This window comes from Acinonyx jubatus, chromosome E4, assembly GCF_027475565.1.
Source record: "Acinonyx jubatus isolate Ajub_Pintada_27869175 chromosome E4, VMU_Ajub_asm_v1.0, whole genome shotgun sequence".
NCBI lineage: Eukaryota > Metazoa > Chordata > Mammalia > Carnivora > Felidae > Acinonyx > Acinonyx jubatus.
The window spans coordinates 64,098,814-65,252,246 of record NC_069395.1 but is presented as its reverse complement, the minus strand read 5'-3'; the positions used below and the strand labels follow the sequence as shown (position 1 = coordinate 65,252,246).

At 42.9% G+C, this 1,153,433-nt stretch overlaps 6 protein-coding genes, 7 long non-coding RNA genes and 2 other non-coding genes across 29 annotated transcripts; 8 read left to right on the top strand and 7 right to left on the bottom strand.

Moving 5' to 3' along the window:
• Positions 1 to 6,220: 6,220 nt before the first annotated feature.
• Positions 6,221 to 11,919, bottom strand: LOC106968640 (uncharacterized). The gene is made up of 4 exons (XR_008293131.1): positions 11,410 to 11,919; positions 10,619 to 11,184; positions 9,919 to 9,989; positions 6,221 to 7,733 (listed from the first exon to the last, which is right to left on the bottom strand). It is a non-coding gene; the product is annotated as an uncharacterized LOC106968640 (long non-coding RNA).
• Positions 11,920 to 69,446: 57,527 nt separating this feature from the next.
• LOC128313071 (uncharacterized) lies at positions 69,447 to 71,059 on the bottom strand. Its single transcript, XR_008293235.1, has 2 exons — positions 70,587 to 71,059; positions 69,447 to 69,908 (listed from the first exon to the last, which is right to left on the bottom strand). It is a non-coding gene; the product is annotated as an uncharacterized LOC128313071 (long non-coding RNA).
• A 367-nt stretch (positions 71,060 to 71,426) lies between these two features.
• On the top strand, positions 71,427 to 150,191 carry AHCTF1 (AT-hook containing transcription factor 1). Of its 7 annotated transcripts, none has more exons than XM_027046313.2 (37): positions 71,433 to 71,558; positions 74,484 to 74,583; positions 83,449 to 83,573; positions 85,382 to 85,635; positions 89,764 to 89,941; positions 94,981 to 95,188; positions 96,807 to 96,923; positions 101,663 to 101,747; positions 103,300 to 103,438; positions 104,813 to 104,945; positions 105,032 to 105,213; positions 105,871 to 105,932; positions 106,797 to 106,925; positions 110,208 to 110,298; positions 111,565 to 111,654; positions 113,871 to 114,011; positions 114,639 to 114,743; positions 115,629 to 115,722; positions 117,074 to 117,197; positions 117,335 to 117,391; positions 118,204 to 118,350; positions 118,895 to 119,082; positions 123,281 to 123,425; positions 123,502 to 123,633; positions 124,543 to 124,693; positions 125,185 to 125,335; positions 125,911 to 126,009; positions 128,471 to 128,663; positions 130,988 to 131,191; positions 131,823 to 132,237; positions 133,538 to 133,661; positions 135,572 to 135,657; positions 138,341 to 138,549; positions 140,288 to 142,280; positions 146,801 to 146,934; positions 148,820 to 148,902; positions 149,727 to 150,191. In XM_027046313.2, exons 3-37 carry the CDS (start codon positions 83,456 to 83,458, stop codon positions 149,914 to 149,916), a joined length of 6,951 nt encoding a protein of 2,316 aa, XP_026902114.2. In that variant the 5' UTR covers positions 71,433 to 71,558; positions 74,484 to 74,583; positions 83,449 to 83,455; the 3' UTR covers positions 149,917 to 150,191. The 7 variants fall into 7 exon arrangements, 6 of the variants coding, with proteins under 6 accessions (XP_026902113.2, XP_026902114.2, XP_026902115.2 ...); XM_027046314.2 differs by having other exon boundaries at positions 103,300 to 103,450; positions 106,815 to 106,925; XM_027046311.2 differs by having other exon boundaries at positions 103,300 to 103,450.
• Positions 150,192 to 217,166: 66,975 nt separating this feature from the next.
• LOC128313070 (kinesin-like protein KIF28P) lies at positions 217,167 to 217,793 on the top strand. The gene has a single exon (XM_053209470.1). The coding sequence runs from the start codon at positions 217,290 to 217,292 to the stop codon at positions 217,659 to 217,661; it is 372 nt and encodes a 123-aa protein (XP_053065445.1). The 5' UTR covers positions 217,167 to 217,289; the 3' UTR covers positions 217,662 to 217,793.
• Positions 217,794 to 229,063: 11,270 nt separating this feature from the next.
• On the bottom strand, positions 229,064 to 268,040 carry SCCPDH (saccharopine dehydrogenase (putative)). Its single transcript, XM_027046478.2, has 12 exons — positions 267,704 to 268,040; positions 265,237 to 265,349; positions 257,217 to 257,297; positions 255,469 to 255,598; positions 250,689 to 250,738; positions 239,216 to 239,346; positions 238,496 to 238,613; positions 237,625 to 237,744; positions 237,470 to 237,526; positions 232,298 to 232,409; positions 231,208 to 231,289; positions 229,064 to 229,689 (listed from the first exon to the last, which is right to left on the bottom strand). Exons 1-12 carry the CDS (start codon positions 267,891 to 267,893, stop codon positions 229,584 to 229,586), a joined length of 1,290 nt encoding a protein of 429 aa, XP_026902279.1. The 5' UTR covers positions 267,894 to 268,040; the 3' UTR covers positions 229,064 to 229,583.
• Positions 254,312 to 254,415, bottom strand: LOC113595690 (U6 spliceosomal RNA). The gene has a single exon (XR_003416261.2). It is a non-coding gene; the product is annotated as a U6 spliceosomal RNA (small nuclear RNA).
• A 44,000-nt stretch (positions 268,041 to 312,040) lies between the features above and the next one.
• CNST (consortin, connexin sorting protein) lies at positions 312,041 to 427,206 on the bottom strand. 2 transcript variants are annotated; one of them, XM_027046245.2, is made up of 12 exons: positions 427,066 to 427,206; positions 384,420 to 384,848; positions 357,276 to 357,326; positions 354,721 to 354,926; positions 346,965 to 346,995; positions 345,026 to 345,112; positions 344,452 to 344,566; positions 341,808 to 341,829; positions 341,538 to 341,634; positions 331,753 to 332,600; positions 318,344 to 318,479; positions 312,041 to 314,812 (listed from the first exon to the last, which is right to left on the bottom strand). In XM_027046245.2, exons 2-12 carry the CDS (start codon positions 384,796 to 384,798, stop codon positions 314,607 to 314,609), a joined length of 2,178 nt encoding a protein of 725 aa, XP_026902046.1. In that variant the 5' UTR covers positions 384,799 to 384,848; positions 427,066 to 427,206; the 3' UTR covers positions 312,041 to 314,606. The 2 variants fall into 2 exon arrangements, with proteins under 2 accessions (XP_026902046.1, XP_026902048.1); XM_027046247.2 differs by lacking the exon at positions 357,276 to 357,326.
• On the top strand, positions 337,334 to 343,015 carry LOC128313029 (uncharacterized). The gene is made up of 2 exons (XR_008293136.1): positions 337,334 to 337,536; positions 338,727 to 343,015. It is a non-coding gene; the product is annotated as an uncharacterized LOC128313029 (long non-coding RNA).
• A 213-nt stretch (positions 427,207 to 427,419) lies between the features above and the next one.
• TFB2M (transcription factor B2, mitochondrial) lies at positions 427,420 to 443,773 on the top strand. 3 transcript variants are annotated; one of them, XM_015064988.3, is made up of 8 exons: positions 427,420 to 427,878; positions 428,685 to 428,773; positions 432,511 to 432,664; positions 432,970 to 433,118; positions 436,222 to 436,308; positions 438,537 to 438,599; positions 441,163 to 441,326; positions 443,373 to 443,773. In XM_015064988.3, exons 1-8 carry the CDS (start codon positions 427,584 to 427,586, stop codon positions 443,545 to 443,547), a joined length of 1,176 nt encoding a protein of 391 aa, XP_014920474.2. In that variant the 5' UTR covers positions 427,420 to 427,583; the 3' UTR covers positions 443,548 to 443,773. The 3 variants fall into 3 exon arrangements, with proteins under 3 accessions (XP_014920474.2, XP_026902051.1, XP_053065253.1); XM_027046250.2 differs by having other exon boundaries at positions 427,429 to 427,878; positions 441,283 to 441,326; XM_053209278.1 differs by lacking the exon at positions 441,163 to 441,326 and having other exon boundaries at positions 427,429 to 427,878; positions 438,463 to 438,599.
• Positions 443,774 to 450,954: 7,181 nt separating this feature from the next.
• On the top strand, positions 450,955 to 1,133,558 carry SMYD3 (SET and MYND domain containing 3). Of its 6 annotated transcripts, XM_053209273.1 has the most exons (13): positions 450,956 to 451,214; positions 610,051 to 610,114; positions 630,278 to 630,385; positions 631,908 to 631,965; positions 634,154 to 634,290; positions 810,429 to 810,521; positions 977,642 to 977,709; positions 978,951 to 979,053; positions 988,717 to 988,827; positions 1,028,026 to 1,028,113; positions 1,032,966 to 1,033,140; positions 1,117,659 to 1,117,767; positions 1,129,246 to 1,133,558. In XM_053209273.1, the coding sequence occupies exons 1-13, from the start codon at positions 451,051 to 451,053 to the stop codon at positions 1,129,345 to 1,129,347; spliced, it is 1,380 nt and encodes a 459-aa protein (XP_053065248.1). In that variant the 5' UTR covers positions 450,956 to 451,050; the 3' UTR covers positions 1,129,348 to 1,133,558. The 6 variants fall into 6 exon arrangements, with proteins under 6 accessions (XP_053065249.1, XP_053065248.1, XP_053065250.1 ...); XM_053209274.1 differs by lacking the exon at positions 630,278 to 630,385 and having other exon boundaries at positions 450,955 to 451,214; XM_027046248.2 differs by lacking the exon at positions 810,429 to 810,521 and having other exon boundaries at positions 450,957 to 451,214.
• LOC128313028 (uncharacterized) lies at positions 451,221 to 489,202 on the top strand. Its single transcript, XR_008293135.1, has 2 exons — positions 451,221 to 451,889; positions 488,715 to 489,202. It is a non-coding gene; the product is annotated as an uncharacterized LOC128313028 (long non-coding RNA).
• Positions 499,644 to 523,793, bottom strand: LOC128313026 (uncharacterized). The gene is made up of 3 exons (XR_008293133.1): positions 523,406 to 523,793; positions 505,971 to 506,220; positions 499,644 to 501,150 (listed from the first exon to the last, which is right to left on the bottom strand). It is a non-coding gene; the product is annotated as an uncharacterized LOC128313026 (long non-coding RNA).
• On the top strand, positions 502,951 to 514,743 carry LOC128313025 (uncharacterized). The gene is made up of 2 exons (XR_008293132.1): positions 502,951 to 506,801; positions 507,019 to 514,743. It is a non-coding gene; the product is annotated as an uncharacterized LOC128313025 (long non-coding RNA).
• Positions 692,307 to 697,892, top strand: LOC128313027 (uncharacterized). Its single transcript, XR_008293134.1, has 2 exons — positions 692,307 to 696,010; positions 696,054 to 697,892. It is a non-coding gene; the product is annotated as an uncharacterized LOC128313027 (long non-coding RNA).
• On the bottom strand, positions 1,026,086 to 1,026,190 carry LOC113595698 (U6 spliceosomal RNA). The gene has a single exon (XR_003416267.2). It is a non-coding gene; the product is annotated as a U6 spliceosomal RNA (small nuclear RNA).
• Positions 1,133,559 to 1,153,433: the final 19,875 nt, after the last annotated feature.

Genomic DNA, 1,153,433 nt, shown 5'->3' with positions numbered 1-1,153,433 from the left:
TTCAGCGTGCCCTCCCCTTCTGGCCATACACATTCCCACGCTCCTCCTGAGTACAACTGAGGCAGAGAGGTCTGCTCACCGTCAAGATCAAGTAAAAATGGCCTCGGCCCCTGCCCTCTTCCTGGGAACAGTGCGTTCGGTTGCAGTGGCTGCTGTGTGATGTGGCAGATTACACGGACCACGTCCCTACTGTCTTCCGCTCTGTCTCAGGTCACATGTCATACGCTGCATGCCTTGGAACAAGACACAGGAAGTCACAGGACCAATTATTGTGTAGTGGTGTCTCTCGAAGACAGCTCCCCCCCAGTACAATAACCATTGATTCCGTTATTTCCCGTGTCTTGTTCTTACGTATGTGACACGTGACACATAACACGTCACTATAATATACCTTATATTTGTTGTTTGCTGAGCAAATCTTCTCCAAGCTGAGGTTAGGTAGAACGTTTCCCGTGTTCTATCTGAATTAAAATGTGTTCCAAGTTAGACTAATCCGTGATACGACAACTGAGTTATGACTCCACCCCAGCCGGCGATTACTGTTCCACCGAGGTGTCCGTGTCCAGTCACCGTCATTGTGGGGACCCGCAGTCTGGGGTCTCACCCACTGTCCGTGGGCCAGCACGCGTCTGTGCGCTCAGTCTTAGGAAACTTCCCTGAGAAGACCAGGTTTAGAAACGCTTGGGGGGCTCAGTCAGAGGGTTAAGCATCCGACTTCGGCTCAGGTCGTGATCTCGCGGTTCGTGGGTTCGAGCCCCGCGTCGGGCTCTGTGCGGACAGCTCAGAGCCTGGAGCCTGCTTTGGATTCTGTGTCTCCCTCTCTCTCTGCCCCTCCCTAGGTGTGCTCTGTCTCTATCTCTCAAAAATAAATAAAATGTTTAAAAAAAAATAAAAAAATAATGAAACAAGGGATACCAGGCTTACAGCCCCAGGGAGGACGTGGCAATTCCAAGTTCTGATCCAGACTCTTCCTCCAGCTTGCTGTGTGGCCTCCCGCGAGTCATATTTCCTCGGTTGTTTCTACATTTCCACATGGAAACAGTGCCTGTTAGGTTCTCAGGGGCATCGTGACACAGGGCAAAGCGCTGGTCACCATGAGGACCGACCACAGGACCACAAGCATCAGACCCCCTCAGTAGCTCTGACCTGCCGCGAGACACGAAACGAGGCAATACCAGAAAGCCCAGCACGAATTCGGCCAAAACCAAAGGCGTGTTGTTGTTACAGAGAAAAAGGAACAGTGTCTGATTTTAACATTCACACATTCCAAACCACAGTCTTCTAAGCCTGTCTCCTGCAGCCAAGCCAGTTGGTGGGAGTCAGGTCTGGAGGAAAGTTTCCAGAAAGCGGATTTTGGCAAGGGTTGCCTTCAAACCTGCAGAGACTACAGTTCAGTTCTGTTGGCTTTTTTTTTTTTTTTTTAAAGAACATTTTCATTCCTTTTTGCCACAGCATTTCACGGGCTGTGTTTACTTTTCCTTTTCAGGGTATAGTATATGGATTTTTCAAAGTCGGATGAGAGGAACGGACACATTTCTTTCCTTTTTTTTTTTCTTTCCTTCCTTACCCAATTCTTCCAACTTGTAGGCGGGGCCAGAGTCTAAGATTGTATTTTAGATAATTGTTTATATATATATATATATATATATATATATATAATCATTAAATGGCTCCAGAGCAAAAACTGAGGTACTAAAGTCCCCTTTATGACTGCTTTGAAAAGAGGCTAACACATGCGGGGTAAAATGGAAAATTATTAAGTACGGCCAGGGACAAGTGGCCCATGTGGCCCCGAGACCAGGCAAGTGGAGCGGGCAGCGGGTGTGCCTCAGAGAGCTTCGCAGACCAAAATCAACCACTACAAGTGCACTGGTTTTAGAGGAACGTCCAAGAAAATTGCCTTTCTTCCACTCACAACGTGTCATTACAGAAAAATAGAAGCCCGTGCATTCCAATCTGATTTTCATTTAACTCTGAAAGCCTGTAAACTTTGCTATGAGGTGAGGGGCTGATTCAGAGCTCCAGAATCCTTTCGGTGCCAAAGACACTATTTTAAAGTGGCTATTCCTTTGGGTCTCTCGGTGTTATTCCACCGGGGTCATGGAATAAGTGGGGCTCTGTCTGCTGAGAACTCCCGGTCCTGGTAAACAAGAACTGAGATGCCTCGTGGCCAAGGCAGCAGCCTTGCATTTTAAAGGTTAGGAGTTCAAATCTCGTGGGTTTGCACTTGAGTTAAAGTATGCACGTGTGGCTGGAGAAGTAATAACATTGCACCATGAAACCTGGCCTACCCACAGCTGAGTTCTGGCTACAATTAATTAAACAAATACTTCCGATGGAATCCCTTACCTCTTAGATCCTGAACAAAGGGTCCACATCCCAGAAAGCGCAGGAAAGCTTTCTTTTCCAAGCTTCCTGTCCCCCCACAGGGGGTAGACACCTGAATTCCACCATACAGGCTAGAGTTCATACCTGACGCATTTAACAATTTTTGAGATACCGATAGCCCCAGGCTTCCTTTCCCCTCTTTATTTTCTTTTCTCCTGATTTTCCAGGGACAGAATAATTTGCAGATTTAAAGGCATGCTCTTTGCCCTGATGACCCATTGGAAATAGACCCCCATTGGAAGAAAATATAACCCTGTATCAGGGCCTATAATTGTACTGGTCCAACCTTCATAATATCTTGTTTTGCATAGAATTTTGCTATTTATATAGCACTTTACATATATGATCTCCTTTTAGTTATTTATTTATTTATTTTTAAATGTCTATTGTTGAGAGAGACAGAGACAGAATGCGAGTGGGTTAGGGGCAGAGAGAGAGGGAGACAGAATCGGAGGCAGGCTCCAGGCTCCGAGCTGTCAGCACAGAGCCCGACGCGGGGCTTGAACTCACGAGCCGCGAGATCGTGACCTGAGCCGAGGTCGGATGCTCAACGCTGAGCCACCCAGGCGCCCCAATCTCCTTTTATTTATTTATTTATTTAACATAAATATTGTGCCCAAATAAATAAATAAATAAATATGGTGCCCATGTTGCAGACAAAAGAAGTGAGATCCGCTCCAGCCCAGACCTTTGCAGTGCTAAATGTTTTCATCGTCACAGTGCAAGAGCCCCTATTAGCCAAAAACTGCTATGGAATTACATTCATATTCCAGATTTCGTGGCTGGTTCCGCCATATTGAGCTACATTTGGTGATGCTCCTGCCGTCACGGAAAGAAACATATCCTGAAGCTCCCCGCAGATGCTGAACATTTAAAGAGTACCAACAGCTGAACAGACTTAATTAAATCATCTGCTACCCCATTCCCTCCCGTCCACCCACAAATAAAGAGAAGTAACGTTTTTATGCGCCCTTGCTCCACGAAATGCCTGAAATTAGAATGATCCCAGGACCGGGGCCTGAACTTGCCTCCACAGGAAGTTCTGTTTTTTAAATTCGGACTCTGGTCACTTTCTTTTCCATTGTTCTTATTGCCAATGGGACTTTGGGCAAGTAATTCTCGGGAAAGCTATCTGTGTATATACAAGATGAAGACAATAATGGTACCTGCTCCCTACCTACCTGGCAAAAGTGTTGGGAAAGCAACCAGCTAACGTCTATTGTGCTCTTGGAATGCCTGCAGAGAAAGATAAGGTCTACGTGCAAGGGCGTGATTATATCGAGTCAGCACGACACCCTTGTCTCTGTTCTGTATGCGTGGCTGTCGCCTAAGACACTATGGAACAGAATTTGGCTCTCACGTTTGATGTTCTAAGGACAGGAGGATGTGACACTACATTTTCTGAAGAGCCAGAGTTGGGAAGGTAAGACATCCTCTTATTTATTTATTTATTTATTTTATTGTTTTAATTTATGTCCAAGTTACTTAGCATATCGTGCAACAATGATTCCAGGAGTAGATTCCTTAGTGCCCCTGACCCATTTCGCCCATCGCCCCTCCTATAACCCCTCCAGTAACCCTGTTTATTCTCCATATTTAAGTCTCTTATGTTTTGCTCCCCTATCTGTTTTTATGTTATTTTTGCTTCCCTTCCCTTGTGTTCATCTTTTCTGTGTCTTAAAGTCCTCATATGAGTGAAGTCATAGGGTTTTTGTCTTTCTCTGACTGACCTATTTCGCTTAGCATAATGCCCTCTGGTTCCATCCACCAAGTTGCAAATGGCAAGATTTCATTCTTTTTGGTTGCTGAGTAATACTCACAAGTACTCCTCCGGTTCTTCATCAGTCACGTGACTCCACTTCCAGAAAGGGTCAGGATGCTGTGGCGAGGGGTGACCTGTAAAGCAGAGAAAACGTGCCCATTTCTACTGGGGGGCTGCCCAAACTGGAAAGCCCGAATGTTGGATTTCTATGGTCAGGCTTCTAGAAAGTCTATGCCTGTCAGGTTTACCCCCAGAGCAGTGTCCCACCCCATGCCTAGCAGGACCACGCCAGATGACCCCCCCACACACACACCACCATTCGAATCTGTTTATTTTTTATTTTATTTTAATTTTTTTAACATTTATTTTTGAGAGAGAGAGAGAGAGAGACAGAGACAGAGCATGAGTGGGGGAGGGGCAGAGAGAGAGGGAGACACAGAATCCCAAGCAGGCTCCGGCTCCAGGCTCCGAGCCGTCAGCACAGAGCCCAACGTGGGGCTCGAACTCACGAACCTCGAGATTATGACCTGAACCGAAACTGGACGCTTAACCGAATGAGCCACCCAGGCGCCCCTTGAGAACCTTACCTCGATCTCATCAGTGAAGTCCTATTTTGCCACACAAGGTAATATATGCCATCTTTAGGGGAGAAAGAAATGGGCAAGACGATGGGAGAGAAATTTTCCGGAGCCTCCACTGCACGCTAAATAATTCCCAGACACTCTTCATGACCGGAGTGTGGTATCTCTTGTCACCGTTTTACAGGTGAGAAAATCAAGGCCCAGAGAGGCCAAGCTACTTGTCCGCCACATCCCAGCAAGTAAATTGTAGAGACAGCAAGCAGACATGAATCTGTCTGATTTCAAAGCCCTCGTCCTGGCCACCCCACCAACATTCCTCACATTCCATTAACACTCTGACACTTTGTAAAGGGGAAGCAATTCTGACAGACCCCGCTCTGAGAAACAGCTGACTTGAAAACACTAAAAGCTTTAGTCGATGAACACATACATGTAAACATTCTCAAGTTCTCCCCCAAATCCTGGGACCATATGGATGAGAAGCATCAGGAGGAACCCAGTATGTTCCCTCTTGAGAACGCGACTTTCAAGGACCCTAATACTAGGACCCAACCACGTGGCTCTACTTAGGAAAAGGCCTTAATGAAACAAAGCATTTCCTACTGGTAAGATTTTAACACTAACCCTCTCTTAGTGTTATGGGTGTAAGTTAACGATTTCCACTGAAGAGATGCTTCGGGAACGTCGGCCACGCGGAAGTGAACGGCTATGGCTTTTTCTGAGCTTCCTCTAAATGAAAGTTTACCTGGATGTCCCACAAAAGCTTGGGAGATGGAAAATGTCACCCTCGTCTTGGCCCAGGCTAACGGCTCTGGTAACATTGAAGCATAATGCTTATCACGCAATTGCTTGATTACAATGACTTATGTGCCCGGCACTGCGGTGAGCACTTTCCATGAGTTAACGTGTTTAATACCCAGGAAAATCCTATGAGGCAGGTCGTAGTCTCCCCTTCCTTTAACAAATGAGAAAACTAAGCCACAGAAAGGTTAGGGAATTTCTTAAAGTCCCACAACTGGTAAAATGTGCGGAGCTGGGATGAAACACAAGTCACCTGACTATAGACACCATCTTTCTTTTTTAATTTTATTTTTTTAATTTACATCCAGGTTAGTTAGCATGTAATACAACAATGATTTCAGGAATAGATTCCTTAATGCCCCTGACCCATTTAGCCCATTCCGCCTCTCACAACCCCTCTCGTAACCCTCTATTTGTTCTCCGTATTTAAGAGTCTCTTATGCTTTGTCCCCCTCCCTGTTTTTATATGATTTTTGCTTCCCTTCCCTGTATTCATCTGTTCTGTGTCTTAAAGTCCTCATATGAGTGAAGTCATATGATATTTGTCTTTCTCTGACTAATTTCGCGTAGCATAATACCCTCCAGTTCCATCTACGTAGTTGCAAATGGCAAGATTTCATTCTTTTTGATTGCCGAGTAATACTCCATTGTGTGTGTGTGTGTGTGTGTGTGTGTGTGTGTGTATATATATACCACATCTTCTTTATCCATTCATCCATTGATGGACATTTGGGCTCTTTCCAGACTTTGGCTCTTGTCAATAGTGCTGCTATAAACATTAGGGTGCATGTGCCCCTTTGAAATAGCACCCCTGTATCCCTTGGATAAATATTTAGTAGTGCAATTGCTGGGTTGTAGGGTAGTTCTATTTTTAATTTTTGAGGAATCTCCATACTGTTTTCCAGAGTGGCTGCACCAGCTTGCATTCCCACCAACAGTGCAAAAGAGATCCTCTTTCTCCGCATCCTCGCCAACATCTGTTGTTGCCTGAGTTGTTCATGTTAGCCATTCTGACAGGTGTGAGGTGGCATCTCACTGTGGTTTTGATTTGTATTTCCCTGATGATGAGTGATGTGGAGCATTTTTTCATGTGTCAGTTGGCCATCTGGATGTCTTCTTTGGAGAAGTGTCTATTCATGTCTTTTGCCCATTTCTTCACTGGATTATTTTTTTTAACGTTTATTTATTATTATTGAGAGACAGAGACAGAGCATGAACATGGGAGGGGCAGAGAGAGGAGGAGACAGAGAATCCGAAGCAGGGTCCAGGCTCTGAGCTGTCAGCACAGAGCCCAACACGAGGCCAAAACTCACAAACTGCAAGATCATGACCTGAACCAAAGTCGGATGCCCAATTGACTGAGCCACCCAGGCGCCCCGACACCATCTTTTAACAGAACTGAGGACAAAGATGTTCGCTCTGGGCCTAAACCAGTTTCCTGGGCCCTGGCCCCATCCTTCCTGGTCTAGGGCAGATGCTATATCAGACTCTTCTTTGAGACCTTCTACTCACTGTCCAGTCACCTAAGGACACATCCAAAGGTGAAAGAACATTATCCATGCACCAGATACTGGAAATTGCAGTCTGCTTTACTGAACCCCTGTTCCCAACAGCCTCTACAGTGAAGGGAACCATGGAACATCCCCCCGCCCCCCCCCCCCCCACTGTCTCCGCTGCAGTCCTCAGTCTACTCCTTTGTGAACTTTTTCCTTCAAAGATTTCCTTGGAGAAATGTTGGGGTTACAGAAAAGGCATCACGTGACTTATCTCAACCTTTCCAGGAATGGATGGACCTCCAATCCCAAGAGACCCCTTGAGTTCTTAAACGTTTCTTCACGTTAGATGTTCTTACAACTGATTGTTAAATCTTGTAGATGGCAGTGGGACTCAGTACCAGGTGATAGAGCACCTGCCCGTAACTACACTGTCTAAGGTATGGCGTGTCCTCTCTTTCTAGAAGAAATCTAGAAAGAGATCTTCTAGGAAGATTAAGATCCCACTTTCAAATGGGCAAGAACTCATGTTACCCAAGGCAATGAACTTGGTTTGTTTTCTTCTTTGCATTTCTGGGAAGTATTTTCTTGTTCCACATCTGACTGGAGAGTGTGATTGCGTGAGTTGGAAACCCCTTCTCTGTGGGTATGTTGACAGTGCTCAGAAGGTCCCATCAGCAATGGAAACTGTGCAAGGGTCCGGACACTCTAGAAGCAAAAGAGAAGCAATTCACTGTGGAAAATCATAATAATATAGACTTTCTATGTAAAGTCAACTTCCTGAGGCTCTCACACTATACCTCCCTTACTCTGAGATGAACATATCTGTATTAGTTCCAGAACAAAGAGATTTTTCTCATTTTTTAATCACTGCTTTCCAATTAACACTCCTTAGATTCCAAACTCTGCTGTGATCAAGCCAAGCAGTTTCTGCCTATATGGCCGGGGTTTGGGGCTGTGCCTGCCATCCAAGAATCTGACAGCAGCCATGACCACCTTGACTCTCTCCCTGGACCTCGTCTTTCGGTCTCTGGACTCGACCCCCATGTTTGGAAGCTTGCACGCAGAAAGAGCTATCCCCAAATGAGGAAGTCAATGAAAGACCCACGTTCACATTGTCCACTCCTTTCCCATTCCCTGCACCTGTAGGGCTCTTCTCCAAGGTCATATCAACCTATTTAATCAGCTTCCCTAACCTGTACGTTCTTCAGAGAAAAAAAGCAATCCTTCCAATGCTTTATTATTCCTTCATTTCTTTTGGTCAGCCCCCTATGGACGATCCACGTGGCCCAACGGAGGAGCACACAACTAGCCTTGCCATCAGATGGGATTCTGCATTTGCCTTCTGGTTCTTCTGGAAAATGGTAATTCTTATTTTATTATTCAGTGTGGTTTTTACTGAGAGGTCAGTTCTTCTTGAGGGGCAGTGATCGAGAGATTTGGTGGAAGCTTGCCCATCTTAGGAATCCGGTTGAAAGAAGACCACGCATTCATTACACAACGCCAGGGGGGTGAGCTCACTTCTGAACATGGCTGGCCCGATCTGGCCTGTCTCTCCAAGCTCCTAGCAGCCCCTTTACAGAATACCTAAATGTCATGCATGTTGGTCATTCTGGCTACCCAACCTTTAAACAACCTTCCCATTTGGGGGGGAAGGCCAAAGGAGAGAAGAGGTGGGTCTCCTCTCCCTACTTTAGAAGCCAAAGAGGGCAGAGTTTCTATCTTTGCCCCAGCAACTAGGGAACCATCCTGGGCTTGGCCAATCAGAGGCCCCCTTTGGGGACATGATGTGGTGGATTTTTGTCCAGCAGCACGATGATAGGTGTTTGGGGTGACCGAGCCCCAAACTGCTGTCCGGCAATGACACCACCAGTGACAGAATCCTAAGCAGACCATCCTGTGTGAAGACCTTGGCTGTGCCTTGCCTCCCGTGATCTCATTCATTTCCCATCACCTGGTTCTCTAGCCCTCTCACTGATTCTGCAAACTGCACAGTAGTCTTCTCGTAAATTTGCCTCCTGCTCAGGTCAACCAGAAGAGATCTTCATTGGTTACAGCCAAGAATCTCAACTGGCATGCCAACCCTTCCTTCATGGACATGTGACCCTGTAACAACTTAGGATAGTGGGCTTGATGGGGCCGGTTCCTGTTCTCAGGTTGACTCTCCCACCAAGTGTGAACAGTTTAACTTTCTCGCAAATCTGAAGGGGCTGTATATACTCCAAGGACAGACCCCAGAGCCTGGCAGACAAGGGCTATGGGACCCCAAGGACACTGGGAGAAGTAACCGGAAGGAGGAGATGTATCTGTTGGCTTCTCTGCTGATAGGTAGTTGTGTTCATTAAGAACGAGTGCAAAGAAACTTGGATATTAATTCTTCTTTAAAAGATAAAGTTTAGGGGCGCCTGGGTGACTCAGTCAGTTAAGTGTCCGACTCTTGATCTTAGCTCAGGTTGATCTCATGGTTGTGAGATCAGGCTCCACGTCAGGCTCTGCACCGAGCGTGGATCCTGGTTGGGATTGTCTCTCCCTCTCTCTCTGCCCTTCCCCCCTCCCTCAAAATAAATGAATGAACTTCCAAAAAGAAAGAAGTAAAGTTTACTTTGTTTCTCACCCCCAATACAGAAGTAATTCATGCTCATTGTGGAAGATACAGGCGAGAAGAAAAAAAGAAGAAAAAAATCGCCTCTCCTTCTACCGGCCACCAATAGCCACTAATGAAATTTCGGTGTGTTTCTTTCTAATATGTTTACCATGAAAACCTCTCCGTAGCTACGCTCATCCTGGTCTATTGCCTGCTAAAATTCTGGAAAGGCCAGAAATATTTCCATTACATGCTGATATCTGTCTCTCGAATATCCCCAGGTGCTAAACAAAAGACAGTAAATACTACCTTTTGGCTGAAAGGAGCATTTCCCAAAATGTGTCCCGTGAAACACTGATTCCTTCATTCATTATCAGCTCCTGTAGACATAATACAAAAAGAGGTTTTCTTAAATTTTTTAAATGTTTATTTACTTTTGAGAGAGAGAAAAACAGAGTGTGAGCGGGGGAGGGGCAGAGAGAGAGGGAGACACAGAATCTGAAACAGGCTCCAGGCCGTGAGCTGTCAGCACAGAGCCCGACGCAGGGCTCGAACTCACGAACCATGAGATCACCACCTGAGCCCAAGTCGGACGCTCACCCGACTGAGCCACCCAGGCGCCCCTTAAAAGAGTTTTTCTTGATCAGAAAAGTTTGGGAAATACTGAGTTGAAGTTGAACACGTTTCTTTATTGCGTGAACCTTCAGAGCTCTCAACACATCAGAGCGCCCTGTGACTCTCAAAGACATTGAGAGCATTGTCCCAGCATCCTGAGCATAGAAATCCCCTTTGAAAATCTTTTTCTCTGGACCAGTGTTCTGGGGAGTGCTGACCCAGAAAACTTAGACCCTCAGATCATTTTACCTTCCTCCCACATCATCAGTGGATTACCCATTCAGAGTCAGTAGGGGGAAAGGAGAATATATCTCAGATATATAAAAGTGGAATTTGGAAAATAAATAGCAGGACGGGGCCTAGGAACTAATCGCTCCTTTGCTGATTTATTTACCTGTAAGGACGTGTCCAAGGGAACGAGGTTTACAGACAAGCGTCACAATTCATGCCCGAGAGCCCGAAGACCAGAGCCACGCTTGCATTCTAAGCGAGCCATCTCATCTGGAGACATGTTGCTGCGTAAATGACTTTATCCATGTTTAGGTGGAAAGTCCAATTAACTTACTAGAAGCCTGCATTACCAGACTAAGGAGATTAACTTCCTGTTACTCAGTATCATTTTAGTACTTTCCCCCTCCCCTAAGACAGGACAGTTCCATATGGCCGAAAAGAATTTTTTTTTTTTTTAAATAACGCTCACTAGGACAAAGGAGAAAACAGAAACACACAGAAGTACGAGAAAAGCAGGACATCCTCACTGGAACACAGCACGCGGACAGGAGAACCTTCGGGCAGAAATCTGGTGCCTGCCCCGTCCCTTTCCCAGCCGTACTCACGTCTGGTCAGACTCCACGTGGAGTCTGCCAGAGCATCTGGGGGTTCGGCCTCAGAAGAGGAATGCAAACACGGCTTCTTCCATTAAGCCAACGAGTCTGAATGCCCATTGGACAGATGCAGAAACTGAGGAGAACAAGAAGTTTTAAAAAAGCTTTAAAAAGCTTAAAAGCGGGTGATGTCTCCTAACACACACTTTGTGTACCACCTTGGGGTCTGCCCTGTGAACTTGCTTTGTGCCAGAAACCCGGCTGCGAGACCCCTGTGATGCTCCTGAGCTCGGTGTCTGTCTTTTTGGGGACAAACCTAAGTGTTTAGGAAAGTCTGGGAATTACCAGGGTTCAAAAGTACCTTCTTTCTGTGAAGGAGCCCCTAGGATATGCTGGAGAAGCTTCTGGATTTTCAGCCGGAGATCTTCCCCCTGCTTCTGTTTCCGCAGACCCCCCCGTCCCTGAGCCGGACAGTGAGAGCTCCGGGTGGCCCTCCGGAGGGAAGTGGAGTCTGAGAAAGTCCAAGCTGGAAAGGACCTTAAATGATCATCGTGGCGAGCCCAACCCCCTGCGTTTACAGATCCAAACACACGGAGCCCGGAACCCACCAGAATTCGAGAGTGAGTGTGCTCCCCCCTCCCTTCTTCTATTTGTGTGTGATTTTCCCAGGGCAGCCGGCCAAAGCATCTACATCAGTAATGTCTGGGGGATTTACGAGGCCACGCGATCCGCCGGGTTTCTACGCAGACCTAAACAGGAAACCCACACAAGGAAATGCTCTTTGTGTTGACAGGCCGAATTCCCAGGATGCTTTCGCCTGAGTGGCCTGGCTGGGACGAAACAAGGGCTTGGCCCAACAAACGCCCTTAGATCTGGTGGCAGGGGTGCCTCCCCACCCCACCCCCACCTCGGCCACCCGCCCCCCCACCCCCAGGCCTGTGCTCGTTTAATGAGAACAGGATTTGCCTCTCTCAGACCTCGACTTAGGGTTGCTCCAAGGTCGGGGCGCCTGGGTGGCCCAGTCGGTTAAGCGTCCGACTGCGGCTCGGGCCACGATCTTGCGGTTCGTGAGTTCGAGCCCCGCATCGGGCTCTGTGCTGACGGCTCGGGGCCCGGAGCCTGCTTCGGATTCTGTGTCTCCCTCTCTCTGCCCCTCCCCGGCTCACACTCTGTCTCTCTCACGAAAATACATAAAAACATTAAAAAACAAAAAAAAGGTGGCTCCCAGGTCTCGATGCTGAATAGGGGTCCGTCGCTCCCGAGACACCCACCCGTCGGCTCTCTGTTGAGTTCAAGGCTTTGCCTGTCCTCACCTGCGTGAAATCAGTTAACCTGGGGAAGTCAGGCGTCCCGCTCACGCCCATCCTAGTCTTTCTGCCTGTTGCTTTTTGTCCCAGAAGATGCCTTAGGGCCAAAAAATTACTGGCATTTCCCAGCCAAGGGACAGCCAGATGCCTCTGGGTCCCTCTGAGTCATCACGTGTGTCACCCGGCTCTGTCCTCCTTTGCTGCACCCCCAGCCCAGAGTCCTGCCACATCTCGACTCCCCACATCGTCGGTCCATCTGCCCTTGTGTCTAGCCATTCCGGCCCACGTTGGCGTTTCTAATTCTTTTCAGCTCCCCACGGGCGATTCAAAACTTAAGAGACTGTTGCTCGGGGCTGGACAGGAAGGAAGCATGTAGCTGGTTCGCAGAACAGAACAGTGGTGCTGGTGACCTGTTCCCCTCCTCAGGCGTCCCCTCGGGCTGACACCAAAAATAGACTCTGTTCTCTTTGGTTGCCCCCTACGTCCCCCCCGGGAAAGAAGACACAGGCTTCTGGGGAGCCCACACTATTATGGGGACTGACTATCTTTCAGGAATTACCAGATGTTGGGAGAGGATGAAGTGTCATTTCCTCTAACAAATAGTCTGGGCATCTGTGCATTTCCTTCTGAGCCAGCTTTTTAGGAGAACGTGATGTGGTGATGACGAAGGACAAATCACTCCGGCTTCCACTCTTGGGTACTGTGGGGGGGGGGGGGCGGGGGGAGCTCGCCAAACCCTTTGGTTCCAATTCTCCATTAAGAAACTGTTTGTGGGGGCGCCTGAGTGACTCAGTTGGTTAAGCACGCGACTCTTGGTTTCAGTCCAGGTCATGATCTCACAGTTCACAACTTCGAGCCCCGCATAGGGCTCTGTGCTGACAGCACGAAGCCTGCTTGGGATTCTCTCTCTCTCCCCCTCTCTCTGCTTCTCTCCAGCTCAAGCTCTCCCTCAACGTAAATAAACATAAAAAAAATAATTTAAAAAAAAAAGAAAAGGAACTGTTTCTGTCCTCTGCATGCATAGGTGACACCACAAGGGGACAGCACAGGTAGTGGTTAAAGGCAAGGGCTCTAGACACAAGATAAAGGCGCTAAGGGAAACGCACAAGGAACCAAGAATGCTGGGAGGAGAGTTGGAGTAATGAAATTGTCCATCCATCCCCCACATCGGTGGTCTCTGTGGTGGACAGGCATAGGCCGCCTTACTGGGAAACTTGTCCCCCACACGGCCAGCCCTACTGAGTCTGAAACTCTGGGGATGAAGCACCCTCTTCTGAGCCTTCCAGCTCGTTCTGACGGACCCTCACGCTTGAGAATCCCTGACGCGTCTAGATGCGCATTAGGGGTTGCTCAGAAGGCAGGAGAGAAAAGATGGTTACCCAAGAAAATGCTTCAGCAACGCTGCAGAGGTGAGATTTATAGGTGAGGCTATCTTGGAAAGAAAAGGATCCCAGAACTAGAAATGAAGTGACTGCAAAGAAAATAGTTAAAGAGGGGCGCCTGGGGGGCTCAGTCGGTTAAACGTCTGACTTTGGCTCTCACCGTTCCCAAGTTCAAGCCCCGCGTTGGGCTCTGTGCTGACAGCTCAGAGCCTGGAGCCTGTTTCAGATTCTGTGTCTCCCTCTGGCGCTCTGTCCCTTCCCTGCTTATGCTCAGTCTCTGTCTCTCAAAAATAATAAAGTAAACATTAAAAAAAGAAAAAGTTAAAGATCTAACCGTCCCTTGTTGCTTATACTGGACCAATTTGTAGCCCTTCTAGAATATGGTTTAATGGCTAAAAGTATATTCATGGAATACTTTTCAGTTTAAAATTCTTCTAGTGTTTATTTATTTATTTTTGAGAGAGAGAGAGAGAGAGAGACAGAGACAGAGCACGAGCAGGGGAGGAGCAGAGAGAGAGAGGGAGACACAGAATCTGAAGCAGGCTCCAGGCTCTGAGCTGTCAGCACAGAGCCGACGCGGGGCTCGAACCCACAGACTGTGAGATCATGACCTGAACCGAACCGGCTGAACCACCCAGGCACCCCATAATATTTTTCAGTTTACATAAAATGTACAATGTGGGCCCAATTATGTAAAATGTATGTGGGTATCCATTGATACGTAGGGAAAATGTTAGAAAATTACCCATCAAAATGTTAACAGTGATCATTTTCCGGTGATGGATTCTGGATCCTTTTTATTTTATCCCGTAAGCTTTTCTGTGTATGCTCCCAACTTTCCCATAATAAATACGTATTTTTATAACCAAACCTTTTTTTTTTTTTCTCCCAATAAAGCAACGAGTTTGTTGGGTCAAAACAGTCCTTTAGACAAATCTGCATGGCCCTCTGCAGAGGCTAGCTCTCCAAGAATTTATGTCACACGATAATCAGCACCACCTGTTACGCTGGTGCTAAAACAGGGCCTGAAGAGACTGTGAAACTCATCAGCTCCAGTTCAAACCCGAGCAGCAGGGAGAGCCCACCCGAGGCACCTGCCGCTCCCGCCTCCAGGCGCCTGGGAGTGCAGATCCCGGTGCTGGGTGGTTCTCAGCATGGGGGGGTGGGGGGTGGGGGGCGGCGCTGCCCCTCTCTGCCCGGGGCTTTGTTCACTAGCCGGGTGCCTCTCAGTTTTGACACCCCAGATTTCCAAGCGGGGATAAGCTTGGGGCAAACACAGAACAAAACAAAAACACAGAAAGAGCCCTTAAAAGCCTAGAAAGGAAGAAAGGACAATGGAACGTGATGTAAGGGCCGCTGAACAGCCAGTGACTCAGCGCTTCTGTGCCATCAACACCAGCTGCAGCCCCGGGGTGGCCGAGGTGGCAGCTCACAGAAGAGCCACACACACACACACACACACACACAAACACACTGTGCAAACACCCCACTGCCTGGAGCGAAGCAAAAACTCCAGCTTGTGCTGCAGACATCTCTGCGGCCGCCACCCTGGCAGAATGTTTAAGGACGGTCCCCGTTAATTCAGCTTCCTATTAATACCTTTTATCATGACTCTTTCCCTAAGGAGCTGGACACGTGTCTCGGGGGGCAGATTCCCCAAACGGGAGCCGGTGTCTGCCTGCGAGGAGGGCTGTGTCTCACTCTGCCTCTGAAACGTCACAGGATGAAATTTGGTTAGTGGGGAAGATTGCCCTCTTCCCCCCCCCCCCCCCCCACCGTTGGCCTCTCGGGGAGGCTGGGCTGGGAGGGGGGACGAGGGAGGGTGTGTGCTCAGTTCTCACCCTTTGTGAGTCCGGGGAAAGGGCCACAAGAAGACTCGCACAGACTCAGGATGGGAGTGGGATCTGTCCCAGGGAATTTTGACTCGGGCGATAACTCTGTCTGGAAATGTATCATTTTATTAAAAGTTGCATTTTTAAGCCAGGCCTTCACCACGGTTCAGAGTGGGTTGAAGGAACCCCTCCCACGGCTGGGGCTGGTCCCCACTCCTGCCAGACGCCTGGGCTGCCACGGGGCCCGCCCCGCGGAACTCAGCACAGTGGGCTGGTCCCCGCCGCTCCCATTAACCACCGAATCCCCGGTCCACCAGCTCCTCTCTTCTTGTCCCTCTTCTTGTCCCCTGCTGCTCCTTCAACATGGATTCCCCAGGGGAAGCTCTTTCCTGCCCTCACGTGAAAACCCGCATGAGTTCCAGAAAGTCTCTGCTCCCTCCGAAGTATGAGATCATTCCCTGGATGGACGTTCGGATCACAAAACACAGTCTTCTTTCAGAAACTGGGTGTCTGGGCCAAGTATCCAGCACGTCAACGTTGTAATAGTCACCCCAAAGTGGGGCTTCCCAGCACTTCCTGAGCCCAGGGCGCCCGGAAGGAGCAGAGGTCAGCGGATGGCAGGCTCTTAACAGGCCCTCTAAGGACGTGCGTGGCGAGACATTTGAAGGGACTCTCCTTCCTGGGTCTGTCTGTTTGCTTGTTTTTGTCTCATTTAGGCTCCCGATGCCATCCTCGGGCTGTGGGCTGCTCTCCCCACACAGAACCTCCCTCCTACGTTTCCCTCATCCCCTCACCTCTCAGGCCAACCGTTGGATCGAATTTAGAATGTCTCCCGGCCTGCCGTCTCCCTCCTGGGCCCACGCAGGCTGGACCCTGCGCTCCGTGGGCTGCACGTCTTTCTCAAATGCAGCCCCTACTTTCTCTTTCTCTGCCTCTTCCCCCTGCTAAGGCCACTGGAGCTTTCTCAGCAGGTCCCCAGATGCAGGTGCCCGAGTAGATCTTCTCTCGCAAGATGTGATGATAAGGAGCTAATAGCCCGCCCCAGGGAGGGCGGTACAATTGTAACTTTCCTCCCAAAGCCCCCTCTCCTTTTTCTTGATCCTTCTATAGCCCTTCATGGAGGAAGGTTTTCAGGGGCTGTGAAAACCAGTTTCCGGATATTTCCTTTGAAGGTCTGCCTGTGGTCTGTGTGACAATCCACCTGCCTCCAGCGAATGTAGTATTCAGCCAGCACCTGTGTGAACACCTGCAAGTTGTCCTGTACAGAATGGGAATAAAACGATGTGCCCCGCTAAGCCTGCCAGTCTGAGTACATGGCCCTTAGACGAAAGCGGTGTTGACCTCCACCTATTAACGGTGCTATGAACCCAGTTTGTTTTTAGTTTCTCATAATTTTGAGGCCAGAAACCCTTATCCTATCCTACACAGTGTGGAAAACCCCTCCATATTTTTAAATTTGCATTTTTAAATAGAAGCTATAGTTTGTAACTCCTTTTTTGTTCACTAAAGAAACTTTTCTGGCAATTCCTTTTTTTTAAAATTAATTTATTTAAATTATTTAAATTTTGAGAGAGAGAGCAGGAGCAGGGAAGGGGCAGAGAGAGAGAGAGGGAGAAAGAGAATCCCAAGCAGGGTCTGCTCTGTCGGGACAGAGCCCGACGCGGGGCTCGATCTCACCAACCATGAGATCGTGACCTGAGCTGAGATCAAGAGTCAGCTGCTTACCTGACTGAGTCACCCAGGTGCCCTTATTGTTTGTAGTTCTTTTTTTTACGTGTTTATTTGTTTATTTATTTTTGAGAGAGAGCGCGTGCGGGTGAGCGAGGTGCAGAGAGAGCGCGGAGCCCAGAGGGGGCTTGAGCTCACCCACCGTGGGCCCCGAACTCACAAACCATGAGATCGTGACCTGAGCCAAAGTCGGATGCCCAACCGACGGAGCCCCCCAGACGCCCCTAGTTTGTAAGTCTTAATATTCAATAATAGATATCATTACACCCTAAAAAACTACTATCTGATCTCCTCGCCTCCCAGAAATGTCAGGATTTGGACAAGACCAGAGGCCAAGCTGTGGTGATGGGCTCACCTTCGCGGGTGTGCTGGAGTCCGTGTGCACGTGTTCCCAGCTCCCAAGTTCTGGAATGTCACACTGGTAGCTGGAAATTGGCCACGGACAGAGTATTTCCCCTACGGAAACGAGCCGATGCTGCCAGTCAGATCTTCCTCCCCCTTCCCCACCCAAAGCTGATTTTTGAACACTCACCAACATACCACTGCATGAAATTATCATGCAATAAATGTCACGTGGCTCGGTATGGCCACGTGACGTGACTGGAAGATAAGACTCTGGGTAGAACCATGATAAAGAACAGAGCAGAAGAACAGAGACTTCTCACACAGGAGCATGCCTGAAAGTGGGCCCAGGGGCACCTGGGTGGCTCAGTCGGTTGAGCTTCCGACTTCGGCTCAGGTCACGATCTCACCGTCTGTGAGTTCGAGCCCCGCGTCGGGCTCTGTGCTGACGGCTCAGAGCCTGGAGCCTGCTTTGGATTCTGTGTCTCCCTCTCTCTCTGACCCTCCCCCACTCATGCTCTGTCTCTCTGTCTCAAAAATAAAATAAAACATTAAAATGGTAAATACGTTAAAAAAAAAAAAAAAGAAAGTGGGCCCAAAGACTGGCCCAAGGGAAGGACAATGGGTTCTCAGGGCCCGAGGAAGCACCTGTTTTCTGGGAAAAGTAATTTCCTAACAGAGGAGGGAGAGGAATGGGTGTGTGCTCCTCAGAGCGAGAACTCAGGCTGGGAGGTCTCGAGGGACCCACAGTGGCCCCATTTTTCAGGCCTACACGCGTCTCAGCTCCCACAGGTCTTTGCCGGTGTCAGAAGCAGGGACGGCCACTCCAGCCCCACACGTGGCCTCTGTGGCCCCTCAGCTGTGCTCAACCCTCTGGCCTTTGAAGGCAGCAGAGTCTAGGATAGTGAAGGCGGCTCCACGAGGAGGGAACAGAGCGGGCATCAGTAGCCATCTGCGATGGCGGAAGCTTCCTGGGAGATGGTGGAGCCAGGTGAGCCTTGGCGTCTGCCCTCCACACGCAGGCGGTCTGGGTGTTTGCTCATCTGGCTTGACGTCTTAGCCCAGGGTGGTGAGGATGGGCCAGGCTCGGAGCACGGGGACAGGGGTGGTGAGTGCCCTGGACTCAGGGTATGAACGGCCAGCTCCTGACTGTGACAGTTATGGTGCTCCCTGGAATGGCCGAGGAACAGAGGACAGCCTGTCACTAAACGGTGACACAGGCTGTGGCGGTGACCCAATGAGTGAGCGGTTTGGCAGGTCCCTGACAGAGCATTAGCGTGCTGGGGGGACAAGACCATACGGATGGATGGCCTGTGCGGATCCGCACCCCCGAGGCCCATCGGAGAATCCATCTGTCACCTTGATTGCTAAGGCAGGAAAACGCTGATGCATCGGATCTGGTCCGTTTTCTGTATTTCTGCAGAATTTGTGTTCTTCTTGGACTTACTATCTTTACAGAAACTAGGTCTAATTGGATGGGGTTTTTTGTTTGTTTTCTACCAGCTATGTATAGACCCGTTAACTTCTAATACCGTTAGAGAGTCTCAATTATATGAGAAATTAAGCCAACCGTGCCATTCTTAAAAATGCTTAAATTTCCACGTAAGTCGCCTTGACTTGGTTTTCTCTTGTCTTCTCGGGGCACAGAGTCCCTGACAATGACACCTTATTGCTTACGGCAGAAGACAGGGAGACACAGGGCAGCAGGACTCAAAACTGAGGAGGGGCAGAGCCTGAAAGGAGCCGTTCCTTCCTTTCTGGTCACATACTACAGAGGAAAGAAGTTGCCAAACATTAGATATGTTCGTATTTACTTATTTATTTATTTGTTTGTTTAGTTATTTATTATTTTTTTCAGTTAAAGGGTCAGAGGGGGAGAGAGAGAGATAGAGAGAGAGAATCCCAAGCAGGCTCCCTGCTCAGCATGGAGCCCGACGCGGGGCGCGATCCCATGACCCTGGGATCACGACCTGAGCCTTAATCAAGTGTCGGACGCTCAACCCACCGAGCCCCCCCAGACGCCCCTTTGGGTGCTTTATAAATATCAACTAAGGAGAGTACAGCCATGAGGAAGGGGAAACTAAATTCCAGTGGAAAGATGAGCATTTGGTTTGAATGTCGGATACGCAACAGCTTTGTCAGGGAGTAGTGATAAAGTATATATTTTGACACCCGAATTTTGAAAAGCAGGGAAGCCCAAAGCTGTCGTAAGGAGTCTCAGAGCAATGCCTCCAACCCCAACCAGGCATTCTTAGACTGTAAATGGTCATTATTCCAGATCTGGAGGTAACACGACTAAGTTCACAACGTCAGACTCCACTTTGACTTTCCATTGAATCCTACTCAGGACAGAGGTCTCTGGCCCCAATCCAGCCTGTTGGGGCTGACGAGGATTCTACTAGACCAACTTATAGCCTCTCTGAGCTTATTTGAATGGGTGGAGAAAGAGACCAAGACTGGGCGTCAGCCCCCAAATTGTCATATCTGTTACTATACTACCATCTAATGGCAAGGTGTGTTAAAACAAACACCACCTAGTCTAGGGACCACTGGCTTAAAATTGCTTTCCATGGCAAAGAGTTACAATGTATCTCCCTGTCCCTCCAGATAAGCCAGCAAATGGTCCCCCTAACTCACAGAAATTGGCCCTGGTACAGAGAAGGTAATGAAGCCTCCAATCTGACTCCGAGAAAAGATTGTGTAAGCATCAGTGAGGTCAGAAAGATTTCTAAAACACTCCCACAGGGGTGCAAGGTAAGCAAGAACTATTTTAAGACAGTTGTTGTTTAAACTGTCCTATAGATGAGAATTTCAGAATAACAGAAGGAGCCATAGGATACAATACGTTTATCAGGAATTATTATCTCACAGAGGAGGCTAATAAACGTAACCCTATGCAGAAACTCTCCACTGCTCTAAAAATAAAGTCCCACTGCACAAATCAAGTTTCGTTGCTATATAAGAAAACAATGATATATCACCAGCCCTCTGCCCTCTGCTCCTGTTCGTCAAGATTTCAGATCACTAAAATTTTCCTCCCGGTGCTAAACGTTGGAAGTGGAGATTGTTTGGGGGAAATGTTCTCAGCAATGAAAATAAAGACTGCCTCTTCCCCTCCCCCATGCCGTCCCTCGTCTCCAAACACACAGGACATGCAGATCAAGGATTTTTCCACTTCCTGAGCAGTTCTGTTAGTGTCACCAATAACCCAACACTCAATCACATCAGAAGGCAGCTGGAGCCCCAAGAACTCCTGGGTACAACTAGTGGGTCCACCGTGCATGGAGGTTTGCTGTGGAACCCCCAAGACTCCATGGGGCTGAAGGCTGGCGTTGATCGATGACAACAGACACTCGGTCAACTTGAGGGGGACGAAGTGCCATGGGATTGGGATACCCTGAACTAGGGCTCAGACACCAGTTACACCGTGCAATTTTGAGAAATACCATTACTAGACTGACGACAACCTAGTAACGCGAATTGCGAGTTGACTTCCAACCAGAGAAGGGGGCAGGGGTCACCATTAGACCAGAGAAAATACTCTCTGGGTTGAGATCCACACTGATGTGCCCCTTCCCCAGCTTTTGGAGCACAGAGTGGTAGAAAGGTGTGCTTTTAGGTTATAAGCATTCCTAGGAGCACAGAACGGTTCAAAACTCCCACGTGTCCTCCCCTCCTGCCTTTCTCTCACCCCAGGACACGGGCAAGACAAAACCAGCAGGCACGCCTTATGAATCAGCGATTTCCTTTCTTTCGATTTAAATTTTTTTTATATTTATTTATTATTTTGAGAGAGAGAGACAGAGACAGAGCGTGAGCAGGAGAGGGGCAGAGAGAGAGGGAGACACAGAATCCGAGGCAGGCTCCAGGCTCCGAGCTGTCAGCACAGAGCCCGACGCGAGGCTCGAACTCACGAACCGCGAGATCATGACCTGAGCTGACGTCGGACACTTAACCGACTGAGCCACCCAGGCACCCCTAAATCAGCAATTTCCTACCTGTTGACCCCAACCAGAAGCTTCACCTAGGAGCTTATTAGAAATGCAGATTCTCCAGCTGGAGCCTAGTCCTACTGAACAGCAAACTCCGGGGTGAGCACAGAAGTCTGTTTTAACAGATGCCGCGGGTGACTGTGGTGCAGCCGTGGGCTTTGAGAAACACTGACGCAAGAGGCACACCGGGCCCAGTTTGGTGGTTAACAGACGGCAAACGAGGCTGTGGCCAAGTCTAGTTAGAGCTTGAAGCTCTGGAATCCACACTTTGGCCCTGTGTCCGAGCTCCTCGGGCCGAGCAATGTGCCATCTTGGTCCACTCCATTCTGGCAGCTTCCGCAGGGTCTGTCCGCCTCTGACATAAGCAGGCTTATTCTGCCTGGGAACGGGCCCAGAGCCACGGGAGCAAAACTAGTCGCCCTCGGTGGAGTTCAGCAGAGAGGTCCCCTGGGACACTATATCTCCCTTTTGTTTTTTAATCTTTAGAACCAGTGATTTGCTTCCAGGTCCAGCAAGAATGGTTGGCAAGCACTGTTGTTAGGTGGGAGGACTGGCCCTGAACACGGAGATCTCTTTTGTGCCCAGGAGGAAACGGTGAGGTCCCGCTAACGGCTCAGGAACTGAGATAGCAGCTGGCCTACCAAGGTCCCCTCGGGAAGAGGACAGAGAGCAATGTATTTGAGGGGTTCTTTTTTTTCTGGCAAAGTTACAAAAACGTCCAAATAATACTTTAAAACCCATATTCCCACCCTGGAATTAATAACTATTAACGTTGTGGGGCGCCTGGGTGGCTCAGTCGGTTAAGCATCAGGTCATGATCTCACGGTTCGTGAATTCGAGCCCCGCGTCGGGCTCTGTGCTGACAGCTTGGAACCTGGAGCCTGCTTCGGATTCTGTGTCTCCTTCTTTCTCTGTCCTCCCCTGCTCCCGCTCTGTTCCTCTCTCTCTCGAGAATAAATAAGCATTTAAAAAATTAGTAAAATTGTGCCAGATTAAGAGCCTTTTTTTTTTTTAATGTTTACTTATTTTTTGAGAGAGAGAGAGAGACAGAGCACGAGTGGGGGAAGAACAAAGAAAGAGGGAGACACAGAATCGGGAGCAAGCTCCCGGCTCTGAGCTGTCAGCGCAGAGCCCAACACGGGGCTCGAACTCACTACCCTTGAGATCATGACCTGAGCCAAAGTCGGATGCTTAACTGACAGAGCCACCCAGGCGCCCCTAAAAGGCTGTTTTTTGAAGTTGTGAAGTTACAACATATAAGCTGGGTGAGCACAGAGCAGCCAGAATAATTTTTAACAAAGAACCTTCTTTTATCAGAAAACATTTCGACTATGAGGTTTCCACATAGCTGCTAATAATAACTTGTAAATTTGCCTAGCTGGAGGCTGGAGAGTTGGAATTTACCAATAACAAAGAGCAGAAAAATAGCTGAAGAGGAAGCCAGCTCTTTTCCTTGGGAATAAACACAACCTGCTTTCGAACAACCCTCCCCTTGCCTCTGAAGAGAGCAGGAAAGAAGTCGGGCTAGTCCAAGAGAAATCAGGCTACAGATCATTAAAGCCTAAGGCTTCTCCACCCCTGATTGTGGAGTTGGAGCCAAATGCAGGAAGCTCTAAGAGACAACTGCCACCAATGGCACACCCCTCCCTAGCTGACCTTAAACTATGTTTGGTGTCACCCAGCAAAGCCAGGAGACCGTGAAAAGGTGTGCTGAAGTCATGAGCCACTAGTCCTTGTCCCCAAGGGTGGGGAGAGGGTGAAGGTGAGAAGGCTGGAGGGCTGGTCACCAAAGAGGACGAAGCCATGTGGGCTGAACTGGCCAAGGAGCAGGTGGGAAGGGCCACCACCCTCACTCTAACCCAGTTTCCCAGCCACCATGGCTGCCCCTGGAGCAACATTCAGAAGCTCCGAAAAGAAATCACCCGCGGCACTGAGGACCTGCCTTCTGTTCTTCGATAAACTCATTCCACCCCTAAGGGGGGAAAAATACGTATTAAAATCCTCATCTTCCCACTTAACCTCACCTGAGAAACTCATGCCTGCTTAGACAAGCCCATCTCCCCAGTAGGCAGAACAAAGGTGGGAGACAGGGTCAGGGGAGTTGTTTGGTCTGTGCGAGAGGGCGGGGGTGCCTGGGCCAGATCCCCGCTGGATGCATCCCCTTTGTGCACGTATTGGTAAAATGAATATACTCAGGACGCCTGGGGGGCTCAGTCGGCTAAGCGTCCGACTCTTGGTCTCAGGTCATGATCTCGCAGTTTCATGAGTTCAAGCCCCTCATCAGGCTCTGTGCTGACAGTGTGGAGCCTAATTGGGCTTCTCTCTCCCTCCCTCTCTCTCTGCCCCTCCCTCCCTCACGCTGTCTCTGTCTCCCTCAGAATAAAGAAATAAACTTCAAAAAGAAAAAGAAAAAAGAAACGAACGTACGCATTGGAGAATTTAGTAAGTTAAGCATGCGGCTCTCGGCGCCGCCCCCCCCCCCCCACAGGTGCACAGCTCTGTTTCTTTTTTTTTTTTTTTTCCAACGTTTATTTTTTTATTTTTGGGACAGAGACAGAGCATGAACGGGGGAGGGGCAGAGAGAGAGGGAGACACAGAATCGGAAACAGGCTCCAGGTTCTGATCCATCAGCCCAGAGCCTGACGCGGGGCTCGAACTCACGGACCGCGATATCATGACCTGGCTGAAGTCGGACGCTTAACCGACTGCACCACCCAGGCACCCCACACAGCTCTGTTTCTATCAGCCGGTGCCCCACTCGTCGGAGAGACACTATGCGCCATCCCCGTCACAGGCCTTACGACGACCACCAACCCCCCACCCACCCGCCACACACGCTGCTTCCCAGATCCCTCAGCACCTCTTCAGAGGCCGTGGAAGCCTGTTGGCCGCTGTCAGCGCATGGTGTCGAGGAAGCCTGCGGAAACGTTCAGGCCCATCGAAAGCCAATAACAAGAAATGGGCTTTTCACCTGGTTTCCTGTGGAAAAAATAATACCGAGGGGGAGAAGGGGGAGAAGGGGGAGGGTAGGATCCGTGTGTGGGTGGATGTGAACACTCTGTCCTTGTCTCTTTCAGCCGATAAACACGCGCGGTACCCACGATGCGCAAAGCTCTGGGCGAGATTCTGGTGACAAACGTGAGACACAGCCCCCCGACCTCCAGGAGCTCATGATCCAGGGTGGGGGGCGGGAATCACACATACAAACTCGAAAATCGTATCATAAGTTTCTGTGATAAAGGCTCATTCATCGCGTCAACAAAGATTTATTGTGCACAATGTGCCAGCCGCAAGTATGAACAAATAATTTTGAGAGCACAGAGGCCAAATATAACTCCCCTTTGCCTTTCAAACAAGAGCCGCCATGCATACGCTCTTTGGGGCAGGGTCCTTCTCTCCGTACGACCCTCCCCGCTGGCGTTCAATAAATGCTGCTCTCCAAGGATGCATCGCCTGTCCTCCGATCCACTAGACGATTTCCGCCCAATCTTTCTTTGCTATTCACTCATCAGTTGGATACACGCGCAGGGAGCACCTACCGTATGCTGGGATCGGGATGTTGGGGGCCGGCCAAGCTCAGTGGGGACAGAAGCAAATCACACACACCGTGTGGCCGGCACGCATTCCGGAGCGTGGGATCCCCGGAAAGGGTGCAGGGGGGAAGCCCGTCCCCAGCCTGGGGCTGGAGGGGAAGGCTTTCTGGAGCGAAGCCCGAAGCGAGCCTCAGAGGAGGAGGTTGCGTGTGACAGATGGACAGCACTGCAGGCGGAGAGGGCAGCTCGGGAGAGAGGGCAGCTCGGGAGAGAGAGCAGAGACGCCGCGCAATCCAGCACCTTGACCCCGGCGGTGCCACAACCTTGATCTTGTCCGAGCTGTTTGGAGTCCGGCAAGCTCCCAGGAGCCAATCCCATTCTCGAGAGGGTGGTGTTGCCACCCGAATGCCGGCTTCTTAAGCCAGAGTGGCTCTGTCTGGCGGGCCATATGTCCACGTGGGCTTTGGAATCGGGATAGACGCAGAAGGATTCTGAGTGAGCGTGAAATCGGAGGAAGCTGCAAAGCCAGTGATCTTGTCATCGACTTAGGGCAGCTGCCGTGTCTGCCTGGCCACCGCCTCCCTCCCCTCCCTGGAGAGCCACGTTTCCAGGCGCTGCACTTTTCTCTGCTCCCTCAGCCCCCATAGCCCGGACCCCCATCCTAATCTGGGTTCCACCCCCTGCAGCTGCTTCACGGAGGCCACGCGTCCCCCTGGTCGCTGGCATCTCTGCAGCTTCTGAGCCTGAGACCTGTTCTCCTGCCCCCACAACCATACACCACTCCTTCCTGGCTCCCCTCCTATGAGTCTGGCTGCTACTCCCCAGGCCCCTTTCCATCAGTTTCTCTGCCAATCGGGCAACAGATTCTTGTCCTCTCCGTTCCCTGTCCAGCTGAGATCACAGATTCGGTCACCACTTGTAGGGCCGAAGAATTCCCAAATCCCTATCTATGGCTCAAATGCCTTTTATCCCCCCAGTGTGGCAAAATACATTTCACCTAAATTTACCATCAGAACCATTTTCGGGCTTTTCTTAAGTGTACATTTCAGCGGCATGAAGCGCATTTGCCCTGTGGTGCAAACATCACCGCCATCTGTCTCCAGAACTCTTCCCTCTTGCAAAATCGGAACTCTGTATCTGTTGAACAATAACCCCGCCGCCCCCTGCCTGTCCTCCTTCCCCCGGATCCTGGCAACCGCTGTTCTAATTTCTGTCTCTGTGAGTTTGACACCTCATGTTAAGTGGAACCACATAGTGTGGGTCCTTTGGTGACGTGTTTATTTCACTCAGCATGATGCCCCCTGGGTTCATCTATGTTGTAGCAGGGCGGCAGAATTTCCTTCCTTTTCAAGGCTGAGCTGTGTACATATACCAATAGACGTGCTGCATTTTGTGGATCCGTTCGTCCGTCCACGGCCACTTGAGTTGCTTCCACTTGTAGGCTATTTGAACAGTACCGCTATGAATATGAGGGTACACATATCTTTCCAAGACCCTGTTTTCAATTCCTTGGGAGAAACACCCAGCAGTGGAACTGCTGCATCATATGATAATTCTGGGTTTTTTTGAAATGTTTATTTAGTTTTGAGAGAGAGAGAGAGAGAGAGCGCGCAAGCAGGGGAGGGGCAGAGCGAGAGGGAGAGAGAACCCCAGGCTGGCTCCGCACTGTCAGTGCAGAGCCCGACACGGGGCTTGATCCCTCGAATCGTGACACCATGACCTGAGCCGAAATCAAGAGCCAGAATCAAGAGTCGCTTAACCGACCAAGCCACCCGTGTGATAATTTCATTTTTAACTTTTTGAGAACCCGCCACACGGCTTTCCACCGTTTCGCATTCCCACCAATAGTGCGCAAAAGTCTCAACCTCTCCAATCCTTGCTAACACTTGGCACTTTCTGGTTTTTTGAAATTAGCCACCCTCAAGGGTGAGGGAGTCTCATCCCTTCTGTCCAGTCTAGAGTTGCACGACCAGCTGCCCACCGGACATTTCCATCTGAAGATGCCAAGGAACCTTGAACTCAACTGGTCCAAACCACCAAACCGCATACCCGTTGGAGTTTCCTGTGTTAGCAAACCACCGCCATCCGTCCAGGTGCCAGGGCGGATGCTGGACGGCACTCTTGAGCAACCCGAGCCCCTTGGTATGTCGTGACCCCTCCCTGACCTCCCCCTCGGTCCTAACACTGTCAGCTGAGTTCGGGCCGGGGCTACCTCCTGGCCTCCTGCCCCATTCCCTCTGACTTCCTGTTCCCGCGCCAGCCGGAGGCATCTCTCTCTTTTTAGGCTTCATGCCCAGCGTGGAGCCCAACGCGGGGCTTCAACTCACAGGATTCTGAAATCAAGACCTGAGTTGAGATCAAGAGTCAGACGCTTAACCAACTGAGCCCCCGCAGGTGCCCCCAGAGCTAAGTCTTTAAAATGTCGGTATGATCCCATCCTCCCCTGTTTAAAATCCTTCCGGGGGTGGGGGGGCCGCCCAGAGTCTTCAGGATAAAGACCGAAGTTGTTAGAGTGACCAGATCCATAAATCCACAGCCTGGCCCTTTCTGATCTGGTCAGATGTCATCTCTGATCACTTCCCAGCTTTGTCCTTTGAGCGACCAGCAGTGGCTCAAACGCGCTACAACGGCAACTCCTCTCACCAGGAATCCTTATCTGGAACATCCTCCCCTCTGCAGCTTCCTCTGTGCCACCTTCTCCGGGCCCCTGGCTCCTCCAGCTGCTCACCTCTATCACAGCACTGACCACACTGCCCCGTCCCCGAGCCGGAGGGCACTTTTAGGTTCCGGACCATGATTTCTTCATCTCGGGATCCCCCGTGTCTAGCACAGAGCTTGGCACATGCAAACACCATCTGGGCAACCAAAGCGGGCTTCCTGGATAGAGCTGACCCTTAACACGAGGCAACGAGCAGAGGAGATGCAGGTGGCCGGGTACAGACCTACACCCCTGAGAAACGCAGGTTGTGCGGGTGGCTGGAATGCGTGTCGTACAAAGAGCGGCAGAGACCAGGCCGGGCACGTTTGCCAATGGACTCTCGGCAGAAACACCATCAGGCCGTCCTGGCCAGGGCTATTACGTAAGACCAATTAGGGGTGACCCAGGAGCACCAGCAGTCCAACCTAAGGAGCAAACGGCTGATGACAGATGAATGCATCACCGTCCCAGAGTACACACACCTGAGTCACGGGGTGGCTCAGCCGTCCCCCAAGTGGGTCTTTGTCATGCGTTCGTTGGATTGAACTGACAAGAAGCATTAACACACAAAAAAACAGATCGATACCGCTGATAAAATATCTCATATACATTAAACAGTAATAAGGTAATATTAATAAGGTTATGCAACGAGATTGTGGCACTTTGGGCATCCATCAGAGGCTGAGGGAGATCCGTGTGCGGTCTGGGGATAACGAGTCTCCTGAAACTGGGAACCACTCTCTGACGATTGAGGTCAGAAGAGACAAGGAACAGAAGCAGGAGGTGTGGGGGCAAGAGAGGAGAGGTTGAAAGGGGTCAGACCATGAGCGTCTGGCAGAGAAGTTCACCAGTGGGGATGGGGACTCTGACTGTTTCTCCTACACGGTGAAGCCCTTCCCTCAGCGTTCCGTCGGTGACAAAGGCTCTCAACAACAGGGGACGGAGTCCTGGATGTCACATGTGGCCACAGACCTCTATGCTAGTCCGTAGAAACGAATCCCCAGCGTCGGGTAAGATGGTCTGGCTTCTGGCCTTTGTTCCTCCTGTCGCCAGGGCGCGGGGGGCAAGAGCCCCTGGCTGGGGGTCCCGGACACCGGGTTTGGCCACTGGCTGTTCACAAAGTCAAAGGCAGAGTGATGGATGGTGGGGACACAGGAAAGGAATTTATTCCAATGAGGCCACCACTGGGAAGACTAGCGTCTCAAAGGCCGTCTCCAAAGCGCTGAAAATACGTCCAGGTTCACGTAAGGCGAGTGTGGGACAAAGGTCGGTGGGCCCACGCAGGTGGGCAGCGAAGGTCAGGTGGATCGTTGCCTTGGGGTCAGGAGCGCGGGCTCCTGCGGCTCAGGGCGGTCCCCATGGCGCGACGGGGGTACTTTTGGTTCCCATGGGGGTTGCTTGGCCTGTCGGGTGCTCGCCTGAGTTAAGACAGAAGCTGGAAAGAAGAACGCAATCAGTTAGAAAGTACAGACTGAGGTCAAAACGGAGGTGGTTACAATCCCTTCCCTCCTGGCACTGTGTCCCCTAAATTGACCTTCAGCTTCTTGCGTCCCTCACTAGGTCATCGTTCACCTGCCTCAACCCCCTTCCCACCACCACCAAGTCCGCTCTTTCCTTACCCGGGGAGGCGGGGGCAGTCCTGTTGCTCACATCTTCCGGGGAAGGCCTTGAGCCTTGCAGAACGAGGCTGGCCCTCTCCGGCCACGCTCACCCTAACCCCCCGTGCCTAGACCCGAACCCACCTTCTGACTCAGGCGAGGGGCTCCCCGCATAGGCGTTGCCCATCGCCCCCTGACCTGACCGGGAAGGCTCGCACGGACACGGTCCGGATGCCCAGGTCCCGCCCGGAAGGCCGGGAAGGGGGACAACCAAGCCTGGTAAAACCACGGGCAGCCAGAAATAAAGAGGCTGTAACCACGCAGCTACTGGGCAGCCCCAGGCCTTGGAAGCCACACCCTCCACGGAGGCAGCTCAGAAAGGCTGGGGACTGAGGTCTTTTCTGGGAATTGGGACCCTGAGGGGAAACCGGCCACAGGGAGTCAAAAGGCTGCGGGTGGAGGGGGGGGCGGGGTTCAGGTCCCTGAAAAAGAAGTGGCCCGCTCCTTTTTCGTGTGCTGCCACCTACTGGTGGCTTTCACGACTGCAGAGCCGCACGGCCTGGAGCGGTGATGCACCAAGGTTGTCTCACATACCCGGATGTGGGCACAAGAGAAGGTCCCCGACCTGGATGAGATGGCAGTTCTGGGTGGCGGGGACAGTCACAGGTGGTTTGTTGTAGGTGCGAGCGACAGAGGGACGCACGCCCGCCAGAATCCCGGGGTTGCTGTCCATCTGCGCTCCCTTATCAAGTCCTCCAAGGACAAAACACTCTCTAGATCCCCCCCGCTTCTCCCCACTTCATCCAAATCTCCCTTTGCCCTGCCCTCCTGCCTAAATATTCGCTTTTTTTTAATTTAAGTTTTTAAAATGTTTACTTATTTTTGAGGGAGAGAGAGAAAGAGAGAGCCAGAGACACAGAATCCGAGGCAGGCTCCAGGCTCCGAGCTGTCAGCACAGAGCCCCACACGGGGCTCGAACTCATGAGCTGCGAGATCATGACCTGAGCGGAAGTCAGACGCTTAACCTACTGAGCCACCCAGGCGCCCCTAGATGTTCACTTTCTTTCCCTCAATGCTCTTCCCTCAGTCATCCACTGCAGCCTGCTTAAAATCAGCTAGGATTGTATGCTTGCTCTGAGAATCCATACCAAGCTCCCTCCCATGACCGAGGGCCCAGGACGGTGCGGTGACCTCCGAAGACAGACAGGTGACCTCCCCCGTCCGCCTTTTGCATTCTGGTCACCCTGCAGATGGCACTGGAACATTACCTCTTTAGAGAAACTGGCCCCCACCTGCAGGTAACATGGCCTCCTGCTGTCTGCTCTAGCATGTACATTTCCCTTCTGGCAAATATCACGGTTTCATTGCATACGTGTGCGAGAGGCCCCGTGTGTCCTCCCCTCAAGCCTGCAAGTGCAACGCGGTACCACCAGCGCCTCCCATGGTACCTGCCAGTTAGTAAATGCTGAATAAATATTTATGGGATGCATTTGAACGGGCCTGTGGACTTCTTACATGGGAGGAGGGAATGATTTGGCTAACTCCGGTGGCATCCCCCTCCCCCGAGGCTTCCTGTAAGACCCAACATTGTTCCATCCAGAATGGATGGTCCCCAGGGTGGGTGACTGGTGGAGGGAGGGTGAGACCCAGGGGCGTGACAGTAGGGAAAGGTAGTGGAGACAGACTATTAAAGTCAGAAGGCCTCTGGACTGATTACCCCTAAAGTATGTGAAGCGCACGCATAACTTTCTCTGGGCCTCAGAGTGAATGATGCCGTGTACACATTGAGGGGAGGGTCCTGGGCACCTACTGGGCAACATACCCTGGGGCTCTGGCTGGTTAGATTCATTCATTCTGCAACCTTTACTGAATTCCTGTCGTCCAGGAGGTTATACCCGCTGTGGCCTCCAGAGGGCACCCTGGAGGCGCTTCTGGGCCGCTTGCCCCGTGCTCAGGGGCTGATGGACTTCCAGGGTCAGTGGAACCGGATGTGTTTATGAAGCAGGCTGGGTTGGGGAGTGTGGGAGAGTTTCCCGGGTGTGGTTTCTGCGGTAGTGGGGTGGGGTCGATTAGCCACATAGTTGGCGAAACATAGAGACAAAGGCCCTCGCGGGGCCATTTGTCTAATTGCCCGGCATCTATTTCCCTTCCACTGGAGGTAGCACCCCAGCTTTTTTAAGTTTATTTATTTTGAGAGAGACAGAGACAGTGCAAGCAGGAGAGGGGCAGAGGGAGAGGGAGAGAATCCCAAGGGGGCTCCACACCGCTGACCCAGAGCCAGACACGGGGCTCGAACCCATGAAACTGAGAGATCGTGACTTGAGCCAAAATCAAGAGTGGGCCCCCCAACCGACTGAGCCACCCAGGCGCCCCAGCACCCCAGCTGCTGTTTGTGGAGTTGAGCTTCTCGCCCTGTGTGCCCTCTGGGTGGGACAGTAAATCAAAGGACTTTTCCACGAGCCAAGAGGTGGACCCATGAGCCAGACAGGGCCACTCAGACTCTCCTGACACTGTGAATTTTGGACAGACCCGTGCATCCTCAGAGATCACTCTGAGCGCACACCCATCTCCCCAGTAACTCTCCAACGGAACAGTTGACCAGTTGCCGTTGGCTCCTATCCCATTTTAAGACTGGATCTCCAGCCTCCTGTCGTCTCTGTGAGCTACCTGAACGCCCTTGAACCAAGGTCTCCATTTGTTGGGTTAGCTAGAGTTGGTTCGTTGCTTACAACCAAGGAACCGTGACACATCATCATCTCGTTCCTAACTTTTGTTTGGCCAACTACAGATGGTGGGCAGTCTAGTACAAGGCGTGGAGGGTGGCTGCCCATGGATGGGGTGGCTGGGAGCTCCCGAAATATACGCCATCATAGTGCTTGGGGGCTAACCAGGTTGGCGCTAGTCAGTAAGGCTAGAGGGGATGGCCTGGAAGTTAAGTTCACTCTCTGGCTGAAGGTATCTCCTCCCGGTGGGAATGAGCCAGGAAGGGGGAACATGAGAGCAAGTCCCCCTCCTCTGATGGAGAAATCATTCATTCTCAACCACCAGGAGGTGGTGGGTACTTGGCAGTGCTGGGGACAGGAGTCTGAAGCAGACAAAAATTAGGAGTCCTCGAAGAAACGGCTCTCCCTGTATAGGGAGCGGGGGTGGTGGGTGATAACGCTAAGCTCTTGACATGCTCCTTCCTGAGAGGTGGATGGGGAAGGGCTTAGGAGTCACAGGGGGAATTGGCTGTATCCATTTCCAGCCAGGTGGCCCTGGGTCTTCTGGAAGCCTGCTCTGTCCAATCAAAGGTAGCTTCACAATGTGCTGGGTCCATAAATGCAGGACCCTCCCCTTCCCTCTCCTCCTACCAGCCCTTGGGGCTCCAGCAGCCCGTGGGACCTGGCCCTGGGGCCGAGGCCCGGGGACCAGGGTCCGGAAGCAGGCTCATCCTGTCCTCTGCAGTTGGCCAAGGCCGGGGAGCTGGGGCTGGTGCAGCAGGGCCCTGAGAAGGTGTGTTTCAGGGATCTCAGCTGTAGCAACAGAAACCGGTTATAGGAGGTCACAGTGGGAAACAAATGTGCTCAGGGGATGACCCTTGAGCAGCTCGGAGAGTAGATAGGACGGGAAAGGACAGACGTGGAGGAGACAGGAGAGGTGACGGAAGGGCCCTGCTGGTGCCGCCCCCGTGACACACTGGACACCACAGCCGACTCGGTGACGCTGCAGCTGGGGGTGGCCGTCATCTTGTCACAACCAGGAAGGACCCCTTGCTTCGCTGTCTCACGAACTTCAAATCCCGGCCCTAGGGTGTGCTGCAGATTGGCTGGGTCTAAAAGAGAAAACCAGACGTCCAGGATGACCCCCTCCCACCTCCATTCTATCGCATTCTTCAACTTTTCATTTACCATTGGAATTCCCTCCTACACGTGTTTAAAAGAAGAAATCTTGACCGCCCTCTGTCCTGGAGGCTGTGGCACCCATCCAGATGCCCCTGTCAGCGGCTGAGGGCCCATGGCTAACGGTCCACGGCTGCTCTGTGGCCTCCCCTGGCCTGGGGTGTGCCCCTGCCTGAAGGAAAGTTATTAACCCTCTTCCCCCAGGAGGAAGGGGTGGCTCCCACCACTGATGACAAGGACGGGGGTCCAAAAGTGGGCTCGGACCTCAAGACAGCTTACGTCCCAGAACCCTCCTCCATCAGCCTTTACCCGAGACCACACCTTCACCTGAGTTAGACCTTCCCCGAGACCTTATCTTCACCCGAGTTAGACCGTCCCTGATTCACACACTTCACCTGAGTTAGACCTTCCCTGAGACCCTGCCTCCGCCTGAATTAGAACTCACCTGAGCCCTTCCACCTGAGTTAGATGTACCTGAAACCCTCCCCCCCATCTTCCTCCTGGTTGGACCTTACCTGAGACACTAACTTCACCTGAATTAGACCTTACCTGACACCTATCTTCACCTGAGTTGGAATTTACCTGAGACCGCACCCTTCATCTGAGGTAGACATTACCTGAGACCACACGCTCTGCCTGACTTAGACTACACCTGAGATCCCATCGTCACCTGCGTTATACCTTACCTGAACCCTATCTTGACATGAATTAGACCTCACCTGAGACCCTACCTTCACCTCAGACCTTACCTGAGACCACACCCTTCACCTGACTTAGACTTTGCCTACAATCGCATTCTTTACCTGAGTTAGACTTTACTAAGATACTACCTCCACCTAAGTTAGACATTACCTGAGATTACATTTCTCACCTGACTTAGGCTTCACCTAAGATCTCACTCATTCTTCACCTCACTTAGACTTTACATGAGACCACGCCCTTCACCTGACTTAGATTTACCTAAGATCACATTCTTCACCTCAGTTAGACATACCTGAGGTCCTATCTTTACCAAAGTTAGACCGTACCTGAGATCGCATGTTCACCTGACTTACACCTTGCCTGAGACCCCAATGTCACCTGAGTGAGACCTTAGCTGGGACCCTACCTTCACCTGAGTTGGCCCTTATCTGAGACCCTACCTTCACCTGAGTTAGATGTTACTTGAGACCATACCCTTCACTTGAGTTAGAGCCTACCTGAGACTACACTCTTCACCTAAGTTAAGCTGTGCCTGAGACCCCGTTTCACCTGAGGTAGACCTATCTGAGTCAAGTCTGTACTTGAAACTACATTCTTCGACTTACATTCTTAGACCTTAGATCCCAACTTCACCTGATGTAGACCCTACCTGAGACCCCATCTTTACCTGAGTTAGACCTTGCCTGAGAACACACTCTTCACCTGAGTTAGACTTTACCTGACGTCACACTCTTTACATGACTTAGACTTTATCTAAGATCACATTCTTCACCTGAGTCAGACCTTACCTGAGACCACCCCATAACCTCACTTAGACTTTACCTATGATCGCATTCATCACCTGAGTTAGACTTTACCTGAGATCCTATCTTCATCTGTATTATACTTTACCTAAGATCGCATTTTTTCATCTGAGTTAGACCTTACCTGAGACTCCATCTTGACCTGAGTTATACCTGACCTGAGACCCACATCTCAGAAGGCTTGGAAAAGTGGATGAAGACAGGGAAGTCAAAGGGTCCATTTTGGATTACATGGCATTTTAATATGCCCATTAGACAAGCACATGGAGGGGCTGAGCAGGTAGTTTGATATGAGTTAGATTTTGGAGCTTAGGAGAAATGGCTGGATGCTAGCCTGGGTGACATGACTGGGCAGAAGAGGTCCCGGGGCTCAGAGCTGGTGACAATGTCTGATCCAGGCAGAACACTGAGGGAAGCCCCTGTGCTTGATTTCTGGAATATTTTTATTATAATATAAAATATATTATACATTATATATACATTATATATACATTATATACATTATATATGTGTATATATATGTATTTATATATAATGTATAATACATAGTTTATACAATCCTGGCAGAGTAGTAGGAGAACCCTAAGCTTGCTTCACCCCTCAAATCCAGCTAGGTAAATATCAAGTCATTCTGAACACCCAAGAAACTGATCTGAGGACTGGCAGAACAAACTCCACAACCAGAGGGAGAGAAGAGGCCACACTGTGGAAGGTAGGAGGTGCAGAGAAATGGGTTGTGGGTGCTGTGGAAGGGAGGAAGCCCTAGTCATGGAGAGAGGGGAGTACACAGGGCTATACACAGGGAAAACACTTCCCCAAAGCCATTGACTGAGAAAATGAGAGGGGCTGATTATCATGAGTTTTTCAACCAGCAGGGCTCAAAGTCTGGTGTTTTATTTACTTATTTATTTTTAAATTTTGTAATTTTTATTTATTTTTGAGAGAGAGAGAGAGAGAGAGAGAGTGCTAGCAGGGGAGGAACAGAGAGAGAAGGAGACACAGAATCTGAAGCTGGTTCAAGGCTCCTAGCTGTCAACACAGAGTCCAACATGGGCCTCAAACTGAAAGATCATGACCTTAGCTGAAGTCAGATGCTCAACTGACTAAGCCACCCAGGCGCCCCTTAAAGACTGGAGTTTTAGAGGTCCACAATGCAGTTGGTGTGGAGATTGGAAATTGCTGCAGTGCTCCTGTGGAGGAGGGTGGAGGCCCAGGAGCAGACAGGATCTGAAGATCTCCCAGGAAGCATGGTGAGAGATGTTTCCCTGTTCTTGGAGTGCTTTGGGAGAGGTGGAACTGCCTCTCAGGGGACAGAAGAACCAGTGGGCGCCATTGCGCCGCCCTGCCCCTTAGCATCAGTGCAGAGACACCTGTTGAGGGTGGCTAACCTGGACACCGGTTTTTTTCTGTGCTTTATCCAAGCCCCACACTCCTGGTTCAACTGTCCTTCTGGGACAAACCTTCACCAGTCCCAGGATGGTGAGACCCTCCCCCAGAGGACCCGGGTCCCAGTCATAGCATATCCCTGAAGTTTGGAGTTTTGAAACTCAGCAGGCCTGGCTGGAATAAAACATAGGTGCACTGTGCTGCCAGGCAGGAAGATAGCCCAGACACAGACAAGGTGAAGGTAGGGATCTGAGGGACACCTGGAACACGCAAGAGGAGAATGTTTGCTCTTCTGTGAGGGCTTCCTGAACAGTGGCAGCCATGAACTCCCCTCTCCCAGGACAAGGGAGATGGCTGGCGCCATTTTTCTCCCCCACTCCTCAGCATAAACTACCTTCAGTAAGCAGCCCAGTACCAACAATGGCGGTCTAAACCACTTACACCAAGCCCCAGCCCCCTGTGCTCTGCAAGTGCTGCTTTTCTCAGGCAAGTGTGCCTGAGAACGAGAGCACCAGGCCCCTCCCCCTGAAGACCAGCACAAACCCCACCACACAAACCATGCCTACTGACCAGAGTGCTGCAAAGCTTCAGCTCTAGTGGAAACAGCATCAGGTCTCTTTTCACAAGCAGACCAGAGCGCACCCTAGTTAAAACTCACCACACTCTGGCCAAGGTCCAAACACTCCCCACTACAGGCAAGGAGAAATTCTGCAGAGGACTGATTTGAGAGAAAGAGCAGCCAAAACACAGCAGTGGAGTGCACACAGCATACACCAGAGACACTTCCTCAAGTGCCAGGCCTTGGACAGTATATGACCTCTTCTTAAGATAGCCATTACTCTCAGGAACAGGAACAACAGGACTTTCCTAACACAGAGAAGAAGACAGAGACCTAAGACAAAATGCCAAGATGGAGGAATTCATCCCCAAAAAAAGAGCAAGAAAAGGTCATGGACAGGGATCTGATCGAAACAGATATAAGTAATATGCCTGATCCAAAAATTAAAACAATCTCAAGGATACTAGCCAGGCTTGAGAAAAGCATAGGAGACACCAGGGCGTCCTTTATCCCAGAGATAAAAGGCCTAAAAATTAGTCAGGCCAAAATAAAAAATGCTACAACTGAATTGTGAAACCAACTGGATGTAATGACCACAAGGATGGGAGAAGCAGAGGAATGAATCAGTGATATAGAAGATAAAATTACAGAAATAATGAAGCTGAAAAGAAGAGGGAAAGAAAAATATTGGATCATGAATATAGATTTAGGGACCTCAGTGACTCCATAAAGTATAACATTCGTATCACAGGAGTCTCAGAAGAAGAGAGAGAAAAGGGGAGGAAGGTTTATTTGAGGAAATTATAGCCAAAAACTTACCTAAACTGTGGAAGGAAACAGATATCCAAATCCAGGAGGCATAGAGAATTCCGATCATAATCAACAAAAGTGGGCCAACGCCAAGACATATTATGGTAAAAGTTGCAAAATATAGATAAAGAAAAAATCCTAAAAGCAGCAAGAGAAAAGAAGTCCCTAACTTACAAGGGAAAACAAATAAGGGTAGCAGCAGATTTCTCCACAGAAACTTGGCAGACCAGAAGGAAGTGGCATACTATATTCAACGTGCTGAGTGGAAAAAAATATGCAGCCAAGAGTACTCTATCCAGCAAGACTGTCACTCAGAATAGAAGGAAAGATAAAGAATTTCCCAGACAAACAAAAACTAAAGGAGTTTGTGACCACAAAACTAGCCCTACAAGAAACATTAAAGGGGACTCTTTTGAGTAAGAAAGAAAGACCAAAAGTGACAAAGACCAGAAGGGAACAGAGAAGCCTCCAGCAATAATGACAAAAAAAGTAATACAATGGCACTAAATTCATATTTATCAATAATTAGTCTGAATGTAAAAGGACTAAATATTCCAATCAAAAGACATGTAGTGTCAGAATGGATTAAAAAAAATGAGACACACCTAAATGCTGCCTACAGGAGACTCATTTTAGAGCTAAAGACACTGGCAGATTGAAAGTGAGGGGATGGAGAAAAATTTATCATGCTACTGGACATCAAAAGAAAGCCAGAATAGCCATACTTATATCAGATGAACTAGATTTTAAAACAAAGACTGTAACAAGAGATGAAGAAGGGCATTATATCATAATTAAGGGGTCTATCCACCAAGAAGATCTAACAATTATAGCTATTTATGCTCCCAACTTGATAGCACCCTAATACATAAATCAATTAATCACAAACATAAAGAAACACATTGATAATAATACAATAATAGTAGGGGACTTTCACACCCCACTTACAACAATGGACAGATCATCTGAGCAGAAAATCAACAAGGAAACAATGGCTTTGAATGACACACTGGACCAGACAGACTTAACAGATATATCCAGAACATTTCATCCTAAAGCAGCAGAGGGGCTCCTGGGTGGCTCAGCTGATTAAGCATCTGACATCAGCACAGGTCATGGTCTCACAGTTCATGAGTTCAAGGCCTGCATTGGGCCCTCTACTCTCAGCACAGAGCCCAATTCAGATCCTCTGTCACCCTGTCTCTCTGCCTCTCCCCCGTGTGTGCTCACCTCTCTCTCTCTCTCTCTGAAAAGTAATCATTAAAAAAAAGAAAAAAGAAAAAAAAAAGCAGCAGAATACATATTCTTCTCAAGTGCACGTGGAACATTCTCCAGAATAAATCACATACTGGGTCACAAATCAGCCCTCCACAAGTAGAAAAAGATAGAGATCACACCATGCATATTTTCAGACCACAACACTGTGAAACTTGAAATCAACCATGAGAAAAATTTTGGAAAGACCACAAATACTGGGGGTTAAAGAACATCCTACTGAAGAATGAAAGGGTTAACCAAGAAATTAAAAAGAAAATTAAAAAATACACGGAAGCCAATGAAATGAAAACACGCGACAGTCCAAAACCGTTGAGATGCAGCAAAGGCAGTCATAAGACAGAAGTATATAGCAATCCTTCCTAAAGAAGGAAGAAAGCTCTCAAATACACAACCTAACCTTACACCTAAAGAAGCTGAAAACAGGACAGCACAGCAAATAAAGCCCAAAAACCAGCAGAAGAAGGGCAATAATAAAGATTAGAACAGAAATCAATGATACTGAAATTAAAAAACAAACAAACATAGAACAGATCAAAGAAACTAGGATCTGGTTCCTTGACAGAATTAACAAAATTGATAAATCCCCAGTCAGATTTATCAGAAAGAGAAAGGAAATGACCCGAATAAATAAAATCACAAATGGAAGAGGAGAGACCATAACCAACACATCAGAGATACAAACAATAATAATAGAATATTATGAGCGGGGGGGTCTGGGTGGCTTATTCAGATAAGCGTCTGACTTTGGCTCAAGTCATGATCTCGCAGTTTGTGAGTTCGAGCCCCGTGTCGGGCTCTCTGCTGACAGCTCGGAGCTTGGAGCCTGCTTCAGAGACTGTGTCTCCCTCTCTCTCTGCCCCTCTCCTGCTTGCACTCTATCTCTCTCAAAAATAAATAAACATGGAAAAAATTAAAAGAATATTATGAGCAATTATATGCCAACAAACTGGGAAACCTGGAAGAAATGGATAAATTCCTAGAATCACATAAACTACCAAAACTGAAACAGGAAGAAATACAAAATTTGATCAGACTCATAACCAATAAAGAAATTGAATCAGTAATCAAAAATCTCCCAACAAGCAAGAGTCCAGGGCTAGATGGCTTTTCAGGGGAATTCTACCATACATTTTAAAAAGAGTTAATGCTTATTTTTTGAAGCTATTCCAAAAAATAGAAATGGAAGGAAAACTTCCAAACTCACTCTCTGAGGCTAACATTACCTTGATTCCAAAACCAAAGACCCCACTAAAAAGAATTACAGACTGATTTCCCCTGATGACCATGGATGCAAAAATTCTCAACGAGATACTAGCAAATGAAAGCCAACAATACATTAATAGAATTATTTACCACGATTAAGTGGGATTTATTCCTGGGCTGCAGGGGTGCTTCAATATCCACAAATCAATCAGTGTAATACACCACATTAATAAAGAAAGCACAAGAACCACATGATCCTCTCAATAGATGCAGAAAAAGCACTGGACAAAATAGAGCATCATTTCTTGACAAAACCCCTCAAGAACATAGGGATAGAGGGAACACACCTCAACATCATGAAGGCTATATACGAAAGACCCACAGCTAGTCTTATCAATTGGAAAAACCGAGAGCTTTCCCCCCGTAAGGTCAGGAACACGGCAGGGATGTTCACTCTCACCACTGCTGTTCAACATAATACTGGAAGTCCTAGCCTCAGCAATCAGACAACAAAAAGAAATAAAGGGCATACAAATTGGCAAGGGAGAAGTCGAACTTTCACTCTTAACAGGTGACATGGTACTCTATATGGAAAACTCGAAAGACTCCACCAAAAAACTGCTAGAACTGAAACACGAATTCAGCAAAATCACAGGATATAAAATCAACGTGCAGAAATCGGTTGCATTTCTCTACACCAATAGTGAGGCAGCAGAAAGAAGAATTTACCCCATTTACAACGGCACCAAAAACCATAGGATAGGAATAAACCTAGCCAAAGTAGTAAAAGATCTGTACACTGAAAACTATAGAAAACTTATCAAAGAAATTGAAAAAGGCATAAAGAAATGAAAAAACATTCCATGCTCATGGATTGGAAGAACAAGCATTGTTAAAAATGTCTATACTACATTCTACGCGTTTAACGCAATCCTCATCAAAACACCACCAGCATTTTTCACAGAGCTAGAACAAGCAATCCGAAAATTTCTGTGTAACCACGGAAGACCCTAAATACCCAAAGCAATCCTTAAAAAGAAAAGCAAAGTTGGAGGCATCACAATTCTGGACTTCAGGCTATATTATTAAGCTGTAGTCATCAAGACAGTATGGTAGTGGCACAAAAACAGACACATAGATCAATGGAACAGAAAAGAAAACCCAGAAATAGACCCACAACTATATGGCCAGCTAATCTTTGACAAAGTAGGAAAGAATATCCAATGGAAAAAAGGTAGTCTTTTCAGCAAACAGTGTTGGGAGAACTGGACAGCAACATGCAGAAGAACAAAACTGGACCATATTCTTACACCATACACAAAAATAAATTCACAATGGATTAAAGGTCTAAATGTGAACCAGGAAACCATCAAAATCCTGAAGGAGAACACAGGCAGTAACCTCTGTGACCTTGGCCTGAGCAACTTCTTACTAGACACGTTGCTGGAGGCAAGGGAAACAAAACTAAAAATGAACTATTGGGACTTCATCAAGATAAAAAGCTTCTGCACAGCAAAGGGAACAATCAACGAAACCAAAAAGCAGCCTAAGAAATCAGAGAAAAGATTTGCAAATAATATATGTGACAAAAGGTTAGTATCCAAAATCTATAAAGAACTTATCAAACTCAACACCCAAAAACCAAATAATCCGGTTAAAAAATGAGCAGAAGTCATGAATAGGCATTTCTCCAAAGAAGACATCCAGATGGCCAACAGATACGCGAAAAGATGCTCAACATCACTCATCATCAGGGAAATACAAATCAAAACTACAATAAGATATCACCTCACACCTCTGAGAATGGCTAAAATTAACAGCACAGGAAGTTGACAGGGACAACACAGGTGTTGACAAGGATGTGGAGAAAGGGAAACCTTGTACTCTTGGTGGGAATGCAAAGTGGTGCAGTCACTCTGGAAAACAGTATGGAGGTTCCTCAAAAAGTCAAAAATAGAACTACCCTATGATTCATTAATTGCACTACCAGGTGTTTACCTAAAGGATACGAAAATACTGATTCAAAGGGACACATGCACCCCAATGCTTATAGCAGAATTATCAACAATAGCCAAATTACAGAAAGGGCCAAACTGTCCATCGACCAATGAATGGATAAGGAAAATGTGGTATATACATACAATGGAATATCACTCAGCCATCAAAAAGAATGAAATCTTGCCATTTGCAATGACATGGATGGAGCTAGAGTATATTATGCTAAGCAAAGTAAGTTAGTCAGAGAAAGGCAAATACCATACGATTTCAGTCATGTGGAATTTGAGAAACAAAACAGATTAACGTTGGGGGGGGGAGGCAAACCATAAAACAGACTCTTAACTATAGAGAACAAACTGAAGGTTGATGGAGGGAGGTGGGGGGGGATGGGCTGGATGGGAGATGGGTATTAAGGAGGGCATTGTTGTGATGAGCACTGAGTATTTTATGTAAGTGATGAATCACTGAATTCTACTCCTGAAACCAATATTACACTCTAGGCTAACTGGAATTTAAATAAAATCTTGAAACAAAACAATACAAAACAATAAAATAGTTTTGAGGAAATTTCAGTGGGTCTACATTTCCATGCAACCCAATGAGTTTAAACCACAATTTTTTCTGTTACACCACTTGGTTCGGGCCACAGAGCACAGGGCTAGCACATGGGTCACTGTGAAAAGGCAAAACTGTGAGGTCTAGGCATGTATCGAGCTTAGAGTTTGGCTTACTTGAGATAATCGTAGATTGAGTAGGGAAATGAGTTGCCTACTTGTATGTGAGACCGTCACTCCTAAATACTATCTTGTAACCACACTATTGATAGGTAGTCTTGGAAGTTATACTCCCAAGCACTGTCTGAAGTGCCTAGCATGTAGTAATTGTTCAATATGTAAATTTTGAAAGAATGAGAATTATTTTATGGTGCTGATTAAGAACAGATCCCGATACTTTAGTTAGAAGTAGGCCACTTGACTGACTAAAAATCTAATGCACCAAGAAGGGCCAAGGGAATGTTTGTAGCAGAGCACACACGATTTTAGAGAATAGTTCTGAGTCCATTACAGCACAGCACAAACAGGTAGCTGAAGTCCAAAGTCTCATGCCATGAAACATGGTCACGATAACTTTTGCTCGGAATTTTTTTAAGTGAGCATTAACCAATGCCCCCAAACAACCATTACGAGGTCTCAATAAAGTAGCCATAGAGTGTCTACCGCCAAGAAAATCAGTTGGCTGTATCTAACTGGATGAATTTCTAGACTCTGTTTCCTTGGTCTGTATATGTTATCCTGTACCAGTACCATGCTGTTTTCATGAGTATAGCTTTGTATACGGAATATTAAAGTCTGTTTTGTTGGTCAGCTCTTTGCAGATGGGGTTGGTCTTTGTTTGTTTTATTTGTTTGGTTGGTTTTTTGTTTGTTTTAGGCCTTTCCAGTAGGGCTAATTCAGCCCTTCTACTGAGACAGTGACCCTTCGGGGGTCTTTACTCAGAACCCCGGGTGTTCAAAAGGGCCTTCCACCCTGCAGGCTAAGAACTCAGGTTTCCCAGACCGTATCTCAGCTTTGGGAACTTTCAGCCTATAGATTCCCACCAGTTCTTTCCAGGCTCTAGGGTGTTTCACCCTTACACACCCAGATTGGTACCCAGGCAAAGTCTCAAGGGGATCCTTATTTCGGGAGCACTTTTTTTTTTCCAATTCACCTGCTTTCTTTATTATTTTTTATTTTTTTTTAACGTTTATTTATTTTTGAGAGAGAGAGAGAGACAGAGCATGAACGGGGGAGGGTCAGAGAGAGGGAGACACAGAATCTGAAACAGGCTCCAGGCTCTGAGCTGTCAGCACAGAGCCTGACGCGGGGCTCGAACTCACGGACCGCGAGATCATGACCTGGGCTGAAGTCGGATGCTTAACCGACTGAGCCACCCAGGCGCCCCTCACCTGCTTTCTTTAAAATTTTTTTTTTTAATATTTATTTATTTTTGAGAGAGAGAGAGAGAGAGAGAGAGAGAGAGAGAGAGAGAGAGAGAGAGAATGAATCAGGGAGGGGCAGAGGGAGAGGGAGACACAGAATCCAAAGCAGGCTCCAGGCTCTAAGCTATCAGCACAGAGCCTGATGTGAGGCTCGAACCCACAAACCGTGAGATCACGGCCTGAGCAGAAATTGGATGCTTAACCAACTGAGCCACCCAGGCGCCCCTTGGGAGCACTTTCTTTACGTAGCTTCTTCCTCTTCAATATGCTGTCCCACAAACTGCAAATCGCCTTACCGCCATCCCCCGACCCCCAATCTTTGCCTCTTCATTTCAGCAATGTCTCTTTGATTCTGCTTGGGCTCCCATTCCCTGCCCAGCGGTGTAAAAATCGCCTCCAGGCAGAAAGGTGGGGTGAAGTAGGGCTCACCTCCTTTGTTTCCATCACCTCAGGGACCACATGCTCCGTGGCCGCGTGTCCCCGTATCTGAGCACAGTCACTTTACATATTTTGTCCTTGTCTTCTGGTTCTTTGTGCCAGAAGAGCAAGTTCTACTTCGATGACTCCTTTGCTGCCCGAACAGAAGTGACTGGTTTGCTTTCTAGTCCAAGTCAACACATGCTCGATGTAAAGCATCTGTGTTCCGAGGGTCGTTTTGTGTGCCAAGGGCCACGACAGCATAAAAAAAAAGAAAAACGAAAACAAACAACATCCCCAGAGTTACAGGAGATGCCAAGTGCACCTTCTGAGTGAGGAGAGAGGCCGGGAAGGCTTTCAGAAGATGCCGGATGGAGTGTTCAAGCATCTCAAACTTTCCAAGGCCGAATCAGTCTCCTGATCTTCTCCCCAAAACCTACTCCTCCAGGCCTTCCCTGCCTTCCTTAGTTCCTGGCAGCCCCGTCCTTAGAGCTGCTCAGACCAAAAGCCTGGACACCATCCTTGTCACCTTTCTTTCTCTTTTACCCCCCATCCGGTTCCCCTTCAAATCCCATCACACCCGCCTTTAAGCTGCATCCAGAGTGTACCTGGTCCCGTCGCCTCTGCTACTACCGCCCGGGTCTACACCGCTTCTGTCCTCGGAAGCGGGAAGTTTGTTATTCCACTTTGCTCATTGTCCACCCCCTCCCATCACCACCATCCACACCTCTCCGAGGTTAAGTCCTACAAGGGGGGGGGGGGGAACTCCTGACTGGGAGGCATCCAAAATAGTACGTGGCCGAGGTAAGCCTCAGTAAATGTTCCGTGGATAGATGAATGCTGAAGCAGTGGGAGAGGGGAGGTAGTTAGTAGGTGATGGCCATTGCAGGGTGAGGGGAAGGCGTGGATGATCCCTGAAGGGGGCGAGTCTGTGATATGATCTGGAAACTGAAATTAGATGGATGGAGCTGGGATGAAGGGCACGTGGGGATGGGGCCAGGCAGCAGGGCAGTGTGCTGTAGGGGTGGGGGTGTTGAACTTCAGCTTGAAGCAGCAGGGCTGTCACTGAAAGTTTCTAGACTGGGGTGGGTGACAAGGTGGGGAGTGAAATCTGAGCATACCAGGAATGTGGTGGAAGACGTCAGCTTGGAGTGGAGAGTCTGGACACAAGGAGACAAGGTTCCAAGCTCAGCAGCTCTGGTGATGAATGATGAAGACCTGAATTAAATCAGTGGCAGAGGTGGGATTTTGCAGGGAAGATGGGGGTGGGGTAGGAGGTCTCTAGGCTCATCTCCTTCCATGAACATGACTAGATAACTGTCAAATCATTCTAACTATCCCAGAAATTGATCCTAAGACTGGCTGAACAAACTCCACAACTAAAGTCGGAGAGGAGGCCACATCGAAGAGGGTACAAAGTGTGGAGACACGGTTTGGGGGAGAAACAGATCGTGGCTGCTGTGATACCATGGTACCATGGGAACCATGGTCTTGGAAAGGGCCTGAGACAGACTGGCACACAGGGGAGCTGACAGGGAAAATGAACCCCCATAGAAATTGGCTCGGAAAGTGAGAGGGGCTATATTTCCTGAGTTCTTGTAACCAACGGGGGGCTTCAAGCCTAGAGTTTTAAAGGTCAGCGTGTTTGGTTTGGGGAGAGCTTATAGGACATTGGGGATACTCTTGGAGAGAAAGCAGGCAAGCAGCCTGCAGATATACAGCATGGAAACAGCAATCTGAAGAGCACCTGGGGCACACAGTGAGGAGTTTATTCATTCATCTTGGCGCATAGCCCAGAGAGGCAGCATTCACAGAGAGATCTCTCCAGGAACAGAGGAACTGGCCGGCACCATCCTCCTCCCCTGACCCTCAGCATGAGCACAAGGCCACCTTCGAGAACCCGGGCGCATGGACCCGCCCTACCTTGCTTACACCGAGTCCCCTCCCCCACACTCTGATGGAACCGCCCCCTCCAGTCGTGTTTGCCTCAGTCCCGGTGCGGTGGGCCCCACCCCCAGAAGACCATCCCAAACCCCTGCCAGCACCATGACTCCCTACCCAGGAGTTTTGTGAGGCCTCGGTTCTAGTGGCAGCAGCGACTGGTCTCATTTCAGAAGCAGACCAGAGCACACCTCGTTAAAACACGCCGCCATCACACCAGGGACCAAACACTGCCCACAGCAGGCAGAGACAGCCTCCGCAGATGACTGACCTGAAGGATAAAGCAAGCAGGACAAGACAGTAAAGCACACTCAGTGCACATTGGAGACAGTCCCAGAAGTGTCAGGCCCCGGAGAACAGGGGACCCTACGCTACAGGGCACTACAGGACCTCTTCTTCATAAGGCCATTACCCCCAAGAACAGGAAATGTAGCTGACTTTCCTAACACACAGAAACAGGCACTGAGACTTAGACAAGATGAGAAGAAAGAGGAATTTGTCCCAAATGAAAGAACAGGACAAGGCAAAGCCAGAGATCTAAGCAAAACAGATACAAATAACATGTCTGATGGGGAATTTAAAACATTGATCATAAGGATACTCACTGGACTTGAGACAAGAGTGGAAGATATGAAGGAGACCCTTAATGTAGAGATAAGGAATAACATGGCAGAGATAAGGGGCTCAATAAACAAAATGAGAAATACACCTGATGGAATGAACACCAGGCCAGAAGAAGCAGAGGAACAAATTAATGGCCTAGAGAACAGGGTAATGGAAAGTAATCAAGCTGAACAAACAGGAGGGAAAAAAAGGGGTGCCTGGGTGGTGGCTCAGTCCATTAAGCATCGGCTTTTGGTTTTGGCTCAGGTCATGATCCCATGGTTCATGGGTTTGAGCCCCATACTGGGCTCTGCGGTGACAATGTGGGGTCTGCTTGGGATTCTCTCTTTCTCAATCTCTTTCTGCCCCTCCCCAGCTCACACTCTCTCTCAAAACAAATAAACTTTAAAAAAAGGCAAAATACAGTGATGAAGAAAAAATGTTAAAAGCAGCAAGACAAAAGAAGGCAGTTACCTACAAAGGAAACCCCATAAGTCTACCAATGGACTTTTCAGCAGAAAGTTCCAAACCAGAAGGGAGTGACATGACATATTCAATGTGCTGAATGGGAACAACCCGCAGCCAAGAATACTCTATCCAGCAAGGCTGTCATTCAGCATAGAAGGAGAGATAAAGAGTTTCCCAGACAAACCAACAAAAACTAAAGGAGTTCATGACCACTAAACCAGCCCTGTAAGAAATATTAAAGAGGACTCTTTGAGTGGAAAGAAAAGACCAAAAATGACGGTATGAAGGTAGCAAACACAAGAGCAGTAAAAATGAATATTTCTGCCAAAAATCAGCCAAGGAACTCACAAAATAAAAAGATGCAAAATATGACACCATATACCTAAAACATGGAGGAGAGAGGAGTAATGAATGGGTTCAAACTTGAGCGACTATCAATTTAATATCAACTGCTATATGCAGAAGAGGTTATACACACACCTAATGGTAACCATATATCAAAACCAACTAACAAATATGCAAAGAATAAAGAGAAATAAATCCAAATTTATTAGTAAAGAAAATGAGCAAGCCATCAAAGAGAGAAAGACTAGAAAGGATCAGAAGAAATCTTCAGAAACAACCACAAAACAAGTAATAAAATGGCAATAAATACATATCTATCAATAATTACTTTGATAGGCACCTGGCTGGCCCAGTCGGTACAGCATGTGACTCTTGATCTCAGAGATGTAAGTTTGAGCCCCACTTTGGGTGAGAGGTTACTTAAAAATGAAATCTTTTTTAAAAATAATAATTACTTTTAATGTAAATAGACTAAAAGCTCCAATCAAAAGACATAAGGTGTCAGAACAGATAAAAAGAAAAAACCAAGACCCATCTATATGCTGCCCACGAGAGACTCATTTCAGACCTAAAGACACCTGCAGATTGAAAGTGAGGGGATGGAGGGGCTCCTGAGTGGCTCAATTAGGCGTCCAACTCTTGATTTCGGTTCAGGTCATAATCTCATGGTTGTGAGATGAAACTCCACATGGGAATCCATGCTAGGTGTGGAGCCTGCTTGAGATCCTCTCTCTCCCTCTGCCCCACCCTGCTCACTCATGCATTCACTCATTTTCTCTTAGAAGAAAGAAAGAAAGAAGTGAGATGGAGAAACATCTATCATGCAAATACATATCAAAAGAAAGCTGGAATAGCAATACTTTTATTAGACAAGCTGGACTTTGAAACAAAGACACTAACAAGAGACAAAAGAAGGACACTATATAATAACAAAGGGGACAGTCCAACAAGAAAATATAACAATTGTAAATATTTTTGCACCCAACATAGTAGCACCCAAGTATATGAAACAATTAATAACAAACATAAAGAAACTAATTGATAATAATAGAGTAATAGTAGGGGACTTTATACCCCACTTACATCAATGGGCTGATGGTCTAAAGAGAAAATCAACAAGGAAACAATGACTTTGAATGACACACTGGACCAGATGAATTTAACAGATATATTCAGAACATTCCACCCTACAGCAACAGAATATACATTCTTTTAATGTTTATTTATTTTTGAGAGAGAGAGAGAGAGAGAGAGAGAGAGTAGGGAAGGGGAAGAAAGAGAGGGAGACACAGAATCTGAAGCAGGCTCCAGGTTCTGGGCTATCAGCAGAGAGTGGGGCTCAAACTCACCAGCCGTAAGATCATGACCTGAGCTGAAGCCAGACACTTAACCGACTGAGCCACCCAGGCGCCCCAGAATACACATTCTTTTAAAGTGTACATGGGACATTCTCCATAAAATATTACATTTTAGGCCACAAAACAAGCCTCAACAAATTCAAGAGGATCGAAATCATACCATGCAACCTTTCTGACCACAGTGCTATGAAACTGGAAGTCAACCACAAGAAAAAAATTGGAAAGAGGGCGAATACATGGAGGTTAAATAACATGTTACTAAAAACCATGAATGAGTCAACCAGGAAATAAAGGAGAAATCAAAAAGCATATGGAAACAAATGAAAATGAAAACACAACTGTCCAAAACCTTTGGGATGCAGCAAAAGCTGTTCTAAGAGGGTGGCTCAGTCGGTTCAATGTCTGACCTCTGCTCAGGTCATGATCTCATGGTTTGTGAGTTTGAGCCTCGCATCGGGCTCTGTGCTGACAGCTCAGAGCCTAGAACCTGGTTCAGATTCTGTGTCTCCCTCTCTCTCTGCCTCTCCCCACCCCAGTCCCCACCCCCCGCAAAAAAAAAAAAAAATTAAAAAAAAAATTTTTAAATAAATAAATAAGGGAAATTTATAGCAATACAGGCCCACCTCAAAAAGCCAATCAGTGGCAGAGGCCCTGAAAGGAAAGGGAAGGATTCGAATGGTATTTAGGAAGTGAGGCCTTCAGGACTTGGTAAACAAGTTGGAGTGAGATGGGGCAGAGGAAGAGTCTAGGATGACCACCAGATTTCTAACTCAGGTGACTTGAGGGGTGGTAGTACCATTTGCCAAATACAGATGTAAAGTGGTCACATGGCATCACTAATCCTCCTCCTGCTCCTAGGTCACCAGGGCCTGGGATGGTGAGCCCCACGCCCAAACCACTCATCTGTATTCACCATAGGTGGACACGCGGCTGGAGGCAAGAAGTCTGAGCTGAGCACCACTAACTGCAGGCTTTCTTCTGTTATGAAAGACCAAGCCCATACTATAGATATTGCTTTAATTTGTTAGACAGGGATTTGTGGCTCCTGGCCCCACCCCAACTGCCCTATGAAGTAACCGGAGAGGGAAATGATGCATGGGTTTCCTTAAAGGGAAGTTTAGATTTGTCTAAGGTTACAAGGGTACAGACAAGAGGGATCCTTGCACCACAGTATGCCAGGACAAGAAATACTTATGCACAGCACAGGATTAGACTCTAAACTAAGCTCCCATGCCCTGAGGTATTCCTCTGTCTTCCTGTGCAGATCTTTCCCTTAATTGAGTGGTAAAGTGAGCAAGAAGATGCTTTGCTGAGTCAACCTGGAAGTCAATGGTCACAGTGCTCAGCTCACCTTTGCCACCAAGTCTGAGCTGTCTGACTGTCCCACCCAGGCTGGGACTGGCTGTCTTTTCCAGGCTGCTGGATGAGGGGCCCAAGGGCAGCACCCAAGAAGAGAGTCCAAAGCGTCTTTCATCTATCAGAGGGACCAGGGCGATGGGTGAAGGCTGGGTCAGAAGCAAAGGGACTCTAAGCAAAGTCAGGTGTGTGTGGCATGGGGTGGGGGGTTGAGTCAACTTAGGAGGGGAGAAAGGAAGCATGCTGGAAAGATTCCCTGAGGGTCTGGAAAAGAGACGCAGAACCTGCCAGTGAGCATGGAGAGAGCTGTTAGAGCGACTCACTTGAATACAAGCAGCTTATAGAGCAATGACCTTACGTTTTATGGAACGGAAGAGGTGTAGAGTGGCAATAATGGGCAGTAGGATATAAAAGCATGCCCCATAGGAAGGTAGAACTCGTTTATTTAAAAAGCTTTTATTGAATACTCACGTGCATGTAAAACAATAGATAGCAACACAAGATCGCCGCATTAACGGATTCCAGGATTCGCCAGGATTAACGGATTCGCCAGATTCCAGGCTGGCACAGTTGGAGGTGGCTTTTAGCACATGGATAACTTCTCACGGAGGGTTCTGTCTAATTACAAGAATGACAGGTATATAATTTCTTCTTTAATGATGCTGTTAAAGGTGGCAATTTTGAGTTAAGTACATACTCTGTAAGAGTTTCACCCCACATTTTGAAGTTGATACTTTTTCTTCACCATTAATTGACCCTACTGCGAGTTCCAATAAGCGAATCAAGTCAAGAAGTTCACCTTCATGATGTTTTTTAAAGGATAAATGAAATAAAAACATTTGAGCTCAAGAGATCTTTATAGATCCTTTTTCTTTTGCAGGTACTTGTACCGTTTGGATGATAGTTAGCTTCCTTGAACTACTGAGAACTGACCTGAATTAGGGGACAGACGTGAAGACAATGGCTTGTCCTGCATGGCCAAACAGTTCTTGTATAGCCTTAATACTCCAAATGGAAATAAATTGCACTCTGGGGTTTTTATATGTATGTGAAACACAGGTGTTATTCTGTGTCATTGCACAGCACCAATCTATCTTTGCTCTTACACGTATGACAAGTAACACTGAAGAAGTATTAAGCCACTGCAAAAACCTCTCTTTCAATAGATAGAGACAGAGACAGAGAGACAGAGAGAGAGATTGGTCTTTTACCAAACAGTAATGGTAGTGCCTTGCTCGCGTACAGCCAAATGCATCTGGGTCACAGAAATTTTGAGGTGGCAGGTTTGTTCTCTCTAAATAGATTAGTGTTTCAGACAAAACCACAGTTCCCCTTTTGCCGATATGTTTACACTTTCTTTATCTGACAGAAAAGAGGAAGTATTACAATATGGTGACGTCTCCTTAAATAACGACATGGCGAAATGTGTGACTCTGATAGGAAAAGTAAACAATTATGAATTCTTCATGCAATTTCTTTTTTCTTTAAGTTTATGCATTTATTTTGAGAGAGAGAGAGAGAGAGAGAGAGTGAGGGTCAGAGAGAGAGGGAGAGAGAGAGAGAGAGAATCCAGCGGGCTCTGCACTGACAGTGAAGGTCTCGACGCGGGGCTCAAACTCACAAACCATGAGATCATGACCTGAGCTGAAATCAAGAGTCTGACGCTCAACTGACTCAGCCTCCAGGGCGCCTCTCTTCATGCAATTTTTTGAACTTTTGTTTTGTTGGAGGAAGCAGTAAGACTTTTCAAAACTGGGCTTCTCAACGCAGCTCAAGTTTGTTTCAAAGAGCACATTTGTGAGGTACGTAATCTGATAGATTTACAGGGATTGGCTGGAGGCGAAACTATTTCTTTCACGAGGACAACAACCTACCAAAAATATCTAACCGTAGATTTGAAAGTTAATACAGTTGTCATAGAGTGAATGGGTCCAAAATCCTGAAGGGCACCTACTGTGTGCTGCACACAGTTCCAGAAGACACAGCAGTGAACTCAGGAGCTTATATTCCAGACAGACCCTAGAAAAAAGCAAGCCTGGAAAAGTTAGCAGTGCTATGTAAATATAGGGGATTGTCACTTTAGCTCAAACGACTGGAGCAAATCTTGAAAAAAAAAACTTTTATTCAGAAGAAAATGGATTTGGGTTAAAATTAAACCATTTCTGGGGTGCCTGGGTGGCTCAGTCAGCTAAGCGTCCGGCTTCGGCTCAGGTCATGATCTCGCGGTTCACGAGTTCAAGCCCCATGTCGGGCTCTGTGCTGACAGCTCGGAACCTGAAGCCTGCTTCCCTCTCTCTCTGCCCTTTGCCTGCTCACACTGTCTCTCTCGCTGTCTCAAAAATAAATAAACACTAAAAAAAAAAAAGTCAATTTAAAGAAATAAAAAAATTAAATTAAATTAAACCGTTCCTGTTCCTTCTAGGGTGTCTGGCAAGATCAGCAAGGAGATCAGCAATGCTGAGCAGAGGGACAATTCTGGAGTTAGAGTACACCAAGCATTGTGTAAAGAGGTTCTTCGCTTCTAATTAAATAAAATTACATGTATGCATTTTGTCACTTAATACTGGCTAGTTTTGGCATTCTCAGTTATTGTCTTTCTAACTATTTAGTAAGCGAGGAGCCCACATCACAACAGAGACGGTGAGGCTCACAGGGGTCAGGGTTCCTCGAGGTCATCTGATCCAGGCTCTGCACTCTGACAGATGATCTCATCAGTGACCCTTGCCGAGGGATTTGCTTGACCATGAGGCTCTAGATACACTTGGTTTCTATGCACAGAAGCCCAATTCCGAAGTCCTGCAATTAGATAAGATTGTCGGAATCTTCTCTTCCCAGGATCTATGTTCCTCATCTTCCAGTTACGTGAATTTTTCTGACTGTCCCATGACGGCTGAACCGGGAGGGTAACCTCGGGGTGACGGTGACTGCCAGTCTGGAGATGGGTCTTACGCCACCAGAAGGGTGGGCAGACTTCTCCGGCAAGATGGGCTGAATGTAAACAAAGTTGAGTGTTAGATCATTTTGGAGCCTTTCCCCTGGAACAGCTGACGACAGGCATTGCCTGTTTCTGCCTTTGGCTTAAGCTGCCAGACCATGTGGTGGGGGAGCGTGCACCATATTGGGGGATTTCATTCTCCCTGTTTAACGGTTCTTAATGCTGTTGGCTCTCAGGGAAATTCAGGACAAGTTCCTTCTGTGGCTTCAGGGTTAGCCTGGTTGGCAAGGGAGTCTGTCTGGCTGAGCACAAACTGAAGCCATTTGTTCGTTTGTGTGCTAGTAACCTTGTATTCAGGCACAGTTGTTCTAAGGATGGCAAAATGGAGGACTTCAGAATTTCTCATAACGTTGAATGGCTCTCCTCTTGGGACTCCTTAGGGTCTTAGCGGAGTCCCGTGTGCCACACTTACCCCCAGTTTTAGGCTTCTTTGTTTTTATCAGTGAGGATACTATGCAGGTTTTCTTAAAATGCACAATCAGCTTCTAGATCCAAACTTACAATTTTTGATGGCCTTCCAGAATTTGTGAATGAATAGAACAGCAGTTAACCATGTCACTCACATTAACCCATTTACATCTACTGGAATCTGCCAACGTTCTCTTATACTCCTGTCCAACGGAGGCCTGGCATGTGAGCATATGATGAGGAAACATTTAGTACAGCAGAGCAAAGCCAGTACTGAACCAAGATTCCAGGAATGTGATAAAACCTGGCTATTGGGGACTGCGGGTCTTCCAGTGGGGACATGCCCCTTCTTGTACGGCCCAGGCCTGGCCAGATCCTTTCGTTGGGTTTCCTTCAGCATGGCTGAGAAAGGCAGTACTTTCCAAAAAAGAAGTTACTGAATACTGGGGGGAGGGGAGGAGCGGGGAAGGTGAATTACACACAGAGAATATCGTAATATCATTTATCCAATGATTCATTCAAAAAATATTCAGGGGCACCTGGGTGGCTCAGTCGGTTAAGCATCCAACTTTTGATTTTGGCTCAGGTCATGATCTCACCATTCATGGGTTCAAGCCCCACGTCGAGCTCTGTGCTGACAGCTCAGAGCCTGCTTGGGATTCTCTCTCTCCTTCTCTTGCTGCCCCTCCCCTGCCCTCTCTCTCTCTCTCTCAAAATAAATAAACTTAAAAAAATATTCATCAAGAATCTAGTATACACTGAAGTCACAAATGGTGAATGACACTTTAAAGAGAGCTTGAGTCCCCACCACCAGCCCCTTAAGCTTATAGTTTTTAATACCCTTTGCTGATTTAAAAGACAAAAACTGGGACACCTGGGTGGCTCAGTCGGTTGAGCGTCCAGCTTCAGCTTGGGTCATGATCTCAGGGTCTGTGAGTTCAAGCTCCACGTCGGGCTCTGTGCTGACAGCTCAGAGCCTGGAGCCTGATTCAGATTCTGTGTCTCCCTCTCTCTCTGCCCCTCCCCTGCTCTGTCTCTGTCTCTGTCCCTCTCTCTCAAAAATAAATAAACATTAAAAATTTTTTTTAAAATATAAAAACTATGTGCAAAATACAGGGAGACACAAAAAAACAATTTTTTTTACAATCACCCGTGTATAATTACAGGGGGGCACAAAAGAACCCTTGAAAAATATTCCTTGTGGTCCCTGTTCTTGTGGAGTTTCTGTTCTAGTTGTAGAAGCTGTTCTTGGGAAGTTAGACAGGAAACAAATAAAGGTGACGTGTGTCGGCTGGTGCCATGAAGACAGGGCAGGTAAGAGGACGGAGGGAGGGAGGGTGAACGGAGGGAGGGACGGAGGGAGGCGGGGTTGGGGGGTGGGTCAGGGAACACCTCCCTAAGAAGGCCCGCCAACTTCATTCTATCTCTTTCTAGTCCCAAAGGGCTGGCTCAATTTTGCAACACCTCGCTTCCCAGGCTCAAGCATCCCCAAGCGATGGACCCACTTCATGGAGGCTGGCTTTGCAGACAACTTGGATTCCTACAGCAAAGGGCTGGCTCTTCTCTTCGATTGACTGGATACTTGCTTGTTGGTTCTACTTTCCGGTCTAGGAGCCTGTATTATGCCCACAAACTGAAACTTACTCTCTCCCCATCATGGAGGCTAGACGTCCAAAATCAGCGTGTCACAAACAGCATCATGCCTGTTCTGAAGCCTTCTGTAGAAGATCCTCCCTTGTCTCTTCCAGCTTCTCGTGGCTCCAGCAGTCATTCCAGTCTCTGCCTCTGTCTTCACGTGGACATCTTCCCTCCATGTCAATGTCTCTTCTCTTCCTAAAGGACACCAGTCATGTTGATTAAGGGTCCATCCTACTACAGTATGACAAGGAATTATATCTTCAATGACCCTTTTTCCAAATAGGGTCACACTCTCAAGTACTGGGGTTAGGACTTCACCACAGCTTAAAAAAAATTTTTTTTTATAATTTAAGTACAGTTGACATACAACGTTCCATTGGTTTTTGCACAACATGGTGGCTCAAGAATTCTTTTGTTTTTTTCTTATGAAGGCTCCATGCCCAATGTGAGACTAGAACTCCCAACCCTGAGATCAAGAGTTGGACACTCAACCAACTGAGCCACCCAGGTGCCACTGTGACTCAGCACTCTATACATCACTCAGTGCTCACACAAGAAGTATAGTCACTATCTGTCGCCATCCAACATTAGTGCAAGGCTTTGACTATATCCCCTATGCTGTGCTTTTCATCTCCATGACTTATTGATTTTATAGCTGGAAGTTTATACCTCTTAATCCCCTTCACCCATTTCGCCCATCCAAACCCTCCCCTGGGGCAACCACCAGAGTCTGTTTATGAGTCTTTTTCTCTTTTTGCTTGTTTGTTTTGTTTTTTAGAGTCCACATATAAGTGAAATCATATGTTATTTGTCTTTCTCTGACTGACTTATTTCACTTAGCATGATACCTTCTAGGTCCATCCATGTTGTTGCAAATGGCAAGAGTTCATTCCTTTTTATGGCTGAGTAGTATTCCACTGGGTGTGTGTATATACAGCACGTTTTTATCCATTCATTTACTGATGGCCACTTGAGTTGCTTCCCAATCTTGGCCATTGTAAATAATGCTGCAATGAACATGGGGGTGTGAGTTGTAGAAGTTCTTTATATATTTTGAATATTAACCCATTATCAGATAAATCATTTGCAAATATCTCCTCTCTCACGTTCAGTAGGTTGCCTTTTCATTTTGTTAGTGGCTTCCTTTGTTTTGCAAAAACTTTTTACTTTCGTGCAGCCCTTACAATTTATTTTTGCTTTTGTTTCCCTTGCCTGAGGACATATATCTCAAGTATGTTGCTAAGGCTGATGTCCAAGAGATAATGCCTGTTTTCTTCTAGGAGTCTCGTGGTTTCACGTCTCACATTCACATCTTCAATCGATTTTGAATTCACTTTTGTAAATGGTGTAGGAAAGCAGTCCAGTGCCATTCTTTGGCATGTGGCTGTCCAGGTTTCTGCACACCATTTGTTGAAGAGACCACCTTTTCCCCTTTGTATACTCCTGCCTCATTTGTCATGGATGAGTTAACCATATATGCATGTGTTTATGTCTGGGCTCTCTGTCCTGTTCCATTGATCTGTATCAACGTATCTTTCAGGGAGGACACAATTCAACCAAAAACAGAGACCAAGGATGCAGCCCTTGTTTTCTTCCCAAAACAAGTGACTGGGTCAGGAGTGACTGACATCGTGATAAATGAGCACACACACTGAGAATTTCTTTGTGCCTCCATAGGAGGCTGGTTGTACGGCAAGCCTTTGTGTGGGAAGCACGATATTCCTATAATCTGAGTAACACCATTCGGTCATGGGAGAACAATGAAGGTCAAACTCTTGGTTTATTACTAACTACGTGTTGATTGGTAGTATACAAGGGAATGTCGATCTGAAGAAACTAGAGACTTCTTGTTTCATTTTCTTAAATTTATAGTGATCGTAAGAATAACTAAACACTTCCTGAGCACGTTAGGGGCCAAGTACAGCTGACCCTGGAGCAACGTGTGGGTTAGGAGACGAACCTTCTACAATAGTCGAAAATCCACGTGTAACTTTCGACTCCCCCCAGACTCAACTACAAATAGACTACTCATGACCAGAAGCCTTACTGATGACGTATATAGCCGATTAACACATATGTTGTATGTTATACCTATTTTTTCCCATATTCTTACAATAATACTAGAGAAAAGCAAATGTTTTTAAGAAAATAATAAGAGAAAATACATGTACTATACTGTGGTACATTTATTTTTATTTTTATTTATTTATTTATTTATTTATTCATTTATTATTATTTTTTTTTAATATGTGAAATTTATTGTCAAATTGGTTTCCATTGTGGTACATTTATTTTTAAAAATCTGCATATAAGTGGACACGTGCAGTTCACACCCAAGTTCAAGGGACGACTGTACTATTCCAAAGTGTTTTATACAGGTTAAGCATTTCATTTCCCAGAGAGCACTATGGCATAAAGCTACCGTCTTTTTGTATATTGCAAACGAGGAAACAGAGGCATGAGTGGTTATGTAACTTGCTCCAAGCTGTGTGGGGCAATAAAACGTAGACAACTTTGCAAATCCTTATAACTTTTTCCTGCTTCTGTACCAGAAGCATTATTTTAATTTTTTTTAATGTTTATTTATTTTTGAGAGAGAGAGAGAGAGAGAGCGAGCATGAGTGGGGGAGGGGCAGAGAGAGAGGGAGACACAGAATTGGAAGCAGGCTCCAGCTCTGAGGTGTCAGCACAGAGCCGGACATGGGGCTCGAACTCACGAACCTCAAGATCATGAGCCGAAGTCGGACACTTAGCAGACTGAGCCACCCAGGTGCCCCATATAGGGTTGTGTATAATCACAAAGGGTAACAAATCTGAACCTCTTCGGTAATTATTTTTAAACCACTCAGGACAGGGGTCCATCTTAGGTATATATACATTCATTCTCCTGATTGTAAGCAAACACCAGTTAATAAAATTAAGCAAAAGCAGGAGGTGACTAGATAAAGGTGGTGAGCGCAGAGCCTTTCACGTTGCATTATGTGAACATCTCATTCGTTCACCTGGATTCCAGTAACTGAAACCTGGTCTGTGACTTTAGCACAATAACTTAAATTTTTTTTTTTTTTTTTGTAAATGGAGAACACAGCCACTTAACAATAAAACACAAATGCCCTCCCTTCTTGTGGCATGAGATAAAGAAACATGACTTACATGATAAATTTTAAAGCTGAATTGCTTCGGCTCATACGTTTATCTGTCATAAAATGTACTGTCTCTATATTTATGTTAAGAGGCACGTACACGGTTGTTACTGCTTACAAATGATTGCGGTATATAATAGAGCAGTAATCGGTCTTTTCCATGACTTTGCAATTTGGAAAAGGTATCAGCAGTCACACTGACCACATACTCAATGTCAAGAAGGCAGGCAGAGGTGAAGGACCTTTGAGGAGGGAGGGATCAGTCACTCTGGAGACATGTAAGAATAAGAACATTCAGGGAGCGCCTGTGTGGCTCAGTTGGTTAAGTGTCCCACTCTTGGTCAGGTCATGACTCACGGCTCGTGAGATCGAGCCCTGTGCCGGGCCCTGCGCTAATAGCCTAGAACCTGCTTGGGATTCTCTCTCTCCTTCTCTCTCGGCCCCTCCCCGAGCTCATGCTCACTCTTTTCTCTAAATAAATAAATAAATAAATAAATAAATAAATAAATAAATAAATAAAAGAAGGAGAACATTCAGCTCAGTCAGAAAGGAAAGCCCATAGTTCAAGGGAGAGAGCTTTACCGAAGACAGTCATCTCACGCTTCCAGCACGGCCATATTGAGCCAGCCAAAGTTCAAGTTCACCTGCTTCTGGCAGCATTAAGTTAGAGAAAAACACCACAATAATGGTAGGCCGATTTTCATTCTTACGAGCAGTGTCCTTCCACTTTGTTCCTATCTTGGACTGTTTTTTTCTTTCTTGAGTTCCGGAGTTACTGTCACCTTTGGAAAACTTCTACGTGTGGTTGTTCCTCTGAATATTGCGCTACTGTTCATGAAAGCATCTACAAAGCCAGTCAAAACGAAGGAGGAAAACTAGCATTTATTAGACCCCTCTGACGTGTTTGGCACTATTCTGAGTGTGTTACTCAGGCTGTGAATTTTAGGCCCCAATAACAACTCGGTGTGTGTGTGGGGGGGGGGGGGGCCCTATTATCATCCCAGTGTCCAGATGAAGGAGTAGATGATGAGAAAGAGACGCTCTGGGGTCTGCAGAGTCGTGAGGTGAATGGCAGTTTGTAAATCCTCGGCCTCTCCGTTCTCTTCCCCTCTGTGAGCCTGTCGCTGCATTACCCTTGCTAGAAAATTCTGCTGTCAGTGCTAAGCTACAATAATAACAGAATAAAATAACACAACAGACAACTAGGCATTGTACTCCTGGCATGGATCATCATTTTTTTAAATCAATTCTTTGAATTTTATTTAATTAATGAATTTATGTTTTTATTATTGTTTTTAAGTTTTTATTTTGATAGAGACAGAGCATGAGCGGGGGAGGGGCAGAGAGAGAGGGAGACAGAGGATCCCAAGTGGGCTCCGTACTGTCAGCACAGAGCCTGACGCAGGGCTGAGATCACGACCCGAGCCGAAATCAAGCCTTGGATGCATAACTGTCTGAGCCGTCCAGGCACCCCTAATCATGGATCATCATTAAGTGTACCCCTAGAATAGCAGCTCTAACAGCCTCCGCGGTGTGTTCTCTGTCCCGTTCCTTGCCACAGTTTGACAGTAAATATGTTACACTAGAACAGGTGCTTTTGTGAAGGAGCTGTTCGAATTTTAGAAGAGTACATAGTAATTCGTGGAAGAGAGAGCAAGATATCCCCCAAGAAGATAAAGGAAATCAAATTGCCCCCTTTGAGGCTCAGTCTGTTAAGTGTCTGACTTCAGCTCAGGTCATGATCTCATGGTTCGTGAGTTCGAGCCCCGCATCAGGCTCCATGCTGACAGCGTGGAGCCTGCTTGGGATTCTTTCTCTCACCCTCTCTCTCTCATGCTCCCCCACTCATGCTCACACTCTCTCTCTCTCAAAAATAAGTTAATTAACTATTAAAAATATTTTAAAAAAATAAAAAAATTGTTCTTTCAGTGCGCCTGGGTGGCTCCGTCGGTTAAGGTCTTCCTTATCCGGCTTCGGCTCAGCTCATGATCTCATGGTCTGTGAGTTCGAGCCCCACGTCGGGCTCTATGCTGACAGCTCAGAGTCCAAAGCCTGCGTCCGATTCTGTGTCTCCCTCTCTCTCTGCCCCCTCCCTCACTTGCACTCTGTCTCTCTCTCTCTCAAAAATAAACATTAAACATATTTTTTAAAATTATCCTTTGAATGACAAAGGAATGAAATTCACCCATGTCATGGGTAGACTTGACCATCGGTGCGAGTGAACTGAGAGACCGTGCATCGAGAAGTTGCAAACACCCATGTATCGCTTGCAGTGACCCGGAAGCAATCTCAAGAGAGCCAGCTTGGTTGTAGTTTCACCAACAAAAACCCAGTCTGCTGTGCTGGGCCCTGCCTGGACTGACCTTGCGCTCCAATTGGCAGCCGTGAACCTTTTCTCCCTGGGAAAGGAATTCAGGGACCGGGAGCCAGCAGTGTTTGTCTCGCCCAGACTGTCCTGTTGTGAGGCAACTGTGAGCCATCAGGCGCCTCAGGCTCGGATGAAATCTCTCTCCAAACAATTCCCGCCCTTCAAACTTCGACTTAGTGTTCATCAAGCAGTCTTTTGGTCATTCCATTTCCCAGATACCTCAGCCTCGGAAAAGGGGGTGCTCTGGATAGGAGTCACAGGAATCCTAGCAAAAGCAAGGAAACGTCCAGGACTGTAAGTCAATACATTAGAATTGAGGTTTGTGTCTATAAACTTTTTACGAATGTGCTTCCTATAAGTCAGTCTCCTGGAGACGGATGAGCGCTGGGGTCCTGGCACGGCTCAGTTTCTGGACTAAGACTAGAGCCAGGTTCGCGGTGCTGTCACCCTGAGCGTGTCTGAGGGGCTGCCGGCCAGATGCCTTTGCTCTCAACGCTCTTCTTTCCAACCTTCAAAAACAAGCGCAATGGTTGGCCACGTAAATGTCAGGAAACAAGTAAAAAGTCCGAGAAGGTAAGCAAACTTCTCAGAAGGCTAAAAGTGAATCTGATGGCACACGGCTTGAGAGAATAATAGGAACCACATAATTCAGAGAAGTGACAAAGAGGGGGGTGCCTGGGTGGCTCAGTCGGTGGAGCGTCCGACTTCGGCTCAGGTCATGATCTCACGGTTCATGAGTTCGAGCCCCGCGTCGGGCTCCGTGCGGACAGCTCAGAGCCTGGAGCCTGCTTTGGATTCTGTGTCTCCCTCTCTCTCTGCCCCTCCCCCGTTTGTGCTCTGTCTCTCTCTCTCTCTGTCTCTCTCTCCAAAATAAATAAACATTAAAAAAAAAGTATTCAGAAGACAGCGTCAGAGAGATGTTGTAACGCACAGCCTGAACACCTTTGGGTTTCAAGGCGGCCGGCTTCTCGACCAGTGCGAATAGCACCATTGCTCATTCGCGCCCCTTATCTGGAGAGTCCCTTCCATTAATTTGCTGCAAACACATGAGATAATGGCAGCAATTATGGGGGAAGGTATTTTTTATTCAGGTTCATGAATCTGGATACGCTTTGTTTCTCTTTCATATCGCAACTGTGTTTTGTTTCCTGTCTAATCACCCATGTTGATGTTTTAAAGTGGCCAGGAGAATAGGTTTTCTTTATTCTGCTCGCAGTTGTGTCATAAAGGGTAATTAATTCCCTTCAGGTTGAAGTGGATGGGACACAGGAACTCAGGAACCCCGCAGGCTGTTTAGGTTTGCCAACACCAGATGTCACTTTGAGCAAAAATCCCATTGAAACACGCTGGACTAGGTCATTTCGAAGGGCCCCCTGACTCTGGTAATCTGTGATTTATATATGAAATTATATAGTAGATGGGTTAACATTAAAAAATCAATGACTAGCTGGGGCACCTGGGTGGCTCAGTCGGGTAAGCGTCCGAAGCTCAGTTTCGGCTCGGGTTGTGATCTCATGGTTTCGTGAGTTCGAGCCCGGCATCGGGCTCTGCGCTGACAGTGCAGAGCCTGCTTGGGGTTCTCTCTCCCTCTCTCTCTACCCCTTCCCTACTCACACTGTCTCTGTCTCTCTCAAAATAAATAAACTTAAAAAAAAAATCAACGACTAGCAGCTTAAAAGAAAAATCTTACTGCAATGACGGACCGTAGCCTGATATTCACGTAGAACAATGCATCCAAAATGATAGAGAAACATGTTCCGTGCTATCACTCATTATTCTTATCTACCCAGCTTAAATAAGTCATCTGATGTCCAACAAAACATAGGCAATAGCAAACACTTGGTAGAAGTTTGAAGTTTACTACATATTTTTACACATAGTCCTCACAACAGATGGAGAAACTGAGGCTTGGACAGTCTGAGGTCTTTTTGCACAGATGCTCTGATACCAAAGGTAGTCCAGTCATCAGGATTCACATGTACATCTGCTTCCTGTGAATTCAGTGCTTTTGTGTTTCAACACGCCGCTTCCCAAAGTGTTTCACACATTTGAGGAAAGTCTCAGAATACCACCTTCAACCACATGCTGTAGATACCTGCCCTCCCTTGTGTGTGCATTGAGGCTGGTCTAGAGTAGGATATGACTTGGGCTGACCTGGCCTGTGGGCCTGATGGTCTGGGGGGACTTGAAGGATGACCTAAAGTTGGGAGTTCCAGATCTCCTCTTCTGCAGGAGGCTGACAACATGCAGGTTTGAAGTCTGCCAGCAAAAATAGCAAAGGAAAGAAAGGATTCTAATTAAATACCGTTAACAAAGCCAGTGGGTTCTTAAGGACCCTGCCTGCAACTGTCATTGAATGGCTTATGGAGATTTATTCTACGTAACAGATGGTTTCCAGTTCAGCTGGACTCACACCCAAGTCGGCCAAGGTTGGTTTCCGTGCATCTCTTTGTCCTTCGTGGTTCTGCCTCATGACTCCACCCAAGTCTTATGGTGTCAGTAATTACTTCTTTGAAACCTTCATGGTCTATATTTATTATTTTGGGGTGGGGAGGGGGAGAAATCTGCATGATGTTTAAACTGAGAGACTCTTGATTTTCCAATCTTTGGGTTTTTTAAATGTATTATTTTTAATTTTTTTTATGTTTATTTATTTTTGAGAGAAAGAGACAGAGAGAGACAGAGTGTGAGCAGGGGAGGGGCAGAGAGAGAGGAAGACACAGAATCTGAAGCAGGCTCCGGGCTCTGAGCTGTCAGCACAGAGCCCAACTCGGGACTTGAACTCACAAACCATGAGATCATGCCCTGAGCTGAAGTCGGATGCTTAACTGGCTGAGCCACCCAGGCACCCTTCCAATCTCTGAACACTAACTCAAAAAGACAGAATCTTGGGGGTGCCTGGGTGGCTCAGTCGGTTAAGCAACCAACTCTTGATTTCTGCTAGGGTCATGATCTCACAGTTTGTGAGTTCGAGCCCTGCGTCAGGCTCTGTGCTGACAGCGTGGAGCCTGCTTGGGATTCTATCTCCCTTTCCCTCTGCCCCTCCACCCCCTCAAAAATAAATAAATAAACATTAAAAAATATTTTTTAAAAATTAAAAAGACAGGGATTCTTACACCATGGCTCTGCTGGGTCTCTCCTCGCCCTCTTCTTTTTAGAGTTAAGGTTTCCACTGTCTACCCTGCCGAGGAGACAGCTACCAGCTTTATTTACTAAACATTTTTCAAGTGTTTGTTTCCCGAAAGTTGCCCCACTGAAGAGGCAACACATGCTTGTCTTAGATGGGATTGAAAAAGCCAACGAGTGTTGTGCACGTCCCCCAGAAAACGTAAAAACCTCCCAACCATACAAAAACATAAGTGCTGTGGGAACGGTGTAGGGTAAGGGGGTGTTTTCTATTTGTACTTTAACCAAAGTCGTCGACTATATTTAACACCTGAAATTCGCCAAGTGTATTAAACCTTCATGTCCACCACCTGTGGCAAAGGTAAGGAAGGGTAGTCATCTAACTTTAAAATTACACCCTTTAAAATAAGAGAATGTAGAATCGTACAAACAAAAGAAATCTGAGAGATTTCTATTATTCAAAAACAGCCAAACATAAAAGTGGCAGGCCTTCCTTAAAAGTGCCTTTTGCCCACCTGGTGGGAAATGAGTCTGTGATCCAACCCATTCTTTTGGCTTGACCAAAACCAGAATGGGAAGCTAGAATATTCCCACGACTGGCTAGGGCACTGAGTGTTCATTATAATTATCAGTAAGATATTTGAGAAAGAGTTGTAGCTCTCTTTGATTTGAAAGGAGGTTTTATAAAAAAAAAAAATATTTCAAACAAAAGTTAATTTTTCCTTTCATTCTGTTCTCCTGATTGCATTGCTGAAGGACACAGGTACTGGTCTTATCAAGCTTTGTATCCCCAGTGCCTTGAGTAACAACCAGCCTATTGAAAACACTCAAATAATATTTGCTGGAATGAAGAAATGAATGAACGAATGACAGAGAACAGGAACAAAACTATACTGAAAAATTCGATTTGACAATTATGATTTAGAATCTTAAGGATGTGGGGCGCCTGGGTGGCTCAGTCGGTTAAGCCTCCGACTTGGTTTCGGCTCCGGTCATGATCTCACAGTTTGTGAGTTTAAGGCCCACATTAGACTGTGTGCTACCAGTCCAGAGCCTGCTTGGGATTCTCTCCCCCCCCCCGCCCCCCCCCCCCCGCCCCCGGTCTCTGCCCCTCCCCCACTCACACTCTCTGTCTCTCTCAAAATAAATAAATACACGTAAAAAAAAATTTCTGTGTTGTTTTCTTCACTAAGCAGGAATTATGTGGTCTACTAATAAATAATTCACTTCTGAACCCTAAAGGTCTTCTACGTTGAAACTTATCTTCAGGAGGAGACTGCCTTAGGCTATGCTGAACTTTATTCTGGACATTCCATTGAGGCTCTATACATAGGGCATCCTCGTGAGCATCTTGCTCTGATTTTCCCAGACACTTCATGGTGAAAAACTGATACCATGTCACCTACACCTTTCTCCAATCAAATCCAACAAGTCTCCCTGGAGTTTATTAAAAAACCAGACAGAGGACCCCAGGAGGAGTAGAAGAAGCAAAAGGGAAAACAAATCCACAGTTTTTCCATCCAAACCGTGCAGAGATATTGTTTTGACTAACGATTTAAAACACTGCAAAAACTGAAAGTATCATGCAAATGCCACGGTTGTTAAAGGACACGTGCGCCCAACGGGATTAAAATACGTTTATGAGAAAGAGAGGCTGAGGATCTAATGAACCAGGCACGAAGCAATTGCTAAAACGGTGACCTATTCCCTCAGTGGAATATCAGATTTGGCCGTGCTCATTTCCATGACTTCTCAGCTCTGCAGAGCCGACTTCTCTGAGCTGGGTTTCCTTAGAGGCCGGGAGCTTCAGACAAGTGAGGGATCTGTGACTTCAGAGCAGTATTTGCAACACCACTGACTAAAAGCAGCTTGTTAACTATTACGTGCCCTCTGGAATCTGGTATAACAGCGCTCTAAGGCAAACGCGAGTCTTGAAAAGGCAAAGGTTGAAAACAAAAATGCAGTGATATGTGTGTGGCAGAATTTCAAGATCTGTCATTAATGGTGTTTGGTCGGGGGTGTGGGGGGGGGGATTAAGGAACAGAGAAATCAGAACCTTGATAGTTTCAGTTAAAATGTATAGATTTGGGGGCACCTGGGGGGCTCAGTCGTTGAGTGGCCGACTTCAGCTCAGGTCATGATCTTGCGGTTTGTGGGTTCAAGCCCTGCATTGGGCTCTGTGCTGACAGCTCGGAGCCTGGAGCCTGCTTCCGATTCTGTGGCTCCCTCTCTCTCTGCCCCTCTCCCACTCATGCTCTGTTTCTCTTGCTCTCAAAAATAAATAAACATAAAAAAATTCTTCTTAAATGCATAGATTTTAAGAAGTAATATTGGGAGAGGAGAATGTGAAAGAAAGGGAGAGGCAGAAAGTGAAATAATTTTTAAGAAGAGATTAATTATGGTACCATGTTTATGACAAATACTATCATTGTTTAGAGAAAGAAAGAAAATATGTGGCTTTTTTGGGTATCACTCATTTAAAACATTTTTCAGGTGCATAAACACTATTTTAATGACAGAAATATATTACTTTTCTTCTTTAAAAACTGTAGATTTGATTTAATGACTTTTTTATTTTTTTTAGTGTTTATTTTTGAGAAAGAGAGAGCGTGAGCAGGGGAAGAGCAGAGAGAGAGGGAGACAGAATCTGAAGCAGGTTCCAGGCCCCGAGGTGTCAGCACAGAGCCCGACGTGGGGCTCGAACTCACCAACCATGAGATCAGGACCTGAGCCCAAGTTGGAGGCTTAATCGAATGAGCCACACAGGCGCCCCTGATGGGGAGTGGGAGGGTGGGTGATGGGCATTGAGGAGGGCACCTGTTGGGATGAGCACTGGGTGTTGTACGGAAACCAATTTGACAATAAATTTCATATAAAAAAAAATAATAATATCTTTTTTTATAAGGAAAACAAATAAAATCCATCTCAAAGTATTTGTGGAAAATCATTTGACCATCCGTTTCCCCATCTATAAAATGAGTTGTTTGGCCTAACTATCTCTAGGGTCCTTTTTAATCTAATATTGCATATTTTGCTTCGAATGGTGAAATTGATAAAGACATACTAATTCACTAAACAATTATCTTATTTACATGTTGGCATTATACCATCTCTGGAGATGTCACGGGGAGCAAGAAAAATAAGATTCTTCACTCACCAAGCTGATTGTCAATTGGAGAAATCCAGGCTGGTTACTGCTGGTTATAACCCATAATCTCTACAAAAATGATGAAAATGTAACTGTTCAGGGCAAATGATCGCCTCTCTTTCAGCCTGGCAAGCTCCACTCGTTGTTGTTAAAGTAGCAAAGCTCCCTGCCCCCACCCATTTCTTTGTAAAACAAACCAAAATCTAAATCACAATACTTCAACGAGATTCTAAAAGTCCCTGAAATCAGATGGTCGTTGGTGGCTCCCAGGATGCTGGGCTGGTATTGAAATATTGCATTTTAAATAAAACATTCCAAATGGAAGCGGGAGGGGCCATGTCATTATCATTTTCTAGGCTTTCTACCGAAAGAAACCCCCTGAAAAAAACAAAAAACCAACCTGTTGACCATTACAGGTAAAGAGGGAATGAAGTTCTGAGTCGGGCACATACTTCTCCTTAATCTCTGCAACAGCCCCGCAAAGGAAGTGAGCAACATCATCCTTTCTCTCCAGATGAGAAAACAGGCTCAGAGAGCGAAGAAATTCAGTTAAAGTCATGTTGCCAGAAAGTAGTGAAAAGGATTAAAAACCCAAGTTTTTCCAGCTCCAAATGACCATAGTCTTTTCACTACACAATGCTTCCTCCAATAAGGGAAAGCTTTGAAGCCGCCTTTACTAAGGTCCATTCTGGGGAACACTAATGAGGCAGGATGATCCAGGAGGGAGCTTAGATGGAATCCACGGTCACGTAACTCCGGGCAATGCCAAGCACATTAAAGGCGGTAAAATATTACATGAAGGAAATGTGTGATTTTGTTTAATCAACTTTTCCCCAAACTCATTTGACTACCAAGCCCAGATTGTTTTTTCCATTTAATACACCTTGTTTGAGGAAAGCATCCTCGAGACTTTTGACTGGAAAGCTGGGGCTTTTGGTGAATGTGCCAAGCTCTGCCTCTAGGCTTCTTCCCAGCCTGCTCTTAACCTGCAGGTTAACCTCCAGCCCAGCCATCCCTGCTGCAGACTGGCATCCCCCATGGCCACATCCTTCTATCCTGGCCGTTTCTCCCATCTAATGGCATTTTGTGAAAATACGAGTTTTTCATAAACATTCATTAATATAGATTTGAGTCAACCGGGAGATTGTTGTAGGAGGAAACCAAGGACCTCCCTTCAGTCAACAGGTTTTCACTCTGATTCCAACCCAAAGTTTCACGCATCTTCCTAGTTTACTACTCACCCCCTTCATTATTCTACATTTTTAAAGTCCTAATTTAGCTTTACACCTCCGACAAGGTGAAACTACCAGTCAATAAAATAAGAAATAACCATGAAAAAAAATACACATTAATAGTTCTTGAATCTAACAAATAATTTGGCATATGCTTAGTTCAATGAAAAGAGGGAAAAGGATTGAATGAGAGCTTTGAAGTGAAAATTCTGTTTTCAAATGAAATTAAAATAAACAACTAGCAGGTATAAGGGAAGCACTTAAAAAAATGTATAAGATTGGGACACCCGGATGCCTCAGTTGGTTGAGCAATCGACTCTTGATTTAGGCTCAGATCATGATGTCACCGTTCATGGGTTCGAGCCCCTGATAGGGTTCCTCACTGTCAGCTCAGAGCCTGCTTGGGACTCTCTCCCTCTCTCTCTGCCCCTCCCCCCCCCCCATAAACTTTAAAAAAGTAAGCCATCTCTCAAAAATAAATAAACATTAAAAAAATGTAAGGTACATTCTGCTTTCATGGTAGCTGGGTGACAGGGGTGGTGGATGGATGGACAGAGTTGGAGGCAGATAGGGAAACAGACATAAAATAATACAATTAGCATATTTTCAGTGCCAGTTCTTAATAATTCATGTGGGCTGACCCTGAAGGGAGACTCAGCCTAGGGAGAGAGAAAAAGGGACGAGGGAGAGAGAAAAAAGGCTCGAGCTGGGCCCTGAAGGATATTGAGGTTTAGACAGGCGGAGAGGCTAGGGGACAGTGAAAGGCAAAGATACGTTTGGGGGAGAGTCGATATGGGATTTGTCAAGCCCACTGGCCAAGAAAGAATTCTTGAGACACTTCACAGCGAGGAAAGATGTTTTTATTATGGCACGGGGAGAAGATCCGTGGGCAGAGTCGCGTTGTGACTGTCAGGAGTGACGGATCATACAGGGTTTTCTACCCTATGGAGGTGGAGGTGACTAGGGCTCCAGGAGATTGAGTCCAAGGTTCCTGGAGGTCTGTTATTAAGATTGTGTTTTCCTTGTAAATCATTAAGACTGTAGCGGAGTTTCAAGCCCTACATGACTGTGATCTTTATCGGTTGACCATTCGTTCTTCCTTTGCTTCGTTCTTAGCGGTTACTGGTACTTGAGGAATCCCCCCTCAAGGGGGGTGGGTTGTGCAGTGTCAGGGCCCGCTTTGCCCTCAGTTTGCCTTTTGCCCCCATCAGAGTGAAGAAAGGATCCTCACAGCTACAGAGGGAAATCAGGCAGGACAGGTAGGGTTGGTTCAGATTTTAGATAGCCATACAGAAACCATCCTGCTGGTAAGGACGGAAGGAAAGGTTAAAATCTGACTTAGGAAGTCCATTAAACTGCATAGTAAGTACCAAGAGATAGATTTTTGAACTTTACAACTGGCAGGGCCCTTAGAGAAAAGCTAACAGATGTCTGTGTAACCCATTAGTCAATCCTCTAATCCAGTCCCCCTTACTCTACACATCTGATAACTGAAGCCCAGAGAGGTCACTCGATTTTCCTAACGTCACAAAGCTTCGGGAGCAGGAAACCAGAATCTAGAACTCCTGTCTTCCGACTACCAAGACGTTTAGTAGTTATGAATGTAGGTGCCAAAGAAAGGAAGTGTAGGACAGGGGCAAGGCCCTGACACAGGCACATTTGCCAAAGGGGTGGTTTCTGTTTGAAAAAGTCTGTTTAAAATAATTAAGACAAACAACCAAAGACCCCTTTTAACTGCTCCGCCACAACTTAGCCCAGCACCTTTGCAAACAAATACGTGATGTTCAGAGGCTGCTGTCAGTAAAGACACCAAAATTACAGAAAAAAGGAAATCATATTTCCACAAGGCAGCATATCTCAAAAGACATACGGGAAAGAGTAACAGAAAAGGATAAACTTTCCTGATTAAAAAAAGCGGCCTGCTAGGATCTTCCCTTTACCCCACGTTATGATCCTTTTATTGTTTACGATTAGGGACATACTAGGCATCTAATCGCTTGAAACGTGTTTGGGCACGAAAACCACCACAAGCTGAGGCGCCTCCCATGGGGGAAAGACGGTCACGCGGCCGCTAGCAAGCGGGGCCACCTGCTAACGTGGCGACGACTCTCCCGCCACAGCGGCGCTCCTTCCCCCCGCCCGCGGGGCGGCGAGGAGGGCGGGTCCCGGCCGGCGCCGCGGACCGCGGGCAAAAAGACTACCACTCCCGACTCCGCGCGGGCCCGCGCGCCCGGCCGCCGCAGGCGTGTGGCGCGCAAGGCATGGCGGGACTCGTAGTTTCCATACACACACCCTCCGCCCCCGCCTCGACCCCCGACCCCGTCAGAGCTTCGGAGGCGGGGAGATCCTGTTTTATGTAAATGCCCGGCCCTTCCCCAGCGGGCTTCCCTTTCCTCCCTTACCCTCCCCCCACCTCCTCCTCCGAGAGTTTGAAAATTCCCGCGGAGCAGGCGCCGAGGCCTCTACACTCGCGAGAACTCAGGCCTCCGCGCCGCCATCTCCTTCCCCCGCCGCCCTCCCTCCGCGCCCCGCGCCCCGGCACCCCGCCCCTGCCCCCTGCCCCCCCCAACCCGGGTCCCGCCCCGCCCCTCCCCTCTCCTCCCGGGTATATAGGACTCGGTCGGTCGGCCCAGGGTAATGCTCAGAACAGGGCTGGCGGCGTCAGCGTCGGGGACGCCGAGTCGCGGGGAGGAGGACCCGGAACCGCCGCGGCGTTTGAGTCGCTGAACGGCGCGCCGGCCTGCAGCCGGCGGAGGCGCCCGCAGGGCTGTGGGGCTGCCGCGGCCGGCGAGGTCGCGGGCGGAGGCTGGAGGTTCGGTGCGGCGGCGGCGGCGGCGAGCGCGCCCTGCCCGTGGCGGCGGCCGTGTCTCCCGGGAGATGCTGTGACGGCCCCGCGCGGGAGGAGCTCGCGCCCGGCCTCGCGCCCCCTGCACTCGGCCGTCCACCCTGCGCAGGTAGGGGAAGGGCGGGAGGGGCCGGGCCGGCGCGCGAGGGCGGGTCCGCGCGGCCTGGGCCGCAGGGCCGCGGGCCTCCCCGCGCGCGGCCGGGGCGGCGGCCGGCGGGCGGACGCGGTTGGCGGCGGGGGGCGGTGCGTTCCGGGTCGGGGGGGGGGGCCTCCGGCAGCGGGTTACATAACCACCTCCCGGCAGAGCGGCAGCACATGGCGGCGGAGAGGCGTTGCGGGGTCCACCCCCCACGACTTCCCCGCCGGCGTCCCGCCCGCGCCGTTCTCCGGAGCGGTGGAGACCTTGGCCGGCCTGTCCCCGGCCGGGCCTGCGGGGCCGTGGGGCCGCTCCTGCGCCGGCGTGCGCTCCACATGCTCCTGGGCCTGGCTCGGGTGAGTGGGGGCGCGGGGAGTGGAAAAGTGCGGCGTGGAACCGCAGGACGTGTTGGAGCGGCTGTTAATCTGCCTTCCGTGTCCCCCCTGCCAACCTGAGGACCGTCACTTTGTTACTAGTTGACTTCTGCGGGGCGGTGGGGGCGGCGGTGTGTGTGCTCAGCGCCAACGGGGTCCATGCTCGCTGTTACCTTTTTTCAAATTGGCAGTTTGAGAAGTGTTTGGAGGAACCCGGGTCCTTTAGGATAAAACCCAGGTTTCTCGGAAACTCTGAACTTCAGTTGATTCTCAAAATATCCTAAAGAACCAGCAGATTTTAAGAAGCTCTCGTGAGCTTTGACTGTCTGGGTCAGCGACCGGGGGATGTCAAGCCCAGCTCAAGTTAATGCCCGCGGGATGCTCTAAGTGCGTTAAACGCCACCGGAGAAGTCTGCGTTCTCTCCATCCTGTAATTTTTGACCCCTTTTTTTCCCCCACAGCCTACTACCGAAGTGTTCCCAGGTCGCAAGACAGCAATAATTAAAATACACTTAAAAAATATTGTTCTTGGGGGATAGACTCCTCTTGATTAAAGAGGAAATAAACATTGTCTTCTGACCATGAAGATGTTCAGGGACTCCTCATGTTTCTTGAGAAGGAAGACTGACTTCCCCAGGTTAGGTCAGCGGTCTCTAGAGTCTGCGTCTGTTCTGTCCAGACTCAACTGTGCTTCAGCTCTTCCAGAAAGCTCCCCCACTGCTGGGCCCATTTTCTTGGAAATGTACTTCTTGCTCTTTTGCTTGGAGCCTTGGGCGCGTACCTGCTTTCTTTCAAGTTCTCAAATTTCACACCTTCCTCAGCTTAAATGCCATCTTTTCTAGTGACTTTTTCATTTCCCCTTCTCCCACATCATTTATCTTCTCTTGTAGCATGTATTTGTGTCTAATATTCTGTCCTTGATTATGTGTCTCCTAGAACGCAACTCTTTGAGGTCAGGAAGCGGGTCATCTCTCTGCCCTTGCATTCCCTTCCCAGCACAACTTTTTAAAAGTGCTTGGAGCTTCAAAAATGTTTGAGTTAACTTTGAAAGAGCAGCCACTACAAGGCTGGGGATTCCAGAGTCCACTGGCAGCTTCTATGTGCATCATAATTCTTAGTCTTTACTGAAAAGAGCCAAAAAAAAGTAAAAATGCATACAAAATGTTCTGTAGATGTTTGTTCAGTATATGTTACACTAGAATTACTGAATTATTTGGTGGAATTCAGCTGCTTTCGAGCATATGTATGTTTTCTACAGAACTGATTTGTGGTATTCTGTTGCTAATAAAATCTTTCCTAGTAATTTTGTGAATTTTGTTTTGCTTCTTAATGTGGAGACAGCATGTGTTTAAAAATACTTAAAAATAAGTTGGATCCAGTACTGGAACCCAATTTTGAGCCTTTTCTTTTTAAAGTCTTTTTTTTTTTTTTTAAGTTTATTTTTATTTTGAGAGAGACAGAGACAGTGCAGGTGGGGGAGGGGCAGAGAGGGAGGCAGAGAATCCCAAGCGGGCTCAGCGCTGAGAGTGCAGGGCTCAAACGCACAAAACCATGAGATCATGACCTGAGCCGAAACCAAGAGCTGGACGCTTAACCGACTGACCCACGCAGGTGCCCCGTGAGCTTTTTCTTTTTAATAGACTTTATTTTTTAGAGCTGTTCTGCTCACAGCAGAATTGAGTGGTAGGTACAGGGAGTTCCGGTACACTTTCCCCCATTAGCAACATCCCCCGCTAGCGTAGAACACTTGTTACCGTTGATGAACCCACATAGACACGTCATTGTCACCCAAGTCCATTGTTTGTATTAGGGTTCACTCTTGGTGGTGTGTGTTCTGTGGGTTTGGGACAGATGCATAATGACATAGATCCACCATGCTAGGATCATTCAGAGTAGTTTTTACTGTACTAGAAATTCTGTGTGCTCTGCCTCGTCCTCCTTCGCTCACTGCTAACCCCTGGCGACCACTGTTTTTTTTTTTTTTTTTACCGTCTCCATAGTTTTGCTTTTTCCAGAATTGTCATGTAGTTGGAATCATGCAGTGCAGTATGAGCCCTTTCAGGTTGCCTTTTTTCACTTAGTAAGAATTCATTTGAATTTCCTCCATGTCCTTTCATGGCTTGGTAGCTCATTTCTTTTTCCAAGTTTTATTTGTTTGGTTTTTAAGTAATCTCTGTGCCCAGTGCAGGGCTCCCAACTCAGGACCCTGAGATCAAGAGTTGCATGCTCTACTAACCGAGCCAGCAAGGCACCGCACTCATTTCTTTTTAGCACTGAACAAATTCCATTGTCTAGATGTTCCACCATTTAGTCAACCCTTCCTTCATTCTGAAGGACACTCAAAAGGACACCTTAGTCCTTAGTCCTCATACCTGTGAGGAAAGCTGTTTTAACACCTTTTGTGTCGTCTCTTGTGTGGACATAAGTTTTCACCTCCTTTGAGTAAATACCAAGAAGTATGATGGCTGGATTGTATGGTAAGAATATGTTTAGTTCTGAAAGAAACTGCCAAATTATCTTCCAGAGTGGCCGTTTCCACCAGCGGTGAAGGAGAGTTCCCGTTGCTCCACACCCTCACCAGCATTTGGTGGTGTCAGTGTTCCGGATTTGGGCCATTCTAAAAGGTGTGCGGTGGTATCTCATTGTTTCAATACGCATTTCTCTGATGACATATGCTATGGAGCTTCTTTTCATGTGTTTATTTGCTATCCATGTATCTTCATTAGTGAAGTGTCTGGTAAGGTCTTTGGCCTTTTTAAAAAAATCTTTCTTGTAAGGTTTATTTATTTTTGAGAGAGAGCGAGTGAGTGCGCACAGGCGAGCAGGGGAGGGGTAGAGAGAGGGAGACACGGAATCTGAACAGGCTCCAGGCTCTGAGCTGGCAGCACAGAGCTCTGCGGGGCTCGAACTCACAAACAGATCAGGACCTGAGCTGAAGTCAGACGCTTAACTGAGCCACAGGCGCCTCTGGCCATTTTTCTAATTGGGTTGTTTTCCTGTTGGTTTTTCAGAATATTGAGTTTTTAAAAATTGATTTTATTGTTCAACATGTCTATTTCTGTTCCCTGCTAGTATCTGGCTGTCCTAACTCACCGTGTTTTAGATCTGTTAGTTGCAAGGCATTGTGACTGTCTGGAATTCACAGGAACAAGATATGCTTTTTGACTTGTAGGAATTCATATGATAATGGGGAAGACCGGCAAACATAAGTAATGAATTTCAAAAATAATATTTATGATTGCTTACCTAAAGGTGGAAAGGAGCGAGCTCAGAGATTCGATTAAGTGGGAAAGGATGGGTCTATTCAGACCACGCTGGGAATTTAGCGTTTGAGTGGTGGACAGGGTCTTGGCAGATGGAGATGGAAAGGGTACAGCATAAAAGAGGGAAAGTACAAGGCTGTAGCAAACTGATGATGGTTTGGGGAGGCAACACTAAAGATAGTCTGGGACTGCCAGGTTGTAGAGGACTTTCATTGCCTGAGGCTGTCGGTTTTTTTTTTTTTATTAAAAAAAAATTTTTTTTTAATCTTTATTTATTTTTGAGAGACAGAGTGTGAGTAGGGGAGAAGCAGAGAGAGAGGGAGACACAGAATGCGAAGCAGGCTCTAGGCTCCAAGCTGTTAGCACAGAGCTGGATGCGGGGCTCGAACTCACGAACTGTGAGGTCATGACCTGAGCCCAAGTCTGACGCTCAGCTGCCTGAGCCATCCAGGAGCCTCGAGGCTGTTGGTTTTTGTATACGTAGTAGGGAATCATTGGAGGGTTTGGAGAACGGAGTGACATAACCCATCTGTGCTTTATCAAGAAGATGAACAATATCTTTAGCTCATTGGCAGCCAGCACCACATCATGCTCTGCCTACCTGGCCCTTGAGAAGGTGTTTAAACTTTCAAAATTCCCTTTCAGAGGCTGCCAGTGCTGGCATGTCACGAAGGCCGGGATTCTACTTAATCTTGTACGATACTGAGCTTGGCGGCTGAATGTGTATTTGTGAACATGCATGTCTATATGGGATGTTCTTTCTAATCGTATAATTTTTAGAAGTTCTCTTCACTGTGCTTAAAACGTTAAAGTTCACACTGTAAATTTGGGATTCGAAAGGGCTTGCTTGAAACCAGTTTTTCCCCTGTAGATTCAAAGGCTAACTTGTAAATTTGAACAACTTTCTCTTTCATTCACTGAACACCTTTTCGAACTCCTTCACGTCGGGCACTATGATAAGCTAAGAGTTGGAGAGAGAAGTATTCACCTTTTCTAGAAGCTTGGGTGTGACATGAAGACCGTATAGAAGTGCAGCATTGCATGCACCAGTGAGTGGTAGAACTTGCACTTAAAGCCATTCTAATTCAAAGTTCCTGCCTTTTCTGGTACTCTGCATGGAACCTGTGATTATCGTTCACCTTGCTACTTCTCCTTGAGAAGCACCTTGAGAGCTTTGAGAAATTCTTTTTACTCTTGACATAGGCATCAGTGTAGGGTGGAAGTTTGAGAACCCTGCCCTAATTCCGGACTAAAGGCTTAAATTCCTGTAGGTAGGTAGAAGCTAAGTGTAATTAACTTGCAAGACCAAGAAGTGGATTTTAATTGTTACCTTAATCCTGAGAAACAATTGAATAAAGAGGGGACATGGTGAGATGAAGATAAAAAAAGACTTAGGAGGAAGCTAGGATTTCAGCATTTCATTTTTGTGCATTTTAGCATATGGTAAGCACTTAGTCTTGGTTGAATGAATTAAGGAATAGATTCAGAATCGATAAACTGATTATCCCTTGAGTGTGGGGGTTAAATAGGATCACTAAAGAAGTTAGCACCTTCAAGAATTCAAAGTTCCAGAGTCTTCACATTTAATTTCTAAGTTTCTAAGGATAGCACTAACCTAACATTGTTATACTGTTAACCTTTTGTGGAAATTTCTGGGCCGTAGGACAGATCTACAGTGTATTTGGGATTGCTGTAAAGGAGCACCTGTTGGGTGTGCTTGGATGTATGGTGTTGAAGTGGCTGTAGGCTGTCTTGTTACCAGCCTGAGTTGAAAGGCGTTTGGTTAGAGCAAAAGTGTCAGAGCTTTGGAGAAGTATGGCTGCACCCTGGATGTACCTTTACAGAAATCTGTCCGCATTATGCACTTGTGACTGGGCCCAGCAGAGAGAACATCACAGATCAATTTGGGAGAAGTACTTTTACAGAAAAGCTGGACCGCGAGTGTGCCTGAGAACCGGCGTGGCAGGCCTCTCCCCGTGAAGACCAACACAACCTCACCACCCCCACCCCCTCACCCCCTCACGCTCCACCCCCATGTGCCACGTCTACTGACAAGAGTGTTACAAAGCTTCAGCTCTAGTGGAAACAGCATCAGGTCTCTTCTCGCAGGCAGACCAGAGTGGACCCTAGTTGAAACTCACCACACTGTGGCCAAGGTCCAAACACTCCCCACTCAGGCAAGGAGAAATTCTGCAGAGGACTGATTTGAGAGAAAGAGCAGCCAAAACACAGCAGCGGAGTGCACACAGCATACACCAGAGACGCTTCCTGAAGTGCCAGGCCTTAGATAGTATATAACCTCTTCTTAGGATAGGCATTACTCTAAGGAGCGGTGTGTTAGGCTTTCCTAACACAGAGAAGAAGACAGAGCCCTAAGACAAAATGTCAAGATGGAGGAATTCATCTCAAAAGAAAGCAAGAAAAGGTCATGGCCAGGGATCTGATCGAAACAGATACAAGTAATATGCCTGATCCAGAATTTAAAACAATCTCAAGGATACTAGCTGGGCTTGAGAAAAGCATAGGAGACACCAGGGAGTCCCTTACCCCAGAGATAAAAGGTGTAAAAACTAGTCAGGCTGAAATAAAAAATACTGTAACAAAGATGTGAAACCAATTGGATGTGATGGAAGAAGATGAAGAATGAATCGGTGATACAGAAGATACAATTATGGAAAGTAAGCTGAAAAGAAGAGGGAAAGAAAAAATATTGGATCACGAGTGTAGACTTAGGGAACTCAGTGACTCCATAAAGTATAATAACATTCGTATCATAGAAGTCTCAGAAGAATACAGGGAAAAGGGGGCAAAGGTTTATTTGAAGAAATCATTGCTGAAAACTTAAAGTAATCTGGAGAAGGAAATATATCCAAATCCAGGGGAGGCACAGAGAACTCCCAATAAGATCAACAAAAGCAGGTCAACAATAAGACATACCACAGTTAAATTTGCACAATGAGATAAAGAAAAAAATTTATTTTTGTCATAAGTGAAATAGTTCTGTCTCTGGTCTCTCACTTTTGTTAATCTATTTCTTTATGTTGGTAGTTTTTGTTTGTTTGTTTGTTTGTTTTTTGTTGTTTTTTTTAATTCTTAGCAACCAGCTTTTGATTTCACTTCTTTTTCTTTTTATTATGATTTTTCTGTTTCATTAAATTCAACTCTTTTATTCCTTCTGCTGATGCTGGATTTAATTTGTTCCTATTTGTCTGGTTTCTAAAGGTGGAAGCTTAGGTTACTGATCTGAGATCTTACAGAGGTTTGGTGCTATCACTTTCCCTCTAAGTACTGCTTTATACTGCATCACACAAATTTTGATACGTCATGTTTTCATTTTCATTCAGTTCAAAGTACTTTCATTTCCCATTTGATCTCTTTGATCCATGGCTCATTTAGAAGTGTGTTATTTAGTATCCAGATATTTGTAAATTTTCCAGATGTTTTACTGCTTTTTAGTTTTCCTTGTGAGCAGAGGAAAGGCTTTGTATGATTTGAATCCTTTTAAATTTGAGATTTTATGGCTCAGGATATAGTCTATCTTGGTAAGTCATTTGTGTGCGTTTGAAAAGAGTGTGTAGTCTTTTGTTCTTGGGTAGAATCATCTATAAAAATCAATCAGGTTGGCCAGATGTGTTTAGGTCTTTTGTGTCCTTACTGCTCTTCTGTTTAGTTGTTCTATCACTTGTGGAGAGAGAGACGTGATGAAATCTCCAATTACAGCTGTGGGTTTTTATGTTTCTCCTTTCAGCTCCTAGTTTTTGCCTTATTTATTTTGAAGCTCTATTATTCAATATAAATGTTCAGGATTGTTAATGTTCACTTGGTTAGTTAAGCACTTTATCATAATGAAATGAACCTTTTTATCCCTGGTAATATTCTTTGCTCTGAATTCTACTTCGATATTCATATGGCTGTTCTACCCTTTTTTTTTTTTAATCAGTGTTAGCATGATCTAGCTTCCATTTTTACTTTCAACCTAGCTAGCCTTTTTACTTAAACTCTTGCTTTTAAAAAAAAAATCCAATCTGACAGTCTGCTTTTTAATTGGATCGTTAAAGTCATTTCATTAATGTGGATGTAACATGGTTAGGTTTAAATCTACCATCTTCCAATTTTTTTTTTGTCCCATCTGTTCTTTCATTTTCCCTCTTTTTGTGCCATCTGTTGGATTAAGTTTTGATGGTGATATTTTATCTCTTTCATTGGTAAATTAGCGATATAGTTCAGTGCGTGTGTGTGTTCAGTGGTTGTTCAAGGGTTTACTGTGTACATCTTTAAATTATTGCCGTCTACCTTCAAACAGCATTAGAGCATTTAACATACAGTATGAGAACTTTGTAACTGTGCTTCTATTTCTCCTCTCAAAGCCTTGTGTTATTGTCATTTAACTTGTAAATATGTTATCAATTACATATGTTACTGTCATTTTTGCTTCAAATAGATAATTGTCTTCTAAGGAGATAATTGCCAGTTTTTGGTGGTCTGTATTCTTTTGTGTAGATCTAGATTTCCATTTGGTATCATTTTCTTTCGTCCTGAAGGAATTTCTTTAACTAAATTCCTTGTAGTGCAGATCTACTTTATTTTACCTTTTTTTTTAAAAAATGTATTTTCAAGTTAGCTAACATACAGTGTAGTCTTGGCTTCAGGAATAGATGCCGGTGATTCATCACTTGCATATAACACCCAGTGCTCATCTCAACAAGTGCCTTCCTTAATGCCCATCACCCTTCCCCTCCCACCCCCATCAACCCTCATTTTGTTTTCTGTATTTAAGTGATGTTTTCACTGGATGTAGAATTCTAGCCTGACAGCTTTTTTTTTCAGTTCCATTGTTTTCTTTCAGTTATTGTTCCGTTGTCTTCTGGCTTGCATCATTTTCCACAAGAAGTCTCCTGTCATTATTACCTATTTCCTCTTTGCAGTGTGACACTTGTAAGATTTTGTCTCTTGATGAGGATGTATTGTGGGGGGGGAGTTTCTTCGTGTTTCTGGTGCTTGAGGTTTAGCGACCTTTTTGATGGTGGGTTTATAGTTTTCATCAAATTTGGAAAATGTTGGCCAATAGTTTTGAAATATGCCTATTCTCTCTTTTTGGAGATTGCTTTTGCATATATTAGGGTACTTAATGTTGTCCCACAGCCCACTGATGCTCTGTTCTTGCCCTTTCTGCCCCAGCCTTTTTTCTCTTGGTGCTTCATTTTAGATCATTTCTATTGTGGATGTTTACATTCAGTAATACTTTCTGTGTCTGTCTATGAATCTCTTTCAGCATATTTCTCATCTCTAGAAGTTTGACTTAGTCTTTTTAAATATCTTCTGAGTCTGAGTCTTTCCTTGATGTGCTTATGCTTTCCTGTGTCTTCTTGGACATGGGGATTATAGCTAGAATAACTGATTTTGAGTCCTCATGTAATTCCAACTTCTGTGTCATTTCCTGGTCTGTTTCTATTGGTTAGGGTCCCCCCCCCCCGCCCCGCGCCTTATTATAGGTCATATTTTCCCACTTCTTTTGCATGCCTGACAATTTTTGACTGGATGCCAGATACTGTGAATTTCACTTTCTTGAGTACTGAATATTTTTTTGCATTCCTTTATATATTCTTGAGGCTTCCTTGTTCTAGGGTGCAGCTTAGTTATTTGGAAACAGTTTGATTCTTTTGAGGCTTGCTTTTGTTTATACAGGACCAGAATGAGTATTAGACAAGGGCTAATTTTATCCCCCACCCCCACCCCCACTGAAGCAATCAACACCGTTCCAAGTACTCTACTCAGTCCTCATATATTATAAGGCTTTTCCATTCTGGAGCTTTCCTGGCCTTCTGTAAGCTTTACGGACTGTTTCCCTTCTGTTTTTCCAGTGATCCATTCCTTGGCCTCTGGTGGTTTCCTTACATGCTTACGCTGATCATATAAAGATTCAGGGAACCCACTGCAGATATCTGCATCTCTTTGCATCTCAGATCTTTTATCGGATCACCATTCGACCTGAAGCCTTCTATAGATAATCTTTTCAAACTCTTGTTAAGGGAGAGTTTATTTGTGGTGAACTCTGTTTTTCTAAAAACGTGTTTCATATCTAATGATAACTTCAGTGATCTATAATTATATGTTGACCGCTATTTTTGCTTAGAATTTTGAAGATATTCCAGACTTCTGGCTTTCACTGTTGTTGAAAAGTCATTTCTTTTTATATATTCTCTATAGGATTCACTGGTCCTCCTGATTCCAAAGAATTGGTGTGTCCAAGTCTGGGAAGTATCTTTCAGAATATTGCTTCTACCTTATCATTTAATGTTATATTCTGAGGGATTTGGAATAAACATATGTTGGCCCTTCTCCCTCTCTTGTCTCTAACTTTTTAAGACTTTATTTTTAAGTAATCTCTATACCCAACTGGGGGCTCAAACTCCCAGTCCCAAGATCAGGAGTTGGATGCTTCACCGACTGAGCCAGCCAGGCGCCCGTCTTGGCTATAACTTCCAACTGCTCATTTCTTTTTTTCTGTCTTAGGTTCTGCAAGAGTTTTGGGGCTCTCTTTCTCTTTCTAGTATGCCATGTTACGTATTTTTTGGTTTGGTTTTTGTTGACTTTAGGTACAAAAGGACTATTTGCTGAGTGGATATGAAAAAGAATATTTGTAAGTTACAAAGAATCTTGGTGCAGTGAATACGTGTCTGCTCACCGTGGGGTTTTAGAGAAAGAACGTTACTTTGGAGTCCTTGCGTTCCCGTCCCTTTCCCTCTTAAACTACTGTTGGGTTTTTGTGTTTATGGTTTCCTTGTTTTTTTCATAGTTTTGCTATACATGTTTGTATTCTTAGGTATTATTTTGCTTAGTTTCACAACCTTTTTAACTCTATGTAAATGTAATCATTCTGCGTATATTTTCTCCTTTTATTGTTTAGTGTCGTACTCTGGCGTTTTTCCATCTTGTTGCGTATGCCACAGTTCTTATAACTCCATTGAGGTTTTTTCTCCATTGAGTTCTCAATTTTACTTAATTTTTTATTCCATAAGTTCTCTAATTTTTGTCAAATCCGCTTGACCACTTTTCGTTATTTTTGTGAAGTTTCTTCCTCATTAGCAAGCTAGAACTTTGATTTCTTTAAACCTGTTAAACGTAATTTCTGTTCTCTGATCGTTTTCAACATCTGAAGCTGATTCTGCTGGCTGTTGATCATGGTATCCTTGTTACAGTTTGTTATTTGACTGTGAGCTCATTTTCTTGGAATTTCATCTTTGAGAACTCTTTGAGATTCTGGAGACTGTTTGGTGGTTTCTGTGGATTGTGTGGAGCATTACCAACCTGAGAAAAATTTATAAGAAATCCTTCCCTGGGTGTTTTCAGATAACATAGCTTGAATTCTGGCCACCAATTTGTGTGAAGGGAAATTTTCTGAATAGAGACTCACAGTCATGGTCAAAATGGGCAGCATTTTTGCTCCCGTCTTGCACACTGGGTGCTTTTCTCGCTGGCCTTGGTGCCGATGATACAGCCTATGGAGTTCAGTGTGGGGGCTCTTCTTAGCTTGCCTTGGCTCTGCCAGCCCTTGGCTTTACCTTCTGCCTCCGTGGATCTCAAGAGTCTCAGAAGAAGATCACAGTCACCGGCAGTGGATTTGGTAGCTAATTTCCAAAATTCCTGCTGTCTCTTCGTGTTTGACGTTGCCGATTTCATTCAACCACAAGTGGTATTTTAACCATTATTTTTGGTCGTTGACAATAGAAGGGTCATTCCAGGAATCTACTCTTCTATACGTTGGAAGTGAAAGATAATTTTCAGTTTTTTTTCTATCCAGTTAAAGATCTGTCCCAAACTCAATCCCTGAGATTATTGTGTATTTGGACTCTTTTTGTGGACTTTCTCCCCCTTTCCTATAGCAGTAGTTTTTGTAAAATACATCAGTTTTTCCTGTTTGCGTGTGAAGTGTTCTTTCAGAGTAAGTCAGGCAATAAGATTAATTGCACAGAACCAGGCTTCAAACAGTCTGGGGAATCATGTATATCCTTAGGCCATCTGGCTTAATAAATCTTTACTCCTAAAGCCGTTGGGAAACATTTTATTAGGAGGGAGTACCTCAGACCCAGAAGCACATAAAATGTGTCTTATGATCAGATTTTAGTTTTAGTTTATTTACTCTCGTGTGGTGGCTGTTTGTTTTTTTCTTCTGGCTTAGGCATATTGTAGTACGAATATAATGTTATCTTTTACAAATACTTACAGTGAAAGCATGCGCGGCCTAACAGCACAGGTGACGGCTCTCCTGCGCTTGCCAGAGGTGACCGTGCAAGCCTTTGCGGAAGATGGAGTGACGTCAGAATGTGTGCTTCATGGCAAGCTCACTCCAGGTAAAATAACGTTACTGAAAATTTACTGATGTGATTGATTTGTAAGAGAATAATAAGCACGTATTGTAATTTCCTTTAACGTGGAGAAAACCGCGACACCCAGTTGTAGTCGTCTTGCATAAACATCTAGCAGCTACAGCTGCATGTGTAGTAACACCCGAATACTCGAGAACACATTTCCGGTGAACCTTGGGTGGGTTTTTCCTTATTAAAAATGCTGTGCGTTTTTTATCTCTACACTACATATATACTATATCTTTTAGTATTGAATGTTTAATATTGACTGTTCATATTTAGAAGGCAGAAATAATACACAGCTGTTATTTCTTTATAATCAGTAAGTTTTATTGGTGATGAATTTGGATTAGAATCTGAATAGTCTTATGAGTAGAAAAATCTGATTGTAGGGCCCCGAGTAATATCCAGAAGTCTTACTTATTAATTCCGTTAACTTGAATAAGATCTTAATAGATAGTTTTGGTCATATAATAGAGCAGAAAACCATACCAGAGTAGCCATCAAATTGTGGATTTCAGTCTAGTGAAAGATGCTGCAGGCGCCTTTTCTGAAAATGAATTTCACAGCCATCCATCCTGGCGGGTAGACAGTAAAACATATGGGTCACGTGGCTATTTACAGTGCTACCCTCTTGAATATTGACAGTAGTGACGGTACTTACTGTCGCGCCAGGCACTGTAACAACTTCAACTGAGGTATTAGACTCTTCTAAGTAGACACTCTTCTGTGCAACTAAGAATCCAATAGGTTAAGTCACCTGCTCCCAGTTGTGCAGATAGCAAGTGGTGAAAATTATCTCTGAATCCATGTGTTCTGGGTCCCCATTGTGCCACGCTATTTCCTTAAACCGTGGAGGCTCCCGTAGCTGTAACCTGGTTTATCCAGCTGTGTACTTGGATGCGTGGTAGACCTCACAGATTTAAAAGTTACCATTGACCCAGCTGCTCAAGGGAAAATTCGAGTCTGTTCTTGATTCTTGTTTTACTTCCTCCCCATGTCTTCATCAGCAAGCACAGCCTTTTAGTCCTGTCTCTAAGATGAATCTCTAGTCAGTCCATTTTTCTTCATTCACGGTCGCCGACCAGGCATAGGGTGTCGTCTCCGCACCTGTGTCCTGTGCTCCTTCTTGTCCCTTTTCTGCTTAGCAGCGAGGGTAACATTTGAAAACAGAAATCAGATAGGTTAAAAAGCTCCTATTACTTTACATTGTGTACATGATAAGATCCAAACATGGCTGGTGAGGGGTTCAGAAGGGCTTCTGGCATTTCCTGTTGTTATACTAGTTATGTCTTGTCTTCTCAGTTAGATTTTGAACTCTTCGGGGATAGACTCATGGGTTACGTTTTATGAGCCTCGGAGCGCCTCGTTTAACTCTTGAGGTATAACGTATTGAAAGTGTGAGCTGTGGAGTTAGGCTTGTGATCCACTTCTGGCCGCGGTATTTGTAGCCATCTGGCTGGGGACAGGTTAGTTAACCGTGTGAAAGTTCAGTTGCTTTTTCTCTGTATTGGGGTGTGACAAGGACTAAATGAGATGGTCTGTTTTAGCATATAGCATGGTGCCTTTACCCAAATGTTTACTTTATTATTGAGATAATAGTTGTCTAATATATTTTACTAATCTTTGGACCACTGTGTTCTATAAATGGTTAGATTTCACTTTAGAGATAATGCGTCAAGTTACACATAATGAGCTACGTGTCACATGTGTAAAACATCTAACTTCTGTCTAGTTATGCGGTGTACATCGAAATAAGCTATGTTTTTGCTGTTTTCTTCTTCTTCTTCTAGGGAGAAACGCACTTGCTTGCCTGGCTTGTGGTCCACAGCTTGAGGTAGTAAACTTTCTCACAGGAGCACGGCTGTCTGCATATCGATTCAATGGAGTGAGTCAGCAGCCTCCTGTCGTCCTGGCTATGAAGGAGTTCTCCTGGCAGAAGAGAACCGGGTTGTTAATCGGACTAGAGGAAGCAGAAGGGAGTGTTCTCTGCCTTTATGACCTTGGTGTGTCCAGAGTGGTTAAAGCCGTTGTTCTTCCTGGAAGGGTAGGTACTGTTTTTTGTTTTTAATAATTTTTTTTTAACGCTAGTTTATTATTGAGAGACAGAGCACAATCATAGGAGGGGCAGAGAGAGGGGGAGACACACAGTCCAAAGCAGGCTCCAGGCTCTGAGCTGTCAGCACAGAGCCTAGTGCGGGGCTCGAGTTCACAAACCGTGAGATCATGACCTGAGCCGAAGTCAGACGCTTAACCGACAGCCACCCAGGCGCCCCGGGTAGGTACTGCTTAAGATTCGTGAGCATTCTGCTTTCAGAACTAAGCCCCTGCTGGTCACACAGGTGTGTTTGCTTTGTGAAAATTCATTGAGCTATACATTTTTATAATTCATTTACTTTTGTGGAATCGTTGTTTTTCATTAAAAGTTCAAAATACAGAGGTTAAAGGCAGTATGTTATCGAAAGAACATTAAGTTCTTGGGGCGCCTGGGGGGCTCAGTTGGTGGGGCATCCGACTTCGCCTCAGGTCATGATCTCACAGTTCGTGGGTTCGAGCCCCGTGTCGGGCTCTGTGCTGACAGCTCAGAGTGTGAAGCCTGCTTTGGATTCTGTCTCCCTCGCTCTGCCCTTCTCCTGCTCATGTTCTGCCTCTCTCTCAAAAATAAATAAATATTAAAAAAAAAATTTAGGGGCGCCTGGGTGGCTCAGTCGGTTGAGCGTCCGACTTCAGCTCAGGTCATGATCTCGCAGTCCGTGAGTTCGAGCCCCGCGTCGGGCTCTGTGCTGACAGCTCAGAGCCTGGAGCCTGTTTCAGATTCTGTGTCTCCCTCTCTCTCTGATCCTCCCCCGTTCATGCTCTGTCTCTCTCTGTCTCAAAAATAAATGTTTAAAAAAAAAAAAAATTTAATAATGCTGTGGACTAGATGTCTAGATTATCATGGAGCCATTCAATAATTTATGCAATTACTTCACGCAATAAAACAAACATTTATAATAATATAAATTCCAACATTTGAGGTATTCTTTTAAATTTCCCCTGACTAAATATGTCATTCATTTACTTTTTTATCAATAATAAAAATTAAATAAATATATATAAAATTGATATATATATCAAATTGATATGTAATTGATATATATTGATATAAATTGATATAAAATTGATATAAAAATTGATATATATCAATAATAAAAATTAAATAAAAATTAAATTTCTCTACAAAAAAAAATTTAAGAAAGAACGTTAAGTTCTTTCGATAACAAGTAACAAATAGAACTTTTTATACTTGGTTAGAAAATTGCAAAGTGAAAATAGGGATGACCTAGTTGTTCTGATGCTCTTTTGTATGAAGAGGGTCATCTGTGTCTTGTCGTCTTCACTTGTGTTTTACGAGGACACTGGAAGTTTATATTAAAATATTCATTACTATAGTGTTTTTTTGGTTTGTTTTTTCTTTTTAATTTGAGACTGCAGCCTTGGAGCAGTAGGGGAAATATGTCTTCACTGTTGTTTAAGAGTTGAATGTTTGTTGTTTTTTTAAGAGTCAAATGATATTTAAATAATGGATTCATTTAAAAAAATTTTGGGGGGGCACCTGGGTGGCCCAATTGGTTAAGCGTCCGACTTTGGCTCAGGTCATGATCTCACGGTTTGTGAGTTCGAGCCCTGCCTCGGGCTCTGTGCTGACAGCTCGGAGCCTGGAGCCTGCTTGGGATTCTGGGTCTCCCTCTCTCTCTCTCTGCCCCTCCTTTGCTTACGCACTCTCGCACTGTCTGTCTCTCTGTCTCGAATAAATACTAAAAGAAAAATAAAAATAAATTTTTTTTAACATTTATTCATTTTTGACAGAATGTAAGCAGGGGAGGGGCAGAGAGAGGGAGACACAGACTCCAAAGCAGGCTCCAGGCTCCGAGCTGTCAACACAGTGCCCTAGGCGGGGCTCGAACTCACAGACAGGGAGATCGTGACCTGAGCCGAAGTCAGTCCCTTAACTGAGTGACCCAGGCGCCCCTAGAATAGAATTTTTAAAGTTAAAAGGGAGGTAAATGTCAAAATACTATGTTTTCACAGTTTGAGGAAACTGATTCAATGGGCAGTGTTGGGGTCTGAAGTGGTCATAGCCTGGTATCTTAAATGTACTTACTTGCCAGTGTTGATTTTAAAGTCAGAATTAATTTAGCAGTTTATTGAGTGCTTACTGTCAATCAAGCTGTGTCCTAAATTTTGGAGATAAATAGATAAATAGAACTTGGTCTATGCCATTGAAAAAGCTAGTCATCTAGTGGGAAAAGACAGGTAATGAGATTACAGCCTAAATCCAGTAACTATTTTGTTTGATAAACTCAAGCACACGGAACATGGAAACACCTGGATGATTTCTGCTTATAGAGGTTGGACATTTTAGGCAAAGAGACCAGCATGTAAAAAGTCCTAGTATGTGGAACATTTAGGAACTGGGCTTATTTAGAATGGCTGCAGGAGGGGACAGAGGAGGTGGGGTCTAGGAATGGTGAGGGTTGAGAGAGGGAATGGACGTGTTGCAGTTAGTGATCTCCACCTGAAGTCTTTGGTGAAGTCATTTTAAGTGCAAAGCAGAACTCTAGTATCAAAAGCTCATTGGATCGGAGTAGTTCACGTAGCTGATGATAAGGAACCGGACAGGGAAATGACCGTGGACGTGACGAGGACGGAACAGAAGTAGAGTACACTCAGGAGGTAACACGGACCGGCCCTGCCGATCACTTGGATGAGAGCACTTGAGAAGGAACAAGCAGTGGGTAGGTTCCTGGTGGCTCCCTTGCGTGGATGCTTGGTGTCCCATAGAAGAGGGAATACAGAAGGGAAAGATTGGGAGGGGAGTGATAGATACCTTCAGAAGAATTTGGTCAACTAGTTGATTTGGGGCCAGGGCACAGTATCGCCTCTTAAATTTGTTTGCTTTTAAGTGTCTCATTTTAAAATTAATTAAGGTACCACTATCAGTTAATTCACATGGTATTTGTATGAGGAATGCAAACTGAGTTGGATTTCTTGACCATTCTGAGAGGATTGAAGAGACTGGGCTTTAGTATTTGTCGACATTACTACCAGAAGTTAGACCAGAAAGACAATCCGTGAAATCACAGCTTTCAGAGTTAGAAACTCTGTAGAATGTTCTGTATACCAATGAAATATAGACAGCCAGGCTTTTTCTGTAATAATAAGTTACAGCCTGAAACAGACTTTTTACTCTGACATGAATGCATAACCCATTGATAGTAAATTTCCTCTTTTCTTTCTAGGACATTCATCAGCGTTACAATAGAAATCACTAAGTACTCAATTTTCATATGTCATACCCAATTTTTGTGAATTAATAGGAAACTGAAAGGAAGTGAACTAGCAAATAAAATACAGACTATTAGGTACAGACGTTTAAAATTTGACCATGAGGGGCACCTGGGCGGCTCAGTCGAGTGTCTGACTTCGGCTCAGGTCATGATCTCACGGTTCGTGCGTTCGAGCCCTGCTCGCTCAGAGTCTGGAGTCTGCTTCAGATTCTGTGTCCCTCTCTCACTCTGTCCCTCCCCTGCTTATGTTCTATCTCTTCTCTCTCTCTCAAGAATAAATAAACATTAAAAAATGTTTAAAAAAATGAATAAAAATAAAGGTTAGACCTCTTCAGGCTTTAAGGCATAAACAGGACTTTTATTTTTAAAGAGTAAACCCGTAAATTTTTCTTGAATGATTTCTTTTTACTCTTCCTCAGGAGAACAGGCTATATGATGAAGGAGTGGCTGGTTGATAGTTTTAAAGAGAAAAATCTAGGTTTGAGTTTAAATAACCCAAGTTAAACTTTCTAGGCTTCAGGGTGCTTCATCTTTAACAGGTACACTTATGTATAATCCAATATCCAGGGTTACCGTGAGTGTTACGTGAACCAGTTAGTACAAGGCCTGGCGTGTAAGTTTTCATAAACGTCGACTATTATTCCAGCTGCACATTTTATATGGTGAAATGATGGTGTCATTTCTATTGTACCTGAAGTTTTCATTATGTTACTCAGATCCACAAGTCAAATACAAATTTATAATTCTCTGTTAGAAAATGTTTAAATCTATTATAGCTAGTAACCTGCTCCAACCTCCAAATTTTTCTGTTGTTTCATTGTATTTTTTCACTTTCTGCTTCCAAGGTAACTGCCATCGAGCCTGTTATTAACCACGGTGGAGCCAGCGCGAGCACTCAGCATTTGCACCCCAGCCTGCGGTGGCTCTTTGGTGTGGCGGCCGTGGTGACAGACGTCGGACGGGTCCTCCTCATTGACTTGTGTTTGGATGACTCGTGCGGCCAGAATGAAGTGGATGCGTCAGGTAATTATTTGGAACCTCGGACTGAGCGCCTGCATATTCTGATGCAACGGACCGGTTTTCCTTTTTCTTTTTTGTTTTTAATGTTTATTTACTTTTGAGAGAGAGAGAGAGGGACAGGGTGCCAGCGGGGGAGGTGCAGAGAGAGAAGGAGACACAGAATACAAGGCAGGCTCCAGGCTCCGAGCTGCCAGCACAGAACCCGACGCAGGGCTTGAACCCATGAACCGCGAGATTAGGACCTGAGCCGAAGTCGGAAGCTTCGGACCCAGGCACCCCTCACGGACCAGTTTTTCTTAAACAGTGAAAAATATTTATATAGAAGCTTCTGTGTACCTTTGTTTCTTTTACGGCTTGGACCTATTGTATTAGTGTTTTGGGGCACTGTGGAGACTTTTGCGTGAGTTACTCTGTTTATTGGTGAGGTACTAAAGTAGGTCTTGAAAGAGATTGAGATCCAGATTTGCCTTAGATACACGCTTGAACAATAGGTGTTATTACGTATACACCAGGAGGAGGGCTGAAGGTATAGAATCTTGATTGTTATCAGACAGTATAAAATTATCCAGTGTGTCGGATCTAGCACACTGTTTTTGGCACACTGATTACGTGTCTGCGGTAAGACCAAGGCAGAAATAAAGTGATATAATAGGAAATAACACGGTAATTGAAGGTTTTCTTTCACAGAATGACATCCTAAAATAGAATTAATGCTACTCAGATTTTTAAAAAGTGAGGAGAGACAATTGTTCTCCTTTAATACTAATGTTTTTATTTTATAAATCTCTCCTTTATCAAGTGCTTTCAGTTTTTTTATTTTTTTATTTTTTTAATGTTTATTTTTGAGAGAGGAAGAGAGACAAAGCATGAGTGGGGAAGGGGCAGAGAGAGAGAGACACAGAATCCAAAGCAGGCACCAGGCTCTGGGATGAGAGCAGAGAGCCTGATGCGGGGCTCAAACCCACAAACCGTGAGATCATGACCTGAACCGAAGTTGGACGCTTGACCGACCGAGCCACCCAGGCACCCCTCTTTGTCTTTTTTTCTGGGGCTTTTATAAGATTGGTTTATGCAGGGAGGAGAGCTAACCTAAAAGCCTTTAAAAAATGTATGTATTATAAAGCTTCAGGAAAGGACCATTTAATCTTGAGAACATTCTTGATTTTTAAAGCAATCCTATATTAGGGCAGATCTCTATCTATGGATCAGCTAAGAAAGATACAAACGATCATTTTTTTTTTTTAACTTTTTTTAATGTTTTATTTATTTTTCTGAGAGAGAGAGAGCATGAGGCGGTGAGGGGCAGAGTGAGTGAAGGACATAGAATCCAAAGCAGGCTCCAGGCTCTGAACTGTCAGCACAGCGCCCAATGCAAGGATCAAACCCACAAGCCGCGAGATCATGACCTGAGCCGAAGTCAGATGCTTAACCGACTCAGCCACCCAGGCGCCCCGAGGTCTAATCTTCTTTAAGGACTTACTACTACAAATGATCATTGTTTTATCCCAATTTATAATGAGCATAACTAATAAAAATTGTTAGTGTGTAGTAAAACTGATTGTAACTGCAAGTAGTAAGAATTATATTTAACTAGAAACTTAAAAGCCAAATCAGATTTCTGAACAACATTTAAAATTTTACCAATTTATGTAATATGACTTAAAAATACTTGATTTGGCAGAAATAATGGCTACATGTACACTTAAAAAAAATAATCCTGGGGGTGCCTGGGTGGCTCGGTTGGTTAAGCGTCCATCTTCAGCTCAGGTCATGATCTCATGGTTCATGAGTTCAAGCCCCACATCGGGCTCTGTGCTGACAGCTCAGAGCTTGGAGCCTGCTTCAGATTCTCTCTCTCTCTCTCTCTCTCTCTCTCTCTCTCTCTCTTTCTCTCTCTTTCTCTCTCTGTGCCCCTACCCTGCTTGTACTCTGTGTCTCTCTCTCAAAAATAAATAAACATTAAAAAATTTAAAAACCTCACAATGATAAAAACTGTATCTGTAATTTTGATATGTACAAAGATCTGATAAACTCTGGGTAAAGCTAATGAAAAGAATTGACTCGCAGAAATCATAGTAACTGAAAGTGAATTTATAGAATATTAGAAATGCTTAAACTGCTCTTTACAGAAAATTGGTAGAGAAGTTAAATGGTCTTGATGGGGTTTTGTTTCAGAGTTTTGTAGATAACATCCTTCTAGATGTGAGGCAAATCAATATGATTGTATTCATAATTAAAGCTCTCCTCAGACCAAAATAGTAAAGGTAGAACATCCTTTATTTCAGAAGTCCACAACCAGTAGTGGAATTCAGGGCAAGGATAGTTTTTGGGTTTTTTTTTTTTTTTTCCCAACGTTTATTCATTTTTGGGACAGAGAGAGACAGAGCATGAACGGGGGAAGGGCAGAGAGAGAGGGAGACACAGAATCGGAAGCAGGCTCCAGCTCTGAGCCATCAGCCCAGAGCCCGACGCGGGGCTCGAACTCACAGACCGCGAGACCGTGACCTGGCTGAAGTCGGACGCTTAACCGACTGCGCCACCCAGGCGCCCCAAGGATAGTTTTTATAATGGAATTCTTTGGATCGTGATCAGAGATCGGAATCATTTCTCAGTTACAAGAATTATAAAGCCATTGAATAAAAAATTGGTGTTTAATGCAAAATTGGTTTTTTTGCTTATAAAAGATAAATAGTTACGATTATAACTATTTGGACTTCATTGTATACACGTAACATAGAAAATGAAATTCCTGATGTTCATTATACTATAAATACTGTTTTATAATATTTTCAACCTTAATGGTATTGTACATCTTTCCACATCAGTACAGTAGAGTCTATCTTACTCTCTTAAGAGTAAGTTTACATTATTCCATTGTATGAGCTATTTATTTTGGCAAAATTTAGTCACTTGCTCTTTGGAAAAATAATCAGAAGTGGAAGGGATCAGGAGAGTAATCGTTCAAGTACATGATTTTTCCCCTCTTCATAACAACAGCATTGAGGGAATCTGCCCTTGCACAAGGGTTATGTCACTACATGGGCCTGAGTATTTTTCCTTTTTATGAAAGATTTCAGACATCTTCTGGTAGATAGAAGAATATAAGAATTTCCACGTCCATCAACCTAAATTCAAGTTTGATTTCAGAACTTACCATGAGTGTCTTTTTTACTTTTCCTTCTCCCCCACCTTTGCTTCTGAATTAATTTAAAGCAGATAATGGCTGTTTCACTATATAGTCACAATGCCATTACCAGTCCAGACTACATTCATAATAACTCCTTGGTGTAGTCTAGTAACTAATCCGTAAGTCAGATTGCTATGATGGCCTCTAGGGCAACTTTTTGCATTTGTATTGTTTGAGTCTGGATCTAAACAAGGTCCACGCATCACATGTGAGTTACGTCCCATATCTCCTTGAACATAGAGTGGTCCTCCCTCTCGCCTCTCCTTTTCTATTTGTAGTACCACTGCCTTGCTGAAGAAGTTAATCTGGTAGAATGCCCCACATTTTTGAATTATCGGAGTGTTTACACATGTCATTTACATTTTGCATTTTCTGCGAACATAAGTTAGCTCTGACTAGAGTCAGATGTGACATCTGGCAGGGATTCCTCAGAAGTGCTGGGTGTTTCATACTGTGTCCCATCAGGAGGCACGTCGTGTCTCGTTTCACCTTTAGTGATCAGTAGGTCCAGGGGATGACCGCATGATTCTCCTTGGTAGAGTTTCCCCTCAACCTTTGTACTGGTGATTCTCAACCAGGGGTGACGTTTGCCCTCTAGGGGATCTTTGATGATGTCTCAGGACATTTTTGGTTGTTGCTCCTGGAGGGAGATGGTGTTAGTGACATCTGCTAGACAGAGGCCTGGGATGCAGTTTACCATCCCACAACGCATAGGACCGTTCCTCAGCAAAGACTGATCTGATCCCGAGCGTCAGTAGAGCCAGTCTTGAAAACCCTACTTAAATTCATTGTTTCATCCATCTATAGAGCGTGTTCTGTTTTGTTTTGTTTTAATTTCTTAATGTTTATTTTTGAGAGAGAAACAGAGTGCAAGCTGGGGAGGAGCAGAGAGAGACAAGGAGACACAGAAACCGAAGCAGGCTCCAGGCTCTGAGCTGTCAGCACAGAGCCTGACGTGGGATTTGAACTCACAGGACTGCGAGATCACGACCTGAGCCGAAGTCGGACGCTCAGCCGACTGAGCCACCCAGGCAGCCCTCATCCATGGAGATTGTTACCTCAATCTCTTCATTCATTAGGGAATACAAAAATGATGATTTTGAAATTCTGTTAATCTAAGGAAGAAGTTTCTCATTAACTAGGGCTGTTTGTTTACCCTGAGATAGTTTGTACAGAAAAGGCAGGATAAATGCTTACTATTTCTTTAAGTACTCATTTTCAGAGTAAGGAGCTGGTACCCAGGGACTTGAAATGGTTTATAGTAAGGTCTTTTGTAGGTGAGCAGGATAGGAACTCATGAGGTTTTATGAGTGTGTGTTTACTTAATGTGTTTCGTTCATTCATTTTCATTGTTTTTTTGATGTTCAAAATGTTATTTTTTACTAATGAAAGCCCCTTCGTTTAGTCTGACAAATCCCCTTTAGACTATGATAGCTTCCTGTTTCCGGCACGAGATGAACTAGGCTCATCTTACGTATTTCCTGCCCCAGACCTGGAACCGGCCACTGCTCCAAAGGGAATATTTAGGTTCTTAGTTCTAAATTTAAATAAACCATCAGCTTTGTTTCTGATTAGTAAGGAAATCGTTTAATACTTTAAAAAGAAGAGCATACTTTTGAGAATATTTGAAAACGTACCATGAGATTTTTAAAAAAAATTACACAACTAAATGTATTTTGAAAATCGTAGCGTTTGAACAGATACAGGTGGCCGTCGTATAGTTCAGCCTGCTTTGTCATCGTGGATCTTGTCGTAATTGACCACAGTGGTCTTCAGCTGAAGTTTGCCTAGCAGGTAACCCGTTCGCTTTTGTGCTCTTTACAATTTGTTAATCTTACTCCCTTTGTGTCTCCAGACCTTGAAGTCGTCACCGGCATCCCAGCTGAGGTGCCGCACATCAGAGAGACCGTGATGCGGGCAGGGCGCCATCTGGGCCTCCAGCTCGCAAGCCCGTCCGGGACAGCTGCATCGGCGCTCTGTTACATCGGCAGGACTAACCAGCTGGCCGTGGGCTTTTCCGATGGCTATCTAGCTCTGTGGAATATGAAAAGCATGAAAAGAGAGTAAGTACAACTTTTTTTCTCGTTTGTTCATTGGTAGCTGCTTTCTGAATATAGCTTGTACTCAGGTATTACTATTTTAAAATTAGCATAAAGAGAAAAAGTAGGATAGGTGACCAGTTGAGTGTGAATAATTCCTTACTGCATGAAATCACAGCTTGATATAAAGGAATGACTTAGCACGTGAATTTAGGTCGAGTCTTTTGGTGTATATTTAAAAGGCATTTCAGTTATTGTGTGCCATTTGCTAGTAAAACACCACTCTGTAAAGGTAAGCGATATATTTACGGAGTACAAATTCTGTCCAGAGTACTTTCCTTATAACCACACGTGTAAAGCTAATGGTAGAAGGTCTTGGTTGATGGAAAAACAGAGACTTTTTTAAAATCAACGTTAAAAGATACCATGTTTTGAAATTTTTATCCTGTTTAAATTTCCCTCGATTGTATCGATACTTTTTAAATTGGTATTTTTGGCGTTCAGATTGCTGAAGGCACATGCCTGGCTCAGGCAGGAGGGCATGCGGCTCTTAATCTTGAGGTTGTGAGTTTGAGCCCCACGTTGGGTGTGGAGATTATGTAAAAAAAAAAAAATTCATAAAAAGTCCTTAAAATGCTGTGGAATTGACCCTTTATTGAGGGAAGTAGCCCTTTACTGAGGAAGGTAGCAAATAGGCATTACAGACTTCTAGTCTCTATACAGAGTTAAGCGGATGCCCATTTTTCTCCCAAGTTGTTAATTTGATATTTCTTCATTTTTTTTCAAGGCCTATTGGAATATTTTCTTGAGTAATTTATCTTGCCAAAAAGTCAACAGTAGTCACTCTTCCAAACTTTCTGTTTCATTATTCTCACCAAGAAATTGGTACCTACCAGGCTCGTCTTGGTAATCAGTGTATACCCTATGCCACGTTTGAAGCGGACGAGAAAAGAGAGGAGGAAACTAACGAGGTTCTCTCATCTCAAACCAGGCCCTTTGCTCACTGTTGCGTTCTTTGATAATATCAGAGAATGACAAGCCCTTGAAGTAACTTCCGTCCTTGCACCTCCTCAGAGCCCTTTCTTTTGGTTTGGGTTTTGCAAGGTACCCATGATGAGGTGGTGGTGCTGTCGCCTGGTGGCCCCCTCGGGAAGGCCACCTTGGCTCTCTGCGCGGAGAACCTTTTCCCAGCTCTTGTCTTTGAATTGCTCCCGAGAGCCTGGAGGACCGGCCTCTCCGGCTCTTCCCCAGCGCCGGCCAGCCTCTCGGGGCTGATTTCTAGGTGCTTTACGGGAGCCCCTCGGGCTCTCGCCGCTCCGGTGTCGCGATGGGGAAACTGGCCCGGGGCGAGCAGCCGAGGTGACGCGCTGTGTCGGGGTTTCAGCGCCCACGGCTGCCTCCCCGGGGAGCAGCACATGGTGGCACTCGCGGGGCTGGAAGGTGCCCTCGTAGTGGTTTTAGCCCTTCCAGCGCCGCGCCCACGGTCGGCCGTGACCTGGTACGCCCTGTGTATCTTTGAAGATGAGACGATTGTGTGAACGGCAGTTGCTCTAACCCGAGATTGTCCCAAGACCCCTGATTCTTTCTTCAGGAAACCACCAGTTAGCAGTATGACGCAGACCACTTTTTGTGCCTGTTGTAGGTACTACACTCAGTTGGAAGGTGGACGAGTTCCCGTGTACGCGCTTACTTTTCAAGAGCCGGAGAACGACCCTCGTAATTGCTGTTACCTGTGGGCTGTTCAGTCTACACAGGACAGGTAAGCGTGAGACGTGTTTTTAAAAACATTTGCCAGCGATGCGGCAGCAGTTAATTTCTATTGGAAAGTTTCGTAGTACGTTGTCTCCGTTCGGTGCAAACGACATAGTTCAGTGGATTAGCAAGTGGTGGTTGAAATGATCTTGAAGGTGAGGGGATTGTTTCCACGTGGTTGAGTGAGTTCTGAGGTGGCGGTAAGGACACTGTGCTCGTCTGTCTGCCTGCCATACCCGGGAGTGAGCCAGTGCGCTGAGTAGGCGACGGCCTCGCCGCCTTACACCGGGGTTTGCGGCCTCCCGTGTTCTCGTGTCCCACCATCTTTCTCTGTTGTGTGTGCCTCTTTTTTATCGACCCCGACTCTGTTCTCTGGTCCTCCTGTTTGCCTGGCCCAGTGTACTCCTAGCATTCATTTGGTTAGTTTTCACTCTGTCACAGGGTCTAACTTTGTCCCAAGTATAGCTCGCGAGAAACCTTGCAGCTGAATTCCATCCGTTCAGCTTGCTCATTTCCAGGGTTAGAGTGGCAGAAGTATTGATTTCTTCGTCTTTTTCCTTGATGTTTCATTCCTTCTTGATCGATGAAACAGTCAAGCTTGTGGGATAAAGCCCATGACGGTGGTGACCCGTTGTTCCCGGTACTTTCTCCCAAGTCCATCCCACCTTGGGCTCTAGGTACCTGAATTGGGGTCTCTTGGGGTTTTTGTATTAGACGTCCCCACTTTGTGGTTTTGTCTTACCTTCTTACTCTGTGGTAAGTGATGGAAACGAAGAATTGATTTGCCACTTTTGTAATTTGTCCATCCTGAAAAAATAGTGAAATGAAAATACAGAGACTGCTATTGGGCTCTCCCTCACGGGATCCGGTCCGTGTTTCCATCCGTCTGAGTGCAGTGGGGGCGGCACCAGTTTGATGGGTTCACAGTCTTCTGGGCTGTTCAAGCAGGGCTCTGGGGGATGGGGAATGCAAGGGGACTTTCATCTAAATGATTGTTGTATTTATTTTTCCTCCTAGGATTGCCTCTTAGGATGAGTTTGGTTATTATTCTTTAAAAATTTTTTTAACATTCATTTTTGGGAGAGAAAGAGAGAGCATGAGTGAGTGGGGAGGGGCCGAGAGAGAGGGAGACACAGAATCCGAAGCAGGCTCCAGGCTCTGAGCTGTCAGCACAGAGCCCGACGCGGGGCTCGAATTCACAGACCAAGAGATCATGATCCAAGCTGAAGTTGGATGCTTAACCAACTGAGCCACCCAGGCACCCTGACTTATTATTCTTTATGTGGATTTTTTTATTTTGCTTTTTCTAAATTTCCCACACTAAGGTCTAGAGTGTTTTCCTCTTATTTTGGAACTTGGTGAATAAGTCTGCGTTCTTTTTTACCATACCACTCTTGATTCTTGTAGTATTGTCAGTAGGTGATGGCCACTCTGTTCTTATAATCAGGAAGCTGTGTGAATATTCTCTGCTCCTGATTTTCTTGTGTAAAATCCTCATGAACTGTATGCACTTCCCTGAGTCCTTTTTTGACGTAGTTTTCAGACCTCTATAGTTGACTCTTCGACTCATCCCCACCCCGCCCCCACTGTCAAAAATCCACCTCTAACTTTTGACTCCCCCAGAACTACACTACTAATAGCTTACTGTTGACCAGAAGCCTTACTGATAATATCAGCAGTCAATTAGCACATATTTTGTGTGTTATATGTGTTACATACTGTATTCTGGTACCAATGTCTAATTTTTGGCTTAATTTTTCCAGTATACCTATGCTGTGTGGTTCATCTACGTTTTTTTCAAATTGTCACAGATCTCCAAAAAATCTCCCTTTGTATTTATTGAAAACAATCTGTGTGCAGATTGAAAACAATCTGTGTGCAATCTGCACAGTTCAAACCCATGTTGTTGGACGGTCAACTGCATTTGCACTTGAAGCACAAATGAATCACAGTTTAAAATGTGGGCAGAATATACTGTTTTCTGTTTCTCTTAGAGTGATGCCCTGCATTTACTTACCTTGATTACCCACAACACACTGAGTAACACATGGGAATAACTCTCTAGTGACTTTTAAACCACTGTCTAGTAGTCTGTTCCTTTAATAGGACAGGGTTAATTTATTTGGTAATTTGGGTTATTTGTTCCTACATGATTTACTTTGCATTTGTCAGTATTACTGATGTGAGATATTTTTGAGAATGGTATTTTTGTGGTCTTCTGGTCTTTGACTTAATCGGTCGTGGGCCTGAGAATCTGGTGAAGGCTGTCATATATATTCGTATGTGTGTGTGATATGACTTAAAGCAGGATTCCTGACCTGAGGTCTGTGGGGAGACAAAGAGCAGTCTGTGAGCTCCCATTGTAAACAGGATTATTTACATTTGTTTATTCGTGTATGAGTATTACATACACTCTGTGTGTAGAGGTGTTGTTTGTACGTGTGTGATTTGTGTACGTATACGTGTATCATTTATATGTGTGTACATGTGTGTCTTTTTTATGTATTGTTCACATACACATATAAACAGATGGAAATAATCTTGTTTACAACTCATGGGAGCTCATAGACTGCTCGTCGTCTCCCCGCAGACCTCAGGTCAGGAATCCTGCTTTAAGCCATTCTTAGGCTACTCTCTCACTTTACGAAGGTGTGTGATTAATTTAACAAAGGCTCTTCTTCCATCCCCTGGTCATGGACTTTACCAGCATCTTACTGGTATTATAAGTAGGTGAAAATAATACAAATTTAGATTGAAAGTCTAAATCAGAAGGACAGATGGTATGGTCCTTCCTTTTTGCCCCCAGAGTGAGTACTTAAACAGGGTAAAAAAGGGAAGAGAAGCATCACTGTGGAGTGACTGTGCCACCACGGGATGACACGGGCGTAGGTCTTAGCTGTTGCCACAGAGCTCATCGATTATGATAAAAGCCACGTTAATTTTGTAATATGGAAAATTGAATGGAAAAACTGTCTGGTGTCCCTTTAATGGTGGTTGTATCCAGTTTATCCTGTTTAGTATTTGGTCTTTTCGAGGTTATTTGTCTTTGTTTCATGTCCACGTGTTTATTCATTCAACATAATTATCGAGCATTTACTATGTGCTGGTGACAGTTGGAGATATGTAGCGATGCGTAACCAATAAATGTCTGTTCTTGTAGATGTTATATTTCATTGAGTATATTTCGTAAGTATATGAGTGCACATATTTAACATAATTTCAGGTAGTGATGTTAAATACAGAAAAATAAAGCTGGGAGAGGAGATACAGAATGTGTGTGATGTAGGGAACTGCTAGTTCAGATTGTGTAGTTAGGGAGATGTGGACGAAGTCGGTTGGGACAGGGAGGGAGGAGAGCCATGGGAAGATCTGGGGGAAAGATTGCAAAGGCCTTAGAAAAACGTCACAAGGAAAAGCAACAAGACCAGGAAAGGGTAGAACGCAGAGCCGTCACGGGCGAGGTCAGAAAAGTAGAACTGGTCTCTAAAGGGCCATGGAGGTCAGGATAATGTGACTATTTCAGTTTGGTCTGGCTGTACCAGACCAATGAAATCTCTTTCTGGTGGTACGGTCTATCCAAGCATTAGTAGTTTTTCAAAACTCCTCTGGCGATTCTAATAATAAGCAACCAAGGTAGAGAACCACTAGCCCAGAGTGAGACTAGGTAGAGAAAAGAAGAAGCTGGGAAGCCTTCTGCCCTCAGAGATGATTGAAGGTTGGGAAGCAGGGGGCAGAACCGCCGGCAGAGGACTACGGGTAGTGTAGTGTGGGGACCATCAAGACAGTGTGGTATCCTTGGAAGCCAGGTAAAGCAGGCGTTCTAAGAAAGACGGGCCTGAGAGAAGAAGAATTCAAATTCAGACAGTATGAAAGTCTGTGCTCTTAACATTTACCGCATGCTGTACTTGAGCAGTGCACAGCTGGTTCGGTATCTGCTTTATGTCCGTACCGTGTAGCCCTCCTGCTGTGGTACAGGGCAACCCTGTCATTTCAGCCAGAAGCCTCCCAGGATGGAGGGAGAGACCAGGAAGGAGGAGCAGAGGATGTGCTGTCCCGTGCCGAGGGCTTTCTGTGGTTGCCGTGGGACAGTTCTGTTTACATCTGTTGCCTGGAACTTGGGCCTCCTGCACCCAGCCGCAAAGGAGGCTGGGAAATGTGGCATATTTTAGGCAGCCATGTGCCTAACGAACACTTCCCTATGAAAGAAGGGCAGAGGGAATGTTGACCCAACAGCTGTAGTCTCCGCCACGTAAGGGGTCACCTAAAGTTTGCAAATCACATCAGTTTGAGCTAATTAGAATTAGTTAAAAATAAAAATCAGGGGTGCCTGGGTCGTTCAGTCAGTTAAGCGTCCCACTTAGGCTCAGGTCATGATCTTGCGGTTCGTGAGTTCGAGCCGCACGTCGGGCTCTGTGCTGACAGCTCGGAGCCCGGAGCCTGTTTCAGATTCTGTGTCTCCCTCTCTTCTCTCTGCTCTGCTCTCCGCCACTCGCTCTATCCTCCTCCGCTCACGCTCTGTCTCTCTCAAAAGTAAATAAAAGATTTAAAAAATTTTTTTCTAATAAAAATAAAAATCAGTTATTGTTTCAGAGTACTGCATTTTGTGAAAACGACCAAGTAAAAGTAAGTTCTTCACATTGACCTTAGTTTTGTCACGTGCAGCGTTGCATACTGGACAGTAAGAGATGCTTAATGTATGAATGTGATATTTAGCGTTTCTTCTCAGTTAATCTCTGTTTCTTTCAGTGAAGGGGACGTTTTGAGTTTACACCTGCTTCAGCTGGCCTTTGGTGATAGAAAGTGTTTGGCATCGGGACAAATCTTGTATGAGGTAAATGGTACTGGGGATACGGGTTCGTTATTACCATTTTGTCACTGTTTTGCCTTTTTTAGTCTTTGTCTAAAGATATTAACATATTGAAAAGTTTTTCTTCTATTCAAGTGAATAACGTATTCATAATATAACAGAAAGAGTGTTAGAGTAGAGATCACAAGACTAGCTGTTTTACCCGGGTAGCACTCTTAACTTGCCCAGGTATCGTTGTCCTCTAAAATGAGATTAGACAAGACTCATCTTGTGACCTAATTGGTACCAGAGAAAAACAGCTCCACCTTGTTGCACTAATACCAAAGCAGTAAGCCATGAGGTGACTTTATAAACGGTCTCAGGGTGCCGGCCTGGCTCAATTAGTAGAGCACGCGACTCTTGATCTCGGGGTTGTGAGTTCAGGCCCCACGTTGGGTGTAAAGATTACCTAAAAATGAAACCTTAAAAAAATAAATTAAAAATTTTTTAAATGTTTATTTTGGAGAGAGAGAGCAAGCGAGGAGGGGACGGGGGTGGAGAGAGAGGGGGACAGAGGATCCAAAGTGGGCTCTGCGCTGGTAGCAGCCAGCCCGATGCAGGGCTCGAACTCACAGACCGTGAGATCGTGACCTGCAGTTGGACGCTCAACTGACTCGGCCACCCGGGCGCCCCAAAATGAAAAACAAATTTTTTTTTTAAACGGTCTTGCCACTTAACAATTGTAAACGCGGGTAAACGCATTGGACTTTCAGATGACTGTTTTTCTAGCTGAGTTCTAGAGGAGGAAGTGCCGTGCTGCTGACGGCAGTGTGGTCGGCCCTCACGTTCCTTTCTGCGGAACAGGCTTTCTTAACCTCGTGTCTGAGGATACGTGGACAGGCTTTAAAGAATCCACGACGTCTCTGAATTCTGTGTGACATTTTTGTCATCAGTGGATGTTTCTGGGGAGAAAGTCTCATAGCTTTTGTTAGATTCTTACAGAGATTGATGGGCAAACACAAAGTGAAGAGCTGCTGCTCTAGAGCTAGAATTGCACTGAGAACACAGGAACAGGTTTGCCGGCCTGGAGCGTGTCTGTGTGTAATTTCGATGGTTAGTCCAGTTTACGCTGCAGCCAAAGTACGGGGCTCCCACGTTTGATAACGGCTTTACATTTGTTGGTGACTATTTTCGAGACACTAAATTTAGCCTCGTGTGTTGTGTGCTATGTAAAATTCCAGAGCCCTGTTCAGTGATTTGTTCTCTTTATTCTTTAACTTTTTGTCTTTCCTTTGTATCGTGTGAAAAATGTTTAAATTTGGAGAACGTTTATTTTTTAAAGTTTATTCTGAGAAAGGGTGGGAGGGGCAGAGAGAGAGGGAGAAAGAGAGAATCCCAAGCAGACTCCGTACTGCCAGCACAGAGCCTGATGTGGGGCTTGAACTCACAGACCGTGAGATCATGACCTGAGCCAAACCAAGAGTCGGCTGCTTAACTGACCGAACCACCCAGGCGTCCCAGATTGGGAGAATTCTTAACTTTTGAATGACTTTTTGCCTAGAATTCTATTAAGATTTGCGTACGTTTTATCTTTCAGGGGCTAGAGTACTGTGAAGAGAGATACACACTGGACCTCACGGGTGGCATGTTTCCTTTGAGGGGACAGACTAGTAATACCAAGCTGTTGGGCTGCCAGAGTATAGAGAAATTTCGATATCATGGCGACAGAGAGGAAGGCATGAGTGAAGGTCAGTTAAAAAGTGCTCTTAATATATATCATGTGCAATGCCTGATTTTAAGATTTATCTTGACGTAAGATTTATGACAGTTACTGCTTTTTAGAGTTCATACTCCTGGCAGTTAACAAATTGAGATACTAATTATGGAAATTTATTTAGGTCTGTCTGAGCTCCTAGGTATTTCTTACTCTCCACATTGCCGTACGGAACTCAAGAATGGAGTAGATTCGGAGACCCTTAATGAAGGAGCCTTGTATTTTCGTCCACCTCTCTCTAAAGGGACAAAAATGGCCTCTGGTTTTGACCAGAATGAAGAGGCTGTGAATAATGCTTCCCTCTGTGTATTTTTGAGACCTGCCTTGGATGCCTTTAATTTTTCTGTTTCCTTTCGTGTCCTCCCTTCTTCCTGGTAAACGAGCCTTGCTTAGTCACGGTTGCAGAGAGTTTAGAATCCAGCGCGGATTCGGATCCCAGCGGTGTCACTACTTGTGACCTTTGACAAATTATGTAACATTTCTGAGCCTCCCTCTCCCCATCCGTGAGTGGAATAATACAGTTGTACGTTCTGCAGCAGGCAGTCGGGAGGATTGAGTGGGACCGTGGGAGGGGTTCGTGCAGTCCCGGGAATTGCACTAGGGCCGTATTTGTGTCGGCGGTCTTACTGGGGTTCATCCTCAGGGACACTTCATCCGTCCTGAGCGTGTCTTCTGTTCTTGTCCCACGTCTGTAGGTGGTCCAGTCATCACATCGAGCTACAAATGCCCCAGGCAGAGCTCTCCACCTCTTCTCACTGCCCCCGCCCCTCTTCCGCTTTGTTTCCTGTTTGTTGGGTCTCAGACATTTGCTTCTTTCTCTCCTGTTGTTTTCTCTCACTTTGTTTCTGACTTTCCATCCCACAGCCACGCCACCATCCAAGTCCTTGTCTTTCCTCCCTTTACCATACAGCTGGCTCAGTCCTTCTCAGCTAGAATTCCTCTGAGGAATTAAGCCCAGCGCCTAGGCCGCCCGTCGTGGCTATTGAGATTCTCTGGTACTAACTGTGTTCCGTTGTTGGGACAATACTCCTCCAAGTCATTTTCTGTTTTCTACCTCCACTGCATCAAAGTTGCCAAAGCGTTAAGTGAGAATGAGCCAGGATAGAACTTTTCTGATGCGTACTTTTTAATAAGATCTTCTTGAAATAGGAAAACAGTTAAGGTACAAGTGAATGTCACTCTCCTTACAGAATGAACGATAGAAGTGTGCTCTGATATATCAAATAGCAGTTGAGACTCCTTAATTTGTGAGAAAACGTTGCTGAAATTTTATTCGGGGTAATTTTACCTTGCAATGATTTATTTCATTTTTTAAAACTACGTGCTTTTCTTTCAGCGCTGTCTCCTGACACCAGTGTTTCAGTCTTTACCTGGCAGGTGAATGTATACGGACAAGGGAAGCCTTCTGTGTACCTGGGGCTTTTTGACATAAATCGTTGGTATCATGCGCAAATGCCAGACTCGCTAAGGTATGATTTCTCTCTCTTTTTCTCCTTCTCGTATTTGTATGTGTAGCCGCTCGGTGACTTCATGATTTTGTAAAATTTTCTTGTAGATCAGGAGAGTATCTGCATAGTTGCTCCTATTTTGCATTGTGGTCACTGGATTCTGTCGTGAGTAAGGCTTCCCCACACTACATCTTGGATGTGCTGGTGCACGAGAGAAGCTTGAGTCGAGGAGTGCCTCCCTCGTTCCCACCTCCTGAGCAGTTTTTTAGCCCAAGTACTTACAATTTTGGTATGTGTTTCCTTAACGTGACCTTTCAAGAAAAATCACACGTGTCTGCGTGTTGGCGCAAAATACGTATATGTATAGTATGCGTGTGCATGTACATACGGTACATATACAGTGTGTGGTATGCATGTGTACGTAATTACCTGCTCATGTCTCATTACCGATAGTTAATATATGGGCAGCTGAGGAAATTCATTTGATACGTACATGAGAAATTTAATACTTAGATGTTATATAAAGAAAGTATCACTATTTTGAATTTGTTAGAAAAGATAACTGTTACTTATGGTGCAGCTTGGTATCTTGCCAGGATAAGAGAATTATTTTATTTATTTATTTTTTAAAGTTTATTTATTTTGTGAGAGTATGTGTATGCAGTCACGGGAGGGGCAGAGAGAGAGAGAGAGAGAATACCAGGCAGGCTCCGTGCTGCTAAGAGCCCAACGTGGCCCACGGACCGCGAGATCATGACCGGAGCCGAAATCAAGAGTCGGACACCTAACCAACTGAGCCACCCGGGCGCCCCGTTTTTAAATTTATTATATACAATGATCTTGATAACCTTGCCTACCAGCCTCTTGTTAGGGTAAATTTTGTTGTATTAGTGCCATCTAAAAATCTAATATGTGAGCGGATATTTTGTCATCTTTTTCTTTTTAGATGCCACTTGTTTATTAAACTCAGGAATTGTTCGTATAACTTGTAACGGCTTTCACAAGGAGGTAGGTGGCAACTAATGCTGTGGACAGGGTGTCTTACCGGGCTAAAGTCAGGTCGTGGATGTCAGCTGCATTTAGTGTTAATTGTATAAACTGTTGTTTCGGCTCAAGTGGAAGGTCCCGCTAGGTTTGTGATGTTGGCAGCCAGTGCCGTCAGTTACCGACAGCCTGTTCTGGCAATATGCCAGAAGAGGGTTGGGCTGTTTTTGGCAGCTTTGTGTGGATGTCGGCTGCTTGAACCTGAAGGAGAATAGCGAAGTAGGTCAGTGCCTTAACCACATCCCTTTTTGTCCGTCCTCTTAATTCTCCTCTTTCTCCTCAGGAAGCTTATGAATAAAGGAAGTAACGCAAAGAAGGTACCTAGGACGGTGCCTGGCAGAGTGGGCGATGACTGATGTTGAAAAATACTTTTCTGGGGAAACACAAAATGGCAGATTTTTAAATGGATAATCGGCTAGATGTGCATGAATGCCGTATTTATACTTGATATTAGATCCTTTCACGTCAGATCAGGAGGAACAAACTGCCAGGGGCAGTGAGGGGGCCTGGGCGGGGGGGTGTTCATTTAGATCTGTCACCAAGTCTGTCAGCTTTAGGGAAGGAGTAGGGTTATCTTTCATAAAAAGAAAAAGCGACCTACAATGCCCTCATCAGTAATACTATTTATAACTAATGAGCATTGGTTTAGCTTAAGAACCTTATAAACCCTGTTCCTTGGCAGAAGTGTAAAAATGGAGTCTTTTGCAATTTCCATTCAGCATCTTTTATTCAGAATATTAAGTGTAAAGTAAGGTGATTAGCTTATTAATTATTCTTAAATTTGGTTAAGTTGTGTATTTTTTGATGTTTATTAATCGATCTTTCCAGACTTTGACTTTTTTAAAGAAATCAGGACCGTCCCTCAGTGAATTCATACCTGATGGTTATAATCGATGTCTTCTGGCTGGCCTTCTGTCACCGAGACTTGTTGATATTCAGCCTTCCAACTTAACTCAGGTGAGGTGGTTGCTGACTCTTGTTTACTTTGGGTCATAGATTATTAGCTTCTATTGTAATAAAAGTCTACTAGATCATTTCTGCGAAGGTAGGTTAGGTGATGTGACGCTCACTCCGCGTGATCAGTAGCTGTGGTCTTGGGTGTGGCTTACGTCACATACTCCCAGGACTCAATAGCCGTAACTCGGCCCCGGGTTCACTTAGCTCTATGGGAGGATATGGGACAGGAGGCACCCCATGGCGGCCTCAGGCTTGTCCTGAGTGGAAGCTGTTAAAACAGACTGGGGGCCATTTTCTGGCCCCTGTGAGAACAGCACTGGTGCAAGAGCGTGAGACCAGGCGAGTCAGGGATTGAAACTGCCTTTCCCTGCCAAATGCTTCAGCTTGGTGATAGCAGAGAGCCAACTGTTCGTCGTCCTCAAGGACTTGGGTGCTCTAAGTGCTCCATTTAACCCTTTTACTTTAGGAAACTTCATACTGATTATTTTTTTTCTAATTACATACTGTCAAATTAAGGCAATATCTTAAAACTTTGACATGAGAGGGGGTGCCTGGGGGGTTCAGTCGGTTAAGCGTCCGACATCGGCTCAGGTCATGATCTCACAGTCTGTGATTTCGAGCCCCGTGTCATGCTCTGTGCTGACAGCTCGGAGCCTGGAGCCTGCTTCGGATTCTGTGTGTGTCTCTCTCTCTCTGCCCCTCCCCCACTTGAGCTCCTGTCTTTCTCTCAAAAGTAAACATTAAAAAAAAATTAAAAAAAAAAAACAAAAACTTTGACATGAGAAAAAATTACCTATAATTCAGCCATGTGGACAAAACAGCATTTAGTGTTTTCTATGATTATTTTAAACCTGGTACTCATTTGGGTATTTTTTCCCCAATTATATAAATAATACGTGAATAATTTGAATTTAGAAAATTGGCTAAAGTGCATAGAGGCACATAAATATTGACATTTTGTTGACCATTCCTAGAATAGGCCAGATGACACTGTATTCTTCAGTGATGCATACGTAGAGGTAAAACAAAAAGAAAAGCAAGAAAATGATTCCTTCAGAAGGCAGGGGAGCGGTAGTGGTCACCGTGGGAGATGGTAGGGGGAGGTGGGACTTGCTTCTGATCAGGGAGGAGGAGAGGGAGGTTTCCAGGGGGCTGGCAGTCGCCTCCGTCTAGACCCGGGTCATGGTCTGGGTCATCATCTGTTTGTTTGTGTATATGGTTATGAGGACTTTTTAACTTGTAGCCTTTTTTTCGTATACCTCTTTACATATCCTTTAGTATACATGCAGTACATGAATTGCATGATGTGTATGCAATTTCATATTATTGGCTGATCATTAGTTACATATTTATAGGTTTTACCATTTTTTACTGGGCTGTCTATAGAAATTCTTTATGAAATACACATTTACCCTTTTTGTCAGAAATTTTACAGGTATTTCCCCTGCTGTTTTCTTCTCGATTGTCTTACAGTGTCTTTTGCTACATACAAATTAATATTTTTGTGGTCAAATGTATTTTATAGCTCTGGCTTAAAAAAAAATCTTCCTAACACTTCAAATGTCTCTTTAACATTTAAAGCTTTAATTCATCTTTGTGTATCAAATCACAAAGATAAGATTTTTTTCTTTTTTCCCAGATGATGTTTAGTCTAGCTGTCCTATACCACTTATGAAACAGAACACAGAATGTCCTTTTCCCATGCTACTGAAATACCACATTTATTTGATTTCCTATGTCTGCATGTACTGGGTTTTGTTTCTGGGTTTTAATTTTGTCCTATTCATTTCATTTATTTCTATGCCATTTTAATATACTGCTTTAATATTTGCTAATGCAGCCCTTTTTTTTCTGTAATTTTTGGTCAGTTCATAGGCAGTTTTTTGTATTAGTTATAAGATGATTTTATCCAGTACCTCCATTGGAATTCTTTTTGGAAATTTATTATATTCGCATACTAAATTTAGAGAGAATTGACATCTTTATCAGATCCAAGTCTAAATGGTGCATCTTCCCATTTATCCACGGTTTGTTTTACATCTATGAGCAAGAGTTTATGGTTATTTTCCTACGGACTTCTTTCTGTTTTCATCCGTAAGTGTTCTCTAGTTTTGCTCATTGTGAGTAGAACCTTTTTCCTATATTCATTGCCAAATGGTTGTTGCTAGCACATAAAAATGCAATTGACTTTTGTGTCTTCACTTAATAACTACTTAACTGAATTAGAATCTCTTAGATTTTCAAGGTACGCAGTCGGCAGCAAATCTAGACTCCATTTCTTTTCCCACTCTTGTTTGTTTTCTCATGCTTGGTAGAACCTCCACAGACTGGAAAAATAATGGTACCAGCAGACATTCTTGTTTTGTCCCTGATTGTAACGTAAATGCTTTAGTGAGTCTCCTTTTAGAATTGTGCTTTTCTTCATTTGGGGGAACCTTTATCATATCGTAGCCCCCTGTATTCCTGTGTGACTCATCTGTTTATTCATGCAATTCATTGTTAAAAGAATGGATGAATGAAATTCATCGAGTTCTTTGATATTAAACGTGACTTACGATATTTTAAGTAACACATTTATTGAGACATAACTCCTATACTTTACGTCACCTGTTTAAAGTGGCTAATTTAGTGGTTTTGAATAAATTCCTGGAATTGTGCGCCCGGCCCCACATTCGGTTTTAGAACATTTTTCTCGCCTGCACAAAAACCCCCCCATACTGTTTCCTTGCCCTCCGTCCCCCAGCCTTTGATAACCGTTGATCTGCTTTCTGTCTTTGCAGACTTGCTTATTCTAGAAACTTCACATTTGTATGAATTTCAGGTTCACTCTGTGGTAGCAGACACCAGTACTTCGTCCTGTTTGATGTCTGTACAGGATTGTGCCACGTTTTGTCCATCCGTTCTTTAGTCGGTGGGCATTTGGCTTGTTTTCAGTGTGGGACTATGACGAGTAACACGTTGTGTACACTTTTGGTGTGGGTGTGCGTCTTCATTTCTCTTGGGTGTGAAATTGCCGGGTCGCGAGGTGACTCCGTATTTACGACTGTTTCCCCAAGTGGCTTTTACCGTGTTACATCCCTGCCACTGGTGTGCGAGGATGGTAGTTAGTTCACGTCACCAGCTGTGTGTTCTTGTCTGGCTTTTTGTTTAGAGCCACCTAGTGAGTTAGGAGTTTTTAAGCCTTTATCCGTTTGTATTATTGAACTTGCTATCTCTGAGTCTGCGGTCAGTGGTCCTTTATCTTCATTTCTTCTTTTTCTTCTTTTAACGTGTGTGGTTTAGGAAGAACAGTTAGAAGCTATACTGTCAGCAGCAATCCATACGAGTTCGCTGGGACTTTTGACTGGATGTATCAAAAAGTGGATAGCAGAAGGTAAGATTTCAGTTTTTAACAAATAGAAAATTACTTTTGTATTTTAAAATTTTTAAATTATTCAGTTTGGGGAGGGGTGAAGCTTTATTTTGAGATAATTGCACATTGACATTGTAGCTTTAAGACATTATGTAGAGGTCCCGTGTACCCTTTCAGCACCACCTTCCCCCGGCAGGGTCTGGGAGACCTCTGGTACAGCACCTCAGTCAGGACCCCCACGTTGCCCTTTTCATAGCCTCGCCTGCCTCCCCCGATCCCCACCCCTAACCCCTGGCAGCCACCAATCTCTTCTCTACTTCCATAATTTTGTCATTTCAAAAATGTTCATGGGGCGCCTGGGTGGCTCAGTCGGTGAAGTGTCTGACTTTGGCTCAGGTTATGATCTCACGGTTTGTGAGTTCTAGCCCCGCATTGGGCTCTGTGCGGACAGCTCGGAGCCTGGAGCCTGCTTCGGATTATTTGTCTCCCTTTTCTGTCTCCCCACTCGCGTACTCTCTCTCTCAAAAATAAACATTTTTTAAAAAGTTCATAAATGTAATTATATAGTACATAATCTTTGGGATTGACTCTTTCACTCAGCAAAAGTCTCTGGAAATTTCTTCCCAGTTGCGTGTATCCCCCTTTTTACAAGCATATACTCCGCATACACATTATTTTTGTTCTGAATCATTTGAGAATAAGTTGAGGGCATCATGTTTCTTTACTTGGGAGTAACATTTCAGTATTATTTCCAGAAACAAGAACTTTGATTACCAAACCACTTTGTACTTCTGAAAATCAGGAACACCTTGATACGTGCGCTTATCTGATCTCCAGACCTTACTGGGATCTTGTCAGTCATGTCAGTCACATCCTTTGTAGCATTTATAGGGGTAGGGAATCCAGAATGTACTCTGTGTTTAGGTTTTGTGTCTTTTTGATTTCTCTTTATCTTGTATAATTAATTCCTAGGCCTTTATCTTTGAAGAAAAGACTTTGACTTCTTTAAGAAATATAAGCCTGTTATTTCGTAGACAGCCGCCCAACGTACATTTGTTCATCTTTCCCCAGGATTAGATTCAGGCGCGCCTGTTTCGCAGCAGCACTCCATAAATTGACGCGCTCCTAGCCGTTTCACGAGGGTGTGGCGCCACTTTGTCTCTGTTACTGTTGAACTTAACCCTGCCCGCTTGGTCAGGGTGGCTGCTCTCTTTTCCCACGGAAGTTACTAGTTCTTTGTTTGTAATTAATAATTCTTTATCTTTTCCGTTGATGTTTGCAAATAAGAACAACCAAATTCTGCTGCTAATCTGCGCTTTGTGCTCGAATGGACGTGGAATAAAGTGATTTTCACAAAAGAGGAATTGGACAGACTATGTAAGTATTACATTAAAAAATTAACCTTGGTTTATGTGTTAAGTACCTGACAACTTTTCATCAGTTTGAAGTTGTGAACTTTTTAAAGAACTGTCTGAAGAAAAGTATTTCTTTTTAAATTGGGGTGACAATTACTGTTTTTGTTTGATTTTTAGAGATTTTTTTGTGGGGGGGGCGCCTGGGTGGCTCAGTCAGTTGAGCTTCCAACTCTTGATTTCGGCTCAGGTCACGATCCCAGGGTTGTGGGTTCGAGCCCCGTGGCAGGCTCCACACTGACCATGGAGCCTGCTTAGGATTCTCTCTCTGTCTCCTCTGCTCCCTCCCCCACTTGCACTCTCTCTCCCTAAAACAAAACTGTTTTGAAAATTAAAAAAAAGCTCTTATTTTTAATTTCCACACCCAACGTGGGGCTCAATCTCACAACCTCCAGATCAAGAGTCACACGCTTGCCCCAACCATGTCGGGCTCTGTGCCGTCAGCTCGGAGCCTGGAGTCTGCTTGGGATTCTGTGTCTCCCTCTCTCTCTCTCTCTCTCTCTCTCTCTCTGCCCCTCCCCCACTCACACTCTGTCTCTGTCAAAAAATGAATAAACGTTAAAAAAGAAAAAGAGAGGGTCACACACTCCACCACCACTGCGCCAGCCAGGTACCCTGACAAAATTCTTTTTTGAGCAAGATTTTGCAACAGATTGTCAAACTGGCAGCATGTTAGTATGTGTACAGTACCAAGTTTCAGGATTATATCTTATTTTTGATCTTACAAGATTAATTTATAAAACATGCTGATGATGGAGTTAGAATATGCCAGGTAACTTCAGAAGCTCCTCTGTTTTTTCATTTTCCATGTAAATATATTTATGACTATAAAAAGGCTGAATAGGAGGGCAAAGACCTTCTCTGTCTTCTACGAGCAGATGTTTTTATCAGTCATTCAAAGTCCTTTTTCTTAACAGTTTTGCGTATTCACTGTACATTGAGTTGTGAGGTGTCCTGTGAATATCAAACGCTATACCTAATTAGTGCAAAAATAATGGAATAATGTGATTGCCCTGTATATGAAAGTAAAATTTAAGTTTTAGATGTATATGTCTTTGTTATTTGTATCATCGTGTTAGTGATGAATGAACAAATGGACTTCTTAAGTAAATTGCTCTTCGTAGAAGATTTTTAAGTTTTTTAGGAAGACGTGAGGTTCTATAGTATTTTTAGGGCATACTTAATGAAATAACCAACATGAAATAATTTTAAATATTTTGGCAATCACTTAGTATAGTCGAAGTGAGGGACAAACACTGGATAATCCAGAGTCAGGGTAAAAATGTACTTTTTTTGAAAGGAAAATATTTTTAGAACTCGTTATGGTTATGTAATTCATGTAAAAAAATTTCAAATCAGTTCACAAATTGTAAGCCTTCATTATACTTAGAGTATAATGTGGTGCCTCAGGCTTGAACTTGGTAACTCAGCCGTTATTGCTGCCTTCAACTTCCGTTATTGGTTTAATGGGTTGTTTTTTTTTTTTTAAACCTAATGTAATTAAAATACAAAGCATAATATTTTAAACATCGGAAGTAGAGCGTATCATTTGAGGAAGGGTTTCTGCTTAAGATACTTGTTGCGTGGTTAGTCACCCATGAAATATTAACGAGATTAAATTTTATCTAAAAGATGTGACCAGTCGCAACTAAAATACCCATTTTTTCCCCAAAAAATGAATTTATAAACTCCATCTTGAGTTTGAAATGAAAAGACAGCCAAATCTACAACGAATTGTAACAAGCGTGCAATTTATCGTCATAAGTCTTCATCTGAGGCTCCAGTTTGCTGTCTCGCTTCTGAAGACTGGAGGTGGAAGGAGTGCTCTTACAAAATACTAGTCACAAAACAACGCTGTATGTAAAAGATCTGCTGTAAAGGACTTACTTGAAGGAGAAGTGTTTAATGAACTAACTTCCAGTGAATCTGAAGTTGACTCTAGATCGCCTTCCCCTCTTCACATATTGCTTATTACCCCGTTCTGCCTCTTAAAAAAAATAGTAATTTGGATTTGTCTCTTCTGGGGTTCTTGAGGTCGTGTGCCGTTTCAACCTTGTGTTTGGCAAATCTCACAATGTATAGACTAAGTCTGTGGCCGATATGAGTTTGAGAAACCTTGCATTTGCGATTTTAATTCATACTTATTGTGTCAAAACGCATCTTGTATTTTATCCTTGGAAGGTACACCATTATTTGATGGCTCGTGTCGCTTCATCGATTCGCAAACCATACAGTCCCTCCAGCAGTGCCGTTTGCTTCTTAGCAACCTTAATTCGGTCTTAAACTGTTTCACGAGAGAGGCCCAAGACATCACCGAGAGAGGTGTGCGCTTTATCTTTTGTAAATGAATTTTTATTTCAATTTTACTTCTTGGCTTCGAGAAAGAATAAACCTCCGTGTCCTAAGATACATCATTGTGCAGAGGCTCTTGTTTTGTAACGAAAACTACAGAATGTTATTCGATGTGCCGTGAGCTCCTGCTTAAATAAGCTTGGGAAATTTGGGTTAAACTTTCTGATTGTTGAGGCAGAGTACATACTGACGGTAGAGTTTCGAATTCTTATTCTTTTTTATTCACAGAGGTCATTGTAAATTTTTTGTCTCCGTTTGCCATTTAAACAAAACACGCAGTTTCATTTAAAGGCCTGGTTTGAGCAGCCTATGTTAATATTACTGTACTAGTTTGTATTAATGTCTAAATTTGGCTTCTGAAACTAGGTAGATGGAAGCATAGCTAAGGTGGAGGCCTTTCCCTAAAATGTCTGCTTAGTAAGTTACTTATTTTAGCATTTTGGAGATTACTTGTTCAAGCGAAGTGTGTTCAGAAATACACATATACTGTTAAAAGTCTCCGAATCATTAGTTTTTGAGAACCGTCGAGTGTCTTGATTTTTCGTTTGTGATTGACAAATTGCAAGTTGCACATCTGGTGTTCGACCTCCCCCGCAGGCCTTCTGGACCTCCACAGGAAGTGCCTGGTCACCCGGCTCATCTGCCGGTACACACAAGTGGTGCTTTGGTTCTGCCGCTCCGGGCTGCTACCAGAGGGCTTAGGTAAAAGATTTACATAACCCGTGGATGGGCGTGGACGCGGTCTTAAATCCTTGTAACTTGTTTGTTCTGGGGTTTCAGATTTCCTTTCTCCCACCACCTCACTTACGTTTTCTCCTGTTCTCACCTCCGAACGTTCTTCCTCACTTTGTGTCTGGAGAGCCTCGCCCCGTGCCGTTCCCAGGCGTCCACACACTATTTATTGGGCTGAATGACACGAAACTTGGCTTCCGAAAAAGGGTCCAGCGATATCACCAGCTCTGTTTAGATCCATTCACCCGTGGGTTTTCTATTCTAATTTGCTGATGTTTTTCTCCTTAAGAGTTCTTTTAATATGGTTATTAACCAGTATTATTTGCCATCTGTTCAATGTCTCCTTTTAGCTAATAATTTATGCCAGTACCAAGAATTTGAGGATTTGACTTTTGCCATGTTTGTCTAGAGCACTTCCAAAGCCTCTAACTTCTTGCACGTCTGGGGCACACGTTAGATTCTGTTTAGAAGTGCTTCTGTCCTGTGCGTAATTGCTTTGATCTTACCCTTTCTTTATGCTCTTTGATTTTTACTTAAATAGTCGCCGTTGCTGGCTTTCAGATGATCATTTGTGATTAAGGGAGTAGAATCATTTTCTGGAATGGCTTTTCCAGAGTTTTAAGCCAGCACCCTTGTTTTTTCAGACTGTCACGAGAGACTCTGTTTTCTCATTTGTGTATCTGCTAATTTACTTACTTCATTTAAGTAAATTTATTACTTAAATTGAGGAAACCTTCAGATTAAACAACATCATATGATTTTAGTAAAACGTTAATATGTGTAACCTTGAGTATCGTTGGGAAGTTTTGGAAATCTTACCAGCCTCCCCCACCCCCCCCCCCAACCAATATTTAGATGATGCCGTGCACCTGCCCCGCTTATGCTACAACTACCCCGTCATCCAGAACTACTACACCAGCCGTCGACAGAAGTGTGAGCGTCTGTCCAGGTACAGTATATCCGGAACCTTCCAGAACATTTTAAGAATCACTTTCGTAAGAAGTCTCCCTACCTCAGAACAGAATTCGTCGCGCTACAAAAGCTGAAATCGTGGAATTCTTAAGTATGGTGACAGGATTTGTTGCCAGCCTTATTATTTTAGTTGTAATGTTTGCTTGTCTGCCTTGACCTAAGGGTTACCACCTTTACTCTATAACTCAGTATTTCCTAATTTAAAGTAGTTCCCACAATTGGTTTATCAGAGGAGATTCTATAGTGTAAGCGTGTATTTTTCCTGAGAATTCGTATTCAGGAAAAGACTAGAAGCTCCGAGTCCTCAAAACATAAAACATACCACCAGTTAGGCATGTTACGTTATTTCCACTAACAGCTGTGGTTGGACACTTCACCCACTTTTTTCTGTTTTTCTTATTTCCTTTATTTCTTTTGAAAACACGTGACTGTTTGCCTCATTGGTTCCTTTGAAATAAAGAAGTAGAAGTACTAGAAGCAAGAGCAGTGAGTGAGCCTTGGTTCTGCCTCTGGACTTAGAGCGCCTTCTCCCTTGGGCCAGAGCAGCTTCGTGGTAGCATAGCCCGCAGCACTGACCGCGCTGGCTCACGCAGGCACAGGCGCAAGGTCACGGTCGCCCAGAGATCAGTGCCTTTGGTGCGTGGCAAGTGTGGAGTCTGGTGCTTAAGAACTAATCTCGGAGACGAGCGCGGACTTGGGAGACTTACTAGGCATATCTGAAAATTCTGGATCTGTTATTGCTAAGAGTGTGTGTCCCTGAGCGGATTTGCTAAGCTTTCTGGTCCTGTTTGTCACAAAGTTACGCAGTCAGTATGGCTGCAGACTGAGCAGCTGCCCGCCCCCAGGAGCAGTGTTCTTCGAGGAGGAGGCAGGCACTGTGTCTGCCTCTCGCCTCGTAGGTGCACAGCGAGGCAGTGGTGAAGAGATCGCTGGGGCCAGAACCCCCTGGGTGATGAAACTGAGGGCCTGGCTCTTTGACCCTGAACTGCAGCACGTTTTCACCAATGGGCTGCCATGCTCTCTCGGGCTGTAAAACCCAGAATCGCTTCAGGCACCTGGCGGGCGGGACCCGGTTCTCCTCCAGACCTGACCTTCACACACTGGCTTGTTGGTGCCCCAGCCAGAGGCGTCTTCAGGGTCTAGCTGGTTCTTGATGACTAGAGCTCACCTGGTGCTAAACGGGGCCCTGTTGTCGACTCTCTGGATTGTTGGGATCGTGATGCTTATTGTTCTGATAATACTAAGTAATTATTTAGATAAAACTAAATTATTTAGGTAATACTAAATAAGTTAATACTAAATAATCGTGAATGTTGCCCTTCTTGCAGAGGGAAGTGGAATCCTGATTACTTGATGATTGACGGAATGGTTTCTCAGTTAGGAGATGGCGTGGAGAAGCTGTGGAAACGGGATGAAGGAGGCACAGGAAAATACCCCCCCACCAGTCTACACGTAAGTGCCCGACAACAGAGTTGGGGGGAGGGTGGTCGTGCTTAGCCCTATATTTCACACCTGGCACAGGCTCGGGAAACCAAGGAGCCTGAGTGAACGAATATATAAAGCACACCGGATGTTTTATCCTTTTGTAGGCACTGCTGGACATATACCTCCTAGACGACGTTACCGAAGCGAGCAAACACGCTGTCGTATCCTTTAAGCGCTGTCAAGTAATTCACGCGTTACCCGAATCCTCAGATTTGAGAGTGGTGGGAACCTCGCGCATCTAAAACCAGTCTCCAGTTCACATCTGAAACTTCTCTAAAGGAAGGTTTCCTAACCCGGGGTCCGTTGGTTGGGTTCAGAGGGTCCGTCGCGGACCTGAAACCATGCAGAACTGTGTTTGGTGTTCAGTTTTCTAGGGATAGCGTCCACAGTTCTCCTCGACTGGACCATGTGTCCCAGACGTTCCCAGCGTTAGAACAACGGCTCCAAAACATGGCCGGCCAGATGCTCTTTCTTAGTGAGGTCAACTTCTGTGTTCAGTACGAATACATGAGAAGTTAGCTTAATATTACCTTAGGTATTGGCTGGCTTGGAGCCCGGTGGTCTTTGCAGTAATATTTTTGTGCTAACGTCAGTTTCTTTATCTAAAAATGTGTAGTTCCATTCGTGATTTATAACAGAGATGATGCGCTTGCTTAAGCTGCTGGGTTTTGCTGCCTAACTGGAATTTTGTCTGTGGCTCTGCTTCTTCAGTTTGCCTGTAAGCCACTGGCTTCCTTAAGCAAGTGTGCTTAGTTCATCTCCTTCGTGGTGGTACTTGCTTTTGAGAATGAGTGAGGTCGGTTGTAGGACTGGCTAGGCCCACGTTTCATGAAACTACCACGGTTGGTTATCCGTCCGGGCTTTCCGAATGCCAGACGCAGCCCCTTCGAGCCTCTTTGCTGTTGCTGCCTAACACAATTAGACGTGTGGGAGTTTTCTTCTTGTTTATTGCCCTTAATCCTCTTTTTTAAAGACCATTTATTTGTTACTCGATATCATGTATTCCTTCCCCAACAAAACAGATGCTTGCATCGAATCATTTCCGACCGCCTTTGCCATTTCTTGGGGCCAGGTCAAACTTATCCAAGGGTTTTGGCTGATAGATCATAATGACTATGGGGTAAGTCTGTTCACTTAGAATGTCAACGTTCGTAAACTATTAGGATTTTAGAAAGAAATACATAGCTGGATTAAATGGGATGTTACAGATACGATACAGTCTGCTTTTAGAGGTAATTTAAGGACTCCGTTCAATCAGTGCCTTTACCAAGCACTATTTATCCAGTGAGGATACAAAGATAAAACAGTTTCAACCCCAGGTTCCGTACTATCCAAAGAAGGAAAGAAATAATAAGCGATTGCTAGTAGTGCAAATACGGAGCATTGTTCTGTCACAGATACACTAGGTGTGTTGCTGTAGGAGGCAGAGTTCGGCATTGATGCGTGACGGTGGTGGTGGAAAGTTTTTTATAATAGCTTAAATGAGGCCTCAAAAGAATGAAGCTTTTACTTAAAACACACCATGTGTTCAAGTAGACCTTTACAGGTTGCATTTAAACTGCTTTTTGTGGCTGTAGCGTCGCCTGTCTTTGTAAAGGTCGGCTACCTTGTCTAAATGCAGCGCGTCATGTTTGTATTTAGCGACTCTCATGCCCTCTTTGCAGAGCGGCTTGGACCTTCTGTTTCACCCAAGTACTGCAAAACCTGTGTCGTGGCAGCATTCAAAGATTATTCAAGCCTTCATGAGCCAGGGTGAGCACAGACAAGCCCTCAGGTACATTCAGACCATGAAGCCGACGGTGTCCAGCGGCGATGACGTCATCCTTCACCTCACTGTTCTGCTTTCTAACAGGTGAGTCCGCATTTTGAAACCGCAGTCAGACTCTGGATTATACGTCAGTAAATCAGCGGTATATAATCTCGCTTTGGTCGCATCACGTCATATTCATTCTTAGGGTTCTTCATCTCTTGGCATTAGGAAGAAATGTGCAAAAACCTTTTGTCATAGGAAAGGATGAATAAGGAGTAACGGGAAACAAAGCTGAGGTTTAAAGTTCCATCTGTTGCCAGGGCATCTGGGTGGCTCACTCAGGTCATGATCTCACGGTGCTCCATGTCGAGCTCGCCACTGTCAGTGCGGAGCCTGCTGGGGATTCTCTCTCTCCCTCGCTCTCTGCCCCTCCCCCACTCACACGCATGTGCTCTCTCACACTTGAAAAAATACTTGATTAAAAAAATTATATCTGGGGGCGCCTGGGTGGCGCAGTCGGTTAAGCGTCCGACTTCAGCCAGGTCACGATCTCGCGGTCCGTGAGTTCGAGCCCCGCGTCAGGCTCTGGGCTGATGGCTCAGAGCCTGGAGCCTGTTTCCGATTCTGTGTCTCCCTCTCTCTCCGCCCCTCCCCTGTTCATGCTCTGTCTCTCTCTGTCCCAAAAATAAGTGTTGAAAAAAAAAAATTAAAAAAAAAAATTATATCTGTTGCTAACTGGCTGTATTGGCAGTCGGCCACATGGACGGTTGGGGTTTGAGTAGCTGAAGAGGGGCCAAAAATAGAGAGGAAGGATGAAGTCATCCTGAGTTGTAAAATCAGGTTGGGTAATCTTACATACTTGAACCAGATTTGAGCACGTGATATCTTTGCATTGCCTCTTGCCTTTGCCTTATTTTAACGTTCTCTAATCAGTGTGGTATTTGCCGTTTATATTACAGCAATATATGTATATGTTGCTGCAGTTATTTGATCTGTCACATTTGTAACAACAACAAGTTAAATGGCATGATTGGAAATACAACGATCTCATTATTGGGTTTCCTTGTTAACCAAAGTAGTTGGGGAAGTTGCTGGGAGCTAATGTTTCTTACTTGGTTGTAACTGTTTTACACAACTCTTTTTTTTATTTTCCAGTTCTATCGATTGGCCGCTTTTATATTTTTAGAAAATGGTCACTTTACTCACCACAAATTGTCCTTAATGAACCAAACACCACTTCAGTGCCAGCACTCTGGAAGTTAATGTTTTCTTTGTTCTCTTGGGTTAAACGATGCATCTCTGAGAGGGTTGAATCTCTGCATCTCAGATAGAAGACAAGTTCTGTAGTGTAATCGTGGGTTGGTTAGACAGGTAGAAACTGCCAGTGTCCTCAAAAGTAATGAATTAGGAAGTACTTGTTGAAATGAAATAATTTGGGTTGGCCAGAAGCATTTGGCTGGCTGAATAAATGTGCAGTGAACATTAGAACAAAAAGAAAGGGTTGCCTGGGAGCTCAGTTGGTTAAGCGTCAGGCTTTGGCTCAGGTCGTGATCCCACGATTTTGTGGGTTCGAACCCCACAGTGGGCTCCGTGCTGACAGCTCAGAGCCTGGAGCCTGCTTCGGAATCTGTGTCTCACTCTCTCTCTCTGCCCCTCCCCTGCTTGTACTCTCTCTCTCAAAAGTAAACTTTAAAAAAATTTTTTTAAAAAAGAAAAAAATTTTAAAAAGCTAACGGTGATAAATGTTTATTCAATAAATGGGTTCATTATGTGCTGACAAGTGCTTTTCAAAAGGTGGGGGGAGGGCTTAAGTAGGGGTGGGAAGAAATATGTGTTTGCTTGTGTGTGTCCAGAACTTCTTAGGAAGGATACCTGAGAAATTGTTAGTGATGATTGGGCACCAAGAAGCAGCTTAGGAGGCTGGGAGTCCACCGTGTATCCTTTTGAAGCTTGTCAAAGCATGTAAGTATCTTACTGTTGAAAAGCAAAAAGCCGCATATTCTCATGACCCTCCCTCCACGTGGCTTCGAGCTGCAGGGATACAGGCTCCCCACGTGCCCTCACTCTCCTCCGCAGTCTTACCGACGAGTTTGGCCTTCACTGTGACAGGCTGTTTCAGGAGCTTTCCCTTCCCCCGGAACCTTGTAGCAGTCCTGTCACTGTAGCAGTGAAGGGGGCCGCTCCAGGCTTCTTTTGGGCAGCGTGGACCCATTGAACACCCCCCACCCCCTTTAAAAATACAAGTGGCCTACTATACGTCTTTCTGCAACATACTTTTATCACCTAGGTCATTGGGAACTTATTTCAGAATAGTACAAAAAGAGCTTCCTTATTTTTGTTGTATAGTAATTCGGTGTGATGGACCAGTACTTCTTTAATTTCCTCCCCTTAGTGAACATTTACGTGTTTTGCCATTTTAAACATTGCTACGAGTAACTGCACGTTTTGCACAAGCACAGATGCAGCTCATAAGGTGTAAAATCCTGCAAGTGGGATTGCTTGGTGAAAGGACATTTGCAGTTATAATTTTGGGAGATGTGGCACACTGCCCTCCATGAGGGTTAGGCCGCTTGACCCCGCGTCACCTTACCCTGTGTCCTTTAGTTGGATGAAGTTTTAAGAAAATTATTTGCTTGATAGTCATATTCCTGTGTCCTTGCCATGTTTTTATTCTGCCCGCCTTCCCCCACTCCAGTCCTGAAAGCTGCCAGCCCCTCCAAAAATTCCAAGTGCTAGATTAATTACTGTCAGATTTAGTGCGGATCTTTCAAGACGTTTTGTTATCTTAGTAAGTATGAAGTAAGTCTGTAAGTGTTTATAGGCTTTGTTCATTGGTTAGTTTTTTTAAATAATTAATGTTCATACTGTTGTAAGCTTGCTTTTTTTTTTTTTTTTTTTTAACTTAACAGTATATCATGGGAAACACTGCTTATCCAATGGTCTTACTGCCCGTGGAAGGACAGCCTCATGGCCCCCACATGATGTCCAAAACTGCCTAGTTGAACCCGTGTTCTCTAATCAGATCTTGCTTTATCAGTCAGTCACAATATTTTTTTACTGAGTGAAGCAAGCCCATCACCGGCCCATAAACACTGTTCCATGGTCCCACTGCTCTCATGCTGGGTGTCTGTTCCACGGGAGCCGGCTTTTTTCTGCCACACCACACTACTCTTCTTCTGTCCAGACCACATTAGCTTATGTCTTCTGACTCCTGTGTACTTACTTAGCTTTTCTATTTTACACGTAAGTAATGGTCCAGAACAGCATCACGTGAAGCCTTCTCGTTGATATTAGCAAACTTCGTTATGTAATGATAAGTTTTTTTTTTTATTAACTTGTTTTATTTTTTATTTTTTAAAATTTACGTCCAAATTAGTTAGCATATTGTGCAGCAGTGATTTCAGGAGTAGATTCCTTAGTGCCCCTTACCCATTTAGCCCATCCCCCTCCCACTACCCCTCCCGTAACCCGGTTTGTTCTCCATATTTATGAGTCTCTTCTGTTTTGTCCCCCTTCCTGTTTTTATATTTTTTTTTGTTTCCCTTCCCTTACGTTCATCTGTTTCGTCTCTTGAAGTCCTCATATGAGTGAAGTCTTACGATTTTTGTTTTTCTCTGACTACTTTCACTTAGCATAATACCCTCCAGTTCCATCCACGTAGTTGCAAATGGCAAGATTTCACTCATTTTGATTGCCGAGTAAAACTCCATTGTATATATATCCCACCTCTTCTTTATCCTCATCCATCGATGGACATTTGGGCTCTTTCCATCCTTTGGCTGTTGTCGATAGTGCTGCTATCTAAACATGGGGGTGCATGTGTCCCTTTGAAACAGCACACCTGTATCCCATGGAGAAATGCCCAGTAGTGCAATTGCTGGGTCACAGGGTAGTTCTATTTTTAGTTTTTTGAGGAACCTCCATACTGTTTTCCAGAGTGGCTGCACCAGCTTGCATTCCCTTCTTTTTTTTTTTTTTTTTTATGAGAGACCAGGAGAGCGAGCAGGGGAGAGGCAGAGAGGGGGGAGAGAATCCCAAGCAGGCTCTCTGCTGTCAGTGCAGTGCCCATTGCAGGGCTCAAGCTCACGAACAGGGAGATCATGCCCGGAGCTGAAACCAAGAATCTGACTCTTTACCGACTCGGCCACCCAGGTGCCCACGATGATGAGTATTTCATAAAAGCTTAAAGTACTTGTAAATTATATACACAGAGCGTGATGAGGTTCTGTGGGTGGAGCGCTTATTTTGAATACCTCAAACAGCTTTTCTAACACGGAATCGTGCTGAACGCCGGTTTCAGGTACGTGGTGGAGGCCTGGACTTTCCTGCGGCAGCACTCCGCCGGCCTCAACGTGGAGGAGCTCCTCAGGCACGCGTACGAGGTCTGCCAGGACGCGGGCCTGATGGAGGATTTGCTGCAGCTGCCTTTCACCGACACAGAGCAGGTGATGACCCCCAGCAGCAGCTCGGCAGAAGTTCCGGATATGCTGGCGGCTCACGACTGTGTTTGGTTCTTCCTAGGAGTGCTTGGTGAGATTTTTGCAGTCCAGCACCAGTGTCCGAAATCAGGAGTTCCTTCTAGTTCACTACCTGCAGCGTGCCAATTACGCCTCTGCCCTGAGGCTGAACCAAACTCTGAAGGCCAATCTCACGGTATGGTTCAACTTGTTTCATTATGGGGGACAAGAGAAGAAGGAAAACTGGTGATTTTGTTGTATAAGAGTTTGTACTTTGGGGGCGCCTGCGTGGCTCAGTCAGTGAAGCGTCCGACTTGGGCTCAGGTCACGGTCTCGCGGTTCGTGAGTTCGAGCCCCGCGTGGGACTCTGTGCTGACAGCCTGGAGCCTGCTTCGGATTCTGTGTCTCCCACTCTGTCTGCTCCTCCCCCGCCCACACTCTGTCCCTCTCTGTCTCTCAAAAATGAATAAATGTTAAAAAACAACAGAGTTTATACTTTGGTAACCACTGGGGTTTTTATATAACCTTGAGCTTGGAGAATTCCTCTTGTTACTTCTGTAGCAGATTGGGAGCGGGGAATTAGTATTTACCTGATTCTCTCATTAGTACGTCATTTCTCTTTGGCTAACTACCCACACTTCTTGCGAGACTAACCACCCCACTCGGAGAATAGGAGGCAGGGGTGGAGGGGCAGTAGGAGTTAACACCGTGCAAAGAGCATGGGCCTTAGGGGTCCGATTGATTCTTCTTTGTGCTCTGTGCTTGAAACACATTCTCTGAGCCTTGGTTCCTTACCTGTAAAATGTCGAGGTCTCTTCGTGGGGATGCGCAGAGGTGTGTCTGAAGGGACATGGTGCCTGACCCACGTAGACCCTTGGTGAATGATAACCATTGTTTTAGTAGTTGTGAAGGATCGAGGCCAGTGGACAGGGACTGCTAATGCAGTTAGGTGTATGTCAGAGGTCCTGGGTTGGGAAGAATGGATATGAAGGGAGGACGAAGATACTCTTAGGTATGCAGAATTTATTTTAAATGCTAAATACGTAAACGTAACGCTTAATGTTTTTGAATATTAAATTTTTACCAATTACGGCATATTCAATAGAATGATCGGGATCCTCTTTTGCGGGAGAGATCAGAGGTTCGGAATGCTATAATAGACCAATATGGGAAAGTCCTTCCTAAAATCCAGCGAAAATTAGCCTTTGAACAAGCCAAGCCTTACCATCTGTCCACATCACCAGTTCTTCAAGAAGGTAAGATTTCATTGAAAACTATCAGAAAGTATCGGGTGAGAAAGGATATCAAATGATTACCTTCTGAACCATTGTTAGCTTCTGTTTAGCTCACTTTTGCTTTGATTCGTTACAGTAGTTTTTTGTTTGTTTGTTTGTTTGTTTGTTTTTTACTGGCCACTCGAGCTGCCCCCCCTGCTCCCCGTCCCCCAACATAAAAGTTTTCTTGGAAGTTTGTATAGTTTATTTAGCAGTGTAGTACAGAGTAAAAGAACTCGTTTTATTTCATTTGGACACTCCTGTCCAACTTTTAGAGAACATGTTGGATAATATTTTTACTGCCTCCTAAAAGCCTAAGTTGTTGAATCTCGCTGCATATATGTTGTTAAACTAAGTATAACCCTGAACTACTCTTCTCTCATGACCCCTGTTTTCCAGTCACTCTTTCATTATTAGTCTAGTAAAATCCTGGCATCAGAGATGAAATTGACCTTGCGTTCTTTGTTTCACAGTTTCTAGACCCAAACCATTATCGACTGTCACAAAGCAGACCGCAACAGGGACTGTGTTAACAAGATCTACCTTCATCAGTAGCGTGTTGTCTAAAATTGGAGAGGTTTGGGCAAACAGCGACCCTAAAGACGGCACATCAGCCTGCAGCAGGTACTCTCTCCTCACACCCCGTGACAGCCTGGCTTCTTGTTAATCCTCCCTGGATGTCAGAAGCTGTCATCAGCAGTCCAGCCTTAGCGTTTATTAGTGTGTTTAAAAAGGAGAAACTTGTATGTTGACTATTTTTATTGCAAGAAGAATTCTTTTTGTCTTTAAATTTAAAGGCATTTATATTTATTATTATTTGTAACTGAACGGAAACGTACAGAGTAAAAAGCGAAAGCCCTCCTTTCCTATCTAATCCCTTCTTGGTTTTTTTTTTAGTTTATTTATTTTGAGACAGAATGCGTGCAAGCATGGGAAGAGAGAGAATGTGTGCAAGCGTGGGAGGGGCAGAGAGAGAGGGAGAGAGAGAATCCCAGGCAGGCTCCGCGCTGTCAGCACAGAGCCCGACGCGGAGCTCTGTCCCATGAACCGTGAGGTCATGACCTGAGCCAAAATCAAGAGTCGAATGCTCAACCGACTGAGCCACCCAGGAGCCCCTAATCGTACCTTCTTAAAGCATATTTTAATGTAATACTCTTCGTAATACATAATCCAAAGTTAAATTTTTATTTTCTTTGTAGTCCTAAAACAGAAGGACCATCTCCTTCTCTCCCACATGCAAAAATGCCTGAGGCATTTGTTGGAACACCAATTTTAAAAACGTCACAAAAAGTTTCTAGGTAAGACTTAACTGAATCATTTTTAAGTCACAATGTTAGACAATAATTGCACTGTAATTTTTAATTAACTTTAAAAGTTTACATGATTTTAAATTCTTGAATGAGTTTTTGTGCATGCTTCTAGTTTTTTTCTAACTTGGTAGGTTGTGTAGTAATTTTAGGAAACTTTACACCAGCTGCTAGCCTACTTAGAAATTTTGCTGAATGACATCAGACTGCTTAAAGAAGCAAACTTTGTTTTATTACAATCATGAGCTAAGTAAACTGTTAACTTGCTTTCTTTAATATAAGTTCCTGGTTGACTGATCTGTGACTCAAAATCGTTTTTATAATTTGTGACTAATTCGGTTGGCTCATCGAAACTTTCTCCTGTATAGCAGAGCCCACTAAAATGCCTTACGTGGCTTCAGATGCAATAATATTTGTACATCTTCACCTGTGGTATTAGGAAAGTAAATAGTTAAGTTGAAGTTTTGCATCCAAGATGAAATTGCGATTGTATTTCATTGAAAATGTTGGATTGTTGGAAAAAGTATTCATATCCTCAAGAGTGGAGAACAAACAGGTGTCTCTTAATGTTTGGTTCTTTGTCTTTAATACACCATGCTCATGATTGTTGTAAATTTCTGATCGTTTACATTTTATCAAGAACAGAATTACATTATTTTAGGAGAATAAAATGATCTGAATTTAAGGTACTCAGAAGAAGTTAGTAATTTACAAACGGGGCCTAAGCTATTTATAATAAAGTGGGCATATTTTCAAAGCTTGACCAGGGTTTTCTGTTTTGGGGGGTTAGATTTAATTAGGTGGAGGTGGTGTTCTTTTAATTACCGGGAAGGTTATCTCAAATAAAAGTCATTATTATTGTCATTCTGTTTTCCTATCAGTAGTTCCACTTTTTCCCCCACAAGTCAACTTTTTCTCAGCCCCTTTGTACTTTAATAGATCTGGGGTTCAAGAAGGGAGCAGTAATAAAGGTTTTCAGACTCATGACTAATGGCCTAACGACCTAAAGAAAAAGAAGTATTGAGACTCCTTCAAAGCTATGATTAACTCAAAAGGAAGAAAGTCAATTGAGGTGTGAATACTTATTTTTATAGAAACCATTCCATTCCCTAATTCTGTGTTTCAAACTGGTTTGCATTAGTGGGTAGTGAGTAAATTTAACGGATTGTGACTAGCATTTCTTTCAACGAAACAGAAGAGGTCATATCAGTGGGCACTGCATATGGCGAGGCTAAGTGTTAGTCTGTGTAATTTATGTTTTGTGTGTGTGTGACCTGAAATGCATTACTTATTTGTATCATGGTAAAAAATTGTGGAAATCCTAAGAACTACATTTTTAAAGAAAATATCATAATCAAAAAATGCTTTTTCTTGATAACTGTTTTAGTAGAATTTCAATATATTTGGTCTTACACTTATTAGTATAAGAATTTTGTGTTTACTCAGTAGGTAACTTTGTTGCACAGGCTGTGTTTTTGAGAATCATTCATAAACAGGCACCTCGAACATAAATATTGACACAGTGCAAAGGCACGTAGCAAAAGATCTATGGGGGATAGTTCAGCATAAAAGTGAGCAAACAGTTTACAAATAAAGATTTTGAATACAAATGAGGCAGAGAAGGAAGAGAAGAATTAGGAGAGGCAAGAAAATGTCTAGTGGCCTGACTGGGTATTTTTGATTTGGTGGAAATCTCAAGGCTGTGCTTATTAGTAAGCATTATTTATTAAGCTAATACTTCCGAATCCAACGAATGTTTCCCACTGGGTAACAGGTTGGGTCTTAAAGCCCCATCTGTGAACTATGTTCATCTACCATCACATCATGAAAGTCTCACTTGAATGTAGAGGACAGAAGGGCAAGGACGGGGGTGGGTAATTCCTGGGCACCAGACAGGCACTACCTTTCCGGTTCTTCTCAGCTGAACCAGAGAGTCATTTGGGGGAATGTTTTCTTTTTATTGCTACAAAATATAACCATCAAATAGACTGTTGACAAGGAAATTGGGGAAAGAGTGGCTTATGCAAATAAATGGTCTATCAGAATTTGTAACCTGAATTTTCACTTTTGAATTTAAAGTCTTTATCTGTAAATTAAGTTTTTAAGCTGTTGGGACTATGCGTGCTTAATACAAATTCTTGGTGAGATTAGCGTTATCATTTGTATAAACTATGTCCAGGACATCACAGAAAATGATTCAGCAGAATCTTGAGATTCCATTTTGTCACTGCCCTCATTAATTTGAAAAAATAAGGTTTTTGTGTGTGTTGGTGATCATTCTTACGTTGCAATAAAAACCAAAAAGGTCAAGCAAACCAGTGTTCATTATGTAGGTCATATGTAGAGAAAAGGAATTTTTACGTGTTCGTAAAAATGAATTCTAGCAAACGGATCTGTCTACAAGTTAGTTATCCGGATCTTTCTGTGTACTGTGTGTGTGCTGTGATTACAGACCGCCGGATTCGGTCGTTCATCCCGTGCCCCAGCCGTCTCAGCATTTGGGATTTATTCAGCAAACCCCCCCAAGGTCTCCTTTATACCGAGCGTCCAGTTCATTGCCAGTAAGGTCACAACAGAAAGGATCGAGTCAGAGCTCTCCCAGGACTTCGGAATTCCGTGTACTTGAAACTCCCTTTGTAGTGAAGGTGAGTGTTAGGTACCTCGCATTTGCGGGGAAGCTGGGAAGCTTTCACCTTCCAAGTAGAAGGGAGAAGGAAGCTGTTTATAACTGGTATCTCTGGGTAATTGACAGCTTTAAATCTTTTGGGGGGAGTTACCTTTCCAAACTGTTTATTATATTTTTACATCTTAAACAGACTTTTACTAAATTTACCTTGTGCGCTTAATTGAGGTTAACAATTAAATTGTTGTTCCGAGAGTAACGCAAGTCTCTGGTTATTACAAGTTGAAACCTGTAAGTTAAAACCTCTGGAAAAAGGTTTCACGTTGTTGGGTTTGCTCCCCCCCCACCCCCGCCCCCTCCACTCCTTCTCTGCTACTGTTTGCTCTTTTTCCTTATATCAGATGCTTTTAGTTCTTAGGTTTGTTTTTATTTATTTACATTCTCTCCTTTGGTGAAACTGTAAATTGTTACTCCTTGGTAGCAGCATATCTGCCTTGAATTCCTTTTCCCCCACATCTCTGTTAAGTCATGAGTTGGGAAACCACAACAGTAGACCTGCGGTGGCAGGGAACGGGCACCTGCTTCCGTCCCGCTGTCACAGTGGTCAGCTGTGTGCTGGCACCTAGCCCATCATCCTGCCGAGTCCCACAGGCTCCCTGCCGTTGTTTTTGTCAGTTGTTTCTGGATATTCCACACTGAGAGTAAAGCCAGGGGATTCTTAAGTTTCAAAGTGAATAAAATAGTTCAATAAATGCCAGTCCAAAAATAGTTATTAAAAGCACTTGAAAAGAAGGTGGATAAGTTAATTAAGTTCCTGACATTTAATCTGTAGGATACTGTGATTCTTGTTTTCTTCCTTCCTTCCTTCCTTCCTTCCTTCCTTCCTTTCTTTCTTTCTTTCTCTCTTTTCCTTTTCTTTTTTCTTTTCTTTCAATGTTTATTCTGGGAGAGAGAGAGCGTGCACACACGAAGTGGGTGAGTGGGGTGGGTGGGGGTGGCAGAAGGAGGGAAGAGAGAGAATCTTAAGCAGGCTCCACGTGGAGCCCCCCTCGGGACAAACCTGAGACCATGATCTGAGCCAAAATCAAGATTCCAATGCTCAACTGAGCCACTCAGGTGGCGCCCCCCCCCCTTTTTTCCCTTAAACTTGTTTTTGTTACTTTGTTTTTATCCATTAAAAAAATCACATTTTGGGGCACCCGGGTGGCTCAGTTGGTTAAGTGTCTGACTTCGGCTCAGGTCACGATCTCATGGCTCATTAGCTCAAGCCCTGCGTTGGGCTCTGTGCTGACAGTTCAGAGCCTGGAGCCTGCTTCAGATTCTGTCTCTTTCTCTCTGTCCCTCCTCCACTCATGCTCTCTCTCTCTCTCTTGCTCTCTCTCTCGCTCTCTCAAATATAAACATTAAAAAAATTTTTGTTAAAAATCACATTCCATATTCTATCATGTAGTTATTTTGTGCCTGCTACCAAAAATAATCTAGGAAAAAAAATCTATGTAATAATTGAAATCTGATGGAATTTAGTAATCTAATGGGATACAACAGTTTGCTAGTCCTTTAGAGGAGAAGTTAAGTGAAGGAATTATTTCTGCTAAACAGTTTGTGCTAATTATTTTTATTGATTATAGTAAATCCTCAGAGGATTCTCAGAAGTAATCAGTTACTGTTGGATTCATGTGATGAAATTATATTTTTTGTGAAACAGTCTTAAAGTCAGGCTCATCTGTATTAACTTGCTGTAATTAAACCTAGTTCTTTTCATTGCATGCTATCATTTCTCTTCGCCTAGCTAATGCTTTGTAAGCAACCATTAAATAATTTATCTCTACACTGTATTTTTGTTTTTAAGTTTATTTATTTTGAGAGAGAGCGAGCACGTGCATGCAGGGGAGGGGCAGAGAAGGAAGGAGAGAGAGAGAAAGGGAGCGGGAGTAGAGAGAGAATCCCAAGCAGGCTCCACTCCGTCAGCGTAGAGCCTGATATGGGGCTTGAACTCACAGACCGTGAGATCGTGACCTGAGCCGGAATCAAGAGTCGGACACCTAATCGACTGAACCAGCCAGGCACCCCTACACTGTATTTTTTAAGTGGAACTTCAACTGGGAATAACCAAGGCCTTTAGAATGATTGTGGATGCAGTTTTATGTCTTGTAGCCTTATGTATAGAAACCTCTGAGTAGAATTTTGTATTTTCTTCCCAGTAATCCATAATAAAAGTTTTTATTGATGTGTTTATTGGAGATGAGCATATATAGCCACTGCTGTGACTTGGTTGACCCTGTCTGTCCTTCTGTAAGTGTCTTTTACAAACACTAACGGTGCAATCCCATTTGTTCCTTGTCACAGAAAGCTAAAACTCTGGCCATGTCAGTCGCTTCCTCTGGATTTGCCGAGTTCACTCCTCAGTCCATCCTAAGGTCTGGTCTTCGAACATCACCTTTACCGTCTCCGTCTCTGTCGCCTGGAAGGTCCCTTTCCCCTCCTCTGCGACTTAAAGAAACTAGAATTTCATTCATGGAAGAAGGCGTGGCCACAAAACGGACTGCTGAAGTAAGCCTGTTAATAGTTGGAACAAAAAAGACTTAATAAGAATATATTAGCTTTTACAAGTAAAACGATAAATCCATTTAAATAATACCACTCCAGAGTTTTGTATGCACTCTCGCAGAGTGTCATGAAATCAGAAAACATTGGTTCAGAAAGAAACTCATGGTATTGGCCGAGCCAAACCCATCATTTACAAGTGAAGAAAATACAGCCCAGAAGCACCAAGTAAATTGCCTAGAACCAAATAGCTATTTGGTGGCAGAAACCTCCTAATTCTTAGTCCATGTTTTGTTTCTTACCTTATTCATCCTCTCTCTTACTGAGACCTTAATTGGTTGTTTAGGCGGGTATGTTGTCAGACTTCCACTGTGGTTGATAGGACACCATTTGGTAGCAGTGGGCCATCTTGCCTCCTGTGTTTATACTGGTCTTTTGGAAAAACTGCCTCGTTACCAGTTAGGGAAACATTCACAGCCACGTATCTGTATCTGGAAAGATGGATTTAGAGCGAGTGTTGACTGAGGAGAGAATCTAGACAAATACCAGAATTGGAGAGCGTGGAGAGCTGAGACTCGACTGCGACTTCTTTTTACTAGTCAATATTTTCTTTTTTCCAAAACCTCTTACTTGACAGGGGGCAGACGAGAGCAGAATAAGACTATCTTTTACGTCACCTTTCCATAAATGTGGAGTTCCGGCAGAAAACAGACGGCTGAAGAGCGAAGACAGGACAGCAGCCTTTTCCCCGAATAGTCCCGAAAAGGACCATCAAGAAATGGACGTGAGACCGGAGGACACGGCCTCACAGAGTTTGGAGAAACTGGACACGAGCAAAGAAAGTAGCGGTACCTCAACCAGGTCGGACCAGACCACCTTGGAGTACCAGGACGCGCCATCCCCAGGAGACTTGGAAGATCTTTTTGTGGCCTCAAAGCCAGTGAGCCCTCCCACAGAATTAATTGCTAATTTGACTGAACAGACAGAGAAGGACAGTGATCCAGACGTTCTTGAATCAGAAATAACTCCTCCAGACCTGGAGAAACAAACGGGTAAGAACTCATTTCCCGATATTCACAAGATTTGTAATAGAATTCTTCCATTGTAAGAAAAGCATCGGGATTGAACAGTCATATGATCACAGCGGACTAGCTTGTAGGCACAATGCGCGCAGGTGACGTCAGGCCCTCTTACGGCTCTGAGAAGTAACAATACGAACTTTGCAGACTAGATTGGTACGGTTTTTAACTTGTCCAGCACCCTCAACTTTCTAGAAAGCTGCTCAGAAACCAGGTCGTTCGTTCGTGCTCTTCACTGTCCCCACTGCCAAAATCATCTCTGGGCGATCAAAACAAATCTCCAAGGGCCCATGAATTTATAGCTTTATGTTTATCCATCGGAAAGATTTTTGAGCCCCTAACGCATGTGCAGCAGGTGGGCTCTTTCTGTGTGGGCTCATTGCTGAGAGTCAGATAGTGAGTGAGGCAGACATGGCCTTGCCCGTCGGTAACTTAGAGCCTAGTGGACTATAGATAAACGAACACTTAGACTGTTGTTTGATACATGCTATCGTAGGCGGCATGGAAGGGGCCGGGGGAGAGAGGAGAGAGACTTGGCTTAAGATTGCATCAGAAATTTAGCCCATTTTTGTATGTTTCGACCCCCTGCGCATTTAAAGGTAACTCCTGACTTTAAAACTGTTAATCTAAATACTTCTATAGAAATCTGTGTCCTAGTGGTTTCTTTGGGGCTCTGATGTCTGTTTCCCAAACACAGGCATTGGCAATTGCTCTAAGGGCCTAGGGCTGTCCCCGTGAATAGCATCTGTCACTTTGGATGTGCTCGGTTCCACTAAAATATCTGAATGATGAAACATGAAGATGTTCATGGCAGTATCTTCATCAATGATTCCCGAAAAGATCAGGCAGTCTCAAATAGAAACTTCTGTTCTCATGGGGGATCATGAGGCACAAACTGTAGAGTAAAACTGACTACATTTGAATCTCGGCTCCTTACTAGGCCTGGGATAAGATGTGACTGCATGCCTTTGTTTCTTTGTCTGTGAAATGGGGGGACAGTTCGACCACTTTGACTGTTGAGGACTAAGTGCGTCGATCTGTGTACAACACTTGCATGTTAAGCCAGAAGTGAGAGGTGTGGATTAAAGGGGCTCTTGGACTGGGCTCAGAGAACTCGAAGGATCTGTGGCATTCTGATGCCGGGGAGTAAACCTAACGGTATAAAAAAGCGGAGCCACCAAACGTGTTCGAAAGTAATCGTCCAGGAAGGACTGTGAGGAATCGCTAAACATTTGGCATAAATCATTGTAAGTGTTCGCCGTGTGATTTCCAGGCCCTTTGGAAGAGGCGGAAGCACAGGACCTCTTAGTCGCAGAGGCGGAAGTTTCCGAGTTCAGTCACCTGAGCCCCGTTCAAGGAGTCGAAGCTTCCCTCAGTGTACCAGCGGCCCACGAAGGGTAAGTTAGTGGAGAGAAGTTCCCGTGTTAAGAAAGTGTAATAAAACGGTGAACCGGTTGTTTAATATTCGTGCGTAGATGAGCTTTTATTTTAGATCTTGGACATTCCCATTTCAGTAACGGTTTCTGTTAGGAAGGACATTCTTTGGGTCCAGTGTGTGCTACTTGGGTAGTTACCGTGAATCCTAGAATGAGACTCCACATTTCCTGAATTTATGAAGTCATGATGAATTGAGGCAGATCTCCTCTTACATGCTTTGGTGATCCCATTTTTGTTGAGGACCAGAGTTGCATTTCCAGCCGTGCGTTCCTCCACACCCTCCCATTTCTGGTGGCTTCAGGCCGATGAGGTGCGTCTGCTGTAGCACAGGATGGAGTGTAGGAGAGGCAGTGCTGTTTTTGCCATCCTGTGAATCCGAGACTCCGCCGGCCGAGTTTCTGGTTTTGAATGACTGCCTGAACCACCGTGCCCCCCCACCAGTTTTATTCGGCGTTTGCACATTTGGGCGGCGTTCCTAGGTGGTGTCGGGGAGGGTGGGGCAGTGTCCTAGATGGTGTTGGGCAGTGGTGCTCAGTGTGCTCCAACAGACTGACGCCGGTTCCCGGTCAGTTCACGGTCTGCGACAAGACAGACAGGCAGCTTGTATGAGAATATCGGTCAGTGCACCACGTCCCTTCTTGGACGTCACCGAACTGACCAGTGAAGTGATTGACCTGGCAGAAGCTCTTCATCGGGTCGCAAGGCGGACACCTCGCACATCAGGACCCTGAGCAACACTGTTACAGAGGAAACAGAAAAGTGGCAGCTTTGATCTCGAAGTCGTAAGGGTGAATTAGCGTGCACACAGTGTGATCATGTCATGCTGTCCATGGTTCATCGCCCTGTCGGGCCTGCTGGAGTTCACAGAGCACCCACGAAAACCAGTATCATGAAGGTCGCGTCTCCTGCGTGACCTCAGTTGCGTGCTGCCCTTCCGAGAAGAGAGATCCTGATTAGCTGGAATCTTTGCCAGGCTTTCATAGAAAAATGGGAGGACGTAAGATGAAAGGATTGTCTAGATTGTCTTATTGTCTCATTCTCATGTTTCTTGAGTTTTAATGAAAATATTTATTGCAGTGGGTTAAATGGTTAATTACAAAAGTTACGAAGCAAAGCGCAGTCACGTGACAAGAAACTTTGTGGTCACCGTGGGTAATAATCTGGGCGGATAGTCCCCATCATGACAAGCTGTGTCCTTTTTAAATATAAATTTATCAGCCGCTGGTTCTTGGTTAGCTTAACGTTGTGAGATGAGTCTCAAAAATACACCTATGAAATAAATATATATAATATTCCAAATGCATGCTTTTTCTTGCATTTATTTTTTAATTTTATTTGTCCCCTCTTACAAAGGCAGCATGCTTTAGTTGGGTTTGGGGGAAAGGCCAGCTCAGCATAGGAAGGGATCACCGTCCCCATATTTGCAGAACTTAACTTTCATCAAGTGATACAGGTCCCATCGGTCTCCCACTGTTTTATCATCCTCTTTTTAGATGACACTAAAACACCGAAACTGACTTTACTGAGTATATAGGAGATACTCCATAATACCTGGTAGACTTATTTAAGGATGTGCCCACAGTAATTTAAAAACTGGCATAAGTGTAAGTTTATATTGATCGGCATGCCACTGTTGCCAACAGAGTAAAATATTAGAAAACAGGAATACCGAATCCAGCACTGCTTGTTTCTGAATTCACCTACAAATTTTACAGTGTTCTTCAAAATGAACTTGGGTGGTTCATTCATAATGAAAATCTCAGTTTTCGTTACCAAAATGACATGTGGCAGAGGGAGCAGGATTATTAACACAGGTAAGAGCAGGTGGGGGCCTTCATACACGCTCACGGACGTACTTCTGTTTCTAAAGGAAAATCGTCGCCCTGAAATCCCGGGTACCAGTTCTAGACGAAGGGGTAGTGTCTGTCGCGGCCTGTTCCTCTACACTCAGAGCAGGTAACAGTACACGTGTATATTTTCTTGCCTTCAGAATTCTTTTTAGTGTTTTAGGAGTGTTCTGTTCCTAGAACAAAGGAATCTGTTATCTAGATTTTCTTATCACAGTTCTTCCTTTTTGGTCAGATTCCGTAGCTAAGGGAAGTGAGTCTCTCTGAAGGCATTCTGTGGTCTGCCAGCAGAAGTCTTAGAATGGTTTTTGTGGACATACTTTCCTTCAGAACATCAAAGAGAGGAAATTAAGTTCTCAATCCCCAGCCAGACTGCATATCTGCTTTTTGATCTCCTGGGACTGAGGTGTCTACACAGGGCAACTTCTGGTTTTGTGTTTGTAATAAGGCCAAAATTGGCTTTTTACTATTAGAAAACAATCACAAACAACTGCATTTACTCTAGGGAAGTTAACGAATATATAGACTTCATTTGATTTTTTTTTTTTTTAACCCAATGACTTTTTTTTTTTTTTTTTTAAGTGCCTCCTCTTAGACCCTGGTTGTATAGAGATGAGAGAGGAACATTTTCCTCAGCTTCCAGCTGGGTTTGGGGAAAGCAGGCATCTTGAACTTAGCATTTTGCGTGATCACCTAACAGTACTATGTTATGATGTTGCTGCTGACTCTGGAGCCCATGCTCCATACCTATAATACTGCCTGCCCGTCTCATTATGAATAGGGATTAGGACAGACTTGAATAAACTTGTTTTTTTCCCCTCATTAAGAATGTAATACGTCTTCTTTTAAGTTTATTTTTGAGAGAGAGTGGGGGAGGGGCAGAGAGAGAGGGAATCCCAAGCAGGCTCCACACTGTCAGTGCAGAACCTGATATGGGACTCGATCCCACCATCCACGAGATCATGACCTGAGCTGAAACCAAGAGTCTGTCCCTTAACCAACCGAGCCCCCCCCCCAGGTGCCCCTAGGATGTAATATACTTTTATTGTAAAATAATGAGGAGAGCACAGCCAAGTAAAGTAGAAATCCCCATAACCTGGATATCTACTTTAAGGACCCATTATTGGCAATTTAAAGTATCTTTCCTGGATTTGTGTGTGTGTGCATATTTTCCTGCGTATGTGGGAAGAGAAGGTAAATGTGGAGGCTTTGCTTGGACTCATAACCTAGTTCCGCACTTAATATGTAAAGGCTATGGGCTGTACCTCCCATTGCTTTGTCTATAAAATATTTATACCTTTAAGTGTTAATAAAAGCTCAATTAAAAAATGAAGGCTCAATAAATGTTGTCTATAATTATAAAACATCACCAGTTTATTACCAAAACAACTTTTTTTTTTCAGTTAGCACTAAACTTCTGACTTTTTCCTATGTCATTAATATAGATAACCCTGTCCTTTTTAATAGTCGTGGTCGTGTTCCCTTGTATGGATGTTCTTGGTGGGCTTAACTCGTGCTTATTGATGAACATTCGGGCTGATCGCCATTTCTGTTTTGCCATTTCATTTCTGCCTTGAATTTTTTTGTGTGTCCATATCTTGGCACATTTTGTGTCAGTATTTCTCTTCAGTAGTTCCAAACCATGAGCTTCCCAGGCAGGTCAAGGATTATGCACAGATTTCTAGGATTTTCTCCAGGCAAGGTTATTCGCGCTTTCACACACCTACAGTTGGAAGGTAAAGTGCATGCTTCCCCCATTCCTCTGCCGGATGGACAGGTGACAGCTGCCTTCATTTCGTTTTATAAGCTGTCTTTGCGTCTTTGGGGTACTGCTGGCCCCATTATCTATTAAAAGTGTGAAAATAGTTTTTGTTTTTTTTCTTTAAACCTTTTTATTGATTTTTGTTAAATTCTAAAGGTTTTTAAGTTAGACACCCCCCCACCCCGCCCACCTGCCGCAAAGTGTTTGGGATTTTGTGTCATTCACAAACTCAAGTGGCATATAAATAACTATGAGTGCTAGTAAGTCTTTGGCAAAGATAAAGAGGATTTTTGGTTTGTTTTGTTTAGATGAGCTGTCGCCCTCCCTCAACTCCCCTCTAGCTTTTCTAAGTGGTAGAGTGTATTTGTGGTCATTTGGATGCTTTCTGCCAAAAGAGATCTAGTCTTTTTCCAGCGAGATAAAGCCCTGATTGCATGTCCCTCGCGTCATTCTGTAACCGCTCGGCGGGGATAGCTGGTTGCCACTAGTCACCTGATGAAGTTTCCAGGCTAATTGAATGGAGAACAAACATCTGAGCCCCTCAGAGCAGTCGTGTTCATACTGAAGTTTCAGAGTAAGAGCAAGAATTCTATCCAAGTTGAAAAGAACCCGGGCAGGGGCACCTGGGTGGTTCACTCGGTTGAGCGTCCGACTTCAGCTCAGGTCGTGATCTCACAGTTCCTGGGTTCCAGCCCCACGTCAGGCTGTGTGCTGACAGCTCGGAGCCTGGAACCTGCTTCGGATTCTGTGTCTCCCTCTCTCTCTGCCCCTCCCCACTCCCGCTGTCAAAGCAAGTATGTGTTGTTTAAACCGAATGGATACCGAAGAGATGGGATTCACATGTAAACCCTCACTGGCTTTTCCTGTCAGATGTCAGAAGCCATGTGGCAATATGTCTGGTTTTCAAGGAAACAGTCTCCAGTGCAACACGGCCCTAACCTTTCTGTGGCTTCTCACTTAGTGTGGTGTGTATCTTTCTGGTTTTCTTTCCGCCTAAAACCTGGAGGATTAACTCTCGTTTGTCTTTCAGCTGCGTCTGACGTCCATGGTGACACTGGGGACCTGGGGCTTGTTGCCTCTGAAAGTCCCGTTACCTCTGGTCATAAGTCTGACCAAGAAATAGCACTGACCTTAAAAGAAGATCATGAAGTAGCAGCCGATGTGCTGAAAGCAAGTGTTGACTTTCCAGAAGAAAAGCCTCCTGTCTCTGACGGTCCTCTGGATACTCAAGGAATTCATGTAAAAACATTAATTTTTTTACTTGTTAGTTGTGGTTTAGTTAAGTTTCAAACCGTAGTTTAAACCTAATGTATACGTTTACCTGACTGCTATCTAAAAGCCTCTTTATAATAACGTGCGTGAAAAAAAAAGTGTGACTGTTTTGTGGAATATAAAAGAATAAATCCTTTAAGTGAGAAATTGTTTTTCATGAAAACCAAAAGGCTATGTGAAGTCACAATTTTAACAATTTAAATTAAAAAAAAGATTTTTTTTTAATGTTTATTTTTGAGAAAGAGAGTACGAGCGTGGGAGGGGCACAGAGACACAGAATCTGAAGCAGGCTCCAGGCTGCGAGCTGTCAGCACAGAGCCTGACGTGGGGCTCGAACTCATGAGCCATTGACATCATGTCCTGAGCCAAAGTCGGACGCTCAACCGACTGAGCCACCCAGGCACCCCTAACAGTTTAATTTTTGCTTAGTATCTGGTTCAAATGAAAGGTCTTTTAGCCATGAGAAAACAGACCCTGGCTACTCCAGAGACAAGCATGGCATCAAAACTACTCAGAGCCTATATTTGAAAATAATTGAATACAGTTAAATAGAACTCTTTCCCCCATGCATACTTGTAGGAGAATGATAACCAATTGGCTGGGGTTTAACCTCTATACCCTTGAGAAAGGATTTTCTTTTTTTTTTTGGTATTTAATACGACTTGCTTTCTAAAAATTCCGTCACGTTTCTTTTACAATCAATGGGCAACCTTTGTACGATAAATGAATTTAAGATAAAGCAAAAACACCTCTAATTTATAGAAATGTGACTGGGTCGTATTTGGGAAGTTTCTTAACTCACAATAGTGTGGTGCTTATCCGTATTCGTATTCGTGAGTATTCTCACTGTAACATAGGTGGCCATAGTTCCCATTCTTTCAGCTGGGAAGCTAATAAAACTGTGGGTGTGGTGTGAGTGGGAGCCCGCATCTCTGGGTACTTGCAGTCTCTCCTCGCTGAATGTTTGGGGAGTGGGAAAATGTCATTGTCTAGGTGGGTGGGAATGTTCTACCTTCTTGGTCAGGAGATCTCTCTGTTACTTTCTACCTCCTCCTTTTTCTCCCCTTCCCTTACCAAAAGGTAAATGCAAGGACCATTCCTTCTTCCACCAAACCCTTGCAAGAGAGGTACTGAACTTGAAAGCCTTAGGAATTTCATGGTTTATGCAGCCCCAGCAAAGGCAAGAGGATTGAGTCTAGCCCAAGGGAGCTTATGTAGGTGAACTCTTCTTCAACCTTATGGGGATCATGCTGTTTAGAAAAAGTGTGGCTAGTTAGGTAATGTGGGGATTCCCATTAAAATGCGATTTGGGGGTTGTTTCTCTCTGGTTAATTTTTTTTTCCTTGGGTGAGAACAGAATAAGTCCTTTAAATTCTTCTCACAGCTGTTGTTAGCATCGTGATAATTTTCAAGGTTTTATAAAGACTGTCTTTTTTTAGCTAGGGAAATGTGGGATTTCTATTTTAATTCCATTCAGAATCTCAGAATCTTTTTTTGTCTAGTTATTTTGACTGAGTAATAATGTCTGATGGCTTAAATGGACGTTTTATAAAATAAACCCATAAGCATAGGCCAGATTAAATGTAGTTTATGTTTAACAGCTCATAAACCAAGGGTGAGATGATTATTTAAAACCTTTGTGCTTTAGCTTCAAATAAATGTGTGAAAATCCTTTAACCCTTCTCTTATCTTTAATTCATTTTAGGTGATTGAACATGAAAAGCTTGGAGTTCAAGATTCGGGACACGAGGCTAATGATCTTTCATTTAATGAGTTGTATCCCTCAGGGGCCCTTAAGCTCCAGTATAACTTTGATACCATTGAGCGGCAGTTCTGTGACTTGCCTGATAAAGACTCCGCTGAGTGTGACGTTGCCGAAGTAGATGGGGAACTTTTTGGGGCGCAGAGCAACTTTACCTTGATACTGGAAGGTGAAGAAGGAGAGTTTGAGACAGGTGATTCTGCCGCATCTAACGTGTTAGCTACAGCAGCGAACATGGCAGCGGAAGAAAAACCCGCATGCGGCGGGGAGAATGATGGTCGCGGACACGCCGCAGATTTCGTGTCTGTCACCGCGAGTGACCGGGAGTCCCAGAAGCTGGAGACGTTACCATATGTGCCTGAACCCATTAAAGTAGCCATTGCAGAAAATTTATTAGATGTGATTAAAGACACAAGAAGTAAAGAAATTACTTCAGATACAGTGGAACCACCGTCCATTCACGACAACTTACCTTTAATAAGCCAGAAGGTAATGTGTCCCGGCAAGGTAGTCAGATCTACGCTGAAGACTGTGCAGGAAACCAGTACACTGACCGTAAGCGTGAGCCAGACGCATGACATGATTTCCTCTAGAACGCGCACGAGAGGACAGCGCGTCCAAAACCTGAGTGTCAGACCAGCTCAGCAGGAGGAGTCCGCGGATGTCGCCACCCCTGGCACCCCGGGGCTTTCGGGCGGGAGGAGAGCGAGGAGAACGAAGGACCTCTCTGGGGCTTCCGAAAGTGCCTGTTCTGACGTCAGAGGAGTGTCTCCGAACCAGCAAGTACCCCAAAATTCTGTTACTCCTCGGAGAGGACGGAAAAGAAAAGATCACCAAGACACTTCAGAAAGTGATCATCCTATGGCACGGGAGCCACCGGCCACTCCGGGTGGCTCACGCGGGAGGTTGAAATCCTCTCCGCTGCTGGAGCCAGCAGCTGAGGAAGTTAAGCTTTCATCTGTCACCAAAAAGACCCCTAGAAGAATTAAAAAAGCGGTGGAGAATGACGACAGTGTTGAAATGGTAGATCTAGGCGTAAAAGTTAGTAAAGCAGCACGTTCTGGCGGAAGCACCAGAAAACTGAGAAGTGCTAAACTAGGGGCTTCTGAAACCACGGGATATAAGCAAGATGGAGAAAGTAAGCTTTCACCTGTTACAAAAAAGACTCCTAGAGGCATTAAAAAAGCAGTAGAAAATGCCGACAGTGTTGAAATGGCCGATAAAGATGTAAAAGTCAGTAAAGGAGCACGTTCTGGCGGAAGCACCAGAAAACTGAGAAGTGCTAACGTCGGCTCTTCCAGAAGTGTAGGATACAAACCAGATCCCATGTGCATTGAAGAGGCACCGCCTGTTCAGCACAACAGCAGGGCCAAAAAGAGAGAAGTCAGCACACCGGATGTTCCGGAAGACTGCCAACGTGACACATCCCAGCTGGCTCTTGAAACCGAATCGGATCTGCCTAGGAAACGGGGTAGGCCGAGAAAAAAACCACCTGAAGACGTGGGATCTAAGGCCACTAAGGAAGTGAGGAGTCCCAAGAAGACGCAGACTCCCAGCCGCCAAAGGAGGTCCGCCAGGAGCACCCCAGCCAGAGGTGGCAAGGCTGACGCCGGGAAGCCAGCTTTAGAAAAGTCCGTTTCCGTGCCAGCGGAGGAACTCGCCACGGTGACCAGTGCAAAGAGGAAGCTTACAAAAAGGACCGAAAATCAAAGCCAGACACGTGCATTACGCTTAACATCGGAAAAATGCACGGGCGAAGACCCAAAGGAATCAGGTGACCCAGAAGCCAAAGTGCCCGCCGCGGTGGCCGTGACCCAGTCCACGCGTGGCAGGAGGACTAGGGCCAGCAAGGCCGTCTCACTGCTGGACCCTTCGGAACCAGAAACGGAGTTTGTCTTTTCTCCTCCTGTGTCAAAGGCTCCAAGGAAAGAGAAAGGTACTTTTACTTGTGTTCAAAGCACAGTTTTCATCTCACACAACGTCTTCTATTTTCAGCACAGTTCAAGACTGTAATTGGTTATTTCTCCTGAAAATGATTAGTAGTTATAGAGAAGTCCTCCCTGTTCCAAAGAAGAAAACAGTCTTGATCTTTTAATAGTAAAATTTAAAGATTTTCTATTTCAAGGTTTATCTTAGATTCAAGGCCTTTCTGGTCCAGTAGGACGCTTTAAATCCTATAATGCACTTGTCATGGGTTTTATCTTTTAGAATAGTATCCTCTCGTCATTCTGCCGTCAGTGACTTAATTTCTCCCCCCATAGAATCAGCATGTTTCATCTAAGTGCAGCCGTGTTTGGCTCGTGACCCAGCTGATATCTGCAAACTCAGATTGTTTGGAGGGAGGGGAAGGAAGGAGTGGTAACATTTTGTCATTTAGGACGCAGATTACCTAAATGCGTGCTCCCGGTAGCCCCTCCCCTCCCAGTTGGCTCGGCTGCCTGTCCAGCCTGCCTCATGAGGCACTGTTGGGTTGGTACAGGGCACACCTTCCCAAAGGGGTGATGAGAACCTCTTACTATTTAGGTCTAAAGCACAGGTCTACATAGAATAACAAAGAGATTACGATGTCTCCGTGCTGTTAAGATTTGGAGGGGGATTTTTCAGTAAAGCGGGGAATCAAGAAAAAGGATCTAAAAGGTGCTGTGGCCCGACAGACCTGGTGCGGGAGTTCTTTGCAAATGTGATAGAAGCAGTTGTTTACCTAAGGTTTAAGATGTTAATTTCAGCAAAGCAGCTCAGGGACTTGTGAGTGAAGTAGGTGACTGTGTTGTTGTATTTATTTAAACCTTTTCATACAAACGCAGTGAGGAACGACCCATATTGTTAGACGCCTCCTGACTCGAGGAAGGCCCCGGGGAGATAAGCCATTTAAAAGTCTGCAAACTGAAATTTTCTATATTCAGCATTCACTGCACAAGCACTTCTTTAATTTCCATATTTATGCAGTAATCCATTATATTAACATAGCTTGAGCCCAGGAAAGGGTGCTTGTCCTCATTTTTTAAAAATAATTTGAGGGGTGCCTGGGTGGCTGTCTCTGTTAAGCGATCGACTCTTGACTTTGGCTCAGGTCACGATCTCATGGTTCGTGAGATCGAGCCCCGCATTTGGCTCTCAGCTGACAGCATGGAGCCTGCTTGGGATTTTCTCTCTCTCTCTCTCTCTCTCTCTCTCTCTCTCTCTCTCTCTCTGTCTGTCTCAAAATAAAGAAACTTAAAAAAATAAAATAAAAATAATTTGTGGTTGGGGCGCCTGGGTGGCTCATTCTGTTAAGCATCTGACTGGCTCGGGTCATGATCTCACGGTTTCTGAGTTGAAGCCTCACATTGGGCCCTCCACTGTCAGCATGGAGCCCGCTTCGGATCCTCGTCTCCCTCTCTCTGCCCCTCCTCCTCTCTCTCTCTCAAAAATAGACAGACATTAAAAAAAATAATAATTTGTGGCTGTAGAAGGTCTCCTCTGCCCCCTCCCAGTGTTTTAAAGTCAGATCTTTGATTTTGCAGTCCTGTGTAATTCAGTTCTTCCTGGTGTTAGGAAAGGTGGGCCACACCCATACTCTGCCCAGAACAGAAGAGAACCGAACGCTCATCGCAGCTCACGTTACTAAGCTGCTCTGTTAGAGCTCAAATTACTGAAAGGCAGCAGTGTGGGAAGCAGAAGGTTATTAACACAAGTCTTTTCTGCTTTCCTCGTGACTTAGAACAGTGCAGCCAACACCGAAGTTGTGTGTTGTTCTGGTACAGACGGCAGACATCTCAGGAATTCTGAGTTTTGTCACCTTTGCAGAGTCATCCTCCCTCCATGTGCCCATTAACTATAACTTTTTTTGTAATAAATTCATGCCTGCCATAGAAAATCAGAAAAGTCATCTAGAGGACCAATAACCAGTGTTCGCAGTCTCTTCCCGTTGTAGGTATAGTTTGTTTGTTTTTAAATGCTTATTTATATTTGAGAGAGAGAGGGCCAGTGGGGGAAGGACTGACAGAATCCGAAGCAGGTTCCAGGTTCTGAGCTGTCAGCACAGAGCCCGATGCGGGGCTTGAACTCACGAACTATGAGATCATGACCTAAGCCGAAGTTGGACCCTTAACCGACGGAGTCCCCCAGGTGCCCCTGTAGTTTGTTTTTTTAAAACCCAACAGCCTGATGTGTGTACAGCTGTGTATTTTGCTTCCCCCCTCGCTCGCTGAGTATCTTCAGATGCTTGTGTGTTTTGTCACTCACACACTGAGGGCTCCTGGGTGGCGTCGCATCCCGCTGACGGGCCACAGGCTGCTCACGATTTCTCCTGGTAGGTATTTGAATGGTTTTCAGATTTTCTAGTAAAAAGAGACCCCTTCTGGTGAGAAGTGATGAGAAATGGGGGGGGCTGCAAGATGTCATTTCTGCCACTTTACTAGCTGGGCGGGTGGGGGGGAGGGGGCCGCATAGCCCTCCTGAACCTGCTTTTCCTCCGTGTGCAGTGAAGATGCCAGCGCCCCGCTCTGTCGCTCCTTCACCGGGGTGGCCACCCCCCACGGAGGCTCTGTCCATCCTTCGGCCCTCTCACTGCGCCTCTGTCCCCAATGCTGACTTAAGTCGTATTTTGAAAGCTCTTTGGGGAGGGGTTGGAAGTGCAGGGAGCAGGTGCAGGAAGTCCTCTAATCGAAACCCATCAAAGAAACCACCGCTCCGAATGTAGTCAGAAGTGTTTCGCTGGTCGGAAGAACGCGAAGCTTGGCGTTTCAGTGGACTTTGTGTGATTTCTGTTGCTAGCAACAGTTACTGAAGAGGGGCACGCCGTCTGCCTGAGGCCGGAGTGGGTGTATGTTCGCCGGCTGATCTGACTCTCCGCAGCCCGGGGAAGGGTGCTGTTGTCTGCGGTGGGAGACGGAAGTTCAGGGACACAGAGCTTCCCCCCACCCCCTACCCCCCCCAGGATAAGTGTCCGTGGAGCCAACTCCTGCTGGCTGCTCAGAGTTGTTTAAGCTGCTTACCAGTACGTTCCTGGCTCTGAAGCCAGGACTTTGGAACTCCTCAAGCCTTTAGCGCTGGAGAGAGATGGGTGAGGAATTCACATGCCGACAGGTAGAACAAAGTCTTGTCTGGCTGATACAAGCGCGTGGAAGGTGTGGTGGAGGCCGGATTCTTTGGCACGTGGTAGTGTAGGTTTCTAGTTCCTGATCGCCCTCTGCAGTGCAGGGGGAACCGGAGGTGAAGAGCGTGAGCTGGTCTTTGAAAAGGCAGAGCCGCTACAGAGAACCGAATGTTTTCATTTCCTAGAAAGAATATAGATACGTTTCTTTTTAACGTCAGAAGGGGAAGGTCACCACCAGCAACCCCAGCCGTTGCCATTTCTGCCCGTTATCAGTAGGCAGCAGAGAGGACTTTTGGTTCTGACCTCACCTCTGTTTTCTTTTTAAGAATCCTAGGCTTTAATTTGACGTCTTACAGAAGTTTTGATTGTCCTGGTCGGTGAAGTAACGTTGAACCAAACTTTGAGAATCTTATTTTATGATTTGTAAATTCTGAAAGTCATGACTCCGTGACCAGTGCAGACCTCCACAAAGCACTTGCTGGGCGCCCCACACTCTTGTGACCCTGTAATCTTCACGGCGACTCCGTAGGTCCCGATACAGTGATCCCATTTTATAGACACTGAGGCAGAGAGAGTTTTATCTGATTTGCCTTTGGCCCCACAAGTAGAGGATCCAGAAGCTGGAATCTAACCTGTGGCAGACTGGTTTGGCTGCACCTGCCACGTCCATCGTGACTTTGCTAATTGCCTTTGATACGGAGACCCGATGGTGAATGTAAATCTGAGAGAACGTCTATGATGTTTTTAGTTATATGTTCTGGGCCAGTTCTTAATTAAACCATTTTTATTTATCTATGGAATATCTTCCAATCAATCAGCCTGTTTTTTCCTGTACTAGTTACCTTCACCGCTTCCATTTTCCCTTTATGACGTGAACTTTTCTGTTGTTCCTTTGGCTAGAACCACTAGTTCAGAATGATCTGGAAAGAAAAAAGTTTTGAGTCTCTTTGAAGATAAAATTACTTTTATAAATAAAAACGTCATCTTTGGAATAGTAGGGATTATGAAGCAAACTAGCTCAGGTCATATAGAAGATTGTTGTTTTCCTTCCCCAGAATGTATGAGGAGCAGTGACGGTTAACACTCCTAGAAAAATAGTTCTGGGTTTGATTCTTTAATTTTTATGTCGTAGCACTATTTAGTTTGGGGCATTAAATGTTCTACACGCCGGATTTACCCAAATGGTGTTGAGATTTTTCCCTGCGTTTGTCTCTCCTCAGGTGGCCACCGTGTCCCCGTTAGTGTTTCCAGGCTTGGAAATGTTCATGTCTTTCCAGCGTGCATCCTCTGTTCCAAGCTTTTAGAAAAAATAGATCTGGAGATACATATACATAGACCTGGATTACAGTGTGTGTTTGTTCTTTCCTACCTTTCTTCAGCTAAAAAAATAGAGGCTCCAGCACAATTGCAAGAACTAGTTTCAGATTTATCTTCTCAGTTTGTCTTCTCACCGCCTACTTTACGGACCAGGCAGAAAAACACATCCAGTACATCCAGACTTGGAGATGAACTGGTAAGAAGTGCGTTTTATTCCTTTGTATGCTTGTTTAAACATGCTCTTGGGGGGCTCAGTGGGTGGAGCATCCGACTCTTGATTTCGGCTCAGGGCATGATCCCAGGGTCGTGGGATCGGGCCCTGCATCGGGCTCCGTGCTGAGCATGGAGTCTGCTTAAGATTCATTCTTTCTGTCTGTCTCTGTCTCTTCCTCTACCCCTCTCCCCAACTCACTCTCTCTTCAAAAAAAAAAAAAAAGTGCTCTTTACTTTTTTAAGCAACGTTTCCTAAATAAACCTCTTTTATTATTTATTTATTTATTTTTCAACGTTTATTTATTTTGGGGACAGAGAGAGACAGAGCATGAACGGGGGAGGGGCAGAGAGAGAGGGAGACACAGAATCGGAAACAGGCTCCAGGCTCTCAGCCATCAGCCCGAGCCTGACGCGGGGCTCGAACTCACGGACCGTGAGATCGTGACCTGGCTGAAGTCGGACGCTTAACCGACTGCGCCACCCAGCCGCCCCTAAATAAACCTCTTTTAAAAGAGCAGACATTTGGGGTACCTGGGTGGCTCCATCGGTTAAGCGACTCTTGACTTTGGCTCAGGTCATGATCTCACAGTTCGTGAGTTCAAACCCCGCATCCAGCTCTGTACCGACAGCACAGAGCCTACTTGGGATTCTGTCTCCCACTGTCTCTGCCCCTCCCTTGCTCTCTCTCTCAAAAAATAAATAAAAATAAACTTTAAAAATATTTACAAGAGCAGACATTTATACTGAAAGCCCTAAATTGCCTTCTCTGCACTTTGGGGCAGCCTCCCTCTGACACGTCTGTGACATGTCGCTGATGGTGTATTACTGGCAGCTGAGGTTTAGATTACCTATTGGGGAAGAGGTTTTTAACTTTTAGCATCTCATCAGAATTCTCTGGATGTGTTTATCTAAAATAGAGGTCCCTGAATGAACTCCCGGGGTGTCACCCATAGACCACACTTGGAAGGACAGTGTTTCAGAGTTGTGCAATCACCTGACTGCGCATAACCCTAAAATGAAAACAGCTCATGGATTGAACTAGTTAGCAACATTAATTCAAAAGCGTTTCTTGAATTACCTGCTATGACCAGTTACTATGTGAGGGCAGAGACGCCCATGGAAATCACTTGGGCAAATGCCTTGTCTTTCAGGAGCTCAGTTTAAAGAGGCTAAACCACACGTAATTATTTCACAGCCGGATAAGAATCGATTTATACCCAAGTAGCCCTCTAGATAGAAGGTGAAGGAAGCAGGCCTTCCTGGAAGGGAAGACTGTGGACTGCAGAGACCCAGAATGTGGCCGTGCAGGGGGCGGGGGCTCCTTACTACTGCTGCCCAGCCACGTGCATACTGAAGGAAGGATGAAATGAATTCCGGGGAGGAAAAGTAGTCCCTGGTGGCCTGTTCCTTCATGAGGTGAGGAGAGCTTGGATTTGGACAGAGGGCAGCAGACAAGGAAACGTGTGCCTTGGAGACACATTGAACGTATGGATGGGGATGAAGAGTGCCCCTGAATGACCAGAGTTCCTACTGAAACTCTGGGGGGGGCACCTGGGTGGCTCACGTTGGTTAAGTGGCCAACTTCAGCCCAGGTCACGATCTCACAGTCTGTGGGTTGGAGCCCCACGTCGGGCTCTGTGCTGTCGGTGCAGAGTCTGGAGCCTGCTTCGGATCCTCTGTTTCCCTCTGTGCCCCTTCCTCAAAAATAAACACACATTAAAAAAAAAAAAAAAAAGTCCATCTGGGACTTGTTGCGTCTGAATTCATTAGCACCGTTTGGCGGTATTCCTTGACTCAGGATAGAATTCAGTTTACGTTGCGGATATGTAATTACTGAAGATTTCTCTCTCCAAACTTGTAACCCATAGAAAGATAACACTCAATCAACAGAAACTGTGAGAAAGCAAAAAGTGAAAACCACCAGGACTGCAAAGACCAGACAAGCAAGCAGGTCTGACCTTTTTTGTGCGGTAATTTTTATCCATTTTGTTTTGTGAATTAGATTTGAGAAGAGTCTTGTCTTAGAGAAATCAAGCTCTTCAGAAAAGGGTAATTCTTAGGAGAATCTGTGCGTACCGGCTCCTGGTGATCGCTGGATTTCACCGCGGGAGGACGAGGGAGGACGAGGCGGGTCTCCACAGGGCGGTGAGAGCCCATTCAGCCTTCAAAGCTGGGCTGTGGGGGCGGGGCGGGGCCCACTGGGTCCTTCTGTTCTGGCAGCGGGGGTGGGGGCTCGGCGGCAGGATGTGTCATCCTCTCCTTAGTAAAGGTAGGTAACAGTTAGTAAAAATAATTACAAACTTGGCAGTAAAACTTCATTCGTGGGGAAGTTCCTCCAGGTTTATTTGTGCTTAGGCATGGTTGAATTTCATAAAAGCATAAAGTAATCCATTTCATCTTACTTTAAAAACCAACTTAATGTGTCTTTCGACCGTAGGTAATAACACCATTTATACATCAGTTGGCTTTGTGACATATGTGGGGCACTTGCATATTATGGAAGTATGCACAGAATCGCGAACTGTGCGGTTTGAGGGTTGCCGTTTCTCTGCCGTTCACGGGCCTGCCGGGCTGTCAGCCCATCCAGGTCACGTGGGCCTTTATTCTGCCTCCAGTTACCTTCATGACATAAAGCTTCTTCGCTTCTCTTATAAAATCAGAGCACCAGGAAAGGGTACCCGCTCCTTGAGGCTTTTTTCCGAATACAGTGGGAAAGTGGATTCTGTTTTATATTACAGTGTGTTTATTCTTGCTTGAATTGTTTTTGGTTTTCAGAAACAAAGAAGACGACCCCTGGTCCCCTCCTCCAGTGAAGATCAGGCTGATTTCTCCTTTGGGAAGCCCAGTTGACGATGTAAAGAACAAGCCTAGAAAAGCTACCACGGTACCGACGAGAGGTCTGGGAAGGAGCAAGAAGAAATTGTCTTCCTTTCCAAAGCAAGTTTTACGGAGAAAAATGCTGTAATTTTTTTTTCAAGTTTTTAATGTACACCAATTTGTAGAGTCATCAAAATTGTGTGGATTATTAAAAATCATCTAATTTGGAAGAAAATGATTTGTATAAATTACTGTAAATTTTTGTAGACAGAAGCTCTTCAATAAGCAAAGTAACTCCATAAGGAGTGTGATTCTTTTAGTCCAGGCAGTTTTTTCTATTTTATATGAAGACTTCATACATTTATACAGTATGTAAATATGGCTTATTATTGGAATGTTAAATAAAGTGTATACTTCACAGTAGTTTGTGTCTGTTAGATTTTTGAGAGGGGATTTCTGTTTTAATCATGACTTTCTAATGCTAGTAGGCACTGGCCCCATTTCTTTCTCTGCAGTTAATGGTGTTAGGCCAGTCTTAAAACGAGGATGACTGAATAACTTGATTCTTTTTCAAAGTTGCTATTTTATAATTTATGCACTTTGCTTCTATGATTGAGATTTCTAATCAAAAAAATGTATTTTTTTTTTTTTTGCTTGTTATTACTATGTTGAAATCAAATTATGGGCATGTAATTTTGCCGCGTTTTGTAGTCTAACACATTTTGTATATTCTACCTCAAATGAGTGATTTTCCAAGTAATGCATTGGTTAAGTATAACGTTGGCATTCCTTGTTCAGCAAGCGTAAAGGCTATTTGTCCTTACGGTCTCTTCATTATTCAGAGACTAATTATCCAGGTTAGATCGACCGGTTCACTGCTCACTAGCAACTTCTTGGAAAGGTTTGAGAAGGGGGAATGTGAAACAAGTCCGTTTCGTGGCTGGTCGGCACACCTTGTATGTGTGTCTGCTGTCGACGGAATGACAAGACTGAACAAATTTTTTTATAATACTCTTGCTGTGAAGGAGCTTGCTATCAAATTACAGAAATCCCTTAACATTCAGGTTTTAAAACTGACACATTTTCATAGGACCTCAGGCACAGACTATCGAGGATGGGCCAAGAGTGTGAGTAGAAGTGGGGAAGGGAAAAGGGAAAAGAACAGGACCCTGTCCTCCGCAGTATGACTGTGTGCAATGACGCGGAGATACTTGATGTGGGCTGTAAAACTCATCAATAAGTAAGTGTTGCAAAATAATTTATAACAGGTCATTGATAGTGTGTAACGAATGGACCATGAATAATTGATTGTCTAGAAACAAACTGCTTTTGTTGGCTAAGCTTTTAATGTTTTAGTGTGAAGCATAAGCAGCGCACTTTCTACCTTATTTTTCTACCAAATAAGTAACATGAGTGACGGGAAAATGGTGAAGATGCCTATGCCACGTATGGACAGTGTGACAGTCGCAGTGCGCGTGCGGCCTTTCAGTCAGGTCAGTGATGAATGTTACATCGCCTTGTTGAAATTGTGACTATGACTCATTTTATTAACTTTTTAACGATAGTGATCAAATGTGTAAGCTGCTTGTCATTTATGGAATATTTAAATGAACTTGTTAAATGAGTAATTTAAAGATCTGAACATAATTTAGTAAACACGTAATTTCATTCCTTTGCACAAGTAGCTCAATAAAAAAATTGATGAGAGAAACGTACGTACTGTCAAGTTAATAATTTTTTAAACCAGTGCGGTTTGGTCAATGTAGACGTGTTGTTTTTAGTAAATGTACTTCTCCTCTCCTCAGTAATAGCAGATCATAAGCAAATAAGTTGCCGGTTCGGGATGAATTCTGTAGATTTTAAGTGCATTTACGCATACACGTATTTATGTAACTACCACTGGTCATTCAACTGTGTTGCTACAACACTAAGATACAGATTATACTTGTTCTGGGACCCTGCATGCTGATTATCAGTGCAGTAGTTAGGTTTTAAGAGAATTCTGAACAGTTGGCCCATTCAGCACACTTTTGGCTGCTCTGGATCAAACACCACTAAAGCGTGCAGTCCTGTGTGAGTAAATGGTAGTAGTATGTATCGCCATGGTAAGGCAAGCAATGTGGGCCCCCAGAGACAGATTGGGGCTAGTGAAAACTCCTGGAGATAGAAGCATTCAGGATGACCCAAAGAACAAGATTTGGACAAGGGTATGCTAGAGGGAGCAAACATGCAAAGGGCGTACCGGAAGGTAATAACTGGTCCGCGGCGGCAGACGACGAACGTGACGGAGACCTTCCAGGAGGTCTTGTTTTCCTGCTCGGACCTTGTACAACCCGATGCTTTTCCTCTCTTGTCCATCAGTGTTCAGTACTGTCCTGCACGTTTTCAGTTTGTGTCCATTGTTTCCCGTCTCATAGCATTCATCTGTGTCACAGAAAATATTTTAGCAGCCAGGCAGATATGTAATTAGACGGCTTTAGGGATAGAGACAGCAGTGACCGAGGCAGTGTGATACTGGCACGATGACAGACCTGCAGGTTAATGTGTAGAAACAGAGTCTAAAAATCTTCCCAGGCCTTCACGGCCAACTGATTTTCAACAAGGCTGCCAAGCGGTCATGGAAAAACTTGGTAGCTACATGCAAAAAATGAACTTGGGGGTGCCTGGGTGGCTCAGTCGGTTGAGCATCCAACTTCAGCTTAGGTCATGATCTTGCGGTTTGTGAGTTCAAGCCCCGCGTCAGGCTCTGTGCTGACAGCTCCGAGCCTGGAGCCTGCTTAGGATTCTGTCTCCCTATCTCTCTGCTCCTTCCCTGTTCACGCTCTGTCTCTCTCAAAAATAAACATTTAAAAAAACAAAACAAAAAACTTGGACCCTTACCTCACACCATGTACGAAAATTAACACAAAATGGACCAAAGACCCAAATATAAGAGCTAGAAGTACAAAGTACAAGAAAACACATAGTAAATATTCGTGACTTTGGATTCTCCGATTCCTTTAAAAGGAACCGTTTCTGAGATCAGTGGCATATTTTTCATGACTCCAGGTGGGTTCATCTCAGCTGTCTTACTTCCCAGCACCCCCTGCACCCCCACCAACTCTGCAAACTAGAAGGCCTATAATTTAACCATTATCAAAACAGACCTCCTCCCGATTGCCTTTCATCACACCCTCTTCTGTTCCTGAGTGTGCCATTAGGGCCCACTTCTGTTAAGAGAGGAAATCAAGCCACCTTTGAGAAGAGAGGAGTTGCTATCCCCCTAGGCAGCGTGTCTAATGCTGGGCTCTGGGTCTGGAGGTGGGAACAAGCAGCTTCCGTTTTGGAAGCCCCAGCACGTGAGGAATGTGGGACAGCAGTCTGAGATCCTCAGCTGATCCCCCCCCCCCCCCCCCCCCGGCATGGGACCACCACCTCGGGCCGGGGCAAGGACAGCCAGCACCCTTGTATTCTCAGCATGACATAACAAAGTGGAGCCTCCCTGCATGCGTGGGCGCTGGGTGCAAGAAGGCATCCCACCTCTCACCAAGACCCTCCCTGCACTTAGCCTCCGTAACAGGCAGATGGGGGCAGGACGTGAAATGCTGATATCATGCTCCTGCTGGGAAGAAAGCCCTGCGACTGGAATCTGGGGGGAGAGGGAGCCTTGTGGTCGGGGCTCCAGCAGTCGGGAGCGGAGTCTCCACCTGGCTCAGCGGGCAGGGGGAAGAAGGCATGGTCTCACTTCACACAGCAGACTCCACCTTAACGTTTTTGATACAATTCCTTTGAATAGATGTTTTGTCATTGGCTGTTTGCCCTTAGGACCATTACCAGAGTCTTGAAATGGTTGTTTTTCCATTTTCATTTTGTCTTTAATGATTTTCACCAGTCTCACTGGCGCGTGAAACAGGGAAGAAGCTCTCTGTTGCTATCGTTATCGCCATTAGTATAGTTGGGTGTTAGGCTACTCTCAGAAAATTAATATGACTAGAGAGAAGACTCAAAAATTCTGAGTGAAAGAGTCACTGTTTGTCATAACGGCTGCTAAGAATAACACCGAGAAGAACCCCTTTCTCAAAATTAGGATTGTGAACTGGCACTTATTTAAATACACAAGTTCAAATGGCATTTATAACAAAACACTTCACCAATGTTAAAACACACACACGGAGAACAAAATGAATCGATGGTAAGTTCCTGCCTTAATTTTTTACAAGGTGTGTATAAAGACTTGCAAAACATCTTGGAAGACAAAGAGATACTACAATGATTGACCGAATTTGTAATTTGACTGTAGAGAGAGAAGAATTCTGGGAGCAAATGTGTGATTTCCATGCATTCCAGAACCACCACAACCATACAAGACCCTAAGAATCCAGAACATAGGAAGACGTTTACTTTTGACCTGGCCTATTGGTCTCACGATGGATTTCAAAAGGATAAAGATGGTGTGTTTATTTCAACTGATCCTAGCAGTAAATTTGCAAGCCAGGTAAATTGCTTTAAAACACAACTTCAAAGGAAGTTTGTTTGTTTTTAAATAAAATGTTAATAGGACAGTACAATTGTGTAATACAAGCATGGTACGATATATACTTCCATTTCAGAGTTGATTTTAAATTAATTCCTTTTTCATGCTAAACATGGGGTCCAAAAGTGCAGCTATTGTCTAAATAATTTTTAGGCACTCAAATCAATTGATTTCCCAACATATTGGCATATTTTGAAAAAGAAGCATCAGTTATATTTTGCCCGAGATAAAATAAGCAAAATATGTGATGCACTCAGCATTTAAGAACACTTGTTTTATCAAGTATTTATCGTGTGCTTTGCATTATTCCATAATAAAGTTGCCCACAACTTGGTATGGGGAGACTTATGGTGCATTAAAAAATGTTACAGGTTCTGTGATAGGAATATGGGTTATGATGGGGTACGATGGAGAGGTGATCATTTCAATCTGGACAAAGCTCACTAAGTTTCTTGGATCTGGGTGTGTATAGTTTCCATCAAATTTGGAACACTTTCAACTCTCATTTTTTCAAATCTCTTTTGCCCCCTGCTGCCCACCTTATTCCTTCTGTGATTCCGATCGCCCTTGCCCCACAGGTCACTGAGACTCTGTTTATTTCCCCCAAAACTTTTCTCTCCATTCTTGTCTGCCTAGTTGTCTTTCAAAGACAGCTGAAAGCTTGCAGATTTATTAAACCACTCCTAAAAATAGCCTCTATCAAGTAGCTCTGACTTCACAAACTCACTGAAAGGGCCTCATGGCCCCTCAAATGCACTTTGAGAACAACCATCCTAGATAAATCAGTAAAAATAAAAAAATCAAACAGAATTACAACTAATCAGTCAGTTGTGGGGAAATGGGATCATGAAGCATTCAAAACAAGGCAGGAAAAGTGGGGAAAAGTTAAAAGGAGATGGGATAAGTAGAATACAAATAGCAAGATGGTAGACTTAATTAATGCCAGCCATATTAGTTATTACACCAAATGTAAATAAACATGCCAACTAAAAGTCAGATGATCAGATTTGATAGGAAAAACCAGATCCAACTACATCTGTCTGTCGAAACCCAACTTAAAAATAGATACTACCATGTAAACACTATGAAAAGAAAACTACAGAGAAAACTACTATATCACATAAAGTAGACTTCGAACAAGAAACATTCTATAATGATAATTCATTAAGAAGACATTCCATTATGGGGTGCCTGGGTGGTTCAGTTGGTTAAGCGTCCCACTATTGATTTTAGGCTCAGGTCATCATCTCACAGTCCATGAATTTGAGCCCCACATCGGGTTCTGTGCTGACAGCATGGAGCCTGCTTGGGATTCTCTGTCTCTCTCTCCGCCCTTCCCTGCTCACATGCTCTCCCTCAAAAACAGACATTAAAAAAAAAATTAAATAATTCATAGATCAAGGAATAAACCACAAATTAGTAAATACTTTGAATAAAAATTTAAGGGGTGCCTGGGTGGCACCATCGGTTGAGTGTCTGACTTTGGCTCAGGTCTGCTCTTACCATTTGTGAGTTCAAGCCCCGCAACGGGGCTCTGTGCTGACAGCTCAGAACCTGGAGCTCACTTTGGATTCTGTGTCCCCCTCTCTCTCTGCCCCTCCCCACTCGCACTCTGTGTCTCTCTTTCTCAAAAATAAATAAACATTTTAAAAAACTGAATAAAAATTTAAAAATTTATCAAAGTTTGTGGAACACAGCTACCATAGGGCTTAGAAAAATTTTATAGCATTAAGTTATTAGAGAAGCACAATCTTGAGTCTTCCACCTAATAATTTAGAAAAAGAAGAGCAAATTAAACACAAAGCAAGCAGAGGAAGAAATAAGGATAAAAACAGTAATTAATGCAAAACATTAAAATAATAGGAAAAGTCTATGAACTTTGTCAAAGCTAATTCTTTCAAAAGATGAATAAGGGGCGCCTGGGTGGCTCAGTTGGTTAAGCGTCCGACTTCGGCTCAGGTCATGATCTCGCAGTTCGTGAGTTCAAGCCCCGTGTCAGGCTCTGTGCTGATGGCTCAGAGCCTGGAGCCTTTTTCAGATTCTGTGTCTTCCTCTCTCTCTGACCCTCCCCCGTTCATGCTCTGTCTCTCTGTCTCAAAAATAAATAAATGTTAAAAAAAAATTTTTTTAAAAGATGAATAAAATTGAATCTCTACCCCAATTGGTTAAGAAAAAAACATAACAGTACCAAGATGAGAAATGAAAGAGAGTCATCACAACAAATCTTACAGACATTTAAAAAAAATGGGACTACTGTGAAAAACTTACTGCTAATACATTCAACAAGTTAGATGAAATGATACAAGCCACCAAAGGTCACACAAAAACAGATAATTCAAATAGCCCTCAAGAAATTGAATTTATGGTTAAAACCTTCTAACAAAGAAAACTCTAGGCCAAGATGCCTTTCCTGTGAATTCTACCAAAGGGAGAAATAATGAGAAATCTTTAAAAAAAAATCTTAGAGCTGACAGAAGATGGAACATTCATTTTTTGAAGACAATATTACACCAAAAACAGCCCAAGATTACAAAAACACTGCAATGTCTATCATGAAGACAGACACAAAAATTCACAAAATTTCAGTGAATAGAATCCAACAAAAGATTTAAAAAACTATATATATATGTATATGTATGTGTATATATATATATATATATATATATATATATATATATATATATATATATGGTGCAAAAGTGGGACTTTTCCTGGTAATTTAAGACTGGCTAAACATTTGAATAGCAAGGTAATTCATCATAAGAACACAATACAGGGGTGGAATATAGGGTCAGATGCAGAAAAAGCATTTGACAAAATTCAACACCCAATCAGAATTAAAACTCTCAGTAAACTTAAAATAGGAGAGAACTTCCTGGAAATCAAACTTCCCTGAAGAGAGGGTAAAGATGGCAGAGGATTAGGGTGACCCTAAACTTGCTTCCTCCCCCGATCAGCTAGATAAATATCAAATCGTTCTAAACACCCAAGAAATCGATCAGAAGTCTTAGAGAACAAGGTTGCACATCTACAAACAGAAAAAAAGTACAAACAAAAAAGGTGCAAACAAACAAAAAAGGTACAAACAAAAAGTACAAAAGTCTACAAACAAAAAAAAAGTAGGAACTGTGGAGAGTTGATTTGTGGGAGAAAAGAGCCGGTGGGTGCTGCAGGGGTAAGGATCCCTGATCACAGACAGCTGAGCTAAGAGTGAAGAAAAAAAAAAAAAAGAATGAATGAAAACAGGCACAGGGAATTCCATAAGAAAACTCCCCCAAAACCATTGGTGGGGAAAAAGGAGAGGGTTTCTATACCACCAGTTTTCTATAAACAGTGGAACACAGAGTCTGAAGTTTCAGAGGTCAGTGCTTGGCAGTACTCCAGAGAGGTAGCAGGGCAGAGACAGGGGAGTGGGCAGCATCATCTGATGATCCCCTGGGTCACCCAGGGAGAAGCAGTTCCACTGCTTGGTGTGCATTTGGTAGAGGCCATAGGGCCTCTCCATAGGGAAGACCAGGTGGGCACAATCAAGCTGCCCCATTCACCAGTATACAAAGACTCCAGCTAAGGGCAGCAAACCTGGCACCTTACCATAAACTCTGAGCCACTGCCACTGTGCGGTCATGTGACTATTTCCTGGGACAAGGTGGTATGCACCACGGTATGGCAAGACCCTCCCCTAGAGGATCAGCATGGGCCCAAGCAGAGGCGGGGGAGGGGGGTCTCTGAAGTGTGGGGTTTTGAAATATAGCCATGCCTGAGATAAAACTCTGGAGGGAGGCACCATCTGGTAGGTGGACAGCTAGGACACAGAGAAGGGGAAGGCAGGGAGCTGATGGAAGTGGGAGACACAGGTGGAGTGATGGATCGTGCATGTCTACAAGGGTGTGAACTTCCCAGTCTGGAGACTAGATACCAGAGTGAAGCCATTTTCACCCCTAGCTCACTCACACAGATCCACCCCAGTGAGCTAAACAGCGCCACCAAATGGAGAAGAGCCATTTCACCTAGCCCTACCCACTGCGCCCTCCAAACACATCTCCACTAGGGCAAGTTGACCTGAGAATCAGAGCAGCAGCCCCCCCAACCAACCGCACAGAAGACCAGCACAAACCCCTTCCACACCCTAAGTCTACTGACTGTAGACTGCTGCAAAGCTTCAACTCTAGAGGAAACAGAATCTAGCTTTCTTTGGGATTTTTTTTTGTTTTTGCTTCTTGTTTTGTTTTTTCTTGGATACAGAAAGCAAATTTTTCCAAAAAATTTTTTTATCTTTGTTTTATTTTTTCTATCAAGTTTCTCTTACCATGCAGCCCAAAACACACCTACGACCTATCTTCCTTTATTATTTTAAGAAATTTTTTTAATTTAAATTTTATTTTATTATTTTTTTTTCTTTTTTCCCTCCAAAATGAAAGCCAGCAATTTAATTAATACAGATATAAGTAAGATGTCTGAACTAGAATTTAGAACAACAATTATAAGGATTCTAGCTGGGCTTGAGAAAAAGCGTAGAAGACATTACAGAATCCTTTAGAGATAAAAGACCTAAAATCTTGTCAGGCTGAAATTAAAAATGCTATAACCAAGATGCAAACCTGAATGGATACCATAACAGCGAGGATGGATGAAGCAGAGGAACAAATTAGTGATACAGAAGATAAAATTATGGAAAATAATGAAGCTAAAAAGAAGTGGGAAACAAAGGTAATGGATCACAGTGGGAACTCAGTGACTTATTAAAACAGAATAACATTTGAATCATAGGAGTCCAAGAAGATGAAGAGAGAGAAAAAGGGGCAGAAGGTTTATGTGAGTAAATCATAGCTGAAAACTTCCCTAACCTGAGGAAGGACAAAGACATCAAAATCCACAAAGCACAGATAACTCCCATTAAATTCAACAAAAGCCAGCCAACACCAAGGCATATCATAGTCAATTTTACAAAATACACAGACAAGGAAAGAATCCTGAAAGCATCAAGGGGGGAAAAAGTCCTTAACCTACAAAGGAAGACAGATCAGGTTCGCAGCAGATCTGTCCACAGAAACTTGGCAGGTCAGAAGGGAATGGCAGGATATATTCAATGTGCTGAAAGGGAAAAATATGCAGTCAAGAATACATTATCCAGCAAGGCTGTCATTCAGAATAAAAGGAGAGATAAACAGTCTCTCAGCCAAATAAAAACTAATGGAGTTCATAACCACTAAACCAGCCCTGCAAGAAATATTAAGAGGGACTCTCTGAGTTGGGGGGTGGGGGAGGTAAAGGCCAAAAACAACAAAGACTAGAAATAAATAGAGAACATCACTAGAAACACCAGCTTTATAGGTAACACAATGGCACTTAACTCATATCTTTCAATAATCACCCTGAATGTAATTGGACAAAATGCTCCAGTCAAAAGACATAGGGTGTCAAGACCCATCTATGTGCTGCCTACAGGAGACTGATTTTAGACCCAAAGACATTAGCAAACTGAAAGTGAGGGGATGGAGAACCGTCTATCATGCTAATGGATGCCAAAAGAAAGCCAAACTAGATTTTTTTTAAAAAGGCAGTAACGGGGCGCCTGGCTGGCACAGTCGGTTAAGCGTCCAACTTCAGCCAGGTCACGATCTCGCGGTCCGTGAGTTCGAGCCCCGCGTCGGGCTCTGGGCTGATGGCTCAGACCCTGGAGCCTGTTTCCAATTCTGTGTCTCCCTCTCTCTCTGCCCCTCCCCCGTTCATGCTCTGTCTCTCTCTGTCCCAAAAATAAATAAACGTTGAAAAAAAAAAGAGATTTAAAAAAGACAGTAACAAGAAATAAAGAAAGGCCCTATCTCACAATAAAGGGGTCTATCCAACGAGAAGATCTTACAATTGTAAATATTTACACCCCCAACGTGGGCATATTTGTGCCCCCAAATATATAAATCAATTACTAACAAACATAAAGAAACTCATTGATAATAATACAATAATAGTAGGGGACTTTAACATCCCGCTTACAACAATGGGCATATCATCTGAGCAGAAAATCAACAAGGAAACAATGGCTTTGAATAACACACTGTACCAGATGGACTTAACAGATGTATTCAGAACATTCCAACCTAAAGCAGCAGAATATACATTCTTTCCAAGTGTACACAGAACATTCTCCAGAACAGATCACATACTGGGTCACAAACCAACCCTCAACAAGGACAAAAAGACTGAGATCATACCATGCATATTTTCAGACCAAAACACTATAAAACTTAAAGTCAACCACAAGAAAAAAACTTGGAAAGAACACAAATACGTGAAGGTTAAAGAACATCCTATTAAATTGGGGCACCTGGGTGGCTCAGTTAATTAAGCATCTGACTCTTGATTTCGGTTCAGGTCATGATCTCACCATTCATGAGATTGAGCCCAATGTCACGCTCTATGCTGACAGTGTGGAGCCTGCTCAGGATTTGCTCTCTTTCTTACTCTATGCCCCTCCCCCACTCTCTAAAGGAATGAATGAATGAATGAATAAACAAACAAACAAACAATAAAAAAAAGAGAACATCCTACTAAAAAATGAATGGATTTGCCAGGAAATTAAAAGAAGAAATAAAAAAAATACATGAAAGAAAATGAAAATGAAAACATGACAGTCCATGACCTTTGGGATACAGCAAAGGCATTCCTAAGAGGGAAGTATATTGCAATACAGGTCTACCTCAAGAAGCAAGAACGATCTCAAATACACAACCTAACCTTACACCTAAGGGAGCTAGAAAAGGAACAGAAAATAAAGCCTGAAGCCAGGAGAAGAAGGGAAATAATAAAGACTAGAGCAGGAGTAAATAACATAGAAACAAAAAACATCCAGTAGTAGAACAGATCTACAAAACTAAGAGCTGGTTCTTTAAAAGAATTAATAAGATTGATAAACCTCTAGTAAGACTATCAAAAAGAAAAAAGAAAGAACTCAAATAAATAAAATTACAAATGAAAGGGGAGAGATCAGAACACCTCAGAAATACAAACAATTATAAGAGAATATTATGAAAAATTATATGCCAACAAATTGGGCAATCTGGAAGAGATGGATAAATTACTAGAAACAGATAAACTACCACACTGAAACAGGAAGAAATAGAAAATTTGAACAGACCCATAACTAGCAAAGAAATTGAAACAGTAATCAAAAATATCCCAACAAACAAAAGTCCAGGGCCAGATGGCTTCCATTTCTACCAGACATTTAAAGGAAAGTTAATACCTATTCTTCTGAAACTGTTCCAAAAAATAGAAATGGAAGGAAAACTTCCAAATTCATTTTATGAGAGGCCAGCATTACCTTGATTCCAAAACCAGACAAAGACCCCACTAAAAAGGAAAATTAGAAACCAATATCCCTGATGAACATAAATGTCAAAATTCCCAACAAGATACCAGCAAATTGAATCCAACAGTACATTAAAATAATTATTCACCATAATCAAGAGGGATTTGGCTCAATATTTGCAAATTAATCAACATGATACACTACATTAATAAAGGAAAGGATAAGAACTATATGATCCTCTCAACAGATGCAGAGAAAGCATTTGGTAAAATACAGCATCCATTCTTAATAAAAACCCTCAAGAAATTAGGGATAGATGGAACATACTTCCACATAACAAAGATGAACCCAAGGAAGTCCACACCAAGACAATAATTAAAATGTCAAAAATTAATGATAAAGAATCTAAAGAACAGCAAGAGAAAAGCAAATGGTTATATACAAGGGAAACCCCCATAAGCCTATCAGCTGATTTTTCAGCAGAAACTTGGCAGGACAGAAGTGAGTGGCAGAAAGGAAAGTGCAGAAAGAAAAAAAAAACCTACAACCAAGAATACTCTACCTGGGGAGATTATCATTTAGAACTGAAGAAGAGCTAGCTTTCCAGGCAAAAATTAAAAATTAAAAAAGTTCATCAGCACTTAACCAGCCTTATAAGAAATGTTAAGAAGACTTCTTTAAGTGGAAAAGAAAAGGCCATATATAGAAGTAAGAAAATTATGAAAGGAAAATTTTCACTGGTAAAAGCAAATGTATAATAAAGGTAGTAGATCAATTACTTGTAAGGCCCGTATAAAAGTTAAAAAACAAAAGTGGCTGGGGCGTCTGGGTGGCTCAGTCGGTTGAGCGACTGACTTCGGCTCAGGTCTTGATCTCATGGTTTGTGAGTTCAGGCCCCACATTGGGCTCTGTGCTGACAGCTCAGAGCCTGGAGCCTACTTCTGATTCTGTGTCTCCCTCTCTCTCTGCCCCTCCCCCACCCACGCTTGATTTTTGGCTCCGGTCATGATCTCATAGTTCGTGAGTTCAAGCCCTGTGTCAGGCTCCGCAGTGACTGTGGAAACTGCTTGGGATTCTGTCTCTCTCTCTCCCTCTGTTCCTCCCCCACTTGTGTACTAATTCTCTCTCTCAAAATAAATAAATAAGCATTAAAAAAAATAATTACTTTAAATGTAAATGGACTAAATGTTCCAATCAAAAGACATAGGATGACTGGGTGAAAAAACAAGACCCATGTATATATTGCCTACAAGAGACTCCACTTTAGGCCCAAGGACACAAAGAGACTGAAAACAAAAAGATGGAAAAAATATGCCATGCAAATGGAAGTGGGAAAAAAAGTCAAAGTAACAATATTTATATCAGACAAAATAGACTTTAAAACAAATACTCTAAGAAGAGACAAAGAAAGTCATTCTATAATGATAAAACAAACAATCCAACAAGAGGCTGTAACAGTTGTAAATCTGTCTGCACCCAACATAGGCGCACCTAAATATATAAAGACAATATTAACAGACATAAAGGAAGAAATTGACAGCAATACAATAATAGGAGGGGACTTTAACACCCCACTTATGTCAGTGGATAGGTCATCCAGACAGTAATCAACAAGGAAACAGTGGCTTTGAGTGACACATAGGATCAGATGAATCTCACAGATACATACAGAACATCCCATCCAAGAACAGCAGAATACAAATTCTTTTTGGGTGTACATGGAACCTTCCCCAGGGTAGAGTGCATGTTAGGCCACAAAACAAACATCAATAAACTTAAGGAGTTTGAAATCACATCAAGCATCTTTTCTCACCACAAGGGTATGAAACTAGAAATCAATTACAAGAATAAAACTGGAGAAAACACCAACATGTGGACACTAAACAACCAATGGGTCAAAACAAAGGACAGCAAAGAGGCAATTAAAAAATACATGGTAAGAAATCAAAACGGAAACACAATGGTTCAAAATCTTTGGGATGCAGCAAAAGCAGTTCTAAGAGGAATTTAGGGGCACCTGGGTGGCTCAGTCAGTTGAGCATCTGACTTCAGTTTGGGTCATGATCTCATGGTTTGTGGGCTCGAGTCCCGCATTGGGCTCTGTGCTTACATCTAGGAGTCTGGAGCCTGTTTCAGATTCTGTGTCTCCCTCTATGCCCCTCCCCCATGTGTGTGTGTGTGTGTGTGTGTGTGTGTGTGTGTGTGTGTGTGTGTGTGCGTGTGCTCTCTCAAATAAATAAACATAAAAAAAAAAAAACTTACGGGCACCTGGGTGTCTCAGTGGGTTGAGCGTCTGACTTTGGCTCAGGTCATGATCTCGTGCTCATGGGTTCAAGCCCCACATCAGGCTCTGTGCTGATAGCTGAGTGCTTGGATCCTGCTCTGGATTCTGTATCTCTTTTCTCTCTCTGCCCCTCCCCTGCTCATGCTCTGTCTGTCTCTCTCTCAAAAAATAAAACATTTAAAATTTTTTTTTAAAAAGAGGGAAGTTTATTATTGTAATAGTGATAGAGGCCTGCCTCAACAGACAAGAAAAATCTTCAACAACCTAACCTTACTCCTAAAGGAATTATAAATAGAAAAAACAAAAGCCAAATTTAGTAGAAGGGAGAAAATAATAAAGATCAGAGCCAAAATAAATGAAATAGGTCCTTATAAAATAGAAAATATCTATGAAACTAAGAGCTGCTTCTTTGAAAAGATAAAAAAATTGATAGGGAAGAGAGGGAATCCCAAGCAAGCTCTACACTATCAGCACACAACCTGATGCAGGGTTAGAACTCATGAACCATGAGATCATGATGTGAGCTGAAATCAAGAGTTGCATGCTTAACCAACTGAGCCACCCACATGCCCCTAAAATGGCATATTTTAAATGGATGAATATAATGTGCATCAATTCTGTTTTGAGTTTTTTCCAAAAACAATATGATACCAAGTAATACATTTAACAAAGGAGGTAAAAGACCTGTACATAATATGTACCTGTACATAAAATGATGACACTGATGAAAGAAATTGAAGAAGACACAAATAAATGAAAAGATATTCTGTGCTCATGGCTTGAAAGAATTAATATTGTTAAATTTCCACACTATCCATAGCAATCTACAGATTCAATGCAATCCTCATCAAAATTCCAGTGGCATTTTTCACAGAAATAGAATAAACAGTCCTAAAATATGTGTGAAACCACAAAATCTCCAAATAGAGCAGCCTTGAGAAAGAAGGACAAAGCAGGAGGCATTACACTCCCTGATTCAAACTATATTACAGAGCTATGGCAATCAAAACAGTATGGCACTGGCATAAAACCACACATAGATCAGTGGAATGGAACAGAGAGCCCAGAAATAAACCCATGTGTATATAGTCAATTAATCTATGACAAAGGAGCCAAACATAGACGACGGGGGAAAGGACAGTGTTTTCAATAAATGGTTTTGGGAAAACTGGACAGTCACATGCAAAAGAATGAAACTGGACCCCCACATCACACCATTCACAAAAATTAACTTGAAATGTATTAAAAACTTGAACATAAGGGCAAAACCCACAAAATTTCTCAGAGGCAACATAGGTGGTAAGCTTCTACATATCAGTCTTGGAAATGATGTTTTGGATTTAATAACAAAAACAAAAGTAAGTGTGACTATGTCAGACCAAAAAGGCTTCTGTACATAAGGAAATCATCAGCAAAATGAAAGGGCAACATACAAAATGGAAGAAAATATTTGCACATCATATATCTGGTTCATATCCGAAATAGATAAAGAACTTATACAAGTCAATAGCAAATAACAACAACAACAACAACAACAGCAAACAACCCAATTAAAAAATGGGCAGAGGAAATGAATAGACAGTTTCTCCAAAGAAGATATGCAAATAGCCAACAGGTACAAGAAAAGATGCTTAATGTCACTCATCATCAGGAAATGCAAATCAAAACCACGGCGACACATCTCCTCACACCAGGTAGAATGGCTATTATCAAGAAGACTAATTCTGGTAATCAGTTCACAATATGTACAAATATCATATGTTGTTCACCTGAACCTAATATAATGTTATATATCAAATACATCTCGAGTTTTGAAAAAATAGTTTTAAAAGACTGCAGGAATTGTGCTGTAAAGAATTCACTTGGGGATGAGGAGCACCATCGAGCTTTTTTGACCACCTGTTACGAGATCACAGAATTACTGTTTCACACACCGTAGTGTAGGACAATGCTTCTTCGTATATTTGATGATAGGATGGTGGGTAGGAAGAAATTAGAAATGTAATTCTAACTCCAAAACTAGTTACTTTACTAAGCTTAGTAGGTGCTCCTTAGGTTTAGCTAATAGCTCTTAAGGTATAGAGTAGATACCCTTTGTAAGAACACATTTCTCTGGAAAAGCATAATTACAACGATTTCAGAAACCACTGGCCAAATTCTACATCTTAGGCCTGAAGCTCCCCTAAACGTTGTAGTGTAATAATTTGTATTCCTTTCTTATGAGAAATGAACAGTATGAGAAAATCGGTTCCTGTCTATTGTCCACATATAAATCATACTATGTTGGTATGTGCATCTTTCCCAGACGTAAAAATTATATAAATTATACAAACGTACCTACTGCAATGGAGGGATCATGTAAAGCTTACTATCTTTTTTTGTTGTTTGAGAGAGAGAGAGAGAGTGCACATCCATGTGCAGGGTAGGGGCAGAGGAAGAGAGAGAATCCCAAACAGGCCCCACACTCAGCACGGAGCCGGACATGGGGTTTGATCCCATGATTTGGGATCATAACCCCAGCTGACAACAAGAGTCGGATGCTCAACCAACTGAGACTGAGCCTCCCAGGCACTCCAAGCTTACTTATTATTTTATTGATATTAGAGATCAGAGAAGAATGTACTTTTTGAAACAGCCTCAAATAAGAGAATATTGCTGGCTGTGGTCATGGCCCAGATAACGAAGGAGCCAGACCACATCTTCTCTTTCAAGCAGTTGTGGGCACAGGCATCTGTGTCTCCCACTTAAAAAGGGAGTGTGTGCCCATGTATGTATGTGTGTTGTAGAAATGCTCCAAAACCACTGGGTCTTGTGGCCACACAAACACACACACACACAAGAGCTCAGCAGCAGAGGACTGAAATCAGTGCAGGGATTTTGTGATGTTATTGTTTGGAGTCAAGAACAAAGAGAAAGTAGGAGACACTTTGACTAGTCTCTGACACCTTGAAATTTTTGTCTGATTGCTGAATTTTAATGACCTAGCAAGGCTAGGTTTTGGCAAGGCTGTGAGAGGCACAGATTTGCTATTGATGGACACCAGCTAGTTGAAGATTCACGATCATCAGTGTTTTCCAAATGGCCAAATCTCATTTTTGGTTTCCAGCTTTATTTTATTGGTTCTAAGACAGCATCAGAATTTTATTTCAAGTAGGTCATAGGGTACTAATTAAGCAATTCATCAAAACCAGAATATTTATGTTTTGAGAGTATCGTGAAAAGCCTGAGCTGAACACTATGCCTGTGATCTTCTTTGCAGAAAGATGTTTTCCATGATCTTGGCAGGGGAATTCTGGACAGCGCTTGGCAAGGCTATAATGCCACCCTCCTAGCCTATGGCCAAACTGGCTCTGGAAAAAGCTATTCCATGGTTGGGCTTGGCGCAAACAAGGGTATCATTCCAAATGTATGTGAAGAGCTCTTTCAAGCAATTGAGGAGCGGGAGAGAAATCAGGAATACCAGGTGTGTACTCTCCTAAAATCCCTTCTTGGAGGGATTTCTTCTCTCATTTTGAAAATCCCTGGCCCCGAATTATCAGCATCTCTATTGGGGGATAATGTTAATTTTCCATAGCAAAATCTTTTCAGGATCACAAAATCAAGTTGCAGATAATGAGAACGTAGAATTTTTCTGGTCCTGAGGCAAACCCAAGGAAATATTTTTTAAAGGCATTTTGAATATCCTAGCAGCAGCTATCTTAAAAGCTAACACTCACAAGGGATCTATCATTGTTGGGGTTGCTCAACAAGACCGTCACTGACTCTCCTACAGTCACCTTTACTCCCCTCTTCTGCTAAGGCTGTGGCTGTGTCTTCATCTTCATTTATGGATTTTTATTTCTTTACAAAAATTTTTTTAATGTTTATTCATTTTTTGAGAGACAGAGAGAGATAGAGCATGAGCAGGGGAGGGGCAGAGAGAGGGGGGAGACACAGAATCTGAAGCAGGCTCCAGGCTCCAAGCTGTCAGCACAGAGCCCGATGTGGGACTCAAACTCCTGAACAGTGAGATCATGACCTGAGCTGAAGTCAGACGCTCAACCGACTGAGCCACCCATGTGCCCCTATGGATTTTTATTTCTAGATAAGGACTTTTATTTTCTTTCTCAGTTTCCCCAGCAGAGTTTCTTACTTGCCCCAACATAGAAGGCCCACACTGAATTTTAAATTCACTGAAGGTGGGTGACATCACCATGATGGACAGCAACCATTAACAAATGTCTTTAAAACATGACGGTAAATTGTCTACAAATACCTGTAAGCAGAGCCTGTGTTTGTTTCCTCTAAGTGACAGGTGAAATTTATGTCATGAAAATTCAACAATGCATCATCTTTTTTTTATCTCAATTTTCCTCCTGATTTTAAAAGCAATGTGTTCAAGTCAGAGAACAGAAACTGCTCACAATCTCATCACTTAAATACTGTCAACATTATAATATATTAGTAATTTTGTAATTAATTTTTTTTCAAAGTAATACAAGCATAGTTTAAAAACCCAAATTACCTAAGGGAAAGGAAGGCCTACGCCCACACAAAAAACATATACATGAATGTTGCACAGCGACATATTTGCGAAGGTCAAAAAGTGGAAACAAGCCAAGTGGCCATCAACTGATGAATGGATGAATGGAAGGTGGTATGGCCAGACAATGGAATATACTCAGCAGTAAGAGGAACTATAGCATCTGGCACCTGCTACAACATGGATGAAACTTGGGGCACCTGGGTGGTTCTGTTGGTTGAACGACCGACTCTTGATCAGTTCAGGTCATGATCCCAGGGTTGTGGGATTGAGCCCCTCATCAGGCTCTGCACAGGGCATGGAGCCTGCTTGGGATTCTCTCTCTCCCTCTCTCTGCCCCACCTCTACTCACATGTGCTCGCTCTCTAAAATAAAGTAAAACAAACAAAGCAATATTTAAAAATGGATGCACCTTGAAAACATTATGCTGAGTGGAAAAAAAGCCACACAGGAAAGATACCATACCATTTGATTCCCTTCACATAAAATGGCCAGAATAGGAAAAATCTATAGAGACAAAAAGTGGGTTGGTGATTGCCTAGGGTTGGGGCGGAGCAGAGAGGAACAGAGAAGGTCGAGTGGAGAGTGACTGTTAATGGGGTTCTTTTTGGAGGGGACAAAACATTCTTAGGTTGTGGGGGTAGTTACACAGCTCTGTGAATATACTCAAGACCATTGGGTTGTACACTTTTTAATTTTTTTTTAATGTTTATTTTTGAGAGAGAGAGAGGAAGAGAGAGAATCCCAAGCAGGCTCCATGCTCAGTGCAGAGCCCAATGTGGGGCTTGATCTCAAGAACTGTGAGATCACGATCTCAGCCAAAACCAAGAGTTGGATGCTCAACTGACCAACTGAGCCACCCAGGCGCCCCAGATCATACATGTTAAATGGAAGGATGGTACAGAATTGCACTGACAGCCTGTTGGAAGCCACCAGTGTCTTGCTGTCCTTCCTCCCCTCCTTGCCCATCGTGGCCCAAAGGTTACCATCTTCCATGCTTCGCCATTTGCCCTGGTATCCATCTGCATATTTTAAACAATGCTGGTTTTTCTCCTCTTAGTAAAAATGTCTGAAATTGCTGTTGACCTTCTTGCCACAGTAAAAGAGAATTTATCCCCATCACACCCACACCATACACCACGATGCTTTCTTGGCCACATAACCGCTGCATTATCGCAAAATTTGGTTAAATCAGTAGTGTTTAGCATTTTAGCTGTGCAACTATTAGTCACTGCTGAACCAAGGAATACATAAACGCCTTTCTACACTGTTTTTCTTCAAGTATTCTTTAATTTTTTAATTTTAAAATTTGTGGGGCTTGTTTTTCTTTGAATTTTTAATTGCCTTGTATGTGTGTATGTGTATGGTATTCTATAAATCCCTCTGTGGGTTTTTCTCAATGCACTGTCACCTACCTATTAATCCTATTTCCAATATATTCAAGACTTATCAGCTCCATTAGTCAGGGATGGGGGTCTCCTTCAGCAAGAGTCTTCCATTTTCCTGCTGTGATTTGGAGCAGTATTTCCCCAAGGCCACTGCAAAGTGTCATTTTGGAACTCTATTGCCACATCCTTCTCTGCTGCCTCCTCGGACTACTAAATGCAACATGTTTCTGTTTCTTAGTTTACGCTCTCCTTCTGCTGCAATTTCCTCAGGATAGGTGGATCGGGTATACTTTGCATCTTTGCATCACTGAAAATACCTTTTCCTCCTCCCACATTGATCGAAGTGTATCCAGAACAGAATTCCAGGTTTCTGAGAATAATTGGCAACATTATTCATTTTCTTTTGATTTCCAACTTTGCAGCTGAGAAGTCTGGTACCAGTCTGGTTTCCAATTCTTTCTATATGAATTTTTTTTTTTTTTTTTTTACTTTCAGCTTCTCTCTCAGCTTTTAGGATCTTCTTTTTCACCCCTGATGGTCTGGTGTGTCTTAGTGTAAGCATTTTTCATTCATCGTGCTGGACACTTGGGGGAACCTTTTCAATCTGGCGATCTTTGTCTTCAGTTCTGAGTAGCTTTTCTTATGTTATTTCTTTTATAATTGTTCTCCCTTCTAGAACTCCTCTTAATTGGATTTTGGACCTCTTGTGCTAATGTTCTAATTGTATAATGTTTTACTTCTTGCTTTCCACTTCTTGGTCTTTTTTCCCCCTTTATTCTAGAAGATTCCCTCAACTCTATCTTACAACCCTTCCACTACATTGTCACTTTGGCTATCTTTCCTCAAGTTTAATGTACAAACATTCTTACTCTCTTTTTCCTTTTTAATAGCATCCTGTTTTTTCATAGATAGAATTCTTTCTCTGATGCTAGGAATTATAGGAATTTTTAAAATATATTTTTTAATGTTTATTTATTTTTGAGAAAGAGGGAGACACAGTGTGAGCAGGGGAGGGGTAGAGAGAGAGGGAGACACAGAATCCAAAGCAGACTCCAGGTTCTGAGTTGTCAGCACAGAGGCCAACATAGGACTCAAATTCACGAACCATGAGATCATGACCTGAGCCAAAGTTGGACACTTAACCGACTGAACCACCCAGGTGTCCCTATAGGACTTTTAAAAGTGTTTTCTTCTACTCCATGCATTGTCTGCTTTCTTGGAGTTCCTTTTTTCTACAGTTTGTTTGCTTTCTCATATTGGAGGCTTTCCTGGTCTGCTAATCCTAGGCCATTTGTTTAAAACATGTGACACTCAAGTTAGTTGGAAGCTCTGGGGACAGGAGACATGACTGGCAACACCCATGATGGGGTAATGAAATGCACAAGCCAGCCTTCCCCTTGGTAGAGGGGTGGTGGCAAATGTCAGTATCTTGGGGCCTTTTCTTTATGCTAGAGCCATTCAGAGCCCTCCAGTCTCCTGCTTAAGGGGTGCTGGCTTGTCCAGCAATATTCCAAAAGCACAGTAGGGTAAAAACCACCCTTTTTCTGTAATATGTTCAGAGTGAGGGTGAACAATAAAGAATAACCTTTTTCTGGCACACCTGGGTGGCTCAGTCAGTGAAGCATCCGACTTTGGCTCAAGTCATGGTCTCACAGTTCATGGGTTCAAACCCCACATCAGGCTCTGTGCTGCTTCAGATTCTGTGTCTCCCTCTCTCTCTGCCCCTCCCCTACTTGTGCTCTCTCTCACAAAGAAAAACATTAAAATTTTTTTTAAATAATCTTTTTCTGTTTCCAATTGAGATTGAAAGACACACACTCACACACACACACAGAGGTGTATATCTGTTTTTCATTTATATTAATAACTTCCTCCAGATCATTAAAATTATGCAAGAATCTCTTACGACATGTGAAATAGAGCACTGGTATATTTAATAATAGCCTTTCCCTTTGTGGGAAATTTTTGTTGTTCCTACTTTTTTTTTTTTCCCCAAAGGTGACTTTCCAAAGAATATTTACTTTATGTTCTTTTCTGTACAGGTTACATTCAGTATGCTGGAAATTTACAATGAGCAGGTAACGGCGATTCTATTCTCTGACACACAAATCTGGGTGACTCTGCAGCTTAATCAATATTAATACTATCAATATCAATCAATATCCCCCGCACTACAGATACAGTCAGAACTCTGTAGCCTGGCATTGGCTAGCCAGCTTTGACCCACCTCTCCGGCTCTACGTCTTGTCCTGTTATCTCCACACACCCTATGCTTCAGCTGCATAGACTTCTCCTTCCTTTCCAGAACACGTCATTCCATCCTGCATTTCCCGTTCTCTCCCTGGAACGGCCCCCTGCTTTCGCCACCCTTGAAGAAAGCACTGCCCTTGGAGGTACAGCTCCGGGCTCAGGGCTCCCACACATCCTGCAGCAGTTGACCTCAGTCAGCATGTGGGGTAGAGGAGGTGGCGGCAAATTTATTTTCAAAGGGCCAGTCTCTGCTGCAACTACTCACTTCTGCCCTCGTCGAGCAAACGGTATATGCATGAACAGGCACAGCTGTGTACCCATAAAATTTGATTCCTGGACACTGAAACTTAAATTTCACATAAATCTTGATGTGGGGCCATGAGCCAACAGTCAAGAAAGAATTCTTGAGATATTTTCGGTGCAAAAAGGTGCTTTTATTATAGCACGGGGACAGTACCCATGGGCAGAAGGGGCTGCATTGGGATCATGAGGAGTGACTGATGATATATTTTGTAGTTAGCGGAAGTTAGCGATAGCAGAGGTCTCTAAGGAATTTGTGCACGTTAGAAGCCCCCTGGGGGGGCAACCTATTGTTGAGATAAGGCTGCTTTTAGTCTTTGATGAAATATCAACATTAAGGCGGCCGTGAATTCCTTGAGGAAGGTCATGCTCTGCACATCTCAGGGATTTATCAGTGGATTGCGGGGTGTAAGGAGACTTAATTTTAGCTACATTTCTCTTGCCTTTGTTCTTCTCATCAATTTTCACATACCACAAAATACCTTTTGATTTTTTTTTCAATCATTTAAAAATGTGGAAAACGGTCTTATGTCAAGGATCAGACAAAAACACGTGGTAGGCTGAATTTAGCCCCCAGGCCATGGTTCGCCTCTCCCTAAAGGAAGGGCATGGTCTCAGACCCCAGCTCTCTCATGGACTAGCCATGTGACTTTGGAAAATCACTTTAACTCAGAACTCAGTCTTCTCACTTATAAAGTAGAGAATTTCTAATAAGACAGTACCCATTGAGATGTACTGTGGTCTCGCTGCCCTTTCCCCATGAATTGGTCATATTATACTGTGAACTTTAATTAACTATTTGTATCTCCCAAACAGACCATTTCTTTGTGAACACCCTTCTACAGGAAATACCGTCTCAAAAGCCAATACACTTTTAGGCTTAAAAGGGGTGCTCCTGAATATTTACAGATGGTCCCCTCTGGGAACCATCAGTTTATGCTCTGTAGTTAAGAGTATGTTTCTTGGTTTATCTCTCTTTTTTTTCCCCTTGGCTCATTTGTTTTGTCTCTTAAGTTCCACATATGAGTGAAATCATAAGGTGTTTGCACTTCTCTGAATGACTTATTGCACTTAGCAGAATACACTCTAGCTCTATCCATGGTGTCACGAATGGCAAGGTTTCCATTCTTTCTTTATGGTTGAGTAATATTCCATTGTGTGTGTGTGTGTGTGTGTGTGTGTGTGTATACATCTTTTTTATCTTTTTATCGGTCAATGGACACTTAGGCTGCTTCCATAATTTGGCTATTGCAGATAATGCTGCTATAAATATTGGGGTGCATGTATCCTTTTGAATTAGTATTTTTGGATTTTTTTTTTTTAGTAGGCTTCATGGTCAGCATGGAGCCCAGTGTGGGGCTCAAACTCACGACTGTGAGATCATGATCTGAGCTGAGATCAAGAGTCAGATGCTTAACCGACTGAGCCACCCAGGGAGGCCAGTATTTTTGTATTCGTTGGGTAAATACTTAGTAGTGCAATTACTGGGTCATAGGGTAGTTATGTTTTTAACTTTTTGAGGAACCTCCATACTTTTCCACAGTGGCTGCACCACTTTGCATTCCCATCAATAGTGCAAGAGGGTTTCCTTTTCTTCACATCCTTGCCAACACCTGTCGTTCCTTGTGTTGTTAATTTTAGCCATCCTGACAGGCGTGAGGTGGCATCTCATTGCAGTTTTGCTTTGCATTTCCCCGATGATGAATGATGTTGAGCATCTTTTCAAGTGTCTTGTTGGCCGTCTGTATGTCTTCTTTGGAGAAATGTCTGTTCATATCTTCAGTCCTTTTTAAAATGGATTATTTGGTTTTTGGGTGTTGAGTTTGATAAGTTCTTTATAGATTTTGGATACTATCCTTTTGATGTGTCGTTTGCAAATACCTTTTCCCATTCCATGGGTTGCTTTTTAATTTTGTTTATTGTTTCCTTTGCTGTGCAGAAAACTTTTACTTTGGTAAAGTCCCAATAATTTATTTTTGCTTTTGTTTCTCTTGCCTCAGGAGACATATTTAGAAAGAAGTTGCTAGGGCTGATGCCAAAGAGGTTATTGCCTGTGTTCTCCTGTAGGATTTTGATGGTTTCCTGTCTCACATTTAGGTCTTTACCCATTTTGAATCTATTTCTGTGCATGGTGTAAGAAAGTGGTCCAGTGTCATTCTTTTGCATGTTGCTGTCCAGTTTTCCCAACACGATTTGTTGAAGAGACTGTCTTTTTCCCATGGGATATCTTTTCTGCTTTGCCAAAGATTGACTGACCATATAGTTGTGGATTCCAAATGGGTTCTCATGTCAAGGTCACTGGTGAAGTTTTTATTTCTTTCAAGTTGCTAAGACTTGGAAGATAGTATGGCTCCTTTACCTTACACCAATAACTTTAGGAAGACAATTTAATTTCTTTTATGACCAACTTCTGGTGGGCATCTCATTGTGGTCTCCCTACTGACATCTGTTTATGATGATACGCTGTCTAGAATTCTGTCTTCTTGCCTCTAAAATGAGAACACTGGACATCTTAGGAACATTTCCGTTTCTCATATTCCATGAGTCTCCGGTATTTTTCCTCTAGGTACTTAAAGTAAGCTTATTAGGTACCTGTGATGTTTCAGACATCATACCAGACTCTGAGGACGAGTGAGTCCCAGGACTTAACTCCCGCCATGGAGGAGTCTGGTGGGAGCTTAAAACACCTCTCCAGACAGTGATGCCTTACGTGTGCAGCATGAAAAGTAAAGTGCAAGGGGCAGAGAGGAGGGAATGTATGACTGCCTGGCATGTTTGGCAACATCGGTCAACGCTGGACTCAGACTGGGCCTCGAGAGATGTGTATGAGCTTGGCGAGGCTGCGGGAAGGCTCGGGGCACAGATAGGGGCACTTTGGGCCAGGATTAGTTTTCACCAGTCGAAAAATACCAGAAAGCGCATGGCACTGAAGGGAGCAGTGAGTAAGTACTCTGGGTAGCCGGAGTTGGATGCATGGTGGGGACGTCAGGAGATGAAGCCAAAGATAGGCCCTGCCTGAGAGCGAGGGGCCTTTGTCCTGCAGGCAGTGGGGAATCAGTGGAGGATCTTACAGGGAAATCAGATAATCGGACTGGGATTCTGGGAGCGTTCTCTAGCAGCAGAGGGAAGTTGGATTTGAAGGCGTGCCAAATGGAGGCAGAGTTAGGGGAGTCCCGGGAAAGCCCAGGTAAGTGAAGAAGGTCTTACGAGAGTCACCCAATTCTGATCTCCAGACACTCCCTGGAGGGCGTTGGCACCAGGATCTGCCCCTGTCTCTGGCACCTTACGTCCACTGTCTTAGTTTGGCTCGCCCGAGCTTCCATCTGCGATCTTGCCTTGGTTCTAGGACGCAGAGCTGTGGAGCAACAGACCTGGGGGAGATCTCAGAGATCGTTTAATCCGCCCCCTCCTATTATGAACCCTAGGAAAATAAGAGATTTTCCAAAGCACTCCCAGGCTGGAAGCAAAACAAGGACTGAGAACCCAGGTCTTCAGGCTCCCAGCCCAGACGTCTCGGTACCATAAGACACCGAACCACCCCTCTGGGGGCCTCTGCCTCTACCAGACTCCCACAGCAGGACCTACTTGGCCTTGTCCGAAGTGGCTCTTCTTGGGTGAGAGGCAACAAGGGCTTGCACCCGAGGCCGTGGTCTAGGTGTGACAGCTCACGAATCTCCGACAAGAAGATTCAAAGAATCACCCTCATTCTCTTGTTAGACTTGACTGGCACAAATACCTTCAGGATTGAATCAGTTTCCCTTGGAAGTAGGGTTCGGGATGGTGGCATTTGGGGGACGATGATTCCCCCCACCCTCCCCCCCCCCCAGGTGCATCAGGCCTTCTGCTGACCTTGGGTACTCAGCACGCTATTCTCTGCTATTTATTTTTATTTTTAGTTGTCACTGTTTTCAGTAAAATGTCACCACTTTGTAACAGAGACTCTGTGGTAATTCAGACCGGGGCCAGGATGGTGTATTTCTGTGTTATCCCCAAAGGAGTTGCTTATCAAATAAAACGGTTAACAAGGCTCCTGGAGAACGTTCATGGCAATAAGAGAATAAGGGTTTCAAGCATAAATGTTTGTTTTTTTTTTTTAATTTTTTTTAACGTTTATTTATTTTTGAGACAGAGAGAGACAGAGCATGAACGGGGGAGGGTCATAGAGAGAGGGAGACACAGAATCTGAAACAGGCTCCAGGCTCTGAGTGGCCAGCACAGAGCCCGACGCGGGGCTCGAACTCACGGACCGCGAGATCATGACCTGAACCAAAGTCGGCCGCTTAACCGACTGAGCCACCCAGGCGCCCCTCAAGCATAAATGTTTTAGAAGCACCTGTTGAAAGCCAGACGCCCGTGCACACCCACTCCAATATTTCGTCATGCTGTAGAAGTGGTTCCAGACGCTTCTAACGCACAACATACAGTGTGTTAAACATTATTCGTTAGCCTCGCTCTGATTACACCGTCCTGTGAAAAAGCATTCACGGAGTGCCTCTCCTATGTCAGGAACTATGTCAGGATCTACTGATCCCACAGGAAGGGAGTTCACAGGCCGGATGGGCTGCCTGAGGTACTAGAAAATACTAGAACTGAGTTTCAGAAAACTAGGCTTATGCCAGCAGTTACAACAGATTTCCCTCGTGTTGGCTGTTCCCCTATTGCTTACTCACCTAAATTATGAGAGTGTCCAGTACCTACCGAAATTTAGCATCTATTCGTTCAATAAATATTTATTTATTTTTAATGTTTATTTATTTTTGAGAGAGAGAGAGGGAGCGCGCGCGCACGAGCAGGGAAAGGGGCAGAGAGAGAGGGAGACACAGACTCCAAAGCGGGCTCCGGGCTGTCCGCCCAGAGCCCCCCACACGGGGCTCGAACTCACGAACCATGAGATCATGTCCTGAGCCGAAGTCGGACGCTTCACCAACGGAGCCACCCAGGGGCCCCAATAAGTTTTTTTTAATTTGATATATCCTAGGCAGAGGCGTAAGAGCGATGTAAATGGAAATCCCTGGCTTCCTGAAGTTTATACTCTTTTTTTCCACAGATACGAGACCTGCTGTCTAGAACCAAGCAACCCGGAGGACTAAAAGTAAGGGAGGATCAACACCTGGGCTTTTATGTGGACGGCCTGAAGTCAGTGCCCTGTGAGAACTACGCGCAGATTGAAAGGCTGATGGAGCAAGGGACAAAAATAAGGACCACGGCCTCGACCAACATGAACGCCAGCAGCAGCCGGTCTCATATGGTTATCACCATTCAGTTCAGGCAGGTGAGATGTGCAGGAAGGCAGCTGTCCCGGTTCCCCACCAGGCTTGGGGTCTGTGGGGAGGGTACCCCGAGGGCACGAGGAGCTGGTGGGTGTTCCGGAATCCTTTCAGATTTGACCTGTGGATTACGGTGGCTGCTTCCAACCAGGGGCTCCGGGGTCAGGAACAGGAGGAAGGGAGGCACCTTGCCTCTCTCCACCCTGGCTCCCCAGTACGATGATGACCAGCTTTCAGATCCCTGAGCCTAGAGGACACCAGACACTCAACTACCTTTCCGATTCATGCAAGTTACAAGATAAAGTCTTCGAAACTAGCTCGCCCATGTAACTCTCCACTAACTGGCATCTCTGATAAAACCGAGCACATTTTTCCCCTCCGTACTCCTCGGTAGATATCAGAGAGTGAACTCTAGATCGTCACCAGCCAGATTCAGAAACAGTTATTTACAAAGCCTGGGCAATCGGTGCAGGGAGCTGGGATTTCACCATCTCTGTTCCCTATGCCACAGCCCGAGTCACAGACAGAATGGGAATAAATGAAGGTTGCCCTGCTCTGATCAGGAATAGTGGGACAACACTGGACTATACCTGACCCTTTGTTTACCGGCTTTGAAACTTCGGGAAATAACTTCCTTGCCCTCAGTCTCCGTTTCCTATTCTGTAAAATGCGATCCTGCAGGAATGCTGGGAAGCTTAAATAAGAGCCTGCATCTTAAAGAAGTTTGAGGGCAGACTGTGAAGATGGCGGAGAGGGACCTGAGCTCGTTTCCTCCTCCTCACACACAGAGGCAATGACTACGCATGGTCCAGCTCACTCTGGAAATGACTCGAAGACTAGCAGAACAGCTCTTCCACAGCTAAAGACACGGAGAGATAACCCCCATTGAGAAGGGTAGGAGGGGCGGAGACCTGGCTGGAAAGCAAAGCCCAAGCATAATGACGCCCAAGCGAGAAGGATATCCCAGGCACCAAGATTTTCCCTCACGAGTGAGGGTATCAGACTTTACCTCGGGCACCCCCTGCCCTGGAGACCTGCATGGGAAAGACAAGCCTTGTAACACCTGGCTTTGAAAATCAGTGGACTTAACCCTGGGAGAGGCAAAGCGCCATAAGAATCCAAGAGTCTGGGCCACCTGGGTGGCTCAGTCGATTAAGCACCTGACTCTTGGTTTTGGCTCAGGTCAGGATCTCACCGTTCGTGGGATTGAGCCCAGCATTGGGCTCTGCGCTGACAGCTCAGAGCCTACTTGGGAGTCTCGCTCCCTCACTCTCTCTCTCTCTCTCTCTCTCTCTGACCCCCCCTCCCACTCACTCTCTCTCAAAATAAATAAACTTAAAAATATATCAATTAAAGAATCCGAGAGTCCACTCTTAAAGGGCCAGCACAGAAGCAGTGACTTTAAGGCATGTGTCAGAGGATCAGAGATCTGTAGGAGCTTTCTCAGGGACTGAGAGTGCTGAAGGCACTGTTTTCCTTGACCTCCTTCAGCCTAGCTGGTCAGTCCTTGTGGGAGTCAGTTCTGATGCTCTCCATCCACCACCTTAGCCCTGCCTGTCCTGACCCTGTGTTCCACCCACCCATCCATCCAAAAAGACTCCTGCCCCATAGGAGGGGAGCCAGCCTTGACCACCGGCACACCCACAGCTGCCACGGCCAGTCACACAGGAGGGAGCACGCAGCCCACACAACTGACCTCCCTGGAGTTCCTGGTTCTGCTGACCAGGGGGAATTGTGCTGCTGGGCCCCACGGGACACCTCTACATAAGGCCACTGCCGTCATCACCAGGAGACATAGCTGACCTAATACACAGAAACAGATGAAGGCTCAGACAAAATGAGAAGACAGAAAAATATATTCCATGCAAAAGAACAGGACGAAACCTCAGTAAAAGAACTAAGCAAAACGGAGATAAGCAATCTGCCTGATAAAGAGTTCAAAGCGATCGTCAGGTGCTACACAGACTGGACCAAAGAGACAGAAATATAGTGGCTGAGTGGCTTAAGAGTCTGACTCTTGATTTTTAGCTCAGGTTGTGATCTCATCGCTCTTGGGTTCGAGCCCAGTGTCAGGTTCTGTACTGTCAGTGCTTGGGATTCTCTCTCTCCGCCCCTCCCTGACTCACCTTTTCTCTCTCTCCAAAATAAATAAACGAACAAAGAGGGATTTCCTACTCTGTTTAAAGAAAAAAACAAAAAGAACTAATCACAACTGAAGAATATACTAACTGAAATGAAAAATACACTAGAGGGAATCAACAGCAGATTGGAGGATGCAGAACAAAGGATCAGCAATCTGAAAGACAGGGTGATGGAAGGCAGCCAGCTGAACAGCAATTTAAAAAAAAAAAAGAATTTTTTAAATGAGCATAGCTTGTACTAACATTTGGATTAGAGGGGTTCCAGACAGAGAAGAGAGAGAGAGAAAGGAGCAGAAAACTTATTTGAAGAAATAACAGTTGAAAACTTCCCTAACCTTGGGAAGAAAACAGACATCCAGGTCCAGGAAAAACAGAGAACCCTAAACAAGATGAATCCAAGGAGGTCCACACTAAGACACATAAAAATCTAAGTGTCAAAAATGAATAACAAAGGGAGAGTCTAGAGAACAGCAAGAGAGAAGCAAATAATTGCATACAAGAGAAACCCCATAAGGCTATCAGCTGATTTTTCAGCAGAAACTTGGCAGGCCAGAAGGGAGTGGCACGATATAATCAAAGTACAGAAAGGAAAAGCCTACAATCAAGAATTCTCTACCCATCAAGGTTATGATTCAGAATTGAAGGAGAGATAAAGAGTTTCCAGGACAGGGGTGCTTGGGTGGCTCAGTCAGTTGAGCATCTGACTCTTGATTTCAGCTCAGATTATGATCCCAGGATTGTGGGATTGAGCCTGGCACCTGCTTAAGATTCTCTCTCTCCCCTGCTCAAGTGCTCTCTCCCACTCTGAATGAATGAATGAATGAATGAATGAATGAATAGCTGGCTAGCTAGTTAGCTTCCACGACAAACAAAAGTCAAAGGAGAACATTACCACTAAACTGGCCTTACAAAAAATGTTAAAACAACTTCTTTAAACAGAAAAGAAAAGGCTATAACTAGAATTAAGAAAATTATGCAAGGAGAGGCACCTGGGTGGCTCAGTCAGTTAAGCATCTAACTCTTGGTTTCCGCTCAGGTCATGATCTCACGGTTGGTGAGTTCGATCTCCACATTGGGATCCACATTGACAGTGCAGAACCTGCCTGGGATTCCCTCTCACTCCTCCCTCTGCCCCTCCCTCACTCGTGTGTGTGCACGCCCTCTCTCAAAATGAATAAACTTTTTTTTAAAGAAAATTATGAAAGGAAAAAATGTCACTGATGAAACCAGACATAAAGGTGATAAATCAATCACTACTAAAGCTAGTATGAAGGTTACAAGGCAAAGGTAGTAAAATTAATTATATATACAAAAGTCAGTTAAAGGATACGTAAAATTTTTAAATGTAAAGTATGACACCATATACATAAAATGTGGAGGGGAAGGAAAAATGTAGAGCATTTAGAATGTGTTTCAACTTAAGCAATCATCAACATAAAATAGACTATTATTTACACTGAATTTACATGTGAACCTCATGGTGACCACAAACCCAAAACCCATAAGATACACAAAAAATAAAGAGAAAGGATTCCAAGCACAACAATAAAGAAACTTATCAAATCACAAAGGAAAAGCAATAAATTTTGTTTACTAACAAAATAACAAGAACTATATACTTATCAATAATTACTTTAAATGTAAATGGACTACCAGCATTTTTCACACAGCTAGAACAAACAATCCTGAAATTTCTATGCAACCGCTAAAGACCCTGAATAGCAAAAGCAATCCTGAATAAGAAATGAAAAGCTGGAGGAATCACAATTCCAGACTTCAAGCTGTATTACAAAACTGTAGTCATCAAGACAGTATGGTACTGGCACAGGAACAGACACACGGGTCAATGGAACAGAATAGAAAACCCAGAAATGGACCCACAACTATATGGTCAACTAATCTTTGACAAAGTAGGAAAGAATATCCAATGAAAAAAAGATGGTCTCTTTGACAAATGGTGTTGGGAAAACTGGACACCAGCATGCAGAAGAATGAAACTGGACCACTTTCTTACACCACACACAAAAATAAATTCAAAATGGACAAAGACCTAAATGTGAGACAGGAAATCACCAAAATCCTAGAGGAGAACATAGGTAGCAACCTCTTTGACCTTGGCCGGAACAACTTCTTACTAGACACATTGCCAAAGCAAAAAGGAACTATTGGGACTTCATCAAGATAAAAAGCTTCTGCACAGCAAAGGAAACAATCAACAAAACTAAAAGGCAGCCAATGGAATGGGAGAAGATATTTGCAAATGACATATCTGATAAGGGGTTAGTATTCAAAATCTATAAAGAACTCATCAAACTCAATATCCAAAAAAACAAATAATCTGGTCAAGAAATGGGCAGAAGATATGAATAGACATTTCTCCGAAGAAGACACCAGATGGCTAACGGACACATAAGATGCTCAACATCACTCATCATCAGGGAAATACAAATCCAAACTATGATGAGATATTACCTCACACCAGTAGGAATGGCTAATATTAACAACACATGAAACAAAAGATGTTGACAAGGATGTGAGAAAGGAGAACCCTTTTGCACTGTTGGTGGGAATGAAAACTGGTGCAGCTGCTCTGGAAAACAGTACGGGGGTTCCCCCAAAAGTTAAAGATAGAACTACCCTATGATCCAGCAATCGCACTACTAAGTATTTACCAAAAGGATCAAAAAAATAGATTCAGAGGGGTGCATGCACCCTGATGTCTAAAGCAGCACTATCAACAATAGCCAAAGTATGGAAAGAGCCCAAATGTCTATCAACTGATGAATGGATAAAGAAGATGTGGTATGTATGTACACACACACACACACACAGACACACAATGCAATACTACCCAGCCATCACAAAGCATAAAACCTTCCCATTTGTGACAACGTGGATGGAGCTAGAGTGTATTATGTTAAATGAAATAAGTCAGTCAGAGAAAAGACAAATACCGTATGATTTCACTCATATGTGGAATTTAAGAAACAAAACAGATGAACATACGGTAAGGGGGGACAAAGAAAAGGAAGCAAGCCATAAGAGACCCTTAATGACAAAGAACAAACTGAGGATTGCTGAAGGGAGGTGGTGGGGGATGGGGTAGGTGGGGGATGGGTATTAATGAGGGCACTTGTTGGGATGAGCACTGGATGTTGTATGTAAGTGATGAATCACTGAGTTCTACTCCTGAAACCAATAATACCCTGTATGTTAACTGATTAGAACTTACTTACTTACTTACTTACTTACTTATTTATTTATTTATTTATTTATTTATTTATTTATTTATTTATTTATTTAAGACAGAGTGAGAGTGCCTGAACAGGGGAGGGACAGAGAGAGAGGGAGAGACAGAATCCCAAGGAGGCTCTGTGCTGTCAGCATGGAGCCCGATGTGGGGCCCAAATTCACTAACTGGGAGATCATGACGTGAGCCCAAACCAAGAGTCAGACGCTCAACTGACTGAGCCACCCAAGCGCCCCTAACTAGAATTTAAACCAAAACTTGGAAAAAATGAACGTAAATGGACTACATGTTCCAATCAAAAGAACATAAAGTGACTGAATGGAATAAACAAACAAACAAACAAGACCCAACTATATGCTGCCTCAGGGATTCACTTCAGACCTAAGGATACATACAGACTGAGAGTGAAAAGATGGCAAAAGATATTCCACGCATGTGGAAGCAAAAAACAAATGCTAGGGTAGACAAAATTGACTTTAAAACAAAGACTGTAACAAGAGACATCATTACATAATGATAAAAGGATCAGTCTAACAAGAGGCTATAACAGTTGTAAATCTGTCTGCACCCAACATAGGAGCACCTAAATATATAAAGACAATATTAACAGACATAAAGGGAGAAATTGACAGTAATACAACAATAGGAGGGGACTTCAACACCCCACTTAAGTCAGTGGACAGATCGTCCAGACAGAAAGTCAACAAGGAAACAGTGGCTTTGAATGACACATGAGACCAGATGGATCGTACAGATACATATACCATCCAAGAACAGCAGAATACAAATTCTTTTCAAGTGTACATGAAACATTCTCCAGGGTAGATTTCATGTTAGGCCACAAAATACACCTCAAGAAACTTAAGGAGTTTGAAATCACATCAGGCTCTGCACTGAGATTGGAGCCTGCGGGGGATTCTCTCTCTCCCTCTGGCCCTCCCCGACTTGCACACACTCTCTCTCTACAAAGACTACTACAAAAGATTATACACCAACAAATTGGACAAATGGATAGAAGAAATGGATAAATTCCTAGAAATGCACAAGTCCAAGTCTGAATTGGGAAGAAATAGAAAATCTGACCAGACCAATAACCAGGAAAAACACTGAATTGGCATTCAAAGAGCTCCCAGCAAACAAAATCGCAGGACCACATGGCTTCACAGATGAAGTCTACCAACATTTAAAGAAGGGTTAATACCTATTCTTTTCAAACTATTCCAAAAAATAGAAGAGGAAAGAAACGTTCCAAATTTTTCACAGTAGGAGGCCAGCATCATCTTGATGCAAATTAAAAAATGTTAAAGATTGATATCCTTGATGAACATACACGCAAAAATCTTCTACAAACCAAATTCAACAATACACGAAAAGTATCATTCCCACACTCAAGTAGGATTTATTTCAGGGACACAAGGGTAGCTCAAGATTTGCAAATCAACGTAATGTACCACATTAACAAATGAAGGACAAAAATCATAGGATTAACAGATGCAGAAAAGAGCATTTGACAAAACTTAACATGTGTTCATCACGAAAACTCTCAATAAGGTGGATTTAAGAGGAACATAACTCAATGTACATAATAAAGTCCACATGTGAAAAACCCACAGCGGGCATTATACTCAGTGGTAAAAAACTAAAGGCGTTTCCTCAAAGATGAAGAACAAGACAGGATGTGCTCACTTTTATTCAACATGTGGAAGTCCTAAACAAAAAAAAAATTAAAAAAAAAAACTTAGAAAAATAGGGGCACCTGGGTGGCTCAGTCGGTTGAGCGTCCGACTTCGGCTCAGGTCATGATCTCACGGTCTGTGAGTTCGGGCCTCGCGTCGGGCTCTTTGCTGACAGCTCAGAGCCTGGAGCCTGCTTCGGATTCTGTGTCTCCCTCTCTTGCTGCCCCTCCCCCACTCTTACTCTCTCTTTCTCTCAAAAATAAATAAACATTTAAAAAGTGGTTTAAAAGGTCTATTTAAAGAAAGAAAGAAAACATAGTCTGTAAATGCTCAGATAACAGTCTTAATATTTTTCTGGTTCTGTCTCTTCAGACAATAGCAACAAAAGCAAAAATAAACAGTTGGGACACATCAAAATAAAAAGGTTTTGCAGAGCAAAGGAAACCATCAACAAAATGAAAAGGCAACACACTGGATGGGAGAAGATAAATGCAAATGGTATATTCAATAAGGGGTTAGTGTCCAAAATACATAAAGAATTCATACAACTCAATATCAAAAAACAAAAAAAAAAAAAAACCCAACCCCAAATAATCTGACTTAAAAATTGGGCAGAGGGCCTGAGTAGACATGTTCCAAAGAAGGCATACAGACACATGAAAAGATGCTCAACATTACTCATCATCAAAACCACAATGAGATATCACCTCACACCTGTGAGAATGGCTAGAATCAAAACCACAAGAAATAACAAGTGTTGGTGAAGATGTGGAGAAAGGGGAACTCTTGGACACTGTTGGTAGGAAGGTAAGTTGGTGTGGCCACTGTGGAAAAGGGTGGAGTTTCTTCAAAAAATTAAAAATATACGTACCATATGATCCAGCAATCCCACTACTGGGTACTCACCCAAAGAAAATGAAAACACTAGTTCAAAAGATATACATACATCTACATTTATTGCAGCATTATTTACAACAGCCAAGATATGGAAACAACCCAAGCGTTGGTCAATACCATGTGGTATATATCCTCAATAGAATATTACTCAGCTATAAAAAAGAATGAAATCTTGCCTTTCGGGACAATGTCAATGGACGTAGAGGGCATTGTGCTACGTGAAATGAGTCAGAGAAAGAAAAATACCACAGGATTTCAATTATACGTGGAATCTTAAAAAACAAGACAAATGAACAAACACACAAACAGAAACGGACTTAATAAATACAGAGAGCTAGCGGTCACCAGTGGGGAGGGTTTGGAGGGATGGGTGACATAGGTGAAGGAAATTAAGAGGTACAAACTTGTAAAATGAGTGAGTCACAGGAATGAAAAGTACAGCTTACGGACTAGTCAATGATATTGTAATAACATTGCATGGTGACAGAGACTACACTCCCCGTGGGGAGCATTTTGTAACATACATAATTGTCAAATCACCATGTTGGCCACCTGAAGCTAATATAATGTCGAGCCCCAACTGTACTTCAATTAAAAATAAGGAACTTTGTAGGCTTTTAAGGACTGTTCAGATATTTTCCAATTGTTAATAAACTTTATATAGGTTTGCGCTATTTTTGTAACTTGATGTTTTATTTTAGTTGTTTTGTGTTTTCTTCCATTGTTGTTTTTTTGTTTTGTTTTCTTGGGCAGGGTGGCGGGCGAGACAGAGGATCTGAAGCAGGTTCTGTGTGGAAAGCAGAGAGCCCGACGTGGGGCTTAAACTCACAAATCCTGAGATCTTGACCTGAGCCGAAGGCAGACCCCTAACTGACTGAGCCACCCAGGTGCCCCTTAATTTGATATTTTAGAGTCAAGTGAAGAAATCCACTGAAAAATATATGTGTAGAAACCGAGCATTACGCTCTGCTTATTGGTATCAGTAATAATATTAACACCTGTTACTGTATGCCACGCATTGTTAGAACCAGTATTTCTCTTATCTGTTGCCCTCCTAACACCTAATATGCTATTATCCCTGATTTCCAACTCAGACAGTTGAAATTATGACAAGCTATTTCTCACATTCATGTAACCAGCAAGGTGACCTACCATATTCTAAAATCTATGTTCTCATCCCTTCCGTGCATGACACCATCCTGAACACTTACTCATTTTGTAGATTTCCCAGTATCTTCTATTTAAAATGTTTGATCCAATAATAAGAGAATATTATGAGCAATTATATGCCAACAAAATGGGCAATCTGGAAGAAATGGACAAATTCCTAGAAACATATATCCTACCAAAACTGAAACAGGAAGAAATAGAAAATTTGAACAGACCCATAACCAGTAAGGAAATTGAATTAGTAATCAAAAATCTGCCAAAAAACAAGAGTCCAGGGCCAGATGGCTTTCCAGGGGGATTCTACCAAACATTTAAAGAAGAGTTAACACCTATTCTCTTGAAACTGTTCCAAAAAATAGAAATGGAAGGAAAACTTCCAAACTCTTTCTATGAAGCCAGCATTACCCTGATTCCAAAACCAGACAGAGACCCCACTAAAAAGGAGAACTATAGACCAATTTCCCTGATGAACATGGATGCAAAAATCCTCAACAAGATATTAGCCAACCGGATCCAACGAAACATTAAAAAAATTATTCACCGCCACCAAGTGGGATTTATACCTGGGATGCAGGGCTGGTTCAATATCCGCAAAACAATTAACGTGATTCATCACATCAATAAAAGAAAGGACAAGAACCATATGATCCTCTCAATAGATGTAGAGAAAACATTTGACAAATTACAGCATCCTTTCTTGATAAAAACCCTAAAGAAAGTAGGGATGGAAGGATCATACCTTGAGATTACAAAAGCCATATACGAGTGACCCAACACTAATATCACCCCCAATGGGGAAAAACTGACAGCTTTCCCCATAAGGTCAGGAACGAGACAGGGATGTCCACTCTCGCCACTGTTATTCAACATAGTATTGGAATCTTAGCCTCTGTAATCAGACAACACAAAGAAATAAAAGGCATCCAAATCAGCCAGAAGGAGGTCAAACTTTCACTCTTTTCAGATGACATGATACTCTATATGGAAAACCCAAAAGATTCCACCAAAAAACTGCTAGAACTGATTCATGAATTCAGCAAAGTTGTAGGATATAAAATCAATGCACAGAAATCAGTTGCATTTCTATACACCAACAATGAAGTGACAGAAAGAGAAATCAAGGAATCGATCCCATTTACAGTTGCACCAAAAACCATAAAATACCTAGGAATATATCTAACCAAAGAGGTGAAAAATCTATACACTGAAAACTATAGAAAGCTGATGAAAGAAATTGAAGACACAAAGAAATGGAAAAAGATTCCATGCTCCTGGATAAGAAGAACAAATATGGTTAAAATGTCGATACTACCCAAAGCAATCTACATATTCAATGCAATCCCTATCAAAGTAATATGAGCATTCTTCACAGAGCTAGAACAAATAATCCTAAAATTTGTATGGAGCCAGAAAAGACTCTGAATAGCCAAAGCAATCCTGAAAAAGAAAACCAAAGCAGGAGGCATCACAATCCCAGACTTCAAGCTACACTACAAAGCTGTAATCATCAAGACAGTATGGTACTGGCACAAGAACAGACACTCAGATCAATGGAACAGAATAGAGAACCCAGAAATGGACCCACAAACATATGGGCAACTAATCTTTGACAAAACAGGAAAGAATATCTAATGGAATAAAGACAGTCTCTTCAGCAAGTGGTGCTGGGAAAACTGGATAGGGACATGCAGAAGACTGAACCTGGACCACTTTCTTACACCAGACACAGAAATAAACTCAAAGTGGATGAAAGACCTCAATGTAAGACAGGAAGCCATCAAAATCCTCAAGGAGAAAGCAGGCAAAAACCTCTTTGGTCTTGCCTGCAGCAATTTCTTACACAACACGTCTCTGGAGGCAAGGGAAACCAAAGCAAAAATGAACTACTGGGACCTCATCAAAATAAAAAGCTTCTGCACAGCAAAGGAAACAATCAGCAAAATTAAAAGGCAACCGACGGAATGGGAGAAGATATTTGCAAATGACATATCAGATAAAGGGTTAGTATCCAAAATCTACAAAGAACTTATCAAACTCAACACCCAAAAAACAAATAATCCAGTGAAGAAATGGGCAAAAGACATGAATAGACACTTCTCCAAAGAAGACATCCAGGTGGCCAACCAACACATGAAAAAATGCTCCACATCACTCATCATCAGGGAAATACAAATCAAAACCACAATGAGATAACACCTTACACCTGTTAGACTAACGTTAACAATTCAGGCAACAACAGATGTTGGCGAGGATGCGGAGAAAGAGGATTTCTTTTGCATTGTTGGTGGGAATGCAAGCTGGTGCAGCCACTCTGGAAAACAGTATGGAGGTTCCTCAAAAAACTAAAAAGAGAACTACCCTACGACCCAGCAATTGCACTACTAGGCATTTATCCAAGGGATACAGGTATGCTGTTTCGAAGGGATGCATGCACCCCCATGTTTATAGCAGCACTATCAGCAATAGCCAAAGTATGGAAAGAGCCCAAATGTCCACTGATGGATGAATGGAGAAAGAAGATGTGGTGTGTGTGTGTGTGTGTGTGTGTGTGTGTGTGTATGATGGAGTATTACTCAGCAATCAAAAAGAATGAAATCTTGCCATTTGCAACTACATGGATAGGACTGGAGGGTATTATGCTAAGTGAAATTAGTCAGAGAAAGACAAAAATCCTATGACTTCACTCATATGAGGACTTTAAGAGACAAAACAGATGAACATAAGGGAAACAAAAATAATATAAAAACAGAAAGGGGGACAAAAGAGACTCATAAATATAGAGAACAAACAGAGTTGCTGGAGGGGTTGTGGGAGGGGGGATGGGCTAAATGGGTAAGGGGCATTAAGAAATCTACTGAAATCATTGCTTCACTATACACTAATTTGGATGTAAATTTTAAAAATAAAAAATAAAGTTAAATTTAAAAAATAAAAATAAAATAAAATAAAATAAAATAAAATAAAATAAAATAAAATAAAATAAAATAAAATAGTTTGATCATTGGGGCACCCAGGTGGCTCAGTCGGTTAAGCATCTGACTTCAGCTGTGTGTCTCTGTCTCTCAATAAATAAACGTTAAAAAAAATTAAAATGTTTGACCATCAAAATACTTGAGAGCAGCAATTGGTATCTAATAGATCACTGGGAATAGCTCTGCAAAATTGAGAGGGAGTAACAGAGATATTTGGGCCTGGTGGTGTATTATTGTAAAATGCCATTGTAAAAAAGATGGCTTTTTCATTTTCATTATATGTTTTAAAATTTTATATGTTTTAAATTTATAATATTAATTTTTATTTATAATATATATTAATTTATGTTTTAAATTTATATTATTTTTTATTTATACTATATAATACATACATTATATATTACATATTAATGTGTAATATGTTTTTTTTAATTTAATGTTTATTTACATTTGAGAGAGAGACAGAGTGTGAGCAGAAGAGGGGCAGAGAGAGAGGGAGACACAGAATCCGAAGCAGGCTCCAGGCTCTGAGCTGTCAGCACAGAGCCCGATATGGGGCTCAAACCCACGAACCGGGAGATCATGACCTGAGACCCAGTCGGTCACCTAACCAACTGAGCCACCCAGGCGCCCCAATAATATTAAATGTTTTAAATTTTATTATATGCTTTTGAGTGTGAAGTACAAGTAGAAAAAAATGTTTTAATGTGTAAACTGGACTGACTTCATATGTAGCCTGCTACCACTCTGATAACATGACTGTGGTGCTCTCCCACACAGGTTTTCCTGGACAGAGACCTCACCAAGCAATCCACGATTAATTTGGTGGATTTAGCAGGAAGTGAAAGGCAGAAATCTTCAGGATCTGAAGGAGACAGACTGAGGGAAGGATCACAAGTTAACTTAAGTTTAACCAATTTAGGAAATGTTATCAGGTAAATAACCTGTGCATGGGTATTTATTTCTATCGTAAAAATGACCCCAGATATCAAAAATTAATCATAACCCTTGATTCATGACCCACTGTCATCGTTGGTTCATACCTGGTCCTCCTATTTCTTTTAAATAAATTGCTTTTTAATAAAATTAAAAACACTAATAAAGCCACCACCCAACCCAAGAAATCGTTGGTATTTCTCTACTGTGCTCCCCTTGGAGGTAACCGCCATCTTGAATTTTGTTTACCCCTCTCTGTCCCTCCCTCCCTTTCTTCTTTCATCCTTTCTTGTTTTTATCACATGTGAATATTATTAGTTAGTGGCACTCATTTTTGAAATGTTTAAAAAGGGTATAAAATATTACATTGTTTTCTCGATCCTGTTCTTAAGTGATTAAAATATAAACTACAAAAAGTGTGCAAATCTTAAATGTTCAGGTCAATGAATTTTTATACGTATCTGTGTAATTATCACCCAGCTCAAGATATAGAACATTTCCAAAACCCAGAAACCTCCCTTGTACTTCCCTCCTAGCTTTCACTTCCACCAAAAGAAATTGACCTTTGCCACTACAAATTAACCTTTGCCTAACTGTATAGATTTTCATATGGATGTGACCATTTATAAGAGGCCATTGTTTTTTGCATTTGGCTTCATTCACTAAGGACTGTGTCTAGGAGACTAGGCCATGTTTCTCATGTAGCAATTATTAGTTCTTTTTCATTGCTATGTAGCATTCCATTGTAGGAATGTGCCACAATCATTTATCCATTCTCCTATTGATGGACATTTCATTTGCATCCAGGTTTTGAGTATTCTAAATAAGGTTGCTATGAACATTCTTGTATGTGTGCTTTGGGGAAAATAATTTCTCATTCTTCTCAAGTACACACCCAGGAGTAGAATTGTTGGGATTGGCTTTTAGATGCAACATTATTAACAGTATGTGTCCATGCTATCTGTGGCTATAGTTAATTTACCTTCTGTTCTGTCACTAGACATTGTGCCTATGAGATTCCTTTTTGTAGTAGAAGTTGTTCTTTTTCCTTATGATGTAGTATTCCATGGTGGGAACATGCCACAACTTCTTCATTGGTTCTCCTGTTGATTGGCATTTTGGTTGTTCCCAGGTTTTGGTTTTTTTGCTATTACAAATGGCGCTATTATGAACATTCTTGTACAAATCACAGGGTATCAATATATTAAAGTTTCTTTTGAGTATAGAAAAAGGACTGAAATTGTTGGATTATATATAAGTTGTGTGCAATAATAAATTTTGAGGGTGGTGACAAGTTATTTTCCAAAATGGTGGGGCCAATTTACATTCCCAGCAGCAATGGATAAAATATCCCATTGATCCACATCTTTTCTAAGGCTTGGTATTATCACACTTCTTGATATTTACTAATTAAACGGGTATGAAGATACCTTACCATGGTCTTGATACTCTTGGTTTTTAGCAAGTTTGAGCATCATGTGATACATTTACTGGCAATATGTCTCCTCTCAAAACGTTCTGTTTTTCCCATTATTCTATCCAGTTACTGTCTTTTTATTGATTCATAGGCATTCTTTACATATTTTTATTACTCTTTTCTCAGGTATATAAGCACCTTCACCCAGCACATAGCATGTCTTTTCAATGTAAGGTGTCTATTGATGAGTAGAAATCATGGTAGTGGTTTTTGTTTAGCATTTCCTGAGTCTTGTTTAAGAAAAGTAGCGTCTGAAAGCCATCTCCCTAAATTTCATTTAATTTCCTACCCATCTGGACTTGTTTTGTGTGTGTAGTATAAGGTAGGCGTCCTTTTCATTATTTTTACCTTATAGATTACCAATTTTTCCAGTTACACTGTTGAATAGTTCCTCCTCTCCTCAGGGGATCTTTTATCACTGTCATAGACCAAAATTGAATATACACTTAACCGTTACTTGCCTTTTTAATCTGTTTGATTGGCCAAAGTCTGAACAATAGTGAATGCTTTATCCTCTTCCTGAATACTACAAGGATCTCCATCCTCCATATAGTAATTTTGATATGTATTTTAATTCTATTCTTCTTTAACCCCAAAATACATTATTATTTCTGTTTGACAGTGTTCGTTTTTTAAATTCTTCACTTTTCCCTCTCGAAATCCTCTTTCTTCATTAGTGCTATTGATATACTACATATCTTTCTGTCTCTGAATTCATTTTTTTATTAATTTTATTCATTTATTTTTAAATTTACATCCAAGTTAGTTAGCATATAGTGCAATAATGATTTCAGAAGTAGATTCCAGTGATTCATATCCTATGTATAACACCCAGTGCTCATCCCAACAAGTGTTTTCCTTAATGACCCTTACCCATTCAGCCCATCCCCCCTCCCACAACCCCTCCAGCAACCCTCAGTCTGTTCTCTGTATTTAAGAGTCTTTTATGTTTTGTCCCCATTCTTGTTTTTATATTATTTGCACTTCCCTTCCCTTATGTTCATCTGTTTTGTATCTTAAATTACATATGAGTGAAATCATGTGATATTTGTCTTTCTCCGACTAATTTTGCTTAGTAAAAATACCCTCTAGTTCCATCCATGTAGTTGCAAATCGCAAGAATTCATTCTTTTTGATTGCTGAATAATACTCCACTTTATATATATATATACCACATCTTCTTTATCCATTCATATGTTGATGGACATTTGGACTCTTTCCATACTTTGGCTATTGTCAATAGTGCTGCTATAAACATTGAAGGATGCATGTGCCCCTTTGAAACAGCACACCTGTATCCCTTGGATGACTACCTAGAAGTGCAATTACTGGGTCATTGGGTAGTTCTATTTTTAACTTTTTGAGGAAGCTTCATACTGTTTTCCAAAATGGCTTCACCAGTTTGCATTCCCACCAGCAGTGCAAAAGAGATCCTCTTTCTCCACACCTTTGCCAACATTGGTTGTTTCCCAAGTTGTTAATTTTAGCCATTCTGACTGGTGTGAGGTGATATCTCACTGTGGTTTTAATTTGTATTTCCCTGATGATGAGTGAGGTTGAACATTTTTTCAGGTGTCTGTTAGCCATCTGGATGTCTTGTTTGGAAAAATGTCTATTCATGTCTTTTCCCATTTCTTCACTGGATTATTTGCTTCTAGAGTATTGAGTTTGATAAATTCTTTATAGATTTTGGATAGTAACCCTTCATCTGATATATCATTTGCAAATATCTTCTCCCATTCTGTTGGTTGCCTTTTAGTATTGCTGATTGTTTCCTTCGCTGTGCAGAAGGTTTTATTTTGATGAGGTCCCAGTAGTTCATTTTTGCTTTTGTTTCCCTTGCCTCCGGAGATGTGTTGAGTAAAAAGTTGCTGCAGGCGAGGTCAAAGAAGTTTTTGCCTGCTTTCTCCTCAAGGATTTTGATGACTTTCTGTCTTATGTTTAGGTCTTTCATCCATTTTGAGTTTGTTTTTGTGTATGGTGTCAGAAAGTGGTCCAGGTTCATTCTTCTGCATGTCCCTGTCCAGTTTTCCCAGCACCATTTGCAAAGAGACTGCCTTTATTCCATTGGATATTCTTTCCTGTTTTGTCAAAGATTAGTTGGTCCTATGTTTGTGGGTCCATTTCTGGGTTCTCTATTCTTTTCCATTGGTCTAAGTGTCTGCTCTTGTGCCAGTACCACAGTGTCTTGATGATGACAGCTTTGCAATACAGCTTGAAGGTCTTGAATTGTGATGCCTCCAGCTTTGGTTTTCTTTTTCAGGATTGCTTTGACTATTCAGGGTCTTTTCTGGTTCCACAAATTTTGGGATTGTTTGTTCTAGCTCTGTGAAAAATGCTGGTGCTATTTTGATAGGGATTGCATTGAATATATAGATTGCTTTGGGTAGTATAGACATTAATTTTATTTTTAAAAATTTTGTTAATGTTTTATTTTTGAGACAGCGAGTGAGAGCGAGCGAGCGAGCACACAAGTGGGGGAGGGGCAGAGAGGGAGACACGGAATCTGAAGCAGGTTCCAGGCTCTGAGCTGTCACACAGAGCCCAACATGGGGCTCAAATTCACGAGCTGTGAGATCATGACCTGAGCTGAAGTCAGACGTTTAACCAACTGAGCCACCCAGGTGCCCCAGGTAGTATCAACATTTTAACAATATTTGTTCTTCTAATTCAGGAGCACAGAATATTTTTCCACTTTTTTGTGTCTTCAATTTCTTTCATAAGCTTCTATGGTTTTCAGTATATAGATTTTACATCTTTGGTTAGGTTTATTCCTAGTTATTTTATGGGTTTTGGTGCAATCATAAATGAGATTGATTCCTTGATTTATCTGTTGCTTCATTATTGGTGTAAGAAATGCAACTGATTTCTGTGCATTGATTTTATATCCTGAGACTTTGCTGAATTCATGGATCAGTTGTAGCAGTGTTTTGGTGGAATCTTTTGGGTTTTCCATATAGAGTATCATGTCGTCTGCAAAGAGTGAAAGTTTGACTTCCTCCTGGCCAATTTGGATGCTTTTTATTCCTTTGTGTTGTCTGATTACTGAGGCTAGGACTTCCAATAGTATCTTGAATAACAGTGGTGAGAGTGAACATACCTGTCATGTTCCTGACCTTTGGGGGGAAAGCTCCCAATTCTTCCCTGTTGAGGATAATATCAGCGGTGGGTCTTTCATATATGGCTTTCATGATCTTGAGGTATGCTCCATCTAGCCCTACTTTATTGAGGTTTTTTTTTTTATCAATAAAGGATGCTGTATTTTGTCAAATGCTTTCTCTGCATCTATTGAGAGAACCATGTGGTTCTTGTCCTTTCTTTTATTGATGTGATAAATCACATTGACTGTTTTGCAGATATTGAACCAGCCCTGCATCCCAGGTATAAATCCTACTTGGTAGTGGTGAATAATTCTTTTAATGTATTGTTGGATCCGGTTGGCTAGTATCTTGTTGAGGATTTTTGAGAGCATGTTTATCAGGGAAATTGGTCTGTAGTTCTCCTTTTAGTGGGGTCATTGTCTGGTTTTGCAACCAATGTAATTCTGGCTTCACAGAATGAGTTTGGAAGTTTTACTTCCATTTCTATTTTTCTGGAACAGCTAAGAAAGAATAGGTGTTAACTCTTCTTTAAATGTTTGGTAGAATTCCCCTGGAAAGCCATCTGGCCCTGGACTCTTGTTTTTTGGCAGATTTTTGATTACTAATTCGATTTCCTTACTGGTTATGGGTCTGTTCAAATTTTCTATTTCTTCCTGTTTCAGTTTTGGTAGGGTATATGTTTCTAGGAATTTGTCCATTTCTTCCAGATTGCCCCATTTATTGGCATATAATTGCTCATAATATTCTCTTATTGTTTGTATTTCTGCAGTGTTGGTTGTGATCTCTCTCATTCTTGATTTTATTTATTTGGGTCCTTTCCTTTTTCTTTTTGATCAAACTGGCTAGGGGGTTATCAATTTTATTAATTCTTTCAAAGAACCAGCTCCTGGCTTCATTGATCTGTTGTTTTTTATTTGTTTCGATAGCATTGATTTCTGCTCTAATCTTTATTATTTCCTGTCTTCTGCTGTTTTTGGGTTTTATTTGCTGTTCTTTTTCCAGCTCCTTAAGGTGTAAGGTTAGGTTGTGTATCTGAGAACTTTCTTCCTTCTTTAAGAAGGCCTGGATTGTTATATACTTTCCTCTTATGACCACCTTTGCTGTGTCCCAGAGGTTTTGGGCTGTCATGTTATCATTTTTTATTGGCTTCCACGTACTTTTTAATTTCCTCTTTAACTTCTTGGTTAGCCCATTCATTCTTTAGTAGGATGTTCTTTAGTCTCCAAGTATTTGTCTTTCCAATTTTTTTCTTGTGGTCGATTTCAAGTTTCATAGCATTGTAGTCTGAAGATATTCACGGTATGATCTTTTTTGAACTTGTTGACAGCTGATATGTGTCCCAGTATGGGATCTATTCTGGAGGATGTTCCATGTGCACTCGAGAACAATGTGTATTCTGCTGCTTTAGGATGAAATGTTCTGAATATATCTGTTAAGTCCATCCAGTCCACTGTGTCATTCAAAGTCATTGTTTCCTTGCTGATTTTCTGATTAGACTTCCGTTGCTGTAAGTGGGGTGTTGAAGTCCCCTACTATGATGGTATTAATATCAATGAGTTTCTGTATGTTTGTGATTGATTTATATATTTGGGTGTTTTGCATTGGGAGCATAAATGTTTAGATCTTCGTGGTGGCTAGACTCCTTAATTATGATATAATGCCCTTCTTCATCTCTTGTTACAGTCTTTATTTTAAAATCTAGATTGTCTGATATAAGTATCGCTACTCCAGCTTTCTTTTGTTGACTGTTAGCATGCTAGATGGTTCTCCACCCCCTTACTTTCAATCTGAAGGTGTCTTTAGGTCTAAAATGGGTCTCTTGTAAACAGCATATAGATGGATCTTGTTTTCTTATCCATTCTGTTACCTTATGTCTTTTGATTGGAACATTTAGTCCATTGACATTTAGAGTGAGTACTGAAAGATATGAATTTATTGCCATTGTGTTGCCTGTAGAGTTGGAAGTTTCTGGTGGTGTTCTCTGGTCCTTTCTAGTCTTTGTAGCTTTTGGTATTTTTTGTTTTGTTTCATCTTTTCTCCCCTCAGAGAGTCCCCCTTAAAATTTCTTATAGGGGTGGTTTAGCGGTCACGAACTCCTTTAGGTTTTTTTTTGTTTGGGAAACTTTTTATCTCTCCCTCTATTTTGAATGCAGCCTTGCTGGATAAAGAATTTGTGGCTGCATATTTTTCCGATTCAGCACATTGGCTATATCCTGCCACTCCTCTCTTGCCTGTCAAGTTTCTGTGGATAGGTCTGCTGTGCACCGTATCTGTCTTCCCTTGTGGGTTAAGGACTTTTTTCCCCTTGCTGCTTTCATGATTCTTTCCTTGTCTGTGTATTTTGTGAAGTTAACTATGATATGCCTTGCTGATGGTCAGTTTTTGTTGAATCTAATGGGAGTTCTCTGTGCTTCCTGGATTTTGATGTCTGTGTCTTTTCCCAGGTTAGGAAAGTTTTTTGCTATGATTTGCTTACATAAAACTTCTACCCCTTTTTCTCTTTTCATCTTCAGGGACCCTTATGATTTGGATATTATTCCTTTTTAATGAGTCACTGAGTTATCTAATTCTTATATCATGCTCTTTTGCCTTAGTTTCTCTCTTTTTTTATGCTTCATTATTCTCCATAAGTTTGTCTTCTATATCGCTGATTCCCTGCTCTGTTTCATCCATCCTTGCTGCCGTGGCATCCATTCAAGATTGCATCTCAGTTATAGCATTTTTAATTTCGTCCTGACTAGATTTTACTTCTTTTATCTCTGCAGAAAGGGATTTTATGTTTTTTTTTCAACCCCAGCTAGTATTCTTCTTATTGTGATTCTAAATTCTGGTTCAGACATCTTGCTCCATTCTCCACTAGATGGGCACTTAGTTTACTGGGGTGGATCATTGTGGTGAGTGTACATGTGTATGTGCATGTGTGGGAGAGGTGAAAATGGCATCACCCAGCTACCCAGTCTCTAGTATCAGAACTCTGTGCTCTTGCCAACTGGCAATCAATCACCCCTCCCTTGTCTCCAGCTCCAGTCCACTCCCTGCCTTTACATTTTCCATGACCAAGCCATCAGGCTGCCAGGTGGCACCTCCCTCCCGAGTTTTATCTCAGATGGGGTTGTGTTTCCAAACCCTTTACCTCTGAGGGACCTGCAGCTTTGACCCACTTAGACTGTCTGGGGGAAGGTCTTGCCAAGCAACGGCTGGGTGCCAGCCCACAGCCAGGAACATTCACATGACTGCACTGCTGCAGATGCCCAGAGACTGTGGCCAGGTGCCAGCCCACCCCAGAAAAAGTTCACTCAATCATGTAGCAGCAGTGTTTCAAGAATTATGGTAGATCACAACACACATCTGGTGCCAGGCTTCACCACCCCTTAACATCCTTGTTCCAACACCAGCAAATATGGCTGTTCTCTGGGGTCCACTGAGACCTTTGCCTGTGGGAAGGCCACATAGCCTCTGCCAAATGTCCTCTCAGCAGAGGAACTGCCTCTTCCTGTGTGGCCCGAGGACCCCTCAGACCTCACTGTCTGCTCCTGGGGATTCACTCTTCCCACCAGAGCTCTGCCAGGTATAGAGCTGTGGAGTTTCAGACTGTGACCCCTGTTTATAGACTCTCAATGGTATTTAAACCCTCTTTTTTCTCCTTTCTCCCCTTCTTGTTAAGTCCCTTATGGGTGTTTCCACTCTTTCTCTTTCTCTCCAGCTGCTTTCAGGGGGAATGCTTTTCCTGTACTCTCCCCCATCTCCATCCTCTTTCTGCAAGTAAAAACACCTCTCTACCCTCTGTGGCTTCTCTCTCCCCCAGTTCACCTCTCCACACTGCTTATCTGCTGAGTTCTGTGGTTCAAGTTGTGCAGACTGTTGTGTTAACCTTCATATCAATTTTTTAGGTTGGCCAGATAGTTTGGTGTTGATCTAGCTGCATTTCAGGGATGAGAGAAGCAAAAAGCTTCCATGCTGCTCTGCTATCTTGACCCCTCCCCTTCACTTCTTTTTTTCAAATGTTTATTTTGAGAGAGGGAGGAGCAGAGATAGAGGGAAAGAGAGAGAACCCTAAGCAGGCTCCATGCCATCAGTGCAGAGCCTGAATCAGGGCTCAATCTCACCAACTGTGAGATTGTAACCTGAGCCAAAATCAAGAGTTGGACGCTTAACCAACTGAGCCACCCAGGCGCCCCAATTATTTACTCAGAGTTGTATCTAAGATCAGTTTCCTCCTGGTGGAAGTATATTCTGTAGAATTTCCTTCAGTGATCACGTGCTGATGGCAAATTCTGTTTTTGTTTGGTTGAAAGTCTTTATTTCACCTCATCCTTGGAAGATAATTGTGCTGGGGATAGAATTCCAGAAGTGTAGTATTTTCTTTCAGCTCATGAAGGATACAGTCTCCTGTTTTCTGCTGGTGGTCTAATTGCTATTTCCTTGAAGTCAATCAGTCTTTGCCCCCTGGCTGCTTTTGAGCTCTTCTGTTTTGATGTTCTCCAATTCGGTTATGTTACATTTGAGTGTGAATTTATTTTTATTTACTCTGCTTGGAATTCCCTGGTCCCTATAGTTCTGTAGATTAGTGATTTTCACCAGTACTGGAAAATTCTCAGCCATTACTTCTCATGTACCATCTGTGCCCACTTGTTTTTTTTCTCTTCTGGAACTTCAATTTAGATTGTTTAAATCTCACTCTGTCCTCCATGTCTCATAACCTTTCTGGCTTGTTTCCCATCTCCATGTCTCCAGGCTGCAATCTAGTTAATCTCTTTTGACATATCTATTTCACTAATTCCAATAATAACAGTGTCTAGTTTGCTGTTAAACCTGTGCAGTGTGTTAAAAAATATTTTTGTTTATTTTGAGTAGAGAGCAAGCGAGCAGGTGGGGGGTGGGGTGCAAGGGAGAAAAGGGGAGGGAGGGAAGGAGGGAGGAAGAAAGAGAGAATTCCAAGCAGGTTACATGCTGTCAGCACAGAGCCCAATGCAGGGCTCGATTCCACGAACAGCAAAATCATGACCTCAGCTGAAATCAAGAGTTGTACACTTAACCAACTGAGCCACCCAGGCGCCCCTGTCTTGTGTGTTTTTAATTTCAATTACTGTATTTCTTTCTAGAAGCTCCTTTAGTTTCTTTTCCAAATCAGCTAGAATACCTTTATAAATTCCTTTTCACTTTTTGTGATCATAATTTCTCATAGATAGGCTTGCCTCCCTCCTCCTCCCTGCTCTCATCAATGACAATGCTGCGATCTTTGCAGACCCTGGAGTTGGTGGGGAGGGGTGGCACATTTACTTCTCACGTACAGCTTCTGTGCTGCGTTGTTATATGGGGTCCTACCTTTATGGGTTGCTCTGAAGGAAGTACGGAAGAAAAACAAGAAGAGGAATTAACCCCCTCGCCACACTGGCCGGCACACTGCTCGTGGGGCCACCCTCTTCCTCAGGTTGAAACTCTTTTCTATACACAGATTTACAATAGCCTTCAGGCTCTTTGGGTTTTCCTCACAGGGTTTAGGGTGTTAGGGCCTCAGATCCGGACTTCCCTCTGTCTGTCATGGTGTCTCCAGGGTTGATCTCAGAGAGGCAGCCAGTGGCTCATGTGGTTAGCTGTCTTGCTTCCACATCTTCGTCTGGCAGATGTCTCAACTCTTGGATATCATTAGAGTCATGTCTCAGGTTTATGGGGTCAAAGAGGAGACATGAAGGGTATTTCTGACTTATCCCCCGGGAGGCAGATTTCTTCTTGGCATATATATATTTTTAAATCTGATGTTTCTTTTTCATCCAGTGCTCTGGCTGATGCAGCCACGGGGAAGAAAGTCTTGCACATTCCCTACAGAGATTCTGTCCTGACCAAACTTCTCCAGCCAGCTCTGGGCGGGAACAGCAGAACCACTTTGGTAAAGTGACTTTCTTACAACACAGCAGACTGATTTAGCTATTGTGTTGCTGTCACTGTTATTATTAAAATCACGCTCACTGTACCATGATGCCGCATTTTGCATTCACGTCACACGTTCGTACGTACGTCGAGACTCCTGAGACTCTTTCTGCTACAGTGTTCAAATACTGCTAATTTTAATTTTTTATTCATTTCCGTAGCTTTCAGATTCTTTATAGGGAACATACACCACTATTATTGCCAGGAAAAAATTAGTACACATTTTCAAATAACACTGATAACATCGTACTATTCTAAATCGGTGGTCATTTCGTGGCAAGACCAGAAATCATTTTGACCATGTGAGACACCAGGCAGCTGTTGAACCCGGCGAGTAGCTAAATCGTGTCATCTCAGCAAAGACTCCAGACTCTTAGTATCGCATATTTGCCAAGGGGGTACAATGTGGGATGTGTTAAAATCGGGACTCTCTGCTCTTCAGCTCCAGGTGCGAAAAGGAACAGACTGGCACATTCTGCCGGCAGGTTCATACTGGCCTCCGGCCTGCTGTCCCGGTTAGGAGAAAACTGCTCACCGCTGGGCCTGCTCTGTGCACTCTTTCCCAAATTCACAACAAAACACAATCTTTACTCTTTCCTATTTAATCTTGCCTAAGTATCTACAAATATTTCATTTTGAAGCTGGCCTGTTGGCCTCATGGGACCTTCCCTGCTCCCCCTGAGGACCTGGGATAAAAGAAGGCCCATAAGATCCTCTGAATGTAAGACTACATAATCAGGTGTAACAGGTCTGAGCAGGGGTGTGCCTGTGAGAGAGGAGCCTTTCAGGCCTGCAGGCTAACGCCCCGCCTGGGGCACTACCGCGCTTTAACAGAAAAATATGTGGTGGAGAGGAGGTTAGGGGGCGGGGGGTGGGGTCACTGGCCCTCTCAGGAAGCAGGAAGAAAAGAGAATCTGCAAGGCCAACATTCAACAGTCACTTGAATCCCCATCCACCCTCTGGGGACTTACTACTGAGGACAAGGGCCTGAGAGTGAGTCAGGCCCGGCTCCAGGCCCAGCTCTGCCAGTGATTATCAGACAGATCTCGAACACATGGTTTTTCTCCGGGCCTGTGTGTGTGTGTGTGTGTGTGTGTTGTGAAACTGTGGTGTTTGTGTCCTGAATCTGCGGTGTCGGTGCCCTGCAGAGGTCACATGTGTATGTGGCATACGTGGGGTGAGCACGTGCTATCAATGTGTGTCCGCGCCTTCTGAGTTGCAAAGTTCGAACAATACCGTAAATGACAAGAAATGCTATGAACCTTAGCGTATCCGCAACGACAAATCCGTCTAAAATTACAAAATCTGAAAGGGACGTTCTTTTACAGATAGCGGCCATAAGTCCCGCTGACATCTGCTATGAGGAAACTTTATCCACGTTAAGATACGCCGAAAGGTACGTTTGTGGATACGTAGTATCCCTAGGGGTTCTAAGTCAGATTCTTCTGGTACTCCTCTACGCAATGGGCTGGCAGTTGGGGGGAGAGGTCAGGAGAAGGCAGAACGGAATGATTTGTGAGAGAGAGAGGTGGGAGGAGATAAACAAAAGGAGACAGAACTGGGGACTCAGACCCTAATGTCACCCCTATTCTGCATGGGAGAGGCCCCGCGGGTTCCCATCGATGGGGGAAGCCTGGGGGCCAATCCCATGCTTGGAATCCTTCTTCCTGTATTTTCCTGCCACATAGCTGCCCATTCACGTGTTTCTCCCTTGTCACATGGCACACGGGTGGCGTGCGGGGGCAGGCAGGGGACGTTTATGCCAATAGGTGAAGACAAGCACGTGTGAGGCACTTCCCTGGGCTGTCGCCCAGCCTCCAGCTCCACGCTTTTCTTGGCTTTGGTCTCCTTTGCCCAGGCCCCGTGCACACGGGTTCTACTCTTGGGGTGGCCTGACGGTCTAGGCTCCTCTTTCCGGGGGCGGGGAGGGCTCTCCCTGCCAGCTTCCTTCCGTCCAGGGGGCCAGGGAGGCGAGCCTGCATACTCAGCCCCGGCACGAGGCTGCCGCCCGGACACATTCTAGGCATCTGGATCCTGCTTCTGCTGACTCTTTTTAAAAATTTTTTTAACTGTTTATTTATTATTTTTGAGAAAGAGAGCACAAGCGGGGGAGAGGCAGAGAGAGAGAGAGAGGGAGACACAGAATCCGAAGCAGGCTCCGGGCTCCGAGCTGTCAGCACAGAGCCCGACGTGGGGCTCGAACTCACGAACCGCGAGACCATGACCCGAGCCAAAGTCGGATACTTAACTGACTGAGCCACCCAGGTGCCTCTCTCCTGACCCTTTTAAAAAAGATAAGGGTGCAGGCAGAAGGGACCTCTAAGCAGGGTAAAAGCCACATGCTGCCACCACCCTTTCCCTTTCGCGTGGCAGAGTCCGGAATCCACCCTGAGGCCCACCCGCCGGGTTCGGACAGGAACCTGGAATCCTCGGGCCTGGTCCCAGGAAGCTGGAGCTGGCGTGTGAAATGAAACTGCCACCTACCGTGACACGTCCCTGGTCAGGTCTACGGGCTTGCGTGTGGGTCAGAATCTGGCCCCACCAGCCGTGTGACCTTGGGCGACACGCCGTACCTCCCTAGCCCTCAGCTCTGTCCCATGTCGAGGGAGGTGATTTCTCATCAGAGTTGGGGAGGGGAAGAACACAACAGATCCTGCACGAGCCCGTTCCCGGCAAGGTTCTGACACGTGCTGAATGCTCAGAGATGATGGCTGTCACTGCACCACCGAGCAGTGGTCTTCCCTTTGGCCCTGTCCCTGGCAGGGAGCCCTGGCATTTTAGGGACACGTGGCAGCGGCCTCTGCAACGGTGCAGCCTCCGTATCGTTTTACACCGTTAGATGTTTCTTTCAGCGTCTGCAGCACGAGCTCGGATCTTTCCGTCAGTTCGGTCTCTCTGCTTATCAGACGCAAATCTGTCACGAGCAGATTTCCCATTGAGAGACTACGGCTGCAGAGGAAGGAGAAAACAGTAGCCCAGAGTCCCGGGCTCTGAGCCTGGAGCTGCCACGGGCTGTGTGACCCCGGGGCAAGCCCTGAAAACCCCATTTCCTCAACGAAAGGAGTAAGGCAGCCGCAGTTAGCAAATACAAAACACAGGCTCCCGGTTAAACCTGAATAGCAGGCGAAGAGCAAGTAAATAATGTGTCGGCAGAAGTATGCCCCATGCAGTGCTCGGGGGCATCTCGCGTTTTCTCTGGGACACTAGAAGGCAGGGAAACAGGTGACCCCTAGGTTCCCTTTCCAGCCCGGAACACCCGCTGACAGCCTCCAGGGTGGGGTTACGCCTGTCAGCAACGACGCATAGATGTTTCCACTAGCCGAGTCGGCCGATGGGCGAGTGGGTTCAGGGCCCGGGTCGCGTCGGGGCCAGGCTGTGGGTCCGGCAGGGCTGGTCATGTTTATTTCAACCGTGGACGTCACTAAAGTCCCTTTCGGCCTTCACCGTTCACTGGCGCCCAGCCTGCTGGCATCTGGAGTCGCCTGGGCCGAAAGGTCCCACTTGGCCGGTTTCTGGCCTGTGCTCCCCAAAGGGGTCCGGGACTGAGTGCGTGTTCATCTTTGCACATGGAAGGGCTAAAAAGATCCGGAACAGAGCCGTGGTCAACACCTCGACGCTGATGAGAGAGTCAAAGGCAGAGAACGACAGAGCGCTGCTCGCACGCGGGAATTCCGGAATGGCAGGTAAACTGAGTCAGGAGCAATGCCGGTCCAGGCCAGCAGCAGGAAGGCTGGGAGTGGGATGGAGGGAGGGACCGGCTGCAGGCTCAGCCTGGGGCTCGGCGGGGAGGTGGGGAACCCCTGCTTGGAATCGCCTGCTTGGAATGAGCCTGGCACAGGCCAGGGGTACCCTCTGGGGACATTTAGGCCCCAGCCTCGGGAAAAAATACTTCATTTTGAGACAAATGCAGATTCACTTGCAGTTAAGTGGCCCTGCCCTTTTTCAATAATCATTTTAGTCTCATTTTTATCGCCATTTTTACTTTGAAGCCGTCGTTTCTGCCGAGGCCACTCCGTCCTTCCCAGGTTTGCACAGTGGTCATTTTGACGTTCGCTGGGCTGATGGCCTCACACAGTTGCATGATGTTTGAATCTCCAGAGGCCTCAGAGGCAGCACATCAAAGTCACCTGGTGAGCGTCACCAGGCCCACTGACTGTGACTTCTGACTCCACGGTGCCCCAGAACCACTGCTTTGAAGGAAGGCCTAGGATTTCAGTTTGGCAGCATGGAGGGAGGTGCCTACAACTTTGCACCCGTTAATAACTTAAAACGGGATGAACAAGAAAAGGGCAAATTGTAAAACTGTCAAAGTAAAATTGGAGGAAGTGGTTTAAAGTGAAAAGAACAATGCCAGGAGGTCCAAACCTCTGGCGCTTAGGGCTGGTTCAGGGAGCGTGAGCTCCAGTCACCAAGCGGCCCGGCCCCTGTGCCCCCCGCCAGCTGGGCTCCCTCGTTCCAGAGGGGCTCTCGGGTACTGGCAGCACGTTCCGCCCCAAACCAGGCTGCCCGGCGGGGGGACAGAGGCTCTGTGGGCACCCCTGCAGGCTCCCGCATCCCAACTCGCTGGGACTTCACAACAAAGCCCTTCCCATGTTAGAGGCAGCGCCTGCGGCCCGTCCAGGTATGGTGGCCTCGCTTAGCCCCAAAGTTCATGTCGTCGCGAGCTGGACAGATGTGAGCATCGAATGCCCGCCGTGCATAATAAGCGCAGACACAAAATATGTTCACGAGCCTGTGATGCTGTGAGTCCCCTGGCCTTGTAGGAATGGCTGGTAACCGGAGTATAAAACAGAACACTCTCACGTGCCCGCACAACCAAACAGAAAGTATGGAGCGTCGTGCCTCCTCCCCTAAAAGGCCTTCTTGCTCTATGTTCCGATGCATTAAAATGACAGCGTTTCTACCCTCTGTAGAAACAACTGGGTGACTTCTTCACCTGTGAGCACAGCTCAGTTTCCCGCTCTGCCCAGCATCCCCGGCTTCGGCTGAGAACAGAGTCAACCTGACTCTTCTATCATAGTTATTCTATAGTCTTCTTTAGAATTCTATGGTTATTCTGTAGTCTTCTATTATAGTTATTCTATAGTCTTCTATAGAATTCTATAGTTATTCTGTAGTCTTCTATTATAGTTATTCTGCTCCTCACCCTCGACACAGCAGACCCGCTGCTTAAGCCCCCTCCCTCCTTCCAGAGCAGCTGGCCTGCCCACTGGCAGAAGCCGGGCCCTGGGCGCGCCAGCTGGAGCAGGCTCGGGAAGAGTGGCAACAGCACCACGTGGCCATGGCCAAGGTGAGCTTCCTTCCGTCCACCTGCTGAGGTCCACACCTGGCAGGGAGCCTCACACTCTTCCCACGTGTGCACGGCCGCCTGGGCTGGCGTCCAGTGGATCATCGGGGTGGCTCCCCCCCCCCCCCCCGAGAGTGTGTAACACCTGAGACGTGGCATGTGATTAAGTGACAAATGACTTCTGCCGATGCCGCTGGCGGCGCTAGGGGAGAGGAGGGCAGGGCGTGAGGGGGAAGGAAGCCGAGAGGCCTTGATGAGTCAAGGCTGCTGATAATTACAGTTTGGGGAGAATTCGAGGACTGTGCACCGTCTTCCGGGGACCGCACGGTGTGACCCTGAACCGTAGTATCTGCCGGAGCATACGTGGGCTGTGATGAGAGTTTTGTACTCAGGTCGGGGAGATGCCCTCTGGGCCCCCCATCCACAGCGCCCTCCCGCCATGACCTGACTCCCCAAAGCCACAGCTCTGCACAGACCCCAAGTCATGGGCCAGCCTTGGAGCACTTCCGGAGTGGAGGCAGAGGCCCAGACTGGCTCCCAAAAGGCTCGGGAAGCCTGAGATGGAAGTGAGCCTCAGGCGGGGGGAGCGCAGTGGGGCCGGGGGCCTGTGACACCAGGAGGCCAGGACGAGTTAGGGTCCAAGGACTCTAGAAGTAAGGACAGGAGCAACGGAAAAGACTCTTATCCCCCTTACTCGTTATCAGAATTTCAAAACTGAAAAGCTTTCTTGTGCTTGAACAATTTACTCCAGTTCTGATCGGCAGTCAATCCTCTATAAGTTCAAGACCACTAATACCAGGTTGAGGGATGAGACCCGCTCGGGTAACCTGGAGAGGGTATACGGCACGTGCCACATTTGATCACCAACATCGGGTCACCAGTGAGCTAGCCCGCAGGACCTGAGCTAGTAAACTAGTCTGGGGGAGCCTGCGATGTAGGGTAGCGGGTTTAGTGGGAAGGGGGACCCAGGTGAGGCACCCGATGGGGCACCAGGACAGCTGGGATTCGGGGGGACCTGAAGAAAAGAGTGGGGTAGAAGTCAGGGTAGAAGGGGGGACAGAGACGGAAACTGGCTGCGCTTTGCAACAGTCCCGTCCAGATGAGCTCAGACCCCTTGGCTGACCTGCCGCGGGTGGGGTCTCACCCCTGCTGTGAGCAGGGCCTCCCGTCCCAGTCCCACTGGGCTTTCCTGAACGATCTGACAGGATGCACAGACAAGTGGCTTTGGTAGGACATGGATAGGAAAGGAATGCTACTGCCTTGAGCGTGCTGGCCCTGTGTGGTGACAGGACTCCCGTCTCTCCCCCAGGAGCAGCGGATAATGAAGACCCTCCCTCACCTTCTCAACGTCAACGAGGACCCGCAGCTCACGGGGGTCCTCAAGTATTTCATTCAGGCTGGTACTCACTCCTCCCGACCCACGCTGGACCTGCTCAGGCTTCTTGCTTTGTGTTTCTTTCTCTTTTGAATCTTTCTTTTTGCGGTAAATATGTGGAACATAAAATTCACCATCCTAGCGTTTTTTTTTTAAATTTTTAAAAAATGTTTATTTGTCCCTGAGAGAGACAGACAGAGCATGAGCAGGGGAGGGGCAGAAAGCAAGGGAGACACAGAACCCGAAGCAGGCTCCAGGCTCCGAGCTGTCAGCCCAGAGCCCGACGTGGGGCTCGAACTCACGGACCATGAGATCGTGACCTGAGCCGAAGACAGATGCTCAGCCGGCTGAGCCACCCAGGCGCCCCACCATGCTAGCTGTTTTTAAGTAGACGGTTCAGGGCCATCAGCACATTCACACCGTGGTGCCACCATCACCCCCACCCAATCCCAGAACCTTTCCTTCTTCCCAAACCGACATCCGTCCCCATTCAACACCAGCTCCCCCAGCCCCGGGCACCCTCCATTCTACTTCTGTCCTACCTCCTGTCTCTACAGATGTAACTACTCTAGGCACCCTGCATCATTGGAGTCACACAGTATTTGTCCTTCTGTGACTGGCATATCTCACTCAGCATGGTATCCTCAAGGCCCATCTATGCTGTCAGCAGGTGTCAGAATATCCTTCTTATTTCAAGTTTATTTTATTTGAGAGAGAGTGAGCGAGCACAAGTGGAGCAGAGAGAGGAGAGAGAGAAAATCCCAAGCAGGTTCCGCCCTCTAAGCACAGAGCCTGACGTGAGACTTGAGCTCATCAACTATGAGATCATGACCTGAGCCGAAACCAAGAGCTGGATGCTTAACCGACGGAGCCACCCAGGCGCCCCAGAATTCCCTTCCTTTTTAAGGCTGAATAATATTCCATTATATACGTATACCACATTTTGTTTATCTATTCGGTCGTTGGAAAACAGCATCTGTATTGTAGTAACACGAGGCTTTCCGCAGCCCGGCCCTGGGCACACCCGGACAGGAGAGGGCTTGCACTGGATGGAGGTAGGGCCCGGGTGTGGGGTGGCCCCCAGGGGGAGCCGGCGTGGTGCTCTTGGTGTTGTCTGGGTCCATCACTGCACAGAACAGAGCTGCACAGACCAGGACCTTCCCTGTGGCTGGGCTGCAGCACATCCTAAGCCCCAGACTCGACAGTTTCTTCCTCCAGAACCCCCACGAGTAAGGTGGAACTTGTAAAAAGTTAGGCAGCCCACAAAAAAAGGGCAGAAAGTAAAACAATCATCCGTAAGGCCGGGTGGTGTCCAGGTACTTACGACTGAAAATCCTAGCAGCAAAATCCCTTCACACGATCCTCTTGGAGAGGCAACGGCCCTTCCCAAGCATCAGACACGTTCGCTTGTTAAGGTCAAATCCTGACAAAGTTTGAAAAGAAATTATCCTAATTCTTTTCAAGGCTCATGTGACGCCGGTCGGGCCGCTTCAAACGCCATCCACCTTCAAGGTTTGGGGTAAGTTGACGTGAACCGTCTTCGTCCAGGAATTGTGACCACTCCTTCCACGGGAGGTTCTCAACGTTTGTCTGGGCCTCGCCGGGTGGGGCCACAAACCCTGCAGGACAAATTCCCAGGCCGTTCTCAGGGACCCGCTCGGGGCTTCTGGAAGGGAGGGCTTTCCTGCTCCCACTGAAATCCTTCCCACCGCACTCACTTTGCTTCCTGGGCTCTGACGTCGGGAGGAAGGGAAGGCCCGTTGCTAGACCCCCGTATAGTGACTCGGCACAAGGAGACACAAGTGGACGAGGCCAGCAAATGAAGACAGTGAAGAGAGAGCCCACCACAAGGGGCCCACGTCCTTCGTGGTCTTAACCAGCAAAAGCAATAGCATCCTCAGATCTCTGCCCTCGGAGACCTCACCAACTGGACGAAGGGAAAGCCCAGGCTTGGGTGACCCCTTCTGCAAGAGGAGGCCCTGTGGAACCCTATGGCGGTTCTCACAAACTCACAGCTGTCTCCTACCTCCGTGGCCTCTCTGCTCTTCTCCCCAGTTCCAGGGTGTCCTGACCGCCCACAGATTTCCAGCCCGTAGGCTCAATCAGCTTGCCAACCGACCAGTCCCCCTGACGTACCTCAGCCCTTCTGCACCAAAGCACAGGGACAGGAGGGGAGGGGGCCTGCCCTGACTGGGGGGCCAGCTGACATGGCTTCCCCCTGCACCGCCAGCCTCTGGGCCCCTTCTCCTGACTCTTCCTGGGAATTCCCCTCATCTCCCTTTCCAGACACTTCCAGTGGGGACCTGTAGACGGCCGAACTCCAGATGAGCTGAGGGTATAGCCTTTCCCATGGCATCCCTGGGCCCCACGCACACAAGGGATATGGACGGACAAGTGTCTCAACGCCCAGGGCCTTCCACAGCAGCCAAGGAGTCTAGGAACATTCTAGAACAGTTAGGAAGCTGGTCACTCAGGGCAGCCGGATGATGTCTAGGGGGCCACCAATCTGACACTTCTGACATCTGTCCCCCAGTCTTTAGCATATAAAGTCTGCCGTTGTATCATGGAGACCCAGAAACCGCTCTGACCTTCTCTGTGGCATGTACGTTATTATCTGTCAGCACTGGTCACCTGTCCCAGCATCCCTCTGAAACATCTTTCTTTCCATTTCCCCACCACTCAGTCTTGCGGCCCGTGAGTCTTGGAGGACCCCAGCGATGACCCTGCCTATGCGGGCTCCTTGTAGCTGTCGGCCCTCAGCGGGTGCTGGTTCTCTGGCTACGAGAATCGCTTTGTGGTCCTTCTCCGGCTCCTATCTACCCCGACCCCCTTAAGCCGCTTCCGGCCACCCTGCAGCACCCGTAGGTCTTACTTACGCGTGCGAGTGGGGAGCAACCACCAAAACCGTGTGCCCTACAGTCACGATTGTTTTGGCTACCTAGACGACCTCTTGTCTTTTTAGAATTTCAGATAAACACGCGTCCTTCACAAATTCGGATGGGAAGGTGACGGTCACGCCACACAGCAAATGCAAAGTTGTCGTTAACGGGGTGCCCATTGTGACCAAGACAAAGCTGCAGCATTTGGTAAGCTCTCCTGCCTGGAAGCAGAATTTCCGCAGTCCCACCAGAGAGCTAGGAGGAGGGGTTCCCGTGAGGTGCCCCAGGCCTCCACGCTGTGGCAAGCACCGGGCAGGGTGGGGGCGCCAGCCACCCCATGTCCCCCTGCTACGGCCGACATGGGTCACAGCTTGGGGTCGGGAGATCTGATATTAACCCACTGTGTGTTCCTGGGCAAAAGTCACTTCACTCCTCGGGAATTCATCTATACCTTGCTTTTAAGTTTATTTATTTATCTTGAGAGAGTGAGAAAGAGGGCAAGCAAGCAGGGGAGAGGCAGAGAGAGAAGCAGAGGGAGAATCCCAAGTAGCCTCTGGGCTGTCAGCACAGAGCCCGACATGGGGCTCAAACCCACAAACCGAGAGACCACGACCTGAGCCGAGATCAAGAGTTGGACCCTTAACCGACTGAGCCCCCCCAGGTCCCCCATCGGGACTTAATAAAACAGAGATGAGTGAACTAGAAGTCCACCCAGACCCTTTCCAGCTCTGACATTTCATGATATCTTAGACTTCTTAAAAGATCTGCCATTGGGAGGGACCACGCGGCACCTCGCAAACACTAGGCTCCCTGTCTCCTCCGCACACCCCAGCCTGGCTCCCCATGACCACAGGGGCTCCCGCCAGCCTCCCTGCTGCCCAAGCCCCTCTTCAACCCATTCTCCACACTGTAACCACAGAGAGCCTTCTAGACAAGCTATTTGGATTAGGCCACGCCCTCCTGGAAATCCTCAGTGGCCACCCTTTCAGGGCCCCTGTGTGAGCTGCCTCATCTCACCGCCACCTCCCGCCTCACTGCTCTGCACGAAGGTCACACGGACCTTCTCCTGATTGTTCAAAACACCCCTGGCTCTGTTTGGCCGCAGCCTTCTCTGCCTTGCCGAAACTGACCACCTTTGAAGTCGTAAACAGCGCACCTTGAGAGAGGACCGCTCTGATCCCCAGTGCAAGTGAGGCGCCCATATTGTACCTTCTGCAGAAGCACCCCCATTTCATTCAAGCATCTCTCTCAAGCTATTGTACCGTCTGTCTATAAAGTCCTAGAGGGGAGGGCCCGGGTCTGTTTGGTGCCCACTGGGGTCCGCAATGTCTGATGGAGAGTCGGAGCTCCGTGTGGGATAAAGGAAGAAATAAATGAAAGCATGCACACAAAAGCAAAACGTCAATCTCTTCCTCTGCATTCAGGGGTCTCTTCCCTCTCTGGGGACCTCGTGCAGGGTTTGTGATTTACCACAGCTGGACTGCCCATGGGGACTTGGTCCCCCCTGGAGCAGGCTGGTGCCACACCCCTGCTCTCTGAGGGCAGCGTGCTCCCGCTGAACCTCCCGTCTCCTCCCTAGGACCGCATTATCCTGGGATCCAACAGCGCCTACCTCTACATTGGGTTTCCATCAGAGCGAGGCAGTGAAGACCTGACCAGGTTCGACTATGACTTCTTCCAGCTGGAGAGAGCAGCTGCGGAGGGAGTGAGTGTGGACAAGCTGGGTGAGCAGCTCAGGGCCCTGCCTTCCAGCATTTTCCACATGCTGATCTAAAAGCAACTGCTTTCACTGTGTGCTCTCCTACTTTCCCTAAGAAAATAACATCTTGTTCAAAGGGAAATGTTTAGAAAGTTAAATTAGGATTTCCATATTGTAGAGTGAGCACATGTGAAAGATTTATTAAACTATTTTGTTAATAAATGGAGAAGAAGGCGATAGATACAGTTGACCCTTGGACAACATGGGTTTGAACTGTGTGGGTCCACTTATACATGGTGGTGGTCTTTTTGTTTTTTTATAAGCACAGCACAGTCCTATAAATGTATTTTTTTCTTTCTTATGACTTTAACATTTTCTTTTCTCCAGCTTACTTTATTGTAAGTATATAATACATAGAACATACAAAATATATGTTAATCATCTGCTTACTGGTAAGTCTTTGGACCAACAGAAGGCTATCAGTAGTTATGTTTTGGGGGACTCAAAAGTTGAATGGATTTTTGACCGTATGGGGCGTCAGGGCCCTAACCCCTGCATTTCCCAAGGTTCAACAGTAAAGCACAAGAGGGAAGAACACTGAAATAAGACTGAGTTAGACAAAGCTGGTTGATGGTTTTGGGGGCAATAATCTTCTGCTGGACAAAAGTCATTTTAAATTGCAAATCTTCTACAAATCATCTCACAGCTCAGAGTCCAGGCTCCAATCAATAGCTGAATGAGTGCACACGGGTACATCCTCCTAGGGAACCAGAATCCCTACATGGGACTCTGCTAGGACCTTTAATTTTTTTAACGTTTGTTGATTTTTGAGAAAGAGACAGAACAGGAGCTGGGGAGGGGCAGAGAGAGAGGGAGACACAGAATCCGAAGCAGGCTCCAGGCTCTGAGCTGTCAGCACAGAGCCCGACGGGGGCGCGAACCCACGAACCGTGAGATCATGACCTGAGCCGAAGTCAGATGCTCAACCAACCGAGCCACCCAGGAGCCCCATGTAGACATTTGGTGAACCATCAAATAACTGAGTACATAAGCATATAATAAACCCCTTCGTGGCTGACAAGTCTCCCAGAACCAGTGACCGACCTTCACCGGGACCCTGCTGGTTTCCAGGGGCTGCAAGCCACAGCGATGGGAAAGCGGACCCCGGCATGCTGGCGGTGTTCCAGGACTACGTCAGACTGATGCCCCTGGTGGCAGAAGCCAATCAAATGGGCGAAGAGCTGAAGAAGGTAAGGGCTGGAAGACAGAGTAACACTGGGTCTGGAAGGACCTCAGGGAACAGGGTCCACGGCCCCTCACCCCCACCGCCCCAGCCGGCTTTGCCGTACCGGTGAGGGCACAGGGCCTGGAGAGGTGAGGGGCTCCACCCAGGACCCCGCAGCGAGCCAATGACAGAACCAGGCCAACCCCCAGGCCTCAGCAGTCCCAGCCGCCAGTGCCATGCCTACCATGGCCCCCACGGCCCTCCAGGCTCCCAGACCGATGCTTGCTTGCCAGGCCACCCCTCCCAGGTTGCCCTCCAGAAAGAGCTTCCCTGGGTCCAGGACCCTGAAGCCTTCTAGCCACAGAGAAGACCTGAGCAGGGGGTGGCCCCCCAGTGACACAGGATCTGATCCCCAGGACACGTTCAAGACACTTCTGCGTGTTGGGAACGTGCAAGGAGGAGAAGGAAATGGCGAGGGCGGTGTGGGCTGTGCGCTCAGCGAGAAGGGTCCCCTTTACAGGGACTCAGAATGGAACTGAAGGTGAAGAATTTAGCGGCTTCAGACTCCAGGGGCCACGAGCTACAGAAGGAGGTCATGGTGAAGGTGACCAACCAAAGGACCCACGAGGTGAGGATGCCTCTGGGGACGGGGTTTCTGAGGGTTCTCACGGGGACAGAGACTGTCCTGTGGAGACCCTGTGAAGGGCACTGCGTGTTCCCAGTGTGAGCTGGGCTCTGGGGACAGACTCTGGGATGGAACCCCCCCGCCTCCCCCACGTTTCTCTCCTGGTCCTCTCTCCCACATGGCACCAACCCTGGGATCGCTCCCAACCACCACTCTCCATTTATTTATATTTTTTTAATGTTTATTTGAAAGAGAGAGAGAGAGACAGGTTGAGCATGTGCAAGCCGGGGAGGAGCAGAGAGAGGAGGCCGCAGAGGATCCCAAGCAGGCTCCGCACTGTCCGTGCAGAGCTCGACGCAGGGCTCGAACTCACGAACCGTGAGATCAGGCCCTGAGCCGGGGTTGGACGCTCAACCGACTGAGCCACCCAGGCGCCCCTCCCTTTCTGCCTGGTCTCTTCCTCTGACCGGCGCCGAGGTGGCCTCCTGTGTGTCCCCTGGCGTGGGGTGAAAGGGCAGAGGGGTCTCAGTTCCTTCGTGTTGCTACGGCAACACCACATCTTGGAGGCTGGGAGCAGAGGTCGTGGCACAGGCACATTTGGTATCCGGTGAAGGACACCTTCTCACCGGGTCCTCACGTGGCGCTAGGGGCCGGGGAGCACTGAGGCCTCTTTCATGAGGGCAATGAGTGCATTCGTGAGGTGTCCACCCTCACGGCCCCGCCTCCTCGTCCCAGCACACTGAGGGTCAGGCTTCAACGTACGGTTTGGGGGGACACATCTCGTGACTCAGGAGGGTCTCCTGGGAGACCCCCACCCTGGGAAGTCCACCTTGACTTCTGCGCGTGTCCCACGAGGCCTTTGGAGCTGAATCCTCAATGCGTGTGCGACCGTGATTTTGTCTTTTGCGTTTTCTGGAAGGAGCCATCAGGACAAAGGAGCTCTGGTGACCCAGTACTTTGCCTCTGGGGCCAGGCGCTCCGCCAGGGTTCGGTTTGGCCATTTCCTACTGTCTTGTCAGACCTCGTTTTAAGGAGATTTCATGTTCCTCTGTGTTTCGTTGCTCATTATAGTTTAAGGTGAATTGAAAAGGATCTCGTTCAGCCTTTCCTATGATTAGCAGAAGCCGGGTTCTCTTTTCAGGGGCTGTGCGCTAATTGCTTTTATGGTGATGTCGCTCGCTTTCTTCTCTCCTCGGGCAGAGACTAAGCTTACTGATCTGTCATCTCCAAGGCTGTCCGTTTTTACCTTCCGAGTGGATCAGTGGCCTCTCCCCGGATGAAGTTACGCCTTCCCCGGGGGCCTCGGAGATGCTGGCAGTCCCTCGGCCCTTCCTGGAAGGTTTCGTGTGTGAGGCTGGGAAGGGCGAACAGCAGCCTCGGTACTTTTGTGGCGGTCCGCCTCGCAGATGTTCACCCTAGACCGCTGGACCGTGCGCGCACAGGGCGGAGACGGGACCCCCCCAGGCCACTTCATGTGACCGACGAGAGACACGTCGGGGGCGATTCGGGAGCAAGCCGGGGCTTGTGAGGACAGGGAGGGTCTCAGCCCTGACTTCTCAGCGGTGTCTGTGCAACAGGCTTCCGGCCTGGGAGTCTCCGTGCTCGGCTGAGGCCCCGCGGGGGACGGGAGGGTCAGCAGAGACCCCTGCCGGTCCCGCAGAGCCCCGCTGAGCTGTCACAGGGCCCAGGGCCCGCTGTCCGCCAGGAAGGATGCAGTGGACTGAGGACGCCGATTCCCACCGTCTTGGTGCCCTAGCCTCAGGGCTTGAAAAACCCACCTGCTGGAGCTCGTGCTGTGCTCTGCCAGGGTCAGGTTCACACGCAGTCTTTACCCCGCCTCTCGGGGGAGAGGACGGGTTTCACTTGAGGCAAAGAAGGAAAGAACAAAGTCTTTGTAGTGTCTGGAGGGGGATCTTTTTCTTTGAAGGCACGTAACACTCAGAGGGACAGCGACACATCGGTTGGCTCCTTGTGCCCCCATCACCTCACCGTATGTCCTCTCAGCAGCCCTGTCCCTCACTCAGGGACAGACAGCGGCAGGTTCTCGGGGGGGGGCGTGAGTGCACACATTGTCACCTTACGGCCCCGCCCGGGCCTCTCTGTGCCACAAGCGAGGTGCTGGCACAGCTTTCCTTTCTGGGGGCCTGAGGGTCTGAGAAGCTGTTTCCTTGCTTCTTGAAGCTTCCAGAAGCCCCCACTTTCCTGGGCTCCATTGTGCTCCATTTCCAAAGTCAGCCACTTGGCGTCTCCCTGACTCCCCTTCCATCGCCGTCTGACCATCTCTTCTGCCTCCCCTTTCCACAGTTAAGGTCCATGTGAGGGCGCCTGGGTGGCTCAGTCGGTTGAGCCTCCAACTTCAGCTCAGGTCATGATCTCATGGTTTGTGAGTACGAGCCCTGCGTCGGGCTCTGTGCTGACAGCTCAGAGCCTGGAGCCCACCTCAGATTCTGTGTCTCCTTCTCTCTCTGCCCCTCCCCCACTTGTGCTCTGACTCTCTCTACCTCTCAAAACTAAATATAAAAAAATATTTAAAAAAAAAGGTCCATGTGGTTACACTGGACCCACCTAGACAGTGTGAGCAAATCTCCCCATTTTAAGGTCAGCTGATAAGCAAACTTCATTCCACCTACAACCATAATTCCCTTTTCCACATAAGGTAACATGTTGGCAGCTTCCAGAGACTGGGACACAGACATCTTCGAGGGCCACTCTTCTGTGTTCCTTGAGTCCCAAACCGTCATCTCTCCTGGGACAGTGTACTGTTTGATCCCTTCGTTATCTCCTCTAAGTTATTAGGGCCCAGCAACTCAGGAAATGCTGGAGCCATGGGTCAGGAACGAACGTGGACTCCTGGGGGACCTCACCGCAAAGCTAGGCTTGACGAGAGTGTTAGGGGGTCCTGGGTGCCCCAAAGCCGGCCCATCTGGGGAAGCATGCTGGGAAAAGTCATGGGAACGAACTGTGAGCAGGTGAAATCCAATCCCGGTGACCTATCTTTGTGTTCGTAGGTGTGGATCTGGTCAAAAGCCAAGTTTATCAACAGGAAATTTCTCATGGAGGAACTTTACCAGCGCTTTCTGGATGGAGAAGACAGCCACGTGGCTCAGGAAGATGACCCCTTCTGGGACCCTGTCGAGGTTGTCCACTTGGGCTCAGCCCACATCTGGCTCCAGTCGCTGGCCTACTCCATGAAGCTGGAGGAGCAGGTGGAGTTCATGAACTGCGAGGGGGAGGAAGAGGCCGTGGTGCACGTCTGCGTGACTCCCTGCTCCCCGGCGGGACGGTGGGTGTCCCCTCTCTACCCGCCCCCCCCAGCCCGGCCCTGGCAGAAAACTCCCAGCATGCCTGCGCTCTCCTGGATGAGCTGGTCAGCACGGTGTCCCCGAATAGCTCATTCAGTCACGATTTGGCCCCAGCAAATCTGATTTTTGCCACGGCGGCCAAATCGGCAGGCCCGGAATATCTCAGGTCCTCGCTGATGTGGCCCGAGGGCTGGAAGAAAGCAGAGTTTCCAGCTCGTCCCTTCTCCATCCGTGGTACAGGCTCCCATGGGTTTTCTGTCCCTTCCCTCAGGGCAGGGACTGAGGTGTCTTCGTTCCCTGACGTGGCCTCCTTCTGAGTTGTTCGCCGACCTTCTGTGGGGACGGGCACTGCTATAACTCTGCTACACTGCCCTTCACCGTCCTCTCAGGGACCCCCTCTCTTCCCTCTCTCTAGGCCATGGACAGTCCACAGCGTTTTCACAAAAGCCCAGGTCTCTCAGCAATTCTAAGCAAAGAGGCGGGCAGGCGGGGGTCTGGTCTGGGTGCGAGGTGCTCTTAGGCACCCGGGATGGCCTCCCTGTCTTTCTGAAGAGGGAACCAGCTCAGGGCCGCGGGGTCCTGGCACCCAGAGACCAAGCTGACCATCAACTCACTGTCTTTACTGGGAGTCTCAGCAACTTTCTGGTCACTTGGCCACCTCGGGCTTCTTGGCTGCCAGACGGTTTCTCTCTCGTTGCAAATTCCTAAGGCACATTCTAGCTTATAGGCTCGATGCGAGGTTGATGTGACAGACGCCCCCTGTTGGAAAGCTGTCCAAACTGGTTTGAGAACCTGTAAGGCTGGAGTTGACTCTGGACTGTGCAGAGCTCACCAAGGAAAGGGTCGCCTTGAGAGGCCGCATCCTCTACCCCACTGGGAACCCGCCCGGGGCTCCAGGGCTGGGTCGCATATTACACGAGGCGGTTACGTTGCGGTCTCTTCCTCCAGGAGGCTGGGAGCTCCTTGAATGCCTGTTGCGTGAACACGCTCCGCGGCTGGCAACGCTCCTTGTCTTTTCTTCAGAGAAGCTGGCCATATCTTGAGGAGTCTCAGGAGTGCCCTTTGACGACACGACCCTCACCTGCTCGGGCCCCGGCTGATCTGTGATCTGCCCTGTCCTCCTCTGTTCGCAGAGCGTGCGGTGAGGAGGATGTGGTTATCGACCCTTCGGAGCTGCTGGGCAAGAGGATGGACTTCCAGGTTGGCCTCGTGCGGTGCCTTGGGGTCAAGTGGCTGAAGGAGGACGCAGAGCGAGGCATTCAGATGGGGTACCGGCTGCGCACACACCCCCCACCTCGTGGGCCTTGGCGGGCGGGAGTCTCTCTTGGCGCTTGAAAAACGAGTTCATCACGAAATTTTCATACGTTTCTCTGCTTGTTCAACCCCAAAATGCCTATTTCGCATCGGTTAATAGAAGTCCCACATCCTTCTAGGTTGCTGGACTGAAAGCCACGTTTATTGATCCTCGGTGATTGAAGCAGTGGTCAGACATTCTAATTATCTGATAGAATATCAAGGGAAGCTGTACTCTCTACGTAGAATCATGGTTTTTTTGTTGTGTTTTTTGTTTTTTGTCTTTTTGAGTTGGAAATGAAAGGACTGTTATCACAATATGGAAGAAACACCAGATAGGCTTAGTCAGGCTAAGAGACGGTAAGAGATAAAGCAATAAAAAAAGGGAAACTTTGAAAGACAAAACCCAAAACACCACCTCACGTGGAATATTAACAATTTTAGGGGCACCTGGGTGGCTCAGTCGGTTAAGTGTCCGACTTGGGCTCAGGTCATGATCTCACAGTTCGTGGGTTCGAGCCCCGCATCGGGCTCTGTGCTGACAGCTCAGAGCCTGGAGCCTGCTTCGGATTCTGGGTCTCCCCCTTTCTCTGCCCCTCCTCTGCTCACACTCTGTCTCTCTCTCTCTGTCTCAAAAATAAACATTAAAAAATAAATAAATAAATAAAATTAACAATTTTAGATGATCAAAGTAGAACGTATTTCTCAAAATCCATTTCCTTTTTGCTAGACATTTAATACTGTCCATGTAGTGATGCTACTCGTGTTAAATAGTGGAAATGTTGGGGGGTGGCAAGCATGAGGATCAATTTCAGGTCGTCTCGTATCAAGTAACCAAGCCAAGCCATCATTCTTTGGCTCATCTGATCCATTTCTTTGTAAATGTGTCCCTTCTGGCTTGGAATTCTGTTTTATGTTCTTTTCTCAGGTACAGAATTTATGACCTTTCAAGTACTTTCTATACCAAGCCTGTATGGAAAATGGTGAATCCCCAAATAGAAGAAACTGTCCAATTTACAGCCTTAAATGCATCTCAGGAGTTTCTGAATTATTTACAAACAAACGCTCTCATTGTCGATTTATGGGGTCTTCAAGGTACCACGTTTGCTTCCTCTTTTGCATGATGCATTCTTCAATCAGATATCACGTCAATATATCTAGGGTTGCCAAGGATGTGGAGGAGGGAGGGGGTCAGGGTCCTAATAGCCCAGGGCAGTCTTCTCCTGGGTCCCTGGGCTCTAGTCCACAGGGGATTGAATGGCTTAAACCTCTTCATGTAGGGGCACCTGGGTGGCTCAGTTGGTTAAGTGTCTGACTCTTGATTTCGGCTCAGGTCACGATCTCACGGTTCGTGAGTTCGAGCCCTGCGTGGGGCTCTGCGCTGATAGTGTGGAGCCTGCTGGGGATTCTCTCTCTCCCTCTTTCTCTGCCCCTCCCTTGCTAGTATTCTGTCTCTAAATGAGTAAATAAACAAAGAAACATACATTTAAAAAAACTCTCTTCACACAACACTGGGCCTGGAGGTGTTTCTTTCCTTGATGGTGTCTCCCTCACATTACAGAAGGCTGCGCCCAGCTGGACTGCTCTCAGTCGGACCTCATGGTCACAAGTGAAGGCCACGTCATGGTGGACACCAAGAAAATGTCCACTCTGATGGATCCAGGCCAGGTGTGCCCATTTATGTGACATTCAAATGGGCATCGCACGTGACAGCTGCTTAGGGATCATCAGTGTTCCTTCCACTTAACAAATGTTTTCCTTATTTACTGCTGTGTTCCCCCAGGGGCTTCAACCCTGCTCACCACACCCTCACCCCCACCCCATCTAGGGGGGTAAAACTGCCAGTCCCAAAGGGTATGCAGATAACCCTGTGAAAGGCTAACCTGACATGTTTTTTGTAGACGCCATCAAATCAGATATCAGAACTCTACATGAAGCTGCTCAAGTTAGAGCAGGAGACAGAGCTGCTCAGAGACACCAACAGAGCCCTGAGAGAAGAAAACGTGTTTCTCAAACAATCACTTGAGAAGGTCGGTTCTACTCAACAAGGTGAGAGGCTACGTAAGTCTTGCTTAAGTTTCTCTCTAAACTCCTACGTTTGAGATGGATATTTATATATATATATATATTTTTTTTTTAATTTTTTATGTTTATTTTTGAGAGAGAGAGAAAGAGATCAGGGGAGGGTCAGAAAGAAAGGGAGACACAGAATCTTCAGCAGGCTCTAGGCTCCAAGCTGTCAGCACAGAGCCCAAAGCAGGGCTTGAACTCACAAACTGTGAGATCGTAACCTGAGCTAAGGTTGGATGCTTAACCAACTGAGCTCTGAGATGTGTATTTGTATTTCAAAGAAATTTACTTTTTAATGAGTTGATCTATATCTTGTTTCATAAAAAAAAAAAAAAAAAAAAAAACATCTGAGAATTTTTTCCCCTTCTGCCTGGATGTGTCTCAACCTGTGCTTGATAAATGCTGGTGTAGATTGCCACCAAAATAAATATGTACACAGAGACTTGGGAGAGCAGATGTTGAAATAAATGTTCTGTCTTCTCACCACCTCAGCACATAAGCCTTCCGACACCCTGAAGCTAACTTGGAAGGCAGCACACCCTCCAGCAGCCAGAGAGATGAACCAAATGTACACTCGGCCAGCCAGCTCCGACAGAGAATTTGCCAAAGCCCTTAAGCTGTTCTACCACAGCATGAACCAAGCAAGAGGGCAGCTTCTCCGACTGAGACAAGAGAAACCTCCTGTAAGTAACCAGAATCCTGGGAGCAACAGGGTTCTTCTTCCATTAGATTTAGGCATTGGAAAGCACTGCATTTCTTTTTAATTTTTTAATATTTACTTTTGAGAGAGACAGAGCATGAGTGGGGGAGGGGCAGAGAGAGAGGGAGACACAGAATCCGAAGCAGGCTCTGGGCTCCGAGCCATCAGCACAGAGCCCGATGCGGGGCTCGATCGCACGAACCGTGAGATCATGACCTGAGCTGAAGTCGGTCGCTCCACCGACTGAGCCCCCCAGGCCCCCTGGAAAGAACCACATTTCTTGAGCTGGGGGATGTGTGTGTTCAACAAGAGAGCAGGCGGAGGCCTGAACAGTGTGTCTGCTGCTCTCCTGGGCATCCGTCTCTGCTCTTGCTTTTTTATTCAAGTGCACTGCTGGCTGTTTTCAGGTAGTGATATTCATTGGCTTTATGACTTACACAGTATCCCAGAAACACAGATTTGGCTTACTGTTAATATAAACCAAATAAATACAATTCATCACACTAAAATGCTAGAGGAGGTGCCCCGGCTTCGGTTAAGCATCCAACTCTCGATTTGGGCTCAGGTCACACATGATCTTGCACACCGTTTGCGGGTTCAAGGCCTGCTTGGGATTCTCTCTCTGCCCCTCCCCTGCTCACATGCTCACTCTCTCTCTTAAATAAGCATTTTTTAAAAAAAGATACTATAGGAGAAAAAGCAAGGTTACTTCAACAGAATCAGAAAAAGCAGGTGACAAAATTCAGCATCTTGCCATGATAAAAACTCTTAGCATATTAGGAATAAAATGGACATCCCTCAATCTGAGGAAGGCAGACTTAAGCACAGAGCAAGCATGATCCCTAATGGTGTAGCACTGGGTGCTTTTTTCCTTTTACATCAGGAAGAAGTCAGGGATGCTAGCCAACTTGACTTCTGTGTGACACTGTACTTGAGCACGAAATACAGGAATAAAGTTGAAAAGGGGAAAAAGTAACAGCAACAATAGCATATGTTTACACAACACTTACTAAGTGCTTTACAGTTACTCAATTCTCACAGCCCGATGTCGTCGGTACCATCATTAGCCTTATTTTACAAATGACGGGTCTAAGGCACAAGACAGGTTAAGTAACTTGGGTGAGGACACAACCAGTTGACTAGCAGGACCAACCTCCAAACCCAGCAAGGGTCCCTCCACAGTCTATGTTCTCTCCTACTACCCCATGCTGCCTCTGTTATTATTCTCAGATGACCTGTGTATGCAAATTAAAACCCCAGAAGAATTTATAAATTACTAGAATTACAGAGTTGCTGGAAAGAAATACACACACACACACACACACACACACATACATTTGTTTTGTTTTGAGAGAGAGAGAGCGTGCACGGGAGGGGCAGAGAGAGAGGCAGAGAGAGAATCCCAAGCAGGCTCCGCACTGTGAGCGCAGAGCCCGATGTGGGGCTCGAACTCACAAACCGCGAGATCGTGACCTGAGCCAAAGCTGGACGCTTAACTGACTGAGCCACCCAGGCGCCCCAAGAAAATCAATATTTAAACATTAACTGCATTCGAGGGGTGCCCGGGTGGCTCACTTGGTTGAGTGTCTTACTCTTGATTTCGGCACAGGTCGTGCTCTCATGGTCCGTGGGCTCAAGCCTCGTGACAGGCCCCGGGCTGACAGTGCAGAGCCTGCTTGGGATTCTCTGTCTCACTCTCTGCCCCTCCCCTGCTCTCTCTGTCTCACAATAAATAAGCAAACGTTAAAAAAAAATTAACTGCATTTGAATATAACAGCATCCAACAGCACTGCCTTGTGTAAAAGATGCTATTGATCATTGCATCAAATCCATGAAGTACTAACATATAGCTAACATAAAACTGTGTTATAAAACCCGTAAAACTATGGCCTGGTATGGAGAAAATGTTAAACTTCGCTTGAGAGATGTTAACGAAGATCTAAATAAATGGTGAAACGTGCTAGGTGTCCACAGTTTGGAAGATTTGCAATTGCAACTCTTTCGAGTCCCCCTGAGAGTCACTGTAACCCAACCAAATGTAACGGGATCTGACGAGATGATGCTATACTTGAGATGGGATTGCGAAAGCAAAGAACAGCCAAGACCCAAACACAAGCGTAGGAAGCCTCGCCCTACCTGATGCCAAGGCTTAGTTTAACGCTATGGTAACAGACAGCAAAGTATCAGCCCCAGTGCGAATAAGGTAACCAAAGGACAAGGACAGAAGGCCCGGAAATAGATTCACCCAGGACCAGAGACACGCTATGTGACCAATGAGGGACTGCGGTGAAGGCAGCAAGGGTGGATTTTACAACAAATGGTGCTAGAATTAAGAATACATACCGGGGCGCCTGGGTGGCTCAGTCGGTTAAGCGTCAGACTCTTGATCTCAGCTCAGGTCACGATCTCACAGTTTTGTGAGTTCGAGCCCCGTGTTGGGCTCTGTGCTGACAGTGTGGAGCCTGCCTGCAATCCTTTCTCTCTTCCTCCCACTCTCTCTCTCAAAATAAATACATAAACTTTAAAAATTAAAAAAAAAATGCATACAAATGCATTCCAAAATGAAATTGGAATCTTATCTAAGACTATAGCCAGAAACCAATTTCAGGTGACAACTAAGGACCCAACCGCAAAAGGTAAAAAGCCTAGAGATGATCATGACCTTGCGGTGACAGGACAGGAAAAAACACCCGGCTGTCAAGGGAAACACCGATAGACGCACCTGTACTAAATGGTACACTTTGGCCCAGATACCAAAATAAAGGCAAAAGAGGCGAGGAAAGGTTATTTACACACAACACGTTTAACATGTAATGAACTAAGATCCAAAGCAAAGAACTACACAAACCAAAAAGAAAAACAGCCCAACAGAAAAAAAAAGAAAAAAAAAAGGCCAATAGACACATCAAAGGGTGCTTAACCTCTTGAGTAGTTCGGGAAACACTAATTGAAACCACAGTGAAACGGTATTATAAACCCACCATGCTGGCAAAACTTAAAGGTCTAAAAATACCCAGCTGTGATGACGGGATGAAGCAACAGAAACCCATGCATTGGAGGGAGGAGTTTAAATTGGTTCGACCACTTAGAAAAAAAATTTTTTTGCCACTTACCTAATGAAAGTGGGAAAATGCATCAACCCTAGAAGCCTGCGACTCAGCTCTTTGCAGAGTCAGCTGGTTCTGCAGAGGATTCGGCCCCAAGGCCCCCAAGCAGTGGTTCTCAGACGGTGGTCCCCTGCTAGCAGCTCCAGAATCATCTGGGGTCTTAGAGGTCCAAACCCCAGGGCCCCTGCCAGACCTGCTAAACCAGAGCCCTGGAGTGAGGCCCAGGAATCCGTGCTTTAACGAGCCCTCCAGGTGATTCTGCCTCGGAACTGAAGTCCGAGAACCACCTCACTAGGCTCTCAATGCACGGATTTGTCTCCCACGTACTAGGATGGTTCTAGTTATACACCATTCTTGAGAGAATTGAGGAAATAGTCACTCGGACCATTTCCTATTCTGTGGTTCAGATGAGGGACCGGCTGAAAAATTCTGCAGAAACCCACGCCTGTATGCCCCAGCTGCTCTTAATCCCTCCCTCCTCCATAACAACCCGGCACCGAAAACCCCAGCGGAAGAGAGGTCAGGGAAGCCCCGCCCCCCCCCCCCCCCCCCCGACCGGGGAACCCTAGCCACATGCCAGTCGATGAATCTCAGCACCACGCGTCAGCGCTGACTTCCAAGTCCACCAAAGATGCCATCCAGTAGGATTCCGTAAATGGACAGGAAACGGGCAAAATATACGGTTCAGGCTGCATTCCAGGTGGCACAAGAAAATGATGATCACGGAAGTCAGGCTAGTCGTGGTTGTTCCTGGGGGAGAGAGGGTGTGACCTGCGGAGGTCTGTGTTGCGTAGGTGTATTCCCTTCAACACATTAAGGGTTCTCGTGTGCACCTGTCTCTCACAATTGCAGAGAAAGAAAACCTGATGAGGGGAAAGACACTGTAAACAAGGCTAAAAAAAAAAAAAGCCACACCCCATTTGTATTGTTTTTCATCACAGAGTAGTATTCAGAAAATATAAACGACGACGTTTAAGAGAAAACCAGGATGGAAAACACACTGGAAGCAATGGCCTAAGTATCCGAGCTGCCATTTCACTAGTGATCCGGGAACCACCTGCAGGGACGCTCGGTGCCCTCTGCCCGCTCCCGGCTCGTGAGCGCGGTCACCCTCCGCTCCACTGTCGCATGCGGGCACTCGGGCCCACCCGCGCCCCTGCACCTGCCTCCCCGGGGCGGGGCCCGCAGCAGGCAGCCCACACTCCGCTACCGACGGGCGCACCCCCACCCCCGCGCGGTCCTTGGCAAACCCCAGAACTCCCCCGGTATTAAAGGCACGCGGGTCATTCCGAACTGAATGAGCCCTTCTCTCCAGCAGCAGCAACCGAAGGCCGGGCCGGCGGCCTTCTCCACGCTGGACAGGCCCCCAGGGGACTCACCACCTCTGCCGGCAACTTTCCGACGAGACTCGTCGGCAGAACTTCCGGGCACACCACTGAAGCTGCTATCCTCTCCCCCCGTTCCTTCATTTCCAGGAGGAAGATGAAATGCTTCGACCGTTCGTACAGCAACAGGCACAGAGGTTAAAGGACTTGGGAGACGTGCTGGAGTCCAGCTTGCGGAGGCTGAAAAACGATGTCGCCGTCATCGTGGAAAAGAAGAGGGCGAGTTTGCCGCACGCAGAATAGCGCGGACGCAGCCGCTGACAACCCCTGAGCTCTGGGCGAAGCTCCCCCGCGCAGCCTGATTAACTCAGCTACCAGAGCTGCGCTTGCGCTGTGGGCTCAACGCACTCCAGTCATTTCTTGTGCCGCTTCTGTCCTTCAGTTTGATTTACAGTCACGTAGAGATGAATCCACACGCAGGGCGAAGGTGGGCTGGGAGACAGGAGGTCTTGGGGGTGGGTGGTTAGCAGTCTGCGCGCTGGCCCTGGACTGTCTGGGGCTCAGTCCCCTCATCTGTCACTTCCCGACTGTAGCTGGAGGCAAACGCCCCCTGCCCCCCTCCAGCCTCTGTTCCCTGTTAGGCGGAAATGAGAGCAGCACTAACTGCAGATGGGTAACGGATGCAAAGCACCTGTAAAGCACTTAGCACAGCACCCTGGGCTGGGAAAAGCACTTAGAATAGCACCCGGGGCTGGGAAGCACTTAGCACAGCACCCTGGGTTGAGAAAAGCACTTAGCTCAGCACCCGGCGCTGGGAAGCACTTAGCACAGCACCCCACAAACCAAAGCAGCTGATAAGCATCTGCCATTGATATTTTGATGGTAAACAGTTTGAAAGTTCAAACAAAGCTGTTGTGATGAATTTCTTGCTGTCAGACCTGGAGACTTAACAGTTATTTCAAGCCTCTCCTTTGGTATTCTTGCTCTGAAAACAACCACTTATTTTGCCTTCATGAGTTTATCTGAAAATGGTTCAGTGCTGCATCATGGACCCACGCAATGCAGGTCCGCGGGGCCAAGGTTGAGACCTTCGGGAAGATCTCCCGACAGGTAGTCGATCTCAGGTGATCCTGGTTCCACAAAGAACTGCCGAGTGGGTCTCCACCGCCGAGGGCTGACGCACTGGGTGCTCCGGCGGGGGTGGGGAGGGCTGTAGAGAGACCTCCTGTGGCCAGAGAGCCCCTACTGGTACCAGCAGCACTAAGGATACTGAGACTCCGTGAGCATGTACGTGTGCCCGGCACCAAGCTACGTGCTCAACGCGTTAGCCCATTTCACTCATTACCATCCTATGAGTTTGGCACAGTTATCTCCCCCGTTTTGAGGTTTTAAATAAGCAAGGCCTGTGCAGGCCTCTGAGTGAGCAGAAGTCTGCAGGCGGCGTTCTGGACCACCATGCCCTGTGCACAACTGTCCCAGGTTGGGGCGGCGGGAGGGAGGCTGGGCTGATTTGTGTAAGAAACCAGGACGGAGGAAATAGACGTGACAGCCCCAATCCTTGCCCCCTAAAGTATGAAGTTAGGGCGATCAAACAGGATGAAACAAACTCTATGGCAGGCCAGCTATCAAGACCTCCAAGAGGAGCCTCCCAGAAGCAGGGAGTCTGGGCTGGTGATTTCTGCTTAATACTAGGAACCAGGGGCTAATCGAGGAGGCCTGGGCGGGGAACCAGGGGCTCTGGGGCAGGACCAGTGTACGCACAGCAACTAAAAAGTAACCTGAAACAGTGAAGCCCAAGTGTGGAGCTCTGCGTGCTGATGGCCGCAGGGACCGGGTCTGCAAAGCAGCAGGGAATCCTGGAAAGCCTGGCAGAGAGGCCGAGGGAAGCAGGAATGGCTAATACCTCGTGGACTGAGCCTCGGCGTTCTTTGCCAGTTTGCAGAAATAATTGCAGAAGTAACAGGCTTTCTGCAAAAGGGTGGCTGGAGGAGCCTCAAGGTTTAAAAGGATACTCTGGGGGTGCCTGGGGTGGGTGCTTAGTCAGTTAAGCATCTGACTTCGGCTCAGGTCATGATCTCACAGTTCGTGAGTTCGAGCCCCACCTTGGGCTCTGTGCTGACAGCTCGGAGCCTGGAGCCTGCTTCGAATTCTGTCTCCCTCTCTCTCTGCCCCTCCCCAACTTGCACTCTGTTTCTGTCTCTCAAAAACAAATAAACGTTAAAAAAATTTTTTTAAAGATAATCTGTATGAGACGCACTTGTATCTCAGGCTGGAGGAGGCCCACGCAGGTTGTGCGCACCGGCATCCACCTCAGAGCAGGACACGGCCCACACACCGCAAAGCTGGAGAGAACACCTAACAACGTGCAGCCTCACCCAGCGGGTCCCAGATGCACATCTAACCCGGATCAGTCGGCTCCAACCTGCAGACCCCCTGAATACAAACTGCTGGGGGCCGCTGCGGACCCCAGCGTCATTCTAGGATTCTGACACGTGGCCACTCTGTTGCTCCCGAACACCTTCCTGATTTGGGAGAAGATAAGAACTTAGTTCAAGGTCCCCCAAATTAGGGCAGAGCTGAGGGCAGAGGATGGGCAACACCCACACCGCCAGCATGAGTCTCCATGTTCACTTAGACGCCCTCTTCTGTACAGGTAGCACAGAAGGGCTGCTCAACACCATTAATTCTCCTCTCAATACCATGCTTCTCCCTGCAGAGCAGAAGCTTCATGAAGGCAGCGGCTGCCCTCTTCGTGGCACAGAGCCCCGGGTATGTGTTTATTTTACGCTTATTACAAAAGGAAAAGTCTCTGCCTTATTTTAGGGCTTCAGAAGACAACCTGGTTAAATACAAAAAATAAACAGGAGAAAAATCCTGGTTAGGCGGTGAAAGTGGGTGGAAACTTACCAGCTATACCCATGAAACCAATCACAGGTTCGGAAGCAGAGAAAGCAGCGGCACAGGCGAGACCACTTGGGGGGGGCGTGTTGCCACCACCTCAAATACTTAGGTCCAAGCACAAAACCACCGTTCCATCGACAACCCTTTATTATTCAACTTAGGTAACAGTCAAAAACTCAGTTAGTGTGGATGGGCGAGAAACTAGGCTAACATAGCAAAAAGTGCGTTTTCCTTTGGCAAAGGCCCAAACAATACGTAGAGACACTCATCAGAAGGGGAGATCCCACTCAAAATCAAGGTGAAGAAAATAGCAGTTACTGCCTTACAGGAACACCAGCCCGAGTGCCTCATGGGGAGTCTGTCAGCAACACAGATCAAGACACCCCCCCAACCCTCTAGTCCGCCAGCTGACTTATAAGCGTTGACGATGAACTCTTCGATGAAGAAGTCAAATATCGGTTCTGTTCCACGAGCAATAAAATCACAAAGTCAACAAAGATTTGAAATTTAGGGCAAGCTAGTACAATTTCCTGCTTTTAATGTGCACGTATTTTAGATCTGACAACTTTTTAACGTGTAGCGTTTCAAATTTCAAACAAAAAAGCCATGAATTCGTGCATGTCCTGCCTTCAGTCAATTCTTCCAACGTCTAGACTTCAGAGCTGCTGATGACGCTAAATTCCATGCCACGTTGGTTGAGTCTGTCAATCAACTTTGTTCTGAAGAAGGCGGCTCCCGGGGTGAAGACCCCGCCCCTGTAAGAAGAAGGAAAACAGTGCCCGAGGCCGGTCTCCAGGCCTCCCCCCTGCTAGCGTGACCTGCCGGAGAAGCAGCTATTGAGCCAGCAGAACTCCTGAAACCGTTGTTCCCCCATGGACACGTTTGGGTTCCATTCTGAAAATGAGCCAACGAACAAAGGAGCTACAAAATCGGGACGAAGCTAGCAGCCCCAGCAAACCCGTCCAGACTGGCCCAGCCCCCAGGACACGGCTGTGTGCTCGAGGGGCAGTGAGGGCCATCAACCCAAGGGACTCCTGCTGCTCATAAAGCCAGTCCTCGGAGTCAGGAGGATAGAAAAAGGACCTGAGTGAAATAAACTTAGGCAATAAATTATTATGAAAGCATAAATAAGGCTTAAACTGAATGGAAGAAGTTTCTTTAACTATAATGACTAACATTTTTAAAAATATGTTAAATATTTTCAGAGGGTATAGAGTTGACGCTTGAATAACATGGGTTTGAACTGCGTGGGTCCACTTACACGTGATTTTTTTTACAGTGTAGTACTATAAATGTACTTTGTCTTATGATTTTCCTAACATTTTCTTTTCTCTAGCTTGCTTGGTTGTAAGAATGTAGTATAATATACGTCAACAGTAAGCTATTAGTTAAGTTTGGGATGGGTAGTTAAAGGTTACACATGAATGGGGTGCCTGGGTGGCTCAGCTGGTTGAGCGTCCGACTTCGCCTCAGGTCACGATCTCACGGTTTGGGAGTTCGAGCCCCACGTCGGGCTCTGTGCCAACAGCTCGGCGCCTGGAGCCTGCTTCGGATTCTGTGTCCCCCTCTCTCTCCATCCCTCCCCCACTCACACTCTGTCTCTCTCTCTCTAAAATAAACGAACATTAGAAAAAATTTTTAAAAGTTATACATGGATTTTCGACTGCCCAGGGGGGGTCAACTATAGAATTATTTGAAAAAATCTAATGAGACTTCGCTTTATACACTGTTTATGTCCGTCACTTAATACCGTTTCGGGTCATATCTACATTTATTTGTTTCTGAGTTTGCGGGCCTATGGCTCATTTGTAACGCTGGCCTACTTCTACAGGAACAGTTAAAGGCTCCAGTGACAGAGCCCAATCGATAATCATCTAGCCAAGCTGCCATAAATGAATCCACACATGGTATCAGGGCTGCCCATGGCCAGCTGGGTATCATCAGCACTGACTAGAGGCTCCTGATAATACTATTTAACAACGAGGGCCTTTATAGCGTAGCTGACTCCAGACCTGAGCTGTTTTTACAAGGAACTAAAGTCAACTTACGTGACTCTCACACCTCCTGTCTCCTCTCATTTATCTATCTCTGCACTGTTCTCAGAGGCCGCTAAGACACGGTCCTTCTTACAAACTTAACTTACCTCTATCTTTGGTTCAAAGGGAACGTGCATGCTTATGTGCAGACCCACTGCCTGAAAACAGCATCAAAAGAAGCGAAAATATGACACGGATGAAAAAGTCCTCTTCGAATTAGAAGAAAACCAGACTTACATGCTAGGAAGATCAGAGGCGTCATTTAGAAGAGTCATAGCTGCCTGGACCATGGCTATGGGGGTAGCCACATAGCCAGGCTCTGCGAAAGACAGATGATCGAAGAAAGATGTTAATGCATTTGGCAACACTCAAAAATCAAATGAGGTTTTATTCTGACACTTGATTTTGGCTCAGGTCAGGATCGCACAGTTTATGGGTTCAAGCCCCACATCGGGGCCCGCGATGACAACGCGGCACCAGCTTAGGATTCTTTTTCTCCCCCTCCCCCACTAAAGCTCACGCTGTGTCTCTCAAAATCAATAAACTTAAAAAAAAAAAAAAAGATTCAATTTCTTAAAGAAAAGCAACTGAGTAACTTTAAAAAAAGTTTCTAAGCAAGGGGAACCTCAGTGTTTACAGTTCGGTCAAATAATAAAAATACAGTCAATTTATCTTAAGAAGCCTGGTGGGAATTTGAAAAGAAGGCAAGACACAACGATATCTTTGCCATCTGGCTTGACTGAAACTGCAAAGCAGACCCCCTTTGATCTACCAGAGGTGGTGGTAATTACACTTATAATTAGGCTGTAATTCACAAGCAGAAGTGTCTCCGCACCGCTCTGTAAAATTGACAGCGAAAGTTCTTGAGCTTTTTTGGGTGACAGACCCTTTTAGCCACCCATCAAAAGCCTGCATCCTCCCCAGGAAAACGCACATAGCACACACATTTTACAAACAATGTAGGGCTGTTCAAAGACTGCAAAGAAACCTTGGCCCACAGCTTTATGTTACAATTATACTGCTTTAAAATGACCCTTGAGTAGGAGAATATATATCAACCAGCCCCTTTTCTTATCAATATTAAAATATGCTGTTCAGAATTATGAAATAATACTAAAAAAGAAACCAGGGGGAGGGATACACTAACACAATTAGATTATAACAATGTCAATCCTTCCTTTAACAGAATAATTTATATTGTTACTTAAATAACTTGTGCAATTTATTTCTAAAATAATTAAGCTCTAAGAAAAAAATATCATAATACTGCTTTATACCTTAGGACAACGTAAAACGCCCCAGCACTCTTATGTCATATGTGAAATACCTGGTCCTTTCACCTGAGTACAAATTCTTGTATTTGGTTTGCCCTTCTCGGGACCAAAGCCTTGGCTGTATCCTTGACCAAAGAACCTCAATGTAAACGATGAGCCATCCATCTGAGGAAAAAGCAAAGGCCTTATTTATTAAAGATGTCATCTCCTTCCCAAACACAGTAAATATTCTATTTCGTATGAGACATTTTCAGCAGGTGAAGACATCAGTATTCTGCCGGAAGACCCTACCATCCTTGAAGCATGGGGCAAAAATCAGTTCTTTGAAGACACAAGTTTTGATGACGGGTGTGTTGCCAGGGGAGGGAGGTGGTGAGGAACTTGGATGCGGTACAAGTTCGGTTCCTAGGCTGTGGCCTACACAAGGACGGCACCACTGAAATAGTCGTTTCAGAGGACAAGCTGGAGGCAGTTTTTATTTTAGGACGGGGGTAACGGCAGAACATGATAATCTGGTTTCACATAGCTGTTTGAGGAGACAGGACGAAAACAGCCAACAAGTAGGGGCACCTGGGTGGCTCAGTAGGTTGAGCATCTGACTCTTGACCTTGGCTCAAGTCATGATCTCATGGTTGTGAGATTAAGCCCCACGTTGGGCTCCATGCTGGGCATGAAGCCTGCTTAAGATTCATTCTCTCTCTCTCTCTCTCTCTCCCTCTCTCTCTCTCTCTCTCAAAAAAGAACAACCAGCCAACAAGTAATGGGAATACAGGCCAGACAGAATTGACCCCCTTGGAGATATAAAAACCTGATTCAAAAAATTAAATTCTGTAGGACTTATCCAAGCATCTTTCACAATCACTAAATTTAGAAATAAGGTAACAGAATTCAGTTGTGGTCGACCAATTTTTATTAATGAGACATAATTAAAATATGATCCCTGTATTTTCTGGAGCTGATAGTTTAGTGAGCACACACACACACACACACACACACACACTCAGATCTAATAAAAATATGAGACATGAATTAAAAGATGCAGGACGAGTTCAAAGGAGGGCATTATTAGATCTACTGGGGAAAATGGGGCAGGGTTTTGAAATGTGTCCTCTCTCTCTCTCTCTCTCTCTCATGGAAGTTTATCACACAGAAAGGTAGGGTGGTTACCAGGAAGGAGAAACCATCAGTCAAAGGCAAGAAGGTATGTGGCATCACAGTGCACCGCAGTCTAACATGGCTAGAACACACAGTCCAAGGGGAGAGGGGTGGCACTCGTGTTATCAGAGGTGCAGACAAGGACAGACACACGTGCTAGGACGTGTCCCCTCCCCTGCCTGATCACAGCCTCTCAGGCTGGGTGCGTATTCACTGTTACAACAATTTTCAATATGGTCTCCAGGCTGCTACTATCGACTCAGCAGGGTCGGCATGAAAATGAAACCCATCTGCCGTCCAGCACCAGATGATGAAGGACCTCACTCCTGCAGAGACGACTTCCATTCATTGGCACTCCAGGGGTGTGAACCAAAACCACGCAAATCTGACCTGGAATCCACCTACCTCCACCCCAGTGATCAAAACCTTGGCAGCACATTAGCATAACTGGCCTTTTAAAAAGCCCACTGTTCAGGCCACATTCCAGACCAAACAAACTTGAATCTCCGTCATCAGTTTGGGGCTCTTTCTCCAAGGTGAGAACCACTGCTCATATTTCCAGGCCCTGCTCCCATCTACTGCCTCAGAATGTCCTGACACAGGTTCGGGACAAGTCTTTGGAAAAGCTCCCTGGGGGTGGGGGTGGGGGGTCCTGATCAAGTCCTAGGTAAGAATCACTGCACGTGCCGCAAGTCAGGGAACCAGGCTGAAGAAGGCGGCGACGAGGTCAGATCTGTCTTAGACTGTGCACAGTAGTGGGGACAAATACTTACAAATCACCCATCTGATAAGGGATTAATATCCATACACACGGACCACCAAAAACTCAACAACAAAAACGCAAACAACTAATTCAAAAATGGGCAAAGGACTTGACTAGGCATTCTCTGAAGGCGACCTACAAATGGCCAACAGGCACATGAAAAGATGCTCAACATCACTCATCAGGGAAACGCAAATCAAAGCCACAATGACATTTCACACCCGTTAGAACTACTATTAATAAAAACACAGGGGGCACTTGGCTGGCTCAGTCAGTGAAGTGTGTGACTCTTGATGTCAGGGTCGTGGTTTAAGCCCCATAATGGGTATAGAGATTACTAAAAAAAAAAAAAAATAAAATAAAATAAATGAACTTAAAAAACAACGGGGAAACAAGTGTTGGCAAAGGCTATGGAGCAACCAGCACGTCCATGCGCCATTGACGGGAAGATAACATGGGTCGGTGCGCTCGAAGGGTCTGATGGCTCCTCAAAAAATTAAAAATAGAATTACCATAGGATCCAGCAATTGCACTTAGGGATATTGACCCCAAGAACCGAAAGGAGGATCCTGAGGATATATTTATACACCCATGTTCCTAGCAGAATTATTCACGGTAGCCAAAGGGGGAAGTAACCCCAGTGTCTGTGGATGGATGAATGGAAATGTGGTACGTATGCACACGGTGTGTGTGTGTGTGTGTGTGTGTGTGTGTGTGTGTGTGTGGAGGGCATGTGGCAGGGGGGTCTGTGTGTGTGTGGTATGTGTGTCTGTGTGCACGCGGGTAAGGGGTGTGGGGGGGGTTGTGTATGCGATATTGTGTGTGTGTGTGTAGGGGGTGTGCATGTGTGTCTCTTGTGAGTGTGTGAGTGTGTGTGAGAGTGAAAACGAACTACTATTCGTCCTTAAAAAGGAATGCAATCTGACACCTGCTACAACCTGGATGAACCTGGAGGAGATCATGCTGAGTGCAATAAGCCAGTCACAGAAGCACAAGGACTGTGTGAGTCCACACGTACGAGGCACCGAGAACGGTCCAATTCAGAGAGGCAGAGAGGAGACCGGTGGTTGCCAGGGGCTGGGGGAAGGAGGAAAGGCGAGTTGTCGTTTAACAGGGACAGTTCGAGTTCTGCACGAGGAAAAGGCTTGGAGACGGGTGGTGATGGCTGCACAACACACAAATGTGCTGCGTGACCACACGAATTTGCGTAATATGGATGTTTTGAATAACAATATGGATTTGATACCACTGAACACTTAAAAATGGTTAAGATGGTAAATTTTATGTGCCGTTGGGGGAAGAGGGAAAAAGGAAGGGAGAGGAGTCAGAGCCTCGTAAGGCAGGGATGATGGGTTTGGAGCAAAATCTAGAATGATGCCTACGTCTGTGACTGGACAGATGACGGTGCCACCAACTGAGCTGGGAAGCAAAGGAAGACGGGAGTTTGGAGGAAAGAAGCTCAGATTCCGCCACCTTCAGTTTTCAGCAGCTGGGCGTGGAAGCTGGAGATCTCAGGGGGTCTGCTGACCAGGCGCAGGGGGAGAGGGGTGGGGGAGGCTGGAGCCCTGGGGGTGGTCCACACCCAAGGGTGCCGGGAAGGAGGACAGGCACAGAGCGGTCACCTGGACTCAGAGGCCAAGGGAAGCGGTATTTCAAGGAGGACAATAATGTCAAAGAAAACAGCGAAGAAGGGCTCAGCGCACTGAACCCACTTAGCAGTTATGAGAGCAGCGTGGACTCTGGCGAGGGGACCACACAGGGTGAGGGGAGCGCCCAGGACTCCTTCTTAGGTCGGCGTGTGTCTAGGATGCGGAGAAGGAACCCGTAGTGGGGCAGGTGGAGAATCACAGGACCACTGGGGTCACAGTAAAGGTGAAGTCGCAGGCAGGTCTGACTCTAGCGCCCGCCACACCCTGGCCGCGTGACCTTGGGCGCACAGACCCGCTCTGATGACTTCCTCCACCTAAGCGGGAAGACTGAATGCGATGTCAAGCACTCGGCTCTGTGCCCACTGCACACAAGAAATGCTAGATTTAAGGAGCACGGGTGGCGGGACTAGTCCTGTGCGGAATTGTTCTCCGAGGGGAGGAAAGAAGGGGAGGGCGGGGGCCGTGGGTGGGAGAACGGGAATCGGGGGGCGCACAGCACACGTTCTCAAGTCCACCGCGAGGCAGGAGGTGTGGCACCTGCGGACGGAGAGGAGGGCTGGGGCCGGTACCGTGTGAAAAAGCCCCTGGGAGGAGACAGCCAGCTAGATGACTAACTACATGTAACCGGAGCCTTAGACGGCGCTTTCTAGCCACGGGGCGAGGTGTGCACGTGGGGGCACACATTCGAGGGGGGAGGCATGCATGGGGGGCACGCATTCAAGGGGGGGAGGGCATGCATTCGTGGCGCTACCATCCTCTTGGGGGGAGGACCTTCCAGCGGTGCCTGGTGTGAGCGGGCGAAATAATGACCCCACTGGACCCAGGGTCCGTAAACCATGTGAGGGAAACGAAGCGCTCGTGTGCTGAGGATACCAGGGGTGTGCAGATGCAGGAAGGCATGGGGGAGGAGGGGGATAAGGGGAGGAGGGGGAGGGGGAAAGGGGAGGAGGGGGAAGGGGAGGGCGGTGTGGGGGAGGAGGGGGAAGGGGAGAGCGACGTGGGAGAGGAGGGGGAAGGGGGAGGAAGGGGAAGGGGGAGGAGGGGGACCAGGAAGGGGGACCAGGAAGGGGGAGGGTGGTGTGGGGGGGGAACGGGGAGGGCAGTGTGGGGGAGGAGGGAGGAGGGGGGAGGGAGGAGGGGGGAGGGAGAAGGGAGAGGAGGGGGAAGGGGAGGAGGGGGAAGGGGAGGGCGGTGTGGGGGAGGAGGGGGAAGGGGGAGGAGAAAGGGAAATGGGGAGGGTGGTGTGGGGGAGGAGGGGGGAGGGGGGAAGGGGAAGGGGGAGGGGGGAAGGGGAAGGGTAGTGTCATGGAGGAGGGGAAGTGCAGCCTGGGGGGAGGAGAAACATGGACGACTAAACATTTTTGAGATCACTATGAGGCCTCACCCCAGTTTGGTTATGTACTCACTGTAGGAGCTTGGCCAAGGTTCTTGGCCTCTGTGCCTCAGTTTCCTCATTTGTAAAGTGGAGATAATACCTACCTTAAGGGGTGTCTGAAAAGACTAAGTGATCTAACTTATGAAAGCTACATAAAAGCACTTGTCAACATGGTAAGTGCCCCATCAAGTCTTATCTGTTATTGTAAATGCACTGAGGAAAAGTAAAAACAAATTAAGGAAAATTATTATTTTAAAGACCTGTATACAAAAGAAAGGGTTACCTGTTTTTGTGTTGGGCCTTGTTTTGAAAAATAACCAAAGGAGAAGAGCCATGGGAACTAAGGGAAAAAACAAACAAAAAAAACGCTCAGTGACATTTTTTTAAAACTCACGGAAAATACTAGTAAAGACCTAATTTCGTTAAAATATTACTTACCTTTATGAGAAGTTGCCTTCCAATGCCAAACCTCACAAAGAATAAAAAGAAAAGTCCCGCAAACATCAGCTTAATAACAGAGGTGATGCCTCCCATGTTTATATAAGCAGCGTACTGAACCTACGAGAGGGACAGAAAGTCAGAATGTCAACCCTACGTCTGCAGACTCAGTAACACAAGCGTGTCGGCTACTTGTAACTTACTCTGTCTTCAAAAATGCGGAGCAAAAGCACTCTCCGCTTTATGAACGTGTTACATTCTAAAAGCTTGCTCAGAAAGCAGACATTGGGAGCATATTTTTTAAAGAAATTGTAGCTTCCTCTGCCTGAACGCAAAAGTCCACAAGAACGTAGCTACTTTCAGTGATGACACATTATAGGATGTAGATATGTGAATGCTACTTACAACCCCTCCCACGAGGAAATAATCCTTTAACTTGAGATTCACTGTCTCCTTCAAGTCTCAAAAGTGGGAGCAGCGCCCTCACCAAAAGGAGTAAGACGATACCCCGGGGGCGGGGGTGGGCGGCGAGGCCAGAAGAGCCCAGACGCGTCCACAGGCAGGGGAGACTCCCTCCCAGCAGCTAAGACTCTAGACAGGGTTGGTGGGGGTTCGTGACCCCAGCGTTTCTGGACTAAATCTGCTGCTGTTCTGTTGCACTGACAAGGTACTCGGCGGGCCAGGTCTGAACTGGCAATTCCCACAATGCGAAGTGCTCTCCGCGCCCCATTCCGCGCACTTCCAGAAACTGAGGCGCGCCTTGGCTGGCCTTCCTGTTTTGCTTTACACACCTAAAGCTCCTACATTAAACAGCAGGGGGGCTGGAACGAACGCAGTGCTCTTTGTTAGGAGTTAAATCGGGCACACTTACGGGAGACTGCTCCAAGGTCTCGTGCAGGTAGCGCTGGGTCCGCCTCACAACAGACACATCCGCTCCCAGGAAAGGGACCGAGTAGCTGCTGAGTTCTCTGCAGTAGGAAAGTGGCCACCTGCAAGGCAGACCCGTAACCGCGGTGCGTTTTCTCCACTTACGGCTAACTTGGTGACTTTGTGAACCAAACATTCAACTTTTCTTGAAGCAGACCTGCCCTTCATTAAAATGTCCGTGTTCCCCACTACACCAAACAAGTGACAGGTGGGACAGCATTCCGAGGGCGCGGAACACAGTGTAGCTACGTTTTAGCCCACCAGTTTCCCTAGACGACACTCATTTCAACAGCCAAACTCTACGGCGAGTTTAGAGTTCTCACATACAAAGTTTTCACAGAAGAGTGCTATTAACAGATAATCTACACAAGATCATCACCCTTTAAAATGGAGGTTTTACTGCATAAAATTTAGCTGATGTTTGATTTTGATATGGAAAAGTCACAAAATTCAAAAAAATTTTCCCCGAGTCCAAATATATTAATATCAAAGTACTTAAGCTTAGAATAATGCATTAATTGTATTTTATGTAGCTATGAAGACAACCCTGAACTTGCTATAGAACAGTCTCAGGATTTTCTAGTAGCATACTTTATTAATAATCAGATCAATGACAATATACTGAGACCAGATGTACTAAAGAACAGATTTTGAGTTAATATACCTTCTTTTCAATTTCGGACCAATAATTGGGACGGGTTTCAGATTTGCTTCATTTCGTAGTTTTTTCAAATTACTCTGATCTCCAAAACCGTAAACTGCTGACTTCCAGGTACCATCGTGAATACACAACCCCTGAAAAAATAATTCAAGAGTTAAAGAAACACATCTTAATACCCGACTCCCTTTCGGCTCAGGTCACGATCTCACGGTTCTTGAGATTGAGCCCCACATGTCAGTGCAGAGCCTGCTTGGGATTCTTTCCCTCTCTGCCCCTCCCCTATGCTCGCTCTCTCCCTCTCTCTCTCTCAGAACAGATGAACATTAAAAAAAAAATTTGTTCTCTAAAAAAAGAAAGAAAGAAATAAACACATCTTAAGGGACAATTACTAATATGTAAAACTAAGGAATTTATAAGTATTTACAGAGAACATTTCACCTCTATTTGAGCAAGCCATAATCCCTTATTTAACAATCTTGAGATGAATTTTCAGGCAGCATGAACACTCATTAGCTTGATCATATTGGATATTTACACCAACACGTGCTCTTTTTGCCTTCCTACCATCACTTATGCTCTTTTTAATATGCCACCGAGTTTCACTTCATTTTCACTCAACCAGCTGGCCATATTCTTTCAAAATTAGCCCTAATTCATGGGGCGCCTGGGTGGCTTAGTCGGTTAAGCGTCCAACTTCGGCTCAGGTCATGATCTCACGGTTCGTGGGTTCGAGCCCCGCATCGGGCTCTGGGCTGACAGCTCAGAGCCTGGAGCCTGTTTCAGATTCTGTGCCTCCCTCTCTGCCCCTCCCCCACTCACGCTCTGTCTCTCTCTGTCTCAAAAATAAATAAACATTAAAAAAAAATTCAAAATTAGCCCTAATTCTTAACCCTATGCCGATTCCTCAAAATTTCAAGATGCGTTCATGAGCACATTTACACACTGGCAACACAGAGCCTGCCTGGGATTCTCTCTCTCCCTCTCTTTCTGCCTCTCCCTGGCTTTCTCCCTCTCTCTCTCAAAATAAATAAACTTAAAAAAAATTTAGAACAGAAATAAATTATATAGAAACTAAAAACAGAACAGAGCAATGAAACCAGGAACTCTTTCTTTGAAAAGATCAATAAAATTGATAAACCTTTAGCCAGAATCATCAAGGAAAAAAAAAGGACTCAACCAAAATCACCAAAGAACAAGGGGAAATAGTCAATGCCACAGAAATACAGTTGTAGGAGAATATTAAGAAAAACCACATGCCAACAAATTGGACAACCTAGAAGAAAAGGATAAATTCCTAGCAACATATAACCTACCAAAACTGAAGCTGGAAGAAACAGAAAATTTGAACAGACTAATTACCAGCAAGGAGACTGAATTGGTGATAAAAACAAAACAAAACAAACAAACAACAACAACAAAAAAACTCCCACCAGACAAAAGCCCAGGACCAGATAGCTTCCCAGGTGAATCCTACCAAATACCTACTCTTCTCAAATCATTCCAAAAAAGAGAAGAGAAGGGGAACTTCCAGGCTCATTCTGAGGCCTGTATTACCATGATACCAAAGCCAGATAAAGACACTACCCTCCCCCCAAAAAGAACTATAGGCCAATAACTCTGATGAATATGGATGCAAAAATCATCAACAAAATGCCAGCAAACTGAATCCAAAAACACATTTAAAATGTCATTTGCCAGGATCACGTGGGATTTATTCCCAGGATCAAAGGTGGTTCAATACTCACAAATCAATCAACATGATACATTACATCAGTAAGAGAAAGGATAAAAACTGTATGATCATTTCAACAGATGCAGAAAAGGCACTTGATAAGGTACAACATCCATTCATGATAAAAAACCCTCACAAAGTAGGTTTAGAGAGAACATACCTCAACATAGTAAGGGCCATATAAGAAAAAACCCACATTTAACATCACCCTTGACGGGGAAAAGCAGAGAGGGACGAGACAGGGCTGTCCACTCTCACCACTTTTACTCAACACAGTACTGGAAGTACTGGTCACAGCAATCAGACAACAAAAAGAAATGAAAGGCATCCACATCAGTAAGGAACAAGGAAAACTTTTACTATTTGCAGATGACATGAGATATATATCTATATCTATATCTATATCTATATCTATATCTATCTGTCCCAAAAGACTTCATCAAAAAACCGCTAGAACTGATAAATGAATTCAGTAAAGTCACACGACAGAAATTAACGTACAGAAATCTGTTGCATTTCTACACACCAATAACGAAGCAGCAGAAAGAGAAATGAAGAAAACAATCCCATTTCCATCTGTACGAAAAAAATAATAATAAAACACCTATGAATAAACTTAGCCAAAGAGGGGAAAGACCTGTACCCTGAAAACTATAAAACACGGATGAAAGAAATTAAAGAAGACACAAAGAAACAAAGGCTTTCCATGCTCCTGAATCGGAAGAACAAATATTGTTAAAATGTCTATACTCCCCAAAGCAATCTACACATTTAATGCAATCCCTATCAAACACCACCAGCATTTTTCACAGAGCTAGAACAATCAATCCTAAAATTTGTATGGAAGAGCAAAAGACCCCGAATAGCCAAAACAATCCTGAAAAAGAAAAGCAAAGCAAACTTCAAGCAGTGTTACAAGAGCTGTATGGTACTGACACAAAAAAAAATAGACACACAGATCCGAAGAGAATAGAAAACCCAGAAATAAACCCACAATTATATGGTTAATTAATCTTTGGCAAAGGAGGAAAGAATATCCAGGGGGAAAAAGACAGTTTCTTCAACAAATGGTGCTGAGAAAACTGGACAGCGACATGCAAAAGAATGAGTCTGGACCACTTTCTTACGCCATACACAAAAATAAACTCAAAATGGATTAAAGAGTTAAATGTGAGACCTGAAACCATAAAAGTCTTAGAAGAGAGCACAGGCAGCGATGTCTCTGGCATCAGCCATAGAAACTTTTTTCTAGATAAATCTCCTGAGACAAGGGAAACAAAAGCAAAAATAAACTATTGGGACTGCATCAAAATAAAAAGTTTATGCACGGCAAAGGAAACCATCAACAAAACTAAAAGGCAACCTACTAAATGGGAGAAGATATTTGCAAATGACATATCCAATAAAGGGTCAGTATCCAAAACATACAAAAAAAAAAAAAAAGACCCATAACACCCAAAAAATAAAAAAAAAATGCAGTTAAAAAATGGGCAGAAGACATGAACAGACATTTCTCCAAAGAAGACATCCCTATGGCCAACAGACACATGAAAAGGTGCTCAACATCACTCATCATCAGGAAAATGCAAATCGAAAACACAGTGAGATATCACCTCACACCTGTCAGAATGGCTAAAATCAAAAACCAAAGAAACAAGTGTTGGCGAAGATGTGGAGAAAAAGGAACCCTCGTGCACTGCTGGTGGGAATGCAAACTGGTGCAGCCACTGTGGAAGACAGTATGGGGGTTACTCAAAAAGTTGAAGATAGAACCATATGATCCAATAACTGCACTATACTGGGTATTTACCCCCAAAATACAAAAACATGAATTCAAAGGGATACATGTACCCCATGTTTATTGTACCATTATTTACCAAATTATGGAAGCAGCCAAAGTGTCCACTGATAGATGAATGGATAAAGAAGATGTGTGTATATATATATATATATATATATATATATATATATATACATACACACACACACACACACACACACACACACACATACACACACGACGGAATATTATTCTGCCATAAAAAGGAAACGAAATCTTGCCATCTGCAAGGACACGGATGGAGCTAGAGAGTATAACGCTAAGCAAAATAAGTCAGAGAAAGACAAATACTATATGATTTCACTCACGTAGAAGTTAAGAAAACAAGCAAGCAAAGGGAAGGAGAGAGAGAGACAAGCTAAGAAACAGACTCTTAACTATAGAGAACAAACTGACGGTCACCAGAGGGGAGGCTGACGGGGGGATGGGGCCAACAGGTGATGGAGACTAAGGAGGGCGCTTGTTGTGATGAGCACTGGGTGATGTAGGGAAGTGCTGAATCACTATACTGTACACCCGAAACTAACAGAACACTGTATGTTAACTGTGCTGAATTAAAATTAAAAATTTTAAGCGCTGCCTGGGTGGTTCAGTCAGTCAAGTGTCCAATTCTCGATTTCAGCTCAGGTCATGATCTCATGTCTCGTAAGTTTGAACCCCGTGTCAGGCTCTGTGCTGACAGTACGGAGCCTGCTTGGGATTCTTTCTCTCTCCCTCTCTCTCTCTCTGCCCCTCCCCTGCTCTCTCTCTCAAAATAAACATTTTTTAAAAATTAAAAACTTAAAAAAAGAAAGAAAGAAAGAAAGAATGCTTACTCTGTAGCCAGCCTTTCCATTTTGTAAATGGTATCTTCTGATAAACGGATACTCTCCATTTTAAATGTATACAAATTATCACTTTCTTTTTTTATTTAATGCCTTGTGTCTCTTTTAAGAAGCCATTCCTTATACATCACGGTGACTATACAGTGAATATGGTATTGCATATTTGAAAGTTGCTAAAAGAGAAGATCTTAAAAGTTTTCGTCACAAGAAAAACAAATTTGCAAGCGTGTATGGGGACGGATGTTAGACTTATCGCAGTGATCATTGTGCAATATAATCCAGTACATACAAATATCAAATCGTTGTGTCATACCCCTGCAACTAATGTTACATGTCAATTATGCAATAAAAGAATAGTAAAATAAATGTGTGGGGGAAAAAGAAGCCATTCCCAACCCCGAGGCCGTGAAATACACATCATCTTCTAAAAGCTTTACTGTTGTTGCCTCCCACATTTAGGTCTGCAATCCACCTAAACTTAATTTCTGTACATTGTGCAAAGTATGAGTCCAGCTTCATATCTCTCCCTCTGGACACCCGGTTGTCCCAGTATCATCTCCTGAAAAGCCCCTTTCCCCTTGATCTCGAACTTCTAACCTCCAGAGCTGTGAGAACAATAAATTTCTGTTGTTTAGGCCACTTGATGTGTGGTAGTTCGTTAAGGCTGGCCTAGGAAACTAATGGAGACACAACTACCAAAACTGACTTAAGAGGAAATAGAAAATCCTGGCAAACCTATAAAAAGTAGAGAGATTGAGTTAGTAACCAAAAAACTTCCCACAAAGAAAAGCCCAGGCCCGGATGATCTCATTAATGAATTCTACCAAACATTTAAAGAATAACAGGGGCTACCTGCATGGCTCGGTCAGTTAAACGTCCGACGTCGGCTCAAGTCATGATCTCACAGTTCGTGAGTTCGAGCACCGCGTCACGCCGTATGCTGACAGCTTGGAGCCTGGAGCCTACTTGGGATTCTGTGTCTCCCTCTCTCTCACCCTCCCACCCTCATACTCTGTCTATCAAAAATAAACATTAAAAAATTTTTTTTCAAAAAGAAAAAAAAGAAAGCCATCATAGAAAAACAACATACTACATAAGGAGAACACGGATATGAATGTCAGCAGATTTCACATCAAAAAATATGCTAGCAGTGGGGCAGCTTGGGTGGCTCAGTCAGTTGAGTGTCAGACTCTTGATTTTGGCACAGGTCATGATCTCACAGTTCGAGCCTCGCATTGAGCTCTGTACAGATAGGGCGGAACCTGCTTGGGGCTCTCTCTCTCTCTGCCCCTCTCCCGCTTGCACGCACAAGCATTCTGTCTCTCTCTTTGCCCCTCCCCTGTGCACTCTCATTCTCTCTCCCTTTCTCTCAAAATAAATAAACTTTAAAAAAATAAAATTTAAAAAAAATGCTAACAGGCATACCGAAAAAGCCAATAAAGGAGTTAATTTTGAAATTGTAACAAATAATTAAATGAAAAGATGACGGGAAAGAAAGGACAGGGAAAGATAATACATGGGATAAACAGGAAATAAAGAGCAAGATGTCAGACTCAAGTCTCGTCCTATTTTCATTATTTTAAATGTCAATGAACTGAACACTATACTTAAAAAGTAGAGATTATCAAACTGGGTTTAAAAAAAAGAAATGCCCGGGGCGCCTGGGTGGCTCAGTCGGTTAAGTGTCCAACTTTGGCTCAGGTCATGATCTCACAGTTCCTGGGTTCGAGCCCCGTGTCAGGCTCTGCGCTGACAGCTCGGAGCCTGGAGCCTGCTTCGTAGTCTGTGTCTCCCTCTCTCCCTGCCCCTCCCCCTCTCGTGCTCTGCTTCTTTCTCTCAAAAATAAACAAACATTTTTTTTAAACAAAAGGAAAAAAAGAAAAAAAAAAAAAAAAAAAGAAATGCCCAGGGTGCCTGGGTGGCTCAGTCAGTTAAGCGTCTGACTTCGCCTCAGGTCATGATCTCATGATTCAAGCCCCACATTGAGCTCTGGGCTCTGGGCTGACAGTGTGGAGCCTGCTTGGGATTCTCTCTCTCCCTCTCTCTCTGCCCCTCCCCTGCTCACTCTCTCTCTCTCCCTTTCAAAAATAAAAAATAAACATTAAAAAATTTTAAAAAAAGAATTGATACTGATCCTTTCCAAAAATCTCTTCCCCAAAGACCAGTATTAATTACCCTGATACTAAAACCAGACAAAGACATCATGAGAAAACTACAGACCAATATTCCTTATGAGTATAGATGCAAACCCATCAACAAAATACTAGCAAACTAAATCCAGTAATATATAAAAAGGATTATACGCTATGATCAAGTGGGATTTACCCCGGCAATGTAAGGTTGGTTCCACATAGGAAAATCAATCTTAAGTGATACAGTGTAAGAAGATAATAAAAAACAAAACCACATGACCGTCTCAATAAATGCAGAAAAAGCATTTGATAAAATATAACTCTTCACGTTAAAAACACTCAACACACCAGGAAAAGAAGGAAATTTCCTCAACCTGACAGAGGGCATCTATAAAAACGCACAGCTAATATCATACTTAGTGGCAAGAGTCTGAAAGATTTCTAAGATCAGGAACAAGACAAGGATGTCTGTTCTCGCCACTTCTGCTCCCCAGTGTCCTGGCCTGGAGAGTCTAGCCAAGGCAATCAGGTGAGAAAAAGAATTTTTCCAGTAGGTGATGAAACTCATTTACTAATTCTAGTAATACTACCTGCAGATTTCCTTTGAATTTCCTACATTCACAATTACATCATCTGCGGAAAATAGTTTTGTTTCTTCCTTTCTAACCTCTATACAGTTTCCTTCTTTTTTCGTGTGTTACTGCTCTGGCTAGAATCTGGCTGGAGTAAGGACAGAGGGCTCCCGAGTCATTCCTGAACTCAGAGCAAAAGTTTTCAATGTTAAACACTGGGTATCATATTTGGTATAGCTTTTTAAAAAAAGATCATCTTCCCTTCCACTCCTAGCTTGCTGCAAGTTTTAATCATGAATAGACACATTTTATCAAATGCTGTCTCTCTATTTATTGAGATGATCCTATGACTGTCCTCCTTTAACCTGTTGGTGGAGTGAATTAAAGTGACCATATAATGTTAAACCTCACATTTCGTATCTAAAATTAACTTGGTCAAAATGCGCTCTTTATCTTATGTATTCCTGCTTTTAATCTTCTAGTATTTTATTTAGGATTTTTCCCTCTACATTCCTTTGAAACCGGACTGCACTTTTACATTCTGGAATTACTCCCATCGAGTTTTGGAATTAAGGTTAAGTTAGCCTCGTCCACTCAAGTCAGCCAAACAACACTTACTGAGCTCCTACTACGTGACCAGCACTGTTCTAGGTGCTTGGTGAATTAACAGACAAGGATCCTTCTTTTTGTGGTGTTCACATTCCAGGGAGAGTGATAAACTCAATAAAAAATACGATATATGGGGGCGCCTGGGTGGCTCAGTCAGTTGCACGTCAGATTCCTGGTTTCAGCTCAGGTCATGATCTCACGGTTTAGTGAGTTCAAGCCCTGCATGGGGCTCTGCTTGGGATTCTCTGTCTCCCTCTCTCTGCCCCTCACCCACTCATGCTGTCTCTGTCTCTCTCAAAATAAATAAATAAACTTAAAAAAAAAAAACAAATAAATGAAGAAGAATGAATGAGGGCGTTCTGTAAGAGAGGAGGTTGGAGACTAACCGGGGCCAGATCAGTTATCACTAACCGGAAGGACGCTTGGCTTGCACTCCGGATGCGGTAAGGGGCCACTAAAGAATTGTGAGCTGAGGAGTACGTGATCGGGTTATGTCTGGAAAGGACCAGCCAGGATGTTGTGTCGAGGAAGGACTGTACAGGAACAGGTGGTAGCCAGAAGAGGGTCGTAGGAAGAGACATGGTGAAAAGTGATCGGATTCTGACAGATCTCAAAGGCAGAATCAACAGGGTTTCCTGACAGACTGGACTTGGGTTTCAGGAGACAGAGAGAGCAACGATCCTACCATCTGAGCTGAATACGTGGACGAACGCATCGCGCCCAGCTGAAATTGATACAAATAAACGGAGGTTGGCGCCCATTTGGAAAGGAAAAGCGGGAGGTCAGCTATGCACAAAAAAGTACAGTTTGCGGTATCTATCAAACGTTCAAGTGTAGATGTCAATTAGTGATGGGACGTTTTAAGTCTGAGTTTAGAAGAAAGCTCTGGGTTGATGACATAAATTTAAAATACATTTCATAATACCCAAATGCACAGGGCTTTCCACGTTACCTCTTCGTTGCCCTCTATCAAGGGGAAACATAAGGAGGGGCACGAGAACAGCTTAGTGACTCGGGGTGCACGGATTCTCCCCGTCCCTGTAAAAGTCAGGCTGTGGACTCTGCCTCGGGGGAGCGAGAGGGGGCTGCACTGATACGGATGCTTCAACTCTGCTGTCCTGAGTGAAGCCCCAACTTCAAGTTCTAACAACATTAATAAAAATAATACTTACTGACACTAGTTGAGGGATTTGCCAGCTGCCAACCACGGCTCTGATGTACATTCGCTGAGTAAGTTAACCCGCGTAGTGACCATATGGAGCAGATACGATGATCGCCTCCTTTAGAAATGAGGGGAAGTACGGCCTGCTTGGCCACGGGCACGTCACTGGTAAGTGGCAGAGCCAGAATTCAAGCCCAGGCAACCCAGTTTCGAAATCTGTACGTTCTAGGAGGGATTCCTGACTCGACTCCGTAAGAACCGTCCGCTCAGGGGCTCCTGTACTCCTCACGGGAAGGGAAGACGCCTTCTTCGCATCCACCTCGCCTTTCCCATCCCATCTCCCGCTGCTCTGTCAAAAGAAGCCTCTTGTCCGACTCTCCCAGTCAGCAGCTCCCTGCAATCCTCGGCTTCGGAAAGCCTCCTTCCCACCTGGAAGTCGTTCCATGTGGTGCAGATGAGACTGACTCCAAGGGTCTCCCTCCAGGGGCCCGTGACCACCTGGGCAATCTGACTATTCATGACACCGGTCACGGTGACTGGCTCAAGAACAGCCGGATGGCCCACTACTTCCCCGTCACGTGATACATCAGCTCTGCCAGCTGTTCCCCGGAAGTCAGGAACATTAAGACAATGCGCACCTAGGACTGCCAGCACCTTCTTGGGCACGCTGAGAGCCTACGCAGACGAGTCCAGAAGAGATGGGAGAGACAGAAACAGAGGATATGGGGGGGGGGGGGGGGCGGAGAATAACCATCCGAACATCCAGATCCAGCCACACTACTTACTTGCAGTCATTTGGTTACACGAACCCGTAAATTCATGTTTTGTTCTGCCGCTTTCGGCCGGTTGAGTTGGGTTTCCACACCCGCTCCCCACAGATCCAGGCACGTCCTTCATGCTTGTTCCTGACCTTCCACAGGCTACTGACTCTTCAAGGCTGAACTCGGTGAGGCCTCTAGGAGGCCTTCCCAGTTCCCCAGGCCCACTACCCCTTCCCTTTATTCTGATACCCTGTGGACATCCTCTTTACCCACGAATTTTAGCATGTTATGTAATTCTTTGCATGTATTAATCTGAACCCAAGATCCAGATGACTGCAGCCATTATCCTACCTGACATCCCCTGTACCATCCCACGGCCATGTCCTGACTCTACTGCTCCCTCTCCCTCATCCAGGCTCCACAGCATCGACCTCTAGAAATTCAGTCCATGTCACAGCCTCTAAAAGCTCTTATCTCCAGGGGTGCCTGGTTGGCTCAGTCAGTTAAGCATCTGACTCTTGGTTTCGGCTCGGCTCATGATCTCACGGTTTGAAAGCTCGAGCCCCGCGTGGGGCTCTGTGCTGACCGTGTGGCACCTGCTTGGGATTCTCTCCCTCTGCCCCTCCCCTTCTCATACTGCCTCTGTAGCTCGCAAAATAAATAAATACACATTGAAAAACAAATATAAAAAATAAATAACTAAAAGTTCTTATCTCTGGCCTCCCAGCTAGATTTACTCTCCGTTCTCAGAATCCGATGGTATTTCATCTCATCTTTTAATTTTTTTTTAATTTTTAATGTTTATTCATTTTGAGAGAGAGACAGAGCGCAAGTGGGGGAGGGGCAGAGAGAGAGGGAGACACAGAATCCGAAGCAGGCTCCAGGCTCTGAGCTGTCAACACGGAGCCCCACGTGGGGCTCAAACTCACAGACGGCGAGATCATGACCCGACTTGAAGTCGGACACTTAACCGACTGAGCCACCCGGGTGCCCCTCAAGCTAAATTTTTATGTCTTTAAGGACAGGTTTGCATCTGATTCATTTATGTGTCACACTACACAGTGTTTGTTGAACGAATGTGTTTTAAAGACAACAATATTTATGAAGCCTCAAGTGTAGACCTAGAATTGGTTCAGACACTCCCGGCAATAAAAGTGCTATCAAAAAGCATGGTCCTCCCAGAAACACAACTGTCTTAGGTTCCCGAATAAACTATAAATTCAGTAATTACATCATATATTTTTTTTACGGCCACAACAGCACCTAACTCCAAGTGAAGCAGATAACAGAAGTGCCCTGACTTGCACTAAGGTGACAATCGTCTTGGCTGACAACATTTATTGCACAACAACAATATATAATTTGGTGTTCGGATGCTGGTAACTCGTTCTAACACAATGGGCTATGCAGTTGTTTTTAACAAAATTCTATTTTAGGTCTAAGTAATTCCCAGCAATCTACCATATACTTTTAAAAATTAAACACAGTAGGGGCACCTGGGTGGCTCAGTCGGTTAAGCACCTGACTTCAGCTCAGGTCATGATCTCACGGCCATGGGTTCAAGCCCCGCATCGGGCTCTGTGCTGATGGCTCAGAGCCTGGAGCCTGCTTTGGATTCTGTGTCTCCCTCTCTCTCTACCCCTCCCTAGCTTGCACTGTGTCTCTCTCTTCTTCAAAACTAAATAAATATTTTTTAAAAATTAAACATAGTAACTTTCATATACTAAAAATTACAAATAGATATAAAATTTTATTAATCTAAATATTTTTTAGGAGGCATGTATCATTTCCAAAATGTTTTTAATGTTAACTATAAAAATCACCTGACAAACAGAAAAACTAACCTCAGGTCCAGAATGTATAGTCAGGAAACTTTCCACAGCCGTCAGCGTACCTAAAAGAGTAGAACAGCAAAAGTAAATCGAGTAAGATCTATGTAACCAAGACGTGTAGTAATAAACTATTCCTATTCCGTTAGGGACCACTTTTACTAAGCGTATAGCCGATACAGTCAGAAAATCAATACTGGTAACAGTTCTAGTATGTTACTGGAAACAGACTTAAGAAGCAACTGAAGCCAAGGAAATTGTCAGAAAGAATCGTTTAGAATGAACTCCAAGTGCTAGTATTAATAAGATCTTTTCTAGTATTCAGACTGAAAACACTAAAAATCTCTTCCAACAAGGCAACAAGTTCACTCACTCTGAAGGCAACAAGGCAACAAGTTCACTCACTCTGAACAGCCATTGGGACACAGTTCTCAAAATTACATCTGTGTAATGGATTAATTCTGTTTGCCAGTATGACTGCTTTCAAGAAGGCTTGTTTGTACTGATTTACCATGAATAAATGCACAGAAAGCCTACCAAAATGGCCTGTGTGATGGCTTATAAAATACTTAAGGCTGTTAAAATGAAATAAAGAAATAAGCATAAATAATAACAGAAAACCAAAGCCAGAAAAAGAGGGAGAAATCAATCATGTAACCATGGGGACTAATATATAGGCATAGTAGTTACATAATTGTTGAATTTCTCAAGAGCAGTAAGACAAAAGAAAAACGTAATGCACAAATTCTGAAAATCTGACCATACAAAATATATCAAGGGGCGCCGGGGTGGCTTAGTGGGTTAAGTGTCCGACTCTCGATTTGGGCTCAGGTCAAGATCTCGCAGTTCATGAGTTGGAGCCCTGCGTTGGGCTCTGCACAGGCAGTGCAGAGCCTGCTTAGGATTCTCTCTCTCTCCCTCCCTCTTTCTCTCTTTCTGCAACTCCTCTTTCTGCAACTCCTGTGCATGCATGTGCTCTAAGTAAACTTAAAAAAAAAAAAAGAAATATATCAATTTCTTAAGAGGACAGTTTTCCTTGTTTTAATTCCAAGAGAGGACCAAATTACGGGGCCCTAGAAAGCTGACAAAGAAAGATAATGAATAACCACGTCATCCAGAGTGATGAGAACTACAGCCATATAAATATCGCTAGGGGACCACTGACAAAGCCCAAAACAGATCATTACAGTACAAGCCACTGAGAGGATTCTGCGGGTTGCTAAGAGAACGCAGTTGGGATTTATGGCTCTGTGATCTAACCTATCCACAGAAAGAACATGAACCACCGAAGGCAATATGCAATAAAATGCGGCCCACTGTATCAAACAATCAGCTGGGACACTTGTTAAAACACTGACTCAGGTTTCAGTATCTGAGAACAAAGTGTTTTTGTTTTCTTTTTTAACATTTATTTTTGAGAGACAGAGAGAGACAGAGCAGGAGTGGGGGAGGAGCAGAGAGAGAGAGGGAGGCCTAGAATCCAAAGCAGACTCCAGGCTCTGAGCTGTCAGCACAGAGTCTGACAAGGGGCTCAAACCCACAAACCCTGAGATCATGAAAACAAAGTTTTTAAACAAGGTGTAATGTTTTCTTTTAAAAGGAAAAAAGACCTATTCAAAATAACAGAAACTATTAAATATTTAAAAACAAGTTTAGTAAGAAATATACAAAACTGTCATGAAGATGTCTAAACTGTACAGATTTAAAAGAATATTTTTGAGAAATGGAGACCAGGTTCATGATTGCAAGACTGAATGCTTTAAAGATGTTCAATTCGTGTTCTTCTTTTTATCAGGAACAGTTCTAGTGTTTCATCACCGAGTATGATACTGGCTATTGCCTTCTGACATTTTTATGTTAATATTCTATTCCTAAATTCCTAAAAATCGCAATCAGCACATGGCAAGAATTTTCAGATGATTTATTGAGATGGTCATACAGCTTTTCATCTTCGATATTCTGATGTAATGATTACATAACTTCCTAACAAACCTTGGTCTTGATATATTATTCTCTTAAAATGCCATTGAATATTTACTAAAATTTTATTTAGCATTTTTTTTACTACTAATTTCACTAAGCAAGACTGCTTTGGAGCCTTTTTTTTTGGTGCTATCTTTTTAAGTGCTATCTGTCTGGGGCTTTGGTTTCAGAGTTACGTTAACTTTTTTTTTAATGTTTATTTATTCTTGAAAGAGAGAGAGACAGAGGATGAGTGGGGGGAGGGGGGGCGGGCAGAGTGAGAGAGGGACACAGAATCCAAAGCAGGCTCCAGGCTCTGAGCTATCAGCACAGAGCCCGACGTGGGGCTCGAACTCATGAGCTGTGAGATCATGACCTGAGCTGAAGTCAGATGCTTAACCGACTGAGCCACTCAGGCACTCAGAGTTACATTAACTATTTAATATAAACTGAAACACTTTCCACCTGGTTAAGCTCTAGAACAGTTTATAGGACATTGGAGTTACCTATTTCATGTCATTTTCTAAATGGACCCTTTTAAAATAAGCGTGGCATTAGTAACTTCCTGTTTACCATAATATTTATTTTTCTCATTTTTTTAAATAAAGGGTTTTTAATTCTAAGCTGCTATTATTTACATCAAAAAGCTTTCAAGAGCATAACTGTTAAGGCATAGAACTTTGTTCATTTCTCAGTGGAAAGTAGAGCTGGCATTTCTAGTCGACTTTGGAAGGTCAGTAACCCTGCATTTTTTACTTGTGTATCTATTGCTGTCATCCACTTCTTTTTTTTTTTTTTTTCAGGTTTTTATGTTAATCACCCAGCACTCATCACAAGTGCACCCCTGAATCCCCATCACCTATTTAACCCATTCCCCATCCACCTCCCTGACCATCATTGTGTTCTCTACAGTTAAGAGTCTGCTAGGGCACCTGGGGGCTCAGTCAGTTAAGCGTCCGACTTCGGCTCAGGTCATGATCTCCCGGGTCATGGGTTCAAGCCCCGCGTCAAGCTCTGTGCCGACAGCTCGGAGCCTGGAGCCTGCTTCGGCTTCTGTGTCTCCCTCTTTCTCTGTCCCTCCCCTGCTCTCATTCTGCCTCTCTCTGTTTCTCTCAAAAATAAATAAACGCTAAAAAAAAAGAAGAGTTCAATTCTTAATTTGTCTCTTTTTTTACCTTTGCTTGCTTCATAAATTCCACATACGAGTGAAATCACATAGTATTTGTCTTTCTCTGACTTACATCTCTTAGCATTATACTCTCTAGCTCCATCCATGTTGTTGCAAATGGCAAGATTTCATTCTTTTTTTATGGCTGAATAATATTCCAGTGTGTGTGCGTGTGTATGCACACACACAGATATGGATATATGTGTGTATACACCACATCTTCTTTACCCATCAATCAGTGGACACGCGGGCTGCTTCCACATCTTGGCTGCTGTAACTAGTGCTGTAATAAACAGAGGGGTGCACGTATCCCTTGGAATTGGTTGGTGTTTTCGTACTATTTGGGTAAATTCCTGGTGGTGTAATTGCTGAATTGCAGGGTAGCTCTATTTTTAACTTTTTGAGGAAGCTCCCTACTGTTTCCCACGGTGGCTGCACCAGTTTGCATTCCCACCAACAGTGCACAGGGTTCCTTTTTCTCCACATCCTCGCCAACACCTCTCGTCTTAAAAATATGGAACGCTTCACATATCTGCGTGTGTCATCTTTCCGCAGGGACGTGCTCATGTTCTCTGTATTATTCCAATTTTAGTATTTAAAAAAATTTTTTTTAACATTTATTTATTATTGAGAGAGAGAGAGAGAGAGAGACAGAGCATGAGCAGGGGAGGGGCAGAGACAGAGGGGGAGACACAGAATCCAAAGCAGGCTCCAGGCTCCGAGCTGTCAGCACAGAGCCCGATGCAGGGCTTGAACTCACAAACTGCGAGATCATAACCTGCACCGAAGTCGGTCGCTCAACCAACTGAGCCACCCAGGCGCCCCCAATTTTAGTACTATGTGCTGCCCAAGTCAACATGATTTTTTCCACTCTTAAATTATTGGTTCCTTTTACAAATGGGGTGAAATAGAAGCCAAAAAATTTGTTCAATACTTTTCAGCTTTGTTGATTAAAAATTGTAAAACTTCAGGGGCGCCTGGGTGGCGCAGTCGGTTAAGCGTCCGACTTCAGCCAGGTCACGATCTCACGGTCCGTGAGTTCGAGCCCCGTGTCAGGCTCTGGGCTGATGGCTCGGAGCCTGGAGCCTGTTTCCGATTCTGTGTCTCCCTCTCTCTCTGCCCCTCCCCCGTTCATGCTCTGTCTCTCTCTGTCCCAAAAAAAAAAAAAAAAAAGTTGAAAAAAAATTTAAAAATTTTAAAACTTCAATTATAATACCTATATAAATCATATTCTTAAATGTATTAATTCCAAAACCAAGCAAGTTTGAATTTACAATGACTGTCAGAAATTCTATTTCCAGAAATGTTACAGCTCTAACCGTAACTAAATTGAGACAATGGATAATTCCTCACTTTAGAACATGCATCTCAAAAAATAGTGTCAGTAGTATTTTTTTTTTAAGTAGGCTTCATGCCTAGTACAAAGCCCAACATGAGGCCTGAACCCACGACCCCGGGATCAAGACCTGAGCTGAGATCAAGAGTCAGATGCTTAAACGACTGAGCCACCCAGGCGCCCTTTCACATTTTATAGCAATTACGGCTATATTAGAAACAAAGCACCTGTGTTCACATTACCCACTAATAGTTCTGCTTCTCTTCCACACTACAAACATGAAGCCTTTCTATTATAAATCCACTTATTGCTTCTTGATGGATAATTACCATTCATCTTGTTTTTGGTATATATCACTCCCAGGTCTGCTGGAATGGAATCAAAGCCACTGCTTCCAATGATATAAGCTCCCTTTTCTGCAGCTTTCTCGTGATACTTCCAATACATTAGTTCCAGAAACTAAAAAATCCAGGACAAAAATGTGAATCAGAGCTATTTAAACCAGAAACATTTACATCAGTATTCGATGAGAGACCTTAAAAGACAAAGCAATTGCATTTTGAAAATGCTAACAGGTATGGTTTTTAGTGAAATATTAAGTGTCGAAATGTTTTTCATTTATTCAGCAAGTATTCACTGGATATCTGCCAGATGCCAACTAGTGCAGGAGATAAGCTGGTCTGACTTAACGACACTATTAATTTTTTCAAAATGCCTTTTAAGTGTCAGAGTAACATCTATTATGAAAAATTAAATTAATATACAAAAAAAATACAAACAAAAAAAAAAAAAAAGCAAGAAAGCCTAACCCAAACCTATTACTCAGACGGACACGATTACGGACACGTAGCTGTGCATATATACAGTTAGAGTAAAGCAAGTGGAGAGAAGGAGGGATGGAAGAGGAGAATAACGTCTGCTCGAATCCTCTGCCTGGGTTTACAATCACTTCCAGAACAGTGTCGGATTTACAGAAAATTTGAGTAGCGGAGAGTTCCCACGCACCCCGCCCCAGTTTCTCCCGTCGTGACAGCTTGGACACGAACATTTGTCCCAATTAAGGAACCCATGGTGGTAACATTATCATTAGCTACAGTCCATTCTTATCCACCCTTTTTCTCTGCCAGTATCCCACATGACATTTAGCGGTCACGTCTCCTTAGGCTCCTCCTGGCTATGACGGTCTCTCAGAGTCTCGTTTCCGAGGACCTTGACAGTTTTGAGAGCTTCCGATGAGGTATTTTGTAGACTGCCCCTCTACTGGAATTCTTCTCAAGACTAGACTGGGGTGACGGGTTTGGGGTGGAAGCCCACAGGGGTAAAGTGTCACCTCACGACATTCAATCAAGGGTACATTGGTGACGGTGATCAGCAGAGACTACAGGGACATGAGGTACAGTTTAAAGGGAGGCAGCCGAGCTCGGTGCTCACTAACACTCCACTTCCCACAATCGGGCGAACCTCAGTTCGAGTCCTCGTCCTTCTACTTACTAGTTGCACGACTTTGAGCTGCGTGACTTAACCTTCCTAAGCTTCGATTTCCTCATCCACAAAAGAGGAAAGATGATACCTACCGCGCAGGAAGGTTGAAAATTCAGATGGCGTAAAATGCTTAATTAGCATAGTGCCAGTGTGGTAAGCGCTCAACAAGCGGCAACATCTAACATCTTTAGGTGGAGAGGACTTCGCACGTACTCTCCTTCAATGTTGTAAAGGTGTCTGCTGACAAAAAGGGAGTTCGTTACGAAAAAGTGCCAAAAGCGCGATTCCAAAACTCTGCGCGCACCCCACCGCTTCAGTTCATGCCATTCATGGCATGCCGGAGCTATAAAAATCAGCACAGCCTACCTACAAGAGACCTGAAATCAATGAGATGGTAAGGAAAAAAATTCGAGAAAGCGGAAGAAGAGACCTTCCCATCGGGCTCTCCTGTGAGCCGTCCACAGAACACCATCTGTCACCACGAGGGAGGGGGACATCGAATTCTAAAATAGGTCTGCGAAACTGCACTAAGTATTGTCCACGCTAACAGAAAGTTGTGTTGCTAATTCCATTCTTTCCTTTGCATTTTACGTACCTGAGGTTCTCCACAGATGTCAATACAGCTCGTTCCATTTTCAACACACGCTTTTACTACAGGTTCTCCGTAAAATCGATACTGGGGGGGGGAAGGATAAAGAAAGCCAGCAGTTAACTCGTACTTAGCAAGCTTAATTGAATGAAATGCCACTGAGTTTTATAAGTACAGTCTTGGTTACCATGACTGAAATATTAAGGGGCGCCTGGGTGGCTCAGTCGGTTAAGTGTCCAACCCTTGATTTCAGCTCAGGTCATGATCTCACAGTTTGTGAATTCAAGCCCTGCCTTGGGCTCTGTGCCGACAGCTCAGAGCCTAGAGCCTGCTTCGGATTCTGTGTCTCCCTCTCTCTCTCTGCGCCTCCCCCACTCATGCTCTGTCTCTCTCTCTCTCTCTCTCCTTCAAAAATAAATAAAATATTTTTTTTAATGTTTTTAATTTAAATATACATAAAATAGAAATAGAGATTAAAATGAAAGAGGTCAAGCCCAAGTTGGGGTTTAAACTCACAACCCTGAGATTGTGACATGAGCTGAGATCAAGAGTCAGGGGCTTAACTGACTGAGCCCCCAGGTGCCCCAAAGCTCTTTTTTCATCTTGGGCAATCCTTAAGATTTACACACATCCACTTTGAAACTCATTTGGAGCCTCTTTTGGCCTTTCTCTTGGTTATCTTCTCCCAAAGTTTCTCAAGTTGGCCAGGCGTCCACCTGTGTTAAAGTCACCTAGGTGACTCGTTAAGTATGTTTTTTTTTGGTTTTTTTTTTCAACGTTTATTTATTTTTGGGACAGAGAGAGACAGAGCATGAACGGGGGAGGGGCAGAGAGAGAGGGAGACACAGAATCGGAAACAGGCTCCAGGCTCTGAGCCATCAGCCCAGAGCCTGACACGGGGCTCGAACTCCCAGACCGAGAGATCGTGACCTGGCTGAAGTCGGACGCTTAACCGACTGCACCACCCAGGCACCCCTAAGTATGTTAAGTATGGATGGTGACTCCCTCCCACCCCAGAGGCCCCCTAAACCAGAGTTTCCGGGGATGGAGCCCAGTAACACGCATGTCAACAGGCAGGGTAGACTCCAGTGACATTCCTCATGGGTGATTCTTATGCACGCCAGGGCTGCTGAATCTCCCCGGAAAATTTCTACTCTCCTGATGTCACCTACAACAAGTATCCTGATGACATTCAACGTCTATCTCCAGAACTAACAGACGCTTCCGTATCTTTGGTTTCTGTTAGAAAGTTCAGGACCAGCAAGAGCACAGGACACAGGGCATGATTTGTTTTTTTAAAAAAAATTTTTTTTCAACGTTTATTTATTTTTGGGACAGAGAGAGACAGAGCATGAACGGGGGAGGGGCAGAGAGAGAGGGAGACACAGAATCGGAAACAGGCTCCAGGCTCCGAGCCATCAGCCCAGAGCCTGACGCGGGGCTCAAACTCCCGGACCGCGAGATCATGACCTGGCTGAAGTCGGACGCTTAACCGACTGCGCCACCCAGGCGCCCCGACACAGGGCATGATTCGTGCATAAAACTGATTTTACTTTGGCTTTGTTGCCCCTCCCCTATTTTCTCTTCACCCTGATTTCCTCACTTATTAAAAAAATAATAATTCTACTATATTTTATGTATTTCCTGTCTTAATTCCAGAATGCTCAGGGGCATGGGGGGGGGGGGGTGGGTTGCCAGGGTGGCTTAGTCAGTTGAGCATCGGACTCTTATTCTTGGCTCATATCTTGATCTCATGGATCGTGGGTTCGAGCCCCGCATTAGGCTCTGCACTGGCAGCATGGAGCCTGCCTGGAGTTCTCTCTCCCTCTCTCTCTGCCCCTCCCCTGCTCATGCTGTGTCTCTCTCAAAATAAATAAATAAAACATTAAAAAAAAAAAAAAAAAGAATACTGAGCAGACAACCCAAATTCAAATCCATGATCTTTCTTACAAACCTGTTTCCCTCCTCTACTTCGTAACAGAGGTGACTAGGGCGTATTGATTAGAAGCGTAGGTGGTGGCTCAGACAGCCTGGGCCCCACTCGCCATTCCTGTCCTGACCTGTTGCAGGTAGGGACCTTGAGGAGACAGAACCGTGCAAATGGCTGACCAGCAGCCCGTCTAGGGCACAGGCTTTAAGGTCGGGCCTGACTCAGTCCAGGCTGCGCACCACCAGCTGTGCGAACTTGGGCGGGTACTTCACCTTCTAAGCTTCGATTTCTTCATCAAAAAAGACGAATAATCACAGCACCTATGTCTCAGGGCTATAGTCAGGACGAAATAAGACGACACAAGTAGCTTAGCACAGAGCACACAGTAAAACCCACCCTTGGGTGTCATGATTAACCGCATCCTCAAGTGAGAAACCCAGAAGCTGTCTCTGACTCCATCAACCCTGGAAGGTACCACATTTCATCAAATCAGTCCCCTCCCCTCCACGCCTCCGAATCCGAGGTCACGCCTTTGCCCCTTCTCATGCAGTTTACTACAGTGACTGGTTTCACTGCAGCCAAACCCACCCCATCGCCAAAGAAACACCAAATCGTTATTCTAGAATAAAAAGCTGAGGTCACGTGTGCTCCTTCTCACACACACACGCATCACTAGCTCTCGGTGCCTGTATCTCCAGACTTCTTAGCATGTCACAAAAAGTGCTCAAGCCTCAGGTCACACCACCAGCCCTTAGTCCCCATGTCGCAGAAGTTCGAAATACCTCGTAGTTTCCTAAACCCGCTATTGCTTCACCCTCCCCTGCTCGCGGCTGCCAGCAGCCCCAGCTCCAGCCCCAGCCTTCCGGGTTAGGTAACGGCAGCTCCTTCCAGAAACAGCACGCCCACCCCCCTTCAGCGCAGCGCCCCCGGCCTCACACTGCACTCTGGCACGAGTGACGTGAAGGCCTCTGCACGGACACCCCTGGATTCGTGTGTTCTGGGGGTGTTCTCTACCGTCTACCCTTGGGCTTGTAGGAGGTAACGGACAAACGGCAAGGATCCTTGATCTCAGAGGAGGCATTTCTCCCCAGAGAAGCCAGCGCGCTTCCGGATCGAAACCACAATCCCGCTCTGAGCGCCCCACCTTCCGACCCAGTGGTCCCCAAGTAGGCATGCTGACCTCAAGGCACCCACAGAAGGATCCCTCAGCTGTGGAGAGAGCAATCTGTGTATTTATGCTAACGTTTATGGGAAGCACAGAGAAAAGAATGAGGTCTTATTAGTGGTTAATCCATGAACTGACTTCGGCCTGCTTCCTGGGTCCCACATAGTGGTCACACGTCAAACACAAGACACAAAAGGTATCCTGAGGGTAGCTTGTGGAGGAAGAGCTCCACCAGCAAAGGGGGCCATGGTGACACCCTCCTTCGTCCCTTTTCACTGTATTTCGGCCCCACGCCCGTTTACACATGCCTAAGTAGTTTTACAGGTATCGCTTGGTTTTTAACTAAATAAACCTTCACGAAGTGGACAAAACGGTTAAATAACATCTGCAAAGAAACAAGTCATGAAACTTGTTGAAACTGAAGTGATAAAATTTGAAAGAAACGGGCAAAGTGAAAATAACAAACAAGTAGAGCCTAGGAGGGAGAGCAGGTGTTTGGGGGGCAAAAACCTAGAGACGGACAAGCCCACGAACCATCCAAGTGGAAATGGAAACCTCAAGAAGGTAGCGGGATCTACCAGTCTGGAGCTTAAGGGGGCAGGCCTCACTGGAAAGAACGTTAGCATCATCAGCATACGCGTGGCATTTAAAACCACGGCTTTCCTTTTTTTTTTTTTTTTTTTTATGTTTATTTACCTTTGAGAGAGAGAGAGAGAGAAGGAGAGAGACAGAACGCAAGGAGAGGGGCAGAGAAAGGGGGAGACACAGAATCCGAAGCAGGCTCCAGGCTCTGAGCTGTCAGCACAGAGCCCGGTGCGGGGCTCGAAACCACGAACCGTGAGATCATGACCTGAGCCCAACTGTGACCCCTAACCGACTGAGCCACCCAGGCACCCCTAAAGCCCTGGCGTTCAAAATTTTTTGGCCACAACCCACGCTAAGAAATTCACTTCACATAGCAGCCCCCACACAATGTATCTAACTGAAACAAAAGTTTCATGAACCCTTACTTATCCATATCATGTGTCATTCACCCTGTGTTCTATTCCAGGCTACCTGATTTTTCTCTTCTTACTGCTGAGCCTCAACTCACTCACCTGATTAGCACTACACGGTTATAAAATACTGGCCCAATTAGGAAAGTAGGAAACACCAAAGATCTCTCTTTAAAAAAAAAACAAAAACAAAAACTGGGGGCACCCAGTGGCTCAGTCGAGCATGTGGCTCTTGATTTCGGCTCAGGTCATAATTCCAGGGTCATGGGATAGACCTCGATGTCGGTGGAGCCTGTTTGTGATTCTTTCTCCCCCTACCCCCCCGACCCCTCCCCGGCCCTTGCCCAGGCATGCTCTCTCAAAACAAATAAACTTAAAAAAACAAAAAAACAAAAACTGACCCAGTTAGAGTTTCTGTTGGGACGATGACGAGTTTTGGAGATAAGATGGTGATGATCACGCAGCACTGCCAATGAACTTCGTGCCATCGAATTGCAAACTTAAAAATGGCTAGAGGCGCCTGGGTGGCTCAGCCAGTTAAGTGTCTGACTTTGGCTCAGGTCACGATCTCGAGGTTCCTGGGTTCGAGCCCAGTGTCAGGCTCTGACAGCTCCTGGAGGCTGCTTCAGATCCTGGTCTCCCTCTTTTTCTGCCCCTCCCCTGCTCACGCTCTGTCTCTCTCTTAAAAATAAATAAACATTAAAAAAAAATTTTGGGGGGGGGGGGCACCTGAGTGGCTCAGTCAGTTAAGCGTGCAACTTCGGCTCAGGTCATGATCTCCCAGTTTGTGGGTTTGAGCCCCACATCGGGCTCTGTGCTGACAGCTCGGAGCCTGGAGCCTGCTTCAGATTCTATCTCATTTTCTCTCTGTCCCACCCCTGCTCACTCTCTGTCTGTCTCTCTCTCTCAAAAATAAATAAATGCAAAAAGAAAAAAAAATTTTTTTTGAATGGTTAAAATGGGGAGCACCTGGGTGGCTCAGTCAGTTGAGTGTCCGACTTCAGCTCAGGTCATGATCTCACAGTTCGTGAGTTCAAGCCCCGTGTCAGGCTCTGTGCTGACAGCTCAGCCTGGAGCCTGCTTCGGATTCTGTGTCTCCCTCTCTCTCTGCCCCTCCCCCACTCACAATCTGTCTGTCTCTGCCTCTCAAAAATCAACATTAAAAAATGGTTATTTTTTGTTATGTATATTTTATTACAATAATAATTTTTTTCAAAGCTGGCTCAGAGAGTGTAAACAGAGAAGAGTTTGTAAGGCTCGAGCTGTGAGGCCTCAGGTACTTAGAGGAAGAGGAAAAGATCCCACAGAGGGGAAGGGGACAAAGCTGGTCGGCAGGTGGAAAATGAGGAAAGGGCCAGACCCCAGAAGCCAAACCCAGAGAGCAAGGAGGACGTGACGGATGGGGACAAATACCTGGATCAAGACGAGAGCGGAGGGGCGGTGAGGGGCGAGGGAGAGAGGTCTCACTGAAGCATGAGGCCTACAGAGAAGCCTGGCGAGGGTGGTTCAGAAGGGAGGAGGAGCTGAGGAAGTGGATGGAGCACGGAGAGAGAACTCTTTGAAGGAGTTTTGCTAACAAGGGGACCCAGAAAAATGGAGTAGTCGGACACATATGTGAATTAAGGGTGGTTCTTTTTAAGATCAGAGATATCATCACATATTTATGTGTTGACAGAGTGCAGTCAAGAGGGAAAATGTGACAATAAGAACACGTAGAGGGGCACCTGGGTGGCTCAGTTGGTTAAGCGTCCGACTCTCAGGTTCTGCTCCGGTCACGATCTTGCAGTTTCGTGGGTTCGAGCCCCACATCGGGCTCTGCACTGACAGTGCGGAGCCTGCTTGGGATTCTCTCTCCCTCTCTCTCTGCCCCTCCCCTGCTCATGCTGTCTCTCTCTCAAAATAAATAAATAAACTTAAAAAAAAACCACACAGAAACATGTGGGACGGTAAACATAAGGTCCTCAAATCCTGCACCTGCGAGGAGCCAGGGGGGTTTTCCTCGTGACAGCAGGTAAGGCAGAGTCAGGGAAGCACAGTAAGCAGAGGAAGAAATTCGCTTTGGACAGTTCTACTGTCATAGTGAAAAAAAGAAGGAAATTAAATCATCAGATCAGAGTGAGGAAAGAACCTGTAAAACTGCTGCTTCAGAGAACAGGAGAGAGGACAGTCTGGGGAAAGGGGACAGGATTTCTAAGGCGCTGAGGCCCCACATGAGGTTTATAACCACGTATTTAAAGTAGGACCGTCAGCAAGGGTGTCTCCAGACATTCGGGGTTACTGGATTACTGGATAACACGGGTTCGTGGGCTCACGGGTTGAGCAAGCGGGGCTGGAATAACCAGGTTTGGATTTTTCCAGAATTCTGGGGAGGGAAGGGTAAGGAAGCTGGCTAAGGGCGTGTCTGAGAGAGTGATGGGAGCAGCAGAGCACAGAATCCAAGCCACTCAGAAGTGAGATTAATCTAAATAAACAACTCACCTACAGTTCTACCTGATAATCAAAAACACCTTCCTGCTTTCACTGAAAACATGATCATCAACCTTCGAGATGCTTAGTTTTCAAATGTTTTGCCACCTGGGATGGCTTCTTCAGATCAGTAAACGTCACCAACTTTTGCCTGCTGCACAGGCCAAGGGTGCCTCCTTCACGTCCAGAACAATACCAAAAAGCTGTGGATCTCTCGAAGTACACTCTGACCCTACCCACTTCCCACCATATCCTGTGCTCAGCTTGCCGCGATCATCCCCCCGTCGGTCCCCATCACCTCTTCTTCCTCTCAGAAGCCAAAGAAGTTCAAAACTGGAAAGCAGATCGTGCCATTGCTTTCAACCATTCAAACCCCGACCTTGCCCGTCACCCTCTGACCTAATTCGTGGGCTCCTCTCCAACCTAACTTCCACCTCGGTCCTGCCCGGGCCCTGCCGCACTGCCCTCTCTCACATGCCTCAGTCTTGCCAAACACACGCTCGCCTCAGGACCTTTGTATGTGCTTTTCCCTGGAACACCCTTCTCAAACGCTCCCGTAGCTTACCCCCTTCACTTCATTCAGGTCTCTACACAAATGTCAGGTCCTCACGGAGACCTTCCCTGACCACCCTTCTAACTAGCAGTTTAACTCCTTACCCTGCCTTATTTTTCTTCAAAGGACTTATCATTACCTACTATTAGAACCCTCCTTTTCTGTCACCCCTGCCAGGCCATAAGCTCCACGAGGGATTTTCAGTTTTGTTCACCATTCTGTCCCAGGTACCTTCACTAGTGCAGTTTACATGTAATAAACATTCAATAAATATTTATTGAGTAAATGAACGAATCCTCTTTTAGTCTATTTTTGTACATGTTTTTAACATACATATTGGTACAGTAACAGAGGAATATCATTTACAAGTAAAGTAAAAACATGTATCGGGGGTACACGCTCAAACATTTTTTTTCACTTACGAAGCGCACAGTAAGGGGAGCACCTGGGTGGCTCGGCTGGTTAAGACTGATTCCAGCCTAGGTCACGATCTCACAGTTCACGGGATCAAGCCTGGAGTCAGGGTCTGCACTGACAGTGCACAGCCTGCTTGGGATTCTCTCTCTCCCTGCCCCTCTCCCACCCGAGTGCGGCCCTCTCTCTCAAAATAAATAAATACACTTAAAAAAAAAAGCATACGGTAAGAAAAAAAAAATGGCAATTATAGCCGTAACCAGTAACCAAACTTGCACACATTCCTGGAGTATGGTGTCCCAGAGGGCCTGGTCTCTCTCTTAGGACACTTTGGCCACACCCATTTGCTCTCACTGGAAGCAAAAACTCCCCCAGATGGGGTTAAGGCCCTGAACCAATTCTTCTGCACCCTGTCCTTATGTTCCTCTAGAATATAAAATACCAGATTCTGTTAGAAATGAATAGACTGTTTGTTCTGATACAAACAAGGGCTGATTACTTACGGGTCCTACACAGTTGAGGACAATTGCCGCCTGCTTAGCCATTTCATCAAGTGAGGCGGGATTAGTGACATCACAAATTATTATTCCAACTTCGGAGGACAGTGTCGGTCTTCCTAAAGTAAGACATAAATCGTTTTCAAGAAATCTGATACAGTGTTAGATCTTCCAGATCTTCTCTTTATACTAATCAGTGATGGTAATTTCAGGAAAAGCACAGAAAAAAGATAAGAACTTTTTAAACCAGGCGATATAAAAAAGAAAAAGCAGGGGCGCCTGGGTGGCGCAGTCGGTTAAGCATCCGACTTCAGCCAGGTCACGATCTCGCGGTCCGTGAGTTCGAGCCCCGCGTCAGGCTCTGGGCTGATGGCTCGGAGCCTGGAGCCTGTTTCCGATTCTGTGTCTCCCTCTCTCTCTGCCCCTCCCCCGTTCATGCTCTGTCAATCTCTGTCCCAAAAATAAATAAAAAACGTTGAAAAAAAAAAAAAGAAAAAGCTATGAGGAAAATGGAGTTAATACTAAGAATTGCTACAAAAATAAAATACTAACCTTAAAAAAAAAAACTAACTTAAGCACTGTGTAAATGATAACCCTGTGTAAGATGACAATTTTACGATTGTTTAGGTACTGAGTAGATCGCTGTCCTGATTTCCTCTCTGCCAGGAATTCCATGATGAAGTTTCTCATCAACTACTAACCAATTACATATGACAAAATATGGGGGTAAAAAGGGGTTGTTAAGATCATCATCATGAGAACAAAAAAAGGACTCTGGGGTAGAAGGCACAGTCTAGGTAAGAATGCTCATGATAGGGGGCACCTGGGCCGCTCAGTCGGTTAAGAGTCCAAATTCATTGGACTCAGGTCATGATCCTGTGGTTTCTGGGTTCGAGCCCCGCACCGGGCTCTGTGCTGACAGCTCAGAGCCTGGAGTCTGTTTCGGATTCTGTGTCTCCCTGTCTGACCCTCCCCCACACACGCACCTGCACTCTCTCTCCCAAAAATAAATAAATATTTAAAAATTTAAAAAAAAAAGGACACTCATGATGGGCTTATAAGTAAATAACTGGAATTAACAGAATCAAGTAATGCAGGTTCTGGTGGTGCAAGGTGCATCCCTCACAATAATTCAATCTAGGCATTACAAACGATAATCAGACTGTGCCTGCACGGTCTTGTTGAGCAGGAAAAAGAAATGGAAGAATATATTTTAATAGTGAAATCAGGGGCGCCTGGGTGGCTCAGTCGGTTAAGCGTCCGACTTCGGCTCAGGTCACGATCTCGCGGTCCGTGAGTTCGAGCCCCGCGTCAGGCTCTGGGCTGATGGCTCAGAGCCTGGAGCCTGCTTCCGGTTCTGTGTCTTCCTCTCTCTCTGCCCCTCCCCCGTTCATGCTCTGTCTCTCTCTGTCCCAAAAATAAATAAACGTTAAAAAATAAATAAATAAATAAATAAATAAAAAGAATTTCATGTAATTTCTAAAACATTTATATTTAAAAAAATAGTGAAATTATTTCTTTTGGAAAACTAAAACAGACAACACCAACAAGCTCTTTGGTCAAGACTGTAGATTGGCAGTGGCTGGTGGGAGAAAGAGTTGTAGAAGAACTGAGCCTACGTGAGATCTTCTGCACTTAATCACAAACAAAACAGAGTCTACACCTCCCACCACACGCAGGCTCAGGGTGGAATTAGAAGGAAGCGTGGGATGAAGGTTAAACACAAGAACACAGCACACCCCGAACTCTAACAGGCGCTGTGGGTCTGTATGAGGGGAGACCAGGCGGCAAGAATCCTCAGTTAGATGCGTCCCCTGATCCTGAGGGCAGGGTCCCTGTGTGTGTTGTCACATCTGTACCCCCAGCCCTCGGAACAGGATCTGGCACAGAAAAGACCACGCAGTAAAAATATGTTGAATGAATGCTAAAAGAGTAAGTAAACGCCCAAACCAGAAATAAGAACGCGGGAGGGTGGAGAGAGCGTAAGAAAGAGGATTCTTCACAGGCAAAAAATAAATTAAGAAACGAAAGCCACAACATCGTTATCAAAAAAACTGTGAGGCTTTCCCCGCACACTTCCGGAAAGGCAGGGCGAAGGGGGAGGGCAGAACACCCGAAGGAAGCAAAGCCCTACTTTGCCATCCGACCAAATCCGGGGAGACCTGCAGCCCCACCGGGTGCCCCTGCTCAGCGGGGCGCAGACAGGAGGAGCTGGCGTCCCCGTCTACGCGGCCAGTGGGACTCGCCAAACTGGAGGAGGAGGAATTCCACGGAGGAGAAACGTATTTATTTCTGTATTTCGTTCAGGGAGTGGAACAAAGACGTGCTATCATCCTCCAGCCTCGCCTCCTCCTCCGGCCGTGCGGCCGGGCCCGGGGAGCCCCAGGGGCGCCCCCCTGCAGGACAAACGCTCGCGGCGGACGACCCCAACCCTGCGGCCCCGGAAGCCGCCCCCCCCCCCGCGCCCCTTTACCCAGCTTCAGGGCAGCCCTCTCCAGCACTCGCTGCAGCTTCTCCCGGGAGCGGCCCGCCACGGCCCAGGGCAGGCTGGAGCTCTGCCCCGAGGCCACCTGCTCCCGGGCCACCTCCTCGGCCACGAACTGGCCGGTGAAGCCTGAGGCGCCAAACACCACCAGGTGATACGGCCTCTGGTTGGTCTCCATGACGAGCCCACAGCGAGCCGAGGGCCGGGGCGGGCGAAGTCCACCGCGTCTGCGCCTCGGGCAGCGATCCCAGTACCGGGCGCGGCAACAACCGCCTCTGGGGTGGACGCCGCCGCCGCCGCAGCCACCCGGTGCCCCGAGCGCGGCGCCGCGCTCAGAGCCACGCCCACAGTCACGCCCACAGCCACGCCCCCGCCACCCCCTCCCGGGCCCATTGCGCAGCCGCCGCGCCCACGGTCATGACCACGCCCCTTCATCTTCGCGGCGGATCCCAACGCCCTGCAGCCGCGCCGACTCCGCGCTGCCGCGGGTCCCAAGTAGCTCTGATCACCCAAGGCGTCGTCTCCCCTCCTAGGGGCTGAGGGCGGCTGCGACCTCCATTATTCTTGTTGCACCAGGGCGTTGCGCAGGGGAAGACATGGAAGAAATTTCCGGTGACTGGACAGACTGCTCGCTTCAAGAACTGTTTTCCAAGCACGCTGGCCAAGGGATGTTCGCGAAGCTAGGGCGGTGGAGAGTGAACGGGTTCTGGGCCCCCAGGGAGCCCCCAAGCTCTCCGGGGCCCCCGTTCGCAGTGCCCTGTGCCGCATGCCCCTGACTCCACCGCTCTGGCGCTCATACCCCCCCCCGGAACCCCCCCCCATCACGGTCGTGACACCGTTACTGCCCTGAGGCTCCCTGGGGAAATAACTCCAGGCGCTAATCTGTCTTTGAGCTGGGAGGTTAGGGAGAGCCTCAAGATGCAAAAGAAGGTTCTTGAGCTGTGTTATTCGTGTATGTCTAGAAACATTTTAATATAAATAAACGAGGGAGAAGAGACAACTCTCCCAGTACATAATTCCAAATAACTGTGTAGTTACTCCCCCCTCCAGTAGAGGAGCCTAGTGACTTGTGTTAATCTTAAAAATAATCCCGCCAGCTATTTCACCAGCAAAAAAATTGGTTTACTCAGGGATAGCAGAGAATTGCAATACTGGACAAACGAGCTATGGCAAAACCGTATGCAAGTCCCCAGAACAAAGGAGGAGAACCCTTATTTATAGAAGAGAAGGAGATTGGAAAGGATTTTATAAACAAAAAGTCCATTGGAATGAGGCGGGAGCTCAGAGTGTAGTAGCTTCCCGTTGGCTGAGCTGTGACAGTCTGTCATCGGCTGCGCTTTGCAGCGAGGGGAGGGGTGGAGGAGGAACCCTTTCTTCCTCCTCCTGGAATGGCGTCCACCTGCAAGGTCCTTCTGTCCCTGTTGGGTCTTGGCAGTGGACAAGAGTGGAGGGAAGCGAGAGCTCCCCCTGCTGGCCTCCGCACTCCATTCTAAATAAATCCTTTATTAATTTTCACACTCACTTCCAAAGAATAGACTATGGAAAGAGGGGGAGGGGATAGCTCTACAATGGGAAAACCTGGTCAACATTACCTCAGCCAAATGATCCAGGTTAACATCAACAATGATAAGTCATGTTCACGGCACAGACTTTTGATATGATGCGATAAGAATGATACTTTATCTCTGTGAGCTGTCTCCCCCAAACCCATAACCTCAGTCCAAGCATGATGAATATTCTACAAACATTCTCCAAGAGCATCCAAAGGCCATCAAAAACAAGGACCATCTGAGAAAACACCACAGACTAAAGGAGCCTAGATATGACAAAATGTAATGTGGTATCCTCGATGGGACCCTGAGACAGAAAAAGGACATCAGAGGAAAGCTAGTGAAATCCCAATAAAGTGAGGCATTTCATCAATAACAATGTACCAACAATGTACCAATATTTCTCAGTTATGACAAATGTACCAAAGTAGTATAAGACGTTAACAATGGGGAAAACCAGGGTAAAGAGGGTAAAGGGGAATACTCTGTACTATGTTTTTACCTTTTCTGTGAATCTAAAACTATTCAAAAATAAAAACATAGCTTAAAAACCATTTGTATACCTTTGTATCGGACACATGGAAATATATCGTTTCATTTAATGCTGTTTAAGCATTTCCAGTGAACCTGCTATGTGTGAACCTTCAACTAGACACAGTGATTAATAAGACAAGACCCTCCCTAATTGGAAGAGAAACAGGTTATTTTCATGCAAACGATTTTTTTAATGTCTATTACTTTTGAGAGAGCGAGAGTGAAGGAGGGGCAGAGAGAGGGAGACAGAGGATCCGAAGCAGACTCCAAACTGACAGCAGAAAGCCAGATGTGGGGCTCAAACTCACAAACCACGAGATTGTGACTACACCGGTCTGATGCCCAACCGACTGAGCCACCAAGGCGCCCAGGGAGATCACTAGTTTAATTGCAGAACATGTGGTAAATGAGGAAAGAAACTCTCTGGGGCACAAGAAATAAGACTCTTGTCCTTGGTTATAGCTGTTGGTGATGCCCAACACTATGGCAGGGACCCTGAAGAGGGCATCTTCAAGAGGAACTTGGCCTTGACTCACATTAATAGGGCTTAGATGTAGAAAGATCGAGAGATGGGTATTCATGTGTTCATCCAATAAACATTTATTGGGTGTGTCATATTTACCAGGTGCAGAAACCAGGGCCAGATTTTCAAGTAAAGTGGTATTTTTTTTTAATTTTTTTTAATGTTTATTTATTTTGGGGACAGAGAGAGACAGAGCATGAATGGGGGAGGGGCAGAGAGAGAGGGAGACACAGAATCGGAAGCAGGCTCCAGGCTCTGAGCCATCAGCCCAGAGCCTTTCGCGGGGCTCGAACTCACGGACTGCGAGATTGTGACCTGAGCTGAAGTCGGACGCTTAACCGACTGAGCCACCCAGGCGCCCCTAAAGTGGTATTTTAATAAAACACCAAGAAGTCACTTGATTAGATTTAACATGCGGTCTTGATTTGTTTTAACGCTCATTAAAATAAGAATAGAATAATGCTTTTTAAAATTATGAAATATGTCAGTCATAAAAAAAAAAAGTAAAGCCAATAGCAAATATGCACTCACCACACAACGTAAGAAAATTCCAGGTAGTGAAGCTTTGGGCACCCATCCCTGAGTGCATTTCTTTTCCTATGCTCAATGTAGCCACTAGCTTAAACCGGGCGTTTGTCATTCTAGTTCGTATCTTTCTATTTCTGTCATATATGTATGCATTTCTAAACATTATGGTATTGTTTTATGTATTTTGAGTTTTTATAAATGCTAATCCTTCTGCAACTTTCTCATTTTTTTTTTTTAAGTTTCATTTATTTTGAGAGAGAGAAAGCAGGAGGGGCAGAGAGAGGTGGAGAGAGAGAAATCCCAAGCAGGCTCCGCACTGTCAGTGTCAAGTCCGATGTGGGGTTCAAACTCACCAACCGAGAGATCATGACCTGAGCCAAAATCAAGAGACTGACACGTAACCAACTGAGGTACCAAGGCGCCCCTGCAGCTTTCTTACTTAATCGTGATGTACTCAGCTTATTTTCAAATGGTTCAGAACAAAAAATAACGGGTGGTATGCGTGTGTGGTGGGAGAGTAATACAATGTTACAATGCTTTTGCATTATTTTATACAATTTTGTGCATTGCTTTTGTACAATACAAAGAGTGCTATATTAGAATTCCTATACAGATCTCCTTGAGCACACGTGCAAGAGTAGAGCTTAATATATACTTAGGAAGGAAAATGGTTAGTCCTAGAGTAGACACATATGAGATGTTGTCAGTGTGCTTTCCAAAGCAAAATACCGATTTACACTCTCAGCAGGATATGAGGATTCAGTTGCTTCACATCCTTGCCAGCACTTGGTATTATCAGCCTCCTAATTTTTGACCGTCTGATGGGTGTACAATGGTAAGTGGTCAAGTATTTATTGAGCACTTACTATATGCTTGGCTCTAGGAATAAAATACCAGGGATACTGAAATAAACCAAAGCCGCTGCCCACATTAAAATTTACATTCTAATGCAGTAGAAAAATCAACACCAACAAAATAACCTTACGGATATGTACGAGTTTGCAAGAACATTTATGCGAGAATGTTCATTGAAACATTCTTTGCAATAAAAGACTAGAAACAACTAAAATGTCTTTCATTAGAGGACTTGTTCGATAAAGTACGGTATCTTATCCATTCAATATTGACCATGCAAGTTAAGATGAAGGAGGCATATGTATCATGGCATGGCAATTGTCCAAGACATTGTAAGTGAAAAGAACAAGTTTACTCACAATATGAGAGCATAAGTCCTTTATTTAAGATGCAAAGGATATGTGTATATTTTATAAAACATTAGGAAGAACACATGACAAATCTTAGCAAAACAATAGCTGTAAGATGCTTGAGAACATATGTTTTCTTTTTTAATGTTTATTTCTTTTCGAGAGAGAGAGAGAGAGACAGAGAGAGAGAGAGAGAGAGAGAGAGAGAGCATGAATGGGGGAGGGGCAGAGAGGGAGACACAGAAGCTGAAGCTCCAGGCTCCGAGGTGTCAGCACAGAGCCTGACATGGGGCTCGAACTCACGAACCATGAGATCATGACCTGAGCTGAAGTTGGATGCTTCACCGACTGAGCCACCCAGGCGCCCCTTCCGAACATATATTACACATAGTAATTGCTCAATAAATGTGAGCTATTAGTAGCAATAATAGTGATTGTTACTGGGAAGTGGATTTGTATGAATTATGTAAGTAGAAAGAGACCTGTACTTTAAATTTTCTACCTTTCTGTTGCGTTAAAACTTTTGGGCTTTTAAAACAGGCACGTGTTACTTTTATCATCATAATTTTTACGAAGGAGCAGAGGCTGGTTTCGTGCCTGGGAGCAGAGGGGAAGCTGTGGGAATGACCCTCACCACCTGCAGTCCTTCCACTGAGTCCTACCAGCAACAGGCCACATTTTTTGGCCCGTGTTAACACACAACAATATGCATAAATCTCACAAATGCTAATCCGAGCAAAGAAAATCGGGCCAAGAAAGAGTAAATCTGGGCGAGTCCCCTTATTTAAAAACAGGCAACACTGGTCTTTGGTGACAGGTGCCTTGGAAGAATTTGGTTTTGCAACGAGCAGTCCCAGGAGGTCAGGCTGTCTTCAAGGAATCCTGTCTGAAAGATCGCCCAGGGATTCGCCCTCCGCAGGGAGCAGCACAGAGGCTCATTTCCGCTCTAAGGGCGGCACCGAGAAGCAAAGACCCCTGTTTCTACAAGAGAGGACAAGGTTGGCTTGCGGGCAAGGCTGCTGGCCACCGGCTTCATGAAGTCAGAGAACCAGCCCTCTGTGACTTGGGGCCTGAAGAAAGAGGAGAACGCCTAGAATATCAGCTGTGAACGTCCGCCAGGGGACACAGCTTCTCTCCTTGAGCCGACTCCGGCCAGGCTCCTGCGAGCCCTCTCCTCCACGACGCCCTCCGTCTTGGCCTATAAAGACTTGAATGAACTCCATCATAACTTTGAAGAGCTCAAGGCCGCATTCCTAGGATAACACTGGACTCCCTTAAAGTGCCTGCCTGAGAAAATTCAAGGCTGACCAAGGAATTTACTGTTCATTCCAACCAACCCTGCCTCCCAGCTCTGCAGGAGGGGAGTAAGCTCTAACTAGCAAACCCAGATGAGTTTCACATAGACCAACCCCTTCTTCCCACTTTTTTAAATAACCTCTGCACCCATCATGGGGCTTGAACTCAAGACCCAGAGATCAAGAGTTTCATGCTCGACTGACCGAGCCAGCTTTGTGTATCGTTGCCATAGCAAATCAGAGAGAATAACAGAACACAGAGGTGGTGCTTGGGCTCCAGGAATCTGGGCCCCGTAGGCAGAAAGCAGACGTGGGCATGACCCACTGTTAGGAGCTGGTACGAAGCTATCGCTAAATGCGAAGAGGAGAAAATGGGAAGTCACCTCACGAGGAAATAATTGCCAGAATTATTTGCTGATCTCTAGCGGATAACGCCATGCCTCTAAATGTAAACAGAAGGCAGGAAAGTAGCCGATATAAGTCAGAAATTCCCTCGTGTGCTGCCACATTTCAGAACCCAGGCCCATTCTTTCTACCAACCTCTGTCCATCATGCTAAAATGACTCTGCCAAGAAATTAGTCTGGGCTGATGTTTTAGGAGAGCAGCAGACACTAAGTCCTTCTTTGGGGCAATTAGGTAGCTATTTCTACCCTTTTCCTGCCCTTTTACATATCATTTTCTCCTTTTTTCTAACTAAAAATCTGTTAAAGTTCTCTATTCAAATCCTTAGAAATTTAGGCTTTATTTTTTTAATGTTTTTATTTTATTTTTTTACTTGAGAGAGGGAAGGAGAGCGTGTGCATTTGTGTGTGCATTTGAGCAGGGAGAGGGAAGGGGGGGAGAGAGAGAGAGAGAGAGAGAGAGAGAGAGAGAGAATCTTAAGCAGGCCACATGCCCAGTGCAGAGCCCGATGTGGGGTTCGATCCCACGATTCTGGGATCGTGACCTGAGGCCAAATCAAGAGTCAGAGGCTCAACCAACTGAGCCACCCAGGCACCCCTTTAATGTTTTTATTTTTAATAAACTAGGTACCCAACGGCCCAAGGAAGCCATTCATACTGGCTCATGAGAGCCGATTGTTAAATTTCCAGGAAGTTTATCAGGCCGTTGAAGTCACATTGGTAATTGAAATCCGCTCTCGTGGGCGTATTTAGTGGTGCAGACCCCCCAGGTTAAGGGCTCAGGCTACAAGCCTGGGGCCATCCATACTTTTTGACCCACTGGCTATAAACCCTCCCCTCGGTTCACTGATTTGCTGGAAAGGCCTCAGAACTCAGGGAAACATTTCACTTACCACTGCAGGTTTATTATGAAGGATATTATAAAGGATACAAAGGAACATCCAGATGAAGAGGGACGTGGAACGAAGGCCGGAAGGGTCCCAAGGTGGGGAGCTTCTATTCCTGTGGAGCTGGGCTGTCTTCAATAAATACCATCACCAACCCGCCTGGAAGCAGGACGGATCACATCACTGGCCTTTGGCAGGGAGACGAAAATTCCCACCCTCTGGCGATGTGGTTGTCTCTGGCAAGCGACCCCGCCCAGCAGCTCTCCAGCTGCCAAGAGTCACCTCACTAGCATGAATGCAGGCATTTAAGGTTATTAGGATTAACAGAAGACGCTCTTCTCGTTTCTTTCACTCCGGAAATTACAAGAGTTTTAGGGCCTCTGGGCCAGGGACCAGGGATGGAGATCAATTATTATTTCTCATTGTATCAAAAGATCACAGGGGTGCTTGGGTGTCAGTCAGTTAAGCGTCAGATTTCGGCTCCGGTCATGATCTCACGATTCATGGGTTAGAGCCCCACATTGGGCTCTGCCCACTGACAGCCTGGAGCCTGCTTCAGATCCTCTGTCCCCCCTCTCTCTGCCCCCAACCCCCCCTCGCACATGCACTCTCTCTCCAAAATAAATAAACATTAAAAATCACATGTCAAAGGCACTTTTCAAAGTGCCAAGGCCAGGACCTAGGGGCCTCTCTGGGCCTTATGTGTAACATTTAAGGAGCCGTCAAAAAAACACTCAATAATCAAGATAAATTAAAAAAAAAACATATATTCATATCAAAGCAGGGGCACCTGGCTAACTCAGTTGGTAGAGCATGGGACTCTTGATTTTCAGGTCAGGAGTTCAAGCTCCATGTTGAGCATAGAGTTTACTTCAATAAATAAATAAGGGCACCCAGGTGGCTCAATCAGTTAAGTATCTGACTTCGGCTCAGGTCACGATCTTATGGGTCATGGGTTCGAGCCCTGTGTCGGGCTCTGTGCTGACAGCTCAGAGCCTGGAGTCTGCTTCGGATTCTGTGTCTCCCTCTCTCTCTCCCCCACCCCCAGCTTGTGCTCTCTCTCTCTCTCTCTCAAAAATGAACAAATATTTTTTAATAAATAAATAAATCATTTTAAAAATCAAGGCAAGATATCCATGATGAACAAAACAAGAGCTTTTCAAATAAAAATAAGACCAATGTTACTGATTTTGACTTTGGTCTCAGACTCCAGCTGGCTCAGCACAGCTTTGTTGCTGATGTGAAAGTCTAAAACATACCTGATGACACTATTGTCACGGCTTTGATCCCCCTACAGATGGCCTGTCTGCCTGCTCTCATTTTCTCAGCACTTCCTCATGGAGACCCTGTTCTGTGCCAGACGCTGCTCTGGGCACCCACGATACAGCAGTAGGAGGGAAAAAAAGAGAAAATTCTCTGCCCTCATGCAGCTCACATTCTAGTAAGGACGACATACCAACCAAATGGAGTATACAGAATGCTAGGTGGTTTGTGGAGGGAAGAAACATGGAGAGGAGATGTGAATAGTCAGGGTGGGGTCGTGTGTGAACCTCTAGATGGAATGGCCAGGGTAGGCATCACTCAGAAGGCAGCTTTGAGAGAAGACATCTGGGAGAACATTCCAGACCAAGTAACGCAACAAGGGCCTAGGGTGGGAGCACACTGGGCATATCAGAGGATCCACAAGAAGACTAATTTGCTGGGGCCCCTGGGTGGCTCAGTCCGTTAAGTGTCCAACATCAGCTAAGGTCATGACCTCACAGTTCGTGGGTTCAAGCCCGGGTGGGGCTTTGTGCTGACAGCCCAGAGCCTGGAGCCTCCTTCGGATTCTGTGTCTCCCTCTCTCTCTCTGACCCTCCCCCACTTACTGTGGGGGGCCGGGCCCCGGTGCCAGGCTGAGACTGGGTCGAGCAATGTTCCCCGTTGACTCAAGCCAACCCGGTGGTTCCCCCTCCCATTCCCCCACTTTCAAGGGCATACGAAAGCCTTGTCAAGGCTGAGAAAGTTAATTCCTGAAGCCTGTGGTCTGCAGGTGTTGGCAGTAATGCTACCTCCCTTTTTCTACCCCGAGTCAGATAGAAACAAACATGGGAACTGTGTTTTGCTAGCAATCTATCAACAAGGTCTTGTGACCCGTTCAGAAAGTTCACAAGGTACACAGAACTAAATGTTTTGGCTGGCAGTGATCATGTGAAACCTGTTTATTCTTAGAATGACCTGATCCATAAGAGTCTTATATTATAAAAGATTGTGTACAGCAACAATAAAGTCGTCACTTGGGCCATCAGCCCAGGGGACCCTCCTGTTCCCAAACTTTCTCTTCTCTCCTCTTTTTTCTTGCATTCCCCTACCCTCAGGACCCTGACCTCGGTGATTGTCGCGCCGGTCGCGACAACTTACACAGTCACTCTGTCTCTCAAAAATAAATTAACATTAAAAAAAAAAAGAAGACTGTAGTTTGAGCAGATGGATGACCAACAGGAGGATATATGCCATCAGAAAGCTGACCGGAGGGCACAGCATGCAGGAGCTTGGAGGGCACAGTAAGGAGCCAGACTTTCACTCTGAGTGAAACAGGAGTCACTTTTGAGCAGAAGAGGCACACTCTTTCTCTTTTTTCCCAACATCCGCTTTTGAACACCTGTTCTGACTTCTTTGTTGGGAGCAGACTACACAGAGACCAAGTGCACTTCCTGGGAAATGTCAGGAGGCTTTGCAACGACCTAGGCGAGAGGCGATGGTAGGGAAGGAATCACAGCCTCGGGCGTAAATACAGGTTGATGGATAGGTCTAACGAGCTCATGAAAACTCCCGTTGGATTCCCTGACTTTTTGCAGTGATGTCGGAAGCCGGGCCCCAGGGTCTCACCACGGTTAATGTTACCAATAATTCCTTACCATGATGTCATATCCAGTCCATGTTCAAATGTCATGGATGCCTCACGTTGCCTTTTTATACTCCTCCAAACAATATACATTTTAAATCAGCCTCCAAACAATATACATTATTTGTTGATAAGCCTTGTAAGTCTCTTTAATCTATTCCTTCTACCCTTATTTATTTATTTATTATTTTTTAATGTTTATTTATTTTTGAGAGAGAGAGAGAGAGAGAGCACGAGGAGGGAAGGGTCAGAGAGACAGGGAGACACAGACTCTGAAGCAGGCTCCAGGCTCCGAGCTGTCAGTGCAGAGCCCGACGTGGGGCTCGAGCCCACGAATTGTGAGACCATGACCTGAGCCGAAGTCAGACGCTTAACCAACTGAGCCACCCAGGCGCCCCTAAAATTCTCACTTTTTAGAGATATGTAGTGAATTTTTTACAGACAAAAGGGTATAATGTCTGGGCTGGTTTCAAAATAATCCAGGATGCATATTGACATCAAAAGTCAAAACAGTTTTGTACTGCTACCTGTAATGGTCATTTCTTCTAATCTGGATACATGTGTCGTGAGAATTACAATATTCTCAAGATGAGTAAGGAAGGTTATTTAGCCATGTGCTGACTCCAGCTAATTGCATGCCCACACACAGGTGTCAGGCACGCCCTTGTAGGTGCTGGGGAGGGGGCTGTCTGCACCCAAGGGGCGCCCATTTCCAAGCAGGAGGTGACCAGAGTCATCAGGGAGGCTGCGTTCAGCTGCTAGATGATGCTTCTCATGTCTGCTTTCCAGGAATATCAGCAGACACATGAGGAATCCAGGTCCGCTCTCTCCCAGACCCAGGCTTGCCTTGTTCCGTGGGACATCCGTTTAGACTTCCCGACCCTTGTAAATATTCCAGGACATGGTGGGGTTCGCTGATTTCTGGCTTTGCTTTGTCTTATTCCTTGTGTCTTTGGGCTTGCTCTCTTCTCCCCACCCCCCCGCCCCACGCAGGTGTTCAAACATGCACCCAAGCATAAACCTCATTTCCAACATAGTTTTTATTAATTATTTTAATCCAACTTAATTTAAATCAATAGTTAGATTAACTATTAATTACTAAATATTTATTTATTACATTTTCTCTGAACCTAATAACATTGTTTTGCACAAGATTTCCCCTAAATTCTAGTAGGAAATCCCCCCCCCCCCGACAATTATTGCAGACTGGAACATTTCAAATAATAAATATTCTGGAATCACAAAGGTGATACAACATATCGAACCAACTGATCAATACCCGGGCACATGGCTGGGGTTTCTAAATTAATGAAGATTAGTTAGTTGCTATGTTTGTTATAAGAACACAAAACAGCCCAGAGAAAAAGACAATACCTCATGTAATTATGAAACAGCCTCGTGGAATGGATCCTCTGACCTCTGCTGTCCATTGGCACTCTTTTATTTCCAAGGCCTTGGGTTTCCTTCTGGCTCTGACCTGCTGTGGGAAGGGGGTCCGAGTTCTCATCCGAGTTTCTCCAGAAACAGGACTGGCAGCTGCCGCTAGGTGGCGCTCTTCCGTTCTCCTTGCCCGAAGGCTGCGTGTTTTGATTGGCCTGCGCGCTCCCATGAAAACATCCCTGGGCATCCTCGGCCTAACGCTTTCCGTTTTGGCTATAAATAGTGGCACTCACACCGCGGTGCCCATAGCCTAAGCCAGGCTTTAATTCTGTGGGATTCACTCAGGAGCCAATCCAAATCTCTGTTCCAGTCTCTTCCAGAGACCATCCTCATGCACATAAAAATCAACATTTTTAGACCAGCAGAAATACCAAATGTGAGTCCCATGAGCCTTTGCCACGTTTTTAAGCATGCTGCCATATAAGGAACACTAAATGGTGGGGCGCCTGGGTGGCTCAGTCGGTTAAGCATCTGACTTTGGCTCAGATCATGATCTCCCAGTTCGTGAGTTCGAGCCCCATGTTGGGCTTTGTGCTGACAGCTCAGATTCCTGGAGCCTGCTTTAGATTCTGTGTCTCCCTCTCTCTCTGCCCCTCCCCTGCTTACGCTCTGTCTCTCTCAAAAATAAATAAACATTAAAAATAAAATAAAAAAAAAAGAAACACTAAATGGGATGGGGGAATACCGTGCAAGCTGCCATTTTGGTTATATGTTGGTTGGTTGTCACTTCATGCGTGTGAGGCAGGAGATGCCTGCCCTTTCCTCACCCCAGCGGGAATGGGGTCTCTCGCATCGCAGACATCATAAAAACACCGAGGAATATCTAGCAATCCCAAAGTACTGGGGGTCAGGGTAGCGGAGAAGTGGCCTCCAGAATGGCCGGGTTGTAGGTGGCCGTGGGAGGCGAAGCAGGAAGGGTAGAGGGGGAGAGACTAGAAAAGAAAGAGGGGGATTCAAGGTACACCCCCACCCTTGCCCCAGTGGTCCTCTTAGCATCTAAAGGGTGGACGGTCACGTAAGAAGAATAATAGATAAGTAATTGGGTGTGTCTTTGGTCATCGGTGGCTAGGAACGAGTTCTGAATGCCTTGCCAGGAGTATAGGGACCCAGTAGTAATGGGGTGTGCCTGCCATTTTCTTTGGCTGACACCATTCTAACCTGTTTCTTTCCAATTCTTTCTCTCTCCAGCCACACTCCCGCAGAATCAAGGCAGAGAGGGGGCGCCTGGGTGGCTCAGTCAGTTAGGCATCTGACTCGATCTTGGCTAAAGTCATGATCTCACTGTTTGTGAGTTCAAGCTCTGTGTGGGGCTTTGAGCTGACAGTGTAGAGCCTGCTTGAGATTCCCTCTCTCTCCCTCTCTCTCTGCCCCCCTCAAAATAAATTAATTGATTAAAAAAAACAGTCAAGGCAGAGAAACTGAGATTAGTGGCAAGATCTAGGTAAGCCACCATCAGACATATCTACTCCTTATCTTGAGACCCCATCATCCAAATTAGACTGAAAACATCATTTGTCTCTATGAATTAAATAAGAATAAGAATAAATGAAGAACAGTGTCATCATCAAGATAGAGTTGTTCACGACTTCGGTCCGTCTCACAAAGAAGACCAACTGGAAACTAACCACAGGCAAGACATCGTTTTTAAAATCCCAGAACACAGGGATGAGGCTGAGGCAGCCCCTGGACCACAGAACAAGAAGGACCACATTAGAAGAGTAAGAGGGACAGTTCCATCTCGATCACATCATTCCTTCCCCCGGACAACGCGACGCAGCACCGAGGGCCTCCTCGGCCTGCCATTTCTCCAGCGGGAAAAAGAGAGCCTAAGGTGGACACCCAGCTCTCCCAATGTTGTGGGACGCTCCTGGGGGAGCCCACTGGGTCTCACCTCATGGAGGTCACTAGGGGAAGCCATGGGGCTCGGCCACTAGGGGTCGGAGACAGAAGGACAAGGAGGCGGGGCTTGCAGCAACCAGTGCTTATATCTTGAAGGACTACATTCCTGCTGGGAGCAGTGCCCATCTGCAGAGCTGAGCCGGTGTGGCCCCTTCTGGCCAGGGACCTCGGTTGGCATCTCTGCTTGATTTGGAGCCCAGTCAACTGGGCTGAACCAGATATGGGGCACATTCTACCTCCCTGCTTGGGTGGGGAAGCAAATTCAGCATCCTACCCACCTGCTCACCATAGCTTCCGGTCTTGCCCTTCTGGAAGGCATGGCCACAGATGCCTGGAAGCCTTGGAGGACATTCTGTGGCCCTCCGGGGCAGGGAGCCGAGCCAGCAGCCCTGCCCAACTGTTGAGCATAGCCTCTGGCCCCACTTGACCAGGAAGCCCAGATGGTGACCCTAATTGACTGCTGAGCATAGTCTCCAGCACCCCCCCCACTCCCGTAACTGTGAGGTAAAGCTGGAGGTTCTGCCAGACCAGGGAGCCTGGCCAGGAACGTCATTTAATAGCGGAGCACAGCCAGGGGCCGACCTGATGGCAAAGCCCAGCTTATGGGCCCCCCCTCCCACCCAGTGTGAACGTAGAGCCCAGCCCGCAGCATCGTCCAGTCGGGGAGCACAGTCTGAGACCCCACCCAAGCAGGAGCTACTGTCCACAGCCCTGCCCTCCGGTAGTCAGTAGCACTGCCTTGCCAGGGAATACAGCCTGGGACTCTGCCCAACCACAGGTGGTTACAGAGCCTAGCTGGTGGCTCCACATGGCCCCGGAGCCCAGCCGGCAGCCACGTCGGGTCAGGGAGCCCACCTGGGGCCCCACTTGAACACGGAGCCCAGCCAGTGGCCTTGCGCCAACTACAGACCCCTAACAGCAAGTCCCAGCGGCCTGTGAGTGTTACCAGCTGACCCATTTGGTACACCGAGCTGAGCTGCCTGGGGGAGGCCTTTCCCTGCCGAAATACACCCGTAGAAGCCTGGAAGAGGTGCTCAAAACCACAGACTCCGGCACATGGATGCAGGGATCACAAAGAAGCAAGTAAACACGACCCCACCCCAGGAAACTAACAAAGCTCCATGAACCGGCCCTAAAGAAACAGAGATCTATGAACTGTCTGACAAATAATTAAGAATAATCCTCAGGGCGCCTGGGTGGCTCAGTCGGCTGAGCAGCCGGCTTTGGCTCAGGCCATGATCTCACGGTTCGAAACGCACACCGCCGTCAGCACAGAGCCCGCTTCGGATCCTCTGTCCCCCTCTCCCTGCCCCTCCCCCACTCTCTCTTTCCCGCAGAAATTAAATAAACATTAAAAAAAAAAAGAATAATCCTCTTAAAGAAGGTTAGCAGCTGCAAGAACACACAGACAGCTATGCAAACTTAGGAAAACAGTGCATGCATGAAATGGGAAGTTCAGCAAAGAAATAGAAACCATTAAACACACGCACATGCACACACACACACACACACACACACACACAGAAATCCTAGAGTTGAAGACAATGAGATGAAGAATTCGATAGAGAGACGGGCTTTGGGGCTGCCTCACAAAGGGGCTTCCCCATAGAACTTCTGTGTTCCCCCGTGTCCTTGGGAAGAGGGCGGCCTCTTTCTGCTTGGCCACGTGCTCACCTCTGACCGCAGGGCCTGTTCGGCTGTCCCTGAGCCTTCCCAGTCCTCACCCTGGGGCTGCCTCCTCCTCTCTCATTCCTGAAGGGAGTGGAGCAGGTGAGGCTGGGCAGGTTCATGGGGAAACGAACCTGGTCATTGCCGCCCATGTGCCCGGATCCACCTTTATGTAACTTGGATGACAACTGTAGGGGGTTGTCCTCATCTCATGCCATCAGCTAAAGAAAGTGACTCATCCATCAGCTAAGTCAATTTCCCGGTTGTGTAGTCTCCATCTGGACTTTTCACAGGATTCTCCACATTAGCATGGGTCCTAGGAAAACCTTTCTTGTTCGATTGTCAGCATTATTTTCCTCCGGTGAGGCTGGGCCCCTCCATGAAGTATATGGGGAAATAGACAAGACCCTAGGACCGCAGGAGAGGCTTGCAAAGCAGCAGGCACCGCTCGCTGAGTGGGGGACCCACCCCCTGCCCCCTCCCTCCCCAGGGGCTCCCGGCCAGCGCCTCCGGGCCCAACCTGATGAAGTTCCTTTTGGAAGCCAGGAGGTGGCGCTCCTGAGCACCAAGGCCCGAATGGAGTCGCCCACTTCTTCGAAGTAGGCAGCACATCCCCCCACCTGGCTGGCTGTTAGTGCTCTGGATTGTTTGCTGCTTTTACCATCCCTTCAAGCAAACATTTACTGAGTCTAGTAGGAGTCAAGGAATGGAAATGGGTACTAATTCACAGCGGTGCATTAGCTGACCATTTATAAAGGCTTCCTCAGGAGCTACCAGGCCCACAGGTGCAGCTGGGGAGGCTGGGGAGACCAGACCTTGAGGACTCAGTGGGAATAGAGGGGGCTTGTGGGTGAGAGGGGCCAAGGCAAAGGGTGGGAGAGCGAGGACAGTGGCCTGGAATGAGCCTCCCTGGGCCTCAGCGTCCTCACTGCCCCCCTCCCCCCCCCCCAGCGACCTCACCGCCCCCCCAGGGCCTCAGCGACCTCACCACCCTCCCTCCCTGGGCCTCAGCGCCCTCACCGCCCCCCAGGCCTCAGCGACCTCACCCCCCAACACCCCCAGGAAGCCCGGTGGGCACCTCACCAAATTGAGGGCAGCCAAGAGGCCTGATTCTTCGGATGTGTCACTCATGTTTGCTCTAATCCAGAAAAATGAAATTCCCCGGAACAGGCTGCCAGGTGTGAAGGGAGTGCCCGAGACCATGAGGTAGAGCGACCTGTGTTCAAATCCCAGCTCAGCCAGCTACTGTTGAGGTGACCGTGGACGAGTCACTTCTCTGAACTCCAGCTTCACAGGGAGGGCGGTCTCCTGCTGGGTGTAAGAGCCAGGAGGCCCGGGTTCAAGTCTGGCTCAGCCACTCGCTAATTATGTATCCTGGGGAGGTCACTGAAACTCAGTTTCTTCACCTCTACGATGGGGATATAAGATCTGCCTCCTGGGATGCGTGCAAACTGAAATAAGGTGATGCTTTTAATCCAGGGCCTGGAAGATGGGTGTTTGCATAGCCACCCTTCTGCCAGAAAACCCGTTTAGCCATATACTGCTCCAAATGTCATGTTTGTTGGCCTTGTCTCCACAACAACATCCTAAACTTCGTAAGGTCGTGGATCACGTTGCCTAGCACCATGCACACAGTAAGCGCAGAATAAACAAGTCTCTGTGCCAAATAGCAATGCCAGCATACTCAGACCTTGGCCCTTTCATTGATCCACCACCGTTTGAGGAACTGCTACGTTCAGGCTTATAAATTCTGGAACTTTTCCTTTTAAGGACTTGAACTTTCTTTATAACAAAGTTCTATCACGTCACATGCTCCCAGGACCACAGAGGAATTCTGTGGCTACGACGACTGCTGTCACTACTTTATTAAACGTCTACTGAGGGGGTGCCTGGGTGGCTCAGTCGGTTAAGCGTCCGACTTCAGCTCAGGTCGTGATCTCGACCTCGTGGGTTCGAGCCCCACGTTGCGCTCTGTGCTGCTGGCTAGGAGCCTGGAGCCTGCTTCGGATTCCGTGTCTCCTTCTCTCTCTGCCCCTCCCCTGCTCACACTCTGTCTTTCTGTCTCTCTCTCTCCCACTCTCTCAAAAATAAGTAAAGAGAAAAATAAAAAAATAAAATAAATAAATAAATGTCTACTGAGGACCAGACAATGTAGTTTATGTGAATTCGCCTGGTTAATCCCCGTAACGACTTTATGGGGTGGTTTATTATTATTCCCATTTACAGATAAGGGACCGGAGGCAGAGGAAGGGTGAGGAACAAGCTGAGGTCTACACAGCTAGCCAATAAGTAGGAGGACTGAGGATTACATCCGGGTCTTTCTGATGACAGAGCTCTTGCCTGAGGCTACTCTGCCATACTGTCTCCCGGGGAAGCTGGCAAGCACCTCCCAGAGCGTCTGGCACCGAACGGGTCCTCCGTAAAGGTTGGCTGTCCCCCTTCAATCAAGAAGTGTGTCTACCGAGTTTAGGCTGAAACAGCTCTGGTGGTAAATCTGGTGGGTGTAAGACCTTCTCTCTCCCCTCAGGTGATACACAAGCCCGTCACAGGTTGAGGCTGGAGGGGGACAGGATGTGAGAAGGGGACATTGCAGCTCCCCTCCAAGCACGTGGTGCCTCCTGCAATGATGTCGTCGTTAGGCACGATTTTCCGACTTTCCCGGGAGGTCCGCTCCCCAGGGGAGCACACAGGAAGGCAAGGGGAAGGCAGAAGGGCCACGTGAGGATGTGGGAGCTGAACTTGGCGTTCCTGAGAGACAGATGCCTCCATGTCCTCCGTCCCCAACCCAAAACCCACGGCCCATGACCCAGATACTAGCCTTTGGAATCTCTTGTTTGGGAAAAAATAACGTGAGCCTGCCCTGGAAACTTATTTATGAAACAAACGCACAGAGCTATTTTGAGCAACTGTGCCCAAGAATCATTATCCTGCTTGTCTAACTGGAACGAGGTCCCCAAGTCACCTCGCCAGGGTCGGAAGACGTGCATCTGGGAGGGAGAACACAGACTCAGGAAGGTGGGAGGGAGCCCTTCCTCGGCCTCCTGCTAATCCATCCACATTACTGGAGGCAACAGAAGACGTAAGAGAGACAGGAGTTAAGCTGACTGAGCGTTTTCCTTTAAAATTGATGACAATCTGGGGCGCCTGGGTGGCTGAGTCGGTTAAGCATCCGACTTTGGCTCAGGTCATGATCCCACAGTTTGTGACTTCAAACACCACATTGGGCTCTGCTCTCTCGGCACAGAGCCCGTTTCAGATCCTCTGTCTCCTTATCTCTCTGCCCTCCCTCACTCATGTGCTCGCTTTCTCTCTCAAAAATAAACATTTTAAAATAATAATAAAATAGGGGCACTTGGGTGGCTCAGTCGGTTAAGCATCTGACCTTTGGCTCAGGTCATGATCTCCCGGTTCATGGGTTCGAGCCCCGCATCGGGCTCGGTGCAGACAGCTCAGAGCTTGGAGACTGCTTCGGATTCTGTGTCTCCCTCTGTCTCTGTTATTCCCCTGCTCATGTCCTCTCTCTATCTCTCAAAAGTAAATAAACATTAAAAAAAATTTTTTTTAATTTTTAAGGGTTTATTTATTTTTGAAGGAGAGAGAGACAGTGAGCAGGAGAGGAGCAGAGAGAGAGGGAGACACAGAATTTAAAGCAGGCTCCAGGCTCTGAGCTTTCAGCACAGAGCCGGATGCGGGGCTCAAACTCACAAATGGTGAGATCATGACCTGACCCGAAGTCGGACGCTCAACCGACTGAGCCACCCACACCACCCCCCCCCCAATTTTTTTAAATAAAAAAATTTAAGAAATAATAAAATAAAATTGGCAATGATCTGACCACAAAATAAAGGTAAACCATCTAGTCTTCTGGGTTTTGTGTTGGTATTATCATAGCTGCTGAGGGTAGTCATGGAAACCAGACGAGGTGTCAAATCCTAGCACCCACAGCTTTGTGAAGAGTGCCTGAAGTTACTCTGATGGGAGCTTTTTTTTAAAATGGAAACTATCTTGAACGTGGATGAACAGGCCTAGAAGTTTCCCCTCTGCCTCGCTAGAAATGTTGTTTCTGTGTCTCTTTTCTGGTTACACAGACTCTAAAAATGCAGCAAGAGGAATGTTGCATGAGCTCTTTTCAATGGCCAGAGGCTTAAACCTAAGTCAACCTAGGCTCCGTAAGGAAAATTGGGGGAGAGGCGAGGTTCATTAGCTTGTATGGCGGGAGGGCAAAAGTGGTCTTAAAAATCATTCAGGGGCCCAAAAATGGCATTAAGGGTATCTCTGTTTTGCTGTCTGTTACCCTGGTGTCCATCTGTGGGCAGACCTCATTCTAGGCTCTTCCTGGGCAAAGATGTGCTCACTAGCGGTTCTGAAGTCGTATCTTCCCATTCTTTCTATTTCGGTTCAAGGGAGAGACGCTGGCTTCAGGATGAAACAACCCTCCCAGTTGGGTTTGACGGGCTCAGGCTGGGCTCGCCTGCTCTCGGGCCAGTTGCCGTGAAGGAAGCGTGTGAGGCAGGACCATGCACCTTGGGGTAAGGATAAGATAAGGAGGGATAAGGTAAGGATAAAAATAAGGAAGAGGAACAGCCCCCCAAAACCGTGTAGCTGGAGTGGGGAAGGGCTAGTCCCTGCCCAGGGCCCATCAACTTCTTGGTCAAGCTTTCTGTCAGGTGGCTAGGTGTCGTAGAGGATCTAAAAAACTAATTCTGCGTAGGGTGTGTGTACAGATGATGGCGAAATACATTGTTCCTTCTCGAGGAGAACCACCTGGATCAGTCTGGGCCCAACCAGAGAGAAATCACGGTAATGTAAACAGGGGATGTTTGATAGAAAGCTACTAACTTTAACAGGGGAGTGAAGATAAAGAACCAGCCACTACCCCATCTGGCAGAGAGAGAGCTCTCGGGGAGGAGCCCCCCCACTCCCATTACAGACTGAGATCCAGACTCACCACACATGAGTGGTGCCACCCGGTGGTCATTTGGGGGAAATCTGCCTTCTGGGGTGTGGAGGAAAGGTGCTCACCAGGACTGCCTGGAGAACCTCCAGGCACTCTGCTGCAGGAGCACAAGGTGTGGGGGCACCCGGCACGGGGTGGGGGCGACGTCGGCTGTGGGGTGCTCCTGGCCGCTGTGCAGGGTGGGGGCTGCATGCAGGAGGTGCTGTGAGCCTTGCACAAGAGGACCACCCCCCCCCCCCCCCCCACACACACACACTCAGGAACCTCAGGTTGTGCACACTCCAGCCAGGAAGCAAACACACGGCTCTTCCTTCTGCAGCATCTCTCTGGCGCCCTCTGTTGACAAACTTCAGTGCCAGCTCCATGGAAAAATAAGGGCCCAGATCCGTTTTTCACTCTGTAATCCACAAGGGTGACTAATTCGGAGCCCAGTCAGTATATCGATAAATGGCACAATACCTAAGATAATGATGCCCTGTTAGACAAATACTTATTTCGATTGGTTTTGATTTCAATTTAAAAGCCATAAAGCAACCAATAGGTATTTAGCGTCGTTTATGTGCCATGTTTAGATTTGAATCCGGTGGAGGTAAGGTGCGTGGTCATTTCTGAGCAGCGTTGTGATCTGGTGTGTGTAGTTCAACCACATTAGACCACAAGACTATGTTGAGATGCTGAAAATCACTGTGTGGGCAAGTTTGCTTGTTCCCCAGTAATTAATCTTTGAAAATGAAATTTACTATCACTGCACTATTTTACACCTACTGGCAAAAATAAAAGCGATAATGAAATGTAGTGCTGGTCAGGTGTTGATACAGACAGGTGCAAACGCCACTATATAGCACCTTGAGTTCATTGAAGAGCTTCCAATTCCTGGAAGAATACCCCAAAGAGCCTTAAAAGAATCTCATCCCTTTATTCAGTAATCAAATGCATCTTAATATAATATATTCCTAAGGAAATGATTCCATTTTTTTAATGTTATATTTATTTTTGAGAGAGAGAGAGAGACACAGAGCACAAGCAGGGGAGGGGCAGAGAGAGAGGGAGACACGGAATCCGAAGCAGGCTCCAGGCTCCGAGCTGTGAGCACAGAACCCGACGAGGGGCTCGAACTCAGGAACCATGAGATCATGACTCGAGCCAAAGTCAGACACTTAACCGACTGAGCCACCCAGGCGCCCCCCGCTAAGGAAATGATTCAAAATAAAGATGTATCTGTGCAATAATGTTTATGGTGGTATTATTATAGTTAATAATTTTATAATGTATTGTATATTTAAATTATCTGTTATAATAACTGCTATAATATAATAATATATGATAATATAATAATTAATATGATTATATAATAATTAATATGATTAAAAATTATGATACATTAAAAAGTAAAAAGCCCAAGTGTCCAATGAATAGAAAATGGTTATGTAAGTGAAAGTATATTGATATGATGGACTATTATCTCCCCAATTTAAAATAAATGTGACAACTATATAGAAACATAGAAATATGAGGATGGGGGACCCTGGCTGGCTCAGTCAGAAGATCATGCAACTCTTGATCTCTGGGTTGTGTGTTTGAGCCTCCCATTGGGTGTAGAGATTACTTAAAACTAAAATCTTTAGGGGCACCTGGGTGGCTCAGTCAGTTGTGTCTGACTTCAGCTCAGGTCATGATGTCACTGCTCGTGGGTTCGAGCCCTGCATCGGGCTCTGTGCTGACAGCTCAGAGCCTGGAGCCTGCTTCGGATTCTGTGTCTCCCTCTCTGCCCCTCCCCTGCTCATGCTCTGTCTCTCTCTGTCTCAAAAGTAAATAAACATTAAGCATTTTTAAATAAAATCTTTCTAAAAATACGAGGATAAAATTAGGCAAAATGAAGAATATAGAGCAGAAAGATGTTTACATATCATGATTACAACTATGGGTGAAATTTTATACATAAGAGTAAATGAATGTACTAAATAAACGCTGAATTGTGTACTTTAAATGATTAATGATAAGTGAATTTTCCTTGATTAAAAAATGTTAAACGAGGCTCTAGAGATGTGTAAGCCATCTCTGTGGTAAGGTAAGGAGATGTTTGTGCTTATGTTTTTCTCCAAAGTGTTAAAATGTGAATCTTTTTCTAAGTTTAAAAAAAAAAAACGGTTTGCTCGGTCAGTCTCTGCCCCTCGTTTGTCTTGTGGGAGGTCGAGGACACCCTCGTCAGGGTCACTCTGAGCTGAGAGGAGCCAGGGGTGAATGCTGAGCCCAGATCCCGGCTGATAGGAAGTGTTGCCCAAGCCTGAGTTAGGCACCCGGATGGGCAGTGGCTCTTGGGATCATCTCACAGCCGGGCATGTCCACCAGGTGCAGCGAAGAGCCGGGAACTCACGCTGGGAGGGGCTGTCACCACACCTAGAGGGCTGTGCCCGCTGACCCCGCACAGCACCCAACCCAGGGGCGCCCATCCGTGCGCACCACAGGCGGGCAGGTGCGCCTACACAGACCCTCTGGACACTGGGACATGCCGGGCTGCATTTACTGTCCCTGGAAGGACAGTCCCTTCCGCACGAGCCCCCATCTGCAGTGCACCTGCTTCCCTGTGGAAGGAAGGGGAGAGGGTAAACAAGGCAGAGCTGTGAATTTGCAGGAGAAAAGCCATTCCGCGCGTTCAGTATTTAGGGACAGCGTCCCGCTCTTATTTCAGTTCCCCAGGCAATTGGTGAGCTTTCAGGAGGCCCCGGAGGGTGGTTTCTGGGCTCACCAACTGCCCTAACCACAGGCTTGAAGGATTTCCACTTCCCAGTAAACACTCACTTCCTCTCTGCCAGGCCTTTGGACCCACTGGTGGGGCATCTCAGTTCACAGCTGCTGTCCTGGGATAATTACACCAGCTCCTAAGTGTCCTGGTTTGCGGGCCACGTGGTGGGTCGTCTTACCCATTCCTGGTATCACGATAAGCCTGCTCTGCATTGGTTAAGGAGGCTCGTTACACTATCCCAGCCACAGCTGACCCTAGAGAAGGACCCTCTGAGGACCCCAAGGTGGAGGGATTAACATTTGAGGTCGCCTGCAGGGGTGGGAGGGGCACGAAGGAAGACAGGGGGTGCGGCCTTGGGAAATGGAGCCGGTGCCTACTTCCTAGGAAGACAGATGAAAACCTTGTAAGTCTGTCACTAGGACAGCTCATCTGTGCAGAGGGCCCTCACCATTAGTAATAAACATCCACTGGTGGGGGAGGCAGAGAGCAGGCTACAACCAGGTTCCCAGACCCCAGGACACTCCTGACTTAGTAGAGGAGACATACAAGGATAAACAACAGAGCACAATTGTATGTGCCGGGTCCGTGCGGGCACATGTTTATTGAATCGTTTATTCATTCAACCAACATGAATCGAAATCGCACAGGCTAGGTGCTGGGGATGAATAGTCTAGTGCAATATCTCCTCACACAGCGGGTGCCATATGCCCGTGGTGGTGGGGCTGTGGTAGGCTGTTGGGTCTCCTTCCAAAATTGCCTCTCAAAGTTCTCTGAGGTCTTCTGCCTGGGCATTGGCTCCTCCTGGAGAGGAAAACCAGCCTGGCCTGCAGGGCGGTGCTGCAAAGTGGCAGCCAATGCGGTCCAGGGGCCAAAGCCACATGTTGTCATATCCTGAATGCTGGCTGGGGCAGCGGTCACAGTCTCCGTGCTGAGTCAAACGTCTCCCTTGAGATGCCCAGCCTTAGAGGAAGGCAGAGCTTGATGAGAGATGACACCCTGAATAAAAAGATCTACTCCAAGCGGTTGAGATAGAAGCGACAATGAGTCTTTGTCCCAATTAAAATGCTGATTAATGAGTCCCTGAGCTGACCAGTGAGCGGACACGATTTGAAGACCCAGGGTGCTCCCTGGGGAAGTGGCCTTTCTCCAGATCACGAATTTGCACAGCTAGGATTTGGAAGCATTTGAGGGCTTTGAGGGTCCTCTGAGCCATCTCTGGTAGACTCCCCACATTCCGTCTACTCATTACCCCTGGTGGAGAAGATCTAAAGTGCCCCAGGCATCCTCTCACCGTTCCTCTCCCTCCTCTTGCTCTCACCTCTCTTCTCTGCCGAAGTTGACGAAGTTGACGCTCCTCCTGCACCCTTGGCCCTTTCCCTCCCTCCTTCCTCCCTCCCCTTCGCTCCAAGCCCTCCTCCCCACACACCTTCTCTTACCCCCAGTCTTCTCTGGATACTGCTACTCCCTCTAAGCGCCTCCTCTTTCTTGTCAATCCCAAGCTTTATTTTTTACTGCTTAAAATGTGTTACTTGTTTGTTGGAAAAATTTGGAAAACGCACAAAGGTATCCAAAGGAAAAAAGTGACTGATTATTCCACTACCATAAGACCACCAGTTTTTTTTTTATTTTTTTTAATGTTTATTTATTTTTTGAGACAGACACAGAGCGTGAGCAGAGGAGGGTCAGAGAGAGAGGGAGACACAGAATCCAAAGCAGGCTCCAGGCTCCGAGCTGTCGGCACAAAGCCCGACGTGGGGCTCGAACTCACGAACTGTGAGATCATGACCTGGGCCAAAGTCGGAGGCTCAACCAACTGAGCCACACAGGTGCCCCATAAGACAACCAGCTTTAAATTCATTAACTGTTCTTTTAATGCCTAAACTTGCGTATGTGTGTTTGTGTGTGTACACAATATATATCTTCATAAAATTGGTGACGGGGGGGCCTGGTTGGCGCAGTCGGTTAAAAGTCCGACTTCAGCTCAGGTCATGATCTCACAGCTTGTGAGTTCAAGCCCCATGTCAGGCTCTGTGCTGACAGCTCGGAGCCTGGAGCCTGCTTCAGATTCTGTGTCTCCCTCTCTCTCTGCCCCTCCCCTGCTCACGCTCTGTCTGTCTCTGTCTCAAAAATAAATAAACAAAACAATTTTTTTTAATTGGTGACAAATTGCGTTTAATACTTTATAATATAATTTCCCAGTTAATAAATCATGGACATTTTGTCATAAGATGCTTCCAAAATGTATATTTTAATGATTGCATAGTAGTATCTCAAAATTATCTTAACCAATCATTATTGATATTTACTGTTTTTTTTATAAATCTTTCTTTATAAGAATACATTCCTAGGGGCGCCTGGGTGGCTCATTCAGTTAAGCTTCCGACTTTGGCTCAGGTCATGATCTCACGGTTGGTGAGTTCGAGCCCCACGTCGGACTCTGTGCTGACAGCCAGGAGCCTGGAGCCTGCTTTGGATTCTCCGTGTGTGTCCCTCTCTCTGCCTCTACCCAACTCGCACTCTGTCTGCCTTTCTCTCTCTCAAAAGGGAACCTTAAAACAAAGTTTTAAAAAAGAATAAATTCCTGGAAATATAATTACTGGGTCAGGAGTATGTGACCATTTTTAAGGCTTTTGATATTTTATCAAATTATTAGCCAGAGGATTTGTACAAACTTATCTTCACCCAGTTGTGGATGTGTTTGCCTTTTCTGAGCACCCCCTGGGGACACGCTAGCCCAAACTGGGTGTTCTTGGTTTATTTTGTTGTTGTTGTTGTCATTTACTTATTTATTTTTGAGAGAGACAGAGTGTGAGTGGGGGAGGGGCGGAGAGAGAGGGAGACCAAGGATCCAAAGCAGGCTCTGCACTGTCGGCACAGAGCCTGATGCAGGGCTTGATCTCACGAACCATGAGATCATGACCTGAGGCCGAAGCCACATGCTTAACCGGCTGAGCCACCCTGGCACCTTGGGATATTATTGTTTTAGAAAACAAGTTGTGAACCTAGTTCTGTCCCCATATCCTCACCTTCTATTGTTCTATCGCTTCTAAACTGACTTCTGATCTCACAGCTTTCCTAATTCAAAACTCTTCAGTGCTGCTTGTTCTTGTCCTCTGATTTGCTTGATTTTGTTGAGCCCAGGATGCTCTCCACTCCAGCCCCGGAGCCCTGAAGCCAGAATCCTGGGGCAGATTCTAACACACCCCACATCTGGATGGATAAATGAATGAAAAATCTGTGTCCTCCGCTCTCTCGCTGGCTTTTCCTACTCGCTCTACATCCCTGCTCTGACTACATACGCACCTGTGCCCACCACCATCCACAGCCCGCCCCTCCTCTGCCCCACTTGGGGGCTCCCATCTCTGGGGCTGGCTCCCAAGTCCACTCAGACCTGAGACCTGGACCATTTCCATGTCTGCTGAGCATCTCTGTCTGGGGGTCTGGCCACCCATCAGTTCTGTCAACAACTCTGACGTCAAGTTCAAGGCTTCCCTCTCCCTCTGAGCCCCTCTTTCTTATTTCTTTACTCTTTCTGGTTAAAGTGGCCATTACATATTCGACTCCTTTACCACTCTTGCTTTCTACCAGCTATCGTGCTCCAAGCCCCACAGGAGGACATCTTCCTGGTAGGTTTCTTTATCCACAGCCCTCCTGCCAGCTTCACCGTCACTGCCTTAGGTCCTCATTGCTCTCCTCTGGGCGGTTTTATCTGCTTCCTTCCTACTAGTCACCTTCCCCTAACCTCTCCCGTCTCCGATTCAGCTCTTCTCCTAGTGGTTACTGAAGTCTGTAGCTGACCATCCCCTTGAAGCATTTCTGACCATCTCATGTATCAGCCTAGGACCTCTCCACACTCTCCCAGTGACTACTGAATCCCAACCTCAATCTCTCCAGACTGTCTTATAAAGACACTTTGGATTGTAACACTGATGGTCTCTTCTAGCCTTAATGCCCACTGCACGTCTGCAAAGATCCCACTTTCCATCCCTGTGAGGGCACCTGCCTGTTATTCGAACGTGCCTTCTTCTTCCTCATCTACGTATCTTCAGGTCACTCTTGCCACTTGGATTGGCTATCCTTCAGGAACCAGGTCAAATCTTACATCTTCCACCACAGTATTCCTTATTCTTAAAAAAAAAAAAAATTAATAGTGATCCTCTCTCCTTCTGGATCCTCATGTCCCTTACATGTAATATTCTTTAACATCCTCACGTAGGTTTGTCGGGCCCTAGGGGTGGAGGGGGGTGTCCTGAGACGGATGAGGGGAAATCGGGATGAGTCCGTCACCACATCCTTATGGCACTTACCACAAAATGCCTTAATAATGGCTAACATTTCCCGCCCAGTGACACGAGAAAGCATGGTGCATGCATTACCTCATTCAATTTTCAGTGTAGAAGGCAAATTGGTAGCTCAAAGATTTCAATACAGGAGAATCTTCATCTAATTGGAAGAGGGAGATACGAGTGCCAAGTGAAGGTGCTGATTTCACTTAGATTTCATACTCATTCAAGGTGGCTTTGGAGGATGCTGGTGGCTGTCATGGAGGATGGACAAAAGCTTCCCCGAGCCACCGCTTGGGGATGCCAATGGATACGGTGTTATTATTGTCCTCATTGTGCAAATGAGGACACTGAGTCCTAGAGAGGGTGACTGACTAGTCCAAGGTCACACAGCTGACACAGGATGGAGCTGGGTCTTGAGTCCAGGCCTTGTGATGACAAAGCCCATGCTTTATGGCATCATCGTTACTGAAAGCTTATGGGACTTGGGTTTTTACCAGGTTGTTTTTCCCAAGTCCATGAGCACATCTTTCCATGTAGTTGGAACCCAATCAATATTGTTTGAATGGATGAATAAATGAATATTGAGTGAATACAAGAGGTAAAGCCATCATAGTAGCCTTTTGTTCCCCCTGTACTCAGTTACTATCCCCAGAAAAATCCAGCTGTCTCTATTATCTCTAGAAATTCCCCTGTGCCTTAGGTATGGAGTCCATGTTTGTGTGTGAATATACGTTGGTGTAAACGTGTGTGTGTGCCCTGGCTTTTCCGGCCGATATTCAAATTACCTGGATTAAGTAAGGGGATATGATGATATTCACAGCTACTAGACTTAGGAAGGAAGCATTATTTTTAAAAGGCTACCAACTAACTACTTATTAAAAATTCTGTAACTGTATGGATTACTCCTTTATTATTTTTTTAAATTTTTTAATGTTTGCTTTTGAGAGAGACAGAGACAGAGCACGAGGCAGGGAGGGGCAGAGAGAGAGGAAGACACGGAATCTGAAGCAGGCTGAAAGCTCTTGAGCTGTCAGCACAGAGCCCGACGCGGGGCTCGAAACCATGGACCGTGGGATCATGACCCGAGCTGAAACCGGACGCTTAACCAACTGAGCCACCCAGGCGCCCCAGGATTACTCCTTTAAACATAACCTTGGCCAACCCTGTCTTATGTAGTTAAATATTGACTTTGGTCTTTTATAGTAAGACTGGGCTGGATGTATGCTCACGGGTGCTCTATATCTGGGATACAATAAAACCTTGGGGTATTGTTATGGCTGAATAGTGGCCCCTCAAAATTCTTATGTTGGAGTCCTAAGCCCTACTACCTCAGAATTTGACTGTATTTAGAAATAGGGCCTTTAAACCTGTAAATAAGGTAAAGTAAGGTCATCTGGCTGGGCCCTAACCCATTATGACTGGTGTCCTTAGGGAAGAGATTAGGGTACAGACACAGAGGGAGGACCACCCGAAGATAGGGAGAACACAGCCAAGGAGAGAGGCCACCAAAGAAGCCAAACCTGCTGACACCTTGATCATGGACTTCTAACTTTCAGAATTGTGAGAAAAATGCATTTCTGTTGCATTTTGTACCCTGTCTGCTGTGTTTTGTCATGGCAGCTTCAGCGAACTACTACATATATCAAGGTCTTGGTGTAGGAAGGGACTCTGGAGGACATCCAGTCAATCCACCCTTAGTATTCTTTTTTTTTTTTTAATGTTTACTTATCTATTTTGAGAGAGAGAGAGAGAGAGAGAGAGCGCAAGTGGGGGAGGGTCAGAGAGAGAGGGAGAGAGAGAATCCCAAGCAGGCTCCATGCTGTCAGTGCAGGGCCCGACACAGGGCTCAGTCTCACAAACCATGAGATCATGACCTGAGCCCAAATGAAGGCTCAACTGAGAGAGCCACCCAGGTGCCCCGGACACTTAGTATTCTTGATGTCCCTGCTTTGCCTATCCCTCACCTTTCCAGTAGCATTTTTCTCTGAACACCTGTCTCCTCTTTGGAGATCTCATCTTCATGGGATGCCTCTTTCATTTCGGGCAGCTTTGAGTAGTAGAAACCTCCGTAGATTGAACAGAATCTTTGTCCAGATTCTGAAGGCGGCTCTGTACATGTGATAGAACGAGTACGGAGCAGAGGATGGGCACGACATCTTTGCAGGCTAGCTCCCTGGGGAGTGGGCTCTGAAGTACTACTGTGCGGGATGGTTATAAAGGAGTGTCCTTAAGACCAACACCTGTGGGAGAGAAGGGACCAAAGCAGGAGTGAGCAGGAGAGGTGGATCTCCAGCACAGACTCCAGGCTGGCCGTGGCCAGCCTGCAGGGATCTCGAGCTAGATGCTCTCCAGAGCATTTGGGCCGAGGTGGCCAGCTGTTCATATCCTGGCTTTGATCCATTGTCATATGTGGGCCACTTTGAGTAGGGCTGGGGTCTTGGAGAGGCAGCTCTCGGAGGCCAAGGCAATTCCCAGAGCCTCTAACCAGGAGGTGGAAAAACAAGTGCTCAGTCAAGGCCCACCTCATCTTTGGAATCTTTTACTGGGGAAAGACGTGAGCTTGCCACTTGCCACAGAGCTGATTTATGAAACAGATCCACAGAGCATTCTTGAGGGCCCATCCCCAGGAGTCATCACTGCCCAGCTGGAGCTGGAGCTGGGTCACCAAGTAGAGTCCTTGTGGTCAGCACCCCAGCAATTGCAGCAACAGATGTTTCCTCGAAGGGGGTTCTGGAAGCACATCGCTGCGTTCACCCTACACTCCTGGTTTTATCCGATAAATGTGTACTCATGCAGCCTGCACCATGTCATCAGCATATAGACTCACATGATCACTATCGGCTTTTGACGACCATCCATTAGACCCCTAATTCTTTTCCACATATGCAGATCTCTTCCTAGACAGAAGTCCTGGAAACCAGAGAAGCTGTAGGACTTATTTTCTTAGAATAAAAATTAAATTTTTCTTCACGTTTATAACCTGCATGGGGTTCTCCCCTTGTCCTCATCAAGCCCCTCAAAATGAAATTTCATTTGCACACAAATATTAGTTGGCGATGACTTGGGGGCCTTTGGATGGGGGCTGGCACAAGATTAATTTTTTTTTTAAATCAGGTCTTTTTATTTCAAGGGGAAATAAAGTACACTCACTGAATGGGATAAGAAACCATTTTCTCTACCGCAATGTCAGGAGTCCCATGAACACCTGAGCTGCAGTGACATGGTCTCAATTTATTCTTGCGATGCTTGAGCCCCTCCCGGGCGGGTGAAGCGGTCAGCTGTCTGGAGGGCTCTCCATTAATCTGGCTTCATGGCAGCAAAGGGGAATCTGAAGGACAGTGTTCCTGCAGGCGTAGGACTGCGGCCAAACCACACAGTCCCAAACAGCACCAGGCCGAAGTTGCTGGAACAAGAAAACAAGGGGAATATGATAGTCGAACATGTGGCCCAGAGTGCAGCGTCCTGAGGAGGCCAAGTGGGACAACCTGGGGCTTTCTGAAGCGGGTGCTCGCAGCCACACCTGCAGGAAGGAGGGGAGGTTTCCACCCGCCTCTTCTTCTACCTGCACGTTGTTTCCCGGACACACCTGGGGATCTTTAGAAAACAAAACAGAACAACTCTCTTCAGTTTAAACCCTAAAGATTGCCCCGTCCTCCCTTCCCTTTGGTCTTCTCTTCCTCTCTCCTTTGAACAACAGGAGCATCGCAACGAAGACCTAGAGGTCCAGCTCTCGGAGCGGAAATTCACGGTGAGGTTACAAGATGAAGCTAATCCGAGTGGGCTTGATGGCACGATCGGGCTTTCTTGGTTTGAAGCCTTGATTGGTGGAGAGGAGTGGGAAGCTCAGTTCTGATTGGCCGGAGGAGGGTGGTGGGAGGGTGTGGTGGTGCAAGCCCTGATTGGTGGAGATGAGAGGGGCGCCCAGCTCTGATTGGCAGGGAGCTCTCCAGGGCAACCAGGTTTTTCTGCTCCTCTGGCTGAGATTTCTCACTGCCTGTTCCCAGCCTGTCCCAAGCCCCTTGTCCCTGGCTCCGCATCTCTCCAGCACGTGGTCCACCTTGGAAGCTGTGTGGGTGCCAGTCCCGCCCCACCCCAGAGGGCACCTGCTGTGGTGTCAGCCCTCCCAGGTTTCCTTAGTGTAAGGAAGGCTAGCTCTAAGACACCTGCACCTGTTCAAGGACAAGGCCCATCTGGCCCCCAGTGATTAGCCACAGCCACCGGAGGCGACCCAGTGACCGCAGGAAAGATAAAATGGCACATCAAGGGGCGCCTGGGTGGCTCAGTGGGTTAAGCGTCCGAGTCTCAGTTTCAGCTCAGGTCATGATCTCACGGTGCCTGAGTTCGAGCTCTGCGCTGACAGTGGGGAGCCTGCTTGGGATTCTCTCTCCCCCCTCTCCTCTGTTCTCACTCTCAAAGTGAATAAATAAACTTAAAAAAAATGGCACATCAATAATTCTGGCGACAACTTATTAGGAAATATGAAAAATAATGCATATCACTCCTCATCACCTTGTCCAGATTTTAGAAACGTTGCCAAGGAAGGCAAAAAACCCACTTTCCAGTCCCTGGCTTCCCTCTGGCTTAAATGACTTTTGGGAAATGCAACAGTAATTGTTGAGGACAGGCTGTGTGCTCTTTCCAGCCCGCTCCCAGCACCCCTTCTGGCGGGCCACGTGCTCTCCCAAGGGGTCTTCCACTCAACTCTGTGTGCCCACAAAACACCCCTCCTTGTCATTGTGCGAGACGAGGGCTGGAGTCTCACAGAGGCAACCAGGAATTGAAAACTGGTTTTGCTTTCTTGTTAAGATCTTCGAAGGCTTCTGATCTGTCCTTTTGGGAAAAAGAAAAATGTTCTTTTCATTTTTACTGTAGTATTTCATGGGAGAACTAAAAAAAAAAAAATCCTACTGGAAATAATGTGGGGAAAAAGCAATCCCATTACAAATGGGACCTGGAATCATTCAGGAGAGAAGGACGAGAAAGGGTTTGTATCCCATCAGACAGCCTAGACCTAAGGCTGCATTCTACTGATGTAGCTAAGACACCACTCAGCACATGAGGTCACAGAAAGGTTGCTGTGGCAGGTTCCCCAGGAGAATTGTCTCAGCCTCTGGGGCAGGGAGACGCAGGTGCTGGGCCAGGGGCTGCTAGCCCTGTGGACGCTGTCCCTAGGAAGGTTTTTTGCACACAGGTATCTGTCATCTTTCCCAGACCTTGCCCTCTCTCAGGCCTGCATTTTGTGACTTTTGTACTTTTACCATTTCAGTGTTTTCCATTAGCATCTACTGTTATTTAAATTATTGATCCATTAAGTGTTCATACCTTGCTAGACTGAGTAGTAACTAGCTAAGTGGGGGGGGGGGGGGTGGGCGCATTTTACACACACACACACACACACACACACTCATCAATATGCATGATTTCTACAATTCTATTATCTTTTATTGCTTTTCCCTCTATTCTTACTTGCCTTTTCCTCTAACAAATCCGGGATGCTTTGCAGACATGTCGGTGAATGTGGCATTTCTTGCGTCCTAAATGAAAACCTGCAGTGGCCAAGGAGCTGGGGAGGGTACTTCCCAGGACACACGGAAGCTCGCTCCGCAAGAGAGCCTGGTGTCTGTGCACGCAGGCTGCGGCTCTGCAGGGACCAGCCTGGCCTGCTCCCCGACCCTGCTCTTTCTGCCCCTTTGCCAATTTATCATCCTGCACAGAAGGGAAGAGACCAGATGGATTGGGGCCAGAGCTAATACTAATGCACTTCTATTTATGAGTAATCATTTTTAACAGAAAATGGGATTTGGTGTCCTGGAGAGAAGGTCGGATGGAGACTAAACCTCTCATCGTGAGAAGCTGGTCTCATCGGGTGAAAACAAAAAGGCAGAGGGGCTAACAGTCATTGGTGCAAGGCAGGGCATCAAAAGCTAGGCATAGGAATCCGCCCAATTAAAAAGCCATCTTTTTTCACAAGGGGAGAAAATGAATAATTTAGCTGCTGCTGGGTACAGCCAGCAGTCTTGTATCTGGAACAAGGCCTGAATAAAAACAAGATGACCCAAGAGCTAACACAAGATGGGTATCGTGGGCTGCCTCTCATCGTTGTGTTACTAGCTGGTGCTGTGTGAAAAGCGGGCGTAAAACACAATTCCACCAGTTTGGATCACAGAGCGCGATGTGCCCTTACAGACAAAGAGCATGCAGAGCCACACTTGGAAGATTTGTCACTTGAGGTGCCCGTGCTCAGTTCATTTCCTGCATTACAGTCTAGGCTCTGCTTAAATTCTCATGTTTGTGAGATATTAAAAAACGGTTCAAATCCTACAGACTCGGAGCTTTGAGTACCACAGACGCCAGCAAGTTCCGGCCACCTGCTGCCCCTTTGCAGACACACAGATTGTGCAGCTGCGCTGACACACGTCTTCTGTTTACAGACTAAGACGTTGCAGGTGCTTAGGAAATCCAGAAAGGGCAGCTGAGAGCTTCTCCCCAGGGCTCCCCGGTCCAATCCCCTCTGCTTCTCTTGCCCTGATGAGCCTCTCCCTCTGGTCCTCAGCGTTGGTATCACACCGTGGCACCACCAGGGTTGCCAGATTTAGCAAGAAAAATGTAAGATGCCCCCTTAAACTGCAATTTCAGGTCAACAACAAATACTTTTTCAGTAGGTCTCGTGCATAATCGGGCATGCTGTATTTTCTGTGGCATCCGTAGGCACCGAGTGTGTGCATGGGGTCTGCCAGGGGGTGCGCCTCCTGGGGTCCCCCAGAGTCCCTCACACAAGCACAGGATGGTCCCCAGTGCCTGGGCCTTGCGGAAATGGGGTAACTACTCCTGCTTTCTTTTCCGGACGTAAGACAGAGTCACGATGATCCAGGGTACAAAGTTGTAGGTAACAAGGAGCAAAAGGAGGAGGATGTGGTGGCAATCCTAGGAGAAATACCCCGTAGATATTTCCAACCTCTTGTTTAGAAGTAGAAAATCTTTGGGGTGCCTGGGTGGCTCAGTCTGTTAAGCGTCTGACTTCGGCTCAGGTCGTGTATTCGCGGTTTGTGAGTTCGAGCCCCTCACTCGGCCCTGTGCTGACAGCTCAGAGCCTGGAGCCCACTTCAAATTCTGTGTCTCCTCCTCTCTGCCCTTCTCATGCTCTGTCTCTCTGTCTCTCTGTCTCTCTGTCTCTCTCTCTCTGTCTCTCAATAATAAATAAATGTTAAAAAAATTTTTAAAAAGAAGTAGAAAATCTTTGGGGGTGCCTGGGTGGCTTAGCCGTTAAGCATCTTACTTCGGTTCAAGTCATGATCTCACAGTTCGTGAGTTTGAGTCCCACACACCACGTGAACACGAGCCCCCATCAGGTAAGCAGAGCTTTCTCTCCCTCTTTCTGTCTCTCTCTCTTCCTGCACCCCTCCTCTCTCCCTCTGCTCCTCCTGGGATTCTCTCTCTCTCTCTCTGCCCCTCACTCACATGCACTCTCTCTCCAAAAAAAAAAAAAAAAAAAGTAGAAAATCTTTCATTAGCTCTGTTGATCTTGACCTTAAGGGAGTCAGTCACTGAAGTGCTTTGATCCCAGCTTTATTTCTGACACAACAGAGCAAATTAGTCAGTGTTTACACTGTGATTTTACACTGCCAAGTAATGCTAATGTGTAAGATCTGCTGTGTGGCTGTTTTTTTATTTATTTTTATTTTTTTTTATTTTTGAGAGAGAGAGACACATACACACACACAGAGCATGAGCTGGGGAGGGGCACAGAGAGAGAGATGCACAGAATCCGAAGCAGGCTCCAGGCTCCAAGCTGTCAGCACAGAGCCCGACGCGGGGCTCGAACTCATGAACTGTGAGAATATGACCTGAACTGAAGTCAGACGCTTCACCTACTGAGCCACCCAGGTGCCCCTAGCTGGATTCTCTTGATTCCCAGGGAAAAGACCCCTTCCCAGGTCACCTCATACAAGGGGCACTTATAGTAAAGGATATTTCCCCAGAGCCAGGCCTTCAGGACCTGGAATGTCCTGTGGGATGTGGATCTTGGTGTCTCTCAGGAGCCAGACTTTGCAGCTCTCTATTCTAGAGGCTCCGCTGTCTGTGGGACTCCAGCCTTAGTTATTGCCCTGATGCCTGGTGGGCCTCTGCTCCTTCCTGTTGCCGGGAGTAGATGTAGACTCAGCACCCCACATTCGAAACATCTGTGTGGGCAGACACAATTTACTAAGACTCCGGATTCTGGGGCACCTGGGTGCCTCCGTCGGTTGGGCATCTGATTCTTGATTTCGGCTCAGGTCATGATCTCACAGGTTTGTGGGTTCAAGCCCCACGTCGGGCTCTGTGTTGGCAGAGCAGAGCCTGCTTGAGATTCTGTCCCTCTCTCTCTGGCCCTCCTCTGCTCTAAATAAACTTAAAAAAAAAAAAAAAAGAAATAGATGAAAAACTCCTGATTCTATGTTGCTCTGGAGACTAAAAACTCTCTAAAGAGCCTATTCCTGTCCAGTTTGCTATTCTCCCTTATGTTCAGGCTCCAAGAAAAGTGCCAGGCAAGGGCACCATTTGCCCATCTAATCCGCTGTGGTGAGGGTGGCAGGACCATGAAGTACAAAGCATAGCAACTTATTAGAAGGAACCACCTGTGGCCATCTCTTCCCCAGAAGGGGGCGTTGGGCACCATGGGAGCTTCCCAGTCTACCCATCAATCAGTACCTCTTACTTCCACGAACAGCTTCAAAGGACCCCCATCCGACCTAACCCAACTATTGCAACCCAACAGCTACAGTCTTTTCTCAATGACGGAAAATGAAATGTTTGGGTAGCCACAGAATCAGAGTGGTTTAAAGTTTGATGTTGTTTTAGAAATTATATAGATGAGGAAACTGAAGTCCCCACAGCCGGCCGACACATCCAGTTAATGTCATCTCATTCATCAACGAGACTCCAACTCTGGGGCCATCTCCCTTCTTCGGCTCTTCTGTACCACCAGACTATCCTGTATCCTGACTCTCTGCTCCAGCGTTGACCCAACTACGATTCCCATCCCAACAATTTAGTTTTTCTAATCAAGAAAAAAATGAAATGGGGGAACAAAATCAGATTGCCTATATGTGCAGTCACTTTTGGACCAAGTTCCTACCCACACCAGAAGCTTAGGCAAGGATATGTTTCTTTGTTTAGTTTGTATGGATCTTGTCCAACCCCAGTCTTGTATTTGGAAAAGAAGAAACAGCGGCTGTGGTTATTCCGGTGAATGATGTGAGCCTTCTCTGCTCCCTGAGTGCGTATCTCCTTCCTGACCCTTGATCCAAGGCAATTAAGAAAAGCACTAAAATCATAAAACCTCACTTTTGATCAATGCATTCCGGCCAGAGAGAGGAAGATCATGTTGTCCTTACAGAATATCTATAATTAGATTGGGTTTGGAACTCGGACTGCTGTATTGAGTAAGGAAAAAAAAAAAAAGCATAGTTTTAAATCACCATCTCAATATTTCAGAAGGAACCAGAGGCTCTAAAAGCTCTGGATAGAATTAGGAATGAAATCAGGGCATTTTGAACTAGTGGCCTTATTGCAATATTTTGTAAGCGGCCGTATGCGTAATTGGGTCTTGTACAAACGAGGGGTGGCCCTTGGAAGTTGACATCTTTGCATAGCCTAATGAAGCAACATCAGTGGAAGGGAATAAGGTACTCCTTATGAGAGGCAGTACGGATTCCATTGCCCCTCATAACACCTTGAGATGCCATGAAGCCACAAACTGAATTAAAAAACCCACAACTTTATTGAGATATAATCTATGCACATAAAGGTATCTATATAAGTTGTATGACTGAATGCATCTTGAAAGATATATACACCTGTGAGATTATGACCACAATCAAGATACATAACACTTCCATCCATTCCAAAAGTTGCCATGCGACTCTGCAGTCCACAACCGCCAACCTTTGCCCCTCAAGGAACCACTGATCTGCTTTTGTCTCCATGGATTAGTTTGCATTTTCTAAAATTTTATATAAATGGAAACGGGTGACAGGCGCTCTTTTGTTGCTGGCCTCTTGCACTCAGAATAATTATTTTGAGATGAATCCATGTCACTTGTGAATTCATACGTTTGTGTTTTTTATGGCTGGATAGTGTTCTACATGGTGGTGGGAACTAGGGTGTTTCCACTTCTGGGGTAATCACAGATAAAGCTGCCATGGACATTTATGTAAACGTTTTTGTGTGGACACGTTTTCATCTCTCTTAAGCAAGACCCTAGGTGTGGAATTGCTGGGTCATGCAGGAGATGTGTACTTGACTTGATAAGAAACTGCCAGGCTGTCTTCCCAAGTGGTTGTGCTGTTTCATATTCCCGCTAGCTGTGTGTGAGAATTTGATGGTTCCACATCCTCACCAGCCCTTTATAGTGTCAGCCTTCTCGTGCAATTTAAAATGTGCTGTTTTAACCACCTTTAAGTGTACAATTCAGTGGCATTAAATGCATTCCCAATGTTGTACAACCATCACCACTGCTATTTTCAAAACTTTGTTGGCACCCCAAACAGAAACACTAACAAGTGAGCAATAACTCTCCGCTTCCCCGTTCCCTAGGCTCTGGTAACCACTGTTCTGCTTTCTGTCTCTTTCAGTTTGCTGACTGTCCATATTTCACACAAGTGGAATCACACAATATTTGCTCGTGTCGTCTTATTTCACATAACATGGTGTTGTCAAGCTTCATTCGTGTTCACTTATCTTCATTCATTTCACTTATCTTATTGTGGTTCTGATTTGCATTTCCCTAATGATCAATGACACCGAGCATCTTTTCATGTATTTATTGGCCATTTGTATATCATCTTTAGAAAAATGTGTTTCCAAGTTCTTTGACCATTTTTTCATTGGATTGTTTTTGTTGAATTGTGGAAGTTCTGCACACATTCTGGATGTTAAACCCTTAGCAGATATTTGATTTGCAAGTGTTTTCACCCATTCTATGGGTTGTCTTTTCATTTGTTTGATAATTTCCTTAGATGCACAAAATTTTAAAGTTTTCATGAAGTCAGACCTACCTGTCTTTTGGGGCGCCTGGGTGGCTCAGTCGGTAAAGCGTCAGACTTTGGCTCAGGTCATGATCTCACGCTTCGTAAGTTTGAGCCCTGCATCGGGCTCTGTGCTGACAGCTCAGAGCCTGGAGCATGCTTTAGATTCTGTGTCTCCCTCTCTCTCTGCCCCTCCCCCACTCGTGCTCTGTCTCTATCTCTTAAAAATAAATAAATTAAAAAAAATTAAAAAACAAAGCAAGCAAACAAAAAAACACCTTACCTGTCTTTTGTTGCTTATGCTTTTGGTGTCATATCGAAGAATCCATCCCCAAATCCATAGTCATGAAGATTTACTTTTGTTTCCATCTATGGGATTTACAGATTTAGCTTATATTTAAGTCATTGATCCATTTTGCATTAATTTTTGTATATGGTAAGAGACAGGGGTCTAATTTCACTCTTTTGTGTGTGGAAATCCAGGTGTCCCAGAACCATCGGTTGAAGAGAGTATTCTTTCCCCCTTGATTGGACTTAAAATCCTTGTGAAAAATCAATTGGCCAATTGATGTATGTATGGGCCTATTTCTTGACTGTCAATTCGATTCCATAGGCCTATGTGTTTATCCTGATGTCAATATCACACTGTTTTGATTATTGTAGCTTTGTAATATGTTTTGAAACTGGGAAATGTGAATCCTCCAGGCTTTTGTTTTTGTTTTTGTTTTTTTTTTAGGACTGTTTTGGCTCTTTGGGTCCCCTTATAGTGCCATATGAATTTGATACTTAGTTTTTCCATTTCTGCTAAAAAAAAACAATGGCTATGGAAATTTTGATGGGGATTGCATTGAATCTGTAGATGGCTTTCAGTGTATTGACATCTTAATAAATATTGTCTTCCTATCTATGAATACAAGATAACATTCCATTTATTCAGATATTCTTTAATTTCTTCAATGATTTTTTAAATAATTTTCAGTGTCCAAGTCTTCTCTTCCTTGGTTGAATTTATTCCTATGGATTTTATTCTTTTAGATTTTTTTATTCTTTTAGATTCCATTATAAATGAAACTGCCTTCTTAGTTGCCTTTCTGGAATTTTAATTGCTGGTGTTTAGAAACACAACTGATTTTTGTGTGTTGATCCTGTACCCAGCAACTTCAATGAATTTATTTATTAGCTCTGGTTGCTTTCTTGTGGATTCTTTGGGATTATATGTATAAATACGTGTATGCGCGCGCGCGCGTGTGTGTGTGTGTATGTGTGTGTGTGTGTGTGTATTCTTCTGCAAATAGTTTTACATCTTCTTTTTCAATTTGGACACCTTTTATTTTTTTGTCTAGTTCTGGCCAGAACTTACAGTACTATGTTGAAGAGCAGTGGTGAAAATAGAATCCTTGTTTTGTTCCTGATCTTAAGGGGAAAGCTTTCACCAAGTTAGCTGTGGGTTTTGTTTTATAAATGCTCTTTATTATGTTGAGGAAGTTCCCTTCTTTACTAGGTTATTGAGAACTTTCATCATGAAAGAATGTTGGATTTTTGTCAATGCCTTTCTGCATCAGTTTACATAATCATGGTGGTTTTCCCCTTTGTTCTATTAATGGGATTACTGCATCCGGGAGTAATGTCAGTCTTTTTAATTTTAATCATTCTAGCAGGTTTCTCCTTGTTCTAATTTGCATTTTCTTGATGACTAATGATGTTCAGCATCTTTTCATGTGCCCATTAGCCATTGGTATATTTTCCCTTGGAAAGGACGTCCAGAGTTTTTTTTTTTTAACTGGATTGTTCATCATAATCTTGAGTTGGATAATCTTCACGTATTCTGATTACAGGGACTTTACCAGATAAATGTATTGTGAATATTTTTTCTGTTTCTCAGCTTGTTTTTCATTTTCCTAACCATGTTATTCAGAGTACAGCCTATTTTTTTGTTTATTTATTCATTTAAGTCTTTATCTTTAAATAATCTCTACACCTAATGAGGGGCTTGAACTCACAACCCCCAAATCAAGAGTCTATTCTACTAACTGAGCCAGCCAGGTGCCCCCAAAGAGGACAAGTTTTTATTATTTTTAAAATGTTTTTAAAGTTTATTTATTTTGAGAGACAGAGCGAGCACATGAGCACAAGCAGGGGAGAGGCAGAAAGAGAGGGAGAGAATCCCAAGTAGGGATGCAACCAAGAGTTGGATGCTTAACTAACTGAGCCACCCAGGTGCCCCAAGGAGTAGAAGTTTTTAAAGTCAATATATTGTTTTTCTTTTATGGTTTGTGTATTTTGTGTGCTAAGAAATCTTGGTCTACCCAATGGTTGCAAATATTTTCCTTTTTTTTTTTTAACTTCAACTTTTTTTTTTTTAATTTTAGAGAGAGAGGAGAGTGAGCATGCTAGCACAGTGGGAGAAGGGGGAGCAGAGGCAGAGAGAGAATCTTAAGCAGGCTCCACACTCAGCATGGAGTCCGATTCAGGGCTTGACCCTATGACCCTGGGATCATGACCTGAGACAGAATCAAGATTTGTACACTCAATCCACTGAGCTACCCAGGCGCCCCTCTTGTTTTCTTTTGTAGAAGCTTTATAACTTTAGGGTTTGTATTGAGATCCATTTATTTCTAGTTAATTTTGAAGTGTTGTGTGAGTAAAGGTCTGAGTATATTTTATTCCCAGCGGGATATGCAGTGGTGCCAGCATTATGTGTTGCAAGACTTCTCTTTGCTCAGCTGAATTACCTTAGCACCTTTGTAGAGAATCGATGGTGCCTGTACACGAAGATACATGTCTGCACTGTCCTCTCGCCATGGCAGTTTGATTACTGTGGCACACTCAGTTTAAAATCAAGAAGTACACGTCCTGCGGTTTTGTCTAACAGTTTCTTTAAAAAAATGTTTTCTCAACGTTACTCATTTTTGAAAGATGGAGAGAGACAGAGGGTGAGTGGGGGATGGGCAGAGAGGAAGGGAGACACAGAATTTGAAGCAGGCTCCAGGCCCCGAGCTGTCAGCACAGAGCCGGATGTGGGGCTCAAACCCCCAGACTGTGAGATCACGACCTGAGCCGAAGTCAGATGCTCAACCGACTGAGCCACCCAGGTGCCCCTGTCCTAACAGTTTCACTGGCGATTTTCCAAGTCACTTGCATCCCCACACGAATTTTGAAAAAGCTTGTTAGCTTCTAAACACTGATGGAACTTTGATTGAAATGGTGTCAGGTCTGTGGATCGATCTGGGGGGAACAAACGTCTTCACATCACCAAGTCCTCTAATGCACCAGCAGATCTCCATCTCTTCATTTATTAGCTCTTCTTTTTCTTTCGGCAATGTTTTATAGATTTCGTTGCACAGGTTTTGCACACATTTTGTTAAATTTGGCTTTATGTTCTTGGTGCTATTACGGGTGAAGTGAGTTTTTATTCATTTATTCATGAATTTTTAATTTCATGTTCCAATTGTTCATTGCTAGTACCTAGAAATACTATTGATTAAAAAAATTTTTTTTAACGTTTATTTATTTTTGAGACAGAGAGACAGAGCATGAATGGGGGAGGGTCAGAGAGAGGGAGACACAGAATCTGAAACAGGCTCCAGGCTCTGAGCTGTCAGCACAGAGCCTGACGCGGGGCTCGAACTCACGGACCGCGAGATCATGACCTGAGCCGAAGTCGGCCGCTCAACTGACTGAGCCACCCAGGCGCCCCTGATTTTTTGTATATTGATCTTGTGACCTTGCTAAACGTGTGTATTCTAATAGCACTCTACAGATTCTTTAGGATTTTCTTTATAAGCAATCATGTCATTTGCAAAAAAGTTTTATTTCTTCCTTCCTTTTTATTAAAAAAAATTTTTAATGTGTATTTTTGAGAGAGTGAGAGAATGCGTGTGAACGGGGGAGGGGCAGAGAGAGAGGGAGACAGAATCCCAAGCAGGCTCCAGGCTCTAAGCTGTCAGCAGAGCCCAATGCGGGGCTTGAACCCACAAACTGCAAGGTCATGGCCCAAGCCGAAGTTGGATGCTCAACCTACTGAGTCTCCCATGTGCCCAAATTTAATTGTTTTCCAGGAGAGAGAGTACCAGCAGGGGAGAGGGGCAGAGGCAGAGAATCTTAAACAGGCTCCATGTTTTAGCATGGAGCCCGACTCAGGGCTGGATCCCATGACCCTGAGATCAAGACCTGAGCTGAGATCAAGAGTCCCATGCTTAACCAACTGAGCCACCCAGGCGCCCTTTACTGCTTCCTTTCTAAAAAAAAAAAATTTTTTTTTAAACGTTTATCTTTATTTTTGACGCAGAGAAAGACAGAGCATGAGCGGGGGAGGGGCAGAGAGAGAGGGAGACACAGAATCCGAAGCAGGCTCCAGGCTCTGAGCTGTCAGCACAGAGCCCGACGTGGGGCTCGAACTCAACTGCAAGATCAAGACCTGAGCTGAAATCAGACGCTCAACCCACTGAGCCACCCAGGCTCCCCTCTTCCTTTCTAATTGGTATTGCATTTTATTTCTTGCCTTGCTGCTGACCTGAGGAAGAAGTGCATTTGGTCTTTCTCCATTAGGTATTTGATATTAGCTGTGGGCTTTTCAGAAATGCCCTTGATCAAGTTAAGGAAATCTTAGTTTGCTGAAAGTTCTTATCATGGATGGTGTATGAATTATATGCATTTATTGCTATGGCAATATGGTTTTCTCAGTTTGTCAAAATGGTGAGTTGTATGGAGTGATTTTTGAATGTGAAAACATTGTATTCCTGGGATTAATCTCAACTGGTCGTGATGCTCTATCATCTTCTGTGTATATTGTTTGATTGGATCTACTAATATTTGGTAAGGATTTCATGTCTAAGTTCACGAGTGACCTTGGTCTTTGGCTCTCTTATTGCCTGGTTTTGGTCTCAGAGTAACATTGGTCCCATGAAACAAACTGGCAGGCATATTCTTCTTTCCAAGGTGCTTTGTAGGATGGGTGTTATTTCTTGCTTAAATGATTGACAGAATTTACTGAGGAAGCATCTGGACCCAGAGTTTTTTGAGGTCTTCACTTGCGCTGTTCAGGGCTCTGCAGACTTTGAAGTCTGGCTCTTGCTGAGGAAGATTTCCGTTGTCGGAAAGCCCACCAGCTATTAATGCCACAAATTCTAACTAGAAGTGAAAAGTCATAGTTACTAGAACGTTGGCTGTGAGAAAAGATTCCTGTATATCACAGTGCTGTGAAGGATGCCTAGACAGAATTTTACTTTTATTCCTTATGGTGCATGACGCTTGGTGGGAAAGAATGAATCCAAGTTTCTACTCCCATGGGAGGCATGATCCTTAATTTCTGCGTTTTGATTCTTCCTTCACAAATGCATGAACCTCACCAGACACTAAATTTTTTTATTAATTTTAATTTATTTATTGTGAGCAGGAGACAGAGAGTGTAGGAGGGGCAAAGAGAGAGAGAAGGAGAGAGAATCCCAAGCAGGCTCCGCACTGTCAGCACAGAGCCCGATGTGGGGTTTGAACTCACAAACCATGAGATCACGACCTGTGCTAAAACCAAGAGTTGGACGCTTAACCGACTGAGCCACCCAGGTGCCCCGTTTAAGCTGATAGGATTTCTTGCTAATGGAGCTCCAGCCCCCAGCTCAGTTCCAGGCACACACCGCAAGCATCCAAATGTTTGTCAAGGTACAGACAGTGATAAAAACACTGTTCACGGTTCCGATCTCAGGGCAACAGGCAAAAAGTTGAATTTAGGGGTAACTCCTGTTAGAACCAGGGTGAACAGTTAACCTTTTCTCTCAGCACCCTAAACCCAGAGAGATTTAAATCGTACTAGAATCATTCAGGAAAATTTTCACTTGCTGTAGCTTTTACAGGGTTCGTGCATGACGCTCAATAAATGTTTTATCTTTGAGGTTGTTAAAATAGCAGATGGCACTAGAATTTGTGCCGTAAACCCTAGATCGCCCTCGTTCTTTTGGACGGTGGAGGCATGGAGGCAGAATAGAAAACAGGTTGGACTTGGGAGACCCAAGACCTGTAGTGAGGGGTGTGTGTTTCCTGATGGAACCAGCAAATGAATGAACGTGAAAACGCTGTATAAACTGCTCAAAGCACGCAAAGGTGCGTTAATATTCATTAAACCCACAGAAATAAACAAGAGGTATGCAGGTCATGTTAGCGGGAAGACAAAAACTAGCCTCTCTTTGAGCTGGGTGGCTGCCAAGCCAGCCTCAGCAAAGCAGGTTAACAGTTAGAGGATTTCTTTGTTCTTTGCAGACCGTCCCTCTTTCCACACCCTGCCACCCCAGCATGACCCAATTCACACCTGGCCTTTCAAAATAAGATCTACCTTCGCATTTCAAATTCTTTTTACCATAACACACAATTTTGCAGCTCAGAGGATTTTGATTTTTAAATCTGAAGGAATAAGTTCTTAGAGTAAATTTCAATTACTGTGTCAGGCAGATAGGGGAGGAGTTTTAGAACCAGAAGAGCTTTTCCGCAGGGACCTAGCAGACGTCCCCAAATAGGCAGCCATCCACTTGGGGGGCAGGCCAATTTCTCAAAGCGTTTTATTGTCACATTAAAGCTGTTTTTCTCAGCACCCCGGGGTTCAAATAAACTCTCTGAGACACTCTGTTGGTGTAATTTTAAATTACAAGCTTGATCTGTTACCCTCAAACACAGTCTTTAAGGAAGATTAGTTACAAATGGTTGTCAGCACTTGCCAATGACAGAAAAAATCACATTAGAGTAAAACTGGAATGAATTTTTCACGCGTGAGACAACAGGTTTTTCGTCACCAGGTGGAATTAGTCCAATTCATGCAATAAATGACTGCTACATTTTTCAAAGTTGCCCTAATTTCTCTAGTTGAGATTTCGTGCTTATTTTAAGTCAAGATATCAGGATGCTCCTGGGCTCACCTCACCCCCAGACCCCCAGGAAGCGGTGAGGACACACATGATTTCTCTACAACTGGGTATTGTTTCCGTCTTTGCACCTCCTTGTGAGATCAGTGTAAGACCCTGATGGGGGTCTTACAGTGGCCCTGGTGGCCTTTAGGCAAATATGACACTACGGATTATTTAGGACTTCGACAGTGACCTAACAGAGGTGAAGAGGAGGGAAATTCTGACTTATCTTGACATAAAACTGGCAGAAATCACCATCACTGAATTCCTGTAAGTAGAAATCATGAGGGTTAAACAGAAGAGGTTTGTCTATGATGGGGATGCCCTTCACAGTAGACTTTGTGAATGTCTCTTGTAGAACCACGAAAGATAGTACCATCAACATTTTACATATTTTACATACAATCTGAATACAAATTCTTAAAATTTATAATAGAACATTAAAATAATCTTCTAATAAAATCAGCCTTAGGTATAACGAATCTAAATTTCAGTATCATGTACACTTCTAAATAAATATCTTTGATCTATAATCCTTGAAAATAGTACAGTTTATGGCGACATGATAGAGACAAGTCCAACAGTATTATTAAGTGAAAATAAAACATCCATTTAAAAATTAACAGTCCTAAAAATACACTGAACTGAAAGGATAGAAAATCAAAACACTAAGTACATAGCAATTAAATATCTAGCACTGGAAAACCGAATGCATGCTCAACAACACACTTCCAACTCATATAAAAAGCCCTTTAAAATTCATATAATCTAAATAAATTAGCAGAAATACCAAGGGAGGTACTGTACCAGCCAGTAACAACTAGAAAGTAATTTCTCCCTTTTTCTTTCAAACGATCCTAACAAATAAACAAGAAATAATGATCACTTGCTAAAAAACTATAATTCATGTGTTTTGTTTCTGTTCAAATGCTGCCTAGGATATAAAAAGCCAAAGCAAGACTTTCTAAATGTTAGACCGCTGTACCTTACAAAAGGAAATGCCACCAAACTGACGGACTTAAACAAAAATCAGACACTTAGTTATTTAAGATAGGATTGATTGGATTTTCGCTTAATGACCCCATAACCGGGTCTAAATCAAGCCCATGATATGAATGCACATTCAAACACCTGACTGCGGGATTTGTTAATACTGAATTATGTATCATAATTTAATTTCATTTGCCAAGGTGTCAGTTTATTCTACATGTGACCACAATTGAAGCATCTAGAGCAGGAATTAATATCTCCTTTATCTCTATTCTGGTTCTTAGATCCTCAGAACGTAATGGTAGGTGCTCACCTACTGAGAACGGAGTCCAGTATTCATCATACTTCAGGAAGCAGTGAATCCATGATGAAGCTGGGCGCCTGACACTCGGCAGGAGTTCTTTAGTTTTAACTCTTTACCTCCAGGCCTGTGATTAATTTTTGGCTAGTTAATCAAATTAACTGTCGCCTATTGGTCACGGTTTCTAATTTCAAGGCCAAGATTTCTACAATTCATCTGTTCCACAGTTATGCCTTGTATCTGCGCCTGCACATCTATGGTCAGGTTAAAGTCAAGATAACCTTTGTGAGTCTGTGCTGGGTATTTGCTTGTGATAACTGTCTGAAACACACATGCACGCACCCACCTGTGCACACACGCACGCACACAATCATTTCACAAATGGAGAACGGAATGTGGCATTAACGCACAAAGCCTAGATTACACAGCGCCCAAGGTTAACCAAAAAAAAGACAAGGAAGCTGTAAGGTAACTCCTCTTGATTATACACAGACTTATTGCGTGATGGCTGGAAGCAATGTCTTTGGACCAACAAATGTAAACCAAAAGCGTCCTTGGTTATAACCATTAGCTTGAACAAGGCAGCTGAAAATGGTGGGGCTCCAACACGGCCCTTTGAATTCTGCTCAGTGTAGTTCACCACACTAGGGAGCGGCACGGAGGAGGGCACATGCTCTCCAAAGGCCGTTCCTGCCATCCACAATGCTCAGACCGACATCTGCTCCGTATGCAGATTATTCTGAGAGTCCCTCTGTGTCGCCATTTCAAGCTGCTGCTGCTGATGTCCAGGGTTCCTCGCTGGGGGAAGGGGACGCGTGTTAGAGAACTCCTAAAATAAAAGCTGCTTAGAAAGGTTCGCTCTTTGATTCTCACTGCCAGCACGCCCGTGCCTCTGGAGTGCTGCTAGGAGAGGTAGATCCAGTGTTTAAGTTCCGCCATTCCCTGCAGGAACTTAGTGTAATAGAAGTCCATGTTGTCTGCAAAGTCTGTACAAACGGGTGACTCCCTGTCACCAAAAGTGCAGTATAACGCAGTTCCTCCGACACTAAGGAAAACCGTTGCTATGCACAGCAAGACCAGTAAAATACAGGAACCACCTCCAACTTCATCTGCAAACGTGAGAAGAGAGTAAGGTTACACGGGCTCGGAATTGAGATCCTAGCATCTGAGGTCTTCTCGAGACGTTTCTGGTCAATAGTGGTCCTCTACAGGCGGAGTCACTGACAGGAAGCCAGTGCTCCTGAGGACTCCACAGGACCCACCTGTTAGTCACCACACAGATACTTGTGGAGCCTGTCAGTGCTAAAATGAAAGCTAGCTCGCTTATACAACGAACATGACCACTTCCACTAAAAAAGAAAAGAAGGACAGTACTTCTCCGATGTGATCTTGGCATTATTTTAGGGTGCAACTTACCACCTCGATGTTACACCGTCTTTGGAGTTCACATCATGAGTCCACCTTAACGGAATGTCAATTTGATATTAAACAATAAAAAACGTCTTCAAGGGAGACCACTTTTGCATCTTAATTACTCAATTTTACTCTTATCATCTCGTGGAACAGTAACGTTCTAGCTAGTAGGGTGATTTCTCTTTACTTTGCTTAATAACTGGCAGGTTGGGGGGTAGCTAGGTAGCTCAGTCAGTTAAGTGTCTGGCTTCGGCTCAGGTCATGATCTCACGGTCTGTGAGTTCGAGCCCCACGTCGGGCTCTGTGCTGATGGCTCAGAGCCTGGAGTCTGCTTTGGATTCTGTGTTTCCCTCTCTCTCTGCCCCTCCCTGCTTGCACTCTGTCTCTCAAAAATTGAATAAACATTAGGAAAAAAAAAAAAAAAAAACTAGCAGGTTGGTTTTTAATACAGATGTCCGTACAAGTCTCTCTATATTGAGGAAAATAACTATCCTTTGGTTGAAAGTCTTAATGATCATTTATGATTAAAGAAAAAATTTTTAATTTCAGAGAAAGACTAAAAAGTTGTATAATCAGCACGATGAGGGTGTACCAGAACCTTCTTGGAAGGTAATTTGGCAGTATCCGTTAAAACTTGAAATTAATTTATCCTCCTGATGGGACATGTTTGACGGTGAGAGAGAGTGGGGAAAGAAGCTGGGAGAACAGGTGTAAACCAGGACTGTCTCAGGCCAGCTGGACCCTATCACTCAGTCCAACAAATTAATTTCTAGGAATCAGCTCACAGATTTGCACCACACACTAGCGTATTTACAGGCACATTCAAAGTCTGGCAAAGTCTGTTATAACAAAAAGTTGAGAATGACTCTGTTATTCCAGTTACATAATCATGGGACATTCATATAATGAAATACTATGCAATTGTTTATAAGAATGAAGTAAATTTAATATGCTCTCTCATAGGAAGATATCCAAGATTGATAGTTAAATTAAAAAGAAGCGACATAACAGTATATAATGAACCCATTTGTATTAGAACAAAAATGTGTGTTGGTGTGTATATACATGTGTGCACACATATATACAGAATGTATCCTGCAAAGATGGTAAGAAACTTCAGTCAATCCTTGGGAGAAACCCTCAAGGGAAGGTTGGAAGATTGGACATTGTTTTACTTCATTACTGTATGAGTTTTTTCATGGTTAGCATATATTATTTTTATGATGAAAATAACCCCAAATTTTATAAAACTTATCATAAACCAAATAGACTTTATTTGAAGGACTTTACAGTAACAAGTGAAGATATTCTTCCTGTAAAATTCAAATCCAAAAATATCTAACATGTTTCACCTACTCAGGCATATTCCCTTCCTACCCCAGAAGCAAACACTCAAATATGATGTGTCTCCTTTCAGATCAAAGACACAGATTTCAGAATTTTTATATAAATAGAATTATAATTTTTTTAAAGTTTATTTATTTATGAGAGAGAGACAGAGAGAGCGAGTGGGGGAGGAGCAGAGAGAGAGGAAGAGAGAGAATATCAGGCAGGAGCTGCCCTGTCAGCATGGAGCCTGATGGGGGGCTTGAACTCACAAACTGTGAGATCATGACCAGAGCTCAAACCAAGAGTTGGACACTTAACTGACCGAGCCACCCAGGCGCCCCCATATAAACACGATTATGTAACTATGTTGTTCTGTGATTTACAAATTTATAGTTTAATCAATTTTAGTAATCAATAGGTTTAATAATTTATATATATGCAAATATATTTTTAGACACACAAATAACTAGAATATCATTAATGTATCTCTTGGGGTTTTTGTTTTTTTTGCTCAGTTCAATTTTTTCACCTTCTCTTCTGTTTTTTAGCATCATGCTCTCCCACCCCCTCATCTATATGAACAATCTGATGCATGTACTTCCATGTCTTTTTCATGATCATATATTTATATATAAACACTTAAATGCAGTATATTTTAAAACACCTGTCCTGTTTGTTTTATCAACATGCATTGAAACTGTTTAGAGAGGCACAGTCACCCTGGGGGCCGCAAGGCACCAGCGGAGTGGCCTGGTTTAGAGACGAGATGGCCACTGAGTGCGGACGAATGAATGTCATCTGTAAATCCAGGGCTCCTCCTGGTAAGCAACGATTCAGTGTCATTCATGCAGAGCTTAGCACTGTATCCAGTGAAGACTCGGGTGGTTACAAGCAAGGTGCAGAGGTGAAATGAGGGATGGGAACAGATTATTTCTGAGGTTCCTCTGTAAGTGTAAATTAGAAGCTTTCTACTGTAAAACTCTAGAAACCTCTATCGCTATCCCTTTATGTCATACTTGGAAGGTGTATGGACAGGCTTACACTGTTATTCGTAACAATGCAGTTGTTTTATAAACTTGAGAAGTACAACGACAGGTTCTTGGCTATATTTCCTCTCATCCTTATTTACCTCGGCCTTCCGTAAACTTAGCAACTACCTTAAATACAAGCCCAGGAGGGAAAAGTAAACAACAGCAACAGTGTAAACGCGCCGTCCAGAGGCACTTCGTCTATCGAGCCAAGAAAAAAATCACCAGGGAATATACTTGTAACCCATAAACATTTCTCAGACCTACAAAAAAGGAGTATTAACTGCCTCTGAAAAAAAAAGACAACAGCAGGCTCACTTAAAAGAAAAAAATAAATAAAGTATTGGGGGCACCTGGGTGGCTAAGTCCGTTAAGTGTCTGACTCTGGATTTCAGTTCGGGTCATGATCTCACAGATCACGAGTTCGAGCCCCGTGTCGGGCTGTGTGCTGACAGCGTGGAGCCCGATTGGGATTCTTGTTTTCCCTCTCTCTCTGCACCTCTCCCCCTCGTGCTTTTTCTCTCTCTCAAAAATAAATAAATGAATGTTAAAAAGCAATTTAAAAAATAATTTAAAAAAACGTATAAAACAGGAAATTGAAAATGAGCTCCAAACACAATGTATGTGAGACAGGGAGACCATGCGTTGAATTTTACAACTTGCTTGCTCACTTATTTGAACAAAAGGCTCAGGAATGAGGGAAGAGGTGATGATTGCTTGATTCTACGTGTTTCTTTACAGAATATAAAGTGACTAAGTACGTGTGTCCTTTTACAAATCCTATTACCAAACACGCTCCCATGTCTGACCCACTCTTTCAAGCGACACCGAGAGCCAGCTCCGTGCTAGAGGGAGCCCCGGGTGCTTTACCTTGATCTAAGCCATCGTCTATTTCCTGGAACCTCACTCTTCGTTTCGATGGTTTCTGCTGCATCTGGGCAGGACGGCCTCCTACACTATCATTCCTCTTCTTTAATATAGAGACCAGTCCTTCCGCAGGAACAACCTGTCAGAGAGAGTTTACATGTAACGGTAAAAAGTCTAATTCCATCCAACAGGTATTTGCATTTCTATGGTAGGTTTATCCAACTCCTACAGAAAAAAAAACATCACAACTGATCATCAGAATCGTTATAATAACGCTTTTACTTTATGCAGATGACTGCCAAATACACACGTGTGAAAACACAGCCCCCAACCACTCCCAGGGCCGGGGGACCTGATGCAGGGCGCAGGGGACTGGGCCCGGCACGGCTCTTGGCTCCACGTTCCAGGCAGGGTGTCTGTGAGATGATCACTCACGGCCCCTGTCTGCTTAATCACGAGTGCTGGGTTTTGTTTTATAACAGAGGCTGATGGTCCAACACTTCGTTTTTCACTCACCAGCAATTTTTAAGTAATGAACATGTGAGGGGCGCCTGGGTGGCTCAGTCGGTGGAACGCCCAACTTCGGCTCAGGTCATGATCTCACAGTTTGTGGGCTCGGGCCCCACATCCAGCTCTGTGCTGGCAGCTCAAAGCTTGGGGCCTGCTTCGGATTCTAGGTCTCCCCCTCTCTCTGCCCCTCCCCTGCTTGTGCTCGCTCTCAAAAATAAACAAACATTAAAAAAAGAAATGAACGTGTGAGACTCAAAATATATTTGATGCCATGAACTCAGGAACCCGAGACTGAGTTGAGTGCTCTACAGACTGAACCAGCCAGGTGCCCCGATGCCAACTTTTAACATCAAAATGAGTGCTAAGCTCAGTCCCTCTGCGAAACTATGTTATTTATAAAATGATGCTCTGCTGCCCAAAATATATTAAGGGCTTCTCTTCTGGAATATCTCAGAGCCAATTTCCCAGGGATGTGCACTTTGGAATATACAGAGTTTGGCAAACTATGGGTGGTGGGCCAAAGGCCCCTGCTTTTTTTTTTTTTTGTCAATAACACTGAATCAGAATACAGTCAAGCCGATTCACCCACACACTGTGTAGGGCTGCTACGACAGCGGAACTGAGTGGCCGCAACGGACCCTGAAGTCTCAAATGTTTAATATTTGGAGTTTGCTAGTATCTCTTGTCCCCCCCACCCCAACTCCTTTCTAAATGCCTCTGCTTTCCTCTGGAGACCCCTCTCCTGCCTCCGCCCCACCCCTTATTTGGGAACAAAGACAAAAGCAAAAACTCTTGCCATTTAGGAGTTAAAGAAGTTCCGCGGTATAGGGAGAAGGGGATCAGTCGGTAGAGCCAGACTGGGAAGCAGAGGCAGCCCCCCTCCAAGCAGCAGGTTGATTCAAAGAAGTGAACTTGTGAGCTGGCCTGCTTGGACAGGCTGCAGGTGATGACACAGGTGGGCATTGTGGGCCTAACACTACAGATGTCAGTGTGTTGCCAGATGATACCTCGCTGGTGTCAGGTCACTGGAGGCTGAGGACTGCCAGTCACGTCATTTATCTGATCGATGGCATAGAATCCTTAATACGATTTCCCGTTCCAGCCAGCCATCTCTGCTAATGTGCTATGCATAAATACTACTGATTCTGTTCGTTCTTTTTATAACTCAAGGCTTTTAGGGCCAAATAACTCAATATAATCTCTGAGCTTCCCTGAACGTGCGTCTACAGAAACCATTATCTCAAAAAGAAAAAAAAAAAAAAAATCAATGTTAGCAATTTAATCTTTTTATAGGAAATGGGTATTTCGGATGATGTCTTTCTTCTGAGGAAACTAAAGCACTTTAGTGACATTAAAATGGAAAGTACAAACATGCGAAAGAATGGTCTTTCAAATGTTTCTTTAGAAAGCAATGACGTTAAACATCCCTTTATACAACGTTAAAAGAGCCCCTTTATGCAACAAAGAAAAATGATTTTACAAGTACCATGTTGAAACCGAGAAGTTTCTGAAGAGCGAGAAATGGAAAATGGAAACGAGTTTTAATGGCCATATGACGACCAATGATGTATCACTGCTGTTTTTATTTTTAGTAAATGTAAAAAAACTAAGGGAATTTTCAGAGACTCATTCACTATCTATTGTCTGCATAAAATAAAGTCGTACATTTACCAACAGTGAATTCACTCACCATAGGTGTTTTCAAGTCGCTTTAACTACCAGGGAAAAAACAATCGTATTAAGAATAATTGGGGGGGGGGGGGGGCACCTGGGTGGCTAAGTTGGTTGAGCGCCAGACTCTGGCCGAGATCATGATCTCACTGGTTCATGAGTTCAAGCCCCGTGTCGGGCTCCATGCTGACAGCTCAGAGCCTGGAGCCTGCTTCGGATTCTCTCTTTCTCTCGCCCCTCCCCCACTCATGCTCTGTCTCTCTCTCTCTCTCAAAAATAAACAAACATTAAAAAGAAAAAAAAAAAAGAATTGTGAGATGAGCCCCAGAATGGCATTACGTTTACCTTTATATCTTTGTGATATGAATTTTGAATCTATCAATTCAAGAAACAGACTCAAATCATAAATCAAAAGACAGTGAATATGAATAAAAGTATGTTGAAAGATGAGGTGAAACTCAAGGTGACATCCTCTGGAAAGACACAGATGTGCATCTGAGACCCTGCAGCCAGCCATGGTGCACCGGCTGTCAGGTTGCTACTTCAACCCCCGCCTGGCCTAATCTGGGGTATGTGCCCGGAAGTCACCCAGGTAAGTAATGCAAGCCTTCCTTAACTGGCTCCCCGCTCCTTATTTACTATGGGTGGCGGTGAACTTTGGCAGATTTTTGGAAGAGGGAAGAAATTACAGTTGTGTGAGATGGGCCAACATTTTTGTTTTGACACCCTCCACCACCCAACCCTTAATTCTTGGCTAAAAATCTAACCACACCTTATACTTTCCTTTTTCTCTCCCACCAAAACCTGTTTCTTTCAGCAGGCTGGGCCCAGCGTCTGAAGTGAGGGAGTGTGCCCTCTTCCATTATTTCCTTTCAGCCTTGCTGAGGGACCTTCTCCAGGGATCTTTCTTTTCCAATTGCCCTGTAGTCCTGTAGTCTACAGATACAGAGCAAGGGATGCTAGGACCGAGTTTAGGTGCAGGAGACGCAGGCCAAGGGGGAAACTCTGAAGACAGGTGGGTGTGGTCCTTTCTGTTCTGGCAAGAGTTTGGGGCAGGGGTCTTAGACTCTACCCCCAGCACAGAAATTCTACCTCCCACACCAAGGCAGTCAAACATAACAAGTTTAAGAAACAACTTTGGCAGAGTTTTTTTAGACTAATGGTACAAAGTTGGGGCACCTGGGTGGCTCAGTCAGTTAGGCGTCTGACTCCAGCTCAGGTCAGGTCATGATCTCAAGGTCTGTGGATTCGGGACCCACGACAGGCTCTGTGCTGACAGCTCAGAGCCAGGAGCCGCCTGTGTCTCCCTCTCTCTCATCCCCTCCCCTGCTCACACTCTTTCTCTCTCAAAAATAAATAAACATTAAAAGAAAAATTAATGGTACAAAGTCAAGTAAGCCAAAACAAGGTCAGGGTCTTAGTTTGGGGTCTCACTCAAAAGACTGCCAAGTGTTTCGAAGCAGGCAGAGAAGTTGATTTCGGACACCAAGAAATGTGTCTTCTCCAAACTCCCCTAAAAAAAGTTTGTATGCCTTTCCCCCCCTCTTTTCCATAATGTCGGCATTAAAAAGGTTAATTTCTTAATCTTGAAAAAATAAAGCTTTAAGAACCAAATTTAGTTTCCCACTTCAATTACCAAATTCCTTTCCTATCCAGCCAAAATAGAACAGCGCTTCCACTGAGAACAAAAGGAATGTGTACGCTGTAATTAATGTAATTGTCACTGGTGGTGCTCTATGAATAAGTGCAGAATTAAGAACAAAAACAAAACAAGACATCCATCTGGCCTAGTCTGTATATTTGCAAATAAATAGTTCTTCTGCACTTCCCCTCAAATATCAATGATCAGCCCACATAGCATTTTAAGAATTAGCTAGTCGAAAAAATAAAATTATTTTGCAACTCTCTTGGCACAGTAAATCCTAACGTGACAAGAAAAACATTCAGAGAGGCCTTCCCGTTAAACTGCCTCCTCACAAGATTAAAGGAGAAAACAGATACCAGATAATATCCTTTTAATGATATAGGCTTGCTCAATCCAGAACTTCAAGGCTGGTGAATCTGGAGCAGGAACACACAGTTTCTAACTTGAGAATTAACATTCACAAATCATATTAGCGTATCATAAGTAGCTTAAGTGCCAGTGATTTCACTCTAGAAGCACGTGTCAACTTCAATGCCACTTTCACTGAAGGAATAAGCAACGTTCCCTGCCTGTTCCTTTAGACTTGGGGTCCATAATAAGAACCCTTATTTTGTGAATCGGGACACTTTATGGAATAAGAGGCATAATTCAGTGAATCTGTACACAGTCTTCACAACTCCGTTACGTAGGCGTTATTGGTCCCCTTTTACAAAACAGGCCATGCTCAGACAGCTAACCTAACCCGCCTACCTTGTAGCACCAGTTACCGGCAGAGTTTGAATACACACTCATTAAACCTCCTGCCATTTCCTTTACATGAAAAGATCTTATTTTCTAGGGCTATTAAAATTTGGCTGCATATAGTCTGTTACATATTACAATTAAAGTGAGATGAACACGATTTTCAAATAAACCTAATCAGGTGCTTTGGTCTTTCGAGAGTATTTTCTATCTCTAGCAACAAATCCTTATCTTACACATCACCCCAATTAAGAGATACTTAAACTAATGGCCAAATCCATTGATTTAGAGACATGGGGGAGGAGACGGGTGGATGAAAGATCTTTTGGGTCGTGCAATTAATCTGCAAGTAGATTAATGTCATGGCTTCTAATACAGCAAAGTAATGTAACAAGTCACAGCTGGAGCAGGAGGAGGCAGCTATATGGAGGAAAGCCATCATCCAGGAAGAACACAATGGTGACCTCCTATCCCAGGACGTGCGTTAGAACAGTGCGATGTGGACAGCGCAAAAAGGAGGGACAGAATCGGGGCGCCTGGGTGGCTCAGTCAGTTAAGTGTCTGACTTCGGCTCAGGTTATGATCTCACGGATCGTGGGTTCGAGCCCTGCGCCGGGCTCTGTGCTTAGAGCTGGGAGCCTGGAGCCTGCTTCTGATTCTGTGTCTCCCTCCCTCTCTCTGCCCTTCCACTCATGCTCTGTCTCTCTCTGTCAAAAAATAAATAAACATTAAAAAAAAAAAATAAAAACAAAAGAGGAACAAAATAATGACGAAGCAGGTCAATGTTGAACTTTTAAAAGAGTGGTTTTGAAAGGAGAAAGGCTTTTTTAAAAAATAATGTCTCTGAGTTTCTAGGTAAGGCACTACCTCGTGTTTTTGTAATTTGTTTTTGTTTGCATAACAGGACGCTTTAATAAGTACAGAATAGGAAAAGAAATGGTAAGAATGTCAAGAACCACTCCACTTTTTAACCCCCAGTCAACTGTTGAAATAAACAGACTCCAAAACACTTGATTTTCTTCCCCTCCAAACTGCTGCTTCCAGCCCCACCCGAATCTACTCTATGAGCGAGTCCTGTCTGTTCTCCTTCAAAAGTGCACCTTCACCACACCCCCCTGCTACCCTGACCCGATCCTGCACTGCTTCTCACCTCAACCAAGCCACTAACCTGACCGGTCTCCCTTCTTTGGCCCCGCCCCCGGACATTCTAGTCTCCACGGAACAGCCAGGAAGCAGATCAGGTCACACCTGCTGCTCAAAATCATGGCATTCAACCTCCGTTTCAATTCAATTCCAGCTCCTTATCCTGGCCCAGAGGCCCTGCGGGTTCCCAGCTTCAGCCTCCTCTTCACCCGGAACACCCTGCAGTTCCTTCTTCTCCGTTCTCTGTGCCCCGCTCTCCCAGTGCCTTCCTCCACCCTGCCTGCCAGCTCTGTCCATCTCGCTCCCCCACCCTGTTGAGATGTCAGCACACGGCCCTTACCAAGATCTGAGCCTATGTTGTTTTTTTAAATTGTTTTTAAATGTTTATTTTTGAGAGAGACACAGAGCATAAGTGGGAAAGGGGCAGAAAGAGAGGGAGACGCAGAATCTGAAGCAGGCTCCGGGCTCCCAGTTGTCAGCACAGAGCCCGACTCCAGCCCAGGGCTGGAACCCAGGGACGGTGAGATCATGACCTGAACTGAAGTCAGAAGCTTAATCGACTGAGCTGCCCAGGTGCCCCCTACGTTGTTCATTTTTATGTGAACTTACTTATTATGTGTCACTCCCTCTAGAGAGTAAGCTTCACAAGAGCAGGGACCTGACCTGTGTTCACTGGTGTGTCCTCAGTTTCTAGAATATGGTAGGCGTTTAACAAATATGCCAAAGAGAAAATGAATACACAGATGAGCAGTTTACATATAAACAGCACCTAGCTTATACTTAATTTGGATAACAGATTTTTCCTTTAAAATAATCAAAATTAAGTATGTCTTTTAAAGGTTATTTTTCTAAGTAAACTAGGTTTAAAAACAAAACCTTGCCCTGTGTAGGTGACTGTTATTGACAACACTGTGTGTTGGCTTTGCAGAAAATACAAAAATGTATTTAACAGGATCCCCACCCATCAGGGGTTTGCAATGAGTCTGTAGAAGACTGCTGTGTGCCCTATGATAATGGAGAAAGAGGACAGTCCTAGACAAGACTTCAGGAGGGATGATGCTCAAGCCCCTCCCTTGTTTGAGGTGCAGAGCAGTCTGGAAGGAATAAACACTAAAGAGCTCAGGGATCAAGGAATAATGGCAGCAGCCAACATTCACTGAGGACTGACTGTGAGCCAGGCGCTGTCCTGGGCACTCCACCCACAAAAAGGGCACGGACTTAGATCTTGAGGTAAGCAAGACATAAATATGTAGAAAGGATGGGGCGCCTGGGGGGCTCAGTCCGTGAAGTGTCCGACTTTAGCTCAGGTCATGATCTCACAGTCTGTGGGTTCAAAGCTCCGCATGGGGCTCTGTGCTGATGGCTCGGAGCCTGCTTCGGATTCCCTGTCTCTCTCTCTGTCCCTCCCCTGCTCATGTTCTGTCTCTCTCTCTCTCAAAAATAAATAAACATAAAAAAAATTAAAAAATGAATATGTAGAAAGGAGGTTCCTCACTCCAGGGCACCCTAACACAGAAGGTAAAGATCAGAGGTGACCAGGCCTGAGTGCATCTGGGATGCAGAGGCCAACTGAGCACAGTGCAGGGTGAGCGCAAAGGGACAGCAGGGGGCATGCCGGGAAGCTGGAGTGGGCCAGCTACCAAGTGTCCTGAATACCGAGCCACATAGACAGCCTTTCTACGGAGCCAATGGAGTCGTGGGAAGAGACTGACAGGGCAAAAAATACCACTTCACAACAGAGGTTTCAACTGACTGTGTTAGACCCAGACCCTCAGCTGTGCTTGATGGCATCCATAGTGTTTTACGAAGGTGGGTACCTCCAGATGAGGCCTGGGGACCTCCCCCTTCTCTCGACAGATGAAGTCATTAATTTACTTCTAGTACCTGATTGGCCCCTTGGGGTATCAGTTTGAGACCCCAAATTTAGACAGTGCAAATGTAAGACCATTTGGAGGGAGAGACAAGGTGACACGAGGGATGGGGAAACTTACTAAGGAGCTATTGCAAAAGTCCAAGAAGAGGCAGTGACGATGTAAACTGAAAGGATGATTACGTGGAAAAGAGAAGAAGCCAAGTGCAAGAGACCCGACAAGCAAGTGCAGTAACGCACTAATGAGGAGGCTTCGAGGGCAGGATAAAAAGGAAAGGCAAAGATGAGGCCATCTGGCACAAAGAAAAGGTAGGTCATCCCTGGATAACCCTCAGGAGCCTCTGGAGACTCTGGCATCAATCCTGGACGAACCATTTTCCATGAACCCTCTTCTGTGGTTGCAAGACTGCATTTCCTCCACTGGGAGAAAGCTGGATTTGCCCTGCTCCCCCCAAAAGGGCCGTTCCGGGCAGAACAGCCATGATTGCCATTCCTAAAACGCTCCTTTGTCCAGGATCCATGAACAGCTAGCCCCACGATTTCATAAAAGGCTGCAGCTTGGTCCTGGCCTCCCATCTGACTCCATAAGGAGTTAACACGATGGCTCATCTTCGCCTAACTTCCCCGATGCCAGCGATCTAGCCAAGACACAGACAGGAAGGCTGCACAAAAGTCACTTTGTTTAGACAGCTTCTCTGAAGATAAGCCCAACAGCAATTTTGAGTTGCCATCATTCTCCCCATCGGAAAGGTCTAGGTTGTGTCCTCCCCTATTTTGTTTCCTGGGACACGGGCAGACCTGAAGATATCGAAGCAAATGTTGCCAATACAGACAGAGCAGGGAACATGTTTTGCCCTCTTTCAGATTAAAAACTTTTTAGAGTCCCTAGCAGTGGCAATGTGGCTTCCTCCCCGGCTACCACATTCTGAATTATTTCTAAAAACAAGTATCAGTTGTATCTGAAGCATTTAATATAGTTTTGTGGACATACGACATCCCCACAAATAGACTACACAGGTACATATTAATGAAGAAAAATGAATGGTTTACTCCATTCGGCGTATCATGCTGCTAAAATGTGTTCCCAAAGGGAATCTCTTGAAGGACATACTATGATTATTTTCAATGTGAAAAGACAGATTAATTTTCATAAAATGTACCCAATATTTGCTGTGACTGTCACTTATTCAGGAAACAAACAACATCCTCACCCCCACTCCCTCATGGAACAATCTACTACAGGCTGAGTAGACTTTTATTAGCTATATGGGGTTGGATCATGATGCTACCTTGAATTTGAATAACATATTTCTTATGCTGTGAAGAGCTGAGAGTTTCAAGAGAAAATAATACAATGTTCCCAGGTTCCAGACCCAAGCAAATCAATGATTTCTTGGCAATGACTTACAAGCTCCTTGGGTAAAGGGAGTTTGGGTCCTGACATTAAAATAATCATGTTGGAATATTATGAGTATCGCAATAAAATTTCACCTCCCCCCCGCCCCAAACTGGGAGAGTCAAATTCAGCAAACAGATAACTCTTGCAGTAGGACAACTGTTGAAATGCAGGCTTTATACGCACAGTGTCCCCATCTGAATTTTTAGCCACTGTATCTGCAATGTCATGGCACACAAAGAAGTCACATAAAATTACTGAGGAGGGAACAAGAGAGTGAATCTCTCTCTGCCTCACGGACCCTGTACATGTGGTAAACTTTTTATGTTAAAAATTTATGAAACGAGCATAAATGTTTTTGAAGCCTCTTATGTTTTCTTTTTTTTAATATGTTTATTTATTTTTGAGAGAGACAGACAGAGTACGAGCTGGGACAGAGAGAGACAGAGCGTGAGCAGGGGAGGGGCAGAGAGACACGGAATCTGAAGCAGGCTCCAGGCTCCGAGCTGTCAGCACAGAGCCCAATGTGGGGCTCGAACCCACAAACGGCAAGATCATGGCCTGGTCAGATGCTCAACTGATGGAGCCACCCAGGCACCCCTTGAAGCTTTTTAAAAACAGTGCAGGTTGTACTTTTGGTGAGAGTGTGTCATGCTCTTTTTTACAAAAGAAAGAATATTATTAGTGCTTTGGATACTAAGCTATAATTTTACTGAGCAAAGTTATTCTGGATTTAAAAATGCTTCTCGAACCCAGAAAAGTTTCATTTATACAGTCTCTACATTTCTGAACCAAATTAGTGTAGATATTTTTAGGTCTCTAGTAGGAGATTTTGTGTAAATTATTTCGTTTGATGTGATGAACCTAATTGCTTAAAAGACACGGCAAACACTCCCGCTGGGCTGGCAGCAGTTGTCAAAGCCAAGTTCAGCGGCAGCCAGAGCAGAGCAATGCAGAAGTGGCAAGAGAATGAAAGCAGGGAGACCAGCAAAGAGGGAAAACCTGGCGGCGATAAAAGGTACCGCCACACTCCACCGTAACCAGAGATCGAAAGAGTGACGAGCGGTGAGGAAATCTGTGAGGGGCAGAGTCACTTACGGGAGAAGAGAGGTTTGGAAGAGAGAACAGAGGACTTGCAAGGACAGCACAGCACGTGGAAGAAAGCAGACCAGCCACAGTGGCTCCAAAGGGCATGAAAAATACTGTTCTTAAGTATTAGTTATTAAGAAATCATGTTCTGGGGCGCCTGCGTGGCTCAGTCGCTTAAGTGTCTGACTCTTGATTTTGGCTCAGGTCATGATCTCACGGTTAGGGAGTTCGAGTCCCACATGGGGGCTCTGTGCGGACAGTAGGGAACCTGCTTGGGATTCTCTCTCCCTCTCTGTCCCTCCCCCATTTGCTCTCTCTCTCAAAATAAATAAATAAACGAAAATTAAAAAAAAAATCATGTTCTCACAAAAGTATGGAAGCATGAAAAATATTTAAAAAACAATTTGGGTAAAATTACCCAAGTAAGCCGCCAAAAGATGAAACCAGAAGTTCATCTGATTCTTCACTGTATCCTCAGCATGTGACTCACAGTAGATATCCTTAATAGAATTCTCCTGAGAGCACGAAATGGTGTTTGGATTAAAAAGAAGTTTGTACTGGGGAGCTTGGGTGGCTCAGCTGGTTAAACTTCTGACTCTTGATTTCAGTTCAGGTCATATCTCACAGTTCATGGGATCAAGCCCCTCATCAGGCACAGAGCCTGCTTGGAATTCTCTCTCCCTCCCTCTCTCTCTCTCTCTCTCTGCCCCTCCCCACTTGTGCACATGCTCTCTCGTTCTCTGTCTCCATCCCCCCTCTCAAAATAAATAAACTTAGAAAAAAATTAAAAAGAAGTTTTGAAATTTTAAAAACTCTTTTCCTGACACAGTAAGGCAGAATGTATTAAAGTCTGTTCCTCAGAATGGAGAAGAAAGTATTCAGAATCATCACAGGACTGCAAATTAGTTCTGTTAATTGTACATAGCTTTTGAGCTTCTTGAAACAGCACAACGTAACAACAGAATTTTAGGAAAGGGAACCATCGCGTATTAAAAATAACTTCACAGGGAAGACAACTTTAAAATGTAAATAGTTTCCACCATCCACCAGGTGTTACCTACGTAGGAAAACAAACATTATGAATTTGAGGAAGGAACACCCCACTCGGTTGTAAAACAACGTGAATTCAACCGTAACCCCCACTGTAATTGTTCTATAAGCGGGGGAGACACAATAGGGGCGCTCTGACCCTTCTTCACTATTTATACCTGAAGATGTACTAGATCATCCGTCTTTTCCCCACAGGGTCATCTTGACTACTGGCATGAAAAGCAGCAGTCAGAGAAGGGTGACCTTTTGGCATTCTGGTTAGATGTGAATAGGGGTGTGACTTCTGTTTTGATAGTTCCCTGTATCAGAAGCCTGGTGAAATAAACAAGGGAAGGAATACTGGGTCCAGTGCTGTACTACTAGCTCTATTTAATTCTATTTCAATGAAGACTTTTTTTTTTTTAAGGATTTTTTTTTTTTTTTTTTTTTTTTTTTTTTTTTTTTTGTAACTAATCTCTACACCCAGCGTGGGCTTGAACTCACGACTCTGAAATCAAGAGCTGCACACTCCAACGGCTGAGCCAGCCGGGTGCCCCTCTAGTTAATTTTTTTTAACTTTAAGAAATATATAACTGCAAGTGTAATATATTCAAGTGTAATATGTAACTGCAATTTTAACAATTCAGTGGCATTAATTACACTCGCAATGTGTGCAACCACTACCAGTAACTACTTCTAAAATTTTCATCGACACAAACAGAACTCTGCACTCATTAAGCACTATTAAATAATTTCAAGAGAAAATTAACAAGAAAGAACCACAGTTTATAGAGGACTGACTGTAAATGTAATAAAAAGATAAATAAAAGAAATGAATGAATACTGGACCAAGTGCTTTACTAGTCTGTCTAATTTTGTGAAGGAAAAATTAAGAATAGTTGACGGGAAATGGACTGGAAGTGGCAATAAAGGAAGCCCAGTAATGTAACAGCTAATTATCTTGGAAAGCTTTCACCGGCTTCCATTTTCCCGAGTGCTTTGCCGCCTACTCTGGCTCTGTTGCTTTTCCATTTTCTACTTATAAGTTCTCCTTCCTTTCCTCCCCCCGCCCCCCCATGATGCAGAATTAGAAAACAATGGATGTAAATGGGACTCATGGGACTCAAAAGGTTACTTGGAAAAAATATATAAGAATAAAAAGAAAAGCAGTCAGTATCCTAATTTTCAGAGGAGGAAACAGGGCTTAGAGAGGTGAACAGTAACTCTGTAGGCTGGTAGCTAGTGGGGTCCACCTCTGACCCACAGCTGACTATAAGACTCCGCTCTTTCCTCGTAGGGGGCCACCCTCCCGAGGAGCTTCGGTTTGGGTATGGCTTTATTGATCTCTTGAGCTTTAAAAAATGGTATTATCAAACAAAGGAGAATGGTCACCTTGATCCTCTCCACCATTTTTTTGTTTGTTTTGTTTTGACCAGCTTCATGACTGTTTGGGGAAACTTTGAAACTCTGGATTATTTATAACATTTGGCTTTAGCCAAGTAGCAAGTATTAAGTTTGTTCAGACCTACAGCTTATAAACGAATACAATCAGAAAGAGAACATTCACAACATACAACTTAATGGCTTAAAAGTCTATCCAGTATCTCCTTGTCTTCTTGTATTTTAAAATGTTTCCTTTAGGGGCACCTGGGTGGCTCAGTCGGTTAAGCATCCGACTTCGGCTCAGGTCATGATCTCGTGGCTTGTGGGTTCAAGCCCCGTATCGGGCTCTGTGCTGACAGCTTGGGGCCTGGAGCCTGCTTCGGATTTTATGTCTCCCTCTCTCTCTCTCTCTCTGCCCCTCCCTGGCTGGTACTCTGTCTCTGTCTCTCAAAAATAAGTAAATATTAAAAAAATTTTTTTAAATGTTTCCTTTGTTCTGCTGTATTGTTTTAAAGAAGTAAAAAAATATATTAGTAATACGAAGAAATAGTATGTATTTTATCTTCTAGGTGTCTGAGGAAAAAAGATGAGATTTCCTTACAAGACTGTTAACGAATCTTGTTTTGATCATAATTGCCAGAATTGTCAAATAAAAGCCACAGCAGTGTAAATAACGGTGTTCATAATGCTTACTGTACCCGGAGGCATGCAATACACTAAGTTCCTGAAGTATAAACATCGCGATCAGAAGTCATTTTATTCGATCCATACAGAAAAATTAAAACTACTAATTATTAAAAGTTTACGTTGAGTCCATTCTCCTCTCATGTCTGAAACCAGGGAAAATTTCCCCAAACCAGGCACTGTTTAGCATAGATGTGCGTCTGGAATTTCATTGGACTTTTCACTGTGCTTCTGTTAAATGCCAAACTTACCTCTGCAATCTCTATCCTCTTTGCGAGATCATCAAGGGAAAGACAGCTCTCGTCAGAAGGCAGATTCTCCTGCAGGCTGTAGGAGGCTTCCTCAGGAGAAAGATCTGGAAGGAGGTCCGAGTCTTCCTCTTGGTCTTCACACGACAGGGCGTCTTCGGTATCTTCCAAGCATCCTTGTAGGAGGCTGTTCAAATAGTCTTCGGTTTCTTTGCTGACTCGGTCGTCGGCAGCCCCCCCTCCCTCTGGACGCCCTGCGCTTAAGTCGGATACCCCAGTGCTCTCACCAAGTACACTCTGGGAGCGCTCTGAGCCGGCCGGCCCCTGTGGGGATTTTCCATCGCTGTCTGTGAGATCAGGTTGCTGCGGCTCATCTGATTCACTGTTTTCCAGCCGGTCCGTGGGCAACGCCTCAGAAGCATCCTTAAGTGGCAAACGGAGCTCCTTTCTCTGAGTCTGCGAATACCTTCCCTCGGAACTCAACGCAGGTGGTGTGAGGTCAGAGCCTGGGAAGACCGAGGGCTCGATCATCGACTCGCTGGGAAGCGACGCTCCGGGGTCCGCGGCGGGGCCTTCTATTTTGGCCGCATCTCGGCAGGCGACCGTCTGAGCCGGCTGCAGGCGGCTGTCACCCTGGCGGGCGTCCTCAGACCTGCTCCCGGCCGCCCCCAGGGGCTGGGCGCGCAGCTCCAGGGCGGCCTGGGCGCGGCAGAGCGGCTCCGCCGCCGTGTGGTCCTTGCCTGCAGTTACCAGAAGGCTCCAGGCATCCGCCTGCCTGTCCATCTGATTACAGCAGCCTCCGCTCTCCGGGCTTGCTCTCCTGGGCTCCCTGCCAAGACAAGTTTCACTCTCTGCAGACGAAGAAAAAACAAGTTGTTTCAAGGTTCAAAACAACACTTTGCACGGGGTGGAAGAGAAAGGACGTACGAGTAGTACGTGTGACACGACACAATTCTACACCTCTCCAATGGGAGCTGCGTCTGCTGGAATTAACGGGTGTCCTTAGACACAGGAAATACCCCAGGTAGTCAGTGAGTGACCCTTTACATACAGAAATTAACAGAGATTGTTCAAAAAATGTTAAGAATATGAACAAATAACTTAGTCTCCATGATTATCGAAAAAGCCCCTTTTCAAAGGCTAAAAGGTATTTTTCTGAACTTTACTGGCTCTATTTCCTCTCACATTCACCTTATGTTTGTACATTAGATTTATACTGTTATTTCTATTGGCTTTTTGGTGTTAAACACTATCCACCACGGAAGAGGTTCAGTTCTCTGGTTCTTTCTGTTCCTTTCCCCCAAAGATATATAATCTGCCCCCTCTGGCTCTAGCTTCCCGCTACAGTGCAACACAATTCTGGAGCAAGTCAATACTCACATGTTCACACTGCTATGGCTTTGTAAATATTATTCACAACCTACCCACACTGTGCACTGTGATACATTTTCCTTTCTCATTTCCGCTTTATTGTGCTTGGTGATAACTGCCTCATTCCTTCAGTTAAAAAAAAAAAAGGGGGGGTGTCTGGGTGGCTCAGTCGGTTAAGCGTCTGACCCTTGATTTTGGCCCAGGTCGTGAGCTCACAGTTCATGAGTTCGAGCCCCGTGTCGGGCTCCGCGCTGACAGCTTGGAGTCTCTCGCTCCCTCTCTCTGCCCCTCCCCTGCTAATGGGCACATGCTCTCTCTCTCAAAATAAGAAACTTAAAAAACCCCACAACATATCCTTTGTGAGGTACCTGGCTGGCTCAGTTGGTGGAGCATCCAACTCCTGTTCTTGGGGTTGTGAGTTTGAGCCCCACGTTAGGTATAGAGATTAGTTAAAAAAAAATTTAAAAATCTTAAAAAAACCCCACAACATATTCTTGAGTCCCTAACCAGGGCGGCTTTCTAGGCCTGCTACACAGGCCTCCTCCTGGAACCCCCTCTGGCTGTGTTGGGAACACGGTTTCTGAATCCCAGGTCTTCCTCTTTGTTTATTCTCTGCTGAAATTTTTTTACGGTCCATGGAAGGTAAACTTAAGATTGTTCACATCTGAAAGTCTTTATTCCTTCACCCCTGACTAAAACTTTGGTTGGGTTGAGTTTTCTACATTGGAAGTCATTCCCTCTCACAGCTGTGAAGGCACTGCTGTGCCGTGTTGAGCGCTTGGTAGGGTCTTAGAGTCTCTCTGCCAATGTGAATACCAGTCCCTGTCACCTACACTCTCTTCCTGGAAGATTTGGTTGTTTTTCTTTACGTCTGGTGTCCTGAAGCTTCGTGAAATTTCTCTTTCTTTGTGTTGGGTGCTTGGTGAGACTTTCAACCTGGAAACTCATGACCTTCAATTCTAGGAATTTTCTTATAAAATTTTCTTAATCATTTGTCCCCTATTGCTTTCTTTTTCTTAAGTTTATTTATTTTGAGAGAGAGAGGTGGGGGGTGGGGAGAGCAGAATGAGCAGGGGAGGGGCAGACACAGAGGGAGAGAGAGAATCCCAAGCAGGTTCTGTGCTGTCAGCACACGGAACCCAGAGCCCAATGCGGGGCTTGAGCTCATGAATCTTGAGATCAGGACCTGAGCCAAAATCAAGAGTTGATGCTCAACGGACTGGGCCACCCAGGCGCCCCACCCCTCCAGAAGGCCTGTATTGGGATTCGGGCCTCTCAGACTCACTGTCTCTACCTTTTCTGCCACACCACTCCTCTCTCTGCCTCTGGACTTTCAGGGATGCTGCCTCAATTCTAACCTTCCACCTCTTCTAATTAATTTTTCCTTGTGGTCATCACATCTTTTAATTTCTAAGAATGTTTTAATTCTCTGAATGTTCTTTTTTAAAAAACAGCTCATTCTTATTTTCATATATACAATACTCTAACTTGTGACACTGTTCATTCATTTTTTAAAAGGTTTTCATCTGTTCTCTCCATTCTGTTTCCTTTGAGCTGCTTTCAGTTTGTCAGCTGACTTGGCTTCTGTCTTTCCTATCCGAGGCGACAAGCAGCTCTGTGCTTAAAGGCAAGTCTTCTCCAGGAGCTGGTCCTCAGTGTGGGACAAAGAGGGTCTAGGCCGTTCACTGGAAGGCCTTCAATGTGAGTATCTGGAGGTTTTATCTCTTGGACAGGCAGTTGGTTTCCCCTAGAGGAAGCAAGAGACCAGCCGGCCACAGTTCTAGATACTAACTGCAGAAGGCAGGATAAGGTGCTTGCCACTCGGGGGATAAGATCTTCATTCCATCCTCATTTTCTGTAGAATACCCTTCCTTGAGTTGTGCCTCATCCAAGTCCACATTGCCTCTAGTTCAGGTGCTCTAAGAAATAAACCTCAGCTTCCCACTTGGCAGAAAGGACATATAAACATCTAAGTGTTTCCTCAGGCCCAACCTCCTGTTGCCAGCCCAACCCTGTATGCTTGATCCTAGAGACACCTCCATGTTTCCCATTCCCAAATCCTTCCAGGTGGAACTCAACATTCTCTCTGTAGACACTCAGTTATCCACCTTCTCTGGTGTAATAAGCCAGTTGCCACCCATCCACTTGCTTTCCAGCTTCCAGAACTTTCTGGATGTCACATCTACTGCTGCTGCTTCCTCACCGATTCAGTCACTGTGGGTTTCTGGGTTAAGAATTCCTTTCTGGGGTGCCTGGGTGGCACAGTTGGTTAAGTGTCTGACGTCAGCTCAGGTCATGATCTCACGGTTCGTGGGTTGGAGCCCCACGCTGGGCTCTGTGCCGACAGCTCATAGCCTGAAGCCTGGTTCAGATTCTGTGTCTCTCCCCCACTCTCTCTGTCTCTCTCTCAAAAAAAAAAAAAAAAAAAAAAAAAAAAAAAAAAAAATCCCTGACATTTCAGTGGTGTTCCAAGAAAAAGTGAAGGTAAGTGTTTGATCCACTATGTTTAATAAAAAATATTTTCCAGGGGGGCCTAGGTGGCTCAGTCGGTTGAGTGTCTGACTTTGGTTCAGGTCATGATCTCACGGTTTATGAGTTCGAGCCCCACGTCGGGCTCTGTGCTGACAGCTCAGAACCTGGAACCTGCTTCAGATTCTGTGTCTCCCTCTCTCTCTCTGCCCCTCCCCCGCTCGTGCTCTGTGTCTCTCTCTCTCTCTCTCAAAAATAAACATAAAAAAAAAAGAATTGTAAAAATAAATAAATAAAAATATTTTTTGAATTTTTGACAAGTATGCATTCTAGTATACACTTATTATTGTTAATGTTTGCGTTAACACTTAGCACGAAGTTCTGTTACATGGTGCTCCTGAACTCAAGGATCTGGTGAGGTAAGCCTGTCACTCCTTACTGCATTCACTTCACACCTACTAATAAGAACTCTGATGAAATAAAAATGGAATTATAGCTGAGTGCATGACAGATGCTTCATACGTAATGAATTAAAGAGGTATTTCTAAAATGAGAAGTCAGACTTAACCTAAGTTCTAATACATAATCTCAGAAATGTCCACGTCTCTGAGTTACCCTTTCCCCAATGAGTTCTCTCTCTCTTTCTTTGAAGTTTTGTTTATTTTTTTTTTAAGGAATCTCTACACTCGATGCGGGGCTCGAACTCAGGACTTGAGATCAAGAGTCTCGAGTTCTTCTGAATGAGCCAGCTAGGCAACCCTCCCATGAATTGTCTTTAGGGTTAAAATCCCCCCCGCAATTCATGATAATAAGAGTAAAACATGCATGAATTAGCACATCTTATACTTTCTGAATACTTTATTAATTAACTTTAAGTACAAACATTTGAGTGGTATCAGGATTGAAGAAGTTTTCACAGGCCACTAAAAAAAATAAACTAAGTACGAAATGTTGATAACGTACAGCTTCTACAGAAGCGAATTCAAAACTAAAAATGTACATACCCAGTCATCCGGGAAAAGCAAGTTAAAACCACAATGATATTCATATCCACTAAAATGACTCACATAAAAAAGACTGACAACATTAAATGTCAGCAAGGATGTGGTGCTACTGGAATTCTCATATACCGCTAGGGGGCTATAAAATGGTATAAACGGCAGACAGCTTGGCAGTTTCTTTTAGGACTAAACATGTACCTTCCCTATGACCAGCAATTCCACCCTCAATTCTTTAACCAAGAGAAATGAAAACATACATCCACAAAAAGACTTAAAGACTTTCTAGAAGTTTTAATCATGATACCCCCAACCTGGAAACAACCCAAATGACTGCCAACAGTCAAAGGGATAAGCAAATTGTGGCACAAAGAGCAGAATACCACTCGGCAATGAAAAGTAATGGACTAGTCAGTCATACATAGTACGGTGACTCTGAAAAACAGTATGCTGATAAATTCTATTTATATCAAATTCTAAAGCAGGGAAAACCCACCAATAATAACAGGAAGCAATGGGTTGCCTGGGACTAGAGGTGGGAGGGACTAATAGTAAAAGAGGATTGGAAGGAAGATTCTGGAGTGATGAATATGTGCTACATCTTGATTGGGGTAGTAGTTACAGGAGTATACACAGTTGTAGAAACTCCTCAAATTGCACACTTAAAATGGGTATATCTTTATTGCATGGAAATTGTACCTCAATGAAGTTGATAAAAGATGAGAAGGGAAAGATAAGTATAAAACTCAGGATGGGGGCGCCTGTGTGGTTCAGTCGGTTGACCATCTGACTCTTGAATTCAGCTCAGCTCATCATCTCATGCTTTGTGGGAATGAGCCCCGCATCTGGCTCTGCACTGGCAGCACGAAGCCTGCTTGGGATTCTCTTTCTGCCCCTCTACCCACCCCTGCTCCTCCTATGCACACACACTCTCTTTCTCTCAAAATAAGTAAGTAAACATTAACAAAAACAACTCAGGATGATAATTTTCTCAGAGGTGGGGTAAAAGCAGGAGACAGAACAGACAAGAACACAAAGGTACTCGTAACAGAAATGACAGTAATTTAATCCTTAGTTGGGCATTAGGTTTACAGGTCCTCATTTTGTTTTCATGTATTATGTAATGAATATTATTTTTTACATATAAAATACTGCTTGATAAAAATAAAGAAAATATAAAATTAATAAAAATGCAGCGACTTTAGGGTCAGAAAACCAGGATCTAGCTTTGGGTTCTAATGAATTCTATTCCTGGATAACTCACTTCCTTGAGTTTCTTAAAAACGACTCAGCCCAACTTATATTGGTTGGTAAGAGGAACAGATGAAATAATACACATAAACTATTTTGAAAATATAAAATACTATGTAAATTACTTGAAGACATAACAATGGCGATTAATTATAAAAGTATGAATAACAGAACATTAACAGAACACCAGTGGCAGGGGCAGTGCTAACATGGGAAGGAAGGAGGAGGAGGAGAAAGACTAGTGTGCATATACGGAGTTCTTACCTTGTGCAGGTACTGTTCTAAACTCTTAACATTAAATGACTACTTAAAATTTTTTTTTAATGTTTATTTGTTTTTGAGAGAGAGAGAGGCAGAGCATGAGTGGGGGAGGGGCAGAGAGAGAGGGAGTCACAGAATCTGAAGCAGGCTCCAGGCTCTGAGCTGTCAGCACAGAGTCCCACATGGGGCTAGAACTCACGGACCTTGAGATCATGACCTGAGCCAAAGCCAGATGCTCAACTGACTGAGCCACCCAGGCTCCCCATGAAATGACTACTTTAATCCATGTAAGAATCCTATGATGTTAAGTACTATCCGTGTCCACATTGTGGAGTTGAGGAAAGGGAGGCCCAGAGAAATTAGGCAACTTGCCTAAGATCACGCAGTTTTAAGTGGTGGAGACAAGATTCAAACCAGACAAATCCGGCTCCAGAAACAATGTCTTTAACCACTACGCAAAAAAATGGCAAGAGCAAGGAATGTGGAGAAAAAGAAAAGGGAAACAAACGTCTACACGGTACCATATGTTGGGCGCTGTTAAAAATGAGGAATATGAGGTAAAACAAAAATATCTTCAATACCAATCATTTATTTTAATTTTTTAATTAAAAAAAAATTTTTTAGCAGGTTTCCCTCCCAGCATGGAGCCCAGTGTAGGACTTAAATTCATGACCCTGAGATCAAGACCTGAGATGCGATCAAGAGTTGGGCCTTCACTGACTGAGCCACCAAGGAGTGTCAAATACCAATCATTTAAAGGATTATTTTCACATTTCTCTTTTTCTTACGTTCTTACATTTCTGTGCGTTTATTCAGAAAATAACCAATCTGAGGAAACCAGTTCTGGGAAAGGGGACATGATTCTTTCAAAGATACTGTTTCATCAGACTTGGCAAGATTTCTCTGCCCAGAATTTCCTGCATACCTTCCTCATAAGATGGAGGTCAGTGAGATGCCCGTGCTGTGAAAGCCTTTGGGAATGCATACAACTTACTCAGCGGAAGGCTGCTGTGTTCAGTCAGAAACCAGAAGACCCAGGTTCCAGACGTGAATCAAAGCACAAGCAAGCTACTTAAATGTGGAAGCTCAGCGTCTCCTCATCTGTACACCACGTTATCTCCCAGCAGATGCCGCTACAAGGAGTGCTGAGCTTGACCTGTGCAGCAACCAGTACTAACTGGCCAAGTCAGTCAGCCAGTAACACCACTGTTCCCAGACAACGGGCCATGGAGACACATCCACATCCAAACTGGGTGCTACTTGTGAATTTCTCCTCTTTAAGATCTTTATAAAGCTCATTGTACTGTGCTTTCCCATATAAAAATGACTGGAAAAGAGACAGCTACTGTGGTAGATAGTATGGAGGTTCCTCAAAAAATTATAAATAGAATTACCATATGATCCAACAATTCCACCACTGGGTATTTACCCAAACAAAATGAAAACGCTAATTTGAAAAGATGTGCACTTCTACGTTTATCACAGCATTCTTTACAATAGCCAAGATACAGAAGGAACCCAAGTGTCCACTGATAGACGAATGGATAAAGAAGATGCGGTCTACGTACACAGGGGAATATTACTGTGCCATAAAAAGAACGAGACCTTGCCATTTGCAATAACATGGATGGACCCAGAAGGTATTGTGCTCAATGAAACAAGTCAGACTGAGAAACACAAAACCATGATTTCACTCCCATGCAGAATCTAAAAAAACAAAAACAAATGAATAAACAGACAAAAAGCAGAATCAGACCTATTAAATACAGAGAATAATCTGGTGGTTGTCAAAGGGGAGGACGGTGGGAGGCGGTGCAAAACGGGTGAAGGGGAGTGAGACACACAGGCTTCCAGTTACGGAACGAAGAAGTCAAAGGAATAAAAGGTACAACACAGGGAACATCATCAGTGGTACTGTAACAGTATTGTATGGTGACGCATGGTAGCTAGACTTGCGGCGAGCATAGCATAATGTACAGAATTGTTGAATCAGTATGTTGTACACCTGAAACTAATGTAACATTTTTGTCAAGTATACTCAAAAAAAAAAAAAAAATCAGGTACTTACTTGTAGGATTTTTTTTTTTTCTTTTAAAGATCAGGGATGAAAAGTAGAAAGAGAAGTTTGCATTTAAAAATGCAAAATATAAGGGGCTCCTGGGTGGCTCAGTTGGTTAAGCATCCGACTCTTGGTTTCAGCCCGGGTCATGATTTGGCAGTTTCGTGGGTTCAAGCCCTGCACTGGGCTCTGCGCAGGCAGCACGGAGCCTGCTTGGGGTTCTCTCTCTCCCTTTCTCTCTCCCTCTGCCCCTCCCCCGCTTGCTCTCTCTCTCTCTCTCTCTCTCTCTCTCTCAAAAAATAAATAAACTTAAAATAATTTTTTTTAAAAAACAAAAATGCAAAGTATAAAATAAAATTTTATTTGGAGAAAGATCCAATTCCTTAAAAAAAAAAAAAAAAAAAAGAAGAGACAGGAAGAACAGAGTGTGTAGTAGGAATGACCTAAGGCAATATCCCAAATTTCCCTCATGAAGAACAGGGGGTAAAGATGTAGGGGGGGAAAAGGCTTGTAAAGAGAGAAAGGCAAATTCAATTGAAGGCATCCTCCTCCCCCTCTCAGTCCTCCCCCTCCTCTCTACCTTCACCTCCTCCTCCCCCTCCCCCCCCCCTCCTCCTCCTCCTCCTATGTCTTCAGGCAACTCAGTCAAAACACCTGATGCTGCCTGTTTACAAGCAGGTCTCTCAGGTCCAGGGACATAAAGCCTCAGAGTAGAAGTCAGTACTAAAATCGTATTTCAGGAAAAATAAACACCCAAAAGTGTATTTATTTATCTTTATTTTCTGAAGTTTCTATAGTGTACATCCATTAGTACCGTAAGAAAGAGTTTCTGAAAATCTTTAAACTTTGGGCGTAAGACACGAAGTGGTAAAAAATATATCATAAATACTTCAAAAACGTACACGTGCGAGTTAAAGTACACCATGTGTTAGAAAATACAAAAAGGAAGAGAATAAATTGCTATAGATGAATTACCAAGAAACAAGACTTCTTAAAATATCTAGATTTACAGCACAAATTCCTGGTAAAGTCTCTATAATAATTGCTGGTTTTTAAACAAAAAAGGGTGTGCAAATATGCCAAAACTGACTCTGTTTCAGAGCATTTTTGTAGTTTTGTCAGTCTGTTAGATATATATAGCTACCTACTGAACACATGGAAATAAGTTTGTTTTTATAAGAATTTAGATGTTATAATTTCTACTACTAGGCACCTAAAAATAGAGTTACACAATATAAAAAAAATTTTGCTTTGCAATTTGTCTAGTAGGAGAGGTATACGCATGCAAAAAAATGTAAATGCAAAAACAGTCCTTGTAACACTTGTAAAATGTAAGAGGCAGGCGTCTCTTACGCCCCTTTCTAAATGTGAAAACATACCCGGCTCTTTGGCTGTGGTTCCTCTTTCTTTTGGATCTTCAGAAACTATTAATGGCGTAAAGCATTTCCTTCCCAGAGGCTTTTCTACAGCTGCTATCTAAAAAGTTAAAAAACAAAATAAAACAGAAAAAACTTTTGGGGAAACTGCTGCATTAAATTAGAAATCTGAAAATAATTTGAGAAGCGTTTATTTCCTAAAACAGTCCATACAACAGACATAGGACACTTAACATTTTTTCCATCGATATTTTCAAGGAAACTGTCTCTTACCTTATGTTTGGACAAAACAGGACTGTAGAAGAAAAGAGAAAAAAAAAAAGATTTTTGAAAAATTACAGCAGCAATACGCTTCCAAACAAATGTCACTGAAATGGCTGTAAAAATAAAATATAGCTTCTCCGGATTCTAAAATTAGTGCAGAACATTTCCACTGCTGACACATTACCACTGGTTCACACCGTTCAAAGGGCAGCTATATAATGTGGTAGCTCCTTAGATAACCAAATATTATTGAAAACCCCCAAAGAAGCTGAGATCCAGGGGAAAAAATGTCAACATTTTGCTAATAATATAAAGAGTATTTCACACACACACTTTTCAAATTTTAGTTTATGTCATTATGGTCTGAAATAGGTTATGATGAAAGATAATTTGGCATTATCCATGGAAACAGGTAACAAAAAAAGTTAATTTTGAAACATTATCTTTTAGGGAATACCAGAGATAACACAAAGGATATGTCCATGGAAAAGGTATGCACTAAAAGATAGCCATTTTATTCAAATACTCAAAACTCAGAAACAATCTGAATGTCTATTAACAATATAATGGATAGATGAATTGCTACACATACAGCAAATCCACACAGGAATAAAACTGAGCAAATTACCATTAATATGCATCAACATGTAACTCAGACATAACATAATGATGGGCAAAGGCAGTTAATACAAAAATCTACATTCTGTATGATTACATTTATCAGAATCACAGAACAGGCAAATATACTGTTATAGAACTTAGACACTGGTTATTTTAGGGGGTGGGTACTGACTTGGTACCTGTATGAGGGAGCACCGTGAGGGGCTGGGCTATTTTGTATCTTGGTCAGAGTGTAGCTCCAGGGACATATATGTGTATGTAAAAACTCACAGAGCTTATGCACTTCATTCTTTATGGAATTAAAAATTATTTATATTAAGAAATTTAGGAGTAAAAATTTGGGGGGATTATTTACAGTTATAGCATAAACACATCATGCCCATATTATATTAAATAAATATTTGTTTTAAAATAATCAAAACATCTGGGGTGTCTGGGTGGCTCAGTCGGTTAAGCATCTGACTTCAGCTTGGGTCATGATTTCATGGTTCGTGGGTTTGAGTCCTGCATCAGGTTCTCTGCTGTCAGTGCAGAGCCTGCTTCAGATCCTCTGTCTCCCTCCATCCCTCCCTCACTCTCTCTCTCTCTCTCAAAAATAAACAGTAAAAAAAAAAAAAAAAAGATTTAAATAATTAAAATATCTGCAACACATTAAAAACTATTAGTTCCATGGGAAAGGCAGGGAAAGTGTCTACACTGAATATTTTGAAAGTAAGAAAACAATCTCCTGGGGCACCTGGGTGGCAGTTAAGTGTCTGACTCTTGATATTGGCTCAGGTCATGATCTGACTCATGAGTTTGAACCCCATGTTGGGCTCTGCGCTGACAGTGCGGAGCCTGCTTGGGAATTTTTCCTCCCTTTCTCTCTGCCCCCCACCCCCCACCCCGCCCCAATCCCCTGCTCGTATGCATGCATGCTCTCTCAAAATAAATAAATAAACATTACAAAAAAAAAAAAGGCAGACTGCCACATGCAGTGCCTCGTTAAAACAAACAAACAAACAACCCCCCCTTATCTATTTGTAAAGATTCCATTATTTTAAACCTCTATGAAGTTGAAAGTTGATCTATCTATAACATGCTAAGAAACTGGGTTATAATGCACAGTCCCTAAAAATACTGTTTCAAAGGTTCAAATTAACGGAAGGCAACTGTTACCATGAGAGGTGAATGAGCATCATTTCTGAATCCACAGTGATTCTTTAAAGGCTGATCTCCAAAATAATCAGACCCCAAAACAACCATCTGCTACCTGAGCTAAACAACAATTGCTTGGGTCTGTTGCATTATTAACAAACTGAGTTTCAGTTTACTCTGTGATTCTGGAGGAAAAGGATATAAAGTTATCAACAGAATGGAACCTTTCAGCTTCTGAATGGAGGATGTTGTGCATCTCAGAAATCTGCATTCGTTTGAAGACACTCATGCCCTCTCACCTTGAGAATTTCGAGTCTTAAAATAATGATTTCAAAAAATATATGCAAATGCTTTGTTATCACTACAATTTAGTTTTAAAAATCCAATTTGATACAAATAAAGCACTTTAAAATTATCTGGTAAATATAAAAAAATTATATGGTAAACGTAGCTTTCCTTCTGCAGTATTTTGGTTAAATATTGTACTGTTTTTGCTTCCCACTATTAGACAAATCTTACAGATTTTTTTTCTACAACATACAAACACTGGCAAACAACTACAATAAAAAAAATCCTAGTACATGCTTTTTTTCCATTTGAATCACCTAATCTCTTAGCCAAAAAGAGACCAAAATTAGATGTTACATTTTACAATTTCTGATTAGAAGGTGCTTTGAACTTACGGAAAGTTGAACTTTTACAATGCTCAGGCTAAGAAACTGAGATAAAAGCTGAGAAAGAAACCTAATCGTTTCATTTTACCTGCTTTAATTTCTCCAGCTGAAGATATTAACAAAGGAATAAAAAATGGATCATGGATTTCAAATATTCAGTGCTACAATGCTTCTTCAATACTCTATTCCAACTCATTCTACACAAATACTGATGTACTTACTCTTGATGTGTTGTGCAAAATTTAGTAAGACGTTCAAAATCTTCACCATTAAATCCTTTTTCTGAATTCCTTACAGATGTAATTGTATGTGGCTGTACAGTTTTCCATTTTGTTTCTAAATGTAAGATATTTGTTAATTACTGGCTATTACGAAACATATTTAGGAGGGCAAAAGTAGTTGACTAGTGTCACTGATAAAGATCACCATGCAAAATTATCTCCTCACACAACCCAAGTTAACACAGTTACAAATAGCTAAGTGATTACTTTTCGGTAGGAGTAAATACTATCCCAGAGACTAAATTAGCCAATAGGCCCTGCCAGGGGATCAGAAGAAATGCAGAATTGTAAGTGTTCTTTTCTTGTCATTGATAGGAAAAGCAAAACACAAAGAGAGAAATTTTCTCACAGTGACCCGGACTTGTGGTAAAAACGCTACCTTCTTTGCAACATTAACTTGACTGTGGAAACATCTATTTCCTGATTTACAAAACCAGGTCAAAGATGTTAAATGTCTAGATAGGAACATACTAGATTACTGATAATTGCACATCCCATGTCAGTCCGTACTTACCCCACTCTTCTTGAATGGCAGAGAGGTTTGCGAGCAATTTCTCATGATACAGTCGTTCAAGCTGAATGAACTTCATTGCTTTCTCATCTGAATAGAAAATTTGAGGAAAATAGAAATCTGGACTCTTTACATTTAGCCTAATATCTTAAGAAGAATGTTCTATGGAAATTGGGAAATTTGGAGCTTACCAAAAAAACGAAAGGACTCTAAATATTTTTAGGTTTAAACAAATCTTATTAGGTAGGGTTTCCTGGTTTTGGAGTAGGTAAGTTTTCGTACAGCGTGGGATGCCATAGCTATGTGGGTTCCTTTCCAGCAGCAAACAGAAACAAAAAAGGTTTTAATGCTGAAGGAATGCCTGCTTGCGAATGTATCTCTAGAAGAATCAATTAAAAGTAATGTAACTGGAAACAGCACCCACAGGGAATCCTAGAGTCTAAGTGTTTCCCATTTTTCCCCCTTAAAGCACCTGTCAAGCAACTGTGCTACTAAGTCAGGTGTGTTCCTGATATCTACTCACCTTGACCCTCGACTTATTTCCCACCGAAGGCTTTTCTCCCACAACACCAAAGGGTTACACGCCTGAACAAGGACAGAGCACAGCATTATATGGGTCTTTTGTGGAAATTTAGCCAACTGGCCAGAGGGATTCTCGTAATTACGTGCGTGTACTCTTTTGTGGGATTTTCGTATGAACTTCCGCCTTCTCCATCCGCATCATGCATTTAGCATCATAGGAGGTCGTGATAAATTGTCCAGCTGTCTATCTTCCTTTGGGCCTTGTTCTAAGTGTTGACCCAGAAAGAAGGAAGAGAAAAAACTCGCTGTTTAGCTTTTTGCCCTTCCCACGATAACCGAGGTTCATCCGCCGCCTAGGCGGGGGATCATCAAGTAGGCCAGGGGGAAGAGGGGCGATTCCATCTTCCATTTCCCTCTGCCCTAAAGTACACCAATGTTCCTCAAACTTTACTGGACACAAACAGTATCTGGGAAACTTGCCAAAATGCATCTTCCTGGGTCGGATCCCCGAAGCTCTGATTCTCAGGCCCCTAGATTTGCATACCAAGAAGCTCCCCGAGGTGTGGGTGCTGGTCTTCAGTGCACTACGAAGTACTCACTATTTGGTTAGAAAAGCGTTCTAGCCGCATTTCCACCAGAATTAGATTTCCCGCACGCTTACTCATGAACGGCCACCGTCTCAAGTTTCCACAGTTTGTCTGACAGGGATAATAGCTGCTTCTCCCGCAGTCTGCTCAGAGACGTGGTGAAAGTCGACAAGGTTAGCGGGAGAAACACATCGCACAGATGGGGAAACACAGGTGGGTTTAGGGCACATTCTGCCTAGAGAGTAGCTACTGGGCCATCCCTGAAAAAGAGAAGCCATTTATAAAAAGGCCAAGTGGAAAACTGGGGGAAGAAATGTTTCCGATAGAAAAGCTAAGCTCCTGCCTGGGCGGTCTCACTTGGCAGCATCCATCCTGTTTCTATGACAAATGAAGAATCCGGTCTTCCTTCTGCAGCCGGAAGTTATAATAAGAAAGTCCTGAGATTTACCAGGTGTAGTATGGCCAAATGAATATCACTTGACTTGGACTTCTGTTTTAATTCAAAAGAAAGAAAATCCAATAGATTTTCAAATTATACTTTTCAGCCATGTGCTTCTCCCCCCCCCTCCTAAACACGCAAATATTGATATTATGGTAAAATTGGGGCTTCTACATGTCAGGTCAAATTTGGGTGGTTCTAGAGAATTTTCCGGAGTAGCAGAAATTCTCTACATCTTGCTTTCTGAGGTGGTTACATGGGTGGACACAGCTGTTAAAACCCACTGAAAACAACAGATATAAACATGTTGTATGTAAATCTCAATTTTAAAAACATGGGCAGTTCTCTATGAGTCAGTCCTATGAATTTCTTCCTGAAATTAAGAAAAGGATACAGTCTTCCTCCTGGAAATAGGACTCTGCTATCTGTCAAACAAACAAACAAACACACACAGGAAATTAGATTCATATTTGGATGAAAAGGCAAACCTGGAAAACATCAAGACCTTGACACTCTCAGAGTGTCATGAAACTAAGAAAACTCTTATTCACCAGATGAGAAGAAATCTGACTGTAGGCACAGGACACATTTCTGAAGTCACTTATCACAAGCAGAGTAAACAGAGATGTGCTTTGGTCTTTACACAACCTCTCTTCCTACTCTACTTCACATCAAAGCAAACTTCACCGATTTGTTAGAGTTTAGAAGGAAGAACTCTAACAAATGAGGAAAACGCTACAGGGGCTTGTAAAGATATAGGGCGAGGGAAAGAGTGACTATGTATTGTAAATCACAAAGTTAAAAGGCGTCAAGTCACATGAGACTCATGTGCATTTCACAAACTACCTCACGGGACACTGACTTTTGGTTCTCTTTCGATATTTCACAAAAAGCCAATAGTGCTAAACAGTTGAGCAACGATGGCTGGAATATATACAAAGTGCCACACAGTATAAAGGGCACTGGATGGGGGGTCCAGAGTCAGGATCTGGACCCAGTCGAGGCTGATCAGTTACCAGATTCATTCTAACGCATACTTCAACTGAAAAATTCTTGGCCTCTAAAAACGCGGGGATCTTTTATTTCTATCTTTATTTAGATATGGCATTAATAAATAGAACAGTAAAACTGAAAGTATTCACTGAGAAATATTTGCATAAACTGTTGTCATATTTAGAGTATTTCACATAAGTCCTTTACACTTGTAAAACCGTTTCATTCTTACTAAGTCTCTAGTTAAAAAAGGTGTTCCATTTATAGATCCCTGTCTCCATTTTCCAGCTCTCTGCCAACGCAAAGAGCAATGAAGTCCTTGTCAAACCTATAATCAAGCAACAAAGAGGAACGTTTTCCCCCAAGTCCTATGGTGGCAACAGCATACTTTTAAAAGAAGATATCTGCCTAGCTTAAAATTTATACGACAGCTCTAACATTTTTCTATGGGCAATGTACGTAACTGGACTCAATCACTTCTCTGTCAAGTTTTAATTTCACCTAAAGCTTGAGCCCACACTTATTTTCTATTCTCAGGACTTTGCCAAGGATAAACTGCTTGTCTTTATCAGCTCATCGGTCTAAAGGTGTGCTATATTGGTCCTACTGTAACCACAGCAGATTGTCAATATTTGACCACTTTTTACTCCCAAAACAAGAATTTCATATACAACAAGCAGTGTGCTGGTCCGTGTCTAACCTCTGGCCCCTGAGTGCTGGAGAGAGCCCTGATTTGTAGCATTTGCTCGTTTCTGTGGTGTCAATACTTCCATCATGGCCAATCCCGAGCTCCCAACATGATGGACGTCACTGGATGTGGTTCTCATGAGCCAGCAGTGGTGAGCACCGCTGGGTTACAACTACAGAAACCAGTGTCATTTCATTTATCAACTTCCAGTGAAAAATCGACTACCCATCACATCCAACACGGTTTCTGGTTGCCCACGATGATTAGATTTCTGGCTCTTCAAAGCTATTCTCCTCGCCTGCTGCATTTGTGCACCACTGGCACAGTCATTTATAAAAAGCTGCACACGCTTACAAACCAGACTTTCTGGCACTACAGAAATATACATTTCAATTAGCTTCCAGATTTCTGTGACGGTTCCAGTAACCTAAAAGCAACCACAGAGAGAGGGTCATGAGACCCAATGCCTCAAAAGTAAAAGGCATTTCCAGGTGAAAGGGCATCTGAGAAAATAAATACACTGCCCCGGTAGAAGCCCGCGCCTGGCCAGTCTAGCATCTCCTTTGATATCCCAGGTCTAAATCTTGGAGGTAGCCTGGAACGGCAGAGAGAACGCGGAGTGTGGAGGTGAGTAACTGACCTGTGTTCTGGTCCAAGCTTTGCTACCGTTGGCCGTGTGACCTTGGACAGATATGTCATCTCATGTCTCAAGCCGCAGCTCCCCTTATCCGTCCAACAGGGACAGTAACACCTACAACTCTCTGAGACCAGGTTGCTAGGCTGCTGTAAAGGGTGATGAGGGAGTACATGTCTAGCGTAGTGGTCAACACACAGCAGTAAGTGCTGAGAATGGTTTCTGAGTCTGAGTCTGACCCAGAAGTACAAGATGCAGAGTAGAATCATGGGAAGAAGTAAGCTGAAAGTCACTTTGGGAGGGCAACAGTTTTAAGTCACCTACCAGGAACTAGAAAAGGGAAGTAGGAAGGTGTATTTTTTGACCCCAGTCACAGAGACTGGCTTCAAGGATCCCAGCACATCTATTTCCTGTCTGAGTCTGACACCAGTTCAGTATCAACTCACTGAGCACAGAGCACCCCGCTTGGTGTTTCCCTTTCCACTTCTATATGAAAGGCGTCCAAGTTTATGAGTTCAGTTATATACTTAAAGCTAGCCTGCAGTCATATTAAATAAGTGTGTGAAAGATTACTCATACCGAGAACAAGAATTTTTAAGTGGAATCTTCAAGAGTTTCAAGAGCTAAAAATACAAGGATGTATCTGATGTAACTGTAGTCATGTTTCCAACGGCCTTTAGCACATATTCAATGATACATCACTTCCAAAATAATGGACTCTCCCTCTCCAATTCCTCATTTCTGTTAATGGTACCACCACTCGCCCAGCCGCATCTCCTGGTCATCTCTGACTTCTCTCATCTGCTTTGTACCCACACCAAGTCCTAGTGACCGTCCCCTCAAGAGGACTGCGATCCACCCCTCTCCGTATCCATCGCCGCCACCGTAACCCAGAGGCTGTCCTCACCTTATGTTTGACTGATCAGTGCCTCCTTTCAGTTACTTTCATTTAAACCGTGCGTGCCTGTGGCATACGGAGTCACAGAGCCCTATAATATGTGCTCACAAAGCCCTGCCACTCTCTTGCCCTTTTCTCCTTTCTTCGGGAGCAAGCATTCAGAGTCCTTCTGGTTTTTTTCTTTTAACCTGTGTCTCTCTACACATTATGCCTATTTTGGTCATTTCTGGATTTTTCAGTTTTAGAAGATAAGGACTGAGTCTTTTGCTCCCCTCAGCCTAGCCCTGCAAACACACGCTACATGTACACATTCTGTGACACCCCCCCCCCCACACACACACACTGTTAGCCTGTTACGGGTAGATAACATCTAATGTGTACCTTGTCATTGAGCCTATCCAGATACTAAACTCTTACTACTTTTCCCTTCCTGAAAACCGTTGGTTTCCCCTGGAGTTACTTTTTTCTTTCCTTTTCCCTCCCACTTTTCTTTTTTTTTTGGGGGGGGGCACAGTTTTCCATGCACTTGTCACTTAGACAACTCCAAACACATCACCAAGAGTCTAAATCTGCCCTCGATACACTCAGGTACCGCAAATACTCAGAAATAGGAAAATGATATAGAAGTTTCTCCCTAGACTATTCTGATCCCCTCCAAACGGAACTGGTTACTCTCTCCTCAGTACAAAGCTGTTGTCTTAGAACATTCCTTCACCTACAGACTCCCTTCGCCTCTCTCCTAGGCAAGATCCCCAATTTCAGCTATCTCGCATCCTGCTCCTTGGTTTAGTCCTTTGTTTCGGTGCAGCCTCTAGTGGTTTTCTCAGAAAGAGCAGAAAGGAGACACCAGAGGCCCTGAAGCAAGAGCATCCTTGGATATCTGAGGAAACACCAGAAGGCAAGTGTACCTGGAAAGGGGTGACTAAGAGGGAGAGTTTCAGAAACTGAGGTGTACCAGGGAACAGCACCGCACCGTGCAGGGTCTTCTAGGCCACGTAGGGATTTTAGCTTTTACTCTGATGAGAAGCCACGAGAGGGCTCTAAGCAGAGGCTGACATGATGTGACACATCTTCTCTGGGTCACAATGACTGCTGTATGGAGGACAGTGATAACATGGAAGAGGGAGAGGACAGGGTTTCTACAGTGAGGGGTTCACTGCGAGAACCAGGTGAGATGTGACGGTGTCCCGTACCGGGGTGGGGGCAATGAAGGAGGGAAGAAGGGCTCAGATTCCGGGCATATGTGGAAATAGGTCTGCAGCACTTTCTGACTGGAACTGGATGTGGGGGGAGGTAAAAAATATTTGGCTGTAAAGTATTTGGTCTCAGCAACTAAATGGATGGAGTTGCCGTTTAACAAAAGGGTCTGGAAGACTAGGAAAGCAGAAGATTTGGAAGAAAAACTGAAGTTTGATTTGGGACATCTTAAGTTTGAAATGCTCTGCAGACACCTCAGGAGGCCAGATACCGAAGTCTGGAGTTCAGAACCGCCTAGTGAAGTGCTCCAATGCTGAAAACTGAGTAATCTTTGGAGGACTCAACAAACGAGCCAGAGAAAGCATGGCTAGTGAGGCAAGACGTGAAAGCCAAGAAGGAAGGGTCCCAAAGGCAAATAAAGAAAGTGCTTCAAAATGGGAGTATGTGATTAACCTATCAAAGGTTCTAATGCCTCCAGCAGGATGGAAACTGAGGACTGACCACTGGATTTGCAACATGGAGGCCACCTACGACCTTCAAAATGTCATTTTGGTAGAGTGTGGGGACAGAGGCCAGACCAGAGTGGGTTCAAGAGAGAAGTGGGTGTGGAATGTTACCCAAGCAGAATCCTTGTCCAAAATGGTTTAAACTGAATCACACCATGGAGAGATAATCAGACAAATCCTAATTATGGGACATTCTACAAGAAGTCTTGGGCTCTTCATAAGGGTCAATGTTACGAAAGTTAAAAAAAAAACTTTTCAGGCACAGACTGTTTCCGATCACGTAAGACTAAAGAGTCTTGATGACCGAATGCAATGTGTGGTCTTTCATGGGATCCTGGATTCGGGGAAAACTAGTCACACTTGTGGAACAACGTGAGGAGAATTCAAATACAGGCTGTACGTGAAATAATACTATTTTACCAGCATCTTGTTTCTTGTGGTTGATACAGGTCACGCCGAAGGGTACCCATGGTGTTGGGAGACACATGTGTGTGTATTTAGGGGTGATGTGATATAATACCTAAAAATTACGGTGTTTCAGTGGCAAATACGTGTCTGTAGGGGGTGGGGGGCATGAAAATTCACCAAAATGTCAGTAACTAGCAATTCCAGGCGAAAGACACAATGTGCCTTGCTGGGAGTTACTGAAATGGACGAAACGGCCTCCACCTCTCCCTGATTTGTGTCTCCCCTGGGAGGCGGATGGATTCAAGTCTTCTCGGCTGAAGAGCACACCCTGCAGCTCACTCCTGCTGCCTCAGCGCCTCTGCTGACCCCCAGCCTTCTCTCCAAGCAAGCGGTCTTTGAATTAGCGACAGTGAGGCTACAGTCATAATGCTTAGCATTTACTTGGCTCTTACTGTGTACCAAGCACTACGTCAAGTGCTTTTACATGCATTATTTCATTGAGTCCTCTGCCATTTAGAGAAGAAACTGGAAGCCACTGAGACTGTTAGTGGGGGAGCCCAAAGCCCCGCTTTTAAACCACCACCATGTCCCCTAAGCCCCTTTGTCAGGGGAGGACGGATTGCTCAGACACGTAAGAAGCACAGCCTACAGGACTCAGCAAACTGATATGTTCCTGGGGGATGAGGGGTGGAATTTTATATTGAGACGTCAAAAAATTAAGTAAAAGGAGCCTGGCTGGCTCACTCACGTGACTTTTGATCTCAGGGTCGTGAGTTTGAGCCCCATGCTGGGTGCAGAGATTACAAAAAAAGTAAATAAAAATACAAACAAACAGACACATAAACAAACAAACTTAAAAATTGTTTTAAATAACCTTGAGGCCTGATCAAGGTCTAGCAGTCCTAGAACTGCCTCGGCTGCAGGATCATATAGCAGTAGAAAAGAACATTCTTCTTACCTTTAATGAAACAACAGCCCAGTGACATAAACTTGAAAATATTTGACTACATTTGCTATTTCCTTCTTTACTCCAAATGTCCTTTTCCTCAACTTTTTATCAAAATTCTACAGAAGAGTTCAAAGAAGAGTGAAACCAACAGCCATTTACCTCTTATTAGATCTGTCAAATGTTGACATTCTGCCAAATTTGCTTTCTCTGTCTTTCCCTCTCTTACATACTTTTTCCTACTGAAATGTCATACGTCATGATAAGTGAAAATATCATAATATGGGCACTATGTCATTTTACTCCCAAACACTTGGGCATGTATCTCTCAAGAACAAGGACGCTATATACTACAAAACCTACAATTCTATTACCAAAAAGAAAAAGACAAAAAAAAAGGGGGGGTGGGAAGGGGTGGGGAGCACCTGAGTGGCTCAGTCAGTTGAGCATCTGACTCTTGGTTTCGGTCAGGTCATGATCTCACGGTTCGTGAGTTCGAGCCCCACATGGTGCTCTGCACTGACAGAGAGGATCCTGCTTGGGATTCTGTCTCCCTCTCTCTCTGCCCCACCCCTGCTTGCTCTCTCAAAAATAAATAAACAGTCAAAAAAAAAAAAAAAAAAAAACCAAGAACAAATTCTATTACTAGTCTCAAGAAATTAGAGCAATAAATAATATTATGTAACATACCGGCTATGTTCAAATTTCTCTCATGATGTTCCAAAAACAGATGCTCTGAATGGAAAAAACAAATTCTGACCCCAGAATTATAAGGAATTTGTTTTGTGAGGGAGTCTCAGTTTCTCCATTATTTTATTATTTCCACTTTAAAGGAAAAATAAAATGCAGCTCATATCTCATTTTTCTGAATGGGCTCTTGTGTAAAAAAGCTTCCTCTCTACTGTCTGGAACGCCTCCCAGTGTCCAGGCTCTTCACCTCCTAACTTACCCTCCCAACCATCAGCAGAGTCATTTTTCTAAAATCAAAATTTGAGGGGCACCTGGGCGGCTCTGTCGGTTAGGCGTCCGACTTTGGCTCAGGTCATGATCTCACAGTTCATGAGTTCGAGCCCCGCATCAGGCTTGGTGCTGACAGGCCTGGAGCCTGCCTCAGATTCTGTGTCTCCTTCTCTCTGCCCCTCTCCTGCCCATACTCTGTCTCTCTCTCTCTCTCTTTCAAAAAAAAAATAAACATTAAAATTCAAATTTGATTTGGCACTCCCCTCACTAAAGACTCCCACTCCCTAGAAGCAAGGCTTCCCTGCCCCCCACTATCCCATCTCTTTTCCATCTTAATCTCCAACAACATCTCCGCCATGTCTTTGCAGGAGCTGATCTGTCTTCCTGAACCAGCTCGCCCTGGTGAGCACCTGCATACCCCGCAAAACCCAGCTCAAGAGTCACCTTCTTTTCTGCTAATGCCCACAGGACAAAGTTAATCACACGTGTTGTGCTTTTGTTGAATCTTAGATATATGTCTACACTTAGTACACGCTTCTACAATTATTTATCTCTGTAAGTGTTGCTCCTACTCCACAGTGGCTCTCTTTAGGACATACTCTGTTAAGGGATCTTTGTTCCCCCCGAGTCTAGCAGAGTTTTTGGCATCTAGGTGGTACTTACTAAGCACTTGCTACACAGACTCCTATTCGTACACAGCTTATTCACCAAATAAAGGAAGGCAGTGATTATCTGAACGGATTGATCATTCATAGCCCATGTGTGGCCACCAGTAGTCGCATGCTAAATTTCCCACCAGCCACTGATGCAGGGCCACCTCCTGGGCTCACCAAGGACAGGTGGGGAGAATCAGTCGCAGAGAACTGCATTTTACGTGATTATAAATGCTGAGGGCGGAAGGCAAGAGTGTAATGGAGTACCTGGTGAAGGCAAAGGGGAAGTGCTCTCGAATCCACCTGCTCAACTTCACCTCGGATAAGTGAGAACAGATACTGAAGAACTAGCTTCGGGGCTTCTGCTGGATCATTAGCATTTACTTCTGCAGACTCATCGTCACTAACAGCATGCGTGGATGCACTCAGCACGTTTTCGTGCATTAAAGGTGTGGTGTCTCCTGAAGAAAGTCCTTTAAGAAGTAAATAAAATGCCCAGGTTAGGATAAATTTTCGCCATGGTGAGTATCTTAAAATAATTATGTCTGTTAGCCATACAATTTTCAAATAAAACTAATTATATGAAAAAAAAAAGCCTAGAACCACAAGGTTTTGACTTCATGAAATTGTGCCATCCTCTGATTGCTTCTGTTAGCACACACATAAATCATTTTTTGTTTTGCAGAACTATAATTAAGAGTGTTAATAAAAAGAGCTCTAAAGGAAAGAATGTGGGTTAAAACCTGACAAAAACTTGATTCTCCCAAAGGAAAAACGGATTAGCTGTAATTGGAAGTCTTGGCTTGCTCAAAAGAAAACAGAATTAAATAGGAAGGTAAATGCGCTTATCATATAAAATGGCTAAAGAAGTTAAGCCTTCCTCTTTAAACTCTGGTCTGATAACTTTACAACTACTTCTGGATCCCAGGAGAACAGCAGGAACTCAGATGCCAGATCTAATGACCATGGAAAATTCTTTCATAATAAAAACAAGTTAAGTAACATGAATTTCTTAAAAAAAAAAAAAAAGATCAATGAATACATGCTTGACCCCACGGTTCCTGAAACGATGTACCAAATTTCACAAATTTAATCATTACACATTATAACTTGACCATTCACTGAAATCTCAGTCTCCGTTTTGATTTTCATATTCAAATTGAACAGACTGTTTGCATCTGTACATTCAGCTGATTGGCCTCTGAAAACGATCTTTCTCAGTAAGTCAGTGTGGGTACCACGTTTGAGGATGCCCTCTGCAAGCTCTCCAGAGTGTGCCCAGAACCCAGTCTTCTACTGCCTTCTGAATAAATCCACTGCTCAGGGCACTTGGGTGCTTAGTCAGTTAAGTGTCTGACTTTGGCTCAGGTCATGATCTTGTGGTTCGTGAGTTCGAGCCCCTCGATGGGCTCTGTGCTGACAGCTTGGAGCCTGAAGCCTGCTTTGGATTCTGTGTCTCCCTCTCCCTCTCTCAAAAATAAATAAGCATTTAAAAAAATGTAAATAAACCCAATGCTCTAGCCAGAGGGGTCCGTTCTTCATCTTCCTAGTAACATATTCTGTGCCATTCTGAGCAATTACAGATTCTAACACCTGGAATATTTTCCTCCCAACTATGCCTATTTGTGTTTTACCCTAACAAGATACATGTATTTCTCTATAGCAGCAGCCTAAGGTACATTTGCTTTCCTCTGAATCCTGTACGGAGCCCTGTATTACACTGGACTGTGTAACAGTGAGTGGTGAAAGGTCTCATCTTCATTAGATCGTAACTCCTGCACCACAGGCATTATTTTATGGGCCATGGTCGTTAGATCATCAGCAGATCTTCAGCACGAAAATTCCAAGTGCTGTGATTTCTAAAATTAGTCACCTAGGATGATTCCTTATACTTTAGAAATTCTATGAAGTTTATATCATTTGGAATCTGGAAATACAAGGCTTAGTGATGGCTTGCCATTGTGCAGGGACAGTATTTGTGAAAACATGGATGATCCTTCTGCTTTCTGATTTTCTAATGGAATGACAGTAGTGATGAGGTGGGAAGAGGAGCGTTCCATAGAGAACTACTATTTCTTTCCCTTGTCCCTCCCCGCCAACACACATTTAATCTGATACAGACTTGTGATAAAGCCAGCCTCCCAAATTCTATACTTCTCTTGATTGAATTCTTCCCACATAGTTATCAAACATTACTCTGTGCTTCCTCCTTGAAAAAATGCTGGAATTAGATCATGGTCATTTTCAGTAAAGGGGAGTTAAGTAAAACCCTTGAAGAGTATTACCAGAGAAGAACAAGATTCTCAAACGTAAAGAAAAAGGACAGATTTTAGGACTCTCTCATCTAAAGGTGGTCAAAACAGGGTCCCAGATAATGGAAATAGAAACATGCATTATGATCACCTCAATTAGTTAGACAGTGTGGATTCATAATGGTCATGGTTCCTGCTAGGTTCATTTTCTAAGTTATGGATACGCTGTGGATACATATTATTTGTCAGCATGCAATAGTTTGGTAAACAAAATTATGTAGCCACCAAAAGAAATTACAACAGAAAGAAGAGTATTCGTCATAAAACAAAACCAACAAAAGTTCCAAAAGCATATATATAAGTCTAAAGATTCCAAGAGTAACGGAAGGGTAATGTCAACAATTAGAATATAGTATGTTAATCACCAAGTATAGGGAGGGAGTGGAAAATAAGAACTGGGCTCATATGGGTTAAGATGTCAGGGAAACTTGAAAGGCTCATACCACAAAAGGATTATCTACCAAGGTTGAAGATCATGAGTTTTAGAGAGGACTTAATTATAAAACTTACCTCTTAAGATAACATTCCTTGCTGGGACAGGGTAGTATAAATCAAAGAGCACTGGAATAGGAGCAAGAGATATCAGTTCTGTCATTATTTTTCCAAGTGACCTTGGATTAGACATTTTATTTTCTATATTGTGGTTTCCTCATCTTTAACATGAAGGGACTGGCCAGATGAGACTTCAGATTCCTCCTAAATCTGACCATCTCAAACATTCAAAGTCTCCATAGTGATTCTGTCGTTTAAGAAATGTAGCCAGGCTGGCCACCATGACCACAGACTCTGGGCCAGCTCCCATGGACCCAGGCTCCAGTTCACCCTAGGTCCAAGCAACCCCTCACTGACCCGGCTTCAGGCTGAGTCCCATGGACACAGGCTCCCAGTCCGCACCAGAGTCAGGCTGGCTCTTGCAGACGGGGCTGTCAGGCCCACTCCCCATGGTCCCTGGTACCTCACCTACCTCCATGGACCCAGGATCCAAGGCCCACCCACATGGACTCGAGCACCAGGCCTATCCCAGTGGACCCAGGCAGCAGGCCTGTCTACCTGCTGACCCAGGCATCAGATTTGCACACCTGAGGACTCCAGCACCAAGCCTGCCCATGGACATCACCATATGGCCCACCCAGAGTCTCTGGAGAGTCTGACTAGTGGAGGGTTTCCCTGCTGAAGCCATTCTGTAAAGACGTGCAGACACCAACACAAGTCCACAAGGATCACAAATAATCAAGGAAACATGACATCACTAGAGGAAACTAATAGATTCAATAAAAGGCCCTTAAAAATGGAGATCTATGAACTGCTTGACAAAGAATTCAGAATAATCCTCTTAGAGAAATTAAGTGAACTATAAGAAAACACAGATAGACAAACAAAATTAGGAAAATAATGTATGAACAAAATGAGAAGTTTAACACAAAGAAATAGAAACCATGATAAAAATCAAACAGAAATCCTAGAGTTGAATGCACTGAATTTCAATAAGGAACTCCAACAGTGGATTTAACCATGCAGAAGAAGGAATCCGTGAACTTACTTAAAGATACACCATTTGAAATTACCTGGTCAGAAGGGCGAAAAGAAAAAAGAATGAAGAAACCTTATGTGAACTGTGGGAAACAATTAAGAGAAACAATCCACGCATTACTGGAGTCCCAGAAAGAGAAGAGAGGGAAAAGGGGGCAGAAAGCTAACTTAAAGACATAGTGACTAAGAACTCTGCAAATATAAAGAAAGATTTGGACATCCAAGTTTACGAAGCTTATAGGTTCCCCAAAAGGATTAACCTAAAAAGATCTTCCCTAAGACATATTATAATAAAACGGTCTACTGTCAGGATGGCTAACATTAACAACTCAGGGAACAGCAGATGTTGGTGAGGATGTGGAGAAAGAGGATCTCTTTTGCATTGTTGGTGGGAATGCAAGCTGGTGCAGCCACTCTGGAAAACAGTATGGAGGTTCCTCAAAAAACTAAAAATAGAACTATCCTACCACCCAGCAATTGCACTACTAGGTATTTATCCAAGGGATACAGGTATGCTGTTTCGAAGGGACACATGCACCCCTATGTTTATAGCAGCACTATCAACAATAGTCCAAGTATGGAAAGAGCCCAAATGTCCATCGATGGATGAATGGAGAAAGAAAATATGCTGTATATATACAATGGAGTATAACTCAGCAATCAAAATGGATGAAATCTTGCCATTTGCAACTATGTGGATGGAACTGGAGGGTGTTATGCTAAGTGAAATTAGTCAGAGAAAGACAAAAATCATACGACTTCACTCATATGAGGACTTTAAGAGACAAAACAGGTGAACATAAGGGAAGGGAAACAAAAATAATATAAAAATAGGGAGGGGGACAAAACATAAGAGACTCTTAAATATGGAGAACAAGCTGGAGGGTGTGTGTGTGGGGGGGGGGGTGGGTGGGCCAAGTGGGTATGAGGCACTAAGGAATCTACTCCTGAAATCACTGTTGTACTATATGCTAACTAACCTGGATGTAAATTAAAAAATAAATAAATAATTAATAATAATAATAATAATAATAATAAAAACCATCTAACATCAAAGAAATAAGAGTATTTGGAAAACAAGCAAGTATGGAGTCTGCTTGGGATTCTCTCTCTCTCTCTCTCTCTCTCTCTCTCTCTCTCTCTCTGTCTCCCTGTCCCTCTCCTGCTCACATTCTCTCAAAATAAATAAATAAACATTAAAAAAAAAACAAAAAACAAAACAGTAAGAGAGGGGCACCTGGCTGGCTCAGTGCATGCAACTCTTGATTTCGGATTGTGAGTTCGAGCCTCACATTGGGTGTAGAGATTACTTAAAAAAACAAACAAACAAACAAAAAAAACAACCCTCAGGGTAGGTTTCCAGCTCCCAAAGCTCCTGTAATAACATTGGTAAACTAGGTAGAAAATACAAAATAGTAATAATTAAAAAAAAAAAAAAGCAAGAGAAAAACAAATTCCCTCACACACCAGGGATTCATGGATTTCAGGACAGATACACTGCAGGCCTGGAGACAATGGGACAATGTCCAACATGCTGGATTTCAAAATAATTTTGATGTCATTACTCGTGATGTCACATAAGGCTTACACAAGTTTTCTTAAAAATAATTAAGTGTAATAATATATCGCATTTAGTACAAAAATTCCTTCTGATACATAAAAGTTTTCTGGTAAGGATGTTTGTAGTTAAGAAGCAAAACCAAACAAAAACATATACTGTGCAACATGTAATTCCATCTTTGCTACAAAGTATATGTAGATGGTTCCATTTAAATAAAACTTTGTTTTGCCAGATATGGATCTATACATCTAGACAGGAACATAAAATTCTATTTAACTTTCATCTATGAAAGTCAAATGAGTTACAGTTAAAACTCCGCATTAAGCAATTTGATGATACTATTTATAAGTAGATGCAGATGGTGACAAACTCATAGGCCCTAACTTGATACCTGTCAACTTCATCAAGCTCCAAAATCAACACCAGAGTTTATATGCACCTACTGAGGGTTTTTAAAAAAAATTATTTGAACTACCTTGGGCCAGAAATTAAAAGAATTATCTTGATTGAGAGGTTTTATTCAATTTATCATACCACCTGAATTCTATTTTGACACATAATTATTTAATTCCGTTATAGTTAAGATATTAGTTTCAGGTGTACAATATAGTGATTCGACAGTTCCATACATTACTCTGTGCTCATCATGATAAGTGTACTCTTAATCTCCATTATCTATTTCATCCATCCCCCCACCTACCTCCCCTTTGGTAACAGGCAATTTGTTCTCTATAGTTAAGTGTTTCTTGGGGGCATCTGGGTGGCTCAGTCAGTTGGGTGTCTGACTTCAGCTCAGGTCATGATCTCGTGGTTCATGGGTTCGAGCCCCGCATCAGGCTCTGTGCTGACAGCTCGGAGCCTGGAGCCTGCTTCAGATTCCGTGTCTCCCTCTCTCTGCCCCTCCCCTGCTTTGTCTCTCTTTCTCAATAATAAATGTTTAAAAAAAATTAAAAAAAAAAAAGAGTGTTTTTTGGTTTGCCATTTTTTCCTTTGTTCGTTTTGTTTCTAAAATTCCACATATGAGTGGGGTGCCTGGGTGGCTCAGTAGGTTAAGTGGCCAACAGGTAATGATCTCATGGTTTGTGAGTTCGACCCCTACATCGGGCTCGATGCTGTTAGCACAGGGCCTGCTTCATATTCTCTGTCTCCCTCTCTCTGCCCCTCCCCTGCTTGCACTCTCTATCAAAAAATATACATTAGAAAGTATATTTGAAGGGGCACCTGGGTGGCTCAGTCAAACATCTGACTTCAGCTCGGATCTTGCAGTTTGTGGGTTCAAGCCCCACGTCAGGCTCTGTGTCGACAGCTTAGAACCTGGAGCCTGCTTTGGATCTGTGTCTCCCTCTCTCTCTCTGCTCCTCCCCTGCTTGCACTCTGTCTCTCAAAAATAAACATTAAAAAAAAAAGTATATTTGAAGAAATAATAGCTGAAAATGTCCCAAATTTGAAGAAAAACATGAACCAAAAACATGAATCCAAGAAGTTCAACAAACTCCATGCACAATAAATTCAAGGAGAGCCACATTAATTTATTTTTTTAATGTTTATGTATTTATTAGTTTTTAAATATGAAATTTATTGTCAAATTGGTGTTCATACAACACCCAGTGCTCATCCCAACAGGTGCCCTCCTCAATACCCATCACCCACCCTCCCCTCCCTCCCACCCCCCATCAACCCTCAGTTTGTTCTCAGTTTTTAACAGTCTCCTATGCTTTGGCTCTCTCCCACTCTAACCTCTTTTTCTTTTTTTCCTTCCCCTCCCCCATGGGTTTCTGTTAAGTTTCTCAGGATCCACATAAGAGTGAAACCATATGGTATCTGTCTTTCTCTGTATGGCTTATTTCACTTAGCATCACACTCTCCAGTTCCATCCACGTTGCTACAAAGGGACATATTTCATTCTTTCTCATTGCCACGTAGTACTCCATTGTGTATATAAACCACAATTTCTTTATCCATTCATCAGTTGATGGACATTTAGGCTCTTTCCATAATTTGGCTATTGTTGAAAGTGCTGCTATCAACATTGGGGTCCAAGTGCCCCTATGCATCAGCACTCCTGTATCCCTTGGGTAAATTCCTAGCAGTGCTATTGCTGGGTCATAGGGTAGGTCTATTTTTAATTTTTTGAGGAACCTCCACAATGTTTTCCAGAGTGGCTGCACCAGTTTGCATTCTCACCAACAGTGCAAGAGGGTTCCCATTTCTCCACATCCTCTCCAGCATCTATAGTCAAGGAGAGCCACATTTAGACACATTATAGGTAAATGATCAAAACCCAGACACCAAAAAAAAAAAAAAAAAAAAAAAAAAAAAAGAATCTTTCCTTTTTTTTTTTTTTTTTTTAATTTAGGTACACTTGACAATTATTTTCAGGTGCACAACTTAATGATTCAACAACTCTACGTTATGCTACATTCAGTACAAGTGTAGCTACTATCTGCCCCATTACATCGCTCTTACAGTATCCTGACTGTATTCCCCATGCTGTGTCTTTTATTCCCCTGACTTATTCACTCTATAACTGGAAGCCTGGATCTCCCTCCTCCTTTCACCCACTTGCCTCTTCTCTCACTCCCCATCCCCTCTGGCAACCATCAGTTTGTTCTTTATGTTTATAGGTCTGATTCTGCTTTTTGTTTATTCATTTGTTTTGTTTTAGATTCCACTTATGACTAGAATCATATGGTATTTGCTTTTCTCAGTCTTTTTTCACTTAGCACAATGCCCTCTAGGCCCTTCCATGCTGTCTCAAATGGCATGATCTCATCCTTTTTTATGGCTGTGTAATATTCCACTGTAAGTATATATGTATGTATACGTGTGTACGTGTGTGTGTGTGTGTGTGTGTGTGTGTGTGTGTGTGTGTGTGTACACACCCCATTTTCCATAGCTTGGCTACTGTAAATAATGCTGCAATAAACAAGGGGGTGCACATGTCTTTTTAAATTAGTGTTTTTGTTTTCTTTGGGTAAGTACAGGAAAGTAGAATTATTAGATCATATGGTATTTCTATTTTCAATTTTTCTGAGGTACCTCCATACTGTTTTCCACAGTGGCTGTACCAATTTCCATTCCCATCAACAGTGCATGAAGGTTCCTTTTTCTCCACACCCTCGCCAACCCTTGTTATTTCTTGTCTTTTTGATTACCGTCATTCTGATAGGTATGAGGTGATATCTCATTGTGGTTTTTTCATTTTCCTGATGATGAGTGAGGTTGAGCATCTTTGCATCTGTCTGTTGGCCATCTGGACGTCTTTTTTTGAAAAATGTCTATTCAGGTCGTCTGTCCATTAAAAAAAATTTTTTTTAATGTTTATTTATTTTTGAGAGAGACAGAAACAGAATGCAAGTGGGTTAGGGGCAGAGAGAGAGGGAGACACAGCATTGGAAGCAGGCTCCAGGCTCTGAGCTGTCAGCACAGAGCCCAACATGGGGCTCGAACCCAAGAGCTGTGAGATCATGACCTGAGCTGAAGTCAGACGCTCAACCTACTGAGCCACCCAGATACCCCTTCTCTGCCCATTTTTAATTGGATTGTTACTCATGTATATATTTTCTGGTGTTCAGTTGTATAAATTCTTTATATGTTTTGGATACGAACCCTTTATCAGATATATTGTTTGCAAATATCTTCTCCCATTCAACAGGCTGCCTTTTTGTTTTGTTAACAGTTTCATTTACTGCAAAAACGGCTTTTTATTTTGGTGTAGTCCCCATAGTTTATTTTTGCTTTTGTTTCCTTGCCTGAGGAGACAGATCTAGAAAAATGTTGCTAAGGCCAATGTCAAAGAGATTACTCCGTATATAAAACTTTAGGTCTCACAATTAAGTATTTAATCCATTTTGAGCTTATTTTTGTGTGTGGTAAAAGAAAGTGTCCAGTTTCATTCTGTTACAGTTAGCTGTCTAGTTTTCCCAGCACCGTTTATTAAAAATGCTGCCTATCCTCATTATATATTCTTGCTTCCTTTGTCATAGATTAACTGACCGTATAATTGCGGGTTTATTTCTGGGCTCTCTGTTCTGTTCCATTAATGTACCTATTTTTCTGCCAGTACAATACTGTTTTGAGTACTACAGATTTATAGTCTATCTTGAAATCTGGTATTATGATACCTCCACCTTTGTTCTTTCCCAAGATTACTTTGACCTTTGGGGTCTTTTGTGGTTCCAAACACATTTTAGTATTATTTGTTCTAGTTTTATGAAAAATGCAATCGGTATTTTGACAGGGATTGAACTGAGTATCTTTCCATTTGTATCATCTTCAATTTATTATTTTTTAATGTTTATCTGTTTTTGAGAGACAGAGAGAGAGTGGGTGCAAGCACGGGAGGGACAAAGAGAGGGGGAGAGAAAATCCCAAGCAGGCCCCACCCTGTTAGTGGGAAGCCTGACGTGGGGCTCTATCCCATGAACCATGAGATCATGACCTGAGCCAAAGTCAGAAGCTTAACTGACTGAGCCCTCCAGGTGCCCTTTTGGGGGAGTGTTTAGGATATTCTGTGTATAATATGTCTTCTGCAAATAGAGTAAAAAAAAAAAATTTTTTTCTGAAAGAAGAGAGAGAAGACTCATTAACAAGGGAATCTTCAATAAGAATCACAGCTAATTTCTCCTCCCAAACCATGGATGTCAGAAGACAACGAGAAGACATATTCTTTGGGTTTTGTTTTGTTTTGTTTTGTTTTGAGAGAGATGATATATTCAAAGTACTGAAAGAAAAGGATAGTCAACCAAAAATTCTATAAGAGAACTATCCCTCAAAAATGAAAGCAAAATTAAGACACTCTCAGACAAACAAATGCTAAGAGGGGATGGGACTTGAAGAGCTATACGACAATGAAAGCTAAAGGGAGTCCTATGGGCTGAAATGAAAGAACACTAGATGGTGACTCAAATCCACACGAAGAAATAAAAAACACTGGTTACAATAACAACACAGGCAAAAATAAAAGTCAGCATAACTGTACTTTTGGTTTGTGACTCCTTTTTCCATATGATTTAGAAGGCAAATGCATTAAAAATAATTGTAACTATGTTAATTGGCAAACAATATATGAAAGGTGTAATCTCCAACAACAATAATAAAAAGGAGGAGACCGATATACACAGGCAGAGTATTGGTATCAAACTCGGCTGTTATAAGCTTAATGTGTTCATTGCAATCCCCAAGGAAACAACTACACAAACAGCTAAAAATATTCAGAAAAGAACGGAATCAAAATGGGACACTATAAAAAATTTCTTAATAAGGGAAAGAAGGCAGTAATTGAGGAACTGAGGAGCAAAAAACACGCAAGACAGAAAACAAATAGCTCAATGCCAGGGGCACCCGGGTGGCTCAGTCAGTTGACTTTCAGGCTCTTGGTTTTGGCTCAGGTCATGATCTCACGGTTCATGAGTTCAAGCCCCACATCAGGCTCCATGCTGACAGTATGGAACCTGCTTGGGATTTTCTCTCTCCCCTTCTTCTGCCCCTCTCGTGGGCAGTGTGTAAATAAACTTAAAAAAAAAAACAACCAAAAAAACCTCAATGCCGGAAGTAACTCCTTACCTTATTGGCAATTACTTTAAATGTAAATGGTTTAAACTCTCCAATTAAAAGGCAGATGTTAGCAGAATGGATGACTTCACTGATGAATTCAACCAAACATTTAAAGAAAAATTAACATGAATTATTTTTACACTCTTCCCAAAAACTGAAGAGGAAGAAATACTTTCTAAATCATTCTATGAGGCCAGCATTTCCTTGATCCCAAAGCCAGACAAAGACATCACAAAAAAAGAAAATAAAGACCAATATCCCTTATGAATATAGATGAAAAAATGTTGAACAAAATACTAGGAAACTAAATTCAGCAGCATATTAAAATGATTCTACACTGTGATCAAGTTGGTTTTATCCTAAGAATTCAAGGGTGGTTCAACATAAAAGCAATCAATGTAATATACTATGTTAATAGAATGAAAAAAAAATATCGCATGATTGTCTCAAATAATACATAAAAAACATTTCACAAAATCTAACACTGTTTTCTGATAACTACTCTCAATAAATAAGGAGAAGTGGACTTCCTCAATATAATAAAGGCCACTTATGAAAAACCCACAGTAAACACTGTACTCAGGTGAAGACTGGGAGCTTTCCCCCTAAAGTCAGAAATAGGACAAAGATGACCACTTTGCCACTTCTATTCAACATAATGTTGGAAGTTTTAGCCAGAGTAATTAAGGAACAAAAAGAAATAAAAGGCATCCTAATTGGAAAGGAATAAGTAAAACTATCTCTATTTGCAAATGACCTGATCTGATATCTAGAGAACCCTAAGGAGTCCACACATAAATAATTATTAGAATGGGGTGCCTGGGTGGCTCAGTTGGTTAAGTGTCCGACTTCTGCTCAGGTCATGATCTGGCAGTTTGTGGGTTCAAACCCTGTGTTGGGCTCTGTGCTGACAGCTCGGAGCCTGGAGCCTGCTTTGGATACTGTGTCTCCCTCTCTCTGCCCCTTCCCCGCTTGCACTCTGTCTCTGTCTCTCTCAAAAATAAGTGAACACTAAAAATAAACATAAAAAAAGAATTACTAGACCTAGAAAATCAATTCAACAAAGTTGCAGCATAAAATATCAGTATGTAAAAAATCTGTTGTATTTCTCTTGAAGTTATTTATTTACTTATTTTTGAGAGAGAGAGAGAGACAGAGACAGAGTGTGAGTGGGGGAGGGTCAGAGAGAGACGGAGACACAGAATCTAAAGCAGGCTCCAGGTTCTGAGCCATCAGCACAGAGCCCAACGTGGGGCTTGAACTTGCAGACCACAAGATCATGACCTGAGCTGAAGTTGGATGCCCAACCAACTGATCCACCCAGGCACCTCCCAGTTTTATTTCTATACACTATTCACTAGCAGTGAACAACTGGAAAAGGAAATTACGAAAACAATTCCATTTACAATAGCATCAAAAAGAACAAGATACTTAGGAATAAATTTAACGTGCGGAAACAAGACTTGTACACTGAGAGCTACGAAACAATATTGAAAGGAATTGGAAGATACAAATAATGGAGAGACCTCTCCTGCTTGTGGACTGGAAGACTTAAAGTCGTGAAGATGAGAATTCCACCCAAATAATCTACAGATTCAGCGCAATCCCAAACAAAATCCCAATAGTGTTTTCTGCCGAAACAAGAACCCATCCTGAAATATGTTGAAATATCAAGGGACTCAGAATAGCCAAAACTGTCTTGAAAAAGAACAAAATTAGAGGACTTACAGTTCCAGATTTCAAAGCTTACTATAAAGTTACAGGAAAAACACACTGTGGTACTGGTATAAGGATAGACCTATTGCATTTGACCAACCGTACAGAATTGAGAACCCAAAAATAAACTCTCATATCCGTAGTTAATTCACTTTTGACAAAGAAGGGTCCAAGGCCATTGAACGTGAAAAAGACAGTGTTTTCAACAAACAGTGCTGGGGAAACTGGGCATCTTCATGTAAAAGAACCAGGTCAGGGGTGCCTGGGTGGCTCAGTCATTAAGCGTCTGAGTTAGGCTCAGGTTATGATCTCATAGTTCATGAGTTCCAGTCCCACAATGGGTGAGGTCTAGCCCTGCTTTGGGTGAACACGAGCCCTGTTTTGGGTAAAACATGAACCCTGGGTGAGTCCTGCTTTTCTTTCTCTTCTCTTTCTCTGTTCTTTTTTCTTTTCTTTCTTTCTTTCTCTTTCTTTCTTTCTTTCTTTCTTTCTTTCTTTCTTTCTTTCTTTCTTTCTTTTCTTTCTCTCTCTCTCTCTCTCTCTCTCTCTCCCTCTCCCTCTGTCTCCCTTTCCCTCTCTCTCTCTCTCTCTCCTCTCTCTCATTCTCTCCCCTGCCCTCCCTCCCACTCTCTTTTTGCCCCTCATGGGATTCTCTCTCTCTGCCCCTCACTCACCTGCACCCTCTCTCTCTCCACTTACCCCCAAAAAAGAATGAAGTTGGACCATTACCTAATACCATATACAAAATGAACTCAAAATGGATCAAACACCTAAATGTAAGAGCTTAAACTACAAAGCTCTTAGAAGAAAACATGGGGGAGAATCTTCTTCACATTGGATTTGCCAATAATTTCTTGGGTATGGCATCAAAAGCACAGCAAATACAAGAAAAAAATTAGATACATTGGACTTTATCTAAATTAAAAGCATTCTGCAGCCCAGAACACTATAATGTGGGTGAAAAGACAATCCACAGAATGGAAGAAAATATTTTCAAATCATAAATCTGATAAGGGATTGACATCTAGAATACATAAAGAACTGCTACACCTGAACAATAATGAAACAAACAACCTAATTCAAGATGAGGAAAGGACCTGAACAGACATATCACTAAAGATATACAAATGGCGAATACGCACACAAAAAGATGCTGAACATCACTAGTCATTAGGGAAATGCAAATCAAATCTGCAATGAGATACCAGTTTATACCTACTATTATGGCTGTAGCATAAGCCTGACAATTCATTTTTTGACTATAATGTAAGCTGCAGACCTTAAGCTTCTCATTGCCAAGGCATCTGGTTCAAAGACAATGGTCTGGAATGAACATGCTGTCAGCTACACAACTAGACGAAGAGCCAGGCCACCCACCCATGTGGTTCCCCTTTTCAGAAAGCCCTGGTTGATCTAGATAACTGACCATTTGAACCGATCCCTCCTCCCTTTCTGTGCTTTATTTCCTGCTCTTATGTTTTAAATCCACCCATGTAGTCCTAGGTGCTTCACGCATGACCCCAATAAAGGCAGAATCCCAATCTGCTCCCTCTCTCTCTCTACAGATGGCCCTGGGCATGCAATGTACCCTCTAGAACTTGTAAATGATAAACCGTGTTTTTTCAAAGTTCACAAATGGTCGCTGCTGGGGTGTGTCTGGGGATTGTCATAATAAGAACCACGAGGGCCTGTCTGGCCACAACACGGGCTCTGGTCAGGGAAAGATCTGTGGGGGCTGCCTCCAGGAGCACAACACTTTCTAGCCCACGGCATCGCTATCAACAGGCCGAGACGGACGCAAAACAATGGCGATTATCAGAAAAACGGAAGTGAGGATATGGAGAAAGTAGAACCCCCGTGCGCCACTGACGGGAACGTGCAGGTGCAGCTGCTGTGGGAGACAGCACGGCAAGTCCTCAAGGTCACACTCCGCATCACCGTATGACCCAGCAATCCCATTTCCAGGTGTCCACACAGAACAGGCACATTTCCAGGCGTACAGGCACCCAAACAGACGTACGCGTGCCAGCGTTCACTGCAGCGGCACTCACGTTAGCCAAAGGTTGAAAGAATATTCCTTAGCAGGTGGATGGACATGCAAACCGTGCTGAACACATGCTGCGTCGTGGGTGAGGCCGGACACGTGCACGGCAAAGAAGCCAGCGACAACGATCCAAGTATCACACGGCTGCACTTAGCTGAAATACCTACAGTGGAAAAACTCATGCAGACGGCAGAACCGAGGTGATGGGGCAGGGGAGGAAGGACGCAGACCCACTGCTTAACACTTAGAGTCTCTGCCTGGGGGGTACACGTGTGGGAAACAGACAGTGCTGATGGTTACACAGCATTGCAAGTGTAATTAATCGCCCTGAATTGTACACTTAAGATAGCAAATTGAGGGGCGCCTGGGTGGCTCAGTCATTTGAGCGTCTGACTTCAGCTCAGGTCATGATCTCACGGTTTGGGAGTTCGAGCCCCGCGTCGGGCTTGCTGCTGTCGGCACAGAGCCCGCTTCAGATCCTCTGTCCCCATCTCTCTCTCTGCCCCTTCCCTGCTCAAGCACACTCGCTGTCTCTCACAATAAACATTAAAAAAATAGCAACTTTATATTATACATATTTTATTGCAATATTAAAATCATAAAAGAAAAAATGCCTTCGTTTCTGGGCTTTTCTGTTGTGATTCTTGGAGCCATTACATCACAAACTGCCTTACTCGTTCATGCGGATGCACACCTTGGCTCTAACTGTGGAAGATGCGTCAGTAATAATTTTTAATCATGGCTTATGTAGCTCCTATGGCAGACTCTGTGTTTGGCTCCTGGTTTTCCTCCCACATTTCCTCTCTCCAAGATTCTGGTTAGTGCCAAGAAAATGGAGAGGAGACAGGCGCCTGGGTGGCTTAGCGTCCGACTTCCACTCAGGTCATGATCTCACAGTCTGTGAGTTCAAGCCCTGAGTGCGCCTCTGTGTTGACAGCTCGGAGCCTGGAGCCTGCTTCGGATTCTGTGTGTGTGTGTCTCTCTCTCTCTGCCCCTCCCCTGCTCATGCTCTGTCTCTGTCTCTCTCCTTCAAAAATAAATAAACATTTAAACAATTAAAAAAAAAAGAAGATGGAGAGGAGCGTGCTCATACTTCAGTATCTTTGATCATCGGCTAAGCACAATAAAGTGGTAAAAAGGACAATTCCTTCCTTTTCCTCCACACTAGTTATCATGGGTGAGACAAATCTGGAAATGAGCCAACTTCCTTCTGCTGTGACCTGGGGTCAAAGGGACACCTTATGTAATCAGGGCACAATTAGCATCCGCTCCACGTGGCACTCTTGTCCTGTGCCCTCAGGCGGCAGCCTCTGCTGCCCACGGCCGGGGTTAGGCTCCTGGGCTGCAGTCCAACTGCCCTGTGACCTGAAGTAAGTGGCCCAGCTCCTCCAGCCCGCTGCTTGCAAACGAATGACTGAGGACACAAAGCATCACACAGCGCACACCCAGTGCTTTGCAAGCAAAGTGGTCGTGCCGGTCTCTCCACTGGGTGTCGAGCAGGGGAATCAGTGTCAGATGGGACCACATGAAAACAGCCACCCGACTTTATTCTAGGCACCTTCTTGACAACTGCCGAATGCTTCCGGACTGAACTCAAACAAGGCTGAAAGACTGCCCCTTTCGCTAGCTGTCACCTGCCTTTTAGGTGCTGTAAGTGGCAATGTGCCATCATAGACTCTGAAGGACAGTGCCATACAAACCTTCAAAAGATATTCTTTTTTTATTTTTTTACGTTTATTTACTTATTTAGAGAGAGCGTGTGTGAGCAAGCAGGAGAGGGACAGAGAAAGAGGGAGGGAGAGAATCCCAGCGGGCTCTGTGCTGTCAGTGCAGAGCCCGACACGCGGCTCGATCCCATCAAGTGTGAGATCATGACCTGAGCCGAACCAAGAGTCGGCAGCTCACTCCACTGAGCCCCCCAGGTGCCCCAAAAGAATATTATTTTCCTCTCAGGTAGATGCCACGAAGGATACCTTTCTTAAGAGGAAGGAGCTGTCCTTTTCACAGCTCATTTGCTTTGCTGAGCTCTTGAAAAGCAGAGCTCTGACCACTCATCTGAAATCGTAGTGAGCCACACCGAACCACTGTCTAGATCTATAAGCCGACCTCAGTATTTACACGCTGTTGCCTCCAGCCAGAGAGGCTTGAGCTCAAACACCATTATTTATTTTCTCCTTTAATATAAAAGGCTCACCTACTTAAGATACAAACTGTGTGAATATCCGAATTCAATATTTAGATTTTTACAGACACACAGTGGCTACGAAATGAACTTCATTGGGGCACCTGGGTGGCTCAGTCGGTTGAGCGTCTGACTTTGGCTCAGGTCATGATCTCATGGTTCCTGAGTTTGAGCCCCACTTGGGGCTCTCTGCTGTCAGCACAGAGCCTGCTTTGGATCCTCTGTTCCCCCCTCTCTCTCTGCCTCTCCCCTGCTTGCACTGTCTTGTCCTCAATAAATTAAAATAAAAAATAAATTCAAAACTTAAAAATAGTGCCTATTTGTGGAGGAAGAGGGAGAACCTAAATATCCAAAGGAAACCAACCCTTCCCCCCCCCCCCCCCAATATTCTAGAATTCTCTAAAGCTACTGATAGCAGACTGTCTTTCCATTAGGGGAATTTACGAGAAAGAAAAATGTAGAAAACCAGGAATTAACTCTGAACTTCCCGTAAGTCAAAAGAAAAACACCAGAGAAACAGGCTAAAAGAGCACTTCACCGCACGTTACAAAAAAATGTTAGGTCGAATCCCATTACGCTGGTAATCTTCACATTTTGCAGGGACAAAGCACCAGGGCGCTAGTGTTTCTTCCCATCGCCAAACCAACTACCACTCCAAACTGCTTTTTTCAAAACCGTTTTATTGAGACTCTAATTCACATAAAATAGGATTCACCCATTTCAAGTGTCCATGCTGTTCAACCTCTTAGTTTATCCAGTGCTATGCAACCATCACCACAACCAATGTTACGAAGCTTTCATCGCTCAAAAAAGAAACCCTGTACTGCTCAGCATCCCATCTCTGCATTTCCCCCAATGTCCCCAGCCGTTGGCGGCCACTAACCTGCCTTCTGTTTCCATGCAATTGCCTATTCTGGCCATTTCATAAAATGGAATCATATTACATATAGTCTTTTGTGACTGGTTTCTTTCACTCGGCATAAGGTTTTCATTTGTAGTATTATTAACACTTTTTCATTTTCATTGCCAAATGATATTCTGTCGTATGGCTGTACTCTCTCTACCTGCTTTTGATCCTGTGGCTACATTTTTCAAATGCTTACCTGCGTGCTTTTTTCAAAATTAGAGAGCCAGATGGATGGAATAACTTTGTTAAAAACACAATAAAACAATAAGAAAATTAAAAAAGCCCCCTTTTTTTTTTAAACGTTTATTTATTTTTGAGACAGAGAGAGGCAGAGCATGAACGGGGAAGGGTCAGAGAGAGGGAGACGCAGAATCTGAAACAGGCTCCAGGCTCTGAGCTGTCAGCACAGAGCCTGACGCGGGGCTCCAACTCACGGACCACAAGATCATGACCTGAGCCGAAGTCGGCCGCTTAACCGACTGAGCCACCCAGGCGCCCCTAAAAAAGCCCTTTTAGTTAATTATAGTTTTGACTCTGTGAATGATACTTAGAAACAATTATTTTAAATAAATAAAGGTAAAAAGACATCCACTCTCTGTAGGGATTACAAACAAACAAAAGTTGGAGTTAAAAACAAAACAAAAGGAGACTACACAGAAAACTGTTTAACATTGGGAAGTTTGACTTTAACAGTAGAAAGTTGGGAAGCGAAGTCCCTAAATATCCTCCCTGAATTTATGCTCCATTAAGTTGAGTTCTGTGAAATCAGTAACAACATATTCTTAGGAAAATAAAGATAAAAGTCTTCATTCGCACCTGTGTTAATATGTATGTGTAACTGCATAGAAATGCTCACAGAAATTTTGGGGGGTGCAAATTTCTCAAATTTTCTTTACATAAAATATCACATTACAGAGACTGGATGGAGAAGGCTGGCTTCCGGACAAAATGTGAAAGGCCAGATTGATAGTAATTCTCTTCTTTTTCACCTTCTTTCTATATGGCTACCATACACTCTTTTTAGTTTTTTAAAGTTTGTTTGTTTGTTTATTTATTTATTTAAGTACTCTGCCCACCCAATCTGGGGCTTGAGGTTTTCAGACTATGCCAGCCAGGAGCCCCTACATAGCTATCACATTTTAAGAGTACAACTGAAACCATGAAACAATAGACAAGAAGTAGAAAGTTGTCGGACTGGCCTGTCTGTAGCACCAGGTATCCTGGGTCCCACAAGCAATCTCTGAGAAAGGCACTCAGAGGAAAAAAGAATGTGGGTCTATCTACCGTTACCTGCTCTCAGGGCCCTTGCCACACTCTGAGACCCTGCCCTTCCCTGGCAGACTGTGGGAGGCAACCTGTTAGATGGCCCCCAGTGACTTGCCTCTTAGTATCCGTGCCCTTGGATAATCCCCTTCCTGTGTGGGCTGGACCTAATAACGTGCATCGAACAAACAGAATATGGCAGAAATGACAGAATATCACCTTCAAAATTACATTACGGGGAATCTGGGTGGTTCAGTCGGTTAAGTGTCTAACTCTCGATTTTGGCTCAGGCCATGATCTCACGGTTCGTGGTATCCAGTCCCACATCGGGTTCTGTGCTGACAGCACGAAGCCTACTTGGGAGTCTTTCTCTCTCTCTCTTGCTCCTCCCTCTCAAAATAAATAAGTAAGTAAATAAATAAGTAAACATTAAAAAAAATAAAATTACATTGTAGAAAAAGTGTGGCTTCTGGGGCACCCGGGTGGCTCAGTTGGTTAAGCATCCAACTCTGTTTTGGCTCTGATCAGGATCTCCCAGGTTCCTGAGATCAAGCCCTGCTTCCGGCTCTGTGCTGACAATGTGGAGCCTACTTGGGAGTCTCTCTCTCCGCCCCCCCTACTGTCACCCCCCACGTTCTTTCTCTCTCTCTCGAAATAAAATTTAAAAACCTTAAAAAAAAAGTCAAAAAGGGAAGCAAAAATAAATAAAAACAAGGAGAGGGATAAAACATAAAAGATTCTTAAATACAGAGAACAAACTGAGGGTTGCTGGAGGGGCTGTGGGTGGGGGGATGGGCTGAATGGGCAAGGGGCATTAGGGAGGGCACTTGTTGGGATGAGCACTGGGTGTTATACATAGGGGATGAATCACTGAAATCTACTCCTGAAATCATTATAGCACTATAAGGTAACTAACTTGGATGTAAATGTAAAAACAAATTAAAAAAAAAAGAAAGGAAATCATGACCTGAGCCGAAATCAAGAGGTAGACGTTTGACTGACTGAGCCACCCAGATGCCCCACCACCGTTATCACTATTAATCCTATGGAGACAACCTCACTGTGTAGTAGGACAAGTAAAACTCTGCTGCACAGAAAACACATTGGCTCTTTAGATGCCCTGGGTTCACACCCTAATTCTTCCCCCGTCTCCTGCAAAACAAAGGTACTGTGTAGATCAAACCTGAACTTCATTTATAAAAATTAAGGGGTCAAAAAAATATATTAAGGGATCAGCTTCTGGGACGTGGGGCAGTGTGCCGGAGAGGGCACAGAAGCTCCCGTACTTTCCCCATTCCTTGCCTTGTGCATCCCTCAGTTAGACCCTTTTACAATAAACTGGCAATCTAGTAAGTGAAAATCAATGAAAAAAATTAAAAAATTTTAAAAACTAAAAATTAAGGGGTTTGGGTAGGCCATTTTCAAGGTCCTTTCTATTTCCAAAAGCTACATCTTTAGCCAAGATCACAGTCCCGAGACCTAGACCAAATGCCTGTTCAACATGGTCACTTAGGTGTCTAAGGGACTCCAGACACCTGGCCCCAGATCGCCACATTGCCTTCTGCCCTTTTCTCCCCACACTTGCTCCTTGTCTCTCTACATTCACACCCCCCTTAAGCGGCATCATCGCGCATCTGGTGCCTAAACCGCACAACTGGGGACAATCCTGGACTTTCTCACACCTACTCTATGACCTAGTTCAGTCAATTCCACCCCCTTAATAATTCCCAGTCCTCTTACTTCTTTCCAGCCCCAAGGCCACCCCGTCAGGAGGACCAGCATCCCCTGCACAGATTACCGCAGAAGCCCCTCCCAGCTACACTGCCTCTTATCTGGCCCTATCCTAACCCACTCTCCACACTGCAGAGGGAGCCGCCTTTCTAAAACCGTGCAGCTCAAATCACATCACTCTTGTTCAAACCTGCTGGCAAAGCCCAAAGTGGTCACCACGAAACAACAATCCTTCATAACCTGGACCTTGCTGATCTTTCGAGCTTCAATCTCTCTACTGTTCTGTTCTCCACTATTTGCCCTAGATTCATTCTCCCCTTTTATTCTGCTCCAGACAAACTGAATATTGGCAGTTTCTGAAACGTGGCTTTAGTCTGTGTTGTGCCTGTCACCTTTTACGTCCTTCCTGTCCCCTTATCCCCATCTCCTTTACTTGGCTAGTGCTTATTTGTCCCTCTCTCAGCTTAGGCATCCAAGCTTCCTGCTGGAAGCCTCCCATAGCCGTTCTAGGCCAGCATTTCTACAGCCCTGTGCTTGCTAAGTACCAGTCCTGACTCCCACCTTGCTAGACAGAACCTGTTATTTACTAGGCTCTCATACTCAAGCATACAAAACTCAAAGGCAGGTTTGCCAACAGTGCCTGGCATACACACAGTGCTCAATAAATATCTATTAACTAAGTAACCCTGTATGGTATACAAAATAATATAAAACATTTAAAAAAAGATTTTTTTAACGTTTATTTTTGAGGTCAGAGAGAGAGGGAGACACAGAATCTGAAACAGGCTCCAGGCTCTGAGCGGTCAGCACAGAGCCAGACGCGGGGCTCGAACTCACGGACCGCGAGATCATGACCTGAGCCGAAGTCGGATGCTTAACCGACTGAGCCACCCAGGCGCCCCTATAAAACATTTTTTATAAAGGGAAGAATTCTGCTATATAAAGTCATCATCTAGTCAATCTTAAAGCATTTTCATGGACAGAATAATGGCCCCCAAAGACATCCATGTCCCAATCCCCATAAATATGTCACATTAAGTCACAAAAGGGAATTAGGAAGCAGATGGGATTAAGGTCGTTAGTCATTTGGCCTTAGAAAAAGGCAGATTATGCTACACTATCTGGGTGGGCCCAATGTAATCACAATGGTCCTTACATATGGAGGGGCTCGGTATGCCATTGTTGCCTTTGAAAACGTAGGAAGGGCAGCTAAGTGCTGAGAAATGCAGGCCTTTACATTTTTTAATTGGAACACATTTAGCTAGGTCCGCACAGTCCTGTCCATCAAAGTTCTCATCAATCCCAGTATCTCAATCCTGGCCAAAACCACAGTATAGAACTTACCTGGCTGACTCCATTAGGCATTCAAGTTTAGAACTAAAAAGGTTCTACTCTGGTTGAAGGCAGATATGTAAAATGCAAACTGGGCACCTGCATCATCAGTTTTTACTTTAGAGATCAGTTAACCTGCCAGCAGGCACATTATACCAGACGTTAAACCAGGGTGGCATTGGGCACGCGTTTTTAGAAATATACCTTAGGGGAGCAAGGGGGACAGGTGAATCTGAAAAGAGAGCATTAGAAAGATGTTAGGAGATAAGGAGATACTGACAAAAGAGGGAAGATGGAATTAAAGTCAAATTAAACCAACGGCTTACTTTTACTGAATGTTGTCCCTGATCATGCCCCTCAAAATCATCCTGCTACATACATAAAGACTACAAGTACCATTTGGAAGCACCTATCTTAGGCTGAGTATTTTTGATAAAGAGCTTAACTACAGGATCACTCATTCTAAGGACCATCTTTCAGGAATGGTAGGATTAGCCCTCTTACAGATAAGGAAATGAGTTACTTTCCTAAGATCACTTAGGTAGGAACAGGCAGGGCCAAAGTCTTTGTTGTTTTCACTCTGAAAGCCTGACTCCAGCCACAGATGCATTTCCCAGATTTGTTTTTTTCTAGCTTTCAAGCCCTCCTGGTCACCTCCCAGCTGGAGGCCCCCAGCTGAACAAGTCAGGGCACTGAACAGCCAGTGGCAAGTCAATCTGGAAGTTCTTCCTTTCCCAATTTCCCTCTGCTGCCTATCTCTGGCTTCCTGCCATTTGCTGAACTGTTTCTGTTAAATGCTTAAATACTAGGGTGACTGAGTAAATAAAGTATGTTCTATGGCAACCACCAAACACTTAATAATTGGAACTTGTCTTTTACAACTACACAAAATGTATGTGTCTAATGCTTGCCAGGGGCTAGGCTGGAGGGAAAGAGAAATGGACAGTAACCGCTAATGGGTAAAGGATTTCTTTTAAGGGGGATAAAATGTTTGAGAATTAGATAGAATGATATATTATAAGCAAGTGCAGCGTACAAAGAAGTATACTCTGAATACATTATTTCCATTCATTCAGGACAAATAAATTGGTTTCACTTTGAAGTGGAAGACTGTGAGTTACTCTTTTCTTAATACTTGCAACATCTTTATTTTTTGCTTTTCAGCAAAATATTATAGCAGCAAAATATATAGAATTGTATATTCTATGAGAATATATAAAACCAGGAGGTTGTACACTTTATGATGGTGAAGTTCATGGCATGTAAGTTATATCTCAAAAAAAAAAAAAACACTGTAGTTAACATCAAAGGAGCAGAGGAGTGCCTGGGTGGCTCAGCTGGTTAAGCATCGGACTTCGGCTTGAGTTGTGATCCCACGGTTTCTGGGTTTGAGCCCCACATCAGGCTCTCTGTTGTCAGCGTGGAGATGGCTTCTGGTCCTCTGTCTCCCTCTCTCTCTGCCCCTCACCTGCTTGCACTCTCTCTCTCTCTCCCTCTCAAAAATAAACTTTCAAAGGAGCAGATATTACCAAGTGTTGGAGAAGATGTGGAAAAATTATAACCCTTAGATGTTGCTGGTAGGAAATGTGAAATGGTGTAGCCACTTTGGACGACAGTTCAGCAGATCTTCAACAAGTTAAATGAAGTACTGATTTATAATGTGGCAATTCTACTCCTAGGCACACATAACCAAAAAAATGAAAACATACGTCCACATAAAAACTTGTACACTACCAGAAAAGACCCCACACAGCCAAAGTAATGTTGGAAAAGAAAACCAAAGCTGGAGGCATCACAATTCCGGACTTCAAGCTGTATTACACAGCTGTAATCCACACGACACTATGGTACTGGCACAAAAACAGACACTCAAATCAATGGAACAGAATAGAGAACCCAGAAACGAACCCACAACTATACGGTCAACTAACCTTTGACAAAGCAGGAAAGAGTATTCAATGGAAAAAAGACAGTCTCTTTAGCAAGTAGTGCTGGGAAAACTGGACAGCAACATGCAGAAGAATGAAACTGGACCACTTTCTTACATCACATACAAAAATAAATTCACAATGGATGAAAGACCTAAATGTGAGACAGGAAACCATCAAAATCCTAGAGGAGAAAACAGGCAGCAACTTCTTCGATCTCAGCCGCAGCCACTTCTTATTACACACCTCTCCGATGGCAAGGGAAATAAAAGCAAACATAAGCTATTGGGACCTCATCAAGATACAAAGTTTCTGAGGCACCTGGGTGGCTTAGTTGGTCAAGCGTCAGACAACTTTGGCTCAGGTCATGATCTCATGGTTCTTGAGTTCAGGTCCCACATCAGGTTCTGCGCTGACAGTATAGAGCCTGCTTCAGATCCTGTCTCCCTCCTTCTCCCTCTCTGCCCTTCCCCCACTTGTGCGCGTGTGTGCACACAAGCTCGCTCTTGCTCTCTCTCTCTCTCAAGGGAAAAAAAAGATACAAAGCTTCTGCACAGCAAAGGAAACAATCAACAAAACTAAACAGCAACCAAGGGAATGTGAGAAGATATTTGCAAAAGACATATCAGATAAAGGGTTAATATCCTAAATCTATAAAGAACATATTGGGGTGCCTGGGTGGCTTAGTTGGTTAAGCATCTGACTTCGGCTCAGGTCATGATCTTGTGGTTCGTGGGTTCACGCCCTGCAGTGGGCCCTAAGCTGACAGCTCGGAGACTGGAGCCTGCTTCGGATTCTGTGTGTGTCTCTCTCCTCTTCCGCTTGTTCTCTCTCTCTCTCTCTCAAAAATAAAATAAAAACATTAAAAAAAAAAGAATTTATCAAACTCAACACCCAAAAAATAATCCATTAAAGAAACAGGCAAAAGACATGAATAGACACTTTTCCAAAGAAGACATCCAGATGGCTAACAGACACAAGAAAAGATGCTCAACATCACTCATCATCAGGGAAATACAAAGCAAAACCAGAGTGAGATACCACCTCATACCTGTCAGAATGGCTAAAATTAACAACTCAGGCAACAACAGGTGTTGGTGAGGATGCAGACTAAGAGGGACCCTCTTCACTGCTAATGGGAATGCAAACTGGTGCAGCCACTCTGGAAAACAGGGCACATGCACCACCCCAATGTTTATAGCAGTGCTACTGACAAGAGCCAAAGTCTGGAAAGAGCCCAAATGTCCATCAACTGATGAATGGATAAAGACGACGCAGTAGTATGAATGTTCAATGGAATACTACTCGGTGACCAAAAAGAATGAAATATTGCCATTTTTAATGACATGGATGGAACTAGAGTGTATTATGCTAAGCAAAATAGGTCAGAGAAAGACAAATATCATATGATTTCATTCACATATGGAATTTGAGAAACACAACAGATGAACACAGGGGAAGGGAAGGAAAAATAAGATAGAGGGAGCAAACCGTAAGAGACTTTTAAACACAGAACAAACTGGGGGTTGATAGAGAGGAGGCGGGTGAGGTAATGGGCTAAATGGGTGATGGGCATTAAGGAGGGCACTTTTGGGGATGAGCAGTGGCTACTGTGCGTAAGGGATGAATCACTGGGTTCTACTCCTGAAACCAGCACTATACTGTATGTTAGCTAACTTGAATTTAAATAAATAAAAAACGTACTCTAAAAAAAACAAAAACAAAAAAACCCAAAACCCCTTAAAAACTGTAATGTTCATAGGAGCATTATTCAATATAGCCCCAGAGTAGAAACAGTCCCAACGTCCATCAGCTGACAAATAGATAAGTGAAATATGATATATCCTTTGCAGTGGAATATTAATCTACAATAAAAAGAAATAAAGTACTGATACATGGGGGCACAACTTGGGTGAATCTTGAAAATATTATGCTAAGTGAAGGAAGCCAGTTGCAAAAGGCCATATACTGTACAATTCCATTTACATGAAATGTCCTGAGTAGACAAATCTGTAAAGATAGCAGATTAGTGGCTGCCTAGGGCTGGGAGGTCTCAGCAGAAAATGGGGAGCGACTGCTAGCAAGTATGGGGTTTCTTTGTGTGATGATGAAAATGTTCTAAAATTGATGGTGGTAATGGTCGTACAGTTTTGTGAATGTACCGAAAATGAGTGAATTATACACATTAGGTGAAGTGTGTGGTATGTGAATATCTCAACAAAGCTGTTAAAAATTTATAGGCTTGCTTTCATTCATTTTTAGGATATTTACTTAAGGCTATGCCAGATTCAACTATAGTGAGAACGTGATGTGATGCAGCTTGAAATCCTGCTTAGTCGACTATATTAAAGAGATTCAATTCTCTAAAGGAAACAGTCTCGTAATAAAATGGTAACCGGTGGGCTCAGTCAGTTAAGCTTCCAACTTCGGCTCAGGGCATGACCTCTCAGTTCACGAGTTCGAGCCCCATGTGGGGCTCCGTGCTGACAGCTCAGAGCCTGGAGCTTGCTTCGGATTCTGTGTCTCCCACTCTCTCTGCCCCTCCCCCACGTGTGCTCTGTCTCTTGTCTCTCAAAAATAAACATTAAAAATAAATAAATAAATAAATAAGTAAGTAAAAATAATACATAAAATGGCAACCAGACTTCTGTGAGGCCAAGTTCAAGGTTTTTAGAAGTGCTGCCTCTGGGTATTCACTTTCAAATGCCCCCTCTCTATAAGACAGCTTTCATACTATTCTTACTTTCTGATAATAGACTTTAGCCTGCTGCTCATTAAAGCAAAAAAACAACACAAGTGTTAGCTCCAGAAAACCTGTAAATAATGACATGTCTCCTCATACTACTGCTCACCTTTTTTTCCAGTACTAGCTTTTGGAAATACAAAAAATTATTACCAATTAACCTAGGTAAAGAGGCATAAGAGTAAATAAATTCACCTTAATATGTTTTTTAAAAAAGTATTGAGAGAGCACCTTACTATTGCTGGTTTGGGACTGTCAAGATTTTGTATGTCATTTCACATTTGAAAAGCTATCGTATTATCAGAAAAGCGCCCATCTGCAAAATGTTGAGGCTTCATCTCCTTAGGATCTTGGGATTTCCCAGTAAAAAGAAGCACTAACATGCCCACGTGTAGACACCTATGCAGGGACTCTCTGCACTGTTTGTGCTGACATGGGAACCGGATCCGGAGTGACAAGATGGAGACATCTTTAGGGAGCTTTACTCCAACTAAGGAGGAGGACGCTGAACTGTGGCAGTGGAGATGGACAGAAAGAGACTAACCAGGGAGCTGTCAGAGAGACAGGATCATTCAGATCTGGTGATGGGGCACACACTGAGAGAGCCCGAGCTTCAGCGATCTCTCAGGGTACAGGGAGAAGGCTCCCAGGCCATCCTGAAGCTGCATTCCAGGTCCTTTCCAGGTGTAGAAAGAAGTAATTCTGTCCTCATGAGAAGCTTTCTACCCAGTTTAAAATTCTACTGCTCACCCAAATTTGACAACAAAACTTACAGTACAAATAACAACGTACCCCTTACATATATATATTAAAAAAATCCTCTATAGATACAGAGGTAAGTCACTGAATTTTAACCAAGTTTAGACCATACGACCTCTTCAAAATCTTAGGAATTCATAGCTCAGAAAGGAATTTTATAGATATATATACAGATGAACATCATCATTATACAGTTGAGGAAACTGAAGTACAGAATCATTAAGTCTCACCAAGTGACCTAGAACCAGAAGATTTGAACTTCGGTTTTGCAACTGCCAACTCCATTTTCTTACACTTCTAAACTCATTGCATTTAAGATATATAATTTAAAACTAATCTGTATAAAGACTATCCATAGGTTTTATAAATCATATATTTCAAATGCATTAGGAGGCAGTAATTCCACACATATCTGCTTGCTGGATAGTAAGTACTGAATAACTAAATAATATCATCACACCTAGGGAAAATGGAATAAGGTCATGCGTGGAAGGAAGGAATAAAAGCAGCCATCATCCTGAAGCTATGATTGACCCACATACATATGCAACTAGGTCTCAGTTCTCAAAAACATCAAAAGATCGTATCAGAGAGGCACAAACTGCTCTTGGATTACAGTTATTGAATAAATCAATCTATATATAAATAGCACTACATACATTATCTGATTTACTGTAGATCTTTTAAGAAAAGGCTTTCGTATCTCTTTTCAAAAATCATTTTAGGGGCACCTAGGTGGCTCAGTCGGTTGAAGTGTCCAACTCTTGATTTCGGCTCAGGTCATGATCTCATGGTTTGTGAGACTGAGCCCTGTGTCAGGGTCTGCGCTGGACAGTTTGTGGGACTGAGCCCCGTGTCGGGGTCTGTGCTGGACGGTTTGTGGGACTGAGCCCCGTGTCAGGGTCTGTGCTGGACAGTCTGAGAGACTGAGCCCTGTGTCAGGGTCTGTGCTGGCAGCACAGAGCCTGCTTGGGGTTCTCGCTGTTCCTCTTGCTGTGCCCCTCCCCCTTCACTTGCACACTCTCTCAAAATAAATAAACATTAAAAAAAATTATTTTAATTTCAGCCTACTAAGGAAAAGCAAGGATGAAGGGATCAGTCAACAGGAATGCCTAATTATAAGCTACATTAAAAAGTTATCAAATGAGGGCATCTGGGTGGCTCAGTTAGTTAAGCATCCTTAGCTCAGGTCATGATCTCATGGTTTGTGAGTTCGAGCCCCGCATCAGGCTCTGCACTCTCAGCACCGAGCCTGCTTTGGATCCTCTGTCTCCCTCTCTCTGTGCCCTCCCTCACTCGTGCACTCTCTCTCTCTCTCAAAAATAAGCGAATAAACATTAAAAAAAAGTTATCAAATCACTTTATTGAAATAATAAGGGTAAGTCTGTAGGAACCGGAAAGTTTCATCTTTTACTCCAAATGAAAAAACGAAGAAAAATACCAGATATGGATACAGTGACTATATTTCTAATCAGGCAAAAAAGCAGAAGATGAGAGGAGACGCTCTCCTTCGTCCTCTTGAGCTTCATGCAAAGACCGCTGACTTGGGTGAAGCGGGGCTATACTAGGAGTCCCAGCCTAAGATGTGCCTGAATGTTGCAGGCCCACATGTTTCTGATGAAAAACAACCAGGGGCTGCCTGTTTTCAGGGGTGCCTGTGATTCAGGGGAAAACAAAGTCCAAAGCTCCCCACTTTAACTGCCAAACTATACACCAAACAAGAAATACTCTGGGGGGCGGGGGGGGAGAAAGAAATACTCTGAATTACTTTGTAACCAAAGTGATACAATGAAAACTAGATGTCTTATTCAACACTGATGTAAGACGTATATTAATATATGCTAACACAATTATTTACTTCTGGAGTTGGAAAGATCCCATGAAGAATTTTATGGGAAGGAAGAAGACAACATACGTTCAAAGTACCTGGTGTGAAAGCATGTAAAATAATTAAAATTTCAGCACATTGTTACGGCAAACTACTGGGAAGAGGCACAAAGAAGTGGTACAGGCGTGCGACACATCACGTGCGTGACATGCCACCCGGCTGGATCCATATGTGCTACTAGAGAACCAGCTCCAGAGTCTATTAAGAGAAGTTCGTGGTTCGTGAGTTCAAGCCCCGCGTCGGGCTCTGTACTGATGGCTCAGAGCCTGGAGCCTGTTTCAGATTCTGTGTCTCCCTTTCTCTCTCTGCCCCTCCCCCATTCATGCTCTGTCTCTCTCTGTCTCAAAAATAAATAAACGTTAAAAAAAATTAGAAAAAAAAGAGAAGTAAAGCAAGATGTAGGACAGTATACAGAGTATGGGACAGAAGATGTAGGACGTTATACAGAGTATGGGAGAGAAGACAGTTTATTTTTAGGTAGAGAACAGTATAAAAAAGGATTTTTTAAAAGTACCTTGTGCTATCTTCTTAGTGGTGCCTCTTTTGGTTCTGGAGCTTCTTTTTCCAGGTATTTTTTTGTCCTTTCCCACGGAGGCCTGCCCGTCCTTGGGGCTTTCATAGGAAGTGTCCCCCAGGTTCTCACACACAGCCACCTCACAGCTGGGGGTGCAGCTCTCATTATTGTTGAGACTGTCCTGCTCGCACACTGCAGGTCGGCCCATTGCACTGGCACCCGGGCTCAGACGCTCCTGCCCGTCCCCGTCAAGCTGATTTTCATTTTCATCCGATGCAGAAGCTAAGCGTGTTACTGTACTTCCCACGCCGTCACCAGGATGATACCCATCTTGTGGTTCTATCTGCAGATTATATGTAGGAGTTTCGCTGTCATCCATTAGAGCATCTTTTGTTGAACCATTTATGTTTCATCAAAGTCCTTCCATGTCTACAATGACAAAAGAGAAAAAAAGCTATTTCATTTTCTAAACCCTGGGTTCTCAGTGATCGTTGTCTCTTGGGTCGTTTCGCTGTGAGCAGGGAAAGGATGGACATGACCACAGCTCACTCCTACTACTTCTTCTCGCTCACCACCCCACCCAACCTCCACTGGTTCCTGCTTGAAGACAAGCGTTCTCGACCCTCGCTGTGTGTTTACTACCTGGAGAGCCTGTCCAAGATGGAGCCCTGGTACTGATATACTTAGGTAAGCTCTCCGTGTTACTGTCCCGTGCATGATGTTGGGACCCCTACCTTAATGAAAGCAATGAAACTACTGGTTAAATGAGGTCATCTGCTAAAATCCATCACTCATATGTTATCCCTGGATACTTACCAGACAAATGAAAGCCGGATAAGTCCTCATCTGGCTGAAAACAGCAATATTTGCCAACGAGCACATTTAGGATATTTTTTAAATAAATTGAAAAAAAGGTACGTAGAAAATTTAGGGGGTATATGCTTATACCATAGTCTCATTACATCATTTATTTCCACAAAGCAAGCCCTGGAAAGTACCTTAGAATTGTCAGCAAATTCCTTTTATACAATTGAAAAAAAAAAAAAAAAAAAAAAAAGGAGGGCCACAATTAACTCTAGACTAGTTTAGACTTGGAAAATCTAAATCTGCTCCAAGGATCCTTCTAACATTTTAAAACTACACAAAACAGATTCTAAGCCTCTCTTGTCAGACATGTCTTGTCCCCTCTTATCCTCTGAAAGTATATTACATTTTAAGGAAAAATTATGCCAGCTAGAATTTAAAATTTTTTGCTTGCCAATCATTATTTTGGGTTTGAATCAAATATAATATTCCAGTTATCTGAGAAAAAGTTTAGTGATTTTTTTTTAATTCTTCAAATTAACAGAAATGCTTATTTGGCCTTTAGAATCATGTAAATAAAGTATAATTCTTTTAAAACATGAAGACAAAGTACAAAATAAAACATCAGCCCTACCTGGATTGTATCACATGTTTTCAACGTATTTTGCAACTGGAGTATTTGATTCAAACATAAAAGTACTGGCTGGCAAAGATAAAAATACCTAAATCTGGATGGTATCATTTTCCTTTTACCACATATCTCTACTAACTTAGGTTTAGCCCTGAAATAAATTCTAAACACAGTATAGTTCTTAATTTAAAAAGCTATTATTTTAATGAGGTATCTTCGAGATCACTATCATGAGAGAACCCAGCCTCAAATGACTGTTGAAACGTCTGTGGCTGGAGGAGCCTGGGTGGCTTAGTCGGTTAAGTGTTTGACTCTTAGCTCAGGGCTCCGCGCTGGGCATGGTGCCTACTTGTTAAAAAAATAAAAATAAAATCTCTGTGGCTAAGACAAACAGAGATCAACAGAACAGGAGAGAGAGCCCCGAAATAAACCCACATGTATATGGTCAACTAATCTATGACAAAAGAGGCAAGAATATACATAATGGGGAAAGTATAATTTCTTCAATAAACGGTGTGGGGAGAACTGAACAGTCACATGCTAAAAAATGAAACTGGACCACTTTCTCACACCAAATATACAGAAAAATAAATTCAAAATGGATTTAAAAGACCTAAATGTGAAACCTGAAACCATAAAACTCCTAGAAGAAAACAAGACAATAAACTCTTAGATATCAACCTTAGCATCATTTTCTAGATATATCTTCACAGGCAAGGGAAACAAAAACAAAAACCTATGAGGAGTACATCAAAATAAAAAGCTTTTGCATAGCAAAGGACACCAACAAAATGACAAGGCAATCTACCGAATGGGAGTTAATAAGGTTAATATCCAAAATACATAAAGAACTTCTATGACTCAACACCAAAAAGCCAAACAATCTGATTTAAAAAATGGGCAGAGCACCTGAACAGACATTCTGCCAAAAACCAAACCACACCAAAAACAACCCAAAAACATACAGATGGCCAAGAAAACATGAAAGGATGCCCAACATCACTAATTACCAAGGAAATGCAAATCAGAGCCACAATGAGATATCGCGTCACACCAGTAAGGATGGCTAGTGTCAGCAAGACAAAAAATACTAAGTGTTGAAAGAATGTGGAGAAAAGGGAACCCTTGCACGCTGTTTGTGGGAATGTAAACTGGTGCAGTCACTATGGAAGACACTACGGAAGTTCCTCAAAAAATTAAAAATAGAACTACCATCTGATGCAGTAATTCCACTGCTGGGTATTTAGCCAAAGAAAACAAAAACACTAATTTGAAAAGATGTATACACCCCTACATTTATCACAGCAGTATTTACAACAGCCAAGTACGGAAGCAACCTACGTATCCACTGATTTAACGAATGGATACCGAAGATGTGGTATATATATACGCGATGTAATGAAACTCAACCATACAAAGGGGTGACATTTTGCCATTTGTGACAACAGGGTCTTATACTAAGTCACATGAGTCAGATAAAGACCAATACCATATGATCTGACTTATGTGTGGAATCTAAAAACCAAACTCACCAGCCAAACAACAATAACAACAGCAAACAGAAACAGAATCACGAATACGGAGAACAAACTGTTGGTTGCCAGAAGGGAGGGCGTTGGTTGTAGGGGCAAAAATGGTGAAGGTGATTAAGAGGCAGAAACTTCCAGTTATAAATAAGTCACAGGGATGAAAAGTACAGCATAGGGAGTATATTCAATAATACTGTAATAACTCTGTACAGTGACAGATGGTAACCACACTCACTTAATGGTGAGTATAGCAATACATAAAATTGGAGATTATGTTGTACACCCGAAACTAATATGACATCTTATGTCAGATATTACTTCAATAAATAAATAAACAAGTAAAGTACATGTGGCTAATATGGCAGAAACTACCCAGATGTCCACTGATGGATGAGTAGATAAACAAAATGTGGTATTATTCATAAAGGGAATATTATTTAGCGCTAAGAAGGAATGAAGTTCTGATATATGCTAACACATGTACGGTCCTTGAAAACATTATGCTAAGTGAAATTAACCTGACACAAAAGGATGAAAACGGTATGATTCTACAATAGGCAAACTGATGGAGACAGAAAACAGATTAAAGGGGCTGAGGGCAGGGGAGAAAAGGGAGTTTTGGTTACAGAGTGTTTGCTGTGGGTGATGGAAAAGATCTGGAAACGCAGTGGTGATGGTTACACAGCAGCATCGATGCAATTAATGCCACTGCGTTGTAGAGTTAAAAACGGTGAAAATGGCATACTTTATGTTTTATATATATTATCACAATAGTGAAAAGAAGTGTGTGTAGCTATGAAGGAAAAATGTCAGCCCTTAAAACCAGTAACAGCCTTAGTTATTTCTGATTTAAACAATCAAGTTATATTCTGACATGTATCTGAAAGTACAGACACGTAGGTCACGTGCCAAGGAGGAAGTGGGGAGCAGAAAGCAGTCTAGAGAGCCACAAACAACCACACTTACCTCCTGTTAAGTTTCCATCATGCGTTAGAAACTGCGACAGGCACTTTACACATTTTATGCCTAACCCTCCACGCAAGCCTACACAGGAGGTACTCATACTGTGTTTCAGATGAAGAATGTCAGGCTTGGACAGGCAAAAATAACTTGCTTAAGATCATATTCCTGGAGGGGAGTAGAACTGGATGTGAAACCAGGTCCTTCTCACAGGAGTCTTGTGCAGTCCAGTATCCAAAGGCTGAGAACTCAGGCCGACTGAGGCTCAAATGCTGGTGCGTCAGTTGTGAGGCTCAGATATCATGGCAGGTAACACACTCAGGGCAGTGCCTGGCCCCCAGTGAATGCTCAAAGTTAGCCATCATTACTCCCTGAGAAACCTCATAGGCCGGTGTTCAACACTGGTAGGTTTATTCAAGTGGGTCCCTAGCCTTCCTGCAGGTTCAGAAACAGAGCTTCTCCAGACTTTCCAGAAATGATAAACTAATGCTAACCAGCATCACTTGAAAATGCTGGAGTTTAATTTATCATTTCATGGGAATATTTCATTTGGTTGCTAGAACACCTAAGCATCAGTTCTGTGCATCCCGTTTCAAATGATTAAGCTACCTAGAAATTAGTGATTAAGGCTTCTTGGTGAGTATAAAATTACAGATCGCATTTCGCAGTTTTGTTGAATGTCATGTACCGAGCCCTGTGTTCAACTTTTCAGATCAATACTCTTATTCAGTTCTCAGAATTACCCTAGCAAATAGGTAACTTTTAGTACCGTAATACTAATGAAGAAACCAAGGTTCTTATGTCTTCAAGACTCAGTCTGCTAGTGAGGTCAAAAATGGAACATGGACCAGTTATGATTCTGAGGCCATACTCTCAATCATTATGTTCTAAGGACAAAGGCGGAGAAACCCACTGAAAGAGCATTTCACTCCAGCTGTGGTGTACCTCAAGGGAAACATTCCACCTACAGCAGGGGACATGGCTGTAACGACCAAGGAGTTCAAGTTCCTGGAAGTACTCTCTTTTCCGGGGAACTTCCGGATCCACACGAAACACCGTTCCCTATGGCTCGCCTTCTTGTGTTGAGAACTCTTTCGGGCCTCAAGACGTTTTGCTGTCTCCTGTTTCGTGATAACGTAATTTAATTCTCAAAAGGTAACTTTGTAAACTCCTTTCCAACACTAATTCTCAGTCTTTCCAAGGTGTGAATGTCCTATAATTATTCTTACAGGGTACCTACCAATTATTCAAGGCTTGGCTCCAAAGTCCACCCCCACCCCCCGCCCCCATCCCAGGTCTCCACTCCAAAAGACCCGTGCAGAACCTACTGCTCTTTACCGCTGTGTCACACACACAGCCCTTTCCAAATCCTGCTCTGCACTATGTGTTTCTGCACAAGTGTCCTCTTAGATTTAAGCCGCTTGAATACCCATAACCCAGCCACAGATCATTTTTATCTTTCACAATACGTAGCCCCAGGCCTTGGGGTTTTGAGACACAATAAATGTGCAGGACTGACTCCGGCATATTTTGGCTTTTAACAGCATGGTTGTGAGCACTGCCCAAGTTTCCAGCCTCTTGGGTGAAAACAGCATTCCTAATATGTACACTGTGTTAAAGTCATCTGACGGGTTGACTCTGTGCAGCTGAAAATTTCAAGCCCTCATATCCAAGTCAGGCTTAGACAAAGCTTGAAAAACCACAAGGCTCTGCGGAAGAAGCTTTAAGTAAAGCAATAATTCAGAGTAACAGACTAACAAAAAGAAACCCACATTTTGTCAAAAATACTCTCAATCCCAGGTATAATTTGACTTCCTCTTTTGATACATCCTAATGGATATCTGCTGAGATTAAATATCAGGTGTCACTAAAACTAAAAACTTTATAGGAATAGTTAAACATATAATACCCAATTATTTTATTAAAACCCTTGAAGGAGATTTTGAGTGACGTTTTTCTATAATCCATACCAATTAGGCCTCAATACATACTTTCTTTTTTTTTTTTTTGTTAATTATTTTTTTTTAACTTTTTTTTTTTTTGAGACAGAGAGAGAGAGAGCATGAATGGGGGAGGGTCAGAGAGAGGGAGACACAGAATCCGAAACAGGCTCCAGGCTCCGAGCTGTCAGCACAGAGCCCGACGCGGGGCTCGAACTCACGGAGTGCGAGATCGTGACCTGAGCCGAAGTCGGCCGCTCAACCGACTGAGCCACCCAGGCGCCCCCCCCCCCTTTTTTTTTTAAATAAGCTCTAGACCCAACGCGGGGCTTGAACTCAGAACCCTGAGATCAAGAGTTGCATGTGCTACGGACTGAGCCAGCCAGGTGCCCCTTCTTAAGAATTAAGATGCAACCCCGAGTTGAAATTTGATGACTTCATAGTCAAACCAAAATTTGAAGGAAGGCAGTTTCCTAACCAATAAGATATTGTATTAACCACAAGTTCAAATTTGGCTACTCTGAGTCAGTTCAGAATTGAGAAGAAAATCACCATACACATATGTTGTATTTACTATGGGGATTAAACATCACTTTACATTTTACCATCTTACTACATATTCTAACACCCTTACTTCCCAGTGCTAAATCTCAAATTTTCTGTGATTTATGCTTTGTTTAGATACACGTACCTGTAGGCAATATTCAGTGTATCAGTAATAAAAAGTATGCCTTAGAGGAATGATTTTCAAAAATTTTGCAACCCAGAATAAGAAATTCAATTTTCACTGAGATCCTGTACACACAAAATATGTATCTATAATGGCAACAAAGGTTCCTTGAAACTAAACACATTCTGATACATTCTCTATTCTATTTGATACTATTTCATATTTTTAAAAATGTTGATCGTGGTGCCTGGGTGGCTCCGTGGATTAAGCATCCAACTCTTGGTTTTGGCTCAGGTCATGACCTCACAGTTCATGACATTGAGTCTGTGTTGGGCTCCCCAACTCATTCATATCCTCTCTCTCTCTCTCTCTCAAAATAAATAAACATTAAACACATTTTAAAAAGGCTGATTGAGATACATTAGGTTGATTTCATACTCTGCTAATGAACTCTGACCACAGCAACATGTAATGAGGTGGTTTCTAGGAATTAATAGTATCTTAACCTGAGGACAACCATCCAAGGACCAGAGAAGTTTGTGATTATCTCCAATCTGTTTTCTGAAAACGATGACAATCATGTGAAACTCAGACATCAACTTCATTAAAATGTCCCTATAATTTTAATATCATGATTTTTGCTAATTTATATCATTCTCCTCCCCTTAAAATTTAATTAAAATATTAAGCTTGATCCAGGGTCCCTTAACCGACATCTTCAGCATGAGGTATATTCTATAACTGTGCTGTTCAGTGTGGTAGCCACAAGCCACAAATGGCTACTGAGCATTTAAATATACACAGTGAGACGGAGAAGCTGAATTTTTACTTTTATTAAATTTCAATTAATTTAAATTTAAAAACAGGTATCAATTCAGCTATTGAAAAACCTATGCATGTTTGGAACAAATTGAGTATGTGAATCTGCTTTCTTTTTTATAATTTTTTTCATGATTATTTATTATTTGTTTAACATTTATTTATTTTTGAGAAAGAGAGAGAGAGAGACCAAGTGAGTGGGGGAGGGGCAGAGAGAGAGGGAGACACAGAATCTGAAGCAGGTTCCAGGCTCCGAGCCGTCAGCACAGAGCCTGACATGGGGCTTGAACACATGAACCACGAGATCATGACCTGAGCTGAAGTAGGACACTCAACCGACTGAGCCACCAGGTGCCCCTTCATGATTATGTATTTTGAGAGAAAAAGAGAGAAAGAGAATGAGACAGAGAGAGAATCCCAAGCAGGCTCCATGCTGTAAGTGCACAGCCCTACGTGCGGCTCAAACTCATGAACTGTAAGATCATGACCTGAGCCGAAATCAAGTGGTGGACACTTACCACCCTAAGCCACCCAGGTGCCCCTGAATCTGTTTTCTCACCTGTAAGTTAAAAGTCTAAATATAGATCAAGTATTTCCAATGAAAAATGTGTCCAAATTGAGACGTACTGTACTTGTAAAATACATACCACATTTCATTTCAAAGACCACTGTGAATCCAAAGAATGTAAAATAGCTTATCAATACTTTTAAATATTGATTATATGTTGAAATAATATTTTGATCTAATGGGTTAAGTCAAAAATTATTAAAATTAATTTCACCTTTTAAAAAGCTTCTTTACTGTGGTTACTAGAAAACAAAATTCTATATATGGCTCACATTTTATTTTTACTGGACAACGCTGCTCTCCAGGACACTGTCTGGACAAATGCCACAGTAGCCACTCATGGCTCATGGTAATCACTCCACCCCGGGTTCATTCTTGCTTATACATGTTATGCTGTAGGCATTTCCTGGCCATAGATGTTGCTATTACTAAGATTAAACAAGGTAAATAGTTACTGAAGGAAATAGACTCTATATGCTTTTTTTTTTTTAAGGTTTTTTTTTTTTTTTTTTTTAATGCTTATTCATTCTTGAGATACAGAGAGACAGCATGAGTAGGGGAGGGCCAGAGAGAGAGGGAGACACAGAATCCGAAGCAGGCTCCAGGCTCCGAGCTGTCAGCACAGAGCCCAATGTGGGGCTCGAACCCACAAACTGTGAGATCATGACCTGAGCTGAAGTCGGACGCTCAACTGACTGATCCACCCAGGCGCCCCTAGACTCTATATGCTTTTAAAATCACTTTGCATCTGCTTGTCCACATGGACGTTCAGGACGTAAACCCCAGGATCACGCCATCCTTTCTTCTAGGTACTTCTTGACGTCCAGATTAACTAGTGGGACAGACTTACGGTAATCTTTCTAAATATTTGGATTTCTATGTAATGGCACAGTACAATAGTTAACCAGATTATTTTAATACTTCTTTAATAAGAATAAAAAACAATTTCATAATAAGAAATTCATTCTCAATATAGAAACAAGAAAGGTCATAAAAATGTGTGCTGTAGGAAGGAGGATAAAAACATGACAAAGTACGTGACAAAACCACAAGACTGTAAAAGAAAACACCAGAAAAATGATCAGTTATAGTCAAACGTAAGGTAATGATTCTAAGGAAGAAAATAACAAACATGGATGTTTATTTATACAGAGAATGAGTCTAGAACACGAAGCCCGCAACGTTGGGCCCCAAGGGGGACCTAGGCGTGCCGGTGGAGGTGGGCACGACGGCCAGGACCACAGCCCCAGAATACCGGGCTGTCAATCGTGTTGGAGCAGGTCAGGTCCTGTCTGGAGCACCTGGGGAAGAAGGACCTCCACCACGCCCGCCACCAGGAGAGCCCTGAGTTCCAGCAGCAGCTTGGGGAGCCCCCAAGCAGCCCCAACCCTGCCTCTCCAGGCTAGGCTCTGGCCCGGGCACTCAGCACCTGGCTTAGCTACCCTCTCAAGGGCTGGCCTCCAGCCTGCCTGGGCCACCCTTCCGGTACTCCCCTTGCCTGCCTGGGCCAGACCCCAGCGCCCGGTATCCCTTCCTTCAATCAGGTGTGGGCCTGCTGCCCTCCCACCTTGCCTGCCTGCCCACTTCCGGGGCACTTCCCACTCCACTCAGGCCTTGAGTGTCCACGTTAAATGGGTCTCCAACACAAGAAGGAAGAGGAGGAGAAGAAGGAGGAGGGGGAGAAGGAGGAGAAATTAACTGAAATTATGTGACTCTTAAGCCCCAAACAACCTTGGGACAGATAAGCTAAGTGAAAGAAAGCATAATTTGTTTAATCTTTCTCTGTTTCACAACGGGCCTCAGCTCAATACGGGTTCCACACATCTGCAGAACCTCTGAGTGCAAAATCCATTACATGAATGGAAATGACAGGTCAAGAGGCTCATTGTGGGTACAGCCAAGCCGTGGCAGTCACCATCCTCCTCTTTTGCCTCTCTCTCAGACCCAGACATATACAAGTTTTACTTGAAGAAAAAAAAAAAAATAGAAGCAAATCTCTAAAATAGTATGAACTCGGGGCGCCTGGGTGGCGCAGTGGGTTAAGCGTCCGACTTCAGCCAGGTCACGATCTCGCGGTCCGTGAGTTCAAGCCCCGCGTCGGGCTCTGGGCTGATGGCTCAGAGCCTGGAGCCTGTTTCCGATTCTGTGTCTCCCTCTCTCTCTGCCCCTCCCCCGTTCATGCTCTGTCTCTCTCTGTCCCAAAAATAAATAAACGTTGAAAAAAAAAATAAAATAAAATAGTATAAACTCAAGGACATCTTCAGGCATCCAGAAACAGATACATTTAGCAATAATTTCTAACAATATTTTCATTTAACAATCAGTAGAAATTTTGCCTACCTCAGGGTGACCGACTTTATGATTCAAGATGCTCCTAGAAATTAATGACTTCTCCATCATCTGAAGATAAAGGGTGAGCAAAGTCATAGCATAGAAAGTTATCTGTACTGGCGCGTCTGGGTGGCTCAGTCGGTTGAGCTTTGACTCTTGATTTTGGCTCAGGTCGTGACCTCAGAGTCACAAGATCAAGCCCAAGTCAGGCTCTGTGCTGAGCATGGAGACCACTTAAGATTCTCTCTCTTCTTCTCCCTCTGCCCTGCTTTCCAGCTGTCTCTCTCTCAAAAAAAGTTATCAGTACAACAGACGCATTTTGTTCAGTTTCACAGTTAATGCCACACACAGAGGGCATTTCACTAGGTTCAAATCTAAGTTGTGCTTTCTTGGTTTTAAACACTTCTTTGCCGCAAAACATATTGCAACCATACTTTGAAGCCACAACCAACAGAATAAGAACTGCAAAATACTTTTTGGTTCGGACCATAATGACCCCTTTTAAAATAAAAATTATGTTTACTACTACATACCTACTAAATATTTTCAGGGAAGCTGTCTTACTAACTTTTAAACTTAGAGCACTTTGCTACACAGCTAGTAATATCAAGCTAACTATACTTTCATCATTACATATACACAAACACATAGTTCATTAAAACCTTCCTTTAAGAGGCCTTACCAAATAGCATTCCCTGAATAAAATGCTGACTATTAACAGTAATCAACAGTCATTGAATATTTACTAAGTATCAGGAAGTGTTTCAGGCAGATGTTTATATATATATAAAATTTAATCCTCACACAGATCCTACAAGGTAATTCTATAATTAGATCTGTATTATCGAGAAGGAAACAGCAACAGAAAGATTAAATAAATAGGCCAAGGTCACGCAGCTAGTACGTGTCAAAGTCAGGATTCAAACTCAAAGGTCCCGACTCCAGAGCCTATACCCTTAACCACGATAATCATTTTTATATTAATTTTAAAAATCAACTATTCTCAGATACGCATTTTGTAAACAACAAATTGCTAGCTTGAAGGAGACAGCAACATAAACAATTTCTCATATCTTCAAAGGCTTTCCAGTTCAGAAAATAGATTAAGACAAAATAAAACCCACCCATCAGACGGTTCGGTTGCTGTACTCCTCAAACATGATGAATTCGTTTCTTTGAGGTTACACATTAATCTATATAAAGCCCTGTGAGAGATCATCTTCAAGAATCTGACATGTACCCTTGTACACACAGGGTAACTAATACGAGGCAGATCTCACATATTTCCTGAACCAACACCACAGCTGGAGAAGAAGAAATCAAGTACGAGTCTCCAAACTGTTGACAGTGCACCGCTAATGAGCAGAGAAATTCATCACACGTATAGCCACTGTATGCACGTTTGTTCATAACTTACAAGGACGCATACTGGGCTACCATATGTGTATGCATTCACTTTTACATACATGTAAAAATACACATTAAGAAAGAGTTGCAGACTACCTCTGGCCAAGGCAGACTAGCTCATTTCAGACAAACCCTCCCGCTGGTAACAACTAGGAAAACTGGCAGAAAGTTTCAATTTGGAGGCCAAAAAAGCTGAGCAGAGCTTTTAACAAACTTACAGACCTGGCGGAAAAACTGAACTTCAGGGCTTGCCAAGAAACGGGGAGCCTCAGGCTTTCATGTGAGACCTCAAAGGGTTACTCCCTAGAGGTGAAGGTGAGCCTATAAAAGAGACCAGCTTCAGAGGGACTAAAGCTCAGCAGAAACATCTTCATCTGCCGATCAGTCAGGCTGATCTGCCAGCAAGGTAAATAAATCCCCCTGGGAGAAGAAATCCAACGAAGGCTCAAATTACCTCCACAAGTTTTCAACCATAAGGTCCAGTATATAACTCGAAGTAACCAGGCACACAAGAGATCAAGACCGGACAAAAAACTGAGAGGAAAAGCAGTTAAGAGACACAGATTCACATGAGATCTATATATTGGGAGTTAAGTTACAGGAACTTAAAAATAACTCTTGCTAAAATGTTCAAGGACTTAGAGGCATCTGGGTGGCTAGTCGGTTGAGTGTCTGACTTCAGCTCAGGCCATGATTTCAAGGCTTGTGACTTCGAGCTCCACATCGGGATCACTGCTGTCAGCACAGAGCCTGGAGCCTGCTTTGGATCCTCTGTCGCCCCTCTCTCTTTCCTCCCCTGCTTGTGCTCTGTCTCTCAAAAATAAATAATCACTTAAAAAAAAAAGTTCAAGGACTTAGACGGGTAACAGAAATTTCAGAAGAGAACTAGAATTGGTAATAAGCAGCAGAAGCAAATAGTTTACTTTGTTTTTTAATCAAATCATTAGATTTGAATTTTTAAAAATCAACTATTCTAGGGGTGCCTGGGTGGCTTAGTCGTTAAGCATCCGACTTCGGCTCAGGTCATGATCTCACAGTTCATGAGTTCAAGTCCCACGTCAGGTGAGCACGAGCCCCGCTTTGGGTAAGCTCGAGCTCCGGGTGAGCCTCACTTCTCTCTGTCTCTGCCCCCTCGCTCACTTGCACCCCTCCCCAAAAAATCAGATATTCTATTAGATATCAGATCAGATATTCTAGATCTTAAAAATACAGTAAATGAGGGGTGCCTGGGTGGCTCAGTGGGTTAGACATCTTGATCTTGGCTCAGGTCATGACCTCATGGTTCGTGACATGGAGCCCTGCTATGCTATCATCGCAGAGCCTGCTTGGGATTCGCTCTCTCTGCCCCTCCCCCACTTGAGCTCTCTCCCTCTCAAAATAAATAAATAAACATTTTAAAAAGGCCCACAGTAACTGAAATTATTCCAAGTATGGAACTCAAGGGTATATTTAACCTTTAATATATACTAATTTCTAAAACAGTTTAGAGAGAAAGAAATAAGTGTGTGACAACTTTTGAATTCATTCAAGACTGTCTATGAACTTTTTAATCAAATGTAGAAAATTTGTATTTAAATGAGTTGTTAAGGGGAAAAACAAAAAGAGTAACTTTCCTACACTCTATTTTCTGGTGCTTAAATCCAGTCACTGATACAGACTGGGCCTGGCTAAGCATACTTTACCATCAAGAACAAATCTTTCCCCACAATACCTACTTCTTGCCTTACACTGATTTATGAGTATTTTCTATCTCTGATCATTTTAGAATAAATACCAGACTCAATGAGAACTGATATTCCCAAACTTCTAAGTTACAACTAAATTAACGTGCGTGCAAGATAATAATCAAATACTGTCTTTCGCAGAAGCACACTGACTACATACTTGCTATGTATTTGTGCCACCATCAACGGTCCTGGGTAACTGGAGAGCTGATACATTGCCACAAGGCCCAACTGTGTTGTTTGCATCAAATGTCCTTGATGTTTAGTAAATAAATGTTAGCTTTGAGTCCCAATGGTTTATTTTGCAGATCCTAAGACAAGAAACAGAACTAACACTGAACTCAAGGATAGCCATGGATAACATGGAATTACATTCAAAATATCTGGAGAAAAAAAAATTTTTTTTTGCCACATTAACTTCTCACAGATAAATAAATGCTGTGCTGTACTTTGCAGGGAGAAACAGAAAGACAGAAAGAAGCAGGCTAATAGCTATAATAAAACCACTGCTCCAAATCCTCAATCATTAGTGGGAATCATTAAATGTATCAGTAAGGATCCTCTGAAAGATTTTTAATCAGAGGAGTGACATGATCAGGTTTATACATGAGAAAAATCACTCGTGTTGATCTTTTTAATGTTTACTTATTGGGGTGGGAGGGGCAGAGAGAGGGAGAGAGAGAATCCCAAGCAGGCGTCACGCTGTCAGTGAGGAGCCCATCCTCAATCTCACGGACAGTGAGATCGTGACCTGAGCCAAAATCTAGAGTCAGACGCTTAACCGACTGAGCCACCCAGGTGCCCCACTCGTGTTGATCTTTAATAATATGAGGTTTCCTTTCTTTTTCCAGGTGAGATATGGGCTGCCGATAGGAAAGGAGAGGGTTAGCTGAGAGGGAGCAGTTATGGAGTTAAGGTAACAGAACAGAGCACGGTCCCTGCACCAACGACAGCCCAGACTGGGGGGTGGTATGGCATCCAGGACACAGGCGGGGACACTGCCCTTAAAGAGGAGAAAAGGGGCACGTTTCCCGTTGTCCCAGAAGGATGCGGGAGAGTAACACTGGAGTTGATTTAGAGACATTTCTAGGCCATAATGCATCTTTCTCAGGAAACAGTAAGTAGGGTATCTGCTCTAGAGAGAAGCACAGAAAAGGTTTAAAACCCCACTGAAGTTCACTCCACGAGAAATCCAGTCTCTAGTCTACCTGGCTGTATGTGTTGCCTTCAAGTCAATCTCATGGTACACGTATGCCTCAAAATAGCAGCTGAAAGGAGATGCTTTTAACCTAACCTTCTACGTGAGTGCAATGTGTCAAGAGAAATGCTGGAATGTTCTCACTGTAATGGAAAGAGATTTCTTCAGCCTATCTCAACGCCAATTTTCACTGGTGTTCTCATTTTTCTGTCCTGCACAGCTCTGACACTCCTCTTCCTACTTCTTTATGTGAACAAGAAAATGCAGTTTGTAAAATCCTTGCCTCTGGTTTATTTCACTTGAACAAAATGAATTCTTCGAGTCCTGGCCCATATTGTAACTGTTCTCAGTGTAGACCAGCGCCTCATTCAGATTCGTCCTATTTCTCAGCATGGATTTTTCTGACACATATACAAGATTAAATTCTTGTACGACAGTCCACATACTGATTTAATGAATCAAGAAACAAGAGTTCTGATATTAGCTCTTTTCTTAGGATTTAAGCTTCCTTTAAGAGTTCTCCAAACTCTAATGTTTGATGATTTTAGTTATTAGTTCCCGAGTCCTCTGTTAGTTGTCTTTTACTGCTTCAAGTCTAAAACAAATACCACTTTCTGGTTCACTACTACGTGAGCTGTAATCACTTGTTGATGTAGGCAAAAATTATAGCTACAGACAAATTCTTCTGCGACTTACACTGCCTGTCTTTCCTTATCTTGAAAAACAGTGATGTGAGGTTGCCCCTTGCGTGGGAATACGATGCTTCTGCCCCACATCCGGGCGGATGCTAGTTTGAACTGTTTATGTAACATGCTACTAATTCTTTGTTTCTTACCTAGTGCTCGTTGTACCCGAAAGCACATCTTTGGCCGGCACTGAAAGCTTAGTACCAGGACCCAAAACAAAGCAAATCCATCTCTACGTGGAGACTGAACCTTGACCCCAGACGTAGAGTGCTTTAACTGAGCTAACCCGATGTTAATGTATCAACCATGATTGTCTACTGTGACTAAGACACACTTCCTAGATACAGTGGGGCGAAGACAGACACAGATGAGAAACTGTCACCTAAGAGCTTACACTCTAAGGTTAGCACCTAAAATATAAAAAGAACTCATACAACTCAATAGTAAAAAAAAAAAAAAAAAAACCCAAAAAACAAACAAACAAAAAAAAACCAGGTTAGTAAAAAAATAATCTGATTTAAAAATGGACAAAAAACCTGAATAGGTATTGCTTCAAAAAAGATTTATGAGGGGCTCCGTCAGTTAAGCATCGGACTTCGGCTCCGGTCATGATCTCACAGCTCGTGGGGTTCGAGCCCCATGTCGGGCTCTGTGCTGACAGCTTGGGGCCTGGAGCCTGCTTCGGATTCTGTGTCTCCCTCTCTCTTTGTCCCTTCCCCCCTCATGTTCTGTCTCTCTCTCTCTCAAAAATAAATAAACATTAAAAAAAATTTTTTTAAAGATTTATGAAAAACCAACAGGCACACGAAAAGATATTCAACATCATTAGTCATTAGGGAATGCAAATCAAAACCATTATATCATCAGTTAGAATGGCCATCACCACAAAGACAAGAGATAACAAATGTGGGCGAGGATGTGGAGAAAGAGGGAACTCTTGGTGGGAATGTGAATTGGTGCAGCCACAACGGAAAACAGTATGGAGAATCCTCAAAAAATTAAAAATAGAACAACCATATGATTCAGCAATTCCGTATCTGGGAATGTATCCAGAGGAAATGAAAACACTAACTTGAAAAGATATCTGCACTCCCATGTTCCCAGCAGCATTTTTTATAATAGCCAAAATATGGAAACAACGAAGCATCCATCTACGGGTAAACGGATAAAGACATTGTTATATGCACATGCACGCGCGCACACACACACACACACACACACACACAATGTAATATAATTCAGTCCTACAAAAACAAGGAAATCCTGCCACTTGCAACGACATGGATGAATCTCGAGGAGGTTATGCTAAGTGAAATAAACCAGACACAGAAAGACAGATCCTGTATAATCACACTTATATTTGGAACCTAAAAACAAAACAAAACAAAACAAAACTCATAGGAAAAGAGATCAGATTTGTGACCACCAGAGACAGGGGTGTGGGGCGGGAGAACCGTACTAAGCTGGGAAAAGGCACAAACTTCCAGGTACAAGACAGATAACCCGCAAGGTAGTATACAGAGAGTGACGGTGGCTGCTTGGCCGCCTGGTACATAGGGAAGCTGTGAAGAGAGTAGATCCTAGGAGTTCTCATCATAAGGCAAATACTTTTTCCTTTTTTTGCTTTCTCTTTTTATTGTTCCCATATGAGATAATGCATACCGACTAAACTCACTGTTGTAACCACTGCACAAAATGTGCAAGTTAAACCATTATGCTGAACACCTTCAGATTTGTACAGTGAGGCATGTCAATTATGTTTCAATAAAACTGGGGGTAGAAGGAGTTTATGCTCCCACAGGAAATGGGTACCGACCCTGTCCTAAACTGCCCTCTCCCCTCTGCAGAGAGGAGTGTGACCAATCACAGGCAAGTTGAGAAGTCAGAGGAAGGAAAAAGACTTTTATTTGTAGGGAGGGTGTAATGTGTGGATATTTAAGAATATTCTACTACAGGGGGCCCTGGGTGGCTCAGTAGGTTAAGTGGCTGACTCTTGATTTTGCCTCAGGTCATGATCTCACGGTTCTTGAGTTCATGTTCAAGCCGGGCATCAGGCTCCTTGCTGACAGCATGGAGCCTGCTTGGGATTCTCTCTCCCTCTCCCTCTCTCAAAATAAATAAAAAAAAAAAAATTACAAAAAGAATATTCTATTACAGAAAATAGTGTAAATAGGGAAGAGAGATGAAACTAAGAGTAGAATCACACAGCTTGACATGCTAGATAGAGGAAAGGTAAATAGAGCATACTTGTGCTAAATATAGACAGAAGGGAATGGAAGCATCAAAGATCACCAGATGTTCATGACATCATAGAGGACAGCACCGAGTATTCATGAAGGTACTGATATTAATGACTTTAATTCAGCCACCCATTAGTGAGAGCCACTCAAGACCGACACACCCTTTGCCCGAGAAACACACATGAAATGCGTAGCTGTTGCTCACGCTAACAGCACTTGCCGGGCACACTGGTGCCAGCGTTTCTCCCGGAGGGCGAGTGTTGGCTCCAGGAACAGCCTGAGGAGCTGTCCTGCTCACCTCTGTTCTGGTCTGCGCCATCAGGCGGGAAGTCTGACACAGCGGAGAGAGGACAGGACGTGTGAACACTGTAACTCAGCTCTCAGGTCTGCACGTGCACCCTAAGTGTGCGGAGGGGGAATTTCAAGAGAAGAAACAAGCATAAGGAAAACACAAAAGTGAGCAAATACAGGATGTGTTCTAAGAACAAACTGCTGGACTTTGGAAAAGGAGTACTGTAGGAAAGCAGGGAGTGATCAGATTGATCAACCGAGGCGGGGCTGTATCTTGATGACAAAGGAATTTAAACCAGTGCTTCCCACACTACCTTTTGTGGAAAGAGCAGCTTTTTTTTTTTTGTTCTTCCAATAAGCCATGAATCACTTACTAGAAGAAAAGGAGAGGAGGGAAAAGACACTTAAAACACAAACCCAGCGGCGCCTGGGCAGCTCAGCCAGTTAAGTGTCCGACTCTTGGTTTTGGCTCAGGTCGTGATCTCACTGTGAGTTCAAGTTCAAGCCTTGCTGACAGCATGGAGCCTGCTTGGGATTCTCTCTCTCTCCCTCTCTCTCTCTGTCCCTCTCCTGCTCATGCTCTGTCTCTCAAATTAAATATATAAACTTAAAAAAACTTTTTTAGACACAACCCAATATTTAAAATTAATTCAATCCAGGTAAAATTTACCCTGTTGAAAGGCCATGGAAGTTTCTGGACACTCAATTCCTGGAGTGCTTTCACTGCAGGCAGGTAACAGCTATCTGGTGGACTGTCCCCAGACCAAGGGCTGTGATCTGAGCAGCTCTGATTCAGACTTTCTGTGCATGGAACCGAGAAGGCATTAAAGGCTGTTGAACCAGGGGCCGGGGCTGAGAACTGTGCTTTGTGCAGACTCTCTGATGGTGAAACACAGGAGGGACCGGAGGAGGAGACGAGGGATGAGGTGAGCAGAGAGGTCCACATTCGGGACGGCAGCGCTGGAGACAGAAACATGACAGACCACGGAGGCAGAGTTCACAGTGGGGACTCCTGACTGGACGGGGAGGGTAAAAGACAGCAGACTGTGCTGCCAGAGTCTGGGGGCACAGCAGTGCCCTGGAAGACAGCACAGGAGGAGAAGCCATGTGTTTAGCAGGCACGGCCTCTAGCTGCCTCTCCCATCACCTCCAGATACAGATCCCTCTTCCCTCAAGGACACGTTACAGTGGGAGAAGGCAGACGAAAGATGAACAGCAACCTTGAAGTTGTGCTTCACGTAAGCTTTCCCATTTTTGTGAAGGCTGTCATTCTTTGTGTGAAGTCAGTAAATCTGATCATTCTGAAGCATAGATACCTAAAAGTTTCACCTTCCAAAAGACAGAGTACTTATAAAATATTAACAATTTTACTCTTGGTGGATATAAAAGTTTACAACTGTCTTTTAAACTTTAACCAAGAAACATATCTACAAATTCCAAAGGTATTAAATGATATTGAGTACCATTAAAATCATGAAAAATAATACACACTGAAAAAATATTCTTGCCTCTGGCATTAGCAGATATCTCAGAACACTTTCCTGCAAAACATTTCTCCTTTCTCCCTACAGAATCTGGTTCAGATACACGGAGGAACATTGCATAAGGCAGGCTGTGTGAAGTGTTAAAGAGAATCGGCTAATAGCTAAATGTTTCTTTCAACTAACAGAACTAAAGGCCAAATTTATTGAAATCACTTTGTGAAACCTTGTAAGAAATGTAAAACTGTAAAGTGCAATGTCCTCTTGGGTCTACAACAGAAAAACAGTTCTTGAAAACTGAGAATACTGGCAAAATGTGAAATGCTATTTTATAAGAGCTTTCCCTGGGAAATCCTAGCAAAGGTAAGTTTTTAAGCACTGTTATTTTTTTTCTTTAGTCCTCATATTTCTGCCTTTAGGACTCTTTCCACTGTGCTTTTTTTTTTTTTCCTAAACAGGTTTCTCAGTAATTTACAATTCTCCCATAATACAAAAATAGTATTTAAAATCTGTTTCATGATCTGCCCCAACAAAATCTAAAGTGGATTTATTCATGTTATTCACACCATCTCTTGTGTGATAACAAACTTCTATCAAAACAAAATCATGATTCTAGATTATTTCTATTATTCTTTCCCCTACCTTATTTCTCTGTCTTTTCTCTCACTATTATCTTTATTATTCTATTAGCTGATGAAGTTCAGAATTTTCTAACTTCAAAAAGGTTAGAGAAAAACACATTGAAATATATTAAACTATTATTTACACCAAGGACCCAAAACTTCAATCTTGGTATGAGATGGTATTTATAACTAACTTCTAAAGGGAAAAAATTTAATATTTACTATGGGCTATGAAGGAGAAAGATATTTTGATGAGAAAGGAGAATTCAACAAAACAGAAGAAAAAAAACATGCTATATATACAGCTGACCCTCAACACGGGTTTGAACTGCATGGGTACACTTATATGTGGATTTTTAATAAATAGAGTTATGTAAATCTACTTTCTCTTCCTTATGATTTTCTTCATAACATTTTCTTTTCCCTAGCCCACTTAATCGTAAGAATACAGTATATAATACATATCAATATAAAATATGCTAATCAACTATTTAAGCTATCGGTAAGGCTTCCCAACAACTGTCGGCTATTAACAAAGTATATGGGGAGTTAAAAGTTATACTGGGATTTTCCACTGTGCAGGGGTTGGCGCTGAGTTATTTCACATGAAGTACTAATTTGTACCACTTAGCTAAATAACACTAACAGCTAACACTTATTAAGCAATTAGTATGTGTCACACATTGCATTTTATTTTTTTTAATGGTTATTTATTTTTGAGAGAGAGAGAGAGAGAGAGAAAACGCATGCATGGGGCACAGGGAGGGCCAGAGAGGGAGACAGAGTCTTCAAAGTGGGCTCCACACTGACAGCAGTGAACTCAATGCGAGACTCAAACTCACGAACCGTGAGATCATCACCTGAGCCGAAGTCTGATATTTAACCACTGAGCCACCCAGGCACCCCAAGCATTGCATTTTATATGCTAAGCACCGTACCTTATATTATTAGCTCATTTAATCCTCCAAATTGCCCAGTGAAGAACAAAATTTTCCCATTTTTCAGATGCAGAAATGGGGACAGAGAAGCTTACGTAGCCTGATCAAGGTCACAGAGCTACCAGAAGTGACCAAGTCAGGATTCAAATCCAGATTTCAGAGCTCATGCTTTACATTTCCAAGCCACAGCCTTCATACAGGAAAGGTTGTGCATGGACTATATTGTAGAGCATTGCATATTCTGGTCAAATTAAAAAGTCATTAAGCAAAGTAGTAAAGAAATTCCTTAATTATTCCACTGGTAAGTGCTAAAATACCTTAACTTTTTTGGCTTTGATTTGTATTTAAGGATAGCCTGAATTGGCCTCTAAGGATAGAATGAAAAGTTAGAAATAATCTTCAACTGTGTCTCTAAATCTTCTGTGCACATTAAATAATCATTTAACAAACTCAACAGATAGCTCTTCCTTTATAAAGCTTCAATTTGCATCCAAAGATCACTTAACTATTAGATGTGGCATATGTATACAATAGAATATTACTCGGCCATAAAAAAGAATGAAATCTTGTCATTTGTAACAACACAGACAGAACTAGAGTATATTATGCTAAATGAAATCAGTCAGAGAAAGACAAATACCATATGATTTCAGTCATATGTGGAATTTAAGAAACAAAACAAACAAGCAAAGGGGGAAAAAAGAGAGCAGGGCAAACCAAGGAATCGACTCTTAGAGAACAAACTGCTGGTCCCCAGAGGGGAAGTGGGTGAGGGGATGGGTGAAACAGGTCATGGGAGTTAAGGAGCACCCTTGAGATGAACACTGGGTGATGTATGGAATTGTTGAATCACCATATCATACACCTGAAACAAACACTGTGTTTACTAACTGGAATTTCATTAAAAACTTTAAAGAAATCACTCAACTATTAAGATTCTAGAAAATCAGGGGCACCTGGCTGGCTCAGTTGGTGGAGCATGCGACTCTTGATCTCAGAGTTGTAGGTTTGAGCCCCACATTTGGTGTAGAGATTACTTAATAAAATCTTTAAAAAAATTAATCTAAAAAATAAATTAATTAAAGAACTCATTAACAATAATTATTAAAGAGCTATCTTTGTATGTGACCTTCAATAATTTTAAATAAAGCCACACTTATAATTAACATAGAGCAAAAAAAAAACACCCCTCCATAATAATGGAGACTAGAATAAATCCTGGGATCTTAGATTAAAGGGATCACTTGAACTCATGGTTTTCAAGATAGATATAGAAATAAATATATGCAGACACAAACATATATTTCCTAGCTTCGTGCACTGAAAAATTCTAGAAGTAATGACCCAGTACCAATGAACACACCTAGCACCCAGATCTTAATTTCTAAAGACTGTCCTCCACTAAAAGGAACCATTAATCTTTTGAAGAATGATTGGTCCCAAGACTGGGAGGAAAGGAAGGTACAAGATGAACTTGGAATGCTTTGTGGTGCCAGAAAGTGAAGAAATCCAGAAAGATGGGGAACTGTTAAAAGGATGATGGAAACAGCCTGAAGGGGCTCCCAAGGGCAAAATGTAATAGATTACAATCCACTGACAAGGTAGGAATCCATGGGCTTGTAGGTAATATAAACAGATAAATAGGTAAGAAGAGACAATCCTTTCTTCAACAGAATACCAACTAATAAAGGTTCAAAGGATGATGGTTACTAAAAAATAGCTTCTTTGCAACCATCATAGTAATAACTAATTCAGGCAAGAATCATTAATGGATGTCGAAACAACTGGGTACAAGATTCATCTGACAAACTCCACCTTGAACAAATGATTAAAGTTAAGATCATCAAAAATGGGACAAACTGATACGTGCCTCCTGATTGTGATTCATGAAAAAGGACATAATTCCACTTCGCTGTCATTCTTGAAAAGATGCATAGCCTAAATCCAATCATTTGGGGACATTCTTCAAAATAACTGCTGTCCTCAAAACTGTCAAGATCAACAAAGAAGAAAGACAGGGAAACATTCCAAATTAAAAGAGGCTAAGAACACAGTAACTAAATGCAGTGTGATGCGTTGGATCTTGGGCTGGGGAAAAAAACCTCGAAGGGTATTATCAAGGCAACTTTCGGGTGCCTGGGGGGCTCAGTCGGTGAAGGTTAAGCGTCCGACTTCGGCTCAGGTCATGATCTCATGGTTCATGGGTTTGAGGCCCGTGTCAGGATCTGTGCTTACAGCTTGGAGCCCGGAGCCTGCTTTCTGATTCTGTGTCTCCCTCTCTCTCTGCTCTTCTGTCACTCAAACTTTGCCCCTCTCTCTGTCACAAAAATAAACATTAAAAAATTGGGGGGGGGGCGCACCTGAGTGGCTCAGTCAGTTGAGCATTCGACTTCAGCTCAGGTCACGATCTCACAGTCTGTGAGTTTGAGCCCCATGTCAGGCTCTGTGCTGACAGCTCAGAGCCTGGAACGTGCTTCGGATTCTGTGTCTCCCTTTCCCTTTGCCCCCTTCCCTGCTCACACTCTGTCTCTGTCTCTCAAAAAATAAACGTTTTAAAAAATATTTTTTTATTAAGAAAAATTTTTAAAAACTGTCAAAATTTACATATGGATTACAAAACAGGTAACAGTCTTACATCAACATTACATTTCCAGACTTTGATAACTGCACTGTCGTTATATAAGAGAATGTCCTGATTCTTAGAAAATTCACCTTCTGATGTATTTAGAAGTAAAAGATATGCCTGCAATGTACTGTGAGATGGTTCAGAAAAAAGTCTGTGTGTATGTGTGTAAATGTGTAACACAAACATATGTACATACATATACACGCGCACACAAGGAACAGAACACGATGATAAAGCAAAGGGGCAAGCTTGAAATCATCAGGGAATCCGTGTAAAGGAAAGGGGGATTCTTTACGCTATTTTTGCAACCTCTCTATAAGCCTGAAACCATCTTAAAAAGTTACCCTCCAGGGGTTCCTGGGTGGCTCGGTTGGTTGAATTTCTGACTCTTGATTTTCAGCTTAGGTCATGATCTCATGGTTCATGGGTTTGAGCCCCACTCTCAGCACGGAGCCTGCTTGGGTTCTCTCTGCCCCTCTCCCATGCACATTCTCTCTCTTTCTCTCTCTCCACACCCCCAAAATAAATAGTTTTAAAAAGAGTTACCCCTCAAAACCTCTTTAATTTTTTTTTCTGGCTACCTTTAAAAAAGGATTCTTTTATTTTTCACGTATTTTATTTTACATCAATTAGGACAAAGTCTAATTCATCATCTTCAGTATTAAGAATCCGTTTTGAAGTACATCCTATATCTTCTCCTAAAGTTTATAGGAATAAGCTATGTTTTCCAAGAATATTCAATTTGTTGTTAATTGGTAGCAGTATTTCAGAATAAATTATTTCTCAAGTACATACCCTGAACATAGCTATAGCTAAGTAACTCTATCTAATTTTAAGGAATTTTTATCTTCCCACACAACTCCTTTGTAAGTATATTCCACTCAGAAAGTTCTATTTCCAGTAAAAACTTCAGAAAAGTATTAACACAGTACAACCACTCTCATTATATAAAATCTTCCTTGAATTATTTCCATATAAAAAAAAATCTTCACAGGGTCTGACAGAAATTTGGCAAAAGAAATTGAGTTTTAAAAAAGCATGTGGGGATTTGGTTGGGGAGGTGTCATTAGAAAAAAAGGCATAGACATAGATGATGTACAAGGAAAACTGGGTGGTACGGGGGGAGCTTTCTACCCTGTGATTTGCAGCTTGATGTCGCCTTCCTGTGAACGAGTTTACAGCTACAAGGGAGAACATTTAAACCACATACTTTACAAGGCCCTAGGATCCGTTCTCCGAGAAACCGTGATGGGGAATACAATATGGAGTCCCTGATGAAGATCTAGCCAATGTGGTTGTTACCTTATCTGTGGACGGAACCAGTTGAGGAATGAAAGCATTGAATCACAGGGGCCAAACAGGACAGAAATAGCACCTGAAGGCAAATTACTCAGGGAAACATTGGAGTGTGAATGGGCGTTTTGAACTAAAAATTTTTTCTAAATGTTTATTCATTTATCTATTTATTTATTTTGGGTGGGTGCAGAGAAAGAGAGAGAGAGAGAGAGAGAGAGAGAGAGAGGGAGAGGGAGAGGGAGAGGGAGAGAGGATCCGAAGCGGACCCCGTGCTGACAGCAGAGAGCCTGATGCAGGGCTCTAACTCAAGAACTGAATTCTTGAACAGTGAGATCATGACCTGAGCCATAGTCGGATGCTCAACCGATTCAGCCACGCAGGTGCCCCAAACCAAAAATAGTTTCAATGCTATGAAGATATCTTCAGAAAGACACCAATTAAACCTATATATAATACGTTCAATTTTTAGAAAATAATTCAATTAGGAACAGTAAAAGAGGGACTGAAAAAAACCCAGCCCCTTTTGGTATGGAGTCAATCAAATATTGAAAGGTCTATTCCACGCAAAGTATTGTAACAGTTAATAGAATCCATTTGGAAAGAGAAATATGTTTGAAAATCGGGCTTTGGGGCCTCTTGAATTAGTCTTTGCAAGTCAGAGAACAACTTGTTCCTAACTTTTTGTCCTTTAAACTAAGGTATGTAAAAAAAAAAAAAGAAGGCATGCTGGTAAATGGCAAAATAATGTCCTGCTGATTGTGATAAAATGTTAAGGGATTAGTTTTAGTTTGCTCAGAAACAGATTTCAATATTTTTATGCATTCATTTATTTTCTGATGAACATGCTTTAAATTCTGCAAAAGGCTTCATTTTTTACATGTCAAGAATGAAATCCACATTCAGGCCTCAAAAGGTAAGCAGCTTTTATTATTTTTTAATATTTATTTTTGAGAGAGAGGGAGAGAGAGACAGAGTGCAAGCAGGGAAGGGGCAGAGAGAGAGAGAGGGAGACACAGAACTGAAGCAGCCTCCAAGCTCTGAGTTGTCAGCACAGAGCCGGACATGAGGCTCGAACCCACAAACCACAAGATCATGACCTGAGCTGAAGTTGGACGCTTAACCAACTGAGCCACCCAGGTACCCCCAAGTGGTTCTTTTTTTTAATGTAAGGAAAGCATCAATAAAACAGGCAACTGGTGATATTACATCTTAATAGAGGCAGAATAGAGCAAAATGAAGCGACCTTTTGATTTTGGAATCCTTCCCTCCTCCACTTGAAAAAGCTCCTATACATCTCAGCTGGGTAACTGTCCTCAAATTAGCTCCCCTTTAGGAGCCTGGATTTCTTCGCTGTAAGGATAAAATGAGGTGATGTATGGACGACTTCTAAGGCCATCTGTAAAGATAATTTTTTTTTTTTTAATTTTAGAGAGAGCAGGGGAGGAGGGAAGAGGGAGAGGTAGGGGGGAAAGAGAGAGAGAGGGAGGGATGGAGAGAATCCCAAGCAGACGCCACATTCAGCACTGAGCCCAATGGGAGGCTTGATCCCATGATCCTAGGATCATGACCTGAGCCCCAAATCAAGAGTCAGAGGCTCAACCAACCGAGGCACCCAGGTGCCCCGTCCATAAAGATAAATTAAGACTGCTCTGGTAAATAGTCCCTGTGTGCTGAGACAGTCATAAAATTCTGTGCTCCAATTAAAAAGTCAACTGCCTGGTAAGAGACATTTCTCGCCACGTATTCCAAGTGGAAATTTACTTTTATTTACTCTGCTTAGGACTCTGCATGATTTCCGAACCCCAGTGTCTGTGTTTCATCAATGTTGGTATATCCTTAGGCTGTCTCTTCCCCACTGACGTTACTCTCTCCCTCTGTAACTCCTGCTAGATGTACATTAGATTTTCTTACTCTGTGATCCACATTACTTAGCCTGTCTTTTATAGTTTCTTTGTATTTTTGTACTGTAATTGGGGGCTTGAATTCATCATCAAAATGCACAGTATCCAGCTAAATACTTCTGTCTTTGTGCATAATTTGTTGCTTAATTTGTCCCATCAGCTTACTTCTGTGACTATCTTTTATTTCTAGAAGTCATATATATAGTACTATTTAAAATGTCTTTGGAGTGCCTGGGTGGCTCAGTCAGATAAGCATCTGACTCTTGATTTTGGCTCAGGTCATGATCTCATGGTTCCTGAGATCGAGCCCTGCATCAGGCTCTGTGCTGACAGAGTGGAGCCTGCTTGGGATTCTCTCTCTCTCCACCACTCATGCTCTTTTTCTCAAAAATAAACATTAAAAATAATGTCATTAACTTTTAATACAACCATTTTCCATATTTTTTATCCCCCATTCTTATTTTAAAGTCAAAAAATGCTCATTCTTTTAGATTCTTAGGAGTCTGAATTGTTTGTTGTTTCTGTCGACTCTTAATGCATGGTGATTTTGTAATTTTCCACAATGAGTTCCTCTGCAGTGAGGGGCTTTATTGGTGGGAGTTTTGTAAAGGCTGATTAAGGATCACTCTTTCCAGGTTGCTTTCTCCAGGTATCCCGGGTTGTGTTACCAGCCAGGGCCAGTTTTTATATTAATTCTCAGCTGAAGAAAACATTCATATGAACCCCAAACCTCAGGGTTAATAGACCTATGGTTACAATGTCTCAGGGAAGCCTCTCTCTTCCACATAATGTCAAAGCGGAAACAGAAAAACGTATCTCTTGCTACTAGGCAGATTACTACCCCCACCCTCCAATCCATCACTTTTCCATTTTTTTTTTTTAATGGTTATTTATTCTTGAGAGAGAGAGAGAGCTTGCACACCCAAGCAGGGGAGGGGCAGACAGAGGAGACACAGAATCCGAAGCAGGCTCCAGGCTCTGAGCCATCAGCACAGAGCCTGACGCGGGGCTCAAACTCAAGGACTGCAAGATCATGCATGACCTGAGCCGAAGTTGGACGCTTAACCTGCTGAGCCACCCAGGCGCCCCACCATCTCTTTTGAGAACAGAGATCTTCAAGGGTCCTGGCTGTATATGAAGCTCTCAGCTCCAATGCCCTATTTGGGTTCCTTGGCTCAGTCTTAACGGCCTCCTTTTCCATCCCCATGTGGCAGTTAAAATTCAAGCCCACTGGGTAACTGCCCCCACTCTGTTCTCCTAAAAGTGCTTTTGATCATACACAATATTTATGGAACATTTAATGAATGCCAGGTACTGTGCTAACACTTCACATCTTATTTCATTCCATTCTCATAGAAACTATTTTCTCACCTTACAGATGAGGAAACAGAGACATAATTTGCTCAAGCTTATGTAGCAAGTAAGTAGCTGAGATATGAACCCAGATCTCTGCAAATTTGGAGTGTGCACTGTTAATTACCATACACTGCCACTTCTTGGAACTTCTTCCTAGTGCCTAGGCTAGTGCTAAATACAGAACAGTCACTCAAGGACTGTCTGTTGAATGAATATTCTCCTCCAGTGTGGATGTCTGTTATGGGAAATCCTGAGAATAATCAAGTATTTGGCAGATTACTAAGAGTAGAGATAATGTTGAGTGGTACTTATAGTCGTGCTTTATATTTAAATTATTACATTAAAATGCCAGTCTTGTTGACTGTGAAAATGAATTTTTTAGTGATACCAAGACTGAACACACTGTGTTCAATAATTGTTGTATTTGTCAACACCACCAACAGGATGGAATCCCTCCTTGAGAAGAACTTGTAAGCTGGTGGAGAGCACAGGTACAGAACATGGTAGGCAGCAAGGCATGATTAATGAATATTTAATAGAAAAAGTAAAGAGGAAAGGGGTGCCTGGGTGGCTCAGTTGGTTAAGCATCTGACTTCAGCTCAGGTCATGATCTCAAGGTTCGTGAGTTTGAGCCTGTGTTGAATGAGCACAAGACCTGCTTCGGGTGAGCCCTGCTTCTCTCTCTCTCTCTCTCTCTCTCTTAAAAAAAAAAAAAAAAGGAAGAAGAAGAAAAATTAAAGAGGAAAGAGTAAAAGCTGATCGAGGATCTGCAAAGTTGGGGCGCCTGGGTGGTTCAGTCCGTTGAGCATCTGACTCTTGATTTCAGCTCAGGTCATGACCACACGGTTTGCAAGACTGAGCCCTATTGTCTGGGCTCTGCCCTGACAGCTCAGAGCCTGCTTGGGACTCTCACCCTCTCTCTCTCTCTCCCCCTCCCCTGCTTGCACTCTCTCTCTCAAAATAAATAAATAAACAAAAAGGATCTGCAAAGTCAAAGGATGATTATTGTGCCTTTTCTGGTAACACCAATTCACTCCAAAAATTGAGGGTGGGAAGGCAGACACTATTTTTATGTTAAAAGAGATGTTACAGAGCAGAATAAAAACAATACAAAATTCCAAAAAATCTTTAGGTTCAAACACATGACGTCATAGGATGTTTGTCTGTTGTTGGGAATAACCATCATGATGGAGTCTGAGAATAAAAGCAAATGCTTATACAGCGTTCACTCTGGGCCATGCATATACTTCCTCATATTCTACAACAATTCTATTGGGCGGTTATTATCAGCACCTCCAATTTATGGGAAGCAAACCCAGGCACTGACAGGTTAAGCAACTCATCCCAGGCCAAACAGCTATCAGAATTGGGGCTCGAACCTGGGCTGAGGGGCTCTGTGTTGTCTCTGATGGCCACAGAGAAGGTACAATCGGAGGAAGGCCCTGAGCAGGAAGCAGCTGGACAAGTTAGGAGGAGGGGGAGGAAATTGTGAGAGTCTTTATTTTATTACCTGGCCTTAGAAAAGCCCAGTTGTGGTTTGAGATGATAGGTAATACAGATTCTATGTTATGGCATTTTCAAAAACTTACTTTTTAAAATGCAATAAATACCGTAGTTTTTAAAGAATCCGGTGGATACTGTCCTGTGTTTGCATATTTGTTGCTTCAGGATTTTTCACGAGTTATTTCATGCATGCAGATTATTCCAAGTGGAATTCAAGTGTCTGAAGCAAGAGAAAGTGCCACTTTTTGTGTGACCCTTACCGCTGCACTCCTGAGGCATGCGGCAGGTGTGGACAAATGCTGGCTTAACTGAACTAAAACCCTCAACGAGTCTCTCTTTCACCACCTCTTACCGAAGGAAATCAGTTTAGAAAAAGTGGTTACATCATATAAGACGATATTTAAAATTTACTGCACAATAAAAACCCACAAATACTATCTGGTAGGAAATAGAAATAGAGGAGAAACTCCAAGAGTATTTTTGTCTCTGAAAGACTAAATATGATAAGAACAAGTCAGCAAATTCCAAAAAAAGAAGCATGAATTGGTAAAAAAACAAACAAACAAAAAAACAAACGCAAAAAAATTAAATGGGACTACTCTATTTTCTGACCTGGAAAGTTCTGACTTTGTAATTATAAATCCTTGCTGCTCATGCTACACAAATGAAAGAATAAAGGTTAAATATTCAAAGAAAATACAGAACTGTTTTAAAGATAGAAATGAGACAGATGGAATGAGACCAACATCAAATTTATTTTAAACCGGCTTTCTGTTCTTTCTCTTCAACTACAATTTTACTAGAAAGGTTCACCTTCTCACATTCTTGACTGGATTTCTCCACTAGAGAAAACCATAAAAGGTCATTCCATGCCCATTTAAAAGGCAAAATGAAAATGAAGAATTATGGTCGCCCATACTGAAATTAAGACATGATTTTATCAACAGGACTGTCCTTAAAGTTTATTTATTTATTTATTTATTTATTTATTTATTTTAATTTTTAAAAAAGGTTTATTTATTTTTGAGAGACACAGAGCATGAGCAGAAGAGGGGCAGAAAGAGAGGGAGACACAGAATCCGAAGCAGGCTCCAGGCTCTGAGCTGTCAGCACAGAGCCCGACACAGGGCTTGAACCCATGAACCGCAAGATCATGACCTGAGCCAAAGTCAGATGCCCAACTGACTGGGCCATCCAGGCACCCCTGGATTGTCCTAAAAGTTTAAAGGTGAAAGACTATAAAATAACAGAGTGAGCTCAGAGGTCCAAGTCAAAATGGAGATAGAGTTTCAGGCTTTGAGTAATAGGTATACAATAGTGGATGGAGTACAGGGTATCACCCAGACTACTGAGTTTCAGAATCACCTGAGCCCAGAGAATTGTTAGAGGGTCTACAAAGAGAATTAGCATGAGGAGATAAAAGTAGAAGGGAGGGAATAACATGGTGGGGGGAAAAACAATTCTTTGAAAAGAAAACCACAGGCCCAAAATGGTGTCACTTAGGCCAAGTCCCCACACTGGGGCTTAATAACCTAACCTGACTGCCGTTCCAACCTTCCCCAGAAATGCAGTCTTAAGTGGGCAATCTGTCCCATGGACCCTCTCCATCCCCCAGAGGAAGATGAGGTAATCCACTAACAAGACCCTTCTGTCCCAGAAAAAAGGTGACCTCATCTGAAATAATCCTTTTTTTCTGTTCATGACTTCCTTCTCCTGCCTTTTAAAACCTTTCCCCTCTGTTGCCCTTTGGAGCTCCCCCTACTTGCTAGGTGGGATGCTGCCAGATTCATGAATCGGTTTCTTTATTTTTTTGGTTTTCTTTAAAATTTTATTAAGTCATCTCTACATCCAACGTGGGGCTCGAACTCACCATCCTGAGATCAGGAATCGCATGTTCCACTGAATGAGCCGGCCAAGTGTCCCATGAATCATTTCATAAAGCCCATTAGTTAGATCTTCCTATTTACTAAGCTGAACTGTCTTTAATCAAAGAATTAAGAGGTATAACCTGTGTCCGAGACTACTCTATTTGAGGAGAGAAAGCACATGCACAAGAAACAGTAAGGGACAAGCCAGTAGAAACTACTAAGTGAGAAGAAAGTGATAAAGCAGAAAAAACGCTGGGCTGCTAATAGTGAAATCTACATTCTAATGTGAGCCCTGTTAACAACTTGTGTGAAAAGATTTGCAAGACACCTCTCTGAGCTTTAATTTCCTCAGCAATAAAACCATCATGGGCTCTTTAAATTCTAACTATTCATGCCACTGGTTTTCTTGAATGGCTTTAAAAAAAAAATTATGATAGTCCTTAAGCACTGACATATGGTTTTTACTTAGAATCCCACGTAAAGATGTAAAAACAGAATTTTTATGTGCTTTTAACTCCGGTACAACTATTAAACCAAAACAAATCTAAAAATAAAAGTGCTTAAAACACCAATAAAATTAAAATAGCATTAATTTTCTATCATGCTGCTCTGTAAAAATTAGATTTCTGATCATCATTTGATATACTATCAATTGTGATGACCGTGAATTACTTTGCACTATTTTCTTACAGCTTATCAAAATGAATATTCTATTACTTTTTTTTTTGCACTTCTCTGTATTTTATACATCTTCTGTGATAAATCTGCATTTTTTTCCAATTGAGTTTTTAAAAATCATAGCTTTATTGGGAAATAATTCACAGACCATGCATTTTACACATTTAGAATGCACAAGTCAACAGTTTTCAATGTATTCACAAAGTTGTGCAACTATGTCACAACACATTTCGGAGTACTGCATCAGCTCAGAACCTCCCCACTCTCATACCCATGTATCTATTAGAAGTCTCTCAAGTCCCTCTGCCCCAACTCCAGGCAACCTTCCATCTACTTTGTGTCTCTATGGATTTGCCTATTCTAAATATTTCACATAAATGTTATCGTACAGTATGGGGTCTTTTATGACTGGCTTCTTCTGTTTAGTGTGATGTTTTCAAGGTATATCCACGTGGTAACATACTACCAATACTTCACTTCTTTCATGGCCAAAAAAAATTCCATTGTTTCAACATTCTACATTTCATCCATTCATCAGCTGATGGACATTGGAGTTGTTTCTACTTTTTGGCTATTATAAGTAATGCTGCTATAATCATTCATATACAAGTTTGGTTGGGTTTTTGTTGTTGTTGTTGTTTTCTTTTTTGAACACCTGCTTTCAGTTCTTCTCAGTATACACTGAGAAGTGGAATTGCTGGGTCATATGCTAATTTGATGTTTACGTTTTTGAGAAACCACATTTTCCGCACTTGTCATACCATTTTACGTTCCCACCAGCAATGTATAAGGGTTCCAATCTCTTTATTTTGAGGTACAAAGTGACATCTCATTGTGGTTTTGATTTGCATTTCCCTGATAGCTAATGATGTTAAGCATCTTTTCATGTGTTTTTTGGCCACCTGTGTATCTTTTTTGGAGAGATGTCGAGGTATTTTGCCCACTTTTAAGTTGATTATTTGTCTTTTCATGGATTTATAAGTTGCATTACTTTTTTTTTTATGTTTATTTATTTTGACAGAGGGTGAGTGAGAGAGTGAACAAGGGAAGGGGCAGAGAGAGAGGGAGAGACAGAGAATCCCAAGCAGGCTCTGTGCTGTCAGTGCAGAGCCTGACAGGTGGCTCGATCTCATGATCTATGAGCCATGGATGAACCATGATCCACGAACCATGAGATCGTGACCTGAGCCGAAGTCAAGAGTCGGATGCTCAACTGACAGGGCCACCCAGGCGAGCCATTGTTGCGTTACTTTTATACTTAGAAAAAACTTTAAAAAGTCTTGAACATACGCTAGTTTAATTACTAAGAATGTGACAGGGTTGATACAAAAACTGAGAGTGGTGTTAGTAAAGAAACTGTCCCCATTCCTGGTGTACTCCTTTACCCACCTGTGGGCAGGCAGGGTGATTTAGCTGGTAAATTTGGTAATAAGCTTGCCACCTTCTTCCTCAAGTGAGCCCATCCGCAGAGAACACACTCTGCTCTGCTCTGCTGTTTTAGCTGGACAGGCAGCCGGGTAGGAAAAGACACGGAGAAGACGAAGGGTGAGCCAAAATATTAGACAGACGGACACGAAGGACGGGTGGGATGGGACAGGCACTTCGATGCAGACACAGAGACCAGGAGTTTGTAGAGGAAACGACGAAAGCTTGGCTGGATGGGAAAGGCGTGACAAGCGGCTGGAGGCTGACTCCAGGTGTCTTGTCCGCTCACACAGCCCTGTTCCAGCTCAAATCCCAACTCCAAAGCCTTTCTCCCAGTCTCTCGGCAACCCTTCTAACTTTATTTCCCACTAGCCTTTTATAAAACCTTTCCCTGGCTACAATGGACAACTTATTTACCTCTAAAATTAACAAGGATTTTTAAAAACAAGGTATGTAATACTGGTAAGGGTTCAATGAAATACACATTGGCACATGTTCAAATTGAATGTAAATTGGCACACCTTACAGAAAACAGTTTTACAACATGTAGCAAGAATAGTTTTTTTAATAATTTTTTTAATGTTTATTTATTTTTAGAGAGAGACAGAGTGCAAGTGGGGGGTGGGGCAGAGAGAGGGGGAAGACACAGACTCTGAAGCAGGCTCCAGGCTGTGAGCTGTCAGCACAGAGCCTTACGTGGGGCTCGAACCCACGAACTGTGAGATCATGACCTGAGCCGAAGTCGGACACTCCACTGACTGGGCCACCCAGGTGTCCCAACACTTCACTTCCTTGGTCAATGACAGTACGAGTGATTTTTTTTTCTCTTTGGCACTCTTCTGTATTTTGCATATTTAAAGATATATTTTTATACTAAATAAAAATTTTTTAAAGTTGAATAAAGAACACACATTTTTAAAAAAATCACCAGGAATGCTAGTAGTAATCTAAATATTAATATTGTTCATTTCTTTCAAAGGAAAATAATATAAGTAAATACAAGAGTATCACACAAGTTTAGCAAATTTAAAACACACCATTTACTAAGTGCTTTCTGTAGGTTAAACACTGTGGAGGTTAAACACTTTGACATGTACTATCTCGTGTAAATTTTGGAACGTGTGTTTATCCATCGTCTCAGAAGTAAGTCATTGCTTCATTGGCTCTATTTGGGAACCATCAAAGAGTTGCCTTATATATTTGCCAGTAACCTTGAGAAACAGGAGTTTCTACAAAGCCAGTTTTCAAGGGCACAAAGTATAGATCTCTATGGAGGAATATTACAGATCTTAGAAATAAACTCATCTGAATGGTTACAGAATTTGTCCCTATATGTTTACCAAATCCTAAGTCAAAAAGGTGGCATCTGAAATTCTGGTAAAATGAAAAAATAAAAATCTACACAATATTTACTGAAATTATACTAACCAGAAAAGTTTTTCATGCAGTTTTCCTTTACTTTCTAAAAAAGTTAAAATGAATCTACATACATAAAGCTGTATACATTCTTGGGACTTGCATTTTTCATCAAATGTTTTAAACGTTGACTTCCACTGCATTTCTCACAGTACTTACTATTAATACTGATCACCTATGGGTTCAAACATTAACCATTAAACTGATAGGAACCAATGCTAGGTTTGGATTCATTCACAAGCCACCATATTTCAAAATTATTCACTAAAATGGGTATGGATGTTGTAATGTGTACACACACATGTATACTGTAATGTGCAGGTTCATATGGATATTAGTAAAATTAAGGAATGAACCCAACTAAGATAAAGAACATAATCCATACAGCATCAAACACAATTTTAACACTATTTTTAAATTACAAAACCTAAGCCAGGAGTTCTCTAGCTTAGTTTCTATTTTTCTTTTGAACAAGAAGTAAAAACTCACTAATTCTATCATTTCCAAAGTTACTAGGAAATTTCAGTATGAGTTGAGGCTGCTATATTTACTTTTAATTAAGGCTCTCATTGTTTCACATGGCCCTTTCAATGCATCCTGCATACCTAAGGGGCAGATCATTCATCTGAAAACAATTTGTGTTTTACAATAAAAGCAGTGGCTTGATACACTTGTGGAATGACTATCTCACCAAGTCTCAAAGTTCCACAGCGACATCTCACCATCCGGTCAGTGTAGCTAGTATCATCCCAGTCGTATGTTGTTACTGGCACCCAAACAATCTCTTCACTTCAGATGAGTCCCAGCCATCTCCAACATGCCGCTACCAACGTCCCATTATGTGGCCCTAACTTCCGGTCCTTTTTACTGTCAATCACTCCCACCTCCATTACCCAGTCCGAGCACATCAAGGACTGCAGACTCCTGCAATTCCGTCTGACCTAACAGTGACATACTGATTTATATCTAGAGCATACTGAAAGTTAACTGAAAGGCAGGAAGAGAGACGGATGATTTCTTTAAGTTATTCAAGAGAATGTATTTTGATGGGGTTTTGGGAAAAGAAAAAATGCCAGAGCAAGGCAGTTTACTCTAGGTAACAAATTCTAATAAAAGGATAAACCAATAGAGAAAAAAATTTGTCCCAGAGAAGGATCCCTTATGTTGCGTTAGAAGATTGTTGGCAGAGGGGTGCCTGAGTGGCTCAGTCAGTTAAGCATCTGACTCTTGATTTTGGCTCTGATCTCATGGTTTGTGAGTTCAAGCCCCACATTGGGCTCTGCACTGATAGCATGGAGCTTGCTTGGGATTCTCTGTCCCTCTCTCTCTGCCCCTCTCCTGCTCGCTTTCACTCTCTCAAAATAAATAAATAAACATAAAAAAAAAAAAAAAGACTGTTGGCAGCATACGATTTTCCCCAGAGATGTTTTATGTCAGTGTCAAGTATTCCCTAATGAAAACATACATAATAAAAAGAGACAGTACTATTAAATATACTCTAGTATAGCCTAGGTCTGTGCACTCAAAGTATACTTGTACTCAGAATTTCTTCCTGACAAATCCATCAGACATCTTCAGCAGGATGAGAGATATCAATGGATTTTGACTCTAACGTAAAGCTTCTGTTCAACTTTAATTATAGAAAAAATACGAATCTTTGAATAACCCCATTTTCCTCAACTTAAAATTTATCTACCTTTTCTTCTCTTTGGAGCATTACTACTTTTGTAATAGGGAAGGAAGGAGAGGCAAGAGGGAAGGAGTAACATTTGCATTCCTCCCCACTTCAAGTTTATAACAGACTATGACCTGCTCCGACTGTTGAACTTTCCAAAGAAGACAGAAGAAGACAAAGAAACCAAAAGGTGAGGTAAGGCAGAATATGCTGTAGTGGCATTCTGGATACCGTCTCACATACTCTGAAGAGCTATAACAGAGTGGAGACTCTCCAGCAAAGGCTGCACAAAGTACATGGCTTTATACAAAGTACTGGACAAGCACACGGAGGCTTTAGTTGTAAGACAGGCATTCTTAGAATATTTGTTTCCTCAATATTGATAAGTGTTTCCTCAGTCTTGATAAGTGCTTCTGGAGCAGAATTTTTGCTTATAAGCTTTTTGCACATGTAGGTATGTATACTCTTTGAACTTGTCAGCGAAGGCAAGCCATTTTGACAAAGGTCAAAGTCTGTTGGAGTTCACTAGCGAATCCCCAGGTATACAGCTAAAAAAGGACAAAAAGCCTGTAGGCATCAAAATCTACAAAATTATAATTAAATAAGAGGCCACTTGATATAAGTAAAAACTACCTCCTGATTACATACTCTTTTATTTCGGGTGAATAAGAAATAGATCGTCCTTTGGCTAGTGAAAATATGACCTTTGCTTGATAAAGACATAGGCGATCAATTTTTAAGCTTGAGCTCAGAGGTGAGACGAAGAAGACAAACCATTTTTTCTCTTCTCAGTCACAAAACATATACGATTAAAATAAGCAAGTCACAGAACCTTGTTTCTAATTCTGGCTATTTACATTGCTTCCACGATGCTTTACGTATGACTCTGTCAGCATGGCAAAGAACTCCACAACAATTTTTTAACTACTGGAGCAAAAGGAAGAAAGTGATTATAAGCTGTTGAAGAAAATAAAGCCTGCCGACTGAATCTGGATGAAGAAGTCACAAATGGGCAGACAGCCTTTTCCTTTCTGATCAGAATAGTTTCTACAAACTTCCATTTCCCTTTTCATCTGAGCTGAATTTGAGGGAGGAAATCACAGATTAGTGGGTAAGAGTCCTTTGAAGACCTAAGTAAACTGTTTTCATGCTCCACCAGCAGGGGAAAAACAAACTGAAGTAAACTTTGGTGTTTCGTAAGGTACAGAAGAAATAACTCCACTAGGGGGCTTCAGTAAATAAAATACATATTCACAAAAATAAGTTCTCATTAAAAAAACCATAAGCAATGTTTTTCAGTTCATCTGTAAACTCTTAAGATTTAGCTGCACAGTGGTAATATGAGCAGAAGGGAAAAACAGTGGAAAAAGCAATGCATGCACAAAATAAAGTCAGTGGTATGCTTTCAAATACCCAGGAACAACACCATTCTTTTTTTTTTTTTTAATGCTATTTTTTTGAGAGACAGAGAGAGACAGATCGTGAGAAGGGGAGGGGCAGAGAGAGAGAAGGAGACAGAATCTGAAGCAGGCTCCAGGCTGTGAGCTGGCAGCACAGAGCCCGACGTGGGGCTCGAACCCACGGACCGTGAGATCATGACCTGAGCCGAAGTCAGACGCTTAACCGACTGAGCCAGAACCACATCCTGGTGACCCAGGAACAACATCATTCTTAACTTTATCATAAAGTTTACATATTTTAAGGAAATTATTTATTTCAAAATCTGTAATATAAAAGATCTTTAAAATGTTAGTTTGCCTTCATTCAAATTAGAAACCCACAGCCACTTAATTCACTGAGTTTTCTAGATGCAGCAAACACAGAAAAAAACAGCAATTACTTAGGTAGTGGTCTTATAGGAAAAACAGGCTAAGTAATCAGGAGCATTAACAGACAGGACAGTTACAAAATATTGCTAATTCCTGAAATCTCTTAGGTACCGTCATTTCAAATGTCAAAAGGCCAATGTCAATAAAGGTGACAATATTTGTCACATACTGCTCCAGCAATTCCTCCTACGGTCAAAAGGAAAACTAAACTTAATGTGTCAGTATTTTGACAGACACGTACTATCTTTCCTTTCCACATGGCTAATGATGGAAAACAGGAAGTAGTAAGAGATGGCAGGGAGGAGTGATGTGATGGCAAAAAGTTTCCATCTCCAAACATGTTGGCACAATCTCCCAACTGTGACTAAAACAATGTAGGAAATCTCAAGCCATCATAAGATTCAGAAGTTTTACATTTTTTTGTTTTTTAGATTGCTCGGACAGGGCTTTTATTTTTATTTTATTGAGATGCAGTTGACTATTGATGTATTTCTTCAAAGAATACTATAAATAAATCATTTGAAATGCATGAAAACCAAATGTATGCCCTCAGTAAAAGGGAATATAATTTCCCCCAAGGGAATGATTCCTAGATAAAGAAAAGCCTGTATTTGTGTGAATCTTCAGGGCCCTAAACTGGAGAGAATGCTCACAACAGTATCAAGACACAGATACACTGAGTGTAGAATTTCTCAATAAAAATATAATCCTTGGAGAGGCCACTTAAATCATTTAAGAGCTTTTTTAAAAAATGAAAATTGCCAAACTCTCAATTATTCTTCCTCAAATTAAAAAAACCTGTTAAGACTAATTTGTAGGAACTATATTCTTTCTTATCCAAAGAAAATGGTGCCAATAGACAGTCATCTAGATTTAGATACAAATGAAAACACTGTATTTTCCTGCTATAATGTGCATCTATGTATGTCTCAGGAAACAAGCAACATCCAATCATTACGTATTCTCCAGGTCTGTCTCTGATCTTTTAATACTCCACACAATGCCAACACTGTGACAGCTCTATAATGACTAGATTTTAGAGGGATTTTGCTTACTGAACGGGTAATTTAAGATTTCTTTATACCATAAGGGTTGGAGAAGAGGCAGATTTCTTATATTAGATTACACCAAATATTAATTAGGGCTTCAGATGAATTTTGACAATGAATTTTAATATTAAATGTAGATGTAAACAGTGCAAAGTAGTATTAGGGGAAGTTTAATAGAATATATAAGAGAAGAACAATGATAGGTCCTATTGATCCCACTGAGGTCAGTTAGCCATAAGGTTAGTTTTCCAACAGGGTTATCCTTCGGTTTTAATAGCTCTGAACAAGAGATCGTTCCATGCAAATCACCATCCCTGTTGCAAAAACAACTTAAAGCTCGTACATAGTCAGCATGTCCGTAGTTTTGTATCGAAAGTGCTGTATTTCCTTCTAACTTTATCTAAACCACTATACATGAGTTACTTGTTTGCTTGTAACCAGGCTCCTGGCATTTTTGAACCAAAAAAATACCCTTTCTTTCTGAATTTTGCTGAAAAGATTTTCTCTTTCCTTTGACAAGAAATGCCATCATACAGAGAAGCACATTTATACCCATTCAAGCTCTCCCTACTTAGTAACACAGGTAAAGGAAACAGAGTCACAAAGCATCTTGACACATTGTTGACATGCAGATGTAAATAACTGTAACAATGACACCCCAGGAAATGACTGAGCACCCTAGTCATCTTACAACCTCCACCAAACATGCACTTGTCCATCTGTTTATCCTACTCAGGGTTAAGACAGTCATCTCCAAGAGGAAGAGACTTCTTGGAACTTTCTTCCTGCACAGAAACTTCTCAGTTTGGGGAAAAGAAAAGAAAAGAAAAGAAAAGAAAAGAAAAGAAAAGAGAAGAGGAAAGGAAAGAAGGAAGAAACTTCTGTTTGACTATCACAGCACTTTAAGAAAAGGATTTTTAAACTTACCCTATTGGATTTACCCCAGACTCTCAGGATAGGAAGACATCCTAAAAATCATGTAGCAATACTGTCGCTACGAGCTGCCCAATAAGATCCTAGCCATTTGCCAGCTACATGTGGCTACTGAGCGCTTGAAATGTGGGTAGTCTGAACTCACATGTACTCTAAGTATCAACACCAGCTTTTGTAGATTTAGTACGAAAGAATGTAAAATATCTCATTCTCAATTTTCCAAACATTCCATTTGAAACTGTATAGTTTAAGTAAAATATATTAAAGTTAATTTCACTTGTTTCTTTACCTTGTGAATGAGACTAGAAAACTTTACATTGCTTATGTGGCTTGCATTACAGCTGGATTGTCACAGACCTGCCGTCCCTTCCAGCACTGTTTACAGACCTACAGACTTAGTGCTGATAGCAAATAGGAGTATCTATCACTGGACATTTCCCAATTACAACTGCCAGTTAAAAGCCAAAAGAAAAAGCAGTTATTTTCTCGATCAGTTGATATTATCAAAAATAACTTAAGAAGAGTGTAAAAATAGAATCACTTTGCCCTGACACCATTTTAAGGAAAGATTACTTCAAAGGGGAAAAAATAGCACAGGACGCCAAAACCACACCTCTGAAGAAACTATGATGGGAAATAAGCAAATCATGTTTTTCTAATAAAGTAGATCTGAATGCTGATTGTAAGACACACCTTTAAAGGGAAATTAACATTTATTTCCTTTCCAGAACCTAGGGCCTCAGAAAAATAAAATGTGTAAGATTGTGTCTTTATTATTGAAGCACCTTCAACTACAAACAACCATTAGCATTATAAAAAGGGAAATAATTATCATAACCTTACGCTCCTGTCCAAAACAAACAAACACCCCCAAACCCAAAACGACTCAAAAGCAAAATAAGAAACATCAGCTTCTCAAGGGCTGAGCAGGCTACCTTTCTTCCACAAATCTTATGAAATAAGAAAATATATTTTAAAATAAATATTTTGTACAATTTTTAAGTGTATTTTAAACATGAAAAATTCAAAATCAATTTCTAGAACCATTTCTTCCTCTATCATGACATTTTTCTTCTTTATTTGATTTAAAAATATTCAGGCCTCCGGGACTTTTAAGGGAAAAAAATCCAGTGTATTTCAGAATCTATGAAAATATCTTTAAAAGGATAGAGGAGGTGACAGCTCATTAAAGAATCGTGGGGAAAGCTTCCTTCGGTGTTCAGAGCATGCAAGAATCACTTCTAGAAAACTGTCAATACAAAAAATGAATTTGAGGAAATTTAGATCAACGATTCCCCACGGCTTCCACAACAGCTGATCAGATACTTTCTATAGTGTCCTGGCAAATTTATCATCCAAAAAAAGGAGGGGGGGGCATATTTGCTTGTCAATTTCTTTATCCATTTTGAGATTCATCAGCTGGGTATAATCCTCAGACTTCAATTCGCCAGGTGATACATTCCTCAGAAACCTTTTTCTTGTGCATTTAAATACCAAGCTCAATTACGCCGCGAGCACAGTAAGCAGAAAGGATTGTACATATTTTCACAGGGTGTTGATTGGATGCGGTTTCCTGTCCTGGTGTAAAGAGTGACGGGCCAATCTCTTTCTGAGCATAATCCTTAAACACTGAAATCACTCTCAAAGAATCGAGCCTTCTAACACTGCCCAAGAGGTAAAAAGACTGCCAAAATTTCCATTAGAGCATCCTATTTTTAGAGTCCTTGGAATTGGTCTTCAAAATTGCATTCCGCGGCACGTATCTGAATAAGTTTACGGAGGGATCAAAATAAGCATCCTAAGGTCGCAACCTTCCTAAGCCTAGAAGGGGATTTAAAGCTTTCAAACTGTAATTTTTTTATAACCTTAACTTTAAATCTTATCAACACGCGAGTTACAAACGAACATTAAGGTAAATACCGGCCCAGAAGGAGGTACGGCAGGGAGACACTCGGCGGCGCTCGGTGGAGGCGGGGGCGCAGGTACGAAGGCAAAGCGGGGCCACCCCCGAGGGCGCAGAGCCAGAGCCCGGGCCGTGGGCTGCTGCCGCGGGGAGGAGGCGCGGACACCCGGGCCGGGGGGACGGGAGGCGCGCCGGCGGGCGCAGGGGGCGCGGGGCTACACCTCCCCGGCAGCGCAGAGGCGGCGCGCGGCGCACAGCGCGGGGGAGGCGCGCGGGGTCCCGGGGGCTTTCCACCCCGGCCGCGAGCCGGCCGCTGCCCCGCACCGCTCTCCCTCTCCCTCTCCTCACCTGGGAGTCGGAGGCGACCGGAGGGCTACGGCTGCGCGCCGGGTCTGTCTCCAGCCCCGCTCGCTGACATGGCGGCCGAAGCGCTGTCACAGAGCCTGCTCGGGTCTCCCGCCGCTCCGGTGGAGACACCTTCTGCCTTCCCGCCCCGCCTCTCTCCGCGCACCCTTCCCGGCGGGCCGGCGGGCGGCGGGCAGCCCGCGACCGCGGAGCATAGAGCGCGAGCGGCTAGAGAGGAAGCGCAGGGACGACCATAGAGTAACAGGTCCAGACACAACCCGGATGGTCCGTCTCTCTCCACGTCCGTCCACTCACAATCCTCCGGCGACTGCACCCGGACGGAAGCGGAAGTGAGGGAAGTGGCAAGAAGAAGGGAGCGTTCGCATGCGCGGTTTGTAGTGTTTAGTACCACCCGCCCTAGTAGGGTGGTAGGCAGGTGTGGCACGTGGGGTGTCCTGTACGGAGTTCGTTGACGATGTGACGACCCCGGGCGACATTGGGACAGACGTTAGAGGGCGAGGATGTCGGTCCCGCGGCTGATGCTGTCATCCTTGGCCGGCGCTGGTCGCTTTTGCGTTTTGGGGTCCGGAGCGGCGAGGTGGAAGAGCGTCCGGGCGCGGAACCGCCGCGGCTTGTCCGACCTCCACCCGCAGCTGTCGCCCAGCCAGGGTTTCAGAGACTCGCCCTCGTGGCTGCCCAAGAACCGCTCAGAGCCCCGGAGTTACATAACCAATCCGAAACTCGCCACGACCTTGGTGCAGATACTGCAGAAAGAGAACAGAAACCGTCACCAGCTCTTCCTGGAGTGCAATCCAGGTGAGTCCGTCGTGGACTGCGTTTTCTTGAACGTTCGTGACTAGTGCCTATTGTACTGGTTGCCCACGCGATGCTGTTTAAGACCTGGCCCCTTGAAGCAGCTTGTATGGACTGTGGTAATCATGACACCATGAAATATTTCTGCAGCAATTTGCACTTTACACACATTTGGTAATACCTGCTCTTAGCTTTTACCATCTCCTCAAAATACTTGCAAGCGCCCCCCGCCCAGAACTTTTATCTAACCTTTGTATAGGTGTCCTAGAGACCATAGCAGGATGTCAGAACATAAGATTTAAAGTTTATTTATGTACGTAATCTCTACACCCAGCGTGGGGCTCGAACTCTGAGATCAAGAGTCTCACAGTTTTCTGAGTGAGCCAGCCAGTCGCTCCTGAAAAATACTTGTTTAAAGTAGCACTTTCTGTCGTGGGTCTGTTTTGTTTAGGTTTTACAGTATCTTTCGTGGTTAGGGTATCTGGGTAGTCCATGAATAATTGGTACGCTAAAGGCACCTTTTCTTGTTTGTTTTTCCAAGACATAGTAAAACTTTGTGATTGAGAGGCTTTTCAGGCTTTGACAGAACGGATTCAAAGTCCAGCAGCACTGCTTATCAGCTGTGTTGAGGCAAATGCTGTTATCTAATCCCCAGTTTCCTTACATGTGAATAAAAAGTGTAATATCTACTTTGGGGATGGTGTGGGAATCAAAATTAGATAATACAGGTAAAATATCTACTTTAGTAAATGATATTGAAAGAAATTGTTTCTTTTGCAAATGAACGTTTTGTTCTGTTAATATACTAGGTCCTGGAATCCTGACCCAAGCATTACTTGAAAGCCAGGCCAAAGTGATTGCCCTTGAGTGTAACAGAACTTTTCTTCCACATTTGCAGGTATATTTTTAGTTTCTAAAAAAAAAAAAAATTATTGCTCAGTCAGCTATCTTTGAGTATTTAGGAAAGTAACAAGCACACAATTTATTTTTTTAGACTCACTTTTAGGGGCCATGCTGTACATACATTGTTATCCCCGGTGACTAGAGCATGGTATAGTAAGTATCAGTAAGTGATAATATCACGGTATCTATGCTCATTGAATGACTAAGCGATTGGAGTCCTGAGATTTATTCTCTGGGTGTACCTCTGCTACAGACTAGATGGGGGACTGAACAAAGTGTATAACTGGTATCTCCAGGGTTCTTTCCTCATCTCTAGTAGGGTATCCCGTGCCTCTGCTTTCTGTGAACTTAGAATCTAATTGGAGTGCTACGATTAGATCAACGGGACTCTTGTTAACTCTGGATTTAGGGCTTCAGAGGCAAGGAAGGTGTGGTATAGTCAGATACAATTGCATGCAGTGAAAGCATTATCCAAATGGATTTTTCAGTGAATTCTGCTTCCTTGTATAGCAGATTCCTTCACAGAATAGTGAAGTGGACATTCCTTACCTCACTGCCAGCCTCCTTCCTTCTCTTTCCCCTCCCTCCTTAAGTCTCTGGATTCAGTTTAGGAACCTTATACCTCTCTGTGCTAAATTTCTGAAACCATGTGAAATGGAATGATTTAAAAGTGCAGGATGACAACAAAAAATTATGAAAATGTACCAAATCCTTTTTTTCTTAATTTTTTAATACAACTGTGTATGTTAGATGGTTGTTACTGTACAAATGATTGCTTTGAAAAGAAATCAAGGTTTTCCAGGTTATTGAATTGACGCTGAATCTACTGGAATTCCAAAACCATGAAGAGTTTAAAAGACAAGATTATTAAAAGACTGAAGATCATGAAGTGTGGGTTCGTGAGTTTGAGCCCCACATCAGGCTCTGCACTGACAGTGTGGAGCCTGCCTGGGATTCTCTTTCTCCCCCTCTCTACCCCCCACCAAATAAAATAAATAAATAAATAAATAAACAAATAAATAAATAACAAGATCATGAAGTGTGATTTAGTAAACATAGCCACCTGTAATTTCAGTTTCACTTTGGGAATTGAAAGCTTTTATTTTGATCCCTTATAAAAGGCCGACTTTTGAAGAGTGGTCTGCATGTTCACAAAATAATTAAGATGGCATTAAAATGTCTTTTTATTTACTTTCTTATCCTATAACACAATAGTTGCTTTTTTGTACGATCAAGGAAAGTGTTCATTTGAAAACAATGATTGAGTGGAAGATGGAAGGTTGGGGGCTAGAAAGGTCATGACATACAGTATTTCTTACAGGAATATTAGTCATAAAGTTTCCTGAAACTACAATGTAAGCACAAAATCCATCTTTGACTAAATCCAGTCTTTGATTAGAACTAGTTCATGTTCCAGTTCAGGCTTTTATTTTCTTTCTGACTCCTCTTTCCCCCTCTCTGCTCAACACTAACTTGAGCTCAGCCCTTAGTACCTGTTCTTTCACTCTTATTAACCATCATTATGATGGAGTGAAAAACCATTCAAATAAGGTTTTGTGTGAATTCATCTATCTGCCAGAATAAATGAGAAGGAACCATTTAAATAGAAGTTTTGTGGCCCTAAATCCCAGCTTTAAAGTGGTGCTCTTAGCAGACATTGCTTCTAGCCCCCCAGAGTTTGTTTCTAAACACTGAAAAGATTTTTCAAAGATGATGAAGGCTTAGGATTTTTATCTAACTTTAGAACCCCCACCCTCTCTCATAAATTCCCAAGACTCTGCATTAACAGTGTTTCTAGTGGGAACAGTTTGTTTTCCTGTCTAGATGTGCTAGAGATAGTTTTCAAATTGTAGCCTATGATAATAAATCATAATATATCCCTGCTGAAAATGGAAACTGTTGTTGCAGAAATAGCTGTACATGTTCAGCTGAAGAGATAGCTTCTGTGGTAAGCTGTATGGTATTTCAGCAGAGAGACAACAGTCTTTTCAGATCAGCCTGAATGTCAGCTCTAGCCCTCGCCACCTTTAAGACTCTCTGGCAATTAAGTAATTTAACCTGTTTGACTTTGGCTTTTCCTTTTCTCTTACGGAAAATAGAGACAGTAATACCTACTTGTAAAGAATCTTGTCGTAATTGAAATAAGATAAACTGCTTCCTGTCTTTGAATCCTAAATGCGACCAAGTTCAATTTTAAAAGGTGATTTCACTATTACTGTGGAACTAAATTATTTTGGCGTTTTGGCTGTTATTGTCATTACCATTATTGCATGGTAAGCGATAGATGCAAAAACCAACATGTACTTGCAAAGTACGAGTGGAGCAAGGTCTTTTTTGTTTGTTTATTTTTGAGAGAGAGAGAGACTTTCCCCTCACAGAGCTGGGGTGGGGGGATGGGCAGAGAGAGGAGGATGAAGAATCCGAAGCAGGCCCCAGGCTCCGAGCTGTCAGCCCAGAGCCCGATGCAGGGCCCGAACTCACAAACAGCGAGATCATGACCTAAGCCAAAGTTGGACGCTTAACTGATCGAGCCCCCCAGGCGCCCCGGGAACAAAGTCTTAAAGTGTGCATTCTTACATTCCTATCAAACCAAAATTCATTAGATTTTCTTAGTTACAAAGATTAAAATACGATGCTTGAGTAATTTGTGAGGTTACTTTATTGCTGTATATATAGAACAATTTGTAGGACTTTCAAGATGATCTGTTTGTAAGATATCCATCCAGTGAGTGTTCTTTTTCTCTAGCTGGCCTAACACCACACTCTTCTGGTTTTCTGCCTCACATTTTTTACTTCTTGTCAACTTCTTGTGAGACCTCGGGGTTAGTTACTCCATCCTCAGGCCTAGTCTCCTGTGATTCTCCCTAGGGGGTCTCCTCTGCACCCCTGGGTTTAATAACCTTCAACAAGCCAGTTCTCACCACTTTATGTCATTAGCCTGGACCATTCCACTGATCCCCCCCGTCAGGCCTACAACTTTCTGCCTGACGTCTCCACTTGGACTGCCTAACAGGTGTCTCAGGACTAACATGAGCAAAAGTAAATGGTTTCCACCCAGGCTGTTGCTTCTGTCATTCTCAAGGGTCCCCTCGAAAATGATTGTTAGAATTTACTAGATTTAAATAATATTTAGAGGTTGTAGTCAAGCACTTAAAAATAATTAGATTTTTTGTTTTGTAACTTTAAATTGCACATTCTTGAAACTTTGGTATATATCAACAGAATTTTCTGTGCATGAGAACCTCGTTATATATAGCACATCGTAGTGCCCTCTTTGATTTTTTTGTAACTTCAGATTAGAGAAAAAAGAATGAGGGGCACCTGGGTGGCTCAGTTGGTTAAGCGCCCAACTCTGCTTAGGTCATGATCTCACAGTTGGTGGGTTTGAGCCCCGTGTCGGGCTCTGTGCTGACAGCTCAGAGCCTGGGGCCTGCTTCGGATTCTGTATCTCCCTCTCTCTGCCCCTCACCGGCTCACATGCTCTCTCTCTTTCTCAAAAATAAGTAAACATTAAAAAAATTTAAAAAGAAAAAAGGATGAGTAAGAGTTTCTTGAAAGATTTTTGTGTTGGGAGCTTTCTCTTAGTAATATTGTGTGTTCATCACTTTTCCGGCATTATTTAATTTCTCTTAATTATGTTAATTTTTAGGGTAAATCTTTTGAAGTAGATCTTTGAATTGTTACCGAGTTTGCATATCACTGAAAATCTTAAACATGTCTCTCTGTCTTTAGTCGCTGCGAAAAAAGGTGAATAGAAAACTGGAAGTGGTCCACTGTGACTTCTTTAAACTGGATCCTAGAAATTCTGGAATAGTAAAACCTCCCATTATGCTTTCAGAAACACTTTTTCAGAATTTGGGAATAGAAGCACTTCCTTGGTCAGAAGGTAATTTTGTCATTCACTGTCTCAAATGCCTCATAATTTGCCACCTTTCTCTAGCAGTACACCTTGTCTGTTAAAGAGATCCGTGTACTGTCCAGATGGTATAGTTTGTGTTGACTATGGCTTTCCACTCACATGAATACACTTAGAGCCGTTCTGCAGAGGCCAAGTTCCCTATCGAGGAAAGATGCCGTACCTGAGTTGTAATTGAAATGATAGTTTGTTAACTTGGTTTGACTCAATAAAATATGATCTTTGGAAGAAATTTAAACAATTTATTCAAATATTTTTCCTTGTGTTCTTAACAGATAACCCATTAAGAGTAGTTGGAATCTTCCCAGCTAAAAATGAGAAAAAGATACTTTGGAAACTTTTGTATGACCTGTATTCTTCTACTTCTATATACAGTTATGGACGAGTACAGCTAAATATGTTTATTGCTGAGAAGGAATATGAGGTAGGTTATTAACAAGTCACTGAGTAGCTTTTGTTTTGAAAGAGTCCTGTGATTTTTGTCTGCGTAGTCTTAATCTGTGTGACTTTAATTTGAGCTCATGACACTTGAGAGTGTTGAGATTGTTTTTAAATTTCTATAGAGCAGTCTTTAGGTTTGATTTTTTTAAGTTTTTTTTTTGTGGTTAAACATACAAGGTATAATATTTATCATTTTAAGTTTCAAAGCGTCCGGTTCAGTGGCGTTAAGTCTGTTCACGTTGTGGTCCAGCCGTTAACCACCATCTGTTTCTTCTCTGAAGTTGTTCATCATCCCATACCAAATTAAACATCAACTCCCCACCTCCCCCTTCCCGAGTCTCTAGCACACAGTGTTCTGCTTCTATGACTATTCACAGAATAGTCCATGAATTTGACTATTCTAGGTCCTTCGTGTAAGTGGAATGATAGAGTAGCGCGTTTAGTGTCCGACTTCACTTAGTGTAATGCCTTTGGAGTTCTTCCAAGCTGTAGCGTGTCAGAATTTTGTTTTCTTTTTAAGGCCGAGTAATACTCCATCGTATATCATATATGGACATACACGCGCACCGCCTTTTGTTTATTCGTTCATGTGTCCGCGAACGTTTGGGTCGCTCCCGCTTTTGGTTGTCGTAAATGATGCTGCCGTGAGCTTTGGTTGCAAGTCTGTCTTCCAGGGTCTGCTTGTAGTACATTTGGCTGTATACCCAGGGGTGGCATTGCTGGATCGTGTGGCAATCCTATTTTTCAACTCTGGGGGAGCCACCCTACCGTTTTCCACAGCAGCTGCACTATTTTACGTTCCCACCGGCAGTGCACAGGAATTCCAGTTTCTCCGTTGTCTCTCAACATTTGTTTTCTGTTTATGATACCCATTGTAATGAGGTGAGGTAGTGTCTCATTGTGCTTTTGATTTGATTAGTGACGTTGAACATCTTTTCAGGTGCTCGTAGACCGTTTGTGTTAGGAATGTCTGCTAAGGTCCTTTGCCGTTTTGGGGTTGTTGTTGTTGTTGTTGTTGTTGTTGTTGAGCTTTAGGAGTTATTTATATATTCTCGTGATAAATCCCTGTTTGGATACATGAAATACCTGCAGGCGTTTTCTCCCCATCTGTGGGGTGTCGCTGTACACTGTTGATTGTGCACATTGATTCCCGAAGTTTTTTATTGTGATGAAGGCCGGTTTGTCTATTTTTTTCTTCTTTCTGTCTGTGCCTTTGGTGTCATAGCTGAGGAATCACTGTCAAATCCAATGTCAGGAAGCTTTTTTCTTATGTTCTAAGAGTTTTGTAAGTTTCAGTTCTTACATTCAGGTCTTTGATCCATTTTGAGTTACTTTTTTATATGGTGTTGGGTAAGGGTCCAACTTCATTCTTGTGCATGCGGGTATTCAGTTTTCCCAGCATCCTTTGTTGAAAAGACTGTGCTTTCCCCGATGAATGACCTTGATGCCCTTGTCAAAACATCATTAAACCATACACATTAGGGTCTGTTTCTGGGCTCTCTTATTTTATTACATTAGGCTATTCAGTGTCCCTCGAGATTCCATATGAATCTCAGGACTGGTTTTTCTGTTTCTGTGAAAAAAACACCCTTGGGATTTTGATAGGGATTGCACTGAATCCGTAGATCACTGTGGGTAACATTGATATCTTAACATTGATAAGTCTTCCGATCCGTGAACACAAGTTGTCTTTCCACTTGTGTTTAATCTCTTTCATTAGGTGTTTTGTAGTTCTCAGTGTACAAATCCTTCACCTCCTTCTTTAAGTTGATCCCTAAGTAGTTTACTCTTTTTGGTGCTGTTGTAAATGAAGTTTTCTTAATTTCCTTTTCAGATTGTTGATTGTTAACATAGAAATACGACTGACCTTTGTGTGTTGTTTTTATATCCTGCAACTTTGCTGAATTCATGTATTCTAACAGGAATACTTAGGGTTTTTCGACTCTGTTCTCTGAAATTCAAGGGCCTTCTGAAGTTCTTGATAGTGTCTTGAGAGTAATGTTTCCTTTCTGCTCAGAATGCTTCATGTTATTAATCTTTTAATCCATTGTAGGTATTATGCTTAGTGAAATAAGTCAGTCAGAGAAGGACAGGTATCGTATGTTTTTGCTCATATGTGGATCTTGAGAAACCTACCAGAAGACCATGGGGAAAGGGAAGGGGAAAAAATAGTTACAAACAGAGAGGGAGGGAGGGAAACCGCAAGAGACTCTTAAATACAGAGAACAAACTGAGGGTGGATGGGGGTGGGGGAGAGGGGAAAGTGGGTGATGGGCATTGAGGAGGGCGCCTGTTGGGATGAGCAATGGGTGTTGTATGTAAGCCAGTTTGACAAATTATATTAAAAAATAATAAAAATGAGAGTAAAAAAAATCTTTTAACCCATTGTAACACAAGATGCTTACTCGTCTATAAGAGTTATGGGTCAGGATGGTGGAGCAAGACATGAAAAGGTGGTTTACTCCCCAAGACTCGGTAGAGAAATAGTGACTGTCCATGAGAAGCGTGGGGGACTCAGAACCTTGAGGCTGTATGTACATCATCTACGTGAAGGAAGAGAAACGGGAAGTGCTTCATCAGATTTCATCTTGCTATTAGGAAATGTTCTAATGCTTTTTTTTACTGTGGGCCTTTTCACATGTGGTTTGCTCGGTCTGTGTGCTGCCCTCTCATTCACTGCCAAGCGCTCAGCCTTCAAGTGTCAGCCTGGACATGGACAATTCTTGACTCAGAATTTACTAGGCTACCTGATACATAGTTCTAACACCCTTGTTCTCCGTGTAATTAGATATTTTTGTTTCGTTTTTTGCTTTAATGAGATTTTGCCCTGGTAGGGGCATGGCTATCAGGGATGGCTAAAGGAAATCAATCCCACATACATTATATTTTAAGTGTACATGGTGATGTATTTCAATGTGAAAATTTAAAAAGACCTTCTCTTCCTTGAAGTGTTACAGTTAAGATTTTGCATTTAATTCTGATTTTCTTCAATTTCCAGATACTATTAAGATAATACTTTTAAGATCAAAATTTGAATTTGATTGATCATATTCATGTATACGTGCAACTTATTTTCTTTTCATTAGAAACTGGTGGCAGATCCCCAAAATAACCTGTATCAACCATTAAGTGTGCTCTGGCAAGTAGCTTGTGAGATTAAGCTTCTGCATGTGGTAAGTAAAATCCTTCTAGATTGCAACAGAACTTCATTTTTTTTTTTTTTTTTTTTTTTTAGTTTATTTATTTACCTTTGAGAGACAGAGAGAGAGCATAAGCAGGGGAGGGGCAGAGAGAGAGAGGGAGACACAGAATCCGAAGCAGGCTCCAGGCTCCGAGCCATCAGCACAGAGCCCGATGCAGGGCTCGAACTCACAAACTGTGAGATCATGACCTGAGCTGAAGTTGATGCTTAACTGACTGAGCCACCCAGGTGCCCCAGAACTTCATTGTTTTTAAAGAAACTACATTTTGGTCGCCTGGGTGGCTCAGTTGTTAAGCATCTGACATCAGCGCAGGTCATGTTTTCACAGTTCATGAGTTTGAGCCCCACATCAGGTGAGCTCAAGCCCCACTTCTTTCTCTCCCTCTCTGTCTCTCTGTCTCTGCCCCTTGCTCATGTGCACCCCTCTCTAAGAAAAAAAAAAAAAGAGGCTACATTTCTTTGACCAATAAATGGAGAAAAATTAAAAATTAATTTTATTTTTTCCTAGCTATTGAAGATAATTATGTTTTTGTCACATATTTATATTTTTCTCAGATCATAAAAATAATATAGGCTTATTGTAAAAATGTGAGACCAGGAAAGAAAAGGAAGGAAGGAAAGAAGAATTTTTTAAAAGTCACCACTACCATTCTGCCACCCAGAGGTCAATATTGACATTTGTAGCATATTTGTAGCCTTTTCTTGTTCCTCAGTTTTTGTTTTTATTCTTTACATAGTGGAGATTATATTACTTTGTATCTTGTATTTCTTACTTACTAGTAATAGTTAATGGTAAGTTTTTCTCTTGTCAGTAGACATTTTTCGTAAGTTTTTAATGGCCATTTAAAACCTCACTACAGAGTATTCCCCTTTTTAGTTTATTTCTTTAAGCAAGATCAGAGTTGTCTAATAAAAATATAACGTGAGCCACGTATTTTAGGTTTAATAGTAGCAACATTCATTAAAAGGAAAAAACAGGTGAAACTAATTTTAATGTGTTTGATTTAACCTTCTTGATCAAAATACTGTCATTTCAGTGTACAATCAGTATGTTATAATTGGTTATTACATAATTTGCTTTCTTTATGTTCTAGGCCTTTGAAGTTCAGTGTGTATTTCACACGTAACACATCTCCATTCAGACTAGACATGTTTCAAGTGTTCAATAGCCACATAGGACTAGTGGCTCCTCTATTCATAGCAATGGGCCGGAGTGAAGAAAAAACTAACGACCGCTATTTCTTTCATGCCATAATTTGTCCTTGTCTTTTTTATTTTAGTAGATTAGAGTTTTTATTGGATGTATGTTTATATATTTGATGGGCCCTTGTGCTTCGAGGGAGGTGTTGGTTTCATTTTTAAATTTGCCATGTGTATCTCCATGTAGTCCCTTCCCTGCTTTTGTCCAGGAACACGTTAGGCCTGTCAGTGTGCATACTCAGTTGTTAGAATGTTACCCATTCGACTTCAGTTTTTGTTCCAATTCTGTTTTTTCTTCTCCAATACGTGAGGTTCTTAGATTGGATCTCTGTTCCTTGTCTTTTGTATCTGTCATGCTCTCGTCATGTTCCTGTATTTGCAGAACTCTTTTCACGCTAGCGTTCACAGCACTGACCCTGCACTTGTATATTGTGACCTTGGTACTGCAGTTCTTGGTGTCCCTGAAATCCTTTCTTACCTCAGTGATCTCTCATTCTGTTGCCTGCCTTTTTACCTGGGCCTCTTCTATCATCCAGGCTATCTGCTGCTTTCTTCATAAAGGCCTCCTGGCAAAGTAAGCTTTCAGGAGAGTCTTTTTGGTTGTTCTGCAGTGTTTGTTTTCAAAGGCCTATGTTGACTTTGGCCACTCATTAACCTCAGTGTTGATGTGATGGTCCCTAACCTGATTGTGAGTCTAATGTGGAAATCTTAGCTATTGAGATAACTTAAGGACCTATTTGCATAACTGTATTAAGGATGAGTCTTTCCAGATAAGGGAATTCCCAATATCTGGATAGACCTTTGATTTTCTTTCTCTTCATCTAAAAAAACAGAAGAGGGATATTTATGATTTAACTATCCCAGTTGTTTTTCTTAAATCCAGTTAGAATGATGACTCAGATTTGATTTGTTCTGTTGTTTAAAGCCAGTAATAATCTGGGACACTTTGACTGCAGAAAACTCAAAGAAATGTTTTGGTTTTGTTTATCTTCCCTCAAGGAGCCTTGGTCCTCATTCAGCATATATAACCAAGCTGGGGGACCAAAAAAGTCGAAGAATAAGGTAAGAATTAATAAATAACCTTCCTTTTTTTCCTCTAAATGGAACATTTGGTATTCTGTATTTACTTAAAAATTTTTTTAAGTAAACATTCATTTTTGAGAGATAAAGAGAGAGGGAACTACTGGGGAGTAGGGCAGAGAAAGAGGGGGACAGAGATTCTGAATAGGGCTCCGTGCTGACAGCAGCAAGCCTGATGCGGGGCTTGAACCCACGAACTGTAAGATCATGACCTGAGCAGAAGTCGGATGCTAAACCAACTGAGCCACCTAGTGCCTCAGTTGGTTAAGTGTCCGACTCTTGATTTCAGTTTGGGTCATGATCTCTGGTTCTTGGGATTGAGCCTTGTGTTGGGCTCTGTGCTGACAATGCAAGCCCTGCTTGGTTGGGATTCTCTCTCTCTCCCTCTCTCTCTGCCCCTTCCCTGCTTGCGTGCCCTCTCTCCTGCTGTCTCTATCAATATAAATCATAAACATTTTTTTTTACAATTCTCATTATTTTTGAAGAGTTGTATTTGTCAGCTGATTGTACATGGATCCTAGTTAGCATAGTAAGAGCTTAAACAGAATTTGACTTCATTTTTATCTCTCTTGAGATAGAAGTATATCTCAGATTTGGAAAATATGATCATTTTAGTGTCCAACTAATTTGATAAACTAAAAGTCAGAAATTTGTAATATTACTAACTATAAGGATTGAATTCGTCATATGTTTGATGAATCAGTATGTCTTGTTTCTTATCTGGGGGGGGGTAGGGCTTGTGTTTGTTTTTTTTCCCTCTCTAAAGAACCGAAGTGGTGATGTTCTAAAGTTATTCTCCATTTACTTTATATTAGGGGTGCTTGTAGTGAAATTGGAACAAAGTAGTTGAATTTTCAAAAATAATTTTTGGAGTCAATTCAAAAGTTTCACTTTAGGATTAAATGCTAATGATGCCCTAGTCCCAGCTTATCATTATAGTACCCAGTAAACAGTTTTTAATTTCACTGATCCCTTCCCCCCCCCCCCCCAATCAACTGTAGGCATCCACAGCTAGAAACCAGAATTGATTGAAGTTTTCTTTTTCAGGCTAATTTGTCTTCCACAAATATATATATTTATTTACATTTACATTTATATTTATATTTATATTTATATTTATATTTAATTTATATTATATATAATTTATATAATTTATATTTATATATAAATATATATATATTTAAAAATTGTGGGGGGAGGTGGGTGGCTCAGTTAGTTAAGTGTCAAACTCTTGATTTCGTCTTAGGTCATGATCTCACATGTGTTGGGGCTCCGAGCTGGGCATGGAATGGACGTCCTTAAGATTGTCTCTGTCTCCTTCTGCCCCTCTGTCCTTCCCCACACAAATGCTCTTCTCTCTCTCACATAAAATGAAAAAATAAATAAAAACATATAAAAAAGAAAGGGACACCTGCGTGGCTCAGTTGGTTAAGCATGTCCAACTCTTGATTTTGTCTCAGGTTGTGATCTCATGGTTCATAGGATTGAGCCCTGCATTGGGCTCTGCACTGACAGAGCAGAGCCTGCTTGGAATTCTCTCTCTCCTTCTCTGTCTGCCCTTCCCCTGCTCATGCTCTCTCTCTCTCTTTCTGTCTCTCTCAAAATAAGTTAAACTAAGACATTAAAAAATTAAAAAATATAAATGTGTATGTGTGTATATATAGATGGATAAGTAAATAAGGGATCACTATCTAACACATGAGATTTCCAAAGGACTTAAACAGATGACCTTCCTCCTTTGTGAGGGATAACTTTAGAGAAAAAAACATCTTCACCTTACATCAAGGCATGTGCAGTTTTTATTTTAATCTGACTACTGTGTACTAGAGCAGGCTGGCCAACTTTTTCTGTAAAGGGCCAATGTGCAGATGTTTTAAGCTTTGTAGACCACATAATAGTCTTCATGTTCATATTCTTTTTTTTTTTTTTTTTTAAACAATCCTTTCCAAATGTAAAAACCATTTGTAGATTCATACTATATGAAAACCAGGCAGCCATGGACCATAGTATATTTTTTTAACGTTACAATCTGCTCAGTATAGAAAGAAGTTCAGTACATGTTGGTGTCATGTTTGGGATTTGGTTTTACCCTGCTTACAAGTTAATAACCTGTTACTCTTTAAAGGATACTACCCCAGGGCCGACTCCTGCATCAGACAAAAGAATGTATTTGCCCTCGGGTCCTCTGGGGTAATGTGCCATGGCTCATTTGGATGGTGTAAATGCAGAGGTTTGCATTGCAACATAGAAACACAGGGCTGGGGGAACCCACTTCTTTTCTAGCAGACATTAAGCAAGCCGCTTCTTTGTCCTGGAGAGACATGATCTCCTCCCTTAAGCTGGCTCACTGCAAACCCCCCTGAGAAACTGCCCAAGTAAACAGTGGTTAGGGCCTTGCATTCTTGACACAGACAGCGAGAGCACATAGGAGCCCTCCAGCTCTGGAGATTGCCTCTTCTAGCAGGCAGCTTGTGGGAATAGGTTCACTATGTCTCGCTCTGGCAACATTTTGTGGCTAACACAACTTATTTCTTTCTCTCTCCAGGAACCATTAGAACAAATAAATAAACAAAACATGTGTTTTATTCAGTTGACTCCTCTTCAGAATTTATTTACAGAAAATTTAACATCTGTTAATTATGACATATTTTTTCACATGTTAAAGCAGTGTTTTATGAAGCGCCATGCCACGCTCATGGACCATTTACAGTAAGTAAGAAGAATAAAAGCAAGTATAAAGTAGCAATTTAATATAAGAATTAGATTTTCATGTTAGAGGTCCATTTTCTATATCTGTATCATGATTAACAGAGTGAGATACCATGTTTTCACTCCAGAGATCTTCCAAACCCTTCCTTGGTGCATATTTTAAGAAAAATAAAATTCAATTTCCCACATAATCTCCTAAGCTGAATTTTTTTTCCTTTGAAAAACAACTAGGGATGCCTACCAGTTCTATCTCTGTCAGAGATATGCCCAGAATTGACCTGTGGGAAGAACTGGCTCCATGGGGCAGGTGCCTGGGTGGCTCAGTTGGTTGAGCATCCGATTCTTGGTTTTGCCTCAGGTCATGATCTCATGTTCGTGAGTTCAGGCCCTGCATCGGGCTCTGTGCTGGCAGTGCAGAGCCTTCTTGGGATTCTCTCTCTCTCAATCTCTCTCTCTCTCTCTCTCCCCGTCTCCTGCTCATTCTTGATTACTCGCTCTATCAAAATTAATAAACATTTAAAAAAATAATGAGGGGCACATGACTGGCTCAGTCGAGCATCCGACTCTTAATTTCGGCTGAGGGCATGACCTTGTGGTTTGTGAGTTTGAGCCACACATCAGGCTCTCTGCTGTTAGTGCAGAGCCCACTTTGGATCCTCTCTATCTCCCTCTCTCTCTGCCCTTAACCCCACACTTGTGCGTGCTCTCTCTCAAAAATATTTAAAAAAATAAAATAGGGGGACCTGGGTGGCTCAGTCAGTTGAGTGTCCGATTTCGGCTAAGGTCATGATCTCCCAGAGTTCATCTCCCCTCATCGGGCTCTGGGCTGGAGCCTGCTTCAGATTCTGTGTCTCCCTCTCTCTTTGCCCGTCCCCCACTCATCTCTTCTCTCAAAAATGAATAAACATTAAAAAAGCCTTCTTCTTAATAAAAAGAACGAACTCCTTGCTGGTGACTGGGATGGAGGCAGCATCATTTCTGGTGTACCCACCATCTACCTTTTGTCATTGTCTCTCCTTAGTGGTTTTATTTCCCAACCAAAGTCCTCTAGTCCTCTTGTCCTGGATCCGACTTCGTGTTTCTACCTAAAGCTTTATTAACATTCTAGCTGTTACTACCTATTGGTATCCTTACAACTTTTACATGGGCTGATGTGTACAATTTTATAAGTTATGCGTTGCACCTTGGAATCTATGCAGCCCATAGTCATTCAAAGTATTGTCAGAGAATAGGTGAGACTCTGAGTGAGCTGTTGGTTGAACAATATTTGTGTAAAAATAAATGTTAAAAGTGGCATCAGACCAGTAAAAGTAATCTACCCTTTTCATCTTATCACCTTGTGGTAGTGACTATTTTGAAAAAAAATATCAGGAATATAGGAAAATAAGCAATAAATATGGTAAACATGTTGCAAAATGTTAAAATCCCTTGGCGACCTCTGAATTGAAAGCATGTTTACACCTGTGACCAGAATTCTGTCTAAAATCCAAAAGTATCGGAAAAATTTTCCACCAAAATATTTTATTATAAATATTTACTTGTTATTGTCATAGGCTCAGTGATGGTTTCTTGCTAGGCTAATATATAAGGCAGTTTTCTGCTTTAAAATTTATTCGTTAGTAATTTTCACATAAAAAGGTGAAAACTATTCCCTGTTTGAAAACTGTTGGACAGCAGTTTCTGCTCTTTGTACTTCTTAAACTATTACATGGACCTAAATGTTACGGATGTTTTTGCAAAGAGAACTAAGAGATGAAAGAGGTAGGCGAAAGAATGTTTTTGAAGGGCAGTGTTAAACTGGATTTTTTGGTAGGAATTGATGAGAACACGTGAAGGCCAAAATCTGCTCTTTTTGTTACAGGTAAGCCATGAGACTTTAGAAATAATAGTAAAAGCTGTACATTATATGCAAGCTCTTAAACCAAACAAGATTGATTATATATCGTAAGTTAAGCATTTTAAATTGGGCGTAGAAGCCATCTCTACCAATATTAATTGCAGTTCTAAGATGGAATTAAGCAGACTTACTTTGTATTTCTTTTGCAGGTCATTGAGTCCAGTTAATGCAGTAGCTATACTGAAGGAAATAGAGAAAGATGGAGACATGAAAATAACAGATCTGTACCCTGAAGACTTTAAACTGCTTTTTGAAACTATAGAGTCTTTCAGAGAATCTTGTAGGTGGCTCTTTGATGACTGCATAGAAGACATAATCTTGTAGGGAACTGGATTGCCCACATGCTGGCGAGAACTGCTTATTTATTTGGAAATTATGGCACCAATGGAAGAGAACTGGGTTTGTAAAGCTTGCAGGCTTTTAGCAGAAGATAACTGCTCTTGTTTGGCAGAGTGGGCAGATCATTTCTTCTGAACTTGATACCTTGAGTATATTGGATGAAACAACGACTGCTATTTTATTCACAAAAAATAAAATGAACACCGTATTACTTGTGGATTTGATCAGATTGCATTTGTTTTGTTTTAAATTCTATCTCCTGTAGGTATACTGGTAGATGTAGGGTATTGCCAGATGAAATTTCGTTTTAAAAATCCCTTTGGCCAAGGGTGCCTGGCTGGCCTAGTCAGTAGAATGTGTGACTTGATCTCAGGATTGTGAGTTGAATCCCCACGTTGGGTGTAGAGCCTACTGAAAAAAAAAAATCCCTCTGGCCAAATATCTTACCTTGTATTTAAAAAAAAATTTTTTTTTTATGTTTTTATTTTATTTTTGAGAGAGAGACACACTGAGAGTGAGGGAGGGGCAGAGGGAGATGGAGAAGAATCTGAAGCAGGCTCCGGGCTCTGAGCTGTCAGCACAGGGCCTGACGTGGGGCTTGAACTCACAGACTGCAAGATCATGACCTGAGCTGAAGTCAGATGCCCAACTGACTGAGCCACCCAGGCGCCACTATCTTACCTTGTATTAAGTTAAATATTCCACTAACACTGTTGATCTTTTGCTTCCTCTTGGAGGGCAAAAGACTGTACATTATTAAGCTTAGAAAGTAAATTAAAATGATTTAAGTGGTTTTACTTTGCAAATTGTTGAATTATATTATCAAGTGCTGTACAATGAAATTATTTCAATTTTAATATGCTTTAAACTTTTTTAGAAATTAAAATATTTTAAGTAATAAGATTTTGTGATTTTTTTTTTAGTCTCTATCTAATGATACATTAAATTGACCCTAAGCTTTTCATTTTAAACTGTTATGTACGATGTGCTTTCAGTGAGTAATTCACTCTGCTATTCAAAAGTCGCTTGAATTTTTGTTCTATCAAGAAAGTTCATTTGAAGTTAGACCTTTACATGAAACTAAATGAAATTAAGAATATTTTCTTAGATCTTTGATTGAAGAAGCCACTAGGTTTTAACGGAGACATCAAATCTCAGATCTGTTTGCTATTATGATACTTCTTAATATGATACTTCTTAATACCTGAGTTACTAAGTAACTTGTTTGCAAGGCATGTCTTAATAACATTCAGCCAAACCAGTTCTTCCCTGCTATTGTCTTTGGTCTACAATTCAATCTGGCTGGAAACCGAATCCTCTTTTTTCTCTTGTAATTCCTATCCTGCCACTGTATAATCTGCCAAACTGTCATACCATTCAGTCTTCCACTGCTAGACCTTCAGCCTAAATTCCTCCTGAAGCTTTGTAACTAAACTCTAATATTCAGATACCAGGGGTGCCTGGGTGGCTGTCAGTTGGATGTCCGACTTCAGCTCGTTCAGCTCAGGTCATGATCTTGTGGTTTGTGGGTTTGAGCCCTGCGTCGGGCTTTGCACTGACAGCGTGGAGCCTGCTTCAGATTTTCTTTCTTCCCCTCTCTCTGCCCCTCCCCCGCTCACACTCGCTTGCTCTCTCAAAAACAAACATTAAAAATAATAATAGGGGCACCTGGGTGGCTCATTCAGTTAAATGTCTGACTTCAGCTCAAGTCATGATCTCAAGGTTTGTGAGTTCTAGCCCTGCGTCAGGCTCTGTGCTGACAGCTCGGAGACTGGAGCCTGTTTTGGAGGCTGTGTCTCCCTCTCTGCCCCTCCCATGCTTGAGCTCTGTCTCTCTCAAAAATAAATGAACATTAAAATAATAATAGGGCAAGAATAAGATACTGAAGGTGGAGTGATTCCTGGTGATGGCAAGGCCTAGTACCAGGTAATTCAGGGTTAAACACACACTTTGTCAAAGGACCTCATGGTTGGTCTTCTGGTTCATTTGAATCCCCCAAACGTTATGAGTTTAGCAGAACGTTCACATGGAATAGTAGGAGCATGGCCTGGTGTCTCTGAAGGAAAGTTTTTATTAGAAGAGTAAAATAGTTGTCCATACAGTTAATCTCTGGGTAAGGTCATGGTGGCTAAAGACCAGTAGAAGAGGTAAGAGCTTGAGCTATTACAAGAGGAGACTCTCAGTCGTATTTAAGGATTTTGTGTGTGTGTGTTTGTTTTTGGAATATTGATAACTTTCCAATAAGAAAATAGGTGTTTTTCTCTAGAAAATGTAAGAATCCAGTCAGTGTAAATTCAGAAGGTGATTGGGACCAAAACAGGTATGTTCTGTATTAGAATTTTTAAAAATATTCTGTTATTGTGGAGTAATAACCATTCTCATCACTAAATTGTAGAATGGCATTTAACAGGTTAATTATCTGGCCCTTGGTTTTGCATGTGTAAAATGAAAAAGATTGGACTTTGTGGCCCTTTTATCTGTGATATTCTATAATTCTGTGATACTGTATTACCAAAGTGTACTCCTACAGGGAGGAAAACCTGGAGAATGAAGTCAGCGTACAAAAAGCAGAGCTAACACATGGAATTAGGAGACATCACTTTGATAACATTCGAGCCCCCTGGCTCCAGCCATACCTAAAGCCATATATGTGTCCAAAGCCAAGCAAATGCCTGAAGCCAATCAGTTTCCTTTATATAAATACTATCTCAGTAGCACTCATCAATAGCATCCCATTTCAACATGGGGATCTTCTAACGACTAAAAATTAGCACAATGCTCGAGTGATGACCAGTTGGTGACCTCCACGCCATGCCTGGACTAGAAGGAAGGGGTGTTTTAAGTTCCATGTCCTATTAGTGTATTACTGGCACCATTCTAAGGCTTGAAAGAGGAATCCTAGTTACCTGGTGAGACATGAAATACACTTTAAAAAATAATCCAGTAAGTGTTGGTTAATAACCAAGTTCATTTCGTTTATTACTAAAACTGCTGGGTAGTTCTGTATTAAACATTTATAGCTACTACTTAATTTACCTCTTCCTAATAAAACAGCGTGTTAAAATTTCAATTAAGGTTTATGGGGAATTGAGGCACATTCTGTGCTCTCCTTGGATTTTATCTGCTCATTAGAAGCGAGGATATGAGGGGCGCCTGGGTGGCTCAGTTGGGTAGACATCCAACTTCGGCTCTCACAGTTCATAGGTTCATGGTTTTGAGCCCTGTATCAGGCTTTCTGCTGTCAGCCCTGAGCCTGCTTCGGATCCTCTGCCCCTCCCCCGCTCACAAGCATTCTCTCTCTTTCTCTCTCTCTCTCAAAAATAAAAAGCACAAGGATATGAAAGGGAAAAACTAGGGTGAGAAAGCATTGCTTTTTTTGTATTTTAAAAATCTAATTTAGATTCATGATGAAACTGATTGTAAATTTAGTAAGAATTTTCATTGGAAACATCAAATCTCCAAGACTTGGAGAAAGATGGTTTCAACATCCTACCCAGGATTTCCTTATTACTTATGGTATAAAAACCTGTACTCCATACATCATGAACCTCTTAATGTCTTCCAGTTCTCCTTAAACTTCTTTTACTGTTTTCATGTGAGAGAAACCACCAAAAGAATTTATTGAGTTGCAAGATAAGATGGAGGGCCCAGGGATTCTGAGCTTCTGTTTCTAAAATACATCTAGGGGCGCCTGGGTGGCTCAGTCCATTAAGTATCTGACTTCAGCTCAGGTCATGATCTCACAGTTCGTGGGTTCAAGCCCTGCATCGGGCTCTGTGCTGACAACTCAGAACCTGGAGCCTGCTTCGGATTCTGTGTCTCCCTCTCTCTCTGCCCCTCCCCTGCTCATACTCTGTCTCTCAAAAGTAAATAAATGTGTAAAAAAAATTTTTTTTAAATAAAATACATCTAAACATAACATGGTCCCTCCCAAGCAACTTTAAATAATATTAAGAGTCAGTCATCTTTCCAGTTTCTGAGTGGTTTTGTATAGCAAATTTGGAACCTGATGCTTCTGATTTATCATTTTAGAGTTCTGAAAAGCAACAACCCATCTTACAATAATTAAATGGATCTTTTTTATTAAGTAAAAGAATTTAACTCTGTCACTGAACATGTGTTTCTCCTTATAGGATGTTAAATTGCATGATTGTGGAATCGCTTATTTCATCAGTAGGAACAGATCCAAATTTTGTGGGGTGCAGGTTTATACAACTTTAGCGAGCAATAGAAACACTATACTCATTTAGTGCTAATTCTCCATTCCCTTCCCCCAGCACTTGATAACTGATATTCTACTTTTTGTCTCTATGAATTTGTCTATTCCAGAAACCGTACGATATTTGTTGTTTTGTGTCTGCAGTATTTCACTTAGCATGATTTCAAGGTTCATCCACATTATAATGTATTAGAATTTCATTTTTAAGGCTGAGTAATATTCCATTGTATGTATATACCACATTTTGTTTATTCACCTGTTGACGCACACTTGGATTGTTTCTACATTTTGGCTACTGTGGATAATGCTGCTATGAACATGGGCGTGCAATCTCTTGTAGTTCCTGCTTTCAAATCTTTTGGGTATTGGGGGACTTCTTTTAAGAAAAAGGATACAGGGGCGCCTGGGTGGCTCAGTCTGTTGAGTGTCTGACTATTGATCTTGGCTCAGGTCATGATCCCCAGGTCGTGGGATCAAACTCTGCATAAAACTCTGCACAGAGCCTGAAGCCTGCTTGAGATTCATTCTCTCTCTCTCTCTCTCTCTCTCTCTCTCAAATTAAAAAAACAAAATCAAAACAATGAATATGACTGTAAGCACAAAAGGGAGTATTTGGAATGAGAAAAGAAGTCACAACAACAAAAAAATTTAAAGCTGATAAGTACCACAAATATCATGAAATCCAGAAAAAAAATTATTAACTGTGATAGAGCCCTTGATACTCCCCCCCCACCTACATTTTAGGTTGCATATTCTTTGATCACTTCTTTACAAGACAATAATTTTATAATACCAGTTTCTTTTTTTAATTTAATTTATTTATTTTTTGTATTTTTAAAAAATTTATATCCAAGTTAGCTAACATAGTGTAATAGTGACTTCAGGAGTAGAATTTAGTGATTCATCACTTATATATAACACCAGTGCTAATCCCAACAAGTGCCCTCCTTAATGCCCATCATCCATTTAGCCCATCCCCTCCACCCAAAACCCCACTAGCAACCTTCAGTTTGTTTTCTCTATTTAAGAGTCTCTTATGGTTTGTCTCTCTCTGTGTTTTTCTATTATTTTTGCTTCCCTTCCATTATGTTCATCTGTTTTGTTTCTTAAATTCCACACGAGTGAAATCATATTTGTCTTTCTCTGACTGACCTATTTCGCTTAACATAATACACTCTAGTTCCATCCACCTTGTTGCAAATGGCAAGATTTCATTCTTTTTTTTTTAAATGTTTATTTTTGAAGGGGAGAGAGACAGAGCATGATTGGGGGAGGGGCAGAGAGAGAGGGAGACACAGAATCTGAAGCAGGCTCCAGGCTCTGAGCCATCAGTACAGATCACGGTGCGGGGCTCGAACCCACGAACCGTGAGATCATGACCTGGGCCGAAGTCAGATGCCTAACTGACTGAGCCACCCAGGTGCCCCTAGATTTCATTCTTTTTGATCGCTGAGGAATACTCCATTGTATATATATACCACATCTTCTTTCTCCATTCATCAGTTGATAGACATTTGGACTCGTTCCAGACTTTGGCTCTTGTCAATAGTGCTGCTGTAAACATTGGGTGCATGTGTCCCTTCAAATCAGCACTCTTGTATCCTTTGGATAAATACCTAGTGGTGCAATTACTGGGTCATAGGGTAGTTCTGTTTTTAATTTTTTGAGGAACCTCCACACTGTTTTCCAGAATTGCTGCACCAGTTTGCATTCCCACCAGCAGTGAACAAGTGTTCCCCTTTCTCCACATCCTTGTCTGAGTTGTTAATTTTAGCCATTCTGACAGGCATGAATGAGGTGGTATCTCATTGTGGTTTTGATTTGTATTTCTCTGATGATGAGTAATGTTGAGCATCTTTTCATGCGTCTGTTAGACATCTGGATGTCTTCTTTGGAGAAGTGTCTATTCATTTCTTTTGCCCATTTCTTCACTGGATTATTTGTTTTTTGGGGGTGTTGAGTTTGCTAAGTTCTTAATAGATTTTAGACACTAACCCTTTATCTGATTTGTCATTTGCAAATATCTTCTCCCATTCTGTCAGTTGCCTTTTAGTTTTGCTGATTGTTTCCTTCCCTGTGCAGAAGTTTTTAATCTTAATGATGTCCCAATAGTTCACTTTTGCTATTGTATCTCTTGCCTCCGGAGCTATGTCAAGTAAGAAGTTGGTGTGGCTGAGGTCAAACAGGTTATTGCCTGTTTTCTCTTCTAGGATTTGATGGCTTCCTGTCTTATGTTTAGATCTTTCATCCATTTTGAGTTTATTTTTGTGTATGGTGTAAGAAAGTGGCCCAGGTTCATTCTTCGGCACGTTGCTGTCTAGTTTTCCCAACACCATTTGCTAAAGAGACCGTCTCTTTTCCATTGCATATTCTTTCCTGCTTTGTCAAAGATTAGTTTGCCATACGTTTCTGGTCCATTTCTGGGTTCTCTAGTCTGTTCCATTGACCTATGTGTCTGCTCTTGTGCCAGTACCATAGAGTCTTGATGATGACAGCTTTGTAATACAGCTTGAAGTCTGGAATTGTGATGCCTCCAGCTTTGCTTTTCTTTTTCAGGATTGCTTTGTCTGTTCGGGGTCTTTTCTGGTTCCACACAAATTTTAGGATTATTTGTTCTAACTCTGTGAAGAATGCTGGTATTATTTTGATAGGGATTGCTGGATCCTGGTTTTTAAAAGAAAGCTACAAGAGCCATTCTTAAAATGAATATAGTTTTTACTTGGTAGCATAGAATAATCTTCCTTGGGGTGATGATATTGTAGTCCTACTGTGTATTTTTATTCTGAGGAAATGCATGTGGCAGTATTTAATTATGAAATGTTATAATGCATCACTTATGAGATTTCATGATGATTGCAGCTTACCTTTATATGATTCAACAACACAACTTACTTTCAAGGGGTTCAACAACCATACCTACATACTTGGGGAGAGAAAATGGACAGAAATGGCAAAATGCTAAGAACTGTGTGATCTAGGAGTAGGGTCCCCAACAAAATACCGAATGTGTGTGAACACCGCTGCTCTCGCGGAGCTACTCTGGAACCTGCCTCCAAACCTGGGAGTCCTAGGCTGGGCCCGTGCCGACCACCCCAGGCTCCCGCCCCGGCTCTCCTCCAGACCCTGTCTGGGCATGCGCGGAGGTCCCGCGCGCCCGCCCCGCCCCTCGGGCGTACGTGAGCGCGCAGGGCGCAGGCGCGCGGCTCCCGGCGGCACGCGAGACGCCAGCTGCGGGAAGCGGAGGACGACTGAGGTGCCGACCTGAGGTGATGGAGCCGCCGAAGGTGGAAAAGTTCAGCTCCGCCAACAGGGGAAATGGGCTGCGCGCCTTGGTGCAGCTGCGCCCCGGAGAGCTGCTCTTCCGCTCAGATCCCTTGGCGTACACGGTGTGCAAGGGGAGTCGTGGCGTCGTCTGCGACCGCTGCCTCCTCGGGTACGTACAGAGCGCCCTCGCCCACCCGAGTCCGGGGCGGCGCGGGGAGACATCGTGGGGCCGCCCGCCGCGCGAGACCGCACGGCCGTGGGTGCGCCGATATGGGGGCGCTGCCCCGATGCGCAGCCCCGCGCGGTTCCCGGAGGCGCGTCGCGGCTGACAAGGTGCTGCGTGCCGGGCTTTGGGGGCGTTCCGGGCTCAGCCCTTCCAGCTCTGGTGGGGGGGGGCGGTGGTTTGCGGAGCTGGACCCGCTGACACCCCCGCCCGCCCCGGGGCTGCGCTAGGAATTGGAGGGAGCCGGTGGGGGCAGAGCTGAGGAGCGGTGTTGCGCTACGGGTAATTTTCCTGGGGAACAAAAAGTCTGTGTCCTGGGCGGCCCTGGAAGTCACAATGGGCGGGGGTCGGGGTGGGCGGGTGCAGGGGTGCGTAAAAACCCGGCCCAGGGCTGAGGCCCCGCTAGCAGAGGACCGGGCTTGCGGGAGGCGGAAGAATCTCGGTGTTTACAGAACACGTTCCAGGGTCCAGGTTGTGTGTGGCCTGGGAACCCGTGGAGATGAACGGGACATCCTTAAGAATCCTGAAGGAGCACTTAAGTGAGAGCGAGAATGAATTGCAGCGAATCAGAAGGGCTGAAATAGAGACGCAGCAGTGCTATGGGAGCACGAGTTACTGAGGGTGCGTGAAGCGCTGTGCGCGTAATGGCTAACTCTCAGCCACATAGCGGGGTGCGAGAGTCACGAGCCTGAGGCCCTGGGCGGATGTGAAGGGCTGTGCGAACGCAGGTTGTGGGAATATGCAGTACACAGGCACAGTCATAGGAACTGTAGTCAGGCAGCGAGTGTCGCTGAGCTCCGGTGGTATGCCGGAGGGGGGCGCTCTCCAGGACTGCTCTTGCAGACCGCTTAGCCTGGGGTTTGGGTGGACGGGGGTGAGGAGGTGGTTGCGGAATTCAAATGGGTAGGTTGACCATAAATCTACCAAGGCCTGGGGCGCCTGGGTGGCCCAGTCCGTTAAGCATCCGACCTCGGCTCCGGTTGGCTCAGGTCATGATCTCACGGTTCGTGAGTTCGAGCCCCGGGCCAGGCTCTTTGCTGACAGCTCGGAGCCTGGAGCCTGCTTCGGATTCTGTGTCTCCCTCTCTCTCTCTGCCCCTCCCCCACTTGCTCTCTCTCTGTCTCAAAATAAGTAAACATTTTTGGGGCTCCTGGGTGGCTTCGTCAGTTAAGCGTCCCACTTGGGCTCAGGTCAAAATCTTGAGGTTTGTGAATTCGAGCCCCGCGTGGGGCCCTGTGCTGATGGCTCAGAGCCTGGAGCCTGCTTCCGAGTCTGTGTCTCCCTCTCTCTTTCTGCCCCTCCCCCACTTGCTCTCTCTCTGTCTCAAAATAAATAAACATTTTTGGGGCTCCTGGGTGGCTCCGTCAGTTAAGCGTCCCTCTTGGACTCAGGTCATAATCTTGAGGTTCATGAGTTCGAGCCCCACGTCAGGCTCTGTGCTGACAGCTCAGGGCCTGGTGCTGCTTCGGATTCTGTGTCTCCCTCGCTCTCTGCCCCTCCCCACTTGCTCTCTCTCTCTGTCTCAAAATAAATAAACATTTTTGGGGCTCCTGGGTGGCTCTCTCAGTTAAGCGTCCCACTTCGGCTTAGGTCACGATCTCACGGTTTGTGAGTTCGAGCCCCACGTCAGGCTCTGTGCTGACAGCTCAGAGCCTGGAGCCCGCTTTGGATTCTGTGTCTCCCTCGCTCTCTGCCCCTCCCCACTCATGCTCTGTCTCTCTCTCTCCGTCAAAAATAAATAAACATTAAAAAAATAAAATCTTACCAAGTCCTAATTTGATTTGTAGTTGAGGAATTTATTTAACTTTTGTATTTTAAGATCATTAAATAACAGTTGTATCTGTATCTTCCTGATGTAACCACAACAGCAACAACAAAAAATCTGTTGAGGAGAGAGCACTTTGAAGTTTTTGTAAACTTCAGAACTTATAAAAGTTTTGAAAACAGTTAATTCCTTTGAAGACTTAACTTTTGAGGTGCCTGGGTGGCTCAGTGGGTTAAACATCCTACTCTGGATTTCAGCTCAGGTCATGATGTCACCGTTTGTGAGTTCGAGCCCCACTCAGGCTCTGTGTTGGTAGCCAGGAACCTGCTTGGGGTTCGCACTCTGCCTGTTCCTCTGCTCCTCCCCCACTTGTGTCCCTCCCCCCCCCCCATAAATAAGTAAACATTAAAAAGAAGAGACTTAACTATTTGCTGAAGTCCCCCACATTGAAAGTTACACATTAAAAGAAAAAAGCTCATTTATTTATTTTGAGCGGGGGAGGGGCAGCGAGAGAGGGAGAGAGAGAGAATCCCAAGCAGGTTCCCCAGTGTCAGCGTGGAGCCAGACGTGGGGCTCCATCTCAGGAACCATGAGATCATGACCTGAGCTGAAATCAGGAGTCAGAATCTTAACCAACTGAGCCACCCAGGCGCCCTGAAAGTTATAGATCTTTAATTCTTATTCAAGCAAATTAGAAACTTGGGCTCTTCATCCTGCTGAATCATCTGTGGGTATATTTAGAGTTTGAAGGTAGTTAGTCCACAGTAGGGAACTTGCTTGATGAAGAAGGTGTGGGTCATCTTCCAGATGAAATTGGACTGGCAACGTTATTTAGTAGTTGGGATGGAAACGTTTTGGAATTAATACGTGACACATTATTAACTGAATTATCAGCGGAACTTGAGTCATATGACACACAGAATTGTCTCTTTTCCAAAGTAGACTACACAGACCCAGTCCTTTGTGGGTGGGATGCTTCTTTATTCACCATACTATTTCATTCCTGTTGGCTATCACTCATGTTTCTTATTGGCAAGAAATTACTTGTTAGTTATGCTTTAAGCAAAAAAGGAATTAAAAAGGAATTAAATGCAAGAGCATTGGGGAGATCTTAGCATTGGTTTGAGGTCTGGAGGAGCTCCAGTTCTGCCAGTGGGCAGGAACCAAGGAAAGTTGCACAGTCAGGATTACAGTTCAGAAGCAGCTGGGGTTGAGACCTGGGGAGTGGGTCACTTTTGATGCTGTCTGGTAATACTGGTTTTTACGGCATGTATTACCAGCACCTTGATCCTGGGCCCTGCTGCTGCTGGGAAACTGGGTATTGCTGGAAAGTTGCTTTCTCAACCATGTTTCTTTGTGGTATTAGCTTCTGATTCAAAATCGTCAGTGGGTGTCTTGGATTGGCTGGGATTAGGTCACTGCCTGCATCCTAGCTGCAATGGAATTTGAGAAGGTAAGTATTAGGCCTTTTTGGCTTTTAGAAAGGAGGCAGGCTCTGTTTCCACCAGTGTTCAGATAGTGGGGAAATTAGCAAACATAAACATAGGAAAAGGGATCTCAGTAAATGCCAAGCATCCAAACTAAAACAAACTAAAGGAAGTTTCATACTAACACACTCATTTAGTAGCGCTCTACACAAAAAACACATTTGCACTTATTTTGGATTGCTAGGATATATTCACTTGTGTTGTCATAGTAGGTGCTCTGTTGAACACTTTCACGTAAGTGGTTGTCGTGTTTCTCAAGTTTTCTACCACAACTGAATGACCATCACTGGGATAAAGTTTCTGTGTTGTCATCTTGTAAGTGAAATTCATTCATCCTTAATTGTACGTATTAGGTAATCTTTCAATTTTTGAGACCCCAATGCCTGACACATAGTAAGCTTTTAGTTTGTGTTACAGACATCTTGTCGAATTTTCCTCTAGCTGTCCTTGCCCTTCTGTCTTCCTTTTGAATCAAGAAATGGTGGGGCGCCCTGGTGCCTCAGTCGGTTGAGCATCCTACTTCGGCTCAGGTCATGATCTCGCAGTTGGTGAGTTCGAGCCCCGTCTCAGGCTCTGTGATGATAGCTTAGAGCCTGGAGCCTGCTTTGGATTCTGTTTCTCTCTCTCTCTCTCTCTCTCTTTCTCTCTTTCTCTCTGCCCCTCCCCTGCTTGTGCCTGTGCGCTGTCTCTCAAAAATAAATAAGCATTAAAAAAAATTAAAAAAGAAATGAAATGAAAATATTAGTTTGTAGCAATAACAGTTTTGGGGTGGTGACAACATAAAATAACAGATATTTATTATAATTACTTTATTACTTCACTCTACCTGATTTCCTTTAGCCTTGGGGTATTTGAACAGTGCTTTAGTTCTTGCCTATTTATTTATTTCATTATTATTTATATATATATTTATTATATGAAATTTATTGTCAAATTAGTTTCCATATGCCTATTTTTATTAACAGAGAAACTTGAATTTGCTTCATGGCTTCCCTTGCTTTTTTTCCTCTCATTAAGGATTGGCTTCTGGTTTTTTATGTTGCAAGTGAAAAAATGAAGTATATAAATTGGGGAAGGATTAAATGATACGAAATTGTGACCTGAAATAATTTATATTATCCTTTTTCTGTATTCCTCACCTCTTTAGTTTGATAGCTGGAACACATGGACAAACAGGTTATTTGTGTTTTCTCTTTTGGTAAATGCAGCATATAAAATTCCATTTGTAATTATTTTGTTTGTAAAACTTACCTGTTTAGTGACCTAACTCTCTCCTGTTATGTCCTTGGAGCCTAGCACACAGGAGATGGTAACTGTTGAAGTTGTGAAAGGATAGTATTTTAGGGAATTTTAAGTCACTGTATGTTTGTTTTTGGTTTTCGAAAGTTCCAAGTTGCCTGTAGCTTCCTATCAAGAACTTCCTCTGACATTCTCTAATGATAGTTTCTTCTATGGGCTAAGGAGGATATGATATCTCTTCTGTCATTATGGCTGAACTTGAGGCTAGTGCCTCTCAGGAGGACGGAAGATGAATTGGAAATGGAAAGTCCATCTTTTTCAGCCCTGAATTATGGGAAGAAGGGGGACAGAGGTAGGGAAAACAGATTGTGAGAAATACATGTTTTTTCTTTTTTCTTTCTTTCTTTCTTTCTTTCTTTCTTTCTTTCTTTCTTTCTTTCTTTCTTTCTTCTTTCTTTCTTTCTTTTCTTGAAAGATTTTACTTTTTAAAGAGTAATCTCAATAACCTGGCAATCTAGAGTCCCGTGGTCCACTGATTGAGACAGGCAGCTGCTCCAGAAATACATGTTTTGAGCTTCCTTGTCTGGCCAAAGTTCTGGGGTTAGGATGAGGGTGTTAAATAGGTTGAAGGGACAGTCCAAAGTAGAAGGCTTTTGATTGGGTCTGTGGCTGGTTCTGTCAGTAGAGCATGCAACTTGATTTCATGGTCATGAGTTCAGGCCTCATATAGGGTGTAGGGCTTACTTAAAAAACAAACAAAAAGGCTCGAAAGGTGAAAGTCTGGCTGTGCTCCTTGTTTGGAATCTCTAGAGGGCATAGCTATGTGGGTTAATGCTGTGACAACACGGGGATAGAGCACAGTAAGGGTAGAAGGAAGTGGATAGATAGATGGATGAACCTGGGGAAGCTAAATAGTTCTCATGCCACTGTGAGGGATGCGGAGGAGCTGAGAGTCCTGGTAGACAGCAGGCATCATACCATTCTAGACTGAAGGTCAGGATCATGGATATAGGGGTAGGAGCAGGCATGACATCCCAAAAGGTGAGATGGCACCAGTCCAGCCATGGGATGTGATCTCCTCTTTGCAGCAGAGTTCAGTGAGCATCCACAGAGACACGAAGATCCTAGGTCTTCTTGCCACCATAAGGATGTCCCTTCAGCCCCATTTGGATAAAAATTTACCTGAAAGCAGCTATTTAAACCAGCTCTGGTAAGGAGATAAACTTAAATGTCTGAATATTAACTGGAAGAGACCGACATATTATCTGGTGAATTTTAGGTTTCTGGCCATTTCCTAGGGTGGGTGTTCGTAAGGAAGATTAGATTAATTATTAGAAAAAACAGCCCTATGTTCATGTTACAGACTTGATCTGTTCTAGAAAATAAAGCAGCTACATTTGAGTTACAGTGTGGATAGATATGACCAGGCAATAAAGGGCAAAAAAGGAACAGTGTGTGGTGAGATGATGTAATCCATCTTGGCTAAGGACTGAACCTAGTGTGGAGGCAGGAATACCTTCATGTACTGAGGTAAGAAGAAGAGTGCCAGAGAAGGCAACAGTGGTGATTGAAAGGTTTGAGGACAGCTAGGAAAGTGACTAGTCTTGCTGAGTGACTCAGTCTTAAGAGAAGGTTTGAAATATTCTAGAAGAGTGAATTGCCTAGTGAAATATAGTAGGATAGCTTGGGCGTGCCGAGGGTCCACTTAAAACTTGTGTTCATTCATTTGAAGTGAGAGCAGTCAGGGGAGGGCTTTTTTCTCACCCCGCGGTCAGCTACTTGACTGTGAGTTAGGTTTACCCAGGATTGCCAGGTTAGTTTAGTGGATGGAGAGTGGGAGAAGGAAGTTGAAGTTGTAGGCAAGGCAGGGATAATCAGGCACCATGATTTTTGAGCAAGGGACTTAGGTCATAAGGAGGGGAGGGTGATGGACAGTGGGCTGTGATGAAATCCGTGGATTAGGGGACATGATGTGGTCAAGGGAGAGGTGGAGTGGCCAGAGTGGGCTGACTTGATGTGCATATACATGCACGTGTGCTTTAGAAGTGGTGTGTGTGTGCTGGAGCAAGAGGGTTTAAGGTGTGGCAGAAGGTGGCGGAGATAGGGGAGAAGATTGTTAGAATGAGCAGCAAGCTGAGAGGCTGAGGTGTTAGATGAATTTTCTAAGTGAAGGTACCAGTAACGTTAGGCATTGGAATGAATAGTTTTGGCAAAGGCAGAATTCTCACATTGGCTTCCTAAGCCAAGATTTAAGGGCCTGTGGAGAACCAGCCAAGTGGAGACAGATGGGCACTCACCTCTGTTCACGTAATGGGTAAAAGGCATTCTGTGGGTTTTCAGCTGGTTTAGTGAAATAAGTCAGCAACAGGTGCTGGTGAACTGTTGTTGTGTTATAGACTCTTCTTGGGAAGAGGGGCGGTGGGCTTTGGAGGTTGAAGGAAGGACCTCAAAGAGTAGAACCTTGAGAGATGGCTTGAAGTCAGGACTTGCAGATTCCTGGGCACTGGCTAATGGATATACCTGAGCATCAAGGAAGGACTGATAATAAGGTGGGTGGGAAAGGACTCTATGGATATGAATTCCATTTTTCTTTTTGAGTGGGAGTTATAATTCCTGTTTCTTTTGCTTCTTTTTCTTCTGCAAGGAAGTTTGGCAAAGGGCAGTATGGCAGAGTTCTGAGCCTGCAAACATTTGGTCCATGTGAATGCCACAGCAGAGGACATTCTTAATCAGACAGGACGACCTGCTTTGTGGATAGCAGTAAGTTATTCTTCTTCAGACAGCCTGATGATTGTTCAGAGGTCTCATGAACAGAGCAACTGTGGGGACAGGGATGGAGATCGGTGCCTGGAACTCAAAAGTTCAGACTTCCCCTCACCATGGTCATTGTGGCTTCTGCTGGTACAGAGTGCCCAGTTTGGGATCCTGGGTTCCCCCACATGGCAACACATCTTTGGGACCAGCCAGCCAGCTGGTGTCAGGTTTTTATCATAGACCCTTTTGTCATGGGAAGGGTCACTGATTTGTTCATATTGAAACATTCTGTTTTTTCCCCCCTGCACTTTGATTTGCCTTTCTCCACCTGTGCTTCCATCTCTGAAACCTACTAACAGTCTTCTGTAGCTTCTCAGGTTGCCTCAGACCTTCACAGAAGGAGAATTGAAGCAATGGGTTAATGTCTGTGGTTTGCCCGCTGTTGACATACGCTGTCATTTGAGGTACCTGATACCATGGAGCAGTGTTTCTCAAACTTTTCAGTGTCAGAACCCACTCTTAAAAATTGGGAAGGATTTCATAGGAGAGTCTTTAAATAAAAACAGTTATTTAGGACTGAAGAGGATTTACTTATGTGGCTATCTCTATTGACTTTACTGCATAAAAAAAACTGGTAAGTTTGAAAATACGTATTCAAACATAATTATTACATTTTAACAAAGTTTTTAGTGAAACAAACTTTTTCGTTAAAAAACATTTTTTTTTTAGTTTATTCATTTATTTTGAGTGAGAGAGATAGTGAGTGAGGGAGGGAGGGGCAGAGGGAGAGGGAAAGAGAATCCCAAGTAGGCCCTGCAATGTCTGCGCAGAGCCCGACGTGGGGCTTGATCCCACGAACCGTGAGATCATGACCTAAGCCAGAATCAAGAGTTGAACGCTAAAGTGACTGAGCCACCCACGTGCCCTGGGATGGTGATTAATGTGGATTATCAAGGGAAAGTAAGAGAGCTGCCTTCTAGTTACTTGTCACCATGGTATGTGATGATTGAATATTATTAGTCAGTATCTAATATTCATTACCGTTAGCAATGCCAGGCATGATTTTAAGTGCTTTATTTTGTGTATTATTTCACTTAATTCTCATGATAATCTGAAAAAAGTGTCTATTATGTTCCTTACGAACACAAATATGGACTAGAGAACATTCATATGCTTGTAGGAGTGCAATTTTATAGTACCTGTAAAAATTGAGCACTATATTTTGTTGACCCTACTTTTGGAATTCTGACAGAAATACAAATACCAGTGGTTGTACAAGGATACTTAGCATAGCAGTTTGATAATTAAAAAGGGAGAGAGAATTTTAATGTTTGTTAATAAGGGGACTGGTTAAGTTGTGGCGTAGCCATATTGTAGAATACTGTCTAGCTGTTCAGATTGATAGATCCATATGTACAGATGTGGATGGATGTCCATGATGCATTCCTGGGTGAATACAGTTGGAGGACAATGTATATTTCCAATAAATCTTTGTGTGAGCATATATGTACTTGTGTGTATAGAAGAAGTTTGGAAGAACACCCCGGAATTCTAATACTTCTTGAGAATGGGACTTGGAGGTGGGAGGGAAGATATTCCTTTGTACTTTTTATATTTTGTATTTTTATCCCAGTCAAGCTTGTATTCTTTTTTGTAATTAGAAATCTAAATACACTTTGAGAAAGTCTTTCTTAGACTTTGTTTCATTTGAAATTGTATAAAACAGTGTGTGCAGCTTGGGATGAAGATGTCTTAGAAACGCTTTCCAGCTTATGTCCCACTTTTTTTTTTTTTTTTTTTTTTTTTTTTTTTGAAGCATCAGTTGATTAGACTGAGAGTGAACCTCTTGCTAGAAGGTGAGTAAGCTCACTGGCTGGTCATAGGCTCTAGAGTTTGAACTGAGGAAGGTAGGACTACTGCCAGTCCTCATGATAGTCAGCCCCTGTGTGAGCCTGGTTATTTAACTTTTCCTTGGTATTCCTTGGTGTTCTCAGTATCCATTACTAAACTTTACTCATTTTCCTCAGCGAGCACACAAGATGACTACATTTCTCAGCCTCCTTTCAGTTTGATTGGGACCCTGTGACTCATTTTTGGCCATGGAGTGTGGGCTGGAGGTTATATAAGCCATTTCTGGGTCTACCATAAAATATCCTGTGCATTCTTCCCTCTCTCTTGCCTTGTGGAGGCCATGAATTGAGTTGGAGAAACAAGCATGAGTCAGAGCTTGGAGGAGAGTTGCTCTGATGAATTGCCCTACATGCATCAGATTTAGTAGGAGCTAGAAATAAATCTCTATTTAGTTGAGTCACTTAGAGCAGCTCACTTAGAGCAGCCCTTCTTGAACTTTAACGTGCAAATAAATCACCTGAAGATTTTGTTCAAGTAGATTCTGATTTGGTAAGGTCTGGGTTGGGTATGAGATTCTCATTTCCTTCCCTTTTCCTTTCCCTTTCCCTTTCCCTTTCCCTTTCCTTTTTAAAGTAATCTCTACACCCAACATGGGGCTTGAACTCACAACCCCAATATCAAGAGTTGCATACTCTACTGACTGAGCCAACCAGGTACCCTGGGATTCTGCATTTCTGACAAGCTCCTAGGTGATGCTAAAGCTGATCACATATGAGTAGCAGAGACTTCAAAGGGTTAAATTAGATGACATATAGCCCACTGTAAGTACTCAGTAAGCACTTACCAAGTGGATAGGATAGCATCCTGAAACAGCTCATATTCAGTGAATATGAGGAAAAGCAACTAGGGACTCTGCATTTATAATCAAGTATTTGAATTATTCCTAAATATATATCTATTGTCTTATGTATCATGGGCTGTGAGTTAGTTTTAGTATTATGTGTGCAGAAAATATGTGAAATTAGAACCTGGAGTTATTTGTAAGATCATTTTGAACATTTACCTTTTGACATACATTCATTTTGGTGTTTCAAATTGTTACTTGTTTCTTTAGCTACTTTCATGGAAAAGTAACCTCTTCTCATTATAATTAAAATTTTTTTTATACTTGTGTTTGGCAATAATTTCAAATTTACAGAAAAGTTGCAAGAATGAGAACGGGACAAAAAAAAATATGGATGCCCTTTACCCAGATTAAATTATTAATATTTGATATCATTTACACACTCCTCCCTGTCCTCCCTTAAGCCCCCATCTTTATCCACATGTACATATGTTCTTTCTGATTATGTAACTTCCATATATCCTGGCCCTTTATCGTAAATAATGTGTATACCCAATAAGTAGGAAAGTTGTATATATTAACCTCAAATTTAACATTACCATAATACTTTACTGTCTGTATTTCCGTTTTGCCAAATGACCAAATAATGTTCTTTATAGTATTTTTTCCCCTTTTTATACAGTGTCTAGGGTCGTGTCTTGTATTTATTTGTCTTATCTTTGGCCTTCTTTAACATTTCACAAGTTTTCTTTGTCATTGAATATTGACTCCCCCTCCCCTCCCCTCCCCTTCTCTTCCCCTCCTCTCCTTCTTCTCCCATCCCCTCTCTCTCCCTCCCCCCCTTTTCCTCTCCCCCTCTTCCCCTTGCCTCCCTGTTCCCTTCCCTTCCGTTTTAATATAACTTTCCTCATTTTGGGTTTATCTAGTGTTGCTTCATGGTTAGATTTGGTTATGTATTCTCAGCTGTGATGCTGCATGGTTGGGGTATCCTCAGGGTATCCTATTTGGAGGTTCACAAGGTTTAGCTGCCTTTCATTGGTGGTGTTAAACCCAGTCAAGCTGTTGTCTTGTTTTCCACTGTGTGCAGTCCCCTCGTCTCCTAACTAATAATCTGTGGGAAGACATTTTAAGACCATGGAAACTCCTGTTCATTAACATTTCCCTCTAGATTGAGCATCCATGGATGATTCTTGATTGAATCTGTGGTATGGCATTTGCAAAATGCTCATTTTCTAACTATAGCACTCCCCCCACACTTAGCAGTTAGCATTCAGCTTAGCATTTTACCATAAGCAAGGGCACATCCTTCTTCCTCATTATTTGTCTTTTTATGAATTTCCATTTTTTCCACTGGTTTATAATTAATTGCATACCTAATTATTTTGGTGCTCAAATTGTACCAGATTTTTTTTTAATGTTTATTTATTTTTATTTAATTTTTTTTTGAGAGAGAGAGGCAGAGTGTGAGTGGGGGAGGGGCAGAGAGAGAGGGAGACACAGAATGTGAATTAGGCTTCAGGCTCTGAGCTGTCAGCACAGAGCCCGACGTGAGGCTCAAACCCACAAACTGTGAGATCATGACCTGAGCCAAAGTTGGATGCTTAACCGACTGAGTCACCCAGGCGCCCCTGTACCAGACTTTTTTAGTAGGAAAGCTTTCAAGGTGGATATTCTGTCCTTTAACTTTTTTTTTTAATGTTTATTTTTGAGAGAGAGAGAGAGAGGGAGAGAGCAAGTAGGGGAGGCGCAGAGAGAGAGGGAGACAGAGTATCTGAAGAGGATCCAAATGTGGGGCTTGAACTCAGGAACTGTGAGATCATGACCTGAGCTGAAGTTGGACACTCAACAGACTGAGCCTTCCAGGAGCCCCCCATTACCCCCTTTTTAAGCATTTCTTTACTTTCTGGTATAACAAATGTTTTAGGCTCATCTGGTAATTATCCTGCCCAATCCTGGAATCAGTATATCTCTGAGGACTCCTGGATTCTTTTAGTGGGGAATAATATTGGATACCAAGATCTGATGTTGGTGTGCTCACTGCTACTGGAATGTCTTTGCTTTGACCTTTTTAGCAGACAAAGTTATGAAGTATGCAGGTTCATGAAAATGTGTGTACATATATACATATGCATATATGTATATATACTTTAGAATATCATGGGTTCACACCAATACTTTCAAGTCAGATTTGTCTCTTTAGGGTTCTTTCTTGCCTTTCTCCATTACATAATTGTATATTTCTTCTGCTTCAGTGACCCTCTTAGTAACAACATCAACCTGTTTACTCATTTATTGAACTCTGTATCTCATCTAAAATTGTTCCAAATTGTTGCATCTACATATTAAAAAAAAAAAGCTCCTACTTGGTACTGAATTTGTTTACAGTGTACCTTTCCCTGCTGCTCTGCTGAAGACTGATAGTGTATAGTTAAATACTGTACCCGTTTTGTATTCTTTCTCTTTTTCCCTTTAATGTATTTACTGGTATTAATTAGAAATATAATTGAGTTCATTTGTTTTACTTTGCTTTCAGTTTTAGATTTTCCTGCCCCCCTTTCTTGAAAGAGAGAGAGAGAGAGAGAGAGAGAGAGAGAGAGAGAGAGAGAATGCATGACAGTGGGGCAGAGGGGGAGAAAGAGAGAATCTCAAGCAGGTTCCACGCTCAGTGAGATCATGAAATTATGACCTGAGCCGAAATCAAGAGTTAGATGCTTAACCAACTGAGCCACTCAGGTGCCCCGAATCTTTCTTATTCTTTTGTGTATGTTCCATAGTTTCTGATTTCCTCTGCTTGGCCATTTGTGTAATTTCTAGTATTTTGCAAATGTGAATAATACTTGTAATTAATAACCTCACACTTAAGTGTTTTGGTACTGTTACAGGTGTATGTTCAGGGTAAATTCCTGGAAGTGGGATTGCTAAGCCAAAGTGTCAATACCTGTATGGGGTGGTACCATTTTATGTTTCCATTAGCAATGTAGGAGAGTGCTTGTTTCCCTCAGTTTTGTGGACTGAGTGTATTGTTAAGCTTTTGAATTTCTGCCAATTTGATGGGTGAGAAGTGGTATCTCAGTATAGGTTTTTTTTTTTTTTTTTAACGTTTATTTATTTCAAGAGAGTGAAAGAGCACGTGCTCAACTGGAGGAGGGGCAGAGAGAGAGGGTGAGAGAGAGAATCCCAAGCTGGCTCTACGCTGTCAGTGCAGAGTCCCCAACACAGGGCTCAAACTTACTAACCGAGAGATCATGACCTGAGCCAAAATCAAGAGTGGGACACTTAACTGACTGAGCCACTCCGGCGCACATCTCAGTATAGTTTTAATTTGCATTTAAGTTGCATTATCATTAAAGTTAAACATCTTTTTTTTTTTTTTAATTTATTTTCTTTTAAGCAAGCTTTATGCCCAATGTGGGGCTTGAACTCATGACCCTGAGCTCAAGAGTTGCATACTCCACTGACTGAGCCAGCCAGGAACCCCTGTTAAACATTTTTTTAATGTGTTGTAAAGGCCATATTTATATATTTTTGTGAATTGTCTGTATATATCTTTTGTCCATTTATCTGTGAGATTTTTGGTCTTTTCTCCCCCCTTCGAATTTTTTTATTTTTTATTTTTTTTTAACGTTTATTTATTTTTGAGACAGAGAGAGACAGAGCATGAACAGGGGAGGATCAGAGAGAGAGGGAGACACAGAATCTGAAACAGGCTCCAGGCTCTGAGCGGTCAGCACAGAGCCCGAAGTGGGGCCTGAACTCACGGACTGTGAGATCATGACCTGAGCCGAAGTCGGACACTCAACCGACTGAGCCACCCAGGCACCCCTCCCCCTTTCGAATTTTAAGCACTTTTTTGCATATTCGCAGTATTAGCCCTCTATCTTTGATAAATATTGGAAATGCTTTCTCTCAGATTATTTCATTTAACTTTGATTATGATAGAGTAGTTCACCCATGTTTTCTTTTAGAACTTGTATACTTTAAATCTTTATATTGAGATCTCTGATTCATTTGGAATTTGTTACGTATGGGGCGCCTGGGTGGCTCAGTCGGTTAAGTATCTGACTCTTGATTCAGCTCAGGTCTTGATCTCAGGGTCTTGATCTTAGGGTCATGAGTTCAAGTCTTGTGTTGGTCTCCACACTGGCATGGAGACCACTTAAAAAAAAAATAATTTATTATGTATAGTGTAAGGTATGGATCTAATTTTATCTTTTTCCAAATGGCTATCTAGCTGTCCCATCATGTGTTATTAAAAAGATTGGAGCAAATCACTGGGACAGAAAGTGTTCATATTCTATACTAGTTGGCTCTAACTCTGGACTTTCTACTCTATTCCATTGGTCTGTTTGTATACTTATGTATCCATTTCTATTTTGTGAAGAGTTTTCAATTAAGAATAGGTGTTGAAGGGGCTCCTGAGTGGCTCAGTTGGTTAAACATCCTACTTTAGCTCAGTTTATGATCTTGTGGTTTGTGGATTTGAGCCCTGCATCAGGCTCTGTGCTGACAGCTGGAGCCTGGAGCCTGCTTTGGATTCTGTGTCCTCCTCTCTCTCTGCCCCTCCTCTGCTCCTAGTCTTTTTCTTTCTCAAAAATGAATTAACATTAAAAATTAGAGAATAGGTGTTGAATTCTGCTTTAGCATTTCATCATCTGTGGAGAGTCCTATGATTTTTTTTTTCTTCCTAGACTTAATGTCCCATTGTAAGTTTATTTAAGAAAGACTATAGAACCAACTTATATATAAGTCTCCTTATATTTCAGGCTTGCTTGCTTAGGTAAAGAGCATCATCAAAATAAATCCGTGTTTCAAAAATCCGTGTTGTGAAACATCCTTTATTTAAAAAACTTTTTAATGTTTGTTTATTTTTGTGAGAGAGTGCGAGCGGAGGAGGGGCAGAGACGGAGGGAGACACAGAATCCGAAGCAGGCTCCAGGCTCCGAGCTGTCAGCACAGAGCCCGATGCGGGGCTCAAACCCACGAACTGTGAGATCATGACCTGAGCTGACGTTGGTCGCTCAAATGACTGAACCACCCAGGTGCCCCTGGAGTTTGCTTTACAGTAATGTAGTTGGGAGGTGTTGGTGGGGGTATAGGTTGTGTAAGGTTAGCCATATGTTGATAATTTTTGAAGCTGGTTGATGAATGTGTGGGGTTCCATTATACTGTTCTCTGTACTTTGGGGAATGATTCATGCTTTCTATGATAATAGTAAAAGGAAAGAAAAGATAAAAGAACTGTCCTCAAGTGTCTGGTCATTTTTGATTAGTCATATTTAAGAATGAGGGATTAAAGTTTTAGGTTGAAAAAGAACAACTCTGGGTGTTTGTTCAGATTCTTGCCCAGTGGGTATCTGTATATTTGGTCATCTGGTGTCTCCCAGCTGTCAGGGTTATTCTCTGGGACTGGTGAGTTTTTCCAGAAGGGGGTTATATCAATTTAGGGTTTGATCAGAGAAGCAGAATCACGGAATGACAAAGGTTAAGCGTTACAGAGATTACAGCTTACATAGCTGTGGGGGTTGGTAAAGATGCTGCTGCTCTGCATCGTGGTGGCCCTCAAGTCAGTGGGGCTGGCAGAAAGAGACGCCAGATACCGAGTGGGGGGAAGCAAGAACACATTGGAATCCAGTTGGAACTAATGAGGACAGATCGAAACCAGTGTCAGTCACTGCCTGCACCCTCAATGACACTGACGGCCTGCAGAAACTGCTAATGCTCTTTGCCACAGAACTGTTCCTGTACTGGGCTCCACAAGTGGGAGGAGGTTCAGGAAGAGATGGGGAGCTGAGGGCCTGATAGGTGCCCCAGGCCAGCAAGGCGGGCCATTAGGTAGTGACCATGCACACAGGCTGCAGCAGTACCTGGCACCTACGCAAACCCTGCACGCCCTGCAGAATGTAATGACGGTCGCTTCACTTCTGCTTTCCAGATGTCACCCGTCTTTTTTGGCCAACCTTAACCTAGAGTATACAGAGAAGAGATTTTGGGAACTGTAGTTCCAGCTTGCTGTGTTGCTGTGCTATGGAAGCCATCGTAGTTCATCCCTTGTCGACCATGCATACCTGTTTAACCATCCTTAACCATACTTGGCGACTATAGCTAGTTTATTCTTTCACCGAACTATCCTTTGCGCAGCTGAAAACACTCACCCTCTCCTGAAAAGAGCACATACAAAATCCCCTGACCAGGGTTCCCTGGGTGGCTCAGTCGGTCAAGTGTCTGACTCTTGATTTTGCTTCAGGTCATGATCTCACAGTTCGTGGGCTCAAGCCCTGCCTTGGGCTCTGTGCTGGCAGTGTGGAGCCTGCTTGGGATTCTCTCTCCCTCTCTCTGCCCCCCCCCTTTGCTCTTTCGCTCTCTCTCTCTCTCTCTCTCTCTCTCGATAAATAAACTTAAAAAAATTAAAAGAAATCTCTTTACCCATCCTTGGGTGATTTCGTTCCTCTTGTAGCTGAATCACATTCTCCCTTCGATATTCTGTAACTTTGGTATTTTATAATCCACTGTCATTCTCCAAGATCCATCTGTCTTCTGCATTGGCCAAACAGGCAAGTTAAGTGAGGATGTGGAAGAATTCTGCATCTTTGCATCTTTCTCAACATTGATGGTGGCAGTACATCCTCCAGAAATTGCAGTGTTGGTTTTGTTATACTGTTTAGGTAGGTAAAGGCATTCTAGTGGCTTCCACTTGGACTTTTACACCACAGTAGCTATTACTGTGTGCGTAAGGGAATAAGAGAGGGGATTCTGACAGTTGTTCAGGATGTCTATTTCGACTGTGTATTTGGGGACTGAGTATCACTGCAGGGTGGATTTGGGACCTATTGGACTCACTGTGAGGTAAATGTGAGCCCAAACTGCATTGATCCTCTGACTTCCATACGCTGCTCACTCGCTCTTTCTCTTTCTTTCTTTCTTTCTTTCTTTCTTTCTTTCTTTCTCTCTCTCTCTCTCTCTCCCTCTCCCTCTTTCTTTCTTTCTTTCTTTCTTTCTTTCTTTCTTTCTTTCTTTCTCTCTTTCTTTCTTTCTTTCTTTCTTTCTCCTCTCTCTCGCTCTCTCTTTCTACTTATGAGACAGTGTGAACAGGGGAGGGGCAGAGAGAGGGAGAGAGAGAATCCCAAGCAGGCTCCACAAAGTCAGCACAGCATACGGTGCTATTCCTGCAAGTTTGGACCACAATGGTAATTTTGGCTTTCAGGAGTTAACTTTAGTTCAGAGCTAGTTTCCAGTAGACCTCCCAAAGTCTGGTTATGTTGTCTTCCCCAGTACAAAGTCATCCTCTTTTTTTAAATTTATTTTATTTTATTTATTTATTTTGAAAGAGAGATCAAGTGGGGGAGGGGCAGACAGATAGGGAGAGAGAGAATCCCAAGCAGGCTCCTCCCTGTCAGTGCAGAGCCTGGTGTGGGGCTCGAACTACTGAACTGTGAGACCATGACCTGAGCCGAAATCAAGAGTTGGATGCTCAGGTGACTGAGCCACCCAGGTGCCCCAAAGTCATCCTTATAAATAGCTATAGATCTCTTTGGGAAGTCCAGGTGGAAAATTTACAGTATCCATATTTGGCTCTGTGGTAGCATTCTTCCTTTACAGGACCTGACCTTGTCTTCATTCCAGAGACTCTGGGTCTGTGAAGTGCTTCACATCTGGGAGTTGGTAGAGGGGCCATAACTTTCTTATTTTGGTGAATTAAGTCATACTTCTGTTTACCAGTTACACTATCAAGACTTAATTAGATTGCCCATCTATTTCAGTTCTGGGGACACTGTGATTACTTAGCCAATGTTAGAGATCTCTGCAGTTAAAACCTTTCTAGTTCTGTTTTGGCTGCCATTATGGTGTTCATTCCCACCGTGTCTTTGATGATTATGTGCTGCTACTTGGTCCCTGCCACCACAGGATCCCATCATCTCCTGCTCAATTTAGGAAGCCCAGTTCGATGGCAGGAGTTACCACTTTTATTCCTGGCTTCTCATGGCTAGCCATCACAGAGCTCTTGAAGGAGGCCAGGGTTCCTCTCGTGAGTATATTTCTCTTAGCTTGGTGAATGGAATGTTTTCTGGATCCTCCTGGGGACATAGTTAAAGGTAAGCAAGTCTTACATATTAAATCCACTCAGCATTCTGATCTTGTAAGCCATCAGATTCCATCTTCTTTAGTATCTAGAGAAGTTCTGATGTTTCCCCTTCACTTAGTATAGGTCACCTTAGGGTCCAGCTTTCAGTAAACCAACCAGCCAAACTGTTGGAGTCGTTCCTAGCTGTTTGGGCCAACCTGTTGAGCACAGTTTCTGCTTAGAACACACATATCAGTGAATTCATCTTAATCCAGCATTATCTTCCACCTGAATCCAATACTCCCAACACCCTTAGGGTCCTTTCCTGTGTTCCTCAAGTTTTTGTTGGTGTAAATTGACAAAATCTTGCAATTCTTTTGGTGTGTAATGAGCCTCCCAATGCATCACACTTTTTAGCTTTATCCTTTGGGGTCTGCCAGGACTTGAGTCTGGTCATAGATCTAAAGCACTGAGAGGTGGTGGAGATAGTTCCTGAGGGGGTTCAGCAGTCCTTCACACAGCCCTTACCATAGGGGAAGACCACCCTCTTCAGAGTGTTTTTACTGGTAAAAGGAATTCAACAGAATTTAGGAATTCAGGCACCAAGTTTCATGGGTTTACATCCAAGATTTAGGGTCCCACTCCTTACCAGTTTCCTAACTTTATGTAAGAGTTAAAACGTGAGTTTGGAAATTCAGTTTACGTTGTCACTCAGTTCCTGCTACTCCAGGTGTGGCGTGTGGGTCAGCAGCACCATTGTCCACAGGAGCTTGTTAGCAGTGCAGGTTTGTGCCACACCGCAGACTTACTGAATCAACCTACCTCTGCTTCATATAATTTCAAGCTCTCTGCGTAATGTGTACTTACTTTAAACTGAGAAGAATGGATTTCTGTAGGTACTTTTAAAGTTCTCAGTCTGGTTATTTGATAAATGTTTCCTTTGAAAAATTTTTTGGGGATGCTGTAATTTGATTTCACATTTAGTTCTGTATATGCTACATCTAAAATTTTTGTTGGTCAAGTTTCAGGTGATTTCTTTCTCCTTTCCATCTGGGAGTTCCCAAGTAGTCTAATTTAGATGTGATGCTCCCTCTGGTGGACACTGGGATTAAAAGCACACAGATTTTTTTCAGTATAGTGAATTTGTTGTCAGCTATTAAAACTTAATATCCCTGAGTGATCATCTTCACGAACCTCCTTTCCAGTCTGTTCTCAACTTCTGACATTCACCATAGCTTTTGTTTTGAATTTGAACCATAAAAACAAAATTTTGTCATAACTTTTTATATAAAACTCACCATAATGAAAGAAGCCTGGACAAATCAACATGGTAATAGTGCCTTATTAATAGTGAGCCTGTTATTCATGTTAAAAGCGAAAAATCATGTTTGAAACTAGTTGTAAGATCGGAATTTGTGATGATCTGGGGGAGAACTGTGCCTTTGACCTATTTACAATGGGATTTATTACTACAAAATATTTTGTGCAGTGATCCCAACCCCCTCAGTTTTTGTTGTGATAATTACTTGTTAGGATGAAAATTATAAATGTCGTTGTGTGGAATAACCTTTTTTATCATGTCTCGTTCTAATCTTAGAATTCAAATGTTTGCTTTCCCTGCAACACAGCTATATTTCTGAACAGTTCCTGAAAAAGCACGTAACCCATTGGATAAACATCTTAGATATTTTATTTTGAAAGTAAAAATTGGGGGCACCTGGGTGGCTCAGTCGAGCGTCTGGCTATCGATTTCGGCTCAGGTCATGATCTTGTGGTTTGTGACTTTGAACCCTGCATTGGGCTCTCTGCTGTGGGTACGTATCCTGCTTGGGATCCTCTGTCTCCCTCTCTCTGTCTCTTCCCTGCACGGGCATGCTCTCAGTCTTTCTCTTAAAATTAAACATTAAAAAAATAAAAATTGACAAAGTCATTATTTACTTGTTTAAATACAGTAAAATCAAAAGGTATATTTTTTGTAAAAAATGTTTTCATGTTGATATATTTACTTTGAGAGGGAGAGAAAGAATCCCACACAAGCTTCACACTGCCAGGGCAGAGCCCGATGTAGGGCTTGATCCCACAAACTGTGAGACCATGACCTGAGCTGAAATCAAGAGTTGGACACTCAACCAGCTGAGCCACCAAAAGGTGCCCCAAAAAGGTATCCTTTTTAAAGTTAACTTGTTACCATTTTGTCTTACACATGGCATAGTCATGTGTAATTTTAAACATTTAAGGGCATTTATTTCATTCTTTCTTATTGCCAGGTAGTATTCCATTGTATATATAAACCACAGCTTGTCATTCATCAGTTGATAGACATTTAGGCTCTTTCCATAATTTGGCTATTGTTGAGAGTGCCGCTATAAACATTGGGGTACAAGTGCCCCTATGCATCAGCACTCCTGTATCCCTTGGGTAAATTCCTAGCAGTGCTGTTGCTGGGTCATAGGGTAGATCTATTTTTAATGTTTTGAGGAACCTCCACACTGTTTTCCTGACAACGTGGATGGAACTGGAGAGTGTTAGGCTAAGTGAAATAAGTCATACAGAGAAAGATACCATATGTTTTCACTCTTATGTGGATCCTGAGAAGCTTAACAGAAAACCATGGGGGAGGGGAAGGGGGAAAAAAGTTACAGAGAGGGAAGGAGGCAAACCATAAGAGACTGTTAAAAACTGAGAATAAACTGAGGGTTGATGGGGGGTGGGAGGGAGGGGAGGGTGGATGATGGGCATTGAGGAGGGCACCTGCTCGGATGAGCACTGGGTGTTGTATGGAAGCCAATGTGACAATAAATTTCATAAAAAAAAAAAAACAAAAACATTTAAGGGCATTTATAGTTTCAGGTTAATAATAATTTTTTTATTCATTACTTTGTTTGAGAATCATAGTGTTAGGAAGTCCCCTGTTTTTTATTGTTTTTGTTTTAACAAAACCTTCGAGGCAAACAAAGCCTTCAAGGCAAAAATAAGAAAAACCAAATAAGGGGAAAAAGGTTAGTTTGATCATTAGATTTGATTTCATAAAAGTCAAAAACATCTGTGTGTCAAAGAACTGACTGATGGAAAAGCCAAGAAACTGAGGAAAACATTTGCAACATGGAAAGACATATCCTTAATATATAGAAATAATTTGTAACTTAATTAGAGAAAGCAGCTTACTTACCTGCTTTCTGGGATTTTTCTTCTTTGTCTCTGAACAGTTCTGATCTTCAGATTTCTCTGGGATTCTTTTTTTCCTTTAGTTTGTTTTTCAATGTTTATTTTTGAGAGATAGCACACACCAATGTGCATGAGCAGGGGAAGGGCAGAGAGAGAGAGAGAGAGAGAGAGAGAGAGAGAGAGAGAGAGAGAGAGAGAGAGAGAGGAGGACACAGAATCGGAAGCAGGCTCCAGGCTCCAAGCTGACAGCACAGAGCCCAACGTGGGGCTGGAACTCACGAACCATGAGATCATACCTGAGCTGAAGTCGGACACTTAACCGACTAAGCCACCCAGGTGCCTCTCTAGGAGAGATTCTCTTCTAATTTCATTAGTTCTCAACATTGCCTACACATTGGGAGTACCTGGGGAGCATTAAAAAATACTGATGCATGGGTCCCACCCCAGAGATCTGATTTAATTGGTTTAGAGTGTCCTTGTACATGGAAATTTTAAAAGCTCCCCAGGTTATTGTAATGTGCAGTCTGGTTTGACAAGCACTATCTTTCTTTTTCATCCTAATTGACTCCCTTCTTTACATCTTTATATTCAAGGGCTAAGGTGAAATTGCCACAGCTGGGTTCATTCAGGCTGTTCATGATATCCATAAATAATTCTGCATGTTGAATTTCAAACTGGACGTTCACATTAGCATGTTCTGTTCACATTTAAATGATTGTCATATATAGGACAAACGCGTATTAAATTGAATTTTTAATCTGAATGGGTTGTGATGTTACTCACAAATTTGATGAGTATATAAAAATTTAATTCTTATTAGCATTTTTCAGTTACTGTGTTTACCTTTTGTTAGGAAGTAGATGTTAATTAGGAAGATTTATGTTGTGCAGGTGATCAGGAAAAGAATGCTTAGATAGTTAAGTAATGGTTTCTCTGGACAATTTAATTTAAAATTTTTTGTATAATATTGGATACTCTATTTAGGTGCTGAAAACTAACCACCTTATGGAAGACTTTCTTAAAGTCTATGAATCGTTGGTTTTCACTTTTCATGAAAATTTACTTGCAGAATTTTGAAAAATAACCAGATATCTGGGCAACATCCTTGAAGCTCTATGGGTGAAGCTGATGCATAGCTTGAGAAAAAAAAAAAAAAAAAGGATAATAGTGGAAATCAGTGGCATAGATAACGTCCTTGGGAGGGGGTAGCTAATGGCAAATGAATAGAGGTTCTCAAGTAGATTTAGTATCAGGGTGTTACCTGTGTAGAAGGCTATAAGAGATAAGATTGGGATAGATTCTGGAATATGGAGGGCCTTGATGGCCAGGCTAAAGAATTTGAACTTTATTTTGTAGGTATTGAGGAGCCCATAAAGATTTCTGAGTAGCAGTACAAAATGCACAGACTTCTAGATTAGTGCAGCAGCACTGATTTGGTGAACCTGCTTAGGGAAGGAGAAAGACTGAAGATGAGGATTCCAGTTAAGAGAATATTTGCTGTATCTTGGGTGTGAATTAGTGAAGGCCTGTGTTAGGAGGGTGCTGGTAGCCCAGAAAGAGAACAGGTCTTTTGCAAGGAGAGATGACCCAATTCGTTGTGTGATTTTTCAGGTGAGGAAGGAGTGAAGGATGAGTGCAGGGTTTTGAGCTTGAATTGTTGGAATAATGGTGATACTACTGCTAGTTGAAGTCACTGGTGTGTGTGAGATCGCCCGGTAATAAGTTGCCCAGCAAAAGATAGGCGCTGGTGAGGACCCAGCTTAAGAAAAATCACTTCTTGTGATTGGGAGACAGAGACAGTTTTTAAATAAGTTAATAGTTCTCCCTGTGTTTGGCCTAGGTTTTACTGTCTAGGTGAGGAGGATAAGTAGTTTCATCCATTGAGCCTCAATTTTACTTGTTTCAAAATGAAGGGGGCTCTACATGAAGGGATTGAATGATTTCTGACATCCTTTTAAGCTTTCTACAGTTCTTAAATCATTTCTGTATTTCCCACCTCTTCCTCCTTGCTTCCAGGAGCTTTATTGAGATATAATTCCTAGATCATACCATTCAGCCATTTAAAATGACACAAAGTAACATAAAATTTACCATTTTTATCCATTTTTAAATGTATAATTCAGTGGCATTAACTACATGAAAATGTTATGCAGCCATCACCACCATTTTAGGACATCTTCATCACCGTCAAAGAAACCCTGTACCTTACGTCTGTCTTCTGCTCTAGAGGAAAACATCAGGATTAAAGCCTTGAATTTAGACTCTTTACCACCTGCCTTGTAACCAGATGAGTTCACAGCCTGCTAGAAATCACTTCCAGTTCAAATCGGTCCTTGCCATCCTGACCCACTAGATGGCAGTGTGGGACCATCACTGGAAAGTCAGCAGGGGACTCCACCTCTACACAATTCCAATAGGTGGTCCACGATTACCTCTATTTGTGGTAGTAGGTGTAGTCGTTCACGCAGGCAGCCTCAAAGGACTGCAGGTCTTCCACTTGAAGATCTTGCTAATGCTGAAAATTGTTTTTACCAGTTGGCCAGGTTTGCCAGTCATGTAAACCTATCTTAACATGCCCGTCTGGTTTCTGTCATTTGTTAAATGCAGTGACGCTTGACATTTTCATTGTTCTCATGATATCTGGGAATCTTGCTCAGTCTTCAAGCCAATTTTGCTTTGCTTTGCTTTCTTCTTTTCTTTTCTTTCTTTTTTTCTCTTCTTTTTTCTCCCCTCCCCTCCCCTCCCTTTTCTCTTTTTCCTTTCCTTTCCTTTCCTTTCCTTTCCTTTCCTTTCCTTTCCTTTCCTTTCCTTTCCTTTCCTTTCCTTTCCTTTCCTTTCCTTTCCTTTCCTTTCCTTTCCTTTCCTTTCTTTCCTTTCCTTTCCTTTCCTTTCCTTTCCTTTCCTTTCCTTTCCTTTCCTTTCCTTTCCTTTCCTTTCCTTTCCTTTCCTTTCCTTTCCTTTCCTTTCCTTTTTTTCTTTCCTTTTTTCTTTCCTCCTGATAGTTCCTTGGGTCTCTTTTCACTCTTGCCATTGCTCTTCCTCCTTTCTCCCAGCCATGAGCCACGAGCATTCTCTGAGATAGTGATTCTCAACTTTGACTCCACGTTGGAATCACCTGAGGAGCTTTTAAGAATCTTGATGCCCAGGGTACACTGAAGATGTATTAAACCAGAATCTTTGTAGGTGGGACCCACACATCATTATTTTTAAATTTCTAAATTACTTTTCAAATATTTTTGTTTTCCTTTATCTTTTATGAAGTCCCTAAAAAATGAGCTAATTTAACTAGGTCCACTCTGAATTCATGATATTTCAGTCTGATTGATGTCCTTTACTGTCACAAGGGGTACATGAGTCATCTTTTGTTCCCTCCTTAATTGTCTGTTACTAGATCTTTTCATTCTTGCCTGGAAATGTATCTTTCTTTGCTCCGTTCCCACTGCTACCAGCCTATTGTAGGCTCCCATTTCTGTCAGTGCTCTCCAGCCACACACCACCAGGAACACATTTATAGTTGAACAAAGTTGAGTTTATTAACCATGGAGAATTATGGGGTCTCAGAGGGTGTTAGAAGGGTTTTATTATAGGATTTGGCTTGTGTTAGGTGATTTGGGGGAGGGTTCAAGTAGGGCTTTGCTCTAGATTGGGGGCCGTCAAGTGATGGGTGTAATTCCATGATTGAGTATCTTAATAAATCTTACCTAGGAGGCAGGAGTGAGATGAGGCTAAACCTATGGCTGGTGAAGCAGTAGCTATCACATTAGCTGGGATGGGGGACATTTTTGTGGCTTGGACAGTGTTCACGTTTTGTCCATGTTCAGACATGATTCCAGAGAGGTCCTGTTTTTATCTTGATCCATCCTGGCCATAGGGTGGTTTGGTCTGACATTGATGCTCTGTGAAATCGTTTGTATTCATCAGCAGGACACCACCGTCTAGCTGTGAGTGATAGCCAGCACCTGGCAGCACCAGGGTACAGCTGTAATGCCAGGCCAGCTCTGGTAGTTTGGGGCAGCTTGTTCCTAGAGCCCCTTCTTAGCTAATTCCACCTTGGTGTAGACCTTGCCTCCTCAGTCTGCTCCATGAAATACTGCCATGTTAGTCTTCCCAAACATCCCTTTACTCACCGTCTTATCTCATCAGACATCAATAGTGGTTCCTCATAGTTTGACCCAGCTCTGGCCAGCTCTGTTTCCCAGTGTGCTGTTTCAGCCAGGCTGGTTTCCTGTGTAGTCATCTTTCCTCTGCTTTGGTGCTTTCCCTTGTGTTGTCTTTGCTGGTTCCATGAGTTGGGGCAAGCTCCTTAACTGCTCTGAGCTTGAGTTTCTTCATCTTGAACCCTGCCTCCAGGGTTATTTTTAGAATTAAAAGAGGTAACACAAGTGAAAGCATTTGGTATGTAGTAGGCACGCATACTGCATGAGCTTTCCTTGTTTTACTTGACATTGATTTCCTTCACTGATCGGTGGCATTAGGTCATGTTACATAATTTAGCTCTTAATTTGGTTATTATTAGATCTTGTTAGTTATTTCCCCTCTGGTTTTAGCCTCCTTGAGGACAGAGACCTAGTCTTATTTTTCTGGGTGTTTCCACAGCTTAGCACAGTGCTGAGTGTTCACACAGACAATAAACGTCTCCGTGGCTGAGATTTGCAGGGTTATCAGAGCACTGTGTCTGTAGGTAACACCTGAGTCATGTTACTGATTTTTTTTAAACTTTCTCCTTCCCTTAAATAATTACTGCACTTGGTCAGTGTATGATTACTGTACTTGGTCAGTTTGTACTGCTGATTAGGAGAGTTTGGGCCACAGGCTGAATTCTTGGTATCAAAACTGTAGTTCCATTTGGTTACCAGAAAGTTTATATCAAAATAAATATTTATGGATGAGTACTTAATTCACCTATTAGAAATGACTTAAACCTCAACGTAAATTTTAAGCATAGATAATTTCATATCAGTGTACTTTTACTCTACCTTAGTCTACATGCAGCTAGCTATACACAGAGCATTTTAAAATAATTATTTAAACAGTTATTTGTAATTTTTAATATTGGCCTCTTTCTTCTCTGTATCTCTGAGTGACACAAGATGAGCTCTCAGATCTGTTATTTATTAAAAAATTTTTAATGTTTATTTATTTTTGAGAGAGAGAAAGAGTGTGAGCGGGGGAGGAGCAGAGAGAGAGACACACACAGAATCTGAAGCAGGCTCCAGGCTCTGAGCTGTCAGCACAGAGCCCGACGTGGGGCTTGAACCCACTAACTGTGAGATCATGACCTGAGCCAGTACTCAGACTGAGCCATCCAGGCGCCCCAGATCTACTGTTACTTTTATTTTTTAATGACTTTTGGAATGCCAGCTTCCCTATCTGCATTCCTCGGATACTGATATCTAATAAAGGAAATTTCTCTTCAGTCCTTTTTCTTTAATTGTTTAATCTTAGGCATCTTAATCCATGGGCTTCTGTTTCTTCATTCATAAAGTAAGGATAATATCTACCTCGTGTGGTTTTATGAGGATTAGGTGAAAGAACACATAAGAGTACCCAGGATAGTGTCTGGAATCTTGTGTTACTTCTCAAAACAGTGGCCACCATTCACCTCTGTCAGGATTAGCTGGCGGCGGGGCTTACAGAAGTCTGTTTTCTTGTGTCTCTCCTCAGAATAGCTACTATTTTAGGTCCAGGAAACAACATCCTTGCCAGACTACCTGGGTGATGCTGGTACCTACTAAATTTTGAGACCTGCTTACCTTCGGGACAGGGATGCATTCCTTTTGGAATCTGTTGTTTGCCTACGTTAATCGTCGTGTTGGCACTAAAGTTTGAGAACACTAGGGCCAAATAAATATTAAATTGAAAGTGAATATTTGCAGTTATTCTCAGTAACAGCCTGATTAAAGTTTTTTTTTTGTGTGTGTGGTTACATGATAGTTTACTTAACCAGAGTATTATTGTTGGATTAATACAGCACCCTATTTTTTAATTTCAATAATGGTTCCATGATATTAACAGATACAAAACAGTGGTTTGTAATTCAGATTATTCCTTCAGTACAGATTTTTTTTCCCTCAACGTGGTTTTTAATACTTTTTTAATTGGAAAATTTAAAGTCTTCAGTATTTTTTTTTAACTTAGCTCAGATTTCTTCTTAGCAAACTTCACTGTCTTCTGTCTTAACTTTGCTTTTTGACAAAATTTCCTGAACTTGACCTTTGTATGTAAGTGATGTAAAGTAAGACCTTTCTTTTGTTGCTTTCAGTCAAGATACACAACTCAAACTGCCAGATAACTCTGTAAGTCTACTTTAAAATGCTCAGACTGATTTTGAGTGAAATTGCCCATGTAATAACTATCTTCAGTCACTAATTATCAGTCACAGATCAAATAAATTGATTTAAGTATAATTTGGAGCCCAGCCCTGTAATGAGCAGGATTTAATGAGCAGTGTACTTGCAGAAGATCTTATTGAGAGGCCAAATGATTCATGTAGCTGCGATGCATGGGACATGGTAAAAGGCAAACAGGTGGAGTCTAAGTTAAAAACTGAGCATAGTTTTCCATTGCAAACTGGTACTTCCTGTAACTATTTTCCTTGTATTTTCGGGCATCTCTTATTTTTCTTTCTTTTTCTTTCTGTAAATGAACAAGTTATTTAATTATCCCGTTTGCTTAGAGCAGACCTCTCTCTTACATGCATTCATAGTGTGTATCTTTTATCCCACTTGCTACATTGTATTTTAATTAATTATTTGAACCAACACATATTAAATAACTTTTTGTCGTCCTTGGAAGCTCTGGATGCAGGAACTGTGTCTTGTACTGCTACCAATATATACCAATTCTGACTATTCTTCCAGAATGTAAATTCCTTGGTGTAGTTCTAAGCCATATTTCCTTCATTTTTCTTTTAGTAGAGGTAGATAATTTTATTTATTTTGTTATCCTGGAGACTGATCCTCTGCCTTCCTTAAATAGGCCCCATAGCCGTCCTTTTTAAACAGTGTTATGCTCCTGTAAATCTGTTCTTCTTTCTTTAACTGCTGTAGTTTGGCGAACTGCCTCATTGCTCTGTCTCTAAGGCTGTGATCATTGATGAGAATGAGTATGTATGGATTCCTTTTTTGTTGGGGGTAGGGGAGATTACCTTTTTTTGAGATTAGTTTTTATTTAAAAAAAATTTTTTTTTTCAACGTTTATTTATTTTTGGGACAGAGAGAGTCAGAGCATGAACGGGGGAGGGACAGAGAGAGAGGGAGACACAGAATCGGAAACAGGCTCCAGGCTCTGAGCCATCAGCCTAGAGCCTGATGCGGGGCTTGAACCCACGGACCGTGAGATCGTGACCTGGCTGAAGTCGGACGCTTAACCGACTGCGCCACCCAGGCGCCCCGAGATTAGTTTTTAATTAGTATTTATTTATATGTCTGTTTGTCTGCATGGAGTAGTGAAAAATGCTCTGTATTGGAGCAAGAAGACTTAGGCCTGCATCCTTCTTCCACTTTTTTGTCAGATTTGTGACTTTTCATTTTCCTCATCTATGAAATGGAGGTGATAATTCCTACCAATATCCATGGGATTGTAGTGTAGATCAAATCTGCTATGACCCATTCTAGAGAAATTTGAACCTACTAATACTTAAGTCATATCTTTTAAGGAGCTCTGTTGTCAGATTCTGTTTCAGGTTCTGGTTATGCTGTTTACTAATTGTACGAACCTGGAAAATTGCTAGCTGAACCTGGTTTCCTCATTGATAAAATGAGGATAATAATAATAAATAACAAAATCATCCAGCTTATAGGGCTGCTGAAGGGAATAAATGTGTAAACCTATGATAAAGTATGCAGCACTCAGTACAGTGCCTAGGATATTGTTGATGACGATAGTAGTCAGCATAGAGGGTGATGATTAGTTCACACTTACAGAATACTTGCTATGTGTTAGGAAAAATGCCAAGGGCTTTAGTGTGCATTATCTCATATAATCTTGCAAAATCTCTTGAAGTCTCTATAGGTTTTCTTACTATTCCATTTTGTAGGAAAGGAAACTGAAGTTTAGATAGGCTGTAAATTGATCCAGTTATACAGCTAATTCTACCTGAATTCAGAACCCATGGTGTTTATTACTAATTAAGCTTTTCATTCCTGCTGGAAACGTATCAGATATCAATGGTAATGATGCAGTCTGTGATGCAGTAACATTGGTCAAAACATATTTCTCAGAGGTTAGAAAAAAATGTACACACAGGGTTGGATACAGAAGACCCTTTCTGGTAACATGTAGCTAGTCCAATAGTTTAGAGATTTAGGTTGAAGTTACATATTTTTGTGTTCTTTAGTATCTTTAAGACATTTTTGTGAATGGTATCTGTTAAAATAGTGAAAACACAATGCTAGACTTATTGAAATATGAAAATAGTATTTGGAATTAACCACAAAACTACTCAGAGTGCATTGAAATGTTCTTTCCTTTTATCGGAAAGGCCCCAAAATAACAGGGTGGATGACACAGAAAGAGAGAAACTAATTACTGTTTGTGTGGATGTTCATGGCTGACATAAATATATATTTATATTTCTGTGCTGTCCCATCTTAATAGCTCTGTGTTCTTATACGAAAGCTGATGTGAGAGTCACAGTTGTACGAGAGAACATAATTACTGACCACCACTCCCCCTTCCCACAAGTGGTCCCTTAAGCCTGTAGGTCAGCAATACAGATAACTTAGTGGCTGTTTTTCCCAAAGAACTTCTTTAGTTTCATTTTGAGAGAAAGAAATCTTTTATTTGCATACAACGATACTTTGGTAAATGTTGTGTATTTAAGGGGAAGAATAGAGTACCTTTGGGGGTTCAGGTAAGTATTTTGAAGTTAGTCTTAAAACATTTTCTTTGATGCTGTGAATGACAATCTGTGATAAACTGATGCTCTGGGTACCTTAATGGTTGTTCTTTTCATTGCCATTTTAGTCTGACTCATTATGTAATGCTCTTTAATGTTTTGCTTGAATTAATGTGAATGTTTTAGGAGAATACCAGATTTAAAGGACTTATCAACAGCTTAATTCTTAGTTTTATATTAAAGCACATCAGCTGAGGTATACATATCATCAAGGGGGAAATCCTTCTTTGATTACCTTAACTTTGGTAACTTAAAATGGAACATTAAAAAAAAGTCATCTGGGTGTAGTGGAAAATTAGTTTTGTTGCTGTGAACACTAAATCCTTTCTAAGTACAAATGGGTTTTGTTTAGGTTCAAGAGAGAGGCATTGAGATCTACTCAGTGATATAAGAACATATGGTCTAAGTCAGAAGAAACTTGAAATTTGGGGTAACTACTTTGATGTTTTTTGGGAAATCTACTTATATAACCGTACACCGTTGGCAATCTTGGAGGTTCCCAGGTTCATCATTGCCTGTGGCGCAATGTTTTCTTCTCATTGTCCTCGACTGGTAGTTTTCCAGGATCTCATGGGACGTTTCCCTTACTTACTGAGAGGTGTACAGCTTTCATTTCCCCGCCCCTGAAAGTAGAGCAATACTTGTTCCTCACTGTGTCCTGGGTTATTGTGCTTATAAAACATACGGAACTTGTTACCTTAATTTTATTGGCTAAAGTTATGTGTTTTTATTAGATCTTTAAATGAAGGTGCTGTCCTGAGATTGAGTAGCTCTTTGTCTCCTGCTGTGTTAGAGGATGTGTACTTGTGCCTCTGAGCGAAGGTGGTAGAGAGCCCACCGTGGCTGCTGATCTGAGGTGAGGCAGAGGGCTTGTACTTGCCACTGGTCTAGGCCAGGAAGGGAGGTAGGGTGGTTCATCAGCATTGTAGCTGTGAAAAACATCTGAGGGATAAAATACCAGCTTGTACCCTGTGGATGCTTATGTATGTGATGGATATAGATACATGATGAATCAGTTTGTGGAGTGATAAGAAGTACCTGCTAGGCCTAGTCTGTGACACTGAGGATTAGATTAGCGAGGAGGACTGCCATAACTTTACACACAACACCCAGCAGTGAGACCACTCGTATAAAGATTATATGCCCTGGCCTGTCCCGGAATGTTGTGTCCCATCCGGTGGCAAACTCAGAGTCATTCTGATGTTATGGAAAAATGCTTAGAAATTACAGAAGTTTTTTGAGTTCCTGAGAAAGGACATGGTATATGGACCTAATGGTGTTTAGAGCAGATTTATATCCATAATGTATTTATAGCACTATTTCCCTGTTGGTTTTTTTTATTTTATTATATATTGATTGATTGATAGTAGGCTCCATGCCCAAAGTGGGGCTTGAATTCATGATTCCAAGATTGAGAGTTGCATGCTCTACCCACTGAGCCAGTCAGGCACCTGCCCCCTGCTGGGTATTTTAAAAACTGAGCTATCAAGAGATCCTCGGGGTGGGGGGAAGGTTACTTGGATTACATTGAGATTTGCTTTCATTTTACCAGACTGAAAGTAGCAGAGTGGAAGGAGCAAAAGAGGGTTGGTTACTATGTTTTTTGAGTACTCATTGCCAGTAAAACTGATTTTTGCTGTGCAGTGCCATCTTGTACGAGAGCTCATGTGAGAGCTACTCTTGTGTCAGAGAATGTAAACACATGCTTCTTTGGGAAACATAGAATAGAGAGGTGTTTATTAGTCTTATCTTGCTAAGATTTTAGAAACACTTTAACATAGTAAAAAATGTGTTGATAATTGTTGAAGCTGGTTTATGAGCCCCTGAAGGTGCATTATACTTCTTTGTGTGTGTAATGTTTCATTTTATAAAATATTCAATTAAGGGTACTTTAAGCATGTATGATAGAAAATCTCACATGGAGTCTCAGGAGCTAGACTTCTAACTCCTATTAAAAATCAGACACTTGATGGGGCGCCTGGGTGGCTCAGTTGGTTAAGCAACTGACTTCAGCTCAGGTTGTGACTCATGGTTCGTGAGTTCGAGCCTCACGTTGAGCTCTGTGCTGACAGCCCGGAACCTGGAGCCTGCTTTGGATTCTGTGTTTCCCTCCCTTTCTGTCCCTCCCCTCCTCATTCTCTGTCTTTCTCTGTCTCTCAAAAATAAATAAACATTAAAAAAAATTAAAAAGAAATCAGAGACATTGAACAAATGTATATGCTCAAGATGGCGGAATCCAAACAAAGGTCGTGGGGGAGGGGATAGTTTCTGCCCCACCCGACACTAAAGCATTTATTTATTTTTTGGACGTTGAACTTTACAAACTTTGCTCATCTGGGGCTCCTGGTTGGTCAGTTGGTTAAGCGTCCGACTTCGGCTCAGGTCATGATCTCATGGTTTGTGAGTTCGAGCCTGTGTCAGGCTCTGTGCTGACAGCTCAGAGCCTGGAGCCTCCTTTGGATTCTGTGTCTCCTCTCTATCTGCTCCTCCCCCACTATCACTCTGTCACTCTCTCTCTCAAAAATAAATAAACATAAAAAAAATTAAAAAAAGAAACTTCATTTGTCTATTTTATGTGTTCCCTAATTAACAGAACACTTAAAATGTTCTAGCGAAACAAAACAAAACAAAAAACAACAACAACAAAAAAGACACAGTTAACTGAATTAAGAAGCCCTGCTCTGTGTCCCATCCATGTGTGTAGGAATGGGTGAGTAACTGGTAGGAAACTTCCTTTTCCAGCAGGATGCTTTGTATCACAAGTCTTTTGGGGAAGTTTTGACTAAATAAGTTATTTTGTGGGCTGTGACCTATAATACTGGAAAATTAGAAATTATTTTTTTTCTGGATAAAATGCCATTCACACATTTTAGCTGAAATTTCCCTCAAATCAGGAACTATCCTAGAAATTAGTGTTTGATAATTAGTATAGTAAAGTAATTTTACCTGAATTTTCCTATACCTGGTCCATGGCTCTTTCTATAAACCATACTATTTCATTTGAATAGCAGTTGTTGCTGATTTTTTGTTGTTGTTATTTAAATGTTGTGGTTAGAAAATGTATAATTTTTAAATCTCTAGCTTTGAACAAATTCCAATTTTATTTGTAATATCTGCTGTAACCTAGAGCAGACTTAAAGTATAAAGAAGATACATCTTTCCTTAGACTTCACTCCCAAGTGGTATCTTTCCTAACATAGTCATATACACAAATCACATAAAAAATAATTTATTCATCATTTATCACAATATATACTGCAAGGTTTCTACATGTCAGTCACTGTTCTAGGTACTGAAGATACAGCAGGGAACAAAACAGGCAAAAATCCTTGCTTTGTTCTTGACACATGCCAAGCACATGCAGTGATTGATTGATTGTTTTAAATTTACATCCAAGTTAGTTAGCATATAGTGCAATAATGATTTCAGGAGTAGAATCCAGTAATTCATCTCCTACATATAACACCCAGTGCTCATCCCAACACGTGCCCTCCTTAGTGCCCCCTGCCCATTTAGCCTATTCCCCCGCACAACCTATCCCGCAACCCTCAGTTTATTCTCTGTATTTAAGAGTCTCTTACGTTTTGTCTCCCTCCCTGTTTTTATTATATTGTTTTTGCTTCCCTTCCCTTATGTTCTTCTGTTTTGTATCTTAAATTCCACATATGAGTGAAGTAATATGATATTTGTCTTTTTCTGACTAATTTTGCTTAGCATGATACACTTTAGTTTCATCCATGTTGTTGCACATGGCAAGATTTCATTCTTTTTGATTGCTGAATAATACTCCATTGTATATAGATACATGTTCTTTATCCATTCATCTGTTCATGGACACTTGAGCTCTTTCTATACTTCGGCTGTTGTCAATAGTGCTCAAGCACATACATTTTTATACCTAGTCCACAGTGCCTAGCACAATGCTATATGGAAGGGTGTACCTTCAATAAAAGTGTTTTTATTTTAAAATAAGTGCTGTTTTTCTCATTTGACAGTTGAGGTAACTGAAGCTTAAAGCATTTACTTGACCAGAGTCACTCAGCCATTAGTGACAGAGCTGGATGTCAGGTCCTTGTGACCTCAGACCCAAGCTATGAACCATGACCCCCTCCTGCCTCTGGAATAGAGGGCAGGTGTGCACGTGAGCACTTGCATGTACATAGGCACTTCCTCACCCGCCAGCACTTTAATACAGAGTATCTTCAGTATTTAGTTGTATTTTAAGTGTATGTCCGGAGATGCAATTAAATTAAATCTCTCATTTAAAGCATTAGTTATTAGATATCTTTGCTGTGGTTTAGGTTACTTTGTTATTTACTTATATATTTATTTTAAATGTTTTTATTTATTTTTGAGAGACATACACACAGCATGAGTGGGGGAAGGGCAGAGAGGGAGACACAGAATCTGAAGCTAGCTCCAGGCTCTGAGCTGTCTGCACAGAGCCTGACGTGGGGCTCGAACTCACAGACTGCGAGATCATGACCTGAGCTGAAGTTGGACACTTAACCGACTGAGCCACCCAGGCGCCCCTGTTTTTCTTGTTTTAAGATGTCCTGGTCTTTAGTCTTAATCCTTGTCATAATGTTTGGTAAATTATAACTCTGTACCCAGTACCATGTTCTCGTAATAGGTTTTCAACAGGTTTTTGTTAGAATGAAAAAGAGGGAGGGCCTCAGTAGCTAATTTTCCCAGTCGTCTTTGTTCTTAGTTACATAAGTATGTATTAGGTTACTTGAGATTGACTTTTACGGGTTTTTTTCCTCCAGCTACTTGATATTTAATAATTGGTTGTCTTAGTACCAATAGTGTAGATATAGATGGCATTGGTGCTATAGTTATAGGTATAGGCTTTTTTAAAGATCCACTCTTAGTGTGTGAAAAGCACTAGTGATCTCAGCTAAGCAATCAATAACTACACGTTAGAAATGTAGTATATGGGTCAGAAGAGAAATCCTGGTCTTTGGAGTCAGATAGGGCTGGACTTATTCCAGCTTTTTGAGTTATTATGTTTCCTTCAGCAAGTTGTATAAATTGCATGAGCTTTCATTTTCTCTTTTATAAAAAGGATTTTATAAAAATATCTGTTACAATAACAACTATGTAATTGATGTTTACTGTATACAAAACAAAGAGTCATGACGTAGGTTTAAGTAAACTTGCCCATAGATCACATAGTCACTCAAGGGGAATGTAAACCCAGGTCTGCCTAATTGCTAACTTTCTGCCTACTTTTTGGCAGGTGTGCAATAAATAAGAGTTCCCTCTGCCGTTTTTTTCAGGGGGTTCTCCATGTTTCATAAAGAGTATTAGAATCATGTTAACGGAATTTTTTTTTTTTAGGAAGTCTGATACTTGTTGGAGAAAGCTATTACAGTTAATTTGGTCAGACTAAATTTTAATTTCAAAATCTAATAAACTCCTTGATTACTTTATCCAGGTATCATATAAGAAGGGAAAATAGAATGCTTAAACAGAGAAAACTCTGAATAGTCCTTAAAAGAGACTACAAGATAATTTTTAGAAACAGTTTGATTTTGACAAAGAGAAATTAGGTTTAAGTATATTACAGATTAACCATATTTTAATGTTGGTGTAGATTCAAACAAGTAAATCGGTTTCACTTCACATCAGAGATGTCTGAAAATGTAAGAGTCTGAAGCATGTTGTTTTTAATAGAGAAACATGACTAGTTGGAACAATTTCTTTTTGTAATCCCTCCTTTAAAAAGTTGCTGAGTTGGAGTAATCCAGAGACAAGCTGTCGTTTGCAGCTTTTTGTGGCATATTTGAGAATTGAATAGTCAAGAGTTTTGTGTCTTAATGATGTGTCTGTTTTTACTTGTAATGTTCAGGCAATGCCAAGTTGAAATGCTTGTTATGCCCCCCCCCACCTGCAAAGAAAGAGTTATTTTTGTATTGTATATTTGCATTGGAATAGGAGGAAATGGGTTTTTATCTTAAGAGTGGAAAAAAAGACATTGCAAAAATCAAGTGGATTTTAGGTGGGTCTTGAACCTCATTGTAAATTGAAACTCTTCATGTAGCCTGGTTCAGGACTTGAATTTAGGATATAAATGCCTTTTTGCTTAGGTCACTAGGTCCTAAGTTAAATGGCACCCTTTTCTTAGTGCTTAGTTGGGCATCAGAGTGGCTTAGAATCATATTACTAAAGTGTGGTCCGTGGACCAGCAGCATTAGTATAAATAGACACTTTCTGGAAATGTAAAATCTCAGGCCCAACCCTAAAGCATCTTAATCAGAGTGTACATTTTGATAAGGTCTCTACCTTATGTACCTGTACCTTGTGTACATATTAAAGTCCAAGAAGCACCAGTTGGGTATAAGGATTGAATATGAGCTGTGGAGCTAGACTACCAGAGTTCCTGATTCTGATTCCTTTTTTTTTTTTTTAAACATTTGTTTATTTTGAGAGACAGAGAGAGCAGGAGCAGGGGAGGGGCAGAGAGAGAGGGAGACACAGAATCCGAAACAGGCTCCAGGCTCTGAGCTGTCAGCACAGAGCCCAATGTGGGGCTTGAACTCATGAACCATGAGATCATGACCTGAGCCGAAGTTGGACGCTTAACTGACTGAGCCACCCGGGTGCCCCTGATTCTGATACTTTTTAGCTTTGTGACATTGGGTGTTATTTAACTTCCTGTGTCTGTTTCCTGATCTGTAAAACAGGGATAAAAATGGCATAGTGTGCAATGTCTAGAGGAGTGTAGTTAATAGGAAGTGCTCTATTAGAATTAACAAGATATTTTTAAGATGTAGGGTACACTGTATATAGTAGATGTATAATTACAGGATAAAATACCCATATTTATTAGCATGCACTCTATTATTCATTTATAGGTAAAGTTCAAAAAATTTTTTTTAAAATTTTATTTATTTTTGAGACACAGAGAGAGACAGAGTGCAAGCAGAGGAGGGGCAGAGAGAGACAGAGACAGAATCTGAAGCAGGCTCCAGGCTCTGAGCTGTCAGCACAGAGCACAACACAGGGCTTGAACCCATGAACTGTGTGAGATTATGACCTGAGCCGAAGTTGGACGCTTAACCGACTGAGCCACCCAGGTGCCCCTAGGTAAAGTTTTTAAAAAAAGAGCTTAGGATCACATGCTAGTATTTACCTTTCTATATCCTATTTCTGTATTTCTTGTCATAGAATAACAAAGCGAAATCTAGGTAACATAACTTTTGTGAGCATGAATAAAATAAGTTTAACTTGTTGCTTTACAGTTAAAACTTTTAATGTACCATAAATCTCTATAAGGTTGAGGTGACAATTTGATTTTCTTTGCCAAAGTACCAAAGGCAGCACCTTAATTATCCTGATAGCACGAACAGGACCAGCTTCCTTGCTTCTATCCTACCAGTCCTGGCTCTAAGGCTCAGCAGCTTCCCTCTCACAGTACCTGACGGAATTGCCTCATGCAGTCGTGCTTTTCTGGAAGGATGGGAGAAAGGAGAAGAGGGAGATATGGAAGGAAGGGGAGAAGGACCTGCAGATAACACCCCCTTGTTGCCTCTCCTCGACTCCCCTTTTCCCTCCATCTACCTCGAAGAGTTGCTGACCTGTGCCGTAAATGTTGAACTCCTCTACGCATATTAAAGCTTAAAAAAAGAAAATCCCAGTGCTTGTGTCTTGCAATTCTACACAAAGAATTAAGTTTTGCTGTTAATAACTGTTTAGTATGGGGGGTGCCTGGGTGGCTCAGTCGGTTAAGTGTCTGACTCTTGGTTTTGGCTCAGGTCATGATCTCATGGTTCGTGGGATCAAGCCCTGCGTTGGGCTCTGTGCTGACAGCATGGAGCCTCCTTGGGATTCTCTCTTTCCCTCTCTCTGCGCCCCCCCCCCCCCCCCCACATATATAAATAAGCTTAAAAACTTGTTTAGTGTGAGTTTTTAAAAAGAGTAGGTAAGCCTCATTACTCCTGAACTGTGTAAAACAAATTTCTTTCTTATCTGTGGGGGCAAACTACAGCCTTCAAAGTTTAAGTAAAAGCTGAAAGCACCCTAATGTAGAATTAGAATATTTTTGTGATCTGTTCCAGTTAATTTATTTAGGTGTTAATTATGATTAGTTATATATAGGATTAGGTTAAAAATAAGTCCAGTAACTTTTTATTAAAGTTTTATTATTTATTTTGAGAGAGAGAAAAAGAGCCAGGGAGGGGCAGGGAGAGAGGGAGAGAGAGAATCCAAAGCAGGCTCCATGGTGTCATTATGGAGCCTGACATGGGGCTCAAACCCATGAACTGTGAGATCACAACCTGAGCTGACACCGAGAGTTGGATGCTTAACCGACTGAGCCCCCCGGGTGCCCCAGTCCTCAGTAACTTTTGGTAGGCCCAAGGTAGTGAATTTGAGTTCACCCTAAGTTCAGTGGCCCTACAGATTTGTTTTGTTTTGTTTTGTTTTGTTTTGTTTTATAGTTGGAAACTTCAGCCTTATTAGTGATAGAACATTTGGAAAACCTGGCTTTGATGTACAGCAACATACAGGTTTGGGTAACAGAGACATACTTAGTCTCTTGGCAATGCTGGACAAGCACAGGCTTTCCTTCGAGAGGCAGAACCTGCTCTAAAAGTTATGGTACGAGGGAGTTGCCCCCAAAAAGAACTGTAAAGGGATTGAGGCATGTGTGTCTAGCTTCCCATTTTCACCAGTCATGTAAATCATAAATGGCTTTTGATTGCCAATGCATTAGTGTCCGTCTTCAACAGGAGGGGGACAATTTCAGTACAGAAAACATGTTTTTCAGACTCTACAAGGCCTATTAGAAAGTCAGTAATATTCCTAGCTAGAAGCAACTGAACTTGTAAGACAGTGTTTTTTAGAAAAATGGTTCTGAAATAAGCCTACAGCAGTAATTTACAGAGCTGGTTGTAAAAGACATTTCTTCTCTGAGATGAACAGAATACCCAATGGCAAAAGTAATAAGGAGCCAACTTTTCCCAGTTAAAATGACAACAACAACAAAATAACAAATAATACCATAATAAATCACATTTACTTTAAATATATTCTAGACCCAAACTGCTAATATAGTACTTATCTCCAAAATGTAAAACACATTAGATTCGGTTTACTCGTTTTCCGTAATGTTGGAACTTAAGTCATGTGAAAAGATTAAGTAAAAAATTAACATACATACTAAATAAGGGAATGAAATAGATTTATCAGAGAACACCAGATCAACTAGAAATTCTTTTTTTTTTTTAAGTGTTTTTAATGTTTGTTTATTTTTGAGAGCGAGAAAGAGAGAGATGAGTGGGGGAGGGACAGAGAGACAGAGGGAGACACAGAATCTGAAGCATGCCCTAGGCTCTGAGCTGTCAGCACAGAGCCTGATGTGGAGCTTGAACCCATGAACTGTGAGACTATGACCTGAGCCAAAGTCAGATGCTTAACCAACTGAGCCACCGAGGCACCCCTCAAGTAGAAATTCTTGTACGGCTCTTTAGTGGTAATCACACTGTACAAAGTATAGAAAATCTTTAAAGGGAGTGGCTCAATCTGTACATTCAGTTACACATCCAGTTTTGTCAGCTATTCCGGCAAACATTAGCTTGAATTTGTACATTTCTGTTTTCACTGTAGCCAGCCTTATCAAGCAGGCACATGCATATGGTGGCACTTAGGTACACACGGATATGCATCTGTATATCTATGTCTGTCTCTCTTTGTGTGTGTGCATATTTTAACAGAGGAAATGGTCCAAGAAAACTACATGCAGTATATTTGGGTTTGGGAGAAGTAAACCTAAAAAGTGTATTCTGTCCTGTTCCAGAAGTTGGTATTTATCTTAGAGCAGAAAGCGGGAGCATTAAAACATACAGGTGTAGATATGTCATCAAAGAAGAGTGAACCCACTGTGTATAGGAATCTGCATGAGCTTCACTGAGTGTAGAGCAATCATGATTTTGAACTTGTAGACCACAGATGTCAAATGCATGCTATATATGCTACGACTCCTTTTTCTCAGAGCAAGCTTGACTGATCTCTGATATTTTGGAATTGGCCTCAGAATCTTTCTTAATACCTTTCGCCTGCTAGTAGGCCATTTTCAGCTGCATGTAGAATATAATAAGAAACCCTTTTCTACTTATTATATAAGTAAGGGTCCTGGGCATCTCATATATCCTTAAGGCTTCACATATCATCCCTATTTTGTAACTCTCAATTTTTTTACATCTTTGATCATAGTTGTAATGCTGTATTGAAGTTCTAAACTCCCCTCTTCAGTGGGCAGCAGCTGAAATCTGTTCAGTTCTTTTACCTTTATTGGGTTGCTTGTAACTTGTCCTATTCATGTGTAGTTTGGGGTTCAGCCAAAAATTTGGGTAGAGTTGATACTTAGAATTTGGGGCACACTCTCTCTGGGTCTCTCCTTTTATGGTCCCCCCTTCATTTTCTACCGGTTGTGGTTGCCCCCAAACTCTGGTTCTTTAAGCCAGTAACACTGTTTCTATCCTATTTTCAGCTGTCCCATATGGCACAAACTAGGGCCTGCCTTCAGAATAAAAGTCATTCATACCAGCGATCTGACCAACTACCCAGCCACCCACCCCACCAGCCTGCCCGGAGTTTCTTCCAGTGCCATTCCCTTATTCAACTGTAACCCCTGTTCCCTGCCTTCTCACACTCCTGCCTTCTCCTATGAGTTTCTTTCTGCTTTCTGTTGTTCTCCAGTGCCTTTGCATAGTTGCTTTTTATATTTTGTTCAGAATTTATAAGTTGTTGTTGGCAGAAGGGTTGCTCCATATAGGGGCAATTACCCATGACTTCTTTCTTTTTGTGTAACCATCACCACTCTCTAATTCTAGAACATATTGAGCGCCTGAAAAAGAGACCCTGTAGCCATTAGGAGCCACTCCCAACCTCCCCTGCAACCAGTAGTGTATATCCTCTCTTCATGGATTTGCCAATTCTAGACATTCAGTATAAATGGAATTAGATAGTATGCAGCTTTTTGTGTCTGGCTTCTTTCACTTAAGTAATTTTTTCATTGTGTATCCTTATTGTATCACATACAATATCCTTATTGTATGACAATAAGGATCATGTCATTCCTTTTTATAGGTGAATAATTTATATCTCATAGATATACTGTATTTATCCATTCATCATTTGGTGGGTATTTGGGTTTCCACATTTTGGCTATTATGAATAAGTGATGTTTACATCTTTGTCTGAATTCCATGTGCCTCCACTGAGTTCTAGACTCGTATCTCAGGTAATCTATTGGTCACCTCTTCTTGGATGGCTCATAGACACCTAAAACTCCCTCTGAAATTCAATTCCTTATTTTTTCCTCAAACCAATGCCGCCGCCTCTTTTCTTATCTTACCTGCTCAAGCTATAACCCTGGGTATCATCTCTTATTTTTCCTTCTCCCTCATCTACCATACCCTTAATTCTTGTGGTATAGATGATACACAGTTCAAGGATCTGTGTGATTACTGGATATTGGAGTATTCAGGGATGTGTATGTTATAGAAGGAGGCTCTGATCCAACTGGGGAAGAATAATAACCAACCTAAATGAACAATAATTGATTAGTTTAAAATGACTCCTAATACCTTCATTACCTGGAGTTATATGGAAGTGTTAAGCCTAGAAACAATGCTTTTCACAAAGTAGTTCTTCAGCAAATGCTTTTAGGTTGGTTTAAATGGAAAATGTGTGAGATTTAAGTAATTTAATCTATGAGAAGTCCTAATGATTATCAGGCAGCTAGAGTATTATTTAATGAACTAGTTAGATTTGGTGATTGGATAAAAACATGACCTAAAATTAGTCAATTTCATAGCCTTCCTATAATTTTGACAAGGGCTTAAATTACTAAATTTAAACTTATTAAATTCTCTTCGTCTGAGAAAGGTTTGAGATGTTTAAAGCATGCAGGGCACAGGAATTGAGAGATGAAGGCTGATACATAGTAGCTTTAAGCTGAGCAGCGTCACTGGTGCATGATAAGGCATCTGAACTCAGTGATGTCATGGGAGAAAACATGCTATACTGAAGAATATGTTTGTCAATTGAAGTGATCCTTTGTCTGCATTCATTTCTTGTAAAGACCAGTATGTGACTAGGCTCTTTGCAAGGAAAGATAGTTCTTTGGATTTTGGTGTCTCTTTCCCCTTTCGTTCCTCTGTGTGTTTTTACTAGAGTGTCTGTCATTGAATAGATCTGCTTTCTGCTGCTGTTTCCATGTTTGGTCTCTTTGCCTTCTTTTGCTAACTCTACGTTGCCTGCATGGGTGTATTTATTTCAACAAACATTTGCTGAGCAGTGTTCCAGGTACTGTGCTAGTCATGGGCATGGATGACATGGCCCAGGGGAGACCTGAGGGTGCGAAGAGATTAGGTGTGGGGACCAAGTGTAAGGGAGCATTGTACGGCTACAGGGTAGTGGAGGAAGAGAGACAGTGAGAAGGAGGCAGAAAATAAGGAGATGGTCATAGATGCCAAGAGAAGATCGTTTCAACAAGGAGGAGTGGTTTACAGTGTGTAAATCCTTTAGAGAAGTCAGATAGAGTGAGAATAAGAAAAGAGACTGATTACTGTTTCGGATTGGAAAATCCAGGGGCTGTTAGTGATGTGTGGGGAAGCAGTTTCATAGATTGATTGGTGAGGGCACGTTAGATTGTTTGGAAGAGGTCAGGGTTGGTGAAGATACGGGTGAAGTCTGAAGGCAGAAGGGAGCTATTTTGGGAATTCATGCTGACTGACCTCCTTTTGTGGCATCAGGAGGCGAGCAGGTAGGGTTAGAGTTGCACACTTCAGTGGAATGGAAAAGTTTACCAAGACTGCCTTGCTTCTGTGGAAATGATACTGGAGAGGTTGTTCAGAATAAGCTGCTCGTTCATGCAGCTGTTATTCATGAGTAGTTTCCTTTTGTGACTGGATTACTCTCTTCCTAGGACTCTTTTAAAGAATAATCAAAATCTTGTTATAACTAAAATAATTAACAATAATTTTTTAATATGGCTAAACATTAAGTATTTAAATTTATTCACTTATCTCATTTTTTGTTTGATCAAATAAGGAATACATTGTAATTTGTTGATACTTTTTTTTAACTTTTTTTTTTGCCAGGTGAAATTTACACAACACAAAATTAACCATTTTATTTGAATGTTTCTGTGGCATTTAGTACATTAACAGTGTTGTGCAACCACCCCCTCTTAATACTCGTTTTTAACTCTGTTGATTCATTCTGTATCTTTTTCTTTTCTTCCTTCCTTCCTTCCTTCCTTCCCTTTCTTTCCTTCCTTCCTTCCTTCCTTCCTTCCTTCCTTCCTTCCTTCCTTCCTTCCTTCTTTCCTTCCTTCCTTCCTTCCTTCCTTCCTTCCTTCCTTCCTTCCTTCCTTGCCTCTAGAGTTTCCCCAAATCTGGATTTTTCTGATTATATCTCCATGCTGTTATTTAACATGTTCCTCCTTCCCTGTAAATTATAAATTGGTCATTGGATCTAGGCTTGATCAGTGTCAGGTTCAGTATTTTGCAAGAATATTTCATAGGAGGTTTTATGTTCTATCACGTGGCACATAATGTCTATGGAAAGGGAAAACTTTGGACAGCCTTTTCTTTTGTATCGTCTGGACATCTTTCACTTAGTATAATGTTTTTAAGGTTTATCCGTGTATCAGGTATCATGTATCGATTCCATTCCTTTTTATGGCTGAATAACATTCCATTTATGCATATACCACATTTTGTTAATTCATTCATCTAGTGATGGATGCTGGTTGTTTCCACCTGTTGGTTATTGTATGTAAAGCTGCTGTGAACGTTCATGGACAAGTTTTTGAGTGGACATATATTTTCATTTCTCTTGGGCATGTATCTAGGGCTGGAATTTCTGAATCATATAGTAATTCTATGTTTAATCATTTGAGGAACTGCCAGATTGTTTTTGAAACCGGTTGTGCTATTTTACATTCCCACCAACATGTGCAAGAGTTGCAATTTCTCCATATCCTCACCAACATTTATTTTCACCATAGGGGGTTAGAAGTGTATTTCCTTGTGGTTTTGATTTGCATTTCCCTGATGGTTAATGTCACCCTTATTCTTGAATCACCTACTTCTCTTGACTTGCATGTGACACTGCACCTTCTTAGTTTCCCTCTTACCTCCCTGTCTTCCTAGTCTCTTTTGCTGCTTCTGCCTCTTCTACCTGCCCATGAAATATGGAGTGTCTCAGGGGACGGTCTTGGATCTTCTTGTCTCTGGGTGCTCTTTTCATAGGTGAGCTCATCTAGTGTCATGCATTTAAATACCTTCCATAGTGGAGGCAATCCTTCTAGGTCCATTTTTCTTGGCTTTAAGTATGATACGAGACTCCCTTAAGGTGATCACCAGGTGACTGACCAAATTAGAATACAGTTCTAAAACTGTGAGCAGTTTGCTTATGGTATTCTAGGTGTTGGTTTGAACTTTAGATGAGTTGTAAGGGGGCCTGGAGAGAGAAGGTTCTGGACACATTTGATAGCAGCTGGAAATTCTGAGCGAGCATTTTTTCCAGAGTACTTGGGTATTTGCTCATCTGTTAGGATCTCCTCACTGTGCCGAAGATTTGTTTCTTATCTGACCAAAAGAGCCTTGTGTCACAGACTGCTGAGACAGGCTTCCCTTCCCTTCATGTGCTGCCTTTTACTGGTTATGTGACACTGCGGGACCTTTCTTCTCCTTTTGGGTTAAGGACAGGTGAGAGTCAATTATAAGTAAGTTTGTATATCTCATCTGCAAGTTTTCCTTGTCATTCTGTGACATCAGAAGGTAAAGAGCCTGAGACAGATCTATTACCAAGTGTATACCCTAATGATAACCCATGGCTATCTCTTAATACATTGCCTATAAACTGATGACTCTTAAATATACAGGAAACACTAAAACCTCTCTGTGGTGCAATGAAATCCCACAATGACTGTTTGCAACATGCATTTGGTTCAAATTAGGAGAGAAGGCCATTATTTTCCTAATCTAAGGTATAGACAGAATGAGTAAAAAGCGTGCGCGCGCGTGCGCACACACACACACACACACCACATACACACTACACACAAAGCATAGAGGAAAACAAATTCCAAGGGGGAAATAGTGCAACAAATTGTGCTCTAAGTATGAATCAAAACGTGTAGTGTGCTTTGGAGCAATTGGTAGTAGGCAGAAAGACTGCATTTCATTGTGGCACTAGGACCATTCTTTTTTGAGTGGCAGAAGGATCTTGACATTACCACCATAGGGAATGAAATGTAATCTTAACTAACGTACTGTCTGATCCTCTGGTGAGCAGTGTTCTCCACGTTAGATTCACAGACCGGTAGTGTCCGCATTACCTGAGAACTTGTTAGAAATGCAGAGTCTCAGGCCACACCCCAGACATAATCAAAAACTCACTGGGTGAGGTCTGTTAGTCTGTATTTTAACAAGTTCTCCAGGTGCTTCTGATGCACATTGCACTCTAAGAACTATTTCTACAGACATTGCATGTAAAACTTACTATGGCTATGTAATGAATTCTAACTCGTGACAATGTAAAAGAAAAAAAGGTACAGCTGACAGAAGTTGGGAAGACATGAAGAACAGGAACAGGTTCTGACAGCCTTAGTTTGTGAAGGAGTCAGGATCTTTTGCAGTTGATAGAACAAAAAATGAAACGGAGGTATATTTTGTAGGTAACCAACATAATAACATAAAATTAGTGATATATGTCGAGAGAAAGGGAGAAGGGCATCCTTGGGAAGTAGAAGGTGGCTCTAGCGTCACGTCCTAACAGATAATGTCTCATAATATCTAAAGGTGAAGAATGAAGAAATAGTTTTAAAAGTATATTATCATTTAGAAAATCAAGGATAGCAACTACCTTCTCAAAATGAAATGGTTAAAATATGATTACCTTTGGGGGAGCAAGGCAAGGGAGTCTTTTTGTACTCTTTGACTTTTTAACCATATGCTATATATTCTTTGATTAAAAATTTAAAACCAAAATGTGCTTCGGTCTATTATGGACGAATGCCCACTCATTAAATTGCAGAAAAGGCTGCTTGTCACTTTTCTGGACCCTTTTTCACGAGGTCGAAAGCATCTGATTATTGTTTTTACATATGGCACTGTTTTTTTTTTTAATGTTTATTTATTTTTGAGAAAGAGCCCAAGTGGGGGAGGGCAGAGAGGGAAGGGGGACAGAAGATCTGAAGTGGGCTCTGTGTTGACAGCAGAGGGCCTGATGTGGGGCTCGAACCCATGAACTGTGAGATCATGACCTGAGCCGAAGTGGGATACTCAACTGCTGAGCTGCCCAGGTGCTCCTGTGGCACTTTCTGTATGGGTGCCAGGTGAGTGTGTTTGTAGAAATGTGGTGAGTGGTTTTTTTTGTTTTTTTGTTTTTTTATTTTTTTGTTTTTTTTTTGTTTTTGAGGCCCTTTGTGGCTTGTGTTCAGTAATTAACCTTTAGTTTGTATCCTTCCCATATTTTTATTACTGAAACAACATCAGGATTCATTAGAAGACTAAAATCAAGTATTTTGGTCGAATGCTTACATTTTTTGAAATAGAATTATTCATAGCAGAACATACCATAAGTAACACCTTTTTTAGGTTTTTGTTCCCAAGATTGGTCTGAATGAATGTCCTCCACTTTCAATATTTGAATTGTGCTTCCTGCTAATTAGCTTTTAGAGGCTAATGAGATTAGGAGATAGATTTGGTGCCTGTGCTGTTCTTAACCTCGTTGACTTAGGAATAGTCTTCCTACATTTTTATAGAAGTATTTTGTATTCAAATGTAATGATCTATTTATAGATAAGAGATAAAGTGTTTTAATCTTACTCGGGGGATCCCTGATGAGCCCAAAATGAAATCCAACTGAAACAATAAGCTGAGCACCAGTGCATAATTGCTGTGCTAGCTGGAGCTTTAATCCTCTCATAAAATATTTATCTGTGCTTTATATCACGTCGATTTTTAGATCTTTTCCTTTGGAAAGTATCTTTTGGAAAGTATCTTTTGTTAGCTTGCTAATTATGTTTAAAATTATAGATGAAGTATAAATGCATTCTTATTTTTTAAAATGTATTCTTATTTTAAAAATGTTTTAAAGTTAGGCAAACCACTTAAAAAAGCTTTAGTTTGGAATAATTTCAAAATTATAGACAAGTTGAAGGAATAGTACCGAGAACTCTCATATACCCTCTACCCAAATTCAGCAAATTTTAACATTTTGCCACATTAGCTTTATATGTATTTTTCTTAAAAAATTTTTTTTAATGTTTATTTTTGAGAAGTCAAGGGAGAGGAACAGAGAGAGAGAGGGAGACACAGAATCTGAAGCAAACTTCAGGCTCTGAGCTGTTAGTACAGAGCCTGACGCAGGGCTCAAACTCAGGAACTACAAGATATGACCAAAGCTGAATTCAGACGCCTAAATGACTGAGCCACCCAGGTGCCCCTGTATTTATTTTTCTTTATCTGCAAACATACACAGTTTTTTTTTTCTAAACCATTGAGAGTCATTTGCATATATAATGTCCCTTTACTTAATACTTCAGTGTGTGTTCCCTGAGAACAAGGATATTCTCTTCTATAACCACTGTATGATTAATCAAATCCAAGAAATTTAACATTCACACAATACTTGTATCTCTTCCATATTTCCAGTTTTGCCACTGGTTCTAAATATGTCCGTTGTTGCATTTTTTCCTTTCAGTCCAGCATCCATTCTAGGATCCCATGTTTCATGCAGCTGCCATGACTCTTTAGTCTCCTTTAATCTGGAATAGTCCCTTAGCCTTTCTTAGTCTGTTATGACGTTAATATTTTTCTGATGTCAGTAGTTTTGAAGAATGCAAATCAGTTATTTTATAAGTTGTTCCTAGACTAGGATTTGTCTGATGTTTTCTGGTGATGAGACTTGGATTGTTCATTCCCAGCCAGAGTACTGCATAAGTGATGCTCCTTTTCAGGATGTCACATCAGGAGGCACACAATGTCCCTGTGTTCCTCATTGGTGAAATTTTCATCATCTGGTTAGGGTACTGTCTGGGATGAGTAGTTACAGTTTTTCCCCTTGTAACTAACAAGCCAGTCTGTGGGTAGACACTTTGAGACAGTGAAAACATCAAATCCTCATCATCCTCCCCCCCCCTTTATTTAGCATCTGCTTATGATTGGTTTTTGCCTGAACCAGTATTTACTCTGATGGTTGTAAAATAATAAGTTTTCTAACTTCTTCACTCCCCACATTTATTAGTGTTTATTTCCTTCAAAGGAGGAGTCCCCCCTTCTCATTTATCTAATTTTTATTGGTATGGACTCATACTGATAATTTAGAAATAATAAACCACCTATTTTATTCAGTGGGTTACAATCCATTATTGTTCTGTTTGTTTTGATGCTGAAATTGTCACAGATTTGACTCATGGGAGCCCCTTCATGTTGGCTCCTGTATTTTTTGATCTTCCTCCATAATTTTTTGGAACACCTTCTTACTCTCTGGCACAAGAAAATGTTCCAGGTTTATCCTGTATCTTGCCTCCCCAATCTGGAGCCAGCCATTTTTGTAAATTTCTCTAGCTTTTATTAATATAACTAACACCAAGCCTGGACTAGGAGATAGTGAAATTTATAATATTTAAGGCTTTTTCCAACCAAGAGAAATTGTCAAAAAGGTAAAAAGATACAGATTAAAGAAGTAGTTGATGAGACTTCACCTTTTCGGGAGGTAGTAGATAGGCGATGTGGTGATGGTGGAAAGCAGATGGCCAGCAGCAAAGGCTGCTTCAGTGGTTGGGCAAGGAAATTGACCACATATGACAATACTCTTTGTTCTTTTTGGCATATACTTGTCATACTGTGATTCTAGAAGTTGTCTTTTGCTCTGGTAGTGGACTGTGAAGGCACTGAATGGGCAGTAGGTAGGCAGTGGCCTGGGTAGAGGACGAAAAGGCTATCATATATCTCTGTGGTACCATCTCTTAATGGCCAAAGACAAATGACTGTGATTGTGGACCCCAGTAGTGTGTGCACAGTGTCCCAAAAGGTCATTTGGCATGGGCAGGGCGGGAGAGAGGGGTTGACTGCAAAGGAGTACAACAGGGAATTTTGGGGATAATGGAACTGTTTTGTATCTATGCATTTCATGAAAAATTATAGAACTGTATATCAAAAACTTAACTGTATGTAAATGTAAAAAAGGCATATTGTGTAGTTTTTGTCAGGGTAAAGAGGGGCCATACTGTTGTATATGAAAACTCAGTTTTGTCCAGTGTTGTGTCTGTCTTGTCCTAAATAATGGAGTGATACCAGCTCCCCATTGGTTTAGCAATAGGTGTTCTTCCAGCACTTCTTCCCAACTTTGAACTTCTTTCCTAATGTTTTAATATCAGTATTGATTTCCTGTGCAATGGGAGAGGTTATCAGCAGTGTTTTTGGCATAGTTTCAAAAGTAGATGCTGTCAGGTTTTGGTCATCTGCAGGTGATAGCACTTGACAGTTTTTCCTACACGTGCATTAGTACCAGATTTGTGAATTAGTCTATTTTTCCCAAAGTGATTCAAGTCATTAGATGGAGAATCCAAATTATTTGATAGAAGACCATCTCCTGTCATATCCATTGGGTCTAATGAAACAGATTTTGACAAGAAACCTTTAATTGGTGTCCGGGCATTCCCCTCTCCCCAACTTTATGGCTACGTAATTGACATACCGTGTAAGTTTAAGGTGTACCATGTGATGATTTTTGGTTGTTGTTGAGGGTATTTTTCTGTCTTCTTCTTATTACCATCTTGAAAGACATAGCATCTGGAAAACCAAGTAAGAGGTTTAGTTGAGAGGCTTTCATTTTATTTATATTTTGTCCCTCCCTGCGTTTTGTGCTCTTCACTTTTGAGGAATTTACTTCCTAAAGCAAGAAGATATAATAAGTGACAGTCTCAGATGCCCTCCATCAAGCTAAAAAAAGATTTTTTGACACAACCATTGTCTTTCTTTGCTTTCACATACAGCACCAAGTAAGATACTACTATTGATAAATAAACATTCACAGATCCCCTGAAAAAAAAAGGCCACAGAGGACCATTTGTACCTCAATGGCAACAGGCTGGAAGAACTGTGAGAATCTGGAGGAAACTGTGTGGTTCCAGGGTCGCTTCCTCAGCCACCACCCTAGAGTCACACAAACTGTTGTTTGAACAGACACCTTCTTGGAGAGGAGGGGCTGATCCCTCTGTGGGGCTGCTGGATGCTATATGTCAACCGTCTTGGAATTTATGCGATTGAGTGTCCCCTCTTTTATCTTTAACCTGTCTCTCCATTGTCTTCCATCAGAAACAAGTAAAACAGCAGCTCCTTACCTTATACATCTCCTTTTAAGGCTGTGTATTGTTTTATCTCCTTTCCTTCACAATTAAATTTCTCAAAAGGTTTTTTTTTTTTTACAAGTGAAGATGCCATTTTGGTTTCCTTGGTAGGGTTACCCTCACCTCGCATCCAAAGGTTAGAAGTTTAGACCTTTTCAGTGCCTGTTTGTAGACCATCTTTTCGGTCCATATTCTTCCTCTTCCTCTGGATTTCAGGCATGGTTACAGTTGATTATATACACATAATTCCCCCAACTGTATTTTCAGTGTGAAGAGGCCACTCTTTTGAATTTTGGCCCTTTATATTCAGCTGCCTACTTGATATTTCTACTTGGATATTTCAGAGGTGCTTGAAATTCAACATGTTTAAAACACTGTATATTCTCAAACTTTCTTAAATCTGCTTCTTCCACTTTCTTTCAGTGATTGGTACCACTGTTTTGCCTTTATGAGAAATCTGGGGGGCATTCTTGACGTCGTCTCTCCTTCCTGCCCCATCAACCTGATGGACAGCAAATCCCATTGATTTTAGCGACGAAATATTTCTCAAGTATATGTTTATTTCACTATCACCACTGTCATCACCCTAGTCAGAACCATCGTTCCATCATCCCATAGCCTCTTGTCTAAATTTCTGCCATAGTTTCCTGACTCATCACCTGGTACCCATTCTTACTGCCCTCTTAGCTATTGTTTGTAGTTCAGGGCTTAAAATCCTTACTGTGCCTATGTATCCCTCCTTGCCTCATCTTGAACCACCTCTTGACTTTTTCTCTCCTCTCTTTCCAGTCAGTCAGCAAGCCTGGCTAACTTTACTCTCTATTACTAAGCTTATCTCGAGTTCTCCTTCTTGCCTGCCTCCTCCCACTGTCAGTTCCAGCCTTCATTATCTCACCTGGGTGCCACCCCATGCAGCAACTCTGACAAGTGACTTTACTCCCTCCTGATTTCTTATGCACCAATCCATCCTCTGCCAGCCATCAGAATGAGCTTTTTGAAATTTCTCTGGATCCTGATTTCTTATGAAGTCCAAAAAGGGTCATAAAGTCTGACCCTTAAAAAATTTTTTTTTTAATGTTTATTTTTGAGACAGAGAGAGAGAGCGCGCGCGCGCATGAGTGGGAGAGGGGCAGAGAGAGAGAGGGGGAGACACAGAATCCAAAGCAGGCTCCAGGCTCTGAGCTGTCAGCACAGAGCCCGACACGGGGCTCAAACTCACGAACAGCGAGATCATGACCTGAGCCACCCAGGCGCCCCAAATCTGACCATTTCTTTAACTCCAGGCTTATCTTGTCTCTGCCCTGAACTTGTTTCAGCAATAACCAGATTGCTTGGAGGTGCTTCTCCTGCCCTGCTGCACACCCAGCAGGCTGATTCTTTTCCTCTTGGCTGGGCTCAGAATGCCAGGCCTCCCTGCGTCTTCACACATACCTTACCTGGGTGCCTCCTCCCCTTTGTTTTAAATTCACTTCTTTCGTGGAAAAGCCTTCCTTTCCTTCCCCACCACACCGTATGAGATATTCTTCTCTGTTGTACTTTGTGAATTAAATTATAGTTAGGTTTATGTGTTTGCTTTTTCTAAATTGTGACTGCCTTCATCTTTATGTACCTAGAATTAGTCAGACCTGCAATTAATTTAGACTAAATGAGAATGAATGCTCATTCATTCAGATGTCAAGAATGGACATGGATGTTCTGTGAAGCTAGAAGTATGTGCCACTGTGAAAATCAGGTAATGGCAGTACTTTCCTTGTGGCAGAAAAAAAATATGAGTACGTTTTATCAATTTCAATTTCTTTTTTAAGTTTCTTTATTTATTTTGAGAGAGAGAGAGAGAGAACGTGAACACGAGGGAGGGGCAGAGAGAGAAAGGGAGGGAGAGAATCCCAAGCAGTCTCCATGCTGTCAGCGGGGACCCAGACATAGGGCTTGAACCCATGAACCGTGAGATCAGGACCTGAGCTGAAATTAAGAATTGGGCACTTAATTGACTGAGCCACCCTGGGGCCCCTCAATTTTAATTTTTTACACATATTTTTCTTCACCTTCAGTTACATACTTCTTTGTAACCAAATGGATGAATAAGTAGCATGTATATGTATATGTTTTTGAAAAACATGAAAATAGACTTCCATACTTTGTATGATAGGTTTTTGTTTTTCTGTGGGAACATTCTTATGACGTGATTATTTTCTGCCACTAAAGTTGTCCTAAACGTTTATGATGGATTTTAACATGTCAGTATTTCATGACATTCCATGTCATTTATGGCATTCTGTGTAATTCCTAGAGCAACATATACTGGGTGTTCAGTAAATATTCTTGTGGACTAATGTACCATAAGTTCTATCTCATAAAGATTGGCAGCCAATAGAGAATAAACATGTTTTATTTCATTTTCCTTGAAATGAACTCAGATTCTTAGGTTCAAGATACTTGGAAAATATAAGACATATGAGAATATGGCCAAGGCTTATTTGATGTATTATTCTCACATTCTCTTCAACTAATGTTTTTCAGAAGTTACTTTAAACGCTTTAGAGTCCTTATATGCCTTTAATAATATTTTAACATAGCTGTCTTCTGCCTCACGGTCTCTTTTTTTCCAGGCTAACTTGTCATTTCTTGTAGCTGAATAGTTACCCTGATGATGGTTGGGTTTTGCTTGGTCAGCATTCATTGTAAGTATGGCAGAAGTTTACTAAATTTATACTTAGCTAATTAAGAGTTTATAATAATTCTGACATGCTGATGTGAACTTTCTCTGTACTGTTTAAAGCAAAGAGAAAAGGATTTGCTTAGCTAATTAAAACTAAGCAAGAAGGAATGTTTAATCTACTTGAGGCAAACCGATAACTTTTCAAGCATGTAAAATCAACACAAACTAAGGATATGCCAATTAAAATTATTTATTATTATTTAAAGCATTAATGGATTCTCTAAGGCACAACTTTTGTCTGCCCTCTTCCTTGGAGTTTGTTGAGGTTATTAGGAAATAGGGACCCATTGGTCGTTTTTTTTTTTTTTTTCAATATATGAAATTTATTGTCAAATTGGTTTCCATTGGTCGTTTTAAAATTGTTTGTTCGTGGCTCACAGTAAGAAATACATACTGCATTGTTATCCAGTAACAACATACATGTAATTGGAGCAAAAGTTGTAGAAAACAATATTTAACCTTACCTTTTATTTCTGTCTTTATTCTCTTATGTTCAGATTTTTAAAAAGTGCTTCTTGGGACTGACTAAATTGATTTTACAAATTGGTCAAGGACTGTGGTTTGAAAGAAGTCCTTATGCCGATTGTGAACTTGAGTGCAGGGACTCTGTTTCCAGGTCCTAGCAGTGTTTGGCATGAAGCAGGTGATCAGTAGATATTAATAGAATAAATTGGTTGGAAAGAAGAGTAAGAAATGAAATAGGAGCTATAAAAGGAGTAGATGTTTTTGGCAATATGGTGCTTGGATGTGATTAAGGCAGCGGAGGCAAAGTACTTGTATTACTGTTGTCAGGTAACAGAAACCAGCTTGGAGCTAGCTTAAGCAAAGAATATATTAAAAGGATTCAGGGTGTCTGTCAGAACTGAAGGGCGGGTGTGTGTCTTGTGACTTGGGAAAGGATCGGAAACTAGGGACTGGAAAGCCTTCAAGAACCCAGGCATGTTATTCTGCATCTTTTCATCTCTGCTTCTCTTTGCTTGGCTGCCTTTTTTTTTTTTTTTTTTTTCCTTTTCCTTGCTATGGAATGGTTTTCTGTGATGCTCAGTCCATATAACAGACAATTTATGTCCAGGGCTCCTGATTTTATATTTCAGTCCAGGCTTTAGTGATTTGTATATGGTAGAATTAGTAAATTCGTCTTTTGATACGTACTGTGTGCTAGGTGTTAGTAATCTCAAGTCACTAGTTTTAGACTAGATCTCTTCTGTCATCCTGCTCTGAAGTTTAGTGTTTCTCATGGCTTTGTTTTACCTTCTGGGTCATATGAATGCATTGTGTGCATGTGTACGTGTTTGATCATTGCTTGCAGAAGTGGCAATCCAGCACACTTTGCAGCATCCATTCCTAGTACTGGGTTAGGTTGTGGGATGGTTACAAAGATGAATGTAGTGTATTTAGAGTGGTTTTGCCCTTTGAAGGTTGTGAGCCTGTTCCAGCAAAGTGCATCAAGTCACGCACAGATGAGCTGAATTCATGATGTTAGTTCAAAATTAGTCTTTAGTTTTTTCCATACCCAGTTTCCATGCCCTGTTTGTCACATTTACCTGTGTCCTTCTTATCTGGGATGAAGACCTGCTTTGATCTTTCTTCACTTTTCGGTTCACTATTTGTATTCTCCATGTGGGCTCCAGCCTTTATTTCAGTATCAGTCCTTGTAGTCTGATCCAGGGGCTGCTATAGCTATGAACTGCCCTCGAGGGAGTCTTCGTGCATTTTGGGCCGCTCTTGGACTGAAGTCAGAAAAATCAGAGAGCTGGACCAGAAATTATGGTTCTTATCTACAGGAAACACAGACTGATGGAGGAGGTAAAAACACAAATATTTTTAGTACAACATTATAAACATCATAATTCAAGTTTGAACCAAGTGCTACAGGATTGTTTATGCCAGTGCCTGTCACATAGTAGGGCCTCCAGAAAAACTTTTGGAAAGACAAAGTAAATGCATGGGAGTGTTCCTCTGCTGTAGCCTCATCGAAGAGGTTATCGTATGCCTTTAATAATAATTGAGCAGACTTTGTAAAATTTGGGTGTGTGTGGGTAATGGATTGTGCATTTTTACTATAAGAAGAGCTTATGTACAGGAACCAGGTTGTGGCCTGATGGAGAGCACTTGAGTATCAATTGGTTATGGTATTGGTTATAGTAAGAGAATAGCTGAAGGGGCTGGTCAGAACTAGGTTGAGAAAGGCCTTCTGGACCATGGTAGGGTATTTGGACATCATTCTCTGAGAACCACATGAGAATTTCCCATGAAGGAGTAATGGGAGGAGACTGGTTTTTACAGGTCACTCTGTGGTCAGTCTCAGCCTGGGGTGGCAAGAAATTGGCCATATGGACATGAATTAAGATGCTCTTTTAAAAGTCTAGGCAGGGGTGCCTGGGTGGTGCAGTCGGTTAAGCGTCCAACTTCAGCCAGGTCACGATCTCGCGGTCCGGGAGTTTGAGCCCCGCGTCAGGCTCTGGGCTGATGGCTCAGAGCCTGGAGCCTGTTTCCGATTCTGTGTCTCCCTCTCTTTGCCCCTCCCCCGTTCATGCTCTGTCTCTCCCAAAAATAAATAAACGTTGAAAAAAAAAAAAAGTCTAGGCAGAGGTGATGGAGGTGCCTACAGGCTGTGGCAGTGAGGGTGAAAAGAGCTTAAATTTGGGGAGATAGACATTTTAGGGCTGTTTGGCTTCAGTGCAGGGTCAGATTTCATCAGTCAGGTCCACTCCATGTACACGGTAGAGGCTAATGAAGCTAGGTCTTAGGTACACCATGCCCTTCCTCTGTGTCCTTCATGACTCTGATCCTATGTCTGTCTGGTTCATCATTCCTTAGCCGTGTCTCCAGTTTTCCAGTCTTGTAGTTACTTCTTAAACCTGACTATAGAAATTTGGCTTTTGGTTATCACTCACCCTCATACCAGTCATATGTGGATGCTTTGAGGGCTAAGATGAGACAAACAGAAAACAACTACCCAGTCTTACAGGGGAGATAGGCATACACATAGTTACTATAAATCGTATTCAATGCTTTCATGAAGGTATGGACAGAGTACTGTGGAAGCAAAGAGGAAGGACTGCCTGATGCTCCTGTGGTCAGTTAAGAGAGAGGGAGAGTAAAAGCTCTAGTTTAGTGCTGGTGGATGAGTATGTCAGCTAAGAGAGAATTTGAGGTGCCTATGGGGTATTCAGGTGGAGATTATCAGGAGAGGGTTGGCATGATGGATGTATGTGAAGGAGCAGTAGGCCTGGACCTTGACCGCTCATCAGAGAAACTAACCAACAACAAAACCAGGCCCTGTCACTACACATGGAGACTCTGATTTAATTAACCTGGGATAGGGACCCAGCTTGGTATGTTCTAAATGACTGAGGTGATGCTAATATGCAGCTAGAGGTGACAGTCATTTTAATTCAGGGAGAGGTTTTCTTGGAGATAGTTGAGTATAGCTGATAGCTGAAGCCTTATGTATAGATCAGTTTGGGAACAGGGAGAATTAGAAGAAAAAAGAACCAGACAAAAACCCTAATTAGGGAACGCCAGCATTGTGGTTGGAGGCAAGGATGTGCCAGCCGAGGGGAACCTGCAAACACAGTCCCTAAATCTTAATTGCACCCTGTTTTAATTTATGTTATTAATGTATATTTTGTGTAATCTTCTTTCTTATGATCCAGAGTGATTTTGTATTGGGATACCTTTAATGCCTGATTCACGTATATATTTTGATTGACAGGCTGATGAAACTGATAAACATTAATCCTTTTGTCACTGATGTGGAAAATCATGACCTTTAATTCTCATCCACAGCAAATATCTGTATCTGCCTCCAAGTTTATTTAGAAGAAGAATGCATGAAAGTAACAATTTCCAAGAATCCATTTTATTTTCTGAATTCAAAGTCACCTGTCATTTTTGCCATAAATTCTTTGAGGCATGAAATAGCCTGCCAGTTGTCTATTGCTCTCAAAGTTAATGAATGGTTATCAATTTATCATGGGTAATAACCTAGCCGCAAATTGTAAAGAAGGCATTCTGTCACTTCCTAGCATTTTTGCCTCAAGGCTGTATCTGCCTTTTCTGCAGGATTGGGAGGTTCCGTCTCCCTAAAGCTTTTAACAGAGCACATTTCTTACTTGGAAACCTCTTTACACTTACTAATAGTGCAGTGAAATATTAGCTGGTATATCTTGCTTTGTGTGATAGATTTTGTGTAAATAAAATTTCATGTACATGTAGGATGCCATAATTTTACATTGAACCAATACAGCATTTTAGGTTTAGAGATATTTAATTTTTATTTCCAATTCATTATTCTGCTCAGTTCTTACAAGTAAAATGTAGTGATTTTCCAGTTCTCTAGCTTCTTGGTTAGGTAGTTAATGATTGGAAAAATGGGACTGTTTCAAGGAACCTTACTTTTTAAAGGTAATTCCCCACCTCCCAAAAAAGAGAACTCTGTAACATGAGCTTTTTCAGATCAAGTACTTGGACTTGGCTGTATCCTTATTTAAAGACAGCAACACAACAAACCGGGTCCATATCTTAGGCAACTTCACATTTCAGGCACTGAGCATAATATAATTCAGTGCATATTTGTTGAATTGAATTAATGTGAACTGTCACTGTACTTCCTCAGTTGTAAGTTTGTGGTGTTGTAAAGTGTCCCATACTTACGGAGGACAGTGATTTAACCCCATATGTGGGTTTTATCCTCACAACATAAACAGACACACAGCTAACTGTTTCTTTTCATTTACAGACTTAAGAATTTCAGTCCCAGTTCTTTCATTGTTAAAGAGCTGCCCTCAGAACAACTGGTCCTATTGTTTTATGTAAGAATTCTTTGTGTATTTTTATCTGTTTCATTTTGGCTTCTTCAAAGGAGCCGTGCACAGTGACTTGTGTATAGAAGTGTTTAGATTACTTAGTGACTGCTTTAATGAAGCAGGAGAATAAATAGTACTGAGATTTCTTTGAGGTTTTAGTGTGTTTTCAGTAATCTCTGATCAGTTATTACCATTGCTATAGGTTATTTACTTCTATATTCTTAAAAAGCTCCAAATCCTCTCGGCTTCTAAAAGTTGGAGGAAATAAAATTCTGCTCTGATTGACTGCTTTTTGTATTCTCGTTCCTAAAACATATATGGGAAAGCAGAGAGAAGTTCTTCTATTATTAGTTAGCCTTATTTTATTTCATGCATTGCTTTGTGTTCTCTTTGTGTGTTTATTCTATGTCCCCAACCATATAATCAGTATTTTCCTTGATGGAACCATATCTTAGGTTTCATTATAAGTGGTGCAGAGAGTTGTGCTCATAGTAGGAACTGTGCAAATTGTTGACTGGTTGCTTGGCTGACTGAGAAGTTATGGGGCTCACCTTGACACTGAAGGCATTTAACCCTGTCAAAATGCACAACAGCTTTTTATGGATGCATATCTGTCCTATAAAAATATTTCCTAGAGAGAATTGCAGTTTCCCTTCTCAACTCATTTCATAGCTGAATGAGCCTTACTTTTCAGGGAGCATATTTCTGTATTTCTTCAGGATTTCTCTTTCTGCAGTGTGAACAATTTTCTCACACATGGACCTAATGTGAGTCAGCTGGGCGGAAGCAGCTGTCTTCATCTGGGCATTAACTGCTCAACTTTAGTCAAGGTCCTTAACTAGAATAGGAGCCAATGAGAAGATCCACGTGTACCTTTTAGATTTTCCCCTTCTGTCTCTTTGTTTGGAAAGTTGGTGTTTTTCAGGTAGTAAACATGTTCACTGTTGTGTGAGCACAGTTGAGGCTTACTAATAATTTGCCGAAAAGCTCCTCTGTATCCTGTCCATGCTCTTGGGCTGGTGACACAAGACATTACAGTTGTTGAGGGCTGGCCTTAAATTGGGTATAAACAGATTACTTACCTGATCCAGGTAGGTGGGGGAAGGGAAGGGTGGGTCTTTTAAGCTTGGTACTTTTGAGTACCTTCTTTTAAGCTACTCTTGTAGCTTAGGTGCTTGAGGAGCCCTTGGCGTCTTTTGAATACCTCACTTCCTATTCATTTGGAGGTCGTATTCACTGATAAACTAGCAGAGATGTAAAGTTTTATTCAAATAGGAGCTGTATATTTCTTTTTAATTCCAGTTAGGTTTTTTTTTTCTTGTCACTAGTATAAAGGGCGCCTTTATTATAAATATATTTTCTAAGTGTTTGTTGTTAACATATCAAAATACTATTGCTTATTTATTTGATGTTTTGTAATCAACCACTCTCCTGAATACTCATTTCTAACAGCATTTTGGTTTCTTCCCCCTTGGGTTTTCTAGCTACAGTCATAACATCTGAATGTATGGGTACTTTTTTCTTCTTTCCAGTATAGAGATTTATATAGTGTGGTGGTGACGAGCTTGGGCTCTCGAACCACTCCCTGGCTGGGTTTTTATGGCACCTTCAATAACTCGCTAGTGTGTGACTTTAGGCCAGTTACTTCCCTATGTCCTTCCATCTCCCCATCTGTAAAATGGGATAATTATAGTACACTTTATAGGATTGTTATGAAGATTATATGAATTAAATTAATATTTATAAAGTGCTTAAAACAGTGTCTGGCACATAGTAAGCACCATAAAAATGGTTGATGAATAAAAAAAAGCATATCTTTTTTCCCTTGCGTTGGCTAATACTTCTAGATCAAAGTTAAAAAATGATGGTGAGGGCTCCTGGGTGGTTCAGTGGGTTAAGCGTCTGACTCTTGGTTTTGGCTCAGGTCACGATGTAATTATTTATGAGTTCAAGCCCCATATCAGGCTCTGTGCTGACAGTATGGAGCCTGGTTGGGATTCTTTCTCTCTCTGCCCCTCCCTGACTTCTATGCCCGTGCACATGCATGCACCCTCTCTCTCTCTGTCTCTCTCAAAATAAATAAACTTAAAAAAAAATGATGGTGAGCTTGCTTCATTCCTTCTGATGCTTTGTTATTTTAATGTTTCAGTCATGTTTCCAATGAAACATTAGAGAGTTTTGGACCGATATAAAATTTTGCGTTTTTCAGTTATATTAAATAGTCATCTATTGCTACTTTGCTAAGTGTTAAAAATCAGGAATGATTTAAAAATTTTGTCTTGGGGCGCCTGCGTGGCGCAGTCGGTTAAGCGTCCGACTTCAGCCAGGTCACGATCTCGCGGTCCGTGAGTTCGAGCCCCGCGTCAGGCTCTGGGCTGATGGCTCGGAGCCTGGAGCCTGTTTCCGATTCTGTGTCTCCCTCTCTCTCTGCCCCTCCCCCGTTCATGCTCTGTCTCTCTCTATCTCAAAAATAAATAAACGTTAAAAAAAAATTGTCTTATGCTTTTTGGCATACACTGAGATGATCATTAACTTTTCTTTTTTCTATTTATATGGTTCTTTATATGAGTACATTTCCTACTATTCAACTCTTCTTGCATCAGTGGAATGAATACATTGTACTCATAGCTTATCTTTCACTTAGAGCACTTCTGTGCTCTTTTGGTGTTACTTTTAAAGTTTTTGCATTAATATTTGCAAGTGAGATTTGACAGTAATTTGTCATCTGTTCTTTGTCAGGTTTTGGTGTCTGTGTCATGCTGTAGTATTTGACAGTTTTCTTTCTTTTTCTATACTCTAGGAAAGTTTACATTGTATTATTTCTTTTTTTTTTAAATTAAAAGAGTATTAAATTAGGAAGGGAGTGAGAGATTTAGTCTAGCTGTCTTAATGTTATACATGAGGAAACAGTGGCTTGTTTATAGCTACTTGATGGTAGCTACCTAGGTGTTAGCAGTTGGGGTTGTGCAATGGGGGTGAAGAAGTAACATTTATTAAGCATAGACTTAGGCATTTGAAAACAATATCATACTTTTGATGTATGCGTTAAATGTACGTTTGCTCATTTGAAATCTATAGTCAAGAGTATAAAATCTTATTGATTTTTTTAAAAAATGGACTTTTCCCCCCAATGAACAGTTTTAGATTCATAGCAAAATTGAGTGGAAAGCACAGAGAGTTCCCATATGTCCCTACCCCTGCACCTGTACAGCCTCACCCACTGTCAACATCCCCCCACTGGGTTCGCTCATGGAGTTGGTTGTACATTCTGTGGGTCTGAACAAATGTATGATTGCATGTGTCCATCAGCAGAGTAGCACACAATTGTTTCACTGCCCTAAAAATCCTGTGCCCTGCCTATTCATCCCTCCTTTTCCCTTGACCCCTGGAAACCACTGATAGATATTTAAGAATTTTTTTTAACATTTATTTATTTTGAGAGAGAGAGAGAGAGAGACAGAGAGACAGAGCATGAGTGGGGAAGGGGCATAGAGGGAGACAGAATCCAAAGCAGGCTCCAGGCTCTGAGCTGTCAGCACCGAGCCCTACACAGGGCTTGAACCCACAAACTGTGAGATCATGACTTGAGCTGAAGTCCGAGGCTTAACTGACTGAGCCATCCAGGTGCTCCAGAACCACTGATACTTTTATTATGTCCATAATTTTGCCTTTTCCAGAATGTCACACAGTTGGAATCATATAATGTGTAGCCTCTTCAGATTGGCTTCTTTTAGTTAGTAATATGATTTAAGTTTTCTCTGTGCCTTTTCAATGGATAGCTCAGTATTTTTTTTAATTGCTACATTATATTCCATTGTCTCAATAAATTCTAATGGTTTTAGATGGCTGAATGTCTTTCCTGAAGATCATAGCTCAGTCTCCTCTTAATCCCAGAGTCTAGTCAGTCAGTGAACAAATATTTATAGGAATCCAACAAAGTGCTTTGTCATTCTCCTAGGCTGTGGTGATACAGCAGTGATCAAGACAGACGTGAGCTAAGCCTGTCCTCATGGAACCTGGGATACTTTCTAGAATCCAACAGGTGCCTGGTCGAAATGTATTTTTGCTCATGGCCCATCAACTCATTTAGAGTCTTTGTCGTTTTCAAATATGGTAATACACATCTACTTCCACTAGGTGGTGGTAGAGTCATGTACCCAGATTAATTTGCGCCGTAATTAAATCACTAATTGTTTGCTTGTAAATACAGTTCTCTTTATAGTAAGTAAAATTTAAATCTGTTTATATTAATTCACTCGAATGTAATCACTAATTAAAATAAGAACTTTTAACACATCTTTCAGAATGAATCCCAATAAGTAAAATTTCTCAAATTTTTGTCTTTCTTTGTGTAATAATGAAAGTGTATTGAGATTTGGCTACATGGCAGGCATTGTACTAGTATTGGGGATTTGGAGTTGAGTATGATCCCCTTTTTGTCTTTGGTATGTTACAATTTGATGAGGGAAAAGAGATCCGATACATGCAGTGAAATGTCTGTGTCTTAAGTGAGCCATTAGATGAGACCTGACAGGTGCTGCACCTGTGTAACCCAAATCCACCTCGAGTTACAGATCATTACCATTTTGGGATGGCTATTTTAAGGGCCCTGTGCAGACTGAGTAAGCAGAGGAAGCCAGGTGCGAGATAAATGGCGATGACCAAACCAAGCATTTACTGAGAGGGTAACCTGGTTTATTTATCAGTTCAGATTCAGCCCTTGTGAATCCTGGATGTACTTTGGTTTTGTCCCTGAGATTTTACATGAAGTGGTTTTGGTGGTTTTCTTTCACTTGTAGGCAAAACAGTATATCCATGCTAGACTGCCCATCCTTTACTTTCTAAGATGGGGGACTTGGTCCTATACTCCAAGTAACTTAATTTAAAAAACAAGCAAAATGAAAAAAACCTTCCAAACCTAATGGCAGAAGGTTATTGAATCACAGGATTAAATGTTTCAACGGTGAAAATCATAGCCTACTCAAAACAGCTGACTTCACTCAGCCCTTACTCTGTGCTGGGCACTGTCATCATCTCTTTTCTAGGGCAGCCCTAAATAGTCGGTGGTCAGTGTTCCTTGCGTTGGGAACATCAGTGAGCAAACTCATGTTGAAAGAGATTATAGAATTTGCGTAACATTATAGCTAAAGGAGTCAACTTTTGAAACCCAGGTCTTTCTGGTTCTAAAGCAAGACCTCCCCTAGCCCCTACCCCTTAACCCCCCAACTATACTGTTCTGTCTTGGGAGGAATATTTAAGTTACAGAATAAAAATGCTACAGGGGCACCTGGGTGGCTCAGTCGGTTGAGCATCTGACTTCGGCTCAGGTCATGATCTCACAGTTTGTGGGGTCGAGCCCCACATCAGGCTCTGTGCTGACTGCTTGCTCAGAGCCTGGAGCCTGTTTCAGATTCTGTGTCTCCTTCTCTCTCTGCCCCTCCCCTGCTCACGCTTTGTCTCACTCTGTTTCTCAAAAATAAATAAATGTAAAAAAAATTTTTTTAAATGCCACAAAAATAAAATGAGGATTTTAAGTTATTTTTTTCCTAGTTGTGGAAGAAAATGAACACCATCCAAATGAGAACAACGAATGGCTATGTATTCAGAACTTGGTAGAGTAAGGGGGTCCGCCATCATCACTTTCAGTTGGCAGAGATTCGAAGGCAAGCAGTGGAGTGGGGAAGCTTCATAGTGGAAAAAAAGGGCGGTTCAGGTATGCTCTGATTAGGGCTGTTTGCATGAGGAAGCTGGAGGCAGGCTAATTAGAAGCAGGACAAATGAAGGAAGCTGTCCGTTATTAATTAATCCTGGTCATTTGGGGCCAATTGTTCCGGAAGTTCTTGATCGGCTTCCTGAACTGGTTGTGAGAGATTGTACTCTGGCTTCCTGTACTGGTTACTGTTGATAATGGGTTGGCTTCCTGGGCTGGTTGCTGCAAGTTGTGGGTCATAATTCTATTTTTATAGATGGTCTGGCCATCATCCAATTTTGTATGTGTTGGGGATGGGTATTTCTTGCTATAGGATTGATTATATAATATATATTCAAATGTATTTTCATAGGATAATGACAGTTTGACTTCTGGAAAGGGAAGAGTAGAGGAAGAAGAGGGAATAGTTTCTTGAACATGTGTTGTATCCCTGTCTCCATGAATTGGTTCTCATGGTGTGCTCTCAGGGGCAGTAACCTTATCACTTCTCGGCCTTTTGGCTAAGATCGAGTGTAGGAGCAGCAACCTCAGCATCATGTGGAATTTGTTACTGGTGCAGACAGTCAGCCCTCATCCCAGACCCATGGAATCAGAAACCCCGAGTGGGACCCAGCAGTTGGTTTTTTCACAAGCCCTGCAGGTGGCTGTGACCCATGCTAAAGTAGAGAACCACTGCTTTATACTGAGGATTCCTAATAACCACAGGCAGGTTAGACTCTAGTCCTGTTTCATAGTTAAGAAAATGAGATTGGCACCTTGCTCTGGGAAGTAGGGAAATGGTAGAGGCAGGAGTGGAATCCAGGCCAGCGGGACCGGAAAAACCATGCTCAGTCAAGCCTCATGCAACAAAATACTGCATCAGTTTCCTAGGGCTGCCTTAATAAATTAACACAGATTTGGTGGCTTACAAGAGAAATTCATTCTCTCAGAGTTCTGAAGATCAGGAATCTGAAACCAAGCTGTTGGCAGGGCCTTCTCTGAAGGCTGTAGGGAGAATCCTTGAGTCTTCTGAACTTCTGGTGGCTCCCAGCGCCGTGGCGTTTCTCGGCTTGCAATTCCAAGACTTCAAGCTCTTCCTCTGCTGCCACATGCTTTCTTCCTGTGTGTCTGTGTCTCTGCGTGTCTTCTCTGTGTGTTATTTTCTTATAAGGACATCAATCATTGAATTTAGGATCCACCCAATATAGTATGACCTCATCTTAACTAATGAGATCTGCAAAGACCCTGTTTCCAAATAAGGTCACATTCACAAGTTCCTGGGTTTAGGTAGGATATGTTAGTATCTTTTTGAGGGCCACCATTCAACCCACTCAAGAACCATGCTCAGTCCCCTGCTTGAAAAATTATTACTTTGTGGTAAAAATACAAAACAAACCAATCTTGTTTACACGTCAAGTATATGAAAATGTTAGGGTCCATTCTTTACTGATCTTACTTCCTACAAGTAGCCCCAGCTTACTGGACTCCAGCCACACTGTCTTTTTACGGTTTTTGAAACGCCCAAAGTAGGGTTTTTGTCCTGTTTCCATTGCCTGGGTTTCTCACCCTCCAGATGATACAGGCTATTCCCTCAAATTCATTTGGGTCTCTCCCCAATGTCATCTTATCAGAAGGGTACTCTCTAAAATATATATACTCTGTATCATTCTTCATCACTCTGCTGCTTTATGTTTCTTCTACGCACTTACTGCCATCTGATATATTACCTAATAATTTCTCTGGCTGTTGTTTGTCTCCAGAAACTATAATGTTAAGTCCATGATAGTAGAGATTCTGTTGTTTATTAATATACCCCCAGCACCTAAAAAGTCTCTGGCACATGGTAAATATTTAGCAGATAATTTTGAATTAATTTAAATGAATGAGTGGTGATTTTCTTTAGTAGAGAAATAACCTTTGAAAAAGGAGATGACTTTTTAAATCACATTGTATTAAAACCCAGCAGCTTAAAGAAGTTCCTAGTTGTCAAATTTGGGACAGTTTGAATATTTGACTGTAGCTTTTGGAATAAGTAAAAGTATTTGATCTATAGTGGTACTCAAAAAGAGTAGTGGATTGGGAGGAGGAGTGAGGGGAGAGAGAAACAAGAAGGAAACCTCTACCTTGCAGAAGAATACGTTCTCATGAGTATAGATGAATGATAGAAAATCACCAATTTGAGATATTCTTGCAAAAATATTTCACTTGAATCTAATCAATCCTGTGCTGAACTTCAAGGATTTAGGAAACACAGGGGATAGAGAAGGTAAATGACCTCAAGAGGAAAAAAGTCACATAAGTTCAAAATGCATGACATTTAATAAGACAGTTTTCTGGAACGTTTGAAAAAGTCATTGTCATAAAAAAACTGTGTGTGTGTGTGTGCGTGAGAGAGAGAGAGAGGGTGAGAGAGAGAGAGAGAGAGTTTCTGGACTAAAGGAAACTGTAGAGACATAATTACCACTTGTGATGTATGAGTTTAGATTGGATCCAGGTTGAAGGGGGATGTGATAACAAACATTCTGTCACCGATTGGAGACATTTGAACACAGATTGCATAGTAAATCATATGTAATTACTATTTATTTTCTTGGGTGGGATAATAACATGTGATCGTATTAGAGATGCTATTCTTACAAATCCCATGCTGAAGGTTTTGGGCGTGGTTATCAGGATTTCTGCAGTTTTCAAATGGGTGAGCAAAAGAACATACACGTGTGTATGTTGGGGCGATGGAGCAGATGTGGCAAATTGTTAACAGATGTTGAATCTGGGGGAGGACATATTAGTGATCATTGTATTTTTTTCCCTTCAACTTTTTTATCTGAAAAAAGTGGGAGGAAAATAAGGCAAAAGGTTTTCTTAGAAGGCTGCATGTGGAAGAAGAGTGCTGAGCAATCCAAGTGGTGATGATGTGGCAGCTAATCCTCAGAGGAGGTGAGGCTGCCTTGGACTGGGGAAGAGTGTTGACTGAGGAATTGACTGAGCATGAAGCTGGTCTGTCCACCGTGATTTATGATGTGTGCGTGTCCTTCTAGCTCACACATGGGGGTATTTCTGTAGACTATAAGCTTGAAAAAGAAATAATGGAAAGACCATCATCCTTGTATCGAGAGAATCCATCTTAAAGGACAGGTGAAACCACTTCAGGTTTGTGGCTGTGACTCAGTCTCTCTCCCTGTTTCTCTCTCTCTCAGATATTTGTGAAAGAAACTACAGGGGTTATGTTTGTTTGCAAATATCAAATATTTTTTGTTTTGTTTTGTTTTTTTTTTTTTAACTTCGTCATAAGTCTGTTATTTTCCTCTGGCTTTTATAGCCAGTCGTCAGTTTCTCTGTTTTGAAGCAATCACTTATGGTGTTGATTTTACAAGTGTTCTTTTCTCCTACTGCATTTTGTTATTCAACATTAAGGAAGTTAATAGGACCAAAAAAGTCTGGTGCACACTGTAATTCACTTATTTAATCACCTATCCAATTTCTCAGATAAAGGCAAAACATCATAGATTACCTTACAGTTAATTCTAGTTTCCAGAGGAAATGATGTGATGATTATAATGCTTTTAACACTTCAATGAAATTTTTATTTGTAGGATTTGGTATTGCTTCTTGAAAACTATCTGGCTTAGGTCACGATCTCGCGGTCCGTGAGTTCGAGCCCCGCGTCAGGCTCTGGGCTGATGGCTCAGAGCCTGGAGCCTGTTTCCGATTCTGTGTCTCCCTCTCTCTCTGCCCCTCCCCCGTTCATGCTCTGTCTCTCTCTGTCCCAAAAATAAATAAATGTTGAAAACTATCTGGCTTAAGATCTAGAACTTGCTCTGAGTTATGGTATCGTAACATTAGGATGCCATTTCTAAATTACTCTTACTGCACTAATAGGAAATTCCTTTTAATAATGCAGTGTCATCAGTGTCATTACATGCCTCAACTTTTCAGAAAAGTCTGTAAAATTTGTCCCCGTATGGTACCGGTCTAAATCATAGATACATTTTAATTGAAAATTTAGAAACGAAGCCTTTCATAGAGATCCCTTTGTAGACTCAAAGAACCAGCTTGAATGGGTTTAGAAAAGCAGTACCTGTTAGATCGTTATCTCTAATGTGAAAATTACATTTACGACGATTAGCACATTTTCCCTCCCAAATCACAGTTTATTGGATAATATATCTTTTTTTACTTTTGATGTTCTTTGGAGGATTATGTTCATTTATATAGTAAGTTGTTGCACCTTGTTAGAGAAATATAATTATTTCCAGAGTTGCCTCTAGGACCCAGGTGTAACACATTATCTTATGGGTGTAGCATTGTGATGTCTCGATTCTCTGCCTTTTTGCTGTTTCTCCATGTAGTGATACTGTGTAGTACTCCACGTAGTGTCATAATTTGTTCAGTAGTAAAAACAAGCCATGATTTTGGGTTGCCGAATCTTCTTCACCATTTAATTATTTGTTCTTTGTTTTTAGGGGCAATTGGTATAATTGAGTCTTCTGATTTACCTTAGTAAATGAGGAGGTATAGATGAAAAAACAAACCAGTGGTAGCAAAGTTTGAAATGGAATGGAATTAACTGCTTATAATCTTTTTTTTTTAAATTTTTTTTTTCAACGTTTATATTTATTTTTGGGACAGAGAGAGACAGAGCATGAACGGGGGAGGGGCAGAGAGAGAGGGAGACACAGAATCGGAAACAGGCTCCAGGCTCTGAGCCATCAGCCCAGAGCCTGACGCGGGGCTCGAGCTCCTGGACCGCGAGATCGTGACCTGGCTGAAGTTGGACGCTTAACTGACTGTGCCACCCAGGCGCCCCATAACTGCTTATAATCTTGAGTGAACTTGATCTGTGGAGAAATTCATTGGTTATATGCTCATGTTATTCGGTCTTAACAGACGTCTAGTAGTATCTTTTTTTATGACTTACTAAGGTAATACCTTCATTTCTAGAAATTTTTTGTTGATTTTTTTGGATGTCCTCTCAAAGGCAAAGCTCCAGGCACATTTCAGAAGTGAGAATGTTTGTGATATTAAGTCTGGGTCATTCAGGCAAATTAAGTTCTTATCTGCACTAAGCTCTCCCAGACAAATGACTGGGAGTCCCCTCCGTACTTCCGCAAATTAAATTCCTAATCTCTTGGTTTGCAAAAGACTATGTCTTAACACCTGTAGGGGTTTTCTAACTCAGCTCTCTTAAGTTCATTTTCTTTGTAGTTAACCATGTCATATGCTATTAGACTCTGGGCACCTTAAACAATTTGAAATTCAGATAAAGATTTGTGAGTGGCTTAAAATAGTAGAATCTTCTTAGTGCTATTTATTATCCCTCAGGTGACTAGTAAGAAGGGAAACTTTTTATGTTCTTCCTTAATTGTGGTCTGATTGGGGTTAGATTCATGGAAGGCAGTTGTAGAGACATAGGACAGACTTGTAATTGAAAACAGTATGTTTCCATTTTGTCTGAGTTGACTGTTAACAAGTTTTTTCTTACTCATAGCCCAAACTGCTGGCCATTAGTACTTACTGAGTGTCTACTACATGCTAGGTTTGGTGTTAAGTGCCTTATGTTATCTCATTCAATCCTCATAACATTTCAGTGAGCCACTAAAATAAGATCACTATGTCACCACTGCCACCATCATCGTCATGACATCATCACCATCACTTGTGTTTTATAGATGAGGAAGCTGAGCCTTAAGGAAATAAAGGGCTTGTCACATGTGCCCTTTATTATGTTGAGGTATGATCCTTAGCCTAGTTTGTTGAGAGTTTTTTCAGGAGTGGATATTGAATTTTGTCAAATGATTTATCTACATCTGTTGAAATGATTGTATGATTTTTGTATTTTTGAAATGGTGAAATGTTGAAAGCTTTTTCTCTAAAATGAGGAACAGGACAAGGAAATCTGATGTCTCCACTCCTAGTCAACGTAGAACCGTGAGTCTTAGAGCAGTCAGACAAGAACAAAAACTGAAGGCATCTGAATCGGAAAGGAAGAAATAAAATTATTTGTTTGTAGGTGACATGGTCTTATATATAGAAAGTCCTAAGGACTCCACTGAATAACTGTTAGAATAAGTGAATTCAGTCTAACTGAATAGTTACACTGAACTATACTGAACTATACAGTATAACTGTATAGTTAACAGGACTGTATTGTGTATTTGAAAGTTGCTAGGAGAATGGATCTCAAAGGTTCTCACCCCTGCAAAATACTGTAGCTATGTGAGGTGATGGATGTGTTAACCAACCTTATTGTGGTAATATTAAATAATTACGTTGTGTACCTTAAACTTACACAGTGTTATTTGTCAGTTATAGCTCAATAAAGCTGAAAACAAAGGCGGATAAAGGAATTTATTCAAAGTCACATGGCTCATAAGTGGTAGAGCTGGAATCCAGGCCCTGTGTTTGGTGATTCCAGTCTGAACTCTGCACCCTTATGTTGTACTTACATATTTAAAGCTTTCAGTCTTGTGTCGTAATTCTGCTTCTGTGCTTAGGACATTATGTTGGACAGTTTTCACAGTTCATTTCCTTGGCTTTCAATTTGAGTTCAGCTCTGGAGCTGTTTCTTAGATTAGTCTTTAAACCGGGGTATATGTGTGCCTGGGGTTTCATGGAAACTTTCCAGGGATTTTACATGCAAAAATAGTTTTAATGGTATTTAGGTGCTCAATGTATGTATTTACTTTCCTAAAATTGGTTTCCTGAGAGCTCTTGTGGCTGGCTGATTCTCCTTTCCTAACCTTTCCATTCACAAATTGCTTTTCTCCCACTTGACAGAGACGGTCATGCTTCTTACCCAGCATGAATCTTTCAATAGTTGATTGCCTCAGGGAGCAAAATCCTCTGGTTCTCCCAATAAAGGGACCATTTAAGAATTCTTAGCTCCTGAATGAGAATTTATAAATAGTAAAGCAGAGAGAGCTTTGGTCAGAATCATAGATGGGGCAGAGTCTTAATTTATCTTGGTGACAAATTCATGGCAGGATTCCATGCTTTATTTCTTTCTTTTAGAATTGGACTTGATTGGTGTGTGTGTGTGTGTGTGTGTGTGTGTGTGTGTGTGTGTATAGGGGGTAGGGAAATTTGCAGAGAAGGCAGATTAGTACATTTATTTGAATTGAAAAATGAGGTCAGGCTTTTCTGAATGAAAGTAAGTTTGATTTGGTTTATTGATTTGACAATGAGGACAGACTTAGCAATTAGATTGTTTAGTGGACATATTTCATTAAATGAGTGAAATCTACAGCTCCCAGGGTTGCAACAATAATATGATTAAAATACATATATTCGTTGGTATGTATATAATTATATTTATTATGTATATGTACATATATGTATGCCCATATATATGTATGTGTGTGTATATGTATGTAAATACATATATAAATATATATATAGTGAAATATTATTCACCCATAAAAAAGAATGAAATTCTGCCTTTTGAGATAACATGGATCAACCTGGAGGATGTTAAGTGAAATAAGATAAATACTGTATGATATCATTTATATGTGAAATCTAAAAAGGTTAAACTCATAGAACCAGTGAGTTCAATGGTGATTGCCAAGGGCAGGCTAAGGGTTAGGGGAAATGGGGAGATGTTGGTCAGAGGGTACAAACTTTTATTTATAAGATGAATAGGTTCTGGGGTTCTAATGAATAGCATTGTAACTTTAGTTTATAGTAGTGTATTGTATACTTGAAATTTGCTAAGGTTGTAGATCTTAAATGTTCTCATCACACACACACACACACACACACACACACACACACACACACCATGTGAAGTGATGGATGTGTCCATATGTCTTTTATGAATAGATGATTTTTGTCAGTTATACCTCAATAAAACTGGAAAAATAAAATGAAATACATACATAATGTGATGGAAATTACATCCTCATTAAATTTATGATAAAAATTTAAGTTGTCAACCTTAAAAATATCAGAAGAGTACAAGATTCTCTCAGAGGTGCAAAAGCTGAGGACTTGAACCACATGTTGTTAGACAACTGTGTCCTCTCACCTGCCCCCACATCAGCACATGGAGAAATGTCAAATTGGAGGATCAAAGTAAAAATTATTAAACAGAGCTTAGCATTTATTATAATCTTATTCCTTGCTGAAACCAGTGGAACTAATTAGCAAGAGGAAATTGAACAAATTGTTTGTGCCAGAGTATGTGTAGGTGAACTCCAATGTTGATGCAGGAAGTAAGAGAGTAAAAAACAAAACAACTACAAAGAATTCCCAAAATAGAGCTACCACAAGTTTTTCATTTAAATAAGAACATTGTCAATACAGTGGAACTTCAAGTGGAACTTCAAGTCTGGAGTTAGGTACATGGAACGCTTTTTATGGGGAGTTGGTAGGCAAGAATCCTGGGAAGTGCAGTGGGTGGCCTGAAGTTAGGGGGACACGCCAGCATGTGCAGAGAGCGGGAAAGCTAACTTTCCTTCCCGGGGCATTAGATTCCTACCTGAGTTTATGTCCTGTGATCATCCACTCATTCCCTTTTTGCCCTGCTCATCTCACAGAAGCTTTGAGAGAGTAGAGCCAGTGTTTGCCTTAATGATTGTGCTTCACCGATGACCTGTACAGCATGTGTTCGTTTGAAGCCGTAGACGTCTGGCCTAGTTGAATACCCAGTTCAAAGAAAGAAAGAGTTAACTTGACCTCCGACTGTTTTCCATGTCCACATCAGTACATTTCTTTATCTTAATATTGTCTTTCCTTTTCTCATTTTTTTATGTGACGACTTTTACTTATTTTACCTCTTCTCACCAAACCTTTTCAATAGTCTTTTAACGGAAAATTTCCCTTAAGGGTCCATTTCTTTTGTCCCCTGTGCTCTAGTTCTAATGGATTATTACATCACCCCTTCCTTGCCTGATGAAAAGGTACGTCACGATATGACTCAGCAGCACCCCTGTGCTCTCATAGCACTCCTATATGATAGCACTTGTCACATGACACAGTACATGGGGGTGTGTGAACTGGATTCCTCAGCCAAGCTGTGAGAACTCTGCAAGCATGTATTATCTGTGGTTTTTCAGTGCTTCCCGTAGAGGCTGTCACATGGGAGGAATTACATGCCTGTTGACTGAATGAATGGATATGCAAACATCAAAGACATCCGAGAGAAAGTAGTGAAAAAAAGAGACTAGTAATAGTATTAGTCAGTGTTTATAGTATGTTCATTATGTGCTGTAATAAGTGCTTTGTGTGTGCTAACTCATGGAATTCTCACAACCGTTCCATGAGTTCTCAAATTCTATTTCATAGATTGAAGATAAGTGAGAGTGGCGTGGAAACTCAGCTTTAACTCATTATTAAATGGAAAATACAAAGGAAGCCTTTGGAGTCTAGGTGGCATGATAGCATGGGCATTCTGGCAGAAGACTGTGAGCCCTAGACAGGCTCTCTGGGTTCAGATCCTGGCTGTGACTTTCATTAGCTGTGTAACTTATTGGCCAAGTATGCCTTGATTTGTTCATCTGCAAAAAGGGGTTGACAGTAAAATGTAACGTAGGCAATTGTTGTGGACACTAAATGAGTTAATGTGTGCAACATGCTGAGGTGGTACCTTGCAAAAGTAAACGGCCACTGAATGTTAAGTATTATTTCATCAATGACAATATTATTATTTTTACATAACAATTAAATGTTTTGAATGTCCTACTGCTGGCTATCTTCTTTGTTTGCTTTTTCAGACAAGAAGGCTTTAGGGGAGTGTATTTTCTATATGAATGTGAAGTTACTAGACCCTAAGATGTCAATATTGTTAATTTAGGGAAGACGAGAAGCCATTCTTTGTCTCTGTTTCAGTGCTTCTGGTGAGCCACTAGGATGCTGTCCAATTACTTGCAGATTTTAAAGTTCTAATGAGCTCAGAAAAGGAGTGACCTGGCCAATTCTTGAATAAAGGTCATTAGTAACAAATAATATCAACTTACTGTTTTAAAATTACCTCCGTTTGCTCGTCAAGGTGGTGCACTGGTGGTACTTTTCACACAGGAATCTGGTGATAGTGAAATGGGCTAACCCGGAGCCACTGTGATCATAAATTCTGCAGCTTTGTTACAGACCATGACTTTGCTCTGGCGGTGAAGTGACCTTGAAACAAAGGTATTTTTTTTACTTGAATAAGTTAGTATACGTGAATGAGATCTAAGAAAGGACCACTGTAGAATGAATTTTACTTCTAATAATTACTTTTTAGGGCTTTTTCTCTGGGTATCCTAGTGAGCTCTTCCAAAGTCTTGGGGGAAGAAAAGTTCCTCCTCCTATGCATGTCTGCACATGAATGTGCTTGTTTGTGAAAGGCCAAGGGAGGGGCACAGAACGGAGATTAAGGGTTACCTATAATTTGCTTCCGCACAATATGGCCAGATCAGAGGACCGTGTTCCTACACCACCAACAGGCGTGCATCATTCTCAGTGGCCTTTAAACCAAGCAACAGGCAGAGATAACCTTACGACACATGGCATCGAGGGTATTGTTCCATTCACGGAGGGATTTCTTCCTCTCTTAGGAAAGTACAAAGGAAGGGTATACCAGGACATTCAGAAAGGTGGTCACAGATGAGAAAGCGCCAACCCTATAATTATGAAGGGGATGTCGTGAACCTTTTCTCTGAAAGCTTCTGGTGCTGCTGCAGTCGTTTGAATTACCTTCTGTGTTCCAGTAAAGTAGTCAAACATGAGACTCTCCTTTCTTGTTGCATCAAAATCAAGATTTTCAGCTTCACCTTAAATATGTTTGCTTTATTTTAATTTAGTTGTTGGACCTCCAAAGTCTTTCTTTTTTTTCATAGACATGTACTTGTTGATTTGAGGAGAGGGTTCCTACATCAATAGGTTCTGCCTGAAAAGACTTCTATAAATTTGAGTTTGTAAATTAAAAAAAAGTATATTCTGATTATTTGCCCTGTGACTCTAAACATCATTAAATACTTGTATTCAGTTTGTTCATCAGTATAGTGAGCACAGAAACTCACAGGCATTCTTATGAGAATGAAAGAACTAATGGCAAATGCTAAGTCTAGTGCTTGGCATATGGTAGGTAGTCAATTTGAGGCAGGTATCTTTTATTATTCATTCTTTTGTTTTTGTTTTTTTTTAGAGAGTGTGAACAGGAGAGAGGGGCAGAGCGGGGGAGAGAGAGAGAGAGAGAGAGAGAGAGAGAGAGAGAGAGAGAGAATATCAGGCTCCACGCTCAGCATGGAGCCCAATGTGGGGCTCGATCCCACAACCCTGGATCATGACTTGAGCCAAAATCAAGTCAGTCACTTAACCTACTGAGCCACCAAGGAGCCCCTATTATTGTTCATTTAATGATATTTAGTGACATAGGTAAATGATCATACTGAATGATAAAAGTAAATTACAAAATGGTATCCTAGGTCTTTTTAAAAATTTTTTAAATTTTATTTTGGAGGGAGTGAGAGAGAGTGTGGGGGAGAGGGGCAGTGGGAGGTTAGGGCAGAGGGAGAGAGAGCAAGAGAGAGAGATTGAAAATCTTAAGCAGGCTCCATGGTCAGCACGGAGCCCAACACGGGCTCAATCCCATGACCCTAGGATAATGACCTTAGCCGAAATCAAGAATCAGATGCATAACTGACTGAGCCACCAAAATGGTCTCCCAAAATGGTATCCTAGGTCTTGAAAAATAAATATATTTTTGTGTGTGTATTGATTTATCAGTGGTTGTCTTTCTGGGTGATGGCATTATTTTCTTCTGTTTATTTTTCTTATTAGTTTACAGTGTAACACTTTCCACATTCTCTCTAAACGTGACTATTTGAGTGAAAGTTTTTTTTTTTCTTCTTTTTTTAAAGAATGCTGTTGAAAACTCTCCTAACTTCCTTCAGAAATGTTTAACTTGTATGTTATTTATACTGGAGTTAAAAAAAAAAAAAAAAAACAACAGAAAAGGGGAGAAAAAAAAAAAAGAAATAATGTTTAACCTTTTTTCAGCCAGAGGGTAAATTGAGGATTACCCCTCCTGTACTTTGAGGTAGTATTGCAACATATAGGGGTGACATTTGGTGTTGAGATAGTTAAGTTATTGATGGAAAAAATGTAGAATTATAGGATGGCTGATCATCATAAACCTCTCTCAAAATCTATTTTGAAAAGTATCTGAATTAGGTTTTTAGCTGTCTGAGGTAATACTAGGCGATCTGCCAATCACATTTTTATTTCTCATGAATTATATTTGGGTTAAAGGATCAAAATCCTGGCTTATGCTATGGTGATAAAATTTCTATCAGAACTTAAAATTCAAAATACAAAGTAGTAACTACTGTCTTCATGTTGAGATATTAAAAATCTTAGAATGCGGGGCGGCGCCTAGGTGGCTCAGTAGCTTGAGCATCCGACTTTGGCTCAGGTCATGATCTCATGGTTTTACTGCTGAAAAGTCTTAGACTTAGTAATTTACAGCCTTACTTAACATATTCAGGCCTCAAGTATCAATTCCCCATGTGAAAGAGGTCTCCTATTTTCTGTGTACATACAGCAGCCTGTTTGCCTATAATTAGTGGAGTGTTTTGGTGGTTTCTCTAGATTGTTTTAATTATTTTAGTCTTAAATTTATAGACTTATTAAATGTAGTCTTTTGATACTAATAAAACAGAAGGATGGTGTTCAAGCGTGGGGAAGAAATATCCAGAGATCCTTGCTTCTTGTGACTCTAGTAGTCACTGTGAGTCAGGTACCTCAGAATGTTCTATGAGTAACAAAAATGAAGCATAGCTTGTTGTCTGCAAAGCAGAATATGCTAGGTGTTACCTAGAACTGCACTGTCCAGTACAATAGCTGGTAGACACTTGTGGTTAAATTAATTTAAATATAAACATTGAGTATTTTAGTTACATATCTAAATGTTAAGTGTTCAGTAGCTACATATGGCTAGTGGCTTTTGTACTGGACAGTGAAGATATAGACCATTTCTACCATTGCAGAGAGTTCTATTGGACACGCCCATCTAGAGGGTCCAAAACACGGTTATGGTTTATTGTGTAACCCATGAAGTGTGTCAGAACTGCTGTATGTCATTTGTGGAGATGATTTGCTGAGTAAAACCATGGAGCCAGAGAAGTTTTCTTTATATCTGAAGAGAGAAATTTAGAATCAGAAAATAAACGTATCTAAAAAAACAAAACAAGGGGTGCCTGGCTGGCTCAGTTGGTGGAATGTGCGAATCTTGATCTTGGGGTTGTGAGTTTGAGCCCCATGTTGGGCATAAGATTACGTAAAAATAAAATCCTTAAAAAAAAAAATAAAAACCAAAATAGAACAATAGCAACAATATCCTCTTCAAAACTCAAAACACCCACACCAGGGATTTGTTTATAAACACATTAATTTTTAAAAAAACCTTTTATTGAACCATCTTATATAGTATATAGTATCTATGTCTAATATATATACAGTCCCTGTAAAAGCATATGTTACAGGTTGATGCACTTTTACAAATTGAACACCACAGTGTCACTGGCAGCCCATGTGCCTTCCTTTGTGTTGAAAGTGTTGCAGCTTGCTTATTAACTAAGGAATGTATTTTTACTTTTAAATATTAAATGACTTGAGATACTATGTCATAAGAAAACTCTTTAATATGAAATAAAAATTAAATTTTGAAATAAAATTTAATTGAGGTTGTATTTCCAATCCTCTGTAGTATAAATACTGTCTCTAATTTGTGAAACAAAATTAAACAGGAATGTAAGAAGCAACAAAAGCACTATTTGTGAACATTTGAGAGAAACTTATCTTTTTTAATGTTTATTTATTTATTTTGAGAGAGAGAGCATGCATGAGCGGGAGAGGAGCAGAGAAAGAGGGGGAGAGAGAAACCCAAGCAGCCTCCCTGCCCAGCATGGAGCTGGACGTGGGGCTTGATCCCACGACTGTGAGATTGTGACCTGAGCTTCAGTCAAGAGTCAGTCACCTGACTGAGCCACCCAGGTTCCCTGAGAGAAACTTTCTTGAATATTTAATCCCTTCTGGTCACTGGAGGAGCACTTGCACTTGGGACACATGGGAATCACCAGTTCTTCTGTGAATTGCCAGAATTCCATTTCATGTGCAGTGAGGAAGAGGAACCCACAGACTCACTTCAGATTTAGGATTAAAATAAATATTTAACCAATGAATGTAATAAGTTGGAGTGGTTAAACTGTCCCCAAAAGAATGCTTACTTCGGTAGCACATATACTAAACTGTTTCAAAAGGGGACAATAAAAATATTAGTTTTTTTCCAGTTGTAACATGCAAAGTTTGGGGCTTTGATGATGATGAAAAACCAAAGCATGGAAACTGATTGGTTTCTAGACTTTTTGTTTTGTACCTACATACTTAACTCCAAAAATGGGAAAGTTAGTAGGAAAATAATAGTCACGTAAAAGTTTTTAATTTTAGCAATTTATTTTATAGATATTTCATGTAATAAATCTTTAGATGCAATTTCTTATGGGCTAATACATAATTTTTAAATCCTATTTACTGAAGAAGTTAATAGCTTGTTTTGTATCTGTGGGTTTTTTTTTTTCCTTTTCTAAATTTTTAATTGAAGTATAGTTGACATAGTATTAAATTGGTTTCACTTTTTTTTTAATGTTTATTTATTTTTGAGAGAGAGACAGAGCATGAGCGGGGGAGGGGCAGAGAGAGAGAGAGGGAGACACAGAATCTGAAGCAGGCTCCAGGCTCTGAGCTGTGTCAGCACAGACCCTGACATGGGGCTCGAACTCACGAACCAGGAGATCATGACCTGAGCCAAAGTCGGACATGCAACAGGTACTCTGGTTTCAGATGTACAACATAGTGATTGCACATTATGAAATGCTCACCATGATAAGTGTGTTATAATATTAGACTACATTCCCTATGCTATACTTCTCATCCTATGTATTGTTAATGGTCTGCAGCAAAGCTTTTTACTATCTATTATAGACTTTCTTTTCAGATTTTTTTTGGACTAGAAATCATAAAAATGTATTTTATATCTTGAGTTAGTACAAACACACGTATGGTTATAACTGAAATCAGTAAATAACACCTTCATTGCTGTGATGTGGTATATATTTTATTCTATTCATCTTTAATCTCTTGTTTAGTTCCCTTAAAAAATGCCCTACAAAATTGATTTTACATCTCACTAATGGGTTGCAGCTGTCTATGTTGAAAATCCTATTCTAATCTTGTGTAGAAGCCAAAGTTTGGCAGTTGCTAATTATTAAGGAACCCTGCTTTCCAGCATCTACATGTGGGACTGCTGGTATAGTTGTTCCTCTTCAAGGCCACTGTTGACCATCCAAATTCAGATCTGCCCCTGTCAGCAAACACATGAGCTCCTACTGCCTTTTACATCTTGTGGCCATTCTTCTCTAATCTTGCCTGACTCGTGTCTGCTTAAAACTTTGACAGCGGTATAAAGTGTGCCCACTTTATTGTGACTAGGTGTTTATTGTGGTCCAAGGGGAGGGCCACAGTTGTTCTCAGGGAGAGTCTGCAAACTGAGCCATCGCTCCTTCCTCCATTTTTTTTTTTTTTACCCATTTTTACAAAAATTGAGATAAAATGCATATAACATAAAATTCACGTTAGCCATTTTAAAGTGTACATTCTTTTCTTAAGCATATTCAATGTTGTGCAGCACTGTCTAATCCCAGAACATTTATATCGCTCCAAAAAGAAGTGCTGTACCTCCCAACTTTCCTCTCCCACACCCCCTAGCAACCTCTAGTCTATTTTCTGTCTTTGTGGATTTGCCTTTTCTGGACAATTCATATGTGAAATCATACAATGTGTGACCTTCTGGATTGATTTCTTTCACTTAGCATAATGTTTTCAAGGTTCATCCATGTTATAGTATGTGTTAGTACTTTAAAAAAATTTTATTTTTTATTAAAAATTTTTTTTATTTGTTTAGTTTTGAGAGAGAGAGAGACAGAGAGAGAGAGAGACAGAGTGCGGGCAGGGGAGGGGCAGAGAGAGAGGGAGATACAGAATCTGAAGGCTGTAGGCTCCAGGTTCCGAGCTGTCAGCATAGAGCCTGACGCGGGGCTCGAACTCGCAAACTGCGAGATCATGACCTGAGCTGAAGTTGGACGCTTAACCGACTAAGCCACCCAGGTGCCCCTATTTGATTTTATTTTTTATAGTAAGTAGGCTCCACGCCCAAAGTGGGGCTCAAACTCATGACCCTGAGATTAAGAGTTGTGCTCCACTGACTGAGCCAGCCAGCCACCCTGCGTGTGTTGGGACTTAATTCCTCCTTTTTTTTTTTTTTTTTTTTTTTTTTGAAACTGAGCTATAGTTAACCTATAGCATTATATTAGTTTCAGGTATACAATAGTAATGATTTGATATTTTGTGTATATTGTGAATAAATTCCTTTTTATGGCTGAGTGATATTCCATTGTATGAATATACCACCACATTTTGTTTATCCGCTCATCAGTTGATGGAGTTCTTTTTCCATTTTCTATTAGTAATGCTGTTGGGAACATTTGTGAATAAGTTTTTATGTGAATATAATGCTTTTATTTCGTGTGTGTGTGTGTGTGTGTGTGTGTGTGTGTGTGTGTTTGGGAGTGGGTCATATCATATCATAACTGGGTCATATCATAACTCTGTCTTTGAGGACCTGCCAAACTTTTCCGTAATGGCTGCACGATTGTACACAGCAGTGTGTGAGGGTTTCAGCTGTCTACATCCTCAACACTTATTTCCATTTTTTAAAAAGTTATTACAGCCACTCTAGTGGGTGTTAAATGGTCTTTCATTGTGGTTTGCTTTGCATTCCTCTAGTGATAAATTATATTAAGCATCTTTTCATGTGCTTCTTGGGCATTTTATATCTTCTTTGAAGAAATGTTCAAATCCTTTGCCCATTTTTTAATTGAGTTATTGTCTCTTTATTGTTGACTTGAAAGAGTTCCTTATATAATCTGGATATTAGTTCTTTATCAGATATATGATTTTTCAAATATTTTCTCCCATTTTGTGGGTTGCCTTTTTATTTTCTTGATAGTGTCATTTGATGCACAAAAGTTTTTAATTTTGATGAAGTCCAGCTTATCTATTTTTTTCTTTTGTTATTTGCACATTTAGTGTCGTATTTAGGAAACTGTTTAATGCAAGGTCACTGAGATTTATACCTGCATTTCTTTCTAAGAGTCATAGTACTTCAATTTAGTTTTTGATTCATTTCGAGTTAATTTTCACTTATGGGGTGAAGGAGGAGTACATGTTCATTCTTTTGGTTGTGGAGATCAAGTTGTCCCAGTACCATTTATTGAAAAGACTTTTCTCCCCACCTACCTCATCTTTTTTTGAGACCTGTCTACACCTCTGTATATGGAAAGGAGAATGGGAATTATTTGTAGATTCACTCATTGATTCAGTAACATTGGATCCAGTAATATTTTTCTTTTTTTCTTAAGCAACTTTATTACAGTATCATTTAAACACCATGAAATTCACACATTTTAAGTGTACAATTCCATGATTATGAGAGGAGACAGAAGGTAAAGTCACATTCAAAAAAAAGAACCAGACCCCATTATAGAATGCTTTGATGGGTTTCAAAGGCTGTAATTGTAGGTATGCCCATGAGCATTTGACTCAGGAGACAAAAAAGTGCTTCTTCTTTCCTAAAAGATTTGTTTTCTGGGAATTTTTTGATTTTTTCCAAGGTAAAGATACAGGACAGGGCTTCTAGGTTTTTATGTTAAGCAAAGTCTAGGGAAACTTGTGAATTGTTAGCCAATACTAGGAAAGTCATTTCTCTGGCCCTGAGTGAGCTACGTTTTTCATGTCTTGCTCCAGATGTCTCTTATCGTTCACCCGTGAACTTGTGCTTATGAAGTCCTCTTCATGGTTGAAAATTCATTTACTATGTGTAGTTTTGTAATAGAAATCTGATCATGTATTTGCAGGAAGAAAGTTATAAATAAGAGACAGTAATTTACTGACTTGATTTTATTTTCCCATTGTTGACATCTTTTATATTTTGGCAAAAAGGAGTTGAATCTCATATAGAAAAATTTTCTTTGAACATTTGCCAGATTCAGTTTACTGTCATTTTTAGTTAAAAAGGTTTTCTTTTTTCAAACTTAACATATACCTCCTTTTTGCACAGCAGATGGGAAAGATCTATGAGTTGCTACAGAGAATTATAGGGTTTTTTTCTCTATTTGATCTTTGATCTTAAGACAGCTTTTAACCCTGTAGTGATCTCCCGAGAGATTTGAGGAAATATTTTGTAAAACAAAATTATGGGGACTCTGAATACATAATTGTTATTCTCAAAGCATTGTGTCAAATGTAAAGTAAATGCTTTTAAGAAATCATTTCAGCTGTTATGTGTTTTTTATTAGGCTGAATTCTCAGTGTGGTTTATATCTAGCTGCATTATTGCAACTTAAGTTTTGAATTTATTGTTAGGGAAATAATGAGACTTTTCTTGATTATATCAGCAGTTGGAAAAAAAAATCACATCACTGAACAGCCAAACCTCTTTAATTAGGTTTTAAGACTAAAAACTGTATTAGGTTATTTTAATTTGGAATTCGGAATATTGCTTTTATGTTGACTTCTCAATAAACTTTAAATTTGGTTTCATACTCTTATCCTTTAGCAAAGAAGTTTAGGCATTAATAACAACAGAATTGTGCTGCAGAAAAAGCATTGCTGTTATCCTTAAAATATGGTGCAATAAAATAAAAAATGGCTGGACAACTGCAGGTTTATTACTTTTTTGGAACCCATCAGAGAGTGTAAGTTACAGGCAGCCAACTAGCTTGAAGTCTGAGGAGAAACAGATGCCTGCAGGGAGAGACATGAGCTCTTGCTTACCTGGGCATTGGCAAGAATTTAGCTAGAGCAGTTAAAGGAATGATGGGTGCTGAATGAGGGCTGGCAAGAAAGTGTGAAGTCCCTGGAGGCTGCACCTAGAAGGAGAGTTTATATCCACCTCCAGGCTTTTTCTCTATGAACTCTACCGGCTCTTCCCGAAAATGATAGTTGAGATTCCCGAGAAAGTGTCCTTTGGTAGTGCAGAGTTTGGGGAGAACAGCAGCTGCTACAGATGGAGCCAGAAATTCTGCCAGGACCCTGCTTCCTTATCTTCCCTTTCTCCTTTACCAAATGAATTTAGTGGGGAAAGCAAAAAAAAAATCACTGTTGCCTTTAGGGCACTGGTGAAATCCCATTGCATCTGGGATTAGGGAATAGGATCAAACCTACCCATGGGTGGCGTGTTGGATCCAGAACCACAGCTGGGTGAGGGGAAGGTGCACTGAGGACATACCACTGAAACTTGAGAATTCAGTGACTAAGATTGATGCTTAATCAGAACAACAAAATCTCTATATTCCTACCTTCTGTTACGACTCTGGTCAGTGTCAAGTAACAACAGTGGAATACTGCTCTGCTGGAAGAGTGGTCAGACCGTGTGGACAGATCATCTTCGAGGCACAGCACAAACAGAGGACCTAAAGCTGAGAGTATAGCAGACATTGAGAGAAACCTTGGCAAATGTACCCTCCCTCTAAACACAAGTTACCAGTAGATGCATTTGAAGACTGTGTGCTGAGGGCAACCATATCCGTAATAAACCTCAAACCCAGCCTGACTTCTGATGGGATTAACTCAAAACCCTACCCTAAAGGGATAGCAAAAGAAAAGACATGTCCATTCCTAGGCATAAAAATCATTATCTCAGGGCACCTGGGTGGTTCAGTTGGTTAAGCGTCCAACTCTTGATCTTGGCTCATGTCTTGATCTTGGGGTCATGGGTTCAAGCTCTACATTGTGAGCTCCCATGCCCAGAGCGGAGCCACTTGAAAAAAATATATTACCTCACTCCTTCCTCTTCTTCACAATATGTTCACCTTTTGCCAATCAGGAGGCCTACAAAAAGGCAACAGAAATACCCACAATACTGTCAAGAGATAAAGCAATCAACAGAATCAGATTCACATATGACACAAATGCTGGGACTATCTGATAGAGAATTTAAAATAACTATAATTTCTATATTGAAAGCTCTAATGAAAAAGGTTAACAGCATGAGAAATTAGATGGGTAGTTTTAGCAGAAAGATAGAAACTATAAGGAAGAATTAAATAAAAAGATTACAAGTGAGAAAAAGCAGAAATGAAGAGTATCTTTGGTTTGCATATGAGTAGTTCTGACAGAACCAAGGAAAGAATCAGTCAGCTTGAGAGTAGGTGAATAGAAATAACTGAAAAAGAGAAAAAAAGTCACTAAAGAAAAAAAGTGTAGGGAAAAAATGCAAAGCAGAACAGAGTGTCTCAGAGCTAGGGAACAATGCCAACATGTCTAAACATAAGCACAGTTGGAGTACTGTAAACCACTGAAAAATTAAACTGGAAAAGGCAAAACCATAGGGGGGGAAACCAGATCAGCGGTTTCCAGGGTTGGAGATGGGGAAGGGGTTGATTGCAAGGGGCAAAATGAGGGATTTTATTTTGGGTAATGAAGCTATTCTGTAAGGTGAGGTAGGTAGGAGTGCTGACAATACTGACTCCATCTCTGGCCCTCTGTCTTGTTCACCTTCTCTCAGTGACTTGTCTTCGGGCTGTGTTCCAGGCCCCCTGGGAGATTAACGTACATACCTTAGAAATGCCCTCCAAGGGGGCACCTGGGTGGCTCAGTCAGTTGAGTGTCCAACTTTGGCTCAGGTCATGATCTCACAGTTTATGAGTTCGAGCCCCGCATCAGTCTCTGTGCTGACAGTACAGAACCTGCTTGGGATTCTCTGAATTTGAGTAGAAACAGGATATTTGCAGAATCTCAGAGTATCTCTTCCAAGATCTTAATTACAAGTCAGAGTAACTTAATAAAGTGGATAAATCTGGTAGTTACCAAGAGAGGAGAACATCACTTTTATGGTTTCTTGCCAAAATGCATAACCTCAATTAATTGTGGGAAAACATCAGATAGACCCCAAATATTTGATTATTAGTCCTCAAAGGCATCAAGTCTCAAAGACAAGGACAGATTTAGGGATTGTCACAGATTGGAGAGATTAATGCATGTCCAAATGCATTGTAGAAGTTTGGTCAGAACAAGGATGTTAGTGGGAAAATTCACTTGGGTGAAATCTGAGTAGATTGCATCAGTGTTTATTTCTTAGTTTTGATAATTATGGTATGGTTAAGTAAGATGTTAATATTAGGGAAAGTGAAGAGCATAGGGAATTCTCTCTAGTATGCTTGTAACGTTTCTGTGTTTTCTGTCAGTTTACAATTATTTTATTTTACAATTAAAAAGTTAAAGGGAAAACTTTTAAAAACCCTTTTTTTTTTTTTACTTTTTTCTCTTCCTTTCCTCCTCCTCCTCCTCCTCCTCCTCCTCCTCCTCCTCCTCCTCCTCCTCCTTCTGTGCTGCCTGCTCTTGGAGATAGTCTATAAAAACAAAGCTCCTACCCTCAGTTAATGGAAATTTAAATTTGTAAGTATTAGTTCACTTTAGGAAGATTAAATTCCTTTTTTTAAAGATTTTATTTTTTAAATATTTTTAATGGCTACACCCAACGTGGGGCCTGAACCTACACCCCCAAGATCAAAAGTCGCATGTTCTACCAGCTGAGCCAGCCATGTGCCCCAAGGATGGTTAAACTCTTTTCCAATCCCCTACTATTATATAGTTTCACTAAAACAAGGAAAAAGATTTCATAGATTTCTCCTGAAATACTTTACCTCCTTCGCATTATCTTGCAAGTTGTGTGAAGGAAATTTGAACATGTAACTATTACTACAGGCTTCAAGTCTAAAAATTTTTAAAAACTTGATAGCTACTTCCAATTCTTAATTGCATTATTGATTCATGAAATGTTGGGTAACAACTGGTGACAGGTGCTGAGCTGGGACCTATGTTACAAAGATAATTAAGGTAGGTCTCTTCCTTGGACGAATTTGCAGTTATTTGGAGGTTGTTAGGAAAACAAACAAACCAACAAACAAACTATAGTGAAGTTTACTAATCAGTGTGGTTTTACTGAGCATGTTTTCTCCAGTTTCCTTGTACCTTCTGCTTGAAATTCTTCTGTCATTTAGAATCTCAATTCCATTACTGCCCCCAACCCCCCATGATTAAAGCCACTTTGGAATTCTCAGTGGTTCCTGAAGTTTCCTAACACAGAGAAGGACACTAGTTCTTGTCCTGGCTGTAACTTACCTAGTATTCCAGTTACTCAGAATACTTCCTTGCTTAACACACTGCTTTTACCAAAGAAACTTTGGAGTATAAATAAAATGACTTTACTTAAAATTCTGCTTCTCTGGGGTGCCTGGGTGGCTCAGTAGGTTGAGTGTCTTGATTTAGCTCAGGTCATGATACCAGAGTTGTAGGATTGAGCCCCCTGTCGGGCTCTGCACTGAGCATGGAGCCTGCTTAAGATTCTCTCTCTCCCTTTCTCTCTTTGCCCCTCTCTCCTGTTCATGCTTTCTCTCTTTCTAAAAAAAAAAAAAGCAGGGGGCGCCTTGGTGGCTCAGTCAGTTGAGCATCCGACTCTTGATATCAGCTCAGGTTGTGAGCTCAAGGTTGTGAGATAAAGCCCCTACGTCGGGCTCCATGCTGTGTGTGGAGCCTGCTTGGGGTTCGCTCTCTTTCTCCCTCTGCCCCTCTCCCCTGCTTGCACACACTCTCTCTCTAAAAATAAATAAATAAACAATTAAAAAAATTCTGCTTCTCTGTTTTGTTTATCCCAAGGTCTATTCATGGAACAATAAAATAAGAAATCTTGGAACTTTCTTTGTAGAAAAAAGTATATATACACCTTTGCAATAATGTCAGATAATTAGATCTCTTTGGAGCTTATCAGTTGACCCTAGGTTAAGAACCATGTTTTGGGGCAAAAGTGAAGTATCATTTTATCTTGCTACTTGGTTTGGTACTTATGCATTAGTAAATAATTTTGGTGGGGTGGTGACTATGATAACTCGAACAGTGAAAAGTTATATAAAAAAGCCCATGTTATGTTTTGTAATGGTGACTCTGAGGACATACAGCAGGATCATCTAACAGTAGCAGGCTGCCTTCAGAGTAGGAATGTGATTTAGAAAAGAGTCTGCCATCCAGTAAGCAGCCAAGAGCAAGCAAGTGATGCCCTTCTCTTTTTCCCCAGTGGGAGGAGCAAGGAGTAAAACTGAAGGGTGGTAGCCTTGGAGTCTTTCGCATCAGTCTTGTGTCTCCCCATTCCATTCCTGACATGTTCCATTTGCCCTACTGCTGTTGCTGTGATATTGGTCTCATTTGATGTTAAAGGCGAACCTTTTAGTTTTTAATGTTTCAGTGTCACGTTGTGCTGAATTCAGATTCCAGTTGCTTATGAAATAAATGGCTGCCATGTGGTGTTCTGCACAATCCATTTTCATAGGTCTTATTTCATTCGATCTTATTTAAGTAAATGAGGTTTTGAAATATAACTGGGGCACACTGACATTTTATGGCATGGCTGAATTGTCTTGAGAGAAGAAGTATGTGTGAAACCTGAATTGGTATTTTTTTTTAATGTTTATTTATTTTTGAGAAAGAGTGCACGTGAGTGGAGGAGGGGCAGAGAGAGAAGGAGACAGAACTGAAGTGGGATCTGTGCTGACAGCAGAGAGCCTGAGGCAGGGCTTGAACTCAGGAACTGTGAGATCAGGACCTGAGCCGAAGTCGGACGCTTAACTGGCTGAGCCACGCAGGCACCCCTGAATTGGTATTTTATGAGTTGCTAATGGGATTATGGAAGAATGGTGTGAAATTTGTATAAAGTAACCTATGGAAAAGCCAGTAGGACTGCGGAAGATAAGGTTGTATGTTTTGGCAGTCACCTCTAACGCTAAATGCTAGTGATTACACCTTTGCCTATATAAAACCATAATGATTTACATTTTAAGATGGAGTTTTCATCTGTAGAAATAAATTACTTTATTATTAATGAATGCAGGACGAGAGAAATGTATGCTACAGTTGTATCACATACATGATTTACTTAACGATCAATAATGTCTTAGGTTCTATTATATGAAACTTTTTTTATTTAGACTTGAACTTGTAACATGTTTGAGCTAATTTGGAGCTTTGTTAGGCATAGATTGTGATTTTTTTTTTGCCTTTAGAGATGTTCTAAGAAAAATTCTGGAATAGTTGTTTCATTTTGTAGTGAAGTCTTACAGCATACTGAAAAGTAAACCTGATGCAAGGAAGTGGTTTTTATTCTCAAGCGAACATGAATAGACTCATTAAAGAGAGTCTCTTACCGTTTTTTGACTCTATGCAGAGTACATATTTTGAGTTTTTGATAAACTTTATTTCCTGGATGATCTCTCTTGCTGAGTGCCCTCTAATTAACTTTTTAAAAAGCGCCAAACAGTGCCACCTCCCCACCGCTTTAAAATCTTTTCGTGAGAACAAGGAGAATGATTAACTTTCTAATTGATGTATGGTGGCATAGCTATCTAAAATACTTTCATTAAAGCGACTTAATGTTTTAAAGATAGCCAAGTTAAACATGTAATCACTCTCCAGAGTAATTAAAATGAAAGAATGAATATAATTAGAAATTGTCTGTCTTTTTATAGGGTGTCACATAACTGATAGTTCTGCTATGAATATGCAGTTGCTAATAAACGGTTCTGGTAGTTTCCTTGGAGAAACTGGTAGAGGAGTAGTATCGCAATACTTTTAGTCCAGTCTGAGTTCAGCAGAACTTTTACATCACTCTGTGTGGCATCTGCAGTTACTCAGTGAGGTCAAAACATACGTGCCGATTGTACTGGCTTTTTTTCCCCACAGTAGAGCCAGAAGTATGGGTTTTTAGGAACTGATTGATTTTCTTAAGTCAATTTTTGAGTTTTGTAATGGCTCCTATTATAAAAAATTAAGGTCTTTTTAAGAAAAGAGGGACTGAATAAAAATAAAGATTAAGACTGAAGTTTGGTTGCCTACAGTCAGCTAGAACAGACGGGCAGAATTGGTGAGTCATTTGTGTAGCAGATACACATAAATTTGCTCCTTTTAGCGGCATGTGAAAAGCATAGCCCTTTGTACACACCTTTTTGTCAAATTTTTCTGAGCAGCGTTTGCCAGATTTTTGATTGGTTTCTTTTTCAAAATTTAGCATTGTGATTAAAATAAAAGGTTAGTTTACTCAAAATAACAAGTTATGCTTGTTAAATTTGAAGGTCTTTTTATGTGTACTTTACAGCTTTTTTTCCCCTATAGGATTAACATCTTGGAATTGGACCCAGCCCATCCTTTTTAGATACTGTTTTCCTTTCCTTCCATCTGATGACTTTCCCTGTCCATCTGGGTAACTTCAGCTCAGCTCAAGGCTAGTTTTTTCTGACCTCCCTGTGTGTACTCCACCCCTTTTCCTGCCACTCTGCTTAAACAGCTTGTAGCCTGGTCTTCAGCAACCAAAATCCCACGGGATAGGTTTTGCTTCTTACCTTTTTTCATCCTGCTGTAAAATTTGTCAGCATTGGCTTCTCTCTTTCATAAAACACTTTTTCTGCTCTCCTGATTTTCTTTCTACTAATGTGGCTTCTGCTGCTTATTCTTTGTGAGCTCCTCTTCTGCTCAGTCCACTAACGTTAAGTTCTTTAGGTTGTTTCTCTGGGCTCCTTTCTTAATTTTCTTTCTTTCTTTTTTTTTTTTAACGTTTTATTTATTTATTCATTTTGAGAGAGAGAGAGAGCGTACAAGCGCACAGTTACACTCATAGGGGAGGAACAGAGAGAGAGAGAGAGGGAGAGAGAGAATGAACAGGGGAGGGGCAGAGAAAGAGGGAGAGAGCCAATCCCAAGCAGGCTCCACACTGTTAGTGCAGAGCCTGAGGTGGGGCTCAAACTCACAAACAGTGAGATCAAGACCTGATATGAAACCAAGAGTCGGATGCTTAACTGACTGAGCCACCGGCGCCCCCTCCTTTCTTTTCTTATGTGTCAGATCTTCTCAGGAAGATGTCTTTTATTCTGGAGCTTCAAATTCATGTGGGCCGGATGACTCCCAAATAAAAATTCTCAGCCCAGATCTTTCTGACTTCTATCTAGCTGGCTTCTGGGTAGTTCAGTGAGTGAGAAAAATCACTAAGATGCCACATAAACCCTTGAAACCCAGTGTTTCCAAATAACTCTTTAGTAGGGATTCCCTACCCCCTACCTCCTTTTCTGGTCCTATCATTCTTCTGCTTGAAAATGTTCCGTGCCTCTTCATGCTGTCCACATGCTGTGGCCCTAACTGTATTTCCCGCTTCATTTCCCATTGTGCCATATTTAACCTTGGCTTTAGTGAATCTGAAATACTTGATTTGCTATCAGTGCGTCCTGAACCTGCCTATATCCGTGTTATTTTGCTTGCCTTGTGCCTTTCTCTCTGAAACAGATTCTCATCTCTTACAGATGCTCAGACATTTCATTGCCAGCTTGCTACCGGAACTCTCCCCGATCTAGGGAAGCTGCATTCCTCTTTCTCTATATTTCTCTATATTTCTCTGTCCTTTTTGAAAGCTCCTATGTTCCACTGAAACCCATTTAATGACATTACCTCATTCTGCTACTTGTATAATTTTGTACTTTCCTTATCTCTCCCACTAGTCTGCCAGATCCTTGAGGCTGGAGTTGACATCTTCCCTCATAGGACCCAAACATTGGGCCTGACGTAGGGTGGGCATTGCCTGACCTGATGTGGTAATTTGATTGAGGGATTGGGGAGTAATACTTCTGACCACTCTTTCAGCCAGTGTTCATATTAAATTCTGGGCACACAGCAGGATTAGGTTCTGTACTACTTAGCCTGCATGTAGAATCAGACTAGACTCGTGCCGGCTATATGTGGGGAAGTGGTTGTGGGGCTTTAGAGCTCTGGCTGATAGCATTTACCATATTAACTGACTCTAAGATGAACATTTCCTCCCACATTTCAACATTCCTGAAATTACAATGCATTTTTACAGCGGATGGTCTCTTACAGTGATAACTGACAATGTTGTATATACTATTTATGTTAGTATCTTTAATAACATGTCATATGATCCATGACATCTTAGATTTGATGAACTTTAGTAACTTAGTGTATGAGGTGACTTCCATTCATGGGGTTGTGTCACCCAAGAGTGTGATTGGTTGTAGTGGCCATTGTGGTTCTAGTCAACACTCTTTCCGGCCCTGCCACATAACACAATGGTTGTGCAGGGTGGGTACACTGGGCTCCCCTCACCCCGTGGTCCATGGTGGGTTCCCACTGGTAGAGATAACTTAGGGCAGCCTCACCTCCTATCTACAGTGTTTGGTTCTGTGCTGAACAGTGCCTGTGTGTGTCCGATTAGAGTGAGACCAGGGCTTTTGTTCGGTGGGAAGAAGTACTTTCTCTCCTTTTCCATAAGAACAAGGTGGTAGTGTATAACCCATGGAGCTGCTGGCAGCCATGATACCAGAAGGGAGTGAGCCTGAGCTTCTGGCTGGCTGTGGAAGAGGGCGGCACCAGCAGAAGCGGAGAGAACTGAGCTGCGGCCTGAAAGTCCGTGAAGAGGCAGCAGAGCGTTGGCATTAGAAGCCCAGCTCTAGGGGCGCCTGGGTGGCGCAGTCGGTTAAGTGTCCGACTTCGGCCAGGTCACGATCTTGCGGTCCGTGAGTTCGAGCCCCGTGTCAGGCTCTGGGCTGATGGCTCAGAGCCTGGAGCCTGTTTCTGATTCTGTGTCTCCCTCTCTCTCTGCCCCTCCCCCGTTCATGCTCTGTCTCTCTCTGTCCCAAAAAAAATAAATAAACGTTGGAAAAAAAAAAAATTAAAAAAAAAAAAAAAAAAAAAAAAAAGAAGCCCAGCTCTGGACTGTTCTGCAAGTAACACCAACTTCTCTCAGTTTCCTGGTCTGGAAAAAGTATGGCCGGTGGGATATATGGAAATATGATTGCACTGTCAGAGTTAAGCTGTCAAATAATCATTATCTTACACTTCTAAAAGAAGTTTATTTATTTAAGTAATCTCTACACCCTACATAGGGCTTGAACTCACAACCCTGAGATCAAGAGTTGCATATGCTCCTCTTACTGAGCCAGTCAGGTGCCCCCAGCATCTTACTGTAATAGGAAAATAATAGTGGTGTTCCCACAAAGGTCAGAAACATTGTAATGGAGGTATTAACAAATGCAGTTGACAAGAAAACAAGCGGAGGCGTCATCATTGGAACACTATTTCCTGTTTGCGGTTGATGTGGCATTTTACTTGGAAAACTCTAGTGAATCACTGGTAAAACTGACTGAAAACAGTGACCTTAACGAGCATTATGCTCAGTGAAATAAGCCAGACATAAAAGACCATGTAATTGTATGATTCCATTTGTATGAAATGTTCACAGTAGGCAAATCTATAGAGAGAAAGTAGATCTGTGGTTGTCCAGGACTGGGAGGTGGGGATGGGGAGTGACTTTGTATGGACACAAGGTTTCTTTTGGGGATGAGGAAACTGTTCTACAATTAGATGGTAGTGAATTGTTGAATCACTGTATGGTGCACCTGAAACTGTATGTTAACTATACTGGAATTAAAATTTAAAAAGTTAGATTGTGGTGTTGGTTATACAACTCTATAAATAAACTGAGACCTGTTGAACTTACACTTAAAAGGAGTGAATTTTATGGTATGTAAATGATTTCTTATAAGGTGTTTTTTTTTTTTTTTTCAGTTTACTTATTTTGAGAGAGAGAGAGAGAGGGCGCATACACGAGCAGGGGAGGGTCAGAGAGAGAGATAGAGGGAGAGATTCCCAAGCAGGCTTTGCACTATAAGCGAGGAACCTGACGTGGGGTTCGATCCCACAAACGATGAGATCATAACCTGAACTGAAATCGAGTCAGATGCTTAACCAACTGAGTCACCCAGGAGCCCCTATAAAGTGTATTTTTTTAAGAAACTAACTCAAACAGTAAAACAATTCAATAGGGTATTAGGATATAAAATTAACATACAAAAACTGTAACCAGTTAGAACATAAAATGGAAGAGAAAACCCCATTTACAATTAAGGAACAAAAAAGGTAAAATACTCAGGAATTAAACTTCAAAAATGTGCAAAACTTGTTTGAAGAAAACATTAAAACACTCCTGAAAGGCTTAATGGTAAAACTGAACAGAACTAGAGTCCTTCCTTGTTCCAGGATACGACGACAACATCTGAGGTTGTAATCAAGGGCTTGGGTGCAGGGAGTCCATCCTCGGAAGCACCTGCGGGAGAGTGGGCTGTGGGCGAGGTGGGGGGTAGTGAGACGGGACAGAATGACGCCCACACAAGATGTGTTAATGAGCGGGCTGCCGCCTTGGCGGCTGGAGCTCGGTCCCACTGGGGACTTTTGTAAAGCTGCATAGAACCCACCTTAGAATTCTTTCATGAGGGCAAAGAAGCTGGGGTTTTATTCACCAACTCCTGTCCAGCTATGGTGGCTGGTTTCCCCCTGAGATATAGTAGAAAGCCGTAAGCATGTAAGATTTGGTGAGTGTTCAGCAGATCGTCAGTTTATGTGACTGATCCAGGCTAGACTGAGGAGATGGACGCACCAGGTGGCCTTTGTAGTCTCTTCAGCGTCATATCTCCAGAACCTGCAGAGCTGTGGTCTTCTCTGAATGGGACCGGAAAGGAGCAGTTTTGCATTTTTTTGTGCTTGCAAGAGACAGTGGGCTTCTCCACACCTGCTCTGTCCTTGCCTGCTCGGAAGTCTAGACCAGCTCTTCGAAAAGGAGCTGGGCCGGGTTTTATGTGGGGTCTGGAGTTCTTGCTGATTAAATTTAGTCAAATAGGGTACATTGTAACATTGACAAGCCAATTACTGATTTTTAAAAAGCAAGAAAATGTTTTTGTTTCATTAGGCTCTGCCAACATGAATTCTAATATATTTGGTACTCGATTGTTATTATTACTGTCTAAAATAAGGAAAGCATACTTGCATCTTTGTGAACAATATTAATGTGGCAACTTTTTTTAAATTTTAGTGTTTGATTTTAATTCCAGTATAGTCAACATACAATGTTATGTTAGTTTCAGGTGTACAATATAGTGATTCAACAGCTTTGCAGTTTGCTCAGTGCTCATCATGGTAAGTGTACTGATATGGCAACTTTTTGAATGTTGATCAAGAAATGATATGGTGTATATGATATACATAATGGTTCTATGAATCAAAGATTCAGGACTTTGCAAATAACTATTTTAATTCATTATTTTACTTGGCTTTCTTCTTACTGATCCCCAACTACTATTTTTATTTGATGATGCCTAGTATTTCTTTTTTAAGTTTCTTTCTTTCTTTCTTCCTTCCTTCCTTCCTTCCTTCCTTCCTTCCTTCCTTCCTTCCTTCCTTCCTTCCTTTCCTCCTTCCTTCCTTCCTTTCCTCCTTCCTTCCTTCCTTCCTTCCTTCCTCCCTCCCTTCCTTCCTCCCTCCCTCCCTCCCTCCCTTCCTCCCTCCCTCTCTCCCTTCCTCCCTCCCTCCCTCCCTCCCTCCCTTCCTTCACAGATCCCGAGTGGGGCAGGGACAGAGAGAGAGGGAGAGAGAATCTCAAGAAGGCTCCATGCTGTCGGTGTTGAGTCTGATGCAGGGCTCGAACTGAAAAGTCATGATTTGAGCCGAAACCAAGAGTCTGGTGCTTAACTGACTGAACTACCCAGGTGTCCCCTTCTGTACCTCATTTAAATAAACTAAGTGTGTACCTGCTCCAGGTTTTTGAATTTATTGTTCCATTTTTAGGGATGTTGGTTTGCAACCCTCACGGGAACTTCCCAGGTGAAATCTGAAATGAAATTGGCCCCTGCATGCCGAGGGCAGGGAGAGGTGGAGGAGAGAGGAAGGCCACTCCAGGTTTGTAGGTGGCGGTTTTAGTAAGCAAAGGGAGCTTATATAAAAGGCTTGTCTTTAGTGGCAGGCAGCAAGATGAGTGGATCTCCCCAACCTCCTATTAAATCTTAAAAATTAAAATTTTTTTTATTTTTTAATTTGAGAGAGAGAGAGTACGAGCAGAGGAGAGGGGCACAGGGAGTGACAGAATCTTAAGCAGGCTCCATGCTGAGTGTGGAGTGTGACATGGGGCTTGATTCCGTGACCCTGGGATCGTGACCTGAGCCAAAATCAAAAGTCGGATGTTCAACCAACTGAACTACCCAGGTACCCCACATCTTAAAAGTTTAAAAGGCGGCCTTCACTGGGTTCAGTCACATATATCAGTGCAGGTATTCTCAACACCATATCACCATCTCAAGGCCGTGTCCTTGAAGCATCCTCTAAGAGAGGAACCCACGTTCCAAGAACAGGGGATGGGGGTAAGGGGCCTCTGAGTTCCTTGGTTCAGCTCATGGTTCAGTTGGAGGTCACATCTTTTTGATGATGTTCCTCAATGGGGACCACTCTTCTTTTCAGATATTCTTATGACTCAGGTTCTCACCTCAGATAGGTCACCTTATGCAAAAGGCATTCCGAGGCTACTCTGTATATAATATCTTCCACTCTGAACTCATTGTCCCTGTGACCCTACTTCTATAATGCTGACTACTGTGGGACATATTTTGTGTTGATTTGTTCATTGTCTTGTTTCTTCTGTTGCATTTTAGATACAGCAAGGGAGGGAGTTAATTTTGTCCTTATCTTCTAGAACAGTACCTGTCCCACAATATGGATTCAGTAATATTTGTTGAATGAATGAGTGAATGAATGAATGAAAGACTTCAGTTCATTAAGGAAGTAATTGATGGTATAAATTTTAGGATTAAAAAAAGCTATTTCTGTTCTTAAAATTACATTAAATATAAGGTGCTTATGAGTTCATTGCATGGAAATCTTACGTGTTACTCATTCTACAGCTGACCATGAACAGATTAAACTCTAACCCTGATAAAGAAAAGGATTGAAGGGAGTCCCTTCCAACTATCTTGTGTGTGTGTGTGTGTGTGTGTGTGTGTGTGCATGTGTGTGTCCACTTATTTATTCTTTTTTTTTTTATTTAAAAAAATTTTTTTTTAACGTTTATTTATTTTTGAGACAGAGAGAGACAGAGCATGAACGGGGGAGGGGCAGAGAGAGAGGAAGACACAGAATCGGAAGCAGGCTCCAGGCTCTGAGCCATCAGCCCAGAGCCCGACGCGGGGCTCGAACTCACGAACCGCGAGATCGTGACCTGAGCTGAAGTTGGACGTTTAACCGACTGAGCCAACCAGGCGCCCCCACTTATTTATTCTAAACAGGTTTTTAATGAGGTCTTCTTTAGTCTTCTCTGCAAAAGTCCATTATAATCAGGTTAAATATCCAGTAGGGAGATTAATCCTGCCATTTTCCTGTGCAGATAACCTTTGCTGGTTTTCGGTTGCCCTAGAATTCTTTGATCTTTGGTCTGTCATCAAAAGGCCTTCACAGCATCATTCTGTCTTATCTCCAGTATTCTTTATTGCCATCCCTTCATGTGTTTCCTACTCTCTATCCCATATATTCTAAATTTTTTTCCTTTAGTTTTTCCTTCTATTAGGAATTCCTGCCTCCTTTTCCTGTTTATCAAAATCTTACCTGTCTTTCATGTCTCATATCAAATGCTGTCTTCTTCAGGACATCTTTCCCAATGCTCAGAATTAAATGACACTGTTTCTCAATCTCCTCCTTTTTCCTTTGGAGGAGCATTGGCCGCTCCCCCAGTGTTGTGTTCTGTTTCTCGCCTTGCACCTGATCACTGTGCCTTTGCATTTGACCTTTCCTTTTCCTGAGTGGCTGCCCTGGCTGTAGGCCTTTACGAGCTCCTTTTTAGGCTTAAAAATCTTTTTTCTGTATTATTCCTTTTAATCATCCTCTGTTATTTTCAGATACCTCTACGGTTTTTTACGATTGTTTTTACTTTTTTTTTTGTTTAGCATTTTAAGTCCTGTACGATTGCCTTTAATACAGACCTTGCAGCCGTAGGACTTTCAGTAAAATAGAATCACATTGGGACTTCAGTTTTAAGGTCATCTTGGTTTTTTCTCCCATTTCTCTCATGGATTTGAAGGTTGCCTTTTCGATTTTATCACTTTATGACATTTTATCGCCTTTAGTGTTTTTATACAAAGGGCCTCTCTTGATATCCTTTTGTTCAAGTTCTTTTGATAACTTTTACTGGTTTTCAGCTGTCAGTAAAGGAATCTTTCAATAAGAAAAGGAATTCATCAAGCCGTTTACTATTCTTCATTGTAAGGTAAATAAAAATGTACGTCTATTTTAGCTTTGTTAGTTTTGTTTGCTTAATAAAGTAAAATATTGAATATAATCTGGATGTAAAGAAGCTTTTTATTATAAATAGTAATTTAGATTACTCCTCGTCAGGTAATGATGCAGAGGTGACCCTTGTCTGTCACATATAACAGTGTAAACATTGGAGAAGAATGGATATTTGAATTTAGAGTTTATTTCACTGTAGGATATTATACTTTTGCAAGACTGTGTCCTGTTTTTTTTTAAGTTTATTTATTTAATTTTGAGAGAGCAAGAGTGGGGGAGGGGCTGAGAGAGAGGCGGAGAGAGATAATCCCAAGCAGGCTCCGCATCGTCAGTGCAGAGTCTGATGCGGGGCTCAAACCCAGAAACCATGAGATCATGACCTGAGCTGAAATCAAGAGTTGGACACAACTGACTGAGCCACCCAGGTGCCCCAAGACCATGTCTTAATAAGTAATAACTGGACTGTCTTAAAAAAAAAAAAGATCTGCCATATAAAAATAGGCATACTCCAAAACCTAGACAAAGAAAATGATAAAGTTTATCAATTTCTGCATTCCTACCAAATATGGCTTTTTGTCTTTCTAGTTAATCAGTTTTCTTGTTCTCCATGACAGCTTATCTTACCTAATGTATGCTACAATTTCAGTGGGTTCTACCTTTCCTGTTAATATTTCCATTTCAGTACTCTTTCTGGAGACTTATTACCTGGAAAGCTTTCTGTTAGTGGGAATTTGATACGTCAGAGTAAATTGATGGATCGGAAATTTTTGAGCTGCTGAGACTTTTAGCTCCTTGGGAAATACTGCCACGTATGTGAGTATCTCCTCTGCCTATTCATAAGACCAGCTTGGATTGGGTCATGGATTCTTGGAAATAAAACTATAATTCTTCACATATCCTTTCCAACCTGTTAAATTATTTATAAATGAACCTTAGATGATGGTGATTACAAATTGACTGTAGTCTGAATGATCACTGACCACAGTGCACTGTAGGAAGTAGGTGCTTAGTACACATTTATTGCATGTTCACTGTGCCTGTGATGGTTTTGTTTATTTCTGGTCCCAAACTTAAAGAGCAGTATCTTGCATTCTGGAGTCAGAGTTTCTGTTTGTTGTACTTTCTGAGAAATTTCTTCAACTTTATCTTCTAACCTTTTTATTGAGTAGTTCATATGTTAGTTTCTTATTGCTGTTACAACAAATTTCCACAGATTTGTGAGCTTAAGCCACCATACATCTATTAATTGACAGTTTGGGGGTTCAGCAGTGGCACTCACTGAGCTGAAATCAGTTGTCAGCAGATTGCATTCATTCTCGAGGTTCTAAGGAGAACCTGCTTCCTTGCCCTTTGTACCTTTTCGAGGCTGCTTGCATTTCTTGGCTTGAAGTCCCTTCCCCCATCTTCAAAGTTAACCGTGTAGGATCTTGAAATCTCTGACACTGGTCTTCTTCCTCCTTCACTCTTTGAACGACCCTTGTGATTACAGTAGGCCCATGGGGGTAATCCAGGAACAATCTCCTTATTTTAAGGTCAGGTGATTAGTAACTTAATTCCATCTTCATTTTTCATTCCTTTTGCCATGTGGCATATTCAAAGGTTCCAGGACTGGGATGTGGAGGGCATCTTTGGGTGGCTGCTTTTCCACCTACTCCAGTTCATTTCTGCTCTTGGGCTTTAATTTCCCAGAATCTCGGTGTTTTCAATTTTTTAAAACTGAGATTGCAGTAACTTTTCCCTAAGGATAATGACAGGGTGGTTTTTTGTTGTTTTGTTTTTAGTCGTCTTCTTGCAACAAAGACTGTTGAGTGGAGGGCTTTACTCAATAGAAGTACATTATTTTAAGGTTTTTTTGGTAGCAACATTTGAAAGAAATAGGTTAAATTAATTTTAGTAAAATACTTTAACCTAAAATATCAAAGATATTATTTCCAACTTATAATCAGCATAACAATTATTGAGATGTTTTACCTTTTTTTCTTACTAAGTTTAAACACTGCCCATCAGAGAGCAACAGTATACAGACACAGCAGCCAAAAAAAATGAGCCTTTTCCAAATCTTCTAAACATAACTGAATATATTATGATTTAGTAACTTTAACACATAATCTGATTTTTTTGAAGTTTGTTTATTTTGAAAGAAAGATAGAAAGCATGAGCTAGAGAGGGGCAGAGAGAGAGGGAGACAGAGAATCCTAAGCAGGTTCCACGCTGTCAGCGCAGAGCCTGATGCACGGCTTGATATCATGAACCATGAGCCGAAATCAAGAGTCGGATGGCCAACAGACTGAACCACCCAGGTGCCCTCATGATCTGAATTTTTGTATGGAATGCTTATACAACTACAGGATAGCCTTGACTTTGAACTTTGTTTTAAAATGATTAAAAAAAATGCTTTACTCTTATTTGCATATGGATTTGGCTTATATTACAAATTGTTTATGAGAAGAGCAGTATTAATGACTAACAGCAATATGTTTTCTATAATAAGTGATTTCTGTTTAAATCCTTATTGACTACTACTATTATTACTGTGTGTTAAAATATAAGTAGCTGGTGATATGACAGGATTCGTGGGAGAAAAACATGGTTTAAGTTTTAGAGGCCTGGTATCAGGCCGTGGAATAAGCCGTGAATAAATATTTTTCAAGTGAATGAACCCTAAAATATAAACACATATCTTTTTACCCTTACAGACCATCTTAACTCAAACTGTCTATCTTTTAACGCTGAGGAGCCACAGTCTGCTGTGTGGCTGCCATATTGGACGATGCAGGGCGAGGTTGATCTGGGGCAAGCCTGGCTGGCGGATCTGGGGCTGGTCAGCTGCCCCAGAAGGGCACAAAAGTGCCTTCCCGTCTTGTCTTCTGCTGTGGGAGTGCAGGCCTGTCTGCTTTGGTTGTGGGATTCAGGTGCAGGGAGGGTGGGAGCTCAGGATGGACTCTCACTTACTCTCCCTGTTTTCAGCCTGCCCCCTGCCTGATGCCCCTCTCCCCTCAGTGTTTGGGTGGAGGGTCAGTTCTGCCTCTGCAGCCTCAGGGTTGCTCTGGGGCCCAGTTCTTTGTTCTTCCTCCAGCAGCTCTTCAGCCTTCTTTGAAGGTTCTTTTAACATTCCTCCCCAACCCCCTCACTTTGATAGGCTCCGGGTGCTTTTCTTCGTAGTTTCTGTTTAGATTTCAGCATTTGCCGCCCCCCTTCTAAATGAGTCTTTTAAACTCAGCTTCCACAATTATTATCTGTTAATGTTGCCCATTTTTTAAGTTGTCTGTTTATGCACATTTCCCCTCCTTCCCTTAAAAATTTTTTTTTTTTTTGTTTCGGTTATTTTAGCACAACTGTGACAGAGATGAAGTAGATGCAGGTATTCACTGGGCCACTTTCCCTGGAAACTGCTGTGCATGTCTCTCCTTGCAGTCTGTGCCAAGCAGAACTCCTCTAGAACTTGGGGGTCAACGTTTTCTCAGCCCCGGGCCCTGACCCCTTATCTTCTCACTGAGTCCCTCTTGTGTCCACACTCTGCTGGTTCAGGGATGGATGTGACCCAGTGTTTGTGTTTCAGGTCTCTGAGGCGACAGCAAGAGGAGGAAGCCGTGGCCTTTTTCCCCCTGCGCGTTTGGTCCTGGTTCCTCAGCATCACGGGTCCCATTTTCTTTTTCTTCCCCTTTTCGTTCTTTTAAGACTTCAATTCGCAAAGCTTCATCTAAGTCTCCTGCTCTGGGTGAGCCACCTCCTCTCCGAAGTCACAATGTCTCCAAAGCTGTTCGCTTTTAGATTCCTCTGTCCCTTTGACCTGCGCCCTTGGTCTCCCCCACCACGCACACCCCTGAGGCATGCTACACACAGCTCACTTGTGGGCAGAGGGTATATCTTGGGTTAGGAAAGACCTGGTCCTCTGTCTGTGAAATCAGTTACTGTGTTCATTCCAGCATTGAAGAAAAGTTGTAAATTTTCATCCCAACATCTTGTTTTTTTAAGTTGAGGTGAAATACACATAACAAAGTTTGCCATTCCAAGCGTTTTAAAGTCCAAATTCACTGGCTTTAATCACATTCACAGTGTTGTGCAATCATCACCACTATCTATTTTCACAATTTTTTATCCCCCGAACAAAAGTTCTGTAACCATTAAGCAGTGGGTCCCCATTTCCTTAACCCCACTGGCCCCTGGTAACCTCTAAATCTACTTTCTGTTATTTCTGAATTTGCCTGCTCTAGATTTCCTGTAAGTGGAATCATACCATATTTGTCCTTTTGTGCCTGACTCATTTCACTTAATCTGATGTTTTCAAGCTTCACCCATGTTGTGGATTGTATCAGAACTTCATTTATTAGTTTTTGATTTTGGATGGCCATACTCATTTTCTCTTGAAACGTTTGTGTGGTTTCAATGCAAAGATGAATTTTTTAATTTTTCTCTTTTCTTTCATGTCATATGACCTTAGTAGCAACAGCTTTTTAATTTTTTTTTTTTTTTTTTACTTCTCCCAGTGGATACTATTATAATTGTGGGCTTGTTGATTCATGCTGATGAATAGTAATTTCTTGCAAGTTATCCTGGCATGTAGGATTCATTTTTCACGTGATCTGCATAAAAATAGTGGTGATGAATATTAATCAAGTGAGAATGCAGATTCGAACGCTAAGCTTCGAAAAAAGCTTAATTAGAATACACGAGTCACATTAGCCATCCCTCAGTAGGGAAAGTATGTTCTACTCATTTTGTTGCTTGAAACTTTTTTCTTGTTTGAACCTATAAACTGATAGGTGTCACTGTATGGATAAGAAATTGGGGGGGGTGGGGTGGCAAACAGTTGCTGTGCTCAAATGAAGTTCTCAGGGTGGCTCATTATTATCAGTAACTTATTTTGTACCAAAATTAAAATTGTTTTTCCCAGGACCAGAAATATGGATTTAGTCAGCCAGTCAAACCGGGTTTCCTTGTTGAAAAGCGTGTCTGTGAAGGTGCTGTGCTGGGTGCCACAGAGGGACCCACAAGTAGTACAAGTCCCAGGAACTTGGCTCTAGTGAACTGACCTGCGGGGAGCTTTTACCTGAATGGATGCCATTCAAGACATAAATCTGTTTATCATAAACATGTAGAGAGTTAAAGAACAGCACAGAATTAAACAGTTCATCCAGATCACAGTAAAAGTGATATCAAAGGATGAGTAATAATAACTAAGTGAACTGTGTAGACCAGTCTTGTTCAATAATTTTATTTTAAGTAGAGGAATGCAACCCCCACTTTCTTCCGAATGAAATCGTAAACTAAACCCAAATATGTAAGGGGAGGAAACATGACTTTATTGCTAGAAGGTAGGGTTCCAGACCAGTTCTACCAACAGCTAATAACCTGGGACTTCTTAGCCTAATTCTAGTTCAATTTCCTTATTCACAAATGGCATTCATAGTGGGATTGTTGTAAGGATTAAAAATGGAGTATGGAAAGCATTTAAAACTGGAACATTCTGAGTACGCAGTACATTACACCTGTTAATATCATTGTATTCTAAGAGGAGAAGTGGATGTCAAAAACCTGATTCCAGTATTTCAGGTATGGTTTGCCTAATCCAGATATATTTTTTCATTTATACAGGTGTATATATCTGCGAATATATTTGTATGAATATGTGTGAGACTAGGTATGTATGTGTTCTGTCTACATGTATATTATGGAGGTAAAATATGAAATAGACACCTTCAGAATGGTGGCAGTGGTAACTATCTACATTATAAATCTCCCTGTTTTTCTAGCAAACTTGTACTAAACTTGAACCCGTGTGGAGAAGAGAATCGTTTTCTTCTTATCTGGATTGTTCTCTGTGTCCCACATGGCTGAGTTAGAATAGCTGATTCTTGCTTCAGGGTTTTGTTCACTTATCAGAGAACATTTTTAATGTCATTTAAAAATTGATTTATTTAGAATCTTTTGCTTTTCTCTGATACATTAATATATGCTTCACATTTCTCACTGCTGCCTTTGCTTGTACATAACTGTATGATACTTCAGCCTGCCTGCCTCTCTGTTTTGTATTTTGTAGCCCCTTCTCTCTGCCTGCCCTAGGGTGAGGAGGGGCCTGGAGTCCCAGGAGAAAAGTGGATTTCCAATTGGGCAGATATAGGGAGACGTTACTGTGTTGCAACATTAACTATCACCCCTCCCCTCCTACCCCAAAATAGCAATTATAGGCAATTATTCTGAAATCACTTCATGTTCAGTATTTACATTAGCACATCAAAAGAGGATATTTAAGTCTTAAGGTTAATGGCTATGTTTTTTAAGAGTTTTAATCATTTGTGGACTAAAAAAAAATCCTACTTTGATTTGCTAATACATCCTTATGAAGGCAGCTACTATTAAATAAACAAGCCATTGTGCTGGGAGTAGAACTCTTTACTGATGAAAATTAGCTATTTACTAGATTTTGCCTAGTGAGTTTTAGTCATGGCAGAGTATGGCCCAGTGATTTGGAGTATGGATTCTGGAATCTGACTGCCTGGTTTTGAATATAAGCTGCAGTATTTACTGTGTGTTTGGGCAACCTAACTTATTTTCTCTAATCTTAGTTTTCTCATTTGTAAAACGGGGTAAATTTGGTACCTACCTCATTGGGTGAGGATGAAGAGTAAACGAGATACTTAGCACAGCTCCTGGTATGTTGCTGTCACAACTTACAACAGTCATTGTCGAGAGGCAGCGTGGTGTCATAGAGTTACACATACATGGTTTACCATTCTAGTGCGGGTGGCTGGCATGGAAGTGTCTTTATTCATGACCTTGAGCAAACTGTCCAGCCTCTCTGTATTGCTATCTTCCATCTTTCAGTAGTTGGTAACCTTTCTTATCAGGTAATTGGGAAGATGCCATACGAAGCAAAATTTAAAAATCGCCAGTGTACTATTCTCTTGTTCCTTTCTTTCTAGTTCTTAGTCCAGTTTAGGAGTGCTGCAAATTCAGAAAACCTTTCAATTCCTGGGGTTGGGGGGAGGGAGGGGAACTAGCTAATATTTTTTTGTAACAGTTGGTAAGTGGTTGTCATTCAGTGTGTTTGGTTTAATTTTATTGGACTCTGTTCTTTTAAACCCTGCCCTACTTTTTGGCTGAATTACAGGAAACAAATAGAAGGCATTGAAAAGAGATCAAGTCTTTCAGAACTTTAAGGTTTGATAGCTGAAGAAGAATTAGCAAATAAAAGAATAGGTAGTTGCCCCCAATGTTTATAGCAGCACTATCAACAATAGCCAAAGTATGGAAAGAGCCCAAATGTCTATCGATGGATGAATGGATAAAGAAGATGTGGTATATATGTATACAGTGGAGTATTACTCAGCAATCAAAAAGAATGAAATCTTGCCATTCGCAACTACGTGGATGGAACTAGAGGGTATTACGCTAAGCGAAATTAGTCAGGGAAAGACAAATATCATATGACCTCACTCATATGAAAACTTTAAGATACAAAACAGATGAGCATAAGGGAAGGGAAAAGAATAATATAAAAACAGGGAGGGGGACAAAACAGAAGAGACTCATAAATATGGAGAACAAACTGAGGGTTACGGGAGGGGTGGTGGGAGGGGGGATGGGCTAAATGGGTAAGGGGCGTTAAGGAATCCAGTCCTGAAATTATTGTTTCACTATATGCTAGCTAACTTGGATATAAATTAAAAAAAACAAAAAACAGTTGCAGTTTTATTGTTACTGGAAGCTAAGAGGGTAAGAAATGGGAGATAGGCAACCCAGTTCAGGGAAGTGAGTTTGGCAATCCCGTGTTCTGATTTGGATTCACTAACGGAAATGTGAGCAACATTAGGAAACTATCTTCAAGCTGGGAGAGTGCTGTAGGAACTACCCAAGGGGTTGTAAAAGCCCTTGTTACTTACTGGATGGGTAGAGGTGCCAGTAGTTCAGGCTGATCCGATGATGGTCAGTTGAAGGTCATGGGTCTACCCTGCCGCCTCTTGGAGGGCTGTACTGTGAATGGTAGTTAACTCAAACCAATCTGACTCAGCCGGTGGGCCAGTGAGAATAGAAAGGGCAGAGATGGTAGCGTGTGTTCCTCAAAGATTTGCTTCAAGGGAGAGATTGGAATAAGGAGGGGCCAGAACTCTACTATGGAGAACTCACGAGTTTCATTGCAACTCTTTTAAAAAAAATTTTTTTTTCATGTTTTTATTTATTTTTGAGAGAGAGAGAGAGTGAAAGTGTGTGTGTGTGTGTGTGTGTGTGTGTGTGTGTGTGTGTGAGTGAGCGAGTGAGCGGGGGAGGGGCAGAGAGAGAGGGAGACACAGAATCTGAAGCAGGCTCCAGGCTCTGAGCTGTCAGCACAGAGCCCGACGCGGGGCTCGAACCCAGGAACCATGAGATCATGACCTGAGCTGAAGTCAGAAGCTTAACCGACTGAGCCACCCAGGTACCCCTCATTGCCACTCTTTATCAGTACTCCTGGGCAGTCAGAAAGCTGGTGTTGGGGACATGAAGCTCTGCTTTTACTGTATAGTAAAATATTGAGGAAATAGCAAGGTATCACATGCTTTCATTCTGTGGACCACCAGTTTCACAGAACATCAACCCCGGCAGGCACAGTGTCCCCCTTTTATAAACATGTATTTTGTTTTTGTTTTTGTTCCCCCTCCTCCCACTACTTCTCAGAGTTCTTCCTGACCGTGAAATTCAGGACAGAAAATCACAATTACCTTCAAGTCATAGGGACAGTTCTTGACCAGGGCTAGCTTCCTGGGCATGTGAAGGGCCCCAGGCTTACAGAATCCCACACTTGGTTTAATGCTCTACACTTTTCGAGCAAGGCACTTTATTTCTGCATATACAGATCTTGTATACAAAGCTGTGAAGCATTTTTAACATAAGAAAACAACAAGTTCCTCATCTTACTGCACTCTTACCAGTGATAAATGAATCAAAGGAATTTAGGGCTGGAAACAGTAGGCTGAGGTTAAATGAGCCCAGCGTTTAATAGAAATTTTAAGTGTTTAGTGTCACTACATATCAGGGGTACCTTCTCTAGGATATCGTATTCTTCTTTCTTTTTGCGTTGATCAGAGTATTTTGAGATAGTAAAATGTGGTTTGCAAGGTATTTCAAAGCAAGTAAACGTGGAGATACATAGAGGTTGCTACAGAGTGTTTGATTTTTTGCTGTTGTTGCATTGAGAAGGTCAGGTGCAAACCAGGATGTTGGACGACAGTGTATCTGTTCATACTGGGGCCGGTGCCAGCCCTACACACAGTGTGAAGACCACGAGGTTCACAGAATCACTGCCTCTTTCAATATCCCTTTGTCCTTTTCTCTCTCTTTTTTTTAAGTTTATTCATTTATTTTGCGAGAGAGAGTGAGAGAAAGTGAGCATGAGCAGGGAACCAGAGCATAGAGAGAGGGAGAGGGAGAGAATTCCAAGCAGGCTCTGCATTGTTAGCACGGAGCCTAATGCGGGGCTCAAACTCATGAACTGTGAGATCACGACCTGAGCTGAAATGAAGAGGCGCGTGCTTAAACGACTGAGCCACCCAGGCGCCCCTCTCCCTTTATCCTGTTTGTAAACATGTGTTTTGAGACAGACAGACAGACAGACGCGTGCGCGCGCACACACACACAAAATCCTAAAGAAAACATCTTAACTAATAGAACTACTTATGCACACAATTTCAAAATATCCATATGATGCCCTCATGATAACATAAAGAAGAAATAAATGGAAAGTTATAAAATAGTATATGCTACCACATATAAATGTTTAGGCACTAATAGAATTCATGCTGAATTACTGAAACTACAGCTCTTATGGGCACTGATAGAAGTGAGCTGTTGGTGATTCAAATAGCATGACATTATCATCTGAAATGATGAACAACTCTTGGTAAAGTTTTGGACCAAAAAAAGTACCAGTTTCCTTCCGGTTACCTAAATAGATGCAGCAGTAGAAAATGTACCATCTATTAACTATATTAAACCAATATAAGGATTACTTCTGCCTATATGTAAAAAGGGATTTGGTTTTAGACTTAAATGTCCTAGTTGGATCTTTGGAAGCTATGTGGGACTGTGGCGTATATTGTAGGATGTAAACACCCTCGTCTGTTCCAGAGTGTGTGCCTGTGGTGCCACCCCGTCAGTGGGAAAAGCAGACTACGCTCACCACGCTCACAACTTTCTACCAACTCTGGGGGGCCAGATGAGAAGCAGGGCTTGATTCCATCTACATTTGCCAGGGGATTTAGAAAACAGGACAGTGGTTACTGCTGTGCTCACATCCTCTTCTCAGTCGCTGCCAACCCTGTTGCATAAACTGTTTCTAATACTCTTACATAACAAATAGCTTGGAAATGTTTTGTTTGCTTTGGAAGGGAGAGTCCTCATGTAGAGACAATAGTGCCTAATGGCAAGGAGCCACCACTCTGGATCCAGCCGGCCTGCATTCCAGTCCAGTCACTGCCACTGTAGGATCTCCCATGAGTTACTTAACCTCTCAGTGTCTCACCTGAAAATGGGTACGTACATCATTACCTACCTTGTGGAATCATCGTGAGGATTTTAGTAAGTTGCTTCGTGTCATATGCTTTGAATAGTTCTTGACACAGCACTGTGCACACAGTGTGTAGAAGAGAGACTTGTATAGTAAAAAGACAAGGACAGGGTTTTTAAGATTTTATTTTATTTTATTTTATTTTATTTATTTATTTTATTTTATTTTATTTTATTTTATTTTATTTATTTATTTTTATTTATTTATTTTTATTTATTTATTTATTTATTTATTTATTTATTTTTTAAGTAGGCTTCATGCCCAGTTCAAGCCCACTGCAGGGCTTGGACTCATGACCCCAAGATCAAGACTTCAACTGAGATCAAGGGAAGAACACTTAACTGACTGAGCCACCCAGGTGCCCCTTAAGATTTTTTTTTAATTAAAAAAAATTTTTTTAGAGTAACCTCTACACCCAGTGTGGAGCCTGAACTCATAACCCTGAGATCAAGAGTCACACACTCCACTGACTGAGCCAGCCAGCAGTCCCAGGGAGGACAGGATTTTTAAAACAGAAAGGGTATTATTAAATTATAAACATACAGGGCAGAAAATGAAAAAAAGTCATTTATTTTGATTTTTTTCTGATAATGAATCTTTACCAGAGCTCTATGTAGATTTCAGTGAATAAAATTCTTCATCATTTTTTCCTTTTCTCCCTCTTGGCAAAGGTAATAACTATTAATAGCTGACAGTTATTGAGCTCTTACCATGGCACTAATAGGTTTGCAAGTATTGTATCATTTAATTTTTAAACCTGTGAAGTTGCTACTATTATTATTCCCATTTTTATATAGAGAAAATGGGACAGGTTGAGTAATTCGGAGTGTCATGCTTTACAGTCAGACTCAAATCATCTGACTCCAGAGCCCCTTCTTTTAATCACTGAGGATCAGCAAACAATGCAGTGGGCAAATAAAGACGCCACTCAAGGGAAGCCTGGAGCATCCAAGCCTGTGAATTAGTCTCAGATTAGTTGTGGTGGGTGACTAATTTCTGACATTTTCTGGTTGACCCTGGGATCTTTATGTTCAGCACGCAGGTGGAGGTTTTGGTTTTGTTTTACAAGTGGATTAGCGTCTAGATCAGGACTGTCCAAAAGTACTTCCCGCAATGACGGAAATATTACCTATTTGCTACGTCCAGCAGTCATTAACCATAGCCATATGTAGCTTTTGAGCACTTGAAATGTGGCTAGTGTGTCCAAGGGCGTTAATTTTGAAACTTTATGGGATTTTAATTACTTTAAATATAAATAGCATACTTGGCTGGTAATGGACAGTGCAGGTCTAGATACGTAAGGGGGATGCAAGAGAAAATGCTTGCGGTAACATTCTAAATGCTGTTGTGTTACCTTTTTTTGTCTCCTGGACCTGCAACACCACCACTTTGCATGGGATTGGGAGCCAGTGCCTGCTCTAAGGTGTACAAATAATATGTACAGGTAGTGCGACTTCTGCTTTAGACACAGCGGCCTTATTGCATGTCTCCAAAGCCTCGTATGCAGTGGGCGGGGGCCCTGGGTGAAGTCCTCTGGTGTGCTCAAAGGTACTGGTCGGACTGCTGGACTGGCTTTAAGAAGTGTTTAGTTGTTGCGGCATATGTTTTGGTTTTCGGGCTGTAAGAAATTTATTCCCTTCAGCCTGAAGTCAGCACAGATGGGATCTTGAGCCAAGGCCTCAACACGAAAGACTAAATTGCTAACCCTTCATTGCTGCGGCGATGCTGCTGACCTCAACAGCTGTGGTTGCCACGGTGTATAGAGAGCTTTCAGAATAAACAGCAAAAAACCTCCATTTATAGCCATTATTATGATTTGAATTTGAGGTAGGTAAGTGAAGGGTAGCATATGTTGCTAGCTTTATTTATTTATTAAAAAAAATCAACAGCCTTAAAACAGAAGTAGGTCGTTTGTGTTCGTTGTGTCCATGTATATTGTAATATACATTCCAATTAGGGTCCATATCCAAACACAAATCTCTGTGAAAACGTTAGCTTTGAATCAGGGTATCTGAGATGGTCCTGTGCTTAGTTTTATCACAGATGTGTGTATGTTTAAACGTAATATTCATTTCTTGTTACTTTTTGAGCTTCATAAAATGGTATCGTTGCTGGATGCAGTCTTCTGGGAGGTTTTTTTTTTTTCCCCCACCCAACATTTTCAAGATGTGTCTGTATTATTGCACGTAGCTCTATTTCATCCATTTTCTCTGCTCTGTGATATTCAGTTGTTTGGAATATACCACACTCTGTCCATTCTCCTGAAAGTGGACTTTGGGGTTTTTTCACAGTTAAATGTCCTTTCAGTTGTTTATGTTTTCTCTTGCATTATTGTTGGTGTGTAGCGAGGCTAGGGCATAGGTTATTCACATCTCAGAAGGAGGGACCAGTGGGAAGAGCGATCAGGAATATAGGATGTATTTAAAATAGGGAGAAGAGAAGGGAACTGACATACTATCTTCGGGTTGTCTGGAGCTTCACATATGCCACCTCATTTAATTCTCCTGACAGTCATGTGAGAGCTTTTATTTTCACTTAACAGGTGGAGAAATGGACATAGAAGGAAAGTAAAACTTCTCCATGATCATGCAGCTGGTAAGAAAGAGGTAGAGCTGAATGTTCAACCTGAGTTTTCCTGACCCCAGTCTTTTCAGCTGACTGACACAGTCAGGGTTAAATAGGGGAGACAGGGTGTGAATGGAAAAAGGTTACTGTCATGGGCTCTGTCACTTAAAACAGCAAAGTAAGCATAGCACTGGGGAAATTTGAATTCAAGGTAGACAAATGAAGGAAAACAAACAAAAGAAATTTCATGTTCAGGGCCTCTGCATACTGCTGTCCAGCACAGATCATTCTGACGTGGCTGTCACCTGCCCAGCTAGCTCTGTAGTCCTTATTCTTCTAGTAATATTCCTTCTGCCAGGGATAAACTGAGAAGCCATGTAGTCCCAGGCTTACCATTAATCAGCTACAAATAGAATAAGTTGACCCCAATTTATCAGCAGTCCACCATGTGAAGGTGTTTGTTTTGTGTTGTTTTAAGGAGCATCTTTATGGAGAATTAGGATAGAATGGGGCACCAGCGTAGCTTATTAGAGAACTTTGTTTTTTTCAGTCTGTGACGTATTTGGCTGTCATGAGTGCATGCCATAATAGAACGTAAGTGCAGATTCAAAATTTATTTCCATGATTTTAAATTATTGACTGCTGCTGCTAGCCCAGGGCTCATATAGCCTGAGTGATTGTGCAACTAAATAGAGAAAAATCTTCTTTGGTAAACAGAGGCTGGAAATTGGCATGGCTCTTTGCAGGGAGCTATTTATTGTACTTGCTCATGTTTTATTTAGGTGTTTAGCAGTGCCATTTGAGTTTCTAATTAAAGTTGTGCCCGCACTTCAATTGTTTATGAAGCCTCATATAGATTTAATCATAAGATCAGCTTGATGAGGATTTGCAAAGGTAAGCTTTATTGCTTCACACAGTGGCTTCTAGCCTCTATTCTTGAATGTAAAGGGAACATTGATTCATAAGAACATTACAAATAGCTCAGTGATCATTGGAGTATATTGAGTGGAGAATGAAATGCAGAAGTCTATTACAGATGCTCTGTCTCTATTAACCTCTCTAACCCTTCCATTTAGTTTGACGGATAGAGGGATTTGTGCCCTGGAATCACAGAGGCACCACGTGCTCACACTTGGGATCATCTTTAGGCTTATGTTATTAATCATTTTAGCAGATAAATACTCAATTTAAGTGATTTTGAACAGTTTTGCTTCATATTTTATGGTATTTCATAAATTTAGAAAATAAGTAATCAACAAATCGAATCTTCAGTTTACTTACTAGCATGAATAAACTCCTGTTATTCTGATATTTACCGTATTACTTTGATATGATACGTATGTGTTGAATTAGTGTTCTTATGACTACAATAAAAATATTGCAATTCTGTTTTTTGCCATTCTCTTGGAAAAGGAAATGATGAAGGTGGCATGTGCTGTTAGGAGATTTTATTCTGATCTTGGGCTAGAATGCCCTGTGGTAGTAATCTTAATACAGCATTTGGGTTACTGGCTATAAAAACACTGTTATTGGGGTGTTTTAAAACTGTGTATAATTACTTTATACCTTATTTTTAGAGTTAAATATTATCAGTGTTTTCCATTGTAATGACTCTCCTTGGTTGTTACTTCAAATATTCTTTTACCTTTCAAGGAAAGCTTTGCTTTGAAACGATCATTAATTTACTCTAGGGAAATATGAGTCTTAGGGTGCTGTGATGATGTTCACCTGCCTGAAGCACTTTTTTAAAAAAAGTTAATGTATTTATTGAGTATGACCAGTTTCTTTTGGTTTGTAAACTTCAGATATTACGATTTTATGAATGTCAGGTGTTTATGGAAAAAGACAGTGGCAGAAATAAAGTAATTTCTTTCCACATGAATGTATTTGTTTTTCAGTGTTTCTCAAAGAATACATGCCCAGATACCATGTAATTCGTAGTTCTTTTCTTGTGACTAGAATAATTTAAAGTTGAGTGCGTTGGGTCTAGTATCGATGCTAATACTGTTTCCCATGGCTGTTTTGTTTGTTTTGTTTTTAAAAATGTCTTGTTTTCCGTCTCAACTGCAGTAGCCTGAAAGGGGCAAGAATTAATCTTTTGGAAATGGCAGGGCAGGTATACTGCATCAAAATGTTAAAAGTCGTAAAATAGCACAATTAATGATTGGTTCCAATCATGTTATTGTTTCTTAAAGTTGTCTGAATATCTCAAGTACTTTTTAAAAATAGATTTGAAGTGAGATGTTGAAACAAAACATTGGTTGCATTGGTGTAATGTAATGTTGCAATGTAATTGTTGTAATGGTGTAATGGTCTCTGGTGTAGCTACAAAGATTATTGGTAGAAAGTACTTACTATACTGTGTTCTGTTCCTTGTAAATTATTTTCCTGCGAGACTAAGCTTTGTAAAGGTGAGTACTGTTTCTTCTTGTTCTGTGCTTATTCCTCACCGCTTATCATGGTATCTGGCTTAATAAATAACTGTCAGGTGAATACATGAATGAATGAATGACTTCTTAAACTGATAGCAGCATCCTCAAATTAGTCCCCTAGGATTTGAGCATTTTTTAGAATATTTCTTAACTATGTAGCATTTGATCCTAGAGAGGTTTCTTTGCCTTTTATTTCTTTTGAAAAGTAGTCTAAGAAAAAAAAAAAAGAAACAGGTGAACATAAAGAAGCATAAAAATATGTCTGTAATCTCAGTGGTCTTGTTGAATGGCTTATTAATATAAGAGTTTTGATTATTTGGAGGCCATGAGATCATTGCATAAATTTGTAATGACAGCGTATTGATTTTTAGATAAGAATTATTAATTTCCATGTTTGAATTTTATGTTCACACAAATTTTAAAATTGATGTTAATGCAAGTCTTATTTTATGGACATTGAATGTGTCTTTGTAATAGAATTTACAGGATGACATAGTGGTATAAATCCATAAATGACTTTATAGCCTTAGGATACAGGATCATTAAGAGTAGGCATGTGTTGGGGCGTCTGGGTGGCGCAGTCGGTTAAGCGTCCGACTTTAGCCAGGTCACGATCTCGCGGTCCGTGAGTTCGAGCCCCGCGTCAGGCTCTGGGCTGATGGCTCAGAGCCTGGAGCCTGCTTCCCGTTCTGTGTCTCCCTCTCTCTCTGCCCCTCCCCCATTCATGCTCTGTCTCTCTCTGTCCCAAAAATAAATAAACGTTGAAAAAAAAATTAAAAAAAAAAAAGAGTAGGCATGTGTCTTACTCATCTTTGTTTCTCTTTCTAGTACCATTTTCAGTAGTAGTGATTTAAAATATGTTAAAAATATGTGTATAATTAAAATCTTAAGAGAAAATCTACAGCAATCTCAAGCTTACTCCTTTACAGTGTGGCTGGTTTTGCTAGGCATCTGGTCATGTGAGTCAGTGTTTTCTCCACTAGTAGAAAGAAGGCTGGGTATTAGATCCAGTTTGTCATTCCATTTATTTTAAGCAGCTGTGTTCAGACTGAAGGCTCTATTTCCTTGGCTTCCACGAGAGATCTCCCTGGTTTTCTTCCTCTCTCGTGCATATCTCCTTTTTACTTTTTCTTGGCTGGTCTCCTCCTCCATTATGGCTCCTGCTTTTCTTCTTAACCTTAGCCCCCAGTGTTCTCCTATTCATGCTCTTTATTTCAGTCGTTCTTTTTTTTTTTTTTTTTGTAATGTTTATTTATTTGAGAGAGCGTGCACACATGTGAGCAAGAGAGGGGCAGAGAGAGAGGGAGAGAGAATCCCAAGCAGGCACTGTGCTGTCAGTGCGGAGCCTGACACAGGTCTCTACCTGACGACCACAAGATCATGACCTGAGCTGAAATCGAGTCAGATGCTTAACTGACTGAGCCACCCAGGTGCCCTGCCCCTCAGTCGTTCTGAATGACTCAGTTTCCTGAATGGACTGTGCTTTTTCAAACCTCTGCACCTCTGCACATGCTTTTCCTTCTGCCTAGAATGGCCTTCTTCTCCTTGTCAGCTTGGTGGAGAACTCTTACTTACCCTTTAAGAACTACTCAAGTATTTTCTTTGTGAAGCTTTCCTTAAGTAGAGTTCATCACCAGTGCATCTTGTACGTATCTCTATTACAGCTTTTACCACACTCTATTATAGTGGTTTATATTTAGGTATATTTTCCCTATTAGACAATGGGCTTCTTGGGGACCTGGCAACAATAAGTTTTCATTATTTTTTACAATGAATGAGTGAAGGATTCATGGCTTGTCTAGAATGGGTTCTATCTTCACAGGCAGTTTTCCAACTTAGACCGTAAAAAGGATCATCTGAGGTGGTTAAGAAGACCACAGGGCTAGTATATGCTGTGGACTATGTCCTAAAAATTCATAGTCCAACCGGCAGATAAGAAATTGAATAGTTTCCCCAAGACAGTGTAAATTGTAAGGATTCCTCAAAATCTCTGGAAGATTGGGATCACAGTAACACACTTGTTACTTATCTTCAGTCCCATTTGATCAGTAAATATTGTTGCTGTCTGTTCACTTGGTTAAGTGCAGTTTTTATCCTTGATGAGTGTATGAAAGTGCTGGTTATCTTATAAGCATCAAATAAACTAAGATTGCATAATAGTTTATTCTTTGGCTTTATGAAGATTATCCTGAATTAGTCGAATATACAGAAAATGGAGTGTTTATATACCTTAATGACATTTATCCAATTCTGATTCAGAACCTCTCCAATGATCCAAATAGGGTGATAAAGAGAATGGAAACTCACAGAGCTTTATGGTTTGAGGTGTAAGTAGTAATATGGGAACAGTCAGCTTTAAGTAATAATTTTGCTAGGTGAGAAGGTAAAACTGTAGTCCTGAAGACTGTAGGATCAAGAAAAATGGAGACATGTTGTGGCAGTGAGATATAGATGTTTTTACATGTAAAGGCTGATCTGTAAAAGCTATATATCTGTATCAGTTAGGTATACTTTCACCCTAGTCTTAAATAGTATTTGCCCAAAGGCTCCTGTATGTGGGGATGTGTTCCTAATGCCCTCTATATGATGCAGTACAGTAATTGTCACTCCACAAGGAATCTTCATCAGGTTCTTGCAACAAACATCTTCCTTTTATCTTCCTTTTATATACTCAGCTATTACCTTTTACATTTTACTTACCTTGTATGTTTAAAATCAGGTGTTTAAAAGCTAATTCTGCCTCTCATGTAACTGACATATGTGTCTTGACATCTGCAGGCTCTGGATGTGTAATGTCCTTGTTCATATTCTTTAGGTGATGGCAGAGCATAGAGCCAGTGATTGGGGTCCCCTTCCCTGTCTTGCAGTGATGGTTCCCACGAAGTAGTGGTGCACATAGCCCATTTGAGAAAACGGGGGAACTTTTCAAAGGCACACTAGCAGCCAGTGATTTGGCCCTGTCTGCTTTTAGAGAACCCCTTAGGGCAATTCACAGGACTCTGAAAAGAGTCCGTTTGTCTCAGGCTGAGGGGAAATAGAAAAAATACTTTTGATTAGGACTGTATGAGTGGTGTTGGTACTGAGGTTGCTGTTTGGCTGATGTTGAACATTTCAGGAATGGGAAAAAATGACATTATTTCTGTTCTTTGTACTTTGCCTGTATGTGTGGATTTGTATATTAATATTTACTTAAACTGACTAATTCCAAACATTTATGTTTTGAGATCCATGCTATTCAGTTATAGATTTTTGCTTGGGATTAGTGGTAGAAATGCAGTGCTCTGTTTTGTTTTAAAATGGGGGGAATTTCTAGTTTTAATTTTTTGAGGAAACTCCATTCTATTTTTCTCAGTGGCTGCACCAGTTTGCATTCCTACCAACAGTGCATGAGGGTTCCTTTTTCTACACATCCTTGCCAACACTTGTTATTTCTTGTTATTTTGATTTTAGCCATTTTGATAGGTGAAAGGAGATATTTTGTAATGGTTTTGATTTGTGTTTCCCTGATGATGAGTGAAGTTGAGTATCATTTCATGTGTCATTTGGCCATCTGTATGTCTTCTTAGGAAAAATGTCTTTTCAGGTCCTTTGACCATTTTGTAATTGGATTATTTGGGGTTTTTTTTTTTTTTGGTACTGAATTGTTTAATTCTTAATGTATTTTAGATATTAACTCCTTATTGGATATATCATTTGCAAATATCTTCTCCCATTCGGTTGATTGCCTTTTTGTTTTATTTGCGTCTTCCTTAGCTGTGCAGAAGCTTTTCATTTTGATGTAGTCCCAATAGTTCATTTTTGCATTTGTCACCATTGCCTGAGGAGACATACCAGGATCATATGATCCACTAATTGCACTACTAGATATTTATCCAAAGAAAGTGAAAACCCTAACTCGAAAAGATACATGCACCCCTGTGTTTATTGCATCATTATTTACAGTAGCCAAGATATGGAAGCAGTGCAAGTGTCCATCGATAGATGAACGGACAAAGAAGTGGTATATACTCAGCTATAACAAAGAGTGAGATCTTGCTATTTGCAGCAACATGGGTGGACCTAGAGGGTATAATTTTTTAAAAATGTTTATTTATTTATTTTTGGTAGAAAGAGTGAGTGAGAGGGAGGGGAAGAGAGACAGGGACACAGAGAATCCCAAGCAGGTTCCACAATGTCTCGGTAGAACTCGATGCAGGGCTTGAACCAGTGAACCATGAGATCATAACCTGAGCCACAGTCGAGTCCAATGCGTAACCAACTGTGCTACCCAGTATCCCTAGAGGATATGATGTTAAGTGATATAAGTCAGAGAAAGATAAATACTGTATGATTTCACTGATACATGGAATTTAAGAAACAAATGAATAAACAAATGAAAAAGAGAGAAAGGAACAGACTCTTAAATACATAGAACAAACCGGTGGTTCCCAGAGGGAGGTGGGTTAGGGGAATGGGTGAAACAGATGAAAGGGATTAAGAGTACATTTTATCTTGATGAGTAAGCACTGAGCAATGTATAGAATTGTTGAATCTTTATTTGTACACCTGAAAGTAATGTAGCACTGTATATTAATAGCTTATGCAGATTAACATCCACAGCGGTAAGTTCTGTTGACGGTGTGTACCCTTGATATGATGTGATGAGAATTGTCCTGTACACCTGTTGCTTTTCATCCCCAGAACCCAGAACTCTTGTGTAACCATTGAAAAAAAATGAAAACAAACCCACATTGAAGGACATTCTGTAAAATACTTTATCAGAACTCCTTAAAACTGTCAAGGAAATAAAAAACAAAGAAAGTCTGAGAAACCGTCAGAGCCAAGGGTCGCCTAGGCTGATCTGACAAATAAATGTAATATAATAGTCTGTGTGGATGGAATCCTGGAACAGAGGAAGAGAATCAAGTAAAAACTAGGGGAATCTGAATAAAGTATGAATTTTAGTTAATAATAATGTATCAATGTTGGCTTGTTAGTTGTGACCATAGCACCACACAAATGTAAAATGTTAACAGGAGGGGGAACTGGGAATGGAGTACACGCAGCTCCTGCACTGTCTTTGAACTGTTCTAGAAATCTAAAACTGGGTGGGGGGGGATGGGCAAAACAGGTGAAGGGGATTAAGGGATTCAAACGTCCAGTTACAAAGTAAATAAATCGCAGGGATGAAAAGTACAGCATAGGGAATATAGTTAATAGTATTGTAGAAAAATAAAAAGGAGGGATTTCAACCCCTTTCTTGGTGTTAAATGCTTGTCCTGCTGGTTTTACCTAACAAGCAACCAAATTGTCACTTTCACATAATAAAGCAGAGCTAAAATCATGATTTGATTGCTGCTGTTTATGGTTCAGTCTCTTTAGAGCAGTGTGACTTAGGCCAGAGTATCTGATTTTGGTATTTTCTTGTTCTGATACATTCAAAAGCCTGTGTTCTTGCAAAGTTCAAAGCAGGTTCCCAAAGGCTGGTGGAAAGATTAAGGCTCTGCCTCTGTCAGATAGTAATTACTCAGGTGATGTATGGCCTTGCTGTATGTTTATATTGTAAGGTGCTCTGTTTTGGTGTGCTGACATCAGGGTCTTGTCTGTGTTGACAGGTTTGTGCACGGTGGGGTCAGACTTCTTTCATTATGAGGAGGAGATGCATGGGAGGTCTCTCAGCAGCGTGTTTTGCCCAGAACTAGCTGTTTGGATTTCATTCCTCAAGGAAATTATTACCTAACTCAGTTTCAGATGTGTTAGAGATCGTTGGTTTTATCAGTTTCACACCTGTGTTGTGTGAGTTAGTTTGTCTAATATTTTAGGTAAAGACTGGTTAGAGGAATCAAAAAACATGTATTATTTGCCTACTAGTATAACCCTCTTCCTGAAGGACATAGGGTAACAGTTATTTATTACGATGTGACATTGGAGAGGAGTACCGTAGCTGATTCAATTTTCCTTACGTTCTGTTTCTGTGAAATAAATAAAAATAAAAGTAAGAAAAACTGAAGCCATATTGAGAACTAATCTGCTGTCAATAGACAATGATAGTTTTCAGTTTTTACCATAGGATGTCACCAAAGTACAAAGGTTATTAGTTCAAAAATAAAGTAACTGTTTCCTTTAGAAATTTCTTAACATCATAAATTGTGTTCTCATACTAGTTAGCTGTTTCAAACAAGTTACATCAGTAGAAAAATGCTTATATTAAAACATATTGTTTTGGTTTAGATATTTAGATGAAGTTCTATTTGAAGATGAGTTAATTACAACATTTCTCTTATTAATTTGGTGAAGCATTTCATTGTTACACAGTTTACACCCTGTGCAATTCACCCACTTAAATTGTACAGTTGAGTGTTCAGTGTGTTCTCAGAGATGTTCAGCCATCACAAATTTTAGAACATTTTTCTCCTCCCTAAAAGAAAACCTGTTAACATTATCTGTCTTTCCACAATCTGGGATATCAATGGTAACTGGATGTTTAATATTTTGAGGAATTGCCAGATTGTTTCTAAACTGATAGACCATTTTACATTTCACCAGTAATGCTCCAGGGTTTCAATTTCTCTTCATCCTTGTTGACCCTGTTAACCCTCTTTTACCATAACCTTCCTACTGAGTCTGAAGCGGTGTATTGTTGTGATTTGTAGTTGCATTTCCCTTCCTAATGATTAATGATGTTGAGCATCTCTTCATATGCTTACTGGCCATTTGTATCTCTTCTTTGGAGAAATGTCATTTATTTTAATTGATTTTTTGTTGCTCTTGACCCGTATCTAAGTGGCAATAAAACTAGTACCTTTCTAATGGAGTTATTTTGAGGATGAAAAGAATTAATATATGCAAAATGCTTAGGGCAGTGCTTGACACATGGTAAATGCTCCTTTGTTGGTTACTTTTTTTGTTTTTAACACTTACCATGGTTTCTTCATGTGCTTAATGCTTCCTAGTGACTCTATTCTATATTTGCCAATGGGAGCTGTGAAAAATAAACTTGCTTTTTATTTTTAGCGCCCAGTTCTGCTAGCCCTGGTGTTTGCTACATGTGTTCAGTTGTTCATTTATTCCTTCATTCAGCAAGCATTTACTGAACACCTATTATGAGTATGAAAGAGCCTGAAAATGCAAACCAAAAAAAAAATGATGGGTTTTTTTTCCAGGAAGTCTGGAGAGAGAGATACAAAGTGATCATTGTAGAGCAGCCAGTGCTTTGATACAGGGATGCACCAGCCCAGGTGAAGCATTCAGGGAATTCAGGTGGGCTAGCTGACACCTGACGTGTGACTGGGAGTATCTCCTGCAGGATGTTGGGGTCAGTGTCGTGGGCGGGACAAGGGCATGTTGAAATGTACAAGAATGTGGAAGCCCTGAATGTTCAGCCCCATGAGAATGACAGATCTTGCTGGCCTGTGCAGTGCTGAGAGGGATCTGGGGCTCTGGGGCTCTGGGGCTCGAGGGTTCGGGTTTGTACTATCAGCTGGGGAGAGGGCAGCAACACCAGGAAAGCACTCTCCTGCTTATGAACCTTTAACGCTCAGAACATTCTTCTTTCTCCTTAACATGTTCTGTTGTTCATCATGAAATGTCTTTTCATCATCACCTGTCCTCATCTCTACGATTACTCCCGTTTTAAAGACTGTTCTCCACTGGTTTGTGTCTTTGAATCCAGAGTATATGTCCTGTGCACAGCATATAGTTGGATTGTGCTTTTTTTTTGAAAATGTAGTCTGACATTATCTCCCCTTTGATTTGAATGTTTTTTAGTCCATTCACATTAATTTTTGATGTAGTTGGATTTTTTTGGATTTATTTTGCTGTTCTAATGTTTTTTTAGTTTCTTTGTTACTGCCTTTTTTTGTGTTAAATGCATATTTTTTGAGTGTACCATTTTAATTTGTTGATTTTTTAAAGGCATCTTTTTTTGAATTGTTTCTCCTAGTGATTGTTCTAGGGATGTGCTGTCCAGTGCAATAACTACTAGCCATGTGTGGCTTTGTGCACGTGATTTGTGGCTAGTCTGAATTGAAATGTGCTACAGTAAAATAGAAACCAGACTTCAGTGACTTATTATGAAATGCAAAATATAAAATATTTCATTAGTAATTTATATATTGATTATGTAGTAATAATATTTTGGATATTTGGGTTAAATCAAACATAGAAATTTAACAACTTTAAAAAATTTGAGTAGAAAATTTTAAATTACATACGTGACTTACATTTGTGGCTCTCCTATTTCTGTCGGACAGCACTGCTTTAAGGATTACAACATACGTCTTTAATGTACCACTATCTACTTCCATTAATATTGATGTAATTCCAGCAGAGTACAGCAACTTCCTCCAGATAGCTCTATGTTCTCACCCTTTCTTTATGCTTTTTTTGGTCATATATAGAACATTTGTATGTTATAAGCCAAACAATACATAAGTTTTATGTTAAACCATCAGGTTTTTTAAAGAAATTAAGAATAAAATGATGTGTGCGTGTACAGTCTTACATTTACCTATGTATTAACCATTTCCGATTCTTTCTTTCTTATGGAGGTGAGTTTCCATCTGAACTATGCTCTTTGGCTTCCTACAGCATTTTATATCATTCAGGTCTGCTTGCAAGAAATTCTCTCACTTTTTTTTGCTTATCTGCGAATGTCTTTATTTCTTCTTTATTTTTGAAGGAAAGTTTCTCTGAATACAGAATTATAGGTTGAGAGTTTTTTTCTTTCAGTACTTTGAATATGTCATTTCATTTCTGTTTAGCCTTCGTTGTTTCTGATGAGAAGCCAACCATTAATTGTATTGGTGTTATTCTGTACAGGAAGTAGTTTTTCTCTTGTAGCTCTTGAGATTTACTCTTTGTCTTTGAATATCAACAGTTTGACTATGATATACCTAGGTATGGTTCTTTGTGTTTATCTTATTTGGGGACTCATTAATCTTCTCTGATGTGTTGATTAATATTTTTCAACAGATTTGGAAACTTTGAGATCATTTTTTAAATTGATGTTTAGTTAACATACAATATTATGTTATTTTCAGATTACAATATAGTGGTTCAACATTTATATACGTTACTTTGTGTACATTGCAAGTGACCCCCATGATAAATCTAGCCACAACCTGTCATTATACAAAGTTGTTACATGGTACTAACTATATTCCCTATGCCATACATTGCATTCCCATGTCTTATTTATTTTATAACTGGAAATTTGTACCTTTTAATTCTTTTCACCCATTTTATCCCTCCTCTGCACCTGCTTCCTGTCTGGCAATCACCAGATTGTTCTCTATGAGTCTGTTTCTGTTTTGTTTTGTTTGTTTTGTTTTTTGGTTCCACATATATAAGTGAGATCAAAAGATGTTTGTCTTTGTCTGACTTATTTCACTTTGCATAATATTGTCTAAGTACATCCATGTTGTCAAAAATGCCAAGATTTCATTCTTTTTTATGGCTAAATAATATTCCTGCGTGTGTGTGTGTGTGTGAGTGTGAGTGTGTGTGTCCATTCACCTATTGATGGATATAAAGTTGCTTCTATATCTTGGCTATTGTAAATAATGCTGCAGTGAACATAGGGGTGCACATGCCTTTTCAAATTAGTGTTTTGATTTTCTGTGGATAAATTTCCAGAAGTGAAATTGCTGGATTGTATGGTATTTCTATTTTTAATTTTTTGAGGAATCTCCCTACTGTTTTCCATAATGGCTGCACCAAATTATCTTTGGTTCTTGACAAATGCAGAACAGATTTCCATGTCCTTAACTCTCTCATTTCCTTAGCTCTCTCACGCTGCACAAGCCCAAACTCTGTAGTGAGTTTGTTCCAACTCACAGAAGTGGTGTGCATGCTCCCTGATTGCAGCATGCCAGTAAACCTAACTGGTCATCTTTGGGCATGATTTTAGCACCCTTGAATAATACATGGATACCCTGATTCCTTACTGCTTGAAGTGTGTGTGATCCATGGAAACGAGCATCCGTAGCACGTGGAACTTTGTTAGAAATGGATAAAAGCCCTACTCCAGACCTGTGGAATTAGAATCTACATTTTAAAGAAGACTCCCAGGTGATTTGTTTGAAAAGTAGTTGGTTTACTGGACTCCCATTTCTGCTGGTCCATTTCTATTTCATTTCTTGTGTGCAGATGATAGTGTACACAGTGTGGAGAGGGAGTGCTATTTGTACAGGTTTTTTTTTTTTTTTAAATTTTTTTTAAGGTTTATTTATTTTTGAGAGAGAGAGAGAGACAGAGAACGAGTGGGGGAGGAGCAGAGAGAGAGGGAGACACAGAATCCGAAGCAGGCTCCAGGCTCTGAGCTGTCAGCACAGAGCCCGACGCGGGGCTCGAACTCACAGACCGCGAGATCATGACCTGAGCCCAAGTTGGATGCTCAACCGACTGAGCCACCCTGGCGCCCCGTGTACATGGTTTTTAACTGAGTCTTTTTATTCAAGTTGTTTATTCAGTTATGTCAGGATTTGATAAGGAAGTAGCAGTGTCATAAGGCATTTACTCTTAATGTAAGCTTCTATAAAGCTTATAGAGTCATGTGAGTTTTAAGTGGTAAGGATAAATTGAAATACTTAGGAAATATGCCTATTTTGTTGATCTCTGTCAAATGTTTTATGCTTATTATTTGCTCAGATCAATTTGCACATCTTAAGTATTGTGTTATACACATAGAATTTAAATAGTTGAGCTGTTAAGTTCAGTTTGAAAGACATTTTGGAGACAAAAGACAAATTTTCAGTATTTCAGCACATGAGAAAAACCTGGTGTCGGAAGATTTTATTCAATAAAATAACCATACAGAAAACACCTAAACTTTGCTCTCCACAACTTAACCAATTTATTTTCTATTTTTTTTTAATGTGTGAATGAAAGATTTCTTGATTAGAAATTTGGTCAGGTTTTTGTCATCCTGTGAGTCCTGGGTAGTAGTATTTAATGTCCCATTGGTACAGTATTTCTAAGGTAGGACGAAATTCTCTGTATTCAGCTACTACAAATAATGTCGTTAGACAGCTAATAAATAGGTAGGTCAGTTAACTACCTTTGTCTTTTATTACTGAGCTGTTTAAGTACGTCTTTCATTATAATTTCTTTTCCAAACCAAGAATTTTTAAGGACAGTGACTAGTGATACTTCTTTTGCTGAACACACAGACACTTACGTTATATACAAAGTTCCTGTCCTTAAATACAGTCTTATCTTGTTCATCAGTTACATTTTCTTCCTTTTATATTCATCTATGTTTTGAAACATTATGGGAATTAATTTTTCTAAGTTTAGTCTCAGTAAATGGAATGGGAATCTGGAAGGTTTTTGAAACCTGACCTAAGAGAAAGATGAACAAACACATTATACTCCTGGCTTCTGGTTTTGCATGTGAGGAGCTTAGAAGTTATCACTATATCCTAACAAATACAAGGCTGAAAAGACTGAAGAATCATTACATCTTCTTGGATCTGTAAGGAAGGGGAGGACACAGGGCAAACTACTCTCCCCCAGATGGAAGAGAGACAGGTGAATCAAGGGAGTGAGTGCTCACCAGAGCACAGACTCTTGGGTGGGAAGCAGTGCTGTAGTAGGAAAACTTGAGCTAGGATTGACGAATTGCTGGAGGCTCTGTGTGGACCAAGCTGAGTAAAAAACTCTAGGGGGATCCTGTTATAGAGGGGCCCCTCCCCCACCCCAGTTTTGTGAATTTTACCTCCAGGAGCTTGAAAAGGTTCTCACGGTAAGTATTAGAGAAAAACCCTTTTGTGCTTTTGCCAGGGTCGGGTGGCAGGGGTGGAGGAGGAATCATTTTGAAATACGCCAGAGCACTCTGGCCTTCCTGACAAGGACTTCTCTCAGGAGAACCTAGTTAACCATCCTCCAACCTGCTGCGGTAGTTTTGGAGACTGACTGCCCTGGGAGAAGGGAAGCACCCAACTCCAGTAAGCTCTAGTTGTCTTCTTGCACCTAAGGGGGCAGAAAACACCCCTGAGAAAGCCTTGTGAAGTTCACAGTCCAGAGGCGTAGCCTCACTAAAATATTGATGCATAATCATAAGAGTCCAGGACACTTCTCCTCTTCCCACACTTTACTGCCCCATTACCAAAGTCCGATTTGTAGCTGTGGGAATTTAAAACAACTCTGATTAATGTGATTAATATGCTAAAGTAGGCAGGATGTAAGAGTAGATGTACAGTGTAAGTAGAAAGATGGAAATCCTAAGAAAGTACCAAAAAGAAATTCCAGAGGAGAAAAACACTAATAGAGGGGCACCTGGGTGGCTCAGTCGGCCGGCTAAGTGTGTGACTCTTGGTTTCAGCTCAAGTCATGATCTCACGGGTCATGAGATTGAGCCCCACAGTGGGCTCTGCACTGATGGTGCTGAGTCTGCTTGGGCTTCTCCCTGTCACCCTATCTCTGCCCCTCCCTTGTTTGCGTTCTCTCTCTCTCTGGAAGCAAACAAGCGGACCAACAAATCCACAACACTGTAGCAGAAATACACAGTGTCTTTAATAGGAGTATTAGTAGACTGGAAATGGCTGAAGAAGAAATCTGAGCTTGGGGACTTGTCATCAGTAATCTCCCAATACTAACGAGCAAAGGAGGAGAAAGACTGAAACACAAAAAAAGAAAAACCAAACCAGAATATTCAAATATTGTGGGACATCTACAGAAGGAGTTACATATACGTGATGGGAATACCAGAGAAGAGAGAAAGGAGCAGAAAAAATATTTGAAACGGTAGCAGCTGAGAATTTCCTTAAAATAATATCAGACACCAAACGTTAGGAAGCTCAGAAAATAATAAGCAGGATAAATGCCAGAAACTATGACTAGGCGTATCATTTTCCTAATCTGCCTGTTTTTTTTTTTTTTAACGTTTGTTTATTTTTGAGAGAGAGAGAGAGTACACAAGTTGGGGAGGGGCAGAGAGAGAGAATGAGAGAGAATCCCAAGCAGGCTCTGTAGAGTGTGATGCGGAACTCAAACTTACGAACTGTGAGATCATGACCAGAGCTGAAGACGAATGCTTAACTGACTGAGCCACCCAGATACCCCTAGCCATATCACTTTCAAACTACAGAGAATCAGAGGGAAAGAAAAAATCTTGAAAGAAGCAAGAGCATCAAACACTTCACCTATCAAGGAACGAAGATAAGCATTTGCATCTGAATTCTTAGACATCATGCAAAGGAGAAGTGAGGGGAGAGAAATATTTAGTGTTGAAGGAAAAAAATTCCCACTAACTTCGAATTCTGTAGCCTGTGAAGTTATCCTTCAAAAATGAAGGAGAAATACTTCCTCAAACAAACAGCAACTGCAAGAGTTTGTTGCCAGTAGACCCGCCTTGCAAGAAATGTTAAAAGAAGTTCTTTAGAAAGAAGAAAAATCGCTTTGTGCCCATGGATGCTGCCGAGGAAGCATCGTTAAAGTCTCTCCTCCCACCACCATCATGTCTAAGTCAGAGTCTCTTAAAGAGCCTGAACAGCTGTGGAAGCTGTCCGTCAGAGGTTTGAGCTTTGAAACAACTGAAGAGAGTCTGAGGAGCCATTGTGAGCATTGGGGGTGCTTACGGACTGTGGTAATGAGCAATCCAAACACCAAGTGCTCCAGGGGCTTTGGATTTTTCACAAATGCCACCGTGGAGGAGGTGGATGCAGCCGTGAGTGCAGGGCCACACAAGGTGGGTGGAAGAGTGTAAAACCAAAGAGGGCTGTCTGGAGAGAAGATGCCCAAAGGCTTGGTGTGCCCACTTAATTGTGAAAAGATCTTCGTTGGTAGCGTGAAAGAAGTCACTGAAGAACGTCATCTTAAGAGATTGTTCAGTATGGGAAAACTGAAGCAATTGCAGTCATGACTGACTGAGGCAATGGTAAAAAGAGAGGCTTTACTTTTGGAACATTTGATGATCCTGACTCTGTAGAGAAGTTGTTGTTCAAAAATACCATGCTGTGAATGGCCACAGCGGTGAAGTAACAAAGGCTCCATCTAACTAGGAGATGGCTAGCGCTTCCTCCTGCCAAAGAGGGTGAAGTGGTTCTGGAAACTTCGATGGTGGTCGTGGAGGTGCTTTTGGTGGGAATGACAACTTTGGTCGTGGAGAAAACTTCAGTGGGTGAGGAGGCTTTGGTGGCAGTCGAGGTGGTGGTGGATATGGTGGCAGTGGGGATGGCTGTAGCAGATTTGATGATGACGGAAGCAACTTTGGAGATGGTAGAAGCTATAATGGCTTTGGCAGTTGCAACAGTCTTCACATTTTGGACCCATGAAAGGAAGAAATTTTGGAGGCAGAAGCTCTGGCCCCTGTAGCGGTAGAGGCCAGTACTTTGCCAAACCGTGAAACCAAGGTGACTGTGGTGGTTCCAGCAGCAGCAGTAGCTGTGGCAGGGGCAGAAGGTTTTAATTACTGCCAGGAAACAACACTTAGCAGGAGAGGGGAGCCAGAGACGTGACAGGGAAGTACAGGTTACAACAGATTTGTGAACTCAGTCAAGCTACAGAGGAGACGTGTTTTAGACAATACTCCATGCGTGGACAAAAAACTCAAAGACTGTATTTGTGACTGACTGTAGAACAGGTGTTTTTAGTTTCTGTCTGTGGAAAGTGTAAAGCATTCCAACAAAGGGTTTTAATGTAGATTTTTTTTTTTGCACCTATGCTGTTGATTGCTAAATGCAGTAGTCTGATCATGACACTGAATAAATGTGTCTTAAAAAAAAAAAGAAAGAAGAAAAATAATATAGGTCAGCTACTTGTCTCTACATAGAGGAAGAATATTGAAGGAATAAGTGAAGGTAAAATAAAAATTAATTTCTTCTTAGTTGATCTAACAGGTAACAGATTTTCAAAATGATAATATCAACAATGTAATTGTGTACACTTATATTTGTATGTATATATTTTTACACACATATATAAGTGACATAAGAGACAGAAACGATACAAGGAACAGGAAGGAAGAATTAGGATTATGTTGTTATAAGGTACTCACACCACCCATCAAGTGGTATAATGTTATTTGAAAGTGGGTTAAGATTAGTTGTAAATGTATGTTGCAAAATACAGGGCAACCAGTATAAAAAGTAAAAACCAGAAGTATAGCTTACATGCTAAGAAAGAAGAAGCAATGGAATCACATAAAATGCTCATTGAAACCACAAAAGGCAGAAGAAGTAGAAGACAAAAATAGGAAAAAGGAACAAGGGTACCAAACAGAAAAAGTATCAAATATGGTAGATATTAATCTAACTATATCAGTAATCATGAGGATTATTAGTAGTCTGATACAGATCAGTTAAAAGACAGAGGGTTTGTGCCTGAGAATTTCCAGCCTATTCTTCCCGATGGCCCACTCTCCAGATTTCAGAGTTGCCCAACCAGCTGTCACAAGCATCCTGAAGGGAACCAGGTGACCAGATCATTCATATAATATCACATTGGGCCAGGGTCTAAGATGGTGGCATAGGAACACCCTGAACTCATGTCCTTGATGGACACAGTAAATCTACACCTGTATATAGAGCAATTTCTTTTGAAGAGGAATTGCTGACTTAGTGAACAGCTTTGCACAACAAAGGATACAGGGAGCACATAGAGAATAGTGACTGAGATGGATATGTGGTAATGATGGGAACCCCAACCCCTTCAGTGGGAAGGGATAGTATGCTGAGGGACCCATGTGCAGATTTCCCTACCTCGGGGCATAAAAGTAAAGCTGTAGTTTAAAGGGCAAATAGACTAGAAGTTAAGAAAACCCATTCACTGGCCCTGCCATGTCTGAAATGGTAAGGGACCTACTTGAACTCTTCAGGGGATAGAGGTGCTGGTGAGCGCCATTGTTTATGTTTCCTTCTACTTTGATAGTGTAGGCAGGAGCAGGGTCTGGGCACTCTAGCTGGCCTGCTGCTTCAGCAAACCCCAGGATCCTAGCCCACACCAACTCCAGCTGTCTCCCTAAGGAGGTATCCCCACCCACACCCACATGAGCTGAAGTGCCCCACTAAGGTAGCCCCAGCATGGTGCACGCAAAGACACCTTCTGGCCTGTGTTCACTACAGTTTGAGGTTTCTCACCAAGGTGGCCTATGAGTAGAGGGTCCTGGGACCCCCAAATTGTACTTCCTACAGTTTCAGCCAGCCAGCCAAAGCTGCCAGGCACATCTACACAGAGGATGTTCTTACCAAGGCCACTCCTTCAAGATTGAGAGAAGTAGCTGTTTCACTTAATTCATAGAAATAAACATAGAAATTCAAGCAAATGAGGAAACAAGGAATACACTCCAAATGAAAGTACAAGACAAAACATCCGGAGAAAAAAGAAAATAATACTAGATGAAAAGAAGGTAAATAGTTTATATGATAAATAGTCCAAAGGGGGCACCTGAGTGGCTCAGTTGGTTAAGCGTCTGACTTTGGCTCAGGTCATGATCTCGTGTCAGGCTCTGTGCAGACAGCTCAGATCCTGGAACCTGCATCGGATTCTGTGTCTCCCTCTTTCTCTGTCCTTGCCCCACTCACACTATCTCAAAAATAAATAAAATGTTAAAAAAGTTCAAAGTGATAGTTATAAAGATATTCACTGGACGTGAGAGAAGAGTGGAGGAACTCACAATTTCAACAAAGAGATAAAAAATATAAAAAAGAACCAGGATTGAAGAACACAATAACTGAAATGAAAAATATAGTAGGGGAAGTCAGCAGCAGATTAGAAGATGCGCATGGATGGATAAGTGATCTAGAAGACAGGATAATGGGAAGCACCCAAGCTGCAAAGCAAAAATTAAAAAGAATTTAAAAAGTTGACGATAGGTTGTGGGACCTCTGGGAAAACATCAACTGTACTAACATTTGCAATATAGGGGTCCCTGAAGGAGAAGAGATAGAGAAAGGGGCAGAAAACTTACTTGAAGTAATAATTGCTGAAAATTTCCCTAACCTGGGGCAAGGAAACAGATATCCAGGTCCAGGAAGCACAGAAACTCAAAACAAGGTAAATCTGAGAAGGTCTACATCAATACAGAAAATAAGACATATGATAACTAAAATGTTTAGAATTAAACCTAAAGAGAATTTTAAAAGCAGCAAGAAAAAATCAACTAGTTACATACATACATACATACATAACTCCATAGAGTTATGCTTATTTTTCAGCAGGAACTTTTTGGCCGCAGGGGAGTGGTATGATACATTCAAAGTTCTGAAAGGAAAGAAGCTACAACCAAGAATTGTGTACTTAGCAAGGTTATCACTCAGAGTTTAGTTACAAAGAGTTTCCTAGACAAAAGTTAGAGGAGTTCATCAACACTAAATTGGACTAAGAAGAAATGGTGAAGGTTCTTCTTTAAGTTTAAAAGAAAAGGCCATAACTAGAATTAAGAAAATCATGAAAGGAAAAAATTTCATTGATAAAAGCAAACATATAGTGAAGGTAGTAGATCTATCATAAAACTAGATGAAGATAAAAGACAAAAGCAGTAAAAATCATATCTAAAAAATTAGTTTGGGAATTCACAAAATAAAAAGGTGCAAAATATATAAAATGTGGAGGAAGGGAGTAAAACTGGTGTCTTTAGAATATGTTCGAATTTAAGTGACCATGAGCTTAATATAGATTGCTATATACTGAGGGTGTTATATGTGAACCTTCTGGTAAGCACAAACCAAAAACCTATAATACATACACAGAAAATAAAGAGAAAGGAATCCAAGTATTACACTGAAGTCATCAAATCACAAGGGAAGAGAGGAGGAAAGGAACAGAGAAGAACTACAAAAACAGCCACAAAACAAGTAACAAATGGAAATAAGTACATACCTACCAATTATTACTTTAAAAGTATACAAGTAAGTTCTCCAATAAAAAAACATGGGCGGGGGGGTTGCTGAGTGAAGAAAAAAAAATGACCCATTTTTATTCTGCCTGCAAGAGCTCACTCACTTCAGACCTAAAGACATAAGCAGACTGAAAATGAATGGATGGAAAAAGATACACTATGAAAATGGAAGCGAATAAAAATCCAGGGTAGCACTACTTGTATCAGACAAAATAGACTTTAAAACAAAAATTGTAACAAGAGACCAAAGCCTGGGGCACCTGGGTGGCTCAGTTGGTTAAGCGTTCGACTTTGGTTTACGTCATGATCTTGTGGTTTGTGAGTTTGAGCCCCGCGTCGGGCTCTGTGCTGACAGCTCAGAACCTGGACCCTGCTTCGGATTCTGTGTCTCCCTGTCTCTCTGCCCCTCCCTGGGTTGTGCTCTGTCTCTGTCTCTCAAAAATGAATAAATGTAAAAAAAAAAATAAAAATTAAAAAAAAAAAAAAAGAGACCAAGGCCTTACAAAATGATAAAAGGGTCAATCCAACAAGAAGATATAACAATTATAAATATCTATGCACCTAACACAGGAGCACCTAAATACATAAAGCAAGTATTAACAGATGTAAAGGAAAAAACTGACAGTAATACAATAATGGTAGAGGACTTTAATACCCAACTTACATCAATGGATATATCATCCAGACATAAAATCAATAAACAGTGACTTTGAAAGACAGATGAGACCAGATTAACTTAACAGAAGCATACAGAACATTTCATCCAAAACCAGCAGAATTCACATTTTTTTTCCAAGTGCACATGGAACATTCTCCAAGATCAATCACATGTTAGGCTATAAAACAAGTCTCAATAAATTCAAGAAGATTGAAATCCTATCAAACACCTTTTCCAACCACAAGAGTATAAAACTAGAAATCAATAAAAAAAAAAACTGGAAAAACACAAACATCGTGGCTAAACAACATCCTACCAGTGAGTCAATGAAAAATCAAAGAGGAAATAAAAGAAATACCTGGAGATACATGAAAATGGAAGCACCATGGATCCAAATCTTTGTGACAGAGCAAAAACAGTTCCAAGAGGGAAGTTTAGTTTTAAAAATATTTGTTTATTTATTTATTCATTTATTTATTTTTAGGGGGGGGGGAGAGAGAGAAAGAGAAAGAGAGAAGGAGTGGGGGAGGGGCAGGGAGAAAGGGAGAGAGAGAATCTTAAGCACTGAGCATGGAGCCCAACACAGGGCTCAATCTCATGACCCAGTAATTATGACCCGAGCCAAAATCAATAGTCAGACAATGAACTGACTGAGCCCCCAAAGAGCCTCCAGGTGCCCCCAAAGAGGGAAATTTATAGTGATGCAGTGATGCAAGAAACAAGAAAAATCTCAAACAATCTAACTTTATATTTAAAGGGACTAAAAAAAGAAGAGCAAACAAAGGCCACATTTAGAAAGGAAGGAAATAATAAAGATCAGAGTGCAAAGAAATGAAGTGGAAACTAAAAAATAATAGAAAAGATTAATGAAACGAAGAGCTGGTTCTTTGAATAGCCAGACTCATCATGTAAAAAGGATGTCTTATAAGTAAAATTTAAAAATGAAAGAATGGTAACAACCAGCATCATAGAAGTACAAAAGATTATGAGACTACCATGAAAAATTATATGCCAACAAGTAAGACAGCTGAAATGAAATGGAGAAATTCCTAAAAACATACAATATTTAAAACCTGTATCAGGAAGAAATAGAAAACCTGAGCAGACTGATTACTAGTGACTAAATTGAATTGGTAATCATAGACGTCTCAGCAGACAAAGTCCAGGACCTGATGGCTTCACAGGTGAATTCTACCAAATATTTAAAGAAGAGTGAATACCTATCCTTTTCAAACTATTCCAAAAATCAAGAGAAAGAGAAGCTTTCAAATTCATTCTAAAAGGTCAGCATTACCCTGATAGCAAAACCAGAGAAGGACACTACAAAGGAAGAAAATTACAGCCCAGTATACCTTGATGAACGTTGATACAAAAATCCTCAACAAAATATTAGGAAATAAAATTTAGCAGTGCATCAAATGAATCATTCACTGGGTCAGCTGGGTGGCTTAGTTAAGAGTCCGACTCTTGATCTCTGCTCAGGTCATGGTCTTATGGTTTGTGAGATTGAATTCTGCGTTGGGCTTTGTGCTGTCAGAACTTGGGATTCTTTCTCTGCACTCCCCCCACCCTGCTCCCCCAGGCCCTCAAAATTATTAAATAAACTTAAAAAAAAAAAAAAAAGAATCACTCACCCTGATCAAGTTGAGAGTTGTGTGGCTGCAAGGATGGTTCATTATCCCCAAGTTAAATCCATGTGATAAACCACATTTACAAAATGAAGGGTAAAAAATCAGTTGATCATCTGAATAGATACAGAAACAGCTTTTGACAGAATCTCACAATTGTTCATGATAAAAATTCTCAACAAAATGAGTTTAGAGGGAACAAATCTCAGTGTAATAAAGCCTATATATAAAAACCCATAGCTAACATCATACTGAACAATGAATAACTGAAAGCTTTTCCCTTAAGGTCAGGAACAAGACAAGGATGTACACTCTTGCCACTTTCATGTAACATTATCTTGGATGTCCTAGCTGCAGCAATCAGAAATAAAGCAGAAAGAAATAAAATTTCCCCAAATTTGTGAGGAAAAAATAAAACTTACTATTTGTAGATAACATGATACCACATATAGAAAATTTTAAAGACTACACCAAAAAATTACCAGTTCTAAGAAGTGAATTCTGTAAAATGGAAGGATACAAAATTAATAGGAATCTGTTATGTTTATATACATTAATAATGAAGTAGAAGAAAAAATAATTTCATTTGTAATTACATCAAAAAGAATAAAATACCTAGGAAGGTGAAAGACCTATAATCTGAAAACCATAAGACATTGATGATGAAGATGACACAAACAAATGAAAAGATGTATACCATGTTCATGGATTGGAAGAATTAATATTGTTAAAATGTGCATGCACCCAAAGCAGTCTACAGATTGAATGCAATCTCTGTTGAAATACCAAGAGTAGTTTTCACAGAACTGGAACAAATAATCCTAAAACTTTTTTAGAACCACAAAAGGTCTTGAGTGTTGACACTTGAGAAAGAAAAACAAATCTGGAGGTATCACAATCCCAGATTTCAAGCTATACTACAGAACTATAGTAATCAAAACAGTATGGTGCTGGCACAAAAAATTGACACATACACCAATGGAACAGAAAACAGAGCCCAGAGATAAACCCATGCTTATATGGTCAATTAATCTATGAGAAAAGAGGCAAGAATATATACAATGGGGAAAAGATAGTCTTTTTAATAAGTGGTGCTGAGAAATCTGGACAGCTACATGCTAAAGAATGAAATTGGATCAGTTTCTAACATCATACACAAAAATAAACTCAAAATGGATTAAAGTTCCAAATGTGCTACATGAGACTGTAAAACCCCTTAAAGAAAACATAGGCAGTAATGTTTTGGACACTGGCCTTAGAAACATCTGTTGGATAATCCTCCTCAGGCAAGGGTAACAAAAGCAAAAATAAACTATTTGGACTACATCAATACAAAAAGATTTTAATTTAATTTAATTTAATTTTATTTTATTTTATTATTTTATTTTTTTAGCAAAAGAAATCATTAACAAAATGAAAGGTGTTGTACTGAATGGGGGAAGATATTTGCAAATGATGTAGCTGAAAAGGGATTAGTATCCAAAATAGGTGAGGGACTCCTACAGCTCACTACTGCAAGCTGATTAAAAATGGATAGAGGACCTGAATAGACTTTTTTTTCGAAGAAGACATACAGATGGCTAACAGTCACATGAAAAGATGCCCAATATCACCAATCATCAGGGAAATGCAAATCAAAACCACAGTGAGATATCACTTCACAGCAGTCAGAACGGCTAGTATCAAATAGAGAAAAAATTAAATGTTGGCAGTGGTGTGGGTAAAAGGGAAATTTAGTGCATTATTGGTGCGAATATAAATTGGTGCAGCTACTGTGGAAAAGAAAATTAAATTCACACAATTAAAAATAGAAATATCCGAGGAGCCTGTGTGGCTCAGTCAGTTAGGTGTCTGACTCTTCATTTTGGCTCAGGTCATGATCTCACTATTTGTGAGTTCAGGCTCTGTGCTGACAGTGCAGATCCTGCTTGGGATTCCCTCCCTCTCCTCTCTCTGTGCCCCTCCCTCATCTCTCTGTTAAAATAAAAATAAATTAAAAAAATAGAACTATCATATGATACAGTAATTCCATTTCTGGATATTTACCTAAATAACAAGAAAATATCTAACTGAAAAGATATATGCACTTCTATGTTTATTTCAGCATTATTTATAATAGCCAAGATATGGAATGAATGTAAATGTTCATTGGTAGGTGAATGGATAAAGAAAATGTGATACATATCTGTGCATATGCGTCTAAAGGAATTTTACTCAGCTGTAAAAGTGAGTGATTTCTTGTCATTCATGACAGAGTGGATGGATCTAGAGGGTATTATGCTTCAGTGAAATAAGTTAGAGAAATGCCACATGATTTCACTTATATGTGGAATTTAAATACCAAAACAAATGAACAAAAAACAGAAACAGACTCATAAATACAGAGAGCAAACTGGTAGTTGCCAGAGGGGATGGGGTTGGGAGATGTCTGAAATAGATGAAGGGGATTAAGAGATACAAACCTTTAGTTATAAAATAAACATATAACAAGGATTAAAAATACAGTATAGGGAATATAGTCAATAATATTGTAATAACATTATATGGTGACAGGTGTAACTTCATTTATTGTGGTGAGCATTGTGTGACGTACAGAATTGTCAGATCACTTGAAATTAATATAACGTATGTCAATTAGTTTCTTCAGTAAAAAAAAAAAAAAAAGATTGTCAGGATGGGTCAAAAACCAAGATCCAAGTATATATGTTCTATAAGAAACCCATTTTAAACATAAAGACCCATACTTATTAAAAGTAAATGGATGGGAGAGCACAGGGAGTAATTTTTTTTTACATTGGCCATACCAACATTTTTCTAGATAGGTCTCCTGAGGCAAGGGAAACAAAAGCAGAAATAAACTATTGGTACTGCATTAAGATAAAAAGCTTCTGCACAGCAAAGGAAGCAGTCAACAGAATTAAAAGACAACCTACTGAATGGGAGAAGATATATGCCAATGACATATCTGAGAAAGGGTTAGTATCCAAAATATATATAGAACTTAACACCCAGAAAACGAATACTCCAGTTTAAAAATGGGCAGAAGATATGAATAGACATTTCTCTAAGGAAGGCATACAGATGACCAACAGACACATGAAGAGATGCTCAGGTTCACTAATATTCGGGAATCTGCAAATTAAAACCACATTGAGATACCACTCACAGCTGTCAGAATGGCTAAAATCAGGGGCACGTGGGTACTCAGTCATTTGAGTGTCTGACTTTGGCTCAGGTCATGATTTTGTGGTTCATGATTTTGGACCCCATGTCGGGTTTGCTGTTCTCAGCACAGAACCTGCTTCAGATTTTCTGTCCCCTCTCTCTCCCTTCCTCTCCCCCCCCACCCTCTTTCTCTAAAATAAATAAACATTGAAAAAAATGGCTAAAATAAAAAACGCAAGCAACAAATGTTGGTGAGGTTTTGGAGAAAAAGGAACCCTTGTACACTGTTGTTGGGAATGCAGACTAAAGAATCCACTGTTAAAAACAGTATGGAGGTACTTGAAAAAGTTAAAAATAGATTTATCATATGATCCAGTAATTGTGCTCCTGGATAGTTGTCCAAAGAATATGAAAACACCAATACGAAAATATACGTGCACCCTTATGTTTATTACAGCATTATTTACAATGGCCAAATTATGGAAGCCACCCAAGTTTCCATTGATAAATGAATGGATAAAGAAGAAGTGGTATACATATACATATACATATACATATACATATACATATACATATACATATACGTATACATATACATATACAATAATGTAGTATTACCCAGTCATAAAAAAAAATAATAATGTGGTAATAATGGAGTATTACCCAGTCATAAAAAAGAATGAAACCTTGCCATTTGCAACAACATGGATGAATCTAGAGGATTTAATGCTAAGTGAAATAAGTCAGTAAGAAGAAGACAAATGCCATATGATTTCATTCATATGTGGAATTTAAGAAACAAAATGAACAAAGGAAAATGAGACAAACCAAAAAACAGACTCTTAAATATAGAGAACAAATTGCTGGTTATCAGAGGGGAAGTGGGTGAGGGAATGAGTGAAATAGGTGAAGAGGATTAAGACTACACTTATTATGATGAGCCCTGAGTAATGTATAGAATTGTTGAATCACTTTATTGCATACCTGAAACTAATATAACATTGTATGTTTGTCATACTGAAATTTAAAGTGAATAAATAAATTAAATTATATTTAATTAAAATAAGTAAAATGGATGGAGTAAAATATACCACACGGATACTAATCAAAAAAAGGAGTAGTTGTATTAATTTCAGACAGAGTAGACTTCAAAACAAGGAATAGTAGCAGGGATAAAGAAGGGTGTTACTCAAGTTCAGAAGCGTTAGTTCCCCAAGAAGATAGGACATTTCTTAACAGGTATTTGCCCAACAAAAGAGCACTCATCTATGTGGTGCAAAAGCTCATACTACTGCAAGGAGGAATAGATTAATCTATTTTTAGAGTTGGAGAAATATACAGATCCATCAAAGGAAATCAGGACATAACGGAACTTAACAACACCATCAATCAACTGAATATAATTGACCTTCATAGACTGCCTCATCCAACAACAGCAAAATACACGTTCTTCTCAAGTTCTCTTGGAATATTCACCAACAGAGATCCCATATTAGGATATAAAACAAGCCTGAACAAATTTAAAAGTAGTAATCTGACAGTGTTTGTTGTAAGAACACATTGGAATTAAACTCAAAATCGATGAAAAATAATCTTAAAATATGTGGAGATTAAACCACACACTTCTAAGTAACTCATCAGTCAAAGAAGAAATCTCAATAGACATTTAAAAATATTTTGAATTAGGGGTGACTGGGGGGTGCAGTTGGTTAAGGGTCTGATTCTTGATCTTGGCTCAGGTCATGATCTCATGGTTTTTGAGTTCAAGCCCTACATTGGGCTCTGTGCTGATGGTGTAGATCCTGCTTGGAATTCTGTCTCTCCTCTCTGCCCCTCCCCTGCTTGTGTGTTCTTGCTCGCTCTCTGTCTAAAATAAATAAATATTAAAAATATTTTGAATAAAAATGAAAACAGAAGTTTCAAAATTTTTGCAGTGCAGCAAAAGCCTACATACAGGGAAACTTACAGCATTGAATGCACACATTAAAAAAGAAGAAAGATATTAAATCAATTATATGAGTTTCTGTGTTGAAAAAGAAGAGCAAATTAATTGCACAGTTAGCAGAGGAAAAGCAATAATAAGAAACCAGTGGAATTCTAAACAAGGAATTAATAGCGCAAATCATTGAAACCAAAAGCTGTTTCTTTAAAAAGATCAATAAAATCCCAAGAGCCCAACCAGGCCAACTGAGAAAAAAATGAGTGAAAACACAAATTACTAATAACAGAAATGAAAGAGGGGACATCACTACAGATCCCACGAACATTAAAAGGATAATAAAGGAACACTATGAACAACGCTATGCCCATTAATTTTATAATCTAGATGAAATGGACCAATTTCTTGAAAGACAGAAGCTGCCAAAGCACACAAAATGCACATGAATAGGCTTGTATCTATTAAAGAAATTGAATCAATAGTTGATATTGCTCTAAAAAAGAAACAGCCAGGCCCAGATCATTTCTCTGGTGAATTCTATTGTGCATTTAAGGAAGAAATTATCCCCCCACCTTTTTTTTTTTTTTTTTTTTTTTTTTACAATCTCTAATAGGATGGAAGCAGAGGGAATACTTTTTAAGAGGTCAGCATTGCCGTGAAAACTAAAATCAGTCAAAGACATTATGAGAGAAGAAAATTACAGACCAGTATCTGTCAGGAACATAGATGCAGATATTCTCAATAAAATACTGACAAACCAAATCCATCAATATGTATAAAGAATTATACAGCACAGTCAAGTGAGATACGTCTCAGGTTTGCAATGTTGGTCCACAATACAAAAAATAATGGGCTAAAAAAGAAAAATTACATCTGCACTAGCATGTCAGTAAATGCAGAAAAAGCATTTGACAAAATCTAACATCCATGATAAAAATTGTCAGTAAACTAGAAATTTCCTCAGCTTGAAAAAGAATATCTATAAAAAACCTACAGCTAACATACTCAATTGTGAGTAACCGGAGGTCTTGCAGTAAGTGCAGGACAAATCAAGGATGTTACCCTTTCATTGCTCCTTTACAACATCCTTCTGGAAATTCCTAGTCAACGAAATAAGACAAAATAAAGAAATAAAAAGGATGCACATTTGGAAGAGAGAAATAAAGCTCTTTGTTCACAGATGACATGATCCGCTATGTAGGAAATCTGAAAGAAGTGACAAAAACCTCTTGGAACTAATAGGCAACTATATCAAGGTTGTAGGATACAAAGTTGATATAGAAAAGTCCATTGCTTTTTTACATATCAGCAATTAGTAAGTGGAATTTGAAATTAAAAACACAATACTGGGGTGCCTGGGTGGCTCAGTCGGTTAAGTGTGCAACTCTTGGTTTTGGCTCAGGTCATGATCTCACAGTTTGTGGGTTCAGGTCCCACATTGGGCTGACAGTGTGGAGCCTCCTTGGAACTCTCTCTCTCTCTTCCTCTCTCTCTGCTTCTCCCCTGCTTGCTCTCTCTTAAAATAAGTAAATAAACAAAAAATATAATACCATACCATTTATATTGGTACTCACTCCCAAAATTGTTAGGTATAAATCAAACAAAATATGTATATCTGTATGGAGAAAACTACAAAAATTTGTTTAGTGAAATGAACAGAAACAAAATAGGGGTGCCTGGGTAGCTCAGTCGGTTAAGCATCCGACTTCGGCTCAGGTCATGATCTCACAGTTTGTGAGTTCGAGCCCCACATCAAGCTCTGTGCTGACAGCTCAGAGCCCGGAGCCTGTTTCAGATTCTGTGTCTCCCTCTCTGTCTCTCGCCCTCCCCCACTCGTGCTCTGTCTCTCTCGCTCAAAAATAAACATAAAAAAAAAAAAAAGAAAAGAAGTGGAGAAATATTCCACATTGTAAGGATAAGAAGACTCAATATTGTGAAGATGTCAGTTCTTTCAGGTTGATCTATAAATTCAATGCAATATCAGTCAAAACTCCAAGTTATTTTGTGGATATCAATAAACTGATTCTAAAGTTTAGAGATATAAAAGATTCAGAATAGCCAATGCCTTATTGTGGAATTACAAAGTTGGAGGACTGATGCTACCCACCTTCAAGACTTATAAAGCTATAGCAATTAAGTCAATGTATTACTGGCAAAATAATAGATGAATGTATCAGTGGAAACAGACTGGGGAGCCCTGAAATAGACTTGCATAAAAACAGTCAACTGCTCTTTGACAGAGGAGCAAAGGCAATACAATGGAACAAAGACAGTCTTTTCAACCGGTGGTGCTGTAGCAGTTGAACTTCAGAGGAAAAAGGGAATGGTCTAGACACAGTCCTTACACATGCTACAAAAATTAGCTCAAAATGGTCAATAGACGTAAGTGTGAAACACAAGACTGTAGGACTCCTAGAAGATAGCACAGGAGTAAATCTACAATACAGTGGTATGATTCATGAAACAAATACTTGATAAACTGGACTTCATTAAAATTTAAAACATCTGGTTTGCAAAAGACAACGTCAAGAGAACGAACTGACAAAATACAGACTAGGAGAAAATATTTGCATAATTACAGACTGGGAGAAAATATCTGCAAAAGATCATATTTACATATGATAAAAGACTGCTACCCAAAATATTCAAAGAACTCTTAAAATTTAACAATAAGAACACAACCTGATTAAAAAATAGGTAAAGATCTTGACAGGCATCTCACCAAAGAAGATACTCAGATGTCAAATACGCATGCAGGAAGATACCCCACCATCATATGCTATCCCAGAAGCACAAATTAAAATAACAGATATTATGAGATAACAAACAGTGAAATAAAATAACACTATGTCTCTATTAGAAAGGCCAAGATCCAGAACATTGAAAACACCGTACTCTGGTGAGGATGTGGGGCAACAGAAACTTATTTACTGCTGGTGGGAGTGCAACATGAAACAGCCAGTTTGGAAGACAGTTTGACAGTTTCTTACAAACTTATCATACTCTTACCATATCATCCAGTAATCATACTGCTTTCTATTTACCCAGGGGAGTTAGAAACTTAGGTTCACAGAAATATCTGCTGTGGATGTTTATAGCAGCTTTGTTCATAACTGCCAAAAGTTAGAGGAAACCACAATGTCCTTCAGTAGGTGAACAGAGAAATAAATTCTAGTAGTGCCAGACAGTGGAGTATTATTCAGCACTGAAAAGAAATTAGGTACCAAGCCATCACAAAGATATGGAGATAATGTACATGCATATCACGAAATGAGAGAAGACAGCCTGAAAGGCTACATAGTATAATTCTAACCATATCACCTTCTGGAAAAGACAAAACTTTTCAGGCAGAGTAAAAAGCAGTGGTTATCAGGGGTTGGATTGTGGAGAGGGATGAATAGAGCAGAAGTCTTCTAGGGCAGTGAAAAATATTCTGTATGATACTATAATGATGGATACATAATTAGTATACATTTGTTCAGACCCATAGTATGTACAACATCAAGAGTGAACTCTAATGTAAACTATGGACTTTGGATGATTATGATGTATTAGTGTAGGTTCATCAATTTTGACAGAAATCACTGGGGAGGGGGATGTTGATAATGAGAAGGCTCTGAATGTGGGGTGGTGGGGAGTATATGGGCATTCCTTCTGTCTTCCTCTCAGTTTTGCCGTGAGCTGCAAGCTGCTCTAAAAATCAGTTATAGAATATAATATAAAAATAGAATATAATATAAAAATCATTATAGCATCATTATAGAAAATAATACAAAAGTCAAAACAATCCGAAAAATAACCCCCCCCCCAAAAAATCCAAAAGATAATTATCTCTCAGGATATTTTTCCTGAATATTTCCATATTATAATATTGCTCCAAAATAGATGCATGTTATTTTCCAGTTTACCCAGAAGAAAGTATATGTGATGGATGTATAGTGAAAGCAAGCCATACGTTTTCCATCCTCCCTCCTTCCTTTTGACCTGATAAACCAGGTTTAGCAAGGTTCTCCTGTGAAACGGCTACGGGCACCTCCAAGTGTTTACTTTCTCTCAGCAGTCACACCCATTGTTCCAGATGGCTTAATTTTGTTTAATGCCTTCATCTTCTCCTTAACCATAGATCTTTTTCTCATATCTTTCACATTCCTCTCTATATATTGTGTATATCAACATACAAGGGCACTTGGGTGGCTCAGTCAGTTAAGCGTCTGACTTGAGCTCAGGTCATGATCTCATGGTTTGTGGGTTTGAGCCCTGTGTCGGGCTCTGTGCGCACAACTTAGAGCCTGGAGCCTGCTTCTGATTCTGTGTCTCCCTCTCTCTGCCCCTCCCTGGCTTGTGCTCTCTCTCTGTCTCTCAAAAATGAATAAATGTTAAAGAAAGAATAAAAGCTGTCATGCTTGCAATGTGCATGGCAGGGCAGTAGAAACAAAGCTGTTGGTATTTAGTGTGGTTTAAGAAGAGGAGCAGGGTTTTGGTGATAAGAGGTTTTTTTTTTTTTTGGTCAATTCTGGTGGATGAAGTTATCAGGGATACGTGGGCAGAGATGCAGGAGGAAAAATGAGGGGAATCAGATGCTTATCCATGCTGGGTGTGGATCAGCAGCTGGTGTTTATGTCCAGAGGTCCGTCTTGGATGATCTTTCATGTGCCCTTCCCTTGAATGATTTGTCTTTGAGGAGACAAAATGCATTTTGATAATGCTGTTTTATGTATGAAGGTGACAGTACTAGGCCTTAAGGTTTGTTACTTCTTACAGTCATGTCCCCTATGACTAGTGATACGTGTTCGCAAGGTACTCAGTGCTAAATGAGGGTTGGCTGTGGACTAGCAGTTTTTTCTATGTATATGGTCTTTGTTAGAAACATTATCATCGGACTAAGCTATCTGAGCCATTCATCCAGTTACTAAATATTGAGCACCTGTTGTTACGTGCTTTGTCCTGTGTGATGAAATACACACAGGGATGTGGATGGGGTAAGAGCACACGAGTACTGCACTAAATATAGCTCAGTGACACAGGCACCTTGTGAGTGGAGGACTCCAGCATGTCTTTCTTTACTTTATCTTTGAAGTTTAAATATTTAGGGTTGTCAGACTTTATGGCAGGTGCATCTTGGGGAAGACTGATGTACTTTGGAAAATTTATTGTAGGATGCATTTTAAAAGCCTTTCCTATTTTTACTTGTCTCTTCATCTCAGAATTGCTCCGCTGAGGGGAAAACATGACCGTAAACATCAATTTCAAGTTTTTAGGAGTAATACATTATTAAGTACACGCTAATCATTGTGCTTGCTGTCTGTAATCTTCGCAGCACAATTGTACTGCTTTGATAAGTTTGTAACTCACGTTCGTTTCTGTTTTTGCTTGCCTTTCTCCACATCATGAATCTTTCTCCTATACCTGATAGCATCTTTGTTACTTCTTTTTTTTTTTCGTCTGGGTATGTTTAATGCCTTCTATTCTTGGGCTATATTTATCACCTTTTACTAGTAATTGTTTTCCTATATCGCATGCTTCATTAAAACCTTAGGTGTCTTATACTGGATCTCCATGTTGCTGAAATAAATTAGACCTTCCTTTATCACTATTTTTTCAAACAAATTTATGTAAAACAAGAACTACCAACTTTTTCTTTGAATTTTTATTTATTTTTTTAGTGCTATACATTTTTTTAATATGAAATTTATTGTCAAATTGGTTTCCATGCAACACCCAGTGCTCATCCCAAAAGGTACCTTCCTTAATACCCATCACCCACCCTCCCCTCCCTCCCACCCCCCATCAACCTTCAGTTTGTTCTCAGTATTTAAGAGTCTCTTATGCTTTGAACTACAACTTTTAAATTAAATAATTTGGTGGATTACAGTGCTGCACTTTTGACTCAGTTTGTTGTAACATAATACTGTATGTGTGTAAATATGTGTGTGTATGTGTATTTTGTCCTAACTTTTACAGATCATGGATAAATCATCTTGATATTTTGACCATGTTCTAAAACGCAGCATCATGACAGCATTTATTTCATGTGATACGTTAGATTTTGCTGCCTACCATTTCAAGGATAAAATATTTCTATTTTTTAATTTTTAAAATGTTTTATTGTTGAGAGAGAGAGAGAGAGAATGAGCATGAGCGGGGGAGAAGGGGCAGAGAGAGAGAGAGAGAGAGAGAGAGAGAGAGAGAGGGAGGGAGACACAGAATCTGAAGCAGGCTTCAGGCTCCCAGCTGTCAGCACAGAGCCCAACGCGGGGCTAGAAAACTCACAAACTATGAGATCAAGACCTGAGCCGAAGTCAGATGCTCAACCGACTGAGCCACCCAGGCACCCCAAGGAGAATATATTTTTAAACCAAAGAGGCTTCCTATCCAAAATATTTGCCTGTAATTCAGTTTCAGGTCTGGCTACGTTTTGTACTTTTTAATGAAATGAGAATCACCTAGAGATCTTACTGAGATGCTCATTCTGGATTCAGTAGGTCTGATGTGTTGTCAAGTGCCCAAATGAAGCCAGGCTTCTGGTACCAGTTGTTGTTGCCTTCTGTCATTTTGGGAGGAGGATATTCTCAGGAGGGCTCCTTTCAGTGATTCCTGGGATCTTCTCCCTCGTTCAGATGCCCACCCAGCCGGTTGAACTTGCTGTGAAGAGAGATCATGTTGGTGATTGCTTCGGTATCTTTCATGCCTGTGAGGGTCCTTTGCCTTCCTGTGCACTGCCATCTTTCCTGGGGAAAGGGGAGGAGGGCAGGGCCCCTCGCTTGGGAAGAGGACCCATAACCTGGAGTTGTTTATTGAGCTGACTTGTGGTCTAAGAATGCTAGGAACTTTATTTGTAGTTATGATCTATATAGAAGCAGATTTTTATTTTAGCTGGGAGACATAGTCTTAGCGTGATAAGTGCAAATAAAATTTAATCAGTCTAGTAATGTTAAGTGTACTAGAAGCAGTTTCACTGAAAAGAATACTTCAGTAAAGTTTTTGAAAAGTGAATATGAGGAATTTCTTTTTCTAAAACAACGACAGTTACTCCCTAGCCATTGTTGGCAGCTAATATTTCTGAGTATTGGATTTTTTTAAAGGATGTTTATTCTGTGTGTGCACATATTTTCACTTACGAACTTTTATAAACTTTAAAATCTGTATAAATAAGCAGATGGGAAAAACAGGGTGGTGCATACTTTTTTTCCTCCTAGCACACTCAGTCAGTAAGTAGTATGCATGATTACCAGGTTAGAATTTTGAGGTTGCCCTTAAACCAAGGATTTTTAACATAAAATTTTGAAAACCGTATTATGTTCGTTGGGATATTTACCTGAATGAAGGTAGAGACTATTTTACTTTTATCTTTGAGACAGTACTAAGTTTGAGAGGCACGAAGGGCTAACTTTAGACTATTCTAGCAGTTGCCTCTTGACATTTAGGAGAACCATTTTGGAAGAATTTGCTGTGATTCTCTTTTAAAGGTCTCACGCATTACTGGTCTTGGAGGTCTAGTCGAAAGTACTTATATATGTAAATGCATTTATTCATTTTGCAGGCATTTATTCACTGTGTAAAATGTGCAAGGCAGTGTGAGAGATACTGCTGGCCAGGTGCAGCTCCCTTTCCCGGAAGTCCTCATTGCCTTTAGTACATGTCTCAGTGAGTTCACTGGTCTTCTTCATGGTGGGACAGAATCTTTAAGTCTTCTGATTTAACTTGATTGCAGTTTGTGTATGATACTCTACACAAAAGCATTGGTAAACTTAGGTCTCTTCCCCGCTTTTTGTCACCAGGCAGTGTCTTTAGTCTCTTCAGTGCTATCCTTGGTTTATTTTGTCATCTGTATCTGCTAAGTTGTTAAAACAGTTTAAATGAGTTATATATCTTCATTTGCATATTAGCGTATCCTAGGTTCACAATCTCTTCCAAGGCTTTCATCCTTAACAAAGTTAAGAAATCTATTGGTTCAGATTGCATTGAAACCTTTATTTTAATAGGAAAGCCTTTCCTGGGACTCCCTAAACTAGTGACTATTTTGTGAATATTCCTATTCATGTGAGATAAAGTTGACTCAGTTCTCTAGCAGCTGTGTAGGGAGAAGGCGAGACAACTGTCTCAGGAAGTGTGAAGGGTGGAACAGGCTTTATCTCCATTTCTAGAACAGACTGTGAGCCCTGAGGGGTGGGAGTTTGGAATCTGTCCAGGGGGGACCTAGCCATTGTGTGGAAGTCCCATTGCTCTCCCTTTCTGATGGAAGCAAAGGGCTGTATTCACCTTAGAAGTAAAGAATTTTCCTTGTCCAACATTCTCTGTTCTCCTCAGACATTAGAATAGAACTGAACTAATCAGAAGAATGTAGCTAATTACACCATCTCTTGGTTGTCTTGTTTTTGTTGGCTACAGCTTTGTTGAGATACAAATCATATACCATATAGTTTACCTATTTTTTTTAATGTTTTTTATTTTTGAAAGGCGGGGAGGGGTAGAAAGAGAGGGAGACACAGAATCCAAAGCCGGCTCCAGGCTCTGGAGCTGTCAGCACAGAGCCCGATGCGGGGTCTGAACCCATGAACCATGAGATCATGACCTGAGCCGAAGTCAGATGCTTAACTGACTGAGCCACCAAGGCTCCCCTACCTATTTTTAAAAAATGTTTATTCATTTTGAGAGAGAGAGCGAGCGAGTGTGGGAGAGCGGGAGAGGGGTAGAGAGAGAGGGAGACACAGAATCTGAAGCAGGCTCCAGGCTGCAAGCTGTCAGCACAGAGCCCAATGCAGGGCCTGAACTCACGAAACGTGAGATCGTGACCTGAGCCAAAATTGCATGCTTAACTGACTGAGCCACCCAAGTGCCCCTACCTATTTTTTTTTTTTTTAGTGTTTATGTAATTTGAGAGAGAGAGAAAGAGAGAGAGATTGAGAGCGAGCAAGTGCAGGAGAGGGGGAGAGGGGCAGAGAGAGAGGGAGACACAGAATCCGAAGCAGGCTCCAGGCTCTGAGCTGTCAGCACAGAGCCTGATGTGGGGCCTGAACTCATGAACCACAAGATCATGACCTGAGCCAAAGATGGTTGCTTAACTTACAGTTTACCTATTTAAAGTAAACAATTCATTGGTTTTTATTATATTCACAGAGTTGTGAAACTATCACCACAGCTAATTCTAGAACATTTTCATCACCCCAAAAGAAATTTCTAAATCCATTAGAGGCACTTCCCATTTATCCCAGTCATTGTTGCCACTCCAGTCCTGGACAACTAGTCTACTTTCTTTCTCTGTGGATTTGTTATTCTGGATATTCTGGATATTTCGTATCAGTGGAATCATAGAATATGTGATATTTTGTGACTGGCTTCTGTCACTTAGCATGATATTTTCAAGGTTTATCCATGTTGTAGCATATATCAATACTACCATTTTTTTTATGTCTGAATAATTGTCCATTGCATGGATATGCCACGTTTTATTTATACATTTATCAGTTGGTAAGCATTGGAGTCTCTCCACTTCTTTGGTGTGAAAATTCATGTACATATTTTTGTGTGGACACATGTTTTCATTTCTCTTAGCTGTGTACCTGGGACTAGAATTGCTGCTTAATATAGTAATTCTGTATTTAACCTTTTGCGGAACTGCCAGATTGTTTTCAAAAGTGGCTCTTGATCATTTTTAGTAGCCATTTTCCCACCTGTATTTTCACTTTTCCCTGCTTTGATTCAGGCCCTGACACCCCTTCCCTGACTGTTGGAAGAAGCTCATAACTAGGCATTTGGCACAGTGCTTAAGGCTGTAGACTATGGAATTTGAGGAGAACAGTACCTCGGGTGTAACCCTGGAAAATTACTTAATTTCTGTATACCCCACTTTTCTCATCTATAATAGAAATTTGTGTAATGAAAGGATCTACCATGCAAATTCTTACAATTAGCATTAGATAAAATATACATGTACATGCTTGATTCCAGTAAGTATTCAAAAAATATTAGGTTGTGTTGTCATTTTTTATGGAAAGATTGCTGGTTATCTAATGATTATTGGGCACTTCTTCCTTAATAATAGAATCCCACTTTAATTTGAGGTTGCAGCAAGCTCAGCTAAGGGTCATATGTTCTTATTTAACTTGCATTTAGGTGTGGCCTTGCGACTTCGTTCTGGCCAGCGAGTTGTAAGTCGTGTGTGGGATTTTAGGAAGGGTCTTCAGAGGGTGGTTACTGCGGTGGATGGTGTACTTCTCTTGTGTTTACTCCTTCTTGCTGCCTGGAAATGTCTGGAGCTCCAGTAGCCTCCGTGGATTCACTAATGACTATGAGAGGAGCTGGATTCCTGATCATCATGGTGCTGCCATTCCAGCTTGAGAATCCCAATTACGGACTTAGTTTACATGAGAGAAACCACAGAACCCTGTGTGGTCAAACCACTGTAATACTGGGTTTTCTGTTTTCTGTAGCCATGCCTACTTGGAAATTATGTATTATTACTGCCGTCAGTGTTTTCTTAGCTTAGGCCTTTAGGATCTATAGACTACTCATGTCTGGCCCCTTAATGTTTTTACAGTTTTCTCTATTGCTATCCCCTGTGCAGCAGCTGTAAGGATTGCCTTCAGGCTGAAGTCTGTACTTATTAAGTGCTATTCCGTGGTCTCGGATGCCACCCTCCTTCCCTTTTAACCTCAATCACTTAGCTAATTCTTACTATTCTGTAGTTCTGGTTCACTGGTCATCTTTTATTACCTGGCTTCTGGTAGCCGTTTCTGCTCTTGAAATTTCCTGGAATTTTGTTACATATTTTGACTATAACTTTTGTCATTTTGCATTAACTGTATTTTAGGAGTAGTATTTGGTGAAATGAGCTTGGCCTCTGAAATCAGATAACGTCTAAAGTTATCCGTCAATACCAGAGTTGGCTCCTTATGGTTCTGTGTCTACCCTAATCTAACTCAACTCCTCACCCTTTTTCAACACTGCACTCCCTGCCCCATCCTCTCTTCTGTATCACCTGGAACATGTTCTGTCATTTTAAAAACCTCCCTATCCTGAAAGTCTCTGAATGTTCCCTTCTCCTTCCGGCTCTAACTGAAACCTGCCTGCCTTCTGAGGACAGTGCTTCTGTCTTTCCAAGTTCTGGTTGTTTTTTCCCTACCCTAACAGTACCTCAGTGTCCAGAGAAACAGAGGGCTCTCTCCCCTTGCTGTTTTTAGATAATTTTTCTTCTCCCTCAAAATTGCCAGCCACTTTGAAGTATTTGCCATCATACCCCCATGACCTCACCGCCTTCCAGTGATTTCTTCACATCCTGGCTCACTTTTTCTGTCTCCATCATTACTCCTGGGTGAACGTCCATCCCACACCTGGCCTCTTCGTCCCCACTTCTCATTGTCTTTGTCTTTCCCCCAGTTTAGGTGCCTCTTCTTAGGGCCATACCCTAGAACTGTGATGACCAAAAGCTATTACGACTGATACCTCAGTTTACCACTCTTCACCTGTTGCTGTCTTACGGGTCTCTAGCACAGGAGGTGATACCATGTGCTGCTGCTGGTCTGCTTCTGTTGTAGCATCAGCAGTCCTTGAAGGCAAGAACCATGTCTTTTGATCCGTATTTCTCCAGAACTGTCACAGTCCATGGTACAAAGAGTCTTGAGTGATTTTATGGGCCCAGTGAAGTAAAGAGCAGCAACAACAGGAAGGATGTGGCACCCAAAAGATCTTTGTATTAGAAAAAAGATAATTAAAATTTCCCATTGAAAATACCATACAATTTTTAAAAACCATTTGAGTAATGACATTTCAAACATTGTTTTCTTTCCCATTTTCTCTGGGGGAAAATGCATGATATCATGTATTGCAGTTGGGATTCTCTCCGTTTAGTCAAGGTTGATCAGTTACAAATTTCCGTCTTCTAAAGATTATTGTAAATGAGCTATAAACAGGGAAATTACTTTTTAGTAAAATGGGTTAGCTTACCTAGAAAGAGTTAATTATCTTTTCTCTCCTGTGCTGCAGACTTTTCTCTACCAGCCTAATGAGGGGAGGGGGAACTTGATGCATTAAGATTTTCTCAGCCTTTCTTCTGACCTATGTAGAAAAATAAAAGCGTTCAATGCAACCTTATTATATCTGATTCTTTTTTTCTTTTGAGATAAGAGAAAAATGTATACAAGTTTTGTATTATTTGGGTCCAGGCGTTAACTTCTAGAACATTTAAAACTCATGTTGACCCACAGTTTCCCCAAAAGCACTAGTTTCATTGTTACATTTTATTCATGTTTGGTTGCTTCTAAGCTAAGAAGTAATTACCATTTAATTACATACATGAATATTTCGGTAAATAACTTGTACTGTTTCTGTACTCTCTTCCAATAATGTAGAGTTAACTATATGAAGAACTTGAAAATAACTGAGAAAAACATTCTAAAGATTTCTAAAATTCTGAATTTCTAGAATGGCTAAACTTTTAAAAATACTTCTGCTCAACACTGAAGTGTTTCAAATGATATCTAGGAACTTCTTTTGAGAGTTACTTTAAAAACAAAATCTCTTAGGGGTGCCTGGGTGGCGCAGTCGGTTAAGTGTCCGACTTCAGCCAGGTCATGATCTCGCGGTCCGTGAGTTCGAGCCCCGCGTCAGGCTCTGGGCTGATGGCTCAGAGCCTGGAGCCTGTTTCCGATTCTGTGTCTCCCTCTCTCTCTGCCCCTCCCCCGTTCATGCTCTGTCTCTCTCTGTCCTAAAAATAAATGAACGTTGAAAAAAAACCAAAAAAAAAAAAAACCAAAAAAACCCCCCAAATCTCTTAAAGGAATAATAGTAATGTGATGGTACTAAGAAAAATTAGCTCTTTCTATGAATCAAGCACAATGTTGAGAGATTTACATATTTTATTTAATTCTCATTACAGCCAAGTAGTGTTGGTACTATTATTATTCTCATTTTAGTCTCGTGGTTTAGAGGTATTAAACTGCTCAGCATCATACAGCTACTAGGTGGTAAACTAGAATTTGGTTCTAGGCCATATGGTTCCAGTGTCAATGATTTAACCACCCTATTATATTCTCTTACAGTGTCTAGTTGAGAAATAATACAGACACAGTCTGTGGGAAATTAATTTACAAAGCATGCATCTAGTAAGAGATTAAACTCAATAAATTATTAAAAATTAAATTGAGGGGCACCTGGGTGGCTCAGTTAAGTGTCCAGTTCTTGATTTCGGCCCTGGTCATGACCTCATGGTTCATGGATTTGAGCCCTCATCAGGCTCCATGCTAGCCCTCCTCAAAATAAATAAATAAACTTAAAAAACAACAGCAACAACAACTTCAAGTTTCATGTTGTTCTCCAAAAGAGAGAATGAGTTACTTGAGATTTCATGATGCTTATTTCCAGAGGACTTCAGGAAATTTGTAATTAAAAGTTAAACAAAGTAATAGACTTAATTATAAAATAGAAGGGCAAATTTTTAAGGCAGGCGGAAGGAGAAGATGCTGCTGGGCCTCTGAAATGAAGAGATTACTATAATTAGATAGTGAATTTGGCTTTTGGTTTTCTCACTGTTGAAGCTAAAATACAGTCACAGTGCTGTTGAGATTAAATTTTTTTTTAAGTTTCATTTTTTAATAAGAGGAAGATGATGGAGAATTCTTCCTTCGTGACACACTGTTTCCTGGAACCGAAATCAAGGTGACCATCTTTTGCCAGTTTGAAGACTTAGGTCCTAGTCTATTGATGAAAATGTTGATCAGCTATCCTTATACCTTATTTGAAATTCTACCCATTGGTACTTTGATTTTCATGTTAATGCTGTGTGGTATTTATACTAACAATGCTTACCTGTTTAAAGGGTATTTGATTTCACCCTTTGGGCAAAATCAGATTTTTTCTTCTTTCTCATATTTTTATTACTTTGGATTTCAGGAAGACTTGGGGAAATTGAACACATCTCTTGACTTACCAGAGTCCTATTACCTGACTAGGCTGAGAGGTTTCCCGTTTAGGAACAGAGATGTTGTCATTAGATCAAATCCCTCTTCAGTGCCTTTTGGTCACAGCTTTCTTCAGTTTACCCTAAACTGCTTTGCCTTAAAAACCAGCTGTAAGTCACCAGTTCTTTGATGCGTATTTATTTTTGAGGGTTGGGGGGAGGGGAGAGAGAGAGGGAGACACAGAATCCAAAGCAGGCTCCAAGGCTCCGAGCTGTCAGCACAGAGCCCGATGCAGGGCTCAAACTCATGAACCATGAGATCATGACCTAAGTTGAAGTCAGTTGCTGTGCTTTTTTTTTTTTTTTTTTTTTCCCTCTGTAAGTGCTAATATGAGTTTAAATTACTCGTGTTTTGCCCAGGAAGGTATGGTGCCTGGGGAGCATAGATTTATTGTTTTCTGAAATAATTGACCATTGCATTTTCTTGTTTTGTACTTTGAATGTTAGAAGTCTGAAATAAAGTGATAAGGGATGTGGAAAGATGAATCCAAACCAATTCTGCTTTTCTGTGTTATGAGTCTGTATTACTTTGACCACATCTGCTACTTTGTACTAAAAAGTATTTGTGGAGCACCTGGTTGGCTCAGTTGCTTGAGCGTCCTACTCTTGATTTCAACTCAGGTCATGATCTCATGGTTGTGATATCTAGCACCGCCTTGGGCTTTGCGCTGACAGCAGAGTGCACTTGGGATTCTCTCTCTCCCTCTCTCTGCCCCTCCCCCAGTCATTCTCTCTTTCTTGTTCTCTCTCTCTTTCTCTCTCTAAAATAAATAAACATTAAAAAAACCCCCACTATTTGATAGTTAGGTGGACGGTGGATGAGAATCTCTAATTAAAAAAAAAAGCCTTTAGGCCCATACCAACATAATTACCATCTGGAAACAAAAATGGAAGTTTCCTTTTCTGTATTATTATGAATATTTATGCCAAAGAGAATGCTTTCTGTTTAGCATTTTGCAGTGTATTTTATTTGGTCAGAGTAAAAGCAGTTGTACTACCCTTGGAGGGAATAGCATGACTTTTTATTTGGGATAATCTCCTTTTCATAGTGCAGAGTTTCATTTGCTCCAGAAATTTCCATGGGGAAACAGGCAGGTACTTGGGTACATAACACTAACGTTTCTAATGAATCAGGAGTCTGAGATTTTGGAGATGTTTACAAACAAAGATTCTTTAAAGAAATATTATTTCTGTGGTCTGTTTTAAAAGTTATATTTAGACTTCACTTATTTTGGGTTTTGCCTTTTAAACAAATGGAGCTCTTTATTCTAAAACAGTCCATATTCCTCATACTCCACAGAGCATCTTTTGTCCTGATTATGTGAAGAAATATTTTCATAGGAATTGTTACTGGAGAATCTTCCTTAAAACTTGTGTTCAGGCAGGGGTACTCCATCAGACATCCTGCGGTCAGCCCTCTTTTTTTAGCAAGCGTGAGTGGTGCCGGCAGGCTCTATCTGATGAAGTCTGCTCTTTCTCTCAGCTCACATTTCTTCTCAAAGCTCATAGTGATCAGCCTTGAAAAAGGACAGAAGTGTGCAAAAGATTGCTGGGCACGGATCTTTAGCCCAGAAGAGGCTGCAAAGACACACGCTGGGTCCTGGGTTGCTTCAGATCGTACAGGGCTGTGCTCCATCCAGATGAGTGGCTTCGGAGGCTGATGGGGTGGCCGGGCTTCCTTGCGGTGCCCGAACCGCCTGGCCAGCAGTGAGTGTGCGGGTGGCCGTTGAAGGAGAGCTTTGACTGCAAGGGACACCAGGAGACACTTGAGGGGTGGAGACATATTGTCTGTGTATGAATGTGTTGTGGATGCGTTGTTTTCTCTGCAGAGTTTAAAATGGATTCTGCAGCTGCCAGGGCTGGGGAAATTTGAATCACTGGGATTTGTTTTCTATATCCTTCCCAGGAAACTTCTTTTCCTCCACCTGGCAACTGCCCATATTATTTTAGGGCAGAGGTTTGTTTTTGTATTTTTTTAATGTTTATTTATTTTTGAAAGAGAGAGAGACAAGGAGTGTGAGTGGGGGAGAGGCAGAGAGAGAGGAAGACACAGAATCGGAAGCAGGTTGTGCTGACAGCTGAGAGCCTGACACGGGGCTCGAACTCACAGACTGCGAGACCATGACCTGAGCCACCCAGGTGCCCCCTAGAGCAGAGTTTTAAACCCTTCGATAGTTTCCCCCCCTGCTGATAACCAAGGACAGAGAGACATTCCCTTAAATATTACCCTAGTTGTCGGGATTTGAAGGAGCCACTTAATCTCATTTCTTTGATTTTTTAGACACAGTGATTTCTCCTGTATCCATATACAACTTCTAGATTTGTATACTGGAGGAACAAGTAATTTTGTTCTGTTTTTATTTCCTTTCTACATTTCCTTTGCCTGTGCTGTTGGAGAAGCTAATTATGTCCCAGCCTTTACTTGGAAGAGAGGACTTGTTTTGCTCCATGAACCACTGTATTTGGGGCACTGAGCTACCTGAGAATTTTCTCCAATTTGACACTGTGTTCTACAGCCTGTCACAGTTTGTATGAATGAGTAATAGGGGATTCCTTGTTGCTTTTTTTGTGGACATAGTTAAAGATAACACTGATTTTTGTGTGAAATAATTTTAATAGCTTCTATTTGGGGTTAGAATGCTATTATTTCTCTCTTGAGTGGAGAGGGGAAAAGAGGTAAATTAATCGTTTTCTGTTACTGATATGTTGCTAACCTATTTCCTTAGATTACTTTTCATTCAGAAAGTCCATTTGGACTTTGAGCTAATCATTTTGTAAACCGGATGTTTCTGTGATCTGAAAATTCTATATTCATCACTTTTCTGTGACTACCGTAATTCACCTAAAACGTGTACAACTTTTGTCATCTTCAAATTTAGTTAATATTTGTTACTGGCACAAGAGAAGCAGAATCAAATAATTTCAGTATTGGAAGGAAACTCCTCTAACTCATTCTCCTTTGCAGTGGTGGAATTTGCTTCACAGGATTCTGTTCTCAGCCTGAGCCCGAGAGAGAGGCAGGACCTCTTCCGGGGCTCAGTGGTTGTCTGATCAAACACACACCACTTTTCTCTTGGATTCATTTGACCTGTTTTTGAAACTTGAGAACTTGTTATTTGATATGTAACCCTGAACATTTAAATAACTCATGTTAAGGAATTTCTTCCACCCATCAAAACAACAATTAAATTATTTAGGTACTTAGAGTAATCTTGCTATTCACTTTGCCAGCATTCTGTGAAAATTCATGAAAGCCTGTGGTTGGTAGCTCTGGGAGGGAGAGGACACAGTTTTGCTTGCTAACCTGTTCATCGCTGATCTTCTGAGGTAGCTTGATTCTGCCCATTAATTTTTAAAATCAAGAAGAAACACCTTATATAGCTGGGGCTTTATATTTGCAAGTAACAGAAATTGCCTTTTTTTTAAAGTTTATTTATTTATCTTGAGAGACAGAGCAAGTTGGGGAGGGGCAGAGAGAGAGGGAGAGAGAGAGTCTTAAGCAGGCTCCACACTGTCAGCACAGAGCCCGATTTGGGACTAGGACTCATGAACTGTGAGATCGTGACCTGAGCCAAAGTGGATGGCTTAACCCACTGAGCCCCCCAGGCGCCCCGCCTCTGAATAACTTACACCAGAAAAGGGAGAGGAGGGAAAATCTGAGAAGTCGGGTCTGAGGAGGGCAGCACTCAGGGGAGTCCCAGTGACTTCCTCCTCTGGAAAATTCTTGCAAAAAGCATCCTGTCCCAGTTTTGGCTCCCATTGTCACATTGGCTGGACACACTGGGCATCTTTTTGCCGCTTGGGGCTTCTTCTGTTTTCAGGCTTATTGGAGGCCCCGTGGCCTTCTTGGTTTTCTCCCACAAATACACTGACTTAAGTCTCAGAGCTGTTAGTGGTTTCCTCTGCCCAGTCACGTTTTGGGTTTGTTGTGATGTTTTCCTGGGTGGCGAGTGATACTCAGGTTGGCTCTCTAACTCGTGCTGTCATTTTGTTTATGGGGAGAGTTAAGGAGATTAGAAAATTATGTCACTGCTACCGTTCCTTCAGAATTTTCTCTTGTCTGTTTTTCAATTTACTGAATCTTGAGTTCCATTCCATTTTGTTTCCAATATTATTTGTTTGGAAACTTTCTCTTGAGTGATTTTGCAAGAAATTTGTTGATGTTATTTGTGCCTCTGGTTTTGCTCGTCCTCTTAGATCACTGTGTTCTATTTCGTATGTTGTATAATTTCCTGCTGATGCTGTCCTTAGTTTTCTGTTATTTTTAAAGTCTTGACTTACATGTTTAGCTCATTTATTTTCAGTTTTTTTAACATAAACATTTAAAGTTATAAATGTTCCTGTAAGTAGTGTGTTCATTTTATCTCAGAAGTTTTGGTATTTTTCCATTATTTAATCAATTTTTGGGATGCCTGGCTGGTTCAGTAGAAAATGTGACTCTTGATTTCAAGGGGAGTTCCATCCCCTATGACTTGGGTGTAGAACCTACTTAAAAAAAAAAGTGTGTGTGTTTGTGTGTGTGTATACTCTAATTTCATTATAATTCTTTGATCCTTGAATTCTGTAAAAGCATGCTTTTAAATATTCATGCATATGATATTTCACTGGGTTTGTTTTTGTTACTGATTTCTAATTTAATTCCCTTATGGTTGGAGAAAATGATCTATATGATATTGATTCTTTGGGAATTTTGAGATTTGCTTTGCGGTTTACTTTGTGGGACCTTTTGTAAATGGTCAGTGGGTGCTGAACAGGAATATGTGAATGCACATTCATATAACAGGGATAAGGGTCTGTGTATTGCCTGAGATCGAATAAATTATTGAGCCCCTATTCTTTAAAAAAATTTTTTTTAATGTTTATTTATTTTAAAGGAGAGAGAGACAGTGTGTGAATGGGGGTGGGGCTTAACCAACAGAGCCACCCAGGTGCCCTGAACCCCTGTTCTTTATCTGCTTGGTTTTGAATTCCTGAAAAGACTTTGTATCTTTTTATAGCAATAACTAATACTTATATGGTGTTTACTATATTCCAGGCACTATTTTAAGGGCCTTACAGGTATTAACTTATTGTGTCGGTCATTTTTCCCTCAGATCTGTTTCTTGTACTTCATATATTTTGAGACTGGGTACATTTGTCACTAGGTACCTAACACCTGGTGACTGGAGTCTCTTATCATTGAGTATTTACCTTATTTATCTCTAACAAGATCTTTAACTGTAAAGTGCTTCCCCCCCCCCCCCCCCGAAATTGATGTAATTACATAGGCTTTTCCTTTAGTTAATATTTGCTTGGCATATCCATTTCATCCTCCTTTGTGGGTCCTTTTATTTGGTGTGTGTCTCTTAACAGCTTATGGGTAGATTTTGGTTTTATCCAGTTTTACCCTAGAACAGTAGTCCAGGGTGATAGTCATAGTACGAGCTTGAAGGCCAGGTTGCTGGGGTTTGCATTGTTGCCTGGGATGTTGATATGTGACAGCCACAATTCTATACTTGGGGATGGCAGGCATTTTGGCTTCCCTTTATTTAGGTATTAACCTCTGCCCTTGTTTTATGCTCCATATCTGACCCTTGCTGTCCCAGAGGTAAGTACCTGGTATATTTAGGTTCTGATTCTCTTTAGGATTTTGTTTTTACCCTTTCAGTATCACCTGCCATGCACTTTATGGTGTGTCTTCTTAGTTTGCACTATGTTTTTTTTATCTTTTGAAAAATGTATTGGTGTATCCCCAAAGTAGTCATAATAAGACTGTTTACTTATAGGACTATTTGAAATTAAGTATAAACTATAGATGTAAAAATCTTTGAATAGTACCAGGCCCATTAGAAGTGCTTGGAAGGATTTGTTTTTGTTTTGTCATTGATACTAAAATTACAGTTTGACTTTTTAATGCTCTTGGCTGCCCTGAAAGTATCCACAATCCTTCCTGCCTTTTATTTGTCACTATTAATTTTATCATCAGGTTCATTTATTTTTTATTTTATAATTCAACCTTTTCTTCATCTTTGCTTTTTTCTTATGCAGGTGATTTGGGGGAGATGTAACTTTGGAGCATCTCAATTCAGCATGTCTAAAGTAGTAACTGGATTTAATGGAATTTTAAAATCATTTTCCTGAGGAGGATATTCATAATTAAACTATATGATAGGTTAAGACGTATACAATTTTTTTTATATTTGAAGAGTATAGGATACTTCCATTCCAAGTAGTTACGGGGACTGAATTCTCAATTTCATATGGAGAGATTAAAATCTCTGTGAAGTAAAACTTCCGGTTTCAGTGGGAATCTCTGATTTTAACAGATTTTTTTTTTTATTAAAAAGGACATTAGTGGTGGTGATGGTTGCGCATCAAATGAATATACTTAATGCCATTTGCTAAAAAACAAAATTCAGCTGAGTAAACTTTAAAGATCTTATTGGCTTTATTCAGAAGTTCATGAATTGGGTGGGATCCAATGTAGCAGACAGAAAGTAGCCCTGAGATGCTGTACAAAATGAAAGACTTCTGTGGGCAGAAGAGAGCAGTTACAAGGTGAAAAAATGAGTTGGTTACTGCAAGATCACTTTCATCATGGGAGAGCAGCGGTCTACCAAGCGGATTACTTAACTAGTAATCTCTGATAGACTGGTTTAAGAATCCACTTTTGGGGGAGTCAAAACTATAGTTAAGTCTCAAACATGGTATGGTGGTAAGCATAAGTGACTCCATTTTGTGCCTCAAATTATCTTTTTTTTTTTTTTAAATGTTTGTTTATTTGAGAGAGAGAGAGCGAGCGAGAGAGAGCAGGTGTGGGAGGGGCAGAGAGAGAGGGGAGCAGAGGATATGAACTGGGCTGTTAGCCCAGGTGGGGCTTGATCTTGCGAACCTGGAGATCATGACCTGAGCCGAAGTCAGGCACTTAACCGACTGAGCCACCCAGGCGCCCCTTGAATTATCTTTTTAACACACTGAACTATACACGTAAAAATGTTTAACGTGTAAATTTTATATTATATACATTTCACCACTATTTTAAAAAAGAGTTATTACTATGTCCGTATCTCACATTGAGGATGAAAGATGATGCCCATCAGTGTGAAAATCTCAGTCTTAAGGGACCATACAAATGGGGTGAGCAGAACCTATCGGTGTCACTCATTTCCTAATGGGAATTTTTTTTTTTTTTTTAAACAGGAAGGAAAAACTGATGCGATGCTCTCAATGCCGAGTTGCCAAATACTGCAGTGCCAAGTGCCAGGTAAGAATGCTCCGCTGTATGTAAATGATACCTTAAGTTCTCTGCCCCCCCCCTTTTTTTTTTTTAATAATTTTTACAAAAAAAATCTTCATTAATTTTTGAGAGAGAGAGAGGGGCGGGGGAAGAACACAGAGAGAGACACAGATCTGAAGCAGGCTCCAGAGTCTGAGCTGTCAGCACAGAGCCTGACCTGGGGCTGGAACTCATGAACTAGGAGTTCACGACCTGAGCTGAAGTCAGATGCTCAATAGACTGAGCCACCCAGGCGCCCCTTCAGTTCTCTGCTCTTAAGATTGTGCTCTGTGATGCCTGTTGGCCTGTTTCTGTTTCTTTACAATCTTTGATTTATTTTAACTTATTTCCCTTCAATTTAAAAATTAATAGTTGTGTATGGTAAAAAAATAATATATATGATATCTCTCTATATACACTAAATACATAGTACACATACATGACACACAAAATGTTCACTCCTATCTCCTTGTCCTCCTGATCTCAATCCCAGTGCCCAGAGATAATCACTGTTAAGTTTCTTGTGTGCTTCGCTGCATTTTCTCATGCAAGCACATTCATACATTTATATTGTTAAAAAAAACAGATATGGGTGACTCTTGTATACCTTCATTCTCCTTTTTGTTTTATCATCTGTCTAGAGGAACTTTCGGTACCATCCCATTGATTCCCTTGTATGAATGCACCATGGTCATAATTTCCTCAGTAAGGAATGCTTACATTATTTTCGATATTTGGTGTTGCCAGTAATGGACCAACCATCTTTTTGTGAACATTTCTGCTCACTTCCACAAATTAGTTGTAGGATAAATTCTTCCCAGTTGTATCGATTAGTAAAAGGATATATGATTTTGGATTTTTAAAGATATTGCCAAATTCCCTTCCTAGAGTTTAATTTACGGCAACTGACAGTCTATGAGAATACCGCCGTTAATGGCTTTGAAATTCTTTACAGGATGTATAATTAACATTCAACATAACCTTTTCTTCTAACCTTATGATTAATCATTTCATAAGAAATGTAATTATGCTGTAATGAATTGCATCATAATAAAAAGTCTAATTGGAGGTTTTGTGTCTGAGTCCCTTGCTCTCAACCTTCCACTCATCCTTTTTGTTTCTTATTTTGAGGTAGGGGTGTGTGTGTGTGTGTGTGTGAGCACACGTGAGTGGACACACGCACACACACACACCCCCAGAGTTCCTCTTTTCCTTTTTGACGTCTAAGCCATGCTTATCTCAGGAATTTTTGTTCTATCATTCTGATTAGATATAGTTTTCTATTTCCTATCATATTCACATTTTTTCCTGGCTTTTGTTGCGCTCTATCGTCAAGGAACACAAAACAAAAAATATAAAAATAGAAGGTTAGAAGTAAAACTTCCTTAATAAAAATAGGGAATGTAAAAACCAGTTGGATTATTTTCACTTCATTTGTAAAGCAAAAATTCTGTCACAGTTAGAAAGCTACCAGATTTATGTAAGATCGTTAGCAATAATAATAACAAAAACCAAAAACATGAAACAGGGCTGTGCTTTTTTTCTACAAGATAAATTTTAGATAGACTGTGTTGTAGTGATGTTATCTAGCTTATTCATGTGAAACTGAGCTATGTTTCAGGAAACTTTAAGTTAAGAAGACTATACTCTATATAGAACTGACGGACTACATGTTACTTGACACAAATCTTCTGATGAACTTCCTTTCTGATCTCAATGACCTAAACATTTACTTTTATTTCCCCCTGTTTTTATGAATTTTTTTTCCTCTCCAATGCTACTTCCTCCTTTTGTAGTACACTCAAAGAAAAAAATCCATTATCTGATTAGAATGAGTAGAGGGAGTTTGGTGGGTGGGTATGTCATTTTGATTCATTATAGTGCATGTACTTTTACCACATATATTAGCTGTTTACTGTAGCATCAATAATAATGTCATCGTCAGATATACTGTCGAAAGTAATGGGAAAAGAGCTAGTGGGGTGAAAGATATCACATATAAGCCAGCTAGTGCATGTGCTTGTATGTGTGTGGGGGATGGGGTGTGTGCAGAGGTGGGTGGGAGTCAAAGATTGGCTGGAACATATGCATTTAAACTGCTCTGTTTAGCTCACCCTTCAGGTACAGAATTAAATGTTGTAATTATTGTGGATTCCTACAAAGCAGCACAAAATTAAACTGACAAACTGAACTAGGAACAGTAATGAACAGGAGGCAGACGCCCTCGGAATGGAAATTGATATAGAGGATGTGAATTTGTAGCATAAAATCTATAATGTATTTACCCTGGAGGGACATAACTTTGCTTCATTAGCTTAGCATTTGATGTGTGGGGCCATGGCGCCCACGAGTTGTCTGAGAGAAGCTATTGAGGCATTCTAAGGTCTCCTGTCCCTGGTGCCCATAAGGATGCTTTCAGTATCATTGATTTTCACATTTCATCTTTCAACCGAAAAGTGAAGTAACAAGAGTGGAGATTTCCTCCAACTTCCTTCCTCATTCCTACTTCCATCTTCCAGAGGTAATCTCTGTATGTTTGTTTTGTGAGTGGAGGATACACACTAAGCTGTCAGTCTGCACTTTGTCTATAGTGTACATATACACGTATGCATTGACTGCTGTGTTCAGGACTGTTTCTGATCCTGGCCAGAGTATCTTGTCATCAGGGGCCTTGTATTCCTCTGCGTCTGCCGTATTATGATGTGCCATATGATGCAATAGAGGGCTTATCTGTGGGAACCAGTCTTATTTCTATATTGTCATAACCAGAACGTCACAGAGGATTTTGAGGTCAAAGAGGACGAGCGGGCTAAGTTTTCTTTTAAAAAAGCATGCTCAAAATTTGTAATATTGTTAAAAAGTAAACCAATTTCAAGTAAATTCACCAATTATTATTTTACCTCTGCTGGATTTAATTTGATTCATAGATGTATATTTCTAGTTGAAATAATTGCTGAATAAAATAAGCAGGGATACTGTATCAGACTGCAGTTTATATACTTTTAAAAGTACTATATTAGCAGAGAGAGGCTCTATTTTATGTTAAAAATTATAGACCTGTTTAAAAATGTTAATCTTATTTGTGGGTTTACATTTTATGCTTAGTTACAGCATGATTTGATTCATTTTTGATGAATCTCACGTTAGTCAACATTTAACAGGGTGATTTAAAAATTTTTTTAAAATGTTTTACTTACTTTTGAGAGAGAGGGAGAGAGACAGAGTATGAGCAGGGGAGGGGCGGAGAGAGAGGGAGACACAGAATCCATGAAGCAGGCTCTAGGCTCAGAGCCGTCAGCACAGAGACCGACATAAGGCTCGAACCCGTGAACCATGAGATCATGACCTGCGCCGAAGTCAGATGCTTAACTGACTGAGCCACCCAGGCGCCCCTTAACAGGGTGATTTAATAAGTTGGAGTCTAGAATATTACACTCACTACTGGTAATAATGAAGAAAGCCAAGCCCTTAGTTTATTTCACAAATAGTTCTGTGCCAGGCTTCAGACTGATAGGACGTGCACTGAGTGTTCTAGAGAAGTTGGCTTCATATCTAATTGTAAATAAAAAGAGAAAACTCTATAAAGGTTGAAATTATTTGTTCTTACTTAAGTTTTTGACTTCTACAAATGTCTGGGGCCCTAAGCTGGTCTTTGCTCACTTCTCGTTGACTTGCTGGGTGATCCCATCCCCTTCTGCAGTGTCAGTCGGCATCTGTATATTAATCTTCCTTGAAACTCCCATCTCTAGCTTCAACCACCAGCCCCATACCTTATGGGGTACGTCTACTTTGATGGTGCACCCATATCTCAAATGCCCTGTAGCCGGACCTGAGTGCACTTTCTTCGCCCAAACCTGCTTTTCTAGCCTCAGTGAGTAATTTCACCAAGCACCCAGCAGGCTGAGCGTTCAGGGTGTCACTTGTCTTTGGCTCATATCCTTTCTTGGCCCCATGCCCAGTTAATCACCTTGTCCTGCTGATTTTACCACCTGAGGATCTAACTTGGCTTGCTTCTCTCTGGCTTCTCTACCACCACTTGTGTGCATGTCACTGTCAGCTCCCTCCTAAGTTGATTGCAGCCTCTGTGCTCCTGCCAGCTCTTTTTCTGTTTTCCACCCCAGAGCCAGAGTGACTGTTTTATTTCAGAGCGTAAGCATGATCTGTCACCCACCAGCAGAAAGCCCTGGCCGCTTCCTCAGGATGAAATTCAACTTTGTGGACTTTGCTACACTTTTACTTCTGGGCCTTCGGCTATATGAGTCCTTGGGCTTGGACCCAGACCTGCCCCCTATCTGCTGAACTCCTAGTACTTATCCTTTATGACCCAGGTTAAATGTCACTCCCTTCTTTCCTAAACTCCTGAGACCAGTTTGTGTCTCTCCTTTTTCACACAGAAATTATCTTAATTATTGGTTTAATTGCCTGTTTCTGCAGTTAGAAGGCCAGGTTCACTGTGGGGTGGGGGTGCTCCCTGCATTGTACTCTGCTGTACACGGAGTGTAAGTGGTCGAGTGAATGAATGAATACATTCATGAGTGATACTTGTTGGTTCAAATTAGATTTTAAAACATTACATTATCTTTAATCTGTCCATAGTAATATCTCTTTACTTTCTTAGTTGTGATACAGTTGACGTATAACATTTTGCTAGTTGTAGGTGTACAGTGTAATGAGGTGATATATGTGTCTATTGTGAAGTGAACATCACAATAAGTTTAGTTCACACCTATCATCATACATAATTATAATCTTTTTTATTGTGATGAGAACTTTTAAGATTTACCATCTTACCAAGTTTTAAAAATACAATACAGTAATTATTAGCTATAGTCATCATCCTATGTATTACATGTTTGTACATTTTGACCACTTGCACTCATTTCCGTTACCCTGCACTCCCTGCCTCTGGCAACCACCTATCTGTTCTCTGTATCTGAGTTTGGTTCTTTTTAGATTCTACATATAAGTGAGATGGGGAAATACTTCTTGAGCCATCTATGTAGGCATTATTGATTCACCTCCTGCTCTGGTAGGTGAGGGAATTTAGCTCACCTACATCAGCACCTATTTCCTCTCCCTCTTCTTACATAATTGTCTGAGAACCTTCCATTCATCCAAAGTTTATCCAGTAGATACTTATTGAGTAGCTACTAGCTAGTCATTTTGGGTGTTGGGGTGGTGGGCAATTAGCAGTGACAAGTAAACATGATCCTGGCTTTCATAAAGTTCATATTATAGAGCGAGGAGACGAGAATACCAAATACCCACAATTAGATGAGTGAATATGATTTGGGTGAGTCCGAGCTCCCCTTTGAATAGGTAATTACAGAAGGACTTCCTGTAGAGGTGACATTTGACCTGGGGTCTAATTGACAACAAAAGTAGCCAGCCATGGAAAGATCTACAACAGATTTTTTTTACATAAAAGGAACAGCAGATGCTAAGGAACTGAAGGAGGAACAAACTTCTCATGTTAGAGGAATAAAAAGGAGTTGGATAATGGTGGATAGACTTTGCGTCTGTCCAAACCCATAGAATGTACAACATCAAGTGTGAACTTGAATGTTCACTATGGACTTTGAGTGATAATGATGTGTCACTGTAGGTTCATCAGTTGTAACAAATGCGCCATCTGGTGAGGATGTTGATAATATGTGCAGTGGTAGGAAGTGAATGGGCAGCCTCTGTACTGTCCTCTCAGTTTTGCTGTGAGCCTGAAACTGCTCTAAAAAAATTAAATCTTAAAAAAATACAGAAAAGAAAAGCAGCTGGATATGAGGCTAGTGAGTTAAGATTTGAAGGACTTGATTATGGTTTTATCTATTGATTTACTTAGCAAATACTAGTGTCAACACCAGAGTCAGTCCTCCTTCCTTCCTTCCTTCCTTCCTTCCTTCCTTCCTTCCTTCCTTCCTTCCTTCCATCCATCCATCCATCTTTGTTTATTTTGAGAGAGAGAGAGAGCGAGAGAGCGCATGTGAGTGTGAATGAGAGAGAGAGAGAGGGAGAGAGATAATCCCAAGCAGGCTCTTGTCAGCTCAGAGCCTGACACAGGGCTTGATTTCAGGAACCAAGAGATCATGACCTGAGCCAAAATCAAGAGTCAGATGCTTAACTGACTGAGCCTCTGGGGACCCCAACATCAGGACTTTCCTTCCTTCCTTCCTTCCTTCCTTCCTTCCTTCCTTCCTTCCTTCCTTCCTTCCTTCTCTCCTCTTTTTTCTTTTCTTTTCTTTTCTTTTCTTTTCTTTTCTTTTCTTTTCTTTTCTTTTCTTTTCTTTTCTTTTCTTTTCTTTTCTTTTCTTTTCTTTTCCTTCCTTACTTCCTATCTGTCTGTCTATCTATCTTTGTCTTTCTCTCTTTGATGTTTATTTATTTTGAGGGGGGAGAGAGAGAGAGAGCGAGTGAGCGCAGGTATGAGTGGGGGAGAGGCAGAGAGAGGAAGAGAGAGACTCCCAGGCAGGTTCTGTGCTGTCAGCACAGAGCCCGATGTGCTCTGTCCCACGAACTGTGAGATTATGACCTGAGCCGAAATCAAAAGTCAGATGCTTAACTGACTGAGCCACGCAGGCCTCAACACCAGGACTTTTCTAGGCTCTGGTACAATAGTATTAAAAAAGACACGGAAAGCCCTTGCCCAGTGAAGCTTACATTTTCCAGGTGAGACGTGTAATAAGTTAATAAAGCAATATATAATATTATCTTAATATTATAAAATAAAGAAGGTAAGAAAATGAGAGTGATTGGGAGACTGTTTTGTGTGTGTGTATGTGTGTACACATACATATATACATATAGTGTAAACATATCTATACATCAAATGGCTTTTGAGAGAGAGAGAGAGAGAGGGATATCTATACAGTTTATAAGGAGATCTATTTGTCTGCCTACCGATCTATAATCTGTCTCTCCATCTGTCGATCTAAAACCTGTCAGGAGTGGCATTTGAGTCAAGTCCTGAAAGAAGTAATCAGGACATGCCAAGATTAGGAGAGAGTTTCAGGCTGGATGCACATCAAATGTAAAAGCAGGAGTGAATATGCTGTGTTCAGGGAAGGACAAGAAGACCAGAGGTTGGACCAGAGGAGGCGACACAGAGAGTTATAGGAGATAAGACTGGAGAGATGAGAGGTTCCAGGTTATGATAAGGCCTTTATATGCTATGGTTAAAAAATACACATTTTGTTCTGTATGTGATGGGCTGCTACTGTAGGGTTCTAAGGCGGGGAAGGAGGATCAATATTATGGTGTGACTGAGATTTTAAAGGAAACTTTCTGACTGCTGTGGGGATAGGTTATAGGGTAAAGGTAGGGAATGGAAAAACTGTCAGTAGGTTATTACAGTAGTCTGGTCACCATATGATGGTGGCTAGGACTGTAGTAATGGCAGCAAAGAGGATCAGTCAGATTTGGGGTATCTTTTGAAGGAAGCACTGACTGAATTTGCTCATGCATGCATGCAGTCATTCATTCATTCAAATTGAGAACTCAGTATATGCAAGGCACTGATCTAGTCAAAAGCTTGGATGGCTTCAAGTAGAGTGGTAGCAGTGAGGTGGTAATGATTGGATTTGAGACATATTTTGAAGGTGTAGGTGAAAGTTTGCCAATAGGTTCGATGTCAGAAGTGAGGCAGAAAGAATAGTAACAGGTGACTTCTAAGTTTCCAGCCTGAACAACTTCGGATGAATGGTGGTGCCGTTTTGTGACTTACGGAAATCTGAGGGAAGAGCTGGTTCGGAGAGAAGTCTAGCCTACAGGTTTTGAGTTTGTGCCTGTTGAACACAGTGGAGATGTTGAATAGGCAGCTGGTATGCTTGTGTGGCGCTCAGAGGAGGGGCTGAAAAAAATAGAAGGGGAATGAATATAGGATAGGGAGAGAAGAATCTAGAAAGACTCCTTGGTTTTTGGCTTTAGTAACTGGTGAGATGATGACCCCATATGACATGGGGAAGACTGTATAAGAGACTCAGGTGGGAAAAATCTGCTTCGGCCATGTTGGTTTGGGATTAACTGTTATAATCTGTTAGGCTCAATTTCCCCTTCTTGCATTTATAAGTTTAAACAATATGGGCAAGCCTTTATTTATGTTTAATCAAGTATAGTAGTGTCCCCTTATCTGTGGTTTCCCTTTCTATATTTCAGCTGCAGCTCAGAAATACTAAATGGAAACTTCCAGAGGTAAACAGGTCATCAGTTTTAAACTACATACTGTTCTGAGTGGTGTGGTGAAATCTCACGCTGTCCCAGCTGTTTCACTCCGTCCCACGTGGGATGTGAATCATCTCTTTGTCCAGCGGGTTCACATTGTCTACACTACCTACCTGTTAGTCACATATAGAGGGTTTGGTGCCATCCACAGTTTAGGCATCCACTGGAGTCTTGTAATGATCCCCCCTGGGTAAGGGGGATTTACTGTATAGATAGTATCTCTCGATTCCCTACTTTTAAAGGTGAAGATATTAGTATTCCCACTCATCCCTCTGTCTCTTATCATTCTGTGTCCAATAACTTGCCACCTATACCTTCACTTTTGTCAAGACTAATATTTATATTCTGTTCTGGGACACAAAGTTAAGTCTTATCTATTAATTGATTCTAAAAGTTCAAAATCCATAAGCACTTATAATAAGTGATTTTGAAAATACCACTGTATAGATTCATATTCAGTGAAGTTTCATTCAAAGACTCACAGATTGATAATCTGACTGAAATTATATGGAAATGCAGAACACTTAAACTGAGTCTTTATGTAAAAGGAGAGCAAAGTTGGAGGATTTAGACCACCTGACTTGGAGACGTAATCTAAAGCCACAGTTATGAAGAGAATATAGTACTAGCATTAGGATTGATGTATAGAGCAATGAATAGAGTCCAGAAATAGACGCTGTTCTGTTTTCTTTCATGTGATAGTCAGGTGCAGTCACAAGATGGAAAGCAGAAGCTCAGGAAAACAAAGTTTCTTATACTCCTAGGCCCTAGAACAGGAGGCATGGATTGCCATACAGGGCCACATGCAGAACCCTCACAGTAGTCAGAGGGAAGGTGGGAGCAGGGGGAAGCTGAGGCTGGAGTCTTTATTCCCACAGGCTTTCTGTGGAAAAGGCAAAGCAGAGCAGGCCAAACCAGTTAGGACTGCCTAGTTTGTATAATTCCTGAGGGTTTTGGATTATAGGCATGGTCTCTAGTTGCCTGGTACTTGGGTCTAGTTACTCTAGGACTTTAGCAGAGAGCCAAGGTAGGGCTCTGGATGGGTTAGTTTGCATGTTATAGGCACACCCCCTGCTGAGCTCTTTGCTTTTCTAGGAATTGGCTAAGGAGTTGTGTCCATAACTTATTTTAAATGTTCACCACTTGGGGCGCCTGGGTGTCTCAGTTGGTTAAGTGTCCAATTTCGGCTCAGGTCACCATCTCGCGGTTGATTGGTTCGAGCCCCACGTTGTGCTCTGTGCTGACAGCTCGGAGCCTGGAGCCTAGAGCCTGTTTCAGATTCTGTCTCCCTCTGTCTGTGTCCCCTGCTCATGCTCTGTCTCTCAAAAGTAAAGAAATGTTAAAAAAAAAAAAAAAAGTGTCCGACTCTTGACTTTGGCTTAGGTCATGATCTCATGGTTTGTAAATTTGAGCCCATGTGGGGCTCCGTAGTGAGTGTGGAGCCTGCTTGGGATTCTTTCTCTCCCTCTCTTGCTGCCCCTCTCTCCCACCCATGTGCACTCTTTCTTTCTCTCAAATAAATAAATAAATAAACAAACAAACAGTAAAGAAAAGAAAATGCAACTTAGTAAGATAGCACAGTAAAATGGGTTCGATTTGAATGGGTTTGAACTTCAATAAGATATACAGCAAAGAATACTCAACATCATTAGTTATCAGAAAAATGAAGATTAAAACCCCATTGGGATACCTTTACATACCCATCGGACTAAAATGCAGAATGCTGACTACACCGAGTGCAGACCGGGTTGTGGATACCTCATAGTCCGCTGGTGGGAGTGTAAATATAAAACTGCTTTGGCAGAGTTTGGTAGTTTCTGAAAATGTTAAGTGTGCACTCACCACATAAGCCCGCGGCTCTGCTCCTAGGTGGAACATGCACCCACACGCACACGCACACACACACACTGCATATACACACAACTAGCCGTAAGAACGAACCAACTGCTGCTACCTGAGGCAACATGAGTGAATCTCGGAAACATTGCGTGGGGGGAACAAAGCCAGACCGAAGGACGTAGTGCTGTTCTGGAGTTGGCACAGCTCATGTATAATGATGGTGACCAGGTCACCGCTTATCCGGGTTGGAGGGCTCGGATGGAAAGGGAGACAAAGGAACTCTGGGGGGTAATGACAGTCTCTGTCTTAACTTTGGTGTTGTTACAAGGATGTGTGTATATGTCAGAACTCATCAAGCTACACTCTTGAAATTGGTACGTTTTATTGTAAATTAGTGCTCCATAAATTGTTTTAAAAATACCACTTACCGCAGAGCCTTGAAGTGCGCCGAGGTATCATTTCCTCCTCTGTAATAAGGGCTCACAGCCTTTACGCCACTGGAAGAATGAGGTGGCTGTGGAGGCGGCCGTCGTAGGAGGGTGAGTGTGGGGCGGGAAGACCCAGTAGAAGTTCTGATCTCTGCATCAGAAACAGGAGCGTCAGATGCAGCTAGATCCTCGACTCTGACCCTCCTGTGCTTCCTCACAGTCATTCCACTAGCAAGGAGGTATTTTGACACTGTTTGGTATAAGACTTTGGGGTAAGTCTCTCTCTTTTGGCTACTTTCAATCCCCTTTTGTGCCTGACGTCTACTCTTGCTGCCGGGTCCCAGCTGGAGTTCTCCCTGGCAGGCGGCTGCCTTCTCAGAAAAGACTCGGAAGGTAACTGGCCTTTGAGGAGGCCTCCTGCCCTGTTTCCGCAGCCTGTCTTACCCCCGGTTTCTGACTTGTAGAAAGGACGTTAAACTCCTCATTCCTTGATGGCTCTTCTAATCCACTTTGGGAGTTAAAAACCTGATGCTTACTTGGGCTGGGGAGACAAAATATATGTGCTCCATTGCCGTGTTCGGCTAGAACACAGTGCTGACGTTCGGATTAGCATGGAAGTTCCTTTCACAGAAAATTGGAAGTGTGTAGAGGTGAGTGAATTATTTTGCCTTTCTCGATAAAATATGTCACGTAGGCCATTCCATCTTGATCTGACCTCTCACTAAATCAGAGGTTGGCAGACTTTTTATTTTGCAGTGGTCCAGGTGATAAATATTTTAGGCTTTGTGGGCCGTAGATTTCTTGTCATAACTATTCAACTCTGCTGTCATAGTGTGAAATGAGGGAGTATAAGCTGTGAATGTGGCTGTGCTTCAGTAAAACTTTACAAAAGCAGGTGGCGGAATGGATTTGGCCTGAATTCTGCACTAGATGATGGCTGACTGACTTTGGGGCACTAATATTATTAACTGTTCCTCAGTTAAATCAGGAAACTGTAATTTCCATTTTCCCGAGAAATAATACTTGTTGTTTCTTTTGTCAGCTTGATGCCCTACGACCATTCTCCTACCCTACTCCACCTTTATATTGGGCCCTATCTAATTTGATTAAGCCTAGTGGGAAGGTCTAGATTTGATACAGCACTCAGTAAGCTTGTAAGGTGGTAAGTCTAACGTCTATCACTAGGTCTCTCTCGTGCTGTAAGGAGATTTTATGCAAGATTTTAACCAATACCTGTCAGTCAGCTGTAGCTTGTTAGACACCTGGCTTAGCTTTCTGGTTTTCCTGTTCCACATTCCAGCTTTGATCTTCATGTATCTGTCAACCTGCAGTTCGATACTAGACTACTTTTGAGGCATGAAGATAGAGATATTGTTTATTTGCTATTAAATGGTCTGTAAGTGATTGGAAAACTGTTGGGTCTCTTTTCCTTCCTGCAAGTTTCAGGGCAACTCAAGTATTCTCTAAGTTTTGCTTATAGGAAATCTCTGTAAATATTGATTGTGAGTGGAATGAATCATGAAAATGTGGTAAAAAAATTGTAACAATCTTCCACGCCAGAAGGTGTTCAGTTATTAATGACAAACACGTTTGTTGAATAAATGGCTAAAAAGAATTCTCTTTTTGTACATTTTAAGCCAATTTCTTCATCCTTTAATGATCTAAAATTTGAGGAAAATACTCTCTAAATGATCTAAAATTTGAGGAAAATTTTCAGCTCTATGTAAGCCTTATGTGGACAGGCTTCAGACCTGTTTTGACATAATTCATAATTCAGATTATATGTTCCTGTGGATTTTACAGAATCATAGATTTTTATAATTGAGAGGCTGCCTTAGACATTATTGAATCCAGTCCTCTTATAAAATGAATGTCTGGTGAGCCCCGGTCATGAATTAGATGTGTTTTACTGAAACCAGTCTCGATATGCATCGTAATACTCTATCCCACACAATAATAAACTGCCCTAAGATGAGTATTTACTGTAATCAAAGCCCAGTGTTTAACACTATTTTTTTAAAGTTTATTTTTTATTTATTTTTGAGAGAAAGCTGGCGAGTGTGAGTGGGGGAAGGGAGAGGGGCAGAGAGAGAGGGAGAGAGAAGATCCCAAGCAAGCTCTGCGCCATCAGCATGGATGTGGGGCTTGAACCCATGAACCATGAGATCATGACCTGAACCAAAAACGGAAGTCAAACACTTAGCTGACGGAGCCACCCATTTGTCCCCAATGTTTAGTGGCATTTAAATGGGTTATTGAGCTGTAGTGATCATATCCAAGGAGGGGAGGGGAATGTCATAGTAGTGCAAAGGCTATTTTGTGTAAGAAGGTTGAAATAAACTGATTTTCTCTTTCCATTTTAACATCTCATCAATTCTCTTCTTTAGTAATCAGGACCATGTGAGACTGGCCAGAGAGAGAGTTGTTAGGATTTACTGTCCTTTCTTCCTTTTAGATGGCATTAATTTCAAATGATCAATGATAAATATATAGTAAGTTATATCTTCTCTAAATGGTACTGGCTTTAGAAGAAATCATCAGATGTCTGTCATCTGGTAAATGCAAGATGTACCTAATTGGTAGTACACTTACTTTAAAAAAATGGATGTGAATGAAGATAAACTGATAAAACAGTTTACTGAGCAAGTCTTTGCATTACAAATGGTTTCATTGAAGCGTGGTTTTTTTTAACATTTAAAAATTAATACATTTAAGCTATTCTTTGAGCTACAAGCAGATTTTCAAAAATATTTAAAAGTGTTTATTGAACAGTAATTTTGCTCTCTCTTTCATATAAAAATGCTTCTCCCTGAATCACAGTTGCCAGACATAAGAAAGATAATGATATTCACTATTGTTTGTAAATATAATAACATGATATTTGTAGAAAATTCAAACAATATTGGGACAGCTTAAGGAAAAAAGGGCAAAAATAGCTTTTTCTTTTAGGAAAAGCTGAAAAATTATTACCATTCAGTTTAAAAAAAATGTTCATTTATTTTGAGAGAGAGACAAAGAGAGAGTGTGTGTGCATGAGCAGAGGAGGGGGCAGATAGAGTCCCGAGCAGGCTCCATGCTTTCAGCTCTGTCAGCGCAGAGCCTGATGCTGGGCTCGATACTCTTAACTGTGAGATCATGACCTGAGCCGAAATCAAGAGTCTGACGCTTAACCGACTGAGCTACCCAGGCGCCCCACCAGTTTTTCAGTTTTTTAAATAAATGTATGATGAGCATTCTTACACTTATTTCTGTACAACAATTAGATTTGTTAGGATTAAGTGTATTGTATATATTATTCGTATACCAACAATATGCACATTAAGATTTTTGGTGTTCATTACCATACACCCATGAGAAAGATTAGAGAACCTTACAGTTCTACTGATAAGGCTGGAGTGATCTAGACCGTAGACCCTAGACTCTTCCAAATGCTGTTAGTTTCATTCATAGTCGCTACACTAATGGACCACCTGTATTACCTTCTTTCTGTTAGCATGCCTTTGATCCCTGGTGTGGTTTGTCTTTTTTGTTTATTTTTTCTTTCCTTTTTAGGCATGAATTTCCTATTCATGTCCTAGGCTGGCTTGCCTGTCTGTCTGTCTGTCTGTCTTTCTTTCTCTCTCTCTCTCTCTCTCTCTCTCTCTCTCTCTCTCTCTCCCTCTCCCTCTCCCTCTCCCTCTCCCTCCCTCCCTCCCTCCCTCCCTCCCTCCCTCCCTCCCTTCCTTCCCTTCCTTCCTTCCTTCCTTCCTTCCTTCCTTCCTTCCTTCCTTCCTTCATTGAAATATTCATCCTTTCTTTAGTTATTTTGTTAGGACCTCCTTTTATTTTAGAGACATTTAACACTGTCTTTCCTATACATTGTGGACTTTGTTTTCTTGGTTTGACCTTTATCTTTCAACCTTGCTTGTGGTATTAGGTTTGTTCTTTCTGATGTACAAAAGTTGCTTATTTTTAATGTAGTTTAATATGCACTTCTTTTCCTTTTTGGGTTTTATGTCCTGCTTAGAAACACTTTCCCTACGTCAGTGTTATAAAATGTTCATTCCTATGGGACTGTATAATAGTTTAATAAGTATAGAAAAGTACTTTTTTGTTTCTTCTATTAGTATATACAGTAGCCTTTTTAATTTAGTCTAGATTGGTGGTTTTTCAAACTTAGCTACATATGGAATCACCCTCAGTGAATAAAAAGAATTCATACACCTGATCCTGTCTCGTTACTACTGTCAGAATCCCTGAGGTTGTCCCAGGCTGTGTATTTAAATAAATATTTTTATGTCTGTTTGTGCTGTGTAGCATTGTTCTAGTTCTACAGTTTTGAGCTCTGATAGACCTAACTCTAGCTTTTTATAATAATACTTTTGGTCCTCTGTAGTATCTTGAAATGAAATTCCGTAGTAAATACAATCTACCTAGTTACATATTTTTAAAATTCAATATCAATGTAATTCTATAACTTGAATGTAAAGGAGAAGGAAAATGATGATAACTTACAATAAACTAATATATTTTATATTATATAATGCATGCTCTCTCTCTGTATACACACACACATACACACATACATGCTCAGGCATGACTAGACTGGAAGACATAATTAAGAAGTCATATACTTGCATCTGTACAGCACCTTGGAAAGGGAAGTACAACATTCAGGATCAGAAAGCGTGTGTTATTGCTAACTCCAAATACCACCGGTGTTGTTGCCTTCAGTGATATGCTTTTATAAAATATTAAATAGCTTTCACTAAAGTTCTTAAAATGCAATCTTTCCTTGATTTACCTAGCAAATTCAGTGCTATCAAGGCTGTGTAAAAACTAGCTCTTCGTTTTTTTATGTGAAACAAGGCTTAGTTCCAGGCTTGGATAATTACAAACAAGTTTTTCCCCTCTGTAGAATGTTTTATTGGACTTTTAATATTTTGTTTGTACATTTATTTATTTTTGAGAAACAGAGTGAGACAAAGCATGAATGGGGGAGGGGCAGAGAGAGAAGGAGACACAATTTGAAGCAGGCTCCAGGCTCTGAGCAAGCGGTCAGCACAGAGCCTGATGCGGGGCTCGAACCCACGAACTATGAGATCATGACCTGAGCCGAAGTCGGACACTCAACTGACGGAGCCACCCAGGCACCCCTATTGGACTTTTAAAAGTCATCTTGGATTTGGAACGATTCTTCATCGTGTGGAATTATCCTGTACAGGGTGCCCGACACCTCCTGGCCACTAAGTGCCCATGGTTTTCTCCCCAAGCATCTTAACAAATAAAATCACCTCCATAAATTTCCCAAACAACCGTCAACATTAGGGTTACCCCCATTTGGGGCTACTGGTTTGTTTGCTTGTTTATTTATTTATTTATTTGAAAGAGAGGGAGAGAGAGAGGGAGGGAGAGAGAGAGAGGGAGAAGGAGAGGGAGAGGGAGAGGGAGGGAGAGAGAGAGAGAGAGAGAGAGAGAGAGAGAGAAGCATGTGCAGGGTAGGGGCGGGAGGGGGAGGAGAGAGAATCTTAAGCAGGCTCCTTGCTCAGTGTGGAGCCGAATGCAGAGTTCGATCCTAGGAACCTGGGATCATGACCTGAGCTGAAATCAAGAGTTGGACTCTCAACTGACTGAGCCCCTCCAGGCACCCTGGGAGCTACTGGTTTAGTTTATGTTCTGTATCAATATAAATACTACCACACATGAAAATGTAGAGATTCTGAAGTTGTTTTTTGAGTCATTCATTTACCAATACATGGAATTGAGTCATAGATGTCTTCATTTCCTTTTTTTTTTCCATCTCAGACTCTTTTTTCCCATTGTCTTTGTGTCTTAATGCAATATTTAAATTTCCTTTGTCTTTCATGCTAATTTGTGCCTATTGTACATTATTGTTAGTTTTCAACTATGAGAACAGAAAACATTACAGCCAGTATTGTGAACAAAATCTTAATTACATCCTGCATTTCAGTAATGGAAAAAAGTAGGAAAAAGTAAATCAAGAAGGTTGTCTTTGAGAAAACTGGCAGATAGATTATGAGCTGTTGAGGTCTAGATCAAAGTTAAAGTTTGTAGAGTGAAGATAATGCCTAATGTTTTTGTAAGATTGTAGAGTTTTGCTTCAAAGTCAAATGCAGTTCCTTACAAGATTGCTTTCTTAGCCTTCTCTGTGGTTTGCCTCTGATAGTGAGCCTCATAGTAAGATATGATGGTGAAGCTGAACAATAAATCCTAATAATTAACATTTTAGAAACATGGTTTTAATATCATGGTAAGATAGGAAGTAGACTGTAAAGTTGACACTGTGCTTTAGACCAGTTTTAAGTGGTATGATTCCTTTCTGTGTTTATTATATAGATTTGACTTGGCTTTTAGATGAAAAGAATGGATATCTTTTTGCTGAAGAAATGGGGAGATACATATGTTCTTTGGTGTTTTCACCTGCAGCAATTTAGGAATAGCCTTAAGAAACATACTGTTTAGTTTCTAATTACTGTTAAGAAATAAGAACTCAATATTAATTATGCTAAAGACCTAAAGTTGTTTTGAGAAGAATTCTCCAAAATTTGGATGTTTATTTCTATTTTTTTTTTAATGTTTATTTATTTTTGGGACAGAGAGAGACAGAGCATGAACGGGGGAGGGGCAGAGAGAGAGGGAGACACAGAATCGGAAACAGGCTCCAGGCTCTGAGCCATCAGCCCAGAGCCCGACGCGGGGCTCGAACTCCCGGACCGCGAGATCGTGACCTGGCTGAAGTCGGACGCTTAACCAACTGCGCCACCCAGGCGCCCCTGAATGTTTATTTCTAAATAATGTCACCTAACAGATCAACTGGTTTGTTACCTAGGGGTACATTTTGTAGCTACTTCACCCTGGTTGAGCTGTCAGGAGACTGAGCTGCTCCAAACGTAAGGGGGTTATGGATGATCTCTTGTACTAGCAAGTATTGATTAAAATATGTTCTTAAGATCTTTTGGTCCAAATGGTCTCAGCTTTATTTTGGTAGGTGCAGTCCTTTGTCATCTGGACACTTGCTTGGGTTTTGAACAGGGCCAGAATGTTTTCTCAGAGACCCATTGGCACTTGTGGTTCATTCCTGCCCACATGGCCAATGAAGGCATCCGTCAGGCTTCTCAACTTTTAATACTGAGTGAAAAGTTTTCCACCAAAGTCACGGTTCTCCCTTCAATCAGAAGTAAAAAAAAATATCAGCACTCTAGTTTCCTGTCAGTGTGAATGATTATGAATTCAAAGATCACATGAAGGAAAGTATGTAATAGCTAATATATCACTAATTTAGTTTATCTGAGCCCATATATACCAACCTACCTTCCCAAAGGATAGCAGTAACAATCGTGAGAAACTTGTGTTAACTAATTTATACGTTTCTTTAATGCAGAGCTTTTTAGCAAACCGAACTTCTCACAAACTAAATTACTTCAGATCTCTAAGTGGGGTATACATTATGTAGCATTTTTCAAACTTATTGGACAATGGAAGTATGTGTTTTTTAAAAATATTTTATTTACTTTTGCAAGACAGAGACAGAACGTGAGCAAGGGAGGGACAGAGAGAGAAGGAGACACAGAATCTGAAGCAGGCTCCAGGCTCTGAGCTGTCAGCACAGGGTCTGACACGGGGCTGGAACCCATGAACCATGAGATCATGACCTGAGCCAAAGTCGGACACTTAATCAGCAGAGCCACCCAGGCGCCCCCAGAACCATGTTTTTTTTTTTTAAGTGATCTTACACATGTTGGTAAATTGCTAATTGCTAGTCTAAGACTAGCCCCTTAAACAAATAGAAACATTTTCTTTCCCTGAGTTATAGTTTAATAGTATGCCTTTTAGTAAGTAGGGACATTAGAAGTAGTTATATGAAGGCCATTAGAACTATAAACTGTTTTTGAAGACATTGTCCAGTACATTAATTAGCATTCTTGGGATAAATTCCTCCTGTGATTTGATAGTTGGTAAGGCCGTGTGTTTTTCTTTCCTGTCAGATGAGAGTTATATAAGCCATTATGCTTTTTTTTTTGCCTAGCCCAGATCAATTTAGTGCACGAACATGGGACTTACTTAGCTCTCCTGTCTGGCATACTAAGAATTTTTACTCCCCTTTTATGTTTACATAGCTTGGTAGTCAGATCCCAGCCTTACTTTATTAATCTTTAATAGAAGATAATATCTACCATTTGGATTTTTGTGAACATCGCATGAAATACCATTTTTTAATTGCCCACCCATGTGTCTGACATACCGTAGGATGCTCAATAAATGCTAGAGGACTATTTGTTTTATAGATTTAACATTTTCTGTTTCTAATTTTATAAACTTATTTCATATACATCCTTACTTCGAAGCAACTCAGTCTTATTTAGAAATGAGTGAAGTATAAATACTAAAAGAAAAAGATTACAAACATCACATTAAAAGCATTGCCATGGTGGATATAAAGAAATGAAGTGAGGCAACCATGGGTAGAGTTGATAAAAGAGGTGAGACACCCCTTGTAAACAGTGTCTTCAAGATTTGGATTATGAGGAAATAGCACACGGGCCACAGTTTCATACAGCAACTCAGCAGGGGCAGTGATTCTGAACAAAATGCTGGCTTCAACTTGAATCAAAGTCAGTTTTCAAAATAGCTGCTGCACTTTTGAAATTTTTGGGTGCACTGCATGTTTGTGCTGTGGATGGAAAAGGGAGTTCCTCCTGGAGGAATTTTAATAGGGCCAGAAGTTGGGAGGCACATTTATAGTTTGTGAAGCAAGAATGCCTGTGAGCATCAGGCATTTCAGTGATGGAACTTCAGCCCTGTTGGAAGAGAACATATTAGATGTTTGGTTGAACTGTCTCCCGCTCACAGGGGGATACTCTAACATTTCTGACCCTAAGACTCAGGGAGAGTCCATAATCTACAATGTTGCAGGATTGGTGACTGGCTCACTTTTCAGCCACTTTTCAGTCTTTTCAGCCACGCCAGCACATGGCTAGGATCATCAGTTAAGGGACCATGAAATTTATCATCCAGACCACACTTTTCAGAATGAACTGAGGCACTATTAATTGTTAATGATTAAGCCAGGACCACAAAATAAATAAAACACAATGGTCCTGGGCAAGTGACATTTAGTCATTTTAGCTAATAACCCTTTTCTGTGTTGTCTTTAAATACAGAAGGTTTCATATTTATTGTATGTTAGCTCTCCTGATATTTCTGTACTCACTGTAGCAGCACAGAAACTCAGAAAGCTGTCTGCCCTCTTTTAATTTTCCTGAACCATGTGTTTATTTCCTAATTTGGTGAGATATTTTCTTTTTGTGTTCAAAATTACCATCTATTATTGAACTCTATTTAATCAGCTAAAAGACTATCTTATACATTATTAAGTAAGCCATAATGATTCTTTCTTTGGACTCCACCAGCCAGGTAATAACCATGGGCATAGCATATTAAAGGACAGAGGGGGAGCAGAAGCCTTGGTGTCCAGCCTGGTAATTGCATGCTTGGCAAAGACTGGATCCTGCATGATTAACAGTATTAGAATATTGCTTTCATTTTCTATTATGCAGTTCTATTTAGGCTGTTGAAATTAAATTAGTGTTGATGACTCTCAATGTTCAAAGCCATTGTAAATGAAAGTTACATTTCTCTGTCACATGTTCCCTCCCCACTCTCATCTTAACAGAAAAAAGCTTGGCAAGACCACAAGCGGGAATGCAAATGTCTTAAAAGCTGCAAACCCAGGTATCCCCCGGATTCCGTTCGACTTCTTGGCAGAGTTGTTTTCAAACTTGTGAGTATAAAATTCGTGAAATATGCTAGGGGTTTAATTTAGCCAAAGCTCTTGAAGTTGCAGGTACTATTCATATTTAAGGCTGTCTTTAAACGCATACGAAGGGAGAAGGTAGATTACTCCAGGGAGTATTTTAAGACAGAAACTTGCTGTTTTCCTGTTAGTCACAGCCTCAGTGGTGGTGAGGCAGCACCACCTTTGAGGGCCCTCTGTGTGTGTGACCTCCCGGGAATAGAAACACAAGGTCCTGTATCTAAGGCATGAGATGCCAGTGATGTCTGTTATGTTCCCTTCATTACTTTTCGACTGTGAACCTATGCACTAACTTTTTGGTTGCTTCTTCAAGTGAGGTTTTAATCAGATGAGAATTAATCTTACATGAAAGTATGATTATCTTTTTTTTTTTTTTTTTATAGCCAAGTTTCACTGAAATTGTTTCTTCAGTCCTTTCCCCTACTTTACCAAAACATTCACTAGATTCTTTGAAATAAACCTCTGGCAATACCCTCCAGACCTTTTTTTGGCCAGAATTTCACATGAATATCTCTTTCTCAAATTATTTCAGTCTCCAGCTTTGTTCTGTCCTGTTGGTTATTGACTTTTATTGGGGGGGGGGCTATAAAATTTAATAGAGAGTTTTAAGAATGTAAAAGTATGATTATACACTTAAAACTAACAAGATGTTATATGCCAGTAACATCTCAATTTCCAAAAAATGAATGTGGAATGTGAAATGGGCATTGTCTTTGAACTGAGTATATGACATCCATCGTATAATTAACCACTATTTGCATATGTATATATTGTGTTGAACTAAAAAATACAAATTTATTTCAAAGCGATAATAAATTCAGATCAACTTTGTTATTATGCATTTCTTTAATCTCTGTGATCATTATAATATTTGAGTCTGAAATTTTTTTTACTTTATTAATATTGAAAAGATAGAGAACCAGGACCCACTGCATCAGAATCTAATAGAAAGCAATTATAGTAATAGCTACCTTCTATTGAACACATCCTATTTCCAGGCCCTGTCCTAATTGCTTTACACGATAAACCTCATTTTTCCCCATAACAACCCAGAGAATCAGGTGCTATGATTACTATGTTTTAGATTAGGAAAGGTGAGATAGCTTGTTCAAAGTTTTACAGTTTGTAATAAATTATTATTTTATTCATCCATCTCTGCTTTTCTATAATAATTAGTAGCAAAATCCTTACAGTGATATAAATCTGTGGGTAGAGCTGGGGAAAAAGAAATAAAAGTATGAAAATTTGTTGTAAAAGAGTTTTCCATTTGGAAATTAAACTGGTAGATTAAGTCACAACTTAGATTTTATTTTACAATTGTTACTGATTAAATAATTCAACTCTAAGAAAGTGATGAAGAGAAGGAATATATAGAAAGTTGTCTTTTTAAACGGACTTTTATTAAAATATCTAAAGATAGTCAAATATATTCATGTATATATTAGAGCACTTGAAATTGTTTTTGGTGTTTTCCCCCTTTGCTTCATAGATGGAAGAAACACCCTCTGAATCGGAGAAACTTTATTCATTTTATGATCTGGAGTCAAGTAAGTGGTTGTCTATATCACCATCAAAAGAATCCTATCATTTATTTGCTGACCCTGTGTGTTGCTTTCTTTTTAACATTGCTTTTCTTTCTCTTTATTATGTGAGGCAAATCTAATAACACTTTTCATATTTTTATCTACGACTGACTATTTATTTATTTATTCCAGGGTAGTTTTGGCGATTTAAGAGTTTGTAAAGAACCATAACCCACTCTTAGTTTCTTTTTGATGTCCAGGAAGAGTGATGTGAACAAGGGGGCTCCAGGGAATTTTTGGGTTCACTGGTCCTTTAGATAATAAGGAAAGTAGAAGGTATGGCTGACTTGGGGTGTCTGACAGCATTGAGTGTTGTTTTTCTTTTGAACTACCACAGTGGTGGCCGTGCTGTTTGGGGACACTGAATGGCCTTCCAAATCAGAGTGTTCAGTAAATGTAGGGTTTATTTTTCCTTCTTATTGGCACAGACCCTCTTCAGTGAGGTTGTAAATGACTTCACCCCAAAGTAGCTAGACCTTGTAGGGTAAATTTTGCCACACAGTTTAGTATTTCTGGGTGGAGACCAATAAGAAGATGATCTTGTATAGATTTATGGTTATGGGATCCTAAGTGCCAGTGATAATAAATTATTATTCAAGAAATCATGGGGTTAATTATTCCGTTGAACAAGTAATTTAAAGAGAATATGTAGACCTGACACGAGCAGGAGAATTATGCTATAGTTCAACTTGATGTATGTTTTCAAGTTTTAATAGAGAAGTAATTAGTCATTTTTTCGTGTTATATTATGGCTAGGTAATTAACATCTCTTGCAGTGAGTTTTACTGTTAACATTAGCCCTGCTCAGTAGTGGTTTCACACGTGTTGCCTTAAGTACAGTGTTCTCAGATGTTATTAATTGTACACTCCTTAGTCTTAACACATTTTTGTGGTACAGATTAAACTGAGTTTTCAAAGGGGTGATATTTGGATAACTACTCTTTGGAACCTTCTCCTTCTATTTGGGTTTTAGCAACACCACATCTTTTTTTTTTTTAATTAATTAATTAATTAATTATTTTTTAAATTTATATCCAAGTTAGTTAGCATATAGTGCAATTATGATTTCAGGAGTAGATTCCATTGATTCATCCTCTTACGTATAACACCCAGTGCTCATCCCAACAAGTGCCCTGCTTAATGCCCCTCATCCATTTAGCCCAACCCCCACCCATAACCCCTCCAGAGCAACTGTCAGTTTGTTCTCTGTATTTAAGTCTCTTCTGTTTTGTCCCCCTCCTTGTTTTTATATTATTTTTGCTTCCCTTCCCTTATGTTCATCTGTTTTGTATCTTAAATTCCACATGTGAGTAACGTCATATGGTATTTGTCTTTTTCTGACTTATTTTACTTAGCATGATACATTCTAGTTCCATCCACGTTGTTGCAGATGGCAAGATTTCCTTCTTTTTGAATGCCAAGCAATACTCCATTGTGTGTATATGTGTACACACGCACACACACACACACACACACACACACACACATATTATACACACACCACATCTTCTTTATCCAGTCATCTGTTGATGGACATTCGGGCTCTTTCCAGACTTTGGCTCTTGTGGACAGTGCTGTAAACAGCACCACATCTTGTTCATTCAGTGTGGAAATAACTTGAAGTTGGGGTTTCTTGGGTTGGTCCCTGTTTCCTTCTCAATGTGCTATGTGACGCATTTCACCAAATGAACTTTAGCTGAACTTTTTACTTCTCATTTTTTTTTCCTGCCTTTGAGATACACTGTTTATCAGTTAGTTATGCTCGGTTGTAAATTGTTTCATGGGAAAATCTGCTTAAATTCATTGACTTTAAGCATTTATGATGGCTTGAACACATGCACAGGATAATGTGGAGAATCTGTAACGCACATCTTTACCGATTCTGGTTGTAGTGGTTTTCATCTGTGTGTGTATTTATTTTGTTTTGATAGGCATTTGATCCTATATTGTTGATGAAGTTTGGCAGAATTTAATTGATAATATATGTATCATAATTTGTAGTTGTCAGCAAATAAAAAGAAACATATTTGCTCTCTGTCAGAATGAAATCTAGAGCAGGAAATTCTGGTTTAATAGCTAACATTGAACACCTGAAAGTTATCCATTAAAAATTCACTGTGTGATTGTGCTATTTATTTTCCCTTTAAAAAAGATATTAACAAACTGACCGAAGATAAGAAAGAGGGCCTCAGGCAACTTGTAATGACATTTCAACATTTCATGAGAGAAGAAATACAGGATGCTTCTCAGCTGCCACCTTCCTTTGACATTTTTGAAGCTTTTGCAAAAGTAAGTGTTAAGTGTTTGAAATCTTTGTTAATGCCATAAATCAACCCTTTACTTTTTCTTTTGTTGATCCTTGAAAATCCAGGATTTTCAAGCCTTAAATCACTCTCCCACCTTAGTAAGTGGAGAATGAGAGAATGTATTGCTTCTGTTGAAAAGGGTATTGCCTTTTCTGTCTCATCAGTACACTTATTAACGGCCGAGTATGTTCATTGTCTGCACTCTTGAAAGGGTTGCTTTCTTCTCTAAAAGAAAGCAGTATATTATTCCATTGTTTCTTACTAATGGATTCAGGTTTGCCAATTACATTCATTTGCTTTTGTGGTTGTTTCTGTGATAGATCTTGGTCTTTAAAGTGAAAAATTTATTGGAATCCATTTCTTGATTAAGTGAATTCTAAATAATATGAAAATACAACCATTTCTGATTTAAAAATAATTGTCTAAAAATCTGTTTAAGTGTTTTATGTCGCTGAAATCCTAGACTAGGGATAGAAAATAGGTTTAATTCAATATTTTATCTGTGGTCTCTTGGTAGACACTATCTGACATGCTTTGTTTAGAATGATTCTGAGGGTTTGTTTGGGCTCAAGAAGAAAGAATGCGCTGACTGATCCTTGCTGTCTATCCTCGGATCAGGACAAAGGACCAGATACATCCCCACTAATGCTGTGTGTTTGCTCTCCTTGCCTTCTCATAGTGTGTTTTTGGGTTTGCTTAAATATTGACCACATTTTAATAACAAGTAAAATTTTACATTCGAGGGTGATTTTGCCACCAATGTTACAATTTGTAAGTGCACATCTACTAATGTACTTATCCCATGGATATTTTTAAGGTGTGTTTTACAATCTGTCTATTTTCTAAGATTTTAAATGTGATTAGTGTGATTGCTAGAGATTTATTCTTGTTTTCCCCAAATGTATTTGTATTCTTTAGGGTATGTTTTTATGATTTTTCTGGTAATATCATCTTAGCATTAAATTTTCATTTGTCTTCAATTTAAAACTGATTTTAATATATAGTGGTTACTTATAACACGTGAGAAGTTTCTCGTGTGTTTTTATTTCACATCCCTCTGAAAATTATAACCTTTAGGAGTACCGTGTGTACAATGCACACAGGTGCTTAAACACTCTACAAAGTAACACCTCCTGAGAGATAAAAAAGTGCCTTATGATGACTATAACTTCATTCTTAGTGTAAAGTCTGTGGCTTTTCTGTGACAGTTTTTTTCTGTTACTAGAAAATGTTCAAGTGCTAGTTACTGGTGTTATTAGTCTTTATGAAAAACACTGAAAAGTCCTTTCTATTGCTCAGTGTAAAATGTGAATTACTATCTTATTTCTCTAATTTCTTTTAAAAAATTTAGTTTCATGTATCTTACAGTGAAACTCTTTCCATGCCGTGTAGGGGGAAAGTTACGTCTCTGTGGATAAGCAGACAAAGTTTTAATAATGTTCTCTCCTCCCCACGTGGTTGTATCTGACATTGCCACAAAAGTAGAACATGTGTTCACCTTTGAGCTTTTGAGGGGAACTGGACTCAGATCTGTGATTTCTGCCTTAAAATGTGGGTTAAAGCAGCATTAACCTAAGACCCCCTGTACCTCCTTTTAAAAGTTTTGTTGAGTTACTTTTCTGCTTACAAGTATGTCCTTGAAAGGGGTCACTTTCCTCCTCCGCCTCATTTCTCCCTACTTTCTTCTTTGCCATTGTTTTTATAGAGTAGTCTTATGTTAAGCTGATTGTGTCCTGCACACCTCAGGGATGAGCTGCTGAGCTCCTACCACTGCTAATGTGTGATGGTGCAGATCACAAGCGCGTTGGAAGTGGATGGAGAACATTGGGCAGACGAATTATCCCTGAAACTGCCCCTCCCTGTGTCCCTGGCATAGAATTAACTGAGGGAAGTGGGCCCCACAGGGCGTACTGCCCACCGCTGCTGCTTTCATACATACAGGCTGTCAAGAGTGGGTCCGCGCTGCCCTGCCTTCCTCAGCCTTTTGGATTCATGCTCTGAAGAAGGCTGGCGTTACCTGGCCTCAATAAACGAAGTCCTGTTCTATGTTTTGCTTTTGGTCCCCTTCATTAACATTCATTCTGGTTTGTGCAGGCGTTGGCCATGCTGAGCTTATGTGTCAGCTCATCTCATGGTCACTTACGGCGTAAGCAACTCTGAGAGCTTTTCTACATTTGTTTATATCTTAATTTTTTGGACTTTTTGATTATGGACTTTTCCAAACGTGCATGAAAGTAGGGAGACTGGTATAATGAACCCTCCTGTTTCCATCACCTGGTTTCAGTAATTTTCTTGTCTTTTTTTTTTGTTTGTTTCAGTAATTTTCACACTTGTTTTATATCTGATATTTTAATACTTAGATTTCAGACAAACATTCTTTTTTCATTTATATTTCCAAATACTCCTTACAATTAGTCTTTTGTTATGAAGCCTCTCGGCTACTTGAGAAGTTAGTAAATTCAGTTATTAAATTAAGCAGATCCTTTTTTTCAGGCCTAGTATGTACAAAGCATTCGTGATACAACTTATAGAAGTATATTGTTATAAATCTGAAAATTATTTACTACGGCAAAAAAACCTTACCAAGTCAAAAGTCTTACTTGGGGTTGCGTATTAAACTTGGACTTGCCAGAAAATGAAAGGACTCAGTGGAGGATGAAAGGGTTCTTAATCCTGAGAGCATGTTTCATTCCCTGCTAGCCTTTTTTTCTTTTTCCTTTCCTCCTCCCCCTCCCCCTCCCCCCCTCCTCCTCCTCCTTTTTTAGTTAACATAGTGTAATATTAGTTTCAGGTATACAATATAGTGGTTCAGCACTTCCATATGTCACTCTGTGCTCATCATGACAAGTGCAGTCCTTAATCCCCATCACCTATTTCCCCCATCCCCCCACCACCTCCCTTCTGGTGACCATTGTGTGTTCTCTGTAGTTAAGAGTCTGTTTCTTGGTTTCTTTCTCTCTCTCTTTCTTTTTTCCCTTTGCTCATTTATTTTTTTAAATTCCATGTATGAGTGAAATCATGGTATTTGTCTTTCTCTGACTCATTTCACTTAGCATAAATATTCTCTAGCTCCACCCATGTCATTGCAGATGGCAAGATTTCATTCTTTATGACTAATAATCCATTATATATATATATATGTGTGTGTGTATATATATGTATATGTATATATATATATATGTACACACACACACACGCATGCATGCATGCCAGATCTTCTTTATTCATCAATTGATGGCCACTTGGGCTGTTTCCATAATTTGGCTGTTGTAGATAATGCTGCTATAAACAGGCTGGTGGCTTTTTCTAATAGAAGACCATGAATAATTCCTTAAAAGTTGGCAGTTTATGTTTTGAACACTCTGGGATTTTCTGTTGAAAATAGTGTATGTATCTCCTGTTGAACTAGATTCTTAGCACGGAATGTGCTTCTGCTACTTAAGACTTGGTTTTACTTAGAACCTCCCATACCCTCCCTCCCCAACCCCTTCTTCCAAAGACATTATTGGGTAGTCATTTTTGGTGGATCTTGTTTCCAAGTAGGCCTCTTTTTCCTCCACTTAGCACCAATATTAGTCTCCTGCTCCCCACTCCCACATAAACAAACAGACTTGCGGATAGCAATTACCAGTTGGGGTTTAGATTGTAGGAGTTTTCTTTATAAATATATCCTATCCACTTATTAATTTATTGCCTGGCTATAGAAAAGTAAATAGCGTGAGGCATATGAAGGAGAAATTTTTCTAGGGGAGGGTATCCAGGAAGACTTCACATAGAAAGTAAAATTAATGGCATGGATTTCAGAAGAGAGGGTGGCATAGGGAAACAGTCATAGACAAATGGTCTGGAAATGCTGGTGGGAAGTGAAGGGTGCTGGCTCCTCTGACCCCCTGAACTGAGAAAAACTTCCTGAAGATTTGAAAGAGAAGATTTGAGAAGGTGGTTGTTCCCTGTGGAATATATGTTTCTGTTATATTTGGTGATACAATAAGAGTTTGAATAAAAGCTTGATGTTTAAAATGTTTGTTTTGCATTAGTTGGTAATAGAAAATTAGTGAAGGTAATAGCACCTCCAGACTTTCTACAGAAGGGGCTGCAGAGTGGTGATGTGGTTGGATGGAGGGGCTGGGGGAATTGGCCGGGAGCTCTATTTGCACAATAGTTTGCTTGGTTTTTTAAAAATTAGATCGTATGTAGGGTGCTTGGGCAGCTTAGTCGGTTAAGTGTTTGACTTCAGCTCAGGCCATCATCTCATGGTTCATGAGTTCAAGCTCTGCATTGGGCTCTGCACTGAGAGTGTGGAGCCTGCTTGGAATTCTCTCTCTCCCTCTCTCTTGGCCCCCCTACCCCAGCAAAAAAACCCTAGAAACTTAAATTAGATTGTATGTTACTGGGGGTGGCGGTGGTTGAAGGGCCTGACTGAATGGAAATGAAGGTGTCAAGTGTGAGGAAAGCGATGGGAACTGCTGAGAGTAATTGCAGTGGCCAAAGTGTGGGCTGCATTGGAGATACTTACAAATGAGCACACAGGAGAGGTGTGGTTATTTGTATGTTCATGAGAGGTGGAGGCTAGATTCACTCTGCCGGCTCTTTGTCAGATTGTTGAGAGAAGTTTTGTGTGTCTGTCTCCGCAGGCCCCTTCCCCTTCCCAGCCCACAATTTTTTTCTTCCCCTTCTACCTTCAAATAAAATTTCGGGTCAGGTTTCAAAATGGATTTATCTTAGCATGACCACTGCTGTGGTTCAGTCTACTGTTTGAGGTTCTAAATATTTGCTACAAATAGAGAAAAATGTTTATACTATAGCTAATAAATAAAAACTTTAAATGGTGAGACAACAGCAATTAAGAGAAGGACTAATTTAAATGGATGCCAAATAGTATGATGGTTAAGTTGCTTTCTTAGATGAGAAAATAAAATTCTCTTAAGCTTGATATCCTCATCTTGTTAATGGGAATAATACTAACAATAACTTTCATTTGCTTTCACAGATGAAAGTGAGGATTAAATCAAAAGTACTTCATGTGTCTAACACATATTATACATTTCTACTACTGCTGGCCCCACCTCCCAGCTTTATTTATATTCCAGTCTAAAAGTTCAGTGTTTTACGTCTCCCTGTGCTGTCATGTGGATTATCAAGAGTGTAGTGTGGCTCATTGTAAACCAGAGTTTCAGACCATGGCTTACAGTCGTGCCCAGTGCTGGTGTCTCTGGAGATGCTGAAAATTACCTATCTTGTTGAGAAGAAAGTTTGCGAACAGGAAATAGTACCTTTCCCCTAGTAATGGGCTTGGTTTCAGCCTGTAGTTATGGCAGACGAAAATCATTTACTGTTTCCTGCATTCATGACAACTCCATGACTTGAGAGTAGTTCCCTGGGATGTCACACAGGAAACATAAAAGTAAGCTTTCCATGATAAATGAAATGTTTCCCACACATGCATTTTAAAAAGCTGAAATTAAAAGATTCATTAGTCATCATGTTATAATTCACTGAAATGGCATGGAATGAGTACTATTTCTCTATTCCATCCCTAGAAATATATATTGATTATTATTGGTAATGGTTATTAATGCCTAAACTTAATGTCAGTAGAGATAGTTTTGAATTTATTTTCTATGCAAAGAGTGTATATATACACATATATATACACATATATTAGAGATTATTGCATAAAGTTGTTTAAACATGTACTTAATTATTTTTTCTGGACTTACCGCTTCCTTCTCTAAAAATGCATTTGGTAGACCGATTAGAAATGTGATAAGATCTGAGTAATAAAATACAGAATGAACTAGTTGCTTGAAATGTTTCAAAAAAACCTGTTGAATTGGAAATAACAATATTAGAAGTGTCCTTCCTGACCATAAAACATGTGTCATTATGTTTCCAGAGTTCTGCAAAGTACTCTTTAATTTTATAATATTGTACAACTGCCACAGAATTTTTTTATTAGAAATTCCACATCTGTTTGAGAAGATGTTCTCTCCCTTTCCCTTTCAAACAAAGTAATAATTCTGGTAGCATGTTATTTTTATTCTTTCGGGTACATATGTGACCTCCACAGCTTGTCTTTCTAAACTCTAAATGTTAATGTTATTAGTTGCAGCTGGTTTTTCAGTATACACTGTGCTTGTACAGATTTGAAAATGAGTTTTGTGGAAGGGTTTTCTGTATTATGATACTTAAATTTTACGTTGATTTGCATTCGGTGCAAATTCTTTTTTACTGGGAGAGAATTCTTTTTTATTACAGAAACAGTGGGAAATTATTAAAACAAGAATCTTGCAAATTCATAATAGGAAAAGAATAGTGATTTAATATGTATCTATATATATTTTTAATGTTTATTTATTTTTGAGATAGAGACAGAGCGTGAGTCGGGGAGGGGCGAGAGAGAGGGAGACACAGGATCCTGGGCAGGCTCCAGGCTCTGAGCCGTCAGCACAGAGCCTGATGCGGGGCTCGAACCCACAAACCGTGAGATCATGACCTGAGCTGAAGTCGGACACTCAACCGACTGAGCCACCCAGGTGCCCTGTGATTTAATATTTTTGATAGAGATACGTTAGAAATAAGACACGAGACAATAGTAATGATATTATTATATTTGAGACTGCATACTTGCATTTGGCTGGTGTGTGTCTTTAGACCAAGAGTATTACTATAATCTATGTGATATTCTGCCATAACCTCATGATTTTAGTAAAGTGTATAAAATCAGCAAGAAGGAAAAATTACCAAATAACTCTTTCTTTGGTCCTTTTTGTTCGGAAGAGCAGTGTGCCTCAGTAGAAAGTAGGAACAAAGGTGTTCGTGATATATTCAGTTTTTAATTTTCAAGTTTCAGTTTTGTTAGACCTCTTATTCTAGAGGTACTGGTGCTATATCATTTCACCATTGCTGCAAGGTGGATTTGTGGAAAGCATATTGCTTCTATTGTTTTGAAAGGTCGGGAGTGTGTGTGTGTTTGCCACATGAGGGTTTCAAGTTCATCTAGGACCAAATTTTAGAGCCTTTTTGTTGATCAGCTCAGTTGGGTTTCCCTACTGTAGCATGCTATAAAGTAGTAAAGAAAGCAATCTTTTGAATTAATAAAGTGATGAATTATCTAATTACAAAGTTGATGTGAAATGGCAGTATGATAACTTTGACTGCATTACCAAATGATCCCAGTGACTGATCAGATGTGCCTGAGTTCCATTAAGGAAAAATATGCCATTAAATATTTAACACTGAAAGCGAGCAGATACACAGTATTGCTAACCTCTGATCACCAGGGTGCATGTATCTGTACATTTGGAGGTAGCTGCTACATGAGACATCGCTCTTGTCTGCTCAGCACAGCTGCTAGAAGACTTGGTTATTGGGATTATACCTCTCTTCTGGTTTTAAGTAAAGCAGGCAAACAGCCAAGTTGCTTAACTGCATGCAGATCCTGGCATTCTCATTATGAAATGCTGATGCATTTATGATTTATATGTTTTTTTCTTTTATTACAATAAATGGAATTTCTGCATAGATTCAAAAGACCATTATTCTCAAAAATGTTCTTCCAAGTAAAGTGACATTTGTGGGACACTTGGGCTTTCAAAACAAAACAAGTTTTTGTGTTTTTAATGTGTGTTTCATGTTCTTCATTTTTAGCCATTCAGTTAATATTTATCTTCATTTAAGTGTAAATAACCTGTGATGAGTTGGTGTATGTTTATTATAAAGACCAGATGTTAGCTAACTTCTGAAGTTGGGAAGGATAATTAGTAAATTCTTAATCAGCATTTTTGTTCAAACCTGTGTTGGTCAAGGTTAATTGCTTATGTAAGGCTAATGCTGTAATTAAAGCTACTGATGGATAAATGTGTTTGCCAAGCCTTGTTGCCTTATCTATTTGAGTGTATAACTTGCCATTAATTCAGATAGAAGCAATATTTTTTAAATGACAGTATGTCATTGTGAAATGGCAGAGGTTACATTCATTGTTTTGGCCATCCCTTTAGTAGCAGAAAGTGGAGTACTGTGTCTCTCTATTCAAGTGTGACATTTTTTAGAGTCAGGAATTTTATTTTGAATCCCTAGCAATCTTCATGGTATGCTAGGGCATGGTATTTAATTGATGACTGAATGAAGGACTGCATGAAAACCGTCCAGTGTTTGGATTTATGGAGTATATTTTGTTAAATATGTTTTATGTATGTATGTATGTATGTATGTATTTATGTGTTAAGTTTATTTATTTTGAGAGAGAGTGCATATACAAGTTGGGGAGGGGCAGAGAGAGAGAGAGAGAGAGAATCCCAAGCAGGCTCCATGCTTTCAGCACAGGGAGTGATGCGGGGCTTGAACTCATGACCCATGAGATCATGGCTTGAGTTGAATTTCGGCCAACTTGCTGACTGAACCACCCAGGCGCCCCTAAATATATTTTAAAATTAATATGTTACTGGAAACATATAAGATCAGGTAGAAAGAAGTCTTTACCGTGGTAAAATTCAAGAAGTTCAGTAAGTTAGTTGATAGGTCAGAATCGCAGAGGCTGCCATTGTCTTCACTTGTTCAGGAAATGCCGAATCATGTTAGTGTTTTTAAAGTTCAGCTTTCCTTTTCTGTAAAAGCCTGCGTGGTCAGTGTGGCTTCATAGGCCAGAAGGCAAAAGTGCATTATTACCGCATCGTGGCAATTTGCTGTGCTTGCTGAGAGCGCCACTGACGGTCTCTGTGGCAGCTCCTTAGCTCTACTGTTACCACCTGACCGCCACTCTGGGCGATATGTAGTGAACAGGGTTGGATGTGTTCTAACAGAACTTTGTTTATGGACACTGAACATTGGTTTTCATAGATTTTTCACTTATCCCCAAATATTCTTCTTCTTATTTTTTCCCCAAACATTTAAAAATGTAAGAAAACTCTCTAAGCTTGCAGGCTGTGCAGAAACAGGTGGTGGGCCAGATTCGTTCCCTGGACCATTGTTTGCTAACTCTTGAATTATTCTTTGGAAACCAGAAGATTTTTTTGCACACAGAAGGAAACAGAATATATGCTACCAGAAAATTCTCTAATTGAAAAGGATAGAAAATATTTTATCTGTTACCTTCTAATGAGCCATTAGTTCTACAGTTATACATTGCCAATCCCATTTGTAAGCACAGTATGTTTACAATAATTGAATTTTGAGTTTATTTTCTACTCCAATAAGATTTAATTCAATAACTTAAAAAAATAGTTGAATTCAGTACTATAGTAGGATAGATATAGTATAGGAAGAAATGAAATTGTTAAATAGGAAAAAGTGTGTACTGGGGTGCGTGGGTGGCCTGGTCAGTTAAGGGTCCAACTTCAGCTCAGATCATGATCTCATGGTTCCTGAGTTCAAGCCCCCACATCGGGCTCTGTGCTGTCAATGTAGAGGCCGCTTTGGATCTTCTGTCTCCCTCTCACTCTCTCAAAAATATATAAACATTTTAAAAAATGTGTACTTTATTAATTTCTCATATACGTACACCATCATTCTTAGTTTTTTGTTTTTTTAACTGCCGGTGTTATATTTTGTTATTTTGCCCTGAAATGAATTGTAAAGACAATTTTCTAGTAGAAATACTTTGACCAAATTACTCAAGTTCAGAAAATTTTTGTTTGCTTCTTTAGGTCTTTTTTTAGATTATGGATATTGCACTCAGACTTGACATACTGTGGTTTGACTATTTCTATTTGGAATGAGAAGGACCTCTCACGGGAGAAAAAAAACAAATATGTTTTAGGGACATACTGTTAATAGTAATAACAGTCGTGATGAACTGATCTGTTATATTTCATAATCAGAAACAGGGTGATAGTTTAATGGCGGAAATTAGACATTACTATTTGATGTGGAAAATAAGGCGACTTGGTATATTACAACGATGAACGAGTTTGGGGATGGCTTCCCTAAGCCAGATTAAAAAATGTGTCCTGATCAAGAGAGAACATAGCCTCACTAGTCTCTGTCAGGAATCAATTTTCATTAACATTTGCATTTTTAGTACCTAGTGTTAGATGTTCAAAGAGACATATTCAGATAAAGTGTTTGTTTATGAAACGATGAAAGAAGGACAGAAAGTCTTGTCCTGTTAGGCAAGCTGATTATGACTCATTATCTGGAAGAGCGTTATTATTCGAGTGTCCAGCGATGTGTCAGGCTGCCTTGGCACAGCTGGGGGCTACCTGTCCCTGGAAGAGCTTTATTCTGGATCAACACCGTTTGTCGGGAGGAGTTCTGTCCATGAGTATAAGGCAGGGCTAGTGCTCTTTGAGTCTGTGGTGTTCATGGTAATGTGGAAGCAGGGTAGTTTATCCTCCCCTTTCTGTCCAGGCCCTGCTTATTCCCAAAGTTTCAATGCAGATCTTGGATGAAATCCACCTGACTAGGATTGCTCTTTTCCTGTTGTAAAATCGGTAGTCACTGGTATTTTCTATGCCAACCGCTTGGCAACTGTGCATATTCTCTATTTTTATTTGGTTCTGTGTCTTCTTTCCTATACTTAGCAAGAACAAGAATCATGTTACCCAATTCCTTCCTTATGTGCAGAAACATAACGGTTTTAGGATTGACAGGATCACAGGAAGCATCCAGTTCCATGGCCTCACTGCTGCCCTTCTCTCCTTCTTGCCATGTTGCATCAGTTGTGGTTCGGAGAAGGTCAGGTAGTCACCTGGTGATGGGAGAATGCTAAAATTTAGGTTTTTGAGCTCAGTCAAATGCTCTTTCTGTTAGTTGATGCCCAAGAGTTAGCTTCTAAGTTGAAGTAAAAATGTGATACAGCAATTTAACAGTACAAACAAATTTTTAGCAATCTGTTCTTTATATATAGGTATCTTCAACTTTATTGATGTGTAATTTACGTATAGCATAATGTAAGTTTAAGGTGTATAGAACATTGATTTGATATGCATACATTGCAAAATGATTTCAGGCTAGCACCTTCATTGTGTCACATAATTACCATTTTTTTTTTTTTTGTGGTGAGAACACTTAAGAACTTAACAACTTTTAGGTATATAGTATAGTATTATTGAGTATAAACACCATGCTGTTCAATAGATCCCCAGAACTTACCCATCTTATAGCTGGAAGTATGTGCCTTTTGATTAATACCCACCAATTTTACCCCCCCAACCATTCCTTATATTGAAGGTTAACTGTATAAGGCCAGATAATTAAAAGTACGTTACACCATAGGATTATTCACGTCAGCATTTAAAACTGGATAAGATTAGATAGTCTCTGTAACGATGAGTTTCCGTCTCACAGGGACTGTATGTTTAAGTGATTGTGGCTTTCCAAACCAGCTAGGTAACCTTCCTTCAATAACTCAGTTATAAATAGAACTGTTCTATTTTATACTTGACATTATGTAGACTTCTGTTCTTTATTTTTTTGTCCCATACTCAACCAAGAAGCCAATGAGTATTAGATACTGGTCCTTGTCTTTCATTAGTAGGTCAAGAGACAACTGAGGGATTGATTTATCATGAATTGCCCAGTGCTGTGCTACCCTGATTTTTAGTTTTTTAGTTTTTTTTTAACTTGACAAAGTAATTTAACAAATACGGTATCATTTATATCTTACAACAGCCTTCTTAGTATTGTTATAGTTCCTTTTGCAGATGAGGAATGCTTAAGGTCACACTTTTTAAACACAAGGACTAGAGCTTTAACTTGACTGCCTTAATTTCCGATTTTCCCCTTATTCCACCATATTGATTCTGTGTTATGTTAGTTGTTAGTTCTGTATTAGAGCTCTAATCATGAACTATTATAAGCCCTAGGAGCGAAATCCAGAGAGAGGGAAATGAAAATATTTGATGAGATTTCTATCACTAATGCTAAAGTAGGGCTATAGGCAAAGCTCTGAATTATTTAATTAGGATTCCTGCTATTTCATACAGGTGGTGTATCCTGTTTTACCTCCCTCCCTTATTGAGATCTAAGTGAGTGCTGGCAGGGTGTGTGGGGAAGAGGGTGGGTTTTTCATATCACATGTTTCTGAACTGATGCTGCCACAGCTCTAGGTGAAAATAAAGGTGATTGAAATAGGAATTTGCATGGAGTTAAGCTACTTTTTGAAATCTGGATTCCATAACCTTGAAGTGCTGAATATTAAAACATTAATTATTCAAGAGCCTTTAGCCTGCAAGCCATTATTGGATGTGTGTGTGTGTTTTACGATTCTATAAATATTTGCATTTACAGATTAAAGTATTTTAAAAATGTAGAATATATGTGCAATATAGAAGAAAATCCTCTTTGGCCTTTCTGGGCACTTTTTTTCTTTTAGGAGTACTTATTTGACCTTAAAATTTCTACTTGATGTGAGTGGCCTAGGCGAGTAATTTAGAAGTATTATTTTTGACCAAATACTTGTCAAGTAAAAGAAAGCACTGGAACTACGTTTGATCAGACTTGGCAGTTGTGGGCCCTATTTCAAGTTTTAATTAATAATTTGCTTTTAGTTTTGATGTTTGTAGGAAAATTTTATCGAGGCACTGTTTAATGCAGAGCTATTTCATTAGGATCAGGATGAAAAATATCCCTCCGGCACTTTCTCTCCTACCCTTTTTCCCCTTGTGGGTGGCAGCATTTTGGTAACATTGCAGAGCCAGCTCATTGTCTGAAGAGGCCCACGGGACTTGCTGGTTGAAGTCCTGGGGTCTTCAGGCTTAGAGCAGGAGTTGGTAAAGAATGTTATTTTGTGCCTCAGAAGTCTTTGTACCTCTTGGGATGAGCACTGGGTGTTTTATGGAAACCAGTTTGACAAAAAAGTTACATATAAAAAACAAACAAAAAAAACACAAACTGTGTGGATTAAAAAAAAAAAAAAAGAAGTCTTTGTAATAGTAGGTGGGTTTTCTTGTTTTCCATTTGTCCAAGATTCCATAGAACAGCATCAACTAAAACCTGGAGTATGCAGATCTTAAAGGTGTGATACTGTATTGTCTAACATATGAAAAAAAAATGTTTTTTGAGAGGGAGAAACAGCATGTACACGCGTATGCGCAAGTTGGGGAGGGGCAGAGCGAGAGGGAGAGAGAGAATCCCAAGTAGGCTCTGTGCTGTTGGTGCAGAACAGTGAGATTCTGACCCGAGTCAAAGTCAAGAGTCTGATGCTTAACTGACTGAGCCACCCAGGTGCCCCTGGAAATCTTTTAATTGACTTCTGGCATGATCTACCTCTGATTCTCTTACATGTCTTACCATTTTGTTAAAAAAAATTATTTGCTTATTCTCTTTTACCTATTCAGTGATCGTATTCCTGGCGTGACTTGCCTCCCTGTGTGTTGAAAGTACCCAGAGCCCCATCTCCAGTCATGCTGTTTCTACTCCTCTCCATTCTTCTCTTTTCTACTTAGTAACAAAAATACTCCCCCTGCCTGATCTGTTTTAACTTTAAATTCATCATGAATGATACGTAAACTCTATCTTGTCCTCAATAAGACGTGCTTCTTCACATTTTCTGTCTTTTCTCTTGGTGTAGTCACCTCCTGGGTTATCCGTGCCAGACACCCGAGGGCTGCCTCTGCTTCTTCCCTTTTTTTCCTTCCAGGTGCCCTGCTTGCGCTGCCTTTGTAATATCTCTCAACCATGTTTTCTTTTTATATTTTTTGCCACTGACCTACTTCAGGCCCTTTTTATCTTGCCTAAGTGGCTTTAATCTCTTTGCTTCTTACTGTCTTCCTGGACCTTAGTTCGTGTGTGTGTGTGTGTGTGTGTGTGTGTGTGTGTGTGTAAATACATGTATAAATGCATATATATACTTAAAAGTATATCTGATCATTTGAATCCCCTGCTTAAAAATATTTGTTGATTCCCTATTGCCTATTGTGTAAAATCAAGGTTTTAAAATAAGACATTTGAGGACTCTGCAAGCCTCATCCCATACTGGCTTCCCAGAACCGGGTCCATGTAACTCAAGAAGTGTAACCATTCTCCTAGTAACCTGAAAGCTGTAACCGTTTTCCTAGCACCTTGCAGAGTGACCAGTAAATTGCAGGGATTTAATCAACATAGCTTTTACTCCTTTACATTGTTGCATCGTCAATATGTTTCTTCACAGTATCAAATCTTAACTGGTAGCATGTTGCCATGACAGTAACAAATAAACGTGGGCAGGGCAAGTATTGTTTTCTGGATAGGGAGTTAGTTTTGGTGGGGTGGGGTGTTTTTTGGCTGGCTTGTAAAGCTGCCCGTGTATATGAGAACATGCAAAGCCAGAGACAAGTCAGCAAGGCCCCATTACAGCTGGGGGGTGTGTGTGTGTGTGTGTGTGTGTGTGTGTGTGTGTGTGTGTGTGTGTATGCGTGTGTAAACGTGTAAGCAAGGAGGTGGAGATCATTGTGTTCCTTTGGCTCCTGAGGTAGTGAGCTTGTACTTATGAGCCATTCTGATTTGGTGAAGGGGCTTTAGCTTTGAAGAAGGATGTCAGCAGTGGTTGAGTGGGCTTGTGCTTTGTCAACACTGCTGGGTTTTGATATTAGATAATACGAGGATATGATCATATTTTGGAAATCCATTCCTGGAAGATATCCATGTGTGGTGCTAATGGCTGGCAGGCGTCTAGCTTTTCTTTAGAGCAATGTGATTGCTTTAAAGATAACTCTTTCGAGCTGAAAATATTTCCTTCATATTGTGAGATTTGCATGATTTTTGTCACTTCTTACCTTCTCAAAGTCAACCAAGAGAAGCTTGCCAAGTCCTTTGCATTTTATGGAAGCAGGCATTATTCTCTGTAGTTAAAAACAACCACTTTTTAGATGACTGGAATAGAGGAGTATTTTCCAAATAACTAGGAGTGTTTGGGCTTGGATGATTTTGGTATTTGAAAGTCCTTTTGAAAACAACTTCATGTTTTCAGTTACAAAATAACGTAGTGTGTCAGTGAGTGTGATCATCCACATTTACTGGTACTCATCAGCGTTCGTTGAGTAGGATTCAGAGTACTCTGAAGCCTTGCCATTTGTCTTTTCCCCAACACTCAAGATCCCTTTCCTAATTCCAAACTCTACATGTATAGTTTCTTCCGTTCTTCCCAGCACTTTTTTTTTTTAACTTCTTCAAGATTCCCTTCAAATTCCCCCTTTTCTAAGAGTCCTTTCCCCTCTCCCTGGGGTGTGTCCCATTACGGCAGGGATGGGAAGGTAGAAGTAGAACATAAAAGTGGATAAACACGTGAGAGCAGGCACTTGTGTTATTCGATCCCTCCAGCCAGGTGCTGCTATGGGGAGTTGGCCAGTTCCTCAAAGAGCCAGAAGCTTCCGTCCATCAGAATTGAGCGGCTGCCCAGGATGGATGGCAGCGTTTCACATCCAGACGTTCTGGAAGTCTTTCCTCCCAGTTTGTTCGTGTCATCCTGTCTCTTTAGGCAGTTGTGTCTGCTATCATTCTAGCTTTCTATGGAGAACCGAAGGATTCATGGTTTTTGAAAACGCAGATCTAGAAAAGCTGCCAAGTGACGAATGGTAATTATCCTTATAGCAAGATGATAAACAGAAGGATTAACTGGTATATTGTACGGTATTTTTTTTCCTGAAAATTGTGCTTATAAATTTAATTTCTATAAATAAGATAATCAAGTTATGTGAAGTAGGAAGATTTGGATTAACAGGGTTCTATTAAGATTCTTTTTGTGGAGGAAGGTTTGTTTTGGTAAAAGCTCATTGCTGTTTCAAAACCTGGATTTCTGCATGTCATGTCTAGATTTCCCTAAAGCAGAATACATTTGCAATTAGTGACATCTGCTTTTTTTTTTTCTTTTTTTCTTTTCTTTTGCAGGGACCTGTTTCTTTGTTAGACTTAAACTCTCAGGGCTTGTTTCACTTATATTTATAGAATTAGGTAGGATCTGCCCTACTAAGTTGTAATTCAGAGGAAGAGTGCTAGGGAATTGGCTCAAGAGCCTTTTGGCCAGGAAGCTTCTCAGCAAGTGGCTTTGTCTTTTCCAAAACCTGATTAGTGTCCCTGGGAGCATTTCTCTGTGAAATACCTATTCCACACTCCAGCTTGCTCTTTTCTAAATGGGGTTTCAAAGCCCAATAACTTCAGGTTTTTAGATCGACCACAGCACACACAGAGTGTGAGGGACTAAGGAGACTCCTGAGATGCTCCGCCTGGTACGTGGAGGGAAGCAGGGTGGCTTGCGCCTGCCGTGTTTCTCCAGGCAGCCGTTCAGTTCGCTTCCGGCGTGTTTCATGCATTGGAGCTTTTCCGTTTCCTTTTGTGATTAAACTGGCCAGTTCACTGTAGTGGTGCGAGACTGGAAGCATGTAACCAGCCAGGCACCTGTTCCTATGGTTTCATATGCATATATTTTCCATTCATGTTGTAACATGATAACATGTTTCATAAATGCACTGTTTTGCTGGAATTTGAGCCTGTGAAATGCAGAGTCTTTAAGGAGATTGTAGGCCAAAACCCTGCCAACACTAAATATGTTTAAACAGTTCAAAAATAGTTATTGATTTCAGAAATAACTTTGATGTTCTCTTCATTATGTTAATATAGAAGAAATGCTTAAAATTTTTTTGGTGTCATTAAGCTTTTAAAATCTTAGGCAAATAAATAATTTTGCATTTTTCTAGATGAATACTAGCTACGGTGTTTATCTTGAAGTTGTTTTTTAGAGTGTTGACATTACAGTTCTTTCCATCTTTATTTTTAAGTGACACCAAGTCCCAAGTATAAGAAAATGTGATTAATTCTCACACATTGAAGTCATTTAATCGTTCTTCGCCTAACAGCTGCTTTTTATTCAGTACACTGAACATAAAATTCTAGACTGCCTTTGTGCTATCATAAATTTTAAATAGGAACCATTCTTCCTTTTAAGTATCATATGGTATCGTTGTTTTGAATTTGTCAGTTTGCTGGGCGGTTTTGCTAGATTGCTGTTGTTGGCTAGGAGGGTGTTCTTCTGGGACTCAACTCTTTCCCCGGCCCTGTACGTCACTATGATATTTAATATTGGCAGTAAAGAAGTGGGGAACAATTGGTTTGACTTGTCATTTTAAGCTCCCTTGATTTCTGGAACATATTGGAGAAATAGAAATAGGAAGGATCGAAAACAAAGCAGTGGGATTCTTACTTGGATATGTTTGGTCAGAAAGAACTAGCTTAATAAATTTCAGCTCAACAAATCTGTATCGACTCTATCCACAGTAGTATTTGGGAAAGGGACAGTTAAGACTCTGCCCCATCTGGTGGGAGATGTAAAAGAAACATATATAATAAATATAATTACATTGAAAGTTTCTTGAAAGCAAGACTGTGTCATCCTTCTCCTTTCCTTCTTCTCCGTACATTGCAGATTTTCAAATATTCTATCTCAGACTGTGAGAATGTGAGGACAGTCTTGAGATGGAGGTTTATGTGCAGAGGTCATTTGATTTGGGGCTTTAATGAAAGCTAGTGTAGGTGGAAGAATCAGTGCTGACTTCCTGGAAGTTGGGGGGGCCACTGGGGACTCTAGAGATAAAAATTAGACTGTTACCCCTCTGGATGCCAAAGGAGGAAGCCGTCCAAGATTGTTGCTGCTGTTTTATGCTTCATGAAAATGACCATGTCTGGTCAGGAGCACTCGATTTAAGATTTTCCTTAAAATACCCGAGGCTGCCCCAGTGACTCTTAAGACTGCCTTCCCCACGGGAGCCCTCTACCTGCCCTCCTTCCTGCCCTGACAGAACCCCCTAATTCCTGATAACAATGTTTTCAAGTGGGAAACTTGGCTGTAGGCTTTTGTGAGTTTATTTTGCTTTTTGTTTTCTGCTTTTCATAACCCGAGAAAGGTCATTTAGAAGACATGAGGAGAAAGGGTAGCCTTAGGTATCTCAGGAGCCGCGGTGGTCTCAGGTTTTTGGGATCCGTGAAAGAAGAGAGTTTCAGAAAGGAGATGGTCAACATAAGAAGGTTCAGAGATGTTGGGGAGGGAATAAATTCAGCATTGAATTTAGCAATTAGAAATTCACTGGTGGTATTTTTATTTTTCATGTGGACTAAAAGTATGAAGATGTTTATTTTTATTTTGTTACCTCAGAGTAGAAGTTGGGTGATTAGGCTTTTGGTATTTTTACCAAAATGATGAGTTGTTTGTTTTGAAGTATTTCATGAGGAGCTATAGAGTCCTGGTGATTCAGAATTTTGTAAACTTGATGACTGTGTTGTGTTCTGTAATGCAAGTACCCAGGATGAAGAAGAAGGAAGGTCAAAATGGTCTTGTCTGAGCAGCCATTTGCCTTATTCAGTCTTTTCTAAATGTAGTTTTACAATATTGACCTGAAAAGTGATGCACAAATTTAACTTGGGGATTACTTACACCTTAGTAAATTGGAAACATAGGCTTATTTTTCTGTATGTCATGTGATCTATTAAGTTATTATCCACTGAAAAGCCATACCTGTTAGTGGCTCCATTGTGCTATGAAAACCCTCACTTACCAGTAGGTGAGGGAGAGGATGTAAACCAAATTGTGCTGTTTTGAAGAGGGAGCTGCTTCAGTAGCCAGACATGTTTACGGCACCTGGATGGCTCAGTTGGTTAAGCGCCTGACTCTTGATTTTGGCTCAGGTCATGATCTCACGGTTCGAGAGTTTGGGCCCTGCGTTGGGCTCTAAGCCGACTGCGCACGGGGAGCCTGCTTGGGATTCTTTCTCTTTGTCCCCCTCTCTCAGCCCTTCCCCTGCTAGTGCTTTCTTTCTCTTTCTCTCACAAAATAAATAAACAAACATTTAAAAAATTAGGAATATTTTGAAGGAAAATAATGGCACAGCCAAAGTAAAAGCTTGAAGATGCATTCTTTTGAATGTTTTGAACTCAACTCAGAGATTTGTGTAAACCTGCAGTTTTGATCTGTAATGAAAGCAGGAGCAGACACCACAGAGAGGGTTTCCTGAGTCACTGGTGGGGAGTGCCTGGCTCACCTGTCACGTCTGGCTCTTTACCAGCTTGAAGGGAATGAGAATCTGGTTTGATTGAATGCTGAATATCAAGAGCAGATTCAAGGGGAGAACTGGGCTGTTAAGTATCACCCTCATTTATTAAGACAAGATAATAGCTGAAAAATCATAGGACAAGCTAACTTTGTGTGCTTTTTAAAGAAAGCAGTTTTAAAGTTTTTTTGGTTCTTTTGTATTAGATTTTCTAATTTCACATTCTATGGTAATTAATAAGACATCCAACTTTGGTGGGCATTTTCCTTCTAAATATAACTATGGAAGCTTAGCTGTTAATTTCAAATGGTTTTATTTTTCTTTATCGTTCCTCTTTAATATTCATTTCTTAACATCTTTATGAGAAAGGAGCTCTTATCTGTGTATTATAAAATGGAAGCAATCTGACTTGACCATTAAAATTTTTTTCCAAAGTAATAAAGCTGTGAAATTATCACGAACCGTAATATTTAATGTTAAAAGGACGATTTGTGTTATATTGAAGATAAGTTAGGCAGCTCTTATGTGGAGGCTTGTGCTGAAATGAGCTTTTCATTAATTCTATTAAATTGTTGTTTGACTTGAATGTTTTTCTTCAGGCAGTTTTATATCTTCTTGTATGATTTTAGACTTAAATGTGGAACAGAATCTGTAATCATTGTTTCACTAATGAAGTCTGTGCTCCTTAGAACGTGAGCTCTGAACTTTTTTGGACTCGGCAATTATTTATGACACCTTCTCACATCAGCCTGAAGCAGCCTCAGGAGAAGTGAAGTGTTATTAGGCCATGGATACAGTTCTGTAAGATTACACATTTCTTATTCCAGATGATTGTATCAGAATTTATCCCACATCTTCCGTCCTGCCCTAGGGATTCAGGACCCAGCAGACGCGTGCGGGGGCTGTGGGCGGGCCTCCTCAGGGCTGCTTCATGTGATGGAGTCCGGGAACACGGGGATTTTCAACCAAGACCAAAGTTTCCGGTCTCATTGGGAGTTTAAAAAAAAACAAAACAAAAACAGGCCTCAACCCACAGAGATTTATCTTAGGGCCATTCATCTATTGCTTCAGATATAAATGTATTAGTTTGCAGCTTATGGCTCAAAAGTAACAGATATTGACAGAAGATTAAGTTCAAGCTTAATGTCCCAGATTTCTATAGTGATCGTGCTGTGAAGTATTTTCAAGGTTATGATGACTGTGACTGACGTGAATGCTGGGGATGAAGAGAATTCTTCCAGTTTGGTGGGTGGGCTTTTTTAGGCTTTGAGCTATGATTTACTTGGTTTCGAGGATGGAAATAAAAAATCATTATGAAACTTCTTTCTCACTGTTTTTTTCCACATATATATTCAATGAAGTCTGTTTTTATAGTATTTTCAGTTGTTGTCTCTTGCTGGTCACTTACTAATATTCTGTGAAATACGTGCTTTCATGGCATTATAGTGGATATTTTTCGAATTCCTTACATTTCTGTATGCTTTGAACTAGGTGGTTTTTTTTTTAACTGAAATATTTTTTCTTTTTATTAGCAATTTATTTATTTTTGAGAGAGAGAGAGACAGAATGCAAGCGGGGGAGGGGCAGAGAGAGAGGGAGACACAGAATCCGAAGCATGCTCCAGGTTCTGAGCTGTCAGCACAGAACCAAATGCAGGGCTCGAACTCACAAACTGTGAGATCAGGACCTGAGCCAAAGTCGGACACTTAACCGACTGAACCACCCAGGTGCCCCTGAAATATATTTTCTACATACGCTATGGTTACCTCCATAGAAGTTTTTTCAAGTTATGTTTTACCACCTGCTTTCTACAGACTTTTACTATTTCTTTTGTGTATGTGCTCTATAGGAATTCGTTCAAATATATTTTAAATTATGGCTTGTTTTCTTACTAGTTTCATATAAAATAGAGTATCATTATTTAATACGATGTGTGTGTTATGGGATTTCATTTATTTAAAAAAATTTTTTTTAACATTTTTAAAAAATTTTTTTTAACGTTTATTTTATTTTTGAGACAGAGAGAGACAGAACATGAATGAGGGAGGGTCAGAGAGAGAGGGAGACACAGAATCTGAAGCAGGCTCCAGGCTCTGAGCTGTCAGCACAGAGCCCGACTCGGGGCTCGAACTCACGGACCGCGAGATCATGACCTGAGCCGAAGTCGGCCGCTCAACCGACTGAGCCACCCAGGCGCCCCTAAAAATTTTTTTAAGAATATTTTATTTTTTTTAAAGTTTAAGAAAGAGTGTGTATGTGAGAGCGTGCATGAGTGGGGGAGGAACAGAGAAGGAGAGCAAGTGGGAATCCCAAGCAGGATCAGAACTCTCAGTGCAGAGCCTGATGCAGGGCTCACTCCCACCACCCTGGGACCATGGCCTGAGCCAAAATCAAGAGTCAGACACTTAACTCACTGAGCCACCCAGGTGCCCTGGGATTTCACTTTCCAGTAAAGTTATTATGCTTTGTTCTGTGCTAAGTGTTTGTTGATCCAATATGCTTTTAAAGACAATTTTATGATGTATTTTATTTTTAGGTTAGTAGACTGTCGTCGCATGTCCTGAACTTATTTCCACCTGGATTTTAGTCTACAGTATATGAACATAACAATTAGTTTTCCTCCTATGAAATCATTTCGAAACCACTCTTGATATACATGTATTATAAAAAGTACTTTTACAAATTGTCTTTCCTAGTTCCTTGTATCCTTGGGAGGTATATGAGGATTCTCCAGAGAAACAGCCAATAGGATATACGTACACAGATAGATATATAAAAGAGATTTATCTTAAGAATTGGCACATGCAATTATGGGTCCTGTTAATCTCCATGATCTGCCATCTGCAAGCTAGATAACCTGGAAAGCCAGGGGTATGATTCAGGCTGAATTAGAAGGATTAGTCCAAGCCCAGAGACATGAAGACGTAAGTCCTGGTCTGCGTCTGGGGTTGTGAGAATCCAGAGCACAGGGGTCTGAGGGCAGGAGAAGGTGGCTGTCTTAGCTCTGGCAGAAAGAGCAGTGTCAGTCTTCCTCTGCCTTCTTGTTCTGTTCAAGCCCTCAGTGGCCTGGGAGAGGTCCACGGCATCGGTGAAGGCAGACTTCTTTACTTGGTCTACTGATAGAAATGCCAGTCTCTTTTGGAGAAATCTTCACAGACACACCCACGAATGATGTTTTGCCAGCTGTCTGTGCATCCCTTAGCCCAGTCCAATTGACCCATAAAACTATCCATCCCAGGATGCATCTCATGTACCTGTTCCTCTTCTGTGCCAGCAAATATGAAATGGGCTAAGTTTTGTAATCAGAGTCTTATTTTGAATACATCAGAAGAATATACAGTTCAATGGACTCCTGTAATAACAATAGCTAATATTTATTGGGGACTTTGTGTCAGGCTGTGTTCTGAGTGCCTTGTAAGTGTGTTTTCTGTTGCTGGAGAACAAATTGCTGTAGATGTAGGAGCTTAAAACAGCTGCCATTTATTATATGGAAGTGAGTACACCAGGGGGCAGGGATCTTGGGAGCCACCTTAGAATTCTGCCAGTTGCAGTTAAGTATCCACTCATTTACTCCTTACAACAACCCTGCAAAGTAGGCACTGTTATCACTGGTATATTACAGAGGTGGAAAGGAGGAGAGCCTGGATAGGCCACCCTCCTTGGAAGCCTACACTCATTATTTTCATGTTACTCAACAGCTATTTCTGTGCTAGGAGCACAGTATCATAGGCATTCATTCTGTCGTTCCTTCTGTTTATCTGTGATTCTCTCTTCTGTTCTTTTGTCGTCAGAGCTTTCCTTAGAATATACACATATTTGTGTACTTCAGAAAACCTTTACTTGGGTCGGCATGTCTTTTATATGGATTTGAATTTAATTTCGTGGCCTTTCTAACAAACTCTAAGTCAGGACCCCAACTGCTGGATCCTGTTGAGTTAGTCTGTACGTCACTGTCAGCTCATTTTTTGATATTAATTCTTGCCAACACTTTTAACGTCTGGATTGAGAGTTTTGCTGAAAAACTGGGAGATGTGGCTGGACTGGGTTCGTTGCCTCATGGCAACAGTTTGCTTGAGGTGGGTTTCAGCCGCTGCTTCTGGTAACCTGTGAGAAGTCCCATTTCCTGTACCAATCACCCTCAGCTGACCCCACCCCATTCTCTCAGACTTAAACTATACTTAAACTTGAGCTATAGGTTTTTTAAAAAATCATTACAACTGAAGTAGTCTTCTCTTTCTTTACTCCACCTTACCATTTATCCAGTCCTATCTACCTGGGGTCTTTTCCCTATTGAAAAGTTGCTGCTTTCTTTATTAATGAATTCTAATTCCATCTTTAAATGAAAACTCGTACAGTCTCACATGACAGAAAATCCAGTCTAATATTGAATGCAGCAAAAGAGAGATTTGTTGGCTCTGAACTGAAAAATGCCTCCTTTCAGCAGTGCTAAATCCAGAGGCTCAAATGATGTCATTAGGATTAGTCTCCCTCCACCGCTGGGCTCTCCTCCTGTGAGTTGCTTCCATTCCCAGGCAGGCTCTCTCCCATGTGTGGTGGCAGTACCGTGGTCAGAAGCTCAATTTTCATCCTCTCCACTCCAAATCCAGCATGAAAAATAACTTCTCTTTTTGGTTACTTAAACAAGATTCCAAAGATTAGCGGTGATTGTGTTAATACGCATGGCTTAGGTCAGGTATGCATTTTTTAGCCAGTGGCTGTGAGCAGTGGGATGTACTATTTCAGTTTGCTCAGCCTGGGTCACATGCTCACCCCTAGAGTCGGCTCCTAGGGAGCAGGGAGGCAGGTGATGGGGAAAAGATGATTACCAGAGGAATATGGGGAGTGACAGCTGGATGACAAAACAACACATATCTTCATCTTACCCTCTTGCAGGTGCTCTGTCCCTGCGATAAACTTCTCAAATACTGATTATCAGTGGCACCTATAATATTGGCCTTTGTACGAAAGTCATCTATTTATTCACTTGTTTGCCACACATTTATTCAGTGCCAGTAATGTTGCGGGCGTTGCGCGAGGGGATGGGAATACAAACATAGAAAAGACACGTCAGTTGCCTTCGGAAATTCACGATACGACGTGTCTGAAATGCTCCCCAACTGGATTGTGAAGCTTAGGAGGTGTCAGAAACATTGTGTTTTCTTATAGCACATAACATAATATTTTCCACGAAATAGGCTCTTGATAGATAATATGAATATGTGCATGCATCTTATTAAAGCATGGTTTTCATTCCTTCAAACTTGCTGGATGAGAATCTTAATTTCTGACTTTCCTGTTTATGCTCCGACTGAAGAGCATTGTAGCTGGATTGTTCTTCACCCAGCAGGAAGTATGCTTTCTGTCAGGCTCCTGTGGAGCTTGGTAATGCTGGTGTCACAGTGACTCGTGGGCGTATCTGTAGTAGATTTGGGTTTCGTTTTTTTTTTTTAAATACATTGATTTATTTTGAGAGAGAGACAGAGCGCAGAGGGAGGGGCAGAGAGAGAGAGAGAGAGAGAGAGAGAGAGAGAGAGAAAGAATCCTAAGCAGGGTCTGCACTGTCAGCATGGAGCCTGACAAGGGGCTTAAACTCACAAACCGCGAGATCATGACCTGAGCTGAAATCCAGAGTCAGGCGCTAACTGACCGAGCTACTCAGGAGCCCCTAGAATTGGGTATTCTTGAGGGCAGTGGATTGCTTCATAAATGCTTGTTGATTTGAATCTGTTGAGGGGTGGGGGTGTGGGGTGTGTGTGCTTCGATCAGGGGGAAGAGTTTCAGTTCTTTTTTCACTGTCTCTTTTTGTTTGTAAGATTTTGTCTAATTTTTCCCTCAAGTTCCCATTTACATGTAATAGGCAATTTTGGGTTTTACTCTTCTCTCAGCTGTGTGTACATTTTGTAGCTGATATTATTTTAATACTTGTCACAAAGTCAGGGTTGGTATCGAGAAACACAGAGGACTTCTATTTCTGGAAAGCTAAAACTGTCCTTACAATTGGCAACATTATTATAGGAGGAAAATGAACTCCACTGACAGGCTGGGTGCTTTCTGTTATCCAATCTGAAGTTAATATGCCTTGTTTCGTTTGTTTGCAATGAAATTCAGGCTTTGATTTCCTGGGGTCTTTGTAATTGCTAATGAATAAAACAAACTTGCTGTGCTTTGAGAAGGATGAGAGCCAACCCTGAGTGCGGCCATGTGACAGGTACTGTGCCTTGTGTAGATTAGCTTTTCAATCTTCACGGCAATTCTGTGGGGTAAGTGCTGCGATTATCCATGTATTGCAAGATATAAACTGAGGCTTGGAAAAGTGAAGGACCCTGCCCGGGGTCACATAGCTTGTCAGTGGCAGAATTGGGCCCTGACCCAGGTATCTCTGACTCCAGAGCCCATGCTCTTAGCACCTGACAGCACCAAGGCCCTTAAAAGTCCCAAATTCATACCTTGTACTCTGTCCCCCAAGTTGACAGCACCTTGATTCTGGTTGTACATTAAGCATTTGCTGGACTAATGTCTTCACGTATATTCCCAAGAAGGCAGTTTTGTGTATTTTTTATCTTTTCTGTGTTAACAACAGTAGACTGTAGGTAGCCCCCACATTGCCTTTCAGATCTGCGCGTGTCTTTAATTTTTTGACACCGACAGAAGCCATGGTCTGTTACATACGCAAATATGTATTTTTCAACTGTGCTAATATATTTCATCACTTACTTTAAACATTCAGGTGTTTTAAGAATTTTATGTGCACTATAAAAAGTAATAAGTAAAAATACAGATTAGAAATTGAAGTGCCCCAGGAACCATCCTTCTTGGAACCCACCACTGTTAACAGTTAGGTGTATGCCTGTATCTATATTTAATGGATTCACTCCAGCAGTCACACCACTTATGGTTTTATTTAATGGTTGTGTACTCTTCCATTGTAGGAAACATCAGTTTTTTTGTTTTCATTGCAGAGAACATCAGTATACATATATCTTTACATAATCGTCTGCATAAGATAAATTAATAAAAATGAAATTGCTGAGGTAGATTTTACATTTTTATATTGGTTGCCAAATTGTTCTCCAATATATATTATATTATTTTACATCCCACCAATAATGTATGAGTGCACTGTTTATTTACAAGCTTGCTAGCATATTATTATTCTTCTTAATCCTTACCAGTCTTATAAGTGCTACAAGTAATATCAATTTGTAATTTTAATTTTTTTACTTCTTAAATTCTGATGGGTGTTAAGCCTCGAATTCTGCGTGTTAAAACCTTGAGACTTTGACTCTTTTTCCTGGTGTAATTTTTGAGGCCATGGCAATTCTAAGCAGACCTAGACATTTTCTCCAGTTTTTCAAAGTAGAGATGTTTCTTCCTTCTGTGTATGATGGAGTATAGTACACAAGGAGTGGTGTATGTTCCTCATGGTCCAGTCATTATCACTACATAATGAGAGCTTTTCGTACAGCCTTATTGTTTAAAAAAATTTTTAATTTTTTTTTTTTTAATTTATATTAGAGAGAGAGCACACACATGCGCTAGTAAGGGAGGAGCAGAGAGAAAGGAGACACAGAATCTGAAGCAGGCTCCAGGCTCTGAGCTGTCAGCACAGAGCCCAACGTGGGGCTCAAACTCATGAACTGTGAGATCATGACCTGAGCCAGAGTCGGACGCTTAACCAATTGAGCCACCCAGGCGCCTCTGTACAGCTTTATTTTTAAAGCTTTAGGTCTAGAAAGTTTTCATCTGGTGGAGGTATATCTTTTACTTTTAGAGCCAAACTTCCCAATTTGCCTCTGTTATTTTATGAAGGAGTACTTAGTAGGGTATCTGAAATTGTATTGCAAACACAGGAGAACCCCCTGTATTGTTCACAGCTTTCTTTTTTATATTCGAAGACTTTAAATTTAAAGCAGTTCATTAGACATTAGATGAGTTTGTAAGCTTAACTGTGCTTTTGTTATAGAAAAAGGTTAATATTTAGTATTCGGATTTTTTTCAATTTGCTGTCTTTGTAGTGCTTGATATTACTATGCAGTTACATTTTATTCCTGCTGTAATAGCTGCTAATTATTGTTATTTTGTCTCAGTAAGTGCTTTCTTGCCTTTTGTGGATGCATCTCTTCTTAGAAGTTCCTTCCTATTTTTGTTTGGCTGTTAATAAAACTGTCTCTGAACCTGCAGGTTTAAACAGACAAAGGAAAAAGCCTATGTTGTTTGTTGTCTTTCCAGAAGAGGGTGTAGCAAGAAAGGGAAAGAACAAGTATATTGTCCCATCCCTCTTCATATTAAGCATCTCTTAAAAATTAAAAATGATGGAATATTCATCATACTAGAAAGCCACTTCCATTATTTATGAATTAATAAATAATATTGGCAATTAAATCCAAGATGTCCTGTTAACAGGAAGCAAAAAGTAAAACTGTCTACCTCTAAAATATGGAGAGCATTGTCCTCTGAGACAAGGATGAATGGATATAACACATATTTAGGACTAAAATGGAAGTCTTGGAAGGAAAAATCTTTTAATTTAATTAAACAGCATTACAGATTCCAGACAGATTCACGGCATCCTCTGATCGATGCAGTGGATCTGTGGTATTTACACATCAGAATAAAATAAATGAACTTTTGACATTTGATGCATGAGAAAATATTCTCATTTTTGCCAAGAAATTTATTTATGCTGCAAGGGGCAAGAAAGGATGGGTTGCTGCTTCCCATTATAAGTAATTTCAAGTTCCTGATTTCAGAAACAAACGCTGCCGCTGTTTCTTTCTTACAAGAAAGGTTATTGTGTAATCAGAATCCCTAACCTTTATTTTTTGAGGATTCCTGATTTTAGTGAGCTTAGTATAACCATGTTTAAAAAAAAATTTTTTTTTAAATGTTTATTTATTAAAAAAATTTTTTTTTTTTAACGTTTATTTATTTTTGAGACAGAGAGATACAGAGCATGAACGGGGGAGGGTCAGAGAGAGGGAGACACAGAATCTGAAACAGGCTCCAGGCTCCTAGCTGTCAGCACGGAGCCTGACGCGGGGCTCAAACTCACGGACCGCGAGATCATGACCTGAGCCGAAGTCGGCCGTTTAACCGACTGAGCCACCCTGTTTGTTTATTTTTGAGAGACAGAGAAAGAGAGAGAGAGAGAGAGAGAGAGAGAGAGAGAAGTGGGGGAGGGAGGGAGAAAGAAGGAGACACAGAATCCGAAGCAGGCTACAGGCTCCGACCTGTCAGCACAGAGCCCAGCTCGAACCCACGAACCATGAGACCATGACCTGAGCTGAAGTCAGACACTTAACCGACTGAGCCACCCAGGCACCCCAGGATAACTGTGTTTGATGCACTGTTTGCACTTCCTCACTCATCCAGCTTTGGTGGGCTAGTTTCTGCCTCCACTACTACACTGATGTAAGTAGTTACATCCTAATGAGGATTCCAGTATCTTTTCTGTTCCTGCATTCTGGGAGAGCTCCCTGAGGCCTGCATTGTTGATGGTCCCTTCCTGAGACCCTTCTCCCCAGACTTTCAAGACATGCTTGTCGCCTTGCTTGTTAAGACCTTTACATGTTGATCTTCCCCAGCATTAGCCTCGTTCGTCTTTATTACTGTCTTGACATTGTTTTCCAAGGGGTGGGGGTCATCCTCTTTTGTAGATTGAGTTATTGCTTTTTCACCAATGAGTGAATCTTTGTTTCAGGACCCCGTCCTGAGTGCCAACCCTGTTTCCATCTGCTGCCTAATTACAACACATCCCCGTCTCACTATTCAGTCTGCTTAAAGTGTGGATGATTATTTCTCCTTCCGCTCAAGTCTGTACTCACTCATGTATTTCCTTTACCATTTAATGTTGTCCTCCATTCTGAGTTCCTCAACATAGAGACTTTTGGTCTTAATATTTCTAATATCTCCGTGCTCTTTAAGGCAAATGGGCAAAAGTGTGTTGCCTTTGCTACCTGTAGATATCATTAGGTAACTTGTGAATATTTTGCCTAGATTTAATAAAATTTAAAATAATGTGATCTTATGAAGTTGGCTGTGAACTTAATTGTAATTAAAAAAATGTGTATCTCCAGCTGATCCTTTTTGGGAACAACAGTTCTCTAATTTTATACTCATGACTTGTTACATGGGAGATTTGATTTCATGTTGTTTTCTGGACTGTATTTCAGTAAATTAACTATGTTTAAATGTAAATGTATTTAGTTTTTTATTTTTATATATAAATAGTCATTTGTAAAATATGTTGTATATGATGTAAATGTGTTATAAATAAAATAAATATACATTATTAAAATAAAGTTATACACACACACACACACATTTGTACTTACCACGTGTAAGTTCAGAGCTGGCCAGCGAGGAAAAAAATTTCTTCCAGCACAGATGTTGATATTTTCTTACAAAGCTAATTTATTGTTGAAGTAAAGGGAGTGCAGTTTCTCTTCTGGCTGTCTTTGAGGGCACTGAGCATGTATATGCTATTCTGTAAAATCATTACAAATAGGAAAGAAATCATATTTGCGGACATTGTTACCATTTCTTGGATAGTTGAGAAACGAGTACTAGAAAACCTTCCCAGGAGGGGAAGATCTGTGTGATTTTCATGATCATGACTAAGGCTGTGCTGATTACATAGAAGTTGCCCCTGTGTGCAGCAACAGTCTGTGTGTTCAGACTTCAGAGTGTTCTGATTAATAACAATAACTTCCTTCCTTTTTTGTTTGGAATCAATTTGTTTTGAATATGTCCTCTAGCATTTTCTAGAGAAAAGTAGAAGGTTAAATTATCCAAGGATATTGTGGAGTTCAAAACCCAGCCCTTCACACAGACATACACGCGCGCGTGCACGCGCGCACATACACACACACACACACACACACACACGCACACACACACACAGAAAACAAAACACTAAACCGAAACCTTTGAGCTTTCCGTGAGAAATTCGGTCTTCATGATTCCTACTTCCTTTGAGAAGTGATCTTGTTCTCCTTTTGATGAATTCTGACATTCTTGTTCCGTGTCTGCCATCTCAGTTGTTGAACGATTTATTTTTCTTGCTCAGAGAATGGAGTTTTCCAGATCATATGACTATACCTTGTATTGTTGTCAAGGTCAAAATCTTTTAATTTTATTGATAGAACTGGTATTGTAACCTGAGGGTCTCCTGCTGTATATTTTAATCCTGTCATGTTGCCTAAAAACAGTCATATCTTGGCTTTTGGTCCAGCAATATTTTTATTAAATTCCTTGGCCACATCTAGTTTACTTTTCCTTGAGAGAAATATAACAGAATACTACCAGCATCATGATCGCAAATAGATTGTTACCGTGGCAACCTGACAGTTTTTAATATTAGAATTTTCTTGTTAAAACAGAACTTATGACACTGGGGACCTTTCCCTGACTGTGAAAACTTTATGCTGCCTCTTATAGTTGGTATTACCCTGTGTCCAGTAACAACATTATTGTTCTTTAATAAGAAAACAGTTAATTTTAAACATTTGCTCAAAATTTCTTTGCTTCTATGATAGGAAGACCTATGTTTTCTCAACTCCAGTCCTTCTTTGCTGTGGTGTCTCTTACAGGTAGACGGCAGTGAGATTTGTAAGAAACACTAAAGAGAATCACAGTTTTGTATCTGACATCAAAGAACTTTGCCATTTACTAACGGCACGAGTGGTCTTGGGAAAACTGCTTAGTCCTTGGGACTGTTTCTAAAAATTGTAGGTGGGAGTATTAGTCCCTGTCTTATTTGTCTCATGAGCGTGTGTTAATAAAGTAATACGTAAAATATTTATTACTCCTTTTTATTTACAGTGGAGAAGGAAGGTTAAATGCATACATAATATGTATGCATTGCATTGGGTTTGTGTATTACCTCATTTAGCCCCCACAATAACTCTGTGAAATAGATATATTATTCTCAATGTATATAGGAAGGTGTTTATAGGCAGAGAGCTTAATTGGCTTGCTCAGATCACACAACTTACTAAATATCTAGGTGGACTTGGAACCAGAGTTGTCTGTCTCTGTTTCCAGTTCTTTCTCACTAATTCTTGTGCCTGCCATGGTAGCTGGCACATAGTAGGTGCTGGATATTTGTTGAATAAATGAATACTGCAGTGAATACTTCTGGGAAGTGGTAGCTTGCCCTTGATAAGGCTGACCATTTCATTTGTAGATGAGCTGGATCTAGACTAGCCAAGAAAGGAGAAATCACTAATTCTGCAGAAGGTAGGCTCTAGTTGTTTCTACATATATATTTTTTAATTTGAGAGAGAGAGAGAGAGGGAGAGCAAGCAAGCAGGGGAGGGGCTGAAGGAGAGAGAATTGTAAGCAGGCTCCACACTCAGCATGGAGCCTGACATGGGGCTCAATTCCACGACCCTGGGATCATGACCTGAGCTGAAATCAAGAATTGGATGCTCAGCTGACCAAGCCACCCAGGTGCCCCTATAATTTTCTTCATAGTCACTCGTCCATCAGGCTTTCATCAGACCTTACTGAACAAATACTATGTGCCAGGGCCCTGTACACACAGAGATGACGAAGACGGTCTCTGCAGCTGACAGCCTGGTTGGCAGTTTTTGTAGTCAGGCTCTTTTGAAGGTGCATGAACGTGTTCAAGTATATATAATATTTTGTTAAGCATTTACTTCATCACCAAATAACTTTGTTATTAAGGCCTAGAGACTATTCCACTCTTTGCTGCTTGATTAGTAATTAAGAAACCGCGAGAGGCATACTACTCTGAAGCTCTGAAGAAATACAGTTTGACATAGACACCTTAGCATCTCAGGAGCAAACTTCAAGGCAAATTGTTGTTTGTTCATTGTCCAGTCATTGAGTGCTTCTTGTGCTAGCCACTTATATTTGGTTACAATCTTCGTATAAAGATTGTTGCTGTTGGTTCATTTCCTCTAATAAGATTGTCACAGTCACATAAAGGGTACTGTACACAGGGGGCTCCTGCCCTCACAGTGTACCAGAAGGGCATCACCCCCAGGCTGTGAGTGTCTAGGATGGTGATTGGTGGGGCAGGGCCTCTTAGCCAAGTCTGTAAGTCTTTGCAGCTCGACAGGGTTGGGAGAAGGGCTGTTAAGTAGAGGAGACAGCATATGCCATCACACAGATAGAAAAGATGTTGCCTCTGAGAAACTACTGAGTGATTCAGTACGGCCAGAGCATGGCCAGAACATGGCCAGGAGGCAGGAAACTGCTTAGAAAAGAGGCGAACGATAGGCAGGAGCCAAGGAGTTGGACCTTGTCTTGAAGGAGAACCATTTGCAGGTTTTTAATTTGACAAGAGCCATGGGATTTGGGGAGTTTGATGTGCACTTTAGAAATCTCTTTCTACAGAGGCCTGGAGGATGGTTGGAAGAAAGCAGGACTAAGGCTGGGAAGCTGCTGCAGCAATCGGATCGAGGAACTGTGTGGCCTGGGGCTTGCGGCTGTGGCCGTGGTGGCCGCGGTGGGCAGCGATAGGAGGAGGAAGGGGGTGAGGTCGGTGGAGAGGCAGGATAGCTAGTGCTTGGAGGCTGCCCATGTGGATGGCAGAAGAACGGAGGCCGAGAGGATGTCTCTAACCTGGCAAACCCAGGCAGGGGGTGGTAGCGGCCTTCAAAAAGACAGCAGGTCCAGCAAGAGTCGCTGACAGCAGGGGGAACGGAGGAGAGGGAGTGCTGGTGTGGATCATAAGTTCTGTTCTGAACTCGTGAGAATATGAGGTGCTTGTGGGACATCAGGTGATGCAGTCAGAAGGGAGCTGGACATTGGAGACTGAGTCTCAAGAGAGATTTGGCGGGGAGGAAATTGAGACGTGAGGACTCAGAATTGCTGGCGGCTAGCTGGTACGGCAGAAGTGGGAATAATACAGGGAGAGGGTGGAAATGAAGAAGGTGGGCATGTGGAGGGAACCCTGTGGAACAGGGCTGGGGAGGAAGCTGGCTGAAGAAGCAGCCAGCTAAGGCGACTGAGAGGGAGTGAAGTCGGAGGACACCGTGGAGAGAAAGATGTTGTAGAAACCAAGGGAGAAAACCTTTCCAGAAGCAAGTCAACAGTTTCCCGCTGTGGAGAGGTCAGTTATGATGAGGACTGAAGTGTTCATTGATTCCAGTAAAGAATTCTATAGTGAGCTTTGCTAGGTCACCTTAGTTAGAGTGGGGAGTGCTGGGTCGTCTAAGGAAATTCGGCTGTGAGTGAGCAGAGAGTAGTTTGGCAGTTAGAAAGGGGAATGGAAGTTGATGGTTGACTGGTTGTTGTAATGTGTTAGAAGCTTGGGAGCCAGTAATGCAAATTTAAAGACAAGTTGGGGTCCGGGTTGTTAGTGATGAAGTAAGATTTCCGAGAAGGTGAGAGCAGAGGAATGTAACCCTGAGTCCCCCGATGGCCCGTTGAGCCTGTTGTGGGTTGTCCCCATGGGGCCAACCTCAGAAGTTCGTGCAGTGGTCTCACCAGTCGGAGGGCCTGGAATGCACACGTGCCTATGACGATGTGTGTGTAATACTACTCTGAGGTCACAGTCCCCTAGGTTTTTCACTCACCTTCTGATAATGCCTTAAAAGAAATCACAATTTAATAAAAAGCAGACTGACCATTACATTAAAGCATAGCCTTCTAAAAGCTCCAGGTGCCCTTGCGTGTTTGCGTAGGTATACGTAGACGAGGTAGAAGAAGGGAACCATTTGTTGTACAGACTGCACATTGCACACCACTCAGAAGTGGCCTGCCGACGCCAGACCCTCGTGAGAAGACTGTCCACCAGATTGTAGACCCATTAATTTTCTGTAGGGGGTGATAGGCTTCATGGTCCCTTCTTGATGGGGACCTGCAAATTGTCCTCATAGTTCCCAGCATGCATAGAATGACGTCACGTATGATCTAGTTTGTCCTCCGTGCTCCCGCGGTACAGATGCGGTAAAAAGGACAGGCGTTGACCCCCAGGTGTGGCAGCTTCTGATGTTTGCTCTTTGTGGTCCTCCTTGGTTTTTTCTACAGGTTTTCTCAACTTGTGCTTCTGTTTTCAGTCGTAACTCTTACTGTCAGCTAAAATTATTTTCTTGAAGCTAGTTAGCTATTGACTTTTTTCCTTATGTTTTTTTAAAATAGGCATTTCCCTCCACCATTTGCTCAGCAACTTATGCTGCTTTCTGTTGCAAAGACTTTAATCTTTTTTATTTGACGTTTATTTATTTCTGAGAGACAGAGACAGCATGAGCAGGGGAGGGGCAGAGAAAGAGGGAGACACAGAATCTGAAGCAGGCTCCAGGCTCTGAGCTGTCAGCATAGAGCTCGACACGAGGATCAAACTCACAAACCGCGAGATCATGACCTGAGTTGAAGCCGGATGCTTAACCGACTGAGCCACCCAGGTGCCCATGTTGCAAAGACTTTTATTTCAGCATGGCCTTTTTCCCCCTGAAAGCTCTTAAGTCGTAGGTTGATGGTACCTGCTGACAGTACTTTGAGGAAACCTTGTACTGTGTCAGGCCTTTCATTATGTCACCTGGTTTATTGCAGTGTAGACCTACAAAAATTATGTTGTGCTGTGCTGGAGTGACTTAGTATGTTGGAGTGGATTTTTATGAGCAATATATTTGCCCCATATAGTGATCATATCTCCTTTAATATGTGACACTTATAGTAAGTTTAAGATACAGCCATTCTAGATTGGTTTGGGGAGCTAACAGTGACTCCTTTACCCACCGACCTGTGTGAAAATCACATTTATTTTTTTCCCAAGACCAATATTTTCTTCTTTCTATTGTAATTAGTTTTCTCATTCTGCAAGTTAACTATGATAATAAATACTGAATACTTGGCATGTTTTCTCAAGTATGAAAATAAAAGCTTATACTTAATGTGTAAATTACAGCTGAACATAGGTCCAGACATATGGTTATTAGTGTTGCTTAAATCACTGGGACTTTTTGTCAGCGTTGTTATAGATGTTCTCAAAGGGCCTTCAAATTGCTTTCCTTTTTGTCCTCTGTAAATAAAATTAATACATTTTTAAATGCATGAATTTCAAATTTATGTGCCCCTGTACTTGGAGATCCACATCTAAACAGCAGTGACCAGTTCTGAGGAGTCCAGATGCCCTGGGCTTGCTTACATGCCTCCTGGTCTCTAAACATTTGCTTTCGTGTTTCTGGCTAAAAGCCAGCAGCAAATTATACTTTCCGTGCAACTGTTAGCTCACTCTCTCCCTTCTCAGAGCATGATCTGCAAAATGTACTCATAAGACATCAAATTTGAATTGCAAATTTGTGTGTGAATATTATTTTACAAGTAGTCAGGAAAGAAACCAAAGGGGAACATTTCCCTAATTTCTTAGCAAGCTGTACACATAATTTGTAACTGATGCTCATCTTGACCATATAGTCATCGGCATTCTGCAGGGTATGGAGATGCCAGTATTCTCGAATCTTTCTTTTCTTTTTATTGAAGTCACTTTATTAACCTATGTGTTTTCTGTTTTTCTTAAATTAAAAATCTCATTAAAAAAACTTTTTTTAATGTTTTTATTTATTTTTGAGACAGAGAGAGACAGAGCATGAGCAGGGGAGGGGAAGAGAGAGAGAGGGAAACAGAATCTGAAGCAGGCTCCAGGCTCTAAGCTGTCAGCGCAGAGCCCAACGTGGGGCTCGAACTTACGAACCACAAGATCATGACCTGAGCTGAAGTCGGACGCTCAACCGACTGAGCCACCCAGGTGCCCCAAATTAAAATCTCATTTAATTGTACCATCACAAGATAGCAAATGGTCTTTATTTTACAGTGTCTAAAATTGCCTGTTTTAAAAGAAGTACATAACCTCAGATTCGTTTATTAATTATTACTTTGAATTGCTTTGTAGTAGACAGGTGATAGAGTGGGTGAGATGAAGGAGATTATGATGACTGTGTATAATTATGTGTATTTGCTTCAGAATAAAGCTAGATTTTTCTTCTCTGTGCAAGGGGAGAGAGAGTGAGAAAAAGAAGAAATACTTTTTTCTCTTCATTTTGTGAGGTGTTTGCGCTTTTACTTTTTTTTGGCCGATCATGGTATTGTTATTGATACTAGGAAATCAAACCTCCAGATACTGAAAGAAAAGCAGTTGAATGAAAGATCACCAGGTAGTGATGACCTTGGCAGTGTGTTGATGTGTCTGAGACTCTCACGCTCTAAATTAAAGTCAAAGTCAAGCCTTGAAGTTTCCTGTAAGCCCAGTTTTAAGGTTGGACAAGTTACTGTTTTTCCAGGTGCACTTCATTTGTAAAGAAACTTCCTGTAGATGAATCATACCCATGGAGCTGATAACTTAAGAAATTAATCATATATTTTCTTTCTTGATAGCTTTGGCTCCCTCCCTTGACTAGTTTCCTCTCTGTTCACATGCTCATATAGTTAACTTTGCTGTATTGCTTTTTCTCCCATAATCTGGATCAGTCACTAAGTTTTGAATATCATCATCCAGACATGCCTTAAGCTGTGGAGGACCACACTCGGTCACCGAGGAGATGGCTTCTTTCAGAGCCTTGTACTTAGCCTTGCTGAGTTAGGGTTGTTTTCTCCACACAAGAGAGAAATCACACACATTGTGATAAATAAACAAGTGACTCTCACCATCTGCACCAATCATTTGGGAATTATTTTGAGCAGAGTGGCTCCCCATATTCGTAATATTGGCAAATGTGTGTGACTCCTGATCTGGGTTGCCCTCAGTTACTGCTGTGGACCCCTGTTGGTGAATTCAAGGCTACTGCCAGGGCTTGGGTAAAATCTCCTTTTGCCATCAGCAGCTATGAATAATAACATGTTGACTGAGCATGTACTATGTACTGTGCACTGTGCTAAGTACTTTACTTGAATTATCTTGTAAAATATCCACTTGCTATCATTGTCAGTGGGTGACAGATTTATATGCACTATTAAGTCTGCAAAGAAAATATACTATTAAAATATAATTTTCCGAATGTTAGAACTTGGCTTTCATAGAAATACAGACTGTAATGTGTCAGTGATTTATTAACTTATTAACAAGGAAACTGGTAAGGATTAATGATGGCACCAAGAGTGTTTCGGCATTAAAAAACAATGTTGGAGTAAGACCGCTAGGTTGGAGAGGCAGAGCTGGCAATGTTCTGCAGGCAGTAAATCCACAACTTTTAGGGTTATCCTTTCTGTGGGCCAGGAACCTACAAGTTAACCTGTGGTTCTACATGTCTATACTCTAATGGGATAATAAATAACACAGTCAAACCAGGGACATTGCTCTAGAGAATTAAACCTTGGGCAAGCCTGTTAAATGGTACCTCATATGACATTGCAAGGGCATGTGACTTTTTCCATGTTTTGGATCGTTTTCATAACAATGGCCTGTTTAAAAATTTTTTTTAATTGAAGTATCGTTGACACAAGGTGTTAGATCGGTTTCAGGTATATACAACATAGGGATTCAAAAACGCTGTATTACACTGTTCTCACCATGAGTGCAGCTACGGTGTCACCACACAACACTATTATGATACCATCGATTGTATTCCCTATGCTGTGCCTTCTGTCCTCATGATTTGTTCTTCCCGTAACTGGAAGCCTCCTTCACCTACTCCCCTTCACCCACTCTGCCCATCCCCCCAACCCTCTCCCCTCTGGTGACCATCAGTTTGTTCTTTGATCAAAAAAAAATTTTTTTAATGTTTATTTATTTTTGAGAGACAGAGACAGAGCGTGAGCAGGGGAAGGGCGGAGAGAGAGGGAGACACAGAATCTGAAGCAGGGTCCAGGCTCCAAGCTTTCGGCACAGAACCCGATGCAGGGCTCAAACTCACGGGACGGTGAGATCATGACCTGAGCTGAAGTCGGACGCTTAACCAACTGAGCCACCCAGGCGCCCCCATCAGTTTGTTCTTTGTAACAGTGACTTCTTCATATTCTGTAACTGAGTTACTTTTCCTCCCAAGCCTCCACCTTGGTCGGGACTGGGGGTGGGTTAAGGGAAAGAATGTGCAGCACTGGGACAGACTTGCCAACTGATGGTGCCTCTCTTCCTTCTGGTTTCAACTGTTTCTCTTGTGTAGCTCAGCTTCTTTTAGGTAAATGCTCAACCCTTTGCATTTTCTCCGGGAGCAAATCTGTCCTCTGGTCCTTTCTTATTTCTGTGCCAGGTGGTTTATCTAGTCTGGTCCCTGAACTGGCCTAAGCCTCTGCTCTTGTGATCACTCCACCCTGGCCTTGGTCTTCTTCTTCCATCCATCCTGTCCCTGTGTCCACATGACCCACTGGGTTGCAGAGAAGTTCAGGGTCCCGGGCATGTTACGCTGTACGTGCATGGCTGCAGGGGGCTAGAGGAGGCCTTCGCTGAGTTTTGCTTCCTGTTCTGTGTTGGTCAAGGTTTTGAACCAAATGGGAGGCTTCTCTTAGAGCTTATTCTAAATCCAGGCTATACATTATAATCACCTAATGGTGCTTTTAAAAAGTTACCTCATCCTAGACCAACCAAAATGTCTGGGGGTGGGGTCAGGCAGTAGAAGGCTCCAGAGGCTTCTCAGGTGATCCTGGTATTCCTGGTGTTCAGGTAGGCTCAGAGAGGCAGGTCACTGCCAGTGCTAAGGTTTTTATAACTACCTCATCCTTAATTGTTAAAACAAATGCTTAAGGGATTTAGAAAACACATTTTCTCTTATAAGACTTGGCTTTTAAGAATGTTGTCTTGCTGTTGCTTTAAAACAATGATTTCCGAGTGTCAAAACTTAATATCAATCCTTTCCCTTTGTAGTTGTCTTTCAACAAACTTAAAATTCCCTTGGGCAAATGGATGCCTTTGACAACAGAGGCAGAGTCAAGTATAAGGAAACACACAAAAGCAAATCTAATTAATATATTTCAAGAATGATAGTCCCACAACTTTCTGTTGTCCCCATCTTAGAGGGGTGATAACTGAGGCAGAAAGGTTTAGTACAACTTGCCCAAGGTCGCTTAGCAAATGATGGAACTGGAATTTGAACCAGTCTATTTCACTTAGTCCTGTTTGCATATGAAGCTAAGTTCTTCTGGCATCTTGACTTCAGAGATAAAATGGCAAATGTATTTTTAGAAAATACAAACTATTAAATAGTGATGAGAGTCATGAGCTTCTACTAGAAAAGCTTTTAAACTTGTAATGAAACTGTAAAATGAAATCTTTAGCTCATCTGACCTAATCGCTATTCAAAAAACCATTTATATGAGAAAATATATCTTAAGTTCAGAACAGCTTTGGACTTTAAATATCAGACTTTTGGAAATTGCCTTTATTAATATTTTCTAACCAGTTAATATTCATGAAGTTCTAAAATGATTGTTACCATAGATTTTATTATCTATGTCTTAGGCTCAAATATTTTGTAAAGATATACAACTCCAATTTTATAAAGAAAGTCAATGGGAGAAAATGTTTCCATTTGGATTTGGAATTCAAAAAGTCTGATTATCAAACATTTAAGAGGCAAAAGATGAACAAAAGTGGGGTCTTGTATTCCCAGTTGTATTGGTAAACTATTAAGTACTACCTACGAATTTCTGAAATAAAGATTTTGTTTCAGACGTTCAAGGAGTTGATAGAAAATGGGCACTAATTCTCTCAGAACGTGAGCCCCGAACGTTTGTCAGCCCGGTGCCGTCCTCAGAAGTCACCCTGAGTGGCAACTTGGGAGGTTAGTTTAATTTGTAAGGCAACTTTTATATACACTTGGACTTCCCAAACCTGTGGAAAATATTTGCTTGCAGGAGGCATTGATGGGAGCAGGGTTTGTGATTGTCACGTTAAAGACAAGTGCTGGCAAGTGCCAGAAGGCAAGGTTTTATTATCCGTCGTCCTTCATGAAGCTTCTCGTGGGGTGGAGGCTCAGCTTTAGATGCCGAGACCTCAGAGGATGGAAATTTCTCCTGGTGATATGGGCAGAATTCACCTTGTAGACCAGGTGGCCCTGGGAAGGTAAGTGTCTAAGTGTCGCAGGTGGTCACGGGAAAGCTCAAAGACCCCGCCCTGAACCTGCCGCTTCCTTTGTTCTGCTCTGCCGTAAGGAGCCAGATGCCAGATGCGGAAGTGCTGCAGTGCTGGCCTGCTGGGAAATCCGAGTGTAACAGCCCGCGGAGCCCCGTGCAGCGCTCACCGCCATTGCACACTGGCTGCCAGGATGTACGTGGGGCTGGGGGGGACGCGGGACACATCTCGTAGCAAGATTTCATTTCTAAGAAATATTCGTAGTCTTTTTTTTTTTCCCAGAGCGATTTATAATGTTTAATTTTTACATCAGTTGGTTTGCTGTTTTACTCAAATATTGATGTGTGAAATGTAAACTTAATTGGGTGCAAACACCTCCTCTTGTTATTTATTTAATCAATTGTTGGAAGCCGGACTGTTCCACGGCATGTCTGCAGGTTGCGTGTAGGTCACAACTGGCATGGGGTCTGAAATCTGCAATGGGCTGTGGTCTTTGTTTATGACGGGGTGATGTGAGGAGCGGGAGGTGTAAATTCTAAAGATGCAGCAAGCAGGGATCCTGGAAGATTTCCGTGAGGGCTGTAACTTCTGTGCACAGTCTTGTGCTTTTGACGTTATAGGTATGGCACTTAGATTTTTTCTGGTCCATAGAAGCAGGTGTCATTAAGGGACCAGTGGATGAGAGTATTTGAGATTTGATCCGTATTGGCCAGTTACCAAAATAAGACATATCCAAGTACACAAGCATATATGAACAGGAGCTTCCTTTATACATGAGCAAGGGAACTTTCCTGTCGTGTTGACTATTGGCAGGAAAGGGAAAGGAAGGAGAGAAGGCAGGATGGACTCATTTAACATATGGAAAGTTCAAGTCCTGCTAGAGTAAGTGTTCTGAGGGCCTATCTGTTGAGACTGAGGGTTGAGGACAAGACTTTAGGAGGGAGGTCATATGGGGTTGTGTTTATTCAACACTGACGTTCCAGGCAGCATGCTAAGCCCTTTGCATGGGAGAGCTTGGTTTTACAATCCAGTCAATCTTACTCTATTTGATTTAGAAAGGTAGGGGGCTTGGCTAAGATTACTATTGCAGTCTGAACCCAGAGCCCAGAAACGACCATTGCTTTATTTTCTACATGTTTCCTCGGTAATCTTTAGGTTTTTCAGATGACCATTGTTGAACAGGAGAACCCGATTTCGCCTGACTCCTGCTCTCCTGTGCCGGGGATGATGCCGAAAGAGGAGGTTCACTCCAGTCTCTTTTAAGGAATGATTTGGAGCAGTGGTGTGTAGGGTAGGAAGCCATGGAAAGTATTGATAGTCCTGAGACTCAGGGGTTATTCGTTCTGGTTTGGGGAGAGGGGTTGGATCTTCAGTTTTACCTTATTTAACAACCACAATGAATCAGATTTATTTACAGTATTTTCTAGGCATTTTTTTTTTGTGTGGACTGTTTAGTTATTTCAGTCATGTATACATTTTTACCATTTTCCCCATAACATATGTTGAAGCAGAAGTCTCATCTGCTAGAAGCAATATTAAAAGTGCTTACATAACAATAATGTTGATACAAAAGATCATTTGTAACCAAACAAAGAAGTTTAACTACTGTACATCATTTATCTTCATCTGTCTGGAGTGGCAAGGAAGGAAAGAGATGCTGAGAAATGAGAAGGAAGGAAGAGAAAAAATGCATTAGCTTTTTTGGGAACATAAAAATTTTTTTGGATTTCTACCCTGTATTTGTTTTCATGATTTTCTTTGCTTTTCTTCTTTTTCTCTTAATTGGTTTCAGGTTCTAGTAAAGTCCAGGACCTGTGTGTGTCATCATCCTCTGATGTAGAAGTCCTCTTCCTATTTGCTTTTTAACTGACTAATGTTAAGTCATATTTCCATAGCATTCTGTTTACTCATATCTGGAGGCTTCTTTTCTTGACATAGTTAAATATGGATGTCTGTGTTCGGGAATCAAACCTCTGTCTTTTTTCCCCTCCACTCCTTTCTCAGTGCTTAAGCACGGATCGTGCACATCGTATGCAGTTAGAAGGCATGTTCACTCAATAATATATCCATTCATATATTCTGCCGGCAGGTTTTGAGTGCCTGATATGGGCCAGTTACTGGGGATTTGCTGGGTTTTAGGGATATAAAGATGGCAATGGTGTAATCCCCTATTCCTAAGACACTCACTCTCTTATAGAGGAGAAACGTCTGTTGAGAAGAAAAACATTGGAGTGTGCTATGATCAGTGTTAGAATAGAGCTTTCCTGATCCATGAACTAAGCATAAAAATACCTATCTCCTAGAATTATCAAGTGGGGTAAATATGATAGTCTCTGGAAAGCACCAAGCCAGGTACATAATAGGTCATCAATAAATGGCAGCTGTTGTTATTCATGAAGTACAGTGGGTTCACAAAAATGGAAGAGATACAGGGCACTGGGGTGGCTCAGTTGGTTAAGTGTCTGACTTCGGCTCAGGTCATGATCTCATGGTCGATGAGTTCAAGCCCCGTGTTGGGCCCTGTGCTGACAGCTCGGAGCCTGCTTAAGATTCTCTCTCTCCCTCTCTCTCTCTGCCCCTCCCCTGCTTATACTTTCTCTCTGAAAAATAAACTTTAAAAAATATATTTAAAAAAATAGATCAAATTTCCGTGCTGGTTTATTAAAGAATCTCAAGTGAATTGAGGCCCGGGAGGCAGGATATGCCATCACCTTTTATGGTAGCCCTGTTTCCTTCTGACCTTTCCAGTCCCCAGTCGTGAGCCAGAGTTGAATTGTGAAATGTATCTTTTTCAAGGACTTGTGAGTGCCTGGGAATTCTTGGAGGGCAGGTGATGTAATTCTAAGTATCTTTGCTTCTCTGTGGTCTTTCAGAAATCTTTGTTGATTGAATTCATTTGTAGAGCACATAGGTAGCCTCTAGGGAACACTTCTGTGGAATATTAGTGTGATTTTACTTGCTAGGTTTTGCAAATGTAATAGCCAAAGCTCTGAGGGAGGGAGGCATCCTTCCATTTCCAATGGTAGGACAAACTGTCTCTTTCCTATGTCACGTTTTTGCTATGACAGACTGATCAAGTACAGGTTCAACTATAGGATGCGATTAGGTGTTGTGCTCTGTGATAAATGCAGAAACAGAAGAGAGGAGGCCAGCAGGGGTCAGTTCAATACCAGCTTAAATTGCAAGCATGCTAGATTTTGCTTCTCTGTAAAGTACAATGAGAATAGAAACTGAAATGTGTAGTCCGAATGTGATCATTTTTATTTCAAGCTATAGAAAAGAATTGCCAAAAGTTTGGGTAACAATCTGTAACCATTGTTACTGGATGATAAAGACTGTCAGTGACAGAAGGTAAACGAAGAAAAGGAGGCGGTTTAGCTGCCTGTTCTCTGACATGGCAGCGTAGGACTTTCAGCCAAACTTCTTTTCCTTACCGATGATTTTGTGTTGGCAGAGGCTAGAAGCAGCCTGGAAATATGGTGTGCATTTCTTTGATCTTACTTACTTGGTAAGCTTTTTATAACAGAGTATTTTAATTTATCCCCCGCCCCCCCTTTTTTTTTTTGCTGGCTAGCCATAAAGATAAACTACTGCTAGTCATAGCTTGCATATAAAATGTCCATATTTCACAGAGTTATATTTATAATAAGAAACTGGGCATGGAATGATTACTTCTGGGCACTATGAGTAGAATAACAAAGGAATATATATAGAATAGCTGCAGGTTATCTTAGAGAATTGGAATGGACTTTTCTTTGCAACCTAGATGTATGCGGTTGACATTTATAAAACTAGGCTCCCAAATGCTAAAAACACAGTGTGTGTTAAAACTCGGAGTCCTGCAGGCTAATCTTGGTTACTGAGAATAAGTATTCTTAGCAGATAGAATAAGTTGTTTCCTTGATGCCTTAGTTTATCTCCCCCCTTCCCCCACTGCCTCCCAAGATAGCGGCTCCTTGTTACTTGTTGTAACTATTGAATTAAAGATTGTTATGCTGAGACTGGAGAATAATGGACTGTTACACCTGGAAGATGTCTGAAGGGTCATAAGCCCCTCGTTTGATGGGAGGCTGTTGTGATGCGTTGTGGCCAGGGCTGTTGCCAACAAAACGCTTCCTACTTCCTACATTGTTCTTTTTCCATGATACCACCCTTTTTTCTCTCCATAGTGCATGTTTGCTCACTCTTCTGCATATTTGAGTTTAATGCTGAATGTAATGCAGAAGTTGAGAACTTGCCTCTGTTTTGCAGCACACTTCTTTAGGTGTAGACTAGAGCTCCATGCACGTAAGGACTGGTTACTACGGTCTCCCATCTGGGTTTTAACCTCTTTTTGGGATTGTTGTGAACTGTGTCTGCCGAGCCTCTAGAGCCAAGAAGAGTGTGTGTCTCCTGAGGAGGGAATAGGGCTCAAAGTACAGTAACTTACTCCCTGGAGTGCTCTTAGGGGGACGTTCGTGAAGCCTGTGATCCACATGCAGCAACACTTCAGGGCCTGGAGATGCTGGGCTAACACGGTGTTAGGAAGGGTTCAGCAAAGAGGTGGTTATGTGGCCTGGACGACAGACAGGCAGCGTGCCTAGCACTTGTGTTCTGAAAAAGCCAGCTTTGTTGGGTGCATTAAGTTTTTTCTTTTCAACCAAAGTATTTCCTCTGTCTGTATTAACTTTCTGTTTTGAGTGACAAATTGCCACCAACTTACTGGCTTAAAATAGTACATATTTATTGATTCTTATAGTTTCTGTGATTCTAATAGTTAATTACTTACATATTATCTAAGTTTTACAAACCTCTGTTTATTCTTCCTCTGGTTTTTATTCTAAGTTTCACATCTGGGCTTCTTATAATGCCTGGCTTTTCTAGAAAGAAAATAGTAATAATAATAATAATAATAATAATAATAATAAATAATAAATAAATAAACCACTGATGTGAGCACATTAACATTCAACCCAGTGTTTTATCCTGGGGCTCCTGTTTGAAGCCACTGTTACCAGATGGTGAGGACTCCATTCTCCAAATGTGCATGTTTATATCTTGCTTTAAAATAGCTCACTTAGTCCCAAAAGTTTATTTTTGCTTTTGTTTTCCTTGCCTTAGGAGACCTATCTAGAAGAGTGTTGCTATGGCCAATGTCAGAGAAATTACTGCCGGGGTTCCCTTCTAGGAGTTTTATGGTTTCAGGTCTCACATTTAGGTCTTTCATCCATTTTGAGCTTATTTTTGTGTATGGTTGTATGACAGTGGTCCGGTTTCATTTTTTTACATGTAGCTGTCCACTTTTCTCAGAACCATTTATTGATGTATATATTGATTGTCATAGATTAATTGAACATATAATTGTGGGTTTATTTCTGGGCTCTCTGTTCAGTTCCATTAATCTGTGTGTCATTTTTGTGCCAGTACCATACTATTTTGATTACTATAGCTTTGTTGTATGTCTTGAAATCTGGGACTGTGACATTTCCAGCTTTGTTCTTCTTTCTTCAGATGGCTTTGGGTTCAGGGTCTTTTGTGACTCCATACACATTTTAGTATCATTTCTTCTACTTTGCGAAAAATGCTGTTAGGATTTTGTTAGGGATTGCATTAAATATGTAGACTGCTTTGAATAATATTGACATTTTAACAATATTAATTCTTCCACTTCACGAGCATGGAATACCTTTCCATTTGTTTGCATCATCTTGAGTTTTTTTTCATTAGTGTTTTATAGTTTCTGGAATATGGATCTTTCACTTCTTCAGTTAAGTTTTTTCCTAGGTATTTTATTTATTTACTTTTTGGTGCAATTGTAAATTGGGTTATTTTCCTAATTTCTTTTTCTGCTACTTTATCATTAGTGTACAGAAAGGCTACCAATTTCTGGGTATTAATTTTTGTTTCTTGCAACTTTACTGTATTCATTTATTACATCTGGTAGTTTTTTGGTGCCATCTTTAGGATTATCTATGTATAGTATCATGTTGTCTGAAAATAAAAGCTTTTGTACAGAAAAGGAAACCATCACCAAAACGAAAAGATAACCTACTGAATGGGAGAAGATACTTGCAAGTGATATATCCAATAAGGAGTTAGTTTCCAAAATATACCAAGAACTCATACAACTCAACAGCAAACACAGCCTGATTGCAAAATGGTTAGAAGACCTGAATAGACAGTTTTCCAATGAAGACATTCAGATGACGAGCAGACACATGAAAAGATGTTCAGCATCACTCATCATCAGGGAAATGCAGATCAAAACCACAATAAGGTATCAGCTCACACCTGTCAGGATGGCTAAAATGAAAAAGATGAGAAACAGCAAGGGTTGGTGAGGATGTGGAAGAAAAGACTCTCATACACTGTTGGTGGGAATGTAAGTTGCAAGTCAGTATGGAGGTTCCTCTATATGTAAGTATGTATACACATAATGGAATATTACACATAAAATAGGATGAGATTGTGCCATTTGAGACAACACGGATGCACCCTATGCTAAGTGTAATAAGTCAGACTGAGAAAGACAAATACCATATGATTTCACCTCTGGTAGAATCTTTAAAAAACCTAAATAAACAAATGAAAAGCAGAGTCAGACTTATAAATACAGAGAACAAACTGATGGTTGCCAAAGGGGAGAGGGTGTAGGGAATGAGCAAAGTAGGCAAAGAGAAGTGGGAGATGCAGGCTTCCAGTAATGGAATGAATAAATCCCGGGAATAAAGGGACAGAACCAGGAATACCATCAGTGATGTGATAGTCATGTATCGGGACAGGTGGCGGCTATGCTCGTGATGAACACAGCATAATGTATAGAATTGTGGAATCACTGTGTTGTATACCTGAAGCTAATGTAACATGTGTGTCAACTGTACTTAAAATAAAATGGAGTTAACTTAAAAGATAAAATAGCTAACTTACTCTCCATAATTGAAAGCAATATAGTGACTTTTAAAACATTCTTTAACTCAGGATTTTCACTAATTCTAGCTGTGAGTCCCTTCCATCCAGTCCAAATCTACCCACATTTTACAGACTAGCTTGTAAACCCTTGAAACAAAATGCCTCGTCACAGATGTGGGCCTTCTGGAAGTCAATCAGGTCCCATGGGGCCACAACACAGAGAGCTGGTAACTGTGGTCTCAGCCTTGCCTTCCTGCTCTTTGCTCAGTCAGAACTTAGTTTTACAAGTAATGCACTAGAACAGACTCTCTTATGTTAACAACGATTGATATGAAACCAAGGGTCTACACTTATGGGAGGGTATTGATGATTGGCCAGTGACTGGCCAGTCCCACATTCATGGCAAGTAGTCTGGTGGATGGTGTTAAAACCATTCTGTGGATCACAGACAGGCCCCGGGAGCACCGGCCTTGATGGAAAGGTGGGTGGCGTGGCCTGGAGTGATCCGTGGGCTCCCTGATTTAATTACCGTATGGGATATTATTCACATGGGGAGTATGTTCCAGCTTCCAAATGACTGACTTAGAGATGCCACTCCTCAAAGGACCGGGCTACTTGCCCTGAACTAACTTCTAATGGAACACGTTAACTAAATGTAAGCATTCAGATTATTTAAGTTAACAAAACCAAACCAAACCAAACCAAAACAAAACAAGTAATGCACTAGAAATGGTAAGCCAACACTGTTAGAGTCATTCAAGAATAATACTTGACAGAATAAATTCAAGAGTCATACTGTGGTATGGGAGAAAGAATATGAATTTATAAATTAGATCTGGATTCCATTTCTGACTCCATCACTTACCACCAATTAATTTAGCTTCTGAGACTCAGTTTCTTCATCTAGAAAATAGGAATATGACATTAATATCACAATATTACAAGGATTAAAGTTTTAAGGTGATAACATAGAAGTTATTAATATTCTTTGAGTTGTTGATGTAGGCCATTGTCATGTTATTAAGTATATCTGCTAAGTGTAAAGGCAGATCTGAGGGGTGATGTCACTCCCAGAGGGAAGAGAGGAAACTGTGAGATTTGTCCAGTGAATTAGGGCTTAACCCTGGTCCTGGAAAGGTGTGTGTTAGACTGGTACACAGTGGGACACAGTGGGATTACTGGAATGTAACAGGATGGACAAAGGGAAGATTTTATTAATTAGGTCCAGACAACCATAGACTTTTTTTTTTTATTGATTCTAATTTAGTAAAGAGAACTTGTAAATTTTTATTCTTCAGCTACTTCAAATTAACCAAGTTATTACGTTAATGGTGATATTACTTACAACTTGGACCATTTTATTAACAGTGATACATTCTGTGAGAAATGGTAGAGGAAGAGAACCTTCAAAAAAGATATCTGGAGAGAAATCTGCATGTGTATCATGTTATATAACCTCCCACCTGGGAATGGTGAATATCGTATCCCAGGCCTATCCTCGCTTATGCTCTAGAAAAAGACAGAAAGGACCTTACTTCTTTAGGGACTTTCAGAACAGAGAAGGACCTTGGGCTTGGTCTGGGGATAGTCTCTTGACCTGAGGAGCTGGAGTTGAGGTTGACTGAAAGCCTGTTTCAACTCCACAAGTGTTGTTGAGCATGTGAGTCTGTGCTCAGCTCCTATGGTGCTGTCTCTGCCTTGGGGTTACATTCCAGGAAGAATATTTCACGGGTTGTAAGAGAGATGTAGAAAAAGTGGTCTGGTGACATATGGACATGATTTTCAGTTGGATAGTGAGAGGAATTAGGGCTGGCTTACAAGCCTGTGACGTTGGAGCTGGTTTTTAACAAGTGAGTGAGATTTGGACAGACAGGAGAGGAGGTGGGAGGCTTCCTCATGTAAACAGTGAGTTCTTTCTTTGATGAGAGCTCCCTGCTCCTATATACCAGGAACAGTTTGTTGGCACTTGAGGAGTACAAGGAGTATGCTCAGTGAAAATTTGAAACTTTCTCTGAAGCATTATTCGTGTGGACTGGAAGTTTCCAAATAACATAAAGCATGTTTTCCTTTTCTATTTTTAGAAATAGGTCCAGAATATAGATTTACAGATGTTTTATCTTTTGTATTTTTAGAAGTAGGTCCAGAATATAGATTCACTGATGTTTTATCAGCTGATAAAATGTCAGTTCACCTGCTTCAGTTCATATGTTAACACATGATTACTAGCTTTGTAAATTATTTAGGTATTTTTATAACTGTGGTCCGTCTTCTCCCTTTGGCCACGCACTCAGCACTCTCCAGGCTGGCTTGTATTGACGCTATGCAGATTCATTTTAATACTGTTCTGTTCTGTCTTTCAAAGGCAGGCAAATATTCTGATAAAAAGTTGCAAAGTGAATTTTGTATTATTTAGTACTGAATACATATTTCTATAACTTTGGGGCAAGACATTTGTCAGATTCATAAAACTGGATATTACTATTCATAAATAAAATTGCCTCAAGAGTCGTTTCATGGAAGAGAATTAAGAAACCATAGAAAATGGATAAAAAAGGGAAAATATTATTTTCTGCAATTTATTTTGTTTACTTGGGGGATTTTACTCCATTTTGATTTTTCACTTAAAAAGATTTCTTTCTCATTACTATTTCAAAGACTGCTATTATAATATTTTCCTTAAATGAAATAAAGTTATTAGTAAAGATTTTGAGTCACATTAGTAAAATTATTTAACAAAAACTTATTGAGTAACTACCCTGTGTCAGATACTTTTTAGAAAGATAAAGGTGAATAAGTGCCGTTTTCTGTCTTCATAGACTTCATTATCTGGCGTAGGAATTTACTGTAATAAAGATACTAGTTCTCCAGTGGTAGTGTGAACAAGATAGTTTGGGGATGTGGTGGAAGGGACTGCTAATTCTTTCAGGATGGTTTGGACATGACATTTGCACTGGTCCTTGCAGGACGAATGTAAAGTTGCCTGGCAGGAGGGAGAAGATGGGTAGGAAGAGTAAGGCATGGCTTTCCCGGTAGAGTTCTTGCCCTGTCCTTAAAAAAAAACAACAACAACTGAGCTTTATAGAGCTCATAAGCTTTGATATGTGGCGAGCAGAAAAGTTGATTAGGTGCCTGTTAGGGACAGACCTAAATGGAACGGTTGTCAAGGGGGGTTTATGTGATCCCCTTTGGAAGTGAGATGTTCAGCGCACAGAAGGACTGAAGAAGTTTGCGGTGTCTTGAGGAACAAGCTCAAAGTTCTGAGGAGGTAGTCAGTTCCATGTGCTTTTTCTATGAATAGCAAATATGCGGACCTTGAGTGTAGACATTTGGGAGACTAGCTGATGCAGAACAGAAGATTCTCAAATCCAGTACCTTGGGGGAGAAAACCTCTATTTTCTGGTGAACTGTAAGATTGCCAACGTAAGGGCATGGGAGTAATTCTGAGGTACTTTCACGGAATGCTTCTTTAAAAAGCAGGCACTATGGGAGTATTTTCTGTTGATTCTTTGGTTTGTCAAGCTGTCCCCACAGGAGAAGGCTTGTATAAGCTGGACGAGAGCTTTATTTATTAAGATAGGTGATGGTCACTGAATGCCACCATGTTTCTGACATGTTTATTCCTCCTGCTGATTTGCTGGCTTTTCATTGTTGTCTCCTGTTTCCATTGAGGCTTGCGGACATGCACATATCCCAAGAGCCATCCTTCCTGAAAGATTCGTTTTTTAAGAATGAGGACTGCGGGCTCTCGGGGCCTTGTCTCTTTCTGCTGGCTCGTATTTGTGAAACAAAAACGGTTTCTAAAAAATTAAAAATAAATGTCTGCTGGCCATCTGATGCCTCAGTTTGATTCATTGTCAATAAAGAACTGTCCAAGAGCAATTGGGTGGCAGGGGGGGTGGGGGGGTGGTTAAGGGTTAAGTTAATGTTTCATAAAGTCAAGAGAAACAAAAGCTAGCAGGATTACTTTTTGGACAGATTTCTCCCCACGGGGATCTTTGATTTAAAATTCACTCTCCTCTAGGTTTTCCTTTCTTCCAAATTATCAGTTGGAACCTGATTTTGCTCATCTAGTAATAAGAGCGCTGGCAATAAAATCATGAGGATGAAGCATCCATGTAAAATGTGTACAACGTCATGAACACTCGGTAAACACCAGTTGTCATTCTTACCGCTACCATCCATGCCACCGCCATCATCTTTCTTGGTAAATGCTTATTTCTTTCTCATTTACAGCAGGGTCGCTGACAGGTAATGTAGAAGAGTAGACACGTAGGTGCCAGATCTCAGGAACTTATGAATCCCTTCAAGTTTTGGACAGAGAAGGATTTGGTCCAGGCCACAAGCACTTAGTCTGGAAAGACAGTGCATGTATCCTCGCAGAATGATGAGTTATGCTGCACTGCCTTCCGTCGGAGGCCGTGGCATTAAACGGTTATTCCTTGAAAGACAAGGTCTCAGAATCTTGTTGAGGGTGAGAATAAAATCACATTGAAAAAATATATAGAAAACTTAACCATATTTCATCAATTCCAACTGCAGATTTCTTTATATGTATTTTTTATATCTGAAGTCAGCAGGTGTTTTGAAGTCAGTGACACGTTAACATTTTTTTTTTCTTTGTAGGACATAAATAAGGGTGGTCTTACATGGGCAACTGAGTGGCCCAGTCAGTTAAGCATCTGACTCTTGTTTTCAGTTCAGGTCATGATCTCGTGGTCTGTGAGATCGAGCCCCGTGACCGGCTCTGCACTAACAGCTCGGAAGCCTGCTTGGGGTCCTTGCTGTCTCTCTCTCTCTCTCTGTCTCTCTCTCTCTCTTTCTCTCTTTCTCTCTTTCTTTCTCTCTCTCTCCCTTCTTTTCTCTCTCTCTGCCTCTCCCCCACTTGCTCTCTGTTTCAAAATAAATAAATAAACATTTTAAAAAATGTGTCTTATAATCATGGCATTTAAGGTTTGATGAAATCTGGTCAATGCTTAACTGTGTGGTACTCCCAAGAAGCACAGCAAGTGTCCAGAAAAGGGTCAGGAGAAGACCTTATGACAGAGTCGCGGGACTTGGCTATAATTTGTGTTTCTGACTGTGGTCTAACCCCCTGGGGTCATTTCCACTCTGTGGCTCATGCTGCATCATCCTAACTGCTTCTGTTTTATTTCCAGTCTAGGTATCTCATCAGGATTACTTTGGTAATCTGCTAAGAGTCCCTTTTAAAAACAGTTCAGATCAGGGGCACCTGGGTGGCTCAGTTGGTTAAGCATCTGACTTCAGCTCAGGTCATGATCTCATGGTTCATGGGTTCGAGCCCTGTGTTGGGCTCTTGTGCTGACAGCTCAGAGCCAGGAGCCTGAAGCCTGCCTCAGATTCTGTGTCTCCCTCTCTCTGTGCCCCTCCCCCACTCCTGCTGTGTCCATCCGTCTCTCAAAAATGAATAACCTTAAAAAAAAAACGTTTAAAAACAGTTCAGATCTTGTTACTGCTCTTAAAGCCCTCTGAAAATTGCACCCCCCCCTCACCTTTTTGCCTCCACAATAAAAGGGACACTGTGTTGTCAGAGCACAGCGTGATTTGGAAGCTGATCTGGTTCCAGTCCTGAATCTACCACTACTGGTTATATGTCTCTGGACACGGTTCTCAACCTCTCTGAACTTGTTTTCCTATTTGTAAAGTTGGTGTAATGATACCACTTCATCTCAGGTCATAATGTTTGCCAGCCGCTTTGCAAAGGCCTTGGTACATAGTGGATGTTTTGCCTACCTCTATTTCCTCATCTGTCAAATGGCCTTGATAATCTTTGCTCTGCTTAACTTCGTAGGGTTGTTGTGATGACTGATGGAAATGACTTAAAAATTGTTTTAAAATTACTATGTTTTTATCTATTTGATTAACTATAAAGTGCTCTGTCAAATTAGGGGTTAGTTTTTTCTTAACTAGGCAATTTTTAATTTTTATTTTCTTTTTACATGTTTATTTTTGAGAGAGAGAAAGCATGAGCAGGGGGGGGACAGAGAAGGGGGGGGGGGACAGAGGATATCTGTGCTCATAGCAGAGAACCCAATGCAGGGCTTGAACCCATGAACCGTGAGATCAGGACCTGAGCTGAAGTCAGATGCTTAGCCAACTGAGCCACCCAGGCGTCCCTCGGGGTTATTTTTATTGAAGCCTGCTAGAGCTTTAATGAACTGATTCCAGGGTTTTCTTCGAGTGGTGTACCATAGTACATGTTGATTTTATTCTGATTTATATTGTGGTAGTCGTTTTATCTGTTTTCTTATCCATTAAGTTGAAGGCCACTCAAAGGTAGTAACATGTCTAATTTAACAAAGCATTTTGTCCACATAAGTTGTGTAGAATGTGTTGAATTGAACAAAGTGCAAAACCTGCCCCAGTTCTTTTGTATCTTTATGCTGTAGGGACTTGACTTTTCAGTGTATTCTCTATCCACATTCAGCAAGACCCAGTTCCAATATCCTTGCCTTTCCCGATTACACTAGAAAAAATTGCTTTTTCCCGTTTCTTCCCAGAAGTTGTAGGTGTTTGGCCTTCTCTTTAATGTTGATTCTATTCTGATTTATATTGTGGTAGTTGTTTTATCTGTTCTCTTATCCATTAAGTTGAAGGCTACTCAAAGGTAGTAACACGTCTAATTTAACAAAGCATTTTGTCCACATAAGTTGTGTAGAATGTGTTGAATTGAACAGAGTGCATGAAGGCAAGCAAAATGACGTATCTGACGTTGGGGTTGATGGTGGCAAAGATGGGAACTTAGAGTGTCTGGTTGTTTGGCAGGAATGGCCAGTGTGTTTGGGAAAGTTGGGGGAAATGTGTTTTGAGAGGTGGAGTAGCATCTGGTTACGAAGCCCCTTTCAGCAGCCAGAGAAGTTGGAACCCATCGTGCCAGGACAACCGTTTTCAGTTCTTATTTACCAGCAGAGTTTTCTTCTCCCAGTTTTACACCCAGAGCACGGTGCATCAGAAAGGTAGAGACCGAGTTGCTTTGGTTGGTGGAGACACTGGTTTCCCACCTGCCCTGAGTGCTCCCTGTTTCCCATTACCATTGCTTTGGCACCTGGGCAGAATGGCTGGGGTTCCATGAAGAAAGGTTTGAAAATCTGTGAGCCACAGGTCCAGCATCAACCTTCTGTGCGGGAGAAAAACTCGGTGACAGCTGTCTCACATCGAGCAGCCACGGGACCGAGAGGTTGGAGGGGGTGTGCGGTTTCTTTTTTAATTCCTTGACTTTCTTTTGGACTTCCTCAGAACCGTTGCCACTGTTCAAGGATAGTCCCGCTGAATGGTTTTCCTGGCTGCCTGCCCCCCCACCTTCTTCCACAGTTCCTGTTTCTGTTTTGCTGGCCTGTGCTACTAGCGGGATATCCAGATGTCTGACGACTAACTAAATACTCCAGGCTGGCAGGACCTGGCACTTGTGCGACTTAGTGTACCTGGGCCACATTTGGCAAGTCTTTAAATAGGTCACAGTATTAGTTTTTAGCCATGCTGTAGCTTGTGCTTTGTTCCTGTCTACTGTGGCCTGCTCGGAAAGACACTGAAATGGGCCCTGGTGTTGAATGATTGTACTCAAAACAATTGGTATGCTAATTAAAAGGGAGATGAATGTTCAAGTGATAGATTCAAATAGACCTATTGGTTATGGTAAATAGATTTTGCTTCTAAAAGGAAAAGTTTCCATCTGTTTGGTTTCCCTCAGAAGCCTGTATGTATGTATGTATGTATGTATGTATGTATACAGGCATGTATTTATCTATTTTAAAGTTTATTAATTTTTTTAAGTTTATTTATTTTGAGATAGAGAGAGAGAGATTGAAAGAGAAAAGGAGGGAGAATCCTAAGCAGGCTCTGAGCTGTCAGCACAGAGTCTGATGTGGGGCTTGAACTCATGAGCTGTGAGATCATGACTGGAGCCGGAATCAAGAGTTGGACACCTAACCGACTGAGCCACCCAGGTGCCTTGAAACATTAAAAAAAAAAAAAAGTTCAGATTTATAACTATATTTGGGATTTAATCATGCCTTTTAAAGGAATTGTTTTTTTTCTTTTCAGACAGAAAAGGCAAAATTTGTTGAGGGAATATAGATTCCTATAGAAGGAAATTAGTAATTTTACCATTTTTACTATTATATCATCAGCAGTTATTTTGAATGTTACTATGAAAAAATGTGTGTGTGTGTGTGTTAAGTGGAATGTTGTTAAGTGAAGAAAAACAAATAAGGTGGGTTTTTTGGAACCCCACATTATGGAGATCAGCTGATTCAGGAGCAGGCATTTTGTTGCGGACTGAGAAGATTTGAAGGTTAGAGAATAGAAAGATGGTGACCAGGGTCTCATCTGCTCTACCCCATGCCTACCAGAAAATTTATTTCCTAGCCTCCCTACTTCCTCCTCCAATGCAAAGCTAATATTTAATGAGCTAAGTATTTTACATGCATTGTGTCATTTAGCCCTTACAATAATCTCTGAAGTGTGGGCTAGAAGTGATTGTAATTATCTGCATTTTATGGTACAGAACGTGAGGTTCAGAGAAGTGAAGTACTTGCCTATGATAAGACACCTTAGAAATGGCAGAGGGGCATCCAAAAAAAAAAAAAGAAACGGCAGAGGGGCATCCAGAGGCTTCTCTGTCTGACCACAAGTAACGCGTGCATTAGTCTTTACGTTACGTAGCTTCCCTTATGTTGCGGTTTTGGCCAACACTATGCATTATGCCTTGAGGCTTGAAATATCATTCAAAGACCATACCCATGTGATGTTTATAATTGAATGGGTATTCAGATCGCACACTCTTGAAATAACGCGTGGCAGTTTATTTGCACATGAGGTTGAGTGAAATATGCAGGTGCATGTGCCAGTCTGCACACTTCCTCCCTGCGGTAGTAGTAGTTTAAAGTGCAGGTCTTTGCCACCTGATGTGGGCTTTCTGGGTACCCTTAGTCAGTGAACTTACATCCCTTTTTAAAAATAATTTTAGGGGCGTCTGGGTGGCTCAGTCAGTTAAGTGTCCGACTTCAGCTCAGGTTACGATCTCACGGTTTGTGAGTTCGAGCCCCACGTCAGGCTCTCTGCTGTCAGCACAGAGCCCGCTTCAGATCCTCTGTCCCCTCTCTCTCTACCCCTCCCCCGTCTCACAAATAAACATTAAGAAATAATTTTTAAAATATGTCTTAGTGTTGAATAGCAGTATGTTTTAAGATAACGTAAACCTGGAGCCAGATGCCTATTTAAAAGTTTATTTTGTAGAGACAGTAACTAACTTAACCAAAAAATTCAGTGAACCTTCACCAAGAACCTGCTGTGGGCCAGGCTCCATGCTGGAGTCAGGGACTGGCTGTGTGTGCAGTAAAGAGAAAGATACATGCTGGGTGGACACTGCTGAGCACAGGGCCTGCTACATACAGAAAGCACTTAACAAGTGTTTATTAACTGAAAGGAAGACCCAAGTTGAAATTGTGGTCTATTTAAACTGGGCACATTGGTTAATGTCTCCAAGTTTGTTTCTTCATCTGAGATAAAGGGTATTAAAATCCATGTCAGAGAGATGTTGTCAAGATTAAATGAGCTAAAATATGGGAATATGCCAGGGACTGTGGCTGGCACATAATAGATGGTTAATCATTGTTAGTCGAATAGTGTAAAATAAATAACACATTATTATTCTCGAAGAGTGTCAAGGTTTAGCACTGGTGATTCTTCTGTGTTGTGAGGTTGGACTTTAGTTGTTATATCCCTGTATTTGCTTTCAAATTCTGTTTGAGCTTCACTGATAGTCCAAAGGTTTTTGGACTCCAAGAAGAAAATGCACATATACAAACACACAGACCCAGACACCCCCCAGCTTCTGCACTCATATCTAATTCTTCTGTTCTGTGAGCTCACCCACTTACTGCTTCATACCATCAAATATTTTTACATTTAGATGCCCTCTGTAATAACATGAGAACATGGGAAGTGAGCAGCCACAGCAGAATTATACTACTGGGTAAAACTTTGGATACAGAAAGAGATGTGTAGGCATTCAAATTTCAGTAGCTAATTTTTCACTCACTTCTGCAGTGTGGTTCCTATAAACACACTTAATTGCATTTTTCTGTCCTAATTGAAAATTGACAGACATGAATCTGAGTAATACTAAAGGGGTATGATGTACCTGTGACGTAGACTGCTGTTTGTGCCCATCTGTACAAATGCCACTCATTTTAAAGACCTCTTTTCCTCTCTTTCCAACCAGAAAAGAAAATGATCTGTTTTTTCCTTCCAGAAAACAGTGAGCTGATTTGTTTTGGTCCTTATCACTGTTTTTGTGAAAAATGGCTTGTGTGAATTGTACTAGGTGCAAAGCTGTGTGTTCACTTACTTGGTCAATTTATATTTTAATAATGTGTTTTGTGCTTTGTTTTCAGAGTTTATCATTTAAAAAATTTGATCTCTCAACCAATCATTTTATATATAATTGCTTAAATGCTGTAGGTCATATTGATATGAGCTTTCTATATTTTTTGAATGTCTTCAAAAATTGTCATATCTTTAATTGTCCCCCCCCTCTCATTTTCTGAAATTGGAATTGAATCATCATTAAAAGGTAAAATGCTATGACTATATGGTGACGTTAAAAAGCCAGAAATATTTATTAAATTTAAATTGCTACTTTCGGGCACATTTGCAACCCTTTAGCAATACTTTTCAGTTAAAATTGAAATGTCAAATAACATAAAATTTAAGACACACATTTGGTTTAGTATTGCCATCACATGGTATTAAATATTAAACATTAATTTATTCCATGCTGCTGGCAGGTCACAATGATTCAATGTTTAATGAAAAAAAGATTGTCTGCTTGATGACTTCTATGTATTGTGATAGAACTGTGTGTGTTTATTTACTATAGATTAATAGGCTTTGTTCTGCTAGTGCATACTTAAATATAATTTATAAGTCACATATGAATATGCCTGCTTCACACACAGTCTGTAACTGAAATCCACAAATTCTGTAACTTTTGGAAAATTTGTCTTTGTTTCTTTTATTAAGGAGATTTTTATAAAACAATGTCTCTGCCTCGTATACTGTATTGCTTACAGTAACCAAGGCAGGCTGCGTGAAAAGCAGGTGCTTTGTGCCCGGTGAGGAGTTAATATCTGAAGTCAAATCTTGCTATAAAGGAATCTGAAAAATAGAATATACTATCTGGAGCAGAATTAAACAGAAACGTTTAACAGAGAATGAATCTATTTCATTATATTTTAGGGTCGATGTGGTTTGACGTATGACGTACTTACACGACCAACCATGTGACCTTGGCAAGTTAATAATCTCTCTGGGTTTTAGTGTCTTCATCTGAAACAATGGAGATGGCAGTATTTCCTGCCTGATACGGTACACCTGGAATTGTGCCTGGCACCTAGTAAACACTACTGAAGTGTGTTATTTTATCATTAATACATGTGATATGTACAAGTGTTATATTTTATTATTAATACATGTGACAGTAGGATACAGAGCTGGAAACAGAAGGATCAACTGAAATAGCCCACTGTTTGAGGGACCTGCCTAGGGACGCCAGCTGGATGTTGTTGCACTTGAGAGGAGCCCCAGTCACAAAATGATAACGTGTTGTTGAAGGTATTTTATATCTACAGCTTACCTGTAAATATCTCAGGGAAGATGCTACCGTTTGACATCAGCCCCTTCACCCCACCCCCAAAACCCAGATCCAGTCAGTGCAGTCCTTACCTCAAACTCAAATAGACTACCCCTCACTCAAATCTATATTGGTTATACCAATTGATTTTCTGTTCAAAAATAATATCTGAAACAAACTTCAAAATCTATATACATAAGGTGTATTGAATTTCTACAAGAGCTTAAGGTAGTTGGCTTTTAGGCTTTCATTTTAGGTTATTGATCTCGTAAACTATTAACTATCGTTGAAAGGTGAATGTTTTTTTATTGAGGTATAATTGACGTATTAGTTTCAGATGTACAACGTAAGATTCAACCTTTGTGTATGTTGTATAGATTGATCACCACAGTCTAAGTCTAGTTAACATCTGATACTGTATTTAGTTACAAAATTTTTTTTCTTGTGATTAGAACTTTTGAGATCCATTCTGTTAGCAACTTTCAAATATGTAATATGGTATTATTAACTATAGTCTCTCATGCTATATATTGTATGCTGTACCTTATATCACCATGACTTACTTATTTTACAACTGAAAGTCTGTACCTTTTGACCTGTGTCACCCATTTCACCCTTTTCCCCTGACCCTTGCCTTTGGCAACAACCAATCTATTCTTTGTGTCTGTGAGCTTGGGTTTTTGTTTTTATTTTGGATTTCACAAATAAGTGAGATCATAACAGTGTTTGTCTTTCTCTGTCTGACTTATTTCACTTAGCATAGTGCCCTCAGGGACCATCCATGTTGTTGCAAATAGAAAGATTTGCATTTTTATGGCTGAATAATATCCCACTGTGTGTGTGTGTGTGTGTGTGTGTGTGTGTGTGTGTGTGTGTGTGTGTATGTGTCACATCTTCTTCATCCATTCAGCCATCGATGGACACTTGGTTTGTTTCCATATTTGGCTGTTGTTGGTAATGCTGCAATGAACATGGGGGTACAGATATCTTTTCAAGTTAGTGTTTCTTCAAATAAATACCCAGAAGTGAAATGGCTGGATTATATAGTAGTTTTCTTTTTAATTTTTGAGGAATCTCCATACTGTTTTCCATAGTGGCTTGCACCAAGTTTACATTCCCACCAATAGTCACAAGAGTTTCCTTTTTTCCACATCCTCACCAGTGCTTATTTCTTGTATTTTTGATAAGACCCATTCTATTATCTACACTCACAGGTGTGAGGTGATAGATAGCTCATTGTGGCTTTGATTTGTACTTTCCTAATAATGAGTGATGTTGAGCACCTTTTCATGTACCTGTTGGCCATCTGGATGTCTTCTTTGGAAGATATCTGCTCAGATCCTGTGTGTGTGTGCATGCACTATTGTGTTACATGAGGTCTTTATATATTTTGGATGTTAACCCCTTGTCACGTATACGATTTGCAAATATTTTCTCCTATTCTGTAGGTTGCCTTTTCATTTTATTGGTGGTTTCCTTTGCTGTGCAGAAGCTTTTTGGTTTGATGTCATTCCAGTGTTTATTTTTGCTTTTGCTGCCTTTTTTTTTTCAATGTTTATTTATCTTTGAGAGAGAGAGAAAGAGAGACAGAGTACAAGTTGGGGAGGGCAGAGGAAGAGGGAGACACAGAATTTGAAGCAGGCTCCAGGCTCTGAACTGTCAGTACAGAGCCTGACATGGGGCTCAAACCCACGAACTGTGAGATCGTGACCTGAGCTGAAGTCAGATGCTTAACTGAGTGAGCCACTCAGGCGCCCCTGCTTTTGCTGCCTTTGCCTTTGGTGTCAGATGGCTGCCTTTTAAAAGTTTGATTTAGGAGGATTGTATTTACAGTCCAAAGTTGTATAATCATCTTTAAAAGTGACTGTCAAATTAATTTTTTTTTGTTTGGTAGAATTCTAAATGCATGAAAATAGCTTTAAGAAATGGAACTTGAGGGGCGCCTAGATGGCTCAGTTGGTTAAGCATCTGACCCTTGATTTCACCTCAGGTCATGATCCCAGTGTCCTGGGATAGAGCCCTGTGTCAGGCTCCACACTGAGCACGGACCCTGCCTGGATTCTCTCTCTCCTCCTGCTCTCTCCCTCTCTCTCTCAGCGTCACCCACCCCCCCCATCTGCCCCTCTACCCACCTTGCACATGCTCGCTCTCTCTCAAAATAAATATAAAAAAAATGGAACTTCAGCAGTAATTTCATTTCCAACTCAATAAACACATGATACTTTGCTACCATTTTGGTAGTGTTATAAGTGGATTGACTATTTCTGGTGTTCTAAGTGTGCTGCTCTGGGGATATTCAAGGTGCTATTTAATGTAATGATGTCTTTCTGGACTTCTGTAAACTTATGTGTTTGGTCTGGTGAAGATATATTTTTTGAGAGAAAATATTCTCTTGTGGAGTGTGAACATTATCTGCCTTTACACCTAGCTTATGTGAAAAATTGTCTGCTTTGTGTGCTATAGTTTCAGTCGCTAAAAATAGTATTGTGAGCTTAGTTGCTTTTCTTTAAGTAGATATACCGTGACAGCCAAATTTGTCAAGAAACCGTCGAAGATGTGAGTATTGAACTATGAAAATGAGATTTCAAAGGAGTGACAGTCGACCAAGAGTGAGGGCAGATCAGATAGGACCGCTGAAGTTGTGGAGAAGATGGTGTTATGTTGGGGAGTCTGTGAGGAGGAACATACGAATATAGACAAGTCTGCTTTTGCATCTTGGATTTCATAAGATTTTTGAGCCAGTTTTGCAGGTATGTATCAAAAGAGAAAGGGGAAAGCAGGGTTGATGGGGGAGAATGGAGAAAAAAGGAGAAGGGGAAGGAATACACTTTGAATTTATCCTGCAAGTACTTAAAATTATTAACAGATCCATAATGCATTGTGCCAAAGGTGACTTAGCTTGAAAGCGAGCTAGCCTGGAGCAGACATGACTACCTGGGGCGGGGGGTGGGGGGGGGGTGCTGCTCTCAGCAGAATAAGAGACACAGTTTAATATAAAAAGGACAAGATCCCTTATCTGAGGGGGATATAACTTGAGAGGTCATAGAACATTGTATCTAAGAAACAGTTGCCAAAGCAGATATTACAATGAAAAGTAAGGACAGTAGACTTAACATGATCTTGTCTTATTAACTGATAAGAAAATCTAGTTTTGGAAATACGTAAATACATACACGTACACACACGTACATGAGACACACAGATATACATATATATGTATTTCTGTAGTTTTGATGTTGTTTTGGGTAAAACTTTTCTCATGCTGCACAATTGATTCTCAGACATCCCTTGAAATAAATTTTTATTTATCCTGTATTTTTTATTATACGTCACAATTTTCACATCTTCGTCATGATTTCAGTCCGTCCTCAGAGCAACACCATGAATCAGTAGGTGGCTTCCTCATTCTTCAGATGAGGACCGAGGCCACATTGGTTGCATGGCCTGCCCCGGGGAGTAGTAGGTGTGGGTCCACAGCCCAGGCCTTCGAGCCTCACTGCACAGTGATTGTGTAAAGTGGAGAACAGGGGCACAGGGGGAACACTGCAACAGCTTTGATTTTGGAAAATAAGTTTTGTTTTAAAAAATTTTTTTTTCAACGTTTATTTATTTTTGGGACAGAGAGAGCATGAACGGGGGAGGGGCAGAGAGAGAGGGAGACACAGAATCGGAAGCAGGCTCCAGGCTCTGAGCCATCAGCCCAGAGCCTGACGCGGGGCTCGAACTCCCGGACCGCGAGATCGTGACCTGGCTGAAGTCGGACGTTTAACCGACTGCACCACCCAGGCGCCCCATAAGTTTTGTTTTTTAAATGTTTATTTATTTTGAGGGAGAGTGAGCGTATGCATGAGTGGGGGAAAAGACAGAGAGGGAGGGAGACAGAGATTCCCAGGCAGGCTTCCTGCTGTCAGCACAGACCCGACGTGAGGCTCAGTCTCACAAACCGTGAGATCATCACTGGAGCCAAAAGGAACTGACTGAGCCTCCCAGGCGCCCCTGGAAAATAAGTCTTTAAATGTTGATCGGTAATTGATGTTGGGACGGATGAAGTCTGGCTAAGCTTCATCAGGGGAGATCATGCAGAGTAGCGGTCTTTGTGAACCAGCGAGAGCATACACTTAGATCCGAACTGAGGTTTCCAGACTTAAAGAAATTGGTGTATGGATACTGATTTGACTGTTTCCACTTCCAGAGAAGTTTCAAGTTGGAAAGAAGAGGCAGGAGGATTTTAATTAAATCTTATGAAATCTTCAACATCCACAATCAGCGTGTCAGAGCCCAGCATCTGTTTTGTGACCAGACTTTTTGTGTATTATATTACTCGGTGCGAGGGCCTGATGTGATTATGTGGTCAAGAACAGTTGGGCAGAACTGTTAAATCATTAGTTTCTGTCTTAGTGCCCACAGCCTCACTTTCTTAGGGTTGTTTTTCAGTTCTGTGAAACAATGTATATTTGCAAACACCTCATCAGTGGCTCAGTGTCCTAATCTTTTACTTTAAAATCTATTCTCAAAAGAGATCCCCTCACTTCCCATGAACTATTTCAATTGAGTCCCAAACCTTATGTTAACCAGGTGCGAGGGATTTTGGTGATGAGGGACAGTAAATGCAGGAAACGATGTGTTCCCATTGCCTATGAAGACACAGGGTAGTTCTGAGGTAGCCTTTACCCATACCAGCTACCCAGTCCAGGCCTTAATTATCCAGATTCTTGTAGGTATCTTGTCGGTATCCAGATTCCTTCTTGCAGGAGGAAAAGACTACCAGAATTCTTCAGAGCAAACATTGTAACCCACTAGAAGAACTTACGTTTTTGAAGAAAATAGGTAACGCTTAGCTAGAAGACAGTGTTACCATAGCTTTTGCTTTCTCTAAGAAACGTTTTGTTAAACAAAAGGTCATGTATTTAATCAAAGAAATGAGGGGCGCCTGGGTGGCTCAGTTGGTTAAGTGTCTGGCTCTTCATTTTGGCTCAGGTCATGATCTCACAGTTTGTGGGTTTGAGCCCCATGTCGGGCTCTGTGCTGACGGCTCAGAGCCTGGAGCCTGCTTCAGATTCTCTGTCTCCATCGCTCTCTGCCCCTCCCGTTTGTGCGCGCGCGCTCTCTCTCTCTCTCTCTCTCAAAAATAAACATTAAAAATAAAAAAGAAATGAAATTTGAGTTTTTAGCATTGTACTTGTAACACATGAAGTTCAATATTTGGGGCCTGAGCTATTTCCTCCTAAACCTCACACATACTTTGAAATGCCATCACCTGCTTCAGTCCAGCGTCTAGCAATTTGTTGTACTAAGCAGCTGATTTTTCAGTGCGGTTCCTCTGGGGCTTAGTGCAAAGTCTTACAGCACAAGTGGCACAGAGGAGTAGCAGCCTGAATTCAGATCAGATCCAAGCGAGTTATAATTCTGTGACCTTTAGGCCTGAGAAGGAAGTTGTTTACTGAACTACCAAGCATTCGTTTTGTTAATCCATTTGGTAGTTTGAGGTGGAATCTGGGTATTTTAACGTCTGTAACTAACCAAGAAATATGCTGCATGTTATTTTCTTCTTAAAAATGTTTTAATTGTCTGGAAAATTGGAATTTAGATATTTTCACCCCTTTTTGAGGTACCGTAATCATATTCAGCAGTGTGAATGTTGGAATCAGGCAAATTGGTTTGAACATTTGTGTTGGTGGAAACACAACCACATTGTGGAAACATTGTGTCATTTGGGCATCTTCTCCATGCCTCATTTTTCACATCTGTAAAATGAGGATGCAAAGAATAGTAACTTCATAGGACTCTTTGTGGGGATTGGATAAAATCATAGATATGCTATTGATGCACATTATAAAGTTCCTAAAAGTGATAGTCTGTTTGCATTTGATATAACTCATTCACAAATATGAAGCTTCAAAACTTCTTTGATTATGACAAATGCATATATAAAAATATGAGCAATTCTCTTTTCATAAGTTGCACTTGTTCTGGGACACCTGGGTGGCTCAGTTGGGGCCACTTGTTCTGAAATAATGCAAAGCATCAACTGAACTTCATTTATGATAATGACTCACTCCACTTTGGAAACCTTATTTCTTGGGATGAGTGCCCTTTCCACTATGACAGGAACCCTCGCTACTCAGACTCCTCATTGGACTGTCTAGTAGAAAAATAAATACGTTTGCACTCCAGGTAGACTCCGATTTGAATAACAATGACTAGTTCAATATAGTAAGCACATTTCCCTGGCAGCAGTTTATATTAATAAACTTTTTTCAATGTAAAGAATACTCTTGAGCCAGAAATTCTATTGAGTATATTTAGAATTCTCTATTTTCCTTTTTTTGTGCATCATATATAGTAAGGATATTTGAATACCTTTATCATGTTGAGTGTCTCAATGTTTTTTGTTTCTCTTTTTGTTGGTATAAACAAGGTTGTTGTTTAGGCTGGGGCTTGTGAGCTGGAGATACATTTTTGAGCCACATACCATGGTTAGGAATTAGCTTTTTTTCCCTTAATCAGTGAGTCTCCTTCAAGGTCCCCTCCTCCTGCCTGATTGGAATCTTGGTCTTGGCTCTTATTCTTTGGTGGTGGCTGTTGTGTTCTTGGCTTGTTCATTTTTGTTACACCTACTCGTAGCCTGCTACCACCCTGGGTGCCTGCATCAAGAAAGTAGTTTTATCAGAAAGAAATAAAAGTACCTATTTAGCCACTTTAGTTCCCACCCAAACTGTCTCAAATGAGTACCGTACCCTGATTTGGTGTGCGCGCGCATGCGTGTGTGTGTGTGTGTGTGTGTGTGTGTGCACGTGCATTTAAGCAATTGGGAAAGAAATTCCTTTCATTCCGTATCCTGTTTCTCTCTTGGGTCAGAACATCTCATCAATATTAATGCTGCACCTTGAACGAGGATGCTATACTGGTGTGTAATTCAAACTGGGCACAGGTGGTGACATGATAAGAAGGTGAGGGCCCTAAATCCCTTAGGTTATTAAGAGAAACGCCTTCATTCCCTAATTATTTAGCCATTTGTTACCTGCATAGTGAAAAAGATTGCTCTTCAATTCAGTCTGGTCCCTTACATTTGATCAGAAGCTTCTCACCCAGTTATCTTGTCATGGATGAAGCTGTACCTTTGACTCTTTGCTCATTCGGGTGCTGAATTGGTATGTGAGGCAAAGAATCTAGTTGTCACCTCCCGTTCTCGGATTTAATTTTTTGGTAATCTCCCAGGCTTTATCACCCCTTGAATTGCTTGCTGTTGTTTTACATGCCATATCAGTGGTTGATTCCCATGTGACCTGGGTCATCCAGGCTCCACGGCCACCGAGTTCCCTGGGGTAAAACCATTGTTACAAATTATAGATCTTGTGATAACCAAACATAATCAGTGAGAGAAATGGCCATTATTTATTTTACTTATTTATTTTCTAACAGCATGGTCCCAGTAATGAGTTCATTACCTAGGACTTTGGTGTATATAAATTGTCATGTGTATGTCTGACTAGAGAAGACTCTCATTCACAAACATCCTTGACTTATAAAACAAATTAAGAAAGTGATTATTTGTGATATAGGAGGAGGCACCATTGTATTCATTTAAATCCGAAACCTTACTGAACTTAGGAGGTGTTTCAACCAGTGGAGGGAAAACGAGAGGGGAAGGGAAGCTGGAACATACCTGGCTCACAGTCCGGTTTGATGGGGCTCATCCCGGAGCTGCTGCTCTTGTCTGGCACCCTGCAAGTTTGGTTAAAAAAGAGATAACGAGGGGCGCCTGGGTGGCGCAGTCGGTTGAGCGTCCGACTTCAGCCAGGTCACGATCTCGCGGTCCGGGAGTTCGAGCCCCGCGTCAGGCTCTGGGCTGATGGCTCAGAGCCTGGACCTGTGTCGGATTCTGTGTCTCCCTCTCTCTCTGCCCCTCCCCCGTTCATGCTCTGTCTCTCTCTGTCCCCAAAATAAATAAACGTTGAAAGAAAAAAAATTAAAAAAAAAGAGATAACGAGGTATTTTTCTTTGTAGTCAAGATACGTGCCCTAGGCTTAGCCACACCGAAAGCTTGTGTGTTCGTGGATCCATCTTGCTTTAAAGTCAGAAAACCAGAGCTAATTTCTGTCCTTTGGACTGTAATGACTCATCTTGGTCCCACATGCAAGGCCTCAGGACTGCTGTCTTCTAACCCAGCCACGACCATTTCCTCTGGAGGGTATGCTTATTAAGAGACTTTGTGTTGAAAGCAGTGGAAACCAGCTCTGGGGAGCTTCTGTAGAAGGGGAATTAGTTAGCTGGACCCTGGAAAAATTTGTAAGATCAAAGGAGTTCCTTGGTAGCCAAGCCAGAACTTGTGGACCTGCTCATTGCCCACAATGCTAGCAGAGATGCGACTACTCCACCAGTTTCTTCTCTCGGTGTCTCTGCATCAGACCTTTCCACCCAGAATAGGAATCTGGACCCATTTGGGTTAGGCACCAGTTACGAGAGCCATGTAGCCCAGAAATGACCATGGGCAAGCATATCTCGAAAAGGGGAGATTGTTAAACTTGAGGCAGTTACCTCCTGTCCTGACTTTTTTATGTATATGCCGGATGCCGTCCAGTCTTCATCTCTGTGTTTGTATGTTCCTCCTGCTTTTATTCCTTCTGGCACTCAAAATCTTCCTAGGGCAACCCATCATCTACCCACGTCTGTGATGCTTTTCCTGACCGTTTGGTCACAATTACACCATTCTTCTGCTTTCGCACGGCATATTACTTAAGCCTTTAATTTAGAACACTGTTCTGCATTATATACCTAGCTTTGTATGTTTGTGCCTTGGCTTTACTCCAACCTACCCCGTCAAGCTTGTACTGAGATGACAAGAAATGCTGGGTTGAACTGAGAGTGCAATCAGGTGATGACAATCATTTACTGGTTTGCTTGTGCCCTAGAATTGTCAAGGACTACAGCTGGACTGCTTGGATGCTACCTGCAAGAAAACACTCAGATAACTTTAAGACTGTGATATTTGTAGAAACTCAAAAGAGTAACACCAGTTTGGGGACTTTGCATTACTGATTTCAGGAAAAGGGAGATAGAGCAGGGGCCCTGAGATATGGTTACAGGTAGAAGCATTGGTTCCTGGGCTTTAGCACCTTTTCACACGGCTCGGCCTCTTCTGTCGGATCCTTAGCATCTCCTGCCGCACCACTCTCCCACAGGTGCCACAGCTCCCAGCCGTGGGGTGACCCTAGAGAGTGTGAGTGCTGTGCTTAGAGTCCTCACTTCTAACTTACAGTGAAACTGCAGGGCCAGGATGATCAGGGATCATACCACAAGGACAAAGACAGAAGCCAGGGAGCAAAGGGGAGGGGAGAGAATAATCACATTGAAATTTCTTTTGACTAAGGAGAAAGCCATAATAATTCAATGTTCCCAGAAGCTAGAAAAGAAATGAAGTCATTGCTAGCATCCCAGTTTCTCAAAAGAAGAAAATACTTGCCAAATTTAAGATCCTGTTTTTGAGTTTGAGGTTCCTCTGGTCTTGGTTTCCTATCTAAATTCTATGTTCCTTATCCTGTACGTTTTTAATGCATCACATGTGATTTTGCTGCAGGCTTTCTCAAACACTGTATGGAACAAACTGGAGAACAAATATAATTAAGTAACAGATGAAAAACAGATAAACGAGTAGGTTGAGAAATAATTCCATTATCACCATCTCCAAAAAAACAAATGAATTTCCTGGGGAGGAAAACATGGCTAAGTTAGTAATTGATGGAGACCTTAACCTTCTGTGTTTCCATGGTTGCATTCTTACTAAACTTAGAGAAGTTGAAGAAAATGTAGCTGTAGATTTTCACCCAGTTTGGAATATTCATAGCAAGTGTGAGCAAGAATGAATCACCGTTGTAATCTTGAGGAATAAGGCCCCCTGTGGTTTGTTGGTATAGAATGAATGTTAATCAGTTAATGTTAATTTAGCCAACAGTGATGTGGAAATGTCATAAAACTTAGGCAGAATCCTGGGGGAGCCGGCTGGCTCAGTAGGTGGAGTGTGCAACTCCTGATCTGGGGGCTGTGAGTTCAAGTCCCATGTTAGGTATGCAGATTACTTAAAAAAAAAATCTTAAAAAAAGACTCAGAATCATAGCATTTTTCAAACATTCTCTACTTTGAAGTTTTAATTTCTTAGATGAAAGTCTGTATTATTTTGATAAATATTTTAAACATATTTTTCTTATTTATACAATACCTCTTTCAAGTATCTCTCCCTTTTGGCGGTGGGGCTTATCCTGAGAGCATTAAGTGTCTGCTCTTTCCTTAATATGATAGAAACTATATATTCCAGCATGTTCTACAGTAATTTTGTTCCCAATTTTTATTTATTTATTTATTTATTTATTTATTTATTTATTTATTATTATTATTTTTTTAATTTTTTTCCAACGTTTTTATTTATTTTTGGGACAGAGAGAGACAGAGCATGAATGGGGGAGGGGCAGAGAGAGAGGGAGACACAGAATCGGAAACAGGCTCCAGGCTCTGAGCCATCAGCCCAGAGCCCGACGCGGGGCTTGAACTCACGACCGCGAGATCGTGACCTGGCTGAAGCCGGACGCTTAACCGACTGCGCCACCCAGGTGCCCCTCCCAATTTTTATTTATTTTTATTTTTATTTTTTTTTAATTTTGTTTGGACATGAAACTACAAGGAAAAATAAAATCTAATAGCTGCTTAACTCCTTCAGGAACTCTGCAGAATCCAGGTTCTTGGTCTGTTTGGCCATAGATGAACTTATGAAAATCTAAAACATTAATGATGCCCAAACGGCAGTCTGCCACCCGGAGATGAACGCACTGCCTGCCCTGAGAGCAGAATTCTAGAAACTTAAAACCTCAGCATTTGGAAGATCACTGAGATACTGTTTTTGTATGTGTTCAGAATATTTCATGAATAATGTTTAGATAGGCTCCATATAAACCCAATTTGCATTAGAACTGAAATGCTTTTTTTTCTGTACAGAAAGCTATTGTAACTAAATAGTAAACAAAAGCAAATTTAAATGTTTATATTGGGCAACAGATAACAGTGGAAAAATCTAGTATTAGTGGTGTTTCCTGGCTTTTTTTGTAGTACTAAAAAATGTGAAGCAAAAAGAACTTTGATTTAAATGCAGATCTACTCTTATGGCGTGTGTTTTCTCTCTGCTCTTACAGATCAGCATGACATCTTCCACTGTCAAATTGAGTTAGCTGTGGTACAGATCACGGAGGGCTCTAAAGCTATTTTTACATTAAAAGCAAGGCATTTAAAAATATATAAATAAATGATACGGTACACACCACTGATGCTTTCAGCTTGCTCTTTTGCATGAATTCTGTTTTTAGGGTGGCATTATCCAAAGTGAATGGGAGAAAATGATCCAGAAAATCAGGACTTTTTCACATTCACAAGTGGAAGCCTCATTTTCTCCAATGGAGTGAGTCAGCACTTCAGAATTGAAAATGCTGATATGTAGATGAAATAATCCCAAGGTGCACTTTAAAACGGGGTCATTTAAGAAAGTGAAAAGTGCAACGAACTTATTCACGTGTGAGTATGTTTGGACTCTTTCAGGTATGGGAGGTGAATGACAAACAGCTGATTCTTGAACCCCTTTCATCGTGTATTGTAGAGTCCAATAAAAAAAAGAGGAAAGTGTTTTGTGTTAATGTTTCCTGTGTGTAAGAGATGATAATGAAATAAATTTTTTTTACATGGAAATTTAGCAAGGTGTGTGTGTGTGTGTGTGTGTGTGTGTGTCTGTGTGTGTATTTTGTTTTGTCCTGTTTTCCTCCTATGATTATCCTTCTTCTAAACCACAGGGCTAGGCAATGTCTGTCACTCTGGTCAGATCCGTGGTTGCCTGGATACATGTTTCAAATTTGACTGCTCAAAAGTATGCAGGTACAGAGTATGAGGGTTTTATTGATAAAGGTTACATTTTAGGTATCTGTCACATTAGATGGGGGAAGTTGGTTGACTTTTATAGTTAAAAAAATCATCTTCTACCTCCAAATAAGGGGAACAATTTTTTATAAACCTCTAAAATGTTTCTTTGTGACTTAACTCAGTGTGTTGAGTTCTTTGTCCATGACCTAAGAATTGGTTTAGGAATATACCCATCTTTCAGAGTAGGAATCAGAGCAGTGTTAACATAGTCAAACATTTTCTCAAGAAGGGCAGTATGATCTCAAAAATAAAGGCAGTGTATGGACCAACTACTGGAATATATATAGCCAAAGACTGATTTTGAAAGGGAAGTTCGGGAAAACTCCCAGGATAGGGAAGAATAAGAGGCTAAGTAGTGGATCATTGGAGAAGTAAGAGGCTTAACATCTTGGCAGATCAACACCTCTCTCTTAGGATTTCCAGTATTTCTCAAAGTATTGCTTCATTATCTTCTAGAATCCAGCGAGGCTATTTCTCAGGGAAAATAATAACTTGAACCAAAAATCTATATAGCCAGGCTATCTGTTAGTTAAGGAGGCAACAATAAAATGTACTCATGTATGCAGGGATGTAAGCTATGTATTTATCCAGCTTCTGTATGAGGAAATATATTTGAGGAGTTACTTCAACAACATGATAAAGGAATCCAAGAAAGCAGATAACCTGAGACATAAGAAAGAGATGTGCGTGAACTGAAGCAAAGAAACAACAACAAAAGATGGAATTTATGCAGCCATGATTCTTGGGACACTTTTCTTTAAATTTTCCTCGGTGGGTCTGTCCACAGTAGTTTTATGGCTGGTAATATTTATATAATTATTGTCTACTTAAGTGCTGTTTGTTGGTTTTTAGTCTCCTAAAATCAACTACTGAGAAAGTACAGAGGACTGGGTTCGAGTTACAGAAGATAATTTAATGGTTTGTAAATAAACCCTGACAGTGTAAAATAATACTATAACAAAAATCCAGAAATACAGAACGACCATATTTTTTATTTTTAAAAAACTAAAAAAATTTTTTATTGTTGCTTCAGTATTTTATCTTTTCATTATTTTAATTCCAGTTAGTGAACATACAGTGTGATATTAGTTTCAGATGTACAGTATAGTGATTCAACACTTCCGTACATCACCCAGTGCTCATCACAAGTGCCCTCCTTAATCCCCATCACCTATCTCCCATCCCCTGCCACCTCCCTTCTGCTGACCATCGTGTGTTCTCTACAGTTAAGAGTCTGTTTCTTGGTCTCTCTCTCTCCCTCTCTCTCTTATTTAAAACGAAATAGTAACCATTAGAAGAACGAAAAAAATGTGCATTTTAAAAGTCCCCCCCCCCCCCCCAAGAATGGTTTTGGAGAAAGGAAAAATTTCATTTTATACTTAAAAAACAACTTATGTGCATATATTACTTTCCGAGTTTTAAGAAAAGCTTAAAAAACTTAAAGGTCACTTTTATCAGTAGGAGATTGTTAAATTATAGTTCTTCCTTATAATGCAGCATATGAAACCATATGTTCTGAAGTCGAGATTAAAAAAAATTTTTTTTTTTAAGTTTCTTTATTTCTGAGAGAGAGAGACAGAGCGCAAGAGAGAGCGAGCATGAGTGGGAGAGGAGCAGAAAGAGGGAGACACAGAATCCAAAGCAGGCTCCAGGCTCTGAGCTGTCAGCACAGAGCCCGATGTGGGGCTCGAACTCTTGAACTGCGAGATCATGACCTGATCCAAAGTCGGACGCTTAACCGACTGAGTCACCCAGGCGCCCCTGAAGTGGAGATTTTTAAGTGAATAAAATAAACTAACCTGCAGTATGAAATGGACGGCACACTGTAATTTGATTTAGAATGCTTTTATGTGTATACGTGTTCACGTGGGAAAAAAGTCTGGAAGGCTATGTAGCGGCCCTCACTTCTTTCTTCAGTTCTGTGCATGTATGTTTTCAGGGGCTTCTTGCTGCTTTTGCAGCTATAACACTCAGCAAAGAGATTTTGATAAATGAGAGTGTTTGAAGCCCAGAGAAGGGAATGATCGGACCCAGATCACCCTGGAAGCAAGGAGCAGGATCAGAACTGGAATCCTGTGGGTAGCGGTGTTTCCAGGACTTGGGAAGGTTGGCCTCCTGTCCACATTTCTGACAGCTCTCCGAAGCCATCCCTGTCAATAACCATAACTGCAACAGTAGTTGTGACTAATATATGTATTAAATTTTATGTAAAGTGTGAATAAAAGTATCTTCAGGAAAAAATGTACATTCCTGACGTTTTGGTGGGGGGGTCGGGATGATCAGGAAAGGCTTCATAATTGAGAAAGTAGTCATTGCAATTGAGAAAAGCCATGAACAATGGGCGTTGTTCAAATGAAGCCTGTTCTGTTACTATTCGTGCTTCTATCTCAGAATTAGTTCATATACATTTGACAGGTAGGGCAGTGACACTGAATGTGGCAGTCTCTTTGGTTTATAGGTAATTTTTTGTTGGCATGATAATGGGTTTTGTCCCCAAGCATAGCCGCTGAACCCAAAGTGCAGTAGCCTACGGTCGTGACCTGTTCTCCTTCGCTTGTGGCATTTTTCTGCGTTTCTGTAGCATAGACAACTTTTTTTTTTTTACAGCTTGCTTTCTTTCTTTCTTTCTTTCTTTCTTTCTTTCTTTCATATTTAATTACTTAGAGGGGGAGGGAGAGGCTGAGAAAGAGGGAGAGAGAGAATCCCAAGCAGGCTCCATGTTGTCAGCTTGGAGCCCAAGGTGGGGCTCGAACCCACAAACCATGAGATCATGACCTGAGCCAAAATCAAGTCAGACACTCAACCAACTGAGTCCCCCAGGCACCCCTGACAGCGTTTTTTCAAGGTAACTTTACCTTAAAAGTTTTGTTGTGCAGTTAGTGTTGTATTTCTTTAGTAAGAATTTAATCTGTCTTTTTAAAATGGTGCTAGTTTTTTTAATATTAGGATTTCTTTAGGACTCTGGTTACAATATTGTGTAGGTTTTGAGTATTCTCCCTTATAATTCCTCATGGTGTAAGACTTTGCAGACACGAGGTATTTATGAATGCCTCTATGCAAGTATCATAAACCCCCAGTTTAGCTTAGAGAGCAGGGCTATCCAACAGAACTTTCTGGGATAGAAAGGTTTTGTGTCTTGCTTCTGCTACTGTGGCTGGTAGCCACTGTGGCTGTTTTATTTTAAGTTCATGAAATTAAATACTCAGTTCCTCAGTTGCACAGGCCAACAGCCTCAGGGCTCCTGTGCCGGGAGGTGCATCTATAGAGAGAGGTGGGATCCGTGAACCCCTGGTCAGGACCAGGCCCTCTTTTCTCCGCGTTTCTCTGTGGAGGGGTTAGAAATTGGCTCCAGAAAAGTCCACGCAAAGGCTCTAGGGCAGTGTCAGGAATTTGGAGCCTGGCAGGGGAAGCTGTGGTAGGAAGAGGCAGTACCCTGAGCCTCACTGGGAATAAATATTCCCCCAGAACCTTCCTGTTGCCCGCCCCCCCCCCCCCCCCCCCACCGGGGACCACAGCTGGACTTCATTAGCCTGTATAGTTATGGATGTTATTTGTTCCTAACCGGGTTGTAAGTAACTAGAGAGTAGCTATTGTGTTTTATAATTCTGCGTCTTCCTCCGTGAAGCACATCCACGGGGAGGACATCATTATCTGGCTTGAAGACAAAGTGTTGTTCCTTTTCCAGTAGAAATTGAGAACAACTCTTCACTTTCAGTGAACTGGAAGGGATTACACGTTGGATAAGGACAGAAACCAGTGTAGGCTTATGACACTTGCCAATTACAGTAGATAAAAACAGTGTTATCTCCTGTTTTCTGTGATTGTACACAGCCTTACAGGTAAGAAAAGATGTGTTAAAAAGATGTGTGACCGCCCCCCCGCCCCACTCCAAGTTAGTTGTTCACAGCACCTCCTGTTTTGAGAACTGGGAGAATAGGAGTCTCATGCAAAGTAAAATAGAAACCTCTGTTGCAAAATCTGATTTCATGTCACCTTTCACTTTGTGGGACTCTGTGCATCTCTGTGCCTTCCCCGTTGGTGATTTTCCTTCCTTTGTGTGGGCTTTAATCACTCTTTTTACTTTACATCTGTGTAAATAGACACATAATTTAAACATAGTTTAAAACCCAAATTGTGTAGTTATAATGGTTTCTTGCACAAGTTCCCTCCTCCCCCCCCCCCCCCCCAAGTGTATTCATTTTAAGAGAGAGCACAAGCAGGGGAAGGCAGAGAGAGAGGAAGAGTGAGAGAATCCCAAGCAGACTGTGTGCTGTTAGTACAGGAGAGCCCGTCCTGGGACTCACACTCACGAACCCTGAGATCGAGACCCGAGCCGAAACCGAGAGTCGACACTTAGCTGACTAAGCCACTCAGGCGCCCCGGTTTCTTGCACAAGTTTTAACTGATTTATAGAATTCTGTATTTTCGAGCTAGCATTTACAATGCAGCGTAGTTCAACGTAGTTCCCTCTATCAGCTATTTAGCATTTACCGTCTTGCAGGTTAAATGCAGCACTCTGTTACATGAGCTATTTTAAGGTACTAAAATTTCACATAGAGGTATGATTGGCCAGTGAGCAGCCCAGTGTGGATCGAAGGGGTGCTTTCCTCTGCACAGTGTATGTGCTTTTAAGGTAGCAGCCATCGCTTTCCCAGACCTCATTGTAATTCACCCTGCATCCAACGCTACTGGAAACTAATGAAAATGCTGGGGCCACCAGGCTTTATTTTACTGTTGAGAATTCTCAGTGGTTACAGTGTTATGTAGTGCCTAATTCTCTTGGCGTTGCGGTTTTTTTAATAGTGATTTTTATTTTCAGTCCAGTGATCCATTTCGCTCATTAACCCCCTAACCACTGAGTAAGCTTTGTGTCGGAAAAGAGCTTCTGAAGGAGGGGACATGCATGGGTTTATTATAAATGTGAACATCCTAATCATTTCTAATCCCAATATACGTATTCTCATTGGAATTAAAAACTATGGCTTTTAAGTCAAACTAGGAGAAGACCAAAGTGCTAGACTAGGAGAGCAAATGCTATGTTTTTCCTATAGAATGCTCTCAAGTAATACAACTGTTGCCATAGCAAAATCAGGTGAAATTTAATAAAACCTGCTCATTGCTCCCACGGAAAAGCTGAACTAGGGCATAAGGATTTTAATGTCACTTGGTCCCCTTTCATTTGATTTCCCATCCTTAACACAAAGTAGACACTGAGCACACCCTTCATTTTGAAAAATTGATTAGCTGTGGGGAGTTGACCGGTATTGGATCTTGGTTGTGATCTGTACAGATTTGTACCCAAAATATGTAATTGTCATTCATGCCATGCCCTTCTGTGTCCAGTGCCGTATCTGATGAACAACAGGCGCCCGGATAGGGATATTATCTCTAGGGTATTATGAAATGTCTTATGATCTCATTTTGATATTTTCCCTTGCGATTTAAAGCAGTACTTTTTTTTCCCTGTATGTCAGTGTGAGTGTGTGAGTGTGGGTGTGTGCATTTTAGTAACTCCAAAAAGCTAGTTTTTGATGCGTTTAGAATTATTACGTCAGTGCTTGTCTGAGTCTTTAAAAACGTTACAGCCACATTTTGATACGTTGTTCCCTGTAACAGGGACAGATGTTTACTTAGTTTATTAAATCCGTGTATTGCTAGTGCTGGTGTTAGCTGCCCAGTGGTTACACAAGTTGCTTTTTGGACAGCATCTTTATTGTACTCTGCATGTATCCACAAGCTATATCACAAAAGCAGGAAACAGGAGAGCAGACATACCTCTTTGAAAGCAGAATGTCGGTTGGAGTGAGAGGGAGGTAAAAATGATTCATAGTTTGAGAAAGTCAGATTGTTTTCAGGAATGAAGGAAGACCAGAATCTGAGCATATCAAACATCATGCTTACCAACAACTCAGGCACCTCACTAAGAATACTGAGTCTATAATTTGAAAAATTCTGTGGAATAAAATGCATTAATTAGAAACTTGACTGAAGTGTTTAGCTGAGAATATACCACATATGAAAAACATTTCTGTCTTAATTAGGAAGCAGGAACTGAGAAAGATACCACCATAAGAGTGAAATTTATACACACACACGCATTAGAACTTCACTGTCAAATACAGCCACTAGCCATAGTTGGCTACTTAAATTTAAATTAATTAAAATTAAAAAATCAAATTAATAATCAGGTTTTTTGGTTGTACTAATCATATTTCAAGTGTTTAATAGCCACATGTAACTAGTGCCACATTTAATGGTGCAGATATAGAACATTTCTGTCATTACATAAAGTCTGCTATAATTTCTTTCTTTTTTTTTTTTTTTAGTGTGTATTTAATTTTGAGACAGAGACAGAGCATGAGCAGGGGAGGGGCAGAGAGAGAGGGAGACACAGAATCTGAAGCAGGACACAGAATCTGAGCTGTCAGCACAGAACCCAACATGGGGCTTGAACTCATGAACCCGTGAGATCGTGACCTGAGCTGAAGTCGGACACTCAACCGACTTAGCCACTCAGGCACCCCCAAATAATTTCTTAATCAGGAGAGACACAAGGGTGATAGTATTCCTTACTTATAAAAAACAAGCCGAAGAGTGTAATAGTAGCTATATTTTGCACCTAACTTTGCCTGAGGACATACATAATGGTAACCTGAGAGAACCTGTCCCCAGCTCTGCTCTAGAACCTCTCAGTGACATCTGAGATCTATTATTGGATCTCTCCAAACTTGTGACCTGCCTGGTTAGACTGCCTAGACACCAGTCTAACTCCTGGCTCCCTGCTTCCTTTCTCATTTTCCTTAACTTTTTTTTTTTTTTAATCTTTATTTAGTTTTGAGACACAGAGAGAGAGTGCAAGCCAGAAGGGGCACAGAGAGAGGGAGACACAGAATCCGAAGCAGGCTCCAGGCTCTGAGCTTTCAGCACAGAGCCCGACGCAGGGCTTGAACTCACGAACCAAAAGATAATGACCTGAGCTGAAGTCGGATGCCTAACTGAGCCACTCAGCCCCTCATTTTCCTTAACTTTTGATATGTTCATGTACTCCTCAAAATATCTGTATTAGCTTTATTACATTGAATGTGTCCATGCAACCTACATCTTTTTTGGGGGTGGATGTGGAATATAGAGAGAAATCTATTCTTTCTCTTTCAACCTTGGTTTCCCTACCTGATAAAACAAAACAAAACAAAACAAAACAGTATTGGTATTACTAACCCACAGATCATGGCAGTGTGAGAAGTAATGAATCGATGATATGATCACAGGGAACAATTGGAAAAATGTTAAACCTTATATACTGTAGCAGAGATATCTGGATGAGACGATATAGGAAAAGCAGTGACTCTTAAAGTTTGGTGAATTATCACATTAAAAAATCCTTCCTCAAGAGCCTAAATGTCCATCAACTGATGAATGGATAAAGAAATTGTGGTTTATATACACAATGGAATACTACGTGGCAATGAGAAAGAATGAAATATGGCCTTTTGTAGCAACGTGGATGGAACTGGAGAGTGTGATGCTAAGTGAAATAAGCCATACAGAGAAAGACAGATACCATATGTGTTCACTCTTATGTGGATCCTGAGAAACTTAACAGGAACCCGTGGGGGAGGGGAAGGAAAAAAAAAAAAAAGAGGTTAGAGTGGGAGAGAGCCAAAGCATAAGAGACTCTTAAAAACTGAGAACAAACTGAGGGCTGATGGGGGTGGGAGGGAGGGGAGGGTGGGTGATGGGTATGGAGGAGGGCACCTGTTGGGATGAGCACTGGGTGTTGTGTGGAAACCAATTTGACAATAAACTTCATATATTGGAAAAAAAATAAAAATAAAACATTGTGATAATCAAAAAAAAATCCTTCCTCAAATTAGTGTTTAAATACTATGATATTGAAATGTTTTATGTGTCTGAAAAATTCTGTGAAGTCAGTGCCTCATTTTTGAGGTTCATCTGGGAAAATCTATAAGGCCCAGAGTTTTTGGGCTGAAGATACATATAAGTTTGTTGTAGGTTTTCATGGTATTGAAATAGTTCTAATCATGTCATTTTCTCAAAAGCTGAAAATACTTGAATGGTGTGGTATTTAACTTTACAACATCTCTATGAGATGGATAAGGGCCAGTTATAATAATTATTCTATAAAAAGTTAAAATTAAAAAATTTTTAGGATTGAATAAATTATTTGTGTTACTTTGTCCTGTGACAGGCAGATTGAAACTATGTAACACCTATTATTAACACTAAACTCATTATTCAACAGGTTATAGCTAATTATTTCATTTAAATTGACACTAATCTTTTTTCTTTTTAATTAGTAAGACAAATTGATTTCAAAGAATTTTAGCAGGATGATAAGATGAACAAAACCAAACGCAGAGTTTCTCAGGAGGATGATAGTGTAGAATTTTTGTATATAAGCAAGATAATTTATTAGGAGATGTTCTAACATCATTTATTCCTGTAATGAATTTAAGTTTTAGATTAATGAGCTACTAATTGAAGATTTAGAATAATAGTTATCATTAATGAATGTAAAAAGAAAATTGGAGCTTTATTTGAGAAAATATTTCAGGCCACTAAATTGCTGTCCTTGGTCTAAATCATATTAATGAGGTTTATAAATTTATCTGGAAAAAAATTGAAATCTGGCTCAAAAATCCCATTTCATCAACTCATTCATTTTTAAATGGGTATTTCCTAGGATAATGGGAATTTCTAAAAACTTCTAAGAGTATCCAAAATAATACATGATTTCAAAAGTCATTCTTTTAGAAGAAACATTGAGTCTTGATAATTCTAATTCTCTTCATAAAATGAGGTGACTATATCCAAGAAAACAGACACCTTTGTTTTTCTCGGAGAAACACATGCATAAAGGGATATCAGTAGAATGGAGGTTTTTGAACTTTTAAACCACTGGAACCTAAATTGCCCTTGAGCTACTATAAAAAATGTGATCTTGATATTAAGATTTATGGCCATTTTGGATTTTATGCTGCCATTCATCTGAAGGTACGGGAAGGTCCTGAGACGGGTTGGCAGAGGTCAGGTGTCAGCGGCTGGGACTAGACGTGCAGGAAAGGGCGTGTGGAAATCAGAATCAGATACTTGATTTTCTTTTTCTTTTTCTGTTTTTTATTATTATTATTATTATTAATTTTTAGGTTAAGCCCAGTACCGTTAACAGTGTTATATTAGTTTCAGGGGTATAATATAGTCATTCAACACTTCCACACATTACCCAGTGCTAAGCACAAGTGTGCTCTCTAATCCCTGTCACCTATTCCCCTCCTCCCCACCCCGACCTCATCCTCTGGTGACTGTCGTGTGTTCTCTGTAGTTAAGGGTCTGTTTCTTGATTTGTCTGTCTCTGTCTTTTTTCCTCTGTGTTTGTTTTTCCTTAAAGTCCACATAAGAATGAAATGATACAGTATTTGTCTTTCTGTGACTTCTTTCACTTAGCATTATGCTCTCTAGATCTATCCATGTTATTGCAAATGATAAGATTTTATTCTTTTTATGGCTGAATAATACTCCATCACATATATTTATACACATATATATGTACACACACACCACATCTTCTTTACCCATTTATCTATTGATGGACACTTGGGCTGCTTCCATAATTTGGCTATAGTAAATAACATTGGAATATACATAGAGGTGCATGTATCCCTTTGAATTAGTGTTTGTGTATTTCTTGGGTAAATACCCAGTGGTGTGATTACTGGATCATAGGGTAGTTCTATTTTTAACTTCTTGAGGAACCTCCATACTGTTTTCCACAGTGGCTGCACCAGTTGACGTTCCCACCAACAGTACATGAGGGTTCTTTTCTCTCCACATCCTTGCCAACACCTGTTGTTTCTTGTGTTTTTGATTTTAGCTGTTCTGACAGGTATGAGGTGATATCTCATTGTGGTTTTTGTATTTCTCTGATGACGAGTGATGTTGAGCATCTTTTTATGTCTGTTGGCCATATGTATGTCTTCTTTGGAGAACTGCTCATGTCTTCTTCCCATTTTTAGTTGGATTATTTGTTTTTTGGGTGGTGAATTGTATCAGTTCTTTATGTATTTTGGATACTAACCCTTTACTGGATACACCATTTGCAATTATCTTCTACCATTCCTTATGTTATCTTTTGGTTTTATTGACTCTTTCCTTAGCTGTGCAGAAGCTTTTAATATTGATGTAGTCCCAGTAGTTACCTTTGCTTTCATTTCTCTTGTCTCAGGAGACATATCTAGAAAAATGTTGCTATGACTGATGTTAGAGACATTATTGCCTATGTTCTCTTCTTGGATTTTTATGGTTTCAGGTTTCACATTTATGTCTTTAATCCATTTTGAGTTTATTTTTGTGTATGGTGTAAGAAAGTGGTCCAGTTCCATTATATAGCATGTAGCTGTCCAGTTTTACCAACAACATTTCTTGAAGAGACTTTTTTCCGTTGCATATTCTTTTCTCCTTTGTCAAAGAATAACTAACCATATAATTGTGGGTTTATTTCTGAGCTCACTATTCTGTTCTATTGATCTATGTATCTATTTTTCTGCCAGTACTATACTGTTTTGATTACTACAGCTTTGTAATATAACTTGAAGTCTGGAATTGTGATACCTCCAGTTTTGTTTTTCTTTGTCAGGATTGCTTTGGCTATTTGGGGTCTTCTGTGTTTCCATATAAATCTTAGGATTGTTTTTTCTGGTTCTGTGAAGAATGCTGTTGGTATTTTGATGGGGAATGCATTAAATGTATAGATTGCTTTGGGTGATACCGACATTTTAACAATGTTCTTCCAATCCATGAGCATGGAATGTCTTTCCATTTCTTTGTGTTGTCTTCAATTTCTTTCTCTTTTCTTTCTTTCTTTCTTTCTTTCTTTCTTTCTTTCTTTCTTTCTTTCTTTCTTTCTTTCTTTCTTTCTTTCTTTCTTTCTTTCCCTTTCTCTCTGTCTCTGTCTCTCTCTCTCCCTCTTTCTCTCTTTTTCTTTCTTTCTTTTCTTTCTTCACACCCAACATGGGGCTTGAACTCATGACCCTGAGATTACACATTATGTGCTCTACCAGCTGAGCCAGCCAGGCATTCCTTTGTCTTCAGTTTCTTTAATCAGTGTTTTATAGTTTTTAGAGTACAGTTCTTTAACCTCTTTGGTTAGGTTTATTCGTAGATATTTTATTACTTTTGGTGCATTTGTAAATGAGATTGTTTTCTTAATTACTGTTTCTGTTGCTTCATTATTAGTGTACAGGAATGCAACAGATTCCTGTACGTTGATTTTGTATCCTGCAACTTTACTGAATGCATTTATCAGTTTTGGTAGCTTTTTGGTAGAGTCTTTTGGGTTTTCTATATACACTATTAAGTCATTTGCATATGTTGAAAGTTTTACTTCTTCCTTACTGATTTGGATGTCTTCTAATTCTTTTTGTTGTAATACTCGATTTTCTTATGCCTCAAAATGTCGGAGTCTAGTATTCTATCAACTTTACCCTCCCCTAATTATGTGATAAACTCAAGAGTCCTCTAATAAGCTATTTCATGGTAATTAATCAGGGAAGCCAGTTGAATTGCCCTACTTTAGGTAAGTAAAGGCAACTTCATTGCCCTGAAGTAAACTTTGAAACAATAAAATATATTATGTAAGTGTAAATAACGACGTCCTGCCAAATCTAGTTTGTAAATATATTTATCATAGATTTTTAGAGGCAGATGGGACCTTAGAAAATTATTTGAATGATTATGTGTAAACTTGTATTATTTTCATCTCCTGCTTAAAAGTAAAGGGGCTCGGAAGGTCATCTGCTCAAATTCAGACTATTGGTAAAGGAACCCAGTCCTCCAACCTGTTGTCTTAGGGTGGAGTTTCTACCACCATCAAAGTTGTGTTATTTAGTCCTTTGAAAGGCTCTTAAGCACATGAGCTGGAGACGAAGCAGAGAAGTGTAGAATATATAATCAACATTTCCTAAAAGAGAACCTTTGTCCTCTAGTAGTAGAAAAAGGGAAAAGTGCATCTAATCATGTATTGTGATATGTTCCAAAGAAAGTATCACCCTAGTTCTTCTCTGGGTCTACCATTTTACCAAGGAGTGTAAGGGAGATGGGACTTGGCTCATATTTCCCATGAGCTAAGATTATGTGAATTGTTGAGGAATAGGACTTCATGTTATTATCACAAGCAGTTATTAAGTGTTAATTATTAATATTAAAGAAAATTAGGGAGAACAAATAACGTCCCCTTATAGTAGATGCTAAACAAATTCAATAATGTGTTTTGAAATCAAGGAGGATGAACTATATGATTTTTTTGTAAGTATAATTGACCCACAATGTTGCATTCGTTTCAGGTGTACAACATAGTGATTCAGCAAATCTATACACTAATGCTGTGTTCACCATGAGCGTAGCTACCATATGTCATCATACAATGCTATTACACCGCCGTTGATTATGTTTCCCATGCTGTGCCTTTTATCTTGGTTGAACTATATGATTCATAAAGTTTTCTTGAGCTTTAAAATTCAGCGATGATTGGGGCATCTGGCTGGTGCACTCGGTTAGGCATCTGACTTCAACTCAGGTCATGATCTCACAGTTCAGGAGCTCAAGTCTCGCATCGGGCTCTCTGCTTTCAGTGCAGAGCCTGCTTCATGAAGATCCTTTGTCCCTCTCTCTCTGCCCCTCCCCCGTTTGCACTCTCTCTCTCTCTCTCTGTCTCTCTCAAAACAAATAAAATAAAAAAATTAAAATTCAGTGATGATTAATAGACACTTTTTATTTTACTGCGATTCATAGAAGATGTATTTGGTTTGTTGCCTAGTGGAGTATTTTTATATCTTCAGTTTATTCAAAGGTTAGTTTGGTATTCTTATAAGAGAGTTTCTATTCTTCATTGCAAACATAGGTTAAAAAATTGAAAGAGCACGCGAGTCTTCGTCTTGGGGTTGTGAATTCGAGCCCCACTGGATTTCTTTCTGTCCCTCTAACATGCCAAGTCTGTTTTCAACAGAAGATCTTTACAATTGTTGGCTCCTCTGATAGGAATGTCTTAGGTGTACAGGACTCATTAAATATGATAGCCCCTCAGAAAGGGCTTTCTTGACCACTCAATCTAAAGGGGCTCCCCCATTAAAGCTGAATTGTGTTCTCTTTGAGCATTAGCATTGTCTAAAATGTTATCATTCAGTTGTTTATTATTTTTCTGCTGCATGAGGACAGAGTGCTTGCAAATCTTTTTCATCTGGTAGCCTTGTGCAAAAAAACCCAACCCGTGAGTTCAATGCATGATGCTTGCATGATGCTCTCACATAAAAGGATTAAAATCCTCTTATAAGTGAGAAGGAGGTCTTTACAACCAAAAGAATTTTTCAGTTCTTTTCAGGTTATAATGAAAGCTGATGTTGGAAGCAAGTCAAACCAAATGTTACAATGTGATTATGTTTACCTAATGAAATAACAGATTTTAGCAATTCCAGCATATTTACTGAATAATTACTGAAGTTTTCCATATCCTAAAGGCCCATTCGAAAGACACGATCCCAATGCACTGTGCTTGTCGGGTAGTACATGCTGTGTGGTGGAGATGGGGACCATGGAGGGGCAGACCTACTGAAGTGACATCAAGGTTAGGTCAAATCTTTGAGTGCCTTCAATAGCGACAGCCTGGTATTGGGTCCCTAAGAGAAACAAGGGGGTACTAGGTCTCCTTCCTAGTGACTGTGACTCCATTGTTTGGTATTTCTTCAAAATGGTGGAATGAACAAATAATACTCTGCGAAGGGCTGTGTGTCACCCCCAAGCAGGAGACACAAGGACAAGAAACTAAAATCATGAAGGTGGGAAGGTTTCTGAGATTTTCATTCAGGCTGTGTTGTTGATCTGAGAACGCCACCACTTCTGCTCCCTGGAGACTTCTGTGTCTTTTGTCTGATGAGGCAGCTGTGGGTAGATGTGTGCCTCTGCAGCCGTTGGCTTCCCCTGCCCACTCTGTCCTCGTCCCTGGCTAAGGCAGGCTTCCCGTGCCCACTCTGTCCTCGTCCCTGGCTAAGGTAGATGGTTGTTCCTGGTGAGACCCCTGCTGCCCACCCCCCCCCTCCCCCCAGGAGCCACAGGAGTTGGGCCAAAGGGCATCTGCTTGAAGCTCCAGGGGGTATCTATCAGTCACAGGTCACCCCTAACAGAAAGTGGGAATCTGTGAATGGATGTCGAGGGCTGTTTGGATTGACACAGCGTGACTGCCGCACTGTGTAGAGAATGTATGCTTGCCTTAGATGTCAGATAACAATATTAGAGGATATGTGCTTTAGTATCAAATGACTCATGAGCATTACTGCTAGGGCAGTTCTGTCTTTTCCGACTACTTAATGACCCACTCATTAGACTCTGTCCAGTCCTCAGGATGTCTGTGAGAAGCCACGGAAGTGGGACTGTAGAGTGTGGAGCTGCTGGCTACCTCCAGTTTATACTGATGTTTCAGGTGTGGCCTTTTCTCTTGCCCTAAGTCTCAGTCACCTCTGACTCTGTTTGAAGGGAGTAAAGATGAAAAGTTTGAATTTTTCTTGTCAACTGGGACTTCTTTATCGAGTTATTATTTAAGGAAGGATATAGTTTTTAAGAACCTACTCTGGGACAGGTGCTCTTGTTAGGAACTTCTATAAATCTTACATAATTCTCACTAGGTGTTCCTCGGCCTGTTTACAAATAAGGTGGAGGCTCTTAGAAATTAAGTTGTTTGCTCAGAGGTACACAGCTGACGAGGCACAGACAAGCTCCCACTGCAGGTCTGTTTTCTGAGATAAGTCCATTTTCTAGGGTAACACGGGTTCCTCCCATGCTTTATTCCTTGTCTGTATAGAGTCAGGGTAATAATACCTCAATATCTATTTCACAGAACTGTAAGAACCAGATGAATATGAACACAATACCTGTATAATTCCAGGTTCTATTATGATCATTAATAGCATTACTTCAGCAACATTACCTAAGTTCTGTTAATTAACTGTCATTTCATATCAAGATTTCTGAATACGCATTGTGTTTCTGTGGAGCCTTGTCTGTAACAGTGGATATTTTAATTATTTGTTAGACTCCTTGTGGTTATGTTTGGGTTTCTTTGAGAATAAGTTTTACACCCTTCCAATTGTTGGCAAATATTCATACCAGAGAAAAACTATCCATCTGTTCAGCTTCTAGCCAAAACATCACAGTCAAAATAGCAGATTTGGCTCTAACGTGAATTATGATGAGACAGTACAACCCAGAATACAAGTCATATCCTAGTCAATAGATGTGGAAAGAGGTGGTATCAGTTGGGGAAAATTTAAGATTTTCACCATATAAAGTTAAGGCTGGGTTTAGAAGAACATAACAGATGCCCCAAATTGCACTTACAAGGTATCATTAGAGCTGGAATTGGATGAACAGACATAGTGGGAGAAGAAAAGTCACTGATTAGCTGGCGTAAGCCAGCTTCTACTGCAGACAGGCTTGCCTCCCAGGCATTCGTGGACGGCTGTTGGTGCTCTTGGGATGGCTGTCTCCTTGAGAAAATTGGTATTTTACTCACTGCAGTATCTTATATATTCTTGAAGCACATGGATGTTTTGCTGTGATCATCCTGAATGTCAACTGGTTTTCTTTTTTCTAAGGCTTTTTTTTTTTTTTTTTGCTATGGAGTGTAATAACTTTATGCTTTTGGCTAGGATACTGAAGCATTTTGTTGTTTTCTGATTTTGTTAAATAATTTTTTTCATTATGGTGCTCCAATCTGAGTTCACTTAAACAAAGTTAAAAACATATAGGGACGCCTAGGAGGCTCAATCAGTTAAACATCCGACTCTTGATTTCAGCTCAGGTCATGATCTCCGGTTCATGGGATCAAGCTCTGCGTCTCTCCCCCTTTCTCTGCCCCTCTCCCCTTTGAACATGTGCTTTCTCTCAAATAAATAAACATTGAAAAAAATAAGTGAAGTCAGATTCTACTTGTTGTTTTTCTACTTCCTTTTCTTCCTTTTTTTAGTTTAGTATTCTGAAATTTATCCATGATGAATGTAGCTGTAGCTCATTCAGTTTCACTGCTGTATAGTTTTCTATTATGTAAATGTATCATAGTATAATTTGCTTTCCTTTTAACTGTTACTTCATTGCCATAACATTCATGAACCTACCTCTGTTGAATGTATACAGGAGTTTTTGTAGGATGTATAATTTGTGATGGAATTGTTGGGTCATAAGTATGCTTTTCACAGCTTCTCTAGATAACATCAAATCCTTTTCCAAAGGGACTGTATACATTTATACCGAACCATCTGTGTATCAGAGTGTGCATTGTTTCAAATCTTCACCAACGTTTGACATTGTAGGATTTAAGGATTATTGCCAATTTTCAAATTAGCATTTTAAATTGTAACTGTTATTTTTCAGTTCTGGAAGTTTTTTTGGCTTAGACATTACAACATTTTTTATCCTTTCTCATATTTTCCATTTCTTGTATCTTTAAACATATTAAACACTTACTTTAAATTCTGACAATCCAAATTATGAGATCTTTTTAATTCAGCTATGTGGTATTTCTGCTGAGACTTTCTTATAAGCCTTTGTTTCCTTGATTTGTGTGTGTGTGTGTGTGCGTGTGTGTGTGTGTGTGTGTGTGTGCGTGTGCGTGTGTGTTTAAACCATAAGCTCAGGCTCTTTTGAAATTTGTTGAAGTTTGTATTGGAAGTGTATTCATCCAGAATGAATTTGCCCTTCTTCTGGGGGCTAACGAGGGCTTTAACAGCCCTAGATCCCTCGAAGGTTAATTTTTGTGCTTGAGGTTTCTTGAACCAGAAGGATCATGTTAATTTAGGGTGCAGGCTTGGCCAATTGCCAAGTTATGGTTATAAGTTCTCTAGAAAAAAGTATCCCACTCTATCTAGTGCTTAGGTCTAGACTGGCAGTTTCCCTACTGTTCCTAATGTGGAATGGGTTTGTTATAATTTGTTCTAAGGGTGTCATCCTCTGGAGCCCAGGTCTGTTCAGGAGTCTGGTTTTAGAGTTCCCACTCTGGGTGTGGCCCAGGTGGCTCTCAGGTGCAAGTTCAGGGTTCCCTGGCTTAGCCAGATTTATCCAGGGAGAAAGCTAGCTGGAGAAGTTACCTAACCTCTCAGGTTTATTGCTTTTGCTTCAGTGTAATTATCTGAGGATACTTTTCTTTTTTTATCATCTCAATGATGAATTTTATTTTATTTTTCAAATTTCTGTTTTTAAATAGACCTTCTTAAATGCCTTAACTTTTCTTCATCTTTAAAACACTTTTTTATTTTTTACATTTATTTATTTTTGAGAGACAGACTGAGACAGAGTGCGAGTGGAGGAGGGGCAGAGAGAGAAGGAGACACAGAATCTGAAGCAGGCTCCAGACTCTGAGCAAGCGTTCAGCACAGAGCCTGATGCCTGGTTCGAACCCACGAACCGTGAGATCGTGACCTGAGCCGAAGTCAGACACTTAACTGGCTGAGCCACCCAGGGGCCCCTTTCTTCATCTTTTATTGTAAAAACTTTCAATCATGAAGAAAAGGTAAAAGGATAAGACAGGAAGGATCTCACCTAAAGTTGCTAATTATTAATTTTTTTGCCATATCAGCTGTGTGCATGTGTGTGTGCGTGTGCGTGTGTGTGTGTGTGTGTGTGTGTGTGTGTGTGTGTTTCTTGAGCCATTTGGAAGTCAGTTGCAGGTATCATGAAACTTACCCTGGATGTTTTGCTGTGTATCTTGTCAAAATAAGGACATTCTGCTATAGAACGACTCTACTGTATCACATGAGTAAGAGTTCTCTAATATTTATCTACTACCTAATCTGTATTCACATTCCCCCGTTGTCCCTAAATATCTTTTATGTGTTTTTACCCCCAAATAAGAATACAAATAATGTAGTGATACATTTTAAAATAGGTGTTTCAGGAGGGCTCTTTGGGTTATTTGGTTCAGCATATTTTCAGATATGGAAATATGCTTTGTTGTTTGGCTTTTCTGAAGTCTGCTCTTTGTTTCTTCTAGTAGCCAGAATGCCTCCATCTTTTGCTTTCTCTTCACTTTCCTTGTGAATTGCTGATTATTTGGGTTTGTAGCTAAAGGACTATAATTTGGTTAAAAAACTATTTTTATGTCCTTCTTACGAGTCGTAACTTCTCAAGTGGAAGATACAAAGGTGGTTAGCTCATTGACTTTCATCCAAGTAGATACAATTTTAAGTTTTGTCAGATAAGTTGGACTGACATCACCCAGGATTCCACCTCTGGGTAGCCTTAAAAAAAAAAAAAGACGTTTAACAAAATCAGTTTGTCCTTTGACTTTCCTTTGGGCAGCTGAATTCTGCTCACCCCTACTGTGTCCTTCTGCTCGTCAGCCTGGCTGCATGAAGACTAAGGAGGATTCAAGTGACTGTGTGGGGTGAAGAGAGCTGGATAACCATTTCTTCTTAAATACAAACCAAGTCTAATGAACGATTTCTTCTTAAATACAAAGCACATCTAACGATGTTGCTCACTATTGGTAACTTTATTTGGGGCTTCAGACTCAATGAAGTTAAGTGTTGCTTGACATATTTTTCAGATGGCTCAGGATTAATGAAAATATATTGCTGTTGAATTATAATAAGCACCAGTAAGAAATATGGACGTGTTGCTTTGTTTTGGTGATTTCATAGTTATTTATGTATTTAGCCGTATGCATGAAGCCCCCATGTTTGTATTTTTCTTTGTCATTGACTTCATAGCAGCTCAGTTGGATTTTAAATATTTATATTTTACATTTTCCCGCACCTGCCCCATGACAGTATACACAGACCATGCAAACAAAGATGTATTTAGTGAAGAGACTGTGGAACTCTTTTATTGCTGTCCTGATCTCCATCAGAAATGAAGCTGTTTTTCAAAACACCGTGTGTAGGCATGCTATCTAGCCGTCGGTAATTGTGCAGATTATAATCATGATCTTCTCTTCAACACGTGTATGGCTGTGGTGGTAATAACTGGTGAATCACTGCAGTTTAATTGGAGTGAATGAAGAATAGAAAGCTCAGCAGAAACGTTCTTTAGCGAGGTAGAAACCTAAAAAACAAAAAAGAAAACAAAGAGAAAATAAGGTATATCCATGAATTTTAACTTACTACACAGTAGAAAGTGATTTTGAGGGGCGCCTGGGTGGCTCAGTCAGTTAAGCGTCCGACTTCGGCTCAGGTCATGATCTCATGGTTCGTGAGTTCAAGCCCCACGTCGGGCTCTGTGCTGACAGCTCAGAGCCTGGAGCCTGTTTCAGATTCTGTGTCTCCCTCTCTCTCTGACCCTCCCGTATTCATGCTCTGTCTCTCTCTGTCTCAAAAATAAATAAACGTTAAAAAAAAATTAAAAAAAAAAAGATAAGTGATTTTGATAATAGAATATATATATATGTGATTGTATGGTGCTCTTAGCATAAACACGAGCATGTACGTTTGGGGGTTCAGCTAACTTAGCTGCAAAGTGACTTCTGCATCTCTCTCTGTGTGTTTTTTAGCTGTCATTCTTCAGTAATCAGAAGGTTCTGTTTCTTAATTTTTTACACCTAAATATCCTGGTAGCTCTCTTTGGAAAGTTTTAAAATTATTTTCGGTGACCATTATGGAAAGCATTGGATAGAATGGAAACATCTCTTTGCATGGCAGGACCCAGTGGTCTAAAACAGTTTCTATCTTAGCCCTAAATTTTAGGAACATACTTATTGCGTGTTTGCTTATTTATTTCAGCACGCTAATTTTTAACTTTCTTGGGTTTTATCTTGAAGAACTCCTTAATGTAGTTCATTCATCCCATAATAAGCTGATACGACAAACTTAAACATGTTTGTGTCAGATCTCCCCTCTTTGGGTTTTCTCTTTATTTTATACCATTTACAGTTAAGTAAGAGTTCTGCCTGTTTTTCCTTTGAGATTTCTTGCCATGCTCAGTTTAACATTCTAGCACGAAATGGACAGATTTGACATTGGACACTTGTGTCTGTCCTCTTCAGTTCATCCTGCATGCTTTTACCAAAGAAGTCTTTTCAAAATATTTCACCTTCTACTGATTAGTAAACTTGGATGTGAAATCTGTCTCTGGAGCTCAAGACTCCTCCCTCGTTATTTTCCACGTCATCATTCCCAACTGGGCATTTGGAAGACCATGTTCCCGTTAGGCCAATACCATCACTTCTTTTGAAAAAAAGAAAGTCTGGGTGATTATGGGTGGGGAGACAGAGGTCATGTGTTCAGTGCAGTATTAATTGTATCTTTAGATTAACTAAAGGTTAATATATCTTTTGCCGCCTGTTGTTGAGGGGGCATTTTCTTGGTACAAGAGAGCCAGCAAATAGGGCAGGTTATGGGAGCGAGCTCTGTGGAGCTCTTGATAGCAGGAGTTCAGATCAGATTATAGGAAATCCAGGATGTCACCGAAAGGCACTTCTTGAAGGGAGAGGAACTACATGGAGTAAGAGAAAGGAACAGGACAGGAGGAATTTTTCTTATTCATAGGCAGATTTAAAACTGGGGTGTACTCAGAGCCCATGGCCACCACAAATATTTCAGCGGTCCCAGGGGTCAAGGGGAGATCATCAAGTTGGAAGGGAGTGTGGAGCCAGGGAGAGGAGCATCAGGTGCAACCAATCTTGACCTTTGAACAGGGCCATCCTTCCGTCTTGGAAATGCAGGAGATGGGCCATCTGGCACAAGCCGTGTCCCCCTGCCCCTATTCTAGCCGACCGGGAGTGGGGACCTCAGGACATCTTGCTTATTTCTGCCTCCCGTTCTTGTCTGTTGCTCCTTGGAAGTGGTTACCTCTCTCCTATCCATTTGCTTGAGTGTCACATGTTCTGTAAGGGAAGAAGCACCGACTTAAGGGGGTAAACCGACCTAGGCTTGAGTTTTATCTCCTTGCTGGTTAGCTGGTGATCCTGGTCAACTTACTTCATGATTTAAAACTCCAGTTTCCTTCTTTGATATTGGAGGTATTAACATATTCTCTGCTGGTATAAAGATCAGAAAGTCTGCACCTCAGTTATTGGGCTTAGAAAACTGCTGTTTTTGGCCCCTCTAGTCACTGAGAAAAAGAATATTGTGTGTGTATTTATATAATATGAATGGAAGGAAGATTTACAGAAATACTAATTTCTGTTGACAGAGTTCTCTTAATTTATTTGTCTGCATCCCTGACCCTTCAGTCTCTCTGGTGGTAGAGGGGTTAGCAGCTGTAGATTGCAGAGTCACCTGCTTCAGACAGCAGTAGAAACTTCTTTTGTGGACACACAGTATATTCTGATACAAGACAAATGCTGTGCCTTGGGGCCCTATATCTTCTGGAAGGTCATCAGAAGAGAGCAAGCCCCTGAAATGTATCCATAGCATCCCAAGAGTATCCTGTCATTTTATTTGTATGTCCTGTGCTTGGTGCATATTTGTTGAATTGTTAAATAAAAGATAATTTTGTTTAGACTAAATTATATGCTTTTATTATCACTGTCCTCTGGGGAAATATTGACTAAGTTTATCAGACGTTTATGGAAATATGAAATTGTTGATCCAAAAATACTTGTGAAGCTTAAGTACTTTATCATTCAAGTTGCCAGTGCTTAGGAGACCAGCGAGGGCTGAAATTCTGTGTTGAAATTTAAAAATCTGTAAATAGAAGTTGAAATAAGATTCTGATGTATTTATTTATTAGGATATTTTTCTGATTACAAAATATGTCATAGTCAATATAAAAAACCTAGGAAAGCATAGAAAAGCAAAGCCAAGAAATAAATACCACCTCTGATTATTAATATTATGATACATTTTCCTTTACTGTGTTTTCTGTGCATTTAGTATGGATTATTTTCTTTCATTGGTTTTCCTCTAGACATTATAGCAATGATTTCTTTTCATAAAATACTCTTCCTTTTCAAAAATATTTTTTTTAATATTTTTATTTATTTTTGAAGGAGAGAGACAGAGCATGAGCGGTGGAGTAGCAGAGAGAGAGGGAGACACAGTATTTGAAGCAGGCTCCAGGCTGTAAGCTGTCAGCACGGAGCCTGATGCGGGGCTCGAACTCACAAACTGTGAGATCATGACCTGAGCCAAAGTTGGACACTTAACCGACTGAGCCACCCAGGAGCCCCAAAATACTCTTCCTTTTAAAATTAAGTTTTAAATTTTAATTCTAGTATAGTTAACATACGGTATTATATTAGTTTCAGGTGTGCAATAGAGTGATTCAGTAACTTTATACATCACCCAGTGCTCATCACGACAGGCGCACTCCTTAATTCCCATCACCTAGTTCACCCATCCCTCACCCCCTTCTGGTGACCATCATTGTGTTCACTATAGTTAAGAGTCTGTTTCTTGGTTTGTCTTTTTCCTTTGCTCATGTGTTTTGTTTCTTAAATTCCACATATGAGTGAGATTATGTGGTATTTGTCTTTTTCTGACTGACTTATGCTCTCATAAAATATTCTTGAAAAATATTTTAGTAATACTCATCATATAGCTATATCATTATTCATTTAATCATTCTAATATTGGATATTTATTTACTGTTTTAAATATAGCTGAAATAGATATCTTTTGTTGGCATTTTTATTTCCTTAAACTAGTTTCTTAGACACATAATTATCATGTTAAAGTTTAAAATGTGCATATTTTAAGTAGTTTTATTACATTTTGCCAGTATTTCAGAAAGGTTGATTTAGTTTCCTGGCCTGATGTCTTTTATAGTTAACTATGACATTTTTATCTCACTACATCCTTAGCAATGCTGAATGTTGTCATAAAAAATAAAGGTCTTGGACTATGATTTATTCATCTAGTCTATGTTGCAGATATAATCCATATTAATTGGGACACTTGTTGCAACTAAACAAATACTTGAGGTAAAATCTATATTCTTCTGTATTACTTCTTGATGTGACTGTTTCTAGCACAAGATTTGTACAGGGATCACATTTTACTCATCTTTATGCTGCCCATAGAGATTTATACATAGTAGGCAGTCAATAAATGTGGAAAATAATTATCACATTATACCCACCCAGATGGGTCCACCACTGATTGTGCACATACTTTAAGCAAATATCAACTCTTTGTATTAGAAAGTATCACATGAAGTTCCTGGGTCTCATTCATGTTTCTGTATGAAGAACCCATTCATTGGTAGGACATATTGGTGTATTTAAAATAAAATTTCGTATCTGCTTCTTCAAAGTCAGTGTTGTATGGTGTGTATATAATTTACCTTATAAATATATCAGAAGCACCAAGTAATTTAGATTATAAGCCTTGCTTATCTGAAAGATTTGTACTATCAGAGAAAAGATGTTGGCAAATGCTGCTAGTGGTTAGTAAGAATGTAACCAAGACATGAGCTTTAACGGAGATGTGAGATGTATATTAAACCAGTTTCTGAAAATCATTTGCTTTTTGTGTTTTATGGCAGTACCTTGTGGATCTGCATTTAGAATGATAATTCATGCTAATGGCTTTCATATCCCATGAGCTAGCAGAAATCAATTCTAAAATGGCAGAATGAAAGGGTATAGCAAATAAAGTCAATGAGCTGTCAAAGAATTTTTCTTCATCAAACAAATCCCAAAGCACCCTGTGTTACACTGACCTTCTCTCTTTTTTCTTGAATTCCTATGCTGATTTGGTTCCCGATTTTTTTTCGCATAATAGAAAAATTAACAAACATGTTTGGTCAGTGAAACAGAAGGTATTTGAAAATAATACCTTGAAGCAGTGTCTCAATCTTTAGGCAAATGGTGAAGAGGAAATACAGCATTGATTGCTGTTGCTAAGCAACGGCTTTTGCAGCAGATGTGCTTTGGGACCACGGTGGTGTCTGCCAGCCAGCTATGCAGGGTAGAGAGCAGCACAGCATCATGACGTTTCTGAGAAATCAGAATCGGTGCTTTTCATTTCCTCTTCTTTCTTTTTTCCACAGTTTACTGTGATCAGTATTTGAGAAGCTCAGATCATACTGCCAAATATATAGAGTGAGTAGTTTGGAGCACTGTGGGGATTTTTAGAAGGCCGTGAATGGATTTGTAGAGCCAACTCTAATGGAATCAGAATTCCTGTTTTATTTCAGAAGTACTATTAACTTTCTCATTCACGCATTTATCCGTTCATTCATGCTGCTCTTAAAGAGTCTGGTGCATCGTGTATTGCTGACGTGTGCACCGTAGGTGTGATGGTGGGAAGTGAGAGGAGCCGTGGGAGCCGTTCAGTGTGGTGGAAAGAAGAACCACCTGGGCCTGCCTCCCAGCACCGGAGCTTGCAAGCTTCAGGGCTCCCGAGGATCTCTAGGGCTGCTTGTAAAAGACTGGCGATCTTATTACCAGAGGCCTGGCAGGTAATTTAGGAGTACACGTTTTAAACAAGCTGCCTTGGCGATTGTGATATGGCGGCAGGCAGATGATTCTTGAGAAATGACTGAAGTGGGTGGATTAGTGAAGATTTCTTCACTGTTACACCAGGCAAGATGTCACCTGTCAGTTTTAATTCAGTAATGGGGAAACTATCACTTGTTCAATCTTTGCCTCTTTTAGCTTGATTCTTAAGTCTCTCCATATTAGAACTGCTTTAGACTTCTTGGAGTTGGACTGATTTGGGTTCCTTCCAGAACCTGCTCTGTGGCTGTCCCTCAGGAGGATGTTGGAGGGCAGCCCATGTTGCTTGTGACTCACCCAAGAGCAAAAAATGGGAGTAACACGTAAAGTACAAAAGCCCCAGTCCAAACAGTCTGCAAGAAAGATGAAGATTTTCACACCCCCTTTCGTTGAAAGCAAAAATACCAAATGACTAAGCAAACACCTGAATCTACTCGTTGCCTGTTTTTTCCCTATCCCAAACCTGGTCACATTTCAGCCGTCTGTCGGTTATGAATCTGGCCAGTCTTTTAATAAAACCTTTTGTGCTCATAAATTATTTGTATAAATTCATGAGCGATTTTTGCTCATACAGTCTTTTAATAAGATAATCCACTTTTTTTCTTTCTCCAGTTGTATATGCTCCAAAGCCCAGTTTTATTCTTTATTAGATCTTGGCCTTATGCCATGTAGTGGTACAGACTAACACGTCGTTCTTATTAGTGTATGTAGTTCGTTAACCATTCATCTATCGAGCTAAATGACTCCTAGATGACTTGTACATTTAAAACTGTTCAAAAGTTATTAAGGTCTGTAATTTATCATCACTAACATTTCTGACCTGTGTTTGGTCCCTCACCAGAGTGATGTTCATTGAGGCATCGACACAATAGGAAGAAAATTAAGTTACACTAAAGGCATTACCAGTATGAGTGGGGAGATTTTAAATGTTGGCAGTAATCAATAGTAGAGCTTAATTTATATACTTCATAATGGAGGCATTTTTCATTACATTTATATTTTCCAAATTGCATCCATTTTTAAATTAGTTGCCCTCATTTCAGACCATACTGCACAGCGAAATAATATATTTTCTGGATCTAAACCATCATATATGGTTTGACCTTTAGCTGAATCAAGTAGTAAAGATCAAAATGAATTATGCTTGGGTGGAAAGGGATTTTAATGTTGCTCTGCACTGTGTTTTCCCTCATCCCACATGCTGTTTAATATTATTAATTCAGCTTGAATGATGATAAGCCAAAAACGATTTTAGTTGGTCATGGCCAATGCATTCTTGGACGTTATAGAAATGCCTGTAACACCTGAATGGTTCCACATAAATAGCAATGCATTTTTATTTTGTCCACAAGAGAAAATGCACCATGGTTGCCTATGAGCAGCAGAGAACAGGTTTCTAGATGTATGTTCTTTCCTTGGTGCAAATACATAAGTCCATTAGTGCTAATACGGCTTTGTGTATTTGCATCCAGGAATTCACTATTTAGAATATGACAAGCAATGAATATTTGAGGAGTTATTACCAAAAGCTTTCAAATAAGTTGAAAGGCATAAATGACTTTGAGTCTGGAGAAGTGTAGTAATCCCTTAGAAATGAACTATTTAGAATATTTAACTCTGTTATCAGTGTACTTCAGCGTAATAGTATCCGTGCACATTTTGTGGTTATCTCAGTTTCCTGTCATGCACCTCACCACATGAAGTCAGCATGGGACAGTCTTGGCCCTGTTCACGATGCCCCGGCTTCTCAAACTCCCCTGGTTTAATTTGCTGCCGTTGTGACGGTTTTTGGAGGAGCTCTGGTGCAGAAACAGTAAGTAACCTCTGAGAGATCCCTGTGCTTTCAATTAGTGTATGAGGCAAGGATAACTACTGTTCTAGAATTCTTTCATCATAGAGACCCAAAACAAAAAGGCATAATCTTACTTTATAGAATAGATGCATCCTCGAAATTCCGTGTCACCTGAATTTTTGGATACTGAATTGATTTTCATTTATATTTTCTTTATAAACGCAGAGAGATACTCATCTAGATGAAAAGCCATCACACCAAGATACAGGCAATATTACATTTAAGAATGAATGCCTCAAGTCTCCTCAGACTTTAGAAATCACAGATTTATAGGGAAATCATAATTTTTCGAATAAAACATGACAGCTTCCAAATAGCTGGGCTTATTTTTACATTTGGCATCTTGACGGAAAAATAGCTCCATAAGCTGTATTGAAGAGTCACCTGGGAAGTCCTGATCGTGTAGCTCTTTGTGAGAGCCAGTGTCACGGAGGGATGTGTAGGTTTAACTGGGTTTCAGTGGGAGTGGTTTGAAATGTAGCACTGACTTAGTAGGCACAGGACAGTTACTGATCACTGATCTCAGCAAACTTGAAAATAACATGTTTCTTGTTCTGTAAATTATTCAAGTTCAGTTTTCTGTTTTTAACAATCTGAGTAACAAGCTCAATTTTTCCCCTAAATGTCCAGGCATAATTAATAGTACTTAAAGCAGAAGTAGGAGCTTGAGTAGTGTTAATATGAATGGCGAGAGCTGCATAGATACAAGGAACAGCTTGGTGGTGGCCAGAAGTGGGGGTTGGAGGGTGGTTGAAATGGGTGAAGAGGGTCAGAAAATATAAACTTCCAGTCATAAATAAGTCCTGAAGATTTAATGTACAGCCTGGTGAACTGTAGGTAATAATATTGTACTGCATATTTGAAAGTTGCTAAGAGAGTAGATCTTAAAAGTCTTCATTATAAGAAAAAATATTTTGTCACCGTGTGTGGTAATGGATGTTTAATGAGACTTCACTGTGGTGATCACTTTGTAATGTGTACAAATGTCAAATTGTTGTTGTGCTCCTCAAACCAACATAATGTTATGTGTCATTTATACTTCAGTTTAAAAAAGAAAAGGTGAGAGCTGCATTCTCGTACTGGGCACTCAGTTTAAAAATAGTGTCATTTTCTCCTTGATTATCGAAGTAATGAATTACCCGTTTTACAAAATAGGGAAAATCTAGAAAAATGTTAAAAAATGTTATCCATGTTTTAACCTGTAGATGTAACTGTGGTTTTTCTATGTTTAAGTGTTTTCTCTTTTTGTTTTCACACGGTTGGTATTACTTAATGTATAAAATTTTATGTGCCACCTTTTTATTTAAAGACTTTGTAGTGTTTCGTTAAAATATGTGTAAATATGATTTTTAATCACAGAAGAAATCTAACTGGAAATTCTCACTAAAATCAATACAGTTTTCTGTTGTTTAGATTACATCTAGTTTTTCACTAATATAAATACCATTGAGGTTTTTGAGCTTCCTGTCCATTATTTAATGTATGTTCTAACATCTCCTTATTCATGAATAGATTTCCTTAAGGCCCCCTCCTCTTGATAACTTGTTTGTTTAGTATATTTGCTTTGCTTTAAAAAAAAAACTTTATAATGAAACCTTTAAGTGTACGAATTTAATTATAAGCACAGTGTTGGCTGCAATCTGTAAGTTCCTTTTTGTTATTTTGTAAGACATACGTTATTATAAAGATGCTTTTTGAGTTTTCAGGCAGATGGCATTTTGTATTTATTAAAGTTCAGTAATTTCTAGCATTTGGAATGTTTTCAATATATTTATGCTGTTTTCTTTCACAGGTGAACAGTCGTTCAGACTCTTTCATGGACATTTTTTTCTTAAGTGAAATACTGTTTAGTGGATACGGAGTTGGTGTGGTTCGTAACCCAACCCTGTAGATGAAATCTTCCACAACCATATTTTGTGGATCAAATGCTGTGTCTTAACAGTCTTCTGTTCCAGTGTGTTTTTGTTCTTCCTCATTTCTCACAGCTTTTGATTTTCATGTTTTGGTGTTCTATTCCTGAAAGATGAAAGGTTCGTGGATGTTTCATTATAGGATCAGTATCCATGCAAATTGACCTAAGGTCTTGGTTTTTGCTCAGATTTTATGTTACCTAATTTTAATTTGTTAACTCTGCTTTTGTTCTCATTATCTTTGCCTTCTCTCTAATTTTTAATCTTTCTGTTCCATTTTGTTTCTTGACTCTAAGTTCTTTGCCCTGGTTAAAGAGAGTTTAAATAATTTACATTTATTAAAAGATTTTTTTTTAAATGTTTATTTTTGAGAGAGAGACAGAGCACGAGTTGGGGAGGGGCAGAGAGAGAGGAAGACAGAGAATCTGAAGCAGGCTCCAGGTTCTGAGCTGTCAGCACAGATCCTGACATGGGGCTTGAACCCATGAACTATGAGATCATGACCTGAGCCAAAATCGCACTTAACCAACTGAGCCACTCAGGCGCCTCTGGTTTACATTTATTTTAGCAACTGATAGGTGTTTCGTGTATTCTGCATTCAATGCTTCCTTGCTATATTGTATCGTGAACTTTGTTTTGTTTGCTTTTATGCTCTTATGTGTTTGGAACTTAAATTTAATTTCAAAATCTACAAACTAAGCTTATTTTTCAGTATATTAAACAAAAACAATATATTTAGACTCTAATGTCCCCCCCCCACTTTCTAAAATGTAGTCTTCTAGAACTGTATCATTAGTGAATTTCAATATTTTGTTATGTTTTTCTTTTTCAAGAGTTGTTTTTTACTTTTACCATGTTTATAATCATATACAGACTTGACTATTTAACTGTCATTTTGATCATCAGTGCTATAATACTTTAAATCCCCAATTTTCCTGGTTCCTAACTTCTTTTCATCCGTAGTGCGCAGGATAATAGTAGCAACAACAACATACAACATTTATTAAGTATTTACAAAGTGCCACTATAGGCACTTAAATGTGAGCTAACTCACGTTTAATCTTCTCTGTGTCGTTCTGAGGTAGAGTCCACTAATTAGTCCACTGGGCAGATGAAGAAATGGAGGCACTGAGAGCTGAACTAATTTGTCCATGGAGAGCCAGGACTCCGGATAGGTTCAGGTCTCCATCCAGAGTCCCTGCTCTGAAACTTTCACTCCTACTGCCTCCCCTCTGTTGCCTGGGAAAGAACACACTCACACATATTAAGAAACTTAGGGTAGGTGTTAGATTTTTTTGAGTCTTTTCCTGTGTCTGAAAGAGTGTCCTTAGGACTTTTAGACATAAACCATCAGTGTAGTTAAATATGAAATTCCTGAGTCACAATTTTTTTTTCAAGAGTAAAGTAAAACTATCCCTGCCATGCCATGTGGTTTTACTGTTGCAGAGGGAAAGTCTAAGGCCAGCCTGGTGTTTATTTCTTCAGGGGCAACCTGTCCTTTCCTCCTTGCCCCAACCCTGCCTGTATGTTGTTAGAACTTTTTTCTTTAACCTTAAAATTCAAACATTTGCTAAGGGTTGTCCAGGTGTGAGTCATTTTGAATTATTTTTGCCTAAAGTTCTGAAAGCCCCTTTGATACCAAATTTAAATATTTCTTTACATCAGAAAAAAGTTTCTGAATTATATCTTTGCTTATAACTCCCATTCATGTTGGTGCCTCTTTGAAACACCCATTATTCTTTGGTTGGATTTCTTCTCCTTGACCCCTTAGCCATTATCTTTTCCCTAGCATTTAGATCTGTCTCTTTCCTCTAAAGCAGAGGTCAAAAAACTTTTTCTGTAAAGAGCCAGATAGTTAATATTTTATGCTTTGTAGAATGAGGCAAAATCGAGGATATTATGTAGCTATTTATATAACAAGAGAAAACAAATTTCTATAAATTTTTTATTGATGCAATTTAAAATATAATAATTGAGTAGTGTTTTGTTTTGTTTTGGTAATACTGATTTAATGAGCAGAATATAATTCTTTTGGGGAGAGATAACTTTTTGCTTAATTGGGGTTCAAAGTTCCCTATCATTAATTGATTACAAATGTTCATCTGTAAAAACCATCCTTAGCTCACAGGACATAGCAAAACAGACGGCCGGCCGGATTTGGGTTTCAGGCTGTAGTTTGCCGACCTCTGTTCTAATGACTTGGAGAATTTCTCCAATTTGTCTTCTACCTTTCAGGATTGATTTTCTGTATTGTCTTTTTTGCTTTTTATTGCTTTGGATCTGAGTTTTAAACTTCCATTTATTCTTTTAAAATCATAGCCATTTTCCTTTAAAAGTCAACCTATTGACTTTTCATATCATATTCATCCCTGGCTTTTGTTCATTTTGGACCTGTGTTTTTTTAGATTTCATTGGGAATACAAAGCAGAAGTCTCCTTAAAATAGTCATGTTTTAAGTCTTTTTCAGATGATGCCCTGAGTGCCTGCAGGGGAGTGTGCACCTTGTCCTGAAACTTGTGTGTTTCATAGGCGCGTGTGAAATCCTTTTTATAGTCCTGTTCCCGTGAAGACAGATTTAAGCAGTCTGTCAACAATTAAACAGATACGTGGCTTCCCTTTCATCCCCTCACCCATTACCTTCCTTCCCGTATTTTAAGCCAAGAGTGTGTGGTTCCACCTCACTTCCCACTCATGTCTCCAACCCTTTCTCCTGGTGTGACTTTGTCAAAATTAAGCCGATTCTTTCCTGTCGCTTCTCGTCGTTTAAAATTTTGAGAATGCAAATCTACTTCTGTATTGCCAGAGGTAGTCTGCACATCTTATTTAACTAGACCAGTTAATGTAAACCAGTAACCCCCACAGTGGACTGCTTCCCGCTCTGTAGTCTCCAGGCCTTGTCTGTCTTATTAATGGGGCTCCTGTGAAAACTTGAGATTGAATAGTACATGTAGTTAAGAAGTGCGTGTGAACCCGAAAAGGCAAATCTCAGAAGTTTTCTTAAGCAAACCCAACCCCTACCAGGTACATGTAATGTATTTGTCTTTCTTTTGCTTAGAAATGAATAATGTGTTTCATGTCCCAGAGTTACAAATTTGTAGACGTTAGAATGTATGGTTTTTTTTCTTTTTAAACTTTTTATGTTCTTCAGCGATTCTTTGGATGCACTTTCAGCTTTTGCTCTTCATATAAGTGTTCTTGATAAATGTTACCATAAATGGCCCTTTCCCGTGGGTCACATTCCTAGGATATGATTTGTTTTCCTGTCAGCTTTAGTTAGTAGCACCCAATTCCTTGTCCTTTTCCACTCCGTATTGTGAATTTTAGATGGAAATAAGAGGATACATCTTGAAGCTCTGAGAGATCTTGAGATTTACAAAACAAGACTAAGATGTGGAAGAAGATACCGTGTAAATAAAGAGAAAGAGAAGCATACATGCAGATAACAGGTAATGAGAATCTGACGGTGGTGAAGAGTACAGCTGGCCCAGTTTTATGACGGTTTGGCTTGGGATTTTTTGGCATTACGATGGTGCGAAAGTGATACACATTCTATTAGAAACCATATTTGGAATTTTGAATTTGGATCTTTTCCTGGACTAGCGATATAGGCCTTTGGATGCTCTCTTGTAACGCTGGGCAGGGGCCATGAGCCGCAGCTCTCGTCAGCCACGCGATCATGATGGTAGACAACCAACACACAACAACCATTCGATACTCCTAGAAGCATTCCTGTTTTGCTTTCGTTACAGTATTCTTATAAAATGGGCGCTGTATGCTGTTTTATTTTGCCCGTCTGTACTATAGGCTCACAGAAGTGTTGCGAGCACGTTAACGGTAGGCTAGGCTAATAAGTAAGATATGTTGTTTGGTAGTTCGGTGCCCTGAATGCATTTCTGACTTCCAAAATGTTCAATGTATGCTGGGATTATTGGAGTGTAACCATATCATAAACTGGGGAAAGTCTGTAATTTAAAAGAGAGAAGTACATGTATGAGTAACTTATACCCAGGATTTGGATTTTGTGATGTTTCAGGTAAAACATTTATTCATATAACCTGGGTAAGGCAAACAATTCAAATGTAATTTTATTTCCAGTATCCATCATTGGTACAGGAGTGGGCCCTCATTGTGTTCATTTTAGGAGACTTGAAGTCCTAACGATATCTGCCCACAGGCTGTGCTGGTGTTGGATGGTGGTGCATGCCAGTAATGCCCAGGAATGGAATGTTTGGGAAATTCAGTTTTGTTTCTTTAGACAGCTTCTGAGTCTGATAGCACTTTTGGCAAATCACTATTTCTGAAAAATTAATATGGATTCAATTACTATAAATTTGACTTTTTATAGTTGTTAAGTCAGCTGAAATGATGTAGTTCTAAAACTGCATTAAAATGTAATATATTTGTTCTAAAATAGCTAAGGTTTTAAGGTACTCCCAGTCTTCCTGAGTTTTATTAAAGGATTAAATAAAAACTACTCTCTTTACCACTATATGATTAGTTACGTATTGGTCAGAATGACAAATTTACGTGCCTGAGAAGATGCTGAGTCAAGGGCTGTGTTCAGGCAGTGTCCAGATCACCTTTATGTACTACGGTGGATAAAAATCTAGAATAAAGTTGGTTATTGATTTGGATTTGCATTTGTAGCAAGAGATAAACATTACTTGAATTTCTTTTTTCGAAGCATACAGATTCTGTGCAGAGTTTTTCTCCCTTGGTTTTGTGTGGCTTTTTGAACCACTAGAACTTTCGGAATGATGCTAACTCAATTTATTTTGTGAATGGGACATTCAGCATACCCAAATATCTGTTTAATTTATTTAGCTAGTTCATTTACCCACAGAATTCAGGTGATCTTTTTCTTAAAAGATATTCCAGAGCTCTTTTTAATTTCTTCTTACAGGAAAAATTCATGTTGGTTTATGGAAGAATATTGATTTCAGTGTAGATTTTCTCTACTGTTCTGATGTTTAGTTATGTACCCTCTGGGCTGTTTTTATTTTTTAATGTATGATAGTTGTTTTAATAGTAGTTTGGGTCAACAATAGTTTATTGATTTCTTTGAGAATATCTAAGCATTTGAGGATACATAATTCAGATTTCCAGGAAGGCTCAACATAAAAATTTTAAAAGGGGATAAATAAAATTAGGTGTGGTTTTTTTTTTCCTATTTTATAACATTTTTTTCTTTTCATTTAAGTTTTAAATCATTTCTAGTTTTTTAATAAAATATATTTTTACAGAGTTCTATTTTATTATTTTCACATGTAGTTGAAATCATCCTAAGACTAGTTAAAGAATATTATTTCGTGTAAAATTTTCATAGAAAAATAGAAATCCTACCATGAATGTGACACCAGAGATGAATGAGGACCATTTTCCAAGTGTGATATGAAAACCATAGCTGAAATAGTAGTTCTAATATGTGGGAGCCATGGTTTTCCTTTTGAAATGAAAGTGAAGATAAGATGTTAGGTATGTCAACCTAAATAAAGAGGTAAACCAAGGAAAGCTCCAAATTGTCAAAAGGATGAGTCTGTTCAGGAATAGGATAGGAGTTATAATTCAGGACACACACACCACAGCAGAATACAGGCAGGTGCACTGAGGGTTTGGGTCTGTGGGGTTCATGGGCAGGGAATGTAATGAGGAGACAGTCCAGTTGGAATCCATCAAATTCAAAAACAAATGAGAGTCAATTCTGAAAATTCCCTTGGAGACAAAACCGGTCACAAACAACAGCTCAGTGCAGCTTACTTGGTGAGGCCAGCCCGCCCTGGTCATGTCTCATTCATGCCTCTGGTCACCATAAGTAAAACTTGTGAAGGTCAGTAGGAGGCAGCCCGTCACCAACTCACTGTCACTTAAGAAAATTCTGATATTTTCCGTTTTCTATAAATAGGACATTTAAGGGAAATTAGTCTCCCAGTCCTTAAGTTTTTGTTTTCCAGAGGACACATGCGTGAGACTTTCCCTCTTACGCCCGCCAGTTCCATTTTAGGTTGAAATTCTTTCACAGGTAAACTCATTGTATCATTTACATTGAATATTTTCCCAACATTATTTGTAGGTTTTAATTTAACATTATGATTCCCATTTTACAGTTGAAGAAGCTGAGGTGTGGAAAAGCTCAGTATTGGCCTCAGTGTGGTGGAGCAAGGGCTATTTTCATCCATTTTTGTCTGATTCCTGTTACATGGGAGTGGAAAACCAGCAGAGCTGTGTGAGGATGTAGTCTTTTGTTCACACCCCCCTTTTCTGGCAGAGACGTGTGCTGCGGCTGGGTGTGGGCTGGATGTCTGCTCATGTCGCCACCCCCATTGAAGTACAACAGCCTCTTTATTATAGTTCATAGACCCCACCCTCCTGGAGCACTTAGACTGTCACAAACACAGAGGCAGGTGAGGGGGCTAATAACTCCACGCTAGTGCAGAGTGGGCTCAAAGATCCCCAAAGAACAGCAACCTGACATCTCAGGAATGGAGTTCTGTCTTTCAGGCTAATATAGTGGGTAGTTCTGGCCAGATAGATTTCCCCTCCAAATAAAATGATGTTTAAAAATGAAAAGCCAGTGGGGACTTGAGCTGTAGCTATTTCACTGGAGTGCAGGGAAAGGACTTGGTGCAAAGAAACCTGATTTCAGAAACGTTGGAAATGAAGCACAGGTAGGAAATGAGGAAAGTAAGAGATTATAGGGGCGAAAAAATGGAAAAAATTGGGAGAACAGGCCTATCTCATTTGCCTCCCCCCCCCCCGCCCCCGAGTTGTTTTCTTATTTTTGTCACCAACATATAAAACTTGGGAAATTTCACACAATTCAATTTCTAGGTTCTCTCGAAAGTCAGAAGAACAGGGTACACTGGGCTCTGTCGCTGGGGCACAGGGGGCAAGAGCACCCAGCTCTAAGGGTCCCGGACACATCAGGTTCAGCCACTAGCAGCTGACAAAATCCAGTAAGTGGAGGTGAAACAGAAAAGGAATTTATTTCAGTGAGTCCAACACCAGGAGGACAGTCAACTAAGGCCTCAAAGACGGTCTCCAAAGTACTGAAATACTTCCATGTTTATTTAAGGAAAATGTGGGACAAAGGTCAGTGGGTCCACACGGTGGGCAGTGAATGTCCGGTCGATCATCGTCTTGGGATCAGTCACTGGGGTCTGGGGTCTTGCTGGCTCAGGGCCTGAGAGGGTACTGAAAGTTCCCATCAGGGGATGCTTTGCCTGCTTCAGGGCATTTTGCCTGAGTTAAGGGGTAAACTGGAAAGAACTTAATCAGTTGGAAGGATTGAGGTCAAAATGGAGGTGGTTGATGTCCTTCTTCCTGTTTTCACATGTGAGTAAAGTTAGGATGGCAGTGGGCCCACGGCTTCCCCCTGTGGATGGGACTGGCCTCTCTGGTCCTCCACCTGGCCGCCCACCCCTGATCTGCTCTCCTAATTTGAGTTGGAGACTCCTAGTTCAGGCTGTTTTCATATCTTACAGTTAAGGGCAGCAGCTGGGTGGACTAGGGGAAGATAAGGCCTAGGGAGGCTTGTTGGTGTTTTAAATATGAAAAGGATTTGAGAATGGTGTTTCCAGAGGGACCCAGGGGAGGGGGAGCTATTTGAGAATGGTGTTTCCAGAGGGACCCAGAGGAGGGGGGCGCTATTTGAGAATGGTGTTTCCTGAAGGACCCAGGGGAGAGGGGCTTGTCATGGGTACCTTGTGTTCTTCCAAAATTCTTGTGTTGAAGTCTCAATCTCCATTTACCTCAGAATGTAAATCTGTTTGGAGATAAGGTCTTTAAAGAAGTGATTGAGTTAAAAGGAGGCCTTTAGGGTGGAATGCTAATCCAGTGTCCTTATGAAAGAGGGACAGACATTAGAGATGTGCACACTCACAGGGAGGGCCGTGTAAGGAAGTGACAAGACATTAGTGTCCAAGCCAAGCAGAGAGGCCTCAGCAGAAACCAATCCTACCCACACCATGATCTCAGCCTTTCAGACCCAGAAGGGAGAGAAAATATGTTCTGTTGTCGAAGCCACCCAGTTCGGGGTTCTTTGTTATGGCCACCCAGGCTGATTAATACAGGGGAGTCTTGACAAGGAGGAGGACAGGGTAATCGAGGCAGCAGAGACCATTGGCTCCATGAGGGCAGGGAACTCTGTTGTCTAGAAAAGTCCCCAGCATCTTGTGTCTATCTGTTTCAAGGTTCAGTGAATGCTTGTTGAACCAGCCCCATGGGATTCACTCTGGAAAAGGGCAGGAAATTGAGGGTGTTATTGGTTTCTACCCTTTCTTTTCATTGTGAAGAGGTTGAGGAGAGATTGGACCAGATTTGTCACCATATTGTGTGTCAATAGCCACAGAAAGTTTACATTTATATGTAAGCAAATTTTTGTATTTATATTATACAGAGAGAATGGAAGAGGATTTGAACTCTATTATGTTAGATGAGGGCAGTAAGTCCTTGTTTAAGAGCTGTTGTTTTTAAGGAAGGTTTGCATTTCTGAGACTGTGTGGATTTAAGGATTTGCATCTGGATGGTTTGATTGAAGAGACATGAGGGGTTACAGGAATTGGGGAAGGGGACATCTGTGGAGGAGCCTCTGAGAAAAAGGGAGGAGTTGATGTGGTTCTGGTAGAACTCTTGGGGGCAGCTTGGAGGCCCAGCCTGGGGTCCCCTGACTGAGCTGGAGGAAGAACCCAGCACTAAGATACTAGAGGGCTTCATAGGCCAGTTGGGGAAGTCAGCTATGAAAAATGAAAAATTGCCTAAGTGTAAATGAGAAAGAATAGAGTTTTTTAAATTTATAACAAAACATGGATTCATAAGGCAGTGTTTCAGGGATGCATGTACTATATAAAAGGAATTATATGGGTATAAGTCATTAGTATTTTAAATTAAATACTTCAAATCATAAAAACACATAGAAAAAGAAAATAAAAATCACCCCTAAGTTCGTCATCTATAAGTAAGAACCATTATTATTTTGAAGTATGTATTTCCAGAGTTTTTCCTATGTATATATTAGTATAAATCAGTTAAGAACAGTTTTTAATAACTCCAGAGGACTTGAAGGTGAGTGATGGGAGCCAGATCTCTGTGCTTGGGCCGACATTTCTTGCCTTGCAGTGTGACACAGTCAGGGTAGCTGATATTGTCATAAACAGGCTCCATGTCTGGGACTCGTCTGAACATTGTCGTCCTCATTTTGCTGATATCTCCTCCTTTACCAAGGTCAGCAGGCCATAACAGCTGGTACCACCACATTCCCGATGGCCTAATTAAATATTTCACATAAAATGCATATACCATCTGCTTAGGTTACTAGTGACCCAAATAATACAGCGAATTGCATGTTTGTGCTTCAGCTGCTCTAGAGATGAAGCCACATTTTCTACATGTGGAAAAATGCTAGGCTTGCACTGGTTTAAAAAATGCTCCTGCTCCAGCCCCCTGCTAGTAGGGCTGACCATTCGCCATTAGGGATTAGTGATTTTTGCTTAATGTGTCCTTGTTCTCACGCGCTATCCCTTGTTACCAGTACCAGATATGTGTCCTGACAGAGCTAGTGAGTGGGCATACTGAGCGTAGAGAGACGAGCAATTTTGTTAACCTGTTTTAGAATTGTATTTGTTACCTTGGTATCTGCATATTCTGTCATTAGCCGTGGAAACTGCAGGTTTATGTATAAGCGAATAATATTTCAAAAAAATTTTTTTGAATTTATTTTTATTTTTTTTTGAGAAAGAGAGTGAGCGAGCGGGAGAGGAGCAGAGAGGGAGAGGGAGAGAGAGAATCCCAAGCAGGCTCCGTGCTCATTGCAGAGCCTGACACGGGGCTCGATGTCACGACTCTGAGATCATGATCTGAACCGAATCAAGAGTCACACGCTTCGCCAATTGGGCCCCCCAGGCTCCCCTAAGCAAATAACATTTTTACTGAATGAAAGGGATTCTGTATATATTCTGTGAAAAAACTCAGATAATATGAGGGCAAGAAGTCCTTATTTCAGGCACCATTGATTACAAGGAAAAGTTCCTATTTCTGAGACTGTGCCTGGATTTAACGTCTCGCATCTTGACGCTCTGATAAGAACCTTCTGTTTCTGTGGAGAGGTAGAAGAGAATGGGAGGCCTGGGTCTGATTCCCTGTGACTTTAGCTGAGTAACTGAAACTCCATGAACTTCACTTTCAACTCAAGTGAACCGAGGTTGTAATATGCACCTGCCGGGATTGTGTGGAAAAGGGGATCAGGTCTATGAAAAGCAAAATGCCCGTTACAGTCCCTGGGGGTTGGTTTGTTATTCCCATGCCCTGCTCCTTCCCCGTCAGGACGCGCATGTGAGTTCACACCTGCCTGGCAACCACACTGCTCTCTTCTAGAAATAGCACCCTACGTCTGCTTTGGAGACTCCTCCGTCTCGGGATAGAAATGTGGATATATGTCGTTCGAAATCCCCTGGTGAATGTGCAACCCAAGCTGGCCCGTCAGATGAGTTATTCTGAATCTGGTACTTTCTACCATTTAGAGCCCTGCAGCTGCTCTGGTCCCTGACAGTAAATGCTTTTTTCTTTTTTTCAAAACTTAAATTAACTGGGTTGGTTCTATTGCTCATATCCACGGTCCCCTGACTGAGTGGGAATAATTTCACACACAGATCCGTTCATCTGTTTATTGATTACCTTCCTGTTACGCATCCAGTGCTCGGTGCAGGGGTGGTGCAGGGGTGCGTTCTGAGCAGAAAGGTGGGTCTCCTGCCCCCTCCTTGCGGCGCTCACGGAGCTCCCATCTGGGCTTGGGTGGGGGTGGTGCTCTCTCCACACAGCTGCTCACACGGAGTGCGGCTTAGGGCCAAATCCCAAATTAAGTGTGGTGTTAGGCCTAGTGACAGTTCATCCAACTCTGAAAAAAGTTAATTAAGATGTTTTATGTTAAAGAAACCAAACCCTGTAATGCCCATTGGTTACTCATAGTCTTTTTAAAGAAACACCGCTTCTCTCAGCCTTTTTAGTTATTTCTCTTAATTTTGTCTTTTTTGTTCCTCAGCCCGGTCAAGAAAGTGCCTTGTACTTTTATATCAAGACGTAGATGAAACTAGAAAATTCTGAGCTTTTGTGGAAAATTGTGACCTTTGATTACCCACCATTAATTTCTCTCTGTTATGTTGCCATTACAGCATTCAAAGCTGTAGACTAGGACCTACTGATTTAGAAGCGCCTGAGGCATTGTTGACCAAGATGAGGAGCCTTTAATGACTGACTTAGTTGGTAAGAGTCACTGCAGTTGCCGCATGAAGATTCATTTGTGAAGCCTTCGTTGGTAGGGAAGTTGTAAATCTTATAACCTGTAAACTCTTTCTTTTTTCAACAAATAACACTATAAACCCTGGCCAGTTTTTATTAGCAGTATCTTCTGATATTTTCATCAAATCCATTTTGCTCCTTTTTTGAATGATTTTTTTACCTGTGGAAAGAATAGGATTTCATCGGCCTCCTTTGAATAACAGAAGTAAACAGGTCCTGTTCATATCACGAAAAATTAAAATCAGAGCTGCACGTTGCTCAGAGGCGTTAATCACATCTGGGCACGTCTGTTCTTGGGAAGGAGAGCCTGCCTGCCTGTGTATGGGGACCAGGTTGCCAAAGGCCCCTTCTCACTGTTATTCAGTGCAGCACAGTGGCCTGGTCATTACTCCAGGGGCTGCTGTGTGACAGGAAAGTCATGCTGTTTCGGACTTATTTGTCATCTTTTCTCTTGCTGGGAAAGCAGATGTGCTGAATGTAACTGAAGGCTTGGGCCCATGTTAGCAGTATACTGTGTACAGGCAGGCACGTCAGTAGTAAAAATTGATGTGGGCAGTGGAGCTGGATCCAAATCCAGACAATTTGATCAGTCTACACTCTTTACCACAATTATAATGTCAAACAAACAACATTTTTTTAAAGTTTATTTATTTATTTGGAGAGAGAGGATGAAGGGGAGGGGCAAAAAGAGGGAGAAAGAGAGAATCACAAGCAGGCTCCATGCTGTCAGTGTGGAACCCAGTGCAGGGCTCGAACCCCTGAAACGTGAGATCATGACCTGAGCCAAAATCAAGAGTTGGGCGCTTAACCAACTGAGCCACCCAGGCGCACCCAAACAAATAGTTTTAAAACAAACCAAAATATGTAATATGATTTAGTGTTGGAAAGATTGTGTAAAATATTTTTGGGGGGGCAGGAGAGAGAGAGAAAGTGTCTACGTGTGCATGCTCACAGGCATGGGAAAAGGGGCAGAGAGAGAGAGAGAGAGAGACAGATAGAAAGAGAAAAAGGGAATGAATCCTAGGCAGGCTTCATGCTCAGCACAGAGCACAACTTGGGTTTCGATTTCAGGGTCACAAGATCATGACCTGAGCCAAAGTCAAGAGTCAGATGCTTAATTGACTGAGCCACCGAGGAGCCCCTGTATATATTTTTATACTAAATTTTTAATTTTAGAAAGGTTTAGATTTACAGCAGAAATGTGATGATAATATAGTTCCTTCATATACCTGGGACACAGTTTTTCCCTATTATGAAAACTTCAGTGTGGTACATTTGTCATAATCAGTGACTCACTTATCAGTGTTGATACATTGATATTAATGGGAGTCTGTACTCCATTCAGATTTCCTTAGTTTATACCTAATGTCTGTTTTATTATTTTATTTTTTAAGTGTATTTATTTATTTATTTATTTATTTTGAGGGGGGCAGGTAGAGAGGTAGAGAGGTAGAGAGAGAATCCCAGGCAGGCTCTGCGCTGTCAGCACAGAGCCCAGCTTGGGGCTCAGCCTCACGAACTGTGAGATCATGACCTGAGCCCAAACCAAGAGTCAGACGCTTAACCGACTGAGCCGTCCCCCACCCCAGGCGCCCCCCTAATTCTTTTTTCCACCTAATGTCCTGTCCCTCACAGGACACTACCTTACTCGTAGTCATCATATTGCCTTAGGCTGTTCTGTGACTTTGTTTTTGATGATCTTGACAGTTTTGAGGAGTACTGTACTGGTGAGGTATTTTATAGAATGTCCCTTAAGTGGAAAAAGGAACTAATACTTGTCTGAAGTTGTCTCATGATTAGAGTGGAGATTTCGGTTTTGGAGAGGAAGACCACAGAGGTAAGGTGCCATTTTCATCACATTATGGCAAGGGTGTGCTTTGTCACATGACTTCTTGTTGGTGTTGACCTTGGTCACCTGCTCAGGTGTGTTTGTGTAGTTTCTCCTTCCCCCTTCCTCATGGTCCCCTTTGGATGGAAGTGGCTGTATACAGCCCACACGTAAAGAGTGGGGAGAATAGTCCTCCTTCTTGAAGGAGGATTATTTACATAAATTATTTGCAATTCTTCTGCACAGGAGATTGGTCTCCTCTCTTTTAGTCATTTAATTATATCAGTATGGTCTCATGGATGTTTATTTTACATTCTGAGTTGTACTCCAACACTGCTTTGTTTATGTTGTTGCCAAGCTGTTCTAGCTTTGGCTGTTGGGAGCTCTTTCAGGTGGCTCCTGTGTGCCTGTGACACATCTCTGTCTTTGTGGAGTTTGTTTGTGTTTAGCATGTCCTTCCATTCTGTCACTAAAGAATACTCCAGGCTTGCCTTGTGTGTTTCCTGCTCTGATCCTAGAATCATCCATTCCTGCAGGAGCCTGGTTTCTTTCATTAGAGAGTGGTGCTGGAAACCAGGAGCTGAACGCTGTCCTGGTTGCTGCTGGGGGGTCTTTGCTAACAGACCTTCTACAAAAGCTTTAATTCTCATTCTCAAAGCCTCCCGAGTTTCTGTCCTTAATTTGTTTTTCCCTGGATAAAAAATGTTTTATTGTAGTTACGATCAAGAATTGCCAACAGTAGGATATAAGGGAGATCTGGCTGTGACACCTGCCACCCTGTTGGTTAGCAGAATTGATTTGGCTGGTCTGGCTGCTTGGGCTACATGGGTGTCCCCTGCTTCCCTCCCTGTTCCAGTGTGCCCCTCCCAAAGCTGTGTGCTCTGTTGAAGAGGACAACCTTCCCCAATAGAGAAGGACCATTCTTTTTTTTTATGTTTGTTTATTTTGGGGAGAGAGAGAGACAGAGAGAGAGAGAGAGAGAGAGAGACAGAGCGCAAGTGGGGGAGGGGCAGAGAGCGAGGGAGACATAGAATCTAAAGCAGGCTCCAGGTTCCAGGCTCTGAGCTGTCAGCACAGAGCCCAGTGTGGAGCTCAAACTCACGAGCTGTGCGATCATGACCTGAGCCGAAGTTGAGTGCTTAACCGACTGAGCCACCCAGGCACCCCGAGAAGAACCATTCGTTGGTCAAGGTTGTATGAGTAGCTGTGCTCCCCTGGGAGACCCTCAAAACAAGCTCTCAGAAATTTAACAAGAATACATACTTTGTAAGAACTTCTCTTAGAATTGTATAATTGTCTCCATAAATTTGCTTTTATCCTTTTTCAAGGTAATTTTTAATAAGTTTTACACAAAGCAGTGATTCCCTGGATGGTGACTCTGAAGAGTGCCATTTGTGTTCTTCTTTTACAGTGGATTTTCCGTTCATCTAATTCATATTAGAGTTAGAAATGCAAACAGGTCAGCAATTGAGGTTTGCACTTGGAAGCTGGATATTTATTATTCTTAGTTACACGATGGAAAAAAAAAAAACAAGACAAACTTCCTTATCTGTACCCAGGAGTGATTTTCAGAATTGTTGATGTTGCTCCATCAGAGCAGGATAGCCAGAACACCAGGAGATCATGTCAGGTGCATTCTGGACAAACAGCACTCCGTCCAGGCCTACAGAACTGCCAAAGATACGCAAACTTTTGGCTTATAAGTGGTGGGAAGTAAATGTCTTTTAAAGTATTTGTGGTATTTCTAAAAGGGAAGCTTTTTTAAAATACAGAAGTGACAATAAGATTGGGGCCCCTGGGTGGCTCAGTCAGTTGAGCATCAGACTCTTGATCTCAGCTTAGGCCATGATCTCACAGTTGGTGAGTTCGAGCCCCTCATTGGGTTCTGCGCTCAGGGTGTAGCCTGCTTGGATCCTCTCTCTCTCTGTCTCTGTCTCTGTCTCTCTCTGTCTCTCTTTGCTACCTTTTAAGGCAGTGTTGTCCTTGGTAAGGTGACATATTACTCTAAAAAACCTTCATTTTTTAAAGATAAAAAAGTGGCCTGTTAGCACAGGCACCACCACAGCTGAGGTCGACAAGGTCTCTGAATCCTTTGTTTAAAAAGTCAGCCTAATTAGAGCTTTCCTACAGCTTTCCAACCTGCTGCTGAGCTAGGTGATCATGTATTCCAGTGGCCGCAGAGTAATTATGTACTCTGAGGGGTGTACTTGGTCAGGATAGGGAAACACAGAAGGTAAAATTTAGAAGAGAAGTGAGCTGTTATAACATTTGGGTTGTGTGTGTTTTTGAGCAATATGTCCTGTGGTCTAGGCATTCCTGGCCATTTGGGGTTTGGAGGGTATATTGTGAATGTGCCTGTGCATCTGACATGACATGGCACCTTGTTGGTCACTGGAATAGAGTCCAGAGGCGCCACTGTTTCTGACAACTCACTGATGGTCTGAGATTGGGGGAGCACGAGTTAGGATGCTTTTGCTCCTTTGCTATTTTGGTATGTATCCTCCCTCCTTGAGTAACCGGGAAAGTTTGAAAGGGACACAGAGGTAGGAAGGAAAGAAAAGAAGGCCTGGAATGAAGGATGGAGAAAAAGAAAGGGAGGTACCTGCTTCCATGACCACTCTTTGCAGCAGGGGAGAGCTGGCTGTGCTGGGTTGCTGGCAGTTCTTCTGGAAGCTCCCTGAGGGGGTTGGAGAAGGTGACTGGGGCGTGTCTGATGACAGTGTAGGTCCTCCCTGCTGACCATGATCGTAGTTGACTTGGATGGTTTATACTGTGGGAAAGAGGTCTGGAGAGAGATTCTGGAATAATAGTGGAGGGCAGGGCTTTGCTATTTATACAGCAGGTCAGACCACAAGGCCACTCACTCCCTGCTGGGGCTGCTCTTCTTGTCAGGCTCCCTGGCCAGTATATTGCAGAGCGTAGATTCTTACCTGAGGGCACATTAAAATAAACATGTTCTGATGGTATAAAAATCAGTTTAGTCCAATTTTAAGCTGTAAAGAGTTGGCAGTCTAACTCTTTTGAACAAAACATTTCATTAGTTATTCCTATTCCTGTATGATCTTCCTGTATTTTGAGTGTTAATTTGTTCTTCATATCTCTTCTTCCTCACTTTTCCATCAGACGTGTATATAATGTTAGCAAAGTGACTCTCATGTCATCTCCAGCGAGTCAGAGGCCTCGATGTGGATTCCCTTAGTTAGAGGTAATAAATGAGATAGGAACTTAAAAATAAGCTGAGAATATTTCTAATAAGGGATATTTTGTTTAACATGTTGCATTGGGCTTACCTAGAATGTAGAATGAAAAAATAATCTGAACACCACCTCTCAGTTTTCTTAGCATATTTTCTTCTTAATTTAGTTATACTTATTAGAACTCAAAGACTTCCTATAATTATTTCATTAAAGCCCTGCATTGGCTGTTGAAATGCATACACTGCAACCATGTTCTTTTTATTTTGATTTCACATTTTACTTTTTTTTTTTAAGATTTATTTTTTTGGGGGGCTTTTTTTTCTTCTTAAATTCAAAAGTTAGTCAACATATAGTGTAGTCTTGGCTTCAGGAGCAGAACCCAGTGATTTCATCTCTTACCTATGACACGAAAAGTACCCTCCTCAATGCCCATCACCCATTTAGCCCATCCCTCCACCCATCCCCCATCCAGCAGTCCTCAGTTTGTTGATTTTTTAAAGTGATCTCTGCACTCAATGTGGGGCTTGAACTCACATCCCCGAGATCAAGAGCCACATGCTCCACCGACTGGGCCAGCTGGGCACCCCACATTTTGCCTTTTATTTTTTCTTCAAGTGTTTCTCTTTTTCCTTTTCTTTTCTTTTCTTTTCTTTTCTTTTCTTTTCTTTTCTTTTCTTTTCTTTTCTTTTCTTTTCTTTTCTTTTCTTTTCTTTCTCAGAGCGAGAGAGAGGGAGAGAAAGCACATGTGTGCACAAGCAGAGGATAGGCAGGGGGGATACAGAGAATTTGAAGCAGGATGCATGTAGTCAGTGCAGAACCTGATGTGGGATTTCAGTCTCACAAACCTTGAGATCACGACCTGAGCCGAAATCGAGTCAGTCGCCCAACTGACTGAGCGCCCCCACATTTTACCTTTTTAAAAGCACAATGCGTTACTCTTGCCAAGAAAATGTAAAGATCCCAGTAACATTTATTCTTCTCCTTTCCCCAAGAGAAAGGAGAATCTGAAATTTATTCTTCTATTTACTAATAACTGGATTTAAATCAATTTAATCTAATATTTACTCTTTCAAAGAATAATGATTATTAATTTGATTTCTTTCCCCCCTTTAAAGTTGTGACTAAATAATAATACATTTTAATATTGATAGATGCCATAACTTTATATTTCATTTTATTTTGTAGTACCACTTACTAAAGAAATTGATGGAATATGAGTCTGGGTGTAACAGACACATATGCACACACTCACCCTTGTCTATATCCAGTTATGTGTTAACAGAAGTCCTTAAAATCTTCAAACAAATGTAATATCCTTAATTTTTCCATAATAACAACTTCATATTTAGTGTTTGAAGGTTTTCTGGTTGTTTTCGTATCTGTTTTTGCAGTGGTTCTCAGACTTTAGGGTGTGTCTGAATTACCCATTTTTGGAGTTTCTGATTTGGTAGGTTTGGCGAGGGGTTCAAGGCTTTGCACTGTGAAGTTCTCAGGTTGCTAATGCTGCCGGTGTGGGCACCACACTTGAGGAATGATGGTGTTGTCATATACGGCCCCTCACAAGAACTCGGTGTGGTCTTGGGCAGATAGACATGAGAGGCGTTAGGCGTGGAGAAACTCATGAGTTTTCTGGTTGCACAGAGTGAATTGGTGGTTGAACAGAGACCAGACCCACGAAGACCTTTCAGGTTTCCTCCTGCACAGGGTAAGGCTTCAGTTCCCCAAAATGTGTCTCTTCATTTCAAATGTTTGGTAATTTTCCCTTTTTTTTTTTTTCCAGAGCCGTTTTTTTTTTTAGGTGGTTCTCCCCCTGCCCCCGCCAGTTTTCACATTTAATAAATGTATCTTCGAAAATTTCTTGCCTTTTAAAGATATAATGATTTTTGCACCTCCGTGGTCTACAGATGCAGCATCCTCTAGAAACAGAAAGCCTTATAGAACTTGGTAAGGCCACCCGCGGCTAATCGCGAGGACAGATGTTGGTTTTACCCACCTGCCTGGTGTCTGGCAATTTTCCACTCTGCCTTGTAGTGGTAGCTCCAGGCAGAACCATGACTTACGGGTCCAGAACATGACATGGACCACGAATGATCCAGGACAAGGGGTCTGAAAATCACAAGAACAGCCCATGGCAGAGGGCCCTGAACCGATTCATTCCAAGGATAATATTATCCATTCCAGCCTCCACGGAAAACTGATGGTTTGTGATTCTGTGGTGGGCACCCAACCACCCCCGTGTGGGAGCAGTGGCTTCCAGAAGCGAAGTGTGGGGTCTGCTTCCCCTCCCCCACCACTCTTCTCTGAACTCATCCAGCGTGTTCCGTACGGTGTCCTTGGCAGGACATCCCAGCCCTGCCCAGGAGCTTGCGCCCTGCGTGCTGGTCCTCACTGATGCTGTGATGAAGGTGGTGCTATGCATTTCTGATTTGTTTTCTAGTTCCTTCCTCCTGTTCTCTGGCTTTCCTCCTTCTGTTCAACTTTGACCTTGAAATACTTAAATTAAAAAAAAGGAGTCAGAGGAAAGTAATGTCTGGAGAACAAACTGAAAATCATGACCTTCACGATGTCCTATTATTTATTATTTTATTGTCATCTTTTATTTGCCCTATTTGGTAGGAGAAGGAAAGCCTTGGTACATTTTACTTAATCTTGTTTTTTGTTTTTTTTTTTTCTTTTTTTGGATTTGTGTTTTGTTTTTTTAATTCATTTTGTGGACAGCATTAATCTTAATATTTTTCACACTGGAAACTAATTCTGGGCTCATCTACTCCCCTCCTCTTCCTACTCTTTTTATATTTTATATTAAGCTTTTGATATGCACTAGGCTCTGTGTGTGATGCTATACAGTATCTTACTTAACCTTCTCATCAGACTTATAAGGTATTATTTTGAGGAGATAGATTCAGAGAGGTTGTGAGCTTGGCCAAGGTCTCACACCTAGTACATGATGGAGCTGGGACTTGAATTCAGAACTTCCAGACTCTAAAGCTTATGCATTTAAGGACTAGTCTATATTACCTCCCCTGTGAGGCCATTACTCAGATGGAGGTTGCATTTAATAACCTAGATTTCTTGAAATAAAGTAGGCTGTACATTAAAACAAGATCCTGGCTTTAAACTTGTCTCTATTTCCTTGTTACCTTTTCAGTTCTTAAAAAAGTATCATATATAAGAGAAGGAAGGAATTACACTGTTTTCAGCAGTATGTGCCTCCCCTAAACATACCCCACTGACAGTGTGTTACTTTGCTGGATATGGGAGTTTTTATTCTAGTCACTGGTCTTTGAAAGCAGTCTATGATGGAGTTTCCATTTAAAACCAGAATGCTACTGTGATACAAACAACAATAATTTGCAGTGTGTACATCAGGCTTTTTCTCTTTATTTTGTCCTGAGGTATCTGGCAGCTTCCAGAAAACGGCAGCCACTCTAAGTAACTGAGGTGGCCCATTTGTAAGGAGGTAGTTGAGAATATCTCCCAAAGCATATCCATTTCAAGTTACTTCTTTAGCCTCTCCTCTGTCTTAAAATTTTTTGTCATATTTTTATTTATTATTTTTTTGATGTTTATTTATTTTTGAGAGAGAGAAAGAGAGAACGAGAGAGAGAGAGAGAGAGAGAGAGAGAGAGGGATTGTGAGCAGGGGAGGGATAGAGAGAAAGAGGGACAGAGAACCCTAAGCAGACTCCACATGGTCAGCATGGAGCCCAACACGGGGCTCAATCTCAGGAACCTCATGAATCGTGAGATCATGATCTGAGCTAAAATCAAGAGTCGGGTACTTAACCGACTGAGCCACTCAGGCACCTCTTCTTATGTTTTTCTTATGTTTAAAGATCCTTATGTTCTTTCTTCTTATGTTTCTCTTCTTGTTGTAGGAGTATGTATTTTAATAATAGATTTGATACAGCATTCAGATTTAGAACCAGGGATTAGTGAATATTATTAATGGTAATTGTAGACAGAACCAAACTTAGATGTTCCCTCCCTTTTTCCTTCCTTCCTGTCTCCCTTTTTCCTCCTTCTCCCCCTCCCTTTCTCTGTTGCTCCAATATAGAATAACAGGTTGACTCCTGGATTTTCCCCTTACTAGCTGAGTAGCCTTGAGAAAAATCATTCATTCATTTGAGCCTCAGCTTCCTTATCTATAAAACGCTGATGATACTGTCTTTCTAGGTATTTGTAAGTCTTGGATGAGATAGTGTGCACCATACAAGAAAGCGCCTGTGTGCAGCGTCTGGGCGGGTGCAACAGCACGGCAGTACTGTGTCCCTCACGTGTCCCTCTTCTCAGTACATAGGTGTGCCTTCTGGAAAACAGTTACAAAATCAAAGCACAAAGGAACGTATAGGCCGAAGGAACAGATTACAGGCAGACCTACAATCTGACTGATAAGAGAGATGTGTTTAAAAGGGCTTTGTGAACCAGAAATGTTAGTAACCTGTGCCCCTTTTAAAAAGCAATTTTTTTTTGATAATTAGATTGTCATCAGGCTTTACTTAAGCAATATTGGGTTATAGTAAACAGTGAAGTAGATCTTTAAAATTCTGAGACAAACTTATTTATTTATTTATTATTTATTTATTTTTGAGACAAACTTATTTTAAACTTAGAGTTCTGTTATCAAAGTGACAATCACGAGTGAAAGCTAAGGATATTTTTGGACATGCTTAGAAATTTTTTACCTACTGACCGCATTTGAATTACTTGAGACTGTATTCTGGTAGAAACAAAAGGAAGTAAAAGAGGAAGACAGGGGATACAGGTAACAACGAGAGCAAAAATACTGGTAAAACTAATAAAGTCTAAATAATTGGTGCATATGTTAGAAAACAATAACAGTGTGAAATTCAAATCACAGACTGTTGATTTGTGCTGAGTAGGCTAGGTGCTGAGTAGGCTAGGAAGGAAATGAAATGAGGCCAAGTTACCTTTTGTCTTGCTGGGGGTGAAAAAAATTTCTAAATATAATTTTTTTTTTAATTTTTTTTAACGTTTATTTATTTTTGAGACAGAGAGAGACAGAGCATGAACGGGGGAGGGTCAGAGAGAGGGAGACACAGAATCCGAAGCAGGCTCCAGGCTCCAAGCTGTCAGCACAGAGCCCGACGCGGGGCTCAAACTCACGGACCGCGAGATCATGACCTGAGTGAAGTCGGCTGCTCAACCGATTGAGCCACCCAGGCGCCCCTAAATATAATTTATTTAAAAAGCAAACTTATTACAGAGTTTCTGTTCGGAGTGATGAAAAAGTCCTGGGAGTAGTGGTAATGGTCACACAATATTGTGAATTTAATGCTACTGAATTGTGATCTTGAAAATGGTTGAAATGGCAAATTTTGTTATGAAAAAATGACAAAAAGAAAAAGAAAAAAGAAACCAGGCTCCGTGAGATACAGAGTCATAGTGCTCCCTTGGGCATTGTCTAGGCTGGGTGACGAAGAGCTGGGACCTCCTTGCGCAGAACTGGGTCCTTCCTGTGCGGAGCCGGGTCCTCCCTGCGTGGAGCCAAGACCTCCCTGCACGGAGCGGGGTCCTCCCTGCGTGGAGCCGGGTCCTCCCTGTACCGAGCCAGGAGCAAGTAGATCCCTTTGTGAGCTTGAGCTTCACGCCAGAGACCAAGCTGCACAAGGCCAGCACCTGCCGAGTGAATGAATCAATGTCCTGGCATTATTTGATATTTTATGGATGCAGCTTCCTGCATCCACCGTGATGCCGGATAAAATGATATTCTGATTGTAATTTGGCTTCTGGTGCACGGAGAGAACAGTCTGGTCAGAAGATGCCTGTCTGATCTTTTCACTCATTAGCTGTTCACTGTAAAAAGGAATAAATTGTTATTTATGAAACATTCTTTCAAATACTCAAATGAGTTAAAGTTTTACAACTGAACTCCAAGAGGTCTGCTAGATACTTTGCAGCAGGGCCATCCTGAGTACAGTTGAAGAATGTGTGCCAGAGACCATGCGGTATTTTTCCTTCTTGGTGCTGCAATATAAAGAGCTATTCTTAAGACTTGCCTGCAGTATTTCCGTCAGTAGGTACTCGGTAATTGAATATTCTTTCGTTTTTCCCCTTCCACTTTGTATTGTTGTTATTCCCAAGGAATGGGTTCCATTACTGTGTTGTGTTTGTTTGCTTGGTTTAACTCATACTTTCCTACTTAAACAATGAGTATAAGCATGTTCATTTCTTAAGAAAGATAGATCAAAACCTGCTGGTCCCTTTAGAGCTTCAGTCTTATTTAAGAATGAACTGAATTCAGAAACATCTTAATTAAAATATTTAAGTTTCAAAGCTTGTAATTTTGAGATGTGTTTTGTCTTTTTTCACAGTGGAGCTATTGAAAAATCGCTTCAGCTACTTATGTTATTGTTGGTTTTCTGAATGTTGTCTGTAGTGATCCTCCTGAGCATTTTGAGGAAAAAAAATTGGACAAAATGTTCATTTCAGTCCTCGATTCTTGTTCTCCCCGTGTGCACATCCTGTGATTCTTTCCCTACGCGCAGTATGTGAGGCCAAGACCTTCTTGTTTTTCGTTGTGCTTTCGAGTGCTTTTCCTCCCTCTTTTCTACTCTTCGCCCTGTGTTCTTCTCCTTTCTTCAGGATAAATTCTGTGAGCAGCGCTGCACAACTGGGGTCATTTGATCAACCTGTCAGCTCCTTGTCCCACTCTATGCTTTTCCTGTGTTTGTGGAGCAGATTACTTCTTCTCCTGTCTTTTCTCATTTTACATTTTATCTGAATAACAGTGAAAGTTTGTTCTTGAAGACCTTTTCTTCATAAATGTCAAGGGGCATCAGAGACATTCTTTTGTGGGCTAACTAGACCAGTGATGTTGTGGAAAGGGTATGGGACATAGAGTCTGAAGATGAGTTAAAATACAGGCTTTACCCCCACCCAGATTAAGGAACTGTTGTTCCAAATCGGTCACCCTGGTGAGATTGTTGTATGATGAGGAGTCATCCTGGGGAAAGAGTTGTAGTGATGACTGTGTTGGCCCAACATGGTGAGATTTCAGTGTCTCTGAATTTCTGTGCGGGCGTGAAATGAACTTGGACTTCTTCCCGACTAAACAGCCAACCAAGAATTCTGAATTCTGTCTCTTGGCTTACTGACTGTGCTGTTCTCTATTTTTATAGTATTTATATATGGGGAGAGACTGGGAGGGGAAATTGTGGAAGATTTTGAAATTATAAAAAAAAATTAGTAGATGTTCTGTGTAGCTCAACCAACCAGATTCTCTCTGCCTGTCATCATCTTTGAGTAGTTGTACAACTCTCTCTGTTGTAGTAATCAGAGTGAAGGAAATGATCTCATCCATGGACAGCTAATTATGATGAGAGAATGCAATAGATGATTGCCTTTTGTATACTGACGAGCTTTGCCAATTTTTGCCTCTTTTAGCATTCCTGAGGCTTATATATTTGTTTGCTCTTTGGATTCTCCTTTGAACAGGTTATTACTGGTACCCTAATCAATGAGTTTAACAAAAACATTTATGCTTTTTTTTTTTGAGATTTATGAATTTAACTTCCAAAAATGTATTCCTTAGCAATACAGTAGAAGAACATGATTCTGTGAATTAAGGGATCTCTTTGTTACTCATATTGCTGAGTTTGGTTTCCTCATTCAAAAGAAAAAAAAAAAAAGACCTAAATTATCTCTAGACTGTGATTCTCTGAATTTGTGATCCTATGAATTCATGTTTTAGTATTCTATAAGCCTAACATGTATTGTCCTAAGTTTATTTTTTTTAACTTTTTATTTTAATTCCGGTTGGTTAACATGCAGTGTTAAATTAGTTTCAGGTGTACCATATAGTGACCAACTTTGTTATTATCAAGGTGAATTGGCATAAAACCAAGGAATTTAAGTATCTTACATAAAAATCGTGATAGAAATTTTTGATAGTATTTTTAGCGCACGTGTGCACATAAATTAGCATTACAGATGGTATTTTATTTTGGTGTTTATTTCTCAGAAAGGACTTATAGTACTTGAATTGTTACTGATAGTTTTTGGTAGTGAGTGAAGAAAAGGTGAGCATTCCACAGTCTACTGTTTAATAAGGAGAAAACTGTTTGCCTGTAAAAATGGTAATCTGGCTGATAACCCTGTCATTGCTGCTGGACTGTTGTGGGTGTTACTGTAGTCAGTGGCAGTTTTCAACCATTAGTATAGTCAAAGCCATTTGTGAAACACCCTCCCTCATGGAGCATTGCATTAGGAAATGTAAAAAACAAATTTAAAAATCCCGTTCCTGCTGTTTGGGAAGTCGTTATTAAGCATTGACAGAATATGTGTGTCTTAGCTCAGGCCGCTAAAACAGAATACCACAGATTGGGTGGCTTAAACAACAGAAATGTATTTTCTCACCGTTCTGGGACTTAGAAATCCAAGCTCAAAGTTTCAGCTGATTTGATTTCTGGTGAGGACTCTTTATGGCCTGCAGACAGCTGCCTTCTTGATATGTCCTCACGTGGCCTTTCCTTCGTGGATACTCATGGTGAGAGAGAAGAAGCTCTCTGATGGCTCTTCTTAAAAGGACACTAACCCCATCAGATCAGGACCCCACCATTATGACCTCATCTAACCTTAATCATAACCACAAGGTGTGATGTGTTAGAAGTGGAAATCACACATCTTTGGTACAGATTGGGGGATGACAGGAAATGCTGTTCCCAGAGGAGGCCAGGTGAGTGTTGAGGACATCCGCCATGCTGCCGAAGTGTGTGCTGACTTAGATGTCAGTTATACTGACCCCTTGTTCCTCATCTGCTCTGATTTCTCAACTGTTACCTCCATATATTTCCGGATAGGAGGGAAAAAAGGCAATGCATTTGCTTTTTGTTCATTTTGAATATGAAGGCTGAGACCTCTCTGGGTCAGGGTGTGTCTTCAGATTCTTTGAGCATGCTTTATAGTGTCTCAGAAAAGACCAGTGTTGTATATTCTTCTCACTCTTAGTTTTTCCACCCAAGTGCCTGTACTGGTTTGACACAGTGGGAATACTGACTCTTAGGGAATCACAAAACATGATATTTCATGGATCTTGGAGTAGCTTACTTGGTTTAGAATAATCTAGTATGCGCATAGATGGAGTTATTTCAAGTCCTCTGGCTTCACTTCCATGCCATATGCCTCATCATTTATTAAAGCTAGCCTTTTGACTTTGATGTATGTCATGTTAGCACCTTGTAAATCCTTCTAGTAATAAATACCTTTGTACTAGTAAGGTGTAAACACTGTTGTTTCTACTCCATTTGCTTCTCTCTCTGTCGTTTTTACAGGGCTCTTTCACCTGCTAATGTTCCAGGATATTAATTTAAAACAGCCAGCCAAATAATACAAACTTCCCCTTTGCCTATGAAGAGCTGACCTCTTTTTACCTCTCCTTTTCAAATTCAGTTTGGAAAGCTCAATTTCCATCATCTTTTGAGCTAGTACTTCACCTCCCCGGTGCTCGCAATTTAGCAGTCTTACTATTTTCAAGACTTTATACCAAGAGCGCACCCCCAACTACTGTTTTTTCTCCTGCACATACTTTACTAGCTCAGTCAGGATTTTCATTTAATTTTCTTCCTTTACTTTATAGGAAAAGGAATTTGCCTTTTCCCTAATTCCTTCACCTTGCTTTTTCCTGACTTTGTCAGTATTTGAAGGATTTAGCTTGGACATCTCTGGGTTTTAGGCCTTCTTGTGTTTAGCCATGGTGAGAGCTATCAAGTTAGATGATGTTCGGGAGACCGTGTTTGATGTTTTCTCCTCAGTTTCGGGTGTTCCGGAAGTTGACAAGTTAGCCTATCTGTAAAGTACTATTGCCTTGATTACTGCCTCTTTTTTTCATGGAAATTTCCTTAATTGTCCTGGACTTATATAAACTTTCTAATAACTTTTGTTGATGGCTTTTCTCTTGTACTAAGGAATTTATCTACTTGCTCTTGGTTCTAGACTCTCTCCAAAAAGCAACATGGACAATTTCAAGGGGTCTTAAGAGCCAAAAGTATCATGAAAAGATTGATAAAGTTAAACAGGCTAAGATTATTTAACTTGCTAAAGAGTAAGGCTGTGGAGACATTGAGCAATGGGCTCTTAACACAAGCTCCTGTATTCTCTGTGCTAATTGTGGCTCCCTGCATCATGGTGCTCATGCGGGGGGTGCCTTTCCTGCCTTGTAGTGTTGCTTGTGCTTGGGTGTTGCATCCAAGAATCAAGAGCTGTTTCTTACTTTAGGAAGGATTTGGATTTGACCCATGGACTATATGATGCTGAACTCTGAAGAGAGTAACTGGGAGAGGGTCACTGTGGGATCAGCCTCTTGAATCTTCCTTCCTGGGTGAGATGGATTAAGGGTGAAGACAGTTGAACTTTGGAGGTGTCTTCCAAAGGATTTGAATCTGATTGATGCGGTCAGTTTCACCTTGTTTGTCTGCTTATGACTGGAAGCCCTTCATAATGGTGGGAGAACAATGAGATGCATTTACCAGTTCCTGAAGCCCCTTTCTTGAGTAAGAGTGGTGAAGAGTCCCAGATAGAAGACGGTGTGATTGCAGCACACAAGAGCTTTCTACCGGGAGTCCCACTTCCACAAGGAGCCAGCTTTGCAAATAATGGGCTGTCCCTGAGCCTGTGGTTTCTGTCCCTGCAGGCCTCACCTTTCGGTTTACAATGCAGGAGCTTGATTAGAAGAGTTCTAAGGTCCTGAGCTTTAACTGTGCAGGAGGGAGAGGCTGCAGTGGGGGAGGTGGAAGTGATAGGCGGGTGGAGGCAGGCCCTGGTGGTGGGAGAAAGGGGGAAGGAAGGAGGTGAAAGGGAGCAGTAGGGAGGAGCTGAGGAGGACAGTTAGTGGAGCCCCAGTCATGGAGGTGTCCTCTCTTTTTATTTGGATTAACTCTTTTTAGTTGGATTAGGTGAGACCATTTGTTCAGGTTTGTCTTTGTTTCCTTCATTTGTAGATTCAAACTGTACTTTCTGTGAAGATTTTAAGAGTTATTTTTGTTACTCACGATGGCCCTGCAGTATAAGCAAAGATAATTCTCTCTGTAAAATGTAGAAGTGAAGGTACAAGGTGATTAAGCTATTTATACAGGAAATCAATGTGCTGGTGTTAGAATCCAGTTTTTCAAGTCTCTCCGTTTGACTTTTCTGCTTCCGTGTGTGTGGGTATATGGAGGACACCTCGTGTGGACCGCCGGTGCTTGGGACACAGCTAGCACAGTAGTACTGTGTCTCACAGGTAGGTGTCCATCCCCGCTTACTGCGGAGGGGATTCCAAACCAGACCAACCAGGTGGTCTACGAAACACATGTTTCGGAAGTCAGTAACTTGAATTCCGTCTCTTACAAATAGACCCATGCAAATGAAGAAAACATCCATACCCATGGGGAGCAGAAATTCTGAGATTTCCTGTGGGTTTGTGTGTAGAGGGGATCTTTGGTTGCCAAAGTGCCATTCATGAAGTGACATACTTCATACTGCCCTTGAATTTCCTGCGTCCTTTATGTGGCAAATAGGACGTCAGATGCACTGCTGTCGCTGAGCGGTCTCAGCTTTGGGGGCTCGAGAGGATGTGAGTTGCTCATTAATTTTGTAAACAGACAGGTTTCTTACATTGCAGCTACATGTAATTTCGAGGACACGTGTCTCTGCTCTCCCCTAAAGTGGAGAGTAGGGTCTCTGTTTTTATTTTTGTAGCTTAAGTGATTACTTTATCTCTAGGGGAAAAAAATAGAACCCATATGATGTACACATTCTAGTAGAATATGTTTCTTGCATGATGTTTGGTTGTTTTTATCACATCTCTTTATGGCTCCTTACATCACATGCTCTGTTGGTCAGTTTGGGGGATTGTTTGCAAAGGGAGGCATCTCTTGCTGGAAACTTGTATAGTGATTGCTACCCATTCTGTCCTTCTGGGTTCCAGAATCAGGTGGCAAGCATCTGCATCATGATTTTGAGAGGAAGGTGTTAGATAATTAATGTTCTTAAATAAATACACAGGATTTTTTGTCTATTAAAACTTCCTTACTTGGGGATGTTCAAATTTTATTGAAGAGGCCCTGATGAGACAGGTAGGGTTTTTTTTTGTTTTGTTTTCTTTTGTTTTGTTTTTTGAGACAGATACTTCTAGAGTACGTTGTATCTTTATTTACCCCAAGCCCCCCAAAATACTGTGATAATGGAAAGTTTTGGATTTATGACACAGAATATTCCCCTTAAGGAAATCTCAGAGTTAAAAATAAAATTCACATTTTCTATTTTTTTAATGATATTGGGGAATATTCTCATTACTATGAAAAACTGGCAAACAAAAAGCAAAGAATCAAGTGTTTAGCTTGCTTTCCTTTACATATTATATCTCAGATTAACCAACTAGTTGAAGAGAGAGTGTCTTTTTAGAGAAGTAGCGTAGCAAACAGATGAGGAAGGATGCAGAAAAGTCAGAATCCATTATTTTGCAACCCCAGTGAATTAGTGGGTCCAGGCGGTGAGCACTGATGGCCGTAGAGAGCTAGCCCGAGACCACACGTCTCCTGGTGAAGTACACAGGCTGTGAAATACTCTTCCTAAATTTCAAAGTGTTCAAAGTGTAGTCTGGTCTGGCCTCTGAGTACCAATTAACAGGAAGTCCAGAGGAGAGGGGAGCAGAGGGAGTTAAACATCATAGAGATACAACGTTTTAAAATTCTAGACTGGGCAACTCTATAGGGCTAATGACTTTTTTCAATAATAATAACAAAAAATGCAGGGCACCTGGGTGGCTCAGTTATTTTGAGCATCCAACTCTTGAGTTTGGCTCAGATCATGATCTCAGGGTCATGGGATTGAGCCTTGTGTCAGGCTCTGCCCTGAGTGTGGAGCCTGCTTGAGATTTTCCCTCTCTCTCTGTCTCTGTTTCTCTCTCTCAGTCTCTCTCTCTCTCCCCTCCCCACTCGTCCATCTCGCTCTCGTCTTTCTCCTCCTCCTCCTCTCTCTCTCCCTCCCTTCCTCCCTCTCTCCCTCTCTCTTCCACTTGCATTTCCTTTCTCACTAAAATAATACAGTAATAATAGTAACAAAAAATGCAACTGAAGTAAAAAACAGATGGAGGACAAAATCTGTATGTTAAAATGATTAGGAGATATATCAACTAATCTTAAGGTCTGGACCTCTTCTGGATACCAATTTATACAAACTGTAAAATATTATAATACATTTGGGGAAAAGGTATAGTACCTGAATATTTAGTGATTTTTAGGAATTCTTATTGATATATTTAAGGAATTATTACATTGAGATTTAAAAAAATGAGTCCTGTAAGGGCTTCTGGGTGGCTCAGTCAGTTGAGCGTCCGACTTCGGCTCAGGCCATGATCTCACGGTTCGTGAGTTTGAGTCCTGCGTCGGGCTCTGTGCTGACAGCTCAGAGCCTGGAGCCTGCTTCGGATTCTGTGTCTCCCTCTCTCTCTATTCCTCCCCTGCTCATTCTCTCTTTCTCTCTCTCTCTCTCTCTCTTTCTCAAAAATAAATATTTTAAAAAAGTGAGTCCTGTAAATATTGACAGGTGAAATATGATACCTGGGATTTCCTTTAAAATACTATAGGAAGGCTGATATTACAGGCTGGAAATGAAGGAAGATTGGCCATCATTATTGAATCTGTAAGATGGTTATATGTCGTATTCTCACTATTTATGTATATGATTGAAATAATCTGTCATAGAATGTTTTTTAAAAAGGATTTGAGGTAGAGAGAGGGAGTAAAGCTTTGGGTACAATGAAAAGGAAATTAGGAGAGGAGGAAACAGTGTTTAGCATGGTATCTCTCTGTATTGAGTACTTATTGGCTATAATTTTTTCCAAGCCATGCATGCACCCGTTCATTTACTTATCCAATCATTCATTTGCTTGTTTCAGTAAATATTTATGTGCATGTATGATGTGGCAAGCACCAGAATACTTCCATAAATGAAGTAATATGAATAGAACCCGTCACACCCCAGTCGTGTTTTTGGCCAGTACTCCTACAGTGTCTTTGAACTGTGTGTGAATATCTCCCAGAGAAGAGGGTTTAAAGCGGCACTGTGTCATATCGTTCCTGGATTCATTCAAGGTTTGTCTTTCAGATTCTTCTCAGTTTCGCTATGAACTGTCTGCTGGGGCTTTGCCTTCTTCTTGAATCCATCAACTCTAAAGGTGGTGGGTGCCACCTACTTGATTCTAGAAGGACCATCTGTGATTCCTGGCATGGTTCATCCAGGTGGTGGCCAGTTGAACAGCCAGCCCCAGATTTATAGTTGAGATGCTCTGGGAAAGCTCTCTTTCCTTTCCATTTCACCTTTGGAACTGTTGTTACATTCTGGAAGATTTTCCAATTACTGCATCTAATTAAAAGGAAGAATAAATTACTGAAGCAAGTTAAATTATCTTGTGTATCACAACAGTAATTAACATTCAAATAGGAAGCTGCTGCCATTTTTATAAACATTGCTAAATGGAGGCAGCACCCCTTCTGAAAGCAGAAAGCCAGACGGGGCTCTGTCCCCAAGACTGGTATAAGGATGGTCCGGGAGAGTTGCTGGGTTGAGTGTTTAGAAAATCTGCCTGGATGAGATTGACATCATTGTAGAGATCGATTTTTGAGTTGCACCATTTTTATCTCAATCCTTAGAAATAGTGGCTTCACTGTGCACTTATCATCATCCACTGTCCCTCCGTGGCCACACATGTTTCTCGTATCTCTTTTCTCCGTATTTCAAGTAGGACTCACACCAATCTGGTCAGGAGATATTTTGTGCCCTAGGCTTTTCTTGGAAAGAGGCTCGCAGCCTTTACAGATTCTACTTTTCAACAATTTCATGCTCATTCTTTGCCCATTCAGTGCTCTTCTGCCACAGAGATGTTTCTTCTCCTCTGTGGTCTCCTGATTTTGTGTTGTTTTTTTGAGCTGTCCCTTAGAGTGAGCACGCTTTTCTTGCTCAGTATAACTTCTAGCCTGGCATTGTCATGTATAGTATTTAGTAATTTTTTTTTGTTCTGTCTCTCTTTTTTCCTTTTTTATTAAATTTTGGTTAACGCACAGTATAATACTGGTTTCAGGAGTAGAATTCAGTGATTCATCACTTACATATAAACACCCAATTTTTAATGGCAGTACCAAAGTGATTAACTCAAAGTGATAAACTCAGAAGGAGAAATGCCTTTCAAATTATAGAGTAATGGTACCCAGAACTAGTAATAAATGATATTTAGCTACTTTTACCTCATTTGTTGAGTAGTGTGTGGGCAATTAAAACTCAGAGAGGTTTGGGAAGATCATATTCATCTGCCCTTGGTGGTTGGGGTTATGAGTTTTTTAAAACTTATTCAGTAATAAATTAAGTCTAGAATTTAGACAATTGCCATGGCAACTGTGGGTCCATTCTGCCCTTGATAATGATGGATTGTTTTGATTTTCTTTTTTTTTTTTAATTTACAAACTCTCAAATGATGTGAGGATTGTAAGCGATAGGATCTTATTTAAGAAAGCAGTGAAGTTATAAATTTTGCTCTTAACCCAGAGATGGCCCTTAATATACAACACCACAGCACATCAGCAGAGTGTGTGAAGGTTTAAATCACTTTCTTCTTAATGTCATAAATAGGTGGCTCTGCTGTTATGAAAATATTTGACCATGTCATGGAGATAAGCATAGATCTTCGTAACATCAGGTCAAATATGAATCACAGTGGACTGTAATATTCAGATCACAAGCTTAAAAATTTTTAAATTTCTCTTTCTTTTACTTTATATAGAAATATATTTTACTTTAAATAGAAATATACTTCACCAATTTGGTGAAAGTGTGTAGTTTGGGGATTCGTGCATTTTGTTTGTCTGTTATTCATGTGTTCTTTTAACTCAAGAGTGGCTAACCTCACCGCCTCAGGGGAAGAGCCAGCCTTTACCAGTATCATGGACAAAAGGCAAATATAAGTGTTATTCTCATTGCTTTGAAAATGTTTTTTTGTTGTTATTGCTGATGGTTAGATCATATATGTCATTTTTTAAAATGTTTATTTGTTTTTGACACAGAGTGCAAGTAGGGGAGGGGCAGAGAGAGGGAGACACAGAATCCGAAGCAGGCTCCAGGCTCCGAGCTGTCAGCACAGTGCCCGATGCGGGGCTCAAACCCACAAACCTCAAGATCATGACCTGAGTTTAAGACGGGTGCTTAACTGACTGAGCCACCAAAGTGCCCTGTCATTTTTGTTTTAAAGAACAAAATATTGCTTCCTCATTATAGTGTCAGTTCAATTTTAAGTGATGTGTTGTTTTTGCTGTTATTTTCATGTTTTTTCTCTCTGCCAAGGGCTCTGAGGGGACAAATACAGCCCTGAATTTTGGTTCCCTTTTCGGATCTGGAGCATGGCAGCGAGTAGGAATGGTCTTTTATACACTAGTACTCATCAGTGTGGTCGATGGACACTGGTTGTTTACTGATCTTCAATTTTGCAACTCCACACTTTGTTTCTGAGACTAAGTGTCATGTAAAAAGTAAGAATTATCTTGTGGTTCCCAGTAAGGGGGCTTGTGTTGTGGCCTGGAGGAGACAATGAAATATAAAAGAATGGAATAAAAAATGATCTCCTTAGTGATTTTGTGTAACTTTAGCTTGGACTGGAAGACTTGTTTCCCATTCTCTTGTTGCTTTTGAATAAATTCCCAAATATCTTGTTGTTCTGAAAGGTCCGTGGAAGATATAGTAACTCGGGTCAATACAAGTTGCTTTTCATGGAGAATGTATTTAAAGTAGGGAACTCCTTTGAATAAATTACATATTTTGAAAAAGGCTTTTATTCTTGTTTCATACAGTATAATACATTTGGAATCATGGCTAATTTTACATGTTTCATTTACAGTGTATTTAAAAGCCCTCCTCAATGAATAGTTGGTAATTAGGTGATTGACAGATTCTCCCACTTGACAATCTCACACATCAGTAAATTGCCCTCTCTTTCCAGGAGTATCTCCCATAAATGTTTGAAACTATCCCTAGCGAATGTTGTTGAGCAGAATTGTAAGGGACTGAAGGATACTTTATTTCCGCAAGTTGAATGAATGCTCGTGCTGGAATGCCCCGGTCTTTTTTCATAAGTGAAGTACTTCCAGATTTTGATGGAAAGTGTGGTTCAACTTAAGTAGTTGAATATGAATTTTAACCCTTGGGTAGGGAGGGATTTTTTTTTTTTAATTTAGGTTAGTTAACATACAGTGTAATAATGTTTTCAGGAGTAGAACCCAGTGATTCACCACTTTCATACAGCACCCAGTGCTCATCCCAGCAAGTGCCCTCCGCAGTGCACATCACCCATTTAGCACCCCCCCCCCACCCAATACCCCTCCAGAAATCCTCAGTTTGTTTTCTGTATTTAAGAGTCTCTTATGATATGCCTCCTTCTCTGTTTTTGTCTTATTTTTCCTTCCCTTCTCCTATGTTCATCTGTTGTGTTTCTTAAATTCCACATATGAGTGAAATATGATATTTGTCTTTCTCTCCCTGACTTATTTTGTTTAGTGTAATCCATTCTATTTCCATCCACGTTGTTGTAAATAGCAAGATTTCATTCTTTTTGATCGCCAAGTAATATTCCATAGTATGTATATGTGTGTGTGTATATGTGTTTGTATACACACCCCATATCTTCTTTATCCAGTCATCAGTCAGTGGACCTTTGGGCTCTTTCCATAATTCATCTATTGTTGATAGCACTGCTATAAACATTGGGGTGCATGTGCCCCTTCAAATCAGCGTTTTTGTATCTGTTGGATAGATACCTAGTAGTGCAATGGCTAGGTCAGAGGATAGCTCTATTTTTAATTTTTTGAGGAACCTCCACACTGTTTTCCAGAGTGGCTGCACCAGTTTGCTTTCCTACCAAAAGTGCAAAAGTGTTTCCCTTGCTCTGCATCCTCACCAACATCTGTTGTTTCCTGAGTTATTAATTTTAGCCATTCTGACCGGAGTGAGGTGGTATCTCATCGTGGTTTTGATTTGTATTTCCCTGATGATGAGGGATGTTGAGTATCTTTTTAAGTGTCTGTTAGCCATCTGGATGTCTTCTTTGGAAAAGTCTCTATTCATGTCTTTTGTCCATTTCTTCACTGGATTATTTGTTTTTTGGGTGTTGAGTTTGATAAGTTCTTTATATATTTGGGATACTAAGCCTTTATCAGACATGTCTTTTGGAAATATTTTCAAGGAGGGAGTTTTAAAGGTTAGGGTATCTCTGTAGTATAAAAGTTATTGTAGAAAAAAATAACCTTTGTTTGTTTGTTTAATATGTGGGCAATTGTTATGCTAAATCTCAAAGACCAAAGCAGGTATTTTACTTGACTTGTAAACTCAGGGATACTTTTTGTTTTGTTTTGTTTTTTTCTATTAGGAAAACACTAAGTTTATCATCAGAATTTATGTAAAAATAATCTTGCAACCTATCTTTAGTTTTTGGTGCAATGAAGGGATAGTTCCCCTGTCACAAAATACCATGAGATAGTGTTGGTACACAAATAGGATTTTATAAATAAAATTTATGTTTATATCTGTATCGCCAATAATCTTCATGGGGCATAGTAAAGCTACTCCTTGAAACCATACTTCTGTTTTTTCACTCTAATCTCCTTTTTAAATTGAATTATAATTTACAGACAATAAAATGTGTATATTTAGATATAATTTGATGATATTTGAGTATTGATATTCATGTAACCCCACACTCCCATCAGTCCATAAGCTATTTCTATACTTTCTGAGAAAGTATTACGATATTTTAATTTATAATATTATAGTATCCCAAATTTTAAGAGTAGCAGACAACCATGGCTTAGTGATCAGAGAAAATCTCATTAAGCACCTATGCTTACCAGATACATGTATGATGGAGAAAGACAGATGTGGTACAATGAGCAACTTCATAATCGCTCTTTTCTGTGCCAGGTGCTCCATTAGCTGCTAGAATAGAGTGTTTACAAGTGATGGCACTCACTCCATCCAAACACAGAAGTGGCATTCCGCGGGCAGGTAGCTGTCCGGCAAGCACCAGCAGCAGCTAACATTATGCTGAGTACGTAACGTGGATGGGGTGCCGTGGGTGACGTGGTTCCTAGACTCCAGCACCCTGCCGGATCCAAGAGTCAACAGAGCAGAGGGGACAGAACACGAAGGCTCTGTGCTGATTGAGCAGACACTTGGTAAATAAAGGGCTTACGTTCTGGGTACAGAAGGATAATAGGCCTTCTCACCCAGCGAATCGCGAGCAGGGAGTCGCCGGACTCCCCGCGTGTTCAGGCAGCGCTGTGTTGTCTTTCTCGTGATTAGGGCAAGTCCCGGCACGCGTGCAGGGACACACGAGCCAGGTGAGAGCCACACTTGTGAAAAACCCTGTACAATCTGTGCCTTTTCTCTTCATGAATACAAAGGGGCCATGCCAGCGTGTGGCCTGGAAGGGACTTCCAGGTCGGAGCGGGCTCCTTTCTCAGATGGCCAGAGCTTTAGACAGATGCACATTCATCCCTGCAGCACCCTGAGGACTGAAGGAAAAGTACATAGGACTTTCTTTACAGAAGTGAAAGGAGGGGTGCCTGGGTGGCTCAGTCGGTTGATCAGGTCATGATCTCACAGTTAGTGAGTTCGAGCCCCGCGTCGGGCTCTGTGCTGACACCTTAGAGCCTGGAGCCTGCTTCGGATTCTGGGTCTCCCTCTCTCTGCCCCTCCCCCATTTGTGCTCTGTCTCTGTCTCTCAAAAATAAATGTAAAATTAAAAAAAAAAATTAAAGAAGTGAAAGGAAATCTTGGGACACAGCGAGGTGAAGCAGTTCCCCTGGAGCCCCGTGACTGGGGTGAGGGTGTTGGAGGGTGGCCCTCATCGCCGGGATTCCTCAGTGGTTAAGTTCAGACGTGCATGCCAGCATGCATTTGCTCTCGTGCAGCCCTCTTAGGTTACTGAGTTTGATGCTGATTTGGCAGTGTCCCCACTGACAGGGTTTCCCACAGGTGGAAGCATTTACTTAAAAATGGGTGAGACTCTGTGCTCCCGGGGAATTTCTTCACTGCCTAGTTGGACAAATTTTATAAATTCCTGTGTGAGGCACGTTTAGTAATCAGAGCTGTTCTACCTGCGCCCGTCCCGGACCACCACTTGTACCAGTTGTCCACTCACCTAACCCAAAATATCGGTTATCGGTCTCTGGAGGCCCCTTCGCTTGCACTGAAAGTTACCTGAGAATTTTCCTGGCCTGCAGTCATTACGTCAGAGAGTCTTCAGAGTTTTAATTCCCTCCTGCTCCCCAGCCCTGCTCCCCACCCCAGCCCGGCTACCCACCTCACCTGTGCTTCCCACCCATGCTCCCCACTCCAGCTGTGCCCCCCACCCCAGCCTGGCTCCCCACCCCACCCATGCCTCCCACCCCAGCCCTGCTCCCCACCTTACCTGTGCTCCCCACCCCAGCTGTGCTCCTTCCCTCAGGCCTGCATACCCCCCAGCCTCCTGCCCGCCCCCCCCCTTGTGCCACCCACCCTAGCCCTGCCTTCAGCAGTATCTTTCTTCCTTCTGTGCCTCAATACTCAGTGGGAGTCTCCTTTTGCTTTCTAGATCCCATTATTTTTTTTATTCTTTTAGGGACCTCACTTAACACCAGTTATCTATTCTCCATTATTTTCTCTTTTCAGCCTTTACATGTGGTTAAGTCTGTTTTATTTTAGAAAGGGAAGAAGAGAGAAATGGAGGAAGAGGAGGAAAAAATAAGAACTCCTCTGCCTGACCTCTTTCTCTATTTATCTTTGAATCTTGTCTTTTTGCACAGTTAGGACTATGAAACTGTCCAGACTTTTAGTCTTTACTTCCTTGTCGTTGGCTCGTCTGCCTGTGGTCTGGTGTTCAGATGCATAAGTCACTCAGAACTGTTCTGGTCTTCAGAGCTGCAAAACCCAGCGAGTGCTGACTCCTCTTTGAATTTGACTTTGTAACTGGACTGTGGATGACTCCCTTCTCGTAACACTTTGCTTAAAGTGCTTAACACTGGCTCGAGTGACACCATACTCTCCCACATTTCTTCCTACACCACCACCTTCCATATTTGTGGGCTCCTTTCCCCTCTTTCTTTGTCCTGGGTCTCCTCATTAATTCCTGTAGGTCCATTTACCATCTGTGTGTGACTGATTCCCAGATTCTGCTGATGTGTTACTTACCATGGTATACTCCCAGCAGCAAGCACAGAGCCTGGTGCGCATGATGCTTTCAGTCTGTTGTGAGTGAATGAATGACTGGTGGGTAGATGTTTTTCTAATCATTCCCAAAGATTCTGTTGTTACTACTCGCCACTGTTTACAAGAATATAAACTTCACGTGAGCAGAGACATTGTCAGTCTTGTTTCTGCAAGGACCTTGCACCTGCACACGGCGGGTACTTAATATGAGCACTTGGGTCCCCCGCTCATTTGTTAAGATTCTGGCTCTAGGAACAGCCCTTCTATGGGCCTGACCTCCTCCGTTAGTAACTTTTCCCCATCCATGTACACTCCCCGCAGACATCCTTGGGAATCAGGGTTGTTGAATTCTTTTTTTTTTATTGAAAAAAAATTTTTTTTAATGGTTATTTATTTTTGAGAGAGGGAGAGACAGAGTGTGAGCGGGGGATGGGGAGAGAGAGTGGGAGACACAGAATCCAAAGCAGGCTCCAGGCTCCAAGCCATCAGCACAGAGCCCGATGCGGGGCTCATACTCACAAGCCACGCAATCATGACCTGAGCCCGAGTTGGATGCGTAATCAACTGAGCCACCGAGGGGCCCTAGGGCTGTGGGACTCTTATTTCATGCCAGTCCCAGCAGTGCTGCTCCTGCATGTGCTAAGTAGAAAGTTAGAATCTTTTGTAAGAAATCTTCTCCCCCACCTCCTGCCCTGTTTTTGGCACAGAAAGAGGAAAGGATGAAGTGTAAAGGGTTCAGCTCACTGGGGCTGTACCGGATAGCACTTGTAAATGTCAGATTTCCAGGGCATTCCATCACCTTCTGAGAGCAGCCTTGCTTTTACAACCTCCTCCTTCAAGCCCTTTTCAAAGGGACCTGTTGGGAGAAATCAGCTCAACACTTCATACACATTTAAACTTTGTGGTATGACTGTGCTGGGGCAGGAGGAGGGAGGAGACCCAGCTAAGAAGTTGGACTAGGGGGTCTGCTTCTTTATTCCTCTGACGGATTGGTTTCCACCTTGGAGATTCTGATTTTCCTAGGACCTGTCAGTCTTCCTGTGTCCTGAGGTCCTACTCTGTGGCTGAATAGGACTTCCTTCAGCCCTTCCCAGCACTGCACAGGGCGTTGGGGCATCATGGGTCCGTCCCATGGTGTCTTGGAAGTGTTTTCTGTCCATCCCCTCACTTGTGATTGTTGTGTTTTTGTTTTTGTTTTAGTTGCATTTACTCCTTTTATAAAGTGACAGCAGCTAAATTTACTTTAAAGTTTTTTTTATTTTGAGAGAGAGAGGGGGAGGGAGAACGGTGGAGAGGGAGGGAGGGAGGGAGGGAGAGAGAGAGAGAGAGAGAGAATCCCAAGTAGGCTCTGAATCCCTCTGAAGAGAATCTCTGCACTGTCAACACAGAGCCTGACATGGGGCTCGATCTCACAAATCGTGAGATCATGACCTGAGCTGAAATCGAGAGTCGGATGCTCAACCCAGCTCAACCAACTGAGCCACCCAGGCACCCTGCAGCTAAATTTATTTATTAAGATGCTTACATGTTCCCTTTTAAAGAGCATTTAAATCAATAAGCATTGAACAGAGAAAGCTAATTTGAATTTGTAGTTTTACTAAGAGCACTCTAATTAAACAGACTGAAAAAAAATAAGCCAGTCTCTTTTGCCTCTTGCAATATTTGATCTTTTTCCCAGTCTAGTGGGCTGAGACCTGATTGCCTTTATTTCCAAGTTCATAGGGATACAGGGAAACAAAGATTAGAATGGCCTTGTAGTGAGTATGTATCAGCCTATAAAAATACAAGTATAAATTGGTTAAAGAGCAATGGAACTTCTTTCTAGTTCATGAAAGCTCAGCAGCATTATAAAGATATGAACATATTGTCATATTTCAGTGAGCTGCAGCCTTACCACTTGATATGCTTAATTATTTTCAAGGTCGTTTCTTTTTATAAAATTCTGGGCAGGCTGGGAAATGTCAAACAGCCTGCAACCATAGAACGCACTCTGTTTTCATTGTCCTTTTTTAGTCGCTTACAGTTGTGGTTTTGAGTTTTTGTTACAACTAGTCATTGAGTATAAAAGTCACAATAATTTGTGATATGAAGAACATGGCATCCATTATTTCTCTAACCATTAATGTTCTTTTCAAATGAAAGAATGGCAAAAAAATAATCGATGTGTGCTGGAAGTATAAATATTTCAAGGATCAGGTTAACAATACGGATGAAGGTGATTAACTGTGCAGTAGGCACCTACGATAAAATAAATGTAATTGAGGCACACAGCCGAAGAGATTATGTACTTTAGCCACTAAGCCACTTAAGATACATATGAAGTAAGCTGCTTGCACCCTACCAAGGAAAATAAGTTTTCCTCGCACAACACGCATACCTAGTAACAGAACGTCTTCAATAACAGTGACAATTGTAACACTGAAGTAGTAAGGCTAAGTTGCTTGTTATGCAGGTATATGGTGTAGTTCATGGCTTTTTCTGGCAACCCTAACACACCAGGAATCTCTGCACCCCCGGAATAACCCTCGTACTTGATTGTGTGTGAGAGCTTGAGGTGATCCTGAGCTAGGCGTCGTAAGTAAGAAATCTGATCTCGAGATTGAGATTTTTGCTGCCACCAGCCGTTAGGAAGTGCTTAGTTACTTTGTAATGATGACTGAAAACAAAGGGCTCCTCATGTAAACGTGGATTCAAAGATAATATGAAGATCGCAGACCCTTATAAACAGGAGATGCGGATTTAAAATAACTCCGTGGCATTCACAGCCATTCTGTTGTTTAGGAAGAATTAACATGTCTTGAGTGGCTGTTGTGTTCAGATCGGTTGGCGACAGTGTTCAGCATTACTTGTCTGTCTGGCTTCAGCCTGGGCTATCTCTGAGGCACTTCCCAGTGTCCCTTGTGCCAGGCTCTGACAGGATCCTTTCCTGAGCCCCCCTCCCCCCATTATGCTCATTCTCATTAGCATAACCCAGGTAAGAATCTTCCTTCATTTAGCCAACTTGGAGATGCTTCCTCCTCAGTCCATGGTCATCTCTGCCCCGCATTGCTTCGCTATCACGCTGCTTTTTCACTTAGAAACATTGCTTCCGCACATGTAGCCTGTTCTCTGACAGATTCACCGAGGAAAAACTAACTTAGCTTCGCCAGCCAGATTCACCCTCACTCACACTGGGAGCTCACAGGACCTCCACACGGCCCCCTTCGCTGTTCCTGAAACTCTCCAAGCTCCTTCAGGCTGCCCGCAGGCTGTTATCTCTCCTTGTAATAGGCATCTTTTCATGTTTCCCTAACCAACATGTGCACGCGCGTGCGCGCACACACACCCCCAAACACACACACACACACACACACATACACACAGTTGCTGGCAAACTCCTGCTTGCAAAGGGAGCCCGCCCTAGTCCGTATACACTGGTAACTGGCAAGCCCCCCTTCCATCCCTGACCCTGGTTAGATTAGGTCTAATGAACTATTGCACTCTCATTTTTCATCACAGAGCACTTATCACTACCATGATGTTAAGATGTTTATTCATTGGTTGAATTCTAGTAGGATACGAGTAACGTCGGTCTTGTCCATTCGTGAAGCACCACACGTCGTGATGAAGCACAAGATGTCTATTTGTTGAATGAAAGAATATGAACTTTTCACAATTAGTGTTCCTGTTTTTGTTTTGAAGGCTGCTGTTGGCTTAACTGGGTGAGAGTAACATGAGGGTTTGGATAGAGGCCAGAAGAGTTACAGCACTGAATTGAAGGAAAAATCAAGGTGTGGGAAGACACATTCTGTCCTGACAGTCATTTCAAATATTCTCTTCTTGGGCAGATCTGGGTTTTATTATCTTTTTAGATAATAAATAGATAATAAAAGCTTTTAGGTCATACACTTAGTATAGTCAAGGATTTATTGAATAATTACCCTGTAGGCACAGTGCTAGGCTCTGTGGATGCGTGTTGGGGAGACCAGTCACTCGGTGATGACACCTGAGCCGGGTGTGGAAGGGGAGTCCTCGGGGTGGGGTGGCAGGGAGAAAGGAGGCCATCCGAATTGCAGGTGGAGGCGGGGAGGCTTCTGGAGGCAATGATGCCTCAGTTGCTTTTTGAAGCCCTCCTAGAAGATGGTTTTATGAAAGTAGGTGAGGCATGTAAGAGAGCGCAGCCGTGTGCGGGCAGCGAGAGTGGCAGCGTGGAGCACAGAGGACACTGAACGTAGCTCTGTCTTACTGGTGCTCAGGGTCACAGGTGAGGCTGGGCTCTAGGCAGGGGCCAGTCACAAGTGCTGGGATACACACAGGAATTTGAAGTTCACACAGAAAGCCACTGGGCCCGAGCAGAGGCTGTGTGGGGACACAGACCTTTTGGCCAAGGGGAAGGGCACCATGTGTGCCCAGGGCGGCTGGTTTGCCTTTGCAAGTGACTCTGTTGTGAGGTGCTGGGTGTGGGGTGCAGAGAAGTGATGGAGGGAAGAGTTTCCCTAAAGCAAGTGCTGGAACTCTGGGCTCCTCCGATGTTGTTTTGTCTCCGCCTGCAGGGCAGTACCCGTGGGGGTGAGGGTAGGGTCCTAAGCCCTGCCCCTGTCCCCTGCAGCCTGGAGAATTCGGGGGAGCTCTGCCAGCCCTCGTGGGGTTCTTTTAGACTCAGTGCGCCCTTTTAATCTTCCCAGATTGTAGAATGATGGCTTGCTCCTGGGCGTTGCCTGCCCCCTGGGGTCAGCTACAGAGCCCTCCCCTGCTGCCCTCACATGGGAACCTGTCGCCAGAGATCCACACGCCTTCAGAGCTCCCTGCCTCCTCCATTTTCCTCGGCCTCTTTATTCTCTGATTCTTCAGGAAACTCAATTACCTTTACTTCATTATGCAGAGCAATTTAACTCTCAAACATCCTTAGGCTCTGGGCCCGCCTTTGCAGATCCAGAAGCTCATTAATGTTTCCCAGCACTGAAGAACTGGCAGGAGCTTTGAAACTCCTGCCTTCTTTTCTTCCTCCCCAGGTGTCTCAGTGTGAAAAGCAGCCGTGTAGAAATTTATTTTCCCACTAATGTGAGGTTCACACCTCTAAACCTCAATGTCAGAAAGAGATAGTCAGTTTCAATTTTTAGAATTTTTTCCTTCTCATGCATATTAGATAGGTAAAGAATCACAAGGAAATCCCTCTATCTAGACTTCCAAATAAATGAAAATATTAAAAGAATAAAGAAGCACTTCTCTTAAGTGTCAGTGAATAGGAGAGCAGGTAATGACAGGAATGGATCCGGAAGAATGAATTCTGTCAGCTCACTATTCAGAGGCATATCCTCGAAGCAGGGAAGTGAAGGCAGCAGGGTTAGGAACACGGATTTAAGAATCAGATCCCCCTGGGTTGTAATGGTCTCTCTTCTCCCTCCTCACTTTCCGACTGGGCAAGTCACTTAACCTAAGCGCTTGCTTCCTTATTTGTAAAATAAAGGTTGTACCCACCCCATGGAGTTGTGGGGGAGATTTAAGTGAGTTCACCATATGTAGGACCTAAGGAGCCCTCCAGACCAGTGCCTCTCATTTCACTAACCGAATTCTGGGCTGTGCTCTCTGTGATCCTGACACGGGGTACAGGCTGGTCTTCTGTTCTACAAGCCAAACCTGTTGGTTGTCACATCGGGGACTTTGCACTTGCCATCACCCTGTCTAGAACGCTTCAGCAGACACTGCTTGTCACAGGTCAACACCCATTTATGCTTTCTTCCTACTAACAGAATTGCGGGGTTGGAGGGGGGGAGTTCTGCAAAAGCCCATGTGAGTTCAAAGCATGCGCCTTTTGAAGCCACTTTATAGTAGCTGTGGGACAGTGTTCAGAGCAGATGTAAGTAGGGCTTTATGGTCAGGGCTTCTGGAAAAGCTACTGTTTTCTGACATGGAAGGACTGACTCGGCTGGCTGGGGCTTGTGCCCTTCTCATTTTTCATTAATGCTGTTTACTGCTCTGGGTGAGCAGAAAGAGGGAAAGCAGGATGTCAGGGAGGCAAAGGAAAGGTCATGAGGAGTTTGGGTGCCCCCATGGTAGTGTGGAGTCTCTCGGAGAAAAAGAGCCACCTGTTAGCCTAAGCCATTTTATTTGGTGTATATTCTGAAGCAAGCAGCTGAATTTAAGCCTGACTGTTATATATCTTCCCCTATAATTTTTTAAATATAAAAAAAAAGATTTTATGACTGGCTCCTCATTATTCAGAACTCCGTTGAAAATGGTGTCCACAAAGAGGCCTTCCCGGGCCATCCCACCTAAAATAGCTCCGCCTTTCCCATGCCTGTGACAGCATGGTTTCATGGTCACCACGATATTCACATGCTCTGAAATGACCTTGTCTTTTTACCTCTGGAACTGCACGTGTCACGCTCTGTTCGTGGCTCTGCGTGCAGTGTCTGACTCAAAGTAGGTGCTCGGTAAGTATTTCTTCAAATAAATAGAAAATGTATTATCTAAATTAAAGCAGCTTTTTTTTTATTTAGTCAGTAGTTTGTTGGGTAAAGGAAAAAAATTGAAGTGGAATTAATAGTACTGGAGTGTTTATACATCCGTGTATTTATATATTCTGTGCTTGTTTGTACATTTATATAATTCAGATCAGTAAATTGAACATATATTACAATGTGTTAAGAACTCTAAGCACCTACTAGCTTTTCATATTTTTCAATAGTTTGTATAGAAAAAGGAAAGGTAAAAATTTACATCTCACTCTGCTTTTACTATTTCTAAAAAAAAATAAAATAAAGTTTCCTCTTTTAAGCCCTGTATTTTTGTTTATTTATCCTAAAGCATTTGCTCAAAGTGAAATTTGAAATGTGGGTAAACTTTCAAACAGAACTGCATTTCTGCTCCAGTAGAAATGCTTTTTCACATGTATCTCAGTGGCTTTGTGTCACAACGTGCTATTTTGCACGTCAAGACGATCTTCTTACCATGCGTTTCAAAGGATGGCAGAACATAGGATGAAATTTTAGTGTCAGGCACATCAATTACAAACCAATGGAGCGACTTCATTTTTCATCAATGATGGAGAAAGAGAGTCGGGGGAATGATGAGTCTATTTTTACCGTAAAGTAGCAGCATTCAGGAGAGGATGTCTTCGCTCAGAAATCAGTCAGACCCTCGAGTACAGACCAGTGCAGCCTTTAATAATTCATTCTGCAACCTGTGCTTCCCTGCCTCTTCACTTATTTAGAGGTCTGTTTACCTCTTGGTTTGCACGTACAACTGTCCCTTCAGTCTGTGCATAACCAGTGGAGAATAGGCCCCTTTCCTTGAATAATGTAAGCATCTCAGCTTCTTGCACCCTTCAACCTTGCACTGGGATCTCACTGGCCACATACTTCTTTGTAAAGCTCCTCTTCCATCTGAACTGTAGGCCCAGACCCCGGTGTGGTGACCAGAAGCATGCGGTTCTGTGACATCAGACTTTAGAAGCCCCATGATATACAGCCTGGTTTGCAGATTCTCCAAGCAGTTTCCCTAGGAGGTGACGTAGTCTGCTTGTCTCCTGCGTAATTAACCACAACAACCGCTTGCAGCAGGTGCAGTAACGGGAGCCAGCCCCTGAAAAGAAGGCCAAGCTCGTGGTGAGAGGAGACGCCAGTCTTTTAAGACGGGCTGCTCAGGTGCGTCTGGGGTGGCTGCAGAGGGATCCTCGTGTGAAAGTAGGCCTCCTTCCCGGAGCGGGAGTGTGAGTAAGCGGAGCAGCTGGGGAGGGAGCATCTCTCAGCATCTGTTTCCTTCATGATCTGCCAGAAGAGAACACGTCTCGGGACCGAGAGCCTGTCTCTGGAAAGCTTGAGTTTGTAAGAAAAGGGATCATTGCTTCTGCGTAAACCAGGCAGTACCGTGTGGTGAGGGGCACTGGTGCCGAGCGAGGGCCGTGTGCCTGTCGTGTCCCTGTGGGCAAGTGATTTACCGTCTCTGTGCCTCAGTCTTCTCATCTGTAGACCACGGCGGCTCAGTAATCAGAGCTTCCTGAGGCCCATTTTGCTGATGAGGCCAAAGCTCAAGCTGCAAACCAGGAAAAGTGGAGATTGTGATTCTGTGTGGAGCATGAGGAGGGGCTGTGACACCTGTGCCCCTTTACTACGGTGGTGCCTGGGGCCGTACCTGTCCTTTGTCTCGCAGCACGTGGCTCCTCAGGTTTGCCGACAGAAGTCCTCAATAAAAATCCCCTGCTTTTCCAGACAGATGGAAGACAGAGGTTTCACTCTCGAACTCTGCCCTTATATCTCCTGCGACTCCTTCCTCCATGGCTGGTGCTCACGTTGAATCGGTTACCCAGACCAGACACCTGACTCATTTGAGGCCCCTTTGTGCCACCACCTCTGTCATCCAGCCACCTCCATCATCCGACCACCTCCATCATCCGAACACCTCCATCGTCAATCAGTGTGCCGCCACCTCCATCATCCAATCATTGCAATGCCACCTCCATCGTCTGATCAGTGTGCTACCACCTCTGTCATCTGACCACCTCCATCATTTGAACAGTGCAATGAACGCCCACATCTATCATCTGATCAGTGTGCCGCCACCTACGTCAGCTGACCACCTCCATCTTCTGTTCAGCTATCCAAGTACCTTTTGTCTTTTAAGCGTAGCTGATTCCACTCAACTCCATTAGTCATTCCACTGCTAAAAGAATACTTTAGATAGTTAGTCATGTAAAATTCAGGTCAGACGTGACCTCTTACAGGGAAGCATTCTGTGATTCTCCCTCTTTAGTCTGATTCAGGCACCCCATTTCTTTGCTCTCCAAGGCACCTTGCAAATATTCTAGAGCACATTTAGAGTACCCTTCTGTAAACATTAATTTAGGTTCCTCTACTAGATTCAAAACTCCTTTGGGCAGAGATTGGGTCTTATTTGACTTTATATCCCTAATTCTTGGCACAGTGCCTTATAGGACTGTAATGTTTATTGAAGGAACCAGAGAAATGGGTCTTTGTGACTTCCCCTTGCATCATACCTGTGATGTAGAGTTTATTTTCATTGGAAAACAGGTCTCATCTCTTGCATAACTTACAGTTTTAAGCTTTAGAGTATTAGCAGATGGTATTCTGCAGGTTCCTTTGTTAAGGTTAGAGTTTAAACTCTTGGAACAATTTAATTTTGTGTACTAATGAATTGCTTGTCTTCTGCCCTTGCCCCAGTGGCAAGATTTATAAAATCCTTTTCAAGTTTTTTTTTTTATTTCCTTTCACTTTTTTGTTACCCATTTCTCAGATTCCTGGGACTAAGGGCTATCTGATGAAAGGGTATTATTAGTTAAATCGACTTGAAATGATGAGAAGACACAAGAAAGTCTACATGGGGTAAGCATGTAGAAATAAAATTAGGTATTTGAAGTTAAGGGCCAAGGCAAACCTCCCAGATCTTAACATTAATGAAAACATTTTTCTCCTTAGAACTACAATCGCTGAGGATAGATAAGGTTGTTGCCACATTGTAGTTTGGGTACTGCCTCTACTACTGCTGGAAAATGTGGCGGGCGGGAAGTGGACCTTACTATGATATTGTCAGCATCTGGCACAATCAATGTGAGAGACGATTTTGTAAATGAATGATTGTATTTCCTTTTCAGCTTTTATGAGAAATTATTTGATCAAGGTATTTGGTTGATTAACTTTTTCTGTATGGTGAAGGTAGTTTTTGATTACTATAGAGAAGAGTTGGTTGACTGGCTCAAATTTTTATATATTCATTTAATCAAAATTTTATATATTTAATCAGTGGACTATTCCTACTGGGTGGCTGCTTTGAATTGAGAACAATGTGGAATGAAAGGGATGAAAAGTTTATGTCCTCAAAGAATTGGACTTTGCCATGGAGAAGAAACTAAAGATCAAGCAGTAATCTTTCTTTTTTAGAGTAATACTAGACTAATTGCCAGAAATTACTATTATTATTATTTTTATCATTATTAGATGTCCTAGTTACTTTCAGACTCTTCATGAGATGCATGGCTCATTTAGGGTGAAGGAATTTGGGAGGGAAGAAAACAAGGTCATTAAGCTGGTTCAATATAGTGTTCATTTTGTAGAAACTTCATTTCTTTAATACACTGTCATCGTAAATTAATTATGTAGAAACAATAGAGCAAGAAAGAGCTCCTTCTTTGTTATGGTGTTTCTTGCAAAATTTTTGGCTCTGAGGTTCAGGAAATCTTTCTGCATAACTACTTTAGCAATTATAAAATATGAAGTACTTTCCTGTTATTTTTAAAAGAAAAGAGTGGAGAAGACAGTGGTCTGAGATTGTATTAAAAGAAAGATAACCAGGAGGGCTACTGGCTTCTGCAACAGCACTGATGAAGTTGCATGGCCCTGGAGTGCATACCGTGCACCCTCTTGTGCAGGGGTGAGGCTTTGAAGGTTGAAGCCTTCTGTATAAACAGATTTCCCACCTGCGCAAAGCATGGAGCGGAATGGGGAACTTTGGCTCCTTGATAGCTTACTGTGCCGAAGTCCTTGACTAACTTTCAAGCTGTTGGTGGAGAGGGACTCAGAGTGGATTGCACACTGGAGGCTTCCGAAGCACCAAGACTGATGATTTCCACTGAGCCCTTCAGCAAGCACAGGCTCAGTGTTACGTGCTTGGGTACAGCGACCAAACCAGGCCAGTGCTCAGCTGTTAGTGAACTTGCTGTGTAGTGAAGGCACAGCTTGTGGGTGAGAGAATGATCCAAGGTGGGGGAGCAGCGAAAAGCACAAACCTCAGTTCTTGTGGACTTTGGGTGTGAGCGGTCACTGGAAACCAAAGCATAGCGGCAGTGCCTGCCACGGTCACAGCATGTATTTATATAGTGTTGGGTATTTGGGAAATGGAGACACCGAGTACAGAGAATTTTTCTGTCACCCTGGCTGTGAAGGGAGAAAGAAGGTAACTACAGATGATTGGGATTAGAGGTGGGTTTCTTTAACTTTGTCTCAGGATTGGAAGACTTGGAGCTGGGTTTCAGGCTGAGGGAAACTAGTCACTGGGAGAGAAAGGGACCGAAGACGGGGAGGCAGACATGGTGGTCGCTGGAGAACCATCCGGAAAGAAGGCAGGAGGGTGAAATGTAGGACTTAGGCCGATGGCAACCCCAGGAGGGGGAAGGTCTGTTCTCAGTAGGGGGAGAAGGTGGAAGATGGGCAACGTGTTGTTCACGGGGTTTGGGTAGAAGGTTGACGGCTGGCTCTGTTCCTCTGTGAAACCAGAAGCAAGACCGTCTGCTCAGGGAGAAGAGCACTCACAGGAGGTTGGGGCTTGAGTGGAGGTGGAGGGTGAGGGAACTTAGGGGACGAATCTGGACCGTGTGATCGGGTTCCCGGGTCATGAGCAGTCACAAGGATAAATTGGGCCTCAGACGTGTAGCGGCACAGGCACGGAGCTCCGTGATTTTCTGCATCAGAGTTTGGTGGCCAGATGTTACACAAATAAAAGTAGCAAACATTTGTCAAGTGCTTACTCTGTGCCAGGCACCTTACGTGTCGTAACTCGCTCAGTCTGCACACCAGCTCTCTGAAGTGAGCCCCTGTTATTACTATCCCCATTTTGCAGAGGGGGCTGGAAGGTTAGCTGTGCTGTTCACTGTTCCAGTTAATAAGCAGCTGGCCATCCAGAGCCTGCGCTCACTTGTGCTTTGCTGGTTTAGAGCAGAAGTACACAGTGGGCGGCTGTTGAGTTCTGTGGAGTCAGGACACAAATCCAAAGAGCAAGGGAGTTGATGATGTTGATAATAGAAGGTTCCCACCCAGTGGGTGGGAAAGGGAGGTAAACGGGGGCGGGGACAGGGGTCACGGGTTTGGTGTCCTTGGAGAATTGAGTATCAGAGGACTTGAGTGCAAGGGGGTGGTTACATGATAGGAGGAAGGTCACAGTGCCTTTGGAGGGGGTGGGCAAGGTTTTTCATCCAAAATGCATGATTGCGAGTTTACTTTTCCTGAGCTGTCCTATTTTCTTTAAAAACTTCTGGCCTTATTAGGTATTCTTTAGGGTATGGTGTTTGACTGCTCAATCTATACCCCTTTTGTTACCCATAGAAGAAGCACTAAGTAAATACTTAAGATTTTTCAAGTTCCACTAGGTTATTGGACCAGGGACAGAATATAAGGGGGGAGGTGTTGGGGAGGAAAGACTGGAGGCAGGAACACTGCTTCACGTTGTCTGTGGCACACTGGACGGGTGATGAATTTATTAACACTTTTGGGAAACTCACGGGCCAACTTCTTCATCCACCGGTTGTTCACAGGGAGGCCTACTTGAGGCACAGCATGGTGACTGACACGGGTTGGGAGGGCAGATCAGTCTGAAGGATATAGGCCAAGTTATAGAGTAAAGCAGTCACTTCACATGTGAACAGATTTGGCAGCTGCCAGGATCAACAACTCACTCCTGACAATTGAGGAAATAGGAGAAAACTTCGAAACTGGTTTCATTAGTGTTCTCGGTGTGGTTCAGGAAAACATTGCATCCGTAGAGCAAGAATACACAACAGCACACAAGAAAAAACAAAAACAATAGCAAAAATCTGCCCCCCAAAACCCACTTTAACAACCTGTTAATTAAGAAATGCTTTCCTACACAATTGGGAAAAAACACACCTCAGTTGGGAAGGGCCAAGAAGGATACGTTCCTTGATCTTTGTAGAAGATTGGATTTCACATCAGGGTGAATTGGGATTGAGACAGACCGTTTTCTTGATGTCCTGTAGTTCTCATTGGGAGGAGAAATATGGGCTGTGGTATACACAGAGTCCGGAACTTCTTGGTCTCAGGATCTTTTTATACTCTTCAGAATTATTGAGGATCCAAAGATACATTTTTAAAGGGGTATCTATCAATTTTTACCATGTTAGAAATGAAAACTGAGAAATTTGAAGTAATTGATTTAAAGTAATAAATGCATTAACCTTTAATAGTAAGTATTTTGATGAAAAATAACCGTTTTCAAAAACAGTAACAAATTAGTGAGAAAAACTGTGGCATTGTTTTACAAATCTCTTTAATATATGGCTTAATAGATGACAACTTACTTCTTCTCTGCTTGCTCATCCAGTCTCTTGTGATACCATGTAATGTGTCGCCTCTGTAAAACTCTGTCCACTCATGAGATGATGAGAGTGAAAAGGGCAGATAATATTTTTGCACTACTACAAAAATAATTTTGACTTCTCATGTCCTCTGAAAGGGTCTTTGAGAGCTCCTGGTTTACACAGTGATGTTTTCCAAATAAATCAGTAAAAATATCTGATGTGAACTCCAGGGTAATTTATCTCTTTGGTGATATGCGCAAAGAATATATAGCCTGATCCAAAATTGAGGGCACCTAGGTGGCTCAGTTGGTGAAGCATCCGACTTCGACTCAGGTCACGATCTCACGGTTCCTGAGTTTAAGCCCCGCGTTGGGCTCTGGCTGACAGCCCAGAGCCTGGAACCTGCTTCTGATTCTGTGTCTCTCTCTCTCTCTCCCTCCCCTGCTTGTGTTCTGTCTTCCTGTCTCTCAAAAATAAATAAACATTAAAATTAAAAAAAAAATTGAATCTGCTTTCCTTCAAAAGCCATTATTGAGGGAAGTATATTTGATCAAATAAAATGGTTAATCTTTTCTTCAGAATGAGATTGCAAACATGAAATGAGAGCCTTACTCATTGCCTAAAACATAGTAAGTGCACAGAAAATATTAATATTGATTCCCTTCCCCTTCCCTCATAAGCATCTACTCTGAGGGGACGTTAGTCTAAAGGCACAGAATTCTTGCAGTTACACTCATTTAGGTTACACTCGTTTAGGATGAAAACAGTAACAAGATGGTTCTTGTCATGCCCTGTCTTCCCACATCCGATTGTTATTTCCTCCAGGTGGGTTGTGGCTGGCCAGTGGAGTATGCAACCATTGCCTCCGGTATGTTCACAGACCTCCCTTCTTCCCACTTCTCCAGCATTGTCACTCCTGTTCTCCGGGTATAAGGTCCGCGGCTGCCTTTTCTCTTTCCAGGCTGTGGGCTACCTGCTGGGAGCTTCTGTCTCTTGTCCAGGCTCAGTGTCTTGCCTCCTGCTCCAGCATCCCATAGGCTCATCCTTTACCTCCGGCGAGTCATAGGCTCCACAGGATGTAGTGCTGCCTTGTGCTCCCAGAAACTGCAGTTTTAGTATCGTTGTTTCCCCACTTATTGTTGTTCCCCCAACCCTACCCAAGGATGCCAACCTCAGACCTGGGGGTCAGGGTGGCCTGCTGGAAACTTACCTCTTCTCTTTATTCCTGCTTTGTCCCTTGACAAGCATCTACTTCGTCCCTCAGGATGTCTATTTCCTCCAGAAGGTTCTCTGTTCCTCCCACATAAAAATTGTTGGAGGGCAGGTCTCCTGGAATACCAAACTTGCCTAAATGTGTCTTAGTGTCTGGGTATACACAGTGCAGGTGCTTAAAATACCTCCATGTAGTGACGAATATACCTTCAGGGTTGAAATGGACCATAAAGAAAATTTTTCTCTCTCTCTTTTTTTTAAAGTTTATTTATATATTTTGAGGTGGGGCGGGGGGGGGGGGGGGGCTGGGGAGGGGAGAATCCCAAGCAGGTTCCACACTAGCAGTGTGGAGCTCGAACCCACACACTGTGAGATCACAACCTGAGCCGAAATCAAGAGTCAGATGCTCAACAGCCTGAGCCACCCAGGTGCACCAAAGAAAATTTTTCTTAACTAACCAAGTGTTTATCTAATTAAGTGGTGTTTGCACCCATCTGCTGGTGGGATGGGGATTATGGGGGAAAGATGAAATAATTATTGAGTGTCTACTCAGTGCTAGGCTCTAGGCTGGGTTCCTTTCAAGTCATACTTTTCATTCTTTGAGTAGCCTTTTGAGGCAGGTTTATTACCTGCATTTCACAAATGGGAAAACTGAAGGTCAGAAATTAAAGGTACTTATTCACTGCACTGTATTTAAGAAGTAGCAGAAGGGTGCTTGGTGACAGTGAGGAGCCTGCTTGGGATTCTCTCTCTTCCTCTCTCTTTGCCCCTCCCCTGCTCGCTCATGTGTGCGCGCTCTCTCTCAAAATAAATAAATTAAAAAAAAACAAAAAAAGAAGAAGTAACAGAGCCAGGATTTTAAACTGCTTGGGCTTAAATCCTGTACTTTTTCTGCTATATTACCAAGACTGACTACCTAATAGAAATTATATCCTGTAGGAGGAGGACATAATGACATATAAGAAGTGGGAGGTTAAAGGACTTTTTCCCCTCAAATAATAACGAGACTTCTGTAGAGTATCATTTCAACCTGGAGCCATGCTTCTAAATGAGCCTGATTCTTCTAGTACCTTTCAGGATGGTAAACTGGAGGCATTACTTTCAAAATCTTGATTGTGGGGCAGAGCTCTAGACAGGGAAATAGCCATTGGGGCATAACCATGGTAACATGGACAGTATTCTTTTGGTTCTGTCTCCCTGTGGTCTCTTCCCTGTGTCACCACCTCTGCTGCCTTTGTTGGTTGGGTCAGGCTTTCTTTTTCCTTAGACAGGCTACTTGGTTTGGCCCTCCATTGCTGCAGAGGAAAAATCCTTGGTTGGGGTCTTACTTTGTCCACATGGGTTACTCTTATGCTTTATGCAGACAGAAACATTAGTATGTCTAGAGTTATCAATATAGTAATAAATCATGTTAACCGGTAGATGTAAAACTAGACCTTAGAGGATAGGGATGCTTTCTTTCCCTTATTCCTATGAAAACTCAGAACAACAGCATTAACAGACTACAGACAGTAAGATAATAACGGGAGAGTCTAGAAAACGATAAATCAGGTAGTTGACCCCTGATTACAAAAGGTTTAATTACCAATTCATTCATTCATTTAATATTTATATTAATTTTGAAATTTATGCTCTATTCTTCTGTGACAAATTTGGGGTATAAAAGATTTTACATGATTAATGTTCTGTATTCTAGACTAGAGTTTTAGTGAGATTTTGGGGGTTGTTGAACATGGCATCATCATTTGTTGATAGCTGGGACAAGATTTTGGAGTAATTTGGAATAAGTGGTTTTAGTCACAAATCTGTAGGAAGAGAGGAATTGAACTCTTCCTCCAACTTTAATTGTAACCACTGCTATGCTTGCTTGCTTGCTTTCTCTCTTCTTTATTTTCTTTCTTTCTTTCTTTCTTTCTTTCTTTCTTTCTTTCTTTCTTTCTGTGAGAGAAAGAGCATGAGCTGGGGAGGGGGAGGCGGGGGACAGAAGGTCTGAAGCTGGCTTTGTGCTGATCGCAGTGAGCCCGATGTTGGGGCTCAAACTCATGAACTGCAACATCATGACCTGAGTGGAAACTGGACACTCAGCTGACTGAGCCACCTAGGCACCCTACTACTGCTGTGCTCTTGTTGAAATTAAAGTTGAACCTGACATCGGCGGCTTATTTTTGTTGTTGAATAATGTGTTCAGCGTGAGTGAGCCATAGTAAGAAACACAAAATGAGTGAATGAGTGAAATGCAATTAACTTCGCTTCCCCATGGTAGTTTTTTGCTGCCACAGTTACAGGAATACGAATATCTAAGCCTAATGTGTCAAGGTGGTAGCAGAATGGTGAGAATGTAATAGCTAAGAAATGTGATCTATTTTGAGAAAGAAAGAAATGTTATTATGGGTGTTCTGTATGTTATGTTTTCTTTGGGTAATGTTTTTTTCTTTGCATTCAAATTATATGGGGAAGAACAGATAATGATGTTTTCTTCTGAAGAAGAGTTGAAAGATTCAAACATTTGTGTCGCAAATGTAGGTTCATGCCAAAGTTGCTATTGTATTTTCTTCTCTAGAATCAACCCCAGTGAGATGAGTCAGAAATGAAATTTCTTTTTCTATAGCTGCAGATGAAAAATAACAGGTTAACTGGGCTTCCTTATACACAGAAGTAAATGATTGATTCAGAATTTTAAAAACTGTGTTGGGGCACCTGGCTGGCTCAGTCAGTAGAGCATGTGACTCTTGATCTTGGGGTTGTGAGTTTGAGCCCCACGTTGGGCAGAGAACGTCCTTTTCAGAGTTTTTTTATCATTCACTCATTCATTCATTCACTCATTCATTCATTTTGAGAGGGGCAGAGAAGGCGGGAAAGAGAGAGAATCCCAAGCAGGCTCTGCACTATCAATGTACAGCCTGACATGGGGCTTGAACTCTCAAATGGTGAGATCATGACCTGAGCTGAGATCAGGAATTGGACACTTAACTGAGCCACCCACGTGCCCCAGGGCATAGAGTGAACTTAAAAAAATGTGTAGAATCATGAATTTCTTTAGGATGTGGGTTAAATGGTAGACAGAGAAATCTTCAGGTTAAATTTTAGGCAGAAAGACATCTTTGTATATCACAAAACTTCATGTCTTATATGTGGTACTTTCAAAAGATGGTCTTTAGAATATTGGTCTCTATCTGAAAGGCACTCAAGATTTGAAGTTAATTTTAATATTCTACTTGGCACATTTTGGATTTTGTCTGATACAGCAGAAAATTCCTAAACAGAATAATTTTTTAAACATGATTATATTGGATTAGGGCAGTGAACACATTGTTCATCTCAATAATGCTTCCAGCTTTTGAATTCATTAAAATAAAAAAAGCTTTTCTTTATCTGCCTCATTATTTTTAATGCAGTTCTGTCACAGCACAGAATTAATCCCTTTGTTGGTGAAGATAGTTAAAATTCCCCTTCTGAAAGGAAAAAAAATCATTTCTGGTTAATCTGATACCTCATCTTAAGGTCTTTTGAAATATCTTAGTGAAAGCAAAACCACAAGTAAAATTGGGTACCGGTCGCAGTGAAGGGAGAGACCAGGCAAGGGGTGGTGTTAGACGGAGTAGAGGCTTCGTATGTTGACGGACTCCTGAATTCAGAATCTAGTCCTGCTCTTCATTAGCTCTGTGGTTTGGGCAAGAAGTCCCTTAACCTCTGAGTCTGATTCTTCATACAGAAAATAAGGGCTGGAATTCAGATCTCCTGGGTTCATTTTAGTGCTAAGTGTTTTTATCATTTAATCAGAATGCAGCAGGAGATCCTTTTACATCAGGCACTGCTTATTTTCCATACCCCTTTTAACCCGACACCCTTGACCGACTGGCTAGTGCCTCATTTGTCCAATTCTCTTTACAGAACCTTTTTTTTTTTTTAATTTTTTAATGTGTATTTGTTTTTTAGAGAGACAGAGGGACAGCACAAGCAGGGGAGGGGCAGAGAGAGAGACACACACAGAATCCGAAGCAGGCTCCAGGCTCCGAGCTGTCAGCACAGAGCCCGACGCTGAGTTCGAACTCACAGTCTGTGAGATCATGACCTGAGCTGAAGTTGGAGTCTTAATGGACTGAGCCACCCAGTCAGTCCCCTTTACAGAAGCTTCTGAAAGGAAGTGTCTCTCTCCTTGGTTTTACTTCTTGGCTCCTCCCATTTTTTTTCATGACCCCTTGGTCCCCAGCACTGTACTCAGACTCCCTGCCAAGGTACCGCATTGCTAAACCCAGTGCATTTGTCCTAGGACTCTCCCTGAGGTGTCAGGTTCCCTTGCTCCCCACCCGAGAGCCCCAGACCAGTCCTTCACATGCCCTTGGGTGGTCAGGTGGTGCAGGAACTGTGCCCCAGTGTCATTCATGTGGCAGGCTTGTGACAGATGCATTGTTACCTTGTTACACAGGTAAAGGGCTGATCCCAGCAGGTTGTTGGCGGGGGCGGGGAGGGTGGCTAGGAATGAGAATTGTGCTTTAATTTCAGATGTCACCAAGTAACCTTTTCTTTGAGATGGTGCCCAGCACTGTGCTTGTTGACTGGCAGGTGCTCTCTACCTGTAAGATTTTTCTTCTCTTCTTCTCCTTCCGTCTTTCCTCCACCCTTCAGTCTTGGTCTCTAAAGCATTGTGTGGAATTATAGCCACAGAGCACGTCCTCGTTCACATTGCTTTCAGCATGTAATAAAGTCATATTCTTCACCAGGCTCTTTTCCAGCTCTCCTGTCTCACACTAAATGAGGGCCGCTCCTGGGGTGTACCTGCGGCTCATGCCACGAACCCTCTGAGGTATGGCCTTTCTCTAGCAATAAATCATCTGAGCTGCTGCTGTTCCTGAAGGCAAGCCTTTCCCAGGCCTGGGAAATTAAGACAGCCAGATCCCCTCCTTTCCCTTAGGGTTTGCCGAGGCAGTTTGTTTACAGTGAAGAATGTGCCGTGTATCTCCCGCTTTAACCTGATCGGGGAACATATGGATGCGGCTGGAAGCAAAATGAGATATTGTAAATACATTGGGTGCTTCTTGCCAGGAAGGCACAGGAAGAATCTCATTATTCTTGAACAGATTGTCCTCTGTCAAGCACTGTCATCCCCCTGTGCAAATTAACAAGTAACGGCCCGAGTCTCACTCCAGAAACCACACAGGGCCACCAGTGGGTCTTTGTCATTTTGCTTCAGCGATTCGGTGGACAACGCCGTTAGCCTTCCCTGGATTAGGAGCGGTTTGGGGAATGCTGGAAATGTCAAGCCGCTGCTTTCTCTTTCCTCTGCCATCCGCCTCTCCCCTCTCTCAGAATGTGTTTTCTGCCTTGCTAATTATAGGTCAGTTGCATATAGGCTCCATTGTTTAGGTTCCTCCCCAGTTTATCTCCAATCTGTTCTCTCTGCTTCCTTTCCAGTCCTGCTTATTTTGTCCTCCTCAAAGCCCACCTGCAGGAAGGGTCTCCTGTCCGTCATTCATGCCTTACTGCTCCTCAGATCCACGTGCAGTCGGTCCTAAGAAAACCGTTTGCTTTTAAAGTCTCCTCTTTGGTTGTGGAAGGAGTTTTGCCCCTCGTTTAAAAAGGTTGGCACTTGGCGGGAAGACAAAGGTTCGTTTGCACAGGGGGCTCTTTCTTGGACCCGTGATGTCACCCTGCGTGTGCCTGCCCTGCTGAATTCAGTCCAGAAGCATTTTCTGTCTTTTTGGTGTTCAAATCCTTGACACCCAAATGTCCTGAGCTGCTGGATATCTCTGGAAATTTTGATTTTAGGGAAAGGTCGAGTGTGAGGTAATGTCTGTCAGCAGTTTTATTACCTGTATTCTTGTCTTCTAACATGTTCTGTTTATTCATGTCCCTGTTCCTCCCACATGGTGCCCCCTCGGCCCTGGGTATTTTTCCTGTCAGATCACATGCCATCAGGTGGCACACCATCTTGTACTGTCCTTTCTCTTGTCTGTTTCTTCCAGACACAGAAGTTCCCTGAGGCCAGGGGTACCCTCGACCCTGTTGGTTATTATATCTTCCACAACTAGCACTTTGATTAGGACATTGCAAATACTCAAGTATTTATTAGTAAATAATGATGGACGTACTTCTTGGAATTTACCCGAAGGAGCTGAAAATGGATGTTTTCAAAAATCTGCACATGGATATTTATAAGCAGCTTTATTCATAATTGCCAAATCGTGAAGAAATCAAGATGCTTTCTGTAATTGAATGGATAAAACACTGGGGTGCATCCTATAATGAAATATTATTCAGCATTAAAAATAAAGGAGCTAAGAAAAGCCAAGAAAAGACTTGAAAGAGCCATAGATACATATTACGAAGTTCACTTAATACTAAGGAGCAAACGGGGCGCCTGGGTGGCTCAGTCGGTTAAGCGTCCGACTTCAGCTCAGGTCACGATCTCACGTTCCGCGAGTTCGAGCCCCGCGTCGGGCTCTGGGCTGATGGCTCAGAGCCTGGAGCTTGCTTCCAATTCTGTGTCTCCCTCTCTCTCTGCCCCTCCCCCATTCATGCTGTGTCTCTCTCTGTCTCAAAAATAAATAAACGTTAAAAAAAATTAAAAAAAAATAATAAGGAGCAAATCTGAAAAGGCTGAGTCCTGCATGATTCCAACTCTATGACATTCTGGAAAAGGCAAAACTCTGAAGGCAGTAAACGTATCAGTGGCTGCCAGAGGCTGGAGGACACTGGGGAAGGATGAAAAGGCATAGCATCGAGGACTTTTAGGACAGCGGACACACTCTGTGTGACACTGTAATGATGGGTATGTGTAAGTATACATTTGCCCAAACTCAGAACGTACAACATCAAGAGTGCACTATAAACTGTGGATTTGGGTAATGATGTGCCTGTGCTGGTTCATCTGTTGTACCAAAGGAACCGTTCTGGTGGGAGGGCTGATTGTGGGAGATGCCATGCCTGTGGGCTAGGGAGTTCTTCTGTTTCATTATACCATTTTAAAAGTATGTTTTTCTCTCTATATGTGTTTTTGGAAAATAGTAAACAGAAGTTATTGAGGGGAGAAAAAAAAACAAAGATTGAACCTGTTTAAGAGCGGTTCACTAGCATGAGAGTTGAGCATGAGCTTTGAAGTCAGACAGACCTGGGGTAGGATTCCTGCCTCTCCTGGTTGGCAGCAACAAGCCCCTTTGACCGAAGCCTCAGTTCCTTCTGCAGCAGAAATGATCTTGTCTTGTCACCGATTAGTGATAGCAGCCATCACACTGGCTGCTTACTAGTGCCAGGCCTTGTGCTAAGAAATCTACATGGAGTTGTGTCATTTCATCCTCATCTTGCCTGTGAGGTGAGTACTGCTATTATCACCTGCTTTTTTGGATGAGAAAGTCAAGGCCCCCAGGAGGCTAAGCTGCTTACTCAAGGTGACACAGCTAGGAGGTAAGCGAGCTTGAAGTGAACACCAGTCATCCAACTCCAGAGCCTGTGTGTGTGTTAGCTTGTGGGTTCCTTGAAGGTAGGAATGTTGGGAGAGAATATAGTACTTATGTGATAACCACACTTTGATGGTCCAAACAAATGAAGGGCATAAAGTGCACTTTAAAAGTTTTCTTTGATCCAGTGAAACTGAGATGCCTACGGTGCCTTTAATTGTCCAAGCACTTGCCTGAAATTATTTAATTTGATCCTGACAACTCAGTGAGTATTATTAGCCAAAATTAATGTGTAATCATTAGGAGAATAAAAGTTGCTATTTATTGAGCAGCTAAGCACTTTATATACTTTGTAACTAATTTTCAAGACACCCTTGCTAGTTAGGTGTTAATATCATGCTTTCATTGTACAAACAAGAACTGCTAGCTCAGAAAAGGTAATGAACTTGATCAAGGTCACATTGTAGGTACAGTGGCGGAGCTCGGATGGAAGCTCAGATCTGATTCTCAAGCCCGTGTTCATTCCAGTGTGCACACTGATAATTAGCACTGCATCTGGAGAGCCCAGGCTGCTGGCGCTTTCTCAGTGAAACCACCATAATATCGGTATCCTCTAAAGCCGAAAGAACCAGCTGCCTAGGGTAACTCCACTTTGACTAGTCTAGTTCCTATAAAGTTGTGCATGGATGGAGATTGACTTGTGAATTGAGAATGGAGTCATAGTTTAAATAATTATTTTATTGCTATTTCTGTTTAGGAAAATCTAATCCCAAGGAGCTTAACATTGTAAGGAAGGAATAAGCCTTCCTAAAAGTTATTTTACAATTTTCAGTTCCACGGGCCTTTGTTTCTGAATAGAGGAGACTTGTACAGTTTTCAGGAGTCCTACTTCCTCACACAACACCACACACCCATGCTTTCCTAATTCCTGTTTCCAGAATAATAACTGGGTTTTAGAGACTACAAACTATTTTCAGGAAGATTCAGTATATATTTTTATCTTAAGGCTCTGAGAATGACATGTGGTTGTAAGTACATTTCCCATCGTGTTTTTTAAAAATGTTTATTTATTTTTGAGGGGGGGAGGGGCAGAGACAGGAGGGGGTGGAGAGAGAGAATCCCCAGCAGGCTTAGAGCCCGATGCAGGGCTCAGTCTCACGAACCGTGAGATCGTGACTTGAGCTGTGAAATCAAGAGTTGGATGCTTAACCGAATGAGCCCCTCAGGTGCCCCCCCCAATCTTGTTTTTAAGAAGCAGTTATTCCCCTTTAATTATGTTTGATATGTTAGTGAAAGACTATCTCCTGCGGTGCTTTCCATGGCACTCACAGACAGAGCCTCATCTCTGAATCACTCGACGTCAGTAAGTGATGCTTACGTGAAGCAGAGGCCAAGTTGACTTTTTGGCAGTTTTGTGCTACCCAGGGCACCTGCTTCATGATTTCAGAATTAGCTGTGTATGTAGACAGCGGGCTACATTCCGTGTCCCTGGTCGTTAGTGAAGTGGGAACATAGTGACTAAGTCTAAATGTTTTGTATCTTCATGAGATTTCCAAAGGTCTTATTTATGAAGGTTATTAGTTATGCAGAGCCTGCCTTTATGGATGGTTCGATGCGATGGTTCCAATTAAAAGCAAGTGGATAGATTGCCAGCCAGTGTCAGCTAATTAAATCATGATATTCTCCTGCCATTAACAATGACTGACTTGAGAAAAGAAAAAGATAAAAGCAGATTCTCGAAATTTGTTGATAGAGAGGGCATATTACTCTGTCCATTCTTATATAATTAGAAGAATAAAACAGCTTCCCATTATGTATTTGAAATAGGGAAGTCTGTTATTACTTTATTCTTGGGTATAATTAATCAATTTCAGCTGTAGTATTTTAGATGTTACGGTGAAATGGAGTTTCATTAAAAACTGTCGTTTAATAATAATGGGTCAATCAAACTGACACTATTGCAAACATAAAAATGAGCTTCAACTACCAAAAATACATTGCTTCCTCTTCAGTATTACTTAGAGAAGAAATTGAATTGAGAGGTGCTCGGTTAGAATTTCAAAGCTGGTTGCATCTCGGAATTTTGCTGCATCTGAGGGGAAACGGTGTAGTCCCCAGGACCGCCCTCGGAAGCACCCAGGATACAGCAGTGGCAGCCTCCCAAATCCTCAGTAATACTCTGGGGGGGGGGTGTATCCCCACTTGTCAGCTGTGCCGAGAGCCTGTCGATCAGGCAGGGAGAACCTTGCTGGGCTGCAGTAAGTAGCTTATAAGTACAGTCAGGCGGTGGAAAAGAAAATCTGCAGCTTTTTTTCCTGCTGAAGTTATAAATCTTTCTAGGAGCTTCTAGAAGCAGTTTGTTAACCATGCTGCCGCTCTGTGAGGAAGAAAATGCCTGACTGGAAAGTGTAAATGCTTTGGGAAAGTTCCCTTTTCTGCATTAAATCGCATTTCCAATATCTTCATCCAGTGCCCTTCTGCGGAGTTGAAGAGCTGGGCGTTCCTCCAGACATGTAGATAAATGATGTTTACTGACTTATCAGCTGGGGGGCGGGGGGAGGGTGGGCCCAGGGCAAATTGGAGAGGTAGAGTGGCCAGGGGAGTTCTTATGGAGTCCCAATCAGAAATATGCAACATTTTGGGAATATTTAGACTTTACTAATTTGACCTATATGATGATTCATATATGACTGTGTTGGCTTTTTTTCTTCACCGAAAATATAAAGGGAATCTTACTTGGAGTGTCATTATATAACCAAGACTGATTAGACCATTTAAACATGCTTAGGAAGGCAACTATTTTTAAGCCTTTTAGGAGGATATATTTCATGCAATAATATGTGACTTAGAAACGGTCCCTATTATTTAAGTAGGTCCCAAGTCCCTCTACACTGTCAGTCTGGTTAAGGGTGTGTGTGTGTGTGTGTGTGTGTGTGTGTGTGTGTGTGTATTAAATGTACCACAGTTATATTTCCTTTAAAAAGCACACTACGGTCCAGGCTGACTTCTTGCCCTGCTAACACATGGTAGCAAGACTTTCTTGGACTTTGTGAGGGCAGTGGTTTCTTCTCAAAGGTTTCCGCTGGGTCTCCCTCAACTACCAGAGACTGGGTGCAAACAGTGTGACTTGTACGGAACTTCCTGTCCTTGTGTTTGTCTCCATGAGAAGCTCCCAAAGGTTAGAACTACAGTCTTTAAGCCCCGTCCTTGGTCTTTGCTTTCAGTTCACTCTGATGTTCTGACCAGTTTGCGTTTGTAGATGTTCAGAAAAGAACAGTATACTTACAAGACTGTCTTCTGAGAACAGGCTTCTCCTGCTTGCCCACTAAGACCTGGGCCTGCCAGCACTGATGGAAGGTGGAGTAAAATCAGTTTTAGTATTAAGAGAGCGAGCCCTGTCCTTCTGGGTCTTAAGGCAAGAAGGAAGAAGAATACCGTTGCGCTTAGATTTCATGGTGGCTGTGTCTGGTCATTGGCGACTACTGACTTTAAGCATTTCTTTCTTGCTTAAAGGTAAATTCATAATGAGAGAGTAATTTAAAAAGAAAACTTCGAAAAAGAGAAAAAAAAACAGACATAAGTGTAATTTTTCTTCTTTACAAGAAACTTGACTTTGTTCCCAAATAAGTCCTCTACTGCGTGTGTCACTCTGAGTGGTGCCTCTACGGGATGCACAGCTCAGTAACCAGGATTTAAACAGGAACTGGTAGGGTATTCTTTGCCTTTGAATCCAGGAGATAAAACTACTAATCATAAATGTAGATTTTCAGTATTCTTACATTGGTTCAGAAATTCTGGATGGTTTAGTAAATTTAAATGAGGATTTCTAAAAGCATGTATTTATATTGGCATGTTAATCGTTTGCTTCGTAAATTCTGAGGACATTCAGGAAGGCAGTGTAGAGGACTCATCACAGTTCCTGGCTTGCTGGACGTGTTTGATAAGCATAAGCCATTGTGCTGCTCTTAGCCACCACAACTGTGAAGGAGGACTGAGGACAGACAGCGACAGCGAGGAAGTACAGAAATGTCCCACCTGCTCAGCTTCTCTCCAATAGACAGCAGGCTTTCCGGACGCTTAATGGAGGGCCATTATATAACCATGAAAAACCATGTGTTTATGTGGTATATCACATTCCCCCCTCCAGTCAAGGTATGCATAAGAAATTCAAATTCCTTTGAATATCAACCCAAAGAAGACAAAATTGGAGGAATGATCATTTGTCTTCATTTTAATATAGCTTTTTTTTTTCTTGTAGCTGTGTCCTGTGACCTTGTCAAACATTTAGTCAAGTGGAATTTAAATCCGGATAGCTCTTTGCAGAGTTCCCAGTGCTGTAGCCTGAGGACAGTGTGGAATGTGGGAGGAGCACTGATTCCCAAGCCAGACACCCTGGGGTTCAAGTGACTGTTCCCTGGCGTATTAGCTACTTGTGACCCTGGGAGAATTTAGTTTTTCTCCCAAACAAAGGTTCAAGATTTCGTTTTCCAGAAAAGTCACCAGCTTCAGGATGAGCCCGGCAGTTGAATGGATGGGCCACCTGAAGGCTTCTCACGTGGACCCTGGAAGCCCCTCTATACTGTCATAAGTGACACAGGACAGTAACTGTTGGTCTTAAACATGGCGCTGAATTACCAAGGAAGGGCTCTCCACCCTGTTAAACCAGGCACCATGATGTGAATTTAAAAAGCATTTTCTTCCAAGTGGTTGGAATAAAAAAAAAAAAAGATGCTTAAAAGCATAAGCTTTGGTTAACAGGGAAATGACCCTCCGTGGAACATCTGTTCGGTGAAGGTGATGGGCGTGCATGGATTCTGGTCATCACCACTCAGTTCTCTGCTGAGCAGCTGCTCCCAGCACTAGCACTCATAAGGACAAATACCATTTATTGAGATGCATTGTCTGCTAGACAATGTGTTAAGTCTTTTGCATGAGCTACATTCTTCCTTGGTCTCACAGAACAGTTGGACAAGATGAGTGCCTTTAATAATTTTCCAGATGGGGAAACTGAGGCTAAGAGCAAAGTTTCTTTCCCAGAATGATACATGTCAGAGCAGTGGAGCTGAAGTTGAATCCCCTGCTCCCAGTCTCCAGAGCCCACCCTGGGTAATGCTTGCAAGCATTTCAGGAAGAATCCCATATTTGTGCCTCATTGGCCATGGCTGGCATGTCTTCCTATTTTGTATGTACGTGCATTCTTCGTTCTTCCGTTTCAAAGAGATGTTGGCTTTAGATATTATTTGTATGTAATTAAAGAATGATTTATCCATTCTTATGTTTATTTGTCTTCTGATCAACCAGTAAGTAATGGAAAGGGTCTCAGGGCTTAATGAGGGGGAGAGGTACTTCACTGAACAAAGAATTAAAGCTGACTCTCCCCTATCTTTATGAGGATTGTCCTAAAAGCCTTGATCAGCCACTCCTTACTTTCTAGCAAGATTCTTGGCTGCTTCACCCCTCAGGGTATGCGGAAAAATTCAAATTCCGTGGAACATCAGCTTGAATAAAACAGAACTGGGGAAATAAACCTATCATGAAGGTCTTCTACAACTCACCATTGTTAGCCATTTCAGATTTTCTATGCAACATCAACACCTAACAAGAATTTTGAATTTAAAGACATAGATAGGTAATCAGAAAATCAGAATTTATCATTTTTGTTTAACAAATATGTTTCATAATCAGCGACTCTGATGCAGTTTGCTTGTTTCGTTCTTTATGGACAAGGGGAAATGCTAGAAAGGAGAAATCCGGTGCAGAATACTCGAAATTCCTTTTCTTGAATATGGGGAATCGGCAGTTGAAAAATGGAAGTATGTTTTAAAGCCCCTATAATGCGATCTTGAGAATAATCATTAAAGGTGTGAAAAATATTTAAGAATTTTTAGGTAGGTGGGAGGTAAACTAAGTTCTAATTCTGTTTTTCTGTGCGATCGTAGTGAATCTCCTAGGTACTAAAATACTCATTTTAGCCTCCTGCTTTTATTAAAAGTGCTTCTTAAATACTTTTTGTTCTTTTGGGAAAGATCCTTTATAAACCTGAGGTTAAAAGGTTAATTTTAGGTGTTTGGTCTATGAAAAATTAAGTTTTCTGAGGTAGTTAAGTCAGATATGAATATAACACCCAGTCAGTCCTCTGGAACCTGCTGTCAGTTTTGCCATTTTCTGTATTGATCAGAGCCTGCTCCTTCAGCTGATCCTGAATTATTGATGGCACATCCCCTCAGGGTGAGCAGGCATTGGGAGGGAGGAAGAGGAAGCTGCATCTGCAAGGGCTCAGGCTGGGGCTTGGTGACTGCGGTGCCTGTAAAGGCCCCCATCCTGGGTCCTTGTCTGCCCACCCTGCCAGGTCCTCGGTTGCCTAGGGGAGACACAAAAGGGATTGTGTGCCCAGCAAACTTGAGAGGCCTGAATGCTTCAGAAAAGAGTTTTCACCTGTACTTGTCTGTGGAGAGCAGTTCAAAGAAATTTAGGCATTTAAACTTTTAAAAAAGAAAAGCTTTTTTTAAAATAGTTGATAGGAGGGGTGCCTGGGTGGCGCAGTCGGTTAAGTGTCCGACTTCGGCTCAGGTCACGATCTCGCGGTCCGTGAGTTCGAGCCCCGCATCGGGCTTGTGCCGACTGCTCAAAGCCTGGAGCCTGTTTCGGATTCTGTCTCCCTCTCTCTCTGACCCTCCCCCATTCATGCTCTGTCTCTCTCTGTCTCAAAAATAAATAAACGTTAAAAAAATAAATAAATAAAATAGTTGATAGGAAAAGGTGAACTGGCCTAAACATATTCTTTATATTTTTTTAATTTGGGGTTGGTTTCTTTGTTTTTATGTCCCAGAAGCCAAATATCATTAAAACAGCTGTGTTCATACCGATGTCCTTTGTAGGTGGAGTGTGACTGTTTTGGTCCTCTGAATGCGTGCTGAGGGGTGAGGGGTGTGAGAGATGAGGGCCATGTACCACATCTGTCCTATTTGTAAATGTAGTCTCTTGGGTCGTATTCATAGAAAGGGGAAAATAAGAGTCGCAGTCATTTTTGTTCAGAATGATCTCATTAACTTGAGGAATAGCTTCTTTTTTAACAAAGGTATTTTGCATTTTTAGAAGAATACGGGGAGAAAAAGAAAGCATGTGTGTGTCGGGGTAGAGAGGCCTATAAATCCAAATGAGATTTCTTCTAAAGTTCAGAGCAGTAATAATCTCAGAGAAATGTGGAAATTTGCTTTTTTTAAAAAAAAATTTTAATGTTTATTTTTGAGAGCGAAAACGCGCATGAGCAAAGGAGGGGGGCGCACACACACACACACACACACACACACACACAGAATCTGAAGCAGGCTCCAGGGCTCAGTCGGTTGAGTGTCTGACTTCGGCTCAGGTCATGATCTTGTGGTTCGTGAGTTCAAGCCCCACATCTGGCTCTGGGCTGACAGCTTGGAGCCTGAAGCCTGCTTCAGAGTCTGTGTCTCCCTCTCTCTCTGCCCCTACCCTGCTCGCATTCTGTCTCTGTCTCTGTCTCTCAAGAATAAATCAACATTAAACAAAAATTAAAAATAAAATGTGCTGTCAAATGCCAAAGAAGAATCCCAAACCCTATGGTAGAGTTATATACAGAATCTAATGGTGGTAAGTTCTTAATTGAAATTAAAACAGAAAAGAAGTCAACTGAACCTTACAAGCTGCTGCTTCCATGTGGGGACCTGCAGAGAAATACCTGTGTATCTCTGGACAGTTCCACTCTGTGGCTTGAGAGCAAATCGATTATGATCTAAGGCTGTCGGTGCTAAAGTGGGTGATTAGTCGTGCACCATCTACTTTAACCATCTTTGGGTCTGGCCACTATATTTAAGTTGTTATGATATCCAAAGGGGAGGAAAAACCCTCAAACTTTTGCAATTGAAAAACTAGGTGATACTTTCAAAAACTTAATGAACCTTGAAAATTGCTCCTTACCAAGGGAGAATGAAAATGCCACATCAAGTAGGTAGAAAAGAAAATTGTCTTCTTTTATACTTCCTGAGTTTGGAAGTTTATTATTTTTTTGTTGTTGCAGTTGAGTGTGTGTGTGTGTGTGTGTTTTCAGTAAATAATCATTTATCTTCTACTGAGACTATGCTGTGTGCAAATCTCCATATATGCACTTTGGGGAGATCTAGAAAAACAGAAATCCATATTAAGATTAAAGTATGTTAATTTCATGGGATGGAGGGAGGGAGTGTGGGGAGTGAGAGCTGATAGGTACGTGGTCTTTTTTGATGGGGGTGATGGAGTGTTCTGGAATTAGTGGCGATATTTGTACTGCTTTGTGAATATACTAAGAACCACTGAATTATATATTATAAAAGCATAGATGTTTTGGTATGCGAATTATATCTCAGTTCTTAAAAAGATCATTAATTCCAAAATTTCAGTTATTATGTGCATATCTGACATTGGTCATCTTTTTTTTTTAATTTTTTAAATGTTTATTTATTTTTGAGAGAGAGGTAGAGTATGAGTGGGGAGGGGCAGAGAGAGAGAGAGAGAGACAGAGACAGAATCCAAAGCAGGCTCCAGGCTCTGAGCTGTCAGCACAGAACCCAACGTGGGGCTCGAACTCACAGACTGAGAGATCATGACCCGAGCTGAAGTCGGACGCTCAACCGACTGAGCCACCCAGGTGCCCCCTGACATTGGTCTTCTGTAGTCAGAACAGTTGTTTTAGCTTGTGGTTCCTGGATAGCTTGTAGCTTAGCTATAATTTCCTGTGTTCTATAGAAGGCTTCTGTGGCTTACATTTCACCTACTGCTTCTTGGTTAATCTTCCTCAAGCACCTATTTCCTAGTTACAAAGACTTTCAATGAACGCTCACCGCTTTTAGGCAAGTCTGTGTGTACAGTTGGTTAGACTGTGTACTCTACAACTGTAAGGTGTGCCTTTCTCATCCTGTCCTTTAGGATGGATTCAGACTCATTGCTTGGAACTAGACCTATCTGCATCTTTGTTCCAACCTACCTTTCGTCTACCTTGTTCTTTACAGGCTCACTCTTCACTTACTTATTTGTGTATTTGTTCACTGGTTCCTCTGTTGGCTCATTCGTTCGTTAACTCATTCATTCAATAAACTAAATTCCTTATCTTAAAATTGCCCACCGGTTGTTATGTTCATTCTATCTGATCTGCAGAGCTCGAGTTCTCTATCCCAGCCTCCTTCCTGTCTCTTCCCTTCAACCCCCAGGTACTTTGAAGACCCTGCTTGCATGCCTCCTTTTCTTTGCCACTTTTGTATTTATGTATTTATTTAGCACCATTGCAGAGCCACTGTGTCCTCTCTTTAAAGTGTCCAAAAATAATGAAGATACTATCTCAAAGCCGGAATGGAGACGACGCGAGATTCATTCTTCTGGACTGTCTCTGGGCTCTGCCCCACGGTGTCTAAAGTGTGTGCCTTTCTTTCAATGTTCAGATCTGAGCATGAGGAACCTATGCTTTTGGAATTGATGATGAACAATGACTATCAAACTGATATCTGATCCACTTCTCACCTGGATGGCTTGGCTAGTTTTTACGCTATTGCAGGATAGAAACTACATGTAGATCAAGAACAGCTACATATTCATAAGACTTGGCCTGAGTCTTAAGCTTCCATATGTGGATGGTAACCGTACCCGGTCTGTTGGGACTGTTGCCCTGGTTGTTTGGGAACATGTGCAGCTCCTCACATGTCTGAGAGGATTTCAGAGCAAGTAGGTGATCAAGAAACCAGGACCTGCGCCTCTGACGTGACTCACCCAAGTGCTGTTTTCAGTGGATACTTGCAGACTTGAAGACCCTCTTCTTTTCCCAATTTTCTTCCCTGTTTGCATGGAACAGAGGATGATTTTGGAAAGCTTTGCACCTAATAACGCGTTTTACAATCCTAGAGGCCTTTAAGACACTTACTTCGAGTGACGAGTAGATGACCCCTAGAAATTTCTTCTGTTTGTATGACCTTATATGCTTCTCTTTTATTTGAAATTTCACTTTGGCTTGGGGGCACCTGCATGGCTCCGTCGGTCGGCCCAGGTCTCGATCTCACGTCTCATGAGTTCAGGCCTTGTGTCGGGTTCTGTGTCTCCCTCTCTGTCTGCTCCTCCCCTCTCACGCTCTGTCTCTGTCTCTCTCTGTCTCTGTCCCTCTCTCTCAAAAATAACTAAACGTTAAAAAACCAATTTTTAAATTTCATTTTGGCTTCAACATGCAAAGAATTTCAACTGTATTCCTATTCTGATTCAGGATCTGTTTCTATATCTCTCTATATATTTGGTGACGATTGCCACATTCATTTTAATTAAGAAGCTTTAGGATGATTGATACTGGAATCACTCTCTCTATATTTCAAGCAAGTTTATGTTCTTTGCCCAATTAGTCCTGTGTTTATTAGCAATGATTTGTTATGAAATGACTTAAGGAATGTGACTGAAAATGATGGTTCTCTGGAAGATTTTGCCACATGTCCCTAAGATGGCTTGTTTTATTTATGACCCTCCATCATTTTAGAGCACACTAAAGCTATACAGATTAGGATCTCTTTTGACAGTTCAAATTATAGAATTTAATCAGGTCATACAGTATTAATTAATCAAAGCTATTAGAACTAATATGTCTGATACTAGATACTGAAGAATGAATGGGATGAAGGCCCCACTCTGAATTGCATACAGAGGAGCAGTGTAGACGGACCTTGTTAAACAGGTTCGGATTGAAAAGCCCACTGAACCACTGTAGCTCTTCAGCCTATCAAGGCAGAAGATTTGCTTTTTTGAATTTGTATGAGCATGTTAGAGTTCTAAACCCTAGTAGTTTCTGTGCACTGAAATACTGATACAGTTTTAAGTCAGAGAAGCTCTCTTACCTCTCTAGCTCTTCCTGCCCACTTGAACACTAACCAGGGGACCAGACAGCAGCCCCTCTGGCAGATATGCCCGCTTTTGTGCGTGCGTGTGTGTGTGTGTGTGTGTGTGTGTGTGTGTGTGTGGTTTGACTGAACATTTTCTAGGGGATATAATCTTTAGATTGGATTAACATGCAAACAAGCATCCTTTGTTATTTGGTGCTTGAATGGAAATTAAAAATGAGTCCATAAAAAGGAGTGGGGAAAAAAGAATGTCTGGTAAACCCATTTCAGTTGCAAAGGATGAATGGAAAGCTACAGAGTTACCTAAGCCCTTGAAAAGTTAGACATTATGTCTCCTTTTCAGATTGCTACTTACATAGGTAAATAATATAATGGCCATTGGGGAAAAAGCCAGTGGTTCTTATCTTTTTGGGCTCATAGATACTTTTGAGAAACTGTTAAAAGCTAAGCACGTATACACACCCATACATAATTTGCATGTAATTTCAAAGGGTTAATGGATCCCGAAGCATGTTAGTGGATCTGGGAGGGGCGTATAAATAGTATGTGTTAATTTATGTTATGAAAATTATGTTATTGATGTGTAATTTAAAGTTGGCTTACAAAATTTATAAATTATCTAGATTATGTATAAATTACATAAATGATCTAGCTGAGGTGAATACATATATGTTTATGAAATGTTTTACATGAAAATCCCCAATTTAAAATAATAAGAGTGGAGTTTAGGTTGGAATATACCTTTGGAGTTATTACTTCTAAAAGAAAGTATTTTCAAGTAAAGGCTATTCCTCTTGAAATGTCAGTCTTATGCCACTACCAGAAGGAAAGATGGGAAAATAAAAACATTTTTCTTAATGTAATACAGCAAGTGACAAAGTGAGCTGACGTGCTTATGAAGCTAGGTAGGAAATGTGGTTTGTAAAGAAGATTAAAATGTCATTTTATCTGAAGGTTCGCTACGCCCTTCCTCAGGGCCATCTTTGCCTGTAAATGGAAATGGGTTCTTTTGGTCCAAATATCATGCATTTTAAAATAGCCGGTCATAAAAATAGTATGTTCTTTTTGAAGTACCATTAGCTTATCGATGGCCGTAGTTTAATTGTAGACTTTAAAATGAAAACTTAGGGTATAATTTTAATTATAACAGTAATGGCTACAGCAGCAACTGCTAACTTCACTTGGCTGTAATTAGGATAGTGAAACATTTTTAAGCATTATTTTGATAGCAGTTGAGTTTATTGTTCCCTCTCATTCTCTTTGTTTTTTTTTTTAAATATGTTCATGAAAGAGAGAGAAGGTTTTAATTTTTTAAAGAGATTTCCTTGCTTCTCCTGATAAAGCCACAGCCCTCCTCATTAGTCACTGCCAATAGTGATGATGTGAACCAAGAATCATGGGTTTAGTTTAGATGAGGTAAGCAGTTGTAACAGGCTTTCCTTTTCATACACATTCTCCAGTAAGAAAAAATTGAAAATCACTGAAAGGACAATGAGATATTATCATCAGATAGCAAGCTTAATAACATTCAGCCTTTGGAAAAGGTTTATTTTGGTTTAAAAAATACCCTTCTTTTTGGCTTCTCCATTTACTGAAGTATAGAGGTTTGCTGGGAAAACATTCTCATCCTTTTCTGACTTGGTGAGAATCGGACCAACTGTCCTTTCCAAGAGCTCCAAGAGCCTCGGACTGCAAGGCCCATGATATTCTGCCTTTTCCTCAGTCACGCCATCGGAGTTGATTTAAATGACATGCTTTGGGAAAGTTACCTTTTATGCTTTAAATCAGTTGTTTGAGTTGTTCAAACTGCTGAGAATTCTTTATATATCTTAGATCCTAGTCCTTTATCAGGTGTATGGTTTGCAAATGGTGTATTGTAGTCCATAATTTGCCTTTTCATCCTCTTAGCTAGTCTTATGCAGACCAGGAGTTTTAGATTTTGATGAAGTCCAGTTCATCAATATTTTCTTTTTCTGGACAGTGCTTTTCGTGTTGAGCCTGCCAGCTCTTTGCCCAGTCCTGGAGCCAAGGATTTTATCATTATGTCTGGATTCTGCGTTCTGTTTTGTTGTGTGTCTGTCCTCGTACCGCACAGTCTTCATCACTCTTCCTATGTAATGTCTTGAAATCAAGTAGACTGATGCCTCTCCCTTTATTCTTTTTCCACAATTCGCTATTCTGGTTCCTTTTTATTGTCAAATAAATTTTAGAATAATCTTGTGTATATCTAAAACAATTGTTGGCTGGGATTCTGATGGTAATTACATTAAACCTGTATCTAAAAATATTTTAATTCTTTAAAATTAAATTTAATTTATTAATGGGGCGCCCGGGTGGCTCAGTCGGTTAAGCGGCCGACTTCGGCTCAGGTCATCATCTCGTGGTTTGTGAGTTTGAGCCCCACGTCGGGCTCTGTGCTGACAGTTCAGAGCCTGGAGCCTGTTTCAGATTCTGTGTCTCTCTCTCTCTGACCCTCCCCTGTTCATGCTCTGTCTCTCCCTGTCTCAAGAATAAATAAAACGTTTAAAAATTTTTTAATTTATTAAAAAATACTTATTTTTGAGAGAGAGAGAGAGAGAGAGAGAGATTGTGGGGGATAGGGCAGAGAGAGAGGGAGACAGGATACAAAGCAGGCTCTGCACTGACAGCAGAAAGCCCGATGTGGGGCTCAAACTCACGAACCTTGAGATCATGACCTGAGCCGAAGTTGGACACTTAACTAACTGAGCCACCCAGGTTCCCCTTTAATTTAATTTTTTAATTTTTAATTTTTAGAGAATGTGTGTGTGCGAGTGGGGGAGGGGCAGAGGAGAGAGAGAGAGAAAGAAAGAGAGAGAGAGAGACAAGGGCGCCTGGGTGGCTCAGTGGGTTGGGCGTCTGACTTCCGCCTGGGTCACGATCTCACGGTTTGTGAGTTCAAGCCCCACATCGGGTTCTGCGCTGACAGCTCAGAGGCTGCAGCCTGCTTTGGATTCTGTCTCCCTCTCTCTCTGCCCCTCTACTGCTCACACTCTGTCTCTCTCTCTCTCTCTCTCTCTCTCTCTCTGTCTCTCAAAAATAAACATTAAAAATATAATGAATACATAAAATAAAAAAAGAAACAGCGAAAGAGAAAATCCCAAGCAGGGTCCACGCTCACTGCAGAGCCTAGTGCGGGGCTCCATCTCACAACCCTGGGACCATGATCTGAGCCAAAATCAAGAGTCAGATGCTCAAGTGACTGAGCCACCAAGGCGCCCCCATTAAACTTATGTATTAATTTGGGGAGAGTTTATGTTTTTACTATATTGAGTCTTCCAATCCATGAACATGATGCGTTGCTCTATTTACTTAGACCTTCTATGATTTCTTTCATCAGTATTTTGTACTTTTCACCCTACAAGTTCTATTCACATTTTGTCAGATTTATAATGACGAATTTCATTTTTTGAGCAATTATAAATACTCAATATTAGATTTGGGGTGTCCATGTGTTTTTGTATATATATGTCTGTGTGCACATGCTTAGCCCCCTCCCCCCCCTCCCGCCACAGTTTTGGTATGTTTGTCTTGTATCCTGAAAAACCCATGGTGGTGATGACATATGTTAGGTGCAGGTGCTCAAAACCCTGTCTTTGACTCAAAGCTTTGCCTTTTCCCCTTCTTACAGATTGAACGGTTGATTGCATGATTCATTCGTTCTTTGATTTGGCACACTTTCACTGTGAACCCATCATGTACGGAGGTCTTTGTTAGGTACTTCCGGTCATCTGGAGTTAAACAAGGTAGGGTCTTTGATCTCATATAGTCGCAGGAAAAAGGACAGTGCCAAGAACCACCTATAATACTGATCATAATAAAATCAGCATCATTCTGGAGACAAAACCCGTGTGTGCTGGACATGCAAAGAAAGGAACAATTGAGTATGAGTATTGAGGATGTCTTCATGAAAAAAATAGGTTATGTGTGCAGTAAGGTTGACTTTACACGTCAGTGGCAGATAAGTGGAGAGACTGGGGGAGCCATGTGAGTGAAGTCCTAGACCCGTAGAGAGGACTTGGTTATTCCTGGTCTTTGGAGCCTGGGTATGTGGAACTTTGTCGTGAGACGAGGGATTGGAAAGATGAGGCAGGCTTTGTGGGTTTTCTCGAACGTTCTGGTATGTAAATTGGACTTTATTCTGTAGTAAATAGGGAGTAATTTAAAGTTTGTAAGCAGGAGAATATCATGATTATGATGATTACATAAGATAATTCTGGTAATAGTGTCAGTGATAGATAAGAAAGTCAAGGCACCGGAGGGAAGGAGCCCATCTATCAGGCCATTGCAACAGTTAAGGCAGGAGAAACGGAAATGCAAAGTTGGTCTCCTCCAGAAAGGTCAGAGCCATCTGAAGTGCAGCGAGTAGCACATAACTACTGCTTTTAATCCAAGTAGCCTTTTCTTCTTGTGATTGGGAAGAGATCAAAATTCTCTGTTATCCAAGCAGAGTAAAAATTGGATTTCGCAAACAAAAATGCACTGTTCTCACTTAAAGTTTACAACTTCTTTTCAAATCACAAATATAGGTTGTAATTTTTTTTTTGAGTGATATATTTTTGTATTTTAAAAGGGCAGTCACTCTGTAAGGATCAGTACACTTTAGCATCAATTGGTTTTCTTATGGGATGCAGTCACTGTGCATTATGTGTTTTGTAATTCTAATTTTTCATGGTTTCTTTTTTTAAGTTTATTTATTTATTTTGAGAGAGAGAGAGAACAAATGGGAGAAGGGCAGAGAGAGAAGGAGACAGAGAGACTCCCAAGCAGGCTTCTCACTGTCAGTGCAGAGCCCGATGTGGGGCTTGAACTCAGGAAGCATGAGATCATGACCTGAGCCAAAGTCAGACGCGTGACCAGCTGAGCCACCCAGGCACCCCTCAGTTTGGTACAGTACATGTGAATGGTAAGTTCCATTTGAGAAAGTTCTTCGGTGTTCGTAACACTGAAGATATAGGGGTTTGGGAAATAGTACATGGAAGAGCCCAGAAGCCTAAGGATTTGGGGATAAATTTTGCCCGTATGTCAAGTATTCAAGCTTTAGTCCTAAACTGTAGCCTCCCCAGGTGATGGACTCCATCCATTGGTAACTTGGATGAATCCTGTGGCGCTAGAAAAACTGAACGGTGCCTGCCGCTGAAGAACCTCTACTCTGGAAATGCTCTTGTTGCCAGAGTTGTGGCTCCGCTCATGTTCTCACTGTCTCTGCCTTTAAATTGGAGTAGCTGTAGCCACAGTGGTATGTCTGACTTATCAGAACCATATGTTTTAACATACCTGAGACAGTTTGGGGAAGGGTGTGTTAGAGAATTATTTTCTGCTGTGGCTTCATGGTTATTTACATGTCGAGAACTAACCGTGTGCCCCCCACCAGCGAGGGGAAGAGAGAGAGGGAGACAGGGGCTATGAAGCGGGCTAACAGGTGCTGCGGAATTGTTGTCTCCACTTCTGGTCCTAAAAAATGGAGAAAGAAACGTGTTCAGAAGTTCCTCAATCCTGACAGAGGAGTGACTCGTCTTACATGAACAGATGAGTCCTCTCCTGACAGCCTCTTCACGTAACCTCCACTGAGCCCCTTGGCACCTTTCTCTTTCCTTATGCGCACAAGCGCTTTGTTCAGTTTTGATTAAATGGCAAAATTATAGCTGCAGACCATCATTGTTCCCTGTGGTCTAGTGTGAATAGTGAGCGTGCAGCAGGAGATGCTGGGGGTTGGAGGGAAACGGCACTGAATGTCAAAAGGTGAGTCCCTCAAAGACAGTTTGACCAAATGAGAAAATATAAAATGTCAATTTGGGATGTCAAGATCAACCGAGCTCTGCTCCGTTCCTCATTTCCATTTTTACTGCATGGTGAATGAATTTTCTTTTGTCTCCGGGAATGTTTAGGTGCAGGTCTTTCTTTGTTTTAAAGGTGTTACGTCAGCAGTTACCTACGAAACCTTTCATGACCCCCAAATTGAGGTATTTAGAAATCCCGATAAATTAAGATGCTGTTATTCATGTTGTGTGTTTTGCCGGGGGCCTCGGTGAATGAACATGGGATAGACATTGAGGCCTTTACTAATTCAGAGACCTCTTTCATCTCCTGAGGGGAGAAGGACACTGTCTGAGCTCTACTAACATCCATTTGGTTGATTGTAAGATAGGATTTCACGTCAGACTACCTGGCCTTGACTTCAGTACTGGCTCCATTGGCTGTACCATATTGAACAACTTTCTCCATTCCTCTAAATTCCAATTCACTTATCTTTTTTTTTAAGTAAGGATTAAATAAGATTCCTCTGTGTAAAGCACTTAATGTGTCCAACACATAGAAAGCACTCAGTAAATGGCAGGTGATGTTTTTCATTCCACAGATATGTATTGGATACCAACCATGCTCCAGGCGCTGTTCTTGGACATAAGGTGAACAAAACAGGCAAAGGTTCCTCCCCTCATGGAGCTTATATTCTAGTAACAAGGCAGCAACAACCGTAATAAATAAAGTAAATTATGTAGCATGGTAGAAATTGATCAGATCTGTGGGACGAAATTGAGCATCATTATAGGGGTTAAGGAGTGAAGGATTCTGCAATAGATTGAAGTTTTATTTTTTTTGTATGTTTATTTTGAGAGAGAGAGAGAGAGAGAGAAAATGTGCATGTGCGCGTAAGTGGGGGAGGGACAGAGAGAGAGGGAAACAGGACCTGAAGCGGGCTCTGTGCCAACAGCACAGAGCCTGATGTGGGGCTCGAACTCACAAACTGTGATATCACGACCTGAGCTGAAGTCAGATGTTTAACCAGCTGAGCCACCCAGGTGCCCCTAGATTGTAGTTTTAAATAGCGAGTCACCTTAGGTCTCCCTGAAATGACATTTGAGCAAAGAGTTGAAGGTATTTGATTATTAATATTATTAATGCTACCAAATAGGGTTTTGCTTTGTGTCTACATTTCTGCCCTTGCCATGTATAGTGCAACTTGGTAATAATAAAAAAATCAATACTTAATACTAATACTAATAAGTTGTAATGCTCATTTGGGGTGCTTGGGTGGCTCAGTTGGCTAAGTGTTTGACTTTGGCTCAGGTCATGATCTCTCTGAGTTCGAGCCCCGCATTGTGCCCTGTGCTGACAGCTCAGAGCCTGGAGCCTGCTTCGGATTCTGTGTCTCCCTCGCTCTCTGACCCTCCCCGCTTGTTCTCTGTCTGTCTCACTTTCTCAAAAAGTAAACATTAAAAGAAATGTAACCCTGATCATAGAAATTACAGTACACTGTATATACATCCACTTTACCTACCTCTTCTCCTCCTGACTCGTGTCTCTCCTGAGTCTCTGGCCAATGCAGTCAGTTTACGGATTAGACTAGTTAGAAATTACTTCTTTAAAAACAAAATAAAGCAGAAAATAGAGAACTGTCCTACAGCTCGAGGATTTCCCAACTGTCTTTTGTCAAATGCTTTCCGACAGAGAATCATCGGCCCGCAACAGCATTGTTTCTGGACATACTTGGGCTCATGTAAGCTGCGGATGTTGACAGAGGAGCTCATGCCTTTTCTGCAGGTGAGAGGCGGCCGGCCTCTGATGCAGACTGGCTGCACCTGAACGAGCAGGAAAGCTACGGTTCAGTTCCTGGCGCTGCGCTAATCTGTTAGCATTTCCCTGTGCTGGTTGGGACCAGGCCGCGTTTTCTCTTTCAGTGCTTGCATCACCGTTTGATAGTTTTGCCCTTTGCCTTTCTCTATGGGAATATCAGAATCCACTCTCGCTTTCCTCTGATGTAGCTACCGTCGTGGTTACCAACCCTAGGAGATAGTTTCCCCTCTTTACACCATATTTTAGGATGCCCGCCTTTATTTCTGAAAGGAAATCTGTAGATTATATAAATATATACATAATTTTGAACTTAAAAGAATGCTGAAATTGCAATGTAAATAAAAAATAAAGATAACTTTGAACTTATTTGTGTAAATCCTTGCTAATGACTGTTCTAGGAAACGTAATGAAGTAATCGGATGTTTGAACCTACTTCCAATAAGGAAGTTTGGGTTAAAGGAAATAAGACAACGTTCAACCAAGTATTGGCAAACGTTCTTTATATTTGAAACTTTGAAATAAAGTCTAAGTAGACACCAGCACACAGGATCACCTTGAACGTAACATCTACATCTACTGTGTAATCTCCATCCCTATTACGTAAAGGTAACATCTGTACATTGATTACAGGTGTGTTATATTAGTAACTTAGACACCAGGAGTTGGTGACATGTTTTTCCACAACGGTGAACGAGCCTTGGTATAGTTCCAAACAAAACAAAGTATAATCCTTCTTCCATTTACATTCAAGGAAGTTGTAGTTTGGAAATTCAATATATATTAAAATGTACAGGCAATACTTTGTGTCTATAAGTAAAGAGGAGCTGGGTTCTAAATTTAGATAATTATAAACATGGATTTTTCATCTATGGGAGAGCTTGTTGGGACATTTGAAAGACTTGCAGGATGCAGAATAATGCTTTATTTCCCAAGACTGTTCTCTCCGGCGTGCCTGGCTCCAGCCTGACCAATGCCGTTGTGATAACTAACAACTCCCAAAATTGCCTTTAGGAACAGTCACATTCCCACTGAGAACTGCTGATCGAAAGCCGTCCTGGGGGACCTGTGTCCTCCCTAAGCTGCAGGCCCCCAGTATCAAGTGTCACATGCTTTTCCGGCTGAGCCAGCCCCAGGTACCAGTCCCTACCTTTCAGATCACAGAACTGTTTTTTGTTGTTTTTTTTTTCTCTGGTCATCTAAGTTTCAGACCACATACTGGTATTTGTCTATTTTTCGGGGTCCCCGTCACCACTTCTTAATGTTTATTTATTTTTGAGAGAGAAGACAGAGCATGAGCAGCGGAGGGGCAGAGAGAGAGGGAGACACAGAATCCGAAGCAGGCTCCAGGCTCCGAGCTGTCAGCACAGAGCCCGACGCGGGGCTTGAACCCAGGAACCATGAGATCATGACCTGAATGGAAGTTGGACGCTTAATTGACTGAGCCACTCAGGCGCCCCTCAGCATTTTTCAGTATTATGCAATTTCTTTAATTACCTTCAGATAATTTTAGACACTGAATTCAGTTGATGTATCCTTTTTTTTAAAAAAAACCATACATGTAGTTACGGACTCTCATTGCAGAAAGAAGTTTTCTAAAAGTCACCTTGGCGAACTTCACATTTAACAGATAAGGAAACCGAAACCTGGAGAAGTTGGTGACTTGCCCCAAATCAGTAGCCAGTTTGTAACAGTACTAAGACCAGAATAGAGGTAAATACCTTAGAAAGAGATTGTTTTTCACTTACTGAAACTGAGTGCTGCTTTCATCATGATAGTAGAGGAATTTATCACTAATTCAACAAATATTTCTTGACTGTTATGCACAAGGTGTGGTATTAAGCAGTGAGGTATATACAAATAAAAATTTTATTCTGAAAAGGATTTTGAGCGGAGAGATTGAAAAATAAAGAAGATGTAACGTATTTATAGATGAACACAGTGACCGAGGACAGTGACAGGGATGGCGATGACCTGATAGGTGTGAGGCACTGATAGGAAGAAAAGCTGATGGTACCAGATGGAGAATTAGCTCCAACCTTTGGTGCTGGAGATGTATGGCTGTGACAGTTCCTATATAACATCCTACATCTCAGGAGAAAACAAACTGGGAACAATTTGCTAGCCATGCATTTTTAAAGAGTTTTGTTGTTGTTTTTTTTTTAAGTCATCTCTGCACCCAACATACGGCTCGAAGTCACGACCCTGAGACCAAGAGTCAGATGCTCCACTGACTGAACCAGTCAGGTGCCCCAAGACAGCATACATTTTTGTGTGTTGGTTTTATTAGGTCTTTGGACTTAATATCCTACCTGTATAAAACAATGAAAGCATGGAAGACAATCCCAATGGCCTCAGTTTGACTAGGAACAAAAACAGAAGGAAGCCAACCAAGAACTCCCGCCATTAGCAGATGCGTTAAGTTTACAACACAGGATGGTCTGGCCTGTCGCATACAGTGGATTTTCTTCCCCTGGGCCCTCAGATGCCTGCACCACAAGGTTCTCTTTCCTCCTGGATTGCTTTGAACATACTCAGCTCCAGTTATCATCTGACGGTTGTTCTGACCCTTTAAAATTCTGGATTTCGGTGGTTTTGAACTCTACAGTTGACTGAAGCTATTCAGTGTTTGGTGAGTGAACAGGGTAGGAAAGGAGGAGAATTCACTGTAAAGGACAGAATCTTGTCTCCCCTTTAATCTTTCTCTTTAACAGTACTTCACTGAATATTAAAGATATAGTGTTCCCTGAAAATCAAAATAAAAGACAAAAAAAAGAGTGTGTTTTCTCACGTCAGAAACTTCTGTGAATAAATTCCATGGTCTGTAGGTTTAAATTATGCCTCTTTTGGGAACCACAGGATTTGCCTGAAGTTGGTCATTGCTGTGCTTTGCATTGTGTTTTTTATTTTTATTTATTTTTTTAATTAAAAAAATATTTGTTTATTTTTGAGAGAGAGACAGAGCATGAGTGGGGGAGGGGCAGAGAGTGAGGGAGACACAGAATCCAAAGCAGACTCCAGGCTCTGAGCTGTCAGCACAGAGCCCAACGCGGGGCTCAAACTCAGGAACCATGAGATCATGACCTGAGCCGAAGTCGGACACTTCACTGACTGAGCCACCCAGGCACCCTGTGTTTTTTATTTTTTATTTTTTAAAGTTCATTTATCTATTTTGGGAGAAAGAGGGGGTAAGGGGCAGAGAGATGGAGAGAGAGACAGATTCCTAAGCAGGCTCCATGCTGCCAGCACAGAGCCTGATGCAGGGCTTGAACTCATGAATCCTGAGCTCCTGACCTGAGCCGAGATCAAGAGTCAGACATTTAACTGACTGAGCCACCCAGGCACCCCTGCATTGTGTTTTCTAGTACAGATACGGAAATAGTCCTGAACAGTGGGGGTACATTTCCCTGGTTTCCTTTTAGGGCATCAGCTGGGTTTGGCCTACTCACCACCCGTGCTGCCATCTTGCATTTGGTTTCTGAGCTGCAGCCATGTAATAAACGTGGGCTGACCGGAATAACCACCCAGAGTTCAATGAACATATTCAGCCACAAGTTAACTGACATGCCCTTTTGTTAAGTATGTGATTGTTTTCTTTGATGAGTTGGTACATTTTTAAAAATTACTTGGCAACTGGAGATACTTCATTAACGTTTAATAGGATTAATGTTGAGTGAATTATTTTTGAAATACATGACAGGTGTTTGGAGCATTAGCAATTTGTCTTTTAGCAACGAGTAGTAGTTTTCAAAATTCTTAGTACCACCATGTGTGAATACACTTCCATAAGGATGTATAGATGTGCGTAGTTAAAACTAGTATATATTCTTGATACTGTGTCTACTTGACTCAGTAAAATGTTGGAAATTCCCTTTTTTCATTCTTTCTTTCTATAGGATCAGTCCTTCCTTCTCAGGCATTCTACAGAGTATGTTTATTTTTGAAATCTGAGAAAATAAAAGGGGATTTTCCCTTGAAAATGGAAATATTTTTGAATATCACAGTAGCTCCCTGGAGGTGATGTAGGTTACTATAAAAGAGGATACAGGTATGTGTGTGCTGGGGTTTTATTCTGAACGTGGAAAATTCTAATTAGCTCATGGTATTTTGTTTGATTAGAAATCTCTTAGTAAAACTCTTTGTTGTGTTGTGATACTACTGTCATGGGTGATACTCCCAGATGCTGTCATTAACACTGTGTTTTTTTTATCCCAGAATGAAATCACTGATTACTCATTTTAGGGCTGGTTCCCAGAACAGTACATTCTTCCTACTTACTACAGCAGTCATTTTTTGTGGTTACTGTGCTATAGGGCAAGTCTTTATTCTTCATTAAAAGATTGTGGCGTTAGCTGCTATTAATTTTAGTACAGGAAAGAAAAATAGTCAACATTGTTACTTGTCTGGGAACAAACTGAAAATTAAATATCTAGGCCAAAGAATATATCTAGACCAAAAGTATCTCAAATTAACCCCTATTTATTCTAACAGGCATATTTTAAAGAATTTTGTGCTCTTTCATTTTTAAAAGATTATGATTAAAATGACCAGTAATTAGGAAAGCGGTGTCCCTGACAAAATGGGTGGGGTTTCAAAATTCACCTTAATGCTGGAAAGTAAAGTAAAACAAACACAAGGGAAGAACCTCAGTTAGCCATGGTCTGACTCTTATCTGTAACATCAAGAATAATATCCAAGTGGTTCTTTGTTGCTACACATTTACTAAGTGGGTTTTTTGAATACTCATAGAAGAAGAAATATCATGTATTAGTATTATGCTGTAGTAAAAGATTATTTTTGTCTTGAGTATTTCAAAATATTTAGAGACTAGTCCATAAAACAGGCTATATAAGATCGTAGATCCAGTCCGATGCTCTGTCTTAGAAGGTATATTCATACTTTCTGACTAGTATTAGACACAGCCTTCTCAAAGCAAGGACCACATCTTATTCATCGGTGTCCCCAATGTAGCAACGAACATCATTCAGTCATGTGTGGTCCACGCTTGGGGTATTTATTGAGCAGCTGTTGTGAGTCAGGTGCAGTGTTGGGATACTAGCTTGGATGATAATGTGGTCCCTGTCCATCTGGCCCTCACAGTCTAGCAGAGAAGCACATGTCTGGATAGCTAGTCCCAGTGCATGATTCAGTGGTAGGTACAGAGTGTTCTGAAGTCACACAGGAGGGAGAGGTTGGGTTAAGGGTAATGATTTCACAGAACAAATCACATTCAAAGCTGGCTGGCCTGTGACCCATTATCTGTAAATCAAAATATTGGCCATCCCATCAAGGTCATGAGCAAGGCACTGTATCAAATGCTAAGAAAATAGAGACGAACATGACATACTTCCTTCTCTCAAGTACAGGGATTTGTGGAGGACAGACACAGGTACAGATGATTAAAACCTGGCAAGTAGAGCTGAGAATGGGATGCTGGTGGAGAGTGAGAAGAGAGACAGCATAGGAGACCCTCACTTGGGCTGGGAGAGGGAGGGTCAGCAAAGACCACACAGGAATGACCCTTGAGTTTAGGATGGTGGGGCCAGGAATTTAGTAAGCCCGGAGTGGGTGGGTTGGGTCTGGTTTCAGGCAGAGGAACCTTATCTGTGAACGTTTAGGGCATGATCGGGAATATTTAGGGCACGTTCTAAGAAAGGTGATGTAGTAGGGTGACAGGAGATGAAGCTGGAAAGGCACAGGGTTGCAAACATCTGACAGATGTAGAGAATTGGTAGCGAATTGCTGAAAACTAGTGCACTATTAGGACTAATATTTGATTGCAAGAAACAGAGCCCAGACTACAGCGGTGAACACACAGGAGTTTATGCCATCATGTGAAGAAGCCTGGAGATGAGGATTCCGGGGCTAGACTAGCAGCTTTAAAAAATCCTCAGGGGTTCTGGCTCGGTCTGTCTTCTGGCTGTGCAGTGCCTCACTTTCACCTTTAAGGCCCTCATGGTTGAAAGAGGCTATGGAACATCACCCATTATTCCTGCCTTGAGGAAGAAGGCAGAAAGGTGGAAAAGCCAAAGAAGGTACATGTCTTGTGTCTTTTAAGTGAGCTTTTCTTAAGTTTCACACGATAGTTCTATTTAACACGCAAAGACACACACACACGCGCGCACACACACACACACACACACACACATAAAGTTTATTTATTTTGAGAGAGAGAGAGAGAAAGGGTGAGAGAGAGCACATGCATGCACATGAGGGAGAGGGGGAGAGAGGGAGAAAGAGAATCCCAGCCAGGCTCCATGCTCAGTTCAGAGCCCCACGCAGGGCTCAGTCCCATGACAACAAGATCACGACCTGAGCCGATATCAAGAGTCTGATGCTCAACCAGCTGAGCCACCCAGGCGCCCTATAACACACACACACACACACACACACACACACACACACACACACACACACACACTTAAAGGCAAAGGTCTCTTATTAAGGAAGGGAGAGTGGGTGTCTGAAAGTAAATGGTGCACTCTGTCACCAGGTGGAGTGCCTTCAGATTTTAATTTGTAATGGTCTCCCCGGGAGGGGATGGAGTGAAGGATTTGTTAGGACAGACATGAAGAGCAGAAACAGGTACTCCACAGTTTGTTCTTTATTGATGGTTCCCACCGCTGACATTCCAGAGCGGGCAGAAGTGAGAGTTCTAGCCTCGTTGGTTTGGTCATTGGCTGAAGATGTGCCATATTCTGTGTAGACCTATGCGTGTAACTCCCCGTGGGATTTAGTGCAGCTGTTGTAGGCTGTCTCCGTGAGTCTTCAGGGTATTTGAGGTGAAGGGTGGAATTGAGTTGTATTTCCTGTGGTTGTATGTTTTGTTGGATCCTTGAAAAAATCTTATAGGCTGCTTTGAAAATTTCTGTAAAGTTTGTATATTTAAGTAATCTCTACACTCAGCATGGGGCTTGAACTCACGACCCCTAGATCAAGAGTCACATTCTCCTCCGACTGAGCCAGCCAGGCTGTCCCTCGTAGGTCTTTGAATTTTTTCCCTTTGGATGGCCTTCAGGATAGCACTTTATGAGGTCTCCCGCTTCTTTTATTTTGAATTTTTGTCAAACATTTGAATTTTGGGAAAAATAAACCAGAAGGCATAGTTGTGTGCAGCTACTTTTTGTCCCTTAAATTTATTCTCTATTGTATATTGAAAATAATTATTTGTAAAATTTTATGGTGCTTTGGTTTTTATATACGCGGTTACTGACAATATACAGGCATTTTTAGAACCACTTATTTTTCTTGTAGTCCCATTCTTTTACAAGTTCAGTGTCAGCAATGATACTTACTGTTATTTACCTCCCGGGAATGTATGAATTTGTGGTGATAGTGAGGTGCATATCATGACATTTTTAACTATCAGGTTATTTGTGCCTCACAGAAAGGAATCCTGTCATAAGGAGAATATGTATTTGACCTGTGATGAGGAATATTGTTCCTCTGTGTTCTAGGAATAAAGGAACCCAGTTTTTAAAGTAGTGATATTATGGGGCGCCTGGGTGGCTCAGTCAGTTAAGCAACTGACTTCGGCTCAGGTCATGATCTCATGGTTCGTGGGTTCGAGCCCCACATCGGGCTCTGTGTTGACAGCTTAGAGCCTGGAGCCTGCTTCAGATTCTGTGTCTCCCTCTCTCTCTGCCCCTCCCCCACTTGTGCTCTGTATCTCTCTCTCTCTCTCTCAAAAATAAAATAAAAAATGTAAAAAAAAAATTAAAAAAATAAAGTAGTGGTATTTTTACTGTAAGTGTGAGATTGCTGGCTGCAGGCAGCACAAAATGGATTCCTAAGTTGCTTCCTACTTGAGCCCAGTAAGTGTGGGGGTGGGGGGACCTTCCCTTGTCATCCCCGGGTTTGTGAAACCTGACACGTGGAGCAGATTTCAGGATGCACGTGAAATGATTTCTGTTGCAAAATGAAAAACTTCTTTAAAAATAATCAAGTCTCCGTGCCAGTCTGGATTTTGCCTTGTGTTAGCTTGGCTTTGAGATATTTTTGACATCTGGGGAACACGCTTCCTGTGTCTTGTTTATGCAGAAGGGGGCAGCAGAGAAACCAGTCAGAAAGAGCCGATGTCCAGGGCTGCTGCTTCCTTCCAATAGAAGCGATTGTGCACTCTGTACGAAAAGGAAATGAAAGCTGAAATTAATATTTTTAAATTTATTTAAACCTAAAAATTACTAGAAAAAAGTTAAAATAACATGATCTGGATGTCTGCTTGTTAGTTTTGGCTTAGTTATACAAGATGTTGCAAAATGGATGTAACGTTTGTGGGTTTTGTTCTTCTAAAATCTGAAAAGTGAGCGTGGAGTGGATTATTTAATGGAGTTCAGCTTTCGATGTGGCTTGTTTTCCAGAAGATACCCTGTTGTTTATAGAACAGCAGATGTTGCAGTGGGTTTTTGCGGTTTCTTGTCATATGTTTATCCATCAGAGTTAGAGTTTCTAAGGAAAACCATTCCACTTCTTAAAACAAAGGGAACTTAATGCCTTCCAACTAAATTTTTGTTTTGGAGTTAATGGTCTCATTTTTTTTTGTTTTACTTTTCAAATACCGCCTTTGTAAAATTTTTTTCCTATTTGTTGAGAGGAATGAAATCTAAGGAAGTTGATTGGTTTCATGCTCTTGACCTTTCTTTGAACATGTGTTACCTAATTAATTGAAGCAATACTGTTTTTCTGTAAAGGAGGGTTTAAATCCTGTTGATGGGCCTGGCTAACTGATTTTATTTACTTGTGTGAAAGCTATTCTGTTTCTCATTAATGTTCAATATTTCTTTCTCTGTGATTCAGGAGAGTAGATTAGCATAACTAAGGGCTTCTCTATGAAAGCCAATCTGGTATTTCGATATATTCTGTGTTTAAGGTAAAGATCAATGTGTAGTGCTTAACGGGTCACTAATGCGTCTTTTCACCGCTTTACAAGTGAAAAGAAGAATCTTGAAGTCACAAGGTGTCTTTCTCTGCAACCAAACCAATGAGGATAAAGCTACATTTCTGTTCTAAATCCATCATGTGTGTTGTTTTATATTGCGGTAAATTTAACCTATTGATTTCTTTGTTACAGTCCTATTTTATAAGGGAAGCTGTGAAATAAATGGCCTCAATGTGATTTACAAAGTGAGAAGTGCTGGTTGTACTGATGGTAGGGATGGATAGCATGGCCTAGGTTTAGCAGAACGTGTGTGTGTGTGTGTGTGTGTGTGTGTGTGTGTGTGTGTGTCTCACGGTGCTCTACACACAGGCCTGTGGTTCATTCTGACTCAGGGTACTTAGTGGCTCATGTTTTCCATCTCCTCTTGACCCCGGCCCTTTCCATTCTCTCCCTTTGTGGGAGGTGTTAGTCGGTAAGTGCTAATTGTACAGAACTGCGGGTTTGCTCTCATCTAGAAACAGTTACCTTTGCTGTCATCTGTGACCCCAGACCACATCCCTGTCTACACTGTGGGACCACTGTCTGGAGAGAGTGTGCTGAAATGTACTGCTCTTTCCCTGCAGGTGTATTTGCTCTTTGAAGTGGTACCACAGTTCACTGATGCTCTTTCCCTTTAAAAAAATTAAAAAAAATTTTTTTTGGTGTGTTTTTTTTGGATGTTTTCCATTGCTGTGTCTTCCAGCTCACTCTTCTCTTTTTCTGCACCATCTTACCTCCACCATCCAATTCCTTTTCATCTTAGATACTGTGATTTTCATCGTTAGAAGTTTGGGTCTTTTTTGTATCTACTTAATTTGGGGGACCTGTGGAATGCAATTATAACTGTTAATTGTCCTTGTCTGTTCATTCTAATATCTGTGTTGGTTCTGGGTTTGTTTATAATATAGTGTATTTTCCTGCTCTATTTCTTTTTTTTTTAATGTTTGTTTATTTATTTTTGAGGGGGAGAGGGGCAGAGAGAGAGGGAGAGATAGAATCCCAAGCAGGCCCCATGCTATCAGTGCAGACAGATCCTGATGTGGGGCTCTATCCCACAAACTGTGAGATCCTGACCTGAGCAGAAATTAAGTCAGACGCCTAACTGACTGAGCCATCTAGGCTCCCCAGTGCTGTTTCTGCCTTATAATATTTGATTGAATGCTAGACATTATTACTTTACTTTCATGGGTGTTGGATAGTTTTGTATTCCCGAAAATTATTAGTGAGCTTTGTTTTGGAACATGGTTAAGTTACTTGGGAAGAGTGTGATTTGAGGGAGTCTTGCTTTCTTAAGATTTGTTAGGCGTCACTAGAGCAGTGTTAGTCTAGGGTGAGCTACTGAGTCAAGACTTCTGTTCAATGTCCTGCGAATCTGGACGCTTTCTACTCTGGTGGGTGGGAAGAGGCACAATTCTTGGCCTTGTCTGAGTACCTGGCACTGTTACCTCTGATCATTTCACTTGGTTCTGTCCTCAGGCCAGTTAGTGCCCTGCTGTGCAGGTGCTGACCAGTACTCTGTTTAATATGTAAGGGTGACATTGGCAGATTTTTGGAGTTTTGTCTCTGCGTAGTTCTTTCCTTTCTGTTGTTCTGACCTGTGAACTCTGACCTTCTTGGTCTCCCCATACTCTCAACAGCATCTCCTTAACTTGGGGAATCCACCAGGCTTCACCGGGCCTCCCCCTCCCTGTACTGTACGGTCTGGAATGTTTCTTAGGTTAGGAAGCGGAAGCAGTCTTTTTGTTCATTTCTCTCAGTGATCACTGCTTTTTGTTTCCTGATGTTCGGTGCCACAAAAGCTGTTTTTTCATATATTTTGTCAGGTTTTTGGTTGTTTCACATGGAAGGGTAACTTCAGTTACTGTTACTCCAGTATCTTGGCTAGTAGCTCAAGTGTCTCCATCTAACTTCTTAAAGCTGTCCCCTCTCAGAGCCCTTGTGAACTTGGTGCTTGTCCTTCCTTTTGGTGCTGGAGTTCCGTTAGCAGTGGCATAAGTTCTGGCTGTAGGCCCTGCCACGAAAAGGTGATATGCCCCGATTCGAGAGACCCCTGGAAAACAAACCACCAGAGTCCAGAGCCAAAGCCAAGTGGCAAGGGTCGTTTATTGCAGGTTCGAACCCGGTCCTCCACGCTCTCGTCGCCGGTGATGCAAGAGGCCCGGAGCAAGGATCTTACAGCTTCTTTTATAGACAGGCACAAACAAGTTAGGGATTTTTTTGAGGTTACAGAGTTGTTATAGGCTGACATTTAAATTTGAACGCTCAGCAGAACTTGATTGGTTCCCGCCTTTATTTCAAACCATTCAGCAGAACTTGATTGGTTCCCGCCCTTATGTCAGACTACGACCGGGCACACCCTGGCTGGTTTCGGGAACGGCGGGGGAAGGGAAAGATTTTTCTTTGCAGTTGTGAGTACACCTGGTAACTTTTCTCTTAGCCTCTCAAAGGGACATAGCATCCCCAGGAAATACCACCTCCACACTGTCTGGGGGCTTCTCATCCCTTTGTGGATTCCTAAACAGGTTTACAGGGGGCATTAGGAGGGTGACCACATCTATGCCCCTTGATGGTGACTTAGCACAGAGAGGGCAGTTGGAAGAAGAGCAGAATAACGTGGCTGTTTTCTAAGAAAATATGTTTATTGTTCCCCACACCTTCTGAAAAGGTCCAAGGACGAGATTATGAGTGGCTGTACTTTTAAAGTCTCTCTGTCCATCATGACCAGGCAGGTGCCAAAGACGAGGACAGACAAGAAGGCAAAATCCCAGCCCACAGGAAGCTCGCTGTCCTCAGGGGAAAGAAATGTGTCAGTAGAAAACTGTAATGTGATGTGACAGGCTACGGCTTCCCCACTTTGAGACTTTTAGGAGCCACAGACGTTCCCTGTCACTCCTTATACTGTTTTTAGCAAAAGCAGAGCAATACCATCCTGGTAGTTTTTTGTACTTTGGATTTCTTGGTGAAAACAAAGCTGTCTATTTTATTAACTCTCAACAAATCATCAAAGAGCAAAAAAATATTTTAAAAGTTTTTTTTTAATTTCTTTTAATGTTTATTTATCTTTGAGAGAGAGAGCACAGAGGAGGGGCAGAGAGAGGGAGACACAGAATCCAAAGCAGGCTCCAGGCCCTGAGCTGTCAGCACAGAGCCCAATGCGGGGCTCGAACTCATGAACCGCGAGATCAAGGCCTGAGCCGAAGTCCAACGCTCAACTGACTGAGCCACACAGGCGCCCTGAACAAAAAAATATTTTACACATTTCTTCCTACTGAGACCGAGTTTGTCTCCGAGTGACACTTTTTATTAATGTATCTAGTTCATAGCCACCTAAATAGAATCTGTTGTTTGTTTATATAATTTTTCAGACTGGCCATGGGTTTTATTCTGTTTGACGCATGGAAAGCAGTTCTAAGCTCTGATTTTTAAAATATGTATTTTTCTTGGGAGCTGTTTTAGTGGAAAATTGGATGGACTGTTTTTATTAAATTTCTTTTTTTTTTAAAGCAACTGTGAAAAAGTTTGGTCTTCATTAGTATCTTTATTATGCTTTCAGGAGAATTATTTCTGTAAAAATACATTACTGAAGCCCACTATTCTCCCAGGTAGCATTAAATGAAATAGTTTCTGGTATATTTTAAAAAGAACATTACTATACCTGGCTTTTAATTTTCCTGGTTTTGTATTTGGTTACCAAAAGAAACACACAAACAAACAAAACTTCTCAAAATTTGAGGTTTCAAATCACACATAATTCACAGTACAAATCTTTTGGTAGCCTTGTCTTAAGTAGCATGCGGAAGGACAACTGGATCCATTTAGCTCTGATCCTTTTTTTTCTTTTAATTGAAATACAACTAACATACAATGTTATATTAGTTTCAGGTGTGCAATATTATAATTCAGCACTTCTAATCATTACTCACTGTTCATCATGATAAGTATACTCTTAATGTCTTTGATCTATTTCACCCCCCCCCTTCCCCCTGGCAATCACCAGTTGTTTATTGTCTGTATTTAAGAGTTTGTTGGGTTTTTTTGGTCTCTGTTTGCATCTTTGTTTATTTATTTTGTTTCCTAAATTCCACATGTGAATGAAATCATATAACATTAGTCTTTCTCTGTCTGACTTACTTCACTTAGCATTATACTTTCTGGTCCATCATGTTGTCCCAGATGGCAAGATCTCACTCCTTTTTATAGCTGAGTGACATTTCACTGTGTGTATGTGTGTGTGCGCGCATGCACACCACATGTTCCTTATCCATTCATCTATGGATGGACTCTTGGGTTGCTTCTGTATATTGGCTGTTGTAAGTAATGCTGCAGTAATAATTGGGGTGCATGTAGCTTTTTGAATTAGTGTTTTTGTTTTCTTTGGGTAAATTCCCAATAGTGGAATTATTTGATCCTATGGTAATTCTGTTTTTAATTTTTTGAAGAACCTCCATACTGTTTTCTGTGATGGCTGCACCAATTTGCATTCCCACCAACAGTGCACGAGGGTTCCTTTTTCTCCACATCCTTGCCAATACTTCTTTCTTATCTTTTTGCTTCAAGCCATTTTAGCAGGTGTAAGGTGATATCTAATTGTAGTTTTGATTAATATTTTCCTGATGATTAGTGATGTTGAGCATCTTTTCATGCATCTGTTTGCCATCTGTAGGCCATCTTTGGAAAGATGTCTATTCAAGTCCTCTGCCTATTTTCAATTGAATTATTTGTGTTTTTGCAATTGAGTTGTTGTGTAATTTCTTTATATTAATTTTTGATATTAACCCCTTATCAGATATCATTTACAAATATCTTCCCCCATTCAGTAGGTAGCTTTTTCATTCTGTTGATGGTTTCCTTTGCTGTGCCAAAGCTTTTTATTTTGATGTAGTCCCAATAGTTTATTTTTGCCTTTGTTCCCCTTGCCTGAGGAGACATATCTACATATATGTTTCTGTGGCTGATATCTAAGAAATCACTGCCTGTGGTTTCTTCTAGGAGTTTTATGGTTTTAGGTCTCACATTTTGGTCTTTTTTTTTTTTTTTTAGTTATTTTTTGAGAGAGAGAGGGAGGGGCAGAGAAAGAGAGAGACAGAGGATCTGAAGGGGGCTCTGCGTGGATAGTAGACAACCTGATGCAGGGTTCAAACTCATAGACCATAATGTCATGGCCTGAGCCAAAGTTGGATGCTTAACCGACTGAGTCACCCAGATACCCCTCACATTTAGACTTTAATCCATTTTGAGTTTATTTTTGTGTATGGTGTAGGAAAGTGGTCCAGTTTTATTCTTTTGCATGTAGCTGTCCAGTTCTCCCAGCACTGTTGTTTGAGAGACTGTCTTTTCCCCATTGTCTGTTCTTGCCTCCCTTGTTGTAGATTAACTGACCATATAATCATGTGTTTATTTCTGGTCTCTCTATTCTGTTCTATTGATCTGTATGTCTATTTTTGTGCCAGTATGATACTGGCAGCTTCGTAGTGTGTCTTGATATCTGGGATGGTGATAACTCCAGCTTTGTTCTTATTTCCTAAGATGACTTTCATTATTTGGGGTCTTTTGTGGTTCCATACCAATATTAGGATTATTTCATCTTATTATATGAAAAATGCTGTTGGTGTTTTGATAGGGACTGCTTTGAATCTGTAGATTGCTTTGGGTAGTATGGACATTTTGATAATACTTGTTCTTCTAGTCCTTGAACATGGAATATCTTTTCATTTGTGTCATCTATAATTTTCTTCATTGGTGTTTTATAGTTTTCAGAGTATAGTTCTTTCACCTCCTTGGTTAAGTGTATTCCTAGATATTTTATTCTTTTTGTGCAATTGTAAATGGGATTGTTTTCTTAATTTCTTTTTTTGCTACTTCTTTATTAATGTATAGAAATGCAACAGATTTCTGTATGTTAATTTTGTATTCTACAACTTTACTGAATTCATTTATCAGTTTTCATAGTTTTTTGGTGGAGTCTTCCGGCTTTTCTGTATATATGTAGCATCATGTCCTCTGCAAATGGAAGTTTTACTTCTTCCTTACCAATTGGAATGCCTTTCATTTCTGTTTCTTGTCTGATTGCTTTGGCTGGAACTTCCAGTACTATGTTGGATAAAACTAGTGAGAGTGGACATTTTTGTCTTGTTTTCACCTTAGTGGAAAAGCTCTCAGTTTTTCACCATTGAGTATGATGTTAGCTGTGTGTTTTTTCACATATGGTCTTTATTATGTTGAGGTATGTTCCCTCTAAACCTACTTTGTTGAGGGCTTTATCATAAATGGATATTGTATTTTGTCAAACGCTTTTGCTACATTTATTGAAATGATCATATAGTTTTATTCTTCCTCTTGTTAACCTGGTGTATATTGTTGATTTATATGTGAACACTAATCCACTCTTGCATCCCGGGAATAAATCCCACTTGATTGTGGTGAATGAGTTTTTAGATATATTGTTGAATTTGTTTTGGGAATTTTTTTTTAATATTTATTTATTTTTGAGAGAGAGCATGTGTGCAGGAGGGGCAGAGAGAGAGGGAGACAGAGGATCCCAAGGGGGCTCTGCACTAACAGCAGAGAGCCTGAAGCAGGGCTGGAACTCATGAACTGCGAGATCATCACCTGAGGCAGGGTTGGATGCTCAACTGACTGAGCCCCCAGGTGTCCCTTAACTCTTTTTAAATGTTTGGTATTTCTTATTCTTTTTTTTTTTTTTTTTTTTTTTTTTGGTAGAAATCTATGTGTATTGTTATTGACTTGTCCTAAAGAAAACTCATTATTAAACCAATTAAGGAGTCTTTAGAAAAGAATTGCTTTGGGGTAAGTCAAAGTAATACAATCATTATAGAACCAAAAATATAACCTAGAATTTTTAGAATATTTGGTCACTTTCATATTTCTTCCAAAATTGACAAAGATTGAAATTTTTTCAGAATAGTCAATGGAAACCCTAGAGAAACAGCTCAGATTTTGGCAACAACAAGAAAATGGGAATTGGCTTTTCTTTCTGGCTGATAAATTATCATGTCTTTTCTTTTTAAGTTTTATTTATTTATTTTGAGAGAGAGAGAGAGAGAGAGAGAGAGTGGAGGAGGGTCAGAGAGAGAGAGGGAGAGAGAATCCCAAGCAGGCTCTGCACTGACAGTGCAGAGCCCGACAGAGGGCTTGATCTCACAAACCATGAGATTATGACCTGAGCTGAAATCCAGAGTTGGACGCTTAATCAACTGAGCCACCCAGGTGCCCCTATCTTATCTTTTGAAGATATAACTCATGATTGTAAATTTCAGGGTGCTTCTGACATGCAATCTGTTCTTAATCCCAGGGTGACTTAGCAATTAACAGTTTTAAGTTTGCAGAGAGTATGCAGCCTACTCTATCCAGGGTAAACAGGCCTCATTTAAAAAACAATGTTTTGGGAGGTTAAACACCGTGTAATATAAGCAGTATTTGTATAAATTAACTGGTCAATAAGACCTGGTTAATGAACAGTTCCTGAAGATCTCTCATAAGCCGGGTCTCATACTGGCCTTAAACTGAACATACCTATTGCCCACTGTTCTGTTTACCACATGTGGGAAAGTAACATGGGAAAAAGTACTGTCATGGGTCCACTTCAGATAGGTGTATATGACTGTGATACTGCATAAATTAGGAGAATGCTGAGGGATGCAAAGTGGATGTCCACTGTTTTGGTGAACATCGGGCACTCCTCCTGTCAAGAGTAGCCCAGAGGAAAGGTTCATACAATGTAGTCATGTGTGGAGATATGACCACATGAGTAAAACCACTCCTGGTGATACAGAGGAGCTTATATGGAAGAACAATAGATGTATACCTCGGGTAGACTTCTTCTTGAGCACAGATATCCAGAATAGTGTTAGGCAAAGCAAAAGATTTTTCAGACTGCCCTGAATTCTGTCACCATAGGAATTTATTGGTGGTATAGCATGGAGAGGGCCTCACTGGCCCTCTGGGTTACCTTCGAGATACTTGGTGCTGAGTCAAAACAGGAAGGCATGACACTTAGTAGACTTTGAAGTAAGTGTAATACTGGCAGAACTGGTTACTGTGGGATCCCGTGGAGTATATCAGTGGTAAAAACACCTGGATTCTCTTAACTAAGAGAAACATAAGTGTGTGAGCTGTCTTCTTCTGAGGATGAAATTTTTGCTGAACTGTTCAGGGAGATTATGAAAGCCCCAGGCATGTTTCTATCGTGTGAATACCATGTTTGAATGTCATGCTGTGTTCACTGGGCCTGGGTCAGGGCCTTTGGTAAGGACTAATTGTAATTTCTGTTGTATTTTATATTTGTTTCTCTTTGGAGGGGATTTGGTGATTTATCTTATGGGCAACATCCTAATGAAGCCTTCTCCCTGAAATCTATATTTGAAAAATACCTAACATCCTAGTGTCTTCATTTTTACAAGTTAGAACATGGAATTATAGAAGTTTAGAATTAAAAGGGACTTAAAAGGTGATCTAATTGGATTCTTTATAGACAAAAAGACTGAGTCCCCAAGTAGTTAACTGACTTGTCCAGGGTCACACATCTAGCTGGAGACTAAGCCAAGACAGAACCTGACTTGTGATTTCTACACCTGTGGCCCTTGTTCCCAGGCATGTAATTTGCAGTTTCCACTCACTTGTTGGCAAGGTCTGCCACTCCTAAGACTTTGTCTACCCTGGGGGAGGTGTATGTTGCTGACTGAGAAATAGCTTGGTTGTGTGGGCCACTGTGGCTGGAGCTGGAGCTTTGACGATATTAACCAGCATCACCATGGCCTGTCTCGACTCCTACTCTTAGCCCCAGGATCTGGCCTTCCAGTAGCTTATGATGGTGGTAACTGGGAGCCTGCAAGGAAGACCCTCCCTCCTGAGCCCTTGCCAGAGTCTCTGCTTCTTCTCCATGCTCCAAGATGGCAGATAGACATCCTCACAGTAAAGTTGGCCTCTGCTTTCCACTGAGCAGCCCCTCGTGTCCACCTGCCGCCCCAGGAGGAATTTGTTTTAGTGAAACAAATCAAGCTGGAGACCAGGAGACCTATAATCAGTGGTTTGGTAGTAAGTCAGAACTCGGTCCGAGGCTTTTGTTCTCTTACCGATGACAGCTGGATGTGCAAGGCTGTTGATGAAGCCAGAATTTTTAAGTGAGGTTAATGACTGTGCCGGAAGCAAGCAAGAAATTAAGGTTTTCTTGACCATACAGAGATTTCGGCTGCAGAGAGAAATTAAAACAAACAAAAAAAATCTTCCTGATTATTAGGACACATAGCGTTTATTTTTTTCTAATAAATTCTGGCCTCAAGCCTAAAAATAAGTGTGTCAGATACCGATCTTGTTCTCCCTTGAGCGAAGTCAGACCCTGAATGCGTTGCAGGCTACAGAGTGAGTGCTGTGGGGCTGCCCCTTAGCAGGCAGGCACCGCCGAATGGTAAGGAGTCCCATTTGTACAAAACCTTTCATTCAAGCTGTTTCCAGGACTATTAACCATAGTTTTTTATTGGGCCCAGAATAATTTCATCTTTGTAAGATGGTATAGTACCAGCCTAATAGGTAGTAATTTCCTTTGTTAGACTTGTATTTAGAGTAGATGAGTAATTTTCCTAGTTCATTCATCAGATTTTCATCAAATATGTTTTTCGTGTCATGCATTGTGCTAGGTTCTGGGGGATGATTAAGACATGGTCCTTGTCTAGGAAGAGAAAAGACCAACAAAGTCACACCAGTGTGCTGAGTACAGTTGTATGGCACACGCAGTGTTGTAGCCACACAGGGCCAAGATGCAGACATCTCTGCAGCCAGAGAAGGTATGGGGAAGGCGGTATACCCGAAGAAAGAGAAAGAACCGTCTGGGCAAGGCCCAGGGGAAAGGGCCTTCGTGAACAGGGACGTTACCTACAAAGCAGTGGGGGCCTGAGAGATCACAGTGTGGCCTCCTCTGATACTAATCCAGTGTGATTGTTGGTCTTAGCTTGCTTGGGGGTGGGACGTAAAGCTAGTATTTGCTTTGCTGGTCGGGCTGAGCTGTGCTAAGTAGTTTGAACTTCATCCTCTATCCAACAGGAAGTATTGGAGGCTTTTAAATAAGGGAGTGACATCAGACTCTTGTTTGTGGAAAATATTGTAGAAGCTGACTAGTAAATACTGAAGGGTGTGGTCGTGGCCCCTGGCAGGGAGAACGCTGATCTGATCGGGAAGCATATAATACAAGGTGTCAGGTAGGTGGTAAGAAGCAGGCCCTGACTGTGTGGTGAGAGTCACTTTGGATGACATTCTAGAGGCACATCAAGAACTCGGTCAAGCACGGAATTTGGAGGGTGAACTTTAGGGACCAGGTGAATGTCGATAGCATTAGCTATGGGAAGGCATCATCTCTGATTGTGAAATTGTAAGTGGGGATATTTCCCGGGACACCTGTGTTCATAGCTAACCCGGGCCCTAACACACCTCTTGCACTCTGTATAGTAGCTGTCAGTGACTTCCCTGGACTGTAATCTGCTATGGTCGGGCACTAGTTTCGGTATTGCTGCTGCCACTATTCCAGCCCCTGGCACCGTGTGTGGAATGTAGTAGATGCTTGGTGAGCACCTTGGTGTTGGGTGAATGCGTCAGGATTTCCTCTGTTGACTTCTCCCTTTGTCCAAAAAGGTGTTTGTTTCTTGTCAGAAATAAGACCACCCAGCTCTACAAGCCAGTTGTGATTTTCATTGTGAACAAGTTTCTCTGGACTTCCCTTTTCCAGAAACTGCCCAGGCTTAGACTTGACTGTTTCATTGGTGACAACTCACTAAAGCTCTTACTGTTTTGAGATTCCACAATTTCTTCTTTAACTTTGGCTGTTTGAACCTATGTGATGTAAATAATTTCTTTCTAGATTTATTTATTTGGGAGTTTTATTTATGTATTTATTTTTATACTCTGTGGTTCTGGTCTTGAGTTAAATACACTTCTAATTGCCACAGGGGTTTCCCATGGCATCCTTACGGCTGGCGGTCTGGTGGCCTTTTGTAAATGGTATTTGGAAGAAAGACTAGTTTGCCAAAGCATTAGCGATCTTTTGTATTGCTACCATCTGCTTTTTGTCTAAAGAGACAAGTGTTGGGATTTTATTTATTTAATGGACTTTGTTTGAATTAGCTTATTTTCCCACTATGCAGAATTACTGAGGAAAATGAGCATTTATTTCAGGGGCTGTATCCCTTTCTTGCCTGGTTGGACAAGGGCAGGGAGATTGATCACTTTCTTAGCCATCAAGCACTGATGTTCTGATCTTTTCTGACATTAAATTATAAAACAAATCTCTTTGTGATCTTGCTTAGTTCTGGTGTAAGGCCATGTATAAAAACACCAGTTGACAGTGGGACATGTTGGGTGTACTTTTCAAGTTTGTTTTCTAAAGGAGGAAAAGATAGACTTATCTACATTGCAAAGATCTTTTCATTGATAGGCTCTTATGTGCCCAGCTTTTGGGATACTTTCTCTCATATCACATTCACACCACCCCTCCTTGAGCTGTATTTTTTATCTTTACTGTTGAGAACAGTGTTTCAGAGAGCTGAAGAAGTCCCCAGAACTCGCCCTGCAGTCAGTTGCACCAAAGCCAGATCTTTGAGTCCAGCAAAGGCTCCCACACGTGTAGGAGAGATGCCTTTGCCCCGAGACCCACCGACCTCCGCCTGCTGACATAGCTACTGATAGACTTGACCCCAGTTGGAAGGGGTGACTGTTGTTCTGTGAAAACCAACCAGAGGGGGCCTTTCAGTTCTTTCTTGGTAACCATGGAAATCATAAATGAATTATGGCACCTCAGTGTATCAGGACTTACCATTTTGAGAATTTACTAGTCTTTTGTCTTCTCTTCTGTGAGTGTGATGTAGGGACACATCAGCACTGATTAACCAACTCAGCTGGCATTCCCTGGAGCAGTTAGTTTTACTCCCCTTGCTGTTTAAAAATTGTGATAATTGGGAAATGGAGGAGTTCAGAAAACCATTTTGGGAATATCTGTATTAAATCAAAGCACAGGTGATTTCACCTTCAGTGAATTTAATTCCTGGCTTTGGCTTGAGGCCGCAGAAGTCTTAAATGAGATATTTTGTTACATGCCAATAACCTTGGGGATTTTATCCGCGGCTGTTGTGGTCTTTTGAGGAGGATTCTCCCATTGCAAAGGGTGCCTAAATATAATAAATGACAAGAAGTATCAGGAGTATTTCGAGTGCCTAAACCCATGTGAGGTTTATTAATTTTCCGGATATGGGTTAACATGGTTCCATGAATGGCACAAGGCCTAGGGAGTAGGATTAGGAAGGTTTCCAGGGCCTCTGAACTCATGTCAAGCAAAACTGGTGTGCTAGGCAGCCAAGTCAACTGAACAGGGGAAAGACTTTGAAAGTGCTTTATCTCACTGCATAATGTTTGTAAATTTTATTCAGTTAATTTACAGCTGCAGGGCTCATGAGGCTGAAAATTAAAGTTTTGTAAAGTTTCGATAAGGAGGCAGCCAAACAAGTTTGATTAGCAGTGGATGTTTTGGAAATGAGTTGGCAGTGATGCAGAAAAAGAAGGTGTGAATTTCAGGGGGCAGGGTGGCTCTGCAGTGCCCATCTGATGAAGCGGGGAGAGCCCGTGATTTCCACTCACCACTTCCGGCATTTCTTCCCTCCTGTGTCTTCTCCGTGCTCACCCCTGACATCAGTAAGCATCTCTCATAGTTAAGTCTCACCGGCCCAGTGTTCTTGGAAAGCCTGTTTTATTAGTGGAAGTCAGTGGGAATCTTTTTCTTTCTACGCCCTGGCAACATGAGCTTTCATCTTTCTTTTCAAGTTACTGGCTTTTGAAGGTCTTTCTCCCTCTGAAGGCCGAGGTAGCAGACGTCCCTTTACTTGGAGTTCGGGTCTGTCAGTCATTGCTGAAGGGTCACAGAGAGAGGTTCTCACATAATATTAATAGAGAGGAGTTTTCAAAATAACACTTAGCATTGTTAAATTTTAATTTTTGTGTGTGTGAAAGGAATTCTAGTTGCTCTAAAACTGCAGCAGGAAAATTTCACACTGCTGAACAGGGTTTCGTAGCCTTTTTAAAAAGTCACATTGGAGGCCGTCTCCTGAGGGGGAAGGAGGACACAAGGACTGGGGAAGGACACACAGGTGGCTTTAGCTCCATATGTAATGTTTATGTCATGGGGAGAAAGGTCTCAAGCAAATATGGAAGGTACATGGAGAGAAATTGGGAGTTTGTTATATCATTCTCCTTGCTTGGATTTTTCAGACTGTCTCTGGTGAAAGACCTTTCGTTTTTCATTTCCAGTCTATCACAGACTGACACGTGGTCCTTGTGCCGTGACTGGCCTGCAGCTCTTGCCCCCCATGCCGCTTAGCACATGCATTCCACCAAAACCAACACCAGCCAACACTTTGTTCGGTGAGACAGGCCCCTGATGGTATGTATGGGTGTCTCAGCCTTGTCAGGTGGTCATAAAAGTTTCTAAATGCTTGTTCTTCATTTTAGGTCTTATCTCATACTAGACCCGCAACAGAATTCCTGGCTGATGGGATACACTGAGTACCCCTGCTCTGGTCTTTGTATGCCAGAAGAAATCCATAATTGAAGTGTTTAAATCATTTTGGAAATACTTACATTTTGAAAATATTTCACATTAGCTCATTCACCTGTTCTGTGTATTTGCCCCCAAAATGGGTCATTCTTTTATTCCACAAATTGTGTTGATCTTGGAGTTATGGTAGGTGCTCCTAAAAATGCAGAGACGAATAAGTTATTGTTCCTGCCTTTGAGAGTTTGTTATGTAATGAAGACAACATAATTCAGAAAACTTTTTTTTTCTTTGAGCATTTGATTTGCCTTAAGGCTTTACCTTAAGCTGTGAATATTCAAAGAATAATTCACAGACTTTTCTTTCAAAGAGTTTCCATTTTATAATGGAGATAGATCCAATATCTCACGTACCATACTAGGTATATAAACTAAATGTTACGGAAACCCTGAAAATAGTCATGATTTGTAATTGAGCAGTTTGGAAGTTTTTACCGAGGAGAAGCTTATTTGAACTGGGCCTTCTGGAAGGATGAGTGGGGATTCCAAACTGGCAAAGGAATACAGTCAAAGGAGCATCATGAGCAAGATTGGAGAGATGTGGTAGGCCATAGCTTCATAAGAAGTGATCAGTAATCAGCAGATCGGGGTGATTCTAGAATGCACCAAGGGAGGTGAGTTTAGAAAGATAGGATAGGGCAAGATGTTATAGGGCCTTGAATTTCAGGCTAAGAAGTTTAAACTTTTTCTTGTTCCTGTGAGGCGATTTCAAGGCACTATCAGATTTGTGGTTAGGGCTCAGGTAGTATGAAGGGTGGATTAATAAGGGGAGAGGCTACAGAGGGGAAGCTAGTTAAGGAGGCTGTTAAAATAATCCAAGGGAGAGATGCTGAAGACCTGGCTCTGAGAATTTACAGGAGGGGATCAATCTAAGGACCATTTGTGGAAGTGGAGTGGAATGCAGGAGGAGAGGGGCTGGGGGAGGGTTGGGGGCTCATTAACATGGAAAACTGAGTCACAGAGGGACATGTTTTCCTGTGGATGAAGATACAGAGAATTTTTGCTACAAAGAGGAGAGAGAAAAGAAGTATTGCTTTCAATGGCCTCGATATTCTCAAAATAATTGAAGTTATTTCAGGAATGTGAGAAGTAGCATAAACACTGAAATTGATGACAATGGAAAAAATATAAAATTGCGTCGGGGAACGTAATGGGGTTTTCTTTATTTTAGTAGCTCAGATCTCTGACTTATTTTCTGGTGTAGATCATTGGCTCTCACTTTCGAACTCCACATATTCAGTCATTCTTCAGTATTTATTGAAGGCTTGCCATTCGAGAAGCATTGGATTATGAGCAAGGAGCTCACAGGCTAAACAGGAGGATGGAGACATCCATGGAGTATATGGTCTGGGTAGGTGGGCTCACAGGGCGAAGGCGAAGCTCGCTAACACGACTGTGGGGCACGAAAGACGCTGGAGGAGGTGAATGTTAGGTGAGTCTCCTGAGTCTCCTGAGGTGAGTCTCAGGAGATGAGTACATGGCAAGTGAAGAAAAGAGGGACTTTCCAAGAAGTAGGGAATATGGAGGGTAGGGGGAGAGGTAGGTTGGGGCCAGATTCTTGAGGGCCCAGTGTTGCATGTGAGAATTTGTGGTTGAGCGAGGAAGAACCCAGGAAAGGCTTAAGTAGAGGCAGTAAGGGAACAACTTTAGGTTTAGATAGATCGTGCTGGCCATGGTGTGGAGAGTGGGCGTAAGTTCTTCCCCAAAAGGACAGAATTAGGGAGCCCGGCTGGGAGACACTGCGAAGGTTCCAGTGAGAAACAACTAGGGTCTGAACCAGGTGAGCAATGTTGGGCACAGACTAGGGAGTCAGTACTGGAAATGGGGAACAGTGACTCCGATTCAGGTCAGAGGTGAGAGAGTGGGACGTGCGATATGACACAGATCAAGCTTGAGCTACTTGAATGGTGGGGTCGTGACTCAGATCCTGGGCTGCCACGTCAGGCAGACAGACGAGGACTTGGGCCACAGACACTGAACCAGGCCCCTGGAGATGTCCAGCTGGTGGGCAGGTGTTCATGGTGCGAAGTACTATGGGGAAGTCAAGGCCAGAGAGGACTGTCTGGTGTCATTAGGTAGGAGGTGATCCTTCAGACTGACCGTGGAGGAGCTGCCACAGGGGGAACAGAGAGAATTTCAAACGACTTCATCCTGTTCCCTTCTGTAGCTAAAATTTCCCAATAACCCTGAAAGATAGGAAGCAGGTCTCATTTCAGGGAATTGATCTCAAAAGGCAAAAGAAGCCAGTATATGTGTAACTGGCTGGTGTTTATCTTTGGATCATCTACTGGAAGAGTGTGACGGCGCTAAAGGAGAAAACGGGCAAACCTTTCCTTTCCTTGGGTTGTTTAGTTGAAGAAACTAAAAAAAAAAAAAAAAATGTGAGCACCAACTAATGTGAGAAGAGGAACAACATAGTAACATAATCTACACATAAAAATAGCATTTTCAGCATATGATTACATAATGTTTATAAAGTTTATGTAAGCCATATTTTTAAAAGCGTGATACAGTTAGTTATAGAGTAAGCCTTGAAGTACCGTGATGATGTAGAGGAAGGTAAAAATCCTGCAAGTAGTATTTAATCAGGGACATTTCCTGCCAGTTTCAAGGAAACTGTGTGGGTGGGGATCAGCACGTTTTAGGAGCACCCCCTTTTGCCAGATGCTGTCTGGGACAGGGAGGGTAAATAGCCAACGTCTGGTAACATTTTTAACAGTTTTTTTTTAGGATAATACCGTCTTCACCAAATCATTGATACAAATGTGACGCCGTTACATTTGTTCTTGTTTGCTGACTTTAGTCCTCAACTGGAATGTGCAGAGTTACACTAGCATTGCAATTATTTGTTTCACAGTCAAATGGCATGTTTGGCTGCCTCTGACTAGAAGTATAATTCTAAGCACAACCAACCCTGGCATCTCAAGGAGTAGTTGACAGAACTTCGCATACGTCAAGCTCCTTAATCCATAAAATAACAAAAATGTTACTAGTAACACATTCATCGAAATAAGTTCTAGCCAGGCGCCTGGGTGGCTCAGTCAGTTAAGCATCTGACTCTTGATTTCAGCTCAGGTTATGATCTCATGGTTCGTAGGTTCAAGCCCCATATCTGGCTCTGTGCTGACAGTGTGCTTGGGATTCTCTCTCTCTCCCTGTCTCTGCCCCTACCTGTGCTCTCTCTCTCTTTCTCTTTCTCTCTAAAAATTAAAAACATATATATGTTTTATTAAAAAATTTTTTAGCGTTTATTCATTTTTGAGAAACAGTGTGAGCGGGGCAGGGGCAGAGAGAGAGGGAGACATAGAATCCGAAGCAGGCTCCAGGCTCTGAGCTGTCAGCACAGAGCCCGACGCGGGGCTTGAACCCACCAACCGTGAGATCGTGACCTGAGCCAAACTTGGACCCAACTGAGCCACCCAGGCGCCCCTATGTATTTTAAATATATTTATAGTAAACAGAAAGAAACAAGTTTTAGCAATTTATCTGGTTTCTGGAAGAGACTGAACTTAATAATGCCTTTGCTTTCACATAGTGACCTAGAATGTAAATTAGGTGGTCGTTGTTATCAATCTTATTTTATTTTGTCTTCTATCCTCCAAGCCTCTTTTCTCTCATGATAGTATTTGTAAGACTGCATGAAAAAAAGAGGGGTACAGAGAAGCTATAATATTCATAGGAGTCCCTGTATAACGTTGTAAGCACAGGCAGTGTTGAGGGTGTTAGGGACCTTCCCTTGGGGATCATACCCACCTGCTCAGAGGGCTGCTGTCTGAAGACACTCAGGATGACAAGAGATTAAAGTCTCAGGAAAGATGTGGCAGAGCTGACCCCTGTTCACAGCTCAGTGTCCTCTGACCCGGGAGGGTGGGGCAACCTTGAACTTTGAACCAGACCCCTGGATGTGCTTGCTTATGGGTCTCTTGAGCCAGGCTCCTGCAGCGGTGGGGGGCAGCATGCCGTCTGGAAGGTGGGGTGCGGAGCTTGCAGGCAGATTCGTGGGAGCAGTTCGGTGTTAGCACAGGACTGATGAGGCAGCGCCTGCGTGTGTGATTGGTGCCCCAGGAGGAGTCTGCAGAGGTTTGAATGACTCATGAACAGGGTGATTTAACTCCTGAAGCCGGCAGGCGGCCCAGCTCCCAGTTGACTTGTGCTTTCTGATCCCTTCAGTACCAACCTGGCCTTTTCATATAAATGGGTTTTCTTGATCAACATTTCTGCTCTTTTGAGGGTCTACAGAAAGATTATGCTAATTTAAATATTAACCCCAGTGAAACAATTAGGAAGGGGGATATAGTAGGTAAACATAACCTAACACACCCCAAAGATGAATACAATTTGTTATTTTTAATTACCTACTCCACGTTTTCTTTTCTGTTGGTGTGGAGAATTGTCATCTGCTTATGTGTGCTGGCCTGTCCATAAATTCTTACCAGGCATTGTGCTAGTAATGATAATTTAATGATTTAATCAGAAAGGGCTGGCTTTAGATTTCTGATGAAGTAATGAGAATTGGCATTTAACAAGTTAATTGGAATTGGAAAGAGCTATTAAAAGGCCATGAGAAGGCCTTTCATGAAACTCTTGAATATGCTTCAGTCTGAAGATCTTATTAAATTATGCTAAGGGTGTTTTTCCTTACCCTTCAAATCACCCGTTAGGATCATCTAATCAACTTCTGAATATTGCTGCCGATGAAATGATTATTAACGTTATAATTGTTGGAATTTGTATTTTTCCCTCCAATTGTCAGTGAATCAGTGTTTGATAGAAGACAATAGCTTTTTTCATTCCACTGGGACTAAACCAGAATCAGTCTTGGATTTTCTTTACATCCTTTATTATTCTGGACGTTGGTGACTGTCTTTAGTGCTCAGTTTTAATAATTGGTCCATTGCCTCTTGAAGGCACCGTTTCACTTCCTTTGAACAGACCGCTTTGCTGTAGTCCTGCCTGCACAGAAACCCCTTTGCTGCCACAGAGAAGCAGAACAGTGGATAATGTGCTCGAATTCTCCTGCTTCTTTACTGCTAACTGAGAGAAGGCTGTTTATTTCACAGCCAGTCATGGCACAGACTAATTGTTTACATCAAAATAAATCATCAAGTTGAATATTGTTTTGAAGAAATAACTTGCCTGTTAGGCCCAAGGATATTAATTTGTAAGAACTGCTTTCTGTTGAAGTCTCAAGTACTTGTTTTGGACCTAGATTCAAAGACTCCATCAGTACATTTTTTTTTTTTAAGATTTTATTTTCTTAAGTAATCTCCACACCCAACGTGGGACTTGTATCCACAACCCCGACATCAAGAGCTGCGTGCTCTTCTGACCGAGCCACCCAGACACCCCTCCATCAATACTTTTTAAGGCACCATCAAGCAGTGAATGGTGAATATGGATTCTCTTTCAAATCAATAAAGATACTGAAAAACAGTTTATCAGACATTTCTGTAAGCATAGACTTGGTGCCACTTTTTAATTGAAAATTGTTGGCCAAATGAAGGTTCGACAGCAGTGCCCATAAGGATCACAGTGGGCAAGCTGTCTGGCTACAGTCTTTTGTTCTCCACTCACCAGTCCCACAGAACCATGCAGATCAAATCTGTTAGTTAAAAATTGTTGTAGGTCTCCTATAGTAAAGATTTAGTCTAGTTGGGAGGGCTGACTGAAATTCCACTTTTCTTTGCTTACAGAGAGCCTGACAATAGTTTGGCAAATGATGTTCTAGTTATTTTTGGAACTTCTTTTATTTAAAAAAATTTTTTTAATACTTATTTTTGAGAGAGACAGAGAGACACAGACAGAGCACGAGTGGGGGAGAAGCAGAGAGAGAGAGAGAGACACACAGATTCCGAAGCAGGCTCCAGGCTCTGAACTGTGAGCACAGAGCCCAACACAGGGATTGAACCCACAAATCATGAGATCATGACGTGAGCCGAAGTCATACACTTAACTGACCGAGCCACCCAGGCGTCCCTGGAACTTCTTTTCACTATTTTAACATGTATTTATGTGTAAGGTTTATGTTATGTATTTATGTTTTAATCAAAGGATTAAAGTGTGTGGGTATATATACACACACATATACAGATAGATGTACCTGTCTATATATAATAATGTTTCTGAAAAGTTGAGTATAAAAATTTTATAATTTGAAAACTATTTTAATAGAGTAAGGAAGCCTTATTGCCTAAAGACTTACAATGCCTTATTCTAAATGATGAACATAATTTCATTTTTTAATGTAAAATTCAGGGCAGTAATGGCAAAATAAGTCATGTGACATGAAAACTTTTCTAATGTTTTGTTATATGTTTATTTTGCAAATGAAATAAAACATTACAGGACAGTTTGGGAAAGGTATATTTTTAAAGAAAACAATAGCTCCTCAGTGAAATGTTCAATGAGCTCTTTTTAAATATTAAAGAAAAAATGGGGCGCCTAGATGGCTCAGTCGGTTGAGCGTCTGCTTTGGCTCAGGTCATGATCTCATGGTTGTGAGTTCAAGCCCCACGTCGGGCTCTGTGCTGATAGCTCAGAGCCTGGAGCCTGCTTCAGATTCTGTGTCCCCCTCTCTCTCCGCCCCACCCCTGCTTATGCTCTCTCTCTTTCAAAAATAAATAAACATTAAAAAAATTTAAATATTAAAGATATAAAATATTTTCTCCTAAAGTCTGTGGTTGGTGTTTCCGGACCTTTGTGAACTCTCTGTACATAGTAGGTTCTTGAGTACGTAGGATACCTGGAAAAACTCAAATGCACACAGGGCTTCTAACATAAGGCTCTTTTAGGTTGATGTTGGTCTAATATTTGAAATATCTTTATCGGCTTGCCAGAGCTAGATGAATGTGAGGGTCAGTAGTTTGAGAATTAATCCCATCTTCTTTCTTGTTCTTAATTTACACCTTTGCACTGAATGGCAGTGTCTGTTTGGGTACATGTGTAGATACAGTATCCCCCCCCACCCCCCCACCAAATGCTTATTTTTTGAGGGCATGTATTTGTGTCTTTTATTTCCGATGGAAGTAAGATACAACGAGTCTAATCGTAACTGAGAATCAGTAGACACAGGAAGGAAAAACGAGATTGTAACAAAAACAAATGCTACAACAGGAAGTGTAAGTCCTATAGGAAAGCGAGTAGGTAAAAAAAACCTAGTGCCCACTGCTGTCTATTAAAGGTAGCAGAAACTAAACTTCTCATTTACAGTCGCAGAAGCATACTAGAAAAAGCAATAAAAGTCTTGAAGAAAACCAGGTCAAATCAGGCTTGTCACTAAGAAAGGTAATGCGGGTTCCGAACAAGGTAATCTAGGTGTCAGACCCCAAATACGTCTCCACGTTGCATTGGTACTATAGGTCAGGAGGTGAGTGGTCAAATCTGATTTCGGCAGAAAGCGGGAGGGATGTGTGACTGCCCATGTCTCTACAGCCTTCCCAGTGGGAAGCACTGGTTGGGATCTGAGGTGAAATGGGAGCAGAGGTAGGGAGTCGGATTCAAAGGTTGGGACTGAGGAACAAGGGGTTTTTAGACCTGTCTGCTTGAGAACACTGGAGCACTAAAAGCCTTTGCTTTTCCAGCTAACTCGGGTTAGCTGTGTAGTTTGCATATGCTTGTTGGGAAGCATGAGGGGCTTGGAGACAACCGTGGCCAGGGAACAGTGGAGGGGCCCCCAGGGGCCCAGTGGGAGCTAACTTGGAATCATGTAGGCGCCTGCTGTGTGCCGTTCGCTTCCTGCCTTTGCTACCCCCTCAGAGGGCTGGGTTCGCCCAGAGTGAGGTGGACAGCCAGGAATCAACATGGTTTATAACCCCCTCCCAACTTTTGCTCAGTGCTTGCCACAAATCAGGAAAATAATGCATTTAAAGGGAACGGGTTGAAGCGAATTCTGTTTCTGGGGTTAGAAACTATAAGATCAGAGTGATGGGTCTTTGTTTGAAAAACTACCTTTTCATACGTTTTATCCATTTTCTAAATATTTAAGAACTCAAGAAATGAATACTTTGTAAGTAAAGAACACTAACTGGTCTTGTGGGGCAACTTTAAATCGTGTGTCTCTGCCCAGTACTTAGAAACTCCTTTGATTCCTGGATTCTGTATGAGGAAGTGGATTGAACACTCCAAACCAAAGACTTGGGTAAGAAATTGTTCATGCACCAGCACAGAGCCCATCATTTGCTTGCCTTTGATAAGATGGGCAGATCATTCGGCCGTTATTGTAAGTGTCTCTTCTCGTAAACTGTGCTTGTTGTCATGTAATTGGAAATAGAGTGAAGGTGATAAACACTCGCAAGAGCCACGAATCCTTTTGTTCAGGGCAAGCTGGTTCTGGTATCTTTTTCATATACGTTATTTTCCTAGGCTGGTAGTCTCTCGATAACCCACTTGGAGACCGAGGCTCAGGATCACGGTGCACTCTGATTGGGTCTTTGTGGTCCTGCTCCAGAGTACTTGTGTTAATCAGAGAATCTAAAAAGCATTCCCATAAATTCAGTGGTTGCCAGATTTCTTATGTGGAACAAAGATTATTGCTGTTTAAAATCTTTAGACCTCAGATCGCCATTCTTCCCACTGTCGTAATTTACTTAGTGCTGATGCATTGCAGATCTTGTCTGTCTGTTTATTCAGTTGTGCTTTTTGCCAGCAGAGAGGCCTGGACAAGAGGGTAATAAGAGACTGTCTACACAGAGCCGCCGCTAAGCCCTCAGCTGCCCTCTGGCAAGGGCAGTTAAGGACAGAGTGTTTCAGGTTGTCCATTCTGCTTGCTCTGAGTTCGCTGATGGAAGAAAGAGAGCTTCAGACACAAAGCAAGGTCCAGACCCTTGAGCCAGTAGGAGTAAGCGTGAACACATACGTGCTCTCAGCAAGCTATTCTGCATTCCTTCTTAACGTTTTTCATGTCCATTGAAGAAAAGTTGTTTCTGCTTATATCTCAATTGTAGGAAGGTAGTGTTTGGTATCCACCAGTGTTTGGTGTTGACTTACTCAGTCCCCATGGAATTGCCTTTCCGGTATTTATATGGAAAAATATTTTATATAGTTTCCACTGAGTATCGGGGAGACACTGTCTCAGTCATGGTCTGATAGAAGGGATCTTCGTGTGAAGAGCTCATTTAAAAGGAGTGTCGATGGTTCTGTGTATGGCGGTACTATAATGATGGGAGTGGAGGTGACATTTCAGGTTGTTTCTCCCGCAGAGCGCAGTCATCAGGGCTCCGGGACTGGTTCACTTGATTTGACTGGTGACTTTGGTGCCTGGACTGCCCTTCCCTTCCGTCTCCTGCTGCTGGACTCCTACCACGGCCCCAGGCTTCATCTCAGGTGTCTTGGCAGTCTCCTCCAAATCTTTGGACATGATTTGCCTTCCCAGTCTGTGTTCTCATGGAACCTGTACTTACATCATCATTCTAGCGTAATGTTTGCTTGATGGGCCTTCTTACTGTACTGTAAGCCACTGTGGCTTAATCATTTCTGTGCTTTTTGTGCTTAGCAGAGTGTAAGTTCACTAAGCATTTGTTAAATGAACTATTAAATAGCTAAAGCCCCTGAGAGTCTAAGAGATACGAGGTGGTTATGGGGTCCTTCCTTCTTCTCCCCCAACATTCTCACCCCTGTTTTTTTATTTTTAATTTTTCCTTCCTGTTAAGGGAAGACATATAAAGTTGTATTTGTGCTGGCCACCAGGAAGCCCGTGGGAGAAAGAGACAGCCGAGGAAACAAGTAATGGTGCTGTCCCCCAGTGGTATGATGATGTGTGCAAGGGGCTCGGGAAGGGCAAGAGGAGGAGCACCCGGTCCAGCCTGAGGGGCCAGAGAAGGCTGTTGGGAGCAGACAGTGCCTGAGGGGAAGAGGATCATGGGCTGTGGTGCGGAGAAGCCATTGGCTGGAAGAGGTGGAGACATGGCAGCCGGGCACTTCCTGCAAATACCCAAGGCCAAGGAAGAGGAGGGTCTAAGCAGGGCAGGGAGGTGAACGTGGCAAGGAAGAGCCACGTCGGAAAATGTGAGAGAGAGAGTCAACAGATTTTCAGGCTGATTAGATATGAAAAATGGGAACCATGAAGTGTGTTAGGTTTGTTATGATACAACTTCTGGTATTTCTGGAGAAACCAGGTGTGACTGGTGTGGTATATGACTTTAAAGCCCTGAGGGACAGCCAGAAATACCCTAGTAAGAGAAGAAAAAACAGTTAGGCTAGTAGACCTTTGTGTACCTGCCTGGGCCATGAAGGATGACTCTTTGGATCCCCACAACCCAAAGATCTTTGACAGTGTGGAAAGTTAGAGACTGTGGGAGGGAAAACACCCTCTAGAGGATCAGGGTGAGGAAGCACAAAGCATCGAGACATCCAGTCTAAGTCGTAATTATGCAACGTGTCAGCGATGTAGCATTGACAGGTGAACAGAAACGCAAGGCAGGCCTGTCTTCTGGTCCTCGCTGTGTCATTTCTTACCAAGTGAGCCGCGGAAGTCACTTACCCTATTGAAGGCTACCTAGGATGGCTAGGGCTCCTTCTCAGAGTTGGTGGGGGGGTGTGGGGATTAAAGGGCACAGAGTATGGAAAACCTCCAGCTAGGAGCTTGGCACACAAGGTCTCTTTCTCTTTGTCAGTTGCAGTAAAAGATTGTCATCAGCTTTATGGTGGCACTTCCCTGTGGCCAGAAACAACATGAATGTCAAAACCACTGCATGATCCTGGGGTCTTTCCCAGGCGGATGCTCCTGTGAGGGGAGCTGGAGACGTCGCTGTAGTGAGAATTCAACACCCTCCCCAGCATGTTCTTTCCATGCTGACATGTTGGCACCTCCCTTCCCACTGGTCAAGTGGGTTTTGGTGTTTGTCATAGGCCTGCCCCTGTCCTGATGGGGAACGTATGTGGGATGGTAGGGCACACACCGCACATAAACTGGCTATTTGTAGAGATTATGTGTTTCTTCTTTTTTAAAAAATTGGTGGGGGCTCAGGGGGGAGTGCCAATAAATGAGATTCACTTATATTTTAAGTGTATCCAAATAAGCAGAGGGTCCTGTGATAAAATTTTAGGATTTTGTCCTCATGCTAATATAATTTCTGTTGGAATTAAAAAATAAAGTGGATAATTATTGCTCAAAGATAACTGTTTTCTAGCGTGGAAACTTCAAATTTTAATGTACAGGGTTGTTTTCCAAGAAGTAGAAATGTGTTTATTCCTGGTTCTCCAGTGGTTTCCTCTTATCTGATAGGTCTTGGGTAATTTTAAACAGCAGTGTAAGTTTGCACACTGTGCCAAGTCAGAATTTTGAAGCGATTTCAGCATTTTTTCTTTTGGAAAAAAACAAACATTTACAATGATCCCAACCCCCCAAAAGTAAGATTAACCGCACAGTCATGCATTTTTAATTAGTCCCGTTTTATCATAGGTATAATACCACACACATGGCCTTTAATCTAAATTGACTTTTTATGCTTGAAGTAATGTTTGAATGGATAACATGCATAATTAGGACAGACTTTTGTATAATATAGTTGAGAAAAAGCTACATGTGCTTTTAAAGAAAAAATTTTGTTAAATGATTAGAGGAAGCATCCAGATTTTTTTGTTACTCTGATTATTACCAGCTTTGCTGGTGGTGAACAGTGATAATAACCCGGTTAAGACGCGTATTTTCTTCTTGGCTTTGTCTTCCTTGGCCAGTAGAAAGGTTACAGGTATTAGGAAGATTGATGTTTATGTAAATATCCTTTGGGATTAAAGATAAAAGTAGTATTTGAAGGACAAAATTAATTTTCCTGATGTGGAGTTAGCACCAAGCTAATTACTCATGCCTGTTGGCCTTATATTTAACTTAGTGAGCACATACTTTTCCCAGAACTATTAGGATTTCTAGTGAGGCTGTAGTCACACAGAGAACTTTGTCTAAATCACTCAAGTATGTGTTCAAACAAAGCTGCCTGTCAGTGTGCAGTGGAAATGCCAAAGCACAAATCAGTAGCATATTCTCCTTGACCATTGGAGAAAACAGCACAGCCAAATTTAAAGCACATTTCCACAGCGTGAGCCCAGAACTGATTTCAGTTCTTGGCTGACATCAGGGTTTTGTTCAGAAAGAGCATGCTATACTCTGTTTCCCCGGTGCCATCTAATGACCAACTTCACTGTCACTGTGGGGCTAGATAGAAGAGAAGAGCTCTTGTGTGTGAGGACAGGAACTTTTTTTCTAGAAGTAGTTTCTCTCTCTTTCAGGACACATAGAGTGCTCACGAGAAAGCTTAGATGTCGGTCAGGTTAGCCATTCGCATATACGTCTGTAGAATTTTTCTACCATTGTTTACTTTAATAGTTTAATATTTTATCAGCTGCTTTAGGCCTGGATTTGAAATAATTTCACCTTTTCTTTGATTTCTTTCTTACCTCACGATAGTAGATTGAAAACTGGATGGTGAGGGCAACTCCTACGGGACCAAGGGGGAAAAGAGCAGGAAAAAAACTGACTACATTTTTCATGTCTTGGCCACTGGGAATTGGGAAGAAACTTTCTCCCTACTCACATTTCCCCCAAACTCCCCTATAGAAACACCCCCTCCCCTCAAAAAAAAAAATGCTAAGAGGTAGCTCTTAGATAACAGCATCATGGAAACTCTGAGTAGTTTGGAGGATGACGCAGTACTGTGTGTGTGTGTGTGTGTGTGTGTGTGTGTGTGTGTGTGTATGTGGCTGGCATTGGGAGTGGGAACAGGTCTGTCATTGTGTTTGCTCATCTCCTTTATTACTCATCCCGCTGTAAAGTGAAGGGGCAGTCTTCTGCAAGAGGCCTTGGTTGAATAGTCACAAAGCTTCTTTTCTTTTCTTTTCTTTTCTTTTCTTTTCTTTTCTTTTCTTTTCTTTTCTTTTCTTTTCTTTTCTTCTTTCCTTCCTTCCTTCCTTCCTTCCTTCCTTCCTTCCTTCCTTCCTTCCTTCCCTTCCCTTCCCTTCCCTTCCCTTCCCTCCCCTCCCCTCCCCTCCCCTCCCCTCCCCTCCCCTCCCCTGCCCTCCCCCCTCCCCTCCCCTCCCCCTCCCCCCTTCCCTCCCCTCCCCTCCCCCCCTCCCCTCCCCTCCCCTCCCTTCCCTTCCCTTCTTTCCTTCGTTCCTTCCTTCCCTTGTTTTCATGGATGTACAAAAGATATCTAAGATGTAAAATCATGATCAGATGAAACAAATATTTTTGGAAGCTGATTAACTTCAGTGAGCTTCTGTGAAGGTTTTATGGGGACTGGAAATGTTCCTTTCTGCAGGTCTTAAAGGAATCGTCTAAGTGATTTGGGGCAGTTTAAGAGATACTGGCTAGAAATATGAAAGGTTGGATATGCATCCTTTCTAAAATAATAATTCTCTGGATCTAAAATTTATAATTAAAACAGATATTAGGAAATATAGTATCATAAGGTATTATTTATGGGTATGGAAACAAAACTGACTCCTGATGCCTAATGTTTTAATTACAGGAGAAGGAGTATACTAGGGAAGTGTAATCTTTATGGATTGAAATTTCAAGTAGGTTAGTACTTACCCGTAGAATATTCAAAGAGTGCAAAGACTCTAAAACTGACAACATGGTTAAGATCTTTCTGGATATAGTGCACGTGTACACATGTATGTGTGCACACACACGTATATTCATAAAGCAAATAAATATGTGACTTCCTCCTATAGAAGTTACAAGCTTTCCTGAAATTATTAAAATGGTGTGCCACGTAGGAAGTGTATTATGGTCTATGCAAAGATACTTTTGAAAATATTTTGGGGTGTATTGAAAACAAAAATGAGCAGTTACCAGTCTCCTCAGACCTACATCTTGAGTAAAACAAAATTTTAAATAAACTCCTTTGGGAATTTTTCTCATTCCTCTCAACTTGTAAGTCGGAAGGAACAAGAAATTGAGAAATCCTGAGGAGTGTGTATGTGCGTGCATGTCTTTGTGTTTTTTACATGGGTTACATTTCTGTGGCAGTTCTGGGCTTGTCAGATGCGTATTTCCTGCTGAAAATCTGTCTGGCTCCTCCCTTAGATGGGGAGTCTGCACCGGACATGACAGACCTTAATCAACACATGTATCAAAGGGGTCCATAAAGGAGCAAGTGCACACCATTTATTGTTAGAACAGTAACAGTGGTTATTCTAACTTCTCTTTTCCGATGAACATTGTATGAAGCGGGTTGGAGATGATACTTTATTTTCTAAGTTTAAATTTAAACCTTGACTTGCTCTAAGTCTAGTCCATTAGAAATGAAGACTGTTTGGGTTAACAGGTGGCAAGTGCTGAGGGGTGGACTTGAGTTTAAATGTTCGTGCGGGATCCAGGGTGGATCTTACCATGCTATTTATCTAATCTTTAATCATGTCAGTGTTGAAACCCTACTTTGCCAGATGGAGAGTTATTTATATTAAAAATTAAAATCAGGAGGTACAGTCATGTCCTGTTTGCAGGTAGAGTTGATGTGTCAGTAGGTGAAAAGTATTTCCTATAGGACATTGCCTGTTTCTAGAAAAATACCATGGGTGCCTCAGAGGACAAACTGTTTCCTCTTGCAGCTGTTACGAGAGCCTCTACTCGTGAGATTTTCTTCTTGTCATTGCTTTTCCAGTGTTTCAAAAGGAGAAAAGCAACTGTTGGAGTCCAGAGGAGAAACTAGGAAATCTTTCTTTCATTTACTCATTTAACAAGTATTTACTGGCTGTAAGAGTACATGCTGAATATGCCAGAACCCAAGGATCCAGAGATGATTAAGAAAGACGGTGATCCAGACTTCATGGAGCTTACACAGGCACACCTCGTTTCATTGTGCTTCTCTGTACTGTGCTTTGCTGATGCTGTTTTTTACAGATTGAAGGTTTGTGGCAACGCAGCGTTGACCAAGTCCACTGCTGCCATTTTTCTAACAGCATCTGCTCACTTCATATCTCTGTGTCACATTTTGGTAGTTCTCTCAGTATTTCAAAGTATTTTTTTTTCTTTTCAATGTTTGTTTATTTTTGAGAGAGGCAGAGTACAAGCAAGGGAGGGGCAGAGAGAGAGGGAGACCCAGAATCCGAAGCAGGCTCCAGGCTCTGAGCTGTCAGCACGGAGCCCGATGTGAGGCTCGAACCCACAAACCGTGAGATCATGACCTGAGCCCAAGTCGGATGCTTAACTGCCCCTCCCTCAGTATTTCAAACTTTTTCATTATGATTTTTTTATGGTAATCTGATCAGTGATAATGATTCTCTGAAAGCTCAGATGATGGTTAGCACTTTTTAGCAGTAAAGTTTTTTATAATTAAGGTACGCACATTGTTTTTTAGACACGATGGTATCACACACTTAATAGACCACAGTTGAGTGCAAACATAACTTGTATATGCGATGGGATAGCCACAAATTCATTTGACTTGCTTTGTGGGAATATGTGCTTTATTGCAGTGGTCTGGAACTGAACATGTAGTATCTCTGAGGTTATAGCCCATCGCCTGGTGTTTTCTCTTAAGACAAGAGTGACGGTGGATCTGGGAATAGGCACACAGATTTGTAGATTTGGTGGCAAGAATTTGACATCACTTCCGGCCAAAAGCTCTGTTTACTCTTGAGGTCTGGGAAGAGCATTCATCTGCCGGGCACTGGGGAAATGGGGAGTTCGGATTTGAGGACAATCTGAAAGACCCAAGATAGTCATTAGAGAACAAGGTGGCAGGATGCATATAAAAGTACTTCATTACCTTTGCCTTTAAAACACATCCGTGTTTTAAACATGTTTTAAACACAAACATGATCTGCCTCATGTTTGTAGGTAATCACCGTGAGAAAGAGGAGAAAGAAAAGTGAGCCAGGGGCTGCATTCGTGTCATTGGCTCTGCTGTTGTCATGTTCTTCAGCCAGATGAGGGAAGGAGAGAGGAACCTGCTCGGGGCCTTTGTGGAATAAACCCACGTTTCCTTTGAAGAGCTCTGGTGAACGTTCTTGCTGGCTGCCATAGATCAGTTATGCTGTATTTAATTCTGTCATTATTTAGATCATCACAAGATTTTCAACTTAGAGAGAGGTTGATTTCATTCCAAGAGTTGAAGTTACCCTTGAACGACATGGGTGTGAACTGCCCAGGTCACTTATATGCAGATTTTATTCAGTAAATACATGATAGTACTGTAAGTGTATTTTCTCTTCCTGATTATTTTTTTCATAACATTTACTTGTCTGTAGCTTACTTTATTGTAAGAACACAGTATACGATGCATGCAACGTACAAGATGTGTGTTAATTGACTGTTTACGATATTGGTAAGGCTTATGGTCAACAGTAGGCAATTTGCAGTTAAGTTTTTGGGGAATCCAAAGTTACACGGGGATTTCTGACTGCCTGGGGCCAGCACTCCAACCCCTGTATTGTTCAGGGGTCAGCTACATTTCATTCATTTTGTTTGTCCTTGTCATACTGTTGTCTCAGAGACTGAAGCATTTTACTGCCTTCCTCACTATACAGTTTTGGAAATGCACAGCCCCTGCATGTCACTATTTTTGCCACCCAGCTTTTTCCCCATGGCTTTCAGAGGTATGTGCATGGTGACAAACTTCAAGATGTCCTCAAAGTGTACATCCTTTGCAAACTGACCTGAGCGCATTTATTTATTCGTTCCTGATTTTTGGGAAATACTTTTTTGGCCTCCAATAGTTAGAGGTATGTGCAGCCCCAGTTCCAGGCTGTGCATCATGATGAAAGCAAGGCTCAGACTATATCACACACAAATGCAAACACTTCCTATCAAGCAGGCACAAAAACTGTCACGATCCATTCTGTGAACTTCTTAAAGCCCCTAGCTCTTTGTCCTTTTAGGTATCCCAACAAGTACCTCACAAGGAGCCATTCACTTGAAGCAGATGTGATGCTCTTTCGGCCTAGTATTTCAGTATAGGATTCGGCGATAGCGTAGTTGTAGTCGACTGACTGAAGTTCATATAGTTTCCATTGTACTGTTAAATATAGGGGGCCTTTAAGTAGGGTTTGCTAGTGTAGGGTGTCTATATAATATATTGTTCAAGTCAGAATATTTTTGAGAATTAAAGAGGGAGCTATTAATAATCACACTGGGATGTGTGGTGTAAACTGGGACTCTACCAGATGATGGAACCTATGGTCACCCGAGCAGTGGGCACGCTGGATTCTCATACTCTGTTCATGCAAAGCAAAGATACCTAGATACTGTTTCTTCCATGCGCAAATCTTAAATATTCATTGTTTCACCAAGGAAAAAATCATTTCTATCCTCTATAGTGCAGATTAACAAATCCTTAAGGTTGGGCAGAGACAAAGATATTTTAATTTTCGTAGCTATTTCTGGCTTTGTGGCATATGATTAGAGCATGTCAGATAATAAATAACCACTCCTGGAGTAATTCCTCGTCAGGGTACTTGAGATGTTATCTAATGCCATTAGGATGTGAATGGAAACTCAACTAAAACACATAAATCACACTTTAAACCTCTGTATTAAAGTACTTAAAAGTTACTACAGACGTAGAGCAGTGCCTTTGCTGGAGGAGGAAATCTAGTGATTGTTAAAGAGAAAATGCAGTATTCTTTAGTATGCTCAGCTTAAAATTTTTTTTTTCAATGTTTTTTATTTTTATTTTTGGGACAGAGAGAGACAGAGCATGAATGGGGGAGGGGCAGAGAGAGAGAGGGAGACACAGAATCGGAAACAGGCTCCAGGCTCCGAGCCATCGGCCCAGAGCCTGACACGGGGCTCGAACTCACGGACCGCGAGATCGTGACCTGGCTGAAGTCGGACGCTTAACCGACTGCGCCACCCAGGCGCCCCTAGTATGCTCCGCTTTAAAGCTGCACCAAGAGGAAAATAACAGGCATAGGAAGCATTCAGCAACAGCTTTACTCTTGTTTCCGTATTCTTCTGGGTACACTAATCACAAAATATTAATGTACATCTTTGGGGATAATATAGTCTGCTCTAAAGAATATAGATAATCCCTGATAATTTATATTTATTTACTAGATTTTTAAAGTAATTCAACAGTAGCACAATAAGATGATCAGTAATCAGCATGCTGAAGAATAAATAATGCAGTCGTTTGCATTCTTTTGTTGCAGCTGATAGAGCAAGAACAATTTACCTTTATTCCACAGGCGTCTAAGAAGAGCTGTCAGCACAGAGCCTGACGTGGGGCTTGAACTCGTGGACAACGAGATCATGACCTGAGCCGAAGTTGAATGCTTAACCGACTGAGCCACTCAGGCACCCCTCAAACTATATTTTCCAAAAATATATATAAAAGTATGATTCTCACACACAGAGCTGAGCATGTGTCATAAATTCATTTGCCTAATGAGCGTGGGAATCAACAGAAGTAAAACTAGTTCCCCCCAAATTCCCCCGTGTGTGTGTGTGTGTGTGTGTGTGTGTGTGTGTGTGTATGCGTGTATATATAGGCACTTGTAGAATGCTATAATAAGGTTGTAAGATTAGTAAATGGATTATTAGCTTTCAGTCAATAAAACTGTAATCTTTGAGGTTATCTTTCTAACAGAAAAATCATTTGTGTCTCTGTGGATAAAAATCTGCAAGTTAACAAGTAACTTAACAGACGTCACCCTCGTAGATAATAAATATAAGCTGAACAAAGGTACATTATCCTAACCTAATAAATAATCCCTTGGGTGGGCCTGTTAGTGATATAGTCTGACATTGAAAAGACATGAAATTATCCTTTTGATTTATTTCCAAGTATTTCATAATTTTTCCTAACAAAGGTTATTTTTTAGTTTGGCTTTGGTTTATATTGAATTGTATGGCTCTTAAACAGATAACCAAATTGTGATATTTGTATGTGTTTTGTGTGCTGTTTTATTTGTTTGAATCAAGAAGTCGGGCTCAGGACCCCGTAAAAGGAAGGTGCTAATAGTTGTGACTTACCAAAAATGTAAGCTAGATCGGCTATGTGTTGGTTTGGAGCTTTCATTCTGTGTGAAGGGAGTTCTTTAAAATCCAGGAACTCGAAGGGCACCTGGGTGGCTCAGTTGGTTGAGGGTTGAGCGTCTGACTCTTGATTTCAGCTCAGGTTGTGATCCCAGGGTCATGGGATTGAGCCCCGCATTAGGCTCTGTGCTGAGCTTGGGGCCTGCTTTGGATTCTCTCTGCCTCCTTCTGCCCCCCTTTCCTGCTTACACATGCTCTTGCTGTCTCTCTCTAAAAAAAAAATTAAAAGAAAAATATATTGGAGCTGTTTGGCCTTTAGGCCAACCTGGGAGAGGAGAAGTTATGTCTATTGTAAATTTTTGCTAGCAGAGGAAAAGATGTATTCAATTCTGAGCTGGCACACTAGTAAATAAAAGAGGAAGCTAGGAAAAGAAGAAAATAGTCCTATATTTAACTGCACTTATAGCTTATAAGAAATAGAATGTTTTGTAGCTTATATGCAGATACCCACCAAGTGGGGGGAAAATGCCTGCTTAAATGCAGAGAAGTCCTTTAGGTCTTAGGTTTTAGTTTTGACTTCAGCTTTTAAGGGGAATGTACTCTTCTCTAGTGGAATCCAACTGACTCTGCTTAGATGGCATTTCTCTTCCTTCAAAGATTAGGTCATGGGAGTTTTTCCCCTAGTGGATCCCATTGTTTTGTAGTGTGTACTAATCAAACAAATTGGTAACTTATTTGCATTGGTGATGGACTTCTCTCAGAGTAGTTTTGTTTCTCAGTGACACACTAATTATCCTTTTGAAAATATACATGCGATTCACAAATGGGCTGTTCAGTCATCTAAGTGTTGATCTTTCATCCGTTCAGCTGCTGCTGCTGACCACCTATTGTTCACCTAGCTTTGTTCTAGGTATTGGGGAGGTAACAGTGAAAAACAGGAAAAAATATCTGCCCTTATAGAGTTCACATTCTAATCAGGGAGATAGACAACAAACAAAATAAGTAAGATGTTGTGTATTACATAACAAAAGAGCACACTGAATTCAGACCCGCATGTAAAGTTCAAGGTTTCTTGTGTGAAGAGAGGAAAAGACTCCTTGGTCATCTCTGTCTTTATTTCAGTAATAGTGCTTCGGGCCCCCTGCTTTCTGTAAGGACTTGTTCTCAAGGCTCCTTCAAGGCATTGAAGGCTGAGTTGACAAAGTAAAAGATACATTTAGGGGTCAAGTCGAACCTGCTTGTGCTGCACCAATGTCCCAAATTGCCCCACAGCATCTGAAATTAAGGCCTTTTGCCCCCTACAAATTGTGTTATCTCCTTACTTGATGTTTCCTCCCTCATTCTACCTCTCCCATTCTTTTGTTATCATTCAGGTCTTGAACTGCTCCAAGGTGAGTCATTAGAGATCACATTCTATGACTGACAAGGGTCATTTGAAATTAAAATCAGCACTTATGATTTTATGTGAAATGTTTATTAAATTCTCTGCTCTTATGAGACAGATTTCATTAGCTCTGTTGCTAACATCTGGGTTTTTTTCCATTGTATGTTTTCTTTCCTTTCTTTTTCTTTTTCTTTTTTCTTTTTGCACTGGAGACCAGAATTTCAATAAAGTTATACCCTGAGCCCCATCAGTTTCCACTCAGCTCATGTTTATTGAGCATTTTATATGTGCCTGGGACTCCGCCAGTGACCGTGGGGAGTGTGAAGACATCCAAGGCGCTGCTTCTGTCTTCCATTGAGTGTAAAACTACTTGGAAACTTACATAAGTGGTTTTTGCTTACTTACCCATGTGAAGCAATTAGAGAAAAATAACAAATAATATACTTGGCATCTGCTTGGGAAGTGGGGATGGGAAGTAAATTAGGTTTTAAATTTATCCCATAATGTAAGAAAAGGTCAAAAGTCTCTTGAAAATTCCTTAAATTGTCCAAAAGGTACAAACAATATCTTACTTCTTTGCCAAAAGCCAGAAAAATCTTTAAAATCATTCATGCATTCTTTCTACACAGACGCCATTTTTCAGACTTGACCAGCCCATCATCTCTTTGCCGTAAGTGTTGTAGGATTCCTAGCTGAGCTCATTAAACCGCCAGTGTATATATGACGTGATCCTCTTCTGTTTCACCTGGACTCAAAATGTAAGGTGTACTTTGGCATATGTAAGAGGATAGAACCCATTATCAGATAGGACGATCAGAGATGGCTTCTTGGGGGCCTTCGTTTCTTGTCTGTCCTCTCTTGCTAGAACATAATTTCCATGAGCACAAGACGTTCTTTTGTGCATTGCTGTGTCTCTGGTAGCTAGAACCGTAGAAAATACTAGGTGCTTTCGGTAAATACATTCTAGAATGACGGAGTAGAGGAAACCTGAAGGTCATCATTGATTCTTCTTCCTCCTTCTTATCTCCACATCCAGTCAGTCAATCCTTTGTGTCAGGTCTACCTACTTACTCTCTTTGAATCTTGCACTTCTCTCCATCCCTACTGCAAACACCTGAGTTCAGGCCACCACTACATTGGTCACCGAGTCAACCTCCTGATTGGTTTCCATACATCCAGTCTCGTCTGCCCCTTTTCACCCAAAGGTCTTTCTATAGCAAATGGATTGAAAAACTAGCCTTCTTTAGACCCTTTGATAACTCTCCACTGGCTTCTAATAAAAGCCAGACTCCTTAACTTGGCATAAATATAAAACCCTTCCTAATCTGTCCCCTCTTATCACTCCAGTCTTTTTGACGATGTGTCCTCACTTTGCATCCCCTGCTCCTGCCTTACTGAAGTTCTCCAACCCTGCCATGATTTCTGTCCTTGGGGTAATTGCTATAACTCGTGCTGCATGCCCGGACTGCCTCCCTCCCACTCTCTGCCTTGGTTCTTCAGGGCCGTACCTGTGAGGCTTTCCCTGGGCTCTCCGGTCTGGGAAAGATGCCACACCTTTATGCCCCCATAGTGTCCTGATTCTCTGTCCCTATAATTAGGGTACTTCTCCTGTGGTATTTCAGTGCCTTTTCTTTATCTGTGCCCTCTGGTATTTTGTTATTTCTGTGTGTCTTACAAATTTTTTTGTAGCCCTAGAAACTAGCATAGGTCTGACCTAAGGTTTACACGTGCAGTAAGTATTGAGTGTAAGTGGAAGACTAATTTAGTGGGACTTGAATATGCCCTTGAAAGATGGTTCCCTTCACATACTCTCAAGACTAGCATGAAGTGAGTGTTGTTAGAGACAGGAGAGTCGTAGATGCAGGGTAGAGAGAGGACAGCCAGCTGAGACAGCTTGCTTAGCTGTTGCTGTTGTTAGAAATGCGCGCTGTCTTAGGGAACACTGTGGTGGAGGGTCCCTGGGTGGTATGTACCGTATGAATCATCAGTGAACTTCATTTCCTTTTTTCTTTAGCCTGAGAGTGACATTGAGGTAGCAGTAGTCCAATAAGGAGTTTGGGGGCAAACATGTTTTAATGGCGCAGATAAACATGTTTTACAGTGAGAAAGCATACATTATCTCAGTTTTTTTTTAATCTTTTTAACTTTTATTTATTTATTGAGAGAGAAGGAGAGAGAGAGCACACATAAGCAGGCAAGGGGCAAAAAGAGAGAGAGAGAGAGAGAGAGAGAGAGAGAGAGAGAGAGAGAGAGAGAGAATCCCAAGCAGGCTCCTCACTGTCAGCATGAGAGCCAGACTCAGAGCTCAGTCTCGTGAACTGTAAGATCGTGACCTGAGCCAAAATTAAGAGTTGAACACATAACCGACTGAGCCACCCAGGCACCCCTGAAAGTTTTTTTTTTTTAAGTGTGTGTGTTGCTTTATGGAAGACACTTTAAAAGAAGCTGCTAAAATGTACTTTTATTGAACATTGACAGTCATAGATTTTTATTTGAACTAATTTTGAAACTTTAAAGAAGTTAGAAGGTACTAGTTTTTTTCATTTGACAAACTGTTGTTTTCTTTTTTAAATGATATCACCAGAACAGGAAAGGAACACTGCATTGTTTGCACAAGAGGTTCTGCACTAATTTTTGCTCAAAAAAAAAAAAAAATCTTTTTTGCCTCAGGCTAGTGGTGTCATTTGGCACTATTTTACGACCTTTTATTAGATTATGGGGATTCTGATTACAGCACAAATTGATTCCTCCAGTCTCTCCTTTCTCTCTTCTTATTATTTTGAATCATTTGTTCTTCTGTGAACATCATCGCATGCAAACCCAAGGTCTGGGATTCGGCAGGACAGGCCCAGCCCAGCAGGTGTGCCCGACAGAACCTCACTGCTGCTTTGGAAGCTGTTTCTGTGGGTGCTTTTAGCTGCCATGCTCAGCTGTGGTCTTCCTGAGCAGGGGCTTGGTGGGGTTCAGCTTTATACTCCTTGTGGGCATAGTTGCTGGCACATAATAAAAACTCAAAGAATATCGTTGGTAAGTGATGAAGCATGTTAATCCACAGTTTGAAGAAATCTCCGGTGAACCCTGCTGCCTCTGAGGTAGGGTCCACACTCTCCAGCTCGGCATCCAGACCCCAGATTCCATGGCCCCCATTTCTCCCCTGGCTTAGCAGCAGCCACACCGGGCTTCCCGCCTTTCCTTCCAGAGCCCTGTGCTTCCCTGGCCTCCTGTTTCTCCTTTTGATTCTCTACGCAGCTTCTCCTGATTCTCCAACTGAAAAAAAAAAAGAGTTCCTTCCTTCCTGCTCCATAGGACAGCCCTGTTTTCTGTCCATTTTTGTTTATAGCCTGTATCTTGTAGTTAAGTGTGAGAGAATGCGGGTTATCTTACTCATCTTCATATCCATCTAGATCTGCCGAATGATAGTTTCTCATAAATATATTCCATAAATGCAGACTCACTATAAAGCAAAGCCTCTTTTCTGCATTTTACGTTAACTGAAGGGAAGACAATTGAATAATTTTTCTAGCTTGACCATGGCAAAAAATTATAGGATGCTGATGGAAGCAGTTGAAATAAATGAGCCAAAAAGGGCAGGTGTCCGACATACCTTTGATGTATTTTTAAAAAATATTTAATTAATTTGCCTTGAGAGAGTGAGAGTGTGTGTGAGAGTGGGGAAGGGGCAGAGAAAGAGGGAGAGACAGAATTCTGAGCAGGCTCCATGGTCAGTGCAGAGCCTGATGCGAGACTCCATCCCACGAACTGCGAGATCATGACCTGAGCCAGCCTCAAGACTCGGACGCTTCGGTCCGTGAGTTCGAGCCCCGCGTCGGGCTCTGGGCTGACGGCTCAGAGCCTGGAGCCTGCTTCCGATTCTGTGTCTCCCTCTCTCTCTGCCCCTCTCCCACTTATGTAGGCATGTAAGCACTCTCTCTCTCTCTCTCTCTCTCTCTCTCTCTCTCTTTCTGTCTCTCAAATGGATAAATAAACTTAAACATTTTTTTAAATAAAAAAATACAAAATGGTTAGTCTGCAGTCTGGCAATGTAAACAAATAATTGTGCTGCCAAGTGTATTCTTATCCCACATCTAATTCTCGACTTTAAACACCGTTCAGGGGCGCCTGGGTGGCGCAGTCGGTTAAGCGTCCGACTTCAGCCAGGTCATGATCTCGCGGTCCGTGAGTTCGAGCCCCGCGTCGGGCTCTGGGCTGATGGCTCGGAGCCTGGAGCCTGCTTCCAATTCTGTGTCCCCCTCTCTCTCTGCTCCTCCCCCGTTCATGCTCTGTCTCTCTCTGTCCCAAAAATAAATAAACGTTGAAAAAATATATATATATTAAAAAAAAAGACTCAGACGCTTAACTGACTGAGCCTCCCAGGTGCCCTGGCTTTTTTTGTTTGTTTTGTTTTGTTTTCAATATTTCAGCCAATACCATTAATGTTCTTAAATTACTAGCTTATATGTTGGTTAATCAACCATACAGTAAAGTCTAATATTTTGAACTGTTTTTTAGGACCCAGACAAGTGACATCGAATCAAATTTGATTCTGCCCTGAATAAAATGAGGTATTTTAGAAAGACACTGAAACATACCTTAGCATTCCTCTGCCTCTGGTGTTTCTATTGGCAACACGTTTCAGTGTAGGTGAGCAGGTAGGAGACACTGAGGAATCAGTGCTTGCCTGAATATGTAGACAATGAAGTCCCAGCTCAGGCATTTTTTTCTTTTTTCCCCTCAGTGAGAATTAGGAACAGAGACGATGGCAGAACCAGAGGTGGATTTGTTACCTTGCCTTTTGGTGTCTTCTTTTTATGGCTCCATTCTTATTTAATTGAATAAAAAAATAGAAAGCTGAGACATTTTAATGGAGTCAGGTATTTTTGTACATGTTTGAATCTGCCTCTTATGCAAATGAACATATTGGCAAGGAACGGATGAGATCCTTGCTGAGACGTCACAGTAGCGTTTCTGATAGTATTTTCCATGGAAACCCTATGTGATGGTGTTAAGATGAGGGCTTTGGGAGATGCTGTCTGGTGTAAGCCCCCGAGGGTCCCAGTGTACATTCGTGTAGTAAAGGAGGAGAAATTCTGCTCTAAAAAAAAAAAAACCTCTTGTGTAACTTTGTTTATCTCAGTGTTTCTTACACGATGGCAGAGCACTTTTTTTCAAAGAGTACTCCTGTCTTAGTCAGTCTGGGCCACGATGACAATTATGCTAGACCGCATGTCTTAAGCTGTGGATATTTGTTTCATAGTTCTGGAGCGTGGGAAATCAAAACCCTGGATGCTAGTGGGCTCAGCGTGTGGTGAGGGCCCCCTTCCTGCCTTGCAGATGGCGGCCTTCTTCCTGTGTCCTCCCGTGCTGGAGAAAGAGAATCCTCTCTCTTCTTAGAAAGGCACTAATCTCGTCCATGAAGCCGCCACCCTTATGACCTAATCACCTCCCAAAAGCCCCACTTCCAAATATCATCATGATGGGAATTAAAGCTTCAACGTATGAATTTTATGGAGGAACAAGTATTTAGTCTGTAGTCACTTATTTTGGGAAATGCTGCTTAATTTTACTGTGGTTATTGTACCTTTTGGGTCTGCCATTTTATATTTCGTTTGTTGTTTGTTTTTTGTTCCTCTTTTCCTCCTTTCTTGCCTTCCCTGGATCAATTGAAAGGTTGTTGTTTGTTTTTTTTTTAATTAGATATTAACTTTTGACTTTCTGGCTGTACCTCTTTGTATTCTTTTTTAGTGGTTTCTCTAGGGATTACAATACACATAAAGTTTCACCATCTACTTAGAGTAAAATGTTACCATTTCATGTAAAATGTAGAATCCTTCTTCCATCTTTATAGTCTTTATAATGTTGTATGTATTACATTTGCATACTTTAGAAACTTAAAATACAATGTTTTAGCATTTTGTTTAAATAGTCATGTGTATTTTGAAGAAATGCAGAGGGTGGAAAGTGTCTTTTATGTTTACCTACACAGTTGTTGTTGCCAGTGCTGTTCATTCTTCCATGAAGTTCCAAGTTCCCATCTGGGATCATTTTTCCTTCATCCTAAAGAACATCATTTAGGTCTTGCGGTGTGCAGGTCTGCTGGCAGTGAATTCTCTTTTCTTTTATATGAAAATGTATTTTGCCTTTGTTCTTGAAGAATAGTTTTGCTAGGTAGAGAATTATAGGCTGACAGTTCCCCCCACCCTCTTTTTTCCCTTTTAGTTTTCTATTGTTGCTGTACCAAATTACCATAAACTTAGTGATATAAAGCAATGCATTTTTTTTTTTTTTTAATTTCTGGAAGTCGGAAGTCCAAAATTGATCTCAGCAGCCTAAAATCAAGGAGCTGGCAGTGTTATGTTCCTTCCAGAGATTCTAGGAGAAGCTCTGCTTCCTTACCTCTCCAGCTTCTAGAGACTGCCTAGAAGCCTGGGCCCGTCATCAAAGCCAGCAACATCAGGCTGGGTCTTTGCTGTTTTCATTTCTCTTGCTCTCTCTTTTCTGCCTTCCTCTTTACTGAAGAGGATCCTTGTGGTAATATGGGGGCCAGCTGGCTAGGTAATCCAGGGAGTCTCCCATCTCAAGGTCAGCTGATTATTAGTACCCTCACTTCTATCTGAACTCGTAATTGCCTTTTCCCACTTAATTTAACATAGTCATTGGGTCTGTTTAGGACTTGAACGTGTTTGAGGGAATCGTTTTTCTGCCTATGATAGCACTTTAAAGATATTGTTCCAGTGTCTTCCAGCCTCCGTAGTTCCTGAGAAGAACTCAGAATAATTTTCCTCTGTGTTGCCATGTGTGGGCACAGTATATTTTCCCCTAGCTGCTTTCAAGGTCTTCTCATCTTTGTTTTCCACCAGATTGAGTGGGATACGTAAATGTTGTTTTCTTTGTTTCCACTACTTGAGGTTTGCTGAACTTCTTGACTATATATTTTTATATCTTTTGCCAAATTTAGGAGAGTTTTGGTAATGTATTTTCAAGGATTTTTTTTGTTGTATTTTCTTTCTCTTTGTGTTCTTTCTTTGGGACTCCAATTACAAATATGTTTGACCTTTTGATGTTTTTTCATAAGTCTCTCAGGCTTTCTGAAGTTTTATTCAGTATTCTCTCTGTTCTTTAGATTAGATGGTTTTTTAGATTGGAATTTTCCGAATGTTTATAATCTGCTGTTGAGCCATCCAGTGAATTTATTATTACAGATATTATAGTTTTTAGTTTTAGAATTTCCAGTTCATTCTTTTTTTTTTAAGTTTATTATTTTTTTAAATTTATGTTGAGAGAGAGATAGAGGGCAAGTGACAGAGGGACATAAAGAGAGGGAGACAGAATTTCCAAGCAGTTTCTGCTCTGTCAGCAAAGAGCTTGATGCTGGGTTTGAACGCATGAACTGTGAGATCATGACCTGAGCTGAAGTCAAGAGTTAGATGCTTAACTGACTGAGCCACCCAGGAGCCCCTCTTTTTGTTTTTTTTAAAACATAATTCTCTGGTGATATTTCCTATTTATTTTTTTTACAAGCATATTATACTTTCCTTCCTTGGGTATAGTTATGAAGCCTGATTAAAAATATCCTTATTTAGTTATTACAACATCTGGATCATCTTGGGTTGGTCTCCATTGACTGCATGGTTTTTCTGTTTTTGGTTTTTTGGGTTTTTTGTTTGTTTTTTGTTTTTGTTTTTGTTTTTTGAGAACAAGTCACTTTCATCTTTTTTTAATATGCCTAGTAATTTTGGATTTTATCCTGAACATTTTTCATATGTTATAGGATGCTGGATTCTGTTATATTCCTCTGAAGGCTACTGACTTTTGTTTGTTTTAGGAAGCTATTAACGTGGCTGAACTCATGCTCTAATTTTGTTACTAACGTGAAGGGCAGTCATTCAGTCCCTTTAGCCTTAACTTGGCTACTTTGACTTTAGACTTGGCTTGACCTGATGCATGAGGATTTCAGGGATCAGCCAGAGATTCAGGTACTATTTATGCAGTAAATTTAGGCTTTCCATTCTATGGTTCTCACTGGGATACTTTATACTTTCTTCTGTTTCTTCAAGTTTAGTTGTCCCAGGTGGCACAGACTGTTCAGCCAAAAGGCCTTAAGAACAAGAATCTCACCTAGTGGTGTTCATTTATTTCAGGTGTTGACTCCCCTCCAACTTCTCTCTGCTTTTCATTACTGTCCAGTGCCTTCAGATAGTTGTTTTCCTATTTTATGTAGAGTTTATAGTTGTTACATGTAGACTGTTCTTATGATAGGAGGTGCTTCACCATTGCCAGAAGCCTTACTGTAACTTTTAATAACTATTCCTTCTAGTATATGTTTCCAGTCTTTTTATCAAGCCACTAAAAAAGAAAGGCAAGATTTTCTCCTGTTTTATTTGCAAAAAGTATTTTACTCAGAATTAGCTTGACTCTCAGAAGTATCCAAGTAAGTTTTAAGAGCTGCAGACTACTTCTTAATTTAGTGTGATTCTTTCTAGATATCCGTCCCTCTGGTGTTAATGACCTAGACCATGGTCAGTTTGCCAATCATGACACTTGATTTCTTCTTGAGAAATTGTGGCTGAGACATGGATCTTATGAGACTGAACACAAATGGAAATACTGAGGAACTTCTACAGCATCTACCACAGTGTTTTCCTAGCACCTTTAGGTGTGAGGCTTCTATAATACTCAGCAATTCCTGTTTGTGATTAGGTACAGAGGGCTATCAATAACCTGAAGTTTAAAAATTAGTTTTTAATTGCAAAAATAATACATAAACACAATCACTTTATTAAAAATAAATCCATACAAAGCTGAAATCCCACTTGATCATTGTTGTTGTTCCCAATCCCTATTTCCTCTCCTCCTACCTGTCTTGCCCACCCACCCAGAAGTAACCATTGCCAGTAGCTTTCTGGCATGTGACCTTAAAAATTACACACACAGGCACCTGTCTGTCTCAGTTGGTAGAGTGTGCGACTCTTAATCTCCAGGTTTTGAGTTCAAGCTCCATATTGGGCATAGAGCTTAGTTAAGATAAATAAGTGAATAAGTAAGTATGTAGGTAAATAAATAAGATTATACACACATTCATGGACACACACATACCCACACACACCCAGTAAGAAAAACTGAGAATTGTTTTGTGCTGTTCTGATGAGTAACATAGTATTATATCTACCTATCTATCTATCTATCTATCTATTATCTATCTATCTTTCAGTCTGTCTTTAACATCCTTGTTTTTACTTACTAATATGACTTATAAATCTTTCCATGTTTCCTATGTACAAATATACTACATAGGATATTCTATACTCCAGTGTTTCTATAGATAGATTTAATTTATCCTATTGTAATCTTCTCAGGAAACCCTCAAACTGGTGTTTCTAATTGAACCAGTAAAGCTTCATTGTTTGGAGCCTACTTACTTGAAATTTGTGATCATTAGACCAAGAACAGAATTAAAATGGATGGTTGCCACTTAATGACTTAAAAGAATATTTTTTCTGAGAGGTAAATAGCTTTTAAATACTAGTTTAAAATGTACCAATTACACATAAATTTTTAGCTGTGTTTCATTATCTAACAAAGTCGTAGCTTGTTCAGTTTACTCCGTGCATTTGAAAGCAATAAAAGGTGCATGCCATTAAAATAATTCCACAGTCAGATTTGTCACTAATTAGTACTCTGCCTTTGTAAATTTAAACATAATCATTACCTTCCCATTTTATCACACCACTTCACTTGGTTCTGTTACTTTCAGATTAGAGTTCCGACAGATCCCTGGGTAAGGAGTTCATCTCTTGGTGAGGACTTTTCCCTTTAGAGCTGATTCCTGGGTAGTAGGGAACGGAATCCAGGGACTTTGTGTTTTGGTGTTCTGATAGCCTGAAGGTTTTTGTCATTTTGGATATCATTTTCAAAAGATGAAATGGGAATGAATAAAGGCTATGTCAGAGAACTAATAACTTAAAGCTCATTATTTTGAAATAGATACATTTATAAAGCTTCTTACAGATTGCTACAGAAATGCCCACATGTATTTCTGGCTCAACACCAAAAATGTATGATTATACCTGATCAGTATTAAATACTCCTTTCTCCCTCTCCTTCTATGAAAACTGAACTCACTTGTGGCATCCTTTCTCATCTTTCACGAAGAGTTAAGGCGGATGCTATCAGTCCAGCCCTCGGGATGGAGGGGAAAAGAAGGCAGAGGGCCTGAGAGACGTGCTGTTGCCATGGATTTAGGAATTGCTGGTTCCCACCTTGCTGGTTTTCTATGCCTCTTTGGTTGTCTTTGTGACTCCCTGGGTCCTCACTGCCTCTCTGCCTTAAAAATGGTTTAGGAAGGGAAGGTGAGCTTCTCTAAAAGCACAAGTCCTCCCTCTGAGCGCAGACCCAGGCCAAACAAATGACCGCTAAGTCCATGGGCATGCTTCACCGCAGGAGAGCAAAGAGGAGAGTGTTGTGATTCACTTCTCACAACCAGGGCTACTCGGGGTGAGGATGTTGGGGGGTGATGGCATCTGAGGCACTTCCATAGCCCACTGCCTACTTAAGCATCCGGGGGAAGAATTAGACCAGTTCCTCCCAAGTGGAATTCAGGCCTTGAAAGGTGACTAGAGCAGTGAGAGAATACTCCTTCTTCTGGCTCAGGAATGAGCCTGCTGGGAATGTTGAATCCTTGTTCAGAAGAAGCAACAAAACTGGTCTACACACTTTTGGGGTTGGATAGAGAGAGGCATTTGAAAGCTGCCTGACGAAAAAGCTTGAGGTCATATCTTTTGGGATTAAAGATGCCATCTTTCTCTTTTATATTGGCTTTGTATCTTGATTTGAGTTTGGATTTGTTTGGCTAATTAACGTTAAAATAATTACGAAAAATAATACATGCATTTATGAACTTATCTTATGTTTAATTTCTGCATGGAAGGCATTGGCCCTTTCCCCGCTGGGTCTATGTGTGTGTACTTCTGGCTGAATTACTGCAAATGTATGGCTGTTTTGCCTGCAAAACTGGCTTCCTGTCAAGAGCCATTTACACTGCTTTGGTATGAAGGAGATTCTTTGATTGGTTACTAGTAAGAGTGGTAATTACTGTGGTTTTTACTAGTGTGGCGGTAGCAAATGCTCCTGTAGTTCAGTACTATTGACTCTGTGCTTATATACAGTATCACACTTTGGGGAGAGATGCGGAAGCGGTGGCTTGGGATTTGGCTCAGGTAGCAAGTTTCTGTCTCTGCTCATGCTCAGCCTTTCTGCGGCCTTCCCAGTCATCTCCTCCTGAGCCTTGCGTGTGTCAGCACAGACGTGTTAAGCTTACACATTTAATTGTTTCGTTATTACATTTGATTTTTCTCTTTCAGTTGTTTGTATCATGAGAAGAGGTTTTGTTGTGGAGAAAATCACTGTAAAACATAGATTTGAAAAAAGTGGATTGTACCCATTTAATAAAGGCAAAGGGACAGGACAGCTTTTTCCTGCTTGGGTGTTCTTTTTTTTTTTTTTTTGCTGACCTGTAGTTTAATTTCCAGTGTCTAGACTTAATAGTCTGGATTTAAACACAAAACATACAAACAAAATCATCTGGAACTGATTTTTTCACACTAAACACTTCTTTCTGATCATAGTTTCCAGGGGACGCATTCCCCGAACCACACCTCCAGATGAGAATCACTTAAATAGCCAAGAGATTTAGCCGTCCTTAATTCGTTTTCTAAACAGTCGCTGGTAGTGGATTCACTTACATTGAGACTTGACTGGCCCATTGCAGACCACAGATTCATTCTCATAGACCCTCTGCACAGTCTCTTGTGCCCCCCGAGTAGGATCTTGCTAAGGACCCTTTGCTTCTCTTCCAGCTTCACAGCCCGGTCGGCCCTGGAGTGTGTGGCCTTTATAGCTGCTTGTGGTTTTCCTGCCACACGATGCTGACTGAGCCAGACCTCTCCTGGGCATGGGCACATACAGCAACGTGCATCCACGTCTTTACTTTGTCTGCCAGGCTGCTGCTCTACATATGCTTTCCGTTCAAACACGGTAATTGAGTAGATTTCAATCAAGTTCTAAATTACGTGTCTCATCAAAATGATGTCGCTGGCTAGATTCGTGTTCAGGAATAATTTGTCCTTAGCGACGGTACTGAGCTCCTCTTTCCTTGGAGAGCCCCGGGGCTGTGGGCCATGGAGAGTGTTAGTGCGAGAGTATCTGTCGTTTGTACCAGGAAACGCAAGTCTGCAGAACAACATTAAGATTTGGAATTCAAAGCAAATGCAGATCCTGTCACATCAGGTGATAAAACCCAGATGTTCTCCCCAACCCACACCCTTCCCTCCCCAGCTCCCCACACTGGCTAGAGTTTTCTCATTTCATGCAGAGGAGGAGGAGAATGGTAGGGGAGTGTGTGCGCTAGAGGAATGGGGGGAAAGAACGCTCAGCTTGCTTGCCAATCAGACAGTTCCAGCTGCAGATAGCGCACTAATTAGGAACAAAACTGTTCTCCTCACCGGCCGTCGGATATGTAGACAAGTATGGAGAGAGCCAATAAGTCGTTGTATTGGAGCATAGCGTATTTAGCAGCGATGTATTTAGGGTTGATGATCGGTTTAGTTTCTTTTCTCACCAATGACAATCCTGATCTTTGTGATCTATACAATCTCCCTTATTCTTCTAGCTCTATCTTAATTAAACTATACTGTCTTTAGATGGCTGTCACGAGTGGTCTCAAAAGGACTTGGCCAGCTCTGATCCACCCAGAACTTTTACTGACTCTCTCTCTCTAAAAGTTTACTAATTTGAAGAAAGATTGTTCCTACTAAAATAAAGTACTAAATTCTGCCATTCTCTCCTCTCACCCCAGACTTTAATTATAAAACCAGTGTCACACCAGAAAATAAACCTTAAATATTTTAACACTTTCCCAGCAGGAAGACAGCAGCACATAAAGCAACATGCAATTATACTAAAAGATTTATTTGTCTCTGACCCAGGAAGCTATGCATCAGTGCTTTAAGATGATCAAGGCTGCCCTTCCCACCCTGTGGGAGCTAATGGATTAGCATAAATACCTGTGAGCAGGTTAAGTACACAGGATGTGATAGATAATAAATAAGGAAAACTAAACAATGGACCATTTAAAACATTGATCTACCAGGGGCGCCTGGGTGGCTCAGTCAGTTAAGCTTCCAACTTTGGCTCAGGTCATGATCTCATGATTTGTGGGTTCCGACCATACGTCAGGCTCTGTGCTGAGAGCTCGGAGCCTGGAGCCTGCTTCGGATTCTGTGTCTCCCTTTCTTTCTGCCCCTCCCCCACTTGTGCTCTTTCTCTCCCTCTCTCTCTCTCTCTCTCTCTCTCTCTCTCTCAAAAATAAATAAACATTAAAAAATTGATCTATCAGATGTTCTAGAAAGTATTTGCTTATAAATGTAGAGCTTAGCTCACATTTTGTTGAATAGCTTAAACAGTACTGTCTTCTTTTTGCTCGAAGTCATGGTTCATTGCTAATTCATTCATAAGGTAGTTTCAGTCTGATCATACTTATGTAGAGATTGTGATAATTTTAGGATATAAATTGGCTAACATTTACATTTTCAGTGTTTGTAAGAAATGATTTGAAGAAAAAAATAGTAATGTAAGAAATACTGGAAAACTGAGGCATAACCTCCATGAAAACAGCTTTCTGAAATATCTTGTTCATCTTCAAATTGTTGAGAAGCAAATTACAAATCTATTAATTCGTTAAAGTTAAATCTCCTAGGATGTCCAGTAAGCGACCTTTGATTAGCCCAGTTTGACTTACTGTCTTTGCACTTGAGGTAAACTGAATTGCTTAAAAATACAGATCTGTAAATAATTCAGAAGGAGTTTTCATCCAGCATTTCAGATTAATAATATTTAGTATTAAATGTAGATATTTGTATGATGATGAGCCTTAAATCTTCTTCAGAGTTTGTTTTCTTTTTCCATCTCTGCATATATTTCTTCTATGTTCCCTTTTCTTTGTAGTTATTTGTTAGGAATTTTATAAAGCAAATTAGTGAAAATTATCACTTGCCTGGGAATTTATAAAACAAAAGCAGATCTAAAGAGGAAAAAAAACAAAAACCTGGATCGAAGAAGAAAAACATGTCTCATGTCAGTAATAGATATTCTTGTAATAATGAAAAAATGGGAAAAGGAACAGAAGGAAGTCGCTCATTAAGTAGGCAGGAAGTTCTTTGAGGACAAGAGCAGGATCCTTGCCTTAATCTCCTTGAATCCCACTTGATACCCTGTGCTGTCAGGGAAGGAGGGCTGGCAGGGAATTGACAAGGTTTCACGAACATCCTCACATTTGAGGTGCTAATAATTTCTGGTGTAAATTTGATGAGAACAGTGTTTTGGCACTTAATATTCATTTGATCTTTCTGGCTGGTTTTGAACTTGAGTTCCGTTTAGAGGTGCTGAAACAAATTAAGAAGATGTTGTATTTATGTGCAGTAGAATCTGAGAAGGGTTTTCTAATGGCACACTTTTGAATAGCCTCCGTTGATAAATCTAGGATTACGGTGTAGATAAATTTTGGAATGATTGCTTCCTTTACCCTCAAATTACTTCATTGATTTGCCATGTTCCCTTAAATAGCGAGCATCTCAAGTAAATTTAAATTTTGATTCTGTTTACATGACTCATTTTACACGTAGCTTTTCAGTAGCACATTGACTGAATAAAGCAAGGCACACATCTGGACTTGCTTCTTTGAGCCTTGTTCCTAAATCCTGTGAGGAAAATACAGGCACACCTGTGCATGCTTTTATTTGACTTGACTGAATTGCATGAAGTTGAGCCGAAGAACCAGAAGGAACATATTTCCTTTTGTAAGCTGTGCTTTGTGGTACTTTGGATTCAGCCAGGAATGGGTTATTGGGAAAACACTGAGGATATATCTTCTCTAGAGAAAAATAGGATAATGTTTTCATCTCTGGGACTGTACATATATTAGTTTATTCTGCCTTGTTCCAGAAAGAATTTAAGTTCAAAAATGCCAGATAGAGGGGCGCCTCAGTGTCTCAGTTGGTTCCAAGCGTCCGACTTTGGCTCAGGTCACGATCTCATGGTTTGTGGGTTCGTGCCCTGCCTTGGGCTCTGTGCTGACAGTTCGGAGCCTAGAGCCTGCTTCAGTCAGATTCTGTGTCTCTTTCTCTATCTTTGCCCCTCCACTGCTTGTGCTCTCTCTCTCCCTAAAAAATAAATAAAATAAGCATTAAAAAACGCAAAATAAATAAACATTAAAAAAATGCAAGTTAGGGGCACCTGTGTGGCTCAGTCATTTGGGGGTCCAAGTCTTGATTTTGGCTCAGGTCACAATCTCATGGTTCGTGGGTTCAAACCCCGTGCTGGGCTCAGTGTGGCTGCACTGACAGATTAGAGCCTTTGAGATTCTCTGTCTCCCTCTCTCACGGCCCCTTCCCTGCTCATGCTGCTCGCTCTCTCTGTCTCTGTCTCTCAAAATTAATAAATAAATGAAAAAAAAAGCAAGATTAAAAAATGTAAGTAATTAGGATAAGAAGTTAAGGAAAATAAGTTGAAATCAGAAGTGGGATTAGTATACAAGTTGCAAGCTGTGAGTCACAAGAGGTAGATCACACTTTTGGCTGTTAGCTTTTGAACAAAGCCAGTGCAAAGAGGGTAACAAGGAGAATGCAACACTCCTCGTGTCTGTGCCCGAAATAAGTGTAGTTCTCTCCTGAAGGGGAGGGATGGGGCTGACCCAGGAATACCCTGCTAAATTTGGGACATCCTGTCAGTCAACAAGTACTTACTCAACTCGCACAGTTTGTCAGTTCCCGAGCTGGACACCGGGACGCACGGACCATCCCCTCAGATCAGTCAGATGGACTGGGAAAGTGCAGGGCAGTGCAGCACATCCCGTGGAGGGAAGTGGGCTCAAGGTATCGCGACTTAATCCAGGCTGGGAGAGGATCTGTGCGGAGGGTTTCTGGAGGAGTTGAAACCTGGGCTGAGCTCTAAAGGATAGGTACTTAACCCTGGCTAAAGTAGAATATGGTCCAGGTGGAAGGACAAGTAGCCTGTGGAAGGCGAAGAGGCAAGGAAGCGTGATGCCTTTGGAGGCTTGCAATGGTTCCGTGTGGCTGGCTCTAGCGTGCGCAGGAGAAAGACGGTGTGGAGAAGCAAGACAGGTAACAAGGGGACACGAGAAACGGCTCTGTCACCTTGTGCTACAGCAGTAAGACCTCACAGCGGCGAGGAAGGGAAGAACCCGCAGTGACTCGGGGCAGGGACACAGAGGCCTGGCTTCAAGTAGTGTCCCCTCTGCAGATGGGAGTCGTGTGAGAGCCGGTCAGGAGCCAGACGGGCGGGCTCGGCCTTGAATAAAAGAGGGACGCTGAGGGAGTAGGCGCTGAGGTCCCTCTGGTTTTCGGTGTGGTCCGTGTGCACACCAGAATATCCCAAGAGACCTCGCCACCGTGCGTGCAAAGGCCTGCTGGTAAGGTTGGTGCTCGACTGATGGTGGGAGCGTAGATCTGGGAGGCCTTTCCCCGCATCTAGCACGGGCTGTTCTTGGCGCCCAGGCTGCTGGTGGACGCTGTAGTCCTTGCGGAACACCTGCTGTCCTGCTGCTGCGCGACTGAAGTCAGAGGCTGCCCCGCGCTAGTAAGCAGTCCCCACTGAAAACCCTGGGCACCGAATCCCTGCAAGTTCCCCGGGTTGATGGCATCCACACAGGTTATCCTGACTCCCTGCTGGAGGAGCAAAGCGCCCTCCGCCTGACTCCACAGGGAGAGGACCTCAGAACACTTGTACTCCTGCTCCCCACTCCCCCCACCCCCGACTTCACCCATGTGCCTCTTCCCGTTGCCAATTTGCTCTCCTTTCACTATGATAGATCACAGAACTGTGAGTATGACTCTGCTGAGTCCTGCGAGTCCTTCCCGTGAATCATCAAGACTCAGAGTGTTCTTGGTTCCCCCCCCCCCAACAACAGCCGTCTCTCCACGTGGTGGCACATGGCCCAGAGATGGAGGAGGAAAGCTTCGGGGGTGAGGGTGCAGGAAGCTACCCTGCCAGTGTGCCACTTTAGTTCTTGTGTTGCTTTACCAGAGCCGTTCTGAGCTAGCATGTAGCTACTGACTCTTGTTGCCTCTTCAGAATTAATTTACCGGGAAAATCTAATTTTTTGCGACATACATTTATTCATTAATTCTTTCAGCAGATATTTGTTGAAAACCAGTGTTTGGAACCGGGTAGACATTTTGCAGGCCGTAATAATGGTACTTAGGAATACGGGTTGAGTGTTGAAAGACATTGCCATTTCATTGGGAAGGTAAGACATTTGCCTTTGAAAAATAACATAGCATTCATTTCAGAAATGAAGGACTGAACTATTTCAGTGTTTTGGCTGTTGAGAAAAACAATACCCTAAGTGGTCCTGTGTCAGTTCATGGGCAAGAGGACTAGTGTATGAATTTGGGAAATTTGTACTTAATTTAGAATGGATATGCCACCTATCAGGTTCATTATTACTTGGGTCATCTTTCTCCTCTTTTGATGTCACAATGTGTTCACAGCTAAGACTCCGGGCTTTGCTGTTACTAGGAGTTGTATAGTGGTCATCCGTTGAGACAGGTGCCCCAAATTCAGCACAGTGTTTTGAACTACTTCTGATGGGTATTTTTTTGAAGATAGATCAGGTGGACTCAAAGGACCTCTAAATCAGGGATGAGCCACTTTGTTGTCCTGGAGAAATCTTCAGATGGTTTTTTTCACTTAAGAACAGTGGATGGTGCCACCGTCACTGGTGTGAAACACGTGTAAATGCACTAGGAATCTTGCCTGGCTCTCAGTCCTAACGAGCAGTTCCTCACTTAACTTGCAGGATTCCTTTTTGTTGCACTGAGAAACCATGAAGAGTTCTGGCTTGTGGTTGTTGAGATCCTAAAGAAATATCAGCCAATAAGCCATTTTATCAAAGAGATGAAAAATCAACTCGTGTTCCTTATTCAGATCTTTAGACTCTAATATTATGACCTTTTTTCCACTCCTCGAAGAAAAATAACTCAGTCGTTGGTTCACTTACTGAGCAGTGCTGCCTGTTGCTCAGGGCCAGTCTGTCAGCTCCGTTTTTCTTTCATTACAAGTGGATCACAAGGTAATATTCACACCACTGGTTTTGGGTGGGTTTTTTGTGTATTTTACTAAATATAACTTTTTTTTTTTTTTTACTACCTGTTGGCCTTGATGTGGATTATCATACCACACACTTGATCCTAAAAGAGAATGATCCTGAATGCTCGTATGCATGAAAGAAACTTTGGTTTCGCTTGTTTATATTGGATGGCCATTAAGCCAACTTCAGAACTCTCTGCCTTCTTTTCTGTGGTTTAACTTTTTCTTGTTCATATTCTAAATAAATGTTAAAATCATACACGTTCTTTTCATGATCCTAAAAGAGAATGAATCAGCATATTTTTTGATACGTATGTGCTTAAACACTCAGGCGTTACCCAACCCCCATTACATATCTTGTTGCAACTCTCCTTCCCTGTTATTTAGCCATTAAACATTTAGAGTTTAAAACATCTACTTCCTTTTTTTAAATTTTTAAAAAGTGTTTATTTTTGAGAGAGAGAGAGAGAGAGAGAGTATGAGTGGGAGAGGGGCAAAGGGAGAGGGAGACAGAATCTGAAATAGGCTCCAGGCTCTGAGCTGTCAACCCAGAGCCTGACACGGGGCTCAAACTCACAAACTTCAGGATCATGACCTGAGCCAAAGTCGAACACTTAACCCACTCAGTCACCCAGGTGCCCCTAAACGTCTCTTTCTAATGATGGGGGGGGGTACCTGAATAAAATCAGGTTTATGTTAAAATGAAGAAAAAAGGAATAGAAGCTAAGTACATCAATAGTAATGTCCACCAAGACCATAGGTATTTGACTGGGACCACCTCCCCCGGCTTCTGATTGCCTGACTTAGCAAAGTAACAAGATTACCTGGATGTCTTTCTTGGTGGGAACCGAGTCTTCATGTCAGAGCTCAGGTCTAGGACTCACTCAGCAAATGGAAACAACACCAGCAACTAAAAATTATCAATATAAATGATGCCTGAAAGAGAAATTATTATGTGCTCCAACCTAGGAGTGACTGAGGCACCATAAAAATTTATTTAGAATGAAACAAGAGTCAGTTTGTTTCTTCTCTGCGTTTTCTTTTTATTTCTTCCTTTGTTATCTCCAGAAATCAAGGAGGATATTCTGCTGCCTTGGGGAATGTCATGTCATTTGTGTTGTTAAATAAAAATGTTTAGAGTTGAGATATGATAATGATAGGGTATAGCTTTATGATATGTTCCTCATGTAAATGTAAAGAACGCTTAAACCATCTGTTTGAATGAAATATTTATATTTGGCAGATTGTGTCAGCTATATTGTGTTTAAAAAGCAATATATTTACTGATCTCTGAAGTAGCTCTGAAGTTAACACTGTCAAATTTGAAAATATAACTTAAGTTTTCTGTACTGTTTTCTCTATTTTAACTTTCATATTAATGCTTAAATGTTTTTTCTTCTAACAGAAATGGATTTTGCTTCACAAATATTGGTAGTAATTAGGTTCTTACCAGCTTAAGCTGGCTTTTGTGAGCAAGAGACACATTCCTTCTTCATTAGTTCTCCTAATTGAGTTCCATAAAATGAAATATTATTATGCCACAGGATAATTGTCTTATTTGCCTTTTTCTTGAAGTTTCTTAAGAAAGTGTAAGACCTTTAAAAAAAAGCAGAGGGATAGGGTTTTTTTTTTTCTTTTCCTTAAACCCATTTATCCCCTCAGCCTCGAGTCTGAAATTACTTTTTATAACTTCTGAAAGATATTGCTTTCAGTTTTGGTTTTCAAGACGCTGCAACATCATGATATGATACAGGTCAGCTCAACATTACCTGCGAATAAAATATGAGTGATATGCTGGTGGGGTAGCAGGAGAGGAGACACCTCCAGTTGGTCAGAGACCTGTTCAGTTTTCAGAGCAATGAATTCACTTACTTACTTATTTATACACACACACACACACACACACACACACACACACACACACACAGATTGAGAGAGAATGTGCACACGTGCGCTGGAGGGGCAGAAAGAGAGAGAATCCCAAGCAGGGCTTAGCACTGTGAGTGCAGAGCCCAACACGGGGCTCAAACCCATGAACCCATAAAATCATCACCTGAGCCGAAATCAGGATGCTTAGCCGACTGAGCCACGCAGGCACTCCTAAATTTGACTACTTTTAATTTCAAAGGTCTTCTATTATTATAGAATCTTTGCAGTCAGTTTAATTTGAATAATTCTTTCTTTTATTTTTCTTTCCTTTACTATCTCTGACTCTGCCAGTTTGGAAGACCTGATGACTGTTTGCTCCCCAACTTGAATATCACATCAGACCCAAAGGCTCTGTTCCCCTTCTCATGGACTTTGACCATGAGTGAATTTGGAGTTCCTCAGAGATGTGGAATTGCGTAGGCAAATGGACACCTTTGTTAACTATGAGAAGCATTCTTTATGCATTATTTTTATTATACAAATGTTGTTTACTATATAATTTTGAAAATTTCCAACAAGTTTTTTTGTTTCCACAGTAAAAGTGGTTTTGCTCTGAGAGCTGCTGTGTCTGTACTGAACAGCAAAATGTGTTCACACGGCTCTTCCTAGAGCCAGCTGTAATACTTGGCTATAAAAAGACTTCCTCAAGCTTCCAAATACTGGCTTTTCAAAAGTAATCTTCCCAGTTTTTGAGAAAGAATAAAATTTTTATTTTCCCAGAAAGAGAAATGCAGGGAAAAGACCCAATTCTGCCCGAGAGAAATGAATCATTTATTCTTTCATAAGATAATGTGCTGCTTTAGGTTACTGACGGAGGTTTGCTTCTATCATTCCTAGTTGCCATCATGCATTTTTAATGCAAAAACTCTATTTGATGAACAGCAGTGCATTAGAAGGAGGCGAGGGAAGGAGGGAAGGAAGAGAGGAAGGACTGGAGGGACCAAGGAAGGGAGACAAGAAGCCACCTTTTCCTTTTCATTGTTTCATGCAACTCTGTACTTTGTATGCCTGGATTTTACAGGTGGAGTTTATGGAAGAAGAAGACTAATATGTATTGAGAATTTATTTTGTCCCCCACATTATACTAAATGCATCACCATAAGCCCTTTGTGGTAGATACCGTTATAATTTCCATTTTGCAGCGGAGACAAGACAAGAACAGATCACATTGGGTCACGGCACCAGGTGTGGGACCTGCGAAGTGTGACTCTGGAACTTAACGCTCTTAACCTCTGCACTGAACTGATAAGTAAGGAGAAGCTGCCAAAGAAGGTTTTAAACTCTTCACGAGAGGTCCGTAAATGTGAACAGAAGTACCTGTCATGCACACGTGTTATTTTGATCGGTTATGCATGACTGTCATGGCATCTTAAGATGTCATCCTTCTTACCACTTCCCCTCCTGTGTGAGATCCTGCTGGTGCCTCTTCCCCCCTTGTGTGTAGGCCTGGTGTGGTCGCAGATAGGGAGAAAGCTTGTGCAGTGCACGTCTGTGAAGACCTCACACATAGGCAGTGGTTGCAAATTGATCTCTGCTGTTGACTCTCTGTGACCTCAGTAGAGTACTTAGCTGTGTCCTCATCCTTAAAACTGCAGTGCTCAGTGGCACTGGAGTAAGAGATGACAGAGATGCTCCCCAAATAATTTGTGAATAAGTGAATTGTTTTTCCCCTTTACTCCCTTCTCCGGCTTCCCATGGGAAGGAAAAAAACCAAAAACCCAGTAGGCATGGCAGGATGAAGTGGAGGAAGGCAGCGAGAGGAGAGACATAAATTATATTCTTGTTAATTTGTTGGTGTCTTCCCCCTTATCAACTTTATTGAGCAATAATTTTATACAATTAAATAAATCTGTTTAACTGGATGGGTTTTGACAGTTTTCTACCCTGGTGAGACCACAGTCACACTCAAGATACAGAACACATTTCCATTAGTCTCAAAAGATTCCCTCTGCTGCTTTACCCTTTGTACTATTTTTGTTATTGAAGTAAAATATACCTAACAAGAAATTGGCCATTTTAACTGTTTTAAAGTGTATAATTCGATGTCCTTACATTCACAGTTACCTTCACAGTGTTGTGTAACCACCACCACTGTCTGTTGCCAACAGTTTCCATTGCTCCAAACAGAAACTCTGTGCCCATAAAGCAATCATTTCTCATTCTCCGTGGTGACCTCTAATCTACTTCTCTATGAATTTGCCCCTTTTAGATATTTCATACAAGTGGAATCACACAATATTTGTCCTTTGGTGTTTGTCTTATTTCGCTTAGCCAGATGTTTTCAAGGTTCTTCCATGCTGTAGCATCTGTCACAGCTTCATTCCTTTTTATGGCTGAATAATATTCCATCACATGGACATACCTCAGTTAGTTTATCCATTCATTTGTTGATGGATATTTGGGCTGTTAACACTTTGTGTCTATCATGAATAATGCTTCTGTGACATTGGTATACGAAGACCTGTTGGAGTCTCTGCTTTCAGTACTTTGGGCGATATACCCAGAAGTAAAATTGCCGGGTCATATAGTTATTCTATGTTTCGTGTTTTGAGGAAGCATCCTACTGTTTTCTGCAGCAGCTGCACTTTGTTACATTCTCTATAAGCATTCCAGTCTCTTCACATCCTACCAACAGCTATTATTTTCTGTTTTTATTTTTTGGGTTTTTTTTTCTTGATAGTTATCCTAATGGGTGTGAAGTGGTATCTTACTGTGGTTTTAATTTGCATTTTCCTAATGATTACGAATGTGAGCATCTTTTCATGTGTGTAATAATGGTCGTCTGTAGAACTTCTTTGCATGTGTACCTTTCTCAGTCCAGCCCTTACTCCCTCCATCCCCTACCCCAGGCAACCACTGATCTCCTTTATGTTACTGTATATTAGATTGCATTTTACGTAAGTGAACTCATTCACTGTGCACCCTTATATCTGACTTCTTTCACTTAGCATAATGGTTTTGAGATATACCCATTGTTGGGTGTATTTACTCCTTTTTCTTGCTGAGTACTGTTTCATTGAGTAGACATACCAGATTTTGTTTATCTTCTCACCGATTGATGGGCATTTAATTTGAATAAAGCTACTATGAATATTCATATAAAAATCTTCATATGGATGGACATAAGTATTCAGTTTTCTTAGGTAAATACCAAGGGGAATAGTAGCAAGGTTTTATGCTAGATGTTTATGTTTCACTTTGTGAAAAACTGCCAAACCACTTTTCAAAACAGTTATACCATTTTATGTTCTTACTAGCAGTAAATGAGAGTTTTAGTTGCTTTATGTCCTTATCAACACTTGGCATTGCTAATCTTTTTAATTTTTAAAAAAAAAATTTTTTTTAACATTTATTTATTTTTGAGACAGAGAGACAGAGCAGGAACGGGGGAAGGGCAGAGAGAGAGGGAGACACAGAATCAGAAGCAGGCTCCAGGCTCTGAGCCATCATCAGCCCAGAGCCCGACACGGGGCTCGAACTCATAGACTGCGAGATCGTGACCTGAGCCGAAGTCGGACACTTAACTGACTGAGCCACCCAGGCGCCCCTAATCTTTTTAATTTTAACAACCATTGTAACAGGTGTGCATTGGTAACTCATTGTGGCCTTAATTTGCATTTCTTTGCTTAGATAATGATGTTGGTCATCTTTTGATGTGCTTGTTCGCCACTCATATATTTTCTTTTGAGCAGTATTGATATCTTTTGCCTATTTTATATTGTGTTTTGGTTTTTCTTTATATTATTGAGTTGTAAGCATTCTTTATATAGCATGGATACAAGCTCTTTCTCAGATACGCATTACAGACATTTTTTCCCTATCTGTGATTTGTCTGTTTTCTTAATGGTATCTTTGAAGAGCAAAAGTTCTTTAATTTTGATTAAGTCCAGCTTATCAATTTGTTAAAGTTTATTTTATTTATTTTGAGAGAGAAAGAGAGAGTGCGAGCAGGAGAGGGGCAGAGAGAGTGGGAGAGAGAATCTCAAGCAGGCTTCATGCTGTCAGCACAGAGCCCTATGTGGGCTCAATCTCATGAACCATGAGATCATGACCTGAGTGGATATCAAGAGTTGGATGCTTACCCGACTTAATCACCCAAGTGCCCCCAGCGTGTCAACTTTTTATGGGTTATATTTCTTTTATGTAATGTTTGCCTATAGAAAGTCACAAAGACTTTCTTCTAGAGGTTTTATAATTTAGCTTTTACATTTAAATTTATAATCCTTCTTAGTTTTTGCATATAGTGTGAGATAAATGCTGATTTTTGCAGTTGTTCTAGCATTTGTTCAAGAGACTTCCTTTCCCCATTGAGTTACCTTGTCATCTCTGTTGGAAATCAGTTGATCACATAAGTATGGCTCTATTTCTAGATTCTCTACTTTGTCTATCCCTTCTTCAATAACATACCGTCTTGATTAGTGTGGCTCTTCAGTGAGTTTTGAAATCAGGTAGTGTATGCTCTTGAACTTTTTATTTCTTTTTTAAAAATCAATTTGGCTATTATACATTGTTTGCCTTTTCATGTAAATTTCAGAATAATTTCATTAGATTTTTTCTTTTTTTTAATTCATAAGTTGTCATAATGATTTCCCCTCTCTCCTTTGAAATTTGTTTTTGATATTTATTTATTTTTGAGAGAAAGACAGAGCATGAGCTGGGCAGGGGCAGAGAGAGAGGGAGACATAGAATCCGAAGCAGGCTCCAGGCTGTGAGCTGTCAGCACAGACCCTGACGTGGGGCTTGAACTCACAGACTGTGAGATCATAACCTGAGCCCAAGTCGGACGCTTAATCAACTGAGCCACTCAGGTGCCCCTCATTAGATTTTTTTAAGCCTGCTGATTCTTGAATTGGCATTGGATGTAGATTATTTGGGGTAAGATTTGACATCTTAATATTGAATCTTCCAGTCTGTGAACATGGTATATCTCTTTATTTATTTAGTGGTTTTAAATTTCTCTCAAATGTGCTTTTGTCTTTTGGTTGTGACTTAATTTATTGAACACCTACTCTAGGCCAGGCAAAGTATGAAGTGCTTTATACTTTTTCCCCATAATTACCCTATGAAGATTGTGTTGTTTTTACTATGTTCAATGGGACAGCTATAACTGAGAGAGGGTAAGTTACTTGCTCAGAGTCACAGAGCTAATAAATGTTGAAACTTAGATCTAAAAGAGATCTGCTGACTCTGGTAGGCCATGCTCTTAGTCACTAGTAGTCAAGATAATATGTTTAGGAATTACAGATACTTTATTTAAAGAAAGTCTTAACTCTTGTTGCATGGCTGTCCCCACCTCCTGTCTCCCTCAGATATGTAAACTATATCAGTAGATGGGTATACCTGTGGAAGGACAGGCAAATCTGTAGGCCACCATCACAGACTCCTGGTGGGCTTGCTTATCCTTAGAAAGTCATGTCAAGATTATCTCTGAAATGCATTGTTATTGGCCTGAAATTTTTTGTCCTATGTCATCTAGATACCATCAAATGGAAAATAAGTCTTGGACTATCAGTATCACATAGGAAATCATTAGAATTCCCCAAAGTTGTCTAATTGCATACAATCCCATTGATGTGTTGGTCACCTGACACCATTATCATATCCTGCGTGTGAGGTCTCAGAATGTGGCACACTTGGATTTATCTTGCTAAAAGTTGTCTGGAACTTTAATTGTGCCTAATGGTTCTTTTTTCCTCCTTTTAAAAGACAAAAATGAATGGGCTGTTTTATAGCCCCCTTTCAATCCTCTGATCTTCAGAGGGGAAAATGTTGAAAGTCATGGTGCAGCTGTTTTATGTTGCAGTTTATAATCTAATTAAATGTATTTTATCCAGATCATTATGGACTTCATTAGAGCTGGACTTTTTATAAGAAAGATGATGAGTTAGATTTATACAGAATCATCTGGGTCTTTTAAATTCTGCAGTCATGCCAGCAGTGCCTGATGAAAAAAAAATGCAAATCTTCCTATCTGATTCACTTGGTCATTCATTTTTGGAAAGTTCTTGCTTCCAATTTTGTTCACTTTTTTGTGAGCATACAGTTTTCAGAATGATTAATAAGTGAAGTTTGTTTTTTCAGTGAGAGTACTATTTGGGAATGATGTATAGTCTTTTTAGAAGCCTATATATCATTTGAACATCCTGGCACGTTTGGGAAATAAAACATCTAAAGTAATTGGCATAATCTAGGTCAAAGAAAGATGAAATTACATTTTGCTTGCTGTGTTTTTGTACTGGAGAAGAAATTAGTTCTGTGGTCTTCAGTTTAATTGCTAACTTTTTTCAGTGTCAGGGAGAAATATCTAAGCTAGAAATTGATTTGAAAAGGGAAAGTGACTCATGTTAGCCTTAGGTACGTAATTTGTATATAGAGATTTGAGGGTATTTTTACTCTCTGTTTTAGATATAATGACTGGGGGCACCTGGGTGGCTTAGTCAGTTAAGTGGCTGACTTCGGGTCAGGTCATGATCTTGTGGTTCGTGAGTTCGAGCCCCACATTGGGCTCTGTGCTGACAGCTCAGAGTCTGGAGCCTGCTTTGGATTCTGTGTCTCCCTCTCTCTCTGCCCCTCTCCTGCTCGTGCTCTGTCTCTCTCTCAAAGGTAAATAAACATTAAAAAAAATAGATATAATGACCAACTTCCATGTGACTCCCTAGTCTGTCATGGTAAAAAATAGATTAATATTAAGCTGTGCTTACCCAAAATTTTATCTTCCCAAAGAATTGTACTTGGAATGTCTTTTTAATAATTTTATATTTTCTCAATCAACGTGTGTCTGTGGCCTTGAATTTGCCCATCCTTTCAGCTCTGATCATGTAATCCTAATGACATTTCTAGCGTTTCCCTCCTTGTATAATTTTTTCTCTCTGTTTAACTGTGGCTGGTCCCAAGCAACTCTCAGTTGTCATTCGGTAAGGGACGATGTGAAAATATGATTTGATAGTTAATATTTATTTATTTATTTTTAATTTCAATTAATTTATTGTTTACATCCGAGTTAGCATATTGTGCAACAATGATTTCAGGAGTATATTCCTTAATGCCCCTTACCCATTTAGCCCATCCCCCACAACCCTCTAGCAACCCTCTCTTCCCAATATTTAACAGTCTCTTATGTTTTGTCCCCTTCCCTGTTTTTATATTATTTTTTCTTCCCTTATGTTCATTGGTTTAGTGTCTTAAATTCCTGATATGAGTGAAGTCATATGATATTTGTCTTTCTCTGACTGACTAATTTTGCTTAGCATAATACCCTCCAGTTCCATCCATGTAGTTACAAATGGCAAGATTTCTTTCCTTTTGATTACCAAGTAATACTCTATTGTGTATATATACCACATCTTCTTTATCCATTCACCTGTCAGTAGATATTTGGGTTCTTTCCATGCTTTGGCTATTGTCGGTGGCACTGCTATAAACATTGGATGCATGTGCCCCTTTGAAACAGCACACCCGTATCCCTTGGGTAAATGCCTAGTAGTGCAATTGCTGGGTTGTAGGGTAGTTCCATTTTTAAGTTTTTGAGGAACCTCCATACTGTTTTCCAGAGCGGCTGCACCAGTTTGCATTCTCACCAGCAAAAGAGATCCTCACCAACATCTTTTGTTGCTTTAGTTGTTAATGTGAGCCATTCTGACAGGTGTGAGGTAGTATCTCATTGTGGTTTTGATTTGTATTTCCCTGATGATGAGTGATGTTGAGCATTTTCTCATGTGTCTGTTAGCCATCTGGATGTCTTCCTTGGAGAAGTGTCTATTCATGTCTTTTGCCCATTTCTTCACTGGATTGTTTGTTTTTTGGGTGTTGAGTGATGGTTAATATTTAAATGGAATGTTGGTCTTGCTCACTCCTTAAGGCATGAAACCTGTACTTTCCTTCTTGTCTCCTGGTTTGGCTATATACACTTGCGGGCCCGCGTTCTGCATACTCCTACAGTACATTGTGTAAATGGTGTGACATAGCAGAAACCCCCCAACAACATCTCAGTAGTCACTACTGTAGTTCCAAACTGTTTAGAGGCACCTGATTTCTTTTCTCCATACCCTTTAACTCCTGATTTTCCTTGTGTCTGGCCTAGTAATTCTTTTTCCTTTTTACAACCTCATCTTGTATGTTGGACCTGACACTCAGAACCACTTCTTCTTTTATGTGTTTCCGCTTCCTCCCTCAGCAGTGACTAAGATTGTCCCTCCAGCCTAGCTGCTTTTGGTTTTGCTCCATGAATGGCATTCCCTGTCTGACCTGGCCTTGAGACCCTCCTCATTTGCTCCCTGTGTATATTGCTCTCCTCTTAGTTTGTCTGGAAGCTCTCACTTAAGAAATACAGTGTACGTTGAGGCTCTTTGACTTTATAGTTGGCTAAGATTATGTCTATTAAATTTGTTTGTGTTTTGGACTCAGACTACCTGACTGGAAACCATCATGGGGGCTAAGGCTTTTTGATGTTCCTTTTAATTGGAGAAAGAGATAAGAAGTCTAGACATAATTATGGGTCGAGTGGCCTACAGAAAATCTCTAATCTTTCATTTTGAAGTAAAAGAACATTGGCTTACAATTTATGGGCCTTCATTTCCAGTGCATTTTGTAAAAGGCTGCTCACTACTCTCTAAGTCGTATTCCTTATTGATATTTCTTCATATAGTGTTTATATTTTGTTGTTAAATTTGTCCTGTGCATCATATGATATGTATGGGTACTTCTTTGTATAAATTTGTCCTGCGTGTCATATAATATGTATTGCTACTTTCTTGTATAATATTTTTTTATTAAATTTCTAGTGGAGCATAAATTTAATGACTTTTTTTGGTACATTTATCTTGCATCTGTGCATCTTAGTAAATTCTTTTATTAGTTTAAACGTTTAATTAGAGTTGAATTTTCAAAGTATATAATCTTGTCTGCATTTTCAAAGCCTATAATCTTATCATCTGCTACTATTTGCATATATATGTAGTTTCTTCTTACATCGGTCATCAAAGCAATTATTTTAAAAGAATTAATGATAGTCATCCTTGTTGGGTTTCTCATTTTAATAAATGTACTTCAGCATTTAGCATCGTTTGCTCTTGAATTTTGCTGAAATATATCTTTGTTTTTATCATGTTTAGGTAGTTTTCATCTTTCCTGTTTAAGTGTTTTTAACACACTTATTTATTGACCTAATTTGTTATATACATCATGGGAGCCATAAGGGGTCTTATTAGCTGTTCTGCAGATTTGATCAGAGTCAAGAATTCTTCATCATAAAATTATATGCCTGCTGAAGAGGGCTGGGAATCCGTTTACTTGACGTATTTCGTCTCAGTGACCTATGACCTCTAGCCAATCTGTGAAATGAGAGACAGAGGCTGTGTCAACTCTAAATTAGTTCCGTCTTTATGTACCTACATAATTTGTACCCCAAACCATCCATTTATATGACATTCTGTATAGTGGCAGAATCATTAACAGGTTTGTGCACGTTTCTCTCAAGGTAAAATGGACATCATATGATATCTGCTTTTTACTTAGAGTTCTAGTTTTTAATGAATAGTAATGTACTCATCCAGAACGTGTTATTTTCGTGTGTACAGACATGGACTGATTTAAACTGTTTCTTGCAAACTGAACCATGAATCGTTACAATTTTCATAAAGAACTGGACCCAAAAGTAGTGAATTTTTATTGTCCAATGAACTCTCCCTAGTTTAGAAAAATATACTGTGAGTCAGTTCACGTTAGATCTGTGTTTAATTATTTACAAAATTGCATTGGAAGAAAATTGTAATGCATATTGTTCTGTGGAATGGTTTATTTCCATTTTTTTAAATACAAGTCTTGGATGAAAGAGGCTCCAAAAGGACGTCATTGACAAGTGTGCCCTTTCTCACCAGGAACCACATGAGGATCCCGCGGCAGCGTTAGGCAACCCCTCTTAAGTTGAGTGTTCTAACAGGTTTTCCTTTACCTGCGGCTCCCAGAAACTGTTGGCAAGAATCATTATTTGGTCCACTCTTGGTGTTCAGGATTGTTGTCTCTGGCGGCAGGGCTAACCCCAGTGTTTCTGAGAAAGGTGGAAACGTACCCTATTAGCTCTGGGAAGCTGCGGGGGGAGAACTACCCCCTCAGACAGTTTTTTATATTCTCCTTTACGGCACTTGTGATACGTTCATTATTCATCCTTCTCCAAGCATGCTCATTATAAATGCTATGTAATTACATTTTAAAGGCAAACTGTGTATCCAGAGTATCATCAGGTATCCCACTCCAAGTCACCCTGAGTCTTCACCCCAAACCTCTGCCCCGTAGGAGACACGTGTTTCCTTTTTTTGTCTTGTTAGAGGTCCACAAGCTGGGAGCTACACCCGTGTCCCTTTGAGTTGTCCCTTGAGTTTCTGGCCATCCCCAGCATTGAAACAGGCATCTTGTTTGGGTACTGTTGGTGCTCTCCCAGGGTATGTTTTAATAATGTGCAGTAATTAAAGTTTTGCTTTTCTGGACCTTTCTGAATATCTGTGATGTTTAAACATTTTTTGTTCAGAATATATGAGTGTCCTTCGTTGATTCGATTTGCCTTTAGTGCTTTACATAGTAGTGTGTACTCCATGAATTTTTGTTCAATCACATGGCAGGAATGCGTGGTAAGACTTTGGTGGACTATGAAGTTTTGTGTCAGTTATCAGAAATTCTTAGATTTCTTAATTCCTCTTTGCCTGTTTTTAATGTTGACAGTAGTAAGTGAGGCATTGTAAGTCCATGGGGAGGTTAGAAGGGATGGTGATGATGATGATGATGATGAGTGTGTATGACTGTGCTTATGTGCGTCCATTGGCATGTATTTATTCGTATGTAGGCAAGAGTGAGGATAAAGCAGTAGTGAGAATGGCAGAAAAAAGAGACAAAAATATCTCACTATGTTCTGGAAATTGCTTTAGGCCATTTGGACCATTTGATTTTTCATGGATCCCTCAAGATCCATTTAGTAGGCATGTACTAAGAGCAGGTACTACACAGAGCCCTGGAGACAGCCTCAAAGAACTTGGTCCAGAGGAGGAGTAGCAGAGAACCTTGTGGTCAAGGCTTTGATTAAGGTAACTTTAGGGTTTGGGGTGGGGGTGTAGAATGGAGCATCCGCATGAGAATGGAGTCTGAGAAGGCTTTCAAGAAGTGAATCGTGGGTTTAGTCTTGAAAATTAAGGAGGAGTAACTTGCTAGAAAGGGAGAAGGGGGCAGAGGAAGCAGCCAATATCAGTGACTGAAGAATACAGCTTTAGTTTCTTCTTGGGGGCATGCGAAGAAACCTTTTGAACCTCAGATGTCACTCCAGGTCCCTATTTTAGAATTGGTTTATTAATCATGTTAAATCCTTTCGTATGAGTCTGTAATCGAATAATATCCTCCAAGAGCAAACTCTTCCCATTGAATGTTCTGTGGTTTGGAGTGTGTACCGTGTAAAGCCACCATGCTCCTCACTGTTAATTTGCAATTAGGAACTTACAGAGAGTCCGAGTATATGGTTCTTGAATTATGATTACTTTCCTATAACTTCCCTATGAATTTTCCCCCCACCTTTTTCTTGTCATATGAATTTGTTTCTAACCTTAATTTTCCTTCGTCCTTACAATATGTAGTATATATCTGTAGCTCCAGGGGAATCTTTAATGAATATTACTTAGTATTGAAGAGTATCAGAAATTAAAAGAATGATCTACCTATGGATAGAACTTGGAGGGAAATAGTTAGCTATCCATTGGTTTTTTTTCAGCCTTGCATTCTAGAACATACCGATAACCTATCCCAGCAACCTACTGTCATGGGAAGAACATGGCATTGGAATCAGATAGACCTCGGGTCACAATCTCAAAATGTCACCTACCAGTCATATGACCTACAACACATTTTTTAATCTTTTTGACCCTCAATTTCCTCATGAAGTAAACACACACTAAAGCCAACTTTGTGGGGGGAGGGTGTTAGAGAAAATGTTTTAAAAGAACTCATAAAGACTCAAGAAATAGTAGCTATTCAATTGGTACTTTCATCTAGGAATATGAATTTTGACTAAAGCATATGTATTTGATCACACATTTATTTTTCTTGTTTTTAAAAACAAATTTAATGTTTATTTTTAAGACAGAGAGACAGAGTGCAAGTGGGGAAGAGACAGAGAGAGAGAGAGGGAGACACAGAATCTGAAGCAGTCTCCAGGCTCTGAGCTGTCAGCACAGAGCCTGATGCGGGGATCAGACTCATGAACCACAAGATCATGACCTGAGCCGAAGTCCGATGCTTAACCGACTGAGCCACCCACGTCCCCCAAGATTTTTCTGATATATCCGTGTATTTAATCACTCTGTGAATATTTTGCTTCTCACGCTTTAAGATTACTTTCTTGTACAGTCATTGCATAATCGTCCACAGGGCAGATTTGGGACTTACTGTGTTCGTGCTCAGACCCCCAGCAACACCGGGATACGTGCACAGGCGCATACATGTGTACATGCTTTTCTTTGACAAAAATACTAGTCTCTGGACAATGTAGCCAGAAATTTGTTATTAGAAACTCTAGAAAAATATTAATTTCAACTTTTGCAACATTTTGTTTTTTGATGTTTTGTATTGTTTTTATCTTGCAATCCATATTCAGGCAAGAGGGTGAGGAGCACCACGTGTTTTCACTGCAGGAGGACTATAAAGGTTTTATTTCCCCTCTCATGATGGATATGTCCTAATTAGGAGGTAGTTCCTAGCAAGTAGTTCTTGCCCATTTATGTGTCAGAAATGGAAAAAGCACAACCATCTGTCTTACAGTTATTTGCCATTTATGCAATATTTAACAATTTTCAAACAAAATTCTCAGCAGAAGATGTTAAGATGCAGTAGAATCAGTGAGGTGTAGACCACAAACTGTTAATGCACTATCAGGATTAGTAATGAGCCAGTAGAGGGGTTGTCAAAATATTTTAGCACAACACTATTTTTCCAAATGAAGGAGATCCTGGGAGCCATTTTGGTGAGAGTACGTAGATGCTTGCTGAGAAGAGTGCGGGCGAGTCTGGTGCCTGCTCCTTGGTTGCCCGCCGCTCAGCCTGTTGGACTCTGAGGAGGTTCTGGAAAGCAACCCCTAGTTGAGAACTTGGACACCCAGAGGGATTTGTCCCAGTGTGGCTAAAGTCAGATTGTTTTGGGCTGCATTTTGAAATAATTTGTCAAATTCCCATCAGAAAGCAATGTTCAGGAGGCAGTGTCAGCTTTATTGAGATATTTCATCTGAGAGGAGCAAAACATTGTGTCAGAGGCATTTGAAGCCCAAGTTCATATTTGTGTAAAAGAAAAGATAAGCAACAGCAGCTTGCGGTCATGAAGCACAAGCAGTTGGCCACTTGTGATGGTGGGGTGTCACGCCAGACGTTGTAATCCTGGTGGTTTTACTGTTTCTTTCATCTCTCAGTAGCAGGCAAACATGGGACGCCAACTTCGGCTCAGGTCATGATCTCATGGATCCTGAGATCGAGCCCCGCCTTGGGCTCTTTGCTGTCAACACAGAGCCTGCTTTGGATCCTCTGTCCTACTCTTTCTCTGCCCCTCCCCCGCTTGTACACACGTGAGCTCTTTCTCAAAAAAATACAGCATTAAAGGGCAGCTGGATGGCTCAGTTGGTTAAGCATCTGACTTCTGCTTAGGTCATGATCTCGCTGTTCCCAGTTCGAGGAACTGCTGTTCAGCAGTTTGCATCATTTAAGATGCAAACCAAGGTGGGCCTGGATGGCTCAGTCAGTTAAGCATCTGACTCTTGCTTTTGGCTCCACAGTTCATGGGATTGAGCCCGTGTTGGACTCTGCTGACAGCACAGAGCCTGCTTGGGATTCTCTTTCTCCCTCTTTCTCTGTCCCTCCCCTGCTCACACGTTCTCTCTCTCTCTCTCTCTCTCTCAAAATACATAAACTTTTACTACATTCCCTGAGTTCCTTTTGCTCCTTTGTCAATTACCACGTGTCCATAGTAGGTGCTTGAGGAACATTTGTGTATTGAATAAAATGTCTTTATTGCCTAGAAAATGAATAAATAAATAAACTTTTTTAAAAAGATAAAAAAAAATCCTTGAAACTATAATTTGTTGCCCTTTCCTTGGCAGAACAGATTGATTCATATTGCAATGCCCGTGTACACACATATGTGCATACACACACATACTTTTTATATATATGTTCATTCAGATGTAAGCATAGGTATATGCAAATATAACCCGCTTCATCTCATTCTGTTGCCTACAAAATATATAAAAGGTTGACATATAAAATCAATGTGACCAAGGCAAACTTCGGGGAACAAGAAAGACAAAGTTCAATTATAAGTATAATATTTAGGATGAGCTGAGGTAGCCTTTGGAATGTGATCATAATATTGCTATGTTCCTCAAAGGAATTACTCATGCTTGCAAACTGGTCAGAGACCTCATGTCTCCATTTACTAATTGACTCAATAAATTTTACTAAGCCCCTAATATGTAAGAATACCATGAGAGGTTAAGAGGTAGGCAGAACTAGTGACAGTTTAGTTAAGTTACAAGTTGTATGGCAGTAAAGAGAGGAGAACCCTCCACAGAAAAGCTGTGGTAGGAGTTTTCTCAGTTGAGTAGGTCATGTTGTAATGGAGGCGAGGCCACAGGTTCAAGCCTCTCTTTACCAATCACCTTTATTGTATTTCAAAGACATGGACCTGGCCTGAGAGTACTCAACATCTTACAAGATGTAAAGAGATTTGGGAAGAAAAGAGAGTGGCTGAGCCCAAATTCATTTCAAGTGTTAGAAAATTAACGTACATTAATTCAGAGTGGATCGGCACATTGCCTTAGTATAAATTATAATGTCCAGCATAATCTGTGGCTATGTAAAATTAAGAACACCATTTCTCTTGGATAGTATTAAACTGAATTTATTCAATAAATCTTACAAGATCCTATAATGCGAAAGAATTCACCTTTCAAATGGATATACTCTAATATTTTGGTTTATAATTAATTTGGGCTATTCTGGATATTTGCTGCATCATATGCACAATCTAAATATTATTAACATGCACAGATTAAAATGGAAAAGGATTTGTCTGACTCTTACTGAGAGATTTTTTTAATTATTTTTTTGAAAAATTTTTTAATGTTCATTTATTTTTGAGAGAGAGAGAGAGACAGAGTGTGAGAGTGGGAGGGGCAGAGAGAGGGAGACAGAATCTGAAGCAGGCTCCAGGGTCTGAGCTGTCAGCACAGAGCCCAATGCAGGGCTCAATCCCATGAACTGTGAGATCATGACCTGAGCCAAAAGCAAGAGTCGGGTGCTTAACTGACTGAGCCATCCAGGCCCTCCTTGATTTGCATCTTAAATGATAATACTAGCAATGGGTAATAACAATTTGAAGTTTCTCAGTTGAGTTATAAAAATAATCCTTGAGGGACGCCTGGGTGACTCAGTCAGTTAAGCGTCCAACTCTTGCTTTTGGCTCAGGTCATGATTTCACAGTTCATGGGATTGAGCCCCGTGTAGGGCTCTGTGCTGACAGCACGGAGCCTGCTTGGGATTCTCTCTCTCTCTCAATTTCTCTCCCTCTCTCTCTCTCTCTCTCTCTCTCTCTGTCTCTGTCTCTCTGTCTCTGTCTCTCTCTCTCTCAAAATAAATAAATAAACATTTTAAAAAAAGATGCACATCTGTGCCAAAACCCCCATATTGCCATGGTCTGTGTTTTCTTCCTTCACCTATAACTGTTTGCCTCTTCATGGTAGGAGAAAGTAAGCAAAGCTAATTGTGGTTTTAAAATATTAAACTCCACTAGAGACTTGAATGTCCAATGTTTTTTCCTAAGAGAAAAACCTAGCCTGTATGCAAAGTATTTAAATCAGCAGTGTTTTACTTCCCCTCTGTTTCTACTTACAAAATTTGCCTGAAGGTATTTATTTTTTAATTTGTAGAAGGCAGAAAATAAATTCACTACAAATTAAGCCTAAGAGTTTTTATACCCTGGAGCAAAATTGTATAGGAATGAAGGTGTAGGTCTGAACTGGACGTGCTGGGAGACCCCTTAATGATGAGCATTGTGACAAATGTCACCGTGTCACCACTGACAGAAAGATGTTGGGGTGGGCAAGTCGGTCTGGCTCTGTACCCGATGGAATGGGAAATTCTTGGAATTTTTACTTGAATATAATGCAAAAAACTCTTTTCTCATTTCTGGAGACCCTAGTGTTCACGTTAGCGAAGTGGTTTTCAAGGTCTAGAATCCAGTGGCCCACAAGCACTCCACTCACTGGGGGGTATGTACCTTTGCTCCTACTGTTTCATATTTCTGCCTTCCACGGGAGATTTTACTGGAGAAATAGGTTCCACTAATTAGGACATGTTGGGAACAGCCTGGCCTTAGCCGGCTAAGTGGTGGCCTCCGTAATAAGAATCTGGATAATAGCATAGGCTACTGACCCAGCTTAAGGTATAGGTCTTTCTGGCTTGACTTTCTTGTGGTTTTACAACTCTCTTCCTTTTCTAAGTGTCACACAAAAACCTGAAGCCATAAATAGCAGATAAATTCTACTTTGTTACAATAAAATTTAAAAATTTTTGCATAGCAACAGCCTTATAAGGAAAGTAAGAAACCAAATTGGGAGAAAAATATTTGCAGCTCAGATGACAGAGAAGGGATAATTTTCTTAATTCTGGGGTCAGCAGCTATAGCCCCAGGGCCAAACGTGACAAGCTTCCTATTCTGGTAAGTCAAGTTTTATTACAACACAGCCACACTCACTCGTTTGCACAGCATTTGTGGCTGTTCTCACCTTACGGTGGCAGAGTTGAGTAGTTGAAACAGAGACCATATGGCCCACAGAGATTCTCAGCCCTGTACAGAGAAAGTTTGGCAGTCCTTGCTCTAATGAATAGTGAGCTCCTATAACTGCAAATCAATATGAAAAAGACCCAACAACCCCAAAGAAGAATAGGCAAGAGGCACGTACATTAGTGTCTCCGCAAAACAAAACAACAGCAGACAGATTTCTCCCAGATGGTTCAAATGAAAGAGTAGGACTAGTGGATCGACAAGGCATGGGGAGACACTCAGGGACATGCAAGAGTGGGAAGCCATTACCATCCCTGGATTGAAGGCCAAAGAGCAAACAGTGTTACCGGACCTCAGTGAGAGCTGGGGCAGGGCACGGTAGATTGCCAAAGGAGGGCTGTTCTCAGGGATGGAGGGACCACTGTGAGAAAGAGGCATTGGAAAGAGAGAAATAGAAACATGTCTCTCCTGCCGCCTTCCAGTCTCTCGCTGGTGCATCCCAGGCACTGACCTAACCAGATACTACCAAGCAAGGGAACCTACATAAAGCTGTCCTCGCGGGTCAGCCTCCTGGGACGTAGACGAAAAGATCCTCAACCTTATGAAAACTACACTGAAATGTTACCTTTTACCAAAACCAAATAGAAAAGAACAAAGATGGTTGATAGCACCCTGTGTTAGCAAGCGTCCAGGGAAACGGGCTGTGCGCGTGTGCGTGTGAATGAATGCAGTTATCTCTCCAAGTTATAAATGCGTGTACCCTTTGACTTAGTAATCGCACTGGTAGGAATTTATCCTACATATACTTTAGCAAGTGCATGAAGTGGCATATGACTAAGGCTATTCACAGTAGCCTTGTTTATAATATGAAAAGAATAGAAATCGCATCAGTGTCCATCAGCAGGGGACTGGTCGTGTAAATTATGCTACATCCACTCAATGGAATACTGTGAAGTCATAAAAAAGAATGAGGAAGCTGTTTATGTTCTTATACGAAGTGAACTCTAAGTTTAATGTTGTTGAGAGTACAAAGAAAATAAGAATAGGGTCTGTAGTGTATAGCCATTTGGGTACAAAATAGGAGGGAAAGAATACATACACATTTTCTTCGGTGTGCATGAAAGAGAAAACCTGTGGAATGATAAAATTGGATGCCTTTGGAGCCGGGGCCAGGGGCAGGGAGATTTATCTCATCTTTCTGAATCTTTTAAATTTTGATTCATGGCAGTATTTTATCTGTTTTTTAAAAAGAAAAGAATAATCTTGTGGACCGGTTAGGAGGATTTCAAAATTCTAGCCTCTGGCTTGTGACTTCTAATAATTTCACAAACAAGATCTGAAAGGTTGGTCAGCAAATCCACATCAGTGGTGACTCTGGCAGCTTCGGAGAGGAAGCTTCATCTCTTCCTCATCCCAGTTTCAACCTTGGCCACTTGGTATTGATCCCAGTTACCACCTCTTAAGTCGCCTTTTATCTCAGTATACTTGAAATCAGCAACGCTATTTGTTTTTTAAATGTTCTTCATCACTTGGGTTTCCAGCTAATTCAGTCTGCCCCCATCTATTGGTCTGGTTTTTTGACACTTCTGTGCGTGTGTAATCTCTCCTTTTTTATTTAAGGTAGATGTATGTTTTAGTTATTTGGAGCTGTGTCTTTTGAATATTTATTTTGATACGGAGCAAATTGTGGCTTACCAACAAGTCAACATTTGGACAGAGGATCAAAATACAGGAACAAATCTGGATTTCTCAAATCTCTCTCTTTTTATTTTTTATTTATTTATTTTTTTTCTGGGCAATATTTGCCTGAAGTAGAAAGAACTGAATATGGATGAGCGCATGTTGCAAACTGATTTTCAACTGTAATTGTTTTGCACTACGAAATAGGCGCAGGAAGTAGATTGGGAATATAGGCAATCAGAGAGGAGATTCTTACACCTGCCAGATACCATGTGTAGCACACCAGCATTCGTAGAGAAATTGAAAAGCTGCTATCTTGTGACAAGAAGTTCCAATTAATGGGATCCAGATGCATCTGTCTGCCAGTAGCTCACTTCACGAGATGAGAGTAGTGTCCTCATGTTGGAGTCAGTCAAAAGGCTCAGTGAACATCACAGGAGTTCTCCCAAGAACTTTACTAAGGGGCTGTGACCCTCATTCCTTTCCATTTACATCAACTCAGGAGCAGCAGCTTACAGGGAACTCTCCTTGCTGGGAGGCTTGTAACAAGATGGCATTTATGCAGTAAATGTCACTCTGGAAGTCTGAGTCCCTCCAATATGTGACAGTGGGGTAGGGGTTTAACGTAGCAAATTGCTAGGTTCTGATCACTGAAAGAAAGATACACCTGCCGTCTTAATTTTGGCTAAAAATGATTTGGACAGCGTGTGGACCATTTGAAGCTTAATTTAGAATTGATGTGTTTAAACAGGGCCACGTGATAATTCTCTAACCTGCCTGATTGACCTGGAGGAAAGGCGTGGTAGTGTTTGCCCTGCCAAAGACCTTGCTCCTTTATTTTTGAGTCCAGAACACTCTGATGCTTTTTCCTCTGCCCACGTGTGCATATTTTCTCTTCCCTCGCTCAGATTGTAACCAGGAGCTTCGTACAAGCTGGTTTAAGCATCAGCGGTCAGTTGGGGGTAGAGATCCCTGGGAAGGGTGGGATCTGGGCAGCATCAGCAGAGTCCTTCAGAAGGCCAAGGCCGTGTACCAGCCAACAGTACCATGGCACAGCAGTGGTACTACGCGGAGTTAGCATCCTGCTTAGATACGCCCATCCCCCCACTCCAGCCACATGCCCAGATCTCCAGCCCATGCTCACCTCTCCCTTCTCTGCGGGTTTGTCGTACTGATGGGTCTGTTCTCCACTTCCTTGGTCTCTGACTCATCATAGATTTCCCTCTCTTAACTAGGTGTGAACTCTTGAACACATAAAACCAGGTTTTATCCTATCTGTTTTCTTTCTTCATTGTCTATAACAAAAATACTAATTAATTTGGGGCCATGATTTTTCTCTTTGGACTATGGCTCTTGGCCAACTGAATTACAGTCCACTGCAGCCTTCCTCACTATTCACATTTTCAGTGAAGAAATTTGGTGGTAGCTGAATTGCACAGTTTTGCTATGGGAATTGGGCTGATGCTATTTAGTATGAAATAATACAGGTTTTCCCAAAAGGCCAGATTTATAGGAAGAAAAAGGCTAAGTGGGCCAAGAAGCATTTGTATTATGTTCCCTTTTCATAGAGTTACATTTTCTTTTGATCCACAAACAGAAATCCAGTGGAACACATTCTATCCATGAGCAACTTACTAGAGGAAAGAAATGTACATGTAGCGAGCCTCTGTTATTGCCATACCTTTCTCAGTCAAGGACTCTCAGAGTATGTAGCCTTGACAAGTAATGGTGTTTGGAATGGGTGACTGTGGGCGCTGTTTCCACTTGCCCTCGGAACACTTACAAATGAGGTGGTCATTTCATGGTCATAGTACTGTATGTGTTTTTATCTCAAGGAGCGGAAGCAAATATCAGTACCAAAGGCACCAGAGTCCATGATAGATGTGATCAGATTGGGATCCTGGCATATCAGTACAAAGCAAGTTTTATGATCTGCCCCTTTGCTGAGTCCGAGGGGTAGAACTACTTGCCCAGTGAATCGAGGGCAGAGCCAGGACTTGGATGGATATAAGCTGTCTGGCCCTGTCCCATCTGGTTGCCCTTTACCCTTCAGCTTGGACAGCTTTCAGGGCTGGGGCAGGCAGCTGATGACCAGCAATGCGATCAATTATTGTCGTGTTTGTGGGGAAGATGTGGGGTGGTGGTGGGGAAGCAGGAGAGTGAGACAGTCCTAGGTGGTGGATGATCTGGTCACGGCAGGTACTGAAACCCTGACAGTGTTTATGGTTATTAGATGCACTGTTGGGGTTGTAGGACCTTCCTGTAATCTAAAGGGCTATTTCTGGGTGATATCTTGACAGCAGGCTGTCCTTGGGGAGAAGAGTGCTCACTCAGTGTGTCTGACCAGCAGTTAATTATTAATATTCTTCATGCCCTGATAAATGAAGTGATGTTACCTGGGCATCTATCATGGAGCGATTGGTTTTTGCTAACTCTTTTTTTCCGATAAAAAGGAGAAGGTTTTATGAAGCAGCTTGAGAAAATTGCAACCACAAAATTGCACATTGCTGCAAGAGTGAGAGAGTCTTTTCCATATAACTTTGGAGCCTGTGTGATTTATGCCGTTACCGGAAATATCCCTTCTGTTTCAGACATTTTAAACAAAGGCAGGTTATTATTGCTTTCTGTAGACTAAATATCGTTTCTGAATTAAAATGGCTGATTTCAGTTTAGTCCCTGCAGACAGCGATGAAGCCAGAATGAAAACGACCTAATTTTATGTTCATAGCAAAGCCTTTTGAAATCAGCTTCTTCCATAGCTTAACATCTTTTTAACCTGAAATAACGTTTATTTCCAGAGGTTAATACTATTTCTGTTATAGTAATGGATTTTCCTAGTAAATACTTAACTCAGTTTCTGCTCTCAATATTTTGATTCCAGAACTTGGTCTGAGTAAGCTGTCCCTCTTTTCTTGACAGATAATTTGCTACCAGGATTGTTTATATACTCCACTGTAAAGATTATCATGTCAATGATCCTTTCTTTGTGTGATTTCCTGTGAGGACCTTGCATAATGGGGTCAAAAAATATAGCTAGAAGCATATAGGGAAAAAATACTAGAGAAAAGTCCTCGTTTTATGTAGAAGGACGTTCCTTACCTGGCGGGGAATCGTTTTGTCTGAGAACAAAACGCTTATATTGCATCAGTGATTTTCAAACAACGTTCTGGGGAAGTGTCCCTGCCTGTCCCCAAAACACACACATGTCTTCCTTCTGTCACATTGGGTCACTTTTTTTGGGGGGGGGGAATTCTATATTTTATGGTTTATGTAATATATTGTTTGATGCAAAGTTTCCATTGCAAAAAAAGTTTGAAAACCCTAGAATGTTTAGAAGGCTTCCTCGGGCTCTGTCATCAATGATACATAGTAAATGACATGTCATTTGTGTGAGGGTATATTTATAATCTTCTGTGTGACAAGTTTGGCAACAACAGAATTTTGGAAAAGCTTATTATAGGGTTTTTTTTAAGGCTACTTACGCAGATTGGCTACCTAGAATACGATGTAGAATGCCTCCAGTATCTGCTTGATTGTATTTGTCCCAGGGAATTCTGAGTTTTATCTGTATGATTAATAAATGTACTAAAACAAAAACAAAACAAAACCTCCAACCTGTCTTCTCCCAGAGACAAACTGGAAAACTCTAAGTTTGTTTCAGGTTCTCTGATGAAGCTGTATATATCCTAGAGACCAACAGGCAATAAATAAAGGCACTGATTTAAATGAGAACACTCAGTCCCACAGTTCTCATGATCTCTTCTGCAGGACTGAGGGAAGGTTAAAAGGACTACATGGCTTTGGTGTTGTTTTGTTTTTTTATTTTGAAGAAAAGTCAGCCTTCTTCCTGAGGTAAGGCTCCTGTTAGAACGCTTGTGTCCTTAGGTCACTGAAAATCCTAGTGCTCCCTCTCAGTGATGTCACCATGACTGTCGCGTCCCTATCTCTACTTTTGTTTCTCTTGCTCTCCCTCTCTCCCCCCACCTCCCTCCCTCTAATTTAAGCGCAGATTTACTCAGAGGTCAAGTGGAGAAATGATACTCCCTGTCTTTATCAAGATGGTGTGTTGCTGAGCTTCGGCCCAAGTCCCCCTCTGTGAATGTGCTGAGTCTTAGAAAGTCGGAGTCTTCTGGGCGCCTGGGTGACTCAGTCGGTTAAGTGTCTGACTTCAGCTCAGGTCATGATCTGGCGGTTTGTGGGTTCGAGCCCCACGTTGGTCTCTGCATTGACAGTGCAGAACCTGCTAGGGATTCTCTCCCTGTCTCTCTGCCTCTCCCTCACTCGTGCTTTCTCTCCCTCTCAAAATAAATAAATAAACTTAAAAAAAAAAAAAAAAGAAAGTCTGAGCCTTCTTTGTGGTTTAGGCCAGTAGAGTGTGCAGGACTCCTGGCCCACCTGGGTGATGAGCTCTCTGACCTAAGGGTATTCTCTTCATGATTCAATCAATTCAGTCCCAAGACCTGACCTCCCCAGTCACCTGCCTCTTTTCTGTTTCTAGAGGTGCGTTCAGTGTCTCTGTTTTTGGCACATATCTGGGTGGAGGGGGAACATTTTTTTTGATGGGTGCTTTTAAGTTCAGGGTGATCTATTTTATTTTGTTTCTTTTTTTCCTCCTGGATCAGATTTGTCATAACTTCCTTTCTAGAAGCTGTCCACCTGTACAGACTTTTTAACCTGTCATTGTTCAGACAGAGATTAGACTGAAGTTCTTTTTCAGGCAAAAGATAAAGTGTAAGCTATCTTGTGTATCTATGTCTGTATCTTAGAACTCCTTAGAAAGCGGAATCTAACGTGGTGTGATTGAAAAATACTGGACTGTGGTATGAGACCTGATTCTCGTCCCCTTAGTCCTAGATGACGAGGCCACGACATTTGACTGTAAATTCGATGGTCTCTGTCATCCCTTATTTTACCCCTCCTCTCTAATATCTTTAATAGTAGCCATCCTATAATGATAGTACTCTTTGTTGATTTTCGCTCAGTGGTATTTGCCATCGACACATGTCTCTTGGAAACAGTGGCTGACAGATGCAAAGTGTGCACCAGGTGCTGCTTTTAAGCACTTTACATATATATATATATATATATATATATATATATATATATATATATAAATTCACATGATTTGTAGAACAACCCCATGAAGAGGATTTTAGTAGTGCCCTCATTTAACTGATGAAGAAACTGAGCTCCAGAGAAGTTAAATAACTCGCCCAACACACATAGCTACATGGTGGGGAGCCTGTGCATGCCCTCTCTGTTCCTTGCCATCTGACTCTCTTTGTCCCAAGTTGAAACCCACGGCTTCATCTTCCAAGCAAGGCTGTGACCCCAGGGCAAGCAGTTCTCTCCGCATGATCCCGTACAGTGGGAAGAAGAAAACATGTATCATCTTTTCTTGACAATCCTAAAATAGTATTGGCTTTGGAAGATGACAATGAATGACCCTTTTCTAGTGAAAACCGTGGAAGGGAAGGAAAAAAAGAGAGAAGAAGATGCCAGCAGCATCCCTTGGTCACTTTCAGACATCTGGTTTTCTCTGTCCTATCTTTGAATTCCGTAATCTAGCAGCAAGATGCGTGGATTTATCAGCCAGAGCCCGGTGTCTTACCTAATCCTGTGCTTTCTAATGGCTGGCGTTGAATGTGCGTGGACACACATTCCAACAGAGCCTTCCATCAGTGTCCTCCCATAGCCTTTCTTGAGACTCTTCCCACTGAGTAGAAAGAGTTCGCTTTTTAAGTACATGCAGCTTTAATTCTCAGCACTTGTGCTTCTTTTTTTTTTTTTTTAAGTTTATTTATTTTGAGAAAGAGAGAGCAGGGGAGGGGCAGAGAGAGAGAGGAGGAGAGAGAATCCTAAGCAGGCTCTGTGCTGTCAGTGTGGAGCCCAGTGCGGGGCTCCATCCCACGAACTGTGAGATCGTGACCTGAGCTGAAACCAAGAGTCGGAGGCCTAAGTGGCTGAGCCACCCGGGCGCCTCAACACTTGTGCCTCTTAGCTGTTTTTATTCGCTGTGGATACTCAGTCTGGGACAGGTACCCATTGAGTCTGAGAGGAGCAAAACCATGCCTGTGTCCTAAATGGCGAGGCACACTTGGTTGGGCCGTGTAGACAATGGGTTGGTAGAAAGGCAGAGTGGTATACTTTATTGCTGCTTTAAAAATCCACAGGCTGGGGCGCCTGGGTGGCTCAGTCGGATAAGCATCCGACTTCGGCTCAGGTCATGATCTCGCGGTCCGTGAGTTCGAGCCCCACGTCGGGCTCTGTGCTGACCGCTCAGAGCCTGGAGCCTGTTTCAGATTCTGTGTCTCCCTCTCTCTGACCCTCCCCCATTCATGCTCTGTCTCTCTCTGTCTCAAAAATAAATAAACGTTAAAAAAAAAATTAAAAAAAAAATCCACAGGCTAACAGATGATTTTACTCTTCCTACATTACATCTTACCATTCTGGTATAAAAAAGAAAAACAGAAAATTCTTCACAAAATTCGAATTTAGATGAAAAATGTAAAGATGACGTATTATTGCTATTTACTGTTGTGATGTGGGATTACCCTAACACCCTAGAAAGTATAAAAGTAAAGCCTTCTGTCTGCTGATCTCCACTGTAACAATCTGATTCGTACCCCTGCAGACCTTACCCCTGTGCACACACACAGGGGTACATTTACACACACACAGGGGCACGTGCACACAGGGGCACACGCACACACAGCAGCATGGGCACACACGGGCATGTGCACACACACAGGGGCATGAGCACATACAGGGGCATGCACACACACACAGGCACACGCACACACAGCGGCACAGGCACACACACAGGGGCATGAGCACACACACGGGGGCTTGTGTGCACACACAGACACACACAGGCATGGGCACACAGTGGCATGGGCACACACACGGGCATGTGCACACAGGGGCACACGTGCACACACACACACAGGGGCACACGCACACACACGGGCACGTGTGCACACACAGAGTCTTGTGCGTGCGCACACACACACACACATACACACACACACGGGCATGGGCACACACATGGGCACGGGCACACACACAGGGGCGTGTACACACACAGGGGCATGCACACATATACACATGGGTGTGTACACACAAGCAGTTATGTTTCTTTTACCCTCATCTGTAGCTTGCATCTTACTTGTTTTTGTTTAACAGTGACTCAAAGTCATCTTTCTGTATTTAATAGGTACAAATATAATTCATCTTTTTTTAATGGTCACATACATAGCCTAATAGTAATATAGCATAATAATAATTGCTAACATTTGTTGAGTTCTTATTCTGTGTCAGGTGTTGTACTTAACCGTTTATATACAAATGAGGAAACCAAGATTCGGAGAGGTGAAATAACTTGCCCAAGGTCACACGGTCCGTATGTGGCAGAACTGGGATTTAAAGCAAGGCCATGTGGCACCAGAACCCATGTGTGCATTATAATTCATGTGACCGACCTCTACTGATGGCCATGGCTCTCTCACTTTTTACCATAACACGTATTTCTTTAATGAACATCTTTGTTACATAGATGCTTGTGAAAATGTTTTTCTGGTATCTTTGAGAGCCGACCTACTTTTAAAAAATGATTTTAGCTTATGTGGGCTTGTGTGGAAAGGTTACAGCTTATCTACGGAGAAGCTTATGCAGTAAGCATAGCAATATATCATCCGGATACCGACAACGAATTTCAGTTCTTTTGTCATTTGATTAGGCTTTTATTTATTTAACACAAGAGCTACCAGTCTTGGGCTGTATTCAGCAGTACGTGCTCTCAGTTCCTCCTGGAGCCCCATGTTTTCTACTATCAGTGTCATTCAGGCCTCGGAGAGGAAACCCTGATCATGTAGCAATTTGGGGTACTCCCCAGGAGTCAAACTTTCAGAGATTTCACAGAGTATCGAAGCAACCCGGCATTCACAAAGTGGGGTGCTGATATCTTATGCACAGTTTCACACCGAAGCATGCACTCTGACTTCTCACTTTTCCATTTGAATGGTCTTGATTTGCTAAAAAAGGATAAGAATATGCAAGCAAGAAATTCCATTTGTGAAATTTTGGCCTGTATTGCTGAGAAAGCAGCAGAACTGTGAAGCTGAGATGGCTTTTCATCAATGGAGTGATTAATTACTACCGCGCAGAGTGTGGAGGCGGATCGATAATATAATGATAGAGAAGCGAATTTCCTGCCCCCTCAAGGAGCTCCTCCTGTACCTCTTTCTTTCCTTGCACAACAGATCCTTTTACTGGATTTGGATGGCTGGTTGGCCAGCCAGGTGTCTTTGTGGCTGCGGGATCCAAATCCGTGGGCTTCAGTCCTTCTGAGTGTGGGGCCAGTTCACACTCTGTCACTGCCTGACCGCGGCCTGCCCTGTGGCCCAGGCCCGGTGGTGCAGTGGGTGGGACAGAAATCATACCTTGCCCACCACAGGAGGCTGCCTCTGAGTGTTCCTCATCACGGCAGAGTTCTGTTCTGTGCTGAAATAGAAAGACATAAAGGAATTCTGCACCCATGTCCTGAGACCTCAGAGCTCGTCTGTCTTCCCTGATCTCTGTTAGTGGCAGCAAGGTCTGGCTGCAGAAGGGTCCTCCTGACCTTCACCCAAGGTGAAGAGATGAGCTTTTGTCTGAAGTTGGACAGATGTCCTCTGATTTCTCCTTTTCTCAGTTAATTTGATGACTGTCATGTGACAATCACAGGTTTCTGGCATTGGCATTGAGAATAGTTGCCCATCACCTTAACAGAGCAAACATTGTCCTTCTTAGTTTTTACTTTTGCAATAAAATTGACCATTGACCTAGACAAACCTATAAAGATTTGTGCAGACAACTGACCGTATGCACCTGAGTTGGGTACGTGCTCGTGCAGTTAGGCCACGTGGAAAAAAAAAAAAAGAGCTATGGGTTTCATGCTATAATGTTGAAGCTTCAGATTCAATCAGATATAAAAGCTGAAGAGAGCTTGCTTTTCTCCCATTAAAAAGTAACGTTTCTTATAGCATATAACTTAAAAGAACCCGAAAGAGAGACTATAATGCTTTGAGGAGAGTGGACAGAGAGGGATAATTGTGGTCATGACCACGGATCTTATCGTCAGATGCTCTGATTTCATTCCTGGTTCTGACCTAGAAAAACTTACTTAACCCCCTTGGCATCAGTTTCCATATCTATAAAATGGGACTAACACAATTATAATAACAGTGTCTGTTTTGTAAATTGGCATCGGATTATGTGAATTAACACCTGCGGAACATTTAGAACAGAATCAAGCACCTATTAAGCCCTCAATTTAATAAATGTCAGCTACTATTATTGTTATTTTTATTAATGGTGTTATAATATAGTAATGATTGTTTTGTCATTCTAACAGGCTGCTTTCTTATAACAAGTCAGAAAGGATACAAAGGCATTTGAAGTAGACTGGTCAAGAATTTGAACACAAAGCTAGGTTTAGTGCTTGTAGGAAAGGACACCATTTACAGGATTTGTAGCTCGTGAAATCTGAGTAGGCCAAGGGTTCTGAGTGCACAGGTTCTCAAGGTTCATTAGGGAACCTGGACCCGCAAGAAGCCTCTCTAATGAGTTTAGCAGTTTCTCACCGAAAGTCACAGTTTCTGAGAACATTATTTTATTTACGGTCCTTTTTAAGGTATTGTGCTGGAGAAAAGGGAGCTGGCATTGATTTTTGTGTGCCTGTTAGCCCCTGGAGAAGTCTTACTGGATTTAGCACTGCACTCTGTTCCTGCACCATGGTGACTGAGTAGATGTCAGAACTGACAGCGGGATAGGATTATGCCCAGACGGATCCAGAACAAAGGGCTGCTCCGATTGGGTAGAGGAGATCACCAAATCCCTTGGTTCAAAGAATTGAATGCTTGCGAAAATGACAGTAAACTATTCTGGCGGGTCAGTAACAATGCTGTAGGCGGAAGAGGCATGCTGTCTATGTAAAGAGAAAAATGTTTTAAAATCTCCTTTCTTTCTAATGTATCTCATACATCCTGTTAAATTTTTCCCCTCAGCTGTATTGAGATATGATTGGCTCTTATTATATTTCTTCACATTATTCTGTTATATAAATAATTTCTCTCAAAGACCTGAATTCCAAGAAAGCGAGATTTTATTTTGAATACCATTTTTATTTTCTAAAAAAAAAGAAATATGTATTAGTATTTTGTTATTGCTGTGGTCCTTTGTATTGGCTTTATAGGATGTGAAAAAATTAAATTATTTATTGCCTGCCCTTTTTATTAGCATTCAAGATAGAGCACATCCAGATAATCCAGAGAGGAATTCTTGACAACATAACAAACACAGATTCAAGATTTCATGGAGCAGATAAGTGTCTTTATGTCACGACCTCAACTGAGAGAATCCTTTGTGGAAATAAAGGATTTCTTTTCCCTTTTCTTTTCTTTCTTTCTTATTTGACAATGACTTTGGATTATGGAAGGTTCAACAACCAGCACTTGTAAATAAAACCAGCATTTGGAGAAAGTCACTGTCTGCATAAAGATATTTCCCTTCTTAGCCTTTCTACTCAGTGTCTTGTTTGGGAAGAAACTGAGGCTGCCTCTAAAGTAGCAGACAGAGTACAGAGCAGAGTCTTTCAACCTTGGCAGTAGTGACATTTAATTCTTTGCCATGAGGGCTATCCTGTGCATTGTAGGATGTTTGCAGTGTCCCCAGCTTATGCCTCCTGGGTGCCGGTCTACACCTTCTCCCACAATCAAAACAATCAAAAGTGTCTCCAGACATTGCCATATGTCCACTGTGAGGCACAATGAACCCAACGGAGAACCACTGGAGGTAGAGAATAAGGGAGATGTGCAAAAAACGTCAGAAAAAAGTATGGCTAAGAGGCAGTAGAGAAGCAGCAAGGGGTTCAGTCAACAAAACAAATGTTTCTATTAAAAAAAAAGAGGGGTGCCTGTTGGCTCAATCGGAGGAGCATATGATGCTTGATCTTGGGGTCGTGAGTTCCAGCCCCATGTCAGGTGTGGAGATTAATTAAATAAATAAAACTTTAAAAAAAAATAAGAAATTAAGAACCAAAGAAGACATTGGGAAATTATTTGCAACAGTTAAGCCAAAGTATTAATACACTGACCATACCGAGATCTTACTAATCACGAAGCAATTGTCAGAAATCCACACAAATAAGCAAAAATAGAAATGTAATGGCAAGTGTGAAACGTTCAAACTCATCTAAAAAACTGATCATTTCTCTTGTTCTTACTCTTTCTCTACAATTCAGTTGATAAGTCATTAGATGAGGTAGAGCAAATTAGGTGCTTTGGGAAGAGGTCAGGGGAGGAAAGAGCCACAAAGGCCTGGAGGAAAGTGTCAGAACTCAGGGGTAGAGAGGAGGACATTCACAAGTTCATGTTGGAGCTGCATGGGGGAGCCACACAGACATGGCTTGGAAGGGAGGAAGCAAGAACGAACTCGATTCATTGGCAGTACTGGTATGAGCTTATATTCTCTAGAGGAAGAGAGAGATGTGCACAGTTAACCATAGATGTAAACCTGTGTGTATATGTTACCATATACCTGTATTTCCTGGTTCTCTACCATGGGGGCAGAAGTAGCTGGTATACACCTAGTGTAGCGTGTTGTTCTCTAAATACTGTCTCCACTTAAAGTGCTCCTTGGAGAAATGACTGACACTAGGGCTGAGATAGAGGAAGCAGAAGATAAGCCTAGAGTCTCTTGCTCTGTAACTCACGGAAATATTCAAGGAAACATGGGGGATTCATCAAAAGGACTTAGGAGCCAACTTGAAGGTGCTCTCACTAACGGAATCTGGGGCAAGGCAAGCATCAAAATGATGGTAATAGGTTATAACTCATTAAATAAAACAGGAACTCATGAGTCCATACTGATCCGAATACAGTGCTTGAAGTCTAAGTTTGATGAGAAATGCGACATTTGCATGGACTCAGAGTAACTCCCCCATCCCCCAATACTTACTAATTTCAAAGGGAAGATGAGTGACTTCACAGTGGAGAGGCCGGGCAGGCACCACCTTAACCAAGTGATCAAAGTTAATAGCATCGCTGGTAAGACTGATTGAAATTATGTACCACATGATAGAACATAATGAGAACACAGCGTCCTTACTCTGATATTCCTGCCAAAAATGCATAACCTGAATCTAATCATGAGGAAACATCAAGTAAACCCAAATTGAGGGACAGCATGCAAAATAACTGGTCCTTAATCTTCAAAAGTGTCAAAGTCACGAAAATGAAGGAAACTGTAAGCTTTGAACTGGATCCATTAGCTAAGGAGGTGATTATGGAATGATTGGTGAACTTTAAATCGAGCCTAAGGATTGCATGGCACTGATGTGTCAGTTACCTGATTTTCGTGTTGTGTGCAGGACAGCGTCATTGTGTATTGGAAACACACAGTCTGGAGGTGATGGGGCAACTCTCATGGTTCAGAAAGAATAAGGTACTGTTTTTGCATCTTTTCTCTTAAGTTCGAGATTCTTTCAACATAAAAAAAATTACCAGAATTAATAATGGCAATGCCAGTCGTCTTCCTGATACAGCCTCTGAATAGCAAACTAGCAATATGTATCAAAGCCTTAAAAACCATCAGACCCAGGGGCGCCTGTCTGGCTCAGTCAGTGGAGTACAGGACTCTTGATCTCGGGGTTGTGAGTTTGAGCCCCACATTCGTTGTAGAGATTACTTAAAAATAAAATCTTGAGGGGCGCCTGGGTGGCGCAGTCGGTTAAGCGTCCGACTTCAGCCAGGTCACGATCTCGCGGTCCGTGAGTTCGAGCCCCGCGTCAGGCTCTGGGCTGATGGCTCGGAGCCTGGAGCCTGTTTCCGATTCTGTGTCTCCCTCTCTCTCTGCCCCTCCCCCGTTCATGCTCTGTCTCTCTCTGTCCCAAAAATAAATAAAAAACGTTGAAAAAAAAATTAAAAAAAAAAATCTTGAAAGAAAAATCATCATATCCTGACTGATATCTGGTATTCTGTCCTAAGTGAACAAAGAAAAAATATGTTGGAAAGATAATTGTATTATAGTGTTACGTGAATAAGGCATCTTAATAAACTGTCCCTCCAGGGGATTCTTGATTATTTACAAAAATAACCAGAAAAGACTGGAAATCCCCTCCCCCCACCATTCTTGGCCCTTCAAGGCAGGAGGGCTCTGATTGGTCACACATTGGCTAAACTATTTTCCCGTTACTGATTTTCAGTATATATTTTATTTCCATTAAGGTAGTTCCAGTTTCCTTGTTTTCTTTTTCGTTTACCTGAACTAGCTTCCCAGCTCCCTCACTCTGCCTTGTCTCAGCCTGTCCCTGCCCCTCCTCCTGAGAGGCTCAGCCTCCTTGCATCTCCCTGAGGACAGGATTTCCTCTGTTTCCTGTGTGGAAACATTTTCAAACATGTGCTGTCACGTTACATTCCCTTGCCCTTGTACTGTTTCTAATCTGCCAGTAGACAGACAGGGTCAGAGCAATGCGGGATGCCCACTCTGATGGTAGCAGGGATGATCGCTTGGGTTTCTGGATCTTTGATTTCAAAATTCTGGCCAGTTGTTAGGAGCTAGAGCACTCATTCATCGGTACACCGCAGCAAGGAAACCTTCGTCTGACTGTTGAGTATGGGATCTTCTCTTTAGTTTATAGTACTCTAACTAGATTCTGTAGATCTCTGTGGATGTTTCAGTGGGAAATTAAAAAGATTACTGCTCCTCCACAAAGCCTGGAAGGAGGCTGTTTCTAAAAGCATCACCTATAAATAAATAATCCTTTAAAATACTCTCGGTAACCCTACGAAGGATTTGGTATGTTGTCGTGTCATACACTGGGAAAATAGGGTTTGGAAAGGGTAGTAATGAGACTGGTTAACCAGCTAGTGTAAGTGGTAGAGTCAGGATTGAGCCCTCATCTCTTAGTTCAAAATTCACCAAACTTTGCTGCATGTGAAACCCTGTTCATCCAGAGAGCATGAATGCAATGTTATCTGATCACCAGGGAATCATTTGGGCTACACAATTTATTGCTTAGGACACATACGTTGCCTTAACGACAAAACCCCTAATGAAAGCCGGATTTCTTCAATGCCTTTGAGTTCTCGGTCATGTATTTTTATTTTTATTTTTCTGTATCCTTCTCTCTTTTTTTCTCCAATTATAAGATGATACTATTAAGATAGCATTATAAACTCTATGCCAGAAGGCCTCTCGGGTAGAATTTTCAGCTCTCTGTTCTCAGAAATCAAGAGTATGGACATTTGATGCTATATAACAGAGAAAGTACAAGAAAAGCATATTGTCTCTTTGTAGTATGGGCTATGATTTTCAGTGTAATTTTCCTCATATCCATTCATCCATCTTTACACAAATATATTTTTGAGTACTTCTGCAGTGAAGCGTGCCAGCCTGTCTCATACCTGGCACGTCCCTTCTGGCTTGTGATTCACCCAGCAGTCACTTTTATCTCTGCTGTGCTGTATTGGCAAGATGTCCATTGTTAAGTTGTCCTAATAAAAAAAAAACCCACAAATTCAACATTAAACAAATTTAATATGTCAAACCAATAACTGTTACATTATAGTCTAGAAATCATATAATAACTGCTGCTACATAATAAAATTATGCATGTGTATAAAAAAATGAGCAGTAGGTGTGAAATGAGAGGTTTTTGACATGACAATTTTCTCGTATTTAAAGCATACACAAGAAGCCTATGAAAGGTAATCTGTCTTCTTGGCACATTTGAAAACAGTCCTGAATTCTGTGTTTTCCTTGTGGAAATGTAATTCGTGTACCTATTCGTTCTTTCCAAATATGAAGCATGCGCTTTTGGTGCAGAAGAGTGAAGACCATGCTTATGAAAAACGGACAGTGGAGTGTTTTTTCTCCATGTGGATTAAAAACACAACATACTTCTCAGGTCCCAGATTTGCCAGAAATGTGCCCCAGGACCTTGTGATAGTGTCCTTCTCTTGCGTGTGTCAGGGGGCTGGGTGGGGGATATACGCGTGTATCGTAACAGAAGATCAGAACAAATGTGACAGACTCTGTTTCCCTTCTGCTCTTTTCCTGCTGCCGTGTTTCCCTGTGGGGAGGGGCGTGGGTATGGGGAGGGGGTGGCAGTTGGTAAGACTGCCGTCACGCAAACTCGTTTCCCGCTCGTGTTTGCAGTTTCCACACGAGAGCATATGTACATGCTATCAGTGGAGGTGATTACAGCAACTGTCAATGCCTCCTGGAAGGTGGAACCCCAAACTGCCAAGGTTTCCTGCCAGGGAAAATGTAGAAATGGCACTGCCACCTGTTGTTTAAACCAGAGAATAGCTCCAAGTTCTGTTGCAGGAATGTCAAGGGCAAAGCCTAGGAGTAAGCACCCCGTGAGCTTATCTCTTCTCCCTCACAGGGAAGCCCCAGCTTCTTATCTATAATGTCACGTGTGTGCTATGAAGTGAGCTATCAAATGTGGGTTTTCGCAGCGTAGAGGAAGGTATTTACGTTGAAAACACTGGGTCCTTGTTTGCACTGTGTGTGATTTTCAGTACTTTCTTACACACAGTGTGGCTTAGGGCTCTTGATTTTGGGTGCTTTTTCCCTCAAGAAAACAAAGCAAAGGCAAAAGAAGAAATTCTCTTCCCTAGAGCTGCCAATGATGGATGAAAACGTAGGAAAGTGCCTGGGACTAGAGTCACATTTTTCTCTCCCAGCAAACAGTTCATCCACAGCTCAGGTACCCAGTATCAGTTGCTTTTATTGCTGTCCGTGCATTGATTCCTTTGGGTATCAGATGTCTTGCTTTGTTCCTGGGTGTTCAGTCCTGTAGGGAGGAAAGGATAGCTCTTGAGAGCTTTAAGAGCTGGTGTTAAGTTTATGTAGTGGAGCAGATGTGAACTTCATGGGAGGAGGGGCTTCTGACAGGTGACATGTGGTCATGTAGGTTTCATGGAGTCTTGTGAATTATCAGACTGTGATGGCCAGAGATCAGTGCCCTCAGTACCAGTTACCATGGTGTAATTCAGTAGCTTTCACTCAGTCTGTATTTAGAAATAGACCAGAAGGAAACACAAGACCAAGTGAACACAAGCCTTATTGGATTCTAGTCTCTGAAGCCATTGCTGGTTTTGTTTTTTTTTTTAGATCATTTTTCAGCTTTCTGGTTTTTAGGGAGCTTGCACTAGACAGTTGGTAGGGACTCCCAACCATAGCATAGACAGGGGGCCTGTGACTTTCTCAGTTCTCCCCTGTCCTTACATCCTCTTTCTCAATTTCTGATATTCCTAGGACAGACCTGGAGCTCACTTTATGACTGTGCTACACCACTACCAGTAAACTTCAAGTTGTCTTGCTGAGGACCAACACCAACCAGTGGTGTTCATATTGACCTTTTAGGTTCAAGAAAGTCCAAGCTCAGGCAGAGTAGAAAAAGAAAAGGTTAGAAATAGTATGAAATAATAGAAGGGAGCCAGGAGACATTTGAGGGCTGGTTCTCAACTTCAGACACATTTTTAAGCTCTTAGGGCCTTGATTTCCCCATTAATAAAAGGGGAAATTCAGATCAGATCAGATCAGAAGAGTTTGAGGTTTTTGCTACCTATAATTACAGGCAAACCTCCAGACCCCCTAAATAAAGTGATTATCTCATTGAATTTGATCAAATGAATTTTTTTCGTTTCCTAGTACATACAAAAGTTATGTTTAAACTCTTCTCTGGTCTATTACGTTTGCAACAGCATTATGTTTAAAAAAACAGCATATATGGGGCGCCTGGGTGGCTCAGTCGGTTAAGTGTCCGACTTCGGCTCAGGTCATGATCTCACGGTCCGTGAGTTCGAGCCCCGCGTCGGGCTCTGTGCTGACAGCTCAGAGCCTGGAGCCCGTTTCAGATTCTCTGTCTCCCTCTCTCTCTGACCCTCCCCTCTCATGCTCTGTCTCTCTCTGTCTCAAAAATAAATAAACGTTAAAAAAAAAAAATTAAAAAAACAGCATATATATCTTAATTGGAAAATACTTTATTGCTAAAAAACGGTAACCATCTGAGCTTCCAGTGAGTCGTGATCTTGTTGCTGGAGGGTCTTGCCTCCCTGTTGGCGGCTGCTGACTGGTCGGGGTGGTGGGGCTGAAGGTTGGGGTTGGGGCAGTTTCTGAAAATAAGACAAGTTCGCCTCATCGCTGGACTCTTGCTTTCATGAGCGAATTCTCTGGAACACGCGACGCAGCCTGATCGCATCCGACCCCTGGCGGAACTTCTTTCAGGACTGGAGTCCTGCCTCAGACCCTGCCGCTGCCTTATCGGCTCAGCTGATGTCCTGTTCCAAATCCTCCGTTGTCATTTCAACAGTCTTCCCAGCGTCTTCACCGGGAGGACCTTCCACCTCCAGAAACCATGTGCGCATCTGATCAGGTTTGACGAGGAGATGGCAGGCCTTCGGTCCCATCTGCAGCCCCCACTTCTGACCCCGGTTCCCTTGCTGTTTCCACCACAGCTGCAGGGGCTCCCTCCCCTGACGTCTTGAAGGGGCATCTTGAGGGCTGGAACCAACTTCTTCCAAAGCCCTGTGAATGCTGATGCTTTGACTTCTTTCCACAAATCACAAGTATTCTTAATGGTGTCTAGGATGGTGAATCCTTCCCACAAGGCTTTCAGTTTACTTTGCCCAGATCCAGCAGAGGAATCACTGTCGACGGCAGCTATGGTTCTACAAAATGTATGTTTTCAAGACCTGAAATTTGATCCATGGGCTTAGAATGGATGTCGTGTCAACAGTCATGAATTCAACATGAATCTCGTCCGTGTCCATCAGAGCTCTTGGGTGACCTGGTGCATTGTCTGTCAATGAGCAGTCATGTTTTGTTTTTTTTTTTTTAATTTTTTTAATGTTTATTTATTTTTGAGACAGAGAGAGACAGAACATGAACAGGGGAGGGTCAGAGAGAGAGGGAGACACAGAATCAGAAGCAGGCTACAGGCTCTGAGCACAGGCTCTGAGCCTCAGCACAGAGCCTGACTTGGGGCTCAAACTCACGGACCATGAGATCATGACCTGAGCTGAAGTCGGACACTTACCCGACTGAGCCACCCAGGCGCCCCTGAGCAGTCATGTTTTAAAAGCATTCTTTTTTCTGAGCAGTAGGTCTCAACAGTGGGCTTGAAATATTCAGTAAACCATGCTGTAAACAGATGTGCTGTCATCCAGGCCTTGTTCCATTTCTAGAGCACAGGCAGAGTAGATGTAGCATAGTTCGTAAGGGCCCTGGAATTTTTGGAATGCCACACGGACATGGGGTTCGAGTTAAAGTCCTCACCAGCTGCATGAGCCCCTCACAAGAGAGTCAGCCTGTCCTTTGAGGCTTTGAAGCCAGGCACAGACTTCTCTCCAGCCATGAAAGTCCTAGATGGTGTCTTCCAATGCAAGGCTGTTCTGTCTACACTGAGACCTCTTGTTGAGTGTAGCCCCCTCATTAATTCTCTTGGCTGGACCTTCTGGAGAACTTGCTGCAGCATCTCCATCGGACTTGCTTCCTCACCTTGTACTTTTATGGAGACGGCTTCTTCCCTTAAACCTCGTGACCCAGCCTCTGCCAGCTCAGACTGCAGCTTCCTCCCCTCTCTGAACCTTCACAGACTTGATGGGAGCCAGGGCCCTGCTCTGGGTCAGGCTGTGGCTTAAGGGAGTGTCGTGGCTGTTGGCTCTTCCGTCCAGACCACGGACGCTTCGTCCACGTCGGCGGTACGGCTGTTTTGCTGTCTTGTCATTCGTGTGTTCCCTGGAGTAGCAGTTGTAATTTCCTTCAAGAACTTTCCCTTTGCATCCACAGCTTGGCTCGCTGCTTGGTGCACTAGGCCTGGCTTTCTCTCTATCAGCTTCCACATGCCTTCCTCACTCAGCTTCACCATTTCTAGCTTTTGATTTAAGGCGAGAGACGTGTGACCCTTCCCTTCACTTGAACACACACAGGCCACCATAGGGTTATTAACTGGCTTACTTTCGATATTAATGTGTCTCAGGGAACAGGCCCGAGGAGAGCAGAAAGATGAGAAACGGCCCTTTGGTGGAGCCATCAGAACACATGCACTTATTAAGTTTTCCCGTCTTCTGTGGCTATGGTTTGTGCAGCCCCCAAAACAATTACAACAGTTACACCACAGATTACCGATCACAGATCACCGTAACAAATATCGTAATGATGGAAAAGTTTGAAATGTTGCGAGAATTGCCAAAATGTGACACAGAAGCACCAAATCCACAAATGCTGTTGGAAAATTGGTGCCAGTGGACCTGCTTGGTCCCGGGTTGCCACAAACCTTCAGTTTGTAAGAAAGAAAGAAAAAAAAAGCCCAGTATCTGGCAAGTGTAATAAAGTGAAGAACAACAGGACGAGGTGTGCCTGTCGGTGTGTTTATTTGGAGTTTGTCCTGCTAACATGCGGTTACACTTCTAAATGTATCATCCTGCTTAACATGCGGGTTTCTAGGGGCGCCGGGGTGGCTTGGTGTGGTAAGCACCTGACTCTTGGTTTTGGCTCAGATCATGATCTCACTGTTTGTGAGGCAGAGCCCGGCATCAGGCTCTGCACCAACAATGCAGAGCCTGCTTGGGATTCTCTCTCTTCCTCTCTCTCTCTCTTCCCCCAACCTCAAAATAAATAAATAAACTTAAAAAAGGAAAAGCAGCAAGCTTCTAATGTTAGTGCAGTACTATCCTTCCCCTGGTTCCCATGTGGTGACAGGATGACCTCTCTGGTCCTTGCCTGGCCTCACAATTCTGGGAGAAGGTTACATGCTCTTTCCATGATAAACATTCTGTGTTTTCCTAGAAGACTCAAAGATAAACTAGGATAAACATAGCTTTCTTTGGGAAAAACACCATTTTCCCTTAACTCTCTTCAGCCCTGATATTTTTGATCTTCAATACAGAACGTCTAAATAGATGACACAAATTTTATGTTCATAAAGAATATACCATACTTAATATCTGACGCCTTCTAACCAGCTAAAGTAAGGAGCACTTACTTTAGACCTCCAAACCTTAAACATGGATCAGACTATCTTTAATCTAGGAAATATTTCATGCTGGACATTTAAAGATGGAGAAATTAACTTTCCTCATCTCCTTTTCTCTTTACTATTTGGATTTTCTTCATCATAACTACTCATTCGATGAATCAACAAATACTGTTAACTCCTTGCCAAAAACGCACTCATTTCTCTACAAGAACTAATCTTTAAGCAAACCAAAATAATAGGAAATGAAGAAAACAGAGAGGGGGGGCTGATGAAATTGTATTTAGGCTCTCCTTATAAAAAAAAATTTTTTTTTAATGTTTATTGCTGAGAGAGAGAGAGACAGAGCGTGAGCAAGGGAGGGGCAGAGAGAGACACACGCTGAATCTGAAGCAGCTCCAGGCTCCGAGCTGTCAGCACACACTCTCCTTTCGACATTGTTGGGCTCTGATTCATGTTGATAAATGTTTAGTTAGTGGACACTTCTATCCAGGGTCACATGCTAGACGCAACTCCTTCTGGTGACAGGCCAAGACTTTAAGGTCCAACCTTACTCCTCTGGGTAGAGAAGCTTCATCCCTGGTGTGAAGTCTGGTAGCAAACTGGTGAAGAAGAGGGAGAAGAGCGAGGTCCATTTGTAAAGGTTCCTTTTCATTCATTTTATGCATTTTTACTGCAACCAAATCGTTGTTCCAAATAGAAAATGTGACTCTATGGTCTGTTTTTCATCAGAAATCCAGAAAAACAGAGAGAAGCATCTTATAATAGTCACAAATAGCATCTGTAATGTTATTTTTAAAATTACTATTATTATTTCAAGCTCGTTCTTAGAGGGGGGTAATACCAAGATTGCTTCACAGCCAACTTTATGACATACATGGGCTTGTACGAGACAGTGTCACCTGTCAATAGCTTCTTCTCCTTTGTTCTAGTTATTCTTCTGGGAGTCACAACAGTATTTTGAAGGTATGTTTCAATGTTTCTTTCCTCTTTTAAATAATGAGAAGACCAACACCTGATCGGAGAGGTCGGGACTTGTCAGAAGACTCCTGTTTCTTCAGTGCTGGAAGCAGGTCGTTGAAGTTGGAATCTCTTATTTTTCCCACTCTATTATATATACAAACCAGTATTATTTTCTGCTTCGTTACCCTTTCATACTTGTAACTACATATACACATATACATGTTAGAGAGTAATCAGCATTCCAGTGAACTGTAAGTGTTCATAAATATTTCCGTGACTTCAAATAGTGTGAAAACTCCCTGTTTAGATGAGAATGCGGGAAAATCAGGATTTGTAGACTCTTCCCAGGCATGGAAAGGACACTTCAGTATAGATTCATTAAGTCCTCTAGTGGTTCTGCCCCAGAAGCAAACTAGATGAACTGCATAAACTTTCTGTATGTTGTATTTTCCGCATTGCAGGGATCTGTTGGGCATTATAACTGGCCCCCTACAGTCTGGAGCATCACGAGCATTAGGACAGATGCCGCCACGTTAAACACTGAGCGGCTAATGCCCCATCGCAGCCCACAATTACGTCTCCTGGAGATTTGTTGTTGGTTTTGCTACTGTGTCTGTAGTTAACGTTTATTGAGTGGTGACTGTGTAGGGGTCAGGCCTTGCACAGCATCCACATTTTCCCCAGCTTTCAGGTGAGGACGGCACACGAGACTAAATGACTTGCCCAAGGTCACACTGCCAGCACGTGGCTTGGCTGGTACCTGAACTTGGGTCTCTTGGACTCCAGAGTCTAAACATTTCACCCCTGTATTTCCCGTCTCTCCTGGAAAAGCTGCTGCGGTATCTCAGGATTTGCCCGTGCTCCGCAGGCCTAAACAGAATCAGTCCTGTGGTTGAATTTCTCAACAGGCATGCTGAGGGCAAAGGAGAGGCTCTTATTTTCAAAACAAATGACTCTGGCATTCATAAAAAAAAAGAAGCAGAGGGAACTGCCAGCACCTCGCGTTGTGAGCAGACACTGCTGCTTTGTGTCCCTGGCTTGCGGCTTCTCATTAAACCTCTCCCCTTGTCGCTGGAGAAAGGACAGCACAACTTCAGAGGCACAGCCCCTCCCAAAGCACCTCCCTTGCCAGAGCTTCTAGTATTTACTTTTCAGCATTTGAAAAATAGTGCTGGCATTCCTCCAGCCCTTACAGGCTGCAGGACCCCCCCCTGGACTTCCAAGCGCAGGGATGGTAATGGGCCACCTTGTCCCCAGAAACTCAGGCTAAGCTCAGAGGCACGCTGGCTTTCACGGAGGCCAGCCTCACTTCATATTCATGTAGAGTCGTAGAAGGCAGGAGTTCCTGGTCATCATGCAGCCTAGTGGTAACAGACGTTTTCCCGAGACGGGCTCCAAGCGTGTGTGGGTGAGGGCATGATCTCCGCTGTTTCTCTGAGGTCGGTTGGACAAGCTACCAATGCAGCCTGTGGTTCTTCATTGCCATGGAGGTAGAAGCCCTGAGTATTTTGACCTTCCTCCCTTGCCCTGTTTACAGATAAGAAAAGACTGAGGGAAGCGAAGGGACTTTATTCCTGTCTCACAGCTGCGATGTCATTGATTCCCTTTCCGGACGCCCCACACCATAGAGCTCCAGCTACTCAGAGGCCCGCTGTTATTCTAAGCTCCTGCGAGCCGTGACCATGACTTATGTATATCTTTTTTTCTTTTTTGTTCTTTCCTTCTATAAAATCAATCCATTGCATGTGGGGAATAGCTTGTTAACTGACTGATTGCTGTTATTTTTCAAAGTTTCCATTTGGTTCTTTCCTACAATTCAGTTTCTGACTTCTGAGTACAAATTGCCCTAGAGTGTATCTCTTGTCTTACCCTTCTGCCTTTTCTTCCATTCTTTTTTGCTTTAAAACTTTTATTTTGGTAAAAAGGGATTTTGAAGTGTACGGGGCAGTATTATAATCTGAGACTTAATATCCATTGATTAGCAAGTCCTTCTAGCCCCTGCCGTCCACCATTCCATTCTTTGCTTTTACGAGTTTGACTATTTTCGATGCCTCGTGTAAGCAGAATTATGCAGTTTGTCCTTCTGTGACTGTCTTATTTCACTTAGCATAATGCCCTCGGGGTTCATCCACATTGTCGATATTGCAGATTTCCTTTTTTTAAAAAGCTGAGTAATATTCCACTGTACATACGTACACATTCATTTAATTCATTAATCCTTCAGTGGAAATGTAGATTGTTCCCACATTGTAGCTACTGTGAATGATGCGTCAGTGACCGTGGGAATGCTAGCATCTCTTCAAGATCTGGTTGCAGTCGTTTGGGGTAAATACCCACAAAGTAGAATCTTCCATTCTTTCCTTATCTCACTCTCGTCCTCTGAGTTTTCCATCTGTCCGCCTATAGGAAACCCAAAGTGCTAGATTTGTGAATCTGTTTTTTCAAGAAGCTTCATATTCCCTAGAGCATTTCGTTATTTACTTAGTTCTTGCTGCCAGTTGTTCTGTGTTTAATCCCCTTTTGTGAGCCTTAATGAGACCTTGGGCAGTTATCTTTTCTCATCATAGTTTGGTTATTAAAATGAGTCCAGTCCAGTGTAAGCCTCCAATTTAATGCCTGATTCAAACCTCTTTCTCCCCATCACAGATTAGACTTAAAACTCCAGTCTTTTCCATATTTCATATTTCCATATTTCTGGAACCTGTGCTGTGGTGGGTGAGTAGGAGGGACGATTCAGGAACAGTGGTGGTTTCTTCACGAGGAAGGTGCTGGTTGTCCTGTTTCTCTCACATGCTGTCTAACAGGTGTCCAAATGCTGCGTGTGAATGTGGATAATTTGGTGTGCCCTGCCCCCCCCTTCCTCCCCCTCCCCCTACCTCCATTGTCAAGGTGCTAGATGTGGGAATTTCTGGCCCCAGGTCCGTGGCTACCTCTGGGGTTGGGGTGTATGTAGCAGGTGGCGTAAGAGCAGCCTCTGCAGTGTCCACTTGTCCCGTGGGACACACATGGATTCACGGAAGAACAGTTGGTGGCTTACGGGATGTGCCACTGCCTCCTTGTCAGCTCTCTCGTTCTCTTAGTCCCTGCGCAGGAAGGCAGGGGGGAGACCAGAACATTGGCTGCCCAAGTAGCTCTAAGCAGGGAACCGACCCCAGAGTCCCTTCTGGTAGGCACCCCAGATCATTGAACACCCTCTCCCATCCCCCATGGAATCACTTTTCATCTTGAACACAAACCTTCCACAAGGCCAAAGACAGACACACCATTCAAATTGTTGCTTTCTACAGACTGGGAAAGACAACGTGGCCAGGAGACTCGATAGCACAGTTCTGCTCAGGGAGCCTGGGGCAGGGTGTCGGGCGCCCACTGTTGGCAGCTTCCCTAGTGGGCTCTCTAGGCTGTGGGGAGTTTGGCACTCTGTCCTCACTTGGGGCTGGGCCTCAGTTCCGGAGCAGGAGGGAAAGCCCCGCTCATGCCTCACCCTCTACCAATGACATAGGAGGGACAGGGGAGGGGACAGACCTTGTGTTCTTTTGTTCTGGAGCAGGAAAGACTCTTTCGTCTCTTCTCTGGGCCACACACCCCACTGCGTCTTTCCTTAAGCTCTGGCTGTTTCTGTTCTTGAACCTCATGATGTGAATTGCTTTCAGGTTCCAGAGATTGCAGACTTCCTTGTTTGGTTCATTGCCAGGTCATTGGTAGCCCCGCCATCATGTGTTCATTGTGCTTATGACGTTCAGTACAATTAGTTTAGTAGGGGGTCTGCATGGAAGGTTCCTTCACAGGCCACTCACTTCTGTTGTATGTGTTCCATCTGGGTTCTCGGTGGGCGGGAGAGACAGGTGTCTTGTTACGGGAGACAGGTCAGCATTTGGTACCTGTGGCCGATTTCAGTGTTCGTTGATTCACACACCAGGAATGCTGAAGCTGAATCCGGGTTAGTTTTGACATATATATTTTTGAGATATCTTGGGAACAGACCTCATTGACTTAACCTGCTGTCCTTTGGCATTGACCAAACATTAGCAGCCTCCCCAACAGCAGAAACTAGCTAATTTTCCCCGGCTGCCCGTTTTGGATAAGCAAACCAATGTACAGGGAAGTGGTCCAAGGTCAGAAAGCTAGTTAGTTGAGAGACCAAGATTTAAGTCCAGTTCCGAGTACAGTCTTTTCTTCTACCTTATGCGATTACTTCCCAGCTATAAGCATTTGCTTTGCTACTATGCAAAAAATGTATACTTCTACTGAGTCTCAGGACCAGGGGGAATATCTTAGACCTGCCCTATCAGGCTGATTCAGAAATGGTAGAAAGATAGGAAGAGCCCATATTTGGGAAGACTCTCTCTTCTTTTCTTTTTTCACATTCTTAATGTGACCCTCCTCCCTTTGTATGTTTTAATTATTATCCCATTATTATTTTTTTTTTCCTGGTAACATCTGTCATCTCATGGGTCTTTCCAGAGAACGGTGTTCACTTGCTTCCCATTTAATGGGTTGGCCTCACCCCACCTCAACACTATGGTCCACCCTGTTCTTACACCAAACCCCACGTAACTCCTTATGTGCGCATGTATCCTTGGGCTCCCAAGGATAGAGTCTCCTGCATGAGGAAGCTGGATGGAAGCCTGGAAAGGTTATTTTGTTTAAATTCTTTCCTTGAAGTTCCTTTGGCAAAGGAGCCGGGCTGGAAATCATACCAGAACAGTTGTGTTTCATAGTTACAGTGTAATCAGGAGACTGTAATTCATGGCCATTAAATTGCTTCCTTTGAAGTATAAGAAGAACCAGAACAACTTTTATGGCCCTTTAACCCACAGGATTATAGTACACATGAATTAAAGTCAAGTGTGTTATGAACTCTCCCAGGTACCACGGCTGGCAGAATTTCGCCTTCACCCTAGTGCTCGTTAATCGGTTGACTTTCAACAGAACATGGGGTGGAGGGTATCAGAATCTTGGAAGGCTTTTGCTTCTCCCTCATCTTTGCAGTTTTGAGAAACAGTCTGACTCTGATACCTCGACTAAACATGAGAGTTGTTCTTTGTCTACTGGCTCCCTTCAGGAAAGGGCAGCAGAAAAAGAAGGAATATTACCTAGTGCTTCCTATGTGTCAGCGTTGTGCGGCCATTTTGCGAATCTGTTTTCACTGAACCCTCTCGACAGTCCTGTGAAGTCACTGTTAGCATTCCCATTGTATAGATGGGAATGAGGCAGGCCCAATAAATTAAAGAAGTTCAAGCTCACTCAATAGGTGATAGTGCCTGAATTCCAGCTGAGATGAGAGCCAGAGTGCACGCTTCGCCCCCACCCTAGGTTGCCTCCCAGAGCTCATACCTGAAGCCGCAGAGAAACCAAGAGTACTGATGGAGCCCCATGTCCTGGGTCCTGATACTCCTAGCATAATCAGTTGTCCAGAAAATCACTGAGATTTACACTGTTACAACTTCTTATGGGAATTTTATGGGAATCTGTGGAGGAAGAACAGTATATGTGAAGTGCTCCTGTCACGTATGACACACGTGTATTTCATGACATCCATCTTCCTGTCTAATTTTAAGAGATGCTTAAAATCAGTATCCTTAGAAAAATAGGAAAAGTGGCTTTATATTGCTAGAAAAAGTACATCTCAAGGGCAATGGTTTTTTTCATGAAAAATTTTCTTGGTAGCTGGGATGGGGAGTGGTTCTTTCAGAGTACGGAGGGTAAAGTTATGTTCCACTTGTTCTGAGAGGAGACAATCCATAGGACAGAAAAATAGCACATATTCCTTGGTGATAGGTTTTGTCACCTGTATTTTTTGACTGGGTTGTTTCCATATAGACTGACTTTCAGACAATTCTGGTTAGGTCACGCCAAGTCCCACCACGCCACTAGATGGCGCTGTGGTAGCATGGATCTGCCTGATGCCCCCTGGATGGGTTTGAGAAGCAGAGAAGAACTTTGCGTTCTGTTGGGATAGCCCCAAAGCCTAACCAAGTGCTAATTAGAGCCCACGGGCCCATGTCCTTTTTTCACATTTCTGGTTCTGGTTCCATTTCTTTCTGTGTGCCTGCACATCCTCACCTGCTATTTCCTCGCCCCCTTTCCCACCTTCCCCTGTATGTCTTCCTATGACCTGCCCACCAATCCTCTTTACCTAGAACTTTCCCTCTCCTCTCCCTTACCCTTCACACGTGTGTTCTCTTTGACGGGTTGGTGCACAACACCCTTACATTGTACAGTGGTAAACTGAGACATTTCTCTGCAAGCCATGCATGGGACCAACCATGGGGGCTACTTTGCAAGGACATGATCATCTTGCCCTTCAGACGGGAATCTTTCCTGTCACCTGGCATGGTCTCCTTGTGGGCTCGCCTTGCTGCTTTTCCCTATGATAGATTTGGTGCTTTCTCAAAAATCATGGGTTTGGTTCTAGCAGATTCAATCAGAAGAAGGATAGGGACTCTGACATGGATACAGAGTGTGAGGCGTGTAACCAAATACCTTGATCTTCTTGGCCATGATCCAGAACGAGACTTGAAAGGGAGCTGCCAGAGCCTTGGTCTAAATCCCTTATTTTGAGGCGGGGAAGGAAAGATCCAGAAGATGCCAGGTCTCCTCCTGGTCAGTTTGCCACTGTATTCTGAGTAGCTGCCAGCTCCAGAGAGGAAGAGTCTTGGTAGGCAAAGAAAGGAGCCACTTGTGAATGTTCCTTATTGTAGGGCCTGCAATTCTGAAGATTTCTCAGAGAAGTGACCTATGTTTGACTACCATTTGTAGTTCAAAAGAGGATCATGAAAATCATTTAAAGTATTTCAGTCTTCCCCAGAAAGTGTTTGTCATTGCTGATGGGATTACTATTGTTCCTGTCTTCAAACCACAACTTTGCAAAACCAGGGATCATGTTTTGGGCAAAAGGCGTGTTTCTTTGATTTTGGCAAGGGTGTCTAAAGTAAAAATTCCCCATCTTCAAAACATGATGAATTCCTCATATCCTTTGGTTTCTAGAAGGAGGTTAGACATGGTCTCTTCATAGCACCCAGGGCAGAGAGAAACTTCCAAAACATCTGCAGTCTATAAGGTTGAAGGTGGGTTGGCAAGAGGAGGCCGTCTCATGGGAATCAAGCTGGCAGGTGGACACGCATGTCTGGACTGGCCTGCGTATTTTCTCTTTGGTGTAATTCATCTTCTATTGAAATATAACTTCCTCACCAGTCAGAAGCAACACTTTCCAAGGTGTCGTTCACACTAACAAATTACAGTGAAGTTCAGGTGAATAGGTTGGAAGGCAATATTTGGAACTGGCCTAAAATGATCCTGAATGTGGTTCTGTCTGGTGGCTGAAGGAGTATCATTTGCATTAACCTTGCCCCACTCCCGTGTCAGAGGTGAAGGCCGATGGCCCCATTGCACAGGACACGAGTAAATAATGTACATATGTTGTCTGTTGGTGACTTTTTCCCCTGACACCACAGGACTTTAAAAATTAAGTAAAATATTGCTTCATTGAAATAAATCAGTCTCTGAGTTACCTAGACATTCAGTCTGTACAGAAGATGTTTTGAAAGAAACATTATCTTTATGTTGGAAAACAGAACATCCTTGCATAAACCAAGGATGAATTTAACAAATACTCACTGATGTTATGTTATATCAAAGCAAGCTCTCTGCCTTCCAGAATCCTGCAGTTTACTAGACAAGATGCACTCCATGAATAACCAATGATTTGAGTTCCCTTTTATCTTGATTGGTGAACACTCTGGAGGTGACACTCCTTAATGACTGTTTTGGCCATGTTGCCCAACTAAAGGATGGTAATTTAAATGCGTGTCTGGTGGTAGCCGAAGGCCGGGGGTGGGGAGGCGGTGGTTGGGAAACAGGCATGAGTCCTCTGGACCCAGGCCTGTGTCCCAAGCAGTTTCCTGGCCTTTCCAGTGTGGGGGCCTGGTTGATCCTGTGGGACACTGTAGAGAGAAACAGAAGTTGCGAGCCCCCTGCAGACCGCAGCCCCTCTCCCCGACCTCTGCCTTCCCATCCCGTTTCCTTTTCTTCTTCCACACTCTTTTTTCCCTTTCTTCTTTCTCTCCTCTCCTCTCCCCACCTCTTCTGGGAAGAAGAGAAAGGAACTGACACTTACCTGGGCCGCTCCGTGTGTCATCACCTGGCTGGCTGCAGGGTAGGAAACAGGGAGGGGCAGAGACAACAAGGTAGCTGTTTGTGCATCTGTCCTCGTCTGGCAGGCGCGGTGCTTTCATCGCAAAAACCAGCACCAAGATTTATACATCCGATCATTATCAAGAATCTGCATTCTGAGGAATTAGGCAAGAGAAAACGTCTTCAGTGGACTATTATTCAGTGCAAATGGGGGTCAGGGACAGTCACAGCCTATCTTATTTGACTCTCACCACAACCTTGTGAGGTCAGTGTAATGCCCATGTTACAGCGGAGGGACTAGGATTTGAAACCCTGAGCGCACTAGCTGGCCGTTGTCCGTGCCCGGCGGACAGACAGACTGTAAATGCTTGCTGAGTGAATAAGCAGATGATGTAAGCGACAGAGCCAGGAATTAAAACCAGATTCTGTCACCTCAAGTCCAGCGCGCTTCCTGCTTTTTTCTTCATCTTCCCGAAGGGACTTGCTTGAGCCCAGAAGATCCATAGTGTCCTGTGCTGTTTATTTAGCAGTTAATGTTTGATTTTGAAAGAAGAGGAGTATGTTGGTCTCATTAACCTGTATCTGTCTCCTTAACTTGAGTTAGCCAGTAATTATTTATACATCCCTATCGTTTTCGGCTTTTGGTTTTTGGTTTTTGTTTCACTCGCGTTTATATCTCCTATCCTGACAAGAGGAGCCTTGTTAGAATGTAGACTCTGAAAAAAAAAAAAAAGAATGTAGGCTCTGGGGGTGCCTGGGTGGCTTAGTCGGTTAAGCATCTGACTTCGGCTCAGGTCATGATCTCACGGTTCGTGGGTTCAAGCCCCACGTCTGGCTCTGTGCTGACAGCTCAGAGCCTGGAGCCTGCTTCAGATTCTGTGTCTCCTTCTCTCTCTGCCCCTCTCCTGCTCGCCCTCTCTCTCCCTCTCTCTCTCTCAAAAATGAAAAAATAAACACTAAAAGATTTTTTTTTGAAAAAAAGAATGTAGACTCTGGGTCCAGGCTCAGGTTTAAATCCAGTCTCTGCCACGTCCTAGTTGTGTGACCTTAGGGAAGTTACTTAACCTGTAGGGCTCTCAGAATCATCAACGTTGAGATGGGGTAATAATAGAACCTCCATCAAAGGGTTATGGGGAGGATTGCAGGACTTAGAATGTGTATGGCCCGTAAAAGAATTCCTGGTGTAGAATAGATACCATGTAAATGTGGTTAACTTGGCATTGTTGCAAGGATTATCACTTTCCTGTTTTATCTGCCTTTGGAAGTAAACTGAGTGACAACAGCGTGTGTCATTAGCACAGTCTTTTTAAAACTGTTTCTTGAGCAAGCTCTTTATGTGTTGTTGTTTTTAAATTTCCACACTGTTTTCTCTTACGTTTTGCCTTCATGTTTGGTTGTGTATTTGTTTTTATTGTAGCATGTACATCACGTAAAATTTGCCGATTTAACTGTCTTTAAACATACGGTTCATTCCATTTACCGTGTTGCACAACCATTGCCACTATTTATTTCCCAAACTTTCTTACCACCCCAAACAGAAACTGCGCCCCACGAAGCAGTAATCCCCCCACCCGCACTCCCCCAGCCCTGCTAATCTCTCATCTACTTTCTGTCTAATTGGAGGATTCTGTTTATCCTTTTGTGTCTGGCTTCTGTCACTCAGCGTCATGTCTTCAAGCGTCACCCATGGTGTAGCAGGTGTCGGAACTGCACCTCTTTTTGTGACTGAACAATAGCCCATTGTACGTGTACGGCACATCTTATCCATCCATCCATCCATCCATGGACATTTGGGTTGTTTCCACCTTTGGGCTGTTGTGAAGATTGCTGCCATGAATATTGGCGTATAAGTATGTTTTGAGTTTCTGCTTTTAATTCCCTTGGGTGTATACCTAGATGTGGGATCCCTGGATTGTACGGTAGGTCTACGTTCAGTTCCCTGGGGACCCACCAAACTGTTTTCCACGGTGGTCGTGCTCGTTCACGTTCTCCTCGGCAGTGCAGAAGGACTCCAGTCACTGCACATCTTCACCAACATTCGTTACTTGTTTTTTTGTGAACAGCCATCCTGATGGCTGTGAGGTCACAGAGGCTCTTAGGAGAATCATAGCTATTAAATAAAACAATAATAAAAACTGAAGACGTCAGGCTGTCGTTCTGACGTGAGTCCCTAGGTCACTGACTTAGAATTATTTATTTAGCAAGAAGCGCGTCTTGATAAGAGCATCAGGTTTCAAAACCCCGGGGGTTCAGAAAATGAAGTTTCATTATACTTTGTGTGCAGGGTGAATGATGTTTGCCCTCCCAAAAGGCCGTTGAGGGATGGGAGGGAGGTCACCCAAGCGGGGCTGTCGGCAGGAACATACCCCCGGGTCTCCATTTCTCTTCTGACGAAACGCTGGCCGCCGGGCCTGGGGGGCCTACCTGTGAACCCGCACTTGGGAATTCACTTGCTGGCAGGTGCCGGCAGCCCTGGCCCAGGCTCAGCCTAACATTTTCCCTGGAGGGATGCCACGCGGAGGATTTCCTTGTCTACAGACTACACTATTGTCAAACCTTTCAGCTCAGATGGGGAGAGGTTTGTCTGCACGGACGTTGCCAGAAAAGGGCCCACGCACGACCTGCTGTCTGAGCGGCCGCCAAAGAAAGCTGTTATCTCTTCACGGCAGTTCAGGGCGTGAAGATGCCCCAGATAGCGGCTGGTCCCGGTCCCAGCAGTTCTGATCGCTCCCCAGCTTGTGAGCTCCCCCCTCCCCCGCTCAGCTTCGCCCTTGTACTTCCTCCTCTGCCCTCACACACTCCCTGTGGCCTTGCTCCCCGGGTGCCGTTGGGTGCTCTGAGCTTCCGGGGGAGGGCTGGGAACCGCGAACAGGGGCTGCGGGGCCATGTCATTTGCATTGCCGAGCTACCCGAGCGGGTCCCTTACTGCAGCCCACGTTCAGTTTCTCTCAGGGACAGGAATCCCCGCCAGTGCTGATTCAAGGCTGAGGTGAAATGAGATCACATGGGATGAAAGCGCATTGCTAATCGAGATGCTAGTTGTTAACATCTATCAAGGCTTCTTGAGGAGAGAGGGAGCCGCCTGCGTCTTACAGCACCAAGTGTGTGCAGCGTAGAAGCTCCAGAAATTCCAGCCGAAAGAAAGATGTTCACACCTCTGATTGTGCAGTGAGGTCTGTGCTGCAGGGGCCCGCCCCCCAGTGACATTCCCGGTCTGGCCTCTGATTAACTACTGGGTGACTAAGTTGCCCTGAGAGGTCTTTTAACAGATCGGTCTTTCTCTTCCTTTTCGTTTTGCTGCTCCTTTTAAAGGGGGCTCCCCATATTTGGCATCACTAAATAAATTCATTCGGTGTCTCGTTCAGGGCCAGTCTGTCATTTCTCTGATTAAAGCCTGCGCCCCGAACCGAGTTCACAGGGCCTGAGAGCGCCGGAGCTGACTGTGGCGTTCCCCTGGAAAATCACTCCATATGCACATCCCCCCCAAAACAGATGCCATGGCATTCCGCGCCAGCCGATGTCGTCTCAGTGCCGGTTCATAAATCAGCACTTTCCTGGACGGTAGGTCGTGTTGGCACTTCAGAACGTGGGGCCGACTCCTTCGGAAGCGCAGAAACATCTTGCTAAACGAGAGGAAGGAGCCGAGGGACATTCAAGCCTGGGACTGAGAAATAGCTCTTTCCTCTCCTCTCTGCCTCCCTCTTGCAGTCTTTGAGCTTTTTGTGTCTGGAGAGGCAGCTCCAGTTGGGGTGGGGACCCTGGAAAGCCAGCCAGCCCTCGTTCTGCACGCTGTTCTGGGTTTGGTCGGGCTCCTGAATCCTGAGCTCGGCCACATGTGTTGCAGCTCCCCGTCTTTTGTATTTCATACTTGGAGGTAGAGGTCTTGTGCCTTCTGACTGACCACAGTTGTCAGATATCTGCTGAATTCCTCCGGTGTCTGGAACCAGATACACAGAGGCCCTGCCCTCATGTTTATCTGTGTCATCCTCAGCCGGTTAGCTCACAGCGTCTGAAGTCACACCCACATCATGAATTCTATTCTGTGCCAACACGTTGACTTTGCATAGAGAAGAGGCCCGTCCGTCACAACACAGTGCCTCCTGGTCCTGGCCAGGGAGCTGGCAGGTGGATGCTGTTGATTGCTGGAGTCCGGGGAGGTGGGGAGCTGCTCTGGACCGTTCGTCACCGGTCAGCCAACAGGTTTTCATCGAGCATCCTTCATGTGTCCAGCAGCCTGGAGGAATCATTTCAGAACGTGCCTGCGAACGCCCTTTTCATTAAAGCCCCTCCGTGTGTGTGTGTTTCTGGTCAGAGAAGATGGCTTTCATGTATGTATTTTTAACGTAAAATGAGAAAATTAATTAGACATTCAATGCATTGAGCGTCGTTAACAGCCAGAAAGGTATTAGGTGTCGGAAGATTAGATGTGGTAATGGGGAGAAATCTTAGTCCAGAGATGGCATTGTGCAAGAAATCACGTTTAAAATCTTTTCTCTGAAGCTGTCCAATTTGTGACAGATTCCTCTTAACCCTGGGGTGTGGAAAACCTCACCTCCCTCTGGAGTTTCTGGGGTCATGCCCAGAACCAAGCCAGGAGGGGCTTGGGGCTCTTAGCCTCTGCAGGCCCGGCGGCTCCCCAATGTCCCCTTGTCACACAGAGGACGTGGGCGTCTGTGAAGGTGCACACGGCTCTGTTCACCCACCTCCTCCTCCCCGGTTAGTTGTGCTCCTGGGTGGTGTCAGGGCCCACCCCCTACTCATCTGGGCTTTCGGACCGCCCTGCTGCCTCCCCTGAGGCGCTGAGAAGTCCCCCTCGGGAACCAAAGCAAGAGAAGAATTACAGAGTAATGTCTCAGTGGCGTCCAGCCCCACGGTTCTTATGTGTATCGTCTGTAAAGATTTATCAAACATTTGGCGTAAATTATGTTTGATAACTGCTCACAGCCGCTGCAAGTGCGTTACTGTTCCCTCCATCGTTCAGGTGCACAAGCAGGCTTAGGCTCGACACTTGTCATACGGACAGCACACGAAGTAGCGGTCGATTTAGCGTGGACCTTGTCTTCCCCGTGGCCGCCGTCTCTGTGCCACACGGTCCTCCCCGGGTGCTCCCGGGTGGCCCCCAGGTCTGTGGAGCCCCTCTGACAGGCAGCGTCAACAATCACGACAGTTTGCTCAGTAAGTGGGCACCGGGAGCATCCTGGTAAAGGATGTCTTTTATTTCATTTCTTTATTTGTAGTTTTATTTCTTTGATTTTTTTAAAAATATAATTTATTGTCAAATTGGCTAACATACAGTGTGTAAAGCGTGCTCTTGATTTTTGGGGTAGACTCCGTGGTTTATCACTTATGCACAACACCCAGTGCTCATCCCAAGAGGTGCCCTCCTCAAGGCCCATCACCCACTTTCCCCTCCCCCTCATCCACCCTGAGTTTGTTTTCTGTATTTAAGAGTCTCTTATGGTTCGCCTGCCTCTGTCTCTGTTTGTAACTATTTTTTTCCTGTTCCCCTCCCCCATGGTCTTCTGTTGAGTTTCTCGAGTTCCACATGTGAGTAAAAACATATGGTATCTGTCCTTATGTAGTTTTAAAGAATGTTTAGTGAAAGTTAGCTTTTACCCGTGTCCTTTTTACAGTATCTTTTTTTTTTTTTTTTACTTTCTGTACCTTTTACTTTATGTCACCCCACACGACCCGGTTTGTGATCTTGCCTGTGGAGGAGGGGAAGTGATGGGTGAATTAAACAACACGTGTTCTCGACTAAGGGCATAATACCGCATTTTTTATGACAGGTCTTCCTGTTTCTGAAATGAGACCAGAAATGCCTCAGGGAGGTACAACTCCTGCCCCAAACAGGAGGAAAGATGGCCACGGTGGTGAGGGAGCCGCTCAGTGACGGAAAGAGCATTAAACCAGAGGGCTGATCTGGAGTGAGAGTAACCTTCCCATCTCTCCGCTCGTCATCCAGCACATCCAAGACAGCAGTTTAACAAGAAGCCCAGGTGTCAGGGCGCCTGGGTGGCTCAAGTCGGTTAAGCGTCCAACTCTTGGTTTCAGCTCAGGTCTTGATCTCCCTTTTCGTGAGTTCAGGTCCCGCGTCAGGCTCTATGCTGACAGTGCAGAGCCTTCTTGGGATTCTCTCTCTCCCCCCCTCTCTCTGCCCCTCCCATCATGTGCCGTTACTCCAGAGTCCCGGCTCCCTGTCAGCTGACTCCACTGCCTTCAATTAGTTGGGCCACTCTCTGCCTCTTGAAATGCATCTGGGGAAGGGTGCAAATAATGGTGATCACAGAGTAGCTCCTAACGTGTGGGCTATGGAGCACTCAGTAGCGTGGGTAGGTTTTCTCTGGGTTTGGGACCCAGTGCAATTTCCACTTGAAAATTGCTGCTTATGTGACTTGGAGATACAAGCGTGAAGGAAGCTGTTCTAACATTTTATGTTTTTCAAGGGAAGGAGCGGCCGGAAGAAGAGAGAAAGATGTTGCACCAACCAGAACAGGCAAATCCTTCCGGATTGCTTTCTACGCTGTAGAACTAAACTATTTTCTAAGCCGCTAAAGTGATGAGATGTGTGGATTTTTCATTTTGAGTGAGCCTCTGGATGCAGGATCAGATAACTGAGTTGTTGTTTTTATTGTGGTAGAATATACCTAACACAGAATTCACCACTTTCACAGTTTTGAAGCATACAGCCAGTGCCGTTAAGCACATTCACAGTATTGTGCAGCCGTCACCACCACCCAAGCCCAGTACTGTTTCATCTGCAGACCGAAACCCCGTACGCATTAAACTGTAACTCCCCATTCCCCCCAGCCATGCCCTCCACTGTTCTACTTGGTGTCTTTACAAGTGCGACTGCTCTCGGTCCCTCATAGAGTTAGAATTATACTATTTTTGAGCCAGAATTTTCAATGTGGTTTTTCCTTTTAAATTTTAGGACTGTTAATGTTCTTATAAATAGTTTATTTACTTGCATTGTTTCCATACTCTGCTAGAGAGCCAGGTGAGCACAGTGGCTTAGGACAGGGATTCAGGTGCTAAACCACCTAAATCCTGACTGCCTGTTCCAAGTGATGCAACTTCAGGCAAATGGATGAACCTCTCTGTGTTTCAGTTTCCTCAGCTGTCCCACGGGGGTGAAAAGTGTACCCACGTCGTAGGGGTGTAGTGAGGACTAAATGAGTCGGCGAGGACGTGATGCTTCAAATGGGGTCTGGCACGTGGGAGGCACTCAGTGACATTAAGTAGCAGGAGCAGCGGGGCCATTGGCATTATGACTAGTTGTCGAAACGAGGGCCTTGATAGATGATACAGACTGATACAGACTAGAGAGCCAGAGATGCATGACTCCTCCAGACCTCATGAGCACCTGTCTAGAGCTATGTTTATTCTACACGGCTTCCCTTGTTAAGCTGTTGTGGAAGAACAGGGTGTTATAGCCAGCCTCCGTCATGGCCTCCAGAGTTCCGCCTTCAGATCCTCACATCTGTGGGTATCTTCTCCCGCCTTGGACCAGAGTTGGTCTGTGTGGCCAATACAATATGGCAGAAGTGATGGCATATCATTTCTGAGATGAGATTGTAACGGACATTGGCTTCTGTGTTGGTCATTCTTCCTTCTTGTTAATAGCCCTATGGAGAAGCCCACGTTGAGGGGGGGCGGTCACTAAGCCTTGGGCACACAGCCGGTGAGAAACTGAGGTGTGCCAGCAACCCCACGAGTGAGCTTGGGAATGCCTCCTTCAGGCTTGGTCCATCCATGAGTGGGCTGTGGTCCCTGCTGATGTCAGCTTGACTGGAGCTTCGTGAGATACTCTGAGCCGGTAACAATAGGTGACAAATACACATGGCTCAGCTCTTAGTCTGTACACCTGTCTATTAGGATACAACTTGTGAGCCGTGATTCTACTCCTATTTTCCATTTAGCCTGGATGAAAGAAGATGTAAAGAATTCATTTCTATGCCAGCCTTTGCTCACACAGGTTGTAAGCATCCTGAAGATAGAACCTTCTCAGCCCTCTCCACGGTGTCTGGCACATGGAAGGGGCTCGTGATTATGTGTTGAAGTAGCAAATAAATTCACTTTACCCACACAAAGAAAAGAAAGCATTTTAGTTAAAGGAAGGCATCTATCCATTCATGTCTGTTGTGAATATGAGAGAGATGTTTCATATTCATATTTGAGTAGTTATCTGAACTTTCCTCCTCTTTGGATCCTTGATAAATTTAAGTAGTATTTTCTTTTTCCTAACTTGACCTCAACTTATGACCATGATTTATGATCATGCTCCATATTTGATAAGCTTACCCATTTCTTGTAAACAGCCCCACTCAATCTGGAAGGTGGCAGCTATGGATGCCGAAGAGCTAGCAGTCAGTCACCTGTAGAGGAAGGCGGGTATGTTAGTTTTCTATTACTGTCATAACAAATTACTGCAAACTCTGTGGCTTTAAAAACCACGCCTTTACTACCTTAGGGTTCTCTAGGTCACAAGTTCACTACAAGTCCCACTGGGTTATAAAAATCAAGGTATTGACTCGGCTACGTTTCTTTTTGGAAACTCTAGCGGGGGGGCGGGGGGAGGGGATCTGCTTCCAGCTTCTAAAGGCCCCTTGTATCCCATTCTTCCAGGCCAAGATGATCCATGTTAGTGAGGAATTGGGAGTTGCAGGAAATCTCCTGGTTGCTGAGAATGTGATTGTGGGAATGTGAGAACAAATCCACTCCTGTTCAGGTTGAATATTTCCTTCCTTTGAGGGAATGTTTCATATGAAACCATGACAGATCCAAAAATTTCATTTAAGGTCCAGATTTAGGAGCAGGGAATTAGAACTAGGGAAGTGTTCCTCTGTCTTACCACTTTTCTCACTTAAGGGGGGAGAAAAAGTGAAATGCAACAAATGTAGGAGAAATAACCTGCCAACATAGGCGATATAGGATGATGTTAGAACTTAGAGCTGTGAGGTATTACAGAAGAGATGATGGTGTCCTTATATCTTTTTAGAGGTCACTGAAGACACTTTAAGGCGGGGCATCTGCAGGACCTGAGTTTTCCACCTTGATTGTACACGTAAAGCTCTGAGTAGGTTTAATAAGGTTGGGAAAGACTATAGCCACCTACCTCACTACAAACCCTATCACACCTGAGTTGAACTTTGAGAGAGGAAAAAAGAAAAAAAAAAACTCCACTTGTCATCGATGATCAACCATGACAGTTGGAGGATGTATTTCTCCTTGATTCCTTCAGGGGACAAGGCAAGACGTCCAGGAACCTATGGCAGTGTTATTTTCATCCCGTTTATCCAACTTACCGGTCACCTGGCATTTAATGAATCAGTGGAAGTTGACTGCATGCCTACTGCGTGTCTGGCCCCACATTAGGCATTGGACATGCACAATGAGCTAGATTCGTGCTCTTTGCTACACAAGGTGCTCCCAGCCTACATTTAAGGGGAGGTAAACATGAGAACAATTCACAGGGAAATGAGGGATAAAAGAGGAACAGTAAAGCTTTGTGGGAGTGCAGGGGAAGATTGATTAACCGCTTCTTCTTGGAGCGATGGTGGCATTTAAGTTGGGCTCTAAAAGGTGAGGATTTTTAGGAGGAGAAAGAAGGCAGGGCATTCCAGGCTGAAGAAACTCATCACCGTAAGTGTTGTGAACCTTCTGAAAGGCACTGGTAGAAATAGTCTAAGAAGTCACAGAACCCAAGTTCGACGTGATCTGGTGGTTATGTCTCACCTCTGCCATCCAGGTGATTCTCTTTATGTTAGAATGTTTTCAGTCTCTGTAATAGAAAAACCACCTCAAACCACTATTAAACTACAAAAAAAAGGGGGGGGGGATTTATTGGTGCACAGATCTCAAAAAACATAGAGTGAGATCAGGCTTCAGATACAGTTTGATTAAGGCGTTTGGTAGCAAGGGGTTGCTGAGTGTCAGGTGTCTTGTTGACATACCCCATGACCTGGAAGAGGAACCATTCTCTCTCCCTCCAACTCTCAACCAAAGACTTTGGGTTCATTCTGATTGACCCAGTTTAGGGCACATACATCAGCCTTTCTTCCAAACCAGTCTCTGTGGCTGGATGAGTGCCCTCTGCTGCTTACTTCAGGCCCTGGTTATTGCCTGTCCCTGGGGCAAGGGAGCCAGGTGTCGGCTGAGGAGATCAGGCCAGTCAGGGCCCAATGCTAAACTGGGGCTTGGAGCAGGTTCCCTCATATGACAGGCCCCTTCCTGGGAGGGGAACACTCACCAAGGCCTGCCATGGGAGCCTGGCTGGGTGATTGAATTCTGGGTGGGTGGGCAGGGATCACTTGCTCATGACAGTGATGGAGTGTGGTTGCTGAAGGTCCATCTCATACCAAGCACAACGCTTGGAGTTTTACCTAATTGTGTCCAGTTCTTAATGACACTGTTTTGAGGGAAGCAATCTGTCATTGCCAGTTGAGGAAATGGAGACTCCCAGAGAAAATGGCGTGACCAGGGCTGCCTGCCCAGGAAGTGGCCACACCAGGAGTGGGACCGGCAGCCTCGATTTCCAGGGATTGAGCTCTTTTCTAACAACAGCTGCAACCGTATTTGAGAAGTTCTGATTGTTAGGGCTGTGGGCTGTGTGTCTGTGTGTAATTTGGTTTGGTTTGTCTGTATAATAAGGTGGAGTCAGACGTGCCTTCTGGTGTCTCCTCTGCGTTTATTCCAGTTCTGGAGTCTGGAGCTGTGGTTCTCAGACCCAGCAGAGCATTGAGAGAGACCATTATAAAAACACAGTTTCCTGGCCTTTATGCCAGTTCAACTGAACCAGAATCTGGTGGTGGGACCTTGGAAATTCTGTTTTCTTGAAAAAACTCCCGAGGTGGTTCTCTAGCACAAGTGGGTTTGGGAACGCTTACTTTGGAATGTAACCAATCTCTTCTGTCTTAAGAGCTGGGGCTTTGGAGTCCAGAGAGTTCACCTGCCTTCCCCATGGTTTCTATGTTCTATATCTTCAGCAGGTTTCTTAATAATTCCAAGCCTTAGTTTCCTCCTTTGTAAAGTGGGAATAATAACGTAGCCTGTAGAAGGTATGTTGTGAGGAATAAAAGTTAAGCATCTCAGCACAATGTCGGCGCACAGAAAGGGTCCCGTTTATGTCACTTGTTATTAATAATTGTTAAAACTTCCTTGGTTCCTTCCGTCCTTTTTAATAGTGTATTTTCTACATCTGTGTCTTTTACCCCTGCGTGATTCCCCTCCGCTTTCTGAAAGGGTGGTGTTCCAGGAGGGTATACCTTAGCACAAAACCCCAGACATCCGACCACGTCAGCCAACAGTAGGACCGTGACTTCCTGTGGTCTGAATGCAAAGTTCTCTGCATGCAGATATTCTCTGGGTATTAAATCTTGGAATTTCCCGTCTCTGTTTAAGTTCTTCTCTCTTGGGAAATTTATCAGTGATGATTACAGGAACATCTGGATTCTTCAAGATGTTTTGGACATTCTTCAACTTGGGTTCAGGCCTAAGCTATGTTTGGAGGCATGGATGTCAGAGTTGGTTTCATCATAAAAGTAGACTGTTTCCAAGAGTGCTGCGATCTGTTTCATCTAGCACAGATCTGTCAGCATTTCCCCATCCAGCTACAAGTGATGAGTAATTCAAAATGAGGTGTTCTCTCCAGCCTGCCACACATGTGCAGTGACATTGACATAAAATGCAAGTGCGGTCACTTAGTTCCACTTAGCTTTTTTCTTGGTCCCCAAATGCACGTTTATTTGCCGTGTCCATCCGAACTGGGTGTCTTTAAATTATCTGTGAGGCGAGACTGACTTAAGCTCAGTGAAGGCCACGGGCAGCCTGCTGCGTGGCACTTAGCACGCACCCCTCGATGAGGAGGCTTTGCCACCTTGGGTGTGGGTGGGGTATCTTTGCACCGGAGGGACTGGGAGTGAAGAAACGAAGTTCTGTTCTTCTCTTATGGTGTCTGTGCAGGACGGGCTGTTCAGGAGCAGGAAAGCCTTTACCGAAGACCCTGAAAATGCCCAAATGCTACCTTTTCGGTCAGCTAATTGAGACATTTACTACTGGCTTTAAGATTTCATATAATTTTGGGGCACCTGGGTGACTCAGTCGGTTAAGTGTCCGACTTCGGCTCAGGTCATGATCTCGTGGTTCGTGAGTTCGAGCTCCGTGTCTGGCTCTGTGCGGACAGCTCGGAGCCTGGAGCCTGCTTCGGATTCTGTGTCTCCCTCTCTCTCTGCCCCTTCCCTGCTCACACACTCTGTCTCTCTCAAAAATAAAATAAACAGTAAAAAATATTTCATATAATTTTGTTTATGGTACTGTAATAAGAGCAGGGAGGGCTCTCTAAGGGGCTGTGTAAGTGGTATGAAAAGCTTGGCTCAGCTGCGGGGAGATAGTGCGGCTTTATGTAGCACACATGTATTTTGAGGTGACTGTCTTAGATTAAAACGTCAGAAAAACAAACTCAGGTACTTACAGAGAAGAGAAAATTCCCAAATACCAGCTTCCCTCGGCTCCCCTCATTCTTCTAATGACTAGAGGAGAAAACTGTTGTAACCAGAAAACTTCTTCAAAAACAATTTTAACAGATTCCTAAGCATCCCCAAATCTAATGTCTGTGTCTCCTCCAATTCCTGGAGGAGGTGACATGAACAAGGGATTTAACATGTTCTAATTGAAGGGAAATACATATATGACATTGGCCGTCTGAAACTTAGTATTTCAGGTAACCCTAAAACGTGTGTGTTCCCTTGTTCAGAGTCACTGACATGTTATTTAAAAATTATTTTTAGTGGGGCTCATATTTTGAGCCATGTATTCTCAGCATTGGCGATTCAAAGACTTACGAGAACCTTACAGTTTAGTGCAGTGATAGGCTTATGAGCAGATGATTGCTTTTTTTTTTTTTTTTAAGTTGGATTCAAGCCCAGCATGGAGCTCAGAGTGGGGTTTGAACTCACGACCCTGAGATCAAGACCTGAGCTGAGATCACGGGTCAGACACTTAACCAACTGAGCTACCCAGGCGCCCCCAGATGATTGCTTTAATAGAGGCAGGTTCCAGGTGGAGTGGAAACAGGAAAGGGACCTAAATCCGAGCGGACTGGGGAAGGTTTTGGAAAGAAGAGAATGCTGGTGCAGGGCTTTTATAGGTACTCTTCCAGGCAGGGGGAATAGGATACACAGAAGGTTTTAGATGTGAGAAAATGTGACATGTCCAGAAGTGTAATTACATAGTTTGGTACTGCTAGAGCTCAAAATAGGAGGGGGTGACTGGAAATGAGGTTAGAGAGATAGGGAAGATGCAAACATCTAAGGCTCTGAATGCCGTGCAGAAGTTGTAAAAACTTTATTTCGGTGGGAATGGCAGCCACTGAGTAATTTTGGAAAGAGGATCGTCAGGTGTGATTCAAAGGTTACTGTCTCTGCAATATGGAGATTAGGAAGGGGAGCTAGAAGTCAGGAGTCCTGAACGGTGAACATCACACCCATCCAGATGAGTTGATGTTGACCTAAGTTGGGGCAGAGGTCATAGAGATGGGAACAAAGGGACAGATTTAAGATCCACTTAGGAGGTAGATTGGACAGACTGAGATGGGGCATGAGACATGAGGACGTGCTTGTCCTTAAGTCCTGAAAGACACGCTTTACATGACTAATTGGGGGAGTCATTTCGTTAGGCAGAAAATGAAGGAGGGAGAACACGACTGAGGTAGAAGATAATGGGTTTGCTCGTAGGCGTTGATGGCCTCGAGGTGTCTTTTGGACAGATTGAATTGCTTAGGACGCAAGTTTAGGAGAGAGGTCTAGAGTTGAGGTCATCGGGATGTGGATCGGGCTGAGTTACAGGCACAGATGAGCATCCTCGGGCAAAACACGGACAGGGAAAAGAAGAGACCCAGGACAGGGGCCCGAAGGGTTATCAATCTTAAGGGGATGGTAAAAGTAGGCTTTCCTAAAAAGGAGGCCAAAACGGGACAGGGAGAGAGGTGGCAGGAGACCCATGATAGATGTTACAAAACCCCAGGGAGGAGGAATGCCATTTGGGCAGGTGAGCAATGCCAGGTACGGCAGAGTGAGTAAGATCAGGGCTGAAGTATCCATTGGACCCCGCAGGTGTGTGCAGTGGCCTTGAGAGGGCAGACATCAGGTTGCAGAGCAGCAAGGAGGAAAGTGGTGTGTGGAGAGCATTCTTTTTCTTTTTTTTCATTCTCGTTTTGTTTTAAAATTTTTTTATTGTTTCTTTATTTTTGAGAGAGAGACAGAATGCGAGTGGGTTAGGGGCAGAGAGAGAGGGAGACAGAAGCAGAAGCAGGCTCCAGCCTCGGAGCTGTCAGCACAGAGCCCGACGCGGGGCTCGAGCTCACAGGCTGTGAGATCGTGACCTGAGCCGAAGTCAGACGCTCAACCGACTGAGCCACCCAGGCGCCCCTGGAGAACATTCTTTTAATAATTTGTGTATGTAAAGAAGAGAGAAATATACTTTGTCCAGTCCTGATGAGGTCAAAGGAAATTTTTGCTGTATTTAAAAAAATTTTTTTAATATTTATTTTCTTCTTTGAGAGAGAGAGAGAGAGAGAGAGACAGAGCATGAGCCAGGGAGGGGCAGACAGAGAGAGATGGAGACACAGAATCTGAGCTGTCAGCATTGAGCTGGACATGGGGCTCGAACTCAACAAATCACGAGATCATAACCTGAGCCAAAGTCAGACGCTTAACTGACTGAGCCACTCTGCCCCAATTTTTGCTGTATTTTTTAAGATGAGAGAGATTTGAGCTCCTGGGTGGCTCAGTCAGTTAAGTGTCTGACTCTTGATCTCAGCTTAGGTCATGACAGCACAGAGCCTGCTTGGGATTCTCTCTCTCTCCCTCCCTCTCTCTGCCCTCCTCTGCTTGTACACTGTCTCTCTCTGTCTCCTGCAAAATAAATAAATAAACTTAAAAAAAAAAGAATCTGGGATAAAAGAGAAAAATCAGTGTAGCAGTTCTTAGAATAGTGTTTCTCCAAGTTTGGTCTGGGATCAGCAGTATCTGGAAATTTAGAAAAGTAAATCATCAATACCCTCCTCAGATCTACTGAATCAGAAACTCTGGGTTTGGGCCAGAGTATGTTTAACAAGCCCTCCAGGTGATTCTGATGCTCGCTTGTTTGAGAAGCCCTGTCCTGGGGGAGGTGCATGTGGGGCCCAGAGCACAGGGGGTGCACACACCTTGCACAGGAAGGGAAGACACTTAGCAGGGCACAAGGTGCAAATGGCTTCGTGGTAGGTTTTTGTGAAGCTGGTGGCGTTTGCTCCTGATTATGTAATTTTTCTTTTAGAAACAGGAAACAGCTTTGTCCACTATGAAAGATCCTGGGATAAGAGTAGGGTTAATCGAGTCCATTCACAAGCATACACATTTGGGTTTTGGAAATACTGCCTTCTGGTTGAACTAGAATATGATTCGTTTTAAGCTGAAATATACCTTATTCTTTCATTCTGTTCTTTATTTCTGCTGGCCCTTCTCACCAGCAGCAATACATTTTACGTACTTACAAAAAATTGTTTTTAATGTTTACTTAGTTTTGAGAGAGAGCGAGCGAGAGAGCGAGCACGAGCAGGGGAGGGCCAGAGAGAGACGGAGACACAGAATCCAAAGCAGGCTCCAGGCTCCAAGCTGTCAGCACAGAGCCCGACACGGGGCTCAAACTCATGAGCCTTGAGATCATGACCTGAGCCAAAGTCAAAGTCAGACGCCCAATCGACTGAGCCACCCAGGCACCTCTTATGTACTGGTTTCTGATTCCTTGGAACCCAAACTATCCCATCATGGTTTGTATTTGGAGACTTAGTCTTCACATGTTTTGGCTTTTTGTTTGTTTGTGGTTTCAGTGGGGGCTTTTACATCATTTCCTTCATCTTTGGAAACTTTCGGGAGATTGTTGAGATCCCATCATTGAGAACTAGAACAAAGAAGAAAACTTAAGCAGGGATCCGTCATACCAATATGAGAGACTTACAGATGTTAGATTTTATTAACACTCCCACACAGAGGGTTTGAAACAAATAAGGGGAAAGCCGGACATATAGTTTAAGAACAAAAGTCAAACCATTAAAAAATCTGCTGTGGGCATCTGGTCAGGGGGCCCCGTGGCCCATCTATGCTGGACTTCTGATCTCATCCGACGTGTTTCTTAGCTGGTCGTGAAAAGGTGGTTGTCATTTTATTCTTGGATCGCAGTACTGTGAAGGGCCTGTCTGGTTCTCATAGAAAAGCAATGAATCTGCTGTAATTAGCCATTAACTTTCTTTTCTTATTTTGTTTCCTTTTGATGAAAATGCATTAATGTCCATCCTGATATAGGCACACTGTCCCCCAAGGGTGAAAAGGTCCGAAAAGTTACAATTGAAAACAATATCCTGAAGGCTGTGGCAAAATAAGATAAGGCGAGGAAGTGGGACACACAGTGTCTGTGAGACCTTCAGTGTCAGATGCTCTCAGCTGGAGCGGGGGAGCAAGGTCAAGTTGGTACATCATCTACTGCCCCACAGAGACGCAGGGCCTTGGAGAGTCTTTTAGTAAATGCTCAACCACGTCTTATGGTGTGACTACAAGAGCAATAGGGAAATCCTCTCTAAATGGAGTGCAACACGCTTCAAATCAGGTCCACGGAGTCAGTCCTTGTCTGATTTCGTTTTGCTCATCCTATGGAATAAATAAACTCTCTTAATATGGTATAAACAGTTTATATGGACCATGCACATTTTTCCTAGTACCTGGAGTTTTTGTTATGGGGAATATGAATTAAGTATGAATTAAGTGGGTTTAAGAGGGAATTAATTAAAGAAAACTTGTTATATTGGGATCTCTTTGATACAGTATTGAAGTTTTTACTGTTATATTAGGTCAGCCTTCAGACCAGCATTTTGATTTTTTTTCATGTTTCGTCAGAAACTGAGACCATAAATGCCTCTTTTATTTAAATCTAAATGAGATCTTATCATAAGTGTAATTAAACCCCCTACTGCCTTTAAAGATGGTACTTCAGTATTACCCAAAAAAACCTCCTGGGAAATTATGCCTGGATTCTGTGGGAGAGTCACAGCTCTACAAACCTGCCAGTGACCATGGATATTCCCAGAGCAGACCGGAGGGCAGACTGGGAGAGTGTCCTGCTCATGCCTGCCTTGAAGACATGTATGGAAGCAATAGTTCTTCGAGTGAGCAGAAGAAAATAGAGAAAAATAATAGTGAATTCTTTCTTTATGCAGCACGTTCTATGTGATCAGTTTCCAAGTTAAAGGACCCTTTCTTACTATAAATCTAACCATAAACAATTTTACTGGAGCCAGAACTTGCACATGCTTTTAATATTAACACTGAAGGATCTTTCTCAGAAACGTCTGGCTTCTCTGTTTCTTTCTTTGCTTTTGTTATGGGAGGATAGATCAGGCCTTTTCTTTCAGATCTGAAAATCTTTTTGTTTGCTCAGTACCTGGAGCATTTGTGTTTATATATGTTTGCCTTCTGGCAGCTGTTTGGAGTTCATGTGTGTAAGGGAAACCTGAAGTCTGTACTGTTTTGCCCGTGTTTACTCCCTTCAGACGTTTCTAACGTAAACGATTAGGTAGAGACAAAAGGGACTCGGAAAGGTTCTTCGTAGTTGGGTTTAATCTGCCCTGACACATCAGCATGACTGAATTCTTGTAATGACTGTGTCCCACTCGTTTGTCCAAGCTGGTGCTCACAGATGCCTCCTCGTTAGTCAACCAAGGGACATCTGGTGGCAGGACCTAGGTACTTCTGGTTGGACCTCTCAGAGAGAGGGCAGAGCTTATGGCCCAGCCATAAGCTGGCCCAGCCCAGCGGGCATCTTCTAGCACCGTGGATGCTGTTGGTATGACCTGTTGTAGAAATTCCACATTTATTTGGCTACGTACTCATTCTGTACTCAAGGGTTTTTGAGCACCTTTGTAAATCAGGTCTTCTAGGCATCAGAGACAGAGGACTGAGCCAGACAAACAAGGTTTCTGTTCCCTCAGAGCTTGATTTTTCATATAATCACAGCGGGATGGTTCAGATTAGGGGTTCAGAGTCTTTTTTGTAAAGGACCACACAGTAAATATTTTAGGCTTTTTGGGCTTTCTGGGTCTTTGTTACCACAGTTCTACTCTGTACTTGAGCACAAAAGCAGCCATAGGCAGTATGTAAGTGAATGGTCAGGGCTGAGTATCAATAAAACTTTATTGACAGAATAGCTGGCTGACGTATCATGGGCTTTGTCAAGATAATGCCAGCAGGCCAGTGGGCGGTGGGCACTACCCAGTGGGAAGCTTGCATATCACACAGTTCGGACTAGGATCTTGTTTTCTGTACTCAGAGCCTCTCTCCAGTCAGCATCAGGCAGCCACAGAGACTAAGTGCATTTCTCAGCATTTGCTGGTTATTGCAAAATTACTGACTGCTGCATTTGTCATGTGCTTGATATTATTTCCTCTGCCTTGGGTTAATAGGTTTTCTCAGACTCCTCGGTGAGGGTGTATCAGCCTGATTTGCTCTACCTGTCATGTGTGTATGATAAGCAGAAAAGAAACAGGCAAACGCAGGTCCAGACCCTGAACTTGGAATGAAGCATTTAATTCCCGCTCCCATTCCCGCTGGGTGGAACAGTATAGCCGCAGACCTCCCTCCAGTGGAAAGACTTCCATTTACTCTGAGCATAACCTTTCAACTGGGCGCCATGGATGATTCAAGACTTGGGTTTTGCCCTGGGGAAGTTCACAGTTACAGGAGTTAGGTGAAGTAAGTGCTGCCTTCCCTCCCCAGTTGTGTCTGACCACCTGTCACGTGCAAACAAGGTGAACCGGGTGAGAATGACCAAGCCCTAAGCCTGGTCCTAGATGAGTTCACAATAAATCGAATAATAATGTGCGGTGGTAGAGACCGCATGGCTTGGATCGTGGAGTCCTCCCTGCTCTGTGTAATTCTCATGGCTTCCCAGCATGCCGTGTGCTCACCTGTGAAGCAGGGAGTCATTCCCACTTCTGAGGAGGAAACTGAGGCCCAGAGTGCTCAGACCCCATAGCTAATGAGGGGCAGGGCTAGCATACGAACCCAGGCAGTCTGACTATAGCACCCATGCTTCTCACCTCCAGGCGCTAGAAGGTAATTCTGCTCTTTGTGTGTGTGTGAACGTGTAACATATGGCACATTGCACTGCTTTTACCAAAAAAAAAAAAAAAAAAAAAGGTTTGTTAACAGCATTTTTGTTTTTCAGCAAAAGTGCTCACTAGCCCTTGGAGAGTGATCACTGAAATTTGAGGCGGCCTGGCTGCCGGGGCCTGGATCCAGCCCACAGACATGTTGTTGGACTGACACAGGTTTTCTTAGAAATCTGAATTCGGACACTGTATTAGTTTCCCAGCGTTGCCGTCATGAAGTGCCACAAACCATGCAGCCGAAAACAACAAAAACTTATCAGGGTGTCAGCAGAGTGAGCCCCATGTGAGGGTTTGGGGAGACTCTGCTCTGGTCCCCTCTCTCGGTACAGGTGACAGCAGGCCATCCTCGCTGTCTCTTGCTGCATAGATGTGTCACTCTGATCTCTGCCTCCACCTTCCCGTGGAGTTCTGTGTCTCTCCTCACACATCCTTCTTCCAAGGATCACCAGTCCCACTGGCGTATGGGCCCCATGCTCCAGCATGACCTCATCGTGACTCACCTCCGTGGTGACCCTACTGCTGGGTCGCATTCCGAGATAGTGGGGGCTGGAGCTTCTGCACATCTTTTGTCAGCAGAAGCCTGTAGACGGGGTAGAGTGCCCTGTTCCCCGTCCCCCTCCCACTATTTTACTCTGGAACAGATTCACAAGTCTCCGTGAGTCGACTCCATGAATCGACTGCTCCTGCCTTCCAGAAGTTTCTGTTTGGTAGTGTGGTGGTGGTTAGAGAGAAGGATTGAACGACAGACTTCTGGTCCTCTGATGTGCTTCTCTATGAAGCTGAGTTTATTCTCTTCACTAAAGACAGTTTCCGCCCACGTACCTTAGAAGGTACATGCCCACTTGAGATGATGGATATTTGAGGCGAGGCTGTACTGCCCTGAAGTTTTAGTCCCCTTCCCAAGTGTTTCCCGGGAAAGGAGGTCTGTATTAATATGGGCAAAGACTCTTCAGCCCTGACCACCATGTGGGTTGGTAGAGGTGGAGGGAAGCTCCAGGATGGAGAGGATACGGGGACCCTGGGCAGGGGTGGGGCCGGGAGCAGCCCACCGTCCAGACCCCTCACAGGGGCTCGCCAACTAGGATGCTTCCTGCCTGCACTGGAGGATTCAGGACAGGCCACAGGAAAGCTTTGGGAAGAGTTCTCCCTCTCCTCCTCTCTCCCCCCACCCTCCCCCCTTAAGTTTTGCTAATAAAGACCATCCCTACTCACTCACAGGGTAGAAAGCCAGGCTCTGTAAAATTTAAGTTTAGAACCCCAGAAGGGTTTCCTGTAGGACCGAATTAACTCTAAGTGACTACAGTGATAAATGGCGACTGTTGTACTTATTTTTCACAGGAACACTTAGCTGACTTTTAGTTTATTGTGATTCTTGTTGATTTCTACTAACCTTTAAATGCCAGCATCCTTAGGCCAACCTTCAGAGCACCCACCATTATGCTGGGCACCACGAGAGACATGAGGATGGAGGGGTGGCGGTGCCTGCATGGCTCAGTCGGTTGAGTGTCCGACCCTTGATTTTGGCTCATGATCCCCAGGTTGTGGGATCGAGCCCCACGTCGGGCCTTGGGCTGAGTGTGGAGCCTGCTTGGGATTCTCTCTTTCTCTCTCTCCCTCTGGCCCTTCACTGTTCACGCGCACACTCTCTCTTTCTCTACATGTGTGTATACTGTATATGTGTTTTAAAAAATGGAGGAGCTGGAATATAAACTATAATATAAATTATAAATCACGGTGACTGTATGCATATGAACATAAATGATAGAACAAGGAGTGGGTAAAGGAACGTATAAAGATACCAAGTGTCTCTGGATGTCCAGACTTAGAGAAGTTTACTGCACTGGTCATTGAGCTCCTACTGTGAACCAGGCCTGTTTAAGTGGGCATAAATGGTGCGGTGACGAGGGACACAGGCCCGGGGCGTGACTTCCTGGGCTCCTGCGTGCTTCCACTTCTCCCTGGCTGCTTGACCTGGAGGGCGTGTGTAACTTCTCTTTGAATTGGTTTTCTTCATCTTCAAAGTGAGGATGATGCTGGTCCCTACCACTCGGGGTCTGGGTGAGGAGAAAATCAGCATACGTGGACAGGCTGAGGGTGAGGGCAGGCACATGCTACAAAAGTAGTATGAGCCCCGCCTTCCTGGAGCCTGACTTCAGAGCTATTAATGACAAGTCAAAAAGAAAGAAAGAACTAGGTATGAAATGGGCTAAGTGGGGGAGCAAATGAAAGACAGTATTATCATGCAATGGAGAGAATGTTAAAAAAGGAACTATTTTAGATTTTGTGACCAGCGGTGGGCTCCCTACAAAGGTGGTATGTAAGCTGCCTGAGGGAGTGTGTGTGAAGAGGAGAGAGACCAGGAATGAACACTGGGCAGCAGGCAGGGCTGGATCAAGCAGCAGAGCGGCCATTTGGAAAAGTTTGCATTTTAATCCAAAACAGCGGAAAGCCGTTGAAAGGTTTGGAACATGAGCGTGGCCAGATCTAATTCATGTTTGGAGAAGATGATTCCGATACAATGCAGAGAATGAGTCTGAGGGGTCAAGAGTGCAGGCTGCGCACAAGGCTGTTACAGGAGCTCAGGAGACAGACTGGCTTGCACTAGGGGGACGAAAAGAAGGAATCAGACTCAGGGTGCTTTCCGGAGACAGAATCGTCTGGACTCTGATGAACTGGATGTGGTGGGTGAGAGAAAGAGGAAGGTTTTAAAACGTCAGGTTTCTGACCTGAGCGTTTGAGTCGATGAGATGGGAAGGAGTGGGGGTAGAATAGGTTTGGGGGCAGAACGCAGTCATGTTAAATTTGAAAAACGTCCCTTGAAGAGAGGCTTATGCTCACCGCAAACCAGTTTTGAAGAAAATGAGTGTCACAGCCAGGACACTCCCCATGGGACACACAGCTTGAGAGACGTGGGCGATGAAGACGACGTGTGCCGGGAAGTGATGCCTTTAGCAGAAGCCAGAGTCTGGAGGAGGGGCCTGGGGTGTGTCTGCAACATGACTGAAACTGACTGATAAGCACAGGTATTCCTGACAATTTTGTGAGGGTGCCAGAATCTGTTTTAAAGAGTGACTGTCATGTGGGAAAGTTTTCTGAAGCTGAGTTAAGCTGACACCCAGAAAGTTCTGTAGTATTGAAAATTGATGTGTCTGGGCACTCAATTGCAGAATGATTTGGTAACAAACAGGCCTGTAGCCAATTCTGTGAGCCAAAAGAGCACTAATATAAGTAGAGTTCCTCCTGCAGATCAAAGGATGTTATTGAGGGAAGGATTTATCAGGCGTGGCTAGTTGCATTAGGATGGTCCCAGGCTCCTTGGACAGTGTTTGTTTACATGAGCAGCTGATGGGCGGAATGTGGCTCTTACTGAGAAAATAAATAGGATTCTTTGGTATTTTTGTTTCCTCTCTCTCGGCCTTACAAAGAGGGTGCCTGTTGCCCCTCTTCCTTCCCCTCCCAGATGTACACAGTATTTTCACGTGACTTTATTTGGATAAAAGTCTCGTGGAAGTAGGAGGGAGGAGCTAATGTCTGCACCTCCATCGCTTAGCAGACAACGTGGGACTTAGCTGGTGTTTAACAAGTATTTGTAGATTGGAACACCTGTGCACGACACAGATGCCCCGAGTTCTGGGGCCTCCTGAAATTCCTTCCAGTGCTGTGTCTGTAAACTTTCCTGGTGGAGCCTCAGAAACATGATTAGAAACCCAGCAAAAGCAGCGGAGATGATGGCTATCTTGTCAAAGGCTGTGCACTTTGAAAACCACCCGAAGGTGTTTCCTCTGCAGTTGGAAGTTTTGTCTTTCCGGTGAGGCACCCTCATTTCACCCCTTTTCCTTTCCGTCGCTGAGGGCAGCAGCGGGGTCTGTGCCCATGGAGCCACCAGCCTGTGTGGGCAGTGGGGCGCTCTGCGTGGGGGCTACAGTAGCCTGGTGCCCCGTTTATGTGCCAACTGTCTACTTTGTGCCCGGCGTTGTGATGGCTGGCGATACACTGTGTTGGTTAAAGCACCGTCAGGCTCCTGTACCAAAGGGACACGACAATAATTAAGCGGCTCAAGAGAGAGAGAGATTTTTTCTTTCTCACCGGTGGTGGTACCCTGGGAGTGTTCCAAGTTGGGGAGTGGCCCTGCTCCATGCTGTGAGGGCCCAGGTGAATCCTTCCATGGTGTTTCTCTACCATCCCTCGGGGGCTCGTCCTCATCGGCTCCCTCCAAGGAGGAGAAAAGGAAGCACAGAGGGGCCAGCCCCCAGTCTCAGGGCCTCGGCCAGAAGCAGCTGCGAATGCTCTTGCTCAGGTGCCACTGGAGAGAACTCAGTCACGTGGCCAGGCATGGGGAGGAGCCTTGAAGCCTAGTTCCAGCCTGAGCCCGGGAGCAGCGGGGACACCGGCCATCGGAGAGCTGGCGTCCCGCACATCCCACGGTGCACGTTCCCCTGCACATTTTGCAGATGAGGACATTGAACTTGGAGAGCTTAATCAACTTGGTTTGCCCGAGATCACCAGGTTGGAAGTGGGAAGGTCCTCTGCTGGGTCTCATTCCAAAGCTTGGGTTCTTTTCACCCCCTCGCCATGGACCCCGAGTTTACGGTGGAACCGCGTGCCTATCTGTTCGTTTGTGGCTTCAAGGTGCACATCTCCGACCGCCAGACTTCCTTCGGCAGCAGCTGTGTTTTCATGGCCAAGTATCGGAGTCGAAATGTAGTGCGATCCTGATGCATCAGAATCTGGCTTCCCTGACCTCTGCTTTCGGGGATCCAGGTGAGGACAAGAGGACGGCCTGGTTGTCACAGTCCTACTGAAATATTCTAGGGATGCCGTGGGGTCTGAGTGCATGCGATTGGTGCCCCCTGCTCACGTGGTACAGTTACACTGAGGGGTGGGTCAGAGGCGCCCCGAGGCACTGCAAGACCGGTGGTCGTCTCGGAGGAGGCAGGTCGGTGATGCGTGTCTGCCCTTAGGACCGCACTCTTCCGACTTGCCTTCAGTTGGACTTTGGGGTCAGCGTCCTTTCGGTCACTTAGCAAGTGTGTAACCTTGGACAAGTTCTCAATCTTCCCGAGCCTGCGATTTCTCATCTGTAAGGTAGAGTCCGTTGAACCTACTTCATGGCATTGTTTTAAGGATCAGTGATCTGCTCAGCAAAGGGCCCACCACAGACTAGCGACAGGTTTTCTCCCTGAGGAAGAATAACGCGGTCTAATCAGACGAGAGTGTGTGTTCTGTTAATAGATGGCGTAAAGCGAAATTGTACAATAGCTAGCTTGGGTGCAACTAGGTATTCAGATGAAACATTGACATTTTTATGTGTTGTTTTAATAGTCCTTATGATAAACGTCAACAAAGTATACTTTTTAGAGACACTCGGTTTTTACACACACTTTGAGAGGTAATAAAATCTCCCATTAATGCCAATAGGATTGTGACGGAGGAGAGACTTAGTGGTGTGGCAAAAAGTAAGTCACCTCGCTCTTTTCCTAATGGGATCTGAATTTTAAAACAACACAGAGGAATGCTGTGGGTGTTTATTCAGGGATTTGTGTGTGCATTTGATAGATACCATTTATCTCCAACAGAGGAACCCATACTCTTGGCCTCTTTCCCCGTCAGTTAGTTGGGATTTCCTCAAAACCCCTTGCCCTTTGAAGGGTTGTGTGCTCTTAAGTAAATGAACAGAGTCTGCTTCTGGGTTCCCGCTGACTGATTTATAACAGGATGGCAAATTCATCCCAGAAAATAGGGTCAGACAAGTACCCTGGCTCAGAGACTCGGCTGATTCAGACAGAGAGCTTTTTTTTAAATTTTTTTTTCTCCCCTTGCAGCAGAGAGAGGCTGAGGCCTGGATGCAGGGTGCTCTGCGTAAGCTCTGGGTCAACGTCATTGTCAGCGTTGTTGTACTCGTTACATTGTTAAAGATGGTCACATCACTCCTAGCTGCCTTTTGCTAGGTGCCGTCTACCGACTAGTCCTTAATTAATTCTCGTGACGAATTCTCACACTGACCCTATGTTAATTTTAATTCATCCAAGGCTCTCAACTTCTTAATTTAAACAGAAAATCTAGCACAGGTATTTTTATTATATTTTGCCTCCTGTTCTCACTTAACAAAGAGAATTCACAAACACTTTATTTATTTTTTTTTTTGGAAGAAGTTCAGTTTAAATAGTATTACCAAGGTAACACATTATTAACTGAGAAAAACGTCAGCATCACACATTTTGGAGGGTGCTTTCACGGAACACAGCAGCAACCTCTCAAGTCCAGAAGTCTCCCAGTTTCCTGGTGCGGAACATCATCAGCTTCTCTTGTGATCAGGGATGGGAAGAGGGCACATTTCCTCAGCAGTCTGTGGAGCTGTCTCCCACCAGCCGTCCTATTTTACAGCACGGAAAGGACGTAGGCAGCACAGTATTATTAAGTGGAATATGGGAATTTGTGTTATATCCGTCTTCTGGTATGGAAAACTCCATTTTAGAAAGGGTGAATGCTTGCACACGGTCATGAGACTAAAATACGTCAGAGCCAGAATGTAAACCCACAAGTATGTGACTTCGAAGTCCATACTCTCTGCTTTGCCTCACAGTGGTTTAAAAAACATGTACTGGAGGGGCGCCTGGGTGGCCCAATGGGTTGGGTGTCAGACTTTGGCCCAGGTCATGACCTCTCGGTCCGGGACTTTGGGCCCCATGTTGGGCTCTGTGCTGACAGCTCGGAGCCTGGAGCCTGCTTTAGATTCTGTGTCTCCCTCTCTCTCTCGAAAATAAATCAACATTTTAAAAAATTTAAAAAAAAAACCACATATTGGTTACGAAATTAATTTGGCCTCGACCTTCTTTCACCCCCCTGCTTTGGATAGCACTTTTTTTTTTAATGTAATGCAAATTCTGAATCATTTTGTTGCAATGAGAAGTCCTAACTGAAGAAAGGAGTTCGGGTCTTGAACTCCGTGGCCGTTTCTATTGTCTGATAAAAGGCATTTCAGGCAGAAGGCACAGCATGGGCAATGGCCATGGGAGTGAGAAAGTTGCAGGGTTAGTCAGGGAATGAAGCAGTTCAGCCTGAGGAGATCGGCGTGTGTCAGTGGGGGCGGGTTTCATCCTGACAAGACTGAAAACCTCGGCCAGGAGCTGGTAAGAGAGGGGCGCCATTTTGAAGGGGGTCAGAGTGCTGAGAGCCGTGTTCTGAGGTCGTTCCCACAGAAGAGTAGGTTGAAGCAGTGTGGGCATACACTGAGGGAGAAGTAACGTTATCCATACAAGCTACCGGGGTAGCGGGATCTGGATTTTCATTTATCTTGGTTCAGCAACCATGAACTTTTCTGCATGTATTTCCCAGAGCTGTGAATTAATACGGTATCACACTGGTCAAGGAGGCAAGGCTTGGGGAAGTTAAGGGGCACCTGTAAGCCATGAGGTAGATGTTCAAAAATTAAATATTCCTTAGAAGTGGTGAGTAAGCAGTGGAAATAGGAAAACGTAATTCATGCCACTCTCCCGTGTATTGGCTCACACCAGCCATCCCACTGAAACCTGAGTTCTCCTGTAGCTGTTTGGGTAAATTGGTCACAAATGGAATTATTCAAGGAATGATACATTTACTTTGCATTTAATGCTCTGCCATTATCCCTCTGTTTAGGTCTTTGATCCCTGTTGCTTTAATGAAGAAGAAAATTTTGAGTTATGCCTGCCCTCATCTAAGGGCCCCAGGAAGTTTGTGTCACACAGTCAGCAGCCCAGTTGTAAGCTTTCCAGATGAACCAAGTATGGGTTACAGATGCTTCTGTTTTCTTTTGGTTTGGTTTGTTGTTTGGTGTGTTTTTTTTTTTTTTTTTTTTGGCCCAACACACACTGCACTAGGTATAGCCACCAGATGTGGTCACAGGTCAACATTTCTTGCTTCTCATACTGAAACAGATTCACAGTACAACAGATTTTCAGGAACAATCCCAGGTTTCCATAAGTGGCCCTGTGCTATTGACTTTTCCCAGACAGATTGTTCATAATCGCTCAATAGGTATTAATCACCAGCTATGTGCCTGGCATTATTTTTGGAGTTTGGAATATTGAACTTCTCTTCCAGTTCATTGAGCTGGTAACTTGTTTATAATTTTTAAAACCAACAAACAAAAAAACTTGCAGAGGCATTCAGTCATATTTGAAACTGGTATATTCCTTACTCGACAGCGAAATCTATAAAAAGCTGTAATAATGAAGATCATACAGTGCTAGGATACTGTGTAAGAACAAGAATTATGGTGCAGCCTTTCCTCTCTCAGAACTCACTGATCACCCTGCAGTGACAGAACGAGGAACAGAAACACACATTCCACTTTCAATGAGGTCTGGAGTCGGCTGAAATGTTCGTCCACCAACAGTGAGGCCGGCAAGTCCCTGGAGGTCTGATAGCTGCAGAGCAGGGTAGAGCCGGGCAAGACCTAAGCATCTACACCAGCGGCTGTCAGGGAGAAGCCAGCAGATTTACTGCAAAACGCCCCAGAAGGCTCAGAAACTAAAGCAGCCAGTTACTGAAGAGGGTGAGTTGATGCCTGGAGTTGGGAGGAGTGTTAGACGCAGAAGGTCGTCCCTCTAATCCCTCCAACTGGGGGGGGGGGGGGGTGCTGTCTCACCCTCACTGTTTCGGGCTTCTAGGGCAGGGTCCCACCTCAGGCAGGGCAGAGGTTGAGGATAAGGAGGAAATAAGGCCATGGATTATCTGAAAGTCTGTCTCTCCAAGGGCCAGACCATTAGCAGGCAGGATGATACTTTCTGTTGATTAAAACAGATTTATAAAAAAAAGATCTATGGTTAGAAAAAGTCTTGGAAGGAAATATTCCATAATTTTAGTTTTGGTTAGATGACTCGGCGATTTGTTTTTCTTTTTTCCCTGTGTTTTTCACATTTTATGTACCGTGTATATTTTGCTTGTATGCTAAAAATAGCAAAATAATTCAGAAAAGTAGTAGTTGTGATGAAGAGAGGAGGAAAAAATGGTTATCAAGGCTTAGTTAATATGCTCCTGAAAATCAGGGTGCCTGGCTGGTGTGGTCAGTTGAGCATCTGACTCTTGATCTCAGCTCAGGTCTTGATCTCAGGGTCTTGAGGTCAAGACCCACATTGGGCTCCATGCTGGGCCTGGAGCCTACTTTTAAAAAAAAACCTTAAAAAAACCTCCTGAAGCAGTGCCTCCAAGAAGTCAGATGTCATTTTTATTCTTGTGTCTCTATAGGGAGGATTTTCTTTCAAGTATTTTATCTTTTATTGTCTGAAGTTTAAATATGGTATATCTGGGTGTAGTTTTTTGGTGTGTATCATGATCTTGGTGTTCTCTGATCTTTCTGGACCTGTGGTTTGGTGTCTGACATTTATTTGGGGGAAAATCTCAGCCGTCATTGAGATCATTGCTTCAAATACTGCTTCTGTTCCTTTCTCTTCTTCTGATAGTCTGATAACACATATGTCACAGCCTTTGTAGTTGCCCCACAGTTCTTGGAAATTCTGTTCTGGGTTTTGTTTTGTTTTTGTTTTTTTTTTTCTAGCCTTTTTTCTCTTTGTTTTCTATTTTAGAAGTTTCTATTGTTATATCCTCAAGTTTAGCGATTGTGTTTTTTCCCCTCACTGCATCCCGTCCAATAAGGAGTCCATTAAAGCATTCTTCATTTCTGTTACATTGTTTTTCATCTCCAGCATTTTTTATTATTTCTTAGAATTTTCATCCCTCTGCTTACACTGTCCACCTGTTCTTGCATATTGTTTCCTTTTTTCCCCATTAAAGCCTTTAGCATAATAATCGGTATTTTTAAATTCCTGGCCTGATAATTCTGGCATTGCTGCCGTATCTGACTCTGGTTCTGACGCTTGTTCAGTTTTCAGATTCTGTTTTTGCCTTTTAGTATGCCTTGTACTTTTTTTTTGAAAGGCGGGTGTGAGGTAGTGGGTCAAAGAACTGATGTCGACCGGCGTTTAATAGCATAATGGTAATGTCTGAGGGACTGGGAATCATCGGCAGTGGTTAGTTAGGTCCTGTGAACTTTACCAGTGCTTCTTGGTTTTTTCCCCTCTTGGGTGGGACAGGATGTCTGAAGTGAGCTGGAATCAGGTATTTCCCTTCCCCCAGGTCAGTTAGGCTCAGGTGAAACCCCAGGGGGTAGGCTAGGGTAAAATAGTTTCTCCCAAGGCCAGCCCTGGTGAAGAACTGAATTCTGTGGCGTTTCTCAAGGTGGTTGCTTTTCCCCTCCCTCTGCTAGAAACGTGAGACAGTTTTTCTCTGGCATTAACTGTGAACGTCTGATGGAGCTGTTGGAGGTGAAAACTCACAACAGTGTGGGGGCCCCTCAGACTGGGTCCCCCTGGATGTCCTGACTCTCTGACTTGTGCACACTAAGTCCCCAGCAGTCTGGCTACTGAGTTCAGGTTTTCCTGCCCCAGCCCTGGTCCTGCAGAGGGTTCCGCTTCCACAAGCTGTGGCTCTCTGTGTGCGTCTCTCCAGTTTGGGGGCAGCAGTCTGCCTGTGACCTCCCTTGTCTAACAGTTCTGAGAAGAATTGTGGAATTTTCAGTTTGTTAGCTTGTTACTTGTTAGGATGGAGTGGTGACTTCTACACCCCTCACATGCTAGACTGGAGACCAAAGTCTCATCCTGGGGGTGTGTGTGTGTGTGTGTGTGTGTGTGTGTGTGTTAGTTAATGTTTGTTTTTCAGAGAAAGCGAGCATGTGAGAGCAGGGGAAGGGCAGAGAGCGAGAGAGAGAGGGAGACAACAGAATCCAAAGCAGGCTCCAGGCTCTGCATTGAGAGCGGAGAGCCTGATGTGGGGCTCGAACACTCAGACCATGAATACATGACCTGAGCTGAAGTCAGAGCCACCCAGGTGCCCCAGTGGTTTCTAGTTTTATAAGAACTTATAAAGAAGAACCTCATATCTTGCCCAGTGAACTTCCCTTGACTCTTTTATAGTTCAAGTAAAACCCCAATTTCTGGCAAGATCTGAAACTGTAGCTTTTTGGGTTTAGTCGTGTATTTAAAATATCATACCAAAGCCCAGGAGAGGCATTATCATATATTATGGGCTACTGTGATTTTTTCCTCTGTGGATGTTCCTTGAAACACAGTGAAACTCAGAAGCGATTGGTTTTGCAGCTGCTGAGGTCAAACCTTGGCCCACGGTCTGGGGTCCCTGTTTTCTCTTTACTGTTCAGCACAACCAGCATCCTGCGTTCTGTTTCTCCTCCCCCCCCACCTCATCTGGTTGACATGTTGATAGGAGCTTGGCCAGGCTGCCTGGCAACTAAACCGAAAGCCATATGGCTTGTTCAGTCGGAAAGGATGTTCAGGAATAACACAACCCCGCGGACAGCCCTGCACAAGGTTTTTGGTCGCAGAGACATCGGACTTCGGAAGGAGTGTAGCGGCCACCTAGCCCTTTACAGTTCTGGAATCGGCATCAGTAAAATTATGTTTCCGACAGCATCAGATTCTCTAGTCATTTCATATAGAGTCACCCTGCATGATGAATGATAAAGTGAAATGGAAGAAATTAAGCCACTTGCTTGAAGTCCCAAGGGGAGTGCTAAACATGGCGAGAAGCGAGATTTGTTACCTGCAGCCTTTGGATCTTACCCCGAAGTCAGTGGTTTTTAAGCATATTTCTTCACCACTGACCCTTTCCTTTGTCAAGCGCTGGGGTGTGGTGAGAGAGGCTTCTGGCCCCTGTGGGAGGCGCTGGGGGCCACGGAGTCCCAGGAGCGACCCTGCAGCCAAGCTGCCCGCAGCCTGTCAAGCGAGCCGATCCCTGGGACCTCTGGAACCTTCCTCAGAGCTGTGCTGTTAAGGTCAACCAGAGTGGGCCTGCCTGGGGCGGACGCAGTCCCTCCGTTCTCTTGTGGCTTTATTCGGAAAGTTCTCACTGAGCACCTGCCCGTGTCCAGGCTGTTCCAAGCATGGGGCTGTGCTGCTGAACAGAACGGACAGAAATCCTTGCTTTCATGGAGCTTATGTTCTCATAAACGTGAATCCTGGGAAACTGGGTATAGGAGACATGAGGCGGCTCCTTCAGTGCCCCCCCCATCTTCTCAGCTCCCAGGCCTCCTGCCGGCCCTGTGTGAAACCCCAGCACTAGGCCTCGCGGCTAAATATCCAGGAGGGTGTTCAGAGCTGCAGTGGAAAAAAAATTGGGATTTTATGACAGTGTTTAAATTTTCCATTACTGACATAAACTCTTCCAGAAACACCAGATAGGAGAGGAGGATGCTCCGTGTGTTTGAGGGTCCAGTTTGGAGAGCTAATTAGCGACTTGTCTGTTTTTCCTCCCTTAGCCGTCTTGAGCACTCGCAACTCTGTTCTCATTCTGCGTCCTCTGCAAGCCGATCCTTCCAGGGAAAGGGTGGGAAGGAAATTTGGATCCCAAATGCTGCAAGACAAAGTGTATTCTCTAAAGACTCATTCCCTTAACCCTTAAAAATGAAATTATAACCCAGACATCTTCTCTCAGCCAGCTGATGTGGGGGAAGAGGAGAACTTCAGAAAATTGTTGGCTTGAAAATGAGGTTTCGGAAAATCAGGGTTGACTCTGATTTCAGAAGCATGGGCGTGCGCAGCTCTGCTGAGCAGGGTATCGGAGAAACGCCTTTGTTGTAGCACCCGAGAGGGAATTAAGAGCAGCAGGTAATGAACACAATTTTGTGATTATCTACAGTTCTTTTCAGTCGCCTATGAACATTTGAACCTTACCTAATGGTGCCTTCCCTCAGGAATCTGGTAGAATTCTAACACACTGAGTTGATTTTTGGAGGGAAGGGGGTTAGGTTTTTTTTTTGTTGTTGTTGTTCGTTTTTTTATGTTGCCATTTTAAGGGGCTAAATACCACACAGGAGACCTTTAGCATTGGTGGAATCTGTCCCAAGACAAGTTACGAATTTCCAAATGTAACAATGCCATATAACATAAGTCTTTCTCTCTCCCTGAAAGACATAAAATATAATGAAAAAAATTACGTAATCCAAGTATGTAACGATTCTGTAAATTCAGTACTAAACCCAGTCACACAGCTAATTTCTGGCTGGTCTTTCTACTCACTTCTGTCACCAACACTGTCAGGTGGTTTTCATTTCAGGATCATGTTCAGGCAGAGAAAAGATTCTTGCCATGTAACCCAGGTTACTGCTTTTTTTTTTTTTTTTAACATTCATTCATTTTTGAGAGACAGAGTGTGAGTGGAGGAGGGGCAGAGAGAGACGGAGGCACAGAATCCAAAGCAGGTTCCAGGCTCCGAGCTGTCAGCACAGAGCCCGATGCGGGGCTCGAACTCATGAACCGCGAGATCATGACCTGAGCCGAAGTCAGCCTCTTCAGCCACCCAGGCGCCCCCATAGTTTCTGCTTTTAATACAAATAGCCAAGAATAACCAGGCCTATGAGTCACAGTCCTTAGTTAATGGACGTCTTCCTGTGGACTCCTACCTTACAACAAGGAGGATGCAAATACCTTTTCCAATAAAATTACAAATGATTACATATCTTGTACCGTCAGCTTCATAGTCAAACATGCAAGCGTTACATCCATGAACTCTGAGTGTCTGCGGGACATGTGGCTGATTAAAATTTCTGTCGATACCGATTTCCCTTTGGACTTGCATTTTCCCTGCATTCATTCGTTTCGTTATTTTTTTTTTTCCAAAGTATCCTGTCCACTGCAGTCAATAAAATAGGTAGATTTTATTCATTTTTTTCTTTGCATCTTATACCTTATTGTTTAGAAGAGGAACCACGAGACCATAGGGAGCGTAGGTGAGGGATGCGCAGGCAGAGGGCTTTGGGCATCGGCGTGCCGCGTGAGAACACCGTGAATGGCGGGAAAACAGGGAACATTTCTCAGACACAGAGTAATAGGCCATCTAGTTGGTCACCTCCACTTACCTCTTCCCCTTTCATTCTACAAATGGGGAAACTCCTCTCCCTTAAAGTCACACCTGGCCGAGTCAGGCCTGTAGTCAGGACTGTTTCCCAGGTTTTCTGCCTCCTGTACCTGTGCTCTCACTGTCCTGCCCCACTTACTTCCGAGATGCTGGCTCGTCCTCATCAGAAAACCACAATCAGCAGCAGTCTACAGCCCCAGACCATCAGAGCCTGAATGGATGTTAGAGCTCATGGAGCCCTGCCCCTCGAGTACTGTCAACCGATCCTTACGGTCCTGGCAGGTGACTGTCTGGCTTCTGCTTAAGTACTGGCATGAACTCCACCACGCTGGTTTTTAATTCCCGTGTGCTACCCTGTGGTTTCTGGTCATTCATCCATTTTCTTTCTTGGTGGACCAACCATTGTATTATATGCTAAAGTTAAAAAGGGTAACTTTGTAGCTTAGTAGGAGAAACCTACAAATATAGGAGCAGCTGTGGTCAGTAGAATAAGTACTACGGAGGGGTGTGAGGAGCATCTAAATCAGGGCAAGGCTGAGGAAGGCTCCCTGAAGGCGGCCACCCTTGAACTGAATCAGAGAAGGAGGTAGATGGATGAAGCAAGGGGGAGGGGCATCTCAGAAAAAGGGAGGAGCCTGGGGAAAGTCACAGAACCATTCATCAACATCATGCGGGGTGTGCTGTCGGAATGGTGTTTTGTGGCCTTCAGCCCTCTGAAGGTGCCTTCGGATTTAACTTTTCCTGCTTTGGAGCCTGAGGATCAGAAAAACCTGGATTCGGAATCTGACACCACCGGCAGGCCCCTCTGAGCCTGTCTCCTCATCTACAAAATGAAGGTGATACTAACTCCTCCCAACTTTTGTAGAGATGAGGGAATGTGTGAAAACACCTCATTTGGTCCCTGGCTCACTGTAGCTGTTAAAAAAACATTGGTTTCCCTTCTCTTCCTAAAGTCTCTGTAATAATTACATGCAGAGTTCCTACCTTGGCTGTTATGGGCCCTAACGTTAGACTGGCATTTTCTCGCAAGGATGCTGTCCTTCTTACCCACAAACACAATTCTACATTTTGGAATGAAATTAAGTTTGAAGTAAAGATCTCCCTCACTACTTCCTAAGGCTTGAGAGGGAAAGTAATTAGCAGAGGGTAAGTTACGGCTTTTCCAGGTCTCCTGCTTTGAAGCAGGCTAACTAATGAGTAAGCTGGTGAGGGTCTTTGGGAAGAGGTAGACAAAAGGTGAGGGAAGCTGCTGGATTGAGCTGAAGTGTGTGGAGGAGACTCTACTCGTAGCACAGAAACATTTTGCTTGAAGTCGGGTTTGTGTCTACTCAAACATAGTAGCGATATATGTGAGCAGAGGGCGTCCTCTAGTCCAAGCATGTATCAGAAATGCAGCAACCCTGGGAAAGATGCAGAGTGTAAAAGGAAGAGTTTAGTTATTTGCGGTGCAACGGTAGTTCACGTTTGAAAGGAAAAGCCCAAAGAAAAGTTGAATCTAAGGAGTGAGGACTGGCCGCTTTAATCCTTTCCCAGGGTCTTTGCCAAGAGAAGCAAGAGAAACAGAAGAGAGAGAGCCGGAGGGCGGGGGGTGGGGTGATGGGAAAGGGGAAGGAGGAAGACTCAGTTGTGGAAACAGAAATGAAGGGAAGGGTGATGGGTGGGCTTTATTTGTATTTTTATTACATCTGCTGCATCAGAATCATGGCTTTTTCCCTGCCTGCCTTCTTTCCTTCCTTTTTCATTTTTGGGAGCTAAATATTCAGGTCTGAATTACGACCATGATAAAAGGATGAAGTCAAATCAAAGTGAGGTGAACTTATATGAATAATACTCACTTTCATGGGGAAACTTGTCTGTCGTTGGCAGTCTTTTCTTTACCTTTGGATTCAGTGCCTTTTCATTATGTTCTGCACCCAGTTCTTTTGAAAGTGATTGGCCAACGCTGCAGATAAACACATACTCACTTGGTTTGGTCTAATTTGTCTTCCCTGAATCTTCACCATCAGTGTTATCCTGAGGATTAGTTTCTATTTCAGTAAAATGCAAAAGAGACTAATAGCATACTGGGATGGTGATCATTTTTCTAGGGGGTTGTTTCTGCCGAAGAGCTGACGTCAAATATGGTGAAAAAGTGACAAGCAGGGTGGTTTGACTGCCTTACAATGGATACGCGACATTCAAGTGGGACCCAGTGAGAGACAAATCATTGTCTAACAAAATGTAATTATCATGGGACTGAGAGCTTGATGTAGCTGGGCAGTGATGGGACATCAAAAGTCAGTTCTTGCCCCATCCCTAAATCCTTCCAAATCCTTCCCAGGTGTACCAGAGCTGACTCATCTGAAGAAGGGATAGCAAAGAAGACGGAGTGGGGGGGAGGGGTGCCTGTGAGCCACAGTGGTGAGTAGGAACTCAGAAGTGAGCAGGCAGAATTAATACCCTCGGAAATTCCACTCTAGAGTTTCTTGCAGGCAGACTCCCTTTTGTCCTCTTACTCATCTCGACTCAGATGACCTGTGTTGTCAGTTTTTCTACCGATCTGTCCACTGCAAGCCTGAGGGGCCAACATTTTGTGGATGGATGTCTCAGATGCATCTGAGCATGTTCTGGGCTCGGAGGAGAAGGCCATGATGAGTCAGTTATATTTTCTTCCTCAAGTCTATCCAAAAAAATATTTATGGAGGGCCTACTACATGCCAGACACATTAGCAGGTGCAAGTGTAGAAAATACCATGATTTATTTATGTAGCCTCCTGATAATGAACATTTGGGTCATTTGCAGTGTTTTGTGTTAACAAACAGTGTTACTGTGGACATTCTCCTGTGTGCCTCCCAGAGCTCATTTGCAAGAGGTTCTCTTAGATAGTGAAAATGAATGAACTATAGCTACATGCATCAACATATGTGAATCTTATGAACATAATGTTGAGCTAAAAAGCAAAACAAACACAAAAAATTTGCAAAATAATAAATGTGATATGATTCCGTTTATAAGAAACCAAAAGCATGCAAAACTAAACAATATGTTGTTTAGGGATACATGCATATGGGATAAGACTTTATAAAAACAAGGGAATAAGAAACACAGAATTAAGATAGCGATTACTTCCGGAAGATGAGGAAGGAATGAGGTGGGCGGGAGCATAAGGGATATTGTCTTGTTCTACCAATACTCGAAGGTGTGGGTGATCCTGTTTATTCATTGGGTACTAGGTAAATGGAACCTTGATGTACATTATAAATACTTCCATGTATAATATACTGGTTTTCCCCACTATCTGAAAGTAGAGCGTTTTTTAATGAAATCTTTACTAATCCGAAATGGTGTAAAACGGAGAAGCAGTTATCGTTAATTTATATGGAAAAAAATTCGAGCATTCTCTGAGCCAAAAAACACCCTCTCGGGCTTTTCTGTTATCTTAAGACATATCTTGCTAATAAATGCACAAAATAAATGTTACACACACACACACACACACACACACAGAAAGATGCTCCCAGACAGCCCATCCTGGTGGTGGGATGCTGAGTGTAGTGAGCTCCCAGGGAGGGAGATGGGCGGGCACTGTCTCAGTTGGGGGCTCGGGTGGGGTGTGGGGGGCTTGTAACGGCTCCCTGAAAAATAAACACCCGACCCCTATTTTCACTTTTTGCCTTTTTCGGTGAAAGTGGAGATCTTCTTCAGATTTCTTCTGGTTACTGAAAACAGACACTAATTTTAACGTAGGTCTTTTGTAAAAGCAAAGTGGCGTAATGTGAAATTTCAAAAAGCAGAGTATACGTGTGCTTATACATTTACGTATTATGTATTTATATTAAGCATTATATTTATATCATGTAAATATATATTTAAGTTTTCATTTAAAACATTTTTAAGTTTATTTATTTATTTTGGGGGGGTGGGGGGAGAACACATAAGCAGAGGGACATAAGAGGGACAGAGACAGAGGAGGACAGAGGATCTGAAGCAGGCTCTGTGCTGATAAGAATGAACCATGAGATCATGACCCGAGCTGAAGTTGGATGCTTAACTGACTGAGCCACCCAGGCACCCCCATTTGAAATACTTTTAAAGGGAGATACAGATCATGACCTCAGGAATTTATGGTTTGTTGAAAAAGAAAAGACATAGAAGCAAATAAATGCCATAAAGTGTTTATGAGGTGTGTCGTGTGGTGTTCAGCTGCTTGCATTGTAGCCGTAGAGATTCACTTTTACATAATTAGCTTCAGTTTGGAGTAGAATGTGGTAAATGCTGTAGCTAACACGTGCATAAAGTACCACGAGAGTATAGAGAAGTAAAATTCATAGGGTGTAGGAAAGCTTCCTGAAGGAGGTGTCATTTCAGTTGTATCGTGAGGGATGAACAGAATTATGAGCAGCGTAGACAGTGATCAAGGTATTTAAAAATATTTTAATGCTTATTTATTTTTGAGAGACAGAGTGCAAGTAAGGGAGGGGCAGTGAGGGAGGGAGACACAGAATCCGAAGCAGGCTCCAGGCTCCGAACTGTCAGCACAGAGCCCAAGGTGGGGCTCACACCCACAAACATTGAGATCATGACCTGAGGGGAAGTCAGACGCTTAACTGACTGAGCCACCCAGGCGCCCCTCAAAGTAGTTTTTACATAGGAAGCATATGGACAGAGCTATAAAACGGAGTACAGGGCATGACAGAGGAATGGCAAAGAAGCCAGTGTAACGGAAACACACAGCGAGCGTTGGGTGTGGTGGAAAGGTAGTTCGAGGGCACATTGTGGAGGACCTTTGATGTCCTGCTGAAGAATTTTGTCTTTATGCTGCGGCCACAGGGTAGATCTCATATCTCTCTTTTCTGGTGGCAGTTTAAAGAGTGGATTGACGAAAGACCGTGGGGTGGGCAGGCAGAGAGCCTACCTTGGAAAATTGCAAGCAAGAAATCATGAAGGTCCAAACAGGTGACGGTGACAGAAATGAATAGAAAGGAGGGAATGTGAGAGTGACACAGAGCCATGACCTGATGGGCAAGTGAGCTCGGAAGGATCTTCCGCTTTCTTTACCTTGTTGTGCAGCCTTGGTTCTGCACTGACTCCCATGTCTGTCTCATGTCCATCTGTGTCCTTGATTTATGTAATTGCCATGTAGCAAGCAACTCAGGAAGGGAGGGTTTTTTTTTTTGTTTTTGTTTTTGTTTATTTTATTTATTTTGAGAGAGAGGGACAGAGAGAATCCCAAGCAGGCTCTGAACTGTCAGCGAGGAGCCCGACCTGGGGCTTGATCCCATGAACCGGGAGATCACGACCTGAGCTGAAATCAAGAGTCAGACATTTAATCTACTGAGCCACGCAGACACCCCAGGAAAGGGCTTGCCAACTACGTTTTAGTCGCCATTTTTTTAAGCACTTGTCTGGTAAAGATGAGCAGTGTTTGACCACTACAAATATTTATACTATGTTTATGCTGGGGCCAATGACGGGGAGAGGAAAGAGAGAAATATATTTTTCCTTATTACACCATTGATCCCTCAGGACGCTGACTGCTTATCTGTGGTTTAATCACAGCAATGAGTTAGTGTGGAAAAGTGCCTGTTATGCCCACGTCAGTTTCTTTTCACATAAAAGTTTTACATTCATTAGCTATTTTATTTCTGATTATTCAAGGTGAAAAGGATTATTGGGCTCAAAAAGTTAAACAGGAAGTGCTTTTTTTATTTCAACAAAAATCATTATTGAAAATCTTTCTAAAGCTCTATTGTGCTTTTAAGGTACAATTTGCTAAACACGTTTTACCCTTTTTTAAAAAAAGGTTTTTGTAATGTTTAAATGTTTAAAAAACATTTTTTAAAAATGTTTATTCTTGAGAGATAAAGAGAGAGACAGAGTATGAGCAGGGGAGGGGCAGAGAGAGGGAAGGAGACACAGAATCTGAAGCAGGCTTCAGGCTCCGAGCTGTCAGCACAGAGCCTGACGCGGGGCTTGAACCCACGAACCGTGAGATCATCACCTGAGCCGAAGTCGGATGCTTAACCGACTGAGCCAACCAGGTGCCCCAACTAAACACATTTTCATCTTACTTGGTGTTAAACTTCTGGGCTTCATTTGTGATATATAATACTATGGTTGAAGAACGGACAAAGAGCTAATCACAGAATGTGCTTTGGGAAAGTACAAGCAGTTTTTGTTACTGCTGCCATTCATTCTTTGGCTTTGAACCCTATATGTAAGCTTGTTATCTTGAGATTTGCTGCTTTTGCTTATTCTGTTCAGAGTAATATCCTGGAAAATATTGTTAGTTAATTTAAAGATTTCTCATAGTTGGAGTCCAGTCTGTCCATGTGCAGACAATGTAGTGAGTAAGTTCCCAATGTGGTAAATAAATTTAAATGTGGAAGAAAAGAAGAATGTCATCTTGCCTCATTTCTTTCTCCGGAATACACTGATAATAGTTTCTATTATGACCAAAGAGGTCTAACTATCTTCCTCTTTGGGGAAATAACAACACTTTACCCAGAGGTATGTATTTTTATCACTTTCTGGGATGTTTTGGGGATTTCGTGATTACATGCCTATGGAGTTCCTTCGTTTTAGATTCTTGCAGCCTTCTGCTCAGCCTCTAATTGCTACCTGCCCCATCTGATGACTACCTTTCCATTTGGAATCTAATGCCTTATGAAAACTACAGATACTTTTAGTACCTTCATCTTGATGCAGCATCTAGGTATGCCCTGACCCCTGAATAAGGAAGGGCAGTGGGATGTGTTCAAAGGCTTTTCTTGGGCCAGGACACTCTATGTGCCGTTGAGGACATTTGGAGAGTTGAGGCTCACCATTTGAGGAAGTGTTTTTACAATTCTCTGCGGCAGTGTGTAACCAGTGCCGTGTCTCCTTTAGCTTAGTTAAAACCTGGACTGTTTACACCATCCTGCAAAACCTGTTGTTGGCACATGTCAACTTTCAGTGTCTCTTGGGCCCAGAATTCTAGCTGTGCTAGGAGCAGGAGGGCACCTTGCCTTGGTCACTAACAGGAGCTTCTCTGCAGCTAATTATCACAGTTTTCTCCATAGTTTGATTAGGACGATGGTGACAGCGATCCCCATGACCAGCTCCCTCCCCATTTATCTCTAAGCTGCCGCTTCAGCTTCATTCATTTGCTTGGGAAAATCAGCTGAACTAGGTCACGAGACTGCCATGTGACATCATTGTGTCTTTTCAATTCTTGTCAATCTCTTTTTCTTCATGATAATCCAAATACATCCTGACGGTCAGTAATTCTCACTCCTGTGAGTCTTTGTAACTTTTTTGTTGTCAACTCATTGTTCTCTTAAGCCTCTTCTTGTTGGGCCTTGTTTCCTTCGGTTTCATTTTTTCTCCACTTCTCAAGGTGATTGGGGAAATGGAGAAAAAATGCATCTCACTTCTTTTAGGCTTACCTTTTATAGATAGTGCTCTGGTTTCTTTTTCTCCTCCAAATAGGCTTTCCCATAATAATCTTTTCTTAGGAGCATTTCTATTATTTTCTTTAAAACCAACATTTCTTTTCTCCCCATTGATAACTTACTAAAGTTTTTTCAGAAACAGATTAATTCTTGTTTGGACTGTTACGTTCTTCATTGTCTCTGAATTCAAAGTTGGAGACTTCACATGTGCAAATTCAGTTATGCTTCCTGTAATTATCAAACCCTGATTCCTTTAGCAGATATGTTCTATTTTGCATGTAGATGTTGGGGGAACAAAAGAAGACTGGAGTGAAAGAATCACTTGGAGTTTCATTTTTTTATTTGAGTAATTAAATCTGCGTACAACCCAAGAGAAGGAAAACTTGTCTCTTTTATTTGTGATGGTGAGCAGTAGTATAACTGTTGAGTCTCACAAGTTAGGAAGTTCAGGTGTTTTTTTCTTCATGGAGGCAATACCAGGAACAGTCATTATGAAGGACAGTGCACAGGAAGTGGGGAGTTTTCACGACCAGACCAGCATAGTTACGATTTTTCTATAGTCATGAAAAAGTATTTTTTTAAACGATCTGAAAAGGAGCATCTTAGTGGCTTAGTCAGTTGAGCATCTGACTCTTGATTTCAGCTCAGTCCATTATCCCAGGGTAGTAGGATTGAGCCCCACGCTCTGTGCTGGGCATGTAGCCTGCTTAAAATTCTCTCTCTTCCTCTCCCTCGGCCCCTCTCTCCTGCTCATGCTGTACCTCTCTCTCCCTCTCTCTTTCTCTCGCTCTCTCAAAAAAAAATCTGAAGAGTGTTTTTGCATCATGGAAAAATGATCACTGAGTGAACACGTCACTCTCAGATCTTTGTCTAGTCAAGGAATGCAGTGGACTCTTGACCACCAAGGACTCTGGCCGGTGTTTTAGGGGAGTGTCCCCTTCTTGGAATAGAAGGTAATAAATGTGATACAGAAAACTTGTGCCCCTTGTTTGTTTGATTGCCGTATAGTTTCTTGGTATGTCTTTACAGATCTCTCTTCCATTCCCTTATATGTTAGATCGTCTCAAGGCCAGTGCTCCCTGTGAAAAGTAGCCAACTCAGGTTCCAGAGCACTCAGTACCTGTCTGTACGGTTTGTCACTGGCTTTGAAATCCATCTGTCACATCTCTACCCAAACTATCCTCCTAAGTGCTTTCACTTGGATAATTAGAGAGAGCTGTGTGGTGGGTGGAAGAAGAAATGTGAACGTGGGCTTTAAAGTAACTAATTTAAATTCCGTTCCAAGGGAAATTGCACTGCTTAAGTCAGGATTGAAAGAAGATGCTGGGAACACATGTGCATTAAGTCACCTCCCGCGTGCAGCCAAATTTGGCAAGGCCATTAGCTTGGCATAAGCAACGTAACAGAGCAAGGTTGTAGTTTGGGTTTGGAGTGACTTACGATTGTCTGCTTTCTGACAGCCAACTCAGAGGACGCTGAAGGGGAGAACTGGAAGTGGTGAGTGAGTTTGGGCGATACCAGGGGTCGAGGAGAGCAGTCCAGTCTGCATAGCGGGAGAAGTTCGGAGAGACGGGGCTGGTCCGGAGCTCGGAGTCTGATGTGGCTGTGGTGACGCAGATGTCCTGCACTCAGGTGTCAGTTACGCAGAGCGTGGCTTATGTTCTGTCAAAACATGGAGGTAGACACAGTCATACCGGGTTTCATGAATCCCAAAGTGTGTATTTTTTTCACAATTTTATATTTCTGGAGTTGGAATCCATTGCATAGCCGATAGCCTGACGTAGTTTGCTAATGCTTTTTCTTAGCGAAACACAATAAAATGGTGCCTCTGACTGTTTCTCTAGTGCATCTTCCAGGCGATGGACGTTGGTAATGACACTCTCGCTGCTCTTTACCAAGCGTCCTATCAGGGCCTGCGTGCATTGGCGTCTCACTGAATTCTCCCAGCTTTTCTGCTTCATAGCTTTCTGGTAAATTCTCGTTCCTTATTTCTGGTTCTTCCTAATCAAAATTAACTGGCCCGTAACGTAGAAGTGCAGACGCATGTGTAGCTTAGCACGTTGCACCCCACATAAAAGTCCTCCCTGATGCCTTTAAACGTGGCCGAGTGGGACTGCAGAAGGCATTTGGTGAACAATGAGAGAAAACAACTTATTTGGGGGGTGGGATGGGAGGAGGGATTCTTTTCAGTTCTCTCTGATCGCTCCATGTGTGACTACCTGTAAATCCCGTGACGTTCACGTGCCACAGCGTCGGGGTCTCATTGTCTGTTTCTTCCTTTTTAGCCACTTGCTTGTGGGTCGCTGATCTATCTTTCCCGCCTGCCCCAGGAGAGAATACCCCTCCTTTGTGGCACTAATTTGGTAATGGTGGCTGGCCGCAGTCAGACAGCAGGAGAGTGGAAAATTCCAAGGCCATCCATCTTCCTGCACGTCTCCAGCTGGCCTCGGGAATCGCCATCAGGGCCTCGTGCGGGCGATCCGGGTGCGGGCGGCCAGCGTGCCCCCCAGGGCCGCGGACGAGCAGCAGAATCCTGCGCTTCTGAATTGATCTGACAGTTTAGAGGGCCTCCCTGTGTTCCCGCAGCCTGCTTCTTGACAGGTCGACTTACAGAGAAATATGGCCAATAGGAAAACAATCTTGGCCGAGAAAGGCTAAAATTTGTCTGAATTAGAGAAAAACGTGACATTTTTTTCCTCATTTCACTAGGCAAACTGGTGGAAGGGGTGGTCTTTCCTCCTTCCTTCCCAGCGCCTAGACTCTGCGGGCTACGTAAATGGGCCCTGAAGAAATGAACGCATAGAGCTCTGTTCTGAGGGCCGGGGTACGGCCCCGTTCCAGACCTCGCCTGGCGCTCCCCCCCTTCTCCCGGCCTGGCCTGATGTGTAGAATTCCTCCAGGGCAGGGCGGAGTGCTCTGCTGCAAGGGTTATTTTGACCGACGAATTTCACTGCTGGGTGAGAGCAGGTGAAGACGGAGCCCTGGAACAAAGAGCGTGTTGATTTCCCTTCGCCCTCCCTTCCTCGTCCCGAAGTGAGGACTGTTCTCGGAGCTCCCTCGTGAGGAGGCTGGAGACCCCGAGACGCCAGGAACCAGAAGTGCTTCAGGATGAGTGCATGGGAGGGCCAGGCGGGGCGGGTGCCCTCGGGGGGCTTCCCTTCGTTGGAAAGGGTGGGTCCTGTGGCTTGACTTCTAGGGCCTCAGCAGGTGGGGGAGGAAAGGTCTGAGGGCCGTGGGTCCCGGCGCCCCTGACACCCGGTCCAGACGGCGCTCCCCACCAGGTGCCCCCAACCTGCCCTGGCTCTTCACAGAAAGAGGTGCATCATGGCTTTTGAGGCACTACTGTCTTCAACATCACTCTGCCTGTTCCCTCCTCTCCACTTCCAGTGACGTGGAATAAGAACAGGACACGTTTTGTTTTTCAATCTTCATTTATTTTGGGGAGAGAAAGAGACAGAGCCTGAGCGGGGGGAGGGCAGAGAGAGGGGGAGACACAGAATCCCAAGCAGGCTCCAGGCTCTGAGCTGTTGGCACAGAGCCCCACACGAGGCTCGAACTCATGGAGTGCGAGATCATGACCTGAGCCGAAGTCGGACGCCTAACCGACGGAGCCACCCAGGTGCCCCAGAACAGGACACATTTTAGATGTTTGTAAGATTTTCTTTTTTTAAAAAAAAAATTTTTTTAACCTTTATTTATTTTTGAGACAGAGACAGAGCACGAATGGGGGAGGGTCAGAGAGAGGGAGACACAGAATCTGAAACAGGCTCCAGGCTCTGAGCTGTCAGCACAGAGCCCGACGTGGGGCTCGAACTCACGGACCACGAGATCATGACCTGAACTGAAGTCGGACGCTTAACTGACTGAGCCACCCAGGCGCCCCATAAGATTTTCTTAAACCAAGGAGCGCAGCAGACATTTTGTTCCACAAGCCGTGGCCAAACCCGGTGTCTCTATTCCTTTTACTTCTCACTGTTTACTTTTGTAATGTCTGCTATTATCAGATGTCACCACCTTCAACTTTTGGGAACCAGAGTGTAATCCATATGGGTAGTAAGTTTATGCCAACTTTCTTTGATCTAAGGAAAACATTTTCCAGGATATGTAATTAGGTTGACATTTCCCCACTGTGCCACATAAGGAGTAAGAAATTTGGGTTATCCTTGCGATTCCAGATTGCAAGTACCTCGTTTGGCGTCCCCTCTTCAAGGAACCTTCCCTGACTTGTCCCAGCTGAGCTACTGACCCCTGTGCTGGGCTCTGGTGCAGTTTGCACGTGATTTATCGCCTCGTGCCTCTGTCTGCCCTACTGGCGTCAGAGTCCCTGAGGGCAGGGTTCGGTTTGCACTGACCCCTTCCTGTAGCCCCAGAATCCGGTCTGTGTAGGTCACTGAGTGAGTGCTTGTTGTAGGGAGGAATGGAGAAGGGGAGAGAGAGGAAGGAGGGAAAGAGAACAAGAAGAGATTTCTCTTTCTGCTGCAGAATAGCGATTGCCTTGGTTTGTTAACAATGCTATAGAGATGTCACAAAGGCTCACAAAGTCACTGGTATTGAACGTACTCTGTCTGCAGCCGTTTACTGAGCAAAGATACTTTGAGCACACTCAGCGTGTCAGGCCAGTGTGTGTCCAGGTGGCGGGGGAAAGTAATGAAACAGAATTCCGACCCTCTGGGAACTCGAATGCGAAGAAATGGCTGTTCATACGGTGCAGGGTGTGGGAGTGGATTCGTGGGCAAGCTCAGGAGCACAGGCCGCAGAGCCTCCCTCCCCCAGCGAGTCGGAAGGCCTCCCCCAAGAGGAGGGTTTTGAGCTGGGCCTCAGAGAGTCATGGGAATTCAGTAGATGAAGAAAGGTGGGGGACATCGAGGCACAGGGGCTGGCCTGCCCTGCAGAGACACGAGGTGGCAAGAGCGGAAAGTGCAGAGGACAGCACGAGCAGGCAAGAGAAGAGACGAAAACGAGAAGATTAGGTCGGGACCAGATCCAAACTCAGCGGTCAGCCTCCACCTAGGTCAGGGCTTGCCTGTGTTCTTTAAAACCCATGCTTTTCTTTTGCTCTTACTCAGGAGCCCCACGAACTAGTTAATAAGAGTTTGTCAGGGCACCTGGGTGGCTCAGTCGGGTAAGCATCTGACTTCGGCTCAGGTCATGATCTCACAGTTTGCGAGTTCGAGCCCTGCATGGGGATTGCTGCTGTCAGTGCAGAGCCTGCTTTGGATCCTCTGTCTCCCTCTTTCTCTGCCCCTACCCCACTTGTGTGCGCTCGCTCTCTCTCTCAAAAATAAATACACATAAAAAAAAAATACACACTCACCAAAAAGGAGTTTGTCAAACTTTACTTTCTGCGGTAGATATTAAAAAAGAAAAGATGCATTGAATCTGCTTTTCCAAATTCCCTCCTCTCCATGTTCTGATGAACTCTGAACAGGGGGAGGCGTCCTCCCTTAGGAATCTCTGTAGGTCACCCCTGAAATGGTGCAGGGGCGGTGTGACGGTGTTTTCTCCAGCAGCTGGCTCAGGAATCTAGTCCGGAGAGAGGCTGGGGAGAGTGCCATCTGTATATTGACTGTGCTGTCCAAAGAGGCGGACAGTCAACTAGAAATCCCACCCATTTGTTTTGTGTGCCTGGCTGGCTGTAAGAGTGGCTGGAAGGAAGCAAGGGGGGCTGCTGATTATGAGCTACCTCTAGAGAAATGGGGGCTGGGAGGTGGGACTGAAGCCACAATTCATGCTCTGCTTTCCTTCTGTGTTCCTGAGAACAGAGGAGTCCCCCTGGGAGATCATAAGTGGGGCCGTCTGACCTCAGAGGCTAATTTCTTGTAGAGTCTGCCCTGCATAGAGTTGTGACCATTGTCCGGCCCGTGTCCATCCTTCCCTGTCTCCTGCCCGTGTGTGCACCGTCAGGGATTGGGTGTGCGTGGGCCACCCCAGAAGGACTGACCCACTGAGGTGCCCCCTTGTCTACTGCCACTGCCGGCCGGAAACAGGCCTGGGAACCAGCCCCCCCAGACACCTCGTGCCCATGCAGCTTGTGGATGAGTCACGCACACTTCGTATGCTGTGACGTGACGTACGTGCTCCTGGGGCTGCGCTCCCTGAGATGTCAGGTATGACTAGGGTGATAAACCCTTGCCGGGCACAACTGCTCCTGGGGAGAGTACCCGCCTTAATTTGTGTGTAGCGTAACCTCAGCTGACAGTAGAACTTATCTTTCGCTGGTTCGTGTTCAGTTTTCTCTTCCACATGGAACGTGTTTCCTGTAGTTTTTTTTTCTCCATTAACTTGAGGGAAACACAGATGATTTGAGCCGCCCTCTGCCGTGTCCAGTTGAGCCTTCGTCAGGTGGCTCACCCAGCATACTTCGCTTAGCATTTTAGCACTAGAACTAACAAAAATTACAGTGGAGAGTGCTGGCACGCCTGGGGGTAGGTTTTTGCTTCAATTACGTGGAAAGAGAATAACAAAACTAGATTATCACGTAAGAGAACGTTTTCAGAGACTCAAGCTGAACAAACGAATCTTTAAGTGTTATCGGCGGTGGGGGGGGAGTTGGGTTCGTTGCGATAATAAACTTTCTGGACAGGAGCCTGGCTGCACGAAATGTTTGACAGAAAGGATGCTTATGGCAGAGCTATGGAAACTATAACAATATCCTGTGATAAATGATTTAAGAATATCAGTATTTCTGAGCCTCGGGATGTGAGAGGAAAATTAAACAATGGAAACCATGTCAAGAGCTTTTTATACTTTTATACATGCTTGACAGACCTCCATTGCAAGTGCTGTTTTCACCAGCTGAGTTCTAAGGACGTAGGATGCCAGGGAATATCCTGAGGGGGAGCATGAAGAAAATGGACAAATTTGTGAATATCATTCCTGTTTTTGCTTTCTGGTCTCAAGGACCGTTGTTTAAGATATAATGGGTTCTGCTGTGAGGAAAGCCCTTAGAAATAGGAAAGTGTGGGTGGGTTTTGGAAGACCTGTTGTCCAAGAGGGCTTCCTTTTGTGCATCCTCACTTGCTGACATTGGGTCGCTTGACCTCGGGAAGGATTTAAAGCAGGAAACGCAATTGTATGACTGTTCTTCCCTCGCTTGTGATACTGGCCTCGATGTTGATTTTAGCTTTTGCAAGTCGTTGTTGAGTATTTTGTGTGTCTAGCGTGCTCTGTTTGTGACCACAGCTGGAAATCTGACCAACACCATCACAGTTGTGGGAACAGTTGTACTTGAATATAGAGGGCCTGGGACACATGTCCAAGTATGTTGTGATACAGGACGTGGTAAGAAGCGTTCTCAAGTTAGATCATTTTATTTTTTACTTGGCTTGCATTGGTTTCAAAATCTTTAATGATATTCGCATAATATAAGGGCAAATTTTTACTTTTCCCACTTAACAAGAGGCATACGTGGTTTAATTTGCTTTAAGTTAGTTTTGTTCGAAAAAGCATCATTTATAATGCTATATAAATGTTTAAGTGAATATTTTTGGTTTGGGCCTTAGCATTGTGCTTTTATAGGTTGATGTTTACCATTCTTATGATCTACTATTTAGAAAACTAGCTAGGGTATTAAATTTTATAATTTTCATGTCTGTTTCTAAGTGACGAGGTAAGGGAAGGTTCTAGGTGGCGAGGTGCAAGCACATTTCAAATAACACATGGGAGACATCAATAGTTTTCATGCCATCTGCTAAAAATAAGATTATATGTTCTCCTTCTAGCATTTTCTAAATACTAGAAACATCTTGAGGTGGTTTGTAAGAATTTCTACCAGATAAAAGTCATTATAACGGAATACCTTGAGTCAAGTTTGTAAAATTATCATTTTTATGTTCCTCCTCACTTGCCATCATTTTTCCAACATCCTCGCTTGCTGTCTTCAGCCAGCAGTCCATTACGTTTGCAAACGGGATAGCCTATGACAGAAACCAGAGGAAACTCCGTGGGATCAGACTCCATGAGGCTGGCTGTGCAGCACAGCGATGGGCCCTGAGCACACCTGCTCACAGCCTCCATGGATGAAATGTGGAGGCTCTCCAGCTATTTCCCAACAAAGGGAAGATATATTGCACTAATGGTTTTATTGATTGATTTTTTTTATTTATTTTGAGAGAGAGCATGAGAGAGCGAGCAGGGAAAGGGCAGAGAGAAAGAGAATCCCAAGCAGGCCCCACGATGTCAGCTTAGAGCCTGATGCGGGACTCGATCCTATGAACCATGAAATCATGAACTGAGCCAAGATCGAGAGCTGGACGCTCAACCCACTGAGGCACCCAGGCGCCCCTAGGGATTGATTTTTAAAGTCTGAAATCGAGAAGATGCCATAACGATCCTTACTGTTGTAAACCTGGAACGCTTTTGTGAATTTGGGGATTTGTGATTTTTTTGTCCTCTGAGAAGTGCTGCCTCTTCATGCCTGAGCGCACCTCCTTCCCGCGCTGGTGTGTGGACTGCAGACCGCCCATTTTCAGGCCCAGGGAAAGAGTGTGAGCCAGTGACCAAAGGCAGGAGCAGGATATCAGGGAAGGCCTGGGTTGAATCACGGAAGATGGTTCAGTGTCTGCCACGCAGATAGGAGGGATCGGGGGCGGGGGGGGGGGTACAATTTTAAGTCTCTTGCGGTTTATAAGAAGACTTAAAAAAAATAATTCTGTGTTTAGTAAAATGTCAGTTGCCGTGGAGGAGAAAAATGTACCCTGACTGAAACACTTAGCATGCTTCTAAAGGCAGAGAATTAATAGTGCTGGGGCGGGGGGGTGGGGGGTGGTGGTGGTTATTTTATACAAAAACCTCTGCTTTTGGTTTTCATCTCTGCCAGCTGTCCCGCCTTCCTTTCCTTCTATGCACAGGCCCCAATAAAATAAATACAGTAAGCTCTCTTTTGAAAATTTACCTTAGCCTCTCTAATTAATGAACTCTGTGTGTCAGACTTCTGTGTCCTGAACACTCTACTTACGCCTTAAATAGAGAAATTATAAAGGAGTTGCAGATGGTCTTTGAGGAAACTGCCTTATGTTTGTGTTTAGAAACTGAGTTCCCTTTTAAAATTAATATTTTTTGAAATTGAAAGCATTCTCTAGAGTAGGCTAGAAGCCAGCTATAGCTACTTGCACACAGACCAAGTTCCTTGTAGAAGTGAGTAATTAGGGCGAGGGGGTGCTGGGAAGCCGATGTCTCCTTCTGCTATGGGGTCGAATTACTCTGTTTGCAACGGGCTGTTCGTTTTCTTACGGCTGTTCAGCTTCGCTGTTAAGAGGTAATAGTATGTCGGCGATTTTCCCTAGCGTCTCAAATGCCTTCATTTATCTTCTGCTACCGTAAAAAGCTTCTAATTCAGAAAATTTAAGGAAAAATGTGAACTTTAAACATGTGTTTAAGATAACTCTCTGAAGTGTTCACCTGTGTGTTGGTATGATTGCTGCAGGGGAACTTTTAATCCCAGAACACAAACGTCAGGTTCTGGACCTAGAAGCTGAACCACATGACATAAGAATTTGGTTCGTAGAATGAATATATATACATATATGTATTCCAGCGTAGTTAACACACAGTATCCTATTAGCTGCAGATGTACAACATGGTGATTCAACACTTCTGTACGTTACCCGGTGTTCATCCTGAGAAGTGCATACCCTTCACCTATTTCTCTTAGCCCCCTGCCCACCTCCCCTTCTTGGTTTGTCTCTTTTTTTTTTTTCCTCCTTTGCTCATTTGCCTTGTTTCTTAAGTTCCAGATATGAGTGAAGTCATATGGTATTTGTCTGTCTCTGACTGATTCACTTGACTTAGCATTATTTCTCCATGATCCATCCATGTTATTGCAAATGGCAGGATTTCGTTCTTTCTGATGACTGAGTAATATTCCATTATATACATACCACTGCTTCTTTATCCATTCACCAACCAGTGAACGCTTGGGCTGCTTCCATAATTTGGCTACCATAGATAATGCTGCAATAAACATAGGGGTGCACATAGGTTTTTGAGTTAGTGTTTTCATATTCTGTGGGTATATACCCAGCAGTGGAAATACTGGATCATGTGGTTGTTCTATTTTTAATTTTTTTGAGGAAGCTCCATATTTTTTTTGAGCATACTTTTCCTTTTCCACATTGGCTGCACCAGTTCACATTCCCACAAACAGCACACAAGGTTTCCTTTCCTTTTTCTCCACATCCTCACCAACGCTTGTTTCTTGTGTTTTAATTTCAGCCATTCTGACAGGTGTGAGGTGATAGCTCATTGTAGTTTTGATTTGTATTTTCCTGCCGGTGAGTGATGTTGAGCGTCTTTTCGTGTATCTGTTTGCCACCTGTATGTCTTCTTTGGAGAAATGCCTGTTCATGTCTTCTGCCCATTTTTTAATTGGATTATTTGTTTTTTGGGTGTTGAGTTGTATCAATTCTTTGTATATTTTGGATACTAACCCTTTATCTGCTATGTCATTTGCAAATACTTCTCCCACTCAGTAGCTTGCTTTTTAGTCTTGTTGATTGTTTCCTTTACTGTGCAGAGGCTTTTTATTTTGATGTAGTCCCAACAGTTTATTTTTGCTTTCGTTTCCCTTGCCTTAGGAGACATATCTAGAAAAATGTTGCTACAGCCGATGCCAGATAAATTACTGCCCACACTCCCTTCTAGGATTTTTACGGTGTCAGGTTTCACATTTAGGTCCTTAATCCATTTTGAACTTCTGTTTTTGTACGGTGTAAATAGGTGGTCCAGTTTCATTCTTTTGCATGTAGCTGTTCAATTTTCCCACCACCATGTTTTGAAGAGACTGTCTTTTTCCCATTGGATGTTCTTTCCTGCTTTGCTGAAGATTAAGTGACCCTATAATTGTGGATTCGTCTCTGGGTTTTCTGTTCTTTTCTATTGCTCTATGTGTCGATTTTTGTGGCACTACCATACTGTTTTGATAACTGCGGCTTTGTAGAATATCTTTAAATCTGGGACTGTGGATTGTGATACCTCCAGTTTTGTTCTTCTTTTTCATGATTGCTTTGGTTATTTGGGTTTTTTGTCTTAACATACAAATTACAGGATTATTGGTTCTAATTCTCTGAAAAATGCTGTTGGAATTTTGATAGGTATTGCATTAAATCTGTAGATTGCTTTGGGTAGTGTGGACATTTTAACAGTATTTGTTCTTCAGATCGATGAACATATAATAACTTTCTGTTTGTGTTGTCTTCAATTTCCTTCATCCGTGTTTTATAGTTTTCAGAGTATGTGTCTTTAATCTTTTTAAGTTTATTCCTAGGTATTTTATTCTTTTTAGTGTGATTGTAAATGGGATTGTTTTCTTAATTTCTCTTTCAATACACTAATAATGAAGAGAAGGTTAATGGATTTCTATATGTTGATTTTGTATCATGCAACCTTTCTGAATTCATTTATAAGTTCTAGTAGGTTTTAGGTGAAATCTTTAGAGTTTTCTGTAAATAGTATTATGTCATCTGAAAATAGTGAAAGTTTACTTCTTTACCAATTTTGATGCCTTTAATCTCTTTTTCCTCTCTGTTGCTGTGGCCAGGACTTCTGTACTGTGACAAATGAAAGTGGTGAGAGTAGACATCCTTGTCTTGCTCCCTATCTTAGGGGAAAAGCTCTCAGTTTTTCACCATTGAGTATGATGTTAGCTGTGTGTATCTCCTATATGGTCTTTATTATGTTGAAGTACATTCCTCTAAACCTACTTTGTTGAGAGTTTTTATCATGGTTCATAGAACATTTAAAATTTTACTTTAGTTGTTTTTACAAAATACAGAGGTTCGGCGATCATTTGTGCTAGCTCACTAGAATTTTACTATCTAGAAAGGCTACAGTGTTATATTATGAAGGCTTCTGAATATTTCAAAAGAAATATTGTGAAGAGTATACATAGCTATATTTGATAATTATAAGATAACTTAAACGTATGTTGTAATTTTATGTCATAGTAAATATTTTAAAGTAATAATCCAACAGGTTTTAGAAAGAATTTTTTTAACTTAATTGCTTTTTTATTGAAATAATCCCAGTAATATGCTTTTTTTTTTAAGTTTATTTATTTAGAGCGGGGAGGGAGGGGCAGAGAGAGAGGGAGACAGGGAGAACCCCAAGTGTGCTCTGTGCTGCCAGTACAGAGCTGACATGGGACTCCAACCTGTGAACCGTGAAATCATGACCTGAATTGAAACCAAGAGTTGGACACTTAAACAACCGAGCCATCCAGGCACCCTATAATATGCTTTTTGAAAGGCTTCTTTGTGTGAAGTATTCATTCATTAGTTATTTAACCTGTGTAATTCCCCAAGAAAACAGTTTATACCAAGAAATGCTTTGAAAAGCGGTTAAACTTTTATTTCTGGACTTTATTTCCATTCTTTTATTTGAAGAATGAATTCCTTCATTCTCAGATTTTCACTTGAGCACATAAGGATATACTAGTGAGTGAAATCAATATTTTTAATAAAAGTGGGAGTAGGCAGGCGTGCTTCGGCAGGTAGCTCAGTCTGTTGAGCATCTGACTCTTGATTTTGGCTCAGGTCACGATCTCAGAGTTCATGGGCTCGAGCTGTGTGTTGGGCTCCTTACTGACAGCAAGGATCCAGCTTGGGATTCTCTCTCTCTCCCTCTTTTTGCTTCTCTCTCTCTCTCTCACTCTCTCCCTCTCCCTCTCTCAAAATAAATAAATATTTAAAAATATATATTTAAAAAAAGTGAGAGTGGGCAAAAAGTTAAACTGTTTTAGCTCAGGAACACTAGCACTCAGCACCTCTCAGAATAATATGAATGAGGAACTTGTCTGGAATTTGTTCAGTAGAAATGTAAAATCTCCTACCTCTATTGTGGAGTGAGGCGAAATGAGAGAGGAGGGTAGCCGACTGGTACCAGTGAAGACAGGAAAAGGAAAAGAAGGGAAGAAAGTAAACAAAGGAAAACATAGTGCAATTGATGTGGGGACTATCATTCATTCATTCATTTTGCACAGTTATTTTGTGCCCTGTGTACCAGGCCCCTAGCATTTTTTTTTTAATGTTTATTTTTGAGAGAGAGAGAAAGAGTGAGCATGAGCGAGGGAGGGGCAGAGAGAGCAGGAGACACAGAATCCGAGGCAGCCTCCAGGCTCTGAGCTGTCAGCCCAGAGCCCAGTGCAGGGCTCGAACTAATGAGCCGTGAGATCATGACCTGAGTCGAAGTCGGACGCTTAACCGACCGAGCCACCCGGGTGCCCCTCAGGCCCTTGGCATTTTAAGCAGAGGATCAAACAGTCCCTTGTGCTCTTCTGATGCGTAAGCCTGTCATCCACTGGACTAATGGAAAAGAGGATAAAACAGAAGATGAGCTAGAGTGGAGAGAGAGAACGCACAAAGGGATGTCAAGAGATTGGATGGCTAAAGACAAGAGAAATGGAAGGTTAACTTCTTACTCCTTGTCAGAGCACAGACATCCATCTCTCTTCTCTACCTACGGGGTACCTGTGATTTCTGGCATCTTCTCCAACCCTTGTTCTAGACAGTGACCCTCTGGGGACACACAACCATCCATCCATCAGAAAACCCTTTAGAAGTGTCTTTCACGTAAGGAACCACCAACACTGCCCTGTGTGTATTTTACACCCATAGGTGTGTGTGGTGCTGAGTAAATGGGTGCACAATGACCCCGTGTGAGAAATGCCCCGAAGAGATGAGTAAGTGGCTAAGTCCGAGGGATCGGGAAGTTTCCTGGAGGAAGACACAGCAAGCTGACATTTCCCCTTATTAGCTCTTTCTTTTTAAAAATTCCATCAGAGTAAACTGATTTTGGAAGAGCCTCTCATGTGCTGTATGGTGCAGAAAAGATGTTTACATTTTGGTTTGATCCAAAAGTTAACAAATTAGATCTGTCTGATCTGGTTTTTCATTGGTGGATTACTTTTGGTAAAGTCCTGATTATGCTTTACACATAAGTGTTAAAGTTCCTGTTCCCCACCCCCCAATTCATACCCATTTAATGTTTAAAGTTTCAAAAAGAAAACACAGGATCTTTTGTCCCGTCTTTCCACCCTCCATTCTATGCATAAATATGTACAGACGGTACTCTCTTGCAATTTAATGTGAAACACATGCCCTTAAAGCAATTTAACCAGTATGTGTTCAAAATATGTGCGTGTGCACCAGTTTATTTCCTGATTGGAAACTGCAGTTTGATCAGATTTTTAGAGGAAACGCCAAGCCATAGGTTGCCCTACATTTCACGGAAGAGCTCTTTAGAGCAGTTGGAAGGGTCTCAAAGGACCGAACGCTTTTTCGTACATGACATCTTTCATATAAACCTGATTTAGAGAAATTCGTCGTCACTTGTGTTGCCCTTTACAGAAACTATAACAGGAAGTCAGCGTCCCTTTGTAGTCCCCGGTTCCTCTCGAGTCTACACTCTTGATGGGCTTTGCTCTGTTTTGTCCTAAATGTCCATCTCCAGCCCCGCTGGTACCCTGAACTCTGGGTGCTCGTGCATACACAGCCTTGGCTGGGACGTGTGACGGGCCGTTTCAGACTGAGGGCGGCTGAAACAGAGCCACTGGACTCGCCCCCGGGCTCCCGCAGTCACACCTGTTTCTTCTACAGCCTTCCTCGAGTTAACGAATGGCAACTGTAATCTCATTCCGGCCCACGCTCGAACCCGATCCGTGGCTCCTGCTGCTCCCATGTAGGCTGTCCGTGAGCAAATCCTGTTAGCAGCACCACTCCCCACTTCTGCCACCGGCACCCCCGGCCTCCAGTCTCACGGGGCTGCTCATTTCCTCTCCTTCCGGCCTTGTCTTTCTATGGCCCCATTCTCTACATCACAGGAGAGTGATCCTTTCCAAACAGAAATCAGAACCATTCATGCCTTGGCTCAGAAGCAACCCAGTGGCTCTCTGACTCATTTAGAATAAAATTTAGATGTGGCTCTAAATCCATACAAGATCTAGCTGCCTCTCTGATCTCATATCTTACCCCCTCTTCTTCTCCCTCACTCTGCTTTGCCCATGCCAGGTTTCTTGCTGTTACTCTACACCTAAGGATATTCACACCTCAGGGCCTTTGCACTTGCTCTTTCTCCTGACACGAACCTTCACCACTCCAATGTGCACATTTCATTTCCACAGCTTCTTAGGTCTCTGTTTAAATGTCACCTTATGCTAAAGAGCTTTCCTGAGCACTTTTTCCTCTGTCCCTTGGCCTTGTTTCTTCCTTAGCTTTTATTCACCTGTGACATTTTTCTATCCTTGAGTTTTTATCTGTCTCCCCCACTAGGATTTAAGCTTCATGAAGGCAGGATCTTTGTTTAATTTCTTCACTGCTCATCCCCAGCACCTGCCTGAGACAGCGGTGTGTGGCCAGGATCTAGATTTTCTGATTCTAAGTCAAGGCTCTTCTCATGATTCTGGGTGGCTGTCCATAGGTTTTGAGGTTCCTTGAGCACAGTGATTCCATCTTTTATTCCTTTTGCCCCACCACCCCCGTTGGGTATAAGACCATGCTGTCTACTCTGTGAGGCATCCCGCATGCCTAGAAAATGCTGTGGCTTGACGGGAGGACTTTCTGAGCGCATTGTGGCCCGTCCGCTCAGATCACAGGCTCTCTCGGGGTGTACTTCCCTCTTTGTGGGAGAAAGACAGGCTGCTGTTACTCATCAGATACACAGTATCTGGAAACTGCAGGCAGTTTGAGGAAAAAAATCCAATGTGGTAGGAGTCTGGTTCTCAGTAAATAGATTATGTGTATTCTGAAATTTGAACCTTTCATGTAACTGTGTAACTTCGGGGGAGAGGATTAGACTGAAATTAATAGGCCCTGTGCTGGTTTAAGCCTGAATTTTTGTGCAGGTTGTTGATATTTCTGCACTTACCCACCTGACGTTCCTGTGGAAAGTGTGTTCCAGGTACATTCTTTTGTAAGTGAAAGAACATCCGCGTTTGGCTTGGATCTTTCCAAAGCAGCTACTAAAAGCACTAAACTCCTGCATTTTCTTTTGGAAATTTCTGTTCTCTCGCCTGCCACTTTTCTTAGGTGACTCTGGTAATCCTGGTGGTGTTCCTTCTTGTTTTTGCAGGTGATCTGCAACTCCTTCACCGTCTGTAATGCGGAGATGCAGGAAGTTGGCGTTGGCCTATATCCGAGGTAAGGCGAACGGTATCTCCCTTACTCCTTTACTGGGAGGAGTGACCGTAATTCCCGCCAGCTCCCCAGCCCTGCAGAGGGTGTTAGAAAGGCTATCGCTGCGGCGGGTTCAAGAGCAACGCTTGAAACCTGATGATAAACGATAAGAAAATGGAGAATGTGAACTTTACAGGGAAGAATTGTATAACCCCGTTTTATATGCTGTGGTGTCAACAAAGAGCTTTAGGCAGAGCTCAGACCTAAATTATTGCCCTCAGGAACCTGAGAAGTTGGGGATTTTGGCTGCTGACAAACGACAGCCCGGGATTTGGTCCCTGCCCAGGTCTTACGCCGCAGCCCCCTGGGCGGAAGCGCACAGTTCTCGTTCCGCGAGCGCAGTCCCGCCTCGCTTCCGTTTGTTTCCATGCTGGGAAGGTCCGGATACACATATAGCCCTTCTTATAACTAATCGTGAGCCTGAGAAGTCGGCTTCTTTTCCTATTTCTCACAAGCCTGAAAAATCACAGGTCTGTTGGTGAGGGTCGTCCGAAAGCACTGGCACAGGTGTGCCGGTTGGGTTGGCTGGGTTGGCACCGCCTGGTTCCGGCTCGGCCCCCACATGCTGGCGTGTGCCGTGTGCTTCCCGTGTCTGTCTCATCTGTAAATGACTCTCATGAGATTAGCGTGGTGACTACATTTGGAAAGCACGTGCACGGGCCAGGAGGGTGCTCCCTGCTCAGTAAATGCTCCCTCGCACCTGCTCTGAGTACTATCGGATATGGTGCGGCTTAAACCCAGTCCCCTTCCCGGATGGTCACCGGCACTAAGACACCTGTGTCGTGGCCCCGCACACGCCGGGATCTAGACAGCAGGACGCCGCCAGCGTTCTGAGGGAGGACTCTCCTCATGCCCCAGCGTGGCCGTGCGCGTCCTGCAAAGGGGCCGCGTGGACCAGATGCCGTGTGGTGGGGTCCCCGGCTGCTGTCTAATGAGACAGCCGTCCCTCGCGTTCACCCGCAGAAAGGACTCAGAGCACACTTCCCTAAGTAGCCTCCGTGTTGTGTCAGGGAGCATTTCACTGTGACTTGGGCTGGTGACAGCTCTGGGCCTTCCCCCAGGGCACTCAGCCCCTGGTGCACTGTCAGCCTCCCCTGTCCCCGCACCCCGGGCTGAAGTGCCTTCTGCTCATTCATTATAGTCATGAAATTTACATGTTGGACTGTATCTGCTGAGTGACGGTACCCCGTTTTTCCTTCCTGCAGTATGTCTTTGCTCAATCACAGCTGTGACCCCAACTGCTCCATCGTGTTCAACGGGCCCCACCTCTTGCTGCGAGCAGTCCGCGACATCGAGGCGGGAGAGGAGGTAAGATTTCCCGGCGCCTGGCCTGCCCTCGCATCAGAGACCCTCTCGCTCTCCACGAGGCCCTTCCAGAAACCGGTTGTGCCTGAGGGGCAGCTCCTCATCATCCCCCTGCTGGGGAGAGGAGCCGTAACGGTCCACCCAGTGACCCGTGTGCCCATCAGTATTGTCCAGGATGACAGATGGACTGTCTCTGGGTATCAGTAGCTCCTGTTGTTCGTGTGCCAGAGAGAGAGAGAGAGAGTGTGTGACGAGTGTATGTGTCCCGTGTGTGACGCTCCCTGCCCCCTCACTCTCTGCCAGTCGTCATCCCTCCACGGGCAGGAGGGCAGCCAGCTTGTGAATGGATCCCAAGGGCTTACTTACTCCCCAGGCCACTCCTCACATTTTGAAGGTGACTCATTTTCCCCTTCATGCTAAGAAAGTAAGCAAATTGCACTCTTTCAAGTTGTCATTGGGCCTTTACAAAGCCTCTCTGCGTGATTGTTCAAGCAAAGATGTGACGGGGAAGAGAGGCCAGGGCGTAGAACCTTCAGCAGTGACTTAGCCTTGACCCTTTGGGTTTGTAGCCTGCCGCACCGGCCTCGTTTGCAGAAGCCCGAGGTCTCAGGAGGCAGCTGAGGGTGAATGGGGGCCCACACAGGGTTGGCACAAGCACCACCCTGAATGCGGGGTTATCGGTGTCTACGCTTGTGAGAACCCACTTTCCTTCTACCTCCCAATTTGCTAAAGTGGATGTTTATTGCAAGGAAAGCAGAGTATCATACTCTTTTATTGCATTTATGCAGGTAATAAATAAATAAAACCAGCCAATAAAACCTGAACTCAGAGGCACCAGATTTTACGTAGACAGGGAATTGGCTTTGATAAGACTCCCTCCAAAGGGATTTTCAACCAAATGAGCTGTTATGCAGCCACTTGCCGAATTTCCAGCTTTTAGGAACAGTGTACTGGGGTATCTGTCAGTGATGTGGAGAATCTCGTGGTTTTTCCTGGGGACACATGTGACTTCAGGGCGGCCGAGAAAGGGATCTGTGCATTTTGGGCAGCGTTAGTAACGGAGCTGAAGGCCGGCTGCTGCTGACGACGCTGCTGCCGATATCATGATGATTTTACGGAATTAAAATAAACCGGCCACGTGAGAAGCACAGAAAAACCGTTAGAAACTGTTGCAATTCTCAGGAACGACAAAGAGATTTTCTCGTGTCTTGTTTTCTAGGCGTGGCTGCCAATTATTTTCCTGGGTTGGTTTTCATTTAGTTGAAAAAGTGTCATGTGTTTTGGTGCTTATTTCACTTTTTTTCACGTAAATCTCTGGAGCAACGAGCAGATCCCTCCTCCAGCTTCACCCAGAACAGTTGTGCTCAGCATCGGGCCCTCCAGACTTGGGTATTTTCCCGCCGGGCACTTACCAGAGCAGCTTCTCCTACCAGAGAGGCAGGATTCTCCCTACAAGTCCTTTTCTACCATCCTGTTCGGAAGATGATGTGGTGTAACTGAGGCATAATTCACATACCACGTGATGTAAGCTTCAGGTGGGCGACGCGACGATGCGCCGTTTGCATCTGGTGCGAAATGATCACCGTTGTACGTCTGGTTAACGTCCGTCACCACACATAGTCACAGAACGTTTTTTTCTTGTGATGAGAACTTTTAAGATTTACTCTCATAGTGACTTTCAAATGTGCTTCGCAGGATCGTTACCTATAGTTGCCGTGCTGAGCATCACAGCCTTAGGACTTCCTTTATAACCGGAACTTTCCACCTTTATAACCGGAACTTTCCACCTTTTGACCCGCTTCACCCCACCTCTGGCAACTACCAGTCTGTTTTCTCTGTCTGTCAATGAGCTGGATTTCTTTTTTTCAGAAAATAAAAATTTCCCCTGCTCATCGTGCATGCCTTGGTGGGTGACATTTCTCTGCACAGTTGTCCCCCGCCCCCATTTTACATACCCTTCCAGGCCCTTTCAAACATCATCTTGTCGATAAAGCTTTTCCCGATGTCCCAAATTAAAGGAAGGTCTTTCACTTTGCGATCTCCTTTACGGTGGTTATTAATATTTATGTGCAGTTATTCTGGCTCTTTTGGTGACTTCTGTGTTTGCCATAAGCTTCATGAGGACCGGACATCGTGTCTTACTTCTCTATCTCCTTTATCACCCAGCACTTGGCCTTGCACCCAGGAGGCATTTCGTTACTCGTTGTTGATTTGACCTCCTATTAAATGGCCCTTACTGTAAAGACCAGGAGTGCTTCTCACCAAGGGCACTGTTGACATTCTAGATGGATCAGCTGTTCATCATTCACTTTTGGGTCACTGAAGGCTGGTGTCCTGAGTCCCTGCTCAGCTAATGCCTGTAGCCACCTGCCTCGAAGAACTAACATACATCCTGCACATTTAAAACTGGCAGAGGTGGGCCAGAGGGAGAACCAGGAGAAGAGCTATTTTGAGGTGGATTAAGAGAGGTAATTCCTTTTTATTGTGCAAATAGTTGCTTTTGGTAAGTTGGGTAAGGAAGTAAATTTAAGAATTTTGGTAATTTTGGGGTGCCTGGATGGCTCAGTTAAGCGTCCGACTTTGGCTTAGGTCATGATCTCATGATTTGTGGGTTCAAGCCCCACATTGGGCTCTGTGCTGGCAGCTCAGAGCCTGAAACCTACTTCGGATTCTGTGTGTCTCTCTCTCTCTCTGCCCCTCCTCTGCTCGCCTCTGTCTCTCTCTCAAAAATGAATAAATGTTAAAAAAAAAAAAGAATTTTGGTAATTTCATAGCATCAACTTTGCATTTTGGCTTTATTGCCCATGAGGGCACCCCAGTTTTATTATGTGCTCAGTGGGATATAAGTACCAGAATGTAGGCTCCACGAGGAAGACTATATGGTGTCTATAATAGGCAAGATTCTTAATCTATGTTTGTTGAGTGAATGAATAAAGCTTGTTAAAGACAACCAGAAGTGGGATAGAATCTTAGAGCCATTTTGAAACTATCACTAATTTTCAGGTATATCTCATGGGCCCCACGAGGAAAGTAACATGAAAGCCGGGCACTGCCAGTTTGAGATAAGAGCATCTTAGACCCAAATGAGGAGAGTTGGGAATTTGCACAGTCTCCACAGTAACAAAGGTCACCATGGAAATTTCTTACCTGCGACATCTCCTCACATAAAGCCACCCTTCCGACCACTTTTGGACCATTTCCCTTCAAACCAGCACCGTTTACAACACTTTGCTACCTAAGGATTTTCATTGTGATGTTGAGTTGTTAGGTCTGTTTGGTTTGGTTTGCTTTGGTTTTGCTTTTGGGTTTTTTGTCTCCTCATCCAGCAATGATGTTTAATTAGGGTTTAAGGCATGGTTCACGTGCTGGATTGCTGATGGCTGCTTCAGGGTTTTGTCAAGCTATGAAATGTATATGTCGGCTGGCAGTCTTCCAAAATATGGATCAGGGAAGAAAGCTGGACAGTCCGGGGCACCCTTGTGGGAATTCCTCGTTAGAAGAGGCTGTAGCTGTTACGAATAATGCCTCTGGCTGCCAGCATTTTCAGGACAAATGTGATTTGCATGAGCTGAGTATATCAGTGTCCGTAATACTAGCTTTGATCTAAAGTGTTGTGGGTTTCAGGCAGTGTGTTTCTCCTCTCAGTCATCTTTGCTTGGGTGCTAAGTCACTTGACAAATTCACTGCATACTTAACTGGGTGTCATATACTGCGGGGGGCATTGGGAACACAGAGACGAGTAAGACCCACCCGTGCTTTCGGGAGCTCGAGGTATAATGGAGGAAACGGACACAGAACAGAAAAGAGTGAACAATAACAATATAAAGAGGACAATGGTATAAATACACATAGGGCTTTGTAGACATTCAGACTGGAGGCACCCAGGCGGTGGTAAGGGGCAGTAGTGGGGAGCGGTTGAAAAAGGCTTCCGTAGAACAAACTGAGGGTGGCTGGAGGGGAGATGGGGTAGGTTAAATGGGTGGTGGGCCTTGAGGAGGGCACTTGTTGGGATGAGCACTGGGTGTCATATGTAAAAGATGAATCACTGGGTTCTATTCCTGAAGCCAAGACCACCCTGTCTGTTAACTAACATGAAGTTAAATAAAAAAATAAGTAAATACAAAAGAGGGAGAGAAGAAGAGGTTGAAGTGAGCCTGTCACTTGAAGGATGACAACTGCCAGTACTTGTTGCTAATGAAAAAAACCGAAGCTTTCAATTACACGTCAGTATTTTGGAAGACCTGTATCCACCACCAGTAGCATGACGCCCCTCAGATCTCGAAAGACTTTCCCTGCGATACTGGTGGCGATGGCAATGACTGGATTTTTTTCATATTGGATGATGAAACGTGTCGATATCTGGAAGGTTGCCATAGTTCAGTGGACCGATGTGTGATGTTACCAGATCACGCTTGAATAGAAGATCCATGCCAAGTTCGACCAGTGGATTTGAACATAACTGAGTTCAAGACATTTACCTATGTGATTTTAGATTCCACATTTCTACTAATCTTTAAGAAACTACCTCTTGTAAAATGCTGGTGTAATACCATAGAAGAATATCCATGATAATTATCTGTGAAGGCTATCAAAATATTCCTGCTTTTTCCAGTTAAGGTAAAAAAAAAAAAAAAAAAACAAACAAACAAAAAAAAAAAAAAAACAACAACAACAACAGAAAAAAAAAAAACCAAAAAACAAAAAACGTCCAGAGAAGTAACTCCTAGACTCTCGAGGGACCCATAGAGCTCAGGTTGGCTGAGACAGGGAAGGCATCCTAGACAAATGCACAGAGGCAAGAGACGGAATGGTGACTTCAAGGAACAGGAAGCATTCTTCTCAATAGACTGAAGTCTTCAAATGTGACTGGCAGATGAGGGAATATGCAGGGACCAGACATTATCATAGGGACCCGTGGGGCCCGTTATGGCATCTGGCCTATAGGAGGTCCTTATTAGATACTTGTGAACGGGATGGGGACGGACAGTGGGGCACCGTAGAAGCAGAGGAGTTGTATGATCAGACCTTGCACGTGTAAGCAAGTGTGGGAGCATGAGGGTCAGGTGGATGCAGTAATCCAGGCACGAGGTGACAGTGGTGTCCTGAGGTCGGGAGGCATTCACCTGGTGGCTCGTGATGAGGGATCTGAAGAGAATAATGCTGGAAGCTAAAATTGGCAGGATTTGATAATGGCTGAGTACAAGGGTGTGACAATGAGAAGAGAAAGAATAACACTCAGGTTTGATTTTAAAAAAGAAGTGAGATTTGCCATCTTTCAGTTCAGAGCCCGTATTAGCAGAAAAATTTATAATTGTGACAGTGTAATTCCAGAAATGGAAGCGAAGTCTAATTTTAATTTGATCTTTTTACCCACTCTGTTGTACATAATGAAAAGATGGGCTTCATGGAAAAAGGGTTCATTTTGCCTTGAAATTTTCAAGTAAGCAGCATGTCCGATATCCAGCAAATATCTTTCATGTTATTACTCTAATGTTGGGATGATTTACTGCCTTTCCCATAAAAACTGCTCTCAAATGGCAGAGCAATGGTCAGTGGCATTAATATTTTAATGCAATTTTGTTCTGTGCCATTAAGGCATCCACTGATCAATGGCAGAGTTTCACAAATACGTTCCTGCTAAATGAGCCCAACATTTAGTGAGCAGATTCTTCATTGAGAGCAGTGAATCAGTCAGTCTTCAATAAAGGTTTTTATCTTTGGCTGATAAAATGATTTAACTGTCATTACCAGTTAGTAATCTGTGTTTTCTCCCCCAAAATAGGCATAACAATGTTTTGCCATTGAGACCTTCAGTTTTCACACAGTGTATCTGGTGGCATAGAGGGCACAGAGGAGGCACAGAGGCGGGGAACGGGGCAGTCTTCCCTGGAGAAGTGTTTTGGAGCCAAGCTTGTGGGATGAGAATGCTCTGAAAAAGTGGGTAGTGTGGGGAAGGCACTGGCTAGCCAGGGCAGGGAGACGCAGCACCCGCTGGCACCGTGTGCCTTGTTTCAGAGGCCTAGTGGTGTGGATACCTGAAGACGGGAGGGTGTCCAGAGAGATACTGAGGCAGAAAGGCAGACCGAAGAGCAGTGGAGAAGCCCTTGCGTGCCTTATCCCCGCCGGCAGCGAGAGGCCGTCACCAGTCTTCGTGTAGAGACGTGATCAGATGTGAGTTTGAGGAAGCTCTTTCAGAGCAGTCTGGAAGACGAGAGGTGGACGGCGGGCAGCAGGGAGGCCCGTTGGAAAGCCAGTGTCCCGATAGCGGTAGCGGTCGCAGGCAGTTACGGCGTAGTGCGGGAGGCTGCCCGAGTCTGTTCATTGGGGTTAAATGAAATAACTAGTCTCCTGTTGCCCGTTTGCCTCCTGGCACGATCACTCAGAGTTTTGGCCCTCGCAGTTTAGTCTTGGGTTAGTCAAGGTTATTTCTCTGGCCCTGGATTCATTGGCTTCCCATTGGGCACATGGTACTCTCCCAGTAACTGCTGCGAGTTGATCTGATCTCCTGGGGGGGGGGGGCGATGACTGAGAGCCATTGGGGCAGATGGAGACTTCGAGCCCCAGGGTTAACCCAAGAGGGAGCACGGTGTTCAGTTCATTTTACCATCACCTCATTTAAGGAACCCGGGACCCTCAGAGCCTGTTAAGACCAGATGGATACATGTACTGCCCCAGACTTACTAACGGGCGGTTTCAAAAGTGTGGTCGGAAATGGGTTACTTGGAATTTGGAACACAGTGTTGTCTGTAAACAGGAAGAACTCGCCTGATATCATGGCCATTTGCATCTCCCAGGCAGCCCTGGGTGCACATCACAAAGCAAGGAAAAGGACTCAGGGAATGAAAAAGTGGCCGTGGTCCCGGCTAAAGGAGCCCAATGGTCACAGGATGCTGCTGAGTGCAGACCTACGTGTTTTAGGGTTGATGCTGGCACAGCCCCCCAAGAAGCGAATCTCCCCTTGGGCCCACTGAAGTATGAGAAGCGGCTGTGTTGTAAAAAGAGTGTCAGGCTTGAGTCAAGGGCTGTGGGTGCAAATCCCAGATGGATCCCAGACCTTTGCTGATTTCCACAGTCTCACGCTGCCTCTCTCTGGCAGTGCCTAGCACATAGCGGATCCTCGATAACACTGTCGAGAGGATCTAGAGAGAGACCTGGCCAGCCAGACCTGGCCCTGGCTTCTGTCACCCTGGTGATGGCCACGGTGGGTGGGACAAGGGCTGGCAGACTGAGGCCCACCCAAAGTTATGTTTTCTGTCAAGAGCCCTAGCGTACTTTCCGGCACGTAAGATCTGGCTTGGTAGACGTGAGATGCTTTCTATTGAGTCTAAGAAAAAGCACGTGGGATTTTGTTTGGCTCTAGGGAGCTTTAGTTACCTCCTTCAGCGGACGGTCCTGCCTTCTTCCACTCCTGCCTACCGCACCTGCCCCCATGATTACTTTCTACATGTAAAAGCAAATGAAGAAGTATTTTATACAACATGTTACAAGCTGACATATGACACTGAAAAGGAAAAACTAGAAAAGGAAAAACTAGAATGAGGGACCCTGGGTGGGGCTGGAGTCAGGTTGTTCTTTTAAGCAAGGGAGGGTCCAGGTTAGACCTCGGTGAGGGAGGCCCCATAGAGGGTTCTGGGGGCAGCGCCCCGGGATACATCCTGTGTCAGCCTGGCACGTGTGAGTGCGTGGGGACAGGAGGAGTGAGGGCTGGCCGGGGGAAGGAGTTCAGAGAGGGAGTGGGGCTGGTGGTGGTTGTTACTAGTTCTTATCCATTGCAGACTTAATATTTTTGTAGAACTTAATGACAAAAATTACTAGAAAAATGAAATTTTAAAACACAGGAAATGAAAGTCTAATGTTTTATTATTAGAGTCCCGTAAAGTTTCTCTTACCAGGTTCCTGTAGAAGTTTCTAAATGTTAGCTTGCGATTCTTTCCTGACTTTAGCACAGAAGCACAGGCTGAGCTGTGCTGTAGGAATCCCTCATCAGGACTTGGCCTGTAAGCAAGAGTGGGGGTCGTTGGAGTGTTTTGACCACAGGGAAGAGCCTATCTGTCTTCTGCTTGAAGAGAATCACTGAGAATCACGCCTGGAGGGTGGAGTGCAGGGAACACGGGGAGCCCTGGAGGGTGGAGTGCAGGGGGCATCGGGGTCTGTGGGGGGAGCAGGGAGACTGGCAGAGACTTGGGTTTTATGGGCCAGAGAGGAGGGCGACTCAGACCTGGGTGGTCACGTTGGAAAAGGTAGAAAGTGGTGGATTCCTGGTTTTGTTTCTAAGATTGAGCCCACAGAATTTCCTGGCGGATCAGGTGAGGGCGTGAGAGGGAGAGAGAGGTCAAGGGTGACTTTGGGTTTCTGCTTGAAGGACACAAAAGATGCATTCCTGTCAGCGGGGACTGGGACGGCTCCAACCCGGGTGGAACAGGCCCGGGGACTCAGGGGTTCCATTTTGTTTATTTTGAATTAGACTTTGAGCGTATAGATGCGGTCGAGTGAGGCATGTGTGGACATCGTGACGTTGCCTGAAGACCTGTGACTAGAAGGGGAACCTGAGGGCTACAGAGAAACATCCTAGATGGTGTAATTACTTAGTTCGAAAGTGTCCAAGGAAGCCAGTTTGAGAGCCTCCCTCCAAGATCACATGCTGACATTAATTCTCCCTACTTGGAAGTGGTTTCTTTTTTTTCCTATCTCATCACAAGAAAGAAAAGAGTCTCCAACTTCAGAGGCACCAAGTTGGGTTGACGTTTCATTCCATGAGGCAGCTGCAGGACTGGTCAGGATTTAAGAGCATCTGGGTGCATCAGTCCACCACCTGCTTGGGGGCCAGGATTGATCCACCTTCTCCCATTGCTGGCGGTGATCGATTTTACTGCCCAACCTTAGTACTACCAAACACAACAGCTCTCGGTAGTCTCTTATTTGGTGAATAAAAAGAGAGGTGTAAAAGTGTAGAGAGATCATGAGTCCAGTTCTTTATAATAAATATATAATATACGTGCACTCACCACACAACGGATGCTGGAAGGTAATGGCGTTAAAATTTTACATGTGATTATTTGCGTAGCGAGATTGTTAGTAGTGTCTTTCCTCTTGCACTTTTTGGTGTGTAATAAAGACATGTGTTGCTGAAGGGCACGTGGATGGCTCAGTCAGTTGAGTGTTCAACTTTGGCTCAGGTCACGATCTTGCAGTTTGTGGGTTCGAGCCCCACATCAGGCTGCGTACTGAGAACTTGGAGCCTGGATCCTGCTTCGGGTTCTGTGTCTCCCTCTCTATCTTCCCCTCCCCGGTCATGCTCTGTCTCTTTCTCTCTCTCTTTCTCTCAAGAATAAGTAAACATTAGGGGCGCCTGGGTGGCTTGGTCGGTTAAGCATCCGACTTCGGCTCAGGTCATGATCTCACCGTCCGTGAGTTCGAGCTCCGCGTCGGGCTCTGTGCTGACCGCTCAGAGCCTGCAGCCTGTTTCAGATTCTGCGTCTCCCTCTCTCTCTGCCCCTCCCCTGTTCATGCTCTGTCTCTCTGTGTCTCAAAAATAAATAAACGTTAAAAAAAAAAAAGAATAAGTAAACATTAAAAAAAAAAAGTGTTGCTTAAATAATCAGTAACCATTTGTTAAAGAAAATGAGCACCACAGCCACGTGACCCTCTTCTCTCTGGCCCCCCCAGCTCACCATCTGCTACCTGGACATGCTGATGACCAGCGAGGAGCGCCGGAAGCAGCTGAGGGACCAGTACTGTTTTGAATGTGACTGTATTCGATGCCAAACCCAAGACAAGGTATGTGTGTGGAACCAGCTCGGAACATCTCCCAGGAAAGACTCCTGTGGTCTTTCAGAGAACTCTGCTTTTATTGCGTGAATCCAGAAGGACTCTCAGCACGGAGGGGGAAACTAAAAAGATGCGTCATGCCGCGTATATTTTAGCCTCTTGAACTTTTATCCCCCACGAAGCAGTGAGAGGTTTACTGCCAGGTAAGGATCTAGAGAGCTCAGGTTCTAGAGGGCAGAGAGGCATTAAACGGGTCATTAGGACACTGAGGCCAGGGTGCTGTTAGAGCCCACAACGAGAGGGTCAGGTGACCTTACGACTGGTAACCACTACTGCTTGGTAATAAGCGTACCAAGTTGTAGCCTGTGTTTTATTTCCTCAGGTTTGTTCTGTAAGGCTTTTTACTGTAGCACTTCGTCAGACAGAGATCACTTATCCAGCAACTTTGTCTTTCTGAGAAAGGAAGAAGGGCCAAAAAAATGCCATAAAGATAAAGAATGAGCTTTTCTCCTGTACTTCCCTCACATCAGACCTATCTGCTTTGAGTTTGCACACAGTCGAGTGACCTGATTAAATCTTACTTTGGTAGAGTATTCTGAATTTGTTGGAATTCTTTTGTAATCCCAGTGTCGTTTAACTCAATAATTGTAAATTAGGAAGTGGAACTCAGAACGTTCACAGATCTGCCTGTGGGAAAGGACGAAGCAAGACGTGGCAGAACCCAGTCTCAAACCCAGATCGTTTGACTAAATCTAGTGTTCCTTCCACTGCCACAGCCATGTGTGGTCTCTGGTGGCAGCATTGATGGAGAGAGGACCTGAGCTCATTCTAATGATGCAGGAATCCATGAGCATGATTAGTTTTTCATTAAAAAGAACTTTTAGAAATAAATGAGCTACATGGGAAAAGTTGGAACCCCTGCTCATAGCTCCCCAAGATTCATTCTATCTCGATGTTAGCCTTTTGCCACAACCAAGCATGCTGGAGTTCTAGAGGATCCCTTGGGATTTTTCCCCAGACCAGACCTTAATCTGGAGTAGCGGGAAGCGAGCTTCCTTCCCGCCAGCACCCTTGAATGGGAAGTGTTGGACTTAGTGCCTCTCCCATGCCATCTGTATTGTGTAGACCTACAAAAAAATTTGATTAAGTACTTATTTATTTATTTATTTATTTCCAGAATTGGGGTCATGTTCACTTTTGGTTTTTGTTCTGGTTGAAACCTGGCTAGAATAGTATATTAGGGAAAGGTTGAGCTTCAAATAACAGATAACCCATCTAAAACTGGCTTTGGTAGGTATGGTACATTTGTCTCCAGATTCTGGAGAAGCAGTCTAAGACAGGAGCAGCCGCTCACAGGCCTCATCACAGACCCAGAATCCTTCTACCTTCCTCCGTACCCATCCCTACACGTGTCAGTTGTCCTCATGGCCCCAGGGTGACTGGCACCCTCAACGCTGAGTCAGTGTGTCCAGCCTCTGGACACGAAAAAGAAGGCAGAGAACAAAGGAAAAGTTTCCTGGGGATTTCCACCTGCATGTTATTGTTCAGAACTGTGTCGTATGATCACCTTTACTGTGAAAGAGGTGAGGAAACTACATTTTAGGTTTTCAGCCTTTAAATTAGAGGAAGACGGGAGAGGAAGGTTGGGAATGGCTTTTGGGTAGCCTATCCATGGTATCCGCCATATTCATCGAGACTGTTTTCTTTGAGCTAAAAGTTTGTCTAATACTATATTAGGAATCTCCAGAGAAAGAGCACCAACCGGGCGTGTGTCTGAAAAGTAGCTGGGATGGGGGGTATTTATGAAAAGGATTTGGCTCATGTGATTGTGGAGGCTTGGAAGTCCTAAGACCTGCAGTTGGTGAGTGGGAGACCCAGGAGAGCTAACAGGGAAGTTCCGGTCTGACCCAGGAAGAGCCAGACTTCCATTTGAGTCCAAAGGCAGGGCAAAAACAGTGTCCCAGCCCAAAGGCAGTTGAGCAGGAAGACTTCCCTCTTGCGGTAGGGTTAGTCTCTGTTTTAGTCAGGCCTTCAACTGATTGGGTAACAACGATAACAACTAACACACTGGGGAGGGCAGTCTACTGATTCAAATGTTAATCTCATCCAAAAGCAGCCTCTCACACATACCCAGAATAATGTTTAATGAAATATCTGGGCACCCTGTAGCCCAGTCAAATGGACACACAACATTAACCATCACAGATGGGCTAGAGATAGGCCCAGTGGTAAAATGGAAAACATACTTGCTTGTTCTGCTGGACTCTATTCCATTCTGTATCTGACACCCCGGGTGGCCTTGGGAAAGCCATTCTAACTCTCTGATTTATCCTGTCATCTGTAGCCAAGGGACTCCTATCTCACTGTGGTTTTGATTTGCATTTTCCTAATGATCACTATGTTGAGCATCTTTTCATGTACCTCCTAGCCATCAGTGTCTCTTCACACCTGTTAGAGTGGCTAGAATCAAAAAGACACGGAATAACAAGTGTGGATGGGGTTGTAGAAAAGTGAAGCCGTGGGCAGTGTTGGTGGGAATACAAACTGGTGCGGCCTCTGTGGACAACAGTATGGATGTTCCTCAAAAAATTAAAAATAGGGGGTGTCTGGGTGGCTCAGTGGGTTAAGCGTCCAAGTCTTGATTTTGGCTCAGGTCATGATCTGAGGGTCGTGAGGTCAAGCCCCGCATCAGGCTCCATGCTGGGCAGGAGCCTGCTTGGGATGCTCTGTCTCTGCCCCTCCTGCTCTCAGGCACAGACGTGCGCGCGCTCGCTCTCTCTCTCTCTCTCTCTCTCTCTCTGTCTCTGTCTCTCTTTATCCCTCTTTCTCTCATAATAAATAAGTAACCTTAAAAAAATAGAAAAACCACATGATCCAGCAATTCCACTGCTGGGTATTTAAAGGAAATGAAAACACTAACTTGAAAAGTTATTTGCACCCTCATTTGCAGCATTATTTACAATAGCCAAGACAGGGAATGACCTTAAATGTCCACTGACAGATGAATGGATAAAGCAAATGTGTGTGTGTGTGTGTGTGTGTGTGTGTGTGTGTGTGTACTGAAATATTATTCAGCCATTGAAAACAAGGGAATCTTGCCATTTGCAATAACGTGGATGGACCGCAGGGGCATGATGCTAACGGAAATAAGTCAGAGAAAGATAGACAAGTTCTCTCCGTGTGTAACACGAGAGAACTAAACTGGGTGGTCATAAAGCCCCTTCCTGCTCTGTTGTACCATGTTTCTCTGAAATATTTCCCCGTAGAAATGAGTGGGGTGTGTATTCATGTGAGAATATAAACTTGATTTCAATTAGCTCATCAGTTATATTTCAGGCTTCTACTTATCTGAGAATTTTGTTCTGTTTGTACTGTAAACGTCCTTCCTGAAATCTCTGTATTGTTGATTTGCTTTGAAAAAATAATGCACAGGTATATCCAGCTTAGTGCATTCCCCAGAGATTATAAATTCAAAACTACTTCGGTCAAAATTCAATTTACTTCAGTTCCTAGATTCAAAGTGTTCGAGATTATTTTTCTGCTTTTCTTGGAGCCTAAGAAATTCATCTCGACAGGTTTCTGTGTCGAGAAGTATTTATTACGGGGTCTCCATCTGCGAGGTGCTGGGCTCACGTGGTATCATGTTTCAGGAAGGCAGGAGGCCTTTAATAGCGGGTGTAATTTGCATGTGCGGAGTTAGCTGTCATTTATAATCAGCAGCAGCTTAATTTCTGGAAGGAATAAAATGTACCTTCTAAGAGAGGTTTTGGAATGATTTGGCTTCTCCTGTGGCTTGCCCAGGTCAGAATGCTCGGCAGTGGAAGCAGAATAGACCAAATGGAATTGATTTTTTCCATAAGTTTGTGGGTCGTACAGAGCTTGCTTCCTTGGATGTCACGGGCTTTGTTGCAAGAAAAAGCTACATTTACTGGCCACGTCACCTTTTCTTTCCTAAAGCCTGTTACATCCAATCCTTCTCCTAAAATACAGTGTCTGTCAGCTTACTAACAACATCCGTGCCTCACTCCTTCATGATCAAAATAGCCCTTAACTCGTCATCTGGCCCTCAATGTCCTCGTTCACTCAGCCTCGACCCTGTAGCACAGCAAGTTTTCTGAGCTACTGCTATTTCCATGTCATTGCTTTGCTCAGAATTTTCAAAGCATTTACCACTGTCTCTAATGTTCAGGGTAAATGTCAGACTCTTAGCATTCAGTGTCCTCCAAAGTGATGACCCCACAGCCCAACCTGCCCTTTTTCCCTTCCTTTCTCTTCTTTCCCCAACTCATTCTATCTGATCACATCCTTTCACCTCTCAGAAGCCTGCAACCTGGCTTTCAGGCACATATCCACACACATCTGTTTATATATAAATGTAAGTATATAAATATAGGTAGACGTGTATGTAGGCTCTAACGGCTGCCAATCTTACATTGATTTGTGAAATAAGAGTGACAGGAAATAAGAGGAAAGCAAGTCAGTGTCCAAAAAGCAATCCATATGATCCTGTAAAGTGACTGGAAATAAATCACAAATTAAATTTCCCAGCAGCCAAAGCTGAATGAGTAGTTTCAGAAGTTACTGTAGCTGCGAGGTCAGACACACACCTGTTGCTCTGCCGAAGCAATTTTTCCTGGCCCTGAGGCCAGAGCCACTCCAAAGGGTCCCACAAGACTCAGTGATCAGCTTCCTGTCAGACTGCCACAATTATTTAAATAGCTGATTTTTATAATATTCTCCAATGTGGCTGATAGACATTTCACATTATAACGTAATAAAAGAAGTAACAAGAAGGGTTAAAACTCATATGCTCTGGGGCGCCTGGGTGGCTCAGTCGGTTAAGCGGCCGACTTCGGCTCAGGTCATGATCTCGCGGTCCGTGAGTTTGAGCCCTGCGTCGGGCTCTGTGCTGACCGCTCAGAGCCTGGAGCCTGTTTCGGATTCTGTCTCCCTGTCTCTCTGACCCTCCCCCGTTCATGCTCTGTCTCTCTCTGTCTCAAAAATAAATAAACGTTAAAAAAAATTTAAAAAAAATAAAACTCATATGCTCTTGTGTCCTCTCTCTCTGATGGTTTGCTTCATCCCAAGAATAAAATTTAGGGTGTACAGAGGAAAGCAAGGATTGTGCATCCTTAGACGATCCTTCATTAATGGTATTTCTTACAGTCTTTTCAGTTCGTTATTGTAATTTGTATTAAAGTGATACATGCATATAGTTTGAAAAGCCAGAGTACTAGAACCCAGTTCAGAACACTAGTACACTTTCCTTCCTTGCTCCTGCCCACATCCTACCCCCGAGATAACCCCCTTTTGGCTTCTGGGATTTATTCCGTGTTTTTAAAACGAAGCTCCCTTAAATCACACCCTAGGGATGTTGTTTGCTATTCAGTTGGTTTAATGACTATTTTTTTTTTATTCTTAGGATTTCATATTTGCTTTTTTCCCCATATCTCCCAGTTTATGTTTTGTATCTTTCCACCTGTTTCTGCTTCATAGTTTCCTATTCACCTCCACTGAGTACTCCTCTGTTACTTCTGTATTTGAGCATCTCAGTCGCACCCCAAGAGTCGCGGTCAGTCAGTGCTGTAGCCTATTCACTGGATTGAAACCATGTTCCAGTTGTTGACTTTTGTTGGTTACCTTCCTTAGCGTTGCATTTCACGAAGTGGCTTGGAATTTTATACTGCAGGCTTGTTTTTAGGGGAAAGTATTTTGGTTTTGTACCTTTCTCTCCTTCTGTGCTCAGCCCCTCTGTCTGCTAACCTTGCCCTTGCCTACCCCGGACAGGGGGTATGTAATCACCACAGTGATATCCAGGCTACTATAGATCTGGTTACTTAGGTGATGGGTGACAGAAGCACTGTCTGTGTCTTCTGACCTGTGCAGGCCCAGCGCTTCCGGAACATATTTAGCTTAAGGGACCAGGTCATCAGCCCTGTGTCTTCAACCTCTTTTTACAAGGGAGCCTTACCTCATCCCCTGGCTCTAAGCCTTAAAGCTGACTCTATTCCCCTTCAGTTTTTTGTTTTAATTTTTTATTTATTTTAAGAAAGAGCAAGTGTGAGCAAGGGAAGAGCAGAGAGAGGGGGAGAAAGAACCCCAGGCATGCTCCACGCGCTGCCAGGGCAGAGCCTGATGCAGGGCTCGAACTCACGAACTGTGAGACCGTGACCTGAGCCAGAATCAAGAGTCAGACTCTTAACTGACTGAGCCACCCAGGCGCCCCTCTACTCACCCTTCTTACATGAAGCATTTCTCGTCCCTTTCAACCACTGCTACTGCCTGCTCCCAGACCCGGGGCCCTAGTTCCCGCTTGGTTTATTCCTTTGCCTTTCTGTTCTGTTTTGGGTCCAAGGAGAGTTTCTCTTGTCTTTGAATTAGTAAAGCTATTTTTGATTTCTCTTTTTCTATTTTACCCACTCTGACTAGGATTTGGGCTAAAGGGGAGCACCCCAAAGTCTGACCTTATAGCATGTTGACTGGACGTCTGCAGTTTGCTTTCCAAGTACATAGGTACGAATTCAGGTCTTTGGAGGCAAAGGAAACCGTGAGGATAAACAACGATCTCATTCTCCTGAGGGCTCCCAAGTGTGTATGAGCCTTTTACCCAACACCAGCCTGTCTGTGGAGAAGGGATCTAGATCTCGTATCACAGGGCCTTCTGAGGACAGAGACGTGAGCAGTCGTGCTGAAAACATATGCCCTCTGAAAATAGTTTAATAACTGGCTCTGTGGAGGGGAGAAGCCCCAGTAAGCTTCGCATCCCTCGATGCTCCAGTGCTAAGCCCAATTCCTCTTCTTTTCTTCTGTAGACATAAAGCACTGTCAATTACTGTCCTGGGTAAATATTTCAGCCCCTCTTTGAAGATCCTGTCCTGTAGCATGGAATTTCCCTTCTTTGGTCCATTCTGAGGCCCTCTGCAACACGTGTGCGTCATGGAGCCCCGAAGTGGCCCAACGTCCTCCCCAGAGCACCTTCCGTAGGCGCTGTACCCCAGCGAGACCGTAACCAAGCTGTGATAACCGGGCACAAGAGGTAGGAGCGAGGCAAGGATGAAATGGAGACTGAAGAAGCAATAAAGGGAGTGTTGGAATTAAAGCTGTAGTTAAAGGAAATGAGAGTTCTCTGCCCAAGACAAACTCTATGGTAACTTGAGTCTATTTCGAATATGAGTGTTTACTAAAAGGTCATCAGTTAAACCAAGATTTTTTTCTGCTGCCTTCCTCTGTTTTGCTAAATTAGTTGTAAGCAGAAATGCCTCGTGGTGCGACCGTGAACTCCACCGGCTCCGACTTGTTTTCTATCACAAGTTTTAACAGCCTAAGCAGAAGTGTTCCTGTGTCTCTCATGTTTGCATTGTAATGGAGTTCCATTATCTTCGGGAAGATTAGGAAGGTTTGGCAGGAGATTGAAGAACTGTGTGTGTGTGTGTGAGAGAGAGAGAGAGAGAGACAGACAGACAGACAGACAGAGACAGATTTTAAGTGGCCAGGGCGCAGCACCGTCTCCTTCTGCAAACCACAGGAGAAAGGCTCTCCCTGGAGTGAGCACCGTGCTGGCTGTCACTAATGTTCAGGTAGGAAAGGAGCTTATTGACTTCATGACCACATAATCCCATCTGCGATGCTGCCCTGAAATAAGGGAGAGGCTTCTGGGCTGGGTACCACAGGCTCTGAAGTTGGCCCGGGAACCAAACAATGGAGCTATTGTGTCTCCTCGGAATATGCCGCCAGCCGCATGACAGGATGTCGCGCCTCAGCTCTGCCTTCTCCCCGGAGAGCGGGCAGCTGTGCCCCCGAGCCCTTGCAGGTGGCTCCGGTTTGTCCAGAGTCCACCCTGGGGTAAGGAGAGGGTGGCTCCACAGGTTGTGGTGACGTAATTCTGTCTCACGACCTTCCCAGTTCTTGCGCAGAAATGCTTTTCTTCTTCTGGCTTTTGGTCCACAAAAGCTCTGACTTGGGGAACAGACTGAAGGGACAGCAGCTGTTGTGACACACGGCGTGTGTTCGTGTGCGCCGGGCGTGGTCCCCACCCCACACGCGGCACACGGTGTTCAAGAAGTGCTGTAGGAGTGACCTTTCTCAGAGAATGTTCTACATTACGATGCCTGCTGGAGCTTTGGGGGCACTGCCCACGTGCTGGGTGCTGCCTCCTCTCACTTCATCCCGGTGACTTTATGAGGGTGGTGGTCACTCCTCTTCCCATTTTTGCAGATGAAGTGGAAGCTGTCAGCTGCAGAGGCTGTATTCCTAACCTCTCCTCACTGTCTCTAGAATTTTATGAATAACAAGTATACTTTTCCTATCTTTTTAAAATTCAGGTATTTTCATTCCGTAGAATTCACTCTTTTTAGCATACAGTGCTGTGCGTTTTGACAAATGCATACTGTCTGCAGCCACCACCACTAAGATGTGAAACAGCCCCACCCCCACTGCATTCCCTCATACCGCTTTCTAGCCCACCCCTGCCCCCCTTCCAGCCCTGCTAACCTCTGATCTGCTTCCTGTCACTGTAGCTTTACCTTTCTCAGAACATCACATAAATCGATCCTAAAAGCCATTTGATTCTGTCTTCCTTCACTTAGCATAATGCATTTGCTATTTAGCTATGTTATTTTACACACACGTATGACTATGGAATCTCAGTACTTGGTACCTTTTTATTGCCAAATAGTATTCTATTATGTGGCTACTCCACAGGTTATCCATTCATCAGTTGAAGGACTTTCGGTTCTTTTCCAGTTGTTGGTGGTTATCAGCAGAGCCACTGTAAACATTCACGCACAGGTTATTGGGGGAACATAAGCTTTGGTTTCATCTGTGTAAATACCCAGGAGTACGCTTGTTGGCTTGCATGTTCAGTGTATGTTTAACTTTATAAGAAACTGCCAGACTGTTTTCCAATGTAGCTGTATCATTTTGAATTCCCACAGGCAAAGAGGCACCATTTCAGTTACTCTACATGCTTGCCATCACTTGATTTTTTTTGTCAGTTTTTCTTCTGTTGTGATCATTCCAATAGAGTGTAGTGATATCAGAAAAGTGCTGTTGGTATTTTGATAGGGATTGCATTAAAGCTGTAGATTGCTTTGGGTAATATAGACATTTTAACAATACTCGTTCTACCAATCCATGAGCATGGTATAGCTTTTCATTTGTTTGTGTCACCTTCAATTCCTTTCATCAGTGTCTTGTAGCTTTCAGAGTAAAGGTCTTTCACCTCTTTGGTTAAGTTTATTGCTAAGCATAAACTTTTGGTGCAATTATAAATGAGATTGTTTTCTTAATTTCTTTTTTTGCTACTTCATTATTAGTATGTAGAAATGCAACAGATTTCTGTATATTGATTTTGTGTCCTCTAATCTTACTGGATTCATTTATCAGTTCTAGTAGTTGTTTGGTAGAGTCTTCGTGGTTTTCTATATATACTATCATGTCATCTGCAAATAGTGAAAATTTTACCTCTTCCTTACCACGTTTGATGCCTTTTATTTCTTTTTCTTGTCTGATTGCTGTGACTAGGACTTCCAGTACTATTGCATAAAGTGGCAAGATTGGACATCCTTCTCTTGTTCCTCAGTTTTTCACCATTGAGTATTTTAGCTGTGCGTTTTTCATATATGGTTTTTATTATGTTGAGGTACGTTCCCTCTTAACTTACTTTATTGAGGGTTTTGGTCATGAATGGATGTTGTACTTTCTCAAATGCTTTTGCTGCATCTGTTGTCCATGATCATATAGTTTTTATCCTTTCTCTTGTTAATGTGTTGTATCACATTGATTGATTTGCAAACATTGAACGACACTTGCATCCCAGGAATGAATCCCACTTGATTGTGGTGAATGATTTTTTTAATGTATTGTTGGATTTGGTTTGCTAGTATTCTGTTAAGGATTTTTACATCTGTGTTCATGAGAGATACTGGCCCATAGTTCTCTTTTTTTGTAGTGTCTTTTATCTGGTTTTGGTATCAGGCAAGTGATGGCCTCATAGAATGAATTTCGAAGCTTTCCTTTCCCTTCTAGTTTTTGGAATAGTTTGAGAAAAATTGGTATTAATTCATCTTTAAATGTTTGGTAGAATTCACACGTGAAGCTGTCTGGTCCTGGACTTTTGTTTGTTCAGAGTATTTTAATTACTGATTAAGTTTCATTGCTGGCAATCAGTCTGTTCAAATATTCTATTTTTCCCGATTCAGTTTTGGGAGGTTGTATGTTTCTAGGAATTAATCCATTTCTTCTAGGTTGTCCAGTTTGTTGGCATATGAGTTTTCATAATAATTTTCTTCTAATGCTTTGAATTTCTGTGATGTCATTTTTGTATTTTTTCTCTCCTTTCTGATTTTGTTTGAGTCCTCTCTCTCTCTCTCTCTCTCTACCTTTCTCAGTCTACCTAGAGGTTTATCATTTATCTTTTCAAAAAAACCAGCTCCTGATTTCATTTATTTGTTTTATTCCTTTTTTAGTTTCTATTTTTCTATTTTATTCATTTCTGTTCTAATCTTTATTATTTCCTTCCTTTTACTGGTTTGAGGTTTGGTTTTTTCTTTTTGTGGCTTCTTTAGGTACCAGGTTAGGTTGTGTGTTTGAGCTTTTTCTTGCTTCTTGAGGTAGGCCTGTATTGCTATAAACTTCCCTCCCTCAGCAGCTTTTGCTGCATCCCAGAGGTTTTCAGCTGTCATGTTTTCATTTTCATTTGTATCCATGTAATTTTTTATTTCTTCTTTGATTTCTTGGTTGCCCATTTGTTGGTTAATAGCATGTTATTTAAGCCCCATGTATTTGTGCTCTTTACAGATTTTTTCTTGTGGTTGATTTCTAATTTCATAGCATTGTGGTTGGAAAAGATGCATGGCATGACTTCAGTCTTTTTGAATTTGTTGAGAATTGCTTTGTGGCCTAACATGTGATCCATTGTGGAGAATGTTCTGTGTACCCTTGAAAACAACGTATTTCTGCTGTTTTAGGATGGAATGTTCTGAATATATCTATTAAATCCATGTGGTCCAGTGTGTGATTCAAAGCCACTATTTCCTTGTTGATTTTCTGTTTGGATGATCTATCCAAGTGGGGTGTTCAAGTCCCCCATTGTTATTGTATAACTATCTATTACTTCCTTCTTGTTTGTTATTAGTTGCTTTATGTATTTGGGTTCCTATATGTTGGGTGCATAAATATTTATAATTGTTAAATCTTCTTGTTCGGTTATTCTCTTTATGTTTATGTAGTGTCCTTCTTTGTCTCATGTTATAGTCTTTGTTTTAAAGTCTATTTTGTCCAATATAAGTATTGCTACCCCAGGTTTCTTTTCACTTCAGTTTGCATGGTAAATGCATTCCTTCACTTTCAGTCTGCATCTGTCTTTAGGTCTGAAATGCGTCTCTTGCAGGCAGCATATAGATGGGTCTTGCTTTTTTATCCATTCTGTCACCCTATGTCCTTTGATTGGAGCATTGAGTTCATTTACATTCAAGGTAATTATTGACAGGTATTTACTTATTGCCATTCTTTTATTTGTTTTATGGCTGTTTTGTATTTCTCCTCTGTTCCTTTCTTCTCTCAGTTTGCTGACTTTCTTTAGTGATATTCTTAGATTTCTTTCTGTTTATTTTTTGCATATCTGTTATCAGTTTTTGATTTGTAGTTACCATTAGGTTTGTATATAACATCTCATGTATATAGCAGTCTATATTTTTTATGTTTATTTATTTGTTTTAAGAGAGAGAGAGAGAACACAAGCTGGGGAGGGGCAGAGAGAGAGGGAGACAGAGAGAATCCCAAGCAGACTCCACACTGTCAGCACAGAGCCTGATGTGGGACTCAAACCCACGAGCCGTGAGATAACGACCTGAGCCGAAATCAAGAGCTGGCAGCTAACTGACTGGGCCACCCAGGGAGCCCCATAGCAGTCTGTATTAAGTTGATGGTCACTTAAGTTTGAACCCATTCTTTACTTCTCTTCCCCCTGCCTGACATTTTAGATATCATACTTTACATCCTTTTATTTTCTGAATCCCTTGACTAATTTTTATAGATACACTTCATTTTACTGCTTTTGTGCTTTTTTTTTTTTTAATGTTTATTTATTTTTGAGACAGAGAGAGACAGAGCATGAACGGGGGAGGGTCAGAGAGAGGGAGACATAGAATCTGAAACAGGCTCCAGGCTCTGAGCTGTCAGCACAGAGCCTGACGTGGGGCTCGAACTCACGGACCGCGAGATCATGACCTGAGCCGAAGTCGGCCGCTTAACCGACTGAGCCACCCAGGCGCCCCATGTGCTTTCTACTTTTCTTACTCTTGCTTCTGGTTTTTCCACTCAGAGTCCCCTTTAACGTTTCTTGTAGGGCTGGTTTAGTGGTGATGAAGTCCTTTAACATTTTTTTTGTCTAGGAAACTCCTTATCTCTCCTTCTATTCTGAATGATAGCCTTGCTGAATAGAATATTCTTGGCTTCAGGTTTTTTTCTTTCTGTACTTTGAATGTATCATGCTACTCCCTTCTGGCTTGGAAAATTTCTACTGAAAAATCAGCTGATAGGCATTCTGTGGTTTCCTTGGTATATAACTGTTTTCTCTATTTTTAAAATCCTCTCTTTATCACCACTTTTGACCATTTTAATTTCTAAGTGTCTTGGTATGGTCCTCCTTGTGTTGATTTTGTTGGGGGCTCTCTGTGCCTCCTGGATCTGGATTTCTGTTCCCTTCCCCAGATTTGGGAAGTTTTCAGTTCTTACTTTTTCAGAAAAAATTTCTGACCCCTTTTCTCCCTCTTCTTATTCTGGGATCCTTCTAATGCGACTCTTACTATGCTTAATGGTGTCACTGAGTTTCCTTCGTCTATTTTCATTTTTTATCATTTTTTCTCTCTCCTGTTCAGCTTGATTAGTTCCATTACTGTGTCCTGCAGGCCACTGATCCATTCTTCTGCTTCCTCTCATCTACTGTGTATTCCCCCAGTGTATTTTTTTATTTCATTTATTGAGTTCTTCATCTCTCATTGGTTCTTTTTTATGTTTTCTGTCTGTTTGTTGAAGGCCTCACTGAGATCCTCCACTCTTTTCTCAAGTCCAGTGAGTATCTTTATGACCATTACTTTAAATTCTCTATCAGATACATCACTCATCTTTGTTTTGTTTAAATCTCTTGATGCAATTTTTGTCCTGTTCCTTCACTTGGGACATATTCCTTTGTCCCCTCATTTTGTCTAACTCTCTGCGTCTGTAGGGTCAGCTACATCTCCTGCTCTTGAAAACAGTGGCCTGATGAAGAAGAGGTCCCGTAGTGCCTTGCAGTGCAGCATCCCCCGTTCACCAGACCCTGACTTTTCAGGGGTGTCTCCTGTGTGATGCATGTGCCCTATTGTGGCTGAACCTCGTTTGCTTTTAGCCCGGTTTTCTGCAATGACTCTCTTCGCTGTTGTGGGAGGGTTTTGTCCCTGTGTTGTGAGTGGGTCAGTATGGGGCTGCCTGGGGCTTGAGTCCAGTCAGACCAGGTGTTTACCAGAGATGCAGTAGCACCAAACTGCAGGGTGCTTTCCCTGTGTTTCCCAAGAAGCTTGGGTTGATGGGTGGGACCTACAGTCAGACCAGATGTCTGCCCCCGGCCCACTTTTGGGATGGCAAGGGGACTGGTGTGTGGTTATCGTCCCCTCTCCCCCGGGCAGGACTCACTTTGAGTGGCGCTGACCCCTGTTGGAGCTGCTTGCACACTGCCACACTTGTGGTACTGCTTTGGATGGGCTCCACAGGGGTGTGTTGGAGGGGGAGGACCTCCAGAGAATGCTGGTGTGCCGTGTCAGCAATGTCAGTGCTGGCCCGCGGCAGGGGGGGACTTCCAGCATCCAGGGACAACTCCTGTTCAGCCCCACTGGGCTGGAGGGGCAAATCCACAGAAGCACGCAGGGGCAGGGTGTGCTGTTAGCACGCTAGGTGGATGGACAGTGTTGGTGCTGCGCTGGCTTCTGTGAGTGTCTGTGCATCTAGACAGGTGGGCAGGGGAGGGAAATGGCACCCACCAGCTCTTTTCTTGGAGAAGTCTCCAAAGATCCCTGCCCCTCCAGCACAAGCTCTGAGGTTAGTAAATAAATGTCCATCCTGTATCCCCCAGGCATTTTCCAAACTGCTGCTTCTACGCTGGCTGTTCCTTGTGCTATCTCTTAAAGGCAGGGATTCAGTTTTCTGTTGCCCTCCCAGCTCTCCCAGAGCCACGCCCCCTGCTTTTAAAGTTCCAGGTGTTAATCCCCACTGATTGTAAGAAGTGAGGCCCCTCTGGTTTTCAAAGCCTAATGTTTTGGGGATTCATCTCCCCCACGGGAGGTCCCCTGTGCCTGGGTGCCTTGTGTGGGGGTCTGCTCCTCCTCCCTCTCTGCGACTACGGGTCCCTTCCTCTCGTGAAGTCTAGTGGGTCTGTTTTGCTCCCAACCACGTCTCTGCCCTTCCTACCCTTTTCCTGGCCTTTTCTCTACATTTAATTGTGGAGAGTCTTTCCTGCCAGTCTTTGGGTCGTGTTCTCAGTTACACGGATGTGGGTGTAATCTAGTTGTTTCTAAGGACCCGTGAGTTTAGGATGCTCCTACTCTGTCATCTTCCTAAAGTCTGGAATTCTTTATTCTGTACACAAGATTGTTTTTGGTTTTTTTAAATCAGGTATGTGCTTCGTAAATTATTTTTTCTATCTGTGTTTTTGGCTTTTCATTTTCTTGACAGTCTTCTGAACAGCAGAAGTTTTAAATTTTAATGTAGTGCACTTTTTAGTATTTTTTTATGCATCAGTCTTTTGATGCCATATCTAAGAAGTCTCTGCCAAATCTAAGAGAAGATCTTTCTCCTGTGTTTTCTATTAGATATTTTATAGTTTTTCAGTTTTGCATTTAGGTCTTCGATCCATTTTGAGTTCATTTTTGTACAGGGTTCATTTTTTGCATATGGAGGTCCCATTTTCCCAGTACCGTTTGTTGAACCAACATCTTACTTAAGGCAGTAGGATATTATAGAGACTGTACAGAATTAGATATTGGAAGAGTTTGGTCCTAGTCCTTAAGCTTGTACGTGTAACATCAGTGGCATTGGCCTGAGAGATCAAATCTGGGTGTTGGGTAACAGGACAGCTTGTACGGTGCTCTCGAGTCTGATGGTCCTCGGTTCTGCTGCTTACTCACCATCTCACATTGGCCAGTTTCCCTATCTTCGTCTTTGTTTTTTATAAAATGAGAACACTGTATCTAGCAAAAGCTGCTTTGGGGGTTCAGTAAGACAATCTAAGTATAGGTTGGAAGATGGTAGACATTTAATAATGGCTATCATTACTGTTATTGAATGTTCTCAGGACATAGTCTATACGAAAAGTTCCAGGAATTATAGCCTCCTCAGTTCCCATCATCTGCTAGTCAGGGTCCCTGAACTTCTTACATAATCTTCTTGGCAGCTTTTCAAGTCTCCCTGCTCCAACTTGTAGTATTCTCTGCTTCCTCCCCCATTTCTGTCTCTAGTGCTTTCTGTGTGGTTTCTGTGGGCACCATGTTGGGTGGTGGGTGCTCTTCTCTCTTGTGTTGTCCTTGGTATAGCTCCTCTCCCTAGCCTGGGCTCTCCTTCCTGAGACGCAGGCTGACCTTTGTCCACACTTTGGGGGCGAGTCACTGCCATTCGTCTCCACTCACGTGGTCACGCCAGCTCGCAGCTGCTGTTGTGGACACTGCTCGTGCTGATGGTGTGCAGGGGCTGCGTGTAGAGGCGTGGCGGGGGGGGACATATGTGTGGGGGAGGTGCACTGGGGGGGCCCTCAGGCAGATTAAGAAGGCAACAAGGCCCACATGAGTGGCACCGCACAGAGCCAGGTGTCAGACCACCCCTCCTTCCCCCGTCCCCGGACAAAGTAGAAGTCATCCTGGACCCTGTGTCTCCCCCAGTTCTCTCCCAAGTGGAGGTGATGCCTCTTTGAAGATTTGCCACGTAGGAACTCTTGTCCCTTTCTGAGTGAGGCCACACTTGGAATCTCTTGCTCACAGTGAAACAGAAATACTGAAACAATGTGGGGCAGAGCCCGGACGAGGCTTCCCTGGCCATTTTTTCCCTACTCATTACAGTGCAGGAGAGTCACCCACACTTCCGTGCCCTGAGCTGGAAAACAGGCCGCCTGCGGGCCACAGCAGCTTTAGGGCTCCTGGACAAGTGAAGAGCCCTCACTCTGCAGGGGGCGTGGCAGCGGAAGGCTCTGTCCGAGACCTGTGGCTTCCCTGCAGCGACCACGGGAAGGATGTCCCAGAGGTCAGGAGTGGGGATATGGAGTATTCTCATCCCTTCAGTCATCTTCCTTTGTGTACAGATCGAGGACATATGCTGCCATTCAAAAATAACTTTGGTTTCTTCTGCCTGAAAACTGCATTTCCCCCGTAACCTATTCGCTGGGCTCAACAGTGAACTTGAAGCTGGACACTTCTGGTCTACGGTCCCTGCCCAAAGCCCCTAAAATATGACAACATGACATGCTTCACTTCATAAAACTTTGGACTCCTGCGGCTCTGCCACACAGACTTCCAGAGGAGGCAAACTCAGTAGTGAATGTCATAACTATTAGGGTCACTCTTTCCTAGTCATAGACAGCTACCTGCAGTGACACTGCCTCCTCGGAGGTGTGAAAGTGGGGACTTGGTGCCATGGGTGAGCTCCAGGAGAATATACGGTGCAGCTCTGTGGATTGAGCGATGCCCTACCAAGTGTGGTTCCACGGACGTACGCCCCCACTGTGAAAAGTGGCCGTTGGGCTCCTTTTCAATATGGCGGATTGAGCACACGCATTTCTCCGCATCCTCTCCCCGAAGCCTGCTGATGTGAGAGTCAGATTGGGCTCTTCCTCCGTGTTGTTGATGGCAACCTGCAGAGCCTCAAAGGTGGAAAGGAGAGAGCAGGGGTTTTCCTCGCACCCATACAGAGGCCACGAGGTGTATCAGAAAGCGTCAATTAAATTTGAACGGCTGGAAGAAATAGTAGGCGTCTGGTTCAGTACCTTCTTTTTACAGAGAGGAGAAGGACCTTGTGGCACTCACTAACTGAGTGACCTTGGAGAGTCAGGACCAGGCAATCTGGGCCTCCTACTCCTGCGGCAAGGCCCTCCTGATGAGGCAGTGTGGGTACTGCCCCTGGGTGTGGAGGCACAGGGAAAGGTAAGACAGTCAATTGATCTAGAAAGTCCCCCTTTGACTGTTTTCCTGAAAGAGCACTTCCATTTGTTTGTTCCTCGTTTTAGAGGGCTTGAACTATGACCTTTATCCACTTTCTCAAGCCCTTTGGATAATTGAACTACAGAAATAAATCAGGAAAAAATTTGTTTTTAGATTGGTTTTGGTACTGGGTAAGTTAGCACATTTTGATGATAACGTCTGTCCAAGCCGCTGGACGAACATTCGCTAAAGCCTCCACTGCCCAGCTGGGAGGGCGAGACCCGGTTGGTCTTGTAAGAGGAGACTACTCCACCGTGGGGCGTCCACGGAGTGGGGACTCACACTCCCAACAAGGGCTGTGATTTGCAGCAAGTCTGTTCTGTCCCTGGGCGGAGCATATGCCGTCTGGAAATCAGGCTTCTGCTATTGCTTACAAGTTAAGACTCAAGTGTCCCTGTTTGGGCTTTTTACTCATCTGCAGTTACATTTGTCTCCAGTCTCTCAGCAAGCCTGCTTGAGTGTTTCTTCTCTCCGTCCTTTTTTCCCCGCTTTCCTCCTTCTTTCCTCGATATTTAGGAGTGACTGACAGTATACCGCCTGTGGGACTCTAAGAGGAGCAGGGCACCCCTTCCTGCAGGTGGCTTCCGTTCTAGCACGGAGACAGAGCACCCGCCGCGTGGGGTTATCTCACCGTCAGCCTGTGCGAAGTGCGGTGGGAGCAGAGGGGGAAGAGATGGCTCCCACATCGGTCGGGGAGGAAAGCGGGGTGCACAGAGGGGTGCAACGGCTGTGTAGGGGTTTCCCATGCAGTAGGTTCAGAGGGAGTGTTTCAGACTGGGGACACACGCGGTGAAATGTCCTGGAGATCCGGAGAGGACGGCGGATCCAAGAACTGCATGTGTTCAGTGTCCGTAAGGATACAGGCCGGAAGGCCCGTGATCCGGGGTGAGAGGCAGATATGCCAGGCAGAGAGTTTGGATATCCATTGCGGAGGAAGGCTGGGAAGCCCGTGAAGGACAGTGAGGGCGGGCTTTTGGCCGGTAACAGCCAAAAGAACACGGTGGCACACGTAGGAACAAAAAGTCAGAAACTGTGGCACAAGGAAGGAGACTCAAAGATCCTGAAAACAGGCCAGGACACTAGCATGGCCCTCACACCATTACCCCCAGAAGGAGGGCTTTCAGAGAGCGGCCTCCCCACCCCCGTCCTGGCAGCCTTCCTCCCTTCCCCACTAAGAGTGCGAAGTTACTGCATCCAGTGAATACCCGTGAATGTGGCGAATTACTCTTTCTGGGAGCTTCAGTTAAAGCTCAGGATGTTTACCGGCTGCACGGAATATTCGTTGCCGAGGTGGGGGTGTGATGGTTCTCCGATCTGACTGTACTTCCCCATCGTGCTTCATTTGTGGACATCAGCATATCTTCTGCTCTCTTTTCTTTCCACCTTGGCTGCCAAGGCATTTTCAAGGCCCTAGAACTCTAAAAAGTGAAGAGAGACCTGGTCTTCCTCTGTCTCTTGTTTCGATACGTGAATAGAATCCTGGAATTATTAAAAGCATCGATAATGCCTTTCTGTCTCTAAAATGAGAATTCGAAGGCTGCAGCTCACCGCCCATAAAAACAGCTGTCTGAACATTTGTCACGAATCCCCACTATGCAGTACATTGACTCATCCTTCACCTAGAATCATCTTGCCTTTCTTCACAGTTTAGCCAATCTTGGCATTTTTTCAATACCTTCTTATGCTAATTTCTCTATTTATTGTGCCTCTTAAAATGGAACACATAAAGGAGCAGCCAATTAATAAATTATGTTTTCTACGACTGAAATAAAAACACGTTAATTATTTCTAAACAGTGAGGCTGCATTCAGTGTGGGGAAATTCCTTGGAAGGATTAACAAATGCAGCCCCAGAAGGTGAGAAAAATTGCCCATGTTTGACATCCTGTCAGTGAATATCTACTTTTTAAAACTGCTTCATGGTATGAGGAAGGTCCATTAAAATCACTGTAAAAATCATGAATACTCACCTCTTTAGTTTCCTATTGTTGCCTCCTTGCTCAGCAAAAGACCCAGAACAATGTCCTTCATGAGCTGTTTCCTGAAGCATCCATTCACTCTGTCCAGCAGCCCCGTAACTTAAAAAGGGACCAGGAAAGGGGCGCCTGCTTGGCTTAGTCGATTGAGCCTCCAACGTTGGCTCTCATGGTTCGTGAGTTCAAGCCCCTCATCAGGCTTTGTGCTAACAGATCCTCTGCCCCACACTCTCTCTAAACCTTCCCCACTCGTGCTCTCTCTCTCTCAAAAATAAATATTTTTTAAAAAAGCGGGGGAGGGACCAGAGACTCCTAAGGAAAGACAGAGTGAACAGGAACTTTCAGCTTGTGTTTGCCTTCGCAAAGCTTGGGGAAATACACTTAAACTACAGGTTTTTGAATCTTCTGAACCTTATGATTTTCTCAACATTTTTTAAAGACATGGTAGCATTTTCTCTTGCGGGTCTTCTAAGAACAGCCTTTCCCATTTGTCTGATCTCTCGAATTCCCTAGAAGCTTCCCAGTCCTCAAGTTCTGAAATCCTTTGACTTGGATAAATCCCCAGATAAGTTAGATATTTGGGGATTTCTTTTTTTTTAATCACACATTTTGGGGCATCCGGCTGGCTCAGTCGGTGGAGTGTGCAACTCTTGATCTCGGAGATGTAAGTTCGATCCCCACGTTGGGTGTAGAAGTTACTTAAAAATCTTTAAAAAAAGAAAAATCACATATTTTACCACTAAAAAATTTTATCTATGTAATTATATTTTATAAAAATTCACCCACTCTGGGTTTGGGCCAGTTTCACCTTTGTCGGTCTATTCTCATGACCGACAACCAGCAAGCATTTGCTGAGTACCTGCTGCTGTGACTCAAAGACCTAAAAGAGGGGCGCCTGGGTGGCTCAGTCAGCTGGGCATCTGACTTTGGCTCAGGTCATGATCTTGCGGTCCGTGAGTTCGAGCCCCGCATCGGTCTCTGGGCTGACAGCTCAGAGCCTGGAGCCTGTTTCGGATTCTGTGTCTCCCTCTCTCTCTGACCCTCCCCTGCTCGTGCTCTGTCTCTCTCTGTCTCAAAAATAAATAAATGTTTAAAAAAAAAAATAAAAAAAAAACAAAGACCTAAAAGAAGACACTGTTAACAGAACCCCTCAAAGAGCAAGCCAAAAAAGGGAAATGAGGAGTAAAGGGTTAGGCCTGTGAGGTCTGTGCCTAAATTCGTACTGTATCAGGCCCGCCTGCATGTCGTGATAGTCTCTTGGTCTCCGTGGACAAAGCCTGCTTTAAGTAACAAGGACAGTGCTGTACAGGATGTGGAATGGCCATTGCAAAGGCCAGTGCAAAGAGGTAGCATCCTCCCCAGGTCCTAGAGCATCAGCACCCCAAAAAGAAACAAGTTGTTATGCAGGAAGTAAAATTTACTTCTTGACTTCAGCCCCAGTATTTTGTTTTGTTTCAGTTTGTATTCTGTTCAGTGTTTAAAGCAAGAGAAAGTGGCAGAGAGAAGTGAGGGGCAGTAGTTTACAAATGAAAGCAAGGTGGTGGTACTCTGTTTTGTTCCTCACCCCAAATCAGTGGGAAGCAGAATTCTCACAGGGTGTCTTGGGTTTCAGACTTCCCTTTCGGCAGTTCCAGAGCTTACATGAGACACCCCTGCCAAGTTTATTCAGAGTGCGCCCCTCCATCTTTGTGCTGGGAGCCTACTTTAGATGCTATCTGGAGTTTTCGGAGGTAATCTGATATCACTATATCGTTTGGGAAGAATAAACTGTTTCCATAATGCTGTTGGCTTAGTATCCGGTTACCAAGGGTACAGTCAGTGGAGAACAGGCAGATTTTTAATATTAATAGCAGAGCTTCAAGGGATAGTTTCTACCCTTTCTGCATTTGTCATTTCAGACCCTAAAGATTGAACAGACAAGTTTAAAATCACTAATATTGTCAATTATGGGCAATTACTGGATATCTACCTCCATTTCTTTCTGTGACAGTCCCACTGCCACTACGTTAGCAGTCAGAGATGCACAGCCGGCCCTTCCTATGAAGTATGTGTTCTAGAAGGCAGTTTGCCTACACAAGTCCCTTTATTGATAGAGCTTTTCACGCTACCATAAGCACATCTCAGTAATTTTTACCCAGGAAAATTACTGCTCCTGCCATCCAGCCTTTCAATTAAGTTTGCTTTGCTATGAGATGTATCATTTAGATTTTTATTAATTTAAACATTTTGTGTCAACAGAAGGTAGATCATTATTAACTGGTGCAATGCGGTGTCTCACAAAATCCATACGTGTCACAGAAAAGTAATTAACTTCCTCATTCTACTGCCGAACAGATGTGTAACGGAATAACTGGCACCCAAGGGCGCTGAGCACATTTATTTATTTATTTATTTTGAGTCGTTAGATTGTTGACTCAGACCCCTCACTGCAAGTTTTCCAAACTTGGTTCTCTTTTCCATTCCCCGACCTGGGGTTGAAAATAGGTTTAGAACCATCATCCAGAATTATAAACTCATTTTTGGCTTATTGTGGGAACTTCAAGCTGTGGATGGGCTCTCTTTGAGAGGAGGGAAAGGTCTGATGACCTAGAGTCAAGAATACAGAAGACACACAGGGACCTTTGTTGTTGAACCCTTGGGGAAGGTTTAGCAGATGTTTGGGGCCGCAGGACTGGGTCAGTAAACCAAACCAATGTTTGCCAACCAGCTGAGGTTAAGTCAAGACCTTATGACGGACGGCAGACCATCGTCTCTCTTTCTTTCCAGTGACAGCTGTAATTCTACAGGTGTTTCTTTAGCCCCATTTTCCCTTGCCTGGGCTGTGGCCAGCATGTCCTGAGTCTGTCTCTGCACTGATACTCTGGAATTTCGTTTTTGTGCCAAAGCCAGAAGGATGTTTTTAGGAGGGACGTCTTCTGCAGTGTCCTGGTCACTTGGAAGGGGGCATCCAGCTTCACTGACCAGGCCGACAGGCCCTGTGTGGTCAGGTTCCTGCTCACATTTCCAAGCTCAGCCCAGTCTCGTAGCTGGGCCAGGCCAGGCTCTTTCCTGCCCTAGGGTCTTTGCACTTGTCTTCCCCTTGCCTGGAACAGTCTTCCTGTAGCCTTATGCTGGCCTGGCTCTCTGTCACCTCCTTAGAGAGATATTCTTCACCACCCTGTGAAGATCAGGTGCGTCTCTTAACCCTGTTGTTTTCTGCTCCCTCCTTATCTCCATTACGGCACAAACGGTTATTGCGTATTATTATTTGTAGTTGCCTGTTGGCTTGCTTGTGAAGAAAGTAAGAATGACCTTATCAGTCTTGTTTTCTGTTGTGTCTTCAATGGCCACACGGTGTTTCCATAATGATAACAGTGCTTAACAAATTTGTGTTGCATGAATGGATAAGTCAATAAATACTGTTACTTACCTAGCATTGAGCTAAGCTCTATAGGGTGCGCCAAGTAATAGGGTATTACTTGAAGCTTGTAAATGACTTTTGTCCATAAGCAATTTTATAATAGCTCTAACAGTAGGCCATCAGGAAGGAATATTCTTGTCCTTTCTTCCAACAGTTTTCAGCTCCAAACATGACCTACCCTGGCTCCCTACACCAAGATTTACAAACCTAGAAGTAAATCACCCCATGGAAAGACAGGTTATCAGCTTGGAAGATTCCCTCCGGTCTGTAGTTCGTGCTCCTAACATTTGTATCTCCTCCAAGAGAGCACATACTTCCGGCGTTTGTGAAACTAGACTTCAGTAACACAGGCTTGGTGGTGTACCTAGGTTTGTGAGTTTTCTGATCTGGTCAGGAGCATCTTACTCCCATTATCCTGTCGGATGTCTGTGTATTTCATAGGGACCCATGGGAGCCGCACCAGCCAGGGCAGGACCCTCCTCTCCAGGGCCTGCCAGGCCAGTGTCCCTGCTCTGTGTGAACATTTTAACGGAGATCTGCATGCGCTTTGTCAGGCCGTTCGACTCTTGGGCAGCTGCGATTGTAAAGTTAATTAACCTCACGAACTAAAAACTGCCTCTCGTAACTCACGTCGGAGTGCTCTATGTGCCCCGTGGAGCAGTGTAAATCTGCTCCTTGTTCCAGTCTTCAAGCGCTTGAATATTCATGGTGGCTTTCGGATCACACAACCAGGGGCTGGGATCCATCGCCCCCACTTCCTCGCTACTTGAACTTGAGGATGTTCCATCGTCTTCTCCAGCTGCGGCCGTACTCTATAGATGAGGGACTGAAGTGGCTTTTTCTTTCTGTCTTATTGAGAAGATTACGTGAGATAAAGCAGTTATAGCAGTTAGCACAGCGGACCCTCAATAAACACTATTACTGTTACTTCACCTGCAGCTGGCCGGTTCTCTGAGACTCCGCCCTACTTGCAAAATAAGGAGACAGATTCCTACCAAGCATGGTCCTGGGTGGACATCAGTCAGTCCTAAGACACGGTTGGGTGTTCAGCCAGCCAGGAATCTACACACGCATTCCCATCCTAACCAGATTGTGTTGTCTTTTTTTTTTTTTTTAAACCACTGAATTGAGGTGCGATGGACACACCAAGAGCTGTATGCATTTAATGTAGGTAATTTGGGGAGTTTGGAGGTAAGCACACACCGTGGAAACCATCACCACACTCTATGCTATAAATATATCCATCACTTCCAAAAGGTTTCTTCTACCTCTTTATTATTTTATTTTTTGGTGACAAGAGCACTTGAATCTTATCACAAAAAGATTCTCTAAGACCTGCCCTCTTAGCGAATACAATACAATACACTGTTGTCAACTGTAGGCACCGTGTTGTAGAGTAGACATTAGATTTCATCATCTCGCCGACAGAGAATATTAGGAAAGACCTTGTTAATACGTGTTGAAGTAAAACTGTATGGTGTTGGTAATATTCACCTGATCTGCTTATGTAACAATGAGTGCATATTGCCAAGATTTGTTCTTGATGGTGCCGTGCTGTCTCGAGTTTAGGTCACAGTACACTTGAGTCAGAGATGGACAGTCGGTTATCTGACTAAAGGCTGCCATCATGCAGACTTTCGTTTTCACCGTTCTCTTGCGATTCTGTTTGCTACCACTTTGGGCTTCCGCTGTCACTGCTTCCTCCCAGCTCAGCAGAAGGAATGATAGTGCTTTCACTGGTGTCTTCTCAAAGTTCTTTGACCTCTCTGGGATATAGTTCATCTGGAATTAAATGTGTGACCTTTTCTAAAATACCTTGTTCTAGTCTGTCTTATTTTGGGATAATTTTGGGAGAATGGAAAGGGAAAAAAACTAAGAATCGAGTATCTCTGTTGATCTTCGACCACTTGTCCCAGGCGGTAAGTGCACACTATTCTCATAAATCACTGCTTTTCTTCTGTGAATGTCCTGGGGTCGTCTGCCCTTGGTCTCACTTCCTGTGATGGTAGAGCTTGTGTGTTTAGCAGTGAGCGTAACGCGCGGGCTGCTGTCTCATTCTGTCCTGATACCAGCCCTGTGAGGTTGGTCCTCTAGTCCTGCTTCCGACTAGAGAGCTTAACAGGCATTTGTCATCAGTGTTCTCAGGTTTTGTTCTAGAAGGTGGACTAGTGCCCTTATACAAGCTCGAAATGGATTAGTGATGACTATGCCCTCATTATCGAAACCACAGCTGCTTTGTTACAAATGTAAAACTTCAAATGCAAAAATGCATTAGAAGCAGGAGCAAAGAGATGGGCAAGCCGTTCTAAAAATCTGTCATCGGTGTCGTGAGACCAGGAAACATTGGCGGTCTTCCTGGAGGTTAGGCGAGCATGCATTGGCTTCATAGTTGGAGAGAAGAAAGGTGATTCGCTCATTTGGCTTCCCCTACTTCTCCGTCCAAGCTCATGTTTGCTTCAACTCCCTCTTTTCTGCCATCCTGGCCCCCGTGGTCCCACCCATGGATGAATTCAGCCATGTGCTCCTGTACACCTCCCGCTCAAGGTCCAAAAGTGTCCTAAACGCCTTCTTTCCACACCCTGGGCTCCCCTGCAGCCCTCATCATGGAGTCAGTGCTCGCTAGTTACTCCAGTGTCCCCTCCATGGGCCACTCCCTCCCGAGCCATCACCATCTCTCTTAAATTAGCTCCTTACTCCCAACCCTGTCCCCAAGGCCATTGCCTTCTTCAGGTTTACGTCATCTCATTCTGGACTCTTGCAACATCTCCCTAACTCTTCTCACCCACACTCCCTCTACCTTTCCATGTATTTCCACGTAGATATTTGGACAACATAGATTATATCTAGAATCCTTCCATGTCTCTGTTGCCCACACAGAATCAAGTTCATCCTTTCCTGGGGCTTCCGCCCTGCTCTTCAACCTCATCTTGAGACCCTTGCTTTCTCCCCTGTCCCTCTATTAACTGACCTTTTGTTTTCAGGTCTGTGGGCATATCCTGAAGTAGGTCCCCAGTTAGCACCCCCCCTAAAAAAAAACCATCTTACTGGGGTGCCTGGCTGGCTCAGTAGGTTGAGTGTCTAACTTCGACTCAGGTCATGATCTCACAGTTCGTGGGTTCGAGCCCCACGTCGAGCTCTGTGCCGACAGCTCAGAGCCTGGAGCCTGCTTCGGATTCTGTGTCTCCCTCTCTCTGCCCCTCCTCTACTCGCGCTCTGTCTCTCTCAAAAATAAATAAACATTAAAAAAAATTTTTTTAAAGCGTCTACCTATGAAAAAGCAGCCTTCAAAACAGCAGTTGCTGCAGACCTGGTAGGTGCACCCCCCACGCTCTGAGTCACCACCCCTGCCCCCCGCCCCCCGTCTCCACCTCCTGCCATCTTCTGCCCCTCTGTCATGCTGCTTCCTCCTTCTCTTGACTCTTGGCTAATACTTGTAGAGCCTTCAGGATTGAACTCAACTGTTGTCTTCCCTGGGATACATTGGTGAGCCCTAGCTGGGTAAAGTATGCCCCAGCTCTGTGTCCCCAGATCCCCAGGGCTCATCTCTTGTGGCACAGCATTCAGAAATGATGCGTGTATGTCAGCCACAGGACTGTGAGCCCTTCAGGGCTAGGCCACCTCCCATGTACGTCTTTGCGTTTCCAGCGCCTGGCCCGTGTATGTGGAGAGGAAATGTTGTGTGTATTGAACTAAAGATAGTCTCAAGGGCCCGGTATGACAGTGCTGTGAACTTGATCACTGTTTGTGTCTGTTATGAATAAACTAATTTGTGCCAATGGGAGATGCCGTCGTAGATTGAAGAGACCAGGAAAAAGCCTAAACCGTTATGTGCTTGTGGCAAATCTTGATGCTGTGGACACAGGTGTGATCACAGAGATTAGAAGTGGGGTCGGGGGGGGGGGGGGTGAGGCAGCACACACCAGGCTGGGGTCCCTGTTCCTGACCGTGCGTCACAATCACCTGGCGAGCTTGTGAAAGACACAGATCCCTGCCTCCCCCCCCCCCCCCCCCGCTGGCAGGGGTTCTGCTGTCACTTGCCGAGGTGGGGCCTGGGCCTCTGTATTTTTAAAAGCTCTCCAGGTGACTGTAAATATATACCCAGGGCATCACACCTGACAACAGAGGATCAAAGCTGCAGGAACGAACAGGTGTGAGTTTGAAGGGAAGTCAGAGACCTCAGGACCCCATAAAGCACATTCCTGGCACGGATTGGGGTGGGTCTGTGGGTGTGTGATTGGTAGGGTGGGGCAGCAAGTCAGACCAGTCCAGTGCCCTAGGGCGAATGCAAGCCTCCGAGATCTATAAAAAAGGGCATATCCCGAATAGCTCAGCTCCCCGTGGTGATGAAAACCAGGTTTTGCCCTAGGTTAAACTCTCTGAATGAAGTTCTGTCTACTCCTGCATGGAACAGGAGGAATTTTCATATTTGTTTACTTGAAGAAGTCCTTGCCTACTCTAATTGATGATAAGCATTGACTGATATTAGAATCTTACTCTCACCTAGTCTAGAAAGTCAAACAGATTGTGAAACAGAAATGTTAAAGGAAAACAGCTGGGCTATATGCTTTTGACCCACAACGTATGACTCAAAAAGAGACTGGTGTCATAAACTCTCCGTGACTGGCATCATGGCATTCCCGGAGGCAAGGGGTACGAGAAGAGAGAACTACGTCACCTTGTACACCCAAAATGCCATTTTGGACATCCAGACTTGGGATAAGGGCCTTGTCAGACAGCAATACACAGATTTTATCTATACCTACGCCGTTTGGGGCAGATTTGAAATTAGCCGTTGCCAGCCTGCCGTGAGGAACGGTGCCTGTGACTCGGCCCCTTAGGAGCAGGGGTATTCCGAGTACACAGGCACATATTTCAAGCTCTCCCTATGCTTTCCGGCATGCCCTCTGTGAAGTCACTGGCCCCTCTCTGTACCCCTTTCTCTTCCTGTGCAGCCGGGACACCTCTGGTCATCATCTGGTGATGTTTATGAAGCTCCACCAGACCTTTGTCTGAAAGGCCCCGTTGACAGTAATGCGTGCCCGGTGTGAGAGATGGTTACGAGAGAATGGAGGTGAGGGCAGGGTGCCAAACGTGGCCAGCGCTTTTATCTTTGACGTTATAAAGAGGTCCCCTGGCCAAGGGCCAGCCTGGGGTTTACTGGAATATAAAATGCAGACGTGTGCTGTCTCCTGTTGGTGGGGCGCCAGGGCGAGTGCTCCCCGTGCATTCCACCAGCTCTTCATTTCCACAGGATGCAAGGTTGCCAGGCAGAGCATCTGAGCCCTGGCAGTTTTATGCAGGGTCTCTGATGGGTATGGGGTGGGGCAAAAGGAGACCTGAGCCACGGAACCTGGTCCCTTCCGTCCCCTCTCACCCCCCAGCCCTCCACCCAGACCTCAGAAAGAGTGTTTTCTCTGCCAGACCCTCAGCCCGTGAGTGATTGCCCTTTGGAATTACCCACCCCTGAGCTTCCAGGAACGGAACTCGGCACAGACTAATCCAGGGACGACAGATTTTGAATAATTGGAGGTACACTGACTTTTTTCTACTGAGAGACCAGTGCAATTCTGGGCTCTTTCCTTTCTGGGACTAATTCTTCCTCTCAAACTGGAACATACTCCCTTTGAACTTTTTGCTTGTTTGGTGCACGGTCTGAGGATGTCATTGCTGCCTTACAAGGCGGTCGTAAGAACTGGTGAATTTGTGCAGGCCAGCTCTGAGAAGGTAGGGGAGGCTGTCAGAAATCGCATTAACCGATGTAAAGGGACAGATCCTGATGTCACATTACTTTCCTTTGGTCGCCCTTATGATTACCTCCTAAAAAAGCATGTCTAGACCTCTGTCCTGGACTCATCGTCTGAAATTGTTAGCGTGGACCCCAACTACACCGTCCCCTTGGTTTGGGAGCACAGATTAAATAACCGGATGTGTTTGCTTTAGCGGATGAGCGAATACCGTGTTCTCGCGTGAGTCCGGAACGTCTCCCGCTGTAATCATTCTACATACAAATGTTGGAGGGAACGTGTGAATTAAATAATCATTGTCAAATCCTTGGGTTGGCAGAGAGCACTGCTGGGTTAGGTGCCGTCTTTGTTCAGTCCTTTGCACGCTCTCCAGGCTCTGACTGGTGTGTTTCACACGTGAGAAAACTCAGCCTAAAACAGAATGAAGGAAAAATCTAGAGAAGGGAGATGTTTGCAATGTATCGTCCAGCCACCGATTCCAAAGTCTCTCCCCTTCCCTAATTTCAGGTCTCTCCTCACGCGCAATACACACACCATATACTTAGGGGACTGGTGGAGCGGAATGATGAGTTTCCATCTCCGTGGTAACCTCCGTCAGGTGCTCACCTGGGGAGGCTGAGCCGGGAGGCATTGTTAGCCTCTGGTCCCCCAGCGGCCGGCGGCAGAGCCTGGACGGGGGCTGCAGCCTGCCTGGTTCCATTTTCCCCGGTCTGCCCCCCACGCCCTCACGTACGCCAGGAGCGCCGAGCCCGGATCTTGCTGTTGTTCCTCCTGTTTCAAATGCCTCTGGAGACACCACGTCTGGGTTACCCTGACCTTCGCTGTCAGAACACTGCCCCTTCTCCCTGGCGGGATTCTGCCCTGCTGCTGTGGCAGACGCTCGCATCTGTTCCCAAAGAAGGAACGCAAGAGGTGGCGGTGTGGCGGGCTGGGGGAGCCGAGGGCCGTGGATTGGGTCCCCGTTAAAACAAAACCCGCCCTGAAACTTGGGGGTGTATTTGATCTTAGTGACTGTTGCGATTAGAACGATTGTTCCTGTACAATCGTTGCCTTTTTTCCCCAGTCCCAACCCTCCCACCTTGTGGGGTTCCCCCCACGGGGCTGGCAGGACCCCTCGAGGGGTTTGCGGGTTTACAGCTACACGGCCACCGTTTGATCATCTCTGTACAAATGTGAAAAGAATTTGCTCGAATGTGCTTTTGCAAGCTGAGCCAGTAGCCTTCTGCCTCACGTAGTCCCTGATATACATTCTCAGGAACACATCTTTCCAGCTGGAAGGAGAGTGCAGGGAAGGGCCTCCTCCCTAAATGTCTGTGTGTCATGTCGAGCTGCGTTTCTGTATCAGCCAGTCGTGCTCGTTTTCCACCAAATGTTGCACCCAAGGCAGATTTTCAGCAGGCATCACTGACCCGGGTGGGCTCTCAAATTGCCCAAGTGTGTGACTGCCAAGTGCTTTTCATTTCCCCTAAAGTGACCTGATTGTACAAGCAATGAGCTGATTTCTCCGAGAACGGGGTTTAGTCACTGGGATAAGAATGCGTGGGACAGAGGGAGGGGAGCTGTTGAGATGGGAGCTGGAAAAGGCCTATAGTGGTTCTAGAAGGCTCACAAGGCTGCTGTCACTTTCCTAGAAGTGGTGAAGGGGACATTCCCCTTCCGGCAATTCTGTGTACCTGGAGACTTGACCTTGAACTTGCAGTTGGTTCCCATGTTGTGGTCTTGTGGAAATGTGTAGTTGCTGTAGAATCCCATTTCTTTTTCTTTTTTCTTTTTTTAATTTTAGAGAGAGAGAGAGAGAGAGAGTGCAAGTGGGGGAGGGGCTGAGGGGAGAGAGGGAGAGAGGGAGAGAGAGGAAGAATTCCAGGCAGTCTCCATGCTCAGCGCAGAGCCCGATGCAGGGCTTGATCCCACAACCCCGGGATCGTGACCTGGGCTGAAATCAAGAGTCGGACGCTCAACTGACTGAGCCACCCAGGCGCCCCAGTAGAGTCCTGTTTCTCTCTGAGAAATAAATGGGTGAGATGGGCGTTGGCCGGTGCTGACAGCGACATTGAGAACATAAAACCAGGTGACAGTTGAACGGAGTGCTGCTGCTAAAGGCCCGGGGTGTTTCACGAACCCTCTTCAACAGCAGCATTTATTTGGACTGGGCTCAGTGCCCCTCGGTGCCCGAATACTCCTGGGCTGGATGCCGGCTAGTGGTGGGACCGGCTGGTTGGAGATGGCATGCCACCCCGGCGACAGGACATTCGCTTCCAGCTCACCCAGCTCAGCTGGAGGGTGTGAGGGGCGGGAGGCTGGAGCTTCGGGCTCCAGTTGAGGACACAGGACTTGCTTGTGCAAGTCGCGTGCAGGCTCCGAGACCTCGCCATTTCACAAAGCACGTGAGAAAATAACCTTTGTAAGGCTGTGTCATTTCACCTGCGGTCTCTTAACAGCCCCTGGAGGACCTTTTCACCTGCATCAGTTATTCCTGATGCTCCAGTTATCATGGAACCCCTTGGAAAGTGACAAGGGATTGTGACCTCGGAGGTCAGGGGCCGTTCGGTGTAGTTCTTGGTGAACGGGAGAAGCTTGTTGACGAAGTTGAGCCAGAATCTTCCGGGGAGAGGGAGTGGGACGTGCAGGGATGTGGGGCACGGCATAGTCAGAGCTCGATGGCACATCCTCTGGTAGAGCAAGACCACTTTTCTCCCTCCCACCAAACAGAGCAGACTCCAGTCAGACCTCCAGGGACCCCTGCCTGCTCAGGTGGGAATTGAAAACTCAGACCACGGTGCCATTCGTGACCTTGGTACTTCTAGAGGGTGCACAAGAAAGGGTTAGAAGGTGCAGCTGCTAGAGAATTACTACACTGAAGATTAGCTTCAGGAAGGACAACTGCCCTGCCAAGGTCACACACGTGTGGAGCAGGGACTCAGCTCTACGTTTTTAGGACCCTAAATCCAGTGTCCCTCTCGCCACGTTCTAACTGTTGTGTACAATCGCTTGTTAACTGCTGATTAGAACGTGCTGCAAGTTGAATGTGCTTCGGGCAGAGAACATTCCTTCCTTCACGTTCTTCCCGAATCCATAATGCCCATTGACTTGTGGGCCGTTGATAGGAGAATGAACGCTCTCTATTTTTAACCACTCTTTTTTCCACCTTACGAAAGAGCCACTTTCCCCCTCAAGTTAAATCTGAATTGCTTTCAGTTGTTTTTGCCAGAGGAGGTAGAAATTGGTTCCAGCAGAGATGTTTCCTGTGAATCACAAAGGTTTTGAATGATGTTGTATATTAATCTGTTAGTCCCAGTACATTATCCACGAACCAGGGTACCTCAGTCAAGGCTCTTCAGGTTGAACTTTGTTTCCCCTCGAGATTTTGAACTTCAAGATTTTCCATCTCTCCCCTAAGTGCAGACACTATGTTTGAATCTCACTTTGCTTTAAAAACAAAACACATGAAAAAAGCCTCTCCTTTTGAGACACTAGAATTATTGAATTACTGGAAAAGTTTGTAAGTATTCGGTAATTTTATTTCCCATCCTATACTCATCTCCCTCCAATCCAATCTAATTAGGCTTTGCAGGAGGATTGGATAACAGGAAGTACTGGAAGCAGATTGCTTTTCTCCTTTTCCTTTTAATGGGAACCATCTGAAATCAGCCCAGTGCAGGAGCTCCGGCACCCAGCGCTCGTGAGCCGAGTGAGCACATCTGTTTAAGTGTTTCACATGCAGAGTAGATCTGGATGGCTGCATCCCATGTTTGAGCCTGATAGAGCCCATGGTTTTTCCCAAGGACGGACAGCCTTGCTGAATTCCAACCTTACCCAGTTGAAGAAACTCGAATTTCGAATCCCCCACTGGCGCCTGGCAGGTATGCTTCCTACTCTGAAACCCAAAGGAAGCACTTGGCCGATTGAATGTAATTGTGTTGAGTGGCACCCTTTTATGTAGCGGTGAGATTATCTCATATCATCTGGCACCTATTTTTTTTTCCACAGCGAAGGGAATGATGCTAGGGTATTGATTTAGCAGCTGTGTTTGAGGGAACTTAAATGGCCTCGCTGATCCATTCAGGGTCAGATGGAGGCAGGGGCCTCTGGGCCAAGTGAGCAACAGGGTTCTCAGGAGGAGGTCGGAGGGAGGAGCCAGGAATCAACACAGTCTGCCCCCAGATAGCTGGGATGCGGTTGTCAGAGAGCCTGGTTCCGGAGCCAGTGAGGGATTTCTTATGCCGGGGGAGGGTTCACAGCTATGTTCTAGACTGGTCTCTGGGCATCCGGCAAATACCGGCAGCTACAGTGGAAACGTAGCCTTTCCCCACAGAGTCGTGACATAGTAATATGAGAAACGGGTCAGGACACAAGTATGGTGTGAAACAAACCAGCCTCCGTTTCCTTGGTTGAGATTCTCTTTCCTGTTGTTGTGGAGTCGAGGTGTTTTCTTGTAATACTGGTCCCCGTGGATGGAAGATCATGTGTCTCTCTTCATTCGTTTACTCTGTCACCAAACACGTACCAAATAACGTCCCATGCTGGCACTGGGAACACACGTGATTGGGTCGTGGTCCCTCGAACAGTTCTGAGGCTTGCGGGGGACGCAGTAAGGCCGAGCCCGAATGACAGCTCGGTGCTGAGAGAGGTGTGCAGAGTGTGACTGGGTAGCTGTAGTTGTCCAGGGGGGCTGGGCTAACTCAGAGGGCGGAAGTAGAACAAGATTTCCCGATGAGGACATTTGGGTCCGGTCCTTCAGGGACAAATGGGAAGAAAACCAAAGAAGTGAATGGAAGTGGTGACCCAGGGGATGGACAGGCACTGCAGTCCAGGTCCTTCCAGAGTCCAGAGGGAAGGATTGCAGTTGAAGAGTAGGTGTTGGTATCATGGCAGTAAGATAGAGCCCGGGGCATGTCAGATTGGGGTGGGGCTGTGAGAGGAAAGAATGGGGGGGTAAGAAGGAACCAGGTATCTAGAGAATGGACTCTTGAACTGTGGGGAGTAGTTTGCACCTGGCCCCCAGCGGGGAAATGGGGTGATGAGTAGAGGAGCTTGGGAGGCCACAGAAGGGAGACACTTGGGAGACTCATTCTTACCACATCCTGGGAGCAGCCACCATACTTCTGCCTCCAAGGAATTCTTGCCATGTTTTTACTGGTTCAAGTGAAGACAGGCTCTTTAAGGACTTTTCTGGAACTGTGCAAGAGAGTGGTCCAGAGGTAGAGCTGACCGGGCTGTGTTTTACTTCAGCCTCTAGAGTGATCAGGTGGAAGGAACAGTGGTGGTTATCCAAGCCAACTTCCTATTTTCTGGGTGAGGGAGCTGAGGCCCAGGAAAAGGAAGGCTTGCTTAGGGACATCCAGCCAGTCAGGGCAGAGGTGCTATTACCGGTCCTGGAACCGACATGTCCTGAATTATCTCCATCATCTCCCAGCAGACTGAGCTTCTCAGAAGCCCTTCTGCTTATAGTCTGAATTATTGTTATCATTTGTAGAAAACTCAACAATGGTACGTTTGATTTAAAAGAAGAAAAAAATATATATATATGCACACACATACATATATACGCATATACACGTATATATATGTATATATGTATATATATGTATATATACATACACACATATATATGTATACATATATATGTGTGTATGTATATATATATATATAATATACAGATATATATATATGCATAAAATGAATGTTTCCACCTACTGGAAACAAATTTCAGGACTTACCCGTTTAAGCCCTGTTTACATAGTAAAGCTAAAATTCAAAAAGGATTTTTTTCCCCTTAAATAACTCTATCTTGAATGATAGCAAGTATCTCGGATGTGTTCGGATAAGAAATAATGAAATAAGGATATAAATTTACTGGTTTTATACCTCAGGGACCTTGAAAAAGAACATGATAATTTACTCTTATATTTGCAAATTGAAGAAATAGATGTAAATTATGCTTCCCTAAGTAGTTTCTATGCACATATATTTCCTATATATATGAACACGTGTGTATATGCATATGTACACACATTATTGAATGTGCCCCTCCTCGGTGTGGAGAGAGGAGAGACAGACCCTATTGTGGGGACAGTCACAGGAGAAGTCACAGAATATAACAAAGTCTGTGGGAGTGGGGGGGGTTGGGAACCTGAGCATGTAGTGAATACACGCTCTCATCATGGTGGAACATTCCAGGGAACTGATGGTTAGCCATTAGTGAATGCTGCTTGTCTCACTCCAATATAGAGTGCTCTCAGGAGCGATTTCTGAGTGTTTGGAAACAGATCCAAAGGTTGCCTTCTCCTCTGGTAGGTGATGAAGTCTTAGTCTCAACCCAAAGAACAGCTAGTCAGATTACTGAGCAGGTTTAGTTGTGAGTACAGTTCCCATGTGAAATTATTCTGTCTCACCCTGAGGTCATGAGGGCCACGGTCTCTCCCCGTTTTGTGGAAGACAGCGAGATCCGCTATGAGTTCCATGTTGGTGGATTGATTACCCTTTTCCAAGTGCTGCTGTTAGGAAGATCCTGGGACCACGGGTTGAAGAGAATTTTGAAGCTACCCCCTCAAAGACCTGTTGCATCTTTCAGAGCTTGAGCTCTGAGGCCAGACAGACTTGGATTTGAATCTCACCTCTGGCAATTAGGGACAGAAGGACATTTGTAGCAGTTAATTAAGCATTAGGGCTATCTTGTGCCTCATTTGTGGGTTATAGGTGTTGATGCCCTATGAGGATGTTGTGACGAATGATTGAAATACATCCACGAGACATCCAGGTTATTGCCAAATAAATGTGAATTTTCATCTTCCAGACCCATCCTAGAGACATTTAACTGGGCCTTGGTTACATACCATGCTCTGTGCTGGTATTTGGGAGAGGCAGGATCAAAGAAGAATAAGACCTATATTTAACTCTCAAATGGGAAAGATGTGGGGCGCCAAGGTGGCTCAGTCGGTTAAACGTCCGACTTCGGCTCAGGTCATGATCTCGCGGTCCGTGAGTTCGAGCCCCGCGTCGGGCTTTGTGCTGACAGCTTGGAGCCTGGAGCCTGCTTCGGATTCTGTGTCCCCCTCTCTCTCTGCCCCTCCCCTGTTTGCACTCTGTCCCTCTCAAAAATAAATAAACATTTAAAAAATTTTATGGGAAAGATATGACATGCACACACACTGCAGCTGAGGACCTCTATCCACACCGGCCTTCTTGCTGTCTCTGAAACATCGGGCCAGCCCTGCCTCGGCATCCTGGCACTAGCTGCTGGCCCCTCTTCCAGGAGTTCTTATCTCCCACCCCTCTACCTCTCCCAGACCTTTATCTTATCAGCGAGGCCTTCCTGGATAACCCTGCTTAAATGGAACTCCCTGGGGCCAGTGCTCCCTGTCCCTCTCCTTCCGACAAATAGTATTTTACGTGTGTGTTTTTTTCGGTCATTCTACGCTCCTCCCACCTCTTCAGAGAAGACACTAGGATTTCTTTACCGCTTTATTCTCAGTGCCTAGAGCATTGTGCTAGGTAGGTCCTCAGTAGGTGCTAACTGAATAGATAAATGGTTGTGGGGTTGAGCCCTGTGTCGGTCTCCAGACTGAGCATGGAGCCTGCTTGAGATTCTCTCTTTTTCTCTTTCTGCCCCTCACTGCCCCCCCCACTCTCTCTAAAATTAAAAAAAAAAAAATTAATTTCAGCTGCAGGGAGGTGCATGTGCCAAGGTCCAGTGGCCAGAAGAACAGCAGCTATGTGGGACTGTGTTAGTTTCCTATGACTGCCGTAACAGACGATCACACACTCAGTGGCTTAAAACAACACAGATTTATTGTCTTGCAGTTCTGTGGGTCAGAAGCCCGACACCAGTGTCCCTGGGCTAAAACGAAGGTCTTGGCAGGGCTACCTTCCTTTGCGGAGTCTCCGGGGGGGATTTGTATCCTTGTCTTTGCTGGCTTCTGCAGGTGGCCTGTGGTCTGTGGGTCCCTTCCTCCACCTTCTTAGCCAACAGTGAGGTTGGGTCCTCCCGTCACATCGCTCTGACCTCTTACTCTGCCTGCCTCTTCCACCTGCAAGACCCTTGTGATTCCCTTGGGCCCACCTGGGGAATCCAGGGCACTCGCCTTAATCTCACTTGCAGCTTAATTCCCCTTTGCTGTGTACCCAAACCTGTGCGCAGGTTCCGGGGATCGGGACGTGGACATCTTTGGGGGCATCTGTGCCGCCTCCCGGAGAGTCTAAGAAGCAAGACGTTTTGTCTAGAGCCTAAGGCTTGAGCTGCCAGTCGCAAAATATCAAACAGGAAAATGTCATCCTAAACCACCATGGCTGTCGAGATTTAGCACGTGGGCTTTATCTGGAAGGTGCTAACAAGTTGCTTCGGAATGAAGTGGTGGGGCTGAGGCTTTAGGAGCTAAATGTGGACTTAGGGCAGGGATTTAGAAGGAGACTGATGTTTACCTTTTTTAAAGCAATTCATTTCTGTTTCCTCTCCTATGGATAGAAAGCTAGGTCCTTACTCAGAATATCCCCAAGGGGCGCCTGGGTGGCTCGGTCGGTTAAGCGGCCGGCTTCGGCTCAGGTCACGAGCTCGCGGGTCCGTGAGTTCCAGCCCCGCGTCGGGCTCTGGGCGGACAGCGCGGAGCCTGGGGCCTGCTTCCGATGCTGCGTCTCCCTCTCTCTCTGCCCCTCCCCTGTTTGTGCTCTCTTTGTGTCTCAAAAATAAACGTTAAAAAATTTTTTTTAAATATTAAAAAAAAAAAAGAATTTACCCAAAAAAGCAGGGTCCACTTATGGTTTCTTTTTTTTTTTTTTTAAGTTTATTTATTTTGAGAGAGAGAGAAAGAGAAGAAGAGAGAGAGAAGGAGTGGGAAGGGGCAGAGAGAATTCCATCCAGGCTCCGCACTGCCAGCATGGAGCCTGATGTGGGGCTCAAACCCACAAACCAGGAGATCGTGACCTGAACTGAAATCAAAAAAGCATGGAACATTTGACAAATTTGCATCACCTCCTTGCACAGGAGCCATGCGAATCTTCTCTGTATTGTTCCAATTTTAGTATATGTACTGTCGAAGCAAACACTGGATTCCTTTTAAAAACCACCCAATATTATTATTCATATGCACGACATGTCTACACAGAGACCCATGAAGCCCTCCTACACAGACACATTCACACAAGCTCACGTATTTCCTCACATGTGTACCTGCTGCCTCGCCCTGTTCATGGGATCTCTTTTCTGTGGCTCTCTGTGGCCCTCATTTGTTCTCTGCCCTGGCAGACCTGTGTGCTGTGTATCTTCCTGCCAGTAACAGGCTTACTCTGGTGGTGGTTCTCACAAGGGTCATCGTATAAACCTCTCTAGTAGGCATGCAAAAATCTCCAGGGAGACCTCCATTGTTTGAAAATGTCTGCCTCCCGCACCTTTGCCGTGATTTGACCATGATTTGATATAACTTCCTGAGATGGTTCTTCTCCCTGACACCCATCGAGAGTTTAATGAATATCGAATACCTGGTTTTGAATGGTGTCTGATGACAATTTCTTAAGCTTTGAGTAGCCTCCTTAAAGCAGCTCTGTCCAACAGAACCTTCTGTGATGCCAGAACTATTCTGTATCTGCACTGCCCAGTATGGTGGTCATGTGGCTACCGAACTCCTAAAATGTGGACATACAGGAAGAATAAAGGACTTGCTTACTAACCCAGAGGACAAACATTTAATAAATGGTAACCTACACTTTTATTTTGTTTTGAATTACTTTTTAAAATGTTGGGTGTCTTTTTTCCCTTTTCTTTTTTCTAGTTTTTGCAGAAGTCAAAATTCGTTCACATGGGTGTAATTGTACTCATCTTACTCTTTCCTAGACCCGTTTTGATTGATAACAACATTTTTGATTAAAGTACCTTTGGTCTCCAAACAAATGATTCTTTCTCTTGCCCCTCTTTACTCTTCCTGATATATATCAGCTTTATTGAGATATAATTCACATAGCATACAATTCAGTCATGTAAAGTATATAATTCAATGGCTTTTAGTATTTTTACAGAGTTGTAGAACCATTAATACAGTGGATTTTATATTTTCATTGTCCCAAGAAGAAACTCCGTCCTCATTAGTGGTCCCTGCCCAGTTCTCCCCAACCCCGTCCCCCTCCCTAGCCAATTAGTAATTGGCTTTCTGTCTCTGTGGGTTTGTCTATTCTGAACATTTCATATCATATATATATATATATATATATATATATATATATATATATATATGGAATCTTATAATATGTGGTCCTTTGTGACTGGCTTCTTTCACTTAGCGTGGTGTTCTTAGGGTTCATCCGTGTTGTAGTAATCCGTTTCTTTTTACTGCCAGTAATATTCCATTGTATGGATATGCCACATTTTATGTATCCATTCATTGGCTAAGGGACATTTGGGTCATTTCCACCTTATTTGCTAGAATTATGCTGCTGTGAATATTGACGCACAACTGTGTCTGTGAACCCAGGTTCTCCTTTCTCTCGGGTATCTAGAGTGGAATTGTTAAATGATATGGAAGCTCTGCTCAACCTTTTGAGAAACTGCCAGGCTATTTTCCAGAGTGCCTGCATCATTTCACATTGCTGCCAGTAATACATGAGAGTTTCAGTTTCTCTACATCCTCACCAACATTGGTATTATGTTTTTTCTTGACATCCTTATAGCCAAGCTGATGGGTGTCAAGTGATAACTCCGTGTGGTTTTCATGTGTATTTCCCTAATGGCTAATGATGTTGAGCATCTTTCCATGTGCTTATTGGCCGTTTGTATATCTTTTTTGGAAAAATGTCTGTTCAGATCCTTTGTCCATTTTTTTTTCCTTTGCCTGTTTTTTAATTAAATAATTTGTCTTTCTTTCTGTTCTCTTAATTTGGCCTGGGCAGGATGCTGACATGCTTACTGGTGATGAGCAAGTATGGAAGGAAGTTCAAGAATCGCTGAAAAAAATTGAGGAACTGAAGGCACATTGGAGTATCCTTTTACCTGTGGATTGAGCTGTACCCTTGGGATTGCTTCTTTATTGGTTGGAGCTTGGTGTTAATGAAACCCAAGTCCACGGTTTGACTTCTGTGTGAGCCAGTGAGCTTCATTCTGTGTCATGGTCACAGGCTGCATCCCAATCCCTGCCAACAGTTTGGGTAATGGCTAGGGAAGGCCATGACCGGATCAGTGTGAGTACCTCACCACCATTCAATAGTAATCAAAAGTCATGACCAGTAATTGGACAGTAAATAGTAGTCTGTATACAAGGTAACAAATTTCTAAATTCCCTTTGCCTATAACCTATATCTCCGGGAAAGAATAACTCAGAATCCTTATAATTTAATGTCATTGACCCTCAGATCTAGAAGCTTCATATTAAATTAACCACAACTACAATGGCAGTGGGAGTCACCGCATAATAAATTTTCTTGGCATAAACAGTAAGGACCATGAGTGGGTCAAAGTTCAGAGAGTAGGAGAGAGCACTTATGCTGGAGGCTATGTGGGGAGGCTATGCTGACGTTATGCTGAATGAAAGGTGGCCCAAATCAGGGACAGGGTTTGGATGGGCAGAGGCTGAGGAGGGGGTCACTGCCAGTAGGGGAGGTCACCTGAGCAAAAATGCAACAGAGGGAAACCACCCGGTAAGAAGAAATAGACCAAGATGAAAAAGATCGAAATGTCATTCAGATGCCGCGGGGAAATTCTTACCCCGATCAGTAAGCAAATCTGCAGACGAGGTGTTCTTGAAAGCATTGTAAAGAATAGGAGAGGTGGATAGATAGATGTTCTTACCTTCAAAGGTGAAATAAGTAATTTCTGAAGTCTGTACCCAGTGGGTGGTTTTTTGTTTGTTTGTTTGTTTGTTTGTTGTTGCAGGTTGGGTAAGGAATCTGTAATTGGTTACTAAAGGAAGGAAAAAGGAAGCTGTGATCAGCCCGAGGCTGCAGGGTTTACCAAGAGCAAAGGAGTCCCAGCTTTCTTTGGCAAAGTTTGTATGTAGATTCCAGAAGGAGATTCAGTTAGAAGTGGCCAAGAAATTGATGCTGGATGCTAGCCTGGCCGGACGTCTTCCTAAATGGTTGAACAGCCAGCCATATGAGAAAATGCTGCCACCCGGGTCCCTGTCACTCTGGAGTTCTCTGTCCCCCCCGCCTCCAGTTCTCTTCCACCTTTGACTGTACCTTGAGTGAACACACGGAGCATAGGGTCATCACATTCCCAAAGGTTATAGTGGGGAGGATGGCAGAGGGGGGCTGATACGATCCCTGAAGGTTTGAATGATGCCTGAATCCAAAAAGATGAAATGCAACAAGAACGTATATAAAATCTTCTGTCTGGGTCAAAAAGCTTAAGTCTGTAAATGTACATAAAGCTTAGCAATAGCAAAACATGTGAAACAATTTTAGGGTTTTAGTAAACAGCAAAGTTTAATAAAGTTTACAAGGATGATATAACCCTTCAAAAAACTACTGTGATCTTGGGCTGTATTAGAGAAAAGAAAGTAAGAAAGGTGATGCTTTTAGTGTGATCGTATCTGTAGTTTTCTGTTCACTTTAGGGTAGGACATGTTAAGGAAGGTGTAGGAAAATTGGAATTGGTTTTGAAGAATGGAGCCAGGATCCCAGTGGAATTTGAAACCCTGTCCATAGGAAGGATTGGCATTATTGGGAAAACAGTCAAATCTGGGAATGAGAGGGGGTCCTCCTTGGGCTCAGAGAACCGTTACAGTTAGAGAAGTAGGGTCATTCTCTGTTGTCCCATGCAGTAGAATTAGGTCCCTGATGACCCTGCTACAGTTGGGTTTCACTGCAAACTGACTCTGTGCCTGCCACCTTGCCAGTCACAACCCAGCCTTTGGCCCACCCTTAATCGTGGAATAGATCAGAGGGTCTATTAAGAGGACACAACCCTGCACTCACAACTCTCACACGTAAATGAATACCTGTTTTGGTAAATATGTATTTGAGAGGCATCAAAGGCAGAGTAGTCAGCTCTGGGAGGTTAAAGAAGGTTCCAGAGAGGAGGTGACCACTGAGTTGTGTCTGGGAGGCACAGTGGGAATTCTCCAGGCCGACGCCGTGAAGAAGGGCACCCGCCAGAGCGGGGAGCCTGTGTAGACAGGCAGAATGTGAAATCACGTGCTGTCACCAGGTCACGCTTGTTCAGTATCGGGGGGGGGGGGGGGGGGGGGTGCCCCCGGCAAGGCCTTACAGGCCGTGCACAGAGATGATGCTTTCTAGGGGAGAGGGGCCCATGGAGGACTTAAGCAGAATAATATGATACTAAGTGAGTGAAAGCTTGGTGGTTCCAAGGAGTTGACTAATTTCCCTTTATTCCCCTTTTCCTCCCCCCCCATTCCTCTTACTGTCATTGAAAAGCGTGCAGGAAAAAGGGTATCCGAGGGACCGTTCTGTCCGCTTCAGGTAGGCTCTCCACCCTGCTCCGGTGTAGAGCTCAATTCCTCACTGGAACAGAACGGATCGTACTCGACACCAAGCAAATGCCGGTGACTACATTTTTGAGCAAATACAATGTCAACATTGGCTTGGGGGAAAAGCCTCTTAGTTAAAATTATTCCATTTTTTTGCTCACTGGGGTGTTTTACAGGAAAGGCTGGCCTTGTTTGCCAGGAGACAGTTGCCAATGTTACGAAGGGAAATTGGCACGCGCTCCCTTCCAGCCTGCTGGGGGATAAAGTGGATGTGTTCCTATCAGTGGCTGCAGAATATCACATCTGGTTTTTATTTCTAAGGCTTGTCACCTCAAACCTCTTTGAAATGAGTCGGAGCGTAGATAAACGAATAGGCAAATAGCAATGGAGGTCAAGCAACACAATGTTCAAATAAGGTGCAAAGTCTTGCCATAGCCATGTCTAGCGTTGTGTAAGAGACAGTCATTCCTCCTGACAGTTCGTCATATATCTAATCCTGGAATGAAAAGCCACAGAGGTTAGCCCGGCAATCTGTTACAAAATCAGTGCACTGCCTAAGCTACCGCCTACCCCCAACCTCTGGGGATACACTCGGCACACTTTAAACATGTGTGTCAGATGGGTACGAAAGAAAGGCACCGACTCCCTTTTCTTCAATGAATGTACCTCTTCTGAGAGCAGAGTCGACCCCTCAGAGACAGGACTCATGCTGAAATTACAGAGTGTAGTGTGCGGAAGTCTGAAGTAAAGACCCTCAGCCGTGCGTTGCATTGCGGCACTTGTGATTCTAAGTAAGGAAGTCATGCCTTTGGGGTGAGGTATTCTGCCTCTAGGCGAAGAGAAGCATATTTCCTGGAGGGTTAATGAAGACATTAGTTCCCACTCACACAGGCAGCTTGATTGGTTTATTACAAGTGTTTGCTGACGTTCTGGAAGGCCGCACCGCCTGGCCGGCATGGAGGCTAGGAGCGGTAGATGTTGCTGGAGGGTGGGATAAAGTGGCACTGAAGTGCACCGTTCAGGGCGGGCGTGCGGTGTGAGAGCCCAATGGAGGATGGAGGGGGCTTCGGTCAGGGGCACTGATCGCGAAGAGACTGGCTTGTGTGCTGGAGGTGAGGGGTGTGGGTAGGAGGGGGTTCGGTCCGCTGAGCCGTTTTCCTTACGCCTGGTCACGATCAGGGCTCCTGTCCCCTAGGTGCTCACCTGGGTGACATCCTCAGAGCCTCAGATCTAACAAATGACAGAAGTAGCTCACACTGAAATCCAGCTTTATCTGCAGTCAAAGGCTATGCCATTTCTGTCGCGTCTGAAATCTGCAAACCGAGTGCAGATTTCGCCCCAGTAGAATTCTGCACATGAAAGCAGATGGATTGGAGCCACACAGGTTGAAGGCGGGGAGGGCCAGCCCCAGACCGGCGTCCTCGTGGCCTCCCCTCATCTGACACCAGCAGTGGAGGCTGTGCAGGAAGGGAGCTGCCTTCCGCCGTGCTTCCAGAGTGATCCACCTGGGAGGGATTCAGAGCACGCTCCATACACCGTGGGCTCAGTCCTCCAACTCCCTCTGGAACAGCACGGGGAGTAATAGCCGTTGTCAAAAGTGCGATCACACCGAAGTCCCACGGGAGTGAGTTATGGGTTCACAGTGAGTCGGAAAGTCAGAGCTGCTCCTAAGTGGGTATCGGGTCTTCTCCCTGCCCTTTTTAAAGCATCATTCGCCCTGCCCACAGTTTACATGCAGGAGCCATGTTCTTAATATTATCTTGTGCTTTGGGGGCTCAAAATATGAATTGGGTTTTTTTTGGTTAAGTATAGGCTTGGGTCACTTTTGCTTTATAATCAAGAAACTTCAATATGAGGCCCAGCGGGGATGTACTTGTTCAACCTGCTTCCCCTCCTGTGGGCCAGTGAGTGGCTGTGGGCTTGGTTTCACGTATGCCCGAGGTTCAAACGACACAGAAGCAGAAACGAGCTCCTCCTCTTAGACACGGAATCTGCCTGAAGCTTCTTTAATTTCAGACCAGTTTTGTAACGGAAGCTGACGGCATGCATAATTTCAACTGGACCTAACTGGTAGTCCAGTTTAATAAACAGCTGTATTCACTCCGTGCCTGGATGTAAAGAGAACGCTTACAGGAGTCGGAAGAAAGAACGGTTCTTTGGGTGTCTTAATCCCCCAAAGTACAGGCTTGCGTGGAAGATGGCTTGTTGATGTAAACAGAATTTACTTGTCTGAGACGCCACTTACATGTTTTTGTTTCTCGAGTATGTTTGCAGGCAGTTCATCTGTGCAAAATAATGGGCTCTTCCTTCCCTCCTGTGCCTGGGAGCTCTTCAGCCTGTTAGAGAATCGCACTTTACTTGTTTTCTGGCTGAAGACAATGAATCCTTAACTAAGGTTAATAACAGAGTGGGAGCAGGTTCTGGCCATGTGCCAGGCGATCATCAGCAGCAACTCGGAACGGCTTCCCGATATCAACATCTACCAGCTGAAGGTGCTCGACTGCGCCATGGACGCCTGCATCAACCTGGGTCTGCTGGAGGAGGCCTTGTTCTACGGAATTCGGACCATGGAGCCATACAGGTGAGTGCCAGCGAGAGGGCCGGAGGAAAGGCTGCGTGTCTTCTGTGGGCGTGGGATCGACATCCCCAAGTCACTCGGCTTACTCTGCTTTCCCGAGTGTTCGCTTCCGTTCCCATCCGCTTCTCGGTCAGCGTGCAAACCAGACCTTGTTTCATTCACTCCTTTGTGCGTTGGCTCCTGTGCATATGCTCGTCGTTCGTACACTCGTCGTTCTGCGCGTGTCAGGCACCGTGGGTGTGCAGAGACGAGCGAGACGCCGTGTGTGTGTGTGTAGTCGGGGGTGACAATGCGGTGTCCTGCTTGCGGCGACGGGGTGGAGATAGAGTGCTGAGGGCGGCCGCGGGGGCATGTGGCCCGTACCAGCCGGGGGAGGCCGCGGCATTAGCCTCTGCTGATCCAGGGGAGGGTGGCCCGTCTGGGGCCCTCGGTCTGGCCGACGAGTGACCGTCTCTTCCACCTTGATGGCTCCCGGGGTGCCTTCGCTGGAGCCATTTAGCCTCATGGCCCCCTTATGACCCAGGCTCAAACATGTCATCGAGCGAGGCGAAGGAGCTGTTGCCGATTGATTGCTCCTTGACTGACTTCAGCTCCCTCCGACCAGTGGGTGTTCTGTCCCTGGATGTTCTGGTAACTCAGAGGAGCTTTGGCAGAATTGACATCCAGTGCTGCACTTTGGTGCCGGTGGGGCTGAGAACACAAGTGTGGAAGTTGGGATAGGTCGGCCCAAGGGAGGGGGCACAGCCGTTCGTACCACCATCTGAGGGTTGGATCAGATCATCCACTGCTGAGAAGGTGCCCTGAAGCCTGGGGAGCGTGGGGGAGGGGGGGAGGTCCCTGGAGAGCGGAGGCTCCATTCCGGGTAGCTCTGAAGACCATGGGGACACGACGTCAGCCCCGAGGGGCTAAGCAGAGGGAGAACCAGGTCTCCACCTAGGCCACGTGGGTCAACGGGCCGGGGAGGGGCTGTATGTGAAGAGAGGGGCAGAGTCCCGGGTACTGCCTGTCCCGCCTCGAGGAGAGCCTCGGGAGAGGACCGAGAGGGGAAGTGACGAGGATCCACATGAAACGGAAGCAAGCCCAGGGTCTAGGATATCCGTTCAGGTGGGAACTGAGACATGAGGAAGTGAGGCACGAGGCCGGGAAGCCGGGCCTGGGCCTGGAGCGCGGTGCCGGCAGAGAGGGGCCTGAAGACCCCAGCGGCCGGGTGGGCGGCAGGGGTGTGCAGGCCGGGCCGTGGCCCTGGGTTGCCCGAGGGTGTTTTCAGAGCTTCCGTAGGTGGCTTCTTCCACTGCTTGTGGTGGAACAGCTCTGGAATCCAGACTGTGAGTCAGCGCTAATCAAACTTAAGAGAGATCGCCTTGAGGGCTGAGACCGTCGACTTTCCCATGAGCGGGAAACGTCTGTTTGGTATGATGAATCTTGCGGGTTTGCAGAGCATATGAAGTGAGCACAAAGAGATAAGGCTTCATTCTCTGAGCCTCAGTGTTGCAACGAGAGGCGGGTCCGCGACAGTCGGTGTCACCTCGCTCTGAACTCCGGGGCTCGTGTGAGGAAGCCAAACCACAGGCTGAGCGGATGGACTGAGGCCAGGAGACGCTGGCTGGGAAAATCCTTCCTGCCGTCCCTCCACTGCCCCTCCCCCCACTCCGGCTGCTGTGGGACGTGCGCCCACTTCTCCTCCTGCCCTCCCTCCATCCTTACCCCCACCAGGCGGGCCGCTCAGCACAGACGCAGGAGGACCCCACTTCAAGGGCGCTATGAGTAACCGAGAACCAACAGAGAGAAGTCAGGTGGACGCTGTCATACTTGGCCTTTCTTCGCCTTAGCGCAGCAAGAGTGAAAATAAGGGACACAAGGTCAGGTGCGGTGCAAGCCCTTTAGCGATCTTAACTGTGAGGTGGGCATCTGGAAGTTGGTGACGCTTTTTGCCCCCTGCCTGTACACGAGGGAGCTTATGCTGTGGGCCGTCAAACACCTACCCGGTCTCCCCACAGGTGATCTAGGTAGACTTCGGGTTCACCTTTGGCTGAGGACGTGGGCAGTTAGCTCTGCATGAGTTACCGAGAGGTGACCGGATTGCCACCTGCTCTAACAGTTTTACAACGTTAATATACTGTTTGTAACAGCTAGATTGAGGTCAGGACACCAGGGGTGACTTTTCTCACTCCTGACCTTGGCTAAATTTTAACAACTACTCACCTCAGAGGAGAAGGTGTCCACATTCTGGTTTTGTCCAAATCACCACGTTGCCTTCAGCTCCCTTCTTGCCCGTCTGTCATTTATTTTTACTCAGTAGAAATAAGTTCCCTTTATGTTGCAACGCAGCATGAAAATCTTTATGTTTCATAAAGTAGGTTGGCGTTAATTCACATCCAACAGAATTTATCATCTTTAGCTCATACTGTTTCCTCTTGAGAGGTTCTGTGATTATAGATGCATGGTCATCTGTCCTGTAGCACTATGAACATTAAGCAGAATGAAAGCAATTTAAAGGTATTTCATAAATTTTAATAAAAAATAATTAAATAAAATCTTAAAAAAATTTTTTTAATGTTTATTTCTGAGACAGACAGAGCATGAGTGGGGGAGGGGCAGAGAGAGAGGGAGACACAGAATCTGAAGCAGGACACAGAATCTGAGCTGTCAGCACAGAGCCCAACGTGGGGCTTGAACTCATGAACCCGTGAGATCGTGACCCAAGCCGAAGTCAGTCGCTCAACGACTGAGCCACCCAGACGCCCCTAAATAAGATCTTAACCATAAGATGAATTGGGTTCCGAAAGTCAGTTTGCCGGTGGTAGTTCAGAGTTTGGGAAACATTTTCTTGTTGAAGAAGGTGTTCATGATTATGGTGCTATCGCGAGACTAGCCCTTGAAAGTCTGCTCAGCCCCAGATACATCACCAGTGTTTACCATACAGATTAAAAAGATAAAAAAGGAGAAAGTAATACAAAAACAAAACTGAGAATTACCTTAAACTTAAGATTTAAATCATGATGGATATAAATTAGACTTGATTTTCTTTAGGACCCGGAGAAAGAGCTAGAGATGCAGAGGCTTTTTAAGGCTTTGAGGGGGACTTCAGTGCATTCACACGTGTTCTGGTAACGTAACTTTTGTTGGGAGAATAGCATTACTTCCAGGAGAGGGTGCTTTCAAAGGAACACGAGATAAAGATCACCCTCATTTTTCAAAGTCAGGTCCCACTCCCTGGAGATAAGCAGGATGAGTTTCTTCCCTGAAATTTTCAGTACACATACATAAACCTGCGTCCATAGGACACTTACATGGTTCTCCAAGGCCTCCGTTCTTTCTCTCAGTTTCCCAGTGATTCTCACACCCTCGGAGACCCTCGTTTCCCCCCCACTCTCCCCTTGAAACTGCTCCGTCGGACTCTTGTACCTCTCCTTCCTCTCCTTTCTTTCTGTCTTGCCTCTTCTTGTCTTTGTCGTGGAGGGACTCAGCCCCAGCCTTGATCTGTTACGTGCGCCCGGCAAGGCGGTGGGTGGGGAAGGGGGGATGAGCCAGAGAAGCGAGGGAGGAGCCAAGCAGTCTTCTTAGTGGGCAGAGAAGAGAAAATCCCATGTTCTACTAGTGGTTGTTTTCACTTCACTACAGAGTGAGGACATGGTGCAGATCAGCTTCTGTATGTGTCTACCTCGTTCTTTTTAACAGATATATACAGAGTCCTCTCATGTACATTCCTGTACCATAATTTGCAGACTAGTCCCCATTGTTTCCATTTATGTTTACTATTTGAAGAAATGCTGCCATTAACGTCCACGTACTTGGATCTTTGTATAAAGATATATAGGACAAATCCATATGGTAAATTCCTAAATGCTAACTTCTCGCATCAAAACGTGCATTCGTTTAATTTTTTTCAAGTTTATTTATTTTGAGAGAGAGCGTGCACATGAGGGGCCCACAGAGAGGGAGAGAGAGTCCCAAGCAGGCTCTGCACCATCAGCACAGAGCCCAGCTCAGGGCTTGAACTCATCAACCACAAGATCATGACCTGCCCTGAAATCAAGAGTCGGATGCTTACCTGACTGAGCCACCCAGGCGTCCCAAAATGTACGTTCATTTTAAACGGAGGTAACGGTCACCAAACTGTGTCCCCCATCCACCCAGATGTCACTCTCCTCAAAAGAACGGAGAATGGGTGACATGATTTTTCTATATCTGCTCTAAATTCACTTCAAAATATATGAGTCTTCTCCTTTTCCTTGACCAAAGCCTGCTCTTATAGGGTGAGATTTGCTGCCATTGACCTGACAAACGGTGTTTTGTGGTGGCGGGAAGGACATTTTGTGAGCATCCTGGGAAAGCGCAGAACATGAACCACGAAGGGATTCGAACAAGCGGGCGCAGGATCCGAGACGGGAGCGGCGTGAAATCCGCCTTGTGGAAGCCAAGGCTGAGAAGAGTGACTTCAGCCCCCATAGTTTCCTGTGCCCTGTTGTCAGAAGAAATGGTGGGAGCGCGGAAGTGAAGGGAGCTGGTGGCTTGGGGACACGACGTGCTTATGGGTCAGGTGCCTGTAACCTCGAGACCGCCAGCCATTACACAGCAGCCCCACCATTTTCATTCTGCCAGCAATTTTTTAACTTTTCCTCGGAAGCTTTGGTCAGCTGATGAAATGCAAGGTTTCATCCCAGCGACGCCTGCCGCTGCTTTCTCAAGATGGCTTTTCTTCTCAAGGCCTGCACTGGCTCTTTGGTGGGTTTTTGTCATCAATCACTGTGACGTGGTGGTCCAGGAGCCAGCAGAGCGAGTGGGCACGGCTGGGGCTGGGAGAGCCGTGGGTGCCGTCCCCCACCCGGCCCTGACCTGGGCCTGCCCTCGCAGCCCCTCATCCCTGCGTCGCACAGGTGCCGTTAGCTTGCCCTCTGACGATGCGTGTGTCTGTGTCCCTGTCCGGAAGCTCCTTCCAGGAGGGCAGGGGCCTTGGCCGGGGTATCTGGCGTGGAACTTTCCTCAGCCACACCCACAGAGTGGCACCTGGAGACCAAGCTGGAGCCCGGTCCCCACCCAGGAGGGGAGATGAGCATCTGGACTTCCCCCAGTGTCCTGCTCACTCGCCTTCTTTGTCTCACCAGTGAGAATTGTCTCACCCGGCGAGTGAACAGATGTTTTATTCTCTGCCCGCTGACGGGGACAGTAATTCTTTGGCCACTGAGTCATTTTTTCCATACTATAATTTTTAATTAGAGTGTCTTTGGTGGCCAGAACCGTGTCCAAGATTTTGAGCTCTACGTGTGTGTGTGTGTAAAATACTGAGTTGCCTGATAACATCTAACCAGGACCTCCTTTTCTTTGCCGCCAATTTCTTAACATTGGTTTCTTAGCCTCAGCTGCTGTCTGGACACTGGGTTGGTGACCACCTGCGTGGCAGTGGGCAACCCGGTCTGTCAGGGCCCAAGAACTTCCAGCTTAAACTTTTAATATCAGGCCTTTTAATTCAGTCCCCAAGGGCTCTCCTCCTCCAGAGTCTAGAAATACAATAAAGGAAACACAAAAGAGAAGGAGGAAGAAGAAAAGAAAAACAGGACACAACGGCAGTGACAGTCTCGTGACAGTTCTGGAAGAGGAATCAGGGACAGCCTGTGCCGGGCCCTGGCATGGGGCTCTGATCTCCCAGTGCCTCTGAACAAGAGGAGTGGGTGGCCATACCCCGCCCCCCAACTCTCCTGTAGGCCGCAGCCCTGACCCCAGGCCCCCGGCACTGGAAGGAATGTTCCAGGTTCTGACAGAGCCCCGGGTGATGGCAGACACGCTTGGCACGTCTGGCAGTTTCTCAGACCAAGCCCTAATCCGACTTGGCTGTTTCCCACCTGACTTCAGGCTGACACACAGTGATCGGGCGCTGCTGATACTCGTAAGGCCCTGACCGGGGCGGGGAAGGTGACCCACGCATCCCCTCCAACGTGCTGCACGTGGCAGAACACGGATGAAACCTGTGCTGTCAGCTTCTGGCCACACAATTCCACACGGTGTCTCCTGGCTCCTGGAGGGCCACCGCCTGACCGTCTTTCTGAGGCCCTGCCTCTTATCTGTTTTCTTTTGGATCATATTTTTGAAATCCTCTGCTGAGCTTTTTCCCACCGACTCCCCCTGTGCCACGAGGATTAGATCCACATATTGTCCGCAACCGCTTTCTTGTCAGACGGGAAAATTCAGAAGCTGTTCATTCCTGCCCCTCCCCGTGTGAGCACCCCTATGCTCCTGCTCTTCTGTGCACGCGTCCACGTGGAATCTGTGCGTGTCTGTCCACGTGGACGCCGTGAGTGGGAGCCTATAGGTAGTCAGACATCTGTAGGAAGTCCTCCTTCCCCGACTCCATGAGTAGAAGACGGTCTTTTCATTATGCCTGGTAGTAGGAGCCGGAGTGGGATATTTTACCCACCCTCCACACTTGGTGAACAGCATCCTGCGTGGCCTTCTGGACACACAGGATCATTTTGAATGGGGACATCTCAAGCTCCTGGCTCAGGCACATACTCGTTTCCTCAAGAGAAGGATTTACCGAGACCTACTATGTGCACTGTGGTAGATATTGGCAAACCAAAGCAGAATCCTGACTCCGGTGGAGCTTGTGGACAGTGCTCAGAAGCCAGCTGTGTGCCACACTTGGGTCTTTCCAGAAAGCCAGGCATTTGAGAACCTGAGAGGAATTCTTGAGCCAAATCAAGGCTGGCCTGATTGGACAGGCCTGAATGAGATTTTAGCAGTGCTGGAGTAGGAGTACCTTCAGTGGGTCGAGTACCTGTACCTTGTGGAGTTTATTGGCCAATTTCAAGACTTCACTCACCGGCCTCCTGTGTTGAAGCCTCGCGTGGAAAGAAGAGTTGGTGGCTCTGGTTTCCCAAAGCCCTCGCTACCCCGTTCTGGGACCTCGCATCCCGTGTCGCTCGGCCGTGCCCCACTCCAGCCGGCCCTGGCTGTATTAGTTTGCTCGGGCTTCCATAACAGAATACCACAGACTGAGTGGCTTAACAACAGAAGTTTGTTTTCCAAAGTCCAAGTTCGGGGTTCCATCAGGTTTGGCTCCTTCTGAGGCCTCTCTTCTTGGCTTGCACTAGGCCATCTTCTCCCTGTCCGCCTGTGATCTCTCCTCAGCACGCGTGCTGCCCTGGTGTCTCTATGTGCCCAAATTTCTTCTTCTTATAAGCAACCAGGCCTACTAGATTAGGGCCCACCCCAAGGGCCTTCTTTGACTTTAGCACCTCTTTAAAAGTCTTCTCTCCAAAAACACAATCTGAGGTACTGGGGGTTGGGGCTTTAGCGTCTGAATTCTGGAGGGACAGAGTTCAGCTCCTAACACCGGCTGTATCTGCCTCAGCCACTGCCTCCTGATTCTCCATTCCGGGAGAATACCAGTTCCAAGGACCACTCCCCCACGCTTATCTTTCGTGGTGTATTTGGACCTACTGGAAGTCACCCGTCTGCCTTGGAAAAGGAACTTTCTGCTTCTTGGGCTTCCAGTTGAGCTCAGGAACTCTAAGGGCCAGCATGCATGAGTCTCTAGGAGTAACTAGGGTAAACCTCAACTCTCCGCTCACGACCGACCCGGTGCTGGTACGAATAGTGGGTGCTAGTGGGTCACTAGAGGATCCTTCTCCCAGAGGCCGACCTTCCAGGGGACACTCATGAGAGAAGGTAGTGATTGGACTTGGTATTTTTCATGGAACCATTTTGACACAGCCTTAAAACCAAAGGCTTAAACTCTCAGCTACCTTTGTTATAAGATAATGTGAACAATAGAGGTTCTTCCCTGTGAGATAATTTGCCTGGGACACTTTCAGGTTCTTTAGCCCCATCAGAAACTGACCAGGTGGTTAGATATTAACAAAAATTGTACATAATAGTGCAGTGGCATTTCTGAGCACCCGGGGACCATGTGGGTGGTGGTGTTAAGAAAGCCTGTAGTTCAAGTTAGGTGGCTCTATACATTCCGGCCTGGGTGATCTGTGACAACATGACACTGCTTGCATTTTACGTTTTAAATCTTCCCTCATTTCCCATCCTTACTTGGGGCAAGAATATCAATTCCTCTTTGCTCCAAAACCCGACAGCCATGAGTTGGACTTATCCATTGCTACAATCTTCCCTGCCTTTTGAGCCCCCAGGGTAGGCCAGGACCCAAGAAGCATGTACCTTTTCCCTGTCATCATCAGAGAGTGAATATCAGAACTTCTACTTTCAAATTAGGACCAATAATCCTGCCTTACTTTCACCTTCCATTGAACTTGAACCCAGGCCAGCAGCTGACCAGGGCCTGGTGCCTAGAAACATCCCCTTCTTCCCATGGCACATTTGTGGGTTGTAGTTACCCTTGCACATAAATGATGCCATCCTTGTAGTGGTAACATTTCTGAATGGAACTCCCTGATCACACTGTTTCTGTCCAGTTCATCTGACCAATAAAAAAAAAAAGCGTTCTGTCCCCATGGGTTACCCAGCCACCCAATTGCCCGCTTTGGCTACCTGCTTGGATTTTTGTATTGAATTGCATTGTTAAAGACACTTCCAGATTCATATTCACTTATCTGCTGGGAAGTACCTGGGCCAACAGAGGTCTGAGGTCTGGTAAGTAGTTCCCTGATCAGCCCCAGGTTCTAGAGAAATCACCCAAGTGGCCATGTGATCAGACTCAACTTTTAGTCTGTATGCATTGCAGACCCCTGCTGGCAGTTGGAGAACATACCCCCTGGGTCTCTTTAAAGTCATCGGTAGTCCTCAAACCTTTATTTTTTAAATTTTTTTTTTAACGTTTTTTTTTTAATTTTATTTTTGAAACAGAGAGAGAGCATGAACAGGGGAGGGTCAGAGAGAGAGGGAGACACAGAATCTGAAACAGGCTCCAGGCTCTTAGCAGTCAGCCCAGAGCCTGACGCGGGGCTCGAACTCACGGACCGTGAGATCGTGACCCGAGCCAAAGTCGGACGCTTAACCGACTGAGCCACCCAGGTGCCCCCTCAAACCTTTATTTTAAAGCAATGTGTAGCATACCTGTCTGACACCACTTTTTTCCATCTGGCCTTCACCAAATCCTGCTCCATGTTACACTCCAAGCCGCTCCTTCAACACTCAAGCTCCCCGTCGGGACCATGTCCTGTGAAGGTTCCAGGCTCTTCCGGACAGCATGACTCATTCTAGCATTTAGCCTACTGGGAAGGGTTCAAACCAGGAGAAGAGCCGCTGGCATCTGCGTCCCACCTTTGGGTAACTCCCTACTTCGAGGTTTTCTCCAAGCAAACCTAAAGGGACCCAAGCCCTGTGTCCCCTTGGTGGCAGTGTCCAAGGAAAGCATAAGTTTCCACTCGTAGCTTTCACCCAGTCCACAGACGCTCATGCTCCATGGAAGTCTTCCCTTTCCTCACCTCTGACGCTTCCAGTGCTGATTCCAGGGTCTGTGTCCAAGTCCCTGCTGTTCTCCTGCCTGGGCCTTCCTCCTAGGACATCCTCATTCTGGCTCACGTACTTTCTCTCTGCCCATCGCAGACCCTCCCTTGCTTCCCCTCCTATCTGGGACAAGAATACCAGTTCCTCTTTGCTCAAATATCCCACCGCCACCAACCCCATCCATTCCGACACCTGTACCTACCATGACTCCTGAGATCTAGGGCAAGGACAGGACACAGGAAATACTTTTCCTCTGTTGCCTGTGCCTGATTCCCAGTCAACAGCCTCCTTTTAGAGCAGGATGAAAGCCATATTCTAACCCCTGGGGCTAGCTCACCTGCACAGGAAAACATTTAGTCTTCTGTGGTCACCAGCGTATGTGAACAGCATGCACTCTGAGAAATGGTCTATGGTCGTCCTACTCATGAAAGCATTTCCAAAATAAAAACATTTCCCATGGGGTTCACTGTTGTTGTTTTTTTTAACTTTCACAAGCCATCACTGAGCACTTTGACTCCCCTAACAGAAAATCTTCAGTTCCTTATTACAACCATTGTACCCTAAGCAGCAGGATATCCAATCCTGGAGAATCTTTTGGGATACATTGAATTTCTCCTGTTGAATCAATCTCTTGCTTGGCTGCCCCTGCCGCTAACTAGCTGCTATCTCTTTTCCTTTTTCTCAGCTCTTAGAGGAGAAAGTGGGGGGGGGGACCCATTTTCCCCTGTAGAGAGCCAGCAGAAAATCAGGTAGGCCTGAGAATTGGGAAGGGATGGATATAACTTTGAAAGGCTCAGAAAGAATTGATTGAAATCAATTTTAACTTCCTATAAAGTACATGTTTTGTGATCTAAAAAAATGTCAGCCCACACACATGCTATTTGTGTATTTTAAGGGAGTTCTATCCTGAGTTTTCAGAAATTCTCTAAGGATAAAATGAATGAGCTATCCATTAAACTATAGGTAAACGTGTTTCGTCAACCCTCCTGAGTCCAATCACTGATAGAGGATGGTGAGAGCATTTGTAAGGAACAGTAAGAGGTCCTTGAAAGAAATGAGAGATGGGGAGTAATGGCCCACAAATGATAGTTCCCAGTGTTTTAGATAGCCAGGTTATTTTGAGCACAAAAATCCTTTGGGCTAGGTAGTACAAAGCTCTTGAGCTCATGACAGCATACTGGCTGGAAAAAATGTCTAATATTCTTACTGCTACATAGATTCAAAGGGGGTGGCCCTGGCTAGGTTCTAGGAAACGAATGCAGGGGAACAGTGAGCTTGGGCCCTTGAACAGACAGAGGGCAGGGCCTGGGGGCAGCGGCGGGGCGGGGGTTGGGTGTAGACAGCTCCCGCTCTACCACCAGGGAACAGATGGTGGAAATCTCTCTTTCCGAACAAAGAACACCGATCATACTATCCACTGCCCTTCAGAGTTAAAGAGGAACAAATCTGCTTTCACTTGTAATGGGAAATATCACCGCAGTATCCTCCCAAAGTGAGATAGATTGGGCACCACAATCGTGAAAGTATCTGCAGCATCTTTCCAGAGGAGTCGGTGAGAGGACTTTACGAGCTCTCCTCTGCCTTCCAGCTTCCTCAAATTGGAAAGGAATTGCTGTTACTTATTCAGAGCCTGCTGCAGACCCAGCAGCCTGCCAGTGAGCCTTCACGGCCATGGTGCAGAGGGAGTTTGCCTAGTCCTACCTTCCACGCAAGGAGGCCGAGGCCTATGTGACTTGCCTGCAAGGCTTCAAACTCTGGCTTTAGATTCATGTATCTTATTTTTGTTGCATTTACACAGAAGGCGTTGGAATCAGCTTGAACCCAGATTTGCTTGGTCGTAAGAGTCCAGACCATACAACACTCTAGAGGGCTGAGTGGTCTTTCCCACTACGCCACCCGCCTTCTTCCTACATGAATCCGTCAAGATTCTTTTCTTGTTGCAAGTGACAGAAATCTGCCTCAGACTGCCTGACTGAGAAGGGAGTTTGCAGCCCACACGGCTGTGTGCATGTCCTACGTAGACAGATCTGGTGACAGAATTCAGGGATACGGTCTGGGTCATCAGATTGTGCACTCTTTTCCTCGCTCGCTCTCAGTTCTTCTCTCCTCTGTCTTGCCCTATTCTTTCCCACACAGTCTTCTGCACAGGTGTCAGGCAGCCCCAGCCTGCATCTTCTGGCCCTGTGGCAAAAGGAAAGGTCTGTTCCCACTAGCTTCAGATTTTAAATTTGGAGTGGCCTTTGGTAGCACGTTTGGGTCTCACGCGCACTCCTGCCTGAACCAGGAGAGGTGGGGTGCTGGCAGCCTTACCAGGAGCACACGTTTCCCAAGGGACAGAAGTTGTTCACAAGCTTGGCAGGCGTGGGGATAATAGACAAACAGAACAGATGTCCGCTGTACTGTTTCGCTTCGAAACGGTCTAGTAAAAATGTCAGGAGAGGGGTGCCTGGGTGGCTCAGTAGGTTAAGCATCCGACTTCAGCTCAGGTCACGATCTCGCGGTCCGTGAGTTCGAGCCCCGCGTCGGGCTCTGGGCTGATGGCTCAGAGCCTGGAGCCTGCTTCCGATTCTGTGTCTCCCTCTGTCTCTGCCCCTCCCCCGTTCATGCTCTGTCTCTCTCTCTCTCTCTCTCAAAAATAAATAAACGTTAAAAAAAAATTTTTAAATGTCAGGAGACTCATCAAAGGTGGCAAAGAGCACCCAAAGGCTGATAACACTGTGACGCAGAGAGAGAAAAGCAGCAAGCCCCGCACGGTCCAAGGTCTACGTCGGGACAGAGATCTGTGAGAGCGGGTGGCTAGGATCCCCGAGGGAGCGCCAGGACCCTCTCGTGCCAGGACACAGGCTAGAAGCTTGGGACAAGTCTTGGCCACAGGAGAAGATGGAGCGGGAGGCCGGTGAGGCCCACCTGAGGCAGAGGACTGGTGGGGGGACCCGCTGTACCTGGCGGCCGTGTGCGCCATGTTCTGTGAGGGCTCCTCAGTCCCAGTGTATGTCGCTCATTGCTGCCTGGAGGCACTGAGGCACGTGGCGGAGGTCGGCATTCATTTTGGAAATGCGGCAGAAAGCATGCACTTTGATTCCAGCAAGGTATTGGAGGTCTCCTGGTATGGTTTCTGTGGATGGAAACGTGGGCTCGTGAGCTAGCGAGGGTTACTTATACCTTTCAGAGAGCTGTTTCTGAGCAGGAGTCATGAACAGATTGATAGACCCCTTTGGGGAAACATAACAGATGCCTCAAAGCTCTTTTCTTTTTTCTTTTTTGGTCCTAAGTCAACATTTTTATCAAAGACTTCATGGAATGAAAGGATAAAAGTTGTGCATATCAAATTTGTAAGGGTTGTGAACCTGAGAAGAATAACTAATGCTTTGGGGGACTAATCCAAACTTCGAAACTTACCTCCTTAATTAGAAACATTTAGTCATCACCAAAAAGATGACCTTAAAATTTCTGATTAAAAATTTAGTAACAGGCTGGAGAATTCTTCTAGTATTTTGTAGCAGATTGTTTCTGGTCACCACACTAGTATTAATTCCTCCACTCTCTTTTTCAAGAGGACCTCAGATGTCCTAGCTGTGTGGTTTGTATGTTACTGGCCACGGGGGCAGCCCACGATTAGCGTAAGCTGGACATTTCCTTGGTCACCTGACCAAAGTCAGACCAGTTAGAGCCAATGATGGTCCATTCTTGGACTTTATTTGAGATACCAAGAAAGACTTCCCTTTCCTGTCGCTCGTAACTGAGGAAGCATGCAGCCACAGGACATGTTGGCTATTTGGTCTCTCGACCTCAAAGAGAGAGAAAGATCAAATCCAGGAAGCAGAGGTGAGGAATGGAGAGATTCTGGTCACTTTATTCACGCATTGCCTGAAACCAAGTTTACCCCTGTAACTGTGCAGCTACATGAACACTTAGGCTGATAGTTTTTCTTTCTTTCTTTCTTTCTTTCTTTCTTTCTTTCTTTCTTTCTTTCTTTCTTTCTTTCTTTCTTTCTTTCGTCAGCCAGTTTCAGTTGGATTTCTTGGTTCATATGACAAAAAATCCTTACCTATACATCTGGGGGGTCAAGGGCAGCCAGTGCTGTGGCCAGGAAAGCTAATCAGCCTTAGGCTGCATTGTTGCATGGATAGTGTCAACTTCTGGGAATTGGATGCATGCATCCATCGCAGTGTGTCTAGAGTTTCTGACAGAGAGTGACCAGGATGAGAATTCTGTAGCCACATTATGTTAGAAATGGAGATGTTTCATCACAAGGTGAAAAGACTTTGTGAAGGACAAGTAGATGTCCTATCAACTTTCAGATATTTGAAGGGCTGTCCAGCAGGCAGGAAGTAGATCCCCCATGATAGAGGAGGAGGGGCCAGGCCATGGGACCTGGAATCAGAGGGAGACCCATTTCAGGTGGGATATTGACATGAACAGCTTATAACAGTTCAGGTGCCCATAAATGGATTGTTGAGTTTTGAAGAGTAGTAATTCCCCAATTTTGAAAGTGTTCATACAAGCTGTTGGATTTTTTAGAAGTAATTCCTGTATGGGGTGGGAGGGTTGTCTACATGAACTTCATCGCCCCTTCTGGCTGAGATTCTGAGTTCCAGAACCCTCCAAAACCTCTTCAGTTTCAGTTACAAATGGAGTATAGAAACAAACCAGCTCAGTTCTACCTCTCTGTTGCTTGAATTACCATTAAGTTCTGGTTCTGCGTGCCCTTTCCTTCCTCTGCCTGCCTCTAAGAGAACATCCTGAGGGACAATTAGAGCTTCGATAGCTCATCATTTTTTTCTGTGACTTAGGAGGTGGTGGAATAAGATAAGTGAGACATAGATATCTCACAAAGTGGTATCACATAGCTATGCACATATACATCTACCTGTATACACACACGTGGATACATTCGTATGTATTTAAAAGTATGTATTTCCAATCAGTTGCATGGTATTTTTTTAAATTGAGATAGTTGTTGATCTCTGGGGTGCCTGGGTGGCTCAGTCGGTTTAGCGTCGGACTCTTGGTTTTGGCTCAGGTCATGATCTCATGGTTTGTGAGTTCGAGCCCCGCGTTGGGCTCTATGCTGGTGGTGCAGAACCTGCTTGGGATTCTCTCTCCATCCCCCTCTCTCTCTGTCCCTCCCCCACTCGCTCTCTGTTTCTAAAGTAGTAAATAAACTTTAAAAAAAAGAAACAGTTGCTAATCTCTAAGAGTAGGAGATGTTTACACTTTTTAGAAAGACCAGGCTTCTATCTTTGCTTGGGAAATCAGAAGTCTGGTGACAATGGACTCCTGTCCCCAAACAGCAGCAGCAGCAGCAGGGTGTTAGGTCCCTGCTACTCCCTACCAGGCAAGCTTCAAGTGTCCGCCTCCTCTCTGTCCTGGTGGGGTTGCAAGTCTGTGTCCCTGCCCTAAATGTTGCTTTGTTCCCTACTGGGCACTCTGCTGGCAGCTACCACATTGGCCTGTGTGAGCAGGAGAGTATTAAAACGTGAGGACGGTCTGCTTCTCAGACCCAAAGGCCATAGAGGGAGAAGAAGAAAGCAAATACTGCATTCTCACTCATGAGTTTGCTGTGAAAGTATAACGTTTTAATTTTTAAAATTAATACAAAATGCAGGGATGGCTGTCGGTTAAGTGTCCGACTCTTGACTTCGGCTCAGGTCACGATCTCACAAGTTGGAGCCCCGCATCGGGCTCTGTGTTGATGGTGCAGAGCCTGTTTGGGATTCTCTCCCATCTCTGCCTCTCTCTCTCTCTCTCTTGCTCTCTTGCTCTCTCTTGCTCTCTCATTCTCTTTCTCAAAACAGATAAATAAACTTAAAAAAAATTAATGCAAAATATGGATTATTCACTCTCACAGATGGCCGAATAGAACGTAGAGGCTGCAGGTTTGTAGAAGTAGAACATCTGGGTAAAAGCCAAGTTCCTTTTCTCATTAGCTCCCCCGTTAGCGGTTTCTCATTAATATGCTCGAAATCTGCTATTCTTTAGGGCCCCCAGCAAGCGTCTGCCTTCATTCCTGTTAAGTAGTGTTTTCCAAAGTATGTTCCCTGGGGATGACTGTTCCATTGATATGATATGAAGAAAGGATCCTGGTCAAATGAGTTCAGGCAAAGCTAGGTTAAATAAAATAGCTTCAGGTCAGTTTGCTGAAAATCAGTCACCAGTAGCCAATTCACTAAAAGTCAGTTCACCAAATACGAATTCCATGAAAGATCCATTTGTGAGAAAGGCCAAATTTACCATTGGTGACTTAGCAGCTTTTTCAGAAATGTTCAGTCTGGATTTATGGACACTGAAAGATGCTTTTCGGAGTAAACTAACCTTGAGATGCTTCCTGAGACATCACTAGAAAAAAAATCTGGAAGGTTGGCAAAACAAAACTCAGTAGTGTTTGAAAATTTCCTCTGTGAAATACATTTTTTTCTGTATTCAGGTTTGGCACTCTTTATGTGTCAGGATTGTTCCAGCTATATTTGGCTTCTTTTCTGTGCTTTTGAAATGTAATTTTCTTTTGGTTTTCAAGCGCTTATAATGTTCTCTCACCAATTCCTAAGTAACTTATTAGCCCTAATTTTGCATTTCTGCCTGTTTAGAATTTAATTAGATTTACATTGATTTAAAATTCTGATATTGGAAGGATGCTTTTGAATTTATGTTTAATTTAAATGTTAATTGCTAGAGATACTAAATTAAAGCTGACAGGCCACTGGAGGAATTGAGGAAAAGAAAAACTTCAAATGCTTAACATTTTAAACCAAGTTAAAAACGACCTTCAGAAACATCCAAAAGAAACCAGAGACAGCCTAAGCAATCTCATTCGTAGCAAATTATCCATTTATATTAATTTGTTTTACAAACTCTTTCCCTCTTTCCTAGTCTTCTGCCATTTGCACATTCCTGTCGCAGCTCTGAAAACGTTCCCATAAGCCATAAGTCTGAGTGACCATTGGTAAATTTATGAAAATCAGCAAATAATTCACCAAATTGATCTTTCAGTGAATCAACCTGGTTTTCCAGTGAAGTTAAACTGGTTTCTTTGCTGCAGAACTTCTCAGAACTTCTCAGAATTTCTAGTAAACTAAGGTGTATTTCAAATATGAAGAGGCTTCTCAGATGACTTTTCCCAAGCTCAAAAGCCATGGATTGTGAAGGAGTTCGCTTCACTTTGGAAACCACTTAGATGCTTCCGGGCTCTGTTTGAAAGTCCCATTAATTAGTTTTAAACTTTTTTTTTTCCCCACCTTAATCTCATTTTTAAAATAAAAAGCAGTTGACTCCTGCTTCGCTCCTCCCAACTTTCAGGCCTGCTTCTTAACAGTGACTTCCAAAAACCTTTGTTTTCAGCACTTCTGTTGGTTATTTTCGTACCTCTAAATAACTTCGGATTTATGTGTCTTATATATTAGCTAAAGAAGTTACATACTCCTAACTATAAGAAAATAAAGATCTAGCTTAAACTGTTCTTTTTTTCTCTATCCTTCATTTCCTTTTCCATTAAAAATGGTGATTCTTTCATTCTTTGAATGCCTACCTGCAAAACTTCAAAAAATATACTGAAATTTTTCTTTCCTGTGTCATCGACTTTAGGCAGTGTCCCTTGATCTCCTGCTGCATTAGAGGCTTAGTTACTCTCGTTCTGGATGGAGAATTAGAATATGAAATTCTCAGTTCAAAATCATTTTCAATGACAATTTTAAAAGACTGTCGCAGTCTTTTCTAAGATCTGTTATTTCTGATGTCCGTTTGTCAATCACCCGTTCTATATTTCTATAAGTTTTTAGGTTTTGTTCTTCTTTGATGTTCTGAAAGTTCGTAGGATATGTCTGGGTGTAGGCACTTTTCATTGACGTTAGACCCTTTTGTATTAAAGACTTTCTTTATCTCTGGGGAAATGTTTCTTTATTTTTTTTTCTTTTTGATTTCAGTTGCTCTCTTTTCTCTGTTCTTTCATTCTCAAAGTCCTGGTAGTCAGATGTTCAACTTCTATGTACCCAATGTCTTGGGCCTTCTGCTTTATATTCTGGGAGTTATCCTTGACTTTCTCTTCCAGATCTTTAATAGAATTTTTATATCTCAGCGAATTTTTGTTTTTTTAAATTTACAAGACTCTTTCTTGTTCTTGAATGGTTTCTTTTTCATAGCTCCCTGTTATCTTGTGGACACAACATCTCCTTGAACTTCTCTAAGGGTAATTTGCCTTTTAAAAATTCTCTTCCAGGGCACCTGGGTGGCTCAGTCGGTTAAGTATCTGACTTAGGCTAAGGTCATGATCTCACACCTCATGGGTTCAAGCCCTACATTGGGCTCTGTGCTGACAGCTCAGAGCCTGGAGCCTGCTTTGGATTCTGTGTCTCCTTCTCTCTCTGCCTCTCCCCCACTCACACTCTGTGTGTGTGTCTCTCTCAAAAATAAATAAACATTAAAAAATATTTTTAAAAAATAATTCTTTTTTCCATTTTCTGAATGATCTTGGTTTCTTTCAAGTTTTTTCTATTTATTCTGGTCTTTTTCTTGCTGTATACTTTCCTTGAATTTTAGAGGCTTCTTAGTTGTCCATTCATATTTTAAACATCTTTATTGAGATATAATTCATGTACCATACCATTTACCCATTTAAAGTTCATAATTTGGGGCTTTAGTATCTTCACAGATCTATGCACCTGTCACCACAATCAACTGTGGAACATTTTTATTATCTCCCCCTAACAAAACCCAGTGCTCCTTACCTGTTAGCCCCCTAACCTTCTCCCCAGCCCCTCTGCACTAGGCAACCACTGCTTATTCATATTTTAAAAAAAGGGGTTAGAAGGACTGGCTTGTTGCTCTGGGGGTTTCAAAATGGAAACCAAGAAGAAGACAATGGCCGGGAGGGACGAAAAGGCTGAGGCTGAGACTGAGTAGGACCCAAGTTCCGGAAAGTCAGGTGCGGGCATCCGGGCCTCAGAGGGCTCCGAGAGGGGCTGGTGTGGCAGGTGAGCAGTCAGACTGCGCCATGTTGGGGAGCCTCACTTCTGTATTCAGGACCCAGAGGAGGACATTCGGCCACAGGTGATGACACTGTGCCACTAGACCTTAGGTTTCACGAGGGGGGATCACTGCTGGCTTGTTCGCAACTGTACTCGGTGCACAGTAGGTATTACATATTCATAGAGTAATTCAGTGTTACGTGCATGTAATGCCTTACAATTTGCAAAGCACTTTTGTCTTTGGATCCTTATATCTCATTCGACTAGGCGCATGAGCAAAAATGGATTCACTTTGGAGCTAATGAGGCTTAAACTATGGACCCTTCACTTGCATGAGTCCCTTCCAAGACCCTATTCTCAATTCTGTATTTGTCAACTTGGAATTCTTTGTTTTGTTTCATTTTGTTTTGAGAGAGAGAGAGAGAGAGAGAGGGTGTGTGTGCGTGTGCGTGTGCGTGTGCGTGTGTGCGCACAAGCTGGGGACAGGGGCAGAGGGAGGGAGAGAGAGAATCTTAAGCAGGCTGCACACGCGGCACAGAGCCCTTCATGGGGCTCGATCCCACCACCCTGGGATCGTGACCTGAACCAAAATCAAGAGTCTGATGTTCAACTGACGGAGTCACCCAAGAGCCCCTGAATTCTTTTTCTTAGAGAAGGCCTACAAAACACATTTTGTCAGAAAACCTGAACTTGGGTTTTTCTGGATAGCAGCAGAAGATATCTGTCTATTTTGAACCATAAGAGCCGTGGTTCTGAGAATTGGGTGCCTTGTCTACAGCCACACATAGTAAGTGGCAGAACATTTCATCCCTGACTGGTTTCTCCTACTTGTTTTCCCCACCCGTGCAAGAAGATGGTACAACCTCTGATTGACGAGAACACCAGCCGCTGGGAGCAGGGCAGAACCTGGGGTTTCTGCAGACGTCTGTCAGCAAGTGCTGCCCTGGCAGTGACCGTAGGTGGGGGGTTTCTGTTCCCTCCGAAGCTCGGGCTGCCTCTCCAGCACAAACCACGCGAGAAGGGCCACACACACCCTCACCTGCACATTTAAGTTTTAGTTACGAAATACCTTTGAAAGTATTTTCTCTGAACAAAGAGAAATACTGAATCCTCCTTTCCACTTCTGTTTCTGAATGAGACTTTTAATCTCATGTTGTTTCATGGTCTTAAAATAAAATGTACGATCTAAAGGGAATGAAAAAAAAAGTCAGAGATCGTATTTTCAACTGCCAGCCCATTCGGCGACTCTCCCAGGTGGGAAAATCAATCATCCCATTGTGTTGCGCCGCTGACTTTCTTCTTTGGAAATTAACTTACCCTCCATGCTTTTCAACTTTGCAATGAGGTATATTTCATGCTTGCCTTTCCCCAGACACAAGTGGATGTGTTCTGAGTGGAAATATGAGCCGGTGGTGCCTGGAGGAGATGTTCTCAGTCTGTTGGAGGACAGAACTCCATTCCCTCGAGATGGACCAGAGATCTCCCGGAGTCTCAGGTCTGCATCTCGGGAGGCTCACCGGCCCCCAGGCCAGTGTGGAACTTGGCTCTGGGAAGAGTTTCATTCTTACTAGACTTCTTTATTCTGAAGTTATCGGTCACTAGCAATTTAAGGCGACCAAACTCTCTTATTAACATGGGACGATCAGAAGAGCGAGGGTTACAGAGCCTTCCTTCTCTGCTTCCTCCTCTGTGCCCGACCCCCCACAAGACTGGGTGCTGACTACTGCTCGTTTTAGCACTGGGGTACTTGCTGCCCATCTGCCAGCTACTCAGGCCCCCCTCTGGTGACCTTCCCACAACCCAGGAACTGAAGAGGGATGCACTATAGGTGACCCCTGGGGACCTGCTCCATCGCTTTGACTGGCATCTCTTCTGATTGGTCCGTGACCGTACCATATTGTAGGTTATTAAACAGTTTGAAAAATCACACCTCCTCTTGACACAATTTGATAACTTAGGGGTGTTGAAGTGAAAAAGAGGCTCCTGTCTGACGCCCCAGTTCCTTGGCAGATCAGAAGCCAAGTTGTCCATCCAAGGTCAATTCTTAGGCTCCTCTCAGGGTGCACTCGGCTTCCAGCTTTGCTTCGTTAAGGCGTCGCCAACAGTGATAACAATAAAGACACAGAAAGGCGCTGGAGCCATCCCTAGGTCAGGTCAGATCACCGCTGTGAGCAGGAGCAGTCCCCCAGCCGGAGCGAGTGGATTCCACATCCTTATATGAACATGCGTGAGAACTAAAGAATGTGTGCCACGAGCGAGGCCAGCTCTCATCTGTCAGCAGCTTAAAATGTTTAGGACAGTCCGCTGACTGGGAATGTGAGCCACGGCGAGGTGCTCAGCACCAGATGGGACTTGTAAAGTCTGACTGAGAGCGTTTGCGCCTTAGGTGGCCTTTGGTTGGGCCTGGGGTTAACCTTTGTAAACACAGACTCCTCTCTCAGGAAGATGTCTTGCACGAAAAGAGCATTCCCCGCAGCTGGCCCCCAAAGCCGCAGTTGTGCGCAGCAGTCTAGGGCCAGCGCAGCGTGCGGCAGACCATCCCGGGCTGACTCCTGACTTTGGCTGCCTCCCACCTCTTCTTAAATCTCCCGCTTGGGTTTATATCCAGCCCAAATGGTGTCATCCTTGTTTTCTGGCCACAGAAGTATTTAAAACTAACCAAACTGGCCAGAATTTGTTTTCGCCTGATGGCATTTTCCCTGAGAGATTGCTGTGAGGGTCACACCCTGCAGTGGGGGGGGGGGGGGGGGGGCTCCGGGTTCTGGCTGGAAGGAGGCAGGTGCCAGGGGCTCAGGGGCTGTGCTCCCAAGCCACCTCCCAGGTGACACGTGGAGGGTGCAGACCACTGGGAATAGGGAACTGGTGCCTAATGAAGGCCCTCCTGCAGCTGTGCTCAGGGAGAGGGAGGAATGGAACAGGACGAAGGACTGAGATCTGTCATTTGTCCCAAAGGTCAGTGTTGGAACCAGTTTCATTGATCCTGTGCTTGGTGAGTCTGTGGTACAAGCTTGGTCTATGGCGTCCACCCTCTATTTTGGTGCCATTCTTCTCATACCCCTTCCTGCCTCCCAACAGCGGTGGCCCCTCCAGACCCTCGGGGCTCCAGGCCTCGCTCTGGTCTCCCTATACCCCTTCTAAACGCACTCTGAGATCCTCCTGTCCCACTGGGATCTCAACTGGCAGGCTAGCATTAAGCTGGCTTTCCCAAGGACACTTGCATGTTCTAGGGAATCAAAGACTATGGCAAAACCACAGTCTTGTCACCAGGCGCCAACCAAGCAGTGGTCTGGGAGCCGTCTCAAGCCTTGAAACCTGTGCATGTAAATCAACCCACTTGTGCTGGAAACCCACCTGGGGGTTGACTTTTCTCACCTCTCAGACTCAGAGCAGAGTGGACATGATTACAACGGCAAAATAAGTGTTAGCTGCCCTCTTGATTCTTGCCCATGAGCAGTGTAAATGCTGACAAGCCGTGAGAGCAGAAAGATCGGGAGAGGGAGGGAGAAAGACCACTCTGACCACATCCAGAGAGAAGACACCGTGGCCTCCCGGGTAACATTTGCATTGCCCAGATGGGCTCACCTCAGGACATTGATGTTTGTGTTTTACCGGATGGTGCCATAGAATCCTGGGACTGCTTTGAAAGGTCTCCTGCCTCACTAGATTGTTCTTGAGGCCTTCCCAAGGCCGGGGTATTAGAGTACCACGCTTCTGCAGAATTCAGTCCGTGCCATATGGTACGAACCACAAAACAGTCTGCCGTGAAAAGGAAGCTTGTGCGAAAGGGGATTCGTGTAGGCCAGTCATCATCTCTATGCCAGGCACTGGCTAAAAAGCTTTAGACAGATTATCTCATTTGATCCTTCACAATATCCTCATACGTAGGTATTATTATCCGCATTTCTTGTCCCGTAATTGAAAAGGCCCCATTCTCGTCATGTGGAATTTGCCCCCAGAAACTCCTGCTCGTGAGCTCTTCATTTGATGGATGGCCCTCCACACCTGTGTGTGCGTGCTCTCTGCCAAATGCTACCGCCATTTAGCGCGGGGCACTCCAGCCTCGTGTCCTGAAGGACCTTGTCAGTAGCCAAGATGGAGCCTGTGTGTAAATGGCATCAGGCTCTCCCTCCTCGGTCTCTTGCTCACGGGTGAAAGGTTGATGACTCGGCTCGTGTGGCCATCTTCCCAGCCCGCAGATGGCTGCGTCGGGGCTCCTCCCCACTGTGCGGTCAGGTGGGCTAGGATGTCTATTGTGGTTCGCTTCCTAAATTTTCCTCTTGCCAGCCTGCCAGCGCCGTGTTCTCCAGGGGACGTGAAAGCCCCGTATCAGAGACAGAAGTCCGCTGCACTAAAGCCGCCCGCGTGTGCGGCTGGCAGGTTAGTGGGGTGCTGAGCCCCCGTGCCCCCTCCTTCATGGCAGAGCCCTGAGTGGTCCTGACCTGGTCCCTAGGGGGTCGTGTTGGAGTGCGGGACTGCCTGTCAGATGGCGTTTACTCCCGGACGTGGCGACGGAGTCAGCCGTCCACAGCTCACATGAGTGCAGGCACAGCCCTCCCAGGTGCAGGGGTCTGTGAGAGGTCAGGGAAAGCCACTTAACTGCATCGCAAACGTGGCTCTGAAGAGCATTCTTTTATGGGGAAACGTAGCCACATCAGGCAACTGGGGCGAGAGGCAGATTCAGGCCCACAACCCAAGTGGCTGGACCCTCGCCGCTGCCCTCCCTCCCTTCTTTCCTCAGGGAGCAGGAATCGGTTTAGGTGAAGAAGGGCTTGTAAGTGAAAATCAGGGTTCTGCGATCAAGCTGATTTGAGAAACAGTGGGGTAAATGAGGTACCGTGGGATGTCCTAGGGCCTGACAGTAAATGTCATTCGGAAACAAAGAGCACATCCTTTTACACCTGCTCTTTCTAAACCTGGAGACTTAGGACCCGTGTCCAAAGTGGGCTGGGCCTGGGTGTGTGGGGTACAGGGGTTTCAGGAGGCGCTCCCTCTCGGGGTCACGCAGGGCATGTGCCCGGCTCTTCCCTTGCCTGTCGCTCCCACCTGTCAGAATGAGCCCTCCTGGCCCCCAGCAGAGGGTGTGGATGTGTGCAGGTCCCTTCCTGTCCTCAGTGAAGCCTCAGCCGTCCTCCTGGGGGCCTGTTCATCTCATGGCCCCTCCGGTGAATTATTAACACAGAGAGGCTGCCAAGGGTAAGTTTTAACTTAGATCCTTCCATTGCCTCTTTGAAAAAAATTGTTATGTTAAAAAATAAAAATAAAAAGATTGTTGGGTTGCAGTGAAAACACCTGGTAAGTTACCACCTTAACCAAGGGGTCAGGTTCACAATGTCAGTGATGCCGTGAGCCTGTCATGTCCCCTCTGATATTCTTTCCAAAAACCCGTAACTCCCATTTACATGAGATAAATATGAGAAGACCCCACGTCGAGGCACAACGTACAGAGTTCTTGGCTGGTGCCCTTCCACATTGGCAAGGAGAGATTGAGAAGCTGCCACCAAGCAGAGGGGACTGGGGACATGTAACAACTGAATGCACTGTTGCCCCTGAATTGGATTCCCGAGCAAAAAGAGGACATTGGTAGAGAGATGAGTAAAATCCAAATAAAGTCTGCAGTTTGTTTAGTAGCGATATGCCAACACTGGTCTCTTGGTTCTGACCAGTGTTCCTTGGTAATCTTAATGGGGGTGATTGGCGAATGGTTTATGGGAACTCTGCTACCTTTGCAACTCTCCTGTGAATGAACCTATAATTGTCCCCAAGCAAAATAATGTTTTTTTAAAAATGTTGTTAATGTTTATTTATATTTGAAAGAGAAAGAGAGCACAAGCAGGGGAGGGGCAGAGAGACTGAGACAGAATCTGAAGCAGGTTCCGAGCTGCGAGCTGTCAGCTGTCAGCACAGAGCCCAACGCAGGACTTGAACTCACGAGCAGTGAGATCATGCCCTGAGCCAAAGTTGGACACTTAACCCACTGAGCCACCAAGGTGCCCCAAAGTATGTATTTAAAAAGAAAAGATTGTTGTGCAGTAGCATTGTCAAGGAAAATTTTGCCACAGCCCGGGCAGTGTAGTTAAAGGTGACCGACATGGCCAGATTTCTAGGAATGGATCACAGAAACTTCCGAGTAAGATGGAGTGACCGTTCTTGGAATGATGATCCCCTCTTTATGAGGACCCTTGGAAGGTGGACACCTTCCAGTGATGTGTTCAATTAAGGAAAATGTGGAACTGTAACCTTGACAAAAAGAGAAGACACATTAAGCGAATATTCCTTTATAGGATTCAGAATTATGTTGTTTATCTTAAAGGTGCAAAGAGATCATGGTCATGCAGAGTTTATAGAAGGCACAGTGATACTGAACCTAACTTCTGAAGGTCAAAGTGACTCAGAAAACCTTTAGACTCTGAAGGCAGAGAATGACTAGCTACAATGTATAACTGAACTATTGAAGAAGAAAGTCTCTTAAGTGCCTGTATAGAAGAATGTAGGCTCCTATAATTTAAAAACAAAATTATATACCTGTAACCAGTGTCTCTCCCATTCCCCCCTCAAAATGAAACCTGCTAGGAAATCAATGAGGAGCTTAAAATTGATGATGTCTTAGAATCCCAGAGTAAGGCAGGGGTAGAGTATGTTTTTCCAAACTTAACCGCCCATGTGTGGTAAGCAAGCCCCGAATCCACCCACTCATTAGAAAATATGCCTGAAAATCACGCAGTCACGTGGTTTGCAAAAGCCTTCCTTCCCTCCTGCGAGAAAGGCGGAGAGCTGTAGAAACCCAGGTCTGTCACTGACAGAAGAAACCAAGTATGCCTTTAACACTGGCTTGGGTGATGTCTGGAAAGATTTCCAATTCAAAACTCCTCCCTAATTGTGAGCCAAGATTCTCCTCCTTCACGCGTGCGTGCACGCGTGCATGCACACACACACACACTTATAATCCTTGACCTTGTTCAGAATCAGCCAATGTGAAGGTTGTTCGCCCACAGAGCCTCGCTTGGCGGTGTTTTCTGGTCAGTGATGGGTTAATATGTCCCTTCAGCAGTTGCCTCACAAGGGCTCTATTAATACAATCCCCTGCTCCAGACTTGACCTTCAGTCACTGGAAAACAAGAAAACATTGGAAACCACTTCAACCAAATGAAAAATCCCGTCGGACTCGGTCCAAATGTTGGCAACCTTTGTGTGAGCAATGCAGTCAAGTGGGCTGTGTGACAAGAATGTTTGTAGTTGATGGAAACTTCAAGTTATTAACGGCTCTTCGGAGAGAAGGCTGTAAGGGCAGAGTCGACCCCTGCCGTGGCAGAATAGCAAACGAGAGACAATGCTACTGAGGCACATGCTTTCCCCGACACAGCCACGGATGGCGGGTCTGAGAGGTCCCAGAGCACTTCTCAGACTGATGTCTCAGCCGAATGCTTAGCCCCACCTTCCCGCTGGTGCAGATGACAGACGGCGGTTTCCTGCTCTGCGTCTGTCAGGGGAGAGCTCCACCAGTGTAGTTGGAGCAGCTAGAGGTTAGCCAGTCCTCTGTCCGAGCGCCTACGTGTAGCTCTCTCGTGAAGGCCCACCACTCATTAGCCTCTGCAAGGTCGAGAACTGCACAGAACTGTGTAGGTAAACGGTACCTGCGGGCGGCCCAGGCTAAGATACTGAGCAGTGTGGCATTCACACACACGTACGGACCCAGACTTCTGAAGTTCAAGTACTGTTTACTTGGGATCAGTGCAAGTTTGGTTAAGAGGTGTGCGGAATTTGGACGAGGCTGTCGATCCTGCTGTTTGTGGTGAGAGAAACCAGGCCAGGGCTTTTGAGGTGCAGAGGGAAGGGGGGCCAGGCCCACAGGCCACCCACCAGGAATCTGCGTCTTCCTCCAGATGACAGTTCTGCAGCTCAATGCAGGCATTGTGGGGGTGGGGTCGGGGACATTTGGAGAGGAAGAAGACAGGTCCATCTCTTCTGGGTTGAAGGCGGTGCTCCCTATCTCAAGGGAGAGATGAGCGGACCTGCATACAGCTTGTGCTGCCCTGGTGAACTACAAATCTCACCAGCGGCTGGGTGTTGCATGGAAAAGCGGTCATCGCTAAGCTTTCTACCTCCTCTGATAGTCTGGGAAATATTTCTTGATTCCTGTGTGTCACATTTCTTTGGTCTAGAAAGTTCCCTGGAGGAGCCCTGTCTGCAGGCTTCAGAAGTTGAAGGACAAGTTGGTGCCCAGGCCAGTCACCTGCTCATGCACTCGTAGCTACTGGGGCTTTCACTAGTGCTCAACGTAGCTTCATACTAGGCCATGCATCACCTTTGCTTTTCAAGCAGAGTTTTATTGTGATGTAATCCACACAGCATACAATTATCACTCATTTGTTATTTGTTTTAATGTTTATTTTTTGAGAGAAAGCGTGAGTGAGGGAGGGGCAGAGAGAGAGGGACACGGAAGATCTGAAGCACAAGCCTGATGCAGGGCTCGCACTCGTGAACCGTGAGGTCATGACCTGAGCCAAAGTCGGACACTCAACCGACCAAGCCACCCAGACGCCCTTCACTCATTTAAAATGTACAACTCAATGGCTTTTTGTATATTTACAGAACTATATAACCATCTTTTTAATGCAGTTGATTTAGAATATTCTCATTACTCCAGAAGAAACCCTGTACCCCTTAGCTTTCACACCCCAATCTCCCTGGCCCTCTGAGCTCTAGGCAACTAGCAGTCTGCTTTCTTCTCTAGATTTGCCTATTCTGGACATTTCTGTAAATGGAATCATACAGCATGTGGTCCTTGTGACTGGCTTCCTTCACTTTGCATATTTTCAACATTCACCCATTTTGTAGCATAGATAAGTACTTCATATTTTTTATTGAAAAATGGTATGCCTTGGGGCGCCTGGGTGGCTCAGTCGGTTAAGCGGCTGACTTCGGCTCAGGTCATGATCTCACGGTCCGTGAGTTCGAGCCCCGCGTTGGGCTCTGTGCTGACTGCTCAGAGCCTGGAGCCTGTTTCAGATTCTGTGTCTCCCTGTCTCTCTCTGCCCGTCCCCTGTTCATTCTCTGTCTCTCTCTGTCTCAAAAATAAATAAACGTTAAAAAAATAAAAAGAAAAAAGAAAAATGGTATGCCTTTTTATGGATATACCACATTTCATGTATCCATTCATTAGTTGGTGGACATTTGGTCTCTTTCCACCTTTGGGCTATTAAGAATAATACTGTTAGGAACATTTGTGTACAGATTTTTTGTGGACATAAGTTTGTTTTGGAAACTAAAAATGTATGACTTTATCTACCTACCTATTTATCTATTGAAGTGCAGTTGAATTAGTAATGTTGAATTAGTTTCAGGGTGTACAGCATGGTGATTCAACAACTCCCTACCTTCTGCTGTGCTCCCCACAGGTGTGGTTACCATCTGTCATCACCCAACCTATTATAATACCATTGACTGTATTCTGTGTGCTGTGCCTTTTATTCTCGTGACTTATTTCTTCTATAATGGGAAGCCTGTGCCTCTTACTTTCCTTCACCTCTTTTGCCCATTCCCCACCCGCTCTGCTCTGGCAGCGACCGGTTCTCTGTACTTGTGTTTCTGTTTCTGCTTTTGTTTGTCTTGTTTTTTTTAGATTCTCCATGTAAGTGAATTCATTTGGTATTTGTCTTTCTCTGACTTACTTCACTCAGCACAATACGGTCCATCCATATTTTCCCAGATGGCAAGATCTCATCCTTATTTATTGCTGACTAATATTTCACTCTGTGTGTGTGTGTGTGTGTGTGTGTGTGTGTGTGTATACACAACACATCTTTATCCATTCATCTATTGATGAACACTTAGGTTACTTCCATATCTTGGCTATTGTAAATAATGCTGCAATAAACAGAGGGGTGCATATATCTTTTCAAATCAGTGTTTTTGTTTTCTTTGGATAAATAGTAGTGGAATTATTAGATTTGTGGTAGTTCTATTTTTAACTTTTTGAGGAGCCCGCATACTCGTGCACAGTGGCTGCACCAATTTCCATTCCCTCCAACAGCACACGAGGGATCTTTTTCTCCATATCTTTGCCGCCAACACTTACTGTGATTTTTGGATAGCAGCCATTCTGAAAAGCATAAGGGAATGGGACATTGTGGTTTGATTTGCATTTCCCTGACAATCAGTGATGTTGAGCATCTTTGCGTGTGTTGTGGTCATAAGTTTTAATTTCTCTCTGGGGTGTTCATAGGAGTGGGATGGCTAGATCCTCTGTTAACACTATATTTAAAGCTTTCAGGACCTGCAAAACTAGTTTCCAAAGTAGATGTATGTTCCCGCTAGCAGTGCATAAAGGTTCTAGTCCTTCTGTCTCCTCACCAGCACTTACAATCGTCTGTCTGTTAATTCTGCTGATCCTAGTGGGTGTGTAGCGGCATCTCACTGGAGTTTTGATTTGCCTTATTGGCCATTTGTCACAAATTTCTCCTTTAGAGGAGTGCCTGTTCAGATCTTTGCCCGTATTTTTTTATTTTTGAAAGACACATTTATTCAGCGTCATGATCAGACTATTACGTTTAACAATCAACAGCATGGGCGCAAAAAAAAAAAATCTACATTAAAACTCTTTGCCTGTATTTTAATTGAGTTATTTGTCTTTACATTATTGTGTTGATACAGTTCTTTATATACTCAAGGGACACATACGTGATTTGCACCTATTCTCTTCCATACTGTGGGTTATATTTTTGCTTTTTTCTTTGAAGCACAAGTTTTTAATTTTAACGGTGTCCAATTTATTTATGTTTTCTTTTGTTGCTTGTGTTTTTGGTGCCGTATCTAAGACAACATTGCCTAACAGAAGGCCGTGAAGATGTATGTTTTCTTCTAAGAGTTCTGTGGGTTTATCTTTTACATTTAGGTCTTCGACTGATTTTGAGTTAACTTTTGTATATGGAATGAGCTAGGGGTCTAGCCCTACCTTACATTCATACCTAGTCACTGTGGGTTTATCAGGGACCACCCGCCCTGCACAGCTGTGTCCCGCAGTTGAGGAGCGGGTGTCAGAAGGACATAAAGACTCTTGATTTCGGGGAAAACAAACACCTGCATACCCGAAGCAAGAGCACAATGGAGCTGGCGTCTGAACCCCTGGCCGGAGCCACGGCCCTCCTGCTCACACACCGAGCAGCCTTGGGTGGATCACTGAATCCCTATCTAGGGCTCGCTTGCCTCACCCGTGAAAGGGGAGCTAATTGGAATATGAACCCACAGGGCACGCGGGCAGCTCAGTCAAGCAGCCAACTCTTGATTTGGGCTCAGGTCATGATCTCACGGTTCATGGAATCAAGCCCCATGTCAGGTCTGTGCTATTAGCATGGAGCCTGGAGCCTGCCTCAAATTCAGTGTCTCCCTCTCTTTCTGCTTCTCTCTCTCTCTCTCTCTGTCTGTCTCAAAAATAAGTTTACCTTAAAAAATTTTTAAATAAAAGTAATGTGTTCAAGTATTTTATAAACTATAAAATGCTACTGAAATGCATGATTTCCTTTCTTTGTAGCAGGAAGAGGGATGTGGGTAGCTATAACAATATAGCAAACCTGCAAATGAGGTGAATATGTGTTTTCAAGAAGGTGTAATTTCATTTTCAAGGTACTAAAGAACCAGCGATCCTTTAATAAAGTTAATTTATTGAAGAATTTCTAGGTCATCGAACATAACACCCTCCTCTAGATTTTCACACTTCATCCTGGAGAGAATTGGATTTTCTCTGGCCAGGCTTAAGAGCAAGCAATGTTGGAATGGGAAAAGTATGGGGAGAGACACTGTCACTGTCTCATCTTCCAGCTATTTAATATCTGGATAAGGATTGAGAATTTGCATTGCTCGTTATTCATTTCTTTCTGTTCAATATTTCTTTTTATATTTTTTTCCCTGTAGAAATAAAAAAGTAGTACTTTCATATCCTCTCAAAATGACTGAATGTAGGATTTAACCTCTCGTTCTTTGTGTCTGCCAACTTAGGGCCTTAAGGCAAAATTCTGATGCAGAGAAATCCTAAAGAATCCTGATTCAATGGAGCTCAGCACCAGGAGGCAAAAGACTGGGTTCTGGACCCCGGTCTTCATTAATTAGCTCTCTAACCATACAAGTCACTTTGCATCTCTGGGTCTCATCTGGAAAAGAATCTTAAGGCAGATGCTCCCTCAGGGTCCGTCCAGCTCTTAAATTACATAGTTCTGGGGTGTGTCTGCTCAATTATCTGGGCCACATCCCCATGGCGCAGTCTGGTGGGGTGGTGGGAAGGGGCACGCACACCCCTTCCTGAGGCCCTCACGTCAGTGCGTTAACGCCACCTGGATTCAGCTGTGCAGAGCCCAGGAGGAGAGTACACGGAGTGTCAGTGGGAGCTTTTGATGATCCCGAGGAAGTGAGTGGTAGTCTGGGGACTGAGTGAGAAGCCACGTGCACAGTTCACCCAGCCAGGGAATGGCCCGGTGAGGTGGGAGGCAATTGAACAGGGCAGAGAGCCGTGGGCGGGAGTAGTGAGCTCAGGGTTCAAAGGCACACAGCTAACGGGCAGTGTGTCCTGTCACCTTGTGTCTGGGCCTCAGGCTCCCTCTCTGTCCTGTCACTCCTTGAAAGATAATGGTGGACAGCAGGCTGGAGAGTCAGAGGGGCCTGGGAGAGCGTCATCTAGATGGCTGCATTTTGAAGCTGTGTGACCTTGAATATATCATTTCACCTCCTTGGGCCTCAGTTTTCTCCCCTGCAGAGCAGAATCATGACCTTCAAGGGGCACTCTGAGGATGGTGTGAGAAGGACCGATTAGCACAATGTGAGTGTTCAGCAGATGGCAGTGGTGATTGTCATATTATTGAATCTGAATTAAAAGGGGTTCTAAGGAGACAACTTGAGGGCATAAAGACACCTGTGGGAGCGTGCAGTGGAATTTATTCAGTCTTGGAAAAGGAGGAAATGTTGTCACGTGCTGTACGTGGATGAACCTTGAGGACGTTATGCTGAGTGAAATAAGATGGTCACGGTAAAAAAAACCAAAAAAACAAAAAAAAAAAAAAACAACTGTATGATTCCTCTTAGGTGAGCTATGTAGAGTAGTGAAACTCATAGAAACAGAGTAGAATGGTGTTGCCAGGAGCTGGGGGCAGGGGGAAATGGAGAGCTGTTCGATGGGTATAAAGTTTTGGTTTTGCAGGATGCAAAAGTTCTGGAAATCTGTTGCACAACAATGTAGATGTACTCAACACCACTGAACTGTGGTGGAGAAAAAGATATCTGGAGTGAATATAGGATGCATATTCCTTAACTTTTATTTAATAAATACTCAAATACAACATGTGAGGCTCCGTGCTAGGTGCTAGATGTGGGAGCAGAGACACAAAGGTAAGTAACGCAGAGGAAGCCCCTGCCTGCAGGGGAGAAAGGAATGGAGAGGGTCGTAGATCCCTCCGTTGAGATCCCAGAGGCGCCACTGGTGGGGCTGTGATCTTGGGCAAGTTACCTAACTTTTCTGAATTTTACATTCTTGTGGATAAAAGTATGAATAATTCAGATCCATCTCCCGGACCGTCAGAGGCACGGGATGAAAATGTGTTTGGCGTGAGCACGTGCTCCGCGTGCCCGGTGAGCACACTTGCCACCATCTATCTCATTCTGGCGCTTAGTGTTGACTCCTCTCTCAACGGGGCTCGCGGTCTCGGGGGCCGGGCAAGACAAAGGCATGTCCGCAAGACAGACCACGAAGGCATTATGAGAAGTGAACGCTCAGGGAGGGCCAAGTCCGGCCCCATCCGCCTTCCGAGCCCTTTCTAGCTGGACGTAGGGAAGCGGGCCAGATGAAGGGGCCTCTGTTATGGGCGGACCGTGTGCCCGCCTCCGTCGATTTCATATGTTGACTCCTAACCCCCCGTGTGATACTATCTGGAGGTGGGGCCTTTACAGGCGATAGGTTTAGAAGAGGTCATGAGAGTGGGGTCCTCGTGGTGAGATTTTAAAGAGAGACCAGAGAGCCAGCTCTCTGCCGTGTGCAGGCAGCCGGCTGCCGGCGGGCCAGGAAGAGGACTCGTCCCAGGGACTTACCAGTGGTCGAATCTCCTAGATCCGGGACAGGGAGAGGCGAGAATGACTGATGAGGCCCCTAAACTGCAGACAGAAGGTGTGGAGCCTTCTGGAGGAGGTTGTTGGGAGCTGCTGGGGCCGCTGAGTCTGGGAGAAAGCAGGAAAATGGAAGAAGCTTCCCGAGGGTGATGGATACCAAACGGTGGCACGGGTTGCTGAGAGAGAAGGTAGAATTTCCTGCGATGTCTGGCCGGAGGCAAAGCTGTATTCTCGTGTGTGGGCGTGCCTTTTATGGTGTCCCCCTAAGGGTGATGTATCCAGGTCCCTGCTTGTCACCTGGTGGTCTTCATTTTCAAGCCGGTTAGTGCTCAGCCTGCACGAGAGAACAATGCCTCCTTTTGTTTGCCCTTTCACGCATTCGTCTCCACATCCATCTCTACAGCCGGCATGTAGACGGTGCCCAGAGTGGACGAGATGCTCTGCCACAGCCCGCCCCTTCTTCCATACTCTGGCCCCAAATGGTGACTGCTGTCCGGACTAACTGCCAACTATGTAAAGTGCCAGGGAGCTGTGAGGAGACCGTGCCAGGCCTGTGCCAGGTGCTGCTGCCCGTGTCCGCCCACCTCGGGAGCAGTGGGCGCCATGCCCTCCAGACACTGCTCCCAGGTTTGCCGTGATGCCAGGGGCAGAAGCCACAGCTCCTTGTCACCCTGCGTGGGAGAGGAGGCTCATGTGCTCTCCGGGCCCTGCGGGTCCCTGAGTGTGAGGAGCTGATGCCTTGCCATCCTCTTGGCCACGCGTCCCCCACACCATGCGTTTCTGGCAGCACGCTGCTCTCCCTCACGCAGTCAGCTGTGACAGGCTGAACCCGGGAGCCTCGCCTCCCCCATAGCGCCCGGCGCCCTGCCAGAGTGTGTGGTAGAGTGCAGTCTTATCCCGGGACGAGTTTGGTACAGAGTCGGGGAGTTCATCCAGTTTCTTTGCTCAGCTGGCACCCTTATTATTTTGCTGGTCCTCTTGTCAGCAGAGTAGGAGAGCAGAGTTCCCTGTGTCACAGGCTTCTCTTCAGGGTCCCTCAACAATGGAAGTGAATAGCTTGGCAGGGGGGAAACAGAGGAGAGAAAGTCCCGGAGGAGAGAAGTGGAAGGAGGAATAGCGAGAGCTTCTTGAATGCACATCTATGAAAATTGTCCACATGGCCAAAGTTGATAAATCGCGCCGAGACTGTTGACATGGACGGGAGCTTTGCCTGGATGAAGCAGTTGGCCCAAGAAATTGCAGTAATGTGCAGCCCAAACTTAGATGTTTGTTTTGAAGGATACATGCTTTTATTTCCCCTTCATGCCTTCCTAAGGTGTGCTTGTCCATGCACAGAAGGAGTGTGTGTGTGTGTGTGTGTGAGAGAGAGAGAGAGAGACAGACAGACGGACAGACAGTGCCAGCCTGTGCCAGTGAGGGAGGGAGGGCTCAAGCACAAACAAGCTTAGGAAAGAAGCAGAGATAAAGGGCAAGAGAAAAAATAAGGATTTTTAAATTGTCCTTTGGCTATTCAGGGTCTTCTGTGATTCCATACAAATTTTAGGATGTTTTGTTCTAGTTCTGTGAAAAACACTATTGGTATTTTGATAGAATTACAGTGTTTTGGGTATTATGGACATTTTAATGATACTAATTTTCCTGATCCATGAGCATGGTATATCTTTGCATTTATTGTGTCACCTCTGATTTCTTCCATCAATGACTTACAGTTTTCAGTTTACAGGTCTTTAGTTAAATTTATTTCTGGGTGTTTTATTTGCTTTGATACAACTATAAATGGGATTGTTTGATTTATTTCCCTTTCTGCTATTTCATTAGTAGTGTACAGAAATGCAACAGATTTCTCTATGTTCATTTTGTATCCTGTAGTTTTACTGAATTTATTAGATCAAATCGTTTTTTGGTGGAATCTGTATAGTTTTCTATATAGAGTGTCATGTCATCTGTAGACAGTTTTAATTCTTCCTTACCAGTTTGGATGTCTTTTATTTCTTTTTCCTCTCACTGTTATGCTAAGATAAAGAAGATGTGGTGTGTGTGTGTGTGATATGGTATCTATCCTTCTTTGTCTGGTGTATTTACTTAGGTCCATCCATGTTGTCATAAATGGAAGATTTCATTCTTTTTTATGGCTGAGAAATATTCCCGTGTGTGTGTGTGTGTGTGTGTGTGTGTGTGTGTGTGTGTGTATACACAAGGGAATATTTCTCAGCCATAAAAAAGAATGAAATCTTCCATTTATGACAACATGGATGGACCTAAGTAAATACACCAGACAAAGAAGGATAGATACCATATCATTTCACTTATATGTGGCATTTAAAACACAAAACAAATGAACAACAACAATAAAAAGAGAGAAATGGACTCATAAATATAGAGAACAAACGGGTGTCTGCCAAAGGAGTGGGGGGCGGGGCACAGTTGAACTGGCTGAAGGGGATTAAGAAACACAAACTTCCGGGACAGCTGGGTGGTTCATTCGGTTAAGTGTCTGACCGTTGGTTCAGCTCAGGTCATGATTTCATGGTTCATGAATTCAAGCCTCACATCAGGCTCTGCACTGACAGGCCAGAGCCTACTTGGGATTCTTTCTCTTCCTATATCTCTCTGTCCCTCCTTGCTCATACTCTCTCTCTCTCTTTCTCTGAAAAAATAAATAAATAAACTTAAAAAGATAAAAACTTCCAGTTATAAAGTAAATAAATCATGGGGATGCAACGTCTACAGCATAGGGAATACAGTCAATAATACTGCAATGCACGTACTGTGGTGAACATATTGTGACATATAATTGTTGAATCACTATGACATTTAATATTGTATGTCAACTATACTTCCATTAAAAATGTAAAAAATAAGGTTATCTTAAAGGGAAAGAACGAAGATAAATGCCATTCGTCTAACTAGCTGTGTTCCCTTTCCTGCTTCCTTATCCAGCCCCATTCTCCTAAAGCCTCCATCACTCTGTATCTCGCACCAAAGAACCACGGTCTCCCTCACCCGGCTCTTGTGCCTGTGGGGCAGCAGGCAGAGGATGTGGTGATGGAGGAGGCAGGGAATGAAGACCCCCCCCCCCCCGCCGGCCCCCGGTCGCTCTCATGGTGTCTGAGCGCTCTGCACCACCCACCCTGGACTGACAGGAACCGCAGCAGGGAGCCTGTCATCACCATTGTCCAGTTGTGTCTATTAGGCCTCACTTTGACTCCACCCTGTTCCAGTAGAGACTTGAAGGCAGTCTTTTGCTGGAGGATTTTATACAAATGAGCTCTATGCCACACGAGTGAAGATGTCTTCTGATTGAAGAGTCAGGGGAGGCATAGAGGGCCAAGTGCAAGGGGGGCCGGTACAGGAGCCACGCTGGGGGGGGGGGCGGTGGGTGGCGGTGGCCTGGAGGCCGGCGGGATCGCAGTAGGGAACGATTGATTGCTGGTGAGTCCTCGTCCTCAGCTGGGGAAGCGAGCGCCATGCAGAGGACGCCACAACAGCGGAGTGTCGGCGGTGAAGCCCTGAGCCCCTGGGACCGAGGCAGCAGGCTCCGGCTTTTTCTGCCTGGCTGAAGAGGAGCCCTCATGGCAGAGGTCACCTTGGAAGGGTTACATCTGGCCTTGCAGGGGCTCGCTGCTTCCATCTTCCCGTTCTGAAGGGTGTCTGAGCGCCCTGTGAGCCAGCTTGGTTACGGCCAGCAGGAGCGCGAGCCCCACGGCCTGGGCTGACGGTGACGGTGCTGTGCCTCCAAGGAGAGCTGTCTGTAGCACTGCTGTCTGCACTGAGACAGCCTCGATTTTCCCTTCTGTGTCGATAGATGCTCAGTTATAACCCATCTGGAGAAAATTCTGGCTTTCCTGCGACAGATGCGTGGGAGAGGCTGACTGTGGCAGGAGCTCCGGGAACCGTTGTTGCTCTCTGAGCCTCACGGGACACACTGACTCCTCCCGGACACCCCCAGGCCGCGACCACAGTGTCAGAGGTGCTCCGGCCCACCTTCTTCCACGGAGTTGCGCTGCCCCTTTACGAGAATCGCGGCTGCCACTTACGCAGCCGCCCAGAGAAGGCACGCGCTACAGGGCAGGCACCCAGGTGCTCGGAGGCAGCTCTGGGGAATGGAAGAGCCGTCAGATAAGGCATCACAAACCCGGGTCCAAGGCCTCAACCCCCTGCTGTTTCCTAGCAGGCTGCGTGACATTTTTAGGGCCTGTAATTTCTGAGTTTGTAAAAATGGGGATTCTTACTTCCCTGTCAGGGGGGTTGATGCAGTGACAAACTTTGTAAACTGTAAAGGGCTAAAGAAATCCCTTTTGTCACCGCCCTCCTCTATGGAGGGTGTTGTAACGCCGTCGAGCAGGACAGCAGTGACACCGAGGAGGGACTGCAGGGACAGACTCGCTTCTCTCACACTCACCTGGATGCCATGACAGTGGGCTGAGAGTACTTCCGGGGGGGGATGCACCAGGATCACTTGGGGATCAAGCACGCAGACCGTTTAGGCCCTACGGCTGGAAAACCTCACTTGGCCTGGGATCCATGTGTGTGTAACTAGCTCCCAACCGTCCTAATGTGGGTTGTCCCCAAGTTATACTTCGAGAAAAATCAGAGCAAAGAGAGGGACTGCGTGGCCGCGGATGGGGCGTGCAGGACAAGAGCAGGTCTACTGCAGTGTCCGGGGGCACCCTTGGGGTGCAGGCGGGGACCACTTCGAGCTGAGTTAGGCAGCAGTGATCCTGGCTCAGCCACCACAGTGTCCTGTTTGTTTACGAGAGCTTCCTGTGCGGGCTCCTGTTTTTCTCCGGCCGAGACGTTTGGCTTCTTGCAGTCATGGGCAACAAGCAACGCTGGGCTCGCAGGTTTCTGCCACCAAGTTCTGAATCCATTTATGAGTTTGGAGGGCAGGCTGGAGCACATCCCAAACTACAGCTTCCACAACTGGGAAGTCCACGGGGTTTCCGAGCGTCTGCGCCTGCGAGGCCCTGGGTCCGGCGGGGGTCACGGACAGGAGCAGCTCCTGTCTCTCGCATGGAAGATCCCACCGTGCTAGCAGGAGTTGCCTGGCCTGCCTCAGAGTCGTCTTCCTTAGAGGTTGAATCTGGAGATGTGGACAGGGATCTAGGCCCCCGTCCTGCGCTGGCCTCCTTCAACCCGATGACCTCTGTGAGCTTAGTTCACCCTCCATTCATCTCGAGCGCTGACCGAAGGCCCTTTTGTGAGGAACGTGCCTTGGGAGCAGTGAGCGAGGAGACTTTGCATGTGATCACATCCGTGCTGTAAGGTCGCTCCTGAAGATCCGGAGGCTGTGAAAACACACCGGCTGGGAATTTGATAGTTCTGTCGGGTGCAAGGTCTTGAAGTCTCCCTCGTCCATATCCCTGCTGGACCTGGCACCAGCGAGGTGACCTCAGATCCCTTAGAAAGAGCAGCTCCTCCCCGGTGCCAGTCACACAGCACAGGAGATCAAACATGTAAATCGAACGTTTACATGAAATCCTGCAGCAGCATCCATTCTCTGGTGCCTGGGGCTGCCTGCCTTCAGTACCAGAAGGACAAGGCTTTCAGACGGGTTCTCTCCTTGCCCCCGATTAAACGAAAAGATCAAGAAAGAAGGAATCTTTTTTTTTTTTTTTTTTTTAGCGCCGAGCTCTATCTGTGCTTAACACTTGTTGCTGCCTCACAGATTTTTCCACCATAACTTTCTCACATTCCTGTGAAGACAGTGGCTGGGATAATTGGACAGAACTACAATGACATTATTAAATTGTTCTTACTCCGAGCAGGAGGCTACCAGAAACACGAGTGAATTCCCTCAGAACTGCAGTTCAAACCGTAGTCAATAGTTCACTGAATAATTGTGTTTCACTTCTTCGCAAGACATACTTTGCACTGACATTGACTTCTGTTCTTCATTTTTGTAGCTCCCACAGTGTGTAAGGACAACAGTGGGCCTCCTGTTTATTTCTCCCCACCCCTTTTTTTTTTTCTGATTATAAAAGTTAACGCTGTCAAATTCCTACAGGTTTTTTTTAATGTGCAAGGGAAAGCCGTGAAGAAACCCACAATCAATCCCATCACCGAAAAGCAACGAGTAATATTTCAGCTCATTTCTTACCAATGATTCATTTGCCCATAGCTAAGTGTCCATGGAGTCACCCTAATGAAAGGACAACGTAAATGCTAAGTCGTGCCTTTTTCATGGGACAGCTCTTCCGCTGGTCGGGTTCTTTGTGGTTTCCGGAAGCTTCCCTGGCTTCCTGGTCTTCCTGGCCGGGCTTCTGTGGGGCTTTTAAAAATCCCAGGAAACTCTGATGGGCTGGCCCATACCCACCCAGTCCTTAGCCTTGCTGTAAAGGTGAATAGATCAGTTATGATGGGACTTGCCCTTTGTTGGTTATCTCTTTGGTTAAATCTTTGTTGGTTATCTCTTTTCAGCTCATTACTACTCCTGTACTTGTCCCAAATCCCCTTAGGCTAGGGAATGGCTTCCTTCCTTGCCATCTATAAGATGTGATTCTTCTGCCTGGCATCCTCCCTCATTCAAGGGTTGGATTCATTTAACTCTCATCTTGAGGCCGCTGCTGACCTTTCACCTGGGAGGGGGGTTTGCCTCTCAGGTTGTGTGTGGACCCTGGTACATCTCACCTGAGGGGACCTTGTCAAGGGAGAAGGCTGGTTACCACTCCTCCTCTTCCTCACCCCAGCCAGGTCTCTGTTCCTTGCTCCGATCGAACTCTGCCGTGCCCATCGGATGGGATTCGCTCACTTGCAACAGTTTTTACAGCACAGAAAAGATGATATCCCGATGAATGACGATGCGCTGCCCTCTCACCCCGCTCTTCCGGGTGAACACCTCTTTCCTTGTTTGCTCCTCCCACTAGGGGAGTTTCTCATTCATGCCGAACAACTGAAAATGTTCTCTGTCCGGTTACTCCGACAAGGTGATGGTCCCCTAGACTGACCCAGAGTATGTCCTCCCAGAAAATGCACGTCCCTCACTTGGGGTTGAATGAGGCTGTAGGTGTTATGTTGGTCATAAAGGAAGGCGCTGACCAGGTGCTCAGCACACCCTCCCACAGAGCGTGGTACCAGTGTGTGCACAACTGTGCTCGCTCGGTGCCCATCCGCTCGTCGAACGGCAATCGTGGTGCCTGGTGGAGGCGGGGACCACGGAATGTCTCCTGCATGAGGATGGATGGCACGTTTGGCAACTGAACTGGTCTAGGCCCTTCTGAGTACCAGTCGGTCCTCATCGGTGCAGAGCGTATTGACTCAGAGATAAACAGAATTTTAGAATTAAAAGGGACTCTAAAAGTCCTCTAACACATTTTACAATGTCCTGGAAGAGAAGAAAGATCCACAAAAGTAAACGACTTGCCCACACACGTGACTGACTGATGTCACTTGCAGCTGAATTGTGTCCGTGGTCTGCGTCACGTCCCGAAGTCAGGCCAGTCTCGAGCCATGGAAAGTAGTCCTCGCCTACTTCCAGAATGACCTTCCTTACCCCTGTAAATAGAAAATCAATTTTGAAACAACATATGCCAAGAAGAAGGGGCATTTTCTAAGCTCGTATGACATAGTGGAAAGAACGGTGCTTCGGAGCCAGGCCAATGCACACTCAAATCCAAATCCTTCCACTTAGGAGCTGAGTGATCTCAGGCAGCGTACTTAACCTCAGTTTCCCTTATGTGCAAAATGAAGACAACAACCCGAGCCTCCCACAGTTCATCGAAAGTGCTAACGGAATAATGCCCATAGAGCACCTATACTGCACGTCCCCTAATTTTTAACATTCGGGACGTGATGCTTATTAGTTGCTTGTGGTTAGAGATTTGTTTACTCTTCATTCTTTGTGTTTAGGAAGATGGCTTTCTCCAGATACTGAGTTTGTTGTGTATCTGGTAGGGGGAGAGGCTGGGAACAGAACTGTGGTTGCAAAGGCAAAATGACAGGAGCAGCCAAATCGTCTCATTCGCTGTTGCAGAAACCTCTGATCGGTCAGTTCTCCAAATTCTGCATATCCTAAGCCCCGGTCCTTTAAAGAAATAATGTTTAAAAGTATAGTGTTAAGAAACCTCAGTGTTGCAGATCTGTCTGGGAGTACAGATACTAAAAGCATAACAGATATTTAATGGAATCTGTCTTTTTGATGATAATTACAGCATCCCGAAGTAGGCTTTAAACACATCTGTATACATGAACTGCTGCTTGGAAATTACTTGCTTCAAGGGTGCATTCAGTCTCTTGCTCAACTTTCAAGTTAGATAACTACTGTTTAAATTGATGGCAGGTGTTTGGTCTATAAATAAACACCGTACTCGGCGCGGCGGCACTCTGTGTACCTGCCGCAGTGTTCGTTTGCGTCACACCAGGAAAGCGGAGGGGCCACAGGGGTGAGCCTCGGCGATGTGCCCGAGGGTGACCGCTGAAATGCAGCCTTCACTCTTCTGCAACTCCGGGAGGGACCAGCCCTCTTTTCGGAGACCAGCCCAAGGGAAGTGAGAAAACACTGTCCAGAGAATCTGCACTGGGGCCTCGGCCGGAATGTCTGGTAGCCTCGGTAGCTGCTGAACCGCCTGCTCTGGTGCTTAGGTCGTCGTCTCCAGTCTGCATTCCCTCCGTCTCCCTCGGCTGTGGCAGCTGAGCCCCTCTGCAGCACCCTGTTGCCACCATGCCTGCTTTCCGCTCCAGTGTGCCCCCTCCACGTTCCCGGCGGAGCCACTCGGGTGCCCACATTTGGACGCCGACCCCAGGGCTTACACAGCTGCACACGCACCAGCTGTAACGGCTCTCTGGTTTCCATCCTCCGAGACCTAAATTCTGCTCTGTCAGCACACACCCCCTCGATGCTCCTGAAAACACGGGCCGTCAAGCAGCACGGCGGCTGGTCCGTCGTTGCATCAACCCGCTCGCGTTTCTGGGAACAGAGTGAGGAGCGTCTGGGGAGACTCAGAATGGAAGCCCCACAGCACCGTGGTTGTGGGCGGTGATTCCCCAGGGGAGAGGTCTTCGGGACAGGCTGCTGTGCCGTGAGCGCTTCTCGTGCTCGAGGGGCTCTTGAAGTTCTGGATTCTCGGTTCTGTGAGCGCAGGACCAGCACAGCCCCTCCTAGCCTGCTGGGCGAGGGGCCTCTCCTTGGCACCCAGCAGGGGAGGTAGCGCTGGCCCCCAAAATGCGGCTCTGGCGGCACCTGGGTGGCTCGGTAGCCTGACGGTCTGACTCTGGGTTTCAGCTCAGGTCATGAGCTCACGGTCCGTGAGATGGAGCCCCGCGTCGGACTCTGTGCTGACAGTGTGGAGCCTGCCTGGGGTTCTCTCTCTCTCCCTTTCTCTCTACCCCTCCCCCTTGTGCGTGCATGAATGCACACATGTTCTCTCTTTCTCTCAAATAAATAGACTTTAAAAACAGGTGCGCTCAGAAGCTGTGCTCTCCTGGCAGGAACCCGAAGAGCATGAATCCGGGGAGGCCGGGCCTCCTTCTGCCCAGGGAGCAGGGAGAAGGGTTAACCTTCATGAGACTGGCCTCTGGTTGGTGAAATGCATAGTGTCCACAAAGCATTGATGACCTAGGTCTGCCCCTCTGAGACCCAGTCCTGGCTTCCGTGGTGAGTGGGGCACCTCCATGTCAGCTACCTAGAGGTTCTCCTTACCTTCAGGCTTTGTGAAGTTGAGAGGGAGAGGGCTCACCATCCACACAGTTTCCTCCCAGTGCTCGCACATGATACAGTGTTAGCGTACAGAGGAACTTCTGCTACCAGGTGTCAGGCCCTTGTCCCCAGGGAATCAAACTGAGCCGTGTGGCTCTGGGACCGGCCTCTGTGCCGGCCTGGCTCTCGTTCTCAGGGTGCCCTGTTGTCCTGTGAGCCAGATGTGCCTGAGCTGGGACATGTGCCGAGTCTTGCTTCCTGACCACTGCAAACTTGCAGGCTTCACTTGGTAACCTGGAGAATAGCGGCCTGAAGATCCCCCTCTGTCTCGCCAGCCTGAGTATTTTGTGTCTGTGGGACTAGCTGTCGCCACGAGGGAGTCCACAGCAGGTGCCTCGACAAGGGCGACCTCTAAGGACTGGTGCACAGAGTTAGAAGAACACTACTCTTTCCTCCTGAACCCTCTGGGTTCCAGAAGCAGGGGCCTGCACCGCTCCCCTGTGGACTGGGAACCACGTGGCGGGATGATTGCAGATCCACCCGGTGTCGGGTCCACGCAAGAAATGCATGCAGATCACCGCAAAGCCCAGTCAGTCCAGCATTGCATATTGGCACGGGTCTGACGGAGGGTTGGAGGTGGTGGGAGAAAGGAAATGGGTGCACAGTTGGAGAGGAGAAAAGTGGCAGATGGCTTTGCACAGTGTTTTGTTCTTACTCGCCTGACAGATGAACTTGCAATCCAATTATCAGACGTTCACTAATACCGAGGGGTGCGCTTGTGATGAATCTGCTGGTAACGACCACAGTGGCAAGACAGAGCTCGGTTGTTTGGAGCCTCATGAAGGGTCTTCATGTGACCCCAGCCTGACTTTTTATTATTTTTTTCAAATTAAACATTAATGTTTTTATTTATTTTTGAAAGAGAGCAAGAGAGGGAGACACAGAATCAGAAGCAGGCTCCAGGCTCTGAGCTGTCAGCACAGAGCCCGACGTGGGGCTTGAACTTGTGAACCACAAGATCATGACCTGGGCCGAAGTCAGATGCTCAACCGACTGAGCCCCCCAGGTGCCCCCCCAGCCTGACTTTTTGTAAACACAGCCCGATTTCTCTCCATATGGAAAGCCCTGTACTGGGGTGGGACAGCATCCCCAAAAAGAGGGTGAGGCATCCTGCAGTGTAGACGGAGACAGACGGACACAGACACACAGCCAGCAAACACCTCGAGAACCTCAGGAAGCTTTAAAGGCCTGCATGCACTTGAGGAAAGGGAGAAGTGGTCTCTTCCCGCCCTGTTCCTGCACCAGCTCTCAGGAGGCCTGCTCTCTCCTGAGTCCGTCAGCTCGCTGAGAAAATGGAAGTGGTCAAAGGCCAAGCCTCTTCTATTCTTTTGAGTTCTCGCCAAGGCCTTCAAGTTCCATTTTGCTTGAGACTCGCCCAGTGCGGTCACCTCCTTCCCGTTTCCCTTTAGCCTGATATTTTGGAAGCCTCGTGGAAACAGGTGGGAGAATGTGTGTGTATCTGTGCGCGTGTGAGCGTGGATGCGTGTGTTGTGGGGCTCAGGGGGACATGCCCACACTGGTGTCTACCTCTGAGAAACAAAGAAACAAGTATGGCATCTTTGGACCTGATTTGCAGAAAGTGAAGAAACACCCCAGCCAAGAGCCTTTATCTGTTTAATGTAGCAGAACTCAACTGCGGGAGACGCATTTCAGTATTAGCATATCACGAAAACGTACGCTGCAGCTGTCTGGGAGAGGCCAGTTTATTATTGCTGGGGGCCGTCCTGGGTTATGATCTGGAAGAATTTGAATCACCCTTTCCTTTTTTTCCCCCCCCATTCTCATTTTGATTTTGGCAGTGCAGAAGAAGAGAATACTCCCAAGAGATTCAATTATTTCCCTTCAAAATTCTCTTGGAATCATAATGACTATTAAAAATTGAAGGCACCCATATCTCATGCTATTCAGCTTAACTGGTAATTAAAGTGCAATTAAATTTTTCACGGTGTAGATTGTGTCTGTTTTTTTTCAGGGAAATTACAAACTCCAGGCCCTTGAGAGTTATGGGATTAATCTATAGACATTTAATAATTCAGCTTTGATCAGATGCAGTCACTGATGGGTCTCTGGAAGGGAAAGAGGGATTGTAAAGTATTGTTTTGTTATTAATGTGCATTTTAATTTTATTTGGCTTCTCAGAGACCAGAAAATAACTACCAGTGCAGGAACAAAAGGCCGGTTTTGAATTGGCTGCCATCGCTCCCTCTAATGGGTACCATTACTAATTCTGTCTCTGCCGCCAGGCCTGCTTCCCTCTGGTAGCTTTGTGTAACTTAGGGTACTGTCCTGAGTTGTCACCAGGAAGGGTATCACATTTGGCCAGAAGTTGGGCTCAGTTGGGTGACCCTTCCCAGCCTCGGCCAGATGCTTTTTTTACTCTCCCTGTCCTCACGGCTCTCCCGTTTCCTTGTTGGTAAAAACATTTTTGCATGGCGGAGCCGTGCCAGGAAGTAATTTCCTGACTTTTGATCTGAGGCTAGTGGCCCCACAGAGACCCCGGGCAGCTCTTCTGTCTCCGTGCTGAGGGGAGAAACCCCGGCCGGTGTGGTCAGGGGCGGGGGTGACGGCTGCCCACCGTGGTGCACCTGCGCAGATCACCCCACTTGCCAGTGACCCGACTGCCCGCACTGCGGGCCGGGCCTGATGCCGCTGGTGACGGCAGCCTCACAGGTCTGCATTCAGAGGCCCTCCTGCGCGCCCCGGCCTCCATCGGATCCGTTTCTCTTTACTTGTTTGTCACCTCAGGAAAGATACCTCTTACCTGTTTTGAAACTCATTTTGAAAATTCATCTTGAGGAACACCGCATGTCCCCAGTTGGCAGGGTGTAAGTTTGGAAGTACAGTGAGTGCAATATCGCGTAGCAGGTGAGAGTTCGGATTCTGGAGTCAAACAGGGCTGTGCTGCAACTGCATCGCTTTGAGGTCTCTTGTTTGAGACACGGGATTTTTAAACTTTCCTGAGCACCAGCTTTCCCATCTCTGAAGTGGGTTTAGTAACACTACCTGCCGCATAGGGTTGTAAGAAGGATTAAATGAGATAAATCTTTATAAATTTTTTTTTTACGTTTATTTATTTTTGAGACAGAGAGAGACAGAGCATGAACGGGGGAGGGGCAGAGAGAGAGGGAGACACAGAATCGGAAGCAGGCTCCAGGCTCCGAGCCATCAGCCCAGAGCCCGACGCGGGGCTCGAACTCACGGACCGTGAGATCGTGACCTGAGCTGAAGTCGGACGCTCAACCGACTGAGCCACCCAGGCGCCCCAAATGAGATAAATCTTAGCAAAGCGCATGGCATAAAATGAGCACTCAGCAGATATTAGTAGCTGACGTTTCCACGATTGATCCATGGGCTTACGGCATCAGCGTTCTTTGTTCGGTAGGTTTTGATTCCACACCCGCACTTTCAGTCATTTTAGAATACTTCTAGCACCTCTTCTCATTCTCTTCCTGATCTTTCCTGTGAATAGCAAAGAAGTCGAACAACTCAAAAGATGCTGTGTTGCATTCATCTCCATCTTTCCAGTGGCTGACTTGTCACAGGGCACAGAGGAGGCACTTTGTATGTAAGAGATGGCTTTGGGAGGGGAGGAAGGTGCAAAGCCAGTTCTGCCATGGGCTGGGAAAGAAGAGAACCACTCTGGTTTCTTTATCGTTCTAGCCCAACTCACAAGCTGCACACGCAAAGTGGCAGTGAGGGACTTGGGAGTATAAATTATGTTAAGGTCCTAGCCACAGATTCTGAAAGTAACGTGCCCACGCCTGGATTCTGAAGGCATATTTGTCAGGTAAGACAGCAGCCACTGAATCTCATATGAACTCGCGGAATAATGGCACGATGCATCATCGGTCTGGATGGGGAGCGGTTCACAATTTTCTTCTGGTTGTCGGCAGCCACGGATGAGGTGAACACTGAATATTGATTTGCAAGTGGTGACTAATAGGTGGCAAAAAGCAAAACATTTTTTGGTTCCAATGTGCCCTTTGCCCATGCCGCCGATTTTGGCTGTAAATTAAAATCAGTCTTTATTTGCCAAAGTAGATAAATTATAAGAGCGGAACGCAGGCAGGGGGGCCGAGGCCACGACGAGCAGATGGCCTGCTTCGTGTGTCACACAGCTGCATGTGTTTGACCGGCTCAGGAAAGACCAAACTTGTTTGTAGTCTGATATTTTCATTATTAAAGTAACATGGGAATGTTCTAATAGCTTTAACTTGATGGCAGCTTGATAATTTTAACCCAGCCTTAGTTCTCAGCCTGGGCAGTTTTACACACCCCACCCAACCTCCAGCTTCGTGCCTGTGAGGAGGGCATAATAAGCTTGCTCCTGTCTCACATTCTGGAGACCTGATTATGGAATAGCCTGACTCTGCCCTTCTCGGCTCTCCGTTGGACACCAGCGTGCTGGCCCAGTCTCTGGAGGTGAGAAGCTTCCCTGTCATTTCTCCTGTTTTGACAGGACACAGATTTATTTTCTTCTTTCACCCAGAATCTTAGATAAACATCTCATCTCTGCAGCTACCTGGGTCTTCACCTCATGGGTTTGTGAATCAGACTAGAAGCTTAAGCTTGCTTGAATTTTTGATGGGAAGTGTGTCCTACCTCTTGTGATTCAGCTCAGTAAGTTTAAGACACTTTGGTCTAGCATCATAAGCTTTTATCTGTATCATAATCGCTGTTTATGTGGTGTATGTGTGTGAATATGTTTTAATAGGAAGAAATTTACCGCATGTAACTGGAAAATCTAGGGTGTCAGGCTTCAGGCATAGCTGGATACAGGGTTCAAAGGATATAATAGGACACTGTCTCTCTCCATCTCTCTGTTTACCTGTCTGCTGGCTTCATAATCAAGCACATCAAAATTTTTTTCTGCCTATAAATATTTATTTGTTTCTTTCCTTATTTTTATTTAAATCCAAGTTAGTTAACATAGAGTGTAATAATGATTTCAGGAATAGAATTTAGCAATTCATTACTTACATATAATGCCCAGTGCTCATCCCAACAAGTATCCTCCTTAATGCCCATCATCCATTTAGCCCATCCCCCTTCCAACATCCACCCTCAGTTCTCTGTATTTAAGAGTTTTTTACAGTTTGTCTTCTCTCTGTTTTTATCTTATTTTTGCTTTACTTCCCCTGTGTTCATCTGTTTGGTATCTTAAGTTCCATATATGAGTGGAATCATATGATATTTATATTTTTCTGACTTATTTCGCTTAGCATAATACCCTCCAGTTCCATCCACATTGCTACAAATGGCCAGACTTCATTCTTTCTCATTGCCAAGTAGTATTCCATTGTATATATAAGCCACATCTTCTTTATCCATTCATCAGTCGATGGACATTTGGGCTCTTTCCATAATTTGGCTATTGTGGATAGTGCTGCTATAAACATTGGGGTGACTGTACCCCTTCGAATCTCCTTTGGATAATACCTAGTAGTGCAATTGCTGGGTCGTAGAGTAGTTCTGTTTTTAATTTCTTGAGGAACCCCCTCACTGTTTTCCAGAGTGGCCGCACCAGAAGCACATCAAATTCTTACAAACTTTTTAAACCGATGGGTTTGTGTGACTTTGTCATTTTCTTTATTCATCTTTGTTAACTCTTAGAAGTAAGGAATTCGTGTTTTTCCTTAGGAATTCTCACCTAATTCTAACACTTCCAGAAGACTCTTCCATAATTGTCCTCTCGTCACATAAGAGGCGTTTATGATCTGGGTGTCCGGGCTTTGTGTTGGGTGGCTATCTCCTTCCTCTTGTCACCACACTCAGAGGAAGACCTCTACAGCCCCACTTTCCCTGCCTTCAGGGATCTTTGTGGATGTAACTTTATGAAGCTATTAATAGGCTGCCACTTTTGATCTACAAGATTGGCAAGTCCCTGTGGTTCCACCCAAGATAGCAGGTTTGCAGTGGGGAATGTTATGCGGCAGGGGTAGCAATTTTGTCTCGAAAACCCTTGCATGAACTGGTATTGTTTTGTTGTTGACGGTTTGTTCCTGGTACCTCTCCTGTGCCTCGGTGTGATGTATAAACAGCTGGAGGCAAATGACAGAGCGCTTGAACATATGGAGAGTCATTCATAACTGAGCCCTGTGCCCAAGATGACCATCTTTCATGTCACAGTCGGAGGTTCTGGCATGCCGTTCCGGAATTTCACCATTAAATTAGGTTCTGTGAATCAGATAATGAAGAAAGATAGAAGATGTTTTTAGAAGCTATAAAGCTTCCCTGACAGTCCTAGTCTTGAACATTTCATGCTTTTTAACTCGTCTCTGCCACCATCGGCGGGGCTGGGGTGGGGGGTGGATGTCCATAAATCCCCAGGAGGCTAACCTACTGTGTGCCAAGCAGTCAACAGATGATAGGTTTTCAGAACTAGAGAGAACCATAAAATTGAGCTAGCTGCAGCCTCTCGTGTTACAGACGAGACTGTCAGGTCTCAATGGGTTAAGAAATGTGCTTAGGGTCACAGCAAGGATAGGGCTCAAGACCCCTGGTCCTGTCCCTCCTGGTCCTGTCCCTCCTGGTCCATCATTTCAGAGAACAGTGCTGGCCTTCCAGAGTCGGGGGTTGGGCTCATTCTCCACCCCCTTCATGGTTTGGCTTTTGTTGTGTTAAAGGAGCTTCAGAGCTTGAGGTCCCAGACAGGCCCAGGAGGGAGTGTTGGAAACTGGAACCATCTTAGAAGTCAGAAACCGGCAGAGCCCAGAGCCAGGCACTAGACTCCCTCCTGCAGCCCCTGACCCAGGATGGATGAGCCGTGACTGAATCCCATCTTGAGGGTTGCAGTCCTTCTGCTCTGGAGAGGCAGAAGAGGTAAACAAAAGAAAACAACCAATCATTTTTGGAAGAGATCAAGTAAATAAAATAGAATTCATTTAGATCTTCATACCAAGAAGCTATTTTCATAATTTACAGTAAAAGAAGAAGACACCCCTTGTGAACTGGCGAGAAAGGGAGGTTAGTGTCTGGCCTGACTGCAGGACTCGTGCTGGATGAGGGTGGCAGTGGCCGGTAGAAACTTCCAGAAGCCCATCTCCGGCGCACTGCCAAGTCTGATCTCTCCCATTCTGAGTTTTCAGTAACCTTTGCCTGTACACAGGTTTACTCTGAAGGCAACTCAGATTACTTTAAACAAATCCAGTGGTGATGAGATAGAACACCACAGAATACATTTGCAGTGACATTTATGCCTGCTGAAGTCGGTTCACGGGGAATGGTGCTGAGGTTGTGGACCACGCCCCTTCCTTTAACTCCCAGGATTGCTTGACTCACAGCAAAGCCTTAATCAAGGTTCTGCAAATGGCACTGTTGTCTTTTGGAAGAACAGATTTGATGACATTATTCCAAGTTTATTTTTCGATGTTTTATTTTGGGATATTTTGGTTTTTTTGTTTTTTGTTTTTTGTTTTTTGTTTTTTTTTGCCATTCATTTGTTTTCTGCCTGTGTTATGGATTCTGTGTGGATCCTTTTCGATTTCATTAAATGCAGGATTCCCCTTTTATTCTGGTATTAATGATTGTTAGTTTCAACCCATTTTCCCAACTTGAGGCTCTTTTAAAATCCTGATTCCACCACTGTGTGTGAAGGATGAAAACCAACTGTTTTACTGGTTCACTTTGCATGCGTTCAGCTAATTCCTCACAGAAACCTATGAAGTAGGCATCAGCATCCCCATTTCACAGATGAGGAAGTGGCAAGTCCAGGGGATTAGGTGGCATGGCCAAGACTGGAGAGCTCTTACCCCTCCCTCTGATTCGTAGCAGCTGCAGGCTTGATCAGCAGGTTTCAAATATCTTCGTCCAGATTGTAGCTAAAAATGCTGAATAAATCCAGCCCTACGATGGCCTGCTTCCAGTGCCCTCCAGGGCCGGAGGGAAACGTTAATCAGCATCCTCTGGGAACAGTTTTCCAACCACTTAGTAATCCACCTTGTCAAATCCGATACTCTTTTTATTGGCATTATTATTGTTTTTGAAAACGCTTTCACGTAGAAAAGCACCAAACACATTTTTTAAAGTTTCGCCATTTTAAACATTTGTCACTGGCTCTGGTAATACGTAGCATGCCCAGACACAAATAAACTTCTTTACTATTAATTCTCTGAGCGGGGCTTTTTCTTTGGTGTGTCCATCAAAGACTTGATTTTAAAAGCCAGCTCGGACTCTCTGAGTTCTGGCACCCCTACCAAGGAATATCCAGAGGGCTTCTTCAACTCAGGATGTTCTGTGATGAGGGGGGAATTTGTTGAGAATCACTACTCCTTGTGCTCTGCAATAAGAACCATGTAAATCTCGTTCTACACAATCATAGCACAAATATGCCCTGCTGTGTTGGTTTCTATTCTTTCCCCATCGGGAACGTAGTGCCAGTCTTTAGCCACACGGTCCAAGAAAAGGGTTTCTATCATCAGCTACCCTGGATCCTTCTCCCAGGGCCTGGGGACCTGCCCCCGGGTGTCTTTCATTCTCCTGTGGGTGGTGTGGCTTGTCCAGTACTTGCTTTAGGACCCTAACTAATTACCCAAAAAAGGCAGCCTTTTCTTAAGCTTCCGTACAAAAACACAGTAGACCCTCGAACAACATGGGTTTGGACTGCACACATCCACTTATACACGGATTTTTTGTGTGTGTGTGATATACAGTATAGTGCTATAATGTATTTTCTCTTCCTTATGATTTTCTTTTTAAAAAATGTTTTACTTTATTTTTGAAAGACAGCGAGTGTGAGTGGGGGAGGGGCAGAGAGAGAGAGGGAGGCAGAGGATCCGAAGCGAGCTCTGCACCAGCAGCAGCGAGCCTGATGCGGGGCTACTAACCGTGAGATCACAACCTGAGCCGAAGCTGGACACCCAACCAACTGAGCCACCCAGGTGGCTTACCACTTACCCCTGAGAATTTTCTTAGCTTACTTTGTTATAAGAATATGGTGTATAATATGTAGAACACAGAAAATTGTGTTAATCAACTACTGACCTTATCAGTGGCCTTTTGGTCAGCGATACACTATTAGTGGTTAAGATTTCAGGGAGTCAACTAAAAAACTGAGAACAAACTGAGGGTTGATGGGGGGTGGGAGGGAGGGGAGGGTGGGTGATGGGTATTGAGGAGGGCACCTGTTGGGATGAGCACTGGGTGTTGTATGGAAACCAATTTGACAATAAATTTCATATATTGAAAAAAAAAAAGATTTCAGGGAGTCAAAAGTTGTACATGGATTTTCAACTCTGTGGAGGGGGTCAGTGCCCTTTACCCCTGTGTTTCTCAAGGGTCAGCTGTACATACAGTCTTTAAGAACAGAGTTTGCGTATCAGTTGTTATCCGTAGATTTCCTTTTTCTCAGCCAAGATGCTCTACAAACGTTCGCTGCTTGTTTCTATAGGCACAGCTGCACGATGCGGCTGTGCTTTCTGTCTTGCTGAGGTCCCCGACTGCCGTTTTGCTTACCATCTGTGTATTAACTTCTCAAATATTTACATCTTTATTGAGTATCTCCCACGTGCCAAGCACTATTCGATACAGTATACAGTGTTGTTTTGTAAAAATAAATAAATATGAATCCTGCCACCAGGTAGCATACGCCCTAGCATGAGAGGCATACCTTAACAACATAATTATAAAAACACTACGTATGGTGATGAACAGGGTTAAGAGCTTGAAGGAAAGATCTGCTGTTATGAAAGCTTGAGATGGAAGGACTTGCCACGGTCTGGGGTGTGTTTGGGAGGGACCGATGTTCCGAGAGGATGATCGGGATTAACCTGGGGGCCGGGCCACAGCCTCAGAGCAAAACTCGTCCAGGGTCCCTGAGGCTGCAGGGGTATGTCACCCTCAACCTGCACAGAGGCAGTGTGGTCAGGGGCAAGGGGGGGATGAAGGACAGGGCAGGAGGGGCGGCCCCAGAAGAGGCTGGTGAGGGAGGCACGTGCTTAGGTCAACTGCTGTATGGTGGGTTTCTCAGGGGTTTTGTTAGTAAATGTGGGTGCCACCTTGGGCTGTCTGGGAGGTGATGCCCTCTGCCCCCGCGGCTGGCATGACTTCCAGTGCTCACCTTGGGCTGTCTGGGAGGTGATGCCCTCTGCCCCTGTGGCTGGCGTGAGTTCCAGCACTGCGGGCAGGTGCAGCTGGGGCCTGCAGATGCCACAGAAATGCTCCCTGGCTCGCTGCTTCACTAGCAGCCGTCACAGAGAACTTCATCTAGGGCAGGAAGGACGCCTCCTGTGTCGGCTCCGCAGCCCGCGTGCAAAGGGAACGATGTGCTGAGTGGTTCGCTCCCGTGATTAACGTGATTTATGCTTTATAGCAAAGCATCAGAATGCTCATTTGCATAAACTCACTCATCATCTAGTCTGCTCCAGGGCAGCTAAGCCTACTTCTTGTCATAAATACCCCAGACTCCATGCATCCAAACCCATAAAGCTTTCGTTTAATTAGAAAGGAGAGGAGAGGGACTTCTAGAATGGAAGGTAGTGCTTCCCGCCTAGAACACATGCGCCGGTGATACTGATGAATGAGCGGTTTGCAGATGCTTCACAGAGACCAGGATTGGGGGTCCTAGCAGTTGAGTTGCATCAGGGTGTAGGAGTCAGAATTCACAGGACTGGGTCTTCAGATGTGGTGCACAGGGTGGACTTTCCTACCGAGTCATCAAGGCTCGTCCCTACCCCTGCTGCCCGTCCCTCTCTGTGCTGTTGACCTCCTGGCCCTGCCCCTGCACGCCTGTGTCAGAGGAGCACGGACTTAGGTGCTCAGCCCCTCCTGTTGTGCTCTCTGCACCCAGTGTAGTTGGGAAGCTTTCACGGGCATTTTTGGTTCCCCTGGGAATGCTTGTTTCCCAGAGTAGCAGGTTCTCTGGGTGTGGGAAGGGCTGAAGGCTATTCTGTGGTGTAAGATGGATGGACATGAGGGTTGTGAGGAAGTAACAACAGTCAAGACATGAAAGGAAGCCCCAAATGAGCATCGACAGATGAATGGAGAAAGGAGAAAGGAGATGGGGTGGGTGTATGTACACACACACACACACACAAACACACACACACACACACACACACACACACACACACTGAAGTATTAGCCATAAAAAGAAGGAACTCCTGCTGTTTTTGACAACATGGATGGATCTTGAGGGCACTATGCTAAGTGAACTAAGAGAAAGACACTGTATGATCTTTCTTGGAGGTGGAGGCTTTAAAAAAGCTCACTGAAAGAGATGGGATTTGTGGCTACCAGAGGTGGGGAGGGGGAGGTGCAGGAAGGGGGTCCGAGGTACAGAATTCAAGATAAATAAGCACCGGGATGTCACCGACAGCACAGTGACAGTGGCTGACGCTGCCATATGATGTGCAAGGAAGTTGTGAAGAGAGTAGGTCCTAAGGGTTCTCATCCCGAGGAAACCACTCCGTGTGTGTGTGTGTGTGTGTGTGTGTGTGTGTGTGTGTGTTGTTAATGCACTGTGTACTGTGGTCATTTCACAGCAGATGTCAGGACATTGTGCAGCACACCTTAAACTCACACGGCACCGTGTGTCAGTTACATCTCAACAAAAAGGGAGAAAGTAACAAGGACATGGTCAGGCTGTAGGGAGTGAGGCTGGCAGTGGAGGGCAGGGGACATGATGGGGACGCCAAGACCAGTCAGAGGGGAGTGAGGACACTGGGCACAGGGCTGTCTGCTCCTGGGGGAGTGAAAGAGACACATCCTTGGAGCAGGGAGGAAAATGGGCAGTGAAGGCAGGCAGTGCGATCTGAAGAGGTTCAGATGGCGTGAGTGAGGAAAACCAGGGCACGTGGGAAATGCAGCGATGGCAGAGTGGGGATGGCCGCCATGCTGTCTCCTGGCCTCACTTGGGACAGCCTAGCCCAGAGAGGACACTTCTGGGGGTCAGAGAGAACCTAGCCCAAGACCTCTGAGACCTTCCTCTTGCCCTTGCTCTGGAGGGGGCAGCCTGAGAAGCTGGGTGACTCTCACACCTGGAGAAGACTCAGGAGTGTGAGTGTAGCATGTGTATGTGCGTGCTGGGGTGTGAACATGTGTTCTGGGGTGTGAGTGTGTGTGTTAGGGTGTGTATGTTGAGATGTGTATGTGGGGGTATAAGGGTGTGGGCGTGTGTGTTAGGGTATGCGTGTGTTGGGTGCTGGGATGTGTATGCGTGTGGGGGTATATATGCGTGCGTGCGTTAGGGTGTATATGTGTGTGTTGGGGCGTGTGACGAGTAGTCAAGGTTCCTCACTCAGAGGCTCCTGGGACCACAGTTCCTGCCAGTGGCTCCCCACCCCCTGCTGACATTAGAACTCCCTCCAAGCATAGCACGGGCCCCACCCAGTGAGGTAACAGGCCAGGCTGGGTGGTGGGGCAGGCATGGGGGGATCTGGGGACAACTGCTTGAGGTTAAGAGTCCTCCATGGGTTCTTACAATTTGAAATAGCCAGTTAACAGCCAAGAGTTATATATATTTTTACAGTAAGAATGTTCCCACTTTCTAGACTGAGATTCATTTACATTGGGAGACATGGAACATTTATGCCTAATCTTCATCTGGTTTCTGTGTGCCAAGCGACTAATCTCAGATACTGAGCATCCTTGAACCCATACCATGAAAAGCCCTGCAGCTTTGGAAAATGGGGTTTCCTGGAACATACAGGAAACAGACCGCCGGTAATGAGCCTTGACAGTCTCTTGGTCCAGCTCTCTTTGGGAACCCAGAAGCGATGGCAGGAACACATCTTGGCCCGGTTTTGAACACCTGCCAGTAGGGGGTGTTTACAGCAGACCCGTAATCTCTTTAGAATCGGTCATTTCCTACACGGACACTAGCAGATGTCTGAAGTAAAGCCCCATTCCGAAGAAAACATGCTCCAAATCTTCTCATGTTCTGAGTCCTGCAATTTGGTACTTGACTAGAAAGTTCCCGTAGTGAGTGTTTTTGAAAACCTTTCACTTCTCCCGCCTCTGTTCCTGAGCACACCAGCTGGTACAGATGTCTCCTCCTTTCTGTCCAAATGCATCATTATTGTCGGGGACCTTGCACCTCTCATATTTGACACACTTACTACAGCACTGATGCCTTCCACAGGGAGAGTGTGAGAGAGAAACCCTGAGACTCCTCACTTCAGATATTTGCTGCGTGATCTAGTTTGGTCCAAGGGCACGCTGCACATGCAGAGACTGGCTGGGACCGGGATGTGCCTTCACTGCGCTCCCACATTCAGATCAAACTCTGCAAGACATATGTGCGTGTCAAATCCCACTGATCTGGATTCACTGGTTTTGAATTTATGGCACTTTAGTAAGGGTTTTGGTGACGTTCACATTTCTGGTGTCTGTGGAAGAAAAAACCACGTTTTTTAAGCAAATGATGAATCCATAGGAAATTATAGGGGAAATACTAACCCATTCGCGCACTGCCTTTACAGTATGCAATCCCAAATAAACATTATTAATCACAGACAGTCCCTCACTATTCATTAAAGTAGGTCCCAGCAGAGTGTCTATGTGGCAATGTTCGGTAAGCCAGTACTCTGTGTTATTGTACAGGCTCAATTAAAAAAAAAAAAAATCAAACTCTATTTTACTGAAAGAATCCAGAATTTGATAACCCTTCAAATGAGATGTTTCACCATCCCAGTTAATCCTAACTAATAAGGTGTTATTATTTTCTGTTCGATAAAATGCTGAAATAGCAAACTGTTGTTTATTGGACATAATACCAAATAATTCTGTCATCTCAGTCCTGAAAGTAAATCAGACTTCCTCATCCAGGAGGCAAGCTTCCTTTCACATCAGGGCGTTCCTGTACATACTCTTGACCTTATTTGTGTAGATACTGTCTCTGTGAGGTACTCTCACTGCTGTCAGAGTAAGCTATAGGGGTAGGTTTTGCCGAAAAGACAGAAATGGGGCTGTGGCCACTATTTTGGAGATCTTGTGGCTAGTTGTTACTTGGCTTGATAACTTGTAACTTTGTAATTTTCAACTGTAATTGAAAATTAGGCACCTGGGTGGCGCAGTCGGTTAAGCGTCCGACTTCAGCCAGCTCACGATCTCGCGGTCCGTGAGTTCGAGCCCCGCGTCAGGCTCTGGGCTGATGGCTTAGAGCCTGGAGCCTGCTTCTGATTCTGTGTCTCCCTCTCTCTCTGCCCCTCCCCCGTTCATGCTCTGTCTCTCTCTGTCCCAAAAATAAATAAACGTTGAAAAAAAAAAAAGAAAAAATTAACTGGACACCATAAGAAATAGTAGGGGGTGCACCGCTGAGATAGATTGCTCAGCCATGGAATCTCGGAGAAGACATATTGAAGCTGAAATGGAAGGGCTGAGGTTGGCATCTGGGGAGAGGAGGAACACGGCGATTGCAGTGCCTGGCTGTTCTTCTCCAGGAATGAGTCTGTCTCCTAAGATTGGAAGAAGTCTTGGTTGACCAGATAGCTGAAGAGAAGCCATGGTAGGTGACATGGTTCAGTGGCCTGAGATGAGGTTATAAAGGTAGGCAGTGGATTTCTTGGTGACATGGCATTGGTGGATCATATTTGAAGCCACAAGAGACAAAGTATAACAAGAGGAAACAAAAAGATCTAGCCGGGCTCAAAGCAAGGCAGACACCTCTGTGCTCCAGGGAAGGAAGTGAAATGCAAAGCACGGATGGCTGCCCGGATCTGGGATGAAGCAGCAGAATGGCTGGTGATCTGGGGACTAGATACGTACTCTGTGAACTGGGCAGTGGAGTCTGGCTCCCTGCGTAAAACCGGGGTAGTTTATAAGTGAAGGAGGTGCCCCCACTTTCATCATTCTCCTGACTGCTGCCCACAGCCTGAAGTGATGGCTTATATGGAGTCTGTGTATCTGTGCATCCTGGACACAGGACCCTGACCAGGACCTGAGGGAAACCACCTGCTGGCTCAGTGACTGCATTTGCAACACCCCCTGTCACTGAGGGTAGGGTCCCTGAGCCATCACTTGAAGATTCTGCTCAAGATGGGGGCCCAGACGCTTGTGGGGACAGGGTACAGCTAGAGACAGAGACAGAGACAGAGACAGATGGGAGAATGTCCCACCAAAAATGACTTGCACACCGGAATTCCAAAACACACAAGAAAATATAACATCAAGGAAGTGGACCAGTGAAATCTGAAGTCAGGAGATAAATTCTAGATGGAAGTAAAATTATAGAATAAAAGTTTTAAATATATTTTAAGCCTTAAAGAGAAAAATAATATCTACCATGGTGGGGAGCAGACATAAAGAAATTGGACTGGAGAATAGGAACAGAACCAATTAGAAATCTTAGAAATGAAAACTGTAGTCACTGAAATAAAAAACCAGTACAGGTACACTGCATTTAAAAACAGTACTTACATCACTTCTCGGCCTTTTGGCTCAGATCAAGTGTAAAAATAGTACTTAGGAATTTGTTCAGAATGCAGCTCAGAAAGAAAAAAGAATTTTTTTTTTAATATGAAAAAAAACAGCTAATAGGCATGAGGGCTATTTTGAGACTCTCCAATAAACTTCTAATAAGAGGTTACAAACAAAAGAATAGAACCAGTGGCCAGCAAATTGTTAATTTGACAGAATTTAAAAAAGACATGAGTCCTCAAATACAAAGCATACTCTCAAGTACTAAGTAGGATCAATAAAAGAAATCCCAATTTGGACAAGTTGTAGTGAAACTTCAAAGAAGACATGAAGGACAAAGGATCTTAGTGAGGTTGACAGAACAGCTCTTATCAACAGCCATTGATCCCAGGACACATGACATGATACCTTCAGTGTGGTAAGGAAAATAACTGTCAAGAAAAAATTTAGTCTGTAGTTTACTGGTCTTTCAAGAGTAAGAATGAAATAAAGATATTTTAAGAAGCACCCAAGAATCTCGGTAAAACAATGCATGTTACAAGAAGAAAAGTAATCCCAGATGGAAGTTGTAGGTTGCATAGAATTTACTGAGATGTCCATAAATATAACTAATACTGACTGCAAAAGTAACTATTTCCTCCGTATTTAGATCAAAAGGGGAAACTGAACATTCTGGTTAACAATGACAAGAAGGTTATAAATTCATATGTATCACCATAAATACAAATGGATTAAGATTAATTTAAATATTAAAAGAAAGGGACGCCTGGGTGGCTCAAGTCAGTTAAGCGTCCGATTTTGGCTCGGGTTATAATCTCATAGTTTGTGAGTTCAAGCCCCACATCAGGCTCTGTGCTGACAGCTCGGAGCCTGGAGCCTGCTTCGGATTCTGTGCCCCTCTCTCTACCCCCACCACTCATGCTCTGTCTCTCTCAAAAATAAATAAACATTTTAAAAAGGGGATTATCAGAGAAATTAAAAAGAAATAAGCCACCCTGCATGCTGCCTCAAGAGAAAAGGACACCAAATGGTTAAAAAGAGTAAGATGGAGACAGATGTAACAAGACAGCATGAACCAGAAGAAGGCTGGTTGTCATCATCATCATCAGACAGTGTAGGCTTTAGGGAAAAACAAAAGCATTAGCAAAGATAAAATTATCTATAATTACAAAGGAGAGGGGTCAGCAGAAGCAGGTCATTGGGGGCTTGGTGAGGGGGCTGTGCGTCCTCCTATGTGGGCAGTCACTTCAGAAAATAGTGGTTTGGAGGGCAGGGGGAGTAAGAGGTGCATCTCAGCAATGCCAGGAGGGCCTGTTAGGAGGAAAGGGGGCGAGCCGGCGTGCTGCTGAGGGGTGAGGGCAGGGGGGCCCTGGGTGGTGATCAGTGCAGCGTGGCGGTGTGGGGCGTGCAGGTCCAGGAGGCGCTGAACTGGGCCAGAAGGAAGCAAGTAGCCCCAGCCTTGATGCCCACCTGCGCCTGGTCTGGAAAGCATGGCCAAATTAGTACCGTGGGGTGTGGGCCATCCCCTGGAGATGTGCAGTGAGGTTTTACGTGGAAGACAATTTCCGATGAGAAATTCAGCACAGGACGTGAGACAACTCTTCTGAAACTCTAGTCTTTATCAGAGAGTGTTATTTTTAACTCAGTATTTTACAGCACATGTTTTGTCATTTTTATGGTGCCGATGGCAGCGGCCCCCAAGATGAATGAGCCGAGCCTGTGTGGAACTCCTAGAGGGTTCCATGCTGTTTGAACTTTGATCCCCCATCCACCCATGACCTCCCCACGTCCCCCCAGCCCAACCCTCAGGTGGCTCCTGCACTCTCAGCTGCTTGTTAGGGCCACCGTTTGTAAAGAAGCTACAACTCTAGACAGTTTAGACAATCTAGAAGCTTCACTGTAGACCATTTTCAGATATTGCTGAAGTCTCGGCCAGCAGGCACTTTTGATAGATTCACTGTGCTCCCCATTAGTCCTGTACCCCCCTAAAATGAAAAAAGCTAGATAGAATGCCAAAATTCCATGCTTACTGAGAAACGAAGAGGGACAGAAGTCCGTTCCCTCGACTTGTTCTCAAAGGGGTCAGGATCTTGCGCATTGGTTGCCGTCATTAACATCCATTTCTGGAGTCGACTGTGACATGAAGAACGAGGCATGTTAATTCACCAAATCTGACTCCCAGGAAAGTCCCTGTCTGCTAGCAGCGTGTAGCGTCACAAAAGCATATTAGGAGTTAGAGGCAGGCCGGTCTTGCACTGTACCAGTTACGTGACAGACAGTTGTGTAACTTCTGCAAGCTGTGTCTTCTCGTACGGAAATCGGGAATAGCGGTGTTTGCCGTGAGGATTCACAGAGGCAACACTCCCCTAGAGCAGTACTCAGCACCTAGAACAGTGCTCAGCCGATGGCAGGTACTCAAGAAATATGGAGGGAAGGGAGGGAGCCAAGGACCATGACAGAAACAGAATTCCACAGAGCAGCCTTTGAGGAGGAAATTTACATATGCTGCTAACACGTACACATGTACACGTGTAAGATTAGAGTGTTTAAAAGGCGTGGAGCGGTGGTTCTTGGCATTGGGCCTGGCCGTGACGACTAATGAAGGAACGAGAGAGCCTGAGAGTGATCTGCAGGGAGAGGGCAGCAGGCAGCAATTCTGGAGAGAGAACCAGGGAGGAAGGGAGGAGGCTGGCCATCCTGCCGAAGCTGTTCATTGTCGCCTCTTCACCGGCTCCCAAACACATGTGACCTCTGGGTACCAGGAGCAATCTGGCCGGAGGCCACGAAAGGCCAGAATTTCTGTTCAATAAATTGAATTTCTACAGAACAAATGTCCACTGATGCTCACGGGAGCGTGCTCGCATCCTGTTTCTCTGTCCCGCCCTTTCTCCCTCCCTCCTTCCCTCTCTCTCTCCATTTCTTTCCTAAGAGACAGATAAACTCATTAACTAGAGAAAATGCTAATCCGTCTGGCAGAGCCCTGCTCCACAGCCCTACTCGAGAAAAACACAGCGAGCACAGAAGCCTTGGTGACCAGCAGAGACGCGGTGTCACGATGCCCCGCGTTTAGGACTCCTGCCGCTTCCATATGCTATTTCTCAGCATCACAGAGTTCACGGGATAAACCAGTCTATTGCAGTAATAAGTGTGGCAAGAAGCACTTCGGCACCCGGGAGGGATATGGAAAGACTCTTGCTGTGCTTGGCAGACCCCTCTGTCTCTGAAATCGCAGGCTCTCTTTTTCCCAGCTGATATCGTCCTCCACAAAATGCCCAGAGCAGTTTAGTAAAGACATCCCTGGTGGATGAGAAAGCAAGCCACCAGTTGGAGAACACGACAGAGTCCTTCGATGCCAGGGAGGAATTGCCTCTCTGATAGCGACATCTGAATTTCAACAGCACAGCTTATTGAAGACCTGTGGCCACATCAGCTCCAGTGCTGCCCACTCCTTCTGTCTCCCGGGCTTTGTTTCTTATGACAAACACCAACTTCACGTCCGTGATTACAGAAAGGGTCCATCTGTATCACCCACCTTCGTTTTCCATGGGCTCTTGAGGTAGATATTATACTTTTTCCACTGAAAAACAGTTTACTCAGGAATATAGAGTGAATTAAGCAAAGAATTTATTATTTCACAGTGGAAACTAATGGGTCTGCTTGGATGGAGAACAGAGCCATCCAGAGTCTCGGATTCTATTTCAGCCATCCCCCTAAAGGTTCAAATTTTGGTGGACCCATGACGATGTTCAGCTGTTTTGGTGCAAACATGCAGATGATGCCAGAGAGTCGTGGGGCACACTCCTCTCTGGGTAGGGCTTCTCGGTGGCGATTACTGCCTCAAACTTGGCTGCTGCTCTGCCTGAAGGCGCTTCCTTTAATGGCGGCCTTGTGACTCTCCCTTCTTTGAATGCATTTACAAGTGATGGGCACCGGCCTCATGTGGAGTGAAGGGTGCAAGGTACGAGTGCCATCAAGTCCCAGGCCCTGTCCTTGAAGAGCTTTGTTGGCCCTAACTCAGGCAAGTCTCCCTTGCGGAGACCTGCCTGCCATATAAGGGGGTGGATGAGGGCAGGCTCTGTCTGGTGTTGCCCCGTTCATTTGTCACTAGGGTTCATTCAGCTGATCTGGCAGGTAGACAGTTGTCCTTCTTTCCTCACTGCAAATCAGTATTCTCTGTATAACCCTCACTTTATACTCAGGATGCTCTGGACGTTGTGTCAGTTTCTCAAATGCTTAGTGGTGCTCTGTGCCCAAGGACCTTTGCACCAACTGTCCCTTCTCCCAGAATGTTCTTCTCGGCCCCCAGCTAAAATGTTGGGAAGTTTTCCTGACCCTCCAGTTTAGAGCAGGTCCCCCTGCTATAGACTCCTACGGAAGCCTACCCCATATTTACCAGACTTGGTAATGCTTCTCGGTGTCCACAGTGATGTGAGCTTCACAAGGATGGAACCACTTCCTGCCTCACTTCCTACTTCGTAGCTCCTGTCACTTGATGGATGCTCAGCAGAGTTGAATATATATGAGTGAGTGACTGAGTGAATGAATGAACGAAAGACCAGGTAAATGGATTCTCCTGGTGGGTCTCCTTCAAGATGTATGCCACATCAAAGATGAGATTTTTTTTCTTTGATCAAGAATATATTAAGGAGCTTTGCTTTCTAGCTGGAAAGTTCAGACTCCTGAGTAGGGAAACCCACTTACCCACGGACACTCCTTGTGCCACAACCTTTGAGAGCAGTGAAGAGAAGTCAGCTGTCTGTGTTGAGTGGAGTTGGAAAATGGTGGAAATAGGTAAAAACAGAGAGCTTATGAAATTCTCTTTACTTTGGAACTCACTTGTCTGACACAAGTGTTTAGTTTGAAGGAAATTTCCAGAACACAGACCACACAATTCTACTCAAAGTGAAAAATAATATTCTGGAGCCAGCATAAAATTTAGGGTCATTTCCTCTTTGTATTACCCAGCCATGTGTTCTCTCTCCATTGACTTTAATGTAATCAAATATTGACTACAGCTCTTTGATTGGTTTAAGCTTTTTTTAAATTGGACTCCTTGTTTGCTCATAGCTTGCAGTGTTGCAAACTATTGATAACTCCAGGTCTGTGCCGAATTGCACTGGGTTCTAGTGCCATTCCTGCCCTGCTTCGGTCAAAAAGGCCCTCATCCCCTCTATGCAACAGCTGTGTACAGGTACTCATAATGATGGGGACATTTGCTTCATTGCCTATGAAAATCTCTCTAGAAGGAGTTATATCCTACTAGGCATTCAGTTCCCAAAAGATGCCATATTATCCTGTTACGTGACCTACAGCAAGTCAGTGGACCAGGAGCAACTTTTGTAGGCTCTTATATTATCTTTAAATTGAAGGGATTGAAGTAGGTGATCCCTGACTTTTTCTAGCTCTGAACAATCTATTATTCATTGTAACCATTGTAAGCAAAGCACCTCCCACCCCTTTACACTACCAGACACGTGCCAGGAATACCATCTGGCCATTCCAGTCACACGAAAGGTTGGTAGAAGGAGAGGAACTCAGACAACAGAGCCCATAGTATAAAATCTTTGCAAATGCTAACAGCTTAGGAAGTAGAAGAAGTCCCCAGAGTGTGCCCTAGGCCCCATCCTCTCTTCCTTCTTCACTGTGGTGGCGTCTGCTCAGGTGCTTTCATGCCCTTCCAGGCAAGTCGCAGTTTCCTCACATGGACATCTCAACAGCAAGGCTGAGGGTGTGACGAGCATTGCTCTCCTCGACCATACATGCTTCATTGTCGAGTACCACACACGTGAACCTTGGCTCACCATGGTTTTGCAAAATCCTGGGAGGTACCTGCGCCGGAAAATGTTCTCCCTTCCCCCTGATGGAAACTCATCATTTGGTTACATTGTTTTCATTTTTATCCATTGGAAATTCTTTTGAGCTGATAAGAATTTCCCCTTCTAAATGCAAATGCTTCTATGAAATTATCAATCATTCACAGCTATAATTTTATTTAATAGGATTGCTTTCTCTTAACACCTTGATGAAATGAGACTTTTCTAAAGGAAGCTTGGGCATTTTGATTGGGTGAGGAGGGATCTTTGGTGGGGAGCTGTACTGGGGAAGGTGGCATGTGTGAGGCACCACTGGGAAGACCAGCTGGGAAGTCCTTCAGCTTGGAAGAGAGAGGGGAGTTTCTAGAAAGTAGGAGAGAGGAAAAGAGAGACAAGAAAAATGGTACTTCTTTCAAAACTTTGATGTGAGCTGGTCCAGCGCTAGGAGTGGACTTATGAAGTGATTGTGGAAGAGATGGCCCCCACCAGAACTTAGGAGTCTGAAGCAAGAGTAGCTGTCTGTAAACTCGGTCTTCAGAGAGAGTTCTTTACCCCAGCATAAATGAGCCTTTTCTAGCAAGAATAGCTATAATTTGTAGAAGTGTTAAAAACCTACTTCCAACTATAAAAGTACAAAAATATCCAGGGCATAGCAAGGCGACCATTCTGCCCTGTGATGTGATGTGTGATCGTGAAAAGTAATGAAAGTGGAATAAGGCATTGTAAAGACATTGCTCTAATGAACACAGTTCTGTTTGGCAGCCTTTTTTCCGGCCAGCAAATTATATTACTCTTGGTAGGACATTGATAATGTCTTCAGAAAATAGCTTGTAAGAGTGGAGTTACTCAGTGACAGGATTTTTGAAGACAACGTAATTTGGCATTTCTCAATTTTCTTTGATTTTTCACCGAGAAAATGGAAGCCTGTGATAAATATTTTCTACAAATGGCATCTGAAATGGAAACATCTGGTAGCAGCAGTATTCTGCCATTTATTTGGATGCTGGATTTCAGGTTTTCCATGTAAGACAACCATGCTGGCACATCCGTTGGCTTCACATTTTTCCAACACTGTTCTTTCCAGTTAAGTGATGAATCTGGTCTCACCTGTGGGGTCCCGGTGGTGAGTGGTAATGCCAGCCTGCAGGCAAGTTTGTACCCAGTGGAATCAGTTGCGTATTAAGGGCTGTTGGGAACTGATTGGAGATGTTTTAGTCATACTCTAAGAAGTTAACAAAGTGCACAGAGCTAATCTAAGGCAAAACGGTATCTAATCATTTGGTGGTGAGGCTTACTGAGATAGACTGGAACAAGACTAGATTCAGGAAACAGTTGCAGGGCTCTGATCTCAGCGCCTCCATTTACTGGCTACACCACTTTGAGAAAATCACACAGCCTCTCAGAACCTTGGCGTCTACATCCGTACATCTGTATAAAGATCATACACTGCACAGTTGTAATTATTTATCGATGAAATTGTAGATGTGAAATTGCGTTGTTGTACACAAGGAGTTGTGAGTATAGTCTTTGTTGCCTTGTTCCCTGACACCCTTCCATAGCCTTCTTTGCATCTTAGAGCTCTGTTGCCACTATTGGCCCCAACACCAACACCAATCTCAACTCGATGCTTATTCTTACAGAGCTCTTTTCTCTACAGATAACACAAACCTTTGCAGCCTCTGCCTTGGGCCCTTAGAACACTCGCCATCTAGATGCTCACTCTTGGGATGTTCCCTCTCAGCACCAAGCTGTCATGCTTTGAGAAGCTGTGTGGAGAAGCCACATAAGTACTCTGGTCACAAGTCCCTGCTTGAGCTTCTCCGTCAGCCATTCCAGTTCAGGTGCCAGAAGGAGAATGAGGAAACCAACTTAGTATCTTGGTGTCATCAGGTATATCCTCTGACCCAGTCGTTTCAGCCCCGAGCTGTTCAGAGACACCTCTGGCCATTCAGTCATCCCAGCCCCACATATTATAAATAGCAGAGACCTCCCTGTTATGCACTTTCTTAATTTCTAATGCACAAAATATGTGAGCATAACAAAATGGTTATTTTTATACCGTTACATTTTGGAATGGTTTATTATACAGCAGCAGACAGTTCAAATGTTGAACAAATGTGTCATCCATAGACACTTAGATACTCTTCCTAGGTTACTTCCATACGAGCTTTGCCAGGGTACAGTGGAAACCTGGGATCAAGGAGGACATGTGGTACATGATCATGCCAAGAGCGAGGAAGAGAACTAGGGTTTGCTACTGAGTCTTTATTACCGTTCTTCCATAGACATGCTTGAAATCAGATGGTGTGAATCCGCCAATTTTCTTCCTCTTTTTTCACAATTGTGTTAGCTATTCCAGCTTCTTTACCTTTTGTTTAAGTTTTAGAATAACCTTGGCTATATCTACAAAAACTCTTACTGGGATTTTTATAGGAATTGCATTGAATGTATAGATCAATTTGAGGAGAATTGACAGCTTTACTGTATTGAGTGATCTAGACCATGAACACAGCATTTTTTTTTAGATTTTCTTTGATTTCTTTCACGATTGTTTTATAATTTTCAGCCTATAGATGCTATAGATGATATTAATAGATTTATACCTAAGTATTTCATTGTTTATAGGGAAGAGGATTATAAGTGGTATTGTATCTTTAATTTTGGTTTTTGTGTGTTCATTGCTAGTATGTACGTACGTGATTAATTTTTGTGTGTTGAGTTTATATCCTGTGACTTTACTGATTTTATGTATTAGTTCTGGGAATGATTTTGTAAATTCCTTAGGATTTTCTACATAGGTGATTATGTCTCTGCAAACCTGTTTTTCTTTTCTTCTTGCACTGGCTAGTACTTCTAGTACTATGTTGAATTCAACAGTGGACTTCCTTGCCTTTTTCCCAATTTTAGTGAGAAAGTATTCAGTATTAGTGTTTGCCAACACTATATATTTTGTGTTTGCCATATATACTATACGGACATAGTATATAAATTGCCCTTGGCCCAGGGCTCTTTGAATCTCATCAGATCTAAAACTGGATGGCAGATTGACAGGCTCAGTGTGCAGCTGGTTCTCATAATCCAGTGGATTTTCCTCAGTTGAAAACAGGTGGACTTAAATGGCATCTTTCCTTATCCTGGCTCTCTGGGACATGAACCAGATAAAGTATAGTGAAAACTGAACACCTCACAATGCATTTTTATCAGGGTTCCTCATATCTCAGCCTCCACTTACCAGTTGTTATTTAGGGCACCTGCTGTTGTCAGTATTCAGGTTAGCACACCTCCTCCTCCTCTCTTGTCCCCTAACCCCATTCTCTACCCTATTTTTCCCCTTAGGAGCTCTAGTCTGTACATGGAATACAGGTCTGAATTGGTTAGGGAGAAAGAGGGCTCCAGAATGACTAACTTTGACTACTACAACCCGCCCCCTCCCCCCACCCTGGCCCCAGTAATGAATGGACAACTGCACAAGTTCCTGCTTGGTCCAGACTTGCATTTCTGGTCTATGATCGAAGCAGTAGGAAGGAACCTTCCAACACCTTCCAGCAAACAGGCTTATCCACGTGAGGCTTCACTATGCATGTTTAGAGCCAAGTTGTGGCTAAGTACACTTCCTAGACTCTGGCATCAGGTTGGCTGTTAGTACTAGCTTTAAGTTGTATTGTGATTTTTTTTATCTATATTTGTATCTAATAGGCATTTTGATAGTAAATTGGGAGCATTCTATCAGAGGTAACTTTTTAGATGCTCTTTGGACTGTGAGTACCCTGACCAATTTTGTCACAGGCAGGCATACTCCCTGCATTAAATAGCAAGCAGATCATTAATTATTCCCTCAGAAGAAAAGTATTGCTGGAGGTTTCTTGCAGCCATCAGGTTAAATCCAAATGGTTTTGCTGTTTCTGTACTGTGTTTGAATTCTTGATTCACTTCCCCTTCAACAATGGCAGAATAAACAAGATCCACAGAAGAGGGATCCTTCTTTTTGTGGACATCTACTCCTCCTGATCTCCTCTCCCTTCTTCCTCCCTTTGAAAAACTTCTGTGTATGCACTATTTATGTCTGTGTATAATGTCTGCATTACTGAAAAATGTCAAAATCTTACAAGTTGATAAGCATGAAAAAAGATTAGTCATGGCTGCAGTGGCTCATCTAGAAACAAGATTAAAGGAACTGAAGTAATTTTGGCCTCTTAAGTAGGGATTTGATAATATAGTTAAGTATATAAAATGTCTGTGTATTTCTGTAATTTAAAGGGAGTGATCTACATTTGGGTTCAGAGGGAGGGGTAGAGAATTAGCCTCCTGTGACTGTTTACAGGATCCCTCCGTTAGCAAAGAAAGCTTTGCATACACAGGTATCAGAAAATGTATTTTCTCTTACAGACACTGTGGAATTCAGGGAAAACATTAAAAATTTGCATAATACTTAAAAAAAAATTTTTTATAATGTTTATTTTTGAGAGAGAGACAGAGTGTGAGCGGGGGAGGGGCAGAGAGAGGGAGACACAGAATCTGAAGCAGGCTCCAGGCTCCAAGCTGTCAGCACAGAACCTGATGCAGGGCTCGAACTCATGAACCGCGAGATTATGACCTGAACCAAAGACAGATATTCAACCAACTGAGCCACCCAGGCACCCTGAAAAAAACTGGTGCATTACTTTTTAAAAAAATAATGTATTTTAATGTAAAAAGTCCAGATATTTATCACATGAGGAAATAACATGTTTAAAAGAGGAATCCATTTTTTGAGAAACTGGGGTATTGTACAAAGATTTTAGAGTCAGTCCCTGATTTAAATTCCACTCACACGACATACTAGCTGTGTGACCTTCAACAAATTATTTAAATTTTTGTGCCCACTTTCCTAATTTGTACATTAGAGGATAATAGCAAGTACCTGGCAGATCGTTGTGCTAATTCCAGAGCATGGAGGCAAGGAAGGTTCCTTGCACCGAGTGAGGCTTTATAGGGTAAAGCTCCCCGTGTGATAGTTTCCTCTGTGTCTTGTCAAACGACTGCCTATGGGGAGGGGGTCAGGACTTTTCTGCATGTCCCCAGTACCGTATGTACTTAGCAGATGACGCAGATCTGATCTGTGGGTAAGGACTCAGCAGTTTTGCCTGGGATCAGTTCACAGTGCCACTGTTTTCTAGCTAGTTCCCTAATCTCTCCGCTGCAGTGTCCTCTGTGGTGAAACCATGATAGTAGTTCCAGGCTCATAGGTGGTTTGATTTTTTAACAGCTTTTTTTGACGCATGATTTTCATACCATAAATTCAACAACTCTAAGTGTATACAGCTCTAGGAGTGTTAGAAATTTTGTGCAGTTGTGCAGTGAGCACCACAGTCCAATTTTTAAATATTTCTGTCATCTCCAGGGGCACCTGGGCAGCTCATCGGTTAAGCATCTGATTCCGCTCAGGTCATGATCCCACAGTTGGTGGGTTTGATCCCTGCGTCAGGCTCTGTGCTGACAATTCAGAGCCTGGAGCCTGCTTCGGATTCTGTGTCTCCCTCTCTCTTTCTCTGCTCCTCCCCCGCTCATGTTCTCTCTCTTCCTCTCTCTCTCAAAACTAAATAAGCATTAAAAATTCTCTTTTAATTTCTGTCATTTCCAGAGATTCCCTTGCACCTGTTTGCAGTTGGTTCCTACCTCCACACCCAGCCCCAGGCCACCACAGCACTACTTTGTGTCTAGAGTTTTGCTTTTTCTAGACATTTCATATAAATAGAATCATATGTGTGAGGGATAAATCACTATGGTTTTGATCTGCATTTGTCTAATGACTAATGATCTTGAACATCTTTTCAAGTGTTTATTAGCCATTCATATATCTTCTTGGAAGAAATGTCTCTTCACATCCTTTGTCTGTTTCAATCAGGTTATTTGTCTCCTGTGTAGCTTTTTAAGGAGTTACTGAAGTGTTTTACAAAGAGTGTGTCCCATTTGACATTCCCCTAACAATATACAGGAGTTCTGGTTCCTTCTGTATCCTTGCCCACACACACACCAAATAATTTTGTCAGTTGCTTTTGGTTCTAGCCATTCTAGTAGGTATATAGTGGTACTGTAAAACACTTCTCTGGTGACTGATTATTTTGAGCACCTCTTCAGGTGCTGACTTGCCACTCATATTTTCTTTATGAAATACTGTCAAATATTTTGCCCATTTTCCACCTTTTTTGTTTAGGTCTTATTATTACTGAGTTATAAGAGTACTTCATATATGTTGGTTAGAGGTCTTAGACCTATACTTCACAAATAATTTCACCCACTCTGTAGCTTATTTTTATTCTCTATCTTTTAGAGAAGACATACTTTTAATTTTTATGAAATCCAGTTTGTCAGTGTTTACTTATTTGGATCGTGTTTTAGTGTCATATATAAGAAATATTTGCCTAACACAAGATCATGAAGATTTTCTCTTCTGGCTTTTTTTTGTTTTTAGTTCCATAATTGTATATTTTACATTTAGATTGATAATTCATTTTGAATTAATAGACTCATAAAGGATCTTTGTAAAAGGTATGAAATTCAGGTCCAGGTTCATTTTTCTTCCGATGGATGACTGAAAAAACTATCCTTACTACTTTGTTTTGTGTCTTTGTCCAAAATACATCGGCCATATGTGTGTAATTCCATTTTTGAAATATCTGTTGTGTTTCATTTATCTATGTGTCTCTTTGTTAGTACCACACAGTTTCAATCACTGTAGCTTTATAGTAAATCTAAAAATTGGGTTATGTGAGTCCCCCAATTTTATTCTTTTTCAGAGTTGTTTAGACCATTCTGGTGTCTTTAAGTTTTTATGTACATTTCAGAACCGGCTTGTCTATATCTACAAATACCATGTTGGGATTTTTTATTACAACTCTAGTTTTTTATTACACTAATTTTTATTGAGAATAATTTTTATTTCTCCTCAGTTTGAGGAGAATCAACATCTTTACTACATTCACCTTTGCTTTTGAAAGATAGTTTGAAGTATAGATGTTTTGGCTGACTTTGTATTTCTTTCAGCATTATTCTTTTGCATTTTCTATCCATTGTTTGTGATAGGAAGTCAGCTGTTTTCCTATATGTGATGAGGTGTTTTTGTTTTGTCTGTTTTTTGCTCCTTTGAGTATTTTCTCTTTAACTTTGAAAAGTGTAATTGCGATATGTTTAGATGAGATTTTCTTTGCATTTATTTTACTTGGAGATAGTTGAGCTTCTTGGATCTATAGGCTAACACTTTGTATTAATTAAATTTTAAATTTGTATTAATTAAATTTTGTGTTAATTACATTTGGGAAGGTTTTGAACATAATTGTTTCTATTTTTCCTGCCCCATTCTCTTTCTTCTGTTTTTGGGATACCCATTACACACGCATTGAAATACCTGACTTTTTCTCCTAGATAGTTGAGTGTTCTTTTTATCTTTTTTCAATTATTTTTCTCTCTGTTCTGCAGATTTGATATTTTGTTGATCTAGTTTACTGATTATTTCTTCTCTCATATCAACTCTGCCATCGAGTCCCTCTAGTGAACTTTTCATTTCAACTCTAGAATTTATAGTTAGCTCTTTTTTACATTTTTTTCCATCAAAACTTCCTCCCACTGCTTTGTTTTTGTTTTTGTTTTACTATTTTCCCTTAATTCTTTGAATATAATTTCATTCCTTGGAAATATTTGTCATAGTTGCTTTAATGATTTTTCTTTCCAAATCTTGTATCTGAGCCCACCTGGAGTCTGTTTCTTTTGACAGCTGTGTTCCTAAGTATGGTTCCCTGTCTTTTACATGCACATTACAAGTTTTCTTTTGCTGCTGTCACAAATTATTACTAGCTCAGTGGCTTATAACAACCCGAATTTATTATCTTACAGTTCTGTCGGTCAGAAGCCAGACCCGGGTCTCACTGGGCTAAAATCAAGAGGTCATCAGGGCTGTGCTCCTTCCTGGGGTTTTATGGGAAAACCTGTTTCCTTACCTTGTCTGGCTTTTGGAGGCTGCTCACATTCCTGGATTCATGGTTTCCTTTCTGAATCTTCAAAGCCAACAACGTACCAACTCTCTGACCCTGCTTTTGCCATCACATCCTTCTCTGCCTACAGCTGGGAACGGGTCTCCTCTTTTACACATTTGTGAAATGAGACTGGACCCACCTGGATAACCTCGGCTATTCTCCCCTCGCAAATTTTTTATGACCTTAATCACATGTGCAAAGTTTGCTTTGCTGTGGAAGGTAACACATTCACGAGCTGTGGAGATTAGATAGTAGCTTTATCTGGGGGCCATTTTGCTTCCTACCATAGCCAGTCTGGAAAAATGTTTTCACTGAAAATCGAACATTTAAGATGACGCATTCTGCATTCCGTTTTATTGTCCTGAAGGCTGGTGGTGGTGGTTTTGTCGTGCAGTGTTTTGTAACTTGCCTGGACAGAAACTGTGGAGCGGGCAGTAGACCTTGTTCATGGTCTTGGCTCAGTTTTTTGTTTTTTCTTCCTAGCTCCCTAGAGGTCTCCTCTGTGACCACACAGTCTAGCGTCAGCCAGTGATGTGGACACAGGTGTTGCTCAAACACCTTTAACTTAAAAGGGTCCCCGTTCCTCTGTGTGTGGGCAAGTGTATGCATTCAAAGATATAGCTGGGCCTTGTCTCCCTTGGCTGCTACTTTTTGCCAGGCTTTCTTGCATGTCCCTTAGGTGTGTGCAGTTTCCCAGCTATAGAGGATGTGGAGAGTACGTGTCTGTTCTTCTGGGTGCATCGTGGGTGTGGGGAGGATGGTGGGTGGGCATAACCCCAGGCAAGCAGGCCTTAGATTCTTTTCTAACCCTCAGCTCTAGCTGTATTTTTTTTTTCTTAAGAATGAACAATTTCTCAATTTGTTGTCTCCCTTTGGTCAGTTTCTCATACCCTGAGTTGTTTTTTGTTTTTTGGGTTTTGTTGGCAATTGTGTCCAGTTTTATAATTTTTTTTTGCAGATAAGACTCTCTGATGACTTCATATCATCATTACCAAAGTTTACGTGCATACAGTTGTTTTAGAATAAATTGAGCTTAAGCAGGTATAGTCCTTAGATCAGGGCCTGATAAGTAGCAAGGGCTCTAACTGGATTTGTTAAAATCATCTTATTGTCATTAGTGACAAAGACAACTAGACAGTCGCATTTCCAGTACATCCATTATATCCATTATAATGGTATTATATATATATATCCATTATAGAGGGTTTTTTTTGTTTTGTTTTGTTTTTTTGGTCTGAGATCCTCTCTCTAGCCTCTTCACTTCTAGAAAGTCCTTTACTGTAGACAAGGTGTCAGCAAGCTTTTTCTATAAAAGGCTAGGTGGTAAGTATTTGAGGCTTTGCAAGCAAAACAGTCAACTACTCAGTTCTGCTGATGCGTCACGAAAGCAGCCATCAACGGTACGTGAAGGAACGGGTGTGGCCGCGTGCCAGTAGAACGGGGAAAACATAGCATGGGTGGGGTCTGGCCTTGGCACCAGAGTTTGCCAATCCCCACTATAGACTCAATTTGCTCACCATTCTGTATCTAAGCAGTGTCAGCTTTTATGCCCTAACAGACTTCTTTTCTGTTTTATTTTTTTTTAATTAACCAGACAAGAGAACATCTCTGCTTCCCAGCATCACACTCCAGCACCTCCCAACACCTGTGCTGCGGGAGCTTGAGCCTTCTTCTGGGCCTCGGGCTCTTGAGTGCTTGGCATCAGTATCAGCTCTTTTCAACAAAAGTATCAGTCACATTTCCAGAATTCACATCCACAACACTCATGGTGTCGTTAGATACAGACACGCGGGGTTAGAGACACGGACACACAACTTGGAATATTATCAGTGGCAAACTGTGTTTCATCTACTATTCAACACTAGATTATGCAGCTTTTTTTATGAGGTTTTAATTTTTCTAAGTACCATTTTTCCCTCCAGACAAGGGTAAGACACGTACATCTTTTAAACCACAGTGCTCCCTTCTTTTTTAAAAAATTTATTTATTTGTTTTGAGAGAGAGCTTGCACACGTGAGCAGAGGAGGGATAGTGAGAGAGGGGGAGAGACAGAGACTCCCAAGCAGGCCCCTGCCCAAGGCAGAGCCAGATGCGGGGCTCGAACCCACAAACTGTGAGATCATGACCTGAGCTAAAGTTGGCTGAGCCACCCAGGCGCCCCCAAGACTTTTGATTGTTAAATATATCATACATTCCAAAGGTTATATAAATCATGCATGAACCGTTTAAAGAGTTATAAATAGGCATGTAACCACTGTGTGTTCTTCTTGGATATAGAAGGACTTCAGAGCACTTGAATCCTGTTTACTACTGACATGTATGCCCTGATTATTGTATATTTTTGTTACCATGTTTTTAGCTCCCACACACTGTTTCATTTGTCGGTATTCCAAGGTTTGCCCACATTAGACATTCTTTTTGTTCTTCATTCCTACTTGCACTTTAGACCTTTCATCTTGGCTCACTTTTCTTCTTTTTACTTTTTACTTCTTTCTTCACTTTTACTTCTCCAGAAGTATATCCTTTAGAAACTCCTTTTAAGATCTGGTGACAGTCTCAGTTTTTCTTTTTCCAAAAATGTCTCTATTTCATCTTCCTTTTGTTTTGTTAAGACTTTATTTTTTTTAGCGTTTATTTTTGAAAGGGCGGCCAGAGACAGAGAGAGAGGGAGACACAGAATCTGAAGCAAGCTCCAGGCTCTGAGCTGTCATCACAGAGCCTGACATGGGGCTCGAACTCACGAACCGTGAGATCATGACCTTAGCCAAAGTCGGATGCTTAACTGACTGAGCCACCCAAGTGCCCCGAGACTTTATTTTTATAGCAGTTTTAGGTTCACAGCAAAATTGAGTGGAAGGTACAGAGATTTCCCATATATTCCCTACCCCCACATTTGCACAGCCTCCTGCATTATGGACATTTCCCACCAGAGTGGTTCATTTGTTACAACACTGACACAGCATTGTCACCCAAAGTCCATACTTTACATTAGGGTTCACCCTTGGTGGCATACATTTTATGAATATGGACAAATGTATAATGACATGTGTCCATCATGATGGTATCCTATAGAGTATTTTCACTGCTCTAAAAAGCCTCTGTTCTCCACCTGTTTGTCCCTCTCCAACTCCCTAACCCTGGAAGTCACCGATTTTTTTTTTTAATTGTCTCCATAGTTTTGCCTTTTCCAGAATGTCCTACCATTGAAATGTAGCCTTTTCAGATTGGTTTCTTTCCCTTAGTGATACGCATTTAAAGTTGTCCATGTCTTTTCAGAAAGTAACAGGTCATTTGTTTTCAGTACCAGATAATAGTCCCTTATCTGGATGGACCACTATTTATCCATTCATCTACTGACGGACACCTTGCTTGCTTCCGCGTTTTGGCAGTGATGAATAAAGCTGCTGTAAGTTTATGTATGTGTTTGTATGCACATATGTTTTCTACCACTTTGAGTAAATACCAAGGAGCCTGATTCCTAGATCCTATGGTTGAGTTTCTTTAGTATGTTTAGTTTTAGAAGAAACCACCACACTGTCTTCCAGAGTGGCCGCACCATGTTGCATTCCCACCAGCAGTGAAGGAGAGTTCCTGTTGCTCCACATCCTTGCCAGCATTTGGTGGTGTCAGTGTTCTGGATTTGGGCCCTTCTAAAATGTGTGCAGTGGTATCTCCCTGTTGTTTTAGTTTGCATTTCCCTGATGACGTAATGAAAGCATCTTTTCATGTGCTTAGTTGCCATCTGTATCTCTTTTTCAGTAAGGGGTCTGTTCAGGTCTTTGGCCCATTTTTGTAGTTTTTGTTGTTGTTGTTGTTGAATTTTAAGAGTTCTTTGTATATTTAGGATAATAGTCCTTTATCAGATGTGTCTTTTGTAAATATTTTCTCTTAGTCTGTGGCTTACCTATCCATTCTCTTGACAGTGTGTTTGCAGAGCACAGGTTTTCAGTTTTCCAGATTATCAGTTAATTCTTTCTTGGATCGTGTCTTCAGTGTTGTATCTGAAAATATAGCACAAGCCTAAGATTATCTAGGTTGTCCCTGGGCTTATCTTCTAGCAGTTTCACGGCTTGGATTTTCCATCCATCCATCCATCCATCCATCCATTCGTTCATTCTTGTTTATTTATTGAGAGAGAGAGCACGCATGCAAATGAGCAGGTGAGGAGCAGAGAGAGAGGGAGAGAGAGAAAGTCCCAAGGAGGCTCCTCACTCTGTGCTGAGCCTGATGCCAGGCTCTATCTCATGAAGCATGAGATCATGACCTGAGCCAAAATCAAAAGTCAGATGCTCCACCGGCTGAGTCACCCAGGTGCCCCTTGCATTTTACATTTAGGTCTGTGATCCATTTTGAGTTCATTTTTGTGAAGGATATAAGACCCGTGTTTGCATTCACTTTTTGCAATGTGTGTGTTCAGCTGTTTCTGCACCATTTGTTGAAAAAACCTGACTTTGTCCCACTGTGTTACCTTTTCTCCTTCATCAAAAATCAGTGGACTGTATTCATGTGGGTCTTTCTGAGCTCCCTATTCTGTTCCGTTGATCTGCTCTTTCTTCAGTACCACACCATCATGATTACTGTAGCTTTACAGTAAGCCTTGAAGTTGGGTAGTATCGATCCTCTAGCTTTGTTCTTCTCCAGTGCTGTGGTATTCTGCGTCTTTTTGCCTCCATATAAACCTGGAATCAGTTTATTGACATCCACAGAATAACCTGCTGGGACTTTGATTGGGATCACATTGACTCTATAGAGCAAGTTGGGAAAAACTGACATCTTGACAATATTGAGTCTTCTTATCAACATGGAAAACTTTTCCATTTATTTACTTATTTGATTTCATTCATCGGAGATTTGTAGCTTTCCTTTAATAGAGCTTATATATATGTCATTAGATCTGTACCGTAGTATTTTATTTTCAGTGCTAATGTCTCATTCTTTTTTAAATAACTTTATTGACATATAATTCATAGAACCATACAACTTGCCCATCAAAAGCATACGGTTCAGAATATTCAAAGATATGTGCAGCTATCACCACATTAAATTTTAGAACATTTTCATCACCTCAGAAAGTAACCCTGAACCCTTTAGCTGTACATATAGATTCATGAAAGGTATTTTTGAGGAAATACACTAGATTAGGAATTCTTTGTCCTAGGCACATTGGAGATACTATTCTACTGGCTTGTGGCTTTGTGTTGCCTTACTGTGACTCTTTTGAATGTAGTCTGTCTCCTGCATTTGGCAAGAAGGGAGGATTCTCTGTTGGACCCTGCAGTGTCGGGTTGACACTATGTCCCTCGAGCTCCCCAAAGCAGGTGAAGCCAGAGGCTCTCACGTGCCATAGTTCTGCCACTCTACTTACTTCTCAGGGCTCCCTCTTCACTTAGGTTTTGGCCTGACAATTCTTTACTATCTTGCCAGCATTACATTACTTTTGAGAATATCTTATCTAGCATTTTACATTGTTTTCTGTGACAGAATCAGAATGGCTACTAAGCCTGCCATATTATCAGAAACAGGATCCAAACTAATTTTCATAAATTTGAACAGGATCAAACAAATCAATTTATGAAAATAAATTTTTTTAAATATTTATTTTTAAGGGGGGAGGGGCAGAGAGAGAGGGAGACAGAGAATCCCAAGCAGGCTCCGTGCTGTCTGCGCACAACCTGATGAGGGGCCTGACCCCACGAACCGTGAGACTATGACCTGAGCTGAAATTAAGAGCTGGGCACTTAACTGACTGAGCCACTCAGGCACCCCTGAAAATAAGTGTTAACATTTCTGCTCACAAGTTTTTTCCTGGGCAGTGATCTCACAATGATGTGACCATCTATGTACTCCGATATTTGGGGGCTTAGGGTATGCATCTGGAACTTTGGAGGTGTGTTTTACTGCACACGTAAGTGTATATAAATAGAGCTTATGCAGGACAAGTACAACTTCGGTAATAAACATCTTGTGGCCATTTTTTCTGAGGGGCTTGATAACTCAGTTATAGTATAATTCAGTCAGGCTGGCTGCCCTTTTTGAAATATTTCAAAATGTTATTAAATATTTCACACCCTAAAAGAGTGTGATATGAAGTGTGCAAAGGCCAGGCGAAGGGCAGCACTGTCACCTTTATGAGCACTAAAGGACATTATTCACATACAACAGAGGACCACCTACCGGCCTGGAGGACTCCCGCCAGTCCAGACCACTGTGCCACATGCAGCGCCAGCTCTGGGGACGGGCCCAGGAGGTCTCCCTGCTGCTGGCCAAACCACCAAGGGCTCCAGGCTGCACGTGAGCGGGTCTGGCCAGTGGGTGAGAAAATCTATGCACAGATCCAGAATTAAACGAAAATAGTTGAACACAATTTGAAAGTTACAAATAAGATATGGGCAGTGTCTTCTCGGTTCACTTTTCAAGAAGAAGACGAAAACACAAACTTTCAGGTTCAAAATTGGACACAACCCATCTGCAACTAAGTATTTCCTTAGCAAAAGCAGCTCCAAGCCACTCACACGGTGGTACCTTCTCAACTACTGCGGTGCCTGCCAGGCTTTTTGGCATTGCTACATTCAGTTTGCATTAAACACACACACACACACACACACACACAAAACTACAGGCAAACATATAGGTGAGCCAGGTGGGTCTTTGGCTGTTGGAAAATCACTTTTTATGCTACTGGGCTTTTTTTTTTTAAGCTTTGCAATAAAATCAGGCAATTTTTTTGACCTTGTTTACCTCAATATGGATGTAACAGGGCATTCCAAGTAATTCTCATACATTCACTAGCCCGACACTTAATGATACTAGCCTGTGTTTGTACGTAGTTGTGAACATTTCCAAGTGTTCTCCCGTCTCTTGTCTCAGCACCAGGTTAATTGTGATGTGCAGTGGTCACTCAACCAAAACTACTTGGAAGAAGCAAGATCTTAAACCTAATTATCATAACCCCTTCATTCAAATTTATCCACAGTAAAACCTGTGGTCCTGAGCCTGAACTACATGAACATTTAAAATAAACAAAAAGCTCTTTTGCTCTTAACCTGAGTTAGAGATTCTAACAATAGGACATATACTATAAATAGGTCGCGTACAAAGAACTATATAAATTTTTAAACTTCCAAGAGTAAGAAAGTCTTGCCCTTTTGGGTGGAAGACTTATTTAGAACTAGAAATACATTGTTTGCATAAGGAAGTGATTCTGCTTACTCATTTGTGTGATGAAATAAACCCAAGAAAAATCAAATGGCAATGAGACAAAATCTCACTATGATGTTAAAAAATGCTGTTGTGTGGTGGAATTATGAGGGGCACATGGGTTTTGTTTTCTCAGACTCAGGTGGTAAGTGGTAGGGGTGTGTGGCAGATGCACCTGTCAGTGGTGTGGAGCCAACGGCATGTATAATAGACAGAGTAGGAGGGGAGGGTTCAGTTGAGGTGAGAACTCAGGATCTTCCTTTTTTTGGGACACAAATAAGAACTCATGGCTCTGATCTTCCTGTCACCCACAAAGCTGACCAGTAGAGGTGATGGAGAAGTAAGGATTTATCACCCTGTTGGGGAACGGCACTTACCCAGACTACCTGTGTAATTAGTTAAGGTCATGGTGAGAAATAGTTCTCGTTCTGAAGTGATTTCTTGGACAGTATGGTCTGTCTTTTCTTTCTTTGGTTTTGTTTCCCAGTGTTTTGATCTCTTTAAAAAAAAAAAAAAAAAACAAGGACTAAGAACAACACAAAAGTGTTATATCACAAATGAAGCTACCCCACCACAGAAGCGTAACTCTCATACAGCATCTGGTTTAACATAAGCAGACCCCGAGGAACGTCACACACTTTCCTTCTTCTCTGCCTCTTCACGCTTCCTTGTTCCGGCTCCCCGTGAGTTTCCACGTCATTTCTATATAAGGCTTAGAATTCATGAAAAGTCTAAACTCCTTTGAAACTTGAGGCAGTTACCTACCAGAATCCATAATTCCTGAAAATGAAAAATTAAAACCCAGTGTCCTGTTTTTTTATCATGAAAATTGTCAAACATACCCCAAAATAGAACAATATAATGAACCTTCTTCTATCCATCATCCAGATTCAATAATTAGCAAAATTTTGCAACCCTTATTTCTCAGCCCCCTCCTTTTTGTTGAATTATTTTATTCTATTTTGCAGTTTTTAGCATTTCTGAATCTGTTCCTTGCTGTCTTTTGTTACTTTTGGAAATTTTCGACCATTATGTCTTCATATCTTCTGCCCCAATCCTTCCTTCTCTGATTTGAAATCCCAGTTAACATGTGAGACCTGTGCCCTTTAGTTTCCATTTTATTGCCTCTCTGTGTTTTGCAACGGATATATCCTTTTGACCTGCCTTCCAGTTTACTAATTCTTTCTTTGGCTGTGACATATCTGATGTTAAGCTATTGAGTTCTTGACTCCAGTTTTCTATTTTTCAGTTCCAGAAATTTCATTAAGGATTTTCTTTTTTCTGATTGTCTGGTAAAGTTCTTTTTAATTATTTATGTTCTCAAACATACTTTGTACATTTATTTTAAAGTCTATGAGAACCTAAATATTTGAGTACCTATAGGTCTGTGTTTCATTGTCAGTGTTTTTTTTCTCTTGGTTTTCAGATGGCTCTTCTCTTTTTGTATGCCTGGTTATAATTTTACTGACTGCAGGACATTGTCAAAAAAAATTGGGGGGACTATTTTAGGTTCAGGATGACATCTTACTTCAAAGGGAATTCACTTTTGCTTCTGGAAGTCTGTAGGAACAGATCACCTTAATCCAATCAGGGTTCAAACTGGTTAGTCTTTGTGAGGGCTGGCCTGTTTCTGGCTTAGCAGTACTCTTAGATTGTTGCACCCTGAGCCCCGATTTCTGTGTGTCTATATCCCTGAGACTGCCTGAACCTCTGCTCGGCTGTGGAGCTTGTTTTGCCTCTGGTTTCAATTCAGTGGAGGGAAAAGTAGCAACAAATACAAGGATCACCTTCTTGAGCCTCTGTTCTTTTTGCCATTTTACTCTTCCAGATCCCCCTGCCTCAGTGGGTGATACCTTCAAGCAATTTTTTTTTTTTTTTATAATTTTTGTCTAACTTTTCTTGTTTTTAGCAAGGACTTTGGTCTGAAATGAGCTCATCCACCATTGCTGAAAGGAGACATTCTGCTGAAGAAATTTAAATCAAATCTTGGACATTATATCACATCATCCACTCATACTTTAGTTTGCATCTTGGAAAAACATGGACATTTTCTTACATGCCATTTCTTACAGTGTCATTTCATGTTGAGATTTCCTAGATTTTCTCAAATGTTTTTGTTTTTTTTTTACTTATTTTGAGAGAGAGGGAGAGTGGGGAATAAGGGCAGAGAGAGAGAGAGAGAAAATCCCAAGTGGACTCTGTACTATCAGTGTGGAGCCCAACGTGGAGCTTGAACTCACGAACCCTGAGACCATGACCGAAATCAAGAGTCAGACGCTTAACCTACTAAGCCACCTAGGAGCCCCAGAGACGGTTTTTTAAATAGTAATTTTGTTTGAGTTCAGATGCACAAAGTCTATATATTACATTTGGTTGTTGTATCTGTTGAGTATCTTTTAATCTAGAGTGTTCTCCTTCCCTGCCATCTTTTTCTTTTCATGCCATAGACCTGCTACAATTCTGGGTCGAGGTCCTATAGAATTTCCCATATCTCAGATGTAGCTGGTTGCTTGTTTTTCCTGTGAAATGGAATCTAACTGTATGGGCTTGATGAAATTCAGGGCTGGTTGGTTGGTGGGTTGGTTGGTTTTGGCAAGGATGCTTTTGTAGGTAGTGCAGAATGATTCCTGTTGCATGGCATCAGATAGCATGCAGCGTCTGGTTTTTACACTTTAATGATGCTGACATTGATCAGTGGGTTCTGACGGTGACAGTGTCATCCATCCATTGTAAAATTCTCCATCCTTCCTTGTCCTCCTGGTTTCATCTAGCGATACGTTTTTCCTGCATCAGTTATTTTACCAGGAGTTGCAAACTAATGATTTTTCTTATTCCACCACTATTTCACATTTATCAGCCCAAAATCATACACTAGAGCTATTTGATTACTCTGAAATATAGTTAAGCTCTTCTTTTAAATCCGGTAATGTCTTTTGCATCCGTTCTAAAACAAAAAAAATCATCCTGAGCAGTAAATCTTTTCTCCTGCTTTCGACGCCAGAACTGCTACCTGTCGTGGAACAGCGTAGTTGGTTATCACATCACGTAGGAAAACCTCGGCGAGACCAGGAACGCAGGTCCTGCCCCCAGGTCTTCTCTGCAGCCTTTTAACTCGAGACCTTTCAGTTTCCTGACTCTCGGCCTCTGCGCAAAATATGGCAGCAAAACCTTGGTGCTCGTGGGTGTGAGTGAAGCTGGTTCGTATGCTGCCGCGGTTGTCTGCTTGTTTAAACACGTTCCTGCCTATGCACCCACTCGCCACGGAAACCCCAAAAGCGGTTTTTCCGTTCTGGGCCCAGCATCCTGGAGCATGTGATCGCTAGCGTGTACTTCGGAAGAGGGCATTCCTAAGGCCGGACAAGTAGAATGCCTGTGGACTTTGTTACCGTGTATACACTTTGTGTTTCCACCACAGTATTTCTTTTGTGTCGCGGTCTGCCGCAGCCCTGCCCACCCGGCGAGCCCCCAAGCCCTGCTGCACCAGCCGTGCCAGAGCTTTCTTTTCTGTCCCCCTCACGTGGTCCCACCTCAGGTCCGGCTGCCTCTAGTGTCTCTCGTCCGGTTTTGTTTTCCGTCCTGGTGAAATCCTCCTGGCCCCGCTGGGTCGTGCCCAGCTGGCGACAAGCTGAAGGCCGAACTTCCTGGCTTTGCGTTTCTGTCTCTGCACAGCCTGGCCAGACTGGTGCGCTCACTGGCCCTTTGTATTTGGCATCTCCCGGGCTGCCCGTGTCTCCCCATGCCCCGTGTGCCTGTCCCGGGAGCCTGTCACCCCTTCCCATCTGGACCAGCTCAAGCCGCACCCTGGTCACCGAGGGCCCCGCCGCTTCTGGAATCCCGTGTCTGTGCCAAGGCAGCTCTCATACTCCTGTGTCATGACTTTATTGGCCTTATTTCTGCAACTGGCCAGTGTCCCCACCAGGGCAGGGACTGCCCTTGGATGTGGCACAGAATGTGGCATCTCACGGGCACCCCGTTCCTTCCCTCTCCCGCTCAGACTCCTGCTTTGGCCCCCACACTGCCACGTGAAAGTCCCCTCATAGTCCCGTTCTCCTCGTCTTCTCCAGATGAAACTTTGCTTTGTTTTTTAATACCTTTAAGCAACCAGAGCAGGTACCTGTCGTGGCATAATTGTGGACCACTTTCCCTACCATCACGGAACCAAAGATTTCTTTCCTTCTCCTAACAGACATGACAGACATCCACTTAGTGGAATGATTTTAGTCTAAAATTACTTTTTGGCTTCTGAATTTAATTAGTCCACATTCATAGCAATAAAATAAAATCCCAAGTCCAGGTGTGTTTTTGAGGAAAGTGTCCAGGGCAGTCGCCTTCTGATAATGGTGTCCTCTGCATAAGCCTTTTGTCTGGGGATCTTAAAATCTTTTCCACACAAGTAGATACTGATGTTCCTTTTGTAGGGGGTGAGAGGTGAAGTGGTTGATGTCCGGGCGTCCTCAACAGGTAAAGAAAAATCCAAGACCCAGGTGTCTCCTTTGTTTTTCTCCTTCCCTTCCCTCCCTTCGCGGTTCTTTAAATGAAGCATGGCTGGCCTTTTGTTGATTTAAATACCTCTCTCTCAGGTACTGCTTTATGCTTTTTTAAGAGCATGAATGAGAGGAGTTTGTGTGTCATTTAATGTGGGGAAGAGTTGAGGTTCAGGGAGGAGGGACGGTTTGTAGACATGTGCACACCTATCAGAGAGTATCTGTGTCTCCTGGTAAATGTAGCTCATCTCTGTTACACAGTAGAGCTTAGACGTGGGTTCCATGAGTTCACAAGCAAAAAGTGGTTACATAGTGCTTGGCACAGGGAAAGCCCTATGTGAGTCATGGCCCTCAGGGCAGAATCCATGGTCTCTGGACGAGCAGCATTGGGAGTGCGCCCTCGCTTCTGCTAAGGGTCAGAATGTGCCTCCTTTCTCTGGACCCAGCCAAGCTTGCCCAAATCCTTGGGAGCCGGTTTACATCCTGTCTCCTTCCTCTGGGAAACCTTCCTGGTCCAACCAACCGTCATCCACCAGTCTCTCTTCATAACTACCATATTATTCTCTCAATTCAGTTCAGCCACCTTGAGCTGAGCATTGCCATGTACTAAGGTAGGCCTCATCCTGGCACTAAATCTCGCCCTCTCCTGTGATATTTTGTAACTGTGGTAGGAATCTTTGTCTGGTGGGATTATTGGGCCTTGGTGGAACAGCTCAGACCTGTACAGCCCCCATCTCCAGGAACAGGCCTGTACATACAGCAGGGGTTCAGTAGACTCTAAGGATAGAGGATATGGGGGGGGGGTGCGGTGTGCAGAAATGGTGAGCACGTTTTATTGATACAACAAACTGTTGAATCATACTGACCTAGTACGAGGTCCGGAACGTAGCCCTGAGGTTCCATTCTTCAGCCTGCCACACACCCTCTTCTTTTATGCGGCGAAGAGGTCAGTGTGTATGGAGGTCGTCTGGCAGGACATTGTGGCAAACGCAGATGGGGCCCCGCGATCCAGCTCTGTCATCCAGTGAGGTGATAAATACACAGGTCCCACACGAGAGATGGGCCATGATGAACCTTACAACTGGGATTCCAAGGGCTTTGCAGGGAAAAGGAGGGCACGGGAGCATCTCTGTGGGGAGCCGTGAACGTTCGTTGATTTGTTGACTCAGCTTGAACCAAGCGGCCATCTTCTGCTCCAGTGTTCCAGGTGCTGCAGCGTCCTGAGAGGTGGACTGTGAGATCGCACCTGGTCTCTCCACCCCCCACCCCTGCCCGGCTGGAAACGCACAGGTGCCACCTTGTGTCTCTTCTGCAGTGTTTATTCGACATTCCAGCCCCGTCATCCCGGGAGTCTGTTCACCCCGGCCCGCACCCTCCACCTGCCCGCACAGCTGACTTTCTCGGTGGCCCCAGTGTGTCCAGCCAGGGTCGGCCGTCCTCTCCTGGGCTCCTGATGGCATGCTGGCTGCAAAGGTGAGAGCTACTCACGCCGTGTGCCCTTCTCTTTCTTCCAGGATCTTCTTCCCAGGAAGCCACCCGGTCAGAGGCGTGCAGGTCATGAAGGTCGGCAAGCTGCAGCTGCACCAGGGCATGTTCCCGCAGGCCATGAAGAACCTGAGGCTGGTGAGTGTGCACGCAGAGAGGGAGGCCTGGTGGTGCGGCGCGCTGGGCCACTTGCCGAGTGCACATAGGCACGTGCCCGTACGTGTTTCACAGCCGGCTCCGAAAACACGTGATTTGTGCTGCTCGCCCCTTTTTGTGTAGAAATGTGCCTACCGTGGCTGATTCAGACTCCCCACGGAAAATCAGCCCCCAGAAATCAGGACGGTTTAACGGTCGGCTTTTGCCAACTGGTGCAAACTGGCCTTCTGCACTCGGGCCCCACCCAATCCCCACAGGACACTGTCCGTAAGCCCCTGTCAGGCTGGCCTCTGGACCACCTGTCTGCAGTCCACCTTTGCAGCCTGCACCCCCTCCAGCTGCCCCTGCCTCTCCATACGGCCAGCGTTCACTGGGCCACCCAGGGTTGCCCAGGACACCTTGAACTGGTCACACTTAGGTCTTTACCAAGACAATTCCTGTGCCTCAAATGCTGCCCCCCCCAACCCCTCTCCCCCCAACCACTCCCTGGGCTGGCCCAGCTGCAACCTGGTTTTCACCATGTGCTCCTCTCCGCATGCCGACCCTGCCAGCAGAGTGTTCACCCCACGGTACAGGCACATCTCGGACGCACCGCGGGCCTGCTTCCAAACCACCACAGTAAAGCCAATATTGCAATAAAGAGGGTCCAGTGGACTGTTACCCAGTGTATATAAAAGTTATGTCTACATGATACTATAGTGTATGAGGAATACAACAGCATTATGTCTAAATATATATACATACCTTATTTAAAAATACTTTATTGCTAAACACTGCTAACCATCTGAGCTTCCAGTGAGTTGTGATTTGCCTGCTGCTGGAGGGTCTTGCCTCCCTGTTGGTGGCTGCTGACTGGTCAGGGTGGTGGGGCTGAAGGTTGGGGCAGTTTCTGAAAATAAGACAAGTTGGCCTCATCGATCGACTCTTGCCTTCATGAGCGAATTCTCTGGAACACGCGACGCAGCCTGATCGCATCTGACCCCTGGCGGAACTTCTTTCGGGACTGGAGTCCTGCCTCAGACCCTGCCGCTGCCTTATCGGCTCAGCTGATGTCCTGTTCCAAATCCTCCATTGTCATTTCAACAGTCTTCCCAGCGTCTTCACCGGGAGGACCTTCCACCTCCAGAAACCATGTGCGCATCCGATCAGGTTTGACGAGGAGATGGCAGGCCTTCGGTCCCGTCTGCAGCCCCCACTTCTGACCCCGGTTCCCTTGCTGTTTCCACCACAGCTGCAGGGACGCCCTCCCCTGACGTCTTGAAGGGGCATCTTGAGGGCTGGAACCAACTTCTTCCAAACCCCTGTGAATGCTGGTACTTTGATTTCTTCCCACAGATCACAAATGTTCCTAGTGGCATCTAGAATAGATGAAATAGAAAGGTGAATCCTTTCCAGAAGGTGTTTGATTTACTCTGCCCAGATCCATCAGAGGAATCACTATCTGTGGCAGCTGTAGCCTAATGAAATGTATTTCTTCCATAATAAGACTTGAAAGGAAATTCACTATTTGATCCTTGGGCTACAGAATGGATGTCGTGTTAACAGACATGAAACAGCACTGATCTCATTGTCCGTCTCCATCAGCGCTCTTGGGTGCCCAGGTACATTGTCAATGAGCAGTCATGTTTTGAAAGGAATCTTTTTTTTCTAAGTAGTAGGTCAGAATTTCAAGTCACCAGCTGCATTAGCCCCTCACAAGAGAGTCAGCCTGTCCTTTGAGGCTTTGAAGCCAGGCACGGACTCCTCTCCAGCCATGAAAGTCCTAGATGGCGTCTTCCAATGCAAGGCTGTTTTGTCTACACTGAGATCTGTGGTTGAGTGTAGCCCCCTCATCAATTCTCTCAGCTAGACCCTCTGGAGAACTTGCTGCAGCTTCTCCATCGGACTTGCTTCCTCACCTTGTACTTTTACGGAGACGGCTTCTTCCCTTAAACCTCGTGACCCAGCCTCTGCCAGCTCAGACTTCTCTTCTGCGGCTTCCTCCCCTCTCTGAACCTTCACAGACTTGAAGGGAGCCAGGCCCCTGCTCTGGGTCAGGCTGTGGCTTAAGGGAATGTCGTGGCTGTTGGCTCTTCCGTCCGGACCACGGACGCTTCGTCCACGTCGGCGGTATGGCTGTTTCGCTGTCTTGTCATTCGTGTGTTCCCCGGAGTAGCAGTTGTAATTTCCTTCAAGAACTTTCCCTTTGCATCCACAGCTTGGCTCGCTGCTTGGTGCACGAGGCCTGGCTTTCTATCAGCTTCACCATTTCTAGCTTTTAAGGTGAGAGATGTATAACTCTTCCTTTCACCTAAACACACAGAGGCCACTGTAGGACTATTAATCAGTATATTCAATATAATATGGCCTAATTCCCTGTCTCTGGGAACAGGGAGGCTGGGGTGGAGGCAGCCAGAGCACACAATATTTATTATATACATATTTATTATATGTGTCTTATATGGGCATGGTTTGTGGGGCCCCAAACCAATTACACAATGGTGACATCAAAGATGTCTGATCACAGATCACATACCAAATGCAATAATAATGGAAAAGTTGAAATACTGTGAGAATTACCAAAATGTGACACGGAGGCAGGAAGTGAGCAAATGCTCTCGGAAGACGGGCACCCACAGACTTGCTTCACGGCATGGCCACAGACCCTCAGTTAAAAAACACCACCACAGCACCCGAGAGGCACAGTAAAGCACTAAAATGAGGTATCCTGTAAACAGAATACCTGATGCCCAGGTGACCATGAGGTCTTTGCAGTTACCTCTGTAACCAGTTCAGGGGCAGACAAGGTACTTGGAACTTAGGAGGGATTCCCTGTTGGAGAAGGGGGGGTGGAGGGAGAGAGGTCAGCACGATGGTGGCAGTAAGTGCCGAGAAAGTACATGGGAGAACTGGGTCTGTGTTGGAAGACAGGAAAGGGTGAGGTTTATTTTCACCCTCTTGATGAGGCTCCTGTGCCGCTGGCTCTCTGGTCCTGGCCTTTCCACCCCAGCAGAGAGCTCCTCTCCCCCAAACCATGGCTTCCGAACAGTCCATTGAGCGTCTGACATCAGCTCAGGTCATGATCTCGCAGTTGGGTTCATGAGTTCAAGCCCCACCTTGGGCTCTGTGCCGTCAGCCTGTCAGTGCAGAGCCCAGTTCCAATCCTCTGTCCCTCCCCACTTACACTCTTCCAAAAATAAATATTTAAAAAGAAAGAAAAAGAAGAGAAACAAAGGAGTCATGGCACGGAGGCATGCAGGAGCCTGTCTAGAGTCATACTGACGTGGAGCCCGCTCTAGGTTCTTCAACTAGGAGATTGATGGAATTCTTGTATGAATCTGAGTAAGGCCCAGCATTGTCCTTCCAATTTAGGGGAGGGGGCAAACGTGTAAACAAACAGGTCACTAAGTCCAGGCTGGAGTCCAAGGCTCTCTTTTCTCCTACACTGGCCCAGTGAAATAGATGGGACTCTCTAGTAAGACCCCGTGTGCAGAAACCCCTTCTGATCTGCGAGCCCCCGATGCCAGCCCTGGGGGCGGCTCGGAGCTCTTTATTCATCGAGTGAGGCTTGATGTTGCCTGTGTGTGCAGAACTCTGGAAGGGGACCTCTGATACCCTTGGCTGCAGACACAGGAGCCCAAGCAGACATTTACATGTCGATTTCCGGGGTCACATGGGCTGGGTGGCTGCTGTGGCCATCCCCACCCATCTCACGCTTTCTGCCCTTCCGTATCCCTCAGGCCCCCATTCCATACTGCCTTCCTCACGTTCTCGCGATGTGAACCTCACCTCCAGAAGCTTCCTCTGTTAACGGTCTTATTTCGCATCTCCTTCCCCTGGTACCAAAGGTGAACCCCTGCAAGGACCCTGAGAGCTACGAAGGAGATTCTCGGAGCAGGATCAGCAAGTCTGCCCCGAGGCCTGCGTTACACCATGGCCTGACCCCAGACTTCCCGTTTGGCTCTGGAAGTCACTGAGTGTCTCACCAGGTTTTATCGTCAACCAGAATGCAGATAGACGTGTGCCTGGCAGTGTAGCCTGGTCGAGAGCGCTCAGCTTTCGAGGGAGGAGGTTCACGTGGCAGTCCTATGCCTTGACGCGAGTCTCTTAATCGCTCCGAATCTAGCTTTCTTAGTTTTAAAACGGGGATAATACCTACCCCACAGAGTGGTTCTGAGAAGTAAATGAGGTAGTATGTGAGACTGTTCTGCCAAGTCCCAAGTGTTTTGAGACGATCAAGGATGCTTATGGTTATAGGAACCCTCGTGCCGATCGTTCCCGCCGCTATTCCTGCCGTCCCTTCAGCACTGATGTTTGTAGCTTGGGATAATATGGCGTTTCCACTGCTGACAATTATGTCATGTAACTGCTCCCCAGCATTCCACAGGGACATGTTCTGTTTCCCCAAGTTGCGTAGGATTCCACAAGGGGCCCCGACTTTACCTTGTGTATCTCCTGGTGCTGCCTAACATAGACACACATGCCCCAGTCACAGCAAGTTCTGTTCAACACGTACTTGAATGAATAGATTTTTTTTTAATGAACTGAGATCTTTAAAAGTCCCACCCTGGTCCTGTCCCTTTGGCTAGTGTGCATGTGTAGTGTGTCTATGGCTAGTGGACCAGATCTTGTCTGGACCTTTCCTGACCACCTACTGGCAGAGTGAGGGTCTGATCACCCAGTTCCAGTGTGTGGCAAGGGTTTTCCCACACCAGCTGAGTGTCCTAAGTTCAGTTCAATTCTGACACCATCTACCCAGAGACAACACCGGATCCCACAGGTTAGGGGCTCAGCCCCACAGGGCCACCCTCTACTGCGGATGCTGAGGGCACGCCAGGTTGTCACCTGAGCTTGTGACTGACCAGCTATACACACTGGAGACTCCAAGGACCCCCGCTCCTTAGGTTCAACTGATCTGCTAGGGTGGCTCATGGAACTCAGAGGAACAGTTTGCTCGCCAGTGTATTGTAGAATGCTATAAATCAGGATAAACCAGACAGAAGAGAGGCATAGGGCAGGGTCTGGGGAAACCGCCCAGAGCTTCCGTGCTCTCAGAGCTCACCACTGTCCCCAAATCTCCACGTGTTCACCAATGCGGAAGCTCTTCAAACCCCATCCTGTATAGCGGTTTTTACAGAGACTTCATTACCTAGGTACGATTGATTAAATCGCTGGCTGTTGGCAAGTGATTCAGCCTCCAACTTCTCCCTTCTCCTAAAGGTCAGTCACGCGCTTGGTTCTCCTGGCAACCAGCCCCCATCCTTAGGCGCTTTCTGAAAGTCACGCTGTTAACATGAGACCCCTTTATTGCTTTCAGCACTTAGGAAATTCCAAAGGGTTTTAGAATCTCTGTGAGAAGCTAGGACATTAGCTATCTATCAAATTACCTATCTATCCATGTCTCCGTATTACAAAGTACCGGATCACACAGGCCACATGTCCATTTCTTTGCCAGCGCATAGGACCTGGGGGTCTAGGAACAGGAGCGGGCCAGTTTCATCCTGCAGAAAGCCTCCTTTCCTGAGTTTTCTCCTGGCTCAGGGAACCCAGAGAGGGGAAAGGGAAGCTCTCTGCCTTCCGAAGCTGATGTTCTCTTTAGGCTAGCACCCCTCCATATTCTTTCTCAGAGACTCCGGAAACAATAGAACGAAAGGGCTTGAAACCCTTTTGGGTTTCAAAGGCCGACTCTGGAGCAGAAATGAGTGCCGCTTCAGAAACAGAAATTTGCTACAGATTCCATTAGGCCAGCCTCCTCCAGGAAAGGGATCCCCTTAGCCCAGCACAGATTTGGTTTAGGCTTTCATCACCGGGCCCTGCTGAAACCCTTGTGACTGCTGCCGCAGGAGAGTCCTGGGGTCCCCTCGCGGTGCTGCTCTCCTGCTTTCTCCTGTCTCTAATCTGTTTCCATTCCCTTCCACTTACTCCTCGGAAGGATGTTGTCAGCATCTAACTTGACTTCTCGGAGCTCCCCTGCGGTCGCCCTCGGCTGGGCTGTCCTTCAGTGAGCCTGTTTCTGTCCCGTAACCTCGCTCTCCGAGCTGCTGATCCCCCTACCCTGGGCTAGACTAACCGCTTTGTTACCGTCCTGTTAGCTGCAAGCAGGCTGGGAGAAAACAGACTTCTTTCCCCTCAGTAAGCATTTGTTATTTAGATGTAAATTTTTTACACTACACCATATTGTTTGTTTCCCTTCTCATTTCATTCTGTTGAAGCATCTTACGTTTTGAGGATCCCTTTAGCACAGGCCACGAGCCCCGGACCCCCCCCCCCCCCGTCTACCCCACACAGCTATGAGCTATTCAGGCACAGCCGGAGAAAGCTGAATGCACCTCCCACTCCCGCCTACACCCCAAATGTAAGCCCCGACGTGGCTGATTCGGAGCTCGCGGCTCTCTTGCTCCTGTTCCTTAACCTGCTAACCTCTTTGCTCACGTTATTTATGAATCTCGTAAGAACCACTGACTTGCTAGAGAAAAACCTACATACACACATCCTGTACGCTGGGTGTGATGTGATGGGATTCCAGAGCTGCTTATCAGGCACACATTTCTTTTCCCTCTTATTTTTTTCGTTTACTTATCCTGACAGAGAGGGAAGGAGGGAGGGAGAATCCCAAGCAGGATGTGGGGCTCAAACTCATAAACAGGGAGATCACGACCTGAGCCAAAGTCAAGAGCCGGACGCTTAACCCATTGAGCCACCCAGGAGCCCCTCCCTCTGATTTTAAATCCATATTTAAATCATGCTTGGGGAAGTCATTTATTGGATTCCCTCAGGCTCCTGGTAGAGAGTATATGAGATCCTTGATAAGCTTAATATATTTGTATTAAAAATTAATAAGAAAGCTATTGTTTGCAACTTTAAATCATAATTTGATTCAACCTATTTAATAGAAGACCACAATTTTAAAATTACTCAAAAAAAAAAAAAAAAAAAAAGACGTGATGAGATTTAAATCAGTCCTGGGCCCCTGCCTTTATTCCTGAATGAACCACGCATGTCCTGTGGCAGACAATCAGTGCTGCCATTTCTCGTGTGACATTTAGAGTCCATACATGGCCCAGCAGCCCCCCTTGGAGGCTCCAAACGAGTCCTCTGTGGAAGATGATGTGGAGGCTCTTTTTAAATGCTGCTATTATAAAAATAAAATTTAATGGAAAGAGATAAGCTTTTCCCAGCACAAGCAGCCAGCTCCAATTTTATATTTCCTTAATCTGTTTTATATACTGCTGCAGGAAATTAAACTAAAATTGTCCTTTCTGTCTGATGTGCGCATGTGTGGGAGGGGCTGAGGGGACACACAGAGCTACAGGAAACGGCTGCTCCGGTCTGTCAGGGATTTACTGTAACTTTATTTGGGAGGGCAAAGCCCCACTCACCCACTGGGCTGAAGGTTTGTGGCCCCCGTAGAGATCTGGGCCCACAGCCACACGGTGCTCCTGTCTTATGTCAATGAGGGCTGATGCCCAAGACGAGGACCAGATCTCTTCTATCACCAGGTCTGAGTCCCCACTCACTCCCTGTCCACCCAGAGTGACCGGTCCTTCACACAAATACAGAGGGCGGGCTCTGACATACTTTGCACATACTGAATGCTATTTCTTTCTTTCCTTTCTCTCTGGCTCTCTTCCACTCCAGCCGTCCCTCATAATTGTAACGCCTACTTGTTTATTGTACTTCTACTCAGTTTCACCTTCTAGACAAATGATGCAGATGCTCTTTCAGTATCTTCCAGTCGGTCCGGTGCCCCAGCTATACCCGTTCGCTCTCTGCTTCCAGCCCCCCGTGGACAAAATCTTCTTAGTGTCTCAAATCTTGTACATAATGTCCGGGGGTTGCCCCCTGCCCCTGCCTTTGCTTCCCTTGCTGCGTTCACCAAGAGCATCTTGACTGGGAGATCCCTCTAGATGTCTCAGAAGCCATGTCTGGGTACAGGGGAACCTCTGGTCCCCCCCTCGGTCATGAAGACTGGCTTCAGGTGGAGGCTGCACAATGCAGCCATGGAGTGAACATCGGCTCGCGTCCTGAGAGCTGGCGCCCACCCTGCACCCGCGAGTCAGGCCACGATGTGACTGGTCCTCACGGCCCTTCCATAAGGAAGCAGGCACGGAGGTGTGGCAATGAATCTGGGGAAAGCCAGGCAGCTTCCCCTTCCTTCCTGGGGCTCTGTGATTCCAGGACGGCTGCAAGCCTCCTACTGGCGCTTGGGCACGTGTCCTAAGCAGGTCTGTCCCTCTCGTGAACAGGAAGACTCTGGATCAGCCACAATTAACCTCAGCTCTTGAGGAACAGACCTTATTTCTAAAGCTGGAAGGGGGAAGAAAGTGCAAATGATGGCTGGAGGAAAGGCAGAAAGGAGGGAAGATTGCAGCCCATAGTGTGTGAAGACATGCACATCAACCTCACCTTGTCAGAGGAATACGAAGATGACATTTGTCATTTAGCCAGAGTTGTCTCTGGCTGACGCACAGCCCATCGGGGCATCCTCCTGGGCAATAAGGCCAGGGCCTCGTCCGGCAGAGGGCCTCCATGAGGCGCCAGGAAGGAAGTGAGCTGTCCCAGGTTAGGCCTGACCTTTCTCTGGACCACATGTTAGTGGGGCAGGGCAGAGGGTCATTTCCCTTTAAGCAGAGAGGTGTTCAGGCAGTGCTTCTGGCCCACTCACCTTCCTCTGCCAAGTAGAAGGGATGAGAACATCCCAGAGCTTTCAAGTAAGACGCTTTCCCGTCAAAGACTCAAAGCATCTCTGTGATCTCTCATTGCAGTCCTGCTTTCAGGCTGCTTTCCACCTCAGACCTTAAGGTGTCTAGACTGACTGAGGACCCAGAGAGGAGCCCCAGTGGGGGGAGGGGAGGGGGATGAAATGGGACACCTTTGTTCCCAGAATGGTTTCAAACATTTGTTTTTGATCCTTCGTCTGGAGGGATCTCACAGAGCTTGGCTGCCGGCAAGGTGGGGCTGCCTCCACCACCCTCCCCACCAGGCCAGACCCACTCAAGTTAATCAGAACCTTCTGGGTTTCCCAGCTGGGATGTCACTGGGTGACGGGACTGCCTGTCGGCAGGGTCGTGTCTGGACTCCGTGATGAGCACTGCTCTCCTTCAGGCTGGAGACCAGAGCCCAAGCTGGCGGGTCCTCCTCTTGCTGTCTCTTTCCTCTCTCTCCCAGCAGCTACATTCAGACCCTTCTGCCTGCCTGTTTTCCTTTATTACTGTGCAGGGGACATTTTTAAAGAGGCCGGAATGAGAAGCCAGGAGCACAGGATGAAAGCATTTCCGGGCCTGGCCGCTTTGCTTCTCCGGGTCTAGGTTTCCTCCCCCACAGAACGAAGGGGTCTGAGGATGCGACCACTTTGCTTCCAGTTTTTGTCTCTAGCTGCAAAGGTCTTCCTACCCGGGAATCCCTAGGAATTGATCTTAAGCAAATATTCAGCAAAGGCAAAAAGTGTCCTGAGTTGGAAGATCTGTATCATATCATTTTTTTGTCAAAAATTGAAAGTGATCTGAATTTCCAAGAGTAGCTTAGTGACTGATGGTCTGTAAACATGATAGAATTAATTGCACACAACCATTAAAATGGTAATTATGCTGGCTATAAATTAACATTGAATAATAAAACACTGCTAGTGTTTGTTAAGAGCTCACTGTATGTCATTCTCAACCCCAAGGGCACATCAGAATCCCCTGAAGCCCCAGCCTCACCCTCCCCCCCAGAGGCCAGGTTTTGGTTAATCCTGTGTGTGTGGGGTCTGGGCGTTAGGGTCTCTTGTGAGGCTCCCTGGTTGATAATACTTTGCAACCAAGGCTGAGAGCCTGTGTGAAGACATGCCCACATTCAGTACAATGGACCTGTGCCCCCCTCCCCTTTCCTGCCAGCCCCCTACCGGGTGGTGCACGAGGACAGGGTTTCTAATTTATTTACTGCACAAATATCATTGCTCTGTAACAAACCATTCCAAAGCTGAGCAAATATTCCAAAACTATTCCAAAGTTCCAACCACACCTTTACCATGATCACAGATTCTGTGGGTCAGGAATTCAAACAGATGACAACAGGAGCAGCTGGCCCTTTTCCTTCAACGTCTGGGGTTTCAGCAAGGGAGACGGGAACCTGGATGTCTTCTGGCTAGCGGCTGGAGTCACCTGGATGCTTTCACCCAACCTGGGGCTCAAACTCACGACCCTGAGACCAAGAGTTGCATGCTCTTCCAGCTGAGCCTGCCAGGCACCCCTGAACACTTCTTTATGCCAATTTCTGGTGTCTAGGCCCGGAGGACCTGAAAGAGGGGTTCGGCGAGGACCGTCTACCAGAGCACGTACACATGGCCTCTCCGTGGGCCTCCTCACAGCATGGCGACTCACGGCCCCAGGAGCAAACACACTGGTGAATGAGGCAGAGGCTGCACGGCCTCTTTAACCTAGCCCTGGAAGTCAATAGCATTCCTTATACTGTTCTCACTGAAGTGGTCACAAGCCCACCCAGATTTCAGAAATATTATGGAGGCTGAATTGAACATGGGGAGTGAAAGAAGCGATTGTCCAAATGCTGACACTGTAATATGACATGAAAAGAATACAAAAATATGTGTACATCATAAGCCCAGTGCGTATAGATGAGAACTGAATGCAGCATGCAAAACTGAAATTTTAAGGTGATGGCAGCATAGAATCTCATCTTTAATACCACTTAATTATTTTTAGTTTTTATTCTTAAACCTAACCACCCACAACCCCCTGCACTAACAAGCCCTGAAGATCATTGTTGGACACCACACCTGGCACTACTCATTGGGAGTGTGCCGTCTACAAACACATGTAAAATTCACCCTGCCCCTTACTGCGTGGCTTGGAGAATCACAGTACTGCTCACGCTGCAGACCACGGGTTCTCCACGCCCAAGTATCGTGGGAAAGAGATGAGCAGGCAGGGGCCCACCTACTTTTGGATCAAGATGCTATCAGGCTGACTGGGGAGACACCGAGCCCTGAGGCCTCCACCCGGCCCATCCGCACAGTGTTGCCAAAGGCTATTATGGGTCTCATCACAAGAAAGAATTCAAGGATATACCAGACACAGTGGTTGAGAGGTACAAGTAGGAAAGTTTGTTAAAGGGAGTGTTTGCTCTCAAGATGTGAGTGCAAGTGAGCTCAAGAGAGAGCTGCGTGCCCCGGAGTTTGGATCTCCATCTTTATTGACCGTTGTTAACTAGAGGGTGGAATACTTTTTACTTGAGGAGGGGATTTCTTGGGAGCAGGATTTCATGCCTTTTCTCCCTTAGTCAGCGTTTCAGCCTTCTTTGTCTTGGGCCTACCTGGTTAGATCCGGCTTCCTGTGGCTTTGTTTTGGAGTGGTGCCGACAGGTCTCTAACCGCTGCCCCCAAGAGCTGGCCATGACTCCCGTTTTGTGGGTCTCCAGGCATCCTGTTGAAACCTAACTAACTGTCTACTCTAACATAATCTGTCTTCTTTCTTTTTCCAATAGGCTTTTGACATTATGAGAGTGACACACGGCAGAGAGCACAGCCTGATTGAAGACTTGATCCTCCTCTTAGAAGAATGTGACGCCCACATAAGAGCATCCTAAGGGGCGCAGGCAAAGATAGCTCATACCCATATTGAATGCCTGGTGGAGGTCACATGTGCCGCACTGTTTGTGGGCCTCCCCTCTGGGAATGCTAGGCTGTGTTTATGTAGGTAAATAAGCAGGCATACCATGTGCAAACCACAAGAATCATTAGTTGTAGAGAAGCACAATAATAAATACAAAAAAAGTGGTTGAAAATGTCATCTGCTAATTGTTTTGTTTACTCGTTGGTGACTTTAATGTTCCACATCTCAACATGAAGGCTAGAAAGTTCTAGTAAAAGCATAGCAGTGTACGTTGAATCTTCTCCTTGAATATCTGGGGGGATAACTGGATAAAAATCAATGTTTTTACAAGCAAAAACTTAATGTCCATTTTGTCAAAAAAGCAGAATGTTTTCTTTACTGTTTGTAGTAAATGATAATATATATCCATTATTTATACCCCAATACATCTCTAACACAGAAAGTATTATCCTAGGTCCTAGAAAGAAGTCATTTTAGGTGCTATTAGAAAAGCATAGGAAGTCTTAATGGGAAAAAAATGTTTTTTTCAAATGTCTTGGGTTCTTTGTATAATTCTTCTGTGCATTCTGTAACTCTGTATATGTCATGTTTTTTTAACTTGGAATTTTTTTCTGTGATTCCCTCCATCTGTGGCTTGACCATGTGATGTGCATGCCACAAAGCTCCCTCACCCTGCACCCCAGCTCACATCAGGTTTGTTTTTGCTTCCTCCTATTTCCCAATCCCATGGCTGCTTTTCCCCCTTTCTGCATTAGACAAATTCAGAAAAAAAGGTGGTTTGTTTTATGGCTCCGTGACCCTGTGAGCAGTTCAGTCCCTCCTGGTTGGATGGGGCCCGGGCAGGAGTTGCAGCCCTTGGTTCCGGCGGCTGCGGGCGTTCTTAGGGAGGCCCCAGTCAGCCACACCTTATTTTACAAGCCAGGAAAGGAGCTACTTACTGGGAGTTGTGGCCTGGCCCCTCACACAGGGAGAGACAAAGCTTCCAGCCACATGGCCACGGCAGGCGGCAGAGAAAGCTGGCCACTGGAAGCCGGAATCCACTTGACCAATGCCTGGCAATTACTCGGACCATGGAAATGTGCTCAGTATCGGGCTTGCTGGTGCACTCTGTACCTTTCTGTCAGCTGGCCTCTGCCCCAGCCACAGGCAAGTATCAAGCCTTATCTCCGGGGCACACAGGATCTCCAGTAACCACAGTAGCACAACACAGTAGGTATTCTGAAGCCCATTTTATAAGAAAACAGAGGCCCAGCATCAGTGCTCTGGAATCCTTCCTAATTTACTAAGTTACCTTGAGAAAGTGGCTTCATCTCAGTCTTTATGAACAACCAACTCTACCCAATTCAGCAAATATATATTGGATAGTTACTGTGTGTTTAGGAAAAGGCAATACAAAGACTGAATAAGTTATGCCCCTTGTTCTCAAAATGCACACTCTCTGGTGTAGTATTTGTGTCCGTTAGCTTTTACTGTGTAACACGCTTAGTGGCTCAAGATAACACTTATTCACGATTCTGTACGTTAGCAGTTGAGCTAGACAGTTCTGGTGTGGTCCAGGCGTGGCTGATCTTGGCTGCCTACACCACCGTCTGCAGTTGCAGGTGGGTCGGCTGGGGAAACGGGGGTGACTGAGGCTTGTAGCTCCCCGGGTTAGCCCAGCCTTGTTCCCGGGGCAGCAGGGTTCCAGGAAAGGTAAGCAGGCAAGCCCCAATGTGCAAGCACTTCTCGTAACTGCTTGTGTTGCATTTGCCAATATCCCACGGGCCAAAGCCATTCACAAGGCCGGCCCAGAGTCTGGGGTGGGGAGAGCCTCTTCTCTCAGTCATCCAATCGCAAGGTGTGGAAAGAGAGGGAGGTATTGTGGCCATCTATGCGATCCATGTTATAGAACTTTGAGTGAATTGGATGAAATTTATAGACCTTTCCAGAAACCCATGTACATATATATGAACAATTTGCTTTTAGGATCAGGGACTCTTGAGCTCCCTGTGGTCCATCAGCAGACTCCCTGGAGTCCTTCGCCTAATGAGAAGTAGATTTGCTACCTTTCAAAAGCACTGATGGGAATTACGTTGGCTCGTCATTTTAAATTCATTAGGGAAAGAAAGAAGCCATAACAGAAGGTCGGGGTAGGAACTCACGTGCCAAATGAGCAGAGTTCGCTGATAGAACCCTGTGTTTGCCAGTTTTCTGAAATTTATCAGTGATGATCCTGGATAAGGAGATTTGCCCTCACGCCTCCTCAAAAAAGCATGACAAGCTTTTAAATCCCTCTCAGCTCACTTCCCGTTGTCTGAGAGAAGGGCCCCTAAGAGGGAGGGGCCCTGCTTGCATCAACTTTAATAGAAAGCAAACATTTAAGCAATGGTAAATGTTTACCCAACATCTTTACAGCAAAATAACTTTGGAGAAGGGGGAAGGGGACGGAGAACATAATTTAAAATCTGTGTCACCAGTGGCTGACGATTTATTGCCGCCCCAGCCTCCAGGACTGCTATTCCATTAATCCATAGATTGTAGCGGCAGGCTTTTTTCACATCAGTAACTTGACGCCATTAGTTGTTCCTCTGGGATAAGAACACATTTAAACTGAAAATGAACACACTGGGCATAATTTATGGCCATGCCATATGAATGCCAAGAGTACAGGCAGGACGGCTGCCTGGAAGGCCTGCTCACCCTGGGAGCTCAAGGCGGCCTTCCTCTAGCCGGGCAGGAATGCAGGCAGCAGAGAGGGCGGCCACAGTGTGGCGAGGCCAGACAGCCACAAACCACAGAGGTCCCTCCGTCAAGCTTCACAGTGGGAATGAAAGAGACAGTCCTGCGTGGGGGCCCTCCCCTGAGCTCTGTCTCGAGTATTCTCTTCTGGCCCAATCAGGAAACGATGTGACACTCAGAGTAGCCCACAAGCGAAGTTCCTGAGTCAAGGGTAAACGCATATGTGAAATACTGTGGCATTTACCTTGAGCCGGTTGTATGACAATGCCTGCCTCCCCTCAGTCTTGACAACAGGGTGGGTTTTTCAGCTTTTGAATGTTGTGCTAAGCTCATGGATGAGAAATGGTATCTCAATGTACTTTTAATTTTCTTATTGGCAAAGTTTGAGGTCTTCAAATATTTAAAAGCCTTTTGTCTAACTTTCTGTGAATGCTATTTGCCTGTCTTTTGTCCAATTTTCTATCAGACTGTTGTGGGTTTTTTTTTTTTTTTTCCTTTTCGTCTTTTTTCCCTCATCTTTAGTCGTTTCTATATTAGGAAGATTTTCCCTTTATCTGTAATATTTCATCTCTCAGTTTGTCACTTGTTTTTTTGACTTTTCTTTAATATTTTGCCCTGAGTTCCTTTGGATAGCATTTTCAAAAAGGCATTTCATAAGAAATCTACTCTAGGGTAAGCCGGGGTCCTATTGTAAAGTTAAGCACCATGAATCCTCCTCAAATGGTTCCTGATTCTTAGCTGTTCCTGAGTTGAGTTGATATTTTAAAAAATCATTCTTCTCCAACATTCTGGCATCTTCCTGTCTTCAGCCAGCACCTTGCCTGGTCAAGGTTCTTCACCTGGTGGAAGTTCAGTTTATCATTCCTGAACTCTCTTGACACTTAATGGTCTTGCCATGTTGGGATGCCTCAATCTTCCATTAAACTGATTTACTTGTTAGAGAATCCCCTGGTTCAGACTTGGTCCACCCCACTATATAGCAGCAATTAGAGATTGGGATTCAGTCAATTCAACCAGAATAGTAATCTGCTTCTTTGTCTTTTGATTCAGAGGCATGATGAGTCCAAATGGCCATAAGGCAGTCTGTCCATGATTATGGAGCCACTGTTGTATTCCCTGGAGGAATCATTTCTCCTTTAGAAACCTAGACATATAAACTAGCAGATCAAAAAGTCACAGGGCTAGGAAGCAAAAATTCCACAAGTGCATTATTAACTGTAATTGTGAGAGAAAATGATTTACAAACCTTTTTAAAAATATGTGCCAACATAGCATATTAAAAGTAAATATAGAGGGGCACCTGGGTGGCTCAGTTAAGTGCCCGACTTGGGTTCAGGTCATGATCTCACAGTTCATGGGTTCGAGCTCTGCATTGGGCTCTGTGCAGATAGCTCAGAGCCTGGAGCCTGCTTCAGGTTCTTTGTCTCCCTCGCTCTCTGCCCCTTCCCTGCTCACGCTCTCTCTCTCTCTCAAAAATAAACATTAAACATTTAAAAAAAAATAATATAAAGACTGGAAGTCTCCCAATTGTGTATCCCATGAATACTTTCATAGGACCTACTGGGTGACTGATTTCTCTAATTTTCTTTTTTAAGTATATTTATATTTTTTTATTGTAGTTGACATGCAATGTTACATCAGAGGTATACAACCCAGTGATTTAACAACTCTATACATCTGCTATGCTCACCACAAGTATAGATACCATCTGTCACCACATGCTATAACAATACCATTGACTCTATTACTTATCCCATACCTTTCATCTCTGTGACTTATTAATTACATAACTGGAAGCCTGTACCTCCCACTCCACTTTACCATTCTGTTCATCTCCCCACCTACCCCCCTGGAAGCCACCCATTTATTATCTGTATTTATGGGCTTTTCTGCTTTTTGTTTATTTGTTTTGTTTTTTACATTCCACATATTAAGTGAAATCATATGGTGGTATTTGGGTTTTTGGTATGAATTATTTCACTTAGGATAATATGAAAAGATCTCATTCTTTTTCATGGCTAAGTCATATTCCATGTGTATGGGCACGCACATGCCATTCCTCTTTACCCATTCATCTATCACTGAATACTTAGGTTGCTTCCATATCTTGGTTATTGTGAATGATGCTGCAGTAAACATAGGGGTGCATGTATCTTTTGAATTACTGTATTCATTTTCTTTGGATAATTACCCAGGAGTAAAATTGCTGGATCATATGGTATTTCTACTTTTAAGTTTTTTTAGGAAATTCTATACTGTTTTCCACAGTGGCTGCACCAATTTACTATCCCATCAATACTATGTAAGCGTTCCCTTTTACCCACACCCTTACCAATACATGTTATTTGTTTTGGTTTGTTTTTTTTTTTTGTTTTGTTTTTTTTTATAATGGCCATTCTGACAGGTTTGAGGTGACACCCCAGCGTGGCTTTGATTTGCATTTCCCTGATGATGAGACATGTTGAGTGTCTTTTCATGTATCTTTTGGCTATTTGTCTGTATTCTTTGGAAACAGTGTTAGTCCAGGTCCTCTGCTGATTTTTGATTGGATTATTTGTAGGTATTCAGCTGTAGAAATTCTTTATATAGTTTGGATGTTATCTCCTTACCAGACATATCATTTGCAAATATCTCCTATTCATTAGGTTCTCTTTTTGTTTTGTTAATGGTTTCCTTTGCTGTATGAAAGCTTTTTATTTTGGTGTAGTGCCATTAGAAACTTTAGTTTTGCTTTTCTCTCCTTTGCCTGCAGAGACCTGTAAAAAAATATTGCTAAGGCTAATGCCACAAGATTAATGTTTTATTCTAAGAGTTTCATGGTTTCAGATCTCGCATTTAGGTGTTTAATACATTTGGAGCTTATTTTTATGTGTGGTGTTAAAAGATGATCTAGTTTCATTCTTTGCATGTAGCTGTCCAGTTTTCCCAGAACCATTTACTGAAGAGTGTCTTTTCCACATTGTATAGTTATATATTAATTGCCCATATAAGCATCATTTCTGAGCTCTCTGTTCTGTTCTATTGATCTATGTGTCTGTGTTTGTGCCAGTATCATACTGTTTTGATTATTATAGATTCTATATATATTTCAAAATCTGGGATTATGACACCTCCAGCTTTGTTCCTCTTCCTCAAGACTGCTTTGACTATTTGGGGTCTTTTGTTGTTCCATACAAATTGTAGGATTATTTGTTCTAGTTCTAAGAAAAACACTATTGGTGTTTTGCTAGGGATTTCACTGAATGTGTAGATTGCTTTGGGTAATATGAATATTAGAGCAGTATTAATTCCGATCCATGAACATTGTATATCTTTCCATTTGTGTTGTCTTCAATTGCTTTCATCAGTGTTTTGTAGTTTTCAGAGTACAGATCTTTCACCTGCTTGCTTAAGTTTATTCCTAGATATTCTTTTGGGCGCAATTATAAATGGAAATTTTTCTTAATGTCTCTTTCTGCTATGTCTTTATTAGTATATAGAAACACAACCAATTTCTGTATATTAATTTTGTATCCCGTAACTTTACTGAATTCATTTATTACTTCTAATAGTTTTCTGGTGGAGTCTTTAGGGTTTTCTATGTATAGCATTGTCATCTGCAAATAATGACAGTTTTACTTCTTTGTTACCATTTTGGATTCTTTTTATTTCTTTTTCTTGTCTGACTGTTATGGCTATGACTCCCAATACTATGTCGATTAAAAGTGGGAAGAGTGGAGAGGAGGATCCAAGATGGCAGAACAGCATGAACGTTTTTGTGTGTCTCGCGTCCATGAAATACAGCCAGATCAACACTAAACCATCCTGCACACCTAGAAAACTGACTTGAGGATTAACACAACAATCTGCACAACCTGAACCACAGAAGTCAGCAGGTACACAGCACAGAGAGGTGCACTGGGGGAGAGAGAAGCTGTGGAGGGCAGGGAGCTATTTTTGCTTGTGGAGAGAGGACAGAGACAAGGGGAGAGTATGGGAAGAGAACCCCCCCCAAAACCAGCTGGAGACAAACTGGAAAAGTGGAAACATCCCCAGGGACTGAACTAAAAAGGGAGAAAGGAGAAAGGAGAGGGTTTAAATTCCACTAAGACTCTATAAACAGGGGGAGCACAGAGTCTAAAACTCTGTAGCTCGATACCTGGTGGTGCTCTGGTGAGAAGAGAGAATCCCCAGGAGCAGAGTGAAGTCTGGGGGTCCTCGGGCCACACGGGGAGAGGTGGTTCCCCTGCTGGGAGGACATCTGGTAGAGGCTGTATAGTGCCCCCCCCCCCCCAGGCAAAGGCCCCAGTGGAGCCCAGAGAACAAGCACATTGGCTGGTGCTGGAACAAGGTCATTAAGGGTGAAGCCTGGTGCCAGATGTATGTTGTGATTTTCCATAATCCCTGAAACACTGCTGCTATACGATTGCATGAACTACTTCTAGGGCGGGCTGGCACCCAGCCACATCTCTGGGCATCAGCAGCAGCATGGTCCCATGAACGTTCCTGGGTACACCTGGTACCCGGCCATTGCTTGGTGAGACCCTACCGTAGAGGGGCAGAACAGGTCAAAGTTGCAGTCTCTCAGAAGTAAGGGGTTGGGAAAAACAGCCTTATCTGAGATAAAACTTAAGAGGTAGGTGCCGCCTGTCAACCTGACGGCTTGGTCACAGACAGTGTAAAGCGGGGAGCAGACAGAAGCCAGAGACAAAGGATGGGTGCGTGATTGCTGATCAGGGAGAACAGAGTTCCGATACTAGAGACTGCGTAGCTGGGTGACGCCATTTTAACCCCTCCCGTGCATGCACATACACATCTACAAGCACCACAACAATACAGCCCAGTAAGCTAAGCAGCACCATCTAGTAGGGAACAGAGCCATTATACTAAGCCCCGCCTAACTGGGCCAACCTTGCTCTTCAGGAACACCACAAGTCCTTCTGCCTGCTTAGTTTATGGACTATAAAGTGCTTCACAGTTTGACTTCTAGGGGAAAATAATATAATTTCAATCGTATTTCAGTCTGTTCGCTGGTACATCTATTCAATTTTCTTTTTCCTTTTCTTTTTCTTGAATACAGAAAGAAAAAATTTATTTTTATTTTTGATTTTCATTAAAATATTTTTAATTTTTTCTACTATATTTTTTACTTTTGTAAATTTTTCAAATTCTATTTTACTTTCATCATTTCATTTTATTCTATTTCACTGTATTCATTTTTTCAAATCTTCAAACATTTTCCTCCCCCCCCCTTTTTTCTCTAATCTACAAGTCCCTTTCAACATCCAGACCAAAACACACATAAGATCTAGTACCATTTATTTGATTTGTGTGTGTGTTGTTTTTAATTTTTCAATTTTAATTTTTTTGACCTCATTAATTCCTTTTCTGCCTTCAAAATGACAAAACAAAGGAATTTACCCCAAAAGAATGAGCAGGAAGAAACGACAGCCAGGGACTTAACCAACACAGGTACAAGCAAGATGTCTGGACCAGAATTTAGAATCACGATAATAAGAATACTAGCTGGGGTCGTAAATAGGTTAGAATCCCTTTCTGCAGTGATAAAAGAAGTAACAGCTACTCAGGATGAAATAAAAAATGCTATAATTGAGCTGCAATCTCGAATGGATGCCAGGGCAGGAAGGATGGATGGGGCAGAACAGTGAATCAGCTATATAGACGACAAACTTATAGAGAATAATGAAGCAGGAGAAAAGAGAAAGACTAAGGTAAAAGAGCACAATTTAAGAATTAGAGAAATCAGTGACTCATTAAAAAGGAGTAACATCAGAATCATAGGGGTCCCAGAAGATGAAGAGAGAGAAAAAGGGGTAGAAGGGTTATATGAGTAAATCATAGTGGAAAACTTTCCTAATCTAGGAAAAGACACAGAAATCAGAATCCAGGAAGCACAGAGGACTCCCATTAGATTCAACAAAAACCAACCACCAACAAGGCATATCAGAGTCAAATTCACATTTACTCAGTCAAGGAAAGAATCATGAAAGCAGCAAAGGAAAAACATTACTTAACCTACAAGGAAAGACAGATCAGGTTTGCAGCAGACCTATCCACAGAAACTTGGCAGGCCAGAAAGGAGTGGCAGGATATATCCAATGTGCTGATTTGGGAAAAATATGCAGCCAAGAATTCTTTATCCAGCAAGGATGTCACTCAAAATAGAAGGAGAGATTAAAAGTTTCCCAGACAAAAAATTAAAGGAGTTCGTGACCACTAAACCAGCCCTACAAGAAATTTTAAGGGGGACTCTCTGAGGGTAGAAAAGATGAAAAAATAAAGATAGATAGATAGGATACCAAAAGGAACAAAGACCAGAAAGGACCAGAGAACACCACGAGACACTCCAGCTCTACAAGAAACATAATGGCAATAAATTCTTATCTTTCAGTACTCATTTTAAACACCAATGGACTAAATGCTCCAATCAAAAGACAAAGGGTAAAAGAATGGATAAGAAAACAAGATCCATCTATATGCTGTTTACAAGAGACCCACTTTAGACCTAAAGACACCTTCAGATTGAAAGTAAGGGGATAGAGAACCATCTATCATGCTAATGGTTGACAAAAGAAAGCCAGAGTAGCCATAATTATATCAGACAATCTAGACTTTAAAGACTGTAACAAGAGATGACTAAGGGCGTTATATCATAATTAAGGGGTCTATCCACCAAGAAGACCTAACAATTGTAAACATTTATGCTCCAAATGTGGTGGAACCCAAGTATATAAATCAATTAATCACAAACATCAAGGAACTCATTGATAATAATACCATCATAGTAGGGGACTTCAACACCCCACTTAGAGAAATGGACAGATCATATAATCAGAAAATCAACAAGGAAACAATGGCTTTGAATGACACACTGGACCAGATGGACTTAACAGATATATTCAGAACACTTCATCCTAAAGCAGCAGAATATACATTCTTCTCTAGTGCACGTGGAACATTCTCCAGAACAGATCACATCCTGGGACACAAATCTGCCCTCAACAAGTACAAAAAGATCGAGATCATACCATGCGTATTTTCAGACCACAACACTTATGAAACTGGAAATCAACCACAAGAAAAAATTTGGAATGGTAACAAATACTTGGAGACTAAGAACATCCTACTAAAGAATGAATGGGCTAACCAAGAAGTTAAAGAGGAAATTAAAAGTACATGGAAGCCAATGAAAATGATAATGCCACAGCCCCAAACATCTGGGATGCATCAAAGGCAGTCATAAGAGGCAAGTATATAGCAATCCAGGCCTTCCTAAAGAAGGAAGAAAGGTCTCAGATACACAACCTAACCTTACACCTTAAAGAGCTGGAAAAAGAACAGCAAATAAAACCCCAAACCATCAGAAGACAGGAAATAATAAAGATCCGAGCAGAAATAAATGCTATCAAAACAAACAAACAAACAAACAAACAAAAAACAGTAGAACAGCTCAATGAAACCAGAAGCTGGTTGTTAATTCTTTTGAAAGAATTAACAAAATTGATAAAAACCACTAGCCAGTTTGATCAAAAGGAAAAAGGAAAGGACCCAAATAAAATCAAGAATGAAAGAGGAGAGCTCACAACCAACACAGCAGAAATAAAAACAATAATAAGAGAATATTATGAGAAATTATACACCAATAAAATGGGCAATCTGGAAGAAATGGACAAATTCCTAGAAACATATAAACTAACAAAACTGAAACAGGAATAAATAGAAAATTTGAACAGACCCATAACCAGTAAAGCAATCAAATTAGTAATCAAAAATCTCCCATAAAACAAGACTCCAGGCCAGATGGCTTTCCAGGGGGATTCTACCAAACATTTAAGGAAGAGTTAACACCTATTCTCTTGAAGCTGTTCCAAAAAATAGAAATGGAAGGAAAACTTCCAAACTCTATGAAGTCCACATTACCTTGATTCCAAAACCAGGCAAAGACTCCACTAAAAAGGGGAACTATAGATAGACCGATTTCCCTGATGAACATGGATGCAAAAATCCTCAAGAAGATATTAGCCAACCGGCGCCAACAATACATTTAAAAAATTATTCACCATGACCAAGTGCGATTTGTACCTGGAATGCAGGGCTGGTTCAATGTCCGCAAAACAATGTGATTCATCACATCAACAAAAGAAAGGACAAGAACCACATGATCCTCTCAACAAATGCAAAGAAAGCATTTGACAAAATACAGCATCCATTCTTGATAAAACCCCTCAAGAAAGTAAGGATAGAAGGATCATATCTCAGGATCATAAAAGCCATATATGAAAGACCCAATGCTAATTTCATCCTCAATGGGGAAAAACCGAGAGCTTTCCCCCTAAAGTCAGGAACAAGACAGGGATGTCCAATCTCGCCACTGTTATTCAACATAATATTGGAAGTCTTAGCCTCAGCAATCAGACAACACAAAGAAATAAAAGGCATTTAAGTTGGCCAGGAGGAAGTCAAACTTTCACTCTTCACACGACATGAAAGTCTCAAGATATAAAATTAATGCACAGAAATTGGTTGCATTCCTATACACCAACAATGAAGCAACAGAAGGAGAAATCAAGGAATCAATTCCATTTACAATTGCACCAAAAAACCATAAAATACCTAGGAATAAATCTAACCAAAGAGGTGAAGAATCTATACACTGAAAACTAGAGAAAGCTTATGAAAGAAACTGAAGACACAAAAGAATGGAAAAATACTCCATGCTCCTGGATAGGAAGAACAAACATTGTTAAAATGACAATACTACCCAAAGCAACCTACATATTCAATGCAACACCAATCAAAATAACACCAGCATTCTTCACAGAGCTAGAACAAACAATCCTAAAATTTGTATGGAACCAGAAAAGACCCTGAATAGCCAAAGCAATCTTGAAAAAGAAAACTAAAGCAGGAGGCATCACAATCCCAGACTTTAAGCTGTATTACAAAAGCTGTAATCATCAAGACAGTATGGTACTGGCACAAAAACAGACACTCAAATCAATGGCCACAAAGGCCCACAAACGTATAGCCAACTAATCTTTGGCAAAGCAGGAAAGAATATCCAATGGAATAAAGACAGTCTCTTCAGCAAGCAGTGCTGGGAAAACTGGACAGCGACATGCAGAAAAATGAACCTGGACCACGTTCTTACACCATACACAAAAATAAACTCAAAATGGATGAAGGACCTGAATGTGAGACAGGAAACCATCAAAATCCTGGAGGAGAAAGCAAACAAAAACCTTTTTGACCTCGGCCACATCAACTCCTTACTCAACATGTCTCCAGAGGCAAGGGAAACAAAAGCAAAAATGAACTATTGGGACCTCATCAAAATAAAAAGCTTCTGCACAGCAAAAGAAACAATTAGCAAAACCAGAAGGCAACCAATGGAATGGGACAAAATATTTGCAAATGACATATCAGATAAAGGGTTAGTATCCAAAATCTATAAAGAACTCATCAAACTCAACACCCAAAAAAATAACCCAGTGAAGAAATGGGCAAAAGACATGAATAGATACTTCTCCAAAGAAGACATCCAGATGGCCAACCAATACATGAGAAAATGCTCAATGTCACTCATCAGCAGGGAAATACAAATCAAAACCACAACGAGATACCACCTTACACCTGTCAGAATGGCTAACATTAACAACTCAGGCAACAAAGATGTTGGCAAGGATGCGGAGAAACAGGATCTCTTTCACACTGCTGGTAATGCAAACTGATGCAGCCACTCTGGAAAACAGTATGGAGGTTCCTCAAAAAATTATAAATAGAACTACCCTATGACCCAGCAATTGCACTACTAGGTATTTATCCAAGGGATACAGGTATGCTGTTTTGAAGGGGCACATGCACCCCAATGTTTACAGAAGCACTATCAACAACAGCCAAAGTATGGGAAGAGCCCAAATGTCAATCGATGGATGAATGGATAAAGAAGATGTGGTGTATATATACAATGGAATATTACTCGACATTCAAAAAGAATGAAATCTTGCCATTTGCAACTACATGGATGGAACTAGAGGGTATTATGCTAAGTGAAATTAGTCAGAGAAAGACAAATATATGTCTCTACTCATAGGAGTACTTTAAGACACAGAACAGATGAACAAAGGGAAAGGAAGCAAAAATAATGTAAAAATATCATAAAACATAATAGGGAGGGGGATAAAACATAATAGACTCTTAAATATGGATAACAGAGGGTTACTGGAGGGGTTGTTGGAGGAGGTATGGGCTAAATGGGTAAGTGTATTAAGGAATCTACTCCTGAAATCACTGTTGCACTATATGCTAACTTAGATGTAAATTTTTAAAAATATATATAGGGGCGCCTGGGTGGCTCAGTCGGTTAAGTGGCCGACTTCGGCTCAGGTCATGATCTTGCGGTCCGTGAGTTCGAGCCCCGTGTCGGGCTCTGTGCTGACCGCTCAGAGCCTGGAGCCGGTTTCAGATTCTGTGTCTCCCTCTCTCTCTGACCCTCCCCCGTTCATGCTCAGTCTCTGTCTCAAAAATAAATAAACATTAAAAAAATTTTTAATAGAAAATATATATAAAGTCCCCCCAAAAAGTGGGGAAGAATGGACATCCTTGTCTTGTTGCTAATCTTAGAGGAAAAGCTCTCAGTTTTTCATCATTGACTATACTGTTAGCTGTGTGTTTATCCTATATGGTCTTTTTTATGTTGAGGTTATTCCCCCTAAACTCACTTCATTTAGAGGTTTTTTTTTTTTAATCATAAATGGATATTAAATTTTGTCAACACCTTTTCCTACATCTATTGAGATGATCATACGGTTTTTATCTTTCAATTTGTTAATGTGGTGTGTCACATTGTTTTGTGCATATTGAGCCATTCTTGCATCCCCAGAAGAAATCCCACTTATGGTGATAAATCTACAGAATGAATGAAAAGAAAAGAATAAGTATTAACTCTTCTTTAAATGTTCGCTAGAATTCACCTGTGAATCTATCTGGTCCTAGACTTTTTTTGTTGGGAGATTCTTGATTACTGATTCAATTTCATTACTAGTAATCAGTCTGTTCAGATTTTCTATTTCTTCCTGTTTAGTTTTGAAAGATTGTATATTTACAGGAATTTATCCACTTCTTCCAGGCTGTCCAGTTTGTTGGCATATAATTTTTCATCCCAGTCTCTTATAATCTTTTGTATTTCTGTGGTATCATTTGTTATAGATTCCCCTCTTTCATTTCAGATTTTATTTATATGGGTTCGTTCCCTCTCTCTCTCTCTCTTTTGATGAGTCTGGCTAAAAGTTTATCAACCTTGTTTATTTTTTCAAAGAACCAGTTCTTGGTTTCATTGATCTTTTCTATAGTATTTTTAGTTTCTCATTATGTCTGCTCTAATCTTTATTATTTCTTTTCTTCTACTGACTTTGGAATTTCTTTGCTCTTTTTATAGTTACTTTACATGTAAGATTAGATTGTTTCAGAATTTTTTTTTTCTTGATGTAGACATGTATTCTTATAAATTTTCCTCTTCAAAATTTTTGCTGGTTCTCAAAGATTTGGGACCATGGTGTTTTCATTTTCATTTATCTCCATGTATTTTTAAAATACCCCTTTGATTTCTTCATTGAACTACTGGTTGTTTAGTAGCATGTTGTTTACCCTCCACATTATTATGCACTTTTTTTCTTGTGACTTATTTCTACTTTCATACCATTGTGGTCAGAAAAGATGCTTGATATAATTTCAATCTTCTTAAGTTTATTGAGACTTCTTTTGTGTCTTAACATGTAATCTATCATAGAGACTCTTCCATGTGCACTTGAAAAAAAAAATGTGTATTCTGCTGTTTGAGGACAGAATGTTCTGTGTATATCTGTTAAATTCATCCAGTCTAATATGTCATTTAAAGACACTGTTTCTTTACTGATTCTCTGCTCAGATGATCTGTTCATTGATATAAATGGGTGTTAAAGTTCTCGGGGCGCCTGGGTGGCGCAGTCGGTTAAGCGTCCGACTTCAGCCAGGTCACGATCTCGCGGTCCGTGGGTTCGAGCCCCGCGTCGGGCTCTGGGCTGATGGCTCAGAGCCTGGAGCCGGTTTCCGATTCTGTGTCTCCCTCTCTCTCTGCCCCTCCCCTGTTCATGCTCTGTCTCTCTCTGTCCCAAAAATAAATAAAAAAACGTTGAAAAAAAAAAGTTCTCTACTATTATTGTATGACTTTCAGCTTCCTTCTCTGTGTCTGTAATATTTGCTTTATGCATTTAGGTACTTCAGTGTTGGGTGCCAAGATATTTACAACTGTTACATCTTCTTGCTGAATTAATCACTTTATCATTAGTTAATGCCCTTATTTGTCTGTTACAGTTTTATTTCAAGGTCTATTTTGTCTGATAAAAGTATGCCTGGCTTTTGTTTTCACTTGCATTCCATAGAATATCTTTCCATCCCAATTCCTTTCAACATGTATGTATCTTTAGGTCCAAAGTGAGTCTCTTATAGGCAACATATAGATAGATGTTGTTTTCCATCCATTCCATCACCCTACACCTTTTGGTTAGAGCATTTAGTCAATTTACATTTAAAGTAATTATTGAGAGGCACATATGTGCTTATTTCCATTAAAAAAAATGGCCTCTAGTTGCTTTTGTAGTTCTTCTGTGTTCCCCTTTCCTGCTCTCTTTCCTTGTGATTAATTTCTTTCATGTTATGCTTGGCTTCCTTTCTCTGTACTTTTCTTGCATCTGTTATAGGTTTTTGGTTTGTGGTTACCATTACATTCATACATACATCTTAAGCATATACAGTCTATGTTAAATTTATGGTCACTTAAGTTTGAATACTTCTTCCTTTCTTTCTTTCTTTCTTTCTTTCTTTCTTTCTTTCTTTCTTTCTTTCTATTTTAGAGAGAAAGATGTGAATAGGGGTGGGGCAGAGGGAGAGGGAGGGAGGGAGGGAGGGAAAAAGAGAGAATGGGAATCTTAATCAGGCTCCATGTTCAACACAGAGCCCGACATGGGGCTCGTTCCCATGACCCTGGAATCATGACCTGAGCCACAATCAAGAGTCGGATGCTCAACTGACTGAGCCAGTCAGATGCCCCTGAACATATTTTAAAAGAATTTTATTTTTACTCCTCCCTCCACATTTTATATATAGGTTGTTGGATGTTTCATCTTTCTGCATGTGAGTCCTCTAATTTTAGATGTAATTGAATTTACTACTTTTGTACTTTAATTTTAATACTAGCTTTGGAAATGAGTAATGTATTACCTTTACTGTATGATTGCTTTACTCATGAAATTTTTTCCTTTCATAATTTTCTTCTAATTATGGCCATTTCTGCTTACACAAGTCTCTTTAACATTTTTTGTAAGGCTCACTTAATGGGATGAACACTTTTAATTTTTGGTTGAGAAACTCTTTACCCTCTTTAACTCTGAACATTAAACTTGCCAGGCATTCTTGGTTGTAGGTTTTTTTTTTCCTTTAAGCACTTCAAATATATCATGCCAGTCCCTTCTTACCTGCCAAGTTTTTGCTGATAAATCAGTTTACAACCTTATGGGGTTTCCCATGTATGCAACTAGTTGCTTCTCCCTTGCTGCTTTTAAAATTATCTCTTTATGTTTCATCTTTGACATTTTCATGATTATATATCTTGCTATGGACTTTCTTGGGTTCAACTTGTTTGGACCTGTTTCCTGAACCTGAATGTCTGTTTTGTTCACCAGATTAAGGAAGCTTTCAGCTATTTTTCTTCAAGTATGTTTTCTGCCCCTTTCTTCTCATCTGGAACCCTTATAATGTGAACGTTGATATGTTTGATGTTGTCCCAGAGATCCTTTTATCTATCCTCATTGTTTTCAACCTAATTTCTAATTTTTGTTTTTCTGTTCAGCTCAGGCACTTCACCCTTTCTTCTAGAGCACTGATGTATTCTTCTCCATCTGCTAATGTCCTGCTGATTTCCCACACTGTATTTTTCATTTCAGTTACTGTTTCAACTCTGAATGATTTTTTGTATCTTCTGTTTTATGAAGTTCTCACTGAATCATCCACTGTTCTCTTCAGTCAGGTGAGCACCTTTACTCTGCGATCTATTAGGTAGATTGCATATCTGTATTTCTTTCAATTCCTCCCCACCCACAGAGGTTTTGTCTTATTCTTTTGTTTGGAGCATATGCTTCTATCTCATTTTGCTTGACTCTGTTTCTGTGAATCAGATGGAACTGATTCTTACCTCCTTTAAACTTGAGGGACTGATTTTGTGTGTAGTTGTTCCTTATGTAGACTGTATGTGCCCAGTGATGTTGGCTGGCTGGTTGGCTTGGGTTGGGGGTCCTGGTGCACTCCATGCTGGGGTTGCCATGGTAGGACAGCCCAGGATAAGCATGGGTGAAAGAAGTTCCAGGGTTTTCCACCAAGAGGGTCCCTTGGCAGGACAGATGAAGCTGAAGTAGGTGCAAGCTGGATGGTCCCAGGGCTCTCCATACAGAGGGTACCCTGACAGGACAGGTGAAGCTAAAGTGGGTGCAAGCTGGGGTGTCCAATGATGGCTGGTGCTGAGGTGGGTGCAGTCTGAGGGATTCTGGTGCACTCCATGCAGGGAGTGCCCTGGCAAGTATCTGGAACTGAAGTGGGCCTGTAATGTTCCAGAATGGTTTGCACCTTTGTCACCTTGACACAAAGGCTGGAGCTTTAGTGAGTGCTGACCAGGGGTGTCCTGGTGTGTGCTGTGCTGAGGCCATCTTGATGGGATGGCTGAAGCTGGTGTGAACTAGGGGCTTAGGATTACTGAGGTGGTAGGCCAGCTAAGTCACCTGGTCTCTGTTCCCATCCAAGCTATCAAGGTGGAAGGGGAACATCAACCATGGTGCTCACCAACCTTCTAACTGGAGAGAGATGTCTCTGGACATCTCTCAATGGATAACGGATCCTTTATATTCTACTCGCTCTTTTAAACCACAAATTTTTTTCTGTGCCCAGAGTGTTTAGTGCTGGTATGGGCAGGAGCCCCAGGCTCACTGAAATGGCAGCCAGCTGTGGCACCCAGACCCTGCTCCCATTTGCACAGTCAAGGTGGAAGGTGAATGTAAGCAGTGGTGTTCACCAGCGCCTGCAGCCCAGGGAGCGTTTCAGCAGCTTCCCTGCTGTTTATCAAGGTTCTAGGTCTAGTTCCTTCATAGTCTACTTGCCCTTTAAATCATGGCTTTTATCTACGCCCAAGGGCAGATGAATTTGCTCCTGGTGCCTCAGTTCTGTCTCTTCCAAATGCAGTTCACAGTATCGGGGGTGAGTGTTCCCTTCACCACTGTGTCTCCATCCCTTTTGCCTTTTTCTATGTGGTCTTTCCATTTTTTATTGTGTAGAAGCTGTTCAATCAGCTCTCAGTTCTTCAGAAAGAATTGCTATGTAAATGGGTACAGATTTGGTGTGTCCACAGGGGAAGTGAATTCAGGGTCTTCCTGCATTGCTATCTTAGACCCTCTCCAATTCTCTAATTTTCGTATCTTGTCTCTGTTTCCTACTTTCTATCTTTTGTATTTTTGCTTTACTTTATGAAAGGTTTTCTCCATTTTACTTCTGAATTTTTTATAGGACTTTTTCACTTTCATTAATAGTATTTTTAGTACTCATAAGCACATTTTTATCTTTAAATATTCTTTTAAGAAAAATTTTATGTTTATTTTTGAGAGAGATACAGTGTGAAGTGGGAGGGGCAGAGAAAGAGGGAGACACAGAATCTGAAGCAGGCTCCAGGCTCAATACTGTCAGCACACACCCTGATGTGGGGCTTGAATTCATGAATTGCAAGATCATGACCTGAGCTGAAGTTGGATGCTTGACCAACTGAGCCACCCAGGTGCCCCTAAATATTCTTTTTAAATAGCATTGTTTTTGTTTTATGGATTATCTTGTCTCTCTGTCTGGTAATGACAGCAGGAGAAAGGTGATTTTTTTTTCATTGCATAATTTGTTTCTACTTTTTCTTATTGTTTATATTGGTCTCTATCTTTCATATTCTCTGTATCATTTCGTATTTTTCCTGGTGGTCATTGGCTATTTGCTCATATTTTGGAGCAAGATTCCATTAGGAGGGTAGAAAAGTTTATGGTTTCTTATCTGGAATGCTGAATTTTGTGGCACAACTCTCCCATCAAAAACAATGAAAAATGTCAGGGGAAAAACACAGAAAAATAACTTAAATCACTGAGGAGACAAAAAAACAAAAACAAAGAACAAAAAAACAAACCCTGGGGAGCTTCCAGGCTACTTTTTGGATAAAAGTCTGTAACAGAGTTTTAGGTATCAGGATCAAAGCTGCTTGCCTACTAAAGGCATTTGTCAGTGCTACACAGTTGGACTTCAGAGGCTTTATGGGAGAAAGAGAACAAAAGTTAAGGCTTGTGAAATTCTAGGTGGTAAAACTTAAAAGCAATTCTGTCAATACTGAGCAGGGACCCCAAAAAACTAAATAGTTTTTGAAGGAGAAATAGACTCAGGGATGTCTTGGTGATGAGAAGAGCAGTAAATGCAGTGTTAAAAGAAAGGAGAGGATAAAGAGGATAAAGAAAGGAGAGGATAAAGAAGTCACTAGTCACACTAGTGACTAAAGACCAGCCTTTATATGAGTTTGCCATCCAAGTAGTTGAAGCCTGGGTTGACGAAGGGACATCTCGTTGTGAACTGACTTGAGGTGGTTCTCAACTGGTAGTTCCCTCAAATTTGTGTACAAACAAATGAAAAACTTCACTGCAGAAAGATACATTCATCCTAGGTTTCTAGGAAAGCCTAGAGATCATTTTTGAAGGTCAGTGAATGACCAGCCAATGGTAATCAATCATCAAAGAACAAAAACAACATGAGTTCCAGAAAAACAACAGGCAACGGCAACAAACTTACTCACATTCTGAATACTGGAAATACCATAACCGTATTTTAAAACAATTAAGTTCACTATTTAAATAAATACAAGTTAGGCTTTTTTAAACTACAAAGAATAAAGAATTATAAAAAAGTGACATTTGACAAAATAATCATACTGATGCTAAAGATGAAAAATACAATAATTGAAATGAAAGCTGCAGTGGTCATCTTTCACAGCAGACTGGTCATCACAGAAGAGAAAGTTAGTGGACTGGCAAATAAACCAGAAGAAATAACCCATAATTCAGCATGGAAAAAAATACACAAAACATAATAAATAAGTCAAGCAATGAGGAGGAAATAGTAAGAAGGTCTACTGTCCATTTGATCTAAGGCCACAGGCGAGAAGAGTGAGAACACACAGGACAGAGTTGAGCAAACAATAGTTGAAAATTTTCCAAAATTGATAAAAGCACTAATCCACAGATTTAAGGTTCGGTAAATCCCAAGCACGATAAATAAAAAGAAATTCACACCAGATAGAACCCTGGGAATTTAAAGCAAACTACAGAAAAAGACAAAATCCTACAAGCAACCAGAGTAAAAGGACAAATTACTTTCAAAAGAATATGAGTTGGAGTAACAGATGACTTCTCATCAGCGCTAGTAGAAGTCAGAAACAGAGGAGGAGGGGCCAACACGGCAGAGAAGTAGGGGTATCTGAACTTCCCGTGTCTCTTAAACAAAGAAGGTTGAAGCCAAAGGACTTTGAACCCAAGAATCTGGGAGGAAAAGAGACTGAATCGCTACCAGGGATACACCGGGACAACGTGACTGGCCACTGGTGCATGACTGTGAACTGGGAGAGAGAAAACGAATGTAGGGAAGGGATCCCCTTCTGCAGAGAGACAAAGGGAAGAGAAAGAGCTGTTGGGGAAGCATAGGATTGTATCTGGACAAGAGAAAAACCTCGGACCAGGACAGAGAAAGATCCAATCTCTAACTGTGGGGCTTTCTCCAGACTGGGGTCGGCTGCCCAGTTTGCACACCTGGGCAGGAGGGGAGCCAGCTCGGGGCTGGGTGGCTAGTCAGGGGCACAGCCGGCAGTAGGAAAAAGCGATCCCCTCCCTGGGGACCACCTATCAGGTGGCCCGGAGCTGTGCTTCCCCAGTACCGTGGGGCACGGAGTGGGAGTTTGAATCCCAGGGAAGCTCCAGGATGCGGGAGTCAGCAGAGTGAGACAGACCACCCCATCTGCACCCACAGCACAGTGAGGACGGCTGGAACAGAATCCACCGGATGGTGGAGAAGAGACTGGGGGGGTCGCCATTTTTCTCCCCACCACCACCACCAAGGCGGGGCCCACAGTGGAGGCGGGACCAGCCTACACCAGACCACGCCCCTCCGCCCCGGGTAACTGCGAATCCACTGGAGCGGGATAGATACTGAGGGACCAGACAGCCCCCTCCTGCAGACCAGCGCTGGTGCACTGCCTGGATTAATTCTAGGACAATTCTTGTTATGCAGATGTAGTCTGCCTTCCATTTCTCCTTCTTATCTCTTTCCTCCACTAGTCTGGTTACTCTGGTTGTTGGTTTGTTTAAGCAGACATATTTAATCCATTCTCTTGATACATGTTCTACACCTCCTTTCCTTTCTCTCTCGCTGGAATAATTAAGCCATATAGTTTCTCTGTCTGGACAACTTTATCTTCTTTTCTTTTTCCCCATCTCCTTTATTTTTCTTTCTCTCTCTCTGGATTAAGCCGTTTAGTCTCTCTGCCTTGTCAATGTTTATTTTTTCTCCCCCCGCCCCCGTTCCTGTCATTTCTCTCTTTGTATGTGCTCTTCCATCAGCAACACCTCCACCCTGTTCTTTACATGTAGCTGGTGTTTCTGGTTTTTTTTGCTTTTGTTTCTTGTTTCTTTTTCCTTTTTTTTTGTTTGTGTGTCTGCATGTTTTTGTTTTATGCTTGTCTGTTTTTCTTCCTTTCCAGGGCTACATCAAGGAACAAATCATGGAAGGTCCAAAACATCACTATGATTAGGGAAATAAAATAACCAAATCACAACAACAGACAGCAAGTAACCCTCTCTAATAAACATCTCCTGAAGGGCCAGGCTTTGGACAGTGTATGACCTCCCTTTAATATAGCAGTGCCCCCAGGTGCGGAGCACATAACAAGCATTTAAAATACATAAGGGACAGAGAACTAGCAAAAATGACGAAACATAAGAGTTCTTCTCAAAAGAAATTCCAGGAAGAAATGACAGCTAAAGAAATCATCAAAACAGATATAAGCAATGTAACTAAATAAGAATTTAGAATAATAGTCATAAAATTAATCGCTGGGCTTGAAAAAGCATAGAAGACAGCAGAGAATCTATTGCTACAGAGATCAAGGAACTAAAAAATAGTAATGATGAATTAAAAAATGGTATAAATGAGGTGCAAAATAAAATGGAGGTAGCCACAGCACAGATTGAAGAGGCAGAGGGGAGAAAAGGTAAATTAGAAGATAAAATTATGTAAAAAGAGGAAGCTGAAAAAAAGAGAGAAAAAAATCCTGGATCACAAGGGGAGAATTAGAGAACTAAGTGATTCAATCAAACAGAACAATATCCGTATCACAGGAATTCCAGAAGAAGAGAGAAAGGGGCTGAAGGTGTACTTGAACAAATCATAGCTGAGAACTTCCCTGATCTGGGGAAGGAAAAAGGCATTGAAATCCAAGAGGCACAGAGAACTCCCTTCAGACGTAACTTGAATTGATCTTCTGCACGACATATCATAGTGAAACTGGCAAAATACAAGGATAAAGAGAGAATTCTGAAAGCAGCTAGGGACAAATGGGCCTTATCCTACAAGGGTCCACACATAAGGGGAGTAGCAGACCTATCTACTGAAACTTGGCAGGCCAGAAAGGAATGGCAGGAAATCTTCAATGTGATGAACAGAAAAAATAAGCAGCCAAGAATCCTTTATCCAGCAAGCCTGTAATTTAGAATAGAGGGAGAGATAAAGGTTTTCCCAAACAAACAAAAACTGAAGGAATTCGTCACCATTAAACCAGCCCTACAAGAGATCCTACTCTATGAGTGAAATGTTGCAAGGGCCACAAAGTACCAGAAACATCACTACAAGCATGAATCCTACAGATAACACAATGACTCTAAACCCATATATTTCAATAATACACTGAATGTAAATGGACTAAATGCTCCAATCAAAAGACACAGGGTATCAGAACAGATTAAAAAAACAAGACCCATCTATTTGCTGTCTACAAGAGACCAATTTTAGACCTGAGGACACCTTCAGATTGAAAGTGAGGGGACGGAGAACTATCTATCATGCTACTGGAAGTCAAAAGAAAGCTGGAGTAGCCATACTTGTATCAGACAAACTAGACTTTAAATGAAAGCTTGTAACAAGGGATGAAGAAGAGCATTATATAATAATTATGGGGTCTATCCACCAAGAAGAACTAACAATTATAAAGGTCTATGCACTGAATTTGGAAGCACCCAAATATATAAAACAATCACAAATGTAAGCAATCTTATTGGTAAGAATGTGGTAACTACAGGGGACCTTAATACTCCACTTACATCAATGGACAGATCATCTAGACAGAAAATCAGTAAAGAAACAACAGCTGTGAATGATACACTGGACCAGATGGACTTGACAGATATGTTTAGAACTTTTCATCCTAAAGCAGCAGAATATACTTTCTTCTCGAGTGCACATGGAACATTCTCCAAGATAGATCATATACTGGGTCACAAAACAGCCCTCAATAAATATAAAAGAACTGAGATCATACTATGCACACTTTCATATCACAATGCTATGAAACATGAAATCAACCACAGGAAAAAGTTTAGAAAACCTCCAAATGCATGGAGGTTAAAGAACATCCTACTAAAGAATGAATGGGTCAACCAGGCAATTAAAGAAGAAATAAAAAACATATATCGAAACAAATGAAAATGAAAACACAACAATCCAAACCCTTTGGGATGCAGCGAAGGCAGTCCTGAGAGGAAAATACATTGCAATCCAGGCCTATCTCAAGAAACAAGAAAAATCCCAAATACAAAATCTAACAGCACACCTCAAGGAAACAGAAGCAGAACAGCAAAGACACCCCAAACTCAGCAGAAGAAGAGAAATAATAAAAATCAGAGCAGAAATAAACAATATAGAATCCAAAAAAAAAAAAAAGTCAGTAGAACCGATTAATGAAACTAAGAGTTGGTTTTTTGAAAAAATGAACAAAATTGATAAACCTCTAGCCAGGCTTCTCAAAAAGAAAAGAAAGAGGACCCAAATCGATAAAATCATGAATGAAAATGGACTTATTACAACCAATCCTTCAGAAATACAAGCATTTATCATAGAATACTAAGAAAAATTATATGCCAACAAACTGGACAACCTGGAAGAAATGGACAAATTCCTAAATACCCACACACTACCAAA

Excerpts from the sequence above, each read along its gene's own strand:
- SMYD3 (XM_053209273.1), top strand. The coding sequence starts at position 451,051 with ATGGAGCCGCCGAAGGTGGAAAAGTTCAGCTCCGCCAACAGGGGAAAT. Across the intron at positions 1,028,114-1,032,965 it reads GGAACTGAAGGCACATTGGA|AGTGGGAGCAGGTTCTGGCC; the intron begins GTATCCTTTTAC and ends GGTTAATAACAG. Across the intron at positions 1,117,768-1,129,245 it reads CCATGAAGAACCTGAGGCTG|GCTTTTGACATTATGAGAGT; the intron begins GTGAGTGTGCAC and ends TTTTTCCAATAG.
- TFB2M (XM_015064988.3), top strand. The coding sequence starts at position 427,584 with ATGTCGGTCCCGCGGCTGATGCTGTCATCCTTGGCCGGCGCTGGTCGC. Across the intron at positions 432,665-432,969 it reads AGCACTTCCTTGGTCAGAAG|ATAACCCATTAAGAGTAGTT; the intron begins GTAATTTTGTCA and ends TGTTCTTAACAG. Across the intron at positions 433,119-436,221 it reads TTGCTGAGAAGGAATATGAG|AAACTGGTGGCAGATCCCCA; the intron begins GTAGGTTATTAA and ends TCTTTTCATTAG.
- LOC128313070 (XM_053209470.1), top strand. The coding sequence starts at position 217,290 with ATGGAGGAACTTTACCAGCGCTTTCTGGATGGAGAAGACAGCCACGTG.
- CNST (XM_027046245.2), bottom strand. The coding sequence starts at position 384,798 with ATGGATGACAGCGAAACTCCTACATATAATCTGCAGATAGAACCACAA. Across the intron at positions 345,113-346,964 it reads CTATTTCCAGGAGGAAGACT|ATGAGAAAGCAATGAAGTTC; the intron begins GTATCCTTTTCT and ends TTTTCTATTCAG. Across the intron at positions 344,567-345,025 it reads TGCCATTCAAGAAGAGTGGG|AAACAAAATGGAAAACTGTA; the intron begins GTAAGTACGGAC and ends TCTTACATTTAG.
- SCCPDH (XM_027046478.2), bottom strand. The coding sequence starts at position 267,893 with ATGGAGACCAACCAGAGGCCGTATCACCTGGTGGTGTTTGGCGCCTCA. Across the intron at positions 237,527-237,624 it reads GAAGGCAACTTCTCATAAAG|TTCCCATGGCTCTTCTCCTT; the intron begins GTAAGTAATATT and ends TTTTTCCCTTAG. Across the intron at positions 231,290-232,297 it reads TACTCAGGTGAAAGGACCAG|AGCCTGGCTATGTGGCTACC; the intron begins GTATTTCACATA and ends TGTCTTTCGCAG.
- AHCTF1 (XM_027046312.2), top strand. The coding sequence starts at position 83,456 with ATGCGCGGCCTAACAGCACAGGTGACGGCTCTCCTGCGCTTGCCAGAG. Across the intron at positions 83,574-85,381 it reads TCATGGCAAGCTCACTCCAG|GGAGAAACGCACTTGCTTGC; the intron begins GTAAAATAACGT and ends TTCTTCTTCTAG. Across the intron at positions 111,655-113,870 it reads AGAGGAATTGGACAGACTAT|GTACACCATTATTTGATGGC; the intron begins GTAAGTATTACA and ends TATCCTTGGAAG.